This window comes from Ctenopharyngodon idella, chromosome 20, assembly GCF_019924925.1.
Source record: "Ctenopharyngodon idella isolate HZGC_01 chromosome 20, HZGC01, whole genome shotgun sequence".
NCBI classification, from domain to species: Eukaryota; Metazoa; Chordata; class Actinopteri; order Cypriniformes; family Xenocyprididae; genus Ctenopharyngodon; species Ctenopharyngodon idella.
Window position 1 is genome coordinate 18,309,665 of NC_067239.1, and position 1,047,575 is coordinate 19,357,239.

At 37.5% G+C, this 1,047,575-nt stretch overlaps 33 protein-coding genes and 2 long non-coding RNA genes across 72 annotated transcripts; 18 read left to right on the forward strand and 17 right to left on the reverse strand.

Annotated features, from left to right (window-relative positions):
- The first annotated feature begins 3,439 nt into the window (after nucleotides 1–3,439).
- On the forward strand, nucleotides 3,440–13,350 carry chga (chromogranin A). The gene is made up of 8 exons (XM_051874565.1): nucleotides 3,440–3,707; nucleotides 4,469–4,518; nucleotides 5,524–5,617; nucleotides 7,935–8,003; nucleotides 8,249–8,332; nucleotides 9,417–9,722; nucleotides 11,506–11,873; nucleotides 12,764–13,350. The coding sequence occupies exons 1-8, from the start codon at nucleotides 3,662–3,664 to the stop codon at nucleotides 12,845–12,847; spliced, it is 1,101 nt and encodes a 366-aa protein (XP_051730525.1). The 5' UTR covers nucleotides 3,440–3,661; the 3' UTR covers nucleotides 12,848–13,350.
- An 88-nt stretch (nucleotides 13,351–13,438) lies between these two features.
- Nucleotides 13,439–33,865, reverse strand: itpk1a (inositol-tetrakisphosphate 1-kinase a). 2 transcript variants are annotated; one of them, XM_051874562.1, is made up of 11 exons: nucleotides 33,533–33,865; nucleotides 33,271–33,367; nucleotides 30,834–30,858; nucleotides 25,626–25,751; nucleotides 25,383–25,500; nucleotides 20,170–20,268; nucleotides 19,935–19,975; nucleotides 17,528–17,693; nucleotides 15,431–15,498; nucleotides 14,992–15,154; nucleotides 13,439–14,423 (listed from the first exon to the last, which is right to left on the reverse strand). In XM_051874562.1, the coding sequence occupies exons 2-11, from the start codon at nucleotides 33,363–33,365 to the stop codon at nucleotides 14,122–14,124; spliced, it is 1,203 nt and encodes a 400-aa protein (XP_051730522.1). In that variant the 5' UTR covers nucleotides 33,366–33,367; nucleotides 33,533–33,865; the 3' UTR covers nucleotides 13,439–14,121. The 2 variants fall into 2 exon arrangements, with proteins under 2 accessions (XP_051730522.1, XP_051730524.1); XM_051874564.1 differs by lacking the exons at nucleotides 30,834–30,858; nucleotides 33,271–33,367; nucleotides 33,533–33,865 and adding an exon at nucleotides 25,877–27,431.
- Nucleotides 33,866–34,770: 905 nt separating this feature from the next.
- tmem251 (transmembrane protein 251) lies at nucleotides 34,771–37,270 on the forward strand. 2 transcript variants are annotated; one of them, XM_051873907.1, is made up of 2 exons: nucleotides 34,771–34,923; nucleotides 35,390–37,270. In XM_051873907.1, exon 2 carries the CDS (start codon nucleotides 35,405–35,407, stop codon nucleotides 35,831–35,833), a length of 429 nt encoding a protein of 142 aa, XP_051729867.1. In that variant the 5' UTR covers nucleotides 34,771–34,923; nucleotides 35,390–35,404; the 3' UTR covers nucleotides 35,834–37,270. The 2 variants fall into 2 exon arrangements, with proteins under 2 accessions (XP_051729867.1, XP_051729866.1); XM_051873906.1 differs by having other exon boundaries at nucleotides 34,836–35,030.
- A 2,480-nt stretch (nucleotides 37,271–39,750) lies between these two features.
- On the forward strand, nucleotides 39,751–48,385 carry ubr7 (ubiquitin protein ligase E3 component n-recognin 7). 2 transcript variants are annotated; one of them, XM_051873905.1, is made up of 12 exons: nucleotides 39,751–39,858; nucleotides 39,953–40,158; nucleotides 40,487–40,620; nucleotides 42,700–42,760; nucleotides 42,843–42,938; nucleotides 43,347–43,400; nucleotides 43,514–43,619; nucleotides 44,207–44,322; nucleotides 44,805–44,996; nucleotides 47,095–47,275; nucleotides 47,413–47,474; nucleotides 47,565–48,385. In XM_051873905.1, exons 2-12 carry the CDS (start codon nucleotides 40,027–40,029, stop codon nucleotides 47,655–47,657), a joined length of 1,227 nt encoding a protein of 408 aa, XP_051729865.1. In that variant the 5' UTR covers nucleotides 39,751–39,858; nucleotides 39,953–40,026; the 3' UTR covers nucleotides 47,658–48,385. The 2 variants fall into 2 exon arrangements, with proteins under 2 accessions (XP_051729865.1, XP_051729864.1); XM_051873904.1 differs by having other exon boundaries at nucleotides 39,796–40,158.
- A 2,042-nt stretch (nucleotides 48,386–50,427) lies between these two features.
- Nucleotides 50,428–107,978, reverse strand: btbd7 (BTB (POZ) domain containing 7). 5 transcript variants are annotated; one of them, XR_007926719.1, is made up of 12 exons: nucleotides 107,536–107,976; nucleotides 84,003–84,202; nucleotides 80,322–81,446; nucleotides 68,580–68,788; nucleotides 64,229–64,304; nucleotides 61,748–61,908; nucleotides 59,496–59,639; nucleotides 59,050–59,239; nucleotides 58,304–58,482; nucleotides 57,199–57,606; nucleotides 55,482–56,196; nucleotides 50,428–52,138 (listed from the first exon to the last, which is right to left on the reverse strand). XR_007926719.1 is itself a non-coding variant. In XM_051873901.1 (11 exons), exons 2-11 carry the CDS (start codon nucleotides 84,082–84,084, stop codon nucleotides 55,537–55,539), a joined length of 3,231 nt encoding a protein of 1,076 aa, XP_051729861.1. In that variant the 5' UTR covers nucleotides 84,085–84,202; nucleotides 107,536–107,976; the 3' UTR covers nucleotides 50,428–55,536. The 5 variants fall into 5 exon arrangements, 4 of the variants coding, with proteins under 4 accessions (XP_051729861.1, XP_051729860.1, XP_051729862.1 ...); XM_051873901.1 differs by having other exon boundaries at nucleotides 50,428–56,193; XM_051873900.1 differs by having other exon boundaries at nucleotides 50,428–56,196.
- A 2,613-nt stretch (nucleotides 107,979–110,591) lies between these two features.
- Nucleotides 110,592–112,549, forward strand: si:dkey-85n7.8 (COX8 domain-containing protein). The gene is made up of 2 exons (XM_051875245.1): nucleotides 110,592–110,824; nucleotides 112,123–112,549. Exons 1-2 carry the CDS (start codon nucleotides 110,705–110,707, stop codon nucleotides 112,231–112,233), a joined length of 231 nt encoding a protein of 76 aa, XP_051731205.1. The 5' UTR covers nucleotides 110,592–110,704; the 3' UTR covers nucleotides 112,234–112,549.
- A 27,088-nt stretch (nucleotides 112,550–139,637) lies between these two features.
- prima1 (proline rich membrane anchor 1) lies at nucleotides 139,638–178,802 on the forward strand. Of its 2 annotated transcripts, none has more exons than XM_051876273.1 (4): nucleotides 139,638–140,295; nucleotides 141,331–141,481; nucleotides 159,178–159,310; nucleotides 176,355–178,802. In XM_051876273.1, the coding sequence occupies exons 1-4, from the start codon at nucleotides 140,215–140,217 to the stop codon at nucleotides 176,455–176,457; spliced, it is 468 nt and encodes a 155-aa protein (XP_051732233.1). In that variant the 5' UTR covers nucleotides 139,638–140,214; the 3' UTR covers nucleotides 176,458–178,802. The 2 variants fall into 2 exon arrangements, with proteins under 2 accessions (XP_051732233.1, XP_051732232.1); XM_051876272.1 differs by having other exon boundaries at nucleotides 139,642–140,476.
- Nucleotides 178,803–180,835: 2,033 nt separating this feature from the next.
- LOC127502448 (uncharacterized) lies at nucleotides 180,836–185,165 on the reverse strand. Its single transcript, XR_007926865.1, has 3 exons — nucleotides 185,056–185,165; nucleotides 184,153–184,362; nucleotides 180,836–181,569 (listed from the first exon to the last, which is right to left on the reverse strand). It is a non-coding gene; the product is annotated as an uncharacterized LOC127502448 (long non-coding RNA).
- Nucleotides 185,166–190,374: 5,209 nt separating this feature from the next.
- Nucleotides 190,375–212,859, reverse strand: asb2a.1 (ankyrin repeat and SOCS box containing 2a, tandem duplicate 1). 5 transcript variants are annotated; one of them, XM_051876258.1, is made up of 12 exons: nucleotides 212,701–212,850; nucleotides 209,871–210,726; nucleotides 199,929–200,205; nucleotides 197,725–197,838; nucleotides 196,199–196,368; nucleotides 195,945–196,100; nucleotides 195,349–195,594; nucleotides 195,083–195,254; nucleotides 194,872–194,913; nucleotides 191,528–192,128; nucleotides 191,276–191,429; nucleotides 190,375–191,186 (listed from the first exon to the last, which is right to left on the reverse strand). In XM_051876258.1, the coding sequence occupies exons 3-12, from the start codon at nucleotides 200,195–200,197 to the stop codon at nucleotides 191,041–191,043; spliced, it is 2,070 nt and encodes a 689-aa protein (XP_051732218.1). In that variant the 5' UTR covers nucleotides 200,198–200,205; nucleotides 209,871–210,726; nucleotides 212,701–212,850; the 3' UTR covers nucleotides 190,375–191,040. The 5 variants fall into 5 exon arrangements, with proteins under 5 accessions (XP_051732218.1, XP_051732219.1, XP_051732216.1 ...); XM_051876259.1 differs by lacking the exon at nucleotides 209,871–210,726 and having other exon boundaries at nucleotides 191,528–192,089; nucleotides 212,701–212,859; XM_051876256.1 differs by lacking the exon at nucleotides 209,871–210,726 and having other exon boundaries at nucleotides 212,701–212,859.
- Nucleotides 212,860–227,431: 14,572 nt separating this feature from the next.
- asb2a.2 (ankyrin repeat and SOCS box containing 2a, tandem duplicate 2) lies at nucleotides 227,432–234,008 on the reverse strand. The gene is made up of 10 exons (XM_051876374.1): nucleotides 233,889–234,008; nucleotides 233,416–233,655; nucleotides 233,183–233,305; nucleotides 231,863–232,032; nucleotides 231,624–231,779; nucleotides 231,294–231,539; nucleotides 231,033–231,204; nucleotides 229,610–230,180; nucleotides 229,208–229,361; nucleotides 227,432–229,092 (listed from the first exon to the last, which is right to left on the reverse strand). The coding sequence occupies exons 2-10, from the start codon at nucleotides 233,646–233,648 to the stop codon at nucleotides 228,941–228,943; spliced, it is 1,977 nt and encodes a 658-aa protein (XP_051732334.1). The 5' UTR covers nucleotides 233,649–233,655; nucleotides 233,889–234,008; the 3' UTR covers nucleotides 227,432–228,940.
- A 3,472-nt stretch (nucleotides 234,009–237,480) lies between these two features.
- Nucleotides 237,481–265,738, forward strand: ppp4r4 (protein phosphatase 4, regulatory subunit 4). Of its 2 annotated transcripts, XM_051875453.1 has the most exons (26): nucleotides 238,399–238,459; nucleotides 239,431–239,504; nucleotides 248,891–248,956; nucleotides 249,159–249,261; nucleotides 249,391–249,538; nucleotides 249,881–249,954; nucleotides 250,073–250,179; nucleotides 250,593–250,700; nucleotides 252,023–252,144; nucleotides 253,515–253,637; nucleotides 253,726–253,889; nucleotides 256,448–256,567; nucleotides 256,682–256,759; nucleotides 258,457–258,540; nucleotides 260,664–260,846; nucleotides 260,933–261,038; nucleotides 261,124–261,271; nucleotides 261,364–261,505; nucleotides 261,883–261,921; nucleotides 262,038–262,109; nucleotides 263,055–263,118; nucleotides 263,224–263,304; nucleotides 264,468–264,558; nucleotides 264,717–264,778; nucleotides 264,861–265,017; nucleotides 265,224–265,738. In XM_051875453.1, exons 5-26 carry the CDS (start codon nucleotides 249,418–249,420, stop codon nucleotides 265,267–265,269), a joined length of 2,292 nt encoding a protein of 763 aa, XP_051731413.1. In that variant the 5' UTR covers nucleotides 238,399–238,459; nucleotides 239,431–239,504; nucleotides 248,891–248,956; nucleotides 249,159–249,261; nucleotides 249,391–249,417; the 3' UTR covers nucleotides 265,270–265,738. The 2 variants fall into 2 exon arrangements, with proteins under 2 accessions (XP_051731412.1, XP_051731413.1); XM_051875452.1 differs by lacking the exon at nucleotides 248,891–248,956 and having other exon boundaries at nucleotides 237,481–238,459.
- On the reverse strand, nucleotides 265,729–270,036 carry serpina10a (serpin peptidase inhibitor, clade A (alpha-1 antiproteinase, antitrypsin), member 10a). The gene is made up of 5 exons (XM_051875454.1): nucleotides 269,856–270,036; nucleotides 268,374–268,944; nucleotides 267,871–268,144; nucleotides 267,520–267,667; nucleotides 265,729–266,331 (listed from the first exon to the last, which is right to left on the reverse strand). Exons 2-5 carry the CDS (start codon nucleotides 268,936–268,938, stop codon nucleotides 266,143–266,145), a joined length of 1,176 nt encoding a protein of 391 aa, XP_051731414.1. The 5' UTR covers nucleotides 268,939–268,944; nucleotides 269,856–270,036; the 3' UTR covers nucleotides 265,729–266,142.
- A 154-nt stretch (nucleotides 270,037–270,190) lies between these two features.
- On the reverse strand, nucleotides 270,191–276,063 carry prph2lb (peripherin 2-like b). The gene is made up of 3 exons (XM_051875456.1): nucleotides 274,799–276,063; nucleotides 274,088–274,334; nucleotides 270,191–272,275 (listed from the first exon to the last, which is right to left on the reverse strand). The coding sequence occupies exons 1-3, from the start codon at nucleotides 275,374–275,376 to the stop codon at nucleotides 272,021–272,023; spliced, it is 1,080 nt and encodes a 359-aa protein (XP_051731416.1). The 5' UTR covers nucleotides 275,377–276,063; the 3' UTR covers nucleotides 270,191–272,020.
- A 1,212-nt stretch (nucleotides 276,064–277,275) lies between these two features.
- On the forward strand, nucleotides 277,276–279,022 carry tmem179aa (transmembrane protein 179a, genome duplicate A). The gene is made up of 4 exons (XM_051875455.1): nucleotides 277,276–277,711; nucleotides 277,813–277,950; nucleotides 278,113–278,191; nucleotides 278,321–279,022. The coding sequence occupies exons 1-4, from the start codon at nucleotides 277,410–277,412 to the stop codon at nucleotides 278,498–278,500; spliced, it is 699 nt and encodes a 232-aa protein (XP_051731415.1). The 5' UTR covers nucleotides 277,276–277,409; the 3' UTR covers nucleotides 278,501–279,022.
- An 11,102-nt stretch (nucleotides 279,023–290,124) lies between these two features.
- LOC127502837 (kinesin-like protein KIF26A) lies at nucleotides 290,125–355,612 on the forward strand. The gene is made up of 10 exons (XM_051876241.1): nucleotides 290,125–290,305; nucleotides 290,946–291,197; nucleotides 317,377–317,841; nucleotides 325,833–325,996; nucleotides 344,634–344,823; nucleotides 349,701–349,892; nucleotides 350,875–350,968; nucleotides 352,448–352,710; nucleotides 353,813–353,996; nucleotides 355,335–355,612. Exons 1-10 carry the CDS (start codon nucleotides 290,246–290,248, stop codon nucleotides 355,598–355,600), a joined length of 2,130 nt encoding a protein of 709 aa, XP_051732201.1. The 5' UTR covers nucleotides 290,125–290,245; the 3' UTR covers nucleotides 355,601–355,612.
- LOC127502836 (kinesin-like protein KIF26A) lies at nucleotides 355,359–370,039 on the forward strand. The gene is made up of 6 exons (XM_051876240.1): nucleotides 355,359–355,494; nucleotides 356,068–356,230; nucleotides 357,067–360,103; nucleotides 360,768–360,958; nucleotides 363,713–363,863; nucleotides 367,247–370,039. The coding sequence occupies exons 2-6, from the start codon at nucleotides 356,084–356,086 to the stop codon at nucleotides 367,426–367,428; spliced, it is 3,708 nt and encodes a 1,235-aa protein (XP_051732200.1). The 5' UTR covers nucleotides 355,359–355,494; nucleotides 356,068–356,083; the 3' UTR covers nucleotides 367,429–370,039.
- Nucleotides 370,040–430,343: 60,304 nt separating this feature from the next.
- mthfd1a (methylenetetrahydrofolate dehydrogenase (NADP+ dependent) 1a, methenyltetrahydrofolate cyclohydrolase, formyltetrahydrofolate synthetase) lies at nucleotides 430,344–440,738 on the forward strand. 4 transcript variants are annotated; one of them, XM_051875445.1, is made up of 16 exons: nucleotides 430,493–430,557; nucleotides 431,646–431,692; nucleotides 431,773–431,880; nucleotides 431,970–432,044; nucleotides 432,141–432,233; nucleotides 432,451–432,585; nucleotides 432,662–432,730; nucleotides 432,872–432,983; nucleotides 434,331–434,470; nucleotides 434,624–434,665; nucleotides 434,911–435,011; nucleotides 435,274–435,451; nucleotides 436,008–436,115; nucleotides 438,337–438,489; nucleotides 439,966–439,982; nucleotides 440,073–440,738. In XM_051875445.1, the coding sequence occupies exons 3-16, from the start codon at nucleotides 431,830–431,832 to the stop codon at nucleotides 440,074–440,076; spliced, it is 1,278 nt and encodes a 425-aa protein (XP_051731405.1). In that variant the 5' UTR covers nucleotides 430,493–430,557; nucleotides 431,646–431,692; nucleotides 431,773–431,829; the 3' UTR covers nucleotides 440,077–440,738. The 4 variants fall into 4 exon arrangements, with proteins under 4 accessions (XP_051731404.1, XP_051731405.1, XP_051731406.1 ...); XM_051875444.1 differs by lacking the exons at nucleotides 430,493–430,557; nucleotides 439,966–439,982 and adding an exon at nucleotides 430,344–430,443 and having other exon boundaries at nucleotides 440,057–440,738; XM_051875446.1 differs by lacking the exons at nucleotides 430,493–430,557; nucleotides 431,646–431,692; nucleotides 431,773–431,880; nucleotides 431,970–432,044; nucleotides 439,966–439,982 and having other exon boundaries at nucleotides 432,139–432,233; nucleotides 432,451–432,730; nucleotides 440,057–440,738.
- A 2,381-nt stretch (nucleotides 440,739–443,119) lies between these two features.
- Nucleotides 443,120–447,568, forward strand: si:dkey-1h6.8 (uncharacterized). 2 transcript variants are annotated; one of them, XM_051875449.1, is made up of 3 exons: nucleotides 443,120–443,704; nucleotides 444,293–445,353; nucleotides 445,434–447,568. In XM_051875449.1, exons 2-3 carry the CDS (start codon nucleotides 444,406–444,408, stop codon nucleotides 445,440–445,442), a joined length of 957 nt encoding a protein of 318 aa, XP_051731409.1. In that variant the 5' UTR covers nucleotides 443,120–443,704; nucleotides 444,293–444,405; the 3' UTR covers nucleotides 445,443–447,568. The 2 variants fall into 2 exon arrangements, with proteins under 2 accessions (XP_051731409.1, XP_051731408.1); XM_051875448.1 differs by having other exon boundaries at nucleotides 443,473–443,704; nucleotides 444,293–447,568.
- Nucleotides 446,705–453,886, reverse strand: zbtb25 (zinc finger and BTB domain containing 25). Its single transcript, XM_051875450.1, has 3 exons — nucleotides 453,453–453,886; nucleotides 452,035–452,213; nucleotides 446,705–450,951 (listed from the first exon to the last, which is right to left on the reverse strand). Exons 2-3 carry the CDS (start codon nucleotides 452,205–452,207, stop codon nucleotides 449,823–449,825), a joined length of 1,302 nt encoding a protein of 433 aa, XP_051731410.1. The 5' UTR covers nucleotides 452,208–452,213; nucleotides 453,453–453,886; the 3' UTR covers nucleotides 446,705–449,822.
- A 633-nt stretch (nucleotides 453,887–454,519) lies between these two features.
- On the forward strand, nucleotides 454,520–876,918 carry zbtb1 (zinc finger and BTB domain containing 1). 2 transcript variants are annotated; one of them, XR_007926756.1, is made up of 3 exons: nucleotides 454,520–454,771; nucleotides 456,280–459,139; nucleotides 876,897–876,918. XR_007926756.1 is itself a non-coding variant. In XM_051874381.1 (2 exons), the coding sequence occupies exon 2, from the start codon at nucleotides 456,284–456,286 to the stop codon at nucleotides 458,315–458,317; it is 2,034 nt and encodes a 677-aa protein (XP_051730341.1). In that variant the 5' UTR covers nucleotides 454,520–454,771; nucleotides 456,280–456,283; the 3' UTR covers nucleotides 458,318–460,404. The 2 variants fall into 2 exon arrangements, 1 of the variants encoding a protein (XP_051730341.1); XM_051874381.1 differs by lacking the exon at nucleotides 876,897–876,918 and having other exon boundaries at nucleotides 456,280–460,404.
- zgc:153157 (uncharacterized protein LOC751674 homolog) lies at nucleotides 471,300–474,333 on the reverse strand. Its single transcript, XM_051874394.1, has one exon. The coding sequence runs from the start codon at nucleotides 473,866–473,868 to the stop codon at nucleotides 473,056–473,058; it is 813 nt and encodes a 270-aa protein (XP_051730354.1). The 5' UTR covers nucleotides 473,869–474,333; the 3' UTR covers nucleotides 471,300–473,055.
- On the forward strand, nucleotides 483,193–488,153 carry vrtn (vertebrae development associated). The gene is made up of 2 exons (XM_051874380.1): nucleotides 483,193–483,402; nucleotides 484,783–488,153. The coding sequence occupies exon 2, from the start codon at nucleotides 484,785–484,787 to the stop codon at nucleotides 486,825–486,827; it is 2,043 nt and encodes a 680-aa protein (XP_051730340.1). The 5' UTR covers nucleotides 483,193–483,402; nucleotides 484,783–484,784; the 3' UTR covers nucleotides 486,828–488,153.
- On the reverse strand, nucleotides 523,751–554,230 carry syndig1l (synapse differentiation inducing 1-like). The gene is made up of 5 exons (XM_051874395.1): nucleotides 553,959–554,230; nucleotides 553,466–553,631; nucleotides 545,992–546,587; nucleotides 531,319–531,456; nucleotides 523,751–526,148 (listed from the first exon to the last, which is right to left on the reverse strand). Exons 3-5 carry the CDS (start codon nucleotides 546,466–546,468, stop codon nucleotides 525,990–525,992), a joined length of 774 nt encoding a protein of 257 aa, XP_051730355.1. The 5' UTR covers nucleotides 546,469–546,587; nucleotides 553,466–553,631; nucleotides 553,959–554,230; the 3' UTR covers nucleotides 523,751–525,989.
- On the forward strand, nucleotides 747,704–755,896 carry dll4 (delta-like 4 (Drosophila)). The gene is made up of 11 exons (XM_051874379.1): nucleotides 747,704–748,164; nucleotides 748,306–748,566; nucleotides 748,891–748,948; nucleotides 749,579–749,842; nucleotides 751,673–751,733; nucleotides 752,036–752,166; nucleotides 752,370–752,539; nucleotides 752,932–753,151; nucleotides 753,284–754,004; nucleotides 754,491–754,599; nucleotides 754,892–755,896. The coding sequence occupies exons 1-11, from the start codon at nucleotides 748,111–748,113 to the stop codon at nucleotides 754,895–754,897; spliced, it is 2,055 nt and encodes a 684-aa protein (XP_051730339.1). The 5' UTR covers nucleotides 747,704–748,110; the 3' UTR covers nucleotides 754,898–755,896.
- LOC127502014 (uncharacterized) lies at nucleotides 755,504–760,783 on the reverse strand. Its single transcript, XR_007926758.1, has 2 exons — nucleotides 760,493–760,783; nucleotides 755,504–760,383 (listed from the first exon to the last, which is right to left on the reverse strand). It is a non-coding gene; the product is annotated as an uncharacterized LOC127502014 (long non-coding RNA).
- chac1 (ChaC, cation transport regulator homolog 1 (E. coli)) lies at nucleotides 760,909–762,964 on the forward strand. The gene is made up of 3 exons (XM_051874398.1): nucleotides 760,909–761,540; nucleotides 761,648–761,683; nucleotides 762,085–762,964. The coding sequence occupies exons 1-3, from the start codon at nucleotides 761,370–761,372 to the stop codon at nucleotides 762,493–762,495; spliced, it is 618 nt and encodes a 205-aa protein (XP_051730358.1). The 5' UTR covers nucleotides 760,909–761,369; the 3' UTR covers nucleotides 762,496–762,964.
- ino80 (INO80 complex ATPase subunit) lies at nucleotides 763,822–802,422 on the reverse strand. Of its 3 annotated transcripts, none has more exons than XM_051874376.1 (37): nucleotides 802,271–802,422; nucleotides 799,088–799,149; nucleotides 798,796–798,972; nucleotides 798,401–798,561; nucleotides 797,139–797,206; nucleotides 796,392–796,538; nucleotides 796,190–796,304; nucleotides 795,901–796,103; nucleotides 795,758–795,811; nucleotides 795,046–795,249; nucleotides 794,765–794,960; nucleotides 794,603–794,670; nucleotides 794,281–794,490; nucleotides 793,655–793,735; nucleotides 792,559–792,654; nucleotides 791,760–791,819; nucleotides 791,526–791,668; nucleotides 790,505–790,589; nucleotides 790,294–790,411; nucleotides 789,426–789,511; nucleotides 789,150–789,317; nucleotides 788,534–788,667; nucleotides 787,969–788,036; nucleotides 787,784–787,877; nucleotides 787,134–787,332; nucleotides 783,953–784,093; nucleotides 781,613–781,838; nucleotides 774,122–774,249; nucleotides 771,766–771,860; nucleotides 771,300–771,372; nucleotides 769,109–769,267; nucleotides 768,588–768,690; nucleotides 768,377–768,465; nucleotides 768,106–768,267; nucleotides 767,575–767,734; nucleotides 765,227–765,445; nucleotides 763,822–765,143 (listed from the first exon to the last, which is right to left on the reverse strand). In XM_051874376.1, exons 3-37 carry the CDS (start codon nucleotides 798,936–798,938, stop codon nucleotides 764,941–764,943), a joined length of 4,659 nt encoding a protein of 1,552 aa, XP_051730336.1. In that variant the 5' UTR covers nucleotides 798,939–798,972; nucleotides 799,088–799,149; nucleotides 802,271–802,422; the 3' UTR covers nucleotides 763,822–764,940. The 3 variants fall into 3 exon arrangements, with proteins under 3 accessions (XP_051730336.1, XP_051730335.1, XP_051730334.1); XM_051874375.1 differs by having other exon boundaries at nucleotides 768,106–768,264; nucleotides 796,184–796,304; XM_051874374.1 differs by having other exon boundaries at nucleotides 796,184–796,304.
- vps18 (VPS18 core subunit of CORVET and HOPS complexes) lies at nucleotides 803,459–809,847 on the reverse strand. The gene is made up of 5 exons (XM_051874377.1): nucleotides 809,420–809,847; nucleotides 809,203–809,344; nucleotides 808,746–808,837; nucleotides 805,503–807,373; nucleotides 803,459–804,519 (listed from the first exon to the last, which is right to left on the reverse strand). The coding sequence occupies exons 1-5, from the start codon at nucleotides 809,508–809,510 to the stop codon at nucleotides 803,791–803,793; spliced, it is 2,925 nt and encodes a 974-aa protein (XP_051730337.1). The 5' UTR covers nucleotides 809,511–809,847; the 3' UTR covers nucleotides 803,459–803,790.
- Nucleotides 810,319–813,160, forward strand: rhov (ras homolog family member V). The gene is made up of 3 exons (XM_051874396.1): nucleotides 810,319–810,758; nucleotides 810,858–810,916; nucleotides 811,468–813,160. Exons 1-3 carry the CDS (start codon nucleotides 810,560–810,562, stop codon nucleotides 811,912–811,914), a joined length of 705 nt encoding a protein of 234 aa, XP_051730356.1. The 5' UTR covers nucleotides 810,319–810,559; the 3' UTR covers nucleotides 811,915–813,160.
- On the reverse strand, nucleotides 829,763–831,353 carry pigh (phosphatidylinositol glycan anchor biosynthesis, class H). The gene is made up of 5 exons (XM_051874399.1): nucleotides 831,052–831,353; nucleotides 830,754–830,963; nucleotides 830,579–830,662; nucleotides 830,401–830,482; nucleotides 829,763–830,298 (listed from the first exon to the last, which is right to left on the reverse strand). The coding sequence occupies exons 1-4, from the start codon at nucleotides 831,226–831,228 to the stop codon at nucleotides 830,408–830,410; spliced, it is 546 nt and encodes a 181-aa protein (XP_051730359.1). The 5' UTR covers nucleotides 831,229–831,353; the 3' UTR covers nucleotides 829,763–830,298; nucleotides 830,401–830,407.
- On the forward strand, nucleotides 832,706–842,800 carry zfyve1 (zinc finger, FYVE domain containing 1). The gene is made up of 11 exons (XM_051874378.1): nucleotides 832,706–834,102; nucleotides 835,133–835,637; nucleotides 835,772–835,986; nucleotides 836,262–836,368; nucleotides 838,479–838,587; nucleotides 838,688–838,785; nucleotides 838,878–838,995; nucleotides 839,088–839,258; nucleotides 839,342–839,522; nucleotides 840,646–840,762; nucleotides 841,043–842,800. The coding sequence occupies exons 1-11, from the start codon at nucleotides 833,620–833,622 to the stop codon at nucleotides 841,273–841,275; spliced, it is 2,337 nt and encodes a 778-aa protein (XP_051730338.1). The 5' UTR covers nucleotides 832,706–833,619; the 3' UTR covers nucleotides 841,276–842,800.
- On the reverse strand, nucleotides 842,683–848,818 carry wdr21 (WD repeat domain 21). Of its 3 annotated transcripts, none has more exons than XM_051874383.1 (14): nucleotides 848,748–848,818; nucleotides 848,292–848,422; nucleotides 847,746–847,801; nucleotides 847,497–847,654; nucleotides 847,157–847,239; nucleotides 846,943–847,045; nucleotides 846,466–846,609; nucleotides 846,314–846,363; nucleotides 845,682–845,761; nucleotides 845,480–845,572; nucleotides 844,680–844,777; nucleotides 843,668–843,847; nucleotides 843,418–843,532; nucleotides 842,683–843,323 (listed from the first exon to the last, which is right to left on the reverse strand). In XM_051874383.1, the coding sequence occupies exons 2-14, from the start codon at nucleotides 848,387–848,389 to the stop codon at nucleotides 843,091–843,093; spliced, it is 1,491 nt and encodes a 496-aa protein (XP_051730343.1). In that variant the 5' UTR covers nucleotides 848,390–848,422; nucleotides 848,748–848,818; the 3' UTR covers nucleotides 842,683–843,090. The 3 variants fall into 3 exon arrangements, with proteins under 3 accessions (XP_051730343.1, XP_051730342.1, XP_051730344.1); XM_051874382.1 differs by having other exon boundaries at nucleotides 848,292–848,419; nucleotides 848,748–848,810; XM_051874384.1 differs by lacking the exon at nucleotides 848,748–848,818 and adding an exon at nucleotides 848,526–848,685 and having other exon boundaries at nucleotides 848,292–848,419.
- On the forward strand, nucleotides 849,389–885,097 carry dpf3 (double PHD fingers 3). 5 transcript variants are annotated; one of them, XM_051874392.1, is made up of 13 exons: nucleotides 859,385–859,518; nucleotides 859,921–859,946; nucleotides 860,106–860,142; nucleotides 862,040–862,147; nucleotides 866,503–866,636; nucleotides 868,630–868,725; nucleotides 868,980–869,052; nucleotides 869,821–869,862; nucleotides 871,232–871,369; nucleotides 873,081–873,209; nucleotides 880,940–881,052; nucleotides 881,256–881,337; nucleotides 882,911–885,097. In XM_051874392.1, exons 4-13 carry the CDS (start codon nucleotides 862,057–862,059, stop codon nucleotides 882,976–882,978), a joined length of 966 nt encoding a protein of 321 aa, XP_051730352.1. In that variant the 5' UTR covers nucleotides 859,385–859,518; nucleotides 859,921–859,946; nucleotides 860,106–860,142; nucleotides 862,040–862,056; the 3' UTR covers nucleotides 882,979–885,097. The 5 variants fall into 5 exon arrangements, with proteins under 5 accessions (XP_051730349.1, XP_051730350.1, XP_051730351.1 ...); XM_051874389.1 differs by lacking the exons at nucleotides 859,921–859,946; nucleotides 860,106–860,142 and adding an exon at nucleotides 849,389–849,537 and having other exon boundaries at nucleotides 859,358–859,518; XM_051874390.1 differs by lacking the exons at nucleotides 859,921–859,946; nucleotides 860,106–860,142; nucleotides 869,821–869,862 and adding an exon at nucleotides 849,389–849,537 and having other exon boundaries at nucleotides 859,358–859,518.
- On the reverse strand, nucleotides 883,793–959,980 carry rgs6 (regulator of G protein signaling 6). 4 transcript variants are annotated; one of them, XM_051874385.1, is made up of 18 exons: nucleotides 959,659–959,980; nucleotides 957,486–957,598; nucleotides 907,943–908,039; nucleotides 905,597–905,647; nucleotides 905,374–905,480; nucleotides 901,481–901,532; nucleotides 900,951–901,015; nucleotides 897,043–897,119; nucleotides 896,270–896,351; nucleotides 895,124–895,198; nucleotides 894,941–895,042; nucleotides 894,755–894,816; nucleotides 893,424–893,534; nucleotides 892,213–892,338; nucleotides 890,521–890,707; nucleotides 889,154–889,243; nucleotides 888,473–888,526; nucleotides 883,793–887,384 (listed from the first exon to the last, which is right to left on the reverse strand). In XM_051874385.1, the coding sequence occupies exons 2-18, from the start codon at nucleotides 957,567–957,569 to the stop codon at nucleotides 887,334–887,336; spliced, it is 1,473 nt and encodes a 490-aa protein (XP_051730345.1). In that variant the 5' UTR covers nucleotides 957,570–957,598; nucleotides 959,659–959,980; the 3' UTR covers nucleotides 883,793–887,333. The 4 variants fall into 4 exon arrangements, with proteins under 4 accessions (XP_051730345.1, XP_051730346.1, XP_051730347.1 ...); XM_051874386.1 differs by lacking the exon at nucleotides 959,659–959,980 and adding an exon at nucleotides 959,530–959,631; XM_051874387.1 differs by lacking the exon at nucleotides 888,473–888,526.
- Nucleotides 959,981–968,994: 9,014 nt separating this feature from the next.
- sipa1l1 (signal-induced proliferation-associated 1 like 1) lies at nucleotides 968,995–1,046,080 on the reverse strand. Of its 9 annotated transcripts, none has more exons than XM_051874366.1 (22): nucleotides 1,045,779–1,046,078; nucleotides 1,036,858–1,036,952; nucleotides 996,984–998,729; nucleotides 996,535–996,665; nucleotides 995,588–995,776; nucleotides 994,587–994,761; nucleotides 993,583–993,686; nucleotides 993,063–993,220; nucleotides 988,274–988,853; nucleotides 987,357–987,631; nucleotides 985,605–985,895; nucleotides 985,309–985,461; nucleotides 984,997–985,121; nucleotides 980,303–980,400; nucleotides 978,860–979,302; nucleotides 977,287–977,508; nucleotides 976,067–976,226; nucleotides 975,511–975,736; nucleotides 974,953–975,126; nucleotides 973,737–973,848; nucleotides 973,500–973,578; nucleotides 968,995–971,981 (listed from the first exon to the last, which is right to left on the reverse strand). In XM_051874366.1, exons 3-22 carry the CDS (start codon nucleotides 998,509–998,511, stop codon nucleotides 971,838–971,840), a joined length of 5,367 nt encoding a protein of 1,788 aa, XP_051730326.1. In that variant the 5' UTR covers nucleotides 998,512–998,729; nucleotides 1,036,858–1,036,952; nucleotides 1,045,779–1,046,078; the 3' UTR covers nucleotides 968,995–971,837. The 9 variants fall into 9 exon arrangements, with proteins under 9 accessions (XP_051730326.1, XP_051730325.1, XP_051730332.1 ...); XM_051874365.1 differs by having other exon boundaries at nucleotides 1,036,858–1,036,955; XM_051874372.1 differs by lacking the exon at nucleotides 1,036,858–1,036,952 and having other exon boundaries at nucleotides 974,974–975,096; nucleotides 1,045,779–1,046,080.
- Between the last annotated feature and the right edge of the window lie 1,495 nt (nucleotides 1,046,081–1,047,575).

Genomic DNA, 1,047,575 nt, shown 5'->3' on the forward strand with positions numbered 1-1,047,575 from the left:
CTCATTTGCATGATCAGAGTGGGCTGGCAGTTGTGTCCCTTTATACTCTGATTAATATAACAAGCATACAATGTACGTTATGATGAGGTGATATACACCAATGGGTAGAGAGTTAAAACTGCAGTCCATAAGTTTTACCTCTTTGTCGCCATCTCTGTTTGAAACCTGCAATTGCAGTTATTTGTTAAATTATAGGTGGGTTGTGCATTGGCACGGCTCCTCAGCGTGGATGAATCTAATGTTTGCTGTTAGTCACCATATCGGTGTGGATACTGTACTTCGGAATCACAGATTCTACATCTTGGAAGTATGACCAAAATAAGAATTTTCGCCGGAAAATGTCATCTGAAGGTGTAAGTAACATGTTTTCCACTTTTTTTCTGAACAACTGAGGAAAAAAACATTACAATAAATCGTGCTGCCAATAGTGATTAAATCTAACAATCACTTAGCTCAGATCACGTCAAACCGTGCAAATTATTATTATTGTTATAATTTGTTCTCAAATTGTTAATGTTAACAACATCAGCATTGCATGTATTTAGTGTGTATTAGCGTTACCTGTAGATTTCAATTTCTGTAGCCACTGTGCAGTCCGAAGTCTTTTGCTTTTGACTACCGGTGAATCTCCAGTTGTCACTGATGATTGTCATTTGGACCTTTCTGGATTATAATCTGCCATCAAAATGATAAGTTTAATTATTGCAGCTGCTGTGAGAAAACGCTATAAATGATCCGCTACTAGTAGCATCCTCACACGTGATATAGCCTACTAGCTAGGACTCCTTCTTTATGTAAACAGACATGACGTAATGACGCAAAGACGAATGGCTGCATGCTCGAATTTCCCACAAAAAACCAACGGATTTTATTATAAAACATTATTACAAGCTTACCGTTGTGAATCAGGCTAAGGTAAGGAGATAGTTTTGAACAATGGCTGGTTATGTACTTGCTCAATTTATTTTGGATCATTTTTAACCAAAAAAAGTTATGGACAGCAGCTTTAAGCGAGGATTATTTTGATATTAGGCATGATACCAATAAAGTTACATTATCTAATAGTTCTATTATAAGGCATCCATAAAACAGTATACAATACAAAATACTACAAAATGGTAATAATACACACAATGTCCTGTGGATATGCATGTTCATTCATAGAAAGGTTTGTCTATGAATTAATGGAAAGAAGTCTGTTTTATGTTTGTTTCTCCTATGGTCTGTGCTGCTGCATGTGGCCATCTTCCCCCACCTGGAATATCTCTGGCTAGTGTCAGAAGGGGGGAAAAAATTGATAATGATCAGTAGGAGGCCAGACTTCTCAGGACCCTTCTTGGACCTTTGTTTGTTACGGTCTTGAGGGGGAGTCTTACGACTCTCAAGTGGATTATTTATAAAATATAACAAATAATTGTGTGTCTGATCTGTCCAGCCGCTACATGGTGGTTTCTTCACATTTATGTCCTTAATAAATATATTCATGTTTTGATTTCATCTACATTTGTCAAATCTTAGCTTAGTTTACTTAATCAAAAAAGGAAGAGAGATATTTTCTTTGCTGTCCTAATGTGACGTTGTCTAGACAGTGTCTAGCAGATTTGCTTTTTAAAAGACAAAGAAATGTTTAAGAAGACCAATATTTAAAAGGTTTTTGAGACTTATCTGTGTCATGTACATACTCTCCTGTACTGATACCTGCTGCACTTATCATGGCCTTGATCAGTATCAATAATGAACATGTGTCAGAACATGAGGAAAGGCTGGTGGGGATTGTTTTCTCTCAGAAGTAAAATATATTGTGAGTTGCAATTATTTATTTATTGAATACAATTAAAATAAACAAATAATTGGTTTAACCCAGCTCTAAAAACTTTTTTCCATCATGGTTAAATTGTATTTTCATAATCAGAAATAATTGTATGAAAACAAGCATTTATTTAAAAAAAAAAAAAAAAAATTTATGACTTTCACAACACTGAGTTTTGTTAGATGAGTGAAACATTTAGTTCCATGTAAGTATGATATCCTCTGGGCTTTTCTCAGAAAGTAGTTAACCTATGCTTATGTAACTTGTTATGGCCAATCTGTTTGAAATGAAACAACAAAACAGCAAATTGCTCGTTTAGTCTCTTGTTCAGCCGGGTACATTAAAAAAAATAAATCGTCCATGCGGCTGAGAAACAGCACTGCACAGTTTTAATATATTTCTACAGCTATGACAAATGTACAATTTATTCATTTTAATATAACTTGATTAAATACTTGGAAAAACTATTGGAAAACTCCACTAGTTGACATTACATTTAGTTTGTTTTTTGTCCATTTCATAAACAGGAAACAATACTTTGCTTCATCTCTGAGGGCCATTAGATGCAATCCATCACATGCACATACTCGTACTCCAACCGACTGTTCGATTTTCATCCAATTTTAGTGTGTCCAGAATAGAGAAATAGCATTATGTTCTCATTACAAATCAATGGTCGACATGTCTGCTGCCTAAAGTGTTTTGCTTTTCAGCAATGTATATGTTTCACTCAACATAATTTTACCCAGCAGGGATAAACAGGGAAACAGGGAAAAAACATGGCTGCCTCTAATGTGCACATTATCAGAGCCCAGTATGGTAGAGTCATGCATTCTCTGTCATCTATGTACAATATGATAAATCAAGCCTAAATGGCTTGTTGAGATGTACAGTGAATGGCTTGGCTGATAAACAGTTTTCATGAGCTACAAGGACATTTAACAAGTATTGCAATAAACAAAGCATATTTCCATCAAAGAAACCTATGAAAACATAAAAGGATAAGTGGCAAACAAACAATTAAGCAGAAATGTTTTGTCAGATCTGCATGTGAATTGATCCTGCATCTAATAATCTGCTTTCTGCTCACATTCACTCTCTTTCACCCCCTGCCACTCTCTTTCTAATACTTCTTTACTTTGCTCAATAAATTAGTTGGTGGGGTAATCACATATGGTTCCCCTGAGGTCCATCATTTACTGTATATGCCAATGTTTAATGCTGTCCCTAATTGAATTACTTTCTGTTTTGAATGGCAGGCACTACTGACCGACTTATGTTTAGTATTCTGCACAAAGATTCATGCAAAACAATACAGTATAGCTTTATCTCAGCCTGTCATTCAGTTTGAACCAAATGACCGCAAGTTGAATTTATTTTCCTTTAATATTTTACTGTAGGCTACTTAGTGGAAATCATGATTTCAAAGCGATTATCTTTTTTCTTTTTTTATTATTATTAACTTTCTCTTTATCATTTATCATTAGGTATCTATCTAGCTAATGCGTGTATAAGAGCCTATATGCAAGCAAAATTATTATTAACCTTTTTCTTTATCATTTAATAGATGGTGAACTAAGCAGCTGTATTTCATACTGATGTCATTTCCTCTTCATCAAGTCTTCTATATAAAGGCGGCATCGCTGCGGTTGTGAGTAGTGACACTGAGGCATTGTGATCTGTGGATCCGGCGAAACAAATAAGAGCAGACGCCTTATGCGCATAATGCATCCATAAATCACGAAGTGTTTTCATTTACTCCGAGGACAGGAAAGTACTAACATTCATTCGCTTTGGCACGACGGTTCATCACTTTAAGCAGAACGGTTGCCTGCACTTCACATTACGAAAATGATCGCACGAGGATGCGCTGGTCTCGTGGTGCTGGTGAATGTTGGTAAGTGTGCAAGATATATAAATGATCACGTAACGTATTAATTTGTTGTGGGAATACTTAGTGTTATTTTGGATAATGTGTTGATTCTGTACATTTTATAGTACATGTGAACTGTTGTATATCTCTGTCAGCACCAAGGACAGCGGATAAAACACTTGTGAGGAACGCGAATGGGCTTTTCACTTTTTACATTTGTACTCGTAATCGTGGTTTATCTTGCTTCGTAGTGTTAATATTTTATTCTGGGTTTAGTAATTAATCCTCTTCGATATTTCTCACCGTAAACACAGGGTTAACGTTCTCATTTGCATATTAATACAGTCAGCAACATTAATTGGACAAATACAACACAGCTAGTTTTAATAACGGCTTGTTTATCTGTGTAAATCTCCCCACGCAGGTTCACTCTGGTTGTTTTAAGACCTATAAAACACACAGCAAAAATAATAGTGTCCGTTAACGCGTTTCGCATCGTCGTTCGACATTTTTAACGGTTCCCCTCAGATTACACACAGCGCGTGAAAGTTTCTGGACTGGACAAAGAACATGAATATTTAATGACATAAGCGCTGAGGCAGTTTATGATTGGTTGCCTGTTGCTAAACGACTCGCCTATAACAGTTACTTAACCCAAAGATGAAAACAGGCATTTTAAAAGACGTTAAGTCAACCCAGGGTTAAGTCTCTGCTAATTGGTGCTAATCATATTTTACAGCATTAAGGCTTTTTTTTTTTAATCAAAACATTCTTTCTACTTCTAGTCTTCTCAGTGCCTGTCCCCCCAGGTCACATGGATGATAAGGATGTGAAGGTACGAGTTTATAAAACATTGTTTTCACCAACAAAATGCTATTTCAGTTTCAGTATTATTTTAATGTGTATTTTGAGCAGCCTTTTGAGAAACAGGAACATAAGGATGCACAGAATGACAGCAGCAAGTCCATGTTGTCAGGAAGTGTGGAGGAAAGCAGCATAAGTGAGACAGTGACTCAACAACACGACTTCAGCATAGTGACAGCTGGTGCCATGTGTGCTTACTCAGAGGAGCTTGCCAACTACAGATGACTGCAAACTGTGCTTTTAAACTATGATTAACCGAATTTAAACTTAAATTGAAGTTGGGTTGCATTCGTTTAACTTAGATTAGATTGTCACATGCCTCTTTCTTGTTCTTGCTAATGAAAAACACCTTAAGATTGGGTCAGTTTTGATAGAGGTCGCTAGCAAATCAAGAAATGTGTACAAATCTGACATTTTGTAGAAAAAGACATTGCCAATGTCAAGTTGCAAACAGATGCTCTTCTCCTCAGTAAAATGATAATGCCATTTCAGCAACACTTTGGCCTTACTGAGGGAAGCTGTTTTTCCCTGACAGCAGAGAAATGTTTGACTTTGGGGGAATGTGGAGGCAAACAAATCGCAGGGACAAGTGGGGGGATGAAAGCACTGAGGAGGAAATGACATTGATTGAAAGTGAAATGTAAGACAGTAAGGGTGGTTAGATATGGGAGGATTTGAGATATTATTGTCATGCTGCTGCTACTGTATGTCCTCTGTCACATTGATCTCATGAATGTGTAGAGTCCATATATACACACTACCATCAAAGTGACAGTAAAGACTTTTACATTGTTACAAAAAATCTATTTCACTTGTAATTTGTTCTTTTGAACTTTCTTCAGAAGCAGTAGTTTTAAATGTTAATATTTCACAATATTTTTACTGTAATTTACACATAAAATATATATAATGTTGACATAATAGCTTAAAAATGTCATGCTGTTTCCTATCCCAACCTTTCTCTGTCTTTGTATAGGTGATGAAGTGTATCGTGGAAGTAATTGCGGATGCTCTGTCCAAGCCTCATTCCATCCCAGTGTCCCAGGACTGCCTTGAAACCCTCAGCTCTGGTGAGTGCCTGCAAAAGTGACACCGGGACTGCTAGTATTTCCATACATGTAGCTGCACTTGGGTGCACCTCTACCCTTTTATCTGCAGTGACCTTCCTGATATGATCAATATATGCTATCATTGCTGCTGTGACTGCACATTTCCTAAAGTTAATGGAGCAAAAGTAATTAAGGACTTTAGCTGTCATAGTGCGAAGCTTTGCCGTACACTGTTCAGTCACATTGCAGGGTCTTTTTCTTTGATACTTTAATAGTTGGAAAATCAATCATTCTATTAACAAGGCAGGTATTGTTACTGAGATAACGCTTACAACAGTGAAATCAAACACTCTGTGAGAGGCTTACACAATGAGTCTAGGACAAAGAAACGGTGAAGGACAGAGATTGACAGAACGAGAGAGAGGAGGACAGATAAGTGGAGAATTTCATAAATAAGTTGGCAAAACTCAAAATATTTGGGGCAATCAGTTGCCTCAAAATTTTTAAGTTAAGAAATTCAAAATTTAGGTAAGCAGAACTGGCAGATTTTTTATTTTGTACTCATACATTTTAATTGTTCTTGAAATGTTTGAGTACACTAATTCATACATTTAACTTAAAATTTTCATGTAACCTCAATGTGAACATTTTTATTAGTGTAAACATAGCTAGCTATAACAAGCTAATTAAGAAAATGCTAACTTGCTGATTTGCTAACATGTTAATAATAGCATGGTATAGCACTTGCTGAATGAGTACAGCAATATAAAGCATTTAACATACATGTTCTCAAACCAAGCCGCATGCACCACTTGCCACCTATGGTAACTCTCCAAAAACCCACATTAACAGAAACTCTTCTAAATTAGCATAATAAAACATTAATCACTACTAAATCTCCCACTTAACATTAATCTTGCACAAAAAACATTATATAACACTTAATTTTAGCATTTACTCTCCCTTTTGAGTGCCATGGGCCAAGCATGCTGGGAAATAGAAATCCCTGCAAGTTTCAGTTTAAATTTAGTTTGTCTAAATTAAAAGAAATAAGTTCATAAAACTCAAAACAATGAAACAGTTCAGTTTCCTTAAAAGATATCAGTTCTGTGAACTTGAAAGAAAAAGAAAGTGCTAAATACTCATAAAAGTTAATTTGACTGAACAAATTTGTTTAATTTAAGTTTGTCCTACTCAAACCAATTAAATATTTTGAGCGTTAGAGTTTATAGTGTGTAAAAATGTTTGTATTTTTAACAGAAAAACAATGTAAAACTTATACTAAAAACAGTTAACTGTAATTTACCTTACTAAATACAGTAAATACACAAAATTATCATGAGATATAATTTTACTTAATTTATTTTACTGAAAAATATTGTACAAAATGCATAGTTGCACTCTATTTTAAAGTGACATGGTTACATTGTACTTTCTCAAATAAGTACTGAGTAATATGAATTAACTACATGTACTTTCTATAGAGCTACAGTTAGGGTTAGTTACTTAGATAATTATACATGATTTACTGTTATTACTATAGTAAGTACACGTCGTAACATGTAACTACCTCACCTTAAAATAAAGTGTTACCAAATGTATTGCTTTTAGAGGTAAAATTTATGAGTATAATTCACCTTATAATTTAAAACCTTATAATTTGTTGAATTTGATATCTAACAAGTACATAATTTATTGCAAAATACTATTACAATTATAATTTCTCATTTTTAAAAAATAATATAAGTATAAAATATGAATCACTTTATTATTCATAGAAAAATGGGCATTCCCAAGATTTCCTGCTTAAACCCACTGTTTTACTATTGATACGGTAACAAACAGAAATAGTTCAAATAAGTTAGTGTATTAAAATTGTATTAAAGACATGCTTTAAAGCATTACTTGTCCATTTTACGTCAACTCTGTACTTTTAATATTCTGTCAGCTACAGCTGCCAGTTTTCTACCATAAATTTAACAGATTGTGAATAAGCCTGGCAGAGAAATGAGACAAGAGACATTTTAAGAGAGAAAGTATGGAGTAGAGTGAATAGCATTGCCACGGAGTGAGCAGCCGACTCTGCATGCACTCTTAGTCGGTCAGCAGAAAGGGAAAAGCTTGACTCAACGTTAATTCAACAAAAATCTCACCTCTCCCCCTCTTTATTGCTTTCACTTTCTCTCTCTCTGTCTCACCAGGCCTGATGATTAATAGTGCTGCTCAAGAGAAGGCAGTACATTTCAGGGCAATTAACGCAAATAATGTAAAAATAAAGTAAAGTGCTGACTGCTAAAAATGTAGGAGCTGTGTGTGTGGTCTTCTGTGTATTTTGCAGATGACAGGCTTGTGAGCATCCTGCGTCACCGAAACTTTCTCAGAGAGATGCAAGATATCGCTGTGGAAGGTAAGAGGCAGATGCTTGATTGAGACAGCACGATCTAACTCTGTTTCCTGTAGAGAAATGCTAATAGCAGCAGAATGACAGTCGGGTGCTAATGGCTTTTTTGGCAGAATTAAGTCATTTGAAATGTAGAGTGGAGAAATATAACACTGTTGATGAACTCTGAAAGAGAATCCATAGTTTATTTTTTATTGCCAAGAAACTGCTATGTCTACTTGTGATTGTGTCCCTACCAAACCGCTTCTCAGGAGCCAGTGAGAGAGCACAGAAACACCCAGGAGACGCACCTTATCATGTGACCAGCCTCCCTAAAGACACGAAGAAAACTGCAGGTGAGATTAATTCACTTCTTAATTGCCATGATACATGACCCTATACTAATCTGTTAAATCTTTTTTCCGTTTATTATTATTTTACTTTTTTATATGCACACTTATTCATACTTTCTGCATATGAAAGAGAAAAGACTGAGATTGTTCTAATCTCAGAATAAAAGAAAACAACCACATGAAAATGCTTCTTTGATTTTGCATTGATTTTCACACTTCAAAGGACAGAAGACAGTCATCCAGTGCTCTTGAAGGATATTTTAGTGTGAATCACTGTGTTCTGCTCTATAGTGCTGCACTTAGCAGCATTCTGACAGAATCAGGGCAGAGGGCACATCTGTCTCTTGTAGTGGGCGTGGTTTCTTACTAGTGCAAATGCACACTAACAGTGGTATGGAGCTTGAAAAATTTCTTATGCCCACCCAGGGTATGTCAGCACTCAAGTCTGTGGGCACAAGTGTGTGGGGGCTAAATATCATTCTGTGCTCTGTGTCAGAATCAAATAAACACTGATTGTGTTTTAATCTATGCCTTAGTTTGTGAGTGGGTTGTCAGTGTACTTTGTTGTGCACCTCATTTGATCTCATTCAAAAGTGCTGACCTTGAAAATCGTGTCATCTATTTCTATGATTGCATGCATTACAAATACATTTGACTCAACTCATATTAAGCAATGTCAGTCTACTTATTCAGGGAGGTAAGCAGTCAGTGGACACAAGGTTAACATGTTTTGAACACACCATCTATTTGTGTTTTTGCAAGTACTGCACTGCTGAGGTCAGAAAGATTGATCCAAAAAAAAACCATTTAAACAGTCTGTTCCACAGCCTTGCACTTTCATGAAAAGGCACTGTAGCAGAATTCATTATAGATTAAACAAATCTGAAGGCTTTGACCTGAAAGTAAACAAAACATAATCTATCTAGATCTATCTATCTTGCAGGAAACAAGTATGAATAATACAATAAAACGCATAATTTTAATATAATTTAATTTATTTTTTAATTTATTTTTTTATTTTATTATTTTATTTTATTGATACACAAACGAGCACTTAACCTCAACATAACCATTTGCCATCCAACAGATGATCAGTCAATGTTGGTTGCCTTGGAGAAACCAGAAGACGATGCAGAGAAGAGAGGAGCAGGAGAGGAGAGCTCCAGGGAGAGTGAGGAGACAGAGCGGGAGTCTAAAAAACGGAACCAGATTGCTGAGGAAGAGGAGCGTGAAGAAGACGAGAGTCCTAGCAATCACATCTCCAACTCTATAAACCCAGAGAAGAAAAGAGAGTCACAGGCCACAATAAGGGATGAGGAGAAACAGGAGGAGAAGAAACTCTCCAGCTTGGAAAAGGAGGAGGAGGAAAACGATCCGGCTCGCCATAAAGAGGGTAATGATGAATGTGATATGTGGGATGCCATATGTGCTACTTTCTGAGTTTATATTTGCGTTTAGAACATCATTCATTATGATATGATATAACAAGCAACAATCTAGATTAGGTGCAAGGACACATTATAGACCGTCCCGATGGGGCAAGTGCTCGGGGGGCCTCTCAAAGTCAGGGCCCTCCTGCCGAGAAGCTTGTGATGGCTCGATACCTGGAAACAAGCCACTGCAGATGTACAGTTGATAGATGAATAATGCTTGAATGTGTGTCATCAATACTGCCACAATGAGAGATAGAGAGAGAAATATCATCTGTTCCGCAGCACCAACTGAAGACTGATGCTACTAGATTTCCCATTTTAATTCCGATTCACACTCCCAATTCACTTCGATTTCTGAATCCGATTCGATTTGAGACATTTCTGATTTATCTGGGGGTATTTCAGCTATGTCATGTCCACTTTGCTATGAAAAATGAAAGAACATTTCTCTCTGTTAATGTTGTAAATAACACAGGGTTTTAGACTATTTCAAACCAGTAACTAATCCTGAAATATTCATTAAAAGAACTGACTCAGAGTCATTTGTTTCATTAATCTGACTTCATTGGTTACACTGTATGTTTTTGATTCACTAAAAAACAGCTTATCAGAATAATTTGTTCAGGAATCGGACATTGGTGGCATTAGATATTTGTTTCGTGTTGCGATTAACTCGATAGAAAGTTTTTTTTTTGCCATTATTTTGTCTTTTGATCATATTCAATATAGAATTTATGACTCTATGATTTCTGTATATATATTACAAAAACATTAATTAAAAATTTGCTAATGTTTTATGAAAATAAAATATTGTAAAATTATAATAAATAATGATAATTAAATGAGTTATAACAACAGAAAATCAATATTTTTACCTAGCCCTAGTCAAAAGTCATCACTTTTGGTGTTTTTTCTCCACTTTGTGGCTTTTCATCTCACAATTGAGACATTATTTAGCATATTTACAATTGTTATTTGGCCATTAATGGTACACTGTAACTTTTTTGTTCAAAATTTATATAATGAGCGAGTACTAAGGATTTGCCACCCTCCTTTATATTCAATCAATAGCAACATAATCACTACTTTTTGAAAAGTGTGAGTGTGAGTAACAGGGGTGTCTGGGGATAATTCATATAACAGGCACAACTCATTTTGCTGAAGAGGTTCGGAATAACAGCAGGAGATTGTGTCTACAACAGGAAAAGGTTAAAAAGAGGAGTCAGGAGGGAGGGGTGGTAAATGAAGATTGATTGGGGAATTTAGCTGCGCTCCATGAACAGGCCAGTGTGACAGTGCCTCCATCTATGAAATGAAATCCACGCTGCGCTGTCGCCCGCTGAATCGATTCAATAATTGATGTTGGAGAGTGCCCCGATCAGCCAGCTGCCTGCAGCTTGTTAAAAGTGGCCCTCAGATCTCAGAGGAACTTGGTGAAAAATGCCAAACATTTTGGGTGACTTTGCTTTACTGTATTTGTTAATAGAAACAATGATTTGGGAAACTGTGCTCATTAATACAGATAGAAGAGCAGGATGAGGGTTTATTTTTCAGGATAAGAGGCATCAAGCAGTGAGCAGCGAGCTGGCAAGTGAGAGCGTTTCATTTAGAAGAGTGCTGCTTTTGCTGATGCTGCACAAAAGTAAACGTGTGTGTGTGTGTGTAATAAGAGAGAATAGAGTTAAAGAGAGATAGAGAAGATATATATAATAATCATAACTTTGTTCTTTTTTTATCTTGAAGGGGCAACAGCCACAGTTGATCTCATAGCAAATCCCAATGTAAAACAATCCATCTTGGAGGACAGAGAGGAGCACAAGGGAGCTGAAACAGAGAGAACACATTCAAAAGAAGAGCAGGAAGAAGAGGAGAAGAAGAGGAGAGAGGTTGGAGTGAAGCGCTGGAGTCACGTGAGCAAACTGTCCCACAAGAGAGTAGAGGCAAGCCCAAAACTAGATGAGCACTGGGAAGCGCCACACCACTCTAAGGAGAGAGAAGATCAAGAGGGGGAGCTGTGGAGGAGCCCAGAGGAGCAGGAGCTGCAGCTCATGGCACGAACTGAACCACAGGACAAAAGAGATGAAGAGGGCAGCGGCAGCAGGAAGACAGGGGTATGACAATAGTTGACATTTTCTCGAAGGTTAAAATCCAAAAAGTATTTTTTTTTCTGTGCAACACAAAAGTAGAATTTTTTGAAGAATCTTCATCAAAATCAGGACAAAAGCAAAAATATGCTCAAAGATGGGTGCTCGACAAAAAATATTAATAAAAAGCAGAAAAAATGTCATTTTAACCTCATTTTAAATGCTTCAAATTAATTTAGGCATCACGAAATCATATATTATATACAGTAAATCACACTGTGTATAATTAATTCTCTATTATCATCAGTTTTTTTGTGAACTATTCCTTGTTGCTCTGCAAATAGGGTCAGATTTTTTTTTCTAAGAAATGAATCATTTTATGATTCATGGCAAGAATGCATTAAATTTATCAAAAGTGACGGTAAAAACGTTGACTTTTTTTTTTTTTGCAAATGTTGTTCTTTTGAACTTTATATTTTTCAAAATATCCTGAAAAATGTCATGTAAATGTATATGTGTTTTCATACAAATATTAAGCAGCACAACTAACATCGATAATAATAAGATATGTTTCTTGAGTACCAAATCAGCATATTAGAATATTTTCTGAAGGATTGATGACTGGAGTAATGATGCTGAAAATTCAGCTTTCCCTTCACAGGAATAAATGAATTTTTTTTAAAAAATATATTAAAACAGAAAACGGTTATTTTACATTGTAATAATATTTCACAATATTACTGTTTTTACTGTATTTTTGATCAAAAAATGCAGCCGTGGTGAGCATAACAGACGTCATTCAAAATCCAATAAAATCTTACTGACACAAACATTTGAACGGTAGAGTATAAATATAAATGTTCATAAACTATTCTAAAATTCACTAATGGCCTGATGTTTCTCTCCTCTGTCATCAGGATGCTGAGATTGAGAGTCTGGCTGCCATCGAGTCTGAACTAGAAAGTGTGGCTCAGAAACTTCACGATCTGAGACGAGTCTGAGCCGCTCCAGCTCTCCTTCTTTCCACTCTGCCCTTCATCTCTCCTTCAGTAGAAAGGCATGTTAACTTGAAATGAGGCTCTCACCTTCTTGCTCAGTCCACAGCAGCGCAAGCTCTTATCTCAGCGCCGCAGATTCTCTGCTCATTCCCTCCACGTGTAATATGAACCTCAAAGCGACTCCTCTGGTGTCAAACATTAAGGTCTTGAGTCAGATCGCTTCCTTTCACAGCTCGCCCGCTTCGCTTTATCGTGCTTGCTTCCTGAAGAAATTTGGGCACTGAGTACATATATAATGTAAAATATTTGCTAAAAACTACCCAGAATTATCACACAAGGTTGAAATTTTAATATACATAAGGGTACAATCTGAAAGATTGCACCTGATATTATGGAGTCTTATGATCCATAGGCAATAATGTTTTTATTTGATATGGTGACGACTGTAATTAAATGCTTTTTGGGATTCAAGAAAACAAATAAAGTTCAAAAAGAAGTGTTTCAAACTGATTCCATGCAATGTTTAAAAAGTGAGTCTGAACTAAACCTCAAACTGGCAATGTCAATACAGCAGACAAACAATGAATCAAAGAATTCCCAATGTTTAAGTTTGGTTTTATTGTCCATTTCATTGTTTTGTGTTATTTCAGAGGCTCTTTTTTGTCTCAAAAAAAAAAAAAAAAATTAACATATTTACAAAGTATACATCATGTACAAGAACAACACAATGTGATGGGGCACAAAACAGACCAACAAACAAACTCAATTGTCAAAATAGCAAATTTAACAAATTTGTCCATGATTTTGAAAGGATAATTCAGCCAATAATGAACATTGTCAAGGAACAAAGTTTCCCGGCCCTCTAGATGTGAAATGATTAGCCTTATAAAAATCTTACCTTCAGAGAAGGCTTAGAGCCAGCTGGACACTAAATAGTGCAATGTCTTACACCCAAATCATGACACCTATTTTCCTTTCAAGTATCTCATTAATATACTAACATTAATAATATTTTCTGTTCCTCCACAAAGCCCTTTTCTCAGAAAATCATGTTCAGTGCAACGTTTATTAAAAAAAAAGAAAATCACATACATTTCCAAGATCAGGTCGCCCCTTTCAAACATTAAATAAATGAAAAGACAATCAATACACATTTAATCATTTCCAACACAATTCACATTTGGCACAAAGGACTTTTCTATACATCTACCCTTTGATGAGGGATCATTTGGTTTGTGAACAGTAATGAAATATTAATATTGCAATGGCTCTCCATGTCACTGCGAAGATGTCTCCGCTGCTAAACTGGATCTGCCATGCTGATGAAAGTTTGGAGCCATGCAAGCACCACCACAACTCAGTCCTTGATGGGGACCTTTCTTCATCCCCTCGCTGTCCATCAACCAACTGCTTTCATTTCCCAGCAAGCCACAGTGCATCCCACAGGCCACAGACGGACTCTGCGCTATCCCGTTCACTTTTAGATGACCGCATGCCGCTCCGCTAGATGCCTGACCCCGCAGGATGCTGGCGATATGACTCAACAGGTCATCGAAAAACTCAGGCACTCCCTCGTAACCTGGGTGAAAAATGAAGGTTGTTTCAGATTACAGTAGTTAATGGGATTGTGAAAGGATTGTGAATGCTCGGAGAGGCAGATCAATAAATGGAAGATATCATCTGTTGTCTTACTCCTGTGGTGTCATGGGACTCGGATGTACCACTGAGAGATATCAAAGTGCTGTTCCCTGCTACATACACAAGATCACCATGGCAACAAGCAAAGGGAAGGCCAGGTGGCTTTTAAACATACTGTAAGCCGACAGACACAGCTGTGCCTGCAGATAATATAAGAGTTCTTAAATGAAGGGCTTTGAATTTACTTTTCCCATCCTTCCAGAATGTTCCACACCTGCCTTTGGGACTTTAGCTGAATAATGATGTAAAACTGAACACAAAATGCCTTTATCGAGTGAACAGTTTATAAAGTCATATATATATATATAAATGAAAAGGCCTCTTTATTATTCCATACTGACACCATGTGGTCTGTTATTGCACTGCTGGTTTTGAAAGTGGGAATAGTGTGTGGTGCATAAAGATAACATATATTAACCACTCCAGGGATTGTGAGGAACTGCACGTACCTGGGAACGCGTTGATATCGATGACAGCGTGCTGGCCGGTCTGGTTGTTGATGATGATGTCAATTCCGAACAGAGAAATGCCGAGGGCCTGTCGTAACCTTCTGGAAATCTTCTGAATGACATCATTGTTTGGTGCCCAGTACTGGCCCTCCATGTTGTCCCTCTAGAGGAAACCAGAAAAGGCACAAAAAATATAAAATGCCTGTTGAACATGTATGGTTAATATTCAATACGAATGCAAAAACATGCTTTTTAGTTATATATCAGGACTGCTTTTTAGATTTAAAATAAAGTGTCTAAATTGAATGATTTTGCTCAATGTTTCCAGGTACCATTCAAATGTTAGCAGAAAAGTTTAACTGAAGGAAAGCATAATCTTTCTTGACTTGAAGGGGTTAAAGCATTACTTGAGTAATAAATATGAGGCATGTTGACTTACGCAGGTCAGGTGAGACGAGGACTCTGGTTTGGACACGTGATGGCTGTTGAAAGATATTGCTCTCCTGTCTAGAGGAGAAAACACAACTTATTCAGTTTTCAAAGAAATTTTTTTATACTTCTGCTCAAAATTTTGGCGTTATCAAATTCTTTTTGAAAAAAATTAATACTTTTATTCAGCAAGGACACATTAAATTGACCAAAAGAGAGTGATACTTAAACAAGATTTCTGTTTAAAATAATTTCTGTCCCACTTTATATTAGGTGGCCTTAACTACTATGTACTTACAACAAAAAATAAGTACAGTGTACTTCTTGTGTTCATATTGTATTGAAAAACACTTTTGCTGCTTTTGGGGTGGGGTACGGGTAAGGTTAGGGACAGGTTTTTGTGGTAAGGGTAGGTTTAAGGGTGGGTTAAGGTGTAAGGGATAAGTCAACAGTGTATATAAATGTAATTACAGAAATTAATTACAGATGTAATTGCATGCAGGTACAATGTAAAAACATGTATGTACACAATCAGTGCTTTGTATCAAATGATTAATTTAAATGTAAGTACATAGTAGTTAGGGCCATCTAATATTAAGTGGGACCATAATTTCTATTCATAAAAAACAAAACAAAACAACGTATAATGGTTTCCACAAAAATATTACGCATCAGCTGTTTTCAACATTAATAATAATAATAAAATGTTTCTTAAGCATCAAATCAGCATATTAGAATGATTTCTGAAGGATCATGTGACACTGAAGACTGGAGTAATGATGCCGAAAAATCAGCTTTGCTACCACAGTAATAAATTACATTTTAAAATATATTAAAATTGCAATAATATTTCACAATACTACAGTTTTAACTGTACTTTTAATAAAAAATTCAGCTTTAATTACTTTTTTCAAAGACATGACCCCAACCTTCTAAATAGTAGTGTATATACTATAAACATATTTTGTTTTAATTTAAAAAAAAAAACTTTTGTTGTTGTTGTTTGTCCGTGCAAGCTACATTTATTCAGCAAAGAAAAATCCGAAATCCTTCATTTTATGTAAAGTTTATGCAACAAAAATGACAAAATCTGGGCAACAGTGAATTTGATTGTCCATCAGGGGCATAATTCACCAAACCCCACTGACATTTGAGAAGAAAAGCTTTGAGTTGCTTATTTAATGAATACCACGTCAAAGACAAAATAAACCACTTTTCTGTAAGAGAGGAAAAGGGTCTAAACATCAGCAACATATGTTGACAGAATGGTCGAGACAGGCTGAGAGGCCTCGCCATCACACAGGGTTGCTCACGAGTGCCATTAATGTCAATCTCACTTTGTTTCTGATACAGCTTTCAAACATAAGGTAACCTTATAAAAAAGTTCCAGACCAAGTAGGTTTGTTAGCATATATGCCTGTGTGGATGGTTAAAACTAACCGAAAGAGACCCGATGTCTAAATTCCTCAACCTGGCACCCTATAAAGTGTTTTTACTGGCTTTGATGCCCCCCGGTGAACTTGTGTCCCATCTGTGACACACACACAGAGTGCAATTTGCAACGATTTATTTATTTCTACATGAAACGAACTTCAACCTTGATGAATCCAAAGTCATTTATTATAAAACTGTATACACTATCTTTCAAAAGTTTGTTTTTGAAACAAGTCTTTTATGCTCACCAAGGTATAATAGTGAAAACAGTAATATTGTTAATTTAATAATATATTTTAAAAATGTTATTTATTCCTGTGATGGCAAAGCTGAAATTTCAGCATAATTACTCCAGTCTTCAGTGTCACATGATCCTTCAGAAATCATTCTAATATGCCGATTTGCTGCTCAAGAAACAATTTGTTTACTGTCACTTTTGTTTTGACACATTTTAATGTGTCCTTGATGAATAAAGATATTAATTTCTTTCAAAAAAATTTTTTTTTTATAAAAACAGTAGTTTATTTGGCATGAAACTTTGAAGTATTGAAACTATTTGATTCTTAGAGTTTGCCTTCTGATTCACTTATCAAGTATAATACTTCAAAACAAATTACATTCAACAAATACTTTGAATCATCCATCACAGGGATGTCGGTGTGACTCAACTGACCTGTGGGTCCAGATGGGAAATTCCTAATCGAGGGCCGCTGCACCACACTGTAGGCCTCTCCCACTACAAACACCTTATACAGCACTGCATTATGGTTGATGAAGCTCTGGAGGACACACGGGGGCTTGATGTCTTTCAGATCTTCCTCACTGAATATAATGGCCATCTATAGAGCAAACCAAACCAACAACGTAACACATTGCAGAGCAGGTTGGTTATAAATTAACATGATACAATACATGGATTTTTGTTGTGATCTTGAAATGAAAAGAGCAAACGAGGAAAGTCAAATAAAAGAGATGTACTTTCACGACACTAAAACTGCCACACCAAAACCCCCTCAGTCCATGTATGTTCCTTTTATCTCCTTTAGCTAAGTAAACCTATGTGCTCACAGTCATAAAACACATGACCATCAACCTGTTTGCACACAGTCATTCAGCAGTCAGTGGTGACATATTAATCTAGTACACCCCTCACTGTCAACACCGTAAAACAGAGTTACTAGTGTCTTCAAGTAGTATTCTGAAGGAATGCGAGTGATCAGAGACTTTGACTGTACATTAGTCACTGTGAATCAAAGATATGGTCACCATAGCAACAGAGGCTGCACCCCAGTTAATCATCCACGAAGAAAGCAGGGTTACTTGTGATTCAGTGCAATGAGAGCTCTGGGATTACACTTTCTTTATAGGGGGAAACATGAAAATACACAATTGATATATTTTTTTAAGTGAAAAATAAATATACCAAAATGTATTTGAAATACCTTGCAAAGTATGCAAAGTATACAATTTACATATTTATGTGCTTAATATAAATAGCCTGCAATTGTACTGTTGGTATACTAAACTGGTATACTTAAAGTCTGCTAAATTGGAACAACTGGTTTTGAACTTTAGTTATCTAGAAGTAGTGCTGAGGTCCAACTAAAGATATACTGAAGTATATTTGATTGTGCTAATAAGGAACTATTGCAAGTATAATTTTTAGGTACACTTTAAAAATATCTTGCATTTAAAGACTGATATTATACAGAGATCTTACTATCTTTACTAATAGTGATTTTAAAACACATTTTAGGCTTAAAGGATTAGTTCACCCAAAAATGAAATTTCTGTCATTAATTACTCACCCTCATGTCGTTCCACACCCGTAAGACCTTCGTTCATATTTGTAACACAAATTAAGATATTTTTGATGAAATCTGATAGGTATATGACTCATCCATAGACAGCAATATAATCACCACTTTTAAGGTCCAGAAAGGTACTAAAGACATCATTAAAACAGTCGACGTGACTGCAGTGGTTCAACCTTAATTTTATGAAGCGACGAGAATACTTTTTGTGCGCAAAAACAAAACAAAAATAATGACTTTATTCAACAATATCTTCTCTTCCCTTTCATTATCCTTATGCAGTGAAAGCACAGTGAAGGCTTCCGTGTTTATGTCCGAATGCCAGCTCAGTATTGGCCAAAGCTGATCACGTGAGCAGCACGACGCATGCGTGCGATGCTGACGCAGGAGCCGGCCAATAATGAGTCGGCGTTCTGACGTAGAACCTGGAAGCACTGGATGTAAACAACGTATGAGAATGACACAGAAGAGAAGATATTGTTGAATAAAGTTGTTATTTTTGTTTTGTTTTTGTGCACAAAAAGTATTTTGGTCACTTCATAAAATTAAGGTTGAACCACTGCAGACTATTTTAATGATGTCTTTAGTACCTTTCTGGACCATGAAAGCGGTGATTATATTGCTGTCTATGGACGAGTCATAAACCTCTCGGATTTCATCAAAAATATCTTAATTTGTGTTCTGAAGATAAACAAAGGTCTTACGGGTGTGGAACGACATGAGGGTGAGTAATAAATTACATAATTTTCATTTTTGGGTGAACTAACCCTTTAATATTAAGAAATTGTGCAATTGTGCATTGTGCAATATTCCAAATAAAGTTAAACGAGCATATTTATACCAGTAAGTCTCAAGTGATATGTCAGTAAATATGTTAATGGATTTTACTATACTTAGTATGAAATAAATTTTGGTATATGGTCCTAAGCAACCGAAATGAATCATGATGGATTCTATGAGGTGGAAGTGGTTGTTGAGATGGAAAAGAAAATATAATGTTAAAAAAAAAATAAATAAAATTATATATATATATATAAAATAGGCCTTTCTTCGGTTCTCTAACTTTACTACACTTTACAAAAAGTTGTGATACTCAAGCTCATAATGATTCATTTTAATGAGACACCATTCAACGTTAGAAATGATTAACTAATATAATGTAGCACTCCTTATGTAATAGATACTTATCTGTAGCTTATTACGTAAGAGATATGAAAAATAGTGCAGGTTACAGAAGAGTAAAGTCTGGAGTGTATGTCTTCTTACCTCATGGGAGTTAATGCCATGAGCTACCTGGGTTTTGCAGACTGCAATCAAACAGAAATAGGGTGTGTGAAAATGTCGCTCCAGTACACATGAGCAAATATATAAGAAACAGCTCCTCTGAAGTCAAAAGGACTGTTGAGAGAAACCCCTGTTCTGAATGAGATGAGCCGTGTGTGCAAATCTATGTATGTAAATTGTCATGAAGATTACTACTGATTTTAAATTACAAACTTACTGAAAGGAAATGTGATTCCATGTTTGTGGAGTTGCTCCAGAGTCTCAGTGCCACATTCACTCTTGAGAACCATGAATGGAGGTGAGCAGATTCTGTCATCTACAGAAAACACACATAAAAAAAAAGAAGCATTTCATACATACAATGACTTGATACACATCTTCTGTAATGACCATGCTTTTCAGTTCAGGTTTAAAATTTACTTTGGTGTTGTCAAAAAATGTCAGGGTGATACAACTTCCCTGCTATCATAATGAAGAAAAAAATCACTTAAATAATGAAATTCTGATTAAGTAGTTTTGCATAAACTTTTATATATATATATATATATATATATTATTTTTTTTTTTTTTTACTATCATTTGTAAGAAAAAATTACATTTTAACAAACTTCACTGCTTAATATTTGAAAAACTTCTTTAGGAAAAACCAAAGTTAACAATATCAGATAGTTTGTCTAGGCAAGTAATAAGGTTATAAAATGTCACATGGTGCAACTCTCCAAAAACAGTAACACTTTATACTTAGGTCCATTTGTTAACATTAGTTAATGTATTAACTAACATGAACTAACCATGAGCAATACATTTGTTACTGTATTTGTTAATCTTTGTTAACGTTAGTTAATAAAAATACAGCAGTTCATTGTTTGTTCATGTTAGTTCACAGTACATTAACTAATATTAACAAATACAACTCTTGAATTAATAATGTATTAGTAAATGTTAAAATTAACATTAACAAAGATTAATAAATGCTGTTTCTGTAATAGTTAATCCACACCAGAATGTGTAGTCTCTTTAGTCACAGTAGTGTTTCTAATGGTAAAATATAATTATTGTTGTGATTTAATGGTAGATCGCACAAAAGTTTAATCAAAAGCAAGTCTTTGGGAACAACTAGAAACTATTTGGAAGTCAATAACAACAGAGAAGTACATAAAAAGTACATACAAAATTACATAAAAACAATGCCAGCAAGAATGCAAGCTGTTATCAAGGCCGAAGGAGGCCATACAAAATAAAAAATAAAATATGTTTTTTTGGTTATTTTGTGTGAACTATTTAGTTGTTTCAGTTTGTTATTTGCCTCATAAATGACAATAAAATCTTTCGTTTTAAACAAGTTTATGACAGATTCCTAAAATATGTGTGTTTTCTCTTTATTATGACAGGTAGTCTAATAAATTTGTTAAGCATTGTATATTTAAACACTTCTTAAAATGATTATTAGCAGTAAGTTAGTCACAGTTTTTAAATATAAAGAAACTCTATGTCAATGTCAAGAAAGCTCTGACAAACATCTTCTTTATGGACCTAAACATGTTTGGCCCAGATTTTGTTTGTAAAGGTCAAGGTGGTGTATTAAACCCCCAGTTGTTTTCTTCAATGTGTTTTGATTTCATCTCACTTTTCTCTCTAACAGGCCAAATGATAACATCTTAACAAGATTAACCAGCACACCCTGAGCATAACTCCTTGTAGACAGTGAGTTTGGATGGGGATCTTAACGATGTGTAGCCGGCACACATTTTAAGTGATGACTACTCTTTCTACAGGATAATATTACTACTGGATCCATGGAAACATTTAAAACTAAACCGCTGAGGTATCTGTGAATTTTCAGCCTGCTTTTGATCTGCAACCATCAATAAAATCTTATAAACAGCTTCGTTTCCAAGAGCGAAAGTGCAGTCTATTTATAGCCCCTCAAAAACAATCTTTTTCTAAGTTGAGCGGCTCCACGCAGCTCAGCGATTTAAAGCATCACATTTCACATTAGACAAGGAACATGAATCCATTTGATCAAACAAGCAGTAACCTTTAAAACAGCCACAAAGGCTGAAAAAAGCAATGCGATGTGTGACAATTATGTATGAGATAAACTAAAGTGCACTAATGTGGATATTTTTGGGGATATGAGTTGATTATGATTCATTATGAAGCCACATGATGAGCACCAATTTACACAACCCAACTCAAGATTAACGCGTCCAAAATAGTTGTTGAGCTTTACTGCAAATGAGTAAGAACATAAATGTACATCTCGTGATGCAGTACTTGTTTTGCATTCAAACATTTCCACTACAGCTTGTTGTCATCAAATCATATGGACTCGTAGTTGATTAGCTCATGGAAAAAAGTGTCTCATTTAACAAAATCAGTCATCGATGGCAATTGCTGATAGAGCCAAACATGCATGTATTGGGCAATTGAGCTATTTCAAAAAGGATCTTGCGTAATACACAGGGTATATGAACTGTTATCTTTCTTTTCCCAGAATCCCTTGCAGTGTTGTTTCATAAGCTAATAGCCATAGAGGTGGTTGCCTGGTGAATAGGCCCGATAAAATAGTCACTCCCTTTGTATCCTAAACAGAGTCGTCTCTTTCTTAGAGACAAGGGAAGCACCAAGGAGGATTGTTAACTTCACACTAACATTCAGCTGACGCTCCTGTACCCACACGTCTCTCGGGAGAACATTAATGATATGGTTTTGATTGGACAACATCAGCTCTGAATACAAGAGATTTTTCCATGAACAATTATGAAAGCCATTCAATTATAATTTTCAGGTTTTACTCAAACTTGTGGAGTTTATGCAGCTTGAGTGTGGCTGTCATTAAAGCAAAAGAGGGACAAACCAAAGAAGATATTCTATAATTCATGGTAATTTTAATTGATTTAATTAACTGTTTGACTCAAAATGGGACCCTAATTTTATAACTTGTAATGTAAACGCTGAACTAAATTCTAAAAGAATGCAAATTGAAACTCCACTGTACACTACCATTCAAAAGTTTGTAGTCAGTAAGTGTTTTTTAAAGGCACAATATGTAAATTTTCACCACTAGAGGTCGCTTATTCAAAACAAAGGCGTAGCTTGATGGCGCCTTGATTTTGCTGAATCATGGGAGGTGTTGTCTTCATGTCTACAGCCGGTGGAAAAGAATCGGGATAGGACTTGGGCAGAAAAAATGTTTATGGATGAGATTTAGTAACATTACTATAGTATGAAGCAGAGCAGGGCCGAGTGCTGTGCGAACAGAAATGAGGCCGCTGGAGTGATTGCTAATGAGAGACGAGCGCGACACACGTCTTGAGAGCAGCGGAACTTTTATTATGCCACAGTCGCAGCGCTGTTTTATCATATTAGATACATTTGTGTGTTGAAAGTTGTTATAGTGCTACTCTGCGTTTGCTCTGAGGCTACTATGAGACACTTAATGCACACTGCAGTAAACCAGATCGATATCAGGCATGGTAAAACATGTTATACTCGCTGTAAATCAAGAAAACGAGATTTAAACAATAAGACTTACTGTGTTGAACTATATAGCATGATTAGTTTTCTGTCCATCCAAACTTGCTCACCTGTCTAATAAATCACATAATATATTAAAGCGTCTTTGGTGTTTCCATGGTTTCTACAAAATAAAACCGGAAACCGATTGTAATTGATGTCATTGATAGGCGATGCACGGACACGATCACGGTCCTGGTTAAAAATTGCTTCTTTCTCTGGATTTAAACATTCTTGGGAACATTTGGGATAATGTAAGTACATAAGTCAACAAAATATATAACATTGTTCTAGTGGTTTTTGGATATTCTAATCTTACATATTGCGCCTTTAATTAATACTTTTATTTAGTAAAGAAAGATGCATTAAATTGATCAAAATTGACAGAAAAGACATTTAGAATTCTGTTCACATAAACGCTGTTCTTATCTTCAAAGAATTCTGAAAAAAATGTTCATGGTTTTCACAAAAATTTAGCTTTGCCATCACAGAAATAAATTACATTTTTAGAAATATTACACGGCTTTCTGGAATACTTGATTCTGGTTGGTCAATCCAGCGGTATGTTATTCCCCGATAACAACCGCTGAAAACAGATAACACAGTCTCATCCGGGTAACTGAAGTCAGCAGCGCTATATGCTTGCTAGGAACGTTTTTTCTTCAAAGTTTTGTGTTTGGTGAGCTAATAAAATATTAAATCTCAGTCAAATCAATATTTTGTGTACAGTTATTTAATTATGTCATCCAGTCTCGTGGACTCGCTCTCTCTTGTTTCATGCAGCTGCTGCCATTCTGCAACTATTGTTTTGTACACTGTTGGATTATAAGACAACAAACAGGTACGTATTTAAAACAGTTTCATCTCAGATCAATATCTCTTATCCCCATAATTATTTATGTGGTGAAATGCTGTTTAATAAGTGGTGTGACTGTACTGTATCCCTTAAATGTCCGTCTAGTTTGAACTTGCCGCGCTAGCAATTGCTCTCTCAGCAGGAGCTTGGCGTTTAAAGAGCTAATAAAATATTTAGACTCAGATCAATATTTCGCGTCTAATAATTTACTTATGTGGCAAGTAGCCATGTAATAAGCGTCGGGGTTCTGATCACCCAGTGGGGGTTTATTCTGAGATAACAACCGGCTGGATGTACATTATCCCTTACTTAAAATAGAAAACAGTTATTAGGTAGACAGTTACCAGTTATGTAATAGTATTTCATAATATTACTGTTTTACTGTATTTCGATCAAATAAATGCAAGCTATTTAAGCATAAAAGACTTATTTTAAAAAACTTCTTACAGACCCCAAACTTTTGAATGGTAGTATATTTGTAAATACCTATGTGTGGAAATGTTTAGGCTGAATATTTTGAATAAGAGTGCAGATTGTGATGGAATTCCTTAGGCACTACGCCATTCTCACAGCTGGTGATTCTGTTGGCTTGTAGTGAGCCGGCGGGCCTCCTGTTCTTTCTGTGGCCAGTGAATGCGGGGCACAAGCAGCACAAAGAATGAACGACTCAGCAGCTTTAGGACATAAGCCCTCCATAAGCCTCACACTTCCCCTGTGCAAAGGCAAAAACCTGCCCTCCTCGTGAAGAACAAAGGAGGATCTAAAGGCCTGGTTTATAGAACCCTTTACAACATTTAGAATTAGTGAAATGCTGTCTATTCCATATCCAGCTTATTCCAGCCCACTTAAATGGAAAGAGCATGTCTAACTGACATGTAAAGTGACAAACCACAATTTGTTTTCTCTTTACATGCCGTTTAGGGGTCGGCTAATTTGAAATAGGGGACACCACTATAAACGGGTTGCTCATTATTAATAATTGTATTTAGCACAGCTGTACTTTGCCTTATTTCATCACATACAAGTATTTTTGTGTATCTGTGCTGTAGACAGACCTTGCATGCAGTCTTCAAGTTTATGGATTAGCTTGTATGACTTGCAGCGGTCCAGCAAGGTACGAATGGCCGGAAGAGGGTCCAGAATCACTGTTTCAGGGTGAGCATCTATGTAGTCCTGGAAAAAGACATAGAAAATTCAAATGAAATTCAATGATTTATATATATATATATATATATATATATATATATGATTGAAGCATGACAAGTTTATGGCATACTTGAGTTGATTTGCTTAGTTACCTGAACACCCTGAACAAGTAGCATAGACTCTGTGACATTCTGGTCAGCATCAACAATGTGATCGGTCAGCTTGTGGATGATGACATCAAATGGACCCTGCTTCTCTATTGGCTGGCTCAGATCCAGCTAGACCGGGAGAACAAGGCCAAGAGCTCAGTAAACATCCACAAGACATTTTTCAGCAATAACCGTCTGGAAGAAGTATTAGCAAATTCAATTGAACAGGTTGACAAAATAAACATCATGCCTACATTTTGAAATTCCAGTTTTTCCACAAAATTCAGTTTGCTCAAGAGGGATGTTTGAAGAACAGACGTTTATGACGTGATGCTAATTGTGAGGTGTGATCTGTGCTGTCACTCAGACACTGTACTGCTAAACTCTGAAAACAAAGTGAATTCTAGAGTTCACATATGGAGCAAATAAATACAGAATCACATGTCAGTCAAATCCAATGCATAATTGACAGCTAAACCAGATTATTTTTTGTTTATTAGACTCAACCCCTATTGATACATGGTTGAGACTCTCAGATAAACACATCACAACGAGGAAAGGGGAAAGTGGCTGTGTTCTCTCAGCCTGTGTTCATTTACCAAACTCTGATTGACATTAGAAAGCTAAATTCACAGTAATTCAGATTCATAAATATGATGGTAATAGTACAGAAACAATCTACTATTCAGTGTATGACAGACAGCACAATGTATTCTGAATGCTTTACATGTCGTCAACATGGAGAACGGCTGGTTGGGCCACAAAGAACATGTGGTCCCTTTGGGTTTAACCTTTGGGGATGAGAAAATATTTATTTTGGATCAGACCACAATTCTCGTCAAACATCAGAGGCATTTGTACATGACCTAGGCAGTTAAAAGGGGATGTGGGCATCCCTAAGTGCACTTTTATTTAAAATACTTAGACCAGGCAGCACCAAATAAAGGACTTTGTGCTGCGCCGCCCACCAGAAACAGAGAAAGTGGTAATCCTAAGAGGCTTATTAGCTTATTCCCTAAATGGCTCTGTTTCAGATGACAATGCCTGGAAACATTGTAATAGCCAACGCTTATTTGTGACAAACAATTTGCGAAAACACAGACAAAGAATGAAGAAGATGACACACAGAAAGTGACACATAGATTCCATGAAGACACCATGACAATTCAGAGAGAAGACTCCTCTACTTCCTTTTTGTAGAGGATACTATGATGGTAAACACATCATCTGATGTAAAGCATAAGACAGCCATGCGCTACATCACATTAATGTTGTCTTAGCGTTTTAGTCATTTAAAGTAGCTTTTTAAACAGGCAAAGAGCTATATTGCTTTCTGGAAATATCGAGGCCTTATTTGCTTTGCTAGATTATCATTGTTCTATTTCCAGTCCCCATCTAACAGACTTCTTCCTGAAAACAGAACTAAATATATAACTTGCTGTTAACTTCTGTTAAACAGTGAGGGGCATGCCAACATTACACCAAGTTAAGTGTAAACCAAGGAGGTTATGGCAAACAAAACATCCTTCTATGTATGTCATTTTCTTGGCATTTTCAAAATTGATTACTGAGAGGTTTAATCAATTACGAGAGTCCCGACAATACAAAAATCATTTAGTCAATATGTATATACACTGCCATTCTAAGCTTTGGGGTCTGTAAGATTTTTTAAAAAGAAATTCAAACTTTTGTTTAGCAAGGAAGCATTACATTAATCAAAAATGACAGTAAAGACATTTATAATATCACAAAAGATTTCTATTTCAAATAAATTATGTTCTTTTTAACAAACCAAATCAGCCTATTAGAATAATTCCTGAAGGACCCTTTGACACTGAAGAAATATATTAAAATAGAAAAGTTATTTTAAATGGTAAGATTTTACAATATTATGTATTTTTGATCAAATAAATGCCACCTTGGTGAGCATAAGAGATTTCATTCAAAACATTGATAAAATATAAAAATAATCAAAAAATGACAATTTATAAGGATAGTTTCATAATCTTACAAAACTATTAGTTTATAAGGATAATTATGTTGGCACTCTCCTGACCCTTGGGCTACTATATTTTTGAAACAATTGTGGATATGTTTTTGAAAAAGTGTAATTATCTTATCTCTATGGTGACATGCTGAAACTGCAGTTCTTGAACTATATATAAATGTACTATGAACCTATAAAATAGGTTAATAAGCAAAGTAGGACAGGCAGAATATATTGACCGATAAATACTTTTTACCTTTTTTTGCCCACAGAAAATACACTACCCAAAGCCATAAATCATGCGAGATATTCAAAAACATTAATTTTCAAATAAGTGATGGCATGAAGTGATGAAATTAAGCCGTCTCCCCATGATCGCTTTTAGTGACTTAATGATTTAATGATTACATTATCTTAATCAAATTAATGACACTCCCCCTGTCTAAAGTGATTAACCCATGGACTGATTGTTAGATTGTTAAGTACTTTACAGATCATATAAAATCTATGACTGGGTGCAGCTGGGTAGCCTATTGTATGATGTGCAAACAGGTCAAAGTCCATTCTTTACTCTCTTTGGTATCCACGCCCTACATGCTGGATAGCAAAATGGTGTTTAATATGCATCCTGGGAGTGGAGAAACGCCCTCAGTGTTTCACTCATCCAGACAGCTTCATTGATAAGGGTCTGACTCTAGTAAAGGACCAGAATGAAGGAACAAGGACCTTGGTTTAGTCTACCAGCCTTCACATGCAAGTCCCAAAACAAAACAATGTGACTGTGTTCCTAGAGTTTTTATTATAACTAATGCACTTTCCATGACAAAACAGTAAAGAACAATGTTTGTCCATAAACATACTTTTTTTTTTTTTTTTTTTGAACCAATGACATGCCTTGAGGTCTATGGTTGCAAGCAAATCTATACCTCATTTTCACTTCAACCAGCTTAGTTTGTTATAAGAGGCCCTTACGTATCTCAGGGCCACCGCAATATAAACATGGTTGACAAGGGCATGTCCTACTGGAATGTGCAAATACTATCTTCATATGGCTGCTAAAAACATTACCACAAAGAGCCAGTCATTTACTCCAAAATAAAGCATTAGATTCAGCAGGGTCCAAAAGTCTGAGACCACTAGTGAAAATGTTTAAATAGATTTTTAAATCCCAGATTTCCATTGTGGTCTCACACAAAATCATGATAATGTTTTAAACTTTTCACATTATACATTCTAATGGTTTTTACATCTCTGTGAGTCATGCGTCTAATGATTTATCAATGCCAAGGTGAAGCGAAGGAAATGCAACAGTATCATTCAACAAATACCAATAATGCTGTTAAATCTCAATCCTTGAGCAAACATGGTGATGGCCTAACTTGAGAAAAGTCGTGCAAGAACAGTTCATGTTCTGTTTATCGGCACTTGAAGTGGGGTACTAATTGTTTTTGTAGATATAAGAAACTAAGGACATCTGTAGAAGACAAAAATACAATGCTCTCATTCCTGACAAAGCCAGGTGTATCTTACTAGAACAAAATGGACACATTGCAGGTGAATCTATTTACAGAGCAATTGTTATCAAAAAGGACAGATTTATTCTGAAAATTATTCCACGATTTGCTCACCCTCAAGCCCTCCTAGGTGTATATGACTATCTTCTTTCAGATGAACACAATTGGAGATATATTTAAAAATATCCTGGCTCTTCCGAGCTTTATAATGGTAGTGAATGGGGTTCACTACCCAAACAAATGCATCCATCCATCATAAAAATAATCCATACAGCTCCAGAGGGTTAATAAATGCCTTCTGAAGTGAAACGATGGGTTTTTGGAGGAAAAATATCCATATTTAAAACTTTATTAACTATAATAGCTTCCAGGAGACAGTCGTACATATCGATTTGCAGCAAAAGAGTAACCGTGACCCGATGCATGACGCAATGACTGATGCGGAGCGCAGAGGATAGAGCAAAACAAAACATCAGTCACCAACCAGATGTCTAAAACGAGAAATTTTAAAGAGAAATGTATGAGGATTTCAATATAAGAGAAGAGGAGCTTGAGATTGCTGCACAGCCTTATTTGTTTAAACCGTGAGAGGTGTCTAAGCTTACGATGCTCCCAGTGCTTGAAATGGACCGGTACACGCGTTCCTAAAGAAGGGAGGGTGTGGAGGGTCTCCGTACATGCAACATATTGAAAGTGCCGGTATGCAAGGAAAACTGGCTGTGCTGCATACCGGCACTTCCGACATTTTGCATGTACGGAGACCCGCCACACCCTCCCTTTTTCAGGAACGCGTTTTGAACTGAGCATGAGGAGTACTGGCACTTTTATTTTTCCACTTCAAGCACAGGATACTCCTACATCCTACATCACACATTGCGTCAAAATCTTGCCTCCCATTCACTACTATTATAAAGCTAGGAAGAGCCAGGATATTTTAAAATATATCTCCGGTTGTGTTCATCTGAAAGAAGATAGTCATATACACCAAGGATGACTTGAGAGTGAGTAAACCATGGGATAATTTTTATTTTTGGTTGAACTATCCCTTTAAAGACCCCTGTGTACTCTGTTATCCCACTGCACTAATGTCCTCAGCATGTCCTTATAGAATTACTTGATAAGCTGAAAAATAACATATAGGATAATCTATTATGGCAATGCTTCAGCTTTGACTGATCAGCCTGATACAAACTGTACTTGCCAAGAAAAGGCTAATCAGTGCAATTTCCCTGCAATTTTATAAAGGCAAACTTATGTTTCTGTTATGTTAGGCTATATTAGGCCCTCTATAAGCTGTTTTTACTGGCATTTATTCAGTGGCAAAGATAAGTAAAACAGCCACACACACAAAAAAAGTTCATGCAGTCAAAGTATGAGCATTAATAATATGGCATTACAGTAAGCAATGCCAGCACTATTAAGCAAGTCATTTATAATTGTGCAATACAAACTTCAAAATGTAGAATTCCAACTGTAAGTAAAGGTGACTATTTGTCTAGTAATGCAATGCACTTAACAGCAATAGAATGTATTGAATTGAAGTGTCTCCAGGCATAATAGCTTCATTTTCATTTAATGAAAGGCATGTTTGTTATGTTTAGAGCAGATGCTGACAATCATATTGTGGCACCGACCTCACATTGATGGACAGGCTTTGTGTGTCACAGAAAAGCCATATAAAAAAAGAAAAAAGAAAAATGGGTGTCTTACCTGGATCATCTCTATGCCTTGTTTCCTGGAAAGCAAAAAAGATGAAAGACAAACTATGAATATTTTATATCGATTCCATGTAACATGCAGTTAGAGCATTGTTGACTTGTATGATAAACAACATTGACTTGAATTTGGAATAATGAGAACTTCGCAATGAGACAAATTATTAGAAAGATGAAATTCAACAAGACAGAAAAAAATCCTGTTACTTGGCAACCCACAAGCAGCCCTCTTTAGCTTTGGACTGCTGTCTCTCACACAAATAGGTCAGAATTCTTCAAGTTCTCAAAAAAAAAAACCAAAAAAAAAAAACCATGAAAGCATAACACAAACAAATACACACACATGCTTGAAATTAAGTATCATTCCTCTCTATTTCCAGACGATGCATATAATGAACAATGTGTCTGTCTGATTGATCAGTTCTTGTGTTTTGAGAATATTTGTATTTTTGCAAATTCATGAATTGGGCAGCTTTAGGTCATCAAGTTGAAAAGACCCAGAACAGCTGACAAACCTGTTGACGTGAATGACGCACTGTGAGGCAGTTTATCAGTAGTGCTGAGTCAGTAGTTTGTTTCTAAATCCTCAGAACAAAGTGAAAACATCTTAGTCTTTCAACGAAAGTCTCAAGACAAAAACGCCAGTCAGAAAGAATAACAAATCACTGAACGTGTTTCACAAGCTTAGGTAAAATCCCATTGCAAACCGGTTATCTGTAGGCTAAAACATGCTCATGAAAGAAAGGAGATCACATTACATTAACTCAAAAACACGCAACATTCACTCACAAATGTCATATAGCCTACGCACGATACATCATCCACATTGATACGCATCTAAGGCATGTCCTCCCTCAGTAAACAGAACATTTATGGCTTTATTGATGACAATGCAGTGCAGAATTGAACAATGTAACACATGATTTAGCTTTGAATCAGTTAAGTAACAGGCACAATCTTGCTGCAGACTCTTAGGAATGCAGGGAGTCTAAACAGATATGCAAGAAATGTTACTTCGAATGTCTGTGCAATTGAAGACTACTCGACTGCCTGGTGCTTATCCAGGTAACCGGTGAACTTTGTACAGTCCTTTGTCTTTTTATGACCAAGAATTCCACAGAGAGTTTTATAGCCGTCTAATTATGAGAATCCCAGGACAGTGTTATAAGTTCTAGTTTTTTTATAAGCAATCTCACAAATTTCAGCAGGGAGTAGGGACTCCCTCGAATAGCAAATGACAGGTAGATTGACTGCATTGACAAAGGGTATCCCTGTTTTTATGTTTGAAAATATCATATGATGGATGCAGTGAGAGTGTAGGTACATTTCAAATCCATTCTGACTTCTATTAGAGTCATGGTTTATTGGGGTGAGGGGCAGAGGTTTGCAAGTAAGTTTGCAAACATTTTTTCAGAGAAGATTGTTCAGAGAAGTAAAAACTAGAACAGAGATGACAGTGAGAAATAGTGAAGAAATAGCTTTATATGTAATGAGTTTTTACTACATTTACTGGATACAGTAAACTGACCAAGACTGTGTTGATGAGTGTTGTACGAAAGATGAGGCAAGAGGACATGAGGAGGTGTGATAAATCAAGTTCCCTATATCCTATAACACTATTTCTCTAAGTCTCACTTGTTTCAATTCTCTATAACTGAATTTGTAAGTAGTAATTATAAACTCTATACACTCATGTTTTGACACTGTAAATATCTTATTTTGCTAATATTAACTAGCAAGCAGTTTTAACATTTATTCCTTAAAACTAACTAGTATATATTTTAAATTACTCGCACTTATTTTTTTTTTAAATTAGTAGTAAGAAACCCAAACAGTGACTCTTTTTCAATCACTACCTACTAGTTCTTATTTCTTTGCTACTAGTCATTCCAATTGTGTCAAATAACCATTCCATTGTTACTTGTTCAAAGGTATCCCAGTTTACCTAGCAGCAATTAAACAGGTGCTAGTAGCTATTATCGGCTACATGTATTCAAATTGTTACTAGTACCATTTTACTCTTACTAGCAAGAACTGTATTTGAAAATATGACAAGTAATAAAAAGCACTTGTAACTTGCGAGATATGAAACGTTTTCAGTCACACTTGAAATAGATGGTATCTCATAAGGAAATAGCTACTAGAACCTCGTGAATAGTTAAACGTAAATATGTACCAGTAAACAAACGGAACACACATTAGTCCGAAGTGAATAGAAGCTATTACTATCTAATTGAACTCGCTAGTGAAATTGAAAAAGCCTACTCGTCACTTCTACATTAGGCTACTTACCGCTCTGTAAAAATGTATTCTAGTAACATAAGCACATAGTTCGTTTAAAGGAACCGGTATTAAAACAGCTTGCCATAGGTATTTTGGATAGACTGACTATTCCCAGGTCTTGACTCGCGCTGAGATGCGCTTTTACGCACCTGCACAAATCCACGAAGGTCTGGAAACTGAGTTTTTTAATCTTCTTCTCGCTGAGCCAGTATCCAACTCTCTTTCCTTTCACGAACGTCTGCATCTCTGGAGAGAGAGAGAGAGAGAGAGAGATGTCAGGCCAATTGCAGAGTGTTTTAATAAAGAAATCGACCAGCAGCTGTTTAAGTATTGTGAACTAAACGAAAAGCAATAGTTAGGTGGTTAATGTCAAACATACAGAAAATTTCATGACGGCACGTTTGAACCTACCTGACAGAATCAATATGCTGAATCAATGCGCTCTGATCAGTTACGAGTTTCGCTCCTTTCGACAAGTCACAGGATTAGACTGTTGTCAATAGTCCATCCAGAATTGCTAGTGTCCTCCAGAATGCGTGTCCCTCTCTCTAAATATAGTTGTTCAATTTTATGACAACTTCGTCACATTATTTATATGACAGCAACACGTATCGACATAACAAACACATCATGACACATCACAGTATGAAACCTGCGCGTGTCCCTTGTCTAACTTCAGATGTGGAAGCCTTATATCCAAATGGTCTGTCCATTACTTAGCAATGCTGTCGATTAGCGATGTAATGTTGATTGGCCATTTGGGCAGCAACGAAACTTGCTTGCCCAGACACACCCTCTTTCAGAGGCGGGCTTATGGTAAAACTTGCATGGTTTTTTCGAGACAACTGCTCCAGGATTCATTCATTTGTATTTGGTTGTACCAAAGTTCAAATGTCTTCAAATAAGAAATAAGAAGGAAACCAGCCGTGGCTGGTTAGAGTGGTAGAGACGTAAGTGTTGTAACACTGGGGATTTTAACAGGGGTATGGAGTTTTTTTTAAGTAATTTCTATTGGTAATTTTCGACGAGGTAACGTTAGACTGTCAATTACCTAAAATATATGTAAACAAAACACTATAGTTTTTGTGATATAATATATATATATATATATATATATATATATATATATATGTAAAGTGAGTGGAAAAATATTGACAGTATATTGTCAAGGCGTTCCCCCACCGTCACGTTGCTCTGATTTCCTTCCAGCGAACACGACCGTTCCCGCCTGTTTATTTGGTATAACGTGTTTTGACAAACTTGTATTCTACCTTTTATCCCTACTGAAAATTGTGAAAAAATTATATTAGGCACAAGACCAGACCCCACCACCACCACCACCATCATTAGGGCCTAAAACTGATTATTCTGTGTTTAATTTACATTTCTTATGTTCAAAATAATTGTTATGCTTTTCCCATTTACCACCAATATAGGCTAACAATTCTGTAGAAGGGCAATGTGTAGATAAAGTTGTTAAAGTTGTTGTGGATGTTTCATGTGAAAATCAAACAAGATGACCTGCTGATTCAGATTATACCAGTTCTGCCAGTTCAACGAACATAAATCAACTCAGATTGTAAGCAAAAAATCATTGCATATATGACAGAGAGCCTCTGGGGGGCAGTAGAGTCCTTTGCTAGGTGAATAATAAATTAGCCGAAGATTCACGGGAACTTCCCGGATGTGAAATTCCAGGAAGTGAGTCCTATGACAACAATCCTGTGACAGCGTTGTGTGTTTTGGCTTGAGAAACATATTGCCCTGAAAACCGCGCAAAATGGATTGATCGTGTGATCACTGTAAGTAACACTCAGTCGAAATCATGTGCTTAGTCGATATAATGGGGGCGTATTGCTATAAAATGACACAACAGTGCTAGTCAACAGCTTTGAGTAATCTCCAGATGGTGTGTGAGCTTTCTTGTGTTTGAAAGGCTTCATGTTTGTTTTTTTCGATATATTTAATAATAAGATTAGTTTTAGATTAGTAGTTTTAGATACGTGTTTCGTACACAAGATAGCTTAATTGTTTTGGAAAATGTTTTGAAATACATATTAAATATTTTAATTTAATGTTAATTTTATATTTAATAATTAATTATTTATTATTTTTTAATGCTGGTTTACATTTTAAGTTGAGTTGCTTTCATTTTTATTTCCTCAAACTTGAGCAGTAATCACACCACTGATCACATGGTTTCATACCCATGTAAGTGTTTGCTTTCTTGTCATGCACTGAATGCATTGTCTGACTTTGTTTTTCCAGAGAAGAGCATGGAGAATGATGAATTTCCGCCAGCGGATGGGGTGGATAGGTGTCGGACTGTACTTGTTAGCCAGTGTCGCTGCTGTGTATTATATATTTGAGATCAGCCAAACGTACAACCGACTTGCACTGGCACAAGTAGAAAAGGCATCTGGAGTGGAGACAAAATGGTCGGGAGATGCTTCTTCCTCTTCCCCTTCTTCAGCCTCATGGACAGTGACTCTGAAAACGAGACTTCTCCTCCTGCCCTTCTGGGTGTGGGCCACCATTTTCCTCATTCCCTACCTCCAGGTGTTTCTCTTTCTATACTCCTGCACCAGGGCGGACCCCAAGACTGTAGGATACTGTATTCTGCCCATCTGCCTTGCTGTTCTCTGCAACCGTCACCAAACCTTCGCCAAGGCCTCCAATCAGATTAGCAGGCTGCAGCTGATTGACACTTGAAGTGATTGTTAAAGATGTGGGATCAGATCTTGGTGCCATACGTTTGGGCGACTACAAAAGTGCATTCATATATAAGATTATTATTTTTTATGACTTGGCCCTGACTTTTTTTGTTTTTGTAGGAAATAAATGGGGACGGTGCTTGGGATTCCTTTTTTTTTTGTAATGTTTTTCTTTTTCTTGAGTTTAACAACTAATTGTTTGAGTCACTTGCAGTTCCACACCAGTTTTTGTGTATTTTAGCAAAAACTGGATTATAGGCTAGCGAGGTTTCAAACTCTTTCAAACTGAATGGCAAAATCGGTCCGCATTTTAATCAAAGTAGACTTATAATAGGATCCAGAAGTATTTTCCATGTTGGCTCAGTCTTACAGTACCGTTTTTAGAAGCTTTGTCTTGATTTAACTGAAAAAAAAAAAAATAAGTTTGATATAAGAAATTAAGCCATAGTCCAAGATGTGGAGAATGTTGATGGGGCTGCATGAACTACTTGAATTACACTTCTAATGATGGGTAGATTTCCTATAAATCAAGATGAATAAAGATTTGTCAGTGCAGACAAGTGTTAATGTTTCCATAGTATGAGGGCAATGGATTTTTAGTGTCACTTTAATGCTCTAGCTGTTTGTTCTTGACTCCAATGGACATTGTATTAGAGGAAAATAAGAAAACCACTGACAGTGGTGCCACATTTCCCATTTGTTTATAAGTGTCCATCTTATTTGTTTTGAATAGAAAATGCAATCAAGGAAAGAAGTTGTAATAAGAAAACTTTTGTATTAAAATCTGTGATGAATACATTTTAATATCAGTATTTTATGTTCAAGTATGATTTCTTGTCAGCTCTAGAAATGGAAAGGGAGTGTTTTCCTTTTATTTCTTAATTTGTGTTTATTTGACAAATACTAATTATGTATCAGTGATAATCAAGTGTCTTCAGAGAAAAGACATCTGTGTTTCGGAAAACAATTTCATATTTATGTCTTGTGGAATAGTGCACTCAATCTCATGTCTTATTGTTGAGGGATATCAGCATAATTTTACAGTGTGAATAATCTTATCTTGCATAAGAAATGCAAAGGTTATTTAGACTTGCTGGGTGTGGTAGGTTGTAATGAATCTGGCACAAGACTAATATAACCATGGGTCTTAATTTTAGATGAGCCTGTGCCACAGACCCAAGTGTTTCAATCTTTAAAATCACTTCTTTTGTGGCGACAATGCCGTTGGTTATATATGTGGATGGTTTTATTAATTTGTTGAAAAGTTTTAAAAAAGGCAAATTGTTTTTGTCTAAAAGGGCTTGACTATGAATTTATAATGATAATGTTTAATGGGTACTTGTTAATAACTTTCCATTGCAATCTTAATACACTGGTTTAAAACAACTCTGGATTCTGACAAAAAAAAAAAAACAATAAAGAAATGTAATGTGCAGTGCATTTTCTTTTGAAACTGTTACACTGACATTTTATTGCACAGTGGTTTATTATTACCTTTTAGATGATGAAACTTAAGTACTGATAACCTTTTTGCAACAGGAAAAATGTAATGATGAAACAGTTTTCCCTTTGCACTATTATGTTTTTCCTTTTGTAGGAAACTTAAGTTATCAAAAATAAAAACATTTTTAAATAGCTTAAAAATATATTAACAAAGAATGGAAACAAAACAAGGCAAAATCCTAACACTGTCTTAAACTCATATTGCTGTCATAAAGGTTTTTAAAAGGAGGGCACTGATGTAACAACACCTTTTTATGCAATAAAGGCAATAACAGAAAAATGACAGTTCTGAAGATCATGGCTGTAAAGTCTTTATCCGCTTGTTTGGAGGTTCTGAGTTTGACTTTTTGGTGGCCATTTCTGTGATACTGTCCTCTTCGTCACTGTCCTCATCCTCATTATCTATAACATAAGTTAAAAAAGAGAAAGAAAAGTTACAAATAACTTAACCTGTTAACTGTCAACCCCCTTTTTGAGCATAGACACTTATTAAACAAGACATTCAGCAGATTACTGCATCCAAATTTGAAGCAGATATCACAAAAAGCTTGCTAAAATGTTGTAAAATACAGTTTCCATCGTAACGCAATGTCCACTTTGAAAACGGTTTTCACAGGACAAATTTTGAGTGTTTAAGCTTTAAAATGCAACCTAGTTTACTGATGATTACTGAAATATGCGATAGGGGAAAAGGGCAATAAATAAAAAGTGTGCAAAGTGTCTTGCTACCAGGACACTGACAGTTAAATGTCTTCTTTGTAATAAGAATAAGTAACAAATAAAGTATTATCCTAAAGTAAGTAAATAATAAAAAAAAATAGTAGCCTGATGGGTCACTAATTAACATTTCTGTTAAGCGACAGGAGAAAGTCAAGTTAAAGGGTTAGTTCACCCAAAAATCACATTTCTGTCATTTATTACTCACTCTCATGTCGTTCCAAACCCTTCGTTCATCTTCGGAAAACAAATTAAGATATTTTTGATGAAATCCGAGAGTTTTTTTTTTTTAATCCTCCACAGAAAGCAACGTAATTACCACATTTGCACAAAAAGTATTCTTGTCGCTTCATAACTGTAGTAGTTGAACCACTGTAGTCACGTTGACTATTTTAGCGATGTTTTTACTACCTTTCTGAACCTTAAATGTACTTGCGTTGCTTTCCATGAGGGATAAAAAAGAAAACCTCTCGGATTTAATCAAAAACATCTTAATTTGTGTTCCGAGGATGAACGAAGGTGTTACGGGTTTGGAACATGATGGAGCAAGTTAATTAATGACAGAAACTTCATATTTGGGTGAACAAACCCTTTAAAGAGCTCGCTGTCACCTATAGAGCAATCATTACACTTATAAGGTAGGCTACTTTATTAGGGCTGGTTGATTGATTTTCAGTTTATGTTTGTTGGTTTCCCATAAACGACTTCATTTTAGCATCTTACCATCCAGAACACTTCTGCTGTCTCCCGTTGAGCCCTTTTCTTGTTCAACAAGAGCCGTCAAGACTACTGATATATCGGCACTTAATTTCTTGACACCAGTAATCATTGATTTCAAATCGCCATCTACTGGTACAGAGAACTGGTTTGTCTGTCCATTTCTGTACTTCAGCTCTCCTTTCAGCCCGCACGCTGCCATATTGAAGATGCACACTGTAACTCGGTTGCCAGATCTCACAAAAACTACACGTAACCTAGACTATAAAAAACTTGTTTGGGGGAGGGATTATTTCTGAATTATGGAGAAAATATATGCTTAATTTCATTTATCAACATAAAAATGGAATGGAATGGAATAGAATCTAAAATAGAATAGATGATATAAAACAGAAGCTAAGCTAAATTACAACTTTCTGCAAAATAATAATATTATCAGCAATTACACCCTTTTACAAAACTAACTAAAATATTTCACATATACACTTGGTCATCTAAATAAAGGAAAAAATATCTCTTCACATTCAAGGAAACCATTTTTAAAATTCATAGGAAATTTCAGAGATGGCTCAGAAATGCTCGTCCGAGTTTTAAGACTAGACTGAAGCACAAGTAAACCCTAAACGTAACTGTATTTTAGACATAAGCAAGCCTCCAAAAATCACATACCCATATGTAACCGGGTGATAAATACCCTTAAAGTTTGTTTCTCTCCTTGCGAGAGGTTTTTTTTTTTTTTTTTTTTTTCATGTCTTTATAAGGGTATTTACCACCGGTTACGCCTATGTATAAAATACTTACTATTAATAATTAGTATAATAAGTGGACATGGCAACACTGATCTACCCTTTGAACCCTGACCCATCGAATTGGCTTTGCAAAAATTCCCAATTTTTTTTTGTTTGTACATAAACAATGAGATTATGTGAGTATGATGTTTTAATACACGTTAGTGAGAAAAAAACCCTCTGTCATAATAAATTCTGTTTATAACCCCTGCAACTCTCCCGCCAACTCTGTATTTGCATAAACCGGAAGCAGCATTGGTTTTGTTATTGTCACAGTTAATCCCGAGAAATTCTTCGGGTAGTGTCAAACTGCATGACACATTCACACATCTTTACTTTTGTTATATTACAGCGGACTCTCTGTCCCCAGTAAAACGTGATCTTGTTGACAGGTCGGTTCGTGTGTCGTTTCGTGCCCTGGAACAGGAACTGGAAACAGTTTTTTTTTGCGCTCGTCTCTTCAAGGATGGCGGCAAATGATGGAGAGGAGGAGGCTACTGTATCTCTTGTGGACGTCTTAGAGGAGGATGAAGAACTGGAGAACGAAGCCTCCGCTGTGCTTGGAGGGAGTGATTCAGAGAAATGCTCGTATCCAGAGGTTTGACGTGTTTATACAAACAGCCTCGTCGTATAATATATTTTTTTTTAGCATGCTGATTATAACTTGACAGCTTATTCCGTTCAACGTTATTCTTATTAAGTGCTTGTTGGATTGTTTTGGATTAGCATAATACATTATGCTTCGATGCAGCGTCTATTTGTTTGGAAATAAGCCTTATTGCAGGAACAGTGATCCTTTTTAGTAACTTACAGTTAAACATCAAACAGTAGTTGTCAGCAGATGCTGTGCATTTACATTCATATTCTAAGGATGAAAATAAGCTATATGTCCTAAAAACAAGGTAATTTTCTTTTTGTCCTAACAGGGATATGTGAAGCGTCAGGCTCTGTATGCCTGCAACACCTGTACACCAAAGGGAGGAGAGCCAGCTGGCATCTGTCTGGCATGTTCCTACAAGTGCCATGAAGGCCATGACCTTTTTGAGCTGTATACCAAGAGGTGAATATTGCCACAATCTCTTTAAAATAACCAGCTGTGTTTTGCTGGTAGCCCACTTATGCAAAGCTGAAAAGCTTAGTTTGCCTGATTTTTATTAATATATTTTTGTCATTATGGCAGTGAGATTATTTAGCAGTTTTTCCTTCACATATTTGTCACTGGCAGCATCATAGCCAGTGAAACTGTGTTCACAAGAAAACTTTTTTTTTTTTTATTGTTTTGGTGGTTTAAAGTCAGCATAAAAACAAAATTGATAGTTCCTATTTTTTATGTAATACTGCAGTCAGAGCCATTGCAAGGGCTGTGCGAAATGTGCGCTTACACAGGGCCTCTCGAAATTTGATGAAGGTATTACGAATTGGTCATGGCCCAGGATTTCAGAAAGGGGTTTCAGAGAATAAAATAGTAAAAGAACTAGAATTTATTGTAATGCATTTGAACTATTTGCAAATAATGCTTTTTATTTTAAAATATGCACACATTCACTCTTAATCATACGCCTAATATGCCGAAAACAGCTCCGTTAATGTTTCTTGTCTTGTCACATTCAAACAAATTACATGAATCAGAATCATGAAAATTATATTCATTTCAAAATCAAAATGGCAACATTTGACAAAAAAAGTTGGGTAAATCACTGAATTGCTGATGGTCGTTTAATTTTTTACATTTTTTAATCATGTTTAGCTAGCCTATATCTTACCTTAAACTCCTGCACCGTTAAAACTGAAGCATCACGCTGGAAGTTGGACCCCTGAAGTGGACCAGCCTAAAAATGTAACATTTAAAAAAAATTTTTTTGTCATCCTAGCAACATGCAGAGCGGCACAGCATCAAGAATATCAAATATCGGTGACGTGTGCCCCCCTCACTGTCAATTGCTAACAGCATAGCGTCACACAACGATATCATTCAAAAACTTTTTATCCAAGAGTAAAATCTCAATCCATTACTACAATTTTATACTTAAAAACAATTATCCTTCCTATTTTAAAGAATACATTACATTCCAGAAGGCAGTAAAAATAAAGAAACAGCAATCATATTAAAGCACCAACAAGCCTATAACGGAATAACTTTATCATTGTAGAGCTGCAATTTTAACCAGCCTTATAGACACTCTTTAGACAAACCTCATTCTTTTTATGGCTGGGAGGGCAAAAAAAAAAAAGGGTAGCATCCGTACTGATGCCGTCTCCATCACTGGCCTACTCTTTCCCTGTCTGTTACAGGAATAATAACCAATATTTTATTAATTCAATTTGTAACATAATTTTTTCATCTCTGCATTACTACTTTACTTACATTTTCGCTCTCACCAAGCCTCTTTCCATTCTTCTTTTCTGTTAACGTCTTGTGCGCTGTATCTTTGAAAAAACGGGAGAACGAATCCACTTTTACTTATTACTTTCTATATAATTACACATTAATTTTATTTTAACACGCTATTAGTGGTTAAAATGTGTTTGTGTATATATGATCATATAAAAAAGCGTCCTGGCATATGCCTGCCATACTCCGCAAACCCTTAAATCGGGGTGGGGCCTCGCATCCACTAACTCACGCTGGGCCTTGTGCCATACTTGCGATGGCCCTGATTGCAGTATTTATTATAAATGATTTATCCATGCACATCATTATTTTTTTTTAAATTCATGTGCCCTCGTAATCTTTAATCAAATTAACTTCCCCTCCCCCTTGCAATGGCATCTCTTTTCTGTCGATGTGTTACTGGCGTGAGGGCAGGACAACCTGTCACTCACGTGAGCTCACAGCAACATTAAATCAATTCCCGGTGGACAAAATCAAGTCCTTCCCTACATTTTTTTTTTCTTGTTTGAGAATCTTTTTCACTCAGATATACATCACAATAAGGATGAAAAGACTATCACAACTTCCGTTTCATGCTGACTTTAAAGAAAGGAAAATTCTACATGGAGATCTGGAGGGAAAAAAAACCTTTCTTAGTAGACAGTTTGGATTTAATTGTGCACAGACCTTATTTTGAATCAAACTTGCAGATATATTATATGTTATGAGGAAACTGCATTTATTATTTAAACGTTATTGATTTTACAGGAATTTTCGATGTGATTGTGGAAATGACAAGTTTGGGGAAATGGAGTGCAAGCTATTTGCGGTAAGTTATGTTTTACCATTAGTTCGAGTCTTTCAGTTTTAATTGTAGTGATGGTGATTATTTAAGGTTTTCTGTTATGCAGGATAAAGAGAAAGTGAATTCAGGGAACAAATACAGCCACAATTTTTTTGGCTTGTATTGCACATGTGACAGACCCTACCCAGACCCAGAAGATGAGGTAATGTGCATTTTAGAGTATATCACCTATAGTTCTGTTGTCTTATCATATATTGTACTGCATTTTTTTTATTTTTTTATTATTAATCTGTATTCCAATTTGAATTGTGTTTGCAACAAGATAATGTACATTTGGAGTAAGCTTGTCAGTGTTAACGGTGTTACACTGTGTTCAGCCATACCCCAATTACATTACTTCGCCACCGCCACCACTGTCGTTTCGCTTTTTTATAGAAATAAAAACCATTTAGTTCAGTTGGACAATCCAAGATACCGGCTTTATTGCAAGTTTATATACCAGTATGAAAATGTCCTCACTGTGACATTCCTCCCTAGTTTGAAGTGCTTTTATTATTTTATACAGATTATATACATGACGTACAATTTTAGAGTGTATTTCTCCCTCCAGGTTCCAGATGAGATGATCCAGTGTATCGTGTGTGAGGACTGGCTCCATGGTCGGGTTAGTTTCAAATCAGATTGCAGTCAGGCAGGACCTGTGCATGGTTTAGTGTTCTTTGTGTGTGGATAAGGAACATAACTTATGTCTGAATCATCTATGCCTGTTTCTCTCAGCATTTAGGCTGTGTAGTGCCAGACTGTGTGGAGCTACAAGAGATGATCTGCGAGTCGTGCATGAACAAAACACCTTTCCTTTGGAACTATGCTGCACAAATTGCAGGTTATACCTTTTTTGCTTTAATTTTGCATTTACAGATATTTAGTATGACTGCAAAGGTTTCTTTAAAAAGGGAGAGAATCTTAATGTACACTACCATTCAACATTTTGGATTAAGATGTTTTTTTTTATTTTATTTATTTATTTTTTTTAATTAACGCTTTTATTCAGCAAGGACACATTAAATTGATCAAAAGTGACAGTAAAGATATTTACTATGTTACAAAATATTTTCATTTAAAAAAAAACTTTCTATTCATCGAAAGATCCTGAAAAACATGTATCGCAGTTTCCACAGAAACAGTTGTATTCAACATGGATAATAATAATCAGCATATTAGAATGATTTCTGAAGGATCATGTGACACTGAAGACTGGAGTAATGGCTGCTGAAAATTCATCTTTGCCATCACAAAAATAAATTACATTTTAAAATGTATTAAAATAGAAAACAATAATAATTCTTAAATAAATCTTATTGACCCCAAGCTTTAGAACAGTGGTGTACATGAACATATCATTTGTCAGTTAGCATCTTTTACTAAACATTTATACATTCGTAAAGGCTTATTATGTCTTGTTTGCATCAGTTCCACCCATAACAAAAGTAAGCCCATGCAAAGGAGAAGGGGACGTGAAGGTGGAGGTAGAAAATGATGAAGAGCAGATAAAAAATGAAAACCTGAAGAGCCCCGTAGATGAGAAGGTACTTACTGTCTGCTGTATGTCTCTCTGTCTTGTCTCTGAGTAGGAGGCTGATTCATGAAATGGCAGCTTTTCCTTTCATTCCTGTTCAGTCTGTTTTATTGCTGACAGCCAAACTTAAATCTGCTTTAAACAAGTGATATGCAATGATGAACAAGTGTTTCAAGACACTAGATGCACTACAGATTTAAAGCTTCTTTTTAGACACAGGTTTGCCTTTGTCTCACCAGTCTCACCACAAGATGGCGGTAGTTAGATGATGCTTATCAGAAAGAGTGTTTTCTCATGCGTCATCTGTCTCCAGCCATAATTTGAATGAATCAAGCTAAATTTAATTTGCACCACATTGTTTTGTTGCTGTTAGAAACTATGCCAGCTTTGTATGACTGAGGAATATTAAATGATTTTAACAATCTACACAGAAAGAGAGGAATCAGTAGAGAATCAGTGATCAAGATTTGATGACCTTCTTTCTGTCGACAGGTGCAGGTCAACGGGACATCCGCCTGTAAGCGGAAACACCAGGAAGAAGCTGAAGGTTCCTCAGAGGACGGCTCGTGCTCCGGTTGCAGGCTGAGAGAGATGAAGGCCTCGGGGATGAGCCGGACTTTGCAGGGTGCCGTGTTCTGGCCGTCTGCCTGGCGCACCAAACTCTGCACCTGCACCGACTGCAAGGTACAGCTCAAATACACCGATTTACAGAGGACATTTACTTACTATCACTGCTTTCACTCTTAGTTAAAGGGTTAGTTCACCCAAAAATGAAATTTCTGTCATTAAGTACTCACCTTCATGACGTCCCAAACCCGTAAGACCTTTGTTTGTTTTCGGAACACAAATTAAGATATTTTTGATAAAATCCAAGGGTATCTGATCCACAAATAGGCAGCACGAATTTGTTGAATAAAGTCGGTATTTTTGTTTTGTTTTTGCGCACAAAAAGTATTCTCGTCGATTCATAATATCTCAGCACATTAGAATGATTTCTGAAGGATCACGTGACACTGAAGACTGGAGTAATGACTGCTGAAAATTCAGCTTTTCCATCACAGGAATAAATTAAATTTTTGGAACATGATCTTTTTTTTAATAAATTAAATTACAGTTGCTGGTCATATAATTAGAATATCATCAAAAAGTTGATTTATTTCACTAATTCCATTCAAAAAGTGAAACTTGTATATTATATTCATTCATTACACACAGACTGATATATTTCAAATGTTTATTTCTTTTAATTTTGATGATTATAACTGACAACTAAGAAAAATCCCAAATTCGGTATCTCAGAAAATTAGATTATGAAAAGGTTCAATATTGAAGACACCTGGTGCCACACTCTAATCAGCTAATTAACTCAAAACACCTGCAAAGGCCTTTAAATGGTCTCTCAGTCTAGTTTTATAGGCTACACAATCATGGGGAAGACTGCTGACTTGACAGTTGTCCAAAAGACGACCATTGACACCTTGCACAAGGAGGGCAAGACACAAAAGGTCATTGCAAAAGAGGCTGGCTGTTCACAGAGCTCTGTGTCCAAGCACATTAATAGAGAGGCGAAGGGAAGGAAAAGATGTGGTAGAAAAAAAGCGTACAAGCAATAGGGATAACCGCACCCTGGAGAGGATTGTGAAACAAAATCCATTCAAAAATGTGGGGGAGATTCACAAAGAGTGGACTGCAGCTGGAGTCAGTGCTTCAAGAACCACTACGCACAGACGTATGCAAGACATGGGTTTCAGCTGTCGCATTCCTTCTGTCAAGCCACTCTTGAACAACAGACAGCGTGAGAAGTGTCTCGCCTGGGCTAAAGACAAAAAGGACTGGACTGCTGCTGAGTGGTCCAAAGTTATGTTCTCTGATAAAAGTAAATTTTGCATTTCCTTTGGAAATCAGGGTCCCAGAGTCTGGAGGAAGAGAGGAGAGGCACATAATCCATGTTGCTTGAGGTCCAGTGTAAAGTGTCCACAGTCAGTGATGGTTTGGGGTGCCATGTCATCTGCTGGTGTTGGTCCACTGTGTTTTCTGAGGTCCAAGGTCAACGCAGCCGTATACTTTATGGAGATGCAGATTTCATTCCAAAGCTACCAGTACCTGGTTTAAGGACCATGGTATCCCTGTTCTTAATTGGCCAGCAAACTCGCCTAACCTTAACCCCATAGAAAATCTATGGGGTATTGTGAAGAGGAAGATGCGATATGCCAGACCCAACAATGCAGAAGAGCTGAAGGCCACTATCAGAGCAACCTGGGCTCTTATAACACCTGAGCAGTGCCACAGACTGATCCACTCCATGCCACGCCGCATTGCTGCAGTAATTCAGGCAAAAGGAGCCCCAACTAAGTATTGAGTGCTGTACATGCTGATACTTTTCATGTTCATACTTTTCAGTTGGCCAAGATTTCTAAAAATCCTTTCTTTGTATTGGTCTTAAGTAATATTCTAATTTTCTGAGATATTGAATTTGGGATTTTCCTTAGTTGTCAGTTATAATCATCAAAATGAAAAGAAATAAACATTTGAAATATATCAGTCTGTGTGTAATGAATGAATATAATATACAAGTTTCACTTTTTGAATGGAATTAGTAAAAGCACCTGTGTGTGTGTGTGTGTGTGTGTGTGTGTGTGTGTGTATATATATATATAATATATATTTATATATATATATATATATATTTTCAACTGTCATATTTCACTCTATATATTTATTACTTGGAGAATGAGGAGGATATCTTACTTGTTCCTCATGTTAATTGGCTTTGTTTGCTTAGATCCTCTATGCAGACACAGGTGTGTCTTTCCTCACGGATGAGACGGACACCGTCCTGGCGTACGAGAACAAGGGCAAGTCCACAGAGCAGGCTGAACAAGCGGGTGGAGCCGAGGGTCGTGACCCCTTGATGTCGGCCTTAAACAACCTGAATCGGGTTCAGCAGCTGGAGATCATCCATGGTTAGTAGGGTTTTAGTGGCACCTAACATCCTTATCTGTGTGAAAGCAAAACTAATTCATGATGTGAGATTTAAAGTGTAACTACTCACCTTTTACTATCAATTCAATTGTGACGTTCACATTTAATTTTTTTTCAGAATATAATGACATGAAGACAGAACTGAAGGACTATCTGCAGCGATTTGCTGCAGAAGGAAAGGTAGGCTATAGATGAAGAGATGTAGATTGTTGAGATGAAGATAAGTTTGTACGGTCTAGTGTTAATTCTCTCCTCCTCTTCCTTGTTTAGGTGGTGACACCTGAGGATATCCGTCAATTTTTTGAACAGCAGCAAAGCCGCAAGAGACGAAGAGCCAACGCAGGCCAATACTACTGCAGTTAAACCGTCCTTCACCCTGACATTTCAAGCATACCAGCTATATCCAATCATTCATGTTTTTTTTTTTGTTTTTTTTCTTCACTCTTTTTCCAAGGCCATTCCTGGTTTTATAAAATAAATATGCAGTTCAAATTCAGGCCCTCATATGCTTGTATGATTTTGACCTTGTATAGTGCTGTATGACAGGTTCTGTGTTCCCAAAGATGTAGCTGTAATTCTTTTCTTGTAATTTTACCATTTCAAATAGTGGTTGAATTTGCAATAATGTTCAGCTCAACATGTCTTGATTGGCTCTCAGTGCAGATACATTATGGAAAGATTAAAAACAATGGATTAATGGAAAGGCACTTCTATAATGTCATAAAACAGCAGCTGCAGTCAATCCTCAGGAGCTCTCTCTCTTTTAAGCAATTTAAAAGGGTGCCGTTACTTACTAAAGGCTATTAGGAAATTCACAATCACATGACTGCAGTCAGTATTAATTCTGTTCTGATAAGATGGCAAATATTCACATTCATGTGTGTCGGGGTAAATAGTGCTACAGCCAATTGGAAAAATCTGTTTAGGAAACAAACCTATGTAAGTGCTTTTTCAGGTTGTTCAGTTCAGTCACAGTTGTGATCTAGTAACCCTTTTTTTTTATTTTTATCAAGTTTTAACCTGTTTCATTTGTAGATTCTGTTACTTTTTAATGTCCTACCTTTGAGAAATAAACATGGTAATACATTTGGGCCCTGTGATGTATGTCTCAGTTTATTCTAGGAACTCCATTAGAGCGAAATTGCCTCCATTTGCACAAAAAATGAGATTTAGATGAACAAGTCAGTAATGCCTCTAGGATTTCGTCAGTGATAAATTGAAAGAGTTGTTAATAACCGATCAAGCTTTACACACCATTTATAAGGGTAAAACTAATCAAGGCCACTACATTTTAAAACTTTTAGCTATGTTTAAAGACATTTTTATGCAGGAATACATTGAGCCAGAAATTGGGCAAAATTGCTGCCAGACTCACAACAAGTGTGTTTGCACAAATGTTTGTAGCAATAGCCAACAATACATTCTATGGATCAAAATTATCGATTTTTCTTTTATGCCAAAAATCATTAGAATGTTAAATAAAGATCATGTTCCATGAAGATATTTTGTAAATTTCCTGCCGTAAATATATATCAAACAATATTTTTGTGAGTGGATATGCTTTGCAAACTACTTCATTTGGACAACTTTAAAGGCGATTTTCTCAATATTTTGATTTTTTTTTTTTTTTTTTGCACCCTCATTCTAGATTTTAAAATAGTCATGTCTTGGCCAAATATTGTCCTATCCTAACAAATATCCCATACATGAACTGAAAGCTTATTTATTCAACTTTCAGATGATGTATAAATCTCAATTTAAAAAAAATTGACCCTTATGACTGGTTTTGTGGTACAGGGTCACATTTATTAATCTTGGCTAATGTTAATTTAAACATTTACTAATAAATTATTAAAATCAAAAGTCGCAACTTTTGATATTTAATGGACCTGAGCCAACCTGAACTAAACAATGAACAGTGCCATTTTTATTACAGTCACCATGATATCAAATCAGACAATTGTTTCTTGTTTTTTTATGGAATATTGCCATTTTTGTTATGATTTATCAGTGCAGTTTTTTTCATGTCCCTCAAGCAACAACAATCCAGTCAATTACCAATGGACAAAATCAAGTCCCATCCTACATTTTTTCCTGTTCGTGAAGCCGTTTAACTCGGATATAAATCACAGTAGGGAAGAATAGACTATACCAACTTAATGCCAACTTCAATGTTAACAAAGATTATTAAAAACTAACATATTTCTCATTGTTATTAGTTAAGGTTACTAACGTTAACTAATAGGGCCTTATTGTAAAGTGTTAAACATGCTACCCCTGCAATACACTAGACTTTTGCCCAGATTTGCAGTTTGGAAGAGTCGAACCTAGAAAAAGGCAGTCTGCATATTCAGTGTCAGTGTTGACAGACTTCACAGAAAATTGTTTTTAGTTTTTAGGTACTAAATTTGAATCTGAACTTACTTTGTGACCGTTAAAAAAGTATGTTCTATATAGTATGAATAAAATTTGGACATTCTACATTTACCATGTTGTTACTCTGCTGGCAAACAGTTTTTCAAATACTATATAGTTTGGAAGTATTAAATTTTTTGGGTTTTTACAAATTTTGCGTCTTTTTTTGCTACCACAATTGAAAAACCCTGTTACTGCATGATGAGGGAGCGAGTTCCCGCCGCTATAGTAATTTACATAAATACGGCCAAACAATGTCCATATAAGTGCTTTTCGCACAACCTAACTTTTCTAGCTTGTTTGCTTTCACGCTCGCTCAGAGCTTCCGTTTCAACTAAAGCAAAACGTTTAGTTCTCAAAACACAGTCTAGTAAACAGGACTAGACTACACATGATCGTGTTTTAGACTTCTTGTACTCTGAAATAATTAAAATATCTAAATCGATTTTATATATAGCTTAATAAATGACCTCCAGGAGTATGGTTTTGCATACTTGTGGCTTCAGTTGGTTCTAAGTTTAATCAAACATTTCAGTACAAGCTTCTGTACTGAATTTCTGCATGAAAATGTTTGTATGCACATTGTATGGTTAGTGAATGAGACCCAGTGTTTTCCCCTCAAATTTCCCACTAACAAGGTGTTACTCACTGCTCATCTGGCAGTTTAAATGAATTAAGAAAAAACAACAACAAAAAAACACCACACACACACACAGCATTATAACTCAAAACTATTTATTTCCAAGACATTAGTCACCTAATTGCAGAGTAAAGTTCATAACTACACCGGCCAAAGAAAAGAATAGAAAAATAGACACTTTCCACAACTCCACAAAAGAATGCTTTTTTTTGTATGTGTGTGTGTGTATATATATATATACACACAAATATATGTACACGCACACAAAGTCTCAAATAGATATCGCATGTTTTATATATATTTATAAAAAACTTTACATTTTACATACAACAAAACACCATATTTCTGAGGCCTGTGATCAAAGGTACCAAAAATCTTGAAAAATATTTTTTGGAGGAGAAAAAAAAAAAAAAAAAAAAAAAAAAAAAAAGACAAAATAAACATTATGCACACTAAGCGTTGGCTACAGTATTACAAAGAGACGGTTAAACAGAGGTTTGTAGAAAGGGCTTGCATAAGACAAAAGGGGTGTGGAGGAAGCCCAGCCTCAGGCAGGGAAGGCACTAAATCGTCTCCGTAAGAGAGATAGCACAAGAGAGAACCTGGAGATCTTGACTTGTAAGTCTTCAAACACTACTTCCCTTGCCCCTCACACATCCAAAACGCAAACCTTCAGTTCAGTTCAGCCTTGCGGCACTTTGGAGATAAATAACGCAACGCCATGCAAATATACTAAAAGGATTAGGAATGAATGATTAAGAAAAATGACTCAGCTGTGAATCTAGAACTGAATAAACAAGACGTTTCAGTCAAAAATAAATCAATAGAGCCAACAGAGGGCACTATTCCACAACAAGCGTTACACATATCACCATCAAAAATTTAGTGCAATGGGTACCTTCATCTGTTCTAGCTTTTATTCCTTGGTTTAAGATGATCTCAAGTATGGTGGCCAAATTCATTCCCACCCCCAAACGAACCCAGTAAATTTTAAACACTGACAATTTGACGTCAAACATCGTGCTAGTTTGAGTTCTACAAAACAGACTAAACAAGGATTCAAGCTTCTCATCTGGGAGCTCAAATGCATTTCCAATTCATTCTCTAACAGTCTCTCAGGCAAGCAACCCACAAACCAGACTAAACCCAAACGACAATAAATAGCATTTGTGATAGAAATGTATTAATTATGAGGTCAGTGTGCATCTCAAACACGAAATAATACCTTCAACTGTGTGCATTGACTTTTGCAGCAATCAGAACCCACCCTCAAAATGATCTGATTGGTGTTTTATAACATGAAATAAATGACTTCTTAGCAGTTCAAAATGGCCTGAGTATAGCAGAGGCGAAGGTGATCTAAGGAGTTTTCCTAACCTCCCCCTTAATATTAAGGCATGGCTGGGTCTATATGGGACTAGATCGCTGGGAACGGCATTGACGTCAAGAAATAATGTTCTCCGCTGGCAGGAAAACCTCTGAGTAGCAGCAGTAGGCCTAAATATCCATCTGGCGATTTTGGGTCATGGTTACGCAGCGATTCACTAGAATGACATGACAGACCTCAGATCTCCCCTCGGCTGCCTCGAAGGGAAGTGCTGATGCCAATTACTCAATGCTTAGACTTACAGGTAACAGTCACCTGAAAAATAGCAAACTAAAAATGCAACTGTTACATAAAAACAGGAAATAAAAAAACATGAGAAATGTCATACCGAGAGGCCTTTTCTCATCAGACCACAGATGACCCAATTCAAAATGGCATCGATACAGAGGGGTGGACCCACAGCTAAAAAAAAAAAATACTGAGTTACAAACCAGAAACACTGAGAATTTAAATGACAGCCCTTTGACAAGAGCTTACGGCACATCAAAAGGAGAACATGCAAGCTGCTGGTTAAACAATTCGCGTGACAGGTAGATTGAGTCGTATTGTCATGACATGAAGCCTGGAGGATCTGCAAGGTAAAATGAAGTTCGAGTGAGACACCTGCTCTGTAAAACAAATCTAGGGTAAAACATTTATTTATTCTGAGTAAAAGTGGTTAATAAATTGGTTCACTCTGCCTCTTTTTGCTGCAGAATCAGGTCAGGGAAGGTAGGCTTAAGTAGGCTGCGATGCATTGCATTTTGAGAGGACCATCAATAGCTTACTGAAAGCTGAAACTAATGCATTATCAAGTTTGCTCATATGCCAAAGGAAAGGTTTAACCATGTGCATCAGGGACTGAAGATATTCACGTATCCAATAAGCCTGGTGTAAAGAAAACTGCAGAACTACGTCCTTGACATTAAGAGGAGACAAGCAGCCTCCTACCAATCTCAGTCCATTTCAACTCTCTGAGGAGATCACTTGTACCCCAGCCAGGGTGTATGCTGGATCTATTTTTGGATCTGACCCCCTGAAGCTTTGCGGGATGGCAAACTGGAGCGCTCCCACTCAGGGTTCATGACTCTTTCAGGCTTGACTCAGAAGTGGGCTGCAGTAGGAGTCCAGAAGGACCCATTTGTTGCACTGCAACTGCATCAGCCGGCTAACATTTCTGAACAACTAAGAGAAGATGAAGAATTACACAAGCTTACTGCTGTAACACCTGTGATAACTGTAGATTGAGTTCATTATTATGTATAATGGCACAGTCCTCACTTTCTGAACAAAAGTAAAAAATGTGCTGTTATGTTGAATCTAATAAAACATCAAATGTAAAGAAAAGGAGGAGAGGAACCTCACAGAAATATGCGAGAAAGTGGATAAAATTTGACTTCCGGCTGTTGGTTCTGGTCCCTCAGTGATAAATGTTCAAGGTGAGGCTCAAGAGGTCTGAGTAAGTTGAAAAGAATATAAAGAAGGACAATCGAATTGACTGAAGTACATGCTGAGAGAAGCTGGTCAGAGGTAGAAAGTCTCTCTGGCACAGAAGACCTTATGTGATTTAAGATGGAGAACTGCGTTACCCAAGGTGAGGTCATAAGGCCATAACTGCAGACAGCAGTACTAACCCTACATCAACTCTTAAGGCTATCTTTATAGGTCAAAATACCTGGGGAGGGATCAGTAAAATCAATTGATGATAAATGTTCCTTCTATGGTCAGCGTCATCAAAGAGTCTAGTCTGAGTAACTAACATGAATCTCAAGCCAACGGTTTCAATTCAACTTACACAGAGACGAAGAAACCTGGTAATAAAATGCTTTAGAGATTCAACAAGCAACACAAACATCCTCCCCAACCCATCTTTGGTCTAACTGTGGGTTCTTAACAGAAAACAAAAAATCTGATTGACCATCTAACCAAAAATGTCTGAGCACTTTTATCTGACAAGAAATGAATGACATTCTCAGTATTTCTCAGTACATTTGTGCTTTCAACCAACAAAACAGTTCATGTGCTCCAATGAAAGCACTCAAAGTGAAGAACGTGGGATGGATACGACTGAGGATCGTTTGGATATTCAACAGAGGTCCCACCTGGTCTAATACAACCAGAGATGCTTATATAATAATATATGAGAGTATGTGAAAATACAGTACCATTACTTGTGGGGAAAGGCTATTGTTGATTATCTTAAAGGGATAGTTCACCCAAAAATGCAAATTCTGCCATCATTTACTTACCCTCATGTTGTTTCAAACCTGTATAACTTTCTTGCTTTCTGCAGAACACAAAAGACATTTTGAAGTCAACAGGGTCCAATGTTGTTGTTTTTGGATCCCACTGACTTTTATTGTATGGAGAAAAAGTCTTCTTTTGTGTTCTACAAAAAGAAAGAAAGTCACACAGGTTTGGAATGACATGATGATGAGTAAATAGTGACAATTTACATTTTTGGGTGAACTAGCCTGCATATTTGTGTGTCAGTATGATAATCTGAGAAAAATTCTTACTGTAAGGAAAAGAGAGCAAAATGAGTATTTAAAATGGAAAGGCTGCCTATTGCACAGTTCTTATAGAATACAGGTATTTCAGATGTTAAAAAAAAGCTTAAAATAAGTCACTTTTATAGATAGGGTGTGCAGCAGTGTGTGAGATCTTGTTTCTTAAAGTGTTGTGTAACAAATCAAAAGTAAATCCTCTAAATCTTTGTGTCCATGACACTTTCCAAGATTTCTCTTTTTTTGCAAAGCCTGTTCATGACATCATAATTGTTGGTCATCTGCTGACAGAACTAGCATAGAAAAGCTAATGAACTTCCGCCCATGGACTTCTGCTGTCCCACCAAACCAGAGGAGTGAAGACGCGGAATGAGATTGGTTTGATTGAGTTTCCTGTACATTTCTGGAGGACAAGGCTGATAATGATCAACCCACATTTGCCATCTCTCAGGAATGCCAGCAACTGCAGCCTTGGAAAGAGAATCTGAATGCAAAAGAGGGTGCCAAATTTTTGTTTGAGAGGACAGATCGTTTTTAAAGTTAAATACACTGGAATGAATCTGCAGATCTGGGTTGTGAAACACGGTAAAACAAAGCCCCATTCACATTTAATGGTGCATCTGTGCCATTGTTATGCCTGATAAGTTGCCTCATAGGAGACAGGGGATTTCATTTGTTTTCCCTTTTATGTTCCATCTCGGCTCTTAAATTGCACAGGCTAATGTAAAAGCCGGCAAATGCAGCGGATTACACGAGCTATTACTGCCACTCTGCCCTCAAAAGAAGAAGGAGCCGTTTTTCAAGGACTAGACAAAGTAATGAGTTTGCAACTTATTGCCTTCATATTTTTTCAATTTACTCCTAAGGAACAAAATGTGTGCATCTAAATAAATATATATTTTATCCAGTCATACTAGTATGTTCAGGGAAATGAAAGTAAAAGAAATATACTATGATATCTGTAGATCTGTACATGTGAGAACCAGGATGTCCAGGGTGCCAAAAGGACTTTCATGGCTGTTTAAAAGAATCAGACTAAAATTTTGAAATTTTGACCTCTTTTCAGGGTGCACACAACCAAACCAAGCTCTCCTCAGTCTATACTAGGTTTCACACTTATCTGGAGCAGTTTAAGTGACATCTCCCTTTAGCATCTCCCATCAGAAAAGCAGCCACTCACATAGCTTATGGGCGTTCATCACTTCAAGATACTGTCGGCCCTCGAAAGAATACAAAGTGCAGGACTGCTGGTGCCTCACCTGTTTGCTTACACTTAGCATTTAAATCAGTCCTTAGTCTCTTTTTAATCAGGGGTCAGAGAGCAGACTTCCTGTAGGGGTAGTCAGGTTTGTTGGGTGACCTTCGGTCTCGGGCACCCAACCCTCCCTCATCCCCAGTCCCTACGTTCGCCCCTAAGCCCAGCCCAATTCCCTCTGGAGCAGGCCGGCGGCCTGTGGGCCATTCCTCATACTGTTCTGTGGAGGGGCCGAGCCCACAGGTGAGGTCCGTCTCATTTATGGGCCGTGACCTCTGCACGGCTTGCGCAATGCCCCCTTGCGAGACGATCGCCAAGTCTAGTCTCTGTGGAGGCTGTTCCAGCACATCCAGGCGGAGTGATTCTGAAGCCTCTGAGTAGGACGGAGGTGGCGCCCCTCCGCCCGCCTGACGCCCGTGGATGTAGAGGTCTGGTCCACAGTAGGGAGGTGCGTGGCGGCCCGGGAACTCGTAGAGATCTGGGAAGTCAGGCTGCGGGCCCTCGGGCTTGGATTCGGCTGCATGCCGCTTGCGGGAGGAGTGCGGGTGACGGCTGGAGTAGCTGTGGGACATGGTAGGAGCTGTAGAAAGGTGAGGGTGTGCTTCGTGACTCTCCACCTCCATAGAGACCTCCGGAAGTCGCCGTTCCTTCAGGCTCATTGCCGAAACACCCATGGCGATGTCTGGCATGAACTCGTTGATGACAGGCTCCATGTTCTGCTAGAATAAGTTAAGATACAACGGTTACCTCTAGGGAAGCATGATATACCAGTACCATATTGGTTATCCATTATTATTTAAAGTCGCCTTGTAGTCAATAACCCTTATCCCTTAAAACTCATCTTTGATCACCAAATGACATATTTAAATGTTTTTTCCTGTGAAAAAAATTCTTCATGCCTTAAAATAGCTTGAATGTAACTCTACACCCTTGTCTCATTTAGTATACAGGGATCTATGAATATGCTAATTAGCCCCACCTCCACTCAATCGCACAAGCTCAGAGATCCAGTCCGTCAACTTAGGTAAACGCTGCACAATGGTATCTTTCTTTACAACATCGGACACATAACGGTAATTAATATGATTAACCTTTTGCTTGACTGTGTTATCAAACAGCTAATAATGTGTTGCTAATGTTACACAAACCATGTTCCCGTTCGCCATCTCAGAGTCAGACAGCTGCCTTCTAACAATCAGTATCCTTACAAACACATTGAACAACTCAGAACGTCGGTGGAGAAAGGCATACAGTTCCTCATAACATCGTAATTTACATCATACATCCGCCATATTGCTAAATCTACACGACTGTCCAAATCAACAGAAAAATATACCAGGATAACCTGGCTTTCTTTCGAGACTCCTTTGCTAGTTTGCTGTTAATATGCTAAAGTACGCCGTTACATTGACGTGATTGGTTACAATTTTCAGCACAAGGGGTCTTTAAAAATAATAATACATTTTATTTAATTCAATTTGTTTCAGTCAATACTGTGTATATATATATATATATATATATATATATATATATATATATATGCTAATTTTCCCTTTTTTTTTTACATTTAAAAACACTAACACTGTTAAATGTAATCTTTAGCAAATGTCAAAATGAATATATATATATATATATATATATATATATATAAATAAATAGCAAACAAAACAAAAAATATATAATATAATAATAAATAATAATAATATATTGGTATTAATCACCATTTGCTTGTCAGGATGAAGATTCCTTCCCCCCTGTGCATTAGTGCAGTCTGGGGGCAGGGGTTTGGCTCCTGGTGGGTAGACTGGGCTGCCCATTTTAGAAGAGGGCTGCCTATGAAGGAGTGCATGATTGCAGGGGTAGGAGAAAGATCTGGAGGGAGGTTGGCTGGGGACCCGTGGTCTCCAGCCTGCTTTAAACTGCTGCTGGCTATGGCCCGGGGTGGTCGGGGGATGGTATGGCGGAGGAGGTGGGGGCAGAGGAGGGTGGAAGCCCACCAGAGCCTCCAGGTCAGTGAACATACTCTCCACAGCTGGTGTACTGTTGACCCGGCAGCGACCTGACTGGCGCAAGGCCAGGACGGGACTCTCATCTCCGAAACGCTCCTCAGGAAAGAATTTGTGCGGATTCTAAAACACAGCACACATCAATGTAAGGTCATGTTTGTGCTAGACATGCTTCAAAATGGGAGTTAATAGGCTGGCTGGTATGCTGAAGAAGTTTTGACTCCTTCCAAGCTTTCCAGCGTAGGTTCACTGGTCACTTAATGGTGAGACATCACAGTAGTTCAAGGGTTTAGAGCACTTCTAAACCAATAGCACAGTAACTGGAGAAACATGCTAGTCAAAGCAACATGGAGTGATGCAGAACACGCTAAGGCTCCAAAAATACTCTGCACAAATTCATGAATGCAATTTTCTTTGAGAAATTAATACTTTTATTCAGGAAGGACGCATTTTGAATGAATTTAGTATGATTTCTGAAGAATCATGTGCCACTGAAGACTGGAGTAATGGCTGCTGAAAATTCAGCTTTGCCATCACAGCAATAAATTACATTTTAAAATATATTACAATAGAAAATATTTAAATTGTAATAATATTTTAGTATTGTGACATTGTAATGCATTAGAGAAGCATTCACATCTCTTTTTTAAAATCTTTTTTATTTTAACAAAATCAGTATGAGTGCCTGCAATCGCTAGAATACAAAATTGTATTCATCAGAGGCCGGGGTAAAACTAACTGACATGAAAGTCAGAGTGAGATTCATGGTAGCCATAGCAACACTTGTCAGCCTCCACGCAAACAGGATGTACTGGGTTACCTGTAGGAGTTCTGCAGCCCCGTCAGGTAGGCCAAACTCTCGGAGCACACGGATCTGCAGCTCGTAGCTGACTGTGGCGCCCTCACCACAGTTCAGAGCATATGCTCGCTGCACCTGGTCTGTGTGACGCAGCTCCTGCAGCCTACGGATCATTTCCTTCACTACTGCCAACCTGGGCACTGAAAGACAGGGTGAGCAAAGGAAAACACATGACTTAAGTTAGAATAAATGTGTAAATAAATACAGATGATTAAGTGCATCAATGAATAATATTACTTAAAAAAAAAAAAAAAAAAAAAAAAAAAAAAAAAAAAGATTTATACAAGATGGGTATATATGACAACAAAAGTTTTTTTTTAATTGGTGTTGAATTTTTTTTTTATATAACACCCACAGCATCACAAAGCTTGCCAACATACAAGGCCAATGTTCCCACTCACATTTTATATATATATATATATATATATATATATAAAAAAAACACTGAATTGCTTCTTGAAAAAGAACCACAAAATTAACTTGAGAACACAATGTCTCATGGCTTGATTTATGGGAGTCACAACTACATCTAGATTAGGGCAATCTATTTGTCCTCCATGAAATATCGCTCTAAAATGACTTGATTGTGGTGATTCACTTTATCAAGTATAATACACGGATATATAGTGCACAGAATGATGGGACTGAAATTGTAGATTGGTTAAAACAAAGAGTCATTACTAAGCATGAATGAGCGCTTAACCCACCTGGTATCTCATTAGCAACCACAGACGGCGGAGCTGTCTGGCTGCCAGCCATTTGCTGGTGGTTGATCATGTGACAGCACTGAGGGACGGCATTGTTCACCATGTAGAGTGTGTCGGGTACATTGGACATACGAACCATGCGCAGCCTAACCAGATCGGTCTGCTCAACCATCATCTCCTCCAGAACCGCCTGGAGGAACACACATACACGAGATTTGATGCAAGTCACATAATTCTGTAAATTTGCTTTTAATTAACTTAATTTGCATGTGTTTATTTGATATTTTCATATTTGATACGGTTAACATTTATTAAAGAAAAGTGTATAGTTTAATTGTATTTCTTTACTTTTTTTCCCCCAATAGCTTTAATAATATCTTCATTAGTTCATTTTAATGTAACGGTTAAATATTCTGCTGTATGCGAGGTGAAAAAGTATATCCTACCTTGGCCTCCTCCACATAAGGAGAGAAGAGCCGTGGGCGGACATAAATGCCAGCACTCTTCTGCCGGAGCCAGGCGTTGGCTTTGCCTCCCTCTGCTGTGGGCAGCATGTCAGAAGGAGGGGTGCTGATCAGACCCCTCTTCATCTGTTAAAGGCAGAGGAAATGTCTTTACCGATACTTGACGAGAGCGGTCAAGAAGAGCGATGGAATTTGTTGGAGCAATGGAGTATTTGTATTCTTTATTACTGAATAGTACTGAGAGTCAGAGTATATACACTAATTCATACATCAATATTGACATTTTTGTCATTTTTATTCAGCATGCTGTATAGAAAAACAATAGTAACATGTTAATAAAACTAACATAGCTAATATGTAAGCATATTCACAGAATGATGCTAACCAAAGTTTAGCTTAGATGCTAGTTCAAGTTTGGTAAACCATGGCCTGCAAATTTGACCAATATAGAATATAAGACATTGAATGGGCATTGAATGATGGGCAGTTTCCCCATTGTCCTGATCTATATAAAACAAGTTTTAAAAGGACAAACAAACTATCATTCAAAAGTTTGGGGTCTGTAATTTTTATGATTTCGAAAGAAGTCTCTTATACTCACCAAGGCTGTGTTCACTTGATCAAACATATAGTAAAAACAGTTATATCGTGACATTGTTACAATTTAAAATAACCATTTTCTATTTTAATATGTGTAAAAATGTAATTTATTCCTGTGACAGCAAAGCAGAATTTTCAGCTGCCAATACATGTGACAGTCTTCATTGTCACATGATCCTTCAAAAATAATTCTAATATGCTGATTTGATGCTCAAGAAACATTTCTTACAATCAATGTTGAAAAAAGTTGTGCTGCTTAATATTTTTGTGAAAACTGTGATACATTTTTATCAGGATTCTTTGATGAAAAGAAAGTTCAGTTTCTCAGGGGCAGGGGCAGAGAGACAGACAGACAGACAGCTAACTCGCGGTGTCAGAATGCCAGTCAGTGAAGTCTGATGCAACATGCAACCCATGTAGCAACGCGTTATTGCAACAACATATCAGATAGTCTGACGGCAGATAAAAATAAACAGTAAATAAATTACTTTCGAGTGATTCATTACAAAAGTGAGCATCACATATGCTAAACTTGGTATGTGCGCATGAACAGACCTCATTTACGGAAGCACATTTGAGTTTCTTCTTTTTCCTTTTAATGGCGGTTGGCAAAACCACTTGGAATTGGCTTAGGATAGCTGATACCGATCAGTTAAAAAAAAAAAAAAAAAAAAATGCTTAATCGGCCCCAATACTAATTCTTGAAATTGACTTGGGACATCTCTAGTCTTTAATGTTAATTTTGATTCATTTAATGCCTCCTTGCTGAATTAAAAATTAAATGCTAAAAATATTTCTTCTATTTTAAAAACAAAAACAAAAACAAACTGACCCCAAACTTTTGAATGGTACAGTAAATTTCAATTAAGAGAAGCTGCATGGAGCTAAAAAGCAATTTTGTGTATGTGAAATCTAGTGTGACTGCCCCTTAAAGGTTTAGTTCACCCAAAAATGAAAATTCTGTCATCATTTACTCACCCTCATGTTGTTCCAAACCCGCAAGACCTGTAAGACTTTCGTTCATCTTCGGAACTCAACACGATCGCTTTATACGCTGAACAGATTTAATTTAAGCTTTTATTCACATATAAACATTCATCAACGCACACATCAGTTGTGGTAAATGGAAACTCAAGCATGTTCGCTTGACATGCGAGAACCAATGAGGTTTGTTCTCGTGTTACACAGCACATTTGAGCTTCCGCAAGAGGGTTGTTCTTGCGCATCAAGCAGGTTCGGTTGAGCTTCTGTTTATGTTCACTGATCAATGTTTATATGTGGATAAAAGCATAAATTCAATATGTTCATCATATAAAGTGATCATGTCTCTTCAGAAAATTTGGACTTAACTGCTCAATTCATATGAATTCGTTTTACTATCTCTCTATGAACTTTTTGAAGTGTCAAAGTGGTAGTCACGTAGCTGTCAATGGAGGGACAGAAATCGTTCAGATTTCATTTAAAATATCTTCATTTGTGTTCCGAAGATGAACGAAAGTCTTACTGATTTTAAACAACATGAGGGTGAGTAAATGATAACAGAATTTTCATTTTTGGGTGAACTAACACTTTTATGCCGCTATTTAAGCTGTACAAACCAAAGACATAAACAGAAGACACACAAACACACTTACAGTGTCAGAGAGGACCTCACTGTTGGTGGGTAATATGTGCTCAGTTCGGACGAAAGGCAGCAGCGGAGAGAGAATCTCTTTAAGCTCTTCCAGGTCCAGATCCCTTCTTTTCACACCACGTTTATTCACACTATGTGCAGTACCACTTAACAGGTTCGGCTCTGGGGAACACATAAAAACACACAGAGTTTCATACACAGTCACACACAAGTATTTAAGTTGGAAGAAATGGTGGCCCAACTTTTCTAGCCCACACTATAGATTAGACAAAGATGGGTGGGAGGGTGTGTGCTTCCAGAGGATTAGCAGTATCACTATGCAGCTCCACTGACTGCTGCTGTGCCCTTGAGCGAGGAATTTAAGCTCCACTATTCCAGGGATGCTGCACTGCAATGGACCCTGAATTACTATCTACACCTCAGACAGCAAATTAGGATCATGCGTAAGATTGTTAATGACAAAATGAAGGTGTATTTTTGCATTGCTGTTTCCCTTTAGAATGTGTTCTGGAGGAAAAGCAATCAAAGATCGTGTTTGTGGTTTGGCACCAGCTATAAACATTTAAGACAGTGTTAGTCTGGGTATATTTGATTCTGTTGGGTACACAGAGCAATTGCAGACCCAGGTCTGGAGCTGCCAGCCATATGCTACGCTTCTGTATTGCAGAGCACTTGGCCTGATTTCTCAGTGCTGAGCCAGTTAGAGTCATTACTAGACATTACGAGGATTGGGGAATAAATCATTAGACTGGCATAGTTCAGACCACCAGCTATGGCAAGAGGTGAAAACAGGGACAAATTCAGCAGCACAGAAAAAAGTTTGGCCTAGAGAAAAGTGTGTGTATATGGAGTAGATAGGGATTAAAGGAATAGTCAGCACTTAAATTTTTGCCTGAACATTACTTTCATTCCAAACTTGTATGGACTAAGGGTGTAACAATATTCAAACCAAACTGAAAAAACGCAATACACCACGTATGGTATGTACCATGGTTTTCTCATGGCGTACCGAACCCCCCCCGCCGCCCAAGCCCAGCCCAGCTCTGGCCCATTTTTGAGGTTGACCTCACTTAACCTTGTCACAAAACAAATTTTTGTTCCTTGACATTTGATTAAATAGTAATTGAGGTGTAACAGTACACGTATTTGGCCAGTGAATTTTCAGTACATGTCATATATGTGTTCACGACGGATACAGCCTAACCACCATTAACCACCAATAATCACAATAAGCTCCATGTTTTGTTACTTTCGATAAGAAACAAAGTGTCATCTTTCAAATTCTGTCCATTTTATTATGAAATTCAAACAAAAAAAATGCCGTAAAAACAATTTTATAATTAGATTTAGAAGTTAATGCAAAAGCTGCCTTATGTGCAGTTTAAATGTTTGAATACAATTTGTTATTTGAGTGTTGATTATTATATCTAAAAATAAATAGCAACTGAATTTAGGCTAATAGTGTGGGCTCTGTTGTTAACCTTTAATATTATATTAATGTGCAAGTAAGGGCTCCCTATATAGTTTACAGAATTAGCAGAGATAAATTTTTTATCCTTAAGAAACCTTTAATTATAATTGAATTCATTTAAAGACAGAGACACAATTTGTTCAGTAAACTACTGTTTAATAAAAAGAGAAGCAATTTTATATTTGGGTTTCTCCCCCCTGTGGTACCGAACCATGAATTCAATACCGAGGTATGTACCGAACCATAAGTTTTGTGTACCGTTACACTCCTACGTGATACTTTTGTTTTTTTTCACAGTTTGACAGACATGGTCACTATGAACAGATGGAATGAGCTATGTAATAATTCTTGTAATGAAATATACAGTAGCATTCAAAAGTTTGGGGACAGAACGTTTTTTTTTTTTTTTTTTGAAAAATGAATACTTCTATTCAGCAAGATCACATGCAATTGATCAAAAGTGACAGTAAAGGCATAATTTTACAAAAGATAAGAAATATTTTATAACAAATGTCTCTGCAATCATTTTTTCAAATACATGCTGTTCTTTTAAACTTTCTATTCAAAGGATTTGAAGAAAATGTATCATGGTTTCTACAAACATAATAACAAAGTTTTGAACATAGATAAGAAATGTTTCTTGCGGACCAAATCAGCATATTAGAATAATTTCTGAAGGACCATGTGACACTAAAGACTGCAGTAATGGCTGTTGAAAATTCAGCTTTGCCATCACAGGAATATATTATATTTTAAAATATACTAAATAACAGAATATCTCACATTTTTTACTGTATTTTGTATCAAATAAATGCAGCCTTGGTGAGCCTAAGAGACTTTCAAAGACATTAAAAAACTTTTGAACGGTAGTGTATAAATACTTGTGGGGAAAAAACCCCAACATACAAGGTTTGATATGAGGGTGAGTAAATAAATGACAGGTTTTTCATTTTTGGATGAACTATTCCTTTAATGTGTATCTAGTGACATATCAATGTCTGTGTGTGATACCTCTATCGGCCATCCTCTTGATGAGCTGGTGTTCGCCCCACTTCACAACATACTTGAGGATGTCCTGTTCACTGGCCTGTGAAGAGGGGAGAAGAACAGTACAAGTTTATGTTACTGAATTTAGCCAGCGCTGCAAGGCTGAAGGAAACTGGTGTATGCAAGTTTAAAAATGGCACATTTAATACAAAAGAACAATCTCAAAAGGAAAAACAGGATGTATAAAACCAATATATTTTATAGCAGCAGGTCCTGCAGGTGCCAGGTGAAATCTGAGCAAAATAATTTTGCTACTATCTTATCTTACTAGGAATATTGCACAGCCAAAATCTCATTTCATTAAACGTCAGAAGCAGATCCAGGTTTAATGGACATAGATTAACCCTCAAACTAAATTACATTTTTTAATATCGGGGTCTTTACACTTTCTTAAATTTTATTTTTTTGGGCTTTTTGCCTTTTTTACAGTACAGGAGAGTGCAGACAGGAAATTTGGGGGCAAGAAAAAGAAAGAGGGAACGGGACTGGGACATGACCCATGGCAGACTTAACCCTCTACAGCACAGCGATGCCCTCAGGCAACGGAAAGTTTTCTTAAGCCCTATGTTTAGTACATTTTTCTTTAAATGATTACAACCAATTAGAAAGGTTGATAAAGTACCAAAGAACAGTCTAGTAAGGTGTGGGAGTCACTATCAAGCACCATTTAAAGGTGGGACATCCTGTTTTGACACATGGTCACAGGAGTAAATGGTGTGAGAAGGCAAGATTATTTGCTTTAGTAATCTTATTTAAAATGACATGAACTGTACATAAAAAATATGTGTCTGTGTCTGTCTGTGTGTGTGTGTGTGTGTGTGTGTGTGTGTGTGTGTGTGTGTGTGTGTGAGAAGGTGTAGAGAAGACTTTTGTCAGGTTTTATGAAGTTTTTTTTATTTTGCATGTTCAGAAATTCAGTTTTTCTTTTCGTTGCCTCAGGGCAACGTTGTGCGATAAGGGATACTTTGAGGATGTTTTGGACAATACCTCACATTGGCCATAATGTGTTACAAGAAGGGAAGATGCAGGGTTCTTGGGTTTGCAGGAACACCCAAAGTGATGTGAAAAAATTGTAACATACACCTCTATTTCACAGCAGAGAAGAAGTGCTTTTTGAAGTTTCAAACGGAGTGAAATCTTATTACATGAAGTACATTATATGGCATGACACACTACATTATACAGACCTATACAGGTATCAAATTCATTATATCAATGTCTTTCAAGTGTTTTTCCCTTTTTACTTAATGATTTCTTGACATTTAAAAAAAAAAAAAAAAAAAAAAAAAAAAAATTGATTTTGATGATAATTTTCTCTATGATTCTGTACCATTGTTGCACAAAATATTTTGGGGTGGGGGGCCAAAATTTGTTTTTATCAATAAAATGTTCCCAAATGAACCAAAAAATGATGTGGAATATATTTTTTTTCATGTGCCATCAACATGTGTGCAGTAGAGGGTTAAACCTTGATCTCTGTGAACCAACAACTCTTATACAGGTGCTGGTCATATAATTAGAATATCATCAAAAAGTTGATTTATTTCACTAATTCCATTCAAAAAGTGAAACTTGTATATTATATTCATTCATTACACACAGACTGATATATTTCAAATGTTTATTTCTTTTAATTTTGATGATTATAACTGACAACTAAGGAAAATCCCAAATTCAGTATCTCAGAAAATTAGAATATTACTTAAGACCAATACAAAGAAAGGATTTTTAGAAATCTTGGCCCATTGAAAAGTATGAGCATGTACAGCACTCAATACTTAGTTGGGGCTTCTTTTGCCTGAATTACTGCAGCAATGCGGTGTGGCATGGAGTGGATCAGTCTGTGGCACTGCTCAGGTGTTATAAGAGCCCAGGTTGCTCTGATAGTGGCCTTCAGCTCTTCTGCATTGTTGGGTCTGGCATATCGCATCTTCCTCTTCACAATACCCCACAGATTTTCTATGAGGTTAATGTCAGGCGAGTTTGCTGGCCAATTAAGAACAGGGATACCATGGTCCTTAAACCAGGTACTGGTAGCTTTGGCACTGTGTGCAGGTGCCAAGTCCTGTTGGAAAATGAAATCTGCATCTCCATAAAGTTGGTCAGCAACAGGAAGCATGAAGTGCTCTAAAACTTCCTGGTATACGGCTGCATTGACCTTGGACCTCAGAAAACACAGTGGACCAACACCAGCAGATGACATGGCACCCCAAACCATCACTGACTGTGGAAACTTTACACTGAACCTCAAGCAACGTGGATTGTGTGCCTCTCCTCTCTTCCTCCAGACTCTGGGACCCTGATTTCCAAAGGAAATGCAAAATTTACTTTCATCAGAGAACATAACTTTGGACCACTCAGCAGCAGTCCAGTCCTTTTTGTCTTTAACCCAGGCGAAACGCTTCTGACGCTGTCTGTTGTTCAAGAGTGGCTTGACAGAAGGAATGCGACAGCTGAAACCCATGTCTTGCATACGTCTGTGCGTAGTGGTTCTTGAAGCACTGACTCCAGCTGCAGTCCACTCTTTGTAAATCTCCCCCACATTTTTGAATGGGTTTTGTTTCACAATCCCCTCCAGGGTGCACTTATCCCTATTGCTTGTACACTTTTTTCTACCACATCTTTTCCTTCCATTCGCCTCTCTATTAATGTGCTTGGACACAGAGCTCTTTTGCAATGACCTTTTGTGTCTTGCCCTCCTTGTGCAAGGTGTCAATGATCGTCTTTTGGACAACTGTCAAGTCAGCAGTCTTCCCCATGATTGTGTAGCCTACAGAACTAGACTGAGAAACCATTTAAAGGCCTTTGCAGGTGTTTTGAGTTAATTAGCTGATTAGAGTGTGGCACCAGGTGTCTTCAATATTGAACCTTTTCACAATATTCTAATTTTCTGAGATACTGAATTTGGGATTTTCCTTAGTTGTCAGTTATAATCATCAAAATTAAAAGAAATAAACATTTGAAATATATCAGTCTGTGTGTAATGAATGAATATAATATACAAGTTTCACTTTTTAAATGGAATTAGTGAAATAAATCAACTTTTTGATGATATTCTAATTATATGACCAGCACCTGTATATCTTGGCCAAGTTCACAGAACTTTTCAAAAATCATTTTGATTCAGACTGATTGACAATTTATCATTCAGACCGATTTGTTAACTAACTGAAAAAGTCACTAAACAAGTTTTACTCTACTCAAGCTCTAGACAATAGCAATATCTAGCTAATGAAATAATGTAAAAATGAGCATAACTAGAGAAAAAAAAAAAAAGTACATTCATTAGACATTACCATGACTTAAGACTTATTAACTTTTATGTCATTTCCAGACCTGTAAAAAAAAAAGCTTAAAATTCACAGATATTTACAGGTTTTCCATGATCATGGCAATGAATCAATCAGTTAATCCACCTTTTTTGAGGCATAGTATATCTGTCAAACCAACACTAGTCACTACAACACTAGTTCATGTTTGTTTACAAATTCTCAGTCACTAGAGGGATTAGATTATTTCAACAGGTTTGACCCGGGGTAGAGTTAGCAAAGACTTGTAAATGTTGAAGATCTAGCACACAGGAGTGTGAAGGCGCTAACAGACTTCTGTGTGCCAGGCCAAATCCCAGATGGGGTTACAGCTCTCTATATAAGCTCACGGAGGAGAAGTAAGGGGGTCATCTGATACAGATGACTCACTTGTCTAAAAACAAAAGCAGGTGACCTTTAAGAAAAGGGAGCCCTGATCAACAGAGATCGATAAACAGACTGATACTAACACTGCTGTCTGAAATAGATAGGCCTTAAGCCCTACAATGATTTGCGGACTGAAATAAACACAAATTTCCCAATAGTGCAATATGATGCAGTTGCCCTGAATCACCCCTGCATGTTTCCAGAGAGAAAATAAGCTTGATGTTGTCGTAAAAGCACAAAAATCACATGTAAGAGACCTTATAGTGAATTTATTTGAAAGATTAAGCTAGAAAATTCGATTTAAAATCAGTTTTAAATCGGACCAACAATTCCTAATTCCAATTTTTCCCAGGGAATCCCTTTTTAACAACCCATATCTCATTAAAAAAAAGCATCAGTTTTTTTGAGCAAGAGCAAGTCTGAGGATCCAATAATATGTCCTGTGTGAACAATCCCTTATTCTTCACATTTCAGTTAACAAAATGTAATTTTTCACTTATCTAGAAAAGATAGATTATTAGAAACACAATGAGCTCCCTAGATTGAGAAATCATGAACTGGACAATCTTGCACTGGGAAATCTGAAAAGAACTCAGGGTTAATTGGTGTTCGGTCATCACCTGCAGATAATCAGACTGAATGGCCACCAGCAGGTGCTCCTTGCTTAGCTCATAGAGGACGTCGGAGGTCATGATCTGGCTGAACTCCTCGCACAGGAAGTGCATGGCCTGCCGATGAACCCATTTGGAGCCATAGGGCTGTGAGCTCCACTTCAGGATGGCCACCACAGTGTCCAGCGAGATGCTGTCTGCCACAATGTCTTCACAGCCTAAGACGAATAAACAAATGACATCATATTTCATTAAGGCATAAACAGCTTCAGCTGCTCTTAAACATACAAATATGTCCAAACGTAGATTTTAAAACAAGAAACGTGGGTGGTCGAGATGCTCTTAGAAGAGGGCACTACCTGTATCTTCCCTCTACACGATTTATCCATTGCTGAAATAATTCTCTCATCACTGTGACTGTAATATAACACTTCAAAAAGGTAAAACAGAGTCCATAAATACACCAGGAATATATTCTATCACAATATGCAGATATGTCTAAAATATTAATGAAAATGTATGCATTTAAATGTCACTGTGAGAACCTATGAATAATTTACCCAATTATTCACAATGAAAACACTGCTTTATGCTGCTTCAAACTGTGCCTTGAATTACTGATTTGATCTGTTTTGTCTCTTCCATTCAATTCTTTCGGTCAGCTTTTCCAGCCATCAAAGACCGAATGTCAAAAGAGAGGCATTCAGTGCAGTTTAATCAGTAAATGCCACCGGGGTTTTTTTTTCCTGTGCTTGATACAAAGACCCCTGGAGCAGTGGAGAATTTCAACTCCAATGCAATCCAAGCCATGCATCTCTAGAGAGCAAGCTTGGTTTTCCCTTTCTAACAGGAATTATGAGAAATTCACTTAAAACAATAGTTTGTGTTCAAAATTGTATAGATTTATTGTATCGTACCTGATGAAACACAATCAAAAGTAACAGTAAAGACTCTATTTCAAATAAATGCTGGTCTTTTGAACTTGCTATTTATCAAAGAATCCTGGAAAAAATATGTATCACTGTTTCCACAAAAATATTAAGCAGCACAACTATTTTCAACATTGATAATAAGAAGAAAACATTTCTTGAGCACTAAATCAGCATATTAGAATGATTTCTGAAGGATCATGTGACACTGAAGACTGCAGTAATGGCTGCTGAAAATTCTGCTTTGTCATCACAGAAATAAATTAAAGTTAGAACATTTTAAAATAGGAAAAAGGTATTTTAAATTCTAATAATGTTTCACAAATTACAATTTTTACTGTATTTTTGATGTAGCCTTGGTGAGCAAAAACATTCTGACCCCAAACTTCTGAACACTTTGGTGAAAGGGAAGATTGTCAGTGCATAACTTGCATTTCCTCACACTATCACATTTGGAGTTTAGAAGTATAAATCATTATCCATCTTTAATTGTATGGAAAATAGCAGCTCCGACATTTTGCCTAATAATTCACTTCAAACTACACAAAAAAAAAAAATAAAAAAATAAAAAACATGGTGATGGAATGAGTGTGAGTAAATGACAACAATTTTATTACTGGGTGAACTACTCTAAGTATTCAGGCACACTGTGCTGATCAGTACCATTAAATATTCAACTGGATGGCAGCCTGCGTCAGAACAGATGCCTCTCTCAACGCTCTGGAGACAGTATTACATTTTCAAACTACATATTTTGTAAGTAAATACGCTTTTTTCAAGACTCTCCATGCTAACACTCATAAGGGTGACCTTGAAGAATAAATATGACTAGGAAGACAACAAGCATTTGTAATCTTTTATGCCATAACACCGGACCTGTTGAAAACCACAACTTGGACCTTTTGTCTCCAAATATATGGTCAGTCACCATAAAATTAAGTGGGAGTGTTTTTTTTTTTGTTTGTTTTTTTAACATTTTGAAATGTCTTTTGTACACCCGCCCACACTTAGTCTTGCGTAGCCAGACCTTTGCCTAATGACATAAGGTGTCGGCTCTATAGCTACTGCAACTGACCCTCCGCCAGGAGTCTGACTGACAGGCGATCTAACCAATCATAATGCAGAATCTACCATTTTGTTCGACAAAGCAGTCAGGGTAGTTAGTAGATTAACGTCGGTGGACTTGAACTTGAAAAATGGTGTATACTGGCATCTTTCTGTGGTTAAACCAACATTTCTTCTGATGTTCATTCATGTATATTTGATTTTATAAATTAACTAGTAGGAAGAGATGATCGGTTCACGAGCCACTTGAACTGAGGCACTACAGCGATCTGTCACGACACATTAAAGAGCCACAAAATGGTATTTATTGTTTAAACTTTAAAAGTGACAAAATTTGAGACTTTGTTTCATATCAAAAGTAACCTGCTCTGTCTAGTCTGTCGTCGCGTTGTCAGTGTCCTCTTTGCTCCCCGATGTATTTTTCACTGCATGAGAACATATGTGGCGACAACCATGGCTTGACGGACATAGCAACAGTAACTAAAGGGGGCGGGTCTTTGCGAATTATCAATTGGTCAAAGAATGCCCACTAATTCAGGACGAGGTCGTCTGACAGAGATGTAAAGTGACCAATCACAGTTTTGTTTTGTTCAACGTCCTGTTTAGGGACAGGTACATGTTGCTACAATAACAGACTAATGTGCAAAATGGGATCACTTGGGAATCCAAAGGTTTCTTGGACAAGCTCGGAAAAAAAAGAAAAAGAAAATCCCGTATCCCATCGGTAAACATGCCAACATCTATTTTATATTGAACTAAGTGCCTCAAACAAAACACCTGATCCTACGCCATGAACTAGGCTCCCGGAAAACCTGTAGAAGTCAGCCAATCAGATTCTGACTTTTGCCTTTGTGAAAATGTTTCCCGTTTTGTGTGCCATACTGTATGCATCAGACGTTCAGTTAACGGCGTGTGGGCAGTCCGTAAGGTTGAGACTACCCCCCAGTAGTCTTAGCCAGACATCGGGACATAAATTATAGAATATAATTTACTCCATTTGCAACACTCTTATTTATATATAAAAAAATAAATAAATAAATAAATAAAAAAAAATAATCAATGATCACTCATAAACGTGCCATTTTACGGAATATCAGCACAGCCATGATTACCTGCAGCCTCGTGCCTATGGATGAATCATAACCATAATGATTTCCAGTACAAGTAAATAGCCTTCTATATCTTCTATATCTCTTATTACCTCCAAAGTGCTAAGGTGTATTGTTTAAGTCTGTGATCTAATGACAATATCTTCCCTTTTGTGATGGGCACCATATAGCCTGAGGATGGTGGCTCACATGTCTCCAGCCTGGAGCACACAAAAGATTAAGAGTAGCACTGCATCTGTTCCACTGCATGACTAGAAACCATTTAGCATGCAGCAGCAAAGCAGTGCACAGTATTCCCTCATAAACCCGTCCCAGTTAATTATAATCTCTGCTCGCAGAGCCATAAACTTGTCATTTTCCGAAAACAGTATCATATTAGCCTCTAGGGAGAGTGTCACCCAGCATCCAAAAATCTCATACTTCTTTATTGACTTTGTAATCAATGTGTAGATTGTTCACGTTGGGCATGAACAGAGAGCAACAAATCAATGCGAGTTAATGAAAGTTAATGATTAGGTGCGAGTCAAATTCAAACAACAAGAATGATTGCAGAACTTTCACCAAGGAGTTAATCATTACTCACATGAGATGAGTGTCCTAAATAGAGAGCAGAAACGAAAGTCTGCAAAACAATAGCAATACATGGCAGGAAGACTTAGCACAAACAACATGCAGTGTTTTCCACTCAAAAGCACTTGGAAGCCAAGTGCAGAAGATTTGATGGTAATGAGTCCAGAGCAAACGCTGCATATTTCATCCGTACTTCAACTGTTATTTTGTGGACTCTGCATCTCCTTTCCACATCTATAAACATGGGAAATGCAGATAAACAGTGTCGTTTTTTTTTTTTTTTTTCAAACAGCCTCTCAATGTTTGCTTAAGAGCAGATTTACATTGGGAATGAAAACATCTGTTTAAATTAACAGCACAAAATCTGCATTTACACTAAACTGCTAAAATTTAAATGGATTTAAATAAAGGCTTATTAAGAAATGCAAGAACTCCTACAGGGTAGGATCTGGTCTACACAAATAACACAACACAACACAAAAGTGCTGATTGGCCTCTTCTTGCTCCTGATCATTTGTCTGAAAAGCACAGACGTACTTTTTCAGGTGTTACCATGGCGTTCTTATTAGTGTTTGATCTTATACCCACTTTTGCCGTTTCAGAACATAGAGAGCTCCCTATGGAGGCAGCTTTTTGAGACATCACAGGCACACTCCTGAAACAAAGATCATTCCAAAAGGTAAGCAAATTAATTACTCTATACTATTTAATATGCTACTTCGACACTACAGTTCAAAAGTTTGGGACAGTATTTTTTTTTAACTTTTATTTAGCAAGGATGCATTAAAACGATCAAATGTGACAAAAAAGATTTCTAAATTCAAATGAATGCTGTTCTTTTGAACTTTGGGGGAAAAAAAGTGAAATGTTTCTTGGAAAGCACCATAAAACACAAAAAAAGCCATAAAAGCACAATAAAAGTATAGTCGAGGTAAGTATGATTTTTTTAATACTTTTATCTAGCAAAGTTGCATTAAACTGATCAAAGATGACAGTACAATGTTACAAAAGAATTTGATTTCAAATAAATTCTGTTATTTTGAATTTTCTATTCATCCAAGAATCCTGAAAAAAATGTATCAGTCTTCAAAAAAACATTAAGCAGCACAAGTATTTTCAAAAATGAAAACAACAAGAAATGTTTCTTGAGCACCAAATCAGCACATTAGAATGTAAAATGATTTCTGAAGGATAATGTGACATGTGACACTGCTGAAAATTATGCTTTGCTATAATCAAAGGAATAAATTACACTTTAAAATATATTCAAATAGGAAACTTATTTTAAATAGTAATATTTCACAATATTACTGCTTTACTGTATTTATGATCAAATAAATGCAGCCTTGGTGAGCATTAGAGACTTCCTTCGCAAACATTAAAAAATAAAATCTTACAAACCCCAAACTAGAATGGTAGTGTGCTTTTCCAAACAAAGCTAATCATTGTTAGCTTAGCAACATGCTAGAACCAAATTCTACTGAAGTCAATAGAGAGTGTCCAGAGCACTATTTATGCTGCACAGAGTTGTTGCCTATAAAGAAATGAGAAATGAGGATGAGGTGCATGCACGAGGAAGGGCGTCTGATTTCAGCCATGTGGAACTGCTAACAAAAGAGTCATTTAAAACTCATTTCAGCAGAAACTCAAAAAAAAAAAAAAACTAATTTAAAACTAAACCACAAGCAAGGCAACATTTTATAACATATTCAGTATACATTTAAAATAGTTTCCTCTGAAGAAGCGCATTTTGTCAAGGACTCAAAGCTAACAAGGCAATGTCATGTGAAAAACCTAATGGTAGTCTTGAGCTCATTTTACAGTTGAGTACACCTGATATTGGAGGAACACATCAACACAGGAAGGGAGCAGAGACAGAGAAGGACTAATCATTAGGGTATCTATTAGCCTTGAACAAGTGCAGTACCCCAATTAACTAGCCAGAGCCCCAGAGCTTGATATAAGGGGTAGACAGGCTAATAGAGAGGAGGAGGAGAGATAGAGTGAGCAAGTCAGTGAGAGAAACTGCGGCGTGCTGAGAGGAAGAAAAATGGGAGAAGGAGTAAAGATTAGGAGGGTAATGTCAAAAAGGACAGAGATAGTGGAAAATTAGCCCGGTCTGTATGACTGAATGTGAAAGATGGAAATTGCTGAAAGATACAGAGATGAAAATGAGAACCGGAGAGTGAAGGAGCCCCAGAGAGGTGTTGGGTTAAAATTCTCCATGACCTTTCAGACAAGCAGTAACAGACAGAATCATTACAGAGCTGACAGTCTCTTATAGGCTTAATGGAAACACCACCAGCAATCTGTGTTAATACTAATCAGAATAGTGCCTTGGGGGCAGGAAGGGTTTCTGTATTGAGTTTGAAACACACTCTAAAGGACATCTGACTGAACCACTCGCACACGCATCAAAGCTTCGTTGTTTCAAAAGGACTCTCTCTCCAAAGATATCAATATTAGACCTGTTCTCTCTAGGAACAGAGACATTCAGGTGACAGTGTTTGTTACCCACAAGATTGTTGTTATTCCCTGGCCTTAAATCAGAACAAAATGTGAAGATTTATTTCATTTATCTGTATTAGTCAATATTGTTTATTAAATCGTACATGCTCATTTGGTCTATTTTTTACATTTTGATTACCCTTGTCATCATCTAACCCTCACTTAAAGTTGTTCTATAAAAATTCTACAAATTTCATAACGTTGTTAAATGTAACTTTTTAGCAAATCTCAAAATAATATCCATTTTCATGCTGTACATTATAATGTTGTGATACCTAAATTTCATTGTAGCATTTTTGATTGGTTTATTTTCAGAATTTTATTTAATAGCTATCCCAAGGGGGAAAAAAAAAAAAAAAAAAAAAAAAAAAAAATGATGAGCTTATAGGTATCCAGAATTTAATATCAGTGCATCCCAAGAAATGAAATGCCTTTAAATCTAATAAATCTGATTTCTGCATATAAAGTATGCAAGATTATCAGAATGCACAACAACCTTAAACAGTTGATATGTCCTCTTTTAGCTCATTAGCAGATAATCACAATATGCGATCACCACTTATACTCTGGTACCAGACCAAAAAGGAAAAGAAAAAAAAAAAAAAAAAGTTTAGATGGTTTGATTCGATTAGAGTATGAATTGAGTGTCTGAAAAGCTTTAAAAAGAAAAAAACAAGGTCACAAAGACCTTGCTTTATGGATTTTTGAAATGCTCCTGCTGCCTAATTTTCATTGTTGGATAATGATGAAATATCAAAGCATCCTTTTTATACCGTTCAACTTAATGAACAGTGACACAAAACTGCAAGCGGAACAAAGAATGAAAAATACAAATGAACACATACTGGAACACACAAAAGGTTTTCAGTTTGTGAATAATTTCTCTCTTCCCCATATCCCCAGATGTCTCTTTCTCAAATGAGAAGCAATGCATTTTTAAAGGTGCTGAGAAGTGGAAGAAATGTGCACAGCTCTCTGTAGCTCCCACCCTCTAGGCCCATCGATGCAGCATTTCATTTGCACTACAGAACAGACCTATGGCAAGCCACGCTGTCAGTGAATGTTATCGTCACAGGTGCAGTGTCACGCTCAGCCCTGTCACTCGGCCTATCAGTTCATTCACGGCACAAACCCTCACCAAATCTTAAAGTCTATTTCAATCACACTGTTTCTTAGAATGGTCTCATGTGCTAAAGTCGGATACCCGTACCACTACTTTCTATCCTGTAAGTTACTGATTAGATGCTAATTTTTCACCCTGAGGTCCACTTCTAAAAGTTAGCTAGGTTTCCTGCACCAAAAAGCCATCATTTAATTTTACAGGAGCAATTACTACCCTCTCTCTGACCCCTAGATTTAAACAGGCTGTTTAATTTGCTAATGCACTTTAAGACTTCTATATGTAAATGATCTTGGTTATGATTGCGAACGTACTCTGAGGTTAGCCAATGTCATTCATTAGGTTGGGCCAAGTGCCAAGTTACTGAATAAGGTAAATGTGGGCCTAATATGTTAATCTGCACATGCTTGTGACACCACAACCATGGCAATTTCTGAGTGACCCATTTTTTCCAACTTACCATAAATGAATGTTGCATTACAGGAATCGTTTACCTAAAATATTCTGTTCAATTAAAATTCTGTTTAAAAAAATTAATTACTCACCCTGAAGTCAGTTCAAATGGAAAGCACCATAAAGCCTTTTTCACCTTGTAGATGTTTAATTAATGTCATTTTTGTGATAGGCCCTTGCCTTGGTCTGTCTTTCAGTGTGCAGACAACTTTGGTTTTTTGGTTGATCAAACTTTTCTTGATTTACGCACCTGAGAACGGACTGGTTATCTTTTGGAGCGCATACAATATCATTTTTGAAGCACCATAAAGCACAATAAAACAAAAAAGTCAAAAGCACAATATAAATATTCAAGGTCAGTACAATTTTTTTTTCAAAAAGAAATTAATACTTTTATCCAGCAAGGATGCATTAAATTGATCAAACGTGGCAGCATAAACCATTTGTTACAAAAGAATTTGATTTCAAATAAATGCCGTTCTTTTCAATTTTCTATTCACCCAAGAATCCTAAAAAAAAGTATTAGTGTTTCCACAAAAATATTACTGTTTTCAACAATGAAAATAATAATAATAATAATAATAATAATAATAATAATAATAATGTTTCTTGAACATCAAATCTGTTCAAGAGTATTAGAATGATTTCTGAACGATCATGTGACACTGAAGACTGGAGGGCGGGGCCTCTACCTCTTTTTTTTTAAAAAAAAAAAAAAAAAAAAAAACGGCTTCATCAAAAACGCGTGGAAAGCCCGGCCACGTCGCTTTCTCCTCGTTTCCAAAGCGCTTGCGCTCCCGTGGCGTCTGTCATTGTTATGCAACCATGAACTGCATTCTCCGCAACGAGGAATGTTTTTGACGTGAAAAATAAAAACCCGCCCTGTACAGCTATGATCAGCTGTTCGGCTGAGCTTTCGATGTTTTGTTACAGAAAGGCCGACTTTGGAGATTCCAAAGATAAATGATATGAGCTGTCTTAATTAGTTTAGCAAACATAACTTTAGGTCAACTGTACATTGGGCAAGACTTTGTTACTTTCACTGCCGCTATCCGTTGACATTTTCTCTTGACGTCAATTTCGAGAGCAATGAACAAGGGCAATCACATGATTTTTGTTCTTTGTTGTGATGAAAATGATTGCGCTCCTTTATTTGATCGACACATGCAAGCTGGGTAAACATACGGCAGCCGATTGCACACTTCAGAGGCCAACACAAGTGAGCATATTGTGCACTCTTCTCTTATGCTTCCTTATTCTCAAAGGAAAGTCTGTCAGTCGTTTTTCTGTTAAAGTGTCTATTTTCCTCATTAAACAGGCAAACAAACCAATTCACAGCAATTAAATCACACGAATCAAACAAAGCGAGAAAGGACAAAACATTTAGGAAAGTTTTCTCCAACAGATACCAGTTATTGGCATCTGTGCATCCCCACCATATGTCGACAGCTTAGGTTTAACAAAGAGGTTAACAGGATCCACAGCTGCATGAGCTGATTTCCTGCAGTTAGTGTGAACAAGAGTGATTTTCTCTGCAGAGTCGGTTACAGACCAATGGGTGGCTTTTTATCAACGTGCGTCTGCCTGGTCAGCACATTAATTATCTTTGCCATGTACCATCCACTGGCCGACTGCTGACTGGGTGTTAAATGACTGCTGTGCCTCCATTTCCTAGAGGTCATCGCCACCTTTGTCTCCCACCGGAGGCTATCAACACACATGCACTGAAACGACCTCAATGATTGCTTGTGTTCATTGCCGAGTACTCCATCTTGGGCTTTCTTTGAATGACCGAGGACTGACTTGTCCTTACAAAACAAAAAAGGAGAAAATACAATAACATCAGTAATGTGGCCTCATAAATTTTTGTGTTGAAAATCTCTGACAATAATCAGATAAGTTTGTAAAAAATTAAGTCAAATCAAAGTCAGGGTTGCACAAGCAATTTGTATTTAATTGCCATATGTTTCATGTCGCTGGGAAAAAAAAGTAGAGTTGACGTAGCAAGTGGTGCAGCATGTTCTGGAAGAAAACAAGCCTTCCTGAGCTCATCATCAGGCTATGCTGACAGTACTGAATCGGATCGCTATCTGTTACAAGCCACAGCTGACCAACAGGTCATAAGGATCAGCTGACACCGACGCTGCAGACCTGTGCTGTAGAGCGCAGGGTTTGATAGTCTTATTCAGATGAAGTAACTGGAAGGATGGGTGGCTCTCTGAAAAACATATCTTTGCACAGCTGAAGCCCATCAGTTTGTGCTGTAAATAGAGATAAACTGGCAAATTCACAATAAGGGCTGATGATACAAAGTACACAAGCAAGAGGTGTACAAGCCAGCAAATGTACAACATGGGGGGGAGGAGAGAGACAGGCTGCGAATTTGCTGCTGACAAAAAGCCCTTTTTTGGGAACTGATACACCGGCAGGTTTTGGCAAGGCTGCAGAGATAAATTAGATGTAAATTACTTTGAGAAACTACTTTAGATACCACTAAATGAAGTTATTTCTTCCTCCAGTGAGTATGGCTAATGTTAATATTATCACCAGTAGAATTTGATGGTGAAATAAAATTCAAGTAACAGTGAATATTGCAATGATTTTAATGCCTTTTTATTTGATCATTAAGTTACCCAAAGACCATGTAATTTGAGTGGATTTGTGATACTGTGATATTGAAAGTTTGGGAGTGTTAAGGGAAGGGAATGTTTCTGATTTAAACTTCACATATCAAAAATGGCCCAAAAGGCAAATAGACTTAATCGAATAAATCACAAAACTCAAATCAAATCACTCAAATGTTTAAAAATGGTTCTGGAGTGGCATTTTTCATGTATTAATGTGCATATTAATATGAATATTGGTTATACTGGTGCATACACTACCGTTCAAAGGTCTGGGGTTAGTATGAATTTATGTTTTTGAAAGAAGTCTCTAATGCTCACCAAGGCTATCTGATCCAAAAAACAAAAAAAAAACAAAAAAAAAACTGTTATATTGTTAAGTATTATTATAATTTAAAATAACAGTTTTCTATTTGTCTTTATGTGCCCTTGCTGAAAAAATTTAGGTTTTTTTTGTTTGTTTTTTTGAGTTCACTCATTTTTACTGACCCCAAACTTTTGAACAGTAGTATATTGTTACTGGTGCATATAGTGTTACGTTATGATTAATGAAAAGGAGATAGCATTCTTCATATTATGGTTTATTTAGTGAAAAATTAGGCTGTAAAAATCCAGTTTTTCCATTTTTAACCTCTGGCATAAAACATATTGAATGTACTTAAGTGTGTGTACATAAACTTTTAACCATGTAATAGAGAGACATATCAAATGTCATCAAAAGGCATACAAAATATCAAGATATAATGCTTTAGCCACAGAGCCCAACCAATGAGCACAGCCCAACCAATAAGAACTGGCTTAATCAAAAGACATTTTTAGAAACTACAGACTCGGGACATTAAACATAAATCAATAGCTGAACCCTGCAGCAAACATTGACAATAGGAAATGAGAAATTTGAATCTAAAACGCAAACCATTCTACTACTGGCTGACCTATTCTTTTGCCTCCTGCCATAATAACACAAGTAAATAGTGTTTAATATAGGGCTTCTTCTGAAAAGTCAACCCTGAAGCAGATGTGTGTCACTTTGGTCATTAACTATACACTCCTAACAAAAGGACTAATTCTACATTCCTTAGAAACCCTGTTTCCCTAAATAACATTAACATAGGCAGAATTGGATGAGGGTATTAAGAGGAGAGCAGAGGTTGCAGTGCTTTGTTGTTGGGCACATATGGGAGTCTCTCACAAATAGTAATCCCAACATGAGGCGAATAAACTACAGCAAACCCACCCTGTTTCCCAGGTCTTCCCTTGACAGCTTGTGAATTAATCAAGCAGTAAACAAAGCTTGGGGAGTGTGGAGCAATGAGTGGAAACGAAAGAGAAAGACTAGAAATAATGGATAAAAAAAAGAGGCTAAGACTTACCCTGAGCAAGCATGCTGAACTCCAAGAAGAGGGCAATGTGGTAGAGCTCCATGGCTTCTTCGGCCCGGCTCATGCATCCTCTCCCAGCCACCAGCGCCTGAACTTCACCAAGACTGCCTTCAGAAGGGCTCCCGCGGAGCACCAGCGAAAGGTCAACCGCATCTGTGTACATGCAGTGCAAGACCACTCGGGCGTACTTCTTGGGAATGATGGATTCATCGAGGATAATACGGGTGGGGGTTTGCAGAGTGCGCTCAGTGATCTCCTCACCCGAGCGGATGCGTCGTTGCAGAAGGTTGCGGAAGAAAGGTGAGCGTGCCGAGAGCACTGACTTGTGGGCCCTTAGCTCCTCTTCAGGCAAGCTGTGGCTCACCCCTGCGTTTCCACTTCCCATGCCGCTAGGAGCAGGTCCACCTGCTCCGAAGGCCTCCACCAGCTCAGAGTCCGAGGAGAAGCTCAGCAGCGAGTCAAAATATGGCATGTGCTCACAGAGGTTTCGCATGTCGGCTTCTAAGGAGTTGGGCGTACCGAACTCTTCGCTCAGTCTCACCAGCACATCCACATTCTGCAACCTTGCGTCCTCCGAGCCCAGCTCACCCGTGTAGAGGTAATGCAGCAATGAGGAGAACATAGGCGCATCCATGCCTGCTGTCCCAACGTCCAACAACACCTCAGCCCCATAACCCGGTGACGACGAAAGCAGGGTTTTGAAGAACGGGCAGCGGGCAGCCAGAACGGCACGGTGTGCTGGGAAGCAGGAATCCTGGAAGATCAGGTCCACGTCGGTGCAGTACTTGTGCTGATAAAGGGTGGCTAAATCACGTTGCAGGGTGCGCGCCTCGGGCCGGGCCAGGCCCGCCTGCAGACTGAGCTCTTTGAGCGCTGCCGTGCCCTCATACTCCTCCACCAGGGCATTGACGTCACGCACATCCCACCCTGAGAGGAGCTCGCGCATCTGCCGTGCATGATCGGCCGACCGACTGGACTTGCGTCGCTTAATGAACCTCCTCTTGAGGGTGGCCAAACCAGAGCTCTTTTTCTTCTTGTCCTGAGGTTTTTCAGGGCCATGTTCTAGGCTGTAGAGCTTGGACTCGCCGCCATAACCCTGTGGTGCATAGGAGGCGCCTGGTGATAGAAGAGAACACGCCGTGTTAAGAGTATGGAGGCCTTAAAAGTTGTCAGCAGGAAAATGTGCATTGTGAGGTCTGCCAATGTTACAATGAAAGTTTATTTCAAATAGGGCTGTCACGATATCAGATTTTTCACACCACGGTTATCGTGGCCAAAAGAATTCACGATATCGATATATTGCAATATCTATAGAAACCTTTAAGCCAACGAATCACACCATTGCATACAACAACTACACTTAAGGGTAATCAGATACTGATAAACAAACAACCGATACACACAAGGCACAATAATGTTAACTTTTTGCATTCTCTGTCTTTAGCAAATTTTTATGAAGGAAGAAAAGCATTTAGTTTATCTGAGTTCAAGCTGGAGTAAAAAACACTGCCTGAATGTATCCCGAAGAACGGAAAAGATTTTATCCAAAACAATTTTAAAGACCATGCTATGTGATTTTATCTAGAGGCAGAAATTACATTAGGCTATTTTATAGTATATACAGTGATAAAGGCTATGTAGATTAGCATAGCATTAGCTATAAATATACATTATCCTTACGAAAATAACCAAGATGGCTTGAACACAGACAAACCATATACTGTCAAAATGGTGTGTTAATTCTCTTCATGTTAAATCATTCAAAACGTCTCTATCTGCATTTTAAATGTACATTTCATATGGATTACATAATCAGAGAGAGCCTATTTCTTTCCTATTCCTATTTCCAGTTCATGTGCATCGCGCCGGCGCCTCCATTATATTGTCTGCTATATTTGCTTCTTATGTATTAAATCCAGGCAATTGGTTGATAAAACATTGATTAAAATTAAGACACAATTTATACAAAATGAAAATCACTTTAACGAAAGGCTTTCTACAAAACAAAACTTAATGAAGTGGTCAAAATCATGTCTGACCCACTCCATGTCTCCCGATATATTGCGCATCTTATGATGTAGCTATCCTATCTTACTCATGCTGTTCACTTTTCATAATCAACATAGATGAAATTTGAAAAAAAAAACAAACATAATATTTAAAGATAAATATGAAACTAAAAACTTTTTCGCTCACATGCTCTGCTGTGTAGAGAATCTCCTGTCTTATCAGACGACATGATTTTGCACGGTAGCAGCAGCTGCGTGCGCTGCATCTTCTTCTGTTTTATGTTAGATGGCAGCGTTAAGGTGAAATACCGCCACCTATTGTACTTTGGGATGTCAACCAGGTACTGGCGCTGGATTATTTACATGTCATATTAAAATGTATATTATTCATTTTAAATATTTAGTTTATCACGATATATTGTCACACCCTTAATTAACACGATATCGATTTTTCATGTTTTGAATATCACGGTTATCGTCAATACCGGGATATCGCGACACCCCTAATTTCAAATAAATGCAACACCACAGGGCTTCACTTTTTGCAAGTGCTTCAGAACAATTCTGAAATGCACTTGACTTTTAATAACATTGGACTAATGGAGGAAACTGAATGCAATGAAAGTACAAAAATTACACAATTAAATTTAACTCTGGTTCAAAGAATTGCATCTCTATAACAGACATCAATTAGGCGTAAATTCACTGTATGGAGAAATTTATGTGATATTTGTTGAAAAAATTTTGAAAATTAAACAGAAATTCAAAAAGTTTAATTTGTTAAACAGTGCATGCTCTAGATCACTACTTGGAGCATTCCAAATTTCAAAAAGGAAAGTATGCATCCCCAAACCACTTAATGTGTACTTTTAACTTCCCCCCCTCTAAATCTCTAAATTTTCACCTGCCAAAAAAGGAAACTATGAAGTCATCTAATGTCCTCCCCAGCATGGCTAATATCTCCCTGACGACACTTTATGTCTCAATCCAATGTTCCATTTCTCATTGTAGGCCCACTGTCATGCATGGCTTAGCATTTTGAAAGCACCATTACTTTACTGATCTCACAAACAGCAAAGACATGAAAATATTCATACCAGAATATGCCGTTAAAGCCAGACTCTGTGGGATACTGAAAGGGGAAAAAAAACAAAAACAAACAAACAAAAAAAACAAAAAAAAAAAAACAAAACAAAACAAAACACACAAAGCAACTGCTGACAGTTGTGCTACAATTTCCAAGCTTTTTAAATGAATACAGACAAGATGTTACAGTAAAAGAATATGAAGACTGGTGAAGTCAATAATTTAATGAGATTCTATTTCTATGTGCTGCTGAACTGTCTCTAAACATTATCATTGTTTTGTTTTAACAAAAACAATGCAGGACTATTTTATATTCTAGTCAGAGAAAAACTTTCATCTTTGAGAGAGATTTCCTTTTCTTGCAATTGAAAAAAAAAGAAAAAAAAAAATCATCATCATATTGCAATGTGATTCAAAGAATTTAGGTCTTGTATCCTGCTGATATATGCAATCGGAAAGCCAAAAAAAGATGTAATAGTGCTCAGGCTGTCAGACCTTTTATATTGTCATCGATCACAGTAGTTGCTAAACTATAAAGAACAAATATCTCTGTAACAGCATTCATATGGGAGTTTACCTATGAAGGTCTGCTGGGTCTGTGGGTTACCCCCGAATCGAGGGGAGCACGAGTGAGGGTAGCTGGAGGCATTCACACCCATCCTCTCTCCCCTTCTTCCTCCTCTTAGTCACCCTGCTGGATCATTCTGTTCGTAGCTCACCGCTCCGCTCAATCAGACCTATATGAATGTGGAGACACTGCAGCAATGTCCGTCATTCCTAGACAAGAGAAAGAGGCAGGGGGAGAGTTAGTACATAAAATGTCAACTATTCATGAAATTTGGACAAGCAAAAAGAAAAAATAATCACACTTTTATATTATAATAAGTAATAATATAATAACTTCTTAAATTACAATAAAATAATTTATAATTATATCTTATAATTACCTATTTCTACAAAAAAAGAAAAGTGCAAAGGTAAAATGGGATTAAACTGTCAAATCTGAAAAGAAAGAAACTGAACAATACAACCAAACCAAACAGACTACATAAGAGCTTTGATGTTTCCTTCTGCTCTTGAAGGCCATTAGAATACTGCTGCAGGATTCTGACTTATTCAAACCCTCCCACTGATGTCATGCTAATGCAATCTGACACAGAGGCACAACTGGCTTGTTTACTCAAGCTAAACAATGTCTACAGTACTTCATGTCTCTTTTCAAGTCTCTAATCTCCAAACTTTGGCCTGTGACCTTGCTTTGGCCTTCAGCGCTCAAGCCTGCAAGTTCACACCATCGGAACAATACATCATTTCTACGAAACTTCCTTTGAACTGACCTGGCAACAAACTGAATGCTGTTAATTCCTTGCCAAATATGTATTTTCTTGGGGAGAAGGAAGACTGGGTTTTTCCTGTATCCAGATGATGAGCTATTGCTCCATCCAGATATTTGGGTTTCACATTAAATTCCAAACTTGCGCTGCCGGAAACTCCTCAAAGGGGGAGCCATAACAGTTTGGGGAGACATAAATGCTATACATCCCTGATTTGTGACATTGAGAGTGTGCGAAAAGAGAAGCATTTTTCCAGGCTGATCCAAGCAGAAAGCCTAAAGAGACCAGACAGAATCATCTTTACCTTTACCTACACAGCTAAACCTCAAGCAGATGTCCACTGCATGTGCGTAAAGCACAGTCCAGTGTTAAGCAAGCAGATGAGGGATCGGAGTTGTTTGTGAAATCCCCAGAGGTCAGAGCGATCAAGACTCTTTTCCTCTGACAGGGTGTGAATGAAGCTGTCTACAGGGTAAATGCATTGCAATGTGCTTTCAGCTGATGGAAATCCAGGTCATATAAATTTTCATTTGCACAGCAGCTCCAGCAACTTTCCCCTGTCTGGCTAAAATACAATGACTTCCTACAACATGAAGTGACTACTATACTTTTTTCCCCCATAAATATATTCTGACTGTTGCACTAAAAGCAGTTTAAATAAGATAAATATGCTTAAATAAAATTGTTTTGGATAAAATCAAAACCTAGTCACCTGCCACACTGCCTACATAGGCAGCATCTTAAAAGTTGACATGAAATCAAAATTGACCATTTTTTATTTTTTTATTTTTTTTTACCGAAAGTTGCAGTGCTTATTATGAATGATTTATCCACACACATTGTTATTTAAAAAAAAAAAAAAAAAAAAATCATATGCCCTCGGAATCTTTAATCAAAAATGTTTATCTCGGCATCTGTTCTCTTCATGACGTGAGTCTCAGCAGAGGGTTGGCTATATTTCCTCCACAACTGACTTCAAACTGGCATTCAGATCTGCCACCATTTAGTTTGCAACGCCCAACTTCCTATGCTCCAATAACTTCCCGAAGGACAAAATCAAATCCTGCCCTACATTTTTCTCATTCCAGAAGCCGTTTCACTCAGTCTTTTCTTCCCTGTTGTGACGTATGTCTATCGCAACTTCCTTTAATGCCAACTTTAAGTCATAAATTAGACAAAGCAAACAAACACAAAATAATTATTTGGTCAACATTCCTGTGCTCTGCAGTGACATCAGAGGGACATGCATATGTAATCGCAGTCTTTTAATGTAATGTTTGGTGTTTAGTCTCTTTCATGCTGTGTTTGGAATGTTTGCAACTTCAAAGCAGCAGTTAATGCAGTGGCTTTGCCGAAAAACAGCAGCTCCGTTTGTTGAAAATTCAACATCAAAGTGCTGTGGCGTTAATATTCAGACAAAACAAACAAACAATCAAACAAACAAAGGAGGTAACTTGGCAAAAAGGGGCTATTATTTAACTTCTGACCTTTGTCCTTGAAACATTTACAGTTTTGCAGATTTTGCAGGTATGAAATTCAAACCTGCCACCAGCCAATGCATTATGTTTTGCAAAGTGGCAGGAAAGTAAGGAATAATTGACGACGGGCCATTGAATTCATTGAAAATAATGCGCACCCGAGGTGGTAATGCGGCCACAATGTGAAGCGGATGTGCATTATTTTCTAAGAATTTAATGGCCAGGAGTCGATTATTCTGCTTATACTACGGTTAGCACACCTCAAGACACGTTTCGATGGTGTATTTGTCAGGTTTTTGTCCTTAAAACACTCTTGTGCGTGGGACTAATTTCTTACGCATCTCATCCCAAGCCTCTGTTGCTAATTCCAAAACGTAATTTCAGAACTAGTAACGGAGGCTTGAGCCTTGATAGCAGAATAATACCGCTGACACAGTTATTAACACACGCGAGAGAGAGAGAGAGCATGTGAATTAGCCTAACACTACCTGAGTGTCTGTGCCTCTCACGGCAGCACTGTCTCTACTAATAGCGAAACGAAACTATAAGTTTATCTACCTCAAGAATCGCACAGTTATTACCTCGCTGGTGAGTCATTTTACTGATTAATTCGTCAGAGCACACAAAACCCGTGACACTAATTTGTCGTTTTCATCCTATAGTTTACTATTTATTTGCTTGGTCTGTGTTGTTGTGGGTTTTGGTTCTTTTGCGGTTGTAGGCTGTAAGGACCTTTTGAAATAACTGAAATCATTTGGCGAAGCGATATGGAACTGTAATGCGGTCAAGACCTGCCTAGAACTATTTTAGCCGTGTGTTTCCCTGAAAATAATTGCACACCTTAGAACGTTGATCAACCAATCAGATTCAAGCATTCAACAGCCCCGTAGTACAATTTTACTTATATTCCAGCCACAGTGGCAGGCAACCTGAACATCTCAGGTGGACAATGACACGAAATGACACTGCCATGGGTTCAGCTTTATGTCAACAGAGTGGATTATTTATAACATGTGAAAAGAAAGCTCTGTAGGTCCACTTTTTGAAGTTGCCTGATTCCAAATATTTGTGTCTTTATACAATACTATACAAACAATAATGACAAGCAATGACAGAAGGATTATTATTAATATTACAATAATTAGTGTTGTAATAATTGCCCCAATGTTGTATTTTCCTAGTTTAATAACAATAACTACAACAACAACTACTAGGGATGCACCGAAATGAAAATTCTGGGCCGAAACCGAAAATTTTGGATGCACTTGGCCAAAACCGAAAATGCTTTTTAAAAATTATTTATTATTTTAAATGAGCTTTTTTTGTATAAATTTTATTATAATAATACTTCAATGATTTTATAAATTCAATGATTTCATGATGATGATACTGAATTTAAAAAAAAATAAGCCAATAAAATAAAATAACCATACCTGCATTGAAAGTAACACTAAAATTGGACAGAAAATATATCAATATAAATATCAGTATTATTCTTTATTCAGTTCTATGCAACAGAATCATTTTTAACAGATTCATTTTTTTGACCAATTATCCAAATAATGTTTAGTCCTACAAAGCCATTATTATCAGAGCATGTGAGAAGAGCATAGCGGGGAGCGGATCAGTGAACGAGAGGGTAGCGCCATTTTACCAGCATTACTCAGCACGGCTATACCACACCATGTTACAACACAGTAGGGCTACTGGCATATGTTTTTGTTCATTTTTTTCTCTTTTGGCCAAAAACCGAAAATGCCATTTTCGGTCAATAATTTTTGGCAGCCGAAATTTCAGTGCATTCTTTTGGTGCATTTCAGTGCATCTCCTATGCATGAAATAACAACAACTAGGGGTATGATGAGATCTTACGATATTAAAACATGACATTATCTCTCGTCAAAGTGAAAAGCTGTCTCGCGACGTCAGCATGACGAAAAAAAAAAAAAAAATCCTTAACTGCAATTATAACTGGCAAAATACCGGAAGTGCCGCATTCCACGGACGAGAATCCATGAACTGCATTATTAGCCTTTTTTTTTTTTTTTTTTTTTTTTAAGGCTGCACAATATAATAAAACCATTTACAAAATCATAACGGAGTCAGATTATCCGATTACTCGATTAATCATCAAAATATCAACAATCATCCTCTTCCGACAATCCTAGGTAAAGTCCCAATTATCTTGATCAGCTTTGTAACACATTACAAGTAACGCGAGTTACGTAATCATATTACTTTTTTCAAGTCATATCACAGACATATCCGATGAGCCCGTCAACACAATGGCCAATTAGAGGTGTTTACGAATCCGCTCAAAAGCACTCAAAGTGTCACATTTTTAAAATGTCAGTACCGACTAGGTACCGAAGTCGGTACTTTTGACAACTCTAGTGAGGGCCAGCCTTTAGTTAAAACATTTCAAAATGCACCTGTATCAATTTGCATTTTGTGACTTTCAGTCAAATAAAAGACTATTTTCCCAGTCATATATTTTGACATTGAAGATTTCTTAAAAACAGTGTTAAAATATTGTCTCGTCTCGTTCTTGTGAACCCAATATCGTGCATTGCCTTGCCACGTGAGATAAGGAAATCCTAACACAAATCACAAAACAGTGTCAATGAAAAATCAAGCACCTAACTAAAGAAGACCAAAGAAGTTCAATGTCAAGGCTATTAAAAAGTACATTTTATATATTTTACTTATATTTTACCCAGCATATGTGGTGGTCTCTGACATCCCGTGGGTCTTAATAAAACCTTATAAGCTCTTGAAAAAAACCCCTGATGTGTTCACCTGTCTAACAGCTTATTTCACTGGTACTGTAAGCTGAAACAAGAGTCTAAATGTCACATCCTTAACTAAAAAAAGAAAATGACAAGCTCCAGTCAAAAGAAAATCTTTAGAGAGTAAGGAATAAAACCGAGCAACAGTTTATTACTTATTTTATCATTACAGCAAAGCATAAACAGGCAGACTCCGCCACTGGAGAACACATCAAATTTACAATTACTGCGAATTCACAGCAACTGTGAACTTGACGAGCAATGCTGAATTTGTATTCACTCAGCACAGCTATCAGGTGAAGTAGCGCTGCATTGTGCAGTGTTTAATAAAGTTGCTTTAAAGTACTGAAAACCTTAGTCAAAGATAAGGCCTGCATTGAGGGACAGAAGGTTCATTATAAACACTCCGCAGTAAAAAATGATAATCACTGTGTCCGATGCAACAACTGTCTCTTAACATGTGCGACAGGAATGGAGAGGGAATAAATGAACAGTTCTTTAATGCTGCAGAGCTCCAGAGCAGGCGCTGACACAGACAGCAGTTATGTAAGCAAGCAGGAGAGTGGAGCAGTTTTGCCACATTAGGCAAATCAATAGGGAGCCTCTGCACCGTTGCTGCAGGGGAAAGTATCAATAATGCACCTCAAGGTTTTCAAGCCGCCGGTATGTTTCCACCTAAAACGACATTTAAAGCTTCAGAAAGCCAACATTTTCTTTTATTTGGACTATGAATCTAAAGAAAAGAGACCACAGAGTGAAACATAGAGAAATGTATGCCCTGTGCGTCTGCAAACCTCAAACTGGGTCACATAAATCAGCCAGTATACTCGTTCATCAATTGCAAGAGGTGCTTTTCCTTGTAGCTGCCTTTGACCCAGCTTCATTCCCAATCTTAAATCGACTTCAGTGGAAAAGGGAAATTGATCCTTGATCAATGTTTTTTTCTCTCTGGTTTAGAAGGATCACAATAGGTTTGATAAAGAAAGGTCAGTGTTTAACGGGAGCACCTGTTCCAGACAGGCTGTCTTAATGTCTGAAACAGTCAAGCACTGCTTTTGAAACACTGTGATTTGTCTTCATCTTGGGCTATTCCAAAATGCTACGCAGAGAGAAGAGATTCAATTGTTCTTCAGCTTGACTATGTCTGATGACAGGGGCTTTCTGTGTGGATCCTCCCCTGAAAAGGCTGCCATCATCACTCCGACTGGGTGTGCCCCATATGGTGGGTGTTTGTGGACTCGGATTAAATCGGGCCCTGTGGTTAGAAATGAAGCAGCGCTGCAATGCTTATAAAAAGATGTTCATAAACAGTAAAACATTACACAAAACAACTTAGCACATCATAAAAAGGGCAGCAGACATTGCAACAGTGCCTTAAAGAAATATTACAGGTTCAATACAAGTTAAGCTCAACTGGAAGCATTTGTGGTGTAATATTGACAACCACAAAAATCAAATTGTACTTGCCCCTATTTTTCTTTTACAAAAATAAAAATTAGTGTAATACTGAGGCACTTACAATGGAGGTAAATGGTACCAATCACGCGTGACCTTTCCAACGTGATTGCATGACGTAGAGCTGTGCAAGTCCAGCATTTGTGGATAAAAAGTATATACATTTTTAGCTGGCTGTTCACAGAGCTCTGTGTCAGAGGACACTAAATAGAGAGGCGAAGGGAAGGAAAAGATGTGGTAGAAAAAAGTATACAAGCAATAGGGATAACCGCACCCTGGAGAGGATTGTGAAACAAAACCCATTCAAAAATGTGGGGGAGATTCACAAAGAGTGGACTGCAGCTGGAGTCAGTGCTTCAAGAACCACTACGCACAGACGTGTACAAGACATGGGTTTCAGCTGTCGCATTCCTTGTGTCAAGCCACTCTTGAACAACAGACAGCGTCAGAAGCGTCTCGCCTGGGCTAAAGACAAAAAGGACTGGACTGCTGCTGAGTGGTCCAAAGTTATGTTCTTTGATGAAAGTAAATTTTGCATTTCCTTTGGAAATCAGGGTCCCAGAGTCTGGAGGAAGAGAGGAGAGGCACACAATCCACGTTGCTTGAGGTCCAGTGTAAAGTTTCCACAGTCAGTGATGGTTTGGGGTGCCATGTCATCTGCTGGTGTTGGTCCACTGTGTTTTCTGAGGTCCAAGGTCAACGCAGCCGTATACTAGGAAGTACTTCATGCTTCCTGCTGCTGACCTGCTTTGTGGAGATGCAGATTTCATTTTCCAACAGGACTTGGCACCTGCACACAGTGCCAAAGCTACCAGTACCTGGTTTAAGGACCATGGTATCCCTGTTCTTAATTGGCCAGCAAACTCGCCTGATCTTAACCCCATAGAAAATCTATGGGGTATTGTGAAGAGGAAGATGCGATATGCCAGACCCAACAATGCAGAAGAGCTGAAGGCCACTATCAGAGCAACCTGAGCTCTTATAACACCTGAGCAATGCCACAGACTGATCGACTCCATGCCACGCCACATTGCTGCAGTAATTCAGGCATAAGGAGCCCCAACTAAGTATTGAGTGCTGTACATGCTCATACTTTTCATGTTCATACTTTTCAGTTGGCCAAGATTTCTAAAAATCCTTTCTTTGTATTGGTCTTAAGTAATATTCTAATACATTTTTATTTTTTTATTTTTTTTAGAAAATGACCAATCGTTTCGCTAGACAATATCCTTATTCCTCAGCTGGGATTGTGTAGAGCCCTTTGAAGCTGCATCGAAACTTCAATTTAGACCTTGAACCCGTTGTACCCTGGTGAAGTCCACTATATGGAAAAAAAACCCTGGAATGTTTTCCTCAAAAACCTTTATTTTCAAACCAAACTTGTATATCCAGCCAACAAAGTTTAAATCCCGTCTGGCTAGCACGCTTCCCATAATGTTTACGTGTTAGGTCAGTATGCGGAGAGTAGACCGCTGTATTTAGCGTCGTCCACTTGTGATCCGGTCGACCAAAATCCTAATACCAGGTGTAAACAGGGCCTTACTGACCCCAAACTTTTGAACAGTAGTGTACAATCTTTTTATTAAATTGTTTCTCACCGTAACCAGTAGGGCTGGGACAATAAATTGATGCACCGCAAATCGAGAAATGACTCTGGATCGATTCTGAGATTTTCCGAATGCATTGCAATTCTCTTGAACCTATTCTGAGCCTAGTTTTTAAGTGGCTAGTTCACCCAAAAATGAAAAAAAAATGCCATTTATTACTCACCCTCATGTCGTTCTACACCCGTAAGATCTTCGTTCATCTTCGGAACACAAATTAAGATATTTTTGATTAAATCCGATGGCTCAGTGAAGCCTGCATAGACAGCAATGGTAATTTGTGTCTTACGGGTGTAGAACGACATGAGCGTGAGTAATAAATGACATTATTTTCATTTTTGGGTGAACTAACCCTTTAACAGCAGATGGCACTGCGTGCTTTAGAAATAGTTGTACTCTGCTTGCTTCCAATTCTTTACACACACCACTTGAACCTTCTATAAAATAATCATTCATAAAGTTCGAAAAGGTAGAAGCAAATTACAAGGTTGTTTGCAGTGGACTGTTTACATTAATCTCACGTCATAAAAACATTCTGAGGTGCAAGTACATTCTCAGACTCAAACGAACGCACAAGCGCACTCTTCTTCATGAGCATTTAAGCGTGCGATTAAAAACTAGCCTAGAGCGCCATCTGCTGTTAACAACTAATCTCAGAATCGATTAGAGAGAGAACCGCGATGCATTCGGAAATTCTCAGAATCGAGTGATGCATCGATTTATTGTCCCAGCCCTAGTAACCAGTAAAAAAGATGAGGAACAAGCCAAAATGTTAAACTGTAATAAACATTATGCTGATAAACAAATGCAGTTGATTTTTATTGAAGCCTGAATATTCCTTTAATCAAGCTTTACTCTTCCAATTCACAGCGGCATATTCGTGACCCAATAGCAACAAACAGACATTGTAGGATGTATTCCTAGTATTCTTGTGCTATTTTCATTCTGTTGCGTTTGGACAGGACCAGTTGTATCCCATTTGATTTCAACATAAACATGCACCCAAATTCCACTTCCACACATGAATGCCAATGACATCCAGTCTGCATGGTAGCATGAGAGTAAAGAGACTGTGAGAGAGAAAAGTTAAATGTGTTTGGGGTACAACACTTTACCAGACCACTGAGCATAAGCAATGTCCATTGAAAATCACTGGTATAAAGGGCTCTCTGTTCCAGGGTGTCTGTAGTTCTCTCTGAGGTGGGGAGACAGAGATGGGGGGTGGGGAGGGGTCACGGGCACCCCGTGGCAGTTTCCTGTGAGCGGTGGCGGTCTGGCTCATGTGAAACTAATGAGCGTGGACACAGCCAAGCCACACCAGGCCAGCTGCAGGTCGTCTGGTCCACCCTGTCCTGCTTTTCTACTGGAATTCCACAGAGATTTGAGCATCAGGGCTGGGCGAAGAAGAGAAACAGCGAAAATGCCACGCGATCAAATTTTATCCATCAAGTCCAACAATACTCAGTGAGCGAAACACAAAGAGACCAGCACCTTTGAAGGACAGAATACCCCCCTTCTCTCCCCAAACTGCTTTTTTTTTCTTTTTTTTTTTGATGAGGAGGAGGCATGACATTTCATCAGGAGACACTGTGCCTTGACAGACAAGGCTCGCCCTTTTCTGGAGGGAGCTTGAGGAATGCTTCACACATCACTCGGCCTACAACCCATTCTCAAAATGTGCGATTCAGCAAATACAATTTCATAAAACATCTAATTAGGTCCTAAAAGGTCAGATCAGCACAAGACAATGAGATGTTTTTTGAGGAGACTGGCCACATTCCAGTAGCCTTTTATAGATGCCAGAATTGGCAAGTCTGATTTGTTGCTAAGAAAGGAACAAAAAAAACCATCAGAGGAGTACTGGGTCACTTCAATGTTTAGACGACAGATACAAGATGTTCCTCCTTTTAATAAAAGGTGTCACAGACAAAGTAAAGCAAAAGCACAATATGATCTAGCAATTCCCAAGTTAATACACAGGGTATATGAGAACTGTCTTTGGCATGAATTTCAAAGTAATTAATATAGATTTATCTTGACTGATGATAATGTTCATTATGCTTGGGCCACAGCGGTCAGGGAAAGAATTGACAAACACATAAGCCAAAGCTTTTCCATGTCATCATTCTTTGCATTCATTCATTCTTTGTCAGATAAGCACTTCTAAATAATGCAGCACTGTTCGCAGAAAAAGCGTCAGTGTTTTATTGGTTATTCAATGATGGAAATGTGATATGTAACTGGGTGAAGACTAGGGAGAAAGAAAAAATATATTTTGCATTAATAACATATAGCCTACTATTAGTATCCTCTCATTATTATGTAATATTCAGTCCTATGTTAAAATAACACAAAATATGATTACTTTATAAATTATATATTTAAATATTAAATCATTTTCATTTTAAACTGTTAATTTAAAATATTACAGTAAACATGAGAATCATCAAAAATCATAATAGAGACAATATCAGATGGATTACATTATTGAGAATGGGGGGGTAAAATCTGTTTTTTTCACTGTCCCGAAAAAAAAAGTTTAGGGATCATAATAGTAGATTACTTCTTATGCAAAATAAGATTTCTATTTTTTTCCTCTCTTTTTTTTGGTGTTGGGGAGAAATTTGACCTGGACATTACCTGTGGGTTTCATGGGATTAGCTCTAGAAGATCATGTACAGTTTCAGGTTTATGGGCATAAAATATTTAAAATCCTTTGTCTTGAAATAATTACAGCCTGCATGACAAAGAGAGACTTTTCTCAATGGTATCATCATAAGAACAGTTCCACTGACGTGAGAATGGTTCACTAGTTTACTCTAACAACCTCTGGTATTACACACATGGCAGAAGAACAATTATGCATGTTTTATGCTTTCAGTGGCAAATTGGCCTGCTTCCTGTTTGTGCTTATTTTTCCATTCATCTAAGCATCTTTATCTGTCTCTCTCCTCCGCAAAAGGGAAATGCCATGTTTCATTCATTTCTTCAAACACATATGACAGTTTGAGACTCAGAACGTCTTTACTATAAATAAAACTTGGGCTGGAGATATTGTCATGCTCATTTTGGTGTCCAAAGCAAAATCAAAACAACAGATTTTGAATTTTCTACACACAAATTTTAATTTTCAAATAACTATGTGTGTAAGCAAAACTTCATTTTAACCTGCATAAAAAAAAAAAAAAAAAAAAAAAAACTTAAATCTTGACAAATTTGTAGTTTAGCCTACTTATTTGACAATATAAGTTTTACAAATACACATCAAATAAAATAAAGTTATTATTTTTTTTTTTTTTGCTTGTTTTTTTTTGCTGCATCTTTTCACTCCTTTGTTACAGAGCCATCAAGGAAAAGTGCTGGACCTAACTGAAGGGTGTTGGGATTATCTAATCATTTTGATTGAGGTAAACGGTAGTGCTATACTTTTGGACAGATGAGAACAGAAGGACCGAATGAGAAGCTAACTGATCAATACTGCAATCTACCACCTCACTGACTCAAGCATTATTTTTAATACTTTAAAACCACCCTTGCCATTTTAGCTGACAACATGAATGAGTCTACTGCAATATCATCGTCAATATTAATTAGTCTAAATATTTGTAGTGCGTTAGAGAGTGCAAAGCATACTGGGTCACATAATTCAATTTCTACTGTGTCCAAATATTTTCAATGAATTAAGCCACTGGAATAGAATAGATTATAAAGTAAAACCAGGAATCTGAAAAACTGTACAATTTCTGTCCCCTTACTTGGCAAGACTCCACCACTGTTCAATTTTTAAAAGGACTTTCATCAGCTCGCACTCCCAGTAGACTCAGCCTATGACCCTTTCAGTGATGCATGAATGAATGTAGGAGGAGGAGAAAGGAAAGGAGGGGGAGAACGGTGTGGAATTCCCGAATCATATAAATGTTTGACTCAGCCACATGATATGACTGTGGAAGATAGCTTGGCTGTGGTTAGACCACGGTTAGTCCTACGTGGTTAGTCCTAATAAAGTATTGTTTGGTACAGCCTGGCGAACATGCTATGGCAAACATCTATTCTACCCAAATCTAAATATTTGACTAATGAAACATGACATGTTCAGTTTCATTAACACCTTGAGACAGAAAGCATGTATACATGTGCAGTTAATAGAGCTACTGCTGGTTTTTGCATAGTTGAGCTACAGTTTTCATCTGTCTGTTCAAATACACATGACAATGCATAAATTAATATTTGAAGGATTAAAAACACGTTGCATATCACTTCTGTCTTGCTGGACGAAATTAAGCTATTATTGCATTATCTAGATCTGTTAGCCCAGCTTCACAAAAAAATGGACTGGTAGAACATGACATTTTAAAAAGACAAATTACTGCTTTAGTCCGAATGAAATCAAACTTCTCAAGTGCATATAAACATACTTAATGTTAAACTAAACTGGGGCTGAATGAACCCTGTGTGGGATTCTTTTGCACTAGCCAAATCTAAACCAGATGTGAAACTCACTATATGAACTATCGAAATCCATTTTTCGCCTTCCACTCACATTCTGCACCAGAACACCAAGACAGAGAGAAATGCAAGCAATAGAGACAATTACCTTAATGAATGGTGTCCTTTCTATGTAATTACCTCTACGCTTTCAGCTGCACTTTCCACAATCAGCCAGACTAAATTTAGTGGTTTGGCCACCATACATTTCTTTGGAAGCTCCTTTTTGATATCATGACTCTAAACTGTTGTGTATGGAGGACTAGGAGTGACACTTATTGATTTAATAATTCAAACATAAAAATGGAAATGAAAAAATTAGACATTTAATCATTTTTAAATTTAAAAATACAAGGACATATTTAAACCTTTATAGCAAATTAATAAATGTTTTAATACACATTTTAAAACACGAATTAAGTTTTAAATATGTCTATTAATTTGCCTATTTAAAACCTGATTTATGAATTATTAAATAGGTACTTTATTCCTTCATTTTATTTTTAAAAGTTACTGCTGGTCCTCCATAGTTGTGAACACTGATAGCTGAAGCTTGTGAAGTACCACTGATCAAAATGAAGTAATTATTGGACCATCAGTCTTGGCAAAATACTTCTGTTGTACAAGAGACAAATAAATGTAAACATACCCATCAGACCCTGCAGCATGCTGTTTCTGAAGACCACTCTGCTGTACAAGACTTTATAAATAGAGCAGGACCTTGGCTATTCTTAAAAACCACAGAGAATTAGATCAACACGGGACTGACAAGCATGATAATGTATTTGACATCTGCATCCACTAAGTCCACAGTTTAAGAGCTTGATCCAAAGAGAGGAAAAATTGGGATGGCAGCTTTTTTGGTCTCTATGCTAGAGAGGCAGAGCAATTCACAAGAATAAAAAAATTTAAAAAAAACAAAAATAAAAAAAAAAACACCAACCACAATGGACAACTAAAAGTGTGTCCAGAATGAGGTTGAAACTGGATCTTCTTCCTCCCCGAGGAGAGACTTTTGTGAAGTATTTCTGTGCTGAGCGTGACCTGATATGCCAGTCCAGATACAGGTAGGCGTTCACTTTCTCAGGACAAACGCTTTAATCCAGATGAAACAAAGGAAGCGAGGAGGCCTTTACTGGGCGAGTCGAAAGTTGTTCATATGACTTTGTTCTCATTAAGATGAGTCATTGTGACCATGATACCTCATTACTGTGAAGCAGAGGAGTGCTGGGGGCTCTCTTTTAGAGTAAGGGAAATAGGCCAATCACAGGACTTTATCTCTGTATGGAGGTGGGGACTTTTGACTGCTCCCATCAGCCGCATTTCCACAAGCATACTAGTGTGTGGCAGAGCCAGTCGCGTTTCAACTGTTACTTCCGGGGCTTGATCGGGGCCAACGGCCAGGGGTTTTTGGGCCGCCAAATACCTTGGTCCAAAGCAGGCTAATTGGGGCTTGAGGAGTAGTCATGAACAAAGGTGGAGTTTATCCGAGTCAGGAGATTGTCAACACCGCTGCTCATTTCCCTATGTTATCATATCAGGCTACCAGCTAACCTCAACAATTTAAAACAATTTTCAGCTGAACACTCATTTTCAGACACCAGCGAGTGTTTCAAGTAATTTCTGATTGTGATCCAACGGCGATTCTGATCATCCTATGAAGCAGAAATATTTATATGCGATGCTAAAAGCTTATACTAACCATTGCGATAATAAATACACATAATTATGGGAAAATTCGAGAAACTGCTTAAAGAACTTATACAAACTAGAGGATTGTGTATTTATTTAGTTTCATGTTTCATCTCTCTCTTCCCTGTGCCTTTGTTGATACCGGACTAATGCATACACATGTATGTCATAAATTACATGCACTCCGGTTAACTCATAACTCCTGTTTTCTGTCCGTGAGCTCCCTCTGTTGCTCTGGCTGAAGGGATAACATATAGTGAGAAAGAAACATCCTCAGATTGCATAATTTCATGGAAAATTAATAAAAATGCTCAATCTTTCTAAAGAAATGACAAAAAAAAAAAAAGACATTTGATATTTTATCAATATATCTTTCTAAATGTGTAAGCCTTTGGACTTAAAAGCCTTATTGGGAGTTGTTTTGTACATTTCTGAGATCACAAATAAATGGAAGCAGGCGCAATTGAATAAGTATGTGTGTTCTCTTTTTATGTGAGAATGACAAATACCAGTTTGATTCAGAATTATTGATGTACACAAATGAATAAATTACTGCCACTGTAACTTTTTTTATTGTAATCATTGGTCAAATATCTTAAATCTTTAAGTAAAGACTAAACAATTGCTTCTGTCATACTCATTTTGCAATATAGCTAGTTTTTAGTCAGCTACACCCATGCTGGTGAAATGGTGGGGTTGTGTGACGTTTGTTCCAGGGAGGCGTGTTAGGGGTGGGTTGTAGGGTAGCACTGTGGGCTACTGGGCTGACAGAGGAAACGCAGCTTGATTTTGGCCTCACGGCTCAAGGTCCACCGGCTTTGTGACTTTGAGCAAAGCACGTTATCCATGTATTAGGGGTCTAACAATACACTCATGTCACGATTCGATACAAATCATGATACTTTTCAAATTGTTTAAATTGCTAAGGCTTAAGTGAGTTTAGTTTAAACACCGATAGCAGCGTGTGCTGTTCAGGTCACACCTGCGTGATGACAGCGTAAATGACTGGTCATATGAGGGCATACGGCAAGTTTAGGGGAAGCCAGAATGCGTATCCATTAACAGAAACATACATTAGCCTAACTCTGTCTGTCTGTTTTATTTATTTTCAACAAACCATATAGATGTGTATGCATCGTCAGATTTGAGATGAACCACGGCGCAAGTGTGTGCAGAACCGTGGGGGGAAAACGGTACGGTTCGATTTTTTAATCAAGAACCGTTACACCCTTAGTCCGTAGAGGGTTGTTTGCTTCTCGCCTTTACCTGTCTGTGTGCCAGATAATACTGAATATGCAGGAATACAACATCTAAATACTTGCACAAACCATGTAGACTTGGGGTAACAGAAGCTAGCGATATAAATCATGCTCATTACTCAGTAAAATTAGTGTTTACTTAAAGTAAATCTAAGGACATTATACTTTCTTTCATTGTGTAGTGACCTGTGAACAATACTGAAGTGATTAAGCACTATTGTAAACAAGTACAATCTGTTCCTCATAATGTACTCATAATCACAGTTTAGGCATAGACACACACAGGAAAGACAAAACCTGTGTTGAGAAGGATGACTAGGAGCCCCAGTGTGTCCCAGAGTCTAAGTGTGTCTGACAAAGTGAAGTTTTCACCATCATCTCAGTGGCACGTGGAGTCTCAGTGAAGCCTGATGTGGGGCAGACTGCTAATGCATTATCAAAAACCTTAAATGGGTCACTGAGAGCCTCCTGTCAATGCCATCAGAAAGCCAGTCAGTTAAAAATTAAAGCTTTTTTGGAAAGCACTTCTGAAATCCCTGCTGAGACTACAGCCTAGAATTAGCCATGCATTTTTAGATGGCCATGTGGATAGAGTCTTGTCTACTTGTAACATTTAGAAAAACTATTAGGCTATGTGTGCAAACCATCCCCAACTAACAAAACCAGCATCTGGCTATTTAAAGACAAACTGAGCATTTGCTATTTACAAATCTACATATTTTCGAAATCAACTGTGAAAAGCCTGAATGACTAGGTAACTAAACCGTCTTAAGGAAGCCCTGTATCATTACTCTAGTTTTGAGATAACCTGACCCAGATTGGATGGGTTTCATAGGGGGCATTTAAATAAGACTGCAAAAAACAAATAGTGTGAGAAACAACGCAACAGCCAAAGATGCCCATCTGTTAGTGTATAACTATATTGGTGGTGTTTTAAAGGCCATGAGCTTTTTTTTCTAAGAGGGTCTGACTCTGTACCATGCATACTAACCCAAACAGCTACAACACAGCATGCCAATTAAAAGTGTCAGTGCTAAAAATATATAAACCTTAATTAAAAATAAATAAATATTATGCACCTTTTTATCTCGATAACACAACTTAATTAAAAGCTGATTTAATCAGAGTAAATGAAAATAACCCGTCTGTCTGGGACAAAGAAGAAAAAACTAAATACCCTGACCGCAACTCTCCAAGCAGGGCATTCCAGCAGTGAGTTGTGGTTTGTGAACACACACTCCAACAAACCACTTTTGCCTATTTCATGCCTTTAAAATGAATGAATAAAAGCCTGCAAGATCTGAGGTCTCATACAAGACTGATGTCAAGCCACAGAGGTAATGTTGAATGAGAGTTAACTTAGAGACTTTAGATTGCAATGCAATATTCCTGAATGATTGATACAACCCTCAGGCCTATGGCAAGCCGTTTTAACATTTAATCATTAAAACGTACCAGTATCTATTTTCATGCTACTAGTACTTATTTTTTTTAGATACTACTAGTGTAACAACGTTTAACAGAAGAAGGCGGGAACCGGCAAACAATCAACATAATCACAAAATAAACAAACAACAAAACTAAAGTAAAGCAGCAGCCCCTCATGGATATTATATGCCACATATAAACATAATAAATCAACGACATAAAGTCCCAGGCCTGAGGCCCGTTCTTTGTACATAGATTGCTCATTTATCTGAATTTAACTGTTGACGATTTGACATGATCCAGGATTGTTAGGTTCTTCGAAGCCCATCCCAGAGTTGCTGTCATAGCAACAGGTCTGTAAGCTAAAACCTGCTCAGGAGCAGGCTTATTTCATGTAAACAGGATTAGATTGTTGCATCTTTTTAAGCAGAGGTGATACTTAAAGGGAACCTTTTACGCAAAATACACTTTTGCATGGTGTTTGAACATAAATGTGTGTCGGCAGTGTGTGTACACAACCACCCTATAACGGTAAAAAAAAAATTATTGGGGCATTATTGGTCCAGTTCCCAAAAAGCACTGCCATCCGGTCCTCCACGAGCTGGGTGAACTCCTCCGCAATGCCTGCCGGTGGCGCTGGATACCCCTCTGACTAATTATATTCCATTACTCTTAATACATGTCTACATTAATAAAATAATATAATAAAACTCAATTTGAATATATCACATTTCTGCCACAATACCATGGTGCAGTTTAAGGGCAGACTGGCCATCTGGAGCAATGAGAGTTTTCCTAGTGGGACAATGTAAAATGTGGTCCGGCCAGTTAGTGTTACTACAGTAAATTCATGGTAAATGATGGTGATTTGTAGATTGAAAAGCCTAACTGGATCGTTCATGGCACAATGTTTCTCATGTCTGTCAGTGCTGTTGAGAAGGTCAGCGCTGTTTCATCTGATTTAAAATAGTTTGCGTTCTTCACTGAACTCAAGCACTTCTCACTGGATCTCACAGCGGTGCTTAGTGGTTGCGTGAACGACACAATTCAGTACTAGTAGCATGAAAATAGATACTAGTATGTTTTAAGGATTAAATGTTAAACCTGCTTGCCATATCAGGCCTGGGAGGATGCTATAGGGATCATAGTTGATCTGTACGGACCAGGCCCCACAGTTTGGCACGTATGTGTTTTGCGGATTAATTGCTAAGTTTCACCATCAATTCGGTACTCGCGCACTGTTATCTGTGAGCACAGCCGCACACACCCAAAGCTCGCACACACAAAGAGGCGCATTTCAGATAGTGCACAAACACGGAATTGATTCCTCTTTCGCATCTCCACGTGCTTGAACGGACACACACACAAAATTGTCAGTTAATGTAAAACACAGTCAGTTATGTCTTAAGTGAACGTAAGCAGTTGAGAAAGCAATCAGATGTGTATCATTATATTGGATCTGTGCATTTGGTCTTAAAGTGACAGCAACCTATAAATACTGCTGCTATCTAATTCATTAATGGTAATCAAACAACAAAACAGTTTTAACAAAGATTAATCTATATTTAATTTATACACTGAACACTAGTGTTATTTTACATTTCGGCCTAATTATTACATGTCTGAACCTGAACTTTAGGGTGGACAAAAGGAAATAAATCATACAGCTATGCTCTGTATTCAGAGTTTGATTCAATTTGGAGCACAGAAATAAAACTTCCTGAAATGTCAAAAATATTTCTCTCTCAATGAATAATGGCTACATGTGATGTCAACCTGCAAGTTAACAGGCACAGGAAGTGGCTCATATGGTAAACCCCCTCTGTGCTGCAATTTACCATCACTTTTTACTATGCAACATTACTCCAGAGAATGACATTTCTATGAGAATGAGTGAAACAGCATTAAAGCTCACTTCCAGCATTTGAAATAAATTCACTGCTGCAGTCTTGGTCTTGAACAGCACTGGGTTTCATTAGTGCATGGTGATGAGGGGTAGACAAAGGAAGTGAGCACTTAATTCCTGTGTGTGTGTGTGAAAGAGAGCTCAAACAACCCATTGGACAAGGTGAAATATTGGGACCTGAGTCAGCCTGTCATTTTAAGGAAAGGGGGGAAAAAAAGTGGTTGCCAAGGACAACAAGGGGGAGTGGAAAATGAAAACATGTCCCACTTTCCTTTCCCCATCCAATTTCTCTCTCCAGTGACAGCAGCCAGAGGTCAAGTCAGTGTGCTTGTGGAACTACAGGGACCTTCAAAGACTGCAGACTGAAAAAAAAATATTTTATTCATATTTCTACATCCATCAGCCAACTACCATTTTTTTGGCTTAAACTTGGAAAAAAATAGCAAACCATTACAGCAATTATGTCAGCAAAGTCCAAATGTATAAGGACGCAGCCCTTATAATGCAGCAGATTTCCTTGTTTGTCTGAAATGCACAAGCCAAATGAGCTGAAACATCATTGTACTGAACATGAGGACATGAGTAATATTTCATAAGATCATCATATTTTCTTTGCGATAAGATTATTATTAAGATTATGGACGTGTTGTAAACAAAAGCCCAATAAAACCTTATTTTTGAATCATACCTGGAGCGCCGTTAATCGATACAAACGAATTTGCAGTTGTCTGATACTTTTCAAGGTTATACAATTGGCAAGCTACTCATGTTACATTGTACACAAGTACCACACAGTCTGCAAAACCCTGGCACATCGCTACAGAGAGACAGTGAACTAATTCATAACAGCAAAAGATTTCATAACGATTCTTGATGGACTGACTGGATCTACTGTCAGCTGTGAAGCAGTTATCCCACAGGCAGCACTCAAGAATGAGGATGGCCTGACGGTCCACAGTGGGAGAGAGTTTCGGGACAGTTGGCAGAACTGTCACTTGTCCTATCGGGTCAGTGTGCTGCATTGTCACTACATCTTGCATTCCCTGATCATGTACATGTGTTTTCATGTCTTGCAAACTTAAACATTTGTCACAAATTGCATGAGTTGCGAATTCTGCTTCTTAATGACACCAAGTTAGGTTTGCAAGAATGAATGGAGATAGTCTTGAATTTATCCATGAAGAATGGGTTAAAAACAAAAGTTTGGGGTCAGTAAATTTTTTTTTTTTTTTTTTTTTTAAATTAATACTTTTATTCAGAAAAGACACATTAATCAAAAGTGACAGTAAAGACCTTCATAATGTTACAAAAGATTTCTAATTTAAAAAATGCTTATACCAAATGTATGCTTATACCAAAACAGCATATCAGAATGATTTCTGAAGGATTATGTGACCCTGAAGACTGGAGTAATGATGCTGAAAAAACAAAAAAAACAAAACAAACAAACAAACAAACAAACAGTAAATTTAATGTATTTTTAATCAAATGCAGCCTTGATGAGCATAAAAGACTTTTCGAAAAAATCTTGTAGTGTAAATATTAAGTCAAGCAAGCTACTATTTAAAATTAGAAACTCAATTTTTTTTGCTGTCAAAACATGACATTTAATAAAAATAAAATATATTTTCTGACCCTAGATACAATGATACAATAAAATGTATCATGTTGTGTCATTTGGTCGAGTCAGTGAAAATACTGGCAGGGCAAGTAAAAATCTGAATTACTGGCCCAAATGAGCCCGAAAAAATCCTTACTGTTGAGCCCTGCCCATGTGTTTCATCGGATTCCATGCACACTATGCATTGTGCTTTTCGTAATAAAAAAATACATAAGCAGCTTACAAAAACAAAAAAGCAAAACCAAAACTATTAACCTTTTGAAGAATCTTTACTCAGCTTATTTCCACACAATTATAGCACCAAATGAAGCACCAAAACCAAAAAAAATACAAAGACAAAAGACTCTTGCATTAAATTCCAGTCATACGAAAGTCAGACAGAAAGCTATGAGGAAAAGATCAAAATGTAAGTCATTAAAGAGTGGTGCAGGTTTGACGTCACATTGTAGGCCAACTGGCAGGTAGCATCACACTGGTTCCCTTGACAAAAACGAAAAGTGACAGTGATGAGCACAGCGTTTTACTCTAAGTTGAAGATTCTTCAACTCATTACGCTGCTGGCGCTTAAACGCAGCGCCCCCATCGAAAACAATTGGAAAAGTATGCTAGCTGCTGGAAAAAAACGCTTTGGTGGACACACGGTCTAAATGCAGTCGCCAGAAGTAAAAAGCTAAAGGTAGGCTATAAACGAACTACACCACGGTCGCTCAACAACATCACCATCACTAAACTTCCAACAACTTTCAGTTTTTATCTAAAAACATTTTCCCAGAACGTTTGAGTTAGACTAGTTTATAAGTACACGATTATGAGCATAACGAGGCTGTAAAAGCAGACTGAGCTTAACTTTTCGGCTTGATGACGTTTAATGTCCCCGACTCCCTGTGTAGTCCCATTTAGCCACTTGTTAGCAACCGCGTTTTTCAAGACACATAAAAGCTTAAAAAAAAAAAAAACGCAAGTTAAAAAAAACAAACAAAAAAACCACGAGTGGGGTAATACTGATGTATTTTATGTCGCAAAATAAAATGTTAAAGTGTCTTGAGCTTGTGCTCACCACAGACCAGAACCGGAAGTGCTAAAATGCTAACTCACTTCCGCGTTTTGGCCTACATAGTGATGTCATACCTGCACCACTCTATTCACTACTGCAGCAAAGAAAACATTGGGAACCGGATCAGTGAATAAATGCTGACTTTTTGCAATTAACTTGTTGACCCAATTCACAAATTGGACTGATCTGGTCTCAGCAATTTGTGAATTATAATCTCACTGGATGGGAAGATTATCAGTGAATAATGACTTTTAAAATCATATGACTTGTAGTATAAAGCACAAGTCATACGGACAACTTTTATAATGCCATCTGAGCTGTGGTCACTGATAACTGAAAATTCTTCAAAACATTTCATATCCAAAACAGAAGAAAGTCATACATGTTTTGAAATGACACGAGGATGAGTAAATTATGGCAGAACTCACATTTTAAGGTCAACTATCCCTTTAACACAGAACTGCAGCACCGTCAGACGTAAATCTGACTTAACTGTTGGCACAAGCACATATTGCAGCACGGCAGTAGAGGAAAGGATGGCCTAAATCACAGGATGATGAAAAAAGAGGGGGAAACCCCTACACATCGACCACAGTCACAACACGTTTACAACATACTGCAGAACCCAAACCACAAACTGCTCTCTTCACTCAAATGTTTCTTGAATTAGCCACGTTGATTAACAACAATGCTGCTGATTGAGCTATATTAAAGATGACATTCTCTCAACAAAGCAGCGGCAGATAAAGCCGAAAAGAATTGGTTTGTGTTTTTTTTCATTAGAACGTTTACCTTTGATTCTCATGGGCAGGCACGAGGCTATCAGTAAATCACACCGTCTCTTCTCTTGCTTGGGGGACATCTGATAATCAAGACACTCGAAATCCCTGAATACTTCCTACAACTCCAAATAATTTGCAGTGTGATATCTCCATTATCACAAAGAAAGCAATTTGGGTTGCAAAACAATTCTTCATTAGCACAATCTCACAACACATTTTAAGGCTCCTGGGAACACGGAAGTCAAAAGGCTCCATGTGGGAAACTGAGAGATACTGTAGAGGTGAATGAACTCATGGGGGCCAAACAGGATGGGACTTGATGTAAACCAATTTGGTCATCAGTTAAAACTTTGCCTTTAATTAGACCCTGATGACTGAATTCCAGAGGAAATAAACAGTCAAGACAAAGACAAGGGGAATATGTTCCTGTCCACTAATTTTCCTAAACAATACCCTGTCTAATTACAGAGGTCCAAAATAAGGCAGAGTGCAGTAGCCTCTTTTCTAAATACAAATAAAGTCAAGTCAGTGAGGGAGGACCTGTTAGATGATGCAAAAAAGCTCTCTCGAGGGATCTATAAAAGCTTTTTACAAGCAGAAGCATCTCTAACATGCCAAGTACGCTCATTAGTATCTATATGCTATGCTGGGCAACTGGAAGAGTATCACCTTAATCAAGCAAGTCACATATTTGAAACTGGTTACAGCATGCTGGTGGCTACTGACAGCTCCACTTGAGCAGACAAGCTTATTCCTAGTATGAATCTTCCTCTTTATTAAATGACGTGTCCGCATACATGAAGGCACTACATCTGTAATAACTGCAAACTACGCATACTCAGCTAGCCTAGCTTTATGTGCATTTAGCATTCAGGTGGTTCTTAACAGCTCCTTTGGGTGAAAAAGTTATCAAAATGCGGCTTATCTAGTTGTTCCAACCTCTTTGTACAATAAACTAAAGAACTTGCGTGGTGTTAATGTTTTCTTTTGGTTTAGCATGCAAGCTAACCATAAGCTTTGCTTACTAGTTCTGTGTGGAAGAGTGAAATAGGTTACTATATGAAGTTTATCAGGTTATAATAACCAACATTACGGATAAACAGTCAAGGACTGTTGTGGTTTAAATACACAAGGCATAACTGTAAATGTAGCTAATTCAGCAGCTCGCCATGGCAGATTAGCAAGCAAAGCGAAAAAGGAGAAAAAAAGGCATTCAACCCTACCTGAGTCAAGTTTACTGCTCCTCTCTTCTCTTCTTGCTCATAAAACGAGCCAAAATCCAAGCCAGCGACTTTTGATATTTGCTTAGCCGAGCAAATTTGCTCGCACTTTTCTTTCGTAGAGTGTTATTGAGTAAAAAAAAAAAGCCTCTGCGCGTCCCGGGTTCACACACACATACACACACACATACAAACACATATATGAAGCGCTAGCAGGCTGCTAGTACTTTTACGTTACACCATCCGTCCTACATTACTCGCTTTTAATGCCTCGTTCAACAACAAAACAGCTCAATTAGAGTCTGTGCTCTTCGCTTTCAGTTTCTCGTGAGCAAATATTACATGTAGTGTTGTATCCTCCTCTTATTCAGTAAAACAATGAGGGGAGGGCTAAGCGTCAGGATTCTGTTAGCAATGTCGCTACGCCATCTATCTGCTCGAGCTCAGATGAGGCACACGGCAAAAAGGTCCAATCAACCGTCTGTGTTGGTTGGACCTATGGGCTGAATAGACAATAGTGTCGAAATGTAACGAAACGAAGATATACATTAAAGGTGATTTTTCAGTTAATAATTTTTATATATCTACACACTATCATTTAAAAGTTTAGGGTTAGTAGGATTTTTAAAAAAGAAATTAATAAATTAATTATTTTATTAATACTTAAATCGATCAAAGGAGGCAGTAAAGACAAATTTCTATTACAAATAAATTCTGTTCTTACACTGTATTATTATAATATAGCTATATAATAATATATGTTATAATATAAACTTATAATATTCTATGATATTAGTTCTATATTATTTAATAATTCTTACAAATTCTTTATAATAGCTATAATATAATTATTTTTTTTATTCTTTCTTTACTCATCTTTTCCCATAGGATGGCGACAACACTACTGATCTCTTGTCCACTAGGTGGCTTCAAATGGATGGCCTATAATTTTTCATAAATCTTCATGACGTCATACATAATTTATGCAAATGTGGATTCAATTGATTAAAAAAAATAATAATAAAAAGACTTATTTGTTATTTCAATAACTTTATACACACCCCTCACTATCACTAACAAAAGTTGGTATGAGGCGCTTATGATTTCAAAAAGCAAGGATGCTTTTCCCCCCTTGTTTCAGATCACTAGGTTTAATGGTTTTGAGGAAAAAAAAAATCCTCAGGCAAAATTTCTTTCCAAGAAGATATCAAAATAACATAATAACAGGACACAAAAAGATTGCTCACACCCAGTACATAAACCAAACAATGAGTAGGGTGTATCCACTGTGGATAAACTGTGGAAGTGTTGAATGGCAAGCGGTGTTCTAACATGAAAGACCAGCCTCTGTAATGTGATCACCAGCATGAATAAAGTGCAATACCACACAGGCCATACTGACAGCTGACAGAACACACAGCCAGCTGCACTGCTTTCTGCACTTTTATCTCCCTTTAATCTGCTCCTCTAATCAGATCTCTTGTAATTTGTAACTCTTTGTACTGGACACAGCCCTAAAATGCACACTAAGCAGACAGCCAGGTGTTTCTCGACTACCTATGTTCCTGTGAACTCATGTGCTGTCAAACAGCGGCTGCAAACCATGGTGTAAAATCACAAAAGACATTAATTGTAGAAGAAAACAGTTATGGTCTGTGGAGCATTATATTATAAGCCAAATGTGATTTGCTTGTCCATCATCTGTAAGGTTAGGAAAAGTTCAAGCTTTTTATAATTTTATGGATTAGTGGTCCAACGTGAGTTGATGTAACTCATTAAATCAAGGACAATAACATGTCATTGATAAATTATGATGTTATACGCTACCAATGTCATAACCATGTCTTGAACATTGAACAAAATTATGATTTTTAAGTCCGTTGCACAGACAAATCCAAATTAAACCCTGCGGCTTGTGATGACACATTGATGTCCTACGCCTTCCCTATTCAACTTATGGAACGAACGCGGCGCCAGTTCCGTTTTTTCCGTAAGTTGAATAGGGAAGGAGTAGGACATACAGCGTAAGCTTTTTGAAAAATACGGAAAGCGGAAGCACGTGCAAGGCGATCATTTGTGTTTGTATTTTTTTAGAAAATGACCAATCGTTTCGCTAGATAAGACCCTTATTCCTCGTCTGGTTTCGTTTAAAGCCCTTTGAAGCTGCACCATTGAAGTCCACTATAAGGAGAATAATCCTGGAATGTTTTCATCAAAAACCTTAATTTTTTTTCGACCGAAGAAAGAAAGACATGAACATCTTGGATGACATGGGGGTGAGTAAATTATCAGGAAAATTTTATTTGAAAGTGGACTAATCCTTTAAACTACGCCAGAGCGCGTACACACCTCACGCACCGGATGCCGTGCGCAAGGCAGTTGGACATAGTGGTGTATTAGAGGTAAAAAATGGTATAAATACTGTTCGGTTTCTCGCACAAACTGATTGTTTCGTGTCTTAGGACATCAATGTGTCGTCACGAGCCGCAGGGTTTAATTTGGATTTGTCTGTGCATGTTTTTTTTTACTTTTATAGACTGAGTTCCCATTGACATGCATTATAAGACTGACAGACCGCAACGGTTGGACTTAAAAATCATCATTTGTGTTCTACTGAAGAAACAAAGTCACCTACATCTTGGATGCCCTGGGGGTAAGCATATAAACATCAAATTTTCATTTTTGGGTGAACTATCCCTTTAAGGGAAAAAAAGAAATAAGAATGGTTAAAAGTTCCAGGTCTATTGTAGTTATGAAGTAATCAATTTAAATTGTTTGCAAATAATATTTTGAAATACAAACAAATTCACTCTTATTCATATGTCCAATATGTAAAACACGCAAACGTTTCTTGTCTCATCACATTCAGTTATGAATTACATGACTTGTCCCCCTCAGTGTCTGTGGTGGTTACTGTTTCATTTCATATCTTGTCAAAAGGGGCAAGTTAGTATACAGGACGGGTGGTCGTATTGTCTAGGCCCCTCCCAAAGAGTGGGCTGGTTTTGGGAGATAAAGTCTATAATATGACAGGATACATCTATTTTCTCTTCAGCAGTCCTGAGGCAGGAAACCCAGCGGTTGCACTCAGTGAACATCCCCTTTTTCCTTCTCCCTTAACCTCTTTCTCTCTCTCTCAGACGCATCCAGACTGACCCGTACAGCTGGTGGGATGCTGGCCTTTCTGAGGGGAGCTGTGCAGCCGGTGACAGTCTGCAGGGCAAGGGATATTGTCCAGAAACGCAACTCCAGCATCTACAGCAAGCCACCCAAAAGCAAGATCGGACCTGGGGTGAGTGAAATAATTACAAAATCCTAAAAGGTTGCATGGGATCATGGGAACTGAGGTCAATGGAGATAATGGGATTAGCTCAGATGACTCCTTGAATTGAAGAACATAATCCTTGTGTTTGGACAAGAAAAGAATTACAATGTCAGATCAAGTAAACATTTAAAACATCAAATTTAGAACTTTCTTGAAGATGCTCTGTGACTGATATATCCTTTTAATTTTTGGTCTATAAAATGTCCCTGTTATTTATTTACTCAGATATGCCCTGTATTATTATTATTATTATTTCTATTTTTGTTATCATTTTATATGCATATGTATGAACATGTATGTTTAAAGATTGTAAGCTAATATTTGGCTGTATGTGCTGTTATGAGATACCAGTACCACTGTTGTGTAATTGTAAATAAAATTATAAAAAAAAAAATACAAAAAAAAAAAAAAAACATCAAATTTATTTCAGATAGTATCTATGTATGTATGGATATATATATATATATATACACACACACACATTTATACACACATATATGCACACACACCTAACTCTCTCTCTATATACATATATACACCTAACTATCTGAAATAAATTTGATTTCTTCCAAAAAATATGACTGACCCCATTTACAGTATACTGTATATGGGGTCAGTGATATTTTTTTTTAAAGAAATTACTTATTATATTTAGCTAGGATTTATTAAATACATAAATGACAGCATTGATATTTATAATTTTACAAAAGATTTCTATTTCAAATAAACGCTGTTCTTTTGAACTTTCTATTCATGAAAGAATTCTGAAAAAAAAAAATCAACAAAAATATCAAGCAGCACAACTGTTTTCAACATTGATAATAATGAGAAATCTTTCTTGATTAGCATATTGGAATGATTTCTGAAGGATCAAGTGAGACCGGAGACTGCACTGTAAAAAATTTCAACTCGAATTATATTTTGTTTCTTTTTCTGCATGGGCTTTTTTTGAGTTTTACTTCCAAAAGTTGAGATAACTGCTTTTAATTTAGTCTATTCTAATACATTGGACAAATCAATTGGATAAAGACAGTAAATTGAGTTTACTAAAAGCAATAAATAAATAAATAAATAAAAAATTACAGTGTGGAGTAATGGCTGCTGAAATTTCAGCTTTGCCATCACAGGAATTACATTTTGAAATATATTAAAAGTTCAAATTGTATTATTATTTCACAATATTAATGTTTTGAATTAAATAGTGGATCAAATTCTGTATGTAAAGCTATTCAATTTCATTTGCATATTCCTGTGTTTTTCTGCAGCAAAGTTTCTTGATTATGTCTGTGTTTGCCGTTGCCCTCCTGGCCCCTGCCGGGTGGATTCTGCACCACATCCCAGAATATCGGCAGAGAGCAAAACCCCCACCATCCTGAAGAATGCACACTGGTGTACCACATCAGACCTGGCTGCCTCTAAAGCATTATTCACCTCCAGTGAAAAATTTAGATCTTTAAAGCATACAACATCACGAGCAACATCACAAGTAATAAAATAATATGTATAAGAATACATTAATAAAATTATCCGGTAATATGGTTAAACAATTGTTTGCCCTATTTGAATCTAATGAGAAATAATTTCATGGTGTTTAATGCCTTAGGACTGTGGCCCTTAATGCCATTGTAAGCAGTGGCCCTTACTACATGCAAAATGACTGCTTTTTCCTGTAATAAAGTTTTTTTTATATCATCTGTTTTGGTTGATAACTTTGTGTTTCACTGTGATAATTGTTCTTGCCTTGGGGGCCCTGCTTAGAAGTATACACAGAAATTAGATTTCTTTTCTTAAGAAAAATCACTTCAATATTAGGCTATAATGTCCATTAAGCTGGAGCAGAGACAAGTGATGTGGCCAGTTCATAGGTGAAGCAGGTTAGAAGGCCAGCGGCAGTAGCGGCTCCTGACCGTAAATTTAGGTAGGACAGATTACGGGTTTTAGTGCCAGTTTATGATAAACATTTTGTAAGCTTTATATTGTAATCGCTGAACACACGCAGAACAGGCAGAGGTTGCGTTATTCACCCTGAGGGTGACGCTCTAATGTTGATTGACAGGTTTAAAGTACACACAACACACGCATAAAACGCTATTTTGCCTTAATGTAGCCTACTATTTATTGCGAATGTTGTTTTAAAATACTACACGTTGTGGAGGAATTCCAATGAGGGAAAGAATGTGTATTCTTAAATATGAATCTGAATCTGGATTTCTCGAAGTGGAAGACGTCATAATTGGGTGTGAGAGAATACATTAAATATATTTTTTGTGTCCCCATTTTCTCAAATAGCAAAAGATAAACTAACAATAGTGTTTTCACAACTTTCAAAAAGAGGAAAAAAATAGAGAGCGATTGATAACGGCAGTCAGAAGAGAGAAAGATGTCAACTTTACCGTCACTCCGACAGAAACACCCTCAGCAGTGTTAACGATTTTTTGTTGTTGTTGTTTGTTTGTTTTTTTGTAATTTGATGAAAAGGTAATACAATACTAAGTACCGTGTTATAAATGTACATACACTTTAAAAAAAAAATGAAAATATAAAAAAAAATAGCTATCATCACAGTTCGTGAAAAGGGTCCATTGGGACTCGCACAGATCACAGGGTGAGCGCCCCCTGCTGGTCTAAATAACACTAGCTAGCAGCAACCTTAGTTTACTTGGGAGCCTCCCATTCAGGTATTGACTCAGCCCTGCTAAGCTTCACTAGTGAGTTGCAAGCTGACAGCTGCCGGCTAAATGGCAAGCTACCACCCACATTGAGCATCTCGAAATGTCTGTATACATGAGGAAACTACACAGAATACTGATGTGCTTGATAACATCCCAAACACTAACATGATACGGTCAATGTTTGTCCATGAGTGTTTCAATCCTTTTTGGAGCAAAGGAAACCCCATTATGTAATAGGCTAAGGTCATAACGGTCAAAAAAGTTTAGTTTTTAATCATGATGCTGTTCACATTCACTACAAAGGCCTGTTTTAAAAACTTTTTTTCTTGGTTATTCAAATGTTAATGAAACATTAAATTTGATAATTCTGCAAACATTAGAAACATTTAGAAACAAGTAGTTGGCTAACATTTAAAAAAAATGTTAGATGAACATCCAACTAAAAAAAGTTCCATGAATGATGTATACATAATATTTTTGAGAATGACAATATTAAAGACCAGATAACTTTGAAAGAACATTCTTTTATTTTGTACAATTTTGTTCATAAATTCGAAACCTTCCTAGAACATTATCCAAAGTTCTGAGAATGTTCCCTATTAGCTTGGCATTTGAAGTACCTGGAGAAAAATTACCATGAATTCATCTCAGCACAGTAGAACACATTGGTTTAGTTTATTTAGTTTACTTATGTCTGCTATAAGGGGGAAATGAATGGGGATTGCAGCTAGGAATTTGACATTTCAGCAAAATGGATAAATAAAATGCCCTATATCTTTTCTCTGTTAAACCAAAAGTTTTCAGGATATAGAATACATCGGCTTGGAGATTTAGACATGGGACTCAATTAGTCACTAAAGTGAGTTGCTAAGTAGGATGCATCCATTTTCTACAGGCCTAGGGACCCTGGTCTCAAGCACTTTAGAATCCCCATTGTTTGTTTATTTTTCCAGAACAGCAGGAATGTTGAGATTCAGCCTCATTGTGGTAAATTTATTTCTGTTCTAACCTTGTCCAAGTCTTCATAAAGGAAGCAAGATGCATTTCTAGTCTTAAGAAATAAATGGGTCATTGACGAATAAGGCTTTTAAAAGTGTAAAAAAAAAAAAAAAAAAAAAAAAAGACACATAATGGAGATATAATTCATTTTGAAGTTTTATTAAGTGTTAATGATATTATGTGGTTTTTATAATCAATTAACACTGCTTTTGTCATTTTTTGCAAGATGGACAAAATTTAACCAAAATTTCAGTTTTACCGAATGACACTTTTGGTTATACCGAATGACGATATTTTCAAACAATGCTAACAGGCTGATATATATCTAGAAAGCTAGTTAGCTTGTTAGCTAGCTAGCAAAAGGACAGTCAAACATTTTATACTTACTACAAGTTTTTAAAATATTACAACATTTTCCATGTTTTATAGCAGTTATACCGAACGACCTGATCTTTCGGGACATGCGTATGAGCAAGTGAAAACATGAATTTTTCAAATAGTTAAGAGAGAGTTAGTTACTTTGTTTCACGACCATGTGGTCCTTTGCAGGTGTCTGAATAATGTCACATCCTGTCACATGATATTGACCGCATGACTTAATCCAAAATGTTCCCTTTATATTAGTTACTCGAATGACATCAATGAAATTTTTTCATTTTTCTGGACATTCTTTCTCATAACAAAGCAATGACTTCTACACATAATTTTAATACCATTTTACACTATGTTGATATATGATGTTATAAAATCATGCCAGAATAAAAAAATATATACATTTATTACATTTTAAGATATTTTAATCACAAATGAAATGGCTGTATTGGCCTTTGGATGGTTAAACCGAATGACCTTTTGACACTTCAAAATCTTTAAAATACCTTTATATGTAGGAAAATATAATCAAAACCTTTTGTATTCAATAAAAGAAATCTAGTTGCACTACTTCACATACTTTGGATGTCATAGCTTTGTTTTTTATTATTATTAAAGGGTTAGTTCACCCAAAAATGAAAATTCTGTCATTTATTACTCACCCTCATGCCGTTTTACACCCATAAGACCTTCGTTAATCTTCGGAACGCAAATTCAGATATTTTTCTTGAAATCCGATGGCTCCGTGAGGCCTGCATAGGGAGCAATGACATTTCCTCTCTCAAGATCCATAAAGGTACTAAAAACATATTTAAATCAGTTCATGTGAATACAGTGGTTCAATATTAATATTATAAAGCGACGAGAATATTTTTGGTGTGCCAAAAAAAACAAAATAATGACTTATATAGTGATGGCCGATTTCAAAACACTGCTTCAGGAAGCTTCATAATGAATCAGCACATCGAATCATGATTCGGATCGCGTGTCAAACTGCCAAACTGCTGAAATCATGTGACTTTGGCGCTCCGAACCGCTGATTCATTATGCTCCGAAGCTTCCTGAAGCAGTGTTTTGAAATCGGCCATCACTATACAAGTCGTTATTTTGGTTTTTTTGGCGCACCAAAAATATTCTCGTTGTAATATTATAATATTAATATTGAACCACTGTACTCACATGAACTGATTTAAATATGTTTTTAGTACCTTTATGGATCTTGAGAGAGGAAATGTCATAGCTCCCAATGTAGGCCTCACGGAGCCATCGGATTTAAACAAAAATATCTCAATTTGCGTTCTGAAGATTAACGAAAGTCTTACGGGTGTGGAACGGCATGAGGGTGAGTAATAAATGACAGAATTTTCATTTTTGGGTGAACTAACCCTTTAAGGCCTTTAGACAAAAAATGACCCGTCACGTCATTGACCCATATAACAAAATGACCTAATCTGGTCAGGATTGCTGTTACATCATCATTTTTCATAATTTTATAAATTTTTTAATTAAATTTTAAACCATGGGTTTGTCCATATTTGACCCACACATGGGTTGAAACCATCCAGCATTTTTTAGAGTGAACAGCAGCATAGCAGCATGACAGCAGACAGCTTTATTATAGCTTTCTCGCTATGTTATATCGCTGTATTAATTAGGTTGAGGGAATAATCAAATGGCAAACTCTTTCCCTCTCATACGTAGCTAGTGTGATTCATTCTTCAAAAAACAGTTCTCCTATAGCAATGGAAAATTGATTCATTTTAGTGAATCGGTTCATCCTAAATGGACCTCTCTTGTCACATAGCGTTGGAAAGTCTGATTTATTAGTGAATCGGTTCATGATAAACAGTCTTCTCTTCAATATGTAGCAATGGAAAGTCTAGTGAATCGTTTCATCCCAAATGCTCCTCTCACTCACACAACGTTGGAAAGTATGATTCATTTTAATGAACAGATTCACAAAAAAGATTCACTAATACTGTTTTTGACCTGTTTAACTTTTAACTGTTGTTAAACAAGCAAAAATATGCATCTTATTAAATTATAGGCCTAAATTATGTTATTTGATAGTATATGGCCTGGTTTCACAGACAGGGCTTAGATTAAGCCAGGATTAGGCCTTAGTTTAATTAGGAAATTTAAGTAGCTTTTATAAACATGCCTTAGAAAAAAACATTACTGGTGTGCATCATGACACAAAACAATGGCACTGACATATTTTAAGATATGTCAATGCAAGTTGCTTTCAGTTAAAACAGCTCAAACATGCATTTTAGTCTGCGACTAGGCTTAAGCCTTGAATGTGAAACCGGGGGTATATACCCTATTTTTTTCTTCATTAAAATCTTACTCCCTTTAGTAAATTCAATGTAATTTGCTACTTTTTGCTTAGTAGTGTAGCTAACTACTTAAAGCAGTAGCTTGACTGTATACTTAAATTACAATGCACAAATTTTAGTGATGCCCCTGGTTTAATAGTGCATCACTCATCCCAGTGTCTCCAGTTAGGAGAGAATTTTGCATCCAGATCCAGTTTATTAAAAAAACCCAAAATGACCCACAGTGAAATCAGACCCCCCAAGTACTGTGAGACCTGCAGCTAATTGCTCCAGAGAAACACAATGGTTATTTTGTTAGGCTCTGTTGATTATGGAAAGTCAAGTAAAGCTTTATTATCATTAGATTACCCATCACTAACCCATGTGTTTCCTGTTGCTTTTCAGATGCTATAGTGTACAAAGATTAAAAGTGTGACGAGTGATACTGGTGTATATATAATACATTTTTAAATGATTTAATAACATGCACCTGATCTGTATACTGAAAATAAAACAGAATTAGGCTTCCTTCTCTTTCTGGCATGCTGCAGCTGATCTCTCAAAGATTAACATGTAAATAGCGGCATTACTGTCTCTAGAGCAAACATTGTTTCCTGATATTCCCACCACTCGGGACAGAATGTTCTTTCCCTCCTGGTCACAGCTAAATAAGACTGTGCAGGACTGTCTGGCTGCAGTTTAGACTAACAGCATATCTGTTTATTAAAAAATATGAGTGAAAGGACTGGATTTACATGATATCCAGGATTGTGCATTCATGCATTACATTACATGAAATTAATTCTCAATCATGCAAACAGATAGTAATCAGGTTTAAATGTGACCACAGAGTTTTAAAAACATACAATGTTGCCTTAAGGCGAGGATGAGCAAGATAGAAGATACGTGACCACAGTCGTGTGAGTGTGTGTGTGTGTGTTTGTGTGTGTGTGTGCAGTGTATGATAAATAAGTGAGCTCTAGGCAAAATGGTCTCTGGGGTGTGTGTTTGTGTGTGTTTGTATCTGTTTGCTTGAGGATGTACACACAGTTAAGGTGTCATAAGGCGCACACTTTCCCACACTGTGGGAAATTCACATTTAATTAAATTTTCATGAATATTCTTGTTTATGCCTTCGCGAGACCTTTTTCACCCTGTTTTTGTATATATATATATATATAATGTACATATATGTGAAAACAACAACATTTTAAAACATTTTGAAATGAAATAAAGACCTAAAAAGCTAAAGTAACATTTATGAGCAGAAAAAGATTGGAAATGAAAATATATTAGCAAATACAACAGCTAAAAGAGGAATTATGTGTACATTTTAAGACATCAACATCATTTGACTCACTATAGAAAGGGAATAAATGAATTAAAGATGCATTAAAGATATATACTCAGCCAATAATACAAACACATTAGTAGGTGTATTAGTAGGTGAAGAATTTAAAAACAAGGAATACATTAATAATCAAATAATGCTCAGAGTATATACATCTGAAATGTATATGGTTTAAGTATAGTGAAAACTCCAGCACACAGAAGCCAATTACATTAAGTGCACTGATTTAGTGCTCTCTTGTGGTGTAACACTGGTAGTGAATGAAACTATGCACACAAGGCAGCTTAGATTTTAAATTCTGCAGCTGCATTTGTAATAGAGATCAATGTGACTAATATTTATAAAAAATTAAATGCATGTAAATATAAACATTTCAAAATATAAATACATGCTACTTTAAAGGGGCTTTGACTAATATGGGAGGCCTTTTCTGTCAATTTTAAATAAATCAATTAAATGATAAAAATTAAAACCAGATTAACCATTTCATTAGCCTATAGAAAACTGTACGCAGAATACGTGCCAAAAATGAAATGATTTCGTTTTCACCGTGACGATGCATCGTCGCTGTCAAATTGAAAAATAAAATGCAATTGGTAATTTGACATTTCATTTTCACTACAATCTCAAATCAAGGCTGCCAATATTAAAATTAAGTGTATATAATAGGTCTTTGTATCATTAAAACATCCTGCAAGTTTCATAGCTTAAAACGTCCTCATTATAAACTAACTAACAAAATTTGCTTTGGCTGCCCAGCCAACAATGCTGTAGAAAGATTCGACCCGGGAATTCATTCGACGCACAGCTCTCAGTGCATTATGGGTATTCTCTAGCCATTTAGCGTACATCAGTTGTACACTTGTTTTTGTGGTGCATTGTGGGATTTAATGAATGCACTTGATAATGTCCCCTAAGGCTTTGGACCACTAAAAATGGCTGTTCCCTCCAATAGTGCCCTAGGTATAGGGGGCGATTTCAGACACAGGGCAACTTTCTTTGGCGCCCACACCGTCCAAGAAGCACCGCGCCGCTCACATTGAAAATGAATGACTTCCGGTCACTTTGGCGCTCTCGCCGGCGGCGGTCTGAACACACAGTAAGCATGCATTTAATCAAGCTCCAAAAACACTGACAAATAGTTATACATTATCGCGTCATAAGCCCCTCCCACTGGCGTTTAGTTGCTTGCCTACACCGGAGGCATCAAAAGCAAATGGAAGCCATTATAATCACTGACGCTGTCTACACTGGATTCAGTACAGGTGCCTGCTCAATTTCTGAGGTACTGCATGCTACTGAGTATGCTGACAGCAGGACAAATGGAAGAGTCAAGGAATGTTCGCTTTGACGCATCCTGTTTAAACAGCTTGTTTGCATCTCTGCAGACTTCAGAAGGATCTCAGCATTAGAAACAAGTATGGTTTATTTTCAACGGCATCCTGGATCGCGTCAGAGGATTATATGTTTGTTCGGAGCATTTGACTGCAGATTGTTTTGTAAACTAGGCACAATGAAATGGAGAGTTCGCAAAGAAACTTTTGCTGAAAGATGAAGCAGCCAACTGTATTGCATCTGACAGCAGCTGCATGGCAAACTGTAAGTAAACGATCATAATGCTTTGTCTGTTAATTATGGTTTTATATGGATAATGTTTTCAAAACAATAACTCACGTGCAATACCGAGGGGGCGTTGATACGTTTTTTATATGTAATGACCTTAGCCAATCATAACAGTGGCCGTTTACGGACATGCCTTAAAGGAGTCACTTAACCACTTAAAATGGACCAATTTAGACAGAGGATCAGAATGAGGGTTGAAAATAATTATTTCCCCATTTATATTTGTTTTTTGTTTTTGTTTTTTTGGTGCATAAACTTTATTAACATTATAAGTGAACCTCAAGGAACATATTAAAATAATAAAATAATCCATGTCATGACCCCTTTAAGAACAATAAATTCAGTAACATGCAATGTGGTTGCATTGCTCTATAAGATTTCCCCCCCAGAAGACAGACAGACAGACAAACAAACATTAACCTCCTGAAACCAAGCAATGGAGTTTTTTCCTCTGTAGAGGACATTATATTTGAGCAAATTTCTCTGACAATATACATGTAAGTCTGGATGAATGTCCTGTAAAGAGAACATTCAGGGCTTTGCAGAGATACTAAATGTTTGGAGGTATAACCATGACAACTCTCTCTCCTTGGTCTTTAAAAATGACTGAATGATCAAATTTAGCACTTTTATATGGAAATATGATAATATTTTGTAATTATCATTTAGATCTCACTCATTTTCAAATTGTTTGTCAGAAATCAATATCTCAGGAAAATGTTTTGGGGTTTCAAATCAGAATATGACTTTCTGTTACGAAACAGTACATGGATTTCATACATGACCACTGTAGGGGACACCAGGACTAACATCACGGCATATCAGGCATTTTGGAGACATAAGTGAATAGGGAAAGGAATTATATATCAATATTCTTATGAAAATATTCCCAATTATTACTCCCATTATTACGTCTTTTTTTCATTACATGTTGCCCCAAGAACATATTAATATGCATATTAGATACAGTGTATTGATGCATTGCATAGAATGGGAATGGCATTTATGGCCATGTTGACACACATATTGCATTAAGTAAAATTGTATATCAAATCTGTCATGGCTCTGTTTAGTTAATTTCATTTTCATGGACTTTTAATTTGTCACTTTCAGTCACACGTGTTTCCTTTGTCTAGTTTCCCGCCACTTATGAGTTGTCATGGTTACTGTTATGATTTGCCATCACCTTCAGCTGTCACTGTTAATCTCCTCATTTACCTGTGTATTTAAGTTCCTGCCTGGTTTCAGTTCATTGTCCGGTATTGTCGATGTTACGTGTGTTTGCCATTGCCTGTCTTGGATATTAAACGTTGTATTGTACTATAATCTTCTGCCTTCATCTGAATCCCTGCAAGTGCGTTACAAAATCATTGTTATCTTTCTTAACATAGTTGAGAATCATCTTTTTTATACAACGTTTGGATTAAAAACCTTGAAACCTAAAAACTGATTGGTGAATGAAAAAGACCCCATTGTTTTTGCCTGTCTTTTCATGTCTTTTAATTTTCTTAATAAATGGGTCCTGGTGTCCTCTACGGACATAGCATAACATAGGAATAAAAAATCAAAAATTTCTTCATGCTATTTGTTTCTTATGCTCCAAACAATGTAATGACCTAAAAAAAATCTGGTTCTCAGGAGAATAAATATATAAACAAACAAACAAATAAACAAATGTAAAAGGGTGGTGAATTTGTCCTTTTCTTTGTCCAAACTTAATTCTTATTCATGCTGAATCTAAACCTATTAGGACATATAAGCTAGAATGTGATTAAATGTGTATCACCAGTTAGAATATAAAGCAACAACTAATTTCTCAAAAGGAGCAGTTTCTTTTTCAAGAATTTAAAAATTAGCCTAGCTATTTAAATAGATATTTTAATAAATATTTTAAAGAATTTCTCTGTATAGATTTGGATAGTTTAGATTAGATTACTTTTGTTCATGTGCATGTCTTGAAATGTACTATTGATTTTTTTTAAACTCTGTCAAGTCAAGACAGTGTAGCAATTCATGTAACACACACACACACACACACACACACACACACACACACACACACAGACCGGCATAACCATAAATTAACTACATCAAGATTTAGAGTCATTCCCCAAACAAGTCACTATCAGATTCGAGTGGCAGATTATTAATAGTACACAGGGCACAGAATAAATAGAATGGAATCCTGTCCAACCCAGAATACAACGGCATCAGACCGTAGCTGAGTGCCCCGTCTTAAAACAGCCCCTCTAAATTTAGCCAGATGAATAATGCATCAAACCGTTTTTTATTGTAGGCCTCTACTTTTAAAATAAAAACTATAAATAGTCATCTAAAAGTTTCATAAATATAGACACAAATCTCAGATATGACCAGTACAAAAACAGGGCATTTTTTTAAAACAGAATCTCCTCCTTTTGTGTTATTCTCATCTTCCACTGTGTCTTACATACTTTTGTTTCTTATAATTTAGTGTCAGCATGAAGACTTAGAAGCGGGGGAAAAAATCATTGCTGAAACTGCATTGTCATTATCACAGCTTCACAAGAGAGATAAATGCTATTATCAACATTTCACTGAACTCACTGCTGGGTTTGCTAAAGGCTACATGTAGCTTTGTGATATGAAAAAGCTGACAAATCAAATCCATTCAAAGAGACTTCAAAATTAAAGATATGTTGCAAAGCCATGTTCTTTATGTTTGAAAAGTTAAACAGCCACAGTGTTCAACATAAATTAACATAAAGACAGCAAAAGTATGTCATTTTAAGGGTACCCAGATCATCTTTAGCCTTTGAGAGATCACTTTTGTGTTTCAATGCCCCCAGCAGATGGAGCCTTTGTGTAAAAGACAGCAGTGCCATTTCTCTAACTTGTTCAAGGCTTAACCACAATGTCACTACAGGATGGTGTGTTATTTTTGGATCAAGAGCCTTTGTTTGGCAATTATTTTCTGCTTGATGAGAACATCTGTTAAAGAGCACCTTGCACTACATTTTGCCAAAGCTGCATTTAACAGTGACCCTGTGACTTGCAGAAACAAAACCATATTGTCCCTTTTCTGAGAATGAATTTAGAATAAATTGCTTAGATTTTGGCTCAGATCAGCAAATAAAAGGCAACATTAACATTCATTGATATTCAGAGCAATAACACAACTGCAACAACACTGACTGCCTTTTTTTTTTTTTTTTTTTTACAACAGTTCAATAAAAAGAAGTTAATATTGAGTAATTACTTTAGACCCAATAATGTAGGCCTAGTTTACTTTTTGTATTTTTGCTATGCCAACGAGTCTAAACAATGTCAAAAAATAATCAATTGTCAAATCCCTGAGTTTAGGCTAGTAAGCGCTGTTTGTGTAAACCTCACTCCCCTGGCCTCAAGAGGCACATTGGAAACTAACGATAGAGGCCGTGGCCTTTAATTGTGTCCTTGTTAGTGCACCTGCCTCCCATGCCAGAGACGCCAGTTCGAATCCCACATGGAGCGAGGTCAAGTAGGACCGGTTACATTTGGTGCTGTGACCCAGATGGGAGTGAGGTTTAAGGGGGTCAGTGTAATGTAGGCCAGTAATAGCTGTGTGTGTAAACCTCACTCCCCTTGGCGACTGATGCTAGAGGCTGCGGCCTTTAGTGTCCTTGTAAACGCGCCCGCCTCCCATGCCAGAGACGCTGGTTCGAATCCCGCTTGGAGCGGTTCGAGTAGGACTGGTTACATTTGGTGCCGTGACCCAGATGGGAGTGAGGTTTAGGGGGGTGAGTGTAACGTAGGCCAGTAATAGCTGTGTGTGTAAACCTCACTCCCCTGGCCTCAAGAGGCGCGTTGGCGACTGATGCTAGAGGCTGCAGCCTTTAGTGTCCTTGTAAATGCGCCCACCTCCCATGCCAGAGACGCTGGTTCGAATCCTGCTTGGAGCGGGTCGAGTAGGACCGGTCACATACACCCATGGTAAGAAGTGTAGGGGATTATTTCAGATACAGACAGTGTTTCTGAATAAATTGGATTCAAGACAAGAATAAGGATTCACTCACAAAGACAAGAATCACTTGTGTTCCTCGTTTGTAAGTTGCTTTGGATAAATGCGTCTGCTAAATGACTAAATGTAAAGTTTCATTCCAGAATGAATCAGTTTTTTATCAAATTGGTTAAGTAAAGGATTCAATGACTCACTCATTACATCTAACAGTGTTTTGAACGAAGCACAGATAAAGACAAGGGACGCGTCCCAGTGCTGTTAGACTTTTATTTTCTGCGCTACTGGAATGCTGTTTGACCAATCAGATTTGAGGACAAATGTTGCACCGAATTATGTGACCTATGAAATTCTGTGACCTTAGTAGGTGCTGTAGTGATGGAAGGTTTATGGTTAGGGAGACAACAGTGCCTATTGCGTTCACAGAATTCGATAGGTCACAGATTTTGGTATAACACCGGAACTAACTATTGTATAATGCTTTGTTGCTGATGGCCATACGTTTACACATCATTCACATGTGTGCAATCACGTTTGGTACATCTGATTTCAAGGCTGAGTTCAGTCATTGGCTCTGCCTGACTGGGGTGCTACAGACTGAATCAAAATGACAAACGAGGAATGAAAACTCAGCTTAATTAGATCAAAGACAGCTGGGGATTTTATGCATTCACAATTTTTACTGTTTGGAAATGTCAGATTTCTGCATGCATAAGTAACTACGAAAAGGCTGAATAGGTGAAAATGGGGTTGTGGCTGCATTGTTGGAAACAGAAGTTCATCTGAAATTTCAGTCATATTCTTATTTCAGTTGTAGCTTTGGATGCATTTGGTTGATAAATTGTGGATGTTCTTTGTGTAAAGGTGAATATTTCATTATTCCAACCATTAAGTTATTTGAAGCACAGCTACAGTACAAGGCATTTGAAACCCTAACATATATATATGTTAGGGTACATGAGGTTGGAGACATATATATATCTCCAACCTCATGTGCAGCATCTGGTGGTGACACTACTAGATGATCAGTGATTTAATGAATTAGATGAGTGAGACCAGGACAAAAGCATGACTAGGACAATTGCCCTTCATATTAGCAGAGAAACTGACTGCTACCATTATGTTTTGGGACTGATTCAGTTAGACTGGATAAAATCTGAGGTCGGATTACACATTACTGGAATATTTAATTAGCCTGTCAGCAATCATGTGTGGTTTACCAGCATGTCCACTTATTCGTAAAATCAATCAGCTTTGTAATCAAACTATTTTTAAGGATTCGGCTTAGCAGCATCTCATTAACTCAAGCTCAGATTTGAAACATCTACTGTTGTGTATTCATTTGTAATTGAGTGCCAGATTTAGTGCAGAAACATTAAGCCTCACTGTCCAAGACTTAACGTGTCCATGCTGTTATACATTTTCAAGGATTTATTTAAAATGCAGCAAAATAACAATACACATGCTTTTCCAGTGCATGTTCTTGGGTTTAATACTAGTGCCGTTTTTTTTGGAAGATATTATTTTGTGTGGGAACAAACAGTCCATTTGCACATTGAGCTTGACAGTGCTGCTAGAAAATTACTTAACCTTATGGACTACATAAATCAAAGTTTGAGCAAGTATGTGAACCGCTGGGTTAAGAAGCACTGCTCTAGTCTCACTGCTTATTTTTTAAAGAAATTAATACTTTTATTCACCAAGGATGCATTAAACTGCTCGAACTGCTCAAGTTCACTGGCTACTGATACAGCAGGAACCAATCAGCTGTGCCCTATAGATAATGATGATTACGAACAGGTTGAGTTAAAGGACCTATTAGCCTGTGCCATCTAGAGTTTCATGACAGAACTTTGTATTTATTTTTTTAACTTTATATTTAAAGCACAGTTTTCACTAAAATATTAAGCAGCACAATTGTTTTCAACATTGATCATAATAAGAAATGTTTCTTGAGCACCAAATCAGCATTTTAGAATGATTTCTGAAGGATCACGTGACACCGAAGACTGAATGACTGCTAAAAATTTAGCTTTTCCATCAGGTATAAATTACATTTTAAAATATTTTCAAAAACAGTTATTTTTAATTGTAATAACATTTCACAATATTACTGTTTACAAAAATAAGTGCAGCCTAGGTAGGCATGCAAGAGACTTTCAGAAACATTAAAAAAAAAAATCTTACCAACCCCAAACTTGGGATGCAGAGTGGACACAAGTTTACATTCAAAGTGGTGACCCCCCCTCTGGAGGACAGGGATTCATGCCGTGTTATCCACAACCAACTGTACCGCTGTGATGAGGTAAATCAGTCACATAATTTACCCTGCCAGATGCACCTGGCAGCATAAACCCACTCACTGTCCGCTGTTCACACCACAATCACGAGTGCTCTCAGTCCTCCCCAGGCTTCCCGACTCCTCTCACAGCTGGGTCTCAGTTCTCAGAAACAATTACATTTTGAATCTCAGAAAACGTGTTTCACTGCAATTTCTCTCATCTAGAACAAATTATCATTGGTGCTAAACAATAACAGTGCAGTGAAAGTATTTCTTAGACCGAATGATGATAGGCTAAAGTAGTTGCATTTGTAATGTACAATATTAAGATGGCTGGGAAAAATACATAACTTCTCTGATCATGCTAATCTGCTAACAAACCCTGAAACCGTAAATATTCAGTGCGCAGCTTATCAAGCAACATCTGTGCTACAGACAGATACAGCTCTTAAGGAGAGGTATGCTATTTCTTCTTTTAGCAAAACTGATGTTATTGTCTAGTGGGAATTACAATTTCTTTAAAAAAAAGAAAAGAAATTGCAACCACATACTGACACTCCAGTGTTATTTTTGTATCGCCTCTGGCTTGCTTAGTCGGGGACACTTAATATTCAACAATATTACTTATCTGCCTGCACTGACACCATTGTATGAGAACTGAACTGAGCTGGACGATGACATCACGGTTTTCTCCAGAGCTGCTGTATAGACAAAGACTATAGAATAACACAAGACGCCTCACTTGTATTGTTTTGAATGGGAGAAAGTGCAACGCACAATATGGCGGAATAAGTCCCGCCTTAAATAAGAGCCAATCGCCGATTGGTAAAGTCATCACGTCACTGCAGCAGCCGTTAGAATCTCCGGTTCCTATAGAAACAGTCATACGCGAGCCTCAGAAATGAGACACAAGAGACGCACATTTAGGACTGCGCATGCGCAGTAGCTTGATCCAGCCTGAACAAAACAGTTTTTTGTCACGATTCGAGCATTAGAAACAAAATTATGAGACAGTTGTTGTCAGATTTCATTGATGATTTCAAGTATGAAATGTAATCGAAAGCTTGGCAAACACCTTTGGAGAATTTGATGTTTCCCCATTCAAAGAGATAGGAGCTGCACTTGCATCCCCGAGAGGCGTTTCAAAGATGGCCGCCGAATGAAATGACTTGTCTTAAAGGGACTTTGGTATAGATAAATGAACTAAATGAATAACTAATGATTTTTACAACAGAAATGAATCAAAACTGAACTTAGGCTGGACATTGACACTTTTTTCTTCTAGAGCTGCTGTACAGCCAAAAACAAACTTTGCATTATTTTCCTGTTATCACTGTAAAGCTGCTTTGAAACAATCTGCATTGTAAAAAGTGCTATATAAATAAAGTATTATAAAATATTAAAATAATAAAAAAAATATTTTAAAATAGATTTTATTTTGTTTTCCGTTTTCACTTTAATTTTAGTAAAATTTTTGGTAATTTTGTTGTGTTTTTGTCATTTGTATTAGTTTTTGTTTTAAATATGTTTGTATTTTTTTTTATTTTATTACATTTTTTAATAGTTTTAGTTTTAATTTTAGTACTTCAAATTAAACTAAATCAACATGAGAAATGTTCCCTTGCCAATTAGATAAAGTTTTTTATATATAGCCTATATGTTTTTCAGTTAATGTTTGTTTTGTTTCAAGTATGACTTTTTAATGATTTTAGTTTTAGTTAACAATAATAAACTTGCGACACCCTATCATGGCTGAGAGTTTTGTATGGTCAAATCTTTTCATTTTACATTTTCAACATTTTTAATAATTTTTATTGTTCCAGCAAATATGAATGGCTAATTCCCCCACATTAAATGTTGCTATATGACCAAAGCTGGTCACAATCCTTGATCCACTGTGTGGAGTGAGGAGGCTTAGTGATGCTGCCTGTCAGATCCTTAACATCCATCCTGCCAGTCACAAAGGAAATAATAAAGGCTTTAAAAATAGAACCACAGATCTGCGATACACACTCTGTGCTGTCAAATAATTTTATAGCTCATTCTATAAATAAACATACACAACACAATATTAACTATATAATGTACTGTAATCATTTACTCAGCCTGATGTTGTTTCAAACCTGTATGACTTTCTTTCTTCTGTGGAACACAAAAGAAGATATTTGAATCATTGTGGGTTTTTTTTTGCCCATTCAGTTAAAGTCAATGGTGTCCAAAGAAACATTGATCTGCATCGACTTTCACTGAATCGACAAAATCAGCACAACATTTCAAGATATCTGCTTTTGTGTTCCGCAGAAGAGGGTATGTTTACATGATAACAATGTACTAAAAACATAGAAGTTTATCCTTTGCATTTTTCACGTACAGGCGACAACGTTGTCAAAATGACCTCCATTTCACACGGTCCGCGAAAATGACTAAAAATGCTGTATTAAGCCCAAAGTATAGTTCACTTTTTACGCGTACGAGAGGCGTACAGTGTGCAAGATTTCGTCATCAGAAGAGTATGCATCGCACATGCACATTTAATTGTTTTTGCAGTAATTTGTTTAACCACAAAGTGGCAACTGTGCCCCATGGGCGTCGATTCACAAGGTAGTCAAAGAAAAACTGCATAAACAGAACAGACTGGAACACATGCAAGCTACGGCGACGATGGAGGCCTACATAGATGAGAGATTGTGTGAAGAGGTTAGAAAGTACCCTCATTTGTCGGCGCCGATAGCCTAGTGGTTAGTGTGCCGACATATTCCTGTTTCGAGGTCCTTTGCCGATCCTGCCCCCTCTCTGCCCAATGCTTTCCTGTCTGCTCTCTACTGTCCTCTCCAAATAAAGGCACAAAAAGCCCATAAATATAACTTTAAAAAAGAAAAAAAAAAGAAAGTACCCTCATTTGTACAACTCTAGCATGAAAGAATACAAAGATGTTTACATGGGTTGTAACTCGTGTCGAGAGATAACTGAAAACTGTGCATGTGTTGAATGCCTGTGTATGTGTATGAGTCGAATGAAGTATGATTTGCAAGGCCGTGCGTTCGACTGTGCACGTACACTAGCGTAAGCTTAAAAAACAAGTATATCCAGGGCTTTATGCTGCCAGGCCAGTAGTTGGCGATGTTACTTTGTAAAGAAATACTACGCGCCTATAGACCGAACGCTACAGATGTGCATGGCATCACAGTTTTCACAAATTCATGTTTTTGTTGTTTACAAGGAGATGATAACCATATTGTTTTCAAAAACCTGCACTTTGAAACCCATTTTCAAAAGTTTGCGTTTTCAGGGCCCTTCAACGCCATTGTCTTGTAAATGAATGGCAAAAACGCATTTTCCGTTTTTAATTGAAAACGGTGTCATGTAAAAGCCCCCTAAGACTTTCTAGTATTTAGTATTTATGAGATGCAAATTAGAATAAAATTTAGTGATGAAAACTTTCTTAAAGAGATAACTTCTTTTTGTGCTGGAATTTCCTTTTGAAACACAATTCTATGCCATGACCACTACAGTCTAAATGATACCTAGCTAATGTCTGACAGACAAAAGGCGCTCTTGGCTATCGAAGTTCAATAATTCAAACTGAAATAGAAGCTTGGTTATAAAGAGAGGCTCTTAATCCCACAGCTGTGGATCTATGTCTATTACCATCACATTCAGTTGGCTCTCTTTCATCACGCAGGCCAAGCTGGAGCATGGGCGTTAATAATGGTTGGGCTAACAATGCATCCATCCTTTCAAAGGCCCTTACCTGTAGATAATAAATGAAAAGAAGTCATTAATCCATTCAAAAGAACACAAGGACAGACACTGATATCTCAGGCACTAATTGATGTATCAAAAACATACTGCATGATGACATTAATACAAAAGGTTGCATCACATTGTTCATGTTAATTTTTGCTATTGATGTCAGGCGGCTAGTTTTCAGCAAAATAAACATCTCCCTTCTGCAGACCTGCGATATCATGCACAGCATATCCATCTCTGGAAGGTCTCTGGACTAAAGCCCTGTTTGATCTTTTGCCATGGTCTGACATTTGATACTGTGACATTTCTCAAAGAAAAAAACAGATTTAACTAAGGCTATTGTTACACTTGAGTCCTCTTTAAAGGAATCAAACTGAGACCCCTTTAAAGGGATAGTCCACTCAAAAATGAAAGTTCTGTCATCATTTATGCAAGAGCACCTCGTTTCACCTTTTGTCTGTCAGGGATCATTTGAACTGAAGTCGTCATGGCATAGAATTGTAAATGAAAGTAAATGATAACAGAATTTTTATTTTTGGATGAACTATCCCTTTAAATAGCCATCACTATTTTGGGAAAGCCAGATGAAAAGAAAGCAAAAAGAAAGAAAAGGAAATGAGGCCCCCAGAATGTGTGCATGTCCATTACAGTGAGTTATTTTACATTCTGACATATAAGCTCACTGTATTTTACTGACAACTCACTTCCCTCTCTCCCCTATAATCTTTCCATTTGTTCTCTGTACTGACCTGTGCTGTTGAGCCAGGCAATGATACATCAGAATGGCAAGGACAAAGGTCAGGTCAGCAATTCATCACACCAGACTCCATCATGCCTGGCGCTACTCCATAATAGCACAAGTAAAAACAAGACAAAAACAGCATCTCCTGCTCATGTTTTATTCAGTTCCTTTGGTCTAACAGTTTATTTTACACCTATTACATTAGAACAAAGCCAATACTTTCCAAATGAATGGCTTTATGTCAAAGCTGAATTTTCAGCAGTCATTACTCCAGACTTCAGTGTCACATGATCCTTCAGAAATCATTCTATGCTGATTTAGTGCTCAAGAAACATTTCTTATTATTATCATGTTGAGCTGCTTAAAACTTCTGTGGAATCTGTGATACATTTTTTTTATGATTCTTTGAAGAATTTAAAGGGTTAGTTCACCCAAAAATGAAAATTATGTCATCTATTACTCACCCTCATGTCGTTCCACACCCGTAAGACCTTCGTTCATCTTCGGAACACAAATTAAGATATTTTTGATAAAATCCGATGGCTCAGTGAGGCCTACATTGCCAGCAAGATAATTAACACATTCAAACGCCCAGAAAGCTACTAAAGACATATTTAAAACAGTTCATGTGACTACAGTGGTTTAACCTTAATGTTATGAAGTGATGAGAATACTTTTTGTGCACCAAAAACAAAAACAAAATACGACTTTATTCAACAATATCTGGTGACGGCCAATTTCAAAACACTGCTTCATGAAGCTTCGAAGCTTTACGAATCTTTTGTTTCGAATCAGTGATTCGGAGCACCCCCCCAGTAGTGAACCATTGAAATTTCAAAACACTTATGACATAAGGAAGCCTCGTTAACTGAAATCACGTGACTTTGGCAGTTTGATAAGCGTTCCGAATCACTGATTTGAAAAAAAAAGATTTGTAAAGCTTCGAAGCTTCATGAAGCAGTGGTTTGAAACCGCCCATCATTAGATATTGTTGAATAAAGTCATTATTTTGTTTTTTTGGCGCACAAAAAGTATTCTTGTCACTTCATAACATTAAGGTTGAACCACTGTAGTCACATGAACTGTTTTAAATATGTCTTTAGCAGCTTTCCGGGCATTTGAAAGTGTTAATTATCTTGCTGTCAATGGAGGCCTCACTGAGCCATCGGATTTTATCAAAAATATCTTAATTTGTGTTCCGAAGATGAACGAAGGTCTTACGGGTGTGGAACGACATGAGGGAGTAATTAATGACATAAAAGCATTTTTCTCCAACAACCACCATTGAGTATGAACCTTGTATTCTGGCACAATCATTTTTTTTTTTAACCAACACTTAGATACATTTGACCAGTTTTTTTGAGAGGACTGACTCTGGCACCACAACTCGGGATGCTATTAATAGTTGGATATAAGAGATGACATAAGAAAAGCCCAATGTAATTGCACATTTACATCATTGTATAAACATTAAGTTATTGCTTTAGTTTAAGTCATGAGATGTCAATGGTCCAGTCAAGCATTTCATTACTGTGTAAAAGTAATGACTCTGTAATTTGCATGTCAGTTCAACTCAGAACGCCTACAGTTTATTTCTAGATCTAATTCATTGGCATCTACAGTACTTACTACTTATGACTATTACAAGTCCCGGACTTCACCGTGTTTAGAAATACTTAAATTCATCGGACGTCATGCAGAGATCAACGGAAGAGGTGAATGCAAAGACATATATGATGCAATACCTCTTAATGACAATGGTAAAAGCTCCCGTAGATCACTTGTTATCTGTAAAGTGCCATTAGTTATCTTTTGCAGTAGTGGGTGAAGCATACTTCAGCACTGGCACTTAAAGCTGTTCTCAGCTTAGATTTAAAAGTTATCTTGACAGTTAAAAGAGAGATGAACTGGCTCATGAAAAAAGGTAAAAGACCATTAATCACAGAGCAAATATTCTGTCTAAGCCTAATGAAAATGTAGGATACTACTCTCAGAATCTCAGAAAAAACGCCAAAAAGTACCTTAAAAGGACCATAAAGTATTTCATTCAACAAAAAGGAATCATGAAAGTTTGTATAGCACGCAAGTTGTATTATTGACTCTATATAGCGCCCAAGTTGCATTGACTACGTTTATAGTGTTTCTTTGGAGCTTGACACGGCTGGTCGGGATAGACACTGCAAAGTGGTGCTGCTCACAATTAATCAAATAATAAATTATACATTATAAATTGCTTTAAAGCAGATAATATTATATAATATTTATATCATTTTTATTAAAAATATTTGATTAAATATTTTAAAAAGACTTCTTAGCAATATTTAAATTCTTTAACATGGCTCAGGTGGTACAACAAATAACGACTGACTAACTATCCATTTAAAATGCTTGAGTAGGAAACAGTGATTCTGGAAAATGTTGCACAAGAAAGCAGATCATTTTTATCTACTGTATCACAGCACAGACTTTTCTGTGGACATGCTCTATAGTGATTTACTTCAAGGATTGCACTGGCTTGCAGAGACTTTTGGCAGCTCTACGTCTATCCTGTCAGAAAGTGCAATGTGCTCTTTGGGAGCTGAGGGATACCTTGCTGGATTTGCTTCTCTACTGCTGGCCACTCAGTCTCTTTCACTCAGATCGATTTACTGTTGAAGCACAGGCCTTAAATCACAGTGCCATGGCCGTGCTGACTCCACTGCACTTCACTCCTTGACCTAGGGCGGAAAAAACTCAGCAAGAAACGAACGGCTGTCACAACATCATCTATCACCACTGCCCCCTTCATCTCAGGACACAGTCTACCCATGCAACCCCCCCCCAGGACTTGTGCAAGGTTGGGCACTGTGCTTCAGCTGCATTATATCCAAGTGCTCTCCACAGGCTTCCATAAAGCATTAAATCATGGAGAGACCATGCAAGCACAAAGAAATGTTTTGCAACATGTTATTAGAGCTGACACGGAGTAATGCAGTGGTGTGGAGGTCTTATCTGAAAGACAAGAGTAAGAGGTAGGCTGTTATTGTTTGATTCATCTAAAAGGCCACAATCTTTTACTCACTAGGTTATTAGACTTATAAATGAATTTTGACATAAAAAAATTGAACATTGCGTAATACAAATGACTGATGTGTAAAGTGCTTTATTACGTGTCATATCTTAGACCTGTAGATCATTTACTCTGTTTTGACAAGGGTTAGTTCACCCAAAGATGAAAATTCTGTCATTACTCACCCTCATGTCGTTCCAAACCCGTAAGACTTTCGTTCATCTTCGGAACACAAATGAAGATCTTTTTGATGAAATCCGAGAGCTTTTTGTCCTTCCATACACAGCTACGCAATTGAAACTTTGATGCTTCAAAAAGTTCATAAAGAGAATGGAAAACTAATCCATATGAATTGAGCAGTTTAGTTCAAATTTTCTGAAGAGACTCTATAGTACTTTATGATGAACAGATTTAATTTATGCTTTTACTCACATATAAACATTGATCAGCGAACATAAACAGAAGCTCAACCGAACCTGAATGACGCATGAGAACAAACCTCTTGCAGAAGCTCAAACATGCTGCGTAACACACAAGAATGAATCTTATTGGTTCTTGCACGCGTCAAGCAAACATGCTTGAGCTTCCTTTTACCACAACTGATGTGTGCGTTGATGAATTTACATGTGAATTCATCAATGCACATATCAGACATGTGACATCTGTTCATCAAATGTAAGCTGTCTATGGGGGAACAGAAAGCTTTAAGATTTCATCAAAAACATCTTCATTTGCATTTCAAAGATGAAAGAAAGTCTTACATGTTTGGAATGAAATGAGGGTAAGTAATTAATGACAGAACTTTCACTTTTGGGTGAAGTAACTCTTTAAATTTTTACAATGTTGTTTTTATCGGGTTGGCTTTCACAAGGCAACATTTCAAAGTGTACTAAAATGTGTTTATGCAAGTCACAGTGAGTAAAACTGTCCTCTAAATGGTCAGAGTGCACCTGTTTATGTTCCGGGATTGTGCCGCTCATGGCAGTCATCCATCAAGATGACCCACACACATGTATCAAACTCTTCATTTCCGCTCTAACTGATACATATACAGTTTATCAAGTAGAGCAGGAATCAGGGATAGCATTCTTGCAATGAAGAGGTGCTCTTTTGTTTTCAACTGCGATACTACAGCTCAACTTTTGTCAAGGTGGAGCAACAGTTTGATATTGCTGATCAAATTAAAGTCAATATGTTTATAGGAACTTACCTAAATAATAACATACAGTTGCAAGAAAAAGTATGTGAACCACTTGCAGAATCTGTGAAAATGTTAATAATTTTAACAAAATAAGGGAGATAATACAAAATGCATGTTATTTTTTATTTAGCATTGTCCTGAGAAAGATATTTTACATAAAAGATGTTTACATATAATCCACAAGCACAATGGTTCACAAACTTTTGAACTGGGTCATTTTAATAAATTCAGCTATTTTTTTGTCTTATGGATTATATGTAAACATCTTTTATGTAAAATATCTTACTCAGGACAGTACTAAATAAAAAATAACATGCATTTTGTATGATCTCTCTTATTTTGTTAAAATTTTGCACATTTTCACAGATTCTGCAAGTGGTTCACATACTTTTTCTTGCAACTGTATCTGGTTTAAAGTCAGCGTGCAGTGGAAGTTTAAACCGACTTTATTTTAGTATTGTGACATATTTCAGAGTGAAACGGGGCTTAATATTAGTGTATCTCATTGTCATATTAAATATAACGTTTATGGCAAACAAAATAATTGAGGTTCATAGCAAGTCTGGTCAACGTATAAATTATAAAAGGCTGACTTTTCATTGTGTTGAATGTTAGAATTGTGTATGATGAAATGCCGATGTCATGAGGCTTATTATTAATAGTGTTTGAATTTGAACACTTTTGAATTGCTTAATTCTTCAGTCATAAGAATGTATGTGGTATTTCCGCATGAGTAACCGATTCAATTTAGAAATGAAGATAATTGCAAATGAACTTATTATAAATGACTGTAGCAATGCAAGATGGTCCTCATTTTAATTACTTTTCAGAAAATGGATGGAGCCACATTATTTCTAAGAACTGAACATTTTGTCCTGGACAACAGCAAAGGCTTTATCTATTATCACTTTAATTGTAAAAAGCAATTTTGTCTGGCCCAAACTGTGATAAAAATGATTAGTGATTAGTTTATGGATTGAGAGAAGCTGTATTCATAAGAAATTTCTGGCTACATTAAAAATAGTAAAAGCACTAATTAGACTAACTGAAATTAATTGCATTGAGCCATAGATTTAGATTACGTCTTATCGTTACTGTATATTCATCAACAAATAGTTGTCAAAAACATTCACAGAGAAATTATTTAACATGGCAAAACAACCAGTTTATGCTCTAAGTGACCAAAAGACTAACTTCAGATTGTTCCCTCAGGATCAATAATCAAAAATGTAAATGTCTCTTAAAAAATGTAAATGTCTAATCAAAACTAATGTCTCTTGTGGTGCCTTTTGTCTTAATGCAGTAAAGGTCCCAAGAATAGACTAAGGACTGAGTGAGTGCTTAAGTATTGAATGTTTATGATCATTTTAGATTGTGTTATGCTACCATCTTTCTTAAGTACACCTATAAAATTTCCTAAGTACTTATTCCTAGAGGTCTCTTTGATCTCTTTTATAACAACACCATTGACATAATGTCTACTGAGAGCATTCAGGTGGTCTGCAAAAGTACTTTATCGCCATGAAGCTGGCGCCAACTTAAGACAGAACCATGGGGTTGTTAAGGTGCAAAGTTCCCTCAAACCTTATTGAATCTGCCAAGAGAATACCTACTATAGCCAGTTTGATTCACAATCCAATTCCATCTTCAGCAGAAAAAAGCCCAGAATAGACTGAGGCTTTCTTTAGGTGAGGAAGAACAAATAAAGAATTCAAGACCGGGAGATAAGGGACAGAAATCGAAAAGACAGAGAGGAAGGAAAAGAAGCAGCGTGAGCTCATCTTGATTGAACACGGGCCTAATGGCCTGGACTCAATTGGATGAACAATCGGACAGATCTACCTTAATGTACAAAGAGCCATCAATCTCTTTTTTAACTAGATTACAGCACCCTTTAGGGTTGGTCAGCAGGCAGGGGAGAGGACTGCAGACCAAGCAGGACTTCCTGGCATCAAGCTGTAGGATCAGCTATTGTCTAAATACACCCCTCCCTATTTTGCGACCCCACTTCCTAATTTTAATCTACTCTGCAGTACGCCATGTCTCAACTAATGAAATGGCATTAACTTGGACTAGAGCCTATCACTAAAACCAAGCACTCACATTGATTCCTACTGACTACATTTGTCCAGCATTCAGGAGAACGCATGTACTGTGCCTGCATTTCTAATTGCGTCGCACTGGTTTTCTGATCTTTTGCGAAAAGTATACAGAGGCAGGTAGTTTTTAAAATAAAGTATTGATTAAATAATACTTTAAATTACTGTAATTACTTTCGCATTATTAGGTAAAGATGTGTTTAAACTGCACTAAATAATCCTGGTGGTGTTTACCAAGTGAATAAATCAAAATATCAGCCAGTTCTTTTTTAAGAGCCAATGAATGATCACTGTGATTAAACAGAAGCAACACATTGGAGACACGCTGTCTGAGGTGCTGGCAGACTCTGACTCAGTCCATAAAACAAGACCTATAAATTAAGATTCAATTTATTCTGGGTAGAATTTATTGCTTTGGTGATTTACTGGAGCAGCCTCATTTAGGATGATCACATCAGAGGGCTCCTCAGTCTAATTAAATCTGATGAAGGAGGGGGTTTTAGTGCAAAAGTGTAAGCTGTCACCACCACACACTGCAGTTTGGTAGAGGAAGAGGTGGGAGAATTTATTAAACTATCACATTTCAATTTACAAAAAAGATCCTCCCAATAATGTTTCTATATATATATATATAAAATTAGTGATGCCAGATCTGGTCATTTTATCTTACTGCTGCAATCCTTACATACTAAATCCTTACTAGGCATATTAGGCAGGTAGCAACATAGTCTGTTCAATATATATGGGCAAATGATGTGATGGGTCATTTTTTTTTGTCCAAAGCCCTTAATAATAATAAAAAACAAAGATATGACATTCAAAGTATGTAAGGTAGTACAGCTAGATCACTTATTGAATCCAAAACGTTTTAATTATATTTTACTACATATAAAGGTATTTTAAAGATTGTGAAGTGTCACAAGGTCATTCGGTTTAACCATCCAAAGGCCAATACAGCCATTTAATTTGTGATTAAAATATCTTAAAATGTAATAAATGTATATATTTTTTATTCTGGCATGATTTTATATAATCATATATCAACATAGTGCAAAATGGTATTAAAATTATGTGTAGAAGTCATTGCTTTGTTATGAGAAAGAATGTCCGGAAAAATGAATTTCATTGATGTCATTCGGAGTAACCAATATAAAGGGACCATTTTGGATCAAGTCATGCGGTCAATATCATGTGACAGGATGTGACATCATTCAGACACCTGCAAAGGACCACATGGTCGTGAAGCAAAGTAACTAACTCTTTCTTAACTATTTGAAAAATTCATGTTTTCACTTGCTCATACGCATGTCCCAAAACGTCAGGTCATTCGGTACAACCGCTATAAAACATGGAAAATGTTGTAATATTTTAAAAACTTGTACTAAATATAAAATATTTGATTGTCCTTTTGCTAGCTAGATAACAAACTAACTATCTAGCTAGCTAGATATCAGCATGTTAGCATTGTTTGAAAATATCGTCATTCGGTATAACCAAAAGTGTCATTCGGTAAAACCGAAATTTTAGTTAAACCGAATGACTTAGAACTTAATGAAATTTTGTCCATCTTGTAAAAAAATGACAAAAGCAGTGTCAATTGATTATAAAAACCACATAATCTCATTGTTAACACTTTCATATAATAGAATATATAATAGAATAATATAAAGACTATATATAATATATCTCCTTATACTTTTAAAAACCTTATTCGTCAATGACCCATATATATATATATATATATATATCCAGGTACACATTCACATTTATAAATTAACAGAAAATATACATAAATAAAAATGTAGGCCTACGTATAAATGAACAGAATGCAATATAAATGTTCAAACAGTATGTTGCATTGCCTCCATGACCTAATACTTCAAAGACTAAATCTTATGTAATATCACAAAGCACACATGTAAGCTTTGCACTGGAATAAACTGTAGTTTTAGCACCAATGCATTATGTAATTAGCTTTTGTCATACAGTAATTAGACAGCAACAATGTTTTTGTTCCATTAACCAAAAATCATCATTCAGACACAAACTACTGAACTAGAAGTGTTTATATACGACACCTGCACTTCCTGTTCGAGACTTTGCTCCAGTACTTTACCACTTTTACTTCCATTTACAATTTCTTTTTTATTTTTCCTTTATTGAAGTCTTTTAATTAAAACTATTTCTTTTCTGCTGTTAATCAAATCCCATTTTGATGGTAATACATAGGCTACACAAAATAACGTCCTTTAATTTACCACGCAAGCTAAAATTAAAATTCTGCCACCTAAACAAAAGCTGTGGATGGCAAACTGCCCCCCTCCCCCTCGGCTCTCTCCCTTACTGCCTCATGTGCTCTGTGTCTGTCTACTCTGCAGAGTACGTTCAACTCGCCCCGAATACATGCTCACTGTCTAACGCCGTGACCTAACCAAACGTAACCCTAATGTTCCTCGTTTAATGCATCTCTTTAGCTAAATCCGGAAGCGATAGGAAACGTGTGATTTCGTCGCTAATGTAAATGGCTATTACATTAATAACAGTGCGTTATCTTGGCGCGCGTCTCTCACTGGACGCCTTCACGTCAGCTGGTGCTGTAGAAGTAATGAAGAGGTGAATCCACAGTCTACAGTTTTGGGACCTACTTGAGCACCGGCGTCCGAGCAATTCGCCGAGACAGCGTGTGTTCTCCGTGCTGTTTTGAGTGTCAGTAACTTCTGTGCCGTGTACTGCCATCATCTCATCATGCATGGCAAGAAATGAATCCTGATTCAGCGCTCGACTCACACAGAATCGCGCGCGGAGAGAACTTTGCTTCGCAACTCTTGTGTGGATACGGCACGCGCCACGGCAGCGCGCGGAGGATCAACAACTTTCCTCAGAAACAGCGCTAGCGTCCTTCCTATGTCGCTTCAAACCCGTCCATGTCACCAATTATTGTCGCTCTAATTGGACGAGAATGTTTCAGAGACCATATCTGCTCAAACTCGGGGGAAACATCGTTGGTAAGCCTTGAGAAGCGGATAATAAATGACTTTTATGCACCTCAGACTCGCGTCCTCACCAGGTGGACTGTGAAGAGACAGAAGAGGAATGTTTATCCGAAATTTATTGCCGCTCAGTTTGGGGTTTTTGCCGTTTTTGTTCATTCACTGTTTTCTCTCAGTATTTCTTCCGTTATTGCAGGTAAGTTGGACTGAGTAGTTCAGTCGTTGATGATAATTCATAGTCAAGTACAATAACGGACCGTAGCGAAAGTGCACGTGCATAACGTTTGACTATCTACTGCGTGAGAGATTGGTCAAATGTATGAATATATCTACATATATCACATTGTGACAACTATTAAATTATAAATGGCATTTAAATACGTCATTTATATATTATAAATCATTAACCTACGACAGTTCAAATTAATATGCTTAGATTTGGAGAATAGTTTATAAAGATTTCATATGAATGCACTTGATGGTTGAAAGAAAACATACATGTGTAATATTTTGATCTTACACATCTAATAGTAGTATTTACTACAAGACTAGTGCGTTAGTATGCACTACTTTTAATTGAAAGTGCACCCCCTCTCAGTTCTAGCCCTGATTAAAGTCATTGATATTGAACTGTTTTATGGAGACATGGCTTTTGGTCCTTTACTACTGTCCCCTGTGGCAACAGTGCTCACAAGACTAGCAAAAGTGTTTCCAGGATGGCCTATTAGGGGGAGGCAGTGTCAGGGTTCACCCCTCAATACTCCCACTCTTCTGGGGGTCTGAGGTTCTGCGGTGTGGGTGGGTGCTCTCTTTGAGAGACCTCAGCCTCCACACACCCTTCATTCTCCACTTCAGTGGGAGGGAGCTCCCATTCGCCAGCGTGCTGAGAGAAAAAAGAGAGTGCTTGTGTTGTTGTGGTGTTCTCTTCATTGTAAATTCTAAGTACTATTGTGAAAAATTTACTATGCAAGTTTTTGCTGTACTAAACATGGCATGGTGATGAAAGTGACAAAAACACTAATCAAATTAGTGCTTTTTTCTCTACCCTAGTTTGCAAAAGGGGAGCTCCAGAAGTCATGCTCCCGAACCACAGTGGCACCGCTGGAAGGGAGCTGCCAGTTGCCATGCCAGTGTAGGCCCTACCCACCGTTACCGCCTCCACCCCCTCCTCCACCACCCCCAAGGCTCCTGGCTCCAACTGGTGAGTAGCTCTACCCTGTAATGTCACTGCAGTCCTGATTCATAGTTTTCAGAAACGTGACACCTAGAGGGCTAAACATCTATGGAACTGCTGCTCAGGTCTGTCAATTTTACATATGTTTCAAGCAGAGAATATTTAGATCACCTCTCTGTAGAAGAAAAATAGATATATGTGAACAAACTGCAAGTTTTTGGCACTTTCGTTCCATATACAGCACCCGCCGCAGTATTTCAATCACTAATAACAGTGGAAAGTTCTTAGACACTTAACGTGGCTTAATTTACTAAAGATGCTGTCACATTTACCTTTGCCTGGTGAAATTTCACTGGTGAAATCCAGTGGGAGCTGGAGTTCTCTGTGAGTGCAAAAAATTCCTGATGCAGATTTTGTTCATGTTCAAGTTGGTCGTGCAATTTTGCTGCATGATTAACAGCAAGCTGCTTTGTTTGAAAGTGACTTCATACATCGCTACGCTATAGACAATGGACAATAGAACTTTTTTGCCTAGATTTGTGACCACCTTAAGACAGTGATCTTAAAATGTCAAATTTGACTTACAGCATTTATGGATCATGTCTGTTATATACAGGCAAGCAGATGAGCCCAGAATATGAATGCAACATGCTAAATTGCACGTTTACAGTTTTCTTTATATTGTTTTTTCTAAGGGAAAATGCTTAATGCAAAACTGCGTGTTGCATTCATATTCTGGTTTCATCTGCTTGCCTTTATATAGTAGGTCTATGTTTTATTAATAAGGTGTACACTGAATTTGGTCCTCCACTATCAATGTCTTAATGCATGAAGACAAATTAAGCATTTTCTTTCATATGCATTAATATTCTAGTTGCATCTGCTTGTCTGTATGTAGTAGGGACCATCAATAAGGTGTATATTTTTTAAAATCATTGTCTTAGTTCATTAGTACCTAGTGCAAACTGCTAAATATGACTGGCGGACAGCGGAGAAATGCCTTGTTTAGCAGTTGGTCCATAACATTGGCTAACGTTGCGAATGTTTGAAAATGAACACAGTAGGGCTGCCCCCTAATAGTCGACTAAACGTTAGTCGACCAAAACTTTATTAGTTGGTTTGTCGTAGAAAAAAAAAAACTCCATAGGAAATGGCAAAGTGTCACAGTCAGTGAGGGACAGATCGTTAATGGCAGATCCTTATGGTAATTACAGTATGTCGAGCAGCAAATCCAAACATTCGCCTATGATCCATTGACCTCAAATATGGCTTATCATTTGAAACATGTAAGTAGTAGCCACTTTACATAGCTGCTATCGTTAACCTAGATAAATGTGCGTTATTATTAGGCGCATATCCATGTGTTTGTGCGCAGTGTGGAAGCTAAAGTATTAGCACGCTTGCATGACATGGAGGCGCTGGCGCAATCACTTGCATTTTTTCCTGATAACAGCAGAACTTAAACTCACAATAACAAAACATTGTTTTTTTTAAAATAAAGAAAACAAACAGGATGTACTTTCTGCCATCTCGGTCTCCATGAACTGGAACGCGTCACAACAATGAACCGAAACTCAGTGTATAGGCTACTTGCCTCACAGACATGATAAATATATCTATAGAAAGCTTGAAATGTCTACTTTTAAACAAACCAATTTGAATCAAAAACAAGTACTCTCTGATTATGTAATCCATATGAAAGGTACTGCAGAGACGGCAAGTCAGTATCATCAACTTCATCCTTCCAGTCAACACTGACACAGAAAATACTCATTTATTAATAAAATAAAATGTCTCCTTGCTATTTTTTTCTGATACATTCATAATCATTACTTTTGCCGGTGCTTTGCAGCAAAAGCTAATGATTTAGCTTTTGCTGCAAAGCACCCCCCCCCCCCCAGTATATATTTAAGTTAATTAAATTAATATAAACTTTGACTAAAAGAAAGTCAACTAGAAAAATCGGTAACACCTTTTTTAAGGTGAAGTAGTTACACATTACTACATGTACTTACTATAGTAATAACAGTAAATTATGCATAATTATGAGTAACTAACCCTAAACCAAACCCTAACACTAATAGTAACTCTATAATAAGTACATGTGGTTAATTAACATTACTCAGTACTTATTTGAGTAAGTACAATGGAACTATGTCACCTTAAAATTGTGTAAAAAAAAAAAAAAGTGTAACCGAAAAAATCTTTAGTCGGGGGGGGGAGCCCTAGAACACATTTTGTAAGCTCAATCACATTTATCTGCATCACCTCAGAGTGGTGTTCATGAAGCTTTCCGTGTGTCACAAATAAATCTTGCAATCTAGGATTTCCTCTAACAAGATGTGATTTTATCTCAGTGTCATGTTGTCAGATTCTGCAGTGAATTCAATCCCCCAAAATGAATGAATTGGCTGTGGCTGCACGCCGATTTTGTCATCGTCGTTTTGAAGGTAGCTTATAAGCAGTTTAATAGATTGCCCTTCTTGCTGAAACAATTTTCATTTCCTGACATTTCCCATTTTGAGAAATGGACATGGCCGGAAAGTACGTTGCTGTTCGCAATTGACACAAAGCTCAATCCGCTTCATTACAGGGGGAGGAAATTTTAGATTTGTCATCAGGGGTCCCTGTCAGGCTCTCAGGAAAGCCAGATCAATGAGGTCTCAGCTTTGAAAGGGTTGTGAAATCAATCTGCCTCTAGAGTTTTAGCCTTCTGGTTTAAGCCTGAGTAATGTACTCTCACAACAACGGCAAGCTCTTGGGGAAATACATTCATAAGAATTTATGACAAATACATTAGTATGTACATTAGTAAATACATTAGTATGTGCCTTGCATCAATACCTGCCTCATGCATACATGCTTGCTACATCTTCAGATATGAAGCGAACAAAATCAATATTTACCATGAGCAGCCTGAAAGACTTTAATATTATGTTTTCAGTCTGTGACATGAAATGTTTGAGGGCAAAATGCAACATAGCTATTAACAACCGTGTGAGGGCTGAGGATTTAACTGTAAAAGGCGGTTTTGATAAGTAACCAGTTGAAGGCTGGTGACAGGCTTTGCCTTTAGGGGCGAAATGGCTTTAACATTAGCTTATTAAAATTATTCATGAGGAAGTTGCATTTAATGAGGACTCCCACACCTGTCGTTATTGAAGCAGCGATAAAAGGTTTAAACTGAGCAATGTATTAGTTGTGCAAAAGGAAAGGCGGCTTCAGAGGGCCCGATTGCAATAAGAAGCGCTACCGCCCTAAACCTAATAGTGGGATTAAATGTAAGTTTGACTTTGACTGAATATTGGAAGCATCCTGCTGGATAAACTGATTCTTGAAGTAGTAACTGACATTCTTACATACTCAAAAGACCAGACTGATACCGATAAAATAACAAGATGGTTTTTTAAGTGGCCATTTATCACACATCCTCTTATCAAAGCTAGTCCAGGCCAATAATTGTCCACAATGGATAATGCTACAATGTACTGCTCTCTGTTGTATTGTCTTCATAATAACCCTGTTGGAAAAGACACATAGTACTTATTAAACCCAGAGTATTATCAAATTGTACACATTTTTATCTCTAGATTAGTCTGCATCTATTTTTAACAGAACTGCTAAGGATGTAGATGAGGGGAAGTAGATTACATGGAATTGCTCCTGGGCTCTTGGAAAAGAACACACTCTTTTAAGCCCAAAAAAGGACATGCGTGGCAGTCAGAAACGCATGGCGAACTCTGCTAACCTTACAGAGGTTCTCAGAGACATTAGGATTGTCATTGTGACAAATTATAGTAGCCTAAAAGCCATAAGAGCCCATCTTCACAAGCTTTTACCTTAAGCTGTGAAGAATTTTATATTATTTTTATGGTGCTAACCTGTGTGTCAATCAAGATGTTTGCAGTGGCAGTAGTGGTCGCAAAAAAGGAAGTAGGATTTCCTCTAATTTTACATTACCTTTTCCATCATCTAACACACACTAACTTAAAATTAATCTTTAAAAACTTTAATAACATATATATATATATATATATATATATATATTTTAAATAATCTTTAGCAAATCTCAAATTGTACATTACAATGTTGTGATGTCAAAATTCACTTATAGCATTTAAAACAATTGATTTGAGATTTTTGTTTATTTAAATAATTTACATGTTGTTTTTAATTTATTTAGGTCAAAAATATACTGTAAGAATGTGAATTGTTTGTAGGTAGTTGTTTTTGTGGTACGTGATGTTATTCTTTAAAATCTAGGCAGAAAGTCGCTGCCTAAAAACAACAGGATAACACAGAGCGCTTTGAAATGGCAAGTACTTCTTTCCTCTTGTCAGCCGTTCTCCCTCCGGGCCTGTCGGCTTGACTCCCCCTCCTGACAATCAAAGTAAGGGAGAGAAAAAGCAAAGCTAATGTCTCCCTGTCCAGAGGGCTGTTTTGTCTTGCAAGTGTATGTGCCTGTTTATGCTAATTCAAAGCATGTCAACATTAATTAAGTGTTTCGGTATCTTAGGAAGTAATTAAGTGTAGCCAAATCAAAAACACATTGTGACACAAAACACAAATAAAGCGAAACAAATTCATCTCTCTGTATCTTCTCATCTGGTGATATCACGGCAGGTGACAGCACTTTTCTGAGATACCAGGCAATGTTTTTCTTGTACAGCATGACCGACTGCAGAAAATTCTCCCGCTTATCACACTTCTGAATTATTCAAATGTGTGCAAGTAGGATAGCTTGCTATAGGGAAAATTGCTGTGTCAGAAGTGTAAAATTGCCCCACACAGTGAGAAGGCAGTTAGTGGCTCTGCTTCTGTGTAGTGCTACATTACACGACAATGTAAAAGAATAGGTGCACAGTTAAAGATTAGTATACTTAATTTAGGTAAACAATGGTGACCATCCAATGCCAACGTGGTCCCTTCACTCACAGTGAGCTATTATAATGCCATTTTGTCTAATTTCTCAGTGAATGTGTCATATTTGTAGGTGAGGTATACAGTGTTTTTTCAAGATGTTGAAAGGGTCATATATGTGGCCTACATTTTACATTGCTACATTTTAGCTCTCTGGTTGCTGTTGCTGTTCTTAGTTCACTGAGTAACCTTCTGTTTTGACCAGACCAGTATACTTTCAAATAAAGCCGTGTTTAGTATGTCAAAGTGTAGTTTGCAGAAACTGGTGAGCCAGGCTCATTTTACACTTTTTGAATTCATTTAAATTTTAGGTTTCAGAGTTTCATTCTTGGGTTGTTCATAGTAGGGATATGTGAGACTATTCGACTAGTCTAGTGGTTCTTAACCTTTTTTACTCCAAAGCCCCACTCCTCTCCGAATCAATACTGCAAGCCTCCCCCCTCCCTTTGTTCACAAAAACATTTGTATTCTAGTGTTATTACTTTTCAAGTCCATGTTATAGTTTAAGATAGATTTAAACCTTTATTGTTCTTTTTTGCAGACATTCTTTACAACTTAAATACTTACTCTGCTCAGTTATACAGTAACTTAAACAAATAAGCACAAGTCAACCTGCCATACCAAACAAGATCACAGGAAAACGCCAAAGGACTGCATAAAGCTACTATACAGATACATTCAGAATTATTAAACATACCAAAATACAAATGAAAAATAAAAACATTCTGAATGTGTGGAAACTCAGAGATCTGAAGACGAGTCGATGTCATCAGTGAACATTTCCTCTGTCAGAACAAGCAATCGTCTAAGTTGGGGGGGGGGGGGGTTAGACTAGTTGACTAGTCGGTTGCAAATTTTCCATTTAAATGTTTATGAAATTAGTCAATGTGCACATCCCAAGTTCATAGATCTTTTCAGACAGAGGAAATTTAAAGCTAACTTTCTTCATACATGATCTTGTTTGCTGTACGAGGACTGGACCATAGTGCAGAAGGATGTGGGGTGTAACTCCCACTGACATTTTCGCTGACTGTGAAATTAAGAAATTCGCCTGGCATAAAGTAGAGAATCTAATGAGTCAGGAGCCATTCACCTCCACTCACACACTCGTAAATTCACCTTCCCCTCTATCCAATGTGTTGTCGAGCTTATTTGCTGGACATTGGTAATTGAGGAGCATTAGTAGATTGACAATCACTGGCTGAAAGCCATGCAATTCCTGTGTGCACAAGATGGTATGCTAAGCTGCAAATAAGTTCAAGACCCTCAGATAGTCTTAGCTTCGAGGGGAGGCCATAAAGCTTTTTTTATGTACTGCTGATTAATGCTTTCCAGTGTAGGTTAATTACATACTACAGAGGCTGATCACGATTCTCATGATGCAGCAGTTTGAATTTAGTTTGAATGTTTTTTTTTTTTTTTTTTTTTTGTAGTGTGCCTTTACCCGTAATTGAAAATGCTATATTGGAATGTAATATAAATCATAACTAGGTGTTTCATCAACTTTCAAATATTTTTCTGCAATGAACAATCAACTTTAAGTGTCATATTTAGGGTTGTGTGTTGCCAACTACCTCATGATACAATACGATTTATGATACAGGTATGCATTTCTGTTCATTTGTTGAAAAGACAAAGGTAACACCAAGATCCTAAAAAGTTTGTATCTTACAGTGTAGAGCAGTTAAAGCCCTAGGTAGGAGTAACATAATGGACTTTTAAAACCGTTGCCATCAGCAGTGCTATCTGGGATAGGCACATATCTTTGCAGATAAAACAAATTGCTGCCCTGTTTAGAATCAAGATTTAAGGTTGTGAACTTTGTACATTGTGTCATGTCTTTGCTGAGTTGTTTTGCCACCTGTGTGAATCGGCCTACTTCAGGATACCTGGACACATACAGTTAAAGGGTACATAACACACACAGTTTCAGCCAATCTCATGTTAATCTTGAGTACCTATAGAGTAGTATAGCATCCTTCATATCGCCGAAAAGTCTTTCGTTTTATCAGATTTATAAAAGAAAGATATGCTGTACCAAGTCTTTCCAAAAACAGCCGAGCTCGTGGAGGCGTGCCGTGGGCGAAGCTAAAGAGTGACAAGCACGTGCAGTTTTACTTTCCACCTGCGGTTCCGACTCATGACTGGGATCTTTTACCGCCGTGACTGCTCCATCTTTCAATTCAAAGGATCTGAAAATCCAGCGTCAAACTGGGCCTTGTTTTTAAAAACATAAGCATCGATCCTGAAGGCTCGAGCAGCCACGGAAAACACGAGATATTCTCCATTCATTTTAACCAATAAAAAAGGATTGCAATTTTAAGACACGACTTTATCCTTATTTTGATAGTTAATTTAAGGCGGTTTCTATGGTTATTTTAATGACAAATGTCGAGAGCACATCAATGTAATGCGTGAGCACAAATCTCTCAGCTCCACTTAACGCTGGGTTCTTTGAGAAGCAAGGTTATCTTTCCCTCACAACCAAAAACACACTTCTTTGGTGACATCGTTGATTTTGTGGTCTAAATGCAAAGTGATAAATTCTTTCTCGGGCAAGTCCTGTGCAGTGCTTCTGTAAACCGAATGACTTCCGTAACCCGAACGAAGCACGTTGATGGCCGTGCTCTTGCTCTCTCGCTCTGGTTGATGTGTGTGCACGCGCTTTTCTGCCCGTACAAGGAATTCCACCCTTCATGATGTAGTATTTGGCACAGAAATACTCCGTCATACATCCAACTCGTGTTTTGAAACTTTGGTCATGTTTAGCAAGAGAATCCAACTCTTTAACAGTGTAAATAAGTCAGAATGCATGAAATAGCATTAGACCCCCCCCCCCTTTAAGCCCAAAATCATTCATACCCATTCCAAATGTTTAATTATGGTGAATTTTTATTTGACATATAGACATCTTCTGGCTGGAAATGACACAAGAAGATGACAAAAGAAAGTAAGACATTGTGTTAAAGATAGTAACTAAGAATATTAGCTATATATATTTATTTTTTTACTATCTTTTTTACATTTTGACAAAACATTGCATGTCCACAATTATTCATTCTTTCTCAATAATCAATGGCAATTTTTCATCACAGCTGTCAGTTATAAAGGTTTTTCCACTGGGATTTTGGACCACTCCTCTTTTGCATAGATCTCCAGGTCCTTGAGGTTGGAAGACTTCCTTGCCATCACTTCCTTGCCATCACCCCCCCAAAGCATTATGTACTCACCACCATCCTTGTCTGTGGGGGTGGTGTTCTTGGGGTTGAATGGTTCTCTTTTTTTTTCTCCAAACAAAAGCCACATCCCTATGTCCAAACAACTAAATTTTTGTCTTGTCAGACCACAGAACAAAGAAGTCTTTTGGTAATCTATTCTGTGGTCTAACGAGACAAAAATTGAGTTGTCCAATTGATAAGTCGTTTCATTTGGAAGTATATCACAATATATAAAAAAGTTTTGTCGCTACTTCCTTTTCATCACAACTTCAAACTGTAGAAACGAATATCAATAATCAAACCTAAATAAATTTAAAAAAATTGTTGAAGAGACCTGATTCAGTTAGGATAGGAATCTCTGTAGTTACTCCTATTAGGCTGGTTGGTCTGTTGTCTGGATGTGGGTGTTTTATATATTTATAACGTCTGTATATAATTAAGAGAAGGAATCAATTTAGGCAAGAATCGTGACCTACTACTAAAGCGGCCCTTCTGAGCAGTTTCCGGGATCGGGCTTTCCTTATTGATTTAATTAGCTTTTTATGTTGGATGGGATGCCAGCAGGCAGTTGAACGACCAACTGTTATTTCACTCAGAAACTTGGCAAAAGGTCTAAATCTAAAAAGGTCTAATGAAAGTGCACCAGGCAGCACAATGAGAAAATTAGCTTACGGTATTCACCAAAGGTCAAAATAAATGAGGAGATGTGTTATGATGAAAAAAATCCATTCACAGACATTTCTATCTGGCTGAGATTAGATTTCAGTGCTATAGTCTGGGATGTTTGAAACATGTAGCAAGCGAATTATGAAATGTAGGCTAATATTTAACTTAAAAATTGACAATAATTAAGTTACTGTGAGAAACATATTATTTTCGTTATGTTTTGAAAATAGTTTTAAAAAATCAACAAAATTGTTGCTAAAATCTCAGTATGTATTGTACATATGTAAATGGATGAACAGGAGACATTGCAATAGGAGTCGAGCGATATCGCTTTCTTTCTCTTGCTCTTCTTCTTGCGCATCAAGCCCAATGCCGCTAGCAAATGTCAGGAGTTGTGGTGGAATGTCAGGAGTCACGGTCTGGCTCAACCACATCCCCTCCACTGAACGGACAGGACGTGCTCGCAGGTCTGGCCCTGCACCAGGCTCCTAGCTTTAATTAAAGAGGGCTTTAGGATGTGTGCCAGAGACTTTGGAGAGTCGCCTTCATCGATCACCCTCACCGTCTCATCTAGCTTTCCACACCCCCACAGCTTTTGAATCATCTTTGTACTCTCTTTTTATTTTTTTCATTTCACCACTCATCGTCATTGGATGATGGAGTGATGTTTTTCCCGTTGAGTATGACTAACTAGGTAGGATGGGGGAAGCAGCAGTTGCCTGCAGGCTCTGCACTGACCTTTGCTTGGATGCACTTTGTCATGAGTGTGGATGAGCCACCCACAGGGATGGAGGCCCACGATTGCTCCCTCCCTCCACCTGCAGACTTTCCCGTTGTATAAGTAGAGCAGAGGCATTCCCTACCTGCGCTTGCAATCAAACGCAAGAGGTCTGTGGCTCGGGCGACAGAGGATAAAAGTGGGGTATAGAGTAGGGGGCTCTAGGTCTGCAAAATGAAGGTCTTGGCATCTGAATATCTGCAAAATCAAAGCCAGTGACATCCGCTTGTGTAATATCTGATATCATTCAATTACAAGGAAATCAGCAGATGGTACTGCAACCAAAGAGAGAGTGAGAAGAAAAAAAACACGAGCCCATACTCTAACCGAGCGGTAAGATTTAGTCTGGAGTTGAAAATTCTTGTAAATTACTTAAAAGTCCCTGCTCTTTGCTCCTCTACCAAAAAATGTGCAGAGCTCAACTCAGATGGAGTTATTGTTTGTTTTTATATCTGGCAGCCTGTCAGTCCTCTTATTTTAAAATCAGTTTTGCCCAGGCAATCCAGAGCCATGTAACTCCATTAAACAGGAGAGCAGGTACAAAAATAGCCTAATCTAATAGGCCTGGTTCGCTCTGCCTTCATAAGACCGACCCTCTGATATGTCTGCTGCTCCTTTATCATTGACAGGAGATGATGCTATTCACACTGTACACGTTGCATCAAAATTTCACATCCGTGCTTTAACGTTGGATTACAATATTGTTTTCATTTTGTGGTTTTTCTTATAAGGCATTGTGTAAGTTTTAGTGTAGCTGTTGAAACATGGATTGATCAAAAAAATGCAGCATAAGAGTTTATTTCAAAAACATTAAACTGACCGTACTGACCCCAAACTTTCAAATGGTAGTGTATGTTCACACATATTTGTAAAAGATTTTATTTTATGCAGTGTAGAATATAGAATACATAGAAACTGATGTCAATTGAACATTCATTCTAATTTTATACACAAGATGCATTTGCAGTGATCTTATCAAAGTTTAGTTCACCCAAAAACGAAAACTTATCTTCATGTCGATCCAAACCTGTATAGCTTACTATAAAAAGATGATGTGTTTGAAGAGTGTTTCTCTTTTTGTCCATATGATGGACTGAATTGACTTTCGTTGTATGAACAAACAACACAGAGACATCTTTTGGATCGACATGATGATGAGTAAATGATAACAGAATTTTCATGTTTGGGTGAAATACAGGGGGTGGGAATCTTTAGGCACCTCACGATCCGATCTGATTCCGATTCTGGGAGTCACGATCCGATTCCAAAACGAACCATATTTACTTTATTTTTCTTTTTTAGTAATTTGTTTACTGACTTGAAAATCTAAAAAAAAAAAAAAAATGTATTTAATTACATATGTAATTATAAATACTTACAAATAATTACAAATTAAAAAATAAAATTAGAACAGTTGTTTTGAGTTAAGAATTTTAATTATATAAACTAATATAGCTTCAAAACATAAAAGCAAGAAGTAATAAAAAAAAAAGAGCCATAAACAAAGAGTGCTTTCAGTATTTAAAGAGTATCTGAACATTTTCTATTCAAGAGCTGTGAGTGACTTTTCTCTTTCTCAGCTTTACTGTTTTATTATTACTGATGAAATCATAGACAGCGGGAGATCTAATAAGCTGCATTCACACTAGTGCACAAATCTCTTTTGAAATATAAGATGTGGTTTGTCCTGTCTGTCATAAAACCATTTTGCCCACTTACACACTATAAGTTTCAGGAGTGACAACCACATTTAAATGCTGGAGTGACTCCCCTAAATTATCGTTACATGTGTGTATGGAACTGGACTCACTCTTGAAACAGCAATGATTGACAGCTTGGAAACCATAGCAACGTTCTGGTGTCTCGCGCGTGTTTGGTATCCGTTACTGTTACCAAAGTAATATTACAGTGACAAAACACTTATTTTCAGCAATTTAACTAAACACAGTCGGCAGACTGGAGGCGTCATGTTTTGTTTATGCTTGTACAGCCTGTTTCACACAGAGCGCGCTCTTTCTGTGTTGCCATGATCACTCATAAGTGTTTTTTCGCTTGTTGTTTACACTCATAAAGCGATCGGGTTTATGGAGTTGTTAAAGTGAGCAGACACGAATTACAATAATTTGGTCTTATTTTCAGCATAAAGGATTTGGATTTTTTTTTTTGGTTTATTATGGGCTTGTTCCTGTTCGCTGATTTTTCAAGCAAGATCTGGCAGCACAAATGAGTCAAGGCTCGCACTGCTTTCCCTGTGATTAACAACTAGTTGTTCAGTTTGGTTCTGTACACACTGCACAGAATTTCTGCAAATGCGGTTGTCACTACTTGTATTTTTCAGGGGTTAATTGGGTTGTAGAATACGGGTGTCACGCCTGTATTTTACCCGTATTAAGCACTAAAAGGTGAACTGACAACCAAATTTTGGTGCAGTGTATACACGCTCTTCATAAATCGCACATAAGCATTTGAAATTAAAAGCAGCATTCTGTCAGTGAGTTTCATATTTTTAATATATAAGACCACTGCATTCCATAAGGAAACGGCTTTAACCTTTCTGAAGTTTATGAAAGATTATTTTATGGAAGGTTTGAGTGTGTTTGAGGAATTGGAAGCAAGCAGAATACATGTGTTTCTAAAACACGAAGAATTATCTGTCATCTGCTGTTAAAAACTAAGCTCAGATCCGATTATGATATTCTTAGAATCTATCCAGAATCATTGGAGAGAGAATTGTGAAGCATCTGCATCGATTTTTTTTTTTTTTTTTTTCTTTCTCTGAACTATCCATTTAAGAGTCTAAAAGCTTCCTATTGGACCATGGTGTCCCTTTTCCCATGCGTGTCCCATATATTCCCTACAAAAGCACAAGGGTCTAATTACTGAGTTCACTCAAGCTAGACACTCTTTGCCACTGGAGTTCATCTCTTTGGGGCAGTCATCTTTTCTCAGTAAGCACATAGCGTGTGTTGGGCCATTTGAGACTAAGGAGTCTTCCGAGGACAGGCCTTGTCTTCCAGGCAGACACTACACTCATTACCGAATAATAGTCATTTCACTCTTGCTGTAAGTTATCAGACTGAGAGCACGTGCAGAAGACACAGAGGACCCTATACAAGCAGACAGATTTTACGTTGAAATAAGAGAAAGTAAAGTCACAGCTGGGAAATTTGCTTGCTTTTTAAAATCTTTATGTATTAGCAGTAAAGTTGTGTAATCATCCAGTATACATTCTTATGTAGATGTTTTAACAAATGGGCAAGTCCACTATGATATTTAAATAAGGTCACTAAGGGTGCTTTCGCACTTGGTTCAAATGCCTGCACCAAAAGTGCTAATGTGAAAGCACCGTTCACTTGCCCTGAATCTTTCTGCCTTCTCTATAATGTATTTTGATTTCCGGCTGTGTCGTAGTTCATCTGAAAAGAATCTGACTTGGTAATCAATATAAGAGTTACTTTCTGCTCTGTTGAATTATTTCCGCAGTTAGGCGTTTGTGTTTTTCCGTCCGTTCGGGGTCATCGATCAGGATGATAAACAGCAAGAAAGAAGCCCATCTGAAGTTGCTGATGCATTGGTCTCGACCCAAGGGAGAATTATTCAGTGATTTATACTCCAAAGCTGCTGGCTAATACCTCACAGCCCTTTAATTAATGGGAGGTTTGAGAGAATAATGAGGAGTAACAAAGCAATGTTTGTAGTATTTCTCCTGTGTAACAGTGTCACATTGTACCAGTGCTCTTTTACATCGAAATAATGCTGATTCTCGTGCTGAAGACTGTGCTCATCTGGTAAGAACTCTAAACTAGAGATGCACCGATACAAAATTTCTCTGCCGATACCGATAGCCGAATATTCAGAATGATATCTGCCATTACCAATAGTTGGTGTGGTTTGTGTGTGTTTAGATAAATAATGTAACAAAAGTCAAAGACAATATGAGGGTTAAGGAAAAAAAATCTCTTCCAACTAATGCTGTAAACTAAACAGGGAACCCTCTCATTTGGTACATTAATTTTAGAGGTTAAATTTAACAACAAAGCCCAAACTATTATATTCAACTGCTATATATTTTCATACATAATTATGCTATAAATAAATGCTATATATTTTTAAATGCTAAATATATATTAAATGCTTTTATCAGCCAATACCGATGATTGGCCGATACATCTGTGCATCCCTATTCTGAACCTTTCTTAAAATCAGGCCACATTTTCACTAACTTGCTTAATGATGACCTAACTGATTGTTACTATGTAACCTGTCCACAAACACGCATGCTGCTTCTCTTGTGTTTGTTTATAGGTATTGAGAACATCTACTACATCAAGTTTAGTGTTTGTACTGTAGTTACATGCTGGTTTTAATGCAACGGGTAAAAAGTTAAATTATTAATTAAATGTATATGTTTTTGTTTTATGTAACCTTAATTAATAAATAGGGTTATGATAACAAAAACTACTAGATTAACTCACTTAAATTTTAAATATTGTTAGACAAATAAACAGTAAGTAATAAAATAATAACAAATAATCAAATTATGAGTAATAGCAAAATTAAATACAACAGTACAATTATATAAATGAAATAAATGGCGCTTTTCAAGTTTTTCATGTAGGTTTAAACAGGAGATTTTCAGGTACAGAAATTGTAATCGAATGTATAACTAACTATATAACTATAGATTAAACTTTATTAAAGTTAATCAGTCAACAGCAGTTACAGATGCATAAATGTTTTGAAATGTTGAAAATATAAAACGTTAAATACTGTTACTCGAAATTATATAAAAAAAAAAAATGAACAGACATTAAACGTGAAATTAAACCCGCCAGTAGGTGGCAGCGAATCACTGTTAATGAGTGAATCATTGCGATTCAACTGATTCATTCAAACGGCTGATTCATTGAGGAAGTGTTGCTCAGAGACGCAAAACAATTCTGTGTGGACTTTGTTTGGAACTATTTTCGTAGGTGTAATAGAGCGAAACAGGCGATTTGGTGTTTAAAATGTAAGTCACTTGATATTAAGTTATTTATTTATTAAACTGTACGCTGTATAAAATCAATATCACATTTGTAATCGTGCTGATATTTAGAGAACAAAGGCGCTCTTTGTTTAATATTGGTTAAATATATTAAATGATATAATATGAAAGATATACAGGGTCATTTTTGCCCCTTTTCTTGAATTCTGGGGCATTCTAAAGGCATTTTAATAGACTAAATCACGCAGTGAAAGCGTGCACTCTAAATATGCACGCGCACTACTAGACTACGTCACGTAGTGCATGCGTGCACTCAATGGGTGTGTTTTTGTTTGTTTTTTGTAAAGTGAGGGACACACTCGATAATTTCATATCGTTAAATCAACAATTACGATATCATAGACGATATATATCACACACCCTACAGCACTGGCCCGATCGGGCAAGTGACAGTTCCGTCTACTGTCTCGAGCGTCGTTAACACTGGCCCCGGGCCATCGGCAGTCCTTATTGTCGAGCCCTGATAATGCTGATGTAAAAGGGGTACAAGACTGGTGTTTTCATTCCACTTGCTATCATACAGACAGTATTTGAGCCGCTACTGAAAGCTGTTGTACAACCAGAATTGAGACTTAAATGTTTTTTTGAGACTAGTAAATATGGTTGTCAATCCTAAACACTGTCAAAAGCCTTAGTTTCAGAACAAATACATCTGAATCTGAGGCTTAATTCTCAAAAGTATTTAGACAGAAAGGCAAAGAGAGGCAGAAAAGTAGCTATACAGTGGTGGAAAGTGAGAAGACTAAGAGCTAGAGGAAGGGAGACTGAGAGAGGAGAGGCAGTAGCCCTGTGTGCTCATGAGGGCAATGAACTTGTTAATTAGCCTTCTCCTGTGCATTTTTATAAGTACCATTAAATCTGCTCAGTAAAGCAGGGTGCCACTATCAGTTCCCAACCAGAGAAAACTCATCTGAACTTTAAAGTGGAGGGGAAGGTAGAGCAGCCTGAAGCACTAATATGTTTCTGGATGAGACGGCTGTGTAATGGTCCAAATAAAGCGCCTCTTGGATATGGAATGATAAATGGAGTAGAGCAGAATGCTGCAGCCTTGTGATTGGGCCATCAAGCAGTATTGGTGTGAGAGACCAGTTTGAGAGTGATTATAGTAAAAGTAGCTTTCTCCACATTAGGGATGGTGGGAGGATCGAAAATGGTTAAGATACACTGCTGATCCAAAGCCTGAAGTCTGGAACCCATGGACATGACCAAAGACTGGGATTTCTCCTTTGTGATGCTTTGCCAGGCCTTTACTGCAGCTGTCCTCAGTTGTTGTTTGTTTATGGGTCTTTCTGCCTTCAGTTTTGTCTTCAGCAAGTGAAACGCATACTGGATTGAGATCATGTGACTCGGCCATTGCAGAATATTCCACTTATTTTCTTTCAAAAACTCCTGGGTTGCTTTTACAGTGTGTTTTGTCATTGTCCATACTGTGAAGCACCGTTCAATTAACTTTGCTGCATTTGGCAGAATCTGAGCAGACCGTATATCTCTATACTCTTTAAAATTCATCCGGCTGCTTCTTACTTCTGTCACATCATCAGTAAACACCAGTGACCCAGTGCCACTGGAAGCCTTGCATGCCCATGCCATCACACTGCCTCCACTGTGTTTTACGGATGATGTTATATGCTTTGGATCATGAGCTGTTCAAAGCTTTCTCTATACAGTTTTCTTTCTGTGATTCTAGTACAGGTTGATCTTTGTTTCATTAGTCCAAGGAGGGCTTTTCCAGAACTTGTCTGGCTTTTTGAGTTTTTTTTTTTTTTTTTTTTTTTTTTGGCAGTCTAATCTGGCCTTTCTATTCTTGAGGCTTATGAATGGTTTGCACCTTGTGGTGAAGCCTCTGTATGTTCTTGTAAAGTCTTCTCTTGATTGTAGACTTTGACAATGACAAACCTACCTCCTGGAGAGTGTTCTATAATGGTTGTCCTGGGGTTTTTTCTTTACCTTGGAGAGGATCCTACATTCATCTACCACAAACTGTTGATTTGGCCACTCCTAATGTTCCTGCTATCTCACTGATTGATTTTTTTTGTTTTTGAAGCTTAACGATGGCCTGTTTTACTTGCATGGAGAGCTCCTTTGCCCTCATCATGTGGGTTGACAGCAACCAAATGCTTCCAAATGCAAATTTTAAATAGGGCTGGGCATTGACATAAATTTCACGATTCAATTCGATTTCAATTCACAAGATTGCAATTCAGTTAGATTCAATTAGATTCGATATTGATTAATTGGGGCCTATCAGGTACAGTAGATGGCAAATTTCCTCAAGGAAAAAAAAAATCTAACTGATTGTGTAAACAGGGAACCCCAGTTACTATAATATTAAAGGTTAAAATGAACTGATTTGTAGGCTACTTACATTTAAATTGCACATAAGGAAGCTTTTATAATAATAATGTTATAAAAATACATGTTTAATGACTTAATTATGTTTCTACTTGTTTTTTAATATAAATATTTGAATGGTGGCTCTCATAAAACATAACGAATTTATTTAAAAATACAATAAATATTGAAGGACAGGTTAAGTAAAAATACAATGAATATGCAATGTAGTACATATATTTAGCAAAATGCTATAGTTCATTTTTCTAGCTGGCTAACGAGCTGGCTTTTCTGAGGTAAATGTAACAGTACGTGACATTTGTTTTCAAGCTGTTATATTGATGTCTTTTAGCATACCTTCTGATTTTCATTCATGTTCATTTTTATGCTGTAACTATTAGTAAAGCGAAAGAAATGATCAGTAAATGTGCGCTCCGCCCTGACACTTTGCTTAAACTGAGGTATGATCTGTCACGCCAAATTAAAGAGCGCCAAACTATTTGTTTTAATTTCATAATAAAATTGACAGAATTTGAATGCGGAGACTTTGTTTCATATCAGAAGTAGCAAAGCTTATTGCAATTTATCGGATGGGAGGTATGCTATAAATCTTTGTTCATTCATCACCTGAAAACAGCATAAACTGAAAGATCTATTCTTGGGATTTAAGAATCGATATTGGTTCTTCAAACTGAGAATCGATTATAACTGAGAAATCAATATTTTTAACCCAGCCCTATTTTTAACACTGTCTCTCTTCCAGTGGCTCCCTCCACTGTAACCCCCATAATACCCTGGAGGAGAGAGATGGAGATCTTAGTACTGGGGACAGTAAGCTGTGCATCTGTGGTCTTCCTGCTCCTGACTATCATCATTTGCTACAAGGCCATTAAGAGGTAAGACTCAATAGTTTTAGATATTTTATGCAAACTGTGTTCATTTAGTTGATTCTACTTGTCATCATTTTCAGAAATGTGTCTAAAAAACAAAAACTGAAATTAGTAAAATGTGAGAATTGGGTAAATATAAATGTGATGAACTATTCCTTTAGGTCAATGTTGACTTCGTTTTTTAAAGCACCAAACAAGCCTACAGGTAAACAAAGAAGATTCCATTAACATTTTATCTGTGTCAGCTTCATGCTTCCTTAATGTAACAAGATAACAATGCAGAAAAGATGATATCTTCTTATCTGAAACATGAATTGTGAATGTTGTTGTTTTAGTTGAACTGAAGCTGTAACCTTCCTACATTAGGAAAAACAATCACAATGATTTATTCACTGCTGTTGCGGTGAAGGAATTTCCCTTGTGGTAATTTTGAGTGGCACAATATCGCAATATGCAGTATTATAGCTTTTTTTTTTTAAAAATGTATTTGTTTATTAATTTTTTTGGCTATATACAGTGGGTACGGAAAGTATTCAGACCCCCTTAAATTGTTCACTCTTTGTTATATTGCAGCCATTTGCTAAAATCATTTAAGTTCATTTTTTTTCCTCATTAATGTACACACAGCACCCCATATTGACAGAAAAACACAGAATTGTTGACATTTTTGCAGATTTATTAAAAAAGAAAAACTGAATATCACATGGTCCTAAGTATTCAGACCCTTTGCTCAGTATTTAGTAGAAGCACCCTTTTGATCTAATACAGCCATTAGTCTTTTTGGGAAAGATGCAACAAGTTTTTCACACCTGGATTTGGGGATCCTCTGCCATTCCTCCTTGCAGATCCTCTCCAGTTCTGTCAGGTTGGATGGTAAACGTTGGTGGACAGCCATTTTTAGGTCTCTCCAGAGATGCTCAATTGGGTTTAAGTCAGGGCTCTGGCTGGGCCATTCAAGAACAGTCACAGAGTTGTTGTGAAGCCACTCCTTCGTTATTTTAGCTGTGTGCTTAGGGTCATTGTCTTGTTGGAAGGTAAACCTTCGGCCCAGTCTGAGGTCCTGAGCACTCTGGAGAAGGTTTTTGTCCAGGATATCCCTGTACTTGGCCGCATTCATCTTTCCCTCGATTGCAACCAGTCGTCCTGTCCCTGCAGCTGAAAAACACCCCCACAGCATGATGCTGCCACCACCATGCTTCACTGTTGGGACTGTATTGGACAGGTGATGAGCAGTGCCTGGTTTTCTCCACACATACCGCTTAGAATTAAGGCCAAAAAGTTCTATCTTGGTCTCATCAGACCAGAGAATCTTATTTCTCACCATCTTGGAGTCCTTCAGGTGTTTTTTCATGCGTCTTGCACTGAGGAGAGGCTTCCGTCGGGCCACTCTGCCATAAAGCCCCGACTGGTGGAGGGCTGCAGTGATGGTTGACTTTCTACAACTTTCTCCCATCTCCCGACTGCATCTCTGGAGCTCAGCCACAGTGATCTTTGGGTTCTTCTTTACCTCTCTCACCAAGGCTCTTCTCCCCCGATAGCTCAGTTTGGCCGGACGGCCAGCTCTAGGAAGGGTTCTGGTCGTCCCAAACGTCTTCCATTTAAGGATTATGGAGGCCACTGTGCTCTTAGGAACCTTAAGTGCAGCAGAAATTTTTTTGTAACCTTGGCCAGATCTGTGCCTTGCCACAATTCTGTCTCTGAGCTCTTCAGGCAGTTCCTTTGACCTCATGATTCTCATTTGCTCTGACATGCACTGTGAGCTGTAAGGTCTTATATAGACAGGTGTGTGGCTTTCCTAATCAAACACAGCTGGACTCAAATGAAGGTGTAGAACCATCTCAAGGATGATCAGAAGAAATGGACAGCACCTGAGTTAAATATATGAGTGTCACAGCAAAGGGTCTGAATACTTAGGACCATGTGATATTTCAGTTTTTCTTTTTTAATAAATCTGCAAAAATGTCAACAATTCTGTGTTTTTCTGTCAATATGGGGTGCTGTGTGTACATTAATGAGGAAAAAAAATGAACTTAAATGATTTTAGCAAATGGCTGCAATATAACAAAGAGTGAAAAATTTAAGGGGGTCTGAATACTTTCCGTACCCACTGTAAATAAGTGTTACAATGTAGTCAGCAGACACAAAGACGAAGGAGATTCAAAAACAAAACAGGCTTTATTAATAATCCACATGCTCTGAATGAACACACAGGAGAATAACGCAAACCACACAATGCATAAACAAGAACTGACCAAGAACAACTGAAACACAGGGCTATATAAACAGGGGTAGAACATTTTTGAAAATGATCAAAATGCATCTTACTGCCAGGTGTAAATAGGGATGGAGTCTTAATTTAAGGATGACCTATTATGCAAAATTCACTTTTATAAGGTGTTTGAACACAGATGTCTGTCCACAGTGTGTGTAAACAACCAGCCTATAATGGTAAAAATCCACCCACTCCTTTTTTCATAATCCCCATAAATCATAAACAGTCTCTCCAAACGACTGGTTCCAGATTTCCCCCTACTCTTACGTAAGGCAGTTACACAGATCTAATATACACATGCGATTTGTTTCCCTGTTGTTTACATTCAAGGCCTTTGCACACTGAGTCCGAAATTCGCATCCGAATTTTTCGCACGTTAAAAAATAAATACAACCTCACGTTATGTCAATCACGTTTGCACACTGCCTCTGAAACTTTCGTCCGTCATAAAAAAATTCGGATCAGGTTCGATTTTCTGCGTTTTTCGCATCCGTGGCACGCATTTTGAGAGACTTTTTGACAACTCAGAGCCACCGTACGCGAACGCCAAAATCCCCAATGCCATCTGACAAGTTGATCCACGTCGTCTACAGCACAAAGCAGTAGCACTGTATGACAAACAAAGTTATAGTGTGCCAGTATCGCTAGCAAAGCATCAAACTGAGGCACTGACATCCTGAAGTAAACTTTGAATCGCTCAGGATAATCACGCAGCTCCTTGATGAGGTGAAACTCTCCTTCCTCTCTATGCAATCTCAGGATTGGATGTACCCAATATTTCCTCTTTCTTTTTGTCTTTTTAAGAAGAGGGAGGACAACTAAATCATGCTCACTGCTTGAAGACTTCATTTTGTATTATTTTGCGAATTTTTTCGCAACGGATTCATTAATACGCATCGGACTCAGTATGCAAGGTCTCTGTGCGTGACGAATTTTTAGGATCACGAATACGAAAAAACACATACGAAAATTTCGGACTCAGTGTGCAAAGGCCTTCACAGACATAACCGACTGTGTGAACTTTGTGTGTTTTTGACATAACCTTGTGTGTATTTGACAGTTTAAGAGCAATAAGATGTATAAGAGAAATCAATTTAATACTCACAGGATGCGCTGTCTGACAGGCAGATTTCTGTGCGTGTGCTTCGGATGTGTTATGGCTTCAAATCACATGCAAGTAATTAACTTTCGTGATGACAAAGAACTGCAATATCATGTGATCTTGGCCGCGATAGAGATGATAATAGAAACCAAACAGATGTTTTGTTAATTTTTGGCAGAGTATCTGAGGCACAAGTTGAACAGGCTTCGCCCTCTTCTAGAAAGCGGGGTGGGGAGCAGCAGCTCATTTGCATTTAAAGATACATGCATGAAAACAGCATGTTTTTCCTTCCACTCAAAAATGGGCATTTACAACATGGTATAATAAATGATATGTGGGGTATTTTGAGCCGAAACTTCACAGACACATTCTGGGGACACCTGAGACTTGTGAATAGTGGTATAATAGGTCCCCTTCAAGTAAAAAAAAGAGCCAGTTGGCGAAAAAAAATGCATTTTTTTTTCTATTGTTATCATTAGTTTATTTAACATTCAATACACATGCATGAAGTGTATTAAGGCCATAGCCTTATGACCAAGAGAAAACACGTGAACATCACAGTTTCGGTGGTTGCTTGCATTCCTCTGCGGTTGGCTTGTCTGCAGGTATTACAGTATTGCAGTTATCGCGACAGCCCTAATGTGTTTTGCACTGATGGCGCAGTAGAAGGCATTGCGTGGTGTGTCAGCCTTAAGCTGCTCTTTTGGTTTGGTACCAGTGACATGCTGTCAAGGGAAAACTGAGAGGCCTGTCAAATCAGCAGCAGACAGGGAAGGGGCCTCAGACAGCCCAAATCACTCACACAGCAAAAAAGGAAAGAGGCTCCCAAACTCTCTCACCCAAGGCTATACTATGATAACACGATAACTTATTTTGCATTGTGTTGTATCATATTTCTTTTTCTTTTAGGTAATCATAAAAGCTTTCAGGTTGATGTCACAGCATTTTTTATGGAACAAAAATTGACCTTTAATATATGCTACCAATATATCACTTTCTGCAGTATCTTCAACACTTTTTTGTCTATTTTTATGAGCTGTAGTGTTAACTCAAACATTTTTGGCTACATCACATTTTGTGAAAACCTGACAATGAAATAAAATCCCATATGATGTCAAGACTGGCCATAATGAGAAGTTAGACACGAGTGACACTGAGCTATCATGGAGTTTTATTTGCATTAGTACAGCATGCCACTGTAACTTTTGACCATTTATTATTAGGATTTATTGCTACAGGTGTTACAGAAACAAAACATTTCTCCTCCTTATATATGTTTAACTGTTATAATTTTTGGGTGCTCATTGTGAAATATACTAAATATTAAAGGGTTAGTTCACCCAAAAATGAAAATAATGTAATTTATTACTCACCCTCATGTCGTTCTACACCCGTAAGGCCTTCGTTCATCTTCAGAACACAAATTGAACGATTTCAAAACACTGCTTCGAATCTTTTGTTTCGAATCAGTGATTCAGATCGCGTGTCAAAATGCTAAACTGCTGAAATCATGTGACTTTGGCGCTTCGAATCACTGATTCGAAACAAGATTCGAAGCAGTGTTTTGAAATCGGACATCACTAGATATCGTTGAAAAGTCGTTATTTTGTTTTTTTGCCGCACAAAAAGTTTTCTCATCGCTTTATAATATTAAGATTGAACCACTGAACACACATACAAGCCCCTATTATTATACTGCACTATATTGTATTAAAAAGGTTTACCATGCATCATCTTGCTCGGAGTGACAGTGTAAATGCTTGGAGATAAAGCTTCATGTCTTTAAATTCATATTTAAATCCTTATTTCTCTGAATAAGCTGTGAAGCATGTATTATTTCCTGATATATTTTTGTTGACCAACATACACTTCAGACTCTTTGAGATCTTGGAAATCTTAAAAACTTAAAAAGCTTCAGGTCAGCTCAAAGCTCTTTACTAGCATGACAGTTTGTGTTTGAATTCAGTGTTATTTGTATATATTGTTGAGCTAATTATAATTTAACGTTTTAGTCATTATTTTTACTACTTCGAAATGCATGCTGTTAATGAAAACACTGTTGAATCGTTTACAGTTCCTGTACGAATAAAAACAGTTTTATATAACACAACATAATTACATAACCACAATAAATAAATGTACATGGCGAATTAAGTTGTATGCACATGCCTTACAAAGCATAAATCTACATTCAGATTTCAGAATAATCATTTTGACATTTGTAATACAAATGTTGAGGTGTCTCGTCTGTCAGCTGATCTTATATTCCCTACTATAATAAAGATGCAACTTTTAATAAAAAGTAGAGGAGATTCCCGACTATAAACAAATAACCATTTAAATTTTTAGGATGTTTGCATTGTAAGAATGTACAGGGAGACTTCAGATATAAAAAAGCTGACTCGTTAGGTAATGTTTTCATTAAAATCATATGATTTCCTATTAATTCAATAGAATGTGAGGGAATACTAGAGAATACCAATGACCACACTAGAGAAAAACCTTAACCACAACACTCTTAATTTGGTGGATCAACACAGTAGGCAACCAACAGATATCATCCATAAAATATAGAATGTTGATTTTTGACCGATGAGAGTCTTATGCAAGTGATAACCAGGTTATTCCCATGACCAAAAGGGAGAGAAATTACTGCATTAATTATTGACCATTTGGCTTCCAGGACCAGAACTGATTGCTTCACCCCCAAAAAACAGAATCCATGTGGTAACCATCACTGGACTTTATCTGGCCTGGTTCATGTCATCTTGAAGCAACTCCCATTAAATTGATACTATTCAGATTTTCCAGTGAAACTAAGTGGAGGTGGAACCCAAGCTGTTAATGTTAAAACATTCCAGTCTTCTGGAAATTAATCTTTTATTTATGAAAGCTGTGGAACATCCCCTCCTGGCTATTAAACGGGGACTTGTTATGAGCTCTCTGTTTTGGAATCATTTCACTTGGTGAATTCGTTTGTTACACATTGCCTCTTTTTTGCCTGAGAACTTGGTATAAGGAAGCCAACTCCCAAAGGAAAACCCAGCTGGCAGCTATTTCTCCACTAATGAGCTTGCCCAGTCTGCCAAAATGAAGAGAGAGAGAGACATGTTTAATGCCTTCCTTTATATGCATGCGAACACATCATTTAGCTATGCCCAATGACCGATGCACCGCAAATGGTGCTTCTTCAAACACTCGCTAAAATGTCCCAGTGAAGGCTCGGATTATTACCCCAATCATTGCTTTATGGCTTCTGCATGCTGAAGACCGGTGCGGCTCACTTATTGTAATGAGTTTAATGGAATTAGAGGCACTGGAGGGGAAAGCTAAAGCAGTTTTGTTGAACAGTTGCTCAGTGCATATAGTGAAGAATAGATTTTAGGGGAGAGAAATGTGGTGCTTCGTGATTTTTTTGACCGCTGTAAACGAATGATAAAGCATCCCGGTCATTGAACAATAGTGCAATTATGATAACGAAGACTCTAAACAAATGGACGTTCAGAACCCTCAGTCTGGATAGGACGTGCAAACACAAGTTCAATCTGTCTTTTTTCTCCTCTTAGCTCTGCTGAGCATGCAGCACTGTTAAATGCTGTCATGCATAGTTACAGTCAACACATCTTAAAATAACTTTTTGGGAGAACTTAAGTCACATTTGAAATGCTGATTAGACTCAGGCTTGGATTTAAAGTGCTCTAAGAGACACTGGGGCTAAGAAGGCTACGATTGTCTTTGAAATATTAACATTCATAACAATAGTGCTGTGATCATATGTAAAATGTATTTGCAAAATTATGCACTATCAGCCTTTGTTTTTATCCCCAGGGTAAAAATGCGCACATACACAATGGATGACTTTTCTTATTGATTAATATTTGAGTGTATTAGTTGCACCTGTGTTTAAAAATTATAAATGTTTGTAGGCAGTTCTGTTATTGGGCAAATTCTGTTATGAGGTACCTTTTGAACTCTCTATCTTTTTTAATGCCTGTGTTGTAATTTCTATAAAAGTGTATACAAGACTTTCATAAATATGCTCTGGTTAAGCACAGGCACTTAAATAAGAACCATGGTGATATTTTGTTTAATTAATTTGCCTGCTTTAAATGTTAAAAGAGAAAAATAGAAAAATTTGTTCAATCCAAAGTAATGTCAACATTCGTAACATTTATCTTGAAAAAAATTGTTAAATATTATATCCACTTTATTAACCCTCTGGTTTTTAGTCATTTTAGACCGAAAAAAAAAAAAATGTTTGGAAATTTTAAAAATGGTACGAAACTTGACTTCTATGGCAATTGCTATGTAACCCCTGCAAAATATTGTGGACTTGATTCTAAAGCTAAATGGTCGTAAAAAAAAAATTAAAACAGTCACACTTGTGTTGTTCGCAGTCAAAAATGATCGGCATAGGAAATGAATGGGAAATTGGCAAAAATACAGAGAATTTTTTATGCATACAATCTACAAATCAACCACAATGCAGAAAAAAGTGCACAGCAATGAAGGGGTGACACTCTAAAATATCAAGAGCGCAAAATAGACACATTCCACCCACCCCCACCCCCCACAGACACATATATGAACTGGTGTGACTCCAGCACAAAGCAAGTTTTTGCAAATGCGTGAAAAAAAAAAAAAAAAAAAATCAATAATTCAGCCACAATGCAGTAAAAAATAATGGACAGCAAGGAAGAGGTTATACTCTAAAACATCGAGAGTACATACACCCACTCAAACACACACTCACTTACACACACACACACACACACACACACAAATGAACTGGTGTGGCTGTAACAATATGGCAAAATTGAGCCAGAAGACTCAAATAAGAGGTTGAAATCAGGTTGATATAGCTCTGATAAAGCATTAATGTTCATTTTTGTTACATTTTTGTTGAATTTTGATGTAACAAAATGTCTTTCTTTGTGTTCAGGTTTGACTAGTAAAATTAATGCAAAAACTGACACTTCAAATCAACATTTTAAACAAAAAAATTCTAAACCTTGACAAAAAGTAGTCTTTGAGAATGTTTAAATATATATCCACAACTTGCCCACAAAATGGCCAGATAATTTATAAGCCTTTTTATATAGAGCTTTATAGGAATCTAGTGGTTAAACCATGTTATTTGTCATGGCTAGCTCGTTCCTGACCATCACATAAAGAGGACCACACATACAAATGAGTTAAAATTTGAATAAAAATTGAAAAAATTAGAATGGCAAGATTATTTATTTAATAGAAAATGATCTGTTACAGAAATATAACACAATGTCTAGGGAGTTAAATAAACTAAAGAAAATGATAATCCAATGGGTAAGAAATGTTGATAAGTAATAAACAACAAAAAGGAAACAGGTTGGAGCAAATGACTTCTCTGAAGAACTACGTTCTACCAGAGGAAGTACTGTTGGGTAGATCAGCCAAACATTTATACTCTCCACCCATAAATTATCCAATTAACAGTGGTGTCACATTCGAATGTTATACTGCCACCACCAGGTAAAGAAGGAAAAGAAAAGGTTGTAACATATTACAGAAAATTTGATTTTTGATTCGGATTTTAAAGGCATTTTCTCTATTTTAATATGAAATTCAGCTTTAATTGAAAAGTAATTATTGCATAAATATTAATTAGTATCATGAAATTCTCTCAAAGTACAAAATAAAAAATATTATTGAACAAATATTACATTGATTTTACGGAAAATAAAATTTCAGTTACATTTCAGGTGTTCAGTCACATTTGAACAACACAAGTGTGACCCCTAAATGAACAATACCGGAGGGTTAAGATATGATGAGGACATGTCTATGTGCTACATAACAGATCATTTACCTTATCCATTGAACCTACAGTCCTGTGGCAACAATCTCAGCCCGCTCTGTTTATTTTCAGAGGAAATTAATACATTCTGGTGCCTATTCCAAAGAGCCAGGTTATAAAATATTTACCTCTACCTGTAATGTTTTGTGTAGCTCCCTGCCATGTGTGTACTACACATCATGTATTATTGAGGGCCCACATTTTGAGGTGAGGATGTGGCTGTTTTAGATGCTGCAGTGATATTTTGGGCTTCTTTTCAATGAGAAAGCAGAAATTTGCACCACTGAGCATCCAACCATGTGTTCACCAAACAGGAAGAATTTTTTTTTTTTTTTTTTTTTTTTTTTGCGTGCATCCAGAAACAAGGAATTTCTTGTCCTTTTTATTTGTTAAAACATTTTACATTTCTTTTTCATTCCATTATAGCATGTCTCTAAAACCTGGCTAAAACCATTATAGCATGTCTCTGAAACTTTAACTTCTTCAAAATCAGATAGGAAAGGCTGAATCAATAATTGCTTAATCTCTGTCAGTGCAGTATAAATAGTTTTTTTTTTTTCCTACTGTACACAGGAAGAGAGTGGCTCTACAAGATATCGCTTGTTTTTCTAACTTGAGCTATGCTTCAGAACTTATCCTTGCAGATCAGCATTTATTTCAGTCTGAAAGACATTTTCGGCCCACATTTTCCCACAGGATTTATTTATCGACCTCAGAGGAGAGGTCACGTAAGACCCAGGCAACCAAACAGTGTGCTGAAATGTCTGGGGAATGGCCACGAGGACCTCTCAGGTGCTGCTGTACATCACTGAGAAAAGGTGGTAAAGAGAACAGAAACAGAGCGAGAGAGGGTGTGCGAGTGAGCACGCTCAGTGCTGATTCAGGGGAAAGATAAAAGAGTTTTTAGCTTCCCGTCCTGGCACGTTACATAAGCCGAGTGGTCCACAGAGAAACTGGGCGACTGTCAGGGCATCTGCACATGGTGCAGTAGAGCAAAACGACTCGAGGGACATTCACACGACTGCTGGAGTCCATGAGCCTTTAGCAGGTTGGAGGGGGGACAGAAACAAGCTTTCAGTGGAAAATTACTGTTTAGCTGAAAAAGCATAAACAGTAATTGTATGCGGTAGACTTCCAGACAGAGTGTATGTGAATTAAAAAGACTTGCATGATGTGATCAGTCCAAAGAGCCTTTTTCACCTGCCATATGCCTTTTTGCCTGGAGAGTCTTGACTATTCATTATTGAGTCTGCATTTTCCATTTGCATCAAATTGTTCTTCATTTGTCCAGCGGTTAAGCGTGTCAAATAGACAAAGACTCGTCCTTACATGACCTCGATGTACCCAAGGATTATGTGATTGTTTTTTTCTCCCTGAGTTTATAAGAGGGAAGCAAGACCTTGTTTTCTTCCCATTTTTTTTTTCTTGCTATCTCCCTCTTCCCCACTCCACCCCTCAAAATTCAGATGAGGCAGAGTTTTTCCCATGTGTAAATCATGCAACGCGAGAGAATGTCTTTATAGGAAAGCCCTGCAGCCTGGGGCATCTTGTGACAGATGGCCCCTGCAGAGCTACGGGATTGTCTCATCAGTCCTGCCCAAGAGACAGAGACTGTGTTTATCACAACAGATGAGCACAAGCTACCTCTAAACATTTAATCAATCTGGACAAGGACTAGAAGTCGAATTCATTTGAAGGTATAGCTGTATTTGTTGCTAAAGATTTAAGATCTTTTTTAGAAGCTGAAGAGGAGGAAACTAGGTGTGTGTCATATCAAATAACATAATTATTCACATCAAATAATTATCATTTAAAGGGTTTGTGCACACAAAAATGAGTATTCTCATCATTTACTTGTCGTAGTGTATGGCTTTTTTCTTCTTCTGCAGAACACAAAAGAAAATATTTTGAAGAATGTTTAAAAAAAATTCTAGACAGAAATTTAAAATTTTGGGTTTTGAACTATCCCTTTAAAACCGTTATACATTGGCATTAAAAAGTTTACCATCAGTAAGATTTTTTTTTTTTTTAATGTTTTGGAAAGAAGTCTCTTATTTGATCAAAAACACATTAATATTGTGAAATACTATTAAAATTTAAAATAACTGTTTTCTTTGGTATTTTAATACATTTTAAAATTTCATTTATTCCTTTGAAGGCTAGAGAAATGACTGCTGAAAATTCAGCTTTATACTGTCAATGTCACATCATCCCTCAAATCATTCTAATGTGCTGATTTTTTGCTCAAGAAACAATTACTTAAATGTTGAAACCAGCTGTGCTGCTTAATATTTTTGTGGAAACCATTATGCATTGTTTTTTTCAGGATTATTTGATGAATGTTGATGATTTTAAAAGAACAGCATTTATTTGAAATAGTCTTTACCGTCAATTTTGATCCGTGTAATGCACCCTTTCTGAATAAAATTATTTATTTCTGACCCTAAACTTTTGAACAGTAGTGCACATGCAGGGGCCCTTTGGCGGTGTTTGTGTTGCATCATTGCTTGTTTGCATAAAGCGAGTTGTGCTTTAAATTGCCAACTCCTGATGAAAATGAACACCCCTTAGATCATAATTAACAGGTTTATTATCATTCTGTCTCTGTGATTTTAAATTTCACAGAGAAAGTTCACCCTGTGAAACAGTTCACTATGTACAGTATGTACAATATGGCTCAAATATGGCCTTGTGTCATATCGATAGAACACAAACATTTTACCACATTCAAGGGATGGATGTTAAAGCTGTAGCTCAGTTCCACTCTCAAATGACATTTAAAATGGTTCAGCTGAAAAACAGTCTTTATCTTATTCTGTCTGCAAAAGCAGCCTTCATTCAACAAGTTGTTATCTCATATGTTTATTTCTCTGGAAGAAACGGGTCAATTTTAATGAGCTCAAGCTCTGTTTATGAAATTAGAGCTGTCCTCTAGACAGACCTCAGAGAGCTGCAGACAGTAGAGATGGGCTCTGTAAAGGTCAGGTTGTTTTCTTTCTCATGATCATTTTCATTTTTCCTGACCTAATCATTGATGTGTTGTGGAATCTCTCATTTTGGTATTTAGAATTATTGTTCATTATTGTTCAAGTTTTTGGTGTTGAACTCGCTGGCCGTACACTTTTTATGGGTTTTTGCAGTGTTAGGTGTAATGCATTACCAAGTAATTAATTACTGCCATTTAATTACTTTTCCTAGTAAAGTAAGGGATTAACTTTTAATTTTTCTGTTATTTAATTACAGTAAACTTTTGATGTAATTGCATTAAATATTTTATACACTATAGAACAATTCTGTATAAAACAATAGTGGATTTAACATCAAAATTTAATATCTAACATTAAAATATACTGTTTGCAATGCAACCTCCCTTTAAATACTTTGGTCAGTTCAAGAATAATTTATGCCATTTTATATTATTTATTTGAAAATTAAAAGAGCAGTTTCATGTCTATCCTTGTATTGTTCAACTGGTCAATGTTGAAATTTAGAAAGTAATAAGTAATGCAATACTTTTTAGAGAGAGTAATTAGTAATCTAATTAAGGTTTTGGGTGTATTTTCATCAAATTCACATTTATATTCTACACAAAGTTTTAAGCCTTGAAACCCAGCCATCTCTTGAGTTGAATCATTACAACTCTTTATATGAACAGAAGCAAAAACATAAAATTAGTTAGTAATGGTGGAAAATCAAAATTGTGAGTTGAATGTTTGCAAGTTTAAATGATATGAGTACCAATAAAGTTGTTTCTTGTGGTTAAATTATATTTAACAACACTAGAATAAATATCTGAAAAATATCTGATTTCAGAAGCAGTCAATCAGTACGTTTACATGGACAACAATATTCAGATATTAACCCGATTAAGACGATACTCTGATTAAGAAACTACCATGTAAACAGCGATTTTTGATTACCTTTGATTATCCGGCTAAAGTCATACTCGAACTAAGCACAAATCGAATTAAGACGTGGAGTATTCCTATTTTAGTCGCATTATTGAAAAGCATTATAGACGTACGCACCTTAATCACACTATTAACGTCGTGTGGGGTGTGCATTTTGCAGCAGAACACGCATACATGGCAGTGGTCAAGCGTTTGACGGCAAACAAGAGAGCATAGCTTCAAGCAAGAAGGCACAAATCAACTTCCTCTCACCTCATCTCATCTCTCATCCAGTACCTCCAAGTTTGTCGCAGTGGCATGAACGAAATGTTGCAGAATGAAAGTACAGTGGAGGCCTGTTGCTGGAGAATTTGTATCCGCCATCATCTATTTGCACGTATAGCATGACAAATAATTAAATAATTGATTGAAGCTTTCGTATAAAACGAGAACACGAAAAGAATATTCTAAAAGCAACTCATGTGAACACCTTAATCAAAATATTGTCTTATAGATTACTGCTGTCCATGTAAACATAGTCAGTGTCTCCCCATAGAACATTAAAAAAGAATGTTTTATGTAAATTAAAATGCTTAATATTTTGTAACGTACATTTTGTTAAAAAAATTTGGGTTAAGATTTTTAAGATCAAAAGTGACAGTAAAGACAATATTACAGAGGATTTCTATTTCAAATAAATGCTGTTCTTTTGAACTTGCTAATTATAAAAGAATCCTAAAAAAATGTATTAGTTTCCACAAAAATATTAAGCAGTATAGATGGTAGTGTATGTATCGTAGTTTTTATTGCGTTGTTGTGCTATGTAATTTCCTAGTTAGCAGTTTGATAGAAGCTTCACTAGTTTGTGTATTTGGTGAGATTCACAATGTCACTGCATTGTCAACCTTAGTGTCGTTTCCATGGTAACAGGCTTTTTAGTGTATTTCGCTTAAACTAATTCGGATTTTCTAAAAAATGAAGCTGACTAATGGCTTCTACAGAGGCATATGCTAGCACTTAACCTCTGAGTTATATTAGGGGTGTCTTGAAATATTTATTAGGTATTGTTGAAAATCAGTTTCACTATGGAGAATCTGACTGGCATTTTTACTTCCGGAAGCCAGCCGTTGAGCCCTATTGTATGGAAGTGTCTTTTTAGAGGTGACGTGGTTGCTTGGCATCAGGGTACTCCATTAGCTTATTGAACATTTTCGATTGCTGCATTCATGTGACCGCTTTTCGTACGTCTGTTCCATCAATGCATCCTTACTTTGTGAATGCTTAAGCATATGCCCCAACTATTTCAAACCTTGATTGATATTCATGTTGGCATCTTACAAAATGTGTATCCCTAGCATCAATCTCTCTACATAACCAGCTTTTACCTCAGGCCCTCTCTACCATTAAGTCAATATGTGACTGACATGATTTAACAAAATATCTACAGATTGGATCTGCATGCTCTGCTGTTTGGGCATCTCTGGGTTTTAATGCAGTTATGAAGGCAATTGGCCGTAGGCAGGTTGCATATTTCAAATTGTAATAAAGAACGGACAGGCAGGGCGCATACCACAGCTTTAAGTCTAGCAGCAATTACAGCTTGCGGGAAGTCATTTAAACTACAGAATAACTCACTTTGATGACCTGTGCTGCTGTTTATCAGCCCAGATTTTGTTAGTGTCTCAAGGAGGGTCCGAAAGTGCGACATGCTGAAAAATAGAACAAATACGGTACACAGAAAACATTGTGATACAAATTGGTCGGGCAAGACGGGGCAAGATGGATCTTAATTTTTTCTCTTGATCATAGATAGCACAAAATCTCATCGCAGCATTTTTGATGAATGGCTACACTATTTTTACTTTTGTCATTTCATCTGAATATTAACATTTGTGAGATTTAGTCTAAACAGTTTTGAGGTTAATTTATCTAATTTTGTGTCTCTGGAAAATAGTGATCTGTGACATTGTATTATGTTGATTATCAAAGTTTTTTTTGTCTATTTGTTAATTAGGGATTTGTGGACAAATTAATGTTATAAATTTGTAGAGTAAAAATTATTTTGATGTGAAAGATTGGGTAAGATGGCCCCCCCAGAATTGGCATAGAAGGCCCCAAGTTGCATGTTGTCACATTTTTTTTAATGTAATAGTTACTGTAATTAATGGGGTTATTATTTAGCAATTCCATTAATTAGGTGTACATTTCAGACATCTTTGCTTTAAAACCTATAGGCTAATAATTATTTAATTTTAATTGTTGCTATCATGACATATCTTCATTTAAAAGATGGGCAATTAAATATGTAAATGTTCACATGCCTGTATATAAGTTATAGAATAAATTTCCATTTCAGATGAACCTCTTTTATTGGGATTCTATTTTGTCTGACATCGGTTATTCAATTATTCAACTAAATTGTCAAAACAATTTAAAATAGAATAGTTGATTTAGTATATAACAATAATGACACTTTAAAAATATTAATAAGATATTAATAAGAATATCAAAATAATATAATTAACATTTTGCGCTGTGACTACTGATTTAGCAAATGTTTCTCTTTATTTTCCTTAACACATTGTCTGATGCTTCAAACTCATGCACATGCTAAACTTACACCTAAATATGTTACGATTAGGGCTGTCAATAGATAAAAAAATTTTAATCGCGATTAATCGTGCACCCTTAATCGCACACTTATCGTGAAATTAAGCATACACCATTTATCTTGTTTAACACGTCCATTTTGCCATCATTGCCTATATCCAGCAAAGTAAACCATCAGATTGAAGTGTGATTTTCACAAAACTGTATTTTTCAGCTTTTTTCAAGGTAAATTTAGATGTCTTTCCAAAAAAGGACACTTGCAGACTCCAAAAGAACACCAAATAACCAAAAGATATGATTTCATATAATTCATACATTTATGTAGGCTACACCAAAGCACCCATAAAAAAATCACAGCAAAAAAAAAAAAAAAAGTTTCAGAATTCAGTGTATAGAATGTGCAACAGCAAAGAGCTTGTTTACATTTTAGACAAGTCAAGTTGCGATACTGAACAGGACCACATGGAGATGCCAAAAAAACCTAAACCAACCGCCTTGACCTGCATATATACTAAAGTACACAGCAACATACACGGGACAAATCAAAACATTATCCTGAATGTGTGTGAAAACAACGTGAATGTACTGAAATGTGTCTGTGCATAAATACAATGTGCGATCAATGCGTCGAGAGTGATCACACATGATTTGTTTGCGCATCAATATAACAGACTCACGCGTGCTTAATGTACGGCTCCTGTACGTCACCGCAATCTTCTTTACTTTGATTGCAATCCTCATCCATCAAAACTTTCTTAGCAAGAAGCTGGTTTGCTTTATCCAGCCAAGAAACATAGTTTTTTATATCATCTGGCCATACAGCGGTGGGATGTTTCGACGTTCCGTTCAGACAGGAACAGCGCGATGCAGGAAGGCTCGTGGTCTTCAGATACGATGACAGAATATGACAGAGAGTTCGTGTTTTAAAGTGAAACAGACACTGGAATGACTAATTCTCTCTGCCATCTCTGATATAATCAGCATAGACTTTAAGATCATCTAACTGCGTGAGGTAAATTACGTTATGACGTAATTTCACATGCTTCCGTTTTTTTTCCGCGTTAAATGCATCAAATTATTTTAACGCGTTAAGGATTTTGAATTAATCGCATGCGTTAACACGTTAACGTTGACAGCCCTAGTTACGATTTGAAAGTAATTGCGCATTGTTCTTAAGGGGGGCATCTTAACCCTACTATTTGTGTTTTCCTTTCCTAGTTTTCCTTTGAGACATTGTATGTCATTTCACTTAGCTCAGGCCTCTACAACCCGATCAATAGCATCCTCACTCTGAGCAAAAATAGTTGTTTGAAGTATAATCTTTTTGTTCTCTTTTCCAGGAAACCCCTTCGAAAAGAAGAAAACGGCACAAGCCGAGGCGAGTATGCCATGAGCTCACGCTGTAAACAGCAGGTAGTGGAAACCAACAACACTGGAGTATAGTCGCCATGATACAGCAAGGCATGTACAGGTGAACATTCTGTACCCTACAGCACCACCGTCTCTCTGTTTGGGTTTATGAGATGGACGCAAGGTATATTACGAATTTAAGAACTGTAAACCGCATGACTGCCCTTCTTGGGACATAGAACGATGTTTAAAGAAAAGACTAACGTGAACAGGAAATTACTGACGTGTATAGGCAAGCATAAGCGGGTTTTGAGGAGACTTGGAAACTCCTAGCCATGCTGGCAGCTGCACGAGTATCACGAGACTTAACCTGGTGGCCCCCCTGGGCCCCCCTTTGATGACAATATACAGCACCAACAACAAAATAAACGCATGCACTTTCTGTTGAATGCAATGATGTTTTGGAATTCCTGTCTTCTCTTGTCTTTAACTCTGTCTCTGCAGTGTCCCTCATTGAACATTAAGGGTTCTCTCACCTCGTGTAGGTTGTGTGAGTGTTAAATGGTTAAACGAGCGCATTGGCCCCATTGTTTTGCTACAGTCTGTTAGAGCGTCCAAATGGATTGGTTCATCCTGCACTTGTGTACCAAATAAAAAATAGAGAACAAGAAATGTTTTTCTTAAAAACACCCAGAAATTGATTGTGGTTTGTGTTACTATGCAATTGGAAAGGATTGAGTTCTTGGGTGCATGTTGATGATACAAAACCGCAATGCTAGCATTAGCATTGCCAATAGTTAGCTGATTAAAATTTGATCATTCCATAGATATGTATATGTTTTAAACAGGCTAAATATGGCTGATGTAGCCTACATGTGAAAAATATCAGTTTATAAATAAATGAAAAAGAACAAAAGGGATGATTGGTTAGTTTTAGGTATGTGTCAATATTAAAATGAGTTATTTCATGTTATGGCTGATAAATAGCTGATATTAAAATCTATACTTTTTTGTCTAAAACTGAAATTTATAGTTTTTGTGAAGGTCAAAGCAATGTTTGGATGCTTGGACAAAATTATGTACAGTATGAAATATGGCTAACTATTAATTTTGAGATAAGAATTGTTTGAGTAGTTCAGATTTTAAAAGTCATAACATGTGAGACGACTTTAACTATTTTAATAATATAGAAGTTTGGCTTTCTGTGTTATATTTATGTATTCATATTTATGTAATGTACACAATATGATGGATGTCCAGAATTAGTTTACCTTTCAGTAGCCGGACATTCCCGTTCAGTTGCTAATTACAACTGAAACAATTCTTAATTTTTTAAAGTGGTCTATAATTTTGTACCAATTAGATATATTGCAAGAAATAAAATGGTGAAATGAAATTACATTTTAAAGTTGAAATGACATTTATTAAAACGTTAAAGAACTTAAAGCAATGAGAAATACATTTTACATTAGTCATTTCTTCTAACAGAAATCAGTAAGGTTAATGTAACAGAAAACAGTGCACTAGTGCAACTTGGATTTGATAATCATGTCGTCATTTGTGGTCTGTTGTCCATCTCGAGTCTTGGGAATGCTTGCAAATGATTCTAGATTCATATCAAGTCTTTTCTTGACCTTTTTTGGCAACTCTTAAAAACTAGGATGTACTCATCATGCTTTTACTAAGATGGTTTAAAGCTATTTTTAAAGTGGTTATACTGTGATTTCATGTGGGTTAGTGGATGCTTCAAAGATGTATCAAGGTGATTCATCAAACAAGCTTAACCCTAAATTTAGCTTGTAATGTCACTCTCAATCAGACCCTCTCTAATGTTTAGTTTACTTTTCATTAGAACTGTATATCCAACATGTATAAATATCTTTTTTTTTTATAGACAGAAGCTTGGTGTATTTAGAAAACAGTGATGCAGTGTTCATGCATACAGTAACACTGAACTATGAATCATAATATAAAATCATATACAACTGAGCAATGATGTTTACATAAAATACAAGCTTGTGTAAACAAACATCCCTCTTCATATCCTGTAAAACATTCTCACACTCTACTGTACAGTCACCCTTCAACCAGATATATGTACTGAAGATATATGTGTAATATACTGTACAAAGGAACTCAGAATTGTATTGCATGAATGTACATATCAATATTTGCCTTCTTGACAGTCTATCGTGTGTACAGAGTAAGAGAAACTGTTTATAGGGATAAGTATAAATCGATGTGTCGTCAGAACAGAATAAGTGTTATTGTTTGTCTGGAACAAGCCATTAATGTATATTTGAGTAATCAGAGGTTGTTGCACAATGTATGCATCACATACCAAAATGTAAAACTATTATATATTGTGCATTGAACTAATTTAATTGCAACTTGCTGACTTTTTTTAGTTTTAAATAAAATTGTACTACTGAATCGTATCTGGTGCTTATTTTTCTGCAAAAATAATTGGTTTGTCATAATTTAAAATGGAAGAATTCCATCATTCTGTATGTGCATCTTTCCAGTCTGAAAATAGCATCTATGATAGGCTATAATGAGTATATATGTTTATAAATCTGTTTTATTCTGATTTCATTACACTGTTGACACCTGATATCTGTCAGCCTTGGAACGTTTTGTGGCTTTATGTGGTGGATAATTATATTCCATTAATTGCTATCTGAGATATAATTATCTCTATATAATTATTGTACTAAAAATATCCTAGACCTAGCAACAACAACAACAACGAGCCCTTTAGGACTAGTATTGACTTTATAAAAAGAAGAGATTTCACTCACACTGTTGTATATAAAATGTGTGATTTTCTTTTAATGTAATATTTAGGTGTATAATTAGTTAGCAAAGACAGTTAGTAAAACCTCCATGTCAGGCAAGGGGGATCCGTTTATGAAGGAGTTAAATTGGGAGAAATTGTGGGGAGAAAATGTTGTCGGCTCACCTCTGTCTGGCGACACACCTTGCTTGACAAGTAATTTAGAAAAGTGGAATATCAAGATGTCTTTCCAATAAGATATTTTCTCTGTGCTGCCAGATAAATTACCCCAGTGTGGATAAGGATGATAAATTGCTTGGAGAAACTGAAGGCCGAGTCTGCTGTCAGTCAGTCAGTCACTTTCACATGAAAAAATATGATGCTTTACAATGTTTACACTGTCAATTAGTCAGGCACCAGTACGGCTTCACATCAGTCAAAGTTATTTGTCCGTGGCTTCATATTATTCAGACCCAATGCTCTCATTGTACATTACAGGTCTCTGAAATGTATGTAAAGCACTGAAGCTCAGAAATAAATAGTTAAGATATTGTTTAGATTTAGGTTAAATTCAGTTGCTATTTATTTTTAGGTATAATAATGAACACTCAAATAAATAAATAAAAAAAACATGTAAATTGCACATAAGGCAGGTTTTGCATTAACTTCTAAATATAATTATAAGGTTCATTTTTCCCAGTTCATTTTTGAAATATAATCATTTACACAGTGGCTGTCATAACTTGTTTTCATGACAAATTCATTTAAACATACATTGAATAATAAGACATTACTAACAGGTTAAGTAAATATAGACTAATGAATAGGCTAGGTATAGTGCATATATTTAGTGAAATGCTCCCCTCTAGAGTTCATTTCTCTAGTGAACTAACATGCTGTGGACACTAAATGACTTGCCTGAGGTAAATGTAATGCTATGTGAGATATGATTCTCAAGCTGTTTTGTTGATGTCTTTCTGCAGTTGAAACACTGGTTAAAGGGTTAGTTCACTCAAAAATGAAAATTCTGTCATTAATTACTCCCTCATGTCGTTTCACACCCGTAAAACCTTCGTTCATCTTCGGAACACAAATTAAGATATTTTTGATAAAATCTGATGACAGCAAGTTAATTTACACTTTCAATGCCCAGAAAGCTACAAAAGACATATTTAAAACAGTCCATATGACTACAGTGGTTAACCTTAATGTTATGAAGCAATGTGAATAATGGTTCACCAGTGGGGGGCGATGATCTCTGTGAACCCATGAATCAAGTCTATAGGTTTTACCTGATCTCTGATCAGTTTTATTCATTTGTAGACATTTTAATTAGACATTAGTAGGCCTATAATTAAAAAGAATAATAGTAGTTAATACTTATTGGCCTGTTTAGCTAAGCCATCCTTGGAACAAACAAAACAAGCCCTGAAAATTTATAAAAGACATTTTATACATACACTTGATATTCAATCTTATTATTTGATTTATATATTTTACTTTCAATAAAACATTTACAATGGGTTTGTAAAAAGTGTGTATTTGCATGAGTTTTTATAACAAAACACTGTTCTGACCAGGATTCGAATCCATTTGAGAACACTATCCACTTCCTTGTTTGGCACAAACAACATGTAACATGTAGATGAACGAAGGTCTTACGGGTGTGGAACGACATGAGGGTGAGTAATTAATGACATAATTTTCATTTTTGGGTGAACTAACCCTTTATTACATAAACATATAGATCATCGTCTCTTCTTCTGCGCATTTTACTGGTATCAAACAGTTTTGCATTACCATGTACGCCTCCTTCTGGATTGGAGTGTGGATCGCCTGTGACCAACTGCATTCATCGCGTGACTGCATTCGGGACGACGTGTACCGTTACACCCCTAATAAATTATATATGTATAAAAGACTAGCCATCTATATAAATATAAATATTTTTATTAACTATTTATTTAACTATTTTTTTACAGGCATTATTTAACTATTTATTTACAGGCATTCATGAATTCATCAAGTTTTCATGTGCATAGTTCCTTTCCCTCCAGGCAGACACGCATTGGCCGCTGGCAGAATAAGGATTTGGTTTCTCACCTTTCAAAGCTTCCTCATAATCACCATCTATAATAGGTGACCCAGTATTAATGCACTGTTGATGTTGTTTTTGACTCTTATGAAGCCATTCCTTGAGAGGACATATAACAGCACAAACCCATGTACATGTTAATAAGGGAGGCATCTCTAAATGAGAGAAGCTAGGAGAGCTGTTCTCTAACTTCTCCATCAGACGTGCCATTTGAAGATAATGCAATGAGACGGCTGGGGCCATTTGGAGCACTGATGCGTCTCTTCTCCACCGAGACTTGACTTACACGGGAACAAAGCCAACCCGACAGCCTGTAAATCGCTCTGCTCAGCTCCTGCTCATGGGAAGAGAGAGAGAGAGAAAGGGGTCCACTTTTAGATGATGACACAAATCTATAGATATATGACTTCATCATGACAGCCCTGTAATCGATGATTCCACCGAGACATCATATGGAAATGATAGATCAAATTAAACTTTGCTCAGTGTGCATGCACAATATTTGTAATAAGTAAACAAAACAGTAAAGAAGCTTTCTTTTCTGTCTGTGTCATTGTAGAGAGGGCTCTGACTGCGCATATTATATTGTCAGGATTTGTAGCACTGCATTCAGCCAGAGTTGGGACAATAACAAACTCAACCGTGGATCCCAAGCTGTGGCACAGCTGAAGCTAAGGCCTTTTGGGCCATATGGATCAAATGAAATGGACTGAAGGGGATAATCCTTCTGCTGTCCCCATAAACAAAACCAATGCACCACCGCTAATGTGGCTGCACCCATTTGCATCTCATTGGTCCAAGCCTCAGAATCAACAACAACAACATCTGTGAAAAATGCACCTCTCTGTTGTACAGGCTGTTTTTGAAGAGATGTTTTCAGACTTGGTTCAATGGTGAGAAACCCCAACAAGTTTACCATCAGTTATTGATTTCAGATCAGTCTTAATCCACCCACATCCGTGATCTAACTATATTATGCATTACAGTATATATTACAGTTAGTTCTATTCCACAAATTTGATTGGATGGGCAGCTTTCCATGAGTGCTCATTTAACAAGGGGCTATTTGCACAGAATGATGCACTATATACTATGCACTTATACACTACTCATGCACTATGTACTCATCTATGTAGTGTATGACTTTTATAAGGGTTTTTTGTCATTCAACATCAGAGTCTGACAGCCCCTCCTCTCCGCTTACGTAACTAAAGCTGCAGTCCGTATGTTTTTCCTCTTTGTCGCCATCTCTGTTTGAAACCTGCAGTTGCAGTTATTTGTGGAATTATCATCTTTACGTGGGTTGTGCATCGGCACAGCTCCTCAGTGCGGATGAATCTAATGTTTGCTGTCAGTCACCAGACCGATGTGGATTCTGTATTTCGGAATCACAGATTCTACGTCTTGGAAGTATGACCAAAATAAGAATTTTTACCGGAAATTGTCATCTGAACAAGTAAGTAACATGTCTGCCACTTTTGTTCTGACCAAGTGAGAAAAAGAGCATTACAATAAATTGTGCTGCCAATAGTGATTAAATCTAACAATCACTTAGATTGGATCACATCAAGCTGCACAAATTATTATTATTGTTATACTTTGTTCTCAAATTGTTAATGTTAACAACATCAGCATTGCGTGACTATGTGTATTTAGTGTGTATTAGCATTACCTGTAGATTTCAATATCTGTAACTACTCTGCAGTCCAAAGTATTTTGCTTTTGACTACCGGTGAATCTCCAGTTGTCACTGATGATTGTCATTTGGACCTTTCTGGATTACAGTCCGCCATCAAAATGATAAGTTTAATTATTGCAGCTGCTGTGAGAAAACCCACCAGTAACACCCGAATTAGAAAACATTATTACAAGCTTACCTTTGTGAATCGGGCTAAGGTAAGAGATAGTTTTGAACACTGGCTGGTTATGTACTTGCTCAAAAATAGATTTTAGATGATTTTTAACCAAAAAAAAGTTACGGACTGCAGCTTTAAAGCTGCGACAGTTTAGTGCATGAAGTGTCCAACATTCCTCGCTTAGTTTTTAATCATCTGGGTATTTAAGTGCACTGTTTCTTTTTGGAATTTTCAGCGTGAACATACTACTCGCACTATTTACACTACAAAACGGCATAGAATAGTGCATAATTACACAAATTGGGATTTACCTTATGTAAACATGCGCTAGACGCACTTGGTATTGCATCTTTTACGGTGTCGCGCATGACAGACTGCTCAAAAATTAACATTAAAAGATATTCAACATTTAAAAAATTAGTATCTAGACCTTGCTTTTTTTATTCCACTAACTTGCATTTCAGTTAAGTGGATGAGTGACTTAACGGATTTGTTCAATAACACAGATAGAACGAAACAAGTGAAGTCATTGAATCATTCATTCAAACTATTCATTCAAAATTACTGATTCAATGAGGAATGAAACAACTGAGTGATTCAAGGAATTAACTGATTTGTTCAATACCACATTCATTTAGGAACGAAACAAGTGGACTGTCTTTATAATTTTAGTAGCAGCACGGCCTTGATAATTCAGCAGAAAATGTTTTTTGGATTTACCGGTCTAAAAATTTAATATATATTTCTTTTTTTAGTAAATTACCATTTTACATTGTAAAATGTACAGGTTGTTCTTTAAATGTCACTTTTTTTTTTTTTTTTTTTACAGTGTATGTTTTAAGATGGGTAGCTTTCATTTTATTACCTTAGAACTGCATTTAATAAAACCGCAGAGTCACACTCTGCAGTTTTGGATGTCTGGAGAGAAGTCAGCCCTTAAATGGCTCTGTAGTGTCAACCGGTGCCGGAGCGTGATGGAGAGCCCTACAATGCTCTTTTGCCAGCACTTTTTGAAGATTTCTGGCCACTCATAAGTTTGCACAAAACAAATGGCCACTTACCCCTCTCCCCCAGGCCCCTCTGACAGCGAGGTGTGTAATCAATGTTCAGCGTTGACCTTTCTAAGGCCATTCATCCACATAAATGCCGCAAAGGAAAACTGATGAACAAAAACAAAGCGCAAGACAGAGTGTTGTGGTTTGGCCCATCTCACAAATTTTAATGATAGTGGACAGTTGTGGGATAGAGTGATGGCAGGTTCCTGCAGGGCTCTGAGAGGGAGAGAAAAGGAGAGGAAAAAGAGAGAAAATGCTTCCAAATCAGTGATGAAATCATATGTGCTTTCTTTGTGTTAGTTTCAAATTTTCCTCCAGGTTAAACTAACATATGCATTCCTATTAATATACAAACAAATATTACACTATATAAAATATTCAAATACTCAAATATATTTAAATTGAAATATTCAAATACTACTACTAAATTATAAGCACATAATACAAACATGTTTTTGTTCATGAATCAGTGTCAGCAACAACCAATTGTCTTATCTGGGCCCTCTAGTTTTCTCAATTTATTTGCTATGGAGTTGCATTGCCACCCTGTGGTTATTTTATAAAGACATCAAATAATTACCTGCGCAAAACAAGTGGGCCCAGTAGGACAAATACTTGTTAAAATACTTGTTAAAAGAACTGCGCTCCGTAATCTTGATGACTCTGAAACCTGTGAATATTGTTTACTTTGGCTTGAGTATATATTACTAAAATATACATATTTGTGTTGTTAATAGTTACTGAGCCTGATCTAACATATGTGATTTGAACTAAATTATTAAGGCACGATTTCTGTCATACATATGCCTATCTTTTAACTGCAATCAAATACGATAGAACCCGTTTGTTAACAGCTGAAAAATATTCTTTATAATTTTATCCAGGAATGTATTCATTATGGTGACTTACATTATTGTACTAGATCGGATTCAAAAGAAGCGGCAAAAAGAAAAAAATAAATCATACACTGAAAACCGCCATTTTAAGCATTTGCCTGAGGAAGAAAACATGAGCCAAAGCAACCCACAAACAAACAAAAGTCCCACAGAGTTTGTTTTTCTATTCTGCCCCCTGCTGGTGAGAACTCAGGCACACTTGTCATTCCCTCCTCAGTGATGTGTATTTATTGCTAACCCCAAGGAATTCCATAACCTGTAACGCCAGGATTGAAGGGATAGTTCACCCAAAAATGAAAATTATCCCATGATTTACTTACCCTCAAGCCATCCTAGGTGTGTATGATCTTCTTTCAGACGAACACAATTGGAGGTATATTAAAAATATCCTTACACCTTGTCCTAACCAGCCGCGACGGCGACACGCGAATATTCTATTTTAGAAACGGTTTCTATTTCTCCGCGACGTCGCGGCTGAAACAGCAACACAAAGTATGGCAATAATATCAGGTACTGTTTATGTGCTTTATTTAATGTTAAAAGCGTCTAAAGTGAGTTTGAATATCGTTCTGTATTCCCAGCTTTTTAGCTGTAATGAAAACAACACTGGCTAATTCACCTCAGATCTTGAAAATAAATAAATGGGCACAAGAACGTTCAAACTGTGAATTCAATGCGAACAAACAAATGTATTCTATGACAAAGAGTGGTTTAGTCACTCCGTATGTACTTTAAACAATGTTTAAATTGTGTAATATTTATAAATTTTACTATGTACTTGCCCATTTCATCGCGTCTGGTTAGGACAGCGTGTTAGACCTCCAAGGTTTATAATGGTTGTGAACGGGAGGGGAGGTTGTGCATTTTGAAGCAAAAAGTAATGCATCCATCCATAAAAAAAGTAATCCATCCGATTCCAGGGGGTTAATAAAGGCCTTCTGAAGCGAAGCGATGCATTTTTGTAAGAAAAATATCCATATTTAAAACTTTATAAATTCAAATAACTAGCCGTACGCAGAATACGCAAGTTGACTTGTGTCAAATGAGTAACCTCTGACGCAATGTATGACGCAGGATGTAGGAGTATTGTAAGCTTAGACGCCTCTCGCGGTTCAAACAAATAGGGCTGTGCAACAAATTTAAGCTCCACTTCTTATATCGAATTCCTCCAAAATTTCTCTTTAAAAATGAACATTTTAGACTTATAATCCGTGACCGGTATTTTGTTTTGCTCTATCCTCTGTACCTCCACGTTCGTCATTACGTTGTGCGTCAGGTCAAAAAATACTCTTCCGCTGCGAATCGATTTGCGCATTTCCGCCATAAGCTATTTGAATTTATAGGCCCGGTTTCACAGACAGGGTTTAGCCTAAGCCAGGATTAAGCATTAGTTCAATTAGGGCATTTAAGTAGCTTTTATAAACGTTTACTAGAGAAAAAAAAAAAAAAAAAAAACATTACTGGTGTGCATCCTGAGACAAAACAATGGCACTGACATTTTAAGAGATGTCAGTACAAGTTACTTTCAGTTAGCGCAAACATGCATTTTAATCTAGGACTAGCTTAAGCCTTGTCTGTGAACCAGGGGATAAAGTTTTAAATATGGATATTTTTCTTACAAAAACGCATCGCTTCACTTCAGAAGGCCTTTATTAACCCCCTGGAGACGTATGGATTACTTTTTTATGGGTGAACTTTCATTTTTGGGTGAACTATCCCTTTAAGTTCAATGTGCATGTGAGCTAAATATTTAATTTATATTAAAATAATTATGATGCATTTAAAATATTTAAACAATAAAGCCAGTTCTTTATGAAAGGAAAGATTTTTGATATAGGCTACACGAGTTACTTCAGGAGGCACTTCAAGCTGAGCATATAGCATTGGCTGGGAAAGGAGTAGACATACTGGGAATCTGGGCAATGCCATCAGTTCTGCTCTCAACAAGCAGTCTGGCCATCTGGAAAGAGCCTTTTTTTTTGGCTGACAGCAGAACTGACCTGAAAAAGTTCAGGTCGGGGTAACACCCACCTTCAAGGGCATATAGACAGCTTCTGTGTTACTATATTAGTGATAGCATTGTCGCTGACAACATTATGTAAATGTACTTAATGGTTAAAAAAAAAAAAAAAAAAAAAAAAGTACTATATATTTCTCCATTTTCAGACACTAGGGGGCATAGCACCCACGGCAAAAACACGAGAACTCAGCGTTATTGTGTTTTTAACACAGTCTGACATGACTTTGTGGACTTTATGGACCTTTTTTTTTATTAAAGTGAGTTTGAACTGGATCTTTTTATTTGCTTTTATAATCAGAATGAATGAATTAATGAATGAAAAATCTTTCATTATTCATTTACATGAGAACCTGTGAAGTTTTGTGTCATTGATGTGAAATCAGTTATGCAAGCAGTATGCTTTAACATGTAGTTTAAAGGTACACTATGTAACTTTTTCGTCTTACCCTGCATCACTATTGTAAGCCTATTATAAGTGTTTATATTTGAGACCTAGCTGGATGAAGTTGCTCCGGCCACTTGGACGCGTGTATGGTGTGGGAGTGGCATAGTTTGCAGTAGCAGTAACATTAAGTGGCATGGCATCTTACACACAGAATCCACTGGCACCTGCCGCTGTGCTTAGTGGCACGCCAGGTTTTCATTGGCATGTGCCAGCGGAATGTCAAGAGATACGCCTGTGCCACTAAAACTTGTAATGTGCCAGTGGATAGTGGCATGTGCCATTAAAACTTGTGACGTGCCGATGGATTGCGTCATGTGCCACGGAGTGACAATGTTGCGGAATGCGGATCATGTCGCCGTATGCTGCACCTCCAGTGACTGACGGATGAGTTGAGCAGCTATACTGACGTTATTGTGACATAAAATCCTAAATAAATAGCCTAATTTAGTGATTTATTTTAATAATTATCAATTAAATGTATTTACAAATCGGTCATATTTTTCAAACGTAGTCAGTTTGTGGAACATATCAAAACAACTGTGTATTTACAATATGTATACTTAGCCTAAATACATTGTACACATAATAAAAAAGAAACTTATAATAATAAATATATGTAACGGCAATGAGGCAGATATTAAACATATGGAGAAGCCTATTGATTGTTGTAAAAATTACTCCCCAATTTAATGAACCCCATGTTTAAAAGCAACGTATTATCATTTAATTTTGTTCTGCCGTTAACTGCTTTTGTTACACAATCTACATAATGCTCCGGCAGACAGGTGCCACAACATACGGCGACATGCTCTGCAACAATGTCAGTGGCACATGACGCAATCCATCGGCACATGTTACAAGTTTTATCCACTAGCACATGCCAATGACACTTTTAATGTTAATACTGCCTCTCTGTCACATGCACAATGAGAGAAAAGCACGCTAAATCTCGAACCGGGGGGAATTACCCGTTGTTGTTTTTTGTTTGTTTTGTTTTTTAAAAAACGCCTTATAGAGGAAAGTCTTGGCAAAAAGAGAACGCGACAGTGTCCAGAGCTAATATTAAAACGAGAGTCAATATGGCAGAGAAAACAAGAACTGAGGGATTTGAAATGTTGTAAAGGTGATGCGAAGATGGCGTTTGTATTACTCAACAGGTAAGTAGGCTAATGTATTTTATTGAACAGATAAATTGTCACATGTAGCTCTCTAATAGCCCACGTTCACACAGCAGCAGAATATGGTGGTCAGTCCTGTATTTGAGTCCTTAATACGGTTACGTTCACACACGGTACAGTTATTTACGGGAATGACAACCGCATTCTATAACCGAACTCGCACCCGTAAATTTTCAGGACTCACAACCGCATTCTGTGTGAACGGAACAGGACTGGACAACTAGTTGTCTGTCACGTCATACAGTGCAAGACAGCCAGTGTTTTGTGTGTGGTTTCGCTTTCGGTAGCTTACAGCGACAGAGATATGAGCTGTGCGTCATCTTAAGGTGTTAGATCCAATCACCGTTTTCCACCGGAGTGGCTCCAGTCAGTTTTGTGTTTCTTTTCCAAATTCAAATGCCGTATCGCGAAACGTCACAAAGCACGTGACACGCGAATGCAACGGTTAAACACTCCGGCTATCACGTGTTTACATGCTGCTGTTGGTTAATGAAGTTTGAATGGATGCACTCGTCTTTGGGATTGACAACCGCATTTACTTACAGGTGTGAGTCTCGAAATGTCCCGTTCACACAGCAACTTACAGCAGCGTCTGGAACACTGTCTGTATGAACGTGCAGCAGAGTCAAGCCTGTATTTTCTTACTAGTAACCATAACGACAGTGACCAACGTAGGATTAAAGATGGTGACGTCCATAAAACTGAAAAGTCTCATCACTTTTCACATCACATGACAAGAGACCATTTGAACCGCGAGTTTATCCATTCAAACTTCATTAACCAACAGCAGCATAAATGTAAACGTGCTAGCCGGAGTCTTTAACCGTTGCACTCGCGTGTCACGTCCTTTGCGACGTCTCGCGCATGACACGGCATTTGAATTTCGAAAAGAAACACAAAACTGACGGGAGCCGCTCCGGTGGAGAACAGTGACTAGATCTAACACATTAAGATGACACACAGCTCATATCTCTGTCGCTGTAAGTTGCCAAAAGCGAAACCACACACAAAACACAGCAGAGCGGCTCTCTCGCACTGTATGACGTGACAGACAACTGTTCCGTCCGGTCCTGTTCCGTTCATACAGCGCGAATATTCCGAGAATACGGTTGTGAGTCCTGAAATACGGAGAATACGGTTGTGAGTCCTGAAAATTTACGGGTGTGAGTTCTGTTATAGAATGCGGTTGTCACTCCCGTAAATAACTGTAAGTTATACTGTGTGTGAATGTAAGGACTCAAATACAGGACTGACAACCGTATTTTGCTGCTGTGTGAACGTGGCCATTGTTCATTGCAAAGCATTATCTAATCTTTTGTGAAGGGTCTTTTCATTATGGGTTGTTGTGCTGTGCTGGAATTTATTTGGTTCTCAAACTTTTTTGGTCACTCTGGTGCTCCCCAATTATAAAACACCTGCAATTTCACTTCGTAATGCAATTGAAACATTGAAAAATGTAGCATATCAGAACAGATCAGATCATAACATTTAATTTAAATAAACAAAAAATGTAAATATTTCAGTGATGCTTTGTATGAACAATTATAATCAGTGGCTGCAGCAGTACACTCTTTTTATGATGCCTCAGCGGCACATTCACAATAGCAGCTTGCGAAGACCAAAAAATACTAGATATCCAAATCCATATTTTGCCCCTAGGCAGAGAAAAATCAAAGTTCAAATGCTATCATTAGTTAACAACACTTTATTGGTAGATAAGAGTCATATGATTGGAAGTTGTTCAAACATATGCATTGTCACAGGTAACTTATAAAGCACTGACTAAATCGGGGAAATTTATGCCATTTAAAATTTATATAGCATTTAAAGTTCGAAGAATGTGATGCATTTCTGAGTATTGGTTCGCTTTGCAAGCAAGTAAAACCTCAAAATCCTAGAAATGTACACCTGACTAAGAAAACCAGTCAAAAGTAAAAATACAAAACTATACACATAAACATCAAGTATACTTCTTAATACGTTCTATATATTTCTACTACACTGCAATAAGTAAAAATATTTTCTGTCACCCTCTGTCATTTTTGGTGCCAATAACACCCCTTATAACTTTTTTTTAAGCATAGGCTACAGACAAAATATAATACTATGTACCCACTAAATCTATTTAATACATGTTCTCTAAATTCTGTTTATGTCTGATAATTACATATAAACATTTATGGCTTTTTACACTATTAAGCAGCACATTTGTTTGTTACATTTGTGCAAAAATTGATTCAGAACGTAAACAATATTTATTCTAGAATTTTAGCTTAGTGCAAGTTCTTCAAACAGAAGTATATGATTTTCTAATGTCATTGTTCTCTCTGTACTAACTACAACACTCTGGCAGGCTTAAAAGTCTATCTCTCGTTCTTGATGATTTAGGAATTTGATCAACCTTGGAGGAACTGGAAGCTTGCAAATTTTCTTCAGTCTGTTGATCCCGAGCAGTTTGCGGATTTCCAGTCTGCAGAGCTGCATGAGTGGGCGTGGAGGCGCTGCAATCAGAACCAGCAAATGAATACACAGGTGACTGAAGTCATTTGCATAAATTAATAATTTAAGCAAAAGATATGGGTTAGCGTACTTGATTTCTCTTTGATGCATTGCCACTCGTAATAACTGTCCAGATGTTCAATGAGGCGTGCACAGAGTTTCACGTGCCCAACATAGTCAAGCAGCACGTCTATAATCGGTCCTGCCCAGTGGGAGTAGGTTTCGGTGGAGATCAACTCGCAGAACTAGTAAAAAAAAAAAAAAAAGTGTGTAAAATGTGGTACTATACACAACTCAGAATAAAACACAATTATAATTTATGTATTGGCTTCAGGCCATTCACCTGAACACAGGTCTTTTCCATAGTTTCTTCTGAATCATATCTTAGATTACGCCTAATCTTTATAGGAGGATGAGGATTTCTGCCATAAACACAATTAAAACATGACAAGGCATCACAGCCATTATCCATCAGATACTTCAGTAAGGACAGATTCTTCAAACAGAACATAACAGCAGCTGGAAAGGCAGTTGGGTGAGTTGGGATGTAGGCATTGACATCAGCACCATGTTTCACCAGCATAGTCACTGTCTGTATGCAACCCTGCCTCAGGGCCACCAGGAGCGGTTTGAACGTGTCCAGGTTTGGGTTAGCACCAGCCTCCAGGAGCATGGTGGTAGCATCGATGTTGTTGTTTATGACCGCAAAGTAGAGAGCTGTGCTGCGTCGATCTTCATACATCATAGAACGATCATCAGACAGTGTGGCATTGACATCAAAGCCAGCCTCGATCAGTAACTCGAGAATATCATTTCTGTTGCGCTCCGCTGCTAAATGGAGAGGGCTGATACCTGAACGTCTGACTCTGGCCTTACTTGTGGCTCGGATCAGCATGGATACAATGCTGAAAATGAGAAGTTTTGTGTTCTTGAGTCTTACCTTGCTAGTGTGCACCAAAAGACAATTGGACATCATGTTAGAATTTGACAACATTAGGGTGAAATGACCATAATAAAATGGAAAAATTATTTCATAAGAAGATTTTATATTAAGATAATAATACATGTAAACCTTTCTAAAAAGCTTGTATGTATAGTGATTAGCAATAATGATATTTTAGAGAAACAGTTCTAGGGTTGGGAACCGAGAATTTATGTAAAAAAAAAATGGACCGTTTGACTGTTGTGCTCCCGTCTTGCATCTTTTAAAGTGTCTTGAACGTTCTAAAAACACAGCGTTCGAGTTCAAGTTTAGAAATTCAACTTAAAGTCACCATGAAATCAAAATGAACAATTTCTATTTGTTATAAATGATTTATCCGTGCATATTTTTAATCAAAATAACTTCTGCTCCCTCTTGCAACGGTATCTCTTGTGTTTTCTGGTGACGTGTCTACTGGCACGAGGACAGGACAACTCTGATCGCTAGATCAATCAGATCATCCAAGGCAGATGGTAATTCCAGAGCGTAGATTTCATTCTGTATACTGTCAGCCAACCCATGCAGGAACATGTCCCACTGCGCCTCCTCATTCCAGTTGCATTCAGAAGCTAGTTTGCGAAACTCAATGGAGTAATCCGGCACAGATCAATTACCTTGTCGCACCTCTGCCAACACCCATGCCGCTTCTCTGCCAGAGACAGCCCAGTCAAACACCTTCTTCAGCTCATCCGCGAAGGACTGGAACGAGAAGCAGCACTGATGTTTCTGTTCCCACACTGCCGTTCCCCATTGAGCTGCTGGGCCAGTCAGCAATGTGGTCACCAAAGCCACTTTAGATCCCTCTGACAGGAAGGCAGATGGCTGGAGAATAAAAACAGAGAGCCAGAAATGGCAAAAATGCCAGAAATGGACGAGTAAGATCTCTGATGGGGAGAACTGATGGTGGGTTAGGCGCAGTTGGCGGGTAAGCTGCCTCGGCCTTCAGTTGCTGGAACTGGGCAGACCACTCTGCGACCTGCGATACCAAAGCCCGAATCACTCGACTTGTCGCCATGATCTGTTCCTCTTGGCCTTCCAAGCGTTGTTGCTGGCCAAAATGTCTCTCAGCTCGGAAGCACTCACTGGATCCATTTTGGTCAGATTGTTATTTCAGGGGAAATAACCGCTGGATCCAGTAGCGAATGCAGTCAAATAGGGTGTTTATTAAGCATCCACAATCCGTGGATCAAACTGCAATGGTCTGGAGAGGTAGACTGCCGACCAGTAGAGTCAAAGAGAAATCCAGAAACAGCGATGACAATAGGTAACAGGAACAGAACTGAGAATAATGAACAAAACAAACGCCTGGACATGCGCAACAACGATCTGACAAAAAATGACTGCAAACACAAGGGTAGATATTTGGGGCGAACGAAATGAGTACCAGGTGTAGTTGGCCTGATTAGATCGTCAGCGCAATGAGTTGTCCAGCAACACTGACAGCCAACCAGGCCAGAGACAGAAACACAAAAAACATGCCAAAAATGAACACACAGACTGTGACCGTGACTCTGACAATGAGATCACAGCAATAGTAAACCACAACGATCCAACGATTTAATCAATTCCCAATAAACAAAACCAAGTTCAAGAAGTTATTTCACTCGGATATACATCACAAAATGGAAAAATAGATTATCGCAACATCCATTTCATGGCGACTTGCCTGTCAAAATGCATGTCTCACACTAGACACTGCAAAAGACACAAGACTATGCACAAGTACAACGGTCAAAGACGTCAGTCTAGTGCATGTTTACATGAAAAGAAAAGCAATTCAGTGGAAATGCATAAGCGCATTCTGTGTGTGAATGGCTAAAGCTAGTGTTATACTTTCCGTGTGCGTGAGGGTCCGCGTGACGTAAAAATCATAATTGGAGGGTGTATGCAGAGGCTCTTTGCGGACATCTGCGTACCTCCCATTTTTTGTGACCGCGCGTACTTGTCACTAGGCTACAAAAGCACCAACTGCGCTTGCGCTGGAAAAACAACAAAATTCTTTCTAGAGAATCAAAAACATAGAGCGCAGTGTAGTCCAATTCCTAAACGAATGACTCTTATGAATCAAAAATATACAGCGTAGCCAATGTAGTCTGATTCCCGATGAAATGACTCTGAGTTGTTGTTTTTTTTTAATGAATGAAATACAGCTTACAACTGTAAAAGAGTGTAGTAATTGACTGGTTGTATGTAGTTAAAGATAATAAACATTATGCGTTTTGTCAGTAGTATTAAAAGCTATAACAAGTAAACACCTTCTGCAAGAATTGTTTTACATTTATTTATTATGAAAATTATATAATCATTTGACAGGAAAATTTATTTATTTTTTCATATATATATATCTTATAAATACTAAAATATTTGTTAATGGAGTTTTTAAGGAATTGAAATAGTTAAGAGGAACCAGAACCCAGGATCATTAAATTCTTTACGATTCCCATCCCTAAACATCTCATGCTCTCATGAATTATGCTATGAGATGATTAGTTTAACTGTTAGGCGAGAAAAAGACCCTACACACAATAAACTAGAGTTAACAAGACATGACATGCATGTCAGAAGAAAGAGCACTTATCTTAAATGGTATTTTGCAAATAAAACCATTTGTTCCTACTTGAGTTAGCTTGAGTTTACAGCTTATAGGTTACAGGATTAGCACCCTTTTGCCACAGCATTGCTGTAAAGAACCCATTGAGACTTACTTAGTTTCCCTGGTATTTTTGTGGGTACGCCCGAAGTCTTTGCTGAAAATTAATGCAAGATCATGAGATGTACTAAACCTAAACTTTAAAGAACCAATGCCCTTCGCATACAAATAAGTTGTTTAGATAAACTGTGACCTAAGAACATTCCTTCCAAAGCAAATTCATTCATTCGTACTAATTCCTTATTAAGTGAATTCTTAATTCATACCCATCATTGCCACGCTGGGCAGCAATATGGATTGGCATCAGTCCTGTTTTGCCCGGCTTGTTGGCGTCTGCATTTTGAGATAGAAGGAACTCTACAATGTCATCATGACCATTTTTACAGGCTTCATACAGCGCTGTGGCTCCATCTGTGGCCTGGCTGTTGAGATCTGCACCTGATTGAGGTAAGATGCATTACATTTGAGATGCATTATATCACAAAGCAACAATGAAACAGAAAGGAAAATGACAAACAGTGAAATATATTACCATTTTTTAAAAGCATGCGAAGTGCATCCACTTTTCCACTTTGGGCGGCGACAAAGATAGGAGTAATTCCGTACATGTTGGGCATGTTGACTTTGGCTCCAGCTTTTACCAGCATCTCACAGATTTCCACATTGTTCCTGCACACACTCTCATGGAGAGCGGTCCAGCCTTGAATACAGTTCTTATTCACAGAGGCGCCATAATTCAGTAACATGGCAACCATTGCTGGGTTCTCCTTCTCACAAGCTACAGATATGTATAGAAATTATACAATTTCCATCACACCACTGAAGGTCATATTAAATGGAAAAACAAAAGATCTTTTTGTGGATCTGGGCTTGTAAGCCAGGCTTTTAAATAAAAGTAATCTGAATGTAAGGAACTAGAATGAACAAGAATTCAAATAACTATTTTTAATATATATATATATATCTCAACATCAAGATAAACTGAATGTTTGGGGGAGGAAAAAACGTGAAATTTGGATGGATGGATGGATGCATGGAATGATGGATGGATTGATGGATGTATGGAATGATGGATGGATGGATGGATGCATGGATGATGGATGGATGGATGCATGCATGGATGGATACCTTTGTAAAGGGGAGTCTCCCTCTCCATATTGGAAATATCAGGATCAGCCCCATTCTCCAGAAGACTCTCTACACATGCAAGGTGATCCCTGGCCACAGCGAACATTAAAGCAGTCTTCCCTTTTAAAGTGCGCTGGTTAACCATTCCAGGTTGAGCTGTGAGAATAGTGTTCATGATAAAACCAGAACAATCTGTTAGAGCTCAGCTAAAAAAAAAAGTTACATTGAGTAATTTTCAAATGAGTACACTCTACCTCTCAGGAGAATCTTAATGCATTGATCTTGTCCATAATATGCCGCCTCGTGCAAAGGAATCCATCCATCTTTATTTGGTGCAAGAACATTGCAACCAGGTTGCTTAACCAATAGTCTCACTGTTCCTACATCACCGTCCAAAATGGCCTTAACAATAGGCGCAATCTCCCTAGAGAAGACACCGCTTTTATTTTGATGCATGAAGTGTTGCAGGTGAGGTGATATTCATTATGGCTCTTGCTTATGTAAATATTAAAATGCATATAACATATCAAATGTTCCATGTGCAGCCTGATCTCATTAATTATACCGTTTACAAGTCTGGAGTCAGTAAAAGTTTTTTAATGTTTAAAACAAAAGATCCCTATTTCTAATAAATTATGTTCTTATAGAACTTTTTATTCATAAAAGAATCCTGAAAAAAATGAATCCCAGTTTCCACAAAAATATTACTGTTTTCAACATTGATAATAATAAGAAATGTTATATGATCACCAAATCAGCAAATTAGAATGATTTCTGAAGGATCATGTGACACTGAAGACAGGAGTGATGACTGCTGAAAATTCAGCTATATTCCATCAGAGGAATAAATCACATTTTAAAATATATTAAGATAGAAAACAGTTATTTTACATTGTAATAATATTTATCAGGTTGATTGGCAAAACGTGTCCCACTCACCCTGAATTCCCTACTGTTTTTACAGTATGTTTGATCAAATAAATGCAGCCTCAGTGAGCATAAGAGACTTCTTTCAAAAACAAACAAAAAATAATCATACTGACCCCACACTTTTGAATGATAGTGTACATTTTGATATACTGTACACTGAAACATACAATTTGGACATTCTGACCACAACATAAAAGTAAAAAAGTATAAATATTTACGTATACATAGCTCTAGAAACGTAAAATCTTACGTCATAAATATTATATATATATATATATATATAAAATGTCTTCTGCTGCTGCTGAAGGCGATCTGCTTCAAGGTATGACGTGTTTTTTTTTTTTTGTTTTTTTTTTTAGTTACTGTTGCCTTTCTATCAGCTCGAACCAGTCTGGCCTCTGGCATCAACAAGGCATTTTCGCCCACAGAACTGCCGCTCACTGGATGTTTTCTCTTTTTCTGACCATTCTCTGTAAACCCTAGAGTGAAAATCCCAGTAGATCAGCAGTTTCTAAAATACTCAGACCAGCCCGCCTGGCACCAACAACCACGCTACGTTCAAAGTCACTTAAATCACCTTTCTTTCCCATTGTGATGCTCATTTTGAACTTCAGCAGATCATCTCGACCATGTCCACATGCCTAAATGCATTGAGTTGCTGCCATGTGATTAGCTGATTAGATATTTGCATTAACAAGCAGTTGAACAGGTGTACCTAATAAAGGCCCTATTATAGGCTATAATATATTTTTCAGCTTCTATGAAAGCGTACAAAGAATCACATTTTTCTTACAAACGTAATAATGAGATCATACTGTCATGTGGGTACAGTAATTAGGTGATCACTCACTCTTCAGGCTCAGGTACGACTTGCATAGTTCCATCATATCTTCGATATGCCACCATTCGCTTGCCAGAACCAGTCACAAAGTGACCCACTGAACACACACCCTGTGGATTTTCTCTTTTGGAGAAAAAAAAAAAATTGCATTCAGATGGGTTAATTTAATGCTACCTATTGCATAACAGTTTTAGAATTCTAATGATTTTTTTTTTATCATTTTAACTTTCATAATTTCAAATTAAATTACCTACATGTTATCTTTGAAATTAAACCAAAATCCACAACTGGAAGCCTAGAGTTGAATCCTAACAAGTGTACTGGGGCACAGCAAAGGATAGTGTCTATTTTTATGCATGGTGGCATGTAAACTTTATGAAGTTGGCCTTTGAATGAAGAGTAACAGGTGTGAAGCAGTTGTGTCAGCCATCGGAAAGATGCAACAGGCATCTGTAAGTGATATTGTGACCCTTCCCATGAGCTGCATCATCAAAACATGACTAGAAATTTCATGAGGCAATATATTAATGGGTATGTTTTGATCTTATGTCTCTCTGTTAAGTTCCTGTATTGCATAAATCACATACTGAAATATCTATTTTAAAGAAAAAGTTTAGCTTGATGCCAATTTGAAAATGTACATGTTGAAAATCTGTGCAGATATTCTATTAGCTTATGTAGAGGAGAGTGGGGCACAACCTAATGCTTTTTTACTTTCTCAGTTTGTGTAAATCTACTTAGGGTTCAGAGTATTTCTTTTTTTCCACATTAACAGGTTAGTTCACCCAAAAATGAAAATTTTGTCATTTATTACTCACCCTCATGTTGTTCCACACCCGTAAGACCTTCATTCATCTTCGGAACACAAATTAAGATATTTTTGATGAAATCCGAGAGCTTTATGACTCGTCTATAGACAGCAATATAATCACCACTTTCCGGACCGGAAAGGTACTAAAGACATCGTTAAAACTGTCGACGTGACTTCAGTGGTTCAACCTTAATTTTATGAAGCGACAAGAATACTTTTTGTGCGCAAAAACAAAACAAAAATAATGACTTTATTCAACAATATCTTCTCTTCCGTGTCATTCTCATACGTTGTTTACGTCCAGCGCTTCCAGGTTCTACGTCCGAATGCCGACTCATTATTGTCCGGCTTCTGCGTCAGCATCACACGCATGCGTCATGCTGCTCACGTGTGCAGCTTTGGCCAATACTGAGTCGGCATTCGGACGTAAACACAGAAGCCTTCACTGTGTTTACTGCGTCAACTGCGTAATGATAATGACAGGGAAGAGAAGAGATTGTTGAATAAAGTCGTTATTTTTGTTTTGTTTTTGCGCACAAAAAGTATTCTCGTCACTTCATAAAATTAAGGTTGAACCACTGCAGTCACGTTGACTGTTTTAACAATGTCTTTAGTACCTTTCTGGACCTTGGGTCTATAGACGAGTCATATACCTCTCGGATTTCATCAAAAATATCTTAATTTGTGTTCCGAAGATGAACGAAGGTCTTACGGGTGTGGAACGACATGAGGGTGAGTAATTAACTTTTTGGGTGAACTAACCCTTTAATTTCACATATGTGAAATTTCTAAATGTTCAGGTTCTTCCTCTTAGTCTTCGTTAACTTTTTTTTTCTCAACAGAAATTCATAAAAGTTAATTATGCCAATTATAACTGTATAGAATAGCATGGTTCTAATAGCGGGGCACATTGTAATACAGTGTTACAACGTACCCTATCTGTGCAACTGGAATTTAAACCTGGTTAGTATCTTCTGCTATCGAAACTGCTAAATAACAGATTGGAGATTAAAATAATATCAGATTTGTTTTAATTTGTTTCTAATTTTAAATAAATACAAAAAATATAGATGAAAAATTTACTTAAGTAAGAAATTTACTTTTGCTATTGTTAAATGTTCAGTGATATCTCCCAAAGATTTCTGAATTTTGGCGCAATTTTTTCTCTATATATTGTTGATATGGCAACTAGTAAATATGCTAAGTTTCTTCATGCTAGCATATGTGGAAGTATTTAAATCATGTGTGTTACAACTAACCCCACGTTAGTTTGTGCCCCACTCACCCCTACTCATTAAAGGTCAGCGTGAGTAAAGTTTACTAAGCACTGGTTATTTTTATACTCGCAGTTGATTTATGATGGTACCTCATTTCAACTTGAATGAAACACGTCACACTGTACCTTGGTGGATTGGCAGGACACGCAGCTGGTTCTAGTTGCTGCTGGGGACGATGCATTGGTGGAGCTTGGCGTTGTACTCTTGGCGTGTTCAGAGTAGCGGGATTGTTAGAGTTTTCTGACCTCGGCCCAGAGCTCTGGCCATCAGCAAGGCTCCGCTCGATTGCCAGCTGCATGAGCTCATCATCAGACAGGTTGCTATAGAGACTGTAGTCCGCAAATTCCAGGTTGGTTCCTCTGGTACCTGGCATGGACACATGGGCGGCTGCCATGATGGATCCTAAGACAACCAAAACATTCATTATGTAATGAAACTGGACTAATGTGTATTATTGCAAATTTCATGTGCTTTCTTGATTAGGAGATACAACTAATTGATTTAAAACTGTCAGATTTTTGATTTTTTTTTTTTTTTGGTAACACTTTACAATAAGGTTTCATTTGTTAACATTAACAATGGAATACTTCTACAGCATTTCCCTGCAGGGCACAGCTGATTGGTCCCTGCTGCATCAGTACAGTAGCCAATGAGCTTACTGCTCAACCTTCAAATACTTGGACAGCATTTGCTGTAGCAGTTGCAGCACGCTTTCAAAATTTCTCTGAAATTCAATATCTAAGATAAGTGATCGGTCTTTTTATGCTATATCACTGTGCATTATTACTCATTGAATTGAAATAGACATTCGATTTTTTTATTCGCATAGTTTACAGCAGTTTACAGCAATTCTTAGTACTTGTTCAGCAGCAGCAGCATGTAGCCTATAGCAAATTCATATTACAATGTTAGCAAATATTATCAACAGCAACAGCATGCAGATGTTGCCATCAAGAATAAAAATACTATCTTGCTTAATTGAGTTGAGTGAGATGACAGATGAGTCATGTGTTGGCTAATGAGTTAATCATGCAATGTGAACATTTATCATTCAATATGCAAACAAATGTATTCACTTTATTTACAATATGGAAGTATACGCAAGCAGAATTAGATTTTGGCCTTGTATACTATCTTACAACTACAGGACGAACAGCGATTTATGCTAATGTTGGATATTTTCATCGTCAACTTATTAGTAGGCTAAAGGTAAGTAGATCATCCACCCACATAGCAGTGTTGGCCTGAATGTGGCCTTAAGCTGGCACTGCTCCTTTTGGCAGTGGTATGCGTCCTGTCAGCCAAAGCTGGGCCATGACTGGCAATGATGACACATGGATGACGGCAAACAACATTAGGGACTATTGTTGGTGGGAGGTGTGTGGCCCAGATCAGTCCAGTGATCATGTGGCCGGAATCAGGCTTGTGACCATAAAGCCACATTTTAAATTTAAATTATTTTTAAAGGATTCCAAGATTATTTTTTGAGACATTTTAGCAAACATACTGAGAGTAATTCACAATTAAATGCTTAATTGAATAACAGAATAATTAAATGCAGTTTAAGGCAGATGACTGATTTACTTAATTTGAAAATTATAATATTTCATCCCAAGATCTCAAAGACACTTTAAAATCTTACAATTTCTGTAATCAATTAACCATTAATGCAATGTCATGCAATATTTATTTTGTTTGCTGTTGGACTTATAATGAATTTTATGAATATGCTGTGGCTCAAATGACCATAAAATACACCACATTTTATTTGTGCGCTGTAATCCAAATCTGAATCCATGTGATTGCAAACAGATGCAAACTTATTCAATAATCTTTGTCTTCAGTAGCAATCATAACAATCAAATCCAGCACTAATTCAAAAATTTGCCCCCTCAGGGAGCGTTACGACAAAGGTTTTACATCAGTGATATGAATTGCTCATTAGCTGAGTCCCAATTCAGAGGCTGCATAATTCGAAGGCTGAAATGGAAGGCAGATTGCATCACCGTGGCATGACAGGCTGTCCCAATTCGAAGGCTCCTTCAAATGCGTCTTGAAATGTGTTCTTCATTTCACGGGCAATGAAGGTCACAACAGATGGATCATTCACGTCCTACCCTACCCTAGAATTCATTGCAAGGCAGTGACAACAGGATTTTTTTGAGAGAAATTGCCAGATTAAACTTTTAAATGAAAGTATTGTGTTTCAACTTATTTAAATAATCTAATGTATGTAATGTTACAAATTTAAAAATAAAAAATATATATAAAGCGGGTCAAATGTTGACCAAGATATAATATAGTTTATATATTACCAATTTTATATAGTTTATGCTCTTTATTATGTACATAAATACACCAAGGTGAACAGGTTTTGAACCCTGTTTTGTTTTTAGATAGTTGAATATAAAAAGTCCAGTACAAATGTTACTGCCGTCCATCAACGGCAGCTGTCAGAGTTGCTAGGTGACAAGAACAGTCCTTTGATGATCCCATTTAACAACACTCAGGCAGACCTTCACGGACTTTGAAGGCGTGGCCTTTGAAGTCTGAGTGCTTAAAAGGATGCAGCCTCTGAATTGGGACACAGCTATTGGCTCTCATGTGCTTCATCTGTGTGACAAGACGTGTTTCGGGTGGTTGTGCGTTTGAATGAATGCACAGCTTCATGGCCTGTGTCCGGAATCACCCCCAATGCCCTCATTCAATTATGGGTATTCTCTAGTCGTTGAGCGCATATACAACTATGGATGAACGTGCATCGGTTGTACACTCATTATTGCAGTGCATTGTGGGATTGAATGAGTGCGCTCGATAACATCCACTATGCAAGTACAGGACTTGCTATTGCCAATACATACACGACACACTGCTGCTGTGCAATATAGCATACATGAATTACCCGTAGCAGATCTATACATGTGGAGCTGGGAAAGGTGAAGGGTTTCTGAAAGCATGCTACAACTGCTACAGCAAATGCTGACCAAGTGTTTGAATGTTGAGCAGGATACGATTTTTCAGCGATTAACAACTTGTTGGTACTGCTTTTTAACATGCTTGGAATAAATTGTTTGTCTGTTACATTTTTCTTTAGACTGTATGTACATATGAAATGGTTAGGAAACATTTATGTTATCTTGTTTATACAACAGCAGCAAGCATTTATGTAGTTGCTGTGATACAAGGACTAATTGCTTGAATCGGCATTCGGCACACTCTGCATTTATCAGATGCATTCAGTTTTTAGTTGGAGTGTCTGAACTAAATGATTTTTATTACTTTTGACAGGGGGGTTGGCAAGTGACTTTGACAGTGTTGCGGTTGAACACCGGTAACACTGCCAACACCTACTATCGTAGCAATTGGTCAGAATTTGCTGTAGCAGTTGTAGCGTGCTTTCAGAAACCCTTCACCTTTCCAAGTTCCACATGTATAGATCTGCTATACGGATAATCCATGCATGCTATATTGTACAGCAGCAGCGTGTCTTACTTGCTCACAGCAGCGTGTCATGTATGTATTGGCAATAGCAAGTCCTGTACTTGCTCTGCAGCAGCAATAACCAACAGCAGCAGCATAGTAGATTTATTCCACCAACACCAAACATATCAGCATTGTCATATTTGCCATTACCATGCCAAACACTCTGAGAGTTGTCATGACAGAATTAGATTTTTACTAACAAATGTTAATATGATTAATAAATAATATGGCTGCCCCCTAATATTCAACTAATCTTTACTCAACTAGAAGAGGCTTAGTCAACCAAAATTTGCATTAGTCAGTTAGTTGCAGAAAATAAAAACTTATGGCGAAGTCACACAGTCCGTGAGGGACAGATTGTTAACAGCGGGTCCTTGTGATAATTACAGTATGTCAGGCAGGAAATCCAAACGTTCGCCTATTATCCATCAACCTCAAATATGGCTCATCATTTGAAACATGTTAGTCGCAACTTTACATGACTGCTCGCTCTATAACGTTAACCTAGATAAATGCATGCTATTGTTAGGCGCATATCCTAGTGTTTGTGCAGAGTGTGGAAGCTGAAATATTAGCACGCTTCCTGCAAGACATGGAGGCTCCAGCATTTTTTCCTGAGAACAGCACAAACAACTTAAAATACTCTGTCATTTTTGGTCATACAGATAAGAGTAATATATCATTCAAAACAATCGCTTTTGTGTAAACTCACAATAACAAAAAAAAAACCATTGTGCCTTTGTAAAATAAAGAAAACCAACAGGATGCGCTTTCTGCTGTCTCAGTCTCTGTGAACTTCAGCACGTCAAAAAAAAAAAAAAAAGGCCAAAACTCGGTGTATACTTGCATTACAGACATAAGAAATATATGTATAGAAAACTTGAAATGTCAAGCGATTGCCAACCAATCCAAGTGGAAAACAAATATTCTCAGATTATGTAATCCAAAACGTGCATGTAGGTGCATCCACTACTGCGGAGATGACATTGTCGACTTAAAGGGTTAGTTCATCCAAAAATGAAAATTCTGTCATTTATTACTCACGCTCATGGCGTTCCAGACCCGTAAGACCTTCGTTAATCTTCGAGATATTTTTGTTTAAATCTGATGGCTCCGTGAGGCCTACATAGGGCGCAATGACATTTCCTCTCTCAAGATCCATAAAGGTACTAAAAACATATTTAAATCAGTTCATGTGAGTACAGTGGTTCATTATTAATATTATAAAGCGACGAGAATATTTTTGGTGTGCCCAAAAAAACAAAATAACGAATTATTTAGTGATGGCCGATTTCAAAACACTGCTTCAGGAAGCTTCTGAGCATAATGAATCAGCGTGTCGAATCCGCAGTTCGGAGCGCCAAAGTCACGTGATTTCAGCAGTTTGGCGGTTTGACACACGATCCGAATCATGATTCGACACGCTGATTCATTACGCTCCGAATCTTCCTGAAGCAGTGTTTTGAAATCGGCCATAACTAAATAAGTCGTTATTTTGTTTTTTTTGGCGCACCAAAAATATTCTTGTCGCTTTATAATATTAATATTGAACCACTGTACTCACATGAACTGATTTAAATATGTTTTTAGTACATTAATGGATCTTGAGAGAGGAAATGTCATTGCTCCCTATGGAGGCCTCACGGAGCCATCGGATTTAAACAAAAATATCTTAATTTGTGTTCCGAAGATCAACGAAGGTCTTACGGGTGTAAAACGGCACGAGGGTGAGTAATTAATGACAGAATTTTTATTTTTAGGTGAACTAACCCTTTAATCTCTACAGCCGAAAACACAGAAAACATTATCAATAAATTATTAAAATGTTTAGACAGTCTCCTTGCTGTTTTTTCATGACACATTCATAATCATTACTTTTGCCGGCGCGCTGTGGCAAGCTTTATGTGTGCACTTGAGTGCTGATTATTAGGCTATGTATTATATAGGCAATTAAAGGCTCATAATTATGATTTATATAACACGTGTGACTAGTCGGCTAATTGCTTAAATGAACAATTACTAGTCGACTAAAAAAAATCTTTAATTGAGGGCAGCCCTAATAAATAATTAAAAAATATATTGCTCAATCTTAGTTCATGTTAGCTAATGCATTAAATAATGTTAACAAATTAACCTTATTGTAAAGTGTTACCATTTTTTTTATATTTTAAATGTTTTATGAAATATCTATACAATTGCATTGTTGTTTACTGTCACAAACACTAGCTGGAGTGCCCATGATCTTTCCTTTGTTATCTGGTCATGAAATTCAATTCCCATAACCCATTGCATGGACTCATTATGCTTGATTACTTCCAGCTATGTGCCATTGTTCTGTTAAGCTCTGCCTATATAAGCCCTGTGTTTTCACTCACTCTTTGCAAAGTCTTGTTTGTGTTACACTGCATTTCTAAGTGCTTTTTCCTGGTTCCCGTGTTAAGCCCAGGATACACTGCACGATTTTAGCAATCCTATAAAGTCATTACAAATCACACATGGATCTATTAAACTTGGGTACGACATGCATGTAGACTGTATGATGATGACACCTGTTGACTCGTAGGCTACGATGCAGGTTTCTATAGAAGAATAAAACATCATCGGCATGCGCTAGTGGTAAACAAATAAACCATGTTGAATCACACTTTGGCAGTTGTAGTTTTTATGTGTGCTGAAAAAAAAAAAGAAGCAGCGAAAGAAAAAGGGAAAAGAGCTTGAGGTAAGCAGTTTTACGTTTTAGCGCCATGTCACATTGATTTCATATTGCATTTTTATTGGCTGGTCAGTAGACGTCGGTCATAGCAGCACTGTGTGATGATCATGCTGAATTTCTGACACTGTCAGAAAATGATCGTAGGCTATCTTTGGTCGCAAGACCGGGAAAACAGCCATCTTTGAACCTCTCTCACTGTACGACATAGGACCACCGATTAAGAGCCACGATCACAGAAATCGCCACAATTGTTTCACGATGGCAATCTTTCTTCTGGGACAGCCAGTGCAGTGTATCCCAGGCTTTATGGTTTCGATCTTCTGCCTTTTTCCCTGGTTTTCCCTGTTTGCCTGTCTTGGACTTTGTTGCTATCTGAATTGTCTGCCCTGTAGTTTTGTCCTTCTGCCTGTTATTTGGATTATGATTGTGGATTTTCCTTATTAAAGCTGCGTTTGGATCTTCAACCTGTTTCAGAGCAGTTAATAACATTTACACACACTCACACACATTGGGTTTTCATGTTTTATGCGGACATTCCATAGACATAATGATTTTTATACAGTACACACCTATCACAGATGACTTTCTGCATTTTTAGATTTTCAAAAAACATTACTTAGATTTATAAGCTTTTAAGTGTTTTTTTCTTGTTTGTTTGTTTTTTTCAGTTGTGTGCAGGGATGGGCAGTATTTCAGATATATGTATTTAAAATATGTATTTGAAATACAAAACACTATTTTGTATTTTAAAGCCTTTGAAAAAATCTATGTAATGTAATTTGTATTTACTGTAAATACATTTGTTTAGTATTTTTGTATTTTTTAAAATAGAATACTTTGTGCCAGTCAAGCTCTTTATTAGGCCGCTGATTTCCTGTATGAACTAGTTCAGGCCCCCAAACCCCAACTTTCATTCACGTGAGCTGCAGCTGTACGACTCCATCTAGCATCGGGTGGGCGAATTTTCTGCATTAATAAAGAATAAGATAAGGTGAAGATGTCATAGTCAATTTGTTGAATAAGTTTAAAGTGGAACATCATTAAGATTTGCCTTCAGTTAACATGAATGAAGAGCAGTTGCAAGAGGAAAAATAGCATTAGCCAGTCAGTTTTGATAGTTAATCATTTGTTGGTTTTATCAACTACTGTAGCTAGTCAAATATGTTTAAGCATTACTGCTTGCTGAGTGATATGACAATATATATTGTGGCAGTGATATAAAAATGTGAATCAATTTAAGTTTTTCTATATCCAATATTTATATATCATGGTTTGCAAATATATACATGCAGCTTTTCATTGGCAGCAGTTATTGACACATTACAGTGATAAAGAGACATGGACCAATGAGTAATAAAGAGCGGGATGTTCTTGATGTTAAAAAAAAAGAGTCAAAGTGCAATATGCCACAAAAAAGAACTCATATTCAGGATTCGCACACTGGCAGGCAGCTTTCTGTGTGCGGCTAAATGGTCAAAAACAAACAAAAAAATGTAAAAATCTGAGTATTCATGTAAACAGTAAGTTTATGTCTTGAGTAAAAGTAAACAGTTGGGAGAATAGAATGTGTATCAGTGTCACATGTTTGATATGTTTTTCTGTTCATGCCTGAGTTTCTTAGTTATGCTTCTAGTATGTTAATTAGTTCAGTTCTCCTCTGTTCTCTACCTGTTTGTGTCCATGGTTACTAATTGATTAGGTTCTTCGTTTCAGGTGTATCTTGTCAATTATCTCATCAGCTCCTCTGTTGTATTTAAGCCCTCAGTTTCTGTCTGCTCATTGTCTATGTTTGTTTACGTCAAGTGTGATTGTAGTATGTTTCTCCTCGTAGTTTCTGCTGTTTATTGTTTTGATTATTCTTTTAAAAGTCTCCTGATTATATCTCCTTCGTTGTGCACTTTAGTACAGCCACCACTCATGACAGAAAGCTAGACCAAAACTGAAGATGGATCTACCAGCAGTCCAATTATTATGCCTTGACCAGGAACAGCAGTTCCTCAAGGCCCACACCCTGAGATTTGAACAACTGCCGTGCCTCTCTAACTTTTCAGACCAATCGCTGTGTAGCCCACTCCAGCCCATGAGTCCTCTCCAACCCCTGAGTCTGTTCCAGAGTCTGCTCAAATCTCCACACTCATTTTAACGCCAGCCCAAAGGAGGATGCTGAGGAAGAAGAAATTCATCATATCGCCAGCCCCTGAGTCCTCTACAGTGTCGGACGCCTCAGCCCCAGAGCTCTGCCCAGAGAGCATTGCAGTGCCCCTAATGGCGCTAGCATTTTTGTATGTCTGGGCCACACACACATCGGCTCCAGCCCCTGACCAGAGTCCAGTGATGGCTCCAGCCCACAATCCCACTCCAAAGTTTGCTCCCATTCACAACCCCATAGCTCACCCCAAGAAATTTTACGTCCCTGCCCATAGTGGCCAAGCCAGGAGGCTTCCTGTCCCACCTAAACCACCTTGGCCACCCTCTTCTCCAGCCCTTCATCAGCCTCCTGGGCTCCCACCCTCTCTCCCCTACTGGACTTTTTACAGTGCGAGGATGCGCCTTCCAGCTCATGACAATCAGTATATTGGGTCCGTGCATTCGCTCTTAAAGTGACAGCAGCCTAATATACCTGCTGCTGTCTGTTATTAATGTTAATCAAACGACAAAAGAAAAAGAAAATTACTCACTGCTCTTGACTTAATCACTTTTGTAGCTTTAATAAATATCCGTGTATTTATTTCATATAGTGAAGACTATGCAGTGTTTTATTTTACACTACCTGAAAAACTCAAAACTGGTATTGAGAATAGTGAAATTCCACTGGCAATTTTGGTATCGTAACAACCTTATTGTCAAAAAAAGACTATATTATGATATGTATTGTTATTGTGAAAATTACTCGTATTGTAATGATAGATTTTGGTCATATCACCCATCCCTTCTCCTTGCTAGATAGCAGGAAAAGTTCCCACAGTTTTACACATGATTCATTTAGTAGTGTTCACCTCGAGTAATAGGCTGAAATAAGTATAGAAATGGCTGCTATTTGGTATTTTGTGCGCACAATGCCTTAAATCAGTGTTTTTGAAATGTCAGTGGTGCTAAAGGGTATCGAATCAATAGATGTCTGAAACACACATGCACATCACCATGTCATCAGTCATTTAATAAATAATTGTTTTTGAGTTACTGAATAATTGTTGTGAATGATGGTGATGGGAAAAAGTGGTGTTTTTTTTTTTTTTTTTTACTGGGCAGGGGAAAGTAAGAGGTGGTGAAATGAAAATAAAACGTTCTAAGCAGTTGTACACAACAAAATGTTTTTTGCTTTCAGAATAGGTCCAGACAGATTTCAGCACTAATAGTAATAATTCACTGAATGGCCAATTTCACATGTATTTTGTGTATTTTCAAAATGCAAAATACTGTATTTGTATTTAAATACATTTGTCCACACAATATTTGGTATTTGTTTTGATACATTTCAACTGATGTAACATGTATGCTCTGTCTAGTTTAGTTTCATTGTGTTTTAGTTCTGTTTGTCTGTGTGACCTAGTTTTCTAGTGTGTTCCCTTGATTAATTATTCTGTTCACCTGTCGTTCAATTAATTATCTCATTTAGTCTGTGTGTATATATACACTTTATTCTACCCTGTATTCTGTGGATTATTGAATTAAAGACTTTGTCAGTGAGTTCTTCATCTTCATGCGTTACTTATACAGCCACACATGACAGAAGACTGGACCTAAAATAGAAGAATTTTTTGCTGCATTTTTTTTTCCTCCCGTCACTATGGACTTGCCCCAGTGGACGATTCTGGGATAATTTTGGCGCATTTGTGGAGTGGGTGCTGGTATGTAATGGATTGCCACTTACCATCTGCCAGGCTGAGGAGGACATCACCAGCCCCACTCCACACCCAGAGTCCAGCCTGCCATCACCCTGCTGCACGGAATGTTTGCATGAACCCACCACAGACAGTTATCCACAGCCTGCACAAGCCCATGTCAGAGAATAGGGTGGGGCAAGCCATCACCCCCGAGCCTGAGCCTCACAAGATGTCTGACCAAGTGTGTGAGCCAGCAACATAGTCCGTCATCGTGGAGTTTGAGGAGATGGAAAGGAGCCCTGCCCACACTCCCGCCACTGGGGGTGACCTCTAAACTATTTCATTTGTTTGAAGATGTTACCTTGTCTCTTTTGTCCCCGCTTCAAGTCTCCTGCGTCTCCTATGATCCCTCTTAGCCTTCCACCTTCTCTTCAAACTTCAGCCAGTTTCTCTGCCCAGTCACCGCTCTCTCCCATCAGCCCCTCAGGTCCTCCTCAACCTCCCCTCTTTGGCATGGATCCACCCCGGGCCTTCTGGTATCCAGCTCCTCCTGGACAGTGGTATCCATCTGCTGATCCCGTCACTCCACCTCAGTCCGTCGTCCAGACTCCTCTGCCTTGGCTCCTCCCTCCATCGGCTCCATCTGGGACCATCGGACTTACGGCTCCACTGGGCTCATTCATTACTCCGGCTCCACCTTGGGCAGACGTCGCCAAGCCTGTGCCACGGACTTGCAAGCCGCCTGCTGCACTTCGTCTCTCCACCCCATGGCTCCGTCTGGCTCCGCCCTCCCTCTGGCTCCACCTCGACCCTTAGTCTCTCTGGCGCCACCTCAGCCCTCCGGTATCCTGGTTCCACTTCGTTATGGCTCCGTCACGGCCACCAGGACCAGCGGACCAGACCCTACATTGTGGGGACAAGGATGGCAATACCAGAAGTCTTTGACCTTGTAGGGACATTTAAGGTTTATTTTATTTTATTTTTTGTTTGTTTGCAATTTCTTGTTTCCTACTGGGCAGGAGAAGGTAAGAGGTGCTGAAATGAAAACAAAAGTTTCTAAGCAGTTGTATACAACAAAATGTTCTTTGCATTCAGAATAGGTCCAGATAGATTTTAGCCCTAATAGTGATAATTCAATGAATGGACAATTTCACATGTATTTTATGTATTGATACACTTAAACTACACTTAAGTTATTTTGTATTTTTGTTTTAAATACATTTTTATTTATTTATACCCATCTCTGGCTGTGTGTGTGTAGTCCTGGTAATCCATACATTGTGGGGACAAGGATGGCAATACCAGAAATCAATGACCTTGTGGGGACATTTTTTTTATTTTTTTTTTTTTAGTTCCCAGCTCTTTAGGAAAACAGCTTAAAATTCAAACTAAATTATGTTTTTTTTTTTTTTTTCCTAAAATGTACAAATTCAGAACGATTTCTTTTATCGGTATATTTAGGGGGTAGGGTTAGGGGAGATAATAAACAGTATTTTTTGTTAAATATTTGTACAGTATAAAAATCATTATGTCTGTGAAATGTCCCCAGAAAACATGAAAACCCAACATGTGTGTAAGACATGATACACTTTCAATGGTTTTAAAATGAATGTCATATATTCAAAAAATTTAATGTATGAAAAAAAAAAAAAATTGTTGTAAATATACATTTTATTTTAAATACTACTTTTTTTTTATTTGTATTTTTTATGCCTATTTTAAAGTGTGATTGCATGTAATAACTGAAAGGTAATTGGTCACAGTGAATTGAGATATATATATATATATATATATATATATAATTTTTTTTTTTTTTTTTTTTTTTTTTTTAAGTCATATTTTTGCATATCCAATTGTTTAACCTTGAAAGGAGAGTTCACCCAAAAATGAAGAGAATTTTTTATTATTATTTTCAGTAAAATCAATGTAATTTTTATTTTTTTATTTGTTCAATATTTTTTATTTTGTATTTTGAGAGAATTTTATATTACTAATTCATAATTATGGAATAATTATGATGATTTTTTCCCCAGTGGAAGTAATACGATTTATTATTGTTATTATTATTCAGTTAAAGCTTCATTGCTATGTGCTTTTTCTGTATTGTGGCTGATTTGTAGATAGTATCCTATAAAATTGCTCTATTTTTTCATATTTCCCATTCATTTCCTAAAGCGGTTCCCATTCATTTCTGAACGCGAACAACACAACTGTGTTTTTTTTTTTTTTCACACAATTTTATTTTTATTTTTATTTATTTATTTATTTATTTTGTGGTCACACAGTCACAAAATGCACAGTTTAGTACCATTCTGATGAAGTAGTGATTTTTTTTTTTTTTTTTTTTTTTTTAAAAAAAGGAGGGGTCTAAAATGAGATAAATAAACCAGAGGGTTAAACCTGTATGACTTTCTTTCTTCTTCAAAAAAACAACAACAACAACAACAAAAATATATATATATTAAAGAATGCTGGTAAACAAATAGTTTTGACTTCCATTTTGTATGGGAAAAAAAAAAAAAAAAAAACTTACAGATTTCTCAAAACATCTTTTATAGAATAAGAAAGTCGTACAGGTTTGGAATGACATGAGGGTGAGCAAATGGTGACAGAATTTTCATTTTTGGGTAAACTAACCCTTTAAAGGTTGTATATACATTAATTCTAATCTCTGTACAATTACAAATGTAAATACCAGGTTAATGTGCATTAAGTATTATGGCAAAAAATAAACAAAAATCAGATAATTTTAATCAAATTAAGAGCGTCTCAGCACTGCTGCATAGGCATTTTTACAATATTAATGCACCATTGTATACTAAATGTTTCATTCAAAACACTAACACAATTCAAAACAACAAAAAATAAGCTACTTACCCCCTTAAAAATGTTTCCCCTTCCTTAACTCAGTCAGATTTCCAAACTGAAAAGTTTTTTTGTTGTTGTTTTTCCACAGAGTTTGGTGGCACACTCGACGCTTGCACTGGGACTTGTTTAGCTCTCTGAGAGAGGCCTTTGACTGTCACCCCACACCGACTGTTTAGAGTAGTTATGGAGAGGACACGTGATATGTTGTATGCCAAGATTATCAACCTCTTAGCTAATACTGTTCTTGAGAAGTAGCAGACCTACAGCAGAGTATGAAAAAGTCTGTGGGCTCTAGTGCACTGACTACAACAGAAATGTGCTTCCAGAAATATATTATCTGAAAATACCCTGTATAAGATTTTCTTAATTTAAGTGAATTTATAAAGATAATAAAACAATTTTTTTTCTTAGTAATTTAAGACTGTATGATGTAGTTGTAAATAATGCTTGAACTACTTCATAAAATGGCTTTGTTTAGTGAAGCCTTTAGTGTCTAACTGGGTTAAATTGTTAGGCTGTTTTTGCTGTGTTAGGTTACAAGTGTGTCAAGGCTACGAAACAAACAGGACATTGAATAGCATTGTGTGAATACCGTATTTCTTATTTATAGGTAAAGCTGTTAGTTAATGTCAAGTAGACATAATCAAGGTTATGAACTCGCATTATACGTTTTGTTTGGGCTAATGTAAATATTAGCCCTTTATAGTTGCCATTTTGGATAATGGATGAATAATTTGACAAAAATTATCAAATAAGCAAGAAGATTGTTTAACATCCACTTGGTTAGTCTGCAGATTTGCACTTTTGCATATGTGTCCCCTTGTCTCATTATAAGGTCTTCCATGGGCTAGAAATTTCTTGGTTACTGTTGTAACTTCTGTTCCTTGATGGAGGGAACAAGACATGGTGTTGAATGCTGACACTATGTGTTGCACTTGGAAGCCCCAAACACCTCTGATACAATGAGAATTAGCAAGTGGAATTTCCATGTGCAACTCAGCCTGCACATATGGGTTTAAAAGGAGCTGGCATGCATCCATTCATTCAGGTTTGTGCTAAGGAGCAGAGTAATTCAGCATTGTGACTTGAGGGACATCTCGTCTCGTTCCCTCCATCAGGGAACAGAGGTTACTGTCAGTCACTTTGACGTGGTGACGAATGCTGACACTAGGGGTCCCTATGAAACACAACTGGTGAACTGAGTTACGAGGTTTTGGGAATGCATATGTCTGTGCAAACCACTGTGTGATAGGTAACAAGTGCACTCACGACATCTTAACCTACCCAGCACCCCACATAAGCTGTACAGTCCTTCATACTGCTCGGGGACTGAAGGACAGTACTTACAGTAAGAATAGGTTGCTTCAGTCGGACTTTCTTGACCTCTTATGTTCTTGTTTTTTTTTTGTTTGTTTTTTTTGGGGGGGGGGAAATCTACAGCTAATGCATACCAGAGCATTGAAGAAGCGCTCTTCCTCCCAGATAGGAGAAAGAACACTACGGAGACCACATCCTATCTGAAGGTAAGGTTAGTATATGGAGAATTCATCACATGGATTTACACCTGGGAAGTTCCAGACATGGAAAAAAAGTCCCTGCGGTAGATCCTACATGAAAGGGAGGAACTACTACAAATGCAGCGACTGGCAGCAGAGACAGGGCTCTGCCTAGGGGAAGACACAAGTTCACTGTCAGGAAAATCGTATTGTGGAAAATACATCATATGGGATTACCAAGAGAGGATCACTACATATGGACACCTCACGCCAGTATACGGGCTGACCGAAGGGCATGTGTAGCAGTTTTACTCTGGTTGTGTTTTGTTGTATTCAATGAAGACAATACGGGTGGAGCAGGTCTCAGGATGTTTTATTCTAAAGAAGCAGGTCTGCAGAAATACACAGAGCACAATTAATTTTTTTGGAATACACGTCTCTCCCCTTCGGTTCATCCATACAGCATGGAGAAAGCAGCACTCTCTTTTGAAGAGCGAGAGAAAGCACAACAGACCTCGTCAACAGCAAATGTGCTTCTAAAGATGGCGCTGTTCGCACATCGCACGAGTTATCATGTGCGTCACCAATATGTGCCCCATAAAATATTCTGCATGAACAGTTCCTACTAGAATTAATTATGTTATGCCCATTATGATTCTGAACACAAACATGAAAATAAAAAAATTAAGTTTTGATGAAGTTCATTAACATTATACTTTATATATTGTAATATTTGAACCAGCTACATTCTCCCCACTGAACTTCACAAAACTTGTGTAATACGGATAAATAGCTGATCGAGAAGCCACATACAGAATAAACTCAACTGACATTCAATACACTCACAGCAACATATGCTTCCCAACCTACAGGGAAAGTGACCTAAGCAGGGTGATCAGGCCTACTAAGAGAACACTTGTGAATAGGGTGCCCCAAACACCACTACTTTAATTTCAGTGTCACAGCTACTTTTAAATGAAGTTCTGAATGTTGGTCTTCTCAACTTGATGTAACATAAGTAACCTCAAAAGAAACACTTGTATGATCTATGTAACCGCTTAATCATCTTATGTCAATAAAGACCTGGTAACCCCATTAACTGAACTGCTCGTCTTCATGTTTTGGGTTATGTTCTGAATCAACCTGTTCATAGGTTTCACAAGCCTGCCAAATCTGGTTCTGACTTGAGTCGCCACTTGATTAGGGAGTGAATCCACAGGATAAGAGGTTTGAACATCAACTGAACCTCCCACAGATGCAGATACTGTATCACAAGTCAATCCTCCTTTACTTGAATGATCAGAAACGCTGTCACATTCCAATAGTTCCTCCTGTGCTGCTGGAAACACAGATCGTGCAGACTCAGGATCCACTGTTAATGGAGGGACGCTCTCGGTCTTAGAGGATGTACTGCTCAGGTTATCATCTGGAGCTACAGTCCTTGCTACCCAGCTGGCAGTTCGATCTGCATTGCTACATTCAGACATGGGCGTTACAGCATCACTTAAAGCTACTCCGCTATAGTCATCAGCTGGTTCACTGCCATCACTGAACGAGGGTTCAACTTCCTCAATCTCAATCGGCAGAAAGTTAGCTTGAAGGAGCAAATTCCTATGAACAGTCTTTTCCTGACCAGTGTGGGTGTTGCGGATACGGTAGGTGTGACATTGAGGATTTAAGGCAACAACTGTGTATGGAGTGGCTTCCCACTTATCCGCCAATTTCTTGCGACCACGTTCGCCTTTGTTAGCCAGTAAGACTTGGTCCCCAACTTCAATACTGCAACCTTTGGTCCTCTTGTTGTATAGATCTGCCTGGCGTCGCTGACTGGCCTCAGCATTTTTCTGAGCAAGGGCCAAAGCTTCTTTCAAATCATCCCTCAATCTCCTCACGTATGCATCATAGTCAATGAGGGCATCGTCCCTCTCCACACTATTGAACATTACATCCACTGGGAGTTTCGGAACCCTGCCGAACATCAAATAAAAGGGCGCAAACCCAGTCGACTCATGGGCTGTACAATTATAGGCAAAGGTTAACGATTGCAACATCTGTGGCCATTTCTGCTTGGCTCTAGGTGGCAACGCCCTTATCATACCACCCAGAGTTCTGTTGAATCGTTCGACATGAGCATTGCCCATTGGGTGGTACGCGGTTGTTCTTGACTTCCTCACTCCAGCAACTTCCAGCAGGTCATGGATCAGCTGGCTCTCGAAATTGGCACCTCGATCTGAATGGATCCTTTCTGGGAAGCCATATACGCAGAAGTACCTATCCCACAACAGCCTCGCAACTTGTTTCGCCGATTGGTCTTTACAAGGGAAAGCGTGGGCCATCTTAGTAAAGTGGTCTGTTATGACCAGGACATCCACACTGCGACCACTGGAATTCTCCGCGGACCAAAATCTATGCAGACCAATTCCAGGGGGCTCGATGTTTTGATGCTTTCAAGAGGAGCTCTTCCTTCAGGTTCGGGAGTTTTGCTCACTACACAGCGCTTGCAACATTTAACATGCTCACGCACATCCCTTTCCATACCGACCCAGAAGAACCTCTGTCTCGCAAGTGATAAAGTCCTACCCTGGCCTTGATGCCCAGCCTCATCATGAATGCCTTGAAGAACCTGCTTCACCAGCGAACTTGGAACAACATATTGCAATCTCCTTTTTCGCATCAGGACATCCCTGCACACTCGGTATAGTATGCCATCAAGCATTTTGAACTTCTCCCACTGTTTTAGTGTTTTAATTACCTTGTGAGTTTCTCCAGTTCTCTCACGTCTAGATGGTTTTCTTCCTCTTCTCACATAGAACAAGACTCTTGACAGGGTTGCATCATCCTGCTGCTTTTCCTGTAAATCCCTCAATGAGAAAACTGGCAGGGGACTAGGACCTGGAGACAACAACTGGTGGGTATCCTGAGTGAGCCACTGGACCGCTCTATCCCTCGTGCCTACTTCCCACTCTGCGTGAACATCGAGGATTGCCGACACTTCAACACTGGTTAGTGAACATGATTCTGAACCTGCACAGGGGTAATGTTCAACATTACAGGTGTTTGCACTCAACCTGAAAACATCTTGTATGGAGTTCTCTCGGACGTGCTCTGCTTCTTCCAATAGCACACTGTACGGCTCAGACATCAGCCTCTGACTGACACACCCACGGATGAAGGGCTGCCTACTTAAAGCGTCTGCGACCACATTTCTACTGCCGGGTATGTACTGGATGCTAAAGCTATAGGGGGCCAGCTTAGACACCCACCTCTGCTCGCATGCGTCAAGCTTTGGCTTCGTCATAATGTATGTTAAAGGATTGTTGTCCGTCCAGACAGTAAAGTCGTGCCCCTTTAACCAATGACTAAACTTGTCGCAGACGGACCACTTCAGAGCCAAAAACTCTAGACGATGAGCAGGGTATTTGGCTTGTGCACGAGTTAGAGCTTTACTGGCGAAGGCGATGGGACGTGCCTTAATTTCTCCTTCCGGGACCTGCGACAGTACAGCTCCTAACCCATCCGTAGACGCATCAGTACATAGAATGAATGGTCGGCTGAAATCAGGGTGAGCCAGCACAACAGATTCTAACAAGGCTGTCTTTAGCTTTTCGAACGCCACAATGTGCTCTTGCCTCCAATCATTGGGGTTCAGTCTTTTGAATGACGCAATGCCTCTCAACGGGGTCTTCTTTCCTCTAGGTGCAGCAGTCAAGGCAAACAGTGGCTTTGCAATGCTGGAGCAAAAAAGGACTTTATCTTTTTCTGTGAAGGAGTCACTCCATCCGGCATCATCAGATCAGATACAGATATTGCAGAGATGGCGCTAACCTTGTCTGGATCTGTTGCCACTCCAGTGCCATCAATGACATGCCCCAGAAATTTTACACTTCTTTGAAGAAAATGACACTTCTTCGGGGCCAACTTCAGTCCATGTGCACTGAGCCTAGAAAACACCAGCTCAAGCCGCTCAATGGCCACTTCTTCATTAGGAGCATACACAAGAAGATCGTCAAGATAGCATAACAGAGTGAGAAAGTTCTGATCCCCAAAGATGTTGATCATGAGTCGCATAAAGCTGGCTGGACTGTTACAGAGCCCTTGAGGCAGACGGTTGAATTCATATAGGCCCATTGGAGTCGTGAAGGCAGTGAACTTCTTGTCCTCTTCAGACATTACAATGTTATAAAAACCAGAGGTTAAGTCCATCGCACTGAAAATCACATTCCCTCCCAAAGCTGCCAAACAGTCCGCCTGGTGAGGCAAGGGGTGGGCGTCCTTAACAGTCCGAGCGTTCAGCCAACGGTAGTCAACACACACTCTGAGGTCTCCATTTTTCTTCCATACCAACACAAGTGGCGAAGCCCACTCACTAATGGACTTGCGTATGATTTCCTGTTCCTCCATCTCAGAGAGAACACTCCTCAGCTTCTGGTACTGCGCTGGTGGAACACGGCGGTATGGAAGCCTGAAGGGACGATCGTCTGATAAACGAATACGGTGGACAAACTCCTTGGCTTCTCCGCAGTCTAGTTTGTGTTTGGAAAATACGTCCTCATGCCTCTTAATGAGCTGCACTAGCTGACTCTTCCAATAGTGGGATACTTCACATGACTCAATGTCTATATCGCCAAGACCAAGTTTCTGAAGGCTTTCACGGAGCCTGAAGGCAGGGCAATCTCCTTCATCAATGCCTCCAATAATGCTCTGGCTCTGCACACTCACCATCTCGTCGTTCTTGCGATCAGGGTGCACATTGAGGTCCTCAACAGCCACAACGGGGAAGACATCAGCTATTTTTGAGTTCCTTCTCAGTGTAATAGCCTTATCAAGGGGATTCATAATCCTGACTGGGACCCATCCATCACCAGACATAGAGGCAATGACTCTTCCCACCATGATGCCTTTCTTGTGGGTCTGCGTCTTGGGTGGCTCAATTACAACTGTACTTCCCATGGAAACAGGGGTGTTTGACGGAAGTTTACCCCACACAAGGTGTTCTTGTTTGGGCAACAGAGTAATGGCCTGGGCTAGTTTTGCAGTGCCCACAATATCAGGGATTTCACCACCCTTCCACCTGTTAATGCCTGACAACATGTTCAGAAACTGTTCAATTTCAGGTTCTCCAGATGTCTCAGGACGATTCATGACATTCCAATAGCCAGAGGTTTGTTTGAGCTGAGTAAGTATGAACTTAATGACATTAGTTCCCAGAATCAATTGATCTCTCTGTCCCGGGACGACTAGTGTAGGCACACTCACTAACTTGCCATACACGTCCATCTTCAGCTGATAGACTCCTTTTGGTCTGACTTTAACACCACCACAGCCAATGAGAAGAATGTCCATATGTGACTGGTCTACCTGTGCAGACATTCCCATGTTCAAAAGTTCATGCTCTGTTTCTTCATTGATCGTACACGCCATAGATCCGCTATCCAGTAGAGCTTGGACTGTGAGTTTGTCATTCAACAGAACTGAAGTATAGAACAGACTATCTGCTTTTTCCAACTTTGTGACATTCTGGAATAAGACGATACTGTTACTGGAGACAGACTTGCAACATTCATCATAAACATATAAATCCTCATCCACATTGAGGGTTTGACATTTTGCACTCACATAGTCCCCTCCCATACGTGAGTGTATTAGTTTCCCTGAGCGTGCAAGTCAGAAGCTGATGGACTAGCAGGGCTGACGACTTTGTGACATTGTTTCTGCTGATGCCCAATTTCCAAGCACAACAAACACCTCCTTTCTCTCATACAATGTGAACGTGTGGAATGATTCCTATCACCGCAGACTCTGCACGGGGGAAAACTGCGCCACTGAGTTGTCTTCGGCAGTGAGACGGAAGCATTCTGACTTGTACGCTCCAATACCTTTTCCAGCATACTTAAGACACGCTCCAAAGTGCCAGCTTCCGAAGTTGCAGGTTCAGCAGCCTTCAATGGACTATCAGGGACATAAACAGGTGCATCTGCCTTCATACAATCTCCCTTGATGACAGCATGGGGGTAGGTTGATACTTTAGCTGCAGCGACTTGGACAGTGTTAACATCATGTGCGACAGCAGACAGTTTTTTAGACTGGACTTCCCTCTGGTGTTCGTCAATGGCCTCCTGAATTTCTGTGACTGACCATTTACTGATAGGTTTACACCTAAACATACTAGAGAGGTTTGGTTCTGAACAGTTTCTGATGAACATCATTGCAATTTCAGAACTCATGTTTTTCATCTTTTCGCCTTGCTTCTGCAAATGACTGTCTGCTAACTCTGCAGCTGCATTTAATCTAACCCAGTAATCAACAGGGCACTCATTTACTTTGGGTCGTGTTGCGTAAAAGTCAGCAAGTGGTTGACATGATACAGGACTTTCACTGAAGTAACGTCTCAACACATCATAGATGGTCTCAGGGGAGATGACTTCGTTAGGGCTGCTTTTGAGTCTGACCTTGACAATACTCTTGGCCCTGCCGAGCAGGTGGCTCAGTATCTCATCTACCTGATCTTTGTCAGAGTAATCCGCTTTGTGGAGATACAATTCCATCAACTCAATCCATTCTTGATCATTTTTATCTCCTCTAAACATTGGAGGCTCTTTGACATCTGGCTTGACTACCAGGCTGACATTAAGATTTCGGCCTGTGTTAGAGGGTTCTGGTGCAACAGCACTGAATGGGACTGAACTGGAGGGGGTGACTGGGCTTTGACTAGTTAATAGCCGGGTGACGATGGAATCCCCTATCTGACTGCCTAATTCACCAATTAGTTCACGCAACTGCTGTACAACGTTATCATTTGCATTACTAGGAGTAGAGGCAGTCAGCCCAATAGGTTGATCTGGTAGGGTATCATGTGATTGAGGACTATAAGCTAACACTCTAGGTTTACCAATGCTAGGTTCTTCCACCCCCAACAACCCTCTGCCCCTCCCCAGATATGGCGTCATCATATCAGAGTCTTTCCATACCCCAGCCATAGTGTAAATTTACAACAGTGACAGAATAAACACAAAAGAAAACTGGCCTTATTTAATGTCCAATAAGTATGATGAGAAAAAACGACAGTTCAATATGTCAGTCCTTGGAAAAGGTTTCTTGTTTTTTTTTTTTTTTTGGTTTACAGTTACCAGAACAATGGTGAAATCAATTCCTCAGTCTCCAGATGCAGCATCAATACGTCACAAACACGTTACACAACTCCGGCGATCGGCTGCGGCTGATCCAGTTGATCCAATAGGTCACGGCACCATTTTTATGTAGCAGTTTTACTCTGGTTGTGTTTTGTTGTATTCAATGAAGACAATACGGGTGGAGCAGGTCTCAGGATGTTTTATTCTGAAGAAGCAGGTCTGCAGAAACACACAGAGCACAATTAATTTTTTTGGAATACACGTCTCTCCCCTTCGGTTCATCCATACAGCATGGAGAAAGCAGCACTCTCTTTTGAAGAGCGAGAGAAAGCACAACCGACCTCGTCAACAGCAAATGTGCTTCTAAAGATGGCGCTGTTCGCACATCGCACGAGTTATCATGTGCGTCACCAATATGTGCCCCATAAAATATTCTGCATGAACAGTTCCTACTAGAATTAATAATGTTATGCCCATTATGATTCTGAACACAAACATGAAAATAAAAAAAATTAAGTTTTGATGAAGTTCATTAACATTATACTTTATATATTGTAATATTTGAACCAGCTACACATGCATCACAAGTACTGGGCCTGGCGTTGAATTCCTTTGCTGAATTCAACTGCTGCAGGGTGTCAAAAAGTAAGATACATCCAGGGTTTGCCGGACTCAGGAACTCATGTCGACAAAAAGCATACATTATCGCCTCAGGGAAGGAAAGAGGCACTGTGTACAAGTGGAGCACCCAACCAGTTGTCCACAATTTACCTACTCTTACCTGACAACACACAGGACGAAACTGGCTCAACCCAGAGATTGTAAAATCTCGCAAACGTGTTAGGTGTTGCCCAGCCTGCCACTCTGAAGATGTCTGTTAGAGTGGTGCCATTGGGTAGTGCCCAAGAGGATGCAATACTCCTCGTGGAGTGTGCTTAGGCTTCGAAAGGGCAGGGCGTGGATCCCTGTGCCTGTTATGCCAAGGCAATAGCATCCACGATCCAGTGGACCAACCTATGTTTGGAAACAGTCTTCCCCTTCTGCTGTCCCCCAAAACAGACAAAGAGCTGCTCAGAGTCTCCAAATGTCTGTGTGCGGTTCAAGTAAATATGCAGGGCACACACTGGACAAGGCAAAGATAAGGCTGGGTCTGCCTCGTCTCGAGGCAACTCTTGAATGTTCATTACTTGATCTTTAAATGGGGTAGTGAGAAGTTTGGGCACATGTAGTTCAGTTGGGGTCTCTGGGAGTACATATGTAATAGTATGCCAGGCCAAACTCAAGGCAAGTTTCACTGACAGAGGACACCTGCAGGTCCCCCACCCTCTTTATAGAAGTGAGCATGGTCAGGAGCACCATCTTCAATGTCAGGGCCCTTAGCTCGACTGACTCCAGTGGCTCAAAAGAAGCTCTCTATAGGCTCAGCAAGACAACAGAGAGATCCCATGAAGGATTCAACCTCCTGGTGCCTCTAAGGAACCTGATGATCAGGTCATGCTTCCCTAAAGACTTCCCATACACTGCATTGCGATGTGCCACTATGGCGGCCACATACACTTTCAGGGTGGAGGGGGACAGCCAACTCTCCAAACACTCATGCAGGAAGGAAAGTTCTGACCCAACTGCGCATCTCTATGGGTCTTCCCCTCTGGAATTATAATTATTATATAATATTACAGGTTCTGGGCAGTTGGGAGGACTGCAAGCAGTGAAAAATGTAACTTAACAATAAATGAGAGCAAGAGAGGTGAGAGTTAGTGGTTACTCAAAATCTGTTACTGGTCCTGGGCAGTTGGGAGGACTGTAAGCAGTGAAAAACTTAACAATAAATGAGAGTGAGAGAGACGAGAGTTAGTGGTTACTCAAGCTGTCCTCTGCGTTGTCTTTTAATAAACATTGTATTTCAGAGTATGTCATCCAGATAAGGTATGTGCCAATCATCTTGTAGGGAGTCCAGCATCTCCTCCATGCTTCTCTGGAATGCAGCAGGTGCATTGGTCAGTCCAAAAGGAATCCTTACCCATTAATTTAACCACCATGGTGTAATGAAGGCCGTCAGATGTCTGGATCCCTCGGCCATAAACCCTTGGTGGTATGCCTTCCTTGATCAAAAATGGAAAACCTAGCTGTACCCCCCTAGAGTGTCTTTAATGTCTTGTATACGAGGCAAAGGATGTCTGTCTGTCTTCTGATTAAATGAACAATAATCAATACACAGTCTAAGTGAACCATGTTTCTTTCTTACACATACAACAGAAGCAGAGTTTTCAAAGGTCTGTGTGCGGTCCAAGTAAATATGCAGGGTACACACTGGACAAGGCAAAGATAAGGTTGGGTCTGCCTCGTCCCGAGGCAGCTCTTGCATGTTCACTACTTGATCCCTAAATGGGGTAGTGAGAACTTTGGGCACATGTAGATCAGTCGGGGTCTCAGGATTATGTATGCAATAGTATGCCAGACCAAACTCAAAGCAAGTTTCGCTGTAAACCCCTGTACCAGCTGTAACCCCCTAGAGTGTCTTTAATGTCTTGTATATGAGGCAAAAGATGTCTGTCTGGTACTGTCTTTTGATTAAATGAACGATATGCACAGTCTAAGTGAACCGTGTTTCTTTCTTACGAGTACAACAGGAGCAGAGTACGATGACTTGGACTTAATAATCCAACCTCTAGCCAACAGGTCTTGAATGTACTCTTTGACTTCCTGTTAGAATGTTTTAGGTACAGAGGCATATGTTCTTTGTACAGGTATGTCATTCTTTAGTGAAATAGTCATCTACAGACTAGGAATGCATCATCTTCATGTTCAAAAGCTGCTGACTCTTTATAAAGAAATTCTTTTACCTGGTCTTGCTGTTCTTTACTTAGGTGGCTAAGACCAACTGGAGGCCCAGACAGGGAGTCCATATTGTCAACTTCCATAGTGAAGGTTTGAAAGTCAGCTGAATCTGTTTAAATTACTTTTCTGACTTGTCTGAATGCTCCCTAGTACAGTCTTTTGGGGCAATGTGATGCTATGCATGGTTTATTGCACAGGAGTTTGAACATATGGATTCTGTAGATTTGGACTTTTCAAAATTCCCTCGGCAATGACCAACAAGTCCAACTTTGCACACTCCATGATAGGTTCAAACAGTACCACAGAGCTGGTGAGATCAAAGTTGTCTGCAACACAACACTTAACATAATTGTCACAACCTGGGCAGATAACACCATCCTGGGGTCCAACTTTTAGAGTTGGGGTACTCAAACTCAGACTCAAGTCCAAATTTGAATAAACTTGGACACGCACTTGGGTGAATTTGTACTCTGACTTGACACAGAATTGGACTTTTCAAATTTTTAGAGTACAGTCAAGTCCGGGCACTGGAGGATACAATATAGTATTTTTCAAAAACAAAACTAAACTACTTACATTGCCTTGTAGCAGTGTTGAGCATTGTAGAAGGCCTTTATTAACCCCCCGGAGCTGCGTAGAATCTGTTTATGATGGATGGATGTGGATGGAGACACTTTCTTTAGCTCCTACTTGTTGATCCTCGCTCGCTGCCATTATAAAGCTCGGATGCATCAGGATATTTATTAATATTTCTCTGATTGTGTTCATCAGAAAGAAGAAAGTCATGTATACTTAGGATGGCCTTATCACCTTCAGTCTCCATTGCTGTGCTGAGGAGTTTAACTTGAGTGAACAAGGCTTGAGTTTGACTTTTCCCAGAGTGATCTCCACCCAACCATGGAAGGGTATTGGGTCCTTTTTTTCCCATCTTTGATGTCCAGTTCCTGTGGGTCAATAATCTCTGTGAGCGGATGAAGCTTTGTGTGAGGTAAGTACATTTTGTGTGAGGTAAGTACAAGTCCATAATGGTCACTTGGGTTCCTATGTCTAATAAAATGCAGACAGGATAACCATTCATGGTACATTTCAGCAGACACTTTTCCTCATACAAGCTGAGTGACTCTCATTTGGCTGGACTGGTTTGGTAAGTATGGAGAAGTGATATTGTGGATTTGTTTTGACAAAGTGGGAGAGGCTGTAGAAGCTTGTAACATTTCATACTGGGATGGCTGTTTTACTTCGATCACTGGTTTTTCCTCTTGCAGTGATCAATCCCCCTTTTCCCCGAACTCTTGGTTTCCTAAGGTAGTTGATTGCTCGGTGTCCTTCTGCACTGCATATTAAACAATGGCTGCAAGTGGTCACATTTTTCTCTGTGCAGTCTTGGCATTGTGATTGTCACTGTCTTTGAAAAAGAAGTCTACATGAAGAGGATTATGGTTGGGATCTTGACCTGCATTGATGTTGTGGTTGATACTAGGTCTGAGACTGCACCTGTGTGTTCAGCTTGTACAGTGGCATGGCAGATGGTGGGAATGGTGTTGTATGCTGAACGTTGAAAGTGGGCTGTTGGAAGTGATTCATGGACTGTTGGGGTGGTTGTATTTGCTGATGTCTCTGAGGTTGCTTTCATCACTTGTGATTTTTATTACATAGCTCAGCAGGGTTTCATCAGAAACATTGTGGTCAGAGAGGAGAGGTCTCAACTCTCTCTGAACATCACTGTGCTTTAGGCTGATGCCTTGTGAAACAGTATGGAGAAACACATTCTGAGCTGTGTAGTTGTCATATCTGATGTCCACATTTACCTGTCTAGAACAGAACAATACCTTCTGCTTTAGGCCGAACATGCGGTACAGGAACTGCTGTGGTGTCTCATGTTCATGCTGCTTGGCACTCATAAGTTCCTGGAAAAGTTCAGTACTGCTGCTTTCACCTAGATGAGACTGGAGAAAACCTTTCAATTCTGCAACAGTAATGTCATCCTTGTTTATTACCATATCTTTAAAATTTCCAGGTTTAATTATGCAGAACACCCCTCGGATTATCTCGCTTTCAGTGTAACCTTCCTTAATGCCTTCATCTATTTACTTGGACAGGTTGCAGAGACGCCAGGCACACTGTCTCCTATTTGTCCCCCGTGGATCTTGAATTCTTGATGTTGCAACACTGTGTTGTCTCTGATGGAGACCAAGGTGTCAGGTACAAAATAACTTACAAAATAAGTGTTGTGGCCGCTGAATTCCTGCCTTGGAATGCTGGAATATACATGGTTTAGTATTGTTTGGAAGTGATTTTGTGCGACATGACTGTGTTTTCTACCTAACTAAAAGTTTGAAAACATTCTCTGGTACTCAACCTCTGAGGTGTCTGTGTTATGAGGTGCAGTGTGATTGCTGTGCAAGCATTTCAGTCCTAGTAACACTTTGTTCTACAATTTCATCAATACAATCATTTAAATTCAATAGCACAGTCATTCCTTGGCCAGGTAGTCTAGATAATTCACTATTCATGTAAGTTATAATATAATTAATGTAGCACTCTTTGTCTCCATTCAATTCACCTCCACTTAATCAAGGCACTCTTCTTTAAAACATGATGATGTTTCATTTCACGTTGTACTTGCATCAACTCTTGTATTGAGCTATTTGGTCCACAACCATTATTCAAACAGCGACTGATTTGGCACTCATTCCCTTTCTATGAAACCTGTTAAAATGCATTTGCTGGTTCTAACTCTTGCCTGAGCACTGTAATTATTTCTCTTTTACTACTACAGTTTTTTGCATCTGTCCTTGTTGTGGAGAAAAGTCTTTGTACCTTACTTAGCCCTAAATGGTACATATTAGTGCCTTAAAGGTACATATTATTACTTTAAAAGTGCATATTAGTACCTTTTCACCCTTACAGAAGCAGATATGAAGCAAATCTTCTACTGTTTGAAGTTCTCCGGGTTCTCACCAGAACGCTGAATAGGGAGCGGCGAAGAAGTGTCATCACTTGAAGCAATGACTTGACGGTGAAAGATAGGCTTCTGACTTGCGTTGTGCAGGAGAAAGACTTAGGTGCCGCCTTACATAGGGAGCAATTCCGTCTCTAATTTGTGTGCTTGAATGCCATTGTTGTGTGCTTGAATGCCATTGGCAATTGCAATGCAATGCTGTTATTGCAATCAGGCTTCAGTATTTCTAGGAGATGTGTTTTTCCATAGCGTCAATCTGACGCAACGTCGAGAGACCGATATCAAAAAGGAACACCACAAACTTACAGGAATACTGGCGAGTTACACAAAGCTCTATAATATGACAGGTTACATCAATGTTAAGTAATTTACAAATTAAATTTACAATAACTACACTGTGTACAGTACATCTTCATGATCTTAAAGCAGAATAAGAAATCATCACATAATATTTCATTGTGTTTACGGCAGATTGAAGACCAGAAACATCCACTTATTACATTATATAAAGTCTTAGTGTGCAAGTAAATTATGTTATGCACTATATTACATATTGCTATAATCCCAGCCCTTCATATACCGACACTACATTTAAATATTATTCTATTTTCATGTACAAGCATGTATTGAGAATTCTGTACAAACAGAAAGTAATTATGCTAAATGATGACTATTTTGATGACAAATTTCAAGCTTTTTAATCTGCAATTACCCTATGTCTGTAACAAAATAATTCAAGTCAGCATGTTCTGTAAACTATTAAGATTGGCATGATATTCATCACAGGATATTAGGGGTGTAACGGTACATGTATTCATCCAATCACACAACGAATACAGCCAGTCACAGGCAATCCACACTCCAATCCAGAAGGGAGCATGTGAGGTAATGCAATGCTGTTTGCTAACTGCCACAACAGGAAAAAGTGCAGAAGAAGAACAGGGCATACGCGAATGACAGTTTGAAAACAAGTCCTCTAGATGCTTCTAATGAGTCTTTCTGTGCTCAAGGACAAAAGAGTATACTTTGATAAGCTCGCACACTCAACTGTGCGTGAAACGGAGCAGAACGCAGAAAATTAAGTATAGGAGGGTTGGGCTTAAGCTTTGAATGTTTAAATATAGTTTTAATAGAATGTTTTCATATAGTTTATAGCAAATTGTAACACTCCAAATGCACAAGTTTTATTTTTCATTATTCTATTTATTTTGTACTTTTATAACACGAGATGCTTTTCAGTTTTGTAGCTGATTATGACCAAATACCTTCTGCCTGTTTTTATCAGCCCCTCAAAAAAATATGACATATGCTATGCAAGAGTGCATTCTGTTTACTGCTTAATACACTAGGAGACTGTACTGTACCAACTACATCAGAGGGACTAAATGCCACTAAGTGGAACAAACTGTAATTTGACTACTGTCTGTTTAAAATAAATGAAAAGAAAACTAGCATTGTGGATTTGTTGCTTTTTCTGGTAACACTTTAACACCAATTCTCACTATTATTTAGTTGCTTATTAGCATGAATATTACTAGTATATTGGCTGTTTATTAGTACTTACAAAGCACATATTAATGCCTTATTCTGCATGGCCTTATTGTACATCCCTTAAACCTACCCCATACCTAAACTTAACAACCAACTAATAAGCAGTAATTAGCAGTTTGAGGTAAAAGTCATAGTTAATAGTTAGTTTTAGGGAGAATTGGACCCTAAAACTAAAGTTTGACCATTTTTCCTATTGTACCGAAATCGTACCAAACCAAGACCCCAAAACCAAGGTACGTACCGAACCGTGACCTCTGTGTACCGTTACACCCCTACGAGATTTCCTCAAATGTTTCTTGTTCATAACTCAAAAACTTGAGTAGTCTCTCTGGTAGAGGAAGAGCATTGATTTGCCTCAATCTGTGGATTCCCATTTGCTGACGAATCTTGAGTCTGCTCAGATGCATCAGTGTGCAAGGAAGTACTGAAATAGAGAGGTTTCAGTTTTTCATTTTTGTCCAATTTATTTGAAACTGAATTCAATTGCACGTTAACAATTTTAGGTTCTGCAAATGAAGAGATTAGAAAGAATTTCTCACCTGATTTTTCTTTAATACGGGCCCAATCTTTGCAGCTGTCTAGGTGCTCAGTTATTCTAGAGCAGAGTTTAACATGACCCACGTAGTCAAGTAATGTGTCTATGATGGGTCCCACACATTCGCTGACTGAGGGAGTAGAGATTATCTCACAAAACTGTAAATAAATAAAATAAATTAATTTAATTTTACAGAAAATAGTAAGAGTATGCAAATGAATTGACAATATAAATATAATAATAATATTAAATTATAGATTTTATTTACTATATTTTATTTTATAAAACATTATGAAACTATTGTATAAACAGACAGTTTTATTCAAAATGTTTTCACAGGAAAACAAAGAGACTTTTTTTTTTTTTCTTTAAACACAGTGAAATCATCTCCTAAAAAACTCTTTACCTGTACACAGTGTTCTGATGGTTCATCATTTAAATAATATATTGTTTCTCGTCCATTTCGTCTTAGTTTTATAGGGGGATGAGGATTACTGCCATATTGACAGTTAAAACATGATAGTGCATCGCAGCCATTGTCCAGTAGATACTTCAACATCAACGTGTACCTCACACAGAAAACCAAAACCGCTGGGAAGCTGGTGGGATGAGTTGGCAGCAGGGCATTGACATTAGCACCATGCTTTATCAGCAAGGCCACAATTTCCATACTTCCTTTCCTCACAGCCACTAGCAGGGGGTTGAAAATGTCCAGGTTGGGGTCAGCACCTGCCTCTAACAGCATAGTAGCTGCCTCAACGTTCCTGTTTGCCACAGCCGAGTACAGAGCTGTGCTGCGGCGATCTTCATGCATTTTTGACCAATCATTTGACAGCATGGCATTGACGTCATATCCAGCCTCAATCAACGTTTCTAGAACATCATCTCTGTTTTGTTCTGCAGCAAAATGAAGAGGACTGATGCCGGAGTATTTCACTTTGACCATGTTAGTTCTAGGGATTAGCATGGCAACAATGCTGAGGAAGATGAGAGAGATGTTTATTTCTTCATGAATAAATCAGTCCTTGAAATTGTATAAAAACCTAAAAGAAAACCAATAGGGTCACATATGTAAGGGGTTTATTTTGTCATAATGACTGGCTAAATGTACATTATCCCATTTATTACATGGCTATTTGACAAATAAATAAACACCTGGAATATAAAATAATCAATATGAAATACTGATTCTAAATCATTTTATAATTTTAACTATAGGCTATATTATCATAGAGCTTCCCCTAAGAAAAATTAGTCCCTTACAATGTACACAGCAATCATCCCAGCAATAAAGAAAACACTGCAATATCACAGTAATATTAAAATTGTAATTCTTCAAGGTCATTTTCAATAACTGAGAGATGCAAGGTATTGGCAGTTAAGTTTGTATGAAATGAGCACGAGTCTGTGGCGTGATAAGAGAGACATGAAAGTAGAGCGAGTTACCGATGAGTGCAGTGGCGTCACTTCACCAAAAGCCAAGGTATGGCGAACTCTGATGACGTCATCAAATCTTACTCCCTCGACGTGAAAAGTGAGTGTGGTGTGTCCAAAGATGAATCATATACATATATATATATATATATGTATTTATTTATATATATATATATATATATATATGTGTGTGTGTATATATATATATATATATATATATATAATTAACAGTGGAATTCCTGGTGAAAAACTACATTACCCATGATTCTGTAAAGAACGCTCCACCAATCAGAGAATCGCAGCTTTCAATCAGAACCAATCATGTTCAAGTAATCTCAAGAGCCGTGTAATATAAGTATGGAATTAACTGTTATATACTGTATAGGCCTACTAACCTCTCATGACCATTCTTTGCTGCAACATGAATAGGAAGTAATCCACTTTTGTCGGCTTTGTTAACATCAGCTCTTTTCGTCAAGAGGATCTCAACAACTTCATCATGACCATTCTTAGAAGCCTCAAACAATGCGGATGCATTATCATTTGCCTGGGTATTAATATTACCTCCTAAAGAATAGGTAACTAGGTTAATGCTACTAGATTAAAGTAAGAAATAGATTTTTTTTTTTCTCGTCTTACCTTACAAAAATTCTTACCTTTCAATATTAGGTAGTTAAGCACATCAACAGCATCACACTGAGCAGCCGTAAACAGACTGTCAATGCCATAAATATTTTTGGCACACAGCTTTGCTCCTGCTTGTACCAACATCTTACAAATCTCTAAGTTTTTGTTCCTCACTGCTTCATGTAGTGGGGTCCCGCCTTGAATACAGGCTCTGATTGGTGAAGCTCCGGATTTCAAAAGAAGCTCCACAATCTCTTCATTAGGTTTCTCGCATGCTGTATAAATCAACAGTGATGGTTTAGACCTCTTTCTGGTCATTTGTGCAGTTGTTGAGAGATATCATGCTAAAATATGCTTACCTCTGTGCAGTGGTGTCTCCCATTGGTTATTTGCAAGGTTAGGATCAGCTCCATGCTCCAAGAGATGCTTCACACAAGAAACATTTTTGCGACCCACAGCCAGAAAAAGCGGTGTCTGACTTCTGTGTGTTCGTTTGTTGATTGTATCTGGCTTGGCTGTGGGAGAGGTGGGATACAACTGTGATTTTTGAGAATGCGATTTTGGATTGGACATAATTCAGAATTGATTTATTCATCACCTCTGAGCAAAATCTTAAGGCACTCGAGATGGCCATAGTATGCAGACTCATGAAGCGGTATCCAGCCTTCTTTATTGGGTTCATCGAGATTTTTAGATTTGAAATGAACGATGTGTCGTAGAGCCTTTGCATCTCCTCTCCAAATGGCTGAGAGAAAAGGGTCTATATCACTGAAAGAACAAATAAGAGAATCTTAAGAATAGGACAGTTCAATCCATGAGCATGATAGCACTTTTCACTATTGTAAGTTACACCGTTATGCCAGTAGTTGGCATAACGGAGTGAGCCATTCAAACAATTCATTCAAAAACATTGATACATTCATGAAGTAAACAATATGGTGTGCCATTCATTCGGAAATGCATTTTGGCTGAGCAAAGATTGACAAATTAATGGGAAATGTTGTGTTTGAAATGTAAGTTACCTGCTAACTGAACTGTAATAAGTAAGCAATAAGGTACAAGAGGCTGTGCTGTATCGTGAATAAGTCAGCTTCCGCTTTGCATTGTGCCTAACAACGACCTTCTGCCGTGACTTATTCACCTTACAGCACTAGCCTCGAGTACCTTATTGCTTTTCTAAAACGGTTACCACACAATACAAATATTAGCACACAAGCCAAAAATATGTATCAGTGCAACCTACATGAAGTAAACTTTCACTAAAAGCCTTCCTTCCACTGGAAAAAATAGTCCCTGACCGTGAACAGCAACAGAAGTTACATTACTACGCCATTAGATTGCGCCGCAGTGTTTATGAGTGTGTCAATCAGTAGTAGCAAAGACTTTTACATTGAAAAGACTGAATTGTTGTGAACACAGAACAAGACGCAACCAGGACACAACTGACAAATGCTTTGACTAGCGCCGTCAGTCACGGAAAACCTCTTAACTGTTAAAAGGACAAGATAATACATCGGACATTTAAACAGATTTTTTATTATGAACACAGAACTGACTGACCTGAAGGAAAATGCTAAATCTGAATGCAGGTAATAAACTTGCTCACTCGATCTCTTTCTCACAATACTCTTCTACATAATACAGTAAGCTTCAATGAACAATATCAATTGAGAACATAAAGTTTACATTGCTAAGAGTGGTTGCCAAGGGTGATGTGTAGTGATACACAGAACCATTGGGTGAAGCGGTCATAGCCGTGTTTTATCATGAATAAAACACAGCTATTGACCAACTGTTTTATAAAAAAGCAGTATTACACTTGCAATTGTGCTGTTGGTCTTAATATCAGTAATAGGTCGCTGCTAATCAGAACCAACAGTACACACACACATTGAATGAGATCTTCCCTGCCACTCACTTCATAGGCTCCACTGTGACCTGCAGGTGTCCATTGTACCTTGTCCAGGCAATCACCTTGTCTTTGTCCTTACTGAAGTAATGATCTTGACAATCTCTGTTGATTTGTGCACACTTATTCTCACTGAAAGAAGGACAGCAATAAAGTTTCGGTATTTAGAGATGTAAAAGAGATTTTTGTAGGCGATTGATTACTTGAAGCATAGTTGTGAATAACAAGAGGAAAAAAATCACTTGGGGGGGTTTGCCGAGTTAGGGATGAATTGTGGTCTTTGTGTAGGGCCAGCTGGCTCTGTGTGGGTATGCAGTTGTCGGTCCTGCCATGGGGTTAAATTTGTATCAGCTAGACTTCGCTCAATAGCTAACTGGAGCAGCTGTTGTTCAGACATGTGTACATAAGCACTATAGTCCTCTAGGTCTTCATTTGTTGTCCTTGAAGCAGCCATTGTTGCTCTGGCTACTGCCATTTTGCACCTGTGATAGTAAAATGCTCAGAAATTTTGACAGGAGAAATAATGTAGGCGTAATCAATCACACAAACTGTCAAGACAAATTAGCTTCAAAATTAATTAAAATACCAGGTTAACATAAAAAAAGAAAAAGAAAAAAAATCTCTTTTTCAACTGCACACCAGATCCCTTACTTCTTAGGTTCCATAATTCCTAACATCAACATTATAATTCATTGCTATTAAAAAATCCACCTACCTTTCTGCAGGATATCAATAATTTTTAGGTTGAATGTGTGCATGTCGTTCTGCTCCTTCCTCTGTATGACAGCTGCTCTTGCTTGCTTTATGAAGAGTCTGATTCCACGTCACGATGTAAACAAACTGATAATCTTATAAATATATCTGCCTGGCTTGCATGTGATTCATTATAGCTTGTCTGGCCTAGATGTGACATGATATTCTTTGCACATGGGCCAAAAAACAGGAAGAACAGCCGAACTAGTATTGGATTGGTCTACTTTGGTTTTGAAACTGGTAAAATCACCTTTCCCCCTGAATTAGAAAACAACATTTAACCCTGAATTTCTATAAATTTGCTCTAAATGATAATCCATGTATAAACCTTGCAGGACAGGACTTTATTCAGACAGGAATATAATATGAATGATTATATATAAATGTGCTTCTGTGAAATAATGGCTGTTTTTATTTGTACATTGCATTTGAACATTATACTCTCTATAATAAACTATGCTGTAAAGATGTACATTGTGTCCTATGATGACCACTATTCAGATTTCTACATGCATTACAAATCTACAGTCACATTTCTTCATAGTTAAATCATTTTGTGCTCTATGATTGAGAGACCCTATTTTCAGAGACAGCTGTCTCTGAATGCTTGCATGTGCTGGAAACCTCTCTGTGACTCTGTAAACATCTCAGATGGACATTCACCTCCTGTCCTATTACATGACTCATCTGTTTCATCTGTATTGGTGTGGCAATGAAAAGTTTGGAGCTTCAAAACAGTGCAAGTAATTATGAAATCTGAAGGTAGATATGATGATAATAATAAACCATATTTATGATCATCTTTTGATCCAAACATGCAGTTCTGTCTGTAAATTGGTGGAATTAAAAATTATATTGATGCTGAATTAAGGCAGCAAGGAATAGTGTGTATGTATGCAAGTGCTTTTGGTTATATGACTATCTCTATGCTCAAAGTTTTGTCCTTTAACACACTAGAGCTGTACGGTTAAATCATTCAGTATATGTTTAATGTGTTATAGGCAAATTTATATTATTTAGTAATAATTTATTTCAATAATTAATTTATTCATTCAAAATAGGATGACTGCTTTGAATTTATAAATTATTGAAATAAACTTATCAGCTAGTTGTTGTAAACATGTTACAATTTAAGCTCCAATGGATGAATTTAAAGGGATAGTTCACCCAAAAATGAAAATTTTGTCATCATTTACTCACCATCAAGTTGTTCCAAACCTGTATAACCTTCTTTATTCTGCTGTACACAAAGGAAGATATTTGGAAGAATGTTTGTAACCAAACAGATCTCGCCCCCCCCCCATTGACTACCATAGTAGGGAAAATAAATACTATGGTAGTCAATGGGGGGGCGAGATCTGCTTGGTTACAATCATTCTTACAAATATCTTCTTTTGTGTTCAGCGGAACAAAGAAGTTTATACAGGATTGGAACAACTTGAGGGTGAGTAAATGATGACAGAATTTTCATTTTTGGGACTATCCCTTTAATTGTACAGACTCCCGCTGGTTTCTAATGTATAAAATCAGTACATTGGCACCACCATGTGGTTAAAATATGTCAAACACCCAAATTTTTACCTATAAGATTAAGATATTTTTTTTATTCGCACTCATTATTCTGATCATTAACAAAACTTAGCAATACAAATCATTACAGAACTCCTCTTATAATAAGCAAGCTTTTTCGTACGTAACTAAACTAAATACATTGGTTTAGTCAAGTCAAAATATATTTTAAAAGGCAAAATCAACCTGAGAGAATCCACCAACTAAAGTAATTCAGGTAGAAATAGCTCCTTAAGGTAACAACAACTCCACATTTACACTTTTTACAATATAGATTATGCAGTAAAATAATGGTTGCCATGGATTTTTCAGTTACAGTAACATTTTATTAATGTTGGATGAATTCGAGGCACTGAATCAGTGAGGTCACTGAAGTCTGTGAGGGCTTTCCTTTACTAGAAATAAGAGACCCTCAGACATATCATATGAAGTCATGACTGGACATTTAATTTGATATATTCAGAGAGACATTCAGATATCTGAGACAGCACATGTTGAGAGGAGTATGAACAGTTGACTTGTCAATCTAGCAGTGATATGAGAAACTTAAGTCAGGGGGATACATGGATTCTTTGAGATCCCAGTGGTAGGGAGATTTAACCTTTCCAGCTGACCTGATATGACCTGTTATCCAAGAGGGATATAAAAAAGATAGTGAAGGTTTCTGTAGGTCAAAGTAACATTTAGTTCCTTCACATGTACTTGTAGCAACATGTGCTTATAAATAGGTCTGTGAAATATCCAGACTCTTGCATGAGTTCTACAACACAGAGTTAATGATAATTCAGTAGACATTTCACTGACTCAATTTTGGATGCTGAAGACTGACACTTTACCACTTAGAACTTGTGCCAATTAATTTGTATCATCACTTGGAAGAGCCCAATCGTGGCTGTTTTACAGCAATACATAAACAATACTGAGTCTGATGAGCCTGCCAGCAAAATATTTATCCTTTACAAAAATGAATTGCAATGACATTGCATTACTTTAATCCATACGGTTAAATATGTAGTTTTGTGTAGTGATATGATGCTGTGCTACACACACAATACAAAATTGCTAAAATGATTTAGTACTGTTGTATACAGTACAACTATTTCAATAAAGCGTACTTGAAGTCCATTGTATAGTTGCAGTTCCGATTTGACTTCCCCATAATTTAATTGCATTCGCTGCAGTGCAAATAAGTTCAGTGTAGTGCAACTGCAGTTTAGGACACTACGTTTTATAGTTAAATGGCATACAGGTTTATATCGATACATTATAACTATAGTTCAGTCAAATGCTGCAATTTTTTTATAATACACCTGCAGTTTAACAGCTGTACTGCAAAATGGACTAGACTGCAGTTGAAACGGAAGTCATGATAGTCTTTTCTTCCCTATTGTGATGAATATATGAGCTTCTCGAACAAGAAAAAAGAACAACATAGGGCAGGACATTGTGGTTTGTTATTGCTGTGATCTCATGTGAGTGACCCTTGCACCAGTAAAGAGAAATGTTGATGCAAGAGAGAGGGAAGTTAATTAAAGATTATGAGGGGTTTCATGGTGACTTTAATGACTGCAATATCTGCAGTTGTTGACAAGGTAAATGTGGCAATTTTCATTTGCCAGCTAAAAATAAAATGTAAAAAAATGTGTAGTAAAAGTAAAAAAGGGTGGCAAATGGAACTTTACTTTTCTTTTTCATTTTTACAGTGTAAATGTGATCATTTAGACGTAGTATTAATGCAGTTTTCACTTTAGCAGTGTTTTAGTGTGTTAAAAAATGCAGTGACCAAGTTACCACACTGTGTGTTAAATGTGTTAGCCTGAATTACTGTGGTAGGCACTGGTTTACAAGTTTACACAATGAGTTAAACGTCACACTTAAAGCCGAAGGTTTACCCGGAATTAGCCATATTTAGAATATTATGTCGTAAGTGAACGTAATCAATTACAACACGACGGTCAAAACCATTCGATAGTTGTGCTGTTCTGAATCCATTTTAGATGACGAACTTCGACTCAACGCTCTGACGTTCCAACCGCTCAGAGCTGCTGTGGCATGCTGTCTCCATGGAAACCTGTTTAGTTGGTGCAGTGCGTTTGCGTGGTTTGAATATTCCTGCTTGCTAGCACATCCACAATATAAAAGACGTAGCTTTTATGAAATGATCCTTTTACCATTTGAGCTAGATTTACAGAGGATTATTTGAGATGGGTATGAAATAGGCTAAATGCACGGCTTTCTGAAGGGGAGCTTTTTCGACAGGCCTTTTTTTTTTTCCAACTTTGTTGTCGTATCATTAGCGAGCTAACGTCAACCGAGGCAGGCGAACAGGTATGTGCGACCTGGTTAAACTGCAAATGTAGTTCACGGCACGCTATCTGCTGATGTTAGTGCTATCTTACATTTAGCACCCATCAGGAATATCAGGGACCTCTTCTTCATATGACAACAGCCATATCTGAATTGTTTTCCCATCAGCGGGGGAAGGATTTTATTATTGATCACCAGCACGCGCTGACCACAAGCATTCGACATCTCGAGCTGCTCCAGTGGGGAAACGCACACCAAATCCATCTTTTTCTCGGAAAGTTAGCAACACTTTTATCGCAGGAATCCCTTACAATGTGCCGTCAGCGCACGCGCGTCAGCTGAAAGCGCGTGTAGAAACTGCACAAACAATTGAACACCACGCAAATAAATTAGTGATAGATCAAGCTTTGAAACCAGTGGAACGGATTGTCGTGGGAGGACCATCCTCTCTTCATCAAAGACATCACATCAGTCATTTACTGTCAAGGAGCCACAATAATGACAGGACTTTGACATCCGCCTCTGACACATTGACGAAGACACTTAGGACAGATGTTTGTCAGGAAAATGACACCGAGTCAGTCCAGTTTGTTTGGAGAGATAGATGACCTGCAGGACCTTACTTTCATCGAGAGACCCATACGCAGGAGCCTGAAGGTATGTATAATGCCATTTTCTTCTGTCAATACATGACTAAACTATTTGTTTCGTATTATATTCGTTGGCTGCTTACCATACAATACTGTGATAATGAGACATTTAATGATTCAACACTTATGTCTAAGAGTGCGCTACAGATGATTTCTTTAGGGAAAACGTTCACGCTTTTTGACGTTGTCGCTTATTTTGTTGCGCGCGCCACGACCTTTCGACATTATCGCGTCATACAATCTAGCCTATTATCTTTATTTGAAGTAGTAACTGCACTAGCATCCTTAGGGAAGGACGGGGGTTGCCCACTTCAGTCTGCTGAGTGACGCAGTTTCTGTCAGCTGTCCGCATCACTGCTTCGCCTCCTCGTTCTCGCGCCTCACCACTGCGGATTAGAGGATTTCCACTTAAAATCATAACGTTATTCACATTACTACCTCGAATTCCTTCATGTACAGCGGTAGCAGTTGTGTGAACGTCGTGTTGTGCAATCATGTACCTGGCAGCAGTGAAGTTAAGCAAGGATACTCTCTCATCTCTCAGCATCACGTATGCGGGAATAATGCAACGCCTACAGAGGGGGCGGGTGTTTTCTGTGCCTTATCTTTTTTTAATGGGGAGGTTCCAAAGAAAAGCATCGTGGCTCTGAGAGCCCTAAAGTAATAGACTAGGCTCCTACACATGGCTCCCGTCCCCCACACTATCTCTTCCCACGCAGTCCCTCATGCCTCGCATCCTGCCTCCCTGCAGCCTCCTCACATATTTGGCTGAGTCATCTGTAATGGAATCTTGCCCAATTACTGGCCATTCTTTATTTAAGATGCACTACTTTTGTGAATTTTCGCCTTTGCTTTGGAGACACTCAACGTTTTGTGCTAATAACTTTTGTTTCCTTCTTTATTAAAGTACTGTGTTTGGTAGAGTGCAGATAGCAAGACCAGGTTTTAAAGTTGTCATCTTGCTTCCCTCATTTGCAGACTGCAGAAGAGATTGACAAGCTCACTGTGGATGAAGATCTGAATGACATAGAGCGAGCAGTCTACCTTCTCAGGTAAAATATGACCCATTTGTGGCACTGGTACTATAATAAATCTTTTCTATTATTTTTTTAGGGCTATGTTTGTTAGTTTTGAAATTGCTAACGTTCCTAGCATTGCTAGGATTATCTCAGCAGTTAGCACCCCTAAAAATTTGCGATTACACTTTTACGTAACCATTTTACATCATTCAAGTTGTTTTAAAGTTGTGATGTAATGGACGAAGCGCCAGATAATTTAATACATATTGTGATGTACATCTGAGTAAAAAGATTATCAATTATATATCAATATTGATTGGATGGAGGCAATCTTGTTTGTTAGTTTGTATGAAAGACGTGGGGTTTAATTAAAAATATTAAACACATGCACAGATTAATTGTTCACAATACGATCATTAAGAATTTTAATTTCATACTAACTTTAAATTTCATTATATATTATCTATCCTTCTAGTCTCAGTCATTGGTCTCTGTTCCAGTCATTTACAAAAAAAAATACAACCAAGTATGTCACTATTATTACTGACTGATATACATTTACTGACAACCAGTTGCAATTTTTATTTATTTAAAAAAATATAATCACTTGAGAAAGATTCAAACTTGCAGCCTCTCAAGTCACAAAATTTCATGCTTAGGAAGGGAGCATGAAAATTTTATTCACTATATCATTTTTTGCATCATTAGTCAAGTCTCTGCATCCTAGATTGTCTAAATCAGTTGTGCTCAGTGCTGTTTCTTTCCACTTGACACTCGGTTGGAAACTCTTTACCCATGCCAGCATTGTTGGCTACAACTGTTTAGCCAAATGTTTATCTTGGGTAAGCTGACCGCACAACAACTTCTCAGTGCTTACTGACGGGCACAGAACATCCAGCTCAGTGGGTCAGGGCAGGTGGTGTCATCGCCGCTGTACTAGTCTTATGAATAATGTATCCCTTGAATGGTCTCTCATTGATATCTAGGCAGAGCTAGCTTATCTCGAAGGACTTTGGGGAGTCACCACTCTTAAGTTTCCATGTTACTGTCGCTCAGATGCAGGTTTAGCAGTGATATGGTGTTATCTGATCATTAAAGTTGAATGGATCTGGTGCTGATTACTGGGGAGACAGAGTTAAAATTTGATCAGATTTCCCCAGAATCTGCACATCTAGGCACATCTAGATCTTACAATATTATGAATTTATAGTTAGCAAATGCACATGCTTGGTCAAACTTTGTCTTGTGAAGTTTTAGTCAAGACAATTTTAAGGATATTGCGAGCTGTTTACAAAACGCTACAAATATTATATCAGAGGATATAATTTAATGGCCTGATTGTATTTGTCTGTTTGTGTTGCTCTTATCAGCATTAGGGGCTTTCGCACTGAATAGTTCTAGGAACTCAGTTATAGGAACCAGCCACTAGGATAGTTCCCCGGGAACTAATTTCTCCCCTGGGCCATGTTCCTAGTTGCATTTGCACCGGGAATAGGAACTCTGAAGTGGCCGACAGTGGCGTCTTTAAGCACAGCGTTTACAAAAGCTAAAAACCTGTGGATGGAGGATGCCGTGATGGGAGCTGTGTTTGTTGTGTGTCGTGGGTTTCGTGATAACGGAGATGGAATGTAAACGCATAATTTATGCGACTGAAAGAGCAAAAAAGTGGAGCTAAGAGACAAAATCTGACAACTTTCAGTATTAGATATCATCAAGGCGGAGAAAAGAACACAACCCTGCAAAAAAAACAGGTAAATGTCGTTATCGCTGTTTTCCATGTTCGAGAAGACATGCTTGACATGTTTGACGTGCATTTGACCAATCAACGAACACTTACTTCACTGATAGTTCCTATAGTGCTGGTTTAGACCCTACTCTGAAGTAGGAGCTAATTTAGTTCCCCCAAAAGCAGTTCCTAAAACTAAAATCATTCCTAGTTCCTGCGGTGCGAACACAGCAAAATCCAGGTACTTTAGCCAGTAGTAAACTAATTAGACATTAGTAAACTAATACAAAAGGGGACTACAGGCACATCGTATTTTAAAAGAGGTTTATATATCATGTTTAGAGGTCCTTGAAAATATATATTCATTTTGATGTTGATATTTTTGTACATTTGCATTAACGCAGTCATTCTAATCTAAAGCGACTAGATTTCTATCAGTCCCTGCATTCCCTGGGAATTAAACACATGACCTTGATGTTGCTATCGCCATACTTTATTGTATGAGCTACATGAATGCTCAGTTGGTATATAGTTATAGACATATTTTCACTTCAGCAGTCTAGTTAGAGCACCATTGTTTTTGCCATGTGATTTATGGAGTCAACTTCTAGGTCAAAGTCCAACTGCCTCTATTCAGTTTATGTTCCAGTTCATGATATACATTATATATTGGTTTCTTGGTACTTGAACAACATAGCAGTACTTGACCTGTAATGTGGTTACATGATGTATGTATGCCTTCATTCTAAAAAAAACGCTTGGGCCAAATATCCAAAACTCTTTCATGTTATGCTTTTTGACCCAAAACTCAGACACTTCCCTCTTTTGGAAGATCTGATATTGTCCCTCTTTAACCTATAAAACTCTATATTGCTCCTTGCCTGTGCTAATTAAATGCCAGAGTCTGTCCACAGCCCGACTCCCTCGGGTGGCAAACTAGTTCTGAGAACAATTTAATTGCCCCTGTTCGCTGTCATTTGGCAAGTAAAAGCAGGCTGCCAGAGCATCTGTAAGATGACAGGAAAGAGAGGGCTTGTTAAGAAATGGATGGATGTTTAAAAGAAGAGGTGTTTCTGATGTGCAGACACCTCATAGATTATGGTTACACAAACGTGGTGGCATCTTATTGAGGCATTTTTAGCATTTTGCACACTTTAGGATATTTATTTTGTATTGTATAAACCAATATCATATTTCAGTGTATCAACACAGTTCTTGATGTACTTAACTCAGTTAATAGTGTCTAGTTGTTTGTCTTCTATGACAACAATGTAATTGTTCTGAATTTAAAAGCTTGAATAATCCACCTTGATATCAAGTAACTCAACTGTCAACTGGCAGGCTGACATGAGGCCTATGTCATGATATTGTTATTAATCTCACTGTCGTACACAATTTTAAATGTAACTTTTAAATTCCTTGCATACTGTCAGGTTAAATGCTATTTTTATAACTTCAGTAGCATAAAATGCTATGTTATTTAATTTTTGTATTTAATTTTAATTTATTTTTGATCAAAGTACATTTTTAAGCATTAAGGTGCAGTCACATTAGCAATATTTCAGCGAAATTTTGCGGACAAGAAAAATCCATTGTCTATTGTCACACAGAACACACTTTCCCAGCTGTCTGTTGGTCAGTGCTACGAATTTGCATGACCAACTTGAACATGAGCGAAATCTGCATGGGGAACTTTTTCACCCTCAAGCAGAACTTCTAAACTAAAGGTGAACTTGTTATCATTTACAAGAGGTACATTTGGAAAAATGTTATTTGGTTCCTTTAACAGTGATTCCCCTGATATTGTATGTAGTTGAATTTTGCATATCATTGGGGCATAATTCACAAATATGTTACTCTATGCTACAACAATATGAAAGATTATAAAACTCTGGAATTGTGTATTTCAGTGACAGTTTGAGTAATAGGTAAACAGTGAGAGATTTTTTTCCGTCCTGGTGTGCTGATGTCAGGAAAGGCATTAAATGCTCTTTCTGAGAGTCATACTGATGAGGCTGCAGTTTTTTAGGACATGATTTTTGTTGTTTATGTCAGGACATGTTTCTTTAAAGCAGTCTCTTAGGGTATTGTATACTCCAAAGTTTTGGTTAGCATGGTCCTGTTAGCACTGCTGGTGGTTCTAAAAAGCATTGTCTACATTGACGGTCATTAAAAATAGCAATTTTTTGTGTACATGAATTGGTCAATCTTCAAAACATTGATATTCCTTCAAGAGCATTATGGAATGAAGAAGGATGTGTATAATTGAAAAGAAAATGTCGCTTTGGAAATGTAGGGAATGAAATGTTTGTTCACAGACAGACTGCAAATAGCCTGTGCTCTTCACTTTCTTCCCAGAATCATCATTGGCTCTGCTGTGGTTGGAAGGATTAGAGAGGCTGCCAGTTGTAAACTAATTGCTAAGTGGGCTTTGTTTAGGTTTCATTACAGTCCTGCTGGCTCAACAATCAACTGCCGACTCATTTCTTTTGGAGGGGGAGAAATCAAACAGTGTGTCACTTTTTGCCACTGTGCTGTCTTCTCAAGCTTTTTTGCTCTCTCCCAACTATGTGTTGAATCTCTAGACACACTTGAGCTCAGCTAGGGTTTGATGTGTGTTGTTTCACAGTTCTCTTTTCATAGTTTCTAAACACAAGGTAAAGTGTTTCCAAAATAGGCCTTTCTAAACATATTTTGTCAAATAACCCACCATATGAAAGGAAGATAAGATTGTGAATGAGATTATTCAATTGAGATTAAATGGAGACATTTTTGGAGTCTTTTAGGTTTCAGATTTTCTCCTTGGAAATGTACCAATGTAATCTCACATTTGCCTCCTCTAGGAATTCAGATTTGCCAAAGTCTGTGATCAGCAGTTATAGATTTCAATAGGAAATCAAACATTCCTCACCAAATTCTTCCTAAATCAAATTATCCTATCACAAGACGAAGAAGATGAAGACGAAGGTACACAGGATCCAATACGAAGTGATTTTAATAATACAGTAAACACAGGAACAGACAGAAGGTTTAATAGTGCATGTGTGAAACAGGGGTAGACACACACACAACACCCAAACATCGACCAACCACTGAAGGGTGAAACAGAGCAATTTAAATACACATTGATAATGGGATGATAATGAACAAGTGTGATGATTTGATGAGTGTCCATGAGAACTGATGATTGGCGGGAAACTAAGACAAAGAAACACATGTGACTGATGAAAACAAACTGAAAGTCCATGAAAACAGAAACTAACTGAACATGTGTAGCATTATGCCCCCCCGAAAAGGTGCAACCTCGAGCCACAACAGCAGACAAGGAAGGGAAGGTGGGGGCTCTGGAGTTGGGCGAGGAGGTGCCGAAGGGATGGTGATAGCAGGCAGTGGAGGGATGGTGACAGACAGACGAATACGAGACCCCGGCGGCGATGATGGTCGACGTCCGAAGGCACAGACCCAGAGCCAACAGCCCACAGTGGAGTCGAGGGAGGGAGGAGCCAAGGTGGAGTAGAGGCTGAGTAGAGCCAGATAACCCCAGGACTGGGGCGATGCTGGTGTGATGGAGGCCTGAGGCATACCCAAAGGGAAGGAGGAGCCGTAGGGGTGGAAGAACAGAGCATAGCGGAAGACCAAGGGGGAGCCGGTGGGATGAGGGAACCTGGTGGAGTCGAAAGGCAGAGGGTGTCTGGTGGAGCCAAAGGTGAGAGGAGCCAAGGAGGAGCCGACAGGTTGACGAGCCGAGACAGAGCGAGCTGATCAGAAGCCGGAAGCGGAACCACAGGATCCATTCGCTTAGGCACTGATGGTGGTTGCTTGACCTGCGGCTTGACATCACAGCATGGCATTCCAGGAGATGGAGAAGGGCTACAAACCTTCAGCAGAGGCGGGGCTGGTGGACTGGCTTAGAAGGGCAGTGACAGAGGCAGATGGAGACTTGAGGAGATTGATGGTAGAATATAGTCCATTGTGCTGTCTAGAAACAATGATGAGGATTCCGCACAAACAGATAAATCAGGATCAAAAAATGTTCTTTGTGCTGTCTGGAAACAGCGATGAGGAACATGAAAAAGGGTGGGATAGGGTGGGAGATTAAACCTCTGTACTGAAGTCCATCAGCAATTCCTTAGTCTCTGTTTCCACCAGTATACCCTTGGCCACAAATGTTTCAGGCTCACACCCCTGGTCAGACTCACTGGGGGGCTCCTCTTCTGGGGCGAGGGTCAGAGCTGTCCACTGATCCTCGGGCTCTGGCTGATGCGTCGTGGTGGGTGGTAGCTCTCCATCTGTGGGGGGCACACACAATTCCTCCGTGGTCACAGGTGGTAAAACAGGTTCTGTGTCCGGCTGTGTTCTGGACCTGGGGTAGACACTCTCCACTCTCTCACCAGATGATGGCGTCCCTCCAGTTTAATCCAGAGGTCTCTGGGAGTTCTATGGGATAGTGGTAGTTAGACCCGATCCAAAACAAAGACTTCAGGGTCTCGTTGTCAAAGGGGCTGGTGATGGCATGAAGACAGAAGTTTTCCGTGTAACAAAGAAAATCCAGGCTCTCACGAGCGTTCACAGTGAATTTGGCTGCATAATCCGTCTTTGGTCAGTCAATCTGTCACAAGACGAAGAAGATGAAGACAAAGGTACACAGGATCCAATTCGAAGTGATTTTAATAATACAATAAACACTGGAACAGATGGAAGGTTTAACAGTGGGTGTGTGAAACAGGGGTAAACACACACACCACAATCAAACATCGACCAACCACTGAAGGGTGAAACAGAGCAATTTAAATACACAATGATAATGAGATGATAACAAACAGGTGTGATGATTTGATAAGTGTCCATGACAACTGATGACTGGCTGGAAACTAAGATAAAGAAACATGTGAACATGAAAACAGAAACTAACTGAACATAAGTGTATCCAAGCCAGTGTTGTTACATTTTTTTTTTTTTTTTGCTACATTCATTTAATTTTATGGCGCCATTGAGTATGTTAACATATGTTCTATTTTTCTATTAATTTTATAAGAAAAATATCAGAGATCTCCATTAACTCTCTTGAGCTATGAAAAAGCAACTTCGAAATGCAATCGAATGTTCTTCTGGGTTAGGGCCATTGGATATCGTTCACTCACCAGGGAAATCTAATTACAAATGCGAGCGTAGCTCTTTTTACTTTCTGACCACTTTCCAGCTAGGACCTGGCCGGAGCAAACAGAAACTCAAGGCTCACGGCAGTGGGATTGTGTTTCCAAACCATTCAGCACCTGGTCTTTAGCTGGTTATCTCTTTCATCCTCCTATAGATGCCAGCTGCTCTTCTCTCTGCATGGTACCTGTGTCTTTTAGTGTATAAACACAGGCATTGCTAAGGTGCTGCACATTATTGACCATATTCAATAAGTGAACAAAGCATGACCACATTACTCTCTTTTTAGACAAACTTGGCAGCAGGTCATGCTGTTTCTTGGTTATTAAATAACCCTCTGCCAACAAAGGACACAGGAGGACAACCTATCCCTGAAAAAGTAATGAATACCTGTTTATAGTTCATTATTCAGCACAACAGCACACATGAGAGACTGATAGACATGAGAGTGTTCAGAGAGAGCAGGATGTCTGGGAGGTTCAGCTGCATTAAGCTTCAGAGGGTTCTGCTTCAATGGTAGAAACAACTACAGCACAATGGTTCTATAAATAATCAGAGCATGTGGGCATTTCCTTCATCTTTATGGCTGCATCAATTGCAAGTTTCATCCAAAATAAAATGGCAAAATTGTTTTAAAAAAAATTGAAAGTGCACCAAAAAGTTCATGGATATGTTGTGCTCTCTTATCTTCCTAATCAACCAAATGTTCTTGGACTTACTGACATGTATTGGTGCAAAAGTTTATTAGCGAAATTTGAATTGTTAGAATCCCTTGGTCATGTGATCTCAAGATGATGGCCACTGTGAGGGGTGACCCGCCTTATGTAGAATAACATGCCTTATTTTATTTATTTATTTATTTAAAGCTACTGATGTGGCTGGAGTATTCATCCCATGTGACTGTACATCATTTCTGTCAAAAGTATTCATGTCTAGGTCTAAAACTTGGTCTTAAGTGGGTAAAATGATTTTGAGCACCTTTGAAGTTCTTTAAAGAGATTTTGTCAACTCTGTTAAAGAACCTTTAAAGAAGCTCTTCGTAGTGGCTGGTTATTGTTTGTGAATGCAGACTAGACATATAGACATAGGCTCTCATATAGACATTGAGGTGATAAGGAAGCCATCTGTCTCCTAGAGACAAGATAATGGACCTACAAGGAAAAATCTTTTTTTTTTATCACTCAGTGCAGCGTCAATGCTGGGCACAGCGGTAGTTCACTGGCATTTAAAGCATTTACATAGAAGGCATTTAGCAGACACTCCAATGCAGAGCAATATACAAAAAGTGCTTTGGTTTCAAATAAGAGACCATTGTGATCAACAGACAGCAAGCATGCAACTCAGAGCATCATCTGCTACAGTAGGAAATAAGTGCTTCCTAAACAAATGCAAGTAATGTGAATTAGTACAAGGAAAGCTCATATACAATATTATACATATACATATATTGTATACATATACAATAAAACTAATGAAAAAAAGCCAACATAAGTTGTTTTTTTAATTAATCCAAGTATCCTTGAAAAAGCAGAGTCTTGACCCTGCATCTGAAGATTGGAATTGAATCATTGTCCTATAAATAAAATCAAATGTTCTCTAGTTTCCCTATTTATGCAGTCAGCAATGAGGCCCTGTAAAGAAAAAAAAACAATTCTTGGTTACCATAGTTATCCATTGTTCCACAGGGAAAAATATCTTGTAGATTTTTGGAACAAAAACATTGCAAAAAGTTTGTGTGGACAAGGAGATTTCAGGAGATTCAATTGATCCAAGACTTTCATTCATCTTCACAACACAAATGAAGATATTTTAAATGCAGCCTGAGCAATTTCTGTCCCTCCGTTGACAGCTACGCAACTACCACTATGACGCTTCAAAAAGTCCATAAAGAGATCGTAAAACTAATCCAAATGAATTTTCTGAAGAAACTTGATTGCTTTATATGATGAACAGATTTAATTTAGGCTTTTGTTCACATATAAATATTGCTCAACCGAACCTGCATGACGCGCACAAACAAACCTCATTGGTTCTTGTGGAAGCTCAAATGTGCTGCGTAACACGAGAATGAACCTCATTGGTTCTCGCACGTCAAGCGAACATGCTTGAGCTTCAGTTTACCATAACTGATGTGTGCCTTGATGAATGTTTACATGTGAATATAGGCCTAAATTCAATCTGTTCATCATATAAAGCGATCATGTCTCTTCAGAAAATTTGGACTAAACCACTCAAATCATATGGATTAGTTTTACAATCTCTTTATGAACTTTTTGAAGCATCAAAGTGGTAGTTGCGTAGCTGTTAACGGAGGGACAGGAAGCTCTCAGATTTCATCAAAAAGATCTTCATTTGTGTTCTGAAGATGAACGAAAGTCTTACGGGTTTGGAACGACATAAAGGTGAGTAATTAATGACAGAATTTTCATTTTTGGATGAACTAACCCTTTAAGCAATTTCATTTCAACATCTTTCTTAAAAAAGGTTTTTGTGAATCTGGCCTGTGATTTTTTTTTTTTTTTTTTTTTTCCTGATCCAGTTGAATAAAAAGCTAAACAATACAAGCAATTGAGCATCAAGACTGTGGAATCTCACACCTGAACAAGTACTGTACATGTCTGACTTTGCTTTGCATATTTTAAGTAAATATGTAGTACATTAAATAAAGAAAATGTCAGAAAATAACTTCTGTTATACAGCAGAACAACAACCATTTTATCTTTTATTTTGGTATGTGACATAGCTGGTAGATTTAGGTAATCTTTTGTTGTTATTTATATTATCAGCCATATTTCTATGTTGTTCAGTTCTGGTGAGGATGTCCAACGGGCCAGTGTGATCATCAACCTGCCAATCCTGGTGCGTCAGAACCCAGCAGAGACCTTCCGCAGGGTGGTGCCAAAAGTCAGGGTAGGCCAAACCATGTTTCTTTTATTGCTTTTTGGTCTTGATATCCTTCTATTACTTCTTGATATGTGATGTTGAATGATCATACAGATGTGAATGATCATACAGAACTCCCTCTTCTACCGCCAACAGGAAGTGCTTCATGTAGCTGGGGCGGATATGCAGCTTGCCGCAGCAGGATCTTTCCTGACCGTCCTCCAAGATGACATTGTCCTCATCCAGACACACACCCACTCAATCTTGCAGATAGTTCTCCTAAATCTTGACCACAGGGACACAGGTTGCTATTCTTTGTAAAGCTCCTGTAGAAAGTATATACAATACATTTCATTAATTTTGGATTTTCCCCAACTTTTTTTCAGCCTTTTTGAAATAATTTGAAATCTTTTGATTGGAAGATGATTTAACATACACTACCATTAAAAAATCGGGTCAGTAAGATTTGTTGTTGTTGTTGTTGAAAGAAATGTATACTTTTATTCAACAAGAATGCATTAAATTAAAAACCTGAAAAAAATCTTACTGACCCCAGACTTTTGAATGGTAGGGTATGCCAGAGTGAAATATGCACATTTCTGCACATCATGGACACTGATAGATACTTTATCTCTATTTTTAATAGTGGTCAGCAATGCTTGGTTGGAGACGTTGCTGTCAGCAATCGATGCTTTACCAAAGGAAACTATCAGGCAAGAGGTAACGACAGCTGCATTATTTCTCCTGCCTGTCATTTCTAAACCTATAGGATATGTCTTAGGAATCAGTAGTTAGTAAGAATTAAAATGAAGTTTGCTTTGGTTGGTTGTCTGCACAGATTCTAAGTCCTCTATTGTCGAAACATCAGCTCTCCCAGTCTGTCCCGGCTCGTCTGGCCAGCTGTCGCATTTTAGGAAAAGTTGTTGGCAAGTTTGAGTCATCAATGTGAGTTCTACAGTTTAAACACCACTCCACTTGACCGATCAAATAAGAGGACAGGAACAAACTTATGAAATTCCTAATATAGAATTATTTTCGTCTTAAAGTAAATTATGCTCAAGTCGAAAAATTGAAAATACACTTTCCCCTGGTTTCACAGTCTTAAGCTAGTCCCAGACTAAAATGCATGTTTAAGCTGTTTTAACTGAAAGCAACTTGCACTGACATATCTTAAAATGTGTCAGTATCATTGTTTTGTCTCAAGATGCACATCAGTATAAGGCACGTTTATAAAAGCTACTTAAATTTCCCAATTAAACTAAGGCCTAGTCCTGGCTTAATCTAAGCCCTGACTGTAAAACCAGGCTTTTGTTGCTTGTTTGCTGACTTAAAATGTCTACTGTGGCTTCTCTCTGCAGAGTGAAGAAAGACCTTTTGCCACTGATAAGGTCGTTATGCCAGGACGTAGAGTACGAGGTGCGCGCCTGCATGTGTCGCCAGCTGGAGAACATCACCAGGGGAATTGGGTAAAAAGATATAAAGCAGAGAGACATTTCAGTATTTGAATATCTAATGTTGCTTAGTCTGAATGGCTTACTCCTGTATGGAAAAGTCCTGACCTTGATTCAAAGACTTTAGATAGAATACTATGCAGAAAAACACAGTATATTGTATCATGTTAGTATAATGTAAATATCAAGTGTATATTATTTTAATTAGAAGTTAGATAAATTCTTAATTTTCTTCCATTTTATTAAAAACTTTATTATTTTTGCTGCTTCTTCCAAATGTGAGACATTTCCACTAACATTTAAATCTAGGGATGCGCTGTGACAGACTGATGCTTAAACTTAAAAGGTTAGTGTCAAAAATGAAAATTCTGTCATTAATTACTCACCCTCATGTCGTTCCAAACCCGTAAGACCTTCGTTCATCTTGGGAACACAAATTAAGATAGTTTTGATAAAATCAGATGGCTCAGTGAGGCCTCCATTGCCAGCAAGATAATCAACACTTTCAGATGCCCAGAAAGCTACTAAAGACATATTTAAAACAGTTCATGTGACTACAGTGGTTCAACCTTTTTGTGTGCCAAAAAACAAAATAACGACTTTATTCAACAATATCTAGTGATTGTCGATTTCAAAACACTTCTTCATGAAGCTTCAAAGCTTTACAAATCTTTTGTTTTTAATCACTGCTTCGAAGAATGTATCAAACTACCAAAGTCATGCCCCCCAGTGGTGAACCATTGAAATTTCGGAACACTTATGACGTAACGAAGCCTTGTTTACTGAAATCACGTGACTTTGGCAGTTTGATACTCGCTCCGAACCACTGCCAATCCTGGTGTTTTGAAATCACCCATCACTAGATATTGTTGAATAAAGTCGTTATTTTGTTTTTTTTGGTGCACAAAAAGTATTCTCATCGCTTCATAACATCAAGGTTGAACCACTGTAGTTACATGAACTGTTTTAAATATGTCTTTAGTAGCTTTCTGGGCATCTGAAAGTGTTAATTATCTTGCTGGCAATGGAGGCCTCACTGAGCCATCGGATTTTATCAAAAATATCATAATTTGTGTTTCGAAGATCAACAAAGGTCTTACGGGTGTGGAACGACAGGAGAGTGAGTAATTAATGACAGAATTTTCATTTTTGGGTGAACTAACCCTTTAAACACTTCTTTGGTTATAATAAAGTTGAGGAAGAAGTCTAAGGTCTTGTGCAAGCTTCATTGATTTGTTCTGATAGAAGTAACGCCTGTGGTAAACATTTATGTGTTTGTTTTTATCAAAATGAACATTGTCAGTATGATAAGCTTATCTGTATTTGCTTTGTCCCAGACTGGACCACACTAAGGCTGAAGTACTCCCTGAACTGGTTGAGCTGGCCCAAGATGAAGCCAGTACTGTGAGACTTGCAGCTTTCGACACCATCATCAACCTCTTAGAGATGTTTGACAGTGGTAAGCCACTCGCAGCCCTTTTTGAATTAGTTTGATTCTTATGTTAGTTGTTTTATTAAAACAAAAAGGACTCCTGTCTGCTTACTGTCCTATCATAAAAAAGGCAATTCATGTCAATTATTTAACTGGTATTTTAATAAAAATGTATTCTTCATATGTGGATAAATATATTGTTGTTTATTGTTTGTTTGAATATATTAAAGGGTTAGTTCACCCAAAAATGAAATTTATGTCATTAATTACTCTCCCTCATGTCGTTCCAAACCCGTAAGACCTTCGTTCATCTTTGGAACACAAATTAAGATATTTTTGATGAAATCCGAAAGGTATTTGAACCACACATAGGCAGCAACGTCATTGCACAGGATGAAATTGTTGAATAAAGTTGTTATTTTTGTTTTGTTTTTGGCACAAAAAGTATTCTCATCACTTCATAAAATTAAGGTTGAACCACTGTAGACACGTGGGCTATTTTAACGATGTATTTGCTACCTCGTTGGGCCTTAAAAGGTGCAATGATGTTGCTGCCTATGTGTGGTTCAGATACCTCTTGGATTTCATCAAAAATATCCTAAATTGTGTTCCAAAGATGAACGAAGGTCTTACGGGTGTGGAACAACATGAGGGTGAGTAATTAATGACAGAATTTTCATTTTTGTGTGAACTAACCATTTAAACTAACAAAAATGAAGCTCATTTTTAAAGGATATTATGTTAAAGGGATAGTTCACCCAAAATTGAAAATTCTGTCATCATTTACTCACCCTCATATTGTTCCAAACCTGTAAAAATGTCTTTGTTCTGCTGAACACAAAGGAAGATATTTTGAAGAAAGTTTGTAACCAGGCCGCTTTGGGGCACCATTGACTTCCATAGTAGGAAAAAAAAAATACTATGGAAGTCAATGGTGCCCCAGAACTGTTCAGTTTCCCATGTTCTTTAAAATATCTTCCTTTGTGTTCAACATAACAAAACATTTATACAGGTTTGGAACAACCTGAGGGTGTGTAAGTGATGACAGAATTTTCATTTTTAGGTGAACTATCCGTTTATTATCAGCTTTTCTGCTGTGGAAGTCAGATAATCTGAAATACAGTTAAATTACAGAGAAACGGAGAGGTGTCACACTTGGGTGAATGCATTTGCACTTCCTGTTGCTTCACAGAGTACTGTTTGAAACACATGCTGTGTACCTGCTCATATCATCAGACACAGCTCCTTTCTATTTCCATATCTTAAGCTCTTTGTTTTGCGTGCTGGGACATCAGATTCAGATACTGGCAAGTGGCTCTTTTGTGTTGAAACATGTCTCACACTCTTTCTCTGTCAGCATCTCACCCTCCCTTCTTTTCTTTCACCCTCTTTCACAGATGACAGGACTTGTGTCATATTTCCCTTGGTGAAGGCATTCTGTGAAAAATGCTTCAAAGGGGATGAGGCAGTGCTGGCCTCCTTGTCCTTCCAGTATGGAAAGCTTTGTCACGGGCTCTCAGGTCAGTGTCAGTTTTCTTTTTTATGTCTTTCTGAAATATTTTAGGATTACAGTCATGTCATGGAATTTTGTACCTTTTGTTTGAACAGAGTCTTTTACTGATGAGCAGCACCTCTGGTTTCTGGAGTTTTATAAGAAGCTGTGCTGCCTGGGTCTGCAGCATGAAAATGGACATTGTGAGAGCCAGCCCTACCCACTGGAGCTAGAGAACAAATATGCCCTAGTGCGCAGGAATTGTGCCTACAACTTTCCTGTGAGTTTCCCTGCTTTACATCCATAAATGTTTTGGTCTGAAGTCTTCAAAGGTGAAATGTGTTTAAAGTACTTTGTACTATCCCAAGTATATTTGCAGAGCCATTTTAAGAGTGTAAACACTGTTGCTCTGTGGTGCTTTTAAATCATTACACCAAGTATGCGCTTTAAAAGTTAGATTTCAGTCAGGCTAAAGCAATAAATTGTATTTTTAAAATGTCATGTAGGCACTCAAATCATACCAATCTGTAGATAATGTGTAGAAAACCTACTGTAGATAATCCAATCAGAGCTTTTCTTCATCCAGCATGTAAACACGTTAATTCAGAATACAGGTGGTTTTGGCATTGAGCTCTTTTTTCATTTCATCCTTCAAATATTCAGTCTAGAATATGTCCTTTAGTTTATTGTAAGTATTAATGAATGCTTTTTAAAAGTTCTAAGGACACTTTTAAAAAAAAAAAAAAAAAGTTTTCAGAATATTTTAATGATTTGAAAGCCTTTTGACCAACCAATATTTTCAGACACAATCATCTATTTTTAACGTCTGTCAGTGGAGGCAAAGACTTCTGGAATAGCTCAATAGCTCATTTGAGGAAATCAGACCTCCGACTGCTCCGTCATCAATGTCTGAAGTGCTCCTTTGTTGTTAGTGTGGTTATATATAGCAGCAGTCACTCAGAATAAGTTTGCAGTCTGAGATGAAGGTGACTGAAAGTTATGTCTATGAAACTCATTTTAAATGACTCAAGTAGATCATATAGTCTGCTCATTTTTCAGAGTGGTTTTCATTAAAGGACCAGTTCACCCAAAAATGAAAATTGTGTCATCATTTACTTACTTGAGCTTTTAAGAGTGACACAAAACATGATAAAAGTGTCATAAAAGTAGTCTTTATGACTTTATGTACATTATATATAAGTTATTCACTGATGATGTTTCCTTCCAGTGGTCTGCAACTGGTTCACTGACTCATTGAATTCAACTTAAAAGAACAATTTGGTCACCAATCATCATGTATCGCTACTTCTCTCATTAAAGGATTAGTTCACTTCAGAATAAAAATTTCCTGATAATTTACTCACCCCTATGTCATCCAAGATGTTCATGTCTTTCTTTCTTCAGTCGAAAAGAAATTAAGGTTTTTGATGAAAACATTCCAGGATTTTTCTCCATATAGTGGACTTCAGTGGGGTTCACTGGGTGGAAGGTCCAAATTGCAGTTTCAGTGCAGCTTCAAAGGGCTCTAGACGATTCCAGATGAGGAATAAGGATCTTATCTAGTGAAACGATCAGTCTTTTTTTTTTTTTTAATAAAAATGTATATACTTTTTAACCACAAATGCTCGTCTTGCACTGCAATCCGCCACGCATTACGTAATCATGTTGGAAAGGTCACGCATGGCTTATGCGGAAGTACCGCGGTAGGGCGAAAAAACTAATCTAATTTTCTGTTTTGTGGTTAAAATGTATATATATATATATATTTATTTTTTTATTTTTTTTAGAAAATGACCAATCATTTCGCTAGATAATACCCTTATTCCTCGTCTGGGATTATGTAGAGCTCTTTGAAGCTGCACTGAAACTGCAATTTGGACCTTTCACCTGGTGAACCCGGTGAAGTCCAACATATAGAGAAAAATCCTGGAATGTTTTCAAAAACCTTAATTTCTTTTTGACTGAAGAAAGACATGAACATCTTGGATGACATGGGGTGAGTAAATTATCAGGAAATTTTCATTCAGAAGTGAACTAATCCTTTAACTTTCATGAATGCGCTAATATCAAGATTTTCATTAAATGACAAATTAAATTTTATTTTGTTCCCCTTGTATGACTTTTTATAATACTTTAATGGTGTTTCTATTGTCATTTTGGTGCTTGACAGCCACAGTTCTGATTCACTTTCAATATATTGAAATAGAATGGCCAGTAATTTTTATTTTTGTCTGAACTGCACTATTGTTTCAAAGTTTGGGGTTGGTAAGATTTTTTAAAAATGTTTTTCTCACCAAGGCTGTGTTTATTTGATAAAAAATACTGCAGTACTATGAAATATTATTACAGTTTAAGAAAATGTTTTCTATTTGAATATATTTTAATGTCATTTATTCCTATGATTGCAAAGATGAATTTTCAGTAGCCATTACTCCATTCTTTAGTGTCACATTCTAATCATTCTGATATGCAGATTAGGTTATCGAGAAACATTTCTTATTATTATCAATTTTGAAAACAGTTGTTCTGCTTAATATTTTTATGTAAACCGTGATACATCTTTTATTCAGAATTCTTTGATAAATAGCACATTTAAAATTACAGCATTTATTTTAAATATTTTTTGTAATGATGTAAAAGTCTTTACTGTCACTTTTGATCAATTTATTGCGTCTTTGCTGAATTAAAAGTTTTAGTTTCTTTAAAAAAAATCATAACAACCCCAAACTTTTGAACATTAGTATATAGTATGTTTTTAAGGTTACTTTCTGGGATAATTCATGAGCATATTGTTTTGTGACTGGACTCTTGGATTTCTTTCTCTGTATTTATTTGCAGGCCATAGTGTTATTTGCAGATCCAAACCACTTCCTGTCTGAATTATATCGTACCTTCTCAAGTCTCTGTCATGATCCTGAGATTTCAGTGCGAAGGACGGCAGCTGGTGGTTTCCATGAGGTACAAATTTTCTCTCATTTTTGTCACGGTACACAGTGAGACTCACATTTTGAGAGATAACAATGCCTCTGTTCAGAATGCACAGTACCATCTTCTCTAATTCCTCTGCATTAGGTGGTCAAATTGCTAGGCCCAAATGTGCATTACGTACACAAAGAGCTAATCACTTTGCTGCAGGATGATTCATTAGAGGTGAGTCCTGAAAAAAGGTTTGTGTGTATGTGTGTGTTTGTTTATTAAAAAAGCTTTCAGCTGTCTGTGACAGCTTCAGTCAGCACAGCCATTTCCTTGGCACACTATGCTGTGCAAGACATGGCAACTTTCTTCACAGAAAGATTTGATCTTTCTCAAGACCTTTTTCTCATTCAGAGTGATTCTCTACTGACTGCTGAGTTCACATGAACAAATAGCCATCTGACCATTCAAAACCTCCTTATCGCAAGGCCAACTTTGCTTATGTAACCTCTTTATTTGGATGCCTATTAGTTAGAAAAGAAATGAAGTATGTGAAGAAGATTATTTGTTATCTTTGTAATGTATTAACAAAAATGAGCTACTTGTAGACCTTAAAGGTGAAGTGTGTCATTTCTGCACAACTAGCGTCACTAAATGGAACTGCAAAAATAATTACAGGTTTCCTAAACACTTCCCCAGTCTACAATTTGTCACACCATTGACTGCTCAAACAAATAGAGCAATGTTTTGATTTTGCTAATTTGTAGGCCTGTCACGATAGTCGATATATCGACTTATCGCACGATATATGAACATGACCTCGATAATTTTTGGTGACACGATATATTGCCCATTATGTTTACACAAAAATAAATGTCACCGACATTTTGCCGATCGTGCTGCCTCTGTCATCTTGTCTGCTCTCCAAGGTGAAAGCGGGGCTCAGGCAGCTCCTTTATACACAGAGCTGACATCGACAGGCGGAAAAATGCGCCATTTGAGTTGTTATAGTGTTTTCCTGACAACTACAGACAGTTTGGAAGAATAAGTGCAAATGCACTCTGTTTCCGCAATTCACTGGTGCAAATATACACATAACAGTGCGAAATGGTGCACACTCACAGCTAGTTTCACACAGGACGCGGCAGTCATGAGTGTCTAGCTCGTTTTCATAGGGAACGCGTTTTTGCATTCCACGGCACCGTTTTTCCATGGAAACGTGTTTGTTTGACTGTTGCACTCGCTTCTTAACCAGCATCTCGTGCACTTGAAAGTGTGTAGGCCTACTTGCATTATTATGCTGTTATAATATGATTATATATTCAGTGGCATAGAATGTTCTTAAAATGACAATAATATCGCATATCGCAATTATTTCTGGGGCAATATATCGCACAACAAAAAGTAGTTATCATGACAGGCCTACTCATTTGAATTATTTGATATTTGAAAATGACTTTAGCGTTAAAAGTTACACACCAGACTACCAAAAATTCACGACATGCACCAGACATACAATGCCTGTGTGTGTGTGTTTGGGGGCGCGTACACAAGTGTGTGAGCCTTTGCGGAGGTTGCATGCAACTGTGTAGGATGAATGAATTCATTGCACCTCCCTAGCCGAGGCTAGGAGTGTGGCATTGTTTATTCTGTCATGATTCTCTGAGCGGTGTTAGTCACACACCGCATTAGCATCCACTATAGTGCAAAGCTCTCTGAGCCATCAGACATACAGTAGTGATTTCATGATTAATGATGATGGAAACCGAACATTATAGACTATCTATTATAGTCAGTGATCTCACACCAGCTTATGTCTAATTTTAGAAACATGGGGTTGCTAGAAATGTGTTTCTGAAACATCTGATGATAAAAAGGCTTTGTTGATCTGAAGGACTTAGATTAGCATTAGCTCAATGCTTTTGAATCTGCAGGTACTGGATGCTCTGTTGAACAATCTTCAGGAGACTTTAGAGCTGGCCACTTCCAGAGGGGAAGGAGCAGGACCTGAGAGCAAGGTACCAGCTAAAATTTTTGATGCTTTTAGGTAGCATTATCTTTTGTGTGAATTTTTTTTTTTTTTTTTTTTAGATTCTTAGCCTGACCTCCAATGTTTATGGTCCTAGCAGTGATAAATCAATTAAAAAAATGTACAAATAATTTTTTTTTTTTTTTAACTTTTATTTATTTATTTTTTTAAATCATCTCCCTCTACCACTTCACTTCCTGTCAGGACAAAAATGCCAAAAATAAATCTAAAATAATAATAAGTTATTATAATAATAATAATAATAATAAATAATTATAATTATATTACATGTTCTTTTTTTAAGTAAGTTATTTTTTCTTTTGAGCTAATAGCAAAATGGCAAATCACCATTACCACACACAATTCAGTGCCACTCGTTTTCAAGTTCGTTCCACTTCAAAGACAGCATGATCAGCTGTTAAAATTATTCAGGGATTTGTGAAGGTCTTTTTGCTCTTTCTCACCCCATTCATTCTACCTCTCTTTCTCTTGCTTTCTCTCACTCTTTTTTTCCAACGTCTCGTCAATAATTACAGGGTGCGTGGGCAGCTATGACGTGTCTTAAAATGAATCGTTACTCATGAAACATACATTTGAATGCAGAAATAAGATGTGTCTAACTGATATAAAGCGACAACCCTTTGTTTTAAAGGCACAATATGTAAAATCTTTGCAGTAAAATATCCAAAAACCACTGGGCCAGTGTTATATATTTTGTTCAGTTGAGTACTTACAATATCCCAAATGTTTCCAACTATTTGTAAATTGTGAGAAAATCACGATTTGTGCGGGAGTCGCCTGTCTCGGTTACCAGTTATATTTTGTAGAAACCATGGAAACACCAAAGACGCTTTAATAGGCTATATTCCATGTTTTATTAGACAAGGGAACAACTGTTTGGTTACATTTATAGACAGAAAACAAATTATTGTTATATAGCTCAACACGTTTAGTCTTATTGTTTAAATCTAGTTTAATTTTCTTGATTTCGAGAGTATCATGCTTTTACCATGCCTCAGAGAAAAACTATTTTGTCAAGTAGCTAAGTAATGCAGCATTTTCTCCATCATACAATATATTTTAAAATTAATTATGTCATTTGTCAAAACAAGCCACCCAGCATTTATTAATGATATTCTAAAATTGATCTAGCTTACTGAAGTGTGCAACAAGTGTCTCATAGCAGCTGCCGAGTGAATGAGTAACGTTATAACATAATTTTCAACATACACAAATGTATATAATATGATAATAAGCGCTGTGTTACCTCATACGCTTGACCGGAAGAAGCGAAGCCACTGTTCGCGAGGCGTGTGTCGCGTTCGTCTCTCATTAGTAATCGCTCTAGCGGCCTCGTTTAGCTCCAAGTCTAACAGGACTCGCCCTGCTCTGCTTCATACTACAGTAACGTTAATAATCTTATCCATGAACATGATTCTTCTTTTCCACTGACTGTGAGGTGAAGACGACATCTCCCAAGATTCCACGCTCAAACTCGGCGTCATCGAGCTACGCCTTTGTTTTGAATAGGCGACCTCTAGCGATGAAAAATTTATATATTGTAGCTTTAAACTACCATTTAAAAGTTTGGGTTTGGTCAGATTTTTTAATTAAGTCTCATATGCTCATCAAGGCTGCATTTATTAGATTGAAAAATATAGTAAAACAGTAATATTATGAAATATTATTACAATGGAAAATAGCTGTTTAGCTACTTTAATACATTTTACAATGTAATTTATTTCTGTGATGGCAAAGCTGAATTTTCAGTAGCCATCACTCCAGTCTTCAGTGTCACATGATCCTTCAGAAACCATTATAATATGCTGATTTGGTGCTCAATAAATATTTCTTATTATTATCAATGTTAAAAATAGTTGTGCTGTGTAATGTTTTTGTGGAAACTGATACTTTTCAGGATTCACTGATGATGAATAGAAAGTTAAAATGAACAGCATTTCAATTTTTTTTTTGTAACAATGTAAAAGACTTTTAATGTTACTTTTGATCAATTTAATGTGTTCTTGCTGAATAAAAGTACTAATTTCTTAAAAAATCTTACTGACCCTAAACTTTTGAACAGTAATGTATGTCTCACTCTCACCCTAACAGCAGGTGAACATACCGGACTTGGTGCCTGCTTTGGTGGCGGCGGAACAGAAAGCGGCATCCTCGCTGCACTGGCGGGGTCATGAGAAACTCCTACAGTGCTACTCCTGTCTGCCCCGTGTTATCTCTGGAGACCAGATCTACTTCCGCTTCTTTCAGAGAATGTTTAACATCATCACTACAACTGTAAACTTCTTACACACACACTCCTGCCTGTATATCCTGTCAATTGTAATTGTGTTTCATCTGTCCTTTTGTTTACACTGTTCTAGAATGTTCTGCCAGTCCAGCGAGAAGCAGTCAGGACATTATGTGTGTTCTTGCGCTATAACCGCAAACAGGAACAGCGGCAAGAGATAATCAGCAAAATAAAGCAAGGTAAAAAAGCAAGATCTGCTTATTTCTGTGAATGAGATTCAGTAATTGTAGTTGGTCAAGACTGTTTTTTTCTTCTGAACTTAAGAGCTTGCTCAAGGTAGAAGCTACTGGAACAGGCTTCGCTATCTGGACCTGTGTGAGATTACAATAGACCTCTTCTCCAAGTCGTATTTTTGCAAACATTTCCTTATACCAGCGCTTGAGTTGGTCAGTGACCCTGTGGCCAATGTCAGGTGAACAGCTCACTTTTTTTTTACATTTGTTATTGCGTCCTTTTTCACTGTGCCATGAATTTTAATTGTTAACACAATAAACATTCTGGCAGGTACAAACTCTGTTATATGTTGCCCAAACTGAGATCCACCATCAGACCAACAGACAAACATCTACTTCAGCAGCTGGAGTTCTGTGTGCGGAAATTGTTGTGCCGTGAGAAGGATAAAGATGTAGTGGTAACTTTGCGTAAGGTGAGGCTCTCATTACTAAGGAGCGGTGGTCACATTAGCAAAGTTTCTGCAAAATGTAACGGGCAATAAAGATCCATTGTCTATTGTCAATAGTGTAGCGACATATGAAGCACAGCTCACTGAGAAGTCACTTTCAAACCAAACAGCTTTTTGTTGGTCAACGTGGCAAATTCATTTGATCAACTTGAATCCATCGCAAAATCATTTGCACTCAGGCAAAATTTTAGATTGTGTGGATTCCGAGTGAAAAATTTACTGAATAATAGTAAATGTGACTGCAAATTTAGTTTTTTGTAAAGACTTTTTCATATATTAAATATCATTTCATTAATTAGAAGTAATTACATTTTTTAAACTGGATTATTATGTTTTCTTAGACAGTTTTGGAGCTGGACAAAATGGACATTACAGAGCCGGTATGAAAGATCTGTGACTTTAACCCTTTCCATTAAGTTGTTCTGACACTTTTTATACACCACAGCGGTCTTCTTGTTTTGAACATGAGTGTTGAAATAACTCTTCATATTTATAGTATCATAAAAGGCATGAAAGAGAGCTCTTGGACCAAAAAAAGGAGAAGGAGGAGACTCTTTTACTTGAAATGGTGAGAGATTTACCCTTTTTTGATCCTTTTATGAAGACAAGTTATGCTAGTTATGGTTTCTTAAAAGGGTTAGTTCACCCTTCGAAGAAACTTTAAAAGGTTAGTTCACCCAAAAATGAAATTTCTGTCATTAATTACTCATCCTCATGTCGTTCCACACCCATAAGACTTTCGTTCATCTTCGGAACACAAATTAAGATATTTTGGGTGAATTCCCAGAATTTTTTTTAATCCCTCATAGAAAGCAACGTAATTACCACATTCAGAGTCCAGAAATGTAGTAAAGACATCATTAAAATAGTGACTGCAGTGGTTCAACCTTAATGTTATGAAGTGACTTATGAACACTTCCAGGTTCTGCATCAGAACTCCGACTCAGTATTAGCCGACGCTGTACACATGAGCAGCACGACACATGCGTGTGCTGCTGAGGCAGGAGCCGGCCAATAATGAGCTGGCTTTCTGACATAGAACCTGGAAGTGCTGAACGTAAACAGTGTGTGAGAATGACACAGATATTGTTGAATAAATTAATTATTTTTATTTTGTTTTTGCGCACAAAAAGTATTCTCGTCGCTTCATAACATTCAGGTTGAACCACTAGTCATGTTTACTATTTTAACGATGTCTTTACTACCTTTCTGGATCTTGACAGTAGTACTTACGTTGCTTTCTATGGGGGATAAAAAAACCTCTCGGATTTCATCAAAAATATATAAATTTGTGTTCTAAAGATGAACAAAGGTTTTACGGGTGTGGAACATCATGAGGGTGAGTAATTAATGACAGAAATTTCATTTTTGGGTGAACTAACCCTTTAACTGATCTGGCCTGAAAAGCCCATGTAAATATGGGATGTCAAGTATATTTAACTTTCAGAATAAACAAGACAAAAATGAAATTTTAAATGTTGCGGTGTTGTGTTTGTGGTTTTGTAACACATAGGAACTGCTAGAAAGACAGCAGAGTGAGGCCAAACTAACTGGAGATAAACAGTCTGAGAAGAAACGTGAGTGACGTTCATTCAGGCACCTTCTCTTTTAAATATTGGATGTTTTTGTTCTAGCATACTAGTGTAAATCTATGAATGATCACTTTTTTGTTTGTAATGCAGAACGAGACAGCAAGTCAGGCTTGTCTGGTAGTAAAGGAATGTCAGCATCTACATTAGGAGCAACATCATCCAATTCTACTGGTTAGCATCCTCCTCTGATATACAATAATGTTAATGGAGTTATGAAAATAAATAGCAGAAACATTTGTTTTATCATATACACTATTTTCAAAAGTTTGGGGTCAGTAAGATTTTTTTTAAAAGAAATGAATACTTATGTTCAGTGTTGATGCATTAAAAAGTTAGTTATAGATGTTTATAGTATTATAATACTATTTTATAAGATGTTTATATTACAAAATAATCACTAAATTACAAATAAATGCTGTTCTTTTGAACTTTCTAGATTTTTAAAATTAACCCCTTAAACCCGAAGTACTTTGAAATGAGTCCAAAATCCACATAATCCATTGTGTCAATCACAAGATATTCCTCATGGAGGGGTGTATAGGGGAACTTCACCAAAAAAATTGTCCTCCTACCTTATTTCCTTTCTGAGTTATTGCATGTCAAATAAGAAAGATATGTAAAATTTCCCTTGAGCACACTTTCTTTGTCTTTTATCAGCAGTTTCTCAGCATAAGAATGTCAAAATGTAATGATTTTTTTTTCTAAAAATGTAAAGCTAAAAAAAGTTTTTGACTCTCCTTGCTATGAGTCTGTATGTCACTCAGAAAAAAACAACTCTAAAAATGTCTTTAGGGCTTAATCAAAGAATCAAAGGAAAAAAAAAAAAGTACAACAGTACAACGCTTATCGAACATTGATAAGAAATGTTTCTTGAGCACCAAATCAGCATGTTAAAATAATTTCTGAATAATCATGTTAACCCTGAAGACTGGAGTACTGAAAATTTAGCTTTGCTATCAGAGGAATAAATTACATTACAATAAATTACATACAAAATATTAAAATACAAGACAGTTATTTTTAAATAGTAATAATATTTCACAATATTACTGTTTCTACTGTATTACTGATCAAATAAAAGCAGCCTTGGTGAGCATAAGAGACTTCTTTTAAAAACATTTAAAAAATCTTACCGACCCCAAACTTTTGAACGGTAGTGTGCATGAACATGCAGGAAACTACTGCAATAATTATTATATGTTATTATATTTTCATATTAATTTTTATTTTATTTAACATTACAAATGACATAAAAAAATGAAACATTTTCTGAAAGTTTCAGAATTGGTAGGTGCTTATTTTCCCAACACTGATAACATCGATAATGTTTTCAGGTAAGGAGATGCGGAGGGCCAAACTAGCTCGCAGTCGTTCCCTCAGCGGCCATCCTACGACACCCAAGATGACAAACCCAGACAAAACCTTGTACGTAACATAATCGTCTCATCACTCTTGTGTTGCTATTGCAGTGGATTACACCAGCTGAGTTCTGTCTGGCTTTTGAAATTTTATCATGAATTGATCCATCACCAGTACTTTCATTGCCGTACAAACTGCATTTATATTCACAATTTTCTCTTCAGAAAAGTGAAGGATTCAGGAAGTTGCCCTGTATCGGGAAAGAGTCCTATGCTACCATTAAATGGTAACTAATAGAATTTCATCATTTTTAATGACGTATGCTCCTTGCCTTCAAATTTCCGTTATTTACCAGTTCTCTTTTCCAGACGATAACCTTCGACCGCACCACTTCAATGTTGCTTCTTCAATCTCCTCCACCCCATCATCCTCCTCCATGCCCGTCCTGATCCGCAGCAACACAAGCAGCTCTGTGGATCACCGGAGTAACGGGAATAAAGACACACAGTCTAGGAAGCTCTCTGTGTACGTCTTTCCTGAATAGACTTATGAGATAGAGACTTCGAATAGAAGTGTCATCCTGTATTTTTTGAACATCATCTTATAATCTTTTATTAATCATATGACATCGTTGGTGAAATCGTTGAGTATTTTTATGATTATAAACTGGAATGATTCAGCCAATGTGATCTTAACCTCTTTGATGTTGTTTTTCTGTTCTTGTTTGACAGACAGCGGAAGTCGAATTCATTTGGAATGCAGTCTGGGAGAGAGTGATTACCACTTTGCCTTCTGACTTAAAGCCCCTTTCTATAAGACTTTTCATTCTGCAGCAGCAGCAGTGTCCCTCCATTTTGATGTGTCCATTCTCTTCTATACCAGAAACGGCTTAAGATGTGCTGGGGCATCAATTAAGGTCTGCATTGATCCATCTCTGCCTTATTTCACACAAAAACTCAAAACATACATCATAACATAAAACACAGAGAGTTGGGGAGTAATTGAATGTATTTAATTTACTGCCTCATTATTTTGTTTCTTGTATTATAGCATGCTTTGCAAATTCTCTGTTTTATATTTTTGAAGTGGCTAAGAGAAAAAGAAGCACTATGTATTTTTATGATTGAAGAGTTTTGGAACTCTCCATCCCATCCCACCAATGAGATTGTGCCTGGTGCTGCCCAGCACCTGATTGATTAACGCCAACATCTTAGTACCCAATGAATAAAATTCATGTTGAATATGACGTGCTTTAATGAGTTGCATTTGAACAGCCTGTTGAAGTGTTAATACGAATACTATGCCAATACTGACAAAGCATATCTCCAGAAGCACAAGTTTCTTGTCACATGTAGCATTATACTGTGTGGGTAACACTCCATCACGCCATCAATAAATTTCCCAAATCAACCATTTGAGAAAACACTATACATTTACAGTTATTTTCTTAGCAGACATTGTATTGTGTCTATGTTATACTGGTATTTTGGTTTTAAAACATCAAAAGCACTACTCTGTTATATTACACAGATGAATTTTAAATTTTAAGTTGGTTATTCAAGCAAAACAAATGGTGAGGATTTGAAACAGTCTAGTTTCTACTCATACATTAACTTGTAAGTACACCATTGGTAGTTTCTTTATACATATTTAGTTCTTAGTTGGGTCGACAACACGTCCTATGTAGAGGATGGAGTTTGTGGCCTCATGGTAAACGACGAAAATGAAGGGTCGGTTGAAAGTGAGCCTGGGAGGAAGAGGGGTCGTAAAGAGATTGATGGAGGCATCGGCCACTGAGCCTCCGGTCTCATCCACTTCCAAGGTGACCTTCTGTACCACCTGGAATCAAGCACCATTGGTCAATGCATGCTGGTATATCACTTCTTTTACTACCATTCCATATAATTAATATGCACAGTACATGCTTTTTTCAGAAATAAACAGCATTAAATTATATAATACATAAATGTCAAAGAATTTTATTTTATTATATATAACATTTAAAAAGTTTGGGGTCAATAAGTTTTTTAAATATTTAAGCAATAAGGTACGAGAGGCTGTGCTGTATCGTGAATAAGTCACGGCTAAAGGGCGCTGTTAGGCACGACGTGTACCTTATTGCTTTTATAAAACGGTTACCACACAATACAAATATTAAAGCCAAAAAAAAAATATGTATAACTTTCATGAAGTAAACTCTTACTAAAAGCCTTCCTTCCATCAGAAAAAATAGTCCCTGACTGTGAACAGGAACAGAAGTTATATTATTACGCCATTAGATGGTGGCAAAGATTGTCTTTATGAGTGAGTCATTTAGTAGCGAAGACTTTTACAATGAAAAGACTGAATTGTTGTGAACACGGAACAAGACACAACTGACAAATGCTTTGACTAGCGCTGTCAGTCACGGGAAAACCCCTTAACTGTTAAAAGGACAAGATAATACATCGGACATTTAAACTGATTTTTTATTATGAACATAGGACTGACCTGAAGGAAAATGCTAAATCTGAATGCAGGTAATAAACTCGCTCACTCAATCTTTTCTCACAGTACTCTTCTACATAATACAGTAAGCTTAAATGAACAATATCAATTAAGAACATACAGTTCACGTTGCTAAGAGTGGTTGCTAAGGGTGTTGTGTAGTGATACACAGAACCGTTGGGTGAAGCGGTCATAGCCGTGTTTAATCGTGAATAAAACACAGCTATTGACCAATCAGAGTCTAGGACAGGAACTAACCATTTTATAAATTCCAATAGAAAATAGTAATTTTAAATTGTAATATTTCACAATATTATTTTTACTGTTTTTTTGGTTTTTTTTTTTTTAAATCAAACGAAAGGCTTTTTAAAAAACATTTAAAAAATCTTACTAACCCCAAACTTTTGAACAGGAGTGTATGTATGCACACACATCCACCCTCCTGGTTATATCAATACTAGTTAAAATCATGGTTCCATGAAAAATGAATTGACATAAAGTCTTTAACAGTCTTCTTGTATTGTTAGAAAGATCTCACACCTCTGACAGTTTCAGGCCTTCATCGCTGCTGATTCCAGAGAGATCTGCAGTACTCCCAAAGATCTCTTTAATGCCCAGACTAGGCAGACTTGTACTTAGTGAGTTGGACTGCTTCAGTGAAAATCTGGGCAACTGAATCTCCAGCTTCCTGAGGAGAGAAATAAAACGGATCTTTTCAATCAAAAATAAAAAAGAAATTTGCATGTTTCTAGAGGGTAACTATAAATTGCATCGAGCACGTCATATGATTGCTCACTTTGGCTGCTCAGCATGAGTTTGATGGAGATTTGAGTCATTTAAAAAAAAACACATTGATTTGCGAAAATGTGAGAGACTGATTACATGACTCACGTCTTTTTCAGCTTTGCAACCCATCCGCGGAACACTTCACCAGTCATGGATTCGTCAACGTAGGTGTAGTCCACATCTTCATCTGGAAGAAGGACAAGCATGGCAATGCCATCCGAACAGGGCAGTTTCAGAATGCCAACCTTTATTGTGGGGTCATAGGCCAGGTAGTATTTTCCTGAACGGAGCATCATGGGCACTTGCACAATATTATATTTGCTCACATAGAAACGCTCCTCTTGGGTGAAGGTAGCGTTGAAGGGTTGCAGCCAATAACCTGTTAAAGATTGAGAGGATATATTTTCAGTCACTTTTTCAAAGCTTATTGCACTGTTCTCTGGAATAGCTGAATAGGCATTCAGAAGTCAAATATAACAAGCTGATTGTTTCGTACATTGTAATGGACTGTTTTTCTTAGCAGAAGGCAATATATAACTACTATATAACTACTTGAAATATTAAGATGAAATGTAAATTATGACATTAATCATTTGTTTTTCTCTTACCTGTGAAAAAAGCCGCACTGATTAACATCGCCATGCTTTGTGGATCTACATTCTCCACCACGTCTTTGACTTTTTCCCCTGTTTTGGTTCTTACATAATTATCGATATTCCCTTTGGCCAGCTGTCCATTGGCATAATTCACATTTTGAACATCTGCATCATAAAACTGCTTAACCTGGCTGCTGAAGCTTTCATCTGCCTTGATGTCCTGCTTCATAAAGAGGCCAGTGGCCTGGATTTGAGCAGTCATCACCCTCAGCTGCTGGAGTAGGGTCTGGATTCTTTCTGGCTCTCCTTCTTTCTCCATTGAGGCCACACCTATACCCTGTAGCAGCTCGGTACGAGAAGCCCCACCAGCCCCGGCTGCTAATGTGGCTAAAGCTAAGGTAGCCCCAAGGGTTGAGATGGCTACATTGTCATCATTTGAGCTAGCAATCTTGCTGTAAAGCCGGGTAGCAAAGTCGGCATTCATTCGGGCAAGCTCTTCAACATCTGTGGTTTGCCCAAGAACCGACACAGCAAGGAGAGCTGCTCTGACCAAAAGGGAGAAGATGTCCATCTTCATGATGCTCTAGGGAAAAACAGCCATTTTATTTATCATAATGCAACAAATGGCAACATTATATAGATCTCATACAATTAACCCTAACATATGATATAATAGTCTGTATATATTTTTAATGGAATGGTTTATGGAACCTTTAGACAAAAATTAAAAGCAAATCTAAAAAAGGTTTGCATATATTTTGTATCATTCAGGCTTTTATGGTTCATACAGTATGATATAGTGAGAATAGGGAATATGGAAAAAACACTTTTATTCAGAGGCCCAAACTTTGCAAAAATATGTAATTTGGTGCAGATGTTGCTATATAGCTAAAAAGTCAAATTTTGATAGCTCATGTAAATCAAAGACATATTTATAACAATATAACAGTACTACTAACCTAAAATACATATAAAATCAATTGTCACTATATCTTCCAACAATATGTCTAATATATTTAAATGTTAAGTTTTTTTATCAAAGCTCTGCAGTTTTAATGACAATGACACGGCCTTTTCTTTGTAAAAATCTCATACTAAGATGTTTTTGTGGTTTGCAGAAACAAACGGCAGATCTAGCTTACTTTTAAAGGCTGACAAACATGATTTTGAGTATGTCATAATCTGTAATTTGTCAATTCTCATCACAGTCAAACAAATAGATAAACAAAACAGCATCGTTGGGATATAAAGGATGCGAAGATTTGCATTATAGTTCTAGAACAGTCGTGATGATTACAAGGCTGACAGCGCAGGTTACTTTAAGATTTCTTTTAAATACAGACTGCGCTAACATACAGCAACATTGTTATTAAACATAATAGAAATGTTAAGTAATTCAATACAGTGTTCGAATTCACATGCATTAGATTCTACAGAGATGAAATCATATTAAGTAGAAATATGGCAAAATACGGCGGAGGCCAAAATACTTACAAATGTCTGATTCGACGTCAGTGCGTAATATCCTTGTTAAATAACTACAGACAGGTCTGTTTTAAAATCCTTCACTGCAAACACAGTAAATAAATCGACTAAACTAACGGTTCACATGATGTCGCCATCAATAACAAACCGAACGTACGAAGTTTACGCAACATCCGCCCTTTGCGTATTCTTGATGACGTACGTAGTTTACGCATAACTCACATTCATAACAAACAAAAAATGATAGTTATTTTTCTATACTTCATTTTCTTAACCAGTGAAATTTATTTTTGCTTTGTGTCATTTTTTTTTAGTTATTTGAACAATGGAGTGGTAACATCAAAATATAATAATAATAATAATAATTTAAATACTTATATTAACGAATATATTCCAGTATAAAACGAATATGATAAATTTGAATACCCTTGTATATAAATAGGATCATTAAAGCCGATTGGCTGCGTTGTCTTTTGTGTTGTCTGCATTTTAGGTTTTTGTCTTAACGTTACTTGAGGCATACGAAAAAGTAAATATAATAATTTCAAGGTTTTATATCTGAGCAACAAATAGAAATCTACCTTTGCACTCTAGTTTAAAATAATTTGTCGTGCATTCACAAATGACTGTGATTGGTCAATCCTGTTTACCTTACCAGCGCTGAGAAAAGTAACATGTACGATAACAAATGACAATACTACTCGTACATGCTAGCTAGCTTCAGCAGAAGAGTCGTCCAAGATGGACAGTACGCTGTTAATCGGATGCGTAGCTCGGTGACGGACTAAAAGATAAGTGCAGTGCAATCTCTTTAGTTCAAGGGATTTGGATTGGAGCAGTACTTGTACCCGAAAGTTAAGCATCCTTTGGCTTGCCTTGAAGGGATTATCAAACATAACAAGAGCAAACTTGTAATGCGGTAGACAGGCATTGTATTCACATCTGAAATGTAACTTAAAAGGTAGTGTTTTAATACATGCTGATAAGTACAGCAGAAAAAAAAATCTGATGGAAAAGCTCAATCAATTTACATTTTGAAGACTCCATGTCAAATGATGGTTCAACTAGGCCCCGGGTTTCCAGCCATTTTACAGGCACCCTTTGTGCCCCCACACATCCTTTTATCAAGGAGTAAACAAAAATGATCAACTTTAGCCTACATTATGTTAAAATGCAATTAAAATCACACAATTTTAACTTGATTTCTTATAATTAAAACTTTATTTTAAAAGTATGGCTTCAAGTGATGTCTGTCTTTATTTCTGCATATGCAAGATAGCTGATAAAAGTTTATTTTGATTTGAATCGACAGCAATTATAAGAAATAAAGTAGCAATTGTGAGAAATAAAGTCACAATTATAAGAATGAACACACCATTGGTTTAATACATTGCAAACAGTGAGACTTATATAAAACATCAGTGCTGCAGTAATGCATACAAAAGCCACTGTTAGTACCCTATTGAAGCAGGCCCAGTAAGTCTACAAAGTAATATTTGAATGATTGACTAGTTAGTGAACTGAATAGACCTACAATGAAACAAATAAAGCAAGTGAGCGAAAGAAAAAGATCCTTGTTGGATCCCAAAAGGCATTTTATATTTTATGGATGGTAATACCTCCTTAGTAATGGAACAAAGGCCTATACTTGAACCCTTTTCAGATTAACTTGAAATGTGCTTATCATTAATATGATACTAGAATGGACAAACTAATCTTCATTACAGGGTAGAGGCACAGGGAAGCTTGTCTTCCATTACCATCTTTGTTAACAGCCATGTTTACCAGTGTTACCAACATATTCATCCCAATTTAATTTGTAGGTCATCAGTCACAGGAATTTTTCCTCTTTTGGAATTGCAAATGCAAATGATATTTTACATAAAGTCATTGATCGATTATTGAGACTAATTGGCTGTTGAGTCATTCAAATCAATCCTGTTCTCCAGCATCTTATAATGCATTTTATATTTCATACTCTTTTCCTTTTGTATGGCACAAGGATTACCTTGCCTTTTACCTGACATCACCTTTTCAGCATTCAACATGATTTTTTTCTCTTTTTCTAGTTCATTCTTCACTTTGTTTCCTCTTTGTGCGAATCAAGTAAAGGCTTCTCCAAGGCTGCCATTGTTGAATGGCTGGTTAAGTCTCAATATCCAATGTCTTTTGTACTACCTGGCAACAGGGATTTGCTTTATGGGCACATTCTCTTGTGCTTGCTGGCTGGTGCTTGGTACATCTATGTTGGGGTCATCATCTACCTGGTAGCACTTGCCCAGGTTCTTGATGATGTTGAAGTTATAACGCGCAGTGTCTGCAATGCTGTTCTCTAAAAGCCAGCCATCAGACTCAGAGTCAGGGTCCCCTAACCTCAGCACATTCTCCATGGCTGTCTGAAGATAACGCACTCCTGTCAGCACAGACACCTAGAGGAAGGAAGAAAAGATTCAAGAAAATGAGGAGGCTACAAGGGACCAACCCATATTGAAAAAAGCATAATAAGATTCACAGGTGAAGCGAATATTATTCCTCTCCTCTTAACAAGGCCACATATTAAGGTTTGGGTAGATTAGATGGTAAGCAAACAATCAGTTCTCGTAATCAAAGTGTTTGACAAGGGCCAAATTGTTATGGCAAGGCGACTGGGTCAGAGTATCTCTGAAACGGCAAGGGTTGTGGGTTGCTCCTAGTCAGCAGTGGTGAGAATTTACCAACAGTGGTCCGAGGAGGGACAAACCACAAACCGGCGATACCAGTGTTGTGCACCCAAGGTTTATTGATGCATGAGGGCAATGAAGGCTGTCCCATCTGGTCCGAGCCAACAGAAGGTCTACTGTGGCACAAGTCACACAAAATGTTAATGATAGTTATGGGAGGAATGTGTCACAACACACAGTGCATTGCACTCTGCTGCATATGGGGCAGCCGGAAACAAATCAGAGTGCCTGTGAAGACTAAGAAAGCGTTGGAACTGGACCTTGGAGCAGTGGAAGAATGAGTCCCATTTTCACATGGATGGCCATGTACGTGTACGCCATTTACCAGGGGAAGTGATGGCACCAGGATGCACTGTGGGATGACAACAAGCCGGTGGAGGGAGTGTGATGCTTCCGGCCATCCATGTGGACGTAATTTGACATGTGCCACCTACTGTACCTAAACATTGTTGCAGACCAGGTACACCCCTTCATGACAATGGTGTTCCCTGGTGGAAGTGGCCTCTTTCAGCAGAATAATACACCCTGCCACACTGCACATATTGTTCAGGAATAGTTTGAGGAACATCATGAAGAGTTCAAGGTGTTTCCCTGGCCTCCAAATTCCCCATATTTCAATCCAATTGAGCATCTGTGGAATGTGCTGGACCAACAAGTTTGATCCATGGCAGCTCCACCTTGCAACCCACAGGACTTGAAGGATCGGCTGCTAACATCTTAGTGCCAGATACCACAGGACACCTTCAGGGGTCTTGCGGAGTCGGCGCTGTTTTGGCAGCACACGGAGCACCAACAGCTTATTAGGCAGTGGTCATAATGTTTTGTAATATATATATATATATATATATATATATATACACACACACACACACACACACACACACAGACTACTACCGGTCAAAAGTTTGGAATAATTAAGATACTTTAACATATTAGAAAGAAGTCTCTTATGCTCATTTGATCAACAATAGGCTAAAAACAGTAGTATTGTGAAATATTCTATTTTAATATATTTCAAAATATAATTTATTCATTTGATGGCAAAGCTGAATTTTCAGCAGCCATTACTCCGGTTTTTAGTGTCACAATATTTATTTATGTAACAATATAAATGTCTTTATTCTCACTTTTGATCAATTTATTATATCCTTGCTGAATAAAAGTATTAATTTATTTTTTTTCCCTTTTCTTAAAAAAAAAAAAATCTTACCCAAAACTTGAATGGTAGTAATGTATCACGCTTTCCACAAAAATAATAAGCAGCTCCATTGTCATGTGACACTGAAGACTGGAGTAATGGCTGTTGAGAATTCAGCTTTGCCGTCACAAGAATAAATTACATTATAAAATATATTAAAATAGAAAACAGTTCTTTTAAATTGTAATAATATTTTACAATATTACTGTATTTTTTTTACTGTTAATTTAATTATCCCAAATCAATTATTCCAAACTTTTGACCAGTAGTATATATATACTACAGAATATGGACTTTAATTTAGTCAGATCAATATCACTCACCTCAAAAAGCCAGATGATGAGAACGATTAAGCCGATGGACTGCATTATCTGCGTGTAGTGCTCCAGCAGAGCCTGTCTGCAACCCCTTCGGTTCAGGTTCAGCTCCTCCTTCTGGTAGTCGTAATTATAGTGCGCTGAGTTGTTGGTGATTTGATGCTGGATGCAGGGCCGAGGAGAATGCAGACCACAGCAGCTGAACGGCACTCCATTAATCAGATACTTCCCTTCCACGTTACTCCGCAGCCGCCTAAAGAAGAGAAGAGTGCATTAAATAATGTATGGAGGCATACACCGATGAATAAGAATAAAGAAAAATTATGATGATGAAGGTTGAATCATTGATCTAAAATATTAAAAGAATAGGCTAGTTAAACCAATATGAAAATTACATATGTCATCATTTTACTCACCCGCATGTTGGTTGTTTCAAACCTGTATGACTGTTTTTCTTCTGTGGAAAATGTCTAAAATTTTTTGTCCACACAATGAAATTAAATGGGGATCAATGTTATTTTGGACCCTACTGCCTTTTATTGTAGGGACAAAAACAGTCAAAACATTCTTAAATTTTGTGTTCTGCAGAAGAAAGTTAGTTATACAGGTTTGGAATGACATGAAGGTGAGTAAATGATAACAGAATTTTCATTATTGAGTGAACAATGTCTTTAACCACTTAACATGAAAGTGCAGTGTGGGTGAAAATAGACTTACTCCACCACTTCGCTATTGGTCATGTCCAGGTAGCGGTTACTGATCCACTGAATGTGAAACCAATCCCGATACCCTCCATTTCCACAGCACTGAAACTGCATCTGCAGCATGTCCATTGTGCGCTTAATGTAGCATCGACCCGGCGTGTCTGTGTCCTTATAGTAGCGCATGGCATCACGCAAGCCTAAAAACAGCGACTCTTCTAGATCGTTGCGCATGCTATAGCACATCAGGGCGCCCATGAGGATGCAGAACGTAAAGAAAAAGGTACATATGATGTAAGGCAGCATCAGCAGCTTCCACCGCAGGAACTTGGTAGTGTCCACGCAGTCATAGCAAATCTTGCCCCCCAGGAAGTTGATCGTACAGGCAGTCAAGCCAACACAGATAAGCATGTTTGGCACCGAGTCGACCTCTTTTGACATCAGCTCTCGCCTCTTCTCGATTTCCACCTTTAAGAACAGGCCCAGGCTGAAGAGCGTGACTCCCGTGACCACAGACACCCAATTCAGCACCCATAAAACCTGGGCCAGTTTGTCTCTGTTTGTCTTCGTAAATGTCACTTTTAAGACTGCCATTGTCAATGGAAAGTGTTACTTTTACCGTCTCAGCAGTAAATTTTAGGTCCATGTGTGAAGCTCATTTTATTTTCATCGATATAACGTACTGGGTAAATGGGAGAGAACAGGGAACATGTTCCACGGGAAGGAGGAAAGTGAACTGGGAGAGAAGGCCAAGACGGCCACATAAGCAGCTTAGATGAGGTATTTTTACACTCCTGGATGACGGTCTTAGCTGCATAATAGTGCAGGTACTGAAATCAAGATAAAAATGTAAAAGATTAATGCACAGACATTATATATAGATATATATAGGTAGGTAGGTAGGTAGATCATTACATTAGCTGTTGCAGAAGAACATTAGCTATTATTCTAGGCACTATTTTTCTGTAATGTATTGTCAGTTGTATTTCCACATCCCCATACCTCTTAATACCACGTAACCTACCTGCTTAGATCTCACATAGTCGTATATGGGCTTGTAATCCATTGACCTTGATTGTAGGTTCTGTCATATTCCTTTTCTGCATATTTTTGGTAAGGGACTACAGAAGAGGTGAGAAGCTTGTTTAGAATGACTTCCGTCCAGACTCACTTTGACCTCCACCTAATCCATTTATCCCTAGGATTTAGCAGAACACCTCCAAGCCATCTGGGCCAATCCCAAGTGAATAGCATCTTCCACGCCCCCATGCTTTCAATAATAAATAATAATACACTGTGTGCAGAATTATTAGGCAAGTTGATTTTCTGATCATATATTTTTTTTTTTTTCAAAGCACATCAATCTTAATAACTACTATTATTTTTGTATTTAGTCATTTATAAGTGATATACATTTGTTCATGAAGGCTGGAAATGAAAAATGCCTTGTATTCAGGTGTGCATACTTATTAGGCAGGTTTTCTTTTACAGGCTAAATGAGCCAAAAAAGAGATTTAACTGAGACTAAAAGGTCAAAAATTATTAAATGCTCATGAGAAGGATGCAATACTAGAAATTGCAAAGTTAATACTTGACCACTGGACAGCAAAATGTTCATTGGGTCAGCAGGGTCAGACAAAAACAGGTGGAGAAGAAAAGACACATGTTAACTGCAAAATAATTAAGAATTAAGGTGAAGAACTAAGTGTGAAACCATTAGGAACCCTTTATTCTCCAGCACCACCATTTTCCAGAACTGCAACCTATACCTGGAGTCTCCAGAAGTGCAAGGTGTCAGGATATCTGAGACTTAGGTTGTAAATGATTAAATACAAAATTAATAGTAGTTATTAAAATTGATGTGGTTTGGAGTTGGTTAAATGTGCTTGGAAAAGAAATATGATCAGAAAATCAACTTGCCTAATAATTCTGCACAAGGTGTAGGCCTATTTATTATCTGTGAAATAACGCCCACCAACCCAAAACATGGGTCAGTTCAAGGACAAACTCCCTAAAATGTTTAGATTTGAGGGAGAAGCTTGGACTCCTCAAACTGGTATACTATGTTTACATATTTTCAAACTGGTATTTGTCAGTATACTGGACACATTTGTTTTGACATGGCAATGGTTATGTAGAAGATTGGGAAGATTTGTGTTGGTCAGCTTAGAGATAAAATGAAGTTGCAACGCATAAGAATGATGCTAAACACATTTGACCACAGGTATTGTTTATGATCCCATATCTTTACCAGAATGTCTATAAAATGTGTAAAATAAAATGTCATATTTCCTTTTTGTACAATAAACTAAAGTTAAAAAAAAAAAAAAAAAAAGGAATTTTGTTCAGTAAGTGCAGATGTCCAGTGCTGAACTGAATATTGGATATTACACATTTTTTGCATTATACAGCGTTCGACATCTTTCATATCTAAACACTGTTTGTTAATAATTGAATGTTTAAAATAGTTTAGGCAACGATGCGACCACTGCAATCAAAAAGTACGAATTCCTCAATCAGGTGCAATGCATGCAGTGGTGACATTTTAGTTGTCCAATAACATGATACCGACATAGTTCAACATTCACCGTCATGCGCAATAGCAGAATGCAGTCGACGCCGTAACGATGGCCGTCGATAATTTTCTCTTTGGCCAGTGCATCCTTTATTTTTTAGCATTTCTTTTCGGTTTTATTGCCGTCGTGCCGCTCTCTGAAAACGGTGATGACTTTCAGGGGAAATGCTTGCTGTTTACTGAGGGAATGTGGCAAAATGAGAACATGACGATGGGGAAACAGCGCTTTATAGTTGAAGAATGGGGACCAGAGTCGTCCTGCCGCTTCATCACTTTCGTGGGTATCGTGTCTCTCATCCTCTCTGCTGTACAGGCGTGGCGGACCTTTTTCTTCCTCTGCAAAGGCCACGACGAGTAGGCAACCTCTTATGCACTTACATCATATTGATAATTAAATTACCCCAACGTTTCGAGCAGTAAATGATGTACTTTTCTGTCCTTACATCTCTTTGCAGCTCTCTTTTTCATGCCTTCTTGAATCTTCTCCTGTCCCTCTTGGTGGTTTTTGTAGTGTTTGTGGCCGGTACTATCTCCAGTGTTGGCTTCAGTGGATGGTGTGATGCTATCACTGAAAATGGGGCCTTGCCTAGCAGGTAAACTGTTTTTAACCATTTTAAATTAGTTATAATTATGCAGTATCACACAAGCACAAGTGCTTTATCAATATCGACATGGCTGTGATTGTAAATAGTTCCAAAATATAGTCACTTTTTATATTACTTGTGCTTTAAATTTGGTTCATTTCTCTTTGGCAGTTGTGAGGATCTGCAAGACACAGATTTAGAGCTCGGTGTTGACAACTCCTCCTTTTATGACCAGTTTGCCATTGCACAGGTAAACATTCATCCACAAGTAGCATAAAATCTACATTCACAAGCGGAGGTTTTTACAGTATATATTCCAAAATATCCATAGTATGTGATATCAATATATAAATATGCTAATATGTTCTTTTTTCCACAGTTTGGCCTGTGGTCGGCCTGGTTATGCTGGCTGGGTCTAACAGTGCTAGCCTTCCTGAAGGTTTACCATAACCACCGACAGCAGGAGCTGCTAGACAGTCTAGTTCAAGAGAAGGAGCTGCTGCTAGGTCATCCTTTACAGCGAAGTTCTTATATGTACAACAGGAATGCCATGATTTAAACAAACATATCTCACGTAGTCCATTTACACTGCATGAGCTAGTTTCTGAGAGCAGAATTAAGCCCTCAAGATAAACATATTTTTTTATAAACCTCTATCAATCATTAGACTGATAGAAATAGATTCTTTACAAACTGTGTTCATGTTTAAATAAATGGTCATGGAATATGAGTTAAACTGATTCCAGAGTTAAATTGTTTCCATTGTTGTTCTTTAGACAGCATCCTGACAGAATTCTCTTCAAGCTACATGGAATTATCACGTTCATATTCACTCTTACTTTTGCAGTATAGGACATATGAAGACACTGCCTGTGAGATTATTATTTTATTCTCTTGAGAAGGTGGCTGTGCATTTAGGAGACTCAGTAAAGCGTAAATGAGGACCCTCTCTTTGAGCAGATGTCACAGCTTCACAAGTTCACTCATATGTGAAATGTAAAGTCTGCTTCAAATAGAATCTATTCTGCCTTTACTGTACATGGGAATATAATTGGAAATAAAATTGAATAATGGCTCTTTATGCTGGCTTTATTCTCTTACCTATAGGACCAGAGTTTATCCTCACTTTTATACAGTATTTTGCCTTTAGCCAACACACACTAGATTGACAAAATACTTGAATGCTTCTCCCTTATTATTGCTGGTCCCTTGTTATAACTCTACCTTAACCTCTAACATTTGTGGTAGACTGTTTTTAAATGCAACTGGAATTGTTATCCTTGCTGATTATTAAGTACCTGTCTTCTGTTATAAAGCTCAAACATCTTAAATAATAATCAGCAATACCATTTTTTTTCATACTGATTATTATGTAAAGCTGTGCTGGCTTCTAGACATGTGCTAGTGCAACCTACCATTCATCATGTATAAGGATTTGCAGTTTCATTGTCTCTGTCTCCACCAAGCGGCTGAAAAATAAAATTGCTACACGTACAGCTAAAGGTACCCAAATTTTGCTAATTCAAAACAGCCCAATTGACACATCTCGAAAATAACACAAACTGCTTTATTTTTACACTTACAATTACATTTATTAATTTAGCAGACACCTAAATGATTTAGAAGTGGAAACAACAATTCTATCCTAATAGGCTATATGATATTGTAGAAACCTATTTTTCATTTGCAAGTAAAAAAGGAAGAAATACTTTCTGCATCACATAGCTAATGTGAAAAGCCTATATGTCACTTAAATAACCCAATTGCTTTAGAATTATTATTAAACAAGGAAATTATATAGGCTTACACACAAACAGTAAATAATTCTATTCAGTTTCACCTTATTTCACAGTTTGGACTCTGTTTATCAGCAACTCAGTTCAAAGTAGTTGAAAGAAAGCACTTTGATTTGAGGCAGAAATTTAACATAGGTTTTCCATTTCATGCTTTGATTATTATTGCAGTGAAAATACTTGAAACGAGTTGTATAGTTGCTTTTACTGTATCTGGACTTGCGGCAGTAAACACGCTGAAAAATAATGCGCTGTAAATCTCAGACGTCACAGTTACGTCACTTAACGCTGCTCGCGCAGTGGTGGCAGAAAAACAGTGGCAACAAGTGGAGGAAAATGGGCAAAATCCACAGAATTAGAGAAAAAAATGTTTTGTTGTGGATGTCAGAATCGGAATGCAAAAATGAGAGTCTTCAATTTTATAGAATACCGTCGTTGAAGACGCCCGTTGAAGCTAAACGCAGACGTTTATGTTGTAAGTCACAGACTGGACTGATGAAACCTGCAATGATTAGTCTAGCATGAATTTGATGTAAACAGTAAGTCTACATAATATTCACATATGCAGTTCATAGGGGACATACATACATAGCAGTTACAGCATGCCTATGACATTTTACATAGATAACCTTTAAACAACATTTTTATCTCACAATTCTTTTTTCTTGCATTTGTGTGTTTATATCTCAATTCTGAGAGGAAAAAAGTCTGAATTCCTCAATTCTGAGGAAAAAAGAGAAAATAACGAGTATATCCATAGATGCAAACTCCTCACCTTTCAGTGACAACTCACCTTTTTGAGATCAAAATATGTCACCTGTGGGATTTGCGTAGATCCAAACAGGGAGGGCAAACAGTTTGCAGTTCAGCTTAGTTTTGCCGTCTAATCGGCCAATATTTTCTTAGCTTGCATAGCACTTCATCTTTTATAACATGAGATTTTGACCAAATGTAGGCTATTTAATCTTGATTTTGGTAAAATGTTGCAACAATGTTTTGTTTTTGTTTTTCATGAAAAATTACAGTTTTATTAGGTAATAAAGTTTTAATGTAATAAGAAATGAATAATAATAATAATAATAAATCTTAAAGTAACTACAAATGAGCATGTAAAGCAAATATCTTTTTCCGTGCGGAGCATGCCCCTGCCCCACGCAATGTTCTCACCTTTTTTCCCCCTTACCTGTTTGCATCCCTGATATCTCACAATTCTGTTTTTCCTTCTAAGAATTGTGAGATATAACTCGGAAGTAAACATTTCAACTTTTTTATTCCGTGGCTTCCACTGCTCGTGCAGAACTGTCATTTTCTGCCACCAGGTAGGCTCCGCCCAAAAAACAAAACAAAAAAAAACATCGCTGTTTGCAAGCACCCAATGGTCTATATACCATAGGCTATATTACCTGCCAAAATGCAGATACGACTCGCGACAACGTCTTACGCAAATGAGATTGGGGAGGCATTAGGGAGGCATTAAGTTTGATTTGATTTGTTTACAAAATATCAATTTAAATGTAGTCTATTTAAATACCCACATTATATGCATATTTACTTTTGAGTTGAAAATATTAACAAAAATATTAAGTAAAATCTTTCAGTCGCTAGAGCTACAAGCTATATGCTCATGCTAGCCCGCCTTTAAAATCTGGTTTCAACCTTATATTTGTCAACTTCTCAGATCTTGGAAACTATTTAGGTTAGACTACGTTTATATGACAACGATGTAACTACTAAAAGTTGAAAAAGTTTTTCAGTTTTTCGCGTACAGACAACAACATTGTCCCACAACGTCCCACAGTAAAAATCGCATTCCGGGGCGGTAAAATCTGCGTTTTTGGCGGGCCTCCCCAGGTAAAAGTTGCATTTCAGGGGCTAAATATCATGTTATTTGGGGTCACTTCAACCTGTGGACATGAAAAACAACCCACGGCAACAGTGTAAAAGTAGCCCAATTCCACGGGAAAACCACGGACTTGGCAACACTGGCCAGGCCAGTAATTGGCAGGTCACTTTGTAAAGAAAAACTATGCGCCTATAGAGTGAACACGCATGCGCATGACGTCACCGTTTTCACAAATTCACATTTTTGTAGTTTACACAGAGACGGTATCGTCTTCAAAAATTTTGAAACCCATTTTTAAAAATTTGCGTTTTCAGGTCCCCAAAACGCCATTGTCGTGTAAATGAACGGCCAAAACGCATAAAAAGTTTTCCATTTTTAGTTGAAAATGGTGTCATGTAAACGGCCCATTAGTTAATTTTTGGACAATCTGGGGATGACTTAAATAATTTAAATTAATATATTACTATACAATTAATATAAATATTATTACTAACATATTAAAATAATTAATTAAAATGCTGAAAAACATATCAAGATGTAAACAGAATCATATTTCCCTCCACCTCAATCATTTTTTTTCTTCTTTTGAACATACGGTTCTTGAAATTTCTGGAATCATAAATTTTTTTTTTTTTTAGGTAATTAATATATCAACACTCCTAGTTTCTGTTAATAACAAAGTTGTAAAACATGCAGCTTTGTCATAATTACTGCAGAAGTACAAAGGAAATATGAATATTGTGTAGGAAAATGGGGGACCTTTGAGTCAAAAGGTTGAGAGCACTGATATATATTGTCCATGCTCATTTTCTCAATTTTTACATTTAGATTATTAGATTACCGTTCCCTTCATCTAACGCTCAATTAAAAGTCTTTAAAAACAGCAATAATTTAAATGTAATCTTTAGCAAATATCAAAATGAATATCTATTTTTCATACTGTACATTGTAAATGTTGTGATGTGTAAATTAACTTTTAGCATTTAAAACAAATCAGTTTAGCTTGTAGGACAAAATTGAATAGAATTTTAATACTGGCCATGTTTGGTTATACTGTCCAAGAACATGAACATGGGTTGTCGGTAACAAACTGGACCTTCAGATTCCACATGAAAGAGCTGCTTTGATACAGATCTGTCACAGAGGCTAAAAATGTCACAGATCCTCTCACAGAAGAAGAATGTGGAGGAGCGATTGTTCAATTCAGTACAGACAGCATTCCACGTATCTCCCTCCCATTTCTCTACTGGCCCAATGATGACTTCATAGATATAGCATGTGTGTCATCTATGAACAGTTTTTACCATTTTGTTGTTTCCTGATATTATATGGTTGCTTAGCAGCGCAAGAAAACTATAGAAATTTTCTTCTCTGTGTTGTGATTGTATCCTACAACGTATAGCATCCAATTGCCTGTTCAAAACCTGTTCAAAACAAAATCAATGTTTGGCAAAAAAATGTTTTAGCAGGTCAGCCTAGGTCTGACAGGACACTCCAGTGATGGGCTACGGCTACTGGAGACAAGTTTCATTGGACTATTTGTATCTTATAGGAGACTGAAAATATCACACATTATATACTACACTGTAGGTAAATTTGGCCTGCAAACACCTCTCTCCTTGAACCTTCAAAAAACAAATAAACAAAGAAATGTGATCTGATGCTACCACCGGAACTAGCTCTACTGCACAAGCAAGTTTAGCCAAAACATGCTCTTAGAAAAAAGATTCTATAACCTTAAATGGATTTGTCAGGTGCTTCAAATAACATTTTAGGGGTCCCATCATGGGATCATTTTATGGATTTAGTTTTAATTATTTATTTTTAATTAATTTTTTTTATTTTAATTACATGTTATGAATTAAACCATTTGTAATCACCAGAAAAATTGAAATAACCCATTAAACATGAAAATATTATGCAATAATTTAAGACATTTCTCCTTAAATGGAACCTTTTTGTCATATAAGGGTTCTTTAAAATTCAAGAACCCTATTTGAACCCCAATGAACCTTTTTTTCTGAGTGTTACATCACTGTGAGCTTCAGTTACATGCAAGATTTTATGTACAGATTTGATAGATTATAGATTTTTATTTTTTTATTTGAGTCAATATCTTCTAAGACTTTGGTTTATGTTTAATTAAGATGTCATTGTGATTTTGCACTTAGCTTCATAGAGCTCTTTGTTTATTCATATTTACTCATATTTCAGATTGTGAATTATATGTATTTATACTTGTATTGTTGAAACATTTTAGTATGATTTAAATGCCCTCTTATGCTATATGGCCCCTCCATCCCATCCTTTTTTTTTTTTTCTGAACGCAGAGGAATGCTGCAGTTAGGCTAGTTTCATTGTGACCTCAAAGAACAGGTCTGCCGTGTCGACAACAGCCTCTGATTAGACTTCGCATGATACAAGATGGCATCTTTACAAGTATATCCTGTAGAATGGCATTCATATGTCTTTCTGATTCCAGAGCGAATCCTTTCTTAAAGAATACAGTAACGTCAGCTTTAAACTCTTAAAGTCTTAAACATTATGCCGATTGTTATTTTAAGTCTATTAATGTGTCTCAAAAGGCAGAACATTTTTGTGCTCTCATTTTTAATTTTTCTCTCTTTTTCACAACATGATTTGTCAAGCAAATTGCAATGTGTTCCAATGCTGTTTTAAATGTATTTATTACTACAATATTCTCAAAATGAATAGATATGTGTTCTCTCAGTTATATACTATTTTAATCATACTATTTAATCATCTGGTAATGTTAAGCAAGAGGATGAACTAATACATTGTCAAAGAAACAATCATAAGTCATATGTTTTTTATATAAAATAAATAGTTATATATTATTTGGGGGTAAATTGTGTAAAAATACAATGCCAAACATTTTAATTCTTAATAATAGGTTGCACATTATCTGTGTGGTCAGAATTATTGGCACCCTTGTTAAATATATGATCAAAGAAGTGCTGTGAAAATAAATCTGCATTGTTCATCCTTTTGAACTTTCGTTAAAAAAAAATCACAAAAAATCTAACCTTTCATTAAAATAAAACTAATGAATGTGGGGGGAAAATCACATTATGAAATAAATGTTTTTCTCTAATACACATTGGCCACAATTACTGGTATAAATTCTTATGAGTAAAATATCTCTGAAATATCCCCTTCATATTTACAGTTTTTATCACATCAGGGTGACTAGGAAAATGAAATTATCCAGCTATGACTTCTTATTCCACAGGAGTATAAATTCCCTTAATCATCCATCGCAAGGAGTAAAACCAAAGAATATAGTTCTGATGTGCAGCAAAAGATTGTTGAGCTTCACAAAATGGAAAGTGGCTGTAAGAAAATAACTAACCATTAGGGCAATAATTAAGAAGTTTCAATCAACAGGAAATGTTATGAATCTGCATGGAAGAGGACGTGTCTATATTGTCTTAATGCAGGGCGAGGAGGAGAGTTTGAGTGGCCAAAGACTCTCCAAGGATCACAGCTGGAGAATTGCAAAGATTAGTTGAGTCTTGGGATCTGAAAACCTCTAAATAAATAAATAAATAAATAAAAGAAAAAACCTACATCACCACAAGTTGTTTAGGAGGGTTTCAAGAAAAATCCTCAAACGGGACCGGGTTATATGGTCAGATGAAACGAAAAAATAGCTTTTTTGGTAACAAACCCACGAGATGGGAAAAAGTACCCCATGTGTATGATTAAATATCCTGCCGGATCTTTAATGTTGTTGGCCTATTTTTCTGCTGGAGGTCCTGGACATCTTGTTCAGATACATGGTATCATGGATTCTATCAAATACTAACAGATAAAAAAATCAACACTTGAAAGCCTCTACTAGAAATCTTATAATGGGCTGTGGTTGGATCTTCCATCAGGACAATGATTCAAAACAAACATCAAAATCAACACAAAATGAGTCACTGAGCACAAAAGCTTCTACCATGGCCATCCCAGTTCCCTGACCTGAACCCTATAGAAAATGAGTGGAGTGAACTGAAGAGAACAAGCACCAACATGGAGCTGGGAATCTGAAGGATCTGGAGAGATTCTGTATGTAGGAATTGTCTCTGACCTCTTGTCAGGTGTTCTCCAAACTCATCAGGCATTATAGGAGAAGACTCAGAGCTGTTATCTTGGCAAAGAATATTGATTAAAAGGGTGCTAATAATTGTGGCCAATTAGAAAAAACATTTATTTAACTAACCCATTTTCAATTGTTTTACTTACCTTTAGGTTACTTAGGTTTTTGTGAATGTTTTGAGTAAAATCATTAAATAATATTCATATATTAACATTTTCTTCAGTAAGTTACAGATTATAACCTATCTCTTCTCCAGTGACTCCTGGTTGAAAACAGTGTAAACTCATTTGACATGCCTGTACGATGTAGTCCTATGCTTTTTTAAAAAGAAAATCTCATCACTCATTATTAAGTGAATTAAGTAAATAATTTATTTATGAGTAAAGATCAGTAAATTGATGAATTCAGTTGATTAAGTAAACTCGAAAACTGCAAAAAGTTGGGTTTTCTCATAAGGAAAGGTGTGCTCATAACCGGTCTAGCAGGCAGGTTTAGGGAGAACTAACCCACGCATGGTAAGAACCTCTCTGACGAGTCCAACCGGCAGGATCATCATTCCACGCCGCCCTGAGTGAGAGACTCCATCCTTTTGCTCTCTATAAAAACACCGTGCGTTTGGAAAGAGATGTGCAGTTCGTCGGTGTGAAAAAGATCTCTTTAAAACGGAGCATCTCGGTTTCAAATGTTTGTTTGTTTTCCAAGCAGGTTTCGAAGATCCCGGATCTATGGCGTTCACTCTACACTGATTTTCTTCGGTAACCTGTGGCTTCCTCTTTGGCCGAGTGGTTCTCAACAGTTCAACAGTTCTTTTGAAAATTGTGAAATGTTCAGGACCACTTGATCAGACGAAGGAAAATTTCACCGTTGAGTCGGCTCTGTTACTTTGATAAAATCAGGTTTGTAGAAATCACTGTGGTGATGACTTCGTTGTTGGCCTAGCGCTCTCTCTCTCTCTCTCTCTCTCTCTCTCTCTCTCTCATTGCTGTGTGCGAAATGTCCGATTGTATGGCTTTACATAGTGTTGTATTTTGTTTTATAATAAAAAACGTAATTCAAAATGAAACCTTTAACTACTCTTTCTTATTTTGCTACAAACACTGGACAGCTTGAGTGTTTTTTTTTTTTTTTTACCCTTTAACAATAGTTAAACGCGTTAGAGCTTTACTTTAAGTTTTAAACATAATTTTTGACAGTTCATAATTGATGCAGTGAGATCCATGCAGACGAGCAATGATTATGTCAGAAACCAAATCTGATTAGGAAATAACACATTTTATTAAAATGTAAAGTAAGTATTGACATTTTAATAGCTTGTAATATGTTTCAAGATAAGATAGAAAAATAAATCTATAAGTATTAATATCTATAGTATTGTATCTAACAGATGAAGTTTTTGAAGATCAAGTATAGAGTAGAGTAAGAAAGGCCCAAACGAAGTAAGATATTTGCAGAATACAAGTAGAGGAAAAAGTGTAAAAGCAGCAGAAGAAGAAGCCCTGAGTTTTCTGAAACTAAACATGTATTATGCTGTGCATATACAGGAAGGGACTAGGGAACGTATTGAAGTTCTTAGTACTTCTCTTACAACCATTTAAGGATGCACTCAAGACAAAATGTACCCTAACATGTCTTATTGGGTCACCATCGCCCTTTTAAGGCACATGGAATAACTTAATAAGCATTTGTGGTTTTAACACCTTTAAGACCTTTAAGAGAATACCGCAGATCTTGCTTTATCTCATGTCTGCTGAGATGGAAATCACATATTTTGATACCAAGGTACATCACCTACATCAATTCTGCTGGAAAACACACCCGGTCAACAGGATAAACCCCTCAACATTACAGCAACGAAGCAACACAAAAGATCTTAGATTTGAGAATAATCAAACATATCAGAGTATATGGTAGAATACATGTAAATGATTAAAGAAATCAACAACATGTATAAGAATAATCATGCAACATAAGGAATATAATGATTTTTGATGATTAAATTAATACATAGCTATCAAAGACTAGAATTCATAAAGAAAATATTCAAAAAGAAAAATTTATAAAATAAATGAATAAAAGACATTAATCAATAGAATAAAATGGAATAAATTCAAATGTGAATCATTTTGAATACACCAATGATTTCACCTTTTTTTATTATTGTTTTTAAGCATTGTTTTAAAAATGTCTTACATTTTAGAGGAAAATTTCGGATAAATAAACAAGTTCTGCATAGACTTTAAGACTTTCGAGCAGATATTCATCAGAGGTGGAGATGATGTTTCCATTATGGGAACATGGCCAGATTACACAGGCATGAAAACAGCTGAGGAGTTCCCCTGGGAAGCTGTGTTTAGGATGCAGGGCATGTCTGTGTGACTCCAGGGACCACTGGACATGATACAAATCAATTCAATGTGGATTATAAAGATCGGACCCCAATAATCCCATACAGTGTAAATTTTAACCCCATCAGACTCATGTGACATAATTGTTTTGCTAATTGCAGGGAAGTATGAAATAAAGGCCTGCAAGGGTCAGACATTATTTATACAAACAGTAAATAATTACACAGTGCAGTGTGTTAACCTGCCAATGAAAAAGACCTACACTAAAGTAAGATATGATGTATATATGAAGTAAGATATGATGTAGACCATTGCAATGTCCTAAGAAAGAAAGAAAAAAATGCTGGCTATAGGCTACACTGGATTACGAATTCAATAAAATAATGTAACAGGTGAAGTAGTGGGATGAGACGTGACAATAATTCATACAACTCATTTGAGGATGGAGAAAGAGGGAGGGGGAGGAGGGAGGCGGAGACACCGGTGCAGCTTTGAATTGATCCACATGGTTCACGCTTAGTTTTGTTTGGACTACCAAGTGTGCGCGCGCGTCTGGAGTAAGCACGAGCAAAGGATGGAGATGGTCAAACATACGCCGTCGCTGAAGCATCTGAAAGGCAACATTTCCATTTAAAAAGTCACAAGTTTTTGGTCTTATTCTGGTGCCTGTCACGTGGTTTTATTAAGCGTCGCGTTTTGGTAATTAGAAATTGGCTGTAAGACCCAAATAAAAACAAGAGGTTTCCATGGCTTTACGTGATTCAACAAAAGATTCAGGGAATATACAGCAGAAGGAATCACCCGTGGAACTTGACACTCTCCTTTTGGATACCGATATAATATTTGGATTGACCAGTCATTATCTGAAGAGAAAACAGAAGGTAATAACTACTTGTCCGTTTGCATGTTTTGTTAACTTCATATAGCTGTCAAATATCACATTTAAGTCAAGATGCTTAGCTTACCTGTCAAACGAAAACATGCAAAAAGATCAAGAATATTTCAGAACCATGAACAGCTCCCCCGAAAAGACCCATAAATGTGTGTTTACTGTAACCACAGCAAATCCCACTGTCTTATCATGTCATGCTTTGCATCTCACAGACATTAACCACGTTTTTAACAGCTATTGAAGTGCGCTGACCACAACGAAACGCAGATGTAGTCAGTGTAGTCTAAAATACGTCTCCTAACATTTCTAGACAAGTTCACGCATATTTGAGGAGTAAAATCTTTTTATATACAAGCTTCTCTAAGAAATAAACTTCCATAATCGATTGTTTTATGGACATGCAATTGCAGATTATGGCCATGTGGTGGCGCTAAAGTCATAGTAAATAGTTGTCTACCTTACTGAAATTACACACAGTGTGCCTCTCTCTCTCTCTCTCTCTCTCTCTCTCTCTCTCTCTCTCTCTCTCAAAGTACTTTATTGGCAAGCCTGTTGTACATACAGTGCATATTAAGCACAAAAAATAATTTGTGACAGAAAAGAGAAAAAATATAACGAAAAACAATTTCCAAGTGCCAGTTTTGGTAATAAAATAATATTTCCAATATATGTACAATAAAATAAAATAAAATAGATTTTCAGAAAGACATTAAGAAACATTATGACTTCTCTTGTACAGACAGTGAATAAACTCGTGAGATCATGAACCACAAATTCGTGGCGGGTTCTCATGACTGACTGTCCCATTAACACCCGAGTTACCGACAGTTTAGGAAAATTAGGAATGCAAATTGGGAGTTTTTCTAAAGTATTTCACTCAGCTATGGAATTTATGGCAGTAAATGAGAAGGTGGGTCTCGGCGTGCGATATGATACATTGGAAATGAAATGTAGTAAATGGGATATATACATACGCCTACCACCACAGAATTAAAACAGGATACATTTCTCCCCTCACAAGAGAACGATGCGCCTTCAATGTGAATCAGATTCAGGAGCGCGCTGTGTGAGCTGCGATTCTGCTCCGCCCCTCAGTGACTCAATATCAGTCTAACTGATCCCTGATTTAAATTCATTTATCGTCCACATGGAATTGAGAAGCGCGCCAACTAGCAAGACTGGAAAACCTAAACTTTAGAAAAACTAAACTTTGGAGTTATAAGTTAGAGTTAACATCCATGAAATGGATAGTTTACGAATCTCTCAGTGAGTCGGAGCACACCAGACTCTGTCTGACACGCGGGGACATTTAAATCCAGAAACATGCGTTCTCATTATTGGGTTCAAGGGGAAGAACGCAGACCAGATTTCAGGAGGTTCACGGTGAGATATAGCATGATGAAACTTTTCAGATTTTTTAAAAATGGTTTTATTAACTTTGTTGTGTCTTACAATTTGATATTAATTAATGAAATATACTTCTTCATACTGTTTATCCTGCTGGGGAAAAATGCTTAAACTAAAGGAATACTTAGTTTGGTGGTCTTCGCTGGTCTTTAGGCTGGTTTTAAAAGGCTTTGGACACTTTTCAGCTGGTCAGGCTGGGAGAACAGCTAGACTATCTGAAGACCAGTGGCCAGTTCTGCATAGACTAATCTTAGAATTTAGTCATCTATTTTTCTTCAAGACCGGTCCTAACTTTTTAAAAGTCGGTTAAATAAGATTGGTCTAATTTGAATCGGAAAAGTAAGTCAGATTAACTTTTGTCTAACTGCTAGTTGGTCAAACTTATTAGTTCTTAAGACTTGACAGAGATGCTAAGCTTATCCAGGCTGGGTGATCATCTCAAACCTAAGACCAGCAGAACATTTTAGGCTGGTTTAATCAGCAGGACAATGTTGTTCTTTTTGTGAGGACCATATTTTTTTTTTCTGTTTTTTACAGTCTACAGTTTATTCCAGCAACCTCTTTTCATTCAGCTCTCAGTTCAGTTCATCTCTCTTCTGCTCTTTTCTCACATTAGGTCGTTGAGGTATCAGCAAGCAGTGAATCAGTGCAGAGTCCAGTACTCAATCCTAGGAAAAGGCTTCATTCGGCAGAAGAAGTGCAATGCGGCAGCCGGCCAAACCCGGAGGGTGCTGGTTCAGTGTCCATGACGGAGTTAAGTTATTCCGAGAACAAGCACGGGAGGGAAAGCCTGTGTCAGCGATGTCAAATCATTGCGAACCAACTGAACAGGCAGGCGCGCGAGTTGGCCAAGCCAGGAACTCTGAAGGTTTGTGCATTCAACTAAACCATTAAATCAATTCATCTCAGGGCCTGTTACACCATGAAGACAGTGATAGTGGTGTAGAAATAATTGTTTTAATCTTTGCAGACTAAACTGTAATTAAAGGCAATAAAAGTTCTGACAATTCCCACTACAGTCAGATTAAGGAATTTAGGAGAGTTCAAACACCTTAAAAGGGATAGTTCTCCCAAAAAAAAAAAAAAAAAAAAAACAATCATCCTTTACTCACCCTCATTTTGTTACAAACCTGTTTTATTTTTTTCCTTTTGTGGAACACAAAGATGTTCGGCAGAATTTTCTCCTCTCACTTTTATTTTATATATAAAAAAAAGATGTAATGAAAATGAATGGTGACAGAGATTCTTTCTGCCTAACATCTCTTTCTGCACAGGTTTGTTTTGCTATCTTAGTGAGGACATTCAATAGGCGTAATGGTTTTTATACTGTACAAACTGTACATTCTATCCCCCTACACTACCCCTGCTCCTAAACCTACCCATCACAGAAAACATTCTGCATTTTTACATTTTTAATAAAACATTGTTTAGTATGTTTTTAAAGCTATTTTAAATATGAGGACTCATGAAATGTCCTCATATTTCATGTTTACGTCGTAATACCAGTGTAATACCCATGTCATTATACAAATTTGTGTCCTCATAAATCATAAAACGCACACACACACACACACACACAGACACACACACACACGCACACAACACACACGCACACAACACAAACTTTCTGCATTTTTACATTTTCAAAAAAAAAAAAAAAACATAATTTAGTATGTTTATTAATCCATTTCCCTCATAGAGACCATTGGCTGGTCCATCTAAAATTTACAATATGCGCATGAATTTTATTAATTCTTATGCATTGCAACTTCAAAACACCATTTGACATAGACATCTTTGGACATATCGCTGTCATTGAGGATAATACTGATCCTGTGAAGATGACATTTTAAGACAAAGAAAGACAGAGTATTTTGACTTGTCTACCTCTTTAGCCCACCATGCATCTAAAATGCTCCTAGACAAAAAAAAAGACGAGTGTGCTACATGTATTTGACATAGCCACCAGCATCTCCACTGTCCACAATGATTATTTTAGATGATAGTGAGATATATTGCAGGTAAAACAAATTTCAATGACCAGTGGAACTGTCCAGCTCAGCAGGATTTTATGGTCCCATAAATCCTGAGTGATGACACACTTCGAGTGGCTATATTCAAGAGAAGAACTGCTGAGATGAATGTAAGCAGTCATGCCTATCATTGGTGATGAGCGCTCTGATGATATTAACTGTTCTGGCAGTGCATAAAGAGAACATTGCGGCCCATCTTAGTGTTTCACTAAAGAATCAGCTCAAACTAAACTGCAGGTAAGCTAGGTTTATGGTAGAAGCATAACTTTTAATGAAAATCTCCAGTCCCTGTGTGACTGGTAAAGTTTGGAGATTGGAGATTAAACATTGCCATTGACTTACAGTCATTTAGATTTGACCCACTTGTTTCCTTTGTTATTGCTTATATTTATTATGCAGTGACATCATTATTTATGAGTGTTTATATATATTGTCTTGTTTCTATGCTTGTATACAGCAGCACTTGGTTGCTATTGTTCTTAGGAACAATGCATGTAAAAGGAGGTGTAGAAGTGATAGCATCTGGAAAGGAAGTTAAAGCCACCTAACTTTTACTACTCAATGAAAGTGTGATCCTGTTGGCATGGTAATACATTTCCTCAAATGGCCAGAGGCTGTGCATTCCTTCACGTTGACTTGGCATATAAAGAGCTGGACCTCCTGTTTTTGAAGATTTGTCTTTCAAACTCCCAGCTAACAGGGAATGTTCTCAGAACTTTGGCTAACCTTCTGGCAAGGTTCTCTCAAAGTTATGAACAAACATTCCAGTAACATTAATAGAACATTCATTAAGGCCGTGTGTCCACCAAAGCGTTTTTAGCCAGGTGAAAACGCTACGCTCTCTACTGAAAACGCCTAGCTGTGAGCGCTTTGACAGTGCAGTGTTTTTTTCAGTTGAGACGCTTTGTTGCTATGACACGGAATATCCGGATTAGCTTCTCGCTGCGGTGGACATCCAACCCGGCCCACATCCAAGTGTGACGTCGCCCTGCAGCCGATTCTTAAGATTTTATTAGTCATGTCAATCACTGTACTGATTGCCTACACCCAACACTGACCCCTAAACCTACCCGTCACTGTAACCAAGAAATTACCTGCAGGGCGGGATTTCTGGTGAAGTGGTTTAATGGGGAGTCACGAGATGACGTGGGCACGGGCGTGACTTCTGACATCACACTTGGATGTTGCCGGGGTTGGATGTCCACCGCAGACTGCAGCGAGCCCTACTTGGATATCTGCGACACTGTACAGTTACTAATTTCGCAAATAATTTGTTTCAGACTAAAAATGTCGACACAATGTAGAGTACTTGCTATGTATGTTCAGAGACCAGCGATATTAATTTCTCATCCATTTTGTTCCGTTCTCTGCTTGTTAATGTCGTTGTACAGCAAGAATGTTGTGACAGTTGGTCGGTGTTGTGTTTGTCCCGCCCCTCCTCCACTCTGATTGGACGGCTGGCTAAAAAGTGACAGTGATGAGCGCAGCATTTTACTCAAAGTTGAGCATTCTTCAATTTGAGGCGACCGGTAAAAACACTGAGCGCTCAGCGCTTGAGCGTGAAAAAAAAAAAACGCTCAGCGCATCGTTACGTTCCTGGCGTTTAAAAAACCTGGCGCTCCCATTGAAAGCAATTGGAAAAGTATGGGGGGAAAAAAATGCTTTGGTAGACACACGGCCTAAAAGTTATCTGGTCTTTAAAAATGTTATCAAAAAGTTTGCACAAAAACATTCTTTATACATCATTCAATGCACGTTTATTTTTTCTGAAACATTTTAGTTGGATGTTCGTCTAATGTTTTTTATATGATACTAGGCGTTTCAGAATGTTTAGAGAACATTCAAAAGTAACATTTCAGTAATGTTTGCAAAATGATAGAATGGAATGTTCCCTTAACGTTCATGTAACCAAGAAAAAAAAGGTTTTTAAAAACATTTAAAAAACTGGACTTTGGAACGTTTAGAAATAACATTAGTAAAACATTTTTAAAACATATTTATGTTAGACCAGCCACAGGGATGAATAGTTTACAGCAGGCCGGCACATTTTCAGATTTTCTTCTTCTTTGGAAAGAATTGTGTTGCTTCTTTATGATGGGAATATAGATTAAATAATAATAATAAAAGACCATATTTAGCTAACACTGTAAGGCAGTACCATAATGCAACATTGCTGGTCCATAAAGCTGAACTGTATAATTCACTCACTCCCCTTTCAATCACAACAGATTTCAAGGTTTGTTTTGGGGATAGTCATTCACCGACTTGTTTTGGGAAACTCCTGCTCTGCTAGTTGGCTCACAGAAATGTGGTTTCTTTCCATTCCCTCCCTTATGCACTGGAACATAACAATTCTATCCCAATACTGTAGATCATTGAGTCAGCAAATCTGAGGTCATTTTAGAGGTATTCGTTTTAGATATAGATAAAATGCATATGGATACAGATCCCCTAAGAATATGATTTGCGTTGGTCAATTATTTTGCATATCAAAAGTACATATTAGAAAGGTGACGAGGTCTAATTCTGAATAGTTATTTGAAGATGACTCTTCAGACAAGTGAATTGAACTGTGAAAGGTATTTGTATTGCAACTATTGATTTCAGTGTTGCAAAATATGTCTAGAAGTGTTGTAGTCAAGACCACCTGAACTGAGACCAAGTCGAGACCTAGACCATGTGTTGAGACCAATACAAGACCAAGAATTTGAGGGGTTGAGACCAATACAAGACCAAGAATTTGAGGGGTTGAGACCAACTCAAGACCAAGACTAAGGCAGGGCGAGACTGAGTCATGACCAAGACCAGACCATCACTCCTTAAATTAATCTAAAGGAATCTTGAGCACTACAATACTGTCTAGTTTGATTCAGTTTTATGAAGGATTCACTCAAAGGCAAAGAAACTCAAGCTACAATTTAATCTCGCTACATGAAATGTATTAGGAAGACTATTCAAACTTCTATTTACTTGAAGCATGGACAAATAGTTGCTTTCTTAGACTCTAATTACAAGCCTGCAGATAAGATGTGGTAAAGCTGTAAAATGTGCAAGGACATTTTCTTCTTGGCCGCCTCAGACAGAGCTAAATTGTTTGTCAGCTCAGACAATCAAGTCTGGGTCCAGACAGTCAGATTAAGCTGTAAGATACTCCTTCGAAGGCTGAGTGTTCAACAAAAGCAAGATGAAAGAATCCCAGGCCACTTTTAGAACACAATGATGCGGTCAATACCAGATTCCGTAAGTTTGCCTCATGGAGTCGGATCTCTCAGAAAAAGTTTAAATTAAAAAGTGTAATGGCAGTCTAAATCCATTCTGACGCATCAATGGAAAACAAATTGGATCGTATAATGGAGAGATTTATCTCAATTTCAGATCATTTTGATCGCATAAAAGTGGGTTACCCCATGAATTAAAGGGATAGTTCAACCTAAAATGAAAATTCTGTTATTATTTACTAACACTCAAGTTGTTCCAAACCTGTATTCATTTCTTTCTTCTGATGAACATAAAGGAAGATATTTTGAAGAATGTTGGTAACCAAAGAGTTGCTGGTGCCCATTGACTTCCATAATTGTTTTTTTTTTTTTTCTCTATACTATGGAAGTCAATGGGCACCAGCAACTCTTTGGTTACCAACATTCTTCAAAATATCTTCCTTTATGTTCATCAGAAGAAAGAAATTAATACAGGCTTGGAACAACTTGAGTGTTAGTGAATGATAGACAGACAACATTCTTCCTTTATGTTCATCAGAAGAAAGAACAGGTTTAGAATAGCTTGAGGGTGAGTAAATGATGACATCTTTTTTGGGTGAACTATCCCTTTAAAGAACAAATCATTATGTAGCAGATATGCAGAAGGAAGATTAACTTTAAAGAGTTCTACTCATATGACATATCTATATATTTCCCAGTCAAAATATATGCTGCGGCTTAAGTAAATATATTTTTGTTTAATGTTTAATCCTTCAAATGCCAAAATATATTACAAATTGTACGTAAAGAGACATGAAAATACATTTCCATTTATAAAATACAGTTTGGATAAATGCATAAGTATTTTTGAAAATATTCTTTCAACATTATACTATATTTAGATTGAAAATGTTTAAAAATGGGCAAAAATCTCAGGAAATAAATGTACATAAAAATTATCTATATTATCTAAATACATTTAAAAATCTATATTAGCAATGTATTTTTGTATATATTTTGTATTTGAAAAATATTTAAAATCTTAAATCTATGTTTTTTTGATGTATGGGCAGTTTAAGCTATAGAAACTTGATATTTAGGTTGAAATATAGTGAGCACAATTTTTAACATGTTCTGAAAGCCATTGAAAATGCTATAATGTTTCTCATAAAACCGAGCATATAAGCAAAAAAGTCTGAATTACTCTAGGCCATCACCCATTTCCAGTATTTGAGGTCACATGACTTAAAGTCACATTAAAATTTCTGTGTCAGGGCTAGTGCCATGACAACGTTTAGAATGGCTTGAGGCTGAGTAAATCATGGGATAATTTTCATTTTTGGGTGAACTATCCTTTAAAGCATGTGATATGAAGTATTTATTGGTAAGACTAACCAAAGCATTATTTAGTCTTCTGTGTGGTTTTGGTTTTCACTTTGGCACAATACTTTCCTTGTAGTCATTTTTAGCATTACATACTTCAATAACGTAATTCTGAAAACTGGAGAAACACATGATTTCTGTAAAACTAATGACTTGTTTTCTCCCTTTAACCTTTATGTCTAGCTTTCTGCAAAGGTATTCTTCCATCCATCTGCATAGGTTTGTGCTATTCCAAGTGATAATACTATTGTATATATAGCATTGTGCTTTTGTTTTCTCAATTTACTGTCATCATCCACTTCAGTGAATCTTCTTTAATCGGTCCCGAGGCATGTTGGGACATTTCTGAGTGCTGGCTCTTTGAATATCCCCTAAAATGCCAGAGTAAATAACTTAAGGCTCCCAGCATATTGTGCTTTTACATTTACTGATAAAATCACCCAAGAACATTTCCCTAGCTGTGAGCTTTGGATGACACAGCAAGCGTCTGACTGCCCTCCTGTGTTCAACGCTAGTATGAACAAAGGATCATCCAGCTCTGACAATATTTACTGAAGGTACTGAGAGGACTACTTACCGAGCAGTGCATTATAGGTAAAAAAAAAAAAGATGATTACTGCAATCAGCCTGGATCGTCCGAAGGAAAATCACCTCACCGTAAATTCACTGGGAAAATCTCAGAAGAGGTGGTCTCACTGGAGGGGGTGAAGCAATCTCAAAGAAATAAACTGGGATGGAATGATGTGCTGGTCCATGTGATGAAAATTTAAACCTGTACATGTCCCTGCTGCCTCAGCAGTGAGTCTGCCAGGCATGACCGCAGTTTATTGGGGAAAGCAAGTGGGGTATTTTCCCAAGGGGATTATAGCTTCCTTTTTTTTACAGGCCTGAACCTATACCTGTACTCTATAAGATTATTCTTGCAGTCATCTTGTCCTTGGCTTGCTAGCAGGTGACCTTTTGGCACAGCAAGTGCTCTTTTTAGTTTTCCAACTGCAGTACATAGTGGAGGGTAAAACACTAAAGCTGAAGCTGTTTCTGAGGATCACAGTCTTTCCTTTCACTCAAAATGAATGCTCAACAGCTTCAAAAATCATCTGAGTGCTCGATGTAATCTGCCATGCAGTCAAATCTTATCTACATCACAGAAGCGGTTCATTATTTAGGCCCATTTCCTTCCTGTTATTTCTCCTTCCAAAATCTGGACATGGAAAAGGTGTGATTTACTCTAGTGAATAGGTAATCTTCAGAACGTTTGTGGCCAGATGACATATCATCACCGTGCTCGTCTCTGTCACTCTCCCCCTTCCATCCTGTGCTGATTATGTCATGCCCTGAGGGGTCACAGCTTGTCCATCACCGATCAATCCATCACACTGATGGGATGTGGTTGTCATAGCAATGTGTTTAAAGGATGGAATAAGAATCACAAGGCTTTCTTGCATTTGCTAATGCTTAGTCATCCACCATCCATCCTTGTCTGTCTGCCTGCCTGTGCGTCCACCTAGTGAATGCACAAAAATATTTTTCTTTTATAGCATCTAAAGCAGCTCATTGATTGTGTATTCATCAAAATGTGTGTGTGTGTGTGTGTGTATCAAAGTAAAAGCTGTTTCAGTTTTGAGCAAATGGTTATACAGTACTGTTCAAAAGTTTGTGGTCTGTAAAAATGTTTTAATGCTCACCAAGGCTGCATTTATTTGATCAAAAATACAGTAAAAACAGTGACATTGTGAAATATTATTACCATTAAAATAACTGTTTTCTATTTTAATATATTTTAAAATTTAATTTATTCTGGTGACGAACAATTTCAGCAGCCATTATCCAGTCTTTAGTGTCACATGATCTTTCAGAAATCATTCTGATTACATTTGAATAGAAAGTTCAAAAGAACTGTATTCATCAATGCAAATCTGCAAAAATTATATAATGTAAAACTATAATATAAAACTAACAATGTCATGCCACTGACTTGAGGTTCTGTGATAATTTTATCACTTTTCATAAATCATACAGAACAAAATAAAACAAATAAATGTTAATGGCCTTAACAAAAAAAGTGTGTCAAATATATTATTGATAACCCCAATATTTACAGATACTATAATACAGACTCTTTTTTAACATTGCATGTCCATTAATCACATTAATGAAATGTTAGCATGTTTGGCCACCATGGCACTTTTGTATGCTTATCTGGCCACCATAGAGTTTTGTCTCCGGTGAGTCCAAACTAATGAGAGTGACCTTTGATTCTCTCTGGAGTCACAGAGGCAGGGTGAGTCGTTCTGCAGGTAAAGAGCTGCTACACTCCTGCAGCTGAGTGCAGACCTCAGATCAATGCTGCATTCGCATTAATCACTCCAGAGTGCTCGTTCACGGCTAACACATGATGACTGAAGAATGTGTGAGTGGGAACATGTGTAAAGAGTGGGTTATAAACCACCCAGGCTATGGAACAGAGCCAGAAGCTAATCAGGGTATTGCACTACATTCGGAAACCCTACAAACCAGCACCTGTGTGCGAGAGACTCCAAACGAGAGGAGCTGCATGTTAAAAGATCCCCAGTTTTCCACCAACAGTTGTCATTCCACCCCACAAGACAAAAATATCACATAATCAGCACATCTGGCAGTAAGTGATAGTGTGCAGGCCCAGATGAAATCTGCAGACTTCTGATTTTCTGAACTGATTGTTGGAAATTGTGGTATTCTGCGGAATTGATTTAAACATGACAAAATATTCTAAAAAATACTACAACAATACAATAATAATACCATTTTTTGACAGCTGAAAACATAATCAAATTAGCCAAAATATGGATTAAACCTAACCCAAATGGCATGGAATATTTAGAGATTTTTGAATATTTAGAGATTTTTTTTCTATTAAAATCTGCTTTGCATAATTCTGTGGGTGCAGATTCAGTGTGTACCTGATAATCAAAAAACAAAACAAAAAAAAGAAAACAGTGAAGATGCAGTCTCACTAGGCTTTGAAAATGCTAAATAATTTTGGACAACACAAATATTGGCAGAATAACAGCAGCAGGATATGACGTCAGGCTCTAATGCAGTGATTCTCAACCAGAGGGCCTTAGCAAACTTCAAAGTGGGCCTCAAGATGCCATAAAATAATTTAAAATAAGGCATTAAAATAGGCTTTCACTAATAACTAACTATTTGTAATGATGGGTCAACAGAATGGGGATCCATTTGCAGCTTTTATTAAGGTAAGTACAAATGCAGACAGGGCAGAGGCAAATACGTGAACAGGGGCAGGCAATGGTCGAGGCAGACAGCAAGCAAACACAGTCCAGTAAACAGGCAGAGATCAGGGCAGGCGGCAAACAAACACAGTCCAGTAAACAGGCAGAGATCAGGGCAGGCGGCAGAGAATCACAGAGGGTAAACAGTCCAAACGGCAACAGAATAACAATCCACAGAAAACCGCTCAGAAATGATCACCGGGGCAAATCAAGACTTCGCAAAGTGTGTGTGCGTGAGTGTGGCTTAAATAGTGTGAGTGTGACGTGGTGCAGGTGTGTGCACAATCACTCCCAGGAATGAGGGCCAATGGGAAACGTAGTCCGAATGGTGGAAAGTCAATATTCAGGTGACGGCTCCCTCCGGTGGTGTGGAGGAGGCGCGGGAGCCACATTTGTGACACTATTAACTTTTGCCTCAATAAACTCCTAATCACTGCTTATTAATAGTTAGTAAGGTGGTTGTTAATTTTAGGTATTGGGTAGGATTAGGGATGGGCAGCGGCTATTTGCACTAGATGCTATTTACACTAGGTGAAAATAGCAATAGATTCTATTTACACCATGTAAAAGTATCAGTTCTTGCAATAAGAGTAAATAATAATTAGATGCTGTCTATACTTTATATTGGCAGATACTATTTGCACCTCAGTATTTTTGTACATTAACAGGATGCGATAATATCATAGAGTGTAAATGATTATATTTATTAAAATTATTAAATGGATGCTGCCTTATTGGGAGAATAAAAACCATCCCTACACCTTCCCCTAACCCTACCCAATAAAAACTTTTATTATTATTAAACACTCGTTCGCAGTTTATTTCCACTTTTAGAATATTTTATTTTTATTGAGAATAAATGCGAGCTCAGCAAAAACCGGCTTCGAACTTGCGTCGATCGCGTTAAAATCCAGGTCTGCGTGCCTTACTCGCGACTGCTGCACCACTGAAGACATTAAATTCCGTGTCTTTTTAAAAATTTGAGTGGCCCAACCAGACATTGGTGGGCGGAGCTAGTGTGCATAGCATTTGCCAACAAGGGATGCTGTTTGCACTTAGTGTAAATAGACACTCCGTTAAGGGATGTAGAATATGGTCATTCAGAGTAGGCATTTATATGTGCTTTATAAGGACTAATAAACAGCCAGTAACCTAGTGATATACAAACCCGATTCCAAAAAAGTTGGGACACTGTACAAATTGTGAATAAAAAAGGAATGCAATGATGTGGAAGTTTCAAATTTCAATATTTTATTCAGAATACAACATAGATGACATATCAAATGTTTAAACTGAGAAAATTTATCATTTTAAGGGAAAAATAAGTTGATTTTAAATTTCATGTGTGGCATCCCCTCTTCTTTTTATAACAGTCTGCAAACGTCTGGGGACTGAGGAGACAAGTTGCTCAAGTTTAGGACTAGGAATGTTGTCCCATTCTTGTCTAATACAGGCTTCTAGTTGCTCAACTGTCTTAGGTCTTCTTTGTCGCATCTTCCTCTTTATGATGCGCCAAATGTTTTCTATGGGTGAAAGATCTGGACTGCAGGCTGGCCATTTCAGTAACCGGATCCTTCTTCTACGCAGCCATGATGTTGTAATTGATGCAGTATGTGGTCTGGCATTGTCATGTTGGAAAATGCAAGGTCTTCCCTGAAAGAGACGACGTCTGGATGGGAGCATATGTTGTTCTAGAACTTGGATATACCTTTCAGCATTGATGGTGCCTTTCCAGATGTGTAAACTGCCCATGCCACACGCCCAGGCTTCTGAACTGAGCGCTGATAACAACTTGGGTTGTCCTTGTCCTCTTTAGTCCGGATGACATGGCATCCCAGTTTTCCAAAAAGAACTTCAAATTTTGAGTCGTCTGACCACAGAACAGTTTTCCACTTTGCCACAGTCCATTTTAAATGAGCCTTGGCCCAGAGAAAATGCCTGCACTTCTGGATCATGTTTAGATATGGCTTCTTTTTTGACCTATAGAGTTTTAGCTGGCAACGGCGAATGGCACGGTGGATTGTGTTCACCGACAATGTTTTCTGGAAGTATTCCTGAGCCCATGTTGTGATTTCCATTACAGTAGCATTCCTGTATGTGATGCAGTGCCGTCTAAGGGCCCGAAGATCACGGGCATCCAGTATGGTTTTCTGGCCTTGACCCTTACGCACAGAGATTGTTCCAGATTCTCTGAATCTTTGGATGATATTATGCACTGTAGATGATGATAACTTCAAACTCTTTGCAATTTTTCTCTGAGAAACTCCTTTCTGATATTGCTCCACTATTTTTCGCCGCAGCATTGGGGGAATTGGTGATCCTCTGCCCATCTTGACTTGCCACTCTGAGAGGCTCTTTTTATACCCAATCATGTTGCCAATTGACCTAATAAGTTGCAAATTGGTCCTCCAGCTGTTCCTTATATGTACATTTAACTTTTCCGGCCTCTTATTGCTACCTGTCCCAACTTTTTTGGAATGTGTAGCTCTCATGAAATCCAAAATGAGCCAATATTTGGCATGACATTTCAAAATGTCTCAATTTCAACATTTGATATGTTATCTATATTCTATTGTGAATAAAATATAAGTTTATGAGATTTGTAAATTATTGCATTCCTTTTTTATTCACAATTTGTACAGTGTCCCAACTTTTTTGGAATCGGGTTTGTACATGCTAATAATATTGAGAATTGGACCCTTTGTTGCCAAAAATATTTTTAAAATCCTAAATCATAAAAAAACAAACAAACAAACAAAAAAACGAAGTTAAAGTCATGGCACTTTGAAGTTTGTATTCTTTATATTAAGTCATATAGGAGGTCAATCTGTGATGTTTAGATCCTCTATTAATCAAACATTTTTTTGCTATATGAATTTCCAGGTCAGAGTTCCAGTCGTATGCGTATAATGTAACTGAATGGAGCAGGAAGTCTAGTGTGATCACACCGTGAGAAAAAGAGAAAGTCCAATGGTTGAAAGAGACCAGAAAGAATCATTGCTAAGAAGATGTGAACAAAACGGGGGCGAATCCAACTTAAGACAGACAGTTGAAGGAAGAGATATAGGTTTTGTCACTGCATCCTTTAGAGTCTGTCATTAACCTGAGGCAATAGGGGTCTGACAGTGCGGTGGGCCGGATCAGCTCAAGTATATGGGACAGGTAAGCTGATAGAAGCACACTGAAATAGATTGAATAACAGGCTAAGTGAGCTGTGAAACAGATCAATGCAGTGGTTTGGTAGCCGTAATTCAGTTCTGTCCTTGAGCCTGCACCTCAATCAACTTTCATCGTCTGGCACTGAGATAAGTGCATCATATAAGTCACATTGAAAGCCCAAGTCACACAAAAAAGGAAAAAGGGCTTCTCTTCATTGACAAATATCGTAAAATCTTAGCACAAAGCATGAAGTAGCTTAGACACTTTATCCTTTCACAGTGTTGCAGTGTAACTTCAGTGTTAAAGCACCCCCAAGAGAATGCTTCCGTACCGTACAGCCACAGTTTTATGCACCGGTTTGCCCAAAGAGGCCCCATACGCCTTGTCAAAGCAGAAATATTTAAGTTCTCGCTGGCTTTATAACCCTCACCACACTCATTTTCAAAAGCCACCGGAGCAATAAAGCTGCAGGGTTACGGCTCTCTTCTCATGAGCTCTGGATGCCAGTGCTGTAGCAGAGCAGGGATACAAGCTGTCCAGTGAAGCAGACACAGGACAAGTCATTACAAGTTTCCTGGTGTTATTTTGGCTACTTTGAACTCTTGATTACCGCTTTGGGTGTGTTAACTCGTCTTTGATTAAGTCGCTTCCATCAGTCGGTTGTCCTTGTTGTCACTTCATGCAACCAGGTTGTCTACGTCTTACTTTCAACTGCCTTATCTCCTTTCAGCCACAGCCTGCCTGGCGGTCACACTTTCAGATTAGTTGTCATTAGTGATGGCTCTGAGATTGGAATGGGAGATTTTGGTGTTTTGGTATAGCAGCTGTGTTAAGGAGATAGCTGTATTCTCGCACCTGAGACTGAGTTTAAGCTTATAGTACAAAGTCAGAATGTCATCAAAAGGAAGATGTCTGGAATAATTAAAAAGTTTCACAGACTTCATAGTACTTTTCTGTTCGAGGAGAAAGTCATGCATTGAAAATTTGGTGTATTGATTTCCAGATTGATATCTTGTATATGTGCACACACTATTTTTTAGTGTTAAAAAACACACAAAGGCTGAAAAACTGACTCGTAGCCACTGTATTTTAACTATGAAGTCAAATACAATGCCATTCCACGCCCGTAAGACCTTCGCTCATCTTTGAAACACAAATTAAGATATTTTTGATGAAACCCGAGAGGTATATGACTCGTTCATAGCAATATAATCCCCACTTTCAAGGTCCAGAAAGGTCGTTTAAAAAGTCGACGTGACTGCAGTGGTTCAACCTTAATTTTATGAAGTGACGAGAATACTTTTTGTGCGCAAAAACAAAACAAAAATAACAACTTTATTCAACAATATCTTCTCTTCTGTGTCATTCTCGTATGCTGTTTTCATTCAGCGCTTCCAGGTTCTATATTAGAACGGTGGCTCGGTATTGGCTGACGCTGTTCACATGAGCAGCAGGACGCATGCGTGTGATGCTGACCGACGTAGAACCTGGAAGCGCTGAATGTAAACAACGTATGAGAATGACACCGAAGAGAATATATTGTTGAATAAAGTTTGTTTAAATAATTTTGGGCTCACTGTAAACATTCCAAAACAGTTATGATTAGCTTCACTGTACAATCAGACATGCAAAGAAATTTACAGTGATCTCTAAGATAATTAGCTCATGAAACAATATTAGTGGTGTGTTATGGGCTGTTAACCCAGATAACTTTGAGATCCCGTAGTTATAAACAAAGTGTTTGCTCTGTAGTTATCAGCATTTTTGATACCCCATTTTTTTCAACCCCACCCCCTGCTCTTTTTATTAGACAAAACTAGGAGTCTTAAACATTTTAATAACCCACAATTCATTTTGTGATTAGAAATTCCAAGAACTGTATGTTCTTAAAAGTTATTGAAGTGGAAAAAAAACAGTGATTTCATTTTTCACTTTGATTGTGTGCATCTTAATTGTTTTTAGAATATTAATTATGTTATATTACTTTAATATTAATGTTTCTGACGTCACAAACTACCTTGTAACCAATCACGTCAACGTGCCGGCGGGCTTTAGCATGTTATTAACTGACCACGCAAGGGAGTCTCAAAAGAAGGTTATCCGGATATATTTTTCTGTTGATATGAAAAATCTGGTAGGTTTAGCAATATGGCGGGTGTATGATGCATATTACAATGTTATGATGAACTATATGCCTTTCTCCACTGACGTTCTGAGTTATTTAAAGTGTTTCTAAGGATACCGATTGTTAGAAGGCAGCTGTCTGACTCGTAAATGTAAACATAGTTTGTGTAACATTAGCAACACATTATTAGCTGTTTGATAATGTAGTCAAGAAAAACACTAATCATATTAATTACCGTTATGTGTCCTATGTTGTAAAAAGTGATACTGTGCAGCGTTTACCTTAGTAAGTTGACCGAGTGGATCTCATCTGAGCTTTTGCGAGTGAGTGGAGGCGGAGCTAATTTACATATTCATTGATCTGTGTATATTAAATGAGGCAAGGGTGTAGAGTTACATTCAAGCTATTTTAAGGCATTACGAGTTTTTTTACACAGGAAAAAAATAGTTTAAATATGTAATTTTGGTGATCAAAGATGAGTTTTAAGGGATAAAATTATTGACTACAGGGGGACTTTAAATCATTTTAAATGGATAGTTCACCCAAAAATGAAAATTCTGTCATCATTTACTCACCCTCAAGTTGTTCCAAACCTGTATAAATTTCTTTGTTCCGTTGAACACAAAAGAAGATATTTTGAAGAATGTGGGAAACTGAACAGTTTTGGGACACCATTGACTTCCATAGTATTTTTTTCCTACTATGGAAGTCAATGGTGCCCCAAAACGGCCTGGTTACAAACTTTCTTCAAAGTATCTTCCTTTGTGTTCAACAGAACAAAGACATTTATACAGAATTGGAACAACTTGAGGGTGAGTAAATGATGACAGAATTTTCATTTTTGGGTGAACTATCCCTTTAAGTCATTCTGTGGCCCCCTTGGATTTTACTGAGGCCCCCTAGTGGGCCTCGTTCCCCTGGTTGAGAACCACTAGTCTAATTGCTTCTCTAATGTTGAGGTCAGTTCCACTTCCTGTGGTCAAGTATTATGCCACTTATCTTTTACTGCACCTGCAAGAATCTTTTAATGTATGAATTTAGCTTGCAGCTTGTCAGTTTTATTTGACTGTGCCTAGTGTGACATTTGCCTGCAGCATATAAAATAACTGAATGCTTGAAGTTTATTATCTCATTGACATTTCTAAACAGCTTTCTCTAAACTGCAGTTTTATAGGTGGTCTGCTGCATTATTGTTAATGTAGCAGAGATGTGCGTAAAGTAGTTTCTCATACTTATACTTGGTGATAAGAAGTTAATGTTCTTGAAGATACATTTGAATGTGCGTCTGGCAGAATGCATACTGATCATGTGAGAGCCATAAAGAGGAAACTCAGCTGGCGGTCTGATGAAAAACAGAGGCAACGTGTGAGAGGAAACAACAGCAGAGCTTTAAAAAGGAAAAAATATTTAGCCATAACTGTTTTCTTTAAAAGGAGGTGCCATCACTGTCCATTCCCTGTAAAAACAGGAAACTACAGGCGGACACAGGGAGGAGTGGAATCGTTCATTTGATCTCTGTTGACTGGGGGCCTGGCATGTTCAGCTTTGACCTTCTTGGCTCAAAAACAAGTTCATAAAAGACGAAACCTGTGGTGAGGTACCTAAAATAGGAACTTTGACTGCCTTGTTGACATGGAACATTGAATAGTATCTCCTGCTGTTGTGGAATACCCTTAGGTTATCCATGCTCCTCATTTTTTGGAATGGCCCAGAGCAGATATGGATTTGAATGCTCGCTCTCTATGTGTCAGACCGATATGTGTCTGTTGTGATAATATTCCAGAAGAAAAACAGATTTTTATTTTTTAACAAACTTGCTAGTGTCTTTTTTTTCAACACTGTGAGGCATGACCTGAGTTGATAGCTGTTTGCAAACAGAGCATTCATGTGAATACAGCAAAAGAAAAAAATGGTGTTTCTGCTTTAGCTCATTTTGACTATTCCTATCTGTAGGCCACGTACACACTGCAGCTAAATTCGGTTGTCAGTTCACCTTTTAGTGCTTAATCGCGTTCTGTACACGCACAGTTCAGTAAAATACGGGAGTGACAACCGCATTCTACAACCAAATTAACTCCCGAAAAATACAGGTAGTGACAACCGTATTTACAGAAATTCTATGCAGTGTGTACAGAACCGAACTGAACAACTAGTCGTTAATGACGTTTTTTAACCTTCATTGGAGATGTGACTCTCTTCTGTATGTGCGGTGAATCACAGGCTAAGCACGAGCCTTTTCTCATTCGAGTTGCCAGATCTTGCTAGAAAAATCAGCGAACAAGAATAAGCCCATAATAAACCTAAATAAATCCAAATGCTTTATGCTGAAAATAAGACCAAAATATCGCGATTCATGTCTGCTCACTTTAATAACTCAATAAACCCGTTCGCTTTATGAGGCGAGCTTAAACAACAAGCCCAAAAACGCTTATAATGAGTGATCATGGCAACACACAAAGAGTGCTCTGTGTGAAACAGGCTGTACACGCATAAACAAAACACGACGCCTCCGTCGACTGTGTTAGTGTGTTTAGTTAAATTGCTGAAAATAATGAGTGTTTTATCACTGTAATATTACATTGGTCACAATAACGGATGCCAGTAAGTCGCTATGGTTTCCAGGCTGTCAGTCATTGCATTTTCGAGAACGAGTCGTGTTCCGTACCGATAATTTAGGGGATTCACTCCCGCATTTAAATGTGATTGTCACTCCTGAAACTTACAGTGTGTACGTGGCCTGTAAGTACTGTATTTCCAATGGAGACTGATAAATATATCAAAACTATACTAAAACTTGGACATCACAACTAAAGCTAAATTGCTTGATTACGCAGAATATATATGTTCGGCACATGATTGAGCACTTTGACAAAATTAAATTTGACCATGAGCCACTTATCTTCAGTGGCAGAAGTGCCTATAGAACTGAACAGAAGAACTAAATATAGAAGTCTGGAGAAGATTTTCTGTAAAGGAATGTAGATTAAGCAACTTGTTGATGAAAAAATATCCATCAAAGAGTTACAATATTATGATTGACTAATGCAAAGTCATTTCCCAATCATCTTTGTGACTATACAGATATATCATCATTCTAGCATGTGAAAGTAATAAATTCTAAGAGAACATTGCAGACAGTATATTCTGACAGTCAAATATCATTCAGTGTGCTCTGTGTGTCTTTAAGCGTTTCACTTAAGAGGAAGCCAGGTCAACAATATCTTTTTAGCCATCTTTTTGACCAAAAGCACACTTAAAACTACTGCTGATAAATTCCCACTTTAATCTCTGTAAGGTTTCAAAGTGCAGTTATCTTCTCATCCCTATAATAACATTTTCTACACATAAAACTCAGCTGCTCTTGTTTCTAGCAGATACAAATAGTTCAAAACAGGCATATGGGAGTAGGATAATATTTATGTTCAAAGTATGAAATTATTTCAGCACCATCTGAAAAATTCATTTATTCCATTCATTTATTATGACTCATTCTGCTGAATGATTGTATTAATCATCTGGCTAATTGGCTTGGCTGATATGCATCAGTGGGACACTAATGATTCTTATGAGAGTGCTACATTTTTCAATAAGGGATGACATACTTGCTCCATAATCACTGCTGGAAGGATTGTGTGTAATGTTAATTAAGCCCTCTAAAGTCTCTTTATTTGACCACAGAGCATAACCAGGGTGAAACAAATCTTTCTATTTAAATTTCGGTTTGTTTGAAACAATCAAAGTAGCACCAATGGCTCTAAAACACAGCTTTTAGATTTGATTTGGCAGCTCTTACCTAATCTTTATGATTTTCTTACATTCTCATTTTACCTGTGTGTATATCCACCAGCACATTATGCAATAACCTACACGGAGGCAGCATTCCTTTGAATGCATCAGTGATGTATGTGTGTGTCATCTCAGTTACGTAACATTCTCATTACATTGACAGGAACTCGGCTTTGATACGGATGACTTGGATTGCAAGAGAAACCCAGGATAAACAAGTCTTTGCTAAGTCACTGTGGTGGAAGAGTGGCTGTTTTTTTTATTCCTGCTTCATCCCTCTATCCTCCTTTACAGAACTAAATCCCCACTCTGGTATTCTGTCACATACATCGTTTGACAATATCTGTGGGCTGTATGACGAACTTTTCTCGAAACAAAGTTGCAGGCATGTTATTCCCATTCCTTGCCGCACAAGTAATTTATGAACACTGCAGTAATTTTCTTAATATTGTCAGGAAAACATTTGTGAGTGACAATATTATACTAATTAAGAAAAATCTTTGGCATAAATTCTACCCACCAGGGAGACTATAATTGCAACCAATTACTCAAGTAGCATGCTGTAATTTGTCTATCTGCTATAACCTGTTTATTTACAAATCTCTATGAAATTAGTCTTCTAAATGTAAATTAGACAAACAAGGTTGGTGAAAATGTTTTGGGAGTCATAAAAAAAAGGGTATTTCTATAGACGGTCACTTAAATGTACTGTATAATATAGGCCCACCCACATGTAATCAAATGCTGTCATCATCTCTGCGCTTGCTCATGTTAATGGGAGCTTATTGGGAGAGATGTTATCCTAATGTGGCATAATTGCTCTATTAAGTGCCATCATTACAATTTCTCCCTGCATCTCATAGTCAATTATGCCTTTGCCGTCAACGCCATTATCTTTGGTATCATTGGTGCCGTATGACCAATCAGAGACTGATGGCTGACTGGGAAGGAAGTTTTTAAATGCTTTCACTGTCAAAGAGACAAACTGTACTCTGAAGACATAAGCAGAATAAGCCTTAATGAGAATCTGCATTAGATTTCGTGAGGGATCCTGGAATTTATAGAAGTTACAGCAAGACAGTACCAGAGCTGAAGAACAGTAGGAAAGCATTTGACATTATGACATTCAGTCAGGAATGGCCTATGAGTCTGTGGACCACCAGTTTCAAGTTGCCATGAAATGAAAGTTGCGAGTCTTGCGACAGATCTTTTACTCTGTATTGTGATGTACATCCGAGTAAATTTAGGATGGGGGCTTGGTTCTATGCATTGGTTTTTGATTGGATCTTGAAATGTGGGTGCTGCACTCAAGTGGAAGCAGATAAATGCAAGTTTTCAGGGGTGGGGTTTAAAAGGACTAGATAAATAAAGTCCTGCATACATCACCACAGGGAAATCTGTCACTTTCACAAGAAGGTCCAGTTATAATTTTTTGATTAAACATTACGCCACAAAGTAAGCAAATTTTATGTGTTTTTTTTTATGCTGTGGAATCCAGTGCAAAATACTTGAGTTCCCAGCAACGCACAAGGGCAGGGCTCATTTAATTACGTCTACACAACAAATTATGTGATAGGCTACTGGTCGCAGAACACGCAAATTTTACGGTCATAACGTGTAAATTTGTATTGTCGCCAGTGGCGATCTCAGCAAAAATATCACTCCCAAATTAATATTTTTGGTCGCAAATGCGACTGTTTTAGGCACAGTCTGGAGCCCTGCAAGTGCCTGAATAAATTATGCAGCTCACTGTGTTATTGTTTTAATGTTTTCTTTATTTTTTTACTCATACCGTTAATGTGATATTGTGATCTAAGTACGTTAAGCGTAAGTTTACACTACTCACTTGGGAAGAGAAGTATGAAAGCTTGTTTCCGCCACTGATTAAAAAATGAAAGGTCATTTCGACTTTTTATCTTACAATTCATTCTTTTTTCTCGCAAATGCAAGTTTACATCTCGCAATTCTGACTTTTTTTCTCAGAATTGCAAGATATAAACTTGCAATAGAGTGGTGAATGTATGACGTCAGAACCCGGAAGTCTAATTTGTCACTGGTTCCTTCGAGATTTTCCTATGGGGTTTTGAATTGAACCCCCATATTTTTTTAATAAAATAAAGCCTGTAGTAAACATAACTTGACGATACTTTGATGTTTTGTTCTACAACGTACACTGCACACACTCACACCCCAGCTTATGTAGTTAAAACGTACATTTTCAAAAATGAACATAAATGCTTCATAATGTGCGTTTTTGCTATTAGTGTGTCATGTGTAATTTATGTTGTAGAACAAAATGTCAAATAATAGTCAAGTTATGTTTACCACAGGCTTTATTTTACACATAAATCGCCATAGGAAAATCTCGAAGGAACCAGCAGCGAATTAGACTTCCAGGTTCAAAGTGCAATGGAGGGACAGAAAGCTCTCAGATTTCATTAAAAAGAACTTCATTTGTGTTCCGAAGATGAACGAAAGTCTTAAGGGTTTGGAACAACACAAGGGTGAGTAATTAATGACAGAATTTTCATTTTTGGGTGAACTAATGTTGTGGACAGAATTAATTTGCATTACTAATTAGAGTCTCTTATTTGAAAGTACTTCGTGACACATACATAGTTTTATAATGAGTTTTTTTTTTAATGATGTACACTTCCACTGAAGGATGGAACAGGTTTCATAGGGACGAAATGTACACAGGTGTTTTGATGAGAAGATTGCTGGTAGCATGAATATGCAAAGAGGCGAATACATGAGAGTTGTCTGGGGGGCAGCCCTTGTGTGGATGAGACTGACTTGTAGATGGTAAATTAAGTTGAGACCAAGGAGAGAGGATGCAGTTTTTGAACTCTGTCTGCATTTTATACTTAATTTTACATCAACACTACTAAATTTAGCTGGTTAATCTCCTTACATTTGACACTTTTGGCCTGGATAAACAAAATTGCATCATAGCTGTCAAGTTATTTTTTACTACTTGATATAGTCTCATCAAGTTTCATCATGAATAATAGTATTTGCTCTTTTTATCTTTTGTTATTACTGGTAACGTTTTTGCTGTAATAATCCCATGGTATCCTCTAGTGTCACTGTTGGACAGTTTACTTTAGAAATATTTTTGGTTTAGAAAGTCATTTGATTTCTTAATTTTTCTATTTGTTGTTTTAATTTTTCTACTGTGCATTACTCCCATTTTTCTCCCTTTCCACCTCACACAAAACACCAGACTGAGTTAATGCTGCATTTGTGTGCCATGTTAGCAGAGCCCAATATATTCCCCTCTCAAAATAGACGTTTTAACCAGGCATTTTGTTGAAATCATTTTACATGACATTTTGAATATCGTCTCTTGTCTTTAATGTCTTGGTATCTTATCATTTTGAAGTTTAACATTAGGTATTTTTTGGCATTTCTGAAATAAGCTGCTCATTTCTAGACTTCTGATAGAGGAGGATCCAGTCTCCCCTGACCTCCAGCATACAAAGCACTCCGTCTGTTGCTGTTTATGAGAATAAATTGCAATTGTGTGTGTGAAGTGATTTACAACGCTGCTTTGCCAGTAAGTAGAATTGTCTCTGAGTTCAGTCAGTTGTGGTCTGACTGCATACCAGAAGCCGTGGCTTGAGAGATTATGAGAACCTGTAGTAGTCAAGAGACAGGACGAGTCAAGTTTTATCAGCCATTATTATTGGATTACTGAAGGAAAAATCGCAGGTAATTAAAAACTTTGTATATATATATATATATTGTGATTATTCAAAAAAAAAAAAGAAAAAAAAAGAAAAGGTAAACAAGGATTGGATTCAGGCTAAAAGTATAAAAAAGTATATTGTGTTGTTTATATTTTTGTCTGTTTTGCTGAAGCTGTAAAATTTACCGCAGGGTTCTGTTGAGAAGCTGCAATATGTTTTTTTTTGTTGTTGAGACTGTGGCTGTTTCCCAAAGATTAAGAATGCTGGAGACCACAAGACACATCCAAATCCAATTTATCTAGCATAGATGTATCATTCACTGCCTACTATATGGTATTCCACAATTCTGTGTGTGTGACTTGGCAGTTGGTCAAAAAACAGGGTCTGACCCAGCTGTTGAATGGATTACATTTATGGATGTCTTTAACTGCATCACCTCAATGCTTTTTAGGTGACTTTTGCATGATGAGCGTCACATTTTTAAGACAACTATTAAGATATGAATTTTTGGGATTCAGAATTCTGATTGATTGAGCCCTTTTCAGAGCTGCTGTAAAATGCAGATAAAAACAAACCTGTAAGCACATGTTGTGTATGAATGCGGAAAGTTTCTTAGCAGAAGAATCTTCTCAAACTTCCTGCATTCTGTCATTCCAGTCACTTGTATGTGCCCTCTTCTTGTGTTCTGTCATGCACACTGGATTTCTCCCAACCTTTGTGACAGTCCTTACTTATTCCTTGCCTGCCTTTCTTCTATTTCCTGTTCCTTTCCTCTTTTTCCCTCAGTACCTCCATCATCTGTCTGTTACCTAACAGAACAGAAAATTGCAATTCACCAGCAATTTTCTCCTCTGTGGAGCATGGATGAAGTCTTCGAAGGAAGGCCTCAGTTCTCTCTTAGCCTCATATCTAGCACTGCATAATAGTCGACAGCCTCCGTGATCCTATCTTTTATTTAACTGAATGTCAGTATGTCACACTCCTCTTTGTTTAAGCTACGCCTTTATTTATTTATTTTTGTGAACAGGGAAGGTAGTCCATCACCAGTAATGCCTACCAGCTAGTATTTCAGATTTATCACAGGTGCAGTTGTAGATCTTACATTTCTCATCCATTTCACTCTTTCCATTGTGCCTTATAAGGTTTGAAAAGAAAGTCACTGTTGGTGGATGGTAGGGGTGGGGGAAATAATCTATACAACATAATATAGTGATATTTTGTGTAGCAATATTTGATTGATACACAGACACCAATTATTGATTTTTTTCAGGGCCTGAATTTTGCTTGGGGTTGCGAGTGTTGTGCATAATTTTAGCGGGAAATAATAATAATAATTTATTTGAAATATTTCTTTCAGACTGTAATTTCACAAACAGCTTGAGTAAATCTTCGCTACTGCATTTCTCTCTCTCTTTCTCTCTTAGAGCTGTGTGTAAAGGAGGCTCATTCTCGCTGTTACATACTGTTATATACAGTTGGTGATCCCGGTTATAAATGAATGCAAACTTTTTTTACGTTATTGTGTAGGCTATTACACAACAAAAATAACCCTATAGCGCCATCTAGCGTCCAATTTTTATGCTGTATCTGTTAATGGAAAATTTGTCTTCCTAAAACAATAATATAAATATGATTTATTAGTTTTCATATCTGAAAAGAAGCGTAAAATGTGCTGCCCGCAAATGGTGTCTACTTTGACCCGCCCTAAAACACTGTGTAGTTGTAGCTGAGGCCTGGAAGAGTTTGGTTTATGTTTTCGACATGTCGAGAAGATGCTGTTTTCAATGCTGCAAATCCACTTTACGTGCATTTCAAAAAGATGAGGACTCAAGCTGGAATTGTAATGGAAAAAATGACGCCATCATTCATAATATCACTGTGTATCAAGCACTGAGGAAGCCTTTGGAGTTGAAATTCAGATATGGTAATAGGCGTTTCGTTTCTGTAAACAGTAGACCAATCACAAGACTGACCAATCAGAGCAGGCTCGCAGAAAGGAGGGGTTTAAAGGGACTGAATCTTTGAACAAACCATTTTCACACTCTTTTGAGAAATGAGTCTGTGCAACGTTTGTTATTAGAAAATTAAAGTGTTTTTTGACCTTGGATGCATGTAAACTTATTATAGGATATAATTAGGAACCTTTAAAATAGCACTTTAAAAAATACCTCTGAAATATGATAAAGGAAAATATTGAAGTAGGACGTGATGGATATGAAAAATGTGAAATGAACAGACTGAGGACTTTATGTTATTTGATAAAAATATGTATTGACAAAGATTTACTTTGTGGAAATTTGCAGTTGAAAAAGGTAATAAATTCCAATACATGCAATACATGTTATTGCGATACTCAGCATCAGGGCCATGGGGTATCTGGGGCCCCAGGTTGTTGCTGTAGGCCCTCGTCAATTGAAATTGCATTCCTGGTCCCCCTGTGTTGATATTGCGGGGAAATTGCAATAATGTCATATCGTGGCTTAAGAATTGTTAAAACAACCCATTGTGGGGCCTCTGGTAATTCTTACCCCTAGTGAATGGGTACAAATCTTTAATGTTGTTGTCATCATAAAGTGTGCCTGCTCACCCTCACCCTTTTGTCCCATCTATCAGAATGCAGTGGCCCCCGTGAGCACATGTGGGGTGGGGCTCAGAGGGCACGGGCTCATAGTAAGGCATTGACTCGTGAATAACCACTGCGTGTTTGCCTAGGAGGACACCAGAAGCCACAGACACAATAAAGGATGCAGACAGCAGCCTGGCTTTAAATGTCTATACAAAGGAAGGCCCTCTCCAATAGCACTGTGGTGTGACTAGCACTTAACAAGTGCAGCTTGTGTCTGTTGAGTGGGTGGATAGACTCACTAACACACGCCATGTTGTGCTTGCATTCGTGTCATCTGGTCATTTTGCATTCTGCAGCTGTCATTTTGCATTTTTACGATTCACAGTGTTTAAATGTACACACATAAAGGCTTCTGAGGACACATGTTGGCTGAACTGCTCCAAAACCCTTTAATGACTAGATTCTTCATGTTTCTAATAGAGATGCAGAGCACATTAAAACCTTTAACACAAACATCCAAAATGTCAGTAGAACGATTTAAATATTTGCATGTTTTGCATTTTATTTTATTTTTTTTTAATTAAATTTTATATTAGATTAATGCATTTCAGTGAATTTACTGTTACTGCAATTTATTATTGTTTATTTTTTCTTACTATTCATATTATATTCATTTTATTTTAACATATTTGTCAGATTTGAACTATTCTATTCAGTCCCAACTAATTCACTTTCATTCAGTATAATTTTCTGTACTCACAGTCATGATCATAATATTATCATTTTTCTGGACTAGGCTTAGTACTTCCTTGTAAAGATGTTAGTCGATTCTGTTAAAGGAATAAATGTAAAGTCTCATGCCCACAGGCAGCTCTAACAGGTTGGAGGGGCTGCCTGCATGCCGACTGAAGCAGATTGCAGGCATCTGACATGCCAATGTCGTATGGTTTCCCCCCATAGTGAATAAACCTGCTGTAGAAGTCCTCCAGTTCCAGACAAAAGCATTCAATCATGGTATAGTGTTGTGCTGAGGTCGGGGCTTTGTCCCCTGACCTCCATTTCACTCCCGCAAAATATACACTTAGGGTGCTGGCAGCATAAGCTTATTATTACAATCCTTAAATCAAGCTACACACAATGTTGTATGGATTTTATGGTTTTTAAAAGGAGCAGCTGTTAGAAGTGACATTTATTTGACAAAGTTCACCAGAAGTTTACCTTAATTTATATACCTTCATCTAAATATTCTTTTTAGTGGCCACAAAAAGTATTTGGGCAACTTTAAACCAACTGGCTATGGTTCATAGTTCATAGTTTTCATTTTATTTTTGGTTTAAGTTTTAGTAATTTTGTTATGAGCTTTTGTAGTTTTTATTAGATTTTCATATATTTATGTTTAAATATATCTATTTAGCTATATTTTTATTTCATTTTTAGTTTTAATTATAAATAAAATCACTAGACAGACAGCTGTTTATATTATTGTTGCTGCTTTTGTTTTTCGTATCTCTAGATATGACATCAGTATTGTATGTTTTTTTTTGCTCATGAAACATTTACATAGTTCAGAGATTGTTACATGATTGTTATCGTAGTATATGTTATCATGTGGGCTTTGTTGCTGCCACTGGTTCTTATTTGAAAGCTTTTACAGCATCATACTGTATTGCGTATGGTTAACAAGCTAATCAACTATAAATTAAGCCCAGCTTTTGCTTTGTGAATAGAGAATATTAATGCACAAGCTCAGAAAATACAATCAGCATGAACAAAACCAAGATGTTTTCAGCAGCTGTGCTGTAATAACTTGTCACGTTGCTGAATTTCCCTGCAGGACCCGAGCTTTGCAGCGTTCCTCCTTGACAAGCTCCAGACTCTGGAATGGCCTCTTCGGGGCTGGGGATCCCAGAGCAGCTGTGAAGTGTGCGGAACCCCCCATCACCACCTGAGGCGCCAGGCACTGCGCTCTGCCCTGGGGCTGGCGTTCGAGGACATGCCTGACCTGCAGCCCGGACCCCTTTCTGGCCTGCTGCCACCATGTGTGGCATCCCACAGTGTCATCTCACCCCATGCTTCCTGGGAATGGCCCACACATAATAGTCAAAACCTCACCAGACATCCTTGTGGTTCGATATCTAGGGAGAAACCGCAGGGAATGGGCTGGAATCAAGACGGAGCAGCGAGAGTGGGTGGCAAACGAACCTGTTTGGCCACTGTCACACCACTTCCTCTACATGCGCAACACTACCTGGAGGGAGTGTGGCGTGTGACAAGCACATCTGAACATCTTCGGTCATTGGTAAGAGTAGCTATTGCATGAGTAGTTCTAGAGCTATGTTGTTATTCATAACTCATATTTTACTTTTGAGGCTAAAAACTATTTACTGAAAAAGTGCTGGTTCCACCTCTTTATGATCAGGAGTGTAGAAATAATCTGAAAAGTGGAGGGGGACAATTTTGAAACCAATGAACTACACTCATGAATATTAATTATGTGGCATCAATAATGTAATTAATATTCAATAAGCCCTCTAGTCCTGTCTGATTTGCTGAAAAACATAGTTCAGCCATGAAAATCTAACCGAACGCTGATTGGTTCTTTCAACGCCGTGGCACCAGCCAATCAGAAGTACTTCTAAATCCACGTTACCATATATAGCTTTCGATCGGCATGTTGTGTGATTATGAAAGCTTCTGTTGTCCCTCCTTCTCCCCAGAGCCACCTGTAGAGATCTGCTTTTCCATTTCCTGTAGAGATTCATTTTCTTGCAGCAGCCTGTCCTTTTGTTTGTTATTTTTACTAAGCTGAACTTTTTTTTTTTTCTTTTCAAAAATACTGTGAAAACAGTAATATTGTGAAATTATATATTTTAAAATGTAATTTAATCCTGTAATGGCAAAACAAACATTTTCAGCAGTCTTCAGTGTCACATGATCCTTCAGAAATCATTCTAATATGCTGATTTGGTGCTCAAAATCACTTATTGTGTTAATATTAATATTGACCACATTTGTGCTGCTTAATATTTTTGTGGAAATTGATATTTTTTACTTCCCAAAATTTGTTAAAATGTTCAGTGTCAAGGTGAGCAAAATTAACTGAACAATCTGTAACTCCTGTAAGAAATTTACTGAGATCGTCTCTGGTGGTCATTGTGTCCATTTCTACTCCAAGGCCACTGTGGGGACTGTTTTTGAGCACATCATGGTTGCATTGCAAATATACAAGTCTTTGTGATTATGGCCTAGTGATTTGGTTTATGGTTTTACCTTGAGCAGAGTATTAGCTTATATAAAGGAGTCCCTCATCGCAGGGTTTATGTGACTATATTTATGCCATTATGGAGCTCATGTACAGTTCAGGGCCGAGGATCAGGCTGTTAAGACAGTACTCAAGTACCTTTCTCAAAGAGAATAAGATGTCAACTTTTTGATTATGTCTGTCTCAATCATATGGTAGTATTCTGGCTTAATCAAACAGAATGGTAAAATGGCAAACATTATATATTATAGATGGTTTTCAGCATATGAATTGCTTTTCTACAATTTGGTTTAAGGTTATCATGGAAATCTTAATTAATTTCGCATGCTGTAAAAATGTGTGTGGCACGTCAGAAAGTCAAATTTTGTGCACAACCACAAATGTAAATACTTTATTCTTATTAATGCTCCAAATGAAACTCTTTTAATATTTCACCCTTGATATGTTTGTGTGCTGAGTGACTTAGCATTAGCCAGACATTATTATCAGGTAGATTAGCCGCTGCTTGTCTCGTATTGGCCTTCTTGGTTCTACTTGACCTTCCCGTCAGGAGATTGAGCATTAAGTCATCTTGATATGGAATGCAATTTGATGGGCATTTGGATGGCTCGCTGTGACCCCATTGTCACAGATGAGCCATTTGTCATGGCTGATGCATAGAGAGATGAATAAGATTAAAAAACTTAAGCACTGTGAATGTGAGTTACCCCTAGTTTTATGCACTTTATGAAGGACGGCAACATGTGTGAGAGTTATGTCAAAAGGACACAGATGTGATTCTGAGTTCACATCCTTTTCTTGTCAATGATAACTTAGAATGTCAAGGTTTCCATGGAAATGCAGCATTCAAGTCATAAAGTGTTGATTGGATGAGTGACCTTGCCTGCATAGTAAACAGAGAATCTGACCAGTCAGTTTCTCAATAGATAATTAGTTCTGAATATTGTTTGGTACCTGTGATCATAGGTTAAGATTTACATAGATGATTTTCATAGCAAATCATACCATAGCAATCAACACATATATAATCCCGTGCGACTTTGTAATTAGCATTATTTTATTTATTTATTTATAATCTTTTTAGTGTGAAATGGTGTGTTGTCTATAGTAACTGTTGTGGTGGTTAGTGTTCCCCTGAGCTTTATACATTTCTGCATCATAAATCTTTATAAGTTATGGATGCATGCAACTATATCAAGCTTAGCAATGTTACAACCCACTGTGAGTATAATTCTTGATGGAAGATGGGCTCCCCGCCATCATGTTTGTTGGAATGAATCACTTGTATGTTTTCTTTCTGATGACAACAAATATGCATTTGGTAGTCCTCCTGTAACACCTCTGCATAATACAGAATATTGTGGAAAAGAAAGGCAGACTGGCCCTGTGTCAAAGGAACACAATGGATGCTGTCTTCCCCCTCATCTCACAGGGTATGAAAAGCAATTAGACCTTGAAAGTCACAGCACATCCAAACCACACAGAAACACAAGGCTGTTAGCACCCTTGAGAACATTTCCACCCTTGTAGACAAAGACATTGTGCCATGAATTTCAATGCAGCTATCTTTGACAAAGTGTTTTGTCATTTTTGCATGTTTCGTTTTGTATATTTCAGCACTGTAAAGACCTATAATACACCTTTAACAAACCGTAAAGCTGTGTCGGGAAACAGGGGTGGACAGTCATATCTTTTATCCATACATCCCACTTAGTATAATATCAGCTTGGAGGGAGCCAGAGGCATCCCGCCCGTGTGTTTCTGTAGTGTAGGACGGGCCTCATCAGCTTGTCCTCAAGCCTAAGTGCCACCCGCAGCCCACTAATGGGCCTCCTCTGGCAGTCGGGCTCTTTTAAGGCCTTGAGGAGCCCTATACAAGCTTTATTTGAATGTGTGGAGGAAGCCAAAAGTGCAAATTGTCAACAGATGGGACTGCAGTCTCACCTGGGGTGAAAAAATGCCACCTGACGTCCATCTGGGATGGTTGTCTGCTAGACTGCACATGCTGCCCCGTTTTAACTTGGCAGTGGGCTCATCCTGTGAAGGACGTTAAGGGCCTCCTCTGCAGCACTCAAAAACAGCAGACCAAATTTAACAATTTAATTTCCTTTCCTGTCCTGTCCTGCAGTTGAGAATCACTCATTACTTACAGTGATTTTTAATAGTAATGTGATCTCGGTATATTTGATTTGATTTGATAGCGGGGTTTAAGGGTTTATAAATTGTTTTCGTGGCTAGCAGATTGCTGTCGTCTGACAACATTTAATAGAACCTGATAATTAATAGCGTTTCAGAGGGGCTGCTCTCTCCTGTCACCACTTGTGCTAGTGAATGCTCTATAAATGTCAAAGTTAAAGTCCAATGTGACCTCTTTGCTGTCACTGAGCTCCATCTGCTGCTGGGTTTTATTGGAACACAGCTGTGCCCATCTAACACACACTTGTGAGTCTGTGTGTGTGAGAGAGAGCAAGAAAAAAAACAATGTTGGACAGTAAACAGCTCTGTATTGAAATGTTGACTACAGGGGAAGGTCATTATGCAATTTACCTTAATTTGACATAAACTGAAATGGATTGTCATGGCTGTTATACAAAACGCAGATTTGTTGATGATTTGATGGATGAGCCTCCTTTTTTTCCACTGGCTGACATATCTGAACAAATATCCAGACACTGTTAAAGTTATTCTAAAAGCGAGCATGGCAAATAAGTTCTAACATCTTTCTGGAACACAGGTAATGCATATAAATGATATAGGCCTACTCTGAAATCGAACCAACAAGCGAAGAAAGTTAGTTGAATTGATGCATTTTTGGAGTTCAAATAGGCTTGCACTGTCAACAATGGTTTTGTGGTTCATTCCTATTTGCCTTCTTCCCAGAATGCACTTCAGAAATTATTCTAATATGCTGATTTTATGCTCAAGAAACATTTCTTCTTATTATTAATGTTGAAAACAGTTGTGCTGCTTAATATTTTTGTGGAAACTGTGATAACTTTTTTTTTTTTGAGGATTCTTTGATGAATAGAAAGTTTGAAAGGACAGCATTTATTTAAAATAGGAATCTTTTGTATCATTATAAATGTCTTTACTGTCACTTTTGATCAATTTAAAGGGTTAGTTCACCCAAAAATGAAAATAATGTAATTTATTACTCACCCTCATGTCGTTCTACACCCGTAAGACCTTTTCATCTTCGGAACACAAATTAAGATTTTTTTTATTTTTTTTATAATGTCACTGAACCTCTCAAGATCCAGAAAGGTACTCAAAACATATTTAAAACACTTCATGTGAGTACAGTGGTTCTACCTTAATATTTTAAAGCAACGAGAATACTTTTTGTGCACCAAAAAAACAAAATAACGACTTTTCAACAATATCTAGTGATAGCCAATTTCAAAACACTGCTTCGTAAGACTTTACAAATCTTTTGTTTCGAATCAGTGATTCGGATCGCATATCAAACTGCCAAACTGCTGAAATCACGTGACTTTGGCGCTCCAAACAACTGATTCGAAACAAAAAATTCATAAAGCTTCGAAGCAGTGTTTTGAAATTGGCCATTACTAGATATTGTTGAAAAGTGTTTATTTTGTTTTTTTGGCGCACAAAAAGTATTCTCGTCGCTTTATAATATTAAGGTAGAACCACTGTACTCACATGAAGTGTTTTAAATATGTTTTGAGTACCTTTCTGGATCTTGAGAAGTTTGGTGACATTGCTGGCAATAGAGGCCTCACTGAGCCATCGGATTTCATCAAAAATATCTTAATTTGTGTTCCAAAGATGAATGAAGGTCTTACGGGTGTGGAACGAAATGAGGTTGAGTAATACATGACAGAATTTTAATTTTGGGGTGAACTAACCCTTTAATGCATCCTTGCTGAATAGAAATATTAATTTCTCTTTCAAAAATAAAATCTTATTGACCCCAAACTTTTAAACTGTAATGTAAGTAAATGAATTTGATTCAAAAAGATCCACGCAAACTTGTTGCCTTAATTTTTTTATTCTTTATTCTACAGTATAATTAGTTTAAATGGACATAGCCTGTCCATTCTGATCTCAAATCGTCCCTCTTTCGGCATCCTTCTGGGTTCTAATTGTGGATCCTGACATGAGACTGTAATTACAGCTGGAGTGAAGGGAGGTAGATTAGCACACAGCCATGGTGGGTGTTTGAGATGAGTCTCTCTGGAGCAGAAGACCCTGCACATGTGTGCTAGAGATTTTTCTGTGCTCGTTATCTCAACATCAAGCTGTCAGCAGATCACAGCTACTCCAGTTTTCCCAGATTCGGTTGTACCTACTCATGCCTTCTCATTTCCTCAATTTTTTCCACTTCTATCCATGAGTACATGTGTATATGCGTGTACTGTCATGTATTACTCGTTGTCTTTTCTTGTAGTTGGAAAATTCTAATTAAAACTTAAATCACGAATGCATATGGAGAATGCTAAGATTAAGTTATTTTAGGATGTTGTGCTAGCTGCCAGATCTGTGTTAGTTCCAGGGGCATCATGCACCTATTTTTTATTATTATTATTTGAGAGGACAACAATCCTGGCCCTCTTCAGTGCCCTAGGCAAAATAACACATGACCAAAGAAATAATTTAGAAACTCATTGGTTCATCATGAGAGTTTAAGATTTGTTAGACTAGCGCTGCAGTTTTTAATTTAGCATGCCTGGGAATTCAAATCCAGTCCTAATGTAAATTTTCACTGTACACTGTATAGGTGCATTTGATCTGGACTGGAGCTACTTATTAAACTCCTCAAGAACAGTTTCTGGAGTGCCTTGCTCATGAGTACAGATTTCTAGTGTTTTTCTTCAGCATGTGAACTTTGCTGGTTTCCAGCCAAAAGCCTAACACCACTGTTTTTAAATAAAAATGATACCCATAAAGCTCAGAAGATGGGTGTTATAGCAGTTATAAAGAGAATATGGTTTTGCTATATTTATTAGTATCACTGAGAAATGGCCCCATGTATAGTTCATGGGCTGCTTGGCTGCTTTCATATTACTTGTGCATGAGTAGGCCTTGTCTTTTTGACACCAGTATTTGCTAAGTATCCTACAGGATTTCATTACTTTACTGCAGGCTGTGCTTGTAATATTATGGAATGTATTTGTAATCCTGTTAGCCAAAGACTGAGTGTAGAGAAAAAGCACACTCTTCAGCAACCTACTCTCCTCCAGACACAATCATGCCATGACAGTGTTTATCCGGTGTAAACCAGAGCAATGACACATTTAATCTACAGGGTGATAAAAGGATTATAAGTACTTTTTGTGTGTGTGTGTGTCATCATTGGAAAAAATATCATATCAAAACAAATTTTCAGTGACGTCACATATCACACTAGAACTGTGGGAGATTTGCTTCATTTTGGAACAAACCAAACTATTCAGGGTGGATATAAAACAGTTACTTGTTCAAATAGTCGGAAAAGTTGTCAAAACGTTCTTGAGGAGCAAATCTGATGCTTTGTTCTACTGCGGTCTGCTCCATAACTCCACCCATATCATGTTTGTCCCACAGAAACTTGCTTATGATGGTTCATTTGCTTTGATCATCATTGTTCTCATACTTCGCATCCTTATCTCATACCTAGTCATAGTTCACCCAAAAATGAAGAGTCTGTTGTCATTTACCTGTATGATTTTCTTCTGTGGAACATAAAAGAAGATATTTTGGAAAAATGTTGTTGTTTTTTGTGTACATTTTTTGTCCATACAGGTTTGGAATGACATGAGGGTGAGAAAAATGATAATTTTTAAACTATCCCTTTAAAGTCACCATGAAATCAAAATGAACATTTCTTATTTTTTTATGGAATATTGCAGTATTTGTTATAAATTATTCATCTGTAAACTTCATTACTTTTTTCTTTTAAGGGGACCTATAATGCCCCTTTTACATGATGTAATATAAGTCTCTGATGTCCCCAGAATGTGTCTGTGAAGTTTTAGCTCAAAATACCCCACAGATCATTTATTATAGCTTGTCAAATTTGCCCCTATTTGGGTGTGAGCAAAAACACGCCGTTTTTGTCTGTCCTTTTAAATGCAAATGAGCTGCTGCTCCCAGCTAGCTTTCCAGAAGAGGGCGGAGCTTTAGCAGCTCGTGCTTCGGTTGCTCAACAACAACAAAGCTGGAGAATCTCACGCAGCCAAAATGACGATTGTCAGTAACGGTGTTCAGCCTTACATTGTTCAAACCAAAGTCGGACACTGATGGAGAGACTCAGGAAGAAGTTACAACTTATACAATGCATCTGGATGTTTCTGAATGGTTAGTGGATAAATTTATGTAGTTGCTGTGGAGTTGATTCAACTCATCGACTAGCATGTGCCATCATGTTAATCTTTTGTGCAAATCCAGTGTTGAATTGACCCTAGTTTGTGAAGCAGTCCGGCGTAAAATGATGGCATGGCAACAATACTCTACTTCAACAACTCTTCCTCTTCTCTAAAGCAGCCCAACATGGCCTAGCCCCCTTTGTTGGGTGTTCCCGGGGGCAGGGATTATATAAATTTTAGGGTTAGTGATGTCACTAACCCAGGAAGAAGCTCGTTGTAGTCCCTACCAGCCGTTTGTTGTAGTCCTTAAACAGAGAATTCTTTAAAAGAAAATATCTCCCTTTGCAATGAAATTTGAGCTTTGTAACTTTGCAGATGTTTTTTATGCTCTAACAGTAACATCACACAATAACTAAAGTTAAAAAAGTGAAATCATAATCAACCACCCCTTTAATTCATGTGCCCTCAAAGTCTTTAGTCTAACTTCCCCTTTCTCTTGCGCCGACATCTCTTTTCTTCTCTGATGATGTGTTACTGGCGCGAGGAGGGGACAACCTGTCACTCACATGAGATCACAGCAATATTACAATTAAGTTTCACTCAGATATACGTCACAATAAAGAAGAAAAGTCTAATCGCAACTTCTGTTTTTTATGCTGACTTTAAAGGAACATTTACTACACTGTTTTGTCATTCTAATAGTGATTTATTTCCCAACAGAGTCCTACCATGGAGAAGGACAGTTTGGCAACTCTAGCCTCCAGGTCCACTCAGGCCAGTGCTGTACCCTTGGTTTCTCCATCAGGACATAAACCAACCCACCATGACCAGCCAGCCATCCCACCAGCACCTCAAACCAGCTCAGCTGCCTCATTCTTCCTCAGGTAAGCCTAAAAGCCTGTTGGGGATGTGTTTTACTCAGTGCACAGCCATCAGTTCAGCTAATCGTGCTCGGTGGATCCCAGTTTCAATGTCGTAGTCCCATAGCACCACTTCAGGCCCTTGCTCACAAGGACCCAGAATCCTCCATTGCCTCTGGCAGTCGCGTCACAGCAATGCTTTCTCAGCACCGGTGGAGACTGCAACGATGTTGAGAGCAGTCCAGCCTAATGTTGAAATGTCATCGATCAATGCTCAGGCTTAACAGTCAGAGAGAGTGCAAAATCCAAATGGCAGAGGTCTCAGAGCTGGATTGTCCATGTATCCGCAGGGATGATAGTTAATCGCAATGTAGCAGACAAATTGTTTGCCAAAATTGTTCTTGAGGATTGATGGTTTAGTGTAACATTTAGAGGACATTCTATTAGTTTAAGTGAAATGTGTGCATTGAACTCTATCTGGAAAATTGAACTTTTTTTTTTCCTATTTTAGTACAATTTTTTAATTGCAATTTAGAAACATTTTGGAAAGTTGATTTGAGAAATTTACATTTTTAATTTCAATTTCTAATTTTAAAAATATATTTTTTATTATTCTTTAAATGATCCAAAGAGCATCTCGTACTTCAGTTGAAGCAGGAACATCTGACCGTATGTACAAAGAACTTCTCATAGTCATAGTCTTTAATTTTTTTATTGGATTAGTGCAGATTTTTGCACTAATGTGTCAAAATTCTAAAACTTTGTGTTTATAAGCAGGTTTAAAATAGACTTTATATTCCCAGATTTCCAATGTGCTCTCAGTCCCCACTAAATATACATGAATATATTGACAAAAAAAATGGAGGCACATTCTTAGGTGCACAGGGGAGCATGAATAAAGAAACAGATATTCAGAATACTGTCTCTCTATTTGTCATCATTATTTTGGTCAACAAAAAGACAAAGGAACAAGGGACAGCGGCTCACCTAATAAACACAAACAGGAATTTGTTTTCATGGCCAAATGTCTGGGAATAGAATGAGATGCTTAGAGGTGTGAGACACTAATAGCTATGTGACACTGCATACAATTAGCCTATTGACAGCAGTGCTCCTCATCTCTTGCTCGCCACCTTCAGTACCACCTTCTGTAAATGACTGACAGACATCACCCCAGGGGGTTTGCATTGGCCATTAAGTAAGTCATGCCATTGATTTTAGACACTGATCACTGTATGACCTGTGCTTCTGTGCACATCATTAGGGATTACTGCTAATCTTTTCCATTTGAGTTGACCCAAATCTAGTGAATTAGTATGCACTGTCAGCAAAAGCACGTCTGTCTTTTTGATGGCCAGTGCACACAGTGGTTGATAAATAAGGTGTGTCATAAGGGAAGCTTTTGGCAGTGATTTGTGAGTATACTCAGTCAGTCCAAAATCCTGCGAAAGAAAGAATGTGCCATTATGCAAATTAGGCATGACTGACAAATAGACATTTTGAATATTGCTTAGACTGCCTGTGGCAAAATATGCATATTCATGGCAAAATGTTTTCATGCTTTCCTCAATTATACGAGTCAGAGCAGCTCAACTGTCAGGGGTAGAACTTGTGTCCTCTCCCTGGCCTTGACTTCCACCTGGAGCTCACACCTTGCACAGCGTCTTTAAAAACAAGTTGCTATGGTTGCACAGTTGTGAAAGAAAGAGAGGCAGAAAAGTGAAATAATAATGAGAAAGGAGGTGGAGAGGTGATCAGAAACATATAATTTAGGAACCCCTGTTGGTTTTTTCTTTATTGAAGGCATGTTTTGTTAAAACTGAATCAGAAAATTTATATATTCCCTTTTTCAAAGTATTAGCTCACCAATTGTTTGTACTGACAACAGAATGGGATCATAGATGATAAAAATGAACTGTACACACAAAAAACTGTAAATGTGGCTGTTGTGTCATGGATGTTGAGGAGACGAAGTTAAAAAAAAAACAGATATGGGAAAGACTGCTTAGGGGAAAAAAAATTCTGTTGCCATTTTGGGGAGGAATGACAGGATGGGATCAGCTCAGATCAACCAGTAAGTTTACATGACTATACTCCTTTAAATGGGTCGTTCTCAAAATATATCACGCGTAACTGCAGTAAAATAGCTAACGAAGACGAATGACTCAATATAAAAACAGTCTTTAATAAATCCAAACCAGGGAAACACAACCACATGAATTAGATGCCACGGAACACAGAACTGAGAAAACTGAGGGCTTAAATACACAATACACTCGTTAACATAACACACCACACCTGGATAACTCAGTCAATGACTATGGTAACAAACAAGGCAAGGAGAAGCTGGCAAACAGAATACAATGAGGACTGAATAAAAACTCAAAAGTTAACTAGACAGTGCATAACCCTGACAATAAATCCCCATCTCGGAAGGCACGTACTTGCGCCACAAAAGAGTGCAAAGGAGGGAGGAGCCATGACGTAGACCTGGGGTGCACAGATGAAACCAGGGGGACGACTGACTGAGGCGGAGACGGTGAGAAAGGGAACCAGGGCGGAGCCAAACAGCTGAAGAACCAGGGTGACGCCGAAAGTCCGGAGGGCCAAGGTGGAGCCACAGGTGGGCGCGACTGAGCGAAGGCATGGGCTTGGCAGACCAGCGGGGACACGGACCGATCGAGGACAATGGCTGAACCAGAGGGAACCAGAGGGGTGAAGGATCAAGGCAAAGCCACTGACCCGGAAGTCCGAGGTGGAGCCAGAGTGACGATAGAATACGGTGAGGTCAGAAGGACGAGAGAGCCTGGCGAAGCCTGAGGTATGACAGTCCGTGGTGGAGCCGAGGGAGCGTTGTGCCAAGGTGAAACCGCTGGGTCGGAGGGCTGAGGTGGAGTCCGGGGCTCGATGGCTAGATGTGGAGACAGGGGATCCTCTGATCAAGACTGCTAGGGTCTGGAAGACCTGAAGTGGATCAGCAGCACATGATGGAGCCAGCTGAGGAAACGCTAAGGGGTTGACAGAAACCAGCAAACCAGTTTGCTGTTGTGTCCATGTTTAAATATACTCGTTTTGCTGGTTCCGTGTTCTGTCACGTGTAGCTGCAGTAAAGTAGCGCATGAAGACAAATTACTCTTTTCCCTAAGACAGACTTTTCCCTAAACTATTCGTTCATAAATTTAGGTTTTGACTTTCATATTGTTTTGCTCATTTAAATATATTTTAATTTGTCAAGTGCCTTAAAAAAATCTATCTATCATTAGTATTATGCAAAAAATAAAAGAATGTTTGTCCATGGATTTCATGTCATTTGTGTTAAAAATGTTAAACTTTAAAAAAAAAAAAAATTAGGGAAGAATGCCTTTGAAGATCACAGTTTCTTACTATTTTCATAGTAAGAAAATGCTGTTTAAATGTTCTAAATTTCCCATGCAATGTAATTTTCAAGTTATTCATTTAGTCGGAAAGTCAACATTTTTTGAGAATGACCCATATAGAGCATACCAAATTCCTAATACGCTCCTATTGGGCCATCCAAGGCTTGTGTCTGTGCGAATCAAGGTTTTCACTGTAGCAAGAGAGCCCACTGGAGAGGCATACTGCAGCTTCAGTGACCTTTAACCCCAGTTGTTTCTCTTACAGGTATAGATCAAGGATGGTTGTTGTGACAGATTCTCTTCCTCTCATCTGTTTGAAAGTGTCAGTCTAGTAAACATGCCAGAGGGAGTGTAAGAACAGATATAGACTCACACACACATTCTCACTCACAGATTTGCCTCGGAGATTTCAGGTGTAAGGTTGTTTTTATTTTCTGATATAGCACAGCATAACCTTAAGTGAAGAGGTAAACACTCAGCTTTTGTGATGGAGGGATTTTTACACTTATCTCCTGCAATCAACAGCCCTGTGACCTTTAGGATCACGACTGGATCAGTGATATGTTTTATAGCAAACATATATATGTCATTTATTGTGTGTGATATACTTCATATCATGCATGATGCCGAATTGTGCAGAGGTGTGCAAAAAGCAAGTACCAGGAACAAGTGGGTTTTTACGACTGAAGGCCAGCTGTAATCTCGCCTTTAAAGATTTACAGATAAAAGCAGAGTGGCTTCTCCATCCCCATAGATGGGGACCGTCTCTCCCCGGCTTTGATGTCGCTTTGTGACTGAGGGGCTCTCTCATGTGCTTTTCCATGGGCTTTCATCGGCACGCTGAGTGTGTATTATCTGCTGGAGTCATGCACCGCATTATTGTCCTGCTGACTGCTGTGCTGAAATGCATAATCGTCAGGGAACAACAGAGACGACACCTGTTTGCACTGAATGAAAGTGCTCGTAATGAATGCAGGGGTTGGGAATGCATCATGTAACTGATGTGGCTGAACATGCTTTTCTGCTTTTAACAAGTTCTGTAACCTGCTTTTAACAAAAGCTTTTAGGTTTGACAATAACCTAGCTCTCTCATGTGTGCGATACTATATGCACTTTGTAGAAATGTGTCAGCTTATCATGGTTAGGAAAAGTTATAGCCTGCAAAACTTCCTAAAACAAAAGCTTATATGTAAATTTGTTGTGACGGTGCATTGAAGCTTCAACACAAAATCCAATGTAACGAGATTTACTGCAGCATAGCAGTATAAATACAAAGCGTCTGTGGTACGAACTGACATTGTTTACTACTAGTCTCCGTGCTTCTTATTCTCTCTGTTTTGTTTATCACTTTGCATTATGCTTATCTTCTGTTTTTTTTTTTTTTTTTTTTTTTTTGAGCCGTGAACTTTCAATAACCTTTCAAAAAGTGTATGAGAATAACATGTCTTGCATGTACAGTAAGAGTATTTTTGTTTTATATTGATTGTGTTTATTGTGTTTATTATTATGTGGACTAAGCACTTTTTATTTATGTTAATATTAAATATTAATATTTATTAACTTCTCTTTGAACTTTTCAACAATATAAAAAAATAACAAATAGCAAATTTTTCATTTTTTATTTCATTTTTTTCATGCATAGTTTTGGCTAATTTGGCTAGCTTCTTCCAAGTGACATGAATTAACATTAAAATAATGTAATATTGTGGCCTTTGACATTAATAGCCAAAAGGTATGGGAAGAGTTTTCACCTTCATTTTAAAGGTTGATAAGCCTATTTAATTTACAACCCTAATGATGCTTGATGATATGCTTAGTTGTACTTTATTATTAGCATTTAGCATAGATAACATTTAGCATTTAGCATTACTTTTATGAATTCATCTAGACACCTCATTCTTGTCTCTCATCCTGTTACTGATGATGAGGACGTATTGTATAGCGTATCAGTGTGCAGGTCATGTGGCAGCTTTTGTTCCTCAGGTTGAGTGTGTTTTGTTGTTATTTTCATGGCATACAGCCATGTCCCTGGTCTGGCTGACTGTGGTGATTATTCTGGGCCAAAGTTTCAGTCCGTGACCCAGTTTGTTTGCAGAGAGATGGAGCTGAATAAGTAATTTTAAAAGTCTGATGAGAAAGAGCTTGTATTCTCTCTCTATTTCCCCCCATCACTCTATTTTTGTTTCTCATTCGCTCATTTCTCTCTACAATCACTCCTTGTCATCCTTGTTCTTCCAGCCTTGTTTTGTCTTGCTCCCTCACTCCTTCCTCAACCCTCGTTCCAGTGCAGTAAGTAGCTCATGACATGAAGTCTGTTTAAAATGCTATTTACAGAGAGAATATTCTCAGGTGCTTTGAGCACCAACGCTGCCTGTCAGCGCTGTACTCACACAGGTGTGCGTGTGTGTGTGTGTGTGTGTGTGTGTGTGTGTGTGTGTATGTGTGTGCGTGTGTTTATTTGTATGTAAAGGCATGTGGTAATTAAACATCAGTCTACGAGTGTGTGGAACAATGACACTCAGGAAACAGCTGACAGAGAGAGAGAGAGGTAGAGAGAGAGAGAGAGAGAGAGAGAGAGAGAGAGAGAGAGAGGCCTAGAAACTTCAGATTAAGCAAAAGTAGAAACATCTCAACACAAACTGTAACTGTGAAAGTGAGAGAAAGAGGAAAAGAAAGAGAATATATTGCTTACACAAATGCAGCAAAGCTATTTTTTTCCAGGTCAGCTCTTAAAGGGCAAAACAGTATTGAAAGGGAAAGTATTTCAAGAATCATAAAGATAATGCTATGAATTATTACTTTCCTGTACTTCACCAAGTAGAGTTTAATTTTATTTAAAGGTACACTACCTGTAATTTTTCCTCATACAAAAAAGTTTGACACATAGAAATGAATAATACTTTTAAAAAATATGTTTAAAATCATGTAACTCACATGAGATGAAGGCTCAAACCATATCAGTAGCCTAATAAAAGGTGTTTTGTTTTGATGGCGCAGGGCGCCGCATGGGGGCGGCCATTTTGAGATCACGTGGCAAATCGATTCTGTTTTAGTTTATATGGACGGAAACCGTCAGTTTCACAGTATGTATATAAAGGTAAACACATTCTTAAGAAATCAAATTAGATCTTAAATAACTAAATTAAGAAGTACTGATATTTTTGTTGTCTAAAACTAGCAGTACTCAATATGTGTCAGTTTAGTTTGCAGACTATGACTCAATTTTTTCAAAATTCACCCTCATGTTGTTCCAAATCTGTTTGTCTTTCTTTCTCCTGTGGAACATAAAAGAAGATATTTAAAGGATGTCTCAACTGTTTTTGTTCACACAATGTAAGTCAATGGGGTACAAAAAAACGTAACTTTCATTAAATGGACAAAAAAAAAAAAAGAATGTATTTTTTTGTGTTTCACAGAAGAAAGTCAACATAAGGGGGAGTAAATTTTCATTTTTCGGTGATCTATCCCTTAAAAAAAAACACAACCAGTCTGGCCTTATTCAGGTCTCTCTTTTTTATTTTTCAAATCTAATAATTATTTTATTTTTTTTGTCTCACTCTTTGTAATTCATTATCTGTCTCTCCACTTTTTATGCCCTCTAATGATTTTGAGGCATCCTCTTAATCCTGCCTCTCTCATTTCACACCTCATGCCATCATAGATGAATGCTAATAAGATCACTGGAGATTACCTGCTTTTCATTTTTAACCACCTCTTTTTTGCATTTTGACCTTCTTTCAAGAGTTTTTTTTTCATGCATACAGTAGCTATTCATTGTCATTCAAAAGGGTAGAAAAAGAGGGGAGGAAAAACAATAAAGGACACATGGCAGGCAGATATTGACAGAGTCGATCCTTGAGTCTCTGAGCTGGACTATTTGATGTTTTCCAGTCGGGCAGTATTCCTTTGAAAATGAAAAGGGGCTGTGCCTCCACCCCACTGACTGAACTCCCCCTTCTCCATATTATGTCTAAGGGGGAAACGGGGGGATTCAGGGTTTCGATCAGTAAAGCTGCCATGTCCTTGAAGCAGCTGAGCCCCGGTAGCTCCTGATGTCTCCAACTGCTCAACCTGTTGTTGGCCACAATATTGAACGTGAATGTTTGATTGGAATCGGTTCCTAGTGGCTTCTACTTCATCTTTTTATTGTATTCATCCTCTGCCAGCAAACAGAATCAGAATATGTTCTGCCAGGCTGAATCAAAATGAGTGTGTGCTAATAGTCGCCAACAAACTCAGATGTGCTAGCATGCTGTTAAAGAGCTGCCTCATAATTTGTGGAGGTAATGCCCCCTGGCACTACATGACAAAGGCTCTCGTGTACCTCAGGGCAAGGTCGCAGTGCACAATTCTTGAAACAGAAGTCAATAATGACGGGAGCTCAAAGCAGCTGCCATACAACATTAAGACAAAGAACTGAACGAGTGAGAACATGGCGGCTCAGCAGGTAACACAGGTGTCGGGAAGAAGTAGAAGGTGTTGAGTGATGTCGTGGTGTTTTGGGTACACCATTTAGATTTCACAGCAATTATTGAGCCCCAGTGCCCTTTAAGCTGATCTTTTTCTAGCCATAGGCATTGAAGCCTCTCAATGGTGTGTCATATATGAATCAGTGGCTTCATGCTGATTCTAACCAAGGGAATATAGTCGAAATGAAAGAGACCCTGCATGCCATGACTGAAGAGGAGGACTTCGTATTCATAATTTAAGAGATTGAGTATATTCGCTAAGATTTAAAGGAAAGAAACGGCATAGCGGATTAGCCTTGTTCAGTCACATATGCATTGTGAGGGAATACCAAACACTGTGCAGAATTATGTTGAATAACAATGCCACCAACATATTGTACATTGTAGGACACGAAGACTTAGAGATACCATGTGCATGCTTGTTTTCCTGTTTTTTTATTTATTTATTTATTTATTTTTATTTTTAATTTATGTTTGGCAACACTTTAATAAGGTCTCATTTGCTAACATTAGTTAACATTAACTTAGAGTGAACAGCATTTATTAATCTTTGTTCATATTCATTTTTATCAACATTTACTAATGCATTTAAAATCAAAATCACATTATACACCGATCAGGCAAAACATTATGAACACTGACAGGTGAAGTGAATAACACTGATTATCTCTTCATCACGGCACCTGTTAGTGGGTGGGGTATATTAGGCAGCATGTGAGCATTTTATCTTCAAAGTTGATGTGTTAGAGGCAGGAAAAATGGGCAAGCGTAAGCTAGACGGCTAGACGACTGGGTCAGAGCATCTCCAAAACTGCAGCTCTTCTGGGGTGTTCCCGGTCTGCAGTGGTCAGTATCTATGAAAAGTGGTCCAAGGAAAGAACAGTGGTGAACCAGCACGTGCACGTGGGGAGCGAAGGCTGGCCCATGTGGTCCGATCCAACAGACGAGCTACTGTAGCTGAAATTGCTCAAGAAGTTAATGCTGGTTCTGATAGAAAGGTGTCAGAATACACAGTGCATCGCAGTTTGTTGCATATGAGGCTGCAAAGCTGCAGACCAGTCAGGGTGCCCTTGCTTACGCCTGACCACCACCGAAAGCGCCAACAGTGAGCATGTGAGCATCAGAACTGGACCACAGAGCAATAGAAGAAGGTGGCCTGGTCTGATTTCTTTTACATCACGTGGATGGGCGGGTATGTGTGCGTCGCTTACCTGGGGAACACATGGCACCAGGATGCACTATGGAAAGAAGTCAAGCCGGCAGAGGCAGTGTGATGCTTTGGGCAATGTTCTGCTGGGAAACTTTGGGTCCTGCCATCCATGTGGATGTTACTTTGACACGTACCACCTATCTAAGCATTGTTGCAGACCATGTACACCTTTTCAAGGAAACGGTATTCCCTGGTGGCTGTGGCCTTTTTCAGCAGGATAATGCGCACTGTCACAAAGCAAAAATGGTTCAGGAATGGTTTGAGGAGCACAACAATGAGTCTGAGGTGTTGGCTTGGCCTCCAAAGATCTCAATCCAGTCAAGCATCTGTGGGATGTGCTGAACAAACAAGTCCGATCCATGGAGGCCCCACCTCGCAACTTACAGGACTTAAAGGATCTGATGCCAACATCTTGGTGCCAGATACCACAGCACACCTTCAGAGGTTTAGTGGAGTCCATGCCTCGACGGGTCAGCTCCGGTCAACTTTGCTGGAGGTCTTCAGCAGTGATCTTCAGTTTAACAGCAGCTTTTCAGTCCATATAGAGACAACTGGCCAAATTCTCGCAGATATTTGAAACTTCTTTCCAATGTCGACTTGCCTTAAATTGATTCAGTGTGGAAATTTGTCAGACATATTTCTATCATGACAACTCTCTGAAGATTTTTAGCATGGTAATGGATATGACAATGTTAATGTATTTGGTCTTGGCGGAATAGATCTGCTACGCTGCTGCTGTTTATTATTGATGTTATTGTAGATTATTGCTACTTCTGCAGAGCAAGAACAGGGACTTTCTACAGCCAATACATACACCAATGTGCTGCTGTGAGCATGTAAGATATACTGCTTCTGCACAAATAGCAGATATAAAATTACCTGTAGCAGATCTATACAGGTGGAGCTGGGGAACTCTGAAAGCGTTCTGCAAACTGCTATGGTGAACACTAACCAGCTATTTAAATGTTAAGCAGCAAGCTCATTGGCTGCAGATGTGACAGGAACCAATCAGTTTGTGCCATGTAGTTAACGATGTAAATATCATCAAGTTGTGTTAAGGACCCGGCCTGCGCCATCTAAAGTTTCACGACAGAACTTGATATTTAAAATATAACTCATAGCAAAAAGCTTGATACTGCCATATTGAGGGTCAACATAGTTTTGGGTCAAAGACTTCTTGCCTATTCATCTTTTTCAGCTGCAGAAATCTCTGACTGCATGACACAAGTGAGGACAGCTCTGATTTTTCAGTGGTCAGAGTTTTAGATTGATCTGCTGCCATGGTTTGCTTAGGATTTTCTTTAACAGTTGACTGATGCAAGGAGACTGAAGCAAAGAAAATAAGGGAGAGGAATGAAGTGGGGGAATTAAGGATGTATTATACGTCTAGTCACATAATGAGCTTCAAGATATAGGTTGCAAGGGGATTAGAGAGGTTGGTGACAAATTGTCCTTAAGTAATCTAAAGGCTGTCTCAGCTAATGACCAGGCTGCAAAGTTGGCTCTTGCTTGCAATGATGAGACTCCAGTGGGCAAGATGCCACTTGTCAGCATGAAATCAAAATTGACCTTATTTTAATGCATGTACACTACTGTTCAAAAGTTGTTTTTAACACTGATAACAATAAGAAATTATTCTTGAACACCAAATCAGCATATTCAAATGATTTCTAAAGGGTTAATCTTTTTTTTTTTTTTTTGCCTTTTAAATATACACTGCCCCCCACAAAAAGTCGCTGTTTGGATTTTAATAGGCAAATACTTAAGAGTCTATGGATGGATCATTATTACAGTGATTATTATTTTTCTAGCATGTTATATGTTTGGCAACGGTTCTTTTAACCCTTAAAGATGGAGTGTGTAGCTTTTCATTTCTTAAACAACCATGTATTAAGATGTATCATGGCCATATTCCAGGATGACAATGTCAAGATTCATCAGGCTCAAACTGTGAAAGAATTGTTGGGAGGGAGCATTAAGAATCATTTTCACACATGAATTGGCACTGACCTTAACCTCAGTGTAAGTTTTTGGGATGTGCTAGAGGAGACTTTACAGAGTGCTCACCTCTTGCATTGTCAATACAAGATCTTGACCAAAAAAATGATGCACCTCTCGATGGAAATAAATGTTGTGATGTTATTTCCATTAAGAGGTGCATAAATTTTTGGTCAAGATCTTGTATGGACAATGCAAGAGGTGAGCACTCTGTAAAGTCTCCTCCAGCACATCCCAAAAACTTTCAATAAAATTAAGGTCTGAACTCAGAGGTGCCAATTCATGTGTGAAAATGATTCTTCATGCTCTCTGAACCATTCTTTCACAATTTAAACCCTGGTGAATCTTGACATCATCATCCTGGAATATGGCCATGATGTGTCTTCCCACATGGTTGTTTAAGAAATGAAAAGCTACACACTCCATCTTTAAGGGTTAAAAGAACCGTTGCCAAACATATAACATGCTAAAAACATAATAATCACTGTAATAATGATCCATTCATAGATTCTTATTTGCCTATTAAAATCCAAACAGTAACTTTTTTTTTTTTTTTTTTTGGCCAGGCTGTGTACTTCTTTAAAAGCATCTAAATCAAATTATATTAATAAAATGGGCTGCAGTTGACATTTAAACATTTTGTCACATCTTTGTTGCTTTTTAAAAGACAAGACAAAAACGCTGGATTTTGAATCCTTTTTAAAACTCAAAAACTGGAAAGATCAATACTTTTTTGGAGAGATTCGAGTTTGGAGAGACAAAAAGAAACAAACTCTCACCCACCTGCAAACAGAGTTATCTGAGTTTATTGCATTGTCAGCTTGACCAATGGCCATATTACATATTGTTGAGGGAATGGTGACTCAGAGCAGGTGAATCTACTATTGGACAAAGCTATCAGACTAAGTCCTGCAAGGCTATATGTCATACTTTCTGCTGGAACAGAACATCTCTCTTCTTTCATTCCACCTCATTCACCAATTCATCATCCCAAACACACCCACAAACATAAATATTACATGTTAATTGGCACTCTTCTTTTCCCCAAGCACCTAAAGGCTGGGTCTGCATAGTTAATAGTTAACAGCATTGTTTTCTGACTATTAGTGAAGCAGTGGAGGTCTGTAGCTTTGCTTGCGGGCTAATGTCCTCATTAACATCTCGCAGCACACCTGTTTGTTTTATCTTGCGCCATTGATTTATCCATCAGTGCTGCCATCCATCCATCTAACCAGCCCTTATTTGTATTCTGCTAATCACCATCCTAAAAGGAACAGTTACCCAAAAACGACAATTCAGTCACCCTCATTTCATTCCAAACCTGTATGATTTTTTTTCTTCTTCAGTGTTTTGTTTTGTTTGTCCATACAATGAAAGTCAATGGGGTTCAATGTTGTTTTGCTTTCACTGTATGGCAAAAACAAATTTAGAAGTACAAATTAGATGACAGATTTTCACACAATTGTCAGAATATCATCTGTAATAGGTTTCATCTTCATCTTTGCTCTCTTTTTGTTATGTTAATAGTAGGAAACGGATTGACATGTGTAAGAGCAGGAAGACACTTATTATACTGTTTCCTTGCTTCTGTTTCACACACACTAACTCAGTCTCTTTGAAGTCCAGCAGAATGAGGAAAGGGGGCTCCTCAGCACTCATGAAGTATTCATGCCAGTGTGTGTGAAAGTGCATGCTTTGCACGTCAGCGAAGTGTGTTCGTGTGATTGAAAGAGAGAATGTGTGTGTGCGTGCGCAGACAAGTGTGTGTGGAGCATGCTGCCTATCAGTGGCGCTTTGCACAGCAGCTGTGTACTGACACTGTGTCTGGGAGGGGAATGGAAAGGGGGCTGGGCTGAGGAGAGGAGAGGGAGAGAGCGAGTGCAGCAAAGCGAGAGGGAGAAGGTGAGAGCGACTCACCAGATTGAGGGAGAGACGCGGAGAGTAGACGGAGAGGACCGTTGGACTTCTGCCAGGGTTTCCCAGCAACAGCAGAAGCAGGAATCGACTCTTTTTTTCCCCTCATCCCAGGGGATTTGCCTTTTCCACTGTCTTCCCTGGGAGTTCTGTCAATGGGCTAGTGGCAGAGAGGAAAGCAAAAGCGCGGAGGAAAGGAGCGCAGCAGAGAGGGATGATGTGCCCCCGCCCAGCCTCGATGCAGAGGTGAAGAAGTGAGGGCTACCTTGGAGGGAAGTGGAAAAGAAAGATGAAAAGTTGATTGCAGTTTTGGGTTACAAACACATCAATTTTCAACAGGTGAACGGAAGAGCTAAACTTTGAGAAGTCAACCATTGGTGACGTGCTCTGTGGAAGTACAACGTGGCGGAAAATGCTTCACTGCAGGAGCACTGCTTACCCGTCCGTTCTGCAGAAAACTTTTGGGGGTCATCATGAGCGTTTCTGACATCTGCTTCTTGCCTCTCGGATCTCGTCGCACCTGTATCCACTTCCTCGTCTGGGAATTTGCATGAAGTGGACCCCTGATGACAGTGACAGTAATCACATCGCCCCGTCCTCCAGCAGACACCTCTAGCCCCCCATCTCCAGCACGCCTTCCGCACCCGCCCCGCCTTGCTCTCACACGTGCCGGGAGCCGTGGAGTGCTCTTACCGGGGTCTGGAATGAACAAGTTAAAAAGCTGCTTTTCTCACTGCTGTGCTGATATGACCTCTGAACTGAGATAATGGATTGGAGAGAACTGTAAGTATAGTGGACCCTTTTGAGTTGCTCATTTACCATTACATGTTTTTTTCTATAGGGTATGTGCAGTTTAACTGGTGTTTGCAGCCCAAGAATGTGGGTTTGATTCCCAGGGTTTCTTTCAATAAAATGTAAATTCTGTCCATATTTATTCACCCTCAAGTCTTTTTAAACCTGTATGCCCTTCTGTCTTCTGAAAAACACAAAATAATATATTTTTTAAGAATATTTCAATTGCTTTTGTCCATACCAAATCAACACTGAACCTCACTGATTTTCACTGTATTGCCAAAACAACACTGAGATATTTTTCAAAGTTTTTTTTCTTCTTTTGTTTGATTCTATAAAAGAAAGGAATTCATATAGGTTTGAAATGACATGAGGGTGAGTAAGTTATGATAGAAATTTCATTTTTGCTCCGCTCCATTGTTCAACACCTAAGTATGCATCATTAAGGTTGTAAAAGTGCTTTAGTAACCACAGTGCATTGGTTTGCTCTCAGTTGCAACCCTAAAACATCACCTGCAGTAATAGCAAATCGAGAGGGAGACTGCTCACTGCAGGGCAGGGAAGGGAGATTTAACAGGTGGGTGCATCTGGAAAAAGCTCAGCCTAGCGTATCGGAGCTCACTCTACCATGCTGCTTTTCTCCCACTCTGGTCACTCACCTCTGTTCGCTCCTGACTGATATCTCAATCTTTTGTGTGTGTGACTGTGTTGTGCTTCATAAGACGCTTGTAAAGCATTTGTCGTGCAGCCAGACGCTGTGAATGCGGCTCTCTGCCCTACATGTGGGCGTGGGTTTCCTCTTTATGTTAGAAGATGCGCTGTATGTGTGTGTAAAAAGGTGAGGTGTGTGGAGGAGGAGGAGGCAAAAAAGAGGCTTTGTCTCCATAGGTGGGTTTAATTTTAATAAAACCCTCCTCCTCTCACTCAAGTATTTTTTTCCAACCTCTTATGCCCCCTATTAGGAGCTCTCTTTTTTTATTCTCAGTCTCTCTGCCTCATTCACACCCAGGGTCCAAAATTAACACTCAACAAGTGCCAAATGAGAATAAAAATGGCTTTGGTGAGAAAGTAAAATGCCCTGCTGGTTACTTTATATTGTTTGTTTGTTTGCTTGTTTGTTTATTTATCCTACTGGCCATTCAGAACATATTATGTTTGTATAATTTATAATATATGTGACCCTGGACCACAAAACCAGTCATAAGGGTCAATTTTTTGAAATTGAGATTTATACATCATCTGAAAGCTGAATAAATAAGCTAGTATGTCATACTAATGTATGCTTGTGTAAATGTTTAACAATTATATGAAATATTCAGTAGCTGTACTTTTTCATGCCTTTGTTAGGATAGGACAATATTTGGTCGAGATACAACTATTTGAAAATCTGGAATCTGAGAGTGCAAAAAAATCAAAATATTGAGAAAACCGCCTTAGCAATGCATATCCACTCACAAAAATACATTTTTGATATATTTACGGTAGAAAATGTACAAAATTTCTTCATGGAACATGATCTTTACTTAATATCCTAATGATTTTTGGCATAAAAGCAAAAAAAATAATAATTTTGACCCATACAATGTATTGTTGGCTATTGCTACAAATATACCCGTGCGACTTATGACTGGTTTTGTGGTCCAGGGTCACATATTATGTTGTTATATTATGATTTATTTTGCATTGTTATTATTAAAAAATTGTTATGTTCATTTCTATATTAGTAATAATTTTATTTATATATGGAGAGGCTGGTAAGACATATTTATTGGCATTAAATTTTCTCAATTTAACCAAAAATTCTAATTTAATAGTGTTTCCATATTTAAACATACACATGGTGATGATGCTCAGTGCTAATTTCTTTCTGTAATTTGTGTGTGTTTGCACACACATCCACTCACACCTTTTAATGCATAGCACATACACATTTCCTGTGGGGGCCTCCTCTTGTGTCCTTCATGGAGACTGTAATTACACAGTGTTCTCTGTGATTTTTCACCCCTGAAGAGGCTGTGCTGAAGGAGTTGGAGGGAGTGAGAGAAAGGAAGAGTGAGGCATTTAATGAGCTCAATCTTTTCTACTCAAGCCCTTCAGCCTCATGCTAACAGGCATAGAGACATGAATGTGAGCTGGATAACACACAGAGCTTTAGATAGCCTGCACCTTTTTACCATTACAACATATGTATGACCAAAAGCATGTGGACAGCCTAACACCACACCAATATGTGCTTGTTGAACACTTATTTTTCATTATTGTGTACTTCTTAAAAGGTTCTGCTCCTCTGGGGAGGTTCTTAAGAATGCCATTGGTATAACATTAAGATTTGACTTAATTGGAAAGCCAAACCAGGAGTCTCCATATACTTTAGGCTATGTAGCTAATTATAATTACTTTAGCCTAACCATAACCCTAAAATAAAATATTTAGCATTTTTAGAAATAACAAAGACATTATGTCTTTATAAACCATTAACTGTATGAGTTGTTGTTGTTTTTTCTTCTTCAAATTTTAACTACCAGTTGTCAGCAATCTTGTGCCCATACGTATTCTGTAGCTAGATGAGGAACATTTTGTCTTTTCTTTTAAGACTTTAAGTTTTTCTCTGTGGCTTTCTGCATCCCACTCTTTATTGACTTTTCACATTAGCACATTTACAGTGCCCTTCAGTAATTTTAGCACCCTTAGTAAATATGAGCAAAGGTGGCTGTGAAAATAAATCTGCATTGTTTATCCTTTTGATCTTTTATTTAAAAAAAATCACAAAATTCTAACCTTTCATTGAAGGACAACAATTGAAAGTGGGGGGAAAATCTCATTATGAAATAAAATTTTTTTCTCTAGTTCACGTTGGCCACAATTATTGGCACCCAATTATTGCAACGTCCTTTTCCCAAGATAACAGCTCTGAATCATCTTCTATAATGCCTGATGAGTTTGGAGAACACCTGAGAAGAAATCAGAGACCATTCCTTCATGTAGAATCTCTCCAGATCCTTCAGATTCCCAGCTCCATGTTAGTGGTGCTTCTCTTCAGTTCATTCCACTCATTTTCTTTAGGGTTCAGGTCAGGGAACTGGGACGGTCATGGCAGAAGCTTCATTTTGTGCTCAGTGACACATTTTTGTTTTGATTTTGATGTTTGTTTTGGATCATTGTCCTGACTGAAGATCGAACCACAGCCCATTATAAGATTTCTAGCAGAAGCGGTCAGGTTTTGATTTTTTATCTGTTGGTATTAGACAGAATCCATGATGCCATGTATCTGAACAAGATGTTCAGGACCTCCAGCAACAAAATAGGCCCACAGCATTAAAGATCCAGCAGTATATTTAACCGTGGGCATGGGGTACTTTTTATCCCTGTTTGCACCAAACCCTTCTGGTGGGTTTGTTGCCAAAAAGCTCTTTTTTTAGTTTCATCTGAACATAGAAGCCGGTCCCATTTGAAGTTCCAGTCGTGTCTGACAACTGAACATGCTGGAGATTGTTTTTGGGGATGTAGGTGCTGTTTGATCATTTTTTTTAGGCTTTCTGAGACTCAAGACTCTACTAAGACTCTACTCTACTAGACTCTCTGCAATTCTCCAGCTGTGACCCTTGGAGAGTCTTTGTCCACTCAAACTCTCCTCCTCACCATGCATTAGGATGATTTAGACACACATCCTCTTCTAGGCAGATTTGTAACATCTTTAGTTGATTGGAACTTCTTAATTATTGCCCTGATAGTGGAAATGGGGATTTTCAGTGCTTTAGCTATTTTCTTACAGTCACTTTCTGTTTTGTGAAGCTCAACAATCTTTTGTCGTACATCAGAACTATGTTCTTTGTTTTTTCTCATTGTGATGAATGATTAAGGAAATTTGGCCTTTGTGTTTACACATATTTGTGCTCCTGTGGAACAGGAAGTCATGGCTGGACAATTTCATGCTCCTAGTCACCCTGGTGTGCTAAAAAAAATTTAAATATGAATAGGAATATATTTCAGAGATTTTACTCATAAGAATTTTTAGGGTTGCCAATAATTGTGGCCAACGTGCATTGGAGAAAATTGTTTATTTCATAATGAGATTCCCTGTTTTACTTCAATGAAATTTTAGATCTTAGAATTTTGTGAATTTTTTGAATGAAAGTTCAAAAGGATATGCTCATATTTACCAAGGGTGCCAATATTAGTGGAGGACACTGTAGTTTAGGGTCAGTAAGATTTGTTTTTTATTTTATTTTGTTTATTTATTTTTTATTTTTTTGAAGAAATCAATACTTTTATTCAAAAAAGCAGTGAATTAAATTGGAAAAAAAAATACTGTAATTTTTTTTTTACATTGTTACAAAAGCTTTTTATTTAAAATAAATGCTGTTTCTCAATAAAGAATCCTGAAAAAAATGCATTACAGTTTCCACCAAAATAATAATAATAATAATAATAATAAATTAAGCAGTACAACTGTTTTTAACATTGATAATAATAATAATAAATGTTTCTTGTGTGCCAAATCAGTAAATCAGAATGATTTCTAAAGGATCATGTGACACTGAAGACTGGAGTAATGACTGTGGAAAATTCAGCTTTGCCATCACAGGAATAAATTACTATATAATATAAAAAAGTAAAAACACATTTTAAATTGTAATAATTTTACTTGTATTATTGTTTTTAGTATATTTAGATCAAATGAATGCAGCCTTTAAATTTATTGTGTATAAATGTAGTTGCTCGTAATCATATTCTTTTGCTGCTGGTTTGTCATAGACATGCAAACTCATCCATTCAAAATGTGTTCATCTCAAATTTTTGGAGGACAGATATGTAGTCGTATAGCAATGCAGGTCTAATGCAGGAAGTGCCTTCTGGACATGACTCCTTGACCTAACTTTTTGTTTGCTGATCTTTCACAGGGCTGCCCAGAAGCTGAACCTCTCCAAACGAAAGAAGCCTCAGCCGCTTCCTCCCTCCCCACCTGATCCAGAAGAGCCGTTCTTCTACACTGATGGCTTCAGCGCTGCCCTGCAGCTCTCGCCCCCACCTGTACCCCCATGTCTCCTCAGGGCAGGGTCAAAGGCTAAGGATAGCCCCGGGATGGGAAAGGTACAAAAAAGTCTATTACCAGTTCTTCAAAAGCTTTTTGATTTATAAAACATGATCCAATTAAGCCTAACATTTTGTGAAAATTATTGTAATCTCAAAGTGAATAATAAGCCATGACAACTTATACTTCATAATTATAGAAACTATTTTTCTAAACTGACATCATGTGTAAACCTCTGGTTGCCCTCTGCTCAAGAATTCTCAGTGGGTTTATCAATTTGGCTAGTTCTCGGGTTACCATCAAAGCAGACTGTGTGTGACAGCATGGGTTGGCCCAGTTGTCCTGATTTCCCAGGCTGTTGGTATTCCAAGAAGCTCCTTCGGAATGCCAGACAGCATTCTTCGCTGCAAGTGACTGACAGGCCGTGGGAGTGGGAAAAGCTATGTATGAAAACAGAAGGGTCAGAGAATGACATCAGGGGGCATTTGGATAAAAGACATATTTCTCTCTCAGAATAGGGTTGTTTGTTAATGCTGGACAGTCTTAGTATAGAAATGCTTATGATGGCCCACTGGCCATTTCTGTGTCTCATTCTTGGATTATTTGAACACCAGAATTATGAGCATCACTTTTTGTCATCTGGATTATTGGGTTTGAGGATTCCCTATAAGTATATGAAAAACAATCAACAGATCAGATGTTAATATTTGATATTTGGGATTGTAAGGGATTGTAAAAAATAAGACTATTTTAAGATAGCAGGGATAAAATGAGCAAACTGACATCCCTGCTGCCCCATGCTGGTTGTTTAGTATCAATGCTGAAGTTTAGTATAAAAACTTGTATGTTTGTGGTCGGTGCCGATAGCCTCGTAGGCAGCACGCTGATATATAGCGCCTGATCCTGCCCCCCTCTCTCTCTCCCACTTCACTTCCTGTCTGCTTACTGTCATGACAACTCTCGGAGTGTTTGGCATGGTAATGGGTATGACAATGCTGTATGTTTGGTCTTTGCGGAATAGATCTGCTACGCTGCTGCTGTTGCTTTTATTGCTGCTGCTGCTGCTGCAGAGCAAATACGGGACTTGCTACTGCCAATACATACACGACACGCTGCTGTGAGCAAGTAAGAGATGCTGCTGCTGTAAAATATGGCGCAGATGAATTACCCGTAGCAGATCTATACAAGTGGAGCTGGGGAAGGTGGAGGGTTTCTGAAGTGAGCTGCACTGCTAAGGAAATGCTGCCAAGGTATTTTGAAGGTTAAGCACACAAGCTCATTGGCTACTGGTACAGCGAGAACCAATCAGCTGTGTCCTATAGATAATGATGTGATTACAAGCAGGTTGAGTTAAAGGACCTAGCCTGCGCCATCTAGAGTTTCATGACAGAACTTTGTATATAACTAATATTACATCTCTCTTAGGGATGCACAGTATTCAAATTCTGTCTGATATGATAAGCCGATAATTATTATGGCTGACAACCGATAAATGGTAAATTTCAATACAATTTATAAAAGATAAAACTACGGAGCCCCGGACATGACACGCAGGAAAAAAATAGTAGATAACTAAATCGTGCGCACAATTTACTATTTCATTTCCCTCTAAAACTTACTAAAATTTACTATTTCACTTCCCACTAAAAACTAAAAATAAATTGTTTGAAATTCTACATGTGAATTTTAGACTTCACAACTTTAATATACCCACAATTTTAATGTACAGAATGAAAATCCATATTAATTTTGGAGATTTGCTTAAGATTACTTTTAACAGTGTTTTTAAATAAAGATGAACTTTAAGTGACGTTAGATGACAGCATTAGATGACAGCAAACATAATCTAAATGTAAAAATAGTATTAAATATCAACCAATCAACCAATGCCAATTAAATTTCTAATTTCTAATATAGGCCAATAATTGTTATGGTGTCGATATATTGTGAATTCCTACATCTCCCTCATGTAGTCTCACAGACAATACAGGGATGAGTTGACCATTTGGCAAAAATGCCATAATTCTCAGTGTCTGGACAGTTACTATGTTTACTGTCATGCTAAAGCACACTGCTGCCCATTAGGCAAAGCACTTAATCCCAGGTCGCTCCAGGGGGACTGTTACTGCAATTAGTGTACTTTAAGTCACTTTGTATAAAGAGCATCTGCTTAATATTAACCTGCTAACCATAATGAGCTGAGGTCGTGCCCTTTCAATGTCTTCTCTGAAACATTTGTACATATACTGCTGCATCTTGCCATGTAACTGACAGTTCCATATATATTCCCTTATGGGACTCTATAGAGCATCATGAACATCTCAGCATGTTGCTGCTATTTTGAGTAACAAACTCATTCCTTTCCTTAACACCCCCTGGAGGTCTAAAAGCCAAGGAAGATTGCACTGACCCATGTATGACCCTCCTCCAGCACAGGTGATGCACTCTAAATAAATTCAAAGAGATGAAACCCATTAGAGTCTGGTTTAAGATGACTTCTCTGTGGGAAAGTAAGAAGATAATGTGTGTTCTTAGCATTAGATACTATAATAGACTGCTGACTCATAAACACCAGCAGGTGGTGCAGGTTTATTATGGCGTCATGTCTGCAGGGAGATGATTCGCTCATTAAGAACGGTGAGGTCACCTGACTTACTCCTCAAAATCTCAAGAGAAGCTTATTACATCATCATATCCATTGCAGTTGGAAGACTCTATGTAAATAAAGCATTTTCATTACCTTAATTGCATCTGATTGTGTTGATGCATTGTGCAAACACAGCATTAGAAAATGTGCTACAACAGGCATTAAAAGTTTTCTAAAGTCACACCAAAGGCAGGCAGCTGCAAGTTTTTAATGAGGTTTATCAAGAAAAAGACAGTGAAGTGATTGCTAATAAGCCCCACTGAGTTTAAGTGTGTTGCCTGCTGATTTTGATGTACTTGTGCAGGAAATGGGTATGAACACTCTCATTTTCTTTATTTTTGGAGGAAGGAAATGTCAAAGTGCTTAGAAGATGGCAGGTAGAGAGGAACAGGTGATTGTGGGAAGGCAGCGCTAATGGAAGTTAATCTGTGTGGAATTGACTGATTGACAAATCACTGGTGCTTTTACACTCGAGGGAATTGTTTGATTTGCCATTTTTCTATTTTTATTGCAAATTCCAAAAAAAAAAAAAAAAATGTATTTGAATTGTATCATTGAAATGAGTTGCTTGAAACTCGTAATTTAAACACAAAAGAAATTTTTATCATAATGTTAAAAAAAGTGTTTTTTCTTAAATATATGGTGATCACTTGCTATCAGGTTCAGTTGCAATTGCGTATGGTTTATTTAAAAAATATTTTTTTTTTTTTTTTTTTTTTTTTTTAATTTATGTCGGAATTGGACCTGGATCCTCATGTTTGCTAAGTGAAAACTATACTTCTAGACTAGCACTTTTTAACAACCTTAAATTGTAAAAGTGCTTTATAGTTGTAAAAGTATTTTATAGTTGTAAAAGTGTTTTATATTTTAATTTGGTCTTTTAGTTTTATCTTGCCTAGAATACTAAGTGATTTTAAAAGAATGTTGATTTTCTATCTATTTCTTGGAAGGGAAAGCTAACAGTCTTTAATGCCAAACATGTCACTTTGAATAAGGAACATAGAGAGTCTGATCAGACAACAGAGATCCATATTGTCTGCCAACTGAATACTTTATCTCAATGGAGGACTGTAAACTTCAGGGGCTGTTTGTTGCTGTCTACTCTAAAAGTGTCCCTAGTGGCAGAGCTATAAAATAAGGCGTTAAACGCTAACAGTCAAGTACATTATTGCTTCACTGAGTAGGTGTAGTAATAAACTGCTCTGCCTCAGTCATGCGGGATGTGTCGTTTCATTTTGCTATCATTCATTTGCTTGTGTTTAAGAAGTAAAAAATGGATGGATGTTGCATGCAAGTTTCAGTGACCCTACCACCTGGAACCTTATTGTGTTAAGTCTATCATATGTCTCAAAGTGATTATAGATAGTTCATGTTACTTTATCAGACACATAGCTTTGGATTTATGGCCCCTAAATGAAGTTGAACTTAAATTAGTTTTTGATTTAATAAGGAAGATGACTTCTTATAACCAGAAGCATTGATCTTAGATTGAAAATAACACTGATGCATAAAAGTATCCCTAGAGATGGAAATTAACAATGGCCGACATAACAATAACCATAGCTTTACCACATTGCTATCGATGTGAGGAACTTTAGTCATATGATTTTGAAGGACACTTTTAATCAAGTTCTTTGTGCCATGTTCCAGTTGTTGACTTCTGAATGCTTCTAAAGTACACTAATGTTCAAACTGTTACGGTATTGTATTAAAAACAAATAAAATACAATTTAAAATACAATTTCAATTAATTTTAATATAGTTTGAACTGTAATTTATTCCTGTGAGGACAAATCTGAATTTTCAGCAGCCATTACTCCAGTTTTCAGTGTCGCATGATCTTATGGAAATCATTCTATGTTGATTTGGTGCTCAAGAAACATTTCTTATTATCACCAATGCTGAAAACAGTTGTGCTCCTTAATATTTATGCTTGGATGATCAGTTTCATTTTGATTTGAAGTGAGTGGTCAGAACATGGCAGGTCTGTTTTGTGAATCCAGCCACACTTTACAGCAGGATGTTCCCTTCTGGGAACAGAAGGGCTTTGGGAATCTCAGCATTCATCTTCTGCTGATTACATGCTTTCCAAGTTGCCAGTATGAGGGGAGTCCTTGGCCAGAAAACTGAAAGACATTATTCTTGCAACAAACCACTCAATAATTGCGAGAATTAGCTGGTAGGAGGGTGCAATTATAGTCGTATAGCTGCCAATTCAAAAGGAGCTTGTCACAAATAAAATTATGTAATAACATAATTATGATTTGAATGTAATTGTGTGCTTTGCAGGTGAAAGTAATGGTGCGGATATGCCCTGCCAAAGGATCACGAGACACCTCAGAATCCATGTCCTTTCTTAAAGTAGACGCCCATAAGAAACAGCTGACCTTTTGTGAGCCGCCCACCTGCACACGCTCTGCCTCTGCCACCGCCCCAAAGATGTTTACCTTTGATGCCATCTTCACTCAAGATGCTTCACAGGTACAGTAAGGGTATAAATGCATCAATTTTGGGCAATCAGAATAATAAAAGCAAGCATTTTGCAAGTTATACCAAAGAGATGTCCCCAATTTCCTGTCTGTACTTATCATTTTGAGCAAAAATCTACATAGAATTGATGTCAAACAGGCAGGACATCCATGCTGAGATCAAAGCAATTCGTAAGGGAGATATTCAGTTTCGCTTGGTTTGTGAGGGAGATAAAAGGTTTGGGTTGGTGAGTTGGGGTTATCGTTCTGAGCCCACAGCGCCTGAAGGAATCTCAAAGGAAAAGATAACAGAGCTCTTTTCTCTGCTTCCTCCTGAACTCTTTGGGAGTTTGGAGTCTTTGGGTTTCCTGTCCTAGAAACATCAGGTCTGATGATCAATGACTACCCCACATTGTTCAGAACAAAAGAGGCTTTGAGCGAGCGCACATCAGAGGTTGTTCTTACAACAACACTGTCAAAGCTTTCCTCAAGCGGCAAAATACACACACATAATTCCAAGGTTTAAAATCTTCATCTGTGTCCTTACTGTATTCTTCATCTATTTGGAAAGTTGGCAAGGACAAGCAAGATGTTACATGGGGAATCATTCTCTATCATTCTGGCTGGCTGTCTGTCTTGACTGTAATTCTATTATTTTGTCTGTCTGTTTATCAATCCATCCATCTATAGTTCTATTGTTCTGTCTGTTGTTCTCTCTGTCTCTTTTTGTCTTGTCTGTTATTCTATCTATTGTTCTGTCTGTCTGTCATTCTGTCTATTGGTCTGTCTGTCTGTCTGTTTGTCTGTCTGTCGTTCGATCTATTGTTCTGTCTGCCTGTCTGTCTGTCTGTCATTCTATCTGTCTTATTTTGTCTGTCATTCTGTCTATTGTTCCGTCTGTCCGTCATTCTATCATTCTGTCTGTGTGAATTATAAATATGTAAAACTAATAGAACTGTTTGATTTGATGTTTAAATCTTTGTTTGTATCCTCAGGCGGAGGTGTGCTCAGGGACAGTGGCAGAGGTTATCCAATCTGTGGTCAACGGGGCAGATGGCTGCATCTTCTGTTTTGGTCAAGCCAACCTCGGTTGGTAAACATCTATTCAAACTAGTATCCACTTTTTACAGTAATGAAAGGGTTAGTTCACCCAAAATGAAAATAATGTCATTTATTACTCACCCTCATGCCGTTCCACACCCGTAAGACCCGTTTATCTTCGGAACACAAATTAAGATATTTTTGTTTAAATTCGATGGCTCCGTGAGGCCTACATAGGGAGCAATGACATTTCCTCTCTCAAGATCCATTAATGTACTAAAAACATATTTAAATCAGTTCATGTGAGTACAGTGGTTCAATATTAATATTATGAAGAGACGAGAATATTTTTGGTGCACCAAAAAAAACAAAATAATGACTTATATAGTGATGGCCAATTTCAAAATACTGCTTCAGGAAGCTTCGGAGCATAATGAATCAGCGGTTCGGAGCGCCAAAGTCACGTAATTTCAGCAGTTTGGCGGTTTTACACGCGATCCGAATCATGATTCGATACGCTGATTCATTATGCTCCGAAGCTTCCTGAAGCAGTACTTTGAAATCGCTAGATAAGACCCTTATTCCTCAGCTGGGAGTGTTTTGAAGCTGCATTGAAACTGCAATTTGGACCTTTAACCAGTTGGTAGCTGTCAAAGTCCACTATAAGGAGAAAAATCCTGGAATGTTTTCCTCAAAAACCTTAATTTCTTTTCGACTGAAGAAAGAAAGACATAAACATCTTGGATGATATGGGGGAGATTAAATTATCAGGAAATTTGAATTCTGAAGTGAACTAATCTTTTAACTTTATTGTTATTATAGCCCACCTCCCTCTGTCACAACTCTTCATGCTTTGACAGATAATGCATTGTTCAGAATCCATTTTCAGATAGAGTAGCCATTACTCACATGAGGCGAAAGGCAAAGTGATGCGAAATACACTAATGTTTTGGCTACACTTGAAATTGCCTAGCAAGGAGGCAGAGAAAACGCGGAGAGGGCATATGTGTTTGAACAGTAATAGCGGTTTGCTGAACACAAAGTGCCCTCGTTTTACACTTTGTGTTTGAAAAGCGCTCAGTTTTTTGTTGTTCAGCCCCTTACTGTGAGAGAATGTGTGCCTCCCACCATGCTGCTTCAATCCCCCATAGTTAGCTTGGCTGCTCATTTGCTCTGCTTTAGTGTGGTATATTCTCTCATGACTAACATTCTGTTAGGTTAATTTTATTAGCTCAGGGGCGTTTTACATGCACAGTGCTAATTTTAACACAAATCTTATTATAGGTCTGCTCTTATATCATTATGTAGTTAAGTCAAGCTAAGTTAATCAGGTGACAATGTCACAGTGTTGACAAATGCTGCTCACTTCTTTGCTCACCATATAAAGACAATTAAATCATGATATAGTGTAGTATTTATCACTTTCAGTAAATACTAACATTTTACCTTCAGTCCCACAATCCTGAATGTTTGGTTACATCTTTCTTCAACAATGCCAGCTCACCATAATTCACCTTTACCTCACAGGCAAAAGCTACACCATGATCGGCAGGGACAGCTCTACACAGAGCTTAGGTGTGGCACCCTGTGCTATATCTTGGCTCTTTAAGCTCATCGAGGAAAGGAAAGAGAAGGCCGGCACACGATTCTCCATCCGTGTGTCCGCTGTGGAAATCTGTGGTAGGGAGGAGGTGCTGAGAGACCTGTTGGCTGACTTTTCCAAAGGGACTTCCCAGGACAGTCAGGGCGCAGGAATTTCCCTGAGAGAGGACCCAGTCTGTGGATCCCAGGTGCATTAGAGTTTGTACTGTATGTGTAGGTCTACATAATGTTCCTGTAGCTCAAATAATAGAGCATGGTGCTAGAAGTGCCAAGGTCATGGGTTTGATTCTCTGGGAATGCATAGATTAATTCTTAAAAAATCTTTAAAAAAAAAAATGTAAATGTAACATAATTAGGTGCCACATTATGGGGCCCTATTTTAATGATCTAAGCGCATGGTCTGAAGCACATGGCGCAGGTGCATTTAGGGCGTGTCCGAATCCACTTTTGCTAGTTTAACAGCGGAAAAAATGGTCGGCGCGCCAGGCACATGGTCCAAAAGGGTTGTACCTAGTCTCTTATTGAGTCATGGGTGTGTTTTTGGCATAACATGCAATAAACCAATCAGAGTGTCATCTCCCATTCCCTTTAAAAGCCAGGTTTGGTGGATTGCTATTTACATGGCAGAATATAGACACTCTCAACCTGATGAGTAAATACATTTTTAATATTTGGCATGTTTGTGTGCTGCTGCACGTCCCTGTGTACGCACGTTGTGCACCTGCTTATAGCTGCATATTACTAACTCGCCCTTTAAATATTAAAAAAATACTGCCCCATTCACTTTAGACCAGTTTTTTGTTGGTCAATGGCGCAGTCGTTTTCAGTTGCCTCAGAATAGCAACACGCCAACAATGCACCTGAACACACCTCGTTTTCAGACCAGCACGCCCATGGGCGAACAGATGGCCGAAGTGCATTTGCTATATAAACAACGTGGTGTTGTTTATTATCAATGTTGAAAACAGTTGTGCTGGTTAGTATTTTTGTGTAAAACATGAACCATTTTTTCAGGAATCTTTGATGAATAGTACATTCAGAATAACAGCATTTACTGTATTTGAAATAGAAATCTTTTAAAACATAAGTGTCTTTACTGTCAGTGTCACTTTTGATCAGTATAATGCATCCTTTCTGAATAAAGGGATTAATTTTTTCAAAAAATGAAAAAAAAATAAAATAAAAATTGTACTGACCTCAAACATTTGCACAGTATCCAATTTACTGACAAATTGTTTCTGTCTTTCTTTCTTTTATCTCTGTCTCACTCTCTCTTTAAAATATGTCCAGCTGCAGAACCAGAGCGAGTTACGGGCGTACTCTGCAGAGAGGGCGGCTTTTTTCTTGGATGCAGCTCTGGCAGCACGCAGTACCAGCAGATCTGACTGTAAGGAAGAGGACCGCTGGAATTCTCACATGCTCTTCACCCTACATATTTCCCAGTACCGTATGGAGAAGAGCACCAAAGCAGGAAGTATGGCTCACTGTGTTCATTTTCGCAGCTATGTGTACATTTTATTTAGGAAAACTATATGTAAGCTATGTAATATATGGTTGTCTTTTAAGAGCACAATATTGTTTACTTTTTATGTTGACAAGAAATGATAAAAAGATATTTTTAAACAGCCATACTGTCATATCTAGGCCTTAAAATGCTTTTACTTCAAAAGTAATTTACCTCAACCTCACAAATTAAGTTTTACCCTCTTATTACTATCCAAGATTTCATATCATATATCTTTTTGCATCATTAGTATTTTGAGAAGACTGTTACCCAGGGAGGCAGATACCTGACTTTTCCATTATCATGCTCTCCATGTTCACAGAGAGTATCTGTTACCTCAATTTAGTCCTGCCGATAACGGTTCTACGAGAATGCTAACAAGAAGGGTTAGCACACTTTCATACTGGGCGTAGCCATCCTGTCAAATCAGCATGTCAACATTAGCATGATCATTAGTATTGCACTCCCGTGACTGCAATGCGGGCTGGGTGCTGGCCATTGACACTAGCCAGAATAGATTTTAATATGTAATGAGGCTGGAGTCTCTTCTGCCGAGGTGTTTATAGATCCCAGCATGAAATGAGAAGCTCGTTTGCATTCCTGCTCCACAGAGGCTTTCAGTTCTGAGCGCTGGCTTTGTAAATCATGCCTACGTGAGGTTAATGGCCTCAATCTCAGTGTGAAATAAATGCATCTCCTGTAATGATCCTGAATGAATTTTAGTCTAGTGACCTACATGGGACTATAATCTAACTAGCTGTACTTACTTTTATTGCTTGCTGTTTGATGGACTGCCAAGAATATTGAATCACCACTTAGCAGAGATGTTATATCCAACTGTCATCTCATAAGGTCCCCTGCAACAATGTGACCGGTGGCCTTTTTGATAACAAAATATTTTCCCCTTTCTCAGCTTAATGCACAGAGACAACTGACCATTCATAGGTTGTTTTTTTTTTTTTTTTTTAACAGTTACGCTCTGTTTATTTGAGTGGCCAGACATACAGTAGCAAAATTAGCTGTTTGCCTAACAATGGATATTTTGGTACTGCTGATGGTGCAGAAACTAAGCACTACTCTTTTAAACAGGACAGAAGTCTTTGTAAAAATGGAGCTTTACATGTTTTTGTCATGGATGTGTACACTTTTTATATATTTCTGGAATGTTTAGGGATTTGGAATATAGACACGTGCCCTGTAAACAGTCAAACTATGTGTTTAAATGGGATTTTAAAGATTTTTTTTTTTTTTTTTTACGTGGACATTAGAAGTTAAGTTTTTTTTAACAGGCTGTGTATAACATTGCAGTGTCTGGAAATCGTAGCCGTCTGCACCTTCTGGACTTAGGCAGTTGTGAGTCTGATCTGAGCCAAACACGAGATGGAGGGAGAGGCCAATGTCTGTCATTGGGCGCCCTTGGAAATGTCATCCTAGCTTTGGCCAATGGAGCTAAGCATGTGCCATACAGGTATGAGTTTTGTGGTTCAATTAATCAATACAGACCAATACTGGGAGATGATAGATCTCTGTTAATGGTAGTAATATGTCACAGATCTACCACTGAGTCCTCCTGATCTGCATCTGCAAGGGTTTCATTCTCACCCTCCTGAGATCAATGAAGCCAATTAGCCAGCTTTGCAGAGAGAGAAGGCAGCCAGTGTGAATTGCACTGAGGTGGGATGTATTGATAGAAATGTGGATCGAGGAATAACAGATTTATGCTGAAAGAAAATGAAGGAATACTTACCGGAAGGTGGGATAGTAAATACAATGGCACGAGCAGGAATCTGTATCTTTTTTTTTTTTTTTAAATGTAGCTTCAGAAAATGACATCCTCCACAACATATTATAATAATAAACACTCCAAATCAGGTCACTAAAAAAGTGAGCATCAAAAGGAGGGATTTCTTTTATTCAAGTATGATTCATAATCCTCTATTTTAAGACAACCTCTCAGTGGTCTTAGAAGGAGAGAGGCAGAACGTTGTAAGACCTAGCTTCCTTTTTGGCTAACGAGAAGATTTTTTGATGTATAATTCAGAGACAGCAAGCTTACCATGCTGCTGAGGGAATCGCTGGGCAACATCAACTGTAGAACCACCATGATCGCCCACATCTCTGACTCGCCAGCCAATTATGCCGAATCGCTTACCACTGTGCAGCTTGCCTCCCGTATTCACCGCATGAGAAAGAAGAAATCCAAGGTATGTAATTCAAATTGATATATGGATCATTTATGTATGCTTGTGTATTCATGGTCTTTTTTAAAAACAACTTTACAAAGCACTGATTTGTGTTACTAAGGTTACTGTATAAGACTACATTAAACTTTATTCTAAGTAGAAGATGATGAAAAAAAGTTTTGGACCAATTTTTATTGTGAAAACAATATATAACTATGTTTGAATTAATAATTATTTGAATTAACAATAATATTTTCCAGATATTTTTTATATATATTTTTAAAAGTTTCTTTTGACTTTATTATAATGAAAACATAAAAAGTATTTATTTTTGTCAGAATTTTGTCCACATTTTGTTATTGTCTGTATACATTCTAGAATAGATCATGACTGTTATTTTCCTAAATTAGTTTTTGGCTTTTATTCATCAGAACCATCCACAATTTAAATAATGATTTGGTTTTTGTCAGAGGAACAAATGATAAAGTGATAATTTAACTGCAAAATTTCTCAGTGACCTATGTCATGTAATCAACAAATGTAATCAATGCATTTGCTCCAAAGGGAGAACAGCATGTAACCTTTCCCATCACACAGGTAATTTTCACCATAATTAAGCTGTTTTGACAGAATATATTAATATTTTATTGATCTAAAAAAAATCCTTTCCCTGCCTTGTGCATAGTATTGGCAACAATTTTAGCTTCTCCTTTGATGTGCACTTTTAACCTTTGTTGATATTGACAGGCTGTTTCATAAAGGAATGCCTCTCTGAATTTATTGCATGCTATGAATGAACTATCTGCAAAGATACAGTATATTGATGTCAATGTGGTTATTGGTGTTATTCTGTTCAGTATGCATCTAGTTCCTCTGGAGGGGAGAGCTCCTGTGAAGAGGGACACATCAGACGAAGACCCTTCTATCCTCGGACTGTGGCTCTTGACCCAGACCACCCTTCAGTGTTATCCAGTGACCCAGATTACTCCTCCAGCAGTGAGCACTCGTGTGATACAGTGATCTATGTGGGGCCTGGTGGGGCCCCTATCTCTGACCGTGAACTCAGCGACAATGAAGGCCCTCCAGCATTTGTTCCTATCATTCCCTCCCTAAACAAGAAGCGTGTGAAAGAGGGACCTAAATCTGATGGGGACCACCTCAAATGCAACACCTTTGCAGAGTTACAAGAACGGCTTGAGTGTATTGATGGCAGTGAAAGCACATCTGTTTTCACCAGTGAAGGAAAAGGCCAACAGACGGCCTCAAAAAGTGGAGTGGACAAAATGTCAGAAGGTGCTTCTGTATCATCCAGGACCGACAAGTCCTCTCTTCAAAAGCTTCCACACCTGCAACATGGGGCCGTATCTGAAATTAACACGACTTTAAGGCAAGATTCAGAGCCTGTTGTGAGAGAGAAAGTCTTTAGTAGAGGGCCTATACAAAAACCCTGTTCCTCACAGAACATCTCAAAGACCTCAGTTCTTAAAACAGAGTGTGGCTTAGCCACACGGACACCTCCAGTGGGTATGAGCCAGCAAGCCCTAAGACAGGGAGAACGAAATGACTCCCCAATTACTGACAGATTCCATAACCTCAGTAGAAGTCCTATGGAGGTGAGCCACCTACGTGCTACTCTGAGGAACAGGTGCCTTGATAGGGATGTTTTAAGGACTACAGTTACACTGCAGCAGCCGGTGGAGCTTAATGGAGAGGATGAGCTGGTGTTTACAGTGGTCGAAGAGCTGCCTGCTGGTCTGGTTCCAGACAATGGGAGACCCTCCAGCATCATTAGCTTCAATAGCGACTGCTCTTTGCAGGCTCTGGCATCTCACTCACGGCCTGTTAGCATTATCAGCAGCATCAACGATGAGTTTGATGCTTACACATGCCAGATGAACAGGTCCCAGCTGAACCAAGGTGCTGCTTCCAAGTCACAAGAGGAATTTACAGATGGACATGCCACTGCACACTCTTCAATCAGCTCCTGGTCTTGCAAGACAAATATCTGTACCCCAAGTAGTGATGAGACTGAAAGGACCCTCTCATCAAAGGGAGTGCGCAAGGGACTGGTCAGCAGCTCCATGATGGATTTACCTGGTGGTTTACAAGTTGAGTCTTTCTCCCAGCAAAGAACAAATAGTCCATTGGGTGACAGTGGAATTTGCTTTTCAGAACAAGACTATGATTCTGCAACCATTGACAAATTGGCCATTTCTAAGTGCCCTCTTTCTCATGACAGTACCAAAGCATCCCTCGGTGGTCCAAAGTCAATCAAATCTAATAGACTCATGACTTCACAGTCTGCCCAGATCTCATATCTTTCTACACTCCCTAGGAAGAGCACCCAAATTGCATGTTCTAGCAATAGCTACACCCATGAGCTACAACGCCAAGGTAGCAGAATAGATGAACAGTTGACCCACACTAGTAGTGGGCTAACATCAGCCAGGAATTCTGAGTTTAGCTCTGTTAGTAAACCACCAAAAAATGGCACAAGTGGGATTCCATTTAGAAAGACAAGCGGGAATAGCAACAGTGTACCTCGCCCTCCCAAAATGCATGTGTCGTCCACATCTCAAAGGGTTGTGGATGGTTGTGAGAAGGCCAGTTTTAAGAAAGGGGACCTAAGCAAGATGCCTCAGCTCAGGCGAGGGGCCACCACTCTCGGCATGGTCTCAGTGCCCCATAGCTCCTCTGAGACGAAATGGGGTAATGATGCCTTGCACACAACTTGTAGCCTAAAATTCTCGTCCTTAGGAAAGAGAGCTAATGGACAGAAGGGTAGTATGCTTCCTAAGTCTGGAAGCATGTCACCCCCTGCTCCACCTGTTCGAAAGTCAAGCCTTGACCAGAAAACACGAATTTTGTTGTCTCCTAGTGCCTTAAAGTCTGTGGGTAATGATGGAACAAGATTGTCTTCCTCCAAAGCATCGGTTTCTGAGGAGGACTTTGATGTTCGAGTTAGGGGGGAATCCTTTAGCTTTAAGTCATCTAGCCTGAAGACAGCTTCTAGTCTCAGATCACATAGTGCTAAAGGAGACAATGGAAGGCATTTTGGTAGTCTTATGTCCCTTGAAAGGTGTGATAGCTTAACCTCAGTGGGTTCCAAACCAGTAACCTCGAGGGAGAACAGTAATGTCAGTATCAGTAGCACTGGCAAATCTACTAAAATGGTGCCAAAACTTGGGACTTCCTGTTCCATATCTACACCAACCGCCACTTCCCCTCCATCTACTAGCGGAATTTGTAAGCTTGGACAGATAAAGGCCAGTATAACTCCTAGAGCCATTGTTGGGAATGGCAACAAAGGAAAGTCCTTGTCGAGTACTGGTTCAAAGGCCCTTAGCTCCTCCACCAAGTTCCTTGCTGTCTCAGCTGCTCGGAACACCAGTCTACCTCCAACTGGAAAACCCCCAACTCGCTCTGTCACAGGCTCCAGTGCTAAACAAGGAAGGGGCACTATTATGGGCACAAAGCAAGCGATTCGTGCAGCCAACAGTCGGGTCAGTGAATTAGCAGTTGGTAGCTCCAAGAAAAACCTCAGGGGCTCTGACCAAGCAGATGGCAACAATGATGACCGAACTTCCAGCGAGATGCCATTGGCAGCTTGTTTACCCTCTCCATATAGCAAAATCACTGCCCCTCGCCGTCCACAGCGCTACAGTAGCGGCCACGGTAGTGACAACAGCAGTGTACTTAGTGGTGAACTGCCCCCTGCCATGGGGCGCACTGCACTTTTTTATCACAGTGGAGGCAGCAGTGGCTATGAGAGCATGATCAGGGACAGTGAAACCACAGGCAGTGCATCTTCTGCCCATGATTCCATGAGTGAGAGTGGAGTGTCCACGTCCAGTCGAACAAAGGCCTCAAAATCTCCCAAAAAGAGATCTAATGGTAGGTTTTACTGTCAGTCACTCTGGACATTATTTATGGTGATCAATTTAAGATTAATTTATTAGATGGCCTTCAGAAGTTAGATTGGAGAGTCTCTGCAATTGACTGTTTCTATACTTAAAATGTTTAATGTATCTGTCAATTAACTATCTACACATTTGATACAGAGGACCACAAATATTGGTTAATATTTTCAACCTCAAAACGGTTTCACACGATTTTGACAGAATGACTTTTATATTACGGTCATCCAGTATGATAGGACAATTGGGTCCAAATTCTCCACTATGATGTGTATCATACAGTCTGATATAAAAGACCATTGATGTTGCACAATGTGCCATAGCTTTTACCAAAGATACTACTGGGACAATACAGTACAGTTTGACAAGCAACAATTGTAAAATTGTAAAATTGTACTATTAATAAATAATAGTAAAGCATTCAGTCTAGCCAGTCAGTTTATTTAGTTCATTTAGATTTATCAATCCAAGCTTATAAAGCATATCTGGTGTTTAATCTGCAGTTACTCAAAAATCACATTTGCTTTAAAAGTTTTCACCTTTTGCAAGCCTCATACATATAGTATTTAAAAGCATGCCCACAAAGTCTGCTATTCATCTTCGGCCCACATGAAGCGCATTGCCCTGTGTGATCCCTTCAGGCCTGCAGCGACGGCGTCTGATTCCTGCTCCTCTGCCAGACACCTCTTCTCTGGGCAGGAAGGTTGGTTCAGCAGGCCAGTGGGTTGATCTACCCCCACTGGGGGGTACTATGAAGGAGCCCTTTGAGATCAAAGTGTACGAGATTGATGATGTGGAACGCCTTCAGAGACGCAAAGAAGGGTTGGCAGAGGTAAGATGCTATTTGTATGCATTCTATATTGTATGTTGTGCCTTGTACTGGTGTTTTTCCCCCAATGAATTCAATCTCATTCTAGTTAAATTCTGAAGTATATACCAAAAGTCTAGAGAAATGAAAAATAAACTGAATGTGTTTTATGTCATGCAATGCCAAGGCAGTGGTTAAAAAAATATATATATATATTTTTAATTAATTATAAGTGTTAGCATGAGGCTAATATGCTATTAGAAGTGGAGTAGATATTTCCCCCTTTATCTGACTTTTAAAAGTAATATTTATTCTTTGTAAAACAAAACTACAATTGATTTTCAAGATACCTTTCACTTTAGAGTTCAGCATGTGGCACAGTTCCAGTATGATGGAGTAAAATCAGTTTTTCATTTATGCTAAACTCATAAGCAGCAGAGCATTAGCTCTGATTTCTCTCACATCCTGTGACAAGTGCAGTTGTCAGGAATGAAGCTTATCTCTGTGACAATTACTTATGTTGGCTAATTGATTTTAGATTGCACTGATAGCTTTAGTTAGACCAGGATGACTGGTGTTGTACAGCAGAAAGAAGCGGAAAGATTAGTAAAGGTCTTTTCAGGAAGAGGAAGAGATGGTGAGAGAGATAGAAGGAGAGAGAGCATTGGGGAGGGGTCGTATGGGTGCCGTGATGAATGAGGTGTGGCTCCACAATCTGTGGCCCGCCTGATCGGTCTTTATGGCCCACTCCACACAGCGTGTCTATGGGTCATTAACCATTTCTCTGTGAGTTTCTAACCCTGATCACACAGTCAATTGTGTGGAGAAGACGAGAGGAAAAGATATTAACTCAGTCGAATGCCGCTCTGATTTATTTTCAATTAAGAAAAAATGATCTCAGCTCGCATATTAGAGTCTGGCAGTTTGCTCATGAAGAATTAGGCTGTTCACCCTCTTGTTTTATGCAAATCTGTATGTATGTGTGTGTGTAGGAGGTTGTATAACTGCTAGGTTTATTTATGTTTCGTGAAATTAAATCTTTGCTGTGGCCATACATAGGCTAAAATTAACACTCACCAAGCGCCAAATGCGAGTAGAAATCGGCATTGGCGAGTATATGAAACGGTGTCACTCACCAGTTGACCGGTAACATTTTTATGAATTCTAACAATGCATGAATGTGAACAAACGTGAACGACGCTTGGGACAGTTGACCAGTGCTGCATCATCACGAAAGTTTAAGCCTTGAGAATTTAAACATTCAAGCATGTGAAACAGAGCTCATTTCGTCACTCGCACGTTGTGTGGAAAGTTTTTGTGCGCTCACAACCAAACCGTGTCTGTGTGCTCAGAATCCGCGTCTCAGATAGCGCACGAATACTAAACTGAGCTCTCTTTCACATCTTCTTGCACTTGAGGGAATTATGTAAAAAAAAAAAAAAAATTAAACATAGTCTGTTATGTCTTAAGTGGATGTAAACATTTGAGAAAGTAAACGAATGTGTACAGTATCAGTGTATTAGGCTACGTTCACACTGTCAGTCCAAATCCGATTTTTGTGCTGATCCGATTGAAATCCGATCAGATTTAGCAAGTTTGAATGGCCAAAAATCACATGAAATGCGATTTTTAAAAATGCGCTTCAAGCTACTTTCATATGTGGTTTGAAATCCTATTCAAATCATATTTCTGGAAATCCATTTCAGTCTGACTGCTATGACTGACAGTGTAAATGTAGCCATAGATCCGTGCGTTTGCTCTTAAAGTGACAGCAGCCTAATATGCCTGCTGCTGTCTGTGTTTTTAATGTTAATCAAACAACAATGGACAAAGAAAAATTCACTCACTGCTCTTGACTGAATAACTTTTGTAACTTTAATAATGATTAAATACTAAAGATGTTTAATTTATACAATGAAGACTATGCAGCTATGTATGTTATTTTACATTTGCTTACTTTATTAAATTTCTGTACCTGAAAACTACTGTCAGACCTTTCTGAAAAACCTGAAAAGCACTGTTTATTTGATTTGTATCTTTGTTATATTGTATTTATTTGTGCTTTCACTTGTAATTTGATTATTTGTTCTTATTTTATTACTGACTGTTTACTTGTCTAATACTGTTTTAAATTTATTTTAGTTAGGCTAGTAGTTTTAGCTGTGGTATCAAAATTGGAATAGAGAATTATGTCAAAACAGCCTGTTTTTACAAAAACAGTTTCATGGCCAGTAAAAAATATTTATGACTGGTACAAGTCACCGGCCATTAGCAGACGTGGCAAAAAGTTAGTTTTAGGCCCTGGGCATAGTAAGAACAGCTTGAATGAGTTTTTCTTCATCCGTAGTTCACAAAACACATATTTGCAAATAAGAAAAAGTGATTTCATTTTCATTTTTTTTCTTCTGGCCACCTGTCAATGAAAGAATGCGTATAACAGGAGGAATCTATCCTGTAATTCAAACTTCCAGTAACCAGTTTTTCTTGAACTTGATCTCACTTTTTAGTCCCTTAAGCAAACGTGCCGCTAAAAGACCAGTGAGTGTTTAACCTGGATACTAATTTTATTTGCAACTTGACCCTAATTAATCTGACCAAAGGGCTGAGGACCTAAATCCTCTGTACAGGTTAGCGAGAGCATTGAATCAATTCAGCTTAAGCCACGGCACTTTAAATCAGCCCTGAGGAGGCTGTGCATAGTCTAGCAGGTGCTTGAAATAGGTATAAGGGGTTTGTGGTTCACTGTGCACAACTCACGCTACTGTCCCACACTTGCAGGGTTTGCAGTACTTCAACGCCCGTCTTAGGATGCTGGAGAAGAGGCAGCAGCAGATCAGGGAGTTAAGAGCCAAGCACGAGAAGCTGAAAAAGGAGTTGGAGGATGCCAAGATTCGTCTCATGCTGGACCCCAGCAAATGGATGGGAGAATGTAAGTTCCCAAGTGTATTATTATTGAATGTGTCAGGGATTTTATGAGAGACCCCCTTCTTAAGGTATTATGGCAAATATATATTTCATGTATAAAGACCTATTGAAACTTGATAAAAATAACATGTTGATTTCTGTCTTTGAAAAGCATATTTAATATTTGAAGTTAAAGGGTTAGTTCACCCAAAAATGAAAATAATGTTATTAATTACTCACCCTCATGTCGTTCCACACCCGTAAGGCCTTTATTCATCTTCGGAACACAAATTAAGATATTTTTGATTCAATCTGATGGCTCAGTGAGGCCTCCATTCACAGCAATGACATTACCTCTCTCAAGATCCAGAAAGGTACTAAAAACATATTTAAAACAGTTCATGCGAGTTCAGTAGTTCTACCTTAATATTATAAAGCGACGAGAATACAAAAAACAAAATAACGACTTTTCAACAATATACTGATGAGACGATTTCAAAACACTGCTTCGGAGCTTTACGAATCGAGTCAGTGATTCGGATCTCCTATCAAACGGCTAAACTCCTGAAATCATGTGACGTTGGCGCTCCGAGTCACTGATTCGATTCGTAAAGCTCCGAAGCAGTGTTTTGAAATCGGCCCATCATATTGTTGAAAAGTCGTTATTTTGTTTTTTTGGCGCACAAAAATATTCTTGTTGCTTTATAATATTAAGGTAGAACTTGCATGAACTATTTTAAATATGTTTTTAGTACCTTTATGAATCTTGAGAGAGGAAATGTCATTGCTGTGAATGCAGGCCTCACTGAGCCATCGGATTTAATCAAAAATATCTTAATTTGTGTTCTGAAGATGAATGAAGGCCTTACGGGTGTGGAACGACATGAGGGTGAGTAATAAGTGACATTATTTTCATTTTTGGGTGAACTAACCCTTTAACAAGTCAACTTTGATGCCTGACCTATGTTATTTTTCCACCACATTTTAATCCCAGTTTGAAACCCCCTGATTTATGTAACACTGAAGATAGTCAAGTATTACCATGGCATGTTTACAATATGTGTGCTGTTCAATACTGATGACAATTATCACAAAAAAATGTGTGTACAAAAAAGTGTGTACATTTTGTTTGTTTTGTTACACTTTTGTTTGACTAAACTTAGTGGTGTGGTATACATGAGCAACACTCCGTGTTCATACAAATTCACATGCTTTTAGCCAAAAGGACTTTCTTTTGGAATTTTTACCATGCATCTTAAAAAACATAAGTTTCCCAGTAATGTGATGTAGACTAATGGCTCCCTTTAGGCCTTTAATTTTAGTGTTTGAATTTAGTGCCAGTGGATTTACAAGAAAATGATGAAGCAATGGTGCATTCACAGAAATGTCTTGAGCATTTGCCTACTGTGAATTGGTGCCTAAATGTATGGCAAAAATGGATGAAATTGGCTTTCCAGAATATTCGCCATAAACCTAAACTCTAAAATAATTTGTTTAGGTTTTTGTAGTTGTAATTCTCATTTGCTGTTGCTGCCTTCAAAGCTTAACACGTGTCTACACCAGACATGAGCAGCACGACTCGACACAACAAATCCCTGATAGTAAACTGATGCCCTGTTCTATTTCTGATGTACTCCAAGCACTTGCGCTACTTCTGACATGAAGAAGTGTAGTGTAGACAACCTCTAGTCTCACATAGCCAGACCTTCAGACTGACTACAGAAGGTTAGGACTCCATAGCAGCTTTCATTGGCCAAGGACCGTCCAGAGGCTGTCTGACTGACATGTCAAGCAACCAATCACAGTTCGCTTTATTCAGCGTCATGTTTAGGGGCGTGAAAATGTAATGTCGATGTCCCTAGACCGGCGTGTAAAACTCTTGGACGTATTTTAAAGAGTCTATGCCGTGCACTTCACATACTAGACATACTTTTGAAAATACAGCATTCAGTTGATCCTGATAAAGACTCATTGTCACAGTTGTAAACATGGCAGCTTTCTTCTTCCATGAGGGAGGTTTTGCCGGCACAACAGGCTTGTTTCCAGGTGGACTGTTAAAGAACGCAACACACGTCTCCTGGAAATCCTATAGAATTCAACCAATCAGATGACGACTACAAAGCTCCAATTGAAGTGTTTCCAATTTTGTTCAGCCAACAGTCCGTGGGCATGACATCTGATGATGAAACTAGACCAGTGTTGCCAAGCCTGCGGTTTTCCCACGGAATTGGGTTTCATTAACACTGATGCTGCGGGTTGTTTTTCATGTCCGCACGTAGAAGCGACCCCAGATAACATGATATTTAGCCCTTGAATGTGAATTTTACCAGGGGAACTCTGTCAAAAAGCGGATTTTACCTTTCGTAACACAATTTTTACCAGGGGACCCCCCCTGAAACAGGGCTAGTTTTGAGTAGCAATTGGGCGGGTTTTGTTGTGAACACCTGGCAACCCTGAACTAGACAGCCTTAAGCTGTTAGACACAGTGTTAGCTGTAAGAACGAACTCTGAACTTTACTACATTTAACCTTCAGGTTAACAATGACCAAAATCACCACAGCACACTATTCAGCAAATGGTTTATTATTGCATTTCAGGACTTTCTCAAACAAATTCAAAAGCTTTCAGTATCAAATCTGAATCATGTTATTAATATTGTTTTCTACTGAGAATGAAAAGGAACATTGCCAGCAGCAAAAAAAAAAAAAAAAAAAAAAAAAAGCTGTGCTGATTCTCTCTTTTGTTTTATTCTGTATTCACCCCTCAGCTTCAGTTATAAAAAAGAATAACAACTATTACAAAGTACCAATACAAGAACCTTGATACTGCAAAGTATCTGTCTCTGCTTTGCTAGAAGACACACATTTGTAAACAGAAATCACAGGACATAAAAGAATAATGTAGAGAAAATGGCAGGCGCATGGAGAGAGCGAGTGTATATGCGTGTCTGTGTGCGTTCTTGAATCAATAAGGTATTATTTTTCTCTTCTGCAATCACTACCTGCCCACTGGCCAGGTGATGTTTACTATTCATCTGTGACTGCTGTCTTGGGTAAAGCTATGATTGGGGCTGTCATGCTGTATAAATCAGCTCCTCTTCAGAGCCCAGTAAAATGAAGACTGTGTTTCTGCAAGCCCATCTCCCACATCAACCAACCATCACCTGCATAGATTTTTGTTTATGTCTTGAGTGATAAAATTATCAATCTAGGTGTGTCAGTGGGGGTGCATAACCACATCCTTATTGTGTCATACAATAATTGTCTATTTATTGTAGAGATGTTTGATGGTATCTATCTATCTATCATCTATCTATCTATCTATCTATCTATCTATCTATCTATCTATCTATCTATCTATCTATCTATCAACAATTTTGTTAACATTTTTCACCCTTTTTTCCATAAGTTGATGTGGACCCTGATCTGGACCAGGAGTCGCAGGCCTACCTGGAGGCTCTGGCTCAGGCCACAGGAGACCTGGAGTTTTGTGTCAACCTATGCAAGTCTCGTGTAATGATGGAGACCTGCTTCGATATTGCAGTGCCGGCGATCCCAGGACAGAGTGGACAACAAGAAATGGAGGTCTAAGAGACAACAAAACAAGACATTGTTTAGCTGCGAGTTGTGGGAAGAACATAATTTTTTTTCTGGGATTGAAACTGTCCTGCTTTGAGCAATGCAACAAGTGAAGGTATTGAACAAGCATAGTTAGAAACTCCCTGAAATGCTGAGGAAAAAAAGAGACAGAACAGAATAACAGCAAGACTGTGTCCTGAGATCTTCATTAACGTTACCAGGAAGTGCCTTAAACCAAAAAATCCCAAGAACTGTCTTTGTTTTATGATTGGTGCTATTATTGAGACCAACTTTCCCAAGTACACTTTGAAAAACAAAGTATTTTACATTGCCGTGCAGTGTATAGTGTATTTATAAAAGCTAAAGTGTGTAAAAATATAGTTTTAGGTAATAAACACAAAAAAGTTGAGAAAAAACTCCCCGTACTATTGCCTTTTCTGACATCTAAATTACCACAATTAGAACTGTTCGACTTTAACATGCAGTGTTTCTTTAGCATCATGAAGAAAAATGTGCTTGCCCCTGACGGATGTGATGTCACTCGATTGGATAAAGATGTTGAAGCTGTGACATTGTCATCTATCTCATTTAGTATGCTCTGCATAATGATTGGCTCTCAGACCATTTTCCCTGGATCCAGTTCTACTACTTTAACTGATTGTTGCAGATGGTGGCAGATCAGAAATTAGAGCTCGTCTCAAACACTTCTCAGGACATCAAACCGAAGTGAGTTTGTACTTTGTAATTACAGTGTGTGCTGTATGCATCATACTGTAATGTATGCATGTGTCTGTTCTTCTCTGATCATGCAACATCCAGCGTTAAGCTGGTTTCTTTTAACATGGTAAACAAATCCACTGTATCTACCTGAACTTCAAAAGATTTTGCCTTTCTTCGCTGAAAATGAACTTCAAAATATTTGAATATACAAACGGCTATCATCTGTTGACAACTTCACAGCACAGGACCTCCTCCTCACTGTGTCCAGTGATTTATCTTCAGCCTCTGATGTTTGATTTTTTTTTTTTTTTTTTTTGTCATGTTAATCCTTAAAGTGTCTCTGCAGAGAAGTGTGACTGCTGTTTCTCACAAAGAAACAATTAAAAGAGATTATTTGAATTTGCAAAAGTTTTTAAGTAGAATTTGTGGCTATTTTTTTACAAAGTTCTTTTTGTTGCTGTTGTTGAATGATTCTTTATTTAAAAGAGAGAAAAAAAGACTCAGGCTTTTTTTCCAAGTTGCTGCATGACATCTTTTATTTGTACTTTGTAAAATTAATTTAATATTTCTCTTTGTTTTATATGTTAGTCTGTGATTTCTACTAATAGTTTGTTTAACAAATTTGCCAAGCATTTAGAATTTTTCAATGTCTATGACATTTTATCAGTGTTCCTGCTTTATATTGTACAGTTTTTTTTATCCTTTTTAAAAATCATGTATAGACTCTTAAGTTTGCATTAACATAAAATTATGAATAAAAAGAATGTCTCATCTTTATAATTCTTTGTGCAATGTGGCTATTTCAATGTGTCTACAGATTTGTTTATAAGTATTTTCTTTTGAAAGAACATTGAGGTTTTTCTGTTATAAAGTCTAGAGTCAAAGTCACATTAAAACATTTTGCACAGGAAGATTAAATTAATTCCATAATTCTTGTTTCTAACAATTGATAAGATTTGTAATTGATTTGTATTGATAAGTATCTGTGCTTCCATATATACACTATATTGCCAAAAGTTTTGGGACGCCTGCCTTTACATGCACATGAATTTTAATGACATCCCATTCTTAATCCGTAGGGTTTAATATGGAGTTGGCCCACCCTTTGCAGTTATAACAGCTTCAACTCTTCTGGGAAGGCTTTCCACAAGGTTTAGGAGTGTGTTTATGGGAATTTTTGACCATTCTTCTAGAAGCGCATTTGTGAGGTAGGGCAGTGATGTTGGACAAGAAGGCCTGGCTCACAGTCTCCGCGCTAATTCATCCCAAAGGTGTTCTTTCAGGTTGAGGTCAGGACTCTTTGCAGGCCAGTCAAGTTCCTCCACACCAAACTCACTCATCCGTGTCTTTATGGACCTTGCTTTCCGCACTGGTGCGCAGTCATGTTGGAACAGGAAGGGACCATCCCCAAACTGTTCCCACAAAGTTGGGAGCATGACATTGTCCAAAATGTCTTGGTATGCTGAAGCATTAAGAGTTCCTTTTACTGGAACTAAGGGGCCAAGCTCAACCCCTGGAAAAAAAAAAAAAAAACCCACACTGTAATCCCCCCTCCACCAAACTTTACACTTGGCACAATGCAGTCAGGAAAGTACCGTTCTCCTGGCAACCGCCAAACCCAGACTTGTCCATCGGATTAACAGACAGAGAAGCATGATTCGTCACTCCAGAGAACACGTCTCCACTGCTCTAGAGTCCAGTGGCGGCGTGCTTTACACCACTGCATCCAACTCTTTGCATTGCATTTGGTGATGTAAGGCTTGGATGCAGCTGCTCGACCATGGAAACCCATTCCATGAAGCTCTCTATGCACTGTTCTTGAGCTAATCTGAAGTCCACACAAAGTTTGGAGGTCTGTAGTTATTGACTCTGCAGAAAGTTGGCGACTTCTGCGCACTGTACTCCTCAGTTGCTGTTGTTCCCAAGTGCTTCCACTTTGTTATAATACCACTAACAGTTGACCGTGGAATATTTAGTAGTGAGGAAATCTTTATTGTACAGGTGGCAACCTATCACGGTACCACGCTTGAATTCACTGAGCTCCTGAGAGCGACCCATTCTTTCACAAATGTTTGTAGAAGCAGTCTGCATGCCTAGGTACCTGTGGCCATGGAAGTGATTGAAACACCTGAATTCAATGATTTTGAGGGGTGTCCCAATACTTTTGGCAATAAGTACATGTAAACACTTGATCGGATTTTTAAAACAAAGGAAAGACACAATGGCAGGATGATGGTAAAACTACTGTTCTTAACACTGATAACAATAAAAATGTTGATATTAATAATAATGTTTCATGAGCACCATTTCAATGATCGATTTCTTGAACACTGGCGTATTTTAGATTTTTTGAAAAACCTACTTCTGTGAACTAGTCCTAAGTTTTTGGCCCAATCGGGACCAGACCAGTGCAGCAAGATTTCCTGGAGTCTGATTGTCAATAATTATCCAAAAAAAGTTGATATTTCGATTCACGGTCTCTAAGGACTGCCAATACGTTCGAAGTGGGTGGAGCCACTTTTACTTAAATGGCTATAACTCATGAACGGAAAGAAATATTTTCACCAAACTCGGCGTACATATGTAAGAGCTCATTCTGTGGTCGTGTGAAAAAGGATGCGGCGACTGACCACTTGGTGATGCTATAACATGGAAAAAAATAAGAAATGGCTATAACTACGCAACCCTAAGTCTGATTGACTTGAAAATTGGCATGCGGTTTCTTTGTCCAAAATGCCAAGACTGCCATTGAGGACATTCACGTATCTCAAAAAAACACAGCCAGCGGTGGCCAATGAAGTTTGAGCAGCTGTCAGACAAGGTTAATATAGGCTGATCAGAGTGAAACTCACCGGGCCTATTTGAATCATGGCTCTAGAGGCCTGTGAGAAATTCAAAAGAAATCAGCCACCGGGGGGCGCCTTCGTGTTTTTCACGTGGATAAAAGATTGTATATCACGCGAATTTTCGCACACACCCACGACGCCTATTCATACCCCATGGTAGAACTCCTTATTCTGAGAAACTTTGCCTCTAGGACCGCCGCTGTCCATCGAGTCATTTGTTAAATATTGGAGATTATTTCAAAAACCAACTTTGGTGAACTAGTCCTAGGTTTTTGATTTAACCTCGATAACTGTTAAAAAGCTTTATAAACCATATATTTCCTATGGTAAATTGCCTGTATTGGCTGTAAATGGTAATTTCTCTCTATGATCAAGATGATTACAGACTTGCTAATTAAAACATCACCTTGCTTGAAGGCCTTAAAGCGCTTATACCCCAGTAATTACTGCTCAAAGCTACAGTATATTTTTCACTGTATTTTTAATCAAATAAATGCAGCCTTGGTGAGCATAAAAGAGTTCAGTTGTGCTACCGAGAGTTCTTTCAGAGATCTTACCAACCTCAGACTTTTGAATGGTAGTGTATAATGTGATATGTCCATAACACTGTACAAGTTATGAAGATGAAAAAGATCACATCTTCCCCTGATCATTTCATATGTGCAGGAGAAGAGACTATGTAAAGTAATGATGGCTTGACATTAAAGCAATCGTTCACTGTGGACTTGTTAAATTGTTACTGGTCACAAGAGGCCCGGTGAAGAGATGCTCCTACACAGATGGCTGGAGCCAAAACAAATTTGAAAATTTAATCATACCACAGATTGAGCTCCTTCAGGTTTTCAGCACTCTAAATGATGGTATACAGGGTTTAGTGATTCATTTAGGCTCTCAGGCAATGTGAGTCTACAGAATAACATTAGTGACGCAGAAGAGACCTGAGAGCTTTAAAGGCCAACAGGGTAAATTCCCTTTATGAGTAATTCCATTGGTGGGTTATTCCACCTGCTCTCTCCTGTTCTCCTCAGCAGATGGTCTCATCAAATGGATCGAGATGTTTTAATCAGTCTCTCTGAAGACATCTAGTCATTTATGTCATAATGTGTCACTGAGAGTCACCAAGTGACCCTGTCAAATTCGCTGACTAGGAAAACACAGAATCTGTTCCTGCAGAAAGCTCCGGAGAATTTGATCACCCGTCATTCCTAAACTTCTACACATCCCCCAGTTGTTGGTCTTCTACAGTGAGAACCTTGCATCTCTTTCTGTTTCTGCTTCCCTCTGTTCATTACATACATGGATGGGGGAAGGCAGGTTCAAAAGCAGACAGTCCAACCCCCAGGCTCTGAATGTGATTGAGTTCTCCGTCACCCTCTGAATATGCGCAACAGAAACGGACAAAATGGAGGTGGAGTCCGTGGTATTTCAATTCCATCCTCTGTCACAATGCTACTTCTTGCATTTATATTTAAAACTACCATAAATGGGAAAACACTTATAAAATGAGCAGGACAATGGTGATATAAAACCACACCAACCATGTTTTCTGTTTATGAAACATTAGCCAAATATCAGTGTGCATATATGTGTATTATTGCATTAAATAATGAAAAAGCTGTACAAACAACAAACTCATAGTTTATTCTAACTACTTCAGCTCAACTTCTGCTGTTTTTATGTACTGTGAAGAAATGTGATTTCCACAAGCAAATAACCATTGTTTTATGTTTTTTTTTCTCTGTGTTTTGTTTTGCATTTTAATGTTGAGCATATTTCCTGCTCATGCCTGTACATGCATTTATCTTTTGGACTGCAAGAATGCTCATTCTCAAAGCATTGGCTTCCATTATGATTAAGTTTGACTTGACACCTTGATTGGGGAGCTGAAGCATTGAACCAAGCAATGGGAAGTCATTTGCAATGAACAAGGCTTATTTCCTGCAGTGACAGTACAAACTGTGAGTATGCATTGGTGGATACAGTTTGATTGGCACATAGCGGTGACAGGGTGAGGTATCTGTCTTTTACTGGCACATTGAAATGTAAGGGTGAATAGTAGCGGGGTTAATTGCTCCTTGTTGTGAGGAGCCAATGTGCCGCCTGTCACGCCTATTGCATTAATCCCATCAGAGGCAGCATGTGCCTATCAAATGCATGGCAACGGTTGCTGTGACTCCCATTTGAGAATATAGCCTTTCTTAGCCTGCGGAAATAGTTTTTAAATTCATTTTTAGTTGCGGTGTAGACTGGGCTTGGATATTTTCCTTCTTTGTACATGTACATCATTGTGAAAGAACAGACCTTTTGGGCTGCCAGCTATACTGAGTAAAATGGGTTACTTTAGGAGCACCCTGCAATAGAACAATATTGTACAAACAATATACTCAAAAAATGTAACAGTCTGAAAGATGACATGCAAATAGATCATAGATAGCTGTTTATACCTTTACAGTTTGAAATAGATATTTTCACACCCAAGGAGACTATATATCATTTTTACTGTTTGGTGTGTCTTGCCAGCTCAGATGAAATGGGTTTACTGACTCATTTCAGTGCAAATTAGCCTCTGCTCTGAAGACAGCCTGGAGCGATCTATTTTGTTTTCCTCAAACAGAGTATTTGTGCAGATTCCCTTTAAATTTAATCTTAATTAAACTTTCTCATATGACCACTGCCGAACTGTTTGTGTCAATTAGCTGTCAACTGCTTTAATGGCACAGTTCGTTCAGGTCAAGATCTGAAGGAAGTGTTCAGCATATCTGCACATGGCAATAAGAGCTTGTGTTGGTTTAATGCAAATGCAGGCAACAGGCAAGCATTGCAGAAAAGTTTCATGGTCTTTTTCATCTTTCATATCTCTATACAGGCCCATTTACTTGATCAAAAATACAGTAAACAACAGTAATAGTGTGTTGCATTACTTTTTGAAAATTCTAATATGGTGAATTGGTGCTCAAGGAACATTTCTTCTTATTCTCGATTGTGCTGCTTAATAGTTTTGTGGAAACCATATTTTTCAGTATTCTGTGAAGAAAATAAAAGTAAAAAAAAAAAAAAAAAAAAAAAACAGCATTTATTTGAAAGTCAAACCAAAAAATATTCAGACACTAGATATAATTTTTTATTTTTACTAGTGGGTGCTGGACAATGTAGTTCATTTATGTATGAGAGTATAGCAAAATAAAGTAAACTGTGACATATTATACCCAAATATTCTTCATACAGTGGACTACCAGTAAAACTGATAAAAATTTGGGACCAAAAATTATTCAGACACTTTGACCTGACCATGTTTTACCTAAGCGTTATCTGGCATAATTAAGATTATTTTTTTTCTGACACAGTTTAACTCTGAGATCTTGTCATATTTTATTACCATTTTTTTTTAACTATAGTGAATAAACTGTATTAATGAATGAAATGTTCCGAAGTGTCTGAATAAATTTTGGTTTGACTGTATGTATATATATATATATATATATATATATATGTATATATATATATGTATATTATATATATAAGTTCTGTCATGAAACTCTAGCTAGCACAGTCTAATAGGTCCTTTAACTCAACCTGCTCGTAATCACATCATTATCTATAGGACAGAGCTGATTGGTTCCTTCTGTATCTGTAGCCAATGAGCTCGCATGCTCAACCTTCAAATACATGAGTAGCATTTGCCTTAGCAGTGCAGCACGCTTCAGAAACCCTCCACCTTCCCCAGCTCCACCTGTATAGATCTGCTACGTGTAATTCATGTACAATATTATACAGCAGTAGCATGTCTTATTTGCTCACAGCAGCGTGTCATGTATGTATTGGCAGTAGCAAGTCCCGTACTATTGCTAGCAGCAATAAAAGCAGCAACAGCAGCATAGCAGATCTATTCCGCCAAGACCAAACATACTACATTGTGATATCTATTACGCCAAACCCATACATGCCACTAACACCTGTGTTAGAATCAAGATGTAGTGTGAATGCATGCACATGCTCTGGCTTTGATGAGCGTACCTGTGTGTCTGTGCTTAAGTATAATGTACCACAGCAGACCTCCGGCATCCCCAGCCTGAGAGCACTTATTCTTATCTCCTGTCAGTTTTGCTAATCCACATCCAATTCCCCTGCCTGTTGACCCCTGACCATTGTGTGTACTTTAGAGGCCTGTCTTGCGGTATATTTGTACCATTTCAAATATGGATTTCAATATGGATGCTGTTTGAATCTAGCCCATGTCATTAATGTGCCAGGAGTGTGTGTAAATCACGCAGGCGTAAAAAAACACAGTACTCTGATAAGCACTGGACATGGTACCAGTTTGATTAAAAAGCTTGGGTCGCCGAAAATCATTTGAAAAAAGAAGCACAGTAAGGCACCTCGTTGTGATTGTAAAGCTTGTAAGGACATATTTATTGCTGCTTTTGTGTGATTGGGTGGGAATATTGCTTTAATTAAACTTGCCTGTAATTATTATTTGATTTGAGCTTGAATGAACTTGTGGCCAATTAAGTTCTTTTTTTTACTTACCTGGAGGTCCACTGATTGCCTTAATGATTTGGTCTTAATTTGTGGCATTAATTAGTTTGTAACTGCATTTGTTGCTCTTTTGCTAGAGATTGTCCTTTTCTTAAAATCAAGGTCTAGTGGTAATAGATTTTTATAATGATTTCAGCTGATTAAATGCTTATTATTATGAAAAATAACTAAGTTTGTTTTTACATTAACTTAAAAGTGGAACAAAACCACCGAAATTAACATTCTGGAAAGTCCCCTTTCTGTGAGAGCTATTAAGCATTAAGTAATATAAATGTGCATGCATTTGTTCTCTTTTTCCTTAATCCTTTGTTGTAAAATGAGGATAGACTTTTGAGTTTGCAGTTTTAAATCCGCAGACGATTCCCACATTGAGCCGTTTCTTGTTCCAGCCCATTTACCATGATAATGTCTTTCGCATTGGAATGGAAAAAGCTGCTCTCACATTGAAGCCCATTGGGGTCCTCAAGGAATAAACATGCTTGGACAGACATAGAGGGAGAAAATCCCTCAAATGGCTCTTGGGATCCTCAAGGTGGAAAATGTGGCTCCATCTGAGACAGAACAAGGTCAAATCTAAATGCTAAATGTCCCAAGTTCATCTTTTTGCTTTTCCCCTGTATTATATCCTCTTTTTTTAATTCAGTTTTCCTTGATTCTTTCCAGTACCAAATGCTTTGTTTATGTTTTACTGGCTCTTATGAACTTATTACTTGAATTTTATTTTTGGCCTTGTATTATTGTATCTTTTATGTTGTTATATAGTTAAGATTGCTTATTTTGTTTAGATGTCATGTTTTTTGCTTTGTAAATTGCCTTGACCTGCTCTGTGTAAAATAAAAAACATTTTCTAGAAGATTGGATTATTTTAAGTTGTTTTATTTTATTAATTTCTTTGTTTAAAACTACTTGAGTGCACCTTTAAAATATTGCAAAAATGCAGCAGTAACCACTTTGTAAAATCAAGGCCCAATTTCTGTGCCTGGAGTCAATTGTGTAGACAGACTTCTGCCTCAGATATCAAACAGAGCCCTGGATCTAAGCAGTCTGGGCCTGTCACCATCCAAAGGTCTAGAGCATCACAGCCTCCTAAACCAGGGCGCGAATAGAAAAAAAGAAGGGTTTTATGGTTTTAAGAAGCTGTCCAATGTATCTTCCATTCCAAAGTTCAAATGAACTTTCTCTGCAGGGGGTCTGTGTGTTCCTGCTTCCAGAGAGAATGCTTTGTTTCTGTTCAAAGACCTCGAAAGCATGTTATATTTATAAGACATGGCAGATGGAAATGAAGGCTAAATTGCAACAGAAAAGGGATTGAGGACAATGTGGGAAGTGGCATGTGCCTTTTCCTTAATGTATTTTTTTTCTGTTGTTGGCCTCCTTGGCAATGACATGACCTCTTGTGCTAATTGGAGTGCATCACTAAACTGCTTTTCTTTACCTTTCTTTCACCTACAGAAAGGATTGGCTGCCTAGTATCAAAACCTTCAGAACAGCAGATTACAATGGCCTATACAGTTCATTTTGTATTTCTAGAATTTCTCATAACAATTTAATAGCACACAAAGCTAATATATCTGGTGTCCATTGGTGCTACTCAATAATTTGTTGACAAATCCATAACTTACTCAAAAAAATTAACAATAAAACTCTACATTTGTTTTATTTACACTTTTCCATTCCATTGACGTCAGTATACAGACATGAATGCGGGAGACTGGAAGTTTCGCTTTTTGCTGCATTCCAAGGTTACGCTGTGTCCATAATCAAATTCCTACTATACTGTACTAAACTGTGCGCCAACAGAGTAGCATCTCAGAACCTATAGTATTCAAAAAACAGTAGGGGAAAAGTACTTGGATGACATACTACTTCCGCAAAAATTCTGAATTGTGCATTCAAAGGACACTTTTTATTATTCCATGATGCCAAAGGAGAGGATTTATAAATGGCAGTGAAGCCAGAGATTGTATATTATAGAGAGATGAGAGGGTCTGTATCTCTTACCATTGGAGAAAGCGTAACGGCTAACTTAATCACGTGCGGCACTTCTCAGCCTATCGTGTAATGGCAGTGACATCAGTCGCAATATTCCCTAGTCTGCCTTCTCTTAAAAAAATATATTTTTATCAAGCTAAAATCTACATATAGTTCCCAACGAAAGTATTGTTTAGTGTAAAACATGCTGAAGATTAGCAAACAGGCTGTTGATTAATTAAATGATTAGCTATTTCCCCACAAAAGATGTTTAATCAGCATAGTGAAGCCTCTCATCCATTGACATCCATTCAAAAAACAGCCTCTGGTCTCCTTCCCTGCGTACCGCATTAGCCGTTACGCTTTTTTGGCTAAAGGTTGCAGGCTTGCCTTCCAGTGGCTTTGGTTAAAGGGTTAGTTCACCCAAAAATATCTTAATTTGTGTTCCGAAGATTAACGAAGGTCTTACGGGTGTAAAACGGCACGAGGGTGAGTAATTAATGACAGAATTTACATTTTTGGGTGAACTAACCCTTTAAGCGACGCAACTGACGCTGGTAGGTCACGTGACAGTAACAACAGCGGATGTACATCCGAATTTCATAAATACTTCCCATATTCATATAGCTTGAACATACTAGCTAAAAAAAAAAAAAAAAAAGGTGCCACAGAGCGTGAAGTCATGTCTCGTCTGTTGCAGTGTTCATGGAATTGTGTGGAGGATTGTGAAAGGCGCGAAACGTTGGATACTATTTTACATATCGCTCAAGTTCTAAAAGGAAATGCACAAAAAAGGATGCCGTCTGAAAAAGCATCACGGAAGTCTCGAAAATACAAGGTAACGTTATGTGTTTATACCAAAACTTTGTTTATACTCTGCAGCGCGTTTCGTTGAGGGCGCACTATTTTCAATGCACTGTCAACACTCAGTTGTGGTTTGCTGTAGTTTTTGATATATTGTGGATTGCCACACAGCATTTCGCTTTTAATTTGCGGACAAATCGTTGTAATCTTGTCGCGTATGTTTGTTTTTATGTGGCCATTTCTCTACCTATAGCATGTCATAATTTCGATATTGAATATAGGGTAATTTCGTGTCAGGTCAACCAAATTTCGGGAAATTCCCTGGCTCAAATTTTATGGTATATTCAATGCAAGTTGATAGGAAAACACGAGATACATTTCTAGTTTCAACATTATTTGTTCTTCAGATATTCCTCTTTAAAAAAAAAGAAAAGAAAAAAAGTATAAAGTATCAGCTGTATATGCAAAGTGACCCACATTTTTGACCACTGAAACTGTGTACAGTTTACCAGTTTACTCATGGAGCCGCATTAAGATCTCCTTATCTCTGGGATTGAACCATCGAAGGCCTTTAAAATGAAGATACCAAAAAGTTCTAGTTTAAGAACCAGAATCTAAAAGGATACTAAGATATCTTTAATACTTCTTGAGTTACAGGCATGCAAACTTGAGACAAAAAACACAAGAAGTGCTTTTTGCCATATTTGAACTGTCACCGTTGGCATATAATGAAACAAAGATTGCTAAAGTCAACAGATTTTACTAACAGACCTACCAATCTCTTTGTAAAAATAAAATAATGATGCTGCCATCTTTCTAAAGTCATTTTTACACCCCTCTAATTTGGCTCCAAATCTCAGGTGAAAATTGTCATTATGATAATTAATCATAGTTAATTATCTAATCATAGTTAATTATCCCCCCCCCCCAAAAATAACATAATGATAAATGATTTTCTTTCTAATTCAAGGTATTCTATCCACAAGTATTTTCATTTTTAACATTTAAATGGGATTATGCAACAAATAACTACAATCAAGGTTATATGACATTTATATATATAAAATAATTTGATGTTTTTAGTTATTAGTTCCGATCTCTTTATGAACTTTTTGAAGCATCAAAGATCAATTTGCAAAGGCAGTCTATGGAAGAACTGAATGCTGTCAGACTTCATCAAAAAGATCTTCATTTGTGTTCTGAAGATGAACGAAAGTCTTATGGGTTTGGAACGACATGAGGGTGAGTAATTAATGTCATAATTTTCATTTTGGGGTGAACTAACCCTTTAAAGTAACAATAAAATCCATGTCATGATCCCTTTAAAAAAACAAAGTAACTGTAATATGATAAATTACTAGACTGACATCAGACTTGGTGCTGCCTTCTGGCACAGCAAGAAAATCAATAAAGGTTTGCTGTTCTGAGTGCTGCTCTGAATGACAAGAAGCTATTTTTGATTAGAACCTGTACACTGTTGCTGACTTTGAAGGGGCAGGACCAAAAAATGACATGAGGGTGAGTAAATATATGATCAGAAATGACAGCTTTAAGAAGCAGCTGTGGCTTCTGATAGGTGTACTGTCACTCAGTCCCCTTCACGCTCGGGCTGTCTCGACACCGTATTGATTTGGGGACTCCTCTTAAGTCATCATTATCCATGGTAAATGGCTCGATCACTGGGTGTATCTTGCAATGAAGCTGTGAGTGATATTTGACCTTACTTTGCCAGTTTTGTGCTAAGAAACTTTAGTCCAGTTCCATGTTACCAATCTTGACATCCAGCCGAGAAGCATTTATTATAATCTTCAGATTGTCAGTCGAAGCAACTGGACCCTGAACAATGTGGAAATGCTGCTGTACATGGATTGATTCTGTCCTACTAGTGTGACCCAAACAGCTCCAGTCTCATTTTGTTTGCATCTGTATTGCCTCAGAAGTCGCTCTAACGGGCACAAAGGAGCTGTGACTAAGAAGATAAGGCAACCATTACCCGCCACGTTCCACCAAGCCACGAGGCTTTTGCATTCAGGACACGGCTGGCTATCCATTCAACCGTCCTTTTCGCCTGATGTTGTGCTGAAATAGATTCCCCTGTCTCCATCCCCCTGCACCTCAATTATCCACTGCGAGGAGGATGGTGCCGATGAAAAGAGGGAAGAGAAAAGCAGAGAGTTTTCATACACACTATCCCCTGAAAGATTCAGCTACTGCCTTGAGCTCCGATCAATCCTGGCTGCTCTCCACGTCTCTCAGACAGCATGTTCTCACATAGGGCAGGCCTGTCAATTGCCAAGACAGCTTTAGTGAGGCTTGCATGTGCTGCCCAACTGTAGCATGAGCAAACGGTTTGAAGAGCAAAGGAGAAATAATTTATGAAACAGTTGAGGTCTCTCAGTATGAAACCATCGAGAGCTGGGGCCTGAAATTAATAAGCTTCTGACATACAGTGGCCCCAAAAAGTGACTCCAAAAAGTATTTGGACATTGAAACCAAAATGAAAAATGTATAAATGGAATTTGCATTTCATTCACCTTTTCTTCTGCATCCCAAGACACTTAGCACAGATTATGTGAGTAACTGTAAACAATCAACTACTGATGATAAACTAGTTTAAAAGTTTGTTCTATAAATACAAAAATCTTTCATGAAACTCTAGATGGTGCAGGGTAGATAGATTCTTAACTCAATCTGCTTGCAATCAGATCATTCTCCATAGGGCACAGCTGATTGGTTCCTGCTGTATCAGTAGCCACCGAGCTTGCTGCTCAACCTTCAGACACTTAGTTAGTATTTGCTGTAGCAATTTGGAATCCCTCCACCGTCCCCAGCTCCACCTGTATAGATCTGCTAAAGGTAACTCATATATGCTATATTGTACAATAGCAGCATGTCTTACTTGCTCACAGCAGCGTGACGTGTATGTATTGGCAGTAGCAGGGCCAGTGGACGTCACATCCACAACTGCAGTGCTTGACTCACAGCTCTGGTACTGGATTGTACAACACAGAGTGTGGCGATACAAGCTCACACAATCTCAATCGCTTCATGCCCTGTCAGTTCATATGAAGCTGAGGCGCATTTGATGCATAGGAGAGTTAGAAGTGCTTGAATTATGAATGACACGTATATCTGCCCACAAGTACTGTATGAGGATTGATCTGACTTTTTTCATACCTGTTTCTGAACATATTTAAGAAAGCATGTTGCAGCAAAAACATGTTAGTGCAGTTTGAATTAAATTTGCAATGCAGCCTGGATTGTGCATCATTCAGAATTGGATGGAGAATTCCTTCTACATTCCACTTTAGTTCAGGAATTTGAATTGAGGTACAACAGGATGTATTCAAAGAAATTCATGCTGTAAGTTTTGCCACAGTTACGCCTGTCATTTACCCTACACCGGCGTTTTCAAACCTCGAAAACTGAGATTTTCGAAAACACTGTTTTAGTTTGAAAACGCCGGGGTTGCGTTTCAGTATAAACGGACCAAAACGGAGACTTTTGAAAACGATGACATGGCTGGCCACGTTCGCTCTGTGTATCCTTGACAACTGTGTAAACAATAACATGGAGACTGACTTGCAGTCTTTGCTGGCTTTGTTGTAATTTTTAGCAGCCATTGTGCAGTTAAACTCAGCATTTTTTTTAATACTGCAGCTGCCTACATGCGCAAGAGGCAAGTGTTTACACTTGTACGCGCATGCCCAGTGTGCATGAACAGTCATGTGACATGCGTTTTCGGCCGTGTAGTGTAGACGGAGATCATTTCTGAAACGCCGTTTTAAAACAAAAACGCAGTAGTGTAAACGGGGCTTAAGTTCAAATGTACTAAATTTGAAAGTAAATATTACTTAGAATTGTTTGTTTTATTTGGAGTAAGTATTAATTCCAAAGGAGACAACCCCTGTAATATTTATAGACAATTTTGAATAAATATTTAAAGGTATATGTAAAATGTAGATATAACTTTATGATGCAGGTGTTTAATTTAAAGTTTTTAATTTAGATTTAGTCATTTTTTTTATCTCAAAAATCCTTGGTGCGAAATTATTTTTTTTTGGCATTGTGCATACGCACATTTGGCAAAAAAGGAACCTAGAAAATAGCCTAGAAAAACATATGATGGCCACATTCCCTCTTATATATCTCAGGTACAGTCCATAATTCAGTTTAATTTACTGTCAGACAACTACAAACTATAAATGAAGTCTAGAATTGATTTGTTTGCTTCAATTTACTTTGCTCTTCTGTAATTACATTCCGTATAAATACATGATATCGGCACATGCATTTCCATTATATTCAGGGTTGAATGACTTTAATTCCTTTAGTCTGTGACTTCATGGTTGGATAACGTTCAGGTTTCAGGGGGAGGAATGCATGTGTTGTGGTCAATATGACACTGGTCGTTTAGCTCCAGATAGTGAGTTAAATTGAGGTGACACACTGACTCTTTGTGGAGAGGAAGAGGTTAATAGAATGTGATGGCTGGTGTAAGTTACTGCCACTAATCATCATTCTGGGGCATGTTTCATTATGCTGTTTAATTCCATACAACAAGCCATTATTTGATGATAACATTGAATATGAATTGTGATGGTTTTTACAATGTTCTGGACATTATAAAGCTTGTGATCTTATAATCCTATTATGTTCTGATCTGGACTAGTCTCAACTATGATTCCTCATCAGAAACATAGATAACTTATTTTTAAACCGTTGTTAAGTGAATTTCATCTACTTCATAGATGGACTCTCTGCTCTCACTAAAACACCAGTTTAGTGAAGATGTAGTGGTTTGTTCATATAAAAGCTTAATTCACACTAATAGAAAGACCACACGAAGGTAAGCTGTTTTATATTGAGTCCAGAGCAGTCTGATGTAATGATAATGACATGAAGAGTAATTGGATAGGAGAATCTAATCAAGGCCATTTTCTTATAAACTATTGCAGTGTGTATGAAAAAAATCTGACCCCTGGGTTAAACAGAAATGCCAATATCTATTCTCATGCAAGTCTCTTCAAAGCCAGTCATTGGAAATATGATTTACCACTGATTAATCCAGTATAATGGTGTTACGAGATAATCAGCATCTGTCTAGGCTCTGGCATGTATAATTATTTTGTTCACATGTTTTTTTTCTCTAACTTTGACATTACACGGGAAAGGCAAAATATTTCTTGCCTGTCAATTTCAGTTCTTGCTTTTGGAAGCAGTATAGTATGTCCTAAGGTTCTTATTTGTTTACATTGATATTGAATATTCTGTGTATTTTCATACTGAACATGTCGCGTATTCCCGGCAAGGTTAATTTGGTGTAATTAATTCACCTCTCAGTGAAACAGATCGTGTAGTCCATAGACAGTAATGAGGTTAGGTTCTGCTGATTGCTGCTGGCTGGAGCAGTATACTAATTGCATTGCACCATCCGGCTGTGTTTCCTCTGTCTCCGCTGACAGTAAACTGTATACATCACTGTGAAGTCTGACTATTTACTGAAACCGTTCAAAATTGTTTATGGTTGCTGAGGTAATAAATATTGCTGTTAATTAAATAGAGGATATTTTCGTGTTTTTACTCTTAGGAGTTTTATTTTCAATGTAGTTATTTTGCAGAATTTTTATATTTTATATACTTATTTTACTTTTCATACAGTACATATTTATATAGACTATACTATACTTTTTATTGTCTTTTGTCAGGGTTATGTTTAGTTCCATTGTGTTTTAGTTTGGTTTCCCTGTTCCTGCTTGCCTGAGTTCTCATTCATTGTTAGTTGCCATGGTTTCTGATTTGAGTTATGCACCTGTTCCATGTTATCTTGATTAGTCCCTGTGTGTATTTAAAGGGTTAGTTCACCCAAAAATGAAAATGATGTCATAAATTACTCACCCTCATGTCGTTCCACACCTGTAAGACCTTCATTCATCTTCGGAACACAAATTAAGATATTTTTGATAAAATCCAATGGCTCAGTGAGGCCTGCATCGCCAGCAACACTCCCATTTTCAATGCCCAGAAAGCTACTAAAAACATATTTAAACAATTCATGTGACTACAGTGGTTCAACCATAATATTATAAAGTGACTAGAATACTTTTTTTGTCCACAAATAACAAAGTAATGTCTTTATTCAACAATATCTGGTGACGGGCGATTTCTAAACACTGCTTCATGAAGCTTTGAAGCTTTACGAATCTTTTGTTTCGAATCAGTGGTTCGGATTGCGTATCAAACTGCCAAAGTCACGTGAACTATTGAAGTTTCAAAACACTTATGACGTAACAAAGCCTGAAATCATGGGATTTTGGCGCTCTGAACCACTGATTCGAAACAAATGATTCGTAAAACTTCGAAACTTCATGAAGCAGTGTTTTGAAATCGGCCATCACTAGATATTGTGGAATAAAGTGGCTATTTTGTGATTTTTGGCGCACAAAAAATATTCTCATTGCTTTATAATATTAAGGTTGAACCACTGTAGTCACATGAACTGTTTTAAATATTTTTTTTAGTAGCTTTCTGGGCATTGAAAAAGGGAGTGTTATTACTGGCGATGCAGGCCTCACTGAGCCATCGGATTTTATCAAAAATATCTTCATTTGTGTTCCGAAGATGAACGAAGGTCTTATGGGTGTGGAATGACATGAGGGTGAGTAATTAATGACAGAATTTTCATTTTTGGGTGAACTAACCCTTTAAGTCCTTCTGTTCATTGTTCAGTGTTGTCTTTAGTTTATGTGGTTGTTTGCTATAACTGTTCCTGTGATATCCTGCATGTTCCCTGTTTGATTTATTATTAAAGATTTTTTTTATTCTCCACGGTTACTATAGCCACTGCGTGACAGTATGGCCTCATATGAAGTAATGTAACATGATCACTTTATTTAATTCAACCATTCAAACCTAGTGTTAAATAAACCATTTCTAGTCTCATGTAGTTTTTCTCATATTTTCTTTGTCTTAAGGTGACGTGTGTAATTTCTGCACTACTAGTGGCATCAAACAGAATTGCAAAAATAATGACCGTTTTATTCAGTAATAACCCTGTCTTCCATTGCTTGGATGAGCAGGCTATCTCACACCAAATGTACTCTAAATTGCAATTCCAACACATTTATTTTATACACACTTCACCTTTAACAGGACAAGGCCCTGTGTTAAATAACCATCGTAATAGTCTGACCTGAGATGCACTATTGTAAATTAGGTTAACTCTTGGAACTATCTATCTATTCAGTTGTATTAGTGTAATTCCTGAAAGACCCTATCATTTCCAGTTCATAAATGCAAAATGACAGAATATATAATCAGGCTAAATATTCTCTCCCCTGTGATAAACTGCATTTTAGTCTGTGCTTGACCTCAAAATCAATTTGTTTTTTTTAAATAAGTCTTGGCAAGAAATAAGTCTGATTTTTTGACCAGACAAAAACACACTACAAAAAGAAATGGATAATGAAATAAATGATGAAAAGTTCAAACAGAAACCATCTAATTCTCAACTGGAAATAAATCAAGGCATTAGCATCACACACAACTACAATGCATCTCATATGTATGTATGTCAGAGAGATCTGCCTCTGGAAAAAACAGCAAATCCTGTTTAAAAACCTGGATGTGAACCTAACAGGGGAACTCGTTCATTTATTGTTTTTCTTTTATATTAAAATGCCAGATTATTGTTTTGTCTCTGGTATTCAGCTGGCATTTATTTATGCCTTTGAAGGTCATTTATCTTTTTAGCACACAAAGGCAGTAAACAATCACGCTGCTTGAAAGACGGAATAAATTATTATTATAAGAAATTTGTCAGGAAGTCATAGCAAACGTGATTTGAGAAGTAAATGATTGCTAAATAATTATTTAAGAGGGATTATTCTGTACTTTCTGTTAACTGTCATAAAGTTAACTTTTAGATTTTAAATCCACACAAATCTGTCACATAAAATTGAAATGCCATCTTGCTTTATGTAATACACTGTAATGCATCACGGAAGAGTTTGTCTGCTCTATTTAAGAATCCAATTAGCTGTTTTTGTTACAATAATGTATAAGTAGAAAACATTACTGGCTTAATTAGTATCCGGAAGGTGGGAGAAAGAGGAAAAGACGTGATCTCTGTTTGCTAAGAGGCAGTAATTAGCAGCTGTGCTCTTTAAAATAGTTTCAAGGCCTATGTATATGCAGTCAGTCTCTGAATATTCATGAATCTCAGTCTTAGGCAATGATACGAAAACTCTCACACATTGACTCAGCTTGCATGATATACTATTTGAACCATGTGCAAGAAAAAAGCAAGAAATCTTTAATATTTAAACTAAATTTGACCTGCTGTAAAGAGACAGGATGATCTTTTTAACTACTTGCATTAGGCATTGCAGTCCACAGATTTGCAATACCAGCAGTCACGCTGTTTAACAGTGTCAGTAATCTTGATTGATTGCTAAACACCTGGTACAGCACGGAAGGGTGCGTGTTCATGCTCTGAAATCACTTAAGGCTTTACAATTTTGTGTTTATGTTGTAGCATCAGTAGTTTTATGGCAACACTTGAAATGGCAGGCGATATCACTCTCAGGAGACATATTACATTGCGTTTATGATCGCAGTGTGTTTGGAGAAGTATGTTTAGGGCATATTGACATTCACTTGCTGTGTAAACCTGTCATGTGCAGCTGTGTTTGAGCTGAGGGGAATACTGAATTTATTTAATAGGACTCTTGGAGTTTTTACAAAATTTATGAACTGTGTAGAAAATTACACCTAAGCACCTGATTCTGAAACAGTGTTATGGTTTCATATTGGCTTAACAGATAGATATTCTCTTAGAAATGAGCAATGCCAAAACATAAGTAATAGTAAATATGCTTAAATACAGAACACAAGTCATATGTACCAATTTATGATATGTTTGTGGTACTTTTGTGTCCTTTTTGAAGCTTAAAAGCTCCAGACCCAATTTATTGTAATTTCATTGAAAAGAGGAACCCGTACATTCTTAAAAATTTCACCTTTTATGTTCTGCAGAAAGTCATGTAAGTTTAAAACATGAAGGACTAAATGACTTTTGTTTTAGGGCGATCTATCCCTTAAATGATTTAAGAATAAGTGCAGATTCCGACATTTCTTTGAAGACGGAAAGGGCTTCAGCTACTCAGGTGGAGTTGGGAAGATCATATACATTCGCTGTACACTGATTGTGTGTGTGTGTGTGTGTGTGTGTGTGTGTGTGTGTGTGTGTGTGTGTGTGTGTGTGTGTGTGTGTGTGTGTGTGTGTGTGTGTGTGTGTGTGTGTGTGTGTTAGTAGTACCATGAGTGCCGGTCCTTGAAATGGAAAGAAAAGTGAAGGAAGAGAGAAAGTGAAATGACATCTAGATATTATGCAGGTTGGATATGAACGTGGGCATGTTTAATAAAATCTGAGAAAACTGCATGATAAGAGGATATGTAAAATTGCAAATGAGAAGTGAATATATAGAAACAAGGAGAAAGAAAGAGGCAGATTCAGAAGTTGCGAGAAATGAATCATATTCACTCTCTAAACCACAGGCCATGGCGAGACCTGCCACTAGAAACGTCCAGAGGTGTTACTGAATGTTACGTCCACAGTCTGAGTGATGTGAGCTGATGTCCCTGTCTTGTAGAAGTACTGCATGAGTAATGAGGTGTGCAGTTTCCCCTTGCTGCAGTAAAAGGAAATCTGAGACCAATCCCACTCTAAACTCTGCGGTTTAGCTACCTTATTCTGCAGTTACATCTATATGAATTAGATATTAGCAAGGAAATACACATCACACTCAACCATTTAAACTATAATTAGACTTCATGTTTGCATTTAAGATTTCATTCATCATAGATGCCAGTAAAGCTAGTTTACAATCACCTGTGGTAACAAACACTTCAACACAAACTTCTAGCTGATGGATTAGTGTGTTAACCTTGTTAAATGGAGAACAGGTATTGACATATTGATGCTTACATTATTTGCATTGGTTGCATGAAAGAATCTAATGGAATAGACTTACTCTGTAATTCGCGTACATTATTGAGTTAACTGCAATGATATAATATAACTTTGGCTTTTGTATTCATGGGATTTAATTATTGACTCCTGGACTTTAGAGATAATTCATAACAATGCTAAATTGCAAAGTACTTCATTTCAAGAATGGAATGAAATTGTTGCACATGATCAGGACTTCCACAAAGGTCATTTAAAGGTACATTATGAAGTTTTGGCTTCTCTCTCACCATCTATTGTTGAAACATAGCATTGCGTGTTACAGTAAAAAAATGTAAATTTACAGTAAAAATCACTGTAAAAATATGCTGACAATGTTTCTGGGAAATTTCGGGATGGCAAAATTCACCATAAAATTACGCTGACAATATTTCAAGTATTACAGAATGTATGTTTTACAACTTATGAGCTGGTATGTTTCATTAAGTTGTATAATAAAACCCCAAAATACGTAAAGTAGATTTCTGATAATGTCCTTTTTAACTGTTTATTTACTGTTAATTATGTAATTTTTACTTATAAAAACTAAAAAATTTACTTTTTCTGTAAAAAGTAATGAGATGTTAAAAGGGACCTATTATGCAAAATTCACTTGATGTGTGTCCACAGTGTGTGTAAACAACTAGCCTATAATGGTAAAAATCCACCCACTCTTAATTTTTTTTTTTTTTTTTTTTTTTTATAATCCCCATTTATCAGAAAATATCTGAAAATATGCCCTGCCCATGACTAGTGACGATCTACCCTATTAGCATAGATCCTGCCCTGAGTGAGCCGCACATGAAGGAAATGTGCCGAAGACATTAGTATGTTTTTTTTTTTTTTTTTCGTAAACGAGGTTCAGTTCAACGCTGTATTTGCACAAAAGTTGATTCTGAAAGATAGGTCGATACTGTTCTTGCTCAAACTTCATATCCAGAACAAGTAAGTATCACATTTCATATTTTGTGAATGTTTCCAAATCGCGTTTCTGAATGTGCTTGTTAGCATGTTGTACGGCTAATGTGGCTAAAGATGATTATATAAATTATAACCGTATTTAAACAAAACGATACCTGTTCTATCTCCATGCAGCATATATTCTCTTTATTCTCTTGAATAAAATTAACTCCACAACAACTACATAAACTAACCATTCAGAAACTGTTGTTGCATAATTTTCAAAATGATCAATAATAAATCAAATCATTATCTTCCATTTTTCCCCTTTATATATCTCCAGGATGAGGACGTTTCTGTAAATGACCACAGAAGCGAGTCCACATTAATTTCAGTCTGTCATAACACCATGGGTTTGTTCAGCTCAACAGCCTCCTGCTGGGACTGCAGATTCCCTGCCGTTTACGGATCTTTGCCACAGAATGACACACTAGCAGACACACTGACAAAGTGAAGACACAGATACACACTCTTGCTTATGAACGGCTTGCTTATGAATCTTATAGAAGATTTTCATTTCAATCCTGCTCCTCCTCAAGAGTGCTTTACTCCACTAGTTACAGTAAGATCTTATTTCTGGTTCATGGGTTGGAGAATGAGGAGATGCAGGCATTTGAGTTGCAATTTTCACACCCAATTATGCTAATGTGTTGTGCCGGTGTCTCTGTGAACAGGGCTGATGGAGCTGTGTCCTTGAAGTAGGGTCCACCGGGACACACAGGGGGCTAGAGCAGACGTGACACGTTGTGCATACTTTACCCAAGGGAGTACAACCTCCGGCTCCAAACAATCTGTAAACATGAGGGTTATTCCATGCACAACCTTGGAGGGAGTCTGGCGAGACCTGGTCAAATAGCCAAGGAAATGTGTTCTGAAATCTGCAAATTGTAATATTTTATAAAAAAAAATATTTTATTTTATATTTGCCTTTTTTATTTTTTATTATGGTCACATTTTAGTTTAGGGTCCATTTCTCACTATTAAATATGACTTTTGTCTCAATAAACTCCTAATTACTGCTTATTAATAGTAAAGTAGTTTTTAAGTTTAGGTATTGGGTCAGAATTGGGTAGGATTAAGGGATGTAGAATATGGTCATGTAGAATAAGGCATTAATATGTGCTTCATAAGTACTAATAAACAGCCAAGACCCTAGCAATATGCAGGCAAATAAGCAACAAGTTAATAGTGGGAATTGGACTCTAAACTACAGTGTTACCTTTATTTTTTTTTAGAAAATATACACTAATACACTTTGACCGAATGAGCTTAGCTACATTCTAATGTTCATAAAATCAGTCTCAACCCATTCTCGTTCACACAACATCTTCACTACATGACAGATATAAGTCTGCTGTTTTATTCCCACCTAAAAGATCCATTACCATAGATGTGGAGAAATAACTCATTCAGCAGGAAAAATCACTATCTCTCCTCCCTGAAAGGGACTGGCAGTGGCATTTATCATTTGAGTTCAATATATTTGTCTTTCAGCAGGCAATTAGAGATATCTCTCATATAGATGAGAACCTCTGAAATGCTTATTTATTCTTCCTTCTTTAACGGAGCTTCTCCTGGGTGAGATCATGATCCCTTAATAATAGGTAATTAGAAATCTTGCAATGTGACTTTATCATAGTTTAAATTCTCACAATTACCTTTTTTATTTTTACTATGATAGGGAAACTGGCTTCCAGATTTTTTTCTTAGATTTTAGTCCTTTTATAACTACATTATAAATATTCTTGTTTTTATTATTATTATGTTATGCTTTTTCACTCTTTGAGAGAGTAAAGAGAAAATCTAGACACACCAGAAAGAGGTATTGAAATCTGTTACTGCCAGTGAAACCGAGCCACTGACAGTTATGGCTAGTAAAATTTGAACAAGCCTGAATCGATACGCATCTGGAAGGCTTTTAACATTTACAGACACCGCAAAAGCCAAACCATAAATGGCTAAAATGCATTGTAAGTGATCTGAATGGGGGAAAGCATTGTTGAGAATTCAAAACAGATGCAATATACCATTAGACTATGCTACTTCATTCCAATAACATTATTCACGTTTGTTTATGAGACAGAAGCAGCCCACACTGAATCTGCATGCAGATGAAAAGCCCGTCATTCATAAAGTTCTCCTCTTGCTACGGGGCATATATAGTAGATGTTCTTGAACAAGCAAGTGCCATTTAGAATAAAAAGGCTGGCAGGCTGTGAACACTGTCTTTATAGGCCCCAGAGCTCGTACATACTGTAAGTGACTTAGAAAAGAGTATAAAATGCCAAACTCAGGAGCTGAAAGGTCAAGGTCAGAAGAGGATAACTCAAAACTATTGTACTACTGAAGTAAATCTAGACAAATTAGTATAGAATTTTTAATGTTGACCATTAATCAGTCACCAGCCATAACATGAAAACAGTTACTGGTATTGAATTGAAATTTAATATCGGTGCATCCTTAATTATCTTTTCCCTTGGCTTGTATACTTTGATTTACCCAAGTAGGTAAGGTTCCTGGCTCAACATCCAACATTTCTCTCAGCTATTCATAGTAGGAAAAACAAAAGCTTTTCATGTTAGAACATGTCCTGTAACAGTGTGAATCACATTATGCCTGTAGAGACTGTTATGTCCTGTATCCCTCGGCTAATGTTTATGTTCATAGGCCTCAAAAAACATTGCACTCCTTTTTAAATGAATTTCAATTATTCATAATGAAAAGAATAAATCAGATTAAATATGGATTGAGCTTTTGGATTTGAAATTTGGGACTTGACTTTGTGACCTCCTAGAGGATGTGTTGAGCAGGGGCAGAACAGCAGGTGGTTAGGATAGAGGAGTTACGGCCAAATCTGCAGCCGAGCAGATTGATGGCCCTAGTGTGGACGGTGCTTAGATCAGCAGGATGGACACCTCACTGCTGCTCCAACCACTCCAGTCATTCTCATTGATCCATGTGTAGGCTTGCTTTCCTTTCTCTCCGAAGAGCTCCGTTGTGAGTTTTTTTCTTTTTTATTTAATGAGATGTCTCCGTAAATGATTTTCACATGCACACAAATAAGTGATGATTTAGTCAATATAGAAAGAGAAAGATGATGTAGTGTTGTTTATTTGTTCAATTTAAGAAAGATTTGCTTATTTCAAGACTGTATATAGATGAATTGATGAGTTTTGTCCATGAAATTTCTGAGGGGTGTTGGTAAGCATAGGTGTTTAATATTGATCATACATTCATGCAGTCCTCTTGGATATGGTGTATGCTTTCTCATCACACTTGGCTGTTGTACAGTATATAAGGATTTTTGTTCAGTGTGAGTCACGGTAATGGCAAATGTATTAAATCTATTTCTAACCTTAACAGTTAATAACAACATTACTGAATCTAAACAGTCCATTTAGAGTCTTTTGACCATTAGGTAGATTATTACTAACATTTGCATTAACAACTAAGGCTCAACAAGATATATAATTCAAACTCATTTCCAGACTCCACAGGCATCAACCCAACATTTCAATGCATTCACTCCAAACTCAGTTGTTTGTAATGCATACTGACTCGTCTTAGGGGTTGTCAAAGGGCGGACACCTGCACAAAGGAATCCTCTTTGAGAACATTCTGCGGATGGAAGACCCTCATGTCACATTGAGCAAACGGGCCTTTGCTTAATCTTTTATGTCATATATAAATATACATGCCGATATCAAGTCTCAAAGCTTATTCATATATAGTCATACATGTTTTTTGTACAATGCAACTCTTTCATACAATTTCCAAATATGGTAATGCAGTGTTTGTTTGTTTTTATTCATTGCCATTTGCCTTTTTATTTATTCAATGCTAGTCATTTCTTCAATTGTTTGGATGCTGAAAAAACCATTCGGGTATTGATACAAAGATTCATTTTGAATAGTCAAATTTTAAAATTTTGTAATTTTACTGTATAAGTATAAATAAATAATAATAGTTATAAAAGTCCCATTCACTTTCTCCATAGAGAAATAGATTTTTAGCAATAATTTAAACCATTCATTGACTTACAAATGTCTCATGCTTTTTTCCTAGCAAATTTCTTAATGTGTAAATATTTGTATAAAGATAAAATGATTCAACAACTGAGATAAACTGAACAAATTTGCAGATGCGGGTATCAAAGCAGAGCGCCAATTACTATACTTCATGTGAACAACTCTGTCATGCCCACATTCAAGCCTTTAATTAATTTGTAGTTTTACAACACAAATGCATTCATTTAAAGCATCTGTATTAGAATGCATCTCTATTTTGTGATTGTAACCCCGCAAGTTGAAGATTAGACTACAATACAACCTAAAAAATCATTGAAATCCCTTTCTTTTCAGTCTCTCAAGAATTCATCAGGCAGTCAGATCTTGTGCCATGACTGCACGTTCTTTCAGTACATGAATCATCTGAAGTGCTCCCACACAACGTTTTACTAAAATGATAACCAGTTTGCATTATTCATGTTGCAAGCAGTAAGTGCCCACAAATGCAAAGCACCTTACAGCTGCAATAAAGTTGATCGGTCCATTGCCAATGTTAAAACATTACTCACCTGCCTCGATGGGAACCAGGGGGCCTATATTCACATGTAACCATAGACATAAGAGAATAGTCCAGGAAAATTACACCATACGGTGTTCACACTCACATTCACAAGCACACATACAAACACATGAACATACTGTGATTTATTTTATTTTTCATTTATTTGTAACCATTAATCCAGACCCAAGATGAAGCATTCTGGGTAACAATTAAGAAAGAAAAACATAACATTTTGTTTTATGGAGTAGTTTAGGTTTTCAGGCTCAGAACGCTAAATATTTAATATCCTTCACCAGAACAAGCTTTTCATCCATAACCTTTTCAATATCTGTTTCCAGCGCAGATAAGTGCAGATCATTTCTATCTGGCCCTCATAGATGAGGTTTCTCTTATCATTTTCTCACTGAAAATTACTTAGCACTTATATCTTTACAGGTTATATAAGCAAATTTGAGAGAGCAGATATGGAGTCGACTTTTCATAAATCAAACTCTCCTGGTGCTGTGGTGTTTTTTTAAGCATTATGAGTATCCTGAAGGCAAACTAATGAGTAATACCAATTCTTAACATATTTAGGAAGTCAAGTTTGTGCACAGTGTTTATAATTATTACATTCATGCGATGAAATTACTTAAAATTTCCATACTCTATTACAGTTAAATCAACAAAGTGAGTGACATCCCTGATCTACAGCTTATTTAGCAAACTTGCTCTGAAAATAACATCAGTAATATTAATGCATTGAAATGATGAAAAAGTATCAGCCTAATGTTTCTGCAGGGGATCTGTCATTAGGGCGGAAAGACATCCATCACATCTGTCCAAGCAGAACACACTCTGCCGCCCACTTGATTGTGTTTTTATCAAGCGCTTGCTAAATCAATATGTACCAGATTACTCTAGGATTATCTGCGGCATCAACTCCATCATTACTTCATGTTTTGGATGTCTGAACAAGTTGGTAATGGATTCATTTGGCAATATTGCATGAACTATGGTTTGCTTTTTTAAGATACATTTGTTAAAGCACTGGATCAAATAATCTAGTAGTTTAACATTAAGAAACATCTTATACACACGTGTATACATATATGATTTTTTGAAAGAAGTTTCTTATGCTTACAAAGACTGCATTAATTTGATCCTTTCTATTTTAATATATTTTAAAATGTAATTTATTTCTGTGAGAGCAAAATTTTTAGCAGCAATTACTCCAGTCTTCATTGTCACATGATACTTCTGAAATCATTGTAATGTGCTGATTTTTTTTTCTCAAGTAACTTTTATTATTATAATTGAAAATTGTTGTGCTGCCTAATATTTGTGTGGATACTGTGATATATTTTTGACGGAAGAGAAACCATTTATTTGAAATATAATTTGCTGAATAAAAGTATTAATTTCTTTAAAAAAAAAAAATTACTGACCCAAACTTTTAAAAGATAGACAGTATATCACATCTGTGTGTATTGTATATCTGTTTTTATTTACTTTTTAAAAAAAATACACTATCAATTATAGAGGTCAACCGATAATGATAACTAGGTTTAACCAATTAATCAACCGATTGTTTTTAAAATGGATACTGAATGAAAACAAACATAACACATAAAATAGCGCTGAACTTTATTACAAAAGTTTCAAATCTGTATCTGAAGTGTCCCGCTCTGTTTAGTGTGCAGGCTCATGTGTCAAAACAAACACCACGAGGCGTCAGTGATAGTTTTCATTTCACCTCTAGATGCCACTCTCATAGTGTATAATGACAGCGCACCCTTCTCAGCCGCTCTAGCAATGGACATAAAAATCGTGTACTGTCTGAGTAGGTACTACATTTAAATTTGAACTTACCTCGCTACCGTTAAAAAAGTATGTTCTATATAGTATGAATGTGTGTAGTATGAATGTAATCCAGACGTACTACATTCGCCATGTTGTCATTATCATGTGACCTACCAGCGTCAGTTGCACTTCACCTCCATCATAAATCCTGTCCCGTGGCCTCATGAGATAGTAAAGGGTCCATCGAATGCACACTTCAGAATCTTGCTGGAAGTAGTAGGTCATCCGGGGACTTTTCGCCTACTGTTTTTTTAATAATCTGGCTGCATCCGAAATTGCATACTTACTATAGTAGGTGAAAAACAGTATGTGACAAAAGAAGTATGTCCAAATTCACAGTACTCATAAAAAAAGTAGGCAAAAAATACCCGACCTACTACTTCCGGCGAGATTCTGAAGTTTGCATACAATGAACACTTTACTATCCCATGAGGAAACAGGAGAGGATTTGCGAATGGCAGTGAAGCGACGCAACTGACGCTGTACGTCACATGACAATGACATGGCGAATGTAGTACATCCAAATTATATTCATGCGACACACATTCATACTATTTAGGGGTCGTTAAGCAATTATTCAAAATAAGTACCTACTCGAGAGTATGCAATTTCGGACACAGCCTATGTATTCAGACATACTACTCTTTTGGCATACTGTTTTTCACATACTATATAGTAGGGAAGTATAGATTTCGGATGCAGCGTCGATATGGATTTTTGCTGATAACCGATGGTTCCAGCAATCGGTTATCGGTGCTGATTAATCGACCTCTAATCAATTACAGAAATATTTACTGTTGTTTGATATATAGAAAATTGTAAGAGCTTAAGTATATCACATTGTATTACATAGAGTTAATTCAGGATAATTGTGACTTTTTTTTCCCAGTCATCTCAATGGCAAAAAAGTGTCCCAGTTTACCTGAATTCACTCTACCTGACAGATTGTATGGAGGCATAAAACTTTAAGTTAAATCAAAACAAAGGAGGTAAAACAAACGCAGCACCACTGATCAGCACCATTGATAGTGCAATGCAGACTTAAATGGTCCAAAACAAGAGTCAGCATTGATCTACAGAGCTTAACGAGTTGAAACATAGTGACTAATTAAAATGCTATCAGCAATAACAGAAGAGATTTAAGCTGTTAATGCAGCAAATATCAATTTCAAAAGTAAATTAGCTCTAATGGCATCAGCACTTTTTATTTTTTGTATTATGTTGCTGGTCAAAAATAACTCTTCATTTGTTTTGTGTGTGTGTGTGTGTGTGTGTCTGTTTATGCACAAAAATGGCAGTGTATGAAAGAAATGGCAGTCTGAATCCCAAAATGAAGATCATGTTATGCATGAAAGCAGCAATTGTGACAGAAATAGAGCATTGTGGGAAAGAGGCTGAAGCCATGTCAGCCACTATTAATACAGCACGGCCACTGGTCAGCACACAGCAGCTACATAAAGAGAGAATGAGAGAGAAAATAGAGAAAGAGAGGGTATCTAGTACAGGATGAGCTCATTTGAACTCAGAGTGAAGGAAATGGTGAAACTATGAAGACCGAAAATTGTTGTATTGTTCCGTGTCTATGTTCCTAGCACCCTGAGTGACCTCATAAATGTATAGCCACTGCCTCGGAAAACCTTTACACTATAGCAATGTCATTGAGGACAAGAATCAGATACACTTTGTACCCTTGATTTGCATTCTTCTGCAGTCTATGCACCAGAGAGCTATTGTGAGAATATACAATGTAAAAGTGGTCTCATACATGGTGTAATGATATGGATGCCTGATGCCCTTCTGGGATGAGACACACACTAGGATGAGAGGCACTGTCTTGCCCCTGCATACAATTTAAAACATGAGGGAGGCTTGAAAAGAGAAGCACTACAGGAAGGGGACGTACGTAGCTTCAGTTATTCATAGAGAGGAAAAAAGTACCAATAAAAGATTATGCATGAAGTCCATGAAAATCTGTAATTTTTATTCATGGAAGACTGTAGTGGAAACAAACAGGGGCGTCATATTGATATAGACAGTTTGCTAAGAGGCTCTAACACTAGACTGGAGTCCCTGGAGTGGCTGTATCGCTTCAAAAGATAATTGAGTCTGGTAGTTTCTCCTTTTTTCCTGATATTTGTGTATGGTCACATTGGGTATTTCCTCAAAGCTGAGATGACTGCTAAATTAGGCACTAGAGGTGCACTGTTAGTAAGAAACATTCTTCATCTCTACAGTTTTCAATCTCTTTCTGTTATTAATATATGTATATTTCATGGATATAAGGAAGGAGTATTTTGTATTATATCCTTTAAAGGTTCTAAATGGCTGAACATTTGAATTCTTTCTTTCTTCCGTCTTTCTGGGATAAGGCTGTAGTTCATACAAAGAATGATAATTATAATGGTAACTAATTAATGGTAACCAGTGTTAATTTTGACAGCAAATTTTGATTTATTTTTAGTCATAGTCTTTTGACTAAAATGTCATTTAGTTTTAGTCATATTTTAGTCATCAGAAATTGTTTTAGTTTTAGTCTAGTTTTAGTCGACTAAATATCATAAGATTTTAGTCGTCTAAATCTACAGTAGACGTAGTGCAGTCTGCTCATTTAAGTTCAGATGAGGGAGAAAAAATATGCATTCTTACAACCGTCTAAAACATATTACCATATAAACATTGTGTAGTAAACATTGTTATAATTCATCAACATTAGCTTGTAAGCAATCGCTTGGCATAAATGTGCACTATTCGTTAATTGCGAAGCAGTCTGAAGTGCTGCTGGGCGAGCCTGTAGAGTGCTCAACAGCGGCACTTTTTCCCGCGGTTAGATCAGCACGTTACACTTCAAATGTGCACATCTTCCACACAGGACAGCAGTCCTGACTAGATATCTTCCCAAATCGTCCCTCTCTATCATTTTCGTTTCGTTTTTATTCGTTGGCGAAAATGAGAGTAGATTTTAGTCATAGTTTTGGTCATTCAAAACGCATTTTTATTTAGTCATCGTCTCGTTTTCGTCCGTGAAAAAATGTCATTGATGAAAATGATGACGAAAATTATTTGTCAACGAAATTAACACTGGCATCCACACTAATAGATAATGTTGTTTATTATAAACACATGCTACAGACGTCATCTGCCGCTTTAAATTCTCAAGCTCCTTAAAGTTGGATGGATTTGGATTGGCTCGGCTCTCGATGGTTTTTATTATTCATCAGCTGGAAAATATCATTCTGAAAGTGATTTTAACAGTATTGTTACTCTGTGTTGTAATTGTTGTTGTGTGGACTTCGATATACTCATAGAATTACAATGATTATAAAAACATTATAGTAATAATTATTGTTATAGTTTTTGTGTCCTTGGTGTGAACTGTTACTAGTTTCATGTCAAATAACACTATGGACTAGGGATGCACGATTTCGCGATTTATCGCTAATTTTATCACATGCGATTTGGCAAAGGCTGCGATTATTTTATGTGCAGCTTGTCAGAGCTGTACGGCTCTGTGATTAGTAGTAAATGCTTATCCATCTGAGAGCAAGAAGGGGGCGCTTTCGCGCAGAAACTGCAAATATGCCCTGCCACAGAAGTAAATAAAGGAAATACCATACTATCGCTATAGCTGAATAAACAGAAGATTGAAACGCTTTGATTAAACATGGCTAATAAACACACAACTGCCTTATTCTGTGTAAGAAGCCACATCATCTCACAGAAGGATGCTCAACTGTCGTTATGAAGTGAGTTTGTAGTAAAAACATGCTATTAAATGTTGTCTTTTGTTGGACAAGATGTTAATAAATCATTCTTCTCATGTTTGGAAAGATGTTTGACACGTGTTGCTTTGTGCATCAGATGGATTAGCATTTGGAGCCATATTTCATTGACAAGCTGCGCAAAAAAATCAAACAATCGCAGCCTTTGCGATTTCATAATCGCACTAAGAATCACATTTAAGCATGATTTCAATGTTATTTTTCAGATCGTGCGATACATCGTTCAGCCCTTCAGTGGACTCTCACTCTCTCTTGTAGAGTAAATGACCACTGAGGGCTTCTGTATATTAATATTAGGCTCCTGTAATATTGTTTCAGTTTCATCTTATTGCCAGTCTGATTGTTTTGTACATTGTAATGGACTATATTCTCAGCTGAAGCTTTAATGTAGCCTATTATACAGGTAAAATTATATAAAATGTAAATTCTGCATATTTATTTATTAGCCAATCATTATCGCAAAATGGCCTACATAATATATTGGTTGAGTGATCTGACACAAAGAGTTGCCATGGACGGTGGATATTATAACAAGCCAATTAATGTCACGATTGACAAATCAGAATCAAGTATTCCAGAGAGCCCTGTATTTTGCTATATGACGCTTGAAAAAACCCACATTTTCTTATCTTTTTGATAGTCTCTGAAGTCATTGATAAATGTAAGGGGATTTTTGACATTAAGGAAATCAAAAAAAAAAAAAAATCAAACGATCTTTGAAAAATCTAGTAAAGTAGAGAGACTGTAAACAATAAATTAACCTGTAATACAACTGTAGCATACATATTGAAAGCCATAGAGGGGGAAATGTTAGTTCCTCACTCTGTGATTCAAGAAAGAGATTATGCGCTTGTGCCAGGTGCGTTAGAATAAAATGTTATTTCCGGCCTTCCAGAGATAGCTTTAATCATTTTCAGATTGGGTCCAGGAGATCTAATTCAATTTTGTGTTGCTATGGAACGGGGCCATGTGTATAAGTGTGTGTGATAGTGAGTGAGTGAGTGAGAGGCAATGAAGAGACAAGAGGGATTTAATCACACATCATACAAAGCCAGAGAGACAGAACGTGATGCTGTTTGCCACTATCTCAACTGTTTCTTTGCCAATTACTGCTTCCCCTTTTGTTGTGTCCATTCACTATTGAAACTCTTGTGTTTAGGGAAACCTGTTTTAAAATTATTATTTTGCCATTCCATTTGATGACGCTAGTAGTGCAGAAATTACATATTTCCACTTTAACTTTTAATATGATTGTTGAAAGCAATTAATTTAATATTTTACTTGGGTTAGAGACAATATTTCCAACTTGTGAATTTCACTGCTTGGTTTTTCATGAGCAAAACTGTTATTTTATTATTTTTATAGCCTATACTATTATAGTTATGAATATTCTTAATTAGCAATTATATTTAGATTTTCAATTATGATTTCAAATGTAGTTTTAATTTTTAGTAATTGTGATTTTTAATAAATAAATAATGTTATTTATATTAATATTATTAATATTAATATAATTTTGATATTAATATTAATTCCTTAGTTTAGTTTTGTCTTGTAATATTTATATTTAATTTTATTTCAGCTTTCAATTAGCCTAACAAAAATGTTTTTAATCATTTTAGTTTAACTTAAAGGGGGTACTTCGCTGGCAAAATGGGCTTTCAATAAAACTTGGCTGCCTATACAGTAGAAAGGCAAAAAAAAATATTGAAATCGGTGCTGACTAGAGAAAACAATCTTCCCTTTTGCAAAATAGGTAGGAAACCTTCAACACCTATAATGCACTGAGCATGTCGCTGTCCAAGGCCACTCCCACTAGTCTGCTATGGATAAGCTTACCAGAGTCAAATACCACCTTGCTTTGGTAGGAAATACTTCTTAGCAAACTTTTAGTCATAATGGTGTCGATTTTTGTCATTGTTACCTCGTTATCTTATTAGCCCTATATAGCCCTTGTGTTTCTCTTGTTGCTTTGTCAGTTTTTGATTGTAATGGTTGTCTGTTTGCTTGTGTTTCTGTTCCTTTGTTCCCGGTTATGTGTTTATTTTGTTACTTTTATTAAAACCCCTGCAGTTAGGGGCTGATTCATTTTTGCAAACCAGTTTTTTTGGACAGTTCGTTTTAATGAACCGGTTCAGAAAACGAGTCATCTGTTCCTTATACGTCATCACGCAATGATGTCACTATATGCATTTCTTTTCTTACAGCTAAGTGTCATGTTATATCAATGAAACATTCAAATAAAGTCATTTGTGTCAACGCATATTGAAACATTCAAATAAAGTTATTAGTGTGAACGCATATTGCTGATTACTGCATTTAACTTAAGTCTTAAGTGAATGAAAGTACCATCAAAATGCAAAAGTAACACAGAAACAAACCTCTGTAGTTTTAATAAAATGTTATTTAATAATAGCAGTCATAATAAGACTTGCAAAGTATCGTCATCTCACTCATCAGACTCCTCTGTACTCCTCTGACAGTTGGTTGAACCAGCTCATTCTGGTCTTTTTGAGTCGGCAAGTGCTACTTCGGCTGTGCGTCTTGCGTCATCAACCTGGAACTAAAGTTTGATTCAGTTCGACTGGTTACTTCCTGAGAACCGGCTTAAAAGAACGATTCGTTGAAGAATCGGACATCGCTAATTTCCTGCACCCAATGCACCTCCCTACAACCATTCAGGTGTGTGTAAGGGAATGTTTATTGTACTGTCTTTTTTTTTTTTTTTTTTAATTATACATAATTGGCATTTCCCATGCACTGGAGGGGTGAAAATAATTGAGAGAAAACAGACTCACAGACTGTGAGCTATTTTTTGTCTAAAGAACTTAACTTTCCATCTGCCCCTCAAAACCCTATAAGCCCCGTTTTCTAATCGACATGTTATTGGCTTTATCTTCATGAGCACACACTTGCAGGCTGTCATAGGATTCATGCACTGCATTTGTAGAGGTGATCAATGGGGAACGGTAAACAGAATGTCGGCTCAACATATGTTCGAAACACCATATGTTTGATTAATCTCACTAATCGCTTCCCTTCACCCAATCATTGACAAATAGCACCAGCAAATGTGAAGCGACTGGCCTTGGGTGATTACAACGAATCATCTTATGCGAATGGAAGGTAAGCATTATGGAATTACAAAAACTAGGCCTTATAATTTGTTGATGTGGTTGCATATAAAACACAATGAATTGTGAATTTCTTGTAAAAATCATACAGTATAACTGAAAGGCCTTGAAGGACTCCAGTCAACAAAGTCCATTCATTATCATTGTGAATTTGTGTAAACAGGAGGCAAAGAATCTCATGCTTTTGTGAAGAAAGCCAATGGTTATTAAATGGTCCAAGATCTCATTATAACACATCTCTCCACAGAAGCCTGCTTTAAAACATCATAATTGCTCATGGCTTCAGGATATCTAAACACCTTTGGCTATGACTATAGAATTATTCTTCTTCATTACTGTATGGGTCACAAGCAACTAACTTATCAGACTAAAGTACAGCTGAGTCAGCAATTATGACCAAGCAGCCTTGTGTCCTTTGTTTTGCGGTGTATACTTTGATCTTAAAACCTTTAACCTTATTAATTATTCTCATGTTAGGTAAAGTAAGTCAAGTCTGGCCTAAATGATAAGCATTTTAAATTATTTACAATTTGGTCTGAAGACTTCTCTGTGGTATGTTCTTATTCAAAGTCTTACAACACTATAAATCACAGCCTCGGTAAGGCAGTTTTTGTAATCAATTAAATTTATTTTAATTGGTTACTTTTCTTTTTATAATAAACAAAAATGAAAGGCAAATAAAAATGCATCATTAAAGTATAAAATACAACAATCACGCTTTGAATCAATGGTGTAGTCAGCTCTGGGCTTCTTGTCTTCAGCTTTGGGTTTCTTGTCCTCAGCTCTGGGCTAGGCGTCGGGGGTACTGACGTATCAGTCTCTGAAGAGGCAATCAACTCTTCAGTCTTCTATACTACTGTTTTTTTCCACTGTAGTTAGGTTCTAATCTTTTTGATTGACGTAAGTTGTAACTTTCCCAAAGTTTCCAAGATCCTTCTCAAGGCCTCGCAGGTGCAAGCTGTCCAACTTTTCATGTCCTTGAACTCCAGTAAACTCAACCAAGGTGGCTGATGTCCATTTAAGGTTCTAGGAATAGAACCACAGTAGAACCACAGTTCTTTGTGTCCTTGAACACACACACATAAATGCACACACACACTTCTGTGAACTGGCAGTCCATTTTTGCTCCTCCTTCTCATGGGTAGGTGCACATATACATAATTAACAATTACTGTAAACCTCTGGCCATACAGTATAATTCATTTCTTAGAAACAAACAAAAATATATAACAACATTGTGAGCAATGCATTATATTCAATACATTGGCTAAATATATACAGCAAAAAGGCATCTAAAATAAACAAAGAGGCAGGGAAATTGCATTTCCTTGATATTATACAACATCTTGCTTAATCTTTGTTGGTGCTGATTTATCTTTTATATATATATATATATATATATATATATATACATTCAGCCATCCACAAACTAGACATAAGCACTAACTCTTTAGCCATATGCAAAGCATGCTGGGAACTAACAATCCACCGCCCATTTTCAGTTAATGCAACAAAAATCATTCATCTAGTCCCAACACAAATGGATTAAGTAAACTTCAATTTCAAATATATTTAAGTTTAAGGTGCAATGTGTAAATTCTAAGAGGATCTATTGTCAGAAATGCAAAATAATATACATAACTATGTTTTCAGTGGTGTATAAAGATTTTACATAATGAACCATTATGTTATTATTACCTTAGAATGAACCATTTCTACAGACATCGCGGGTCCCCTTACATGTTAAGTCACCATTTTGCACCAGCATGTTTCTACAGCAGCCCTAAATGGACAAATTGCTCTACAGAGCACATTTGCTTGACTGGCTACTCTCTTCTTTCTCAGACGACGACATCTTTGTCCTGTGTTGGCCACCGTAGCTTCTCTATATTGTAATTCGCAACCACACCGCTAGATTTACACATTTACACACTGACAAATTTACAAATTTACAAATTTACACACTGCACCTTTAATTTCATTGTCATCGATCCACTCAAATATATTTGAAATTGAAGCGAAGACAATGAAATTAAGTTGGGACAAAATGTATAGCAATTGTGTTTGTTTAGATTTTTTTTAAAAATCTGAAAATAATGCAGGATTTGAATTTAGATATTTTTTTTCCATCTTGCCTTTTCACTTGCCATGTCTCTACTTTGGTAAAAATGTATCTACCCAAATGTGAAGCCTTTCATCCTTCATAAAATGTAACAGTTCTGATTAAAATCAAGTCACAGCAACCGTGGATTTACAATCAGCCTTCAATTGTGTGACTACAATAGCCCTTTCTCCTCTGACCCTCTCAGCTCTGTACCGGTTTAAAATTAGCTGCAAACAAATATGACAAAGCCGCATAGATGAACGGGGATGGGGTATTGATAAAGTCACATCCCCCTGCAGCTCTGTCAGTAATGAGTGCCTCTGTACTAATATGTATGTATCTCTCTCCTCTACAGGTCAAAAGAGATTCCCATGATAGCTTTGCACATTAGTATCACTCCCTCAGAACAAAGCCTCCATAAATCTGAATAACCCAACCCCCTCACCAAGCATTTCCACAGCCTTTAATTTTGCTGTTCACCAAGCTTTATAGGTGCCGCCCATGATTACCACCTGTTTTGCATTCTCAAACATGCGAATCAATGGAGGAGATATTGATCTGCCGGCCCTACCAGCGCATTGGCCTTTATCTATTGTTGACACTCTCCCTACCATTTGCAATGCTGATTGCCCAGGGGTATAGTAACATATCCTGGGCTTTGGTGCACCCGGGGAAATGGTCCTAGTTGTACCTGTCCTACAGTTGTGCATGTATATATGCATGGGCAGCTGTTTATGGGCGTCTTGATTGTCAGGATGGTGGTGCAGTCGCTTTAAAGAAATGAATAATGAGAATGGCCTGCAATTTTTTGTTACAACTACAAGTGAACACATGATGAAAGATGACATTGGATTGAATAGAAGGGAATAAGCAGCTCTCCTGGGGTTTTTTAGACTGAACATGAAGCCTAAGACATTCATGAGCATCAGTGCGGTTTGCACTTAAATATGTAATTGTTTTTGTCATTGAAGTGAGCAAATGTGATTATCTGTGTCAAATAAGGACAATATTATGAGAATCAGCTGTGGTGAAAAGCAATTGTTTTGTGCTTGGCCTCTTAAACTCTTTCTAAAGCCCCTTGTTAGTAAGCAGATGCATCGTCATGCTAGTCAGGCAAACGCAGACGCAGTCCAAATACCAAACGATAGCATGACATTAATCCCTGCAGCTTCGAGATGAGAGCGGGAGCGATAGAAAGAGTGCAGGAGAATACATATGCTTCGTCCTTACTCATCAAGGTGTAACGATAATAATAGCCCCATTTTCTCTAATTACCGAATGCAACCACCCCACTGATAGAATTAAATGGTGATGAAGAAGAGTAAGGTCAGAGAGGCAAAGAGGTTCATTACTTATGACTGAAGTAAGTAAATTGTGTGTCAATCAGTGTTTCTGTGAAAATCAATCTTATCTAGTTATAAGCCTTGAAAATTAAACGGTTCATTGTCTAAATTGGGAAAATGGAAAGTGTTAAGCTGGCAATATGTGGCTGTTTTTATACTAAACTATTTGAAATTGGATTCAAAAGTAAAATAAAACTATTAAATAATACGATTGACTAAATAAGGATAGGGTACAACGGGGCTAAAGGCGCACCGGGGTAAAAGGCGCATTTGATTTTGTTTTCCTCTAAACCACTAGATGGCACAAAAACAGCACTTTCCAAAACATCCGCTTTTCAAGATGCACATGGAAATTTGGCTGATTCTTGATGCGGTCACGGCCAGCAACGCAAAGTTGATTCTGTGCTAATTTGATCTAATATTTTATGTTTTTTAAAATGTTGTAGATTTACTTAGCAAAAGAGAATTGAGGCAAAATATATCTTGTTAATGATTTTTAGTTTTGTTACTACTGTAAATCTATATTAAATTATTATGGGATCTCCTTCAATGCTTTAAGAATATTTACTTTTTAAAATAAGTTTGTTTCTATATTTTTATATCATATTTTAATGACAGTATATATTTATTGAACAAAAATGAATTCTTTTATTTATCATAATAAACAGAAAATAGTACAAACTTTGCTAAAGTGATTGTTTTGAACAAGTATTAACTTAGACATTATTAAAAACATATTACTTTAGCTAAAGTATTTGTAAAAATGATGACTTTTACCCTATGCTGGTGAGCCTTTTACCCCATACACAGGGTACCCCACCTTGCCACCTCCATACATTTATAACTTTTATGATTTATTTTTACACAAAATCTTTAGCTTCATAAATGTTCAATAAAAACATATATTCAGTACTGAAAATCAAATTTTTCTTAAAGATGCAATGTGTAAATTTTAGGAGGATCTATTGACGGAAATGCAATATAATATACATAACTATGTATTTCAGTGGTGTATAAAGACCTTACATAATAAACCATTATGTTTTTATTACCTTAGCATGAGTCATTTCTATCTACATACATCACGGGTCCCCTACATCAAAGTCGCATTTTGTGCCGTCATGTTTCTACAGTAGCCCTAAACGGACAAACTGCTCTACAGAGCATGTTTGCTTGACTGGCTACTCTCTGCTCTCTCAGACAAAGACATCTTTGTCCTGTGTTGGCCACCGTAGATTCTCTATATTGCAATTTGCAACCTCACCGCTAGATGCCGTTATAATTTACACACTGCACCTTTAAGCTTTGCCTTTAGCCCCGTTGTGCCTATACTGTGCTGATACGTTGTATATTACCATTTCAAAACCTTAATTAATATCCTGAAATATAGATTTTCACTATCATTATTCTGAAAATGAGAATACTGCTGGAAGATCCAGTTAAAAATGGTAACTGTGTTTTGGAACAACATTGTAGCTAGTCTAAAGTGGTCTTTAGATGGTCTAAGGTGGTCATAAAGTGCTCCAAGATGGTTATTAGCTTCTACAAGGTGGTCATTAGCTGGGAGACCACCTTGGACCAGCAACAAACAACTGGTCAGACTGTGTTTTAGAACATGGTAACTGGGTAACCAGCCAATGACCGGTTTAGACTGGTAACCAAGCCACCATGTTTTAAAAGATAGCTTGACTACCTTAAATTGGGATCATCATTAGCTAGCAGTTGCTTCATTTCTGGTCTAACATGGTCTACCAACTAATAATCAGCTAATAACCAGTTTAGACCAGCTATCAATGTTTTTAAGGTGGATTTTCCAGCAGGGATGGCAGGTTTGTGGGAGGAGACTCCACCTACTTACTAATATCCTCATTAAAATTGATCATAGGTTCAGAGGTTCAGCTATTCCCTCAGCTGCTATAAACAGGGTGAGCAATACATTATCACATACAGCTATTGATGTGCACTATGCCATGTCCAACACATGATTTCTTAGGAACATTGATTATGTGTCCTGCACATGCTTTGAAATGCCCAGTGAAATGAGCTGAATCCAAGAAAGATGGAAATAAATGAGAAGGGCACGCTTTATGAAAGTGATATTTCCATTGACCAGTGTGAATGAGCTTTTGAGTAATGACAATTGGATATTTGCAGAAAATACATGTTACTGCATGAGTGTGCAGAGATAGATCATTCAAACAGCCTGTGTTGACCTGATCATGTCTGGTTTGTTCTTTTGTGCTTCACACTCGGTCTCTCTTGTTATTATTTACAAGATGATATTTGTCAGCCAATGTGTGTGCAGATGCATTTTCTATTGATTCCTCTGTCGGCGTACTTTGTAACATACAAATATTAATAGGTTCATTATGAATGTACAGTAACCCACATATTCAGTTTTTAGCAATATCGTCTCGCTAATTACACAAGGATGGATGATTTTTTTGAGTATATGAACTTAATCAAAGACAAAGGGTCAATAGACGGTTAATGTGGACATGATTGAACTATGTAAGCCATTATAAGCATCAGTGTCAGACCACTCATCACTGCTCATCACTTGCTGCGTGGTTGATTGTGTGCATTTTATTACTTTAAAGGGTTAGTTCACCCAAAAATGAAAAATCTGTCATTAATTACTCACCCTCATGTCGTTCCACACCCGTAAGACCGTAAGATAATTTTGATGAAATCCGAGAGGTATATGACTCGTCCATAGACAGCAATATAATCAACACTTTCAAGGTCCAGAAAGGTACTAAAGACATTGTTAAAACAGTGGACGTGACAGCAGTGGTTTAACCTTAATTTTATGAAGCAACGAGAATAAACAAAACAAAAATAACAACTTTATTCAACAATCTCTTCTCTTCCTCCTCTCTATCCTTACGCAGTTGATGCAGTAAGCACAGCAAAGTCTTCCATGTTTACGTCCGAATGCCGGCTCAGTATTGGCCAAAGCTGATCACATGAGCAGCACGATGCATGTGTGTGATGCTGATTGTCAGGATGGTGGTGCAGTCGCTTTTTTTTTTCGGCGTTCTGATGTAGAACCTGGAAGTGCTGGACGAAAACAACGTATGAGAATGACACAGAAGAGTTGAATAAAGTCATTATTTTTTGTTTCGTTTTTGCGCTCAAAAAGTATTCTCATCGCTTCATAAAAGTTTTTTAGCTTTTAGTATGAATATGTTAGCCTTAAAGTTATGAATAAGCTGGTGTGTTCCAAAACAATGACAAAATTCGCATTTAGGAGATATAAGCATTCAAAACTAAGCAGTCTCTCACTTCCGCTAAAATGGATCATGGATTTTCATGACATCACATCGCACTTCAGCTTCTCATCAAATCTTCGGTCCAATCAAATGCTGTCTAGAATCTGAAGTCCCACCTCCTCCTACACTCTTACAGACACTGAAGCTGACATCGGTCATTTGCTCACACATTTACTAGTTTCTACATGGTGAATGGCACATAGTGCACTATATAGAGAATAGGGAACGATTCAGACAGTGTAAATATGCTTTCCTTTGATGCGAATGAAGTCCGTTTTCGCGTTAGTGTCACTTGAGCTGCCGCAATGTAAGCAGTCTGCTCTGGTCCAGAGACACGAGAGCACAGAACGGATCATATGCGCGAGTTGGCTCAGACCACAAAAGGTATCGGACGCATTTGAATTCTGCACAGAATGCTGTATATTAAAGCGATATAAAGGACATTAGGAGGAGAAACGGTTAGAGATTAGAAGTAAACTGAGGTTTAACAGAGTCTAACTGCTCTGGCTGAGCTGTAACATAAACGAAACGCTATTGGCTATTTTTTTTAAAAGGGGCGGGGCTGTTCGATATATCGTCCTGTCTTCCTGTTTCAGTTGAAATTACGTAAACACATTGAATAATGCTGCGCGTTCCAATGCTCTTCAGTGGGCCTTTAAGTTTGAACCACTGTAGTCACGGCGACTGTTTAATCGATGTCTTTAGTACCTTTCTGGACCTTGAAAGTGTTTATATTGCTGTCTATAGATGAGTCAAATACCCCTCGGATTTCATCAAAAATATCTTAATTTGTGTTCCGAAGATGAACTAAGGTCTTACGGGTGTGGAATGACATGAGGGTGAGTAATTAATGACAGAAATTTCATTTTTGGGTGAACTAACCCTTTAAATGCCAGCATATGTGCAAGAAGTATATATGCGTCAATGACATGATGTTTTTTTATACTAGATCTGTTAAAATGCATACATATTGAAAATGCATAGATTTAATTTCTTGAATGCTTGCATGTCAAGTACATGTCAGCTTATTCTATGAACCCGAACCCTAACACCTAACCCTAACCTAACAGTCTATTACAGTCTTCTAATACTCTGAGTGTAAGTTGACATGGTTGCAAAATTACTTACAGTATATGTAGTGGAATTTCTAAAGTGGACCATCAAAATAAAAGTGTAACCTAAACTTTTATTGAAAATGATATACTGTAACAGTTATTTCAAAGGCATATGAAATCAACATGAACACAAATAATACATTTCTAAGAACATGTTTTAAATGAAAAGATTAAAAAGATTTTCTTTTCCTTTCTTTATCGTGGACACTCTGTCACTGACCCATATGTTTTTTCTGTAGCCCTTGAAGTTGAATATTTGCTGTATTTTTCTCAGCACTGAAATAATAACCATTATCAGACTCCAACAGACTTCATAGGAGCTGTAAGAAAAAGGTGTAAACTGAACTCAAAATAACAGCAGAATATCAAGGTCTTGTAGTCCGAGTATGGCAAGGTATTGATTTTGAAGACAGAGGGGTAAGTGAACATGAAACTGTGAAAACCTTAGTGGATGTGTCTGTATCATAGTGTATGTGACAGTGGCCATTACAGAATCACAGTAAAATTGTGAGCTGCCCTCTGAGTACTGGCACCTTTAAAAGCAATTTTCTACCAAATAGCTGTAGTTCTCCTACAAATGGAGGAATTATGGAAATGGAGCGAGTATTTCTGTCAGTCTTTATCCAAGGTATGACATGAGAAAGGGGGAGAGATCAAAAAGAGGGATATCACAAATACACATGAACAAACAAACAGCGTCCGGTCTGAAGATGTTGAGATAATATAACAGTGTCTGGGTCAAAGTATGTGTCCACCTCTGCTTTATAACTAAGAACCACCTGCATTATTCAGTGGGGTCAAAGCCAAAAGAGATAAGGAACTTGAGTGCGATAGAAAGTAGATCAGACCCCATGTGTGATAATAGACTGAGAATATTAAGTGCTCAGCCTCTGAAATGGCAGTAGTATTGTGTGTTGTTACTTCTGTCCTGCTCCAATGGGTACATTCATGAATTCTTCATTAGGTGCAGAAATCTAAGGATCGAGGTTTTCATAGGCTGTTCTTACCCGCAGTCCCAAGCAGTGCTATTTGCTGCAACACAGATCACAACAGTCAATAATTCCCTTCAGGGGACCCTTCACAAACAACCACTTTGTCTTCTGTGAATTTATATAAAAATAATCAACATGCTCTTCAGGTTTCTATTAAAACACTTTTATTGTTATTCATGAACAATGGCATTAAGCACTTTTGTGTGAAAGTCTGATAATATATCAGAGCTCATTAATACATATAAAGTATATTTCTATATATTTACAGTAGTTATAAACAAAACTGTGTAGATTCAAACACTCAATAGGAGTATATTTTGTAATAATGTCTGACTGACTGATTGACTGAATGTACATTTATCCAGCTTATTGCATGTTTACTTGCCAAATAAGTAAATAAATATGTGGACATGAAATATTGATAGAAAATTGTATCATTTTACATGTATATTGGCTTATAACTTCTGTTAAGAAAAAAGTACAATTACAATGTACAAAACATTGCCTTAAAATTTTGAGTTCATTGAAATTAAAAATTTGAGTTAATATAATGAAGGCGATTGGTTTAATCAACAGAAACTCAAAATATTATGTTATCTGAACCACATTAAAGATGCAGTGTGTAAATTTTAGCGGCATCCAGCGGTTAGGTTGCGAACTGCAACTAACGGGCACACCCCTCGCACCCCGTCCCTTTCGGAGAAGCTACGGTGGCCGTCTGGCTGACATGATGTCGTCTGAGAGAGCAGAGAGTAGCCTATGTGAAGCAATGAGGTTTCTTCTTACTTCTAACAAAGAACGGTCTCTGCTTCTAATAAACCAGATGACTACTACTACTACTAATTTGTGCGTATTCAACGTAGTGACGATGCAAGCTATCTCTAAAAACACAAACGATTTAGAAGAAGAACAACATAGTGACTAAACGTGCTCTGTAGAGTGTTTGGCCGTTTAGGGCTGCTGTAGAAACATGCCGGCGCATAATGATGACTTAACATTTAAGGGGATCCGCGGTGTATGAGATAGAAATGGCTCATTCTAAGGTAATAAAAACATAATGGTTCATTATGTAAGGTCTTTATGTACCACATATTATATTGCATTTCTGTCAATAGATCCTCCCAAATTTTACACATTGCACCTTTTAATTATTGAAGTCGATATGACAAAAGAAAAAAATGTCATGAAAATAATTTTTTACACTGCAGTAACAATAATACTGAAGTCTGAGGTCATTTTCACTACAATGATCGATTGCTAAAGCCAAGATCGCACTAGTGTTTCTATGAAACAAGAGTCCACAGATGAGCAATTGACCAATCAGTATCAAGTATTCCAGACGTGTGAGATGCAGGTAATTATATGCATGGGCTGAATCCACTGATACTGAATCATACTTTCGACAACAATCTCATGCAAATTTGTATTTTGTCAGTCAAGATATTAAAATGGAGACCTTTTAATGTTCTAGTTTTAAATTATAGATGTTAAGGCCCTGTTGTCTTTGCAATAATTAATTTCAGCACTGTACTAATTAGTGGATTTCATGCATTGTAACTCTGCCTAGAGCAAAACTGTTGTTTTATCCTTGTTTTATCATATTCACCTATGGCATTTTATTATTTTATTAATGAGTATGTCTAGCACATAATACCTAAAGCATGATTTATTGTGCATTGTTCACCTTTTACAATGTTGAATACAAGTACTTCGCTAAAACAGACCATTTACTATGTTCTATGTCCTCCCTTTCATATAGAGGTTGTGAAGGGCTCCATCACTTGTTCCCTAATTCATTGAGTTTCTTTCCATTCTTTTAACCTCTTGAGACCTGCCATGCAATATTGACGAAATCCTTTCACCATTTTGCTCCCAAGCTCACCTTCACCAAAATGATATTAACAATTCATATCCAATTAAATGAGAACAGTCTTGCCAGTGCTTCAGGATAGCCTCCAATGGTGTCAGTGATCTTCTTTTCATGCTTATGGATATGAATAGTCTTTATTTTCAATATTCTCTGTTCCTGAATTTTGCAGTACGTAGGCTCAAGGGGAAAACCATTACTGGGGTTTGGAGCTCACATTGTCACTCTTCGTCTCTAGGTTATAGATTAAATCTTTGAACTTAATGCTGTCTCTGTTGCTACTTGACACATGTACAAGAATTCAGAAATACAGAGAGCTGCATGAGGTGTTCATTATTTTTAGAGCTAAACTTAAAATGAACCTGCTTCCAGGATAGAAACTGCATTGGAATAAGCTAGTGTAGAAAACATTCATCCGCTTTTTTGTATATGGAAATATTCATAGAATTTAGGGGACCAAAATTGCTGAACTGTTTATTCCTGCATAATGCATTGAGAACTTGATAGCTGAATCATTAGGAATTACATCCATTTATAGTCAGTCGCCTTTGCAATCACTGCGGATGAGGATACTGGGGTAAAGTAAAGTGCCTGTCCATTAGCAAGAGAATCCTTCATAATCACAATGGAATAGATGTGAGAACTTCATGCATGTGTTAGAAGATTCATCCATTTCAGTAGCCCAGTGCCTGTGAGAGGATATTTGGTTATATTATGTGTAATTTTGTCTCTGTTATGGGCAAAAATACCTGTTTATTCAGTAGCAGGGTATCTAAAAAATAGGCATTTTCTTTTCCCTTTGACATAGTCAGGGGTATTGCATCTAGACCTGCTATCATGCTTTTACTCTCAAATGGGAAGCTTGATTCAGATAGCCATATTATCTGATATAGACACTGCATGTAAAGGCTAATTTGATAATCTTTATAATATTATCAGGTAATGCTAAAAGGATAGTGAAATAGCCTGATAAGTAATGGGATTTTGCTCTGACACCATAGTAGTAAGCGTATAGTAAGTTTTTCTTGGTCTCTGTGGAAAATTTAAAAAACAAATGTGAAAAAAGTTTATAAAAATTATTCTCTGTATTCAAAGACAGTACAAACACAATTTTATTTAAAAAAGAAACTACATAGAAATTGCTGTTAGTAGGTATCGTAACCCAATATGGTAAATATCCAAATCTTGTCAACTTTTCAGCAAATTTTGCTCATATGAACATCAGACCAAGTCAGCACTAAAGTTAAAGTATGAATTTTTGATTTTCACAACCTTAACCAAGTTACACCCCAACAAAATCGAGAATTTTGGAACTGGAAGTCTGGTGGAATCTCGACAGTGCTGTTTGACCAATTGAAACGTAACTTGGTATGCATTATTTCCACCATGATTTTAGCATACCTAGCAAGTTTGGTAACAGTGCATCGTCTGGCCAATAACTTTCCAGTAATTTTGTCTGGAGTCAAGCTAAGTCTGATATTGGGTGATTTTAAAATTGTACTTTCAGTCTTTGCATTGTCTTTACTACAGTGAAGGCCATGCTTTGCTCTATTTATCAGCTTTTGCAGCTACATGAATTAATTATTTTGTTTCTTTTTGGCTCTAACATGAGAATTTGCTTTGTGTGTCTTAAATGTGACATTAGCATAAATGAATCAGTCTAAATTGTTTGTTTTGTCCCATCAGACGTTCATTATGTGTTTACTGTTTGTCTTTTTCTACTACTCTACATTATTGGCCTCTGGATAGCCCTGACTTGTATCTGACCTGCATATCTGATGCTCTTCTGCTTGACTATGCCAAGATGATCCCTCATACAGTGAGTGCAATGTGTCTAAGCAAAAAAAGAAAAAAAGAAACTGAGCTGATGGAAATCAGACCTCATCATATTCATCTCGCTTCACTCGGTAAGATCTGAACAGCAAGCCGTTTTTTTCTTAGATTGTCAATTAATTAATTCTGTGCTAATGGTAAAGGACCACCCCATGACCCTCTTCTCCACTCGGTTTCAAAAGCTCCTCTGCATCAAGGGATTATCAAGTAAAAGATGTCATTAAAGAAGAAAGGAAAGAGCACATTACCCCTTCCCCCAACAAAAAAATGGTAGAAAATGGACAGAGAGGTGCATAAGTGTCCTAAATATATTCAGGGATTTTTATCCCACTCCTCACAAACTGAAGCTCTCATTAAAAACGGCACAAAGACCTTTAAGATTTTAAAGTGCAATGGCTTCAAATAGGCTTTGGACAGTTCTTTCAGATTTTGTCCATCTCCCCAGTGCCTCTTAAAGCCTCTACTTTTTATATTTTTGAAGAAAATGAAAAAATAACAAAGTTTATCTGGTTTAATATAAGAATTGTGACTGTATCTAATAAAGATGATTCAATAAAGTGATTCAGTAATGCGTTACCAATCCATGATTCCCCACTGATTTGTCTCAGTAGTCACTCTATAAGTGAAATAACATTAAGTAGCTTTATATGATCAGATTTTATTTTTGTCTTCATCTTAACTAGTTTGTAGGCTGCTTATTTTTTTCTTAATGCAATTTAGCAATACTTCTTTTTCATTTTAAAATAGACCAAGCAACCATTTTTGTCAAGCAGGGTATCAAATTAGTTGGTCTCACCTGCAAAGATTACAAATAAATGGCTTATGCAGCAACATAATTCTACCCATTCATTTACAGTTTGAACCAGATTGTAGTTGGAAATCTGAAAGAAATTATAATCGGCAGACACACACACACAGTACTGTTCGCTAAAATGAACATTCCCATGTTTTGCTGTGCTCAGTGGGTGATTTATTCACACACAGTGTGAGTCAGGCCTCAAATGTTTTTCAGCCCATTTACTGTAGGCCAATGGCTTGGTACACTTCAAAGCCGGTTGAGGCTCAGATTTTCATTGTTTTGGGTGTATCCTTGGTTATACAGTTTTATTGCAATATCTCATTTTATTTTATCACATTAAAGCCTGTTGATGGAAACCTGTGGTGCTCAACGTTTTCTTTTTTATGGAGCTTGCTAGACCTTCCACAGCTCACTAATGTAATTAACTTTAGCGCCATCTGCTGGACAGTTTATTTTAAAAATCAAAATAGGAGTTAAATGGCTATTACTTAATGAACACGAAATCAAAATGAACATTTCTTATTTTTTATGGAACATTGCAGTTTACAAATAAATGACTTGTCCATGTACATATAATTATTTTTGAAATATCAATGTTCCCTCATAATCTTTAATCAAAAACATCATCTTCCCCTCCCATTGGCAACATCTCTTCTCTGATTAGGTGTACATCGGTGTGAGGGCAGGACAATAACTTAACCCGTCCAGCAACCTGTTACTCAAGTGACAACGATCCAACAGTTCCTTTGGACAAAATTAAAGGGTTAGTTCACCCAAAAATGAAATTTCTGTCATTTAGTACTAACCCTCTTATCGTTACCCGTAAGACCTTCGTTCATCTTCAGAACACAAACTAAGATATTTGTAATGAAATCCGAGAGGTTTTTAACTCCCATAGAAAGCAACGAAATTATCACATTCAAGGTCCAGAGAAGTAGTAAAGATATTGTTAAAATAGTCCACGTGACTAGAGTGGTTCAACCTTAATGTTATGAATACATTTTGTGTGCAAAAACAAAACAAAAATAACGACTTTATTCAATAATCTTTCCTCTTCCCTGTCAGTCTCCTCTGCAGTTGACGCAGTGAACACAGTGCAGAGCTTCCGTGTTTACGTCCGAACGCCGACTTAACATTAAGGTTGAACCACTGTAGTCATGTTGACTATTTTAACAATGTCTTTACTACTTCTCTGGACCTTGAATGATGGTAATTACGTTGATTTCTATGGGAGATAAAAAAGCTCTTGGATTTCATCAAAAATATTTTAATTTGTGTTCCGAAGATGAACGGAACAAACGGAATAAAGGTATTGCAGGTTTGGAACAACATGAGAATGAGTACTCAATGACAGCAATTTCATTTTAGGGTTAACTAACCCTTTAAGCACCACCCGACATTTTTTCTCCTTAGAGAAGCTGCTTATATGTCACAAAAGGGAAGTAAAGACGATCACAATTTCTGTTTTATGCCTACTTTGCTATTTGCTATTCAGTGCTTTTGCACTGAAAAAGTTGACAAAACACATCTTTATCAGATAAAGGGATTTAATACAAAATTTCTCCAGGCAAATAAACCAATACATTTATGATTCATCTTTAACTCAATGCAACTGGCACCATCTTGTGTCTCAGTTTCGATTGTGGGGAAAATAAGCTTGGATGACTTCAGAATTAATATTACTGTAATATTGTTGCAGTGTTTATCTTGTTGATCACTCTGTCGCTGTTTATTTAGTGATAATGCTATTCGCTATTGCTGTACAATAACTCTTACTTATGCTGTTGCACTGACTGTAAACCTTGTTAACTGTAAACGTTTGATGATTCATGCAATTTGTAAGCACAGTAGGATCAGCAATAAAAGCACAGCATTGATTTTGTTCCACAACAACCAAACAGTTTGCACCCAAAACTATTAAGCCTCTTATAAGCATAAGTCTAACTTATGTGAATCTGCATTTAGGTTGATCTCGAATGCTATTTTTTTTTTCACCCTGCAAATATTCCACACTGTCCCAGTTCAATGACCCATTTAGGGATGTGCCATCCTACCTTTACATGCGTTTTGACAGTCCAGGCTGGCATCCAGGGAGGAAAAAACACAGCGCTGCCCCTAAATCACCGTCTCATCTCTTCATTTCCACTGGTGATCACTATAGCTGATTTATCACTCTATGTCTTGCTTACACTGTTTTATGAAGATTAAGGCTGCCGTATGACATAAGTGGGACAGAGGTGACCATCCGCACTTGTTCAGGAATTAATGTGATTTTCACTTCACCAGAAACAAGCACAAAGTAAATTTTCTTTCACACCCCTATTAGCAATCTGAGTCACAAAATGCTCTGTCCTTAGTGAATAAAAATGTAAAAGCAGAGAGCAAATAGAGCACTCTTTGATTTCCAGTCCATTACTTTAGTGGAAAGAAAAAAAATGTTACGAAAGGCCAAATTAACTCAGAAAAGGAGAGATAATTGGACCATCTTTGCATATTGCAGTGAGTATGTGCATGTCTGTGTCTCCAAGCATTGGAATCACATTACTACTATATATATATTCAAAAGATGTACCAATCACTTTTACTTTCTCTCTGTTTGTTTTGGCTTGCTCATGTTTCTCCAGGGAATGTATCAACCCTGATAAGGACATCATTTTCATATGGGCCAATCTGTTCAACAAGCGAGCCGCCCACACATACGCCCACACAGATCTTAGTACTATTAGTGTCATGTCATATGCAAGTTTGAGCTTGTCAGCAAAGGTGTGTGTAAGAGGGAATGTTCAGGCTCTAGAGGAAGAGGTGGTGGAGGAGGAGTGTCACAAAACTGTGACAATATCCATCATCACATGGGCAAAGGAAGTCAAAAAATGAGTCCCTTTCTACAAACCTGATTCCAAAAAAGTTGGGACACTGTACAAATTGTGAATAAAAAAGGAATGCAATAATTTACAAATCTCATAAACTTATATTTTATTCACAATAGAATATAGATAACATATCAAATGTTGAAAGTGAGACATTTTGAAATGTCATGCCAAATATTGGCTTATTTTGGATTTTATGAGAGCTACACATTCCAAAAAAGTTAGGACAGGTAGCAATAAGAGGCCGGAAAAGTTAAATGTACATATAAGGAACAGCTGGAGGACCAATTTGCAACTTATTAGGTCAATTGGCAACATGATTGGGTATAAAAAGAGCCTCTCAGAGTGGCAGTGTCTCTCAGAAGTCAAGATGGACAGAGGATCATCAATTCCCCCAATGCTGCGGCGAAAAATAGTGGAGCAATATCAGAAAGGAGTTTTTCAGAGAAAAATTGCAAAGAGTTTGAAGTTATCATCATTTACAGTGCATAATATCATCCAAAGATTCAGAGAATCTGGAAAAATCTCTGTGCGTAAGGGTCAAGGCCGGAAAACCATACTGGATGCCCGTGATCTTCGGGCCCTTAGACGGCACTGAATCACATACAGGAATGCTACTGTAATGGAAATCACAACATGGGCTCAGGAATACTTCCAGAAAACATTGTCGGTGAACACAATCCACCGTGCCATTCGCCGTTGCCAGCTAAAACTCTCTAGGTCAAAAAAGAAGCCATATCTAAACATGATTCAGAAGCGCAGGCGTTTTCTCTGGGCCAAGGCTCATTTAAAATGGACTGTGGCAAAGTGGAAAACTGTTCTGTGGTCAGACGAATCAAAATTTGAAGTTCTTTTTGGAAAACTGGGACGCCATGTCATCCGGACTAAAGAGGACAAGTTGTTATCAGCGCTCAGTTCAGAAGCCTGCATCTCTGATAGTATGGGGTTGCATGAGTGCGTGTGGCATGGGCAGCTTACACATCTGGAAAGGCACCATCAATGCTGAAAGGTATATCCAAGTTCTAGAACAACATATGCTCCCATCCAGACGTCGTCTCTTTCAGGGAAGACCTTGCATTTTCCAACATGACAATGCCAGACCACATACTGCATCAATTACAACATCATGGCTGTGTAGAAGAAGGATCCGGGTACTGAAGTGGCCAGCCTGCAGTCCAGATCTTTCACCCATAGAAAACATTTGGCGCATCATAAAGAGGAAGATGCGACAAAGAAGACCTAAGACAGTTGAGCAACTAGAAGCCTGTATTAGACAAGAATGGGACAACATTCCTATTCCTAAACTTAAACTTGTCTCCTCAGTCCCCAGATGTTTGCAGACTGTTATAAAACGAAGAGGGGATGCTACACAGTGGTAAACATAGCCTTGTCCCAACTTTTTTGAGATGTGTTGATGCCATGAAATTTAAAATCAACTTATTTTTCCCTTAAAATGATACATTTTCTCAGTTTAAACATTTGATATGTCATCTATGTTGTATTCTGAATAAAATATTGAAATTTGAAACTTCCACATCACTGCATTCCTTTTTTATTCACAATTTGTACAGTGTCCCAACTTTTTTGGAATCGGGTTTGTAAATAAATCAGAATTTTCAGATTTCATGTTGTGCATCAGGAAGACAGGGCTTTTCTCAGTCAGCCATGTGAACATTTGATGTATAATTATATTGAGAAAAATGCTATTTTAGCTGTTAAATGAATAAATGTATGTAGGGCCAGGCGGGGACTCATTATTATTATTATTATTATTATTATTATTGTTGTTGTTGTTAGCTAAAAGCACATAATGCAAACTCATAAAGGGATGAAAATTTCAAGAACTTTGTGAGAAATCTGTTCAGTTCAACTTTGTCAGACTTAGGGTTCATTAGAAGACAATCAACATTATAACATACTAAATACTTAAAAAGTTATAAATAATTATATATATTTCCCATTAATGCATAATGATTTATACATAATGATTACATATACTACCACTCAAAAGTTTGGGGTTGGTAAGAATTTTTAATGTTTTAAGAGTCTCATGCTCACTAAGACTGCCTTTATTTGATACAGTAAAATACAGTAATATTGTGAAATATAATTACAATTTGAAAGAACCATTTCTGTTTTAATATATTTAAATTTTCCTGTGATGGAAAAGCAGAATTTTCAGCAGCAACTTCTCCAGTCTTCTGTGTCACATGATTCTTCAGAAACCATACTAACACAATCATGCTGATTTGTTGTTCAAGAAACACTTCTTCTTCTTCTTCTTCCTCCTTCACTTCCTCTTCCTCTTCTTCTTCTTCTTATTATTCTTTCTCTTCTTTTTCTTCATGTTGAAAAGGATTGTGCTGTATTTTTGTGCTGCTAGATTATTTTCAGAATTCTCTGATGAATAGATGTTCATCATTTGATATTTATTTAATTTTCACTTGAAACTTTTTTTGGTTAAAAATCCCAAATCAATTTTTGAGCAACATAACCAGCCAGTGTTCAAAACTATCTCCTTAGCCCAATTCACAATAGTAAGCTTATAATAATGTTTTATAATAAAATCAGTACTGGTAGGTTTCCATGGGAAATTCGAGCATGCAGCCATTCGTCTTTGCTTCATTACGTCACATCTGTAAACAGAAAGAAGGAGTCCCAGCTAGTAGGCTATATGGCATGTGAGGATGCTGCTGGTAGCAGATCATTTATAGCCTTTTCTCACAGCAGCTGGAATAATTAAACTTATCATTTTGATGGCGGATTGTAATCCAGAAAGGTCCAAATAACAATCATCAGTGACAACTGGAGATTCACCTGTAGTCAAAAGCAAATAATTTCGAACTGCGGAGTGGCTACAGAAATTGAAATCTACAGGTAATGCTAATACACACTAAATACACATTGCTGATGTTGATGTTGTTAACATTAACAATTTGAGAACAAAGTATAACAATAATAATAATTTGCAGGGTTTGGCGTGATCCGAGCTAAGCGATCGTTAGATTTAATCACCATTGGCAGCACAAAATATTGTAATGCTTTTGTCCTCGGTTGGTCAGAAGATTGTTACTTACTTGTTCAGATGACATTTTTCATTGAAAATTCTTAGTTTGGTCATACTTCCAAGACGGTACAGTATCCACACCGATGTGGTGACTGACAGCAAACATTAGATTCATCCGCGCTGAGGAGCTGTGCCAATGCACAACCCACGTGAAGATGATAATTCCGCAAATAACTGCAATTGCACGTTTTAAACAGAGATGGCGACAAAGAGGCAAAACTTTAACAGGCTGCAGCTTTAAGATTGCAAACAGGTAAAGTATAAAGCTCACAGAGCCAGTCAGACATGATAAAAGTTTAAAGTGCTTTACCTAAATAAGAGCAAATGTAACAAGGTTTGTTGCATTGAGGAATGTAATGAGATACAAGTGACAGTGTGAACGACCAGGGATAAAACTGGTTTAGGATGCTGTATGTAACTTGTAACTGCAAGACATATTTTGTCCTCCTTTTATAAACTGATAATACCACTGTCAGAGAACTTGTGAGTCTTTAGGGATTTGAGCAGGCTGTTCAGCGGGTTTTGAAGACAAATAAGGAGTACAAAATCAATGTTCTGAGACCAACTGGTAGGTATTAGCCTACTGCTTGTTCTACGCCTCTGGCATTGGATTAACTTGTGTTTGTATTTAACAGTGTATTAATAATATTTTTATGCCCAATATCCGCCTCTGGTTTGATCATCAGTCCAGGAGTTCAGGGTCAGTGGCGTCTCAGTGACTCATGTGGCATGATGTAATGGGCCTACTTCTGGCAATGTGTGTAAATATAAAATCATTCTTCAAATTTTCTCCTTGACACCAGGAGGAAGTCAGGCTTATATTATTTAGCTAACAAGATTAGTCAGACCGGAGCAATTGCACTCTAATGTCCTTTATGCAGGAAATAATCCTAATGATTTTAATGCTTATAGGACACTAATGGTGTTCTGGAGAGCCTGGTGGATCTGCATGGTGAATAGCCAGATAGACTGTTCATTTGTGGGAATTCACATGATGGGACACCAGAGACTGGACTGTGTATGAGAAAAGCACAGTTGTGATTTAAAAGATTAACATTCATCAGTCTGATTTTCTTTGTAGACTGCAGTGTTTTGTTTGTCAGTGTTTCATTGCTGTTTTATTAAAACTGCTTACAAGACTGTATCTAGCATCTACTGAACTGTTTGGTAAAGTACACATTTTATTTAGGAGGCAATATACCTGTGTATCTTCTGATAAGAATATAACAACATTTATATATTTAAAAACATATATATGCTTTATTTATTAAATCATATCCGTTTATATTTTATCACTATTGCCTGGTTTCACAGACAAAGCTTAAGCCTAGACCCAGACTAATATGTTTGAGGTGTCTTACTGTGAGGTCACTTACCCTGAAAGCTAACACGATATTGCCCTCTAGTGGTCATAAAAATTTTGGAGAGATATTTTTATTGTTGTTATTAAGGGGCAATATTTGCTCCCTGCAACTGTTTTTTGGGAGATTAAAAAAAAAAAAAAACAGAATGACATTACAATTTAAAATAACTGTCATTTTATTAAAAATATATTAGCTGAATTTTCATTACTGTAGTCTTCAGTGTCACATGATCCTTCATTCTAATATGCTGATTTGGTGCTCAAGAAACATTAGTATTACAAATGTTAAAAACAGTTGTGCTGCTTATTTTGTGGAAAATGTGATACATTTTTTCATGATTCTTTGAGTAGACAGCTCAAAATTTGATTTTCAGTGGGAGTTTTTTTACCTTTACTTTCCAAATATATAAAAAATACAGTATAAGATCCATGTATGTCATATATTTAAATTGAATTTAAATTAATTTAAATGAAATTTCAGACTGAAAAAAGTTATCATAACACACTATATTAGCATTAGCCCATAACCTTGTCCACTTACGATTAACAGATTTTAATGTATTAGAGTTAGAGATTAAAAAAATGGTTGTCGTAAACATTGCACCACATCTGGGCAACAGTCATAATTTTTTTTTAAATTGCATGATATATATTTGTTAGTTGTTTAGTTTGAAGGCATGTCACATGTGTAAAAAGAGTGTGACCCCCTAAAATAACAAAAAGATAGAATAATCTGTTAAAAAATACCTTGAATAAACACCCACATAATGAATATGGTAGGCTTAAACTAAATGATTGAGTCTAAAATCTAAAAATAAAAAAATAAATGATACAGAGAGAGCCCTTCAAAGTTGTTCTCACTAGAGGGCGCTACAGTTAACAACAACAAACCGTTTCGTTTCTTTTTTGAGAAAGTTGGAGAAACGTGTCATAATGTTCTGAAGTTTTCTGTTGTCTACATTTTCTTTAATCGAACAACGTATTTTAGAAACGTGATATAATATGCATATGTTTTAAATCAATTTATTTTTTCCTTGGTTATGCCATAAATGCATTTTTAAAGACTACCCTTGAAATCTGTAACACTTCAAACTTACAAAATGAAAGTTTAAGACACACATCACCTATATTATTTTCAGCATCAAAAATGCCATAAAACAAACAAATACTTGTATGAGTTTGCAGGCAGCACAAACTGTAAACACAGTGTTTAGACTTCTCTGCACTAGACTCCTCCCAGAGACTATGATTGACATCTGTTTTGAAGACTTTCTGTTGCTTACAGAGGCGTAAGAAGGAGGGACTCTGATTTGGAGATCACATGCTGGAGTTCTTTCACAGGCAAGAAAGAAGAGGAGGAGACAGAGCTCAGAGTCCCAAGAATGCTCCTCTCCCAGCTCAAAGGATCCCTGATTGGCTGCCTGGCTCTTTGCTATGAAACAGCCCACTTCCTTTACAGTCCAACAGTTGTATTTTAACCTCTTTGGCCCTGTTGCAAGCTTTTTCCGTACACCATGTGATTGATTCTTTGAGCTTGTCTAAGCTTTGCAGCCTTGACAGGGCTCCTTTATCAGCTTACTTCCCCACTCATACTGGAATAGTCTGGAATGCCGCAGCTGGATCCAGTGATAACACTCTGGTTTGGGAGCTGCGCACTGCACAGTTTCCCGTGACAGCAGAGGAGACGCTTGCAGAAAGCAGAGAGTGAGAAGTGAGTGTGCAGGCTCCGTTTTCCCACAGGACAGGTGTTGATATCTGTAGAATACCGAAGCAGCTTGATTTTAAGGTGCTTTTTTCTTTATATAATGTTTTCCTACTAACTTTACCACTGTGTTGTGCTCAGCAGCTGGATATGTTTGCCTTCACTGCCTCTGTGCTCCGGCGAGGAGCTTTGAGGTACCGGGACAGCCAGTGCACCATGGCAACCATTGTGTCTGGAAACAAGACCTCGCAGTAAGTCTGAGTGTGTTTGAGGGGCCCTTCAGTTCAGATGTAGGAATCAGGTAGATCAGGAGTCTTTTTCAGGCCAAAGACACCCTTTTTTTATATATATATTTGTTACATATTATATAAAATTGAGTGTTGCATTTTAAGCTTGGCCATATGCTCATAATATAATAATTTATTACATACAGATATTAATGTTAAATAATATAATAATTAATATATTTATTTATTTATTATTTATTGATATATATATACACAATCATTCAAAAGTTTTGGGTCAGTAAGATTTATTTTGCAAGATTTAATGCAAGAATGCATTAAATTGTTGAAATGTGACAGTTATTCTTGAACTTTCTATTAATCAAAGAATCCTGAAAAATGTATCACAGTGTCTACAAAAATATTAAGCATCACAACACTGGTAATAATAATAATGATAAATATTTCTTTAGCACCAAATCAGCATATTAGAATGATTTCTGAAGGATCATGTGACACTGAAGCCTGGATAATGATGCTTGGAAAATGTGCCGTTTTAGTGTGTGTCCCTTTAAATGCAAATGAGCCTGCTCCAGACTGGAGAAAATGGCAGACAGTGTATAACTCGCTTAGGGCGGGGTCTATACTAATACGGCAGAGTCTGTCAGCAGTCGTGGGCGGGGCCTATACAAAATGATGTCACTTTGCCCAGAATCTGCAAACGGCTTGTTCTGAGACACTGCTTATGATTTATGGGAATTTAAAAAAAAGGAGTGGGTGGATTTTTATCATTATAGGGTGGTTGTGTACACACACTGCCAACACACATTTATGTTCAAACACCATGTAAAACTTAATTTTGCATAATAGGTGCCCTTTAAAATGTAGTCTGCTAATATTTCACAATATTAGTGTTCTTGCTGTTTTTTGATCAAATAAATGCGACCTTATTGAGCATCAGAGACTTCTTTCAAAAACATTAAAATTTAATTCACATTGCAAAGTCTTTGTTGATAATGTAGATTATATTTTAATTCTACTTAATACACTTTGTTAGAAAGACATTTAGGTGAAGCTCAGCTTCTTAAGATTGCAACTTAATATAGTTCTTTTGTTTAAAAAGTATATTTTAATTTATAATTTGAGCAATAAATTGATAACTAATAAATGAAAATGCCCCCTTTTAATACCCTGAAGGTAGATCAAATGCGATTCTTCTCTTTATGTCTAGACAGGTGAAGGAGCGACTGAAGAAGGAGGTAGCAGAGATGAAGACTCAGTTCCCAGGCTTCAGGCCCGGCCTGGTTGTGCTGCAGGTCATTCTGGACCTCTTGCTCATTATTTTGGCCCGTATAATACACCTTGTGGTGATAGCTAGCTGTATAATTTCATCTCTCTTGATATTCTGACTCATCTTTCTTCTTTTTCTCTCGCTCTACTCCAGATGGTCATTTGGTAATGTGCCGTTTTCTTCTCTCTCACGGTTGTGGGTGTTGTGTTAAAATAGATAATCTCCCTATGGTTTCATGGTCATGTGTTGATAAATGCAAAAGTGTGCAACGTGAAAGAAAGGTGTGTTAGTTTAAGGTCTCTTGGATAAGATAACAATGATTTGGTGTGTGACTCATGTCTTGATTCATAATAACCTCACTGCTTGTACTGTGTTGTTTTGTTGTTCTTTTAAATATTTGGGTCTGTTTTGATAAATGCATTTGACCACTCCATACAAAGGACTAGATATAAAACAAAAAAATTCAGTATCATAATGTAATATATAGATAGATAGATAGATATAGATATTTGTTTAAATATTCATATAATTTCAGAAATATTCAATAATATTTTAATAAATAAATGAAAACTAACATGTAAAATAGTTACACTTAAATATTAGACATTTTTTATATTTACATATTTTTTCATTATATTTATATATTCATATAAATCTTAGAATATTTAGCATAATTTGAAAAAATAAAAACATTTTCACAGAAATATTACAATATTAGACAATACAGCATTATTTTGTAAAATTGTTACCAGTATTGTGTTAGTATTAATGAGTTGTTTGCTGATTCTGTTTTTCGGGATGTAAAAATGTAAAAAGTCTAAAAGTATTAGACTAACAATGTATCATTTATACACATATTAGATTAATTTAATTTTTTCCTATCCTCTGCACACTCTCATGTAGTCTGTGGTTTGTTTTAGGTCGGGGACAGAGATGACTCAAACCTCTACATCAGCATGAAGCTCAAGGCAGCGGCTGAGGTTCAGTGAGCTGATTTAATAAACAGAAATCATTTTTATCATAAACCTCTCACTGACACTGTCTCTCTCCCTTACCTAGATTGGAATCAATGCGAACCACATTAGGCTTCCTGAAACAGCCACAGAAGATGAAGTAAGAGAAACAGGCCTCAAGCAATAGCAAATGCGTCATTCAACTCGTCTAGATTTCTGTCCTTTCTCCTTTCATATATAGTCTGAAGGCTGATACTACTGATTTTCTTAAGGTCCTACAAAGAATACTTGCAGTGAATGAGAACCCTGCGGTTCATGGTCTCATCGTACAACTACCTCTTGACTCCATCAACCCAATAAACACAGAGAAAGTGACCAATGCTGTGGCCCCAGAGAAAGATGTTGATGGGTAGGTGAAGTCTGTTTTTTTCCAAGAAAGATTCAGTGCAGCTGTCAAACTGACATGCTTGAAATGTATGTTTGTGGAGCACAGCAAGAATATGGGAGAAATAGTGGATTTTATTCTTAATAAACTAACTGGAATAGACAGGTAGACATGCTCAGATTGTTGAATTTTACACACATTGTTTGATGGGAAACCACTGCTAGTTCTAGTTTACAGTTCTAATTCTAATCGCTCTATTTTGCTCTCTTATCTGTGTTTTTCCACCCAAAGTCAGAGAGTGAAGGTCTTCTTTGTAGATGTCTGTGAATATTGGACATTTTTTACTGATTTTAGATGAATTATCTAAGTAAAAGTAGTTTTGAGGGGCAACTGAGTCTAAAATTTGCACAAATATGCAATATCCACCTGCAGGCTATTTACACATCCTCATGATAGTTTTATCAGCTTCAAGCTTGTGTTACCATATGCGATTTAAAATGTCTCCCTCACAGTGTTTATTATGATTACTGACAGGAGAACTGAGCTATATTGAGCTTTTTGGGCTGAAAACTGAGGTAATCAATTTAATACCTTGGTGAAGGAGGAAAGGTGATGTAGTAAGACTGAAATCTTCAAAACTGTTTGTCAAGATTATGTTTCAATAATAGTAGTAACAGGGTTTGTACAATGTGCTTAAAGTACTTGAAGTACTTGAATTTGACCTTTTGAAATTTAAGTCCTGGAAACCCTTGAAAACAGACATATTTATAAAAAAGGTACTTGAAAAGTGCTTGAATTATTGAAAGACAATATATCTAAAAAATTTGTGTTTCATATTTTATCGCCCGTCTGATATACATATAGAGCCATTTCGCATGGCTGTGAGCGTGATATTGCTCATATAAATATCCAAGTATATGATACAGCTTTCATTCTTCAGGTCAATCATATATTCATGGGAATATATGAAAAAAAAAGCGTTATCTTTGTCATAGTATCCTTTCAATGATTAAAGTTACCACAGTCATAGCATGTGCTGCACTTATTTTGTTTTATTAGTTTATCTTTATTTATTACCTTTTTGTAGAATTTGAAAGATAATAAAGATCTTGTTTGATAAGTGAGATCTCTGATTAATACAGTACTGTATTTTTAATGCTGGTGCAGCAAATACTCATACCTGCTCGAGACACATTTTCAGGAAAACTTCCTTAATGCATAGCATATTTAAATCCTCCACAGAACATTGTTACTGTGTTTTATTTGATTTGTCTTCCTCACAGCTTGACCAGTATAAATGCAGGGAAGCTGTCTCGTGGAGACCTGGGCGACTGTTTCATCCCTTGCACTCCTAATGGCTGTATGGAGCTAATCAGTCAGACCGGTGGGTGGAAATCTTGTGAACCTCTACCCATGAGCTCTACCTCTCATCAGTCAGAATCATAGCATGATTGTCTAAGGGCCTTCATACTACAGCACAGTCAGTGTGCAGCGTCATTGGATAGGTGTGAAGTCTATATATATATATATATATATATATATACACACAGAGCAATGCAGTCTGATGACTGGGTGGTGAAATGAGCTGTCACCCCAAAGAAAGGAAAGAAGGATCCAGAACAATCTTTTTTTTTTTCCCCTTTTTTTTTTTTGCTGCACATCTACTGTAGGTGAGTCAGAAAGGAGCTGTGATCCAAAACCTAGTGAGCTTCCTTACTATCTACTGCCTACGTGGACAGCATCTCTAACAAACATAGAAATGTACACCAAAAATAATTAGTAAAATATTCAGTTTTAATTATACAGATATTTTTTATTGGTATTTTGCTGTCCTAAATGAAATACATCACTATTCAAAATTTTGGGTTCAGTAAAAGTTTGTAATGTTTTTGAAAGAAAAGTCTAATCCTCAACGACACTGCATTTACTTGATTGAAAATACAGTAAATACAGTAATGTCGTGAATTATTATTACAAATCAAAATAGCCGTTTTCTATTTTAATATTTATTTAGAAATGTAATTTATTCCAATTTTCAGCATCATTACTCCAGTCTTCGGTGTCACATGATCCTGCAGAAATCATTTTGATATGCTGGATTTGGTGCTAAAGAAACATTTCTTATTAGTATCAATGTTTAAAACAGTTCCGCTGCTTCATATTTTTGTGGAAACTGATACATAACTTTTCAGGATTTTTTATAAATAGAAAGTACAAAATGAACAGCATTTATTTGAAATAGAAATTTTATAAAATTATAAATGTCTTTACTGTTAATTGCTGAAAACAAAACAAAACGTACTGACCTCAAACTTTTGAATGTTAGTGTACATTTTTTATGTACAACCAATATTTCTATAACCTTGTCCACCATCTTGTCTTGTTGCAATGCATTTTGCCTTCTCCACAAAGGATACATGTGTTGCTGCTTTACAATTTGACTCAAACAAGGCAGGACACTTAAGATAAGAGATTTTCGAATTTTCAGAAAGTGCTGCCTTTCTAGGCAGCTCACTAGCAAGTGTGATTCATGTGTGCAGGTGTGAGTGTAATGGGAAAAAATGCTGTCGTGATTGGCCGCAGTAAGATCGTTGGAGCTCCAATGCACGATCTGCTCTTATGGAACCACGCCACAGTGACCACCTGTCATTCAAAGACCCTCAACCTTGCTGAACAGGCTGGTTTCATCTGCTTCTCTCACGCTCTATTTTATATCCCTTTTCCCTCCTGAATATCAATGCTTTTGCTTGTGTGCAAGAGCCTTCCCCAGGATCCTGTTTTGGTGCTAGGAGTGAGGGACAAACATTTATTTATTTTTTTTCAGGTTTTCAAGATGATTACTGTGGAAGTTCATTTCTACCACATAAGAAAAAAATGCTTTAGTAAATCATAATTGTGAGATAAAAAAGTTGAAGAGATAAAAAGTGGAAATGATAACAAAAAGTTGAAATTATGAGATAAAAAGTTAGAATGATGACAGTCAAAATTTGAATACATACTGTCATAATGTGATAAAATTTGAAATGATGAGATAAAAAAGTAATAATTATGACATAAAAACTTATTTATTAAATAAGTCATAACTACTATGAGAAATTATGAGATGAAAGGTTTTATGACAAAAGATCAAAATGATTACATACCATTTTATAATGAGATAAAAAATATATATGTATTACTGAAAGACTGAAAAGTTATAATTATGACAAAGACAAAAAGTTGAAGTTATGAAATATAGTTATAATTATGGTAATTAAATAATTTTGACTTTTTATGTTATAGTTATGACTTATCTTATCATTTTGATTTATGTTATTATTATGACAAAGTTGATAGTCATACACAGTTGAAATATGAAATATAAATTCAACTATGACAGAATTTGACAAATTATGAAACTAAAAGTTATAATTATGACATAAAAAGTCACCATTATTACTTTATATCTCAAAATTGCAAATTGATTTCAAACATTTATGAACTGATTTCTCATAATTACTTGCCATGCAACTTAATATCTCACAATATGGCTATTTCTTATTTTAAACTTAATTTACAAAACTCACAATTACCCATTTTAATTTAGACTCTGAGACAAAAAGGTAACAATTAATTTTAAGGTGTCAGTATTGCAGTGTAATTATACGTTTAAGTACTGCGTAATAGTAATTAAATACTACATGTACTTACTATAGAGTTAAGGTTAGGTTGTTTAAAGGTTTGGTTTAGGGTTAATTGCATGTTATTATGCATAATTTATAGTTATTACTACAGTAACTACATGTAACATGTGTAACAATGACACTAAAATAGTGTTCCCAAAAAGAGCTTTTATAGCTTAAGTGGTTCAAATGATATGTTGGTTGTTTTTGTTCACAGGGGTTGCTGTTGGAGGTGGATACTCTCAGATTATCCCATTAGAAGAGGTATGTTTGAGTTCCCCTTCCTCTTTGAAAGCATATTTAATCAAATGGAACATGAATATCTTCTAACACATTGATCCCAGGTCAGCCTTCAGCCTTCAGGCCAGAATGAGCTCATCTCTGCTGCCAGTAGAGTGGTGATGGACACTATTAAAGCACATGCTCACTATGAGACCAAGCTTTCTGAGAAGGTCAGGTTTGTGTTTGATATGTGTGTGTTTATACTCATGTGTTTGCACGGCTTGTATTTGGTATGATCTCATATGCTTGTATCTTACAGGCTTTGTTTGACTTATTGGTTCCTCTCAGAGAGGGTCAAAGGTCTGTCTCCCCAGCCCAGCTCAGCCGACTGAAGGTAAGTCATAGAAAACACAGTCTACAGTCAAATATTAATTTCAAAACCACGGCAGAAGTATGATGACATGGTCACTGTGTCCTTTATGACCTGTAGAAACTGGGCATTGAGAAATCTGACCCCTTGACCTTCACAGGGACCGAGATTAGACGTTTTGTCCGATTGGACATTGACCCAGAAACTACAACAGTGTGTATCAGTATCACAATGTCATTTTGTCAATACATTTTACCTAGTGCCTTTCTTAATAATGTAATTCAGTTCATTTTATGTGATAGTATTATGCTGTACTGTATGTTGTAACACTGAAATAATATCATGCTGAAATAACGATTCTGGAATGTACAGTGAATTTTCATTTTTTTGGGTGATTTGTTGATTTTAAGTGGGTGTCTGTGCTGTTCAGGATTCTGGCTCTTTGGAAAATGAGATCATGGCTATACTGTCACTCAGCAGCAGTGAGGAGGAGATGCAGCAGAGGCTGGCCAAGATAGTAGTGGCTACAAACAAATCTGGGGATCCTGTCACCACAGAGGATTTAGTCAGTATGTGTGTTCACGTGTTTGTGTGTGTCTGTATATGTGTGTGATCTAATGTACACAACTTTGATATCACAGAATATCAGTGGTCCATTGGCCATGCTATTGAAAGATGCCCTTAAACCTGTCTTGATGCAAACTGTAGAGGTAAGATTTAATAACGTAAAGTGTTGCATGATCACTGAAAATGTCATTGTCATTTTTCAGAATAAATATTTTAGGATCACTGCACACAGAATCATTCAGCTCTGTCAGATTCTGTCTCAGCACATCTGTCTTTCTCTCTAGGGTACACCGGTGTTTCTTCACACCAGCCCATTAGATGACATTGCCCATGGCAGTCCTTCCATTCTGGCAGACAAAATCGCTTTAAAAATGGTCGGATCCAAAGGATTTGTAGGTGAAGAAGAAATACACTTATTTTTTTATTTTTTATTTTATAAAAAAAGGATTCATTAAAAAGTTTCTTATCACTCTTACTATTAAATGCTGTGCATTCATTTTAGAAAAAATACTGCACAAATACACTATGTTCAAAAGTTTGGGTTAGTACTTTTTTTTTTTTTTTTTTTTTTCAACAAGGACACATTAAATTGATAAAAACTGACAGCAAAACATTAAGGCTACGTTCAGACTGTCAGTCCAAATCCGATTTTTGTGCATATCCGATTAAAATCTGATCAGATTTAGCAAGTGTGAACAGCAAAAAATCACATGAAATACGATTTTTATAAATATGTTTTGAGCTACATTCATATGTGGTTTGAAATCCTATTAATTTCTGGAAATCCGTTTCAGTCTGACTGCTCTGATCGGATTTTGCATGGTTTATGTGACTTTCTCATGGCCCGTAAAATGAAAATGTCAGACGTTGTTATAGGAAACATGCTGAAAGTCGCTGCAGAAACAAGGTTGTGTTGTTGCAAAGTGCCGGACGAGCAGAAAATAACAATATAACAGAGACAAGTTTTGAATGTTGAGACGACAGCGCATACCAGTTTCTGACGCTTCCTCATAAGACGCAATAGTCTAGTGCAGTGGCTACACATTTCCATGTTGTAAATAAGACATCTGTATTCCAAACCCCTCCATGTTGCGGTTGCTGTTGTTGTTTTTGGCGTATGCCTACCAACGCAACGTCATTGAGATAGAAACCAATGCAGATATTCCGGAAAACGAAAGAGCAGCATGGACACACAAATCAGTTGCAATACATAATGTGAACAGTCAATAATACACAACGGATACACAAATAATCGGATTTGGACTGACAGTGTGAACATAGCCTGAAAAGATTTCTATTTAAAAGTTGTTCAACTTTCTATTCATCAAAGAATCCTGAAAAAAAAAAAAAAAAAACATATCACCACAAAAATCTTAAAAAGCACAACGTTTTTCAACACTGATAACAATAATAAATGTTTCTTAAGCACCAAATTATTGTATTAGACTTAATTCTGAAGGATCATGTGACACTGAAGACTTCAAAATTCAGCTTTGCCATCATCATAATAAATTACATTTTATAATTTAATATATTTTTCAAATTAGAAAACAGTTATTTTAAATTGTAATAGTATTTATGTTTTTACTGTAATTTTGATCAAATAAATGCAGCCCTAATGAGGATAAGAGACTTCTTCTGATTCACATGGTCTAGGTTTCTGGAATATAAATGGCAACACAAATAAAACTGTCGCAATATTCAAACTCTGGCTAATCTAAAGCTACTTTCCTGTCTTTTCAGTTACTGAGTCTGGTCATGGTGCTGACATTGGCTTGGAGAAGTTCTTCAACATTAAATGCCGCTACTCGGGCCTGCAGCCAAATGTGGTAGTGATGGTGGCCACGGTTCGTACCTTGAAGATGCATGGCGGTGCCCCCCCTGTGAGTCAGATCCACAAATCTATAGACAGATTTTCAGTATGGATACACTTGAAACAACAAAACATCAACTGTTTATTAAATGATCAATCTTGTGCTTGTGACAGAGGCAATAGCTTACATTGTTTTTATGCTTCTATTCTTTCTTATTTATAGGTCCAAGCAGGTTTGCCCCTTCCAAAAGAGTATTCACAGGAGGTAGTACAATCTTTCAGCCTGCACTTTCTGACATATTTTAATGTCTTAATATTTTAAATATGTTTATAACCTATAAGTTACTGGCAAATGGTGTAAACATTTAATGTACAGTTCTAAATGTTGATAATTGTCAGTCAGGTTGTATTACTGCAGGAAAATTGGGGGGAAATTTAATTAATTACATGTATGACTGTGAGTAGATGAGTTTATATACCACATGACTTGAGGTATTTTCTCCAATGCAGAACCTCGAGCAGCTGGAGAGAGGCTGTTGTCACCTGAGGAGACAGGTGGAAAATGCACAAGCATTTGGATTGCCAGTGATCGTAGCTGTCAACAAATTCAGGTACAACATCAGCCAACAAAAAGTGTTGTCTGTGCATTTTCTCATCTAGCTATTTGCAACTATTCAAGCATTATTATCAATATGCACCATTTTATCCTTTATCACTAATATATCTCTAATTATATTCTAATAGTCTCTAAAGTTCTTAGGTTTTTTTCCTTTGTACACTAATCGTATGCTCACGAGCCAAACTGAACCACACACAGCACTCCCACTCTGAGTGAATGTGTGTGAATATGGGCTCTGCTTGTATTTGGCACAGCTCTGATACTGACGCTGAGCTGGAGCTGGTGTGTGGCCAGGCGAAGCAGGCTGGTGCCTTCGATGCAGTGCAGTGCACTAACTGGTCTGAGGGGGGCGCTGGAGCGCTGGCTCTGGCCGAAGCTGTTCAGAGAGCAACAAAACTACCTGGAAGTTTCAGGTTCCTGTACGACTCACAGGTAAGAGGTGGTGTAGTGGGTAAAATTTACGCTGGTACATTTACATGTATGCATTTAGCAGGCACTTTTATCCAAAGCGATTTACAAAAGAAGAACATAAGGTACAAATGAGGTAACCTACCTGAGTTACCTGAGGTAACTTTTACCACTGAAACTGATACTAAAATATACTATTATACTTACTATTATACTTATTATACTTATACTAGTATACAGTGGAGCAATTTTACTTTCACTCAGGATTTTTTTTCATAACCCAAGGTGCTTGTGCTGTACTTTCCCACACATATTCTGAGATCAATTAACACTTTATATATAGAGCTGTTTCATTACCAGGCAATGACTTTATCATGCATGAAATCTTTTTAATTGACAAGGCCTAAATATAACCAGCATGAAAACTGTTCATCACACATTACACTAATTAAGGCTAGGAAGAAGCCTGTGAGTATTGAGTACAGAAAGATTCCACTGGTGAAATAAAGCCAAAATCCATTACTCAAACTAATGCATTATTAAACACAGGATAAATGTGGTTTTTTTTCTTCTTCTTCAGATTCCAGCTGCTGATACGTTAAGGACTGTGGCACAGAAGATGTACGGTGCGAAAGATATCGAGCTGTCTCCAAAAGCACAGGAAAAGCTTGCACTTTATACAAAACAGGTGAGCTTCCATTCCTTAATAAGGCTGTTTAATTACATATACAGTATCTCTCAGAAGTGAGTACACCCCTCACATTTTTGTAAATATTTTATTATATCTTTTCATGTGACAACACTGAAGAAATGACACTTTGCTACAATGTAAAGTAGCGAGAGTACAGCTTGTATAAAACTGTAAATTTGCTGTCCCCTCAAAATAACTCAACACACAGCCATTAATGTCTAAACCGCTGGCCACAAAAGTGAGTACACCCCTAAGTAAAGATGTCCAAATTGGGCCCAATTAGCCATTTTCTCTCCCCGGTGTCATGTGACTCGTCTCAGGTGTGAATGGGGAGCAGGTGTGTTAAATTTGGTGTTAGCGCTCTCACTCTCTCATACTGGTCACTGGAAGTTCAACATGGCACCTCATGGCAAAGAACTCTCTGAGGATCTGAAAAAAAGAATTGTTACTCTACATAAAGATGGCGTAGACTGTAAGAATATTGCCAAGACCCTGAAACTGAGCTGCAGCACGGTGGCCAAGACCATACAGCGGTTTAACAGGACAGGTTCCACTCAGAACAGGCCTCGCTATGGTCGACCAAAGTAGTTGAGTGCACATGCTCAGCGTCATATCCAGAGGTTGTGTTTGGGAAATAGACGTATGAGTGCTGCCAGCATTGGGGTGTACTCACTTCTGTGAGATACTCTACATGCAGTAATTCGTATAAACTTCTAAGATATTTGCTTTCTTATAGAACAAACTGTTCTGTACTGTTCAAACTGCTGTTGTAAGTTAATGAGAGGTTTAAAAAAAACATATTGTATGACATAATGTGGATACTTTGAGTGGAAAATGTTGTGTACTGTTGTAAATTTGTGTGTATAAAAAGTAGGGGTGTTCTAGTTATTTTGGGAAATTATTGGACTTCTGGGAAATTTCAATGTGTCCTTCAGCACATACTCATTCTGCTTCCAGAAGCTCTAGACTTAAGGCCCCGATACATTCCTTTAGGTGTAAAACGAAGTTCAAAATACGTGAGCAGCGTTATACTGTTATTGAACGTCTGACGCCGCCCACTGCTGAGAGCGACGTTTAGATGAATATGTAAATATGTGCTGCACGCTTTCCTCTCAGTAACAAAATAAACACAACAAAAATGAGAAAACAGCATTTTTTTATAGAAAGCATAAGAAAAGCATCTGATCATAACAACATGGGTATGTTAGCACAAGCTATGCAAATAGATTGCTTAAAAGCCAGCAACTTTACAGAATCAAACATGAAAAACAGTGTGAGTGCCTCATTTCATCAGAAGCACAACTTCATTTTCTACTATAAAGCGGCTATCCAGTGTGTTCGTGTTTTCACCTTACCTCGACGCACTCTACAGACAAAAATGAGTCAGAGGCCCTGTTTCCACCTGGTATTAAAATGCGTTTTGGTCGATCGGATCACAATTGGACGACGCTAAATACAGGTGTAAACGGGGTGTAAAACATTTTGAGCTTGTCCACATTCAACCACCTCCAGCGGTAGTCAAAAACGCATTCGAATGGATTGTTTTCGTAGTGGAAACGCTCATGTGTTCGAATGTGTCCGAACAGCCACTAAAGACCGCCTACTCTTTGAATACTGACCTAATGCATAAGGTAAGCATGCGCTAGACAGATGGGATTTAAACTTTGTCAGCTGAAGACCTGTTTGGTTTAAAGATGAAAAATGTACCAAGCACAATGTTCCTGATTTCTAACACGCACTCACAGCGTTCGGCCGGCCTGGTATTAAAATACCAGGTGGAAACGGGTATGTGTTTCCCTCGTCCACTTGTGATCCGATCTACCAAAACGCATCTTAATACCAGGTGGAAACAGGGCCAGAGAAGATTTCCTTGTGAAAGAAGGCGGAGCCTCAGCGCACACCTCCTATTACGTTATCGTCAAGGACCAATGGTAGTACGAAGGTGTTTTGCAGCTGGTGCGAACTTTTCCTGAGAGTTCGCTTTGGCAAGCCGTTTTAAACTCCCAAAACAAACAAACAAACTTTGTTTTGGCCTGGTTTTGTTCGAAATGACGTCACATCAGTTCGTTCTTTGATTGTGTTTGAAGTATATCGGGTATAGTATATACACTATACGTATACAATATAATATACACTATAAGTATACACTACAGTATGTATGTGTGAGGGAGTGTAACATTCTCTCTTATTAGACTTCTTTCTTTCATCTCTCTTAAAGGGCTTTGGGAATTTGCCAGTTTGCATAGCCAAAACACACCTGTCCTTGAGTAATGACCCCATGATGAAGGGAGCGCCCACCAACTTTGTGCTGCCCATAACCGATATCAAGGCCAATGCCGGAGCAGGTTTCCTCTGCTGCCTAACTGACTCGGTGAGCTTTATACTCCTTTATCTATCCACAGTAATATTAGAGCCACATATATACACTACCGTTCAAAAATTTGTGGTCAGCAGGTCTTTTTTTTTTAAAGAAATGAATACTTTTATTCAGCAAGACATTGCTCAAAAGGGACAGTAAATTCATTTGTAATGTTACATAAAATCTATTTTAAAAAAATGCTGTTTCTATTCATCAAATATTCCTGTAAAAATATATCAGTTTCTAGAGCTGCACGATTAATCATAAAAAGATAGTGATCTCGATTCAAACACCCACGCAATCTTATTTTATTTATAAGATAAAAGATATTATGAGATAAAAGTTTAACATTAGGATATAAACACTGATGTCTACGATAGCGATCAAAACCACATTTTGAAACTTACTTGGTGCTTCAAATAACTGTTGTATCAGTTACATTTTACGCCACTGTTAAAAAATGTATTTGTCATTGAATCATTCATTCAAAATATTTGTTCAAAAACACTGATTCATCCAGTAATGAAACAAGTATTTATTAATGAGTCAAAGAATTAATTCAAAACCAATTCAAATTCATTCAGTCATTCAAATTAATTAAACATTTTTCCAGCAATTAACATTTTTTCAAAACCTCTAGTAAATTACACGTTATTTTGTTTAGTTGTATATTCAGAATCGTGGGAGAATCGTGATCTCTATTTGAAACCAAAAAATCGTGATTCTCATTTTATCCAGAATCGTGCAGCTCTATCAGTTTCATAATAATATTAAGTAGAATAAATGTTTGATAATATATTATCAACATTGATAGTAATAAGAAATGTTTATTCAGCACCAAATCAGCATATTAGAATGATTTCTGAAGGATCATGTGACACCGAAGACGTGTAAAAAATGTTACCGATCCCAAACTTTTGAATGGTAGTGTATGTAAAGGCTATATTTCTCACACCTTAGTGGTGTACATCAAATGAGCCCAGTCACATTAAACTATCTTCCCATGCCTGAAGGAAAAAACATAAAAGTAAAGTGATTGTTGTTGTCAACCATGTCCTCAGTGTTTCTGATAACTGGCTGAACGCACTAATGGAAGAATAAATGATGAGATTACATGAACACTAGGGTGGTTAACCTCTAGTCAGATGATGTCATTGACTCATTTCTGTCCCCTTCAGTCAGTTGCTCATCGGGTGAGTCTACAGTGCAGAAAAGAAAGAGAGAATATTTTGTCACACATGTTGTGGATATTTTTATCTAGACACGTTGCTAGGCTGCATGCCTGTGCTGAACATGAGCTGTTCAACAAAACCCACTGGTGGTCCAAGTGACCTTATCCAACGTTTATGTTCATTACAGATTACAAGGGTAGCAGCCATATCCATATCCAGTTAAGTTAACTTGGCTTAGCGTGGTTTTCTTTAGCTTGTCAGACTGTTTTTATTTTTTCTGTTCATTGCTTGAGCTAGTTTTTTGTTTTTGTCTCAGGAAAGAAAAAGAAAAAAACATAATGAGGTGTATTATTAGGATTGTCTTCTTCATACACCAGATTGACTAATTTCTTCAAACTCTCCAACAGACAAATGCAGAAATGGATGATCCCATGTGGCCCTGTTTCCATGGCAACAACCTTTACCATGACAGCAAGTAGCTCAATGGTTACTTGCTAAGGTGGGAAAGCTGAATTTGGTTTAAATAATGGTCAATAAAACTTTTAATAACTAGAAAGAAACACTTTTCTTTTTAAAATGGCTAAATGATTTTTAAAACCTACAAAAACTCTTCAGTCGAATCACAGCATCATATTCTAGCACCAAATGGTCAAAACATCCTATGTGAAAACAGCTAATTATCAATATATATTGTCACTGTATTATCTTTAATTTTGTAAACTGACAAATGATGTTGCTGTGTACAGTATTTTAATTCACTCCAGATTTCACTGTTATTATGCTGTGCTTCTTGAACCATAAGATATTTTTAGCCATGACTGAGCTTTAGCAGCACAGAACCAATTGTCTGTCAGTATTTTTCTTATTGGCATGTTTATGCTGAAGTTTGCCAGTATTATTGAAAGTCCCATTTAATTTTATTAGGCAATGCATTGATTCTATGAGATAGCTTCCATGTCTGTACATTTAATATGTTATCTTATCTGACTCAAATAAAATCTTGGCTTGGCCTTTAATGAAGTTTCTAGTTGCTATAGATACTAAGCTGACAGCCTGATTGTAAACTATAATTAAATAATTGTATATTTATCCAGCTTGTTAGTCCAGTTTATTTTTAGCCCTTTCTTCAATACACATTTTACCCAGCAGCCATTGCTGCCGTCCAGTAGTCAATGATCACTGTCAATATGTCCCTTACAGTTATCTGGTGCTGTGTGGCTAGAAAAACACTCAGTTCTGCTGCTTATCTATTTTTTTTTCTGGAAACTGTGATACATTTTGATTATTTGATAAATTAAACATTCAAAAGAACAGCACATATGTGACCCTGGACCACAAAACCAGAAATAAGTTGCACTGGTATATTTATAGCAATAGCCAACAATACACTGTATGGGTCAAAATTATCGATTTTTCTTTTATGCCAAAAAATCATTAGGATGTCAAGTAAAGATCATGTTTCATGAAGATATTTTGTAAATTTCCTATCGTAAATATATCAAAAATTTATTTTTGTAAGGACCTTGCTAAGGACTTCATTTGGACAACTTTAAAGGCGATTTTCTCAATATTTTGATTTTTTTGCACCCTCAGATTTCAGATTTTCAAATAGTTGTATCTCATCCAAATATTGTCCTATCCTAACAAGCCATACATCAATAGAAAGCTTATTTATTCAGCTGTATATGATGTATAAATCTCGATTTTAAAAAATTGACCCTTATGACTGGTTTTGTGGTCCAGGGTCACATAAATGAAATAGAAAGCTTTTGTAACAATATCAATGGCTTTACTGTCACTAATGTAACTCATCCTTGCTGAATATAAGTATTCATTTCTGTCCCAAAAAAATCTTGACTCCAAACTTTTGAAAGGTAGTGTGTGTGTGTGTGTGTGTGTGTGTGTGTGTGTGTGTGTGTGTGTGTAGTTCTGGGTAGATTACTTACAAATTATAGTCCGTTACTGATTCCAAATGACATGACAAAAATTGTAGTTAGTAATGTAATCCATTACATTACACATTTTAGGTAATATAATCCGACTGCTTTTTGATTACTTTTAGATTATTTTTGACCTAACTGGTTTATCACATTGAATTGAATAGGATAGTATTGGACAATATTGATATTAAAATACAAAGGAATCTGTTTACGTAATCCAGTTACTACCCAGCACTGTGTGTGTGTGTGTGTGTGTGTGTGTGTGTGTGTGTGTGTGTGTGTGTGCGTGTGCGTGCGTGTATGTGTGTTTAAATACATACAATTCTTCCCTGCATGTTCTATCTTGCATTAATTGCTGTGTTGATACTGTTGAATAAATGAGCTAATCTAAAGCTAAACCCAAAGTTTAGGGGGCTTATTTTAACAAATTATTGTCTTCTTGTTTTTATGTTTTAAAATGTTATAAGTTTCATCAAACCTACATTCATGCAAGGAACTGTTAAACTCCTTTGTATCCAGATACTGAAGGAAAATCCTAAAATAAAAGGTATTATCATATTTTAGCACATTTTGCTCAATGTCAAATGGGTCTGTCACCATGAAAATAGAGCCATATTTGCTAAGTGAGATACTGAGTGCGCATATGGCCTGTTTCATTTAGGGGTTAGTTTGGGATTTTGCCACCAGGTTTATCACTATGAGGCAGCCCATTCAAGTGAACCCAAGTGAACTCTGCCGGGCCTAATACTGCTCTAGTTTTGTCAAGTACTTTGTAAGTTTTTTGATTTTCTAGTGAGGCTTTCAAGGGCATATTTCCCTCAGACCTTTGGAACCTCACGTCACTGAACATTAGCATTGGTGGCTTTGAGCCTGAAATAACATTTCATGAATGAGATGGCAAAACTTGTGTTATATATATCCTGAGTGAAAGAGGCAATCTGTCTCTGAACAAAGTTTAAAACATGCCTGAATGATAAAACAAAAGCTGTCCAGCTAAAAGGTCCATAAAGAAAATGTCTGCTACAGACATAACTATAAAGAAGACCCTGGCAAAATGAGATAACAGGTCATATTTGCACATATGTCTTTTGCAAACATCAAGCGAGCCTCCAAATGAGAATTAATTTCTGTGTGCCATCTGCTCATCATGGACATTTCACTTAACTGCCAGATTTTTGTTTGTAATGATTTGAGGTTCAGTAGTCTTTAAACTGGCAAAGTGAATATTGCCAGTTTTTATCAGTGTATAGCCCACATAGGTGAGCCACGGTCATTATTAACCTACAAATTGGGTTTAAACAAAAATCATGTATAAAAATTATATATAATGTGTGTGTGTGTGTGTGTGTGTGTGTGTAATGATAATGATCTAAAAGTGTAAACAAACCATTTCAATATTATGTGAAAACTATTCATATTAGGTTTTTTCAAAAATGAAAACGGTTCCTCAGTTTTGTAATCATCTCATCTCATCAGGACCAACAATTTTGCCCCCAAAATAAGTTAACAAAACTTGGCAGCCTACTTGCTACCAAGGAGACAAAATTAATCATGCTCAAGATGAAATAAAAACAATTGATGTGTATAAAAACAAGGTAATTATCACCTGAATAAATTATTTTATCATTTCCAATCAAGTTTTCATTTGATCAGATATTCAAAAAGTGTTAAAATATGTCCACTAACAATGACATTATTAATATAGATAAATTAAACTAATGAGAGTGTGAAAAGTGTTTCAAGGGCCAAAAGTACACTGCTCATAGTTGAATAAATTGCCAGTTTAGTGTATTTTCGACGTTTACGTGTGGACAAAAATGGCAAAATTGTGTAATTGTGTCTGGAAATTGTGTATGTGGTCGCAATGATGGATGTCAGTGATAACTTAACATTAGCAGAGTCTCCGCCTTGTTGATTGGATGGATGACAGGCACGCTCACATAAAGCGTCAATCAGCTGGTCGTTATGGAAACAGATAGGAGCGTAACCTGCTGTGCTGAGTGTCGGTGCAAGTCGCTGCGCGCGGCAGAGCTGCGAGTGGATTTATAATCGCTCTTTGAATCTCATCGCCCTCCACAACAGTGCCAAGTTTGCGTCGTGCTCTTCACTTTACAGGTAGGAGTTTTAACTTCTCATTAATGAGTACGTTGTTGTACCACTTTTTTAATCTAAGTTAGCCTAACCTGCCGTTCTTCGCATGAGTTATATTTGACATCATAAAGATTTAGATGCAAAAGTAATGACAGTTTGTCATTTTGTCGCAAAATGACAAACGTCACAAACAAAAATACGTTTTTTAGTAGTCGTCGAGTTGTGACGGTATACTGAGAAATATTTATTCCTGTCGCCTATAATTTAAAGAGATGAAGTTGATATTTGCCATTAATGGTATTCTTATAGTTCACTTTTACTGTTAGAACCTGTTAGTAAAACGGCTAGCCTGCTGAATTATTCTTATAAAGGTTGTTTTCATATAAAGAGACTTCTCATTGGTGTCACACCCAGTATGCGAGTTTGTTGTTTGTGCTGTAAACATTGCACCGTGTGTCATCTCTGAGTATGATAAAAATATATTTAAAGATGAACATTTAAAATGTGTGATATATAAAAGGACAAATAAGTCAATAAGTATGTTTCAACCAACAAGTGAAATACAGAAAACCTTTAACTTAAGCAATACAATGTTTTTGTGTTTGTTTGCAGCATCTCCACATCTTTAAGCTAACAGTATGTAAGTGGAGAAAACGCCCGCTTATGTAATTGATCCAATATTGCCAGTGAGAACTGTTATTGACTTTGGTGCTGTTTGATTAACCATGTCCACACAAGAGACAGAATTACCAGACTGTCAGGAGAAGGTGGGCTTGAAGAGAAAACTGACGGGTCCACCAAGACTTTTGCTGGGAAAGTCAAAATCAAAGGATAAATTAGAAGGTAAATCACAGAGAAGGCAAAGACAAGCTAAATCTTGTGATGGCACAGTGGAGAATAATGATCAAGAAAACAATGATGGCAAAGACAATGAATCCTCACTTATTACCCACCATAGCCCTCAAAAAGCCTCAGAGGAAAGGGAAACCCAGCCAGATGCTCCAGGAGATACCACAGGAATTCTTCTAACACTGGAGGAGAGTGAAAGCAAAGATGAAAATATGGAAAGTAAAATGAAAATGACCAGAAGCACTTCAAAAACATCCATTAAGAGGACATTTTCCTCACTCCTCAGGTGTGGCAAGAGGAAGGGATCAGACAGAACAGACAACAAAAACAAAGATCAACAAAACATGTGCAACTCGAATAAATTGAGTAATGCAAACAATAAGGAGGTTCCTAATGGAAAAAGTAAAAAGAGAGTTTTCTTCACAGTGTGGCCCATTTCTAAGAGATCTGCAACATCTAATGTCAGTCTAGGAAGGGGATGTAAAGAGCAAGGTGGCATGGTTTGTCAGGAGATAACGGCACCGAAAGATTTGACATTTAAAAAGATCTACCGCATCTTTCCAAGAAGGAAGAAAGCACCTCTTATTGATCAGTTTGAGTGTAGTGCTCCCAATGCAACAAAAAAAGAACTAGCTGATCAACTGAATCAATCACTTCCAGCTGTTATGGACATTCCCAGTATCAAGAAAGAAGAGAACCAAAAGGAAGAACAAGAAATACAAGTGGAAAGCATTCCAGAGAGATTTACATTCAGTGCAGATGTGAGCATTAACATTAAGTCTGACCACATGGATAAGGAGCAGGAAATATGTCCTGACCGAGATGTGAGTATGAATAAAGATGATGACGAGGTGTTACAAACTAGCGGTCTTTTGGATTCTGATGTTCCTCTATCATGTTGCAGTGGCCGTAGTTTCGACTCAGAGTTGCCGGGCACATCATCAGCACATGATCTGCTAGTCTTAAATAAAGAGTCTATAGAGAATGATGTAAAATGCAGGCCAGTGATTACTATCGAGCATGCATACTCATCAGAGGAAGAGAGCATGAATGAGGCACCACAGTTTGATGGTCTTACAATGAATGGGTCCTGGCAACATTTAAAAATAAACAGCCTAACAAACAACACACTACATCCTTCTGACCTAAATGTGTCTACTGAACTAGACCACGGCCGATGTAATGAGACCTTACTGATTCAGACGGCAATTTCAATGGTGCAAGCAGCCATCCGCGGTGCTGTGGAACAGCTCACAATCGAGCAGCAACACAATCAGATAAGTTTGGACCATGCGTAACCACATATATTCACATTCTTTTTTCAGTGAATGAATTTCGTATTTCTTTAAGATGGTATAAATAAGCTGCATATAACATAAAAGAGAAGAGGAATTTAATGTGATTAAATGTAAGAAGACAGCAAAATCCCCAGAGTTAAATCAACTCTGCTCAGAGAACATATGGTCCCTCTCTACACAGAGTTAAAATAACACTTAAGCAGAGTTAAAGTTAATGAGATAATATGCTGTTTGTGGAGTTGTTTATTCAGATCTTGAAAGATTTAATGTCTTTTATCTTCAGTTGATTTCATCTAAGGCTGTGGCTGGAAGTCATTTGTAGTTATTGTGTTTCTCTTCAGTGATTCTGCTTCTTGTTAACAGCAGGTGTTCATCACTAATGCTCAATCATAACTTAATCACTTAATTATCTCATTAACTTTAACTCTGCTTCAGTGTTACTTTAACACTATATAGAGAGGGACCATATGTAATCTGAGCAGAGTTGATTTAACTCTGGGGATTTTGCTGTGCACATGTATAAATATTGATAATGTTTGTAAAGATACAATTATTGATGTCAGATTGTGGAAAAGTTTGTATTCATTGTGTAATTTAAATGCTGTAAATTTGAATGCATGATTAACCTATTTTCATGATTGTTTGTACACTTAATGTTACCTTCTATTGTTCATATTTTTTATACTGTATTATTTTCTTATGTTACTGCAATCTAGTTTCTATAGCAATGGATATCTCACACATGATTCCAAGAAGACACTGAGCCACATGCATATGATATGTTGTGTAAAAGTCAAGGCAACGTTTTTATGGAAATAAGTGGTCTAAGAACCCAGGTGTGTGTATCGGTTGCTCAATTCATATTTAAATGAGGCCCTGACTGAAGCCTACAGTACAGTGAAGTTGTTAGATGTTATGTTAAGTGACTGTATACTGTACATGACAAGCTTGGAAGCAATGCTTGAAGATAATGATTACACCGAGTTGGCAGCAGGGAAGATGTTTGCTTTTGTGACTACATGCTACTCCCTTGTGGCACTAAGATGTTACTACAAGATGGTCAGTTCCAGGGATAGTACTCCCAAAAAATAAAATTCTGTCATCATTTACTCACCCTCATGTTGTTGCAAACCTGTATAACTTTCTTCCATATGTGTAACACAAAAGAAGATATTTTGAAGAACTGTTTTTGTCCATGCAATGAAAGTCAATGGGGACCAAAAAAAGTTCAAAGTTGTAGAATAAAGTCATGCAGCAGGTTTATAATGAAAAGGTTTAAGGATTTGAGGTGTAAATGATGACAGAATCTTCATTTGGGGGTGAACTATCCCTTTAAAGTCAGTTCCATTGAAACCAATGACAAGTATACAACCAAAGCAGATGCATTATAAATCACAGTTTATTCAATGTGCCATTTATTTAAAAAAATAAATAAATAACCAAACACATTATCACACAAGTGCTGATGATGAATAAAACTGAAAAGGGACTGTTTAAATGCACTACACAAGTCACACAATTAACACAAATGTAAGTTTTGATGATATAAAATACTCATCACAGTACACCAGCCTCAATTTGAGTACTCAATTAATATAACTGCAAAAAGTGGTGCTTTGACAGTTCAAATACAGCACAAAGAAACCATGTCTACCATCAGTGATGTCTTAAAGTTGATCAATCATTCTAAATAAAACATTTTTGTCATGTCTCAGGGTTTGAAACATGACTGGAAACTATGTGCCATTGCTGTTTTGTCCAGTAGTGTTATGTTAGACATTTACAGTGGCATTGTCCCATCTTACTAGTTATGCACTGTCCTAGTTTATGTAGTAAGATTGTTAGCAAACTTGGATTATACTCTGTGTTCCATACAGAATATAATCATGAAAGTCCTTCAACATATCAAAAAGCTTTTAGAAAAGCACCAGTTGCTCACATTCATTTGATAATATTATTCTGATTGTGTAGATGTCTTGGACAACTTTGCACAAATAGGCACTGTTCACTGTTAACTTGAAAATGAAAAACATCTGGATTTGGTTCAACTGGTTGAGCAATAGTTTAAGTGCTTTTCTTTACAGAGCTGTTTGGCAAAAAAATATTCTAAGGCACTGAACCCGTTTTGTAGGAAATTCGATTTAGGGAGGAAATCATTTAGACTCTTCGCACAGTCAGTTTCACTCATTAGGCCACAACCCAGAAATAAACAATAAATAATCACATATTATTAGCTTAAGCTGGCCTCTAAAAACAAATATTATGATTGCGGTCATTTGTTAAATGTGGCACTTTATAGTGCTATTTGAGATTCATGCACATGTGCTTGTTGATTTAATACTTTCTTTGAATATATAATTGATCCAACAGTGTTCAGTCATCCAAGAGTCAGCAACATCATTATACATCAACACTACAATCATCAACACTAAGTTTTAAACAAAATTCTTTTATGTTTTAACAATGACAGACTTTTGAGACAGGACAGAAGTGCTGAGTCAGAAAACAAAATTCAATAATGTAATAGTCTGGGTTCAAAACAAGTTGGGTTCAAACTCAATTGACAGCATTTATGGCATTTGCACAAAACAAAGTTTTTTAAAGTATTAGGGTTTACAGCCTTATAGGGTTAGTTCACCCAAAAATGAAAATTCTGTCATTAATTACTCACCCTTATGTCGTTCCACACTTGTAAGACCTTCGTTCATTTTCGAAACACAAATTAAGGTATTTTTGATGAAATCCAAGAGCTCTGTGACCCCTCCATAGACAGCAATTTAAATACCACTTTCAAGGCCCAGAAAGGTACTAAAGACATTGTTAAAATAGTCCATGTGACTTCAGTGGTTCAACCTCAATGTTATGAAGCAACGAGAATACTTTTTGTGTGCAAAAACAAAACCATGTCATTCTCCTACACTGTTTATGTTGCACACACAGAGCAGCACTTCGGGGTTCTACATCAGAACACCGACTCTGTATTGGCCAACGCTGTTCACGTGAGCACCATGACGCATGCGTGTGATGCTGATGCAGGAGCCGGATAGTAATGAGTCTACAATGTAAGCAGCATAGGAGAATGACAGGGAAGAGAAGAAATTCTTGAATAAAATCTGTTTTAAGGTATTCTCGTCACTTCATAAAATTAAGGTTGAACCACTGTAGTCACATGGACTATTTTAACAAAGTCTTTACTACTTTTCTGGGCCTTGAAAGTGGTGGTTAAATTGCTGTCTATGGAGGGTTCAGAGAGCTCTGGGATTAAAATTTTTTTTTCCAAAAATCTTAATTTGTCTTCCGAAGATGAACAAAGGTCTTACAGGTTTGGATCGACATGAGGGTGAGTAATTAACAGAATTTTCAGTTTTGAGCGAACTAACCCTTTAAGCCCAAAAGTATACTTAAGTTTTGATGCAGATGATTAGTGTACACATGCAGCCGAACACATAGCCTTTCTAAGGATGCTTCATTTGACAGTGTGCATAAATACGGTTGACACATGCACACTAGAAAATGTCATCCTTGTCTAGTGTCTGCGTTACTTCTTTCCAGAAGTTATGACCGATAAAAATGTTTTATCTAGGGTTGCAGGTATTCCTTAACCCCACACAAGCGCTCGTCAACATGTGTGTCTGTTGTTGTCGACTTTAAAACATCGGCCTGGATATAGTACACAGAAACGGTAAATAAGTAATTTTATTTTCAAACTAAAATCATGTTAACACATAATTTGTTTATGTCTTGCGGCTGTGCTATTGAAACAGTGAGTATTTAAAACTTTTAGGGATTGACCCCATTCACTTCCAAAGTGTCTGACTCTAACCAAGATTTTTGCTGTTTTGTTTTTAAGTAAAGGAGGGACAGTTGGAAAGTAATTTTTTGTGGTAATCAACATTATGCCACAAATGCTGTCGTTTGAGCTTAACTTGTACTGAACCCAGAATATTCCTTTACCATACATTGTGTGTTCACATGAATATATGTCAAACACAATGTCATTCCACAGTCACTGCGTCCACGCTCTCCTGAGAGACCTCAGAGTCCAGTGAGTAGCAGGAGCTCCCATTATCCTGAGTGTCCTTGGCTGCCTCCTCTCCCGTGGCTGCGGTAATATCAGGCTGACCCTCGCAGCCATGGAGCAGCTGTCCGCAGAAGCGGCTGTAGCGATGGTATCGCAGTGGCTTGCCCACATGGGCGAACATGTGCTCCTGCAGCTGGCTCTTCTGCGAGAAACGAAGATTGCAGATGGCGCAGGCCATCTTTCGCTTTCGTGTGAAGGCTGCCAATGGGCTGCCGCTTCGTCCGGTCCCGCCGCCTCGCCTGAGTTCCACAGCGAGCTCATCTGCCAGGGCCTGGCTCTGCCGTAGGGCCTCCTCCAGACTACCAGAGTCTATGCGCTCCTTATGAGGTCGCCTTTCCTCTAGGGACGTGTGCTCCCCAGTTTTGTCCTCTGAAGGGCCTTCCATCAGACCGCTAGGCTCGAGGGCACAGGCTGCATGGGTAAAAAGGTGCTCTTGTAGGCCTTCGGGTGACAGACAGCGTTCACCACACCGGGGGCACAAAAGCGCTAGATGGCCATCTTTGAATAGGCCGGCTTGACAGGGGCTCACCTGGGCTGGGGAGAGAGAGCAAGGCTCCTTTTCGCCTTCCTGTTGTTCTTCCTCCTCTACCCGTTCCTGTTTGATCCGTGCCGAAATGTCAGAATCATCCCCTGAGGCCACAGAGGATGCGGCGCGGAAACTTTGAGGCTGCCGCTCAGATCCGATGCCCTCCAGCCCTACAGCGAGAGCTAAACGGCCATGTGTGCGATCAGCCCTAGAGCTGGAGCAGCTGTCCTCAGGGTCCCGTGAACCACCAGCCTTCAGGGCCGAGTTTTCTTTACTGGCCAGCTGCGAAGAGATTTGGATGCCATACAGATTGGACATACGGATGGGGTCAGAGGATGCATCAGGGCCACCCTCGCCTGTTTTACGGCAGAGCTGGTATGCATGGAGGAACTTGATGCCTTCCTGAAGTCTGCCCTGGTCAACAGGTTGTTTGGGACCTATGCCTGTGTACATGATGTGTAACAGGTAGCTGAAGACATCTGGTTGAATATCTGTGGGCTGGATCTTGATGCACTCGCTAAAAAAAGCAGGAAAGTCAATTAAAGGGTTAGTTCACCCAAAAGTAAAAATGTTGTCATTAATTACTCACAGTGTTGTACCACTGTCAAAGTCCAGAAAAGTATTAAAGACATTGTTAAAACAGTCGACGTGACTGCAGTGGTTCAACTTTAATTTTACGAAGTGACGAGAATACTTTTTGTGCGCAAAAACAAAACAAAAATAATGAATTTATTCAACAATTTCTTATCTTCTGTCATTCTCCTATGCTGTCTATGTTCAGCGCTTCCAGGTTCTACGTCAGAAAGTCAGTTCAGTATTGGCCGACACTGTTCACGTGAGCAGCAGGACGCATGCAGGAGCATGAGTCGGCGTTCTGACGTAGACAGTAGCCCTTCACTGCAGAACACGAGATCCAGGGGGTGGAGACTTGTAGGTTTAGGGATATGTAAAGTGGGAGAAGTTGGATCTAGATCCAGGGGGTGGAGATGGGTAGGTTTAGATCCAGGGGGTGGAGACGGGTAGATTTAGGGATATGTAAAGTGGGAGGAGTTGGATCTGGATCCAACCTCGCCCCCTGGATCTCGTGTTCTGCAGTGAGGACCATTTCGACGTAGAATCTGGAACCACTGTAGTCACATGGACTATTTTAACGATGTCTTTAATACCTTTCTGGGCCTTGACAGTGGTAATTAATTAATTAAAAGGAGTCAGAGAGATTTCATCAAAAATATCTTAATTTGTGTTCTGAAGATCAACAAAGGTCTTACAGATGTGAAACGACATGAGGGTGAGTAATTAATGACAGAATTTTCATTTTTGGGTGAACTAACCCTTTAAAAACACAATCAGCAATTTATTAATTTCCTTCAAATTGTGTTTAATAATTGTCATTTGGTCTTTATTTAATATTATTATTAATATGCAACAACATGTTAATGTTTATCAATAAAGCTATCTTGACTTCCTCCATATGCTTATTTGATTATCAGAGTATGTAAGCATGATGACCCTTCAATTCAGTACTGTTATGTTGTACACTTCAAGATAAATTAAACAGGTGGTTGTTTCGAAAAGTGGTAGTTTTAGAGCTTTAGTTAACCTGGACTGGTGGATAAAGATCATTTTGAAGTAGTTTGAGAAGGCAGCGAGGACTGCACGATGAGCCTTGAAGTATACATTGCCAATGGCAACAGTGCAGTCACACAGAAAGCCAAACTCCCTTTGGACGTTCAGCTGTTGCAGGAGGAACAGACTGTGACCAGACACGTCCATCTCAACCTGTTACATAGAACATACACAGATAGAAGACAAATTTCAACCAAATAAATTCCTATGCATAACCTGAATAGCCTACTGTTCTGCATAATATGCTGGTATTAGTAATAATGGCATTTACCTATATTTGTCAGTGTAGTTTATTTAGTCAACATTTCTAGCAACATAAATTGGTATCTTTTGTATCTACTGAGTTATTAAAAAACATCCTCTTCTATGATGAACATATTTTACATTTTTGAAAAGTTTTTTTTTCAATGACACATATTTTGAATTTTTATGAAAATGTTTTGTTTGTTTGTTTTGTTCAGGTCCAATACAGCAACCTTAAAAAACTTTCTATACGTACATTTTATATAAAAAATGCATATATGAAATACAGAGATTACATGTGTAAGTACTTAGCACATACTTTTAAACTATATTTCCCTTTTTTATTTTCTCTGACATACTTATTTTTCCTTGTCCCAGTCAGATGCCTTATAACATGATGGGCCAACTAGTGCCAGAACCAACTAATAAGGAGTCTCAGAAGAGCCTGAGTTTACTGAGTAACTGGCGACCTCTATCGATCAAAATGGCCATAATATTTTAACAAATTGTGAGACATACCAGATGTTTACATCTGGATAGGATTGGCTTTTTTTTTTTTTTCTTTTTTTTTACACATTGAAACGCATGTGTAAATCGCATTCTTACATTATTTATAGGTATTATTCAGGGATGTTATAGGAAGAATTTTCTTCCGAAGCGGTACTTTATTCTGAATATAGACTATAACTTAATCGAAGAATGATATTGAATCATTGTATCAATTATACTTAATACCTACGGAGAAACAGCAACGTCTGGCTTGCAGTTAATGGTTACAGTGCAGCATTTTAAAATCTTTGCATGCAGACCTGACCAGACAATACCTGACAGTGATTCTTAATATCATTACACAAAAGGACATTTACAAACAGCAATTGTTCGTCGCATAGGAAAATGTCATGACTGAACGAATGGAATACACAAGATATCGTGTAGGAGCTATTCAGTTCATGCTTCTGTAATATGCATGGTCTGACTCCCAGATTTGTCCGCGACAGAATCATAATAATTTTACACGTCTGGTCTGCACCGATCAAGTGTTGTCGAAGAAACGGTGTACGTTTTCATGCACCTTGGCCAACAAAACATGCATGTACCACAGCACAGACATAATGCATCCAATATGGTCGCAAAAAAATGCATTCTTACCAACTATATGAGAGAAACTGCTAATAATTTCGTGTTTGTTGCAGCAGGAAAATTCTCTTATGGTCTCGCGGTTCTTCCTATGCGATTGACGGCTTAGCTTGTTATCCGTCACGTGACCGTACTGTACATTAGCTGATCCAGACGCAGGCATAGTGAAAACATACAAAGCAGAAGCTTTGCTTGTATTTCTTTGCTCTTTCGTAACGTTTTTGTTCTTTTATGTCTAAAGATCACTCAGGCGCAGTGTAACTATAGACAATGCTATAATCTATCTTGTGTGGTAAACTCGCTTAACGAAATGCGTAAAGTAGGCTATAAACATTTGACAACTTGCATGGACGAGAGAGCAAAGCCAGTTTGGCAAAAGAGTCTGACAGACCATCTGTGGCGCTAATGAACTTGTTTAACACACAAAGCCTACATAAAAGGGACAATTCTAACAACTTGAATAATGATACGTTGAAAATGTATACGTCTTTGCAAAAACATGTAACGTTAGGCTATCACACATCCTAGACCTAGCATAAAGAACTGAACAATTGGATTTTGGTATAATCTGTCACAGTGTGTATTTATGATTTGTGTGTGTGTGTGTGTGTGTGTGTGTGTACTTTTTAGATAATTATTGGACTCAATAACACAAGTTAGCTAGCAGTCAATTGAATGTATGAATGTATAAAATATTTTTAATTTTTAAAAATAGTAATTAAAATTTTCACAATAACATGTTTATTAATCACCTAAAAAGCTATGTGGTGAAAAAAAAAAAAAAGATGTACAAAATTTCTGACTGTCACTTCTCATTTCCATCATAATCAAATACCAACTTTATTTAGAAATTTATTTCCCAAAATGGTTGGCATGGTGGTAGCGATTTTTTTTATATATTTGTATTATTTATATATAAAAAAATTATTATATAAAACTACTACCAAATTAACTAGTTCTTGCTGAAAAAGTGCAAAACATAAGCTATATTATATCATTATTTCTATTTCGTTTTCAACGCGAATGTTACCGCATTCGTCCTGAAGAGCATATTTTCATACATGGTTTGGTTGCATTTTCACTGTGCTGCGCGTGCTGGGGCGGGCTGGATTTGCGTGAGCGGGGCCGGATCTCAGTGCGGTGATAGAGCTCGCAGAGCGGCTGTGCGGAAGTTCTTTCATCCGCGCTGCACAGAAGGGGCTTCGCCCTCGAGATTAGCTATTCTCGTCCCAAGTTTTCGCTTGGACGAAGGCAAAAGAGGTGGAACTTCTTCACTCTGTGTTTCAACTCGAATTCTGTCGTTCGCTACAAGTTAGCGCCCATTACCGTCGGTGAGTATTTTCCGTGTGTTTTGCGTGTAAACACGAGCTGCAGTAACGTGAAGCTCATAGCGTATGTGCGGGAAGCTGCGCGGGGGTGGCACTGCATGCTTGCGTGAGAGATCTCCCTACCACAATGGTCAGATACATTCTGTTCTGCCGTCTCTTGAGTAACAGATCCTTTTAAAACTTAATGTTGTCACTATGGGCAATCGTATGGTCAGATCTTTGGTGTGTTGTCCAAGTAGTTTGATTTTACTTTTAAGTGCGGTGTATGATTGACAGCCACAACGCCCGCATGATTCTGTCTCTGAAATAGGCCAATGAGAACGCGGGGGCGGGATGTAAACCTCTCTGTTGGCTTTATGATGGAACTGAACGGAGGAAACGAGCTAAATTTGAAGCTAATTAATTATACTGTAGATTCCATTAATTATTATAGCCAGATCATTTGAGTTTATTGACCAAGTTTGCACCTTTTAAGGAATTTTACGTGGTGAAATTTGGTTACAGTGCAATTTAAATACTGTATTTGTTTCATATAGCCAAATGGCTATTACTTTAGTTTTACATCTAGGTGTGAGTGACTAAAGCCGACAAGGTGTTCAATACTAAGTGTCTAGTTGATTAGTGAGTTTGACTATTTTATCTAGATTTTTCTTATATAAAGACTACTGTTTAAAAGTTTGGGGTCAGTGATAAAAGTTAATAGGCCTACTTTTATTAAGAAAGGATGGATTATATTGATCAAAGTGACAATAAAGACATTTATAATGTTACAATAAATTTCTATTTCAAATAAATGCTGTTCCTTTGAACATTTTATTCATCAAAGAATCCTGAAAAATGAATCATGGTTTCCACAAAAAAAATGAAGCAGCACTTTTTTTTTTTTTAGACATTTATAATAATAAACGTTTCTTAAGCACCAAATCGGCATATTAGAATAATTTCAGAAGGATCGTGTGACACTGAAGACTGGAATAATGGCTGCTGAAAACCTTTGCCATCACAGGAATAAATTACATTTTAAGATGCATTCAAATAGAAAACAGTTATCTTAAATTGCAATGATATTTCACAATTTTACAGTTTTTTTTTTTTTTTTTTACTGTATTTAAAAAAAAAATACAGCTTTGATTAGCAAGAGACTTCTTTCCAAACCATTAAATATATTTTTTTAGTGTCGATGCTTGAACTAGTGTGCTGTTCTTTAGCTGTTTGAAAATTTGGATAATAAAATCATCTCATGGAAGTTGTTTTTTCATCAACGCATCTTTGTCTGTTTTGGCATGTCCTGTCATGAGTTTTGTATTTTTATGACAGAATGACATGTCAATTTGAAAATAGTTCAACTTTTAAAAATGTATCTTGAGACACCATGAATTCCATGTTTCATTCCATTGCAAAAGTATTGCACATCCACAGTAAGATCAACTATTTATTTTGTGCACCTGTGAAAAAGAAGAAGATTCTTTAAACTTGGGACTTACTATGTGTTTCTTTATGATTGTTCACAGGGTAATGGCAAGGCCAAGCCACAGTGAGCATGTCCTGCAGCAGCTCAACAACCAAAGGGAGTGGGGTTTCCTCTGTGACTGCTGCATTGCCATAGGGGACATTTATTTCAGGGCCCACAAGGCCGTGCTGGCAGCCTGCAGCTCGTACTTCAGAATGATGTTCATCCGGGATCAGCAGGGGACTGCGCGGTTTGATCTCAGCAACATGCAGATCAGCGCAGAGTGCTTCGATCTCATCCTGCAGCTCATGTACCTTGGCCGAATCGTTGTGGATCACTATGAGTTTGAGGAGCTGAAATCATCTATGGCCTACTTACAAATGTACTACATCCCAGACTCACTCGAGGACCTCCGAGACATCCGAACGTCGAATCTGACACCTTCGTCATCTGCGTCGTCCTCTTCTTCATCCAGTTCCTCGTCCTCATCAAGTGTGGTTGGAGGCAAGATGATGTTTGGCGTTCGAATGTTTGAGCAGCAGCGGCCAAGCCCTTCTGAGAATGAACGCACAGCAAAAGCCTCAACCACAACTGCTCGTCAAACCATTAACATCTCAACTGTCAGGCCTGCTGAAGATGTGGTCATACCACACCCTCCACCACACTCAGAGACCGTTGCAGACCAGCCGTGTGACTTGAGGAAGAGAACTTCAGGCCGAAGCTCTGCCATGAAAGAACGTCCTCGGTTTGGACGCACATACACATGCGACGATTGCGGCTTTGTGTTCAGCTGTGAAAAGCTGCTCATCGAACACATCCTCACATGCACCAATCGCAAAGCTTTCCAGACACCCAAAGTTGGCAAAGAGGGTTACGGTGATGCTGGCAAAGCTGAGAGTTCGAACTCAGAGGGTACAGATGAACACAGAGCAGTTTGCAAGGGCGAAGAGGACTGGCCAGACCACAAGCCGGATGCAGAGACCGTGATCAGATCCGTCGCCACTGGCATGGACAGCGAAGCTGCCTTCTCCAGGAATATAACCATTAAAGTGGAACGAGACGATGATTCCGAGAATGATTTGGAAACTATAAAAGTTGTGAAGGTAGGGAACCATAACGTAGGGAGCTGCAAAGTTCGTACCAGGGCATACAAAGACAATCTTGCAGACCAGATAAAGTTTGACAGCGAAGAAGAGGCTGGAGTGTCCGCCATGGATGCTTTGGAGGGCCAAAGCACAGGGTTAGAGATGGATCCAAAGGTGCACCGGATCAAAGAGGAAAAGCAAGATGGCGCGTGCATTCCATGTGAGTTGTGTGGAGCCCTGTTGACGGAGGAAGATCAGTCTGCTCATTACATCTCCAACCACATGGGACATATCTGCGCCTGTGGAAGGTGCGGCCAAGTGCTCATTAAAGGCAGGCAGCTGCAGGAGCACGCCGAGCGCTGTGGTGAACCCCAAGGGGCCGAGACGGACTCCCCAGGTGAGGATTCGCTTCTACTTGAAGATGCCGAGGCTATGGAAGAAAGCTTGCTGGAAGGAGCCGACCTTGGCTTTCGCTGTCCACTCTGTGGGTTAATATTTGAAAGTGAAAGTCTTGCAGTGGAGCATACGTTGTCTTGTCCAGAACAGGAGCCCTTCCGGCCCGTCCTGTTGGATGACGGCGGCGAGCCAGACCATCGGCGGAAGCATTTCTGTGCAATTTGCGGCAAAGGCTTTTACCAAAGGTGTCACCTACGGGAGCACTACACCGTGCACACCAAGGAAAAGCAGTTCACCTGTCAAACCTGCGGGAAACAGTTTCTGCGCGAAAGACAGCTACGGTTGCACACTGACATGCACAAGGGAATGGCACGGTACGTCTGCCCCGTGTGCGACCAGGGTACGTTCCTTAAACACGATCATGTGCGACACATGATCTCTCACCTATCTGCCGGAGAGACTATCTGCCAGGTGTGTTTCCAGATTTTCCCCAGCGGCGAGCATCTGGAGAAGCACATGGATGTGCATCTGTATATCTGCGGCGTTTGCGGAGAGAAGTTCCGCCTCCGGAAAGACATGCGGAGCCACTACAACTCCAAGCACACCAAGAGACAATGAGAGACCTCTCTCTGCAATCTTTGAATCTTTGAAATAAGCCATACTGTAAATGTGAGAACAAATCTATGCACTTAGACACCAATTGTAACCTTTTACAACTGCACTTTCTATGTGTATGCAAATTCTCGATGTGTTGCTCAATGTTTTTGGTGGGATATAGTGCCTCAAGCTTTTGTTTTCATTTTCTTATACTTAAAGATGGATATCCAGACACCGGTTAAGTCTAGATATCGACTAAATCACACTATCAGTGGAGTTTCAGTTGAAAATGCTATATAGGTTTGTAGTTATGAAACTGGCCCATGGCTAATAATTTTACATCAAATAAATAATGTCTGTTCATAAAGCTTTAATGATGGTGCACATTGGCTCGTTAAAGTTTAAAGTTTACCAACATTTTAACTTTAGTATTTAAGATAACATTTCTTAAAGGGGTCGTCTTTTTTTTTTTTGTTATTAGTGGTGCTTTTTTTTTTTTTTTTAGAGATTCAAGCACATGCTAGCTACCATTTCATCATTATTTCAAGTAGCTCTGGTGTCGAAACCTGTCATAATCCTCAATATTCAATTGCCCTTAAAGAGATAGTTTAGCCAAATGAAAATTCTGTCGTCATTTACTCACCCTCATGTCGTTCCTAACCTATGTGACTTTCTTCCTTCTGTGGTATCACATAAAAGATATTTTGAAAAATGTCTTCTTTTTACAGACTGCTTTTGTCAGCAGGGTCTAATCTTGTTTTGGCCCCACTGACTTTCATTGTGATGATGAAAACCGTTAAAACATTGTTCAGAATATCTTCTGTGTTCTGCAAAAGAAAGAAAGTCATACAGGTTTGGAACAACACAAGGGTGAGTAAGTGATGACAGAATTTTCATTTTAGGCTTACTATCCCTTTACAGTGGAGAGATAATAAAGGAGAATAGATTGCTAATAGTATGCGGACACTTTTCCTTCCTTGCACCAGAACACTAAAAATATTGTAAAAAGCAAAGAAAAACACTCTTGTTGATGCCTTTCAGCTAGTTGTACATGCTTAATCATCACTCATACAAAACCCAGGAATCTATGCAAACTGTTGTAAATTCAAACCTAATTTAGTGTGCATTTACAGAGTTGATGTGAAGAGTTTCATGGAGTAAAACAACATTTATTGTGTGTAGTTATTTCAGTATCCCAAAGATGTTCATGTAATATTCATATAAATGGATTTATAAAATCTCCCAGTTTATATGCAAACTGCAGTATCTGTTTCTAATAAGGACTATGTGACTATTGTTCAGAGCAATCAAGCTATGTGATTTTGTTTAGGGTCCAGCTAAAGCTTAAATCGGCTTATAAGGTCTTAACATTTCAAATATTTCACACCTAGTTGAATTATTGTGGCTTGATGTGAAGTATGTGGAAATGCCATATAATGCTTGCACAAGGGTGTAGGGTAAATTATTACATGTTTGCATTAATAAACAAGCACTTCGGCAATCGTTATCTTGTCTGAAATATCCTGTGAAATAGCCAGGTTGGTTTGGTTTTGGTTTTGTGTTTTTAAAGTTTAGTTATATGGTGTTCATACAGGCCAGAGAGAAGAATTTTGGAGATGTTATCCATGAGATCATACAGATTAATCTAGTGAATGATTGGATTAAGAGCAGGCAGTCTGGCTAAACTTTGGACAGTTGATGCTCCGCTTATGTTTGAAATAAGTTGCCACATTCAAGTAAAATAGCCTATTCAAGCTAAACGTAACTTAATGACTTAATGGATTATGTAAAAGTATATCAAGACAGTGGGTTTTATGCAGCTCACATGTATTCTTCATCGGTAGTTACATTTGTGAGGGGTAATCAAACAAATAAAGATATTAAGGACCAAAGCAAGCAAATAATATTAATTTACAGACAAACAGCTCAAACATTTGCACTGGCTTTTCAGCAGTGTATTTGGGTTGTGTTGTGATCTAAACGTGTTGTGGTTGAAAAATTTCAAAGGAATTTATGCAAATACTGTTTTTTGTTCATATTTTAAACATTTCCTTCAGTGTTTCATATGTTCTTGGATTTAAAAAAGAAAAATAAAAGTTTAAAAATTGGTGATTTGTGTGATGTAATGACATGAAATTCTGTGATTTTAGCAAACGGGAATGAAAAACATATTGTATAGGATATCTTTACTGTTTTATTCGACAGTGATTCATTTATCATATTAAATATTTTCTGTAGTCAGACTACAGGCTGACTGCTGAACTAAAATAGCCTTCTGACTGTTGGACAATGGCAGTGTAATATTTGCCATGCAAATGATCACTTCAGTCCAAAACCCATCCGGGATATTTTATCCCTTTATTTAACCAGCCATATCAAACACAATCACTTGCATAGATGAATCCCCTGCCAAGCATATAATAATTAAAAATAAGTACATTTTAAAAAGTAGTTATGAAAGATTTCCTTTTATATTGTCTTTACAATGTCAAGATTTATTAAAAGTATACTACTGCGTTATTTTAAAAAAGTTCAAATCATAATTTGGTGCATGTAAGTTTTATGTAATTTGTTTACAAATGCAAGCTTCATTTGTCAAACTGAACATACAAGATCAACAACGTGCATTTCAGATTACATATCACTTTTATGCATTGTGTGTGACAATGGCTTGCTTTGCTGATTTCATTGGGCTGCATTGCCATGTCAAGTGCTACGGTAATGAAATGTTTTATTGCTCATGTACAATAGCAATCGTTCTACCTGTGCCGTCTAAAAGTGTTCCAAAAGAAAAGCAGAAAGCCACAACTCTTATTTTGAAATTAAGCTCCAAAGTTGGAACAAGGAGAGGTCTGTAGGAAAGTAAAAACATAGAGAACTAATCAAATACATGGGCCAAAGTGAACGAACATGAACAGTGTTTGTTTGTTTCCAGGGTAGTGCCATCACTAACCTCTAGATGGTGACATTTCTGTTTTGGCCTGAAGTTCTAGAGTTGTTTTTTATACATATACCACTCTGTGAGAAACAGGTCAGGTTTAGGGGGGATGATCTTAAGAGTCTTTTTTGGCATCTTCTTAGACATCTCATTTTGGATTGTATGACAAATTGTTGTTAGGCCACTTCTATGCCGAACTATCAGCACAAAATCATCCCTCCCCATACATAGCCTGTGTTTTGCTATAATTAAATACGTAAATGCCCAAATAGGCCCTATCTCAGGCTCTCAAATGAGTTTATGTCTGGTTAAAAGCCTTTTAATGCCTACATGTTCCCCTAACAGCTTGACTGCCTTTGCAGCCAATGAGCTTGTGGTTTTGGAAACCATCTCTAGATGCCTTGTGGTGCTCGCTGTGACGCATACAAACTCTGTATTTGTCCAACCAAATTAGTTTTAGCATGGAAAGGAACTTTTCGTTTTCTTTGGGGAAATACCTGACTAAGATGGCAGAAGGTGTTTAATAAAAGATCCCTGATTAAAATTGAGAAGAGGAATTCTTCTATAACCAGAAAAGAACAAAAAAAATTAAAGATTCAAAGTATATTGTCTTTTATATTTAATGTAAATTAATGTAACATAAAATGTGTTACTTTTCTATGAACTTATATAGGCTTACCTTGAAATTCTTAATTAAGAGACATTTTTGGCAAGTGAACCTAATGTCTTTTGTCCCTGTGACCATGTAGCTCAGTTTGTATTTCTTCTGCATGTTCGTTTACTGGAAGCACAAAGCACACTGGCTGCCTGCTGTTGTTTATGTGTTTTCATGTTATTATTTTATTATCCACTTGGTGGCACTGTTTTATTCTTATCTATGCGTTTGTAACTTACATTATGAACAGGTTATCTAATGCCTCACGACATGAGTGCCAGCTCAGGACAGGAGAATTTCTAGCCTTTCATTAGTAGGCTACTAGGGCACAGGCCCTCCATCAAAAAAGTGTTTCCATATTTGACACTTTTTTGATACTGTCAGAAATAAAAACTGCTGCAATTGCAGTGTCGTTCACAAGCTGCATGCGCAATTAAGAGCTGCTTCCTCGTTGAAAAACGATAGAAGACATTTTTGTTTCCTACAGTAGTAGATCCACCTCATTTTGTTTGTTTTCTGTAATAAAGAAACTCTACTATTTCCGATTGCCGCTGCATTCAGCGAGTGAATCGTCCGAATGAATCAATAGTTTTGATTCTGAACAGCTAATAGAAATCAAATAATCACACATGACATGATTGCTGAAATATGATTAAATCTATAAACGATTCTTAGGTCGGTGTACTATAATCTCTCTATCGCCAGACAAAAATATGTAACGTTAATATTATTCATTGGTACATGAACAAAGTACACTATCCCATGAGGCCACGGGAGAGGATTTGTGAATAGAGTACCTCAGGGATGACGTGTTTTTGTAGGCCAACCTGGAAGTTAGCGGCGCACGGGTTCCCTCGATCGAAAGCCTATTCATTTTTCCCATAGACTTTTGGAAAATCGCAAAAAAATAAGCTCTGTGTTTAACAAAGGGTTATGACACTTACACGTTTTGTCTATCAAGATAATCTTTACAAGTTAACACACCATTTATACATTTTGAAGCCTAAATAAAGTCGTCAGATATAAAAAGCTAACAGTAGGTTATAAACGGACTACAGCACACCATGGTTGCGGATCAACGTCACCACCATCAAGCTTCCTCAAACTTTATTTAAAAACATGCTCGCTGATTATGATCTGCACTGTGTATGAATACTTACCCACTTTTTCATGAGAAATGCTGTCCAAATGTCCTGTTTGTCATGATGATGTCTAAAGTCCCCGCCAAAGGAAGCAGTCCCTTTTAGCAACTTGTTAGCAACCGCCATTTTTAAGACACAATAAAGGTTTAAAAAATCACAAGCGGGTTATAACTGGTGTGTTTTATGTCATAGATCAAAACGTGAAAATATTTAGAGGCTTTGTTAACCACAGTACTTATTTCAGGCGATTTAGCAAAAAACCCATTCAAAAAACCCACTGACTTTAGGGTGATGGAACCCGAAGTCCTAAAATGCTAACTCGCTTCCGGGTTTTGCCTACAAAAACACGTCATCCCTGAGGTACTCTATGGGGTAAGGGATGTAACTGACGCTGGTAGGTCATGTGACATAACAACATGGCGGATGTAGTACGTCCGAATTCATTCAAACTACACACATTCCTACTATATAGAACGTACTTTTTCAACGGTCGTGAACTGAAGTAAAATTAAATTCAAATGTGGTGCATACAGAACGTGATTTCGGACGCAGCTAATGTTTTCTTTTACGGTTAGTTTCTCTAGTATCAGGTAAACTGTCATGGCAGAACAACAGGTTAAAGAGAACCTTGCTGAGCAAGTAAGTCCAGTATGTTTATTGCAACTTACCTAAGAAAATACATCCGATTTAATGACAGAAGCATCTAAATGATAATTTACCTAAGAAAATATATTTGGTTTAATAATAGAAGAGTCTAAAATAAATGCTTACTGGTTTTTATTCACATACTTGCGTATATCTAATCTTATAACATACACAGATGAAGAATTTCTTTAGAAAACTTTATTTAGAACTGCTTAAAACCAGAAATAACTTAAACTAGCCTTCATATTTATTTTGCTCAAAAAATGGCCTTATCTGTGACGCCACAGACTGTTTCCGTTACACCCAGCTAATTGAATTTCTTCTCCATTATCCCTAATTATATGTTCCAAAACAGCAGAGTTCTGCCTTGGATCACAGACCCACAGTGCCCGTCTCTCGTGCCCCTCTGATTTAGTCTGGTTTTCATGATGTCCTTTTAAGGCAGGTCTGTTTGTCACGACTGTGGGTGTCTGGTCCTCATGGGAGCTGGTCATGCCGACTTCAGTAATGGAGAGTCTTTCCATAACACATCATCCACCCACTCCAGTCATATGTTTACAGGCATGGTCCTCTTGAAGGTGCACTTTACAGCACTTCCCAGCCACCTGGTCCTTTTGTAGTTGCTTCATTACTTGTCATTTAGCACAGGCGTTGGCTGGCACCCTTCTTGGCAGTGTTCATTTTTTATAAGTATTATAGGCTCAGATAAACCACAGGACACTTCTAGCATCTTTTCCATTTTGTTAGGCATTTAACAGATGTCTTTCTCCAGAGCGACTTAAGATTGAACTCTGATGAGTTCGCCTGACTATGGTTTGTTCAAAGATCATTCGGTCTGGGCTGACCTTGTATAATCTTTAATTTTCTTGCTGATTCATTATTCCAGTCCACCCACACTCTAATGTGTCATGTGTGGTTATATTTAAGACAGATACCCAGGTCATGTCTAAAGCCTGAGGAAAAACACATTTTTATTTTATTTTTTACTTTGTTTTATTGTTATTATTAGTATTATTTGCATGTAATGCTAGAAATCCCCAAAATAAGTTCACACTTTTGATTTGGCTTTTTCCACTTTCTCTTTATCTGTTACTCCCACCATCTGTCTTTCACACAAGAGGCATTTGAAAATACTGTGTAAAAAATCTTAGAGTGAAAAGCTGTGACTGGACTCAAGTGGCTAAGTCATGGACTCAATGGCCTTTAGATAAAACAAAATGAAATAAAAATATAGCCTACTGTATGTCTGACTGAACATAAGTTAAACTGTCCTTTTTCCATTGACCCACTTTGTGGGTGTGAATGTTCACAAATAGCTTCTGTGCTGTGTGAGATAGCTTTTAGAGCCTCATGCCTTAAAAGGACATAAACAATTCTTGAAATATTTCAAAATGACAACTGACCCATCTGTCTATGACAACGCAAAATCCCTTACATTTGCATGCTGGTTAAAAATGTGGCTGACACGATATGCCAAGAACCTCAGCTGCTGGGGAAGAATATACATGATAAAATAAACATGGGCTATAAATTTATTCCATAATAATGTGGGTGAAAAGACAGCACATGTTGGCAGTGTTATTTAATGACATTTTCACAATCATCCACTGCATCAGAGCAAAAAGTGTCAAAACTGTATTTTGGCCTGCTTGACGAGTGTAGATATTAATCAAGGATGACTCTTGATGGTATTTGATAAGATTAAACGTGTGCGTCACCAAATCAAGTCCTACCCTTTGTGAATAACCTTGACTAAAAATTGTTAACACACTTACTTTTGATCACCAAACGCAGGTTGGATCCTGCAAAGCCTGGTTATGTGACGTGCAGTTCTGACTCTATATTTCTCATGATTTAAGGTCAGATTGGGACACTAGTTCCCAAATGTTTCAAACCCTTTGAGTGGTAAGGTCGGTGTATTTGTTTCTGAAAGATATATGCATGAAGCCAACCCAAAAAATGGGTTCTCTGTTACCTTTTGCCCTCATTTCTTTTTCTGTTATTCAAATTATTATTATTAATATTAATTATGTTGAGGTGAAATATGTCAGTCATTCTAGCCCTATGGGTGATATGCAAATGCTTTCATCTGAGGGCGCCTGTCCTGCTCCCCTAGTGTTTCTGTATCCCACGGTGTTTGTGTGGTTTGTCCTGTGAGGCTCCCCAGTGAAATGTCAGATAAAAACCACAGACAGCAGACAGATTATCCTCAGGAACTTCAGTTAATCCACAAAAGGTAAGGACAGGTCAATCATTGTGAACTAATACTTTTACAGTACAAACTCATGGAACTTATACCATAATAGAATTTCAAAAGTGACTCAAAGGACAAATCATTTTAATCTTTGAGATTAAAAAGATTTTAATCTTTGAAGAGGATGGACAGAATGATGCTGCAGGTGTTATTGTGACACCCTGAATGTTTGGTCACATGTGTTTATATGTATATGTACATTTCCTCACAATTGATCATATAGGTCTTAATGCAGGTAATATCTGCTTCTCTTTGTTGATTATTTTCTTAATAATTGTTACAACAATGCTGGACTTACGACATGAAATATCCTGAGCAGACAGTATGGGGGGACGGTGCATGATCCAGGGTTGCTATGGTAACGGTGAGCCGCGAGGAGGAGACTGTCATTACTAGAGCGGCTCAACTTTGAACAACAACGCAACTTTGACCGTCTCATTATTTCTGTCACATAGGTGGGTAAATCCTGTCACAACGTCTATATAATGTCAAGAGAACATGTTACTAAAGTGGATCTACCAGTGCGGTAAAGTTAATAAAGTTAGAAACTTGTAGAAGCTACCTTTCTAACTGTGCTTGATTATGGTGATATATTATACATGCATGCAGCCGCTTCTATTTTAACATGCCTTGACTCGGTATACCATGCTTCACTGCGTTTTATTACAAATGCAAAATCCCGTACTCATCATTGCATTTTATATGAGATGGTGGGTTGGACATTATTATCTATACGTAGAAAACAGCACTGGTACATTTTTATTTATAAAGCAATGTTAGGTAAACTTCCAGCTTATCTCTGCACTCTTCTTTGTCTTTGTTCTGGCAATTACCAGCTACGCTCTTCCAAGTGTTTGCTTTTTAACACACCACGAGTTTGTACAGAACTGGGGAAAACTGCTTTTTCATATTATGCACCCTGGGCATGGAATAATTAGCAAAAAGATCTAAAACTAGATAAATTTGTGTCTATTGGTGAATTTAAATGCATTACAAAGAGAGTGGTATTGGAAGCTTGTGATTGTTTTTGTTGAGAGGATGTGTTTAAATATTGTTGTAATGTGTACTTGTTGTATTTTAAAATTGTTTTACTGTTTGGCTGTTACCTTGGCCAGGTCTCTCTTGTAAAAGAGATTGTAAATCTCAATGAGACTTCCTGGTTAAATAAAGGGAAAATAAATAAATAAAACATTTATAGCGGAGATTGTATCCACTCGTCATAACGGCCGTTAACGGCTCAGGTGTGTTTAACAAATGCTCCAGCACGCTGAAATCCCATACTAATGTTAAGTTTTTTGTATTAAAGTTTACGTAAGGGCTATTACTAATGATTTAGTTTGTATGGTATCAGTAGCCTATTGGTTAAAAAAAATTGTCTGTTATACTCATCAAATGTAAGAGTTTATTTTTGTATTACAGAGAGTTAGCTCAAGTATTCACTTCAAATGAATGATACTTTGCTTAATACGTTTAATGCTTATATAGACGCTTGGTAAGATGCTAAATTCTTATGAAGCATATAGAAACAGTATGATATGGTTATGTCAATTTATGTGGACTAAGCATTAAATTGATTCCTGTAATATGTTTTATGAATGTACTGTATAAAAAGTAAAGCATGAAGAAAGAGCCAAGACAAGGGTTTGGTTATGCAGAATACACTGCTTGATTTGGCTGGATCACATGTAAAGACTTCAAGAATTATTATTGCTGAATAGAGATATTCATGAAGTTACAAGACACTGTGATTAAATGATTGTAATAAAGTCATTACTAGAGCGGCTCAACTTTGAACAGCAACGCAACTTTGACCGTCTCATTATTTCTGTCTCATAGATTTTACTGCAGTACTGCCAACTGGACAGTGGGCGTGCTACATAATCACTAGATTAACATTGATGCCACAGAGATTTCATTGTCACCCCATCCAGAGTCACCCTGACACGCTATACATGCCTTACAAGGGTATATAAATTAAGATGGAAACTCTCTCAGAAGAATTACATGAAAGTTCATAAGTTGGGGTTGGTATTACTTTGTAATGTTTTTGAAATAAGTCTCTTATTGCTCACCAAGGATTCATTTATTTGATCTAAAATACAATAAAACTAAGTAATATTGTTATGATATTTAAATTTAAAATAACTTTTTCTATTTTATATGTAGGCCCATACTTCATTATAAATGTACATTTATTTGTATCATATCAACAGCAGCAATAAGATATTTGTTGCTGCCCAGCTTTGTTGTGGTAACATTCCATGTAAAACTAATGAGGAAATTACGTTGTCTTCCTTCACCAAGTGTGTTCCAAACTGCTTCATTATGACACACAAGTGCCCTACTCCCTCCAAAGTCCCCACTTCAAGGGCTCTGCCCTTCGTAGTGAGTAGGGCATGGGGATGCTCACTTCCAATTGGAATTTGCCCATACAAAATGTGCAGCGGTGGGGGGGTCACCAGGGCAGCGTTTCCCAAAAGCATTGTAAGCTTAAGTTGATCGTAGCTCCTTTGAAACCAATGGAGATACGATCAACTTAGGCTTACGATGCTTTTGGGAAACACTACCCAGGACAGGTTTGAGAAGCTCTGCAGTAGATCATGTTTACTGCCCCTAATGGTCACACTTTACACTTTTAAATAAACACCAATGAGCCAAAACATTATGACCACCTGCCTAATATGCTCTTGGTCCTCTGTGTGCTGCCGACCCGGGGAGTCATGGACTCTACAAGACCTCTGAAGGTGTCCTGTGGTTTCTGGCAGCAAGACTTTGGCAGCAGATCCTTCAAGTCCTGTAGGTTGCAAGGTGAAGCTGCCGTGGATCAAACTTGTTGGTCTAGGACATCCCACAGATGCTTAATTGGATTGAGATCTGGGGAATTCGGAGGCAAGGGCAACACCTTGAACTCTTTATCTTGTTCCTCAAACCATTCCTGAACAATGTGTGCAGTGTTGCCAAGTGCATTATCCTGCTGAAAGAGGCCACTACCACCAGGGAACAGCACTGTCATGAAGGGGTGCTGGTCTGCAACAATGTGTAGATAGGTGGCACGTGTCAAATTTACATCCACATGAATGGCTGGACCTAGGGTTTCAGATCATTTCCCATCACACTCCCTCCATCGGCTTGTCATCGTCCCACAGTGCATCATAGTGCCATCACTTCAGGTAAACAGTGCACACGTACACACGTACACAGCCATCTACATGATGTAAAAGAAAACAGGACTCATCGGACCAGGTGACCTTCTTCCATTGCTCCCAGGTCCAGTTCTAATGTTGCGTGCCCATTGTAGGCCCTAATGGTGTACAGGGGTCATCATAGGCATTCTGATTGGTCTGCGGCTATGCAGCCCCATACGCAGCAGAGTGCAATGCACTGTGTTGTGACACATTCCTCCCATAACCATCATTAAAATTTTGTGTCTTGTGCCACAGTAGACCTTCTGTTGGCTCGGACCAAACGGGATAGCCTTCATTGGCCTTGTGCATTGATGAGCCTTGTGTACCCAACACCCTATCGCCGGTTTGTGGTTTGTCCCTCCTTGGACCACTGTTGGTAAATTCTGACCACTGCTGACTGGAAGCAACCCACAAGCCTTGCCGTTTCAGAGATACTCTGAACTATAAACGGAGAACTGATTGCTTAGTATCTAATCTACCCAGACCTTAATATGTGGGCTTGTTAAGAGATGATCAATGATATTTGCTTCACCTGTGACTGGTCATTATGTTTTGGCTCATCAGTGTATGCAAGCAAGTATTGAAAGGTGTATTTAAAATGTTCACATGGCTGCCACGTATTGAACGTTGCATGGCACAGTGAATCTGTGAACTGGTCTGCTTACAGTAACCTAAAAGACCATTTGCTATTTACCTTTTATGAATAGTGGTCCACTTTTATTTTTGACAAAGAAGACGGTCAAAAAACACCCAAATGCCCAGTTCCTTGTTTTAAATGAGGCCAAGAGGCACTCTTAAAAATGCTGGGCTGTTTCAACCCAAATTTGGGTAAAAAATGGACAAACCCAACCACTGAGTTACATTTTCTAATGAAATTTTTTTACCTTGTGGTTGGGTTTGTCCATATTTGACCCAAATTTGGATTGAAACAATCCAACATTTTTTAGAGTGGGTGAAAAAATAGTGAGGTGCCATTTTAAGTTAATATTGCTACGGCATAAACACTCTTTGCACATCTAAAGCTAATGGCAATCTGCTGAGGGGCAGTGCTGTTTGCTTGGTTGACTGGAATGCTCACGCTTAATGTGAAGAAGTCCCCATGGAGAACTGATGGCTGGAGGCTACACAGTGTGAGTGAGGGACACTTCAGGTCACTTTAATACAAGCAGCAATTCATACAGTTCTCAATATAATTAGTATGGCTTGTCCAAAAGGAGTTCAAGAATTTTATTGTGGCTAGATATTTGTTTTATCCGACTAGTTTGAGGCCAAATAATTGAAAGAGTATGATGTAAAAGTGTTAATTAAGCAAACAATTCCCTTTAGACAGCACTCTGCTGATTAAATGCATCATGTCCCTTGATCCATTCATTTTTCCGAAACAAACATAAATTCCCCATTTACAATATGACATCTTACTATGACCATATTTGTATTGTTTGACAATTTACAGACTAAAAAATTAGCTTATATAATTATCTGAGACTTGTCTGTAGGGTTTGGTTTACATTTCATGCATTCTCACAGAGATTGATGATTCAGAGATGGGAATAAGCTTCTGGTCAGTTTTGAGCATTGGGCACTTGTGCAGACTTCTGGTTACTGTGAGTGTCATGCTGCTATCTTCAAAGTTGTAAATCTGACCAACATTATTAAATAATTATAAATGAAATTGTTATAAAATAATTAGAAGCTAATAGTCTAATTAAGAGAAATAAAAACTGCTTTGGTAATGTGTTATTGGTCTTAATATTCATATAAAATATAAGTATAAAAATATGGGTATAAAACATGGACCAAAAAGTCATTTAATACTATTACTACTACTGGTACTAATAAATTATTTAAATGATATTAATTTAATGTCTTTTATTTAGAATCATTAAACACCAATATTCATTGAATTTGTGAAATAAGGATGACTTTGCAAAAAATAAATGTAATCATGTTATTAAAAAAAAATTAAAATAATAAAATTACAGGAAGAGCACAATTACCAAGTATGTTTAAAACAAGGGCCTCATAACCACTCCACTTCAAAAAACTGCTTTACATTTAAACAGTGTTAATAATATCTAAATGTTATCTGGTGTTTAAGCAGGACCATTTTGTTTATAAGATAATGAATCACTTTATAGTTCACAAGGTGGACACATTATAATGTAGTTTAATAACTCAGTGCACTGAATGGAAAATATTTGTTTATTCATACGTCATAGTTTGCTTCTTATATATCTTGTTCAACCCACGCTGATTTATAAAAGACACTTTTCATCATGGGTGAGTTTGCACAGTGTATTCTTACTACTAGCCAGGTATTTTGCATTCAGATAGTTATTCCATTCCTGAGCATTCCTGAACTCTATTGGCAAAGTGTTCTAACTTGCTTTAAACAGTGTTTATCTTGTTCACAATTACTACACAATGAAATAAACGCTACTGAAGGATGTGTGTCCTGTGTTGGTGATGTAAATGGCTAATTTTCCTGATGTTCCAAAGGACATCATCATGTTGCTCCAAAGGAACCATAATCCTATCGATCTTTGTATGTAAAGGCTATTATTATAATTTATATTTCGCTATACAACAGTTAGTTCTTGTTCTCAAATTTGATTGGCTAAGCAGTGCTCCAAGACTTAATATTTAGTATAACAGCACTGTGATATTTAACTTCACTTATGTTTGGAATGTCTATGTTTGGAAAACCTGACGAAAATGTGGAGTGGGGCTAGGAAATATCTGTCGCTTTGCTCCGCTCCACTACACTCAAATATGACCGCCGTTTAGTCTGCTTCATGACATGCAAATATTTAATGCTTAGACTTGTCTTGGGATGTAAGTTACTGGATACCAATTGTCTTGTTCTGTTGTATAAAAGCAATATAATCCTTCTGTTGTTCTGAATATCAGCATGGCTGTGATTATCTGCAAATGAATTATAGAGTGCAGAAGTGCCCGGCCACTTTTTCAGCAGCCTTGGTTCTGGATGTATTTTTCCCATATTTTTTTTTTTTTTTTTAAAGTCTTTGTTAAAGAGTTACAAGCCATGAATCAAACCAGGTATGAGATGAATCACAACATTACAAACTTTGATTTGAAGCAACAACAAACAACAACAAAAAATTCAAAAATCTGACAAAAATATCACAAGATATTTGTGTACTTAACGGCTTTTATGGGGGAAAGAACTACAATCTCATAAAGCACTGCAAATGACATCATTGAATTAAAAATGGAGAAATATAGGCCTTATTAAGGGTGTTGATTGTGTATATAGAAATATACCCATATTTAAAGGGATAGTTCAACCAAAAATGAAAATTCTGTCATCATTTACTCACCCTCAAGTAGTTCCAAACCTGTATGAATTTCTTTGTTCTGCTGAACACAAAGGAAGATATTTGGAAGAATGTTGTTTTTTGGTGAACTATCTCTTTAAGTAGTTTTAAAATGCAAGAAAACCAACTCAACACATCATTCACAGTGCTCAAGAGCTCTTTTGGTGCAGGATTCTCAGATTGTTGGCGATTTCTCTGCAGAATCATGGGTAATGTAGTTTTTAAACTCGATTATTTAAAAAATATAATGTGCGACCTTAAATAATACGAGCTGGTAGCTTCAATAAAAGCACGTACCATTAATTAACAACCTTGTAGCTCACAGTATGTCTGTCTTTAAAGGTTTATAAGTTACCATTCAAAATGAATTCCCCTTTGGAGAAAATAAATGGGATTTTTACTTCTGGAACCTGACTGTTGCACTCTATAATGTAACAACCTTTATAAGAGCTTTCCAAAGCAGGTAGGTCAACACAGTTTCTACCCTTGAAGAAGACACAAAATTAATAGAAACTGTATGACGTTCACTGTTATTATTTCTCTCACTGCACAGTCATCGCCGTTAATGTCATATAATTATATGCCACACAAATAATCTGTTGTCACACTCCAATTGCTGCATTCTCTGTGTCCTTGGTAACCAACTCCTCTTGCAACGGTGACGAGCCCTCCATTAATTCTAGACCATGTTCTGTCAAAGATGAGACGTCAGGTCTTGCACTGTAGCTTGTCCAAGATGCTTGGTCAGTTGTGGCAGAGGCTGAATCCCAAATGTTTGGCTGAATCTCAGGGGTGCCGAACCCAGAACCACCATAGATGTTTTGTTTAGTAGAAGATGTGGCTCCATGTGCCAAAGGAGGTTCACTTGATGCACCTGCTACACTGCTTTTCGACTGATAGCTAACTTCTGCTGAACTGAATCGTCCTGGTTTTTCGTGAATGTACACTGAGTCAACTGTTCCTGTTTGGTCAGTTTTCTTTGTTTCTGTTGTGGGGATATTTGGTAGGCCTTCATGACCTTTGTTGTTAACCCATTGCAGTTGTCCCTGTGGAGAAGTGGAGTGGGCGTAGGTGGGAGTCTGTGTTGATCTCAGGCTCACAGGTGATGTATTATTCATCTTGTTAATTGTTGGTACATCACTTGTTGTGATATTGCTTGTGTTTATGGGCATAATTGTAGCCGTCACCAACACATCTGACCGTCCAGACACAGAGGCAGTCGTCGGTTTCCAAATCAAACTGTAATAAATTGCCAGTATTATAGCAGCCAAAGACACGGACAAAACATATGCGAATACAGTAGCCAGTCTCACCCACTTTTTATTGGTTTTAGCAGCCATTTTAGCTTTTTTATCTCCTGTGTATGTAGCCGGTTTGCCCCGTTCCATGTTTGGCATAAAGTCCCGTTCCCTCATGTTCGCGCGGATTCTCCCTCTGTGCTCCTGTGTGCCTTCCGTCTTGAACGCTTGTTAATGACGGCTAATTCAAGAGAACTGCTGACGGTTTAATACACAGCGCTTGTCGATTATCCACGTCGCTGTTTTTCTTTTTTTTTTATTATTTTTTTTATTATTCATTCATCATTCCTCCAGTCTGAAAAATCCACAATAGCGATCTGTTTCCAGCATGACAGCAGCGTGCGGTCGTTATTCCTTGCAGAGATGCTTCCAGAGCGCTAGCTGACCGGTAGCTAAAGCTTAACCCTTGTCTAAACCAGTGCAGAGATGGGATTCATCTGCTGAATGACATGAGAACTGACATACAGACAGCATCTGTGTTTATGCAGTGAGGTACCGTGTGCTATAGAGCTAAAATGAAGGGAGGTGGGTCTTACTAGTGCGCACTAACAAGTCGCTACCCACAGCTAAACGTCATCCTGTCAGAATCCCCCTGACCGTGTTTGGTTATCTGACAAAAAACATGGACATGGTTACATTTAAAGGGAAACTGTATCATATTTCGCCACAAATAAATTTGAACAGTATTGCATTTATCAATTAGGCTAGCTTATAAATAATTATAAAAATAAGTAGAGAAATGTTTTATTGTTTTCTTGTTTTATTTTATTTTTCTGTCACTGCTTGAAACTTACTGTCAACCACCCGTTTCTTGTTATTTTAGTAACTTTATAAATCATTAAACAACTATACACAAATAGACATTATGACAAATTTCTGTTTTTTGTCACGTTTCTCGATTCAATTAATAGTTTTCTATGCTGTTTTAGAAACCCTGGCGCAGAACAGTTGTTTGCATAGGTTATATTTAAATATTAAATATATTATTGTTGTCAATTGTTTAATTTGGAGGTTTTTATTTATTTTATTATTATTATATAGAAACTAGTCAAAGATTTTACTGGACCTGTCTAAAAGACATACTTTTTGCCCATTTCAGATGTCTAGAATGGTTTATGAATTTTGTTTTGTTAAATGCTTTTGTTGTACAGTGAGTGCCTTTGTTTTGACACATTAGGCATGGATGCCACCACCTGGGCAAACATTTACACTGCACTATGACTGAAATAACTACCAACCTGAGATTGTTAAATTAATGCTGAATTAATATCAGTATGTGAACAATTTTATACTATATTATATTATATCTGTAACATTGTTTTTTTTTCTCAGCACTTTTTGATAGTTAGTTAATTTATTGGTCAAACAAGGTACAATATAGCTGTTAGTTATTATGATAAAATATATCTGAATATCTGAAGGGAGGTATTTGAAGATGTTTGGAGAGAAGAGAGAGTTGATGTGTCTCATACTGTGTATAACAAGCAAGCTTGTTGTTTTTACTTACTGTCTGTTTGACACCTTTCAACATGTTTTTCACACAGCTTTTTTTTTTTTTTTTTTTTTTTTCTCCAGTAACCAGACAATAGAGCAAACTCTGTGTTGCCACTAGTTTGACTTTTAGCAATGCAGGACAAGAACAATCTATTAGTGTTATACAAGTATTCATACTTTAACCTCTGTAATGTGGTCTTGACTGAGGGTGTTGAATATGCAACCTAATTGGTAAATGAATCTGGATTCCTTAAGGCAAATGGCAGATGGCGACAAGCATATGATCAATGATCAAATAAAAGAGCTGGCATGTGGTTCTATTACAACAATGCCAGAAGAATTTAAAGGGATAGTTTACCCAAAAATGAAAATTTTGTCATCATTTACTCACCCTCACGTTGTTCCAAACCTGTATGAGTTTCTTTCTTCTGTTGAACACAAAAGAAGATATTTTAAACAATGTAGGTAACCAGACAGTTGACTTCCATAGTATTCTTTTCCTATCAAGTCAGTGGGTGCCATCAACTGTTTGATTACTGACATTCTTCCAAATATCTTTTTTTGTGTTCAACAGAAGAAAGAAACTCATACAGGTTTGGAACAACATGAGAGTGAGTAAATGATGACAAAATGCTCATATTTGGGTGAACTATCCCTTTAAATTATACAAACATCTTTGTTCTTTTTTGTTTATATGGCAACCACAGTCCTATACAGTCACAGAAACAGAAATAAATAATAAAATAATAGCCTAATAAGAAATAGGTTCAGAAAATTTCCAAACAGAATGTAAGCAGACCTAAAGCAGTATCATATTGAAAAAATCAACTATAGAATTTAGATAAATTTGCTATTGAACATCGATCATTGATGTCCAAGATAAATTATTTTGATTTTTGTGGCGAACGTATTGCACAGTCTGAGGAAGTGATGTCAAAAGACAATGTATATAAGACTGTAGGAACTGAGAGTGAAATACAGTGGGTACGGAAAGTATTCAGACCCCCTTAAATTTTTCACTCTTTGTTATATTGCAGCCATTTGCTAAAATCATTTAAGTTCATTTTTTTTCCTCATTAATGTACACACAGCACCCCATATTGACAGAAAAACACAGAATTGTTGACATTTTTGCAGATTTATTAAAAAAGAAAAACTGAAATATCACATGGTCCTAAGTATTCAGACCCTTTGCTGTGACACTCATATATTTAACTCAGGTGCTGTCCATTTCTTCTGATCATCCTTGAGATGGTTCTACACCTTCATTTGAGATCAGCTGTGTTTGATTATATTGATTGGACTTGATTAGGAAAGCCACACACCTGTCTATATAAGACCTTACAGCTCACAGTGCATGTCAGAGCAAATGAGAATCATGAGGTCAAAGGAACTGCCTGAAGAGTTTAGAGACAGAATTGTGGCAAGGCACAGATCTGGCCAAGGTTACAAAAAAATTTCTGCTGCACTTAAGGTTCCTAAGAGCACAGTGGCCTCCATAATCCTTAAATGGAAGATGTTTGGGACGACCAGAACCCTTCCTAGAGCTGGCCGTCCGGCCAAACTGAGCTATCGGGGGAGAAGAGCCTTGGTGAGAGAGGTAAAGAAGAACCCAAAGATCACTGTGGCTGAGCTCCAGAGATGCAGTCGGGAGATGGGAGAAAGTTGTAGAAAGTCAACCATCACTGCAGCCCTCCACCAATCGGGGCTTTATGGCAGAGTGGCCCGACGGAAGCCTCTCCTCAGTGCAAGACGCATGAAAAAACACCTGAAGGACTCCAAGATGGTGAGAAATAAGATTCTCTGGTCTGATGAGACCAAGATAGAACTTTTTGGCCTTAATTCTAAGCGGTATGTGTGGAGAAAACCAGGCACTGCTCCTCACCTGTCCAATACAGTCCCAACAGTGAAGCATGGTAGTGGTAGCATCATGCTGTGGGGGTGTTTTTCAGCTGCAGGGACAGGACGACTGGTTGCAATCGAGGGAAAGATGAATGCGGCCAAGTACAGGGATATCCTGGACAAAAACCTTCTCCAGAGTGCTCAGGACCTCAGACTGGGCCGAAGGTTTACCTTCCAACAAGACAATGACCCTAAGCACACAGCTAAAATAACGAAGGAGTGGCTTCACAACAACTCTGTGACTGTTCTTGAATGGCCCAGCCAGAGCCCTGACTTAAACCCAATTGAGCATCTCTGGAGAGACCTAAAAATGGCTGTCCACCAACGTTTACCATCCAACCTGACAGAACTGGAGAGGATCTGCAAGGAGGAATGGCAGAGGATCCCCAAATCCAGGTGTGAAAAACTTGTTGCATCTTTCCCAAAAAGACTGTATTAAAAAAAGGCTGTATTAGATCAAAAGGGTGCTTCTACGAAATACTGAGCAAAGGGTCTGAATACGTAGGACCATGTGATATTTCAGTTTTTCTTTTTTAATAAATCTGAAAAAATGTCAACAATTCTGTGTTTTTCTGTCAATACTGGGGTGTTGTGTGTACATTAATGAGGGAAAAAATGAACTTAAATGATTTTAGTAAATGGCTGCAATATAACAAAGAGTGAAAAATTTAAGGGGGTCTGAATACTTTCCGCACCCACTGTATGTTACTCTTGTGCAAGTAATATTATATATTTTAACAATTATTAATCCAGATTGCTTTAGCAGGTAAGTAAATACATCAAAATCTATGCACAGGAGGCAACTGAACTTAGTTTATATGAATAATGAATGCTATAATGAGAAAATATCTCAAACTGAGTTGTTTACTGCTACTGTAGTATTTGCTGTTTATGTAATCTTCTTTTACACATTTGTTGTGTATATTTAAAACAGAATTTCATCCTTGGTTGACCCCTCTTCTCAACTGAAATGATACTAATTTTGAATGTAAAAGTGATGTATTTGTTTACATTAAGGTGCTAATATGCTTGAAGAAACAAAGGATGTCTTCATTGGAGAATATGCGACCTTACCATGCCTTAATCTGGTCAGACAGACAAACTGCAATAAGATTACACGGCTTTCTAATGAAAGTAAAGTCACTGAGTTGGTCACCCTTTGGTAGACGCAATCCAGACAGGCCAGAGAGAGAAAACCGAGCGAGTCTGACGTCTAACTGCTCTCTACGCATCAGTGAGATCAGGGCTGGAGATGAGGGATATTAAACCTGCTGTCAATATTAAGGTGTCAATGGAGACCAAATTGAAAAGGATGCCAGAATTTGCTTGTTTATTAATAAAGGTAAGCTAAGACTATTTTAATATAAATGCTCAAATTTATCAACCTTTATTTTGCCTACACTGCAATTGCAGGAATTACTTTTATGATTTGTTCTTCCTTTGTGCTCTTCCAGAAAACTATGGTAATTTGCTTAAACTAAATTAAATTGATTTGAATCTCATATAGTATACTTAACAGTATTTATATTTTTAATAGAATATGTTTAACATTATATTTCTACCAGTTAAATGTTTTCTTGTCATAACTGTTCTTGCTTGTTGTTGCAGTTTAGCCAGGTCAGTAGTTAAAAGTTAGTGGCTTTAGCAGAAGTTTTAATTCTAGAAGTCATAAATGTATAAATGGAACATATGGAAATATTATCAAAATGCCATCAATATCCTAACCAACATTTTTTCCTGATATCAAAAGTCGATAACCATCTACAATGCCTTTTTCCTTTTTTCAGGTGCTACTTCCATGGATAATAATGGTTTGTCAGACAGCAGTAGTGACAGAAAGAGTTAAGTTAAATTATATCTACCTCTAATTATTTCCATGAATCTTATTTATGATTGAGAATTGTATACTGTACAGTGTTCAACAGAAATCTTAAATTTGTAGGTATTGTTTGCTGTTGCTCTGGTTTAATGAGGTCAGTAGTTTAGCATCAGTAGATAAAACATGGATTTAACAAATTTATATAAGCCTTTGAATTATTTGTTTCTTGTAGAACATCATACTGTAGATTACATCATACTAAAGTTACATACATTATAGTGTATTGAGACATAAAGGCCATGATCATTTATCATAAGTCACGAACATTCTCTTTCTTTTAACTTACCAAATCAAAATTAACTTACCAAGTTAAAACCTTGCAAATGTGCACTCTTTCTCTCTTTCTTTCTTTTAGTGAAAACATCAGTTGGAAAACAAAACATGTTGGAACTTAAATCCAAAACTACTGAACATGAAATATATGCAAATATATTTGTTTAACGTATGTAATTTACTAATTTTACAGAATTCTGTTCTTGTTACTTCAACAGGGTGACGATGTGGTGAATTACGCTGAGTTAAACCACAATGTAGTGAAACCAAGGAAAGTAGACATCGACAAAGTATACCAAAAAACTGAATATGCTGTCATAAAACTTTCCAAATTACTTTAAACATGTTATGCTAAATAACGCCTCAGTTGTGCAGCATAAAACATGTTGTTTCCATCGAGTGTGTGAGTCATTTGAAATGACTCCCTCATGACAGGGTATGATGATCCCATGAGGACATTGTCTGTGTTTTGGGTTCTCACAAGTCACAATTTTATGTGTGCTAAATTAATAAATGTAAACAAAAAGTCCAAGCCCTTCAGATTACATAAAATAGGACTGTGTTCCCAATGAACAACTAAATGTATTGGACTGTGAAGACATATTGATATTGTATGATTCTTGCCTTGAATACGTTTTAATTTTAGCAGAAACTAGAAATAATAGCCTGTATATATCCTTGCCACAATCATTTTTCCATTTGTTTGTTTCTTTATTCTTTTAGTGTCTTTTTATTTGCTTCATTAAACTATATTCTGCCTCATTTTATGTTCTCTGATAAAATATGAAATGTTCACAAAATTAGATCAGAAAATAAGAAAATAAACTGGGAACAGAAACCAATGCCGTCATGTGCTTGGACACTAAAAATGAACTGAAAAACAGATCGGTGGAATAAAAGGTATAATAATGAGTTGCACAGACTCAACATGAGGTAGAAACACAATACACTGATGAATGTTACATGTGGTATGTCAGATTTACTGATGGAAAAAATCCTTAAATGCTTCTATAGCTGCAAGTCACAATGTATGATATCAAATCTGAAGACAGAGAAATATGTCAACCTTGGGACATAACCCATATTTCTGTTTGCTAGAAGCTACACCCTTGTAACCACAACCATGAAACTTTACACAATAGCAGTGTGTCATACTTCCCAATAGAGCCGTTCAGTCATAATGCCAAATTGCAGGCCAACCCAAAAGAGCAAAAAATTTGGGTCCATTCCGAATTTTCCTATAGGGTTCTTAAATTATTATTATTTTTTTTATATAAGTAAAAAAAAGTCTGTGGTTCTTTCACATTCTACAGTCTGTTCATAACTTAAATGTGAATTTTGAAGCTGCCTTTTTTAATTTAAGTCATTAATGAGGACTAAAGCGGTTATCCAAATCCTCAAGCACATAAACTCCCCTCCTTGAGTTGTAATCCTTTTTCAGCAAGTGCGCCTTTCTGTCTTGGTCAGGGTGAAGTTGTGAAACCACACAGAATACAAAAAATCTTTCATAAAACATTTCAAACATAAAAACATTACTGTTTAAAGGGTTAGTTCACCAAAAAATGAAACTTCTGTCATCATTTACTCACCCTCAAGTTGTTCCAAACCTGTATGAATTTATTTCTTCTGCTGAACACAAAAGAAGATATTTTGAAGAATATGAGTAACCAAACAGTTGATGGACTGGATCAAAATATCTTCTTTTGTGTTCAGCAGTAGAAAGAAAGACATACAGGTTTGGAACAACTTGAGGGTGAGTAAATGATGACAGAAGTTTCATTTTTGGGTGAAAACATAACCGTTTATGATAAAAAGTAAAGAAAGTGCTGATAAATTTTCATAAAAGTAAAACAGTTAATAGTTTATTTTAAAAAAATTAACGAATCTTATTAAAAATCACATTGAAATGTACAAAAATAAATAAATGTTCATTTCGCCAGAGCGAATTTAAGTTTTTAACAAGATTGTTAGAAAATAAGGAAAAGTGGCGTTTGAGATGTTTGAGTTTCCTTATCTCTGCACCTTTAGTTTGTATTTGGCAGTTAATGAGGTGAAACACTGTTTAGAAGCAAACTCTGACTGACTGCCTGTGCTTTCACGAAAGCAGAACCCATGTTGAGATGACCCAATAGGTGTCAAGGGCCTGCTCTTGACTGTGCCTGAGTCCACACGGCCAAGCTCAAGAACAAAAGGTTGCAAGACTCTCCTTGTCTGTGTCCCACAGATCTTTGACGACCCTCCTCAACCCCCTAACATACACAAGCACGGCCCATACCCCAGCACATACATACAACCTCAGCATGTGGCAGACTACCGGAGCCGACCCAATGTTGCTCCATTTGCATTTTAAGCACAGGATGGAAAGAGAACACTTGAGGTGTTGTAGCACACAACGGCTCATCAACATTTCAGCAAGAACTTCTGTTATCACGCTTATCAACATTACAGCTCCTCACGATCCCGATTCACCCAGATTATATACCATAACAGTGTGACGCTTGACTTAGAGTTCAAGTTTGTTTGACTTGCAACTTTTGGACTGGCCGTTTAAGACAATTAAACCAATAATTATGTAGTTTTTGGCATAAGAATAAATAAAAACATGCTATTCCACATTGGTTTAAGCATGGCACCAAGCTCTTTCCCTTCAAAAAAATGGACTGGAGAGGATAAATTCAGGGGTAGGGTTGGTGGGTAGATGAGGTCAGGCTGATGTGGAGGGGGTGTGTGGCTGAAGGAGTAGAAACAAAAGGTTCTGTGAAAGGCTGCAAAAGGTGGACAGGCAGAGGTGTTAAAAGTGATACCCTGAAGAAACAAGAGGCAGATATGCACCTTCCCAGATCTGTCTCTTTGCTCTCTCTGCCATTTGCACATACTGTCTGCTCCAGCACAACTCCAATCAACAAATTTGTGAGCTTGACCTTGTGTGGCCTGCTGGTCTGGCTTGTCTTTTAGTGAGATAACTGGAGCATAAGCAGCACTATGACTAAAAGGGAAAAGGTTTTAGAAAATTGCATACCTGCTGAATTTACGGAACCCTGAGTATGGTGCGTTCAGGGGGTTAAAATGGAAAACAAGGTCTTTCTAATCCATTAAAAGAGAGCACTACACTAAACATCCCCAGGTAGACAGAAAAATCTATCTACATCTGATTGAAACTGGACCCCAGGCTTTGGCATGGAAAGAAAACACTTCAAAGCCATTGTCTGAGGGAGTTCACTTTGAGCTATGGAAATGGAAATTTCCAGCATTCCTCAATGATAATTGGCTAACTCCAAAAGTGCAGTGAAGCTTAACTATAATTACAAAGGAAACTATAAAACCTATTCAAACTTTGTTGCCCATTTTAAATCTTTTCATTTTTGTAGTGTTATTGCTAATATTAAAATGCAAACATATAAGGCTGAACTATGCAACAAAACTTCCATTCAAATTTCTTTGTAGAGAAACTTTTCATTTTTAGTAAAGGCCTTTTCTAAACAGTCACATTACTGTACAGGTTAAAGTGGCAATGAATACAGTTAAAATGTTTGACACTGCATTTGCAAGCTATGCAGTATTGCAATGAATTATCCATGTTTTTTTTATATATAATAAAACTCAATAAATTATCTAATTTAAAATGCAGCACTTTCACATCATTCACTGTCTTCTGTGATACTGATATATAGCCTATATAAAAAAGTTGGCCTTTGTTTACACTTCACATTGAAAATTACCTGGCTGAGGCCTGTGTGTGCGCGCAGATTTTGTTTTACTTTAAGTCTGCTACTATTAACCGTTTTGTAATGTTTAGATGTAGGATATAATAAACATTAGTATAAAAACCATTGTGTCATGAAATGCGCGCGCGCGCGTGAGTGTGTGTGTATGGATACAACGCAACAGTGATTGACAATTTCCTGGAGGGAGGTCCCTCCCTTATCATGTGAAATTTCCACTGCTTGGGTTCAGATTGCGCTCGTTGTCACCTATGATGAGCACGTTGTCTACCTCACACAATGGATTAAACTTGGAGTTGTGAGAAGGTCACAGTTTTGCCATTCCTGACTGCTTTACGAAACTGATTTAAACCTTAAGGGAGGGAAACATTAAAAAACAAGGTAAGCGATAATTTTGTCCGTTTGAACAGTTTACTCTGAACGAAACTTTATTTGTTCGGAATAATTCAGTCTTAAATATTGGTTAACTTTTATTTTCTTAAGCGTAGGCCTATTTTATCTTATTTTCTAAATTACTTAATTGTGTTAGGTCCACTTAATTGGCGTTTTCAAAAGAAACGAACAAAACGTTAATGAATAACCGTGCATGCGAAAAAGTAACGAAAGTGCTACGTTCTAAATGTTTTCGACTGTGCAACGTAGACTCGTCGCTGTTGCGTTTGGGCTCTGCCTCATTAGTGAAAAGTATATGTTACTGATCTCTCTGTAATCTCTGTGCAATGGCTTGATGTTTTCTTGTTTTCATTTAATACATGTTTAGCTATTCAAGAAAAAAAAAAATAGGTTTGATAAAAGTCAGTGAAAGTATGGGTGGGAATCTACAGTAAAAATTCTCAGACTTAATGGAAAGTTTGGGGGAAATGGGTTGATAAACCAAGAATAAATGCATATTTCCTCTTTACTTTTTCACTTAACATAACATAATACATATGTCTGTTATTTTATAATGTGAATCAAAATGGGGCTCTATAACCACTGACATGATTACATGTATTGTGATCATGATTTCTATGATACAGAGAAATCTTAATAATAGACTCACTCTATGGCCCGGTTTCACCTTTGTTCAATTAGGACATTTAAGAAACATTGGTATTCATCTTTAGACAAAACAATGGCCCTGACATATTTTAAAATATGTTAGTGCAAGTTGCTTTTAGTTAAGGCAGCTCAAACATGCAGTTTAGTCTGAGACTAGGTTTAAGCCTTGTCTGTCAACTGGGCATATAATGTGTTATATTCTTTTTCTAGAGCTTCAGCAATTTTAAGATGCGCAAACTGGAATTAATCGATGTAAAATGTTTACAAGATTAAGACAGTATTAAATTCCTTGTGTAGTTGTTAATTCTGTGTGAAATACATCTGTAATTATTTTAGACAGTTCTAGCTGAAACGTACATTTTGGTCACAAAAATGGGTTAACGATTAAATTTTGTTAAATTACAAGTAATCACATGCACCTCTTTACAAGAGCACTGTCATTTTAAATATTATTCAGCATCATTATAGTTCTTCCTGTTATTATTATTAGTACTATTTGTATTATCCAAAAAATCTAAATTAAAATTCATTTCATACAACTGTCTTAGATTTTTCTCATCACAATGCTGAAGTAGAGATCTCTTTATAGATATTTTACATCTGTCTATAAAAAATGTTTGCACATTTTGGCAACCCCTCAATATATAGATCTGCTAATGCTGATCTTGTTTCTTCCTGTCATCCTGTGTTTTTAATTGTTTTTTTTTTTTTTTTGTGTAGGCATGATTCAGAGGACGGAGGTGGTGCTCTCAGTCTTGGGGGAGCTGCAGGAGGCCACAGAGAGTGTGGGTCTTGATGCCCTCACTGAAGTTGCTGTGGAGGTGGAACAGGCTCTAGCCTCTTTCTCTCTTCCTACGACACTCTGCTCTGAGATCTCCTCATGGCTTGGCATCGACGCGGTAGCTCACAGGCTATACCCAGCAGACGCCCCGGCGGGTTTGCTTCCTCTGGTCTGCAAAGGAGAAGGAAACATGCTGTTTGATGCAGCTAGCGTGCTTCTAGTGGGCTCTACGAGCCTGAGTCTAGAGCTGCAGGTCAGGACTGTGGTGGAGATGCTTCTCTGGAAGCGATACTACCTGTGCGGTATGATCGACTCGAAGGTGATGCTGCAGGCAGTTAGGTTTTCTCTCTGCGCCGAGGAGTCTCAGGACATGCTCAATCTGCCGATTCAGGTGCTGGAGGCCATCTTCGATGCAGACGTCAAGGCCTCCTGCTTCCCCGGCTCGTTTGCAAACATGTGGCACGTGTATGCACTGGCTTCTGTCCTGCAGTGCAACATTTATTCAGTTTATCCCATGTACAATTTAAAGATTCGGCCCTATTTCAATCGACTCATTCGCCCAAGGACATGGGCGAAAGACTCTGAGCCTTTGACCCTTCACATCATGTGGTCGGGCGACCTGGAGGCAGGCTCTGTTTTCAAACCCCACAACTTTGTAGCTTTGATTCATGCGAGCGACCTCAAAATCGGGAGTCCCAACAGCGAGCAGCGAATGCCCACAGTAAAGTCCCTGGAGCTTATGAATCAGGATGCCCAGCTGTCATACTCCAACCTCAAAGACAAGTTCAATATCACCAAGAGCACCTTTTACCGCTGGAAAAGGCAAAGCATCGAATACCACAAGAAATCGGTGGCCAGGTATGAGGCCAAACACTTTTTCCTAACATCCTACAAGCAAGGGAAGCTGATTCCTCTCAGCCAATTTAAAGGGCTTTTCCCAGAAATTCCAAGATCCACGTACTATGCGTGGAAGCAAGAGCTTGTGTCTACTTGCAGCGTCTCAGGTGGCTCCACAGGCGAGCTGAGTCCCAGAGACAGCACTGAACAGGACTACTGGTCCTCACCAGAAGTCAAGAAGCCCAGCCAAGGGAGCTTTGCTAGCATGTTGGCTTTCAAGTGCGAGAAGCTTGAAGGAGAACGGGCCCAAAATGTGGCCTTGATGCAGGAGGCAAAGAAGAGCTTGCAGAACTGTATTGTTGCGAACACCTCGTTCCCCTACAGAATTTTCAAAAGAAGGTTTCCAGGCATCTCCAGATCCACATACTACAACTGGAGGAGGGAAGCCATGCTGTTCACGCCTTTCAAAGAGCTCTCAGGTAGCAGCGAGGAAAGCTCAGATGCTGATAAAACCCAGAGTCCCAGAAGTCAAGTGTCCCCTGCTAAGTTTGACAGACAGAAACTGTCACCAAGGGTGAAGATCTCCAGACGCAAACAAAGAGGCCTGAGGCTGGCATACCACCAGAGGAAAATGTTAAGGGAAGAAGCCAAAATGCACATCCGGAGGTCAAAGATGTCCTTCATTAAATTCAAACTCAAGTTCCCTTCAGTTTCCTCCTCTTTCTATTGGCTCTGGAGAAATTCTTTGAACAGGAATACCAAGAAGCCCATCATGATGTCTGAGACGGTGGAATCCCAGAGCTTGGCTGTCTCGCCAGACGTCTTCGAAAAGATAAAAACTCCAGGAATGTTTTCTTTTGATGGGAACATTGATTGCCTGAATGGACAGACTGTTAGTCCCTCTGAATTCACACTGCCTGAATACTCTTTGCCTGACCAGTCCAGTAATGAACATATGTTTGTGATGGATGTCGTGGCACTGGCCAATTTCAAGGCCCAAGCAAAGCTGTTTTTGCAACAACGCTTTGAAGAGAAGTCCTTTCCCACATTCAAAGAGTTCCGGTCCTACTTTCCTCTTACTCCTCGTTCCACCTACTACATGTGGAAAAGGGCTCTGCATCACGGGGTACCATTAATTCATGGCTGAATGCTGATATTTTCTTCACCACTGTAAAGTCCAGTAATTACATCCAAAACTGGCACTACTAAATTTTATAGTTCACAATGCAATGTTTCTTTGAGTTTGGCTGTTTGTTTTTGTTTTGTTTTTTTGAGTCACCCGCATAATTGCAGTTCATGCATCTTAATTATTTGTCCTTTTCCTTTATTTGACCACTTGGTTCTAGCTCAAGGACATTTGCATGTGTGTGAAATCAGACAGTCTTTGTGTCCACCTACAGTAAGTGCTGATGGCCCCCAGGCAAAAGGCAGTTCAAAGACATTATCAGGTTTTCAGATGGCTCTCTTTTGACTCCCACCCCCCAAATATTTACATTTTAAATTAGTTCTAAGTTCTGATTAGGTTCATTTTATTTTCTTGTCTATTTCTTTTTATTTGTTTTAGGGACTTTTTTTATTATTTTGTTTTTTACTTTTTTTTTTTTTTTTTGTAGTTGAAAGTTACAGTTAAGGATTTTTCTTAAAAATGTATATTATTTTAATTCTTACATTGGAGTGTTCTTTATTTCTTTTTTTTATACATATATATTTTTATACTGACAATTGAATGTGATCTCTGCTTGGGAAAACTTTATGTGGCCAATTTAAAATGGATTCCTCACAATTGAATGTTACAGAATTGTTGCTGTTTTGCACATTGTTTTTGACCATGTTTCAGTTCACACGTTTACTTTTTTCTTGCTGCTAAAGGTGTAAATATTTGACAATCTCTGACTTGATACTGTTGATACTAAGTGTTTTCTGAAGTAATGTTCAACTACCTAGCTGATATTTTTCAGCTTCACATTTATGGTGTTCTGTAACTTTCGGTTAAACTTGACTACGACGTTACATAAGTTCACATTTTGCTCCTTGGATCATTTTGCTGAATTTGATGAGCACACTGCTAATTTTGTTCATTTCATCATGTTGAGCATCTCATGTATGTGACCAGTTGCTCTGTGCAATAAAATCTGGTTTATGCCCACTGTTCTCTCTTTAGGTGAGTGTATGTGAAGTGTTAGAAACTTTAACCACACAGTGTTGTTAATTTGTTAATAAAGATCTGTGTTAGAGTTGAACACAAAGATGCTCTGGGGTTGATTCTGAGAATAAATTTGTTGACTTCAGATCAGGCAGATCATTCACTCCAACAGCATTTGGGCAGAAACTGTTGTTGTTGTTTAATCTAACCCAATATTGGCCCAGTAAAAAGTGCACTTGCATTTGAGTAAAACTTTCCATAATATCAGCTTGAAAATTTTCTCAAGGTGTAATTGGTTTTTTAAAAATGGCAAATAAAAGGGAGAGAGAGCTTGCTGGTGATGTCTGTCTTATGTTTCTGGAGCACTTCTCAGAGATTTTACCATATCTGCACCATAGAAGTGTTTACCTCACAGTAGCATGAAAATAATTGATAGGTGGGGCCAAGCATTCAAGGATGAACATCAGGATACAGAAGCTTTTTATAGATGCCAGAAATCTGCAGAAATAAACACATCTCTGTGAGTAAGTTTGGAATTTGCACCTTTTTAATGGACAGATGAAAGGAACAACAGATATTCATGAGCATCCACAAAACAACTGAATCTAGAAAATCCATAAGAGTTAGAGCAAAAATCTAATATTTTCTTCCTCCTTCTGGTTTCATTTGTACTAAGATGATTTTATCAGTGAACCTCTTTAAGGTTTTCTGAACCTTTTTTCAGTTTTTGTCATGAAAGAAATTCAGAAAGAGATTATGGACAGATGCACTAGATGGCAGTGGTGGGCTTTTTAGGAGCATCATACAGTTTGTTTTTGTTGAATCTTTTGCTGATATTCCCTTTACTGTTTGTTATAAATTAACATTACTTCTAAATTAAAAACCACATTTTAATGCCACATACAGTTTTTAGATGTGAAATCAAAAGAGGTTAGTCAGTAATTGCATTCAGAGTTAGAAATATTCAGTGTAGTGGTTTACATATATGGGTTTTTCAATGGTTGATTCTTAAATTTTTACATAATTTTGGCCGCTATTCCTTAAGCGTTCCCATTCCAAAGTAACACTTTGCGACATGTAACTTATAGCTTAATATAATCTTTAATAAATTTAGAAAATGTGAACAACAGCTCATAAAAGAAATTGCTTCAACTATTTATTTATTTTTTGGTGATGTTACTTAGTGTAAATAATCCTTTAACATTACGATTTTTTTGTTCATATTTGCGTTTGTTTTTGAGCCATTGGTGGGACTTTTATTTTGACATCAGCTACCTGCAGGTTACGTTAGTGCGCGTGCAAAAATGAGCGCGGATCGGATACCTTGGCAAGTTGGCAATGCTCTTATGTAAATTATTCAAGTATTAAAAAAACAAAACAAAATGAGCGCGGATCGGATGATGCTGTAGCATGAAGTTCAGAAAGAGACGCATTCCTTAATAAGAGAGTAAGGTAATTATTTTCTTTTGATTCCTGAGGAAATTTAGTGAAGTTTGATCCTTAAATTGATCAAAATGTTAATATGTAAAGGTACATTTTCATTGTTATTTTTCAGATTTACCTAAGGTTTAATGTCTGTTTTTTCTTTGAAAGGTGCAATGTTTTGTCTGACCTGAGCATATTCAAATAACTTTAAAATGGTTTGTTGTCAAATCAAACACGTGCCATTTATTATTTGTAAGCATAATCATTTTGGCTATTTTTTTATTTTCTAATGTTCACAGTCTGTATTTGATTTTGAATTGACATATTATACAGTTACAGTAAGTTGTGGATTAGTAAAATGCTTTCAGAAGAGGCTAACGCTAACTGTTATATGTTATTAAAGGTGCACTCAGTCATTTTTTGTTAATTCAAATGTTTCATGGCAAGTTACTGTATGACTATACAGTTGTACAAAACATAAAAGTACAAAAAAATTGTCCATGACTAATCATAAACAAAAAAGCATAATGAGTGCACCTTTATCAGTTACATTTAAGAGCTTAGCTAAATGCAGAGTCAAAACTGCACTGACAGGAATTTGGAGTAAGTAAAGCCATTAAAATGGTGGTGAAAGATGAGAAGGGGGTGGATGGATCATGAACCCTTGTTATTGACCCTTGATATTCCTGGTGCAGATAACCTTTGGATATCCCTTTTATTCATCATCAAAGACTTGAATGATTTGATCATATTATGTCACTGCATTCAAACAGAATGACTGGAGATTTTGTTAACTAGGCCCTATGTGTTATACAATTGTTTAATTTGTGTGAGGTGATCAGTCAGCTCTGACTAATTGTACACACTTTTGCTAGATTAGACATGGCGCTTTGCTCCTACTCAATTTGAGTAATTTGTTGTACTGCTCACAACGCGTGACATGCATATATGTGAAAAAACCCTGACAGATTCCCTGAAAGATTTTCAGAAGCATTGACAAACTTTTTGCACAAATTTGACTGATCTCTGCACTCGTTATTTTTCATCACTAAGGTGTCTAATTAACTCGTTTGACAGTCAATTTGCTGTCAACTTTCATTTATGCCACTCAGAGGCACTTGCACTGAAATAATCTACACAGACAGCACTGGAGATGAATTTACCATTCAGTTACCATTGCAATAATTGTTTGCCTTCTGTGCAAGGTTGTAAACATCACAAATATAATGTTTTATGGCATTAAACAGATTTTTCAATCAGACAGCAAATATGACAGCACACCTCTGAGATTACTTTGGGGTTACAGGTTGTCTTGGCAGGAAAAACGCTAGATTGAGGATGAGAAAGAAGAGAGAGATTGGCAAACCTCAGTTCCATCTATTGCATGCTAATGCCTCGTGTCTCTCCTGTAATAAGACCACCTCATTAGTAAACCCAACTCTCTCATTTAACCTCATCCCTGATAATGACCAAATGACTTCCATTGTGGAATCCTGCTCACCGCTGTGCCTCCCTAATGGCCTTTCTCCTCTGTGATTAAGAAGCAAACATCCTCAGTCACAAGCCATGTCGCCTTTTGTCTGCTGTAGAGGAGGTGAAAGAGAAGGACAAAGGATAATTGTGGTTTTGTTTAAGCAATAGCAAGAGAACCATATCTGGGTATAAAGAAATCCTGCAATGCAAATGCATAGTTATTATAAATACATTTAAGGGGGCAAGAATAAGGATAGCCAGGAGACCATTAATGAGAGCGTTTCGAGCCAACTGATGGGACTCTCTCTTGCTGTATTGAACCAGTGCTATATCTTACATATTTTTGATCATGACTTGAACATTCATTTAATGCCTTGCAAACTAAAACTATTTGTTTTTTTGTTGTTGTGACATTTAGTTGTAAATGCTGCTTATAAATGTTTTTAACTTGCCAGTAGGTAAAATTATCTAACTCAGAGGCCTTCAATCCTGTTGTCTTGCAGAGTTTAGCACCAAAATCAAACAGGCCTGAACCAGCTAATCAAGGTGTTCAGGATGACTCAAAACTTGCAGGTAGGAGGTGTGTCCTAGAACTGCACGATTAAAAGATCTCCCAACTCGATTCAAACGCAGACACGATCTTATTCTTAAATGACAACATTTCGCCTGTGTCTATTAAACCTTTGACAAGCATGATCACAGCGGATATTCAGACCTGCATTGTCATGTATAGGTATGAAACAGCTTCACAGTCTTTTCAACCACACATTATCATTATTTTTGTGTTACAAATATTCATATTATCACAGAAGTACTGGGATAAAAGTTTATAGTTCGAATATAAACACTGATGTCTACCGTAGTGATTAAAATAGAGTAAATATCCTTTTGAAAGTAACTTGATGCTTCAAATAATGATTGTATTGATTACATCGTTACACCAGTAGGTGGCGACAAGTGACTGTTAAAAAATGTATTTGTCATTGAATCATTCATTCAAGAGATTTTGTTCAAAAACGTTTATTTATCCAGTTATGAAACAAACAACTGAAGTCTTTATGAGTGAGTAATTTAATCATTAATTCAAAATTTAAAAAAAAAAAATTCATTCATATTAATTAAATAATTTAAACAGACTGCAGCAATTAACATTTTGTCTAAAACTCTAGTAAATGACATGTATTTTCCCAGGTGAAAAGTGGTTAGTTACCACTTGTAGTAGAAGAATTTGAACAGAATTTGACTTCTTTCCATTTTTGACAGAAAAATGCATCTCTCTGTTGCTGTGCTTTTCAATGTCCATTGCTTTTTCAACTCATTCACAGATTTGTCTGCACAAGCTAGATTGTATTTTAGAGAATTTATGTCAACTGCAGAAGAAATGTGGAGTTCATCGTCGTTATTGTACTTGGAATTGTCCTTGGCTCTTGCCAAATAGAGTCAAGACAAGGGTATTTGAGTATTTTGATGAGCTGGATTATTTCTTTTCCATTGTTAGTGTTATACTGTATTGCAAGTTTTAGTTTCAACAAGAGAAGGTCTTTCCCCATTGGTTAGCATATTGCAGTAGCATTTGTATTGATGTTGCTTAGCTTGTGAAGGTCGCCCTGTCTAGTGGTGGTGCTTTGAGTTTTGTGTTGTCTTTCTGGTTTTTTAATGTGACCTTGTTGTCTGTCTGTGGTAGTTTATAGCACTTTAGTTTGGCTTTAAATGGTTAATACTGTTTTTTTTTTTTTTTTTTTTTTTTTTTTTTAATAAAGGTATGTGAGATCCCCTTAATCAAACACTTAGTTTGGGATCCTTGCTCATTTTCTTGGATCTGTACAGGGTAAGTTTTGAGAGAGTTCTTGTGTGGTTTGAGCAACATTTTCAACTGAAGGTAACTGAGGCAGACTTGCACTCTACAGTGTGAGCTTTTTGACAGTTTTTGATTTATAATTGACTGTTTTCGGATTGATTCATTCCTCAGGTAAGCAAACCTGGTAAGTCAAGTCAAGTCATCTTCATTTATATAGCGCTTTTTACAATACATATTGTTTCAAAGCAGCTTCACAGTGACAATAGGAAAATTAATTGACAGAGATTGTTTTGGATTTACAGCAGCGCTAAGAAAAAAAAAATATATATATTTTATCGAGCTTAAAGTTGGTTTTTGATTGAATCACTTCCGTTGTAAAAATTGTTAAAGGGATAGTTCACCCAAAAATGAAAATTTGATGTTTATCTGCTTACCCCCAGGGCATCCAAGATGTAGGTGACTTTGTTTCTTCAGTAGAACACAAATGATGAATTTTAACTCCAACCATTGCGGTCTGTCAGTCGTATAATGCTTGTCAATGGTAACTCCATTTATAAGAGTCAAAAAAACATGCACAGACAAATCCAAATTAAACCCTGCGGCTCGTGACGACACATTGATGTCCTAAGACATGAAACGATCGGTTTGTGCGAGAAACCGAACAGTGTTTATATCATTTTTCACCTCTAAAACACCACTATGTCCAACTGCCTTGTGCATCCGGTTGGTGAGGTCTGAACGCGCTCTGACAACGGAAGTGATGTATCGCACTCATTGACGTATAAGCGCGAGACATCACTTCCGTCATCAGAACGCATTTTGAGACCTCACCAACTGGATGTGCAAGGCAGTTGGACATAGTGCTGTTTTAGAGGTGAAAAATGGCATAATATAGAAAAATTAGTTGTGTCCGCGGATCTATGCAAACTGGAATAATTTTGATAACGTTTTATCTATACATAGGGAAAGGAAAGGAAAGGAGGCCTTCGCAGGGGATAGTTTAGTTGAAAGGTCAGGGCTGCGTTATCGTCATGTCTAGGCGCAGGTCCTTCATCTCATCTGGATACGGCCTGGGATAAACCTCGGGATAAACAGAGAGAGACTAATATTAGCGTAGACGCCATTCTTCTTATGATGTAGCTAGTACATCAGGTGTTATGGGAAGTGTTCCCGGTTCCGGCTGACCTAATCTATGCAGCCTAACATGATTTACTTGATTTGAATTATAGAAGTAGATAATGTGTTATGTGTATGCAAGTTTAAACAGATGTGTTTTTGGTCTAGATTTAAACTGACAGAGTGTGTCTGCTTTCCGAACAGTGATAGGAAGACTGTTCCAAAGTTTAGGTGCTAAATAGGAAAAGGATCTACCACCTGCAGTTGATTTTGATATTCTAGGTATTATCAACTGTCCAGAATTCTGAGATCGCAATAGACGTGAAGGACTATAATGCATTAAGAGCTCGCTCAGGTACTGGGGAGCTAAACCATTAAGTGCTTTGTAAGTAAGTAGCAAGATTTTAAAATCTATACGATGTTTAATATGGAGCCAATGCAGTGTTGACAGAACTGGGCTAATATGGTCATACTTCCTGGTTCTAGTAAGAACTCTAGCTGTTGCATTTTGGACCAGCTGTAGTTTGTTTAACAGGCGAGCGGAACAACCACCCAGTAGAGCGTTACAGTAATCTAGCCTTGAGGTCATGAACGCATGAACTAACTGTTCTGCATTTGTCATTGAGAGCATATGTCGTAGTTTAGATATATTTTTAAGATGGAAGAATCCGGTTTTACAGATGTTAGAAACATGGCTTTCAAGCCATCATGTGTTAGACAGTATTCTAGGTTATTACGTGAAGAAGTTTTTGGTCCAAAAATTAGAATCTCTGTCTTTTTCTGAATTTAGTAGTAAGAAATTACTGGTCATCCAAATTTTTTATGTCAGCTATGCATTCCGTTAATTTTGTGAATTGGTAAGTTTCATCAGGGCTTGAAGAAATATAGAGCTGAGTATCATCAGCGTAACAGTGAAAACTAACACCATGCTTCCTAATGATATCTTCCAAGGGTAGAGTGAAAAGCAACGGTCCTAGTACTGAGCCTTGCGGTACTCCATATTGAACTTGTGATCGATATGACATCTCTTCGTTTACTACTACAAACTGATAACGGTCAGATAAGATTTGAACCATGCCAATGCAATTCCACTAATGCAAACATCATTTTCAAGTCTATTCAAAAGAATATTGTGGTCGATAGTGTCAAAAGCAGCACTGAGATCTAGTAACACTAATAGAGAGATACAACCACGATCTGATGATAAGAGCAAATCATTAGTAACTCTAATGAGAGCAGTCTCAATACTATGGTACGGTCTAAATTCTGACTGGAAATCCTCACAGATACCATTTCTTTCCAAGAAGTAACGTAGTTGCGATGATACTGCCTTTTCTAGTATTTTTGACAGAAAAGGTAGATTCGAGATCGGCCTGTAATTGACTAATTCTCTAGGATCAAGTTGTGTTTTTTTAATAAGAGGTTTAATAATAGCCAGCTTAAAAGTTTTCAGTACGTATCCTAGTGATAAAGGTGAATTAACAATACTAAGAAGAGGGTCAAGAGCCAAAAGTTAGGTAAACCAGGACAATCCCAGTTTAAACGAATGATGTATTACCATCATTTTATAGCACTGAAAAAGATAGATAGCCTGTTCTTATATGCTGAATGTCTATCTTTCGTGTTTTCCCATCTAAAGAGAGGGGCTGGAGGGAGGGAGTAAATTAAATAAAAACAAAAGGTGTTCAAATGGCATGTCTCTTAATGGCTCTAAGAACACTTTACAGTGGACACATTCCTGATTAATGTCCATTTTTATTAAACATGACAGTTGTTAAAGTGCTGTTTGGTTAGTCTTGTAGCTTTAAATACTTCATGATATAACATATGTTGTGTGGGCTTAGGTGTGACATGCTACTACATTTCTGCACCAGACATGACTGGGAAGTGGGAATCACCAATGGTGATTTCAAATGACTGTTAAATTAGGTTTTTTAGCTGGTAGCTATGGTAATGATTAGGGCCACAGTAGGTGAATTAGCTGTGACTGAAGTCCATTATTCACCTTTCACCTCTATTATTCACTCACATCAGTTGACTTACTTCTCAAGCTGTTCAAACAGCAATGATCTCAAAGTAGCTTTACTGACATTGTGACCCAGCAAACGTGAGACTGTTTTATAAATGCATATCAGTTATAGTAGTAAATTAAAGGGATAGTTCACCCAAAAATGAAAATTACCCCATGATTTACCCACCCTCAAGCCATCCGTGTATATGACTATCTTCTTTCAGACACATACAATCGAAGATATCCTATTTAAAAATATCCTGGCTCTTCCAAGCTATATAATGGCAGTGAATGAGGGGCCGATTTTGAAGCCAAAAAAAGTGCGTTCATCCATCGTAAAAGTACTCCACACGGCTCTAGAGGGTTAATAAAGGCCTTTTGAAGTGAAGCTTTATAATCTAAAATAACTGGCTTCCGGCAGACGACCATACGCTTATTGCGCAGGTCGACTTGCGCCACAAGGAAACCCGTGACGCGATGTATGACACAGGATGTAGGAGTAGTGTAAGCTTAGACGCCTCTTGCGATTTAAACAAATAGGGCTGTGCAACAAACTCCAGCTCCTCTTCTCTTATTCTCTTCTTATTCTCTTCTCCTCTTTTGGGTGAACTAACCCTTTAAGTCTCAGTTGTTTGTTAGCCTCACATTATGCATTTGATACTGTCATATTGTGCCTTTAGCATTCAGTGTAGTATGCAGTGTAGTGGACTAGGACAGAACCAGGCTGTTTACAGTGTGCATAAGGTAAATACAGGATTGCCCCATGTCCTTGGTGAATTATTACCTTGTCACTTCCCTTTCCACCTGTCATCTTTCATAGTGTACAGCCGCATGTTAAATCAGTTTGTTGCCAAACTAGTTGGCACTCTGTGTGCTTGTACTTTCTGTCGAGGGAATTACATGGTCTCCTTGAAATCTTGTAACTTTTGATTTGAACTTTCACTTTTCTTTTCAGTTGAAGGTTACCTAAGCTTGCAGACCAAAGCAATGCCATGTAATGCCGTCATCAGTTTTCTAAAGTGTTTAATTCTGTGGCTTTATATTTTTATATCCATCATTTTTGTACTGACTGATTCAACTGAGGCTATTTAAAATGAATTTAAGAGAATTATCACCCATTATCTTTGCAAGTCATTTCAGGAAATAATATTTTGACATTTTTTTATATTTCAGATCTCATTCTGCTGATTGTAAAACTGGCAGTCAAAGGGCCACTGGGATCTGGGTTTAACAGAATCAATTTTCAGTGGTGAGTAAGGTGAATAGTGGCATCTCATGCGTATGCCTCGATATACACCCACCTAGACTTGGAGTTAATTCCTTTTCAGACACCATCATAACCGCTGACCCTCTTTTTTCCATTGCTGGTTATTGTGGAGGGGCTCTGTTGGAGTTTATCAGCTTTCAATTTGCCATGTTTGAGCTCTAGGGGTCACAGTGCAGTCACACCACTCTCCCTGGGTTTACGCCTTTTTAATCAACTTCTACAACCTCTTCTATCTATGTGCTGCTAGCCTGAGGGAGCAGGGGATGTGGGAGGATATAGAACTGTATCTTTAAAAATAGTGAGTGCAGCAAAACGGTCACGGTGATATCTAAATGAGCCTTTAGCTTCTTAAAGCATCAAAGCCTGTGAAACAGAAACTATGGAATATTTTCATTGTAGTGTGTCCTATAGATGGTTTTGCTTATGCTATTGACAAGGTGCATTATTACTATTGGCAATTTGATAGATTATTGCTGTAAAACAAGCCCTACCTGTGTACTTGTTTCAGTATAATAATACAAATGCAATCTTTAGTTTTCTGGTTTAGTCATAATTTTTGTCTTTTGAAGAAAATGTTGTGCATTCTTGCATGTCAAATATTTTGGTCATTCTAGATTTATTAAATTCATTACATTTTAATATTGATGCATATTTTTGTCCCTATCCGTTATTGTTGCTGAAGGCCCACCCCCACCCCCCCCTCCCATAAATAGTAACAAAGAGACAAAAAGATTCATTTTTACAGTGTACACTCTGGGAACAATCAAGTTTAAATATCGACAAGCACAGTACAGATGTATTTGTTAGCACTCAACATTTTAACTTAAAAGTGCTGGTTCAACAGGAAACCCAAAGGCACCATTAAAGCGGAATGAAAGACTAAGTGTCAGCATTGAGCCCTGCACAACTTTGGGTCACACTCAAACTCTCAGATCAATATGAGCTGTTACAATTTCACAGTTGGTCATGCTTCACTGTTGGACACTTGCTCCTTTAGCGCAGGTTGGGAGAGTTTCTGAATGTGTGAGGCAGGACAGAGAGAAAGGGGTAGAGAGAGACCTGTCGCCGTATGGGAGCTCACATTGACACCTCCGATGCACAGCTCCACTTGGCATGCAGTCGACAGTGTTCGTTGAAGGGTAGCTGCAAATGAGTCCAGTCTATCTCGCAGTTCCCCAGGCGGCAAAATAACCCCTTTCCTCACCTCCATCAGAGCATCTTAGGGACCCTCAGGCAGTGATATACAAACCTTAACTTTGCCTGGCTCGATGGGGGGCATCATGTATAATTTAATGGATCATGTATACAAATGGCCCTCTTCAACACACTTTTATTCTTATAGAGAGTGAGTGGGATGGCAGAGTACTGCAGAGTCAAATGTGTACTTCAGTATGGTACTTGATTGAAGCTGTTTGCTTGTGCTAAGAATATGTTTTTTTTTTTTTTTTTCAGAATTAGTCCTGATGCTATTCCATGCTAAAAAATAGGTATGCACGATATCAGTTAGTGTTTTCAAAAGTACCGACCGCGATACTAAGTCGGTACTGAAATTTAAAAAATATGATGCTTTGAGTGTTGTTTAGCGGATTCGTAAACACCTCTGATTGGCCTTTGTGTTGACGTGCTCATCAGATATGTCTATGATTGGCTACAATGATCAACGCTTCAAAAACATGTTGTAAATAGACATCAGTGACGCTCTTCACCTCTTCATGTGAACACAAAGGCCAGTCAGAGGTGTTTATGAAACTGCTCAACAGCGCTCAAAGTCATATTTTTAAAATTTCAGTACTACGTGGTATTGCGGTGGGTACTTTTGAGAACACTAATATCAGTGCCATACCATAATTTTGCTATAAGATTTCTAGACCTCAATTAAATAATGTACATAAATTAATCTTATACTGCCAAGATCTAAATATTTTATTGTGTAGAAATTGAGAAAAAAAATCAAATTCAAAATCCTTATCTTTAATCCTTATTCTCTACATCACGAAAAACTGGCCGTGGGGTATTCAAATATCGCTTTGGACAATAAGGGGACCTGGAGTCAAAAAGTTTAAGAACCACTGCCATATTAATCATTTGGCCGATATTACGGATTTTTTTTTAGTTTTTAATTTATCAGTATTGACTGATAATGGATCTTTAATTGCATTTAACAGTAACATTTAGAATCTTTAGTTAATCTTTAAAAACAAGTGTTTGTAGAACCTGTTTACATTATTTTTACAGTTCTGTTTGGTTTAGTGGCACAGAAATTAGTCATGTAATGGCACAGCACTGCTCCTCCTTTAAAGGGTTAGTTCACCCAAAAATGAAAATTATGTCATTAATTACTCACCCTCATGTCGTTCCACACCCGTAAGACCTTCATTCATCTTCGGAACACAAATTAAGATATTTTTGATAAAATCTGTTGGCTCAGTGAGGCCTGCATCGCCAGCAATGACACTCCCTTTTTCAATGCCCAGAAAGCTACTAAAAACATATTTAAAACAGTTCATGTGAGTACAGTGGTTTAACTTTAATATTATAAAGCGACGAGAACACTTTTTGTGCACCAAAAATAACAAAATATTGACTTTATTCCACAATATCTAGTGATGGGTGATTTCAAAACACCGCTTCATGAAGCTTCAAAGCTTACGAATCATTTGTTTCGAATTAGTGGTTTCGAAAATCACATGATTTCAGTAAATGAGGCTTCGTTACGTCGTAAGTGTTTTGAAACTTCAATAGTTCACGTGACTTTGGCAGTTTGATACACGCTCCGAACCACTGATTCGAAACAAAAGATTTGTGAAGCTTCGAATGTTTGAAATCGTCCGTCACTAGATATTGTGGAATAAAGTCACTATTTTGTTATTTTTGGTGCACAAAAAGTATTCTCATTGCTTTATAATATTAAAGTTGAACCACTGTAGTCACATTAACTGTTTTAAATATGTTTTTAGTAGCTTTCTGGGCACTGAACCATTGGATTTTATCAAAAATATCTTAATTTGTGTTCCGAAGATGAACGAAGGTCTTACGGGTGTGGAACGACATGAGGGTGAGTAATAAATTACATAATTTTCATTTGTGGGTGAACTAACCCTTTAAGGCTCTATGGACACACTGAAGCTTGAGTCGCCATTGGCTAATACTTTTTTAATTTTACTCAGCAGACTTCAAATGAAATAAACACTGCTTTTCAGGTTTTTCAGGTAGATCCAATAGTAGTTAAATACAGATTATGTAGATTAGGTACAGAAAATGAATAAAGTATTCAAATGTAAAATAACACTGTGTAATCTTCACTTTATAAATTAAATATAGATGAATCTTTATTAAAGTTACAAAAGTTATCCAGTCAAGAGCAGTGAGTCTTCTGTTGTTTGATTAACATTAAAAACAGACAGCTGCAGGAATATTAGGCTGTTGTCACTTTAAGACATAATGCACGGATCCAATATACTGATACACATGCGTTGTCTGTCTTGAATGTTTATGCACACTTAAGACATAACTGACTATGTTTACTAGGATACTTGCCAAGACAGACATTTTGACATAATTGTGTGTGAAATTATCCATTCAACCGCAAGAAGTCGTGAAAGAGAATAACTCAATGAAGTATTCGTGTGCAGTCAGACACGGCTTTCTGGGTTGCACTTCGAATGTGTGCCCACAAAAAACTTCTCACACAGCGAGTACAACATTTGAGTTCTCTTTTGCATCTTCTTGCGCTTGAATGCTTAAATTGGCAAGGCTTAAAAACACGTGCAAATTATAAACTTTCATGACAATGCAGCACTGGCCTAATCGGGAAAGTGACAGTTCCATCAACTCTTGGCCATCGGGCAGTTCTTATTGTTGGGCCCTGCATTTAGATCCAGCGTGTCACTTCTCTTTACGTGGCATGTCTCTCTCTTTCTCTGACGTTGAGTGCGAGTGTGAGAGAGAAAACGACAGAGGGAGCTCTCAGCCTAGCAACATGCGTAAAGCTCAGCAGGCAATGGAATTATATCTGCTCTAAACTTATTTTTTGCTCAATCACAGGTGAGTGAAATCGTACAATTTACTAGCCATTGGCTAATTAAAGAAATTTTTAGTTGCCTAGCATTAAATTTGGTTGCATATGTGAGTGATTTACTCGCATTGTAGAGGTCTGTCAAGGCTGGTAACCGGAAGATTGCTGGGTAAATTAACACAAGAATCATGCCGTGAGCCATCAACCTTGTGCCTTTGAGCAAATCGCTTCACCCTATGTTGTTCCAGAGAGGCTGTCCCTGTGATAAACAGAAGCCAATTCTCCTAGCCCTGGTTGTGTGGCAATAACTAAAGATTTTAGATTTTATTCGGAAGCATATAGACTGACCCCTTATGGCTGGATAAACAGTTTCTCACTTCCCTGCAGCTTGGCACCTTGATAATCCGTCTCTAATGTGGCACCAGCCCATTGGCTGTTTACTCCTCATTTTACCAAAGTTATTCAGCAACACATCTGTCACTGAGGTAAGGTGCTGTTTCCCCCAGGCAGTGAGATGAAGATTTACTGCTACACACTGATACGTGAAGACTGTTTGTGTGCTTCCAGTCATCTCTGGGAGGAAAGTTAGTAAGTACTTTTGAAACTTAAAAAAAAGTGACTACTTAATTTTTATACCTGTTGCTCCAGCCTTGAGTTTTTTCCTCTGCATTGTGTTTAAGAGTTTAGCACAGAAGTCTACTGAAACTACTCCAGCAGTTGAAATGACTTTCCTTAAGGACCTATAAACTCATGCATATGCTTCATGGAACCAGCAGGCTTTTGTACATGCCTAAGAGAGCAACCAAGGATATTCTCTGAAACAATAAGCCATTCATCTTGTAGTCTGATGCCCAGTGAGGTGGTCTCTCAGTGAGGGGAAGCATGTAATACAACAGATACTTCAAGATATGGTGTCTATTGTGGCTTGTTTGTCCTCTATGGGATTTTAAATGTGCGATGAAGGTAAGACAAAAATGTCTTTCTTCAATTGTTTGCCTCCTCTCAGTGAGGCCATTTCTCTCTACTTCCTGTGCCCAGAAAGCAGCAGGGCTCTGAATCAGCCATGCTGAGATCAATAGAGAGGCGGGAAGAGAAAATTACTTCCCTCTCCTGCTGGAACGTAGATTGGCTTTTCACATCTTCATTTGGAGCTGTGCAGTTGGGTTTCAATGGCTGGCAGCACTGGCAGGCGACACAAGCATCTGATTCTCTGGATGAATGGCACATTTCAGCAAGAGTAATTTCTTTTGGGAGTAAGTCAGGGTGGACTGCTTGTCTGAGGAAAGGCCATTGTGGACGTGGGTTGTTATCAGGCAGACCGGCTAGTCTGGGAAAGTATCAATAGTATTTTGTGAGACTGTGGGGGCTGGACCTCGGTCCCTCTGGGGGGGGGTCCCCCAGAACAGGGTCTGGACCAGGTGGGCGTTTCAAATTTTCGGGGGGCCAGCACCATAAAGTGTGTTCTGTGGGGTGGGGGGTGTTTTACCCTCAGCATGTATTTACTGTAAACTGAGCCGTTCTGAGACGTGGAAAACACCACCGGATCATAAGCTGATTGCGTGAGCAAAGGGGTCTTTGCCGCAGCCTGTAGCACAATGACATTCTGGATTAAATCCAATACGTAGTGGATGCGTGAATATTTTTTTTTTTTTTTTTTCCCACAAAGCAGTTCAGCATAATCCCCACAGCTGATTCAAAAGATTTCATTACTGATGTCAATCACAGTGCTGATTTTCTACACAATGCTACAACAAATACTAACCCTTAAACCTAACCTACACCCTAACCTGGTTTGGAAATCACGTGTCCATTACGTATTGGATTTAATGAGATTTTAGTGAATTTAGTGAGATTTAATTCGTTGGAATGAATTAAAAGCGCCCGCTGTGCTCCACGCCAATTGACACGCACCGTAATGTGGCGCGTGTCTGGAGAAAGAGAGTTACGCACACACGGAGCTGAAAGGGCTTGAATGACGTGCATTTGAGGGGGATGGGGAGTGGAATCACGATGCTTAAAGTGCCCCTATTATGCCTTTTTTAGGGTTCCTAATATTGTTTTGAGAGTCTCCTACAACAGGCTTGCATGCATGCAAGGTCAAAAAACACTTTAGTTTTCTCATAAAATACATTTATTTTCACCTCAGTTCTCAGTGTTTTGTAAACGATTTGTTAGAAGCAGTTCAAAGAATCAGTCTCTTTAAACCCCTCCTTTCCGTGAGTCTACACTGCTCTGATTGGTCAGATGGCCCAATCCTTTGTGATTGGTCTACTGCGTGCACCACGTGCCCATTGCTATAACTGATTGACAGCTATCAATTCGCAAGACATTGTATACAATGTATGGACAGAAAAGATAGCATCGATTATACTGTATCAATTCGAGCCCGAGTCCAGCGATGAAATGTCTGAAGTAGTCGATCAACCAGAAACTGATTCGCTATCTCAGTGTTTCTCTATGGTAAGTGTCACCTTAGTTTGCATTATTTATAAGTTGTGATAGCAGTGTCACTGTTATACTTTATGTAGGTGCACCTGTAGGAACTGTATCAGAATGCCAAGTGAAGCTGAAAACCTCTAACATAAGAAACATTTAGGCCAGATGTGTAGACAGACTTTTTCATCATAACTATTAACAAATAAAAATGACTATATCATTGTTTGACATTACAATGGGTGTTTACTGTTTACAGAGAGAATACTTCAACTAGTCAACGGTCAACTTCAATGGACTAGCATCTTAACATCCTATTACAATACAGATAGAGCTCCACTCTGTTGTAATAATAAAAACACAGAGGAAAAAACAGTTTGTTTTACAATTATGTAAGCGAACTGGGCCCACAGCTATGTTGTAAACTCCCACGTTTGTGCTTGGCTAAGCTGATAATGCATTACACTTTGTAAACAAAAGTCGTGCTCCATCCTTGATCATTACTCCAAGTAATAAGACAAACAAGCTGCATTAATCGGCACATTTTTAGACTATATTGGACCCACATCTGAATAGCAGAACTACAGAAACGTGAGTTAGCCGGTTAACAGGTGACATACAGACTAGGGTGTACGTTACACAACATAACATACAAAACTAATTTCTGCGCGCAATAAGTGGGCAGGCAATATGCTAATGTTTCGTTGTGACGTCACTAGGCCTGTCGCGATTGGTCGATATAATCGACTGCGTCGACACTGATTATTCGTCGACCTCAATATTTATAATCGACTGATCATTTTATATATTTTACCTTTTAAATTTCGCCACGCTTTGACTAAAATAACAACAGTTTCCTCCACACCACTGGTGTGAGCTAACGTTACGCACATCATGTCAAAGTTTCCAAGGATGGCGGGTGAAGCGGGGTCGAGTGCAATGTCAAACGAGTTAGCAAAAGTTTTCAAAGGCCAGAGGGGTCTAAAGTATGGGAGTACTTCAGATTAGCTAATAATAAAAAGGTGGTTTGTACACTCTGGTTTTGTTGGCATAACACAGCAGCACAAGCTCGATGCATGAACATCTGAAGAGGAAACATATAGGGGCTATTCTGGATGATGGGCCGCCAGAAAAGGCAAAGCCACAGCCACCGTAAGTGTTTCTGTCCATTAAATTAACTCAGCCTTCATATGCAGAACGTTTAAAATGCGCTGTCCTTTAAGCTGCTAAAGAGGCCGTTCACATATCATGTCTTTTGCGCGCGCAAGTTTGTTATTTCAAATGTAGCGCGCTCATAATAGAAGCGTCATGAGCCACCATAGACATTATAATAAACTGGGTGACACTGGTTAGACTATGGTGCCAGAGTCTAGGTAATTAATGGGAAACACTGTTGTAGCCATTGCTGGGTTCTTTGTTCCTAATGAGGAACACAGACAAGAAGATGGGTGCTGTTAGGTGTGACAAGTCTAAAACCAAACATCCTGCCATTGACACCATTTCCTGGATGGTTCTAGAGCTGTATATGTTTGATTGGTTGAATGTGAGAAAAGTAGGACTGGGTATTGATACAGATTTCCTGATTTGATTCCGATTCACAAGCTCTCAATTTGATTTGATTCCAGTTTCAATTTTATTGGATTCAGAAAAAAAAGTTTGGGGTCAGAAATATTTTTTGGGGGGGGTTAAATTTAAGAATTTAATAATTTATTCCACAAGGACATAAAATTGATCAAAAGTGACATGGATCACATAGATTCTGTGATTTTTATTTTTTTATTTTATTTATTTATTTATTTATTTATTTATTTTTTATGAATCAATAGCTGGATTGTGTAAATGGAGATTGCAAATAATCTGAAAAGCATCCCTAGAGTAAAGATTGGCATGCTGTTGCCATTCTCCCAGGGGACAACTTTGCAGTCCTTTTCACAGACACAAACCATAAATGTACTGGTGTAGGACATCACTTGGTGTAGGACACAGGAAGTGCTTGGCTGATGTTGGATGAATGAATGCTGTTCAAAGCTTTTGTGCCCTCTGCACTGCTGACTGCAGCCCCTGAGGGATGACTGTGTACCTCCAGCACCACTCTGAGATGGCAGTGGGTCCGTTGAGAATATGACAGCCCTGCAGTTAATCATAATTTATTACCATGATAATTACATTTTAATGTTAGCCTAGCACTAATTGCCCCCTGAGGTTTGGCCACAGGAATCACCGATGAACAAAAGGGAGTGAATTGAGAGGGAAATATTTTATAGAAAACATCTAAATGCACACATGCTTAGTCATATTTCAAGACATAAGGATTTGCCGTTGTAAACAGTTACAGTTTTCACATTGGGAAGCATTCATAAGCAGTATAATAAAAAGCATTTTCTTGCAGCTCACAGGCTCCGACCTCAATTTCCGTGAGACTCAATGATAAGTGGGCTAAAGCACAGACCTTCCCAGATATACTCAGCTCTCGATAAACCCAAACTAATGAGACCCCTGGGATCTTTTCCCAGTAGGTTTTATAGTGGAAGCGTGTTCTCTAAATGTAGTTTTGTTATATGTTTCTGGTTTAACACATGCTGTATTCTGTAGACATTAGGTTAAATTTAGGATACATTACCAATTCTGGGCCCATATCGATATCACTCTCACTGATATGTTTGTTGTTTCCTTATTCCTTTTTGCTTTATTATTTGGGGAAACACATGCTTCATAGACCACTGAACTCTAGAAGCAGTTGAGAGGTAGTTCAAAGATTAAGCAAGACAGGCCTTCCTGATTAGTTCTCCTGTCTGATCACACAGAGAATAATTGTTATGCATATCACAGAATTTACACATAACAAGCCCCTGTTTTATGAGACGTCTTTGATTAACTTCTGTAATTAATGTTTTAGAGCCATTTGTGCACTACAGGAATGTATTATTAATCATGTATTATTGTATGTATTATTATTAATTGTTGTTCTTTTTTTTTCTTTTTTTTTAAATATAAGTTTGTCAGTTTTTGTCTATATCGGATACTTATTTATCGGATATTTGTGCATGGTCATTTCCTTTATTTTTACATTTAGATTCCCTTCCGGTTATCTAACACTCACTCAAAATGAACCTTTAAACTGTATGATTATTTAATGCATTTGTGTTGAATAGGTCAATTATTCAACAATCGATGCTTAATCTATTAAACTTTAATAATGCAATAACACTGTTAATTCTAATCCTTAGCAAGTTTCAGAATAAATATCCATTTTTCATACTGTACATTAGAATGATGATGCCTAAATTCACTTTTAGCAATTTTAGGTTTTAGTGTTTTAATTTAAATTTATTTACAAAAAAAGATTGAATTTTAATTTAAGCCATAACATGACAATAATAATTTACTTATAAGTATTGGCCAGAATTTTAATATTGGTGCATTTCTAAATACTTTAATTGATTTAAGCCTATTGATTGTTCAATAATTAACACAAATGCATTGCATTCAGTAATCATGCATGCAGTTGGTGAAAACTACTCAGTCATGTGATTGCACATCATGTCTGAACATAAACTAGCGGGCTTAACATAATCAAAAATAATTTTCACTGCAAACTCTGCATTAGCATGTTAAAGTACATGATAACAAGCAGTGTTCTTCTGCCAGTCTTCTTGCCTCATGCCGTATTAAGTATATTAATTTAATGTAAAAACATGCAAATGGTATTTGGAGTCCTCCTTATTCGCTTTTCTGTAATGTGCTTTTGCCATTTGTCAGTCGGCACATGAGCTGCACTATACCCTCTGGAATAGAATACTGCCATTTCTAGCAAGAAATTCAGACATTTTGCTGAGGTCTTGCAAGCATTGCTACTCTTAGCAATGCTTTACATTGAGAAAGCAAATCTCTGTAAAAAGCTGCACGTTTAGTCACTCTGGTGTTTACTAAATTTAAGCTCACAGAAACCTGAGAAAGCTGCTTTCACATGCAGTCTGTTGCAGGTTATCACTTACCTCCTGGTTATTTCAGACAACAAAACAAATGGGTTTGTTCTCACAGATGCTCTCTCAGAGAATTCGCAGAGATTGTCTTGCAGATGAACACCTGACTTGCTTTAGTTGTCTGAGATCCATTCTTGAGATTTTGCCCTTCATGTTTTTTTTTTCTTTATTTTTTTTGTTTTTTTTATCAAAGTATCATTTCAGTATTAGCTATTCTTTTTTAGTCAGCATCCCTGCTTTTTATAAACGAATACGAGAACTCAATAACATACTGTAGAGGGCACAATGAAAAGGCCTTTTCTTTCCTCGGTGCATTTGTGAAAGACCTGTCCTAGCTTTTGGTAGGTTGTGTGGTCATGGTCCACTGCTATAAACTTAGAGTTATTGCCTTTAGACCTGTGTGCCTTTTTTGCTACCTTAACATCCTGCTAAAATAAACCACTGGGGCTATAAAAGCAGCCAGCAGTTAAGCCACTTTACAGTGGCAGCATGCAGTGCCTGTAAATCTAGCAGCAGTCATTACGTCTCAAAGCCTGCTGCGACTGCATCAAATGAGAGATTTATGCTGTGATAATGACAACTTTTGTCTGGGATTTTTAAATCATAGTTAGCCCACGTAGATCTACTTAAGAGTTTGACAGCAAGCAGGAGGCCTCATTTAAGAGACCAACATACACTAAGATCAAAGAAATTAAAATGTCTCATTTTTCAGGGCTAAATACTTTTAAGTTCTTCAGTTTTAAATTGTGGTGACATTTAGTGTTCTTTCACACTTGGTTCAATTTGCCTGGTCCAAATCCAAATTTGAGTGCTCCCCCCTCCCCCTGACCCCACTGGACTGTGTTCACATTATATTATTTGAGTCTGAGCCGCTGTGCGTCTGCATCATCAAAGCAGCAGCTTGTTGCTTGGTAAATTTTTTTTGAACCTTTGGTTTTATGTGATTGTTATGTCATCATTAATGGTTCGCTTCCATGATTTAGTGTGATTGCGTTCATATCAGCAGCAAACCATACCGGAGTTCACGTGAACTGTATCCCAGACCACCCTTTGTGGAATCAAGTATGGTTTGCGGGTGCGCACCCAAATTCAGAAAACAGCGTTCATATCATCCAAATGAACCAAACTCTGACGTCAATCAAACCTGGGTGCGTAGCAAAAGAGCACCCTTAAATTCTTCTTTGTCTGAAGATTTCTTTGTGATTTATTTGTTTTTGTGTGTGATTATGATGCATGTATAACACATTTCATGTTATGTTGGTTACGGCACAAGCCATTTATAGTATATACCGAGATATCCTACAGAACTGTAAAATTTGTCATGTTAGTTGTGTAATGGATTTCACATATCAGTACATTGTGCAAAAATGACATGCACTACTATGGCCAAAAGCATGTGAATGCCTTCTGGGTATTGATACAGATTTCCTTATTCAGTTGGGTATATTTCAGTCATAATGTATATTTTGGACACCTCAAAGAAATTCTCTCTCTGCTAATGCTGTAGCTTACACAGGAGAGTATTTTAGACCTATTCAAACCTGTAATTTTTTTTTAACTGTTCAGTAATTGAACCAGCACATAAGAGTCATTTGTTTCAGGAATCAATCTATACTGTTTTGTATTTACTAAATATAATTGGTTTAAAAGAGTCATTTGTACACGAATCATACTATACTGGTTGTGTTGTATGTTTGTTTTTGTGCAGCGAGTGAGGACAACTCAATAGAAGGACATTTCTTGCCATTGAAGTTCTTGACTCACTAAAGTACACTGGAATTACTGGCATAACCAAGCCTGTTTTTTAGAGGGTGTCCACATACTTCTGGTCATATATGGGGTACTTAACATCTGAACACACATTCCTTGTCAATGCATTTGAATCAAACATGCATATTACATTGATGTTTTCTTAACAAAGTGGTTGACTGAGGAGCGCAAATCTCATCTCTTAAGGCGATTTAATTGGCTTGCATGTTTTTTAATCACTCCATGTACTCCAATCAAATTATGCTTTTTTTTTTTTTTTTTAATTCTTGAGTTAGAGAGGCCACATCAAAATGTTTTGTTTCCTTGCATTTGCACTGCACAATATGAGAAATTAAATTCACATAATTTACATATAAAACATCTAAATGCTGATTTGATGTGCAAAGTGAGCCTCATTTATTCATTTATTTTAATTTTGTGATAAGGAATTCAAACACTTTGAAAATGTGCTTTAAAATCAGACAGCTTGAGGCCTGGATGAGATAATATAAAAACAAAATCAGTGCAAGACAAAATTAATGTAATTGAGGTTGTGGAAATGAACACACTTTACTAAAGATATATTTACTCAATATTCACATTTTTTTTCTCTACAATTTATCTGCTCATAACAGAGTGTCTTTCAAAAGGCCTTTGTCAGCACTGCAAGGGACGTTCATAGAAAAAAGACAAGAGAAGAGGGTACAATGACCGTTTCCATCATTCTCATGGCCTGATTAATTAGTTTGAAGTTATCCATGAAAGCAAGACAATGATAAGAGAAGGAACAAATAAAAGCCAATTACGACTCTCTCCCTCATAGCACAAAGACTCAAAGTTGAAGAAGGCTTAATGCATTGTGCTTCCTGATTTAGTTACCATTTAAAGTTGTTTTACATTATACCCTTGTCATACAGCAGTGGTCAGAAACAAAACCAGCACGATAATCGCTCATACTACTTTTATTCACTGGCTTTCTTCATCTTCAAAGAACCAAGGTCCTAAATTTAATACAAAAACAGGATGTAGCTCAGGATAGTTGCTAGCACAGAGTTTTGGGACTGTGCTGTATCTGTCCCATCAGCCAATCACCTTTTCTATAATGTAATTTTGCTGTGGCTCTAGAGTAACAGCATTGCATCCAATTAAAAAATGTAGGATTTTTTTTGTGCTTACACTTCAATGTTGCCCTTTTTATTTATTTATTTATTTTTTTTAAATAGTTTTTTTAGTTGAATGGAATGCAGCATTAAGATGCGGTCGCATTTGTGGATGTTCACCAAATTTCAAAAGAAAGCGATCTGGCACGGATCACACAGATTTGCTGCGTTGACCAACAGAAAGCTCTATGGTTTGAAAGTGATTTCTGTGTGAGCTGAGATTCATATATCTCTGCACTATTGACAATAGACAGTGGAACTTCTTTGCCCATGAAATTTCGCTAATGTGACCGCACCTTTAGTCACATGCCATTTACAAGATGGGAAAGCCAGCAGATAGATTTCTCCAAGAATGACAGACCTCTTTGGCCTTCAAACACAAGAACCCTCCACAACACTCATCTCACTATTAAGCTTGCATATAACTCAGTCTTGCTTCTGCTGCAACTCTTGTTATCACACCATCACCTTCTGACCTAAGTGAAAGTGTTTTTCTATAAATACCCTGACAGCTGGCTGGTGCCGTCTAATTAAGAATTGATCAGGCTGTGAATACCTCACAGGGCCTTTTTGAATCCCCACCTGAGCCATTTCATCTTTCCATTGTCACATTTGGAGCTAGTAAGATTGAGAAAGATCAGAAAACCAGTGACAAATACAGAAGTAAGACCTCAACGGTCATTCATCCCACTAAAAACAGCCTCTATCTTTTAGATTATTCTTAGTCTTTGATTGGAATCAATACTCCACAATCATGGACTCTGTTGACACCAAATTTTCTGTCTTTGATTCCAGTCTGTATTCTTTCATCATTTTTAACCAGTTTCTTATATTGGGCTCTTTGAAAGAGAAGTTACAGGTGAGATTGATTTGTTGCTAGTGGACATGCCATAAACCTGCCTCCTCTACAGGGGTGTCAAGACAACTCGCCACGCCATTGGACTTTGCTGTCACGATGGTAGTTCACTGTCAATTGTCAAACCAGGATTTGTTCCTCTCAGACCTTGTTATTTCAGTTGGTTTTGGTGGCAAAATGTCACAGCTCAACTGCTCTATCTCTTTCTCTGAGCTGGAATTAATATCGTTCGTTTGGTTCAGACACTTCTCGAAGGTTAATTACTTTGCTGAATTATGGAGAGGTGCTCTCGCCACTTGCGTTAATCAAGAAATGTGCCAGATTTAATGGCTAATCCTGTTAGAACTTATTACCTCTTACATGTGCCAGTCATCGACTACATCCATGCTCTGATTCACATTTATATTGATTTTCAGAATATGAACAATCCCATTATGTGAAAACTTAAAGTCAAATACCAATAGGAAAGACAGTTTACCCAAAAATAACAATCATGTTGTTCCAAACTTGTATGTCTTTTTTTTTTTTTTGTTATGTGGAACGCAAATGCAGATATTTTGAAGAATGTTTAAAATGTTTTTGTCCATACAATTAAAGTCAAGAGGGTCCAAAAACAACATTGGGCCCCAAAAACACATTGGGTATGAACAAAAACACATTTTTTCAGAAGTCAAAAAGCTTTGGCAAGACATGCAGGTAAGTAAATGATGGCAGATTTTCATTTTGGGGTGAACTATCCCTTTAAAGGCAAAAAGATATTGTCCTCATAGTTGGTATTGGAGGGAACATTGGTGTTGTTATAACAGAAATAATGAAATGGACGGATTGAAAGGGCCAAAGATAGATATATCATTACATGAAAAAATAGAAAGAGAGGCATAGCCTCATTAGACTGTCTGGGAAGCTGCCTTGCAATTGTGACACTGGAAAGGACGCAGGTGAGAGTGCTGCTTTTAATGACCAGAGTCTGTGATGTTACCCGCCGACAAGATTTTGGGCCTGGAGAAAGCTATTAGGTTGAGGACTGAGAGGAAAGGGAGCTTTGTGAGCTTCTAGTGTTTATTTCATGTTCATCAGAACAGAAAGAATTTGTGTGCAGGGATCATACTAATCCTATTTTTGATTTCTTGCCATTTCCAGACTTAAATAATGATTTGTTTTGGCAAATAATTACATGCGTTTGCTTAGTTGTTTTATTTCAAAAACAGTCTTTATAGCAACAACAACCAAAGTATGAAATTAAAACCCACCTCCAGCTACATGCAGTGAAATGGAGACCCAAGTTCTCGCTCTCTCTTTCTCTCTAATTTATTTATAATTTATGTATTTTAATTATATTATTATTATTGATTTTGCACCATGGCAACAGCGGTAGTATGTTCCAGATATGTTTTGAAATTACTACATATTAGCTCTGTTTTAGGCAGTTACCCAAGAATCAGCATTCAAATTACGCTCCTGTGAATGAGGAATCTTATTTATCTTTGGTGCTTGCACTGTGCCGAAGCTTGTGGAAATACATTTGCTTTGATTTCTGTCAGTAGATGTGGATATTGACAGAGTGTGGCAGATGCTTCATCAGTGCAGAGTTTTTATATTGTTCCAAAGCAAGGCCTGACATTTCTTGGGAAAGATATTGTCTGTGCTCTTTAGATTTCATCTTACTCATCTTGTATTTATTCTACATATGCCGTTGAATTTTGAGTTGATTTGACAGAATATTTGAAAGACAAATCCAACCATAAAAACAGGAAAGATTTTGTCTCATTAAGAATGAGCTGTGATCTGAGCGGCTGTCTGTTTAATTCAGTTCAATATTTGCTGGTCCATATGAGCCAGATGACTCATTGTTTAGTGTTTGAGTCATGATGAGATTGCGCACTCAGGGTATATGTTAAGAAGGGTGTACATACGTTGATACTTATTTATTGGTTGCTATTAGATTTTGTTCAAAATATATAATTCTATGAATGCGTTATTGATGTTAAAGGCAGCTGATTGACATTTTCCATAAGGTGCCATTTTGCATTCCAGTCAGCTTGTACATGTTTTTGTGTACCAAGATACATGGTGTAACTTTCTCTTTATTCCAGTTTTGCTCTTCCCTTTTCATACGATTTAAAGTCGATACAAAATCCTCATAGATATAGCAGGGCCACAGTAGAGGCTTTAGGAGATATAAATCTGGCTCTTTCATGGCTGTCTCTCTCAGGAAATGTGCATACCAGAGTGAAGAAAAGGCTGAAGGAAAAAAGGTGTGAGAACAAAAGCTTCTACTGCTTCTACATTGTTATTTTTTTTTTTTGCCTCTTTCGGTTGTAAACAATGAGACAAGGACGGCTTTTCAGAGCCTCTCACCTCTGGAAGAGATCAAAAATATCTTGCTTTTCTGCATCGTCTTCCATGCGTCATTTTTGTGTCATCATCCTTGTTTGGCTTTTTAAAAAATGTTCCCTTTTTAATGAAATGCAACAGTGTAGGAGGTTTAATTTACTACTGTGAAGGTTGTCGTCAATTAAACTATGTAATCAAGAAGCAATTATGAAATCATGTTCAAAATGACTGTTACTGTACATTGCAATAACATTTATATATAATGTAAAGGGCAAGTCAAACACATATTTGTGTATGTTACAATCTGTAGCAAATTAGCTCAAAATAAATATGATAATTAATCATAACTAGTTATAATTAATTATAAATATTTGGATCAGTTAATAAAATTAACTTAATGTAATAAAATTAATATTACAATCAGGTAACCTGTTTGGCCAATGAACACTCTGTGTTAATTGTTTATTAATTCTAAGAAATGTTCATTTCCAGGTTATGGGAAATAACAATCTAATTGTACAGTACTAATCAGAGCATGTAGTCAGGATCGGCATAATTAGGGACTCCAGTATATGAGCATGAAACATGGACAACTTTATGTGTGACATGAACAAGACTTTATTAACTAGACTAAACACTTAAACTACTCTAACATTCGCACACATACATGCATAGTTTACCAAGGGAAAGAGAGAGCTGAAGCAGAATACAGGAAAGCAAGAAGTTACAGCATTGTTTGAGATTCAGCAGATCAACAGCCTTGAGCAAACCATCAGTTTAGTTCTAACACGCCCTTCTTTAAAAGGGGTATGGATACTTAATGTATCAAATAATGAGACTAAGTTTGATACTTGCATGTCTCGCCCATTTGAATTAAAACTGTCCTGATTCAGTTTGTGGAGGCTTCCATTGAATCTTTGCTGATATTGTCTTGATGAAAGAGAACCAGTTGGATTCAGAGGATCTTTGGGGAATGGAAGGTCTAGGCCGGAGCCTGGCACAAGCTTGGGGTTTCTTAGAAGCTTCTAGCTTCTTAGCATCATCTTCACATCAGCATTTCTCAGTAAAAGAGAAGAAGAAAGTGATCTTGTGATCAGTGATTTTAAAGGGTGAAGATGTCACACCCTCTTGAGGTGTCTGAGCCAATAAGGAGTTGTTCTCTCGGAGGGAACTTTACGAGTCTTTGTGCTTTTGGCAGGATATTAGCATAAGACACTGGATTGGATGAATGAGAGAAGAACCTTCTAGATTCTTATAATACTAATGTGTCACAGAGTTAGAAACATGTAACATTAATTAACAAATAGGAAATGGAAGTTGGAGTCCGTAGATACCAAACATGCTACCCATGTGATTTTAGTTAACTACAAATTTGCAACTTTGAAACATTAATACCAAAATAGTTCAAAAAAGAGAATTAATACATAGAATAAAGCCTATAAAAGGAAAGTCATGAGATGGGAACATGTTTATACATTTCTCAAGTGGTTATATATAGAATATATAGGATTAAGAGGGTTTATTTGTCCTCCTCAGAAAGAATGAAGTCAGAGTCACTAGTCTCTGCAAAATTCTTTCTGATCATTAAAGTTCTTATCAGTTTTCCTGTGTCCTGTAACAGGACACCTAGTTCTGCCTGTGTGTTAGCTACGTTTGGGATGTTAGTTGCAGTTTTAGGGGATAAGTTCACAGAACTTTGAGAGAGTGAGTTTCTGGATAATTCATTAAATATAATGAATAATTGTGTGTCTGATTGGTCCAGACACTACAAATCTTTTTAAAAAGATAATTTGTAGTTCTACCGGTAAATTGTATTTTCAGTATTTCAGCATTTTTTCACGATACAGTGCCTTTGAAATTTTGGAAACACTGTTAGCAAAGTGTGGTTTTGGATAATATCAGCATAAATAGTGTTCTTCTTCTTCCGCTCGAGTCTGTGGCAGCCCATAGAACCGTATGGTAAAAAGTAGGGCTGCTCCCTAATTGTCGACTATTAGTCGACTAGAAGAGGCCAACATTTTATTAGTCGGTTAGTCATAGAAAAAACAACCTTGTGGCGAAGTCATGCAGTTTGTTAGGGACCAATCGTTAACAGAGGGTCCTTGTGGTAATTAGGCTATTAGACATAGCCAGTAGGCTATGTCGGGCAGGTCCTATCATCCATCGACCTCAAATATGGCTTATCATTTGAAACATGTGCCTTTGTTAAATGAACAGTGTATAGGCTACTTGCCTCACAGACATGAAATATAACTATAGAATGCTTGAAATGTCTACTTTTAAACAAACCAATTCAAATCGAAAAGAAATACTCTCTGCTTATGTAATCCATATGAAAGCTGCATTTCTCTCTACAGGCGCATTCACTATACTGCAGTGATGGTGAGGCAGCATTGTCAACTTCATCTTTGCAGCTGACACTGACTCAAATACTAGTTTATTAACAAATGATTAAAATGTCTCTTTGCTGTTTTTTTACAGACACATTCATAATCATTACTTTTTCCTGTGTCTTGCGGCAAGCTTTATGCATTATAATTTTCCGTCATCACGAATTATTCCTCCATTTTGAATTTTCCAAAAAAACTACTTTTTTTAACTCCTAGACCATTGCTCTGATTTTCACAAAAATTGAACCAGATCATCTTCAGACCATGCAGACACAAAAACATGGAATTTAAGTTGATTTGTCAAACCGTTCTCGAATAACACGCAAACGAATTTGACAAAGAGCATGCCAAAATGGACATGAGGCTATATCTTGTGTTGTGACAATCATGACCTGAGTATACCTGCACAGTTTTAGCACAGTACCACCTAGTGGTCAGGAGATATGAAAAATGGCTATTTTTGCTTATAACTTCTGAACAGTTTGACCGAATATCACGAGACTGGTCTCTTTATAGTGTATTGTAATGAAACTTGTCTTAATACATTGCTTGTTTCATTCTGAGAACACGGATACGAATTTACCCATTTTTTGCTGGCAAACACAGCGTACGGTTAGCATGGGGACCCGGCTGGGTCATCGGCTATGCAGGCTACGTCGTTTGGCCATCCGTGCACCACTTTTGATACGTACTCACTACAGCAGCACGTGAACAACCTACAAGGCACACCATTTCTGAGATCAAAGTTCTGAGGTGCTGTGCCATCACAATTTGTCCTTCAAACTCCGATAACTCAGCAGCTTTTCCCATTCTGACACCAAACACACTGAAAGCTGGTCCTTGGGTGGTATACTGCTCTGTGAACTGCACCTGTACTGTTGCCAGGCGCGCTCATTGCTCTAGGCTGGGCATACCTGCAAACTAGACGCTTTTCGGTGAAATTCGCTGTTTTTAATAAAAAATATGTAATTTATGTGAATCGTGTAGATCCAAAGAGTTTTTTTTTTTTTTTTTTTGTTGGGGGGGGGGTTCAGGTTGAGTTTGCAGGCACAATAAACCTCCACAAGAATCGAAAATGGGCTACTTTCCCATAGACTGGACTCGGAGTGAGACCATAGACGTCTCTCGAGCTGTCATGATCTTTTTTGGCGCTCTGTGGTGTGACTGACACATTGGTGTAGCGCTTCAGTTCAAACAGAGGCAGAGCACACGTGACCCGATCATTTCTTCCACTTTACAACACGAAATAAACATGAATGAATGTAGGATGAATGCATAATGAAGGTATGTTGAAAGAGACAGTACAACTTAACGAAATCTGTATCATGTCATATGTAATGTTAATCGATCAATCATTGTTTCAACCGCGGAAAAGCGCCAATAAAATAGCTTGTAAAAATGTCACATTTACCGTAACATTTACCTCAGAAAAGGCGTTCAATGTCAAAAGATTCGTTAGTCAGCTATTATGACAGCCACCATTCAAATGTTTAGGCTAAGTAAAAAAACGAGTAGAAACATAATTATGTAATTAAAAATTTATTATAACATTATTATAAAAACTTCTTTATGTGTAATTTATATGTAAGTAGCTTACAAATCAATAAATTTTAACCTTTAATATTATAATGTTGCACCAGCTGTGGTTCCCTGTATAGTTACAGCATTAGTTGAGAGATATTTTTTCTTTGAGAAAATTTGCCATGTACTGTACCTGATAGGCCCCAAATTAATCATTATTGAATTGAAGGTAATCAAACTGAAATCAAATCGCAAGCTCCTGAATCAAAATCAAATCCAATTGTGAAATTTGTGTCAATGGCCAGCCCTTGTGTCAATAAATGTTTTTTTTTTTATTTTTTTTTTTTACTTGAAGCAAATGTTGTTTTTTCCATTTATTTTCTTGTCAGAGTGCACCAGAATGCTTAGTTTACATGTTAAAATCACAAAAAAATTCTCCTGGGGGAGGATACCCACCAGACCGCCCTACTACTACTTAATTTGTAAACATGTCACCTTTTTCACCACTTTGGAGTTTGCAGGTATGCTGGGGGTGGTCATAATGTAATGGCTCATCGGTGTATATAAACAGTTTGTGTGCAGGTCCGGAACAGAGGTTGGCCAAAATAAAACTAAAAACCACTTTCCAGTTGTGTGTTTGGAGCAAAAACTTGCCGGTTCCCCATGTCGCACCCCAAGAATTATTTGCACTCGCACAGATGCTCCCAAATATATTTTGTGGTAGCACAGACTAAATTTCGGGAGGCTCCACTGTCACCCAATCACAAATAGCACCGTCATGCTCCGTCATGATTGCTTGCACCTGTCACAGCGTTTCTCCTGCGATCCTCCTGTGTGTTTCTACTCCCTCGTGTCTCCAGTGTCTTCAGTCCTGATTCCCTGTGTGAGTGCAAGATTGATAACGTGATAATTTACCACTACCAAGACAAGGTGTGTGCATCCCCACGTCACCTATCCCCTCATCCATGTTCTCCACCTCCAGCTGCAAAACAATAAATCCAGTTACCATCCATTTATCACCACAAACCGCAATAATTCTGAATTATTTACTGTACCTGTTTTGCCATTTTGCTTACTCACTGTAATAAAGTTCCACCATTTCTCCATTAATCCTCTGTCTTGAGTCTGCTATTTCGTAACGCTTAGATTAGTTTTTTTTTTTTTTTAGCAGGGAAGTACTAAAGGTAATTACAAAGTGACTCTAAACTGTTTTCTAATTCTTCTATTGTGTGCTAATCTAAGGTGTGTGGACCCAATAATCTTCAAAAAAGAAACTATATATATTGCCATTATTATGTAATGGGAAAAAAAACATTATTGCTTTTCATAATTGCTAGTTATTTTAATGCATTTATCAAGAAATAAGATTTATGCTGAGATAAAATCTAGGGGGCCTTTCCAAACTTTTGAAGAGCAGTGCATGTCCGCTGAGTGGTTCCATCACCTCAAGGGAGTTAATACTGCTCCAGAGGCTGAGTGCCTGAGGGGCCACTCTCATCATTAGAGCACCCTGGGAACTCTAATGGATTAGGGTTACAGGGGCAATCTATGGAAGTACAGACTCCTAGAACAGTTATCCAGGCAGAGCTGTCAGCAGCAGACATCTCACTCCCTGAGGATTCACTTACTTATGTAACTCTGGGTCTCTTCATATTCCCCAAGGTTTGGCATTGTTTACCTGACCAGTTCATGCTTCATCCATGAAAACGTCACTCGCTAATTTCCATACTCCATCTCTGAATATAATTTCATGAGGACTGAATAGCATGTGTGCAGCGCCTCATAACAGAAACACTTCCCACTTTAAGCGCAAAACCAAACTTGCAGTTATTATCCCACAATAGAAGTTGAAAAACAAATGTTGGTGCAAAGAAATGAAACAATCCCAATATATGCACATAATCAGAAGAGGTATTACACTGAAACTGGTGCTTTAGGGAAATATGCAGAGCGATTTGCATAGTTTCATATAGAGCAGATATGAACTACTGTGGAGCATATTGACCTGAGTGGGAGTGGAAGAGACACTCTCCTGCACCCACACTCCTCATGTTTCAGATTTTCTCATCAACTTCAGCCGCTTTGTGAGATTGCTGGGAGGAGCCCTGAAGGTGTCTCTGAAAATGCTGTTCGAGAGGCGGATCTGCTTTGAAACCCATCTGCCTTTTACCTCTGCCCAATATTCTCTTGGCACAATTAGCTATTCCTGTCATGCAGCCTCCTGTTGTAGCGAGTTCGAATTGGCAAAATGGGAAAAGGCAAATTGATACTTAGATATGAACATAATTAGACAGATGTTAGACGGCATGTTAATCTCTGCAGAAAAGTACGAGTCTGGCGGCGCAAAGGCAGAAAACTAAATTGTTTCCTGAAATCCGAAGGCATCGTGGAACGTACCGTTCATCATTCATAGACTGCCGTGTCTCATTCTGGATGCCTTATAACACTGTGGATTATGAATGACTCTCTTATTTAAAGTAAAAATGTGTATAGCTGTAACTACTGGCCTGGAGTATCTGTTTGTCTGACCATTGGCAGATGGGGAATTGTTCAGGAAACCTGAAAACAATCCTGTGGTTACATTAGAAATGACAGAATTTAAATTTAACACACCCCAGTTCATAAATTTATTCTACTATTTTGAAAAATAAAGTGTAAAAAAAAGTATGTTAGGACCCATTTACGCCGGGTGTTTAATACAGTGCATCTCCTGTGACCACTTGTGAACGGTTTTTGTGGCTGCATACTTATTTTAATCTCACCACAAACAATTTTTTAGAAGAATGCATATTTTAGTCAAGTACTTGTATTAACTGAACTTAGGTGAGTGCGCTTTTACATGATCTGAGTCACTGGGTTGCCTTGATTTTGCCAAATAAGACATGTTCCTGGATCAACATATTTTAGCCACGTTTCCACCAAAATTACCCAGAACAATTTGTCGCAGGAACTTTTTTTTTCCTCCAGACCTATTGCTGTTTGTGTTTCCATAGTCTAAAGTACCGTGAAGATAGTCCGGTGACGTAGGACTGCGCGCGACTTTCCAGTTCCCGCTGGATTCCGTCCTCTGCATATAAGCTTAATAAAACCTGAACCTCGTCATCAGTCAGTCGGTCGTATTTTTTAAACTCCATTGTTGATTCGAATAGCAAACAACTCTTACTGCACGCACCGCAACAGACTTTATAAAACAATGGTTGAAATAAAATGCTGCTTGGAGTCAACCAATCAAAATGCTGCGTGAACTCAACCAATCAGCATGTTCAGCATCCAAGTCCCACCCTCGAAAGTTCCGGAACTTTGAAAAAGTACTACCTAGTGAGCAGGTACTTTCTGAGGGGAACTTCATTTAGACCCTGGTTCCTGGGGTCGAAACACCGAGTACTACCCCAGAGTTCCTAGTTCCTGGGGAAAGCTCCTGTGGTGGAAACGCAGCTTTTGTTGATCTTGGAACAACATTACTGTCTGAAAATTTTGTCCTAACCCTATCCCTACCCATAATGTATCCCTAAAATCAGAGGGAAATGATAGGTTAATAACACTCGTGTAGAAGCACCTAACCCTGGTTGTAAGCCTAAACTTGACATAAACTGTAAACTTATCCTTCAAATCTGACTGGTTGATTGGAATGTTGCTCCAGGATCAACAAGGAAGTTGATTAAGGAACATGTTGTACTTGGTGAAATCACGTTCACGGAGTCACTGCATGTGATGTGGGTGTTTTCCTTGAAAGGATCAGCTGATACTGAAAAAAAAAAATCTGACCGCATAATGTGGCATATGCACATTCTGCAGAGAAATCGGAAATAAGTTGCAATCTGTATAAGGTGCAATCTAAGCTTGCACTGTTTATTTTTTGAATGCTGCAGAAATTAAGTTTCTTGTTTGTACCTCTACTGAAGCAGCATATAAAAGAATTCAGATCATCACTGTCTTGATGGACAAATCACTAATTTTTGTTAGAGGCTATGCATTTGTTAGAGGCTATACTTTTTTGGAAATAAATGAAATATGTAATTGCGTTTCAATGGTGAATGTATTTTTTATATAACATACATATAAATACTTGTATTGCAGAGATTGTAGAAGTGTAACTTGCTAACAGCAGCACTACTTGTAACTTCAAACTATATATATATATATATATATATATATACACACACACACACACACACACACACACACACACACACACACACACACACACACACATTGCCGCAATGGTTACACATGCCCATACTTAGGCAGATGAGCAGTAGCCTAACAAATAAACTAATCATGCATATATTTACTTTTGTTTTTTGGTGCAGATCACTTTTTTTTATTGCACATGCTGCTGAAATAAATAAGTGATAAAACTCTTCTACAACAAGAATAATGCAATTCATTTCCAGTTCCTCTTCAGAAGATGGATTTGATGTCACAGATAGCAGAGAGTGCATGTGAGCTGTGTTGTGCCAAGCTCTGTTGCAGATAGATATTAATACCAGGTGTAAATGGGATACAAAGACATCTGGTGTAGTGTTGTGAGAGCTGCAGTACGATGTATGAGAACTAATGATGTAGATCAATGACACTGATTTGGTGAACCATCACTTCCACTTCCAACATATTAAATGTAATATATAAAAATGTATTGAAGACTTTCTTCAAAAAATGTTTTGCTCCAGTAACATTTTATCATGAATGCTCTAAAGTAATCCTATTTGTCATAAGAGCTCCTGTTTGGCTGATTGCATTCGTAATCAAACAATGAAATGCGTCCCTAGTCTGTAGATGATACAGCTCTTGAGGTGGACAATTCGTTCAATAATCAATTCATCCAGCTTTGTTAATGAATGTTGCTGTATTGCCTACAAAACCACAAGTGATTTCTGTCAAACTGGCTTTGTTGTCTCTGTATACAATCATTACCAATGCATTTAGGTATCTAATACATATGAAACCAAATTGCAGACACATCAAATATATCAACATTCCGCTTTTATTTCCTCTAAAAGATTTTGTGGGTGTTGATATATGGAAAATAAAGGGGGCGGGGGAAGCGTGAAGCTCCACAATTACACCTCCATACACACACCTCTGCTATGCTCGAAAATGACTCATCTGTCTGTTTAGTCTGACTAGCGTTTTGTTCCTGACAAGAGAGATTCACACATGAGGACCACAGTGTATCATATTTTTCCAAGAGTCAAAAACACATCCAATGTTTGCAGTAATAGATACAAGATCATTTTTGTGTCAAATTATTTATTTTATAACGCTGCATCTTGTCTTTTATTTGCAGTATTTACATCGTCACTGTCTCACAAGCACATTCTAATCATGAATGAGAAAAACTCAAGTATCACAATATTAACAAAACACTAACAGCAAAACACTGCGAGCACTGGCGTAAAATGAATGTCAGAAAAGGACTAGTCACTATGGAAATGCAAAATGGGGGAAAAAAAGGACCAGGCTGATACACAATCAAGGGAGGGCAGACACTGACACTGTTCATTTAGAAATTAATGACGCAAACACATGAGGAAAAACGGCTTGATACCATGTTAATTTCAGTTGAGACCTTGACGGAAAGTGAAATCCAATTTCATTACAGCCAATTTTAGTTTTTGCACGTGTTATGCCCTCGTTTGTACTTTTATTTTTGCTACACTTCAAAATAGCAAAGATTTGCTTGGTCAAGCTTCAGTGGCTGCAAAGTAGCATGGAGTGTTATTTGTAAAAACAATTACGTTTTGCTATTTCCAGCTATGCTCTGGAGACTAGACACTTCCTCGGAAAAAGCCATTATGGGAAGCTAATTGTGAACCGTAAATGTCAGGTATGACTAATGCATGACCTGCGCTAAGAGACTGCAAGTGTCCCATGTTGGCTTTCAACGCTCCGGTGGTTGCAGTGGAAATGCATTTGCTAAAGACCGCAACAAAACCAGCAGGGTCTTGAGTGTGTGCTGTGCATCATAGGCTCCGAGAAAGCAGCAGAGGTTTGTGTTTAGCCATCCAGGCATCATTCTTCCCTGTTGTGCATTCTGCTACATACTATTTCAAGTATGTGAATGTAGGGGGGCGTGTTTGCATAAAAACCTACAAAAGTTCTGGTATGACAATTTATTTTTTATTATCAGGCGCTTAATTTCAGAGTGAAATCTCATTTTGGTGCCATATACTAAGCATTAAGGGTAATTAGTTCCTATGGCACAGATATGAACAGTGAATTAACTGTAAAATCTTCAACCGTATCCTCGTTTTTCATTTTAGCTCATTCTTGTCTAATAAAAGCTTGGTGATTCAGTGAATTCATTCTCACAAATGTCGTTACAGTGCTGGCAATGAGTAAATCTGCTAACCTTAACAAAAGCGCCACACCAATAAAAACTTTTCCTCCTGTAAAAATTTTTCCCTGTTTTCTTGACTTTTATTTGAGATAAAGTATTTTCAATTATTTGTATCTGGTAACACTTTTTACACATTGATATAATTCATCAGTATAACAATAACAATAATGCATAACTCCAGGCTTCTTCACAATAGAAGTCCAAGTCAAACTTGTTCCTTGTACCTCAGTACTTCCCCTATGTACTCACACTTTAACATGAAGACAAAGCATGCTTTAAAGCATGACCTTTACCAGTTTGCTCTTTTCACAATGAACCATTCTCCATACACCTTTAAGTCCCTGTGAATTAGTTTCTCCAGAATTCAAAAAGCATCTAAATCCTGTGAGTACCATAATGTCAGCTATTATGTTTTGGGGCAGAACTCATGAAAATCTTCTTAAGAAGTTTATTAGAATGTGCTTTAATGTACTATCATGTTCATGAGGTTGCCTTGTGTAATGGAGGTTGGAGGTTATCCTAACTTAAGAAGTTACTTATGATTTATAGTTGATGGTTCCTATTGACTTACTATGGAAGTCAGTGGGGTATGATATGTTGATATGTTTGGTTGCTGACATTCCTAAAAATATCTTCTTTTGTGTTCAGTAGAGGAAAGAAATTCATACAGGTTTGGAACAACTTGAGGGTGAGTAGATAATGACAGAATTTTCATTTTTGGGTGAACTATCCCTTTAACCAAAGAAAATAGCACAAAGATTTTTATACTTGGGAATGTTTTGTCAGTCCGGCCCCTGAAAGGCGTAACGCTGCAAATGTGAAAACTTAGAATACTTCAATACTATTGAGTATTTTAAATCACCATGGGAAGTAATTAGGAGGTTATGAATAATTGGCTAAGATACTTCAAAATGTGGCCAATTTAATTTCTACCAGCTTCCAAGTTCTATATCATAGGAATTCAAAACAAGCCTCGAATCACTACCTAGCCAGCGGGGAACCTATTGTCTTCATGTTTTGAAGTTCTTATGTGGATGACTACACCAGATTCAGGCTCCATTGTTGTTGAAATAGAGCAGTCGACCTTTAACTCAACATCCCATGTGTTCGTTGTCATGCCCGTGAGCTTACAGACATCCAATACATTATTAATCGATTCAATCTGAGGCCCTTTCACCTGAAAACAAAACCTGCCTTTTTGTTCAAACATCCATCTTAGGATTTGAGGAAAGTATATTGTACATTTTTGATCATCTGTCTTGAGTTTTGCCAACTCTGAATTTTTCCAATCATAAGAGACATTTGGGGAATAAGAGGACACATCACCATATCATCCACATGTACAGTTGTTTCATTTATATTCAGTTCAGATATCTGGGAGTTAAAGAGAATATGTTAAAGTCAGGCAAATCCTTACCGATATAAAATAAATGCTTCTTTTCCTTGTTTTTCATCCATGTCTTCTTCAGACACATAAACCTTGCAGCCTTCGTTGGGTCAAAATTAGATTTTGACTTTGGACAAAACAAAAGACAGAATTTACAACACAAAGCATAGAGCCCTAGAGAAGTGGGAACGACATGGAGGTTGTGTATAAGTTGCGCTGAATTTCATAGAGGTGGAACGTCTTTGATAGCTATTTCTTGTCCTGTAGTTCTGTCTCGTGATCATAAGCATTTAGGTTTGTGTATGAACTCCACATTTGCTTATTATAACATACAAAGCTGTGTTATTTTTCCTAAATAGGGTGGACAACATTCTATCCTTTTTAACAGAGCTCACATACTGCAGTTGGTGTATTCAGCAGTGCTTGTGTAATTGGGCCACATGCACATATGGGGTTTACCGGACTAAGTAATGAGAGAGGAAAACTGAGAGTGGCTTGACTTCTCTTTCAGGTTCCGAACGAAGCACAGTTAGAAAGGGAAAAACAAATCCAAGGGCTTTTAGTCCCTTTTGATCCTTACGGGTGTCTTTATGGGAATATCTTCCCTTCGGGTTCGTTTAATTGGATTGCTTATTTGTCTGTAGTTTATGTTCTTCACCTGAACTGCTCTCAGACTTAGTTAAGTTTTATCCAGTGTGGTGTGACACGCGGTGAAGCTTACATTTATATATTATGACTGAGGTGATATGTCCCCAGTTCTTCTGGTTCATCCTCTTCTGGTTCATCCCTTTCTCTGATTTGGGCGGACAGGCAGTCCACGGGGAGGGATGAGAATGAGACATTTGGAAAAAGACGTTCAGAGGCGGCTGTGTAGTATCGTGGAGTTTTGTAGTCCTCTCCTGACTGTGCTAAATGTGGCCTGGTTTAGACAGATATGCGATGAGGGCCACCACCACGCCCACGTAGACCCCCGTCCCAATGGTGATGGAGAGAGCGGCCAAGAACAAGGCTCGTCTAGATGCAATGCTAGCCAATGGGAAGTCTCCCTTAGTCACGGCTTTGCTGGTCTGGAACAAAGAAAGGGAATGGTGAGAAAGAACAAGATCAAAGGATACAATGACCATTCAGGGATAAATTACATTGAACTATATAGTGCTTTCTTGTTGATGCTGAGGGCTAAATGGAATATCAGATATGTTCTAACGCACATCGTCAAGACATCTTACGCTTAGTCACATGGCATTTTAAAATGCCTTTGCAGGGCAGTGTCACAAAGGTACCTTTTCAAATATATAAAAAATTCAAGCAACCTTTTAGGTAGAAATGTGGACGGCCACATTTCTGATGTGCTGAATGCATCTTGAACAGAAACTAAAATTCTGGACACATTCAGGGGGCAGGGTGTCTGCAGATCCTTAAAAAGAATTCAAAAGTCTTCAATTCACATTAAAAAGATGAAGGCCATAAAAAGTCATGTTTATCTGACAGGAAATAAAAGATGAACAAAGACATTTAAGGTTTTGTTTTCCTGCCTTTTGTTTAGTCTTTGTTGTCGAAGGAAAGAATTAGCACCTTTTAATCTGTCAGTTGGTCTTGTTTTAATGTTTGTCCATGAAAGTCAATAGTCAACATTTAAATGTGCGATAAACTGTACTCTCTGTTAGGGGTGGGACAATATATCGATGCATCGCGAATCGAGAAATGATTCTGGATCGATTCTGATATTTTACGTATGTATCGCGATTCTCTCTCCAATCGATTCTAAGCTTAGTTTTCAACAGCAGATGGCACTGCGTGCTTTAGAAACAGACATACTCTACTTCCTTCCAATTCCTTACACACACCACTTGAACCTTCTATAAAATAATCATTCATAAAGTTTGAAAAGGTTGAAGCGAATTACAAGGGTGTTTGCAGTGGGCTGTTTACATTAATCTCGCGTCATTAAAGCATCCTGAGGTTCAAATACATTGTCGGACTCAGCCAAACCCACGAGCGGTCTTCTTCGTGAGCATTTGAGCATGCGGTTAAAAAATAGCCTAGAGCGCCATCTGCTGTTAAAAACTAAGCTCAGAACCGATTTGTGATGTATTTGGAAAATATCAGAAACGATCCACGAATCTCAGTAAATCGATAGTATTGTCCCAGCCCTACTATCTGTATGAATGCACCACTTCTCAGTACATACACTGGTTCAGATTCTGTATTGCCCTTTTTTAGAGTAAAGACGGTTATAGTCTAAATTTGTTTTCATAGTGATTTATGCCATGCTGATAAGCAAACTGCCACTGGAAAAATAATCACCCTTTTAATGTATCTCAGAATATCTGAAGGCTAAAAAAGATCTATACTGTATTGTCTAGCCTTAATCGCCATTCATACATTTTTCTTTCTGTTTTTTTCCCGATTGGGAACACTCTATGTTGTGTTTTTGTTATAATTTGTCATTTGTCCTGTTGGTCTCACTTTGTAAACCTTCCTAAAAAACACATTGAGGTTTCAGTTATGATCAGTCATGCAACATAGATACATTACACAGGCATTCTGTTCGTCAGCAACTAACTTCCTGCATTGTGTCTTTGTTGTTGTAATGGCCGGTGTCAGTAGGGATGAGCCAAATGTGATATGAGATCCGAAGAAAATACATTTTGCTCATGATGCAGCTGTTGCAATTCTCTCGACAAATAGCTTCGTTGCTTTGTAGAGTAAAACACCCAATCTTATACTATTACCCCTGGAGCATTTTAAAGAAATGACATGTGACTTGAAATGGCAATGAATGGCCTTATCTAATGTTTTACTTTACATACAACCCCATGCTGGAAGTACGCTGTGATGAGAGCTATTAGACTGAAAAAAGGAACATCACACTGCCTTAATTTCTTTAATAGCGAGCCCTATAGAGCCCCATGTGTAATAGTTTAATCAATCCATTTCCTAGTTCAAATGAATAATTAAGTCCTACTATGATTCTCATTTACCAAGAACATGGCTCAAGGGCTGGATGAATTTAACAGGGTGATTTTTTTTTTTGTAGAACGTGCAACCGACTCTATTATGCACAACATTCTATTTCCCCACAGCGTGGTGTCCGCTATGTGTAAGCAAGCAAACATCCTTTGAACAGTCGCTTTATGTGATTGTGTCATGACCCTTTGGAATCTGGTGTCTATTTTAGTATCCTCATGAGAAAGTGGAAAGAGTTGCCAGTCACACATGGCTGTCGCTGTGGGAGGCGTCTTGCTCTCTTTGTCACTGCATCTGACCCCGTTGTTCAGGGAAAACACTTATTGATTTTTCACTCCTACGCTTTGTGACAGTCAATAATGGGTTGTTTGGACACACCAGTGCTGGTGCACCAGCTGAGTTGCCATGTTAACATGTTTTTTTATTTATTTATTTATTTTTTATTTGAAGACGCATCTTCTTATACAAACATTTCCTGTAAGGGGTCATGAATTGAGAAATCAAAATTTCCTTGATTGTTTGACATATAAGAGGTCATTGTACTATTAAAAATATCCTTTAAGTTTTGAAAATTCAGAACTTTCTCTTTAGTCTAAAAACACCTTTTATTGAAGCCAAGCTCAGAAAATAACTCGTTTCAGATTTTGTCACATTATTACATCATAGTGTGGCAAAAGACTCTGCAGAAGAAGACCAACGCCTGCTTCTACATCATTGCCTCTTTAGCCCCGGCCACCGATTCGTGTATGTCATGTAGTAGTAAATACAAGACAGACACAAACACAGGATTTCTCCAGCAACAAAACGATAGAGATGCCTCTGAGAATTACAAGACGAAGTGCCAGGTTGTGGAAAAACACAGGCTACATTCACACTCAGTTTTTGGGATTGACAACCGCATTTACTTACAGGTGTGAGTCTTGAAATGTACTCTCTTACTAGTAACCTAAGTGACAGTGACCAAAGTAATATCAAAGATGGCTACATCTTTCATACGTAGAACACAAAACTGACAGGTGCAGCTCCGGTGGAGAACAGCGACTGGATCTAAAACCTTCAGATGACACACAACTCATATCTCTGTCCCTGTAAGTTACCAAAACCAAACGTGAAAACCCGCAACACATGGTAGACGCGCATTTGTGCAGCGCAGAGCGGCTCTCTCGCACTGTATGATGTGACAGACAACTAGTTGTCCAGTCCGGTTCCGTTCACACAGCGCGGGTTTTCCAAGAATGCGGTCCTAAAAAGGTGAGTTCTGTTATAGAATGCGGTTGTCACTCCCGTAAATAATCGTACTGTGTGAATGTAACCGTATTAAGGACTCAAATACAGGACTGACAACCATATTCTGCTGCTGTGTGAACGTGGCCACAGTCTTTGCATTGCCATCCTTGTGATCCTAAAATTAAGAAAGCGTGGATGAACTTTATTTTTAACAAAGGTCCAGTCACATCACGTCAGTAAGACACTGTTCGTTTGTTCATTTCATTGTACATTTTACAAGTAGGCTTTGACCTTTTAAGGCTTCAATTACAGTTAACATTATTTTATTTAACCATTATATTGAAGAGACCTTTTTGAAGGATATTGGTTTACTTATATCATTTTTGAGCACTTGAGCATACACTGAGACTTGAGAGTGGCTTCTGTGTCAATTGCAATATTGAGGTGTTCAGATTTATTTTGACTTTAATAAATCCTCGCAAATAAACTTTCTTGTTTTTCCACTGGCATGTCTATTGGGTGTTGAGGACTAGTAGTGCATCTTTGAGCCTACATTCAGTATGAGTAAAATACTTAAGAGTATCTAATTTTAACACTACTTAAGACTTTTACTCAAGTGTTATTGAAATTGGTGAGTTGTAACTTGTCATTTTTGCTGTAAGGTACCTGTAGTTAAGTATGATTTTCAGGTACTCTTTACACCCCTGTAATTAAGTAAACACTAATAGCATTGTTAAATGTAAGCACATCTCAAATGAATATCCATTTTTCATACTGTACATTTATAATGTTGCGATGCCTAAATTCACTTGTAGTATTTAAACTGTCTGTTTCAATTAATTGATTAATACAGTTATGTTTGTTTCCTCACTCATGCACTTGGACAACATATGAAGGTAAATATTACTTTTGATTCTATGGAATTGTTAAATTGGTGCTTTTAAATGAAATGTGAAAAACTGATTAATTTTAACTTCATTTTGATTGTAATGTAGTTCTTATAGAATGATGAATCCTTTGACTTAGTCACCTCTTTCAGCAATTTTAGAGCAAAAACATATAATCTGTGACTGAATACTACTGAAAAGTTGAAAAATATTGAGATACATGTCATATCGCCCAGCTCTACATCCAAAGGCTTCTTGTGAATAGAATGGTAATCAGCTACTGTATGTGTCATGGCCTTTGTAGAACTAATATTGATATTGATATTGATATTAACATCCTCAAAGTCCTATACAATGCACAGTGCTTAATTAGTTATAAGATGAAGACAAAGTCATTTTCTCAGTCTGTAGGAGTGAGACAGAGGTGGAAGAAGAGTCTAAGGCAAATGGCTGGCGACACTCCTCATGAACATTCAACCCTATGCCGCAGGGAAGGTGAGAAAATCCGTTCAGGATGTTCTCCGAGGAATATTCCCAGCAAGGAGACAGGGCAAAAACATTCGCATTTTCACCAGATCTCATTTCCATCCTCCTCTTCACACACATACATACACACACACCGAAGCTGCATTCTGGAGAACCTTCTCTGAACAACACCACCATCATCATAATTACTCTGGGAGAATTCACTTAGCTCCTGACAAAATAATTCACTCTGCCTGTGTCTGCCACAGACTAAACTATAGATAAGAATAAAAAGGCTCATTCTGAGCTAGAAAAATAGATGTGTTCTGTGCTGGATGAGAAATTGGAGCTGAAATCACAGCACATCACAAGGAGCTTGCTAGTCACACCCATCTGATCAGTGCCTTCATGTTTACTCCATTTATATTAGAGGAGTGCCTGGTCATTTTTGCAGTCATGCAAGCAGAGCTGTTTGCTCGTATGATGGGTTTTATAATGAAGCTGTTCTGTATTATTAGAGGGAACTGATAGAGATCACAAACACTTTTCTCTTAGCAGACTACAGGCTTGTTTGGAGGGCACAGATGAAAAAGTGTTGAAGAATTCATCTCTTCTTTCTCTTGTGTCATAGCAGATTTTTAGCAGGCTTAATGGTTAGGCTCTGGATTTGGTTGGTGGGCTCTGCACTTACCCCCTGAGAAAAGTAGAAAGCAGCAATGCCCAGAGGCCAGAAGCAACAGAGCATGGAGAAAATAGCGAGGCCTAGGTGATCACGAGGAGGGATGACGATGAAGTTGTCCTCGCTCTCACTGTCACTGGAGCAATCTGTCTATAGGGAGAGAGAAGATTCATTAAAATCACTTTTAATTGGTTTACAGGTGATGTATTTAAAGTCTGGATTAAAGGAAATTTAATTAAATTTACATTTCAGGTAAATTATAATACTGAGAGTAAGGAATATTGAGAAATATTATCATCATTTAAAATGACTATTTGAATATATTTTAAAATGTAATTTATTCATGTTGTCAAAGCTGAAATTACTCCAGTCTTCAATGTCACATGATCCTTCAGAAATCATTCCAATATGCTCAAGAAACATTTCTTATTATTATCATTTTTGAAAACAGTTGTGCTGCTTAATATTTGAGTGGAAACAGTGATATTTTTTTTCAGTATTCTAAGACCATTTTGAGAAGTCATTTCTGAATAAAAACATTAATTTCTAGAAAAAACAACAACAAATATCTTACTGGCCCCAAACTTTTGAATTGTAATGTACATAAAATTATGAAAAAAACAAAAGAAGTAAACAGTTTACTTCTTTCTTTTTTTCTTCTTTTTTTCTTTTGGACGGTTGGACGGACGAGTCAAAATTATTTTCTGTGATAATGAACATTAAGCATCACATACTGTTCATAGGGCTTGTATTGACACCTTTTATTGAATCTGCAGCATTTCTACAACAATTTATGAATTTTGCATTGTTTGTCAGTTCTCTCCTTTGATTCCAGTGATTCACTTGAGTAACTAAAAATAACGCAGCCTGGTGGAGAATGTGCCAAGAGGAAAGCTGTTAGGAAAATATTTCTGTACTGATTCACAGCAATAAGCTGCAATCATCAGTGGTGAAGGATAGCTCTGTCACCGGGGTTTTATCTGTGAAAATAATAGGCCTACCTCTCTATAAAATAACATGAGATGTTAGATTGGATTTCTCTGTAAGGAGAGAGTGAAGTGGCTTGTGCACATGGATAGTCATGTTTTCCTAGTACATCTCTTGGCAAAAACCAAAATACGGTTTTGTTGTTTGGTTGTCAGAAACTGAAGAAACGGACATTTCCTTGTTGTTAATGCTAAAGAAACCTGGAAAATTTCAGTCCATATTACGAATTGTCACACCTACACTCTTTCTCATTCCTTATATCTGAACACCTTGATGTTACATAAGAGGATATAAATATTTCATTGGGCATTTGTTAGCCGTTCTGCTGTGTGCTGGGGACTAGCAGTTTAGTGCTTTAAACTGAAACAATGCAGGGGAAATTACAAATGAACTGCACCCATTTGTATGCATTGTTTTCGCACCCGATTCATTTTGCAAGGTTAGTGTCATTATCACGTAACTGCAAATTCGCACACAAAATCAGTGCTTTGATATGTGCAAATTTGCACATTTCCTGGTGTTATGTTTTTTTTTTTGTTGTTTTTTAGTGCTACAGGTTTTGGAGGGTGCACTATGTGGCATTCTTTTCTAAAACTGTACACCGTCTCTGCAGCATTAAATAAATAATAGTGACTAGGGGGTTGCACAATATATTAGTACTAGATAGAGGTTGACCGATATGGGTTTTTCTCTGGCCGATGCCGATATTTAGAAATCAGGGCAGCCGATGACCGATATGTTTGTATCCCCTTCCCCTTCCTCCCCTTCCCCTTCCTCTCATAAAATCTAACAGTTAAGTAATAAGAAGTTATACAGAAAATTGCTTAAATTAAACATTTATTGAACAACACAAGCCTCTCCAATCAGTGCACTAAAAATAATTTATATGTTAAATATTAAATACACTAAACAGGTAATCAAAAATCTAGACTGTCAAATTAACTTAGTAGTAGCCTAATTCATAATAATAATACATGGCTCAATTTTAAGCACCTTCTCAAAACTATTCTGAAGCATGCTTCTATACTATAAGTCAAATAGCCATAATCTAAGTGACAACAAAAATAAGAGTTCACCCATTTTGCACAGCCTGCTGCTCATAACTGCATCGAGTGCACTGGCCACGAGCGATGACGTTGTGGAGGCTATGTGTCGGACCCACAGACACATTTAATGAGGAAAGTTAATATGCACGTTTTAGCCAGAAGTTTCGTCTGAATTGCACATGTTTCTACTTTCACATGCAAATGACTGGTTGCACTTATGATAAACATGGTCGGCATCAGTTCTAGTAGGCTACAACGTAATTACTCTTTCAAAACGGTCTGTTTTCCCCTGCCATCGTTAGTTGAAGCAGTGTATCAACAAGGCACGGCTGCAGAGTGTGAGTTGCTCCGTCTCACACGCAGCCTCAGAGGGAGAGAAATTCTCCAGTAACGAACAGAAACAGAATTGATAACGTCAGAGTTTATCTTTACAATGCAGGCTTGTATAATAATTAACCGCTGGGCTCGTTACCAGGTTTTGGTACCCGTGCCTACCTGTAGCCTAAACTACAGCTGGTTAAAGGCTCGCACACCCCGTCCGCGTGCAGGACGATCCGCGTGTACAACTGGGCATGTGTGAGTGACTTGAGAGCTTCAAAACAGCAGTCCACTAAATCCGTTTTTCCGCGCACACGGACAAAGGAGTATACTTTGAAAGGCTCGCATGCTCAACTGTGCGTGAAATGCAGCGGGACGTGGAAAATGAAGTATAACTGGTCCTTTATGCCGGTGGAATGGCAATCGCGCCTGCCTATTAATCGGCCTAATTTGCAGCACAATCGGCCGATGCCGATTAATTGAAAAATGCCAAAAATCGGCCTGATATATCGGCCAGCCGATCAATCGGTTGACCTCTAGTACTAGAGTTGTCAAAAGTACAGACATCGGTACCAACTCGGTACGGAAATTTTAAAAATGTGACACTTTGAGCACCGTTGAGTGGTTTCGTAAACACGTCTGATTGGCCATTGTGTTCACGTCTCATCGGATATGTCTGTGATTGGCTTCAATGATCAACACTTCAAAAACCTTGTAAATAGTCATCAATGATGCTCTTCACTGTGCGCTTACACAGATACACATGGGAGTGATCACCTAGCATTTTTATATATTATTATTTCCATGAAGATGTGTCATGATTGTCATGTAACAAACCACACTGTATGACTGATGTATTTTCCTGAATCTGATTACTTAATTACTTGTAAGTACATATATTTTGTCGGTAAACACCTTTTATAATGATCATGTTGATCTATAAGGGGCGATGGGTGTTGCTGGCATTCAGAGAATCAGAGTTGTCTGATTTACAATACGTAAATTCATGTACTTCTCCTGAAAGACATAAAAGTAAGTGGCCGGTAAACTGGGAAAAGAATCAAGTAAACTTTATACCTACACAACGTGTTTCTGATATCAATAAAATAAGTTGTCGAATTATGAATTATTGCCAATTCCATAGACATCAGTGCATATTTTACAAACTATAAATGTATTTTTTTTTCTAGTACTATGTGTATTTAAATGTCAGAAACATAAACATATTGTTGAAAACACTGAATAGTTGTGATACATGACAAGTGAGCGCATTCGTCTCAGCACCAGCCAAGGCACGAACGCAGATTTGAATTCAGCAGTTGATCACATGACACACTGAATGTTCCAATCACACCGGTGTGATCGTATCAAATGTAAAAATAGCATTAATTTTGGTCTTTTAGAATCTGCAAGCAAAATCCATCTGGCTTAAAAACTTGAGGGGGCATGTGCACCGAATCAAATCGTGAGGTTCGTAGAGATTCCCACCCCTACTACTGACTATAAGTAACTTTGCAACTACATGTCAACTTATTTATACTAACCCGAACCCTAACACCTAACCCTAACCTATCAGTCTACTACAGATTACTAATACTCTAATGAGAGTTAGTTGTAAAGTTACTTACAGTTAGTAGAATGTCTAAAGTGGACCATCGAAATAAAGTGTAACCAAAAAAAGTAGTAATTTATAAAAGCATCATATATGATATTGAATATTTAATTGTGCATGTCCCCTTTGTCATCATAACGAATTAACTTACAGCAATTAAAACTATTGATTGTATTTTTTAATTTAAATTTTTACACAAAATAGTACAGAATTTGCATATTACACATTTATTCAATCATTTAATCAAAATAATTAGTTGTTCTAATAATGACTAGCAGTACTGTTTTACCAGATTTAGGTGTGTTTTTGCTGAATTGGGGTTAGTGACTTTTTTTTTTTTTTTTTTTTTTTTTAGCTTGTATAGCATCTGCATATGCTTAACAAATTCGAACCGACAGCACCTGAATTTTTTCAAAAATGTTTTTGTTTAAAAATAATGTAGGAAGCTTCTCCTGCAACAGAAAATGTACAAACATCTTTCTGTCAATACCCTGCATGGATTCAAATGCCTAATGCATTGAACTATCCAAAAAATGGAATAAAAACAGATAAGCCAAAAACAATCTCATCATCTCCACATTCAGCTGAAAGGCATGAAATTTGTGCATTATGTTATTACTGATCTAAGCTGTATGTGAGTAATCTGCCAGCAGTGTCAAATGGTTAAGCCCCAGAGCCAGAGACCCACAGCTTGGCCCCCGATAAGCCCACCTCCACCCCTGCTTCTACTTTTCAGGTGCCTCTCCTGAAAGAGAGTGGGCGGGGGGTGACGGCAGATGCTGTCACTGCCTGCCAGCTTCCCGACAGGTAATGACAGATTAATGGATGGTTTTATCTTTTCAGGGTGGCAGGAGGCACAGGAAGGAAAGCGTGTAATTTATGTTACCAAAATGCCTCCCCCAGCATGAGCACGATGAGCCCTGTCCTTCTCCCCATTTCTGTCTTTTCTGTTCTTTTGCGATCCATCGCTCAGCTAATAGAACTTCATCTCGTTTTCAAGGTGATCGATGTCAACACTTTCAAACTTATTATGTATGTGTCATGTGTGAGGGCTCTGGATGAGTGCCCTCCTTTGGCGGAGAGGAAATTGAATCCATATACATTTGTGATTAGCTGCTTAATCAAATTTATCCAAATTCCAGTTACTCTATCCGACACGATTTCATCGCAATGCAATAGGAGTAAAATAGCTTCATGTTAAACTGAAATTAGCCTCAGATGGCACACAGACCTCCCAAAGTCTGTTCACTGAACATCTGATGCAAATTGCGCACAAAAATAGCAAGCATTGACTGAAGTCTGCAATTTCAATCTGATTGGTTGGGTGTTTTTAGGGGTCTGAACACTAAAGGTGCAGGAATCCTATTGTACTTGTACAGATTTTTTCAATTGTTATACACTACTGTTTAAAAGTCTTGAGTTTGGTAAGATTTTTTTTAAATGTTTTTGAAAGGAGCCTCTAATGTTCACGAAGGCTGCATTTATTTGAAATATTACAATTGTTCTCTATTTTAATATATGTTGTTAATGTTAAAAGTAAAAATGTTAAAAGCCTTAAAGGGTTAGTTCACCCAAATATGAAAATTCAGTCATTAATTACTCACCCTCATGTCGTTCCACACCCGCAAGACCTTCGTTCATCTTCAGAACACAAATTAAGATATTTTTGATAAAATCCGATGGCTCAGTGAGGCCTCCATTGACAGCAAGATAATTAACACTTTCAGATGCCCAGAAAGCTACTAAAGACATATTTAAAACAGTTCATGTGACTACAGTGGTTCAACCTTAATGTTATGATGCGACAAGAATACTTTTTGTGCGCCAAAAAAAACAAAATAACGTCTTTATTCAACACTATCTAGTGATGGGCGATTTTCAAAACACTGCTTCATGAAGCTTTGAAGCTCTACGAATCTTTTGTTTTGAATCAGCGGTTCAATCAGTGGTTCGGCGCGTGTATCAAACTGCCAAAGTCACGCCCTCCAGTGGTGAACCATTAAAAATTTTGAAACGCTTATGACTTAACAAAGCCTCGTTTACTGAAATCACGTGACTTTGGCAGTTTGATCCGCGCTTCGAACCACTGATTCAAAACAAAAGATTCATAAAGCTTCGAAGTTTCATGAAGCAGTGTTTTGAAATCGCCCATTACTAGATATTGTTGAATAAAGTCATTATTTAGTTTTTTTGGTGCACAAAAAGTATTCTCAATGCTTCATAATATTAAGGTTGAACCACTGTAGTCACATGAACTGTTTTAAATATGTCTTTAGTAGCTTTCTGGGCACTGAAAGTGTTAATTATCTTGCTGTCAATAGAGGCCTCACTGAGCCATCGGATTTTATCAAAAATATCTTAATTTGTGTTCCGAAGATGAACGAAGGTCTTACGAGTGTGGAACAACATGAGGGTGAGTAATTGATGACAGAATTTTCATTTTTTTTAGTGAACTAACCCTTTAAGTTTCACATGATCCTTCAGAAATCTTTCTAATATGTTGACTTGGTGCTAAAGAAACATTTTTCATTGTTATCAATGTTAAAAGAAAAGAATATTATTGTGGAAACTGATAGATGTTTTTCAGGATTCTTTGATGAATAGAACGTTATATAAATATTATAAATGTCTTTACTGTCACTTTTTATCAATTTAATGCATCCTAGCTCAAAAGTACTAATTTCTTTTTTTTAAAAGTGTATTTTTAATAATATTTAATTCTTTCAAATTTGGCAATTTAGTTACTTATCTCCACTTTTCTAAACTTTTTTAATTTAGATCATTGTTGTTTGCGGCTGTTATGTCGAAGAGCTGCCTAATTATTTGTTTCCAAGACCGCTTGAGGCAAACTGTTGTATTTGCCAAAGTTTGATAAGCTTGTGGCATAAGAATTTTGTTTGAGACATTAAATTTCAAACTAACTACATGACCATGAACAAAACTGTATGTTTAGTTTTGTTTTCTGAGTTCAGGGAGTCCTCCTGTCCAAGTGGATCAATCTTGGCCAGAATGAGACCAGATTTTTCGTCACAAGACTTGAACTGAAATTAGTGCAGGCTTGGTTTTTTGTCCTTTCATAAAGCAAAACGCAACTTGTGCAGTTTTATTCCGAATTGCATTTCAATTGGACAAACACAGGATTTATGAATTCTTCCTTTGCCGCAGTCTCCCTCCACATCGTTCTGACTTCGAGCAGGCTGTAGGGAGAGCTGTGCAAGTGGAATTTGATGTTGAGAATGGAAAGTGAATGAGGCGATCTAAACAACAACCAGTAAACTGACGGAACTGGAAGGTGTGTGTGTGTGTGTGTGTGTGTGTGTGTGTGTGTGTGTGTGTGTGTGTGTGTGCGTGTGGGGGGGGGGGCGGGGTCATGGAACAAAGGAGCTGTCAGGTGAAAAGCTCTCCGAGGCAATTATATTCCTACAAAGGGTCAAGTAACTGCATCAGCAACGTCGTCGGGAGGTCATTGTCCCGGCAGGTGTCATAGCATCGCTGAAAACAGCCGCATACATTTTTAATGGGACTGTTCAGAGATTATAAGCGGTTGGCTCATGGCAGAGAGTAGTCCTGCCAGGTGCTGGCAGCATTTCAGGAGCGGGTCATGAGGATATAATTCATCAGGGGGTTTGATTAACGTCTAGCACACGCCAGACAAATAAAAAATACTGACTTTCTGAGCTGTTAATAAGCCCGGCTGATTTATAGACCCCAGATCCACACTTGCGTATGGCATGACCTGTGTTCAAGGACCACAATGGGATTCTCAATCACTGAGCAAATAATCAGGATGACGTGTGCATGAAAATAGTGAAAAGAATAATAATTCTGTGCCGTATTTTTTCCAAACCATATTTTCAGATGCATTACTTTTCTGTTCCAGAATAAACTGTTTACCTGATGTTTGATGGCAAATGCTTGTTGAAAAAACCTAAAAGAATATTATTTTAAAAAGCTCAAGGCTGTAGTACTAATTTATGGGTACTTGGGCTCGATTTGATATTGAAGCCTGGGATAAACTCTTGTAATTGATATTTGCAACCTCCTAACAGAGATACATTAGTACAGTAATACATTTTGCAATGTTTACTCTTGCTAACCTATCCATCAGCAGTTATGATAAATTAATTTTCTGTAGAAAACACGGCAAGCTCATTTATCTTCAGTCTGTGTAAATAGCCTTTGATCACCTGGGAACTCTGCGTACCCTCTCGCCCACAATGTAGCAGTAATGAGATTAAGAATGGGTTAGTGTTGACAGAGTTCTGTGGGTCTTAATAATTTAAAGACTAATTAATTGCCTGGTGCCAGAGCTTTTCATTTAGGATACAGAGCAGCATAAGAGAAACACCATTAGTTGTTCAATGTAATGGTTGCGCTTGGCTCTGATGCTGTGGAAACACGAGTGGAGCCAGTACAACCAGACTTTTAATGATGACCAGATTTTTTTGTTTTTTTCACATAGCGAAACATGTTGGTTTCAGTAAAACAAAACATTTTGTGTCAGATGCAGCCCTTAAAGGGATAGTTCACCCAAAAATGAAAACTTTATCATTACTTACCCTCAAGTTCTTGAACTATCCCTTTAATAATCCAGCTGTGATCTTACATTTTTGATCTTTTACATGCTTTTGGTAGATTATGATATATATTATAAAAATCTAAAATTATTTTATTATATACAATAAAAATAACTGATAGCAGTTTTTGAATTTATTATTATTATTATTATTATTATTATTATTATTTTAGATTTTCTTAGCTGACCCAGAAATCTCGATTCTCGAAATCAGAAAGTTATATTCGCATTATGTTTTTGAAATTAATTTAGCAAGGAATTTTTGCCTTTTGATTTTAGCTTGCTCTCTGAAGTGTACTTTATCGCATGTCTTTTAAGAGCTTTATAAAAACGGCGGCTGATGTTTTGACATGGCCCTGAAATTCATCTTGAGACATCCGGCATGCTGGAAAGAAACTGCAGGTGCATCAAAGCTTTAACGGAATATGATTAGGGGTTGAAGAACTTGTTCGTCTTTCTTTCTGTCATAAAGGACATATTTGTGAGGCCACATTTCAGCTGTGAGAGTTTGTTTGCAAGGGAGAAAGAGAGAAATTAAGACAGTTTGACAGTGTACAACTGTACACAGAAAAGCCTTTTTTTTTTTTTTTTTTTTTTTTTTTTTTTTTTTTGCAGTCATCTAAGTAAAAGTTTTCTATGCCTAGTAAATTAAATTTAAACATCTCCACAACTGACAGAAATATGTCCCTGTGGTACTTGGTGGTAAACAGCTCTCGGAAGAGAAATGCTTTCCTTCTGTTTTCCACAGGGGATCGAATTTGAGAGATAAACTGTTTATTGGATGTTTTAGAAGTTTGACCAATTGGACACATGCACATTCTCTGAAAACTCTGCCCAAATATATTGACTGCACTAACAGCTGAAAGACATTTATTAATTTTATGGCACAGTAACACAGATGGTGTGTGATGGCAGATGATATCAAATGGGTAGCGAAAGAAAACAAATGATATTATTAACTATAAAGTTCAACGCTACAGATTTCCAATCATCAAGAGCATTCCAGCTGTTAGATCATTAGCAAACCAGCTTAGGGCATCTACAATTGATCATATTGAAAACATGGAATAAAAAGACCCAATGATGGAAATAAGTCCACAGATACACAGACCTTTTAATGGTACAAATAATTATAAAATATATTTGCTTGCTAGGGATGCATAATATATATTGTTATCATATTAGTCATCGGTTGATATTAGAGATTTTTTTATTTATTTATTTTTTAATTATTGGTATTGGTCGATATTTGACATTAAATTGTTTGTGCTCATTATCCCCATTTTTATATTTAGATTGCTAATGCTCACTTAAAGTGATAAACACTGTTAAATGTATTCTTTAGCATATCTAAAAATAAATATCCATTATTATAATGGTATTTATTTAACATTATTATTATCATTCAATTTAAATAAATATTGCCCAGTATAAGAAAGACACAAGTTTAATATTGGTGTATCTATATTTCTATTATATGTGAGTGACATTTCTCATCCCAGCATTCCACTGGTCTTAGCATGTGGCTTAGTAATCTATGCAATTAAAGTAACTAGGGTTGAACCAATATTAAAATTCTGCCGAACGCTGATAAGCTGACAATTATTTTCATGTTATGGTAAATAGTTGAAATTAAAATTCTAATACAGTTTGTTTTCTTAATAAGTACAAAATCAGTCTGTACAGGTAAACACCTTTTGTTGAAAACTATAGATGGTACAGATGTATATATAGCTCTTCCATGTTTCTTTTTAAGTAAAATTGATTTTAAACATCACAACACATTGTAAGAAAATGTATGTGTATAATATCTAAAAAAAAAAAGGATATTCATTTTGAGATTACCAAAAGATTATATTTAGATAAAGATTCCTATACCATTTAAGTTTAGCTTATCAAAAACTAACAGGGATAATGAACATGACAATCTACATCAACATAATCATTATCATCATCTTGTCATTTAAAGTAGGCTCATTGAAGATTCTTAAGTTATTATCCACTAATGAGAATCTCTTAAAATCACAATTAAGACATTTAGACACTTCCCCATTCAAGGCAATGCAACAATTTCTTTTTTAATCTTTTCTGGATAATTCATCCTTTGTGCATTCTTTCTAACGGGCAATTCAATCTGAGGAGAAAGAACTAAATTGGCTTTAAAGCCATCAAATTCGGGTTTAAGGAGATAAAATACTGCTTTCATAACATCCTGTGACTTCCAAACAAAAACAGGACCATTAGTGGCTCTTTTCCACTAGAGGAGATCGGCCAACCAAGAACTGCCGTCAATCCCCCCTCAAACGAGAAGCTCTGACAGATGTGTGTGTGCACTCTCCAAGAGTGGCACAGGCACAGTTCACACACTCTTCTGTTGCACACAAAATATATTTCACAACACTAGAATAAAGAAAAAGGGAACGACAGAGGTGTCTCTAGAGGCAAACTCCCGAGTTCACTTTATCATTGCCACAGAGGAAGAACAGAGGGATCTTAAAGCTATAGAATACAAATGAGAAACACAAGACTCAATGTCACAGGAATGTTACTAATGCACTGTAGAAATATCTCTCAAAGGGTGCTCATGAATATCCTATTATCAGATATAAGACAGTGTGTGAACCTGATGAATCATTAGCCATTCAGATGAATCGTTCTGATTTCACACATGCTCACTATAATGACTTTTGCTTGACATAATTCATGCCCAGATTGTTTATTTACATTCACATCTGTGCTTTTTGAGGGGAAAATCTGTATAATTTTGCAGAAAATTTACTGATGTCAGTTGATGCTGTATATTTAATTGTGCATGCTCATTTCTTTTTTTTTTTTTTTTTTTTTTTATACATTTGTATACCTTAACTTTATAGTTTAATAACATTGGTAAATGTAACCTTTAGCGGATCTAAAAATAAATATACATTTTTCATTCTGTACATTATATTGCAATGCCTATGCACTTGTAGCATTTAAAAACAATTCATTTTTGTTTTTACTGTTGTTGTTTTTTTATTTAGTCATTAAGTTTGGTTCTGTTCACATTATATGTAGGGCTGCCCTCAACTAAAGATTTTTCTAGTCGACTAGTAGTCGTTCGTTTAAGCGATTAGTCGACTAATCAGACATGTATATTAAAAATCCATATAAATAATAATAATGAGCATTTAATTGCCTATATATAATACATGGCCTAATCAGTGCTCAAATACAAGCGTAAAGCTTGCCACAGCGATGATTATGAATGTGTCGTGAAAAAATGGCAAGGAGACTCTCTAAACATTTTAATAATTTATTGATAATGTTTTCTGTGTTTTCGGCTGCAGAGATGAAGTCGACGATGCTAACTCATCATCTCCACAGTAGTGGACGCGCTGATATGTACGTTTCATACGGATTACATTATCTGAGAATATTTGTTTTCCACTTGAATTGGTTGGGAATTGCTTGACATTTCAAGCTTTCTATAATCATATTTCCCATGTCTGTAAGGCAGGTATACACTTAATTTTGGTTACTTTTTTTGACACACTCAAGATCACAGAGACCGAGATGGCAGAAAGCGTGTTTGTTTTCTTTATTTTACACAAATACACAAATAGAGTTTACACAAATAGAATAGACAAGATTTACAGTTTTGAATGATGTATTACTCTTATCTGTATGACCAAAAATGACTGAAAAAGTATTTTAAGTAGTTCAAGTGCAACTTAAAAAAATCTTTGGTCGACTTCTAGTCGACTAATGATTAGTCGAATATTAGAATATTAGGGGGCAGCCCTAAGTATATACAGCAGGGGGGTTTCCTAGGCAAGACAGTGTCTCCTCAAAAAAAAAAAAAAAAAAAAAAAACCTGGATGAGAAAATAATCTATATTGCAAAAATAAAACAAACAAATATTAAAAAAAATGTGTAAAAGTCACTTGTTTTTATAAAGTAACACTGTCCAACAGCAACACCCGCAGGTGAAGTTACAGCGGGATTCCACGCCTCCCCTGCTCCCAATGACTTATAACAGACCCCTAAAGCATGTGCTGGGTTTAGTGGGGAGGTAATTGAGAATGAATGGGGGAAAGTCACATGAGAGGCAATGCCTCCATTGCGCTACGATTGAATATGATCGGTTATAATGGGATATGATTGGTTCGTGCGATAAATCCCACCTCTTGATTCGTTTGCGTTCTCAAATCGGCCTAAATGAAGACAATGATGCCGTTAACAGGAAGACTAATTTAAAAAGTAAACAACTCAGCCACTTAGATATCACCGCTTTATGTCACGTCAAAATCAAACTTGAAATGGCCTGAAAACATGATGACTGTGGGGGTTTTTAGTGCGCAATCAGCTTGGGGAAATTAAGGGTACATCTTTATATCTTTGTGTCTGTGTCTGTGACCAGTGTGCTCAAGCTTGATGACTGCTGCAAATAAGTTGACTATTAAAAAGAAAAGCTGAACATTAGTTCACAAATAAAATATATTGTTTAAATTGTTACTGCCTTATTATTTTGAAATAAATGTATAAATGCGTAAAAACACTTAACTTGATAGAATTTATACTTGGTTTTAATAAATAGAACATAGTGTAAAAATACAAAATGGAATTGTATTTGGTCTCTCTTTTTTTTTTTTGTAATGTTTATTTAACCAGAAAAATTATGTGTAACAGGGACATAAATTTACATTTGATATATATAAAAAATGTGAGGACTTTGCCTCCTCATTTTAAAACACCACTGCACACCACTGATATGCAGATATACGCAGCTGTCGCTTAAATTTTTGGGAGTAAATTAATTTGTATGTTTTCTAATGTACTGTAAGCCACAGAACATATCATGAAGACAGACCACATCGTATGGGCCACAGAGGTCCAGAGCTCCACATGCAGAGAATGTCTTTAATATCATCAGACAACCGCAGCGAGTACCGGTGCTGCCCAGCATGGAGCTACATCTATTGTGAGATGCTGAAAGGCCCAGAATCCTGGACATGACCTGAATACATATTCCTCTCACTGAGCTTCAAGGGTGACAGACCCCCATCCAGCACCATTACATCCTATCAGCAGCACTGATCATTGCCCAACCCCTCTCATTAGCCCTTGCCTATCTGCTGAGAAATTGAAGGGGTAGTTGTCACACATGATCCAATAGAGCCAGCAGATTTTGCTAGAGCATAAAGTGATGTTTTACAGCAATTTCAAACTCTAAATAGAAAATTAAACCTTTGGAGGACAGCTTTTTGAAATGTGAAGCCTTTCCAAAAAGGGTCTTATATTATAGAGAAGGCTATATCTAGAAACTGGTGTTCCCTGGGAGAATTGAGCTGCGATGCTTTAAGGCCACCTGTCAAGGACCTGATGAATTAATCCAGCCATACAAAACAACACGACTTCAGCTCAGCATAGAGCTGCATGATTAATCGTTAAAAGATTGCGATTTTGATTCAAACACCCCCGCGATCTTATTCCTAAATGACAACGACTCAGCTTTGTCTATTAAACATTTGACAAGTACGATCACAGCGAACATTCAAATCTGCATTCGTGCTGCTGCTGACGCAGAGAGAGCAGTTGGTATGAAACCGCTTCACAGTCTTTTCAACCACACAATATGATTATTTCTGTTACAATAATTCAAATTATCCAGAAGTACTGGGATAAAAGTTGATAGTTGATGAAAACACTGATATCTACGGTAGCGATCAAAGTAGAGTAAATCACGTTTTGAAAGTAACTTGAGCTTTAAATAACGATTTTATCGATTACATCGTTACGCCACTAGATGGCGACAAGTGACTGTTAAAAATGTATTTGTCATTGAATCATTAATTCAAGAGATTTGTTTCGAAAACGCTGAATCATCTAGTAATGAGAAAACAAGTCAAGTCTTTATGAGTGAGTCATTGAATCATTCACTCATTTTTTTTTTTTTAAATAATTCAAATTGAATAGTTTTTAAATATACTCCAGCAATTAACATTTTGTCAGAGTTATTACATGTTTTTTTTTAGCTGTCTATTCAGAATTGTGGGAGAATCGTGATCTCTATTTTAAACAAACAAACAATTGTGATTCTCAATTCATCCAGAATCATGCAGCTCTAGCTTAGCATCTTCAAAGAAATTTTTTAAGCGCAAACTTACCTCATATTCAACATATTCCTCTTCTTCTACCTCATAAGACACTGTCTGGATTTTCACCTCGTTTTCGTCCAGCAGTTTAGCCTGCGGGTCCTCCGTACTGGGGGTCTCCACCGCTACGTCCTTGTCTTTCTTCTCCATGAAGGTGGTCTCGCAGCACTCGTTTTTGTAATCCTTGCCCTTGCTGCTCACGTCGTCCTTGTAAAGAATGAAGTTAGGCTTGTAAAAGGCCTCCACCGCCAGGTGAAGCGAGGTGGCGTCCAGTAGCTGGGCTTTAGCCTTGCCGTTTCCTCCTGTGACCGCAACCCCACCTCCGCCGCCACCTCCTCCTCCACCTCCACCACCAGTCACAAAGTAGTTTATAATGTTCTCCTGATACTGGTTGCTATGGAAATCGCCCCCATAACCATAGTCGGCCATAACCATATGCTTGCTGTTCTTATCTAGAAGAGGGTTCTGAAGCTCACTTAGGCTCTCCATTGTTGAAGAGCAGAGCGCCGGGACTCGGTGTTTAACAGCCGGATGGAGAATGAAGAGAAGAAGCGATGACCTTGGCTGGACTGATGTGACAGGTGCTAATGTGTTCAATAGGCTGTGAGCTGTAGGAGGAGTGAGAGGAGAGAGAAGTGAGGGAGCGCGAGGTAAAGACATGGACTATTGAGCACATGCAGAGGAAAGTTTAATAAGACCGAACTGCCAGGATGGACAGGTGCTGGGCAATGGGAAGGCAGCCATGCAGTTAACACAATGATGTCTGTGGCACCAAGAGTGGCTTAAGCTACAGTTGATCTGTGCAGACTCTTATTGGGGACTATGGCTTAAGTAATACAGATTGAGGAGTTTTGCAACTAAGTAGTGAGTGCCTGTACATTGTCAGTCTGAGGGCGTTTTTCTCTCTGGTTTTCTGCCATTTTATACACTTACAAAAAAGTCAGCATGTTCCATTCCTCTCCACCCAGCTGATAAAATGTGGCTATCAGGCAGATTTCAATTAACTTCATTCTGCTGCCCCATGACACTCACTGATAACCCTGCCGAATTGGCATGCCTGAGAGTTCATATGCCATGAAGGTAAAGTAGACATCTTTGTTACAAAGGCAATCCTAAACATGCCTAATGACCCATCCTAAATGCCTAACTGGCCATCCAGAATTGAAATGAAGGGGAAATATGTAGTTAGTCTTACATAGGCAGACCTTTGACTAAATGGCATTATGGGCCACACTGTAGTTTTTTTTTTTTTTTTTTTGTCATTGTCATTTTGTGTCTAAAATTATTTATTTCACATTAATAGACTGACATGAATAAGTAATGGGATGTCAGTCTCCACAAATGGCTGTACAGAAAACACTGGAATAAATATAAATTATTTCTCATAAAACTAGCATTGTCAATTTTTGTAATGCTTTATATTAATTTTTCATTAAATGTACTATGGATTATGCACGATCGCTTCCGCATTTAAGCCACGGTCACACTAGACTTGAACGTGCAAAATTTCATCGGATGCTGATATGACGTCACGGTCTACAACGTCTTTTTTTTATAAACATGAATTCAACATATAACATATAGTAATACATTCAAAATGTAAAAATATACAACCTACTCGACTTTACTGCAAAAATATCATTCTTTTAATTCAGCCAAGAGGTCATGCTGTGACCAATCGATCTTCTACTGGTTGCACGTCTTCACGTGATGCGAATTCGCAGGTCAGAGTTCACCAAACTTGAATTTTGAAACGCAGTGGAACGAAAAGTGCAGTGTGACCGCCCCTTGAGCCTGTTACATGATAGGACAAAGCAATATTGATACAATCCACCTTCACAGGGTAGTTTCTGAAACTACTAAAACATTAATTTTGTGGAAATATGTAGGCATTCAGCATGCATAGAGTCAATTATCTATCAATCAATTGTTAATATTATTACCACAAAACATATGTTTTTACTTTTTGTATCTTTTTAGTGGACGTTTGTGTCAGGACATCAAAGACTACAGATATAGAAAGACAGTACTACTTGTGAATGGGAAAAACTGCAATGCACAATATGGTGGAATACATCCCACCTTTTAAGTAAATGAGCCAATCACTGATTGGTAAAGGCATTGCGTCACTGCGGCTGCCGTTAAAAGCTCCGGTTCCCATAGAAACCTGAGACTCGCACTTAGGACTGCACATGCGCACTGGCTGATCTAGAACGCTATTTGAGCATAAGAAATAACATTTATGGGACAGTTAATGTCAGATTTTGTTGCTGATTTGAAATATGTTATTTAATTGTGAGTTCGGCAAGCAGTGTTTAAGATTTCAGGATTCCCCCATTCAAATAGATAGGACTTGGTCTTGGATGCCCAAACTCGGAGGCGTTCCAAATATGGCCGCCGAGTGAACAGACTTTCCTTGAAAGGGACTTTGATGACATGCAGTGTGCAGGCTGTGCTGGAATCTATTTTGTGCTGAAATAGATTGATTTTAATCAATAATTTATTAGTGACAATTAAGCAGTCGTCACTTTTATTCATACATATCTTTACAGAAAAGTGTTTGACAGAAATCTTGTTTAAACTGTGTATCTTTCAAGTTTTGATGTCACTAATCATTGATTAGTTTTTCCTCAGAAGTGCTCATTGCATCAACCTGGCATTGTAAACATGACTTGGAATAATGGTGGACTGATTAAAACATACTTGCATGCCCTTACTCCGGGAAGCAGCGTAAACTGAGCCAATCAGATTAGCCCTTGCCAGATTGAGAAACTGCTTTCCAGTTTTGTGTGCAGTGTGCATCAGACGATCAGTGGGTGGTCTGTAGGTGTGCTGTCTGAGGCTGAGACTAATATGTATCAGTATCTTTAATGTGTGACTGATGTGAAGTTAAATAGTCTAGCAGGTTTACGTTGCTATTTAACTGAGCACATCAATTGTACTCAGATCTAAATCCTGTCATAACTCTCTTTTGATTGGAAAAAACTACATGTGGCCACAGTGGTTGGTGCGCCCTCTCCTACCTTCTCCTCATTAATCTGTGATTAAAATAGCAACACAGTCAGATAGAAAGCAGATTATTTCAGAGCTTTTGATTCGATTGTGCCAATGCCTCTGCGGATCATCAAATGTAGGATCATGCGTCAAGGAATGCTGACTTCATGCTTGAGAGATTGTTTGAGCTCCCCCAATTCTCAGTACGCATTTCAACACAGTCAGCATCTACTGAGCACATTCTCCCAGTGCAATAATACTACACCATCAGAGCTAACTAATGAAAAGAGTCTGTAGTCTAGAGATCAAATTATGAATTAGGGAATAGATTGATGATTAGTTATTCTAGGAGCCTTCCCAGTTTGAATGTCAATCTCTTCTCTCTCTCTTTCTCTCTCGCTGCATTGATTCCTGGACAGTTTCGACCTGCATCTTCAACAAAGTGTCTGCTGCAGATCTATTCTTCACATCCATTAGCTTCCTCTCCCATACTAGTCATAATTTCTCAACCTGACTATATAAAACATGGGTCTATTTGTGGTAAAAGAGACTAGAGGTAGCGAATGAAGAGTGTGTGCATGGACTCTGCATTAGTGGCTTGTTATGTAAGGTTGCTCCTAACTATAGCAATTAAGTTGCATAATGTCAAAAAGAACAAAACAACAGCTACGACTATTATTTATTTTGAAGTATATGTGACCCGTGCTGGCAAAATGAGTCGGAATGCACACAGGCTAATTTCGAGCTACAGGCAAAACAAGTGAAAAATTTTGGTTGAAATTGAGGTTTTCACAAAAATGAGTTCATTAAGCTCTCGTCTAACATTCCCAGTGGTCCAAAATAGCATTTAAACATCTAAAAGTATCGTATTAAAAGTACGATTGGCGCTTCCTCTCAGCACAAGTTTAGTATCGTTTTAAAGTGCAGCATTCCAACTTTGTGAATAGTCATAGTGAATTCTCAGTGGTATGAGTCTGAACCAATGAAATGTGAATTTGAGAGTCATGCTGATGTAAACAAAATGATCTTACTCGCGCTGACTGACAGTTCTAAAGCGCGAGCACAAATACGCCTCAGACAGCGCACGATCCCGATAAACACATATACACAGAATTACAGTATTTCAAAAAATCTGTCTTGGCAAGTATACACGCAAACATTATCTGTTATGTCTTAAGTGAACGTTTGGTTAACTGTTGGGGGAAAACATCTGATGTGTAACATAATAGATCCGTGTGGTACAGTAGGTCTTAATATATAGGCTGTCTGTTTCATTAATGTTAATCAAACAATTGTGGAATCATGGGGAAAAAAAAACGTGAATATATATTTTTCCTAAAAATATTGGTTTTGACTTGGTTTGTGCCAAATTTGGTGGTATTACCAGGGATTTTAAGGTATGGTTGCTAGATGATTTTATTGTGGAACCTTCAGAACATTTTTCTCAAAATTGACTTTGCTGACTCTATCAACTTCAAACAGGTGTAGCTTTTTTTAATAGAGAATGTGTATATAACAATAACTCATTTTTGAAAATTTGCTCATTGCAACTCATTTTGCCAGCATATATTTGTATATTTGTTAATATTATTTCATTTTTAAACGTATTAAATAATAAACAATCTTTAAATAAAATATATATTTTTTAAAAAATCAATTAAATTATGTTTTATTTATGGTGTCATTGTTTCTAATTTAAATGCAATTTGTTCTTTTTGTCATTAATCATCTGGTAGCATTATTTAGCATTGTTTTTCATAATTAAAATGAGGCCATGCTAAAACTGCCTAAACTCCAAGTGCCAGTAAGATGTCACAGCAGACCTAATTTCCATTTCTGCTACTCTATGCTTGTAGTCTGCACCACCCATGGCAATTGAAAACAGAAAAGAAAAAATCCCCCAGCTTCTAACTGCCATTGGGATCTTGGAAACATGAAATTTCACATGGCCTTAAGCCTTTCATGTCAAAAAGAGACAGACCTTGGCCTGTGAAACAGGCAAGCATATGCTGTTGTTTGTAGCTGAGAGGTCAGAAACTGTTTACAGCTATAGTTTTAGAATTGATTAAAGGACTCTTTCATTGGTGGAAAATCATTGTGGAATTTTAATTTTCATTCCATTTCTGTGCAATACACTTCCACTCTGCTGTGAATATGAAACAAACAACATATTTCATCCAACTGAAAGCAACTGGTTAAGAGTGTCCACTTGTTTTTTCCTGAATTTTACACTGAATTAAAAGGACTGATTGTAATGCAACTGACATAGCAATAAACTGTTAAACTTTGCAGAGCAAAGATATAATTTAATAGATTCAGTTTTTTAATGGTACTGTAGATGACATTTGGCATTTTAATTTAGTTTATCTTTACATAATTTCACATGACAATATTATTGTAGACAATGTCATTGTTATGTCTAGTTTCAAATGAGAGAACTACAGTGAGGAGCTATAATTTGTCAGAATTGCTATGTTGAAACAACTGAACAGTAGAATTGCCCATGATTCATTTAATCATTTAGGCTGGAGCAATTCAGCTCAGGATAAAAAGTGCCTTCTAAATGACAAATAACTGTCTTGTACAGAATTGAGTCAGAGAATCCTTCAAATCATATGCTCACAATAAACTAAAGCTTTTACACCTGTGCATTTAGGTGCTTGAATGTGTTTTGTGCTGAACCTTATCAAATGAAGTTGGAAAGATTTATATTAAAGCCCTTCCAGAAGAAATTCAAACTGGAAACCTCTTTTTAAAATGGTGATCGTGGCAAACACTATTTAGCTATTCATTATGACTGTGGTGTAAGCAGTTCTGCATTTACATTTCTAGAAACACCTGTTAATGTTGAAGTATCTTTTGTCAAGGTCAGGTCTGAATGAGAGTCTGAATAGCATCTGTATACTCTAAGCAGAAATAAACAGTGATTTAAAAAAAAAAAAAAAAAAGGCTGTTTACCTTCTAAGAACAAGTACATCTGAAATGACTGTGGTTAAATAACCCTATTAGAATCCAGTCAGCCCACACAGATTCACAGCAGTCAGTCAAAATATGCATCAGACCAACATACAGAAACACAAACCTTTTATACATCTAAACAAGCATATAATTGGTAAATAAATGGACAATAAAGCACAGATTTCTTTCTTTTTTTAACCTTTAACAGGGTTAAACGTGATTATAAAAGCTGATGAGGAGGGTCACAACACAGAAGGTTTCTCAGTAATTAGCATGAATATGCAAATATTTTCTCTTTCATGCAAGACAAATATAACTAATGCATATGTGTGCAGCTACTGACAGTGATTTAGAACAAACGAACAACCACTTCATAGATTTGCTGTGTTCTACTTGAATTGATCTGTCCATTGCAGCAAAATTGTTTCAAAGCAGCTTTAAATGAATAAATGTTCAGTCCTTAACAATTTGTGAATAACAGTTCTCCTCCATCTCAATAATAACAAGGCAACCAAAACAGAGAGAGGTGCAACATGCTTTCATTCTTCATTGATTATAGCACCTTCCTTCTTGTGCGAAGGTGCAATCAAATCCCCCTGCCGGTGTCTTAGTCAATTAAGCCTTATGAGTCTCGGCCCTTCTGAATTCTAATTGGACAGAGGCTGAAAACACTTTAGCAGTGTTAATGTGTTGGGTAAAATGGATAATGGAAACTTTTGCTACTCATGTATGCACTTTAATCTCCCTGTGCACAATGCTGATACCAGAGATGGAAAGGAAGAACAAAGTAATGTGGACTTGTAATACAAAGAGGCTACTTGTACTCTGAATTTATTTGATTTGCATATTTATAATTATCTGTTGATGTTGTTTCACTCATAGTCATACAAGCTGGCTCGTGACTCATGCACCCTGTAGATGAAGGGCAAATCAGAGCAAATTTACAGATCAACAGAGAATGAGAGCTGAATAATATATATATATATATATATATATATATATATATATATATATATATATATATATATATATAATGTGTGTATATATATATGTGTGTGTGTGTATGTATGTATGTATATATGCTTTGCTTGCATAATACATCTGTATGCTTGTGAACTGTACTGGACAGTGTAGTGTACAGCACAGAGTACGTACTATAACATGCGTAAAACAATTTTGTCATATCAATGATGTGTCAATAACGATAATTAGCCTCATTGTTGCAACATAAAATAAGTAAATGCGTATGGCATATCTGTAAACAGCAGTACAGTGCACTTTTCACTCAAGGGCACAGACAAAAGCATAAAATGTACTTTTGTGTTTAAAGGTATTCAAACTACACTCTCGCCAAAGGCTGGCTTATAATTAGACTTTTGTAGGTTACAGTATAACTAATAGTAGCAGTTAACCTAGGTATTTAGGATACAGTGATCACATCAGAATATCCGTTCATTCCAGGAGGCAGTTTGAATATAAACGCCTATATTTATGACACATTTCAGCCTCATATTCGGAAATGTCCATGTCTTACCTTGCGACTCGGCAATCCAGGTGTCCGGCTCGTTCGATTTGATTCAGTGACAATTTGGCAGTCGACTGGCTTTCCACAGAAATGTCAAACGGTTTGAATCCGAGTCTCGCATCGCAGAAGCCCGTGAGGCGCCGGTAAACTCGGTGAACAACAATACATCAGATTTCTAAGGATGAACACAGGCAACGAAACAATGAACCTGCTAAACGTGAGTCATTTCTTCTCGAGCAACAGATATCCAACTTGACTAAATACAGAATATATCTGATAAAAAGCAGGTAAAATTACTGACAGTAACACAGTATAGCTTTAAAACACTCGTACTGTACACCGCAACAGTACGAGTCCGCGCGCATCTTTCAGTTGAATCATAAGCTGTTCAGGACCGCGCGAACTTTCTTGTCCGAATCTCCGCGCGAAGCTTTTAAAACAAAATTTGCTACAAAATCTTTCTCTGTCCCCTTGATTTTACTGTATGAATTCATCAAGTCACCTTAGATTATTGCTGTGTGAAGCTGTAAATTCCCGTTCCATAGAAGTCAATATGTTTCGTTCTGAGAGAACAAGGTAAGAATACTGTGAGTGACAGAGTGAACGGACTTTCCGTTGTGCGTCCCTCCAAACAGGACACGAAATATGTACCATGTGTCTTGTGTGCGTCGATGTGTTTCCGTTGACTCTCCTCTAGCAGAAATAAAAATATAATACGGCAGGTTTGCGTGGGACGATGATCTTAGAGCTCTAAAGCGTATCGATTTCACATCTTGTGAGGGAAGCTCCGCTGGGGATGTTGACGATAAATATTACAGCAAAGTATTTATTTATTATTTATTTCAGTAGTTGGAGTGTCCATGGAAAAGAAGTGTAGAGAAACATAAATGGACATGATTGGGTCATTCTATGAAATAGGTTCTGTGTCTTTTATGAACATAGTGATAAACAAAATAAACAATGACTTCAACAATGAAAAGCCTATAAAATATATATTATAGAGAGCTTAGGTTTTAGTTGACATTTTATTGAAGATGACACCATTGTTTCAGGATATCTTTTTTTTTTTTATTATTATATTTTTCATCTTATATATTTTTAGGTTTGCAACCCTAAATGGTTAACCCATGATTGCGTATAGCAAATATCTGACTATTGAAAAAAGGGTATTTGTAAACATTCTAGAATTTAATTCTCTCTTTAAGCACAAGGCTAGTGATGGCTAAATGAACAGTAAAACTGTCAGCCTTGTACTTTGTTAAATGCATAGTAACAGTACCAACATATATTCTAATTCAACATTTTTGAGATGTCAAAATGCAATTTATTAACATTCTTCATCTGATTGAATGTTTATAATTATGATAATTTGCTTTAAAAATCACCTTTTCAAAATGGATACGGCATCCATTTCTTGGAATGACCCAATTATGTGTAAGATAAGGCTGAACAGTGACATAAAGTGACATTAAGATCAGCGCTCTTGTAATCTCAGTAAAAAGGATCAATTCAAAAAGATTTTGAAACTGCATTTTATATAGAATTCTAAATAAAGAGCTTCTCTGTCTGGACTATATTCAGCTGTCTATATAATGTACATAATGTAATAGAAAATAGGAGGAGGCGGTGTTTCTATAAAAAGTAAGAGTCAGAGGGGGATACAGCAGGAAGGAAATGCTCCAATGTATCTGTGTTTGAGTGCAGAATTGATGTGCCTCAAAATCCCCTTTCATGTGCTCCGTCGGATCTGTAAACGGGGGAGGGCGAAAAAAGAGGTGACACGGAGATACCGGCTGAACAGCTAGTTGATGTCATAGCTCAGTGAATCATTTCTGGGGAGAACATGAGCATGGGGAAAATAGATCGCATAGAGGACTGTAATTAAAAGTGCAAAGGCAGATATGTCTATGTGCGTTATAAAACCTGACTGTTCAGATTCAGTGGTTGGCAGCCAGTAAGCCCTGGGTGAAAGCATGCCATTTAATAGACTGCTGCCTTTTGTGGTGGCATGTGTCCATGCTTTGCTTTTCTCTTCTCAAATAGGCTCAGAGCAAACAGCTGCTCTACATGCTTTAAACTGAAATCAATCACAATGTCTCCCACAGCATATTTGACTTGCACAGAGTGAGGCAAAGCCTCATTTCACTTTTCCCTTCTGCCACTGTTTGTTATCATTTATTTGTCATTTCAGACCTTCTCTTTGTGTCCATTTTGCTCGGAAAGAGGAAGGCTGTTGTACCTGCGGGCTTAACTTAAGCTTCCGATGAGCTTGAGATTCAATTTATTTCAGCTGAAATTACTTCAGTCCTTTTGCCACAGAACATTAGAGCTGCAAATGAATATCCTTGGGGTACACTTCTTTGGGGTCCATCTTGAAACAGCTATCAGAGAGATAGAGAATCTTTGAGAAAAATGTACAGCTATGGTCAGTTGTGCCTCAACAAGCCCTATTGTGGACACTTCAGAAGAAGACACAAAGCTCAGCATTGTAGCAACCACTGCAGTTGGACGAACTCTTTAAGATCCATCTGAACTCAGGCCTGAACAAGCTTGCTGTTGACATTCACATTGTATAACCTACTGTAATGACAGGATGATGGTTAGAATAGTTAGCCTTGGGCTTGAAAGAACTCAAAAGGGAATAGAAGAAGGTGAAAAGATTTGTAGTGACCTTATACACAAATAAACATGTGGTACTGCAGTGTGCTGGTTTTGGCCAATAGAAAACAGAAACAAGAAAAAAAAAAAATTCTTTGGATTTAAACTGGGAAAACATTTGTCCTAAATCTTCAAGGCATATTGTAATTGGAAAAACTCCTACTAAAATAATAATAAAAAAGTGTATTACTATCTCCATGTATAGAGAGATTTACTTTAGCTCCTTAATATATGTAGAAACTTCGTAATGTTCCTTCATATTCCCCCAAACGAGTTTGTTTTTCTATTTTATTCCCTAAATGAAACATTTGAAAGATAAACCACAAAGGATTTCATCAAAAGAAACATACCAAGGAACTGAAAGTCAACAAATACCTTAGACTTCCATCCCAGAATCCCTATTTGAAGCTGGCAAACATGTGCATGTGCTAAAGGATAAAAAGACCTCAAGGTTTAAGTGAGAGTGGTTTGAAGCTGTCACACCAGAAAGTGTTTTCCTGCATATCTCCAATTTCCAGCTGTGACCAAACTGTTTCTGGTCCACTGGTAGACTTGTGGTGCAGAAAAACGTGCTCTTTTGCCATTTGACAAACCCTTAACATTTGTTCATTATTTTCAAGTTGTTTTAGTGAAATTTAAAAGGATAAAATTAAAATTCTGTCATCATTTACTCATGTTGCTCCAAACATGTTTGACTTTCTTTATTCTGTGGAACATAAAAGAAGATATTTCGAAAAAAAATTTTTTTTCCTCCATACAATGAAAGTCAGTAAGGTCCAGTGTTGTTTTGGACTCTATTGACTTTCATTATATCGACAAAAGCAGCTTAAACATTCAGGGTGAATAAATGATGATTGAGGGTGAATATCATTTTAAGATAAACAAACTAACCCAATAATAATCTGTTTTTTGTTTTTGCCCCCAGATATTTAAAGGAATAAAAAGGAATTTTTTTATCTGTGATATTAAGTGATGTTTTCCTTTCGATAAACAGCAACCTAGTTTGCCCTCATATTGCTGTTTAGATTTTGATCCTGATACCTATTTGTATAAAAAAAAACATTCAATTATTCATTCTTTATTCACATGCACTTGGGAGAATGTGCTATACAACACCAGCAGAATAAATGAATTGTTTTACAACTTTGATTTTGTGTAAAATGAAGAGACAGTAGGTCTCTCTGAGATCTTGTGTGAAATATGACAGTTCACATCAGATTACTGGGTGTTATTACTAACTCCTGCTCCTCATTTGCTCCCTAAAATCATCCATATTCATGGAATGGTTAAAAATACATGTTGCATCTCTAGCACTTACCCTGTCCCCTGCTCCACTGAGGCTCCCAGCAGAAGAGGTGGTATGAGGTGGAATTCGACACGGGTCACCCTGCAGGTGAACCCAAGTTTGTGAGGGCTTTCAGGCATAGCTGGAATTTTTCTTCAAAACAGATGTGTTGGTGAGGCAGATTAGAGGTTGCTCTCTGTGGATGAGGTGATGGACAGTACCGGCTCAAACTCAAAGACAAGTTTCTGCTGGATGTATTTGAGTGCCGCCACATGGGAAAGAGAGCCCTTTGCTTCCAATGTGTTGCTGCTTTAACAAGAGCCCAAGGACCTCAGGTGCACTTAAATACTGGCTATGATACTGCTTTATGTCCACTGAAATAAATACACATACATACTGTTCTTGCAATAAAAGTGAAACTTAAAGGCCCAGATCATTTTGAGGGACAGCTCATGGTGCTGGGACTTGTTCTTAATCAGCAGTTCCAACTGTTTTCTCTTTTGGTTACTTGTACCATTATGCTCTAACAACTGGCACAGAGTCATTCATACTGGAGGCTTATGTGCAGATCCCCCTTTTTGTGAACAATTTTCAAATGTTCAAAAATTATTTTTCACAGCTATTTTTATCTTAAATATTGTGAAATGTATACCTAGCTAAAAGTGATCACTGGCCTATAGGAAAATTAACATCTTCACCCTTTATTCAAATACTATTAAGAATTTGTCAAAGATTTTGTAAACATATTGTGTAGTTGTGCTTGCAGTCAATTGTTGTACTTGCGATAACACATTAAACAATGCAAACAACGCAATGAAAGCCAAATTGTGCAGAAATACAAAGAAATTATATAAACACATGCAAAAGATTAGATGTTTTATCAAGCTATTATTATTTTATATTTAGATACATATTTAAGGCAGAAGGCCTGATAAAAGATACAGTATGGGGGGTTCAGGGATTTCCTTTTGAAGTCTTGACCATTTTTATATTTTGCTTAAAATAAGTAACTTACAATATACATAATAATCAAAAGTTCAAAACGCCCTTGTCATGAGCGGAAAACAAAGTTAACGTGTAATTTCAAAGTTTATGTTGTATTTCCTGCCACTACAAATAATTTTCTCAACGATAACATTGTTTATTATGAAATGCTCTTTATTATGAACATTGCTGATTAATAAATGTAGATGAAAAAAACGTCACAAAAGTTTGAGCGGTCAGACTCATGTATGTTTCACAGATAAAAATAACTATATTTCCTGCATTCTTATCAAGTATCAGTCTATTTTACTGCTCACCATGTTTCTGCTACTGTTAAAGTAATCTGCAGCTCTTAATGTGGCGCTTTAGCGTCTTTAGCGGGAGAGAGAAGCAACAAGCAAGGAACGGAAAGGGCTTGAATGAAGCTTGTTTTGCTCTAGATAAAAAATATTAGAGGATATAGTGCCAAAAGATCATTACCATAAATGACCCTGAGCGCTTGTGAACCGCTCTGTTGTTTCGACACGCTGCACACTTTAACTAGAAACAGTAAAATGGTGCTTCTGTTGTCCTTGGCCCTGTCTTAGATGGCACACTTCATTTGTGGTCTTGTGGACTTACAATGGCCGTCGGGTGTCCCATTTATCATTTTACTTTTAAGAAGGGTGCTCGCGAGCGCCACCTTTGCGGCCGATATGCTCATATTTTTGCTGAGACCTCAAACCAGCGAGCTCCGCAGCAGATTTATACCCGACTTAAAGGGGTCATGACATGAGAAATCAAATTTGCCTTGATCTTTTGACATAAAATAGGTCTTTGTACCATTAAAACATCCTGTAAGTTTCAGAGCTTAAAACGTCCTCTTCAATATAAACATCACTGGCATTCAGTCGCTTAACAGCTGACACTTGCCTACGCCGGATGCGAGCATCGCGTCAAAGGAAATAGAACCCATTATAATCACTGATGCTGTCTACACTGGATACCATATACAGAATGATGCCTGTTCACTTTACTCCACTTACCTTACTTCACACTTACTCACATGCAATAGTGAGTGGGCGTTGATACCGTATGCAAAGACATTAGCCAATCATAACAGTGGCCATTTACTGATAACCCTTTAAGGAGCCACCCCTTAACAACGGATCATTTCAGACAGAGGGTCAGAATGAAGGTTGAAAATAATTGTTTTTCCACATATATATTTGTTTTCTGTGTGTGTGCGTGCAAAAAAATATTATAAGTAAACCTCAAGGAACATATTAAAATAATAAAAGAAATCCATGCCATGACCCCTTAATAATCTAGGCATGTCAAGGCATATCCAATTGCCCAGCGAGTATGCCATTAGGCTTGATGAATATTACCTATACTACCAAGAAAATTGTTTTAATTAATAATCAAATAGTTTTTTGTGATTAATCATCCTGTCAGTTTCTTAGCAAAGAAAATAGAAAGCTCATAAAGAAAAAGTAGCTGTAAAGATAATCAGTGAGCAATTAAATTTTCCAATTGCAGAAATGTCAATCTTTCTATCATAGTTTAGACCTGAGCTGACATGGAAGCAAGATTTAAAAAAAAAAAAAAAAAAAAAAATTATAAGCCGTAGAAACGGTTGCTTTAATAATTCATACTCATTCTAAAATGAAAGGAACATGATTATTACAAAGTGCATATTGCCGATAGGGAGGATTGTTATCAGTATACCTAAATTGTTTCTACATCTACAGTGACAGTAGAACAATTGGATTTGAGGTACATTTGGCTATACAACATCCAGAAAAGCACAAGGAAAACATGGAAAAGAGAAACATGAAAGGACTGCAGTACAAAGACCACCATACTGTATTTGTCAAGTTACAGAACAAGAAGTTAGACAGAACTGAATCATCCAGCTTTCCATGTCTGAGTACTTAAAGTCCATGTTTTTAATTTGGAAAAAAGTATGTAATGCAGTGAGTGAATGTGTAGAACAAAGTGTTTTATTATAATTATGGTCCTTTTTAAATGCCTGTCTTTTTCAAAGTTAATGCTTTGACTGCAGCATTAACTCTAAGCAGGAATTAGACTTGAATGCCAATTCACACCCACTGAGCTTTATCAAGCTAAAACACAACTGACGTCTCTTTGCTTTTATCGACCTATTTAAAAAGTGAGCTTTACTAAGATATTGAAATTGCAGAAGTCCATTAACATCTCTGTGTCATCAGTCTTTGTTTTGTGATGATCAGAGCTTCAAGCTACTGAATCACAATAAGATTACTAATAAAGAATATGTCAGCCTTGTAATATTTCATGGAACAAAACTTGTGGATAGGGAGAAGATCAGTATTACAAATGAAGGTCTAAATCAATATTTTAGCTTTGACAGCACTAGACATACTGTTGGTGTCATGTGGTTTCACCTGCTCAGACCTGCAGTCTTGTTCAGCTTTATTTATTTCTGTCTGGTAAATCAAGTTTATGAATAGGAAGCAGAAAAGTCTTCCCATCTTTTGTTGTTGACATCCAATCAAACTCTGTATTTTGCAGTATTTTAGTGTAAATACATCAATAAGTTGTAGTAAGCCAAACTAGCCAAACTCATGCTTGAAAACCATGAAACGATTACTGCTTTAAAAGCTTGTTCACTTGCAATGAAGGTATGCATGGTTTGTGCAGACCACACAGCTGTACTGTGAGTTATTGGCTTATTATTACAAATAATATTATTTTAATATTTAATTGATTATGAATACAAATACACTCACCGGCCACTTTATTAGGTATACCTTGCTAGTACCGGGTTGGACTCCCTTTTACCATCAGAACTGCCTTAATTTTTCATGGCATAGATTAAACAAGGTGCTGGAAACATTCCTCAGAGATTTTGGTCCATATTGACATGATAGCATCATCCAGTTGCTGCAGATTTGTCAGCTGCACATCCATGATGCGAATCTCTCATTCCACCATGTCCCAGAGGTGCTCTATTGGATTGAGATCTGGTGACTGTGGAGGCCATTTGAATATAATATAATGAATATAATATAACCTACCATCTGAATGTCACAGCAGAAATCGAGACTTATCAGACCAGGCAATGTTTTTTCAATCTTCTATTGTCCAAGTTTTGTGAGTCTGTGCGAATTATGACCCCAGTTTCCTGTTCTTAGCTGACAGGAGTGGCACCCGGTGTTGTCTTCTGCTGCTGTAGCCCATCTGCTTCAAGGTTTGACGTGTTGTGTGTTCAGAGATACACTTCGGCACACAGATGATTGTGTGTGTGAAAATCCCAGTAGATCAGCAGTTTCTGAAATACTCAGGCCAGCCCATCTGGCACCAACAACCATGCTATGTTCAAAGTCACTTAAATCACCTTTCTTCCCCATTCTGATGCTCATTTTGAACTTCAGCAGGTCTTCACCCTGTCTACATGCCTAAATGCATTGAGGTGCTGCCTTGTGATTGGCTAATTAGATATTTGTGTTAACAAGCAGTTGAACAGGTGTACCTAATAAAGTGGCCGGTGAGTGTATTTATTTATATAAAATCTATTTTTATTTGTACTTTTGTCCCATACACAACTTTGATTGTTGGGTCCCCACTTGTAGCCTACTTACCACTTATTTTTCTTCATTGTATGCAGGACAAGAGTTGTGGATTTATCTAGGCTGTGTTTGGGTTGTCGTCCACTCCCCAACTCTTATTTTCTCTGTGCCATCTTTTAGAACAATTGTTATTGGACTGACCTTAGGGTACATTTACACGACAACGATATGCTTAAAACGGAGAAGTTTTTCCTTTGAGTTTTCTGCATACAGACGACACCATTGTCAAAACGATCGCCATTCACACGGATCTGCGAAAATGACTAAAAACGCTGTATTCTGCTGCCAGGCCATTAGATGGCGATGAAACACCTTAGACTGAACATGTAAAAGAGTACATCAGGGATGACGTGTTTTTGTAGGCAAAACCCGGAAGCGAGTTAGCATTTTAGGACTTCCGGTTCCATCGCCCCGAAGTCAATGGGTTTTTTGAATGGGTTTTTGCTAAATTGACTGAAATAGGGTCAGTGGTTAACAAAGCCTCTAAATATTTTCACGTTTGGATCTATGACATAAAACACACCAGTTATAACCCGCTTGTGATTTTTTTTTTTTTTTAAACCTTTATTGTGTCTTAAAAATGGCGGTTGCTAACAAATTGCTAAAAGGAACTACTTCCTTTGGCGGGGACTTTAGACGTCATCATGACAAACAGGACATTTGTACAGCATTTCTCATGAAAAAGTGGATAAGTATTCATACACAGCACAGATCATAATCAGCGAGCATGTTTTTAAATAAAGTTGTTTTCTAAATAAAGTTTGAGGAAGCTTGGTGGTGGTCACGTTGATCCGCAACCATGGTGTGCTGTAGTCCGTTTATAGCCTACTGTTAGCTTTTTATATTTGATGACTTTATTTAGGCTTCAAAATGTATAAATGTTGTGTTAACTTGTAAAGATTATCTTGATAGACAAAACGTGTAAGTGTCATAACCCTTTGTTAAACACAGAGCTTATTTTTTGCGATTTTCCAAAAGTCTATGGGAAAAATGCATTGGCTTTCGATCGAGGGAACCGTGCGCCGCTAACTTCCGGGTTGGCCTACAAAAACACGTCATCCCTGAGGTACTCTATATGCATGCGCATGACGTCATTGTTTCCACAGATTTGCATTTTTGTTGTTTACACGGAGACCGATTTCAAAAACTTGCACTTTGAAAAAAAACTTGCGTTTTCAGGCACCCAAAATGGCGTTGTCGTGTAAATAAACAGCCAAAACGCATTAAAAGTTTTATGTTTTTAGTTGAAAATGGTGTTGTGTAAACGGCCCCTTAATCATATTCTCACATTTAAAGTTTAGCTGAACTCTGATTCATATACTGCTGAATTTTAAATAAAGGTCTCTCTGTATGTTTTTCCAAAGAAATCAAGGCCAGAAACAAGAAATCAAGGCCAGAAGCAATGACCTGGGAGTGTATAAACTCACAGTGGTTGTCAGGACATTGAGTTTGGGTTACTGCCAAAGTCTTTATCAAGGCCATCATGAAGGACTTTACTTCTCCAATGTTTCACTGACGTACAAACGGAGATGACTTCAGGCTTGCTTTACATTATGAGCATTATTGTTTTGTGAATGTTGTAAGTTCAGACACGGTATATTTTATATAATCCAGTTTTTTTTGTTACTCATATTGTATAAAGGGTTTTGTAATTTGATGCAGAGAAATATTTTTTGAACGTATTTCTCTATCTAGAATCAAAAATAAGTATATAAAAAAATGCACAGTATCATATATATATATGTATAGACCTTATATATTTATTACACGTCTCTCTTGAAATCTTGATTATAGCCTATAAGTTGATCATTATCAACACCTACATATCATTGCCTGTATATTAGCTTTCTTGTTCTTAATTTCTTCTTCTTTCTTGAAATTAAACTCAGTGTAAAAAACTAAGATTTCTGCCTGAGCAAAGTTAAATTAAATGTCAAAACATTCTAGTTATTGAGTTGCACTTGACTGACTCCCTTGATTATGTACTTGTTTGAGACCCTTTGAACTTTGAAATTACTTTTGAGTTACAGTTCCATTTGAGTGGTTATATCACCATGTGCAAAAGTGACATCTATAGTGATTAAAAGCACAATGTGAGTAGGTTTCCCTGTAAAGATGTCTGTGTTGTTGTAAGATAGGAGGTATTTATTGAAGACCTGTTTGAGTTCAAAAGATATCATCAAGGTTTCTCTCAGTAACACACAAGGGCAGAAAACACTTGCAAGCTGTTTAGATCATACCTGAGCTGACATAACTGACAATCTCTTCTTAAATGTCTTTATTTTACCTCATGCATCTGGTCTCTGGAAGTTTATCAAATTCAAAGACAGAGATTTATCAGGTGTTTGCTTCTGCAATCAATGTGCATTGTAATGAGATGTATCTTACTTCAAAATAGTCTTAAGTTTCAGAGTGTCTTGATGTAATTTGAAGCAGACAACTTAAACTTTCTGCCTGAGTCACAGTACTCCAAAGTTACGACAGAGTTAAGTCGTCCACCCCAATCAATTCAAGAAGAATTTAATGGGCCAGGCATTGATAGAATAGCCTTAGGTCTCACTATACTGTTAAAGTCTAAAATACAAGAGGGGGCAATGTCCTGTATTATTATACTTCTAAAACATCACAATAAATGATTGTGTGTTGCAGAAGGGAGTGGTATGCACACTAGCCAAGCCGAATCAATAGTCATTTCCTCCATATTACACACTCTTCTCTTTGGGATTCAAATAACTCACAGTAGCTGGGAGTTATAGATTTGTGCCCCATGGATTCATCCAGCATTGATGAGTTTGGTTGTTGGCTCATTACAGCTGTCAAAGAGTAATGTTTGCACATAGCTTTCTCAGCTCCGTTTCTAAAAAAAAAACAAAAAACACTGGGTAATCTGATTCACCGAGACTTCTTGCAATCTACTGTAGCTCATGTCAGGAGCAAATGCTGATGTGACATGATGGTGAAACGTACTTCTTAGACACCTGCTCTCCAAACTCTAAGTCTTCCCAGCAATAAATGCACAATTCTGCTAGAATTTTCAAGGAATATTCCAGGTTACGCTCAATTAACAACACCTGAGGAATAATGTTGATTACCACAAACATTTACTTCAACTTCTCCCTCCTTTTCTTTAAAAACAACAAAAATCAGGGTACACTAAGGCACTTATAATGGAAGGGAAAAGGTCCAATTCGTAAACATAAAAATAGTTCACTGTTTCAATAGTATAGTCACAGGCAATATGTGTGTTAACATCATAGTTCCTTTCAAGGAAAGTCATTTCACCGGCCATACAGTATTTGCAATGCCCCCGGGGAGCTATTTCGGGTATCCATGACCAAGTCCTATCTACTTAAATGGGGAAATCCTGAAATCTCAATAACTGCTTGCCACACTAAAGGCACGTCTCAGGACACTGACTGTTTCTATGGCAACCGGAGCTTCTAACGGCAGCTGCCATTATTGATTATTAATGACTTTACTAATTGGTTCTTTTATTTAGAAGGCGGGACTTATTCTGCAATATTTTGTGTTGCGCTTTCTCCCATTCATAGTGAAGAGAGAACCATCTTGGTATATCTAAAGTCTTTGATTACTGTTACTAAAAATAAAGCTGCATCTGATTATGCTATGTTAGCTACTTCACAAAATAGTGTTATTCTCTGAGGCATGGTAAAGCATGGTACTCGCAAAAAAATCAAGAAAATTAGATTTAAACAATAAGACTAAACGTGTTGAGCTATATAACAATAATTAGATTTCTGTCTATAAATGTAACCAAACAGTTGTTCCCCTGTCTATTAAAGCGTCTTTGGTGTTTCCATGGTTTCTACAAAATAAAACTGAAAACCGAGGATAACGCGGGTATGACACAATTGACAGGCGACTCCTCACACGTCCCGGAGCCTTGGTTAAAATTGCAATTTTCTCACGATTTACAAATAGTTGGAAACATTTGGGATATTGTAAGTACTCAAGTGAACAAAATATATAACACTGGCCTAGTGGTTTTTGGATATTTTACTGCAAAATTCTTACATATTGCACCTTTAATAAAATCTGAATTAGAATGAATGAATAAATTTCACTGAAACTATTTAACATTTTAGTCAAAAGGTTCTTGGCATGGTAGTTTTTTTGCAATGTGGAACAAGTTAGGCCATAATGGGTCTACAGGTGGAAAGATATATATGATTAAGCATCTTCTGGTTCTTATCAGAGAAGGATTTGGTATACTTGTACATTGTTCCTATCAAATAATCTCAAGCTAAAAAAAAAAAAAGATAAACTAAACCAGTTGCGTAATATTACGTATTGCCCCATAGCTGCCATTTTGGACAAAAACTAGCTAGCTTACCAATTCAGGCTAATATTTAGCTAAATGATTTGCATAGTTTTATACATTGCTAAATCACCAATATATATCATAAATATTTTTAGACCTGGACAAATTTGCTTTGATGTTTGATGTTGATTAGCCATTACATCTGTTATGCTAAAATTATACTTTGGCAAGCCAACAACCGTTTTAAAGTAAATGGGTGCCTTCCACTCCACCCATGTACTTTTCCTTTTCACGGTCTGGCAGAAATGATGGGTGGTTCCAAAATATATGGTCACATGACAATAAAAGTGTACGGTTGCCAAGATAAATGGTGTAGGTAAACTTACCACTGGCTCATCTTAACACATTCTCCCCTACATCTGTGATGTTGAAGGTTTTTGTGGACCTATAAGAACTCAGATTCATGTGTTCCACCTAGTGTCTCTGGAGCCCAAAGCAGTTAATTTTATCATAGATGTGACTGAAGAGACTTCAATGAAGTGCAAATAGAGAATGACTGTCAGCTTTGATATCTGAGTGCTTTCCATCAAGTTTCACTCGTCCCTTCGTCTTCCTTCGATCGCTTCTTTTCCTTTGTTATTATTTCATGGAGCCATAAATCCTTAAATGCAAAGATTCAAAATAGCCTTCCTGTTTAACTGTTTTAATGAGCAGGGTATGTGAAGGGGTCCTGGTAGAGACATTTGAAACAGAATATTATCTTTAAATTGCTCATTTAAATGTACAGAGAGGCTGTTTCCCTGGTAAGTTGTGACAGAAGTACGATAGGAAGTGGTCCAGTCCTCTCTTTTTCACTCGGGAAGTGTCCTGCTTATTTGCTTTACACAGACAGCCCCTGTAAAGCTGCAAATGATACATATGACTTTGTGCTGGGAATTAAAGTAGAATGGAAAAAAACAAAACAAAAGGGCTGTCTTCACCAAAAATTACTATTTGTTCCTTGTAAAATAAAATAAGAAGTACAATATAGAAAGTAATGTGAATGAATCTATGACCTTTTCAGAAGGTGATCTTCTGTTTCTTTTGTGTACTTTTATCTAAAAGCAAATGCCAGAATGACAAAAATAATGAAGTAAATATCCTTCATTTTTTGGAGAAGCAATTCAATGTGACATTTAGATAAAATATAAATAGCCTTCCTTAATAGTCCTAAATAAATGATCAGATCATAAGCTATCACCCTGTAGCCCAAGACTGGTTGCCCAGTGAAGCTAAGCAGGGTTGAGCCTGGTCAGTACGTGGATGGGAGGCCTCCTGGGAAAACTAGGTTGCTCCTGGAAAAGGTGTTAGTGAGGCCAACAGGGGGTGCTCAATCTGTGGTCTGTGTGGTTCCTAACGCCCCAGTATAGTGCTGAGGACACTTACTATACTGTCAAAAAACATCAGACACAGAAAACACAGATAAGACGTTAAACCGAGGTCCTGACTCTTTGTAGTCATAAAAAAATTCCAGGATGTCCTTTGAAAAATAGTATCCTGAGGGGTGTATCCTGGCCAGATCAAAAGTGGTCCAAGGAAGGAACAGTGGTGAACCGGCGACAGGGTCATGGGCGGCCAAGGCTCATTGATGCACGTGGGGAGCAAAGGCTGGCCCGTATGGTCCAATCCAACAGATGAGCTACTGTAGCTCAAATTGTTCAAGAAGTTAATGCTGTTTCTGATAGAAAGGTGTCAGAATACACAGTGCATCACAGTTTGTTGCGTATGGGGCTGCATAGCCGCAGACCAGTCAGGGTGCCCATGCTTATTTGCTTTGCACATTTGGCAGTGTTCTGCTGGGAAACCTTGGGTCCTGCCATCCATGTGGATGTTACTTTGACACGTACCACCTACCTAAGCATTGTTGCAGACCATGTACACCCTTTCATGGAAACGGTATTCCCTGGTGGCTGTGGCCTCTTTCAGCAGGGTAATGCGTCCTGCCACAAAGCAAATAATGGTTCAGGAATGGTTTGAGGAGCACATCAACGAGTTTGAGGTGTTGACTTGGCCTCCAAATTCCCCAGATCTCAATCCAATCGAGCATCTGTGGGATGTGCTGAACAAACAAGTCCGATCCATGGAGGCCCCACCTCACAACTTACAGGACTTAAAGGATCTGCTGCTAACATCTTGATGCCAGATACCACAGCACACCTTCAGGGGTCTAGTGGAGTCAATGCCTCGACGGGTCAGGGCTGTTTTGGCAGCAAAAGGGGGACCAACACAATATTAGGAAGGTGGTCATAATGCCTGATCGGTCTATATACTGATTGGCTTCATCACTCTGTCTCCTCTCCACCAATAAGCTGGTGTGGGGTGGACATTCTGGCACAATATGGCTGCCGTTGCATCATCCAGATGGCTGCTGCACATTGGTGGTGGTTGAGGAGATTCCCCCTTCCATATGCGCTTCAAATACAGAGAAAAGTGCTATATAAATGTAACAAATTATTATTTTCATTAATCTGAGAAAATCAAGGACTGACTGAAATGTGCATGTCTCAGAGTAAGATGGTCATTTCTTTCTCCCAGTTCCAGTTGTCATGGTGGTCTCAGTGATCCTGCATATTTGCTGCTAAGCTGTTAATGCTGTTTTTCTCTTCTCCTCTCAGTCTGTTAACAGCTCTGTATTGATCTGTTCCTTTAATCCGTTTTGAGAAGAAGCAAACACAAGGAGATTAAGGCTTTGACCACAGCGCACAGCTACAGAGTGTTGAGGGATATACACTGCATCTATTTCCGTAAGGCCAAAAAGAAAGGAGCGAATATACTGTCACTTTTCTGACCGACTAAATCCTAAATAAATAATCACGCTATCAGTTGCAATATGCAAGCTGTAGTTTATATAATATACAAAGATTTATAAATGGGATCACCGTGCATTCTGGAAGCAACAACAACCACCTGTTGAGATTATTAAATCAGTGGAGCACTCGTTTATTCGATATTATACCCTCAGTGAATAATGCAAATGAAAGAAATAAAGGACATACAGTTCATAAACTCTTGTCAGTTTGTATTCCATGCTAAAGGGAGAAATGTTTTTATGAGGACATTTGTCATCAGAGCCATGGAAGCACAGTACATTTGGATGAAAACAGAGGAGATTCTACTAATATAAGGGATCATTTCCCTAAATGAGACTGCAAAAACTCAAAACCCATTTTAGAATATACTATTTCATTTAATGTACCTACTTTTTCATCCCCACTACTTTGAGTATGGGACATTGTTTGTTTGGCTGTAACAATTTTTGCTTTAATATCTGTAACTCAGCAGCTTTTGTGCTGTTTAAAGGGATAGTTCATCAAATATATTTTGGTATTTTGCATTTTGCAGAAGAAAGAAAGTTTTGGAACAACATGAGGATGAGTAAATGATGATAGAATTTTAATTTTTGGGTGAACTGTTGTAATGTCCCCACATTTATGCTACAAATTGAAGGTTTATTTATTTATAGTACCTGTCAAAAGTTTGGAAACATTCTTTTTTTTTTAAATATTTTTAAAAGAAGTCTCTTATAGCCATCTCTTCAGCCATTACTCCAGTCTTCAGTGTCACATGATCCTTCAGAAAACATTCTATTGTGCTGATTTGCTGCTCAAGCAAACAGTTTTTGCTGCATTTTACCATAATGCTGACAAATTACAATACAATTTCCAGTGATACACCTACCCTTACAATAACTGTTCTGTTAAAGGATTAGTTCCCTTTCAAGTTAAAATTTCCCGATAATTTACTCACCCCCATGTCATCCAAGATGTCCATATCCTTCTTTCTTCAGTCGAAAAGAAATTAAGGTTTTTGATGAAAACATTCCAGGATTATTCTCCTTGTAATGGACTTCAATAGACCCCAAACGGTTGAAGGTCAAAATGACAGTTTCAGTGCAGCTTCAAAGGGCTTTAAACAATACCAGATGAGGAATAAGGGTCTTATCTAGTGAAACGATGGGTCATTTTCTAAAAAAAATAAAAATATATATGCTTTATAAACACAAATGATCGCCTCGCAAGTGCTTCCGCCAGACCGCCTTCTGTATTCTTCAAAAAGCTTATGCTGTATGTCCTACACCTTCCCTATTCAAATTACGGAACGAACGCGGCGCCAGTTCCGTTTTTTCCGTAAGTTAAAGTCTGTTGACACACGAGTCTATTGAAGTCCACTATAAGGAGAATAATCCTGGAATGTTTTTATCAAAAACCTTAATTTCTTTTCGACTGAAGAAAGAAGGACATGGACATCTTGGATGACATGGGGGTGAGTAAATTATCAGGAAATTTTAATTTGAAAGTGAACTAATCCTTTAACTGCTCTGTTCTGTAACTCTTCTTCGATCTGACTATCCATGGGCGGGGATACAAAAATGAGGAAGTATAATCTGTAGTTTTCACGAAAGCCCTAGAGCATTCAAAAACTTCTGCTGACAAATAAACATGAATTTATCGGTCCAGGTAACATGGAGAGCAAGTAAACATTGTTCATTTACATATACTACCGACATTGTAACAGTACAGAGGGTTGAAAATCGATGAAGTTACACTTTAACATTCATAAACCTGATTGTAAAACATTGTAATCCAGAACCATTTTTTATACCTCCAAAATTGTTGTAGTTCTGTAACTTTCAACATCTACTGTCACCTTTGAGGATGCTGGTCATATATAGGCTAGTGACTATACTTAAGTGGTTAAACTGATGTTGTTACAACCCCGATCTCCACTATTCAAAACACATTTGTTTTACTCATTGTATCTGCAGATCATTTTGCAAGCAACAGGCTTTGGCTTGTTTCTAGCTCACCCAAAAACCTGTAGCCTGTCCTGGAGAGGGACAAAAAAAACTCTCATTCTCACCTTCTGCTCATGGTGACCACAAATTTCAAACAAATCAATTGAAATCCATTGATTCAACCAGACAGGTACTTCAGGCACAAAGCTCAGGTTGTGCTGCTCTGCACCGTGTGTAGGAGAAACCCGAAGCTCAGCTGCTAAATTTGGGACCTTAAATGTCAGCTCAAATGAAGTGTCTGCTGTTCCACTCCACTGTGAGTTTTAGAGGTTGAGAGGAGACGAGAAAATGAAGGGCCGGTGGCAGGAACAGAGCCCTTCACCATTATTCAGACAGATGGATGTGAGTGACCTGCCTTGAGAAGCCAGGGCACAGTAACACCCAGACACTAAAGCTCAAATCAATCAGAACCATGTCTGAACTTACTGAGGGCCAATTGAGATTGTTCCACCTGCTGTTGATGTTTGAAGACAGGGAGTTTTGGAAAGGTGACATGCCATCATTTCGTAAACACTTCAGGATGCCACAGCTGGGGTTATTATTTGTAAGATTACTTAAACAATTTTGCATGGTTTGAGAATTCAAGGTGTCTTTGGGTTGTGAATTTGAGGCCCTGCAGATTAAGTGCCATAAATAAACATTTTTGGAGGTGTGTAAATTGCCTGTCCAATTCAAGCAGTTTTCTTTATGTGGTGTTTGAGTGACGTCAAGTATGTAGGATATTTTACCACTTCCACCATGTGTTTGTAAAGATTTTGTCCTTGAAGAGCTGAATACATTGTAAAACTTGTTCAAACTATATTAGTTCAATCATTTTCATACCTGCTATTATTATTACTTGCATCTGAGTCCAGGTAGACTTCACATGGCATAAAAACAAGAACTTAGCAAGTTCCATTGAGGTTAGTTAAAGGAATAGTCTTCATTTCAGTTCAGTTCAAGTTCAAGTACAAGCAGGAGCATTTGTGGCTTAGTCATTATGTTGTTATGGCAACAAAGTTAAATTGGATATAAGTTTACACAGAAATGGCATTTTTATGTATGTATATTAAAGTCGTGTTAACATTGTTTATATCTTGCGCTTTACTATTGAAACAGTAACATTTAAGAATTAGCCCCATTCGCTTTCATTGTAAGTGCCTAATTATAACCCAGATTTGGTTCTTCTTAAATACAGTGGAAATAAATTTTTGTGGTAATCAACATTATGCCACAAATGTTCTCAATTGAGCTGAACTTGTACTAAACCCAGAATATTCCTTTAATTAAACACAAAACATTATGTATAGAACATTATATCTTTAGGATTGGCAAAAACACTTCAGCATGGAAAAACGGTTCATGAATATAAACATAAATTTGCAATATATGCCTCTGGTTTAGCTTAAAGGATCTCCCTCAAACAAGATCCCATAAAGGATAAAACAGATGTACTTTGGGACCCCCTTTACCTTTCTTCATCACAGCCATTCTCATTCAGTACATCAGCACCATCTTCAGTTTGGCTACAACATCCCCAATGTCCTATATGCTTCCAGAGCGAAGATACTTGAAATTTGACTTCGACCACAAATCATTTTTAATGAATCCCACCGCTCCTCTTACAAAAGACTCTCCTGCTTCCATCCTCAGTTACTTACAAGAGATGGAAAGGGATAAAATAGAGCTTTGCTACTTCTGTGCTTTGTGCAACAAACTATTTTTGGTCACAAAGAAATAATCTTTAAGAGAACCCATCTCCAAGGAAGCATGAACGTGCCGCATTTGACTAAGTTTGTTTGTCAGAATTTGAATTGATCTGCTCAAGAAAAATGAAATTTATTAGTTAACTGTAATCACTGAAAATGTGATTAACATTGTACCAAAAGTATTATTCCATGACAGACAATAGTGCACTTTACTTCTTTTTATTTATTATTTATTTGATCTATTATCATTATTATTTCTTTTTGTTATGTTCATGAGTTAATGGTAGCTTAAATTCTGCACTGTACTGTAACATGTATGTTCAGTTTTAGTTTTGTTTCTGTGTTCTGTTCCTGTTTACCCTTTACTTTAGTTTGTCTCCATGGTTTTTGATTGTCATGCACATGTTTCTGGTTATGTTAATTATCTCTGTGTATTTAAACCCTCTATTCATTCAGTTTCTTTGTCCGGTATTGTTTGTGTTATACATAGTTGTGTGTTATTACTCCTGAATACTCCTGTTTCTATTGGATATAATTATTAAAAACTGTTTGTTCTTGAAAAGTCATTGTTGTCCACTTCACTACAGCCATGGTTGCTGACATTAACAAGTTTGCATTTTATTACACAATTATCTGTACAATGATATTGGTTTTAGTATGCATTTGTATGCAACTGTTCTAGGGTTGCATACGAAAGAAAAAGCACCAAAATAATAATAATATTCATATATATATATATATATATAGACTTAGCTGATTTTTCTCATTCTGTGCTTATTTTGACATTGGGTATTGTAGTCATCAGTCAGGCATGAAATATTTGAATTTCAAGTGTGTGCCACCCATTGGAGTGGAACATTTTCCACCATTTCATTACCCTACTTTGGTGCTTCAAGCACATAAACCTTTCTCATAGCCATGCAAAGCACTCTGCTGCAAATTTGCAGCAAATAAGAGCACAAACCAACCGTGAAAGGGTGAGAGAACGAGAAAGACACCGAAAACGTCCTGTATTAGGGAGATCTCACATTGATGGATAAGGCATTCATTTAAAAGTCATTTTGAAGTCTTCATCATGCACAATGGGTCTTTGCGGCGCTTTGCAGCTTGTTATTAATTCTAAACGTAGGCTAAGGCACATTCATCTTCAGGTGCAGAGAGGGAGGGCTACTCATTTATACAGGGGAAGAAGTTAAGCATAGTCTCCACTGGGAGATGAAACACCTACCTGCTCTGATGTCATCATTCACCAATGCCTAATAGCTCAGAAAAGGGGTCATTATTAATCAGGGACGACCTTTCATCTTGGTTCTCTGTAATGATGTATGTATGAATGTAGACAGTGCCTGCTTAATAAGAGCTTGTGGATAATAGTCTATATTTTTTTTACTTCTTGTTATTATTATTTAAAAACTCTGACCTTCATCTAAACTCCACTATCATCTAAATATGTGTCCGAATAGGTCAGTTATTCCCCTTTCAAACGATGCAGCACTTCCTCACCTTTCTTCCTTCTATTAAGAGTCTAGTATAAGCCTTAAAACATGTAGTCGGCACATTACAGTGGAAAATGATCTCTTGTTCTCCGTATTCTCCTCCTTTCCCTCTCCTCACATTGGCTTGATCTGAGCAGAATTTTTTATTATTGTTGCATTAGGGCAGAAAAGATGGGAGTTGGTGAGATGGGTTTTTCTGGTCGTCTTCTACAGATCACAGTGTAATGTGCTAATGGATTCCACAGCAGCTCAGACTGCTCTGTGAGTGGGCAGGAACTCTGTTACTATAAATCCATTGCCTGCAAGCCTTTGATCTCCCACCAGTGCATGAAACACTTTTGAATTACAGTGTCTTTTGTCTGCACAACTGTGTGGCATCAACAAGTCTCATTTGATCTACACTTTCAGAGCATTATATGAATATCATACTGAAAAACAATATAAATCTAAAAAATAGTTTTTTATCTTTAACAATACCCTTGAAAACATCTCTGCAGTGACATCAGAAATACAGTAGCTGTTGTGGGAAGTAATGCATGATATGACTGATTCATTAATCTAATAAATTGCAAATAATACAATATATCTATTTGTATAGGTATTTGTATTTATACTTTTAATAAGTAAGGGTGCATTAAATTGTTAAAAAGTGACAGTAACAGCAAAAAATAAAAAATAATAATAGAAAAATCAACACTACAGCAGGTTTTGTTTCAGGGGGTTGGGCGGAACTAACGGAATGACAGTTTCTTTCAGTTTTTTCCCCTCTGTTTGGCCTAAAACACTGTGTTTGTGGCCATTCAGTTTCAAATGTCGACCTCAAACACTGAGGTTTCCGTCACGGTGATTGCTCTGTATTTACGATTCTTTGCAGCCTTTTAGCCACTGCCTTTAACACGCTGGATCCCCACTTCCACTAAATGTTTACTCTTTGAATTCTTGCACCCAGAAACAATACAAGTCAACACAATTATGACTAAAAGTTTGCTGAGACGTATTTCCTACTAAAGCAAGGTGGTATCTGACTCTGGTAAGCGTATCTACAGTATAGACAGCCAAGTTTTATTAAAAGCCCATTATACCAGCGGTGGAGCACCACTTTAAGGAACTTTTTTTTTACATATTTCAAGTTCAATTAAATTCATTCACATTAATCTGTATAGTGCTTTTCACAATACATATCGTTTTCAAAGCAGCTTTACAGAAAATGCAGGCTTCTGCATTACAATTTAGAGTCTTTCCTTTAATGTGGTTACTGACACTATTTAGAGGTCTGGCAGTAATTTAGTACCTCAGAGGACTGTCTTGTTTGAGAGGGTGCCTGGAGCTTCTCCAGAGGGTTCTGCCACTGTGGTGGTCTGAGGAACCAAAATCGGAGCTTTAAAATCATCTTTTCAATTTTATAGTGTTTCTGAGTTAGATGTAGAGAAACATTCCTGCATCTTCTGTGCTATTTTTAATTTTGGTCTACACATGCTTTAAATAAATGACAGTCCTAGTTATTTGTTTAAATTTTGTTTAGGTCCAGAAATGGTCAAGCTCCAAATTGAGCTCATGAGTAACAGAAATTTACACTGTTTGGTCAAATAAAATGCCAAACAACAAGAATGATTGCATGTTCAAGTGCATGTTGTTGAGAAATCCAAGAATTTGTGTATTTAAGAAGCCTTTTTAAAAGGTTCATATAGCTCTAATTGTCTAAATTAATACTTTAAGACACATGTATATCAAACACTATCTAAAATTGAAAAACAGACACATTTCATCTCCAGTCTTTGTAATCCTCTGATAACACAGAAGAGACAAATTAGGCATCCTATTGTAATGGAAATGAGAACATAAAGTGCTTTCACTGAGGTACTGTATAAAATCAAGTGTTTGTTTTTTCTCACAGATGTGCTGCTTTTGAAAAAAAAAAAGAAAAAAAAAAAAAGTAAACATATTTTACCACCAAACACTAGAGATGATAAATAGAAGTAAAAGTGTATACAGAAGTACTCTAATCATAGCTGTAAACTTTTTGTAAAAAAAAAAATAACTAAAAACTCTGTCTGAAATGCATTCATCAGCCTCTATCCTTCTTAGGATGAAGTTTGTCTCTGCATGATCTCTCCTTTTTATTAACCTTTATATTATGAATTATTTAGAACAAGCCCTGTTTTTTTTCCCCGTCTTATTGTGTTTCCTCTGTGGTGTTGGAGATAGAGATCCTGTTTGTTCCTCTTTCAAAGCATCTATCCTTTTAGCTGGTCAACTGCAGCGGGACAAATGAAGGGCATCCGCTGGTCTGGCAGAGCTTTGATCAGCTCTCTTTTTTTGTTGTTGTTTTTCCCACTGACATATAAACACATACTATTTTTTTCCTCACTTTCCATTTTGATCAATACCCTCAACAGCTAATGTGTAATGTAAAGAATCAGAGAAATCGAGCGCATATCATATATTGATTATTCCCTGAAATAATAGGAATAAAATTACTATCTTGCTCTGAATTCCACATATTGAGTCTACGCTTCAAAGTGGCAGATCCAACCAGAGATTGACTCTTCAATGATGAATCGCGATATGTCAAAGCGTATTGATTCAGACACATACAGCAAATCTCACTGAGCACTTCAGTCGCTGCCCAGGGGGCAAAAACAGAAGGTGCAAAAGATCTCTCATAAGATCACAAATGAACAATGTCAGATAAATGAAAAGCTGTAGATCTCTCTCTCTCTCTCTCTCTCTCTCTCTCTCTCTGCTTCTCTCTGTTCAGATTTCTCTTTTTGAATGAGACCGTATCACTCATTTGACATTCTCATTTTGAGGAGACTCGTGAAGTACATCTTGACCCACTGCCGCCCCTTCAGAAGGTTTCTGCTTAACCCTAAGGTCATGTCCCTCCTCTCCACAACACCATATGCATGTTTACCCAGCACAACCCACGAGGACTCTCCTCAACACATGTTATTGTGTGTTACTTCATTTGAAGCTAGAATGGCAATACAAATATCTAAGCATGAGGAAAAACTAGATGAGTTGTGATTGCAATCAAATCCATCCTTGACCTGCGATGGCCACTCACATTATGAACACCTCTTTTCGCTTGCTATATTGAAATCCCTTTCAGTACTGTACAATCTCAATATTATCTCAGTATTATTAGTTATAGGGCCAGATTTACTAAACAGGGCAAGAGCGTGAGAGCGCAATTCCACAAATGCGCCTACGGGAGTGGCAAGTTTTGCACGTGATCTGCTGACGCACAAATTAAAGAACACAGATGCAGTCAAATAATTTACATAATGACCAACACAATCTACCAAGAGCAGTGCAAATTAGCGTTGGGTCACAAATAAGCAGAGCTGATGCTCATCAGGTGCGGATCGACACATGCGCAACTTGTTACATGTAATCTGACAAACACATACACGTATATAGGCCACCATGGCTTGGCAAACGATATGTTTGGATAACATCTTCCTCTGGCATTCCAAAGAAATTAATACGAGTGGAAAATATTTTCTCCCTTCTACCACGCGCTCTCTGTTCTCTGCGGTGTCTCCTCCTAGCAGAAAAAATTGCAGCCATGTCGCAAAATGGGTTAAGACATGTTTTTTTTTTTTGAGTGTTAAATAATGGCGCAAATACCAGTAAATTGACTAGCGCAAACATTAGTAAATCGTGTTGCGTGATTCAATTAAATACTCTCCTCCCATAAATTTTGCGTCTGAAAGGGAAACTCCTACAAATGCATATGCAATAGTCAGCCGCATAAACAACTCAGTCCATGCCTTTTCAGCGCTAATTTTGCACTGCGTGTCATTAGTAAATCCCGACAGTAGTTTTTAGGGCTGGGTATTGACACAATTTTCACGATTCGATACGATTTCTGTTCACATGCTTGCGATTCGATTCAATTACGATTTCGATTCGATATCGATTATTTTGGATGTAGTATATCAGATACAGTACATGGCAAATTTTCTAGAGGAAAAAAATCTCTCAACTAATGCTGTAAACTACACATGGGAGTCAGTTGGTACTACATTACTATAATATTGTTAAAATTAACTTATTTATATACAAACACTTAAATTACACTCAATGATGTTTTTTATAATAACTAAAGTTTAGAATTACATAATCATATTTCTACTCCAATTAATTTTTTTTAAATATAAACATTTAAAATTGTGGCTGTCATAACTGATTTATTCAAACATGCATTAAGTATTGAAGAACATTAAAATTACAATGAATATGTAACGGTGCATAGCTATATTTTTCAGATAGCTGACTTGTTCTGTTCATTCATCAACTGAAAACAGACTAAACTAATCGATTCTTGGGATTTAAGAATCGATATCGGTTCGTAAAAATGAGTATCGATTAAAATCGTGAAATCGATATTTTTTTACCCAGCCCTAGTAGTTTTTTAATGCCAAAAGAGGGTTTTTAAGATTTTAAGATGCTATGTGAAATTATTTTTATCTCATATTTAATACCACAACATTATTGTTTTTGTGATTTTGCTTTAATTAATTACAAACAAGAGGGGGTTTCAAAATTATATTTGCGATATTCCTGTGGCTATTCAATTAAAACATTATTTTATTTTATTCTATTTTATAAACCCAAGTGTAGGTTTTAAGATATTTTCAATATTTCCATGGTTATTTAATGAAAACATTGAGGTAGCTTTATCGAGGCCAATAGCTCTACCACAACCTACTTTATTCAAATGCTACTATAACTGTCAGTAATAGTGTTGTTTTCTTATGAAAACATACAGACGAGGTGGTACAGTTAAAAATTGCCAGTAACCGCTAGTGTTGACTGATCATTTGGAGCAGTGTTTTCTCCCCTGTGGTCACATTTGTGCCCACATATCTGTCTGTTTTCCTCTGAATCCTCTCCTGTCTCTTTGACGTTCTCCTGTCTTTCTCCTTCTGCTGACAGAGTTCATCAGTACAATGTCTTACTCCAGAGAAGTCCAGATGGGACAGGAGTGGGAGGATGCTACTCTGCACCTAAGGTTGTGATAATTGAAGCGACAGCAGGGGCCTCGGGGATGTTTCTTGACAGCTGCATAGTTTCGAAAGGGATGTAAATTGCCTTTGAACATGGCAGGCGGAGCGTCATTTGCACAGGTCAGCACCGACGCCAAGAGCCTCTTACCTCTTCCTCCTCAGTGGGTTAGTGGTTTTAATTAACCCCCTGGCACCCTTTGCGTCCCTAACACACGGACAGGAATGCTTTACCGACCTTATGTCTCACAGATTGTTAGGGAAGCTACTATGAAACTGTAGCTTGTACTATAAACAGATCAACTCTCTCTCTCTCTCTCTCTCTATAGATATATAATTGTATATGGCAGCAACAATATGAGTTTCTAACAAAAAGGGACTTAAAGGATTAGTTCACCCAAAAATGAAAGTAATGTCATTTATTATCGTTCTACACCCGTAAGACCTTCGTTCATCTTTGGAACACAAATTAAGATATTTTTGATGAAATCCGATGGCTCAGTGAGGCCTGCATTGCCAGCAAGTTAATTTTCACTTTCAGTGCCCAGAAAGGCACTCAAAACATATTTAAAACAGTTCATGTGACTACAGTGGTTCTACCTTAATATTATAAAGTGACGAGAATACTTTTTGTGTGCCAAAAAAAAAAAATAATAACGACTTTTCAACAATATCTAGTGTTGGGCGATTTCAAAACACTGCTTCGAATCTTTTGTTTGGAATCAGTGGTTCGGATCGCGTCAAACTGCAGAAATCACGTGACTTTGGCGCTCCGAACCCCTGATTCGAAACAATATTTTGTTTTTTTGGTGCACAAAAAGTATTCTTGTCTCTTTATAATATTAAGGTTGAACCACTGTAGTCACATTAACTGTTTTAAATATGTTTTTAGTACCTTTCTAGGCACTGAAAGTGTAAATTAACTTGCTGTCAATAGAGGCCTCACGAGCCATCGGATTTTATCAAAAATATCTTAATTTGTTTTCCGAAGATGAATGAAGGTCTTATGGGTGTAGAACGACATGAGGGTGAGTAATAAATGACAGAATTTTCATTTTTGGGTGAACTAACCCTTTAACTACATTGAAGCTAATTCAGTGGAAAATATATATATCTTTAACTATGATCATTCAACTGTTGGGGGTCAGTAAGATTTTATTTTTAAAGACACTTATATTAGGGCAAATTAAATTGATTAAAAATGGCAGTAAAGACATTTATTTAAAATAAAAGCTGTTCTTTTAAACTTTCTTTTCATAAAAAAAAAAAAAAAAAAAAGTTTTCACAAAAACAAAAAAAACCTAATATTCAGCACAACTGTTTTCAACATTGATAATAATAAGAAATGTTTCTTGACCATCAAATCAGCATATTAGAATGATTTCCGAAGCATCATGTGATACTGAAGACTGGAGTAATGATGCTGAAAATTCAGCTTTGCCATCACAGGAATAAATTACATTCTAAAATATATTAAAATACAAACCAGTTATTTTAAATTGTAATAATATTCCACAATATTATTACTGTATTTTGATCAAATAAATGCAGCCTTGATGAGCATAAGATCTTTCTTTTAAAAAAACATTTAAAATACTAAACTGATAAACTGATCCAATACCAAACTTTTGAACATAAAAATAACAAAAAATAGTCATGGGAATGGCCTATGTTTTTTAACAAAAACCTTTTACATTTTCTTGTTTGGTGAAATGTCTTTGGATGGCTGGGTTTTGGAGAAGGGAAGGCAATCTTTAATTATAAATTACTCTTCTTTTGCTCACATTTCTGGCTGGTTTAGTGCTTATGCACATTCAAGTGTAAACAATATAACTTATAATGTCTCTTGTACAATGCCATTCAGGGATTTCCAGGAACACGACTGAGTGATTTTTTTTTTTTTTTTTTTAAAACAGTTTTGAAAGGAACCGAATGAACTAATGGGCTAAAATGATTAAAGCTTTTTAAAAGAAAAAAAAATTTAAGAGAGTGCATTTGATAAATACTCTCCTTGCTCTGTTGAAAGATTATGTGCGCAATACGTTATATAAAAAACGCAGGAAAATACTTTTCTTTGTCAAGTTTGACAAATAAGACCCTGACTTGTATCATTTTATATGAATTGCTTTTATTAAATAACCTTTTGTATCATTGATTGTATGTGAATAGCTTTTACTGCAGATGCTAGACTATTTTGCAAACAGCTAAGCTACTGTCATGGTTTGCTACTAAGTTAGCTTTTAGCTAGTTATCCCCAATAGTACATAATTAGCCTATTCTCAATATTTCTACCATTGTAGCCATTTTAAGTAAAATATTCAGCGTTGCACCAAGTCAGCAAAGCTTTAGCCTCCAGACTGTTATCCGGTTTATATATGGATGTTCATTTGCATGATGCTGTCATACTTCTGCATATTCGCAGTGTAGCCCTTGACATTGCTGAGGATGATTTAGTCAAAGAGGTAGTGAAGGGGGCTTGTTGTGATTTCATTGTAAGGCAATGCCTCTTCGCGGAGCAGATTTAGGTCAGTTCAGCTCGAGCACCTGCTGGAGAAGTAAAAATTTATCCTCATCACAATGCCCTCCCCCTAAGCTAGAGCTGAGTAAATAATCAGGCCAATGCTATAAATGTGATCACTAGCTATTGGCTGCAGGGTGACAGTTTTGTGTCTTTGTTCCACACACATGTCAAACTAACATACTAGACCCAAACACAAATCTGACATTTTGAAATGCGCCACTGTCATAGTCAGAGTTGCGACTGACATTTAGACGTGAACCTGCACAAGTTTCCATCCCAATGCTGAAGAGTCAGCTGGTCTGTTGGCGGAAGGAGGCAGATGGAGCAGAAATAGCCAGCGGGTTTGCTACATGATGGGTGTGAAACATCATGAGGTGCTAAACGGAAGCAGTTGGTGAAGTACAGCAATGCTGCCCGGAGGCTGTAAAGAGATGTAGAGGACAGCTTATGAAGATGATGACAGACTCGTCCGAGACGGTTTGACTGACCCTTGCCTCCATTTCAGCCGTTATGACGAATGTGACTGCATTTGGGATCCATCAGTCTCAAGCTGAATCAGATCAGATGAGTTAGAACCACCTCATAATCGACTTATAGATCATACTGTAATGCATTTGCATAACATAATAAATGCACATTTATGCATATCATAACAATAGTTTATAGTTTGGTTTAATTTATTCTTAACAGACTGAATGTGCTTCATATGTGACCGCAGTCATTATGGAGGTATTGTATGATAAATGGAGGCTCATTAGCAAACCTCTAACAAAACCGACATAGGCTTATTCAAGAGTCTCTGAAATAAAAGGAACTGATTGCTTATTGAGTAATATAGACAAAAGGTCATGCTGAAATCTGTGAGGCCCTATAGTTTTCAACCTATAGAATGAACAGTCCACAAAATGGGATTTTTGTCAAACTCCCACTTTTATTTGTTATATCTGTTGTGCGTTTTTGTTCACGCGATGAATATTTTGTCTTATTATATTTGATGAAAACAAGAAATATAACATGTTTATATATATATATATATATATATATATATATGGATATGTGTGTGTGTGTGTGTGTATGTGTGTATATATATATATATATATATATATATATATATATATGGATATGTGTGTGTGTGTGTGTGTGTGTATATATATATATATATATATATATATATATATATATATATATATATATATATATATGTGTGTGTGTATCTATGCTGTTTGCAGTGAAAGGCATTAGATAAGACCTTTTTGTATGGAAGGGTCTGAGAACAACAATGCTTGGTTTGCAGATACCGTATGTAGTTCGGCCAACACTATAAATATCATGTAAATACATCACGGGGAAAGAGGAAAAACATGCAGTGAAAATATAGTGCTTTTGGTTGCTAGGAAACTGACAAATGGAGCTCTTTTACACTAATGCCAAGCACAGCTGCATATTATCAGGGGCTTTCATATTGGACTATTTTCAATTGTAATGGGGAGACGATATTAATTCAGTCAATTTCTGGCAAATGTTCATGATGCTGCACTGCACCTCATTTTTAAAAAAAAGTCAGATGAGGGCAAACCAGCCATTATGCCTCATTTCAGATGTAACAATATAAAAAATGCTAGGCCATCTACGTGTTCAAAATCATTTATTGCATTAGGGATGGTAATTTGCTTATTATCAAGGCAGAAATGTCCTAATTGATTGAGCACACCTCATGAAGGAAAGTACTTTGCAATATTACCAAACAAAACACAAGTCTCGAATGTCAAAATCAGAGAAGCTCTTTCCTGGTTTAACTCCTGTGAGATATCATAATTATGAGTTCCAAGCAAATGAATGACAGTCGTATTTAAAGTGGAAAACTCTAGATGATACACAAGTTATGATTCATAGATACCGCCATCTAGTAATGGTCAGCGTGTTGTCACTCATAGTAGGAATCAATGATGCCACAACATTGCGCAGCTTCTGGTTGTGAGACCACCGAGATTTAAATTCCTGAAGAAAAGGGATATAACCTTTCCCAGGTGAGAATGTGTTGGCTTGTGTTTTTATATGTATTAACTCAATATTACAGGTTTTTACTATGGTACTTTTTTTGTGGTAACACTTCAGTATGGGGAACATATATTCACTATTAACTACAACTTTTGCCTCAGTAAACTCATAATTTACTGCTTATTAATAGTTAGTAAGGTAGTTTTTGTAGCATTTAAGTTTAGGTATTAGGTTTAAGGGGTGTAGAATAAGGTCATGCAGAATAAGGCATTAATATGTAATTTTTGTAAAGTTTTAATTTTATAAGCCAATAATGTGCAAGCTAATAGGCAAATAGATAAAAGTGAGAACTGAACCCTAAAATAAAGTGTTACCGGTACTCATTAATGTTTTTACTTTTACTTTGGAAACTTTTTAATGTTGCGTTAGCTGATGCCTTCGTCTTGGTGTATTGCTAGTTTAGAAAAAAACATCTTCTGAAGTCTATTGCAGATATAGATATTTACTCATGCGTCTAACTACAGATAGATAGTCAACTTGAACAAGCTCTGGAATGGTCGTGGACCGGCTTTGACCATTCCAATATTGTGGACGGCTTACATAAAGAGGCCCATAGATACAGCTGCTAATGAGGCATCTATGTGTGTGTATATATATATATATATATATATATATATATATATATATATATATAGTAGAAACACTGACCTATTATATAGATAATACACCGATCAGGCATAACATTATGACCACTGACAGGTGAAGTGAATAACACTGATTTTCTCTTCATCACAGCACCTGTTAGTGGGTGGGATATATTAGGCAGCAAGTGAACATTTTGTCTTCAAAGTTGATGTGTTAGAAGCAGGAAAAATGGGCAAGCGTAAGGATTTGATCGAGTTTGACAAGGGCCAAATTGTGATGGCTAGATGACTGGGTCAGAGCATCTCCAAAACTGCAGCTCTTGTGGGGTGTTCCCAGTCTGCAGTGGTCAGTATCTATCAAAAGTGGTCCAAGGAAGGAACAGTGGTGACAGGGTCATGGGTGGCCAAGGCTCATTGATACACGTGGTGAGTGAAGACTGGCCCGTGTGGTCCGATCCAACAGACAAGCTACTGTAGCTCAAATTGTTCAAGAAGTTAATGCTGGTTCTGATAGAAAGGTGTCAGAATACACAGTGCATAGCATTTTGTTGCGTATGAGGCTGCATAGCCGCGGACCAGTCAGGGTGCCCATGCTGACCCCTGTCTGCCACCAAAAGCTCCAACAGTGGGCATGTGAGTATCAGAACTGGACCATGGAGCAATGGAAGAAGGTGGCCTGGTCTGATGAATCATGTTTTCTTTTACATCACATGGATGGCCGTGTGCATCACTTACCTGGGGAACACATGGCACCAAGATGCACTATGGGAAGAAGGCAAGCCGGCGGAGGCAATGTGATGCTTTGGGCAATGTTCTGCTGGGAAACCTTGGATCCTGACATCCATGTGGATGTTACTTTGACACGTACCACCTACATAAGCATTGTTGCAGACCATGTACACCCTTTCATGGAAACGGTATTCCCTGATGGCTGTGGCCTCTTTCAGCCAGATAATGCGCCCTGCCACAAAGCAAAAATGGTTCATGAATGGTTTGAGGAGCTCAACAACAAGTCTAAGGTGTTGACTTGGCCTCCAAATTCCCCAAATCTCAATCCAATCAAGCATCTGTAGTATGTGCTGAACAAACCAGTCCGATCAATGGAGGCCCCACCTCACAACTTACAGGACTTAAAGGATCTGCTGCTAACATCTTGATGTCAGATACCACAGCACACCTTCAGGGGTCTAGTGGAGTCCATGCCTCAATGGGTCAGGGCTGTTTTGGCAGCAAAAGAGGGACCAACACAATATTAGGAAGGTTATGCCTGATTGGTGTATATCTGTAATATATATAGAGAGATTATTTCCATTTATTATTCACAATTAAATGAATTTGTGTTGTTTAGGCTGCTTCTGTGTTCTGTTTCCAACTTGAAGGCAACATTAGTCACATGATTCTGTTTGATGAAACATTAAGGAAACCAACTACTTTTATAGTGCAAAATCAAGCATGCTTGGATAATTCATGTCAGTCTCTGTCAGTTCTTAGTTCATGGTTTTGTGTTTTGCCTTTTAAATGAACTTCTAAGTTCGAATTGAATCAATTTCTATAGATTTTTTAGAATGTTCCTATGCCCATTTGCTGCTTTGTTTTGGGTGTAGTCTGTTTTTTTTTAGTAAATATTGACAGCTGTGGTGAGTCAGGGTGTCCCTAAGGCACTGCGCCCCAGTGTCACCACTCATCTGCTCCACACATGCTTAAACTAATGTAGAGAAGCTCTTAGCACCATCTAAAGTGCTTTTGCTTTGACTATCAAAAGAGTGCTGGAGTCTGCTTTGAAAATTACAAAAACAACAACAGACCAAAAGAAAAAAGAAAAACGCAACACCACACATTAAAGTGCTTTTGAAACGTTTTACGAATTCAAATGATTTTATAGTTCTATAGTTTATTTTATGGCTTTAAGACTGGTCAGAAAGAGAACCTTCAATAATTCAATGTATTTGTATTGTATCTCGGGAGGTACATTGTGCATTGAGGGGTTGTAAGGCAATATTCTCTATAAATATGCTCCAGAATGATATTTATTGTGAAATTTATTGTCTTAATTTTACGAAAAACATGTAAAGCATTTTCTCACAGAGTATAAATGGGTGTTTATTATATGAAAATAATTTACTGAATTCTTTAGGAGAGGGGTCCCTCATACGATATCATCATATTTATGATATTTACATATCACTACTCTTTGAGATATTTTTCTTAGTATATATCTGGCAGGATTTTGATGTGGTGACTCTACGTTAAATCTAAACAGCTGAGCTGCATTAAAATGGCAGAATGCTTAGATAAAAAAATTAAAATGATGCATTTGAGGAAATACCAAATGACAAGTAGCTTACATTGACAGTTTATCAGATAACACAAATATATGCTTAAGTCAGTGAACAGAATATTAGCTTTTTAGAGTTCCAAGAGACTTCAACAAAATAGCTCCAAGCATTCTCTTTTATGCAAAGGATTAAAGTCTAGAGTGGCTAAAACCCATCAGAGAGTTATAAGTTTGAATGGTTTTACATGTATTATCATCAATCAAATAAAATCAACTTTACAAGGAACAGGCAAAAGTGATAAAGAAACTCATTAGCTCATTAATCTGCTGTAGAATATTATTCAAATAACTGCAGATCATTGATCGCTACATGGTGAATATTGAGTCAGTTTTCATCATCATACGCTCAACCAATCAATAATAAAAAAAACAGTTCCATTATGGTCGAAGATTTTCCACTTGTCAACCTCTGCGCACCTCCACAGCCTCTCCTCTAGGTCACCTTTGGCCTCTTTGCCAGGACCAAGCTCAAGGGATATCCGAAAATGGCCTTTCGCCCAGGTTCCCATGACAACATTCACTCAAGTGCTTGCAATTTGGATAAGAGGCACCCTGTCACCTTGTCCACCATCTGCCTCCACAAGATGGAATTTGTTTTGTGTCGCTCCATAAGGAGGTAGCAGCTTTGGCTGAGCACCAGACATATCCTCTGCTTGTTCCCCTAAATTATGCATGTTTTCTGATGCATAATGCATGTGTTCTGAAATGCACGCAAATAAAGCAGCTGTATTGTTTCATGTCTATGTAAGCAGATCGCTTATTTGGCTGGGTGCATCGTAAGCCTGGTGTTTCTACCCTTTCAGCAACAGATTTGGCAGTGAATCCAACCATGGCTTTGTTGAGTGTCCAAACAAGCAGTGCTGTTGTCGGTGCGAGTGTTGGCATACCGTAATGTGCATATAAGGCGTTAAAATGAGAGTTAGACCTATCCAGTGTGGCAGTATAGTACATTTCTCATGTGCACATGGACAATAAAAAAGAGTCTTTTGAGTACCTGGCATGAACAGAAACTGGTGGCATGGCTCATTACTGGGCAATGTTTGTGTTTTTCTGCTATTAGCCTGGAATTGTATCTGTGCTCATTCCTTCGCATGCAGATTAACACTCACCACTGTGTGTCATTTGCCTCATTCATATACTGATTGATCTGGCACTATTCAGTACAAAATACCTGATGCCATTTCAGTCTACGCCAAAGATGTATAGTCACATTCAGTAGAAAAAGTTCAAATGTATTTATTAAAATTTTTGTTTCAATGGAGATAAAAATCTGACCTTTTGTGCCAAGGAGTTTGCATGATCAGTGTCACAAATTTGCCTTTGAAATAGTTGCAGAATTTCATATTACCTTAAAGTCATAAAGTGTATTTGGTTTAAATCATAATACTTGGTTTATTTCCAGTTTTATATTATATTTTTATGAGTCCAGATTATTATTGTGTTCTCAGATGTCAGGACTGCATTTATATATATATATATATATAGATATAGATATATATATATATAGATATATATATATAGATATAGATAGATATTTTTAAAAGCTTTTTCAGCAAGAAGGCATTAAAGAGTTAGTTCACCCAAAAATGAAAATTCTGTCATTAATTACTCACCCTCATGTCGTTCCACACCCGTAAGACCTTCGTTCATCTTCGGAGCACAAATTAAGATATTTTTGATAAAATCCGATGGCTCAGTGAGGCCTGCATCGCCAGCAATAACACTCCCTTTTTTAATGCCCAGAAAGCTACTAAAAACATATTTAAAACAGTTCATGTGAGTACAGTGGTTCAACCTTAATATTCTAAAGCAACGAGAATACTTTTTGTGCACCAAAAAAAACAAAATAGTGACTTTATTCAACAATATCTAGTGGTGGGCGATTTCAAAACACTGCTTCATGAAGCTTCGAAGCTCTACGAATCATTTGTTTCGAATCAGTGGTTCGGAGCGCAAATCAAACAGCTAAAGTCATGTGAACTATTGAAGTTTCAAAACACTTATGATGTAACAAAGCCTCGTTTACTGAAATCATGTGATTTTGGCTCTCTGAACCACTGATTCGAAACAAATGATTAATAAAGCTTCGAAGCTTCATGAAGCAGTATTTTGAAATCGCCCATCACTAGATATTGTTGAATAAAGTCGCTATTTAGTTATTTTTGGCACACAACAAGTATACTTGTCACTTTATAATATTAAGGTTGAACCATTGTAATCACATGAACTGTTTTAAATACATTTTTAGTAGCTTTCTGGGCATTGAAAAAGGGAGTGTTATTGCTGGCGATGCAGGCCTCACTGAGCCATCGGATTTTATCAAAAATATCTTAATTTGTGTTCCGAAGATGAACGAAGGTCTTACAGGTGTGGAACGACATGAGGGTGAGTAATTAATGACAGAATTTTCATTTTTGGGTGAACTAACCCTTTAAACTGATCAAAAGTGACAGTACAACATTTATAATGCTACAAAATAGTTCTATATTTCAAATAAATGCTGTTCTTTTTAACCTTCTATTCATCAAAGATTCCTCAAAAATCACGGTTTCCACAAAAATATCAAGCTGCACAACTTTTTTCAAAATTGGTATTAATAAGAAATGATTCTTACGTACCAAATCGGCATATTAGAATGATTTCTGAAGGATCTTGTGATAATGAATATTGGAGTAATGGTTGATGAAAATTCAGCTTTACCATAACAGTGATAAGTTACATTATAAAATATATTAAAATAGAAAATAGTAGCAGTATTTTTATCAAATCCTTGGTGAGCATAAGAGACTTCTGAGGGCCAGTTTTCCTTCTCAAGTCTCAAGTTAAGGCAATCTGAGTAAAACTTCTCTACATAAATGTTTTTTGTAAAGCATCATTAATAAAGCACTGTTTCCATCGCTGGAATTCACCTGAGAGTAACAGATGCATTCCAAGCCAGGAATATTTTGAAATGAGCTCCACGGTGTATCTCAGCACTGTTGGAGATTTCCCTAAAACAGCTTGATTTCATAGCTGAACAAGCTTGTCGTTATTTTAGTTTGAAGATTTTCTTCTGTGCTCCTTTCAACAGTTCTTTCAAGGCTTGATTTGCTCTGTGCTGTGATGACGTGGTTAATGCTGATGCAGGTTATGAACTATGCAAACTCTCCATCAGTGAAACATGTTTCACTGTCTGATTCTACTGTTTGTGTGATGTCATGCTGACTCAAGGTCCTGAGCAATCAATCTCACATATGGTACAAAAGCTGAACCACTGAATGTGCTTGTTTAGTTTCTCAGTAGGTACTCATAAACTAATGCCAAGAGATATACTTAGTCCCTTTTTATAGCGGCTTCCTGCAACCAAGGTCGGACAGAAAAGCAGTTCTGGGAGTGGAGAGTCGAGTACTATCTCATCTATTTTTAAATGTGGATGGCAAACATGGAAGTATCTGTAAACATCAGCTACTGTCAGATTATTTTTCTTTATTTACTTAATTATCTGATGTGACATGATATGTCATATGTGATTATTTTAAGAATATTTTTATAGGTGGACTGTACTGATATTTCATCACCTTGAGAAAAAAACAGTACTTTTTTATCATTTTTATACATGTCTATGACATTATTCACTGTCTCTAGATGACCTTTGTGTTTGTAACAGAGAATGTCCCTCTATTTTGTTTTATAGTTCATGTAATGTCACAAGGTGTACTAGAGCATTATGACTAATTTGTCTTAAAGCTGCGGTCTGTAAGTTTTGCCTCTTTGTCGCCACCTCTGTTAGAAACCTGCAATTATAGTTACTTGCGGAATTATCATCTTTACGTTGGTTGTGCATCAGCACGGCTCCTCGGCGTGGATGAATCTAATGTTAGCTGTCAGTCACCACATCAGTGTGGATGCTGAACTTCGGAATCACAGATTCTACATCTTGGAAGTATGACCAAAATAAGAATTTCTACCGGAAAATGTCATCTGAACAAGTAAGTAACATCTGCCACTGTTGTTCTGACCAACTGAGAAAAAATGCATTACAATAAATCGCGCTACCAATGGTGATTAAATCTAATGATTGCACGTCAAGCCGTGCAAATTATTATTATTGTTTTACCTAGTTCTCAAATTGTTAATGTTAACAACATCAGCATTGCGTGACTATGTGTATTTAGTGTGTATTAGCAGTACACGTAGATTTCAATATCTGTAGCCACTCCGCAGTCCGAAGTCTTTTGCTTTTGACTACGGGTGAATCTCCAGTTGTCACTGATGACTGTTATTTGGACCTTTCTGGATTACAATCCGCCATCAAAATGGTAAGTTTAATTATTCCAGCTGCTGTGAGAAAAGGCTATAAATGATCCGCCATCCTCACATGCCATATAGCCTACTAGCTGGGACTTCTTCTTTATGTAAACAGACTTGATGTAATGATGCAAAGACGAACGGCTGCATGCTCAAATTTCCTGTGGAAACCTGAATTATAAAACATTATTACAAGCTTACCATTGTGAATTGGGCTAAGGTAAGGAGATAGTTTTGAACACTGGCTGGTTATGTACTTGCTCAAGAATTGATTCATTTTTAACCAAAAAAAGTTACAGACAGCAGCTTTAAAATGCCCTTACCAATCTTTTACATTTTTTGAGATTCCCAGCATGCATTGTTCATGTTGCATCAAATGCTGTCAGAAGTCCACGAAAGATGGCTTCGTTGCAAGTATTATTCTTAAATTGCTTCTCATAGATTTTTCACAGCCCTTTTCAGCAACTCCAGCTATTTTTGTCACCATTTACATGAGTGAGCAGACACAGAGCAGATAGGTAATAATTACTGTAAATGTAGATCCTTATTTTAATTTCTGGTCTAACGAACCTATACTTTACTGACTCTGGTCCTTTCTGTAACTTCCTTCTTCTCTCTCAGTTATTTCTCTGAGTTATATCTCTGTATATATATATACAGAGAGATATTTTCTCTGTATTTATAATTTTCTGAACTCAATCTTTTGAACTGTAGTGTTTATACTGTATAGTCCTATCTATCTGTCTGTCTGTCTGTATACAGAGTGTATGTATGTATTTATAATTGGGAATGGATCAAACAGAATCTTGTGCTTCAGTACAAAGAGTCACATGATCAATGTCACAAATTTGTTTTGATTAGTGCCCTAGAAATAGTGCGATATTTTTCTTATTTATTGTATGTTTTAACATTTATTTGTTTTACATTTTTTGAAATTTGTAGGCTATTCTTTAAATTATATTTTTAGACCTGTATAAAGTTTAATAACACATTGTTATGGCTCTGATAACATCTTGCTGGGACATGATGCAACACAGTGGTTCATTTAAAGCTGTGAATGAATATGCATGGGTGATTTCTATACCAAACAAGCAATATTCTTCTGTAAAGGGACTAATAATATGTTGTATTTCACTTCGTAAAAGTAGTACTGTGACTCTTCCTTTAATATAAAGTATACACTTAGCAGAATGACAGATTTACGATGTCAGTAGTTGGGATCTGTGCATAGACAACCAGCTTTACACTCGCACGGTGTAGCAGACCCCATTCACAAACCAAAGAAAACACATAAGAACAAGTTCAAAGCCTTTGCCAACTTGAAAAATCACAGAAGATCATTTGATAGCACATACGGGTGAGAGACTGTGCCCCACACCCGTATTCATCAACCCCATGTAATACCTCAAGTTTGGGTTTGATGCCACACTCAGTTTATCAGGCGTTTCAGCTGGTGTCAGCTTCTCACCGCAGCCACACATAGCTCCCAGGGGGCTCTGCTACAGACCACTGAGCGCAGTGAAAAGAACTAGGCTGCGTGAACCCGCTGTCTGGCACATACAAATGGCCCACTTTAACCGCGTTCTTGTAGCCTTCTCCTGTGAGGAAACAGCTATAAGTCAGATGAATGAGTGCTGATGACCCTCTGGGCACTTCTAAAGCCACATTATGGGCCTGACAAAAAAAAAAAAAAAAAGTGTTCTTCTGAGTCTGTGAGCTGCACATTAGTGCAGTAACATCTACACAGACAAATGTAAATGCAATATTTATTATTTGTATTTTGAATTATAATACAATATTGTTTTTTATTTTAGATTTTCAGTTTTCAGTTTAGTTTAATTTTGATTGAGTTTATGTGGTTTTATCAAAATGTATTACTTTTTTATATTAGTACTTTTTATTTCAGTTTCAGTTAATGTTTAGTTTTTATTTATTTATTTGTTTGTTTGTTTGTTTGCATTAGGGATGTTTTTTTTTTTTGTGCCCCCGAATGTGTCATTGAATTTTGAGTATCTTTTGAGAATTTTGCCGATGCCGAGTCCCGATCCGATACTTGTATTTTTTTCTAGTGCTTGGTGCACACTTCAAGTACATTAAAATTATTAAAGTCAATCCAATGTATACAGAGTGTGCAGAGAGTTTCTCAGAGGATCAAATGTAAAAAAGGGACATCTATCACTACAGAGTAATTCCAATATAACAATTAATACAGTAATTATATTTATAGGCCTATATATCACACTGTATAAAGACATTGGTAGATGTAAACAGTGGTCACAATTATGAATATGGGAATATGAGACTACTGATTCTTGTTTTTTAAATGTACAGTAAGCAGAATAATTGCAAAAAAAAAAAAAAGAAGGCAATAGAAAGTATGAAGTCTCAGATAGTCTGGTGGCTGATAAAAATAAAATAAATGACTTTCGAGTGATTCAGTACAAAAGTGCACATCAAATATGCTAAACACGGAAGCTTGAATGTGTGTGACGTGCTACAATGCTACAACAGACCTCACTGGGCCTGTCCAAGGGCCTGTCCAAAAACCCACACTTGCGGTCTTTGCACTTGACCACTTGTCTACTTGTATGCCATTTTTCCTGTATTTGGCATGTTCAAGTGTTCAAGTGTGTGTGAAGACCACAAGTGTTTACGGAGCTTTATTTTGATTTTCAATACTTAGCATTTTAAAATAAACTTCTTAAATGTCTGTTCAGTAGTCCATTAAATGATGCCACAATGTAGTAGGATAATTGTGGTGATTTTGAGTAAGTGATAAAAAACAGTTGCAAATGTTGTACAAAATAGACATATTTATCTCTGCACCGATAAAATGTGCAACACGTTATGCTTTAGTACCATATTATGTGTAATATCTAATTAATTTAAATTACAGTGGAATGTTTTGTTCTCTTTGTGGGATATGCTTAGCCTTGAATACCACTTCACATAGTGTGGATTTAGTGTGCATTAAAGGGTTAGTTCAACTACCACTTTGACCGTTCATAACATTCATAAAGAGATCGTAAAACTAATCCATATGAATCAAGTGGTTTAGTCCAAATTTTCTGAAGAGAGCTTTATATGCTGAAAAGATTTAATTTAGACTTTTATTCTCATATAAACGTTCATCAACTCACACATCAGTCGTGGTAAATGGAAGCTTAAGCATGTTCACTTGACATGCGAGAACTCATGTTATGCAGCGCGTTTGAGCTTTCGCCACAGGTTTGTTCTCGTGCATCAAGCAGGTTCAGTTGAGCTTCTGTTTTATATGTGAATAAAAGCCTAAATTCAATCTGTTCATCATATAAAGTGATCATATCTCTTCAGAAATTAACAGCTCAATTCATAAGAATTAGTTTTACGATCTCTGTATGAACTTTTTAAAGCATCAAAGTGGTAGTTGCGTAGCTGTCAATGGAGGGACAGAAATCGCTCAGATTTCATTAAAAAGATCTTCATTTGTGTTCTGAAGATGAATGAACGTCTTACGGGTTTGGAACAACATGAGGGTGAGAATTTTCATTTTTGGGTGAACTATCCCTTTAAGGGCACTGAGCTTTGGTATTTTTAAGACCTGGGACAGTCTTCCGCACTTACTTCCTGTTTCATGACATGCATGCGCTCTCAAGTGACCAAGACCACAATTGTGGGTATTTGGACAGGCCTACTGGTTCTCGGTTTAGTTCTTTTTATTTATTTATTTATTTATTTTTTTTTGTATTTTAGGGCTGCCACAGTTAATGTGCTAACTGGTATGATTTAAAAAAAAAAAAAAAAATGTTTAACAGCATCTCATTTCTAGTTTAATGTCATTGCTGTTACTGTTGTTGCTATTTAGTTTCATTTTCATGTTTAATTCAGGCAGGTTGTAAAGGTTTCAAGTTTTATAATAGAAAAAAAAAAAACCTAAACCTAGTGTATATTTTGAGAAAGTAAACAATTTAAAAAACAATCTGTCAGTACACTTGAAAAGAAAAAAAAAGAGCATGTCCCTTTGTCTACATTCCCACAGTGTTAGTGAAAAGAAAAGGGAAAATAAAAGAGACGGGTAAATGCATATTTAGAAAAGCAGTGAAGTGAACCATCTGGCAGAAAGAAACCGCAAATAAACATTTGGGAGCAGAGACAAGACAGTGTGGAGGGACGGTCTGCACTTGTTGTGGCAGTTGCTTAGATTTAAAATGTAATCAATATGTAAATAGTTTTTTCCCAGCACAAAAATGCTGGATTGTGGCCATCTCAGGAACAAAAATAGCAAACGTTTTCTTTTCTGCACACAACACGAAAACTTTAAGGAATCCCATTTGGGTCTGTCTGAATTCATCTCAATGTGCAGGAAAGAGAACAGTAGTAGACAATAGCTCATTTATAATGCCCATGTCTCTGTTTAATGGTTGATTAGTCATGACTGATTCCTCATACTGGTTCTTTTTGATATTATTGGAATTACAGTAATGCAGCTCTGTGCCGGGAATGTATCTCAAATTCAATTAAAATGTTAAACGTTCGATTCAATTAAAAATAAATAGGTGTACATTTTTTTTTAATACAATTGAGAATGCCTTGTAAATTGCCTTGAACCTATGACCTTAACTTTGACTGTGTGAGCTACAAGAACACTGAATTTTTCTCGCAGAATAATAAAAAAAAACTCTAGTTTGGACTACACGTTTCACTTCAATTACCAACAGCAAACTGGGAAATCTGGCTATGGACAAGTGCTTAGTGTTGTTTAGCACTTGAGTATTTGGTTAGTGCTGATTGTTTCACACAACTAATTGCTTTCTATGCACAGAGAAGGTGTAGCTGCCAATGCTCCACCTGCTTCAGGGACTTGTGTTCTCCACCCTTGTCCTGGCAGCACTAAAGCACTGCATCGGTGCTGTGCCATCAGAACCCGATGAAGACATTATGGTGTAATCAGGAGGATACAAATAGCGGGAACAATGTCATAAAAATCCCTCTCCGGGGTTACGTTTGTGGACGAAGGAAAAAAATTAATGAAGTGGAATTGTCTCTGTCTGCTCACATTAGTCAGCATGGGTCTCAGTGCAAGCTGTGAAATCCATCATGTTAGGATATCTAATTATGTGTTTGTAATTGCATCAGGCACCATATCTCTTCTGATGAGACAAAATAGATATGCTTGTAATGGCACAGAAATTTTGGGCTAGTTTTAAGGGCTGTCGCACCTGCACAGAAATTATCAAAATTATCCTCTATTATAGCTTATAAACAGAATAATTAACAGCACCAAAAGTGTTCGGCAACCACTACATGCGCAACAGTACTTACGCTGATTGAGTGTTCTGACATTAGCAACAATGGTATGTTAATTTCTGCAGGTTTTGCGAAGCATCCCACTTCGGTTTTTAAAAAAAATCTCTCATCATCACTGTCAAATGATGGAAACGGTACACAAAATATTGCAAAGAGTGCTAAAATTCAGCAGTCGGGTGTAATGGCCCTTGTGTTTTAGATGTTTATACACTTTTCATTCCATCTTGTTTGATTTGCACACTTATGTAGATTTATTTAAAGCAATTCATCATTTTAATGATTTGTTCATGATTCTCAAATTTGTTTTTGTACATATATATACAGTTGTGCTCAAAATTATTCATACCCTTGGTAAATATGACCAAAGAAGGCTATGAAAATAAATCTGCATCATTAATCCTTTTGATCTTTTATTTTAAAAATCTACAAAAATCCAACCTTTCATTGGAGAATAAGAATTTTAAATGGGGGGAAAATCTCATTATGAAAGAAATGTTTTTCTCTAATACACATTGCTCACAATTAATCATACCCTTTTATTCAATACTTTTTGCAACGTCCTTTTGCCAACTGGGACGGCCATGGCAGAAGCTTCATTTTGTGCTCAGGGACAAATTTTTGCATTGGTTTTGATGTTTGTTTTGGATCATTGTCCTGTTGGAAGATCCAACCACGGCCCATTATATGACTTAGCAGGGACAGTCAGGTTTTGATTTTTTATCTGTTGGTATTTGATAGAATCCATGATGCCATGTATCTGAACAAGATGTCCAGGACCTCCAGCAGAAAAATAGGCCCACATCTTTAAAGATACAGCAGCATATTTCATTGTACACATGGGGTACTTTTTACCCCTGTGTGCACCAAACCCATCTTGAGTGTTTGCTGTTAAAAAGCTGTTAAAAAGCTTGTTTCATCTGACCATAGAACATTTGAAAAGTAACTGACACTACTGGAACTTCAAACAAGATGGGTTCTATGGTCAGATGAAACTAAAAAAAATGAACTTATATTAGAGCATGACACTTGTTTACCCATGATTTGCGGAGAATGTGGTAATGTGGCTTTTGCAATTGATTTTACAAGTTTTGGTAACACATTATTTCAGTGGACCACTTTAGACATTCTAACTACTATATAAGTAACTTTGCAACTACATGTCAATTACCAGACATTAAAGGCACAATATGTAAAATCTTTGCAGTAAAATATCCAAAAACCACTAGGCCAGTGTTATATATTTTGTTCTGTTGAGTACTTACAATATCCCAAATGATTCCAGCTATTTGTAAATCGTGCGAAAATCGCGATTTTAACCAAGGATACGGGACGGATACGGGAGTCGCCTGTCAATGGCGTCATCTCTGCTTTTCCTTCGGTTTCTGGTTTTAATTTGTAGAAACCATGGAAACACCAAAGATGCTTTAATATACTACATGTTTTATTAGACAAGAAAACAACTGTTTGGTTACATTTATAGATAGAAAATGAATTATTGTTATATAGCTCAACACGTTTAGTCTTACTGTTTAAATCTAGTTTTCTTGATTTTCCGAGAGTACCATGCTTTTACCATGCCTCAGTGCAAAACTATTTTGTCAAATGGCTAATACAGCATTTTCTCCATCATACAATATATTTTAAAATGAATTGCATGCCATTTATCAACACAAGCCACCCAGCATTTATTAATGATATTCTAAAATCGATCTAGCTTACTGCAGTGTGCAACGAGTGTCTCACAGCAGCCGGCGAGCGAACGCATCATTATAACATCATTTTCAACACAGTCAAATGTATCTAATAGGCCTTTATCACAGTATGCGTGTCATCACATCCGGCTTTGATTAGTAGTGTAAAGGAATTTCCACCTGCATTATTGTCCATGGACAGGCGCCAGTTTTGAGAAGAAAATTATACTTGATTAGTTAACATAACAATAAACTTCAATATTTAAAACTGTTTATTTAGACTTACATGATATCCTACCATGTATGTCATCTTTCATTTTAATGTGTAACATTATCTGAGTGAGGCGATCATCAGTGCTGCCGATGTACTGACGGCATAAGAATAACGAGCAGTACGCAGCTCAAGTTACTGCCAGAGGAATCATCGGACTGATTTCATTTTATTTGTAATGATATTTTTGCAATATTTAACCACCCATTATTGTCTACAGCATAATGCTATCCAATATTGTACTCAAACACGAAGGATATGATTTGTTTACGATAATCAAACCAGTTATTTTTGAATAATCGTCTATTGCCTGGACATATTCCTTTATTTAAACAACTTCAATTTGATGCCATCATCGTAAAGTAAGTCCATGAAAAAAAGTGAACATTTTTGTTTAATACAATACATTTTTAGTCGTAGTTAATAATTTAAGATTTGTCTAATTAAAGCTCTTTAAAGTGATATGTTGTTTGTATTCTATTTTTGCAGTTCTGTGATAAAATAAGGTGATAATAATCTGAAGTATTGCGCATACACATACAGAATGGCTTGCGCGCTCCCGTTTAAATAACGAAATATGCGTCAGAATATTATGACGCCTTTTTTCTTTGTTTCACAATATGATTGTAAACAGAGGTTGGTGTCTTTAGAATAAGTATCTGTGCTAAATTTTACAAAAATAAATCACAACTTTCCCGTGCTATGGGCACCGCCAATGTTAAAGGCTGCAGCGGAAGTTATTTACGCTAATACTTGAAGCTTCCGCTTTTCACAGTACGCACGGGCTGTACGCAGGAAAGGAGACCAGAGGCCAGAGCCAGAGGCCATTACACGATAGGCTGAGAGGTGGCGCACGTGATTAAGTTAGCCGTTACGCTTTCTCAGATGGTAAGAGATACAGACCCTCTCATCTCCCTATAATATACAATCTCTGATTGCGGCATAATCCACTGCTCGCGAGGCATGTGCCGCGTTCGTCTCTCATTAGCAATCGCTCCAGCGGCCTCATTCAGCTCCAACATCACTCGGCCCTGCTCTGCTTCATACTACAGTAACGTTAATAATCTCATCCATGAATATGATTTCTGCCCGAGTCCCGTCCCGATTCTTTTCCACTGACTGTGAGGTGAAGACAACATTTCCCAAGAATCCGCGCTCAAACTCTTTCGTCATCAAGCTACGCGCTTGTTTTGAATAGGCGACCTCTAGCGGCGAAAAATTGACATATCGTAGCTTTAAAGTATTAGTAGACTGTCTGCTTGATATCTGCTAAGACTTTATTTTGATGGTCCCCCAACATATATTTTACTGACTACAAGTAGCTATAAGTACATGTCAACTTATTCTACTAACCCTAACCTATCAGTTTACTAATAGTCTAATGAGAGTTAGTTGATATGTAGTTGGAAAGTTACTTATAGTTAGTAGAATGTCTAAAGTGGACTATCAAAATAAAGTGTAGGCTAACCTTAATTTATTAGGACGTACTTTTTGATGAATCGTGATTTTAGTGTAAAAGGTTTTTGTTTATGCAATTTAAGCAAATGAGTGAATGAGACCCATTGGTTTAAGCCTTAAATGGTTATATATATTCGTGATCATATTCAGTGATACTTGTGTATTCTTTTGTTTTATGCCTGCGGTAATTATGAGTGAAACATCACATCATCATTGTGTATCAGACACTGTGACCATAAGAATAAAGTTAAATTGCACTTAATTGAGTCATCAGAGATTCAATTATTATTATTCAAATATTCATTAACCTTGTTATATTGTTTATAATGAATAGATTGAGGAATACTAAGACTGTTGATGTCTAACTTTGGTAGTGAATGACGTTCTGGGTCACTAAAGACCCGAGGTATGTGTCTAAGGGTTAATGTATGCCAGAGGTGAGGTGTCCTACTTCTGTCTGTGAGAGATTAGAGTCAAGTGCATCTTGGGAACTGCTACTGAGATGAGCCATGTGGCGTTAAAGAGGATGCTCATGACACAATGGATATTAACATCATAATGGCATTTCACCTTTTTAGAGAGATGCATTTAACAACTGCCACAAGTAGTTTCTGACCTATTTGTCAAAGTACATTCACACTTCACTGAATTGCTCCATTTGAGTTTGGCAAGACATTTGACAAGTTTTCTGAAAATAGACTGGAGTAACCTTTTAATTTTAAACATCATATGGATGGGAAGTATTCTAATTTATTTCTGTGTTTATTTCTAAAAGAGGTAACAGTTTATCAAATCAACTATGGATACAGGTCCACTAGGAGTGCTACTTAAAGGGGACCTATAATGCCCCTTTTACAAGATGTAATATAAGTCTCTGGTGTCCCTAGAATGTGTCTGTGAAGTTTCAGCTCAAAATACCCCACAGATCATTTATTATAACTTGTCAAATTTGGGAGTAAGCACACAGTTTTTGTGTGTGTCCTTTTAAATGCAAATGAGCTGCTGCTCCTGGCCACTTTCCAAAAGAGGGCGGAGCTTTAACAGCTCTTGCTTCGGTTGCTCAACAACAACAAAGCTGGAGAATCTCACGCAGCCAAAATGACGATTGTCAGTAACGGTGTTCAGCCTTACATTGTTCAAACCAAAGTTGGACACTGATGGAGAGACTCAGGTTACAACCTGAGTTACAACTGAGTTACAACTTTTAGAATGCAACTAGATGTTTCTGAATGGTTAGTGGATAAATTTATGTAGCTTCTGTGGAGTTGATATAACTCATCGACTAGCATGTGCCGTCATGTTAATCTTTTGTGCAAAACCTGTATGGGCGTCCACTATACATAGCGTACCTGTTTGCCAAACTATCCAAGCTAACAAGACTCTAAGTGTTCTGAGCATGCTTTGCTCGAACTTTTGCCATGGCGTTAGAACTGGTACACCGTTTTCACTTGTGAAAACAAAATGGCGGCGCTGTGGGTGGAATCTTGCAGATTAAGGGGCGGTAATATTATAATAAGATCCCCTTCCTACGTCACAAGGGGAGCGAAATCTGAGTGGCTCGTTTTTTCACATGCTTGTAGAGAAAGGCTTACCAAAACAAAGTTACTGGGTTGTCCTTTTTCACATTTTATAGGTTGGTAGATGCACCAGGGACCCGATTATAGCACTTAAATACAAAGAAAGTCAAATTTTCATGATTTTCATGTTCCCTTTAAAAGTCAATTTAGTGATTAAAAAAAATAAATAACTTTTCAAATAGATAAATAAACTGCTTAGATTTAATCCATATTTAAAAATATAGTCACTTATATAAGTCACTTGGACAAATAATTATTTTAATTCATGCTTAAAATGACAGTTAAATGTAACTATAACCAAATACTATTTGCTTTTCTTTATCCATTTGTCACATGTGGAAACAGCCAATGAACTTTCAACTGAATTTTAAATGTAATTTGTAAATGCTTTGTAAAAATGCAGCATAAATGTTGCATTTAAAATGTAATTTGTCCATTTGAAAAGTAACTAAATTATTTAATTTTTTGAGTTAAGAGGCGATAATTGCTTTCACCATTTTATTTTTCAGTATCAGTTTTACTTCTCAATAGAGAAAAGCATTCTCAGTAAGATAAGAGGTCATTTTTTCTCACCATCTGCAACAAAAAATTCTCAGCAAATAATGAGTAAACAAGTGTTAGGTTGTGAGCTGTTGTATCCCGTCGCCCCCTGAATAGTGCATCAACACCCAACATCTGCTGAGTTTTAGCAGCCTGTAGATGCATTTTACACTCATGCTATGATTTTCTAGAGTTTGGATGTGTTATAACAGGCAGGTGTGACCATTCTGTGCTTTAGTCCCACCTGTGGGGCTGTACCTGTGCAAGTCTCATCACACTGAATGACAGGGTATAATTAAAAACTGCTCCGAGAGCTTCTCATGAGGGGAGCCTCTTCAAATGAGCTCAGAAAGGCCAACTGAATGTAAAAGAGTCCTCCTCCCAGAGCAGACAGGTGCGACTAATGCTGTAAATGCATTCACTTGTCTGCTGGAAAGTCATTTTTATAAATATGGTTTCAGTTTGCCTCGGTTCTTACCTTCAACCCAAAAATGTGCTCAAGAAAACAATTTAAATTTCCCATCTTTTCAGACTTACTTTTCACAGCTGTCAATATACAGGGGGGGAAACTCCTATACAGCATTAGGCCTACAGTATATTGCTTTTTGGCTGTTCTGAAGTCCAAAATGACTGGAATACTGTGCCGCATTGTCAGCACTATTGCTCTTGAAAGTCGTTCAGGCAGATGTTTAGATTGTAGGATTTTTTGGATATCCACATATAGTCTACATTAACATATAGATTAAATGCTTTCATTTTTAATATCTTTTTATCTTTTCATTTTCTTGCCCATGAGCTAGTGTTTGATAATATGCTTCAATTTATAATACACATACTGTAGAACGAAAGTGATAACCAAAGAGATTGTATGTTTAAGCTGTGTCTTTTACTGCAGGCACCTTAGTGTTTCAACACGTCAGCAAAAACTACAACAACAACAAGCACTCATTTACCCTGAATTGACTTAAAGGGATAGTTCTCCAAAAACTTTGAATTTTTGAGTCAACTACCCCTTTAAAGGATTAGTTCACTTCAGAATTAAAATTTTCTGATAATTTACGCACCGCCATGTCATCCAAGATGTTCATGTCTTTCTTTCTTCAGTAGAAAAGAAATTAAGGTTTTTGAGGAAAACATTTCAGGATTTTTCTCCATATTGTGGAGTTCATTGGGGTTCAATGGGTGGAAGGTCCAAATTGCAGTTTCGGTGCAGCTTCAAAGCACTCTACACAATCCCAGACGAGGAATAAGGGTCTTGTCTAGGGAAATGACCGGTCATTTTCTAAAAAAAGAAAAAGAAAAAATGTATATACTTTTTAACCACAAATGCTCGTCTTGCACTGCGCTGCGTTCCGTTCCGCCACTCATGACGTAATCATGTTGGAAAGTTCACGTGTGACGTAGGTGAAAGTACAGATCCAGTGTCTACAAAGCGAACGTGCAAAGACTAAGTCAAACGGCCTTTACATAAAAAAAGCTAAAACAATGATGTCGGACAATTTTGAAGTTGGAGGAGAAAATGAGATGGAGTTTTTCGCCCTACCACGGTACTTCCGCCTACATCACACGTGACCTTTCCAACGTGATTACATAATGTGTGGCGGATCGCAGAGCAGTGCAAGACGTGCGTTTATTTCTTTTCGACTGAAGAAAGAAAGACATGAACATCTTAGATGACATGGGGGTGGGTAAATTATCAGGAAATTTTAATTCTGAAGTGAACTAATCATTTAATGAAATAGACATGTATAGTTTCCATGGCAAATCATGCATTATATGTGGTTTCATCAATTATAAAACCATGAATGACATTTATGGCTCAGGTGACTGGCTCAGAAATAAACTGGCAGCAGAACTGAACACCCATGAGCAAGGATGGCAGATTTCAAATCGTAAATTTCCTGAAAAAGGGCCAGCCGAGAAACTGGTATTGAGATGAATGTGAAAGCGAATGGCACTCTCTTCAGGTATCATATCATATATCTCCTTGGTTTTGCCCTCAAGCATAGGTTGTTGGACTGCAGTAATGCTAAAGTACAATGCCTAATTAGTGAAGGAAATAAAGGAATCCGATTGATCAGGAATTTGCTATGTTGCCAAAAACAGCCACAGGCTTGAAGTGACACTAAAAGTCCATCTGCCGCTTGTGTGCAGCCCATGTGTGTCTGTATAATTTTCTAACTGTCTGAGCTTCTTGCCTGTGGGGTGGAAATAAAAAAGCTCCCATGAGCAGGTGGAGTGTGAAATTCCCAGTAATTCAATTTCAAATGTGAGGGATACCTTTCTTCTCGAGAGGATCTGTAATGTCCTTTATTGGTGCCCAGAGATATCCAAATCATTGGTTTGTGTCTTTCTTCTAAAATATAGAATTAAAGTATTACAGTTCCTCTTCTAGAGCTCTCAAAGATGGAGTGTTTTAGAAAATCTGTCTTGGTCATGTGGACAGAAAAGGATCAAAGTGCTCTTACTAACATGATTTGAAATTGTAACATACTCCAGTGGTTTGGTCAGTGAGCACAGTGAGAACTTCAGATACACATAATCCTGTCTTGGTTTCACCCTCATCCCCTCTTTATCACCTTCCGTCATGATTTAAGACATCGACCGCTGAGGTACAGTATGAAGCCGTCCTTTCATGCTCAGTAGGGTGACTTAACAAGGTCATTTAGCACTGAAAAGTCTATTTAAATGTAAAACACAACACATAAGGAAATGCATGGGCTGCTTGCATAGCTTTTCTATTCATGAGGATTGCTATAAATTGTCTCTGGCCAACAGAAATAATGGCACCTTGTGATTGGGTTTTAACAACAATAAATGACGCAGATTAGTTCCCTAAATTACGAATAATCAGTGTCGCCACATGAAAGACTTTTTGAGTTATTTGGATCAATAAAGAGCAAAAGATGCTTGTTAAAGGATATCAATAACTCTTTGGGGTGAAAAATGGGGGAAAAAAGAAAATAGTGAATTGTCGTTTTTAATATTCTTTGTGCTTTGAAGTAATAAGTGATAACAGGAATTAAACTTGTATTTAGACTGGCAGTACATTTGCAATTGAACAATGACGTATTATTTGGAGGCAGTAAAAACCTCTGTCTTTTTATTTTGAGAGTGCTCTTATCTTTTTGAAAGTCATGAAGATTAAATTTGAGACATTGTACCTTCACTATTGTCATGTCTCTCTTGACTCACTTCATATTAGAAGTACATACTGCAAAAATGAGCTCATAAATGTGTATCTTCAGCTACAAGCTCTTTTATGTCCCAGTGGTTGACTTTTTTTCAAAACTAGCAAATTTTTTTTATTTTTTTTTCAAAATTGATTCTCTACTGAGGTTGACCAAAGTGCTGTACAGTGAATTAAAGAATCACTATCACAATCATCTAAAGAAACCAAAATAACATAGTTATGGAATGTTTACAATCAGGGAAAATAAATATGTTTCAAGACAGGATTTAAAACCAAAGATGGATGGAGTATGTCTAATATAATAGATTTATGTAAATCTGTTTTTAATTGTTTGTATTTTGGGTAAATAAAATGATAGCTATGAAATTAGCCATAGCAAGAGAAAGGAGTAATTTATTACAAAAATAAATTATTTCCACCGAAAAATGCTATCAACACAGTCCATAATTTGAGATGTGGTGGCAATGACATTTGTTTTTTTTTCAGAAAAAATAAGAAAAGATAGTACTAATTAGACTGATTGAAATTGTGAGAGTGTGTTTTAAGGATGTCTGTTTTCTAAAAGACCACAAGGCCAAAATCACTCATAAAGTACATCCACATAAGAAGAGTTTGTACGAATTGTTGTAATTCTCATATACGTATAAATGTTGGTATCTCTGATTGAAGATATGTAATATGTGTGTGTGACACATTTGCTGAGATCTGAACTGCATACTAGCATACTACTCTTACTATTTCTTCCATAGAAAGATATGGTAAAAGTAGTAAGAGTAGTAGGGGAGCACGGGGCTAGTTGTAACACACATGGTTTAAAAGTTTCCACACATGCCAGCATGACAAAACTTAATGTATTTACTAATTGCCATATCAACACCATATAGAGAAAAAAAGCAAGATATCAATGAACATATATACATAGACAAATCTGCTATTATTTTAATCTCCAATCTGTTATTTAGCAGTTTAGATAGTTCTTTAATCCTTATCTAACCAGTAGAAGACACTAGCCGGGTTTAAATCCCAGTTGCGCAGATGGGGTATGTTGTAACACTGCGTTACAGTGTGCCCCTATTAGAACTGTGCTATTCTATCATGTTAGCGATATAATTCACATTCAACAACTTTTATGAATTCTATTGAGAAACCATGAGAAAGAGGTGAATAAAGACTGAGATTTTTATAGAAATTATTATTATTATGTTTTGAACTATGCAGGGGTGCGTTTCCCGAAAGCATCGTTAGTCAACTATGGTCGTAAGTCCCATCTATTAGTAATGACGTAGCTTGCGACCATAGTTCGCTTTGGGAAAAGCAACCCTGTATAGCTCTGTTTGTTGTCAAACTCAAAAAGTTGTTTATTTTTAATTATTAAAAAAGCCATTATTTTATATGAAAAAGTCATTTTAACTTTAATATTTCAGTTTGTCTTGTATAATTTTTTCATTTGATCAGATAACATTTCAAACTGTCATATGTTACAATGTATGGGACATGTTGTCACATTTCACTTCCATTCTTTCGGGGTAAATGAAGAAAAAAGTATACGCTGTATTAATGAAACAAAACCACATAATCTCGACGTGTGAAATTAATGTGGGAAAAAGTAAATACTCTGAACCACAAGTGAATTTACAAAAACTGAGGAAGTCTTGGTGCCCTATCACACACCCAGCACAATGCGACGCCAGGCGCAACGCAAGTGTTTTTTGCTAGTTTCAGCCTGACGCAGTTATCATTTTCACGTCCAGTGCCCATATTGTTTAAATAGCAAATGTACTTGCGCCCATCTGTTCACCCATGGGCGTGCTGGTCTGAAAACAAGGTGTGTTCAGGCGCATTGTTGGCGTGTTGCTATTTTGAGGCAACTGAAAACGAAACAAAAACCTGGTCTAAAGTCAATGGCGCAGTATTGTTTGGTTATTTAAAGGGCCTCTTAGTAATATGCGCCTATAGGCGGGTGCACAACGTGCGTACACATACAGGTACATCGTTAAACTAGCAAAAGTGGATTCAGACATGCCCTAAGCGCACCTGCGGCATGCTCTTCAGACCATGCGCTTAGATCGTTAAAACAGCACAAAAAGTGTTAGGATGTGCCCCGCTCTCGCCTATACTAGTATGCGGTTCTGAATACAGCAATTTTCTCTCAGTGTCAGAAGTGAGTTTAGTGGTTAGTACAGGATCTCTACACTGTCATTAACTATGACTAAATAAGATCTTAACTTCACTAAAAGATCACTAAATAAGATCTTCAGACAGCCAATGAAGAGAGCATTATCGACTCCTAAAACTGCCTTTCTCTGACCATCTTTGTAACTATTTAAACATTAAGTGATCTTATCTTTCCACAGTCTACAGAGACACAGCTAGTTGGTTAAATCATGGCACACTACTGTTTGAAGGAAACCGTAAAGAAAACACTGTTATCTGCCAAGGTTGTCATAGACTGCTGCAGACTGCCCCTGTATAGACAAGCTGAGCCCTCAGTCATTTGGTGTGATCACACAGATAAGAGGAAGTCATTTTTGTAACTACTCAGTGTTTTTGACAATCACCAAATAACAAAGTAAGGTAAGGTCATCCGAGGGTTACAGAAGCAGGCAAACTATTAAATACTCAAAGCAGCCAGTGTCTAGATAACATCAATAGTCATTATCCCTCGTCCTATTTCATTCCGTTGTTTTCTTAACTAATGGATTCATTCAAGTAGATAGGAAAAACCTCCACAAGTTTCCACAACTGGACATTTTCTGAATCCAAATGTAGGTCTACACAATCTGCAATAAATATCACACTTCTGGCAAGAAAATATGTTTGGATTTGAGAAATTATTTAAAACCATGTTAAATATGCAAATGGTATTTCACACTTTATGGGATTTAGTTTGATGTTGATTGAATCTATTGATCAAAGTGTATGCTGTATCTAATCCAATCCATAATTTAATGCTTTGTTTTTCCAAAAAAGAGATACGTATACCCTCAGGGCAGCTTTTCTTGTAGAATTACTTTCTATATCAAAACCCAGTCACCATCCCAAACAATTTTCCAAATAACTGCTGACTGGTTGAAGAACACAATTTCTCAGTTCATTACATCCCTTAGTCTTTATAAAACAAAACTCAGATGCCTAAAGTAGGCATCTGACCCCATACAGTGGTACACAAATGTGAATGTTCATATTCTATAAAATGAGCTTCAATGGCTTGCCCTTTTACAGCTGATTTAGTTCATCAACTACATATGGTGATGTGTAACCTAAATATGACTTTCAATTACTATAAACAATGCTAAAATTCAAATCCTCCGCACGCTTGGGCTCAGAGGATCGTACAACTGTCATACAACCAACATACAGCGGTTTCATATCAGACATGACCAGTTCACTTAGTTGTTCACTAGAAACTCATTCCAAATGGATCATTTAAATCAAGTTGTTGACTCTAAAACTGCAATCGGAAGCACCCAATCTGAAAATGAATCAAATCATTAACATATTCAACAGGTTCATAAAGGAAAATTGGCTAAAAAGAATGAAAAGCTAATGAATTTGGTCTCTCGGAGTGTTTCTCTGCTTCTTCTGTTTGATATAACGAGGAATGATTTGGTTTTTAAATGTTTTGAAGTAAAATTCAGATATACTTGAAAAATGTATTGTTATTGTGGCAGTACAGGTAGTAAATAACTTTTATCTACATAGTACAAAAACTTTTCAGAAAGTAAAAAGTGTCAAATTAATCAGCACAGGCAGACTGTTATGGATCTCTACAGGGAATAATTTGACTGACAGTACTTGCAAGATAATTATTGGGGGATTTGAAAGTAACCTTGTTTCAGATAACAAATTACTGCAGTGCAGGAACCAGTGGAACTACAGTACAAGCAGTTTATTTTGAAACCCTTTGAGCTTCCAACTACCTGCCAGTTATAAATGTATTTGAAGCATCTTATTATTATTCAGTCAAGGACAGATCTGGGTTATGTGTCAGTCAAGTCATGTAAACCATATACATTCATGTTGCTGGAAATGCTTTCCTTAACATAGACAGCAAAACCTGTGGGAATGGAGTTTAGGTGGGTAGCTTAAGCTCAGCCTAAAGTAAAGCATGCAGCTGTGAAGCATGACAAAACCAGCTGTTGCACTGCTGGAAGAATTATTAGGCTGTGCTGTATTTTGTACAGGCAAGCTGCACATTTATCTCAGCATGAGTTTTTACTCTGAATTTCAGGAGCATTTGAACTCAGGCCTAATGGGAGCTATCCTGAATTTTAGCTATATACAATACACTTCAGAGTCTCTAGAGTCTTTTACACTGTGTCAGCACATTTGATGGGGTATTAAAGCTCTACATAAAGCACACACTGAAGTGTCTCTAGAGAGAAAGTTTCTCTGAAGTAGTCTTTCGCTACACACTAAATCAGCATGTGGCACATTCAATGAGGCATTACTTATATCATCAATGACTAGATTAGACAAGACCTATCAAGCATGTTAACAGAATCAAGTCAGTCCCATTTTATGATTTTAGTTGTCTCACTTTCAAGATTGAGGCAATATACCACCATTAGTGCTAGAGTCTAGATGGTAATGTGTTGAATGGAATCCTCTGTAAAATACCCCTGAGAGAAAGTACACAGAGAGTCCATTTCCTAAGAGAAAATAAACTCCGCCTTGTATGCACTGACTTTAGTTATTTGCCTTGACAGTTACTTTACACTGTTGCAGCTTACTGTTCCTCTGAGATATCTATCATTTATCTACTGTAGCATCAAGGGAACAAAATGTTTGCTGTTAACTGTGTTGTCTTAAGGAAATGTCAAGAATAAAAAAAGTGTAATTTTCTTTCAACTTATCTGGTTTCAGAAGGAACCCCTTTTTAATTACTTGTATATGATTATGAATTAGGCATATCTTCTCTTGTCAGAAACTTGCGGGCGGTGTGGGATTAGTGTTTGTGCATTTGGAGGCTTAAAGTTTGCTATGGAATTCTTTGGAGTAGCTAACCTAGTGAGCTTCTTCACTGCCTACTGCCTGCATATGCAGAATCTTAACAGTCTTAGCAAGTGACAGACTTGGAACACTCTACATAGGCAGCAAGTTTACATGCCACACAAATAGCATTCCCCAAAGGAGACTCAACTGTCAATTGATTTAAATAGAGGCTGCATCCGAAAACTTAGGCAGCTGACTTGTCACTGCCTTATAGGCGATAGCTATGTTTCCATCCACCTATTTTTATGCGCATTTTGGGATATCGTTTTAAAAACTGCTGGATGGAAACGCCAAGATGGGCATAAATTCTAAAAATGTGCATAAAAAACTTATGTGCTCCTTTGAGTTGGATAAATTTTCTATCCGATAAGAAAACATGTGCATAAACTACGATGGAATCACATTTACTAAATATATTCCATAAAAAAAACGTGACTTTGTGTGATGGGACAGCCTAACTGGACTAACCAGTGGAAAAATCTTGTTGCAAAGCATCTGAAATGCTGTTTTGGTCACTCAGAAGTCAATGTGGTTCGGTATAATTCCTCCCAGAACTGTCTTACATGACTGCGTTCCCAAACAGCAACATCCGCCTCTGAAAGCAAGATAACACATTTATTGCATTTCGTCTGCGCACTCAGAGACGCAAATAATTTATTATACACGAAAATTATTATACAGTATACAGTGGCTTCTCCTACGTTTCTTAGTGATATTTAGCACTAGTTTATCAGGAAGTGACGATTTTGTTCTCTTTGACTCACTGGATCGGAAACTGTGCTATATTCACAAATGTTTTATGCGATATTGCAATTTTAAATTTGCAACTTTGGATGGAAACATAGCTAATGACTCTGCAGGCAGCGTTTGCACATGAAGGTACCTCACAAAACTGATTTTGAACAGACTTCTGAGGCAGAGTAACAGTTTAATGATCTACACAGCAAAACAGAGCAAGCTTTGGTGAGAACTAAACAAATATTTAATTACTACAATAGTAATTTCTCACTAGAAATGACATCAGAAGTGGAAAACGTTGGTCAAAAACGTACATTTACACACAAACTGACCAGAAACCGCAACTTGCTTTCTTTTTCTAGCTCAACTGTCACCGAATGGAAAGCATAGGATTATGGGATATGCTGCCTTCAAAAATCGATGAGATGAAGGTATCTCAGGAGACAGGAAGTTAAGCTAACATTGGATTTGGACGTGCCTTGATGCCTTCCTACCTTGGGAAGTTTTCGGATGCAGCCAGAGTTTCATGTTAGCATGTTGCTACGCTAACAGTCCACTGCATTCACACCATGTCAGAATCATTATTATTACAAGATTCAGACTTGTAAAAAGCTTTCACATCTTTATAGAACTCATAATTACAACTTGTAAACTCAGAATTTTCAGAAAACTCCCACTTATACCACTTGACCACTGCACCTAATACATAAACAGTCAGCAGTAAAATGTTTCCATAATATATTAAGCAATTTTTTTCATAATATTTCTGTTTAATAATTCCTATAATTGATTATTGTTAGTTTCTTAGTAATGCAAAAATAATCTGAAAATAATTGAAAGAAATATGCTAACTATTGCCCTGCGAAATAAACTATAAATTTATAAAAAAGATATTTGCATGAATTGTTATATTGTGGTTTTGTCTATTGATTACTTAAATTACACAAATAATAATTTGCCGTTAATATTGTTGCCATAGAAATACATAATTCTGAGGACATGAACAACTTATTATTAGTTATTGTAAAATGTTGTCATCTAGTAGTTGCGTTAATTATGGCATGGCATGAATGCAGCATAATATATATTCCTTGACATGTCCTGTTTAAATGTTAGATTTATTTTTTAGTCATGATGAATTCTGGGATACATTCTTCCTGAAGTACACTATGCTCCCTTTTGATGCTGCCTTGGTAGGCTTCACACTGTTTAGCACAAAGCAAGTGTACACTTAGCCTCAATGATACAGCACAAGAGCACATCCTCTCCTCATCAGCTCTCATTTTCATGACATGCAGTTTGAAAATCAAAAGCTCTTAAGAAAAAAAATAGATTTACACAATGATGGTGCAGGCAGTCGTCATGGTTACAGACTGAGTAAGTGTGGGAGACCTCGCTGGTAGTTTTGCTGTGTGGGTTGAGACATTGCTTCCTGTGAAGCAATCAGTTGTGGAAGCTCTACATTGGGTCTGTAGCCCCCTCACCTCAGTGTTTATGGGTACTGAAGCAGGAGACGCTCAGTTAGAGTCAAAAGTCAATACAAACCGAGCACTGCAGTGTGAAGAGCGCGTTTAACCTGCTCAGTGCCATTTTTACCTATATGCGATTTTTGCAACAAAAGCAAGAATGGCTTTTGTTTAACACAAAACATGGCCAGGTGTTTTGCATGACAATATAATTCAGTGTGTGTGTGTGCATATCACAGGAGCGATAGACATGTAAGAGCCCCAAATCATTTCCAGAACAGTCTCTCCTGAGGTAAGCAGATGCGCTTCACTTTAATGAAATTACACGCGGAATTAGAGCTTGGATCAGGAAGCTTGGGGCGAGAGTGGGGGCCCAGGCCCCCCAGCATCCTCTGGAAGCAGCGGATTAGTGCTCAGGAGAGGCTGGGAATCTCCGTGGCAACCGTGGGGATGGGCTAGAGTTGGGAGACGCTTATCAGCTCGAAAGAGCTAAAGGAAGCAGGAATGGGAAGTCTATGATGTTGAAGTCCCATTGAAGGCTGAGAAGCATGAATATTCATTTCAGGCACTGCTCTCGCCTCCTTCGTATGACATTGCTCTCATGTTATCTCTTGACTTTCTTTCACTCTTTTTCTCTCTGCCAGTTTATAGAATGTCTTATCCTCCTTTTCCCAGGCTTCCCACGTGATGTTTTGCAAAGTGTTTGCTACGTCCTCTGTTTGTACATGAGCAAAGTTGGATCCAATTTTTGAGATGTGAAACTCAACTTTAAAACTGTAAAATGGCCTTTCACAAGTCCTCCTGGGAGGTTTGTGCTTCGGAAGTCATTATGTGCGTTAAACTGATTTTGGCTGGAAAAAATTAATGCGTAAGCCAATTTTGTATATTTTTTTGTATTTTTCACTCACTGACAAACACAGGGAGATTTAGTGTGAGTGGAGCAAAATGAATGAGCATTATTTTCTGGCAAGCTTTATCACTGTCTGTCAACAGTACACAAAATGTGTAAATTATACTGATGACATTCCCAATTACCTGTTGTGTTGTTTTTTGTTTCGTTTTTCGGAAGCAACATTTTTTATGAATGAATTTTCCTGTTTCAGTTTTTTCCAATTAAATTCTACTTTCCCAATGAAAACTTAATGATGGTATTACCTTGCCCTGTGTTTTCACTAGGGTATAAAAACCTTGCTCCTTATTCTCTGCAACATTTTATTTGCAGAGTGGAGACTCTGTGCCTTACAAGGTCACTAAGTCCATATTGGCTTATATAAAAAACATAACACTGTGAAGGTTTGGGAGAAATACTATAAATAGGCACTCACATCCAGACAGCTATCTTTTGATTGATATCAATTTTGTCATTATTTCAACATTACATGAGTTGGCTAGTATATTTTTTTACAGTAAATTAAAGTGATAATTTAATTCAGGAGTGATGCTGTTAAATTCCAAAGTCTTAAAACAGCAAAAAGTAGTGTTGTTTCCTTTTTGGACCATCATTTTCCACTTTTGAAATATAACAGTTGGTCAAAATGATCATTTAATTTGTTAGTTGAAGAAATAATACACATTGTTTCAAAGTAGCTTTACAGAAAATCATGATGTTAAAGGATTAGTTCACTTTAAAATGAAAAGCTTTACTCACCCTCAAGCCATCCTATAGGTGTATATGACTTTCTTCTTTCTGATGAAAACAATCAAAGTTATATTAATAAATATCCTGATGCATCAGAGCTTTATAATGGGAAACAACGAAAATGAAGCTGAAGAAAGTGCATTCATCCATCATAAACGTACCCTACACAGCTCCAGGGGGTAAATAAAGGCCTTCTGAAGCAAAGTGATGCATTTGTGTAAGAAAAATATCCATATTTACCAAGTTATAAAGTAAAATATCTAGCTTCCGCTAGGCTGCTTTCCGTTCAGCTTAGGAAGAAAGTGTAACGCCTCTCGCAGTTCAAAACGCTTACACTACATCCTACACCTTCCGTATTCAACTTACAAAAAAAAAAAATTTAACTGACGTGACGGCGGTCTGGCAGAAGCTAGATATTTTACTTTATAACTTGTTAAATAATAAACTAATATATCCAACTTATTATATATATTAATATATACACATATATATACTATATATAGTAGTTTCCCAGTAAGACATTGTACATTATACATTTTAACGTATAAAATATAGGGTAAATTATTATTTTTTGCTCTCAAAGCCCTGTTCTTGTACTGATTCACAAGTAGTGTATAAAGGAGGGTTTTTCATTGCAGTAAGATGTTGATGATTGTTTCATAAGTTAACATTGTTCATGCATTCCTTGGTAGCTGCTTGCTGGCTTGGCAAACAACTCATGCTTATGAATGCAACACAGAATGACCTGAGGTCAAAATATTTGCATTAACAAAAAATATTGTGATGCTTCGAGAAATGAGACTGCAAATTTATTTCTCATATATCTCCATGTATGCAAATTGTTAACTGATTTATTGGAAAATATGCCATACTTGGCTCCAGCTATAATTATAAAACTCATCTACTATCTTGCTAATCTTTAATAATAAAACTCATTTATCTATCACAGCTTTAAAAATCAAAAGCAGCATTTCACGCTATACTGTAGCTCTAACAGTCTCTTCATCTTTCTGGCCTAAATAAACCGTTATCAAGACTGTTTTTTTTTTTTTTTTACTCATCAGCTTTGAGAGAAAGCAAGACTTGTGGTTTATTTTGCTGCTTGTATTGACCCATGGTTCAGTTCCTCAGGGAAAAGGGGCTGAGTGTTAAATGGCTTTGGCTTAAAGGAACCCTTTCCTTACTGTCAGAGGCCGTAGACACACCGATTTGATCGCCTAAATCTCTTCACTATGCCCACGTTTTCTCTCCATACACTCTAAGAGAAAGAATGAGTAAAAGAACGAGTAAGGAAGCGGCAAACAAAACCAACATGCAACCGGTTACCCTGCTGGTCAGTGCAATGCAAACAGACTCTGGTGAGAAACTCTATTACTGATAATGGTCTTTGTTTGTGCCGGCTGTTGAAGAATCAGCATGGCTAATTGACCTTGCTGAGTCTCAGCAGGCAGTGGGCTCCGTGTCAGCAGAGCAGGGAAGGACATTATCTGATTTCACACAGTTTGATGCGCTCAATGACACGCAGAACGACTGTTGCTCCTGTGAAATCATATGACAAATATTCAGAGAATGAGGGCAAGAGAAGTATATCCAAGAAAGCGAAATATATAGGCTATGGTATTTAAGATTAGAATAATGGATATGCTTTCAAACATACAGAATGTCTCCAGGATTGTGCAATGGCTGATATATCCAGGATTCAACATATCTTTTTTTCCCCCAGTACTTTTAATTCTACTACACATTGGACTTCTGGGAGCTCTTATTACTCCCGGTACTCTGTGCTTTGCCTTGAAAGGTGTAAATTGATCTGTTGCCTTCAGGATTTGAGGTGAGAGTGATTGAAAGCACTGCAGATGAGTCACTTTCCAGATATAACCGAGCAGCCTTTGCTTTTAATCTTTCTCAGATGGAAAGATGTCATTCCGAGACAAACAACATTTAGATAGAATGCTGTGTCCATCTATTTTCATCATGTAAAATAAGGTGATTAACTTAAGGTGATTGGCTCGGCACACTACTTTATAGACTGTCAGTATTTCAACACATTCACCTTGAGGAAAGACTGTTTTGAATTTGAATGAACTAATTTTGCATTTCCTAATGTATTTAGTAAGAGAAAAAATGCACAACATCAATACAGCGAGGATCAACAATAGACATTTACAATATAACAAACTGATTAAGTACAGAATGTGAACTGAATTAATAAAATAGCTTACATTAGTTGTTAGTGTTGTGTATTATTGTAAACTAGAGTAAAATTTAAAAGAGAATGAATTTCCTTAATGGAATCAGTCATGCTTGACATGATGTTGCAACTCAGTTTTCATTCTCATATATTCAGCTCTCACAGATGGTGGATAACTGATGCTACATTGGGATGGACTGTACAGCCATTATCGAAAAAAACCTGTAGAAGCAGCAGGTTCCAGAGAGAAATGCTGCCAAAAAATACTTCCTTTTCTCCACTAATCTCATTCAAACTACCTGTCACGTTCGGATGACTGCTAGTGCTAAATTGCTTACAGTTTTTACTGATAAGAAGCATGCGTGATAAAAAGACTCAGTTTGACTCTCCAGGGTGCTTTGATGAGGTCTGAATGAATGCTAATGAATTTTATTCACTTTAGTTAAAAATCTAAGCCCAGACATAACACTATGTATTTTGCGATATTCGCTTATGCTTATATAGTTCAGCTGTTCCGATGCAATCATACACATGTATCGTAATATCACATCAATACGTTTGCTCCTTGTATCAATGTTTTTTTTTTTTTTTTCATTTATCAAAATGCAATTATATCAATGCAGTTTTGAACTCTGCATCACAGGGAGCTACAAGGGGGCGCTAGAGAGTCGGGGGTAGGAGGGTGGGGGTGGAAAGACTAAAAAGATTGTGAAAAGCCCTTAAATTTGAGCTGAAAATGTGTGTTAAATAACTATATATATATTGTATCTTGTATTAATATCTTATATGTCTAAAAATAGAAAAATATATGTTGTCAACTTAATAAAAAATGTTTCCAGATAAAATTTATTTAAAAATATTTTAATATGTTGGCTGTAGTACAATGAAATTATAAAACTAATTATTTTTTAAACAACATATTGTCTTTATAATATCATCCTTACTATATCTTTCTGTATAAATGGCTTTATTTTAGGAAGTCACAGAGAAATCATCACAACTCTCAGTTGTGTTGCATTTCAATTCATTTGACACATCACCATCAGTCTTCACCAATCCACAATTAATGAATGTCATTTATAGAGTTCTTTGGAGCTTTTGAGTCAAATTTCACAAAATGATGAAAAGGAGTTCAGCCAAGTCTCATGTTGATTAAGATGAGCAAATGAGTAATGACCATATGCTATATAAATAATGTTCATGGAGTGAATGGCTATCATAGTTTATTTGTGAAATTTCTTCCTAGCTAGCTAACAGAACTCTTTAACAACAAGTAAACATTAAAATTTTGGTGCCAGCTAACAGTAATTAGTTGATAAAATAAGTTGACGGGGTAATTTTCATAGGACTTGACACATCAACACTAAACTCAAGTAATGTTTTCCAACCCAGTCTTGAAAACGTGTCTGTGGTGACATTTCTGCAAAATTGCAGTACACAACGTGGCAGTATGGTAATGAAATGTCGACTTTTTTTTTTTTTAAGGTGATGTAGTTACACATTACTACATATAGTAATAACTGTAAATTATTCATAATTACAACTAACCCTAAACCAAACCCTAACCGTAACTGTAACTCTGTAGTAAGTACATGACATGTAGTTAATTAATACTACTCAGTACTTATTTGAGTAAGTACAATGTTATTACAATTTTAATGCTCTGTTGCATTTGAAAATAATGTACCTCCTACACTAAACCTAAACAACAGTTAACAAATACAAATGAGAGATGATAAATGCATTTACTAAAGCAACCAAGCCATTTTTGCCTGCTTCTGCAAGTCTTTGACGTCTTCTATCAAATGTCGTGACTCATGTTTGATGGGACGTTTACCCGAGCGCTCTACACCGCAAGTGAAATACTGTAACGGAGTTTACTACATCAGAAAACCCATACATATGGAACTGGTTACAAATTAGTTTACAAATCATGCACTGTGGTAAAATATTTTGAGGTTATAACATAGTATTAGCACGAAAAAAGTCTGTATAAATCGATGCCTTGTAATCATAATTTGTGGGAAAAGCAATAAAGTGAATGGTATGTACAATATAGGTAATTTTTTGGGGTTTTAAAATAGAGGTATGTTTTTCCAATGAGACTATGTTGCAACTAACAGGTAACTTGCACTGATTTTAGATCCTACTTTGCCCATATTAAAAAAGCTTATTACAAAGTAGTTTGTGGTGTTTCATCAGCAATCCTTGGCATAAAACCCCTGCAGTATTAGCTGTAAATCACGTATGTTGTGTTGTTTTATTTGTGCTGTTGTTAGCCTGAAGCAGGATCATACACCTAGCTGATTCTGTCAGAGTGGATCATGCCAGGTACCCTAGCACCACACATCCAGTCATACCTGATGTACATTTTACAGATTTCTGTAATGATGTATCATCCGGCTGCTGACAGCTTCTCTCGACCCACCCCCACAATACCAGCACTATCCTGCCCTCTGAATCACAGGTATCTGAACCCAGAGTCCTTGGCAAGAAACATCCCAGAGCTCTTATTTCTTAAGAGACAGTAGGGAGACAAACTGGGAGAGAGACTGGTACCTCTGTGTGTTTGTACTATAGGATGTGAGTGGTGTGCAAAGCCCTGTTTATTATGCTAATAAAGGGTGTTTGAATTATGAATAGAGAGAGAAAGAGACTGAGCTATGCATGTAAAATAAGCTTTGTATGTAAAATATTGTTTTTTTATTTGTGTGCACAAGAGAATGTGTTTTAGTCATACTATCATGCTATCACAGTCTTGGACACATTTTCGCAGTTTCATAGGAAATTACCTTGCTAATGACTAGTAGACTGTCTCATTCCAGTGTGATGATAAAGAGCCCATTCGTCACACTAGAGCTTGTTTTTCTGATAAGGAACCAGCCTGCACCCCGAAAAATATATAGTAAATATGGATTTTCACCTGCCTACCATAAAGCTTGATGGTGGAATATAGTAAATAATTCATTATTTGGCTTGCAAAACTATGAAATCTTAATACAGGTTGGGTACAGACAAACAACAGGAAGTGCTAATGGTTTTGAGCTGATAGCATACGTCTTTGGAAGTGCCCCCGGAATTGACACAAACCTTCGGAGTGAGACGCGCGCAGACAGCTCTGAGTGACTTTCAACTGTGTCACATTTCAAAACATTGCCATCAGTCATCTCCAACCCGCTATTAATGAGTGTCATTATTCTCCGGAGTTCCTGGAGTTTTCTGTTCCTGTCCTGTCTCCTGATCTTTCAGTCAAGATTCACATCAAGATGAAAAAGAGTTGAGCCAAGTTTAAAGTTGTTTAATGCGAAGAAATGAGTAATGACCATATGCTATATAAATAATGTTTAAATATTCATGGAGCAAATGGCTGTTGAAAATTTTCTTGCTAGCTGGCTAGCACAGCACTGTAACAACATGAAAATATTAATGTTTGGTGCCAGCTAACAGTAATTAGTTGATAAAAATTAATGGCAGGTACTTGCAGGATTTTAAACTGGTAATATCTTACCATATCGTTTTAACTAAACAAACTTATTGGATAAAATTATGGCTGATAAATTGGTAAATATTTTCATGTCATGGCCAGTATTAAAATTCTATACTATTGTGTCTAAATAGATTAAAAATAAAACACTATAAACTGAAATAGGTGAATTTAGGCATTACGACATTATAATGTACATTATGGAAAAATGGATATAAATTATTCTGAAAATAAAGTAAAAAAAATGGAATGGAAACTTTTTTTGGTTAAAAATTAGCCAAAATCAATTTTTGAGCATGTACATAACCAGCCAGTGTTCAAAACTATCTCCTTACCTTAGCCCGATTTACAACTGTAAGCTTGTAATAATGTTTTATAATTCGGGTGGTACTGGTGGGTTTTCACGGGAAATTCGAGCATGCAGCCATTCGTCTTTGCGTCATTCCGTCACATCTGTTTACAGAAAGGAGTCCCAGCTAGTAGGCTATATCGCATGTGAGATGGATCATTTATAGCCTTTTCTCACAGCAGCTGCAATGATTAAACTTATCATTTTGATGGCGGATTGTATTAGATTGTACAGAAATTGAAGTCTACAGGTAACACTAATACACACTAAATACACATGATGTTAATAACATTATCAATTTGAAAACAAAGTATAACAATAATAATAATTTGCACGGTTTGACATGATATGAGCTAAGTGATCGTTAGATTTAATCACCATTGGCAGTGCGATTTACTGTAACGCTTTTTTTCCCTCAGTTAGTCAGAACAAAAGTGGCAGACATGTTACTTACTTGTTCAGATGACATTCTCCAGTGAAAATTCTTATTTTGGACATACTTCCAAGACTATAATCTGTGATTACAAAGTACAGTATCCACACCAATGTGGTGATTGACAGCAAACATTAGATTCATCCGCACTGAGGAGCCGTGCCGAGGCACAACCCATGTAAAGATAATAATTCCGCAAACAACTGCAATTGCAGGTTTCAAACAGAGATGGCAACAACGAGGCAAAACTACGGACTGCAGCTTTAAATTTTGAGATTTGCTATGGATTATATTTAAGTGGTATTAATCAGAGCTGGGTAGTAACGGATTATATGTAATCTGGATTACGTAATCAGATTCCAAAAATCAAGTACTTGTAATTAGAGTAAATTACTTTTTAAAATACTCATAATCTGACCACAGTTACTTTTTTATGGATTACATGATTACATATTATTTACACAATGGCAGTAAGTTGTTCACAATTCATTGATTCTCCTAATTTTTCATTTTTTTCATAATAAACCAGCTGCTTATATACGTTTGTGATTCTTCAAGTTTTTCCGGCGGTGAAGGGGGAGGGGTGTGGAATTGCGCACAGAAATCAGCAACAACAATAATATTTGTTTCTGTAATGTTGCTGTTTTCTAAATTTACTTAATTTTCAGTAAATATGTTTTAAAATCATAAGATGTGATTTTGTTTTATTCAGTGTTACTATCAGCAAACACTTCCATACATTGCACTTTAAAAAGAATCTGTTGAGGCTCTTGTTGGTGAATAGAATATATTTTTTGGACAATATTTTTTCTTTGTATCTGTCAAAATAGTACAAGATTATCCTACAATATATGAGACATCAAAAAGCACAAAAGTAATCTAAATGTAATCCAAAAGTAGTCAGATTATGTTACCAAAAATGTATAATCTAAGAGATTATATTACTGATTACTAATTTTGTCATGTAATTTGTAATCACTAACTGATTACAATTCATAAGTAATCTACCCAGCTCCGGTATTAATATATTAGTGTTTTTTAAAGATTTACTTGAAATGAGCATTAGATGACAGCAAAGGTAGTCTAAATGTAAAAAAAGAGGAAAGAGTGAGCACAATTAAATATCCAGCTGATATTTTTATATACAGTATTATACTGTATACTGATCCGTTATTACTTACAGTACATCGATTTACAGTAAATCCTACTTTGCTCATATAAACCATTTTTTTTTATATGTTAATTGTCTCTTTCTGCTATGCTGTTTAATTATATTTATGTTAGAGTTGTCAAAAGTACCGACTTTGGTACAAAGATATACATCAGATATGTCTGTGATTGGCTTCAATGATCAACGTTTCAAAAACGTTGTAAATAGCCATCAATGGCGCTCTTCACTGAGCGCTTACACAGATACACACATACAACGCATGGGAGCATTTGAAAGCACACAGAAGTGTTTGAATTTGAAAGCGTTTTGAAAGCATGATTGGTACTGAAGTTGGTACTTTTGTCAACTCTAATTTGTGTGTTTCTTATTTATCATTGATCATCATAAACTTGAGAAAACAGAACTAAATATCTGTAAGTGAAGTAGTCGGGCAGCTGTCCTTGATATTGCATGTGAATTGTGGACTAAGCGTATGTATGTAGTTGTTTTAGCATGAAAATACTGAAACTGTCTGGCAATATGGTCCTGTTAGTAAACACATGTTTTTTATATACTAGCAAACAAAATGTGTTGAAAATAAACAGACATGCAATGATGAGTGCCACTGACATTGTTGATGACATTGACAGTGATTGTGAGGGTGACGGTGACCTTATTGTTGACAATGATGGGGAATGGAAATAACAGACAGGTGGAGACAAAGATAGATGGAGAGGGGGTGATGCGTATGTCTTTTATAGTTCAGATTCTCATTACCAATATGAGCTCACAGCTGTTCGTGCATACAGATGAACAGAGGTGTGCAGTCACTAATTAATTTCAGCACTGTAAAATGGAGCATTCTAATCCACAAATAATTGCTTTTTTCATGCTAATCACTAAGGACTGTCCAGGATTGGCGCTACATCTGGTTTTCTGTGCGCTGACAAACAGAAATGAATTTACTTTGTATTCGATGTCTTATGACACAGGCCAACGCAAGGCCAAGTCACTTCTTCACAGCAGAGGCAGAATAATTGCTTCTTGTTTACAGATAATAAACAACCCCAGTTTTCAACTCTCAGCATCTCTCATATCTATACTGACAGGAACATATTTGCAAGCGAATGTCTTAATTGGTTCACAGAGAAAGTATTCTTTAATTACTTTAGGTTTGGAAAAAGACGGGAAAGTCTTTATAGGCATAAATGCCTCCAAATGTTTAATGAGTCTTTAGTGCATTTATACAAGCTTTTCACTTTTCATTGATTTATTAGAGAACAATGACAGCGCAGATTAAATTTATGTCTGGGTTCAGTTGAAATTGCCTCAAGTTGTTTTCACAGCAAATTGCCTTTTGAAGTATAAATGACCAACTGTCCATCAAAATGAGCCAAACAGATCTAGGAATTTTTGTTCTTTACAAAATTAATGCAAGATTTATATATTATTTAGATAATGTTAACAAATGAAACCTTATTGTAAAGTGTTACCGACAACGTATTTTGGAAATGAACAAAAACTTGAACAAAAATGTTGATTTAGACCAGAGGTCCATTAACTTTTGAATAGCTATATTTTGTTTATATATTCATTATACCACCTACAGAGGTAAATGCTTTTGTTCTGTTTAAATGTTGTTGTTGTCATAGTATAAGCATATGCTATATTCTTATGCTATAAGAATATAGCATAAGAACATATGTTTGTCAGTGTTTTGAGTGATTCATTAAAATAACAGTTCATAAAAGTCATTTGTTCAGACACAGGTTGTGGTGTATTCTTGTTTGAAACACTACTATGATCCGTGACGAACTTGTGGTGCGATATGTGATAAATGTGTAGGTTATGCCTACCAACAAAGTTTTTAATTTAATTTAAGAACTCAGCCGCATTCGCACACTGTGTCGCAACCTAAAAACTGCTGGTCTAAACCTTCCTCTTCTTCTTTAACTTATTGTCTAACTCTTTAGCTTTTATGGAATTAATTGAATACTCCAAATTAGGAATTCTACCAGAGGAACATTAAAGTTAAACGATATTACATTTCCATTAAGTCTTAAATTGCTTAATTCTCTTTTGCCTTTTGATGCTGAGGATGACTGCATGTAACATTCACTAGTTTTTTTTAATAGTAGATCTTTATTAAAACATTGGGCTAATAAATTAAACATTATTTCTCTTAGCTTTCTCTTTAAACATTCCCCAGTCTGGTTCATTTGGGTGTGTGCCATACATTACTGAAAAACAAATACGAGTGAATATGAGGAAATGGCTTCCTCTGGGTTTATATTTGCCATCTGTGCTAAACGCTTTCATAATCCTTGACATAACCAAGGCTTCATAAGCAGGATGATGCGGTGGACCTATTACTCAAAAATATTGTTATGGTTGTGCTTACCTCTGACTTCAGAGTTGTGTATTTTCTTCATTATGAAACATTGCTGGGAATCAGTCATACTGTAGATGACATTAATGTAATCAGCACTTCAAACAATGGAATAAATAAAGACAAGCAATGAAACCTTTGTTCATAATGAGATCTGTGCTGGCCTAGTTCAAGGATTTATATTCTAATTAGCTATGCCTGGTTGCATAGTGAAACTAGCAAAAGCATTAATAAAGTATGAAGTTCAATTCAATTCAGAATTTTGAACTCTATTTTATCCTCAAACATCTGTACCATGGTCCTAAAGCTGCACTTGTGGAATTGGACTGCGTACATTTCATATTTCGTAAACACATTTACCCTCTATGAACATACATCTCATCCTTCAAAGCACTTTAATGGAAATAAATGGAGAGATAACTTTGTGCTCCGACGTAGCAGGACCAGTCACCAGGATAAATGAGATGAGCCTCTAATGGAGTTGAATGAATTATAAGAAGTTCCTCCCTACAGCTCTGCAAGGTTCAGGCCTTAGCATTCACTGAAGCATATGCCATTTCTTTGGTCTGCGGGGAAGAACTAAGACATCTCTAATGGTCTAGATGATATTTAGAAGAAAATTCAACGCCGGCCTCAAAATAATCTTGTTATGTTTTGTAACATTTATTTTCCCCTGAGATTCATTTGAACTCAAAGCAAATTGTCAGAACTTTGAAATATCTTCAGACTCAAACCCGGATGTGTGTCTAGTACAGGCTTTTTTGTTGTGCCATGAAAAGGTTTTCTTGTTTGGCTTGCTTCAACTTTGTATTCATGATATTGATTAGATTTTTTTTTTTTTTAAGAAACAGTGGGTAGAGATATTTTTCTATCAAAGCATGTGAAGTCGATTAAAATGTATTTTATGTCCCTATTACTATAGTGGCTCCGTGGTACAGAAAAACACTGTTCCTGCTCAGAATGAGCTTGATAACAACCAATGAGGTTGAGAATCCATTCAACTTTTTCTTACAGATGGAAAAAGATCTGCACCAGTGCTGAAGCTCAGCCTTTCAATAGGATGTACACGTAGATAACAGCAAAACACTGCTATCTCCTTGTTATTGCAGACTGACAGTCCTTCACATTATTGGCTTAAATGACACCTCTCAGTATTCAGCAACAGAGCCCTGCTCCAATCAATAGACTCACCATGGCAACAGAATATATTGAAAATACAAGGTTATGAACATGGCCATGTCACACATGCATACTGTAGCATTTCAAACGCAACATGTATAAACTCCTGTCAGATGAATCCTAATGCATAGGCACAAATATGCTAACCTGAAACTGTGTGTGATCTCATTCCAAGTGTACAGTCCCACATAGGGTGTACTTGAGCTGTCAAAATTGTGACAACAATATTATCTCAGCTGTATGTGTATTGTGTGAAATAATTAGGCCCTTTTTTATAACATTTTCACAAGACCAACACAGAAATTAGAAGGACAATAAAAACCTCAGGGAGCTGATGAGGCATAAATGGCATGATTATATTGTGGTTGTGCTTTTATGGTGATGATTCATCTTGAGATGTTACCTCTTTTAGGATAGGCATTTAATATACGTAAATAATATTAATAAGGTACAAACTATATGTTGAAGTCTCACCAGCATGCAAAACTATGGGGTCATCTTGACTCTGCTGCTCAACTTGGTGGCAGATGTGACGTTCCGCTGGCTCCCTTCAGTCCCTCAGATCCCTGTCTGTTGACTCCACTCTGCTATGTGGATCTGCCTTCGGTCTTCCGCTCTCCAGCTGATCCCCTGGCTCCGCCTCCAGCCACAGAGCCCATCACTCCACCTTGGCTCGTCGACCAGTCCGCTCCACCTTGGCTCCTTCCTCCCTTGGCTCCTGGGGCCTTTGTCCTTACAAATCCACCGCGCTCCCTCATCTCTTCAGCTACGCCTTGGTCAGCCGTCGCTCTGCCTGTGCCACAGACTTTCGGACCTTCAGCTGCGCTTCATCCCTCCACCCCTTCAGCTCCGCCAGGCTCTGCCTTCTTTTCAGCTCTGCTTCAGTCCTCTGGCCTGCCTGTTGCTGTGGCTTCACCTCGGCCTCCATATCCATCTGTGTCGCTTGGTCTTATCGGCTCTTCGGCTCCGCCTGGGTCTTCACCTCCAACGGCTCGGTCTCATTCCGGGTCCTCCTGCCTAGTCTCCACCATGGCTCCTCCCTTTCTCGACTCCGCCATGGGCCTTCGTCCTGGCTATGATCTGGGTCCCATCCTGGCTCTTCCTGCTCTCGTCTCCGCCCTGTCTCCTTCCACCCTGGTTTCTCCTGGTAGGGGGGAGGTAATGTCAGGGTTATGTTTAAGTCTGTTTACTTTCATTGTGTTTTGTTTTTGTTTTCCCTATTCCTGTTTTGCCTGTGTTCCTGGTCGTTAATAGTTTCCATAGTTACTCATTAGTTCCTCACCTGTTAGTTCTGTTGATAACTCTGTCTCTGTATTTAAACCCTTAGTTTCCTCTGTTCATTTTTCTGTGTCATTGTTTTACATGGTTGCGCTGTATTATTATTCCTGTTATCTCCTGAGTGTTCCTGTCGGATTTATTAAAGACCATTTTTTGCTGTAGTTCCTGCATTGTGTGTTTTCTACAGCCACCTATACGTTCATTCATTTTTCATTCTGAAAACTATCTGTAAAAAAGTATCATTGATTGCTGAAATAGTTCTGTGTGGTACATAATTATTTTTTACCCAATATTTGTGTTATATTTTTGCTAATATATTCAGTGGTTGGACAAAATATTGTGAACACCCATTATTATAAGGGTTAATATCGTTTGTGTAGGCTACAGTGAAAAAAAACAAAAAACATTTACAATTATCTAGCAAGTTTAGAAAGAGCCCAATTCTGCAGGAGTTCTTTAAACAGTTCCTTGTAATCAGTTGCCTTTGTATATCAGCCTTCTTCCTCCTCCTCCTCTTCCTCTCAGAAAGGCAGATCACTGTCATCTCTAGAGGAATCAGCGAGACTTAGTCAGAGGCAGCAAGGACACTTAAACGGTTTTTGAGGAGATTAGTCCAGCTAAGAATTGCATTAGATAAAGAGCAGACAGGCATGAAGAGTCTGCAGGTAAATGCCAAAGCTGCGCCAGCAAATGAGTCTGACCTGAAACCTCTGCTTTTAGTGATGCATTGTCAATGAAATGTGTTATCTGCTACTCAAGAGGTTGCTTTTACTCTGGACTATCTGGCTTCAGGTGAACAGCACTCAAAAGCTATGTCAGTAAATGATGTAGCAATCTCAGTTAGTGGTGCCTGACAGGGACCACTTTTAGCCCTCTCAATTGAACTTATAAGGCAAATATTAAAATATGCACTTCTCTTGGCTAAAGTGCATTTCTGGTACAGACAATAACACACTAAAGTTTTAGCATACCAACAGGTAAAAAGTGCTTTTTTTTCATGGTCCTAAGAAATACAGACATCTGATTCTACAAAATCCAATAACAGACTCTGACATCAAAATGCACTTGAATTCAGTAAAAACAATAATTTTGCATAAAATGTAAGAAAATGTTATCTATACAGTATTTATGTAGAGTAGCCAATGAATGTGCTGTTAATTGTTTCAACTATTTTGATTTATATTTTATTTCTAATCATAATTTGTTTTGGTCACAATAAGTTTCCATACTTCTTACATGAACTAACATAACATGAACTAACAATTAACTTGCTCACAAGTATCTATCAAAACAGGAAAAAAGTCGTAACGCTGGTCAGATATTGTGTCTCAATGCCAGAATAGTACATTCAAAGCCAGCTCAAGTGTATCTGCACAGACTGAGTATCTAATCCATGACTCATGAATACTAATTAGCAAAGAGATTGGGTAGTCACTGCAACATCAGCACAATTTAATTATTATTCATAAGGTAAGCCAACACCATGTCACAACCAGTACTTCGCAACCTTTCTATTTCAAAACATGTTCCGGTGCCACTACTATATCAGCAATGTTTAGGTGTCTAAGCATTATCATCTGAGAAGAGCAGTTCCTTTCACTAGAGGTTTGATATGAGTAGCATAGATATATTCTAATGCAGACCGCTATCACATGGAGCTCTCACCTTATCTTTGTGCTCACAAGAGCTCCACTCCGACACCTTCAGAACAGCTGTCTTTTAAATCATACCTTGTTTGTGCCAAGCGATGTTGACTACGCTTTGAGATTCTCCAGTAAAATGCCTGATCATGATGATGCACTCTTTCTAATACACTGGATGGCATGTTTTACTGCTTAACATGCAGTATTAAAAGACAAACACAGTGATATGTCAGCTGTTATCTCAGCTGCTATGTGGTTTAGTCATACGGTGTGTAGCTGTTTAATGGGTCATTTGGTTGCTTTAAATCTCTGAGAGCGCTTACATGTCTGTACCCAGCACCTCTAATTATTCTTTGTGTGTTCTTTTTGATCTTGATCCCATGCCAGCCATCACTATAGCTGTTTGTTTTTAGATTTTATAGGATTTGGCTGTACCATATGGATGTTTGCATGTGTACAATGAAGCGAACTGAATATATGAGGGTAGTTTATTAACTCATGCTTATTATAGAAGCAGGAGCTTGACTTTGTTTTGCATGTGTATTCACTGCCAACAGAATTTAATCACAAAGCAGCAGCAAAAAGCGTAATCAAGAATATAAATTAGACAACAAACAGTTTCAAACTGGTCAAATAGAAAGAGACCGCTTATCAGCAAAGGGCCTTTATCTGGGGCCTTTGACTAAAATGTACAAAAATGATCCCAGTGGGTAAACAGAGGCTAGAAAAATCTCAGCATTCTGCCCGTCTTATCTCATTTCACAATGAGAGGGTATGTATTAAAAGTTTCGATAGAAACCTTAAATCTCAATGTTTTGAGCCCAAGAGTTTATGACTGATGGAAAACGGAAAAATATCAGCTGGATTCCCCGGCATACTGGAGAACCGGAGGATTAAAAATAAACTCAACCCAAAGCGCATTAACAGGATTTAAGTTGTAGTTTTCTTCGGGAATTTTAAAAAGACCAGCAAGGTAATGTGATTTTTGGCTCTAAAAATAGAAATTTTATACAGCAGTTGCTTTGCGCAAAAAACAAACAAACAAACAGGTTCTTAATCAGTATTATATCTTTAAAAAATAACACTTGATTGTATAGAGCTGCACGATTTTGGATAAATTGAGAATCACAATCAGTTTTTTTGTTTCAAACAGAGATCATGATTCTTCTATGATTCTGAACCATAGACTGTATAAATAGACAACTAAAAAAATAACATGTAAAATATTAGAGGTTCTGACAAATGTTAAAGGGATAGTTCACCCAAAAAACGAAAATTCTGTCATCATTTACTCCCCCTCAAGTTGTTCCAAACCTGTATTCTTTGTTCTGCTGTACACAAAAGAAGATATTTGGAAGAATGTTTGTAACGAAGCAGATCTCGCCCCCTCATTGACTACCATAGTAGGAAAAAAAATACTATGGCAGTCAATGGGGGGCGAGATCTGCTTGGTGAATTATTTAAAAAAATAGGTTTGGATGAATGATTCAGTGGCTCACTCATAAATACTTAGCTTTTATTACTGGATGAATCAGTGTTTTTTGAACAAATCTCTTGTGAATGAATGATTCAATGAAAAAATATTTTTTTTAACAGGTGTAATTGATGCAACAATGTAATTGATGCAATCGTCATTTGAAGCGCCATGTTACTTTCAAAAGGTGATTTTGAACGCTCTATTTTGACCGCTACCATAGACAAGACAGTGTTTATATCCAAACTATAAACTTTTATAGTTGCAGATTGCTGAATATAATATGAATATTTATATGAATATTGGTAACACAGAAATAACGATACTGTGTGGTTGACTGTGTTTCGAAAAGACTGTTTGTGGAGATTTGAATGTTCCCGTGTGATTTTATCAAAGGGTTAATAAACACAGGCATATGAATTCGTACGAATGACCTACCCGTCACTGGGGTTTAGACAATCATACTAATTAGTACAAGTGAGGTCGTACAAATTTGTACGAATTAGCCACCTTGTAAAATATGTACAAATTGGTCATGAGATAGCGTTGGTTTAGATATGTTCACTGGAAAGCAATACAAAATACAATAGCGATTAGGAGATTTTTTTTTTTTTTTTTTTTTTTTTTGAGAATGCATATGGATGTATATTTCATAAGATACTTGCCAAAATGATTAATTCATAATGAATGCAAATAAAGTGCACAAAATAAATCCCCTTAATTAACTCTCTAGATTACACACAGATTAAACTCAATATCCCAACACACCCTCAATCTGTCTTGTACCAGAAACCCCTCTGTATCACTCATATGCAGCACACCTTCACTTTTCAGATCAATATCTTTTTGTTTTCCTCAGTCACCCTGAGAAACGTACAAAGTGACTGCAATAACATTCCGTGTTCCCACAAGCCCTTGCAGCAGTAGCGCTTATGTGATCTGTTCCATTTTTGAAAGGAGATCGGGTTGATAGTGCGACCCTATAAATCGACTGCTTCGTTTCCTCATACACACATACACACTTATAATGCACAGAACACAAATTGTATCCTTTGGGAAGCAAAAAGGGAGTGCGCAGAAGCACAATAGTCTGGCAGGACATCAGGGTTATTTCCGTGGGAGCTGTCGGAGCTGTTTATTTAAAGCGTTCTGACAGGCGAGCCAGCTAAATTGGGTAGGGGAACAAGGCCTTTGCAGAATAAGCGTCAGAGCCCGGAGCTGCACGAACCCTCCTTCACACGCTAAACTAAACTCCCACGCTGGGATTTCTGCCCACCTGTCATTAAAAACGCCTTTGCCTTTGTCGCTGATGTGTTCTGGCTCTGTTTTCCATGTGAGCTGTGTTCTGTACAGAGCGATATAGCACAGATGTAACGGTGCTGCTTAAGCTTTGAACGAAACCTATATTGTTTTTGCATTGTACAACAGGGGCCCCTTTAAATTCATTTGTGCTCAGTATTACCAGCCATTTGTCAGCATGGTATTAGAAACCGCTTCTATTCTCTCGCCATGGAGTCTGCAGTGTTTTGAAGGCATGAATGAAACTTGTCTGAAACTAATGCTGGCTGATTTGCTTTGCTTTGTGTTTTGACTAGTCTGCTCATGCAAACAATATTCAAATGCTGAAGCGGATCACTTGCTGTCTGCTTTGTGAAATCAAGCTGTTGTGGATGACAAAGCCAGTTTTAAAAGAATGCTTTGAAAACTTGCTGAACTATCTAAAGGCTCATTTGACTGCAATATTAGTTCTGTTTTAGGAATGTTTTGTTTCAAAGCATGGGCACACCAGATTGATCATTCTGCATGATATAGGCCCCGTTTACACTTGTGCGTTTTCGTTTTAAAACGAAAATGATCCTCGTCTACACTGGCGTTTCCACAGCGTTTCAGAAACGATCTCCGTCTATACTACATGACTGAAAATGCATGTCACATGACCATTCATGCACACTGGGCATGCGCGTACAAGTGTAAACAGTTGCCTCTTGCGCATGTAGGCAGCTGCAGTATTAAAACAATGCAGAGTTTAACTGCACAATGGCTGCTAAAAATGACAACAAAGCCAGCAAAGATTGCAGTTCAGTCGCCATGTTATTGTTTACACAGTCGTCAAGGATACGCAGAGCGAACGTGGCCACGCCATCGTTTTCAAAAGTCTTCGTTTTGGTCCGTTTATACTGAAACGCAACCCCGGCGTTTTCAAACTAAAACAGGGTCTGCAGTGTTTTTGAGGTTCGAAAATGCCGGCGTAGTGTAAACGACAGGCATAACCGTGGCAAAGCTAATGCATTTTAAAACGAAAATGCACTAGTGTAAACAGGGCCATACAGTACTATGCAAAAGTCTTAGGCCACCATTAGATGTTGTTTTAGCAATAGCATATAATTATTTCTCAGTCTATTTATTAGAATATAACCAGAAAATACAGGAAATTTGTATGTATGCAGTATTAACATTACATTTTGTGTACATATTTCCTGTATTTTCTGTTTGTATCGTAATAAAGACCAAAAAATAAATATGGATGGTTAAAACATTGCTAAAACAACAAAGCTAAGGGGCCGTTCACACAGAACGCGTCTTTGCGTCTAAAAACGCGAGACGCAGCGCTCAAGAATGGTTTTTTAAAAAGCGCAGCGTAGAACGCGAGGGTCTCGAGACGCGCTTTTGAGGCGTGATGCAATAACGACAATAACGGAAATCATAGAAATAGGCAAACAGAATTGATAGAAACGAGTTTTGACATGGAAAAAAGGAAAATAAGATAATAATGAGCGCCTCCTCCGCCATGTTGCCGTCAAATAAAACAGTTGTCATGCCAACTTGCTACTGTAAACAGAAGCTCGCAACGCTTGCCCCGCCTCCGAGTTCTTCTGATTGGTCCACTGTTTTGGAACTGACATTGATGAGCGGCGCTGCATGTAAAAGTTGAAATTCTTTTAACTTGACACGGCGTCTTAAAAACGCGGCGCTCATGTGCGAGGCGCTGCAAAAGACGCGAGACGCGAGCGTAACGGTCATGCACGTCCATCAAGCGCGTGTTTACATAGAAAAACAATGGGAAAGTAGCGCATTGGAACAGAAAAACGCGTTCTGTGTGAACGCCCCCTAAGACTTTTGTGTACTGTATATATCTTTCAAATAGACTACATATATTATTCAAACAGGTAGTGCTGCAGTATTTAAAGAAGCACATGAACAGAAGAACACATCTCCTCACATTGATTTGTCATGGATACACCCAGGTCATCACAAGACAAACAACATTGTGACCTTTATGGTTCTTCTGATGCATTGATGGATTTACATTAGAATGGTAGGATTACAAAACACTTTAGATCCTGTTTACACTGTTTACTTTTTTTTATTTTAATTTTTTTTTACACTTTTGGATTGCCAACAAATGGTGTAAATACCAGATGCTCTGCCATGCCTAAGATAATACATCTCAAAACCTTGAGGAGCTTGCATATGTTGCCATCTCTGTCATAAAAACAAATGTGTCTCCTTCCTCCTCCATCCCTGTTCTCATCCAGACACTGCACCTGGCCAAAAAAAAAAAAAAAAAAAAAAAACCCTCTGACTTCCAAGCATTAATTCTGCCCTCCTCCGTCTCTTTCATCTCTTCTTACACTTACATGGTGTTGGTACTGCCAGATGCTTAGATTTCATCTCCAAAATAAATGACTTAAAGGAGATAAAGGGCTCCATGTGTGATAGTGGGTATAGTTGAGGAGTTCTCCTCACAGTGAAGATAATCTGGAAGAGTAGAGGCCGTCACGCTTTATCTGCCTCCACCACTCCACGCCCGAATGGAGGCCACTAACCACTGCTCCTCCTGATTCAGTCCGATAAGCTCTACCTCCCTCAGGCAGTTACCAATGACATCATTTTTCATCCTCTTCTCTGTGCATCATCTAGATCTGTTGAGCATCTCTCAGAGCGAAGACGCTGTTAAGAACAGATGCATGTGTGTTTTTGCACTGGTGTAGGCAGAGATAGTCATGATGTGAACTGCATATGGTAAAACCTTCAGGGTTTTTGTTTTGTTAAATGTGAGGTGTGCAGATGATGCCTACCAGGTAATGTATGCAAATATATTATACATTAGCTGGCAACCCACTGCTTAAATGCAATGGGGGAGAGGACTAAATGAAAAAAGTATAGCAGAAGCCATACTGTAGTCAGTATTTGAATTTTAAAACATCTAAATAACCCAAATACACAATTATATATATATATATATATATATACACTATTTAATGAATATTTAATATTTATTTTTAATATATTATTATTTTATTTTAAATCAATTGAACTGTGAAGCTTTGTATTCTTTAGTTGTAGCTAACTTTACAGTGATTTTCAGTAAAATGATCATAAAGGATTTAAAATAATTAAATATAAATTTTTACAAGGGCTGGAATGCATTTTAATATTTAAACTGAATATTTTAACAGTCCAGAAGTATTTCCTTGTAGTTCAATTCTACTGCTGGAATGAAAAAATCACACTATACACATTATAATGAGATAAGGACTTTGTTAAAAGTTGCACAAAAAAAAGAGCCACAAATTCATTCCAAGGGTGCAACATAAGCAAAGAAAAAATCACAATATTAGATTCTTGTCATTTAACTAATAAATCAACTTGTTGGATCATGTACCATAAACTCCAACATCTGAATCAGCAATACTGCAGACTAATGGATCAATTCATCATCCAAATGATGAATTGAATCATGCAGATTATAGTACAGCTCCAAAAAAGAGTGAATTTACATAAATGTGAAAAAGTTTTGCTTTATTTGAATAGTCACTTATAAAAGAACATTTCCTGCTAGTTGCTGCATGGTCCCTTTTCAGCACATCTAAAGAGCCTCGCCTATAGAAACATCCTCAGGCAATGCATTTACATACCAAGATAAGAGAAAGTCAAGGCCTGCTGTGAAAGGCAGGCTACAATATTGTAAATAGGCTTGTATTCATAACTTCAGGTACTAATTAGTATGAACAGATGTGCTATCTGACACATTCGGGTTAAGCATCACCTGCACAACAGGCTCCCTCACCTTGTGCTTTACAAATATATTCAGTATACAAGCCGACAGACCTCAATTTTTTGATAAATTGCAAGTAGCAGTCTGCAAGTGCTATCGTTTGTTCACCAGCCTCCAATCAAAAGAATGGGAAGGTAAAGGGAGGGATGACAGTGAGTAAGCAACCTATAGGTGTGCCTAACCAAGCACGGGTTTAACAATTCTTTGTGTCACTTGCGAAGGGATTTTCACAGCAATCCTGGCAGTAAATAAATGCTGGGGTAATTGATTTGCACAGAGTAAACAGAGCATCCTCTCTAATGGCCAGGCTTTATTACCTGCCTCTGTAATCATCTCAAGTAGAGGGATTGTGTACCGATCCCTTGCAGGCCCCTTGAGAAGCTTTCAGTGCTCAGGAGCAATGCAGGTGATGACTGCAGCTTTTTTTTTTTTTTTTTGGAAAAAGGTATCATTAATATAAATTACTTTATAAATAATCAAATATTCTATGTGAATGTTGGAAATTGCTATCGTCTTTTGTTCTCTACTGTGAAGTATATTCGAATGAGTTAAAAAAGGTGACTTGATTTTGTTAATTGTGAATTGATTGGATCATTGGATCATTGACGATTGTTATTGCTGTGATCTCATGTGAGTGACAGGTTGCTGGAGGGGAGAGGTTATTGTTTCAACCTGGCACCCGAAAAAAAGTCATCAGAGAAGAGATGTCGTTGCAAGGGGGAGGGAAAGTTAATGTTTTCGATTAAAGCTACAATATGTAGTTTTTTCGCCACTAGAGGTCGCCTGTTCAAAACAAAGGCGTAGCTTGATGACACTGTTTATCATATTAGACTGTGTTGAAAATGATGTTATAACGTTACTCTGTGCGTTCACTCGGCGGCTGCTATGAGACACTTGTTGCACACTGCAGGAAGCTAGATCGATTTTAGAATATCATAATAAATGTTGGGCGGCCTGTGTTGATAAATGGCATGCAGTTAATTTTAAAATGTATTGTATGATGGAGAAAATGCTGTATTACTTAGCTACTTGACAAAATAGTGTTTTTCTCTGAGGCATGGTAAAAGCATGATACTCTCGGAAAATCAAGGGAACTAGATTTAAACAATAAGACTAAACGTCTTGAGCTACAGTATCTCACAGAAGTGAGTACACCCCTCACATTTTTGTAAATATTTTTTTTATATCTTTTCATGTGGCAACACTGAAGAAATGACACTTTGCTACAAGTGTACAGCTTGTATAACAGTGTAAAATTGCTGTCCCCTCAAAATAACTCAACACACAGCCATTAATTTCTAAACTGCTGGCCACAAAAGTGAGTATACCCCTAAGTAAAAATGTCCAAATTGGGCCCAATTAGCCATTTTCTCTCCCCGGTGTCATGTGACTCATTAGTGTTACAAGGTCTCAGGTGTGAATGGGGAGCAGGTGTGTTAAATTTGGTGTTATCGCTCTCACTCTCTCATACTGGTCACTGGAAGTTCAACATGGCACCTCATGGCAAAGAACTCTCTGAGGATCTGAAAAAAAGAATTGTTGCTCTACATAAAGATGGTGTAGGCTATAAGAAGATTGCCAAGACCCTGAAACTGAGCTGCAGCATGGTGGCCAAGACCATACAGTGATTTAACAGGACAGGTTCCACTCACAACAGGGGTTTTGTTTGGGAAATAGACGTATGAGTGCTGCCAGCATTGCTGCAGAGGTTGAAGGGGTGGGGGGTCAGCCTGTCAGTGCTCAGACCATATGCCGCACACTGCATCAAATTGGTCTGCATCGCTGTCGTCCCAGAAGGAAGCCTCTTCTAAAGATGATGCTGAAGTTTTTTTTGTTTGCTGAAGTTTGCTGAAGACAAGCAGACTAAGGACATGGATTACTGGAACCATGTCCTGTGGTCTGATGAGACCAAGATAAACTTATTTGGTTCAGATGGTGTCAGGAGTGTGTGGCGGCAACCAGGTGAGGAGTACAAAGACAAGTGTGTCTTGCCTACAGTCAAGCATGGTGGTGGGAGGGGAGTGTCATGGTCTGGGGCTGCATGAGTGCTGCCGGCACTGAGGAGCTACAGTTCACTGAGGGAACCATTAATGCCAACATGTACTGTGACATACTGAAGTAGAGCATGATCCCCTCCCTTCGGAGACTGGGCCGCAGGGCAGTATTCCAACATGATAACGATCCCAAACACACCTTCAAGATGACCACTGCCTTGCTAAAGAAGCTGAGGGTACCTAAACCCCATTGAGCATCTGTGGGGCATCCTCAAACAGAAGGTGGAGGAGCGCAAGGTCTCTAACATCCACCAGCTCTGTCATGTCGTCATGGAAGAGTGGAAGAGGACTCCAGTGGCAACCTGTGAAGCTCTGGTGAACTCAGTGCCCAAGAGGGTTAAGGCAGTGCTGGAAAATAATGGTGGCCACACAAAATATTGACACTTTGGGCCCAATTTGGACATTTTCACTTAGGGGTGTACTCATTTTTGTGGCCAGCGGTTTAGACATTAATGGCTGTATGTTGAGTGATTTTGAGGGGACAGCAAATTTACACTGTTATACAAGCTGTACACTCACTACTTTACATTGTAGCAAAGTGTCATTTCTTCAGTGTTGTCACATGAAAAGATATAATAAAATATTTACAAAAATGTGAGGGGTGTACTCACTTCTGTGAGATACTGTATATAACAGTAATTTGTTTTCTGTCTATAAATGTAACCAAACAGTTGTTCGCTTGTCTAATAAAACATGTAATATATTAAAGCGTCTTTGGTGTTTCCATGGTTTATACAAAATAAAACCGGAAACCGAGGGTAACGCGGATATGACGCTATAGACAGGCGACTCCCAGACATCCTTGGTTAAAATCGTGATTTTCAGTTAATGAGATACATACACAATATTATGCTATGATTTATATACAAAAGCAAAACCTCATGTGTTGTGGATGTACTGTATATCATCTCACATCACATTAGAACTAGCATGTTATTCAAGTAAAAAGGAGACAGTGTCATTGTGTGATTTTGCTTTTATATAACAGTCTAATAAACAAGGAGTTAATACTAAATAACTTACATTGTAGACACAATATTGCTAGTTACTTGGACTGTTTTTGCTTCACCGATGAAAATACAGTACTTCCAAACAGCCAGAACAGAACCACTGCAAAACCGAGCAACACATGAAAATGGGTAATTCCTTCCTGAATGATTCAGTGTTTTGAACAGGTAAAGAATAAAGAGGCATCGATGAGATTGAAGTTTGGTGTTTGGAAAAACAGCACAAAGGGAAAGAGAAAGGGTCATCTATATTATTATATTTTTTTTTAACAATGATTTGAGACAAATATAATGCATTTTAATGGGAACTATGTTAGGTATAATCTCTCTGATGCAGTTCATTTGAATAAGTGTGAACACTGATATCTAAAGCCTGGTGTGCACCAAACAAATGGATAGAGACCCACCTTTTCATCTCTTTGTTACTCTAAAAATACATTATTGAAAAGATGTTTTAGGGGCTTTAAAAAATCTGGGGGAATATGGCTTAGCCCCTGTAAGATTTGATTTTCCTGCCAAGACAAAAAAGCTGAGATCAAGCACCCTGCAATAAAGCAATAAAACTCATCTGAGGAGAAGATCTCAAAGAAATAGGACACCGCCTTGCCCAAACTCTCCTCACTCATGTATGCATACACCCCCCCACTCCTACTCCCTTCCTTTCCCTTTTATTCAAGTCACTAAAAGTTCTCCAAGAATGCATATTCTATGTATGATGTATCTTGTGTATCTCACTTTCATGTTTGGTATCATTTTAAATGTCTTAGTGCAATTGTTAAAATGGTCTCAATTTCACCACAGTCACTTCAGTTATAAAAAAGATTGAAAACTTATGAAAATTCTGTTCTCCTTTTTGGGTGTTGTCTTTTCAAGATTTCTGATAACCCACTCCTCTCCCCCCAAAACAGGTGTTGGTGTAGTAAATATTTACAATCCTTTTGTTCTGGTCTGGGTATTTAAGGGAAAGTGCAGAGCAGCCATGGGGGAATCTTCTGTAGACAGAAACCCCCATGCCGTGATGGGTGAGTGTCTGAAGATACTCACACACCACTGCGTGTATATGCATTTCTTACTCTTAGAGTCATCTTTGAGCAATTAATGTTATGTGTTTATTATTTGAATTGGCTTCTAATTGTCTAACTATGTAATTGGCATGATACATTTTTACCTGACAAATAAATGTTATTCTTGATTTATTCTGCATTATTCTTAAATCATTATTTCTAGTAGATTATCGCAAGTTTGGTATTACCGCAAATCAGTGTCCAGGATAGGTCATATGGGAAGGCTCAATGAATGGAGCATGAGGCACATCATTTGAGACCTTTTTGATTTCTGTCTATCACTGACTTAGTAAGTTGCAGTTTTCGTAAATATACAAAACTAAGCTTTTTGTTACGAGTGAGCAGAGCACAACCGACTTAAAGGTAGATATTTACCCTGCATCCTCTGTCTAGGAATCAGATCTGCCGTGTTTGTGATTGTGGAAGTACATATTCGGCCGATGTAACTTCCTGTGTGACACCGAGTCCATAATGAATGAATAATTGAAAGTACGGGATACCCAGAATAATCAAATATCTAAATTAATACATGACCAATGATTAATTTCTAATTAGAAACACTATCTAAGAGTAATAATCATTTGAAATTGGAGTTAGATTAAACAAGCAGCTAAAGTAAAATTGAAACTAAATTCTAAAAATTGAGTGAACTTCACAGGGGCGCTGAAAAGACATATACGTATTATACCTTCGCCCAGGCCGTCGGAATCCGTTTTTGGGCCAACGGGGGTTCCTTACACCCCCCATCCATAAATCTCTAGTGATGCCCCTGCCACCGCTAATGCTCAGACTGACAGTCTGTCTGGAACACACAAACATAAACAATTGGAGTGATTCAAACAGTGAAAGTCAGTGTTGTTACATCATGCTGAATGCAACGTTGGATGTCAAAGATGAAACAGAACAAATTTGAGGGTCTTGTTAAAAAATTTATGATCAACGTGTAGTTAATAAAATGAACAGCTGTCAAACCAGGTGGAGTTCATAAAGTTAAAGGTCATTCAGATAACTAGTTTGCTCATTCTAAAGGGTTTTTGCACTGATTGTTGTTGCTTTTATAGGTGTTGTAGTTTTGTTTGCTTCCCATCACCACCAGCTTGAATTCCTTTAGGTGATGGGCTTCATCAAGGTTACGGCCTGCCCCTTTCAGGTCACAAAATAACTCTGTGTATTGTGCAAATGCTTTTAACAACCATTAAGGCTTTCCAGTTGATGAACAGACCCAACAGTAAAGATAAAAAATGCACTAATATGTTTATCATCTTCTAAATGGTATTGTCCCCTGTCAAACTTCAGAATCCTGAAAACAGTCAAAACCTACAACTAATTCCCCTCTTGCTCTGGTTCTGTGCAGCAAGAGGGTTTGCAACCTTGAAAAGATTTTTTTTTTCTGATGGAAAGTGCCATAGATTGAAGCCTTCAGCTCCTGCTTGTATAATCCTGCAGATTACTGAAGAGCTCCAGAAGCCTGAAGTCAGAGCAGAGTGTCCCTGGACACAATGGCCTTGCTGTACCTTGCAGTAAGAGCCCTGTGTGCATGCCAATTTGAAGGATATGTGAATTCAATGAGCCACGTGGAGCCAAAAGCCTTTGTGGTTTCAGTCAAGAAGTTTTACTTTTTTTTTTTTTTTTTTAAAATGCTTAAATTAATTTAGCCTTTAGTGCAGCCTCTGTGTCTCAGTAAATCTAAGCAAAAGAACTCTGAGTCTAGAAAAAAAAGCTTGTTAGGGCCGTCTGTAAGAGCTATGGCCAATTATTCCTAATGGCTTTAGCAAAAACAGGATCTGAGAAGAGTGAGCGAGTGCAACCGATAACTGTCAGTGAACCGAACAATTTGATCCATTTGCCCTGATGAGAGAAAATAGTTAATCATTGAACTCCCTGAAGTAACACCCGCATGCCAACATTTACTATTGCTGGCCAAAGTTTCCATTGTTAATTAAAAAGGATGAGACAGCAAAACAATGAATGCTTCACATGGACACACACACACACACACACACACACACACACACACACACACACACACACACACACTACTGTTCAATATATGTTCAAAAGGTTAGGGACGTATGATTTTTGAAAAATGTTTTTGAAAAAAAGTCTCATACTCACCAAGGCTGCATTAATTTGATTAAAAATACAGTAAAAACTGTAATATTGTGAAATTTTTTATTTTAATATATTTTATTATTGAAATGTATTCCTGTGAATTTTCATGATACATTTTTTTTCAGGATTCTTTGAATGGAAAATCTTTACTGTCACTTTTGATCAATATAATGGGTCTTTGCTAAATAAAAGTATTAATTTCTTTAAAAAAATCTTTTATATGCATGTGTGTATATGCTATGTACTATATATGTGACCCTGGACCACAAAACCAAGTCTTAAGTCGCACGGGTATATTTGCAGCAACAATACATTGTATGGGTCAAAATTATTGATTTTTCTTTTATGTCAAAAATCATTAGGATATTAAGTAAAGATTAAGTTCCATGAAGATATTTTGTAAATTTCCTACCGTAAATATATCAAAAATGTATTTTTGTGAGTAGATATGCATAAGGGCTTCATTTGGACAACTTTACAGGTGATTTTCTCAATATTTTGATTTTTCTGCACCCTCAGATTCCAGATTTTCAAAAAGTTATATCTTGGCCAAATATTGTCATATCCTAACAGACCATACATTTTCATTCAATTTCAGAAAATGGACCCTTATGACTGGTTTTGTGGTCCAGGGTCACATATATGCTAACTAACAAGGCTCCTAATAATTATTGGATACTGAATATTTTAATGCTGTAGATTGCAATATATTGGTCACTTTTAGCATTTAAAATGATTAATTTTAGTATTTAGAATTTTAATTTTACTAAATTTAGAAAAAAAAAAAAATATTGGTAATTTATTGGTTATCTGCCACAAGACATGTTCTATTTAATAACTATATAATACATATTTGAAGTTAAAATATGAAATGCCAATTGACAAATGAGACTAAAGTGTAATTGCTTTGAATTATTTAGACTAATAATGTTGTCATGTGTACTTCACTTATGCCCTAGGCCTCTAAAACACCAGCCATGAGCCTAGCAATTGTTGTTTGAGGTTCCTCAGTGGAGTTTCTAGATATTCTGCCTTTACTTTCCTGACAAAAATATAAACCACAGCAGCCAAAGCCCCTTTTTCCACACTTGCTCCACCTACCCATCTTGAAATGGTATATTACACTCTATAATGTCATCCCTGCTCAGCCTCCATCAAAATGGAAATGACACAGACAGACAGCCAATCTATATGGTAATAATACAAAAGTTTACCCCTGTACAATGCTGAGGTGAACAGGGGAGCTGATATCACTACCCCCTATGATTTCATAAACTAGCCTCTGCCCACTGCTGATACATCCTCATAAGACAAGCTGGAAGCATCCCTGAGGGTTTCTGTTTTCTTTGCTTGTGTCGGCTCCATATGATGTTTCTCAGGCTCTACATTTAGACAAAGGGTTTTCGATGTAGCAGGACCCTATTTACATTTGAGCCTGAGAGCATTTTGCTTCGAAAAAAGCAAAAATGTAAGCTCCCAAATCCAATTACACAGAGATATTATATTTTAATGGATTATTGATTCATCACATGCAGGGCATTGGCTATGGTTAGATGCCACCGTTGTTTTGCCGCAGGAGGTCTGGGTCGAACTCCCCGCTGTGATAGTCAAGTATGGTAATTGTGAGTCCAATTCTTTCAACATTGTGTTTTTCTGCAGTAAATGCTTTTATATCATGTCACCCATTTCATCTTCAGTGTTTCAAGGAAATGTATTGGTGTGCAGTGCAGCTTCCTGTAATATCAAGCATGAAACCAAGGGAACACATCATTCTGTTCCGATATGAGACTCAGTTGTTTTTCAGAGACTCGATTGGCTGTGACTCAGACTGCATCCTTAATAGAATACGTGCTATGAAAGGTCAGACAACGGTTCTCATTCCCCCCTGCTGTCTGCATGATGACGGAAGGCCTGTATGGAAGTTCTCTTAGGTATTCCGACCTCGTGTTATTCCTTTCCACCAGGCTTTGGAGACCTTGGGATCTTCTAAATAGTGAGCTCCATCTGGAGTTGCTGGTTGCAGTGTGTGAAAGGGAGCCAGTTGGAGCTTTGTAAAATTGGGCATGATGCTTTTTGAAGGTTTGAATCAAGTCCTGTGGCTCTTCAGATGTTCATTTAGAAGGTATTATTCTGCTAAATCTCTGTGTGACCTTCTAAATTATCAGATGAAATGTCATTTATAATATTATATATATCCTCCGGATATGCCTGTGTCTCCTCTTTTTAGAGTTCCAAGTGTACGATTTCATTTCAGCCCCTGGGAAATTAGCCAGCAAAGCCTTGAAGAACCCTTGCATGAATGTGATGAGGCAACTCATTAAAACTGACACAATAGAGCTGGTGTCTTTAGAAACACCAACATAACATTTAACTGCCTGGGGGTTGACAAGGCCATGTCCAAAGTACTCATCCAAAGGGAGATGCTCAAAGAAGGAAAAAAATCAAATGATGAGAACTATGAGATGAGAGGTCAGACCATACTGAAATTTCAGTCTCCAATGTGAATTCTTCTGTTCCAAGAGCACTTTTTACTGTTTGTATCACTCCACTTGTCCATGTTTGTGTAGACATATGTCAGTCTTTGCTTAATGTTGAAGATTTTTCAGTAACTCTTTCTGAAGGTTACATCAAAATACCATTAGGTGGCGATAAGTGACCGTCTTTTTTCAGTGAGTCATAGATTGATTGAATTATTCCAGTGATTCCTTCATAAACAGATTCATTTAGAAGCAAAACAACAAGTCATATTAGGCCCTGTCCCAAATGGTATCCTAAACACTTGCGGTCTTCCTACGAGTTCACACTTTCGTGACATAATGCCGCTTTGACTGCAATTTCTGCTGCAGAGCTCGCACCAGTGCATGCTCGGCAAAAGTGCGCATCGAGGGTGCATATCGGCCGCAAATGTGGCGCTCGCGAGCACCCTTCTGAGACCTAAAATTAAGAAATGGGACACCCTACAGTCTTGTGGACTTAACGAACACACGCACATGGCAGCCATTGTAAGTCCACAAGAATGAAAGTGCTATGAAGTGTGCCATTTGGGACAGGGCCTTAATGTGTCAATGAATCATTTATTTATCCGATTCTGGAGTGAAACAAGTGATTGCTGAATTCGAAATAGCATTTAGTAATAGTAAGAGTAGTGCGCCAGTATGCAATTCCAAATTTGTATCTCCATATCTATGCATCGGCGCTGCGCAGACCGATCGGCGTATGACATCAAAGTACTGTGAGAGCCAAGCATCAGCATATGACATTAATCTGTGAGAGCGTTTGGAGAGCATAAGACTCCTTATGCATTTGAATGGCTCTCACAGTACTTTGATGTAATACGCCGATCGGTCCACGCAGCGCCGATGCATCGCGAACAAGCCTATCGTGTGCTCTGAAGACACATCGGCTGATTCTGCTCTGGCTTCTTTTGGAACTATTTACATTGGTGGAGCCAATAATAGTCAAACTAACTGGCAATACTTTGTCTAAAAGGTAAGTTACTCATGAAATTTATGTTTATTGAAATGTTTATTGTAAGGAATGTAGGCCTACCACTCACAATTGTGAATATCAGACCATCAGCAAGAACTGATATTCGGAACAACAGAACTCTTGCTTGTGCGATATTGCTTATGTTCAGCCGCGGCTCTTTATGGGCAGAACCAAACCAAAATATTCATTCAAACATAGATGTCTATATTACGGAAGCCCTAAACGGCCATGGCTTATTATTTTTTTCTATCTTGTTTTGTCACGACTTAATTTTCTTGTGATCTCGAGATAACAAAAGTTGTTTTGTCGTGATCACAACTTAATTTTCTCGTGATCTCGAGATAACAAACGTTGTTTTCTCGTGATCACGACTTAATCTCTGCTCTAAATTACACAAATGTGCCAACAGGTGTCAGTATATTACTAAATTTAACTGATGATGTGCGGTAAATATCCACTTTACTGTATTAGTTCATATTGGTCCAGATTGTACGAGTTTCGGACAGAGAGAGTCTTCGTGATCGCTTTATTTTGTGCAGTATTTTGTGCGTTAAGTAATTAACTTAACTGTTAAATGCTTGAATATGATTATTTTGCTTGAAAGTGTATCTGTTATCGTTCTGACTAGTGCTAGTTTCACGACCGCAATAGTTCGGTGTGACACTAAATTAATTGCTTATTAAAACTAATTTTGATGTCACCGTATAGTATTCTGTATGCACCTTATTGTGTATCTTTAAGACGCCATTTTAATCATCGCAGTTTCAGTGTTCGTTTACCTCATTCACTCAATGTATATTGATAAGAAATATGATTTATAGCCTATGTCATTTAATTCAGTGATAGTGTGTAACCTATTGTATTTTCTACATTTCTTTGTTGGAAACAACACACATACATAAACACTCTTCTCAAACAGCATCCCAAGATTGTTTTAGCCTATATCAACTGGATTAAAGTTTTGGTTTTTGGAAATCTGGAGTATTGCACCTCTTTTTAATGGAAGCTGGAGGAAGACAGTTTAATAATATTACAGCCTGTCCTACATGACGAATAAAAAATAATCTAATAATTTTTAGAATTATAGAATAATCTGGCATCTTTCTGAAGGTACTCTGGCTGCACCTGAGATGTTGAATGCTCTGTTGATCATTAAACATGTTAATTACACAAATAAAATGTTTATCGTACATTTATTGAACAGTGATTGATTAGCCTATATGTATTTATTAATTATTATTAAGTTAAGTAAACATTTTGTTGAAATATCCACAAGATATAAGAGCGCATGATTTATCCGTCGATCAGATGCGCGTGAAAGTTGTGTTCGTTACTATAGCAACAGTAGAATCCGGGTACAGTGTGTTTCAGAATCAATCACTGTAAAAAAAAAAAAAACCTTTTATGTCGTGATCACGACAAAACAACTTTGTTATCTCGAGATCACGAGAAAATTAAGTCGTGATCACGACAAAACAACTTCTGTTATCTCGAGATCACGAGAAAATTAAGTCGTGATCACGACAAAACAACTTATTTTCTCGTGATCTCGAGATAACATAAGTCGTGATCACGACAAAACAACTTATGTTATCTCGAGATCACGAGAAAATTAAGTTGTGATCACGACAAAACAACTTTTGTTATCTCGAGATCACAAGAAAATTAAGTCGTGATCACGACAAAACAACTTCTGTTATCCCGAGATCACGAGAAAATAAGTCGTGATCACGACAAAACAACTTATGTTATCTCGAGATCACGAGAAAATTAAGTCGTGATCACAACAAAACAACTTCTGTTATCTCGAGATCACGAGAAAATAAGTCGTGATCACGACAAAACAACTTTTGTTATCTCGAGATCACGAGAAAATTAAGTCGTGATCACGACAAAACAAGATAGAAAAAAATAATAATCCATGGCCGTTTAGGGCTTCCGTACTATATACACTGAAATAATAATAAATAATAGATATGGGGCAGATTTCTGGCTGCCCCACTTATTTTCACGTGATGTTTCTTTACGTAAAGCATATGAAAGCATCCTTTAGTTTAAACGTGTTCATGTGAATAGCCATTATATACAGTAGTTCTGTTGTGTTTGTCTTATGTTTGTTCTGATCATAGAATAGACTTTTTTTTCTCACTGGATTTCTACACAACATGCAATATTCTAATTTCTTTTTTCTGTTGAACACGAAGTAAGATATTTGGAAGAATGTCAGTAACAAAACAGATCTCGCCCCCCATTTACTACCATAGGAAAAATAAGTACTATGGGTAGTCAATGGGGGACGAGATCTGATTGGTTACCGACATTCTTCCAAATATCTCCCTTCTGTTCAGCAGAACAAAGAAATTCATACAGATTTGGAACTACTTGAGGGTGAGTAAATGATGACGGATTTTTTGGGTGAACTATCCCTTTGAGACAATTCTAAGATAGCATTCTATGCATTTGTCGTGCGTACAAAAGTCTGTCCATCATCATTACAGCGCCACCCTCAGGCTAAATAATGCAAGGACATTAGAATTCTGCCAAAAGTGTGTCTAAAGTGTTCAGCAATTAGGATATGAAGCTTATAAAATATTCATCATAAACCAGCGCTAAGACCCAGAATCTGCCCTACGTAAATTTACGGCCAGGAACCGCTACTGCTTATCTTATAAATAATCTGCAGGGATATAGGCAAAAATAATAAGCAACTCTTTTTTCACATTTCAGTTCCTCAGGCTAGAACAAATGTTTTATAACACGCAGCCCTTTCCACCCCCAGAATACGCAGTAAAACAACTTGCTGATGACCTCAGGAACTTTAGACGGTGGTATAAGAAACTTTTTTTAATTGTTAATGATTAGTGCTGATACTTTGTGTCAGTTAGTTGTGAGGTGAGATCAATACTTGCACGTATCTTGAATACACTTATCTTGAGTTTTTAAACCAATTATTATTGATTCTCAGATTACTTTCATTTGACCATTGACACCAAGTCTGAGTTAAAGATTTGAGGGAAACTTTTTGTAAAGAGTTTTTGTAAAGATCAATGTAGTGTATATATCACACAACAATGAGTGTGAAATACCATAATGCATATCTGTCATATTTTTATTCAAAGCCTAGGTTGAGAATTCCAAACAATTCATTCAGGTATACAGTATACACTTACAGAGAATGACAAAAATTCAAAATTGGCCATGTAAAACTTCTTCTTTCTTTTTTTTTTAACGGTTTCTTAGTTGCAGTTTTATTATAAATCATATCCTGTATAAAAAAATGTGTCTGATTTCACAGTAAAGTATAGGCACTTTTAGATTACCTTTTGTTTTCGGTTTGATTTCTATAGTATTTTAAACATTTATCATCCAAACAAAGTTGGTATTATGAACATTAACATTTGCAGTGTTTATTTTGTAACATTTTTTTGAAAACTGTTTTTACAATTCTTTGACCCTGTATTCTCACAATTAAGTATTGTGCATTACAGTTGCTTTCTTTTTTCATCGAAAACCATGCTGAAGAACCCACATTTCACATTAAGAACACATTTAATAGTAGCCTATGGGTGGAAAAGTATGGATTGGGTGCTACAGGAGACTGACCCAAAGCACAAGAGTAATCAACAACAGAATGACTTCTGCAGTGGTCCAGTGAGAGTCCTGACCTCAAATTTGGCATGAAACCAGACATCTACAGAATACTACAGACAGAAGTCTAAACTCAAACTGAGTTTTATAAAGATGAATGATGCAGACTGTTGTGCAGGTCCAATCCACATTTACAAGAATGTTGAATGATTGGAGTTTATTGATGCAAACGGACAGTCAAACAATTATTATATGCAAGGGTTTACATACTTTTTTCAACCTGCACTGTATGTTTACATGTTGTGTGCAATAAAGATATGCTAATGTATCTTTTTTTTTTCTTTTTTGCTATCGGCTCCTACTATTTCTTTTTCTTTTTTTATGAAAATTAACTTCAGTGTGTGACATTCAGCATGCACTTTTTGAAGACATAACATGCAGAAAACGACATATGAAACCTAATCTCTGATCACTTGACACAAGGTCTCAAATGGAAAGATGAAATTAATTGTTTTTGCAGGGTCCGTGCTGCATGAAGTTACAAGTTGTACGTAATGGCTATCAATGTAAAAGGCAAGGTGAGTACTTTTGTTTAATTTATGAAAAATGAATATGGTGTCCTTGAAAATAATTCACTATTTGTTGCTTGCTTCAGTAGAGAAGTGAGGATGTGTTAAGAGTCTTACAAATAATGTGCAGTATCAAGGCTCAACTAAAGCTTTTTACATAGCCTTGTGCAGAGCGCTTCTTAGAATGTTCCTTCCTGACATCAATTACCTGTACAGAGCAATGACACTTAAAGAGGTATTTGGTTTTGACAAAAGTGCAGACTTCCTTGCCTGATCTTTCTCTCATCTGTTCATCACTTTGCTCTCTTTTTCTCCCTACTGTATTTGGCACACACTCACATGAACACTCTGAGTTTAAATAAGTGAGAATTGAGAGAAGATTTAGTATGTGTATGTGTCAAAGCACATATGCTCAGAGCCACTAAGCATAAAGCTAATTAGCCAAATGAGTTTCCCTACAACCCACTGAGAGCCTACATGTTGCTTAAAAAAAAAAATCCTGAATTTTTCTCCTAAATCTCTTTTAACTTGCATAATATTCTTATAACTCTTAGAGTTTTCTATGAACTTTATAACTTTTGTTTTCATCATTCCAGTTGGTGTTTGTACATTATATCATTCCAAAATTGTTTAAAATGTTATAATTACATTAAATAAAAAATATATAGTGTTTATCAACAATCAGTTGATTTTATAATTCTTTGGCAGGAAGCTTTTCTCAAGATGCATCATTAAAATTTTAATTAGTTTTTCATCAGAATAAAATATCCAAAGCAACTATAATACACTAAAATCACACTAATCAGCAGCAGACTCCTGGAACAGTTTCAACATGATACTTTAGGACTAATTTGTCCTAAAGTAACCCTGCAGTATTTTGGAATCAACTCCTAAACCGCCATGGGGTTAAACTGTTCCCTTTTTTATAGAGTGCTCCATACAAGCAAAAAAACATATCTTTTCCTCGAAGGAAAGTGAAAACAGTGGCAGGATGCTAATAATGTTGATCATGACGGTGATGAGGGAGTCGAGCAGTGGTTCTCTAACGTCCTGCACATTTGGCTGCACATGAAAAATGTATTCTGCAGTGTGGTATAAACACTCAAATGCAGCTACCAGCTCTGTTGGACATGCTTCTATTTTTGGGCCTGTTTTGAGCTGCGAGTTCTCCACCTCGCAGGCCTCATTGGCTGACTTTATCCTGTAGACGCCCCCTGCCTCTATTGGAGGGAAGACGTTTTTGTCACTTAAATTTATTAATCACCATATGACATTCCACATGGCATCAAAGCCCCCTAGATCATACTGCCGCTTCTCTGTTGTAAATCCACTTCCATGTCTGCGAGAGCTCTTCAAAACCAGTGCCAATCCATCTTCAAAATGGCCCTGATGTTCCTGGTTCACTGCAAGAGAGAATAAGCAATGAACAGGGCTGAGGTTCTGTGTGAAAATGATTCATTTGCTGTTTGTTGTGCTTGCCAGTACAACAGGAGGCACAAATAAATACATTTATGTTGCTTACATAAGCATCCAAAAGAGGAAAATGAAAACGGCACTTTCCCATTCTCTTTGTCCTTCAAGTACTGTACAGAAAAGCCATTTTGATTTATGACCTCAAGATCTTTGTGACTTGGGTGGAGAGGAAAAAAATATTTCAAATTTGGTCGCAGCAGCCACTGGAACCTCTTCCCTTTGAGCGCTACTAGAAACTTAGTCTCCGTTATGATTGATCTTCATGTGAGGAAAAACACACTAACGTGTTTTTCTGCATTCTTTATATGTCCTGTTTTTAAACTATGTAATTCAGTTAATCGATTCCCTTTATGAACAAGCACGTCTTTATAATTAGGGATGGAATAACTATTCCTGTCAGAATTGAAGCTGAGGAATCAAAAACTTTCTTGACCAGAGGACAAAGCAGCTACAAGAACAAAGAACAATTACTGAATCTCACTGCCCTCATTTGGACATTAAAGGCACTGCCAATACAAACCATTGACAATCTGTTGGGGGAAAAAAGGGCCAGGGTGAAATATAAAAGAAAATGATAAATGAGAGAAATGTTTACATGTATATGTATATGAATAAGAACAAGTACATGAACATTAACATGTATATGATGTGTCTTATGGTAAATATTATCTTTCTCAAATGTTGAATATACTGTAGTACGTGCAAAGTAAGGACACATTTTGTCAAAATTGAGACAAAATGTTGACTGAAATCTCAGACTATGATCTGTCCTGTGGAAAACAGTTTTGGCTTAAATATGCTTAGATTGAAAATGGACTGTTAAAATTTAAATGAAAAATTTTTACTGTGTTTTGCCTTTTTGTATGGCAGAGTAGTTTGATTTGTTTTTTAGTTTATGAAAGAAGTCTTTTACTGTATGCTCAGCAAAGCCGCATTACCTAAAAAAAAAATAGGTAAAATGTAATATTATGAAATTAAAAATGTTTCCTATTTTAACATATTTTTTAATTGTAATTTATTCCTGTGATGGCAAAGCTGAATTTTCAGCAGCCATTACTCCGGTTTTCAGTGTCACATGATCCTTCAGAAATCATTCTATGCTGATTTGGTGGACCAAAAATAAATAAATAATGAAAAAATAAAACATTTCTTATTATTATCAATGTTGAAAACAGTTGTGGTGCTTAATATTTTTGTGGAAACCGTAATACTTTTTTCCAGTAGAACAATTCAGTAATTTACTGCATGTGTATTTAAACAATTTTTTGATATTAGCCCTACTTATAGGCTTTTGGCTTATGCCTTTATAGGATCATAAGTTGGGTTCAGAATGATATTGTCACACCACCAGACTCTTTTTTTCATTCGCACCGTATCTCCCTGCCTTGTTTGTTGCCATAGTCACTGATTTGATTTCATCATTGTATTCAGGTATGTGTGTCATCATTATCTCCCCTATTTAAGTTAAGTTCAGTTTGAGTGTCATCATTGGGTCTCATCTGTGTGTAGTCGTGTTTGGATGTCTTCTTCTTCTTCTTCTTCTTCTTCTTCTTCGTCGTCGTCATCTTATTTACATGTTTACGGAGTTTTACACGACACCGTTTTCAACTAAAAACGTTTTGTCCGTTCATTTACACGACAATGGCGTTTTGGTGGCAAACTTTTAAAAACGGGTTTCAAAGTGCAAGTTTTTGAAAACGGTCTCCGTGTAAACAACAAAAACGCGAACCTGTGAAAACGATGACGTCATGCACATGCGTATTACATGTTCAGTCTATAGTGTTTCATTGCCATCTAATGGCCTGGCAGCAGAATACAGCGTTTTTAGTCGTTTTCACGGATTCATATGAGCGGGGATCGTTTTGACAATGGTGTCGTCTGTATATGGAAAACTCAAAGGAAAAACGTCTCCGTTTTAAGCATATCGTTGTCGTGTAAATGTACTCTTAGTCTCTCCCACCCAACCCGTGACAGATATCAGGTTAACGCATGCTTGAATTATCAATTGTATGAGTATGGAACAATGTGTTTTATGTAGACTAGGCCACTCCATGAGTCTTTCTAAAGTGACTGATTTGCTTACATAATCAGTCCCCTTTCTTTCCAATGTTCTTCGTTAGGCATGTGTTATGCTAGTTACTTGACCAGTAAGGTTGACCTTAATAAATAAAAAAAAAATATATATATAAGGTTGACTGTAATAATAATATTCACAGTCAAAAAAAACAGTGTTAACTAGGAAGGCTACGGCAATTATCCAATAGGAAATTAACCCACAAGTGGACTACCATAACAGCGATGGCGTACCTGCGCTCCTTTCCTGCGACAGATCCTTGACATTTCCCCCTGCAAGGGGTGGAGCACATACCTGACATTTACTGTCCATTTCTCAGTGGTCCTCATTAAAAACTTCTGCATCAATTAGCAGACCCTGCACTGGATAACCTTTTTAAGTTTGTTAACGTTGTAATGACGGTAATGACCACAACTGCACAGAAACTCATGGCGGCTCAAGCATTATTATCATTACTTACCAAGGATGCAGACGCTGATGTGAGCTAACTGTTTTTTTATCCTTTAGTTAACTAGGTTCAATCACGGCTGGGTGAAAAATTACATAAATTATGAATTCCATCTATTTATCAAGTATCTTCATTTTCCTGTATACAAATTCCTGTGATTACAATTACAGGTTTTGTGATTAGGCACTCATCAGGTTCAGAATCAGTAGCATTGTCCCAGCTGATGAGGACTGAATCAGATTCAGTGGAGGATGGCAGGGAAAAAGATATATAGTTGAAAAAAATTCGTTTACATCACTCTGCAGGCATCAGTCTGCCTCTGTCCATTTATTACCTTCACAATTAGCATCTAATTGGTGTGGATAGTTGTACACATCACCATTTCATTAACAGATGCCTGCGTAGCAGCATGTCATTTATGCTAATGCTTTGGCTTTGGATGAAACCCTGCAGGTAGACTGCTGACAGCCAGTGCAGGGAAATAAAATCGTGATACGAACAGTCTGGTGTGCATTTTTGGATCTTTTCAGGGTGCCAATATGGCTTCATTGTGTGGCCTGTTCAAGTAAGAAGTTTAGAAAGCTAGCAAAACTAGACATCGTTTACAATTCTTTCTTCTAAACTGATATGAAATCCATCTGAGCTCAGATGTGATTGAGTTTTCTTGCCTTCAGAGAGTAGTAGAACAGCTCTTATATTTTAAAGAATTTACTTTTTGAGGAAGCAGCGGCAAAATCTCACAGCAAGTGATTTTCCAAAGCGGTTCACACTACAGTGCCTTCACAATCACCTTGCAGTTCTGGAAAATATGACAGGACATTTCAAATTGGGATCATTATCTTGGAAAACAGATTTTGTTGTTGGTTTGTTTGTGATACTTTTGCAAACAGCAGAGAGACAAAGTACTTTTAATAAAAAGAAGCAAAGGGCCTGACCTTCAGTTGCCCATCCACTGGGGAAATTACCCAGAAGCCTTCTTTCTTTCCTCGACTATTGAATTTAGGATTGCTCACTTAAATGGACTGAATTCCTGGGAGAGTATTCAATTAGACTAAAAGCATATAGTGAGATTTCCTTCCTGCATTGTATGTACTTAAATCTCTATAATAGATCATTGTATCTTGGTGCATAATACGTACAATAAGGCATTGAGAAGTCTCTTTAAATAGCTAATGTTAACGTGAACATCAGTCAAGCAGTTAGATAATGTGATTTGCATCGTGCTTGCAATTCAGATTTATTTTATATATTTCTGAAATTACATTTTATGTGAATGGAAACAGTTTTTGCCTCTGGTGGGTCACTTTATGTAAATTGAAACGCACACAACACATGAAGATGAAGACTGGGCACCACCTGGTGGAGCAAAACATTTCAATATCTCTCAATTTCATCAAACATGATGAAAACTATCCTAAGCTGTTCATGTTCAAGTCTCTTAAACAATATCTCTACAAAACGTTTTTTTTCTCTCTGTTATACAGCATATTAGGTTACTTGTCATTTAGCAATTTTTAAGTGTTTCATTGTAGAGATCGAACCATTCATCTCTAGTGTCTAGTTTAAAGTGGAGACCTGATCTGAATTTAGCACTGATATTTTATCAGAGCACATCCTTAACTATTTGACCACCACCTCACAATAGACTTTATTCACTGTATATCTTAATAAACCCTTCAAGACCCTTCATGTTTGGACTGTCTTTAGAACTCTTCTGTATAATTCAATCTTTATCCGCTGCATATTTTCTTTATCAGCTGTGCAGACTTCAGCAAGAATGTGTCAACTAATATATGCATTCCATATATTAACACGCATTTTATGCATATGCATGAAGCACAAAATATGGAATGTCTATAAATTATTAATATACTAAGTAAATAATTATGTGCATATTATTATATAGGCCTATATATATATATATATATATATATATATATATAGAAGATTCTATGTGCCTTAAAGGGATCATTCACCCAAATAAAAAAAAAAAAAATTGTCATGTCAGTGGAATGCTAAAGAAAAATTTTGAAGAGTCTTCTTAAAGCTGTTGTTCACTTCACAGTTCATAGAGACCATGTATGTGTCAAGCTATATTGTTATTTATATGACAGGCCTAATCATAGTTATTAATGTTTTGCTTTGCTGTTTTGAGCACTCGCGCTGAGGCTAAAGATGATCATCAGTACAATGAAGTGCTGCGAGTTATTTACCCTTAACGAAATGCATCCTATATGAGATTAACAAGATATTTATACTACATAAATTTAATGTTAAGACTTATATCTGCACAAAATGATGCGAATGCTCAAGTGAAGCTTGAACTAAGTTATGTGCTTGTCAGAATGTTTAACTCCTGTTGTAGACGCGCTCTTCCCACAACAATGTGCTGAAATTCACTTTGAATTGACAACGTTTTATTACAATAGTGTTCTCATTATAATGTTATGTATATGACAGTCCCAGTAGTTATTAATGTTGTGCATTGCTGTTTGGCTGCCAGTGGTCCCTTCTGATTGAAGCCAACCATTTATTCCGCCGATCTAACTACTTTGGGAATGAATAAAATTGTAGTTCAGGGCTTCTCTGACGACTGTTCTTACAGCTAACAGCACAACATATCCCGGGCATATTGTAACCTTGTTGTGAACCTTCTGGGAGTGTTTCGTTGATCTTCCTCTAGTTGTAGCTGCTTAGTGTAAATAGCGATAGATGCTATTTACACTAAGTGAAAATAGCATATTTTCTTATCGATAGATGCTATTTACACTAAGTGAAAATAGCAATATATTCTATTTACACTAAGTGACAATATCAGAATTTTCTTAGCGATATACTATTTACACTAGGTGATAGCGATAGATTCTGTTTACACCATGTAAAAGTATCAGTTCTTTGCAATAAGAGTAGCCTAAATCGTAATTAGATGCTATCTATACATTATATTGGCAGATACTATTTGCACCTCGGTATTTCTGTACATTAACAGGATGCAATAATATCATAGAGTGTAAATGATTATGGCCCGGTTTCACAGACAGGGCTTAGCCCAAGCCAGGATTAAACCTTAGTTCAATTAGGATATTTAAGTAGCTTTTATAAACATACACCAGAAAAAAACATTACTGGTGTACATCTTGAGACAAAACAATGGCACTGATTTATTTTAAGGTATGTCAGTTCGAGTTGCTTTCAGTTAAAACAGCTCAAACATGCATTTTAGTCTAGGACTAGCTTAAGCCTTGTCTGTGAAATGGGGAGTATATTTATTAAAATTATTAAATGGATGCTGCCTTATTGGGAGAATAAAAACCCTCCCTACACCTTCCCCTAACCCTACCCAATAAACACTTTTAATATTATTAAACACTCATTCACAGTTTATTTCCACTTTTAGAACATTATTTTCATTTTTATTGAAAGTAAATGTGAGCTTGGCAAAAGGCAGATTCGAACCCGTGTCAAAATCCGGGTCTGCATGCCTTACTTGCTACAGCTGCACCACTGGAGACATTGAATTTCATGTGTCTTTTTTAAAAATTGAGTGGCCCAACCAGACATTGGTGGGTGGAGCTAGTGTAAATAGCGTTTGCCAAAAAAGGCAGCTATTTGCACTTAGTGTAAATAGACACTCCGATAATTTTTGCTCATTTTTTTTCACTCTGAAGTGATGTTGTATGGACGGACGAAAACATCTGTGTAAAGATTGTTCTAAATTCTATTTTGTGTTCTACAAAAAATGTAACGTCATACATCATGTTTGAATAATGACAATTCATTTTTCATTTTCAGCAATCTCTTTAACTGATGTGGAATTCCTCTGAGCCATGGAAACATACTTTAAATATAACCTTTACCCTTCCATCTTAAATCTACTTAATGTGTGTGATTTGTACGTGTAAAGACTGGCATATTTCTTCTTATGAAGTGCACTATGAGCCCTAACCCACAGCCTTATCAGCTCAGCCTGGGAAAAGGGAAGCCATTAAGGTTCCAGAGAGCAGGGCACGCTCAAATAGGAAGCCCTGTCACATAAACACCACGCTCTCCCTTCGCCTGGTTCCCATGACCCATAATAACTCCATGTGACATTACGGTGCGGCACCTTGAATCGAAACAGGCCAACCTGCAACTTCCATCCTTCAATTTGAGATACTAATGTTCCCTATTTGCTGAATTTGAATGGTATATCATTAACCTCCAGCTCCTGGTTGACTTAATGCATCTACTGCTGTTTTCAATAATATTCCATGAGTCAAGAGTTCATCTGGGTTGAGGAAGTGTAACATGTGGCATTAGAGCGTTTGAACAAAAGAACACACTCACTGAATTTCCCCTCCTAGCCTCATGTAAAAAAAAAAAAAACTAGACTGGGAGCAGAAAAGGAAGCCCATATGAATTCAACTGCTGACTTCACACCTGCTAGTTGCTTGAGAACCTGGAGGGCCTCCTAATGCTGATAGACCTAAGATCAAGAAACCTGTTGATAATCGCAGACTGCACTTAAAGATAAAAGAACTGGAGAAAGATATCAGGGATTATTTTTTAGATTAAGATCTTTGTCCACTGTGGATTGTAATGTAGACAGTTACACTGGTAGCCATTTGATGGCAGTAGAGCACTAAAAATCCTCACTCATTTTGAAAGGCGGTAAAATATTTTAAGAGGAGCATCTGTTTTGAATAACACAATGTTCTATAAGTTATGTAAATTAATGAACTAATGAATTAATTCAGGTTTTATATAATTCATTACATGAATGTTATTTCTGCATTATCGTTTTCTACTGTATATCTTAAATGATTCTATGTTTCAGTGCAACTTTTAACAGCTCTTAAATGCCATATAAAATTGGACACATACAGAGTAATGAAAAAGATATGACCATGAATGTTTGAATTGGGGCCAAGTCTTGTATAAGTTAATTTCAGTAAAGGGAATATAGCTATTGCAGCTTGTGTATATATATATATTAGATATTTTAGATTTACTTTCTGTTTAGTTAACGGCGGCACCAGCACTAAGTGAAATTAATTTGGCGAATAAAGCTTCCGAAGTCGAAGGTGTGAAGTCCACAAAGCCTGTCAGCGACCACCTTGTTTGTGGAAAAGAGTTCTGGCTGATGATGCTGAGTTACTGCACACTACCTTGCAGCCTTAATTTCCCCACCACCTCCTTCTGCCCCATCCCGTTTCGCTCCTTGAAGACCTCTGCATTTCCTGTTAGTCACAATAATGAAGGAACAACGAGATGGGCTTCCTGTTTCTCAGGCTGGCAAGGAAGGAACCCGCTGTCTGGTCACACGGAGCTCATATCTTCCTTCATCTCTCTCTCTCGGCCTCACTCGCCACACTCCGGCTAGTGCTGAGAAGATGCTGGGAAGAGCCTCTTGCTCCACCTCCTCACACCAGGGGCAGGATGTGCTCCCAGAGATGCCCTCTTTGAGCTTGTTTTTTATCGGATGGAAACAAAACAGAGATTCTAAATTTATGAGCAGTGTTTGTCCCATGTTGCCCCCTTGTCGGATGTTGTGTTGAGAAGCACTGGTACATAGGTGATATGTGAAGAGTTCATGTGCAAAAGCACGTAGTGAGGAGCTGTACTGATGTTGTTGTGCATGCAGGAACTCTTATCTGTACTTGTATGTACTTGAATACAGAGTCTATTATATTACAGTGCATGGTTTTAAAATAGAGTTGCTTTGGCCTTAGTACAATAACAATATAAAAGCCAGTTATTTAATTCTGAAAACAACATAAAATGATGTATAAAATGATGCTTTCTTTTCCTTCTATGTCTTTATACATCAAAGTATATACTTGCCACTGTATTTTACGAAGATGTTCCCTGGTCTATTACATCTCAATGAGTTTTGCCATGTTTTGGTTGTAATATTTGGACAGAACCAGCTTGAAATATAAGTTAATAGTGAGTGCTGTGCTCATGATACCTCTAATGTCTAAAAACCCGATTTGGCGAGGATTCCACTAGGCCGAGACATTTCTTGCTCGTCACTGATGAATAATTTACCACGCATACTTGTTTACCCTGTGTGATCAACCTCAAAACAAATGTTATGATATAGCTGCTGTTTATTTACTCTTCACCACAATACCTTTGGGGGCCGGTGCCCTATGGGAAGCCTGGCTCTCCAGTTACGACCAAACAATGGTGGCATTTAATATGGGTCACCCGTTCCTAGGCAACCTCCAAACCTACCGGACTGGCTTTGGGTTTCAGATTGTTTCATAATTAATCGGGCAACATGAATAATTAATTGCGGAGAAGGGCTAATTTACCATGTGGAGTAAATCCCCCCATTCTGTTTGTAAGTCATATTCACAGCCATTAGCCACCTCTGTTTGTGTGAATCAAAGGCTATGAATTTATTCCTAGCACTATCATCTCACTTCTGAGAGTGTGTGCATGCGCTTGAAGCGTGCGATGGGTTCATTATGCTGATTGAGCCGAGGCGTTAGGGAATGAAGCCACTCGAGCGGATAGCGGATAGCTGATAGCGTTGGTACTGAGCACACCGTCCACTGTCCGTCCTGCCTGCCTCCCACACGCCGCCCACTCCACCTGAAGAGTGCTTCACACTCCCAATTGCTGCTGTGGACGTACTCCCCAACATCCACCACTTTAAGAAGATGGCGTGGAATTGTGCTGATTTGGAAGCTGTAACAAGATGCAGCTTGTAATTTATGGGAATCATCTGGTAAAGCTGTGCCCCTTTTGATGGTGGATCACGGTTCACACTTGAATGCCATCTGAGGCCTGTAGTACAAACACAGATGAGACTCGCACATGCTCTGTTAGTGGAGCGCAGCTCTTACAGTGGCCAACAGAGGTCAGCACTTGTTGTGTGGTTTTCCTCCAGCTGGTGTTGGGAATGAGTGTCAACCTCCAGAACGAGGAAGATATTTGGCAGAGCTCTGCTTTATAGAGTGAAAATCAAGCAAGTTTGCCCTGAAAACTGCACCAGTGACCTGCGGGGGGGGATCTTTAAAATATTTCAAGATGGTGAGGAGGAGAACAATAGAGCTCAGATGAAGCATGATGGGAAATGGGGAATGAAAGGAAGCCGGAGAGTAAAAATGGAAAAGGAAGAGAAGATCAGAGAGAGGAAGTATTTTTGTCTTCTGTGTCCATTTTTGCATGATATTGTGGCTCTTTGCCCAATGCTTCAGCCCTTTCTGCTTGTCTTCCCAATTCAAGCTGGACATGAGTGACAGTAAAAACACAAGTCACCAGATTGGATGCCCATTCAACATTATGACTCCCGCTGTTCGGGGATGGTGCACTCATATGGCTCATGGGAAATAGAGTAAAGTTCCATCTTCAGTGTCTGGATTTAGGCCAGAGCAAAGATATAGTGCAGAAAAGACTAGAGTTAAAGGGATAGTTCGCCCAAAAATGAAAAATCTGTCATTATTTACTCACCCTTTTGTTCCAAACCTGTATGACTTTTTTCTTCTGTGCAACAGAAAAGGCTATTTTCTCTCTGTATTTTTTCTCTGTTAGTTGCTATTTTCCATGCAGTTACAATAAAAGGGAACTAAAGCTTTAATAAAGAAATACAGTAAAAGAAAAATATTGTAAAAGTGGACTTTTCAATCTCTCAGTCATTATTCACTGAAAAACTAGACATGTTCTCTAGATCTGGTGCAAGTAGCAATTAGAGATGCACCGATATATCGGCCAACAATCGGTTTTGGCCGATAAAAGCTATTATTATCACCATCGGCCTATTGTTTAAAAACAGCCGATGATCAGGGCCGATTATATCCTGTCCATCAAAAGGGGGTGGAAAAACATGTTCAGACTGCAACTCATACTGGTTGTGAAGAAAATCTCTCTTTTGTTGAATTTAGCTCTTTTTTACCCTATGAATCACCCGTAGATTAAGCCAGGGTTGCCAGGTCTGCGTTTGTTTCAAATTCTGTCCATTTTATCACGAAATTCAAACAATAAATGCCATTTTGACACTCTTAAATGTGACGTGACAGATCTACGTGACAATATATCACATAACGTCACATTTACTAGGGGTTGACCGATTATCGGCCTGGCCGATTATCAGCACCGATATTAAGCATTTTTATGGTTATCGGTATCGATAATTTTCAAAACCGATTTGCTGATAAAATAATTTAATTTTGAAATGCACTATTTAGCTCTGATACAGCTACCTCTGTCGGAACTCACCACTCTGTGGCCTAGAGCAATGTCCGCCCACCGTCCATCTGATTTGTTGGGAGTCATGAGTCCGGCCAATCAGCGTAGAAGGCTGAAGGCACTGAAAGTTTTGTACTCTCACAGAGCCCTTGTTATTCTTAATTTTGATATTTTTTTTTTCATTTTTACACCAGACATATATGTCGGTTCAAAATATCGGTTATCGGTCTACTTGATCTGTAATAATTGGTATCAGCATCGGCCCTGAAAAAACACATATCGGTCGACCCCTAACATTTACCTCAGGAATGTTTTCCAGTGTTCACAGTTCCTTAGTTAGCTATAAAATAATAATAATAAAAAAACACTAGAGAGGAGCTTATTTACTGTTAATTATATGTTTAAATAAATTTACCATGAAGACAAGTGCTAATGAAAACTACCTTATGTGCAACTAAGTTTTATACAAACATTTCAGTTTTTATTTGAGTGTAATTATTATATATGAAAATAAATAGCAGCCAAATATAATACTTCTGTTGTTAATTGTAACCTCTAATATTATAGTGTACCAAATGAGAGGGTTCCCTATATAGTTTGCAGCATTATTTGGGAGAGATTTTTTTTTTTCCTTAAGAAAAATCAAACTATCGGCATCGGCCGATATCATTCTGAATAATCGGCTATCGGTATTGGCAGAGAAATTTAGTATCGGTGCATCTCTAATATTGTTTTCCTTAACAAATCATTCTTCTGAAATCTTTTAAATGAATCAGTTGATCCGTGCTAATCTGAAGGATTCATTCTTGAATCAGACTGATCTGATTCTCTAGGTCACTGACTCAATGGATCCTGTCAGAGCTCACTGGAGGTGAAGATTTTTAGTAAATGATGACTCAAATTTCATGTATTTTTTCAGTTGATTCAGAAGAATTAGAATATAGCACAATCATATGAGTAACAAAACGTTTATGTTTCATTTGAGTCATTTTTGAAGCTTAAAAAGCACCAGTTCCCATTGTGTATAATTGTATGAAAAAGAACAGTAGGCCTACTGTCAGGGTTATGTTCAGTGTTCTTGGCTGCATCTGAAATCGCATACTCTCTTTGAGTAGGTACTTATTTTAAATAAGTAATTACTTCACAACCACTAAAAAAGTAAATAGTATGAATGTGTGTAGTATTAATATAATCTGGACGTACTACATTCGCCATTATCATGTGACCTGCCATTTACAAATCCTCTCCCGTGGGATAGTAAAGTGTCCATTGTATGCACGCTTCAGAATCTTGCCGGAAATAGTAGGTCATCCGGGTACTTTTTGCCTACTCTTTTATGAATATTGTAAATTTGGACATAATATTTTTCACCTACTATAAAGTAGGGAAGTATGTGATTTCAGATGCAGCCCTTGTCTTTTCATTCATGTGCCTGTGTTTCTTGTGTTTCCTTTCAGTTTAGTCTTGTTTGTTCCCTTGTTAGTTGCCTCATTACTAATGAGTTTCACATGTGTCTAGTTTATAGTTGCCTATGTTTGAATAGTCCTGTGTTTCCCCTGCCCATTATCTTCTATACAGCTTTTATACAGACAATACAGACCTCTGATTAACCAGCTGCACATACACGTATCTGTAGAGCTACCTCGCTATACAAACCTTTTCTTACTCTTTTACTGATAGGCCTATACAGTATCTGATAAAATATATATAAGATCTATGTTTAAAATTTCATCTTAACATGTTTATAAGGCCACCAAAATAAAACCTGTATCAACACTGAACTGACTTCAGCTGAACAATAGCTGAAATGTATCATTTTCCTGTAAAGCTGCTTTGAAACAATCTGTATTGTATAAAGCGCTATATAAATAAAGGTGACTTGACTTCAGCTCCATACCAAATGTATGTGATTTTTGCAAAGGACTGGTTTTAGTTGTTCCTACTTTTTTTCATAAATTTAGAATAAATTTTAGAACGAAAAGTATTGATGAATCATGATTTGTTTGTGAAACCTTTCGTACGCATGCTTAATGAATGAGACCCAGTATTATTTTAGTATTCATGCACTATTATAGTATTTATTAATATTTTTAATTAGCCTTTATTGTTATATTTTCAGTTTTCATATATATTGCTGTAATTTATTTTTATTTGTTTTAGTAATTAGTAAATGAATTATTTCAATTAGTTGCCAAGGCAGCATTTCTCATTTTTGTTACAACTTACGTTTTTCATCTGTTGTTTATATTTTATTTTATTTCAGCTTTATTTCAATGAACAAAATCTATTTTTAATAGTCTTAGTTCAAAATAACAACACTGCAGCCATAGATTCTCCACAGCACAGTGAAGATTGAAGAATGGAGCCCAGAAGCAATTGGGATTCAGGTAAAACAGAGCCCATATTGCTCATCGTCATTAGTCACATACAATATAACACAGCTGAGATGGCTGGTGAGTGAATCTCATGGTGTTTAATTATCAGGCTTTACAGCTATCTGGAAATTCTCTTCTGTAATTCAGGTTAACTATCTTCTGCAACCATGCCACCAGGGACTAGAACATCCATCCTTTTTGAGCATGGTCTGTACAGCCAGATTTTTTTTTTATTATTATTGCTATTTTCCTTTTTTATGGAAGAAGAGCCAGGCCTGTTTTTCAGCAAGTGAGGAGATGGAGGCAATGTTGTGTGTATGTGTTTGAGGGAACGGAGGGGGGTTAAACAGAGAGGCAGTTTAATGACCCTGACATCCCGCATCCTCCATCTGCTTTCATAACCTATTAATTAGAGCGCTGCTATCAGAGGGCCCCAGGCCAGCGTGACTGTCTCCTCTCCCTTTCTCCTCTCCTCCTGTATCCATCTCCCTCTTATTCCCAAAGATCTCCAGAATTTTCCACTGACTTAATTTACAGCTGTCTTTGCTCTCCTGTACATATAGATCTTTGTGAAATAACTCTGCATGCAGCCTTTCCGCATGCGAGTAACTTTTCTTTCTGTCTCTCTCTACTCACTTTCTCTTTTCTAATGCCTTTAAAGACCTTCGCTAGTACAACGTGTTCTTCAACAGCATGAATATTTCAGCAACTGAAATGGTGGTCCCGTGGGGGTACATGGGAGAGTGAGGAGGTCATGTTTCCATGTAGTCAGGTCTACCCAGAATGAGTCCCATCAGTAAAAAAGCTTGTCATTCACAACCGAGACACTGATTGGGCTGAGATAATGACGGCCATTTGAGGAGGGATGGAGACAGAATCTCCTCCAAAGCAGCAATGGAGCAGATTAGCTCCTCTGGTGAGAATGGCCTGTCAGCGGAGGAGACAAAGATAATCAGCGCACTTGTTCATTGAACCAGCTTTGGAACTGCTCTTTGTTGATTTTGGAGATGAAGTATGGAAATCATCAGACATTAAAAATGTCTCATGGGGGAAAGGGAGAAAAAAAAAATTTCAATGACAAACTGAGGAAATGTAAAACAAGGCTTTTTTGGGTGTAGCATGTCAAAGTAAAACAGTTTTGTAAGGTAACATAAAAATGTGCTTCATGTGGTAACATCAGAATTAAATGTTTTATTTAATTCAAAATATTATTTCATTTACCTGAATCAAGCCTGAACAACATTAGGTTACATCGACAAATGTAATTTAAAGGGTTAGTTCACCCAAAAATGAAAATTCTGTCGTTAATTACTCACCCTCCTGTTGTTCTACACCTGTAAGACATTCATCTTCGGAACACAAATTAAGATATTTTGATAAAATCCGAGAGGTATATGACTCGTCCATAGACAGCAATTTAACCACCATTGTCAAGGTCCAGAAAGGTAGCCTACTAAAGACATTAAAATAGTCCACGTGACTGCAGTGGTTTAACCTTAATTTTATGAAGCGATGAGAATACTTTTTGTGCGCAAAAACAAAACAAAAATAATTTCTTCTCTTCTGTGTCATTCTCTTACGCTGTTTACGTTCAGAGCTTCCAGGTTCTACGTCAGAACGCGGGCTCAGTATTGGCAGAGGCTGTTCACGTGAGCAGCACAACGCATTCGTGGAACCGAATGACACAGAAGAGAAGATATTGTTGAATAAAGTCATTATTTTTGTTTTTGTTTTTGTGCACAAAAAGTATTCTCTTCGCTTCATAAAATTAATGTTGAACCACTGCAGTCACGTCGACTGTTTTAACAATGTCTTTAGTACCTTTCTGGACCTTAAAAGTGGTGGTTAAATTGCTGTCTATTGAGGAGTCAGAGAGCTCTCGGATTTCATCAAAAATATCTTAATTTGTTTTCCGGAGATGAACAAATCTTACGGGTGTGGAACGACATGAGGGTGAGTAATAAATGACAGAATTTTCATTTTTGGGTGAACTAACCATTTAATGATTATATATTTTTATTTATGTTTTCATTATCAATTATATTATCAGCAGTTGTTTTTTAGTAAAAAGTTTAATTAAAAAAGGTAATTGAATTTCAGAAAGCCTTAGTATTTGTTTTGTCCTCTTTCTGAGCCAAAGAGCATTTTTGACCCTTGTACAAAGTAAGATAATCAATGTCACAAATTTGCTTATTTGATAGTGGCCTATAGTGCAGAATCACAAATGTTTCTTATTCATTTAAAATCATAATGTTTCTTTATTTAAAAGTTTTGAAAGTTCCAAAACTTTATTTCCAGGTTTAAATTATTTTTTCATTGCGATGTACTGAATATGGTCTAATCTGACATAGACAGTCAGAAACACTCATTTGTACTCATTTGTGTGGTACATTAATGGTTTTCTGTATTCATAGTGTAATTTCTCAAATCTGATAATATTGACCAAACATTTACAGTTTTATAGAGAGGAAGCAGCGTGCGATCAGATGTGAACGAACACTGCATGTTCTTTTGACCCATTCTCTTCAGTGTTGTGAATCGGGGGAGTGTCTGGCCAGTGGGAGCGAGGGAGCACACGAGCGTGGCTTTATTAGGCTGCGTAGTGGAGGATGAGGCTGAATAAACACAGAGAGCTGGGTGAGAGTGGCTGGCAGGGTAGAGAGAGAGAGCTAGGGGAGGCTGTACAGGACAGGGTGTATACAACAGGGACACACAGGGATCATAAAGCCCAGAAGCCTTGGGGAAGGAGGGGTTTGGCAGGGTAAACTCATGACCCTCAGGACATGCCATGGGAAGTGGCCCCGCTGTCATTCAGATAAAAACAGCACACACACGCAGAGGGTTTTGCTCTTAGACTACCTGCTAATACAAATGATTACTTTTCTGGTGCCTTCAGTGTCTTGTGTCCTCACTTAGTGTAGGCACAATTTTGCTCTTCATTCATTCATGACTTTCCTTCCTGAGACCAGTCTGACAGGTCTACACCTGCTGACAGCACTGATAGTGAGATATATGGAAGATCTCAAGGGAACACTGTAAAATGACTGGTGCAGGGCAAGTTTGGCATGCATATAATTTATGGGGTTGCTTATCAAAACCTTTGATTTCACTGGGCCAACCCATCTCTCATCTAAGAGCCATTTCACCCTCTAGGAGGAAATCCAACATATTCTAAGCATAATATCAGCCACAGAAGACCTTCCGCTTCCCAAAAGTGAGCATTGTTCTCTCTGCTTGTCACCATGGTGATAAATGTCCCTTTTGTGGTGCCAGGGAGGCAGAAGCAAAGAAACAGCAAGAGACAGAATCGAGTGTGTGTATGCGTGTGTGAGCGAAATAGAGAGAGGGCCTGCAGCAGAGTAACAGATGTATTGCTTTGCTTAGCCGCTAGGCTTTGTCATAACAGCACTGCTGATATAACGTCACAAGAACAATCTACAATTAGCTTAGTCACTGATCCTATTGAAAAATGACTGAAAATCTATTCAGAGCACATCCCTTTACCAAGCGCTGACCTTGTTTTTGGGCTTGTTGGCGTAACTAAACATGTTTGTGTGTGCTTATTCCAGCTGCCAAAACTCTGCCTTTCTATTTGGCCCTCAAAACAATGCACTCAATGAATAGAGAATGCCCAATTCATTATTTATTAATTTATCATAGTAAGTTGCAACAATAGAGCAGCTGCAATGCAAAAGAGAAACGTGTAATGATGTCATCAGAGTACTATTGGGCATTTACACTTTTGTTAGTTGTTATTATTATTTATATTATTACTATAAAATATGCTAATAACATCTAAATTAATTGGTTTTATTCAGGATAAAAATGATTGGTCACACTTTAGTTTATAGTCCAATTCTTACTATTAACTAACTATTAACTATGACTTTTTCCCTCAATAAACTCCTAATTACTGCTTATTAATGGTTAGTAAGGTAGTTAAGTTTAGGTATTGGGTAGAATTAAGGGATGTAGAATATGGTCATGCAGAATAAGGCATTAATATGTGCTTTATAAGTACTAATAAACAACCAATATTCTAGTAATATGTATGCTAATAAGCAACTAGTTAGTAGTGAGAATTGGACCCTAATCTGAAGTGTTACCAAATTATTATATTATATTATATACATATGTACTTATGTACATTAAAACATATAGCTTCATCGATTTGAATATCTCCAAAACTGTTTGTCAAGTTTAGGTTCTATAAACTATTTCAAATCAGCACTAATCTGATGTCAATAGTATTTTTTTTTTTTTTTTTTTTCATGCTGGTCTAGTTAATTTGCATGCTTGTTCTAAATAAAAAACACGTGTTTACTGTATATATATATTTTTTATTAATAATATTATTTTTTTAGACACTGTAAAAAAAAAGTATCCTGTTAAATTTTACAGCAAAAAAAGGCAGCTTTGGATGCCAACTGTAAAAAATACAGTGACAATATTACAGAATGGCTTTTTGGTGCCAGTATGTGTTATACTTACTTATACCATATTTAATTGACCCTTCACCGGGAGTTTAATTGACAAGCGATTTAACCAGTCATAACGCCGAATCCGCCATTTTGTCCGACAAAGCAGTCAGGAGTTAGAAGATTAACCTCGGTGGACTTGAACTTGAAAAATGGTGTGTACTGACGTCTTTCCGTGTTGGAAACAACATTCCTTCTCATGTTCATTCATGTTTATTTGATGCTATAAATTAACTAGTAAGAAGAGATGATCGGTTCACAAGCCGCTTGAGCTGAGGCTCTACAGCAATCTATCACGACACATTAAAGAGCCACAAAACGTTTTTTATTGTTTGAATTTCTTAAAAAATTACACAGTATGAAAGCTGGGACTTTGTTTAATATCATAAGTAACCTGCTCTGTCTTGTCTGTTGATGTGTTGTCAGTGTCCTCTTTGCTCCGCGATGTATTTTTCACTCTGTGTGGTGTGACAGCGCTATGGCTTGTCGGACAAAGCAACAGTAACTAAGGGGGGCGGGTCTTTGCGAAGGGTCAATTAAGTTATAGAATGTTTAATACACCAATACTATCAAACTACCAAAATCAGATTTTTACCATAAAATTTACTGATAATCACCATAATAATTAACCTTACATTTAACCTACATATTTATTTACATATTTTTACTGTCACATTTTTAGTTTTTTTTGTCCTGTAAAATGGCAAACATTTTTACAGTGTATATTTTACAAAATTGAATCCATCTGGTCATGTGATCTCAAAATGGCGGCTGGCGGCCCCCTTGTAGAATAAAACGGCTATTTCTAGACCATTGATATGACTGGAGTCTTCATCTTGTGTGAGTACATAATTTTAACCATAAAAAGTAAGGTCCATTTATTTATTTCTAAAACTTTAATGAGGGAAACAACTGGACATGTTCACCCTCTTAAAGTGTTTTTAGCCTTTGAAAATAGTAGTATGGGGCACACAAATGTCAAATGAAGAAATCTGTGACAAGTAATGCCTGTACTTGTCATAGTTATTTGATTATAGGTGAGAAAAGCAGCTCTGAAGCCAATAAAGATACTGTAAGGTGTGCAAATTTCACAAATGAACCTTGACACCATTCCCCTGACTGCAGTGTGAATTGGGTTATCCATCCATTGTGTCCCTCCCTGTAGATTTTTTTTTTCTGGTCATAATCCCAGTTGCAGCCGCATCTGTCGCTTTCCCTGTTACATGTTGGTTTACAGTGTCATGCACAGGCACGTACGTTTTCCTCTTCTCTGAGGACGTGTCGGCGTGAGTGCCAAACAAAGCAATAAATATCTCGCAGTACCGTTTTGATCTGTGAGAAAAGGAAGTCTTTGATCACTTTCCTGGAAAACAAGGCACACCTATGACCAGAGTATGTTTTTCTCGGTGGATCGCTGGTTTGGTAGGGGGGCAGGGGGAAAACTTGATATGGCTCTTAATTTTAGATTTGGCCAATGTCCTTTGTTAGCTCTCATAACCACCTGCTATTTATGCTGTAGGTTGTCCTCAGATTATTATGGGGAAGTGAAACAGTGAGAAAATGGTGGGTGAGTGACAAAGAAGACAAATGATGGTGAGAGAGGTCGTAGGTAAAACGATATCAGATTTCAACCCCTTGTTGCGTTATGTACAAGTGTATGCATGCTTCTACTGGCTACCTTAAACAGTGTCAGATATCCAGTATGGAAAAGCATTAGTTGAAATGGGCCAGTCCCTCGAACTGACCACAAATTGGTGAGAGATGGTTGTGTAACAATAAACAACACATCCGTATCTGGTTTCTCACACACACACACACACACACACACACACACACACACACACACACAGAGTAGTAGTACAAAACAGGAGGAGACAAGAGGATATCCACCAGGATGCTCCTATAATTGTGTGGTAAACATTCACACACAAATCTTAAGTAGAAGAGTTTGGTAACCCACATTGCTCAGTCCTTATCTAGGGAGAAGGACAGCATGACAGGCGTGATTCATCTTGAGAGCATTAAGTTAAATGCACACTGAATTCTTACTTTATCAAAGATTAAAGCAAACCCAAATGCAAGAAGAAGGTTTTACAGGATAAAAATACATTAGAGAAGATTGGACTATGAAGTACGTGACAGTAAAATTATCTGTATGTATATGCATGCGTGCGTGCGTGCGTGTGTGTGTGTGTGTGTGTGTGTGTGTGTGTGTTGCACATAAAGCAGGTTTTGCATTTGCAACTTCTAAATCTAATTATAAAATTCATTTATACTCCAATTCATTTTTGAAATATAACCATTAACACAGTTACTGTCATAACTTGTTTTCATGACAAATTTATTTAAACATATATTAAATAATTAACACATTACTAACAGGTAAAGTAAATATAATGAATATATAAGCTAATATAGTGCATGATTTCTTAATATAGTGATAATATAGTGAAATGCTCCCCTTTATTTATCTAGTGAACTAACATACTGTGGACAGTAAGTGACTTGCCTGAGGTAAATGTAATGTTATGTGAGATATTATTCTCAAGCTGTTTTATTGATGTCTTTCTGTGGTTGAAACACTGGTTAAGAGATTACACATATATCTAGATCATCTGTATTTCTTCTGCACTTTTTCCTGTTGTGGCGCTTAGCAAACAGCGTTGCATTACCACACGCGCCCCCTTTCTGGATTGGAGTGTGGATCGACTGTGACTAACTGTATTCGTTGTCTAACTGCATGAACTGAACCACGACATCCATACCGTACAGTTCAGGACGAATACATGTTGCGTTACACCCCTAATTATATATATATATATACACATACATACAGTGGGTACGGAAAGTATTCAGACCCCCTTACATTTTTCACTCTTTGTTATATTGCAGCCATTTGCTAAAATCATTTAAGTTCATTTTTTCCTCATTAATGTACACACAGCACCCCATATTGACAGAAAAACACAGAATTGTTGACAAATTTTTGCAGATTTATTAAAAAAGAAAAACTGAAATATCACATGGTCCTAAGTATTCAGACCCTTTGCTCAGTATTTAGTAGAAGCACACTTTTGATCTAATACAGCCATGAGTCTTTTTGGGAAAGATGCAACAAGTTTTTCACACCTGGATTTGGGGATCCTCTGCCATTCCTCCTTGCAGATCCTCTCCAGTTCTGTCAGGTTGGATGGTAAACGTTGGTGGACAGCCATTTTTAGGTCTCTCCAGAGATGCTCAATTGGGTTTAAGTCAGGGCTCTGGCTGGGCCATTCAAGAACAGTCACGGAGTTGTTGTGAAGCCACTCCTTCGTTATTTTATCTGTGTGCTTAGGGTCATTGTCTTGTTGGAAGGTAAACCTTCAGCCCAGTCTGAGGTCCTGAGCACTCTGGAGAAGGTTTTCGTCCAGGATATCCCTGTACTTGGCCGCATTCATCTTTCCCTCGATTGCAACCAGTCGTCCTGTCCCTGCAGCTGAAAAACACCCCCACAGCATGATGCTGCCACCACCATGCTTCACTGTTGGGACTGTATTGGACAGGTGATGAGCAGTGCCTGGTTTTCTCCACACATACCGCTTAGAATTAAGGCCAAAAAGTTCTATCTTGGTCTCATCAGACCAGAGAATCTTATTTCTCACCATCTTTAGCAAACTCCATGCGGGCTTTCATGTGTCTTGCACTGAGGAGAGGCTTCCGTCGGGCCACTCTGCCATAAAGCCCCGACTGGTGGAGGGCTGCAGTGATGGTTGACTTTCTACAACTTTCTCCCATCTCCCAACTGCATCTCTGGATTTAAGTCAGGATTTAAGTCAGGGCTCTAACTTGGCCACTCAAGAACATTCACCTTCCTATACTTAAGCCATTGCGTTGTTCTTTTGGCAATATGTTTAGAATCATTGTCTTGTTGGAAGGTGAATGACCTGCCCCTCTTCAGCTGTCTAGCACCGGTTTTCCTCAAGAATTTGGATGTAGGGGAGAGCGGGGCACAACCTAACGCTTTTTGACTTTCTCAGTTTGTGTAAATCTACTTAGGGTTCAGAGAATTTATTTTGTTCCACATTAATTTCACACATGTCTGGTACAAATATGTGGCTTTGTTTCATTAATATAGTGTATACTTGTTTCTTTATTTACCCCGAAAGAAGGGAAGTGAAATGTGACAACATGCCCCATAGGTGGGGCACATTGTAACATCACCATATGACAGCTAAAAATGTTATCTGATTTAATTTAAAAAATATACATGACAAACTAAAATATTTTGTCAATAAAAGACAATAATTATTTTTTTCATATAAAATATTTTTAGAAATTCAAATTTAAATAATTTTGTAGTTTGACAATGAACACTCTGTAAAACACAGCTATACAGCCTAGGTCAAAACAATACAGGCAAACAGATGAAGAAACATATTCAGACATTCATAAAAACACAGAGCTGAACAAAACATTCCTCTCCCTCCACTCACAGCTCTCACAGAACACGAGACAAATAGACAAGCCAGTACAAATGCTGAACATTTCTTGAAATAATATCTTCTGGATGTTCAGGTTCTTCCTCTCAGTCTTTATTCACCTTTTTTTCTGTGGTTTCTCAACAGAAATTCATAAAAGTTAATTATGCCAGTTATATCATAACTGTATAGAATAGTATAGTTCTAATAGTGGGGCACATTGTAACGCAGTGTTACAACGAACCCTATCTGCGCAACTGGAATTTAAACCTGGTTAGTGTCTTCTGATAGTTAATGAAGCATTAAAGAACTATCCAAACAGCTAAACAACAGATTGGAGATTAAAATAATATCAGATTTGTCTAATTTTAAATAAACACCAAAAATATAGATGAAAAATTAGCTTAAGTAATACATTTACTTTTGCTATTGTTAAATAAATGTTCAGTGATATCTTCCAAAGATTTCTGAATTTTGGCGCAATTTTTTCTCTATATATTGTCGATATGGCAACTAATAAATACGCTAAGTTTCTTCATGCTAGCGTGTGTGGAAGTATTTAAACCATGTGTGTTACAAGTAACCCCGCGTTAGTTTGTGCCCCGCGCTCCCCTACTTGGCAGCATCCATTTTCCCTTTAATCCTGACCAATCACCCAGTCCCCCTGAAGAGAAACATCCCCACAACATAATGCTGCAACCACCATGCTTCACAGTAGGTATAGTGTGTTTTGGGTGGTGTGCTGTGTTTGCTTTTCACCAAACAGAGCATTTGGAGTTCAGTCCAAAAAGGTAAATTTTGGTCTTATCAGACCATAGCACTTTTTGCCAGATGGCACCAGAGTCTTCCAGGTGTGGTTTTGCAGAGTGCAAATGAGACTGTGTGGCACTTTTTCAAGAAAGGCTTCTTTCTTGCCACCCTGCCATCCAGGCCAGCTTTGTGTAAAGCTTGTGAGATAGTTGTCACATGCACAAACCAACCAGTCCCAGCCATAAAGCCTTGTAAGTCCTTCAAAGTTGCCTTTGGCCTCTTGGTAGCTTCTCTGATCAATGTCCTCCTGGTTCGGTCATCCAATTTGGATGGACAGCCTGATCTAGGCAATGTGTTGGTGGTGCCATACGCTTTCCACTTCTTAATGATGATGAACCGTACTCAGAGGGATAGCTAAAGCCTTCGAAATGTTTTTGTAGCCTTCTCCTAACCTAACTGATGAGGGTTATAATGTGTACATACAGCTCAAAAAAGTTAGACAATTTATTTTATTTTCCAGGGTGCAATGTGACAAAAGGTAAAGATTTTCACAGGGTATGATGACTTTATATGTATAGGCACTGTATATGTATGATTTATATGTAATAATGTATGATGTATATTACATATATACACTCACTGGCCACTTTATTAGGTATAGCCTACCTATTCAACTGCTCATTAATGCAAATATAATAAGCCAATCTCATGGCAGCAACTCAATACATTTAGGCATGTAGACATGGTCAAGACGATCTGCTGAAGTTCAAACTGATCACCAGAATGGGGAAGAAAGGTAATTTAAGTGACTTTGAACGTGGCATGGTTGTTGGTGCCAGATGGGCTGGTCTGAGTATTTTAGAAACTGCTGATCTACTGGGATTTTCACGCACAACCATGTCTAGGGTTTCCATGTTCAGATATTCATACAACAAAATATTCTGGGGGCCATGTAAGTTGTGTAAAGTTTACTGCTGTTACACATAAAATATACTTAAAAGTATACTTTCATAAACTAAAAAGTGTGCAATTTAGTCCCTATTGAAATAATACATAAATATTAGTATTTTTACTACATAAAGTATAGGCCTACTTAAAAAATATACTTAAAACTTTACTTCCGTATACTTCATAAAAATGAACTTGAAGTATACTTATTTTTGTGTAAGGGAAGAACAGAAAACTGAGGCTACAATTCACACAGGCTCACAAAAGTTGGACAATAGAAGACTGGAAAAACGTTGCCTGGTCTGATGACTCTCGATTTCTGCTGCAACATTTAGATGGTAGGGTCAGAACTGGCTGTAAACAACATGAAAGCATGGATCCATCCTGCCTTGTTCAGGCTGGTGATGTAATTGTGTGGGGGACATTTTCTTGGCACACTTTGGGCCGCTTAGTACTACCAATTGAGCATTGTTTAAAGCTCAATTGGTAGCCTACCTGAGTATTGTTGCTGACCATGTACATCCATCCCGTTGTGTCCACAGTGACCCCATCTTCTGTTGACTTCTTCCAGCAGGAATAATGCACCATGTCATAAAGCTCAAATCATCTCAAATTGGTTTCTTGAGCATGATGATGAGTTCTCTATACTCAAATGGCCTCCACAGTCACCAGATCTCAATCCAATAGAGCACCTTTGGGATGTGGTGGAACAGGAGATTCGCACCATGAATGTGCAGCTGACAAATCTGCAGCAACTGCGTGATGCTAACATGTCAATATGGACCAAAATCTCTGAGGAATGTTTCCAGCACCTTGTTGAATCTCAAACCGGTACTAGCAAGGTATACCTAATAAAGTGGCCAGTGAGTATGTGTATACAGTGCTCAGCGTAAATGAGTACACCCCCTTTAAAAAGTAACATTTTAAACAATATCTCAATGAACACAAAAACAATTTCCAAAATGTTGACAAGACTAAGTTTTATATAACATCTGTTTAACTTATAACATGAAAGTAAGGTTAATAATATAACTTAGATTACACATTTTTCAGTTTTACTCAAATTAGGGTGATGCAAAAATGAGTACACCCCACTGAAAGTCTCTGGAGCAAAGCTAAATTTTAGACTACAAATGTCTAATTTAACAAGAATTCAACCACAGGTGAGTCTAATTATTCATTTCACAGGTGTCTAGCAGACAGTTGAGTATAAAAGGGTGTTAAAACCCCTTCCCATTTCATGCTGTCAGCAATGGCACCACATGGAAGAGAAATGTCACAAGACCTGAGAAAGAAGATAATTTCTTTACACCAGAAATTGAAGGCTACAAGAAGATCAGCAAAGCTTTACTTATCAGTCAGAATACTGTAGCAAAAGTGGTACAAAAATTCAAAAAAGATGGAACTGTAACCATCTCACAGAGACGTCCGGGTCATCCACGGAAGTTAACACCTTGACAGGAGCGTCTTCTGATGAGAAGGGTTGAAGAAAATTGGCATGCAAGTTCACTGCAGTTATCTAAAGAAGTAGAAAGCTAAACTGGGGTGACTATATCCCGTGACACAATACGGCGTACACTGCAGAGGAATGGCATGCATGGGTGCCGTCCACGAAAGAAGCCTTTCCTAAAGCCCAGGCACAAAAAGCCTGCCTAGAGTTTGCCAGGGCCCATGCTGACAAAGATGAAGACTACTGGGACTTTATACTCTGGAGTGATGAGACCAAGATAAATGTTATTGGAACTGATGGCTTCAAAACTGTATGGTGTCGCAAAGGTGAGGAATACAAAGAAAAATGCATGGTGCCTACAGTTAAACATGGTGGTGGCAGTGTCCTTATGTGGTCCTCATGAGTGCTGCTGGTGTCAGGGAGCTGCATTTCATTGATGGCATCATGAATTCACAGATGTACTGCTCTATACTGAAAGAGAAGATGCTACCATCACTCCGTGCCCTTGGTCGTCGTGCACTTTTCCAACATGACAATGATCCTAAGCACGCATCTAAGGCCACTGTTGGATTTCTGAAGAAGAACAGGGTGAAAGTGATTCAGTGGCTCCTGATCTGAACCCAATCGAACACCTAAGGGGAATTCTGAAGAGACAAGTTGAGCATCACTCTCCATCCAGCATCCAGTCTCTAAAAGAGGTCATTCTTGAAGAATGGAAAAATATAGATGTTTCAAAATGTCGCCAACTTGTTCATTCCATGCCTAAAAGACTTGGTGCTGTCATTAAAAATCATGGAGGCCATACAAAGCACTAGATGTAGTAGTTTTTGTTGTGGGGTGTACTCATTTTTGCATAACCCTAATTTTAGTAAAACTGAAAAATGTGTAATCTAAGTTATATTATTAACCTTACTTTCATGTTATAAGTTAAACAGATGTAATATTAAACTTAGTCTTGTCAACATTTTGGAAATTGTTTTTGTGTTCATTGAGATATTGTTTAAAATATTACTTTTCAAGGGGGGTGTACTCATTTACGCTGAGCATTGTATATAAGTGTCACTAAAATGTTCTTGTGTTTAAGTTATTGTTAAGTTATTGTGACTTTGTTCCATTTAATTTTGGTGGCTTGATGAATGCGACAGTCAAGGTTTTCTTCAGTATGCTATGTTTAATTACTATGTTTAATTTTGCTTTTTAACTTTGATTTAAATTGCCTATGCAGGGGCAGAATGTTATTCTTTCAATTTGACTTTATGCATAATGTTGCTAGTTCCTAATAACGTTACTAGCCAACTGGTGAATAACATTTACTTGCCAAAGCCAATTATTTACTCTCATTTGGCACTTGGCGAACATTCATTTTGGACCTTCATGAAGGTACAATACAGCGTTACGCTGAAACTCTTTGCTAGATAATAAATGTCTTGAGGATCCGTCGTAGATTTTGAAATGCAGTGCCCTGGGCCACACATCCTCTCACAGCCTAATTAGTTGACCTGCTGATACTGCCCTCAGGCAAACTGCATTACCAACAGAACTCCAAAGAGACGGCACACTCCACTGATGAAGCAATGTCCATTGACTGACATCAGCAGTGGTGACATTACTAACGAATGAAAGCTTTCCAAATGAGGCAAGATTTGTTGCGCGGCCACAGCCCAGGTCTAACGATCCCACCTGAGGCCGTCTCTCACACTTGCCCTGCCCAGCAGAAGTGCCAGGCCAAGTTAATGGAATATTGAGTGTTTAATGATGAGCGGTAACCCCTGGAGAGATTGGGAGCACGAATCTCTCCCCTCTGCTCAATTAGAGGTGATAATTAGTGGTACAAAAGGAGTCAGGAAAATGCTGATGCCCTGCCCATTTTATTCAAGCATCAATGCAGGGGTGATCTGCTTCTCTACAGAAACACAATGTCCTTAAACTGTGTTGAGTCAATACAATTCAGTGTTATGGGGGCAAATGATGTTTGTTGAAATTGGGTTAGAATAAGATTTGAAAAAGAAAAAAAAAAAAAGATCTTAGCACAGAATTGGTCTGTAATGCAGTTTCAAAATATTAATGTTTTATGACGAAATAAAAGTTTGGACCAAGCCGAACAAAACTTTGTGCGAGCAATTTAATGGGATTTTTAAGGGAAAGTATTTTTTATATTTAGATTAGATAATATTATATAATGTATTTAATAAAACCTAATAATATTATTAATATTAAATTAAAATAATATATTTAGGAAAGTATATAATCTTTAAAAAATAACAGCTATATCTGTGTTATGAAAGTGATAATGCGTTATTTCATATAATGTATTTGGAATTGGATCGACACACTGGAATTTGCACGTTTGATGCTACATTTGTACATTGTTCAGTTGTATATGGTGTTTGTTGCTATGGCTGCCCGATTTATTGCGATTAAACCACACATGATTTGGCAAAGGCTGTGATTACAGGTGCTGGTCATATAATTAGAATATCATCAAAAAGTTGATTTATTTCACTAATTCCATTCAAAAAGTGAAACTTGTATATTATATTCATTCATTACACACAGACTGATATATTTCAAATGTTTATTTCTTTTAATTTTGATGATTATAACTGACAACTAAGGAAAATCCCAAATTCATTATCTCAGAAAATTAGAATATTACTTAAGACCAATACAAAGAAAGGATTTTTAGAAATCTTGGCCAACTGAAAAGTATGAACAGGGATACCATGGTCCTTAAACCAGGTACTGGTAGCTTTGGCACTGTGTGCAGGTGCCAAGTCCTGTTGGAAAATGAAATCTGCATCTCCATAAAGTTGGTCAGCAGCAGGAAGCAAGAAGTGCTCTAAAACTTCCTGGTATACGGCTGCGTTGACCTTGGACCTCAGAAAACACAGTGGACCAACACCAGCAGATGACATGGCACCCCAAACCATCACTGACTGTGGAAACTTTACACTGAACCTCAAGCAACGTGGATTGTGTGCCTCTCCTCTTTTCCTCCAGACTCTAGGACCCTGATTTGATGATGCAAAATTTACTTTCATCAGAGAACATAACTTTGGACCACTCAGCACTCAGTCCAGTCCTTTTTGTCTTTAAGCCAGGCGAGACACTTCTGACGCTGTCTGTTGTTCAAGAGTGGCTTGACACAAGGAATGCGACAGCTGAAACCCATGTCTTGCATACGTGCGTAGTGGTTCTTGAAGCACTGACTCCAACTGCAGTCCACTCTTTGTAAATCTCCCCCACATTTTTGACTGGGTTTTGTTTCACAATCCTCTCCAGGGTGCGGTTATCTCTATTGCTTGTACACTTTTTTCTACCACATCTTTTCCTTCCCTTCGCCTCTCTATTAATGTGCTTGGACACAGAGCTCTGTGAACAGCCAGCCTCTTTTGCAGTGACCTTTTGTGTCTTGCCCTCCTTGTGCAAGGTGTCAATGGTTGTCTTTTGGACAACTGTCAAGTCAGCAGTCTTCCCCATGATTGTGTAGCCTACAGAACTAGACTGAGAGACCATTTAAAGGCCTTTGCAGGTGTTTTGAGTTAATTAGCTGATTAGAGTGTGGCACCAGGTGTCTTCAATATTGAACCTTTTCACAATATTCTAACTTTCTGAGATACTAAATTTGGGATTTTCCTTAGTTGTCAGTTATAATCATCAAAATTAAAAGAAATAAACATTTGAAATATATCAGTCTGTGTGTAATGAATGAATATAATATACAAGTTTCACTTTTTGAATGGAATTAGTGAAATAAATCAACTTTTTGATGATATTCTAATTATATGACCAGCACCTGTATTTTATGCGCAGCTTGTCAGCTCTGTGATCAGTAGTAAATGCTTCTCCATCTGAAAGCCAGAGGGAGAAACTCCAGAAACTCCAAATATATCTGCCGCAGAGAAAAACACGCGTCATATCACTGTAGCTGAATAAACAGAAGATTGAAATGCTTTGATTGATTAAACATGACTAATAAACATACGACTGCCATATTCTGTGTAAGAAGCCACATCATCTCACAGAAGGATGCTCAACTGCCGTTATGAAGTGAGTTTGGAGTAAAAACATGTTATTAAATGTCATCTTTTGTTGGACAAGATGTTAGTAAATGCTTCTCATGTCTGGAAAGATGTTTGACACGGGTTGCTTTTTCAAATGTTCAAACTCGCAGTGCTTTCAGATGGATTAGCTTTTGGAGCCATACTTCATTGACAAGCTGCACATAAAAAAAAATAATTGCAGCCTTTGCGATTTCATAATCACACTAAGCGATAAACGCGTGTAAGTTGAATATTATTTTTTGTATCGTGCGATAAATCGTGCAGCCCTACTTTTTGTATACAGTATGTTAATATTTAAAAGTTCTTAATAGCAATCTTTTAAGTTGTTAGTGTGATAACAGTTTTGAAAGCTGAATAATAGAAGTAAACAGGAAAAAAGAACTATGGGAGGGACTTAACCTGGCTTTCTGATTTTGCATGAGAATTTGTACCGAATCTGGTGTTTCCAGCTTAAAGGTGGACTCAGTGATATTTCAAATACACTGTTTCGACGTTAGTCGGGCAGAGTCCAACAACAAACGTCTAACCAATCAGCATCAGGGGGCGTGTGACGGTTGAGGAGAGAGAACGAGCAAGAGGGAGATTTGAAAATAAGAAGAAAAAAAAAAAAAAACTGCAGAACAAGAAATGGGACACAATACAAAACAGCTCAAAAGAATATCACTGGAATGAAGGTTTATGCCTGGGCAAGCGCTTTAGGACCCGGTTTCTATTAGAAAAGCTTTCCAGTACTGGAGAGAGCTAAGAGGGAAGGCTTGAAACCTGCTTTGATCCCGCTTATCATGTGAGTAACACTGGGTTTTGATTGTCTGGAGCTGCTGTGCTGTTTGTGACTAACAACGAACACTTGTTTGTATTTACTCATGTGTACTGTATGTTCACGTTTTGTGCTTCCTTGTCGTTCGTTCATCAACTGCGCTTTATTTTTCGTGAAGCATTTTGTTGCGCGTCAGCTGTAATAAACAGACATCCACTCACATTGCGTGTGTAACAGCGGCTGATAGTGAGATAGTGAGAGTTGAGCAGGTAAACCACTGCGCACTGACAATCGCTAGAGAATGCGGTGCTTAGCGTCATTGGTAGTGCATTCACCTCGCATGCCAGCAGTGATTGGGCAGTGGTTTGAGTCCGACTCGGAGCAGGGTGGTTAGAATTGGAGTGTGAGTTTTGCAGGCGGAGCAATGAAGAGAGAGGTGTGTTTGTTTGGGTTGATTTCAATTATCAATAATGTCCAACAGCTTAGTTCAAATACTACTTACTGCACCTTTAAAAGCACTAGAAAGTATTGCTAGCAAATTATAGTATAATGATGTAAAGAAAATTAAGAAGTAAAGAAATTTGAATTGGCCACAATGTTTGTGTACTTTGTCTACAAATTGAATTTGCTGTAAAAGCCGTTTGCAGTTGCAGTAGTGGAGAAAAGATAAAACTGTTTACTTCAACAAATTTTTTGGTTTAAAAATAAAAGTGGGCAGTTTAAAGTGCATACCAAGAATTTTATGAAATGCTTTGATTCTGATTATGCTTATCACTATAAATGTTGCAACACCATTTAATTAAAATGCCATAACTTATATAGTTGGAATGATTTTATCCATTTGTTTAACATAAACAGCAATAATCCACACATGCATTGCACTATTGTAATTCTGAAAAAAATCCATTGTTTCAACAGTGAATAATTAATATAAAGAGCATAAACATGATTTTTATTTGATATGACCAGCTTTGTGTTCTCCTTATAAAGGTTTTGGAACATCCTTGTTTCAGTCATGGGTCAATGAGCTTCAATTTCCTCAAGTTCCTCCAGGCAGCTACGCATACCCTGGCATCGCTTCCACGATCTTAGTAAGTTTCCAGTACTGGGTTGAATTGAACTCCAAACATTTTGATTAGCATCCCTGATTATTAACTGCTAGGCTACCACAACCAAGAATGAGACTTTGTGATAGCAGACTCGAGGCCCTTAAGTGAGACGAGATGAGCCAGAAGATGCACAAGATATTACTGTCCTTATCTCAACTATACAAAATCACTCAAATAAAGCTGCTAGGAGCTCCACGGCAGCAGGACATCTTCTGTTTGTTCTTTTGTGGTGCTTATCATCGTTATTTAGGGCTCATAAATATAACACGATATAAGGAAATATATGGAGCTCCTAAAGTTTATGGCAGGAGGCAAACATACATGCCCGTTTCTCACAAAGTAATGGATGCAAACAGCCCTGATGTACTGACACCATTTTGAGCGAATGGCTTTTATGACGGAAAATAAAACAGATGTGTCATTATCTCAGCTTCACTGGCATATTTTTAAAATGCAATTGTGTTCATACTTTTATGGTTCTTTTTTATTGATATTTGCTGCAACCTTATTGTGATAGTTTTGAATTTTAGCCAGTGCGTTGACTTGAACTTTGCTAACCTCAATCAATTCTTGCCCAGAATGCCCCTGGGTGAGCAATGGTTTATCTGGAGTCCTCAAATACCCAGTAAGTTAGACATTCAATATGGTTTGTTGGGTCTTTGGCACTCTGATGCAAGTCATCGGGTGACTGGCTAGCTTGCTGTGGCTAAGCTCCCAGCCGAGCCAGATGCAGAGCATCTATTCCAGCAGTAATGAAGAACAATCCACAGGCCTTCCACCCACTGTTATCTCTCCTGCACAACCAGATGTGTCTGAATATTCATTAAGGCCTGAAGATTATAATTCTTATCTCCAGACCTCGGAAACCTGCTCATGGCCCTCCTTTCATTTGACTGGTTGCATGTGACCAAATCACTTAATCTGTTTTAGTAGTTCATTTCCACTTTGCAATGATGAGCAGTTTGGTTTACTTGTTTAAGTAAATTGAATATGTTCTGTGTTTATTGACCATGAATACTTGAATTTTTTTTTGTTTTTTGTTTTGGTCTGATCTGATCTGATCTGAAGCACAGATGTATATTACATGCTTGCAAAAAACATCATTTGCAATGCCATTTTTGTTTGGATTTGTTAAAAGTGTCTAATGGTCCAACAGTTTTAGATGCAGGGATCCAGACAAAAAAAAAAAAAAAAAAAAACAACGAGGAAGCTGTTGGCTCTTAAAATGAAACATTTAGGAGCCAAATTACATTTTTAGTTGACAAATTATAGAATCGCTCAATAAAGATGGTTGGTAACACTTTATTTTAGGGTCTTTTAACTAGTTGCTTATTAGCATACATATTACTAGGATATTGGCTGTTTATTAGTACTTATAAAGCACATATTAATGCCTTATTCTGCATGACCATATTCAACATTCTTAATCCTACCCAATACCTAAACTTAACAAGTACCTTAATAACTATTAATAAGCAGTAAATTAGTAGTTTATTGAGGGAAAAGTCATAGCTAATAGTTTATATGTGTTCCCTATACTAGTGTTACCAAGATGGTTGTTCAGAAGAACTTCAGGTCATTGAGTGCATAGATTATCACTTTTAAAGGGATAGTTCACCCAAAAATTATCCCATGATTTACTCACCCTCAAGCCATCCAGACGAACACAATCCGAGATATATTTAAAAATATCCTTAGTCCTCCAAGGTTTATAACGGTTGTGAATGGTAGGCCAAATTCTGAAGACAAAAAAAATGCATCCATCCATAAAAAATTAATCTATATGACTCAGGAGGGTTAATAAAGGCCTTTTGAAGTGAAGGGATGCGTTTTTGTAAGAAAAATATCCATATTTAAAACTTTATAAATTCAAATAACGAGCTTCCGGCGGATGACCGTAAGCATACTGCGCACGTCAGTTTAGGCGGAAGAGCAATCTCTGACCTGACTCGATGATGCAATGACACACGCGAAGGCGCAGAGGAGAAAGCAAAACAAAACACTAGTCACGAATTAGAAGTTTAAAATGAGAAATTTTAAAGAGAAATGTCGGAGGATTTCGATATAAGAGAAGAGGAGCTTGAGTTTGTTGCCCAGCCGTATTTGTTTGAACCGTGAGAGGCGTCTAAGCTTACGATACTCCTACATCCTGCGTCATACATCGCGTCAGAGGATTTCTCACTTGGCGCAAGTTGACTTGCGCATTCTGCATGCGGTCTTTCGCCGGAAGCTAGTTGTTTGAATATATAAAGTTTTAAATATGGATATTTTTCTTACAAAAACGCATCCCTTCGCTTCAAAAGGCCTTTATTAACCCTCGGGAGTCGTATGGATTCATTTTTTTATGGATGGATGCATTTTTTCTGTCTTCAGAATTTGGCCAACCATTCACAACCATTATAAACCTTGGAGGACTAAGGATATTTTTAAATATATCTCAGATTGTGTTCGTCTGAAAGAAGATAGTCATATACACCTAGGATGGCTTGAGGGTGAGTAAATCATGGAATAATTTTCATTTTTTGATGAACTTTAACAACAGATGTTGTGTGCTGTAATGAAGGGACGTTTTAGGATGTGACGATTTAAAAGGATAGTTCACCCAAAAATGAAAATTCTGTCAATTCTGTCAGCATTTTTTAGAGTGTAGGTTTGGAACAACATGAGGGTGAGTAAATGATGACAGAATTTTCATTTTTGAGCGAACTATCCCTTTAAGTTATATATTTGTGGCATAATAAATGGTTCCTGGTTCATTTCCAATTGTACATTTCCGAAAAATGACACTGTTCAGTGAGGAAGTCTGAACTGTGAAGAGGTTGTGAAAAATGTGCTGACTGAGTGAACTGTTTGTTCGCAAATGAAGAACCACTTCATAAGAGTCATTTGTTCAGATCTCTATGGAGTTGTGAACAAGTTATATATACATGGACGTACACAAAGTTTTCTCAACTGTCATTAGCGTCTTTAAATTGTTGTCACACATTTTTATTATGTCGCATTTGTGGCCATTTACTCAAAGTCTGGAGCCCTGAGATAAATATGAACGACAGTAGTTCTGAATAAACATCACTAAACTGTTGATACCGGGTCAGTTCGAGACCCCATGTGTAACTGTCAGAGAGCAGATTCCCCTGGCCTAAGCTCTTCTTCAGATCTGAGGGATGTTACACTGCACCAGCACTTGCTCTGCTGAACCAAGTAATTTTCTGTCAGCGGGAGAGCAAGCGAGAGTGTGCTCCCCGGGTGCTGCTTTCCACAGCAGTGAATGAACAAATAACTGCTTTCACAACCAAAGCACTGCTCTGTGGTCGCCCACAGTCCTTCCTCCCTCTCCGACTGGAGGCAGAGGGAGATTAATTCTAGGGTGTCTTCTGCACACTGTTGATGAAATTGAGGCCTCGGATGGGGCAAAAGGACTTCTATTGGGAGAAATGGGAGCAGATGGTTAAACGCCTGTGATCTGCTCCTATTTTCCTCTATTTAACTAAAAGGGAAGCAAGCATTGTTGACTGCACACAATGAAGAATTTTAGGACAGTGTTAAAAGGATTCACGTGTGCTTCATATGTTCAGTTAAATGCTTGCAATCTCTGGCTACGTTCAAACAGTCAGTGTTTGGGATGGCAACCTCATTGACTAACAGGTGTGACTCTCAAATTCTGTTTATACAACAGTGGCTCAATACAATCTGTATGGATAAATAAACAAGTTCGAGGCCAATTTTCTTGATGTAAAACATATGAGCAATTTTAGAGATGTGAAAGCTTTTCAAATCCTTCAGTTCATAGAATAAGAAAAATATTTAATTCAAAGAATTAATAGATTGATTTTGTTGTATTTAACCAAGGGGATCAAATAATTTTTTGTATTGAATCAATATATTACATCTTAAGATGTTATATTTTGCATTTTGTGTTAACTTAACATTTAAAAGTTCGGGGTGGTAAGATTTTTTTTTATATTTTTGAAAGAAGTCTCTTATGCTCACCCAGGCTGCATTTATTTGATCAAAAATACAGTAAAAACAGTAATTAGGGGTTCAAGAGCGTAGCGCTGAAACCCTATTGTAATTATTAAAATTTCCAAGGATCAGCATTCTCCCATAAAAGTGATCGGGAAGGCCAAACCGTAAGTCGTAGAGACTTGAAACTTTGAGGGCTGGTAGTACTCACACTGCCTACAACGTCACCAAGGCTCGCCCCGATCGGCCTGACGGGGGCGCTACAGCGGTCAAAAGTATGAAATGGCTCATAACTCCTGAACCATTAGGCCTAGGCTCAAGTGTCTTATATTGTTGGAATCCTTGGCTCAAGGTGGACAAGATGCATGCTGGATTTTCGGGTACTTTGGATTCTTTGGTCACAGTAAAAAAATCCCCGCGATTGGCCACTAGGTGGCGCTATAACATGAAAAAAACTTGAAAACAGCTATGACTATGCAGCCGTTAGTCCGATTGACATGAAAATTGGCATGCAGTGTCTTGGTCCAAGGAGCCATTATTGTCTATGAGGACACTGGCATATCTTGAAAAACATGGCCAATGAAATTTGATCACCTATTAGACAAGGTTAATGGAGGCTGATCAGGACGAAACTCGGTGGGCATGTTCGACTCATGGCCCTTGAGGTCTGTAAGAATTTTGAAAGAAATCGGCCACAAGTTGGCGCTAACGAGTTTTATGCCTCTGTAATAATGTGGTTTCACACAAACACACAATATTCATATAATTTGTTAGATCTCCTCATGCTGAACAACTTTGTCTCTAAGAACCACTGCTGTCAATCAAATCGTTCATTAATTATTCACGATTATGTAAAAAAATTAGTTTTGCAAACTAGTCATGGTTTTTTGCCTGATCAGAACCAAACCAGTGCAGTACAATACTCTGGACTCTCTAGGTCAATAATTATATAACAAAAATTGAGCTTTACCCCTTTGGTTAGCTATAATAGGGTCAATTAGAAAAGGGGTGTGGCCAAGTGATCACAAAAGCCTATAACTCCTAAACAAAAGCTTGGAACTTTGCGAAAATAGGTGAGCATATGCGACATGATTCTAAAGAAGTATGCAAACTTTTATGGAGATCGGACTATAGATAGTGCTATTCAAAAGCTTTTAAAAACATGTATTTCCTATGGTAAACTGCCTGTATTCGCTGTAAATGGTCTTTTCCTTCTATCATTTAAGTAGTTACAGGCTTACTAAGTAAAATGTAATATCTTTTTGTGCAGGTGCTTAAAGGCCTTCAAGTGCTTGAACCCCGATAATTGCTGCTCGCAGCTATATTATTGTGAAATATTATTACACTTTAAAATATATTTTTTTCATTGTAATATACTTTAAAATGTAATTTTTTCCTACAATGGCAAAGCTGAATTTTCAGCAGCCATTACTCCAGTCTTTAGTATAAAAAAATGTATGCTGTGCATCCATAAATTTTTAAAACATTGTAGATGCTGTCAATACGTCCGTATTCCAGTATACTGCATAAGTTTCATGGCTCAAATGTACAACAATGTATGTGTAAACTAAAAACTTATGAAATCAACTGATGACAGGAAAACTAATGAGATCAACTGAATGTGTTTGAATGTAACCATATTTAGCAAACAGGTCTGACAGCTGGATTCCGCTGCTGTGTCGACATAGCCTCTCTGTGTGTATCTTTCTCTCTCTCTCTTGTTCATCCTTTCTCCCTTTCCCCTCCTCTTTTTCCTGCTCTTTCTCAATCTCCATTCCGGAGAGGCGAAACCATAAATTCTAATTACAACAAAGTTGTATCAAGGCTGATTTCATTGCATGTGTTGTGGTTTCAAGACTCAACTAGATACTTTCCTTTATGGTATTGGCTTAGCACGATGTTTAATTCTTCCTGTTTAAGCATACATGCCACCCAAAAAGCCTGGTTTTCAATTACACCATGTACAGTATATCAGCAGTGGCCATTCTCTCTCCATTGTAGTTTCACGGCAAGCACTGGTGCTCACGGTGCCTAATGGATTCCTAAGGCGATCAGGTTTTCAGCCAAAGCACCTTGAATAATTAACCGTTCTGGTAGATGAGCCTCCTTGGGTTTCACGGCTGATTCGGATTACCACGATACGTGCGCACGCATGCACACGTTCACTGCTACGCTATCAACATCAACTCGCTCTATCTGCACCATCACAACAGCTCGATTCTCTCCGCTGGCACACTGCAGTGTGTTACATCTTAGCTGGGAAGATGCCCACAACTGGTGTGAAATTTTACACTTCCATATCCACGAATGATGATTTTTGTTTTTCCAAAAGAATTCTCTTTACACAGCACTCTTCTGTTACACTGTTTCCACACTCCTTAAATTAAACATTTGGGCTTGTGATAGAGACTACTGGTGATCCTCACAAACAACAAAATGGAAATGCATGATGTTAATCCAAATTCTTCTGACTATGATGTATATTTTTCATCTGTTTGCTGACTCTCTCTGGCTTCTCTACAAAGCATTAGTCATTTTTTTTTTTTATTATATTTATAAACAATACAATAGAATACAATACTGTCATTTAAAAATACGGTAATAAAAAAGGAAGGTTTTTTTATGTTCCCTTCATCCAACATCTTTAGTTTGCAAATTACATTTGCATTGTATCATATTATTTTTAATTAATTATTTTATTTAACAATAAGAGTGTCAGTTTGTCCTCAGGTCACTTATGGCGAATGACATCGCGCAGCTGGCTCATGGCGCATCTGAGTTTTTGTTTGGCCACCTGATAGCACTTGGCATGACCTGATGCTACTCATGGTTGTTGGTACATGTTTAATGGGACAGCTTGTTCTTGCTCTGTTACATCTATTTGAACAGTGTTCTGACACACATCAGTGGGAATCTGAACAGCTATCCACACACACACACACACACTTTATTTCTTCAGTGCAGAACAGATAGCGGAAACACTTTATACACTTTCAGTGTATACATAACATTAAATTATTCAAGATTATTCAATTTTGTGTGAATTATGCCTTTAACATTCATGTTTATGCAAACTAATGTTCTGCAAAATTGGCTCTATTCTAATTATTACTTAATAAAGCTAAATCTCAAACTAAGGTCTTTGGTACAAAGCATATGTTTAAACTAAAATCTAATAATGTAATGATGGCACGTACCTGCATAGAGTAGATCAGATTAAATATTTGTGTCTATGGCTGGATTCTGAACTTACTTTTAAATGTTACATTGACTACATACTTACATTGTGCATTATATCGTTTAATGTTCATTTAATGTTCGAAAAGAACTTGCTTTGCAAGTTATATTACTGTTTATTGATTATTCAGGTGTAGTTTATCAGAATGCATCTAAATCTTTTGCGTCTTACTACAGCTTAATAATTTGTGCAGATTTGTTATTGGATGTTCATTTGATACCCATCATTGTATTATGTATGATTTACTCAAATGGGTTCCACTTAATATTAGAAGGTACTGTATCTTCACTGGTTGCAATTTATCTTCAGATGTGTACATTTTAATTACTCCAATTATCTTCGACAGTATTTGATTTCATACTCCTCACCATATCAATTAGGACTTCTACACAATAATTTGTTTACTCCATTAGTTAGGAAAGTATTTGAGAAGAAACCATTTAGGTACTAAAGCATAAGGCTCCTGCAGACTGGAATAATTTTAATATATTTTTAATATATGATATCTTTAAACAGATGATCTTTGACATCATTTCATGTTTAAAAATGGTTTGTTTCTTTGTTTTGAAACATGCTGTACTTGCTTTAAATGATATTTTATATATATATATATAGGCAAACATTTGTAGGTTGTCATTTATTGGCAATTTTTTTTTAAAGGGTTAGTACACCCAAAAATGAAATTTCTGTCATTAATTACTCACCCTCATGTCGTCATGTCGTTCCAGAATGTCAGAACGGCAACTCGGTATTGGCCGAAGCTGTAACACGTGATGCAGGAGCCAGCCAATAATGAGCCGGCGTTCTGATGTAGAACCTAGAAGCGCTGGACGTAAACAGCGTAGCAGGAAGACGGGGGGAGAAGATATTGTTGAATAAAGTTGTTATTTTTGTTTTGTTTTTGTGCACAAAAAGTATTCTTGTCGCTTCATAACATTAAGGTTAAACCACTGTAGTCACGTTGACTTTTTAACAAAGTTTTTTCTACATTTCTGGACCTTGAATGATGGTAATTATGTTGCTTTCTATGGGAGATTAAAAAAAAAAAACTCTCGGATTTCATCAAAAATATCTTAATTTGTGTTCCGAAGATGTCTTACGGGTGTAGAACGACATCAGGTTAAGTAATTAATGACAGAAATTTCATTTTTGGGTGAACTAACCCTTTAATGTTTTGCTATCTTATGTGTTAATTATTTTGTAATGGTGTGTCTGTTGCTTTGAGTGAGGTGTTTGTTGTTGTTGTTGTTGTTGTTGTTTTGTTTTGTGTTATGTTATGTAATTTTGTGAATTAGGACCCCCTTGAAACCAAGATGATGCATCTCAAGGGGTTTATCCTAAAGAATAAAATTTGAACAACATTCAGTGTTTGTTACTCATGAACTTAATTCAAAATAACATGAAAACTGCAATGTAAAGTTAAACCTAGATGGTGTCTGGCCAATCATAGTGATGCAACTTAATTTTCTAGACTCGTAGAGGCTCTCAGCAATGTCTGCTAGCAAGATGTCTGGAAAGACTTCAAGCAGTTAACATTAACAAACGGTATACCAGAGCTTCCTGCCACTTAAATGACCTTCAGATTCTCATTCAGGTTTCCTCCAAATATATCTGTTCCTTAAAAGCATTAAGAGGGAGACTGGGAACTAGCATAACACTATATAAAACTTAAGTAGCTAATAATACTTAAAAGTGCTCTGCATTGTAAATGTACAACATCAAAGCCACATGACCAGAGGTGGTTTAAACTTCCATCTAGCATTGTTGTTATTTTTATACACTTTTATTAATCATTTTCAGATGTTTCTTAGAGCGGTTCAGGACAGTGTTATTATTGTTAACTAAAACCATTAACTGAAATAAAGCTGAAATAAAATATAAATATTAAATAAAAAAACTTTAATGATTTTTTTTTTTTTAAGTTAAATATGTATATTTTTAAATGTATTTAATTTTAAAATATATTTTAAGTCTAAGGGCTAAAAATACTAAAACTTAAACTGGCTAAAAACTAATAAAATTAAAAATAAAATTAAAAAAAACTAATAAAATGACAAAAACGCTTAACAAAATTACTAAAATGTAAACTAAAAATTAAATGAACACTAATAATGTAAAATAATTCTCAATATTATAGTGTAATAGTATAAAAACACTCACTGGTTATCAGGACAACAATATACATCCATAATGGAATGTTTCTGATAGTACTATTTTACCACAAGCCTTGATCTTTAAAGATGTTTCTTAATAGTAATAATAGACCCAATCATGGTCCTCATCTTCCAACACCGTCTCTGATGCCTTTTATCTCAACATCTAACAGACTATCTTTTTTCTTTTTTTCTTTTCTTTTTTTTAAATCACATCAAAAGATTATAAGATGTGATGATTAATGAGGCAGGTTTTCAAATCTAATTTCCAGGTTTCAGGAGGCATTAGATCGAGTATGCTTCTAGGTAATAAGGCATAAGCATTGTTGTGCCAAATGGCAACAGAGGGTGGAAATTTCAGTTGGATAAATGAAATTATCTCCAGCATGGCAAGATAATGAAGACTGCGTGTCCCTTTTAAAAAGGAGGACAGTTTGGCTCACTGTTTCAGTTTATTTATTCATGTTTTGTTTTCTGCTCCAAGCTCACCACTGACATCAATGATGCAATCTGGTCAGGGAAAACCTGCCTTGGTAAAAAGCCCCGCAAACAATGGGCCGCACTGCTTCAGAGAAAATGAGACATTTGGGCAAGAACTGAATGATGAGATACGACTCATCCTCATATATTCACAAGTAACAGAGATAAGCTACTTAAGAGATAACAAAACCAAAACATGAGCGAAGGGCACACAAAATCACAGGCCACCCAACATGTTCTTCAGCAGAAATGGATTTTCAGGAAACAGAAAATGCATTTGATAATATAAATATAGAAACATGCATGCAGCATCATGTCAGTTTTTCGTACTGTATCACATCGAGTCCAGTAAACGAGCCTGCATAAGACTTATTCAGAAATCGAAATGAGCTCGGAAAATATTCATTTTGAAACTGCCACAGTGACAACAATGACAACAACAGGAACACAGCCTCCCTCTAACGCAAGCTGGTTTCCTGATGTTCGAGTGTTTCCTGTTGCTCCACGTGAAGATTTCTCAGGGCTCCGGGACCATGGGATGGGAGGGGTTAGGGGAACACAGGCTGTACAGGGTTCATCTCAACAGCCTACTTTAGTCATCAAAGGGGCAAAAAGTAACACGGCTCAATCAATACGAAACGCCAGAGGGGAGAGCCACAAATAACAGTTGTGGCTGAGGCGATACGAGGGCCCGGGTAATACGCAACGGAACAAGAGTCTTTGCTAAAGGAACCGGGGAGATAGAGAGGCCAGACTAATGGACAACAGAATTAGGGCTTTTAAGAGCTTTTGTGAAGTGATGATGACCAGTGAGACTGAACGGCTCTGATGACTGATCGCAGGGTCATTAAAGACCCTGCTTGTTTTCAAACCCCAGCTCTAATCGTACAATAATATACACTGCAGACGGCAAGCTGGATTATTTCTTGATGTGAGAAATATGTGAACCCAGTGTGACCATGTTCACCTCAGATATATTAAAATGAAGTTTCTCGGCGAAAGACTTCATGTAATGTGACTTGTTGCTGTTTCCTTATATTTTGATGGTTTAATCTAACTTGTAGGGTCATCAAAGGGTTAGTTCACCCAAAAGTGAAAATTCTGTCATTAATTACTCACCCTCATGTCGTTCCACACTCGTAAGACCTTCGTTCATCTTCGGAACACAAATTAAGACATTTTTGATCAAATCCGATGGCTCAGTGAGGCCTCCATTGACAGCAAGATAATTAACACTTTCAAATGCCCAGAAAGCTACTAAAGACATATTTAAAACAGTTCATGTAACTACAGTGGTTCAACCGTAATGTTATGAAGCGACGAGAATACTTTTTGTGCGCCAAAAAAACAAAATAACGACTTTATTCAACAATATCTAGTGATGGGCGATTTCAAAACATGAAGCTTCAAAACTTTATGGATCTTTTGTTTCAAATCAGTGGTTCGGAGCGTGTATCAAACTGCCAAAGTCACGTGATTTCAGTAAAAGAGGCTTTGTTACGTCATAAGTGTTTCGAAATTTCAATGGTTCACGTGACTTTGGCAGTTTAATAAACGTTCCGAACCACTGATTCGAAACAAAAGATTCGTAAAGCTTTGAAGCTTCATGAAGCAGTGTTTTGAAATCGCCCATCACTAGATATTGTTGAATAAAGTCATTATTTTGTTTTTTTGGCGCAGAAAAAGTATTCTTGTCGTTTCATAACATTAAGGTTGAACCACTGTAGTCACATGAACTGTTTTAAATATGTCCTTAGTAGCTTTCTGGGCATTAAAAGTGTAAATTATTTTGCTGTCAATGGAGGCCTCACTGAGCCATCGGATTTTATCAAAAATAACGTAATTTGTGTTCCGAAGATAAACGAAGATCTTACGGGTGTGGAACGACATGAGGGTGAGTAATTAATGACAGAATTTTCATTTTTTCATATATATATATATATATATATAAAATTACCATAATTAGCTGACAAGTTTGAATATTTGATAGAAAACCAAACGTTTTTAACATTTGCAAAGCCTAAAAAAGCATGTACATGATTAAAAGAAGTTTATAAATAAATAAATAAATAAATAAATACTAATAATAAAATAGGGAAAGTGACAAGTGACAGTTCATGGCTGGAAATTCTCTCACACTGGACTACGGGCCAGTAGGCTGTCCTTATAATGATCGCTGTAATGAACTTCATAATTCATACTTAAACTACATGTAACTCTTTCTTTTTCTTACATAGTCTGTGCTATATCAAGAGATAAATGTGCAAATAATCTGCTCAAAATTAAATTTTTCTTCTGCTTTAACCTCTCACGGCAGATACATGAAGCTTGTGTAAAATTACATGGGCAATCACTGACTATCGTCCATAATCACCAGCAAGCAAAATATACATTGTCATTCAATTGCTGATTACTCGCAGGTTTCCAAACATAAGGCGGACGTGTGAATTGGCTGGCAGTGAAATTGCTTTGACGTTTTATTCCTGCGTCGTGGCGGATTTCTGCACATATCTAAAAATGATTAAACAGGCTTCTGGGGCGCTAGCATTAGTTAAGAAAACACAAGGGAGAGGGCCAAGGCTTATCGGCGCTATGAGCGGCCCTGTTAATTCACTACAAATTAGCCCTGGCGTGTGCAGTGAAATAATCAGACGCTTGTTTGTTTGGTCAGGCTGCTGAGGGCCTTTATCTGACGTCTGAGTCTCTGTTCACGCTAAAACTCTTGTCTGAAATTAAACAGCCGTTTGCCAGGAAACGCCCTCATGGCTGTTGAAAACTACCAACCCCGACTTGGCACTTGTGTGCAAGTGCCATTCAGCATCTGGTGCACAGGCTTAGTTAGGTAACTTGAGACCCATCAGCCCGTCAAATTCATCCCCTTGTTTCTAATGGAGATGGAAGGAGAGCTTTGCCCAGATGTACACCTGAGAGTAATTTTTCATCCTAGTCTACTGACCTTTTTCACTACAAATGGGTTTCTCTGAGTGAGGATATAATTGTGTAATATGTCCTGATCATTGAGTCATTGGACTCTACGGTGCACGCAAAGGCCAAAAACCACAAGTGCAATATTATGACATAATTCCGAGCAATAATGTTATATTTATATTAATCTAAAACAGGATGAGGTCATTATCGCAAATGTAACAGAACAGAATGGATTTCATTTTCATAGTGCCAGTAGGTTTTCATCTGTATTCCAATGAATGTGTGTCTAAACATGTTTTGATGAAAACCGTCCCCCTTATGACCCACTCAGTTTTATTTTATTGTTCTGGCTTTTACTTTACGAGGGGAGTGGATTTCATCACAGCTGATTTGTCATTGTTTTTTGCACCATTACTAAGCGCTACAAATCCATATTCATTAGCTTTATAAATCTATTATTTTAAAAAATCTGCCTCTTGCTACAGTTTCACTGAAGGCTTGAAGGTTCGGATACTAAATCTGCAGTCAGATCTATCATTTTTGTGTTAGCAAAGGGTAATATACAAAGCAAATAGACTGAAAGATGGTTACAAACTATTAACCATAACAAAAACATCTCCAAAAGTGGATTATTTTCTACACATTAGGACTCAAATGTATTAAAGGGGTGGTTCATTGCGGTTTCACTTTTTTAACTTTAGTTGTGATGTTGCTGTTAGAGCATAAACAATATCTGCAAAGTTACGACGCTCAAGGTTCAATGCAAAGGGAGATATTTTCTTTTTAAAAATTCTCTGTTTAAGGACTACAACAAACAGCTAATAGGGACTACAACAAGCTTCTTCCCGGGTTGGTGACATCACTAACCCTAAAATTTACATAAACCTTGCCCCCGAGAACATGCAACAAAGGGGTGAGGCCATGTTATTTCAATACAGTACGTAACACAAATGCAATAGCATGTCATAAAAGCAAGATGACAACATGACAAATTATAACTGTAATTAAGCTATACTATACCTATACCTGTTCTGTCTTCATGCAGCATATATTCTCTGGCTCTGTAGGCATCTTACAAGAGTTTCCACACGAGCGATTTATAGATTATCATGACAGAATATGCAATCAATAACTTTGATTGTTAACTCCACATCAGCTACATAAATTCATCAACTAATCATTCAGAAACGTCCTGTTGCGTTCTACATGTTGTCACTTCTTCTTGAGTCTCTCCATCATTGTCAGACTCCGGTTTGAACATAAAAGGCTGAACAGTTTCTGACATTTTCAGTGAGCCTGAGGTAATCTGCGCTGCTAACACCATGTGCTAACATGAGCTCTTGAAACTCCGCCCTCTTTGTAGGAGCAGCAGCTCATTTGCATTTAAAGGGACACACACAAAAACTGAGCATTTTTGCTCACTCTCAAAAAGTGACAAATTTAACATGCTATAAAAAAAATGATCTGTGGGGTATTTTGAGCTAAAACTTCACATACACACTCATCAGAGACTTATTTTACATCTTGCAAAAGTGGCATTATATGACCCCTTTAATTAATTTATGTAATAATTTGTTTAGGTACCTCCAAATAAAAAAAATATCAATATTTACCTATTTTTAGGCATGCTGTCCTGTTACTTTAAGATAAAGTTCATGCCAAAGTTTTTATACTAAGTCACTTTTTTCAGTATTTTGTGTTATCTAATGGGCGCCACTTATTTATTGTCCCTCTTCACTGCCTGTCAAATGTCTATATTCCCCAGGATACAGAAACCATTAAAGGGTTAAATGTGCTTGCCAAGCTATGGTTAATGCAATGTTTATCAGTTAGACACAATACCATTAAACTGTACATTGAAAGAGTAGTTAATTAAGCTCTTGGGTTCCCATGGATGGGAATTCACTCACTCAGTATGTGGAGTATTGGCCCGCAGTAGTTTAGTGCTTTTTAGGGCCTAATCTGTCATTATGGCCTGGAAGAACAATGGTGAAACAGAGCTGTGCCGCATTAAATGTGTCCCCTGTGTGTTCAAATGCAATGGCTGAACAGCACGACAACTAACCATCAGAGAACACGCCACAGGTCTCAATCACTCCCCGACATTGTTATGGCCATGAATGCCTCTCTCACACAATGCTGTTATATTGCCACAAGGAAGAAAGCCTGAGGAAAGAAACAAGAAAAACGTAAGTGAAAAAGCAGTCCACGCTGGTGCTGAACCTCGTGTGAACTTCACGGGACGCATAAACAACTCAGCTTGCCATCGTGGAGCTTGGGACATGTGGCCAACATGCTTGTGTAAACAAAGACTTACTGCTCTTGCTTGCTTATTTCATCTATCCATCGGCGTTCTCGACTCGCTGTTTACATTGTTTCAGTGTTGAAAAAGTTTGGTGACAGCAGACACTTGAAATCGAAATTCACTCACTCAAAGGTTGTGACCCCAGCGTTGGCGTATTTGTGCAATCAACAAATCAGAAAATCTGTCATCGCACAACGACACAAACTGGAGCTGTACACATTTCATATTCACACACTCAAACTACAGTAGCAACCCTCAGAGGAGCACAGACACTGAAGCAGTCAAGTTGTATAGCTCAGCAAGGGAAACTTGGCACACACAATGAGTCAGCAGTAGACCGGAGCTGTGTCTCAGAGTTTGAGCCCTCTGATCCCTGTACTGGATTCTGTTTCTCCTTTCTCCATATCCACCAGCATGGCCAACAGCACAAAGCAGGATGAGTTACAATAAGATACCATTCACTAATATATATATATATATATATATATATACTTCCATCATGAGCACCTCAGCAAATTTCAACATAAACATTTATTTAAAACTTTTTAAATATTATTTACATGTGAGATAGTAAAGATGTTCATATATGTATTTCATATATGATTATTTCTTAGTAAGAAAAATGTTCTAATTTGTTGCAGTAAATTTTAATTTAATTATATCTTTACATTTGTAAGCATATTTATAGGGTTTTTACTGGCCAAAACAAATGTACTGGCCAAAACTATTTTTTACCAGCCATGAAACAAAAAAAAGGCAGTTATGACACCAATATTTTAGATACTAGTGAGAGCAATGAGTGATTTTTTTCCCCCTTTGTTGTTTGGTTAACACTAAAAACGCAGACAGCACAGCAGCAGGATTAATAGGATGCTGTCACTTTAAGAGCGAATGCATGCACGGGTCCTGCGTTTTCTTTCTCAACTGCAGACATAACCGACTATGTTTACTAGGACACTCCCCGAGACGGACATTTTTTGACATTGGCATTTTGTGTGAATTTGTCCGTTCAAGCAAAGGAAGGCATGAAAGAGAGTTTATTATTTACTTAGTATTTGCGCGCTATCAGCGACGCGGCTTTCAGAGCGCGTGCTTCGGATTTTTCGGATGTTGAATTCCCACATAGAGCGTGAGTAACAAATTCCCTTTAGTATGTTCTAGCGCTTGACTATTTACAGTGGAAAGGCTTAAACTCTCGTGATGATGCAGCACTGACTGTCAACTGTACAGAGCGTCGTTCACGTTCATGTTCTCACAACATCGAGTTGTTAGAACTCTTAAAAATGTTACCGGCCATTTGGCGACTGATACAGTTTCATATACTTGCCAACGCTGATTTTTACTCACATTTGGCGCTTGGCGAGTATATTGTTGCGAGTATATATTGTTTTTATTTGACGGTTTTATTTTCTTATATTCTAAAGCTTCCAAGTTGGTTTAGTTCCAGACTCTCACCAAGGTAATCAGATTAAAAGGTGCTTTGTGCCTCTTGCAGTGTGGTGGAACATGTCATTTGGCTACAATAGAGTCCTCTCATCTTGTCCTATAGTCCAGGAATACAGTGGTGGGATTAAGCACAATCTAACCAGAGAAATGTGTGGCCATTTAGTGCAATTAGATTACAGACTAACGTTTGCTTGGCCTGCAGAGTTTTAATGGTGGCGTTGCTTGGCCCTTGGCGAAGGACAGGTTTGATAGGGGTATCGAATTAATTCAGTTCATTGGCTTTAGAGAGGAGCTAAACTGGTTTACAGCTACAAGAGCACTGCCAGTACTGCGGTTAAAAACTGTGTTTTTGAACATAATGTAGTCAAACTCCATCACTAGTTGTTTTTTTTGTTTTTGTTTTTTTGTACAACATGTTTTATTATTTGGGGGAAATGACCCTCAGACATGCACACAAACACATTCATATCTCTTCCTGTGCAAGTTTTCATAGCTAGCAAAAAGATACAGTACACATTTATGTTCTTTGTTTAATCCTTAGTTTAATTTCAAATGGCCAGAGGTGTCTCAAAACTGCCTTAGGTCTTGTTTAAACCTGTTGTTTTGCCAAAGGGATGGACTAATAAGTAATATGTAAATGTGTAATGCGCCACAACACTGAATACACAACCATTTCTGTCTTACTTGTTTTATTCATACTTTATGAGGTATGGCAGTTCGGAGAGTTTTAATAGTTATATAAAAATTGGGAAATTACTCTACAGCATTACAGCTTGTTTGAAGAAATGGAAAGAAAACTGAACCCTTGGAGCTGATCTGTGGTGTGATGTCCTCATCAAGGGTTGTGTCTTATTGAAATCAGGTGGAGACAGATGTAATATAATTGACTAACCTTAAATTTTCCCCACAAACGGATACAGCTGCATACCAGGCTCAGCATGCACATGCACTCTGTCAGCCTGAGTTACGTCCAAAACTGTAAAAGTCTTTTCTATTGTGAAATGAGCACCTGGTTTTCATCCACCTTTTAGAACAACTTTCAATCGACGAGAAAGAAAAAAACAAACCAATAAGCCGCTCCCCATTCTAGAGGTGGTGTGTAAATCAATGTTATGAGTGACATAATGTATGTTTTCCTAATGGTAACCGTAAAACAACATTTGTCTCTGAATGACTGAATGGCAAAAAAATTACTATAATTGTTTTTCCCTGCTTGTATGAGTTTATTTGATGTAAATTCAATGATAATGATGAATACTAAAAAGACGGTTCACTCCAAAAATTTAAATTCTGTCATATTTGCCCTCATGTCATTCCAAACATGTATGACTTTCTTTTTGAGAAGTGAATGAGAAGTTCAGAAGGATGTTCATGCTGCCCTCTTCTGTATAATGAATGTGATCCAAGAACTGTTAAGCATTATAATAGAGATTAATATGACTTATGTGACACATTTCAAGCCTTATGAAGCCATATGATCACTTTGTGTGAGAATAATAATGAAAATCTTGCTTGACCTCTGTGGAAGCCTGTTTCCGCCACTAAATAAAAAATAAAAACAGTAATTGCGACTTTTTATCTCAGAATTCTGACTTTTTTTCTCGCAATTCTGTCTTTATAACTCTTTATATGCAAGTTATAAAGTCAGAATTGCGAAACTCGCAATTGTGTGATATAAAGTCACAATTCTGACTTTTTTTTTTCACAATTGTGAGATATAAACTCACAATTGTTACATTTTTCTCACAATTCTGACTTTATATCACGCAATTGCGAGTTTATATCTCAGAATTCTGACTTTATAACTCGCAATTGTGGGAAAAAAAGTCAGAATTGTGAGAAAAAAGTCAGAATTGTGAGATAAAAAGTCAGAATTCTGAGATAAAAAGTTGCAATTCCTGTTTTTATTGTTTTATTTAGTGGCAGAAATGGGCTTCCATAGTGGTCACCGTTCACTTTCATATATGGAAAAGAGCATCTTTGACATACTGCTGTAAAAACTCATGATTCATGGAAGACTAAACGTCATACAGTATGTGTTTAGAAAGCTATTTAGAGTAAATAATGACACAATTGTTATTTTCAGATGAACTATACCTTGCTGGATGCGGGTGAAGATATAAAAACAGGTCAATGTTCCATATATAGGTCAGTGAAAAAAGTGATAAATAAATAAATACAGGGAGGCAGCTGACTAGACAGTTTTCTTGTAATTCTCAGTTGTTTGTTATAAAAACATTACTTTTACTTTCACAATTTGAGAATGAACTTACTCTGATAAGGAAATCAGAGAGTCTGTTATGATTTCTAATCATGTCTACAGTTTTCCAAACATGCTTGAGCATGTTTTTCCTTAAGTGCTCTTTGTTGTCTAACTCAGCTTTATCAGCATACTTCAATGGTTTTTGCAACTTCATATACACAAAAGGCAGCTCACCCCAGCATGTTTTACAGTTGAAGCAGCATTTGCTCACACTCGATTATCTTGCTTATAGGTCTGTGAACCGTTTTATGTCTTTGGCAGCCATGAGCTGTATTTACGATAAAATAGTGGAAAAACAAACGTCCCACCTCAAAGCTGTCATCACCATCAACAGTCAAAGGCCACAAGGCTGGCACTGCAGTGCAGACAGACACAAGGACAAACAGAGGGAACGACTTTGCAGGTGTCACACAATCACTTCTGATGGCTTTTTTTCTTTTTCCACATGCTGCTCGGTCTAGAAATGAGATAAATATGTTTTGTCTTGATTTTTATATGGACAGAAAAGGCTTTACAAAGGAATCCTGCTTGATTTATGCATTAAACATGACAAACTAATGGACCGGCAGTTTAGACACAGTGATATCCTGGATTATTTTTCTTCCATTAATGTTTCATTGAAACTGGTGCTACATGACGGCAGTGAGAGTAAGAAACTGCTGTAATTGGGCAGTGTGGTCCATTTGAATAAATAAGCATGAGTACTTATGTAATTTCTATCATGAAAACAAATAATTTTGATCTCTATCCAGTCGGTTTTGTGGTACATTGTATGTGTGGTTTAATATAATTCGGTTAAATATTTTGCACACTTTCAAAAAAAGTTTAACCATTTGGTTTAAAATCAATTAACTTATTGGCATACTTTAACAGAATGCGTTTTGGGAGCGATAATGCCACTCTGCACACACTTAGGGGTTATTTATGTGCCCGCCCTGTCTGAACACAGCTCTGGACTGCACCTGGTCCCCCTCCACAGGCTTGCTAATGCCAGCTTTCCATTGTCCTTCCATTCCATTTGGCCTGTCTTTCTACAATGCACCTGCATAGTACAGATGGAAACAAACAGAGGCACTGGGTGGCCTTCTCTGCATAAAACCATTTTATAAACATCTCTCATCTGGGCACTGTGGAAGCAGGGAGATTAATCCATTTGTAAAGAGAAAGTGTGACAGACACATACACATACTGATAATGAATGGATTTGATTGAAACATTGAAAAAAAAACAAAAAAACATTAATCATCAGATCTTGCCAAAAATAGTGTCAATATGGAATGGGAATATCACACTGAAATTAAGAAATATTTAGTATTAGCATTTGTCCAATCAAATTAAAAATCTGCTTAATTACTACACCCAAGCATTTTTACTACTACTACTACTTTTACTACTTTTTTTAAGGCAAAAATCACACTCCTTACAATTTTATTTAAAATGTATTGTTTTATTATTATTTTGCATGTCATCATGAATCTTTTTGTCCTTCTAACAAAGCTTAAAAGCTGATCAAATTGTGTATTTCAGTGTAAAATTTAGCACAATTACGAATACTCACCACAACATCGCTGAAGATTAAGGAAAATAACTTAAATGTGTCTTAAAAATCAACATTTATCAGTCTATAAACTATTATACTCAGATGTGTAGTATCTACAACTACTGCCTTATGGCCTTGCATAGTCAGAGCAATTAGGAAATTGTGATTAAAACAACTTCATACATCTTCATTTGATAACTTCATACATTTTACTTCCTCTAATCAACCTCAACTTTGCCAATTAACATATAGTTAATTAAGCATTTTAAAATTCAACACCACTTTTTTTGTTTAGGATGGCTTCATTAACATCAAACTACAAACCATACAGTCCAACAAAAGTAAAACACAGACACAACACTTAACATTACAGTGAAATTTAAACCAACAAACACCTATGGATACCCTCTTCAACCTATTACACACACCTTTATTTTCCTAGTGACTAATCAGGGGTACGTTTCGCATACAACTACATAACTCGCTGCTTAACCACCATTGTACAATATATCGTTGAAGAAGCTAACTAGCTAGACTGTTTCCCTAAAACGTAGTAACTTTGTTGAACATCCATCCTACATTGGTTCAACAGTATAGTTAATGAAGTTAATCTACAAATTAATCCATTCTAGATCAAATCAATATCAGATTATTGCTGTAAATAACGAACTTGGCATTTGAAGACCACTTCACTATTTTTGATCTCTGTTGATTTGCTTTATTTCCTTTTGTTTTATTCAATCGCAAGTTCCTACTTCAGTCACTCTGGGGTTCTCTCGGCGTACTAGAGTATGTGCGCACATATACACTCTTAAAAAACTGCTTTAATTCTCTTGAAAAACTAAAAGATAAAGAATGTAGTCTGCATGTTGCTTGCTTATTTTGCACAAGAGCATGATAATATAAGTCCACGTCATACAAAGAAATTATTATTAACCACAGGTTGAGAGCTGTAGTTCCAACCACACAACTTTGCGATGCTGTTTCGTTGGAACTATGGTTTCGGGAAACACCAAATCGTTGAACTATGCTGGCAACGATGAAACTTGTGACCATAGTTAGATAACGATTCTTTTGAGAAACACACCCAAGATCAAGTAATCATTAGTCTTTATCCCAGTCGCAAAACATGCTGTGTAACCAGTAGTGCCACACTACTTTTACTTATTTAAATTACATTTTGTTTTATTAATTTTTAAAATTACTTCTAAATATTTTTTTATTATTATTTTTTAGCTTGAGTGTATTTTGAGAACTTTTTGCTTAGAGACTTTTAATTTAAAATTTTCGCACAGTAACCTTAAAGGATTAGTTCACTTTCAAATGAAAATTACCCCAAGCTTTACTCACCCTCAAGCCATCCTAGGTGTATATGACTTTCTTATTTCTGATGAACACAATCAGAGATATATTAATAAATATCCTGACACCAGACCGCCTTCCGTATTCAACTTACGAAGAAAGTGTAAACTGGCGTCACGTCAGTTACGCTTTTTCCGTAAGTTGAATAGGGAAGGCCTAGGACTGCGAGACTTTTACACTTTCTTCGTACGTTGAATACAGAAGGTAGTCTGGTGGAAGCTAGATATTTTACTTCATAACTTGTTAAATATGGATTTTTTTTTTTTACACAAACGCATCACTTTGCTTAAGAAGGACTTTATTAACACCCCCAGAGCTGTGTGAAGTACGTTTATGATGAATGAATGTGGATGGAAGCACTTTCTTCAGCTTCATACTCGTTGGTATCGCTCACTGCCATTATAAAGCTCGGATGCATCAGGATATTTATTAATATACCTCCGGTTGTGTTCATCAGAAAGAAGAAAGTCATATACACCTAGGATGGCTTGAGGGTGAGTAAAGCTTGGGGTAATTTTCATTCGAAAGTGAACTAATCCTTTAAGTACTTTAACAGAAGTACAGTTTCTCAAAACTTTTTCACACCTATATCACCTCTGTATATTCTTGATGAAGAACAGCAGAAGGGCATCCTGAAATGGATCTGTGAAGGCCTCAATGAGAGATTCAACACAGGCATACCCAGAGGCTTCAACAACCACAAACACAGTAATGCAAACAAAAACATATGAGTACATACAGTTGTATATGAGCCAAGATATGCAGTCTATACAGGGGAAAACCTGCTATGTTGTCAAATATTTCTGAAGGGTGAGGAACCGCCTCGCTGTAACACTGAACAGAGATGACCGACGTCACGTTCCTGTCAGCCACGGGGCAGTACTCTGATACAAAGCCTTCTGTAAGTCCTTTTCTTTCTATTACCACATAAATGTTTAGGTCAAAGCAGTTCTGAGAAAACAAACCGTGCCATATTGAATCTTTTTCATCATGACAGCTATCCAGATGTGTGGTCAGGAACATGAGAATTCAAAAAAAGGAGGAAATCATTTACAGGATGTTCTGTTTAATTTGATACGTATGTTCAGTGTAAAATTGTAACAGTCATAACTAATAGTCTTCAGTCCTGTTTTCACATTTTAAATAAAAAAATGTAATTTTAAATAAAATCTCAGGACAGTTGTCCACCTGATTGCTGATCACTCTTTGGGCTTAAACAAAGCAAAAAACACCCTCTGCTCACATGACCTCATGTGAACCCACATTCATGTTTTTCTGAGAATGCCATGAGATCTTTTGCCAGTAATAATAGATCCAAGCTGAAAAAGCGTTTTGAATTGATGGTTTTATTGTTCTTGACATTGCGCCATACAGAGGAATGCAGAGAGAGGCTCACTGGTTTTGCTAATATTAGACAGGACGATGAATTACCCTTCTCAGTTTTGACACAAAAATGATGTATATATGACATGACTTCCATATCTGACACCATTTACAGTCTGATTTTGTCAGTATCACAGGTTTGTCCTCTTTTCTTGCTATGTAAAATGATGTCTTCTGTTGTTCAGTGTGATATCTGTCTACTTAGCCATCACGAAAAAAAATATGTGCCAAAAAGTTATTACCATGTATTACCATGTATTATTACTAAAGTATTACCATAGTTTTTGGACCATGGTTTTGGTCTCAATGATAATGCCATGTTTTTGGACAATGTAATTTTATGATATTCTTTTAAGTACCTTGGCGTACCATGTAAAGGTTTCACTGTAAAAATTATCGTGATTTTAATGGTAAAAGACACAAATACTACGGTGAAAAACTGTTCATTGGTTAACAGAAAGTTTCCGTACTATACGGGGAATAACTGTAATATATCTAACTGTACATCTAATGTAATTTTACAGTAAAATACCGTTAAATTCAGTTTTGTTTTGTTTCGTTTTTTTGGAAGTTAAAAAGAAAAAGTACTTGTATAATTTACAGTAAAAAAACATACATTGACAGTCCCATAACTCCCTGCGTGACACTTCACATTTGATGTATTTTTGTTGAAATAACTGTTTCTTCTTAGTTTTTCTTTTTTTTTTTCTAATCATTTATGTAAATTAGGGTTTTATGTTACATCTAATGTTGTTAAATTAATGTTTATTGCATTTTTTAATTTCATGTGTGTTACCATGATGGTGTTTAGTGTTTGTGTGATTGACACTGTGTGCACCTTCTATATATTAGTATTGTCCTTTTGGAAAAGCTGAAGTGATGAACTTTGATTCATCATGTGACTCTCATCACCACTGTGTTTGGTTGTTGTCAGTGTACTTCTAAAGGTACAAACAGATATTAGTTCTTCAGTAGTATGGTAATTAACATTATCAGTTAATGAAACACTGTATTTTACTGTAAATTTAAATTAAATCCATAAAACTTAAAACGTTGTGTTTTTTTACTGTAAATTTCTGGCAACCACAGCTGCCGGTTTTGTGACCGTAAATTTAACAGATTTTTTTTTTTACAGTGTATCTAAGTCATTCACTACCATTGTAATACCATCTGATCATTAATTTGCCATGTTATGATTTCATTTTTTCTTATTTATTTTATTTTTGCCATCATAATCATACTACCATTCAAAGGTTTGGAGATTTTTTTATGTTTTTGAAAGAAGTCTTCCAGCTCATTCTGGCTGCATTTATTTGAGCAAGTAAGAAAAAAAAATACTAATAATACTCTGAAATATTATTGCAATTTAAAATAACTGTTCCCTTTCAGTCGGTCACGTTCGACGTACGTCAGTAGTGACCGACGAATTGGGATATCGCTAGAGAGCCCTATCAGCTTCGAGTGAACTACAACAGGCCAATGAAGTTGGCGTGCGATATTTGCACAATGCGCACCGCCCCCGCCAGGTGGTATAAATAGGGGAGCAGATGCCATCGCACTCTGTCTTTCGCTTCGGAGCCAACCTGTGTGTTCCTGCCATAGTCTGAGAGTGACTTCGCAAGCCTTTGAAGAGCTTTTGTTCTACAGTGCTGGCTTTATGGCACCTTACAGCGAGGCCGCAAGCTTTCCCAGAGTGAGCTTCTCGAGCTGTTATACAGCTCTCAACTGCTGTTTTCACAGCATTATTTGCCCCGTTTGGTTTGCGATTTGGGCCGGTTCCTCTGTGTCTGTGACTCAGGGAGTGAAAAGTGTACCTGCAGTCACATCGCGGCTGTTCCCTGTGTGCTTCGGCACAAAGAACAAGAGCTTCTAAAAGAGCTTCACAGACAGACACTGCGTCTTTTTCAAGACGTCATTCTGTCTGTGCGTTTCTGGAGGCGGTCGTTTCCTATCCTCACTGACGGCCACAATCACTTTCTCTCATGTCTGCTTAGCGTGCTGAGACTGTGTTTGTGGGTGGTTCATATTCTCTTGTAAAACAAAAAAAAGAGAGCATGCCCACGTCGGCACGTTGTTCGTCTTGCCTTTCTCGTAAGGGCTTGAGCGCTCAGCGCGCCGTGTGCCGTCGAGCTGCCGGCTGACAGCGCGCGTTGCCATGGCAACCCAGCGCGTTGTTCGCCGCTCTAGATGCGTGGTCGAGACTCGAGTGCCTCAAATGAGGTGGAGTCCCCTCACCTATTCCCCGATCTAGTTTCTCTTTCTGAATCAGAAAAGTACTACTTTTGGTGAATAAGCCAGGGTGACCAGAGGATCACAGTGGGGCAATACCTGCCGAGCCAATCTCCGTGGGCCCCCCACTCCTCTAATGCATCGCAAACATGTTGTGACTGTGTTCGTGGGTGGTTTATGTTTGGTAAAAACATGGCCACGTCGGCGCTCAGCGCCGTGTGTCGTTCAGTTAGACGACCACGTTCACTGTCCCACATGGCTGGTAGCTTCTGGGTGGATTGCTGGTCCTTCTCATGGGGGACCTAGCATCTTAGTCAGGGCTCCAGCAGAGGATCAGATGTCGACTGCTACATTGGAGAGAGGGTTGTTGGGCTCTGGACATGAAGATGAGGCTGAGCGTCCCACGGTTGTGATGTGCTCATGCTGAATCAGATTCAGAGTTAACGACCATGCTTTCCCGGGCCCCTGGGGGCGTGGTGCAACGCGTACTCGCCTTGCCCCGCCCCCTGTCTTAGCCCAGACGTGCATGAAAAACTTGGCAGTTTGGAAGCCTTTTTTGGTGCCAAATATGGAACGCCAAAAGGGTCATAATCTGCATTAAAAGTTTTTTCTCTCTCACTACCCTCTGTGGTGGGGTGGCAGTGCTACAGCCACACCACCTCTGCCCTGCATGGGTCTTGGCCCCCGGCAAGTCTGTGGAAGGCCAAAGTACTCATTGCATATGGGTAGTTCTGAGTCGGGGTTGAGCTACGCATGATGTAAGTCATAGCGCAGGCCCCTGGCCAGACAATGTCCACCATGGTGGTCCAGAAACACCCCTGGCTAGCCTTGCAGAGGTGTGTCATCGTCTAAGTATGCTTTCTCGATGCTCTCATCTCACAAGCTGGCCTAAAATCCAGCCCGCTCAGCCCGCAGCCAAGCCGCTTGGCTAGCGAGAAGCGGTCCTGGAGAAACGGGTGACCTGGAGCTGAGGTTAACAGTTCTTCGGGAGATGATGCCTGCATCGCTCCCTCCCCGGAGGAGGGCCGGGTGGAGAATTTTGGTTTGTTCCACCGCTGGCTCTCCGGAGTCCAGCGGTACCCATGAAGTAGAACTGTTTTCTAACCCTCCAGGTCCCAAGAGGGCGCGGCTGGCAGTGCGCGAGGCCCCACCTCGCCACTCTCAGCCCCCTCTCACTTCGCCAGCAGGTCCCAGTGTGTTGGTCGAGGCCGCCTCCGATGTACCGTCTCCCATTCACACTGCCACCTTGCAGAGTCTGACCCCACTACGGGCCGCTATGCCGTCCGAGTCGGGTCCCAGCACTCTACCTCGCTGCCCCACGCCCGGTACGTCTGTGGTGCATTTGGTCCTGCTGGTTCGGTGTCTGTAAGCCTGGCTAGCGCTTTCCAGCCCGTCCCGCTGGCTCATTCGTACCATCAGACTCGGCTATGCGATTCAGTTCGCCCGGCGTCCCCTGGTGTTCAGGGGTGTCCATTACACTCGTGTGTCCCTGGACAATGCACCTGTTCTCCGGGCGGAGATTGCTGTCCTCCTGGCGAAGGATGCAGTCGAGCCGGTCCCTCCAGCCGATATGGAGTCAGGGTTCTCCAGCCCCTACTTCATTGTACCCAAGAAGGGCGGTGGGCTATGGCCAATCCTGGATCTGCGTGTCCTGAATCGGTTCCTTCACAGGCTGCCGTTCAAGATGCTTACGCAGAAGTGCATTTTCAAATGCATCTGTCCCCAGGATTGGTTTGCAGCGATCGACCTGAAGGACGCGTACTTTTATGTCTCGATTCTGCCTCGTCACAGACTCCTTCTACGGTTTGCGTTCGAGGGTCGGGCATATCAGTACAAAGTCCTACCCTTCGGGCTGGCCCTGTCGCCCCGCGTCTTTACGAAGGTTGCGGAGGCGGCCATTGTTCCGCTCAAGGAACAGGGCGTTCGCATCCTCAACTACCTTGATGACTGGCTCATCCTGGCCAGCTCGCGGGAGCAGTTGTGCGAACACAGGGAAATGGTGTTAGCTCACCTCAGCCGGTTGGGTCTTCGGGTCAACTGGGACAAGAGCAAACTCTCCCCCGGGCAGAGGATCTCTTATCTCAGTATGGAACTGGATTCGGTCGCCCGGACCGCGCGCCTCACCGAGGAGCGCGTCCAGTCAGTGTTGACCTGCCTGAGTACGCTCAAGCGCAGGACAGCGGCCCCACTGAAACTCTTTCAGAGGCTCCTGGGGCATATGGCATCCGCAGCCGCAGTCACGCCGCTTGGATTGCTTCATATGAGGCCGCTTCAACACTGGCTCCGCGGCCGGGTCCCGAGATGGGCGTGGCAGCGCGGTACGTTCCGTGTCCCCGTGACACCGAACTGCCGTTGCACCCTCACTAAGTGGTCGGACCCTTCATTCCTGCGGGCTGGAGTTCCCCTCGAACAAGTGTCCAGGCATGCTGTGGTCCACACAGATGCCTCTGCCATGGGGTGGGGGGCCACGTACAACGGGCATGCAGCGTCGGGTCTGTGGACGGGGCCATGTGTGGTCATGTGTGGTCCCTGGACAGGACGCGGAGGTTCTGAGTGATCTCCCGCAAGCGGTCGCAGACACTATCACTTCCGCTAGAGCTCCTTCTACGAGGAACCTCTATGCGCTGAAGTGGAACCTGTTCGTCAAATGGTGCTCCTCTCACCAAGAGGACCCCCGATCATGTTCGGTCAGAGCCGTGCTTTCCTTTCTGCAAGAGGGCCTGAAGCGAAGGCTGTCTCCCTCCACCCTCTAGGTGTATGTTGCCGCTATCGCCGCATATCACTATGCAGTTGATGGTAAATCGCTAGGGAAGCACGATCTGATCGTCAGGTTCTTGAGGGGGGCGAGGAGACTGAATCCTCCCCGGCCCCCCTCTGTACCCTCTTGGGATCTGACCCTGGTTCTTACATCTCTCCGGGGTCGTCCTTTCGAGCCTTTGCAATCAGCTGAGTTAAAAATACTGTCCCTAAAGACCGTCCTCCTGGTTGCATTGGCCTCGCTCAAGAGGGTAGGGGACCTGCACGCATTTTCGGTTGACGAATCGTGCCTGGAATTCGGGCCCGGTGACTCTCACATTATCCTGAGACCCCGGCCTGGATTTGTGCCCAAGGTTCCTACCACTCCCTTTCGAGATCAGGTAGTGAACCTGCAAGCGCTGCCTTCGGAGGAGGCAGACCCAGCCCTAGCTTTGCTCTGTCCCGTCCGTGCTCTGCGCCTGTACGTGGACAGAACGCGAAGCTTTAGGACCTCAGATCAGCTCTTTGTCTGTTACGGAGGCCAGCAGAAGGGAAAGGATGTCTCCAAGCAGAGGATGGCCCACTGGATAGTGGACACCATCGCCCTGGCGTATGAGTCCCAGGGCATGCCTTGCCCGCTCAGGTTGAGAGCCCACTCCACCAGAGGAGTGGCCTCTTCCTGGGTGCTGGCGCATGGCGCCTCGCTGGCAGATATCTGTAGAGCTGCGGGCTGGGCGACACCTAGTACGTTCGCTAGATTCTATAGCCTTCGTGTAGAACCGGTATCTTCCCCGTGTACTCGCTTCCACCAGCCGGTAGACGGGAAGAGCCCGTTCTAGTGTCGGCTTGCAATGCCACTCCCGCCCCCTGGGCCGGATACGTGCATCTTTTTTACTCCAGTCGAGTTCCCTGCTTGGCGAACCCTGTCGAGTTCCTCCGCCTCCCCCTTCGGCTCGGACATTGCGGAGTGTCTGATGCCAGGCCAAACCTCCGTCACCGACGTTGACGTTTGGCTGGGTTCCACATGTCGCGACCCCTCCACGTGAGTGGTCCCATGTGTGTATTTGTCCACGGTCAACTCCCTACGGCGAGCCCGTGTCTTTCCCTAGCAGAGCCAGCTCTGCTATCACCTGTCAGATGAGTCTCCCCCTACCCAGGTGGAGCCATCCCAGGGACTCCAAATGCGTACTGCCCACGGACAGTCCATATGTGTACTCTCCACGTAAATTCCTCCCCTACGGGTGGGTAGTGGTCTCAGCAGAAGCCTACGGGTTCGCTTCCCCAGTGTAGTCTAGTTTACTTAGTGGGTATATCGGAACAGCAGTAGACTCTCTCGGCGTCAGCTCGCCCCCTTCCCCATCTAGAAGGCTAGAGCTTGCGCTGGGCACTGGAAGGGGTTCATACTGTGGCGCTTTATTTGGGATCCCAATTCGTCGGTCACTACTGACGTACGTCGAACGTGACCGACTGAAAGGGAACGTCTCGGTTACGTATGTAACCCTCGTTCCCTGAAGGAGGGAACGGAGACGTACGTCCCGTCGCCACAGTTGCTGTACCCTCGCTGTAGTGCGGACTAGGTTGTCTCCTCAGCGAAAAACAGAGTGTGATGGCATCTGCTCCCCTATTTATACCACCTGCAGGGGGCAGTGCGCATTATGCAAATATCGCACGCCAACTTCATTGGCCTGTTGTAGTTCACTCGAAGCTGATAGGGCTCTCTAGCGATATCCCAATTCATCGGTCACTACTGACGTACGTCTACGTTCCCTCCTTCAGGGAACGAGGGTTACATACGTAACCGAGACGTTTTCTATTTTAATATATTTTAAAAGGTAATTTACTCCTGTGATGGCAAAGCTGAATTTTCAGCATCTTTACTCCAGTCTTTAGTGTCACATGAGCCTTCAGAAATCATTCTAATATGCTGATTTGCTGCTCAAGGAACATTTCATTTAAAAAAAAGTTGAATATATTTTATATATATCGATATATCTTGTGGAATCCATGATACTTTTTTATCAGGATTCTTTGATGAAGAGTAATTTCAAAAGAACAGCATTTATTTGAAATATATATCTTTTGTAACATATAAATGTCTTTACTGTCACTTTTGACATATTTAAAGCATCCTTGCTGAATAAAGTTTTAATTTCTTTTAAAAAATTTGTGCCCGGTTTCACAGACAAGGCTTAAGCTTAGTTCCAGACTAAAATGAAAATTTGAGCTGTCTTAACTGAAGGCAACTTGTACTGACATAGCTTAAAATATGTCAGCACCATTGATTTGTCTCAAGATGAACACCAGTAATGTTTTTTCTAAGGCACATTTATAAAAGCCACTTAAATGTGCTAATTGAACTAAGGCCTAATCCTGGCTTGATCTAAGGCCCTATCTGTGAAACCAGGCCTAGTAGTTTAATTAAACTCAGCAGGTCCATGAGTAATAAAATAGATGCCTTCCTGGTAATCCGTTCATCTACAGCACATTTGTGGTATTTTTCTACAAGATTCCAAAGAACAACGTCCTGTTTTAGTGTCACCTTAAAAGAAGTCCAGTATACACTGATCTAGACAAGACTGCACATGCAAAAATTCAGAAAAGCAGACGAGGTCTCACCCTGTGATTCATAATTGTCCTCAGGGGATTTCAGATGCTACTCAAGGAGCCCCCTAATGCCCCTCTGTTGATTATCTGGAATTTAGCCTTTAAGCAGTACTGCAAGGTGTTATACAACTATCATGCAATTACAGAAATAGTGGTGAGAGATGTATTATGAGATAAAACAAAAAGCAAGAGGAAATCGGCCCATTGTGCCCCTGGGGTTATGATGTCTGGAATGAAAAAAAGGAAACTGCTTGCTGATGTCAAAGAAATAAGGAGAGACTATAACTAGAGTCAGAAACAAAGCTTGGTTTTGGTTTGTTGACAGGCAAGGGCCCTGGTCTATATCGGAGGGCATATCCACTCCCTGTCCCTTGGCAGTTTCATGCGGACCCACATGGTTCCTAAGAAAACAAACTAAGTGCCGTTTGTTTTTGTGTGTGTATACATTTTCGGCACAATGACGACATTCAGTCAAGTCATTCCATTGTGCAGACAGATAGACAGACAGCCATGCTGTTCAAAACCTAGTGAGTTACCTATGGAAGCAGCATTTTAAGGTATCATAGTATCAACACAAAAGCTGCCTCATAAAATAACCTGTTTTAGCCAAATTATAACATGGATCATTTGTGGAGAAGGCAATCCCAAAATGCACTGTAACATGCAATGAAAAAATAAATCAAAGTTGGAATAAAGTTTTATTTCTTTAAATAGTAACAGTTCAATTTAATACAAAAAATTCATAATTTGGCTATTTTATGCTTATTAAAGGCACACTATGTACATTTTCACCGCTAGAGGTCGCTTATTCGAAACAAAGGTGTAGCTTGATGACGCCTTGATTTCACAGAATTGGGATGTGTTGTTTTCACGTCTACAGCCGGTGGAAAACCGGGATGAGACTCGGGCAGAAATCATGTTCATGGATGAGATTATTAACGTTACTGAAGTATGAAGCAGAGCAGGGACGCGTTTGTGCGAGAAGAAACGAGGCCGCTGAAGCGATTGCTAATGAGAGACGAGCGCGAAACACATCTCGAGAGCAGCTGAACTTTTATTATGCCGCAGTCGCCACTTCCGCTTCTTCCAGTCATGCGTATGTGGGTAAAGCAGCACTGTTTTATCATATTAGATACATTTGTGTGTTGAAAGTTCTTATAGTGCTATTCTGCGTTCGCTCGGCGGCTACTATGAGACACTTAAAGGGATAGTTTACCCAAAAATCATTTTAGAGTCATCATTTACTCACCCTCAAGTAGTTGTATGAATTTCTTTCTTCTGTTGAACACAAAGGTAATGTAGGTAACCAAACAGATCTCGCCCCCCATTTACTACCATAGTAGGAAAAATAAATACTATGGTAGTCAACAGGGGCGAGATCTGTCGAGATCTGACATTTTTCCAAATGTCTTCCTTTGTGTTCAGCGGAACAAAGAAACTCATACAGGTTTGGAACTACTTGAGGGTGAGTAAATGATGACAGAATTTTCATTTTTGGGTGAACTATCCCTTTAATGCACACTGCAGTAAGCTAGATCGATATTAGGCATGGGCATGGTAAAACATGGTACTCACTGTAAATCAAGAAAACGAGATTTAAACAATAAGACTTTGTTGAGCTATATAACATGATTAGTTTTCTGTCGATGAATGTATCCATCCAAATAGTTGCTCACCTTTAATAAAACGCATAATATATTAAAGCGTCTTTGGTGTTTCCATGGTTTCTACAAAATAAAACCTAAAACCGAAACCGAGGGTAACACGGGTATGATGTCATTGATAGGCGACACACGGACACGGTCCGTGTCCTGGTTAAAATTGCTTATTTCTCTGGATTTAAACATTCTTTGAAACATTAGGGATAATGTAAGTAAAAAAGTCAACAAAATATATAACATTGTTCTAGTGGTTTTTGGATATTTTAAGCCAAAAATCTTACATATTGTGCCTTTAATTGTACTATTTTATGTTATGCTATTAATATTTTACACATTTTTTTAATTTTTACAGTATAGACTTGGTCTTTATACATGGAAATATATACATATACATGGCCTTTTAAATTTTAGGATAGGGGTCATGAGGATGATCATATTTGAGGGTACATGGCATTTAAAAGATTGAAAACCCTTAACTTAAACAACATAACTGTATTACAGCATTAAAGTGAAGTAGACTGTAAAAGCACATCTGGAACATATAATCTATTTTATGTGAAGCAGAGAATGTTTTCATTTTTGCGTTGCACATATTAGTTGTATTTGGTGTAACTGGCACTAGAGCCTGAGAGCTAAGTTGCTTTCACAGCCAATCTGTGTGTTCAATATAATATATGTAGTGACTGTTTCTCTCTGTGCCCTGGCCAATATCACTCCCTCCCCCCATAGGGGATATCCATGGGAACTGTGCCCCTGTTATCGGACCCCCACAAAACGTGGCACTCACAGAAAGGAAATGAGACAGAGGGAAAGGCCAGGTTGGGATGGGGGAAGGGGGTAATGACAGGAAAGCAGCTATTGAACCAGCTTTAAGGCCACAGCATCCTCAGAAACTCATTCACAAAGAGCATGGCTGGTTCGACGCCCATCAGCGTGGCTTTGTCAATGAAGAAACACAGCTGATGGGCGGGATGGTGAAGTCCATGAAGAACCTATATTTTTCTTATGTGGGGAGGGGGGCAAACCACAAGAGACGAGTATCGGAGAACCTCAAAAAGGCAATCGACTCTTAGAAATAAGTGCTGCATTTGGCCCAACCAGACCAAATGCCCTCCAGTAACATGAATGATCTGGTTTGGACCTTCATCTGCAGAAGAGGACCATTAGAGCCTATGCCATTTACTACAACAAAAGTCATCAAACGCAGAGTCATTAAACAGGAAATTACCTTGCAATTACCCAGTTTCATTATGTTTGGTATTTTCTCCCATCTGAGAGGGGACAGAACAAGAGACGGACCCACAAACAACCAACCTAAACAGACATAACAAAGACGGCATGTTATGAGGCTTTGAAGGGAAGGGGTGGAGTCATTCTGGAGAAACACCTGCTGGAAAACAAGACACAAGCAGCATTTACAGGATGAGTGATGACGCTGTGGAATAACTTCCATGTTTGATGCATCTTACAAAACCCAGAGCCATGACGTAAATATGCTCTTCCTGATAAAGGAGATAAGATGTAGGTTTCAGTCTGACATTTCTACAGATGTTGTGAAGTGAGATAACAAATGTTCTAGTAAAAGATGAATGATATGGATCTTTTGGATCTTGCATGTCTCAGTAAGTAGGGCTGATAGTAAGACAGGAATTAAAAAGACGTCAGAAAACCATGATTTCCGCATTACAGGTTAGTAGAACATGCATAGCAGAACAAAGGAAAATCACGAATGGAGACACATTGTAAGTCATCCCATTTATCCCAGATGACCTACACAGTAATCAATGTAGCCACACAATCAGGCGCTCCGAAAAATACTTCCTGTTAGTGACAATAAAATGCCATCCATAAAAAGATCCATACCTTAAGCTTTCCTTTTGGGATTTACTAGAAAGGAATCACTTCAGTGCCACAAAGGGCGGCACCATATTTGATTACTCATAGTACTGAGTGAGCTGTCAATCAACCTCGATGGAGTTTGTGTGAGGTCAGGATAAGTGTTTGCATTATGATTTCAGTTTGAGCTCAGGTAATAATTTGTCTTTTTAAAATGTCATTTAAAAAAAAAGTTGGGCTAACAGACCCAATGCTTCATACAGCATGTAACGGTGCTATTTTAGTAATATGTATATACTATTATACTGTTTATTATAGTATTTCAAATTGGCTTTTATTTTATATTTTCAGTTTTCATTTTAATTTTAGTTTTAATTATTTTTTGTGCTTTTGTCTATTTTACAGTTTTTTGCTTTTTTAGTACTAAATCATTTTAGCACTTCAACTTAAACATATTTCATTTAGTTGGAACATTTCTCATTTTCAAAATAAATAAAATAATTTTTAAGTTTTTTTTTTATGTTTATACTTTATTTTTATTTATTTTATTTCAGCTTTATTAAATTGGACAAAAATGATGTTTAATACTTTTAGTTAAAGCTGCAGTCCGTAACTTTTTTTGGTTAAAAATGATCAAAATCAATTTTTGAGCAAGTACATAACCAGCCAGAGTTCAAAACTATCTCCTTACCTTAGCCCGATTCACAATGGTAAGCTTGTAATGTTTTCTAATTTGAGTGGTACAGGTAGGTTTCCGCTACACTATGTGCATTTAGTGTGTTTTGATGGCGGATTGACAAATTAACTTTAGAGATTAGACTGTGCAGAAATTTAAATCTACAGGTAAAGCTAATACACACCAAATACATGTAGTCACACAATGCTGATGTTGTTAACATTAACAATTTGAGAACAAAGTATAACAATAATAATAATTTGCATGGTTTGATGTGAAATGAGCTAAGCGAACGTTAGATTTAATCACAATTGTTAACGCAATTTATTGTAATGCTTTTTTGCTCAGTTGGTCAGAACAAAAAACAATTGTTACTTACTTGTTTAGATAACCTTTTTCGGTGAAAATTTTTATTTTGGTCATACTTCCAAGACTACAATCTGTGATTCTGAAGTACAGTATCCACCAGTGCGGTGACTGACAGCCACACATTCTCCTCAAAACATTAGTTTCATCCACGCTGAGGAGCCGTGCTGATGCACAATCCACATAAAGATGATAATTTCGCAAATGACTGCAATTGCAGGTTTCAAACAGAGATGGCGACAAAGAGGCAAAACTTACGGACTGCAGCTTTAACAATAAAAACACTGGCTTGTAAACATGTTCATCAGTCTACAACTGGCCTTAGCGTTGTACTTCGAAAGAAAGAGGTGATGCACTACGTCCACTATATATACTTCAAATTTTTTATTACACATTGTGTCGTGTATACTCAGACAGACAGGTGAAGAATAACTCTAAATATATGTTATATCATATGTCTTCTAAAATTAAAAGTTTGTGAACCCTTTGAAAATAACTGGATTTAAAATAACTAAATTCAAGGGTTCACTTACTTTCTCCACCATGCACTGTGCATAATTACTTAATGTATTCAATAAAAATGTAAAAAGTACAGTTATTTGTGCATTATTAGTTTAGTCAGATTATATTCGTCTATAATAGTGAGTTAAATTATAAGACCACATTATATTAATAATCAATGTAGAAATCCATGTATTTTCAAAGGGTTCACAAATTCTCTCTGCATCTCCAATTTTCCTCCTCCGTGTTTGCCTGCAAGATCCGAGTGTTTATTTCACCCAAAAACCCAGTGGCCTTGAAGAGCGCCTATTCAGCATATGTTATGAGCTGTATATGCGTGTAGGAAGTGGTGTGTTTGCTGTTGCTCTCCAACCATCATTTAATTTCCCAAATGTTCTGTGTCACATTAACTAAGAAACAGCTCTGCTGGTAAACACCAAGGCGGTCGAGCAAGTATACTGTATGTGTGTTTAATGAATTTCTCTCACCCTCTTAAATTAGCTCTTCCATTCATACATATATTTATTTATATATACATATGTAAACAAGGAAACCAGACAATCTCACAATCTGAGTGGGTTTGTTTGTGTGCATGTGCTCGTGTATTTGCAAATGTCAGAGTTTGGCTTTCCACTGATGAGAAACTCCATCAGTCAGGTCCAAAGACCCACCAATTTGCTGTCCACTGAGAAACCAGGAAGCAACAAAGCTCTCAAGATCAATAAGCATGGCGGCAACAGGAAGAGGAGGGGCCAGAGCTGCCCAATGACAGCCAGGCCTCAGGGAGCAGCAACTGACGCAAACCAGGAAGCCACCTGATGTGACTGGGGTCAGATAAACGCAGCAGCAGTGGCCGCGGAAGAACAGGTGCTTCCTCCGAGCTCGCTCCCTTCTTCGGCCATGTCATACTAGGCTTTTCCCAGCCTATTTGTGTGTGTTTGTGTGTGTTTGAGCGGAGCTGTTAAAGGAACAGCATCCTCGGGCAGGGCGAGACGAAGGACAGTGCACGCACACAGGCCAGGAAACGCCGCACAACCCCGGCTGTTTTTGTTTTTGTTCACCTATTCTGTTTCTATATACATAGTGTAAACACACATTTACTTTCAGAAAAAGAAAAACTTGGTCAGGACTCCTCTTCAAGGCCCCAAGCTCATCTGCTCTTACTATAGACACTTTTCAGGAGCCTTGCAGCTGTGAAGCTTAGATTTTAATTTGCTGAATGAAGCCTATTGCATCAAGGTACCCTGGTTAGGACCATATATGCCTACATTATACACTATATACTACATATATATATATACTCTAGTCACTGTCACATGATCCATCAAAAATCATTCTAATATGGTTATTTGGTGATCAAGTAGCATTTATCATTGTTAAAAAAAAAGTTGTGCTGCTTATTTTTTGTGGAAACTGCTACAATTTTCAGGATTCTTTGATGAATAGAAAGTTTTGTGATCAGTTTACTTTAATACAGTCCTTGCTAACTAAAAGTATTAATTTCTTAGTCCAAACTACATATAAAACACACACATATATATATTTTATAGATAGGGCAGGAAAAGCTCAGTGTGGTGTCCATACGTGCTGAATGCATCGCAGAATAAAACAATAGGATGATGAGAGGGAGGATTTGAGGGGGGCTATCTGAGTCATCGCAAGGGGAGGCACGTATGCAGCCTCTCCATGGCCTTATGCACACATTTGGAACTCGTTAAACTCCTGACCTGAGAACAGTGCTACAACTGAAGACAGACCACCACAGCTGAATCTATCCTCACAGATGAGACGTTTTCCTGAGCTCATATGCAAGTGAACAGGAATACCTCATGCCGTTGATTGGATCCGCAGACCCCTCCAGCCCCCACTCTTAATCATTGCTAGAATACCACAAGCATTCTTACAGATGAATTTTACCAGAAAAAAAGTAAAAGAGAGGTTGTTAAATTGACATCTGATGGAACAGATCCTTGTATGTATATATATATATATATATATATATATATATATATATATAAGAAATCACATGCACAGGGAAAGTTACATCTCTGAAAACTTCCCAGGTGACAATATATATTATTTTAGCTGAACATTGAAAAAAGGCTGCCCTCAGGAACAGCCAACCATATTTCATGATAAGGATTTTTCATTGTTTTTGCAACAAGACAGCTTGAGTGAAAAAAAAAAATCCAGCAGCCCACCGGCTTAGTGGTTTCACGGTGATATAATGCCCGTTCACTCTTTGTTGTGTGGGTGTCAGTTGGCGGCTGTTGAGGGGGGGCATGAGTAGTGTTGCCCCTTTGTTTGTTTTCAATGGCTCATAAACAGTCTGCATAAACCGATAGAAAAAGGCCCGCTTCCCTTTTGCTCTCTGTGCGGCTGATTCCTCGTTCACACTCCTCGGGCTCTACGACTATGGGATTGTTTTGAGCTGTCCAGCGAGGAAGGAAGCCAGTGTGAGAAAGTGGCTGTTTTTTTGGAGTGGACAGGATTTGGCCTCATCGCGCGCGGTTCCTCTTTTCACCGGCTAAAACAATGCAGTGGCGTCACACCCCTCGACTGGTGCTCGGAGTTTCACATGGAAAAATGTTCCCAGAATTCCGCTCCCAGGCTCAGAGGTAAGGCTGGGAATGGAGGGAGGGAATAGAGAGCAGAGGAAATTGAGAGCGAGAGAGGGATAGAAACTGAGAAAAAGTGAGAGACCTGTATTGACCAGCGGTCACATGTCGCTGTGAGTCTACGTATCCATGGTAACGCTCATCTCATTCTGAGTCTGTGGGAAAGGTGCTTGACTTCCAGGAAGGTGGTACGCAGAGCAGCGATTAAACACACCTCATCATCTTCGAGAATCTCCAGTGGCTCCTACGCCTTGCTAAATACACAGTCTTTTCTTTCCTCATCGAATAACAACAAAATTAATGTCCCCCCCCCCCATGTGCCATTGCCATGCAAATATAATTTCTAATAGGGGGAAATAAAGTGGGACCGGGCATGGCTGAGCATGCCTGGAACCACTTAATGAGAAGCAAATGAGGCTGAGTTCGACCTTGAGCTGACATCTCCGCCAGAACTGCACACCACAGCCAAGCCTCTCTGTATTTGCACCAGTATGGCAAGGAACTAGGAAATAATAAAATCATACAGCCATCTGCCCAGGATCCATCTTAATACTGCTGCAGATTAATAAGCAAGCAACCAATCCAAATATTGGATTTGTGAAAACTGATCAAAATGAAGAGATAAGTTTTCTGTCCTGGTAAGTTTGCCTAAATGGAAATAGGCTCAACAGCAAAATAAACAACAGAAAAGTCTAAATATGATCCTGAATCGCATTTATGAAATAAAATAACACACATTTCATTATCACATGTCTAGAAGATGACTAGCTGTCATCACTCCCCCATTAACAAACACACACACTAGTGGCTAACCTAAAACGCTTGAATTTGAGCTGAGGTAGCAAACAGAAAGAAAAATTGGCATTAAAATAAAAATAAGTTAAATTGACAAGGCTTAAATGAGTTTAGTTTAAACACAGATAGCAACGTGTGTTGTTTAGGTCTGTTGTTATTTTAAAACAAACTATATTATAGATGAGTATGTGTCATCAGATTTAAGATGAACCCTGGTGCAAGTGCGTGCCCAACCATGGGTGGAGAACTGTATGGTTCGATTTTTTACCGAGAACAGTTACACCCCTATATACACACACAAGTACAATTAGAACCCCTGGAGGAGCTGATGGTGGAAGGCTCCATGGAGGAGCGGACAGCCAACAAGAGCCCAGAGGGACATGGGAGGCAGCCAGGAGGAAGGTGACCCATGGCGGAACTGATGGAGGGAGGAGCCATGGTGGAATCTTGAACCAAACGGACAGAGGTGACACCGGGTGATGTGGAGACCTAGACGAAGTCCGATGGACCAGGAAACCAAGGCAGAGTTCCGGTGACGTGCAGCCAAGGTGAGAACACAGGGGGCCGGAGTACTGAGGTGACACCGCTGTGAGTGAGGACCGCAGTGGAGACTGAGGGTGGAGGGATGGAGCACAGCAGACAGCCCGGAAATCCGTGGTGATGGTGGGGCGATGACTGACTAAGGTGGAGCTGGAGGGACAAGGGAGACCAGTGGAGCTGAGGGGGCGAGGAGCCAGGGCGGAGCCAACTGGTCGATGGTCCAAGGCAACTTGCAGCAATGACAAGGACAACTCTGTGCCAGCCGTGGCTCGTCTGTAAGGGCAGGGAACCAAAATATTCATCCAAACACAGACCTCTATATAAGCTGAATCAATAATAAATTGTAAATGTGTTCAGCATTCTGCATCAAATATTTTTCGGATTTTCTAGACTATTTTAAGTCGTAAAGTGAGCAGAATATATACAAATTTAACATATGGCTTCCGAAAGCATGTATAATGATGGGACAGCGGGTGCCTGAGCCCTCCCCAGCTCTACAGCGCCACACAATTTTCCAGTGTAAGTCTGTGGTGAAAAATGGAACTGCAGCGCGTTCTGATTGAGAGCCTTTAGGGCAGATTCCAGACTGCCCCGCTTATTTTCACATTAGCTTACATAAACCTCGCTCCAGACCAAGACAATATCAATCCGCGTCTGCATCAGGTAAGTAACTAGTTGGCTTTTCCTCCAGGACGAATGAGGCTGCTGGCTCTGGCTATGTTACGGATGTTGGCGGAGGCACGAAGTCCATGGCGGGCATAAGTTGGATCTCTGCGGTAAGCTCTGGCTTCTTATTCATGGTGGGTGTGGGTCCTGGGTCCATGATGTCCCCTGGAGGATCTTGGGGCAGGCAGGGACGAGCATTGATGGTGCGGAGCGGACTTCCTTTCCACAATAAGTGGAGAACCAGCCACCCACAGTGCGTACTTGATATATTCGAACAATGAGCAGCTGTCGTTCCCCATCGGAATTATCTGGATCTGTTCATCTTTCAGTCTGCTCCAAAAGTGCATCTTTAATATGCACTCGTCTCAACTCACCTGGTGACACAGTTTTAAGAAATCATCCACAAAACCCTCCAGTGGCCGTCCTCCTTGATACAAGGACCAGAGTTGATCCTCTGGGTCTCTGGAGTCCGCTGTGTAATCCATTTAAGTCATTTCTGGGTCTGGTATTCTGTCATGTTTAGTCCAGATGATGATGATGAAAGAGTTCAAACAGGTTCAAATAAACAAAAGATTTATTCATAAAACAAACTCAAGTAATCCTTAATTTGAAAGGCTACGAAACAGCGTGTAGACACGACACACAAACAATACCAGACAACAAACTGAATGAAATGAGGAACTTAAATACACAGGGTGAATGAACTCAATGACGAACAGTGACAAATAATTAATCGAAACCCATGGTAACAAATGAAGAGCAGGAAACTGGAACAAAGGAAAAAAAGGTAACTGAGATAGACAAACTAAAAGTCTATGAAAACAAAAACAAACTAGGCAGTCTGTGACATCAACTAGAAGTTGATCAACTAGAAGTTTTTTGAATATTGCCATGACAAGGCCTGGTTTGAAAGTATTGGAGAAGAAAAGTTTTAAAAGTCTTGAAATTTCAACGTTTGTATTACAGACAGACAGACAGACAACACAATAGTCCCTTTCTAGAATCACACAGCAACAGATGCTGGGAAAGACAGGAGCTTATGAGAGCAAATACATCAGCGCTGAAATGTGTGAAACACAGAATAGGACTCGTGCCAGCTTGCCTGTCGTTAATGCACCCCCAAACACACCCCTTTGTATGTTCACATGAGCAGCCAAAAGCACCATGTGTTTTCTGTGTTCGCGAGTGCTCTCACATGTGGGGGTTATGGAGGTGTTATCATACTGCATTGCTAAAATTTGGTGATGGTGCTGCAGGGGGAATCTGTCCTCTGTGGGCCAGCGATTGTTACCATTCCTCCCGCTGCTATTGAAAGGCTATAAGATTCACTGTAGCACCACACTGTGAGGCTAAAGAACAGACAGCGGTAACTTTGTAGGCAGCAGGCGATGAGGGTGAGAAACACGGAAGATCACAGCCAGCGCTCTGCACAATAAAGGAGAGACCTCATGTGAGGGCTCAAAATAATCATCACGCAGATGTTCCTGTACGCAACCTCCTGTGTTAGTAACAGGACCTAATGGTCAAACTGTAAGGATGTGAAGCTTCTCAAAAACATAACACGCAGGAAGCGGCACTAGGAGATGGAGGAGGGGGAAAGGAGATGGAATAAGGCAGTAGAGGAAGCTGACTCAATGTTGCATGGAAACAAGGTACGAGAGGCTTCTTACTGCCCTTTAGTTAGAAAAACAGAACTTCATTATTATTATTACTCATATTATCTGACATCAGATAATAGCTGGCCCAAATGTACACAAACTAAAAACATCACAGTGATACCAGGCATAACAGGTGTTGATAGAAGTTGCCTCCGGATATTACATGAAGGCCAGATTTCGCTGAAACTTATTTTGGAAAACAATAGATTATGAAAACATTACAATAATAGAAGGATCAATGATTTCACACAACTTTTGTGAGGAGCCATAAGCATACTTTGGACAAGGTAAAGATCAAGTTAAGTTGCAAAATGAGGACACACCGCTGTGTGTGTGTGTGTGTGTGTGCGTGCGTGCGTGCGTGTGTGTGTGTGTGTGTTTGAGCATATGAGTACCTTCCCATGAAATTATTCGTGCCTTGTGCAATATCTTCAGGGATTCTGACACGCATTCCAAAAGCAAAAGTGACAAGAGCCTTTAAAAAAGTATGATTAAATGCCATGGCCTGTTGTATTTTATGGCTCCAGGGTGCTCAAATGATGTAGTGATTGATTTGAATCATAACTGTTTATGATTAAACAGTTTTTTTCATAACTATTAAATTGGATAAATTGTGAGCCAACAAAAATAAAACACAACAATGTAATTATATATAGCATATTTTGGCAATTTATCAAACCAAAAAAAATAAATAAACTTGTGCACAATGGCTCATGGCCTATGCTCTAGTGCTGTTATTCTCATATGGTGGGCCAAAAGTGTGTGTTTTGAAAGGGAAATAAAAATTGCCTCTTTTCCTATTGCAAATAATAAAATGCAACTAACTATATAATTGTGCATTGTTAGGATTGCAAAAATAAATAGGCTTATCAATGTAACAAGACTTATCAACTTTAAAAAGTAGAGGAAAACATTTTCCATATTTAAAATTTTGTTGTTGACGTCAAAGGCCAAGATTTCTCTATGGTATTTTGGCACAAATTCTTTCATTAGATAAATGCCAACATGGAAAGTTTGCTTGACATGCCCACATCCTCAAACCATGACCAAAACTACACAAGACAAAAAAACAAACAAAAAAAAAATCCAGGCTACTTTAACATTAAATACGGGTTCACTTGCAACATGGTTCGTGTCACTTTATTGGCTATCGAGAGCATGAAACCTTTAAAGAACAAAATTATCAATTTTATTTTTTATTAATGTAAAATGTTTTATTTTATAATATTTATAATTTATTTACATTTTTAAATACATATTTGCGTACAATAAACTTTATTACTGTGCTGGGTTGCTTCCAGTCATCTCAATGGCAAAAAGTGTCCCAATCAATCAGAATTCACCCTACACTTGATACCTAATGTACAGTCTGTCTTAAAGTGTTAGTTCATCCAAAAATGAAAATTATATCATTAGTTACTCACCCTCATGTCGTTTCAAACTAGTAAGACTTTCATTCATCTTCGGAACACAAATTGAGATATTTTTGATAAAATCCGATCCTTCAGTGAGGCCTGCATTGACAGCAAGTTAATTTACACTTTCAATGCCCAGAAAGCTACTAAACACATATTTAAAACAGTTCATGTGACTACAGTGGTTTAACCTTAATGTTATGAAGCGACGAGAATACTTTTTGTGTGGCAAAAAAACCCAAAATAACGACTTTATTCAACAATTTCTAGTGATGCGATTTCAAAACACTGCTTCATGAAGCTTCGAGGCTTCGTTACGTCATAAGTTTTTCGAAATTTCAATAGTTTGCGTGACGTTGGCAGTTTGATTCACGCTCCGAACCACTGATTTGAAACAAAAGATTCGTAAAGCTTTGAAGCTTCATGAAGCGGTGTTTTGAAATCACCCGTTATTTTGTTTTATTAGCACACAAAAAGTATTCTCGTCTCTTCATAACATTATGATTGAACCACTGTAGTCACATGAACTCTTTTAAATATGTTTCTAGTTTTTTCCTGGGGGGTTTGAAAGTGTAAATTAACTTGCTGTCAATGGAGGCCTCACTGAGCCATCGGATTTTATCAAAAAAAATTTGGGTGAACTAACCCTTTAAACCAGTTGAGAACCACTCTTCTGGAACATATGGTTTCAAACCTTCTATATGTGTTAAAATGAGGAAAAGCATCAGACAGTGACCCCTATGAGTGGTTACCTTGAATACAGCTATAGACAATAAAGTGATGTCAAAGATGATCCCTGAGCCAGGAAGACCACAGTAAACAGGATGTTTCTCACCAGCAAGCTGCATCCCATATTCAAATCAAATCACAAGCACGTAAACATTCCAAAAGCGAAATGTTCAAATTTAAATATTTAAATAGCACGTTGTACACAGACGATGCTGAGAGTAATTGTCATCAGCGGATCCATTGTTTTGATAAATTTCGAATCCGGTTTAGATCATGCTCATACAGTATAATTGTTTGCTCAATCACTCATTGCTCAACCTCCCAGACTCACTGTAAACAGTCAAATCAGCTGTGTCCAAACAATGAGTAAGGTCTTGGTGGTTTCTCAAGAATTCAATATTCAGTTAGTCCACGCCTGTTCTATAGCCTTATATGTAATGCAAACCACATCAAGACACGTTGCACTTAAACGGCTTCTGACCAAATCGCTTACACTCACTGCTTCCAAGTCAATGCGTACCTACGTTCATCACACAGCCACACAGTCAGTGCAAACAAACACAATGACACACATACAGCTGTCTGGAGGCTGCAGATAAGAGAGGCAAGCTGTGAGGAGATGGGAATGTGAAGGGAACGGTAGGGGGAAGGGGTTGAAGAGGGAGGGCCTGAAGGATGAGAACGATCAGCTGTGAAAAGGCCAGACAGGTCCTCACAGCATTGTGAACTTCTGTTAAGGGACGACTCTCACACGAAACTATTGTGGCCAATTAAATAGCCCCTTCATAAAAGCGCTAATGACTAAGATAGAATGACTCTTTCCTATTGTTTCCACTTCAGTGAGTTGTATATCCTGCCGCAGGCCCTGCAATCCAACTGTAATTTGTGCAATAGATAGATTATTGAGATATACCATGGCCGGCAACAATAGTGCTGATAAACGAAATAATTCCCAGGCAATCCTTGAGCGCAGGGACTGGCAAAAACATCGGAGGGTCAGTATAGACGGAACACCCCTTTCATTTCCCTAACGAGGCCACAATAGGGAAAGAGGCAAGGCCTTCTCAGCATTGTGTTCCCTTTGCAGTTCTCTGGGACATTGCAACCCTAATATGTACACACAGGATGTTAGACGAGTGACAAAAAAGGTAGAGCCGAAAAAGCGTGTCAGGTGATTTAGGGAATTCACAAAGAAGGAATCACGCAGTGGATGGCGCCTATTTAAGCGTGTGTTTATTTGCGTTGTTTTAGCACTTGATTATGCAAAGCAGATTATGGCATAGTTTCTGATCTTGCAAGTCAGTCACACTTTTAAGATGACTACATTCAACATTTTATCAGTTCATAAGCAATGACCCTGGCATCGCTAGGGCCACATGCTACTGTTTGATCTACAGAAACTACTACTGCTACTGTGATCAATATACACAAAGTTTGGGGTCAGTAAGAATTAAAAAAAAAAAAAAAAAATGAATTAATACTTTTATTTAGCAATGACCCATTAAATTGATCAAAAGTGACAGTAAAGATGTTACAAAAATTTTCTATTTCAAATAAATCAAAGAATTCTGAAAAATGTATCACAGTTTCCACAAAAATATTAAGCAGCAGTTTTCAACATTGATAAAAATAAGAAATGTTTCTTGAGCAGCAAATCAGCATATTAGAATGATTTCTGAAGGTCATGTGACACTGAAGACTGGAGTAATGACTGCTGACATTTCAGCTTTGCCATCACAGGAATAAAATACATTATATAATAAAATAGAATATTACTATATTACTTATTACCATTATTAAAGGGTCGGTTCACCCAATAATGAAAATTCTGTTATTATTTACTCACACTCATGTCGTTCCAAACCTGTAAGACTTTTGTTCATCTTCTGAACACAAATGAAGATTTTTTAAATGAAATCGAAGAGCTTTCTACCCCTCCATTGACAGCCAACGCAACTGCCACTTTCAAGCCCCAGAAAGGTAGTAAAGACATCATTAAAGTAATCTATGTGTCTCCAGTAGTTTAAAGTGACGCGAGTGCTTTGTTTGTGCAAAAAAAAAACAACTTACCACTTTATTTACAAAATATTAATCTCTAACGCGTGTTGACAAAAGCACCATGACGCATACGTGTTGTGTTGAAGCGACTCGCACGTCAACACAACGCGCTTGCACGCATGTTACGCGTGCATGATGAGTTGACACGAGAGCGGACATTGTTGCGTGAACGTGCGTCTGAGATTAATATTTTGTAAATAATGTGGTAAATTATGCACAAAGCACTCATGTCGCTTCATAAAATTGAAGTTAAAATACTGGAGTCACATGAATTACTTTAATGATGACTTTACTACCTTTTTGGGTCTTGAAAGTGGTAGTTGCGTAGGCTGTCAATGGAGGGACAGAAAGCTCTCAGATCACTCTCAGTCTTACAGGTTTGGAATGATATGAGGGTGAGTAAATAATGACAGAATTTTCGTCTTTGGGTGAACTAACCCTTTACCTATATTACCATTCTTACTGCATTTTTGATCAAATAAATGCAGCCTTGGTGAGCATAAGAGACTTCTTTAAAACATAAAAAAAAAAAATTGTATCGATCCCAAACTTTTGAACGATAGCGCATGTCAATAAGATGAAATACAATTTAACTAGGAAGCGTATCTGTACTGAAAAGATTTATTTAATTTAACACTTTTACGATTAGCATTTAATGCCTTAAAGGAACACTCCACTTTTTTGAAAATAGGCTCATTTTTCAACTCCCCTAGAGTTAAACAGTTGAGTTTTACCGTTTTCGAATCCATTCAGCCGATCTCCGGGTCTGGCGGTACCACTTTTAGCATAGCTTAGCATAGTTCATTAAATCTGATTAGACCGTTAGCATCTCTCTCAAAAATGGCCAAAGAAAAACTTGACTCTTCTGAAGTTACATTGTGTACTAAGACCTACAGAAAATGAAAAGCTGCGATTTTCTAGGCCGATATGACTAGGAACTATACTCTCATTCCGGCGTAATAATCAAGGAACTTTGCTGCCGTAATATCATTGCGCCTGCTGCACCCATGGTACGGTAGCAAAGTTCCTTGATTATTACGCCGGAATGAGAGTATAGTTCCTAGTCATATCGGCCTAGAAAATCGCAACTTTTCATTTTCCGTCGGTCTTAGTACATGATGTTACTACAAAAGAGACAAGTTTTAAATAGGAAAAATACCGAAACTCTTTGGCCATTTTTGAGAGAGATGCTAACGGTCTAATCAGATTCAATGAACTATGCTAAGCTATGCTAAAAGTGGTACCGCCAGACCTGGAGATCGGCTGAATGGATTCGAAAACGGTAAAACTCAACTGTTTAACTCTAGGGGAGTTGGAAAATGAGCCTATTTTCAAAAAAAGTGGAGTGTTCCTTTAATTATTATTCTGTACTTTGAGTATCTAGTGAATAAGATTCAGATATTCGCACTACAATACCATGCTCAAAAGTGCCACAGCTGTGCCATAGTGCAGTCAAGAACAGCTATATCTTAAAGTATGACTCTGTGTTCACAAGAACAATGCGTTACACCCAGGGGAGTTATCACATATACATTGCATCCTGAAAGCATTTTAGTCACCTCTGATAACAGATCACTCAAAATTGTAATGAAGACACATGCATTTTCTGTAAAGCTGCTTTGAAATGATATGTATTGTGAAAAATACTATACAAATAAATGTAAATTGAATTGAATTGAATTGAATTGAATTGAGTTGAGCTGAATTGAATGGAATGGAATAGTCAGACAGACCCTATAGCTGCTGACAATAACTCAAAGACAGGTGCTTGTTTGACATGGAGATGAAAACACACAGAAGTGACTCAGAAACATAGATAATCAACTAGATACTGAGTTACATGTATAATCTACTGTACATATGCATATAGTAGCAGTGTGTGTGACTCGAGGAACATACACAATTGTGATTTCCTGTGGGTACATTCAACACCCCCAGTCCTAGGCCACCATTTCCCTCCCTACTTCCTCTCATCCTCTAATATTTCCTCCCCCCTCCCTCTGATGCATATGAATTGTATAAATACTACATGTTGAGCCAGTACCTTAAAAAATCTCTTTACAATAGGACTAATATGACTCATAACTGTATGAAGTCATAATTAAATGCTTTTGTCTCCAAACTGAGAAGTTCCGGTTAGAACAGGATTTTTCCTGTTCCTTTTATGCCATTACACCTTATGCAGTATACCAGAATCGATGGAAACTCTGAGAAGATTGCAGCCAAAAATACTCCACCGGTCTGTAGAAGCAAGGTCCTGTGAAGTATAAAAAAAAGTGTTAATTTTGAATGAGCCTGAGCAATCAATTAGTCAATAAAATATTTTTTATAACATAGAGCAAAATTAAATAACACAAGTTTATTAGCTTATAGAAAACCACAATTTATACATGTGATTCATTCTGTCCTGATTAAACCTGTAAAATATGTATGACAGCTATCCTAAAAAAAAAATCAGGACAACTTTAGAGTGATTTTCATAACAAGAATAAAATGTGTATAAATGGCCAGAGATAAGGAAGGTGATTTTTATTTTTCATGAGTTTTTAAATCATTTTGAAAGGCATAGAAGATCACACTAAGAAAACATCTGCTGTACTGCTGATTTATTGTCCAGGAGAAGATGTGAATTTATGTACCGGTAAATAAAAAATTCTTTCGCTTCAACACCTAACTAGGCTTTAAACTCAAAAGACCCATGTGCTGGTTGTTTGTACCTCTCCATGAAATGCAACCCATATAAATATTTACATCCTAAACATTAATCAAGGTGCCCCTATCTCTGGTTGTGCTTCCAGACAAACAGCTGACTAAAGTGAAGATCAGTTATCGCTGCAGAAACAGAACCATGTCTGGAAAAGAAACATTTTCCCTGCTCTGACAGACTGTATCTCGGTGGCCTTTCAGATAAGAATGGAGTGTGTAGTTTCTACTGTCAAGCGCAAATGTACGGCACTTGTGAGATTTATAGTACATGATAGTCTGGGTTTGTGTTTATCTGCTTGTTTTACGTGTTAACATTTCCCCAGGAGATTTGGAGCCTCAGGAATTGCTGGGAAAAAACCTAGATTGTTCAAAAATGTCCTCTGGGCCTACTTTCTCTTTCATTCAAATATGGGTCATGACATAAAAACTTCATCCCGGGAATCCAAAAATAATGTAAATAAAGAAAGATTAATGATCTCTTACAGCTAGAAAAATATGATATCCTCACTTAACATGCGTGAATTTTCAAGTGTGGTTTGGCTGAATTATTTTTCATGTAATATTCCAGCTGAACCTGAGGGAAGGCTGCAAACTCTGGATGGAGAAGACTGACGGAGGTTGTTGTTTCTCTGTAAACATCGAGGGTTGGCTTGCGGCTTGGACTGTTGGTGAAGCAGCACTGCTTTGTTTTTATATCAACAGCAAGTTTTCGGTGATGATGCTGTCTCTAAACAACGACACCGCTGGCATATGGTGTAATGATCTCAGTTAAGTCATATACATGTCTCTCCTCTTCTACAACTGTTACCCAATGACCCTGAACTGAAATAACACTGACCTTGGAAAAGTGATTGCCCAAAGTTGTGGCATCCCAAAAGGACTTGAAAGTGTGAAGTTTTGAGCTCTCCATCTGGATCTCTGTCAAACAATTTTGCATCAAGGGAATCTGGTTTGTTGAAAGATTTCAGGAGCAGGAAATGATGCCTAAAAGAATATAACCACTTCGGTCTAAGTGTTAACTTTGGCATTACACCTCATGTGAACTTCAGGACACTGGTTTAGCAAAAGTGTCTTGTACTTCTACATACTTGGCACACAAAAAGTGAATTCTGTACTGCAAAGCAGCGACCATTTGGGCCTAAAAGGATATGGATTTAGTCACTTTTTTAGTGAGAACCTGAAGCAAAATTTTGAAACAAATAACCATACTTTAATGTGCTATTTGCCTCAGGTTACACACCAATAGCACTTCGTGCACTTTTCCACAGTAAATTATGCTTTTAATGAGTTAGTTAGCTAGGATATGTGTCACTCAGGAAAGCAATTTAAACTACTCAAAGTGCAAGACCAGTCAGTCATCTTTGAGCAACCTTGGATTAAGTGCCCTGCCTTAGGGAAGATGATGGCAGGCTCTTCATACTTTCCTGGAATGAGCTGTCAGCTCAGATCCTTATCCATGAAGATAAAGTTAAAATAAATGTAATGTACACATGTTTATTGTCAGTTAAAAGAAATGATATACATAAAGTGAAATGCAGCAGAGAATATCACCCTTCATTACTCACATGGTGGACTTAGTGTCTGTGCTGATCTACATCATTGTGGGACATTATACATGCAGAGGTCATGACCCCTTCCAAGGTCACCACCACTAGTGGTTTTCAGTGACCTACTGGTGTCTGCATCCTCTAGACTGGCGTGTGTCACTGCCACACTGGAAGCAAAGGTTACAGTTTTTTCTTACCATTCTTACCCTTGGCATCTCTTGCATTGCCTTTTAAACATTTCAATGTCTGCTTTTGCACTTTCAAATGTTTGGGGTCAATGCAATTTTAATTTTTAAGAAAGTAATACATTTATTCAGCAAGGATGCATTAAATTGATCAAAGGTGACAGTAAAGACTTTTATAATGTTACAAAAGATTTTCATTTTAAATAAATGCTGTTCTTTGAACTTTGTATGAAGGTTTTCATATATATCCATATCTATATATACAGTGGGTACGGAAAGTATTCAGACCCCCTTAAATTTTTCACTCTTTGTTATATTGCAGCCATTTGCTAAAAATCATTTAAGTTCTTTTTTTTTTCCTCATTAATGTACACACAGCACCCCATATTGACAGAAAAACACAGAATTGTTGACATTTTTGCAGATTTATTAAAAAAGAAAAACTGAAATATCATATGGTCCTAAGTATTCAGACCCTTTGCTCAGTATTTAGTAGAAGCACCCTTTTGATCTAATACAGCCATGAGTCTTTCTGGGAAAGATGCAACAAGTTTTTTACACCTGGATTTGGAGATCCTCTGCCATACCTCCTTGCAGATCCTCTCCAGTTCTGTCAGGTTGGATGGTAAACGTTGGTGGACAGCCATTTTTAGGTCTCTCCAGAGATGCTCAATTGGGTTTAAGTCAGGGCTCTGGCTGGGCCATTCAAGAACAGTCACGGAGTTGTTGTGAAGCCACGCCTTCATTATTTTAGCTGTGTGCTTAGGGTCATTGTCTTGTTGGAAGGTAAACCTTCGGCCCAGTCTGAGGTCCTGAGCACTCTGGAGAAGGTTTTTGTCCAGGATATCCCTGTACTTGGCCGCATTCATCTTTCCCTCGATTGCAACCAGTCGTCCTGTAGCTGAAAAACACCCCCACAGCATGATGCTGCCACCACCATGCTTCACTGTTGGGACTGTATTGGACAGGTGATGAGCAGTGCCTGGTTTTCTCCACACATACCGCTTAGAATTAAGGCCAAAAAGTTCTATCTTGGTCTCATCAGACCAGAGAATCTTATTTCTCACCATCTTGGAGTCCTCCATGCGGGCTTTCATGTGTCTTGCACTGAGGAGAGGCTTCCGTCGGGCCATTCTGCCATAAAGCCCCGACTGGTGGAGGGCTGCAGTGATGGTTGACTTTCTACAACTTTCTCCCATCTCCCGACTGCATCTCTGGAGCCCAGTCACAGTGATCTTTGGGTTCTTCTTTACCTCTCTCACCAAGGCTCTTCTCCCCCGATAGCTCAGTTTGGCCGGACGGCCAGCTCTAGGAAGGGTTCTGGTCATCCCAAACGTCTTCCATTTAAGGATTATGGAGGCCACTGTGCTCTTAGGAACCTTAAGTGCAGCAGAAATTTTTTTGTAACCTTGGCCAGATCTGTGCCTTGCCACAATTCTGTCTCTGAGCTCTTCAGGCAGTTCCTTTGACCTCATGATTCTCATTTGCTCTGACATGCACTGTGAGCTGTAAGGTCTTATATAGACAGGTGTGTGGCTTTCCTAATCAAGTCCAATCAGTATAATCAAACACAGCTGGACTCAAATGAAGGTGTAGAACCATCTCAAGGATGATCAGAAGAAATGGACAGCACCTGAGTTAAATATATGAGTGTCACAGCAAATGGTCTGAATACTTAGGACCATGTGATATTTCAGTTTTTCTTTTTTAATAAATCTGCAAAAATGTCAACAATTCTGTGTATTTCTGTCAATATGGGGTGCTGTGTGTACATTAATGAGGAAAAAAAATGAACTTAAATGATTTTAGCAAATGGCTGCAATATAACAATGAGTGAAAAATTTAAGGGGGTCTGAATACTTTCCGTACCCACTGTATAGTATATTAGATATATCAAAATTCCAACATATGCTCTCAATGACAAATGCAGAAAAGTTAGTTCATTGGTTCATGACCTCATGGATAGATTATTGTAATGCTCTACTGGGTGGTTGCCCTGCTCGCTTAATAAACAAACTCCAGCTGGTCCAAAATGTAGCAGCTAGAATTCTTACTAGAACCAGAAGGTATGACCATATTAGCCCTGTTCTGTCAACAACACTGCATTGGCTCCATATTAAACATCGCATACAATTTAAAATCTTGCTAATTACTTACAAAGCACTAAATGGTTTAGCTCCTCAGTACTTGAGCGCGCTCTTAACACATTATAGCCCTTCACGTCAATTACGATCTCAAAATTCTGGCCAGTTGATAATACCTAGAATATCAAAATCAACTGCAGGCGGTAGATCTTTTTTCTATTTAGCATCCAAACACTGGAATAGTCTTCCTAGCAATGTTCGGGAAGAAGACACACATGCTTTTCACACTTGAAATAGTTAACCCTGGGTCATTCTAAACCACGGGTAAACTGAATCCTGGGTTATCTTGCTTCACGTTTCACACTGCTCATAATTTACCTGGGATTAACAATTAATCCTGGGTATTCTGACGTTTCACATTCTTAAACCTTGGGTTAATGTTCCTATTTGCATATTTGCAGTGTCAGTGTCATTATTTAGATAAAAGCAGCACGCGACCTGTTTACATAGCTGTAGCATTGCATATCCTCATATTGCTGACTGTACTATCGAGTTCATACTGAATGGACTTTTCACTATAATTCGCCAGCAGTCATATCACCCTGTAGCCCAAGACTGGTTGCCCACTGAAGCTAAGCAGGGCTGAGCCTGGTTAGTACCTGGATGGGAGACCTCCGGGGAAAACTGGGTTGCTGCTGGAAGAGGTCTTAGTGAGGCCAGCAGGGGGTGCTCACCCTGTGGTCTGTGTGGGTCCTAACACCCCAGTATAGTGATGGGGACACTATACTGTCAAAAAGCACCGTCCTTCGGATGAGATGTTAAACCGAGGTCCTGACTCTCTGTGGTCGTTAAAAATCCCAGGATGTCCTTCGAAAAGAGTAGGGGTGTAACCCCGACATCCTGGCCAAATTTGCCCATTGGCCTCTGTCCATCATGGCCTCCTAATCCTCCCCATATACTGATTGGCTTCATGACTCTGTCTCCTCTCCACCAATAAGCTGGTGTGTGGTGGGCGTTCTGGCGCAATATGGCTGCCGTCGCATCATCCAGGTGGATGCTGCACATTGGTGGTGGTTGAGGAGATTCCCCCTTCCAAAATGTAAAGTGTTTTGAGTACCCAGAAAAGCGCAATATAAATGTAAGGAATTATTATTATTATTATTATTATTATTATTATTATAAAGGTAAGAATGTGAGTACGCGATTGGTTGTCTGTTGCTAAGCGTCTAGCTATAACATTCTAACACTGCATCGTTTCACACTGCAAAAGCGGTGCAGGGTTTCATAACCCTGGGTAAAAAGCGATGCTAATCCTGCTTCTAAATTACAAGTGTGAACCGTTCCTTTGCCCGGGGTTAAAAGCGGTGTTTAGGATGACAATAATCCGAGGTTAAGCGCAGTGTGAAAAAAACCCTTCTGTCAATTTAAATCTAGACTAAAAACACATCTCTTTAACCTGGCATGCACAACACATCGATTTCTATTATTCAAATCAGTTAAATGATTGTTAGGCTGCATAAATTAGGTCAACCGGAACCGGAAGAACTTCCTATACTACCCGATGTACTTGTTATATCAGAAGAATGGCATCTATGCTAATATTAGTCTGTCTGTCTCATCCTTATCCTGAGGTTACTTTAGTCAGCTGGATCCGGTCCATATCCAGATCAGGTGGTGGACCAGCACCTAGAAACAATCAAAACGCAGCCCTGAATGTCAGCAGAGACCGTGTCTACTAGACAATCCCCTGCGAAGGCCTCATCGACATGACAGCCATCGGCACAGATCCTCAGCAAAGACCACAAGAACTAGACAGGTTCTCCGCAGCTAGCTTCGGCTCCATAACGGTGTGATGAATCCAATCTTCAATCAAAAGGAACTGGATGAATATTTGAATGCTACCAATCCCGATCTGAATTCTGACTTGTGATGCATGCAGCCTGAGTCATAATGACACCATGTTCGTTCATTGGCCAAAGGAGAACTGGACCCCCGAATAAACCTGGCTTCTCCCAAGGTTTATTTCTCTATTCTGTCACCTGATGGAGTTTGGGCTCCTTGCCACTTTCGCCTCTGGCTTGCTTAGTTGGGGACACTTAATATTAAACAATATTATTGATCTGACTGCACGAATACTGTTGTATAAGAACTGAACCAAGCTGGACGATGACATCACTGTTTTCTGCAGAACTGCTTATAGATTAAATTAATTAATTTAATAATAGATGATCTTTACAACAGAACTGAATCAACACTGAACTGACTTCAGCTGAAATGCATCATTTTCCTGTTATCACTGTAAAGCTGCTTTGAAACAATCTGTATTGTATAAAGCGCTATATAAATAAAGGTGACTTGACTTGACTTTTCACAAAAATATTAAGCAGCACAACTGTTTTATCAACATTGATAATAAGAAATGTTTCTTAAGCACCCAATCAGCATATTAGAATGATTTCTGAAGGATCATGTGACACTGAAGACTGGAGTAATGATGCTGAAAAATCAGCTTTGCCATCACAGGAATAAATTACATTTTAAATATATTCAAATAAAAAACAATTATTTTAAAACTGTAATAATATGTCACAATATTACTGTTTTTACTCTATTTTGGATCAAATAAATGCAGCCTTGGTGAGCATACGAACAACATTAATAAACCTTACTGACCCCTAAATTTTAATGGGAGTGTCTAAGAGAAACAAACTGCTAATATTGCTTAAATATGTACAGTGGGGTCCAAAGGTCTGAGATCACCAATAAAATCTTATTTTAATGCAGTTTTAATTTCATTACAAATTATATTATCAGCATAATAATTTGAGTGAAAAGTTAAATGACATTTTTAATTGAATGTCTTAATATTTGGTTTGTCCCCACTTTGCTTTAATAAGAGCAGGCTGTTTAAAACTTGATGATCCTGTTCTCCGTGCATTATGATTTGAGAATGATCCAAAGAGCATCTTGAGTTTCAAATGGAAGCAAGAACATCTGACATAATCAATGTCAGAAATGTCCTTTTTTGATTAATGACTAAGAAAATGTGCTGAATCTTAAATATTTCTTTCTCATTTTACATCATTACTTCAAACTTTGTTTATTCCAACTTTAAATTACATTGTAAATCCCAGATTTTTGGTGCGGTCAGACTTTTGGATCCCAGTGTATGTTTAAAATCATAATCACTAAGCAAACTTCTTTTTGGGACCTACTGCAATGTTTATAACAGCATTTTATGAGAAACAGGCATGCTGCCATTTACTACTGTTTTTATAAATCAGTTTGATGTATGAATTTCAGATGCTCACCAATTAGCAGAGACATCCTCAGGATATTCAATATTGATAAACGCATACAATCAGGAAAACTAATATTGAAGAAGTCATATCACCTGGAAGCACCACCATCTCCTCCAACAGACAAACCATTTTTAGTCTGCTTATTTAGTCTGCTTAGTCTGACAACACAGAGTAATTTTAGCATGACACAGTCTGATTAAACTGTAGGAGTTTAAATCCATCTGCATGTGCTTTTCTGAGCTGTCTGCACAGGTCTCGCTGTTTCACACACTAACTATCAGCAGCTGTTTCTGAGAAAGCGGCACTCGTGGAAGCGCTGACACTCTCCCCTCATTTCTTTAATGGCCATATCCCCCCACACCCTACACACCCCACATAACCCCCCCCACACACACACAATCCCCCTCACTATTAAATATCTGTGTGTGTGTCTGTTTCACACACGTGCACACGCACACACGCACACACACGCGCGCACACACATACGCTTCCTAGCAATCAGAGGCTGAGAATAGGAAGAAGGGAGAGGAAGCGTCCGTGCATTCACAGTCTGGGAACAAGGGGTGAAGGGGGGAGACGGAAAAAAAGCGGAACCTGGAATTTACAGAGGAAAAAACAACAGCCTTCCAAAAATACCCCTGACCCATCCCAAAGCAGATAAACAGAAATATTATTCCTTTGTTGCTCCGGCCATCATCATTTTCTGTTGCCCCTTCCTTGCTGGCCAGGAAGCTCAGTGGTAACTGCTCATTAGGAGCCTCATCAGCCTCCTCTTTCATAACGGTCACAGGCTGAAACATCACAACAGTTGAAAGACAAGCATGGTTTCCTGTTAAAACCATCCCGTTAATCCCATTTTCATTGCGAGCAGGGATAGTTCACCTAAAAATGAAAAGTCTGTCATCATTTACACATTCTCATGTCGTTCCAAACCGGTAAGCACACAAAGATATTTCGAAAAATGATTTTGTCCACACAATGAATTGTCCTTACAATGAAAATCATTGTGGTCCAATGTTGTTGTTTTTGGACCCCATTGATTTTCATTGAATGGACAATTTATATATATATATATATATATATATATATATATATATACATATAATCGTATTTTGTGATCTGCAGAAGAAAGCCATGCAGGTTTAGAACGACATGAGGATGAGTAAATGATGAAAATTATTTCAGTTCAATGCAGTTTATTTGTATAGCGCTTTTCACAATATATATTGTGTAAAAGCAGCGTCACAGAAAATGCATGTTACAATTAGAAAGTATCTGTCATCAGCCAGAGATGAGTGTGTCAAAGTGATGTCCGTATGGCAGTAATATACATAAGATAATATAAATTATGCGGTTAGTAAACGTCATGTATTCAGTTTCAGTATTTTCAGTTTTCAGTATTCAGTAAGCAGACAAAATGCACATGCTAGGCAATGTTATCATAATGATTAAAATATAAGTAAAATACATTGCCCGGCCAAAAAAAAAGTCGCTGTTTTGATTTTAAAATGTTTTGGATTTTAAGGCAAATACTTAAGAATCTATGAATGGATCATTATTACAGTGATTATTATGTTTCTAGCATGTTATATGTTTCGCAACAGTTCTTTTAACCCTTAAAAATGGAGTGTGTAGCTTTTCATTTCTTAAACAACCATGTGGGAAGACACATCATGGACATATTCCAGGATGACAATGTCAAGATTCACCAGGGTTAAAATTGTGAAAGAATGGTTCAGAGAGCATGAAGAATCATTTTCACACATGAATTGGCACCTCTGAATCCAGACCTTAATTTTATTGAAAGTCTTTGGGATGTGCTGGAGGAGACTTTACAGAGTGCTCACCTCTTGCATTGTCAATACAAGATCTTGACCAAAAATTGATGCACCTCTTGATGGAAATAACATCACAACATTTATTTCCATTGAGAGGTGCATCATTTTTTGGTCAAGATCTTGTATTGCAAGAGGTGAGCACTCTGTGAGCACTCACAATTTGAGCCTGATGAATCTTGACATTGTCATCCTGGAATATGGCCATGATACATCTTAACACATGGTTGTTTAAGAAATGAAAAGCTACACACTCCATATTTAAGGGTTAAAAGAACCGTTGCCAAACATATAACATGCTAGAAAAATAATAATCACTGTAATAATGATCCATCCATAGACTTTTTAGTATTTGCCTTAAAATCCAAACAGCGACTTTTTTTTTTTTTTTTTTTTTTTTGCTGGGCAGTGTATAATTTGACATTTTTGTATGTTGACCCAAAGATCCATCTGAAATCTTTGTAAGTGTTGATGTTTTATTTTTTGGTGAATTATCAGATTTTTTTTCTGACTCATACACACTTCCCAAATGAATTGCATCATTTGTTTGGGAGTTGTTTGCCTCTTTTCTTGGTATTGATGAAGTCATAAGATAGTAATCGTTGGATGTCTACTGTCTTCCGTGAAGCCTGTGCATCAGCGGCTTCTCAGATGGACTACACACTTTACCCAACACTTCACAACGATGACAGACTGTGACATAACCCTTGCTATGAATAATTGTGTATCAGCACTTTAAGGTCACTTCCTCTGACCCCAGCTTCCTAAGTGATTCAATTTTCTCCTCAATAGTCTGGTTCTGAGCATTCTCGGAGAGAGACAATATCATTCGAATGGACTCATAATTGTGATAAATCTACTCTAGGTAAAAATTTAATATACATGAAAAATGTTAACATGTGGTACCAAATCACAAATGATGAGCAACATTATATAATCTCACACCAGATGTGATGACTGGCGTGATGGAGATCTATTCAATCAACTATTTATTAATGTCAAAGACGAACAAACATCTACACTACTCAAATAACCTGCTCTGTGTCTGCTAGTCCACGTTAAGCTAGTTCTACAAATGCAAAAACTGAAGAAGATTGCTTTGTCCATTAACACAGTCCTTGAATAATGAATGACCCCATGACCTGAAGCGTTATAGATGTGGACCCTGGTGGTTAATTAGGTGAGTGGCTAACAAGATCTCTAGAGAGAACCCTCTGGGAGTTTAAAAGCATCTTTTAGTTACGGAGTTAGGCCATCTTTCCGAGTAACGTGTATACATGCCAAGCCAAATTATAAACGCAAACAAAGATTTTTTTTTTTCATTCAATTAAAGGGTAAGTTCACCCAAAAATGAAAATTCTGTCATTAATTACTCACCCTCATGTCGTTCTACACCCGTAAGACCTTCGTTCATCTTCAAATTAAGATATTTTTGATGAAATATCTCCAATATATATATATTTTTTTTGATGTTTTCTTAATATCATATACACAGTAAAATTTAATTTCTAAATAAAATGAATACAATTGAAGTACATTTTACAAGAAAATACTTAAAATACTTAATTCTTTCTGGTACCAGGTGTACTGAGGGAGCATTTTGAAAAAAGAGAGACTAGCATACTATAAATTGAAGTAAACAGTATAGGATGGGAAGGGATGTTGAGTTCAAGATCAGTTTAAAGGGTTAGTTCACCCAAAAATGAAAATTCTGTCATTTATTACTCACCCCCATGCCGTTCCACACCCGTAAGACCTTCGTTAATCTTCGGAACGCAAATTGAGATGTTTTTGCTTAAATCCGATGGCTCCGTGAGGCCTACATAGGGAGTAATGACATTTCCTCTCTCAAGATCCATTAATGTACTAAAAACATATTTAAATCAGTTCATGTGAGTACAGTGGTTCAATATTAATATTATAAAGCAACGAGAATATTTTTGGTGCGCCAAGAAAAAAACAAAATAATGAATTATTTAGTGATGGCCGATTTCAAAACACTGCTTCAGGAAGCTTCGAAGCGTTATGAATCAGCGTGTCGAATCCGCAGTTCAGAGCGCCAAAGTCACGTGATTTCAGCAGTTTGGCGGTTTGACACGCGATCCGAATCATGATTCGACATGCTGATTCATAACGCTCCGAATCTTCCTGAAGCAGTGTTTTGAAATCGGCCATCACTAAATAAGTCGTTATTTTGTTTTTTTTGGCACACCAAAAATATTCTCGTCGCTTTATAATATTAATATTGAACCACTGTACTCACATGAACTGATTTAAATATGTTTTTAGTACATTAATGGATCTTGACAGAGGAAATGTCATTGCTGGCTATGCAGGCCTCACTGAGCCATCTATTAAACAAAAATACCTTAATTTGTGTTCCGCAGATCAACGAAGGTCTTACGGGTGTAAAACAGCATGAGGGTGAGTAATTAATGACAGAATTTTCATTTTTGGGTGAACTAACCCTTTAACTCACAAGCATAGTGTATTTACTTGTATTGAGCTTAACTGCAGTGTAGATCTCACTTGTTGACTGATTACTGACCACGTCACGCCCACAGATGGCTAGTAGTCTTGCACCCCATGCAACAGATTACCCAAATTGTTTTCAGACCTTCAGCCAGTAGAACCTTCCACTCCTGGTAACACGAAGAAAGTGGACAAAAAGCTGTTGGAATATCACTCATAAGTCCAGTGTAGCTTTCTGACTCCATCTTAGCCCTCTCTATCTGTTTACCCTCTCTCTCATTTTCCAGTTTTGCAGGGTTGGTTAAGGTGGAGACAACTGGGATTATCTTGGGCTACAGACATTAATCCCATTGTGGCAAAGGCTTTGCAGAAACTGTGCCCCCATGTGTTGCTTTTGGCCATGCTTCCAAGGTGCCATGTACCTAACCACTGGGATTTGTTTAACTTTGTCAACACTAGCATCAGTGACAAAGTTTTGAAGGTGAAATGGGTCACATCCCTAAATTTTATTCGGGCTCCCTAGTGAAGAAGTCCACAGAGCAGATCAAACATACGGTTTTCACTTTCATTTCACAGGCAAAGATGTGGATGATAAGATGTAGCGTGCTATTGATTAATAGAGTATGTTTTCTGGGAAGATTAGCACACGCTTTAATTCAGTCTCGCATCGTGCTCTAAACCCCTTACATGGCTGCAGGTGGTCTCTCTAATCTACGTTCTGTATCTCAACCACATGTCTTCTCTCATAATCGAGTCAGGAAGTGGAACTAGTCTCTTTCTGTCATTAGCACCATACTAGCTGGATGCATCATGTTCAGCTGCTGCTCTGGAGGTGAGAGAATATGATATTAATGTAACCCCATTGTTTCCATATAAATGTTTTTTTTTCCATGGTTACACGTCAGCAGAGGTGACCTTTGAAACGTACACTATTGTTCAGAAGATTGGGATGACTATGTAAGATTTTTTTATTTTTTTGGAAAGTAATACTTCAGTAAGGATGCATTAAACTGATCAAAAGTGACAGTAAAGACATCAATAACATTACAAAAGTGTTGTTCTTTTGAACCTTCTCTTCATCAATGAATCCTGACAAAAAAAAAAACATATATCATGATTTCCACAAAAATATTATGCAGCACAACTATTTTCAACATTGATAATAATAAGAAATGTTTCTTAAAGCACCAAAAGCATATTAGAATGATTTCTGAAAGATCATGTGACACTGAAGACTGGAGTAATGATGCTAAAAATTCAGCTTTGCCATCACAGGAATAAATTACATTTTAAAATATATTAAAATAAAAAAACAGATATTTTAAATTGTAATAATATTTCACAATATTTCTGTTTTTGTTGTGTTTTTGATCAAATAAATGCAGCCTTGGTAAATAAATCTTTTTTTTTTTTATCTTACAGACCTCAAACTTTTAAACAGTAGTGTACATGAATTAAAACATCGTCGTATGGAAGTTTAATAAAACTGAATAGAAGTATTCTTTTTGTTAAAATACATTAAAAATGACTGATTCTAACATCCACATTTTGCTAAATAAAATGGCCACTAATGTTGAATGCATCCGTGAAATTAGCTAAATCTGAGTTTTTGTGTACAGTTTAATTATATACGACTGATTTTAGTGTACTTCTCTGCAGGGTTTCTTCAGAAAGGTCATGGTATGATGAATCGTGACATCTTGAAATACACTCATGCATCGTGGTTTCAACAGAACAACTGCCAGTAATAGCATTCTAGTGAGGGATGAGTAGAGTGCTGGAACAATACTGTTGTGTCAACATAATGTGGGAGAGAATGGTAGAAAAGTTCCAAAACAGGTTCAGAGTGATAGACAAGCTCCTCTCAGTGGGGTGATGGGTGGGTGCTAATGATTTTAATGAGAAACCTTTACGGCTTGCCAGCATCAAGATGGACGCAGTCTCTCTGATAGATATCAGATCACTACGCTTGAGTGAGGTTGTTTATAATGGTAACAAAGCCTTTTGTATTCATGTTTATTGTCCATTTTTATTAAGATTCAGATTATATTCACATTTATATCTATAGAAATAAGGCCTGCTCTATGATATAAGCATCCATATTCATTGGCCAAGGTCTTATAAAAAATATTTTGATAGATGTTGGATTTGATGTAAAACCATATACAACAACACATGCACATGGTGGTGAATTAAACTTCCTCATTGGAAGCAATATTTTACAATGAGCACCATCCTACTTTAGTCATTTGCTGGTGCTTAGCTAAAACAAATAGAGCTCTAAATTATAATCAGTGAAACAGGCTAATATTGCAGACGTACAGCCTCTCAGTGCAGCACTACCGACGGACTGGATATTGATTGGCCGAGACAGATTGTGGCTCAGAGATCAAATGTAGCATTGCAGAGTGTGAAACTGCCATGTTTTAATAGGGGTGTAATCCAAGTGGACCAGGGCCATCTGCCTCCACTTCCAGTGCTGGCAATAAAAAAAAGTGTTGATAAATCACTCTGGCAGAAGAAGCATGAAGGTTTATTTTATTTCATAGGTTTTGGATTCACAGTAACAATGCTGAGCACACATGTGGCATTATCTGTCATACTTAATCTATTGTTTATTTATTTGTTCATTCTATCTAAAGTGGTTTGCTGACAGAAAAATAGTTCTGTTTGGTTATTGTTTAAAGTTTGACCTGATATGTGATCTGACATATTACAAAAGATCTGCAGGGATCGATTAAAAAAAAAGAATAATTAAAAAAAAAAAAAAAAAACTTAAGATTATGCTTCTAAAATTTGGTCCCCCTTTGGTTCACTTGTTTGGGAGCAAATGAGAGCAGGCAGATCTCTAAACTGATCTCACAGATCATCAGATCTCTATGCAGTCAAAACAAGAAGACATATATTGTATATAGACTAGACAACTGTGGAGTGGAGGGAAGTGGTGTAGACACAGGAGGAAAATGCTTTCTGATCCGCTGTTCTGCTCACCACAGGGGCGATCTGAGGACTGCAGAAAGTCATCTTGGGACTTTAGTCCATTTAAATCCAGTCACAGTTTCTGGATCGATAATTGAAGGAACAAGTTAATAAGTTCAGTTTTGTTGTGTTATCTAATGCAATTATAATTGGAAGTTTTATTGCTTTTACTTACAGCAGCATTTATTTCTTTGCTTAGTTATATATAACTTTTTATCTGTTCTTTATGAATCATTGGTGCTTTTTTTAAGGATATCTCACCTTGGAAAAATCTATTCTAAAACAGTTGCGCAAACATCGTACATTTTTATTAGCTTGTATCATAGCGACCATTAAAGCAACTTGTAATTCAAAGCTCGTTTGGTCTTTTATCTCCCTTCTACCGTGAAAAGAGACAAGGGAAGGTAATTTTCCACATTCAGCAGTGTGAATGCATGAAACACATCTATAAATGCCCAGTTGTTGCTTGCAGCATGACATTTATATGTCTGTTTAACTTGAGACATATGGCACCAGGGGAGATAAGATGGGCAATATTTTCCAGCGAGGCGACTATCAAATCAGAAAACAGCTTTCTACACAACCTCCTGGGTGCTAATAATACGATACAGACTGTAAACCCTGTTTAATGATTTGACAAAAACAGGATAATTTGGAGCGTGCTGAGAGTGGTATTGCTATTTAACCAGTTGCAAAACAAATGAGAGTTGATATGCCATGTGTCGTTGTGTACTAATGCACTGCTTTGTCCACTGAAACTCAGAGATAGCTCATGATAAGCCAAAACAAACATGTCTTTGCTATGGTTAATTTGTAATAAATGATGCTTTGACAATTAATTCAGTCATAAACAAAACAAGTATGGATGCAAAGAGTGTGTCTATGTCTTTCTATCACTTTCTGTCGCTCTCGCTCTCTCTATACAGACCACATTTTCTTTCATTTTGTTGTTTAATTTGTTCTGGCCATCATCAGCATGGCAGGTGTGTAAATATGACTCACAAAACCTATTCAATGCATCATCTTCAGAAAAAAAAAAAGAAAAATCTCAGCGTATATTCAGAAGGAGACCAGAATGAGAGATTTGAAACAGATAATGGCAAATCAACAAACATTGTTTCACAGATCAGGGTCTGAGTCAACATCCACGAATTTCCATTTTAAAAGCCCCTTGATAAATGTTTCATAAAAACACTAAATGATAAAACATGCAAGTGAGGAATATTACTCTTATTCAGATTATTATTATTAAAACGGCTGCCATTGTCATTATAATTATCAACTGCCTTCTTGACCAAAAGTAAAGCAATATAAACAATATCCCATGTGCGTACAACAACTGATCAACCTAAGGGTTTAAAATCAAAGTTTCCACATGTGATGTATCTGCAATTTACAAATATGTCACAAAAAATAAAAATAACTTTAAACAACATGGGATGGAAGAGATGGGAATACAGAAACTATAGCCGCAGGGCTGATTTAGCTGATTTATGTTTTACTCCCTCAGCTTCAGACCTGAATGGGATCAATGAACTACATCTGGCTGTATAGCTTGTGCATGATTCAAGTATATATAACAGTATTTGGGCTTGTTCAGTTTTGAACTGATACTTGCAAACCATTTAACCATAACCATAATAAGTGATTGATAATGGGTTATTCAAGCTGTCAGTTCGGCTTACTACTTTTGGCAAGAAAGCCAGAGAAACTATAATGTTTTGTCGAAAGAGCTCAAATGTCACCGCTAACCACAAAGCAATTAAACCCTCTTTCATGCACTTTCGCCACCTGTGCATGTATCAGGCGTTTCCTTCAAACAGTAATGTTGGCTCTTTAAGAGCGCACTGGCAAATGGAAACAAGGCTTGCTGTAATTATTGAAAATGTCACATTATTGTAATGCAATTAAAACGCTCTTTGGATGTGCCGAACCCCTCTCTATTCACTAACGATGCCAGCTAGAATCCAAAATGAACAGGTTCAGTCAGTCTTCAGAGCGCGATCAGACGAGAGGAGTAGTGCACGAGCTCAATCTAGCACCAGATGGTAAACAGAAAATCCTCAAGCGACATGACAGTCCAATAGCACAACCAATCAAAAATCAAAACGCCTGTGGACATTGGCAAAATATCGAAAGCAAAATGAAAATGCTTTCAATTTGAACTTCTCTGCAATTTGTATTGCTCTTTGTTTTCATAAAGACGTTGTCCGTTTGGTAATGCTTTATGAAAAACATGCCTGCAAACCACTCTAATTTTGCAATTATATTTTAAGTGACCAATTTAAAGCAATTAGCCTGTTAAGTATTTTATATGCAAAGAAATTGTTCATTATAGTCTATTGAGATCATACATTGTATATTTGATTTTAAACTAATTTTTAAAAATGAAATAGCCTAAAATAATACAGACATACATCTAGACTACATGATACAGTTATCATCATCATCCAAAATTAGTGATTCATAAACCACTGCGGCACTTGCAGGGTAAAAGGTAAAATTAAAAAACTGAATAAAACTGTAGTCATTTTATCTTTCTTGTTAAGAGCTGAAGAAGAAGAAGACTAGGAGTTTTATGGCGGTTATGGCTAAAACCCTCATTATCATACAGCTGAATTGTTATCTCACCCCATCTCAGCCAGAGGCCCGTTTATGAAAGCAACACGAAAGCCCTCGAAACGCGCTTCTAACGAGGGGCACGCGACTCAACAATAACGGCACGCTGTATTTAGGCTGAAAGAACAGCGCGTGCAGCACACGTATCAAATTAAATGAGGAAATATTATTCATGATCATATTGTTAATTAGAGCCTATTTAGCCATTATTTGGAGTGAGCTTTTGATTAAAAAAAAAAATACAAAAAATGTAATATTGTACATAAAAATGTAAAAAGTGAAAAATGTTTTTTTTTTTTTTTTTTTTTTCTTCCCAGCAAAAAATCTTATTTTAATCAGCCATTTCACATTCAGATATTATTATAATGCTTTCGGGGTCACTTTAATGCAGTGCTTTCATACTATCCTAGCTCGAAACACGAAGAGGCTCTGCGCAGGAACATCAGGTAAGGTAGGCAATATGACCCTGCACTGACCGTGCACGCTTTCAATGATGTAATATAATTACCCGCGCAATTGACTGGAACGGGGACAAACGAGAAGTAACAGGCTGTACGTAGTGCGAAGTTTCCTCCGTTTTCGATAAGGGGAAAATTGCACGGTGTGAAATGATCAGTATTTAATCGTGCCTGCTTTAAATATGCCAACAGATGCTGGGCTTGTTAATAATCACTCGCGCTCAATTGGTCATCATCCGCGTAGTGGTGGGTATTAAATGTGGATATCATTGTTGTCGAGAGAGGGGGGCTGAGTATATAAAGTGGGCGGCGTTTAGTGATAGACAGTTTATATAATGAGCAGCGCGGACACAAAGCCAGTATAAATACTGCGGGACGCAAGAAACAAGTCTTCATTCACGAATTACACGAGAAGCGCGAGGATACCCAACGGCGCAATGCTGACGCACAAAGTTTAGAACCAAAACAAGACATTACCATTGACACTAAACACATCGGTGTGCTCACTGTGGAATACTAAACATGCTCCGTGGATATCTTGAGCCGAAGAGGAATAAGACTGGATGCTGATTTTCCAGTTTCACCTTCACCTTTTGGATAACCTGGAAATTTGACGTGCTCCTGCACACTGAAGTGACGTGCATCGTGGACGCGCAGCAGGATATACCTTTTTACCCTTCGGCATTTGTTTTCATTGCACCCTTTTACATTGGAATAGGCTCTTTCGGGGAATATAATCGTGGGTGACGCGGCTGCCCAGGAGAATCGAAAAGCATGGCAGCTTGGCTCACCTTTCTCATCGCATTTTTCACGACCGTTTTGACGCAGGTAAACATGCCATAGTCGGTCCTGTGGAAAGTCAGCAGGACCCGTTCCTCTCAGTTGTCTCTCAAGTATACAGAGAGCACTTTTGTAGGTAAGCCAGTGTTTGCAGTGCAATGTTGTAATGCATGTCATTTTTCCCTTCAGATATTTGGATCTGGTGTTTTCGAACTCGACCTTCAAGAATTCAAAAATTTTAAAGGCTTGCTCGCAAATGGCAATTTATGCAAGCCTGACTGCAGGACTTTCTTCAGAGTTTGCCTAAAAAACTACCAGGTGGTCGTGTCTCCAGGTGACTGTATCTTTGGAAGTGCCATAACGCCAGTGCTGGGGACAAACTCGTTCAGTATCATGGGAGGTGGCTCTTTCAGCACACCAATTCGACTGCCGTTCAGCTTTGGCTGGCCGGTAAGCTCAAATACAACTTCTTTTGATTGGATATGATCGAAAACAGAAGGCATTACGTTTGTGTTTTTGTTCCAGTATTGGATAGCAACAGTTTGTAATGCAGCCAGGTTCAACGTGTGTAGACTAACAATTTTGATCCTCTCCACATTAATCAGCAGTTTGATCACTTTAAGTACTGTCATTCATTTCTGCTTCATAAACTTTTTATAAAGCATGTAATAGCCTATTATTATTCATACACACCATACTGTATTTTAATTATCTGTGTAATCTTGTGTTGCAGTTATTAAAAGGTTTAAAATCTAAATTTCTCTTTCCTCTTAGGGGTCATTTTCATTGATTATTGAGGCCTGGCACTCACCTCACGCGGATCTACCTGTAGGTAAGATACGTTTTTTTCCACTAGAGGGCGACACTTCGATATTGTACATATATACAGAATTTCAAGCATCTACTTTCATTAGAACGTTACATTTTTGTTTACTAAAAACTTTAATGGCACACTGCACCCAACTCTTAAGAAAAACATGTTCATTTAAAAATTGTCCATTTGTAATGGATTTTCCCATTGCTTCAAACACCTTTGCATTCTCATGCTCGAACACAATTGAACTTCCTTTGGTTTATTTTTGGCGTGGGAAAGCGCAGTGGGCTTTGGTGAGAATACACAGCGCTTGCCAAAACCATCCGACTGCATTTTCCTGTATTTTACACCTTTGTCTGTCCCGCCCTTTAGAATGGGATAATACCATGGGAATATTTTGCTTAACTCAAAGGAAGAGGAAATTTAAACATAAGTTTTACTCCAAATGTGTCAGCTTCCCAGAAGTTAAAGTTGGTCAATATTTTGTTCTTTTGGAGACATTTTCAAAAAACAAATAAGAAAAATACAATGCCATACTCTAACTTATACTTAATTTTAACTTCTTTTTTTACTAAGAAGAAAAAAAAACAATCATTTAAAATAATAATTCAGCAATGGCCTAATCAGAATCTTCTCCTCTTTTTACAGACACATACAACCCCGACTTGCAGATAAGCTTTTTTGCCATCCAGAGAAAGTTGGAAGTAGGGGCTGAATGGTCTCGGGAGGTTCAAAGCTGGAAGCAGACGGAGCTAAGGTATTCTTACCGGTTCATCTGCAATGAAAATTACTACGGCGACAGTTGTTCCAAAATATGCACGCCCAGGGACGACCGTTTTGGCCACTACACCTGCAACCCCGATGGGCAGTTATCCTGTCTCCCTGGCTGGAAGGGGGAGTACTGCGAAGAACGTAAGCAATCAGAGATCACAATCCACTCTTGAAGAGTGAGGCTTTGCTTAGGTGTGAGCCTTATGTCATGCTCATCCTACTAATTCACATCGAACAAAACTGTTAGAGCATGAATAAGTGATGTTAGTCTGTGAACCCTAAGATAAGGCCTCGCTGCACTGTGCAAATTACACTGATTTGGATCTACTTTTTTAAAGGAATTTTTATAGGAAATTTTAGGAATACATCCCACATAACCAGAATTGTCTTTTGCTGCTCATAGCATAAACTCACTTTTAAACCGTTTTAAACAAAACAAAACAAAACAAAAAAAGGTTTATTTTGTGTGTGTTACAGGCAATATGTGATAGGCAAATCAATAGTTAACTGATAATAAAATTTAGTGTAAATAACTGTTTAAATTAGCAAAAATTTAACATGCAGTGTTAAATATTTAACATGATGATCCTCAAGTAGCTTACTGTTGCTATGGTTACCATTTCAGGAGATACTGTTTTTGAGCGTCCGTGAGGTGAAAATAGGCGCTTTGATTAACTTGTAATATAACATTTTTGGTAAATGAAACACGATTTTGAAACGAATATATAGCCTATAAGTAAAAGATAAATGTACCTTTAAGACCCGCAACCTTTTGGGGTTTGACTTCTTTTGGTCGTCAAAAGATGAGCAGCAGTAAATACAAACAGCGCGCGCTGAGATGGTTGCGTGTTTAACAAAACGCGAATGTTTGCCCGGCCGTATGACTGTATTAATTTGAGTCTTGTGTGTACTTCTTTCTGCATTTTCGGTGTAAACTGCTGTAGTTTCTCTGACAATTCACGCTGTTGATCAGGGCGCTGACACAGTTTGTGTATACTCTAAGCGCGGGTGCTTGGTAATTTAATCCTACACGAGCGTCATGGCAAGCACGCGCCGGGTTAATCGCGCCATTATTATCCGCCACGCGCCACGAAATTGTAGTCCCCATTGTTGCGCTCCAGCGTAGCAGCTGCAAATATGGTTCGGAGACTACAAACAACAATAGGGGCAGCTGTCCGTTATTGGGATAGAGCATCTGCTGCGGTCTAACCAGCAGTTCAGTGCTGGTCGGGTACCCGCTCAAAATCAATGTCATAGACAGGCAGCTCAACACAAGCAACAGTAAATTAACCGCATCCATAGCAGTGACCTCGTTAGACAGGTTCTTTACAATTGCTTGCAGTGAAAGATATTAATTTGGACAAGGGCCATGCTCTGTGCTGATAATAAACAAGTACTAAGCTTAAGTTTACAAGAGCAGCTGATAATAATATAACGCCATAATGCTACTGTTGGACTCAAATCTTGGAAATGGATAGATACCAGTTTCTAACATTTCTGTCTTTCATTCAGCTGCAACATAGCTTAATGCACAGAATTAATCAGTCACACATATTCATGTGCGCTGTATTACATCTTCAACTTTAAATGTAGTTGAAGTGTGTTATTTTTGTGTCACTACTGCCACCAGACAGAATGGCAAAATTAAGTTTCCTGAGCACTTCCCCTGTCTTCCATTGGTCCAAACAAGTAGTGCTGCCCAAACCTGGCTAAGCCAACATTGTTATTTAGACTGGATGAGATATGTTCAAACAAACAGTTTTTTGGTACAATTTTCGAAGAATCAACCTCTCAAAGACTTACTTATTATCAATTCGTATTTAGCTGGTATAAGATGAATTATTTAACATGGAAAAAAATGACATATTTCACCTTTATTAAGCCAACATAACTTTGATTAAACTTTGCAAAACTACTGTAAACCCATTGCCCTTTACTAACAAGAGCTTTTTTTTTTTTTTTTTAATGCAGCAATCTGTCTGGAGGGGTGCAGTGAGGCGAATGGCAATTGCTCCAAACCTGGCGAGTGTGTGTAAGTATACATGGGTTGTGTATGAAGTGTGGAATATCTCGATCACTTTCAGATCTAATATTCCTCTTGATCCGTGTCCGCGCATACATACATTTAATATAGTATTTGCCCTGTTGTAATTTTCTAGTCTTAAAAATACAATACATTGTTTTTCAGCTTTTGTCATTAAATGAGTTTTAGCAATTGTAGTTTGATGGAAAAATAACGTGAATATCTAGTTTAGTGGGGATTAAAAACAATATTTGTTCTGAACCATGTTTAAAGTGTTTCTCATATAGCACTGTTATATTTGTGTTTTGCAGGTGCAGAGAAGGATGGCAGGGTAAACTTTGTACAGAGTGTAGAAAATACCCAGCCTGTAAACACGGCACCTGTCAACAGCCGTGGCAGTGCAACTGTAAAGAGGGCTGGGGTGGACTGTTCTGTGACCAAGGTAAGACTAAACCCTAAACAGTTACAGTAGCTGACTGATTGTCTCACTCGTTACAGACCTCAGTGTCACAGTACTCATTATAATAATAGAACTTAAAGCAGTTCTTTGCTAGTTAAAGATGGAACAAGTAGATCTGTGACTGAAACAAAAAAAACAATGTGATGTTAAAAAAAATGTCATTTTTATGATTTCTTTCAAAACAGATTTGAATTTTTGCACACATCACAAGCCATGTGTGAACGGAGCCACATGTATGAATACAGGTCAGGGCAGTTACACCTGCACCTGTCGGCCTGGATTCACCGGGGTCAATTGCGAGCTTGAGGTGCGAGAGTGTGACAGCAGCCCATGCAAGAACGGAGGTCTTTGCTCGGTGAGTCATTATTCTGTTGAAAAGTGCCAAATCCTTCATGTTTTTACTGCCACTGAGGGATGCTGACTCCATCTGAAAATACGAATTTCATTAAAACCACATGCATTATTCACATGCATGGGGTTTAATGTTTTTTTTACTGTAATGTGCACCAATTTGGATTGGGATAAGCACAAATGAATTCAACAGACTTTTATTATCTGGCCATCTCAGAGTAATCATTAATGGTGTGTATAAAAACCTCAGGCTCAATCATGTTATGATCTTATTAATGGATCCCTGCATCCTTTGAAAAGCCTCTTAACATCTAGAATTATTGTACAAACATGAAACAATGCAAATGGGTTCATAAATATCTCTCTGAAACATCTGCTTCCTCTCTCGCCCTATAGGATCTTGATAAAGGTTATGTCTGCACCTGTCTGTCTGGCTTTGAGGGAACTCACTGTGAACACAGTCTGCTCACCTGCACAGACTCTCCGTGCTTTCATGGCGGCAGATGCCACGAGAAGGACAACGGGCGCAGCTATGCGTGTGACTGTCCCAGAGGCTACACGGGTCTCAACTGCGAAAGAAGAGTGGACAAATGCACGACTCTGCCGTGTGCCAATGGTACGCAAAAGTACCTTTTCTGCCTCTAACAATAAATTCATGTAGTGTGTTTTGGATCTAGAGATCCAGATGTGTGTATGTATGCATTTGTATGTATAATTAGTCATTGACACCTGTGCCAATGATCCACAGATGGCTTGTGTGTGGTCCTGGGGGGCGTTCGCATGTGTAGCTGTCGAGCGGGCTTCACTGGCCAGCGCTGTGAGATCAACATCAACGATTGCGCAAACAACCCCTGCGCTAATGGTGGCACGTGCTACGACCGCATCAACGACTACGTCTGCTCCTGTGCCCCGGGATACGAAGGCCGTAACTGCGACCGGCCCTCCAACGCCTGCTCATCCAGACCCTGCCTCAACGGCGGCTCCTGCGTGGGCATCCCAGGGAACCCACCTGCCTGCTTCTGTCCCAGTGGCTTCTCTGGACCCCACTGTGAATACTACTCGGTCACCGCTTCCGTGGCTAAAGTAGAAACTCAAGACTCCTTCCAGTGGGCCGCGGTCTCTTTGGCCGTGGGGTTGGTGGCTCTCGTGGTTCTGCTCTGCATGGTGGTCATTGCCCTGCGCCACATTCACAGGCAGGCATCTGGAGAAAGGACTCGAGGCGAGGCAATGAACAACATGTCGGAATCACAAAGAGATAACTTGATCCCCACCTCACAGCTGAAGAACACTAATAAGCAGGTCAGCCTAGAGGTGGACTGCACACCTGACAAATCGAATTACATACACAAGAACTGCCACTTGGACTACAATTCATCAAAAGAGTTCAAGGACATCGTATCCCAAGAGGAAAAAAGTCATAAATACGAAAAGTGTTTAGAAGAGAAAATACCATTGAGTAGAATGTACAGGTAAGAAATGGATTTCACGTCACTTTGATAAATAGAGGTGTTTTGATGGATTGAATTAGCTTTATTATGCTGAGGTCATGCTCCATTAGCGTGCCGCCCAGTACGTTAACCTTTGCACTTAGCGCTCGCTTGATGACCGTAATATGAACATCAATACTGGCTAAGAGAAGTTAAACCCTGATATCCACAACCACAACACACATTTACACACTCAAACACAGATTTTACACTTGGACCCAAAGGCATTGACAGCAAGAAGCCTTTTTACCCCATTAAAAGATTTTTATTGATTTGGACCACACAACAAAAGCGCTTTTTCCTCTTACAAGGATTTTCTTACATCAGCCTCTGTAAACAGAGCAAAAGAACAAAACGCTATAAAGTGAAAAAATGAGCCGAGCGCTTTCACCCCCATCTCCGCACAATAAATAGCTGCCCCATGTGCTTTTACTTTGTGTTAACATGAAGCGTGATTTGTGTGTGCAGGGAAAAGCCAGAGTGTAGGATATCAACGATATGTTCCCCAAGGGACTCCATGTACCAGTCTGTGTTTGTAATAGCAGAGGAGAGGAGTGAATGTGTCATAGCAACTGAGGTAAGGAGGATCAGTTCATTTCTTAATATGTCTGCATGTTTCAAGCAGGGATCTGCTGGCCATGTTCACCGTTTTATCATTCTGTCAGTGTCTACTAATGAAGCCTACTGAACAGAGGCTCACTTAATGATGAAAGTAAAGTCATGAATGTGCCATTTAGGCCACTAATTAGTCTACTAAAATTTTTAAATTGAATTCTACCATATGCACTTCAAGTTGTTATGAAACTATGATATTATTACGGTACATATCCTGAAGCATAATCTAAGCCTCTTTTTTGCTCTTTCTACAGGTATAAATTACAGGCTGATGTCTATGGAGAGAGGAGACAAAAACACAATCAAAGTAAAATCTTTTTCTGGATTGTTTACAAAAATACTTAGAGACTGGAGATTTATATCGACATCCACTGCTGCACTGAGAAACTTGAGAAACTGGAGAGAGCAGAGTCCTGCTCATCGAATGCAATAGTTTAGTTTTATGTTGAAGAAGTGTTTGTGTACAAATGTGTACAGTCCTGGATGATTTCTGAACTCTTCTGCTACGGTATGTTTTTTCCCCCGTGGGCTGAAAGGAAAAGGGACTTCTTCAAAAAAAAAAAAAAAAAAAAACACAGTTAAAAAGATCCTTTTGCGGTAATCATGGACTCGTCGTCCGCCAAGTAATCAATAGAAGGTGCCAGGGACTTCCAAACCTTCAACCAGCATTGCCAGCTATGCAAGAACGAGGAGGGGAGCACCAATCAGAGCTTACCCATACAAATCAATGATGAGCACTATGAATGTCTGAGAAGAAAAAAAAACTGCTTACATCAATCATATAAAAAAGACTTTTTTGCTCTCCTCTCTACAATAAGCAGCTGAAAATTCACAAAAAAGCCTTAAAAGAATTAAATAGAGTGCTATGTTTGTGCCCAGGGTCTTCTTGGATTGTTTTTGAGATTTTGATCAACACGGGAAAAAAAGAAGAAGAAAAATAACCTACAGAACCGTAATAAGCGAAACTGTGCCAGCAAGATCCAAGAAGTTCAATTGACTTCTTTTATGCAACACGGCCCATGAGTACAACACAAGAAATGGACAAAAACAGAAAAAACAAAGCAACTGCTCACCACTGACTGCCTATAATTAGTTTTGAGAATACAGAACCAATAATGTAATTTTTTAAAAAGTGATTATTTCCAGAGTTAATTTAATAATGACACACTGCTCTTTATATGTTTTATACTATTATTTTGTATATAATGCATATTTATAAGAAACCAAACATCTGAAAAATAAAAAGTTAATTCCTTCAAGCTTTTTTTTTTTTTTTTTTGCTATTTTTTCCACATATACATAGATATTGTATATACATATTCACACTTACATGTTTCATATAATGGTGAGTGGAAAGGGAATGAAAATGTTCACGGTTTACTTTCTCTTATAAAGGTTACAAATGTGCCGTTTTTTAACATCTCCATGAAGTATTTTTTCTCAATCCTGAAAAAAAAAGAAAAAAAAAATTCACAACCCCCTCCTTCCTCTTCCCCAGTTGTAAATTGGCTTGAAATTTAAATCCGTTGCCTCGGATACAGGCCCCTTGAGCTGGAAATTCTGAAACAAAGACAGGCGAAGAGCGCAAACGACAGAGGAGCGGCCCCTCCTCAGAAAACCGAAACAGATGCCCCAGGGTGCAACCTTGCCCTGCCATAAAAACAGCGGCATATGCCGCCCCTCTCACCAGGTTCATCATGGCGCTGCTCAGCAGAGCACCCATAAAGAAAACACACACACTTATTTACAGACACAAACGAGTTCCAGCTCCGAGGGCCTCAGCCTCGCCTTCAGGGCTGAAGGAGACATCTCGATCCCCAACAAAAGAATCAGCCGGAGCTGCGCACATGGCCTTGGTGCCCACAGATGGGTTTTTAGTGGCATTATGCTCTCCAAACACAGAAAGAATTGGAAAAAGCAAGGTTTTTATTAAAAGAATAATGAAATAATCAAAGACTTTATCTGCCTCCCAGAGCAGAACAGGCTGTACAAGATCACATAAAGGGTGCAAAGGTCATCTGTGAGGCTTGATCGGGAATTTAAGTAGGTGATATACATCATAAAAATAAGGCAATTTGGACTAGCATTCGATGTTCAGCTCTGAGATTCATCCTTCCCATCAGTTCCTCCCAAATAATTCACCACCCTGGCCAAAATCAACATTATGAGACCCCATGCAAGGCACCAGAGGGCCATGCAGGAGATGCGTTTTTGAGTTTAACTAAGTACTAAAACAGAAATGGTTGTCTGGGAGGTCAAGCTCGGGTTTCTTTCCATTCCTGACAGTAACATAATCAACAAACGACAACAAATCTATGCCACGCAAACACACTCCACACATACATCCTGTCCATCCATGTCATCTAAGCATCCTTGTCTTTGCGTCTGTGCTTGGGTCAAAAGGACACTTGGGAAGAACAAACACATTTCGGAAAGGTTCCGAGAGAATTTCCGTCAGCAGCCGGAACATTAAACACTTGTTATCGCAGCAATTAGTCTTATGCTAAAACGTTTTCAATGCAACCTGTTACTCGAAACCCTCCTGCCACAACTGCAAGTGTGAGTTTGTGTGTGTGTGTGTGTTTGTGTGTGTGCATTGCTCTCTGGCCTCTGGGTCTAAATCGCATGGCCAGGCATTCTCATTGTGTTATAATCACTGCATCCTGTTTGTGACCCAGTGACATCATTTCCTTTTTCCTGTCTGATTAAAAAATGCAGAACATGCCGGCACTGGCCAAACGCTTTTCTCACGCATCTCTTTCTTTCTCCATTCTGTATTTTTGTACGGATCCCCAAAGTTTCAGGAAACAAGCTCATAACAAACAAAAGGGGAGGGGGAGGGCATCAAATCAAGACTATTGATTTCATTTCAAGAGTATTTTGAAATCTGGGCTGTGGAATTTAAAAACATCCTTGATAGGAGGATGCTAAACATTTATTAGGTTTTGACACGGCCAGCCATGTGCAGTCAAAAGAGTAACACAGGTAAACACAAATGAACTTTTTCTGAACCTGAAATCACACATCAATGCATCCTAAAAGGGTGTTCAAATGCAATACTAAAATTTACCATCTAAAACATGTCCAAAAAACAGCCATCATGAGCCAGACACCCAGTAAACCCAGAGGCTCTCCATCTGCAATTTTCCTTCACTAACACTAGATGTCGCTAAAATGCCCATGCAGTTTGTACAGCAACATGCTGAAGGTTTTAATTAAAAAAAAAAAAAAAATTTATTGTCTGTCTGTCCTTGAAGTTCTCTTTTATAGGATGAATTTTGTGAAATTATTAATTCTTTAACCATGTAACAAATATAACAACTGAACATGTACAAGATCAAGCAAGCAATTATCAAGTAATTAACATGTATTAAAAAGATAGTTCACCCAAAAATGTCACCTCGCCTTCATGTCGTTCTAAACCTGTTTGACTTTCTTTCTTCTATGGAACATAAAAATAATATATTCTGAAGGTCTGTTTTGCCCATACAATGAAAGTCAATGGGGTCCATTGTTGTTTTGGACCCCATTCACCTTCACTGTATGGACAATAGGCCTAATAGTTGGAACATTCTTCAAAATATCTTCAAATACAATTACATATTTTTTAAAATATCTTTTCATGTGTTCCACAGAATAAAAAAAGTCATACAGGTATAAATGACATAAGGGTGAGTACATGATGACAGAATTTCCATTATTGGCTAAACTATACCTTTAAGGTAACATTTAAATGAAAAAAAAAGAGGAAAAAAGGTCAAAGCACAAAAAAAAAAAAATAAATCAAAATAAATATATAATTACCAAACATTCTCATCTATCAGTGAGCCAAAGTAAAAAAAGAAGAAAAAAAAAAAAAAAAAAAACCAATTATTAAATACATCAACGTGTCTGAAACGTTCACTGCATTTTATCATGTATGGCAGGAAGAATGTTTAAGTGCACTATATGTGTGCATGGGGCATGGGAATGTGTTTTCTCTTAGATTTTCTGGGTCTGTTTATTTTGGGTGCAGATTTCTTGGTCTCCACCCTATGTCGGGGCCATTCTGTACAGGACATACATGTGGGTTTTTTTTTTTTTTTTTGACATCTGACAACAGTGTTTCTGAGTAGCTGAAACTTGTTCAACTGGTCTTCAACACAATGTCAAACTTGCACGACAGCCAGCCCAAGCAGCATGAAGCTCCAACTGTCATACACTTAAAATAATTCACGTTGTCAAATCACATATCAATTACAGCAAAATTATGGTAATTAAGATACACATCTGATTAATTCTTCTAATAAATTGTTTCAGGAATTTGAGCAACAGTAAGCTTTAAGAAATTTGTTAGTAATGGCTAAAAAGAAACAAGCAAACAAGTGCGGCAAGTACAACACATGTGCGATTCACATGACCCTCTTTCCATTCTGCATTTGTCATTCATATAAGGTCAGCGGGGGCCTAGTGTGTCCGCGCCTAAGGTTACTGCGCTAGAGAAAGTAAACAGGCTGTCCCGTGAAAGGTCTGGTCACTGGAGCTCCCCCGTCTGCCTGAGCTATAGGCAGAGAAAGGCTTGTGCATCATGCAGACTTTTAAGGAGCTTACATGTGCTTGTATCTTATGATGCCAGCTAATACCTCTATTTATAGATAATCCTATTTTAACCAAAGTAAAGCCTAAGCTATACTACAAGGAAATGTCCAGGGGTGGCAGGGGGCAGAGGGGTGTTTTGTTTATCAACCGAAATTTAACTTTTTACAAGAAAATATGATATTTTCCCTCATCTAATTCTTATGACATTCAATGTTTAATTTACATGGAAATTATTACAAAAAGCCTTGTTGGAAATAAAATAGGTTATTATTAAAATATAGCCTATCCTTTCTGTTGAAATTAGAAAAATACCACCATCCTCATTGTCAAGGAGTGAATATTAGTTAAGTCAGTGTGGTAGTCTAATGGCTTCGACCTAAGACGCAATTCCCAAGCAGGGCTGACAAAGGAACTGTGACGTTACTGAGATCACAAGTCCGTCCTGTCTTAATATTTTAATGATGCTGACTGGTCAAATACCTAAGAATGACTCTGTATTACGCAAAAACATTAATGTACTAATAACACTGAATCATCCACACAGAAAATAGGTTAGTACATAAATATTTGTTTTGCTAAGAACATGACGCAACTCAAAAGACAAACAATATGCTCTCTGAGTACTTTCCGAATTTAAGGTGATGATGACCTTAACTTTATCGTAATTTGTAAATAAAGTGAACGTGTAACGTAAACAACTAGAGATGAACATGTGTGGTTGTCACAGTGGAAACCATCAAGTAAAAAGCATAGGATGTTACAGGTTTGTAGAAAGATTAGAAACGTATGGAAATACATGAATAACAGGTTTCTGCATTCTAATAAAAATGGAAAGATCTGAAATATGTCACGCTATCATAGATAGAGATTACAGACAAAGGAGATCTAAAATACAAGCCGATGCCATAGCTTAAAAGATCTTGAGGAAGAAACTAATCTGCCTCAGCAGTCATGATAGGATAAAACTGAATGGAGATGTTTGAAGGATGTTGCAGTTTCTGGTGACAATTTGACTAGACAATCGCATTTAAAAAAAAAAAAAAAAAAAAACTAAAAATGTTGGGGGAAAAATGGAATCGGTGGACATGCTTAGCAAAATCACCTTCATTTCTCTGTCTACCTATTTATCTATGGCCCGAGCCTCTTACACTCCAGCATCCCGACGTCCCTACACAGAAAAAGCGATTAAAATTAAGCATATTATATTATTTTATGTTACATTTTTTTGTATTATATAATAGAAATTATTATATTATCTTCCAATGAAGACTTCTTACCAAGTCAAATTTGAAACCTTGATGAAACCTGATTCGGTCTCGAATAACATTCTTGGGAGGCCTGATGCAATACACTCACTACGTACTATGCCTGTTTCTCTGCTTGAAACGCTTGTTTCAAGTTGCATCAGCCGAGCAGACTTTAAGCGACAGATCTGCTGACGAATGAGCGTGAGAGTATTCTGTGACTGACAGCTGGCTCGCCTATGAAATGAAACAACCGCGCACGTTTTTTCCTGGTTCGTGAGCCAATCAGACAGTTATGCCCTTATAGAGACACAGCGAGATGAATTGATTGGATAGAAGTCAAGATGCCCCGCCCTATCTACGCTATGATTGGTCCAGATTTTGAGCAGGGTCAGATACGCCCATAGACATCGTCGCATATAGTCTGCCTCAAAGCAGCCCACATTTCATCAGCCGCCGAGGAGGAAAAGTAGCACGGCAGCCTAGGGTGCTTGAAAGCAACGGTTAAAAGTCTATTTCTTCTGACTTTATAGTGACGTGTGATTGGCTGGGTAGAGGTTTGTTGGTAAACAGGAGGCTGGCTGGTGAGCTAGCAACGGCTTTTGTGTTTTATTCAAATTGAAAGAGCCGAAGAGGCCGAGATGGAATTTTAAGGCAATAATGCGGTAACTGCACGGCATCGGCATGCACCAGGCACAGAAAAGCGATTTGCGGGACTGGACCATCACAACTGCTAAGCAGTTGGGCTCTAATACCGTCCGCGGTATAGCCGTGAGCCAACCGATACCTCTCCTACTCGACAGGAGGAAGCTAACGCTAGCTAGTTAGCCTGTGGGCCCATTCATTTAGCTGTTACATCAAAGCGTAAGTTACACTACTACCCTTCCTATCCTCATACCATCCTGTAAAGATGAAGCCTCAAGACATCGTCGCTGGAAAATCCAGTCTGTGGATCTTCGGTTACGGCTCGTTGGTTTGGAAACCTGACTTCAAGTACAAGAGGAGCAAGGTCGGTTACATTAAGGGGTACAAGAGACGCTTCTGGCACGGGGATAATTTTCATCGTGGAGATGATGAAATGGTGAGTTTTTCATATATACAATTTTTTTATTTTAATAAAACACATAAGTAAATTCCTGAACAGTTCTCCCATTGCAACTCATTGACCTTTGCGTGTTTCCATGACAGCCCGGAAGAGTGGTGACGCTCATCGAGGAGGATGACGTAAGTGTAACTTCCACTTTTTAAAGGAACAACGCTATGAATAGACAACAGATAATATCACATTTTGTGGGCATACTGATTTTCTGTTTACTCATACTTGCGTTGTTCCAAACCTGTATGATTGACTCATTTCCGCTAAACACAAAAAAAATATTAAATTGAATGACAACGTCAGTCTCCATTCACTTTCATTGTATAGAAAAAAAAGATGGACTGGAAATAAATAGTGACTGAGGCTGTCATTATACCCAACATCTTTTAATTTTGCTGGAAGAAAGTCATTTGGTTTGGAACAATGACATTTTGTGAGCAGATGGGTTTTTTTTTTTTTTGGGTGAACTATCCCTTTAAGTGTTTGTTTCCCTCACTATATGTGACTAACCTAAAGTTTTCATACACAGGCGTGCACCTGGGGTGTTGCCTTCGAGGTGACTGGCTCTCAGGTCGAAGAGTCTCTCAAGTACCTGAACGTGAGGGAGGCGGTGAGAGGCGGCTACCTGACCCAGGCCGTAGATTTCTTCCCGCAGGGCGTGAATCAGTCACCTGTCCAGGCTCTGGTTTACATCGCCACAGCTGACAACCCTATTTACCTGGGGCCTGCAAGCACGGAGGAAATCGCCGCTCAGATCGCTGTGTGCAAGGGGAAGTCGGGCCACAACATCGAGTACCTGCTTCGCCTGGCGGAGTTCATGAGAGTCAGCTGCCCTGATGTGGACGACCCTCATCTGTTCTCTATCGAGGCAGCTGTTCTTGCAATCATTAGACCCATATTGTTAGCATCCCAGAAACCTGTATCTTCTGTAAAACATTAAATGTTACTGAGGCTATCAGCATCTAGTCCAAACACCATTAAGGTCCTAACGTAAAGTTAATGTTGCTGTCCTTGAGGTGTGAATGTGATTTAGTGTCTGTTCTCAAATATTTTATTTTCTCTATACGAAGCGATTTAAAAGTTACTCCACTAAGGTAAAGATACTGCATTAAGGGAACATGGTGGTTTAGGTTGTTGTTTTGATGCTATGGCATGACATCATGCATACTGTCAGTTTTCGTCATGTGCTCTTTACTCAAGTATGTGGTGCTGTGGTACAAATGCATGCTTGTGTGACAATGTATTGCCAAAGTTTGTCGAGTTCTAACTGTCAAGTGTTTGCATTTTGTTTCAAATATGTGAGCATGAAACCTCAATACACTTCCATTTTAATTTGCACTGAAGCAAAATACTGTTAAGCCATTATAATTGTTGTTCTTTTGCACATTAAAGCATTCAAAGAACCTGTATCTTTGTGTTTTGTGTGAAATTAAGTCGGTATGTCTGTTAAAGGGTTAGTTCACCCAAAAATGAAAATAATGTCATTTATTACTCACCCGAAAGACCTTCGTTCATCTTCGCAACACAAATTAAGATATTGATGAAATCCGATGGCTCAGCGAGGCCACCATTGCTAGCAATGTTACTGCACCTCTCAAGAACCATAAAGGTACTAAAAACATATCTGAAACAGTTCATGTGACTTCAAAGGTTCTATCTTAATATGATAGAGACAATACTTTTTGTGCGCCAAAAAAACAAAATAACGACTTTTCAACAATATCTATATGGGCCGAGTTCAAAACACTGCTTCGGAGCTTCACGAATCAGTGAATCGGAGCGCTAAAGTCACGTGATTTTAGCAATTTAGCCGTTTGATAGGAGAGCCGAATCACTAACTCGAAACAAAAGATTCATAAAGCTCTTCATGAAGCAGTGTTTTGAAATCGGCCCATATGGATATTGTTGAAAACTCGTTTTTTTGGCACACAAAAAGTATTCTTATCGCTTTATAATAAGATAGAACCACTGAAGTCACATGAATTGTTTTAAATATGTTTTTAGTACCTTTATGGATCTTGAGAGGTGCAGTAACATTGCTGGCAAATGGAGGCCTCGCTGAGCCATCGGATTTCATCAATATCTTAATTTGTGTTCCGAAGATGAACGAAGGTCTTAAATGTGTAAGAGTTTTGCTCTATCTATAGCTCAAGTAGACTTGCATTTTAAAACAGACGGGGTTTTGTAAGATTCAGCAGAATATTGGTAACACAACATGTATGGGGAAATAGATTAATCAAGAATCACATTATCCCACAGTGAAAAATTCAAATCATTGAATCAATGTTTATTTCAGTATTTTCTCCAAGTTAGTAAAAGGACCATTCGGGTTTTTTCTTTAGGTATTTACACTGACCTATAAAAATAGACAAGCAACTGGGGGAAAATGGATAACTCTGAATAGGGATGATACCCTTAAAGTATTTACATACATAGAACATTTATCATCACATTTAAAGACAAAATAAACCCAAAAATGGCCTTCCTCAAAAACCACAGCCATTTGTCACAGATGCAACAAAACAATGGACTTTTCATCATGTTATTTAAAAATAAAACAGCTTCGATACAATTTACAACTAGCACAGATCATCATAAATTACCAAGTTTTAACTTAAGCTATGATACATTTCACATCCAAGTATTTTAAGTCACAATATGAGCAGTGACATGTTTTTCGAGCAGCACTCACATCAGACATTTTTTTCCATTGCATTTACTACAAAAAACATTGATTATTCTTCCCAAGAGAAAATATATATTAGTATTTAAGCCAATATCTTTGAATTTGCAGCAAATAAACATAGAAAGAGAAGGCCATTCGGTATTTAAATTGAACAAATGTCAACAAGTCTGTCCTACAAAAATAAGCGATCTTACAAAAGCAGTCTTATTTGTTCAGGTAAAGACTTTGTTCAAGAGGGTGTTTAATAACCAACATCCCTCCCCGTTCCCATTTCAACTCAACTCTGCTGATAATGATGCCAAACATCTCCTGATGTGCCAGAAGATGAAGAAAACTCTTTCCTTCATGCTGCCCTTTGCTTACATGGTCATCAGAAAAAAAAAAGAGCTGTTAGATGGAGTTTTAAGAAAAACAAACCCTTGGTCTTCCTTACAACAGCTATTTTCTGAATTAAGGATCAATGAGCTAAATTTCATATCCTGAAGATCAAATTCTCAATGACTAATTTTTGCTTTTAGGGAAGTGCTCACCAGCCACCAAAATAGATGCTAAGTTGGGTGTGGGCATCACGTTGGGTTGACAGTGACAGTAGGGCTTGTGGTGTGACAGCAGCTCGACATCATAAGCGTGAAAACCGTCAACCTGGGACTGAAAATGTACTGGCCATGCTACAATCAAAAAGCAAGGGTTCACAAGCTGCTACCGCCCACTGTGGTTGCTGGGTACTTTGCTTCTTTTAGTGGGATTGTGTTGGCTTTGTGAACTGCCATGTGCTGAAGTCTGTGAGTTGGTGGTCACAGCGCTTCCTTTAGCCTGTGGGGAGGAGGTGCCAGCTGGAACAAAGGCAGGTGTGGTTGAAGACCGAATGAGAGCCGGCTGTATGGAGCCAGTTGCTGGAATACCTGGAAGAGAGTTGATTAACAATGGATCATCTGTTATAGGCTTTTTCACCAGCAGTTCTTTAAGTCAAAGTCAAATCTGTTACCTTTGGACACACTGTAGCCGTATGCAGCATAAGCAGCTGCAGAAGCAGCTGCGGCCCCTGCCATCGCTCCAGCCATGGCTGCAGCACTGCCTGCGGTGGACTTCCGTCCTCTTCCCTTCCTCACAGAAGACTTGCCTGCTCCTCCAGAGCCTTTGGGTCGTCCTCGACTCCGACCGGACCTTCCCCTGCCTGGACTGGATAGATCTTGGGAGGAGACACCTGAAAGAGAGTCATGTGTGATGAAATATTAGCTTCTTGGCACAGTGCAGACATTTTAATACATAAGGACGCATTAAAAGTAGCAGTAAAGACATTTATAATGTAACAAAAAATTCTATTTCAAATAAAATACTGTTGTTTTGAACTTTCTATCCATCAAAGAATCCTGGGGTTGAAAAACGTATCACAGTTTCCACAAAAATATTAAGCATCACAACTATTTTCAACATTGTCAACAATAAGAAATAATAAGAAATGTTTCTTGAGCAGCAAATCAGCAGTGATAGATTTCTGAAGGATCATGTGACACTGAAGACTGGAGTAATGGCGGATGAACACCCAGCTTTGCAATCACAGGAATAAATTACTTATTAAAATATATTAAAATGGAAAACAGCCATTTTAAACTATAATAATATTTATAAATATATTACTGTTTTTGCTGTATTTTTGATCAAATAATGAACGGTAGTGTAGCTCAAATATGATTTCATAGATCCACGACTATTTAACGGATTATGTGCCAGCCAAACAACATCAACATGTTTCTTTTGAATTGTTGGAGTTTTCATCTTCCACTAATCCTCAGTTTATTATGAGGTTGAATGCCGAGGCTATCTGAGCTACTGCGGCCTAGACTCACGCAAACCCTGTCTCCTTTACAGCCACAGTTCTGCTCTCGTTTCACCGGCAAGCTCAGTCCCACAAACCTCTGCGCTCTCAGCTTTACAGCCTAGACTGCAACACTGCTTATTAGCACTGCTCATCACTCGACAGGAAGGCAGCCAAATGTGTGCTAAATGTGACACTGTTAAACTATATTCAGGGATTTGAGCAGTAAAGCATCAAGCTCCAACAAACACGTATAAGACAAGAAAAGTGAGAAATTGTAACAAATGTAGTTAGTTAAACTGGGAAAAAAAAGTTTTAAAAAGCAGAATACTGTTAGCAACTAACAGAATCAAACGCAGAAAGAAAATGAGAGGGCAGGAAATACTATAAATACTATGAATAGTCTTCTTCTATCGCTTTTGGCAGTGGACAAGGGTCAGCATGGGCACCCTGACTGGTCCGCGGCTATGCAGCCCCATATGCAACAAACTGCACTGTGTATTCTGACACCTTTCTATCAGAACCAGCATTAACTTCTTGAGCAATTTGGGGATTCCCACAAAATATAAATGTCTAAAAATACAAAAAAGGTTACTCCTATTGATTTTGTTTAAAGGTTTAGAATGTTTACCAAAAAAAAGTAAAAAATGCGTAACAAAAAAAAAAAAAAAGTTTGGACATCCTCAATATTTTTTTAAACCGTATGCAACAGTGAGAAAGCACCTTCCTTTTGCCTGCTGCGACAAATGAAAAAAGGGTGATGTCTGAACCATTGTGTGTGTATGTAAGAATTGACAAAAAATCTCCTATGGCACCGGAGTGAGAATCTAAGAGGAACAGGACTGCGGAATTTTGTGGGTGAAAGTAGAACAAAACATAAAAGTTGCAGACAGAAATGGGCTTAAATATAACTTATTTTTGCGGGAATGGGACAGAATCTTGGGGGAGAGGGACTGAAAAATCCATCCCTTGCTGACCTCTAAATACTAGTTTATTTTTTTAACCTGTTACTGTTAGACTTCAGAGTGGATCCCCTGACCTTTCCCAGCTTCCGAGAATGCATAATACTGTATGCAATACTGTATGTGTAATATGACAAGGCTTGCTGTGATATACAGTCAAACCAAATATTATTCAGAGATTTTTGATATATTTTTACTAGAGGGTGCAGGACACTATAGTTCATTTATGTAAGCGAGGATAGCAAAATAAAGTAAACTGTGACATATTATACCCAAAAATTCTTCATACAGTGGACTACCAGTAAAATTGATAAAAATTTGGAACCAAAAATTATTCAGACACTTTGACCTGACCATGTTTTGCTTAATTGTTATCTGACATAATTAAGATAAATTTTTTCTGACAGAGTTTAACTCTGAGATCTTGTCATATTTTATTACCATTTTTAAACTATAGTGAATAAACTGTATTAACGAATGAAATGTTCAAGGTGTCTGAATAAATTTTGGTTTGACTGTACATGAGACCGATTAATAATTGAGTAAGAAACAAACCATTCATGGTGTCAGACACAGAGCCGGCGATGGAGGCAGGAGAGTTGGTGGCACGGGACTGCGGAGCAGAAGACACAGGTTCGTCCACAATTACCAGCATGTCGCTGCTACTTTCATCTGCAGGAATGGAGCTGGGCTGGAGCTCACTGCTCAATGAGATCTGCAGAGACACATAGTTCTGGGGGTGAGACAGGGACAAAGGGACAGCACCACAAAGGAGAGACGGCAGGACCAGAAGATGGACGAAGAGGAGGAAGAGCGGCGTGAGATCAATGCAGCAAGTAAACGAGAGGATGTGTGTTGACAATGGCATAATAGCTCTATAGAAATCATCCATTCTTTGGGAAAGTTCTCACGTGATTATTTTGTGGACTCATCATCACCTAAACAATGTCATTACAGGACAAGCACTGTACAATAAATCTTCCTGACATCATGACCTCTGCAATTCAACACACATTATCAAGATCACAGAGTTATTTCAAAACCAGTCCAGGAAGTGCATATGGGTCGAGTCTCATTGGTTCTTACCTCACTAAAGGGGCTGGGCATGGCAGAGTCCATGTCCACACTGATGAATGAGTCTTCTCCATCTGCAGACAGATTGGAGTTGTCTGCAGACGGGACATATGGGATGACCATATTCACACCCTCCTTCTTCCTTTTAGCGTCTGGGTCATCCTCCTTTCTCTTCTTAAAATAAGAGGGATGCAGGGTGACAGGAAAATTGGACAAGAGTGGTTAGGGCATTTTCTGAGTGATCTGAGTAATCAATTCCTTGTGCCTCTATAAGGGCACTTACCCTTTCTGCATACTTCTCCCTCTTCCTCTTCCGCTCTTTCACCTTACTGCTCTCCTCCAGCTGCCGTTTCTCTTCCTGCCGAAAGCGCACTGCCCAGAAATACAACCATACCATCCAATCAGAGGAGAGCAAATGGACAATTGATTCATTATTATTACCTTATTTAGATTATACATATTCTTTAATGATCGTAAACAGAGTGGTAACTCACACTTTTTCTCAAGCTCCTCATCATCCAGCAGCAAGCTGACCACCTCTTTGGGTTTCAGAGTGTCAGGTTTAAAATTTCCTCCTGATATTACCATCCTCTGAATCTAAAGTGATTATTGAGACACAGAATAAATCAATCAAATAAGTAAGAGCAGAAAGAGGAGAAGACTCGACTCTTGGAAACATATACTGACTATAATGATGTGTTGATACAGACATCCTGGACTACATGTGACTGTTGAGAGCACATATGTAATTACAGTATAATTAGTGGTAATTGCAGTTAAAACCATGGGCTAAATATTCCTTTAACCCCCTCATCACTGCAAAGACTCTTCTGAGGTTTGACATTTAGATAAATATAGTTCTTGTAACTTAAACTGACAAATGTAAGCTATCAGGGGGAAAAGGGGGTAATTTGTCTATCCATTGCGGAATTAGCTGAATTAAAAGGAAAACGTGTTACATTATATTTTATGGAACCTTCTGGCCCAAGTAAGGTACTAGATACTGTGTACTAACCTCACTCTTTTCTTTGGCTCTCTGTAGGATGCGCTCCTCAATTGTTCCTTTGCAAATAAGCCGATAGACTGTGACCTGCTTGGTTTGTCCTAGTCTGTGGGCTCGATCCATGGCCTGCTGGTCAACTGTGGGGTTCCAGTCACTGTCGTAGAAGATCACCTGACAAGAGAGGAAATTAGTCACATGAAATGATTTCCTCATATCTACTCAATCCTATTTATGCCTATTCCAACTAATTAGTTCTTACGCAATTCAATTTTTTAAAAAAACTGTTTAATCCTCAGATTGCAAAACTTCACAATCCATTTGCTGTCTTTCATCGCTGCATATTGTACACAAACTGAAAAGTAATTTCTGGATCTGGCAAGATCTTATCTGATTGGCCAACCCAACGTAACTTCTGGGAGTAAAAGCACACAGGGTTTTTCATCAGTCCGCTTGAAAACCAGGCACCGGGCTGATACAATGAGTACTGTTGAGGATGAATTCACTGAATGTGAAGTATATATATATATATATATATATATATATATATATATATATATATATATATAACAATTTTACAGCTTTAAATTTTAGCGATAGATTTTGTCTCTTTAAAAAAAAAAAAAAAAAAAATTTATCCAAAATTTTGTCATGTCCTATTTATTTTACTCTGACTAAAATGGCATCTAATTATAGCTGACAAAAAAATACATTTTAGTTGACAAGAGTGTAAAATTAAACTAAATATTCAAACGTTTTATTTAATTTAAACATTGTTGTCATCATTTAAAGGCACAATATGTAATTTTTCACCACTAGAGGTCACTTATTCAAAACAAAGGCATAGCTTAATGACGCCGTGATTTCGTGGAATCGTGGGAGGTGTTGTCTTCACATCTACAGCCAGTGGAAAAGAATCCGACGGGACTCGGTCAGAAATCATATTCATGGATGAGCTAATGTATTAAAGATTTATCAACATTACTGTAGTATGAAGCAGGGTGTGGCTGAAATCTGCTGGAGCAGAACGAGGCCGCTGGAGTGATTGCTAATGAGAGATGAGCGCGACACATGGCTCGAGAGCAGTGGAGCTTTTATTATGCCGCAGACGACCGCTTCCGCTTCTTCCGGTCATGCGTATGTAGGGTAACTCAGCTCTGTTTTATCATATTAGATACATATGTGAGTTGAAAGTTGTTATAGTGCTACTCTGTGTGTTCTTTCGGCGGCTACTATGAGACACACTGCAGTAAGCTAGATCGATATTAGGCATGGTAAAACATGGTACTCATGTAAATCAAGAAAACAAGATTTAAACAATAAGACTTACTGTGTTGAGCTATATAACAATGATTCGTTTTCTGTCTATGAATGTATCCAAACAGTTGCTCACCTGTCTAATAAAACACATAATATATTAAAGTGTCTTTGGTCTTTCCGTAGGTTTTACAAAATAAAACAGATATCGAGGGTAAGGCGTGTCATTGATAGGCGACGCATGGACATGCTCGTGTCCTGGTTAAATTTGCTTATTTCTCTGGATTTAAACATTCTTGGAAACATTTGGGATAATGTAAGTACACAAGTCAACAACATATATAACATTGTTCTAGTTGTTTTTGGATATTTTAATCCAAACATCTTACACATTGTGCCTTTAACAAAAACATGTTAGAACATGAATGAAACGAATGTCCTTGTATTAGTAAATAGCTTCAGTTTAATTGTGTTCATTCACTAGAATAAAAATAGTTTAAAAAGCACTTTTATCATTAATTCTGTTAGGGCTATGTTTCATAAAATAAATTTCAAAACATTTTGAATCATTTATGCATGGTTTTCTAACGGTAAAAAAAAAAGTAAATATTTTCTATATATTGTTATAATAATATTCTTTCATTTCAGTAAAGTGATAATATAAAAAAAGAGAATTATAGAAACTGCTGCATTATTATTTATCTGTTTATTTAATGCCTTTCTATTATTGCGGTATTCACCATTTCCCGCCCCTAAACAAAACAAACTGTGGTTGGTCGCTTTACATGCTGACCATTTAGTCAAAGCTTCAAAGTGTTCATATTAAGGTCAATGAGTTCAGTGCTAAATGTCTTCGGGTTCATACAATATTAGAGGCCGTTCTCATGGCCTTCAGTTGGGGGAATGCGATCTGGTAACCATGATGTGCTGATTTTGTCTATGGCCTCACCGTGTCTGCAGCTGTCAGGTTGATCCCCAGGCCTCCGGCTCTGGTACTGAGGAGGAAGACAAAAATATCCGTCCTGCAAAGGGAGGGGAGACCAGAGCAGTGAGAGAAAACAAATAAATCGGCGGCAGATCGTGCTCTTTAAGGGGCCTGCCCAACCACCCAGGATTTACATAGAGAGACGTTTCAATATACAGCACACTCCTCTAGAAAATAAAAACCAGAGCTCACTGCACCCACAGAGAGCTGAGCTAATGCAAACCAGACCCTTTGATGAAGGGCGGGGAAAGAGAGGAGCGCAAAACCCTCTGCGCCTGACAACACCGCCAGGGATGAGGAATTTATGCTTGGTGACATTTCGAAAAAAAAAAGGCCCAATTAGGTTTAAGAAGAGACGGGCACTTACAGACGTGTATGTCTTATTTTCAATCTTAGCTGTCAGGCAGCTGAAAACTAGCTGAAAACTCACCGGCTCTGGAAGTCAGCCACCATGTCCCGCCGCTCCGAAATCTTGGATGAACCATCCAGTCTCATGTAAGTATGCTTGCGGTACACCATGTACTCCTGCAGGACAGTTGAGAAACATTTGAAGTAAGAAAATGGAAAATCAAGCAGGGAAACAAGTCAACGATATGAAACTAGTGTGTCTATAATCACTTTAATCCTCTCTTTAAATCTGCAGAGCTGGTTTTTCATAATATTCCCTTAACATGCAGCCACAGACCCTCATTAGTATTGCAGACTCTTTTCAGTGACTTTTCTCAGATGACCTCCCACTCTCCTACACCACCCAGAGTGAAACCTCAACTCCATCGGGCCTACGACTCCACTGGATGGCCTCCCAAAAGCACATCTGGACTGTATGAAGCGAACATTAGCACTCTCTTTGACATTAAATGTCTTTGATTAGGACTTTGTTCCAGCCTGAAGTAACATTAGATCACAAATCCCAAGGTTCTCTGCAGCTGTAAGTAACAAATGGGACCATCTTAAATGGCAATATACTGCTGAGAACATAACTCTCGGTTAGCAGAGTGTTGAACATAACGTGATTTAGCCTGAGACTTAGGAACAATGCCCGGAATACACTTGAACAGATCTCAAGTGGGGTTTGAGCAGTTGAACACATAATAAACAACAAAACTTGACCAAAATACTCAAGGGGTTTGCTTGGAAAGACACAATTTCAAAGGAGACAAGACTTGACAGTCTTCAGCTTCTGAGAACACATTGCTATAGAATAGAGGTTTTCAAACTGGGATTCAGTTCAGTGGTGCTGGGTGATCCACAGAAAATTGGAGAAAAAAAAAATTACAAAATGCTTTTTTCATGGCTGTCAAAGTTAACATGTTAAATTTAGATATAAATAAAATGTTAATGTAATGTTTTAAAACATTTAATGGTTTTAAAAATTGTTTTAACAGTAAAAATAAAAAGTCAATCGTAAAAAAGTAATAAAATAAACAATTATTTAATGACTACATTATGTAATCAGCAATTAGGACTACATTAGGTAATCAACAAAGCTAAAAATCTGTCACTGACTGGACAAACGCAGCACGTGACCTGTTTATATTGGCTCTAGCATTGTGCATCCTCATATTACACACTGCTGACTGCAATATTAAGTTTTTTCTGAGTGAACTTTTCAAACTATTAAGGTAAGAATGACGGTCTCTTCTTCATTCCAATTGTCGCGTTTTCCATCGGCGTTTGACATTTTTCCTATCATACGCAGAAACGACTGTTTATACAACGCGCTGTGTTTCCGTGACTGCCCAAAGCGCATGAACATAAGGCACGCGATTGGTTGTCGGTTGCTAAGCTTCTAGCTGTAACATTCTAACACTGTACAAGTTTGGCACCGCAAAAAATAAACCCGGGTAAAAAGTGTTGCTAGCCCCGCATCTAAATTACAAGTGTGAAACTCTCCTTTACCCAGGGTTAAGCGCAGTGTGAAAAGCCCTAGTGAGGGATTAAAATATAAGAAGAATTTTTGATGTCAGCTGAAAAGGAAAGTCATTTCAAAGGCAGAACAAGTTATTACATTTTGATGAAAGATTATGATGCCAAAACATTTTTTCTTTTGAATTATGTGCACCAGAAAATAGGATTAATTTAGATTTTTATGTTGACTTAAAGATAAAGTATAAAAAGTGTAGCTTTGCATGCCAATGCCAAAACTAATAACCAATCAAAAGCCATGTTTTTCCATGCTTAACTTTTTTTATAGATCATCTACTTCACAAATAAAGGAAGTCAAGTCTATGTAATCTGACTTTAGAAAGACTGCCATGGAAAATGCTTAAGCCAAAATGAATCTGAAGGAATTCCTATTGACTTGAGGTGTTTCTAGACTATGAGAGCTGTTGTGTTGGACTATAAGGGGCCTGTGTTGACAATGTTATTGGAGGGTTCTACATTTAGCTCCATGTTTGGCTTGTTGCTGAACATGTGGCAAACAACTGTGTGCCTTTGGAAAAAGTGATTGTTTCCTCCAGTTATCTACTCTCAGCCGCCTTTGTCCAGCAACAACAATATGGAGCTATTTAACAGCAAACATTCCTTTCACAAATCAAATTTAGCCATCATTTCTTTTGTGAGATTAACACTCAAAATACATCGAACATGTAAACAAAAACACGTACAGCATGACCTCAGAAATCTACTATCGATTCAGTACAGACAGATTTCTGTGGACATGAAGGAAAGGTTGAAGGTTGAGGGGAAAAAAACATGTCACAATGACATGACGTAGTTACATAATGTTCACAGGCCACAGAGCTGTCAGTCACCGACAGTGAGAAGTTCCTGGAAGCACTCACCTCTAAAAGGTCTATCATGCGGGTCATCTGAGAATAGATGAGGACTCGGTGGCCCTGAGACTTCAGTCGAGTCAGAAGCAGGTCTAGAGTGTGAAGCTTCCCGCTGTCTGTTATCAGAGACTCTTTGTCTGAAGAACAAAGCGGAGAAAAACACAGAGAAACGGTAAATAATGTGTCAACTCACAAGATCAAAACTGTATCCCACACTGTCAGAATGAAGCTGATTAGATAAATCAAAGGAAAATAATGAATAAGTTTGTGGAGTGACAGCAATTTCCCCTCCCCGCTCAAAGCGTTCTGTAATCACTCCACTCCCGATCCACTCCGGGTTTTCCATTTCCTGTTCCTCACTTACCGATGACAGAAATCCCACTCTCAGTAGCAAAATTTGTATCCAGTTAACGATCCACTGTAAAGTTCTTTAAAAATGTTTGTTTAATAATCTCATGGACATCTAAGCACAAAACATATTAAATTAAAAAATTATACTTTATAAAATTAATGTATTACGCTCAGAATGAAGTGTTATCGGAATGACCTTTCTCTTATTCTATGCTATCTGTGGTTACAGGCCAATAGTGTGTTTTTTTGTTTTTTTTTAAATTTATCTTTATTTTTACATTTAGATAAACATTTTGTCATCATCCAATGTTCACTGCAAGTTAATCTTTAAGAACACTACTAAAAAAAAAAAACACTACCAATTTACTAACACTGCTAAATGTAATCTTATATCTCAAACTGAATTTCAATTTTTTTCACAGACCAGAGAATCTAGTGGCAATGGGCTGTCAATGCCGTCACCCCAACAGTGCTTATAAAAGAGTAAGCACGGGCTTTCCCATTGTTGACTGGTACAACCCTTGACCTTAAGGTCAGCTCATGGGGGGTAAGTTAAATGACCCTGCTAGTCATGGGCACTCAGAAAGTGATTATACACACAAAGTGAGCCGGCTGCCAGAGCAATCTAGAGATCCCCAGAGAGAGTTTGAGGCCTGCTGGCCGAGCCTTAGACAGTACAAAAAGCATGACAAACACACGGCCAGCATGACCATGTTGCTGTTGCCACATCATGTCCATGCTAATGTGAACCATAGCTGAACCCTGACTCAACATCCCCATGACCCTGAAAGGGTCACGTGTGTAACCTTTTCAATGAGTGGAGGAGAATGGCTCAAATTAGCCTATACACCCAAGAATCTCATACTCACCATGCTGATAATTAACAAGATAATGACCACATGGATCTAATTTACTCCAAACAAGATGAACGTTTGCTCTAAGTCAGGCAGGGGGCTTTAACATCAGGCTTGTGGGCCATATTCAGCCTGAGAGATACTTTCAAATTAACCCTCAAGTGCTACTCAAAGACTAACGAACAAGCCTGCATGCATATATTCGTCAAAATAGTTACATACGGCTACACTAAACTACATGGAAAACTAGATCAAATTAAACCAATATGTTTGCAGAGAGGATGTTAAGCATAAAGAAAAAGTAATCATGAAGAAATTCCACATCCATCAGTTTCAGACAGAGCAGATATCTAAAATTTCCTTGGAAATGTTCAAAAACATGAGGTTAAAATGGGTCATCTTCAGTTTATTCATCTCTTGATTAAAAGCTTTTCTGAAGATTAGTGTTTCACTTATTGGTATATTAAATAAATATAATTTAATGTTTTCTTAAATTATAATGTAAACCAATTATATTCTATATATCTACAAAATTATCGTTTATTATAACAGATTAGTTAATGTTTAAATAATTTATTTAACTGGGCTTTTTTTTTTTTAAATAAAGCTGAATGCACACTAACATTCAAAAGTTTGGGGATAGTAAGATTTATTATGTTTTTAAAAGAAGTTACTTATGCTTACCAAGGCTGCATTTATTTGGTCAAAATTAAAAATATTGTTAAATATTATTGCAATTCAAAAATAACTGTTTTCTATTTTAAAATGTAATTTATGCCTGTGATTGTAAAGCTGAATTTTCAGCATCATTACTCCTGTCTTCAGTCACATGATCTTTCAGAAATCATTCTAATACGCTGATTTGGTGCTTAAGAAGCATTTCTTTTTATTATCACAGATGAAAATGGTTGTTCTTCCTAATATTTCTGTGGAAACAACTCATACATTATTTTCCAGGATCCTCTGATAAATAGCAAGTTCATAGAAAAAGTATTTATTTGAACTTTACTGTCACTTTAGATCAATTTAAAGCATCAAAGCTAAATACTGGTATTTAATCTTGAAAGTATTAATTACTTTAAAAAAATCTTTCTGACCCCAAATTTACCTAACTTAAATTGACAGTTGCTGTAGTGATTTACAGTGACTTGCTGCTGAGCATGCACATTTAAACTAATAAAGATCTCCTAGAGCTGGTATAATGATTATATACTACACTACATAATGATTATATACTATACTACTTTCAGACCACTAAAGACTGCTTGAAGGATCACATTTCATCGCCCGCTGAAATACATGTACACGTTTAACAACCATATCCCGCAATGGTAACAGCAATGGTTTCTTTAGCTAAAAGCAGAGGTTTAAGGTTCCTGATTGAGAGAAGGACGGTTTCAAAAAGAGAAAAGAGAGACTCCCATACGCTCTTGCCCATAAAGCTCTAATCTAATGGGTCTGGCGTCAGAGGGATAAGGCAACGAGCTGCCAGATCCCCCTTTAAGAAGCCCCTGAAAGACTGTGGGATGAAGATGGTGATCTAAGGGGATGATGTGATCCGTTGGTACCCACAACTCAGTGGCACCACTGAGTCTCCTCTGGTGTTTCCATTCCCTTCTTATCAAATCCCCCCACACGTCCTATTTCACAAGCCTGATGACTCTGCAATTATTCAGTTTTTTTTCTGTTAGACTTTACATGCCACTTCATCCAAACCATTCTGAGAGTCCTTAAACATGCTTATCAAAGCTAATTTCGTAAAAAAAAAAAAAAAAAAAAAAACATTTTCAGAGGGATCTAACGAGGGTGACTACATCATTTAGAATTCAAAATAACAGATTTAGGGGTGGATTATGTTGGAATGAAAGTTCATAGAGGACACCATGTATTTTCAGGATACTTTCCAACTGCAAACCAGGGGGAACTCAAAGGTACCAAGCACTGTACCATCTGATGTTACCATGGTTACCACTATCAATCCAACCCACCTGCTGGTGGCAACCCCTTAAAAGTGCCCTTCCAGGTGCCTTGGCTCTAATCCAATCCCTCCCGTCCAGAACTCAGGTCTGACCCGAGGGTGACCCAATTTAAAAATCTGCCACAGAGCCCTGGACGAGCTCATTAACCCCACTGCCTACTTAATTGCCCTTCCGCTGCATGCTAATTTCATTAAAGCAATCTGAGCTTTAGGGCCATTTCTTCTGGCAAAGGGACAGTGGGTGAAAGCTCAAGCACCGGGCTCTTATGACCTCTATGCTATAAGATTAGCTTTAGTGTTTACTGACGCCCAGAACAACCACTAGCCAACACCTAAACATGGGCACGGGGCCAAGTGGAGAGGTTGATTCTTAACACAAACAATATTTGTTTTGTCACTTCGTGAAACTTTGCTTAAGTGACAGTGATTACTGCACCTTAAAAACAGGGCAGAATTGCAAAAATAAATGATGTAATCATGCTTTAGAAGGAGTAGAGCTCAGATTTGAAGTGCGATATACTTCCAAATTAAGGGATAATTCACTCAGAATAAACATTCTGTCATCATTTACTCATGTTGTTTTAAACATGTATGACTTTCTTTATTCTGTAGAACACAAAAGAATATATTCTGAACAGCTGTTTTTGTCAATACAGTGGAAGACAATGGGGTCTAAAATAACACTGAGTGAAATATCCCTTTAAACTTTATAGAAGGCATTGAATACAACATTTAAGACATAAAACCCACAGACCAGCTGCTGAAAAAAATGTTCAGATAGTGGGGATATTCCATCTAAAGCCGTCTTTTTGTAGTCTACAGGTAAAGATCATGTGATACATTTGCCATACACACTGTTTATGGGGTCTTGCAGCAGTCAAGCGACCACAGATCTTTCAGGGGTGGGAAGTGAAATGGGCAAATGAGGGAGACTGTCATTAAGCTGTCATATATCGATTGTACTCACCAGATGCCGCCTGGGATCTGTGCACAAACACAAAAGCACAGGGGATGAAATATGTGACCACATTTTCAATTTCACACAAAATGGAGAGGGAGGTAAAGCAGACTAAAACCAAGCAAAATGCCCCCTCTGTAGGCCAAAAGGAGAACTGCATCAGGGAAGCAACTCATGAAAGGTCGACATTATGACATTTACAGCCCTTTGACCTGCAAAAACAAAATACGTGGTGGTCTTGAGGACATATTGAGTAGTGGAGCTCATGGGAAATCAGGGTTCGAGTCTGTCTCTTGCCATGTTCCCATACTGTTCCCCCTCTCTCTCCCCTTGATTTTCTGTCTCTTTCCATTATAAGAAAATGAATGTTTCACCAGACAAGAAGAATAAATATAAAAGTATAGTAATTCTAAAAAAAAAAATACTATTCTTTATTAGATGTGTGATATATTAGTGTGATTATACTCTTATTTTTTGGTAGGTGAAAATTTAATATACAAACTAAGGCGTTAAATATAATAAAAAATAAAAAAATAAAGAACTGGCATCTTACTGAAGGATAAGCTTCCCAAACACCTTGGTGAAGCCTGGCTGTTTTTCACAGCCAGAAAGGCGGGGCGAGGGAGCAGATCACAAACAATTATGCAGTCACTGTTGTTTGGGCCCCAAATCAAAAAGGCCAGGAATATTTCCGGCCATTTTGCTGGAGTGCAGAGATTCTTTGAAAGAACAGGAAGGGAAAGCAGAGTTTCCCACAGGCTGTCTGTGAGCTGAGCTCTGCAGCATTCTCACTCTCTCTCTCCCTCAAAACAACAGTTTAAAGCAGCAGTCGCATTACAACAATGTGCAGAGCTATTGTAAGAGAAAGCCTGTCCTTCTGTGGCCTGCTCCCAATTAGTGTGACACGAAAGGTACAGCAGCAACACGCTAACACACTCGAGTGTATAAACCACCCCGTGGGTGGCTGCACCTATGCTGACAGCGTCAAAAAAATATGCATCGAGTTGAATCTTGCTACAAGTGTAATTAAGTGATGATAAAAAAAAATACAGTAAATGTTTATGTAATACGAGGAGGGCATAGGTGAACCACATTCATTTGAGGGTTATCTCAGGAATAAATGTCTCTATGACTAAAGATGTAAATAAAAATGTATATACTTTTATTATTATTACTATTCTACTATATTAAATGTATGACAAGAGTGATCATCCTCATTTTTGTATGACTTTTTAATATACAACTCAAAACTGTTTCTGTAACTTAATGTAATCTATATCAGGGGTTTTTAGTCTACGGACCCCCAAATATGATCAAAGTTTAAAAGACATCTATACAGTTTCTTGTAAAGACCCAGACAAGAATACTTTCCAAAATTAATGTTATAAATTTGTCTAAAATATTATTTGGAAAACATATAGTGTCTCTTAAGTTAGTAAGTTACATTAATATGTTTCTTCTATTCATTATAGTACTATATTTATTTATTTACCTATTTATTTATTGACTGATTTAAAATGTACATGTTTTCTCTAAACATTTCTACGGACCCACTGGCACAGTGGTTCTCAAACTTTTAAACTCCATTCATAGCCCTAGATAATATATTCCAGGTCTACAAGGTCTAGACTTATCCAGGTTTTTCCAGACACTGGGGGGGGGGGGGGGGGGGGGGAACCTTTGTTGAGGGGTTGAATTAGAACAAGAAATATCTTGATTTTTAGTTGTTTTAGCTTATTTTAATGCCGGTTTTGTCTTGTTTTTTGTGTAAATCATCTAAGTCATCTTGAGGCCCCCTTGGCAGTTTGCTGAGGTTCTCTAGTGCCCCCCTGTTTGAGAACACTGCCCTGGTCCCTGTTTTAAAACCCCTGATCTATACAACTTATTTTTATATTGTTTATTTTGCAACTTAAGTTACAAATTTACAAATACAGTTATATTTTGAGATATATAATAAAAAGATTAGATTATTCAAAATTATTAAAAAGAGTTACCCTATTATTAGAAATCAATCAACACATTATCCCATTATTGCGAATAAACACTCCGCCAGCCTTTATATGGAGACGTGGGCCTTTAGTTCCATTAGCCAGTGGTGGGAGCGCCAACATACTTCAATGACTCTTACCCAGTCTTGTGTCATTTCCTTCCCTGGGTACAGTATGACTCTGAGAAAATGGGAGAAGTGCGCTCTGAAACACCTTTAGCCTGTGAATGAACATTCAGAGTGATACACACACACACTCACATTCAAAGCGCTTACCTAACGCTGTGCAGAAACAATGTCCAATAGTCCAACTTCCTTGCTTTGTCCCCCCTCCCAACTTCACAAGCGCTCCCAGACCTCTTTCTCTTCCCCAGTCTGCTCCCAGCAATTACACTGGAACGCGCACACAAACACATGCCTGCGCACAATTCATGCTACAGGCTCATGCAAAAATTTATCTTATCTGCAAAATAAGTCTTAAGCATGGCCTGGCACTGCTCCTATCGCACTGCTGTGCTAAACATGTGACAAATGGCTGTGCATTGGTGCCAAAACAGTGACAATGACTAAGAGGTGCACCGACCCTCAGACGTGGCCTCTTCCGTGACCTCCAGCCCTCTCCCATGGGTCTACATCTCGTTTTTAGCCACTCTGTGAGTTTTCTTTGATTGAAATGCACTTTGACCCCTGAGCACAGCAGTACCATGGGGTCCCCCCAAGGGCCTAAAGTCTTGCCATAATGAGCTGAGATGCAGTTCTCTGGTTTGTGTTCAGTCTAAAGGCGCAGTGACAATTATAGTTGCTTGGCAAAATTTTGTAGGCCAAATTTTGTGCAAGGGCAAAAAAGTTCAACAAACAGATTTCGCTCATGTTCAAGTTGGTCACCAAATTCTCCACATTCACCAATAGAAAGCTGCTTTAGTTTGACTGCTGTGCAAGCAGAGCCAAAGACTATAGATACAGAAAGACAGTTCACTACTATTAGTTATGAATAGGAGAAACTGCAATGCGCAATATGGCGGAATACATCCCGCCTTCTGAGTACAAAAACCAGTTGCTGATTGATAAAGTCAATTGCTGCCGTTAGAAGCTCTGTCTTCCCATAGAAACTTGAGACTCGCGCTTAGGACTGCACATGCACATTGGCTCATCTAGCCTGAAAAATCAACTTTTTTTTTTATTTTTCAATAAATTTTAGACTTTCTCTCGAGACACTCAAAACCACCAATGAATGTGAGAAAGTCCTTTTTCTTAAAAATAAAAAAAGGTCTTTGCAAGGACAATAAATGGATACAAATGTTTTGGAAAAATCTTTTAGGCGCTTTTACACACATAAACTTGCATGCTAACTCCCAGCCAGGATTTCACCTACCTGGAATCCTTATGAAGGACCAGCCATGTCTTTGCTGCAGGGCCATGATGCCCCCTGGGCTCTGCGGGAGGAAGGCCTGAGAGCGCTGAGCCCAGGCGCAAGCCAGCTCGGGGGATCCATACAGGAAGCACTGCTTAGCAATGAGACTCCCTCCATCGCGTATTAACCTCCATTCATACTCGGCACTGCGATCCGCACAGTAGCGTTCCATGGGAACTGAAGTCACCTAGGGAATGAAGAAAATTCCTTTGTCAACACCTCCAAGGCTGTTTACACTAATAAATTGTATTTTCCCCAGATAATTGGCATCTATTTCCCTATTCAGTCTTTTTATCGCTAAGAAACACCAAACAAATTGGAGCTTGAGGGGGGAGAAGAATCATTTCCAGTTGTTGAATGTGCACACACGCACACACACACACAACCCTGTCTTTCTGACATTTTGTCCGAACCCCGCCGCTCTGGCAGGAAAGCGTGGCAGAGGTCAGCGGTGCTAACAGTGCTAACAGGCCTTTGAGTAACAGATGACCATTTCCTGTAGTGATTCACACCGCTTACAATCCCTTCCACTGGCCGTTTCTTTTCTCTCCCTCTCCTTCTCGCTTTATCCCTCTTTCAGCTTTATGGAGAATTTTATGGCGTGCTGACAAGCGGATGATATTATCTTCCTTTCATTCCTTATCTCTGATGAAAAACAGCTCAGCTTTGGCCAGGCTTCCAGTTTTGTAGCGAACAGATGACCAATGGGAGTGCGAACACGCAGATGTGGCCATAAAAAGCCAACGGGTCAAGAGTCCCTCATGAATAAAGAGAAAAAAGGCGACTAATCTATCTTATCACTTTCCCACAGTGCCCATATGCCCCTGGTGCCTAGGGGCCTGTGCCAAAGCGGTGCCAATTCTCACAGCGCGGCCATGAGGCCAGACACAATCCCGACTCTCTGGGCTGGGATAACACAGAGATAGCCTCACATTAGCCAAGTTAACAGCAGATGTTTCAGGGAAAAGAAAACAGTTCCTCATACATGACTGAACCATTAACGTCACGGATATATTTCAGTAAAACACACTTACGTATAAAAGATTAATATCTTGACTTGCTTAAGTAGGACGTTTTCATGGGTCAATGTCTTTTGCTGGTTTGGGAACAACATTACTATCTGCCAGATTGCAGGTTTTTAGGTTAGGTTTTTAGGTTTACAATTAGGCTTATTTTGATAAAACTGTCATTTAATAAAACCTTTTATTAAATGACAGTTTTATCAAAATAAGCCTAACCTCATCTCTCGTTTAAAGGGTGATTTATGGGTAGGGTTAGGGATAGGAGAAGCACAGTGGTTCAAACTGGGAAAATGTGGAAGAAAATGAACACAAATAAAATAATTATGATATTACTAAAATTATAATAAAAAAATTTAATATAGAAAAAAAGAATTTACAAAAATCATTATATAAAAAACAATAAAAAAATTACATTATTAATTATATAAAATAATAATTATAAAAATAAATACACCTATGAATTATTACATTATTATATAAATAAAATAATTATAATAAATTACCATTAAGATTGACTGATTAATCAAAATGATTCAATCACTATTATTATTATTATTATTATTATTATTAATAAAAATTATTTATTGGTTAAAGTGAGGTTATTTCAAGATTTAAACTGATAATAATTATAATAACGACGATAAATTATATTCCTGTATGTAATTTCTTTTTTTTTTTAATCTAATCTAAAAAGATCTGAAAACCACTTGGATAGTTTGGCTTGGATCATTTGATAGGAATGTTGATAGGAACGAGCAAACAATGTAGTAAGTCTTGACCAGTACCAAAGATGTCAAGCCACAGTATCTTGAGAATATCCCAAAGTTTGAGAGTATCCCAAATGGCGGTGTGGTTTTTGATGGGCTTTGTATTCACAGCCAGAGGAGCAGCCCTTAACCAAGACCTCTGATTTCTCACTGGTGGGCTTGTGTTGTTTGGTTACTCTCCACCAGGGTCATGATCAACTGAGCAGAAGATCTGTCAGGGGGTCAAAGAGGATAAATAAACCAGGCATGTAGTGAGGGCCACACAGAGAACTGGGCTTTCATTTTTGATCATAAGTTTGTTTCTGAGACAGCGGGAGATCCCTGTCAGCAGCTGACCACCCTCAGTAGAAATCCACGCTGATGAGTTTCTGACTTTTGCCAAACAGTTACTGGATACAGAGTTACTGCAAATAGAAACCTGGATTTACTTCAAACCGCTAAACTGAGTGAAAGTTCTTGCAGTTAATTTGGTTCACTAGGATGTTTCTGAGGGAAAGGGTGGCGTTTCTCACCCTGGGTGTGACAGTGAGTAAAAACTTGGGTGGTTGGGTAGGCCGGCATGGTCTGAAGGTTTTAGTGGATGAGCGTCTGCTGTGGATCACCACGTCGGTGTGACAGATGGGCGAAGACCCTGTAGACGTGAACACTAAATCCTGCAGGAAAAGAAAGAAAAAAAGTCAGTATAGCATTTACACCCTACTAAATCACATACTGTCAAAATGTCAACACGTATGACTGAGTGTGTGTGAGGATGGCCATTTTTCCGCACAACGCTTGAAGTTGTCAAATAGGAGTATATGGGCCTGCAGCACCTCCTAGTGATTACTTTACTCTCTACAACGAGTTACTCCTAATCTAATGTAAACCCAACTCCCATCTCATCAGCTCCATTTGTCTCAAGTCAAGAGGTCACACTGAGCAGAAGTGATACCCTAAATGAGACCACAGTGCTAACAGACGTCCAGACGGGGTCACAGTTGGAACTACGGCTCTAATGACCCACATGAATCATAAAGACCAGCCTATATATCTGCCTGTTTCCTGTCTGCATCCACAAAGTGACAAGAATAAACAGACCTGTCAACTTCATTTAGAGGAGACTGTGAGCTAATGATGGATGAGGTGTGAAAGACATGTAATGAGAGAGAGAGAAAGAAAAGAAAAGAAAAGAAAAGAAAGAAAGAAAGAAAGAAAGAAAGAAAGAAAGAAAGAAAGAAAGAAAGAAAGAAAAAGGCAGTGTGGCAGCCTCAGCAGGAGTGCTCGTGTCTTGTTTCATAAAGCACTGGCTGGAAATGTCAGTGACAGCGACCGTACGAACACAGATGAGTGCTGAGATTCTCACAGCACTGCTGCCTGCGGCTGCTCACTGACTGATAAAAATATATGAAACGCTAATTACCATACAACAACACACAGATCAACAACATCTGCACAGAGCACCTCTGAGGGAAGATTCCCTTGGTTCACATTCAACACTAGGCTTGAGCAATACGTGATTACTTACAAAGCACAGCCTGCCAGCTTACATTTAGAAACCAGAAATCAGTTTTGCTGAGCATCTTGGTTTACAACTCAACATCACAGTATGTTGCAATATTTGGAGAAAACAGAACTGCTTCAGACTGAGTCTGGTGGAGATTTGAAATCTTAGAAAAAGGCAGTTGCTTTCACTTTTGCCACTAGTTAGCACTAGTTAAGATTCTTTACGAGTCTACAGCAAGCGCTCGATATGGGCCGGTCCACATTTCCACACGGGGAGCTGATTGTTGTGGTGTCGTATTCCCCATCCATGCCCCAGTGGAGCTAGGAGACGCTTGTGTGGTATAAAAGCCGTAGTGGGAAGTGGATAATATTACACCTCAGTCAGCACCTTCTGAACACAGCTTCCCCTGACCGTAGCCTGAACGCACGCCAGCGCGCCAAACTGCAGGTTAACCCCTGCCGCTGTTTGGCCTCCGGGGGATGACACTGTAGCTTTTGGACTGGGACGTCCAGCATCACTTCCTCTATCGTCTTTCCTTTCCTCGATAATCTGTTTGGACCTTTGATATTTCCATCAGCATTTGATATACAGCAACGTTGGAGTGTCTCGTGGGTGAGTGGAAATAGGTTTCCACAACGAAATCCGAACCCTTAGCGCTAATGAAAGATGAGGGTCATTTAATCTGGTTCAATGGGGTAACCCAAGGCCTACACACTCATATACAAAACAGTGAAGGCAAGAAATATGATGAACAAAGAAATATGCCAAATTTTGTGCAATCAAATCTTTGGAAGATACTCAGTTTTGTAAGAGCACGCTAACTAAACATCCAGAAGCAGAGTGTTCCACTCTGCCTTTTGAGTCATGCCTGAGAAATAATCAGTACTTATTATTTTTGGACACACAACTACAATGTATGCCAATTAAAGTCATACAGAACTCATTTTTGACTGCTCTGCTTTTCAATTGTTTTTCTATGTAAACATGCACTAGATGGACGTGTTTGACAGTTGCGTTAACGTCTCGTGCTTTGAAGCGTCTCACTGTCTTGTGCATCACAATGTTCTAAAAATGTGGTGCTCAAGTTAAAAGTAGTTCAACTTTTAAAAAACATGTCTTAAGACAGCATTGTGCTGCTCTTCCTTTGTTTTTCTATGTAAACATGCACTAGATGGATGTCTTTTGAGCATCTCTCACATCACAGTGTTCTAAAAACGTGGTGTTCATGTTAAAAGAAGTTGCGTTTCCACTGCCTGCTTCTCAAGTTTTTCGGTTCAAAAACTGCGTGAATGGCCGCTGGCTCTGTGAAACTATAGATTCTGTAAATAAGAACTATAAAGCTGTTGGATCTGGGGTCATGGCTTAACTGACATCATCAGTAGATGCTTAAGTTTTGTAATACGACACAGACAAAGGGGGGCATTGGTGTCAAAGGCCATGTTCATACAGCAGCAGAATATGGTTGTCAGTCCTGTATTTGAGTCCTTAATACGGTTCAGTTCACACACAGTTCAGTTATTTACGGGAATGATAACCGCATTCTATAACCGAAGTCACACCCATACATTTTTAAGACTCACAACCGCATTCTCGGAAAACCTGCGCTGTTTTTTGGACAAATAGTTGTCCGTCACGTCATACAATGTGAGAGAGACGCGTCTACTGTGTGTTGCGGGTTTTCATGTTTGGTTTCGCTGATATGAGCTGCGTGTCATCTGAAGGTTTTAGATCCAGTCACTGTTCTCCACCAGAGCTGCACCCGTCAGTTTTGCATGCTACGCGCCAACTCAAACACTCTCCGCTCAGATATAAACGCTGTTGTCATTTAATGAAGATTAATTTAATGAAGATTAATTGCTCAATTACACTCTAGTCATGTTAAAAGTGATAAGACTTTTCAGTTTTATGGATGCCACCATCTTTCATATTATTTTGGTCACTGTCACTTTGCTCACTGGTAAGAGAATATGGGCTTTACTCCCATTGCACATTCATACAGACAGTATTCAAGAAGCTACTGTAAGTTGCTGTGTGAACGGGACATTTCGAGACTCACACCTGTAAGTAAATGCGGTTGTCAATCCCAAAAACCGACAGTGTGAATGTAGCCAAAGAGGTTGATAATTACTATCATTTACTGATGAAGGCCACAAGTACATATGCTATCACATGACAAATCAAGAACAACAAAAAAGAACAACAATGCTCACTTGTAGAACAGGACTGCTGTGGACATTTGGGAAAGATGTTGGCTTGTTGAGCCACAGAATGAGATCTCTGCGTGAAAGACACAGCTTGTGTAACCGGGCTCTCCCTTTAGCCTCATTCTCCTGCTTCTCCTCTACATCCCATAGACGGCTGTGGTGGAGCCGGTATGCTGATTTAAAGGACAGATATAGGGCTAACCACCTGACAAAAGAGGAAGAAAGGAAAAGAGATTTTATTATCTAAACAGCTCTTAAAGATTTCTTCATCTGCAGTAGGAAACAATGAATGTACTGCATCCTACAGCTAAATCTCACCTGAATGCACAGGGTGATGCATCCAAGTGTGGAAAAAATAAGATTCTTATTGAAAAACTCAGTTCTCAAAATATCCACTGGTTAAAGGGATAGTACATACAAAAATTAACTGTCATCATTTTCTTCATCCTCATGTCATTCCAAATCCGTATGTTTCTTTTTTTTTTCTTTGTCGAACTTAATTAAGATATTTTGACAAATGTCTCAGCGTCAGGTCATACATTTTTGGAATGACATGATGACAGAACTTTCATTTTCAGGTGATCTATGCCTTTAAATCAGAGAAAGTGTGTTTTGTATCATTTAATAGTCTCTAACATGAATGTAAATTAACTGACTTCACTAGAGTTCCCTGAAGCATGATGTTGGACATCTCAGCAGGAGACACATCGATGAAACGCAGGAAGGAAAAGCTGCTGCCTTCATCATCAGCTGTACCAATCATGCAGATGATCAGAAATAAGTGTAAGTTTTGAAAAGGACAAAATTAGAATTTAATTATGGAATAAATAAAGAGACTCACTTTTTCTGTGAAACAAGGACTGTTGAATGTGTTGTGCAGAGAATGGAGAGAGCAGAGTCTGCTTCAGCCTGAGGAGAAGAGAATGAATAAAACACAATCTAATAAAAACTCATCAAAGCTATTACCTGTGTTGTATAACAACTTTTGATGGGAGATGGAATCAACAATGCCGCACAGTTAGCGAGGAATCATGGTTAGTTCACAACAAGAACGAGAACTATAACGATAACTATATTAGAGTTCACACACCATAATAACGTTCCGTTTATTATAATTACATGCTGCAGTTATATCGTCTGCCACTTGCTGATGTTCGAGCTCTTGAAAGTCTGGTGGATTCTGATTGGCTGACAATGTTTTTCTATCATTCAACAGCTAGTAAAAAAATTGCTCTGAAAGTGATTCCAATGATACTGTTCCTCTGTGCCATTATCGTTATAATTATGGTATGGACTTGCCTAATCTCATAAAATTAAGGCAATTTACTTTATAGTTATTGTCCTTGATGTGAACAAGCCTTGAGGGAGGTACAGTAAACCTGGAAGCTACATGAAGATAAACTCACTTAGTCTTTCCGAGGTCAGAAGTGCGGAGGATGGCGTGTCGGAAGAGGAACTTGGACATGATGAAGGGCTTCAGGGACATGTGGAAAGGCGAGCGTATTTCCTGACGCTCAAACAGGTCTGGGTGGTTACAAACCTTTTAAATTTGTGAAAAACACTGTTTAAAAACTGCAGGTCTTTACTATATGTACAATGAGTTTGAAAGAACACAGGTTTTAAAGGATTAGTCGAGCCAAAAATGAAAATTATGTCATCATTTGCTCACCCTAATGTTGTTTCAATGTATGACTTCATTTCTGTGGTGGAACATACATATATTATATATATATATATATATATATATATATATATATATATATATATATATATATATATATATATATATATTATATAAAAATGTTGGTAACCAAACAGTTTTGGTTCCCATTGACAAAAAAAATACAATGGAAGTCAATGGGAACCGAAGCTATTACCAACATTTTTCAAAAAATCTTCTATTGTGTTCCACAAAATAAAAAAAGAAATGTATACATGTTTGGAACAACATGAGGCTGAGTAAATGATGACAGAATTTTTATTTTTGGTTGAACTACATCTAGCTGATAAACCCAGCCTCACCTTCCTGAACTGCATGACCAGGTTCATGAGGCTGCTGGTGGTGCTGTGGGACTGCTGGGCTGTGCCCATTGATGACTGCAGCAGGTCCTCGATGGAGATCTTGTTCTTCAGGGCCTGGTAGAGCAGCCGCTGTCTGCTGGTCAGCTGGCAGTATGTCAGGATTTCAATCTGAGATAAAGGTTTAAAAAAATAAATAACATAAGTATCACATACATAGACATTAGGCATGAAACCACAATCCATAATTCTGTCTGAGATACTGTAGGACTGTATCACCTTGTCAGAAAGCTCATTCTCCACATCCTTCTTTATTCTGCGCAGCATAAAGGGTTTTAGGATCATGTGCAATCTGGACAGCTGGTCTGAAAGGGTAAACCAGTGTAAATTATGTCTATTGGAACATGGGCAAAACATGAAGACATGTTTCAGCATGAGTGCTGCTGTTTTAATAATCAATACAATATTAAATGTTAAATCTTTGTTGTTTTGCAGCTGAAATCTCAAATAATTTAGAATTAATAAAATAATTATGTTGGCTGGCTGTTCTTTGATTTAAACATATTATAAGATCAAAATTTCTGACTCTCTCCTCACTAGCAAAGGCTAACAACTATCTTAGGACAGTAGTAGTAATAGTAGTAAGTAGCTAAATGATAAATATAATAATAATAGTAAGTAGCTAAATGATAAAACATTGCAAAGCCTAATAAAATGCTAAAATATGCTAGTAGCAACAAGCTAAAACATGCAAGTAATTTGCTAAACCTTCCAGCAACATGCTAATTTTTGCTAGCTAAGTGCTAAAACCACCTAGCAACCACATAGCAATACCCAGCAACCACCCAGAAAATCCTAGCAACCTCCCAAAGCATCTGATCTGACCTATCTGATAGACTGGATGAGGAAGGCCTTAAAACCTTGGAACTTTTCAAACTACTTCAAACTTAAAATGACTTCAAGTTCAAACTGGAAACCTTCATACTTTGACTTACTATCCCAGCTTTATCAAACCAGCTTTCTTTTTATTTATTTTTTTTTAATTTTCTTTTTTTACTAAATTGTTCAACCCTAACACATATTTCAACCTCCCTGGAGATAAAATGGACAGTAAACAAAATGGAGATAAACACAAGAGTTGACTGACTTTCATCAATAGCAGATTTGTTCTCAGCATGACTCTCGATGTCCTTGGAAAACCACTCGTTGAACTCATCGTGAGAGTCAAACAGAGTCGGCATGATGAAGTGAAGCAGGGCCCACAACTGAGGGGAAGAACAATGGCGTCAAGTTTTTCTGTGGTACTGCACTCACAGTCTCGCACACGTGGACTCTCAAACAAGGTCTCAAACACTCACCTCTGCCATCGTGTTCTGGATTGGTGTCCCTGTTAGCAGGAGGCGGTTCCTGCACTGGAATTGAAGGAGAATCTTCCATCGGACGCTGCCAAGAAGAACCAGACACAGCTACTAAGACCTCCCAAGCAAGCAGCAAGCTGAGGTTAATGGAGAATATAACTCTGCATGACAACAACGCTCAATGCTGAACTCTAATATTACAGGGATTCTCTTCAGAGCTCACGTCTTAGACTTGGTTAAGTCTTTCATTGATTACTGGGGACTTTAGAGACTTGAAAGCTCAAGAAAGCTGCTCTGACACCCTGTCGAGATTCCAATTGGGCAATAAATCATGTTCCACCACAACAGAAGCTGCTGGCACATGTGCTGTCATTTCCAGAGAGGCACAAACTCACACTCAGAGCTCGAGAGGCCCTCATTCTCTGAAGGGTTCCAGTCCAGACATGGTGTCACTGCACTAACTATGAGGACAGGAATATGAAAAATCTGAGATGCACCAGTACTGGAGACTCTCTGGAGCATCTGGAGCTTTTTATAAGCTCTTTTTCCCTTGTTGAAAGGTTCAATCAATGATGCATATCAGTTAGACAACCAGATTTTCACATTTTGGAGCTATATTCACAAGAAAATACAGTAATTAACTGGCCTATATTTGGCCATTTTAAGACTTAAGCATGAGCTGATAACCAGTTTGTTTGCCCAGTTAACAGAAGTGGCAATGCTAGTGTTTGTTACTGTGTAAAACAAAGTTTATAGCTAGTTAAGGGGTAATATTCTATCTGAGATTGAGACTGAGATATCTGAGCCCTTAATTTATTTTTTGGCTATCCTTTTAGGATAATTTGTTAAATCCAATTTGTTTGGATTTAATAATACCATTTGTCTTGTTATCATCTTACTTTGCTATGCATTAAAAAAAAAAAAAAAAAAAAATATATATATATATATATATACACACATACATATACATACATATACATATATATATACACACACATTTTAAAAACTGAAAGCCAATTACCTGGTGCTGCTTTTCAGTGCCTGGGCCTCATCCAGAACCATATACTGCCATTTCACCCTCTGGAAATACTTCACATCCTGCACCACCAGCTGATAACTGGTGATGACCACATGAAATGGTGCATTCTGGGTATAAAGAGTTTTCTACGGGAGCCAAACAGGGATAAAATACCGTTGCAGTAGTAGATTTCAATTAATCTGATATATTCAAGCAATATTCTTATGAAATGCTTACCTGGCTCCAAAATTTTCTAATAACTTTACGATCATGAGGGTTCCCCCAGTACGGTAACACCTGTGAGAAAGAGAACAAAAGAAATATTACTTGAATTTTTTTTTTTTTTTTTTTTTGCCTGATCAAATCAAATAAAGTAATAGAACATTTGAAATAAAAAAAAATTTATATATTTTATATTAATCATGAAGTTACATTATAGCTCTAATATTTCCATTTAGTACACATGTGATAAATTACATTAAAATGTAATACATTATTTGTTGTAACTTGTTTTTAATATAAAGAAAACTAATGTTTAATGAAAAACATATTTCCTTCTGACACAAAAATATGCTGCTAAAAATAAATTGTGGTGGAGTCAGTGAAAATATTGGCAGGGCAAGTATAAATCTGAACTACTGGTCTGACCAGGCCAACAAAAAGAAATAATTATTGTTCAGCCCTCTGATATTCCTCAAGTTATTCTGGCTGGGATTTTAGATACTGATGATTTGTGACATTCAGTCTGACTGGCAGGAAATTAATATTTAGGTTGCTGATATTAGTAGAACACACTATAAATGATACAACACTGCCCCCTAAGGATTACAAAAATCAAACCAGAAGTGCAATAATCTGTCATGCATTTCCTTACAGGAGAAATATGCAGAGGCTAAGAAAAAACACATTTTCCATTGTTCCGAAAATAGACGTAGTTCAGTGGGTTTATAAAAGGTTTGAGACAGTGACAGAGAGACAGAGTGGTAAAAAGGATGCCACGGCTGCAGGTGTTTCCCTGCACAGCTGCCACACTCACCTTGAATTTGGGGACAAAGCGGGAGAACTCCTGATGCCAGTTGTTGAGTGTTGAGGCAGGGGAGATGATCAAGAAGGGTCCCCAGATGTTTTCCCTCTGTCCGATAGAGCACACGAACACAAAATAAGCCAAACAGGTGCAGACGGCAGAGGGGGATGGGGGCGGAGATGGTGGGAAAGAATGAGAGAGAAGAGAGGGGTCAAAACAGGAAACAACTGAAGAACAAGGTAACATGCTAACATGGCTTCCTATGGGCCCACAGCGCTACGCTTTCATATCAAATACCAAAACTCTGTATCCTTCTCTTTTCGCAAGCCCTGGAAGTCACAGAGGGCAGCGGAGACAGCTGGATGGTTCACATCGATGCCAAAGAACTGATTTGTGGTGTCAGGGGCTTGTTTGGGAGAAATGCATATGATAGCACAGGAAAGCAGAACAGAGAGTTGTGTTTTTTTATTTAACGCTGGTGTCATATTCCCCCCAAAAAAATAAATCTTTTCCAGATTTTCGATTAGGAAATACAGTATCTTTCATGTGAAATCTGTCGGCTAGAAGATGATACAATAGAGAAGGAGAATGTTGTGCAAACCATGTTATCATGCTATGCTGTGCTAACGGTAGGGTATTAAAATATCTTAATATTCTACATTTTGATATTTATGTATTTGCTTAAAAATGGTCTGAGAAAAGAAAGATTGAGATTTTTTATTATTAGTATTATTATTACTATTTGTTATACATAGAGCCGGATAAAAAAGCAGGATATCGTGGCTATGAATTAAGAATTCATTTCCACAACTTTTTAATTAGCTCCCTTGTTGCAGGTAAATCGTGGACACAATTTACCTAAATTAAAACTAGGGAACAAATTTGTAGAAGGCAATGGTTTATTTAAAATGAGAGAACACATTAATTAAACATGGCCATGAATTAATAAGTCTTTATTATATCTTTTTTTATCATTTGAACAGACAGTCATCATTACCAAGTCCGTAATACATTTATAATTTTCTAATTATAACTACTTAATTTTCAGTCTGTTCATCACACAAAGCTATTTGCATGGCTTCAGAAAACTTGGAAAGTCAATCCTTACCTCTGCTAGATGAGCCAGTAAAGCAATGCTCTGGACAGTCTTTCCAAGCCCCATCTCATCTGCCAGAATGCCATTAATACCCTATGGGAGACAAACGAACAGAGGCATAAATCATCTTAAATCAAATCAATCTTTATAAAGCTCAAAGCATGATGGAAGGATGTGATATACATTACTGTGCAGAAGTTTGGGGTTGGTAAATATTTTAATGTTTTTGAAGTTTTCTATGCTCACCAAGACTATATTTATTTGATAAAAAATACAGTAATATAATGAAATATTATAATTTAAAATTTGATGGCGATTTTATGACAAAAATGAATTTTCAGCAGCCATTACTCTAGACTTCAGTCACATGATCCTTCAGAAATCATTCTAAAATGTTGATTTGGTGCTCAAGAAACATTTCTTATAATTATCAATGTTTTGTGGAAAATGTGACATTCTTTGATGAATAGAAAGTCCAAAAGAACACCATTTATTTTTAAAACATACATCTTTTGTGACATTATCACTTTTGACCAATTTAATGCATCCTTGCTGAATAAAATTATTCATTTTTTTTTTTTAAATCTTTTGAACGGTAGTTTATGGAGAAATAATCATAAAAGAGCATCAAAAATCACCTGTTCATAAAGATTGGCCAGCCAGTTCATGCCTTTGAGCTGGTATCCCTTAAGTTTCCCATTGAACATGGTGGGCTGAGGAATGTCTTCACCTGCTTGAATAGATGGGTTTGATAAGCTGTAGCTCTCGCCGAAGCCAGAGCCAGACATGCTAGCCGCATGCAGAGAGGCACAGCGACTGTCTTTTGCTTCCTCGTCAAACAACCTGGTCTACAGAAAAAAAAAGAGGGACATTGTAATAAGTAATTTCCAGCCAAATTCATGAGGGAAAAATGTATGATGTAATGCAAAGATATACTATATAATTCAGACTGCCACTTACTCTAGCCTGGTGGATCTGGTATGCCTCTTTTGCATTTTTAAGAGCCTGAGACTTGTAATATTCACTATCTGCAAGTGGTAAATATGGAAGGCACATGATTCTACTACACATTTCCAGAAGATCCACACCGAATGATCCATCAGAGACAGAATAAGGTCTCACCATAGTCTTCCTGGCCGACATTGACCATAACCCCTCCACCGATGTCGATCTGCCGCTGGGAGGTGTTGTCCTCAAGCTTGCGCAGGATCTCCTCCTGTGTGCCGTCTCCCCCAGCGTTCTGCTTGCCCCCCATGAAGTGAGCGTACAGCTCTGTCTGGGTGATCAGGAAGTTCAGCTTCCTCTGCTGACGCTTAGCCTGATGGGACACACAGGAAGAACTGTCAGGATGATGTTTTAGATATTTCGGCAAAATGTGATTTTTAGCATATATGTATTAATACCTCCCGCATCTCCTCATCCAGTTTGCGTTGCTCGAGAGCCTCTTTCTCAGCGCGTTTGCGGTGCTCCTTCTCCACCTTCTCATACTTCTTCCAGTACAGTAGCATCTCTTTGGTGAGGCGGCGGGCCCGTGGTAAAGTCTCTTTGCAGTTCTTCTGCGCCTGGATTGCAGCCCTCCGGACCTCACGCATACACTGGTGGGCCAACTGGAGAGGTGTAGATGTGCAATAATACAAAAATTTACAAAAAATAATATTTTGTAAATTACAAAATCCTAAAACATTCTTTTTATTTTCAGGTTTAAATAAATATTTTGAATTCCAGATTTTCAAATGTGGTCAAAATGTCTGTGACCACATTTGAAAATCTGGAATTCAAAATATTCTATTCATCAAAGTATCCTGAAAAAAATGTATGATGATTTCCACAAATGTTTTCAACATCGATAATAATAAAAAATGTTTCCTGAGCACCAAATCAGCATTTTAGAAAATTCACCTTTGCCATCAAAAGAATATATTATATTATAAAAATATATAGATAATAGAAAAGTTATTTTAAATTGTAATTATATTTCACAATATTGCTGTTTTTACTGTATTTTTGATCATATTTTTGATGCAGCCTTGCGGTGAGCATGAGACTTCTTTCAAAAAATCTTACAGACCTCAAACTTCTAAACGGAAGTTTATATAAAATATAAGCATCTCTTACCTTTCTGGCATTGGTTAAAACAAAGTTCCTTGCCGAGACTTTCTGTTTAAACGCCTGAAATGAAACAATGAAAATACAGACTAATGCATAAACAGAAGAAATAGAGGGGATTGCAAACGGTTGACCAAGAAAAACACTTGTACCTTTGGGATTTCTTTTTTGGCAATCGTGAGCCAGACTTTTCGTCTACGAGCATTGAGCTGCTCGATAGTTAAGTGCTTCTTTTTGATCATGGGAAGAGGTGCATCATGGGAAAACTTAGCAAAAATTTTAGTAATGTGCGCCCGACCCTCCATGGAGAAGTCCTCTCCCCGTTTCTTCTTCTTTTTCATCTTTTTTAACTTGGCTACAAAAGAAGAAGAACAATGAGTATTCAAATGACCAGAAAACATTTCCTGTCATCCTCTTTTGTTCCTATAGGCTTACCCTTACATTTCTTCTCTTCCTTGATTTTCTTCTTCTTGAGGCCCAGTAGGTGGCGCTGCTGCTCGTAGAAAGGATCGTGAGTAGACAGGAGGCCTGTGCTGTAGTGTTGATAGTGCTGCAGCTGTGAACACAAACACACATTACCAACACTTTCCATGAAGCCATCTATGTGGGGGCAGCCAACCCAGATTTAGCGAACACGTCGTACCTCTCTGTCAGAGTGGAACTTGCTCTGGTGGAGTTTGGTAAACTTGTGCAGGCGCAGCATGTCCTGGAGCTCTTCCCGTGACATTGTAAAGTCAGAATCATCCGAGTCAGTATCTGAATCTGTGGTGTCATCGCTCAGCAAGATGCCCTGCAAATCACAAACATTAGACTGCTTAGACATGGACATAAAAGAGAGGCACAATTAATTATAGTCTTGTGACTTCAGAGCAAAAAAAAAAAAAAAAAAAATGGTAAAATTATACCATTTATATTTCAATGTTCAAAGTTTTGCTTGCAAAACATTTGCATTCCCCTGAGAAACTTAAACATAGAAAGTATTGTGTTTCCGTGATAAATGTTCTGTTCACTCGCAGAAGCATTAAAATATAGTTTTTCATTCTACCTCATTATTTCAATAACCGTTTTTTCATTTGCTCACAAAAAATGTCTAGAGGAAAGATTTTGTGAGAGAAGCAAAGGTTTTTCAAGCAAATGCAACACAATTTTCTTTCCCATCTCAATCACCAAGCCCCCTTAGACACTTTCTCATAATTTCGGCAATTCAACCGGCAATTGTGACTACATTTTTTGTCATTGTTATTAGTTTATTTTAGTATTTTTTAAACTTTATAATCACAATTATCAGTTTTATTTTTTACTCTAAGACAGAAACAGGCTTCCATTGAGCAGAGATTGGATTTGGTTAAAGCATTTCCCAAAATCACTGTAGAGTTATCTCTATACATACCTTCATCCATTTCCTGCATTTCTTCAGTTTCGAGAAGTTATACAGACTGGCCTTGTCACTTTTGTGCTCTGAGGAAGACAGTTTGTGGTTAAAGGTGACTCATTAAAAACTTTTACCCCTAAAGAAACGAAGAGTACTTTTAAAAATACCCTGTTGAGATCACATGAGCAGCTAAATACTACTCGCTTTATCACTGTAATGAGATCAAATGTACTTGCAGCCCAAGACAGACTTGAAGTCCAAAAAGACTGCTGTACTTCCATATATACACTACCAGTCAAAAGTTTGGAAACATTACTATTTTTAATGTTTTTGAATGAAGTCTCTTATGCTCATTAAGGCTGCATTTATTTCATAATAAATACAGAAAAAAAACAATAATATTGTGAAATATTATTACAATTTAAAATTATGGTTTTCTATTTTAATATACTTTAAAATATAATTTATTTCTCTGATGCACAGCTGAATTGTCAGCATTGTTACTCCAGTCTTCAGTGTCACATGATCCTTCAGAAATCACTGTAATATGCTGACTTATTATCAATGTTGGAAACAGTTGTGCTGCTTAATATTATTTTATAACCTGTGATACTTTTTCAGCATTCTTCGATGAATAAAAAGTTAAAAAATATCAGCATTTATTTAAAATATAAATCTTTTGTAACAATATACACTACCATTCAAAAGTTTGGGGTCAGTACATTTTTTTCTTTCTTTTTTTTTTGAAAGAAATTAATACTTTTATTCAGCACGGATGTGTTAAATTGATAAAAAGTGATAATAAAGATTTATACTTTGAACAAATGCTGTTCTTTTTAACCTTTTATTCATCAATGAATCCTAAAAAAAGTATCACAGTTTCCAAAAAAATATTAAGCAACACAACTGTTTTCAACATTGATAATAACTGAGTATCAAATCAGCATATTAGAATGATTGCTGAAGGATCATGTGACAGACTGGAGTAATGATGCTGAAAATTCAGCTTTGCATCACAGAAATAAATTATATTTTAAAGTATATTAAAATAGAAAACCATAATTTTAAATTGCAATAATATTTCACAGTATCACTATTTTTACTGAATATTTGATCAAATGAATGCAGTCTTAAGAGAGTTCGTTCAAAAACATTAAAATAGTAATGTTTCCAAACTTTTGATTGGTAGTGTACATATATACAAAAATTACTTTGAAGAAGAGGATATGCATTCTTATGTTATATAACAGATGACTATTTTTTTATTTTATGTATTGTACCTTGCAGCACAGCTCCGTTGAGAGTGCCACACTCCGTCTCTCCATCTCTGCAGGAGTCCTTGGTCTCGTCCTCAAGGTTGACGTGATCTTCTTTCACTGCCAGCAGTGGGTTAGATGAGGCCAGAGAAGACCCCTCGCCCAAACCATCATCGCTGTCATCGCTGAAATAGAGAAGCGACCTTAAACAAACCTACAGTGCAGCATTTCCTATAAAAATCTACCATTAGCTACCGGTTTTAGGAATTATGGAAAATGAAGAAAACATTCTAAAACAGACATCAAAATAGCCAAGAATCACAAATAGGTTTGGGACATTATAGTGTCTAAGGGTTTTGTAGAGTCATAGAGATCATGTTGTGACTCAAATAACAGAAGGTCAAAGAGGACTGAATTACCTGGAAATGTTCTGGTTAAAAACAGCAGCAGTCTGCCTTAGAAAGGTGTCTAGGCGGAGGGATCGTTCAAGGTACTGCAGGTGAAGTGGTTTGGCCAACTTTGAGCAAGTGGCGTCTCCCACGCCATCCTGCTCTGAGGCCATAGGCAGAGGTTAAAAGAGCCTGAAACGGCGATCACTGCATAGACGATACAGAAAGTTTTTTGGTTAACTCTAAATTTAATTATGAAGATCACCTGATTTTAAAGCTCTGAAGTTGAAAACATAACTGTGACCAAACAGCAGTACAGTACCTTTGGAGAGTGAGACTTCATATTTCACAATTTTAACATTCAGTGTCACACAAATGATAAACCTGAAACAGAAAAGGATGGGATATTGACTTTAGCATTGAGTGACCAACATGTCTGCTCTTCTACAGATATGATCACATTTACAATAAGAAGACTGCATATTAATATTCAGAACTGGATGACAATAACATGTGCACATGGGATACTGACAGTGGCTGAAAGGGAATGAAGTGGATTGAAATGAACACAGCTGGTAGGTTTATTGATAGCATACTGAAATGTAATAGGGAATTTATTCCATTGTCCCAGCCGCATATGCCCTCTGTAGGGAAGCAGAGGTGCTAATCAATCTGATAACAGCCTTGTAAGGTTCAGAATCAGCTGGCCACAAGCTTGTGACTGAATTGCTTAATCTGGGCTGTTCAGATGTGCATGTGTTCAAAGACCCGATGAAACGCAGATTTTCTTTATTATTATTACACTACAATTCAAAAGTTTGGGGTCAATATGATTTTTCATGTTTTTGAAAGAAGTCTCTTAAGACTGCATTCATTTGATCAAATATTCAGTAAAAATAGTGATACTGTGAAATATTATTGCAATTTAAAATAACTGTTTTCTATTTTAATGTATTTTTCAAATCTAATTTATTCCGTGATGGCAAAGCAGCATCATTACTTCAGTCAGTGTCACACGATCCGTCAGAAATCATTCTAATATGTTGAATTGGTGCTCAAGAAACATTTGTTATTATTATCAATGCTGAAAACAGTTAAACAGCTGTTTATATTTTTGTGGAAACCGTAATACAATTTAACATGTAAAAGTTTTTACTGTCAATTTTGATCAATTTAATGCATCCTTGCTGAATAAAAGTATTAAAAACCTCCAGTTTTGAATGGTAGTGCACTTTTGTAGCTTTTAATGCTTGTGTGTCAGCTTTGAGGCCGTCTATATGATATGTACTCCTAAAGGTCATCAAAATGTACTTTCATCAGATATATGTTTAAAATAGTCTTGTCTTTAAGGAAAACAGAAAAAAAGACATTGACTCATCTTGCACTGCACTTTCTCAAATCACTAGAATGAGAATGTTTATGCCCCCAAAAACACCTGTAATGACTAGCACATCATGTTTTGTGGCTGTGTTGTAAACTAAATATTTACTCATTTTAAAATTGGCCAAGCACTTCATTAAGTCCCATCCAGCTTTCCTGTTTCAACAGAAGCATATGAAAGCAAGCATACGAAAAGAAATTTCACAAGTGAGTCAAGATGTTGCAGAAGCAGCGACATCTTTTTTCCACATTGTGACGTACATCTGAGTGAAATGGATTCTCATAAAAGAAATGTAGGACGGGGACGTGGTTCTATCCATCGGTTGTTGACTGAATGCAAACTTGCAGATGACTGTAAGAAAGGGGGTGGGGTTTAAGGGGACTAAATGATTGGAGAAATGTGGAATAAATCAGCAGAAAGAAGACTGTCGTTTCACCTGACATAAAGTTGACATTTCGATTAAAAACATGTTAAAAAAAAAAAAATGCAAGTCAGCATGAACTGAAAATTCACCATATTTTCTAAATGCATGTTACAGATAATATTGTAAGCAATTAATCTGTGCATATGTTTAATTCATTTATTAAAAATCTATTTATTTATTTGGCATCGTAATGTTTAATCTAAATATCATAACTGGAATTTCTGGTGAAAATGACAGACTTCTCACTGGTGATGTATGCCGGACTTTTCCAATTGTTTAGTCCGCTTCAACATGAACTGCAGCGACCACAACTCAAAATGCAATCAACAACCAATGCATAGATTCAAGTGCCTGGCCAATTTTTTTTCTTTTCAATCATCCATTACATGCAGATATGAAATGTCACAGTACAGAAGAAAAGATCTTTTGCTTCTTCCGTTTCATTGTGACTTTAAAAATAAAACTTGCATGGATTGATGGTTCATAATTATAAGATCAATAACATGCATTTAGAAAATAGATTGAATTTCCATTTCATGCTGACTTTAAGGACTACTGAACTCTTTCTCCAAACTCAAAGTATTATTTCTATAAAAATGTGCATTGTTTTATTGACAATGCACCACTGGAAATGGATTTACACATTTGAATCACGTAGTAATTCATCCAACTGGAAATCTCAAGCATTACATGATATTCAACCTCATATAATACTGGCTCATTTGCACAGAGTTTTGTAAACATAACTATAGCACTGACACCACACTAGTGTTTTTAGTGCCCCCCTTTAACCATTTCCTGGATGCAACATAACACATATAGCAATGGCAATGAGTTACACAATTAATGAAACTATTCTCATCGCAATAGTTTGGCAACTCATTTGGCTTTAATGCCCGTGTAAATATTTGTTACACCATCAATACACGCATTTGTAAATACTGCCAAATACTCGTCTATTTTGGTTTCTTCATTTGAGACAAACTCAGTTTATAAACCTAACGCACATTGATGACGATATGAGCGTATCCTTTTATACAAAGAGGAAATATATAGCAGTGCAAGGTGTCTCAACACACATTATAAAATCCGGGTAAAATTACTGGTACTGTACATAATATAATCGTCAGGCTGATGATTCATATCTGACTTAGCTTAGCTAGCATATTAAGCTGGCTAGGTTTAGCTAACGCTAAGCGTTTCAGCTGCCAGTGTTGCTTGTTAATCTAAATCCAGGGTTACTGTATATGTTGCTAGTTAGCAACGCTGCAATTAAAAGGTACATTCGAGTTACAACCACTAAAAATTAGCTTTAATGAGTTTTTTTAAGGAAGGCTATGGAGTTTAGCTGCATGCTATTGAAATGATAACCGTGCAGAGGTGACTTTTTTAGCCACAGGAATTAGTATCATGGCAAGTTCTTGATTATTTTGAATAATTGAAATGGGTTCTGTCTCTTTAAGGCCACCACCTCTTTGTCAAATGAAATGTAGGGAGATATATGGTTTAAAATTATTCGTAATATTCTGTGGCCTTGTTCCACGTGAGGTCAAGCACCATCTGCCCCGTCTCATGTCTATATGCACTGCGGGAGTCGAGGAGGCCAGCAGATCTGCGATTCCCATATTCTAATTCTTTCTCCCTCCCGGCCATCTTCCCCCATTGCTCCCCCACCATGTTACTCATAAACGCCAGCTCACCTTGTCCCCGTGTCCGCCGTTTTTGCTCTGTCTCTGTTGCAGCCGACTCGCAGCTCTCTGTCTCCAAAATGGCGGTTGTGAGCGAGGAGAGAGACCGTGAGTCGGTAGCAGCAGAGAGGCGGCCACTTTCAGTAACTGAGAGAGCAGGGACACGGCGCCATGGCGAGGACAGAGTGGGGAACAGGCGTACCAATCGACTATAGATTGACGACTGCAATCTTATAAGCATTTAGGGACGGTATCATAATAAAGTAGTAGTAGCAAAACGAAAGGAGTAGTTTCGTTTAAGAAAGAATAGAGGTGAGAATTCGACTTATTATAAATTAAGCGGGTTACTGGAGGAGGGTATAATGGCTATCGGAGTTCTATTGGTTGTGTCTAGAAAACCCGAACGTTGCCGAAGGTCTTATGACGTAACACTTTCCGAATGTAGTCTCAAAATATCGCGTGATTGGGACTTGACGTAGAATTTGTCACTGTCTTGTTATACATAAAGCACTAATGCAATATGAAAATGTGTATTATCTATGCAACTTAATCATATTTCTTGCCAAATATTTTATCCATAAATGAAAGGTATTAAAAATTAACATCCTTTTTCTCACTTTTAAAGACATGTTAGGATTTATAATAAATCTTTATCCACCTCCTGTAACAAAAAGCTTCTAAAACATGGTATGCATGCTTACATTTGGTTTTGGTTTTGTATAATTTTTATTTAATTATATTCTGAGGGAGATATGTTCTATATACGTGATCTATCTATCTATCTATCTATCTATATATATATATATAGTTTCTTTTTTTTTCTATTTCAGATTTTATATATTTTATATATTATATATTATAGCACTGCATTATGTCTGGCTATCTATGAACCCTGGGCTATTATCTCTTGGCATGTGTTTTATTCACAGCCTGTGTTTTGTATACAATTATTGAATAAAAAAATAGTTACAAAAATAAATAAAAAAACACAAATTAACACATAATTTATTTTTGTCTCATTAAAGGAATAACACAAATTAAAATGTGCTTAGATATAAACTGTTTTTGCTCAATTATTTTTCTAATTAATTTCATCAAAAGCAAGGCACATTTGAACCTACAAAATTAAATTTTTGCATTAGGAAAAATTTCTTTCAGTGCATACTTTTGTGCCATTACATCCCATCATATAACACAAAGTCTGGTTAAATAGCAATCATTTATTCATTTTTTGCTGCATACAGTACATTAAAAAGATATTAATCACTTAACTCAAAATGCGACAACTGCACATTACATTTTTTAGAGCCAACTGGTCGATGGAAGCAAACATAAAAATCAAAGGCCATTTGTACAGTACATATCTGTTAACAGAATCATGTTAATATTCATTAATTTAGCATATAGCATGTAAAATTCAAAACAAAATACAATTTTCACAATGCACAAATGGTTACATTTTTCCAGCATATGCACAATTTAAATCAGAGAAGATTTATTGTGTAGCTGAATCTCATGCTGAAAGGTGTCCTTCAGAGCCAGCTGGACATCTCTTGATCAAACTTCTGTGGATCTATGAAAGGCTTGTCGATGGATTTGATCATCAGCTCACCGCAATAGACACACTCACAAGCTATGATGTCATCAATGTCTGACTTGATCTGCTCTCTGCTTCCCTGGCCCTTGCCCAAGCTGACGGTATCCTCCTCTCTGGGCCTGTGCCTGGATTTGGTGGTCTGTGTGGTCGCTGCCAGCTTCTTCTGAAGCTCCTCCAATTTATTCTGCTTATAGGCAGAGAGGTGAGGAATGACTTCCTGAAAGAGGCAATCATAATGGAACATGTGTCCACACAGGAAGAGATAGAAAGGTCGATTGAGCAAGGGGAAATCACAAGTGGCACATTTTTCCTGAGACTCCACCACTCCGTACTTGTTCCTCATCTCCTGGATGTCATCACGGATACGTTTGGCACTCTCTGTGGCCTCCTCCATTTCTTTTTTCAGCTCCTCTATGTGTTGGTTGTACTCTTCCAGGGAGTTACAAATTGCCTCCTTGAAGTGGTCTATTGTAACAAAGTCTGGAAAGAAAGGTAAGATGTCCTCAATCTTAAGCAGATTACAACTGGACAGACAGTTCATGGCTTTTTTGACATCTTTCTCCTCCTGAACCACATGACGAGCAATCTTCAACCACAGCTTCTTCCTCAACTCCTCATCATCCTCTGGAAGGTCAGCACAAGACTTGGCCAAATCTACATCCACCTAAAGGGATAAACATAGGGGTTATTTAAAAAAAGTTTTAGGGTCAATGGTTTTGATGCTTATTTTATTTTATTTTTAATATCTATTAATTAATTCAAAAATACATTAAAACATAATTCATACATGCAATGACTTGACACCTATTCTATAATGAGAATGTGTTTAATTTTTTAATTAAAATAAATTGATATTTTTGGGGGGAGTATTAAAAAAAATCAATCATATCACAATGAAAAAATAATATTCATTAAAAGAATAAAATTCTTAAAAAGAATTTATATATTTTATAGTTCCTTAGAAAAAAAATACTAACATAACTGCTTATTAATATTTTAAAAAACAATATAATAGAGAGGACACCTGCAGACCCTCATGACTGTATGCCAAAATCAATCAATTTAAAATTTCAGATAATTTGGCTTGATCAGGTTGTAAAATGTCATGTGGTGCGACTCCCCAAAAACATGATATTTATGAATTAATAATTGTTTTTTTAAAAACAACTTTTTATCTCAAAACGTACGTATTTCTTAAAATAACTTAAATATTCAAGAAAAAAAATGTTTAAAAAGCATTACATTTTACTTGATGGTTACACCACATGACATTTTTAGATTTATTTAATCAACATAAATACAAATAGTAAATTTCTGAAACAGACTTTTAAAGCCGTAATGAACAGACCTTTTCTTCCAAATTGTGACGTACATCTGAGTATAACAAATAATTGTAAAAAGAAAAAATGTAAGGCAGGTACTTGGTTCTATACATCAGTTGTTGATTGGATCTTGGAAGCAGATGATCGCCATCTTGCAGGGGCGGAGTTTAAGTGGATTATATAATTAGACAAGTCACAAGTCACACATGACTTCTTGCGAACTTCATGCAGACTTACAAAGATTTTTCCTTTTCTTTATTGTGGACACTCTTCTAAGTGATTGCCTCTTAAACAGAAATAAAAGAGAATGTTAAAGCACACATACTTGTAGAGCTAGATCCACAGCTTCCTCATACAGCTCCATAATCTTGTAAACCAAGACGCAGGCCCGCAGGTACCCATGTTCAGCACAAAGGCGCAAGGCATATTTTAAGTCGTAGTGGATGTCAGAGACGTGCGCTCCTGCTTGTTCGAGGTACCACAACAGGGCATCTGGCTTGTGTTTGGCATAAAGCGACAGTAAGTAATTGTGAATGGCTTCATCTTTGACGTCTAGCTCATACACACAGAACTCCATGTACCGGATGGTCTCAGTTATCTGCTGCATGCTACCCATCTGGCTGTAGTTCACAAGGGCTGGGATCAGATTCTTCGGATCCAACCGGTTTCCCATCTTAATCCACGCATCCACCACCTCTTTGGGGATGTGCTGCATGAGGACCGGAGAGAACTTGTAGAAGAGCTTGTCATCGCAGTGTTTGGAGAGAACATCTAAAGCTGCGCTGTAGTCATCATGCTGGCAGTAATGAGATACAACACGCTCATAATCTTGCATGATGACCGAGAAATACACCATGTTCTCCACGTCACCGTGACTAGCCAGCAGGTCATAGATGGTGCTGCGATTGTTGTAGAAGCAATCTTTATGTTTGGGGCTTTTAAGAAAGGTGCGGAACTCTTCACGGGTCTCTTCAAAGAGGTGTTGTTTGCCGTCATCGGCCTCCAGCTGACCGAGTCGGTTCAGATAGAGTTCAGTCAGCCAGGTCACCAGCAGGGTGATCTGAGTCCTCTCACTGGGCTTCAGGCTGATTAGCTTCTTAATCAAAAACTCTTTCAAGGCCTCCTCTTGTTTGGCCTCAATGAACTTCAGTGCGATCTCCTCAAAGTAATTCTGAGTGAGCGCATAGCATTTGGCGCTCTCCAGGTAGCGCTTGTTCTGGAAACAGTGCTCTGCCTCCTTGGCGAGCACCATGTCCAGGCATTCTGGTCGGTCTTTGCAGTACTCTTTAGCCAGATCAAACTTATTCATGTTCATGTACATCTGCCAAACGTCTCGCGCCTCTCTCTGGATGTGGTAGCGAAACACAGCTTTTTCGGTGTAGATCCACACAAGCCCCGTGATGGGATCTTTGATCATCTTTTTTAGCATGCCAAACTTATCTGGAAATACATCTTCATGCACAACCTGCCCATTCAGAGTGCAGATACCCCTAACACGGTCAGGAAGCAGGAGCAGGAAGTGAAACTGGGTGAGTACTATAGAGATGGGCTTGACAAGGTTTAAATCGATGTCTTGTGTGTATTCCCACACTTGAACATCACTTAGTAGGGAGTCGGGTCGCACGTAGTCCAGCTGTCCATACAAAACCCCGTTGCCCATCATCCAGGCGAAGGTCTTGGGGCAACTGCGCAGCTTCGACGTGTAGAATGTGATCTCACTGTAGCCCATATTGACAGGAAACTCTTGGAAGCTGGGTAGGAGATCCTGGTTCTGGGAAAAGATTGAGCTGAAACCCTGCTGCTCAGATCCCTCTGCCAGCTTTCCTACAAACTGGAACAGCCGTTTTCGTGTGGTTGCAACGATGAAGTACTTGGATTCCAAGCCACGTTCCACTTCGAGGCAACAGACCGGAGCTGGCTTGCCATCCTCCTCCAGGGAATGAACCTGTTTGAAGTACTGGTCCGGGTTGGTGTTGAACAAACTGCCCTCAGAGGCAGAAATCTCCGCTTCAAAGATGATTCCTTGGCTGGTGCCGACCAGAATCGGCCCAGTGTTGGTCTCTGAGCCTATTAATTTGTTCCAACCTATGCTTTCAATCAGGTGGCCTCTCCATCGTGATAGACTTCGGACCTTCTGAGTGTTTCGGTTTAGGTATACACATTCGTTTGTGGTGAGACTGATGACTAAATGTGATCCTGTGAGATATTTGAGAAAATGTCATTTTAAAAACTGCATAAAAAATAAAGTATTTTAAGCAGTTCAACAATGAATTACAAGTTTTAAAAAGCCAGACCTGAGCTTTTGATCCTGTTTACACCTGGTATTAAGATTAATTTTGGGAGATCCCATCATTCATTCAGGCAGTACTAAAAACAAGTGTAAATGGGGTTCAAAATGTTCTGTGATCCGATCACTGAAACCACATATGGAGGTAGAAACGCATATTACCACATCACATTTGCATTATAAAGGATAATCTATCTGACGAGCCTAAATCACAACTGTGCCACAAATGTTACCTTTTCTGGTAAACAAAAATAACTCTTTTTAAAATGTATTTTTATTTTACATGTATAATTCTATATTTACATTCATAAATGTAACATTTCTCATGTTTATAAATGTAAATATTTTTTTTAAAAAGTAATATTTATGTTTAAGATTATTTCTATTTTATATAAACAATACATTATTTAATTTTTTTTTTAATTGAATATGTTTATTATTTACAAAAAAATTAATGATTTCATGTTTGTACTATTGAGTATCACAAGATAAGATATCACAATGTCAAACATTTAGACCAAACTGACCAGTTTAAAAAGTTGAAAACCTACTCACCTGTCAATCAAAGAGATGTTTTGAAGTTTGCTGGTTACGGCTATAAACCCAAATAACCTTCTAATCAAATTAACTTACAACTTTATAATTATCATTTTATATATTTACATTTATAAATTGACATGTATCGTTTAATTTAAATTTAATCATAATTAAAGATATAATTTATTATGTAATAACACATTATTTAATATTTCTGTTAAACCTTTAAATTATGCCATACATGGCAAAACATTACTGATTAATTTGCAGTATTGACTATCACAAATTAATCTTGCCATTTTGACAAATCCTTATCTATGTCAGCCAGTCAGACCTAGTTGACAAGTCTGAAAAGTTAACAGAAAGCAAAAAAAATGATAATTTTTGCAAAATCCGATTTGTGATCGGATCACCCGAAACGGATCTTAATACCAGGTGGAAACAGAGCATTTGTTTCTCTGAATGACATGCATTGCAGAGCTTTATATGATGTAAAAAAAATCATATCAAAAACATCCTAAGCATTACATTTGTGTGTTTATTCCAAATAAAGAACTGAAAATATATGTTGTCCTAATTGAATTCCCTGGTTCACATCTGTTGAACTACTTAACAGATGCTTCTTTTGTCATTCTAATTTCAAGGGAAATCTAATCAAACCACTTATGTGTCTAATGACTTTTAATTGATGCCCCAAATGCATTTAAATCCTCCGACAACAAGGACACATTGACACGTTATTACCTGTAGGATCCAGGAAAAGTTTGTGCACTTTGCTATCATCCTTTCTTCCCAGTTCAATCTGATTTGGCTGATCAGGTTTTCCAAGATCAATTCTGAAACATAATGTGTATGTCAACATATTACAACATTTAAATGCTGCTTAAATAGGAATCGATCCTATTTATTTTAATTTATTTAAAGGCTATGTATAATTGATTGATTACACTAACATAAAATAAAAGGCAGATTAAGTGATTTTTATCCTACTTTAACATAAAGTGACCAGCAGATTAAATATGCATTTCAAAGAGAATTGCCTTTAATGGTCCACATCCTCAATGCTTAGTCCTTTCACCAGTATTCAGACATTAATCACCCATTGCATGTACAAAAACTAATCAATGCAAAACGTATCAACGACAAAATCTCCTGATTAAACAGTTGTTGATAACACAGCTTCGAGAAATGGCAGCTTTACCTCAGCAGGGTGTCTTTCCCCAGACTCATGCATAACTGGTTGTTGCACACTGAGAAGTGGTTGATTTTTTCGGGAGGTGAGAAATCGATGCGCTGCTTGTTGAAAATAGGTTTTTCTTCTTCTAATCTTACATTCACAAACCCTGTGAACGAAAAAGATAGCGTAAAATACCACATATCATAATGTCTGCAATATCCTAAATTATGTAGGTTTGTACCTGAATGAGTAATCCCGATGTTAGCCGCCGACACACGGCTGTGTTGACGGATGTTCTGAGAATCTTCATATTGATCCAGAATAGATGCCATTGCAAATGATCAAATATTCACAAAACTACAGTATTTACAAAAAAATACTGAACCTGTGTTTACATTGCACGTAAAGATGTAAAGTAACCTATCCCTATCTACTGCTCCCAGCCATAACACGCTAGCATGTGAGCTAAACGTCCTGTTCAAAAGCTGTTTTTACTGTCAATGTCCCTGTTGTGTGCTAAGTAAAACGTAAAAGAGATTAAACAGATATAAAATAAAAAGAAACTGAGCTTCAAATTATATTTTATGTATCAATAATGACAGCACTGAAAGCCCGAGCTATGTTGTGTGCATGGCTGTCTTGGTCAGCTGATGAATATCATGTGATTATATTAGAGAAACTTACTTCACTGCTGTTCTTTATCTGTCCACGTAGTGGCACTGTTTAGTTAAGCATTGATTCTCATGCATTAAAATGTTGTCACTGTATTAGCAATGACTGGGATTATGCCTAATTTGTGTTGTTTATTTTTGTGGTACTTTTATTTTAAAATTCTGATTTATTTTTTAATCCAGATCCAAAGACAGTGGTCTTAAATCGTTTTATTTTTAAGTTTTTTTTTTTTTTTTTTAACAGATTTGTGAAATAAAAATCTCTATTTTAACATTCTAGTCAAAACATGACCAGAGCTGCATTTAATATTTAAAGGGTCTACTATTAAATTACCTCCGTTGTTTCACCAGTTACAATCATAAAAAAAAAAAAAATCTTTTTTTTTTTTTTTTTATAAAAGGCTTGCAGTTCATTTGGGATTAAAATCGTTAACGAATCATTAAATAGCTTATCTGTGCTCAAACCAAAGATTTGTGTTCTTTCCATTGAGGCCCGTGACTGTGGTGGGCGTGGCTATGCAAAGTCAAGCCTCTCCACATCGCTGATTCAAAAGGAATAGAGGTCCCGTCACAGATCAGAGAGAGTCAATTCAGCTTTTGAGCTGTGAAAGTAATGAGTCACTCATCAGTCTCAACAAAGACGCCAATCAATACTGTGGAGTTTAAAAAGTTTTCCTGAAGACGTTTCTTCTTGGCTTTAATTGTTGGACATGCCACCTCAAATGGATTACTTTTACCACGAGTCAAGAGTTCCGTCCGTGTGCTTAGAGCAGGACGACGCGCTGGAGCCAGCGATCAGCTGTATGCTGGTTGGGGATGGTGCGGTTGGGAAGACTAGTATGATTGTCAGCTACACCACCAATGGATACCCCACGGATTACAAACAGACGGCTTTTGACGTCTTCTCGGGTAAGTGTATGATCTTTGACCCCTTCTAGGTGATGATGGTTAATTTAAAGTAATTGTGAGGATAAAAACTTGACATTTTTTAAACTTTTGGTTATTCAGGACAAGTTCAGGTAGATGGGACCCCTGTGCGGATTCAGTTGATGGATACGGCTGGCCAGGTAATGTAACAGTTTCATTTAAACGGTTTAATCTGTGGTAAATGTAAAAACAAAAAAACAAGAAAGTTCACATTTTGAAAATGGAAAAGTCTGTTAAGTGTAAACTTTGTTTAAAAGTCTGTAACATGTAGATTATGTTTTAAAAAAGTACACTGTAGTGTACATTCCCAGCAAACATTTGGACGTTTAATGACCGTTGAAAAGACGTCCCTGCGACACGTCCTGTCAAGGTTGAAAAATAGTTCCAAAATGAAAGTTTGAAAGAAAATGTTTCTGAATGCTTTTTTAGGAAATGTTCTGTGTTACATATTTTTACCTATTTATGCCGTCATACCGTGAATATTTTTGGCCAGAGACACGACGTTGCCTTTGGACCAATGTTTGCTGGGTTTGATTAAAAAGTTTGTAAAGTGTAAACATTGTTTAAAAGTCTGTAAAGAGTTAACGTAAAAAAGTTTAAAGTGTACTTTAAAAAAAAATTGTAAAAGTGTCATTTAAAAAAGACTTAACTTTATCAGGTGTTCTTATCTATCTTTGTCTTTGACTTACAGGAAGAATTTGATGAATTCAGATCTCTGTCTTATGCACACACGGATGTCTTCCTCCTCTGCTTCAGTGTGGTTAACCCCACATCATTCCAGAACATTACCAAGAAATGGATCCCTGAGATTCGTGCGTGTAACCCATCCTCCCCCATCATTTTAGTTGGAACACAGTCAGACCTTCTGTTGGACGTTAATGTTCTCATAGACTTGGACAGATACAAGGTCAAACCCGTGTTCAGCTCACGGGCACGGAGCCTCGCTGAGAAGATCAGGGCCGCCGAGTATGTGGAGTGTTCGGCCCTGACCCAGAAGAACCTAAAAGAGGCCTTCGACGCGGCAATATTCGCGGCTATTAAACACAAGGCCAGGAAGGTCAAAAAACGGAGGCTGTCAGACAGACGAGCTAAAGCTTTTTCCAAATGCAGCTGGAAGAAGTTCTTCTGCTTCATCTGACCCTGTGGGTCAAAATGTGTGAACTGTTTACACGAGATATTAACTTATTTTGGACAATGTGTTTACTTATGGTCATTTAGCTTTATTTTATGGGCGGAGTTGTTTGATCTTTGGGGAACTTCCCAGGAACGTTTGAGTTGAGTGACATGTGAGAGCTGTCGCGTTGCTCAACAAACCGTTTAAGGAACGTTTTAATCATACAACCTGTATAAGTAATACATGTTGTAAGATTTATAGACCCATTATGAAGAAAGATTAGAGAAAACTACTCCTTAAATCATTTATTGTTCACAAAGAGCACCCACCATATGTAAATGAATGAATTTGCATGAGCTGGTTAGCTGCCTATTCAAAGCTTGAATGGCGCTCACGTGGATGTGTCTCTGATGGTCGAGGGGACAAGAGCGGGTATCTGTCTTATCTCTTTTGTGTCAGGCACTACTTAGACAGACTCTTTCATATGCAAGAGCCTGAACTAAAGCTGATGTGTGAGTTGTCTCCCTCTTTAGGTGCTTGTGACCATATAAATCCAACATCACCCTTACAATGATTCAGTCTGTCCTCCTGATAAATCTTAGCTGGCGATTGTCTTGCAAATTGGCAAGATAAGATTATTAGGCTTGTGTGAAAAAAATGGTTTCCTGCATCCGGGGAAAATTTGGCAGGGTTGTTCCTGGTTTCCTAAGACAGGTTTAGCGTCCTCTCTTGTGTGAATGTATTGTGAGAACGCACACACAGATGAAAGTATAGCAGCCCAGCCCATTTTGTGGAGCCGTAGCTCGGTTATGTTTATTTTTTTTAATATTTTACTGACAGCATGTACTTCTCACAGAGTAAACAGTGCTGTCTTTGTTATAAATGTGCTTCTTGTGGAAGATATCTTTTTTTTAAATGCTGTTTGTTTTTAACAGTTCTGTTTTAACAGTTTTAACTGTTCTGTTTTGATGCCTCAGGCAAGAAGGATGTACCGCTTTCAACATTTTATCTGTCTGCCTTCACTATTGTTTTGCCTTTTGATCAAATTCAAGCAGCACTTTTAAACAGCTTCTCCTTCAGTGTTTTTTTGCATTATCTGGAAATAAATTTAAAGGGCAAAATACATTTCCAATGCTGTTTTTACAATGCAACTATCCAAGTCCTTTGTTTTTATCCTGCTTTAAGTGTTATATGTGAAAGTTGTTTATTTACATAATCTTAAAATGTTCCTCTTAAATATCAAATAAATGAACAACATGATGAAATTGGATATTGTTTCCTAGTGGTTTTTCTGAGCTCAGTTAAACAATAATATAAGCAATTACACTTCCATTCAAAGGCCTGGTTTCACAGACAGGGCTTAGATTAAAGGATTAGTTCTCTTCAGAATTAAAATTTCCTGATAATTTACTCACCCCCATGACATCCAAGATGTTTATCTCTTTCCTTCTTCAGTCGAAAAGAAATTAAGGTTTTTGAGGAAAACATTCCAGGATTTTTCTCCACAGTGGACTTCAGTGGGGTACAACAGGTTGAAGGTCCAAACTGCAGTTTCAATGCAGCTTCAAAGGGCTCTACACAATCCCAGACAAGGAATAAGGGTCTTGTCTAGTGAAACAATCGGTCATTTTCTAAAAAATAAATAAATAAATAATTTATATACTTTTTAACCACATATGCTTGTCTTGCACTGCTCTGCGATGCGCCACACACTACGTAATCACGATCACACGTAACAGGCAAACTCCATCTCATTTTCTCCTCCAACTTCAAAATCGTCCGACATCATTGTTTTACCTTTTTTGTAAAGGGCGTTTGACTTAATCTTTGCACGTGCGCTTTGTAGACACTGAATCAGTATTTTCCTGTGATATTACTCATTACTCTGGTCTTCAGTGTCACATGATCCTTCAGAAATCATTCTAATATGCTGATTTGCTGCTCAAGAAACATTTCTTATTATTATCAATGTTGAAAACAGTTGTGCTGCTTAATATTTTTGTGGAAACCATGATACTTTTTTTCAGTATTCTTTGATGAACAGAAAGTTCAAAAGAACAGCATTCTTTTGTAACTTTATATATATATTCTGTTACTTTTAATCAATTTAACCGCATCCTTGCGGAATAAAAGTATTACTTTCAACATTTTAATTCTAATTACAAATGAACTTGATTTTTTTTTTAAAAATTAAATCAAATTAAATTTTCTGTGGTTATGAGAACATATTGCTTTGCTTGCACATGCTATGTTCTACTAAATTATAGACATAGCAAACAAATGTTAGAGATCTGAATACGCTCCTCAAACAGCATGAGTACTTGATGTAAATGGCCCTGCAAATATCTTCAGAGGGTGTAAATGAGACACACAGGGAAGTGTCAGGTACCGAAGGAATATGAATACATTGTGAACTCACAGTTCTCTGCTCCGAGGTCCCATGCTGTGACTTTGAGCCGAGCTCAGCTGAATGTGGGAGAGGATGTCACTCACGTACCCTTGAAGTGTAAACAGAAGACAAAGGGCTTGTTGCCATTGTTTGTACTGTTCAAACTACTTAAAATTAAATTCAGATTGTTATGATGGCTTGACTTTTTTCAAAATCCCTATACATATCTAAGGCTTTAAGAAATAAAAATATAAACAAAAACTCCCTAAAATCCCTTACTTTCTTTCTTTCTTTCTTTCTTTTTAAAATGCTTAATACGCTATAGCATACAAATGTTAAGGCTTTTTAAAATGTTTTAAACTTTTTGACAGCAATATATCATCAACGTTTAAAGAGTCTTGCAAATTTTCATTTTCTAGTTCAAATCGAAATTTCTATCAAATTGCTATGAATTTCTCAAGTAATGGCTGACATCAGTACTGACAATATCAGTATATTGCACACAATTGAAGATTGGTAAGCCCAAAAAACAATGAATCACTTCCACTGTGAGGCTATACTCGTGTGATCTGCAGAGCATCCTATGAGTTGTACAATTTCTGACTCATTTCTAATGTTGCATTGAAGTGAATCAATATTGATCATGAGAACTAGATTAGGTGTTACCGCTCCTAACAATATGAAAGATCAAATTACACATGACCTCATGCTTGTTAATATGAATTAATGGAATCAAACAATACTGTACTTCTATTCTATGAGCAATTATACATTGTTTTATATTATTGAATTTTATTATAAATAAAAAAACAGAAATTATATTTAATTTATAGTCTGTTTTGTGGGCAACTAAAATAAGGAAGAACATTTTGAAGTTTTAATTATAATCCTTAAAGCCATACTGAATATTAAAACTCTAAAGTGCAGGAAAGCAAGAAATGACAAATATCTATAATTAGCCTGACATGAAGTAATTAAATTAATCTTCTCAACTTGTAAATTCAGCCATGTTCACACACACCCACATTTCCTTAAAGATGCATTTGTGCTTTTGAGCCTAGCATGATACTGCTTTCCACATGTTGAGCAACAGAGGCCAGGCCTGACAGGTTTAGGTTCCCATGAATGGTAAGGTGTTCATCTCACTTTGTGGTTAAAAGAAACGGTTACTCAGCCCTTTGTTAGGTTTCTTGCCCGCCCCCTTTCCCAGGGCTCAGACTAAACTGACTAGTGCCTTTTCTGGCACGCAGCCAGTTTCAGTGAGTTTCACTGCTGTCACATTTACCTAAAGGCCTCCTGACAGGAGACAGGTGCATAGTCACAGACCTGGCCTGTTCCTGGTCAGCTAAATCACATGTTACTGTTATTGCCAGAGGCTGTTTGGCAGACAAGATGATGAATAGGCCTTATTTGCAGATTGTTTTACTTATATTAACGCCATATTTACATTAAATCTTACAATTTGTGCTTTAAAAATGGCATTTACACAATTAATATTAACACCAATGCACCAAATACAAAGTTCAGTTATGAAACTCTAGATGGCACAGGCTAATACATCATTTAACTCATCTAATCACATCTTTATAGGGCACAGCTGATTGGTTCCAATGAGCCAATGAGCTTGCATGCTCAACCTTCAAAACATTTGCATTGCTTAGCAGTGCAGCGCGCTTCAGAAACTCTCCACCATCCCCAGCTCCACCTGTATAGATCTGCTACGGGTTATTCATATACGCTATATTGTATGGCAGCAGCATGTCTTACTTGCTCACAGTAGTGTGTCGTGCATTAGTGATGCGCGGGTCGGCTTTTTTTCCAACCCGCGGGTCCCGCTTTTATGAAATTATTTGGCCCGCCCCAGCCCGCCCCGCACCACTGTATCTATTTTTACAACCCGCCCCGCCCCGCACCCACGACCATTAAATAGACATACTAGGCATTGCAATGTAAATGAAAAAAGCCTTTATTTCAGCCTGAAAGTGCTTGGAAACATCGCCCTGTAAACTGGCAACAACTATGATTATGAATATGAACCATAAATCAGGTCATATTAATAACAAGATATTGATAAACATTTTCAAAATTTACAAAGCAGCGTTTGTATTCATCTAATAGGCTAAACAATTTTTTATTTCAGATTTGTATAGGCCAACAGTTTATAGCCTACGCTACATAACCACTGAACTTTTGTTTTATTTAACACACGGAAATGTTAATTTCTGAGAACCGGTCCCAAACATTAGATTTAGCAGCCTGACCTTTTTTTCTTTTAATTATGTAAATTCCCGACCTCAGTTTCTCCCGCACCTCGTCTTCCATCTTCACTTTTGTTTCTCAGTTTTTGTTGTCGTGGCTGGTGGCAGGAGCTGCTTGGCGCGCCGCTTTCGTGACGTATCACGTGACGCCAAAGGTTTGGGGACATCACGCAAGTTACGTTGCTACGGCCTTCATATTGTAACCTTATCAAAGAACCTAATAAAATATGAAAATAGATATTCCCAAATATTTAATATAGGCTATAGGGAATTGCACGCAACATACATGGATTTTTTAAAATTTTGTTTTTAATTACCCGCCCCAACCCGCCACGCAAATAAAGTGACAATTTCTTTCCCCGCCCCAACCCGACCTGCGGGGTCCGCGGGTTATGTGACGACCTGCGCATCACTATCGTGTATGCATTGGCAGTAGGAAGTCCCGTACTTGCTCTGCAGCAGCAGCAATAAAAGCAGCAGCAACAGTGTAGCAGATCTATTTAATATTTTATTTTATTTTATTTTATTATCTTATTTTTTATTTTATTTTATTTTATTTTATATTTTATTTTATTATTTTATTTTATTTTATTTTATTTTTTATTTTAATATTTCACTAGTGCCTATCCAAGTCTCTGATACTGTGGTCCCAAGATATGGCTAGGGTCCATGGGATTTATATGACGATTTTATCATCTGCCAGTCAAAAACATTTTAGTACGATAACTTGGAAAAGTAATAGCATACCTGTTCTCAATGATAAACATGATTTGAGTTATCATTCATGTCCATAAAACAAATTTTGTGGTAAAAGATAAAAGCCAATTTAAACACTTAAAGTTTGTTCAAATCCATAAAACTAATAGTGATGTTTGCCTTACTAAGCACAGATAGTAAATAAATACTTTTTTTGTTTAGTTTTAATGTTTTTATGCATTCATTTTTTTTTAACCTAGAACAAAGCCTTGTTAGATTTACAAACTGGCACTAATAAACCAGTCTTCATGCAATTAAATTAGTTAAGTGATGTTTTACTTTAAACTTAGAACTTAAATGACTTTTTTAATTATAGCAAATATTGTTGTAGAAAAGATCCCCTGAGCAGGAGGAAAGTGTTATTCAGGAAACTAAAAGTGGTGATAACGGACAGCTCGAGGGCTTCTACTTGTCTCACAGCTGTTGTCTGCAGAACTGCCTATAGGCAATAACGTTGCACACTCCCACACTGTCATGTTTGTTTGATTCATCCCCAGTTTCGGGTGTGTGGCTTATAAGCTGTTATGGTTTCAGTTCTCACACATGTACTGTAAGACAGAACCCTGTTAAATCTGTTCCTGGTTGAATTGACAGATAACTGGTAAGTAGTCATGTGATCCTGTGAACACAGATTGCTTGATAATGGCCATGATGGATTGCTTCATAAGAGAATGACAGTTCATCAGCAACTATAGTAAATGTCTTTCAGTGCATCACAAATGTCCGTCTTCAAAGAAATTGTGCCGCTCTGATCTTCATATTGGTCCCCTTTCACAATACTGATGAGCTGATAATGACTTCAAAGATTTGATATAAGCCTTGATTGGACTGTTCAATGTGATGGTATCATTTTGAACATTGAACTAAATCAATTGCGCTGTTCTTTTGCCATTGACATGTCACTCTTGTCCACGTTATAGTTTGACCTTTTGAAACCCATTGAGCAACGATCTGCTGAGTCTGACCAACAAAAGATCCATCTTCCTCAACATAAACACAAAAGATGCAATCATGATGTTACATGCTGACATTTCACTTTGCTGTATTTTGATTTCCATGAATTCTTTCAAAATGTCTCTGACTGCACAGGTCCTGTTCCAAAAGTGAACCATCTACATAGGCAGCCCCTATGTTCAATTCAGAAACAATGTCTGTTACAAAAGGAAATTATAATTATGCTGCCTTCTAAGGCAAATTTTAACACAGCACCCTTGCAGAGATGTCAATCCCAGAATTCACGAATGAGCAAAAAAAAAAAAAATATATATATATATATATTCATATATATATATATATATATATATATATATATATATAATGTCTATATAGTTTTATTTTTTTATTCCAGTTTTAGTTAGTTTAGTACAACAAGTTAAACTAAAATAGAAATGTTGTCTTATTCTTTATTATATTTATATAATATAATCAAAATTATAAATTCATTATTTATATATATATATATATATATATATACAGTATTCACGCTTAGAGCAGAGAGTGAAGGTTGAATTACCACAGCTGTATATAAAATACTGCAATCCACACAATATAATGGGAGACATATCAGAGTTCAAAAGAGGACAAATTGTTGGTGCACATCTCGCTGACTCATCTGTGACCAGGACGGCAAGTCTTTGTGGTGTCTCCAGATCTGATATCAAGGGTAATGTCAGCATACCACCATGTAGGACAAACCACATCCAACAGAAGTAACTGTTGGTGCAAGAGGAAGCTGTCTGAAAGGGAAGTCCAAGTACTAACTCGGATCGTATCCAAAATACATTAAAACCGCAACTGTCCAGCTCACTGCAGAATTAAATGTGCACCTCAACTCCCTGTTTCTACCAAAACTGTTCATTGGGAGCTCCAGAGAGTCATTATTCATGGTCGGGCTGCTGTAGCCAAACATTTGGTCTCTCATGCCAATGCCAAATGTTGGTTTTATTGGTGTCAACAGTGCAAATCTTGGACTGTGGACAATGAAAAATGTATTGTTCTCAGATGAGTCCACCTTCGTTGTCTTTATCCGTGGGAGTTTTGGTGTGGAGAAGCCCCAAAGAGGCTTAACACCTGGACTGTTGTTGCCAAAAGTGAAGCACAGGGGTGGATCAGTGATGGGTTTGGCTGAAATATCATGGCATTCCCTACTGTGCTTGATGGACGCGTCACTGCCAAGAACTACCGAACCATTCTGGAGGAACATGTGCACCTAATGGTTCAAACATTGTGTATCAGCATGATAATGCACCAATACACACAGCAAGACTTGTAACAGAATGGTTTGATGAACATGAAAATGAAGTTGAACAATGGCCTGCACAGTCACCAGATCTACAGTAAATATTTTTGAGCCCCTTTGGGGTGTTTAGGAGGTGCAATTCAGAAAACGTTTTCCTCCACCAGCATCACTTAGTGACCTGGCCGCTGTTCTGGAAGAGGAATGGCTCAAAATCCCTCTGTGCCACTGTCATTCCCAAGACAAAATGATGCTTTATTGGCCACAAAAGGAGGCCCTACACCATACTAATAACCACAATCATTTACCATAGGCTACTAATAAATGATTGTGGTCTAAAACCAGATGTTTCAACCCCTGTATATGTACTGTATATATATATATATATATATATATATATATTTTTTTTTTTTTTTTATATATATATATATATATATATATATATAAATAATACAAAAATACTTGTACATTTTTTAATAAAAATACTTATTAAAAACTGCATATTGTAACCACTATTTGTGTGCTATGTATTTCTATCGCTTCATTACAGGCAGTGTTGGGTGTAACGCGTTACTAAGTAACGCGTTACTGTAATTAAATTACTTATCCACTGAAAAAGTAAAGTAAGGGATTACTGTTCATTTTTAGGTAATTTAATTACAGTTACTTATAATGTACTTGCGTTACATGCTGTAAATTAGTTCAAAAGTTCTGTATAAATCAATATTGAATTTAAAATCTAAATTTGTCGTCTAAAGGTAAAAGTGAACGCTGCCTCTTTAAAATCGTTAGCTGTAGTGCAGTTGCACGTGAGTTCGCAACTTCGCACCAGTTGGTTGTGTTGTCGCTGTCTGAAGATGTCGGCAGAAGCGAGTGGCTGTTTTGCAGAATGGAAATAATCCAATTACTTCACTTTTTTGACACAGGTAGGCAAGAACATTACGGTAAAATGTAAGCTATGTCCTAGGGAGAAAAAACTGCGCGCGCTCTCTGAGAGACGGTCTTCAGTCAGTTCGCTCTCGACCAAAGCGCACACACATCCGCCTCTCGCGAGTGTCAGATTTTCGCGGTTTATTACACATAAACGTTCAAATACACACACAGTTATGTCAAAATGCCCCTCTTGGCGTATATTCGCGTTGGTTATGTGAATGTGAACAGCATGTGTAACAGCATATTGTCTCCCTCCATTAGGTCTTAGTGACAACAGTCTTTAAAACATGCTACTGTCTACTATTGGCTGTCTGTATTATAAATGATAATCAAACAACAAAAGAAAAGCTTTAATAAGGATTATTCTATATTTAATTTATACAGTTATGACTATGCAGAGTTATTTTATATTTGATTATTCAATTTCTGTGGTATTTTTACTTTCTACTATTATACCTACCTGGAAAAAAATATATAGCATTGTTTTATTTGTATTTTTATATATTTTTACCATGGTATTGAGTATTGTACACTTTTGGTGGTATCGGTACCGACTAGATTTTAGAAAATTTAAGTATTATAAAAGTAAATAAAAGTATTATAGGCCTAGTATATGTTTTAATAAAGTTAAAATGATTTAAAAAGCTATAAAAGGCTAAACTATTCATTGTTTGACTAAATTATTAAAAGAGTTTCCTTTCTATTGTCTATCTGGTCAAGGTTTATAGGGATTTTAAGAAGTAATTAGTAAGTTACTTATTGAGTAATTAAATTACTTTTCAGACAGAGTAATTAGAAAAGTATTTTAAATACAACATTGATGATGTAATTAGTAATTAATTACTTTTTTAAAGTAACTTACCCAACACTGATTACAGGTAGGGTAGGCCATATACATAGAAAACACATTCGACTGCTCCAGACATGTTGGTGTGTCTGCCATCATTGAACGGTCAGTTTGTCGTCACTCACAGTAAGAGTCAAGGATGCCACAAAATTTCACAGCTTCTAGTTGTGAAACCACTGAGATTTAAATTCCCGAAGAAATGGGCTAACCTTTCTCTTTTTATATGTATTAACTCAATATTACAGGTTTTAAACTATGGTAACATTTTAATGTTGTGTTATCTGACACCTTCATCATGTTGTATTGTGTTAGTTTAGCAAAATCATCTGCTGAAGACTATTGCAGATATAGATATTCATTCATGCATTTACTGTAACTACGATTGCAGACACAGTCTACTTGCTCTCAAATGTTCACAGAGAGCTTTGACCATTCCAATATGGTGGACAACTTACATATAGCGGCCCGTAGAAACAGCCGCTTATGAGGACCGAATGCAATGATTGGAAGGACATTTTTTGGTCCTAAGAAGATTTTTTTTTAATATTTATACCACTTCTATTATTGATTGCTATCAAGATATGAAGAGAGTTTCAACCAGTATAACAAAAAGTGTTCATGAAAAACATTGCCTACCCTACTTCTAATGTTGCAGCAAATGTTGAGCCCCTGTTCAGTTTCAGAGCATTTATTACTTAAGAGGTTTCATTTCAATTAAGATGCTTAGAATCTCACTAGATTTGGAACAGAGTCATAGACACACACAGTCATATTTTAATTGATCATAAAATAAAACTTGGGCAAGACAAACAGCTATTAAACAGTTCCAGAAATCAATAACTTTATTGTAATGATGAGATGCATCTCTTAAGATAAGTGAATTAATTATGATAGGTCCATCAAGGGTGAGAATCAGAAGGTGGTGCCTTTCTCACACTTGTAGGGGTGGGGGTGCAGCCACACGAGCCAACTGAGAGGTGCAACTACAAGTAAGGACAAGATGACAACAACAACCAGCAGTATCCCACACTTCCCAACCACCCGAGCCAGTACCGAAAGGGAAGACATGCTGACATCAGAACATGTTTACCAATGGTGCATCAAGTTGCATAAATTCTCACAAGCTTGCCAAGGCTTGTTGAGTGACAAGATCATTGGCTGATGAGAACACCATCACTGTCCATCAGTCATCATTCCACATAAGAAACCTTTACAAATATAATGGAGAGTCAAAAAGCTGCACTGTATTCTACATGTTATCCAACATATTTTTAACATAAAAGAGTTGGTGTGACCATTTTTAACTAAAATGTGCGAGACTTCTGGTTCAGCCACTTCCAGTCTGTTATGCTGCTTGATATTGCAAACTGGTATTTGTTATCCTATTATTTTAATTGATTGTCATTATCATAAATACACTAGTTTGTAGGGCAAATAGTTTTATCATTTACCACACTTTGTTATTCTTGGTTAGCTAATGATGAGCACGTTCACAGAAAATAGGTTAATATCGAGTTGCAAAATAAGGTGGATACAACAGCGCTCTAGAAATCTTGATTCTGATTGGCTGACAGACATTACAGTTCCAAATTATTCCAGTTATTCCTACAACAGCAAAAGAACCAAGATATAATACAAAAGACACTGGCCAAGCAAATAAATATGAAAAACTTTCTGGGAAAAAAACACACATAGAAACTTGTTGTCAGCGCATATATAAAATATTTTTGCTACTGGAAAGCTTTATTACATTTCTCATTAGTGAGGTGATAACGTGGCTACTTTTAAGTAGCTAAAGAAAGACAAAGATGCTGCTGCCAAATGCTGAGAGATGCACAGACGCAGGTAATTCCATTCCAAATTGCAGAGTTTTGAAATCGGCCATCACTAGATATTGTTGAAAGGTGTTTTGTTTTTTTTTTTGACACAAAAAGTATTCTTGTCGCTTTATAATATTAAGGTAGAACCACTGTACTCACATGAACTGTTTAAAATATGTTTTTATATCTTTCTGGATCTTGAGGGGTTCGGTGACATTGCTGGCAATAGAGGCCTCACTGAGCCATCGCATTTCATCAAAAATATCTTAACTTGCGTTCAGAAGACGAACAAAGGTCTTACGGGTGTGGAACGACATGAGGGTGGGTAATAAATGACATTATTTTCATTTTTGGGTGAACTAACCCTTTAAGTTCTTGACACTGAGCTTAGAAAACTCATACAAGAGTCACAAAATTCTTTCTTAGAATGATCTGGGGCAGTTGAGACAACTGTGTTATCATTTGTCAGCTCTAATGGTAGTATTATTGTAAGAATGCAATGCATGCAAGACTGGCATGTGGGTCAGCTGTGTTTTCCAATGACATCTACCAAACGTTTAAACGTGACTCGTTCTTGCTTACTCAATCTGAAGGAATGGGACCCATCAGAGTTTTTTTTAAAAGAAGGTTTGCATACTTTTCATTGTTAAAATGATGGAAAAAAATTCTACTGACAATTATTTGGAAGCACCAATATACCCAAACCAGTCTTGAAGATAACACTGTTCCAAAATGTTCACAAAACCAAAATGATGTCATCGCAGATTAATTTCCTCATAAATTCTAGAAGATAACTTCCAAAAACTTAAGACTGAGAGTTCAACATTATCCACCCCCACAAACGTAAAATTGAACCAAGCCATTAAGATGTTTACTATTGTGGCTCTTAATGCGAGTGTATCTAGACCAAAGGTCATTGATAGATGTAGACTGATGATTTGAAATGAAGCCTGTGCAAGGCTTAAGTTTTGTTAACAAAGCGAACGCTCACCTGACCAGCTTGACAAGCTTTCTCTCACCTCTCATTTTAACAGCCAAAAGAGCCGGAAGACTGGTTTGACTGGAAGAACATCTAGTCTCGGCCCAGCCTTTCAGATCAGCTAACTGCTGGTGAGGTAATGTGAGGAGAGCGCTGGGTTAACACATCGACATCCGCTTCCACAGACTTAGACATGATATCTATAAGAGCTCTCATGAAACTGAGCACTGAAGATTAACATAATCTGTTTAATCTTTGAGGAAATTGCATATACTTGCTACAATTATTATTCTGCAACCATAACAGTGCCTTTCAAAAAGAAGGGATTGTAAATGTCATAATGTAGTTTTTTATGACATCTGATGATGTATGAAAAGCATGTACTTATATATTATTATATTTATATATATTAATATATACACTAGCATTTGGGTCGGCAAGATTTTTTTAATGATTTTGAAAAGAAGTTTCTTATGCTCACCGAGGCTGCATTTATTTGATCAAAAACACAGTAAAAACAGTAAAAAAAAAAAAAAAATTGAAATATTAGTTCAGAAATCTTTGAAATTTGAAATAAAAATTGAAAAAAAAACTTGAGAAATCCTAATATGCTGATTGGGTGTTCAATAAACATGTTTTTAAAAATTATTATCAACGTTTACAGGCTTGTTCACACCAAAGACAACTAACTATAACTATAAAGATAACGATAAAGATATAGTTCTAAAAATCGTTCTAAATATAAAAGAATAGCAGTCCACACCACAACTATAATGATAAAGGCACAGAGAAACAATATCGCTGGAATCACTTTCAGAATGATTTTTTTCCAGTTGATGAACGATATACAACCCAAATTCCAAAAATGTTGGGATGTTTTTTAAATTTGAATAAAGTGAAAACTAAAAGACTTTCAAATTACATGAGCCAATATTTTATTCACAACAGAACATAGATAACATAACAAATGTTTAAACTGAGAAATCTCACAATTTTATGCACAAAATGAGCTAATTTCAAATTTGATGCCTGCTACAGGTCTCAAAATAGTTGGGACGGGGGCATGTTTACCATGGTGTAGCATCTTTTCTTCTTTTCTAAACAGTTTGAAGATGTCTGGGCATCGAGGTTATGAGTTTCTGGAGTTTTGGTGTTGGAATTTGGTCCCATTCTTGCCTGATATAGGTTTCCAGCTGCTGAAGAGTTTATGGTCGTCTTTGATGTATTTTTCGTTTAATGATGCGCCAAATGTTCTCTATAGGTGAAAGATCTGGTCTGCAGGCAGGCCAATTCAGCACCCGGACTCTTCTACGACAAAGCCATGCTGTTGTAATAGCTGCAGTATGTGGTTTTGCATTGTCCTGCTGAAATACACAAGAATACATTAGACATCATCTGGAAACCTTTATATACCTTTCAGCATTCATAGTGCCTTCCAAAACATGCAAGCTGCCCATGCTGTATGCACTTATGCACCATCAGAGATGCCATCGGAGATGCTGGCTTTTGAACTGAACGCTGATAACATGCTGGAATGTCTCCGTCCTCTTTAGCCCGGAGGACACAGCGTCCGTGATTTCCAACAAGAATGTCAAATTTGGACTCGTCTGACCATAGAACACTTTTCCACTTTGAAACAATCCATTTTAAATGAGCCTTGGTCCACAGGACACGACGGTGCTTCTGGACCATAATCACATATGGCTTCCTTTTTGCATGAGAGTTTTAGTTGGCATCTGCGGATGGCACGGCGGATTGTGTTTACTGACGGTGGTTTCTGGAAGTATTCCTTGGCCCATTTAGTAATGTCATTGACAGTGACTCGTCATTGACAGTGATCTCGCACAGAGATTTCTCCAGTTTCTCTGAATCTTTTGATGATGTTATGCACTGTAGATGATGAGATTTGCAAAGCCTTTGCAATTTGACGTTGAGGAACATTGTTTTTAAAGTATTCTTTGGATTCTTTGATAGAAAGTTCAAAAGAACAGCATTTGTTTGAAAGAGAATTTCTCTCTCTCTCTCTCTCTCTATATACAGCCTGTTATTCTCATTTCTTTAGAATGAGTTATCTTTCTGCTTTATCACTGTCTAACATAATATCACAAAATGGTTGCTTATTTATTCCCTCTCCACTGTTTGCAGGCACTTGGCAGTAGCAAACCTGAGAAATAAATTTAAGAGGATATCTGGTGGATATTTCTAGGTGAAAGTTCACAGGGAGGCAGATGGAAAGCACACAGTCCAAAACAACCACAGAGAAAGAGAGAGGCTGAGAACCTGACTGAAAACTGAAAAAAAGACAATATTTTATATTAGGCTACAGATGACAAGCTTAAAACTTTAACAAATAAATTGGTAAATTGGCGAGGCGAAAGCCGCAGCCACATTCCCATGGATCAGTTCAGGTGATAAAAGACGCATAGCCGCAACACCTGTCCTAACGTTTCAGCACACTTTATCAAGAGAAGCTGGAGAGTTTAGAAACTCAAGTGAAAACTTGAGGCTGAAGGGGTGGGCTTTCTGGTTGAAGTTCCAGTAACAGTTTTGTTATTCAGAGAGGTATGGGGGATGGAGAGCATTGAAAAAGCACAGCAGTATAGCTTCCTGGGTAGAAATATCAATCCTTCTCCTGTTTAAAGGCTTTATAATGCCCTCTTGAATTTATTTTACATCCTGGTTTACTTCTGAACAAGTTTGCTACTTTTGCATATCTGTAATCAGATTCAGTGAGATTTTCCAGATTGTGTTGCTCAGCACTATTTGCATATACTATTACACAATAGAAAAAGCACACATACATAGTTTAGGGAGGGTTTATGTTGTTTCTGGGTAATATAAGCACATCCAACTCACGAGTTAGCGACTGCATTCAAAAAAAAAAAAAAAAAGTGGCCATTGACAAGAAGATTACAGCTGGAGAATCGAGTTGCTGGAGCGGTCCATATTCTATCACCATGGTGTTTTTGTGTTGCCTCATGGCCTGTGAATGTTACACCTTAGAACATAGTAAAAGTCCACAGGGAGGCAAAGTGGTGCCGGGAGGGGAACTCCTATCACAGCGGGGTTCCTGCACCCTTCCCACACAACTGTTTTTCCCTCCAAAAAACAGCCCATCCTTCAGGCAATCAGATGTAGCCATTAAATTCCGCTGATGAGGGGTTTCTGTTTAAATACTTGAACTAATGTACATTAAAACAGTCTCATGAGAGGGTATGATCAACATCCTTTGCTTGTAAAAGTCCAAAACAGAGTCACTAAGAAGGCTTCCTCCCACTTGAGCTGAAAATGCCAAGTTTTATCACTTGAGTACTTTAGTTTATAAACCAAGGGAGCTCACGTGCCTCTGGAGTGTTTATGTATACAAAGATATAAACTGTGGTTAACGTCATTTATCTGGGTAAGAAGGACGCAGTATAAACACATCAATCCGAGCAGCTAAACACCGATATTTTATTGTTATAGTGAGTTTAATTCATTGGAAAAGTACTGATGGTGGACGACTTATTTATGATGTGCTCCGTTGGGTGGCTGGAGGGTGTAGGACAGTCAAACCCCCACCGACACCCCCCGAGCAGAGTTCCTGGGAGGTTCGCACCTCCGGGAGGGATGATTATCCTGTCAGGAGCATCTTCACAGCAACCTAACAGGATCATTTTAAACCCTTCAGTTGTTTTCACAGCCTCTATGGGAACGGTCATTCCAAATGGTCAGAGGGGAATGAAGCAATGCTACATGGGAAACAGTATTTGAATAACAACAAGCTCTCTGAACTCTGACCTTTAGGTTCTATTCGAGCTCGAGCATGACTTCTATACGAATTAAGCCCAATCAACAGCATTTGCAGCGTAATGTTAATATTCGCAAAAAAATTTTTTTGGACTCTTTCTTAGTTTTTCTTTAAAAAAATAAAAAATAAAACAAGGTTACAATGAGAAATGAAGCAAAAGAGGCCAATTTATGCAGGATTTAAAAGCAGAAATTCAAAGTTTATATTTTTATAATCATTTGAGTTGTAAAGCTGTTCTTGTCATTTTTATGTTTGTTTTATGTTGCTGTGGAAACAAAGTTGTAAACTGGATATACACTACCGTTCAAAAGTTTGGGGTCATAGGGTAAGATTTTTTTGAAAGAAATTAATACTTTTATTCAGCAAGGATGCATTACATTGATCTAAGTGACAGTAAAGACATGTTGCAAAAAAAATCTTTCAAATAAACTGTTTTTTTTTTTTTTTTCTCATCAAAGAATCCTGAATAAATACTGAAAAATGAATGTTGTATCAAAAATATTAATCAGCACAACTGCTTTAAAAATAACAATAATAAGAAATGTTATTTGAGCACCAAATCACCATATTCGAATAATTTCTGAAGGATCATGTGACACTGAAGACTGGAATAATGACTGCTGAAAATTCACAGCAATAAATTACATTTTAAAATATATGAAAATAGAAAACAGTTATTTAAAATTTTAATAATATTTTAGAATATTACTGTTTCAAAAGCACTTGTTTTGAGGGGCAGGCTAACTTTACATAGAAAATGTTAGTAATCGGATTTTTTTTTTTTTTTTTTTACACTACAGTCATGTTAACATAAATATTATTCATATCTTGTGGCTATACTATAGCTACATTTACACATTCACCCCACTTAATTCCATTGTAAGTCCCTCACCAGATTACCTCACTAACTCAGATTTTAGCTTCTTTATTTAAGAAAATGAGTGAATTTGCTGAAATCAACAGATATGCTCTTATTTGAGTTTAACTTGTACTGAACCCAGAATATTCACTTAAGTTAGAGGGTAATCAGTGTTCTTAATCATTGTTGATAGTTGCTTTCAAAAGTGAAGGGGATGTTTCATTGTGTGTAAACACAAAGCAGCATGAATATAAATAAATATGGGTGGTTTCTCTTTCCTTTTCCCAAACAGGTAAACTTGAATGACAACTCTAACCCTTGTCTATATGCAACAGGCAGCGAGTTCCTATAAGGAAATTACAGACAATTTAAATAATACAGAGGTGACTTGGAAAACATTTCCTCAGAATATGTAAAGATTAGTGGAATTATAAGAAAAGGTAAACACAGCAACAACAAAAAAAATAGTTTTGTGTTCCACGAAACAACAGAAGACAGTAAGATTTAGTAAGTACTAGTGTGATGGATGTTCACAACAGCTGCGTCCCAGAAATACTATGAAACTGATATTGCAAAAAAGGATCACTTGCCTTCTGTTGTCTGACCTCTAGAAAGCATTTACTATGAACAGGAAACCACAGTATATATTTCCACTTGGTATTCACAGTATTTGAACATAAATTCGGACACCAATAAAATAATTGATTCAACTATATAATTTATAAGAAAGAAAAAAAAAATCACCAACTAAGTGCTCTGAATTCTGCAAAAAGAGCTCACATGAACTCACTCCATCCAGTTAGAGTGAGTTGAACCTGTATGCTAACTCTCGGACATAAACTGCTTTGGATAACAAGACATCCTGACAAAAGCTGGAACACAATGAAATGCTGACCTACCAAAAAGCGAATGAGGTGGATTAGCATAATCCCTCAAGTGACCCACAACAATGGTGGCCAAATAAGATCTGCTTTAATAGCTGAATAATACATTGATTCTCTATACTTCTTTTAAATAAAATCTCTGTATTGTTTTTATTCATCAAGCAAATGAGCATTTGCAATTTTAATTTTAATAAAAGGGGTTTATGTTGTTTTCATTTTGATTCTTTAATATGAAAAAATAAATTAAAATCAAACATTAATAATTAAAATGACATATGGTTAAAACAGTACCAAAGAGGAAATACCATCATTAATATATTTAATAAACTAATTTTGTTCCAGTTTCCAAAAATTGGCACACATGTCCCCCTAGTGGCTATTTAAGGACAGAATCATTGAGGAAAAAAACAAACAGCTATAATATTCAATGAAAATTAATAAAAGCACTGAGAAATACAAAATGTCTGACCATAAAATAACGTTTTTAAATAAGGTGAGACTACTGTAGCCACTAAGTTTGTGGATGCAAAACGTATCTAACAAACTACTATATGTAACATAAAGATGTAGTGTAGGCAACAATACAAATACTACCAACAATACGCTTATGGTTCATTATGTGGGTTTCCAATCTTTATCCTGTTTCAAAGGAAGACTCTGTTGAGTAAAAGAAATAGAGTCATAAAACATATATATAGACACAGAACTATGTCAGTTATGTAAAACATTTATAGTATAGCCCATAACATGAACCAATACCTCTGTGTCATCTGGTCTGTTCTAGAATCTCTTGACAGCTCCTGTACACTTGAACCAAACAATTCAGCCGAGGCTTTGAACTCTGAAGGAAGAATGTAATGTGTTAATTTACAAAGTGACATGCTAAAGATTCCTATAATCATGCTTTTGCAATAGAACAACAACAGCTGCTTCATACCTGGAATAGAGGGACAACACTTGCCACTGTCTCAGGCTCTGCTGGGTCCTTGATCAGAATGCACAGATAGTATATAATGCTGTGCTAGAAACATACGAGATGAATATTTTTTTTTTTACTTGATTTTTAGATCACAAATTCCATCATGCACCAGGGTCAAATACTGTGCGTTTACCATATAAACAGCCTCGTTGATGACAATGTCTTTCAGCTTGCTCATCTCAATGAAGGTCGTGCTTTCTCGTCCAGATGCGTAAGATGAAGACAGCTGGACGCCGAGGGAACCGATTATGAGAAGGGTCTCATGGTCCACCTTCACAAAGTGAATATGAATCATCATCCCTGCCAGCGTGAGGAGAATGGCACTCGACAGGACAGCAGTGTTCTAGACATTAATATAAGTCATTAGAAGTATAATAATATCATTTTAGTATTAGAAATATGTTCGTATTTGCATTATAAAACGTTCTTACCTCGGTAAAGAAAAATATACCATAAGCAAATAACCATATAAAGCAGGTGTACACCATCACCTTGCGCAAGGACAGTTTCGGTGAGGTGACAGTAAACTCTCTGCAGAAAGCTGAGTGAGTTTGGCAGTCTAAAGAAATCGAGTTGCCATTTATGTCTGTGAACTCTTCCTCGGCCATGTTGATCACTGTTAGTTATCTCGCTGTCAGAATTTTATGTGAATACGGACTTGAGTTTAACTAGCTTTACTTCGACAGTCATTTGTCAACAGACGCTGGAATCTTCTTCTTACAGTGTGGCGGTGGCAAATTAGTATACAGATGTAGTTCTGCCACCTACTGGACTGGGGTGTGGAGAATTGCGGTTTACAAATCTAAGATTAGTTTACCTAACTGACCTTAATTATTATTTTAGTTATAATGGGCCGTTTTCATGGTAGATAGTCCTATTATTTAAGTTTACGTGAATGATAATGATGCTGAGGAACAGAGAGGCTGTTCATTTGGGTTGTAGCCACTTATCTATAGGCTATAAATGACATTTATATAGATGAGTGGTTGTAGCTGTAGCTAGGCTACTGTTGTGTACATGGGTGTCAACCATGTTTTGAAAATACAGTACATGTTTCCAAAATAAATGAATAATAATAAAAATAACTTGTGAAAAATGAGACAAGATTTATGTAGGCTATATACAGGTTCTATCATGTTGAATTTTCACAGTCATAGCCTAAGACAAATGTTTTGATATCTGTAGTCTGTCCCTCAGAAAAGTAAAATATGTTATCTACCCTGAACATAGTTCATACAATGACTTATGTGTAGAAAGACAGAAGGCACTTTAGCATACATTTTAATAATTTTCTTTATACTTAAGTAGAACTTAGTAACCTACTTCTTTAGGCTAGCTATATGTAATTTCATAATTACTTGTCTTTGAAATATGGTTAATGTGTACTGACAAATGTACTATCAAGCATTTATTGTACACTTAAATATACTTTAATTCCATTTCTAATGACACTTTTAGGTCATGTATTTATTGTATACACATGAAGTTGCAATTTAGTAGCCTACATTTAAAATATATTAACAGTATAAATGTGATGCCAAATAACACAATCATAATCAAGTAATTTAGGCTACATGTGCTTTAGTATGTTAGTCAACACATCAAAACAAGTGTACTTTTATAAAGCACAATAAAAGAGATTAAAACATAATTTTAAAATGTAGGCTACTTAAAACATTTAATTTGACATTTCAAAAGTGTACTTAAGTGTGTTAAGAAACAGTCATGAAATGTGTACTATCTTTAAGTACACTTAAGCGGGCTGTAATTAATATTATATTATCTGTAAGTACAGTTTTTTTTTTAATATACTTTTAAGATTCGGAGTACACTAGGCCTACTACAAGTGCACATTCAATACAATTAAGTGCACTTCTTTTTCAGATAGGAATGCCCAATGTAGTTATTATTCTGTCTCCTCATATGCTCCCAAAACATTTTTGAAAACATATATCTTATATCTGTTAACCGCTCCTCATCCTAACACTGAAACTGAATTTATGTCATGTCATGTAAATTTTGCTTGTAGAGAATGGACTCCATTTCCCATCTGGCTTTGCGTTTGGTAACCTTCGACTGCAGCTACAGTGAAAACAAGCCGATCAGCTGATCTGACCTGGCAACAACATTCACCCGAATCTACCGGGGAGGGGAATCGTTTTACAAGCTGGTGGGGAAAAAACAGTTATCTTGACATCAACCGGCTTATTAATTTGTGTTTATCAAAGAGTCGTTGTCGTGTGCGATGTTTCAGGGAATTCAGCGGCTTGTTTGATGAAGACTGCGGTGTGATTCTGGCTCGAAATCAGCTTGTTTTGTTCGGTCAAAGCTGTGTTGATCAATGTGTTGTTGGGTGAACATACTTTAAGGACAGTCTGTACGATACTAAATACTTATTAATTCAGCTGCAGAAATCATATTTCTAACCCCCTAATATCTGTAGTCTTTGAAATTGGAGGAGATTTTCCAGACACGTATGCTAATCTTAGTTAGCCTGAGTAACAAAAGCCCAGGACGATAACAGTACTCGAATATAGATGCTTTCTTAGTGTTTACGTCTGTCAATAAATACATTTCGATTGTTATTGCTTTTAGTTTGTGAGTTTAGACACTTTAGACTGCTTGATCACTTTTAAATCAGCCAGAAAGCTAGACAAGTCTGACTTAGTGCCAGTGCTATACGGATGTCAACTGATCTATTTATAGTTCATATTGAATATTTGATTTTAAGCCAGTGTCATAATTTGACACATCACATTTAGGATTCCAATGAAATTCAAGACAAACGAGTGAGATATTTTGTATAAGAACTCAAATGCATTATTCATGAGGTATATATCATCTCTCTTGTTGATTGTACAATTAGGTTGGTCTCTGTTGTAGTTGGTTCAACTTTCAGAGGAATAACCAGTCAGTATATTTACAGAGAGCTTTTAGTACTTTAAATTCAGTTGCTTCCGTTCGGTGTGCTACCTCGCTATTATATTTAGACGTAAATAATGAGCGGTCAGGGCTCGTCAGTGGAAAAGGGGTTGAACGGCGTCCTGCTTTGTCAGGAGAGTTACGCCTGCGGTGGCTCTGACGAGGCCGCCTTTGAGTGCGACGAATGCGGCAGCCTGCAGTGCATCCGCTGCGAGCTGGAGCTCCACCGTCAGGAGCGCATGAGGAACCACGACAGGATCCGAATCGCACCTGGCCACGTACCCTACTGCGATTCGTGTAAAGGGGACGGGGGGGTTCCGAACGGGGGGCGGCTGAGAGCAGTGGTCCGCTGTCAGGGATGTAAAATCAACCTGTGTTTGGACTGTCAAAAGCGGACTCACAGCGGGGTCAGTAAAAGAAAGCACCCTCTCACAGCCTACCCTCCCTCTAAACCCGCGGAGAAGAACTGCAGCACTGGAGATGAACAGCTGGATGCGTTGAAAGCTAAACTGGAGAAAGTCGTCAGCTTTCTTCTGGTGGATGAAAAGGAAGACATGCAGGTAACTCTATTTGTACTTTACAACTGTTTTGCTTTTTATATAACAGTCAGTTCTGGTCCTTAAATTTGATTGGCAGAGCGGCGTTAAACGAGTACGGAAATGAAGCTATTTGATTGGAGCTAAAGGCTCTTTCTTGTTTTGATTTGTGTGATTTTGCAACAAATATGAGTTAATATTTTAAGCATTTTCTCTCAATCCATTATAATCCGTTCTTTCAATTCGTTTCTTAATTGAATATTAAAGGAACAAACGACACATGGGTCCGGTCCACTTTCCACTGTAGGGTTTTTTCCTCACATCCCATTTTTAACTTGAGTGTAAAATAGAAAAATCCTCTTTTTTTATTAATATTGTATTTGTAAATGAATAATGACAATGAGTCCTTTTTTTATATTCTGAATTTGGCTTTTAATTGACTATTAAAAGAACGAATGATACACAGATAATGATCACTCAGAGCAAGGTTTCTCTGAGTGGAAAGTGGAAATCATGGAGTGGATCTGGAGCGGATTGATTACAGAACTCCTTGATCAGGCCCGACACTTGAATACTCCCCAGACCTGTCTGAGATTCCCAACCGAGAATGCGATTTCAGCTGAGGGGGAACCCGCTCCCTGGAATGCGATTTCAACCGAGCAGGACACCGCAACCACCCGGAACATGATTTTACACATGGGGGACACGCTTGACATCCAGCCCCCCCTTGCTGGACATTATGTGTGGAGCTAGACGGCACAACCACACCTTAACCCTACCCATAGCCCTAAACATAACTCCACCCATTAGGTCCACAGAGGTGGAGCTGGACTAGGTCAAACTCCACTCATAATGTTCAGAGAGGGGGAGCTGGAACTCACTGTCGCTCTGCTCGACCCAAGTTCCATACTGGCTTTTAATCTGTGCGTTGCATTGTGACAGTCAAAGCATTATGCTTTTCTTCTTTTCTAGTTGTTTTTTTTGTTTTTGTTTTACGTAACTGTATGATGTTGCTTAAGTATATGGCTTATGTTTATTTCCTTAACCTGAACAGGTGAAGGATGAGGAGGAGTTTGTGAGGAATTTAGGCTGCAGGCCTGAGGAGCTCTTGAAGGTGGTGTCCATTTTTGGCAATACTGGAGAGGGCAAATCCCACACCCTCAATCACACTTTCTTTCTGGGTCGTGAAGTGTTCAAGACATCCCCAACCCAGGATTCCTGCACTGTTGGGGTGTGGGCAGCACTGGACCCTGTTCATAAGGTGGTGGTTGTTGACACAGAGGGACTCCTGGGGGCAGGAACGAACCAAGGACAGCGAACCCGCCTCCTCCTGAAGGTGCTTGCAGTGTCTGATCTGGTCATCTATCGCACACATGCTGACCGGCTACATGATGATCTTTTCAAGTTTCTTGGGGATGCGTCAGATGCATATCTAAAGCATTTTACGAAGGAGCTGAAAGCTACGACTGCCCGCTGTGGTTTGGATGTGCCCCTTTCGACTCTGGGTCCTGCTGTTATAATCTTCCATGAGACTGTCCACACCAAGTTATTAGGCTCAGGTCAGTTCACCAAGTTTTGGATGTTTTCCACTTTTCTGTCCTATTCACAAAACAATAAGTTAGAAATTACATTGAAATAGATAAAGTAAGCAAAATAATGAATGCTTATTACCGCTCTCTCTTGTGCACTGTAGATAAGCCATCAGAATCAGCTGAGCGGCTTCTTCAGGAACGTTTCAGAAAGCTTGGCCTCTTTCCAGAAGCATTCAGCTCAATTCAGTACCGGGGCACTCGTACCCACAACCCCCCGACTGACTTCAGCGGTCTGCTGCGTAGCGTGGAGCAGCAGTTAGACAACAACACTACACGATCTCCACGGTCTGCCGGTGTCATCTACAAGGCCTTGCAGGTAATTTGTTTTTTAGCTCAGTCCCACATTTAGCTCATGAATGACATGAAAGGGTGGAAATGTTGGTTTGAAATGTTGAGTACTTGGTTTTACTATTACTTTGTCCAAAAATCTGCAGAAGACACATTTTTTTCTATTCTTTTTTTAAACCATTAAGGTTTGTTTTCCTTAGATGACTGCTTACAAATCTTTAGCTCTGGCCTTGAAATATTCCAAGAGACACGTGTGCTATTTTTCAGTTATAGATTTTAATGTATCATGCTCTTGTTCTCAAGGCTTTGAGTGAGTGCTTCAGTGGAGAGATTCCTGATGAGCATCTGGCAAGCAACTCTTTCTTTCCAGATGAATACTTTACCTGCTCTAGCATCTGCCTCAGCTGTGGGTAAGTCTTTACATCTCAGGAGTCACGCTGCTCCTGATTCCAAATCTGTTTAGCATTTTCAAAAGCAACTCTCATATACAATTAACTATTTCCCCACCATTGACAGAATTTTCTGTAATTTATGAGAAAATGCCTCCCTGTCATTGACTGAATTTTCTGGCTTGCTGTCTTTTCGCTGTTATATGGTAGGGGGTGCTAAAAATCTTTTGAAAGAGTAGAAAATCTCCAGATGAAAACACAGGCAAAAAAAGTATGTAAGCTTGTTTCTGCCACTGAATAAAAAATAAAAAAGATAATTGCTGCTTTTTATCTCATGATATTTTTCGTGCAATTGCGATTTTTTTTTTTTTTTTCTCTAAGAATTGTGTGATATAAATTCGCAATTGCAAGTTATAAAGTCAGAATTGTGTGATATAAAATTGCAATTTTTTTCTCAGAAGTGCGGGTTTATATCTCGCAATTCTGACTTTTTTTCTTAGAATTCGAGAGTTATAAAGTCAGAAGTGTGAGTTATATACTCACAATTCTGAGGAAAAAAAAAAGTCAGTCTTTTTTCCTCAGAATTTGGACTTGCGAGTTTATATCTCAAAATGTTTTATATCTCACAATTCTGAGAAAGGAAGTCAGAATTGCGGGATATAAACAATTGCGAGGAAAAAAAGTCTGAATTTCGAGTTTTTATCTCACAATTCTGACTTATTTCTCTTGCAATTCTGACTTTATTTCTCGCAATTCCGAGTTTATATCTCGCAATTCTGAGAAAAAAAAGTCAGAATTGTGAGATAAAATGTCGCAATTATCCTTTTTATTTTTTATTAAGTGGCAGAAACAAGCTTCCATAAAAAGGAGCAGAAACAAGTGATAAAAGCATTGATTATGCATGTTGTAGCCTTTAAAAAAAAAAAAAAAAAAACCCATGATTTTTCTCATCTTTTTGTTTAAAATTTTACTTTTTTAATGAAACATGCCCACATTCAAGTGTTGATAAAAAAAGAATGCATGACACTAGAATAAAACGTTTTTGTTTGTTGAAAAGCAGAGGCTCTGTTCTTTCTTTTGATATATTGCATATTCCGATATTCATACAACAAAACATTCTGGGTGCCATGAAAGTTTTTGTGAAAATTATCAAAAATGCTACTTAAAAAAAAAAAAAAAAACGCTATTGGGGAAAGAGTTAAGTACATACTCATACTCTAGTTTGGGGTCTCTTTTGCTCACCAAGGCTGCATTTATTTGACTTTGAACAAAATATAGTAAAAAAAGTAATATTGTGAAATATTTTTACAATTTAAAATAACAGTTTTCTATTTTAATAGAAAGTTCAATAGAACAGCATTTGTTTAAAATAGAAATGTGTTATAACATTATAATATATTTACTGTCACTTTTGGTCAATTTAATGCATCCTTGCTGAATTAAAGTATTTCTTATGAAAACTTTTGAATGGTAGTGTATATCAAATAACTGTTACGTTATATTAGCAGTTTGGTTAATTCTGACAAAGGCCTAGACAGAATCTGGATTGAATTTAAATAAATAAACAAGGCTTGATTAAATTAGACAAAATATTTAATAAATGAACATGCAAGGAATGGGGATGTATACTTTATATGTAAAATTTGTTTCAGTTTCTGCAGGTTCAGATTCCATGAGGTCCTGTAACCTTTGAATGAATGTTAAAGACAACACAGATTCAGTTAAGACATTGCTCAAAAGGGTTCACTGAAGTTCCTGAGCAACTTTTTTAGCATGTAAAAAATGAATATTTGATTCATATTTTGTTTTTTTACTAGTTTCACTTAGATTATATAGATTGCCAAATGTTATGATGCTAACATGTCACTTACTTTATATTTTTAACTCCCAAACAAAGTTGTTTTTTTACAGTTGAGTAATTTAAAATTGATTAAAAAAAAAAAACCTTCAAAAGAAGTTATTTGTGCGGCGCCACTCAGGTGGCTAAACTAGTAATTAGATGTTTGACTGTGCCAGTTTTGACTCGTGTAATGCAGGTGGAAAATTCCTTGCATGTACACCATACTAAAGCCTGTTCTGAATTACATATATCAACAAAAGCAATTTTAACTCTTTGGGGTTTTTTTTTTAGCTCAGGCTGTAAAAACAGCATGAATCACCTACGAGAGGGTGTGGCGCATGAGGCTAAACACCGTTGCCGCTATTCAGCCCACTACGATAATCGCATCTATACCTGCAAGGTAGGTCCTAAACAATGCAACACATGACCTGACCTTACCAGCTACACATATTCTGTGACTGCCCAGGTCTGACATTATGTGTGTTAACCTGCTATTCCAGGCTTGTTATGAGAGCGGCAAAGAGGTGATTGTGGTTCCAAAGACGACGGCATCCTCTGACTCACCTTGGTTTGGTTTGGCCATATACGCCTGGTCAGGGTGAGTGGTGTTATTGGATTATAGTTCTACAAAGGTGCATTTAGTTCAGTTCATTTAGACGTACAGGACTGAGTTGGGTTTTTTCTTTGTAGATATGTGATCGAGTGCCCAAACTGCTCTGTGATCTATAGAAGTAGGCAATACTGGTATGGGAACCAGGACCCTGTTGATACAGTGGTTCGGACTGAGATCCAGCATGTCTGGCCAGGGGTGAGAGAAATCTGCTGTGCCCCCCTCCCCTCCCATGTCCATTTAAATAGCACAAAGAACAAGTTTTATTCACGTTCATATTTCTGTCTCAGTCCGATGGATTCCTGAAGGACAACAACAATGCTGCGCAGAGGCTGCTGGATGGTGTGAACTATATGGCTCAGTCTGTTTCAGAGCTAAGCGTCAAGCCTGCCAAAGCTGTCACCGCCTGGTTAACAGACCAGATTGCTCCTGCGTACTGGAAGCCCAATTCTCTCATCCTTGTGAGTTTTAATGCTAGGTTTTTTTTATGTGCCTTTTTAATGAAGAGAAGTCTTCACTGAAGAAGAGTATATATTTTTTCCAGAGATGTTATAAATGTGGAGAGGGATTCCAGGATAATGATACAAAGCACCACTGTCGGGCCTGTGGAGAAGGTTTCTGTGATGGTTGCTCCTCTAAGACACGGCCAGTTCCTGAGAGAGGCTGGGGCCTGGCACCTGTGCGAGTCTGTGATGCCTGCTTTCAAAACAGAGGCATCTCAGAAGGTAGACTAAACTTTGAATGGTAGACAGAAACATTTTAGAGCATATTCAATAATATATACAGACACAAAAAAAAAAAAAAAAAAAAAAATATGCATTTTTACATTTTTAATAAAACATTGTTTAGTATGTTTTTAAAGCTATTTTAAATATGAGGACTCATGAAATGTCCTCATATTTCATGTTTACATCGTAATACCAGTGTAATACCCATGTCATTATACAAATTTATCTCCTCATAAATCACAAAAACGCACGCACACACACACACACACACACACACTATATTTACTGCAATAGTTTGGGGTCTGTAAGACTTTTTTATAAAGTTTTTTATGCCATTTATTTAATAAAAAATGCAGTAATATTGTGAAATATTTATCAATTTAAAATATTTATTATTTTAAAGCTGCTGTCCGTAACTTTTTTTGGTTAAAAATTATTTAAAATCAATATGAGCAAGTACATAACCCATGTAAAGATGATAATTCTGCAAATAACTACAATTGCAGGTTTCAAACAGAGATGGTGACAAAGAGGCAACTTCAAACTGCAGCTTTAAATATTTTTTTTAAATACATTTTATAATGTAATTTATTCCTGTGAATTTTCAGCATCATTACTCCAGTCTTCAGTGTCACATGATACTTCATAAATCATTCTAATATGCTGATTTGGTTCTAAAGAAACATTTCTTATTAACGATGTTTAAAACAGTTGCTTAATATTTTTATGAAAACAGTGATTTTTTTTTTTCAGGATTCTTTGATGAAAAGTTCAAAAATAGTTTAAAAGTTCAAAAGAACAGCTTTAATAAATAATAAATAAATCAAATGTCTTTACGATCACTTTTGATCAGTTTAACGCATCCTTGTTGATTAAAAACATCTTAAATGTTACTGGTCACAAACTTTTGCATAGTAGTATCTCTCAGACAGACAGACAGATAGATAGATAGATGTGAAACACATAAAAAATAACACAAAAAACAATGCTTGATTTACTGGTTTCAGTAACTTTGAAAGTATTGCACACTTAGTATAAGACACTGATGCAACATGTTGTGACAAACATGCATTATTTCAATTCATAATATGAATAATATCAAAATGATGGTATCACACAGAATTGCTGGATGCAGCGCTGGAAGAGGAGGAAGGTGGGACTCTGATTGCCAGGAAGGTGGGAGAAGCTGTTCAGAACACATTAGGGGCAGTAGTCACTGCCATAGACATCCCTCTTGGTGAGTTCTTCACTGTATTTCACAGTTTTATGAGCCTACGAAAATGTTAACATGAACAGTTAATACTAATATGAAATTATACTGGAAATACAGTTGAGTATCAATCTTATTATAATGTTTTTATAATTAATAGATATAATATTACTAATACACCTTTGGCTTGTTCGACTAACCTGTTCTGTGATCTTTAGGTTTAAGCATTTTAATTTCATCATAGTTACATACTTGCACTGGAATATCAATATATACAAATGATCAAATGCACCTGTGCATTTACTAGGTCTGGTAAAAGATGCCGCCCGTCCAGCATATTGGGTCCCTGACCAAGACATCCATTGTTGCTACCAGTGCCAGCGTGAATTTAATGCCCGTCTCTCTATCCATCACTGCCGTGCATGTGGACAAGGAGTGTGTAACGACTGCTCCCCTGATCGCCGGGCTGTGCCCTCCAGGGGTTGGGACCATCCTGTGCGGGTGTGCATCACCTGCAACCAAAAATCTGGAGAGCTCTAGCAGAACCGAACATCACTCCGCATTTTAAGACACCCCCATATGTGGCCACAGTGCTTCAGTACAGGTTGGGAGGGAAGAAGCGCTGCTCTCAAACCGATAAATCCTATTGGTTGTTGAAAACAAGAGGAACATCTCTGCTTTTTGTCCCAACACTTCATTCACGTCATGCTCCTCAAGTCTACATGAGCTGTTCACAGTTTAACATATGTAATGGCCTACGTATTTTCTTCTTTCAAAGGTTAAATCCATCAGGAAAATAAATGTTTGTCAGACCCTTTACAATCCTTTGTCTACCATGCAATATGTTACCTGTGGGCAGGCCCAGATGGAACGAATGTTTTTTGGGAAAACCTGCAGAATGGGCTTAAATGTGGTAGAAAAAAAAAAAAATGTTAAACATGCTTAAAAGTGCAAGATATAAATTATGGTCGTTCCATTTCTGTGGCTGCAGATCCATATGGGCCTTCCTGTAGGTAAAGGCAGCTAACATAAGGCCTCTACAGGAGACAATAGACTGGTGCACAAATATTAGTAATATTATTTACCGTCCTGTTGTGTTGCTCAATTTTCAGTTTTACGGAAGATTTACCGTCAGTTTGCTTTTAAAATGCAAAATTGTCCATATTGTTTTGCATTCCTTTATTCTCAAAGAAACCCTAGTGTAGATTTTAGATTCTTTACTGTTTGTCTCAATTATTTGCTGCCTATTATGCTGATCTCACATGATCGTGCTAAACTATCTGATATTCTTCAGAATAATTTAAAGACTTCTTTATCATTTATTTTAAATGTGTGTACTCGAGCAGGACGTTTTTGTTTGAAGTTTTTAAAACGGACCTTTTTAATGAATCACTACCACTGTTGCCGAATCAAACTGCATAGTTACTCCTAACAAAGCCATGACGAAACCGCACAAATGATGTGGCTCTGCATTATCTTTCAAGAGATGCCAATCCACATAAATCTCATGTTATATAGTAGTTGCTTTTATTTAGCCCATGGTATGTGTTATCACTGTCAGGAAAATGGTTTTCTTGGCCAAACGAACACTCATGTAGAATCAGGTTATCATAGACTCAGTGAGGCATTATGTGTGGATGACTGAACATGACTTACACAGACATAAGAAACATGAATATCATTTTATATTCTTTGCACCTTGTATGCTAATTAAATTAAACTTGAGTTATTTGTAAGAGTGTGGCTTACAAATAAAAATGAGTAAATGCATTTCTGTACCTAAAACAGTTCAACAGTACACCTAAAAATGTTGTTACAAACCTCTATGACTTTTTTCTTCTATAGGATACAAAAGAATATAATTTGTCTCAGTGTTTTTGTTGAAATGAAACAATGAAAGTCAATGGGGTTAAAGTCAATGTTTTAACAAAAACAGTTAAATTCATGTTAAGATTTGAAGTCTGGATTTATTTTGAACAACGATGAACAGTTTCCCTCTTATTTTACAAAAAGTTCCAGCATATTTCAAGTAAAATGTTTTTTTTTTTTTTTCTTTCAAAAACAACCATACAAATCATGAAATTGCACATTTAGGAGGTATGTTTCAAGTAACTATATGCGACTATAATTTAGATATATCTATTAAGCTTTTTCAAAATCAATCTATTGATAATATAACAGACAAGGAAGTATTCTGAATCCCTCATGGTCTAATCTATATATTAAAAAAAATAAAAATAAAAAGGCAGATGGTACAAATGGCAACATTTCAGTCAGTAAGACAATAAAAAAAAAATGACAAAAGATGTAGTTTTCCCACACAGCAGCCTTATACTTATTTTTAGAGGGTAATTATTAACACTGACCCTCCAGTGTCAGCCCATCCTGATAGTCTTTGTTGTAAGAGTAGTAGTACAGATCATGACGAACGGCCATAAGGAGTCCAGGAAGTCCTCTACTACCACCCAGCTGGGGGGAAAACACCACATTTGGGATTGAGTCCTTCCCTGCAGGGTGAGGCGAGGGGATCGTCCTGAGGAGACGGCTGTCATGAAGGCTCCAAAGTCGGGTGTAGCAGTCCTGACCCACTGTAAACGGTACACAGGAGATGTGGTATAAGCATTGTGAAAGAACTAAACAAGCTCTACATGATCATGTGTGGGTTATATGAAAAAGATGTACCAGCAAGAAGCAATCCTTCTGGCTCATTGACATGAATGGGTAGATAGGCGTATTCATTGTGGTGTCCTTCATACTGTTTGACAGACCGCCTAACACGGATATCCCACAGCTTTATCTGTTCAGTGATGATATGAAGGGAGAATAAAGAATGTAATTCATACCTGAGTGCTTTAAATGTTATTAACATAACCTATATTAGCATGATGGTTGGTTTGTGTGTGGTAATTTTAGTTGTTTATGGTAGACAGACATTTCCCAGCATGTCAGCAGCGAGGAGGTAGTTCTCATCCTGTAGCAGTTGGACCGAGGTGATGGCTGAATCTTGGTAGAAGCGGCTGGTCTTCCAACCATGACTGCGACCCCTGTCACGCTGACGCAGGTCAATGCTGAAAATCTCTCCAGAGCGGCAGCCGTTGAACAGCACAGGAGCCTAAAATACGAGGTACATAACACAAGCGTCACACAGATATCTTTGCTCACATGCATAAACAACTCAAAATGAAGATGTATAAAATTTACAAAAAAAAAAAAAAAAAAAAAAAGTTAATTTTTAGTGTCAAGAAAATGGATTGCTTGGAAAAAATAAATCAAAATGGAAATTTAATAAATCAAATATTGTGATAAACTAAAAATTACTTTTAAAATCTTGGGAATGTTTTAAAATCTTAAGAGTAAAACCTACAATAATGTTCCATTTGTTTTAATTTTAAATGGACCTGAGCTAACATGAACTAACAATGAATGAACAGTTGTATTTTTGTAAACTATGGTAAACAAATATTAATGAATACTGTGACAAATGCACTGCTCATTATTAGTTAATGCATTAACTAATATGACCTTTTTGTAAAGTGAAAAAAAAAAATATTCTATGGTTTTATTATTTTATAATTCTTGGACTTTGTATTTAGGGCTATTATGCATTTAAAGATACATTCAATCTTTTCATGTTGCATTGTCATCTTGGACATGTTCTGACACTTAGTGTCTTGGATGCAGGATTACACAAATTATTCATTCCTTTATGAGTAAAGTCTATGGTGTAAACTTTTTTTAATGAGGTACAAATGACTGAGAGCACCTTTAAATTATAGTCAAACTAGGGGAGACTGGAAAGTGGGAGAAGACAGAGAAGTTATATATGGCAGTAGGGACATGATGCAGGCTGGACTCAAATCACAAACATGTGCACTACCCACTGCGCCATGGACCAGACTTGAGCACAATGAATTTTCATTTTTCAGGCAACGCTTTCTTCTCACCCTTAGGGCAAACTGCTGAGCTAGAACATCACTTCCAGCGAGGTATGTTGCTCTGCGTCCAGTCACAGCATCCGTAACAATCACTCTGCGAGAAAGGCCTAGGTGTACATATAAAAATACATATTCACGACTGTTCAAAAGTTTGGGGTCAGTAAGATTTTATTTGTTTTAAAGAAATTAATACTTTTATTCTGTAAGGATACATTAAATTGCTCAAAAGTGAGACATAATGTTACAAAAATTCTATTCAAAAAATGATTTCTGAATGATCATATAACACTGAAGACTGGAGTAATAGCTGCTGAAAATTCAGCTTTGCTATCACAGGAAAAAGTTACATTTTCAAATATATTAAAATACAAAACAGTAATTTTAAATTGCAACAATTTTACCTTGTTACAATTTAAACTCTCCCAAGCTGGTGGAATGACTTGCCTAACTCAACCCGAGCTTCTGAGTCTTAGCCATTTTCAAGAAACGGCTGAAGACGCATTTTTTTCGTCAACACTTGACCCATTAATACTAACACTTACTATACACGCTTTGGATAAAAGCGTCTGCTAAATGATTAAATGTAAAACAATATTTCATAAAATTACTGTTTTTACTGTATTTTTTACTTAAATACATGCAGCCTTGGTGTGCATCTTCTTTCAAAAACTTTTTTTTCTTTCTTTTTTTTTCTTTTTTTTTTAAATCTTACCAGCCCCAATCTTTTAACCATAGTATAGTGTACATTCATTCCAATAGCAAATGCAGAAATGTATACAAACTCACAGAGTATACAGACTCAAACTCACCGGTGCTGAAGGTTTTATCAGCCTGTGGGTTGAGACACCATGCACATGACCAAGCTGTGGAGATCTTAAAACTGCACAGCATCCCTGGTTGATCTGAAGAAAAAAAAAAAAAAAGAAGCCAAGTCATTTCAGCTTAATACAGGGAAAACAAATAAATGTTTTATTTAAAAATTTGGGAGACCCAGAAGGAAAAGATTTGAACCTGGATTGAAGTTGCTGAAAAGAGAAGCAGGTAATAAGCTTACACAGCCTGGCGTCTGAGAAATGCCCACCAAACACAATCTGAAAACACTCGTCAAGAAACACTTCCTTACCAATTAGAGATGTTCATGACTATTTGGTGATTGATTAAATGTCATTACTAGAGTAAATATGCAGGTATGCTCATCTTAAATCGCACAGCGGCTAGTGTTGTGAAAACTGATACGCAGATTCATATTAAGAGTTATCATTTGACATACATTTAAAGTATTTCACAATTCACAAAGTGACATTTTAATGGAGAAAGACTTTTTACATTAAACAATGAAATTCATACTAAGCATACTCTAAATTTATACAGTGGAATGAAAATTAAATAGGAAAATACCAATACTCGCATTTCATTAGCATATGGTATATAAAGTCCTCCTCCTCCACATTCGTTCTGTGGTAATGGTAATGATTAATTATCATTTATTTTAAGTACTGATTATGAACTGAGCATGAAAATTCCTGAACACTGACACACCATTAGAGTTTATCTAGTAAAACCACAATACAGATCTAGTTTCAAAATAATCTCAAACATAATTGAAGCTTTAGTTTCTAGAACCTGGAATGCTTGAAGGATACAGAACATGCGAGTCTGTATGTGTCACAGAGGCCCAGCATACAGAGTTCACCTGAAACAAAATTAAAGTTTTCACTACTACAAAACATCTTGTTTTTTTGTGTGTGTGTGTGTTTGTTGATGAAAGGAATTAATTTTAAACTACACAGCTTACCTTGCGGTTAGTAAAATAAAGGTTATCGCACATCTCCACCGACAGGGAGCCTTTTCTGCAGCCATGGAAATTCATAATGCCGTACTTGCAGCCTCCGTGTGACACATCATTCACTGTGAAAACCCTCTCACAAGCTGAATCTGCCTAATAAAATGCATACAGGGGAAAAAAAAAAAAAAAAAACACAGTCAGACTGTAGAACACAATCACCGCCAAAACGTAATCTTCCTTCTGCTATTTTTTTTCAAAGAACAGACAACTGGAGGCCAAAACCTCCAGTAACACCTGCCAACAACAACCCCATTTCCATGAAAACAAAGACTAACCCAAAAAAGCTCTACTGTTCTCAAAATTCCTGTCCTCAGCATAACATGCTGTTTTTCCACTGATAATACATTTAAATAGACTGAGTTGCCTCAGAAATCATTGTTTTCTTTCTAAGTCTTCAAGTTTTTCCCCATTAAACAAGAGGCTTACAACTATGAGATGAAAGTTGTCGGTGTTTGGGCAGGTGGAGTTGGAGCTCTGCACCTCCAGCTTGTGACGTTGCATTCCACTGACTTTCACTTCATGGATCAGCCTAAAAAATGAGAACAGCCTTGGGATCAAATTCATTTTGGGATCCATTTTTTTCCTGGTAAAAACATCTATTAGAGTACTTGTATTCATAAAACATTATTTTATGCCATACCTAGAATAGGAGCTTGGGGGCAGCAGACCTAGATGTCTCTTCTGTAACAGCAATGCAGAATTCAGCCCAGTCCTGGGAGCTTTCTGAGCATAATAGGGAGAATCAAGGAGAAAGTTTCAATAGGCTTGATAACAAATCAATACACTGATTTATTACCTACAAAACCCATCCAACTACTGCAGAGATGCTTTTGCATAAAACATCAATAGATGTATCTCAAAGAATGATGTTAAAGCTGGAATTTATTGCAAAAAAAAAAAAAAATGTAGCAGCGAGGAATGTCCACATAAAATACATGTACATATAGCTAGAGGACATATCCAGTGCTTCCTCTGCTCACCTTCTTAGGACCATCATCCTCTGCAAGCAGTGCTGCTCTCTTTTTCTCCTCTTCCTTTTTCTGGAGCCCTTCTTTTGTCAAAGGGTTACAGTTGTTGTGTCCAGGTAACAAACGAAAGTAGCGGTTTTTCTCTGCGTCAAAGTAGAAGCCTGGCAATTCTATAAGTGATAATGGTTAATGGCTAAGTGAATCATTTTTGATGCTGTAACAGAAAGACGTGCAAAGAGATAATGCAAAGTAAAAGTTCACCTGGTGCAGATGAGGATGCAGAGGATGAACCTGCATCACCTGCTGTGCTGTCAGACCTAGAAAAAAGGGATGTTATTAATGCTTGTTGGTGGTAACGGCTAACATAAATACAATACAAGCCTAACTAACAATAATCTGAATAAAATTAGACTGGCCAGAACTGAACTGCCAAAACTGCTGCCTTTGGGTTTCAAAACTTTAGTATGAACACATGCATTGATTTGAAATGCAACATATATGTTAGTTAAATGGATGGTTCACTCAAAAAAACATTTACTCACCTTTTGTCGTTCCAAACTCACTTTCTTCTGTGGAACAAAAGGAGATGTTTGCAGAATGACAGCATCACTCATCATTCACTTTGACTGCGTCTTTTGTCCAAACAATGAAAGTGAATAATACTGAGGCTGTCATTCTGCTTGACATCATCTTTTGTGTTCCCCAGAACAGGTTTGGAACAGAACGCGGGTGAGTAAATATTTCATAGTTTCATTTTAAGGACCGTCTACGTGAAAGGTGATAAGACTCGCAGTCCGTGTTAGTTACCTATATTCCTGCTCATCGTGGGCTGAACGGTGTCTCCTCCGCCACTGTGACCGGTGTCGGTTGCGGTCCCTGCCTCTCGCTTCATATCCCCGCTTCATTTCTACTTCCCAGGAGTCATGCCAGAATATCTGCTAAATAAGAGGAATCAGATTAATACCTTTATATTAAAATAAAGAGGAAAAATTGTGTACTTTTTTTTTTTTTTGGTGTTAGAACATATGAAAATAAACCTACGTTTTTTGGAGCATTACTAAGAAAATGACCACTGATGAAAAACACTGATTTGTTATGGAGCTGAACGAGCTAACATGCTAAGACTACTATTATGAACATTCACGTGACTCGTTCATTTATATTAACTCAGCTGTTACTTTCACAGACAAGTACTCACATATTTACTGAGCGCCGTAATAACTTATAAACTTCATGTAAAAAGGAAAGTCATAATAAACTTACCCTTAAATAGATCGTGGTGACTTCTTCCTGTTTGGAAATACGACTTCCACATGACACAGGAAATCCCCGCCTCCTTACTGTTCCTTGGTGGAACTCTGAGACTTTTTTAATAATGAAATAATATGATTGGATAATGAGCTGTCAATCACGTCAGAGGACGGTCTTTTTGACTTACACACACATATTTGAAGCTAAATGAATGAATAAAAATATAAATATTGTATATGATGATTTTTTAATGTATTTATATTTTAAAAAATTATAACAATATAACAACATGTGTACTTGAAATATACAGTGTTTTTATTAATTGTTTTAATTATATTAATATTGTTAATATTTGAATTGTGACTGTATCAATTTTATATTTAAAATAGGCCGTATAAAATTCACCAAGCATAATTATGTGAAATCTGCAAAAATACAAATAAAGATCTAGTCAAAACTGTCAGATGAAGGCTATTTTGTAAAGACTACATGAGGCTTTTATTCTGTGCCTGAATGTTAAAAAAATATATATATGCAATACGCATAAATGGCATTACTTTATCTCTGCAACTTGCCAAGCAAATAGTGTAAGTAAAGATGTTGAAGTAATTTTTATAATTTTGACAGCTCTTGGAAGCTACGCCCAGATTCTGATTCCTAGTATTGTATTGGCCAGACTGCCGGACACAGAGGTCCGTATTGGCTGTTTTTCTTTCACAACGATCCCAAAGAACTCAGAGATTTGGAATATTAGGTTACAGTGTGGCAAAATGGCGACTGTCATTCAGAATCCGCTGAAAGCGTAAGTAATTATAAACATTATTTTCGTTCGTTTTCGAAAATGTGTGGTATTCCGCATGATTTAGAGTGTGGGTGCAAATCGAGTCTCGAAATAGAACTGTATGCACCGTGCATTTTGTATTTCAAGGAAATCTGTCCCAAACGAATAACTGTTTAATCCACGTAGTTTCTCTTTGTGTGGGGTGTGTAATGTATATATACACACAAGTAAATACATTTAAAGCCTTATGTTCCGACATTCATTCTGCAATTGCAACGGTGTGTCTCAGCATTCAGCTTCTGATGGTCAATGTGAGTGCAGCATTATTTCGGATGCAATGCTTTGAGAGTGTAACGTTACTCCGTTGACTTGTTTGCAGGACACCTAGATAAAGCCTTGGCCATATATGAAATCTGTCGGGATGAGCTGTCATATGACTTGTACGAGCGCGCTGTATGTCATCGCTAAACTACTTAGAACGTAAAATAATCATTTAAAGATAAAGATGGTACGCTGTGAAGTAAAACGATCATACGGTTCGGTTGAATTATAGTCCTAAAATGCCTATAAGTAGGAATCGAATAATTTCCCCACTGTGGCCTATGGAGAACTGCTGGACAGACATAACCCTGTTATATATTGAGAATTGGAAAGTGGCAAGTTGCAGACCGAGTTTTATGGTTTAATATTAATTCATTTCAGTTGATAACTTTCTTTAACGCACATATTTTATCGGTTATTGTTTGATATGTTATAGCCTATAAATTGATATTTGCGTCGTGTCCGCTCTCTCTCTCTCTCTCTCTCTCTCTCTATATATATATATATATATATATAAACAGGGTAACATTCATTAAGTCAAGATCAAGTAATGGATAACAATGGAATTCACTGTCCTGTTCTCTCTTGTTTGGATGTTGAAGTGCAGAGCTGCTTTCTCCCATGTGACAGAATTCCAGCTTTTATTAGATTACATTTATTAGAACTTTAAGGAGAGGTCAGAAGGGTTTGTCCTACTTATTGGTATTTGTCAGTACCTTTTGGTTAAAATTAGTATAGTCCCGAGGTGAAACCTTACATTTAAGGAATTAGTCTTACATATTTGATGGCGAAAGAAAAGAATTTACTTCCAGTATAATGTCTAATAATCATTAACCTTGCCATCAATAAAGCAAATACGTCACCCTTCAAATTTCACATGTGCATTTATCTTACGCTATATCTACATAACATGGTGAGCAGACAAAATGTGGAATATTTTCAGTTCTGCAAGCACTTAAAAAAGTTTTAGATATCCATGTTAAAAATGGTTACAGATTACATATGCTATATAAAAGATATTGTATGACTAGAGTAACCATGTTATTTACAAATTGTTTTTTTTTCCTTCGGTCGTGTCTTATCTTGCAAGTGAGATAGGATTGCATCTGGTGCCTCCTCACCAAAAAAAATGCTTGCACAACACCCTTGAATTCACACCAGCCTAAATTATAGTTACTTGTGATTCATCTCCATTCAAACTCAAGCTGATTTGTCTATATAAGTGTGTACACTGAGGGGGATGCACCATCTCTAAATGCTGTGGTGGAGCAGATTAGCAATATCCCAGGATCCCTCAGTACCCATCTGTTCTGATGACTAGCCGCAGAGATGTCAGTGGGCAAGAGACGGAGCCCCATCTGCTCCAGATCATGGACATAAAGCTCCCCTCCCATCCCACCAAAAAGACATCAGGGGGTCACCGGGAACAGGAAAAGGAGCCGTATACACCTGTCTGAGCACACTTTTATGTTTTTCCCTTTACCCACCGCTATTGTTCTGAATGCTATAAGACAATAAGAATGTTCACTTATTGTGTTATGAAAGAATTTGTAAATGTTGGATTTGGTTAACAAAGACTGTTGCTGGTGTAATTTGGCTATGTTTTGGCTGTGCTTTATTCTTCCTCTCTAAATCTCATTATGTTGCCCTGGCAAATAATGTGTTTCTTGTCTGGTTGTTTGTTCGTCGTGAACGAGATTACTTCCCACCACTGTTAAATACAAGTGTTCTTTTCTACGGAGGAGTAGTCATATATACCATGTTCAACAGCATTTAGCCTATTCATTTATTAGTGTCTGGAGAGCGGGGTCAGGTGGTTTGTATTTGTTTCGTCTCATATAAATTGAAGAGGGATAAATTGAGGGGGTGAGAATGTGGGCTTTAGGTTAAGGCGTTTGCGGTTGGCTGTTCCCCTCCCCCCATCTTCGTCTGTCTGGATGCATTTTGCTTTCGCATTACAACTGCTCTACAAACACCGTTGAGCCCGAGGTCTTTGTGTGTCCAGGAACAGGGGTTTGTGCTGGGATAGACTCCACTACACAACACTCTTATCCTGTTCAGCATTTGTTTCTTTTTGCTTGTGTTGAGTCTTTCAAAAAAAAAAAAAAAGCGTACTTTTCAAATGGACATAAAAAAATGAACTGAAAGGAAGGCATATTTTAAGTACCTCTGTTCATTCCATTCCATTCCATAATCCATTTGCAAACAGTCTAGACCTCTACATCACCTTTTTTCCTTTTTTCTTTTTCTTTTTTGAATAAACGTTTGCTAGCAAGCTAGACAACTGCACACTCCAGGAGTTCTTCAAGCTCTTCTGGCCTTTCTCTCTTGCTCAAGGCCCTTTCTTTATTCACCGCTGAGGGGTTTCTCTCAGAAAGTGAGCGATATCATGAAAGCACAGCAGTCTGATGGGGCACCTATGTTTAGCTTCCTCACAGCCTAGATTTGCTTCAAACTCTTTAAGACTGACTAAAGATGTTCAGAGCAGAGCTGAATAATAAGGCATTTCATTTCCATTACAATCATACATTATTTCACAGATTCATAACAAATAAAAAATTACAATTTCTGGGCACAAGCATGTGAATTACCCAACGCTATCTCACGACCAATTCGTACGTATTTTATGAGGTGACTAATTCATACGAATTCGTATGACGTAACTCATACGAATTCATACAATTTGTGTAAACCCCAGTGATTGGTAGGTTTAGGGGCGGGATTAGGGGTAGGTCATTCGTACAAATTCATACGAATCTGGCAACTCGTAAAATATGTACGATTTAGCAAAAAAGGTACAAATTCGTTCGGGTGAGGTCGTATAAATTCGTACGAATTAGCCAGCTCATAAAATACGTATGAATTGCTGTTCAGGAGTTCAGGTTGGAATTAAAAAAGGCATCTTCTAAATACTTAGACTATGTGTTTATGGGTCGCTAAATATTTTCATATTATGGTTGATAACCTGTAAATAGCTCATATTATTCATTGTATACTATTTTGTATAATTATATAAAAATAAAACACTAAAAACCAAAATAGTACATTACCGTTCTATTTATCAAACAATATTGAAAAAAAAAAAAACTATGTCATGGTTTCCACAAAAATATTAAGCAGGGCAACTGATAATAAGAATAAATGTTTCTGAGCACCAAATCATCATATTAGATAATTAGAATGATTTCTGAAAGATCATGTGACTCTGAAAACTGGAGTAATGGCTGCTGAAAATTCAGGTTTAAAATCACGGGAATAAATTACATTTTAAAATATATTTAAATAGAAAACAGTTGTAATAGGGTTGTAATAACATTGTAATAACATTTTTCACAATATTACTGTTTTACCATTGTTTTTTTAACCAAACAATCAAATAAATGCGGCCTTAGTGAGCATAAGAGACTTATTTTAAAAACATTAAAAAATCTTACAGACCTAACTTTTGAATGCTAGTGTATACATTATTATTAGTAGTATATACATATTATTATTATACTTTATTATTATATATATATATATATATATATATATATACAGTCAAACCAAAATTTATTCAGACACCTTGAACATTTCATTCACAGTTTATTCACTATAATTAAAAAAAAAAAAAGGTAATAAAATATGGCTAGATCTCAGAGTTAAACTGTGTCAGAAAAAATTAATCTTAATTATGTCAGATAACACTTAGGTAAAACATGGTAAGGTCGAAGTGTCTGAATAATTTTTGGTTCCAAATTTTTATCAATTTTACTGGTAGTCCACTGTATGAAGAATTTTTGGGTATAATATGTCACAGTTTACTTTATTTTGCTATCCTCGCTTACATAAATGAACTGTAAGTGTCCTGCACCCACTAGTAAACATATACTAAAAATATCAAAAAACGTCTGAATAATTTTTGGTTTGACTGTATATTATTATATAGTATATATTGACAGATATACCAATATTGACAGATAGCGAAAAATGAAAAATCTCTAGTGTCTGCTGATAATTGACATGGTACTGATATAATGCAGTGCTAAAAATCACAGTAAAAATAGTTTGGATACAGTTTATGCAATTAAACAAAAATTAAGCCTTCAATTAATGATTCAGATTCAATGAAGCTAATTTGTTAAATGCCTAAATTCTGTCACTAAAGATGATCAATGCTTTTTGGTATGCAAACGTAGCACAGTAATTAATGGTCAATTGGATTAACAGGCATGTAATGAGTGAATGTGGTGCACTCAGTGCCCTGGGTGTTCAGAGAGAGAGAGAGAGAGAGAGAGAGAGACTACAGCTTCTGTTTTCAGCCTCCTCATCTCCCCATAGACATACAGAAAAGAGCCTGACTGTGATGGATCACTCTCTCTCTTCACACGACTCACTGTGGAGGGCAAATCCCTATTCATATCAGCACCTCTCTACCCTCCGGCGCACTACAGACTATTTTAAAATACCCATATGATCACATAAAATGATTATTCTATTTGGAGAGGGGATTTACTTTGAAGTGAGAGGTTTTGAAGTGGTTTAAAGGTGAGGCATTTCTTTGCTTGATCATTTCCTGACTGCCATTGGTCAGTGAACAGAAAGCCCCACCCCAAATTAGCACTATTGGTTGAGCCAAATGTTTCTGTGTTGGGCATGTTGGGATGGTACATAGCAGGGTACTTTAACATACACAATGGCATCATGTTTGAAATGCTCAGTTAAGTTGGAAATCTGTACGTGGAATATTTTTAATGTAGTGATATTTGTGAACAAGTAGGTGTTTTTTTAAAATCTGATACAGCGTTTCAGTTAAATCTTGTTTACTTGTACTGATGAAAAGCTTCCTTAGGAAGCGCTTTGAGACAAGACGTCTCTGTGCCGGCCTGTTAACTAATGAAAGCTTAATCACATTTGGAGGGCCAGTTTACAAAGCACGTGTCTAATTGAAATGCAGTGCTGATTATCATGACGGTATGCATATGTATTTGAAAATGAACAACAATTCTCTGAGCAACGCCTACCTAAGCCAATGATTATTCATGGACACCTGTCCAGAGAGACCATTCTGATTAAATCAAACTAAAGAGGTCATTTGAATATGAAAGACATCTTCTCCATCCTTAAGAAGTGTGGCTATGTTCTTTTGAGACACAAAGGAGACGCCCCTGTTGTTCAAGTAATATGAATATAGACGCTGGCTCTGCTGAGTAAAGGGGCCTCCAGCCTCTGAGTTACACACTAAACTGTGAATGAGCTGCAGCTCTGCTCTGTTGAATAAGGAATAGGTATTAATTTCCTAAGAGCAGCCCAGGCACAAAGCACATGGCTCAGTGCAGGCGTTTCATTTCCAGTTTTCACAGAGGCTGAAACAGGCTAACAGAAAAAAACGGTTGTTTACAAATAACTTTGAATTGGATGTGTGAAAAAATGTTTAATCTGCCCAGCTAATTTTCTTTGCTCTACCTCTCAGTGAGAAGACATTTTTTGCTTCTTTTGGTCAGCAGTGTATTTTTCCCTATATTTTATATAGGCTATATATTTTTCTTCTAAATCGGTTATTGAGTAAATCATTGCCACTATTCATTTTCAAGTGAGAAACACAAAATTTTATGTTTACATGTAAGTAGGCTAAATCAAAAATCAAAGATAGCATTGCATAAAGTAATAATAGTAATAATTCATATAAATAATAAAGAAATAATAAAGAAATAATATCATTATCATATATAAATAACATAACAAGTACAATAATATTTTTATTATAATTATTAATTAGAATATAATAAGATACTCATGTTTTTATTGTTTAGTATAATTTATTACTGTCAAAATAAAAATAAGTTCTTAATATTATTTTATAAAATAAATAATGTAATATAAAATATACTTTTGAGTATTAAATAAATAAAAATATGTTCTTAATATTATTTTATAAAATAAATAATGTAATATTAATATACTTTTGAGTGTTAAATAAATATATATTTATTTAAAAAATATTCAAAAAATATATATATATATATAAATGTATAAATGTAATAAATATTTTAAATGTATTTTTAAAAATAAATATACATAATTATAAACAAATACAAAAATAGTTATTATTATTATTAATTAAGAAAATAAATAAATATTCATTTATTAAAAAAATATTTAATAAATGTATTTTTTTAAATAAATGTTACATGTTATAATTATACATAATTAATACATGTAAACAACAAATACAAAAATAGTTGTTATTATTATTATTATTATTATTATTAAAGAAAATAAGATAATCATGCTTGTATTGTTGCAGTATAATGATTATTTATTTATTAAATTATTTTTATTTTCAAATTGTATTTAGTATAATTTATTACTATTGTGTCAAATAAAAGTAAAAGTTCTTAATATTATTTTATAAAATAAATAATTTTTATATTAATTATACTTTTGAGTATTAGTAAATAAATGTATACATAATTATAACATAAACAACAAATAAAAAAATAGTTATTATTATTATTATTAGGATTATTATTAAAGAGAAATAAGATAATCATGCTTGTATTGTTGCAGTATATTGATTATTTATTTATTAAATCAAAATGAATACAATATAAAATAAGTTATGCATGTTGTTTATCACTTAAACCAAATAATCAAGCCATTAAAAAATGTGTTGCTGTTTCTTTTTCCATTCAACATGAATTGTAGGCCTTTGGTCTACGTCTTTAAAACCTTTCAGCTTACACAAGAACTGATTTACACAATGCTCTGTTAGCTCAATGTTTATTCTAAAACATTCCAGTGTCATACCATCCCACAATTTTGGTGAGCTCACATACACTGTGAAAAGTCCAGCTTTAAATTACCTTTCAATTTCCAATTTAAAGGATTTTACTTGACCAAAGTCAAATTTCTGTTTCCTGCCCATGTACCTGTGAAACATGCATTATCTATAGAAGCAACTGCTCTTGGGGTTGTGAAAATCAAATACTGTGACAGATTTAATAAACATCCCTTCTATTCTTCCCGGTCCATAACTAATCGACATTAAAAGATTGAAGATCTCAACGACCTTCACGAGACTCTCTTTATCCAGGGAGGTGCCTCCAGGGAGGTGGCAGAGAGAATACGTGTCTTCTAACACGCCAGTCTAACTGTTTACATAACTGCTTCACTCTGTTGACCAGAGCCTATGCCTTATGCGTAATACGGGAGGCCGTTTATAGTAAAGATTTTGTATGGGGGAGGCTGTATGAAGCATGGTGTCCTCACATGAGCTCTTTCCTTAAGATGGTGCTGATAGACACCATCATCATCAGCCGTTCATTGGTAAGCACATGTCATCTCTAGGGGCTGTTATGGTTTTGTTTAAGGTGCTGAAAAGTAGTTATAGATCTACTCTGAGAGGGAACTTGAGTTGAGAGCCATCAGGGCTGTTTAGTCCAGTGGAGCATGTTGATGATTATGGTGATAGCGGCTCTCGTGCAGGTCGTGGGCGCTCTAATGCGGGCCTCTGTCACTGCAACTTACATAATGACTCCTGCAGTCTCCAGCTGATAGCACAGGCATTTCGTTTCAGGGAAATAATGCCCACAGGAAGCCCAGGAAAGAGAGAGCAGTGGAGGAGCAGGATAGTGAATGCAGGAGGAAAGAAGAAATGTAGATGTAATCTGGAGATTTTCAAGATAAATGACAAGAGAAGAAGATTTAGGAGATAATGTTCTCAGTGTCTTTTGGGTACTAGAGACTGTAACAACATTCATATTTATTCTATCAAGAAACTGTTATCTCTCCTCAATGCACTTTGTACACACATATTATATATATATCTATATCTATATATATATATAGAGATAGATAGATAGATAGATAGATAGATAGATATAGATATATAATCAGCATGGCAAAAAGTCTGAAAATTCTGTCATCATTTAATCCCCTCATTTTGTTTTATGACTTTTTTTTATGAAAAGAAAGTGACTTTCGTTTTATGAAAACAGTTGAAACTAAATTAAGTCAATGAGGACCAAAATAGGGATGTTGCATATATCGGTATTAACAATAACCGTGATATTTAAAAAATAAAATATTGATTTTGTGTTAATATTACACATACAATAATATTGTAAATAAGTAATTTTGAAACAGTAATAAAGCATTTCTGGCACGAAACAATGGGTTTTTGTAAGAAAAATATCCATATTTAAAACTTTATAATCTAAAATAACTTCCAGCAGATGACCTTTATGGTTAGTTATGAATACAAACTCACTAACTGCCTCTCTATACTCATATTTTGAGTGTGATTCAATGGCCAAAAAAGGAAAACACAAAATAAACAAAGTTAAAGATGAATTTCACTGATAGCATTATTATTTTTTTCAGAATTTCTATAGATATAACAGTGATATCCTTATTGTGAATTCTTTTAGCCAGGATAATTGTGTTGTGAAAATCTGATAAAGTGACAGCCTTAGTTTAAAACAACATTGACTTTCTGACTCATTGTGTGAACAAAACAAAACATTTTGTAGTATATATGTATTTCACAGAAGAAAGAAAGTCATACAGGTTTGGAACCAAACTATTGTCTGCCCATATTTACAAACATTCCAAAACATTTTTTTTTTTTTTTTCAAATGGAACTGGTTATTTATAAGAACTGGTTCTTGATTCTCAAACCTACTTTTGGGGGTAAACTACGCTATCAAATGTAGTCTCCTTTGTCTCTCTCAGACCTTTGCTTTTCATACCTGCCTGCTCTTTTTCTCTCCTGCTCCTTCCAAACACTGAGGCTCTTTGTGTCGCTATGCTGGGTTGGAATACTCCTCTTTGTCCAGCCTAGCATTCCTCACATATCTGTGTATCCTCTGGTCCAGAGGAGAGTGATCTAATCGAAACAGGAGGCAGTTATGGGGAGAGAAGCCATGCAGGCTGGCTGTGGTCCAGTGTCTTTTCTTTCTTTCGATATGAAGTTGGTAGTCTTGTCTCAATGACTCTTGACTGCCTAAAGGGAATCACATGGATGACAATGTAAGCATTTCTTCATGCAATAGAGACTGTGCTAATAACTAAGAGTGCATAACTCTCAAACGGTCGGTGGAAAACTGAATTGTGAAAAGAAAGCATGACCCAGAGGCTCGACAGCACAAAACACAAGCTTGCTTTGAAACTGTATTGATGTACAGTGGTATTTGCCAAGAAAAATAGTCCTGTATTACAGGCTCTTTAAAACCTAACAAAACTTAAAGTTTATATAGTCTGTGTTTCCACCAACTACATGTTCCTGGATCAACAACTTTGTTGATCCTGGAACAACATTCCAATCAACCAATCAGATTTGAGAGACAAGTTTACAGTTTATGTCAAGTTTAGGCTTACAAACAGGGTTAGGTGTTTCTACATCAGTGTTATTCGCCTATCATTTCCCTCTGATTTTAGGGATAACTTATGGTTAGGTTAGGGGTTTGTCTTACTTGGCAAAATCACGGTGACTGTTTATGCTAAAACCAGGATTCCTCACCAAATGTGTCTTCCTCAGGCTCGGGGACCAGTTCTACAGGGAGGCCATTGAGCACTGTCGCAGCTACAATGCCCGCTTGTGTGCGGAGCGCAGCGTACGCATGCCCTTCCTGGACTCTCAGACGGGTGTAGCTCAGAACAACTGTTACATCTGGATGGAGAAGCGGCACCGGGGGCCAGGTAGCACATTTCTTCAAGCATAATATTAATTCGATTAACGAGTTCATACAAAATTTTCATCATTTACTTCCCTTCATGATGTTCCAAACCTGAATGCTGTTAGTTTTTCTGTGGAACAAAAGGAACATTTTTTGAAAAACAGTGATGACAGTTCACAGTCTGTTAAATGAATAAATAAAAGTGTCTGTTATTTTCAGTGAAGCCTGTTTCTCGCACAAAAAAATATTGAATGGCAAAAATTGGTGCACTGTAAAAAATTATTTTCACAATTTGTTATTACAACATTTTTTCTTTTGTCAAATCAACTTAAATAATTAATATGGCTCAGATAACATAATATTTTGAGTTTCTGTTGATTAAACCAATCACCTTTATTGTACTAACTCAATTTTTTAATTTCAGTGAACTCAAAATTGTAAGGCAACCAGGTAACTTACTTTTTTAAGTTAAACCAACAATTATTTTTTACAGTGTGGTGGGTTTTGTGTTTTTTGGAGTTTAACAGCCATAGTCACTGAGAATTGTCATTTCTTGAAGAATCCATGTAAGGATTCTTCAAAATATCAAATCAATTTTCTTCTTCACAGAAGAAAGTCAGTTATACGAGATTGGGATGACATGAGGGTGAGTAAATGATTTTTTTTAGGTGAAACCTTTTAATGAGATGGGGTGTGCTAGCGTAAGCAAACAATATTTTGCTTATATTGCTTATGTGTTAATGTGCATTATATGAACTACACACTGTATGTAGGGTGTTGTCATCTGAAGATGCCATCATCTAACCAAATGTTTAAAATTGATGTCGTATCCAGTCATTCCAGTTTTTTTTATCTCACCGCCACAGGAATTTGGATGGAAGTTGGACTTTGGCACTGTACAGAACCATCTAAACCTCAATTTTAAATTTCGCTTAAAAATGCAGCTTGATTTAAGGATAAAGACTGGCACATTTTGTTTTAAAGCAAATGGCACAGGGAGTGCAGATAATACATGTTGATAAGCATTTATACAGCGTACTAATGTCAAGGCAGTTGTACCTGTATGTTTCCCCTTGTAACATGATAAACAATGCAATAGACTATTCAATGTAATAAGACAGAACCCCAATGCATACTTCTTTCTCTAGTCTTTCCACAGCATTCCTTTTCTTATTATCTGACCAAAACAGCCAATATCTAGACATATAGCTGCCAAAGGGAACAATATGCCTGCCGAGAACCGGACACAAATAGAGTCAGTGCCTCGCAACTAAAAGCTGCATAGCCACACCCTACACTTTGTGGTAGACCAGTGTTTATTGGATGTTTTTCATTCTGGGTTTCTCTCTCTCTCGATTTCTCTATTTTCCAATTAAGAGACTGGATAGATGCATAACTGAGAGCATGTGCCTCACATATGTAAATGCACAGATTATGTGTTATGGGCCAATCAGAGAGAATGACTCTGTCAACACCCATGATGCCAGTGTTTTTGTTTAAGATGTTTCATTAAAATTCTGAATCCCTGTATAGACAAGATTAGTTTTGTGTTTCTCAGGATGATACCTGTAAAATAAAATTTGGTTCGCACTTTAGATTATGGTCCAATTCTCACTATTAACTCTCTTTCTCACAATACTCTTCTACATAATACAGTAAGCCTCAATTGATATTGTTCATTGAAGCTTACTGTATTATGTAGAAGAGTATTGTGAGAAAGAGATCGATTGAGCGAGTTTATTACCTGCATTCAGATTTAGCATTTTCCTTCAGGTCAGTCCTATGTTCATAATAAAACATCTGTTTAAATGTCTGATGTATTATCTTGTCCTTTTAACAGTTAAGGGGTTTTCCCGTGACTGACAGTCGCTAGTTAAAGCATTTGTCAGTTGCGTCTTGTTTCCGTGTTCACAACAATTCAGTCTTTTCATTGTAAAAGTCTTCGCTACTGACTGACACACTCATAAAGACAGTCTTTGCCGCCATCTAATGGTGTAATAATGTAACTTCTGTTGCTGTTCACGGTCAGGGACTATTTTTTCTGGCGGAAAGAAAGGCTTTTAGTAAGAGTTTACTTCATGAAAGTTGCATTGTTACAAAATTCAGCTTTGCCATCACCGGAATAAATTACATTTTAAAATATATTGAAATAGAAATCAGTTATTTTAAATTGTAATAATATTTCACAGTATTGCTGTTTTTACTGTATTTTTGTATCAAATAATTGCAGCCCTGGTGAGCATCAGAGACTTCTTTCAAAAACATTACTTTTGAACAGTATTTTACCTTTTGTTAAAATGGCCCATTTCAAAAGTTTATGAAAAATTGGCTCTGTTTTTTCATTTTCTTCTATTTAAGAGCACTTGACCCTCCATAATATCCACATCCAGACAATAGATCCTAATTCCAAAGTGTTACATAAAATCACAAATACCCTCCATTATAAATCGCAACATAAACATTGCGTACGAAACAAATCCTTTCCAAATAATGTTTTTGTATGAGATCCTATTCAAACCATGCTACTGTCTGTGTGTTTGCAGGGTTGGCGGCAGGTCAGATGTACACCTACCCAGCGCGTTGCTGGAGAAAGAAGAGACGACTTCACCCACCACTTGACCCTCAGCTTCGCCTTTGTGAACTCAGACTTGGTGAGATCATGATTGCGGCTAATTGTGTAATTTTTTTCATGCTTACATTTTGAATTTGAATTCTTTATATCTGCTCTTTTCTCTCTCCACCCTTGCTTTTTTGCTTGGAGGTCATTCAGAGGCTGTAGAACTGGCCCATCTGGGTCTCATTATCCTTCTCGGTCTCTATGTGTGCCCTGACCGGGCCCCTTTAATCATTTGGCCATGCAGCATTAGAATGTAAGTCTAGGGGACTGATGGGGGGGCCGCAGAAGGGCTTGAGGAACTAGATAAAGGCGCATAAAGGCCTGTCTGTATCAACAAGAATGCCACTCTATTATTTTCTTAGCTGTCCCTGGAAATACAATAGCAGTAAAGCAATATAAGAACCTCTGACCTTCGCTTGGAGCTCAGCCAGCATGAGTTCAGCAAAAAACAGTGAATAAAACTGATTTAGACCTAAAGTTGTGTGTGATTGGTTTCCAATAATGCAGATATCAGGATTTAAATGACAGAGCTAACTCCTACCAAGTGTAACACTGGAACAGCAATTAAGCCCCTCCAAAACTCCTCTCAAGTCACATGACTGCTCTCCTGAGACATTTGGCATGGCGAATATATATGATGCATTGTAGTCTCTTATTGGGTAGTTCACCCACAAATGAACGTTCTGTTATTATTTACTCACCCTCATGTTGTTCAATTCCTATATGACTTTCTTTCTTCTGTGTTCATGCTGAAAAAAAATATTAATTTCTTCAAAAACAAACAAACAAAACTAAAACTTACTGACTTTTGAACCGTAGTGTACTTGTTTGTAATTAATGCAGTTATGAAGCTTTCATGCTTCAAAAAAGATGTAAAAGCACCATAAAAGTATTCTATACACTATATTCAATGTTGCATGGTAGAAAGAAAGTCAAACAGGTTTGGAACAACATGAAGGAAAGTAAATAATGACATAATTTTCATTTTTGAGTGAACTATCCCTCTAACTTATGTGTTTTCCAGAGTCCTGGAATTGTAATATTTACACTATAGCGAGGCATAATTCTGGTCTGTTGCAGCAGGGCATCGTTCCTACGCTTCCTGTCTGAAATGTGTTTGTGTTGTACATTTCTGGGTGCTCAGCCACTGTAAACAGGTTTGGTGTCCAATATCCCATCCAAGTCTGGTTCATAATGACAAGCATGCAAGCGTGATTCCAATGTAAATCTTCATATGCAGTCTTTTTCTCCACAGCAGATGTGGCATGTAGAACAGTCTCTAATTCAATAAACTGATTCAATTAGGCTATTTTGTCTGCTATATAATCACGGCACTATGACAACACCAAATAGCTGCATCTCAGTAAACTGATATATTCATTATGCTCTACATTTCCCATTTGAAACTAGCTCCTCAGAGTGATTTTGCAAAATTCTTAATTAAAAGCAGTACATAGGCTTTCCAGTTAGTGCATGCCTTTTCGGTGCCAATGTCATGATTTAATGGCATGCATAAATATCAGAGTGCTGTATTATATTGCGATGATTAAGACCTTATGATTTGTGTCTGTAGACATCAACCTCTCTTAGCCTCTTGTTCATGATTGGCGGCTGGAAACGGGGGATGGGAGGCTGCAATCAGCCCCTGACTGGCAGTCTGCGCTATTTTCAGCTCCTCTCCCAGGGGAAGAGTATGTCTCGACTCAATCAGACACAAAGAGAATAAAGACAAGGACAGGCATTCATATAAACATTCTCAATCATGTACACACACACACATTTAGTAGGTTAAAGGAAATGAGTAAGAATATCTGACAGCAAACACATGATAGGGTTATCAGAAACCACTGCTTGTGGGAGCACTTTAACTCCACGGATGCAGATTGTAGATCAGAAAACAATTAAAATGATGTGACAGATCTGAGGGTGTATTTCTTTCCATTCCTTAGTACACTAGTAGTGCACTTCCCAGGGAGTGAGTCATTTCTAAAGCTGCCCATTGTCAAAATGGTTCCACTGCGCTGAAACATTCCCTCTTTACCTAGACATTCCCAGAATGCACTGTAACAACCCCTGAACATCAGATAGGGAAAAACTTGTACGCTAGTAAAAAGGCATATACAGGAATTAGAGTTATTAAAATTAAACTAAAAACATTTATTTTTTTGGTTCTTACACACTACCGTTTAAAAGTGTGTAGTCAGATTTTTTTTTTCCAAAGAAATGATTACTTTTATTCAGCAAGAATGCATTAAATGACCAAAATGACAATAAAAGACATTTACAATGTTGCACAAAGATTTCTATTTTTTTTTTTTTTAAACTGTTTGTCAAAGAATTATTAAGCAGCACAACCATTTTCAACATTGATAATGAAATGTTTTTTGAGCTCCAAATCAGCATATTAGAATGGTTTCTGAAGGATCATGTGACACTGTAGACTTGAGCAATGGCTGCTGAAAATTCAGCTTTGCAATCACAACAATAAATTACATTTTAAAAATGTATAAAAAAGGAAACTTAGAAAATTATATGTATTAAAATCCTATTTTTACTATATCTTTGATCAAATAATAACAACCCTGTTGAGAATTGGAGACTTCTTATTAAAAACATTTTAAAAAATCTTACTGACCCCAAACCGACCCCAGTAGTATATTTTGTTGTGAGATATTGATATTTAAATTGTAAGCTTTTTTTTGTGCCTTGCCTTATTATAGTGGTTTAATGTGTGAAAGTTATTATATATGTACATAATCTGTTTTACATGATACAGCAATTTCAATTTCAGCTACGTGTGAATGCGTGACCTTGAGTCATGAGTGTCCCAATGTTTAGTGGATCCAGGCCCCTGCTAGTGCCAGTTAGTATTCAAGAAATACCGATTCACATCATAAAGATCTAGGGAGTGAAATGAGACACAGCCTAGTCTATTTATTTTCTTGTCTTCTCCTCCATACACAGACATCCTCCATTTTATCTTCAGCACCTGGAGCTTTTCACCTTTAATGAGCCTTGAAAAGCTTTCCACCCTATAAAAACATATTGATGGCTGGTATATCCAAGAAAGCTACCCAAACTGATGTTTGGCAAACACACACACACGCACAATCTGTCTGCTTGTGTGAAGCTAATCAGAAGTGCCTTCTGACAGTTGATTTAAAGGGTTAGTTCACCCAAAAATGAAATTTCTGTCAATAAGTACTTACCCTCATGTCGTTCCAAACCAGTAAGATCTTCGTTCATCTTCGGAACACAGATTAAGATATTTTTGATGAAATCCAAGAGGTTTTTTTTTTTTATCCCCCATAGAAAGCAACGTAATTACCGTCATTCAAGGTCCAGAAAAGTAGTAAAGACAACGTTAAAACAGTCAATGTGACTACAGTGGTTCAACCTTAATGTTATGAAGTGACAAGAATACTTTTTGTGCGCAAAAACAAAACAAAAATTACAACTTTGTTCAACATATTCGTCGCTCCCCTGTCATTCTCCTACGCTGTTTACGTTCAGCACTACATCAAAAGGTTGAACCACTGTAGTCACATTGACTATTTTAACAATGTCTTTACTACTTTTCTGGACCATGAATGACGGTAATTACGTTGATTTCTATGGGGGATAAAAAAAACCTCTCGGATTACATCCAAAATATATTAATTTGTGTTCCGAAGATGAACGAAGGTCTTACTGGTTTGGAACGACATGAGGGTGAGTACTTAATGACAGAAATTTCATTTTTGGGTGAACTAAAACTTTAATTCACTGACTAGAGCTGATTGTACTTCCTATGTAGATATACAATGGGGTCAAAAATCTGAGAACAAATCTGGGACTTTAATCTGCAGTTTTATTCAAACCTGGAAATAAGCAAAGTTTAAAAATACAGAAATATGTCATATTAACGCAGTGTCTACACTGGGTGTGAATGCCGCAACCATTATAATCAGTGATGCTGTCTACACTGGATGACGCACGATGCGACACGACAAATTCCCAATGGTAAACTGATGCCCCGTTCTATTTCTAATGTACATCAAGCACTCGTGCTTCTTATGATTCAAAGGACAAATGGATTTCAAACAGTCACTTTGTCGCATCCAGTGTGGACAGCTTCCAGCTGTTGCGAAGCGAAGTGATAAAGGTCTGGTGTAGACACGGTGTAAGAAATGTAGGCTTGTCACTCAATATTACACAACTAATATGATTTGAATTAAATGTATGTAAAGAAAAAATCTATTAAATTAGAAAGTAATGCAAAATAGAATCATTTTCACTAGTGGCCATTTTCATTGGTGGATTTTTTTTGTCCCCACAGTTTATGGAGGAGTTCTTACTGGTTGACCACCTGACATTCTGACATTTTCTGCTTCTTTCTTTCTTGTTTAGAGGCTGAGCTAATGGCCAAGAGGGAAGCCCCACCGACGGAAGCCACCGCCCTGGAGGCACTGCTACGAGGTGACGGGATCTTGGACAAAAGAAACAATAACTCTAAAGAGGAAGAGACACTACTGGAAATCCAGGTAACACATTGACAGACTTTCTAATGCCGCAAATACACTACTTCCAAAGTTGTTGTACCAATATCAGTTCCAGTCAAAACGCTGCAGGACTTGGATCGCAGACAGGTTTAGATATTTAACCTGCTAAATATCTCTTGAACATTGGCGACGCATCTGTGCTTCTCCCAGATCTCTCATTGATAATTCAAACAGCAATTGTCACTCACATGAACTAGCATTGATTTGTCTCTTGTTGTTGACCTTCATTAACTGTCGGCAAGCAGAAAATCAAGGCTAAAATTGTGCAGTGTGCAAGAGACTTGGTTTGGATGTGCATTGTAATATAGGAGTCATTCTCAAACTTTCTGAGTGGTTTTCATTTGGTGGGTCTTGACTCAAAAACAGGTTGCAGCTCTGTTCTAAAAGAATCAGACAGCAGGAAAATCATGAATAGTAAGGACATTTAAGGCAAGATAAATAGGCTTATAAGCTTTTAAAATTCTTCTTTTTTATGATTTCCACTTCAAATTTTCATGCTTGACATTTCAGTTTCTTTTGTTGGATAAACAAACAATTTTGGTGTTGGTTGGGGTGCCACTTGACATCTAATATAAAAATCTTTGTTTTCATAATCATAAAATTTGCATAGGGAAGCTGTTCCTCTCAAACCATGAAAAGCTTCTTCTCTAGCTGCATTACTGTATGGTACAGAAGCGCTACCAAACCAGAAAGAGATGCTTTGCAAAGGTTTGAGGCAAGGGCACAGAAGATTATAAGATGCGTTCTATCATCAATCAGCGATATCCACCATTCACTGTCACTGTAAAGTCCAATCCATCATCTGAGACCCCATCCACCTCAGCCGCAAGCTGTTTTGTTTCCTACCTTCTGGCAAACAATACCGTACTATTAGGGCAAAAACCACTAGACTCGACAGAACACAAACTGCAGCATGTTTTCTACACAATGCACTTCACATTACTATATATCTACTCAATATGACACGAGCGAGAGTGTTGTTCCTGAATATTCTAAATGATATTCAGGAACAATACTCTTGCTTTTGTCATACTCACAAGATCACACTCACACTCGTTTTTCTGAATGATATTCAGGAAAAACGCACAATTGCGAGTGTGATCTTGGTTCCATAACAACAGTTGAATAAACAAGTTATTATTAAATTAACTTACATTTTAGACTCAATTTTGCCAGTTACTTTGTCAGTTTATGCTTCCAAACCACAGATATGCCACAGATAAAACCACAGTGGTTTTATGCCACAGATAAAACCACAGTTTATGCCACAGATAAAACAACCCTCAAATTTCCAAGCAACACACAGTAGGTTGTGTTTCGTTCCTGAGTGAATCAGTCTATTTGAACTAATCAGTTGAATAAATGATTCAATGACTCACTCATAAAAACAGGCCCTTGTTTCATGTCTGAATTAATTGGCATCTTTTAACAAATCTGTTGAATGAATGATTAAATGACTCACTCATAAAAATAGTAGTAGCTTGTTTTGTTCCTGAATAAATCGGCGACTTTAAACAAATAAGTTAAATTATTCAAAGATCGCTCATAAAAATAGTTGCTTGTTTCATTCTTGACTGAATCAGCGTCTTTAAACAAATCGACTGAGTGAACAATTCAATGACTCGCTCATACAAACAGTCCCTTGTTTCGTTCCTGAATGGATCAGCGTCTTTGAATGAATTGGTTGAATAAACGAGTCGTTGACTTACTCATAAAGAATGGAGGATGAGAAATAACTGTTGTACAATTACACATACTTTGAGTGCAAACTGATAAACTTGCAAATTGATTAACGTTTGTAGTGTCTCTTGTACTATGTTTTATTTTCAGTTTTTTTTAAGAACTCCATTGACCATGTACATATGGCAATAAAGTTCTCCACTATCTCTCTGAATATGTGGACTTGTCTTTTCTTGTGCAGTGCATTGATCTTTGTCATCTAATCGCTTACCCCAACTTTCTTCATTCTTTGCAGAGGGTGCTTGAGGCAGATGAAAACGGGGATGGTTTCCATGACGATGAGGATTTTGAAGTGGACACACCAAAGAGGAAGCATCGAAACAAAGGCAGGGTGAGTGATGAGCATGACTCATCAAAGTCTGCGGAAGGTGTGAAGGAAAAAAGGCAAGTGAGAGCAAGAAAAAAGTCAGATTGAGACAGAGACGGTGGATTGACACCAGAGAGAGAAATAAAACATGAAAGAGAAATACCTGACTCATGGTGTGTGCAGAGACAGAGAAAAGATGAAGAAATGAGAAATGATCTAAATAGTGATTATGTCATGTAAAAAGTGATTGTCATGTAATTTTTTTATATGTTGATCAGGGTCGAGGCTCTGGGCGCAGGCGAACAGAAGCAGTGGCCAACGACGATCAGGATAAACCCTACGTTTGTGACAGTAAGTGTCAATTTCTTCACTTTCATATTCAAGGTGTGCCTTAAAGTCTAAGCAACCTGAAATATATATCTAACTTTGTATACGTTCGAACTGCAAAATCTAATTAGGAAAAATCTCATTTGTAACCTAAATTGGCATTATGCATTTTTGAGTCCAAAAATCTGAGGCCACTTAGAAGATGTGATATTCAAAATCTAATTTGAACCTTGAAATAAACAAAGTATTTCAATTTAGAAACATTTTAAAATAATATAATATTTATGATTCTGCACAAATCAAATTTGACATTCTGTGACATTTTTTTTACAAGTTATGTTGAATATTGAAAATTTTATTTATTATTTATAAATTATATACATGTATTACATTTATTATTTATATGTAATTAAATGATAAAAAGCTATATACTAGTGCTCTCAGATTTTTGGACCCCACTAAACTTTAATATAAATTAGTTGAAGTATAACAATAGTATTTATTTTTCATTTCACACTGTTGTCTGTGTTAATCAAGAGGTTTGAACTATTTTGACTCTACTGCTGTTTGGCTGTCTTATTTTGGGGTCCTAAAAGAAGTCTTCCATTTTGTCATATGGTACCTGCCTGTGTTTCTCATTTTGGCATGGTCGCCTGTTATAATATCAAGAGCATGTGACTACCAGAGGAGATACTAGAGCTACTTTGGGTTCCAGAGGCCTCTCTGAATGTAACTTACTTCCTGTATTTTGTTTTCTGTCTCTTCTTTTGCTTTGTGTCTCCTCTGTTTCAGACAGATACAAACAAAAGCATAACTCAAAAACTGCTGACTCAGGTATTCAGCCATGTTGCCATCTTCCTCTTGCTCGGACATGTGGGCTATGCTAATGACAAGGCTAATCATTTAATGCTTATGTCGGGGAGGAATTATTAACATTAATCAGCTGGTTCAGACTTTTCTCTGTAGCTGCTGTTGATATTTCACGCCGCTTGGTCAAAGCTATCACGCATGGCTAACAACACTGCTGCTAAAATAGCAAAGCTTGAACATGTAGCCTTTTCATTGCTGCATCTAGATTTGCAGGCCCTGTTCTAGGTAATCCACTGCATTGCTGGAATGATGACTCTGGATGTGCAGTTTGCTGAAACGAAATGCATGTAGTCGCTTCCCTTTTCTGGCTTAATGATTTTTCACAGTCTGTTCAAAAATAAGGTCTGTTACATCAAATATATACTAGGGGTCTAGGGTTGATTGGACAGGCTATGATTGCATTAGTTCACATCAATGTCTGCCTGCTAGCCCTTGGTTACATAAATATATCGAAAAAAAGAATAAAAATCCTTAAGACAATAGTTTCTTTCTTAGTATCTTTAGTTTCATAGTTCTTTAGATACTGTACATATGCTTTCCTCCTGTATGGTTTGTTGTTCAGCCTTTTTTTTTTTTATAGATTTAAAGTGAGAGAATTTATTACTGTGAAAATATTGTGCTTACCTTGCTGGTATTGCAGTCTGCAACCCACAGATGCTTGACACGTTTACTGCATTCTCCTGTAGAGACATCTTTTCTGTGCTGAGGTTTACAAAATATGACAACCTAAGCCAACATGTTTAATAACAGCAAGCCGTTTGTATTCTCTATCCATTAAACACATCAGCGCTATGCTGATATATCCCATGTCTATAATCTAATAGACATTAACATGTGTTTTCAGTGATCGGATCACAGTCGGATAGCACCTGGCCACATTAAAAACTAGATATAAATGCACCTAAGTCTTATCAGACAGATTCTGACCACATTCAACAAAGGTGTCATTCAGTAGCCTGTATAAGTAATATACATAGTTTTGCTCTGAGAAGGTCACTTTATCTATTACACTTCTTGAATTCTTACAATTTACAGGTACATTCAGTGCAGAGCACCTGCTACATCACCTATAGGTGTTCATGAAGACATACTGTGGGGTTGCAGTGCTAATACTGTGCCTTCAACACACTTCTTACACCCGACATGTCTCTCACTGGCTGAGAACATGCGGTGTAGATTTTGTGATAGAGCTTTGATTTCACTGCTAGTTGCTTTGTGAAATCCTTAGATATGTGTTAGCATCCCAGCTTGATTATTAGAATAACTTTGAGACTAAATGAGAAGTTTTTACCACTAAAATGAATCTCATTGTAACCACTGTTCCTTATCTTAGTCTGTGGGAAGCGTTACAAAAACCGCCCTGGACTAAGCTACCATTATGCCCATACTCACCTTGCTGAAGAGGAGGGTGAAGAAGAACGAGAAGCTGAAATCCCCCAGTCTCCTCCTGTCCATCACGAGAATCACAAACGTAAGTTAATATTCATTTTAAAATGTTTTAATATCTAAACTTCCTTTCCAACACCCAACATACCATGTAAACTTTAGATGTTTGTTATATTTTTAAAGCGATTTTTAGGTTTTGTGTCTAAAAATATATATCCTAATGCCAGCATGAAATTAAAATTCACCTAAATTAATCTTAATAATCTTATTGTGAACAATTCATCCATGCATATGTTTCCTAAAAAAATTTTTTGACCTCATAACATTAAATAAAACATTTTTATGTCTGTTCTTCCAGTAAAACAGACTTTTCTCTGGTGGCATATGCCAGACATCATTTAAGCCATGTGTCCACCAAAGTGATTTTTTCCTAAGCCAGCATATTTTTTCAATTGTTTTCAATGGGAGCACCGCGTATTTGAAAACGGCAGCAGCATGACGAGGTGCTGAACGTCTATGGCCCTGGCCCTAATGGCACACTTTATGGGCATTTGCGGTCTTGTGGACTTACTATGGCTACCACATGTGCGTGTCCATTAAGTCCACAAGATTGTATGGTGCCCCATTTGTCATTCTAGGTTTCAGGAGGGTGCTCACAAGCGCCACCTTTGCGACCGATATGCACCCTCGATGCGCACATTATTAGCAGCTGTTTGATAATGTAGTCAAGCAAAAGGCTAATCATATTAATTACCGTCATGTGTCCGACGTTGTAAAAAGCGATACCATTGTGCAGCGTTTACTTCAGTAAGTTGACCGAGTGGATCTCTGAGCTCATGCGTTTGAGTGGAGGCAGGGCTAATTAGCATATTCATAGATCTGCGTATATTAAATGAAACAAGGGTTTAGAGTTACATCCAGGCTATTTTAAGGCATGAAGAAAAATTTCTTTTATTATGGTGATCAAAGATGAGTTTTAGGGATAAAATTATTGACTACAGGGGGACTTTAACTTTGGGTATAACGCAGCGCTCATCACTGTCACTTTTTACCCAGCTGTCCAATCACAGTGGAGGAGGGGCTGGACAAATACCACACCGACCAACAGCTACCTCCTGCTTGTACAACAGCAATAGACGACAACAAGCACAACAACGGAAAAAATCATTTAAAACAAGACCAAATACTGTACATCATATTGACATTTTTATGTTCAGAAAAAAAAAAACAAGTCTTCGTTTTCAGAAGAGCTCCTGGCGTTTTCAGCTGGCTAAAAATACTTCGGTGGACACACAGCCTTAGTCCGCTTAAACTCCGCCCCTTTCTTACAATCGACTGCAAGCTTGCATTTAGACCTTCCTCCATCCAATCAACAACAATGGATTGAACTGAGTACCCGCTCTACATTATTTCTTTTTCGAAAATCTGTGAAAATCTTTTCCGTGGTATGTGCATCATAATTCGAAGGGTATAATCTGTCACTACTTTCGTTACATCTTTAACCATGGTAAATGTAACATTGTCACACATAGCCTATTTTTTAACTAACTGCCCAGTGTGAATTATAGAGTTACTTAGCATAAACATAGCAATAGTTAGTGGCGAGTATTTGCTCTATTCTTAACACTAGTGAGCTGCCTCAATGTCTATATTCTGTAGATCTAATAGATACACCAATGATATCCAGTATTCACTTAACAAATAAACACATAACACACACAATTTCTATTTTCTATTGATACTTTTCAATACTAAAATCTTTTATCCCTTTATTTTAATTTGCACTATTTATACAGCACAGAAAGGGCCTGATGGTGCGATCATCCCTAATGACTACTGTGACTTCTGTCTGGGAGACTCAGGCTCTAACAGGAAGACAGGCCAGGCTGAGGAGCTGGTTTCCTGTTCAGACTGTGGCCGCTCTGGTGAGTCACTTTACTTCACTGTATTCTCTATTACTCACAGTTACAGTTACAGTTACAGTATCTGCTCATGTTAGATCAAGTAAGGTTTCACCTCCATCTTGCCTTATTCTCACTCTGAGGGAGATTTTTACTAAGGCATAGCCAATAGAAATTTTAAAATGACTATTTTTAAAATGTATTGCCAGATGTTTTGGTAGTAAATAAACAAACAGTAAAAGTTGTCAAAGACAGTATTCAGAGATTTCTCTCTTTCTCTCTCTCTCTCTCTCTCTCTGTAATCAATGTAATGGTGCTCTAAAATGGGCCAGATTACAGTATCAATATTTGTTCAGTAAGACCTTGACTTTGACTACAAATCAGAAGCACATAGATGTTTGTTTTATTGACGTATTAAGTTTAAGTCATGTTAGTCTTCTATTTAAAGGAAGCAGAAACGTATGATCATTATACAAACACATCATTCTTGTTTTTAAGAGAATTTAATCTGAAAAAGTTTTCACATATACACAATGGACAACAGAAAAACACCACATAATGATTTATATTTTATTTTCTAGAAATTATGATACTAATTATTATAATTATCTTTAATATATATTTTTTGAGTTGATCTGAAAAAGCTTTAGCACATGTAATAAAAGCCCATAAAATTTAATGTATATGTATCCACCAAGTAAAATTTAAAATCCCATTTTAATGCTTTATCATGTCATGCATCAGTAGCACATTTCATCAGCTTGTTTGTGCATATCCCATCTTTTCGTGTTTTTTGCTAGAGCATGTTTGTTTATTTGTTTTATGGAGTTTTGCTGAGTGTGATTTGGGTTTGGCTTGGCATAACCGTGTCATATTGAAATTATTTCCCAGACACAGATTAATACTATTAGAAAGGCTTCTTAATGGAGAGTTGCCATTAGCAGTGATTTAAAACCAGACTAGGCTTAATCTGTGCCCTGGAAATCAGCACAGTGGGTTCAGAGATATGCAGATTAGATTAGTGGTCGACTGATATTGATTTTTTTGATGGCTGATGCTGATATCTTAGAGAGCAGGGTGGCCGATGGCTGATATATTTATAATTTATATTTAGCCTATTTTACTTATTATTTAATAAATCAGAAATAAATCATTTAAAAATGAATTAAAGGCACAATATGTATTTTTTCATCACTAGAGGTCACTTATTCAAAACAAAGGCGTAGCTTGATGACGCTTTGATTTCGCGGAATCGTGGGAGGTGTTGTCTTCACGTCTACAGCTGGTGGAAAAGAATCCGACGGGACTCGGGCAGAAATCATATTCATGGATGAGCTAATGTATTAAAGATTTATTAACATTACTGTAGTATGAAGCAGGGTGTGGCTGAAATCCATTGGAGCACAACGAGGCCGCTGGAGCGATTGCTAATGAGAGCTTTTATTATGCCGCAGACAAACGCTTCCGCTTCCAGTCAAGTGTATGTGGGGTAACGCAGTGCTGTTTCATCATATTAGATACATTTGTGTGTTTAAAGTTGTTATAATGCTACTCTGTGCGTTCACTCGGCGGCTACTACGAGACACTTGTTGCACACTGCAGTAATCTAGATTGGTATTAGGCATGGTAAAACATGGTATTTTAATCCAAAAAACTTACATATTGTGCCTTTAGCAAACAAACAGTATTTTATAAGTAACAGTATAATTACAGTATTTTCACAAATAATGAAATATGAATAAAAAATATGAAAATATTAATAAAAAGATAATAAAAAATAAGTAAACACTGTAACCAACACAGGGCACCCAATAATCTGGAAAGGTTGTGCACACTGGGAATCATATATACATATATATATTAAATAAAGACAAAGAAACACTAATTTTACATACAGCACACAGTGAAAATGACATAGTGGACAACTGGATATAGAGCAGAAGAGTTTTAAATCAAGGGTTTAAAGTTTGTCGATCATGCGTCTCCAGTGACAGCCGAACTCTCCTCCTGTCCACATTCAATTTGCGCAGACCGACCGAATACATGCATTTTTATACAGGATATACAAATGCACACTTTAGAAGATCTCACAGCTGGATTCGACAAAGTTTGCAAGGTTTAAGAAATTATATTTTATTAGATATTCAAAAATTTGTTTCAATTATACAAATGCGTATTTTCTGAATGCTGACGATAAATGAGAATGTATTAGCGTTTGACTTTTTAAAACTAATAATATAAAAGCAAATGCTATAATACTTTTTCATATACCGTATACTTGCTTTGTTTAACACTTCTATCTAATAACGTATTAGATAGGAGTAGGACCGATAAACAGAGACCGTAACTAATGGAGACGAAGAATGGGAGCGCTGTGTGCTCAGGCCGTCCAGGCTTATCTCAGTGCCGTCAAAATGAAAGTCCAGCGTGCCGTCAAAATAAAAGTCCCACTTCCGACACATCGGCCAAACATATCGGCCGATACTGATATTAAAAAAAAGCCAAATATCAGCTAATATATCGGCTTCAGCGATACAAATACCACAATATAAAAGCATCTGACTGCATAATAACTTTTGGATTTATCCTGCATGTGCTTTGAAAAAAATAATAATTATATTAGGCTACTATTTGATTTTTACTTAAATATCATTTGTACAACAAAACAAAACCTTTTTTATCTTAAATTGGAAAATCATAAAACAATATTTTTAATTAATAACTTTATTTTTATATATATTTTTTAACAATATTGGAAATTAAAAATATTTTTCATTAATACTGTTATTGTTTATTTTCATTATTTTCTCTTACTAATATAAAAGTTTTTTTTTAATATAAGAAAATCTTACTGCCAAGATTTTGTTGCAGTACAAAAGACATTTAAAGTAAAAATCATGTAGTCGATATTAATGTTCTGCTAAGACTGTTTTGACAAGTCACAGTTCATTCACAGTTAGAAAGGGAAAGCAGGTGCAATTCTGTCAAACTGCTGTCGTAGTGTCATGGGATTCTATCAAAGCAGAAGAAAACGTTAAGTCATGCCATTTTGCAATTATAAAGTCCAAAAGCAGCTTACATCTAATTTAGATTGCTTAGGTCAATGCGAAAAGTTTGCAAGGTGGCGGACCTGAGAACATTTGCTCTCTGTAAATATTTCCAGTCTTTAAAAAAAAAAGAAATCTGATGAAAAAAAAAATAATAATAATAATTTTGTCATGCTTGCATTTAGAATGTGCATTGTGTTTGTAAGTGTAGATGTGTGAGCCAAATCCTGCAGTGTTGAGAATGAGCATTTATATGTGGCCTTTTTGTTCATCTCTTCGAGTACTTGTGTTTTGCGTTTTTTGTTTTACTCTTGCTAGCAAATGGTCCTGGAAGGGTCCCATGTTTATTTCCTTAAATTATTTAACTCTTAACATGCTCAAATTTAATGTTTAGGGCATTATCAGTTATCTCAGTTTACATGCGCAAAATATTCTCATATTTATTTTGCTCATATGCTTCCATTCTTTATGTTTTTCTTTTTTGGCTGTGTGATCCATTGCCTTCTCATAATCGAATGGTATAGAAAGCACAGGGAGAGACCAAATGATGTATTCTTCAGTAAAAAATATTGATAAAAGGTATAGTTCATCCAGAAATTAAAATTCTGTCATTATTTACTCACCATCATGTTGTTCAAAACCTGTCTGCCTGGAAGAAAAGAAGGTCATACGGGTTTGGAACAACATTCAGGGAGTAAATAATGACAGAATTCTCATTTTAGGTGAACTCTCCCTTTTTAAAGATTCATGATTCACATACAGCTATTAAGGTGCTTTTATCTACAATCAATGATAAGCAGATATTCAGGCAATTGCAAGGGCATCAGACATGCAAGCCGTAGTCCCTTAATGTATAAGTAACTGCAAGTACTGCAAGTTGTCCAAGCTCAGAGGAGTGCTAGCTGACTGCAGTGTTACTTGTGTGTGTTTCCACTGTGATGCTGATATGTCCGTCATGCATGTCAGCTGATCGCGTCGGTGGGACCAGGGCGAAGAGGAGGATGGGCGGAGTTCTGGACATGTTCGGCGACACGTCAGAAAGCGAGGCGTCCACCTTTCACGGCTTTGAGGAGGACGACCTGGACGGGCTTCTGTCCGACGACAGCACAGGCTCACCTCAGTACAGATAGACAAAGGAGAAACCTCAAGAAAAACAGCATCAGAGAAACTTTCGGCATGTGTCTGCTGCCTGTTTTTTTCTTTTTCTTTTTTTCCTGTTGTTTTGCAGCAGCATGCATAATGGATTCACAACTCCAGACACAAAGTTAACTTCAGGAATTGCTTTCAAAGGACAAGTTGCAGCCTTTTATAAATTAAGGAATGTTGTTTTTATTGCTTCTTCACTTCTGTATACTGAGAGGTGCTAGTTATTGGACAGAGGAGCATTACTTCTGGACTGTTTGTTTTCCGAAATGGAAAATTGCAGGGACGTTCTCAGTGTGTGGACGTGGATTACACTTCGCCATGTAAGATAAAATGCCTACTATGTGGAAATTAACTTTAGAAATAGAAATGACAGCATTTCAAACCTCAAGGAGGAGAAAATACTCAACATGTGTCTGTAGGTCGGACAGTGAAGAGGGTTTTTTGTTCCTACCTCTGGTTAAATACAATATTTGCAAATAAAGGGATCACGAGAAGGCAGAGAATGGGCTGAGGGCTGAGGTCAGGCCCTGATTGGATCCAGAGGGAAGGGAGGACAAGTTTGCAGAGAGGTAAGAGCCAGTTGGCATTTAAATGTCCATCTCTCCTCCTTTCTCAGGACATCTACAACAACAACAACAAAAAGACATTTGAAATCAGTTTACTGGAGGATACATGATACTTGGCCTCTCCCTAGCTTTGTTGAGTAGGAAGAAGAAAAAGGACTGACTCATATTTTTGGAGTAACTTCCCTTTACTATTCAGGAAACTCTCCTTAAACAACAGGTACAAGAAGGGGTACAATTGTAGCATATGTGCAATGATTCTCATGAAGGCTTTGTTTTGCAAATAAAATCTGGACCATTCACCTCTGTTAAGAGATCCAGCTCTGAGGATTGACTGTGTATGTGTAACTGCAAATAATACACTGGACTGCAAGCACATAAGCTTCCTACATTCAATGGAGTAATGCAGTAAATGTGAACTAGAGAGCAGAATACATGCAATAAATGGCACAATACACGTTAGTCACAGGGACATCACCCAGTTAATATGGGGATATTTCATTGTATCCATTTTGTATGAACAAAATTAGCTATATTTGCTCTTTAAAAGCTCTTCTATTTATTGTTAACTCATGTGTCACTTTTGAATTGAAACTGTTGCGAAAAATGTTCCGTATTAATCCTTTTGATCTATTTCAGGGCACTCAGTTTTGAAAACAATAATATAATTTATTAAGATATTGTATAATGTATATAGGCCCACAAATTGTTGCAGGCTAAACCAGTTGTTCTACAACAGCCCTTGATGGTATTTCTCCCAGTGTTTCAATGTCTAAACTTTAAGAAAATGTTTCAATGTTTAACATTTGAAGTTCAGTTCATTTAATACTAAGCCAGAGGGCAACATGGCTCTTGTGACTGCTTCTGTGTCATGCAGACCTGTGGCACAAACCACACAAACACACAGAACACACTTCATGCAACCTGTCATCCCTGCTGTGGTCGCTGCTGAGTCCTGTTACTCCAAATGTCAGCCTGCAAGTCTTTCACTGGATTTTGTTACTGAAAACATTAAACATTTTACATTTTATGAATTACTCTGAGTTAATTTTGTTTCAAGGAAGGAAAACAGGGGATATGTTTTATAATGTGACCTCAAATAGTATTTGAGCACTTAAGTCACACTTAAAAATGTCTGAATCACACTAAAGGCCCGTTCACACCAAGAACGACAACTATAAACTTAACGATAAAGATATAGTTCTAAAAATCGTTCTAAATATAAGAGAACAGCACTGTCCACACCATACGATATAAGAGAAACGATATCGTTGGGATCACTTTCAGAACGTTTTTTTTCCAGCTGTTGAATGATAAAACACTGACAGCCAATCAGAATCCGTTCCGCTTGCGCATTTAAAATAGCAGACGCCATTGCAGAGTCCAAGGTCCAAAAAAAGACACCACTGTTTGAGAAGTCAAACACCCTTTTCAAGGATACTTTAAAGAAAATGGATATATGGAAAACAATTGGTCATACCCTCGGAATAAATGGTGAGAAGTATTAACGATGACGATCATTATGCCAGGCTAGCAAACAGTGTAACATAAAAATTACCTCAGGTATCCAGAGCTAGTTTCGACCACATGTTGCCTTGCTTCCTTTAAAGTTGCAGTGAAAAAGACTCAGCATTGTTTTTATTCCACTACATTGACTTCGTCAGCTAAATTCACTGTTTAGATCGATTACACTAGCTATTCACTCGAAACATAGCATGCTGAGGACATCTGCTGGTTAAAGCCGTGTAAATATAGTTATAGTCAAATATAGTTATTGTTATATAGTTATCTTTATAGTTATTGTTCTTGGTGAGAACGAGCCTTATGTCTGCAAGTAAATGATGCTAAACCTCATCTCAGAACTAACCACTTTTACAAAACTTTTTTACTGGTTCAGGGTCCTTTAAGTGGATGCATCAAGTCACTTCCCCTCAAGTTCAAATGGATGTTTGAACAACCAAAAGTGTCACAAAATTGTCTTTATTTCGAATGGTATATTGTTTTATACATTAAAAACTAGCAAATTTATTTTTGTGAAATGTTCTGTTTGAAAAATATGTGCCATATTTCTTTAAAATAAATCCCACTTTCTTCCATTATACAAAAACATTCATACATTTTTGAGTGTTGCTTATGACCAAATAATTTGGGGCCATTGTGTCCTATAGTTTCAATACAAATTTGAACACTCTATCAAAATATTAGAGTTAATAAGAGTTATTAGGCCTAAGGAATTTTGATGTACATAATGAAACAAAATATTGCATCAACATCTTAAATCAGGCATGTTTCCATACACTTAATGTGGCATAATGTACTCAACACAGTTCTGCGTGTGAATACCAGTGACAAATTCACGAAGAGGAACGAGGTAACAACACTTGTAGGGAAAGAGCTTCACATAACATCCGACTTCAAGCCAAGACCCCACATGCTTTCCAAACTGGGAAGACTGCACATGCTTTACTGAGCATCCAAGCAAGAGGAGCCTGCTGTTCTCACAGTCTCATTGAGGAAATGAGCAGGCCGAGGAACTGACACCTCCCTGAGAGAGAGAAAGAGAGAGAGAGAGAGAGAGAGAAAGGCAGATATGAGAGATTACAGAACCATCTGGCATTTTCCAAACCTGTGCTCACCCTCTCTCTGTGTATGGAGGGCAGAACAGAAGGTGGAGGTGTTTAAAGGAAACTGTTGTTTGTTCGTTCCACACAAATCATGTGCAATCACTTGTGTCTATCCGTCTGTCTGTTTGTCTATCTATCTATCCATCTGTTTGTCTGTATATCCATCCATCCATCCATCCATTTCCTTCCTTCCTTCTTTCCATCCATCCATCCATCCATCTTAAAGTATATAAATTACATTAATAAACTATATAAGGATTAGTTTTGACATTTTATGTGGATTTACGTTTTTCTCTAATAAATTGCTTATCACATCTGAAAATAATCTAATAGTTGTTAATGGCTGAGTTTAGTTCATCTTTCTCTTTCACCAGGCCATCCTTCATGTCTGCAGTTCACAGACAACATGATGCAGGCTGTTCGAACATACCAGTGGCAGTGCATCGAGTGTAAATCCTGCAGTCTGTGTGGCACCTCAGAGAACGATGTGAGTGTTTAAATACTATTGGAAGATGTATAAAATAGTGTGTGAGCATAAAGAAATAGTTTTAATATTATTTTTAACATCTCAAAACAAGATTCTCAAAGTTTGCCACACCAATTTGCTAATATTTTATTATATGCAAGCCTCCTCATATGGCTGAGTGTGTGTGAGAGCTAACAGCTCGGTGATGCCCTCTAATCTTGTAGGATCAGCTTCTGTTCTGCGATGACTGTGATCGGGGATACCACATGTACTGCCTCAAGCCTCCAATGACTCAGCCACCTGAGGGTAAGATCACTTCACAGCAGCTAATGACAAAATATATATTAAAATTCATTCATCATTTACATATTTCCAGTTCTAAAATTCTGCCATTTTGGATTGTTATTTTTACGCCTGCCCTATAATAACATACGAATCAATCTATCTATCTATCTATCTATCTATCTATCTATCTATCTATTTATCCATCTATCCATCTATCTATCTATCTATTAGTGGTTCAACGGATTACAAAACTCAGGGTTCGGATCATATCACGGTTAAGTCACGGATCGGATCATTTTTCGGATCAGCGCAAAAAAAAAAATTGGGGGGTGGGGGGTAACTTTGTATTTATTACTTAGCCCACTTTAACTACTCCGATGCCACAGCAGAAACTACTAGCCTAACTAATACATTATTAAAGGCAAGTGAACAGACTGTAAAAAGAACAAATACTGTACACCAATTACAAGCATAGATAAATACAACATAAAGTTACAAATAAATAAGGTCTAACTGTAGTATTAATTTTTGTGTACAGAAATGTAATAATTAAATGTAAAATGACACTGTTCACTGTATAAATTTAATATAGATTAATCTTTGTTAAAGCTGTGTTTTGTTGTTTGATTTACATGACAGACAACAGCAGGTATTTATAGGTTGCTGTCACTTTAAGAGTAAGACCCCATGCACGCACACATCCTATAGATACACATCCGAATTCTCACCTCGTTCAATTAAGACATAACCGAATGTGTTTACGAGAATACTTGCCGAGAGGGGTATTTTGACTTACATAATGCGTGTATGTGTCCATCCAAGTGCATTGAGGACGCGAAAGAGAAATCAATTTGGAATTCGCGAGCTATCTGTAGCGCGCCTCTCTCTCTCTCTGTGCGTGCGCGAGCCTTGTATGTATGTGCGTCTGTGCGCACCGATAACAGCGTGGCGTGCGATATTGAATTAAATCCTCTTTTGCCTCTTCTAGCGCTGGAATGGTTTTATATCTATTTAATGTGTGAACTAGCAAGACAAAGCACGTGCAAATGATAACCTTTCACTCTATTGCGGTCAAACTTGCAATTGATCCGCGAATCACATGCGTGCCGAACCGTGGGGCTTGGTCCGTACGGATCACGGATCAACAACGATCCGTTTAACCACTACTTACTTAGGCTACTTACTAACTAACTAACTAACTAACTAACTATCTATCTAGCTATTTATCCAAACATCCATCCAAACATCAATCCATCCATCCATCCATCCATCCGTCCGTCCGTCCGTCTATCTATCTATCTATCTATCTATCTAAAAGGGTGAATCTATCAATCTATCTATCTATCCATTTATCCATCCATCCATCTATCTGAAAGGGTGAATCTATCTATCAATCTATCTATCTAAACATCCATCCATCCATCCATCTATCTTAATGTGAAATGAAAAAATGTGTAATTTAACTTTAGTTTAACTTTAGGTTTGGTTGGAGTTAAGAATTTAAAAGTAATAACATTTATACAATATTAATTTGTATAATGCATACATTCTCTCACACAATGAGTCCACTCCTTAGTATCTGTTGTGTCCACAGGAAGTTGGAGTTGTCATCTGTGTCTTGATCTGCTGAAGGATAAGGCTTCTGGTTTCGGAGAGCCATAAGCATTGAGGTCCTACACAGATGCACACAGACACGCACAGCGGACTCAGGATGGATGTTTGTCCTGGTTTGCTCTGTAGTTTTCCTCCTGTAGTAGTGTGAAGTGGAGATTTCCTCTACCTCTGTGTTACAAACATTTCCCTAAAACAAGTCTAGGCAATCGGTACCTCACAAACATCCAGCTCACTAGCGAATCCAAAGGCAGGATTGAGTCCAGATTGTCCGATCGCCTAGAAATACAAGTCGTATTTATATGGAAAGTACTTTGTTAAATCACAACACCAGCATAAGAGCTACAATATCTTGATTAAATGAAGTGATAATGAGCCTCTTACACACACAGTAGCTCCTGAGCTGTGATTCTAAGCCATTATTTCTTTGAAATTATGATTGACAAAGCCAGTTTTAAGAAATAGCAGATTTTAAAGTCAATATCATGGTGACAAGCTGTTTCTGTAAATCTGTAAGTAATAAAAGCAACATAAACTTACCCAGAAACACACACCAGAGGTATAAAAGCAGAACCCTTTTCATTTTATTTGGCTTCTATTCACTTTAATAATGTTTTTAATGTGTTTACAATGATTTTTTTTTTTTTTTTTGCAAAGATATTTTCGGCTTGCACAAAGAAAGAAATAACAAGGATAAATGTGATTAGAAACTCATCTTTCTTACTGGGATCATCATTCAGGTAGACATTTAGAGCTTAGTGTCTGAGAGTTATTGTGAAAGCAATCTTTATCTAAATGGCAAAAAAATGTTTTTCCCTGTATCGAGGCAGCACTTATAGTTTTTACTTTATCAGGACTGGAAAATTTTTATATATAATTTAGCAGACAATCGTGTGGTTGGTAAATTGCATGATAGCCATCATATTTAAATACACCTAATGCTTTTCCTTGTGCAACGACAATACTGGCATGCTTTGTGTTGCCTTTTCAAGCCTGCTTTTTTCCTTTAGGTTCCATTTTCTAATTATTAAATGTGAACACATAGACTCTTCAAATCTTTGTTATTTTGTGTCGGACATATCTGGTTATGCTCCAGGAATATTTTAGTTTTGTGTGTCATTGAACCTTCTATTGTTCCATCCGCCTGTTTGGAGCCCTTCATACCTCTCTGAGTGAAACATCTGTTCGCTCCATTTTGTATTTCTTTGCTCATGATATATTAGCATTTCTATTTCCATCTGGACATTCTCTCATGTCATTCCCACCTCCTTCACCTGTATAATACATTAGAGGCTCTATTTTCAGAGCCAATTCATCAACACTCTCCAGATCCAGAGATCTGTTGAATATTTTAGCTATGCATTTTTTCAAAGGTCATTTACATTTGTTTTTTTGGCAGATGATTCTTTGCCAATGGTCTACTAAAATAGTGTTAGTGCATTAAGACATTTCTTAAAGGTTCCAGAATCAAAGTAGTTTTGATGATGTTTAGAGTCCGTTCATCTATAACCATAGGTAAGCCTTTGGAATATAATTTTTGTTTAGAATAAAAAGAAAAGAAAAAAAGGTATCTTTTTTCCGTGTTTCGCACTGTATTCAGGTTTAGAGATTTCGGACTGTTTTTTTTTTTTTTTTTTTTTTTTTTTTTTTTATATTTGCATAGATGAATGAACGAATACAGCATGCGCTGTGGTTACCATATTCTTCAAAATATCTTCTTTTGTGATCAGCAGAAGAAAGAAATTCTTACAGGTTTGGAACAACTTTAGAGTGAGTAACAAATGATGACAGGATTTTCATTTTCGTGTGAACTATCCCTTCGAAAAAAGACGATAAGCTAGAAGCCTATCTCTCGAAGCAGCTTAACTGAAGCGTCGAAAGTCGTAGGCCTACAACACGAACTGATTTTCTCTGGTCCAAAAGTAGCCTAGAAAAACGCAGTTTTGAGTTAACCATACGGACGATAATCATCCCAATTGATTTGTCATGACCTGTTACAATGATACATCTTGTGTATAACATATAATACAAACACAAATGTTGAATACTTTTTAATCCTTTGCAGTCATGAGAATCATTTTGTACTTAGTTTTTTTTATATTATTTCTTATGCCCTTTTCTTCTTCTTATCCTTGTAATGTAAAATGTAATAAAAATGTAAAAAGTAAAACCAAGGCTCTGCTGATTTCACGGTTTAAAAAAGGGGGAGAATAAACGAAATTGGTTGTACTTGTACCGCTCATGATTACCACTAGAGAGCAGCACATACACATTAACAGACGAGCTGGGACACCACCTTCCTCGATCCATTTAGTGCTGATCTCGGTTCGGTTTTTAAAAAAATCCTACCCCAACAGCTTTACTGACATTATTGAAGTAAAATGTAGCTCATGGAATTTCAATTCTCTGATGTTGCCATATGCTACAACAAACATTTAATAAATGCTTAATGGACCATCACGCACAGTTTGAACTAAAAATACATGACATAAAATGATGTCCAAGCAGAGAAAAATGAAAAAGCATTCTTGAGCTCTCAAACTGAATGTTTATTGAATGTCTCAGGACTTCAGTTCCTCCTTTCCATTATCTTGACCTACTGGGTCCTCATCTTTTTTTTAATGAAAAAAAAAAAAAAAAACTAAAAGCAATAAAAGTCTTTAGAAATATTACATGCATAGTTTTGTGCTGAATATGGCACTTGTGCCTCTAAGTTATATTCCACGTTCAGTATTCTACACATAATCTTCCATATCCAGCATTGCTGCAAAGTCTATACATTCCATTTAAACCTAATGTACAGTTATGAGTCAAATCAACTACCTGAAAATGTGTAGAGGAAATGTCAACCGAACACATTTCTGTTCTGCCATTTGACCGGTTTTAAACTTGTAGGCAAGTGTCTCTGGCAGTGATGCTGCTTCAGGGAACGATGTAAGCAAAAAAACAGAGATGCAGATTGGTCGGCTGCTCGATGTCCTGCAAAAATACCTTTCTAATGGATGGTAATTGTCTACTGTTGATATGTTGAGAATGAAGGGCTGCGATCCCCAGATGTTTGTGCTCAGAGCAAATCATCATCATCATCAGACTAATCACTACACCGACAACAAGCATCATGAAACTCTTACATTCTACTTTGAATTTACAATACCTTACATTAAAGCAAAGACAAACACAGCTGACAAGAACCAATGTGTTGGTTTCAAACATACAGTAATATCAGATGCTTATGGAAGCCCAAAATCATAATATTAGGATAAAAAGTCAAAACTATGAGATACGAAGTCATAATTTATGACAAAAAAAAAAAAGTTTTTGTCATAATTTCGACTTTTTGTCATTTCTGTTTTTATGACAATGTCTTTTAATCTCAATTTTGACTTTTTATCTCATACATTTAAACCTTTTATCTATTAATTGACTTAGTATGCCATAATTTCAACTTTTTTATGTGGCGAAATGAGCCTCCATTGATGCTCCAAAATCATTTAATGTTATTTTTTGGACATTTTGTAAAGCTGTTCATGAACCATACTGACCAAGCAAGACCAAGCATCTCTGGGACCCTCACTGGCGCAGTCTTTGTGCAAAAGCAATATTCTGTGCTCTGACTCATCCTACAATACTAACACTTTTATTGTCCAGCTCATTATTTCTTTATTCCTCAATAAAACTGAGTCTAAAAGGTATCACTCTACATCATTCTCATCTCAGTTTGAAGTATCATGTGCTAATAGGTGAGTATAACACATCCAGTAGACACAGAATAAATAATTCTTTCTTCAAATTGGCAGGAGTAATAAGAATGTGCTTTTCTGAACCCCTTCACTTCCACATTCATTCTTCATATTCAGTGACTGTTCAACAAAAAGAAAAGTTCTGTGCAAACCTTGACCGAGGGAACACAGTCACTGAAAGCCCTTGTCATGTTCTTCACTCCTTTGGAATGCTCTGAAGATTTGAGACACATCCTCGCTTCATCCGATTCAATCGTTGACGTACTGGACTGATTACTGCACACCTTGTTTTCAAATCTGATAATGAATGTTTTTAAATGGAAATCCAGTGAGACAGTCCAGTTTTTGCTGCAGTTTGGTTATAGGTATCATATAAACGTATAATGGTTCTCTAGATGGTACTGGGAGATGTGACATTCATGTATGCGGTCTTTGTAGTCAGTGATTTAATAGACACAGACAACAATGTCGCCGTTTGGAGATTTTTTTTTTTTTTTTTTTGGACTTATTGCATGCTGCCATCTAGAGTTGGTAGCTGTGCGGTGTTCGGGTGGGTTTTGGAGAGAGGGTGGTCCGTACACATGGCCCGCCTCGGCCACAACGCTTCCACCCCAACGAACTGCAATTTCTCAAGAGGGGTCTGGACTTCTGAAAAGCCAGGACTCGTCAGGAGGACTGCATGAGGCCTGTCAGCCGTTTACTTGTCAGAGACTTGCCCTGAAACACAATTACATTATTATTAAATGTCTTCTTTTAAAGAGTATCAGTTGAAAAGGTATTGTGTTCTTGGAATTGACTAATAACATTCATCAGCAAATTCCAAATATAGTGGCATATAATTTATACAAAAATGGCATATAAATTCATAAATAAAAATACAATATATATTACATTTACTATATGTATTTCTTTGCAATGCATTTATTCTATTATCAAAGATAGGGGTGCATAAATTCTAAATGTTCTGATTTTAAAATAACTTAATTAAAAATAATTTATAATACACACACACACACACCTTGGGTTTACGTTTAATGGGGACATTCCATTGACATAATGATTTTTATACTACCCAAACTGTATATTCTATCCCCTAACCCTATCCTTCAACCTACCCATCACAGAAAACTTTCTGCATTTTTAGATTTTCGAAAAACATAATTTTGTATGAATTATAAGCTGTTTACCAAAAAATGTCCCCACAAGGACAAGGATTTCGGATATTGACATTTTTCTGGGGACGTTTTGTCCCCATAATGTAGGGAATACCTGAACCACACACACACACACACACACACACACACACTCTCTCTCTCACACTTCATACAGTGGACTACCAGTAAAATTGATAAAAATTTGGAACCAAAAATTATTCAGCGACTTTGACCTTACCATGTTTTGCTTAAGTGTTATCTGACATAATTAAAATAATTTTTTTCTGACAGTTTAATTCTGAGATCTTGTCATATTTTATTACCATTTTTTTTTTAACTATAGTGAATAAACTGTAATAATGAATGAAATGTTCAAGGTGTCTGAATAAATTTTGGTTTGACTGTATATATTATATCTATATCGGAATTAATTTCACCGTCCAGTGAAATTTGCAAATAAAATAAAATCTGTCCTGCAACATAGCGTAAATAAAATAAAATCGTCAGTGGAATCTTATTAAACCCTTTACGTGGTTCTCAGAAAATATCCCATCTTCCTCTGATCATATCTGACCACCTTCCAGAATTTTGAGGTAAAGTTGAAAAGGGCTGTTGAGGTAGACTTATTTCTAGACAACAGATGCCACTCACCACACTGCGAGTGAATTTCTCCAGGGATGTGCGGCGGCCTTGCTCAGTTTCAGGCTGTGGAGCCCAGGTTAATGGAGGGGAACAGGGAAGACACAGTGCACAGCACCAGGTTAACACGTGTTAGTACACAAAAACATTCAGGACAATTAATGTTAATCTGAAGTAATCAAAATGGGGCCAAAACACAATCAAACTGCAGAGCAGTACACATGTTTAGCCATCACAAGTTGGCAGTAGAGTAAGTAGGCGGCCATTAGATGACAAGTTGGCTTAGTATGTTTTAATAAGTGCAAATTGAACACTAGTTTGAAATCCTTATATATATATATATATATATATATATATATATATATATAGTATGTGTCAATGTCCAAATAACTAAAAAAGTCCATAAAAATCAGGTCCAACATACTGTGTTAATGTGAAGGAATATTCTGTATTGAGTTTTCACAGTTGTTCGCCTCGTTGGGTTTCTGAATCATTTTGATTCTGTAAACTTAACAGAAAATATCCTAGCTGAAAATAAATTTTTATATCTCTGTTTTTCTATGGATTTTTTTTTTTTTACTGTGCTCCTGGGATGCACTGATTTTTGTTCTTATGGCTGAAGGGTTTGCTAAGGGTATGTGAAAAAGATACTAAAAACAACAATGCAGAAAAACTATCCAGATTGAGACTAACCTTCTTTTTGGCCAGCAGGAGGTCCTGGTAAGCATTGGAGCGCAGGAAACGAGGGTAGCTGTCACTCTTCATCAGCTTGTAGATGTGGTCCTGAAAGAGAAAAACATTGGAGGCTGACAGTAAGTCCGCAGCCCAGGTGAAAGAAAAGTGCCTCATTGTAAAGTAATGAGAAAGAGCCAAGAATCTTCTGAAAACCAGCTTTCTGTCCTGCTTCAATTCTCAATCATGACTTCACATATGCAAACAGGAATAAATCTGTAGGTTCTTCCAAAGGAAGTGTCAATCTATGTCTGATAAGGCATATCTTGCAGCAGCAGTAGCAAGACTTTGCTAGTGCAAAAGTAAAGTTTTACTGAAGGTGATGAAGGTGCACGTTTTTTTTCTTCTTCCTTAGACATTACTTTCAAATTAGGCGTAATCCACTTGACAGACTCCTAGCAAGTATCTTGACAGACTCTGAGCAGTAATGCCATTGATTCTTTAACACATTCTTCAATTATTCTGCTTTGAATTTTCTGAAAGCAGTAAGCTTATAGTTGGTGACAGTTTCTGGAATAAAATGGATTTTATAATTCCAAAGAGATAGTGATTTTTGCCCTGCTTTTGTGCATTCCAATCCCTATTATTCTGTCTCTTTCACCAGTCATGTAAATGTAGATAAATGAAGGAGACAGACATAAGGCAAACTCTTTTGAACAGAGCCATAAGGACAAGGACAAGGAACAGATGATCCATCAGCATTACTGAACATCAATCTCCCCGAATGGCCCAAAGCCTTCAAGTTCCTCTTTCATCAATTCAAAGAATGAAAAAGATTCTGCCTTGGGCACAACTTGTCCCTAAGTGCAGCTTTAATACTCCCTCCGTCCATCAAAAGACCTAAAAGCCCTCAATAATCTGTAAAAATGTCATGGGTTTACACATCGTTTATTGAACATAATAAAAATTAACAATAATTAGGGCTGCCAAATCGATTCATCACGATAAATCGCATCTAACATAAAACTTTGTGGTTACGTAATATATGTTTGTGAATATATATTATTACATTTATATATATATATATATATTATATATGTCTGTGTGTGTGTGTGTGTGTATATATACACATACAAATATATTTATACACACACATATAAAAATGTAATAATATATATACACACACATATTATGTTAGATGCGATTATTCGATTTGACAGCACTAATAATAATAATAACATACAATTGTTAGATATGTCATGATGTCTTCTCATTTAGTTCATATAGTAGAATAATTTTCCCCAAAAGTGTAAAAAGGGTGTGGGAATTATGAAAAGGAACTAAAGCCAAAAGTGGCTGAGCCCAGCTTCCTGTGACAGCTTACTCACCTGGGCATCTTCAAAGCTGTAGCGGCCCGGGTCTTTTAGATTCTGACTGGTACGCTCGTAGCTGTGCGAGTCCAGATTGATGGCACTGGGAGCTCCTTCAGCAAGAAACTCTTGCCAGATCTCGTGAGCACGAGCCGGTACTTCCTGCAGGGGGCGGCACTTCAGATCTTGCACAGCCAACCAGAACCTAAAGAGAAAACAATAACAAATGTCAGCTGTATATAGAGTATTGGTAATGGGAGGACAGTACAAATCAAATTAACTTTAACATATGTAGTTTTATTGTACGGACGCTAACCGCAGCAGGAGTCAGATTTCTTATTATGCGAGTAAAACAGATGAGATGACTGACAAGTCGATGTCGGAGGACTTGGTGCGCAACAGATTTCTGAAGGATTATGTGGCACTGAAGACTGGAATAAAAATGCTGAAAATTCAGCTTTGCCAACAAAGAAATTGCATTTTAAAATATATTCAAATACAAAACAGTTATTTTAAATTGTAAAAATATTTCACAATATTACTGTTTTTGCTGTATTTTGGATCAAATAAATGACGCCTTGGTGAGCAGAAGGGACTTCTTTTAAAAATCTTACCATTCAAAAACTTTTGACCAGTAGTGTATCTCATATTGTAAAATGTGCGGTCAGTACCGCCGCTCCCTATACACAGAGTACTCGTGACCGCGAAATTGAAAGTGAAAATAAAAAGCGAGCGCACATTCAAAAGCGATTTCAATACCTTGAGGAATATTGCATATAAGTGTTAAGTTATGAAGAAGAAAAAACAAGTGAATGCCAGACTATTATTCCTGCAGTTTGATTTAAATCATGCATTATATTGCTGTTCTACAGCCATGTTCACTCCCTAAAGCCAATTTTTACTCCCAATCAGCACTTGGCGAGTGTTACTTTTGGAACCTCTTTACAATACTGATGGCAATGGCATTCCCAAACTCCTTAGTAACAACACCAGGTTAATTATTGAAGTAAGTATACACACTTAGCAAACTCAGAGTTTGCCATGACAGATAGAGAGAGAGAGATGGCCCAGTAACTCCTACTCTCATATCACACTTGCTCTGTAGCTCTATTGATCTCTGCAGTGTAGAAGTGGTTTAGGGCCTAATGGGCCCAGGGGAGTGTCAGGCAGTCAAGAGGACACATCACTTTCACTCTCCTCACAGACTGGCAAACATAAGACAGCCTCCACAGAGGCTATTAGATGCCTAGCTGGGGGATACGTGGAGATACGAGAGAAAGAGAAGAATGAGAGATGCATGGAGACAAGCAGCATTTTATCTCTTGCCTAGTCACTTTACGGCTCCAGTGACCTGCGTTATCTCTACAGCTCCCTTCGGGGCCTCGCTGTCCTGGTTGGGCATCTCTTGGGGCCCACCGCTGCCTCATTTGCCCCACGACGCCCGTGGTTTGCAGCAGCTTATCACAATGCATCAGTGATCAGGCTTTGGAGGTGATAATAATCATGTACCATCAGTGAATTTGCGCACTCTTTCTCATTGGCGATATTAAAGCAGAGCTCTGCGGTTGAGGTCTGACCTTTTGCTTGTCCTGTTCTGCTACATTTTGTGCAAGTCATTAACAGCGGAGTGGGAGGTTAAGAGAGAGGGATGAGTGTAAAGGGGAAAATGTCACAGAAGTGCAAATGAAAGGATGGTGATGAAAGGCTCACAGGAGGTTCTCAGAGCTGAATTCGGACTCCAAGAATTTAAGGAACTGCTCACGGCCCACTGGGTCCTTTAAAGCCTCGTCCAACGAGAAGCCCCACTTCTTTACTCGCTGTTGACTCGGTTCCTTACTGAGACAGACAGACAGAGAGAGGGAGGGAGAAAGACAGTATTTTATTTATTTAACTTGCATTGTTCTTTGCGATATCTACTGACAGCAGCTACTGCTTTGACAACACAATGTACCATTGTTTGTCATATCAACAAGACAAAGCTGAAAACAAAGAGAGAAAGAGACTGTGTGTGTACACAAGATCATTTAATCACGTCTAATAATATCTTGTATATTAGTCTTTGAATAAGTAACAGTGTGTAAAGCACCACAGGAATGCCAATCATTTTAGAAAGCTTAATTCCAACTACTGTTAATTAAATAAGGTAAATTAGTCAACTTTAGTCTCTTTTTGCATAATTAAGTGACAAGATTCACATTGTTGAACAATGTGAAGAGATATACTGAAAGAAACCCAGAAATGAAACACTAGGATGAGTGTGTGTGTGTGGGAGGTATTCCTTAATTCCTGTCAGGGCATCTCTGAGGTGCTGTGTGAACGGCTCAGGCAAACAGAGATGAAGGAACCTGCAGTGTTTTATGTAATTCAAAAAGGACTTTCGGCAGACTTGAACTACTTGAGATATTCAGAACGAGGTACTACATTAGTCACAATCCTGATGAGAGGTCCACCAATCAGAGTAGTCACTGTTACTATGGAAACATGACTCTCGCTTTGCGAACGATTTCATCAAATCAGTCTCCCCGCACTCTAAATTTCACAGTCCTATGCTTTTCCTGTGTATTTCAATATTTTGTTGTAAAATATATGACTTAAAATCAGTAGTTTCATAGTGCATCTTCATTGGACATTCTATTACTTGCCATGTTTTTTTCCACAATTCAAGAATTGTCAGCAGACCTATATGTTATTTTAGGATGGACCCCAGTTTGGACCCCATTACAGTGGCACAAGCATAAAGACAACACAGAGAAGAATTTTTTGAGAAATGTAACTTTAAAAATAGATCAATGTAATGCAGAATTTACAAGGCGGACAATTAACAATTTAGACCTCCTGCACTCTCTCCCTTTCATTTAATGAAACCTGACTAAAGAAGAGAGAAGTCTAAAAATAGAGATGTGATGTTTAAGTTTTCATACCTGGCCTCTATCTCCCAGAAAGTGACATCATCACCGATCCAGGGGTTAGATGGCTCTGGTACTGCCACAAATGGGTCATAGTCGAGATACTGCTCTGTGTAGCTCATCAATCTGCAAGACAAAGGTATGAAGTCATATTTATATTTCATATTATTGTATAAAAATCTGTTTTTATTACTGGAGACAAATTATTACTGGAACTGAATTTATTTCTGGAACTGAATTAACGGTTCTCACACATGCAATCCTCCACCATTGTTGACAGTTTTCTGCATGACTGATTTAGTGGCACTGTAACCCTGCTATTGAATCTAGAGCGTGAAACATGCAGCATGACAAGTGTGGTTTCCTGAATGAATGACTCTAATGAGCCTGTTAGGTAACACTTTATTTAATGGTCCACTTTAGACATTCTACTAACTATAAGAAACTTTGCAACTACATGTCAACTATCAGTCATTAGAGTATTAGTAGACTGACTGCTTAATATCTGCTAACACTTTATTTTGATGGTCCTCTAATGAGAGTTTGTTGACATGTAGTTGCAAAGTTAATTATAGTTAGTAGAATGTCAAAAGTGGACCATCCAAATAAAGTTTAACCACCTGTTATTGTTTAGTTTATAAAAACATACACGACCAGTCAGATTCCCGAATGAACAGCTTGAATTTTTGAGTGAATCAAACACATTTAACTGAGTTGTGAAGTGAAGTTCATACTGTATGAGGTTTGTCTGTAGTATTTTATAAGATTCTGATTGGCTGTCAATGTTTTTATCGTTAATCAGCTGGAAAAAAAAATGCTCTGAAAGTGATTCCTGTGCCGTTATTGTTATAAATGTGGTGTGGACTCTGCTATTCCTTTACATTTAGAATGATTTTTAGAACTATTCCTCAAAATATCTTCATTTGTGTTCAGCAGAAGAAAGAAATTCATACAAGTTTGGAAAATCTTGAGGGTGAGTAAATGATGACAGAATTTTCATTTTTGTGAATGTTGTCTCTTAAACAATTCTTGCATAAAATGTTTACAACAGACTTTTCAGTATTTTCAAAGCTATTTATTACTAAAATGATCTCACTATTCAGCAATAAAACTGCATTTCATTTTTTCTAAATATTTACTCCTTACAAGTACTACATTTATCATTAATGGAACTGTTAAGTAATGAAAATCGCTAAGAGGAATCAGAACTGGAACCATTAAATTCTTTATAATTCCCATTCCTAAGAAGCAAAAATGTTTCCCAAATAACCCAATATTAATTGCATGTACTAATATTTGCTGAGAAAAGTTTGAGTTTCATGGAAAGATCAAGAAAGAGGACTTACGTCTCAGCGACTTTGGACATTTTCATACAGTGTCGATCCAACTGAGTGTTTAAGAAAAGAATCTGAAAAAGACAGAGTACCATTACTCGCCGCATCTTCACTTGAGCATGTGAGTGATCTGTGCTAAATATTAATAGCCACTGTGAGGCTGTTGAGAATCAAATTCACACCATCGCTCGCACACACCTCTTTCTCTACGTCCTCTCTGGTGTCCTTGCTGCTCTGCTGTATACAGGGTGTGTGTACAGGACTCTGAGTCTGTGTGTCATCCACTACCCCATACACCGACTGTGAGACAGAGACAAAGATGGTTACAATACAATCATCTGTCTCATACATACAGTACACACATTAATACCGCATCAGTACCTTTTTCACCCTTTGAGGATTCTTCAGGCGGCGACACTTCCTGATGTCCATCTCTGTAGTGTTGACACACCCAGGCTGTGAATCACAAACACATGTAAATATAGCTATAAAAAACTAATATAATGTGAACATTTTCCACTACGATCATCATTCACACAAATTGCTGGACCCAATATTTACACATATTTGTTTTCTTTCCTTAAAAAAATGTGTTAATGTGTTAACTATAAAAACTGTGAGATTAATCACACTTAAATATTTGGTAACACTAATGATTAGGGTCCTATTCATTAATATTATTTAATAGAATAGCTATTTTACAACATTTTATTGAAACAGGTTAATGGGACAGTTCCCCCCCAAAAAAAAAAATCTGTCATCTTTTTCTTATCCTCATGTCATTCCGAACCAGTATAACCTTTTTTTTTTTTTTTTTTTGTGAAACATAAAATAAGATACTTGAATAATGTTGGTTTTGGTCATTGACTTCCATTGTATGGACAAAAAAAAACCCCAGACATTTCTTAAAATATCTTTTTGTGTTCCAAAAGTCAAACAGTTTTGGAACATGAGGTTGAGAATTTACATTTTTAAGTGTACTATCACAATGCTAATTTCTTCCCATTTTAACATTTCAAATATGTTTAAATTGTATTTTTATTTTGTATATTTGTAAATTGTACATTTCTAAATGCATATTAAAGGGATAGTTCACCCAAAAATGAAAATTCTGTCATAATTTCCTCACCCTCAAGTCGTTCCAAACCTGTATAAATTTCTTTATTCTGCTGAACACAAAGGAAGATATTTGGCAGAACCCTCTGGAGAACATCTAGACACCTTTTGAAATATCCTCAAATATCCTGCTATGTGCTCAAGAAACTTCAATATGTATTTGAAGTGCCCCAAAGTGTTTCATTTTGGTTACTAAAGGAAGCGTCAACAGTCTTTAGAGTTTGTGCAGGAACTTCTGTGTTCCATTTAGCTTTTTAAAATGGCCCTTGAGTTTTTCCAAAGTGCTAATTGAAGAACCACAAATGGTGTCTCAAGTGCTTCATTTTTTTCAGTGTGCCTATTTGATCTATTTAATTCAAACACGATTCAAACATGGCAACCCATCCCACACAGGGTCCACCCCTCACACACCACAGGACGGTGAACATCCCAGAAGGCTCTCTCTTGACTATCCAGGATCTTTCTCTCCGTTTTGTCTTTTTTCCTGTCGATCCTACAAAATCAAAGAAACACAAAGCTGCAAGACATTAATATTAAACAAAGAGCAGGAAAGATTCCCAATCCACACACACGTGTCCTGCCTCACACGTTAAAACAGACAAAAAGCAAAGCCCTTGTGCTCATCAAAGTTGCAACCTGCCTGCGAGCAAAGCTAATTCATTTCCATTCCTGCCACTTCACTCTTACGTAACTGACATTTGCTGCATCACTCTCTCTCTCCATCTCTCACTGATCCTGGTTTTGAGCCCTGAGACTCTTTCATTCATCTCTCCTGTTCTCGCTTTCCACAAAATTGGGGGTTTCGTCCTGAAAAGGGTACTGCAGACAGTGTGATGATAGACACAGACTGATGATCAAAAATCAGAGCAGGGTTGACTTGTGTTTGCAGCCCTCGGCCATCAGATGAGGCTCTTCAGCCGGTGTTTGAAGAGTGAGAGACTGCTTCAATCGATGAGAGCCACTCTAAATCAAACGCACATGCTAATATGTCGCGCCCCTAACAACTGCACTTCAGCAATATTATTGTGTTACATCATAATGAGAGTTTGTGTATATACAGTACGTATGTCTTTGTGTGAATGTGTGTGGGCTGAATACAAAGGATAGATCTGTCTTCAACAGAGAAGAGAGCAGGTATGAGTGAGAGCAAGTGTTTGCGTAGTTGTCCTGACAACAGCACTTACTTGACCTGTGCCTCAGCCTGCATGAAGATGAACTCCCACTTTCTGGCAAAAGCCCTCTGTAGTCTCGCTAGATTCTCCTGAATGAAAGAGTCAGAGATAAATGAGTGAAAGAAAGAAAGAAAGAAAGAAAGAAAAACTTGAATTATTGCACATTGCCAAATGTAGTAAGTCAACCAGGTATTTAGGGCTGAATTTGGAAATGCATAGTAGCTACTATTACCATTTCTTCATATATTTGAAAAATGGCCGAAATAGTAAAAACAAGTATGCTATTCCGAATTCAGCACATGCATACAGATAATTCACATAATGTGCACAATATACATACTTTACAATGCAGCAAAAGAGCATTTCAAATATTATATGTCGCGATATACCGGTATTGACGATAACCGTAATATTTAAAACATAAAATATCGATATCGTGTTAATTAAGGGTGTGAAAATATATCGCGATAACCATAATATTTAAAATTAATAGTACATGTATGATAAAATGACGCGTAAATAATCCAGCGCCAGCACCTGCTTGACATCCCAAAGTACAATAGGTGGCGGTATTGCACCGTAACGCTGCCATCTGTCATAAAGCAGAAGACGCAACGTGAGCAGCTACTACTGCCGTGCAAAATCATGTCGTCCGATAAGACAGAGGAGAGTCTCTACCAACAGTGAGTGCAAAAGGGGGCAAAACCACCAACCTGTTTACCAACCTCCGCGTTGTTTATGTTGCCACTATACAGAGTGTAAGTTGCAATTAATTTGCTAGTCCTGAAACGGGAAAGATTAACCTGTCAATTGCTGACGCATTTCTGTACATCCCTTGAGGCTTTTAGTCAAAAAATGTGCTCATTCGGATAAAAACTTTTACTTTAAATATATTTAGAATATTTTTGTTGTATTTTTATACAAAATAGGACGATGTCATAATGGAGCACTAAACCCTCTCATGTAATTTGTTTCATTCATACTTGACACCGGAGGGCGCCCTCACGCAGAAAGTCCACAAGAGAGACCCATAGAAGTATTAAACTTTTGACTTTCCAGGAAATCCCTAATATGGAAAATGACATCGCTTTAACCGAATAAAATGCAGATAGAGATGTTTTGACTGATTAAACATGAAGAGAATTAACACACCATTGTGACAAACAGTATATGGTTTATCCGTGTTCTTCAAGTCATCTTTGTTATTTTCATAAGGATAATGTATATTTATTATGCAATGCTAATTGACAGCCTTTATCACTGTAAAGAAACTATAAAATAATATAATTTCTTCTCAATTCAGACAATTGTTGTCTCAATCATTGTAATTGTTGTATGCAATGGTGTGATTCACTGGCTAATAAAGACAGCAAAACACAAAATAAACAAAGTAAAGATGAATTTGACTGATAACATTGTTTTGTTTTCAAGGTTTCTACTTTCACCGTGAATTCTTTTAGCCACGACAACCGTGGTGTGAAAAATAAAATCTGATATCATGACAGCCCTAATATGTGTGTGTGTGTGTGTGTGTATATACAGTATCTCACAGAAGTGAGTACACCCCTCACATTTTTGTAAATATTTTATTATATCTTTTCATGTGACAACATTGAAGAAATGACACTTTGCTACAATGTAAAGTAGTGAGTGTACAGCTTGTATAACAGTGTAAATTTGCTGTCCCGTCAAAATAACTCAACACACAGCCATTAATGTCTAAACCACTGGCCACAAAAGTGTGTACAAATGAAAATGTCCAAATTGGGCCCAAAGTGTCAATATTTTGTGTGGCCACCATTATTTTCCAGCACTGCCTTAATCCTCTTGGGCATGGAGTTCACCAGAGCTTCACAGGTTGCCACTGGAGTCCTCTTCCACTCTTCCATGACGGCATCACGGAGCTGGTGGATGTTAGAGACCTTGCGCTCCTCCACCTTCCGTTTGAGGATGCCCCACAGATGCTCAATAGGATTTAGGTACCCTCAGCTTCTTTAGCAAGGCAGTGGTCATCTTGGAGGTGTGTTTGGGGTCATTATCATGTTGGAATACTGCCCTGCAGCCCAGTCTCTGAAGGGAGGGGATCATGCTCTGCTTCAGTATGTCACAGTACATGTTGGCATTCATGGCTTCCTCAATGAACTGTAGCTCCCCAGTGCCGGCAGCACTCATGCAGCCCCAGACCATGACACTCCCACCACCATGCTTGACTGTAGGCAAGACACACTTGTCTTTGTACTCCTCACCTGGTTGCCGCCACATACGCTTGACACCATCTGAACCAAATAAGTTTATCTTGGTCTCATCAGACCACAGGACATGGTTCCAGTAATCCATGTCCTTAGTCTGCTTGTCTTCAGTAAACTGTTTGTGGGCTTTCTTGTGCATCATCTTTAGAAGAGGCTTCCTTCTGGGATGACAGCCATGCAGACCAATTTGATGCAGTGTGCGGCGTATGGTCTGAACACTGACAGGCTGACCCCCCACCCCTTCAACCTCTGCAGCAATGCTGGCAGCACTCATACGTCTATTTCCCAAACACAACCTCTGGATATGACGCTGAGCACGTGCACTCAACTTCTTTGGTCGACCATGGCGAGGCCTGTTCTGAGTGGAACCTGTCCTGTTAAACCGCTGTATGGTCTTGGCCACCGTTCTGCAGCTCAGTTTCAGGGTCTTGGCAGTCTTCTTATAGCCTACGCCATCTTTATGTAGAGCAACAATTCTTTTTTTCAGATCCTCAGAGAGTTCTTTGCCATGAGGTGCCATGTTGAACTTCCAGTGACCAGTATGAGAGAGTGAGAGCGATAACACCAAATTTAACACACCTGCTCCCCATTCACACCTGAGACCTTGTAACACTAGCGAGTCGCATGACACCAGGGAAAGAAAATGGCTAATTGGGCCCAATTTGGACATTTTTACTTAGGGGTGAGGGGTGTACTCACTTCTACTATATATATGAATCTATATTATATATATATATATATATATATATATATATATATATATATATATATATATACACACATACACACACACTATAGTTCAAATATATTTATATTTTATATTTGATATTTTATTTATATATTTATATATATTTGTTCTAAAATACAGTAAAAACGGTACTATTGTGAAATATTATTACAATTTAAAATAACTGTTTTCCATTTGAATATATTTTAAAATGTAACTTATTCCTTTGATGGCAAAGCTGAATTTTCAGCATCATTACTCCAGTCTTCAGTGTCACATGATCCTTCAGAAATCATTCTAATATGCTGACTTGCCGCTCAAGAAACATTTCTTATTATTGTCAATGTTGAAAACAGTTGTGTGAGTTCAAAATAACAGCATTTATCTGAAATGGACAAATTTTGTACAATTATAAATGTCTTTACTGTCACTTTTGATCAATTTAATGCACCCTTGCTGAATTAAAAAAAAAAACAAACAAAAAAAAAAAAAACTTACTGACCCAAAATTTTGAACAGTAGTGTATCATGTTACAAAATATGTCTTATAGCAGCTGTTTTGCCAGAGACCAATATTTTTGGTAGACTCTTAAAAGCATAAAATTGATAATTTTCCCTCTCTGCTGAATTTGACATCATAGCTCAGGATAGTCAGTAGTGAAGAGCCAAGTGAAGTGACTGTGTCACTTCCTTTCAAGTAATTTATACATTTATGACTCAGTATATCGTCTCAAAAACAATCTACAAATGGCATACTTATTGCTATCTCAGTACATTAAGCTATGGAGGAGAAAGTATCATTGAAAAAAATGACACACTTCAAGTTTAATGCTTGACAACAAGGGCTCACAATAGCTACGAGAATCCAAACTGAAATGCTTCTATGCTGGCAAAACACACTACTTCTATTTTCTCTTTCAGCTGTCATTGCAGTGGGTCACTTACCGCCTCATAGTCCGCCAGCTCCAGCCGGGTCTTGTTCTGCATGGTCCGTTTGCACAGATAGATGGCTGTGACAGGCAACAGAGAGAAAGAGAGACAGACAGACAGAGAAGAGAGAAACAGACAAAAGGCCATGAGAGATTTGGCCTCATCAACCCTCATGTATAATCCCGCCCCTACAAACACACACACTTCCAGCATAAGACCTTGATTGGATTTTGTGCTTTTTTCTGCATCTATCATCTCTGCTTGGCCAGTTTACAGACATTAGGAACTGTGAATGAGTCACCATTGACCATCAGTGAACATCTGCCCACAGTCAACTCATACTCATACACCTACACCTACAGAGATGCTCTGTAGTTCTCCCTCACTGTTCAACATAGCTGTAATAGTCCTGGGAAAGCAGACTGTGGGTTGAACACGGGGTGTTCAGTGTTATGATTTATATTAGCTCTCTGAAAGACATGTATGGTAAGGCTCGGTGTGCTCTTACGTCATTGGGAGTCTGCCCAGCAGGGTCCCTCTCTTACCGTAGTCTGTGTTCTCTGGTTCCCAGCAATTAGAGGGCCAAAAGTATGGAGCCTGAGTGAGAGAGAAAGATGATTACTCTTGAGTTTTGTAAATGTTTACCCACAATTTAGTAGGCAGATTGTGAGTATGAGCATTAACTTATTCTAGCTAAAATACATTAAATTGTGCTGCTTATTTCTCATATTTTTATCTAATGCTCACTTTAAGTTAATCTTTAAAAGCACTAATGTAAAAACATTAAATGTAATCTTTAGCAAATCTCCGAATGAATATCGCTTTTTCATAATTTAAATAACTTTAATAACTCAGAAAACAAACAGAATATAGACTGGAGATCTTTTTATTGAAGAACACAGATAATCTCAAATGTTCTGAATCTAGAATCTTGAATATTCTCACAAAATGATTCATGGTTATTATAATCAACATTCACAGTTTCTGTTAATAAAAAATGTTTGAAAGCAAGCAATGTTGTCATAATACAGTAGAAATACCAGAGGCCAACATGGAGGGGGCTTTGAATATTATGTTTGACAGTGGGGGGACTTAGATCGCTGATCTAGATTAGAATATATGAATATTTAGATGAAGTGATTACTTAAGGGTATAGAACACACCAAACCGACGCTAAAGAACTAGCACTGATAAAAGCCGACTGTGTTGTTGCCTCGCGTCGCCTACGTCGGGGCAAAAAACTGCACGTGAACACATCGAGAGAACTAGAGCCGACTGTCAGCCAGCACATACGCTCTGCGCCTGCTTGTAAGGAGACCGCTGTCTATTTTTTCTCTGTTTTGCTATTATTCTCGCGCTTCGACTCCTTCACTAAACTGAACAGCCAATCAGATTTCTCTCTCTTCCCTGACGGCCCGACACCAATTCTACACGCTGAATCGGCCCCAAAAAACCCCCGACGGTATCCAACTAGAGTCAATGGTGCAGAACACACCGAAAAAACTCAGTTGGCTGATGCTTAAAAACGGCCTGATTGGCGGCCGATCGTCGGCTTGGTGTGTCCCGGGCTTAAGGATTGTAAGTAAGTACTTCACTGATTTACTTGTATTTAGTTTTAAATCAGGTGTGAGTTTGAATGAACTAAGAATTTCTTGTCTGCCACCTGCTTACTAGCCAAAGTGGAAGCTGAAATGATTACTCTATTTCGTGCAGATATTATATAAAGATATTTATGTTATAAAAGCCATTAACAACACTTCTACTAACTGAACTAACTCTCTCGCCTGTGTGGAGCCAGTCTAAAAGACTACAGGCAGCAGAAAGCAAATGATGGTGCATTGAGATCATTATCGTCAGGGAATGAGCTGATGAGCCATACTCCAGAGAAACACTAATTCCCCCCTGAGTAATTAATGAACGTACAAAAGAAACTCAGATTCATTCATTGGCTTATTAATACTGTATCATGCTTATTGGAAAGATAGCCTAATGTCATTATCAGAGAACTCTGCTTTTCTTCTAAAACTCTGCATAACTTAGGTAATTTAAAACATGGATACTTTAATACTTTAATTGTGTAATGACACATAAACAACATACCTGCACCAATGCAGCATTTCACTGTATTTAAGCAGATGTTTAGTAGTGACTGTTTTTTTGGTTTTTTTTGGAGGGCTCTTTTAAAGATTAATCACATGATAATCACTGCTCAGGCGATTGGTTAAAAAAAACCTGGATGTGTAACTGAGTGCCTGTGATTTCAAGTCACATACTCCAGCTCCATCTACTGCCATTTAGACAAATGGAAATACTAATGGATAGCTTTCTCTAGGTATCAGATTTTTGGCTGAAGAAAATGTTAAATGTTGAAATAATTTTCAAATGAGATGATAGCACTTCTCACAGTTTTACCCAGCAGTCAAAAGACTGCAGTGTTACTCCTGTAAAACATCTGAGTTATGTGAGCTAAAAAGGCACAGAGGAAGATGTGCCCTTGGCCATCTCTTTGCTAATCATCTAAATCACTGAAAAATTAAGCATCAGCCTTTTAGTATATAAATATGCACCTATTTCTGGAGGACATAGTGAGATGAAATATAATTTAACACCTTAGATCCACAGCAACAGACAATAAACAACACACTACTGGTCAAAAGTTGTGGACGGTAAGATTTGTAAATGTTTATGAAAGAAGTCTCATCTTCTGAAAGATAATTACCAACGCTGCATTTACATAGTCAATAACAGTAATATTCTGGAAATATTATTTCAGTTTAAAGCTGCAGCCTGTAAGTTTTGCCTCTTTGTCGCCATCTCTGTTAGAAACCTGCAATTTCAGTTATTTGCGGAATCATCTTTACATGGGTTGTGCATCGGCACTGCTCCTCAACGCGAATGAATCTGCTGTCAGTCACCGCACCGGTGTGGATACTGTACTTCGGAATCACAGATTGTAGTCTTGGAAGTATGACCAAAATAAGAATTTTCTCCGGAAAATGTCATCTGAAAAAGTAAGTAATGTCTGCCACTTTTGTTCTGACCAACTGAGAAAAAAAGCATTACAATAAATTGCGCTACCAATGGTGATTAAATCTAACGATCGCTTAGCTCATATAACGTCAAACCGTACAAATTATTATTGTTGTACTTTGTTCTCAAATTGTTAATGTTAACAACATCAGCTTTGCGTGACTATGTGTATTTAGTGTGTATTAGCGTTACCTGTAGATATCAATTTCTGTAGCCACTCCACAGTCCGAAGTCTTTTGCTTTTGACCACGGGTGAATCTGCAGTTGTCACTGTTGATTGTCATTTGGACCTTTCTGGATTACAATCCGCCATCAAAATGATAAGTTTAATTGTCGCAGCTGCTGTGAGAAAAGGCTATAAATGATCTGCTACCAGCAGCATCCTCCACATGCCATATAGCCTACTAGCCGGGACTCCTTTATGTAAACAGACGTGATGTAATGACGCAAAGACGAACGGCTGCATGCTCGAATTTCCCGTGGAAAACCACCAGTACTGCTCTTATTAGAAAACATTATTACAAGCTTACCGTTGTGAATCGGGCTAAGGTAAGGAGATAGTTTTGAACACTGGCTGGTTATGTACTTACTCAAAAATTGATTTTGGATAATTTTTAACCAAAAAAAAGTTACGGACTGTTTTCTATTTTAATATATTTTATAATGTCATTTATTCCTGTGATGGCAAAGCTGAATTGTCAGCAGCCATTACTCCAGTCTTCAGTGTCACATGATCCTTCAGAAATAATTGTTTAAAATATGTTTATTTGGTGCTCAAGAAACATTTCTTATTATTCTCAATGTTGAAAACAGTTGTGCTGCTTAATATTTTTGTGGAAGCTGAACAAAATAAAACAAAACAAAATGGCACTCAATTTAAAAGAACTTTAAAAAAAATGGCTCTAGACGTCTCTTGCATTTTTAATGTTCTGTGTGAATGAAGGGCCAATGGCCTGGGGCCCTAGTGGTCAAGTCAAGTGGTACATTTTTTTCAGGACTTGTGATGAATAGAAAAAACAGTATTTATTTTAAAGAGAAATCTTTTGTAGCATTATAAAATGTCTTCACTGTCACTTTTGATCAATTGCTGAATAAAAATGCTTTAAAAAAAATCGTACTGACCCAAACCATTGAAGTGTAAGTATAATATGTTAAATGAATCTCATTAATGTACTGTCTGACCTATGCCGTCTATAGTGAAGAGCTTAATAAGGCAGCTGCACTGATCAAACAAAATCCTATTTGTTCAGCAGGTGTAAAGGTCAGTGGAGCTTCTTCATAGTTTTGCACAGTAGATTCAGAATCTCAGCTGTGCTAAAGTGAAACAAGATCACATCCTGGAAACCACAGCTGCCAGGATACAATCCATGTGACTCTTATTTGGTTGATGGTAGATAGATAAGCTTACCTGAAAGCGGTAAAATGTCCCATCGTCCTTGAGGGTGAGAACATGATCAGAGATGGGGAATATGTAGCCTTGGGCAGCGATCAGGCTGCCGATGTGTATGGCCTCCACTGTAAATACAGAAATTAGAAATTTACTCTCACTAAATACTTTCATAAACAATTGCAGATTAAAACTTGCAGTCATCAATAAGAAAAGCAATATCTTTTTTCAGATCAGGACCTACCGGGATCATCTATGTTGAGGTTCTTCATCATCCATTGAACAATGTCTGAACCTGAAGTTGAAAATGGGGAAACATATCAGCTTATTTTCACATGTAAATTTATGCATAAATTACATTCACTTCTCAAAACCTTGATATAAAGACAAAATCATCACTGTGTGCCAAGATACGTTACGGTTTATAATTCGATGTGTGTCAGATCAGTCAAGCTAAATCTACATTAGCACCACCTCAATCATGTACATCATCAACGCTTTAGTTCCAAATCAGCTATTAGTTATCCGGGCCTGCGGGCATCCATTTAGAGCTGCTCACTGTAGTAATTGTGTTTAGCGATGTGAGCAGATCAAGCCATATCTTCAGGTTTATTCTCTTTGAGGGCTTATAAGAACAAATAACAGCTCTCCCAGCATTCATTATCATACTCTAAAGGAAGCTGTGAAAGTTAAAGTGGTTAGTCAGATCGGTGGAGACCACAGGGGCGTGTGGCTCCGGATCTGTCACCGAATCCACACTCTGATCTATGAAACGCCCTGACAAACAGCAACTCAGCACAACCCTGTGTACATATTTTATCAGCACTGGCAGTGATATAAATCTTTTAAAACATATTTTTAAAAAGCTTCATTAATTTAGATACACAAGAAAATTGGTATTTTAAAGGTGCACTCAGTAACTTTTTCCTCATTAAAAAGTTTTAACCCAACTGAAATGAATAATTCTTTTGAAATAAATATTTATTAAAATCATGTACATTCACATCAGATGAAGACTACTGTGAACCTATTATCAAACTTTCGCTTACAGAATAACATAATCATGCCTGACTGCTAATAATAATTCTGATAGCTAACAAGAAGTCCCCAGTTAAAAAAGAAAATGAAAACACTGATCTCAAAAACAAAAAGCTGAAAAAAGACACAGAGCTGGACGATAAAGCCAAATGTTAGCTAACTAGTCATGAATTTCATATATTTCCTAAATAAATTTTCTAAATAATATATATAAATAATAAAAAATTTCATAAATGATTAAATATTGTTGCAGTGTTCATCTTTTCTACACTTTAAAGGGTTAGTTCACCCCCAAAATGAAAATCCTCTCATTAATTACTCAACCTCATGTCGTTCCAAACCCGTAACACTTTAGTTCATCATAGGAACACAAATTAAGATCTTTTCAATGAAATCTGAGATTTTTCTGTCCCTCCATTGACAGCCAACTCAACTACCACTTTCAAGCCCCAGAAAGGTAGTAAAGACATCATTAAAGGCAGCGGCTATTTTTTTATTCATTTTTATAAAAAAAAAAAATATATATATATATATATATATATATATATATATATATATATGCCTTTCAAATCTGATGTGTGATAGGAAAAGAGAGAAGAGCGTGTTCGGCAAAAGGCGGATTCGAACTCGGGTCGATCGCATCAAAAGCTACTTCCATGTGCCATACTCTCTATGGCCTATGCCACTGCAGACATTGACTGGTGTGCTTTTTTTTTTTAAATTTTGTGTGGTCCAACCAGACATTGGTGGGCGGAATTAGTGTAAATAGCCTTTGCTAACAAGACAGGCTATTTACACTTAGTGTAAATAGACACTCTGTTAAAGGCATCCATGTGACCCAAGTGGTTTAACCTCAATTTTATGAAGCGACAAGAGTACATTGTTTGCGCAAAAAAAAAAAACAAAACAAACAAACACAATTTACCACTTTATTTACAAAATATTAATTTTCAACTTGTGTTCACGAGAGCACCACGACGCATGCATGTTATGCTGACGCGAGAGCAGACACTGTTGCGTGAACATGCTTGAAACTGGTATAGTAGTTGCGCAGGCTGTCAATGGAGGGACAGAAAGTTCTCTGGTTTCATTAAAAAGATTTTCATTTGTGTTCCGAAGATGAATAAATGTCTTACAGGTTTGAAACGACATGAGGGTGAGTAATTAATGACCGAATTTTTATTTTTGGGTGAACTAAGCCTTTAAGCAAGTAAGCTAATAAAATAAAATCAACATTGCATGTGAATATATTTATTTATTTACATTAGCTGACTCTACATTAGCCCTCATATTTACTATATATTTACTATATTTACTTTATTTTATGTATATACATATTCGTTGAGTTTACAGAAAATATAGCTTAGAAAATGTTGAAAATGTGTACAGCTCAATTGCTACAATTAAACTGTATTGTATTTTCTCACACATACTTTATGATAACAATGACTATTGAAAAACCCACATTCTGAATCTCCACCAACATCAACATCTTTCAAATAACACACCAGTTTAGACACAAACTGTTCCACCCATATTCCTGCCAGTATACCTGTAACAACGCTGGGAATCTTGGACAGGAAGCTCTTCACCGTTCTGACTGGCACACCTTCAGTTTCATCTTGGAGGCGTGTGATGATGTCCTCAATCTACAGGACGAGAGAAGAAAGAGTCTGTCTAGTTAGTTTAGCTGACTCACATCTCATACTGTAGCTACAGTCTAGGTCTGCTTCAGTTTTATTTCAGTGCCCATATTGACAGGATACAGAATTAACACAGCCCACAAAAGTAGGAGCAGCACAGCTGAAGCGAAGCTGCAAGAAGATTTTCCACACTGAGTCTATTTTTTGCTGCATATGGCATATTAAATTCAGTAGAAAATACAAACACAATGCTTTGTGCACCTATTTATCAATACCAATAATTTGTAGTATTTTACAATATCTCACTTCTGATAACCATTGTATACACTACCGTCAAATGTTTGGAATAATAATAATTATATTTATAAAGGAAATACTCAATACTTATATTCTTAAAGGAAATACTCAATGTAGTAAATAAGAAATCCACTGTTTCACACCAGAATGCTGTCACTTTAAAAGCACAGTGATTCATTTTATTTCAGTCCACTATTAGCGTCGATCTCGTAATTTTACAGTTATTTTTCAAGGAATGTGTAGTATCACATTCTAACCACACTGTCAATCATAACAGGTATAAATACATACACCTACATCTATTGCTCACAATACTAAATGCATCAAGTACCCAATGCACACAAAACATGGGCCAAATGTATTTATTCTATTTTTATTCCTAAAATCTTTTAAAGCCACAGAAATGATCCTTTCAATTGTGATGGGAACATCTGTTCTCATTCCTCTCTGGATACGCAGGCGTCTAAGCAGAGGCCTTTCGAATACACAAGCTTGCACCTACAGTCTATAAATAATCCCGGCACTGATGAAAACAGCTCATAGTTTTGCAGGAGAGAGGGAGCATAATGAGATTAGGTAGCGTTCTCTGCTTTGGAGATTGCATGTTGTCATCACTGTTCTGTGGCACTCAACCCTCTTTTTTTGCATGTGTCGTGTAGGAGGCGAGATCTCAGTTGCTTCGGAGACGTTTAATGCATACAGTAGCTATATATAAACAATCAAAGCCAGCCCCCGACCCCCGTGAGCCCACGACAACACGACGCTGCTAAAATAAAGCAAAGCCACTTCACTTCAAGTATAAAGAGAGGGCGCGTACATCATCAGCCATGTCGAACAAAACATACAGCTGTGCAACACGAGGACTCGCCCTCATTTTCCAAAAAAACACTCTAGTCATCCCATCCATTACCACATGAGACTAATTTCCCCTCTCTACCCATAAAAAGCACTTCACTTTGTTTAATGCCCTCTATCTAGTGGCTAAAACGTAAGTCTATGGTGCAAACTATTCTAAATGGGTCGATGAGTGCTGGCCTGAGTCCCATGAGAGATCCTGGCTATGGACAGACAGCACTGCAAGCCAGGAAGTCCACCTCTAAACCCAACGGCAACAAAGGAAGCCAAAGCAGAGTGATCTGCTTAACATTAAAATCAATACAGTTAAAATGCTACATGGTGTTTAGAGGGCAAAATGGCATCTATCCAACAGCCTCACACCTTCAAGCCCCACAAATTTCTGAATATTCAAAGGATATAGGGCTGGATATGAGGCTAGATTATGGACCAGATGACCATTAGGGTCCCCTGGCCCCGTATGCAGTGTGATTTGACCACTAGGGCCCCAGGCCCCTTGGCCCCAGCTACTACTTTTAGGCCATTTTTTTTTTTTTTTTTTTTTTTTTTAAAGTTGAGCTTACTTTAATTTGAGTGCCACTTTTTTGTTTTATTTTATTAGAATGATTTCTGAAGGACCATGTGACACTGAATACTGGAGTAATGATGGTGAAAATTCAGCTTTGAATAGCATGTTGGTGCAATGGTCAAACACATTAGTCTAGAGCATGTTTACATAGAAAAAATATAGAAACGCAACAGTGGAATGTAAAAACACATTCTGTGTGAACAGCTCTTTAGTCATCTAACATTTAGCCTAACAAAACATGCTTTTTCTTTTGATAGCCAAATGCTTAAAGTAGGATAAGTGGTCTGTTATGAAGGCCAGCAGGACCATCCTAAATAAAAAGAGACTGATTTTGAGCCAGTTCACACTAGTCATCATGGCGAAGCTGTGTATCATTCCTTAATGAGAGTGAATGCCATTAAATGAACTTTACGGATGCCATGCCTTATCTCTCTGAGAGACGCTGTTCACCCAGCCTCATGCTGGGTTGTCACTCTATTTCAGTACAATCAGCAGCACTCACTAGAGAGCTCTTTTAAGGATGGGCCCTTACGTTGGTACATCCCAAAAAGCACTTACATGTGTCATATTCTGTCAAAACACTGTGCCGAGTTCTTATAAGGTTATCACAGTACTGTCCCCCTCAGAGGCCACCACAGCGTGTGTTAAATGTAGCAATTAGCGCTCTTCAAGGAAAGCTGGTGAAGCAGCCTCCGGTTCGGGAAGTGCCTGTAAACATTTCCCAAAGAAAAATGACAAGCCCTGGCACATTACTTCACAAGTTCACATGAAAGAAAAAACTATTTGGATTTTTTTTTTTTTTGGACAATTTTGTTGCATTTCATATTTACATAATGTATTAGACAAGGAAATACAAACTTCTTAGCTCAACTGGGAGAGCAAATAAGGTGTTCAGTTACCAGCATATTTTTGGGGGATAAGGGATAATGTACATCCAGTCGGTTGTTATCGCAGAATAAACTGTGACAGGGTGATCAAGGATCAGATAATCCATTACAGTGAACAAAACAATAGTTGCAAAATGGCAGCAGCTGCGTTTGTATGAAACAATAGAGAGCGAGTCCACCATACCGGATGACAATTAAATAACTGTACACAAAATATTGATTTGACTGAGTTTTAATATTTTATTAGCTCACCAAACGCAAAACTTCTATGAGGAAAAACAGTTCAGCAAGCGTATAGCGCTGCAGACTTCAGTTACCCAGATGAGACTGTTATCTGTTTTTCGCAGTTGTTATTGGGGAATAACATACCGCTGGATGGTGTGGTTGACCAATCAGAAACAAGTATTCCACAGAGCCATGTAATAAGGCTGTATTATCAGCACAGCTGTGATTTGGCCGTAGGTAATCACAGCGTGCTGATATACAGCCATATCGCATGGCTATGAGTGTGATATTGCGTTTATACAACAGTTCGACGGCACAAATGTGTAAATAAATAATAACAACAATGGAGTGTCTTCAAAACAACCCTCTTTTGTGCAAAACTACTTCCTTCTGCCACGGATTCACATCTCAAGCTGACAGTTTAACAATTGAGCCTAAGTCTCCGTTACTAATTCTAAAACGTCACTATAGAACTAGTAACAAAGGAACATTGAGTCGCTTCATTGAAGCTTATTGTAATATGTAGAGTAGAGCATTATGGTATTATGAGAGAGAGAGAGAGAGAGAGAGAGAGAAATATGTTTAAAATAAATGCTGTTCTTTTGAACTTTCTATTCACAAAATATTAAGCAGAACTGTTTTCAATATTTCTTGAGCACCTAATCAGCATATTAGAATGATTTCTGAAGGATCATGTGACACTGAAGACTGGAGTAATGATGCTGAAAATTCCACTTTGCCATCACAGGAATAAATTACAGTTTAAAACATACAGAAAAAGAGAGACTTCTTTAGTGTATATTGTCCAAAACATATTTTAAACCTCTATGGTACAGTGTTGCCATATGGCAACAATGAATTTCTACTCATTTCCTTGTTATTCAGAAAGAAATACAATATATTTCACTATGGGAATTAAAAGGATAGGCCTTAAGGTTGCTAATGATGTGCTGTTTTTAAGTCACATGACATTTGAATGTCCCTCAAAAACTCCATATGTCAACGCTGTACCACAGTGGAATTGCAGTAATGTATTTCCCCACTGGAATTTTTTATAGATAGTAGCATCAACAATATGATTGCTGTTATTTATTTATTTTGAAGTGGTTTTTTGTAGTATAGTTGAATTTATGTATAAATAACAAAATTATTTCTTCTTTTCAGAAAATGAATACAGCAATATTTTAAGGAAAGGGCAATAGGAAGAGTGCAGAGTTAGCTCTTCCATGTGATGAAAGTGAGGATGAGTTAGTCAAATGATAGGGAATGATAGGGATTATATGATAGGGATCTCCTTATTTTTTGGTTTGCATGAGTTCCAAGTATATAAATCTATCAATTTCTAAAAGAAATGTGTAGAAAATAAAAAGGAAAATCATAATTTTATAGAAAACTACTTTTTTTTTTTAAATAAGTTTTTTAATGAAAACTTATTTTTAATTAAAAAAAATATTTCATGGTTAGAACATAATGCATACCATACATTGGTAAGATTGGATTTGAAAGTTTAAAAAGAATATGTTTCCTATGTAAGGGATAATCCATGACTAGCTGGGGATTATCCCATTTATACCATGGTCATTTGCCAGCATTGACAAGTTAAAGCTTGTTAGATCTAGCATTACGTCCACTTTAAATCAAACACAGAATAGTGCAGTAAAGTTACATTTATTTGAATGAATTAGCCTATCGAAAGAGAAAGAGAAAGAGAGAGAGAGAGAGAGAGAGAGAGAGAGAGAGAGAGAGAGAGTGTGTGTGTGTGTGTAAATTCTGCATCTGCACAGCGTCTCTCTAGCAATTAAGCTGTAAGTTTAATTACTTCAAAAATGGATTAAACTGACTTAGAACTACCTATACATTAAAATGTTTTATTACACACCTTCCAGCTAATCAGAATGGACTATTCAGACAGATAATGGTATAATTAAAAAAATTATTTCCTTAAGCCATGCTTTTTACAACATATATATGGCATATATTTGAAAAATATTATGGCCAGAAAATACATAAACATTCCCCCCATGGATTGAAAGCACTGGAAGTCGTTTTGGATAAAAGTACCATATCAGCATGTGTCCTTTATTGTTAAAGTACTTGTGGTCTCTGTGGAATTCAGTGAAGTATTTTAAGTGTAGTACTGTTGTAATGTCTTTGTAATATCTCAACTATTACACAGCAGATTATCAATGAGGACATTTAAAAGAGGAGCGCTGATTTGGACTCCTGACCGTAACAATCAAGTGAGGATCAAGCAACACTTACTTGTCACTTTTCTAATAAAAAAAAATAGGCACCAAAAAGGCAAATTTCTTTGATTGGAGAACGCAATCTGTGTCATCTTGAGCTTGCTGCAAATGTCAACCACAATGCTGTTTACTGCATTTTTATTAGGTTTGCTTGAGTAATAAAGAAACTGTATATTGAGATAAACACTTAGACATTTAGACAAAATGTTGATGACGATATGAAAATTACTTATCTCGCTGTCTCTGAGGGATATGAATGAGAGGGAGCCACAGATGTGGGTGGTTACATATCAGATTCACCAGTAAGAGCCCTTTCTCAATCAAGCCCATCTTTCAAACTTGATTACAGCAAGTCTCTGTAGCCTGTGAATGGCACTCTTACTCAGAAGAAGAGAAAAAACAAGGACAGATTTCCACCTCTATTCAAACCGCTTAAAGGGTTAGTTCACCCAAAAATGAAAATTCTGTCATTTATTACTCACGCTCATGGCGTTCCAGACCCGTAAGACCTTCGTTTATCTTCGGAACGCAAATTGAGATATTTTTGTTTAAATCCGATGGCACATGAACTGATTTAAATATGTTTTAAGTACATTAATGGATCTTGAGAGAGGAAACGTCATTGCTCCCTATGTAGGCCTCACGGAGCCATCGGATTTAAACAAAAATATCTTAATTTGTGTTCTGAAGATCAACGAAGGTCTTACGGGTGTGGAACGGCATGAGGGTGAGTAATAAATGACATTATTTTCATTTTTGGGTGAACTAACCCTTTAAGAGGCAAGGTCATTTCTGAAGCAAAGTAGATGGTGGAAAAGCATCTTCTAGTGCACTTGCTTGTCTTGCTTGCCAGGTAAATCCATGAAATTAAACAAGGCACTTTCAAGATGCATCAAGGTCGGGCTCTGTAGCAAAGCAGCATGAGTTAGTTCGTGAGACAGGTTAGTGTTGCCATAGATAACAGCATGGGAAGCGCTCCTGATGATAATACTTTTGCAGCATCCTGTGGCTCATCTGCTCAGTCCCTGCAGGAGATATGTGAACAATCGATGCTGTTGATTTTCCACAGCCAGGTCCTGATGAATGACACTCAACCATGTCTACCCGAGGCGCATACTGACGTGACAAGCATTTCTTATACTCGGAGGCGGTGTATGACAGCTCCAAACCCCACAGCGAGACAATGTGTTATGAAATGTGGTCAAAGGATGCCCATAAAGAGGTTAATTGGAAAATGCTTTATGCAGTTAGAAAAAATGAACATAAGTTGAGAATTAACATCTAATACTGTGAATTCTGTATCATATTTACACCTTTCACCCATATTACGATGCGATGCGATGCGATCCGATCCGATTCGATTCAACGCAATGCGATACGATGCAATTGAAAAAAATTATGATGCTATGCAATTCAATATGTAGGGCTCTATGAAATACTTGAAATTCTGTTTTCTGTTTCAATTTTTCTGGATTCCATTTTAATGGTTTAATCAAAATCATGTCTAATTAACTGAATTAATAAAAAGCAACTTTATTAATTCGTTTACAATAATAGGGCCCATATGATTTTTTCCCCCCAGAAATTCTGTGCTGTGTATTTTAATTCTTCTGGTAATCAAATGAAGGCATAAAACTTTGAATCAAATTAAATTTAAATAAACACTTTAATTTTTTGCAAACAAAGTTTACTGTTACTGTAAAATTGTGTGATTATTCCTTCAAAAGTGCAAAGTATTATTAAAGTCTTAATAATTATTGTACTAGTAGTAGTATTACATTGTCATTAAGAAATACATTACACCATACAATAGTAATACAATAGTGACTACATAGTACATAATACTACAATAGTAATATATGAAATGAGATGAAAATAATATGGCTATATTTCTGTTACAAGTTAAACCGAACTTTTATTTTGATGGGTTGCTTTGTGTATATGATATGACAATAGTTTTTTCTCAAATTAAACGGTAAAATGCTCACGAAGTGACTGTCAGAGCAGCTCTGGAGATTAAGTTTATGTGTTCATGTTGTCATATAGTAAGATGCTGGAAAAACACCGCAAGCGTCACGCGTGCTTCAGGATGTGTAGTAAACATATTCGCAGGTCTGCGCCAGAGACACGCAGAACATGCAAGATTCATATTCAGTTTGCCTTCTTGCGGTTTAATATTCACAGACACTAGTACATATCACAATTTGATGTAAGTCTACTTTTGATTTATTTATCCAAAATTTGACAAATTCCATGACATTCCACGTCATACAGTAAAGTCCGTTTTTATGAATGGATTCCATGATTCAATCCATGTTTTCTGCATTGTGGAAATCACAGGGCCCTGAATATGGTACAGATAGTTCACTTTTATTTCTTTGGTTCAGACAGACAGCAAATCATAAATGAACTTAATGCCTTCTGACTTCTAAAGCATGGCCCTTCCCTTTCACAAACAGGCCTTTGTAGTGCCATGTTAATCTAAATTGTATGACTCTTGACTCGCCTCGGTCTCCGTAGTGTTGTGATACGTCATATTCACATAGCAGCAGTGGTGATGAGAGAATGCGCTTGGAAAACAGTTTAGAGAGAAGAAATCAATCTATATTTAAAATTTTTTTTTTTTTTTTACTTTCTATATAATAAAAGTATTGCTCATCTACTAATAATTAAATATTAATAAATCGTTTTTTACCGATGCAATTATGTTAGAACCGATGCATCGCGATACAAATACCAACTTGTATCCGATGCACACTTCTTTAAATTGATGCATCGCATCGTTAACTTTTGTACCGATGCGAATCTGTGAATCTTACCATCCCTACTAGGGATGCAAAGGGGTGAACATTTTCTGGTAAATTTCCAGAAACTTTCCAAAAATCCTGGAAAGTTTCCAGAAATTCTGGAAATTTTCCGTCCTTTTGCATCCCTAGCTACATCACACCTGGACTTAATTTCAAGTCAAAATGAAATAAAAAGAAAATTTAGCCCATTTACCTATTTTCATTGATGTACATTCAAAATAAAATAGAAAACAATAAAATAAACAAATGTTCATAATTTTTTATCAAAATTTCCAAAACAACATACTATCTAGGTATTGTGTTAGTGCTTTCAATTCAAATGAACTCCATATGATTTGCACACTATATTAGTCAATTGATGGCTTTGTGTGAGGAATAAAACGAAACTCATTCACTGTCACACAGGTTTGGAAAAACGTTAGGGTGAGTAAATGACAGAATTTTATTTTTTTGGGGTGAACCATCACTTTAAGATTCATCACATCAACCTACATATTCGCAATTGAGTTAAAAATTACATCCACCTGCAAACTTCTGGCTTTCTGTGAGTAGCCTCCATGACTTTAAGAGGCTCTTCTGTTTTAAACACCTGGCTATGCAGCTGGGACATGAAAAAGCAGGCATGCAGGTGAAGGCTGGTCTCTGCTGATCTCATCTCTCATCAAAAAGCACTTCTGTTCTCTGAACGTCAGAAGCAGATGTCTAAATGCAAACTCTCCACCTGGGCCTTCAAGGATTCAAAGACCTTTATAGAACCAGCTGAAAAAAAGTCAATAGTATAACGAAAGTCCCTGAGGAAGAGGCTTAGTCCATACTATAACTTATTTACTGTCCTTTTTTCTCTTGATTTTGCTCTCTTTGAAACCTCATAAAACTCTATAGGGGTATGAGGTCATTTCAGGTCTTGGATGATCATTTCAGCCTTTATGTACTCTAACATGAGATTTCTTTCAACGAAAGGGTTTATGAGAGTGCATTAGTTTATCAATTCACAATAGAAACAGATTAAACGTTTCAAAATAAGAGTCTGTATGACTAAAAAATCTAATTATAAAATATCTTTTTATTGTGCTTTTAACTAAACCACTATTTTAAATACTTTGAGAATCTTTACACATATGATAAAGAATAAGCTAAATTATGAGGAAAAGACGATATTATATCAGGCAATAACTGTTATATACTTTTTTATTCTAAAATGCATCTTTGTTACTATATGTTATGTAGTCTTAAAGCTTTGAGTCTAACTTAAATACAGCACCAAAAACGGAGCTTTTGTAATTTCCACACTAAATTTTGTTCTTTGCACTGTTCATGGCTGCCTCACCAATTCATTTGAGCTACAATGTCACGCTCTTTCACAGAGCAATGAGATTATATTCATTTAGGCGTCTAGATGATGTTTATGGCACCAGAACTCATTCACACTCTCATAAATGTGTAAAAACACACAAAATTAGCATATAAACTGCTATATCAACTCACCAAAGCATGTATGCAAAAATGGTATTCTTTCTGCTAATTAATGTTAAAACCCTTATGACTTAATGTTCTTTACTTTGGCTCTGTGTTAAATTTTTAAATAATTTAAGGCTTGAGTCTTTTATTATAGTTCATAATCAAAAAGCAGAAGGGGGCAGCAAGTCTTGGGCAGCGTTGAAAGAACTGCCAGGTAGCCTGGGACAAATTCACCAATCTTTTGTAAGTACCTTAAAAATCAATGAATGAAACATTATTACCTGGAGACCTAAAAACAATTATGCTCGGTAAGTCAGTGATGTAATAGTGTACTACAGTGCATGTGAACTGTAGCTCTGTTTCAGAGTGCCATGATTTCCAATCAAATGGGTCTTGGTTAAGCTGAAAAGATTTGCACACAGGCCTAGCAAACGCCACAGGATAATCCACAACCCTGAGGTTAGGCCTACCTCTTAAAAAATCATTATAATCGCAACAAAGCCTGTGTGTTAATCGCCAGACGAATTGATTGCTATTCACTGCAGGTTTCTCTAGTAATTCATAATTAAAGTAAAAAAAAAAAGCTTCAGTGTAAGACTGCTTTTGGATCACCTGAAGGTCAAGAGCAGAGTCTGAGCTCTGCACAGAGTCCAAGTGCACACGGCTGATGCTTTTGACAGCAGCTGTGAGATGCGTTTCCTAATGGAAATATGATGACAGGGTCGTCAGGCTTTGAGAAAAAGCTAGAGACAGTTTAACAACCTGGATCTCATCCTTTATGGAAATGCACACCCTTGATATGGGGCTTTTAAAGGAATATTTCAGGTTCAATACAAGTTAAAGGGATAGTTCACCCAAAAATTAAAATTCTGTCATCATTTACTCACCCTCAAGTTGAACCAAACCTGTATGAATTTCTTTCTTCTGCTGAACACAAAAGACGATATTTTGAAGGATGTCAGTATCCAGGCAGTTGATTGAAAAAATACTATGGAAGTCAATGGTTACAATCAACTGTTTGGTAACCGAAATTCTTCAAAATATCTTCTCGTGTTCAGCAAAAGAAAGAAATTCATACAGGTTTGGAACAACTTGAGGGTGAGAATGTTCATTTTTGAGTGAAATATCCCTTTAAGCTAAAGTTGATTACCACGAAAATTAATTTTGATTTATCCCTTCCTTTTCTTTTAAAAAGCAACAATCTGGGCTATAGTGAGACACTCACAATGGCAATAAAAGTTAAAGTAGTACAGACATAAGACACATAATGCATATTAACATAATTCAAGTGTGAAAAAATTGCTTGCTGACCTTTTCTGTGTAAAGTTATATAAAGTTACATATAACTTTGTTGCCATGACAATGTGACGACTAAAATAACTGCAAACATTGTGTTTAACTGCTTTACAGCTTAATAATACACAATTTCTAACAAAAATATAATAATGTAAGTGCTTATATAAAATATAAGTGTTACAATTCTACTTTTTTGCTCCAAAAATTGGCCACTTTGAAAGTGCCTCACCGTAATCTCTTTTTAACCTTTTTTTTTTTGTGATAATCACCACTATGTCACAAATGCTGTTAATTGAGCTAAACTTGTTGAACCCTGGATTTAATTCATTTATTTGTTCATCCATTCAGTCATTCTCTCTCTATGCTAGTGGCTGCCCGCTTCTGTGGTGCTTTATTCCTCTGTTGGTATCTACTGTAAAGTGAAGAAAGAACAAACTAAAGTTTTCACCAGTCACACTGTTGACTGATTCAGAGACATGAGCATTTCCTTCAAACAATTCACTGCTCTTTAAATCTCAGTGATTCTCATGACACGGCCCACTGGAGCTGAACTGCAGTGGCATCTACACAGAGCCTGAAGCAATCAAGCCAACACTGTCAGAACATAGCACACATGAATTAGATACAACAGCAGGACTTGAACAAAGGAATCAGTACCAAAGATGATAGAAGCTCAGCAAGCTCCAATTTAAAGACAACAAGAAATTACAAGCGACCCTACTGGCTGTGTCCGAAAGCTTAGGCAGTTAACTTGTTGCCTCGCTGCCCTATCAGGCAATGACTTCTCAAGCAGAGTTTGCGCACAAAGGTACCTCACAAAACTTTTCAGACAGATTTCTGAGGAGGCATAACTGTTTAATGATCTACAACAACATTGAAAGAGCTTTGGTGATAACTAAGTGAATATCTACAATACTAATTTCTCACTCAAAAGTGGAAAACGTTGGTCAGAAATGTACATTTACAACCAGCTGCGCCTTTCAGATGCTATCTTTATTTTTTAATATAACTGTCACAGAATGGAAAGCACAGGTTTGTGGGATATCAAAGGCAGTGAAGGATACATCTATGCTGCCTTCAAAAATCGATCAGATGAAGGTATCTCAGGAGAGAGGGAGTGAAGCTAACATTGGATTCGGATGTTCCTTGATGCATTCCTACCTTTGAATGCACCCTCTGAAGGCAGCATTTTTTAAGAGTGAAAGCCCACATTTCCTGATGGATAAAACAGGTATATCTTTATTTCTCACTGTATATTACATTTCCAAGTCATCCAAAACACCAAATCAGAAATTAAAATGGCTTCAACTCACATTTCTATTGCATTTGTTCTCCACAGCACTTTCAGGCACAAATAACTTGCATGTACTATGCAAACACCATGAAATGTATAGCTTTAAAAACACAACATGAAAAAAAAGAAAGAAAAAAATACATAGTTTACATGATCTGAGAGTGCAGCATGTTTAAAGAGGTTTGAAACTGGATAAACCAAAGCCTCTGAGATCCTCTCTGTTACAGTAAAGCTACACCTGCTTTAGCCATAGAGATATTATTAATAATAATACAAGACTGCTTATTTGAATGAATTTTACTAAGTTCTAAGTGTGATAGGTTAATTTACATTATGTCAGAGAAGGATGATCTTAGGGAGAAAAACAGACAGACAACAACCTACTTGGTTTTAAGACGGTAAGTCAGATTCATCACCAACACTAACATATCACAAGCTACAAACATGTTTCTATCTTTGCTTACAAAGTAATTGATTACTGAGAATATGATTGAATATGATGGTAATAATGGGAAGGCATGTTAACTGCTGTATCCATTTCAACATAAGCTTCAATTTGTTTGAAAAAGATAGAAAAGAAATGCCTGCATCTATTATAGCACTGGTTAAAGACAAATGAGTGCATAAAAAAAACAATGCATTCAATTCATATTCATTAATGTAGTATAACTATATTATACATTATCATACTTGGTATGAAACTGCATTTCATTCTAGACTCCCAAATTAAGCTGAAGACATCAAATAAGCTTGATATTTAGTATCCATATTAAGCGTGTTTCTGGAAATAAAGAACTATGCCTACACCATACATGACTGACCAGTTTTCCCTTGAACGGAAGGATGCCAATTTTCCCACACAACTTTAAAATTTACAGTGCAGTGCCATTAGCCAACTGGCTTTAAAGCATTGCAGGTGGCTGGGTTCATTACAATCTTCTCTATAATTAGATGACTAGAGATGACAGATGGGCAGAGAGAGTAAATACTTTAAAAAGCTTCCTGACACACCATATTTTCCTGTAGCATGTGTTTTTGTGCCATTATTTTTGGGGTTTTGTTGGCAGAGACAGGAAATTATCTGATGGGCAGGCAAGGGGGTTCCCAACAATTTTCCATAATATTTCTACTAGTTCATGATTAAAGATTTTAAAGAATTATTTTACAGTTTAAAATCATCAAACGCAATTTATAGCCGATGAAATATATTGAAGATGAGCATAACAAGAAAAATATGCACTACTGTTCAAAAGTTTGAGGTCGGAAAGATTTAAAGGGAATATTCTGACAGAAAATTCTGTCATCATTTACTCACCCTCATGTTGTTCCAAACCCATAAGACTTTCGTTCATCTTCAAAACACAAATGAAGATCTTTTTGATGAAATCTGAGAGCTTTCTGTCCCTCCATAGACAGCTACGCAACTGCCACTGATGCTTCAAATAGTTCATAAAGAGATTGGAAAACGAATCCATATGAATTGAGTGGTTTAGTCCAAATTTTCTGAAGAGACTCGTCTGCTGATGCACAGATTGAATTTAGGCTTTTATTCACATATAAACACTAATCAGTAAACATAAACAGAAGCTTAACTGAATCTGCTTGACAAAAACAAACCTCTTGCGGAAGCTCAAACGTGCTGCGTAACACACGAGAATGAACCTCATTGGTTCTCACACGTCAAGCAAACATGCTTGAGCTTCCGTTTACCACAACTAATGTGTGAGTTAGTGAATGTGTATATGTGAATATGGGCTTAAATTCAATCTGTTCATCATATAAAGCAATCGTGTCTCTTCAGAAAATTAGGACTAAACCGCTCAATTCACATGGATTAGTTTTACGATCTCTTTATGAACTTTTTGAAGTGTCAAAGTGAAGCGAAACAAGTGCGAGTGGCGTTACACTTCACAAGTTGAATACGGAAGGCGGTCTGGCGGAAGCTAGTTATTTTACTTTACTACAAAATTAACGTGTTAAATATGGATAATTTTCTCACACAAACACATCGCATCGCTTCAGAAGGGCCTTTATTAACCCCCCGGAGCCATGTGGAGTACGTTTTTTATGGATGGATGCACTTTTTTGAACTTCAAAACAGGTGGTTTCTATTCACTGCCATTATAAAGCTTGGGAGCATCAGGGTGATTATTAATATAACTCCAATTGTATTCATCTGAAAGAAGTCATATTACACCTGCTTGAGGGTGAGTAAATCATGGAGTAATTTTCATTTTAAAGTGAACTAATCCTTTAATTGATGTCTAAAATATCTTTACTGTTACTTTTGATCAATTTAATGATTGAAGAATAAAAGTATTAATTTCTTTCAAAGCGATAGTGAATAGTAGTACATATTCACTACAGAAATTTACTTTCCCATGAGTTTTTAAGATGTCATTGACTTCAATGGCCATGGGAACCCCAGAGGAAGGAATCAAACCTGCATTTCCTGCATGAGCTCTTTGAATCCAGACATAGCCAATGCGTCTGGAGCCCCAAGGCCACAGCTCCAATGTAATAGTGGTCCCTCTGAAACCCTGTCTAGAAATAGAGTGATTGATTACAGTTTCAAATGTGAAGTATTATAGAACTACATTGAACCTTTACAGAGCATGTTATGAAGCTGAGGACCACAGATGTAAACCATGAAAATGACACATTAAAACAATCATTAATAGATTAATCTCTATAATAGATTTTGGTTCTTTCTGCAGTTATTAATTACCATATTTAATTTTGTTGTTTTCAATTATCAATTGCTGCATTTCATTTTGCGTATATTGATCTCTATTTCATTTTACTGTTATTAATCATTATTTAAATTTGCCGATATCAATGACTGTTTTCATTTCACCTAATTACTCTGCTGACATTAAGTCTAAATGTGTCACACCTCTAGAATCTCATAAGAGAGAGTTCTGGGTGACTGAGCGAAATGAATGGAACAGACTGGGATAAAACAGACAATGTGGGAGTCATGAGTGGGTAGAACTCAGCCGGAAAAGCCTTGGCATGGATTGAAATTGAATTTGTCTCTGCATATCGGCACATTTTTTGATTCTCTGCAACTTTCATTTCAGGAGAAAGAACATAGGATGTGTGGCCTCTATCAGATCAGATTTAAAGAAAAAAAATTGAGAGGGGGCACTGTGGAAAGCAGAGCAAAACGTTTGATATTGACCTCTTCTTGTTTTTTTTCTGTGAGATGAAATGAGACAGCTGGTGTACGCTGTGCTTGCTGTCAGTTGGACAGCTTTCTTCTCCACCCCATTTGCTTTGGACAGTGTTCAAATCAGTAGCATCTGATTCCACATTCTCATTGATCAGCCACCGCCAGACATAAAAGTGGGATACAAAGGAAAGGATGCTTGGCAGCATCCCACTCAGCCAGAGCTCGGAGCCATTTAGTAGATTGCAAATCAGGCAAGGTGAAGCTGGACCGTGGCCCCTGAGATCTGGCCCTAATCACCGGAAGTAAATGGGTGATATGTGATAAAACTAGATCTAAATATAAGACACAGATTTGGCTGATTTAGAAAACTGAACCCACAGCAAAGAGTAAATACTTAAAAAGGCATGAAAAAGTACAGCTACTGAATATTATATAATTGTTAAACATTTATACAAGCATACATTAGTATGACATTCTAGCATTATAATCGCAACGGTCTAGTGAACAGAATGCTTTGGCATGAATGTAAAAAGTAGCACAGCAAACAATAGGGACCCTTTCATCTATTTGCAAAAGAGACGCATATGATTATTTGCCTGCATAAACAAACATCCATTCTACAAATCCATATTTCCTGCGGTTGTTATACATCTGCAGCCATTGTGAAGTAACTTGTCTGTGGACCAAGCTTTGCCTTTGTAGACTTGTTATAAAGAAAAACAGCAAAAATATCAGAATATTTAAGGGAAATAAAGCTTGAGTTCTACCAATTTAACAAAATTAATGTTGAAAATTGTTGTTAATATTACAGCTCCTGCACAAAACAACACAAATGTACAAGTGAACTTCATGCACTATTCAGAATGTGTAAGTCACATTGTAAATATGCACTTTCCGTAACAATTCACTAAAACAAGAAAGACTAAGAATAAAAAATTCACAATAATGTAATACAATATTGTGTACAAAAAAATGTGTGAAAATGATCACTGGTCTAAGTTGTTTACCTGGGAACTCTCACTCACAAGGGGTGGAAGGTCATGCTTAGATGATTCTGATAGAGATCTTACCTTCAGATTGAGCCTCAGATTCTTAGAAGATCCCTCAGAGGCCCAATTATAGCATGCACTCTCCCCGCCTTTAAGCCCAATAAATGGACCATGCAAACCAATGCCTACTGATTTCCAAGCCGTTTTGGTTTTGTTGCACCCATAACATCATTGGAGACATTGGAGGAAGCAGTAAGCCTGTCTCCAAAGCCCTCGACTAATTAAGTCCCTCATTACTGTCCTGCATCTACACAGGTACTCCACGCTCTAAAGTCCAGATTCAGCTCTGTGCGAAAAGGGAAAAGGGCCAGACAGACAAACAAAGCCAAAGGCTACAGTTTTGGCAGATAAATTGGAGTGGAAGGGAATTATTGATGTGCAACTCTACTGAAATGCTGCTGGCTCAGCAAAGCTCAAGGATCTCATTCATTTTGGCGGTGAGGGAATGTGTGATGTAGAAGCAGATTATACCAGTTGTGTTTGACAAATGCATTAGGCTGGATGGATCAGCAAACAAAATATGATCCGTGCAGTCCTTTTAAAAGCCTCTAGCTCATTTATTGCCATTACCCTGGAGGTAAATGGCATGGAAAATGGGCATTTTCACAAAGGAAACCATTAAAGGAAAAGTGAAAGCTTCCTTTACAGCATGTATACATACAGTATATGCAATCTCATCTGACTCCACTGACAATCAATAAAGGACTGATAACACCCTTCAGTTATTCGATTTTTGGAAAATTCAAGCTTGACCGATAAACAGAAGTCATGGAAATACACTCAATATTTCTCAGCACTGAGCAAATTCATTTCTCCCTGAGCTACAGCACATGCCTTATTTTGATTAACATCAATATTCCTGTATTTAAGATACAAAAACGATCAATTATGTCCTGTACGTAAGGTTCAATTGTCTACAAAACCAGCACCAGTCCCTTTTGCAGATCAATGAAAATTACCATATCACAAAACACACATGCACAAAAAATAATATTTAGAAAGAAATATAGCTTGTTAATATACAGATTAATATAGACATACACTACCATCTATAAGTTTGGGGTCAGTAAAAAATTTTTTTATTATTATTTTTTAAAGAATTCTCTTATGCTCACTAAGACTGCATATTTTTATTTGATCAAAAATACAGTAAAAACTGCAATAATGTGAAGTATTATTACAATTTAAAATAACTATTTTCTATATTAAATAACTATATTCCTGTAATGGCAAAGCTGAATTTTCAGCATCATTACTCCAGTCTTCAGTGTCACATGATCCTTCAGAAATCATTCTAATATGCTGATTTGAAACATTTCTTATTATCATTGATGTTAAATACATTGTGCTGCTTAAAATTTTCGTGGAAAGTGACACTTTTCAAGATTCTTTGATAAATAGAAAGTACAGCATTTATTTGAAATAGAAATCTTTTGTAATATTATAAATGTCTTCACTGTCATTTTTTATCAATTTAATCCATCCTTGCTGAATTAAGTATCAATTTCTTTAAAAAAATTAATTTTTATATATTATATATATATATATATATATATATATATATATATATATCTTACGGATCCCAAACTTTTGAATGTTAGTGTATATAAAATATATCTTGGAATTTGGGGGCAATGTAGCCTATCTTAAAACTTCTCCCAGTGCATACAACTACTTTAAGCAAGAACAACATAAAATCTTTTTTCTTTTTTTTTTTTTGTCAATTGCCTTTTTTGTCAGTTTATTTCTCTATTGTGTACAGACTAAAATTGTGGTGCATACACTCTGTACCAGCTCGCAACATGAAAACATTATTCACATCCCTCATTCCCACAGCAGAATGTGGGCTATATAGCATCTTGGACACAAAAATATATATTTAATATATAAAAATAATCAATGAGAAAATAAATTTTTTTAATGCTAAATATACCTGGGTTTACTCTGCTTTCTGCTGGTGAAGTACATTATCCTCATTGACTGAGCAAGAGCTTTTACATCAAATAACTAATTTTGTTTATGTCTTGGTTAGTCATAATTTTACTCCCTTATGACCTGTCACCATTGGTAAGCCATGAAAACTTGAAAAATGAAAAGAAATGGACTGATCAGGGACATTAAACAACAATTTCAGCCTACTGCACACTGTTAACAAATCATACGATATATGAGGAAGAAAACACACCAGCAGGAAGGAGCCCTGGCTTCTCCCTGCCTGACATCCAATAGTATTTAGAGGAGCTAAGCCGTGATGGCTCCATGTCTCATCCTCACGATCTCCATCGACCCATCTGTTCAGATAAATTGATGGAGCTCAGAGAGCATCTTCTCCTCTATGAAGTCCCCCCATGAGCTAGCAATTAATTTGCTCCCAGACCTTGAGTTACTCCCAGTGCTTGCCAAAAACAGGCACACAGATTTGTTAGCCTGCTCAGCCACAGACAGCAATTCTGCTCATGTTTACATTGGGTTAATGAACACATCTCTGTTGGTTTGGAAAGGCTATGCCAGGGGTGTCCAAAATGCGGCCCGGGGATGAATTTCAAACGGCCCGCAGCTTGTCAGTTAAAATCTATTATACGTGGCCCGCCAAATCGTGCAGTTTCACAAAGTCAACACAAGGCACTACTGCCAAGTCTATGATTTTAGGCCAGGGAAATATTAACGCGCCAAAAGCAGAACGAAACCGTGCTACTTGTGCGCATTGCGCAGGGCGTGACTCACGCGCTCACAAATGTGTTTACTTGCTGAGAGTCTCGATCACATGACCACTAAACAACCAGTGAGAAGTGTTCGAGTTCGGTGTAGAGGTCTCAGGTACAAGCTGCAAATCTTTCTGTGATTTAATTCAGTTTAAAGCTAGTTGAAACAGCGCTGACTTTATTTAACAACACTAACGTGCAAATCATGAGAAACATTGAGCCGATCCAGTTAGAATACTTTTCAACCAACAATTCACCAACATTTATCATGGATTTACAGTGGTAACACTAACTGTAACCGTGGTATTTTGTCAGAAATGTAGGTTAATATCTCATTTTATTTAATTTTTAATGTAGACATGTATTAAATGAGTAATAAAGACCAAATTACAGACTATTTTTTGTCATAAACTTGCGGTTTTGTGCATTCGTATTTATATTAAATGTGTTTATAGACTAAATACTATAAAACCATTCTAGATATAGAAACAATAATTTTACTTTTTACCATGTAATGAGGTGCCATGTGTGGTTTTACCTGCGGTGATCTAGAGTACTTTTTAATTTAAATAAGAATAGAGTTCTAATTCAATAATAATATTTAAATTTCACCCTTTAAAAACGAGGTTGTTAAAAGTTTTACAGATATTTGTGTATTAAATTCTGTGTCCTATGTCAAGCTACTCTACTGTCAGCTTCATGAAACTATATATATATATATATATATATATATATATAAAAGCTATTTTTTTTTTATTGACGCCGGCTACAATACTGAAGTTTCTTCAGGATTCAGTCCCTTTATGAGCAACTTGCCATAGAGGATGTTGCTACAGGAGCCTAGACATATAATGTTATTATATGAAAGTACTGTCGTAAGTAACGGTGCATCGCTTTATACATGTATCCCACCTCTCTATTGCGCCCTGTGCACTTCCCTCCCACCAAGACCCCCTTTTATTTCTGCTGCTACCTCTCAGTAAATGTTTATATTCTGTATATACTGTACACACTCCTTCAGGATGTGAACCTAGGACATCAGCGTTCAGCTTGCATTTTTTATTTATTGTGCTATATGCATTTTTGCCAAGAATAGACCTTATTCAGAGCAGCGCCATGACAGGTATAAAAGCAAGGCTGTGGATTTCGAAGACCGCGTTTTCAATGGCATCCGCTGAGAAAAAGCTGTATAAAGCTCTTAGGTCACTTATAATTAACAGCTCATATTGTTGAGAGTTTGTTGTCTCGTAAAATTTCTTGGAAAGATATTTTTGCAGTGTTTCATCAGCAGAACAATCCAAAACACATTAAATAACAGTACAACCCACTAAAGAGATGTCTATCTTTCACAGCCTCACTTTTATTCCAGTTAAAACTCAAAGATGGCACTGCTGCGGATAAGGTCTATAGATGACTAAAATGCTCTGAAACAAAAGTGCAGAGCATTAGCCTGCTTTAAGGTCAGATAGATGGGCGAAAAAATTCAGTAACTTCTGAATTTCTGAAAAGAGTCATGGAAGACATGGCTACATTCATTAAAAGGGTATTAAGATGAATAGCCATTGTAGGGCACTGCCATCAGAAAGTAATTTCTTTTCAGCACAGTACGACCAGAGATAGTGACAGGCCATTACAAGTTTAGTGCCTGGCGCTGATGTCCTACAGGAGGACACAGAACAAAAGAGACAGAGGCAAAAAGTAATGTGAGAGAAGGAAGGTGAAGGCAGTCAAGAATAGTATACAGCGTATTAGAAAGAGCCTAACAGGGAAATGAGTGAATATTCTTAAGGCCAGGTGATGGATGGTTTTGTCACCCATGTTTTTTTTTTTTTCAGTCCTCTGCTGATCGCTTCATTATTAAGGTTTGGATGCACAAGCATGAAGTTACATTTTCGGCCCATTAGCCTCTTTGAGAGGACCATTAAGCCTGACCACTTTAATGTAAACTAAGGAAAATTGACCTTGTAAAAAAGGAAATGGGAGAGAGAGAGAGAGAGAGAGAGAGAGAGAGAGAGAGACCTATAGTGATTCTGAATGCTACTACACCAGGATTCATGATCATTTTGTCATGCCATCTTATCGCTTATGATGTAGTAAATTACAGTCATGCAGGAACTATTGCAGATTATTGATCTGACTACAGGATTTGTTAATATGCATAGAATCAGACCCTTATCTGTTTTTTCCCTGCAAGAAATACAGAATACCCAGATGAGGGGAAGAATAAGTCCATTAACATCATGCAGAGCAAAGAAATGAGTCAAGTAAAGTTTAATTTAAAAACAGCATCATCCAATTAGCACAAAAAAACAGTCCCTTCATTATCAGGGCTTGTTGTTTGCAACCTTCCACATATATATACACACACAATGTATATAGTAACATTTTGTAATGTTTTTAAAAGAAGTCTTTTATGGCTGCATGAAATCTCAAAGGCAGCATTTTTTTAATGCATTTTTTTTTAATATAAAAAAAAAAAATCAAATACAGTAATATTGTGAAACATAATTAAAATAATGGTTTTCTATTTTAATATATATTAACAAGTAAATTAATATTGTGATTGCAAAGCTAAATTTTCAGCATCCATTATTCTAGTCTTCTGTGTCACATTTCTTTTTTTTTTGTTTCTAGAATTTATTCATTCATTTAAAGTGCCCTTATTATGCTATTTTAAAGGTTCCTAATTTTGTTTTGGAAGTCTCCTACAATAGGTTTACATGCAACCAAGGTCAAAAAACACTTTAATTTGATCATAATATACAATGCACTTTACCTCATTTCTCAAAGAGTCTGAAAACGGTTCGTTTGAAAATTCAGTCTCTCTAAATCCCTTTCTGCGATCCTACTCTGCTCTGACTGGTCAGAGGAACCAGTCTGTTATGATTGGTCTAAAAAGCGTAATGGGGCACTTCAAAGGCTAAAAAGTGTTTGCCAATTCATTTTGAAAACAATGCTTCTTTAGCTTAAATCACTCTAGAACAATTAACAGATCACAATTTACAATGCAAATTGATGTGAGAACAAGGATCAGTCTGAATTCACTATGGCTGCCCCCTAATAGTCGACTAACCGTTAGTCAACGAGAAGAGGCTTAGTCGACCAAAATTTTATTAGTCGCAGGGGGAAAAAAATGTCTGACGGACAGATCGTTAATAGCTGGTCTATGTGATAATTACAGTACATCAGGCAGGACATACAAATGCTCGCCAATTATTCATCGACTTCAAATATGGCTTATCATCTGAATCATGTAAGTTAGCAACTGTACATGGCCACTCCCTTTAAAGTTAACCTAGAAAAACGTGGGCTATTCAAGTGTTTGTGTGGAGTGTGAAAGCTGAATAGTAGTGTGCTTACTGCATGACAGCTAACATGGAGGCGCCGGTGCGATCACTTGCACTTAAAATACTCTGTAATTTTTGGTCATACAGATAAGAGTAATACATATTTTGAATCTGTGAAGAGTCTACTTTGATTTGTGTACACTCACAAATCAACAACAAAACATTGTGCTTTGGTAAAATAATGAAAGCAACCAGGGTGTGCTTTCTTCAGTTTCTCTCTGTGAACTTGAGTGCGCCAAAAAAAAAAAAAAAAAGAACCGAAACTCCATGTAAACTTGCCTCACAGAGATGAAAAATATATCTATAGAAAGCAAAATGTCTACTTTTAAATGGACCAATTCAAATGGAAAACAAATATTCTCAGGTTAAGTAATCCATATGAAATGTGCATATAGGTGCGTCCACTACTGCGGAGATGACGAGTCAGCATCATCAACTTCATCACTGCAGCCGAAAATACAGAAAACACTAGTTTATTAATTAATTATTAAAATGTTAAAGCAATCTCCTTGCTGTTTTTCCCTGACGCATTCATAATCACTACTTTTGCCGGTGCGATGTGGCAAAAATTAATCGAGGGCAGCCCTAGAATTCACATGCATTACATGCATGACATCACCGCCATTGGTAACATTTTGAATTCTGAACATTCTATCAATGATAGTCATAGCATGTCTGAAATCACTCCCTTAAACATAATACTGCACTATAGTTTGTGCACTAAGCTATGCAAACTGTAGTTTTGGCTGTTAGGTCTTATATCGTCATTGCCATGAATCCATTTAATCTCCAAATCAGAGTACTTTACAGCTCATTAGCTCTAAGAACATTAGTGAAGCTTTGATTGGTGTTCAAGACTAATTGAGTTTACATGTTTTACATAAATTTGATTTAAGCTGCCCCATCAACTTTTTCCGGACGTGATCCACACAGTGTGTTCTTACAGTCCACAGCATGGCATACACTTAGCATTCCACTACAATTATCATCACACAACAACAACAAGGATGATGCCATTTAGCTGGTTATGAAAGGTTATAATCTAATGTTTGAACCAATTCGAGATCAGTGACAAATGGGTGACATCAATGTGATGTGTGTCCTTAAGAAACAAGGTAATCACATTGCAGCCAGTCTGCCCCCTGGGTCTCAGCACTGCTGCAGTAAAGGCTCAGTGAATCTATCTGCCTGGATTAACATGCCCCGATAAGGGTTGAGTTGACAGGAAAGCCAATTAAAGCTCTACCAATCTTTATGAAAACTCTGTATCTATACATTCAGTGGCTCAATGAGTTGTAAAAACCAAGCCCATACTATCCCATGATGGTACTGCAAGTTTAAGATAGTGGTCAGAGCTGCATTTATTCTGCAGAGCATGCAGGTCGTCATTATTTGTATAGACACACTTAAATGCTCTAGTCTTAGCATCTTATATATAGTACATACAGTAAACACACACACAAATATACAAACAGTACATATATTTATTATTATAAAACGGTTAGTTCCTGTTCTTGATTCTGATTGGTCTATAGCTGTGTTTTATTCACGATAAAACACGGCTATGACCGCTTCACCCAAAGGTTCTGTGTAACACTACACAACACCATTAGCAGCCACTCTTAACAACGTAAACTGTTTGTTCTCAATATTGTTCATTTAAGCTTACTGTATTATGTAGAAGAGTATTGTGAGAAAGAGATCGAGTGAGCGAGTTTATTACCTGCATTCAGATTTAGCATTTTCCTTCAGGTCAGTCCTATGTTCATAATAAAAAATCTGTTTAAATGTCTGCTGCAATATCTTGTCCTTTTAACAGTTAAGGGGTTTTCCTATGACTGACAGCACTACACAAAGCATTTGTCAGTTGCGTCTTGGTCCGTGTTCACAACTGTTCAGTCTTTTCAATATAAAAGTCTTTGCTACTGACTGACACACTCATAAAGACAGTTTTTCCCGCATCTAATGGCGTAATAATGTATCTTCTGTTGCTGTTCATGGTCAGGGACTATTTTTCGGCAGAAGGAAGGCTTTTGGTGAAAGTTTAATTCATGAAAGTTGCATTGATACATATTTTTGGCTTTAATATTTGTATTGTGTGGTAACCGTTTTATAAAAGTAATAAGGTACTCGCGGCTAGTGCTGTATCGTGAATAAGTCACGGCTGAAAGGGGTTGCAGGCACTCTGCTTCGTGTCGTGCTTAACAACGCCCTTCAGCCGTGACTTATTCACAATACAGCACAGCTTTGAGTACCTTATTGCTTACTAAAACTAATTATTAAATAAATTTGTTTGGTGTTTATATAAATATTTCACATTTCACTTTTCACATTTTCAGGGTTCTCCAAGCAGAAGTTGTCATACTTGGGTAAATGTCTATAATGGAGAAAGGGAAATGACTGCAAATATAATTTTGGTATTGGCATTTGCTCTAATAGAAAAAGAAAAAAAAATCTCTAATAGCGTTTCCACGACTTTTCAAAAGAGGGAAAAAATAGAGAGAGATTGATTACAGCAGTCAGAAGAGAGAAACATGTCAAATTTGCCGTCACTCCCTCAGCCGTTGAAACACGTACCTCGCACCAGAGGTAATTCGATTTTTGTCATTTACTGCCAAGGTAATATAACACAAGTATAGCATTATAAATTATACTACATTAAAAAAAACAAAAAAAAAACAAAAAACACTTCACTAGATTTGCGATGTTGATAACTGTTTAAACGCGTCATCACATGGTCCATAATCATACTTATCATTATTGTTATTATTATTTGTAGTAATACTAAGCATGTAATTCTGTTCTACAAAATGTAAAGTCCAAAAATAAAAAAAAAATCTGCGTAAATCATGAATTACATATTTTGTATGCTAAGATTGCAGTTGGATTCAAAGATTATGTTGAACAGACAATCTAAGGTAAGAGACAAACATAACAACGGTAGATGATGACTCATACAGTTAATTTAAATCAACAAATACATATTTTTTGGTGCCCCAAAATATTACATCATGTTATTATAACTTAATTTTACAAATTGCATATTCACAAGCTCTCTTGACTCTGCAGTTTGGTTGGCTCAATGCTGTAATCCATTCAAACAAAAATGAGCATTTAATATGACACAGCAATAACATATCTACCCCAGAGGTACTGCAGCCAACATATTCTCCCAGCCTGCTTGAAGAAAATACATTCAAATGTTGACACTGCCTAATGCGTTACTGCTCATTTACAGATTGATTGTGTTTCACTGTATAAACAACTACATTTTCTAGATGTTTCTTTGTCATTATTCTAGTATTGGGTGCAGTTGATCATTTATTATGTTATTTCAGTATGATATCCAAGACAGTACAAACCCTTTGGCATCTGCAGGGATTTTAGTCAAAGCTGAATATCTCTCATACTGATTCATGACACATACAACAGCACTGATATTTGGGATAGTTTAATCAAGAAAAGAAAATCTTACATTATTCAAATTAATGTATTAATTTTATATATACATACACACACACACACACACACACACACATGTATATATGTAAGTATGTATAATTCATGCATACATTCTTGCATCCACCACATTAAATCACATACTTAAACAAACATTCACACACCCAGCATATGAACCACCAACAGATCTAGGTCACTTTAAAAAATGGAACATTTAATTTTCCAGGTACCAGTACCAATTCCAGTTGCAGGATATTGGATCATAAGAAACCGAAAAAGATCTTCAATAATGCAAGACTTCCTCCCACGAGCGGCAAAAAAAGTGGTGAAGCTGTAAATGGACAGAGGATCTGCTTAACTACCATCTGGACACTAATGTGATTTATTGTTAAGGTGCTGAAATGTTAATCTTTGGCAGCTCTTAATATAGATACACAAAAAACTGCAGTTAAAAGACACAGAGAAAAAGAAAAGGAGAGTGTGGGGGTGGTTTAACATTGCATGCAGTATGAGTTACGCATCTCATACAAAACAGCATATGTTAAGATCTAAATTCTGTCCATGACCCGAGCCAGCTGGGCATTGAGTCTCTCTTGAAGCATGCTGACAGCACAACAGGTAAAGAGAACAAAACAACCGGATGCTGGGCAGAGGTCAGTCTTTTTTAAAGATAACATGCTATGAGACTCAGTTTCAGAAGCACACAATCTTCTTCCAGTTCTCACTGTTAAAATAACAGTAAATGTTCCCTGAACTCACACTTCCCATGTTCAGAGATACAGGCCAAAAATCATCTTAATCAATAATTTTATGTATTTTTCTTAATTACTTTTTTCTCTTTTTAATTATTTTCCCTTACTTATTTTTGTTTTTAGAATTGCTTTTTCAATTTAAATAATATTTCTCTTTATTGTGCCTATATAAAGCATTTTGAATTACTATCATGTATGAAATATGATATATAAATATAGATTTCCCTTGCCTTGAGCATTAAACATTTTTTTTTTTTTTTCAGTGTATACACATTTAGGCTCTGTTTTCACCCCACCGCTGTCCATCTGCTGCTCAGACGGGAATAAACTTCACCCAGTGTCAAACTCATGAATTTCAAGTCAAGTTCAGTGCATGAACAGCAGCATCCTCTGAATACTCGATTCCCTCTCATTCCCCATACTTGTATCCACATCCTCTCTTGTGAAGCATAATTTAGTGTAATTAAAAATACATTAGAAAATAATGACAAACAACAGAGCAAAACAAAATGACACTAGCAATTGACACTGTCCTTCTCATTAAAGATACACCTATACTAAATTTCTCTGCCGATAGCCAATTATTCAGAATACAGATATTTGATTATCTTAAGGACTGTATTATAAACCAATGAAATGGGGTGCAATAATAAGATACGATTAGAGTTATCACTTAATATTTCTGTAATACGGCCAAATCATTCACAAAATCATGAAAAAAGGAATGCGCATGGAAGTCAATGGGTGCCGTCAACTGTCTGGTTACCAACATTCTTCAAAATATCTTCTTTTGTGTTCAACAGAAGAAACTCATACAGGTTTGGAACAACTTGAGTGAGTAAATGATGACAAAATAAAATGTACATTTTTGGGCGATCTATCCCTTTAAGTGTGTCAAAACGCTGTTATTATTTGAATTTTGTGATAAAATGGACAGAATTTGAAAGTTTATTATCAGAAGTAACAAAGCTCTTTGTGATTATTGGATGGGAGGTGCGCTATAAACAATGTTTGTAACCTACACCAAACATTATTTGGAACTGGCAACCCGGCTTGAACTACAGGTGATTCATAGGGTCAAATAGAGCCTGCTTTAACATTGGCATTTTTAAATGTTTATGCGTTATTGTCGCGTTAATTTTGACAGCCTTAAATTCAATACAAGAGACATTTTCTTCACACACAGTATGAGTTAGAGTCTGACAGGTCTTTTAGTCCTCTTTTGATCGACAGGATATAATTGCCCCAGATCATCAGCCGATAGTAAAAATAATGGCTTTTACCAGTCAATACAGATTATTGGCCAATACAAATGTGCACCCATATTGGTGCATCCCTAATTTGAATACCCTCAGTTTCCTTGAGCCATCACAGAGACCACTGGTGAAAGATAGTCCAAGACATGCAGTGAACGTTATGAAAACAAGCATGTAGCCTAAAATAGGCAGTGTCATTCATTGAATTCATTGAAAAGATGCTCTTTCTTCTCATGCCTTTATAAGTGAGACAAAAGAATGCACCAAAACAGTGAATTAGCATATTTGCATATTGCATTTCACACATCATCAAAATAAGACTGATGGTAACACTTTATTTTGATGGTCCTCTTGAGTCTTTAGACATTCTATTGACTATTACACCTACATTTACAAAAAACAGAGGCAGAGAGTGCTACACGGGTGTCTTGATATATCCACTGGTGCTCATTGGATGTGATGGAGGTAAACATCAAACCATGTAGACGAAATACTTTCAAGGCACTCAGGTATTCTTAAACAAGTGGTAATTACTGAATCCAAGACAGCTGGTTAATATGTAGGTGTGGCTAAGATTAGCCTCTTGGTACAGAGAGAGAAAAAAAAAATGAAAGAAAAAATATATAATGATGATGCACTGATATTTATATTTAAAAATTTAAATTTATTATTAGTATCCCGTTTTTTATTATAACTATACTTTTTCAGACCCCCCCCCCCCCCCCCCCCCATTTTTAGTATCCTTTTTTCTTTTCTTTTTTTTATTATTATACCTATACTTTTTTTCCCCACCCTAATTATTATCATTATATTTTTTTTCCATTTATTTTTATTTATTTATTTATTTATTTTTTCTCTCTGTACCAAGAGGCTAATCTTAGCCACACCTACATATTAACCAGCTGTCTTGGATTCAGTAACTACCACTTGTTTACTGTCCTGAAGAAGGCTATGTTGCCGAAACGCGTAGATCTACTTTTATTTTGTTTTAATGATTTAAGCCCAGTTCATTAAAGGCTTTTTATTGTACCACGTGAGTGCCTTGGAAGTATTTCATCTACATATTACACCTACATGTCAACTAACTCTAAAACTGTCTACTTAATATATGCTAACACTTTATTTTGATAGTCCCCAACAGACATTCTACTGACTATAAGTAACTTTACAAGTACATGTCAGCTTATTCAACTAACCCTTACCCCTTATTCTACTAACCCTAACAGTCTACTAATACTCAACTAATACTCTAATGAGAGTTAGTAGACATGTAGGTACAATGTTAAATGTTACTTATAGTCAACAGAATGTCTAAAGTGGACCATCGAAATAAAGTGTAACCCAACTGACTGATTCATTCGGGAAACTAGTTAGCTAACAAATAACACAAAAAGACAATCTCCTAACACTCCGTTTTAATCAATGCAGTCTCAAAATACATTTAACCCTGATATTGCAGACATAATGACAGCCTCACCCAAGTTTAAGCACAAGGAAAAATCTTTTGAGGAAAAACTAAGTGTGTTTTGCTCAGTCATCCAATTTAATGTGTCTCTATAGGGTGGAGACTGCCAAAATCCCTGCCCCTCTGTTCTGGGTTCAGACAGGCTCAGGCTCCTACAGTCATTGATTTTACCCCTTATTAAATGTGTATTAATCTACAAAAGCTCCATTAAAGTGAACTTAACCCTTTCATGCACACTAATCAGCTATTAAAAGGTCATGTTGGGTAGGTTCTAATGGCATAGTTGTATCATAGCATACAGTATGACTTCTCTGAATTGAACTAATCCTTCAAATACTGAATTCATAGTTTTCAGAAAAAGTTACTTTTCTGTTTATTACTCTTAATATAATTTTAAATTCAACACTTAAAGATTAAAAACAATTAGGGGGGAAATCAATTCACAAAGGAAAATAAATCATGCACAAAGGATAAAAAGCAATGTAATGTAAATACATTCCATTCATTTTATCTGTCAACATTTGTAATGTATCAGTTTTTCTTTTTTTTCTTTTTTTACATGAATGTATTTATGGAAGTAACCATGAGGATAAAATGCCATTGTTAATAATGAGATGATTTTAAAGGAATCGGAAGAAAGAGTACATCAAGCACACAAATGCTCCTTTACGAGACTGAATTAACACAAAAGAAGGCTGACAATGCAAAAGAGATTTCAAAACATCAGCAGTTTACCTGCAGGAAATGTTCAAGAAAGCCCAGAGTCTGAATGTGTTTTGTTTTATTACTCTCCTTTGTGTTGTATGCTATTATTTTTCCTTTGGATTTATAATGAAAGCACAAACACTTCTAACAACAGTCACACTATCTAAGGGTGACGAACACAAGATAAAATATCCTAATTGTTAATGCACTATGGCAAGTTAACTGGCCTTTAAAACTCATTTAAAAGTGTTATCGACAAATAAGTTACTCCTTTTGATGAACACAGACACAAGAAGCTCCACGTTGACAAGCGCAATATTACCGTAAGCCATTTCTCTGTGGTTATTAGAAACAGAGCAGAATTTCACAATGTCAGCAGGCCTTATCAAAGCAATTAATCACCGCCTTGAGTGAGTTACATGAAAAAGCATTCTTCTCACTCATCACATCAGACTCACAAACACTGTAATGTGATGGCGGAAACTCTCATCACCTCTAATAACATCCAGCTGACAATAAACCCCCGGTCAATGCTATAATTATTGGGACCAATGATTCAGGCCGGTTCCTCCGCCTATAAATACAGGCCCTGTGCTTAAGCACAGCAATTGTGGAAGCAGTTTTAAACAAGGTGAGGTGCATTTGCTGCAGTCCTGTTTTGTGCTTCGTCTGGTGAAATGGTACAAGCACCCTCATTAGGGTTGACACACCGGCATCCTCCGAGGGTGCCCGGGAAAATTGACAGGCTCATTACCGCAAGTCTCCTTGAGCGTAGAGATTTTGTTTAAGGAGAGATGACAGTTCTATTTACCCAGAGTGCCTCCGCTTTACCTCCACTCTCACACACAGAGGAAAACACCACTGATATGGGGATTTAGTGTTTGAAGGTAGGCATTGCACTAAGCTGCTGTTAATATGGCACACTAAAATATGCTATAAACCTTTTGGATTGTTTGTCAATCATCTGTGCGCATGTTAATTGACATGCAGGGACCTGTGGACCGTCTTGTATCCATTGTATTCAAACTCTCTTGAATCTGACACAGAGTGCTTTCTCCTCTTTAAGGAACCCATCCAGTGTGGTCTGAATTCTTGGGAGCTGCTGCGCTGATGTCGCCCTTGATTAGCAAGCAAAATACAAGAGAACCATTGTGATCTGCAATTCACTTGAGAGAATGAAAGCTCTACAGACATCCCCTTCTGACTGATATAAAGCATGAATCTGTTTGAATGATCTCAATGAAAGCTCACTGGAATTAACATTAATAAGGCTCGGCACTCCCAGACTAGTTTCTGTAAGTCAGCTTGGATGGATGGATGGATGGATGAAAAGATAGAACAACAGAGACAAACAGATAGATATAACTATGGATGGATGGATGGATGGAACAACAGACAGACAAAAAGATAGATAGAGCTATACACAGATGGATGGATGGATGGATGGATGGATGGATGGATGGATGGATGGATGGATGAAAAGATAGAACAACAAAGACAAACAGATAGAACTATACACAGATGGATGGATGAATGGATGGATGAAAAGATAGAACAACAAAGACAAACAGATAGATGTAACTATGGATGGATGGATGGATGGAACAACAGACAGACAGGTAGATAGAACTATACACAGATGGATGGATGGATGGACAATAGATAGAACAACAGAGACAAACAGAACAATACACAGATGGATGGATATACAGAACATAGGACGACAAACAGACAAACAGATGGATGGATGGATGGATGGATGGATATAAGAACAGAGACAAACAGATAGATATAACTATGTATGGATGGATGGAACAACAGACAGACAAACAGATAGATAGAACTATACACAGATGGATGGATGGATGGACAATAGATAGAACAACAGAGACAGATAGAATGAGCCACGTAAGATAATCCGTCAAGTCTTGACCCAATAAAGATGTAACTTTGCATGAATTAAATAATACAGCCATGAATGAGCACATGTTGGAAATAAAAGCGCTGAATTTAATTCTCTCTCTGTTGTCTATGCTCATCATTAGTCTCGTGAAGTCGTCTGCATTTTTCTGTTCACTCAGCGGGCTGATGCTCAGAAAATGATCCTCCAGCACGGCCACCGCATGTAACTTTTAACAAGATTCACTTGTTTAAAACACCGTAATTATATAAACATTTACTATATAACCAATAATTCCCTAATAAACATCCAAGTAAACGCAACTCTATGGAAATTAATTATTTATTATCTCCGTGAGCGATCGCAGTTTAAGTATTCTGTGTAAATGCATAGATAAACCGCGCTTTCTCAGCAGATATTTCATAATCTAGAACGACAAAAACATTATTAATAATTCTGATATAACATACCAGTTGAGAAATGCAATAAAATACGATGTTCTGTTTGTTATATTCCAATATTCCAGAGAATATTATTCAGTTATTTAACATTATCCAGCAAATTATTCTTCGCTCTTTACTTTATCCTATTAAACAGCTTATAAATCTACTAAAACTGTAGTTTAAAATGAAGTATTACATTTCTGCAAAGTTGATATGACTCCTGTCTTACATTAGAGAGAAACTTTAGACATTGTACATTAATTTTGCTTATTGTTAACATTAGTGTTGCTGCTGATGCTTTTTATAAATAAAATTATTTTATTATATGAAGATTAAAATTAAAGAAAGACTACTAATTTTCAACAAAAACAGTTTAGTAACAGTGCACTTTTTTATTTTTTGCACTTTCAGACCCCTCTATTTATTGGTGTATAAATAAGATTTGTTTTGTTTTCTATGCAAGGAGGGAGTGATTGTTATAAATAAATTGGTTTGTTCAGTTCAGTGGTGTTGTAATCATGTCAAAAACAGAAGTATAACAGTAAATAAATATCAGTTCTGCATATCGGTTATCGGGCACATAAACACAAATTATCGGTATCGGTTCTATAAAAAAAAAAAAAAAATAAAAAAATAAAAATCACTAATTGGTCGATCACTACAAACAATAGATAGAACAACAGAGACAAACAGATAGATAGAACGATACACAGACTGACGGATGGACGGACGGAGTAATTATGCTAGCATGTTATTCTGAATCCGAATCCGCACTCAACTGGCTAAATCATTTACTGAATCATTCACCATTTGCTGATTGAAATGAAAGCACTATAATGTTTGATTTTGGTCTATTAAACCTATAAAACAGAAATTATGATATCATGGATAGAAAACAGAATGTCTGAAATATTTCAAATTGCAAAAAAAAACACATTGAAAAAGTAAACAAATATCCTACTGAATGCAATTTTGCAGTAATTAAATAAATAACTTTTCCCACAAATTATGGATTTATATATGTAACAAAGTTGCTGCCGATCTGTTGCCAGAAGTCCTCTGATGGTCTTTTCACATTAGGTAAGCCTAAAGTACAAGCTGATAAAAAAAAGCATACCTTGAATGTGACTAGGATAAAACTGTATGCCAAATAAATACATTTAAATGTAAAATATATTTCTTCAAGATTAAGTGATTGTTAATAAATACTTGAAGATCAGAAGACTAGAGTCATCACTTGATTATGGGCACCATCATCCTGTACAAACTAGCAAGCAGAGGCTTACTTCAACATTACAGTACACCCACACCTGACAGTGGAGAAAGGAAGCAGAATCAGATCTGTAGGGAGGATTTCACAATCAGTTGTTAAAGGCATTAGTATCATTATTCTTCAACCGAGAGAGGAGACACACTTTAAAGACATTATATGAATACAAAAAAAAAGACAAAAGTGCATCTGAAAAAAAAAAAAAAAAAAAAAAAAAAAAAAAGAAGAATTAATGCAATTAGATTTATTTTTTGATGCTCAATTTTGTATGCAGCATGCATGGCGAATATGCATTTAACAGCAATTTACAGTCTCATCAAATTTAATTAGCTGTGTTAATTTTGGCTTAGGGCCAGGTAACATTTGTACAAGTGGCTTAATATGAGAAAGTAGAAAAAAAAAAAAAAGAGTCACTTATCCTATTGTTTTTTTTTTACTTCATTATTCTTTTTTTTTTTTTTTGTGATTCCAGAATATTCAAGATTCTAATTCTCAATATGATGGGGGTAGCTTATAACGTGGCAAGTTGCAGTTTTAAAGTATCCCAATAACACTGGCATATGCATTAGCAATTATTTTTCTGAAGTTTAGATTTGAAAGTGTGTCTGAGAATTGTTCCCATGCAGCAAAAAAAAAAAAAAAAAAAAAAAATTATACTCCCAGAAGAGATGAGCACCACAGCAGCAGCAATCATGTGTAAAGCATAAAGCTGTGTGTGAGTTTGCATGTGTGTGTTAGAGAGAGAGAGGACGCAGAGTGTAGGAGAGTGACAGCAAGACAACTGAAGGAGAAAGACAGAAAAAGAATGTTTGTGCATCAGTGTGACAAAAATTGAGAGCAATGGAAGGAGAGACACGCTTGACGCTGTGAACGCTTGTGTATAGTATAAAATAAAGAGAAGAATAGAGGAAGATGAAGAGGACAGCTAAAATTTTGCAGAAAGAGTGAAAATGTGAACAGGCTTGTCATTTATTTTAGTATGATGGGCTAATGAACAGTGGCTGTCATTTGAGACGGATTGTACCGTGTCCAGGTCTTAATAGAGCCCACAGACGGAGGAGAGGGTGAGATCTATAAAATCTATACTTATCTCTTGTGGGCTGAGCATCTGCTCAATCTTGCTTTGGGTTTTTTTAAAGGCACATGGGCATATGCCTCGCGTTCACACCGAAAACTGGAAGCATATGGACGTGGTACAGACAGACCTCATGTGATTTGATGTCTCCAGTCCAGAACAGAAGCTCAGCCTGGGCTTGCCCCACTTTGTTGATATGTAGCTAAAGCAATAAAAAGGTGTGAAGCACACAAATACAGTATGCTCATATTTAATAGACTACAGATTACATTGTTATTAGGCTTGTCAAAGCTGACGTGTTAATGCATGCAATATATTTAACACAATAACTTATTTGTAAATAAGTTCACTCTCATTTTGTTCCAAATCTGCACAACTGACTTTCTTCTGAACACAAAAGGTTGCCATTAACTTCCATTGTATAGGCAAAAAAAAAAAAAAAAGGAAAGAAAAAGGAGACATTTCTCAAAATATCTTTTGTGTTGTACAGAAGAAAGTAAGTTTGGAACTACATGAGGGTGAGTAAATTATGACAAAATTCATTTTTAGGCGAACAATCGCTTTAACACATTAAATTTGCCTTCATATATTATATGACTTTATAAATTATATATTTAATTCTGTTCTGTATGATTTATGAAAATTGACTGGCACCATCAAAGCTTAACTGCAATTTTATTTACATTTAATAATTAAGCAGACCCTATCTAAAGTGATTTACACATGAAGAATAAATCAAAGTGAATCTCTCAAAATGACTTTCTCATAACTGCGACTTCATATGATTTGCAAGAACTCGAAATAAAAAAAATTAACTAAATCTTTTGTGTTAATTGCTATCAAAATGTACGAGTTAGCAAACTCAGTACTTCAAGTTAGGAGCAATTAACATGCATGAGTACTACAAACTCAAAACATGATAGTTCTGCTTACTTAAAATTGGGAATATCAGAACTGACATTTTTTGAGTTAGCCCAACTTTTTTGGGTTTACAGTGCACAATGTCATTTTTATAGCTCACAATAGAGTTGTCAAAAGTACCGACTTTGGTACCACGTCGGTACTGAAATTTTAAAGATGTGACGCTTTGAGTGCTGTTGAGCGGATTCGTAAACACCTCTTATTGGCCTTTGTGTTGATGCACTCATCGGATATGTCTGTGATTGGCTACAATGATCAATGCTTCAAAAATGTTGTAAATAGTCATCAATGACGCTCTTCACCGAGCGCTTACACAGATACACACGGGAGAGTTTGAAAGCAGGAGTCTATCGCGGACCAGTCCACTGATAGACGCCTGCTTTCAAACGCTACCCCTCCCGCTTTCAAAACGCTTTCAAATTCAAATACTTCCGTGTGCTTTCAAACGCTCCCGTGTGTTGATCATTGTAGCCAATCACAGACATATCCGATGAGCATGTTAACACAATGGCCAATCAGAGGTGTTTACGAATCCACTCAACAGCGCTCAAAGCTTCACATTTTTAAAATTTCAGTACTGATTGGTACCGAAGTCGGTACTTTTGACAACTCTAGCTCACAATATGACATAACTCTCACAATTGCAACTTTTCTACCATAATTATGAGTGGCTGTGACTTCATTCCTTATTTTGAAATTAATTTCACAATGACAACATCATTCATAGAAAATGTAAAAGGAATAGATAAGCCAAAAATTGTAATCGTTTACTCATGTCTTTCCAAACCTGTATGACTTTCTTTCTTCTCTGGAATATAAAAAATATTTTTAAAAAGCCTCAAAAAACATACAAAACTTTCCCCTATACAAAGAAACTCGATGGGGTCCAATGTTATTTTGAACCCCACTGACTTTCATTATTGGACAAAAACAGTTGCAATTATTCAAAACAAAACAAACAAAAAAAAAAACTGTCATACAGTTTTGGAAAGAACTGACCCAGTGGCAATTATATCTTATCAAATATGTTTTTTTTTTTTTTTTATAACATGCTAAAAGAGACACAAAACTCTCATCTAAACTACTAAAAACCACTCACTGCACACGTTCCAATGACAGGCCAGTACTTTCATGTCACAAAACAAATGAACATAGAAATCTGAAGGCGGTTCTCACTCCTGCACATTTTCTTCTGTCTCCCTTAGGCTTTCTTCACAATGGACAATGGACTCTGCAAAAGCATCTTAATGAGCTCTTAAACTGTCCCACAGCTGTCTTCATCAACTATTCATGCACACACACACACACACAAATCTACAGAGCTGTGCCCTTCAACGCCACCCTCTAATCCTGCCATCCCACACTTCAATTATTTATCCATCACCCAGCCCCGCTTTCTGGCACTTTCTCTGTGATTACGACACTTGTCTCTGCGGCGTGACAATGTTAGACAGTGCAGTAAAGCGGCACTCTAACCGTGTTGAACCAACCTGGATTAAATGCACTGTTGCACAGGGATCTCAAATAGGTCTGATTACAGAAGCTGCCTTGGAAGAATGCGAATAAAACTAATGTAAACTGAGGTTACTGCATTTTCCTGTATTAAACAGGAAGGTCCCAGGTGAAGGTAGGTGGCTGGCATACAGAATGCCATCGAAGTGCAGGCTGTGACTTAGTGTGGATGGTTAAAATGCCAAGGGCAAGGGTTTCATTACCGCTATGCTAATCCTTCAATGCTAAATGCTGTTCAGATAGCCTAGCCTTTAGTAAATACAACATCAAATGTCACTATCAATCCTCTTCACCTAAATCCCCCTTTCCCTTTTCTGCTCCCTATTTCACCTTTTCGTCCATATTTAAAAGAAAGAGCAGCCCACCGGGACTTGACAGCAGCTCACCAATTCAAACAGCAACTGGCCTTATCTGTGTCTGCCAGTTGAAACACTTAAAAGGGAGTGTGATGTCAGGAGAGACATTCATAATCAAGGGTACTGCATTCTGGATCACTGAGGCTTTGAGTCTCTTTTAGATAAGAGGAGCATTTCGCTCACAGCCAATACATTGACTGCAACACATCATCAATCCGTCTACATGACTTATGGGAACAAAGATCCCCTGTGTCAATCAGCCACAACAAAAAAGGCCCAGGCTCATCTGCCATTTCTCACTGAGGTTACAGGATGTAGTATCACAGGCCTAAATATAGAGTTGTTCCCTAAAGGCTCATTCACAAGAACGTAGAACAGAGGTCACTGACCTTTTGACATCAAGATCCATTTTTAAACTGTCATATCATTCCTTGAAAAAAAACTGGACACTGTGTTTCCCAGCATGCACCACCACATGAATAAATCATGCAAATTACTGCTTTATTGTTTACTGTTTTTGGCTTTATTTGTACTGGTAACAGAGTGAACAGAGTTGTTTGTGGTAGCATCTCCTCATTTATGCAATGTATTATTCTAAGAGCAAACAGCAAAATAAAGTAGACTGAACTACATCACTGCCATGTGGGACCCGCTAGTTTACTTTCATGGCAGTTTCTTATCTGCAGTGTAGCATTTCCACTGCTCATAATTAAAAAGCTGTTTGAGAATCAGCATGAATTTTTGTAGTATTTTGGCATTCAAATGTGAGTTAATTTTACATTGTTAACATAAACAGATTTAATATTAATCTTCTTCACTCTTGAGCCATACATGTGACCTACTGTGAAGAATTGAGGGAAGAAAGGATTGAGGTATCATAAGCATCTACTTATGCATAAAACACCTCCAAACAAGACCAGAAATGTGGGAAGTCTGAACAATAAAAATAAATAATAAAAAAGTAGAGTAATTTAAAGTGAAAGGTTTTGCTGTGTCCATTAATGGACAGTGGCTTCCTGTCTCTGAGGAGCAGCAGTTCCACAGTAGTCTGGGTAAAGTTCACATTTATTAATCATGGACTCATGAATGGCACCTGCTCCCAGTCTTTTGACCTGACCAACCTCTTCAGCCTCTCTTCAAAGCTATGGATCTCAATTACAAAAAATCAATAGCAAGAAAACCTCTTCATTTTCCAATAACACAGTTTAGTCTTGGGACCATTTTTGCTAGAAAACTGGTAAGCATGAAGAAAATCCTAGAGAATTCTTTGTTTTTGCAAAGAGCCGATAAAAAACAATGTAATTTGAAAATGTTTTGACATTTTATGCTACATTGCACAATTGGCCTCTACAACAATACTCTGAACACCTTAGAAACCCTCTAAAGTCTGATTTATGGTCGACGCATTCGCTAGTTCGTTTGGGTGCGTGCAACAAAAATGATGTCATTGCGGCATTGGCGAAAGTGCGCATTGAGTGCGCGCAAACCCATTTTGCGGGACGGTGTGCACAGCAAATTTTGTAACTTTCCACGTGGCTCCGATTCCGAAGATGCACGAATGCGAGGCGAATCTGGCCGAGCATGTACATCTTACCACACCGGCACCCAGTTTGCACATCTAAGTTAGTTAGTTACATTTACAAAATGTGTCAACAATACCAGAAATAATCCCTTTTAATGAAAATAAGTGTCCAGCAGAGTATAAATCATTATCACTATAGTAACCAATCAGAACACATTTACTGAACAGCTTACATTACTGTGTATATTTCAAAATGACTCAGCATACCAACTCTCCAAGCAAATATCTGCTGAGTGCTGAGAAACTCACTGTTTGGTGAGATTCATTGTGTAACCTTTAAATAAATGTGTGTGTGGGCTATCTTTTTAGACAATAAACAATTAGATACATGAAGAACCAGGTGCTCTTTTGAGAAGGTGAATTGAAAGTACAGGTGTATCTTTCTATTGTTCCGAGGAGCCTTCAATCCTAATCTTTACGCCTAATGCGTGAGGCTTGGCTCATAACAGATTCGCAAGAAGTGGCCTGTGCGCACCCATAGTATGAATAGGTCTTCATGCCATTTTCATAGAATGGCTGCCTTTGAAATGGCCGCCTTCATTATGCTTGTGAAATAACACCTTGGAAAGTAGGGCTCTGGCTCTTTTTAACTGCAAATGATGTGATTGTTTCAGCATACAATAACCTTCATACATCCATATGCTAATGTAGCCCAATAGCGGATTGTCCAGACAAAACTGCATAGTGCAACAATATCAGCATCTGTTCTTATACTGAGCCTAAGCACCACAACAATCGAGGACGCTGATTCTAATCTCATAGTGAAATTAAAGAGATGGTCCACATATGAAAAGTGAAGAATTTTGGTCACTAGTTTCTGTTTACAATAGGCGTGTTCGACTTCATGCAGCGCTGTGCAGACCGTTTGCCGTCTGACTTGAAGCAGTGCATGCCGGTTAGAAATTTTGTCCAACCTGAGACAGCGCTGACGCCACGTCACTACGACATATGGCATCAAAGTACCGCAAGGGTGATTCAAGGGCAGATGGCTGACTCAGTAGGTGCACAAGCTCTGATGATGACAGCTGTTCCACGATTGGCCGGATTCACTGATGACAACAATGACGTGCATTTCGTGTTTATTTTGACAACATAAGTTTCGCTAACGTTCACAAATCCGCATTTTTACAACAGCAAAAACTCTTTGCATGTAACCATAATGTTATATTGTGTTATGTTTATCAAAATAACACTGATAAAAAAAAATATATAGACCCACTTTTTGGTATTTAAATAGTACAGGCTTAGGTTGAACTTTATTCTTGTACAGATGGCGCTATATTAAGCAGTACATGAAAAGTGTTTCTGCTGCTTCACAGAAACATCTGTGTATTGGACAAATATTGCATCTAATCCACTTTGTCTTTGAAAATTTACACAAACACTGCACGAGCTTCACTATGGGAAGCAGAAAGTGTCGGGCTTGACTGCTCGGTTATCAATTCCACCCCCCACTGCAAGCAGCAAATCTCGTTAATCGATCTAGTCGAAAACACCTTTTGACTTCCATTGTATTTTTTGTCCATATAAATGGAAGTCAATGGGAACCAAAACGTTTTGGTTACCAACATTCTTCAAAATATCTTATTTTATGTTCCACAGAACAAAGAGAGTCAAGCAGGTTTAGGACGACATGAGGGTGAGTAAATAACGACAGAATTTTCAGTTTTAGGTGGACTATCCTTTCCTTTAATTTTGATCGCTATTAGGTGTTTGTTGTCTTTTAATATGGTACAATAACTGATTATATTTGCTAAAAATATTCATATGAGGAATTCAAAAGTAATGCAGCTCATCTATACCAGCCGATTTACATATATTGTAAAACAGATATTAGGATGCTTGCTCCACCACCCTCCTATGGATACCCTTCATATTGGAGCGTCCGCCGGGATACATCATCATGTCGTGACAGCATTTCAAGGCCCCAGCAGATCAATAACTAAATGACTCTTTTTGTGTGCAAACAAACAATCAAAGGGTGAGAAAAACATTGCCAGAGCTGCTACAGCCCTGAAATATAGCCATTTGGGGATGAAGACAGGAGCTAACACGCCCAAAACAGTAAGGATTAAACCTGAGACCTTTCTCTGACCTCAAATGAAACTGTATAATTGCTTACTCAAGAGTTTAATCCAGTGCGGCGACCCTCTTGAACACTCCTAAAACAGTGCAAGGGAACATCTCAAAGTCCCTGCCACTTCCTCCAATCCCTTTCAACAAATTCTGTACAAATTCAGCATTCTGTTTCAATACCAAACTCATGCATGTGCTCACAAGTCCCAAAAGCCAGAGAGGAGCCTTTAGCTGGATGCAGCATCTGAGGATAAAGAGGGAAACATGAATTGATTGTGTGAAGCATCAAACAATATTTGCAGATGTGCATAGGCAAATGCTGTTCATTTGAAGAATAGCAAACTCTGTTATCTGTCATGAACTAATTGGTCAAGTGTAGAAAATAACACAAATAAGAAATCCGCCCAAAGAAATACTTGCCCAAATAAGTTCAACAGAGCTTGAAAGAAATAATTAACTGAGCTGTCAGAATTCACACAAGGACAAACCTGCTCCCCCCACCCCACCCCACACCCACACACACAAGCAAAAACACAAGAAAAAAGCAATAATGGGGCACCAGTCCTTTCTGTCTGCTTGTGTGAAGTGATAATGAGGAGCATATCAAGCTACTGTACTGCTGTTTTATATTAAGTCGTCTTACTGCACCTGTCCATCTACTACAGTACCAGAACGCAAAGCTCTTCTGCAGCATTTCCACACCACTCCTTTTATCATTACCCTCACTTCATTTTCATGCCAAATAAAATATGGAGAGAGACATTTTTCACTTCGGTTGTTTCTCTTCGAGCCAAAAATGGCCACTGTAGTGCAGACTATGGATCACAGTAATTAATTACAGCTGAATATGGGATGATAATAGGCCTGACTGATATAATTAGCTTCAAGAGCCTCCAAAGTATATTTCTTCCCACCTGGTTCATCCTTCATACCTGTAATTAAAAAAAGATCATTTGGGAAAGATTTGCTTTGTTGCCTCTTGATTAGATCTAGCAACATTCATCGTGTTTTTGTCATGGTCTCTCAACAGGACACGGTAGCGGAAACCCGCATGAAAATTCGAAAAGGTTGCAGGTTTAATCCAAAGGAGGCCTGACCCAGAAAATCGAGTTACTGTAATCCCCACACTGTTCTGTGACCACTGGGCTCTTAAACAGGGCACTAAACTCCAGATTGCTCCAGGGATGGTCTCTTGTACAACACAATTAGCATCACTCTGAATAATAAGTGTCTGCTGAATGGAAAATAATTCACTTTCATTCACAAATATCATAAATCATACCATATTTAACTCATTACAGTCATTAAAGAGGACCTATAATGCCCCTTTTACAAGATGTAATGGTGTCCCCAGAATGTGTCTGTGAAGTTTCAGCTCAAAATACCCCATAGATCATTTATTACAGCTTTAAATTTGCCCATTTGGGTGTGAGCAAAAACACACCGTTTTTGTGTGTGTCCCTTTAAATGCAAATGAGCTGCTGTTCCTGGCCGCTTTCCAGAAGACGGCGGAGCTTTAACAGCTTGCGCTTCGGTTGCTCGACAACAACAAAGCTGGAGAATCTCACGCAGACAAAATGACGATTGTCAGTAACGGTGTTCAGCCTTACATTGTTCAAACCGGAGTCAGACACTGATGGAGAGACTTAGGAAGAAGTTACGGTTAGTGGATAAATTTATGTAGTTGCTGTGGAGTTGATTCAATTAATCGACTAGCATGTGCCATCATGTTAATCTTTTGTGCAAATCTAGCATTGAATTGAAGTTCAGTTGTACACCTTAAACAGAGAATTCTTGAAAAGAAAATATCTCCCTTTGCATTGAACTTTGCAGACGTTCTTTATGCTCTAACAGCAACATTACACCCTAACTAAAGTTAAAAAAGTAAAATCATAATCAACCACCCCTTTTGATCGTAAATTGGCCTATAAATGTTTTTGCATTTAGGTGTTCAAACTACATCATTATTAGAGCTCAGACAGTCATACAGATTATATCTGTGGCAACCTGCAAATCATTGTCTCAGTTTCCTCAAAACAAAATGAACAAAGCTTCAGTGGTTCCCAAGTCAGCTATGTTTTCCTGAGATGAGAGGGCAGGAAAATTGCCTGAGCCGTAGCTGTAAACATGAAAGTGAGACATAAATCTTGTGTAAAATATTTGTCAGTTATCTTCTTCTGGAAAACTCCGCTTGAAACAAATGCCCCAGCATGCCAGACTCCAATACTATCCGGCTAATTTATCCTTTCGCTGTTGGTTATATATTCCGGTTCTGACATAGTGAGCCCATGGCAGGCTTGAGTGAGAAATCTCTTCTGTCGGCAGCTAGCTGCAATCAACAAACCTACCCGGGTCATTGACTAAATAATTTAAGCCTTTTTCAAAATTACAAAATGAGCATACAAAGAAAGGTTAAAAGGTGCATGCACTGTTTTGTCATAAAATGACATCAATAATAGAATCAAGGTAGACACAAGTGAGACTGACAGTGATTTAAAGGGCATCTGAGGTCAGCACAGAGCTGATGACACTTGAGATGTAACAGGAGAAATAAACGTCTCTCTGTATCCATCCCTCTGCCCGATTAATTCAGCTGGCCATAATCCATTCCAATGTACATAACTGTTGAAAGGTTCTCTCTCTTCCCTACTTATTATAAGTACTGTACATCCATTTATTTACATAGAAATCTTTTGTAACATAAATGTCTTTACTGTCACTTTTAATCAATCTAATATGTCCTTGCTAAATAAAAGTATTAAATGAATGTATATCTTTATATATATCTTAGTATCTTACCAACATTTCTTACACTGACAGCTCAGCTTGCACATGCCAGAGATGGAAGAATAGCACGGGAAAAGATACTTTCACCTGGGCTTATGATGGAAGAACAGCTTCCCATTCTAATTGCTGTTTTGGGGGGAACTGGCAGATAATTTTCTGCAGAGGCAGACAAACAAATCCACATATCTCACTAGATAAAGCTGTACTGGGAACTGTCATACGAAACAAGATCCAAAGAATATTACGTTTATATATTACAATAAAGCCTTGAAGGTTGCCAGAGAAGTCAAATGCACAGAACATCTCTAAAAATACTCAACAGAATTGTTGAGAAGCGTGTCAGATTCTCACTTAGTTCTGCACTTATTTGAAAGGGTCAGTGGATGTCAGGGAAACAGACTAACCTGGAGGCATTTTGTCTCATTATATTACCTCAGGAACAAATAATATCCTTCGTACAGTTTATAAGGTTGAGTTTAAAGCATTTTCTCTGCCAACAATCAGGAAAAAGTGGAGTACAAGACAACCTACTGGTAGTGGCCATCAGTGTTGGGGAAAGTTACTTTTAAAAGTAATGCATTACAATATTGCTTTACTCCCTAAAAAGAAAATAATTGCATTACTTAGTTACTTTTTATGGAGAGCACTGTGTTACATTACTTTTGTATTATTTTTTTCTCACCTGGGCTGGGCTTGCTCGTTTGTTTTTTAATAACAAAAAAAGTTCTATTTTTCGCAAGTGAAATGAATAAGCCTCAGGCTGAAGAAAATGCAAATTCACACCTGTACAGTAGAGGGCGCAGCTCAAACCTTTCAGGTGTGCTGCCATTCTGGATTGGAGAAGAATAGGATGCAGGAGAAGAAACTTCAACTCTCACTTCAGCAATAAAACCAACAAAAAAATAAATCTAAAGTCATTTCTGCTTATTAGTATGGCTGAATTGGATCACCCAATTTCTCCCAACATGGGGACAAGAGAGCTGTCAGTCAATAAATGGTAAAACAAACTAACTTGCATTACTTATTTGAAAAAGTAACTCAGATATTTTGTTGTAAATTTAAAAGTATTGTGTTACTTTAGTTACCTGAAAAAGTAATGTGATTACATAACTTGCATTACTTGTAATTTGTAAACCCCAACATACCCAAACATTTCCCTTACCTATGTTATTTTGGGGGCAGTTGGTTGAGAGTCGGACTTGTAACCCGAAGGTTGCCGGTTCAAGTCTCAGTACCAGCAGGAAATGTACGTGGGGGGGAGTAAATGAATAGCGCTCTCTTCCACTCTCATTACCCACAATGGGACACCATACTTGGCCACATGTCATTTTCACTTTCACTTTTTTATTCCCCATGCAGCGGGAAGACTTGTCTTTTTCAAGGCATAAGAACACAGCATGTGCTCATGCACCATAACAGAACACACTGAGGTTGCTGTCAGCTTCGGAAAGGTTGACTGAGTTGCATATTGGGAAGAAAAAGGTCTCTACAAGCTAGTGAGAATACTCTCTCCCATACTCTCACTCTCTTTCTCTGCATTTCTCGCACATGGTAATGATTTTCACACCCCTTGGGGCTTTGCATGCTCTCCTTAATGGGTAAATTCATCAAAGTCAGTCCTGTCTCGCTGCGCATCCAGGTTAATTGTGTCTGTTTACACATGCATGCGCAATCCCTCTTGTTTCTCCTTTTAAACCAGAAAAAACTGAGATGAGGTGCGTACCAAGACACAACATCCACTACAAAAGGGTGTAAAAGAGCACAGTAAGCCATCACCGCAAGGGTCACAGCGAGAGGGAAGGACTGTGGACTCATTTTCCAGGAGAGACTTCCATGCCAGACGGGGTGTTTGTCTGTTTCAACACAGAAGAATAGCAATCACTATGAACTCATGCTCATGCCCTAGGGACACTGGGAATTTCTTCCATGTGCCTAGAGCATATTGTGAGCCATCTGGTGCCCATCTCATATCCCTGTGAGGTAGTAAGCAACCAGAGGAACAGCAAGCTATCAATCAAACAGCCAATGAAATCATCTCATTGCAGGTCAGTGGTCTCTATCCTATATAAGTTCCACACCGATCTGAAAATGTCTGACAGTTGTAATCAAAACTAGACATTTTTCTTCTGTCCACCACACCCACATCCTAAGTTCCCCATGTCATAACAGGAAGTACCAAGATCCACTGATGTACATTAAAGAACTGTACAGGCTTTTAAAAAAAAAAAAAAAAAAACCTGTTGGCACTTCCATTTTTATTCATAAATATTGGAGTCCAAAATCATACATCAACATATTAACTGTAATGCTATTTATGACATGTATACATTTTAAATGTCTTTTTTGGCTTGCCTTCCAGTACAAATATCTAAAAAATAATTTTCACTTGTTTTTAAAATAAGTCTTAATACCTTATGATTTGCTGCTCTTCAAGTAAACTTGTCTTGTTTCATAGGAATTTTGATTATGTTAACTGGAAAATCTCATTAAAGGCACAATATGTAAGATTTTTGGATTAAAATATCCAAAAACCACTAGAACAATGTTATATATTTTCTTACATTACCTCAAATGTTTCCAAAATTTTTAAATCCAGAGAAATAAGCAATCTCCAATCTCCAATGACATCATACCCGCGTTACCCTTGATTTCCGAAAACCAAAGTTTTTTTTTCTGTAATTTAATTAAAAAAGTAAAACTTAAATATATTCTAGATTTATTAGACAAAGTAAAATATTTCCAGACTTCTTTGTTTTCATTTTGATGATTACAGCTTGCTGCTCATCAAAATAAAAAAAAATAAAAAACAGATTATTAGAATATTTAATTTCAAGTTCTATTAAATTACCATTCTCAGGGTATAAATACTGGGTTTAGGTCAGTAATCCCAACAGCAGTCATGGGGAAGTCTGCTGACTTGACAGTTGTCCTGAAGACGATCATCAAGACCCTCTACAATGAGGGTAAGCCACAGAGGGTCATTGCTGAAAGAGCTGGCTGTTTGCAGAGTGCTGTGCCAAAACATATTCATGGAAATTTGACTGGAAGGAAAAAGTGTGGTAGGAAAAGGTGTACAAGTGAAAGGAATGACCGCAGGCTTGAGAAGATTGTCAGGCGAAGCCGATTTAAGAACTTCGGAGAGCTTCAAAAGGAGTGGACTGAAGCTGGAGTCAGTGCATCAACCGCACACAGACGTCTTCGGGAAATGGGCTACAACTGTCACATTCCACGTACCAAGCCACTTCTGAACCAAAGACAACGTCAGAAGCATCTTACCTGGGCTAAGGAGAAAAAGAACTGGACTATTGCTCAGTAGTGCAAAGTCCTCTTTTCAGATGAAAGTAAATTCTGCATTTCATTTGGAAACCAAGGTCCCAGAGTCTGCAGGAAGAGTGGAGAGGCACAGAAACCATGTTGCTTGAAGTCCAGTGTGAAGTTTCCACAGTCAGTGATGATTTGGGCTGCCATGTCATCTGCTGGTGTTGGTTCACTGTGTTTTCTGAAGTCCACAGTCAACGCAGCCGTATACCAGGAAGTTTTAGAGCACTTCATGCTTCCTTCTGCTGACAAGCTTTATGGAGATGCTGATTTCATTCAGCATTTCATTACCTGAACCCCATAGAGAATCTATGGGGTATTGTCAAGAGGAAGATGAGAGACACCAGACCCAACATTGCAGATGACCTGAAGGCCACTATCAAATCAACCTTGGCTTCCATTACACCTGAGCAGTGCCACAGGCTGATTGCCTCCATGCCACGCCGCATTGATGCAGTAATTCATGCAAAAGGAGGCCCAACCAAGTATTGAGTGCACAGAAATTAACATACTTTTCAGAAGCCTGACATTTCTGTTTAAAATTTCCTTTTTTTTATTGATCCTATGAAGTATTCTAATTTATTGAGATAGTGAATTGGTGGGTTTTTGTTAAATGTGAGCCAAAATCATCACAATTAAAAGAACCAAAGACTTAAAGTACTTCAGTCTGTGTGCATTGAATTTATTTAATACACGAGTTCCACAATGAGAGTTGAATTATTGAAATAAATGAACTTTTCCACGACATTCTAATTTATTGAGATGCACCTTTATTAAGTGTTTTATTAGAAAGTTGAGCAACTGTTTGGATACATTCATAGACAGAAAACTAATCATTGTTATATAGCTCAACATAGTAAGTCTTATTGTTTAAATGTTGTTTTCTTGATTTACCACGAGTACCGTGTTTTACTAATATCGATCTAGTTTACTGCAGTGTGCAACAAGTGTCTCACAGTATCCGCCAAATGAACACACAGAGTAGCATTAGAACAACTTTCAACACACAAATGTATCTAATATGATAAAACAGCGCTGCGTTACCCCACATACACTTGACCGGAAGAAGCAGAAATGGTCATCTGCGGCATAATAAAAGCTCCACTGCTTGTGTGTCGCATTTGTCTCTCATTAGCAATCACTCCAGCGGCCGGCCTTGTTCCACTCCAACGGATATCAGCCACACCCTGCTTCATACTACAGTAATGTTAATAAATCTTTAATACCTTAACTCATCCATAAATATGATTTCTGCCCGAGTCTCATTGAATTCTTTTCCACCGGCTGTAGACGTGAAGACAACACCTCCCACGATTCTGCGAAATCAAGGCGTCATCAAGCTACGCCTTTGTTTTGAGTAAGCGACCTCTAGCGGCGAAAAATTACATATTGTGCCTTTAAGTATAGTAATATCAATGATGTACTTCTCGATGCCGTGGATTCTTCACAAATAACGTTTTATTTAGATATACTCAGCAAAGGGTCTCCAAAGAGTGATTAGTTTAAAATTTGTTTGCGTCTCATTGGCTTAATCTAAAGGTGCACTCTCCACCACAATGTTTCTCTGGCAATTTGGCAATATCTTTGCGCCAGCTTGAGCTGATTATCTCCACTCAGAGAGAAGCAAATCATTTGGCATCAATATGCTTCACTTGGTTTTCCATAAAAGACTTGGTTGTGGGAGGTTCCAGGCTAACTGGTCAAGCAGAAAGATGGCACAAAGCAAATAAGTACAGTTTCTATAGAAAAACTGACATGAAAAAGAAAATGGGTTGCTTTTATGGGTTTGTGGCTTGATGTTGGGAAATGCTAGCACTAAATTAATCACTCCCTGACAGCTATTTTCTCCTCTGAGATCAGAATTCATCTTAAACACGCCACATGATCGAATACAGCAAACTGGCATGGCAAATGTAAGTCTCCTTTTCTCATGAAACGTTTATAACTTTAAATGTAGGAGCAGAAGTATACCACAAAAGCCAGAGTTGGAATAAGAAATCCACAGCCATAAATTCTTTGAATTATAAAGGAATACTTCATGCTTTCTATATGCTTCCATGCAGAGACTTTCATCAGGCAACTTCCATTTATTAAAAATGACCATGCGGGTCAGGGAGTCAATTAAATATTCTATACACAAAGAAGCTGAATAAATATCAAGGGATAACAATGCACCAGCAAACAGACAAATAAACTAATTCAAATTCAAATCCTGTACTAAGCAATATTCATGACTCTGTGATTCTGCCCTGCCCTCATTGTATATATATATTTGCTGACCGAATTCCTTTTGCTTTCAAGCCTTGCTGACAAGACTTTAAAGATGGCAAATCCAAAGCATATAAAATTTAAAGGCAAAGCAGCAGTACCTTCCTGTATGCAATCATGTTGGGCGAGTCCTCATCTGGGTCAGCCACGCCCACTGCACCTTGGTCCTGAGCGGCCTGAGCCATTCTTGGTCTCTTGGTCTTTCTTTCGGTCTCTGTGGGGGAAAGGACAGAACAGAAGAGAGAGATCAGTCATACAAAATTCCAGTGTGCCACCCAGACAATGAATTAAGTATCTACAGTTGTTAGTGTAAAAGTGTGAATGAGATTTGAGAGCTAAAGCAGAGGGAAATATTCTCAATAAAAATTGTCTTAAATTTCAGTATGTTTCTCACAATACTATTGAAGACTTGGATTAGAGCAAATAAAGCCATGGACTAATTTATGATGCTTTTTACCCCTTTTGGAGCTTCAGTAGTTCTTATTTACTTTCATAGTGTGAAAAAACCCATTTGGACATACATACATAACTCAAAATGTGTTCCACTAAGGAAAGAAAGTCATGCATCAGGGGTTATTGTTATCAGGGGTCTCAAATCTTGTTCACTTTCACACATCCAATTCGAACATGATGATACGTATGAGAACCAATGACCTTCTTGGAGAGTTTCTTGTTATCCTCCTTATGTGGCGAACTTGTATAGTATGTGTCAGATTTAAATAGGAGGGGACATGACTTATATTTCAGACTATTAATCGTAAAAAGTTATTGCATGGCTTCAGAAGATTCCAAATATAGCAGACGATTCATGTGAACCACCTTTTCCACCTTATTTTTTTACGCAAGAGCAGTCGCGGCCTTTTGTAACTCGAATGTGCGAGGCTTCCGGTATCATCAAAAAACAGTGTGCTATGCTGTTTGATAGGCTATTGCAAACTGGTATTTGTTATCATATTTTAATTACTTTTCATAATCATAAACACACTGGTTTGTAGCCAAATAGTTTTGCCATTTTTGCAATGAATTAGAAGTCACAGAAAATAAGGTGGATAGAACTTCTGAAATGTGAAAAATCAGAAGAGTTTGAAGCAGCATGTTGATAAATTGACATTTTTGGGTGAACAAGACCTTATTTTTGGGATATTTAAAAAAAAAAAAAAAAAAACTATATAATTAAAACGTTTATTTGTAACAAAAAAGGTGTATTATGATACAAAGTAGAGACAAAAAAATAGTAAGAATGGTATAGGTGTAGACAGTAAGAAAAAAGTTCATTCATAGTATGTGTTTCAATATTAAAAAAAATAAATAAAGACATTGGTTCAAAAATACCAAAATTGTACCTAGGAAATAATTCTTTTTGAAGTTTCAACCGTATAGTGTTAACTGGAAAAGGTTTGAGCATTAACACATTGTATTTAAGTATGTAAAGTAAAAATACCAAACAACAACAAATACAACTGTATATACAGAAACCTAAACGTGCTAAAACATCCCGGAAACCTTCCTGATTAAACGTAAAAACGATTAGGCCTATTTTAACACTGAAGATAACCAAGTGCATCTTAAAAATTAAGGGAAAATGTCTTTGTTACTACCAAAATGACAGCCATACAGAAAGAATGAGAGGCTCCATGCATTTGGTCTTCTTCTTTACAGGCTGTACTTCACTTCACTGCTGTATGCTGCGTGTCACCTGCACAAGTGTGCTAGAAAAGAAGTATCTGCTCATGGTCTCCTAAAATTATCCGTGGACTTATTAGTAACCCTGAATTGATTATGCTTTTCCGCGCTGGCCACATGAGGAGCGCGAGCTCATAACAGCTGTTTGTGATCAACACCAGCGAACCTAAAGGTAGAAACGTGGACATGATTTCCCAGCGCCGCATCGCACTACAAACATGTGCAGCTATTTAAAAAAAGACAAACAGCTGCTTTCAGAGCGCAATCCCCACAGGAACACCGTCCCAATTCACACAGCACTCCACAGAGCGATGCCGAATATAGAGGCAGAAAAACCCTGTCAGTGAAAGACTCACTCGCTAGCGCTCGCTCACTCACTCCAGCTTCCCTCCCTCCGTCGCGCGCACACGCGCACGCACAGCAGGGAGCGCGAGGCGACAGGATGATTCACTTCAAACTCACCAGCACTTCGGGAGCCACTTGAATCCAGCGCTGGACATGACAATTGATCATTCAGTGCGAGCGAACATTGGTACAAGTTTACAGTGACACCCAGTCACACACAAACAACTGACTGAAAGAGCGCATTACCTTAGTAAGTACCGCCTCGTCCACTCCTCGGAGCTCGATTTCCCCTCCTTAGCAACCAGAAAAGAGCAGGTTCATGATCTAACTGGCTTGAAGAGACTGTGGTGGTGGTGATGATGATGATGATGGGGTGTTGGTGGGGGGAAGATTATCAAGGGACTCTAAGAAGCTGTGCAGCTGTGGAAAGCAGTGGGTTCCTTCCACTCTGTCCGTCTCTCGCGCGCACTGGATCCCAGCGTGGGTGGTCGCTGCGTGGAGTGAAGTGCTCAGGTACAGTGTGAGGATCCTGGCATGTGTGCAGCTGAGTGTGAGAGTGTGTGTCAGATGCAGGGAGGGAATGAGGGAGGGAGGATAACAGAGGGTGGGGGTTTGGGGGTGGAGTGTCTCCCTCTGTAGTTTCTGGCAAGCAATTTTGAAATATGTATGTGTATTAAGTGAGAGAATGCTTTTGTTTGAATTTGAATTCTGTCATGTGATTACAAAGATTCAGTTGAGTAATCTCTAATGTCTGTATTTCTCTCATTAGGACATCTTGCTAAAATTAATTAAGAGGATTAGGGTTTAAGAACACATATTAATAAACTCCAGCAGTTTATCAATTTATTCTTAAACCCTAATCCAGTGAGAAGGACACTAGTACCCTACTCGGGGGGCCTTTTCGATTTTACTAACATTATAACTTGAGTTGAGCATTTAATGTTAGTACTTTTTTGTGCCAAAAACAAGAGTGTTAGAATAAAATGGTCCCTTTACACATGAAATGAACAACAGAGTTGTTCACTGTGCTCTGGTGCTCACACACACAAGCTGTGAATAGTGAGTTTTGCGTTTGTGTTCAAACTCCCCCATTCTTCGAGAACAGCCTCTATGCAAAGCCTGCAAACATGCAACATTTCACCAAAAATGTGCCGCACGGTTTAGTGTCAGATTGAAATGTTCAGGGATCCTTCAGAAAGATGTGTGGAGCTAAACAGCCTAAATAACCAGGTTTTACATAACTTATCACATATTTCTTTAGTTGTTTAGAAATAATACATGGATTATAATACATGGAGAGAGCTAACAAATCATTCTGGAGCCGCAGGAGAACGTCATGCAACACTTATTGGATGTCAAGAATGTGCACACTCAAGCCCATTACACACAGTGATGAAGCCAAACAGTATATATATATATATATATATGGGGATGATTAAGAGGCCATGATGATGGACAGAGGCCAATGGGCAAATTTGGCCAGGATGCTGGGGCTCCACCGAGATGGTCCTCACTGCAGAACACGAGATTCAGGGGGTGAGGTTGTATCCAGATCCAACTCCCCCCACTTTACATATCCCTTAACCTACCAGTCTCCGCCCCCTGGACCTCGTGTGTTCTGCAGTGAGAGTCTACTGGTTACACACCAACTCTTTTTCGAATGGAATTTTTTATGACCACAGAGTCAGGACAAGTTTTGGGGGTAACGCATTACAAGTAATGCGAGTTAAGTAATCAGATTACTTTTTTTCCAAGTAACTAGTAAAGTAACGCATTACTTTTAAAATTTACAACAATATGAGTTACTTTTTCAAATAAGTAACCCAAGTTACTTTGCTTTCCCATTTATTGACTAACAGCTCTCCTGTCCGGATGTTGAGAGAAATCGTGAACTCATTTCTGTGTCATTTTTTGTTTTGCTGAACTTTCTTGTCTGAGCTTCTTGTCTTGTTCTTTCCTTCAGCCTGAAGCTTATTCATTTCACTTATGGTGTGAAAGGGCCTTTACGTTTGCCAAAAATAGAATAAAACAGAATAAAATAATTTTTGTTATTAAAAAAAAAAACAAACAAACAAACAAACAAGCAAGCCCAGCCCAAATTAGAAAAAGTAACGCAAAAATAACGATGTATTACTTTCCATAAGTAACTAAGTAGCGCAATTAGTTACTTTTTTAGGGAGTAAACGCAATATTGTAATGCATTACTTTTAAAAGTAACTTTCCTAAACACTGGTCAGGACCTCGATTTAATGTCTCATCCAAAGGACTGTGTTTTTTGACAGTATAGTAGGTCTCACCAGCACTATACTGAGGCATTAGGACCCACACAGACCACAGGTTGAGCACCCCCTGCTGGTCTTACTAACACCTCTTCCAGCAGCTACCTATAGTTTCCCAGGTGGACTCCTATACAGGTACTGACCAGGCTCAACCCTGCTTAGCTTCAGGTCTATATAAATGCTCTTTGGACTTTTTTTGAGTCCTGAAAGTTACAGTTTTTATAGTATATCAAGCTCTTTTATCTGAAAGCATTAAGGAAAATATGGTAACACTTTACAATAAGGTTTATTAGTTAATATATTAACTAACATGAACTAACCATGAGCAATACATTAGTTACCGTATTTACTAATCTTTGTTAAGGTTAGTTAACGAAAATACAATTGTTCATTGTTTGTTCATGTTAGTTCACAGTGCATTAACTAATGTTAACAAGATTTTAATAATGTATTAGTAAATGTTGAAATTAACGTAAACAAAGATTAATAAATGCTGTATAAGTGCAGTTCATTATTAGTTCATGTTAACTAATGTAGTTAACTAATGTTAACTAATGAACCTTATTGTAAAGTGTTACCGAAAATATGATTTCTCATTGTATGTGATTTGTGATTTGATAGTTTAAAAAGAGGAAGAATAGATCATCACCTGGGTGATATTGGGAGACTGAAAAAGTCAATATTTTATGTTTAATATATGAAACCATCAAATTTGCACATTGCAAAATAGGTATTTTTCATGGTTTAGAAATGGATTAAACAACAGAAAATGAGGAGAAATATTCATTAAATGCACTGCAAGTACACACGGTTAATTCATCCACCACAGAATGTCACACATCTGGACCACAGAGACCTCACAGAGAACACCATGTGTCTTTAGTCTCCTGTTCTTGAGGAAGCCTGTAGGTCCACTCATGCAATCTGCTGCTTCATTTGTCTGCAGCATCCCCTCTTCTATCCCATACATATGCACACATCCTCTTACACCCAAACCCCCCTTCTCTTTTTTTCCTACTGGCTCTTAATTGGCCTTCTGGCACAGCTGAGATGATACATACCCACAGGGAATCCTGATTGAGTTCTGGGAGTCTGTCTTTACTTTTCGTTACATTTTCTTCAGGTTCTTACAAAATATGACGCAATAAGGAGTGATTTATAGAAAGAGAGAAGAAGTGCACCTTGTAACTTCACAGAGTAAGTTGCCGGTACATGTATAATTGGAGTTACTGTGTCTCTGAGAAAACTTGGGGAGCACTGCATACTATACACCGATCAGGCATAACATTATGGCCACCTTCCTAATATTGTGTTGGCCCCCCTTTTGCTGCCAAAACAGCCCTGACCCGTCGAGGCATTAACTCCACTAGACCCCTGAAGGTGTGCTGTGGTATCTGGCATCAAGATGTTAGCAGCAGATCCTTTTAGTCCTGTAAGTTGTGAGGTGGGGCCTCCATTGATCGGACTTGTTTGTTCACCACATCCCACAGATGCTCGATTGGATTGAGATCTGGGGAATTTGGAGGCCAAGTCAACACCTCATACTCATTGTTGTGCTCCTCAAACCATTCCTGAGCCATTTTTGCTTTGTGGCAGGGCGCATTATCCTGCTGAAAGAGGCCACAGCCACCAGGCAATACTGTTTCCATGAAAGGGTGTACATGGTCTGCAGCAATGCTTAGGTAGGTGGTACGTGTCAAAGTAACATCCACATGGATGGCAGGACCCAAGGTTTCCCAGCAGAACATTGCCCAAAACATCACACTGCCTCCACTGGCTTGACTTCTTCCCATAGCGCATCCTGGTGCCATGTGTTCCCCAGGTAAGTGACACACATGTGATGTAAAAGAAAACATGATTCATCAGACCAGGCCACCTTTTACCATTGCTCCGTGGTCCAGTTCTGATACTCACGTGCCCACTGTTGGCGCTTTCGGCGGTGGACAGGGGCAAGCATGGGCACCCTGACTGGTCTGCAACTATACAGCCCCATAGGCAACAAACTGCGATGCACTATGTATTCTGACACCTTTCTATCAAAACCAGGATTAACTTCTTTAGCAGTGTGACCTACAGTAGCTCGTCTGTTGACCACACAGGCCAGCCTTCGCTCCCCATGTGCATCAATGAGCCTTGGCCACCCATGACCCTGTCGCCAGTTCACCACTGTTCCTTCCTTGGACCACTTTTGATAGATACTGACCACTGCAGACCGGGAACACCCCACAAGAGCTGCAGTTTTAGAGATGCTCTGACCCAGTCGTCAAGCTCTGTCACCCATGGAACGTAACCGTGTTTGATGGACAACCAACAAACCCTGCTGAGAAGAGTGAAGACTTCAATTTGGAATATAAGGTGTTATAAGGTGTGTTGAGATAAATACTCTGGAGCCAGACCTTGGAGAGCTTTGTATGTGAGCATAAGAAATCTCTATACTTAACTGGTAGCCAATTTAGTTACTTCAATACAGGAGTAATATGATCTCTAGTTTTGGTCCTAGTTAAAATTCTTGCTGCAGAATTTTGAACGTACTGTAACTTAAAGTATGCTTAGAAACCCCAAAAAGAATTGCATTACAATAGTCAATATGAGAGAAAACAAATATGTTAATTAACTTTTCTGCAGCTGAAAGGGATTTTGCAATATCTCTAAGATAAAAAAAATAAGTCTTAACAATGCTTTGTACATGAGGGTCAAATGTCAATGAGCAATCAAAGATCATTCCTTAATTTGCTCCGAAACTCAAGTACAGAACCATCAATGATAAGAGGACTTTGTTCAGCCCTACTGAGCTGATGAGGAGAACCAATAAGTCTTACCTCAGTATTATCACCATTTAAGCACAGAAAATTATTAGGCATCCATGATTTTTTATCCTCTGACCATGTTTACAGTGAATATAGATTTGTGTGTCATCGGCATAAAAGTGATACCCAAAATTTATAAGAGTTGACCAAGCGGGAATAAATAAAGACTAAAAAGTAAGGGTCCTAAAATTGAGCCCTGAGGGATGCCAGTAGAAACTGAACCAATATCAGACCTGTATTCTCCCAAAGCAACAAACTGTCTGTATCTAAACCAGTTTAAGACAGTGCCGGAAATAACAAAAACTGTTTCAAGGCGATTCATTAAGAGAGTATGATCTACGGTGTGGAAAGCGGCTAAGAGAAAAAGAATAGTGGAAGATCTAGCATCACAAGCCAAATGTAAGTCGTTATTCACTTTAACCAGGGCCATTTTAGTGCTATGAAATTTTTTAAAACCAGATTGCTCAAAAAAATATTACTAACAAAAAGATGATTATGTAACTGTAAAGCTACAACTCGTTCTAATTATATCACAGACACTGTTGCTCAAGAACGCTGCATTTCCAGTCTGCACATTTCTAGCTAGGGCCATTGTTATCAACCCTTGACCAAATAGCAAGTACTCTACTTTGCAGAGAACAGCCAGGAAAGGGCTATTTATCAGTGCCAGGAAGTGTCCTTTATCACATACTCTAACCAGCCGCTTCCTGAGCCCTAGGTGTTAGCACAGCTCCTACACTATTTTTGGGGCTCTCTGTCCTGCATTGTTTTAGTCAGGTCGTATAAGTGTCATGGCTGTGCACAACAGTATTTACACACAAGTATATACTTGGAGGCTAAAAAAAAAAAAAAATGGTCGTTTTCAAGCTTCAAAACAAGAAACTTATCCCATACTGTGATTCAAAATACAGATACTCCAAACATGCATTAGCACATGCTCAAATGCTCGCTTTTCCAAAATCAATACCGTCAGAAGCCATTAGGGAGGAGTAATTGTTCATCATGTCTGAATCACAAATGTATTCAGCCAACCACTCACTTAAAGAGGCATGTGTACACAAATATACAGTCATAATGGACATTGGCGCATAGCGACATCAGCATAAATTGACAGTATCAGGAACCTACCCACTCCAGGCTAGATTAATTATTTAGACTAGTGAGAGATGCAAGAAATGCAGAGGTGTTTCCCTATCTCCAGTAGCCTAATTGCATTGTACACACAATCATCTTACTAAATTAGCTGTTTTTCCATTTCATGCGGACAGGAAATGATCTTCCGCTGAGCTGCAGGATGAATATCTGTTGCAAATATAAGTGTTTTCTCCTTGCTTGCACTGAACTAGACATTTCTGTCTTGAAAGTAATGTTCCAGTGTGCATTAAGTAACATGTCACAAGAGTGTTACATTTGCAGTGCATTTATGTTCTTTCTTACCAGAGACCTGCAGGAAAGGGCACATGTTGCGTAAATGCTAATTATTAGAGCAGGTAGCTAAGAATAGAAGTCAAGTGTTAAAGTCTGACTGTGACTAAAGTAAAGAGGACTGTAGTATTAGACTGAAATGTAACAATACAGTAAAAAAAAAAATCTAGAAAGAATATGATTGTTTCAAATATCAACTCAAAATTTTCACTGATTGACCTGCTTGAGTTGAAATGTATCCTATTCATGAGATTAATGAGATATATACACAACGTAATATTCCAAATTTTATCTTAAAAAAATTATGCAAATACACAAGTAAACTTAAAGTTACATACAATTTTGAATGTGCAAAAAATAGACAGTAAATAACTAAATCAAAGGTTTCACAACATTTAATGTACTCAATGTTATTTCAGCTCAGGTTTACACGACAGGGACAATTTTCACATGTTTTTGTTAAAAGTTGATACAACTACATTTGTAAAATTGACTAAAATTAAAAAATATGTGTCAAAATACTGACTAAATGTAACATTCAAAAAAACAAAAAAAAACCAACCTAAAAATAAAAATTAACAAATGCGCTTGGTACTGCAAAAGTAGGGTAAGAGTTAGTTATGAAAGGAGGAAAAAGATAGGGTAACACTTTATAATAAGTATACAATAATAAAGTACTTACAAATCACTAAACTATTAGTTTATAGTTAATTCATAGTTAATATATTATAGTCTCTACTATATAAGCAATAAGGTATGAGAGGCTGTGCTGTATCGTGAATAAGTCACAGCTGAAGGGCATTGTTAAGCACAACGCGAAGCGGAGTTCCTGTAACCCCTTCAGCCATGACTTATTCACGAAACAGCACTAGCCTGGAGTACCTTATTGCTTTTATAAAATGGTTACCACACAGTACAAATATTAAAGGCAAAAAATATGTGTCAATGCAACTTTCATGAAGTAAAATCACTAAAAGCCTTCCTTCCGCCGGAAAAAAATAGTCCCTGACTGTGAACAGCAACAGAAATTACAATATTACGCCATTAGATGGCGGCAAAGACTGACTTTATGAGCAAGTCACTCACTTTTTTTTTTCATATTGAAAAGACTGAATTGTTGTGAACATGGAACAAGACACAACTGACAAATGCTTTGACTAGCGCTGTCAGTCACGGGAAAACCTCTCAACTGTTAAAAGGACAAGATAATACATTGGACATTTAACCAGATTTTTTTATAATGAACATAGGACTGACCTGAAGGAAAATGCTAAATCTGAATGCAGGTAATAAACTTGCTTACTCGATCTTTCTCACAATACATAAACAGTAAGCTTCAATGAACAATATCAATTGAGAAGAAACAGTTTACATTGCTAAGAGTGGTTGCTAAGGGTGTTGTGTAGTGATACACAGAACTGTTGGGTGAAGCGGTCATAGCCGTGTTTTATCGTGAATAAAACACAGCTATTGACCAATCAGAATCGAAGACAGGAACTAACCATTTTATAAATTGTTAGTATATTAATAGGTTATATACAAATAGTAAGTTCTTCATTCATTTTCAGTAATTAACACAGTTATTGTTTAATTAGCTGTAGTAAATAAATTGTTAATTGGTTATTAGGAGTAAATAGTTCTAGGTCACAGAAAATGGGAAAATGTAATTAATTAAGTGCTTTAAATCAGCCTTTATTAGATATTAATTGCATTCACACACACGTGTTGGCATGTGTTGTTTACGGGAACTCTCCATAGGCGTAATAGTTTTATACTGTACAAACTGTACAATCTATCCCCTTACACTAACTCTACCGCTATACCTACCCATCACAGAAAACTATAATACATATTTTTTTTAAAAAGGAACACTTAATACTAATGCAATTAATGTCTAATAAAGGTTGGTTCAAAGCACTCAATGACATTTTCCCATTTTCCATGACCTAATCTAAAGTGAGAACTATTTACAATTAATTTGTTAAAGCATAATAAAACATTTAATTATTTAAATATGAGCTAATTAAACAACAATAATTTGGTTAATTACAGTGACAATGAATAAAGAACTCACTATTTGTATTGTATATAGCCTATTAATATATTAACAATGTAGAGAGACTACAATATATTAACTATGAATTAACTATAAACTAATAGTTTGCAAATGATTTAGTAATAAGTACTTTATTACTGTATACTTATAAAGTGTTACCAAAAATGGTTTGGTTTTTATGGCATTGGTTCTTTATCCAATTTCTATCCTGGTTCTCTTTTATTAGTGCAAATACCGGAGAGCTCAGTCTTGTTAACATCTGCACAGGATTTTGACAGCATTTACAACAGCCAGCACTCTTGGGAAGAGCTCTAAGCCCTTTGCTCCCACTACTTGCTCTACAACATGTTTATTTTCAAGTGCACTAAAAATTCCCTATTGCATTGTTCAACCAAAGTTCCAGAGCAGAGGACATTCCACTTCAGTCTGGGTCTGTGCACTCAAGTCTTCTACATGTCCATTTCCAATAGTTTAAGGGAGACAATAACTCCATTGACATTTACTCGCTGATATATCCGAAATGTCTCCTACCGCACATACATGAAAATCCAGCAAGGTTATTTGACTTCACTAACTTGGGCAGATACTGTTGTATCTGAATCGACGGCTGCAGGTAAGAGATGCCCTTTACATTCTTTTCCATTTCGGGTCAACATTAGCATTTCCACAAAAAGAAGATTCTCTTGCAGCATTTAAAAGTGACTTAATTCTGCAAATTCGGCGATACCAGTAGAAGCGACTTCCACAATCGGATTCAGCTACGCGCAGCCACGGTCACAAGAGGGTTAACGTCACAATCAGAGGCAGATCAGCAGGAGGACGTGAGGAGCCCTTGGCAATCCAGCCCTGCTCTTCAACAGGCTTTGCTGATTACTTACTGCAAGGTGCAATTATCCTCGCCGCTACCGTGGCAAAAATCAGCCTCTCCCACAAAAGCACAACACTGATGGAGAGAGACAAAAACATAAAACAAGGGCACAGATCGCAGCAATAATAAACACGAGGAGACGTGGGATGACATTCAACTATTGCATTTAGATTAATTTATTGGCTCAGAAAGCAATGGCAGATTACACCTCATAGAGCAGGCGGCAAGCAAGAGCCATTTGTTTTGACCAGTTCATGAATAATTACAGCACCTCAAATCAAGTTTTTTTTATTATTATTTATTTATGAAACCTTAATACTGTAATCACTGGAAAGTCTCTTTTTAAACCTCTACACTTTACAAAGAAGATGAACAGTATATGTAAACAGTACTTTTTGTTTGTAATCTTAATGCTCCTTTTTAAAATGTGCACATCATTAAAAACACAATTCTTTAAAGTTTAGATGGGAGAATATATGGAATAACGTCTAATGGCACAATATAAAAGAGATCAAGGGAGGGAAAACTATCCCAGCCTCATCTCTCTCAAAAGTGACTGCAATACGCAAGAACAAGAAGCAACATCAAGAGCCATATGTTTATGCATGTCCATAAACGAATAGCGATAGATTTATACAAAATGGAAAAAACGAAGGAAAAAAAAAAAAACAGTGCAAAGAAACTTAAATCAGAAAGCTAAGAACAAAATTAGAAGAGATAGGAGATAGAGAATGAATAAAAAAAAATTCACATTCCCACAGTCATCAATATTTACCTTGAACAAAAACATTTATGCATTTAAAATGATAAAAGATTGAGAATGTTGGGAGAATGAATACCAAACCAGAGTGGAGTGATGCGAGAATAAATAGCAGTCGTGTTTTCTGCAGTCAGGGAGTTTGATGCTCTCGTTTCAAACTCCTGACTCAGCCTAGAAATGAAACGAAAAATCTCATGTCGTTCTCCACATTGTGCAAGTCGTCCCTGTTAACAGGGAGTTTTGACCGAGGCAAAAGTTTGGCATTCTTAGTGTTTCGTTCTCTGCGGGCATCAGGAGGCACTTTCTGAGACACTTCGAGTGATTCCTAGAACAGAATCGATTATGGCTGCTCACTCAAATCGAAGTTACCTCCGGATCCATTGTGCACATCTTCTTCATAATACGTAAAGTATCCAGAAAGCGACTCCGCCTTCATTATACTGAGAAACCAGCTAGTGCTTCCTGAAGAGTATAAACAGTATAATGAAGGAGATCTATACAATATACATTACTTGGGTCAGTGATATAAGTAGGACAGGATGTTTGGTCTTTGATTCCTGACCTTTCTGCTCTGGGAATGCCGCTATGTTTGGATGAGGGACTGAGAAACTGACAACAAGAGCAAAGTGCTATAACCGGGTGTGAGATTACAGGGCAGTTGTTCAATATTATTGATCCCAGACTGCGAAACTGGCTCTTAACTAAGCCATCCCCCTCTGGTTCCACGCTCTTTGCGCAATGACGGCCAAAGCATCCAAGATCTGACTCTGTCTGAGTGCATTCTTTCTGAGGCTAGTTCCTGCAAGCAGCCCATTGCATCTTTTTTATGAGAACTTTTGTCTCCTGTTATGAGTTCAGATATGATTCTGAAAAGGCTCCTAGTTTTTTTTCTCCTTCCTTTTTTCCCCTTTTCTCAGAAAGGCACCTCCTCCCATCCCTGATATTGAATCCAATACCCGTGTCTGCTTTTTACAGCGTTATCTCTTGTTTGAATGGAAGGTTTCCATCACTATGAGTGTGTATAGGCAACGTGGAAACAAACTGGAATAGATTAGAGCTGAAGTCAAGTGAGACGATCACTTATTACCACTAGATGGCACTAAAGCAACACAATAGCAGACTAGGGCACCACAACTTGCACAACAAAAGATACTGTGCAGCTCAGGCAGAACTCTACTAGAAATAAAAATAATACCAAAAATAAAAACAGAGTCCAAAAGAAGTGACATCCTCTTCCGAAATGGAACGCTATTCACAGATGTCCGTTGTACTGCACGCATAGAGAATCGAAATTGTTTACTCTTAACATAAATGAAATAAATTACTGAACTGTTCCCAAAATAAGACATGTCCTTAAATTCCAGACTTGTAGGATCATCAGTGTTCGTACCACAGACTTGAGATGTACTCGAGAGGAATCAAGGCAGAATATTGCCAAAGTCGTTATGTTTTTTTGCGCAAGTCCAGTCTTTAGGACAAGGATTCAGACTCCCTGCTATTGCTTTGATTGATGTTGAGATGAAACATCATAACACAACACAAATTTTGACTTCATTATGAGCAAATCACTTCATGCCACCTTCAGAAAAAAAGGTACGTTCCTTGTTTTGAAACGCAAAAGGTATCCGAAGAGCAGGGCGGCACATGGAGTTTGTAGATTGGAACATGCAGACAGACTTTTTACAGTTTGAGGGGAAAAGCACAAACTCCAAAACCACAATGACGCCGCAAAATTTCACGACATGGTGCTGAAATGTGGTTGTGTAGCAGAGGAGTCTTCTACTCGGGCTCTGAGGCAGGGGGGTCTTCGTGGGGCAGGGCAGTAGCACTGTCCAAATGACTGGAACCGAATGTCAGTTTGTCAGTTGTTAAGTAGGGCACAGGAGGGACAAGAATGGAACAGCCTGGAAGGCAGAGACTGGCATCACAGCTAGTTACTAGTTACTCCTGTGGGCACTTCTAATGATGTCCCGAGGGATCTAGAGTGGAGAAGTCATCACAGAAAAGGGCTGAAGATTTGTTTTTTTGCCCTTCCCTGACTTTGAGCCATGTCAGCCACGTCGCCACAGATGTGTTGAGAGTTTGTAGAGGAATGCTAATGTGAATAACAAATTGTGTTGAATTGTGAATGGACAATTCTCAATCCGGTCACACATGGGAGTAAAAGTCTCTCCCATGTCTGTCTGGTCCTCGAGAAGTCTATTGATCTTGACTGTCTTCTGCAGATGGCTCAGTTCAGATCGATGGTGTTAAAGACCCACTCTGTGAACTTCTTGAGCTTGGCAGCAGAGCTTTGGGACTCTTCCTGCAGCCTCTGATTGTCCTCCCAAAGCCTCTTAATTTGTGCCTGAAGTTTCAATTTCTCTTCCCTTTCCTGGAAGAAAAAGAAAAAGATAGTGAGAGAATGATAAATGTGAAAGTGAATACACTAGCTTTAAATATTGACAGAGCTCCTGTTTACAACAGTTACTAGGGTTGTAAATGCAACACAAAAAGCAAAATACATTCAATTATTCCAGGCAAATTATCAAGCACTTTTTATCTAGGAAAAATAAAGGCAAAACGACAGTTACTAATTCTGATGTTCCAAAGCGACCCTTGTCGCTTGTCAATTACAGTTGTTCAAGATTTGATGACTATTAAAGTTTCATATAACTTCCAGAAGTAAAAATCCCCCTCATTTTCTCCATAGGGGAATTATAAACATTTAAAGACAGACTTACTGTGAGATACAAGGTTGTTAAAGGGTTAGTTCACCCAAAAATTACTCACCCTCATGTCATTCCAAACCCGTAGAGCTTTGTTCACCTTCGGAACACAAATGAAGATATTTCTGATGAAATCCGAGAGCTCTCTGACTTCTCCATAGACAGCAATTTTATTGTCACTTTCAAGGCCCAGAAAGGTAGTAAAGACTTCGTTAAAATAGTCCATGTGATTACAGTGGTTCAGCCTTAATTTTATTTAGTGACGAGAATACCTTTTGTGCACAAAAAACAAACAAAAATAATAACTTTATTTAATTTCTTCTCTTCCTTGTCATTCCCGTACACTGTTTACGTTGTATACACAGTGCAGCGCTTCTGTGTTCTATGTCAGAACGCCGGCTCAGTATTGGCCGACGCGTCATAAAATTAAGGTTGAACCTTAACCTGTTTTAACAATGTCTTTACTACCTTTCTGGGCCTTGAAAGTGGTAATTAAATTGCTGTCTATGGAGGGGTCAGAGAGCTTTCGGATTTCATCAGAAATATATTAATTTGTGTTTCGAAGATGACTGAAGGTCTTACGGGTTTGGAACGACATGAGGGTGAGTAATTAATGACAGAATTTTCATTTTTGGGTGAACTAACCCTTTAATAACTGTCACATGTTTTTGTTGAAGCTATCAGCCAGCATTATTTCATCTTATTTTTTAAATAATCATGCTCAATGCTGGAATTTCTGGAAAAACTTCACCAATCAGAGAATTGCTAGAAGCGATAATCTTCAAATCAATATTTATTTTTATATTTCTCCATTCATGGCATTATTCTTTTCCTTTTGTCTTCTAGTCACATTTTCAAATAGTTTTTTGTTGTGATCCACATCGTAGCTGGTTGTATTGGTTCATGGCTTATAACTCCTAAATACTTTAAAATCCCTATCCGAAAAACACTTTCAAAACCAAGGCCCAAGAAAAAGTGGACGGGCACTTTTGCACTTTACTGACATTTACACGTGGTTGCCAATCTGTTGAATTAATGAAAATTAATGTTTCACACATTGATGGTGCATTACCAGCACAAGCAGGGCCATCATTAATGAGGGAAAAGTGGAAACAATTCCCGACGGCCCACACTTTAACTGACACCCTCGGACAACAACTGAATATTGTATAAGTTCTACTCACTTTCTTCAAGTCCTCCTGCAACATCTTCACCAAAGCTTCCAGCTGAGAAACCTTCCCACTGTAGCTTGAAGGCCCCTCACTAACAGAAGAAACAGAGTTAGGACAAAATGGATGCCATATGCAAGAAACTACAGCATAACTAAGAAACCACATACACAATACATATACAATAAGAATTACATATTATTTGTTGGACTATTCAGAAAAAGCTGAGATGTGAGAGGGTAGTGGATGTACCTGGGGGAGAGTCTGGTGTGGGGCACTGGCTGCAGCTCTAGATGCTGAGGACTGAGTGAAGTCTCTCCTCTCTGACTGACGTCTTGAGAACTAAACATAAACCCTCTTTGCACTGAGAAGGGAATGGGAGTGTGATGGAGTTGAGAGAAAGAGAGAGAGAGATGATGGTGTGATGACAAGCAGAGCATTAATTTAACTGTGAAGGCAGTATTAGGCATATGATAAAGCAGCACCTCGAGCTTAACACAGCCACACATTCCAAGACATAATTTCACATCTGTCCATCAGTGCAAGCCCTCAGGGGACATTCCCATTAATGTAACAGCATTTCACTCATTATTCCAAATCCTTATGTTCCAGCAAATTCAGCATGTTATATCATCACGCAAAATGGATAAACCCTTATCATCATAAATCCCAGTAATGGGTGTTCCTTTAACTATGGGCACTTTTCGCCTTGTGTTGTGACCCTTTAGAAATTAAACTCCCTTAAAACACATTTCACTCTCATTAAGTTATTTAATTTTACAGTCAAAGCAGAATTTTTTGTAATTTTTTCATGAACATTCCCACCACAAGCACCATTCTCTCCACATCTGTGTTGTGTTTGCTGTTTGATAACATTCTATGGTGGAAATGACTGATGGAAATAATTTTGGGATAAAATGGTCTACACTTTCTAAAGCTAATTATATGAATCATAATTGCATACAATCAGTGTTATTGTTAGCCAAGATTAAAATTATTACAACTTGTTTTCAGTAATTGAAATAAAGCTGAAATAAAACAAAACTAACTAGGCAACCAACTCAAATAAGTAATTTGAAGTACTAAAATTACTAAAACTAAACTACAAAACAACTGCATGTGTCTTGTGGAGGTTTGCAGTTTTGAGTGATCAATGGTCAGTTTTTCTTTATCGATGATACTTGATACTTTTCACTGACGTGCACGGGTGAATGATGTAAGCAATATCCCCTTACTGATAACATTTTATGTTTTATAAAAAATTTAAAAAAAAAAAAAAAAAAAAAAGCTACATAGTGTAGCTTTAACAAACAACCCTTGACATATAAAAGTGCCCATTATTGAAGAAACTATTTGTGAATTTTAATAAAATAGAAACCTCTCCCTCCTACAGAAGATGGACAGGTGGATTGTGCAAAGCTGTGACATAGCTGAGGAGGAGAGATAAAGAGAAGAGAAATGGGCTCACTGCGCTGTGGTCTTCTCTCACCCTCGAAAGCATTGGCAACATCCACAAGGTGGGTCCAGTCCAGGCCGCTGTCTGTGTCCGTGTCCGGGAGAGGCATGAGACCCAGTTCAGGAGGAGGCAGCCTGTGCCGCTCGTGCAGGTCTGCTAGAGAGGTGTCAGACGCTGAGAGGTCACCTAACACATAGCCAATGAGAAAACGTGAGGTGGCGTGTGTGTGCGCATGTGTGTGATTGTGTGCTTTTGCCCAGTTAGAGATTGTGGAGTGTGCATCTTACACAACATAATGGGGATTTCAATGAAACATTCAGCTGAATTTTAGCTTTGAAGTTATAAACATTTTGCATTTTTGTTAAATGCAGTGTCTCAATTTTTCACAGAAATTTGTTTGAGATCAAACAATAATTGGTGGAGCCCCTGCAGTACTGTCGCAGACCCCCTGTTGATGACTCCAGGCTTATTAGATTTGTTTTATGATATTTTGCATTTTCAGGACATAATATCAATAGATTGTGCTACCCTGTAACGGCACTATGATCCAATCATGAAAGGTTTTCTCACCATGCATCTTGATGCCCATTTTGTAGGAAGGTCTGCGCAGTGGGGCGCCACGGGTGGTCGGCGATCGTGGAAGGGTAGAGCAGCTGAAGAGCACGTCACTGGCCAGAGCCTGCTCCAGAACTGAATCTCCCAGAGAAGGCAGCCGCTGACCCCGGTATATACTCTCATCTGACAGGGTGCGGTGTAGAGAACGCCGCCCTGAGCTTGCTAGACCTGAGGAGGAGGACTGCAGAGAAGAGGAGGGAAGGGATATGATTGCAGTAACTGACCCTGTATTACTGTAATCCACATTTCATTTTTCTAATAAAAATTGAGATTTAAAATGCAATTTTTTTAAAAGAGCTCTAGGTTTGCTGTGCAAAAATATATCAATATGACTATAAAAATAATGTTATTATTAAAAAATATTACAACAAGACTTTCATTGTAAAAAAAAAAAAAAAAAAAAAGTATTTAAAAAAATTATATTTACCATAAATAAGCAATACTGCGCTTCACTCACCAAAATGGCAGCACACTGGCTCAGTATCATAGTGCTTTTCAGTTGATGACGTACCTTCTCCTTGTGCTGAATGGATGGGGGACTTTCTGGTGTGATGAGTTTCTTCAGATCTTCTTCCACTGTGGACTTGCACATGGCTTGAGGAGAGTGCAGATCCCTAAGAGAGGGCCTTGATTGAGAAGACCCAGCGTCTGTCCCCTCACCCTGTGGTCTTCTGGGGGGAAAAGCATAATGCAAGATTTTGAATTAAAATATCAATTCCTTTACTCTGACAATTTTAAAGCCCACGTGTAGTCAATAATTTTATCCCTTAAAACTCATCTTTGATCACCAAAATACCATATTTAAATGTTTTTTTCCTGTGAAAAAAAAATTCTTCATGCCTTAAAATAGCTTGAATGTAACTCTACACCCTTGTTTCACTTACAAGGATTCATGAATATGCAAATTAGCCCCGCCTCCACTCACACTAGCTCAGAGACCCACTCTGTCAACTTTTACTCAAGTTACTGTAGTAAACGCTGCACAAAGGTATCGCTCTATACAAAGTCAGACACATAACGGTAATTAATATGACTAGCCTTTTGCTTGCTATGTTATCAAACAGCTAATAATGGGTTGCTAATGTTACACAAACCATGTTCCTGTTCGCCATCTTAGTCTGCCTTTTAAAAATCAGCAACGGTTTAAACATCATAGAACATCAGTGGAAAAAGGCAATTAGTTCATATTAACATCATAATATACATCATAATTCACCCGCTGTATTGCTAAATGTCCACGATTTTTCATATCAACAGAAAAATATACCAGAACGTCTTCTCTTGAGACTCCTCTGCTTTGCAGCATAGTATGATATGCTAAAGCCCGCCCACACTTTGACATGATTGGTTACAAGGTAGTTTGTGATGTCAGAAATGCCTGCATTTTCAAACCGATTGGTTCACTAGACTTTTAAGGAGAAAATACTCAGCAATAGTGCTGACTTATGAATTTGCACACGGTTTGTCTGAAATCATATTAAAAACACCACTTAGACATATAAACAATGTTAAAAACAAACATTTACATATTTACAGGATCAATATGCACATATTCTCTTTCACTGTTATTACTCTTCCTCTCCAGAAGGTGGCAGTCATGTATTAGTAAAAAAACAAAAATCCAAGAGGCAGAGCAAAACAAAACCCAAACATCAATCCTTCACATCTTTAAAATCCAGTCACACATCTTTTAACCATCCATCATCCTCACGGCCAAGCTCCTTTACTTACTTGCGTGTGTCCCCAAAGTCCACAGAGTTGATGGTGCTGCCCGGTTTCCTCCAGCCGATAAGGTACTTGCTAGTGGCCCCTTGGCGAGGATAGAAACTCTTGGGGCCAGGTGACACCGAGCTCTGGGAGGAGGAGGAGGAGGGGGAGGTGGCCGAGGAAGACTCTTCACGTGGGGAGCTGTGGCTAGAGCTCAGGACTGCAGGGCTGACAGAGTGGCGTGTGCTGAGGGAGGGCCAGATAAGGGAAAACATGTCTAGACTGTCTCAGAAAATATATATCCTAGAAAAATAGTACACATACTATATAGCATCATATTTGCCATAATATTACTACTACTACAAAAAAAAAAATGATACAGTATATCAAAGAATTGTAACATGTAAAACTAACATCCAAACTCTGGAGCACATTTCTGGATAGATAAACATTTCTTGCTCAGACAAAACTCATCACCACAATGCTAAGATGTATGTGGTTGCCATTGTGTTGCTACATAGTTGCTAGGGTGTTCTGGATGCTTTATAGAGAAAATATAATGCATTCTTAGGGAAAACTAAGGTGTTCTGGGTATTGATGTTTGGTTATTTGCTCAAATTAAATAAGCCCACTGCCACCATGCAAAGATGTGTGTTGTATGGTTGCCATGGTGTTGCTATACAGTTGTTAGGGTGTTCTGGGTGGTTGCCAGGGCACTTCAAATGTGTTCTGGGTATTGCTAGGTGGTTGGTTACTTTCTCAAATCAATAGAGCCCACTGAAACGATGTTAAAATGTTGTGTGTGGTTGCCAGGATGTTGCTATGCAGTTGTTAGGGTACATCTAAGGTGTTCTAGGTGTTACTAGGTGGTTGCTTACAGGCCCAAATAAAAAAATTTAAAAAAAGCCCACCATCGCAATGCTAAAAATGCTGTGTGTGGTTCCCAGGGCTATGCAGTTGTTAGGGTACATCAAAGGTGTTCTGGGTATTGCTAGGTGGTTGGTTACTTTTCTCAAATCAATAGACCTTATGCGCCAGAGAAACAAGCGTGCCGCCATCTTTATAATATTGTCTTTGAACTTCCGTTTTTGCGGTAGCTCTGTATATTTCTATGGCATCACTGTCAAAGAATATTTAGCTGGTGAAGTGGATTTACTTGTTGTAGAGTTAATGAAAGTTATCATGAGCATTGTAAAACGAGCAGTTCATTCATAAATACGTAAGATCGCTTTGGAAATACAAACCGGAAGACAAAAGACAACGAGTGCAGCGCTGAAAAGGGGCGGGGCTACATAAGGTCTATAGAGCCCACTGATACGATGCTAAAATGTTGTGTGTGGTTGCCATGGTGTTGCTATGCAGTTCTTAGGGTACATCAAAGGTGTTCTGGGTGTTACTAGGTGGCTGCTTACAGGCCCAAATAAAAAAAGCCCACCATAACAATGTTGTGTGTGGTTGCCAGGGTGTTGCTAAGGTGTTCTGGAAGGTTGCAAGGGCATTGCTTAGGGAGTTTTGAGCATTTGCTAGGTTGTTGTTTGCTAGTCCATAAAAAAAATCTACAAGTCTGTAAAAGTTTATAAAGTGAATCAAAGCATACCTAGAATGGGAGGCCATGTCACTCAGACTGTAAGAACTGCCATCCCGGACCAGTAGATGGGTCGGTGGGCTTCGGGTAGTAGGCGGAACATCAGCAGGGGACACTGGGGACTCTGCAACGGGAGGGGACCTCTCAAGCACCCTCCGGCCCCCTTCTGTGGGGCTGTGCCAGGGTGAAGGAGCTCTTTCTCTGGCCCCAGCAGATCCCACAGCCAGCAGAGAGCTGGAACTCCCATGGGTGGGGCCGTATGACGTAGCATCGATGCCACTGTCAGCTGAAGCACCCTGCAGGTAGCCACCGCCACCCAGACCGTTCGGCTCAGCTTCAGGCTGCTCTGCCATCCCTCCACTACCCAGATCATACCACTTGTCATCGCTGTGACCCCCACTAGACGTAGTACTGGAAAGCGTATTACTGCTGGAGTGGGAGTACGGTCCTTCAGACTGTAAAAGAAAGGAAAGGTTCATTGAAAATGTCATATATTCAGAAAGAGTTAAGCTAGATTAGAAAACTAGATTTTCTGCTATAATGCTAAGGCATAGTACTTCTTAAAAAAAAAAAAAAAAGCTCATTAATAATTGTGCTAAATCAAAGTCGACCAACAAAATAAAATAAAACAGAAAATGATATCGGAGAGGACCACTGTAGACTCTTCTCATGACTGTGTGCTTTTTAATGACAAGAAAAGGTTTGTTCAGGTTGTAAAATGTTGTGCGCTCCCAAAAGCTTTAGGATATTTATGAAATAATGATTCTTAATATGAATTTATGTATTTAACGTGTAAGGAAAATATGTTATGTTTCACTTGATGCTTACACAACAATACATTTTCAGAGTAATTACACTGAAACCTTTCTTAAAAAATAGTGTTTTCAAAACCATATGAAACCCACATGAATACAAAGAGTAATTTTTTTCATACACTACTGTTATAAAGGTTTGGAGTCAGTAAGTTTTGTTTTAATGTTTTTGCAAGAAGTCTCTTATGTTCAACAAGGCTGCATTTATTTGATCAAAAAATACAGCACTAATACAAATCTTTTGTAACATTATAAATGTCTGCTGTCACTTTTGATCAATTTGATGCAGAATAAAAATATTACTTTCTTTCCAAATAAATAAATAAATCTTACTGACCCCGAATTTTTGAACAGTAGTGTATGTTACTGACCCAGCTACTAAAGTGTTCTGAGTGGATTTCATTGCATTTCTCAGCTATTACTTGGGTGCTCGGGGCTGATTTCTGGCTCAAGTCAAAATAGTCCACCCTCAATCATAAAAATGGTGCTTTTGACCATCCTTCTGACTAACATATTAACTAAGTGTTAACAAACTACTGTTTGTGGTGTTTTATGGTAATGCTCGCTACTTAAAGCTCCTTTAATGAAGAGGTACCATGGGGTACCATTTTTAATAGCAGTTATTTGCAGCATGAGAACCCACCTGGCTGCCCTTCTTGGGTGAAAGGTGAATGACCTGTTCCTGTCTCTGGATGCGTGGGCCGCCTGAGTAGGACGAGCTAGACTTAGTGACTGGAGCATCTACAGAAGATAAGAGATTGCATTAGAAAACAGGACATTTAGACAGTACTTGACAGAAAAAAACTCTGGTGAATACCGAAAATGAGGGCACAACAGCAGGGAGGAAACAGACACACTTGAGACTCATTTAGATGAGAAATGTCATAAACAAAGCCCAAAGTTCACATGCGTGTAAACACATGCACACACACACACACGTACACGCACGCACGCACACACACACACACACACACACACACACGTAAACACACACACTATAGATTATTCTCCTTGGGAAAAAAAATAAAAAAATAGACAATTAGGTCTCAAAGAAATCTAATATGACCAATACAGCCTATGCAGTCTGTGCTGATTTCATTAAAGGACAATGTGTGTAAAAGAAACTATTGTGTAATTGTTGGCTGTTACATAATGGCCAGCATAACAAAAATAGATGGTACAAGCAATTTAAGTACACAGACTTCAGAAGGGGGAGGGGGATGGACGGACAGGAAGCAGAATGTCAGAAAATGCAGAGGCATTTTCATAAAGATCATAAAGCATCAGAGACTTTGTGTGTCGCAGTTCACACAGACTGATTACACAGCGTTAAGACATAATCGAGTATTCATGGGCATAAATTTGAAAAAAGCATTACAAACATTTGTCTTTGTTAGGAAAATAAGGCCATTTCTCTGTACATGCATGAGCCACTGCAACATTGCTTTGTCAGAGGGGGGCAATTCCTTTCGAGCTTTTTGAAAAGGCTTTCCTTCCCTTCGACAACCTACTTCCTGCCTCTTACCTCCCTTTAGCTATTCAAAGCAGAGTTTTGTTTGTTTTTCAGAATAATAATACCTTGCAGTATCTCAGAACTCAAACTCAGTTTGTACAAACCACAATCTTTTAAGATGAAATAAAACACTCTTTACTCAAATTATTTCCTGAATATACAATTTTGTGCTAACATGACTGCTTTAGAGAAATGGAGCATCACTTTAGGAAAAGTATCTAGAAGTTACTGGGAAAAAGTAAAGGTTTGGATGTGAATGAGCATAATAAAAAGTCAGAAATGTGTCAAAAATTGCAAAAACTCAAAAGTTCATAAAGAGATTGTAAAATGAATCCATATGAATTGAGCGGTCAAGTCCAAATTTTCTGAAGAGACAATTACTTTATATGATGAACAGATTGAATTTAGGCTTTTACTCACATATAAACATTGATCAGCAAACAAACAGCAGCTCAACCGAACCTACTTGAGGCGCAAGAACAAACCTCCTGCGGAAGCTCAAGCATGCTGCGTAACACACAAGAATGAACCTCACTGGTTCTCACGTCAAGTGAACATGCTTGAGCTTCTGTATACCATACCTGATGTGTGCGCTAATGAATGTTTATACGTGCATAAATCTGTCAGTGTATAAAATGATCGTGTGTCTTCAGAAAATTTGGACTAAACCACTCAATTCATATGGATTAGTTTTACGATCTCTTTATGAACTTTTTGAAGCGTCAAAGTGTCAGTTGCATAGCTGTCAATGGAGGGACAGAAATCGCACAGATTTCATTAAAAAGTGTGTGTTTTGAAGATGAACGAAAGTCTTACAGGCTTGGAATGACATGAGTGAGTAAATGACGACAAAATTTTAATTTTTGGGTGAACTAACCCTTTAAGTTAAGGTTCTTTGGGTCTAAAATTTAAATCTTTACAAATATAACAAGTCAGCGAGGTGACCGCTTAAAGCCATCCCAAAAGACAAAACCGACATAGGTCAGCATTTGGTGACTGACCTCTCATGCTCCAAAAAGTTGACTGCAATCATAAGCGGCATATAATTCTAGGCTGTGGTAACATTTACAGCACTGGTCATAAGGTTTACTGGGCCAAATTGCTCAGATGTGTTTTGATGTGTTTTGTGTGGGCCGGACCCTGCTATTACCATCCGAGTCTCCGAGAGGCCACATAGCGGAGCTAAGAGGGGTCAATAGAGTGTGGAGGTGGGCCGCTTGACCACAACAGTCAGAGAAGCTGAAAGCAGTGAGATGGTTACAGAGAAATATACAAAAGAGGGACATAAACGGAGACAAAGCGAGAGACAGACAGACACAGTGGAGACAGCATAAGACAGCCTGCAGGACCTGCAGTCTTATATTAAAAAAAAAAAAAAATGTGAATATTCCTGTCAAAAACAGGAGACATGTGGAGAAGCAAAGGAATGGAGAGAGGAAGAGAAACAAAAAAAATACGCAGAAAGGGGGTGGTAGTGTGAGTCACAGCACACTTGGACCTTGAAGAGTGAGAGTTGGGGGGGGGGCTAGAGGCACATAAAGCGCTGCTTACACAACCGTACCAGCAGGAAAGAGGTATTTCTGTCTTTGCTTGAACCCATACACAGCCTGCTGTTCAGAGACACCGTTTATGTTTGCTGCTATTCACTGGACACAGCTTACTTTCAAAGGCTATGCTTGATCTATCGAGCGCTCTAAAGTTGACCACGGTTATACAACAGAGAGGTATTCAGGGGGAGGGAAGGATCAGATGATCTGCTGTGTTAGAAGGGTGAGAAAACCGAACTGAGCCGAGCTGCTGTCAAAAACAAGTGTGGCCCAACAAAAAGAAAAAAGTAGCCGTCAATGCCAGGTGGAAACATGGGATACCAAAACCACACAGCCTACAGCATGGCAACAAGCACCCTGAGAAAGAGTTTCATTGCATTGGTTCTTATGCTAGCACGTCTGTATGGTGTTTCCTTGAGCTCTTGGGTAAAAAAAAAAAAAAAAAGTCACTTTCAGTGTTTTCTAATGAAAGCACTTGAGAAGAAAGACTAGGTTTTTACATATCTTCAAATGAATGTGAGTGGTCATGTGGTCGCCACTATGCTAAGGTGTCGTGGGTGGTTGCTGGGACATTACTATGCAGTTGCTAAGGTGTTCTGAGTGGTTACTTACTGGCCTAAGTCAAAAGAGCCCACCCTCAAGTGTCTTTGATATTCTGATCCTCAGATCCTTCCTCCAATGCAAGCCTATGGGATGTTTTCACCCACTTTATTATTGTCCTGGTAAAATCCTAAGTCCGAGCTTTTTGTAAAATAATAGTGCACCTGTCCCCAACAATCCACATGATTTGTGGTTCCATGTCTGTAACATCAGTGCTGTTTTTGTTAGTTAGGAGTGTTACCGATACACTCGTGTCACATTCCGATACAAATCGAGATACTGAATACACAAAATGATACTACCGTGATATTTTAAGTAAAAAAAAGGAGTGTTTTTTTTAAATTATTATTATTACTTTATTATTAATAAAATAATATTATTATTATTTTATTATTATCAGGACCCACAAATATTCCCCCATTGCATTATTATACATTATATATACTAGTTTAATGTAGTAATGTCACTGAAACTCCATAAACTTTCCTTTTTTACCCTCACGCAGTACTCGCGCTTTCAATGCAGGTATTTTTTGGATCTCTTACACAGACAACCTGCGCACGTACAGACTCTCCCAGTGCTCGCTATGTGCCGCCTCTCCCGCTATTAATGCATTATACTTAAACCTATACATAAATATATAAACACTATAAATTAATTATACTTAAACTAAATGTGATATGGTGATTTAAATGATGTTTGCGCTTCAGATGATCAATGCAATCAATCACAGTTCTAATCGCAAGAAAGCGTGTCAAAATGATTATTCCCAAACGGTTAATGGTTAGTTCATCCAAAAATTTAAATTCTGCATTTACTCAAAATGATTATTCCCAAATGGTTAATGGTTAGTTCATCCAAAAATTTAAATTCTGCATTTTCCTCGTGTCATGCAAGCATTTGAATGTGAACATTTTACATTTTTGGGTGAATTATACCTTATAAATACAGTAAGCTGAGCCTTGAATAAAACTAACTCTATATCGCAAATCATATAGTTTACATCAACGATACATATCGCAATATATTTTTATATCGCAATATCTCAATATAACGATGTATCATTACACCCCTATTGCTAACTAATATTAAAACCATTCAAAATTGTTTTCAGTAATTAAAATATAGTTGAAGATAAAATAGAAACCTAATACAAAATGTAGAAATGTTGTGAAATAAATAATTTTAAGATGTTAATCGTATAAGTTATATACGATTATATCTGTTAAAAAAGGAGCAATTGAACTGCCCTGTTGTTAATTTTTCTAAAGGTACAAAGTCAGAATGTTCCCTGTATAATAATAATAATAGACCATTTATTTTATATGTAAGCAAAATGGAAACTGAAATATGGTTAAATGAATCAGCGTTGAAACAACTCAAATCAAAAGCTTGTGAACTAGAATTGAATCAAATCTGGAAATCTGCATTGATACCCATGCCCCAAGCGATATTTTTGACTTGAGTTGGTCAAAATGATTTAAGAAATGCTTGAAATTGGCTAAAATTGTGGTGTTTTGTCTTCATTCATTCGCCTTTTCAATCTTTCATTCAGTTAATAGTTTTGTTGAGCTCATTCATTCATTCCCGCAGTGCTTCCTCCTACCCTCACTTTCAGACACCATAATTTAACACCCTTCCCTTTAATAATTCATCACTGATGGAGTGTGGTCTGACCTGATGGGGGTCTGTCAGAGCTGTCCTCCACTCTGGGCCAGCTGGGGGTTGATTTGCCACTGCTTCCTCCCTCTGCCGCCATTTGCCGCTCCGCTGGGAGAGGAGAGTGCCTGTTGTGTGCAAATCTATAATGTAAACATAAACAATCATCGTTTTGCGATCAATGCCATCTTGTCATTAAAAGCTGTGTGAAAGCTTGAACAGATAAAGTGGTGAGATGACTGGATGATTAAGTGACACTTAAGGGTTCAAAAGAAACCAAGGACGAAGAGGAGATAGACAGTAAGAGGAAGTGTTTTTGTAGTGCCTCACCCCTCAGGCATGGACTTCTGCCTCCAGTGAGCAGAGCTGCCTGAACCCGTGTCACTGGAACAAGAGAGGTTACTGGGGGAACTGCGGTTGTGCGGCGAACGACCCAACATGAGAGAGGAGGTCAGGGCATAGTTCTCAGAACCTGGAGACATCCTGAGAGAGGTACAGAAAGAGCGACACACACAAATACAGATAAACGAGAGACAAGAAGAACGGGCAAAAAAAAAAAAAAAAAAATGAAGGGGAAGAGCAACTTAACAAAAGCTTCACTCCATAAAGGCGGCCATCATACAGACCTTTTAGAGTCCAGGGGTCGACCATCACTGGACACACTGCGAGGGATGGCAGCAGCTCTTTCAGGCCGCTCCGCAGAGAGGGTCTTGCCCATGCTGGCCCCCAGGCTGACGGCACGGTTTGGGGTAGCGCTGTGACTCTGAGGTGAGGCGGTGAGGGACTGCTGTGGGCTGGAAGAGGTGCGCTGCCATTTGTTGTTATTGCTCCGGAAAGGAAACTTGTACTCAAATGAGCCACTCTCATTGCTGCCCTTGTATTCAACGACTGGCATACGGTGCAGTTCTGAACAGCCCCTATAAAAAGATGAATTTGGTTGTTAGTGGTATTGAAATTAGTTTAAATTAGCCATTTACACTACCGTTTAAAAGTTTGGTTCCATTCATTTTTTTTTTTAAATGTTGAAAGACTGTCACCAAGGCTGCATTTATTTTGTCAAAAATATAGTAAAAACTATGAAATTTTAGTGTGATTTAAAATAACTGTTCTATTTTAAAGGGATAGTTAAATTAAAACCAAAAATTTAAATTCTGTCATCATTTAATCCCCCTCAAGTTGTTTCAAACCTGTATAAATTGAACTAACCCTAACCAAGCAGATCTCACCCCCCACTGACTACCATGGTAGGGAAAAAAAAATACTATGGTAGTCAATGGGGAGTGAGATCTGCTTGGTTACTAACATTCTTCTAAATACCTTCTTTTGTGTACAGCAGAACAAAGAAATGTATACAGGTTTGGAACAACTTGAGGGGGAATAACAGAAACAGAATTTTTATTTTTGGGTGAACTTTACTGTCACTTTTGATCACTTTTAATGCATGCTTCCAAAAAAAAAAAAAAAAAAAAGTATTAATTTCTTTAAAAAAAATCTTACTGACCCCAAACTTTTTAATGTAGTGTACATCTCTTTACTATATTGGCAGGAGATAGCAATATGCAATATAGTTTGTGGAAATGTTACTCCACCCTGATGCACAAAAGTTACTAACTTACCAACCAACTAACTAAAATAAGTAACATTCTTTCTATAAGGCCTATACACTTCAATGCTTTATAAACAAAACATAAAAATGACATGAGCATTCCTTACATTGAAACTGAAATTCTGAATCCTGTTTGTTACCTCAATTCAAAATAAGGAATGATTAAAAGGCATTCTCAATGGCACTCAACCACTGAGTACTGAATCCTGTATCTGAAACCAACTTGGAATAAATATACACAGGCCACAAACATGTAACAATAAATCAGGGGTCAAGCACCTATGCAGGCTCATACCCCTCTAGTGGCTCAATTCCTCATTTTTTTCCTCTTGTTGGTTTAAAACCCAGAAGAGACATAGAGTGTCAGTTTTTAGTTTAGATAAAAATATAACCTGTCAAAAATGGAAATGGTAGTTTTTTTACAGATAATAATGCAACACCAAACTATAAAAAAAAAAAATTAAAAAAAAAAAGACCAGTGAATGCAAATAAAAAATCTGGTTGGTCTGATGATTTGTAGTTTAGACCCTGATCATTATAACCTTCAAGTTGGCACAGCGCCTGCAGGAAAGCCTAGACTAGGAAGGCGGATCTCATCTATTTTGGTTTGCATGTGTGGGCACAAAGGTTCAATGTTTTGTATTTTTGTCTTATTGCAAAACTTGGAATGACTGGTTTACTTTTCTACCTGACAAAAATAATTGCTACTTATTCACCAGGATTCAGTCAAGAAATAATGAATCAAACCATTAATTGATACTCAAAGACCTACCTGCGAGGTGTGGCATCCTCATGGGGTGGTATGATGACAACTTTCACAGTGACTGAGGTGCGGAGCAGGTCTATCATCTGCTCGTGTGAAAGTGTTGCCACAGCCACCTTGCAAATTTCGACCAATCGACTGCCTTGCCTCAGCCCCGCTTGCCAGGCATAGCCGTACGGCTCCACCTCTGCCACGATGCCCTCATAGTTAACGTGAAAGCCAAGTTGGCCCAGCCCATTCCTCCGCAAGGTCATCTCAGATGTTTCACAGCCTTTAGTTAGGTGCTGAGAGGAAGGGGGAAAGACTGATATGACTTGTCTGACACAATTTCCCTTGATTCTCAAGTAGTTTTATGTAGTTTAGAAACATGACCTCTATTAAGGATGCAAGACCTTATAAAAATGGATTGGAAATGTCTATCACAAGCTATGTACCCAATCTGCAAATCAGGATCAGGGCTTTTTTTCTCAAAGTATAAAGAAAGCTCTGTTAATATGTTTCATGACTGTGATGGAGATCATGAGCGTTCAGTTCACAGAGTACTTGTTACCATGGCAACAGCTCTTGCACTTGAAGAGTGACATAATGGGCAGGGGGCCAAATCAGAAGTACATTCAAGCCACTGCACAGTTATGCAAAGGCTCTCTTATACACCCCATTAATTCACAGGATGAAATATACACAACACAGCCCTCAAAATTACTTTGAGCTTGTCCGAAAGCTTGATAGCCATAATCCCACTTGGATGCAAAATTAAAATGATTAAGAACCAAGAGACAAGCTCTCAGGACCATATGCTGTGTCTGACTGAATGACAAACACTTAAATTTCCTTAATTTCTGTAAAAAAATAAAATCAAGAACATCATTAAAAAATTAAAATAAATAAAATTCCATCCGTCATGATACCTGCAACTCCACACTTACCTCTAAACGTTTGACAACCTCACGGAAGTCTTCTGTGTTGTTATTGATGGAGCGCAGGGAGATGTTCTCTCCACGTTCATAGTAGATCTTCATGGAAGCAGGGCTTCCCAGCGTCCAACCAATGACATCTCGGACAGCGCAGTTGAAGACAACAGCCTTGGCTTCTGGGTCCACCAGCACTAGAAAGTCATTTGAAATTGCCAGCAGGGCCTCCAGTTCTCCTCCGGCTCCATGGTCCTCGGCATAAACAGGCCAGGTGATGGCCCCTGGGCTCCGAAGCTCCGCACCAAGGTACGGCCGGGTCTTCTCCTTACGTTTGTGGGCCAGAGAAATGAAAGGAAATTTGCCCGAGGGATCAATAGGCGTGCTCGTAACGTGCCGCTCGGCCAGGTCCCTCAAGTACTCCTGTCGTGTCCGAGTGGCCATGGCGCGAAACTTGTCTGACTTGTGGGCTGCATTTTCAGCATTGATGACCTTAGCCAGAAGGAAATCTCGAAAGACTGTGGATTTCGGGAATGTAGCATCCTCAGGAATAGGTGGACCAAAGGCAGGTACATCTCGTGAGCGAGCCACTGCCACACTGTGAATGAGGGGGTGTAGATAATGAAGGGAAACAAGAGAGAAGATTTCAAACAATGAGACAAATAGCTCTTCACATGCACAAGATAATTGCTAAACCATTCTCAAACTTCCCTAAAGGCCCTCATGTTTATGCATGAACGATATTCATTCCAAAGACAATGTGGCTGCTATGGAAATGATGAAACTAAGAGTCAAAGTGTGAAGTGTGGTAGTGGGGACATCAAATACTTTGCCAAATGGGAATAAAAGGAATGATAAAAAAGACAGGGATAATTATTACACTGTTGACAACTCCACACAGTGCTAGTAAACTTGGACAGACCCTTCATATGCTACAGAAGAACTTTATGAATTCAATTCAATTCTGAAAATCTTCAAACTTTTCTTCTCTACCTTGCTGCTTCATCTATCCCCCACTTTTTTCCTTTCGTTAAGCTTCTGGAATGGACATCTAAAGCTTCCTGCTCTGTCTGGTATGCTTGGAACTCACACGCAACTAGCCAGCCATAGCAGTAATGAGGCTGGACTAAAGAGAGACAACTAGCCCGTTTTTTACACTGATACTGGAGGAGGAAAACAAAGAAAAGTGGCGGCCAGAAGTTGGAATCGTTGGTGAGAGAAAGAGAGGGGCCAAATAAAATTCTGATGTCTGTGCGTGGGCCTGATCTGTAAAAACACTAAAGGGGAAACATGTATGTGTGTGGTAGAAAAATGAGCTTGCAAATTCATCACAACATAAACTTCTCTCCCGCAGTACCAGCAGCTCGCTGAAGTATGGACTGAGATGAATAACTTGTTGATATCTAATTCAGTCATATTGTTTTTCTTTCTTTGCCTGCAGGGACAAACAACACAGACTTGATTAAGACTGAGGCTGGAAATCAGATGGTTGCTGGTTTGATGCCCACAAGAAGTGAGCCATGAGTTATCACCCTTGTTCTCAATAAAAACCCAATTAAAAAAAATCTATTACACAGATATTTTATGCACATCATGGTAATTAATGATCATCATATTCATATATAATGGTATTTACTTGACACTCCCAGGTATTTCAAAAGAATAGGATGGTATTGCTATGGAACATCCCACAAAAACATGGTACATTTCTCTAACTGCTTATTTTAAAATCTCTCTCCTTTAACAGACAATAAATAACTTGGTGTTTTTACATACGTTATTGCCAAGCGATGAGTAGAGTTGTTAAGAGTTGTAAGGGAATGGAAGCGCTAAACTGCTGCAAGTGTTAATGGGATGCGTGTTTCCCACAATTGACAAAGCCCACCGTCAAACATGGTATCGTTAGAAACATTTTCGCATCTCATCTGTTTTTAAACATGATACTCCAACATACTTCAAAAGAACAGGATAGTATTACCATGGTGCAGGTCCAAAAACTATGTTATAACCATATCCAAAAAGCTCTGCACCACAGTAGTAAAAATTAAAAAAAAAAAAAAAATGTAAAAAAAAAAATGTACATTTGCCATTGCTCTATTATTTTAAATCTCTCTTCGTTATATTGTTTTCTGTTTAAGCATTAAGCAGTCCAAACACCCACAATTGCGCTTCACCAATGGCATACAAAAACCAAACTCTGTATGAGAGTTTGGACAATAACAGTCATCATCATTTTTCAAAAGCCAGAATAACGCAGTGCACATTCCACCCAAACATAATCCACTTCTGGGCATCGAGCAGTTATTCAGTGACTAACAGCAAGCGGGCTGACTTCATTGTTGCAGCCGACCCCCTTGGTTTAGGTGGAGAGGCAAACTGGATTACATATCTGAAGTATAAATACACAGTGTGTGGGTTGGTGGAGCATCCACTGCCCACAGCAAGGAACCAAAGAACCTCCACACAAGCAAATAACACCCTGACCCACTCAGAAACACACAGGTGTACAAGTATCACATACACAGAGCAGAGTTCTCACACACTGTAAACTTATTGAAAGGATGAACGCTTTCTGACACACTAATTTACAGTATGACATTCAAGGTTTCTTCGTACAGGATACTTATAAAAAAAAATAAAAAAAATTTCATTGTGACATATTTGATAATTTCTTTAAGTAAAATACCTTCTGTAGCTACACTACCATTTAAAGGTTTACCATTACTCCAGTCTTGAGTGTCACATGATCCTTCAGAAATCAGTCTAATATTCTGATTTGGTGCTCAAGAATAATTTTTGTGGAAACTATAATACATTACTTGCAATATACAATATTTTAAGGGAAAATGCAAATTCCATTATACATGATTTAAACTGCAAAGTCACAACAATGAATTTTGCTGTGTCACTGTAGACCCTGCGTCAATGCAATAGGGATGCAGGAAACACTTCTGTACAGACTGCCTGCAAAAAAGTTTAACAGCTTTTGCTTTGTACAATATTACCATCTACCTTAACATTTCACTGGTGGCTGAGAGGTTGTCTGCCAAAATCAAAGTGAACAGTGTTAACCACTTCTGTACACCCAACAGCAGCCAATAAAACAACAGGAGGGCATATAAATCATTAACTCTCTTTATAAACACCTTTAATCACCCTTCATACCTGTTTTACCTTTACACAAATAAACAGCCACGCTACACGATCACAAATGAAAACACGAGACCTGCTGAACCCACCTGATCCACTTCCTGACTTCCATGCCAATTCCTGTCTAAACAGTCCAAGCAGGTTAATATAGCAAGAGTGGCCACAGCTGAGGAAAAGTTCATGCTCACAAGAAGAATTCAGTTTGCGGCTGAAGGGGCTACAGGAGAAAGGGAGGGAAAGAGTCTGTCAGGGAAGGAGGAGCAGGGTTGTCGGGTTTAAGCGGCAGGCCCTCGTCAAGCCCCACTCAGGAGAGGACAGTTGGCAAGGGTGTGCATGCAGCCCTCTCGTTTGTTATGTGCTCCGTTTAGCTTATTGTTCCAGAGAGGCTCAGTCAGGACGAGCTTTTGTAACTTCTGTACTTTCAGAGCTGAACAGCGATGAGGCTCCCTACTGGGTATAATTAAGACGACACACAATGAGGCCCATCAGCAATTATAACCTCTATTAGTTTCATGAGGCAAAACAGAAACCGAGCAAGCAAGAGAGGGAGAATGCGAGTATGCGAGCGAAAGATTAAGGGAGTAAGTCACAATGAAGATATCAATGATCAGCATCATATTTGTTGCCCGTTCGGTTCAGATAAGCACACATTTTGTCTTTTGTTTGACTCACAGTAGCACTTTCGAGGTTGGACTGCAAGCAATGCAACGATCAACAAATCCTACTGATAAACAGCCCCCAGTAGGCGTGAAGGAAATTAAGCGGGCCTAGCTCATTTGAAGTGGTTAAGAGCAGCGCTCTCCTGGGTAATGTGCTGTACGACAAGAATAATAAGCTGGCCAGAGGACATCAAGCGAGAACATAACCCACCGCGAGCAGGAAGAAAATCCATTTCTCCAAAATAAAACCAAAAACAACACCGCTACAATTAGATGTTGACTTGAATAGATTCTGGCAATACAACAAAACAGGGAAAAGCTGATTTTAAATTCGTTGGCTGATGGTTTTATTTAAAAATAAAAAATAAATTAATTAATTAAAAATTCTTGTTTTTATTACAAGAAAAACTTTCAACTTCACCTAGGCTTCAAGTGAACAACAAACCATGAAAGCCCATCTCTATTAACTTTGACAACTAAAAGTTAACAAAATTCAGTAGATATATGCATTTAAATTGTACAGTCTCTCTATTCCAGAAAAAAGGGACAAAATATTGATTACTTATCCTGCACTACACTGATTTTTTGTGTCCCTCTTGAGAGTGAAAATGTCCCAAGACATTAACAATAGCATCTACTGTACAACTCAATTGAGTCAACCGAAGTTACAGTTCAGTGAGAGTCAGATGTTAATTCAGTAAATTCAGTAACTAATTGATGGATTCAGTTAATGATTCTGTAGAATGATTTGAACAATTCTTTTTGACTGATTCCTTACTACACTGGTCTACAATGGTTACACTGTTTCATACAGTGCTGAGCACTGTTGCTGCCACAGACTGAAAATCCCAGTGTTGTGATGCAAATGCATCTGTCCAAAAATCCATGGTTACAAATTGCAAAAAAAGTAATGCCCCATTTTGGCACGTTCGCCTACAGCTGCTGGAATTTAATCTGTGTGATTTTTTTTGCAGTTAAAAAAGGTCCAATTGACTTACCTGTAGCAGGTATTTTCAGAGCACGGGTTGAGTGCGCGTACAACCACAAAGACATGCTGAAAGTGTGAGCGGATGTTCTTGGGACTAAAGGGCTTTGCTCCGGGCTCTTGAAACACGATTGTGACAATGTCATTTCCGATGTGTCTTTTCCTTAGCAGCTATGAAGTGCAAACAACATAGGTCAGTATACACTATCATTCAAAAGTTTGGGGAAGGTAAGATTTGTGTCTCTTATGCTCACCAAGGCTACATTTATCAAAAATATGTTGACAGTAAAAACACTAATATTGTGAAAAATAATTACAACTAAAATTAACTGATATCTATTTGAATATATTTTAAAATTTAATTTATTCAGCTTTATTATTATAAAGCTGAATTTTCAGCAGCAATTACTCCAGTCTTCAGTGTCACATGAACTTACTGACCCCAAACTTTTAAACGTTGGTGTATGTGATGTGATTTAAAATAAAAGGAAAAAGTTCAATTATATTAACAGTGTTTTTTTTGTGCAGCTTACCTGCTGTTTGTTATTGGGCGTGTAGGGCAGCATTGTAGACACGTGGAACATGATCTCATAGTCTTTAAAATTTGTGTACAAAGAATGTGTTCCAGTAGAGTCCGCTGAAGAAAAAAAAAAAAAAAAAAAAACTCACATCAGCCTTTCATATACAGCTTTTATATGACCACCTGCCTTTCTTTTGTTAAATAAAGAAGGATTTCCTTTTGTCCGAAGGGAACATTCAATCTAGAGCCTTTGATCATACACTCTCATTTATTTAATGCTACTTGACTTGTTAGGGCAACATATGGCTGATGCTCTTTAATAGGACCCCTTTTTTTCTATTGTTCCCAAACAGGATACTGCAGTTGTCGCTCTGCACCACAGCCACAGAGACACCAGGGTACAAACTCGTCTTCTCCTCAGTCCCTCCTTCCTGATCTCTGTACTCCACCTGACTGTGAAACCACATTCTAATCCGTCAAGCTGAGATCAAAGCTTTCTGACACCTCCACTGCCCCTTCTCAACTACATTACAGGGAGGAGGGAGGGAATGTAAGGGGTAAAATGTCAAGTCTGATAAATGGAATTAAAAGCATGCATGTGATCAGAGACAATATTCCTCATGGTCACAGGGGAGAGGTGGAGCATGCGTGCCAGGCACGGCACGCATGACTGGGTCTCAAACATGGGCTCTGGGGTTCAAATCAAGACAAACTACAGCATAGAACAGGAGGTGATTGTTAGAGTTTAGATCCATTCCCATTTAAACACGACCTCCGTTTGTCAATAAACTGCTGACAGTGGAGGAACATACTATATTTAGAACGAGCTGCAGGCTCATTTGAGTGTGATCCTGGTTTAATTAATTAACTAGCCCTATAAACTACTAGAGTGACATGACAGGAGACCAGAGATTCATTAGGCATTTTGGCCCTTTAGCTACTTGTAGTTTTAATCACACAATATCGCTTTCAGGCTTCAGTGGCGATTAAACAAACCTTCAAGATGATAAGACTCACTTTTAGTGTCCAGTTGGGCACGGTACTTGGAAAAACCCTTAAGGCGCACCCTTTCCCCCAGCAACTGCAGGAACTCTTCTAGGGCGGGACCTGCTGCCTCATTATTGTACATCTCCTCCTCGCTGCTCTGGCCGGCCTGACAGTACATGATTCCTACTTTCAACTGGAAGCTGAGCTGCACAAGAGATAGCAAAGAAAGACTGTCAACCCATGAAAAACAAGAGTAAAGGGAGTAATTATTTGGGCTGCCAATTTAATGTGCTAATTAAGTACAATTAATTATATAAAAAAAAAAAATTGTAAAAAAAAAAAAAAAATGCACTTATAAATAGCTCGACAAAGCATTTAACTCTGTAAAGCCTAACAGTTCGAATTGAAATTTTAGACAAAATTGGTAAACAATACATTTGATTTTGTTTTTATTGCATATACAAACTTTTGATTTTATTTCAATTTAATAGTTTATTCACAAAGGAACCTTTTAATTTTGAATTTTTGTTTTACGCCAAAAAAGGATGCAAATCAGTCATAAATAATAAAAATATATTATTTATAAATACAAATGTGTACATACATATTAAATATGCATAAACATTATATTTTGTATTTTATTATGAAAAAACAACAAATATGGTAGCAAGAAATCAATATAGTGAAAAATCTATGAGATTAATGGTGTTTAATTAATCAGCTTATATAATTACTTTTTTTTTTTTAAAGATTTCTTGATAAACTTTTGTTATTACCCTCTGTACACTTCTATTATTAAACACTGTATACTTTATTAGGTATTTAAAGCCATAAAGAGAAAATGTTTATATATTTATAATATACTTTATTATTTTTATTATTTTTAGGTGCGGTGGAGTTTTAGGTGCACTTCTTAGGATAACTGCAAGGATAAGATTCTTCACTTTGTAGGTATTACCAAAATCATAATAAAAATAAATAAATGATTGACTGTTGAATGACAATTGTAACAGAATGTAAGATCATAATACCCCCTGCTCATCCAGTTTCATCAGCTGCTCTGTGACCTTCGGTGTGTTGAGAGCAAGTCGGAGGCAGTGAGCATTGAGCTCAGGTACGAGGTAATCCAGCACCTCCTTTAAAGGCAGGCCTCGAGCCAAGCCATGCTTAGAGGTGGAGGGTACAGCATCCTCCAAAATGGAGCCCCGTAAGGTCGTTAACTACAGGTGGAAAGGTTAAAAATATGACAGAGAAATGTCTTTGTATTATTGATTCAGATATGTGTGGAAATACATATACAGCGTCTGTATACATTTGTAAATTACAGGTGAGATTCAATGGGTGGGTGTTAAATATTGGTATAAGAGATGTTCTGAGAAAATTAGTACTTGGTATTACAGAACCTAACATACTATTGTCTTTTAGTAACTGCTCATTATGATTCAGAGATCTCAAACACCTGAAAAGGTGCCATAATGAGTGGTACAAAAGTTTTATACTAAGCTAACCCACGTCTGCCCACCTGCCAGTCTCAAAATAGCAGTGGAAAGATTGCCATGTTGGGCTATGCGTCACCTTAGTCACAAAGCTATTAAGGCCCATCAGAATGCATGTGAATCATAAGCGGTTTCTATAAATGATGCCAAAGGCAGAGGTCACATGTAAGAGCCTTTTTTTTTTGTTATAATTAGAGAGATTGTCTAACCTTCATCCAAGCTGCTGTCAAAAGCGGTGTGTGATTGAGAAGCAGTATGGTGACAAGCCAGTCAGGGCACAGAGTGATCTATGCCGAGCAATAGCAGAGAGAACTCGCCTCTAAGCATGTTATATAAGATAGCAGTGGGCGTCAGACCTGGATCTCACTCACTGCTAACTGCTTAGAATTAACTCTCTCTGTGCAGGCACAAGGATGCATGTTTGATTCAGACACTACAACTATATGTACCAATTGTATTTGGTGGTGTGAATGAGTGCTCACCTCGCTGGTTCTGAAGATGATTCTGTAGTTGTATTGCTGGCCGTGCTCTTTGTGATCCTCCAGTTTTTCCCGACGAATGCTGACAGCTACAGGTCCCAGTGTCTCATCAACACCCAAGTAGTTCCAGTGCTCTGAGGATTTTAATAATTGCTTCAATTAATGATTAATTAATTTATAAAAAATCTTTTATAATAGGCTTTTATAAAGCATTTACAAATAATTTTTCTTTATTCATTTGCCAATTGACATGAAAATGTCAATGGATAGTTAAACACATGAAAATTTGACAGTGGGATATCAATAATATTTATATTAATTTCTTTATCTTAAGTGGAGTGGCACTCCTAGTCCTCCATACACAAGTTCAACCCCAATTTGCCTGAGTATCTCCATTGAGAAATCTTACCAGTACATCAAGGGTAGTATTACTACAAAAAGTAAACACTCACCTCTCAAGTAAAAGTATTTTCGGTAATAATAGGCACCCAAGTCCACATGTTCAACTATGTTGCTCTTTCCACGATCGTGGTGGAGACTTTTGCCATCCTTGGGGGATTCAAGAACAGCCACCCCTGCATTGCTGAAATGTGTGTTGGGAGCTCTTTCAGGGGACCCTTCTTCATCTCTTGAAGAGCTGGAGGCGCCACTGCCGATACTACCTTGCTTTGAAGGGCTGATGTTCCTCTCTCCTTCACCTCCAATTTCGTTCCGGAAACAAGGGCAGCTGAGAACCAAATCGTTGCTCTTGTCATCACCCGAGTCAAGAGAAGGCCCATCCTTGATGTTGAGCTCTTCCTGGCTGCCGCAAGGCGAGCTGTAAGCTCCGCTTTGGGTGGATGAGAGGGATGAAGTGTTGGAGGCAGAGGCCGCAGCTGCAGCAGAGGCACCAGTAGTGGTGTTCTTCCGCTTAACAGCACTTTGCCGACTCTGCACGGCCTCGTTCAGGTCAAACAGAATACTCTGGATATCAAAGTGTGCAAAACCTTTCTGGCAGACCCATGGTTTGGGAGGGGGACCCATATCATCAGACTTTCCGTCCTCTGCGTCAGAACCTGCACGTGATGAATCTCCTTCGGCTTTGACGCTACGCAACTTGCGGAATATGGACTCACCACCCGTCTCCGACTTTGAACGCCTCTTCATGTGTTTTTCTCTTTCTTTCAGACGACTGGCGGGACTGCCACGAAGAGGACCAAGAGGTCCGTCAGGCAAGTCAAGGGCAGTTTGTTTATGGGCTACTGTAAGTAACTCGCTTAACTTTTCAGGGGCAGGGCTGCGTTGGTCTGGAGCGTCCGTCTGGTAGCCTTTGAGCATATCGAAGAAGCTTTCGCCAGACACACCGTGCTTGTCGATAGACGAGGTACTGCCGTACTCACGATGCATGGGCGTCCATCCTGAGAAAGACCAGCCCTCACTGCCATCGCCATCCAGTTCACTAATGGTGATGTCGCTGTTGCTGCGTTGCCGAATACGACGCATGCCCTTGCGGGGTGACCCGAGATAGCCATCGGGTGAGAGGAAGCGATTGTCTTTGCCTTTACTATGCATCTTGTTCTTCAGCGTGTTGTGAATGTTGCGCAGCATGGATGAGTCCTGAGGGCTGATCAGGTGGCCGAGCTTGCTTGACAAGTTACTCTGGGCACTTCCCGTGGTGGTGGAGGGGGAATCCGTCTCCACCGTGATGTGCCACACCCCACCTCCATTTCCTCCCCCTCCTCCACTTCCTCCACTTCCGCCACTTCCTCCACTTCCTCCACTTCCTCCACTGCCGCCATCTTTCCTGGGGGGCCAGTCGGCGACCCGTGCTCGAACGCCCATTTTGGGAACTCCAGGCGTGCCAGTCAAGTGCGTGCTCTCGCTGCGAGGAGGCGGAGCACCACCATTGGGCAAGCGCAGACGGCGAGTATAAAACTCATCTGTGGCGGGAACGGAGCCGCCCACAGAGCGTTCGGTCTGTGAACGCTTTAGACTGGTCATGGTATGGCTAAGTGGCGGAGCTCAGCACTGGAGCATGCCCGCAGTGTAGCTGAAATAATGAAGCTTAGGGAACATGGGCAGCCACTCAGCTGGAGAGGCCAGAGAATGGAGGACAGATAATAGAGGGATGAAAGTGAACTTTAAAGTGAACCCGAATTAGGCATGTGTGGCGACCATTATGTGATCCGACCTTCCTCCTCTCATCCCTTTATGTAGAACTGAAACAGAGAAAAATGGGGACAGTATAAGAATCCAGCAATCATAACAGATATCTTGATAATTAAAATAAAGTTTTAAAAAAATTACAGAGGTAACCAGAAGGGCCATGGAGGGGACAAAGGGGAAGCCCTTTAAGGTGCCAATTACCACAAACAGCACACCCAGCCATCACGGTAATGAAACAGAATGGCAATACTTGAAAAAAAATATCAAGTGCCTTACTCTTCAGTGTTTTTAAAACTCGTGAGAGCTACACTATACAGCTATGCTTTATGTCAGACAACAAGGACGTTATTTTACTTGCATTTGCAAATTGTTCTGAAATTTTCATAAGGAAAAACGTATGCATGTTCATTATGAACAAGTTCAGATATATCTTTCTGGCTATGTTTTTATTTTATTTTATTTTATTTTATTTTAGATAAATAAAACAAGGCACCAATTAATGAACAGATTTCAGCAGTTTCAGCCAGAGTTCAGTGTGGCAGGCCTTTAACTGCAACACTGTTCATAAACTTGGCAGTGCCAAAGGGCAGATTACACCACATGAACAAATCAATGCCGCCACCACCATCAGGGAGAAGCAAATCACTGCATGGCTACAAACACAAACCAAATTGACTGACAAGATATCAGCAGGATGATTTTGAGTATGATGCAACGAAGCAGTAAGCAGAGATGATCAGAAGCAATTCAACAACTTCAAGTGGAACATATTATCTGCCACTTGCCTGAAAGTACAATCCTGGTAACACTAGATAAAATTGCTGCAGGTAATCGCTGTAGTATTGATGGCTGCATTATTGCCTGATTGGTTGATATTGTTACTGTAGATGCTCATTTTGCCTATTGTTAGACGAAGACAATATATATCTATTTTTTTTCAAGGTGCCATGAAATGAAAATTCACATTATCCGTTTTCTAATTGTACAATCGACTGAAAGCTTACATCATTTTTGAGTGGTTCTATCTAGGAAAACACTTGACACATTTACAAAGTGAGTTTTAACATTTAAGCTCTAAGATTACCATTTACTAAACCCAAAATCAGACCTCGACTGATAGTTACACTGGTGAAATATGAATACAGCAGGTGGCACTGCGTATAAAGCCTCATCCCCTAAATTATAATGCACTACAGATGAACATTGTTCCCATATGACAGGAGAAGCTCTGAAATGTCAGTTTCCTTGGTTTCCTGGCAACCATCTGCCGTGTGTTGTGGTGCAGAGCAGCGGTGCTGCTGGGTTAACCTTAATGAGAGAGCTGAAGCCCAATGACTACACATACCTACATAATCTGCCGCACGCACCACAGGAGAACAACCCTGGGAGCAGAGCAATGCTTCATTACAACGTAGAAACGTAAAAGATTCATAGTATAAACGTACAGTTAAAAAATACCAGATGAAAAAAAACACTTGGAATGTGAAAGCAAAATATTATGCTCATTACAAAAAGGGCAAAATAAATGACCAAACGTTCTGTGTTTAATGACAGCATGTAGCATAAGGGCAGCAGTAAGAATTATTATTACAGCGATATGAAAAAAATAAATAAAAATCTGTTCCCAAATAAGGTTGCAGACTGGAACAATAGACAAATCCTACTGAATCACTTGACATTTTGAGTTTATGAATCACATTTGTAGTGCTAGACTATGTGTATGCGCTAATGAAAATATGAGATAATCTTCCTGCCGGTGAATCCTGACCTCCCGATGGCTGGAAGGGGTGTGTGAAGAGCCGGGTGTGGCGGCACACTAACCCCAACACACGCTTGCACAGACTGCAGATGAGGTCATGGGTATTTCCATTCTTTGAGAGAGTGCTTTTCCTCTCCTGTTTGCTCTCACTCAGAAATGCTGCTGTAATAAATTTCAGAGGTTGCAGCACAGGTGCTTCTGCAAGGCTGAGAGGAACTCTGAGGCTTAGTCATACACAGCTGCCAAATTATAGCCCAGAGTATGACAGATGGGGGCAGCGCGGGTTGACAGATCCCATGTAGCCAGTTAATGAGACAGATACCGGTGACGAGCTTCACGAGAAAGACCGTGAGCAGGGCAGATATGACTAACATGGCAATGAGAACTTTAACTCTGAGAACAAATCTCAGACAAAATGTGACCTTTTATAACATAAGTCTTTCTATAAAGAAAGATAGTAATAGAAAATAACATTACATTTTTACACACCATATAATATAATATAATATAATATAATATAATATAATATCTTCCTTTATTCCATTTAAATACCATTTAAAAGTTTGGTGTTGGTAAGATTTTTGCATGTTTTTGAATAAAAGTTTGGGGTCAGTAAAATATTAATTTATTTAATACTTTTAAGCGGTATTGTACATTATTAACATAAATATCTGCTACCTATAGTAATTATTAAATGTTGTATGTCACATTTACAGTTCACCAAGTCATTCTCTACTTGTATCCTGAAGCACCCTTAAGGGAATCCTCTCAATCCAAACCTAAACACCCCAGCTATAACTACTACACTAATTGGTTTGCACTTGACAAACTGAATCAGGTGCGTTAGCTTAAGCTGGGAACCAGAAGAAAACATCCTGTCAGGGTGAAAACAAATGTTCAAATGAGAACTGCAACAACCATGTATAAAAGTGGGCTGAATGAATAATGAATAAAATAGCAGAATAGGTTCCGCTTTAAAATACACACAGAGCTACAAACCTTAATACAAAAAGAGAGCTTAAATAAAAAATAAAAAGACTGACATTAAAAAAAGAACAGTGTGGAAACAAAATTCACCCTCTCTGTGACCCCTAGAATTAATCTTTTTTTTGCTGCTGTGCCTTTAAGAAAGGCTCGCTTCACATGTGAAATGAGCAATAGCGCTTTTCTCTACTTAGACACAGGCTGTGAGTTTACTGTCAGCTCAAATATAGTTTTAACTCCCTATACTTCAATAACATCCTCTTTGGAAAGCCTGCATCACCATGATAGATTCATATAACAATCCATGCTGGAATGTGGTGCATAAATGGTTAGCCAGACTGAAATTAAGAGAGACCATAGTGCTTTCTCCTCATTGCCTCACTGTGACTGGATGGGTCTAGTTTCTGATAAACCAACTGGCATCATTAAAGGGTTAGTTCACTCAAAAATGAAAATTCTTTCATTAATTACTCACCCTCATGTCGTTCCACACCCGTAAGACGAAGTTCATCTTCGGAAGACAAATTAAGATATTTTTGATGAAATCCGAGAGGTATATGACTCGTCTATAGACAGCAGTATAATCACCACTTTCAAGGTCCAGAAAGGTACTAAAGACATCGTTAAAACAGCTGACGTGACTGCACTGGTTCAACCTTAATTTTATGAAGAGGCGAGAATAAATAACGACTTTATTCAACAGTCTCTTCTCTTCCATGTCATTCTCATACGTTGTTTACGTTCAGCGATTCCAGGTTCTACGTCAGAACGGCGACTCATTATTGGCCGACTCCCGAGTCAGCATCACACGCGTGCGTCGTGCTGCTCTAGAGATCAGCTTTGTCCAATACTGAGCCGGCGTTCAGACATAAACACGGAAGCCTTCACTGTGCTTACTGCATCACCTGCATAAGGATAATGACAGGGAAGAGAGGATATTGTTGAATAAAGTGGTTATTTTCGCTTGTTTTTGGGCACAAAAAGTATTCTCGTCGTAAAATTAAGGTTGAACCAGTGCAGTCACGGTGACTGTTTTATCGATGTCTTTAGTACCTTTCCAGACCTTGAAAGTGTTGATTATATTGCTGTCTATTAAAGAGTCATATACCTCTCAGATTTCATCAAAAATATCTTAATTTTTGTTCTGAAGCTGAACGAAGGTCTTACGAGTTTGGAACGACACGAGGGTGAGTAATTAATGACAGAATTTTCATTTTTGGGTTAACTAACCCTTTAACGTGTAAATGTCAACAATAATGTGTTGATGCATTCATCTATGTGACGTCACAAAGTTGAAGACGAGACAGTTTGCAGGTTGGGTTCAATAAAAGCTCTTTTTGAGCTGGGAAGGAGGTTTATAGTTCTAAAAAGTTTTCACAGTACATGTTTTTTCTCAAAAGATTCCTCATTATACAACTTTATAAAAAATAAAAATAAAAATAAAAAATAAGGATTTGTTGATAAAGCAAAGGATTAAGTCCCAAAAATGTGATGGCTGTAAGTCATAAAAAATGGTAGGCTTTCCAACCACAAGGAAGGAATAAAGAATGTCTGGAGGCTTGGAGGAAACGTGGTACTGGGCTGAACTTACTGAAATCTTTCTGTAAAACCAAGGAAGAAAAACAATAGTGTTGAACACACAAGAACAATTCATATAATTGCAGCCTTTCAGACAAAAGGACAACCGCTTTTAGGAAAACAACATCCTTCACACAAGCTCAACAAAACTGCAATGAAGTGGGCATTTCTTAGAAGACTTTTTTGGACCTTTGAAAAGAGCACATTCCTTATTCATTCAAGGCCCAGTGCAAAACCAGTACAACTGTAGGGCCCTATGATTTCTGCAATGCAGAAAATGTAAACGAACAGCGAAGTCCAGTCATAAAAATGGAATTTACTGTGTAACAAGGAATGGCAAAAATTAAAAGTAGTGCTGTACATTTAAATAAATTGCAATATTATGTCTGTGAATATCAAATTGGAAAAAGACTGCTATTTAAATAAGTCTGCTTGTTCTGCTTGTCTCTGTCAATGAGTGGAGCAGTTTTGTCTACTACACATACTCGAGAAAGTGTGACGCTGTTTTCAGCATGTGCTGTCTCACTATACAAGGACAATCCACATGAACTTCACCTCCAGAGCTGCTCTACAGTTCATCTCCTGAGTATTTCACCATTTCGTTTCATAAAAACTATCAAAGAGACACAGAAACTGAAAGCTCGAGGTAATAATACGGCTTTTGTATGACCCTAAAACTGGCTTTGTCATATTCTCTATTCCACTGCCATTCTGTGGAATAGAGGAACTGTAAAAAAGGGCACTTTTTTTTCACCCTGTCACACGCACATTGCCTTGGCTTGGCTTGCTGATGACATGGCCCATTTTTGAGTCACACCTTCAGGTCAAAGTACGACAACACCTGTTGTGTGAGGTGTGAGGACCGGTCGAGACGGAGACATCAGAGCGCTTGGCTCAGACCACCCCTCTGCACACAGCTGTGGCCTTACAGGAGGATGATTAAAGCTTCAGCATGTGACTCACCTCATTCCAGAGAAGACAGAGTGCGAGGGGGACTGTTGGGAGGCAGACAACATGTCTTCATCTCTACTTTGATAAATAACTTCCTCAGTATCAATAGCAACCTGAGTTTCCTACTTACTGCTGTGTCCTGTTATTTGAAGCTAGAGAGAATGTGAATGATGTGGCTGTTGTGGTAAAAGACAAAAGAGAAACCATCTCGGTCCTTTGCGCTTGCAAGTGCACTTCATGTCAAAGTATGGCTGGGCAGCATGACAGTATATGAAATGTGGTACAGACTAGAGACTATCTGCTATAACTTACATACCGCAGCAGTGTGGCCCAATTTTTCTTTACAAAATCTGATATAAATCAGAAAACTACTGCAGGGCTCCAGATTGCAACTAAATGGTCGCATTTGCAACCTTTTTTCTGCCACTGCAACTAAATTTTGGTGCGACAACCACTTTGCACAACTGATAAGAGCTGCCATTTCTGTTTCATATGAGAAACATCAAACGGCAAACGAAACAAAAGTAACGAAACAACGCTAATCGTTAGAGCTGCGCAGCGCAGACTGTTTATTAGCACTAAGCAATAATAAACTGCGCAGCGCGAGCCGATCTCGATCATGTGACACTGCTTACTACACACCGCTGGGAGACCCAGTGAGAAAGCGTTTAAATTCGCCACAAAATTAATAACATCGCTACGAGATCTAGTGGGAAGCATAGGATATTATGAAGAAACGCGCACAGAAAGAAGTGAGCAGAAAACAGCTGTCATGTAGTGCAGATAGTTCTCTTTCACGTCTTATTGCGCTTAAACTGTCAAAAACACACAAAGATTGCATGAACACAGTTGGTTTACAAGTCTTAAGTGAACGCAAACACCTTGGAAAGGAACTACATGGTGTATTAGTGCATTAGGTCTTAAAGTGACAGCAGCCTAATATACGTTACCTGTTGCTGTCTATGTTTTTAATGTGAATTAAAAAATTGTTTAAAAACAAAGTTAAAATTATGAAATAAATAAGGTAAAAATAAGATTTTGGTCACATCACATTCTTTTTCTTCGTTTTATTAGCTTGTAGGGCTTTATTTTTTAAATAGGGAAATTAGTTTGGCCGTACTGCACATTAACTTGCAAAATAGTCATAAAAACCAATATAAAAGAATTGTAATAAGATTGTGGATCATGATCCTGCCTGAAAAAAAATCGTGATATTGTGATATTTTTTCCATATCACCCAGCCCTAATTTACACATCGCAACATTATAAATATACTTTATGAAAATGGATATTCATGTTGAGATCTGCTTAAGATTACATGTAATAGTGTTAAATTATTAGTGTTTTTAAAGATAAAAACAGAGGAAATGAGTATACACAATAAATAAAATAAATAAAAAAAGTATAATATTGCCCAATAACCGATATGAAAGATATATTAAGCATCCCTAAATAAATAAATAAATAAATAAATATACATTTCTACAAATATAAAAAAATTCCAGTTCAATTTCCAGCAAAAAAAATATATTTTCGGGGTACTGATTAGTTCACCATCATCATTGTCCACTTAAACAAAACACAAGAGATACTACCCAAAGTAGCACCAGACAGACCGTCCCTATAACTGATGTACTGCAAATCACTGTGAATGGCAAGTAACCAATACAAATAATCATATATTGCCATGTCAGTTTACACATTAACATTTCCCGAGTACAGGGCCACATCCAAAAACATCATAAGTGATTTTTGACACTATTCCAAGACAGACAAAAGCCTCTTCCTTGACAGTCACTCATCAATTTTTTTCCCAAATGCTACCCTCTCAATGGCAACCTGTGGTGCACATTAAATTATGAGTTAAGGAGGATCATACTTTTGTTTTGATGTGTACAGCTGGAAACACCTAGCCAGATTTGTAAAAGCAAAACAAAGTGGCAAAACAGAATTTTTTGCCAGGCAGAAGGTATTCTGCCTCGGTTTCTTTCCTTTATGAGCGACTACATTTAAAGGCTTCGATTTTGTGTGGGCAAAGAAAGTCATGAGCAACAACATAATCCCGCATTAACACAATATTTAATGGCAGAAATCTGAACAGAAAGACACAGTATTGTGCTGCCTGGTGCTTGATGATAAAACCCCTCATTTTTCAACCATCAACTATGGAAGGCAGTGTTTACCCACTAAAGAGGAACCTCTCGGCAGACTGAGGTTGATGTGGTCTCCCACGCACCCACCATATTTTTTTTTCTTGCCTTCCTTTTTTTTCTTTTACCTCACACCCTCCCTCCTCAGAACCTGTCTGTCCATCTTTCTTTCTCAATACATTTTTGTTTCTCAATACAGGAAAGATATGAACGAGAGAATGATTCTCACTTGCTCTACTGGGCCAATGATATGCTTTTACCACATCTAATGATCACAATAATAATAATAATAATAATAATAATAATAATAATAATAAAACTGTTATGGAGTTACATAGCTGCACAATTTCAGGATTCCCACATCTTTGACCAATGAATTTCCATGAAATTTCTAGACATAGTTGTTTTTTAATAATCAATTTAAACAACAACAACAACATTAAGTAATTTGTAAAAATTATCTTAAAATTATCATAATATACCAATATCTACCTAATTAAATATTTTAGAGCTGAGCATAACTAAAAACATGCATATTCACTATAGAAAACAATGAGCAATGATTATTTTGTTTTTTATATTTGAATTATTGAATGATTATTGAATATTCTGAAAAAATAAGATTTTATTTTTATTTTATTTTTTCTAGAGAAAACGTAATCTTAAAAGTACAACACAAAATAGATAGTTACAATTTCAAATCTATCATTTTTGTGTAGAAACATTGAATATATAGCCTGTATACACATATAGATACATACACACACATTATATACACACATTTATACGTTTACATTTACTGTATAACTTCTAGCCTGACTGGGTCACTGGGTCAGCAGAAAAATCCTTATTGCTGAGCCCTGTGGTGTAAAAAAAAAAAAGTAGCTTGAAATTGAAGTCTCTCAGTATGATATAATTTGCTATTTATGCCCATGCACTGAACTGGAAAACTAGCAAATAATTAAACAAGGTAAAGGTAATGTGTTGGTACAGTATGATAACCTTGAAAAATCTATATTTCAACATATTTTATAACAAAACTTCAAATTCAATTGCAGAAATTCATCAGAGGCGAGCAGCATCCAGTTACAAACCACGGTGAGTTTGGACTAATCTTTGAGGCGGCGAAGTGGTGTCATTTCACCTGTGATGCAAGCATTTGAGATTAAAAAAGCCAGCAGATTTCTTCTTCTCTGTCTGTGAGATTGAGCCATCAGAGCATGAATCATCAACCAGGAGAGACAGGAAGAAGGCAAAGCAGAGCTCGCTGCTAATCTTTGTGAACAGCTGTGATCATACGTACAAACACACGTTGCTTCTTCATTGGTGATTGCTTCTTCAGCCGTACACATGACAAGCTCACACTCTGTCAGGGCTCTTGGGTAAAAATCAATAACATCCATTGATGGAGCTTACCTCTGCCGTGTATGTGAGAAAGCCCGAGTTATATGTAAGCTCTGGATACTGATAAAACCAAAGAACAAAAATCATTGGAAAAATGGCCTGAAATTGTTCATGACATATTTAAATAATATCACCATATCAGGGTTTTTCCTGCATTGAAAATATTCTGGCATTTATTTCATTTAATGTGACGATATCTGCCGTTCTGTGGGTACCCGCTGATAGCCAGCTGCTTTTAAATAAGTGTTTGTGTAAGAGTGCTCTGTGAAGAGTGTCAAAGGTTTCTATTTACAATGTGTTTTTGCTGTAATATTTTAATGTTTAAATTATTTTCTGTAGAATCTGTTCTGTAGAACTTCTCATTTTAATATATTCATATTTATATGTTTATTTCAAATATGCACTGTTTTAATTGAAGTGTTATGTTTGTTTTTTTTTATCCAGTATTTATTTTAAAAACTATCAGTTGATTAATCAAGTATTGGCCAACCTAGTTATCGGTAAAATCCACTATCGGTCGACCTCTAGCAAAAGCAGTGCTAACCCTGCTCCGGAGCAGGGTTTTATAAACCCGGGTAAAAAGCGGTGCTAACCTCGCTTCTTAATTACAAGTGTGAAACGTTCCTTTACCCGGGGTTAAAAGCAGTGTTTAGAACAATGATAACCCAGGGGTTAAGCACAGTGTGCCCTTTAGTTGGTTATTCAATAGGTTTGCACCCACTGAAGCTCCACTATAGATACAACAAGATGTCTGATGATTGACATGATTCATTATTAAAATACATAATGTGATGGAGGTTTGTTCTTGGGTCCAATCACATATGTCTTGCTGACTGAGAAATATGAGACTATTGAAATGGACCACCTAATAGGATCTTTCCATCAAACGATCAATGAAAACTGACAGAACCTGTGTCAAAACACATGATGGACAGAACAACCAAAAAGGAGAAAGAGAAAAAAAGGTTCTCTCTCACACACAACTGACAAGTGTTCAATCTAATGCACAGTATGTGTAGGACATATTAAATAGAAAAGCTGCTCTATCCACTCACATCAGGAAATTCACTGACAACTTTTTTTGTACAATTTTTTCAAAAGCTAGCTCAATCATCTACAAAGATAAAAAAAAAAAGCTCAGCAAGGCCATTTTAAAAGGATTCATTCAACTAAACAAGGCCACATACCCTGAAAATAAAAGATGTCAACAAAGCAGAGGACACCATGTTTGTGGTATCGATTTGCATGAACTTTCAGCTGGAGCTGCTCTCATGGTCTCCACAACAGTGAGAAAATAAGCTGCAGTGTTTCCCATTAATTACAAAGACTCTGGCAGCCCGTCACTTTCTAATCTGTCATGCCAGTTTCATAATGAACTGAAAACATTTTTACAAAATATTGTTAATTTGAACTTTCTATTCATCAAAGAATCCTGTAAAAAACTGTTGTTAACACTGATAATAATAATAATAATAAAAAAAAGTTATTAGAATGATTTATGAAGAATCATGTGACACCGAAAACTGGAGTAATGGCTGCTGAAAATTCAGCTTTTACATCACAGGAATACATTGCATTTTAAAATGTATTTTAAAAATAGCTGTGTGTGTGTGTGTGTGTGTGTGTGTGTGTGTGTGTGTGTGTGTGTGTGTGTGTGTGTGTGTGTGTACTTCATTTTGAAGAGGAAATGAATGACTTCCAGTCATTTTGTTGCTGTGAATGCCTGTTAATGTAAACACATCAGGAATTCCACTAAAATGTTTCATTCATCTTATAAAAGCACGGCAAGTTTTAACAGTTGCTGAGTGCAAAGTCTGTTTTATAACAAAAGTATAATCCACACCTTTAATGAAACAGATTGTTTCCCCAACTGAGTGCCCTTCACTGAACAATAATGGCCCAAAAACAGTGTTACAAATTAACACTGCTTTCCTCACAACCAGCCCCAAGGGCCTTGTACATGCCGCCAACTGTAAGCATGTCAACCAGACAAACCTTGGCTCCCTCTACAAGAGAAACATCCACATTTCCACCGACAGTCCCTAGCAACACAGTCACAGGGATGGTAGGAGGAAAAGACGAAAATAGCTGAGAGAAAGAGAGAGAGAAAACAGCAGGAGAAAGAAAAAGAAAAAGAGAACTGTGGTGTAATTAACAGGAGAGGCTGTCAAACAGCCTCACACCATATAATTCCAGCCTTTCGGAGAATCGCATTAAAAAAAAAAAAAAACGAGTGAAGGGAAAAAATAGAAGGCCAGAGATGTGATGTTTCATTGTGCAGCTATCAAATGCTTTTTAGATATTAACGACTTATGAAAAGGGGGCAGGGCTTGTTGTCTGACAGGCTGACTGGATTGCTCATGTATTTTGCTGAATTACAAACAAAGTTTGTTAGTCTAAGAGAGCATTTGGTCGAGGTGTAAAGATAATGGTATCGCTTATATAAGACATGTGGGTGTAATGCTTCGACAACATTTAACTAAAAATGAAGTTTCTAAACAACCACCCAAACTTCAGTCTTGTGCTATTTGAGCTCCAAAAGGAGATTCGGAAGTCACTATGGTGATGCAAAAGTAGAGGTGCTCTGCCACTGCTATAGAAAAAAAATCTGGCTGGATATAGCTATGAATTGGGGCGCTCCCTGCGCTACCACAGGTTGGTGTAGGAGGAAGCATATCAGTGAGTCATTACATCCAAAAATGGCTTTGCAATGAGCAGCAGGGCTTCTGATATCTGGCTCCCATACTGCCCTGCGTGCCACCGCCATCAAAACACACAACTGTGTCCTGCTTCCATTTCTGGGAGGCGGACCATCTTATCTCAGGCACGAGCTGACGATCACCCAGTGCAAGCTTCTGGCTGGTTGGTATTTGTGGAACTGCAGAGGAGAAGGATGGAAAAACAAGAGTAGAGAAATGTGCAGATCCTCACTGCACCAGATTCATTTTTTTTTTTTTTTTTCGGGCTACTTTGCCAGAGAGAAGAACAAAGATGAGATGTCACAGGTTATAAGTTCAACACTGAGTAGACGGTGATTCAGAAAGTCACTGTGATGTCAATCCAGCTGTTTCAACCCCCGTGCCCTAGAGCTGGAATTTTACACCAAGTTGCTACAAAGAAGCTATTATTCAAGACGTAATAATCTGCTGTGGATAAAAAGCAGGTGATAAATGCATAATGACTAATGGTGGACAGAAGAGGACCTACCTGTTGGCAGTCCTATAAAACAGCCTTGATGTAGGGTGCAGGTGTACTATATATATATAGTTTGTATTTTAAAAATTTTAAAGTATTATGTGCATACATAGATATATGCAGGGTGGTCAATATAATGAGAAATTACATAAACTAAACTAGCGTTCAAAAGTTTTTTTTTTTAAGAAATAATACTTTTATTCAGCAAGGATGCATTACATTGATCAAAAGTGACAGTAAAGACATTAATAATGTCTATAATTTCCATTTCAAATACATAGGGTTCTTTCTATTTATCAAAAAATGAAAAATGTATCACAGTTTCCACAAAAATATTAAGCAGCACAACCGTTGTCAACACTGATAATAAGAAATGTTTCTTGAGCACCAATTCGGCATATTAAAATGATTTCTGAAGGAGTAATGGCTGCTGAAAATTCACCTTTGCCATCACAGGAATAAAATTAAATGTTAAAATAGAAAATTACATTTCACATTATAATTGTTTTTACTGTATTTTTGATCAAATAAGTGCAGCCTTGGTGAGAATGGTAAATAGTAAATAGGTGGTAAGCAATTAATATATCAAAATATTACAATCCTTCATGACTACTAGTTTGCTAAAACAATCCAAACCAGTTTGCATGAATCTGTAACATTTTATTGTGACCTAGGGCTGCACAATATATAATTTTAACATCAATATAGTGATGTGCACATCCGCCATAGTCACATCGCAGCATGAATGATGTCAAGAATAGGGGTCGTAGTTGATACGTGATCCGTACGGACCAGGCACCAAGGTTCAAAAATGCATGATTAACTGCACGATTAATTGATTCTCGGATTAACTGCAAAGTTTAACCATCATAGAGTGAACTCCATTCTATTCTCATCTATTTGTGCTTGAACAGACACATGCACACAAAATTATGTCAAAATGCCCGTCTCGGCGAGTATTCTCGTACACAACTGAGAAAGAAAATGGATGCATATCATTATATTGGATCTGTGCATTAGCTCTTAGTGACAGCAGCCTAATATATCCGCTGCTGTCATTGATGTTAATCAAGCAAAATACAAAGAGAAAATCACTTTTGTAGCTTTAACAGAGATTAATTATATTTAATTTATTCAGTGAAGACTATGCCGTGTTATTTTACATTTGATTATTCAATTTCTGTACCTGAATACTATTAGACTTACCTTCAAAACATCTTTAAGGTATCTTTGTTCTGTTGTATTTATCTATGGAGATTACTCCACTACAAAATCACCCCAATTACTCTAGAATGATTAATTCTTTCCAAACAGAGCTCTTTATCTGGTGAAACTGTTTTCATATTGAAATAACAGAAAAACAAATATCACAATGTCAGTTTTTTGTCCAATATTGTGCAACTCTAATGTGATCATCTGCATTTTGCACAGCATATTAAAAACCTGAATCTGAAAATTCTTACATAATTTAATAACACCATTTAACAGAGGTCCAAGAAAATTGCATAAATGTGACTTGAGAAGTACAGCCATCGATAAAGATCAGAAAAGCACTCTTAAAAGAATACCAGCTCTCTGAGAGATCCTCAGAATAAGTCCTTAAGTAGCTGAAAAGTTAATTCAGTTAATTAAGTTTACCTCTAGCTTCAGGAAACAATCTCTCTGAAAACCAATATATATAGACAGCTATGACTTGCAAATTACAGAAAATTTGAGCATTTAAGAGTTCAACACCCAATGTAATTGATTGTGCAACTCGGATTGGCATATAAGCATATATTTTAAATTAGCATTAACAAAGTAAGCACAATTCAAGACAAGGTAAAGTCCAGAAAATGGCAGGTCTACCACAGACAGCAACAGAGACTGTAAAGCAGACAGGAATGGTGTGAAAACAGCTCTTGTCCCTTTTCTAACTCTGTGAATGAATCTCACTGTGCTGTTCCAGTCTAAGGCCTGGGCAGGTCATTAAGCTTCCTGGGCTTAAGCCAATAGCACCATTTTCCTCCATTGGGATATGGTGGCCAGAGCAGCTTGTTCACACAGCAAAGGAAGTTGTCTTTTCCCCTTTCTAGAACAGGAAGAAATGGGGAAGAATGGCAAGCAAAATGTGGGGGGAAAAATGTAATGCTGAAAACTGAATCAGCAGCCAACTAAGCAACAGTGACTCATTATAACAAGCTGAAGGCAAAACCCATACATGTCATTATTATATTATTATTATTTTTATCCAATTTTTAAAACTCTAAGAAAAACCTAATAGAGCCATTCTCAGCACATTTCTGAAACCTCCAAAAATCTGTGGAGTTTCACAGTCCCAAAACCGATGAGGAGAAACTCGCTGGGAGCTGCGATTATATCAGCATGGGAACTGCTGGGACATTTCTCTCCTCTGACTCACAGTGACACCTGAAGCTGTAAGAGGCTATTCACACTGAATGCGCTCTTGCATTCCCCTCTGCACTATTTACAGCGCTTTCAAGACACAATGTGACTACATTTTTACATCCATTTCTGTGCTGAATTTTCTTTCTCGCATCTACTTAACCACTTAGCTGCAGTTAAACTCTTTCATAAGGTCTTCAGAAGCATGTTAATTTTAAAACAAAAGCATTTTAAGACCCCTGAACTCTGCTCCATTTTGTTATACTCCATCTAGATGTGAACAACCCCTAATGCTTCTGTGTGAAGACTCAGGTTTGGAGGTTCAGATAACAAAAGCCTCTTTGTGCTTGGGTCAGACAGCAATGACTTCTCTCTGCCTGAGGCTTTTGACAGGAGCTGTCAGACTTCGTTCTCCCAGGCGGGGAAATGGAGGAAGTTTCTGAGAGTAAAACAGGATCAACCTGGAGGTCTGAGAGTAAACACACCGTGAGTTCAGAGAGAACGAGCCGAGCCACCCTCTCAGAATAAAAGTCCTAAGAAACAAGATTAAATTTCCACTCAGTTCTTATTATAACTTCGCACATATTGCAAATAACTGTATGAGTGAAAAGAGTTTATAAAATTGCTATTTAGATTTTAATACTGGCTAATGGCCACAAAGAAACAAAAGCATAAACTCAGGGCTACACTGTATAATATACTGTATAATGACACTCATATAGATTGACCATAACTTTGGTCAATTAATCTATACGAGTGTCATTATACAGTACATTCATTATTTTAAAAGTAAAATTCTTGTTTATTCATTTAATTATTTTTATATTTTACAATATTTTATTATTATTATATTTTAATTATTTATGTCTATTTACTTTAGCCAACCAACTCACATTCCACTTCATATCCTTCATAATAAAAAAAAATAATAAGCCATCAATTGCCACACTGCATTCTCTTCAGAATTGAGTGTTATTGTAACTAAATTGTAGGAAAAAGAGACGTCATCTTTTACACAATATAATATATCTCTGTGACAATCCGTCATATGAAATGCTCTAAAACCATCATGTTAATAAAGACTGTTACCAGCATATGATGAAATGCACCCCAATGAATAGCCTCATCTTTTCCTTCTCAGTAACTAATGCAGCACTCCAACATTTTCATTTATCTGCTTTCACTAGCTTGTCAGATGTAACAGTTGCTGCCAGTTGCTAAAGTGATTTTACGATGCATAGTTTTATGCAATTATTGAAAACATGTGACACTGTCATAGTTTTACCTCCAATCTTCCTTGATTTTCACTGCTCAACTCTATGAGCTCACACAGGGTGACCAAGTGTCCTTAAATTCAATAAATGGAATCTAGCATTTTAAACTGACGCTAAAATGTTGTTTTTGGGCCTCTTATGGTCTGCCCTGCACACCGCCCCACTGGTTCAAACCTCCACAAGCTCTTAATCACAGCTTCTGGGCGCACCTGCTTTTGCCCTCCTGTAATTTCCCTCTGCGGGGCTTGTGTGAAAGACTGAGAGTGAGTGGGTGGAGACCAAAGCTGCTGTGCGGCTGCGAGGTGACGAGGGGAAGGTAAACGCAGAGATTTCAGGACCGATTTGGCTCTCTGCATTTATTTTGATAAATGAGGGTCGCCTACTTCTTTTTTTTTTTATTTAACACAAATGCTATTCAAGAAACAAAGATCTTTGATTCAACAAAAGTACTGGTCCTCCATTAATTAATCAAGCTAAATTGAGAGAAGAATGAATAAAAGCTGTTAAGGTCTTGTGTTTTATAGAGCAAACAGCTATATTCCCTAATTTTTATAAAAAGAAGTTTTCGAAGTTCAAATGAAAAAGAGACATTCAGTCCAAAAGTAGTCAAAGAAGGGCAAGAAAATAACCTGCAGCTGAATTTTCAATGCTGTCCTTGAGACCAGGATCTAAGTCCATTTATCAACAATGACGATGAATAAACATAAGCATAAATCTTGATAGTAAAATTATGCTTATAGGACTTTAAGGCAAATTATATATCTAGAGGCTTAAACTAAGCAATAAGTGGAATTTATAATATGGACAGACGGGTCTTTTCATCACCAGAGTGCTAGCAAATGGTCCCTGCATTCTCCTTTTGTTGTAAACGGAAATAGAGACGAGTTCAGCTCAAACTGTAACCTACATTTCACTTCACTTAATATTTTAAGCACAAAATAAGCTGCATATTTTATATATAGCTGTAGCCTTTTTTATTTATTTATAGTAAATTTTTTAATATGGTGTAGATGTATGTATAAGATGATGTTTAAGACAGTCTATTAAAAAAATCTTCTGCATCTGTGGTGACCCCACATCCCCAAACATTGTGAATTTTTACACAATAATGCTTCTAATAAGATTTCACTCTATTCTTATCCTAATGATCTATGATGCTCGCTACATGCATAACGTTAGGAGTACGCTAGCATTTAGATGGCATCAAAGCTAATAGAACTGGACTAAAATACACAAAAGTACAATTTAAATTTCATGGGGTCTTTAAGCAGTGTTTGTGCACAACCATATTTAATTGAACTGCAGGGCGACTCAAGATTTGGGATTCGATATGTGCTGGAGACTTACGTCTTATCAGCTTTGAAAGGAACAGCTCACTAAAAATAAATGCCAGTTTTAAACAATCCATTTGCTGTCATTAAACTCTAAAGGCATGCTTAAATGGCAAAATACTCACGGCTGACTCACCAACCTCTCCACATTTCCTTGCTTAAAAATAGTTAAAATACATTTTCAAAAGGAAGTGTGTTCCAGTTCTGAAAGGTACGGTTTGTTTAATGCTTTAAGGTGGGCAGGTCAAAACTGCCTGAAATTAAGAGCTTCTTTACAACCAAGACAGAAGAAACAGCACGCTCTGTTTTGCGTGTGTCCTCCAATGATTTGAGATTCCTGTGAGATATTTAAACAGCTTGAGCTGTGCCAGGAGTGTAACCAGACAAATCAGGTTCACAAAGGCATGGCAAGTTCATGCTTGCGCCGTGGTTTTGGAGATTTAAGTGTTGTCTCATCAAATGGTACACAGTTAGATAATAGCTATTGTCATTTAGCAGTTGCTTACTTATCCAAAGCAATATCACATATCCACCATGTCACAGACAGGTTACATGTCTAAAATCGAATATATATAGATAGTAGAGCAGTATGCTTTCAGCAATGTGGAAAATGCAAACAGAATCGAGGAATCCGATTATAAATTAGATAATAGCTATTGTCATTTAGCAGTTGCTTACTTATCCAAAGCAATATCATGCATCCAGCCCAGATATTTAAACAAGCACTAGACTAAATAAAATATACTATATAAAACTGATTCAACAATTCTTCTGCAAATTCAATGTGACACTGTCAGAAAAATGGACCCCCAATTTAACCATGAATTATGAAAAATGCAAGCATGTGAAAAGACGAGCCGCTCAGATTTCACTCCCCTAGTGACGTAGGAAGGGGATCTTATTATAATATTACCGTCCCTTAATCTGCACGTTTCCACCCACGGGGCCGCCATTTTGTTTCCGCAAGCGAGGCAAAGCTGCAGATGAAAAAATAAGTATTTTTAAGTGATGCAATGATTTTCTTTGGTTCAGGCAGCTCCACTTTCCTTATGCTTTCCCTTAGCCTCCATACACTCTATTACTTCATGTTAGCACAAACAGAAGTTGTGTTTGACAGAAATGTATCAGTGTTACTTATGACCCAACCACAAAACAGCTTTGACTACTAATGTGATGTCATTTTACGCCGAACTGCTTCACAAACGAGGGTCAATTCAACGCTGGATTTGCACAAAAGTTTAATATGACGGCACATGCTAGTCGTTGATTTGAATCAACTCCACAACAACTACATAAATTTATCCACTAACAGGGTTTTTCCTGGCTCAAAATGAGGCAGAGGTGGTAAATTCCTTGGTCTCTCTAGGGGGGTCCAGGGGCTTTCGTTGCGTCTTACCGTGAAATGAGAGTTCAGTGTCTTTATTAAAATCAACACATTAATCCACCCGCAATTAATTGGAATGTTGTTTTTTTTTTTTTTATTACTTGGCCAGTATCTGCGGATATAACCACGATCCGAACATCACTATTGAACGGTTCGAGAATGGACAAAGGCTGGGAACCCGCAACAGAACCATGTCGGTGGAAAAGGGGTAACCTGAGCATGTGACTGCCTGTCTGAGTTTTGTCGACAGCTGGAAGCGGCACGAAATTTGACGGAGGCGGCCGCCTCGTAATTCTCTATGCAGGAAAAACCCTGCACTAACCATTCAGAATCAAAAAGTTGTAACTTCTTCCTAAGTCTCTCCATCAGTGTCTGACGGTTTGAACAATGTAAGGCTGAACACCGGTACTGACAATCGTCATTTTGTCTGCGTGAGATTCTCCAGCTTTGTTGCTGTTAAGCAACCGAAGCGCGAGCTGTTAAAGCTCCACCCTCTTTTGGAAAGTGGGCTGGGAGCAGCAGCTCATTTGCATTTAAAGGGACACACAAAAACGGCGTGTTTTTGCTCACACCCAAATAGGGGCAAATTTGACAAGCTATAATAAATGATCTGTGGGGTATTCTGAGCTGAAACGTCACAGGTACACTCTGGGGACATCAGAGACTTATATTACATCTTGTGAAAAGGGGCATAATAGGTCCCCTTTAAATCCAGTTATTTTGATTTATAAAGTACAAATATCACTAAGATAATATTATAAATATACATATCAAAAACGAATAAATAATAAAATAAAGAATGTCAGTAAATAAAAATAACAATAATAATAATAATAATAATAATAATAAAGTGAATCAATAAGAATTTAAAAGGCTTTATATTAGAATAAAGGCCCAGTGACCTGGCTGCTTCCAGCATCACCACATCATCAGGACACATTGTGCTGACAGATTGGTATCATGGGAAATATGTTGTATGAGACGGACAATAACCACTCTAGAATCCTGCTGTGTTGCTGTTGTTTACATGAGAAATCCTGCTAGCAAGAAACAGCATGTACAAAACCACTAACTCTGTACATGTGAGTATTTGTGTGTATGTTTTGTCTGAACAGAACTGGAGATTACCAGTAGTGATTCAATAACTCACTTTATCTAAATCTAATCATGGCTTTGAAAAGTAACATCATCATTGATTTATAGTCTGTCACTGTGATGCCCATAATGTGCTATAAAGCTCAACACAAGCAAAAAAAATATGCAATGGATGGGAAGTACTCTGGCCAGTAACCATGGTGATCAATTCAGAAATCATGGCGCTTAAAATCACAAAGCAGAGGTGCATTGATTGGACAATATTATATAATGTAATGTAATACATGAAATTATACCAAATTTTTAGAAAACATCAAATGAAGTCCAGATGTTAAGAAAACTCATTAGCCATGGAGTCACTCGACTGATCTTCAGTCAGAGCGTTCCATCTGCTGAGGCCTGAAGCAGATCTTATGCTCACCGAGTGTGTGAGGACTGGTGCGCTAGCAGCCATTATCACACACCCGTTCATTTCCTCTCTATTGTGTGCCTTTCTTTCCTGTGGACACTTTCAGCAGCTCGGACCACCCCGTGACGGCAAACACACCAAAGAGCGGCACTGAGAGATATACATATGCTGCTGTTTTTAGCTTTGTAAAAATAATGTGCTTATGTTCATGAACAGTTACCAGATGAGTGGTTAGCGCATGTGCTCCGACCCATTGAGCAGTGCCACTTCTAGGTGACGTGTCCAAAATCTGAAAAACTGTAAAGCAAATATATATATATATAGAGATAGCAGGGCCCTGTGCTTTCTGCGATGTGCAAAGAGCTAATGGAATTGCGGAATCTGTTCATAAAAATGGAATTTACAGTATAACATGGAATTTGGCAAATTTTGGATGAATAAATCAAAAGTAGCCCTAGATAGGAACTCCCGAATGTTTGCATAACATCTTTGCTTTAGGATTTAGAAGGACAGCCAAAATTTCTAGAACCCATTCTCTATTTTTCTTCCTATTGTTTTTTTTTTCTTCTCCTCTTTCACTTTTCCCATCAAAAAAAAAATTAAAAACCTGCTTTATCGTGTAACCATGGATACTGCTGCAATAACCAGAGAAACCTGTTTGGGGTGTTGAAACGCTTCCCACCATAAACAAATGCTAGTGATAAAGGAAAGCCAACTTTTATGTTTGCCTGGACCAGTCTTTTAGTTGCTTCCATGTCCTTCATTTTTCCTCACTGTGAATCCACAGGGAGCCCCATCAAATCCTCCACACCACATTCAACACTTTACCACTTACTCGCCCACTAAATGCCAATCAGCCGCCCCATCTAGCTTTCTGCGGCTGACCGGTCTGGATCTGTGTACATGACAAGCCATACTGGAGAACTCCACCAACAGGGGGAGGGCCTCATTTGTCAGAGAGTCCATTACCTATAATGAGCCTCAAGCTGGGACAGATGAGGCTGGGGATCAGTTACATAAACACTGAGAAAGAGGAATTCCTTCAAGTTATGGGGAAATGTCTTGGAAAACCATTCAGTATCGGGTCAAAGAAGCTTAAAAAAAAAAAAAAAAAAAAAAAAAAAAAACTGTATATTTAAATCCATTTTGATTTAAGGCAGGGATGGTCAACTTCGGTCCTGGAGGACCACTGTCCTGCAGAGTTTAGCTCCAACCCTGATAAAAATTCACCAAATTCATCAAATTTTTATCAAGGTTGGAGCTAAACTCTGCAGGACAGTGGCCCTCCAGGACCGAAGCTGACCATCCCTGATGTAAGTAATAATAATCCATGGCTAGCTGTGGATTAAAGGGGTCATGAACTACATTTTTTTATTATTATTTTATGTTTCCTGAGGTGCACTTATAGTGTTAGTATGATTTTTAGGTTACACTTTATTTTGAGGTGTCTTTGTTACACTGTAATTATACATTTAAGTATTGAGTAATATTATTAAGTAACTACATGTACTTACTGTAGGGTTAGGATTTGGTTTGGTTTAGTGTTTGCATGTAATTATGCATAATTTATAGTTATTACTATAGTAACTACATGTAACAATGACACTAAAATAAAGTGTTACCAATTTTTACATCAAAGCAGATGAAAACAAATAAAAGGCCATTTTCTATTCAGATTTTAGCCCTCTGATTTGAACGCTCTGTTGGAAGGACGTGTCTGTTGTGAGACTTAAATGTAAATGCCCACTGCTATGATTGGCTAACATCTTTGCGTATGAAGTAAGTATTACATGTGGGACTCAATTTCTGCACTCTCACAAAGGCTTTCATTTAACTAACAGTGCAAACATAACGTAAATAAGAGATTAATTGTGCAGTGTAGACAACGCTGTATTTTTTAAAAATTTAGTTAGGCTAGTATTTGTTTTTTGTGAGACTGACACTGGTGACAAGAATTATGAAATGTCTATGGTATCACAAAAATTTATATTATAAAAACCTTAAAGCAAAAATGACTATATCGTAATATGTCTTTATTGTGAAATAAAATTACTCATACCGTGATACAAGATTTTGGTCATATCGCCCACCTCTACTCCCACCTCTGTGGGAGTAGAAATCACAGACGATGAGTAATAAGAATTGTAACTCAAACATAGTTTAGGAAATTAATCCTGTCCGAATAGGGCTTTAGGGTCTATATAAAATATAATATAGTATTAATTATATAATATTAATAATATACAATTCTGATAAGATTTAAGTATTAAAAGATTGACCCAAAAGGACAAAAAACAGAACTGGTTAATGGTTGACAAGTCCATGCCTAGAAAGGGGCCAGTGTGGGACCTGAAATACAGCTACAGAGCTGCTCCTCACATTAGAGACAGATCACCCTGTAGGCCTGTCTGCATTCCTCCAGAGCAGGGCGAGCAGTGTCGGGCGGGAAGAGGAAGAACCCTGTTAAAACCATAACAGCGGTCGAGCCAAAACCACACTATCCTACAGCTGCTTTCACAGCATCTCGGCCAAACTCTTCTCCAAAAAGAAAAAAAAGAGAGAAGAAAAAAAAAAAAAAGAAAAAAAAAAAGTAAAATTCCTCCAGTCTGGGATTTATTTATTTCAGTCTTTGGATGGCGTTCACGTACCAAGGGGCTTTGTGTTCTTTGGCCCCTGATGTTGTATTTGTTTTTTCTGAGTATTTTCATCAGGTTTTCAAGCTCCTCTCAATGGTGGGGATTGAACAAACCTGTCTTTTGAGCATGTCAGATTAAATCTGAAAACCATTACACAGAAAGAATCTTGAAAAGTGTGCATGAGGATCCAATATTATTTGGCAGACAAAAAGGAGGTTTCCGGTTTCCACTCTAAATTCCAAAAGCCATGCTACAATTCTGAATCACACAGATAACGAAATAATCAGGAAAGCACCAGATATTCACCATCAAGTCCAAACTAAACTAAAAATATATATATAATTAAGTATTGGTAACACCAAGAACCAACTCAGTTTGGCACCTGCATGTTGTCAGACTAACAGGTAGCTGCTGTTGAATACTCATGTATATGCGCTCACAGTTACACATAAACACATGGCTTCATGGTGAAATCGACTGGCAATGCATTAATATGAATTGTCTGTTAGATCTTAAATGATTTGGGTAAATAAAAAAAACTAATTGATATGAGCATATGGGAACTATGCATTAGGCACTGTCGTGTAAAATAAATGCAGACTAATATGCCACTGATTAATGCCCTGATGTTAACATCAATCAATAATCAACAATAATACTGACTAGTAAAACAGAAATCCACTCACCTGACTTTATTTCTTTAATCTTTATTACAGAGCATTTACTTGAATAATTACATGGGGGAAAACAGGAAGCCATGTTGACTTAAATTAGAAATACGAGAAGCCTACATGCCTTTGTTTTATTTCATTGGTAACACCTAACAATAAGGTTCAATTTTTTACCATTAGTTACAACGCATCTTTAACAAGGAACAATGATATTTTTACAGCATTTCTTAATCGAATTAATGTTCATTCATTGGCATACTATTGTGCACTGTTAATTCATTTTCTAATGAATTCATGCACTAATGATAAATTATTCAACTTGAATTGTTCATTTCTACATGTAGTAATGCATTTTGAACTAAGTAAAGATTAACCAAATTAATAAATGCTGTGAATGTATAGTACATTGTTGTAAGGCATATTTATTACCATTTCATTTGCTAAGTTGGTACTTTATATTAACATTTAACTTTAAAAATAAAGAAGTTTGCTCAACATCATTAATTTTTTGCCACAATATCAAAATTAGCAATGAGAAATTTGAAATGCCACTGCTTTGGTACCACCTATTGAAACGTTGGTATTACGGCAACCCTAGTAAATAGGCTAAACTACAATATGTAACTACTATATTATACTATACTATAAAAGAGGGTTTTCACAGTGATGCCATAAAATAAGCATTTAGGGTTCCCGTAGGAACCTTTCAGTGAGCAGTTCTTAAAAGAACCTTTTTTCTTACGGTAAAGAACATTTTAATAATCTAAAGAACCTTATTCCACAATAATAATAAAAAAAAAAAAAAACTTGTGCAATGGAAAGGTTGCATGGATGTAAAAGGTTCTTCATGGAACCATAGATGTCAATAAAGAACCTTTATTTTTTTTAAAGGGGGTATAGCGTTGTAAGATTACAAATGTGCAACCAGGAGAATAAAAATACACAGAGGATATAATATACACTAGTCTGTGCAATGGATCAATTCAGCAAAGAAGGCCATTGAGACTAACATGTGCATCCCTCAAAGCACATGATGTCAGTCAGGTTCCTTCTCTACAGTTTACATGCATCAACAACCAAATATAATGAATGTAGAAGTTCACAATATGTCCCAAGTAATAGTCTGAAACCAGCAGGTGCTCTATTACCATGTGCACCATTGAAGTAATTGAGCTGAAGTTACCCACGATTAGCTCACCCACCCTGAATTAAACCAAACACAGTAATGCTACATTTGAGCTTGGTGCAGTGAAATGACGCAGCATGGTTTAATACTGCACCATCTGAACACCCTCCAACTCGACATGAAGTTGCGTGCATTTTGAAAAGAAAACATTTCCCATGTTAAAGAAAATGGGATGAAGCCAGCTTCTTTGGTGCCGGCAGAATTCCAAACGTTACTGGAATGTCGAACCCCTGACCACATTACAAGTCATAAAAAAGATAAACTCACATGCTCTTCTGTGAGGTCTAAATGTCTGCCAAGCGACACTGACTGCCAACGCTCAATAATGCAAGATATTCAGACTGTTCGTCTGTTGCTCTGTTTTGTTCTTTCAAGTAACATCAGTGATAGGACTCAGAAAACAACCAGAGATGTCTCACACATTCAACAGTTCCTGAAGATTACTATATAATGAGTCAGACTGAGTAATGATAAGTAAGATGATTCAAAGCACCAAGACAAGACAACAGCAGACAGAAAGGGGCATTTTCACTCACACTTTCATACAGGATACACAAAAGCCCAAAACCCTGGAAGTAATTATCACCTTTTTATACCTCTTACATAAGCAACCCTGAAATGCCCCACAAAACTATTTGAAGTTGTAATATGCCAGAAGGTGGAAAGGAATCAAGTTCCCAGCGTGAAATCAACACCTTTTTATTGCACATATTAAAAAAAGTTAATTTGGAGTGCCAAATATAAATTACTGTAATACCCACGCTTGACTCCATCACAATCTCTTAGCTATGGAGAAGAAAACAAAGCATTTAACATAAAATCCAACTGAGGACCTGTGGTTGGAGCACAGATATGGGACCTCTGTACACTCAGCACCTTGGTGGGCCTGCCTGGGGAGGCTAAAATGCCAAGCTAATTAGTGCAGAGCTCATGATGAGCAGCTCTCTTCTCTTCCATACTGCTCTCGTCCTGCTCTCCCTATTGAGATATTTGGTCTGTTTTTAGACTTTTTTCCCATTGCTTGGTCCAACAGTTTGATTTCACCTTCCTGCCCCTTAGTCATTTCACACTGTATTATTTGGTTCCAGCAAAGAGACTTTGAAACAATTTTTACTTAGAAATTGCTAGTAAATATCACAAAGAATTACAAAGAATCAGCTATTAACACATTGAATTTAACATTTTTATAACAATTACAAACTGTACATTGCACAGACTTGTCTATATATTAGGCAAAATGGTCCTTACCAGAACGCATTTTCATTCTGAGTATGGACACAAAGCTGCTGGAAACCTTTGCTGAAATCGAAATAGCATATAAGCATACTATTCTTATTATTTATCATATCTTTAAAAGTATGCTAGTATGTTATTCCGAATTCAGCCCTGGTGTGTTGTGCCTGTTTAGCACACGGTATTAGGGCCTCAAAACCATACCCAAAACTAAATGTTTTGCTTTAGATAACCAAGCCCAAATTATACTTTGATTTTTACGTATGCTAGGGTATGCGTACACTGTGTGTGATGCAAATGGTTCCAGCATTTCTGCAGTACCGGTAGTACAGAATAAAGGGCATATTCGGTATCCACTGATAGACGCTGCTTTCAAACGCTCTTGTTTGCGTTTGAGCACTCTAAGCGTCAAAGGTTTCTATTTACAGTGTGTTTTTGCTAGCATTGTAGCCAATCACAATCGCATTTGTTGAGGGCTTGCAAGTTAGTCAGAATCCACTTGAAACTTTCTATTGTGCACGTGTTAGGGATGCTCCAATCCACCTTTTTCGCTTCAGATACCTCCGATATTCAAGTAATAATAAAAAAGTGCTAAATTACCTAATAAACTGTATGCCTCACTGTGTGGATGAAACTGGGAACATTCTTTTGTGCAAGGCATCAGGCTTGACTTAAACTTTACTTTCCTAACTTTGTAAGACAAAATAACAGACAGACACAAATGTAGTGAATTATTTATTAAATAATTGTGCATCAGTGCAACAACTGTAAATAAACCAATAGCTTCACCAGCTTGGTAGACATTCAGAATAAACAGGAGTCCAGCTGACTCCTTTATCCATGACTCATGACTTGTTTTTCATGAATGTTTGAGTCATACATGACATAAACTAAATATATTTATATATAAATATATATACTATAAAATTAAAAGACATTTCTTTTAAATTTATAGTGGAGTTTTTTTAATGAGGCAGCAACATATGATATATAGGACAGAACAAAAAATGCTATTAACAATCTTTCATTGCGCAAAAGTATTATAATATGAACGGCTCCCATACAGAGCGGCACAAAGCGCTTATGCAGAATGATGCGCTTGAAGCATCATGGAGTCAGAGCGTGCAGCGGCAGCGCTCCACATTGAAAAGTTCAAAGCACAAAGTGAATATATATAGTGAATATATATTTATGCGTATTGTATTACCAGTATCTCTGTCTATAGATGAAGTATAATAATAGAAACATTGAATCATCTTGGAGAGAGACTGTCGTAACCAAACGCGACACGCAGTTTGAATGCTGAATTGAGAATGACTGACAGCCGCAGCGGAGGGAGGCATTTACGTGAACTTTAATTAACCGACTTAAATATTTATCTGTACCTCAAATGAAACTATGGAATGGCTTCAGAACACTTGGAATATGGTGCACGGAAACTTTATGGTGCTTTTTAATGTTTTTGTGCCTTTAATTGTGAGGCTTAACAATAACAGAATAGTACACGTACAATATCGGATTTGGATTGGACCCATCCAGCCGATACCCGAACCGGCAAAAAGGACAGCATCGGAGCCAATACCTGATCTGAGTATCGGATCGGCGCATCCCTAGCATGTGTTGATCGCTTGCGATCGCACAAGCTATCAAATGGAGTATACTTTGACGGCAAGTGTTCGTGCCAAACGTAAAGGGATCGTTCACCCAAAAATGAAAATTATCCCATGATTTACTCACCCTCAAGCCATCTTCTTTCAAACGAACACAATCAAAGATACATTTAAAAATATCCTGGCTCTCCCAAGATTTATAATGGTAGTGAACAGGGGGCATGTTTTGAAGCCCAAATTAAATGCATCCATTCATCATAAAAAATAATCCATACGGCTCCAGGGGGTTAATAAAGGCCTTCTGAAGCAAAGCGATGGGATTTTGTAAGAAAAATATCCATATTTAAAACTTTATAAAGTAAAATAACTAGCTACGGCATACGACCATACGCAACGATTTGTGGCGGAAGAGTTAAGTCTAACCCGACGCATCAAGCGTGGAGGATAGAGCAAAACAAAACACTGGTCATGAATTAGAAGTCTAAAATGAGAAATTTTAAAGAGAAATGTCGGAGGATTTTGATATAAGAGAAGAGGAGCTTTGGTTTGTTGCCCAGCCATATTTGTTTAAATCACGAAAGGCGTCTAAGCTCTAAGCTTCTAAGCTCACTCATTTGGCACAAGTTGATATGCGCAGTATGATCATCTGGTTGAAGCTATTTATTTTAGATTATAAAAAAAAAATTAAATATGGATATTTTTCTTACAAAAACCCATCGCTGTGTTTCAGAAGGCCTTTATTAAACACCTATATGGATTATATTTATGATGGATGGATGCATTTATTTTTGGCTTCAAAACAGGCCCCCTGTTCACTACAATTATTGTAAGAGCAAGGACGTTTTTAAAAATATCTCAGATTGTGTTTGTCTGAAAGAAGATAGTCATATACACCTAGGATGGCTTGAGGGTGAGTAAATCATGGGATAATTTTCATTTTTGGAAAATTCCTATCCCTTTAAGTATACTATGTGCTTTAGGTAAGTTTAGTTAAGTTTGGTCTTAAAGTGATAATTCACTCAAAAATAAATTATAATTCTGTCATCATTTACTCTCCCTCATTTTTTCCTCAAACCCTGCATGGCATTCTTGAAGGTGAATAAATGACAATTTTCATTTTTCGATGAGCCATCCCTTTAACTCAATAGTGGATGCAAAAACCAAAAGACATATGAGAAATTTCTTTGAGGTGAACTGGTGAAGGAATCGATGTGTCTATCACGTTTGAAGGTGAGGATTAAAAGACGAACAGGCATTCAGCTGTTTTTCACTGCATGCCTCGGAACTGACTGTGCGTGTTAAGGAGGAAGCTGTTATATCTGGAAGAGCAGTGAATGCGAGACTTCGCCAGAATGGAATAAATCAGCTCAGCCACAAAACAAAGTGGACTGCAGATGCTGGAGCAGCGTACTTCCAACTCCCACAGCGGCCTCCAGCTCATCAGGGAGTTTGACTCATTCCATATACAAAAGATGCACACAAATCCAAGATTTTACTGTTGCTATTAGAGGTACATTTGCATAACGGCAGCTACTGAAATACTGTACCACTACAACCAGAAAGGTTTAGCTGGGTTCTTTCCAGGATAAGCATCTTAAAAGGTGATTTGGTTTTAATAATGTTAGTCGACTTTGTTTAAGCCACAGACCTAAACGCTAAGGAAAGAATTTGCTTTAACTCTCGTCAATTCCTTACATCTGATATTATACATAACCTCAGCTGCTCTTGATGACAGGTGCTATCCTTTATTTTCCAACTGCACTTAAAGCACTCTCACAATCCATACAGTCTTCCGATGAGGTGTAATTGGACACATCCGGAGTTTAAGGAAACAGCCATATAATGCATTTGCATGGTGTTAGAATTTAGTGTTGGCTAGGTGCTGTGATGGTCGATACCGTTGCGATGTGATGGAGACCCCCTGAGGAAGCCGGAGGAGAGTCATGCTAATGAAAGCTTTAGGTCATTCCACTTACCATGGACTGGGCCTAATTAAAGCTCAGCCTTTATCCAGGCCTGAAGCCCTGCTGCTGCCGCTGTTTTACTTAGCTGCTATTGTTTTCATGATGTCCTCTGTAACAAACAAGTGGAGCTGCAGGGGTGATGCCACAGCGCCCTGGGGACACTCATTTACTAGACAGTTCACTACCTAGAGTGCTTTTCCTTTCATTTGCATAGTTGTGTAAGGCATACAAACCACAATTTTCATAAGCTTGGCAAGCAGTCAGTATAGCCTGCAAAAATCTGTTAATCACCAATAAAATGGTCAATTTGCAATAGCTTATGAACTATAACAGGGAACAGCAACAATCGCTTGGGTCACCAACTACTTCATGATACAGTACACATTGTGATACATGTCACAATTCAATACACTGTGATGCGTCACAATATCATAATTGGATTGTGATTGAAACTGTGCCAATTGTGTGACTGAGACTCAATTTCAGGTTTCAATTTCTTTCTCGCCTCTTCAAGTGCACTGAAAAAGCAATGTTCATGAACTGCTTCATTATCGAACAGGGAAGAAAAATAAAAATAAAATTATGTTTTCTATTAATATGAAGCAACTTTATTACTTTTTTGTTTTTTTAAACGCCACCATTTGAATGCCAATTATGTCAGACTCAAAAATGGTTCATTATTATATGCATCTCAAGGTATCATTGACATCTTCAGCAGAGATCCTCATTTTAATACATCACTTGTATTAACTTCTCTGCATTCGTACGCAGCATTATTCTATGAGGAAAGAGGAAAAAGCAAAAAAAAAAACAATATGAGGCTAATAAAATGCAAAATTCAGACCACATAATGCCAGCAATATTCATAACAAGCTAATACATTTATATGTATTGGTGCAGACAAGATGAATATTAAAACCTTCAATGACATGATCTATATTCTCTCATTTCTAAGGCAATTAAAATGAGACTGACAACTCCATGTTTAATGACTGTGAGAAAAGTTGTAGTTGGGCTCTTGGGTAATCCCTCTTCTGAGTGCAGTGCAGGTCCACGGGGCACAAGCCATGTGATTCTTTGACAGATGTATGGCTTTGTGTCACAAAAAAAACTCTGAAAGAAAGGCCTGCTGCTAAGCCCTTTCTCAAATGCCTTCATCCATGCAGCTAACATCCTAAGAAAGGGTCAAGCCATTCCTTGGCTACAGACATCTGGGTTGCTCCATGCAAAACAAAACAATTAACTGCGGGGGCAGGGACTTCTCAATACATCTCTACAGTGAAGGAACACGAGGCAGCTCAGAAGCATGCTGTAAACCCTGCCTCAAGGAATAAGAAGTTCATCTGAATAGATGGCTGTTTCCTTGAGCTGACTTGGCAGGAGAGATGTTGACAAAATGACTATGCTTCTGAGGACATCCATTTTAAAAGGTAAAATATGCCATTTGTATTGCATACTTGTATTTGTTTTGCAGCACGAAATTGCAACAATGATTGATGATAGCGTAGTTTTTTTTCCCCCAAACCAGTTAAGCACAAACACTGGCCACTCAATCACACAGTCACCTGTCAAGAAAGGTCAGACTTCATGGATTCAGTTCAGAACTCAGAAAAATCATGGATTGATATGATCTCGACAAATAGCTATGCTAGAGGTTAGTATTTGTTTCACTGTTGTGTAGGCAATCAGCACTCATGGGATCATCAGGTTTTCCAAACATACAAGGTTATCCACCCCGCCCCATCAAGTAGTCCTGCCCCAAAGTCATGCCACTGGTTAAAAAGGTTAGTTCACCCAAAAATGAAAATTCCGAAAGCTCAAACGTGGTGCATAAAACACGAGAATGAACCTCATTGATTACGCAGGACGTTTGAGCTTCAGGAAGAGGTTTGTTCGCATGCATCATTCCGGTTCGGTTGAGCTTCTGTTTATGTTCGCTGATCAGTGTTTATATGAGAGTAAAAGCCTCAATTAAATCTGTTCATCATAAAAAGTGACCGAGTCTCTTCAGAAAATTTGGACTAAACCACTTAATTTCTATGGATTAGTTGTCCGATCTCTTCATGAACTTTTTTGAAGTGTCAAAGTTTTAATGCATAGGCTGTCTATGGAAGGACAAAAAGCTCCCAGATTTCATCAAAAGATCTTCATTTGCGTTCCATATATGAAAAAAAGTCTTATGGGTTTGGAATGACGTGAGGGTGCGTAATTAATGACAGAATTTTCACTTTTGGGTGAACTAACCCTTTAAGCCAGATATCAACATGCCAGACCACTCAAACAAACAGCAATGTTTTGAACTGGCATGAGAGAAAATATTTTAACCTACAAGGTGAAAATTCTTCTCAAAGTAACCGTGAATAGGCAATTGCCAACATTTTTCATAAATGAGGACGTCATGACAAAAATTACAACATGAATTTGAGCAAATGTTGTGCAGTAATTTACAGTAGCTAGGTGAACTTCATATCGGTTTCTATACATGTATTTTAGCAAGACTGTATTGATCAACCACCATCCATCTGTTTTATAAAGACCGTTACATCACTCCAGCTCTCAGATGTCAATTTATCATTAAGGCCAAAGCAGCACATATGGTCTTTTAATACTGTGATTTCAAGCCCCGGTCGATGTGAGTGAAGTTCAGAGAGCAGCAGGGTATCTGCACTTAAATGTCTCAGAATGTGTCTGTGTGTCTAGGTGAGAAGTCTTGGGTGCTTCTTTTTCCACTAATGCATTTCCTATTCTCTTTCAGTCAGTGAGGGAGAGAGAAAATGAGATATGAATCACCGCACAGAGTTAAAAATAACCAAGTGATGGTCAAGCATGCATTTCCTCTACCTGAAATCTCTATTTGCAGTTCTGCTGCATGAAGCAAAGTCTTCAATAATTGCCTTGCTTAGAGAAATACTCATCGGCATCATTAGTGACGCGTCATAGGAGGAACAGAGCTCACGTTCCTCCAAGTCCTCTGACAAATTCTACAGAAGGCTCAGCAACAGACATTTTCTCCTCTAGCGCTGTCTATTGAGATCAGAGGAATGTTGCAGGCACACAGGAGAAAATTACTGCTAATTACCATCATTACACAGCAAGGCCGTTACCGCCGCTGCATCCTTGTTTCTAAGGCAACAAGACAAACACAGGATGCTGTTTCGCAGTTTCACCCCACCTGAGAATGTCAGGCAGGTGTTATGAAATTGGGAATCAAGCCAGTGAACGAGAAACAGATTATCAAATGTTTGTCACCAGATGTTACACCACAGACCTGTTCAGTTTTATACTGTGCTTTTACATCAGGCACTGTAACAAAAGCTATTTAATAGGTCATCTCACTCATTAGGAGATTGACATTGTCATGTGGTTGCTAGGTGAACCAGGCAAAAATCGTAAATTTGATCACATAAAAAAAATAATAGCGCCCTTTTCCACACCTAAATAATCTTGTTTATTCTCATTTTAGTAATGAGTTTTGTGTTACATTTCTGCTATTTAGTTAATGCATTATTTTCATGTCATGTTCTGGTCATGTTTTATGGACAAGCCCCATACGATAACCTCTGATTCATCATGTGGATTTCTACTTTACCACCTGAATAATTATGGTGGTTAGCAGTACCCACCAAAGTAAAAAGCAGATTTTGGTTGCTACCTGGTTCAGGTAGATTGGTATATTAACATTATTTCACTTAATGGAATATACGGTTATAACTTAAAGGGGGGTCTAATGCTATTTCATGCATTCTGACTTGACACTGTTAAAGAGTTGGATTCTCATGCCAAACATGGCCAAAGTTTCAAAAAAACAAGTTGGACGTATAACGGAGTATTTCTGTGCCAAAAATACTCTTCAGATTGTTCACAAACTTCTGACGTTTTTTTTCGAGTTTGAGTCAGAATTCCTTGTACGGGCACTTCTCCCGGAAGAGCGCGTGCGCACACATCGACCAGAGTGAGAAAGCAAGAGCATGCCCATCAATGTGCTGCGTTCAGCTTTACGGAAGTCGTCGGCAGCCCTGCACAGGACTTGCTCGAGAAAGATTTGTCATTTTGTTTTTAGACCACGAAATCAACAATGTCACCAAAGAAGTGTGTTTTTGGCTGTAAGGGAAAGATAAACTTGCTTCCCAAAGAACCCAGCGTTAAGTGGAGCTGAGAGTTTTTGTGCTCACGCATTACATTGATGTGCTCTCGATATTTGTAATTAAAATAACCATAGAAACTAATAGTTGCAATCACTTTTTTATTAGTTAAAATGAATAGAGAATATCTCATGTTTTTCCGTGCTCGAGCCCTCAGGATCTGCGATTATGGTTTAATAAACAAGGCCCAGTTCAACACTGGATTTACAGATCGTTTGAAATTGAAAGATGAAGCGGTCACAGCGATAATGATCCCGGTCATGAGTCGGAACCGCAGGTGGTGAGTAAAACGGCTTCAAATGTCTTTTGTTGGCAATAGGCACCTAAGTGGATATAATGTAAACAACACGAACGTAGTGAATTCATAAATTCATTATTCACCATTCACTATGCGCTAAATTCATTATAGTGATTCAAAAGTTATCCATGGATAAGGCGATGGTGTATTGTGTGAACCAAAACTACCTTTTTTAACACTAAAATTAACAGGATAATTTTTTACAGTGAAAGTATGAACAGAAGTTATGCTAGGTTTGGCAAGTAATACTTAAATTTTTCCAGCTTTTAGGAACTGAATGAACTCATTTATTTATAGCCCTACCAGGTGACATGGTGATTTTAATTTTGTGTGAACAGGCCGCCATTGTGAGGGAATGATGAGATCAGAATGATGCCAGGAGATCAAAGAGTGTAAGAATTTTAATCCAGAGAGGAATGTTTTATGTTAATTTCTTAGCATCTGAGATTAAATGTTAAGGAAAAACAGATAATGTTGCAGTATTGCAAGAACTATCTTATATAAGTTTCATTATGTATAATGTGTAGTACAAAAGAAATCTGAATGCAAGGAACTTTATGCTCAGCTGAGCTAAACCTGTACTTAACCTGCCCAGGAGCACCTGACATATGCAGCACAAGTTGCCATGGTAATCTGTTTTTCTCGAAAGTGAGCCACTGCAGTGAGAGAGTCAATCTTGTACTTTTAATTTAATAACTCATAAATTATTCTCATTTTTACTCAAATTCCCCACAGATTTTTCAAGTTAGGTTCATCAGTTTAATCTGCACGTGTTGTACTGTTAGTAAGATACTGGGTCAGGGCTCGACAATAGCTGCTTTTCCACTGTCGGGCCAGTGCGGGCCAGGGCTTTTAGCGGGCCTTGTAGCCCCGGACTTGTAGCAACGAGCCCAAAAATCATGCTGCATTTCCACCGTCGGGCCAAAAGCTCCGCAGCGCTTCACTAAAACCCGCCCGTAACACACCTCTCTGGAACAACGTCACATAAACTCGTCATTTCACAAACAAATGGAAGTTTTATCAGAAAAATAATCAGAAAGAAATCACTGGAAACTAGTGAGATCGTAAAGTGAACATGATAAAAGCAGGTGTTTGTTGGCATTTCGTTGTTCACTTAAAGATTTAAAAACCCAAGCATCGATGTTTTACCAAACAAATTAATCATAATGAATTAATTTGTGTCAGGATTAAACATTAGTCAGAGAAATAAAGTGGTATTTCACAAAAGAAAGAGGACACACGTACTTATTCAGTCGCGTCTGTTCCTGTTTATTTGTAGTCATAGACAGTATGTTTACATCACATTTACAAAGAATGATATGATATGATGATTTCTACAAATTTTCCACCAAAAATACGACCTGAGGAGCTTTAGCATTCTCTCCAGTGACAGTCCCAACAGTTATATTTTCAGTCTGAGAAACAGAGAAATCCCGAAAAACTGGAGTTGCTTTATTTTATGAAATATGCGGAGCTAAATATGGATATCAGACAGTCCGTTAAGAGAAGAGACATGCTGACAGATAAAATAAATACATGATTGTGATAGCCCACGTGTATGATTTGTCTGATTTCTTGGCCATTGGCCCCGAGGAAGCCCCGACGAGGCACGATCAAGCCCCGGAAGTGACAATGGAAACGCGACTGGCCCTGGCATGCACTAGCACACCTGCTTTAGGCCCAACAGTGGAAACACGGCTATTAAGGACTGCACGATGGCCTAGGGCCAGCGTGAACGACGCTTGGGGCAGCTGACAGAACTGTCACTTGCCTGATCTGGCCAGTGCTGCATTACGAAAGTTTATCATTTGCACGTTTTTTCTTAGCCAGTTTAAATAAGTGCAAGAAGACACGGAAGAGAACTCAATTTGGTACTCGCGCACTGTGCACACATATCCAAAGTGCACGCCCAGAAAACTGCTTCTCAGACAGCACACAAATACTGAACTGAGTTCTCTTTCACGTCTTCACGCTTGATCTGACAAATTCACACAAAATTATGTCAAAATCCCCATCTTGACAAGTATCCTCAAACACAGTCAGTTATATCTTAAGTGAACGTAAACAGTTGAGGATTAAAACATGTGTAAACACTATATTCGGTCCAGGCATTCGGTCTTAAAGTGACAGCAGACTAATATTCCTGCTGTGTGTCATTACTGTTAATCAAACAACAAAGGACAAAGAAGGGGGGAAAAAAAACTGCTCTTGACTAAACAACTCTGTAGCTTTAACAAGGATTAATCTATATTTAATTTATACAGTAAAGACTATGCAATGTTATTTTACATTTGATTATTCAATTTCTGTACCTGAATACAGTTACTGTACTGTAGAGTTTTCTGAGCAACTTAAAGCACTTTATTTTAGTTATATCTTTGTTCTGTTGCATTTATTTGAGCTGTACCTTGTTTATTTGGTTGGTTTAATAATTGGTTTAATTGTTCTATTTTATTACTGAAGAATCACTTGTCTTCAATAATGTTTGAACTTTATATTAGTTAGACAAGTAGTTCTTGCTGTGGTATCAAAGTTGGAATCAATCAACAATTATCTAAATTATCTACAATTTTGCTGGCTTATTTATTACAATACAAATATTGCATAGGTCAAAAACAACAACAATAAAACTTTTTTTATTTTATAAACTGCACTTTTTGCACCTTGCAGTTTATATAAACAAAAAACTTTTTGCTAGACTTTTTTAATCTGGACTGAATTCAGTCTATTTTCTTGTTTGTTTGCAATGACTTTTTTTGGCATTATGCACCTGAAGCGAAAGGATTTTTTATCAAGGAACAATTTTTATCTGGTTTATTTTCTGGTGGGGTCAGTGAAAATTCTGGCAGGGCAAATACAAATTTGAACCACTGGGACAATAGAAAAAAAATCCTTAGTGTTGAGCCCAGTGGGTACTGTCAAAGCACTTCCTAAATCAATAACACTTTAATTTCTGGTTTGATTCTATTAATGTTTAAGATACGCACACACACATTTAAAAAAAAAAAAAAAAAAAAAAAACCCTCCTTATAAGTGCAAAAAACTGTCTGAAACTGCCTAATAAGTGCATTTTCATCAAGCAGTTTTAAAACTCCAATGACTATTAAGTTTTTTAAGTGGCTCACATTTTCTGAGAAAATGCCCTAACAAAACTTTCCTGAAGGCATTAGCCTTACAGCAAACAATGAGTTGCCTGTGAGATCCTGTTTATTGCTGTCTGTGGTTTTTGAATTACAGTAACCACATAGTCAGATACACAAACACATCTGTTCACAACTCTGGGGCAAAAAACAGCAAAGCCACAGAGTAAATGTATTCAACAGAGAGTAAACACACTTACAATCACCCAAGGGAGGTAAACAAATGAAATTTGATCAATCACTGCTCTGGGTTTTAACTGACTGGCTATTATAGCAATTTGCTCCTGTCTATAGCTTACTTTTGCATCAGACATTCATTTGTAAATCTGAACTGGACCAATTTTCAGTTCCTAGAAAAACTTCAGAACAGCTGGCCGGGTATTAAAAAACATCCAGTAACAATGAATTCACTGGAATATTAAAAATAATAATTGAATTAAAATTATACATATATATTTTAAATATAATGTAAAGAAAAAAAAAATTTGTTTGGCATTTTTATTACTACTGTAATCTACAGTCAAACTGCATAACTATCTATTGTTCTCAAATCTTTGTTGCCTTTGGCAATGACAGACACAAACAATGAGTTAAAGTGCTCAATGAGTTCGACGTGCCTCACAGCCATTTTCCCAGCAATTACTCCAAAAGTGGCTATTGTAGGGCATTGTTTTATGGTTCAGGTACTGGGCAAAATCGTTTGCATGACAGATCTTCTTTGAAGTAACACTAGCAGTAGGGATCACAACCACAAGAGCTGATCACAAGATGTGACTGAGTACTCTTCCAAAATGGCAGCTTTCTAGACACCTTTCCAATGCTCTGATCAAAGCAGGTTCAAATCATTCACTGGACCCGAATGAAAACGGCCCACTTGTTTTGAATGAGAGTGCACCAAAAGCAGCTTGTCAGTGAATCACTCTTTTCAAATCCTCTGAATGACAATGTAAAAACAGACGCTCCTAGAATAAAATACCAGAGGAAATGCTCATGGAGGTATTCACCAATATGGCTGCATTATCCACAAAAAGCCTGTTTTCTTAATAAAAAGACCAAAGTATACAGTAAAATGCTCAGAATTAGACTAACCCAGTTAAAACACCATATAAAACCCACAATCTCACTCTCAGCAATATGGGAACATTTGTAAATAGCATGTCCAGGTCAGAACTAACATGTGTTTGACAAAAAAAAAAAAAGATGCATAGCGTTTCATTTCTGTTTACCCAAATAATCATTAACCTTCATTTCCTGGTGACAATGTTTGCTTTGAGTCACAGAGAACCTAAATTCACACGCACACAAAAGTGTGGCAGGGGATGCAGAGGGTACTGGGGCATGCACATTTGATTGTTCCTGTGTTTGCTGGACTTTGCTATACAGCTCAAATGGATGACCTCACCTCTATTGAGTCCAGATCCCTCTCACTCATTCCACATCGTCAGCCTCACCCATGGCCCTCTGCTCACACCTTTTAAAAACAGCACAGCATATTTCCTGCTGGAAAAGTTACAAAAGTTTAAAATAGTTCCAAATGCAACAAAAATAAAAACTTGAGAATATCGAATTGCCATCGGCAACAGATCAGAAACTTTTATTTTAATCGATATGCAGCAGATTGCTTCTCTACAGTGCATTCCAGTGTTTCCTGCACAGCTATACAGCATCTTTCTGTTGTTACACAACAACAACAACCTTAGCATGACTTAGGATGTCTGAAACACTAACAAATGAGTCATTTCTTTTTAATGAATCAGTCTCTTACTCAAGTTCAGTCTAAATCAATGTCACAACTCACTGAACCACTAGTCGATTATAGTCAAGGCTGATTGCGGTTAAAGCGTATTTAAATATATTATTATTATTTAAGGAATTCACCCTTCACAAAATTTAACTTGTACATATACAATAGTACTTCTAAAAACTTTGTAATGTCTAGACTTAATTTGGTGACCTTTTTATCCTTTAAAAATGTATTAGGAAGACCTGGCATATTCTATTACATATTATAATGCCTCTCTAACCTGTGACAGTTTTTGCTAAAGAAAACCATGTTGCTACCAGACTGCCACGAAAGCAGTGTTACATATGACATTGAATTGATTTCACATGGAGATATTCTGTTTCCTGGCAATACATTTACTTCAAGAGAGCCAGAAGAGCTCACCAGGTCAGCCAGAAGTTCTGCTGATATCAGCATATCACAGATAAAGAGCAATGTCCACACAAAGAACAAGAAAAAGCACTGAAAATAGACTGCTGGCAACACAAAGTTTATAAGTCTATTAGCACAGCTACATCCTTAACCACAAAACCACTTAGCCCTGGTGCAAATCCATTACTGATTTATCATTCACATAAACACTACAGCTGAAAGTGGATTAAACAGTAACAATATCACAATAGGCTAGATATCATTATAAGCAGATTACCACTAAAAAGAAGCTTGCATAATTGTGTGTGAAGGAGTTCTTAAGTAAATCTCAGTAACCTAAATCAAATTAAAACAAGTGGACCTGCATCTATTTTGTGAAAATAAAAACTGCTGCAAGGTGAGGTCAACCAGCTAACATACATTGCTAGCTAACATGTTACTCCACCCTAGGGATGCACGAATTCAGAAAAAACTGACATTGCGATATTTTGTTTTTCTGCGATTATGAAAAAAGAAAAGAAAAAACAATTTCACCAGATGACTTGAATAGCTCTATTTATTAAGAATTAATCATTCTAGAATTATTGCAGTGATTTTGTAGGTGAGTGACTACACATAGAAAATAATTAACAAATTACAAGCATAGATAGGGTGAATTCAGGTTGATTGGGACACTTTGAAAAAGTGTCCCAATCAACCTGAACTCCCCCTAATTGTAACAAAGATACAAATGAAATAAATAGTGCTTTACATTTTTCAGGTAAGTCTAACAGTATTCAGGTATGGAAATTGAATAATCAAATGTAAAATTACACTGCATAGTCTTCACTATGTAAATTAAATATAATTAATCTGTTAAAATTACAAAAGTGATTTTTCTCTTTGTCTTTTCTTGTTTGATTAACATTCATAAGACAGAAAGCAGCAGGAATATAGGCTGCGGTCACTTTAAGACCGAATACAATAAATATATTGTAGCTTTAGAAATACTGCTGTAACTAAAGAGCTTACACATACTGGTGGATTAACCATTACAGAAACATGAAAAATGATTTTAGTAAGCACCAATACTTATAGTTTAGGGCAGCTGTGGCACAAACCATACATTGGGTGGCAGAGGTCTAAAAAAATGTGTTGAGCACTGTATATAGTGAATATAATGTAAATCTCTACTCTACATTAAAAATGAAGATAGTAATAAAGATAATAAAGAAAAACACAAACTCAGTGCTAACAAACAGGCAAGATAAATGTTCTGCAGGAACACACATTCACTCTGGACACAATCACCTCTTACTGTCATTTCTTTATCCTGTAAATAGGCTATAAGAAACATCTTACATTTATATTCAATTAGTTCTCCCTTTACAGTTCGCCGGCGCTCATTCAGTAAAGTTTGAAGTTTAACGCAGATTGTAAGGACAGGCCTTCATGCAAAATGTAAATGCTCACGTGAATTTGTAACATTTACATATAAGGATATAGACGTGGAATGAATGTTTTGGGCTGAGGACGCACATGCATCTGTCAAAGCGCCTGACAGGGCAAGCCATTACGCTAATAGATTAGCTTGAAGCTTATAATAAAAAATTCTCATGTTTTGATCAGCTTTGATCACGTACCTTTCCCGCATCTGTTTCCTCCACTATTTTTAGATGCATTTTGTCCATAGAAATGCATTATTCAGTGCTGTAATTTGATGCGACTGGCAGAAGTCTTCCGTGCACGGTGGGCAGACCCAACTAATCGATAATGAGAATCGTTGTCGTCGATGATTTTTATTATCAATTATTATTGATTTTATCGAATAGTTGTTGCAGCCCTAGACAAGCTGTTATACTCCTGTCCTGGTGCTACAGTTTTTTGCACATTTTTCTAGGGTCCAAACGTCAGAGTCTGTGATTACAAATCTAATTTAAACCAATTCTCCCCTGGAGTAACAAAAAAAGTGGCCAAGCTCCAAAGCTCCACTTTTCCCTTAATTCTTACCTAATTGAACCCGGAAATGCTGCAGTCACTCCCACCAACTCCAGAGCCCAATTGGATTTAGGAAAAGCAGCAAAACAGGTACTGAATAACAAGAAGTGGGTACCCTTCTGTATATAATAAGCCTCTTAATTATTCTGTTTAAAAATGCCTCACCTTGTGTTTATTGTAAATTGCCTAAAATTACACAAATTGTATGTTGCATAATGTAACAATATAAAATAAAATAATCTAACTAGCTAATGGTTTTAATCATTTCAAATACACATAAGATTTTAAACCTTTTGGAATGCATCACTGCCATCAAATCCTCACCAATGAATGTACGGGCTTGTGAAGTCTGAAGCCAGTGATGATGTCATTAGTGAATATAAAGACTTAATGTTTTGCAAAACTCTAACCACTATTACAGTGTGGATGTAAGCCACACAGAGATGAATGTATTACACAGGAAGACCTGCCTGAGCACATTCCACATCATTACAACATATTCCAAAAAATAGTTGAACTAGCTGACCAATAAGCCAAACCGCAAAGCTGTTACTAGGATACCGCATTATGACTAAGGGAAGAGGATGCGATACAAATAACGTGTTCCAAAAGACACAGTGTTCAAAATGCGATTAGGTTTTAAATAGATCAAAAAGAATCGTGGAAGACTATGAGAATATGACATTGACAAGCTCCCATTTATTAAATGAAGTGATTTCATCATGAAAGTGCGGAAGAGATTCTCCTAAAGAGGTTTGTTCAAGACATTGTGTCTGTCTCTAAAAATCTACCATCATATATGCTTTCACAGAAAGGTCAATCACCACCGTGTATACCGATAACAGATCCACGCAATCCTGACTAAAGGTTTCATTCTGCCAAATTTACACTTAAGGCATTAGGTTTTTGGTTTATTTTTGAAAGGAAAAAACATCGCTTCAAAAAGCCTCAATACTGAGAGTCTCTAATAAACTGCATGAATCAAAAACATAGTAAGAATCCTGCATCGAAAATTCCTCAGCTCTCATTTCTCACCTTCAATTTTCAACAGACTGTCTTCATGACTAATGGCTGCATAAATCTGAGGCTACAGCCTGCATTAAGATGGAGCCCAAAGTGGTAGAGGAGACAAGGCTGTAATTATTGAGTCCAAAAGTAAGATGGGCGCCTTCAATACTAATTTCAGCATTTGGGTGCCATGTTAACACCCATCCTCTCTAGCGCAAGAGGCTGAAAATCTCTGCTCTCCTGCACGAAACACAACAAGCGCCGTTAGGCAGATGGCGAGACAGTTGGTGGGAATATCAGTGATAATGCAGATACATTCTGAAACTGTTTCTTTGCCATTCATCAGATCAGCATCAACAGCTGCTGCTTCCAGGAAGATGGGAGATTAAATGAGGTGGCAGAACAATATGCTGGAAATTAGTACTGGTTGAAACCACCAGTGGCTGATTTAAAAAAATAAATAAATAAAAAAATAAATTTTTTTTACCTTTTTAAGAATAGGTCAAAAATTTTGGGGTAATGCAACAACAGAGGATCTTTATGGACAAAATATAGAAATATGGGTGGAAAAAGGTCCTTTCCTTCCCTTGTTTGTGACAATGCTTCTGTCATTGTCACCTGTAGTCACTTATTTGGATTTCATCTCCTTGACTCTCTTAAAGGGATTTTTCACCCAAAAATTAAAAATCTGTAATCATTTACTCACCTTCATTCTGTTCTAAACTAGGGATGTCAATTTACACAAATTCCCGTGATCAATCATCGTTTAAATTAACAATCAATTAAGCGATTAATCGTTAGCCTTAATACTGCAATATGCGTCTACTGCAGTGGCATTAACAGCATGACAGGGTGTGCAAATGCTGCTCAAATTTAGGGATTTAATCTAAATAAATGGCTAGTAGGATTGTTAGTTGATGTGATTGATCATTTATTAAATTACTTATTTAATAAATCAAATATAACAACTAATACAATGTGTCACCAACGCCGCCTCAGATGCGTGCTTGTCAGAATGTGTACTCCTGTTGTGAACACGCACTTCCTGGAACAACGCACTGAAAACGGCAAAAAAAACCAATGAATTCACAACCATTTGTTAAAATAGTGTTCTCATTAATGTTATGTAATGTGACAGTCCCAATCATAGTTATTATTAGTCGTGCATTGCTATTTGAGCTCGATGAACACCGGTAAACTGGAGCACTTTGCTAGCGTGTTATTTAACTCAAAAAAACGCATCATATATGAGATTAATAAGATATATACAAAATAAACATAATATTACAAATTATATCTGCACAAAATGATGCGAATGTACAAGTGAACTTGAACTAAGTCATTGTGGACGCGCTCTTCCTGGAGCAACGTGATGAAACAACTAAACGGCAACTAAACAATAATAATTTACAATGTTTTATTACAATATTGTTCTCTTTATTATGTTATGTAATATGACAGTCCCAATCATTGTCATTGTTAGTTGTGCATTGCTGTTTGAGCTGCGCACACTGAAGATGATCACCGGCACGCTTTACTACAGCATCAATTCTTAACCAAATGCATCCTATATGAGATAAATCAGATATAGATAGGCCTACACAAAATAAACACAATATTACAACTTACATTTATGCAAAACAAAAGGCTGCGAATGCACACGCAGACTTATAGTCATGACGAACGTGTAACTCTAGCTGTAAAACGGTCCCAAACATAACTCCGGCACGCTCGCTTAATTTTTTCTCTTGTCTGCTTTGTGTGTTTCGCTCAAGCAGCACGCACGCGCATGAACCTGCTTAATCGACGATTGATAAGTTTTATCGATTAAATGTATTATCAACAATTAATCGATCGTCGATTAATTGTTTTCATCCCTATTCTAAACCCATAAGACTTTTGTTTATCTACAGAAGACAAATTAAGATATTCTTGATATTCTCTCATTATTTTCGTCCATCCATTGAAAGTCCACACAACCAAAATTTCACACATCAAAAAGACACTGTAAAAGTAATCCATATGAATAGAGCAGTTGTAAATGTGCAATGATCAATGTTTACATGTGAATAAAAGCATAAATTAAATCTGTTTATCATATAAAGTGGCTGTGCAAATTTTGGTTGTGTGGACTTTCAATGGATTAAAGAATATTAAACATATCTTCATTCTTATGGGTTTGGAACAACATGAGGGTGAGAAAATCATTAAGGAATTTTAATTTTTGTGTAAACTAAACCTTTAATAAGATGTCCAAAGCAATGTCGATTTGTATTGTACGCAATAATAAATAACTTCAGATAATCTATGTAAGACTGGACTAGGGCTGCACAATTTTTTGCGATTAAACCACACGCGATTTGGGAAAGGCTGCGATTATTTTATGCGCAGCTTGTCAGAGCTGTATGGCTCTGTGGTCAGTAGTAAATGCTTCTCCATCTGAAAGCCAGGGGGTGCTTTTGCGCAGAAACTCCAAATATGCCCTGCTGCAGAAGAAGATAACATGCGTCATATCGCTATAGCTGAATAAACAGAAGATTGAAACGCTTTGATTGATTAAACATGACTAATAAACAAACGACTGCCTTATTCTGTGTAAGAAGCCACATCATCTCACAGAAGGATGCTCAACTGTCATTATGAAGTGAGTTTGGAGTAAAACATGTTATTAAATGTTGTCTTTTGTTGGACAAGATGTTAATGCTTCTCACGTCTAGAAAGATGTTTGACGCGTATTACTTTTTCAAATGTACATTATAAGCAACTCAAACTCGCAGTGCTCTCAGATGGATTAGCAATTGGAGCCATACTTCATTAACAAGCTGCGCATTAAAAAAAATAATAATAATTAATCGCAGCCTTTGCGATTTCATAAATCGCACTAAGAATCACGTTTAAGTTCAATGTTATTTTTCGTATCGTGCAATAAATCGTGCAGCCCTAGACTTGACAATCCCAGGGATGAGCCACTTGTAAACAACATACATATACGTGTGTACACACGTATACCAATTGACGTGATAAGCATTAAAAAGTAGGACTATTATATACTATCTTCTTCTTCTTCCGCTTTTATTGCCAAGTACAACATGTACAAGGAATTTGCTTGAATTTTGCAGTTGCTTTAAAAAAAGTTAAGAAAAAAAAAGAAGAGGAACAATTTATCTGATGTATTACATCTGATGCAGACCTGTTACAGAATTAGATTCGGAGGTTGTCTCCTGCCAAATCTTGAAAAATATACTTGCATAACCTAACAACAGACATGATTAACCAAACTTCCATAGCAACAGCATATAGAAGAGCAACAGGAGAAGCGGTTAAATGCACAAACTTGCACATAATTTGTTAAGCCTGTTGCAATAATAAAAACCTTAATCCAATCGGTATCTATAGAATCTGGAGCACTCTACGTGTGAAAAACTCTTGATAATCCCTCTGCTGCCAATCATCCACCCAGGCGTCTTTTTTCCCCTCGCACATTTCCTTTTCTACATGTTTCACAACATGTGCGTGTCCACCTACACACTCCCTTTCAATAGGCTACTTAATATTGGAAATGCGACACTGCCTGCAGATAGCTGCATCCTTGGCATTCTTAGATAGAGGCTGGGGGAAGAAAACATTAAATCTAAGTTTCACCCAGTAGGGCGATATCTGCTTGCTACTTACTTTATAAAACTCAGCTTATAAATGCAGCGTTGATTGTTTACGTCTAAATTATAATTTTTATATAACAAAAAGGAATTATGGGATCCATGCTGTTCCACAGGTGGATCTAACAACAACAAAATGCAAGTCTAAAAAAGTGATCAGACTGACTCAAGACTAAACAAAAACGGTGTCACTTCTGTCAAAGGACAGAGCAACCTCAACATCTCAGGGATGTTCTTCCATGGTCATTTTTAAGATCTTGTGATGGTCTGAATCTTCCATACATTTAAAGTTAAAAAGGGAATGCCAGAAAGCACTTCAATCAGGGACCAGCTCTTCAAATCCACCCCCACACGAACTGCATTTAGAGCCTGGCCAATACACAGTGAACACACACCACCCACACAATGAAGAAAAGACATGCAAATGACAAATCAGTAAAGCCCTTACAGGGAGAAAACTGAGCAAAGGGCCATTAGTCAACCTACAACACAAACCTCACAATTTCGACGTGACAAAATGTTATGCATAATAAATGCAATGTGATCTATAGCCAAATGACTCCTCCGGTTGGACACCTGATCTGATTCGCAGCTAATGCAACAGATTCTATAGATATTAGTGTCTGAAAAGAGCCTGTGATGGCAGCTCAATAGTTTTTGAGACACAGCCATTGTTCTCAAAATTATTTCTATAAAATGGAGAGCTCCTACTCTTTTTTTGACCAACTAATGTGCTTAACTTTTCCAGTGATTATTGTATAGGGATTTTTAATTGAATTATATACAGAAATTTACTTGAAGAAATGGAAATTGGCATAGAGAGAAAAAAAAAATATATATATATATATATATTACTAAAACTAAAAATTGTATTAATTCACATGACTTTTCCAGATCTGGAAATCACACTTTAAATTTCACTGACATTTACAGAACGACATGAACTGAAACACAAAGTGCTCATTTAACCTGCACGCAACTCCTGACTTAACAAAAAAACATAGGAGTCAGAATCATGTCTTTTCATAAGTTGCGACCTATTCGATTAAATTCTTGCCCTGACTGATGCAGAAATGACTATATGTGCATGTGACACACAATGCATGTTTATGAAGTTGCACGTCTGTCACTGCTGTGCTTCTGTTTTTCCCACATCTGGAGTTAAGACCAAAACTATTCACTATAACCTCACCATCTTTGCACCATCTTGTTTATCAAATTGAGATCAAATAATCACGACACAGCGGACGACATGTATATATTTACATTCTACCTGCTATAATCTGTCACAATATGATCGCTTTCACTGCAACTTTCTGATGGATTCTTGTTTTCCTCTGATAATCAGGTGAGTAGATATCATTCGTTAACCGTCGCAACTCGCTCGAGGGATAAAACGCGGGCATTTTAGAGATTACAAAGGCGCATTTCTCCGAGAAAACACATCCGTGGCCCCCCTTTACATAAATATAAGCACTGCTGGGAGTTGGCATGGACAGTTAAATCACAGACACGTTATGAACTCACCTTCTTCCCTCTCCACCTCCCGCTGCTCTCATGCGGTCTCTTCTTCCACAAAATCTTCCGATAAAAGTCCGACACAAGCTTCTCTCCGCCTCGTAATAATCGCCAGCTAAGTGCAGTCTGTGTGCAGCCGTTATTCCTGCTGTTTTCCCGTTTGTCGCGGGAGATTTTGCAGCGTATTATTGTATCTACTCCAGCAGCAGTACCGTTGGCCTCAGCGTCTCGTTCACAATTATTCAACTTCGAAGTTCATACAAAAGTTGCTGCTCCGCCTCGCGCTGCAGCTGCTGATGAGGTCACTGCAAGCCGCTGCTACGCTTCGCTAATAGGAATCTCGCGATAGCTGAGAGCAGAGAGGAGCGTGATTTGTGTCTGTGGGAATGGGCCCCCTACGGACAGCGTTGCCCTAGCAACAGCACAATTTATGTACTGCACGGTTATCACGCGACTGGTATTCTGTTGTTTTTGACAAGAGTAGGGCTGACCTGTCCAATATGTGCATCACTAAATCTGTGTCGTGTTAGTTGGGTAGCATTTGTGGCTTTATTCTAAGCATAAGGATGTCTCCTGTAGGTTCTCAGCTATTCTCTTTGCTGTTTGTAACGAATAGTCCTGATAACTAAGCACTTGCAGGAAGTAGTTTGTGAAAAACATAAAGTGAAATGAGTATTTTGGGTTTATTTTCAGACAATAAAAATGCAAACTAAAATCAATACCATCACAAGTTATTTTCACAATCAATTTTTTTTTTTTTTTTTTTTGTCTGAATATAAACCCAAAACAAATGTATTTCACATTATGTTTTACACAAACTACAATTCTCTGGAAGTTTGTATATCTGTAATTTGATGATGATACCGACTATTCCACTGAAATTTTGAAAACAAATGCTGACGATTATTTTTATGGTTGATAACTGGACATAGCAACCTTTCTTATTCTTTTGTTAGGAGTGACCACTGATAGGTTTCATATAGTATGTAAATTAAATAAACTGTTAAAAATAAGAATAAGTAGGCTTGTCCAAACTTTTTACTGGTAGGCCTACTGTAAAAATGACAATGTTGTGTGGGATTTCATGTAAATATAGATCCAATAGTTACTCTCTCTCTCTCTCTCTCTCTCTCTCTCTATATATATATATACTGCATGTTTACTCATGTGTCTCGTAACTATTCCAAAGGAAAATCGAGTTATCACATCAAATTAAACTACAGAGGATTATAAGTAAACAGATTACATCATTAAAATAATATGGAGTTTGTTACCATGACAACTTGTCTGCAGTTCCTTGTGAAAATGAATTAATTTTGATAAAAATTATTTAATATAAACACTGTGATGCAGATTTTACTCAAGCTACTACCACTGCAACACTCACTGTCCATATTTAATGCTTCAATAAAGGGCACATATAATCCAAACTGAGCACATGTGGAGGTTAATTGATTTGAAGTGAGTGTGCTAGATTCCATAAATACTATTTTGTGAAGAATAAAAAACTATTTACAAACAACGTGCTCTTTTAAAAAATAATAATAATAAAAATTGCTAAATTTTAAGGGGGGTAAGAAGTTTGCAGGGATCATCTGTGCACAAACAGAATTCATCATGTCAAGCAGGCTGCTACCATCCTACTGTTCCTTCTAAATTATTTAGGAATGTCTTTGTCCTGTTTGAGTGATCAATACTTGACGCCCCCTACTTGCTGACCACACAATTGCATGTGTGACCTCACATAGGAATGTCTTGTCAGGGATGCCAGGGGAACAGGGAGAATGGTCCCATTCATTTAGTTCC

Bases quoted from the DNA above. Each gene is read 5' to 3' on its own strand.
- chga (XM_051874565.1), top strand. From the start codon at position 3,662: ATGATCGCACGAGGATGCGCTGGTCTCGTGGTGCTGGTGAATGTTG. The intron at 5,618-7,934 runs GTGAGTGCCTGC...TGTATTTTGCAG, and splicing joins CCTTGAAACCCTCAGCTCTG to ATGACAGGCTTGTGAGCATC. The intron at 8,004-8,248 runs GTAAGAGGCAGA...ACCGCTTCTCAG, and splicing joins GCAAGATATCGCTGTGGAAG to GAGCCAGTGAGAGAGCACAG.
- itpk1a (XM_051874562.1), bottom strand. From the start codon at position 33,365: ATGCAGACGTTCGTGAAAGGAAAGAGAGTTGGATACTGGCTCAGCGAG. The intron at 25,752-30,833 runs GTAAGACACCCA...CTCCCGGTCTAG, and splicing joins AAGGCATAGAGATGATCCAG to CTGGATCTGAGCCAGCCAAT. The intron at 15,155-15,430 runs GTAAGTCAACAT...GGTTTCCTCTAG, and splicing joins CCTCGTCTCACCTGACCTGC to AGGGACAACATGGAGGGCCA.
- ubr7 (XM_051873905.1), top strand. From the start codon at position 40,027: ATGGCGGCAAATGATGGAGAGGAGGAGGCTACTGTATCTCTTGTGGAC. The intron at 42,939-43,346 runs GTAATGTGCATT...TTCTCCCTCCAG, and splicing joins ACCCAGACCCAGAAGATGAG to GTTCCAGATGAGATGATCCA. The intron at 43,401-43,513 runs GTTAGTTTCAAA...TGTTTCTCTCAG, and splicing joins AGGACTGGCTCCATGGTCGG to CATTTAGGCTGTGTAGTGCC.
- btbd7 (XM_051873900.1), bottom strand. From the start codon at position 84,084: ATGGGTGTGAATGCCTCCAGCTACCCTCACTCGTGCTCCCCTCGATTC. The intron at 64,305-68,579 runs GTGATGACCGAA...CCCTCTTCACAG, and splicing joins TTCAGTCTGATTATCTGCAG to GCCAGTGAACAGGACATCCT. The intron at 61,909-64,228 runs GTATCACACACA...TGTGTTCCCCAG, and splicing joins CAAGAGGATGGCCGATAGAG to AGCCGAACCTGTTAAGTGGT.
- si:dkey-85n7.8 (XM_051875245.1), top strand. From the start codon at position 110,705: ATGCTGGCCTTTCTGAGGGGAGCTGTGCAGCCGGTGACAGTCTGCAGG. The intron at 110,825-112,122 runs GTGAGTGAAATA...GTTTTTCTGCAG, and splicing joins AAAGCAAGATCGGACCTGGG to CAAAGTTTCTTGATTATGTC.
- prima1 (XM_051876272.1), top strand. From the start codon at position 140,384: ATGTTTATCCGAAATTTATTGCCGCTCAGTTTGGGGTTTTTGCCGTTT. The intron at 140,477-141,330 runs GTAAGTTGGACT...TCTCTACCCTAG, and splicing joins TATTTCTTCCGTTATTGCAG to TTTGCAAAAGGGGAGCTCCA. The intron at 141,482-159,177 runs GTGAGTAGCTCT...TCTCTCTTCCAG, and splicing joins AAGGCTCCTGGCTCCAACTG to TGGCTCCCTCCACTGTAACC.
- asb2a.1 (XM_051876256.1), bottom strand. From the start codon at position 200,197: ATGGCAGCCGCCCATGTGTCCATGCCAGGTACCAGAGGAACCAACCTG. The intron at 194,914-195,082 runs GTATGAATTAAG...ATTAATTTTCAG, and splicing joins GCCCAGCGTGGCAATGATGG to CAAAGACTTCGGGCGTACCC. The intron at 191,187-191,275 runs GTACGCTAACCC...TTCTGATTGCAG, and splicing joins ATGCATCAAAGAGAAATCAA to CGCCTCCACGCCCACTCATG.
- asb2a.2 (XM_051876374.1), bottom strand. From the start codon at position 233,648: ATGGCAGTAGCCAGAGCAACAATGGCTGCTTCAAGGACAACAAATGAA. The intron at 231,205-231,293 runs GTAAGAATTTTT...CCTATTCTTTAG, and splicing joins TAACTACCTAATATTGAAAG to GAGGTAATATTAATACCCAG. The intron at 229,362-229,609 runs GTAAAGAGTTTT...ATTTATTTACAG, and splicing joins CATCAGAACACTGTGTACAG to TTTTGTGAGATAATCTCTAC.
- ppp4r4 (XM_051875452.1), top strand. From the start codon at position 238,355: ATGTTTGTCAGGAAAATGACACCGAGTCAGTCCAGTTTGTTTGGAGAG. The intron at 258,541-260,663 runs GTACCAGCTAAA...TCACCCTAACAG, and splicing joins GAGCAGGACCTGAGAGCAAG to CAGGTGAACATACCGGACTT. The intron at 261,922-262,037 runs GTATGAAAGATC...TCATATTTATAG, and splicing joins AAATGGACATTACAGAGCCG to TATCATAAAAGGCATGAAAG.
- serpina10a (XM_051875454.1), bottom strand. From the start codon at position 268,938: ATGAAGATGGACATCTTCTCCCTTTTGGTCAGAGCAGCTCTCCTTGCT. The intron at 268,145-268,373 runs GTAAGAGAAAAA...AATCTTTAACAG, and splicing joins CAGTGCGGCTTTTTTCACAG to GTTATTGGCTGCAACCCTTC. The intron at 267,668-267,870 runs GTGAGTCATGTA...TTCTCTCCTCAG, and splicing joins GTTGCAAAGCTGAAAAAGAC to GAAGCTGGAGATTCAGTTGC.
- prph2lb (XM_051875456.1), bottom strand. From the start codon at position 275,376: ATGGCAGTCTTAAAAGTGACATTTACGAAGACAAACAGAGACAAACTG. The intron at 274,335-274,798 runs GTAAGTCTATTT...TCTCTTCTTTAG, and splicing joins ACCAATAGCGAAGTGGTGGA to GCGGCTGCGGAGTAACGTGG. The intron at 272,276-274,087 runs GTGAGTGATATT...TCCTTCCTCTAG, and splicing joins TCATCATCTGGCTTTTTGAG to GTGTCTGTGCTGACAGGAGT.
- tmem179aa (XM_051875455.1), top strand. From the start codon at position 277,410: ATGGCCGTCGATAATTTTCTCTTTGGCCAGTGCATCCTTTATTTTTTA. The intron at 277,951-278,112 runs GTAAACTGTTTT...TCTCTTTGGCAG, and splicing joins AATGGGGCCTTGCCTAGCAG to TTGTGAGGATCTGCAAGACA. The intron at 278,192-278,320 runs GTAAACATTCAT...TTTTTTCCACAG, and splicing joins ACCAGTTTGCCATTGCACAG to TTTGGCCTGTGGTCGGCCTG.
- LOC127502837 (XM_051876241.1), top strand. From the start codon at position 290,246: ATGCGTTCTCATTATTGGGTTCAAGGGGAAGAACGCAGACCAGATTTC. The intron at 344,824-349,700 runs GTACAAAAAAGT...TGTGCTTTGCAG, and splicing joins ATAGCCCCGGGATGGGAAAG to GTGAAAGTAATGGTGCGGAT. The intron at 350,969-352,447 runs GTTGGTAAACAT...TTTACCTCACAG, and splicing joins TTTTGGTCAAGCCAACCTCG to GCAAAAGCTACACCATGATC.
- LOC127502836 (XM_051876240.1), top strand. From the start codon at position 356,084: ATGCTGCTGAGGGAATCGCTGGGCAACATCAACTGTAGAACCACCATG. The intron at 356,231-357,066 runs GTATGTAATTCA...TATTCTGTTCAG, and splicing joins TGAGAAAGAAGAAATCCAAG to TATGCATCTAGTTCCTCTGG. The intron at 360,959-363,712 runs GTAAGATGCTAT...CCACACTTGCAG, and splicing joins GCAAAGAAGGGTTGGCAGAG to GGTTTGCAGTACTTCAACGC.
- mthfd1a (XM_051875444.1), top strand. From the start codon at position 431,830: ATGGACACTATTAAAGCACATGCTCACTATGAGACCAAGCTTTCTGAG. The intron at 431,881-431,969 runs GTCAGGTTTGTG...TGTATCTTACAG, and splicing joins AGACCAAGCTTTCTGAGAAG to GCTTTGTTTGACTTATTGGT. The intron at 432,731-432,871 runs GTAAGATTTAAT...CTTTCTCTCTAG, and splicing joins TCTTGATGCAAACTGTAGAG to GGTACACCGGTGTTTCTTCA.
- si:dkey-1h6.8 (XM_051875448.1), top strand. From the start codon at position 444,406: ATGTCCACACAAGAGACAGAATTACCAGACTGTCAGGAGAAGGTGGGC.
- zbtb25 (XM_051875450.1), bottom strand. From the start codon at position 452,207: ATGGACGTGTCTGGTCACAGTCTGTTCCTCCTGCAACAGCTGAACGTC. The intron at 450,952-452,034 runs GTTAACTAAAGC...TGCTTTTTTTAG, and splicing joins ATCTTTATCCACCAGTCCAG to CGAGTGCATCAAGATCCAGC.
- zbtb1 (XM_051874381.1), top strand. From the start codon at position 456,284: ATGGCAAGGCCAAGCCACAGTGAGCATGTCCTGCAGCAGCTCAACAAC.
- zgc:153157 (XM_051874394.1), bottom strand. From the start codon at position 473,868: ATGAGGGAACGGGACTTTATGCCAAACATGGAACGGGGCAAACCGGCT.
- vrtn (XM_051874380.1), top strand. From the start codon at position 484,785: ATGATTCAGAGGACGGAGGTGGTGCTCTCAGTCTTGGGGGAGCTGCAG.
- syndig1l (XM_051874395.1), bottom strand. From the start codon at position 546,468: ATGGAGAGCCTAAGTGAGCTTCAGAACCCTCTTCTAGATAAGAACAGC. The intron at 531,457-545,991 runs GTAAGTTTGCGC...CTCTCCCTATAG, and splicing joins AGGAATATGTTGAATATGAG to ACAGATTGCTCCAGTGACAG. The intron at 526,149-531,318 runs GTAAGTGCAGAG...TCTTTGTTCCAG, and splicing joins CTTTCTACTTTTCTCAGGGG to ACCAGCAAAGCCGTGACTAA.
- dll4 (XM_051874379.1), top strand. From the start codon at position 748,111: ATGGCAGCTTGGCTCACCTTTCTCATCGCATTTTTCACGACCGTTTTG. The intron at 748,567-748,890 runs GTAAGCTCAAAT...CTTTCCTCTTAG, and splicing joins CGTTCAGCTTTGGCTGGCCG to GGGTCATTTTCATTGATTAT. The intron at 752,167-752,369 runs GTAAGACTAAAC...CTTTCAAAACAG, and splicing joins TGGACTGTTCTGTGACCAAG to ATTTGAATTTTTGCACACAT.
- chac1 (XM_051874398.1), top strand. From the start codon at position 761,370: ATGAAGCCTCAAGACATCGTCGCTGGAAAATCCAGTCTGTGGATCTTC. The intron at 761,541-761,647 runs GTGAGTTTTTCA...TTTCCATGACAG, and splicing joins ATCGTGGAGATGATGAAATG to CCCGGAAGAGTGGTGACGCT. The intron at 761,684-762,084 runs GTAAGTGTAACT...TTTCATACACAG, and splicing joins CGCTCATCGAGGAGGATGAC to GCGTGCACCTGGGGTGTTGC.
- ino80 (XM_051874374.1), bottom strand. From the start codon at position 798,938: ATGGCCTCAGAGCAGGATGGCGTGGGAGACGCCACTTGCTCAAAGTTG. The intron at 795,250-795,757 runs GTAAGAGATGCT...ACACCTCTCCAG, and splicing joins TTTTAACCAATGCCAGAAAG to TTGGCCCACCAGTGTATGCG. The intron at 765,144-765,226 runs GTAACAGATTTG...ACTCTCTTCCAG, and splicing joins CGGCTACAGTGTGTCCAAAG to GTATTCCAGCAACTGGCTCC.
- vps18 (XM_051874377.1), bottom strand. From the start codon at position 809,510: ATGGCATCTATTCTGGATCAATATGAAGATTCTCAGAACATCCGTCAA. The intron at 809,345-809,419 runs GTACAAACCTAC...TTTCGTTCACAG, and splicing joins CATCGGGATTACTCATTCAG to GGTTTGTGAATGTAAGATTA. The intron at 807,374-808,745 runs GTAATAACGTGT...AATATCTCACAG, and splicing joins ACTTTTCCTGGATCCTACAG to GATCACATTTAGTCATCAGT.
- rhov (XM_051874396.1), top strand. From the start codon at position 810,560: ATGCCACCTCAAATGGATTACTTTTACCACGAGTCAAGAGTTCCGTCC. The intron at 810,759-810,857 runs GTAAGTGTATGA...TTGGTTATTCAG, and splicing joins GGCTTTTGACGTCTTCTCGG to GACAAGTTCAGGTAGATGGG. The intron at 810,917-811,467 runs GTAATGTAACAG...TTTGACTTACAG, and splicing joins TGATGGATACGGCTGGCCAG to GAAGAATTTGATGAATTCAG.
- pigh (XM_051874399.1), bottom strand. From the start codon at position 831,228: ATGGCCGAGGAAGAGTTCACAGACATAAATGGCAACTCGATTTCTTTA. The intron at 830,663-830,753 runs GTAAACGCACAG...GTATGTTTCTAG, and splicing joins TCAACGAGGCTGTTTATATG to CACAGCATTATATACTATCT. The intron at 830,483-830,578 runs GTATGAAGCAGC...TTCTTCCTTCAG, and splicing joins GTGTTGTCCCTCTATTCCAG to AGTTCAAAGCCTCGGCTGAA.
- zfyve1 (XM_051874378.1), top strand. From the start codon at position 833,620: ATGAGCGGTCAGGGCTCGTCAGTGGAAAAGGGGTTGAACGGCGTCCTG. The intron at 838,786-838,877 runs GTGAGTGGTGTT...TTTTCTTTGTAG, and splicing joins GCCATATACGCCTGGTCAGG to ATATGTGATCGAGTGCCCAA. The intron at 839,259-839,341 runs GTGAGTTTTAAT...TATTTTTTCCAG, and splicing joins AGCCCAATTCTCTCATCCTT to AGATGTTATAAATGTGGAGA.
- wdr21 (XM_051874383.1), bottom strand. From the start codon at position 848,389: ATGAAGCGGGGATATGAAGCGAGAGGCAGGGACCGCAACCGACACCGG. The intron at 847,655-847,745 runs GTGAACTTTTAC...TATCACTTATAG, and splicing joins TGCATCCTCATCTGCACCAG to AATTGCCAGGCTTCTACTTT. The intron at 843,324-843,417 runs GTACATCTTTTT...TACCGTTTACAG, and splicing joins AGAAGGATTGCTTCTTGCTG to TGGGTCAGGACTGCTACACC.
- dpf3 (XM_051874389.1), top strand. From the start codon at position 849,506: ATGGCGACTGTCATTCAGAATCCGCTGAAAGC. The intron at 866,637-868,629 runs GTAACACATTGA...CATTCTTTGCAG, and splicing joins AGACACTACTGGAAATCCAG to AGGGTGCTTGAGGCAGATGA. The intron at 881,338-882,910 runs GTAAGATCACTT...TTGTGTCCACAG, and splicing joins AATGACTCAGCCACCTGAGG to GAAGTTGGAGTTGTCATCTG.
- rgs6 (XM_051874385.1), bottom strand. From the start codon at position 957,569: ATGGCTCAGGCCGCTCAGGACCAAGGTGCAGTGGGCGTGGCTGACCCA. The intron at 897,120-900,950 runs GTAAGTGACCCA...TCTTTCATTCAG, and splicing joins AGCTGGCGGACTATGAGGCG to GAGAATCTAGCGAGACTACA. The intron at 896,352-897,042 runs GTAAGTGCTGTT...TTGATTTTGTAG, and splicing joins CAGGCTGAGGCACAGGTCAA to GATCGACAGGAAAAAAGACA.
- sipa1l1 (XM_051874364.1), bottom strand. From the start codon at position 998,511: ATGACCAGTCTAAAGCGTTCACAGACCGAACGCTCTGTGGGCGGCTCC. The intron at 980,401-984,996 runs GTCAGACCACAC...TATCTTCTGTAG, and splicing joins CTCTGACAGACCCCCATCAG to ATGCTCCAGTCACTAAGTCT. The intron at 979,303-980,302 runs GTGGGTTCTCAT...TTTCTTTTACAG, and splicing joins CACCCAAGAAGGGCAGCCAG to TCTGAAGGACCGTACTCCCA.